Source organism: Equus przewalskii, chromosome 15, assembly GCF_037783145.1.
Source record: "Equus przewalskii isolate Varuska chromosome 15, EquPr2, whole genome shotgun sequence".
NCBI classification, from domain to species: Eukaryota; Metazoa; Chordata; class Mammalia; order Perissodactyla; family Equidae; genus Equus; species Equus przewalskii.
Window position 1 is genome coordinate 75,632,148 of NC_091845.1, and position 1,153,433 is coordinate 76,785,580.

At 47.2% G+C, this 1,153,433-nt stretch overlaps 4 protein-coding genes, 7 long non-coding RNA genes and 1 pseudogene across 17 annotated transcripts; 4 read left to right on the plus strand and 8 right to left on the minus strand.

The window, feature by feature from the left end:
* Window positions 1–10,467: 10,467 nt before the first annotated feature.
* Window positions 10,468–34,530, minus strand: RBP1 (retinol binding protein 1). 2 transcript variants are annotated; one of them, XM_008529208.2, is made up of 4 exons: window positions 33,961–34,530; window positions 33,286–33,464; window positions 12,308–12,409; window positions 10,468–10,703 (listed from the first exon to the last, which is right to left on the minus strand). In XM_008529208.2, exons 1-4 carry the CDS (start codon window positions 34,031–34,033, stop codon window positions 10,650–10,652), a joined length of 408 nt encoding a protein of 135 aa, XP_008527430.1. In that variant the 5' UTR covers window positions 34,034–34,530; the 3' UTR covers window positions 10,468–10,649. The 2 variants fall into 2 exon arrangements, with proteins under 2 accessions (XP_008527430.1, XP_070432293.1); XM_070576192.1 differs by having other exon boundaries at window positions 33,340–33,464; window positions 33,961–34,242.
* Window positions 34,531–60,616: 26,086 nt separating this feature from the next.
* Window positions 60,617–176,680, minus strand: NMNAT3 (nicotinamide nucleotide adenylyltransferase 3). 5 transcript variants are annotated; one of them, XR_011527187.1, is made up of 7 exons: window positions 176,344–176,629; window positions 127,871–128,020; window positions 72,973–73,156; window positions 67,699–67,781; window positions 66,870–66,976; window positions 65,459–65,509; window positions 60,617–61,774 (listed from the first exon to the last, which is right to left on the minus strand). XR_011527187.1 is itself a non-coding variant. In XM_070576191.1 (6 exons), the coding sequence occupies exons 2-5, from the start codon at window positions 127,977–127,979 to the stop codon at window positions 66,876–66,878; spliced, it is 477 nt and encodes a 158-aa protein (XP_070432292.1). In that variant the 5' UTR covers window positions 127,980–128,020; window positions 176,344–176,629; the 3' UTR covers window positions 60,617–61,774; window positions 66,870–66,875. The 5 variants fall into 5 exon arrangements, 3 of the variants coding, with proteins under 3 accessions (XP_070432292.1, XP_008527440.2, XP_008527448.2); XR_011527188.1 differs by having other exon boundaries at window positions 65,459–65,581; XM_070576191.1 differs by lacking the exon at window positions 65,459–65,509.
* A 113,976-nt stretch (window positions 176,681–290,656) lies between these two features.
* LOC139076210 (uncharacterized) lies at window positions 290,657–299,286 on the plus strand. Its single transcript, XR_011527588.1, has 6 exons — window positions 290,657–291,488; window positions 291,866–291,960; window positions 292,437–293,159; window positions 293,507–293,654; window positions 294,587–294,826; window positions 297,704–299,286. It is a non-coding gene; the product is annotated as an uncharacterized lncRNA (long non-coding RNA).
* LOC103557062 (multifunctional methyltransferase subunit TRM112-like protein pseudogene) lies at window positions 296,920–297,315 on the minus strand (annotated as a pseudogene).
* A 67,970-nt stretch (window positions 299,287–367,256) lies between the features above and the next one.
* CLSTN2 (calsyntenin 2) lies at window positions 367,257–920,381 on the plus strand. Of its 2 annotated transcripts, XM_070576195.1 has the most exons (18): window positions 367,257–367,553; window positions 581,645–581,767; window positions 794,591–794,786; window positions 795,537–795,745; window positions 801,820–801,969; window positions 826,273–826,458; window positions 835,064–835,312; window positions 842,531–842,652; window positions 887,188–887,350; window positions 899,479–899,645; window positions 908,030–908,178; window positions 910,165–910,382; window positions 914,041–914,211; window positions 914,676–914,821; window positions 914,949–915,072; window positions 915,777–915,961; window positions 917,897–918,057; window positions 920,166–920,381. In XM_070576195.1, the coding sequence occupies exons 1-18, from the start codon at window positions 367,430–367,432 to the stop codon at window positions 920,209–920,211; spliced, it is 2,889 nt and encodes a 962-aa protein (XP_070432296.1). In that variant the 5' UTR covers window positions 367,257–367,429; the 3' UTR covers window positions 920,212–920,381. The 2 variants fall into 2 exon arrangements, with proteins under 2 accessions (XP_070432296.1, XP_070432295.1); XM_070576194.1 differs by having other exon boundaries at window positions 367,290–367,553; window positions 917,897–920,381.
* On the minus strand, window positions 701,814–704,406 carry LOC139076055 (uncharacterized). The gene is made up of 3 exons (XR_011527286.1): window positions 704,041–704,406; window positions 702,427–703,355; window positions 701,814–702,018 (listed from the first exon to the last, which is right to left on the minus strand). It is a non-coding gene; the product is annotated as an uncharacterized lncRNA (long non-coding RNA).
* Window positions 755,215–756,303, plus strand: LOC139076211 (uncharacterized). Its single transcript, XR_011527589.1, has 2 exons — window positions 755,215–755,335; window positions 755,879–756,303. It is a non-coding gene; the product is annotated as an uncharacterized lncRNA (long non-coding RNA).
* On the minus strand, window positions 835,934–843,224 carry LOC139076009 (uncharacterized). Its single transcript, XR_011527189.1, has 3 exons — window positions 842,240–843,224; window positions 841,731–841,896; window positions 835,934–836,043 (listed from the first exon to the last, which is right to left on the minus strand). It is a non-coding gene; the product is annotated as an uncharacterized lncRNA (long non-coding RNA).
* Window positions 920,382–963,708: 43,327 nt separating the features above from the next.
* Window positions 963,709–1,002,817, minus strand: LOC139076212 (uncharacterized). The gene is made up of 5 exons (XR_011527590.1): window positions 1,002,632–1,002,817; window positions 989,983–990,070; window positions 985,030–985,163; window positions 968,821–968,996; window positions 963,709–967,142 (listed from the first exon to the last, which is right to left on the minus strand). It is a non-coding gene; the product is annotated as an uncharacterized lncRNA (long non-coding RNA).
* A 49-nt stretch (window positions 1,002,818–1,002,866) lies between these two features.
* On the plus strand, window positions 1,002,867–1,025,531 carry TRIM42 (tripartite motif containing 42). The gene is made up of 5 exons (XM_070577570.1): window positions 1,002,867–1,003,407; window positions 1,007,193–1,007,890; window positions 1,012,352–1,013,175; window positions 1,016,159–1,016,383; window positions 1,025,267–1,025,531. Exons 1-5 carry the CDS (start codon window positions 1,002,896–1,002,898, stop codon window positions 1,025,351–1,025,353), a joined length of 2,346 nt encoding a protein of 781 aa, XP_070433671.1. The 5' UTR covers window positions 1,002,867–1,002,895; the 3' UTR covers window positions 1,025,354–1,025,531.
* A 15,935-nt stretch (window positions 1,025,532–1,041,466) lies between these two features.
* Window positions 1,041,467–1,042,754, minus strand: LOC139076213 (uncharacterized). Its single transcript, XR_011527591.1, has 3 exons — window positions 1,042,656–1,042,754; window positions 1,042,383–1,042,503; window positions 1,041,467–1,041,679 (listed from the first exon to the last, which is right to left on the minus strand). It is a non-coding gene; the product is annotated as an uncharacterized lncRNA (long non-coding RNA).
* A 16,136-nt stretch (window positions 1,042,755–1,058,890) lies between these two features.
* On the minus strand, window positions 1,058,891–1,140,532 carry LOC139076214 (uncharacterized). Its single transcript, XR_011527592.1, has 4 exons — window positions 1,140,443–1,140,532; window positions 1,106,101–1,106,165; window positions 1,104,675–1,104,707; window positions 1,058,891–1,059,289 (listed from the first exon to the last, which is right to left on the minus strand). It is a non-coding gene; the product is annotated as an uncharacterized lncRNA (long non-coding RNA).
* Between the last annotated feature and the right edge of the window lie 12,901 nt (window positions 1,140,533–1,153,433).

Genomic DNA, 1,153,433 nt, shown 5'->3' on the forward strand with positions numbered 1-1,153,433 from the left:
GTCCATCCAAATTGTTGTAAGCTTCAAGAGTTTGTTCCTTTAGTTGCTGAGTACTATTCTATTGCATGGGTGTACCACAGTTTGTTTAACCTTTCATCTGTTGAAGGACATTTGGAATTTTTTTAGTCTTTGGCTACTACAAATAAAGCAGCTATGAACATTCATGAATAGGTTTTTGTGTGAATAAAAGGCTTCATTTCTCTGGGAAAAATACCCAGAAGTCTGATTGCTAGGTTATATGATAAGCATATGTTTAATTTTTTAAGAAATTGCCAGTGCATTTCCAGAGTGGCCCTACCATTTTATATTCCCACCGAAAAATGTGTGAGTGATCTAGTATTTCTGCATCCTTGTCAGCACTTGGTATTACCAGAATGATTTTTTTCCTGAGGAAGATTTGCCCTGAGCTAACATCCATTGCCAATCTTCCTCTTTTTTTTTTTTTTGCTTGAAGAAGATTAGCCCTGAGGAAGATTAACATCCATGCCAATCTTTCTCTATTTTTGTTTTTTTTGAGAAAGATTAGCCCTGAGCTAACATCTGCCTCTAATCCTCCTCTTTTTGCTGAGGGAGACTGGCCCTGAGCTAATATCTGTGCCTAGCTTCCTCTACTTTGCATGTGGGACACCTGCCACAGCATGGCTTGATAATCGGTGAGTAGGTCCACACCCAAGATCCGAACCAGAGAACCCCAGGCTGCCAAGGTGGAATGTGTGAACTTAACCGTTGCACCACCAGGCTGGCCCCTATTATCAGATTTTTAATTTTAGCCATTCTAACAAGTATATCATGGTATATTACTGTGATTTAATTTACATTTTCCCAATGGCTCACCATGTTGAACATCTTTTAATGCGTTTGTTTTCTATCCTTATCTTTGTTGGTGAAATGTCTATTCAAATACTTCCCTCGCTTTCTAACTGGTTTGTCTGTTTTCTTACTGCTGAGTTTGGAGAGTTCTTCATAGATTTTGTGTGAGTCCTTCACCAGATATCTGATTTACAAATATTCTCTCCCATGTAGTCTTTTTATTATTGATTTCTAACTGTTTTGCCATTTCAGTTTTGATTCGCTGTTTGATCCAAAAGTTTTTAAAGAGAGTTAATGGGCCACAAAAAGAATGGAATTTAATAACAACACAATGTCAGTCGGGGGAGAGGTCATCCAGGGCTGCCGGGGAAGGCGTCTTGCTTAGGAAGGGCCTTTAGCCGAGTCTTGAAGAGGAAGTGGGGCTTGGGGGGAAAATCTCTAGTGATTACAGCAACCTTGAGGGTTATCAGTCAGGGGCTATAAAATGGTGAGAGTCCCAAAGTGCAAAATAGCAGAGATTTCCTTAGGCTATCTCCAGGAGTCATCTTGATACCCCAGATTGGGTGATGGCAATGCCCTCCTCATCTGAAGAGCAGCACCCGCTCCGAGGTGGCCTCTTTATGGGCCAAAGGTCCCCATCTGCTGCTGCGTGGCAGGAAGACTTCTTTACACAGTCTGGAGGTCTCCTCAGAGAGGCCATAAATGAAAGTGTGCTGAAGGTTGGCTGATAACCACAGTGTGTGAAACTCACTGTTAATTAACTTACTTGCACAGTCCAGCAACTCAGAGAACACAAGGCGAAGCAAGGCGGGAGAGGAGAACAGCGTGAGACCAGGTCCTACCCGGCTGGAGAAAGTCTGGCGGAGGCCATGTGGTGACGAACAAGAAAGAGCTCCTGGCATGTGCAACCTGACTTGGCCCCTCTCTGCCAAGATGGCAGCAGCACCAACCCAATCAAAATCGAGTGGCCTTAGTTAGGAAAGAGTCGGTCAAAGAAGGCTTCTTGGAGGTGGGACTTTTTGAGCAAGTTCATAAGAATGTGCTAGAAAGGGAAGAACTGGGCATTTTTCAGAGGGAGTAGGAAGAATGAGAGTGCAGTGCGGGAACCATTGCGTCCACTTCAGGAGACAAGCCTGGCTCAGACAGAAAGGGTGTGCACAGGAGCTTCAGGGGGGGACTTCTTAAAGAAGCCTTGAACACCAAAATGAGGGGGGCAGAAGCTACGGGAAGTGAAGTGCCCCTGTGGGCACAGGAGGTTCCCCACATCTCTTCCCTGACTCTTGTCATGGTGTCTGAGGTACCAGGGAGGGTCTGGCATGGCTTCTTCAGATCAAGGCGTTGCCGCTCTCAGGTCTTCTTTTAGAAGCAAAGTGTCTGAGGCTGTTTCCTCCCTCCGTATTCCACCCACACAATGGACCAGCCCAGCGTGCATCTCCTGGTGCTGCATCTGTATGCCTGCTAGAAATTTCCCCCTCTCACCTTTACAAACCTCTACCCGGCTTGCTCAGTCCACATCCTGCAGGGGGTCTTTCCAGATTTCTATACCCCCCACTGCTCTCTACATGCCAGCAAGCTCCTGTAGCACTGGCTGTTGGAGGCACTAATTTGGCCCCTGGTCCTGAAGTAACATTTCCTGTGTGAATGGCCCGGCTATGGCCCTGGCACTGATCAGGTGATCAATATACATTTATGGAGGAATGAAAGATGACAGGGGACATCTCAATCCACTAAGCCCTTTTTGAAACTGGTATCTGATCTTGCCATATCTATTTATTTAATATCATTGGCAGTTTTTTGTTTGTTTGTTTTTGGCTTAAAACAACATAAGTTTATTTTCTCGCTTCAGGGGGCCAGAAGGCCAAAATCCAGGTATTGATACTGTAGTTCCTTCCAGAGGTTCTGAGCAAGAATCAGTTCAGTGCCTCTCTCCTAGCTTCTAGGGGTTGCTGGCCATCCTTGGCATTCTTTGGCTTGTAGACATATCACTCTAATTTTTGCCTCCATATTCAAATCATCCTCTTCTGTGTGTGTCTCTTTCTGTCTCTTAAAAGGCCAGTCTTCTCGGATTTAGGGCTCACCCTAGTCTAGTGTGGTTTCATCTTGACCTCTATCTTAGTCGCATCTTGTTGGGTTTCAAGTCACCAAATTAATAAGAGAACCACCATCTTATCCCATCCTCTAATTTTTGGCCTCTCTAGGGCTCACAGGAGCAACCTGAGGTTTATTAGCTCTCCCCTCCCCCTCTTCTAGCTCCTTGACAGCCAGACTGAATTGTGGCCTCACGGAAAGGGCACAGCCTCTGGCATCACAAAGACCCGGGTGCCAATCCCAGTGCTGCCTCATGGTTCCCCTCTAAAGCCCTATACAAGAGAAAGGAAGTCTTCCATTGGCTGATGTGTCATACTCATGGTTCCCCTCTAAAGCCCTTTACAAGAGAAAGGAAGTCTTCCATTGGCTGATGTGTCATACTCATGGTTCCCCTCTAAAGCCCTATACAAGAGAAAGGAAGTCTTCCATTGGCTGATGTGTCATACTCATGGTTCCCCTCTAAAGCCCTATACAAGAGAAAGGAAGTCTTCCATTGGCTGATGTGTCATACTCATGGGGTCCTGAGGTAGGGCGCAGCAGTTCTTCAGGGTCCCACTGAGACGCTGTCAGTCCACACAGAGCCCACCCTGACTGTGCATCTCAGAGTTCTGTATTAGCGTATTAGTTAGCGACAGCTGTGTAACAAATTACCCCATAACTTAGTGGCCTAAAACAACACAAACATTTATTCTGTTTCCATGGGTCAGGAGTTTAACAGTGGCTTAGCTGGACTGGAGAATCTGCTTTTATTTTATTTATTTATTTATAATTAATTAATTAATTTATTTTTGGATGTACATCATAACATATTTTGAATTCTGTGTAGATTACGTCATGTTCACCAAGAGAATCTGCTTTTAAAGGTGGCTCATAGGCTGTTGGCGAGAGGCCTTGCTGCCTTCCAGGTAGGCCTCTCCACAGGGCTGCTCAAGTGTCCTCAAGACATGGTGCCCGGCTTCCCTCAGATCCAGTGAGCCAAGAGAGAGAGCAAGGAGGAGGTTGCATCCTTTCATGACCCAGCCTCATAAGTCACTAGCATCGCTTCTGCCACTAGTCTGCATTCAAGGGGGCCCGGGGGAAATTAGGCTGCACCTTTTGAAAGAGGGCCTGTCAAAGAATTTGCCACAATATTGAAAAACCACCACAGCTCGCTCCTCCATTAGGTCTCCATCCTTCTCCTCTGTCTTCATCCACTTGGTCTTATTACTACTCTGCCCTCCCCACCCCTTCACCCCCACCCCGGGATCATTTCATTTGGTAAGTCCGTGGGCCTTCCCTTAGCCTTGCTGCTTGCAACTGAGCCTCCTCTCCATCCCACTGCCTTGCTATGGCCTCTCACTGCCGCTCTCCTGGACTGTGTTGGAGCACCAGCCAGCTGACCTCACTCCAACTCTCTCAGCGCACCTAAACCTGATTCTGGTTCTGCAAGACCCATCACTTCCTCACACTTTCCAATGTCCCCTTGGCTCCAGAGGTCCATGTGGACGGTTTATGGCAGAGAAAGCTGGCTGCAGGTGGGCGGTAGAACTAGTTAGCTGGGATGGAGTGGAGACGCATGGCAGCCCTGGCGCTGGACATCATGGTTCCCAGGACAGCCCTGGAGACCGGAGCATCTATGAGCTGAGGGAGACCAGATGGCCAGAGTGCCCCAGAGCTTCTCAGCCTCCACATCCAAGCAGCTTCGCCCTCCATCTTCCCCAGAGGAGAAGCAATTACTTTCCACGCTCTGATCTGAAATGGAAGGTGCCTAGTTAACCCTGCCGGTCAGTCCTGTGAGGGTTTTCATACCTACGCCAGATGAAGCTTGATTTTATGCAGGATCTTTTATTTATTTAAAATTTTATTTATTTTAACTAGTTTTTAAAAAACTTTTTATCACAGAATATTTCAAACATCTATACAAGCAGGCAGGATAGTTGCAGGAACTCCATACCCATCACCCAGCTTCAACAATTATCAAGTCCTGGCTGGTCTTATTTCCTCTCTATTCCTGCTGCTCCTCCTCTCCCCAGTTCTCTTGAAACAAATGCCAGACATTATGTCTTTTATGCTTAAATATTTCAGTGTGTATCTAAAAGATAAGAACTCAAAATACATGACCATAAGGCCATTATCACACCTAAAAATTTAACAGTATTTCTGGTAATGTCATCAAATATTGTCAGTGTATAAATTTCCCTAATTATCTCACATCCTTTTTTGTTTGTTTTAGTTTATTTTGCTTTTACAGTTCACTTATTTAAATTAGGAGTCAAATAAAGGCCATATAATACCATTAGGTGATATGGCACCTGAGTCTGTTTTAGATGACACGTTCCCTCTCTGTGTTTTTTTTGTTCCTTGCAATTTATTTGGTGAAAAAACCAGGTTGTTTGTCCTGTAGTTTCTCACAGTGGGTTTTGCTGATTGCATCCCTGAGATGTCCGTTAACACGTCCCTCTGCATTTCCCGTAAATGTGTAATTAGATCGGAGGCTTGAGCAGATTCAGTTGAGTTTTTGGCGAGACCACTTCTTAGGTGGGGTTGTGTAGGAAGCACACAGCTCTGGTTGCCTCTCTGTTTCGTGTCCACTGCTCGTGTAGATGGCGCCCTTGATGCCGGACACCAGGAACCAAAGCTCTGCCCCTGGTGCCAGCCCAATGCCAATTCCTCCGCTCCCACTGTTTCCAAAGAATTGACTCTGCGGTACCCACCTTCCTCACGCAGTCCTTTTCCCCAAATCTCTTCACTCGGGTGCATCTAATTGAGGGAAACTCGGTCTCATTCCTGGAGCCTGGATGCAAGGTGGGCTGGGACAGCTAGATCTGCCTCCCACTAACACCTTAGAGAGATGGAACTCCTAATGCAGGAACTTCCTCAGCCTTGGGAGAGTTGTTCACAAGATGGCAGACAGCCACAAATGTGATGAATGTCCACTGGGGGGGGGGGCTAAGAAAATGGGAAGACTGAAAGTTAAGTGTTAGGAGTTCAAACAGGGCCTCCAGTGGGGCTCTGCGGTGTTGGAGGAAAGGACCCACTTGGCGCAGACATCACCTTCATGAAGGGCTTTTCAACTTTCGACATTATCACCAAATGAAGTGACGTGAAGGTCACCGAGAGACAGTCATGGGACAGAATGAAGTTCATTCTCCACCATTAAACTTGTGTACCCTGATTGGACCAGATTACCTAGGGTACATTTGGGATTGATTAATTTCATAAATCTTATAACTATCTTGGAATTAGCACAACATAATTATATTACATTGTATTTCTGTGTGCTATCTAATTTGTTACACGCAACCATTTAAAATAAACCACAACTTTTGTCATTCTGATCTGGTATTTCTTTATTGAGGATGTCTCAGAACAGAGAAATGGCCAGGCCCACCCTTGAGAGGATCAGAGCTCAAAGAAGGGGGGAATTTCCTGGACTGTGGAGGGATGAGAAGGGGACCCCAAACTCATCTCCGAAGGATTGGTAAGGTTGTTTATTGGACTGGAAATGGGGGATGTCATCATTGGTGAGTGTCATTCCCAGAGTGAATCAAGTCCTTTTTTTCCAAAAGGACAGCCATCTCTTTCCTTGTCCCAACTCTCCTTGAGAGAAAAGCCCGTTCCTGTGATTCGGGATGAGCAGGGCCTCACCGCCCACGCTGACTCAGCCCCACAGGTCTCCAGCTCAGGGTGAAATGTGGGGCTCGGGCTGAGTTGGTGAGGCCCATGGGAACTCAGGTTGTGAAAGACCCAGATCTGCGGGTGGGGGTGGGGCGGCATGGGGGATTGCTCCCGGCAGCATCGGTGGTCGAGGGACTTTTAGGAGGATTAAGCAAGTTTCATTGCAGTGCGGCGTGGAGCTGTTTAATTTGCACCTGAAAGGAACAGTAGGGGTGTCCTGATTAATGGAGACAGAGGTTATAAATTAGGGCTTCTGGAGAGGTCCTGGGGGTTCCTCTCCCCAGGATCTGCTTGTGGGACGGTTGTGGAAGCTGCTCAGACAATGACATTTCAGGAGTGTTGGGGGTCTACGGCCTGAAGTCCATCTTCCCGCCAGCCCTGTGATGGTGGGTCACCGCATCTGTGCACCAGAAACCCTGGGGTCCCAATCAGTGTCCCGTTGGTGCATGTGTGGGTAGGGGGGCAGGCAGATACCCTGCAATTAGGTTTGTACCCCCAGGATGTGAGGGAGGCCTCGGCTGCCACTGAGGCTGTCTGGGGGCTTCCTGCCTTAGAGGAGCCTGATTTCTGTCGAAGTCTCCCCACTGACCCTGAGCTTGGGCTCCTCCTGCTCATCTGTCAGGGAGCCGTGTCAGCAGTGAGGTCATATTGATTTCACCCCTGAAGTGCCTCTCAGATCTCTGTTTTTGTTTTTTTTAACCCACATGTAAGTTGGCTTGTCATATGCCAGGCACTGTTAAAATCTCTTTGCAAATAAAATATATATCTGTTCTAAATTGCTTACACGGATTAGATTCATTTAATCCTCACAAAAAGTCTGTGAAGAATTGTTAGTCCGATTTACAGATGAGTAAACTGAGGCACAGAGACGTTGCGTGACTTGCCTTAACCTCACTGAGCCAGGAAGTAGCAGAGATGGGACTTGAACCCAGGCCCCGTGGCTCCAGTGCCTGGGTGCTCAGCCCCTCCATCTGCTGCCTGTCCTCAGGGAGGGCTGCCATCGCCCTTCGCTCGGCCTCAGCACTTCCTGCCTCCGTTGCTGCATGTGGCAGCCCTAGCTTCTGAAAATCTGAAGTTATGTGATGTAAATATATTAGTAAGTTCTCCCTTACAGTGCATTTTGACACATTGTAACCATCTAGTTCAAAAAACGTCAAAAACCCCTTCCAAGTTGGCAGACCCAGGGAATCGTCAGCGTAGTGACTATCTCTACAGCCTAGTGGCACCAGGCAAGCTGGGAAGTAGACAGCCGCCACCCGTTGTCAGCCCTGTGGGCATCACAGCATTGTTGCCATGCTTTGTGCTCTGGAAACATGGTGAATGAGTCCATTCCCGGCGCTCGGTTACGTTCTCAGGCACTTGTGAGAACTGAAAATCTTTTTTATATGTTGTAACAACCCAAGGGTCAGGTAAGTGGTGGAGCTCGCAGCAGTCTTCCAGAAACGGAGTGCACATCAATAGCTCTGGACCGGAGGTGAGAGGGGCTGAAGAGGCACAAAGAAGTCTGCGTGAGCACCGGGATGCAGGCGGCTGCCAAGTGCAGGAGCGAGCCATCTGCCAGGTACTAGAGCCGGTGCTGAGAAAGCAGAAAGCAGCGCTAAAGCCAAAGCCGGCTTCTGGGGCTACAGGTTCATGCACAATAGGAAACATCTCTTCCGCTCTGCGTAGGCTTCTTCAGGAAGATTAGTCTCATATGAAGCGAATGGTGAATTAAATGTGACTGCCCCGTGCTAAGCTCCAAGTGGTATTCCTCGCTCTTTTCTCTCTTTGCTGCCAAGAGAGTGGCTGCCAGATCCATTCTGCTGAAAGGCTGATCATGTTACTCTCCTGTTCAAAAACCTCCTGTGGCTCCCACTGCCCACTAGAATAGGTCCCAGTATTCAAGCTCTTCAATCAGAAGGGGACTGAGGCCCCCAAGGGTGGGCCGTGACGCCCACGTCATATGACACACTAACAGGGCCGCACCTGTGCGTCCTCCACAGACCCTAACTGCTGGGTGGGACATTTATGCACTGAGGCTGGTCTGATGGGGGTCTCCGTACCTGGGGTGGGACGGGAACTCCTGGACGCCCAACAGGCGTGGTACTAGCTCAGCGCCTGGCACATCCCAGGTCTTCAGTAGCCATTTGTGGGGAGAATGAATCGACGGTCTTTACAAGAATCTTTGCCTCTGAATTCTCCTCCCTCAGGGACAGAGAGCAGGCCGCAAAGGTGAAGGGATCTTCAAAATCTTAGGCAATTTGGGGGGCCGGCTCCGTGGCCAAGTGGTTAAGTTCGCAAGCTCCGCTGCGGCGGCCCAGGGTTCAGATCCTGGGCGCGGACATGGCACCGCTCGTCAGGCCACGTTGAGGTGGAGTCCCACATCTCACAACTAGAAGGACCTGCAACTAAGATATACAACTATGTATCGGGGGGTTTGGGAAATAAAGCAGAAAGAAAAAAAAAAGGAAGATTGGTAACAGTTGTTAGCCTAGGTGCCAATCTTTAAAAAAAAAAAATCCTAGGCAATTTGGGGTTTTCATTTCCTTGATCCAGGCTCGGGAAGTGACCAGGATAATGAAAATCATTATTAAAAATCATCTGTCTGGGGCAGGGTTCTTCAACCTTGTCACTGTTGACATGCCAGGCTGGACACTTCTTTGTTGTGGGGCTGTCCTGGCGTCGTGGGATGTTTGGCAGCATCCCTGGCCTCTGCCCACTAGGTGCCAGTAGTGCCCCCACCCAAGTTGTTGAATCAAATGTGCCCAGCGATCGCCACATGTCCCTGGGTGGGTGCTGGATGTCCCCCGGGTTAGAAATGCTGGTCGAGGGCAGTGATTCTCAATCACAGGGGCATATTAGAGTCACCTGGGGGCTTCAAAAGAATACTGATGCCTGGGCCCCACCTCGAGACCCTCGGATAAAACGGGTTCTGGGGACCAGCCTGGGGACAGGGGATTCTGAAAGCTCCCGAGTGGCTCTAATGTTCGGCTGGGTCTGAGAGCACTAGTTAGCACAAGTTTCATACACATCACAAGTTCACAGTCCGCCGGTGCCGGAGGTAAGGCGGATTATTACTGTGTTTGCTGACTGAAGAAGTGAGGTCCAGAGAGGTGTTGTGTTGCCCTGTGAGTTCAGCTCATCCGACTCCTAACCTGGTGCGTACTCCTTCCAAGGGACCGGGCACAGCTTGGGCAGACTCGATATTGGGGGTTCCCCAATGGAGTACTCTCTTTCCATGGTCTCCCACCTCCTTCTTCACCCTTCAGTTACCCTGTCTTTCTTTATGCAAAGACACAGCTAGCAATCATTTACACTTCAGTGTGAGCGTGAGGCTGCTTTCCTCTTCCAGGGGGATTTGCAAGTTATGCCTCATCTGCAACAGTGAAAAGGCAGGCATTTCATCAGCCCACGGATGAGGTGGGGATGGTTTTGGGGTGGTGAAGCATGTGTTCATGACACTTCTGAACTCAAACCCAATTGGTAACTGCCCTTGGTGAGGGTTCACCTCATTCTAGCTTTGGGCTTACAATTCCATCCAGTTCCATTTCATTCGGAAATAATTTTGAGACCATCTCCTGTGTGTACAGTTAGAGATCTCTGTTGGGTGGACCTCCCTAACTTGGCTCCAAGTTCCCAGGGTGGAGGCCACCTTCTCCTGTGTCTGTGGCACTCACAACACTCTGGCCCTGATGGGATGTGTAAGGTGGTAGGTACGTACTACACAGAAGACCGAATGCCAGGTCACACACCCTGGCCCCAAGCCTGTGCCCCTGGGGAACAGCCGCACGGGTGCAATACCAGGCCCAAATCCGCAGGCATGCAGCTGGATTTCCACCTTCTGCCCAGAGGTAGCATCAGGTGACGTGGCTTCAGAAGCCCCAGAGAAAAGGGGAGACAGTGGGGTTTTGAAGCTTCTCCAAAACAGACGTCTTGAGCAGAGATCACTTTTATTGGGACGGTTTCGTTTTAAGAAGAGGAGAAGAGACAAAGCCAAGAGACAGACCCTGCTGGCAGCGGCCTGGGCATTTCCGCCCCACGCTGTGCAGAGAGAGGAGAGGGCACCCGGCCCCACGTCCAGGCCACTGCTCCTCGAGGCCAAGGTCTGCTCCGCTTCAGTGCACCTTCTTGAACACTTGCTTGCAGACCACTCCCTGCACCCTCATCTCCTGAAACAGAAGCAGGTGCCTGTCACCGGCCAGGGCACGGCCACACCTGGGGCCCGCGCATCTAGGGACAGAAACTTTGAAAATACTCGGGGGCTGCTATTTTTCCCCAAAGGGCTCAACAGGTCACTGCAGACCAGGGCTGCAAACCAGGGCGGTGGTTCCAGGCTTCACAGCTTGTTTTACAGGTTTCAGCTGCACAGTGGACTTACCTGGGGAGTTTGACAAAAGCCTGGGTCTCCGCTAGACCAGTTCCATCAGTATCTCAGTGGGTGCAGTACCGGGATGGCTGTGATTAAAAGCCCCCAGGTAACATTAAACTGCAGCTGGGGGAGCCTGTGCGCTGCCAGCAGGCCAGCTCCTGCTGAGTGTCACCAAGGGGAGCAACAGCACAGTGTTGTCGTCTGCCAAGATTTTTTTTTTTTTCTTTGAAGGAGGCTGGAAATCTGAATATTTATGTGACATCTCCTAATTTTTAAGTTGTTGGCTGAAGAAGTTTGAAGCCCATTGACAGCCAAATGAAAGAGGCCTGGGGTTCCCAGTTTGCAGCCTCTGGCCTAGAGCCACAGAACTATTGAGCTGAAAGGGCCAATGGAGATCACATCATTTACCCTCACGCTCTGCAGCTGAGGAAATAGAGGCCCAGGGGAGACTGGCTCAAGGTCAGGCGCTGCAGCCCAGGCTCTCCGCGGCAACCTAAGCTGCCTCTGAAAATAAGGCCCTGGCACCTCTTCCGGGCATCCTGCAGCCCCTGATCTCTGCGGAAGCCCCATGTGGTAGGACGGCATTTGGCAGATGAGGCTAAGGGAAGGGAGGCACTCAGGGAGCCAGGACTAGCACCCAGGTCTCCTGGACCAGGCTCCTTTCTAGGAAGGAAGGTAGTTGGGGAGTTCCAAGGGGCAGGAGGAGTGGTGGGAGGTCTCCTCTCAGAGGACACGTGTTATTCTGGCCCTCCAGGACTAAGGCCCCTACTCTGGATTTGTGTGTGCTTTCCCAGACAATGGATGGAGTAGAAATGGCTTTGACTAGAGGTCCCAGGCCCAAGGACAGGGTGAGGATGGCCCACAGCTGAACTGAGAAAGACTTCTCCTCCCCCAACCTAGACTATTGAGATCATGTCTTAGAGAAGCTTAGAGAATTCTCCTTGGTTCTGGCCTGTCACAATTAGGCATGGTGAAAATAGACATCATTTGGGAGCAAATTTTAATTCTGCCACTTTCTAGCCATGTAACTCGGATGTAAGCGTCCACGTTCTCATCTCCAAAACAGGGACTACAACAGTACTTGGCCTGGAGGGCTGCTGAGAGAACAGACAGTGATATGGAAGGCCAAAGGGCTTTGCTCCATGTCTGACGTTTAGCAGACGCATCCCCTCACCTCCTCCCTCTGACTGGACAATTGGGTAAGCCTAGACCTTGAAAACACATTGCTCAATTTTTAAAGTCATTCAAGTGTCATCTGCAGGCCTTTGGAAGAGAAGCTTCAGAGCAGAACGAAGGCCCAGCCATGAGGCATTCTTCCAAGGTCCATCAGGACCTGGACAGTGACCAGGGCCTCTGGGGTGCAGCCTGGCCTGCCCTCCCCAGCCCCCTGCCCCAAGAACCTACCAGGTGCAGCTCATCACCTTCAATCCACTGGGTCCAGCCACGTCCCTCCTTCTCGCCCTTCTGCACACACTCCAGCTTGTCCCCATCCCAGCTCACCGTGGTCTGCCAAGCAAAAAACCACAGTTGTCAATCTTGAGCAAGCAGCCCTTGGGAGCTGGGGGAGGGGCCGCCCCAACCTTGATAATCCAGAGTGTGCTCAAGTCAATTTCATTATAGGAAATAAGACCCCCTGTCCATCACATGCTCTCATCAAAGAATGCAAATCAGGTTTAAAATTTAAGGAAATCTTCATTTCATTTAAAGGGGTAATTAGGAGAGAAAACGTCATTGGGGTGGGGCTGTCCGTGCAAGGGTGGGGAATGGGGCTGGGGAGGGCAGGGGCTCTTGCCGGCAGAGCACACCCCAGGCGGGGGTGGGGTGAGGGCTGCTGTCCCGCATCTTGCTGGTGAGACGCAGACTTCTCAGAGTACCCTGCCCATCCCCAGACATTTCATTCATTCACCTATGCATTCGTTGTTTCAACTTTTTCGAGGTCTTGGGTCACCAAAGAGACCCCACCCCTGCCCTCAAAGAGCTTTTCCTCTCACGCAGAACAACCTTAGCTGTAAATAACCGAATGTAGGTACAAATGGCCGCTCCTCAGGCACTCTCTGTGCCCTCTCTAAATGCTTGCCACCGTCCTTGTGGAGCACGGATTAGCATCTCCGTCTTACAGGGCGGGTTGAGGGCCTTGCCAAGTTCACCCAGGTGGTCAATGGCAGTGCCAGGTCAGAACACAGATCTGTGGGGACCGAAGTCCCCCTCCCCAGTGGACTGCACTGCTTCTTTAGGCGCCCAGGGTCACCAGAGTTACAGACCAGGGGCTGTGGTCTGTATGACACAGATGACAGTCAGGGAAGGGGAAGTTCTGAGAAGAGGAGGCACCAGGGCCTGGCCTTGAAGGACAGGAGAAGGGAGCTGAAGCCGAGGAAAGGAGGCGCTGGGGGAGAGGGGTTCTCGGCTGGCTACCAGGAGACGAAGGCACAGAGATGGGCCACCAAGGGCGTGCTCAGGACGCTCCTCGGTGGGTTCCAGGGAAACGTGGGGGAAAGAAGAGGAAGCTCCCGCTGCCTTGCTGGCCCCAGCCCCGCCCCTACCTTTGAGCCCTCACATCCTCCCTAAGCACGGGGTGCCCCGCCAGGTGCTCGGTGCACTGAAGGCCAGACAGACAGCTGGAGGAGGCCCCGCCCATGCCCTCGGGAGATTTCAGTCTCATTGGAGCAGAAGGGCCCACCCAGAAACACAGGCTCAACGTGTGGGAACTTAGAGGCGAGACAGCCCAGGAGCCACGGTCCGGACTGGGACCTGTGTGCAGGTGCAGGGAGCGTCTCCCATCCTTGCAGCTACCCAGCTCCCTCTAACAGCCTTTCCGCATGGGGCAATTCCACATTGTGAGCCCTGCCTCCCCACTGTAGCGATTAGAACTCTGTTTGCCCTGTTTGCCCGTAGTTCCTGTGTGGCTCTGAGCAAGTCCATCCCCTCTCTGGGGCCCAGTGTTTCCATCTGTCATAGGAGGGGGTCGGGGGACATTAACTCAGAGGCCCTGGCTTTACAGAGGTGAGGTTCTAGCATTGCCGTGTTTCTGGCCACGCCTGGCTCAGAGTCAGGACAGTCAGCAACAGGCTGATCAAGATTCAGGAGAGAAGGAGAAATCCGGGAAATGGGTGTGGAGTGAGTGGGGTCACTCCCCACAGGAGGACCACCTCCCCCTTCCCTCCCCCACTCCCAGTCTCCTCTTGGGCTTGCTGAGCACTACTGCCCTCTCCTCTTGGGATGAAGCCTGCAATGAGATCCATGCACAAGGGGGACAGGTGGAGCCAGCTGCATTTCCCCAGCTTTGCACAGGAATAAATCTGATCTCTTCTCCTGGAGCCTGCTCCCAGAGGGAGAGGGGGCACCAGGGAACTTGGGGTGGGGCAGCTCCTCTCCCTGGTCCAGAGATCACTCAGGGCACCCATCCAGCCCCAAACCAGAGAGGAGGTCCCACCTTGAAGCCAGAACATAATGAAGTTCACATCTGACAAAGTGTCACAGGTAAAGACCCCTAAAGACCTCAAGCCATTCACTGGATGCCTTGTCCACGCCAGGCCTGTGACGGGGAGTGCAGACTGGGGACTCAGACAGCCCTCGACTTCAAGGTAAGAACACTTGGCCTCCTCATCAACTGAACTTCTCTGCGTGTTTATCCAGAAGTTTACCCTGCATGCCAAGGGCTCCAGCCAGACTCAATCAGAGGCCGAGAGACAATCACTGTTCTCAGTTACGACGCACGCACTTCTGCCTCCACCAGAAAGATCAGTCAAAGAGCACATTCATACCCTCCGTGCTGGAAGATACGAGAACTGCTCAAGGAAGAACAGAGTAATAAAAAGAATGCCTGTAATCTTGCTCCTTCAGAGATAATTCCTCTAAAATTTTGATGGATTTCTCTCTCACCTTTTTTTCTATTAATACATATATATGTTTTCAAAAAATTAGAATTTCATCATTTATGGATTTGTAGCCTAGTTTCTTCATTTAATAGAAACATTTTTCCCCTTCAACAAATGTTCTCCATAAACGTTATTTTAATTGTCATGTCATATTCAGGAAATGGCTATATAATTTGTAGGATGCAGCACAAAATAAAAATGAGGGGCTCCTTTGAAAAAAATGATTAAGACTTTGAAGATGGTGACAGCAGAGCATTGAACCAAGCGAGGGGCCCCTCTGAGTGTGGGGCCTGTGCAACTGTGCTGGGCAGAGGCCTCTGAAGCCGGGCCTGGGAGCAGTTCACTGCACATACATGCCATTATTAAGCCCATTACCAATTCTTGGACATTCGGGTTATTTATAATTCTGTGCTACTATAAATAAGACTTCCTTGCACACACAGTTGTGAACACATCGCTTCCTTCGAATACATTTCCAGAGGAAGAACTGTGGCGCTAAAAGTGTGCAGGTTTGGAAGGTTTTGGATAAGTCTTGGCAACTTGAGCTCCACAAAGCTCACACCTGTCTACCTTCAGCACCTGCGTCAGAGAGCGAGCGGGGAAGAGATGGTCACTGGTGGCACAGCAGGCTTTGCTCCTGGGCTAACATGTTAGCCTTTCCAGATCACCTGGCATCTCTTAAGAGGGACCGTTTGGATATAAATAATAAAAATACCTTATCAAAGGAATGACCGACGGCAGAATTTCAGCCTCACGATAGGTCCAGGGATACAGGGAACAGAAGCCTTTCTTAGAGCCCTACAAATAGGACCCCTTAAAAAGAAGGATCCCCAACACACAAAAGCTGTGTCAGTTCCCAAAGGAGGCACTTTCTCACCCTCAGTTCCTGCTGACTCTGACCCCGGGTGAGTTGGAAAGAAGAGACCATTCTTGTCTGTACTGAATACAAAAGGGAGGCTGAGCTCAGAGAGGTTAAGTGACTTTCTCAGTGTCCCCCAGCTTATGAGGGAAAGAACTCGGGTTGGAATATGGGCCTTGCATGATTCAGTGCCCCCTTGTTTCCCAGGCCAGGGCAGGGCACCCAGCAGATGTCTGCTGAAGTCTTTGGGGCCTGCAGAAAAAACATGGGCATTGTGCTAAGACTGAGCAGCTCCCAGGAGGAAGAACTTTCAGTTCAGTCCAACCATTGCTGGGTGTGGGTGCTGAAAGCCAGAGATGGGTCCTAAAGGCCACTGCCCTAAAGAGACCACCGCAGAGAAGGGAGAGAGAGAAATGCCAGGCGGTTACAGCCCACGTGGTAGGTGCTGGGATTAGGGGAAGCATGGGGCTGCTGTACCCAGGAGGGCACCTCATTCTCCTAGGAAGAATAAGCTAGTTTTCTTTCTTTTTTTTTTGTGAGGAAGATTGTTGCTGAGCTAACATCTGTGCCAGTCTTCCTCTGTTTTATGTGGGTTGCCTCCACAGTGTGGCTTGATGGCTTGATGAGTGGTGCTAGGTCTGCACTGGGGATCTGAACCCATGAACTCCGGGCCGCTGAAGTAGAGCACCCGAAATTCACCACGCCACTGGGCCAGCCCCATAACCTAGTTTTCTGAAGTGGGAAGGCTTTCCAAACAGTGAATAAGGACAAGCCAGCCAGTGCTGTAGAAGCCATCCAGGAGTTAAGGAGAGGGAGGAACACGGCTGGGAGGCAGATGGGGCCACAACGCCAGACTGAAAACTGGGACTGTGGCCTGGAGCACGTTCTCAATGCCTCCCAGTACCGCCTGTGCCCTCACACAGCCCCATAGCTCTGACCTGCTGGGGGAGCCATCAGGGAGAGCACCCAGTAGGTGGGCCAGGGAATCTCGCAGACTGTCCTCTGGGTTAAAGGGCTCTGGAAGCTGTCATTTGCACTGGGTTCCTGGTACCTCCCCCATCCCACTGTACACCCTCCACCTGTATCAGGCTGACCCAGTACTGTCAGCTAAGAACATGTTCCCCGCTGGACCCTCTGTCCCCAGCCATGCGAATTACTTTGGGCAACGGGATCAACCTTTCTGAGCCTCCATGCCCTCACCTACAACAAAGGGATTAATGGTACCTACGGTGGCAGACTGATCCACTGGTGGCCCCCTATGGATCACATGATATTCACGCCCTGTGATATTCACAAAGCTGTGTGACTTGCTTTGGCGAATGGAACATTAGCAAGCATGACACAAGCAGTGCCTTCATAAGTACTAGTCCGCTGGGTGCTCGTCCTCTGGGAACCCGCCCCTCCTGGAACCCAGCTGCTGTGCTTTAAGGAAGTCAGGCTGTCCTACCGGAGAGAAAGGCCACATGGAGAAGCCCCGGAGGAGGAGAGAGAGGGTACCACCAGAGACCTGAGGCCCCCACCCCAGCCTTCAGCTGAAGGCAGCCACATGGCACGGAGCACTGCCCAGTCGACCCACAGAATCATGAGAATAAAGGTGTTAAGTTACTGAATTGTGGGGTGGTTTGCTATGCGGCATTAGATAACCCAAGACCCACTTTACCAGGTTGTGCTGAGGACGAGAGAAAACGTACATAAAATGCACGAGGCTGGCACACACGGCACTAGCTAACGGGGACCGTGATGTCCAGAGCTTAGATATGGACGGGATTTGTTTGTCGAGATGGAACAATAACTGAAGTCTTTTTTTTTAAGTTGGAGATTTGTGAAGAAGTGACGGACTCGCTATTCATCACGGCTAAACGTTTCAGAAGCTCCTTTCCTTCCAGGAGTCCACGCAGGGCCCAGCTGCTGAGCCGGGGGCCCGGGGATACTGCAATGTCCGCTGCCCCTAAAACGGAATTAGTCTTTGCTTAATCAGAAGATGCATTTGGAGACTCCCCACTGAGAGCTGTGACGGCTTCAAAAATGCGACACAGTCCTCCCACTTCACCACCCCATGTTCACTCTCGGTGGGTGTGGCTTTTTCTATTTAAGCTTTGCATCCTGTGGGAATAGACCAGCCACTTCCCAGAGGATCAGATTTGTCCTAAGAATAGAAAAGCGGGGTGGGGAGTTGGGAAGGAGGTCCGTCACCTGAAAACAAATGAGAGGGAAAAAGGAAAGAAGTCATGTTGGAAAGGGAATGGCGTACCAAGCAACGTCACTTGTTTTCTTGTGCCACAAAACGCAACTTCTGATAACAACCTTCCCCAGGACCCAAGAACTCATTCTGTGACCCCTCGGCGGTACACGGCCAGCTACCTTGGCTGGACGAGGAGCAGTGAAGTCTGGGACAAGGATTCCTTGCCCTCTGAAGGCCAGGTTTGGAAGGGTCTTTAAGAAGTCATTCAATCCAGTTTCCCAGCCTGGACACTTGCCACTGCTCAATCCATTTAATCAGGTCTCACAGGGAATTTCAGGCAAGAGGACGGTCCCATGCTTTTCAAGCGGCATGGGAAGGCGGCTGCCTGTAGGGGTACCAACCACAGGGATGGGCCCCACCCCCACCCCCACCCTCACCCTGCCTCCACTCCACCCTGGGCTCTGGGACACCACCCTGGAAATGAAGCCCAGACAAATCCAAGAACGAGGCCACCTTCCCCGCCCCTCCTAACAGTAATTCTCACTGCAGAGGCCACCTGAAAGTTGCAAACAGGTCGGAGCCCAGGGCAGCTGGGTGTACAGCAAAGCCAGTCTAACTTTTCTATTAAAAACCTCCAGCACATTGCCCTTGTCAGCAGCTTTCCCAGAAAGACGTGCACCAACAGATGAATGAAGACAGCTGTGCATTACCCTGACAAGGGACTGTCACTGCAAAAGCCATTATCCAGCTCCCCTGACCACTCAGAAACCCCAGCTGGCACTGCTGCATGGGACCAATGACACAGAAAACCTGGCTCCCGCAGGCAGCCTGAGGAAGCATGTCCCAGGGCAGTCTTGAGGCCCCCTTGCCCTGTGCAGGTGACCTGTTCTGGGAGTGACAGATCATTCCCACCAAATGGACTCATCTCTTGGCAGTGACCTGGCATGAACCAGAAATAGGGGGATTCAACTTGGCTGCCAAGAATTTGCGACATTCGTTAAAGCTCCCCAATACCCAAAACACCCACTCCAAAGAGGAGGGGGGCTGATGGCTCACTGGCCCCTCCAGGCTCGCCCACCCAGTGGAGGCCCCCTGCTTATGGACCCACCTCCCAGAGGGCTGGCACTGAACCTCATTGTCTCTGTGGCTCCAGAGCCAGGCCGTAACAGGGGAGGCCTTGTCTGTGGTGATTCTGCCTGAAAAGGCAGAAAAGGTCCAGGTCTGACCCAAAGCCCATGGCTCTTTAAATTTGGGGGGAAAACTGAAAAACCAGACTGTGACTAGATCCTCTCTATACATGACGTGAATCACTAAAAGAAGCAAACTGGCCATTCCTCCCGGAGTTGGATTTTGAAGTGTGCTTCACCCTTTGTGGGTTCCTAGGACAGCAAGAAAGCTCTCAGCCTCTGGTGCCTGTGTGATAAGCAGGCGGGTGGGAGGGGCAGGGAAGGGAGCAGAGAACCTGCCAAGTGCCAGGGCCGGTGCTTGGAGCTTCCATAATTTTTCACTTGACCTTCAAGCTTTAGAGCTGATAAAAATTAGGCTTAGTTAAGTAACCAGCCCGAGCCACCTACAGGTTGGGGGTTGAGCCATTGCTCGAACCGAGTTCTTTCTGGCTGAGATATCCAGTGGGTGCCCACGAGGCCAGGCTGGGCGAGCAGATGCACTCACTCCTCTCCTTCTGATCCGTTCCTAGGCCCTGGCAATTATCTAAAATCAGCACATTTGGGGGTGGGGGGTGGGGGGAAGGCAATTCACTGTAAAGCAGACTAACACTAAATTTTTAAGGGCTTAAAACGTGAATGAGTAATTAGAGACGTAAAAGATGTTAGAAGCAACTACTCTAAACCAGGAAAGCCACATGGCCTTCAGGGGGCTAAAGAATGCAGTTCTAATCCCATGAAGAAGCTGACAGCAAACGGTAACATGCTTCTTAGAACAAACAAATGATAAAATGTTAAGACTAGTCTTGACATGTCATGTTTTAAATTCCTTAAACATTCCAGCAAGCGCCCAAGATCAATTTTAAAACAAGAAACCGTCAGAGAGCTCAAGGCCCCAAGAAGCCAAGGTTCTGGATGGGGAGGAGGGAGATGGGCCTGGAGGTCACGGGGCCCCTGTGGAACAGCACTCAGTCATTGTAGGGCCCAGTACCAAGGGTGGCCATAGGACTGGGCTGGACCCAAGCTCTGCCATGGAGCAGCTCAGCCTGGAGGGAAGGCAGACATGTAAACTGGAATCAACATGAGCCATGTTTGGTGCTGGGATGTGTGATGGGCACCCAGCCCAGCCTGGCAGTCAGGGAAGGCTTCCTGGTGGAAGTAACAGCATCATGTCATTACCGTTGTCACCATCATCACCCTAACAACATGTATTGAGTAACCACTATGTGCCAGGCAGGGTACTAACAAGGCAGGGGTCATATAGGTTGATTCCTTAAACCTCCTGGAGCGTTTGCTTCTCCCCATTTACAGACGTGGAGACTGAGGCTTTAAGGTTGCCTAGCCATCAAGTGGGGAGATGAGATTTGACTCTGGAGCCCATGCTCTTGGCTACTGTGCCCACAGTTCCCTAATCTAAACTGACCTTTGACCGAGCAGCAGGATTGTGCAGCACGGTTCTGTGCAAGGAAAAAAGATTCAGCAACTGTGGGCTCCACACCTGCACACCAGCCTCGTGCTGGAAATCCAGGCAGGTAAGGTAAGGACCCTGCCTCTCAGGAGCCCACAGACGACTGGACAAAGAGCCAGAGAATTCCAGCAGAACGGCAGTGCTGGGAAGAGGCAGGGGTGGTGGTTACGGAATTGGGAAGGCACCTCATCGGCCTCTGAAGTGGGCACAGAGGTCCACCAGGGAAGGCTTCCTGGAGGAGGCAATACTGAAAGTAATGCTGGAACTGACACCAAAAAACACCCTGAGAGTTAGGTTAAGAAGTCAAAATTGGAAAAGAGGAACAAAGGAATCCACGCAGAAGGAACAACCTGGACAGAAGCCGGGAGGCCAGGGGCTGCCTGAGCAAGGCTTCTAAATAGGCTTTGCCTGGCTGGACTCTCCTGGCATGACCCTCCCCATGGAGCCGGATCCTGTACCTCCAACCCCAGAATTTACTGGGGAGATCGCTCACAGCCTCTCTTCCTCCTCACTTGACATCTTCGTGGCTCCAACCAGCCAAAGCTTGTGCAAGGAAAATCCAGATGCCTGCTTCTCTGGCAGCAGAGCTGGCTCTGCTACTCGGGCCAGTGCAAGAAATCAGCCTACTGTCAGGTCCACCCCCAGAGCAGGTGCAACAGGAGGGAACATCCTGCCAGAGAGGCTCAGAGGAGCTCTCAAGGCCAGAGCCCACCAAGGCCTCATCATGTCCATGGAGCCTCTGGACTCTATTTTTCATCTTTCAAGGAGAACAGAAACAAACAGTTCCCAGAAGATAAGAGATGCTGGCTCAGTAACCAGGGAAGCGTGAGCAGGTCAGAATCTCTTGACCAACAGCTCCTTGGGGTCTGGGATCCTTTTATTCACTGCAGGATACCAGCCCCCACCTTATGATCTACAGCAAAGGAAATGCACATTACTATTTGTCGAATGAATGAATGAATGGTGGAAAGCATTCTAGGGTACTCATAATTTTTCAGCCAATGAACACCGCCACCCTTAGACAAAATATCCAGGCAAAGTATCTGCTTATTCTTCCATAGATCAGCCTTATAGAAATGGGTTAGACACTGGAGAGACAAAGCCCCAAGCTTTGGAGGCCTGGAGCACTTAGTCACCATGCCCAGCACCAGACCCAGGAACAGTATGAGTCATGGTTTACACTCCCTTCCCCCCGACTCTGAACCCACGGCCTGCCTGCCCACTGTTACCACATGAACAACTTGCTGCCATGGATGCCGTTGCCACTGAACAGCACCTGGCAGGCTGGCCCAGCCCCCGACAGCAGTATGCCTCCCTGAGTGGGGCGCTCAAGAGGGACCCGATGACAGCCTTGGATGGAGGCAGGCCTGAGCTCCGATCCATCTCCACCTCCTTCTAGCTGGGTGACCCGGAGCAGGTTACTCCTTCTGAGCCTCCATTTCTTTATCAGCAAGATGGGGTTAATGAGTCCTGCCACAAAACAGCCACTGGGATGAAATGAAACTTGGGGATGCAAGGACCTATTTCAGTGCTGGACACGTGAACTACTCCACAAGCAGTAATGCCCCTCTGCCCTTGGCCTTGCCCAGTCTGCTCTCTGCAGAAGTGGAAAGACATGTGCTCTGTCAGGCCAGCCTCTGCTCTCATAACCCTGATGGCCAGGTGTCCCTTCACACATGTCACCACCCCGAGAATTTGTCTTCTAGAGGACACAGTTTATAAGGCGAGAGAAGTAGTAATAACAGCTCACACTGAGGGAGCAGTTGACTGCGGGCTTTCCTGCATCTAATCCTCACCATGAAGTAGGTATCCTTTGCTTTAGAATTAACCCATTTCACAGACAAGGCACAGAGAGGTAAGTAACTTGCTTAAGGCCACCCAGTGTTTAAGTGGCAGAGATGGGATTCCAAGACGACGGTCTGGCCCCAGAGCTGAACCGGTTCTGACTCAGCCAGCTGCCAGGACCTGCCTCAGAGGGAGCCGGGCTGTGGACAAGTGAGAGCTTCAAGGAGGGCCAGGAACGGCTGCCCGCAGGCCTTGAGGCTGCGGTTCTCGGACAGCAGCCCAGCCTCCACCGTCAAGGAGAATGAGACGCAAACCAGACCTCACTCCCCTGCACCTGCCGATTCCATCCCATGACACCACTACCTCCTCAGGGAACACCCCATTTCCATCTCTCTCTGCTAATACTATGGAGTCAGACCACCAGCATCTAAATCCCGGCTCTACCAGCTACCTGATCGGACAAGTGACATCTGTTCTTTCATTTCCTTCATCTATAATATAGGAAGAACGTTGGCGTCTTCATCATAGAATTGTGAGGATTAGAAGAATTAATGCATGGAAAGTGTTTAGAATTCCTAGCACATGGGAAATGCCCAGTAGACATCAGCTATTATTAAATGGCAAGTGGATCTTGTGCTGATCTGATCAATGACTACCATTTCTACTGTTTGAGGTTCTGCTAGTTTTACTTATCACTCATTTGACAAACACATTGGAGCCCACTGTGCTAGGCACTGGAGATACAAAGGTGTGGGCCCCACTGTCTAGAATCTCAAATGCATTAACAAGTGTCACAGGCGCCCTAGAGAGGGACAGCATCTGTAGAGAGGGAGAGTGAGGCAAATGGAGAGGATGAGATGGGATGGGGAGTCAGGACAAGATCAGTGGAGCAGTCAAGCCCAGGTTGATCTTAACCAACGGGGAATTATCCTCCCAGGCAGAGGCGGCAGGGGAATCATCCCAGGGAAGTGCACAGAGAGATGCAACAGAGGCTGGCAAGTGGAGGCACCTGCAAATGGTGGGATGGGGCCAAGCATAAGGTGTGAGGTAGGGGACGGGGCTGGAGAGGCAGGCGCCACCATGTCCCGAAGAGCCCCAGTGACATCCAGCCTTTGCCCATCAGCACTGGGGAGCCTCTGAGGGTTTTGAGCTGGGGAGCAGCATGATCAGATTCCCCTTTGAGAACGTGAAGGATGGGCTGAAGTATTGAGGATGGTGGGAAGGAGATCAATGTGAAGATACTGCAGTAATTAAATGAAATAACCCTGGAAAGCACTGAGCCTGGCACACAGTGAGCTCGAGACGTTCATTGCTATTATTATTGTTACTATTATTACAGGCAAGAGATACGGGAATGGGAAAAGGGAAAGAGATGCTAAGCAGCAGAATCTATGACACTTGTTGACTGACTGGCCACAAACACTTTTCATCTATCTTCACAGCGATCATTTACACAGCCACGTAGTGGTGCAGGGAATTAAAAAGCCAGTCACTCTAACCATCTGTGGTTGTTGGGCATTCGGGAGCACCAGCAGGAGGCAGCCTGTTCTGTAAACCACACACAGCCAGGAGTCAGAGAGATGTGAAGTCGAATCCCAGGGCTACAGGTACCCAGCAGCGCGGCCCTAGGTCAGGACCCTCGGTCCCTGTCTGTAAAATGGGAGAGTAGCACCTCCCTTCTGGGGCTGTTGGAGGATTGCATGGTATTCAGAAAGTGCTAGGGCAGAGCCTGCCACAGAGCAGCTCACACGGTGGCCATGATCAGGTGGGTTGTTGAGGATTATGACCACACAGCGACAAATACCTCTGAACAAAGAGAGAGAGCTTTTTTTTTCCTTTTGAGTGATTTTCCTGGAATATAATTCCTTAAGTGGGATCTTTGAGTCAAAGAGAATGATGATTTTTCTGATTCATTGCACATCATCAGAAAGAATTTTTTCCCCCTCATTTTCTGAGCACAGGGCCAGTTCTGCTGTGAGGCTGGCAAAGGTGGGTTTTGCAGCCTGGGTTCTCCCCTGTCCTCCTTTCACGCCCTCCATACCCGTCTTGTTTATTCTTTTCTTCTCCAGAGCACTCCTATGCTGTCCCGGGACCCTCAAGTCAGGAAAGGAGGTTGCGGGGGGCGGGCTGGGGGGGAAGGAAGGAGGGAAGGGATGGAGGGCTGACTTATTAACATCCCCCTATTAAAGACAGCTGGCACTACAAGGCATTTGCATTTAGAGGAAACATCTGGAGAAGTCTTTGGCTATTTAATTGAAATACATGCGCTCTAATGGTGGCATTTTAGGTAGCATGACAGAGAGCCGGTGTTCCTTTGTGGAGGACAAGGGGTGGTGTGTGTGCATGCACACCCAATTTATACAACAGACGCAGCTACAAAAATGCTTCCCAGGGAGGAAGCTATTGTGAATGAGGCACAGTCCTTGCTCTCAGAGGAGTTTTCAATCAACTCCAAGTCAAATATGAAAAAATCCTTGAGCCCAGGTGAAATGTTAACAATAGGACCTAGCCTCAGCGGCTGGTTTCCAGAGACTTCCATGGGGAAAGGGGGCCCCAGTGGCAGTCAGCAGCTTACCTGGCTTCTGGATGCCTGCAGGGGAGGATGGTGGAGCTTCCAGCCCCACCCACCTCTTTGGGTTCCAGGCCCCGTGGAGCCAGGGGTCTGGGTTGACTGTGAGGGCCTAAAGACCTCAGAGTGGGATGGTGAACCAGTGAAACGGAAGCTCCCACGCTGAGCTCACAGCCAGAAAGTGGTTTCAGGAACTGTTCAGACCTGTCTACTCGGGACTTTTGGAGGGGGTGCAGGCTGAAGGTGAGGTCCTGGGCCACTCCCAACATTCTCAGGCTTTCCCACAGGACTCTCCCTTTCTCGTCAGGCCCACACGCGAGCCTCCCATGCAGGGCCTGCCTTGGATGGCAGGTGGCCCAGGGGGTGGAGTTCTGACCCTGCCTGCAGAGGCCTCACTCGGGGCACCACACACTTTCTCCCAACCCCGAGGAGTCCTCCTGGGCTCGGCTGCTCCTAGGATTAGTCAGAAACAAGAGCCCAAGCCTGACAGAACTTTCAGGCTTGCCAGAGAATAATATTCGAACTCCCACTGCGTACTCACCACACACCAGGCACTGTGGTCACAGCTTCTCATGCATATACCACTGTGAACTTCTCTAAAGTATCTTTCCCCCTACATGCTCTTCTAGAACCTTCCCACATCCCCACTGAAATGTGGAGTCTGTGTCTCCTTCTGTTGAAGATGGGTGGGCCTTTGTGACTGCTTCAACCAACAGATTAGGGCCAAACTGTTGGTAAATGACTTCAGAGGCTGAGTAAATCATAAAAATGTCACACATGTCTGCCTTGTTTTCGTGGCCCTCTCTGTCCTGAATCCCAGCCGCCTTGTTGTGAGGAAGCTCAGGCAGCCAGAGGACTGCGTGTGAATGAGCCATCCAGAAAGCAGAAAGCGAATCCTTCAGCTTCCTGCTGACGTGCCATCCAGCAGGGATGAGACATCCCCTTGAGCCAAACTGCAGATTCGTGAATAAAATAAACAACTGCTACAGATTTGGAGGTTTGCAGTACTAAGTTTTGGAGTGATTTGTCACACCGCAACAGAAAACTGAAATAATTCATCACCATGTTGAATTTTTACAACAGCCCACCAGTGGTAGCACCTCGGCTCCTTCTTACAAATGAGGACACTGAGGCCCAGAGAGATGGAGCACCTTCCCCAACGTAAAAAAGCTGGAAGGCAGACCCAGGATTCAAATCCAGGTACCTCGCAATGCCAAAGCTCCTAAGCGCCCTGTCGCGCCCCACACTTGTCCAACTGCGCACACTCCTGGTGTCACTCATTTGGACCCTCAGTTGCAAACCATCGTGAGCCGCTGCAAGTTTGCTATCTCCACGCAGACTCCACCCACAGGGACTGGACTGCACTCATTCGTCCCCAGAGCTGGGACCCCTTGACCCCAGCACAAGCTTATTACATTGAATCACAACGAGAACATCGCAGGAACCTGGGCAGGGGGCCAGCACACTTCCTCGTTTTTCTTTCTTAGTGGGTGTCAAAAGCACGGTCTTCGAACCACCAGCATCAGCATCATTGGGGAACTTGTTAGAAAAACAAGTTCTTGGGCCCCCTCCAGACGTCCTGAATCAGAAACTCTGGGGCTGGCATGTGCTTCAGATTGAGAACTACTGATCTAACTACTTATGTGGTTCTTAACCCATGATCTTCGGACTCTGAGTGTCTGAGGATGTTTTTAGATACAAGTGACAGGAAACCGATTCAAATAGCTTAAGGGGAAAGGAAGGAAATACACCGGCTCAAGCGCTTGGAAAGTCTCGGATGATGCTAGTGTCAGAGCTCCCAATCCTCCAATGTCGCACTCTCTCTCTCACCTCTACTTCTCTACTGGCCTCATTTTTCCCTTCTGTTGGATTTCTCCATGCACCATGGAAGGTGGCACGGAAGCTTACATCAGGCCAGCTTATCAACCTTAGGGAGACTAGAACACACCTCTCTCCCAGGGTCCCCAAGTTAAATCCCAGGAAAGGGTGTGACTGGCCCACCTTGTGTCACATGCGCCATCAGGTGACAAGCCATGGGACACTGCCATCACCCTGGTTTAAGGTGCTCATCCCAGGAGAGACAGTGCACTGTGATTTGAACCCCCCAGGTGAGTGGGGGTAATTTCCACCAAAAGGAGCGCTTCTTTGGGTGGGTGGGGAGCGACGTCGGTCAGAAAACCAGCTGGACCTCCCCCACTAAACCCCTGGTCACCATGAGTGACTACGCCATGGCCCTCAGTCTAGGGTATCAGAAGGGCCCTGGCCCCTTGTTGCACACAGTATTGTGGCCTCCCAAGGCACTGTCCCCTGTCCTATCTCTATGGTCCTCAGAATTTGCCTGCGAGACAGGCAGAGCAGCAATCATGACGCCCGTTTTGCAGATGTGAAGACAGAGGCAGCATGTCCCGTCACTTAAGGTCACCCTGTCAGGTAGGTAACGGGGACGTTGCTAAGATCATTTGGTGCAGCATGGCACCTAGTAAGGATTTGCACCCGGTATTTTCCTTTGTTCCGGCCTAACAACAAACAAAACCTAACAAACCAGTGGATTCGTGAAAGCTACTTTGTGCATTTTATTCGGGTTGCTTTAATTCTTCTTTTAGTAATCCTCAAAAGCACGCTGCTGACACCGATTTCAGAACTTTAGCTAAGACATGAAAGAGACTCCGTGTTTCCATCCTGGAAAGGCCCCAGCCGAGCCCTGGGGGCCTGATCTGGGAGGGGCGGCGCCCAGAAGGCTCCCAAACCCAGAGGCATTCCCAGCTCTGCAGCGCAGGGGTTAACTCTGCCGTTGGCACTGTGTGTTTTAAAACAAGAAGCCCAAAATCTCTTTAATGAATCAAGACAGGATCAGAAAACTGGCAGGAGTTTAAACCAAAGTGTTAACGTGGTTTGGTGGAAGTTATGTATTACCACATATAACCAGATGGATGGATGGATGGATGGAAGGATGGACGGACGGGTGGAAGTAGGAAGTCAAGGAGGGAAGGAATGGAAACACAAGACGGTTAAAAAGGAAAGAATTCAGAAAATCTATAAACTCTGATATGGAAAGATGCCTAAAAAAATATCATTGGTGAAAAACCACTGTGCAGAGGAGTGGGTCCTTCCTTCCTTTTTTTTAGGCTTCAGTTAGAGACACCGACACTCAATCAATAGGCAGATAGCTGCTAGACATATTCCAGGAAGATTTCCAGACACATCCAACAGAAACGGTCAGCGGCAAGTGTTAATCTCTGGGGAGGGGGAATGGGGCCAAGAGGGGGCGGGGTCCTTTCCCTCTCAGTCCGCTCTCTCCAGTGCTATCTGAATCTTCCTTTTACAATAAAAACAAAGGCCGCCACCGACAGCGGGGGCGGAGGGCTGGCAGCCCAGCGAGTGGAAGGCAAGCTCTGCGCAAGGGGTCATCCTGAGTTCACAGCTGGCTGTGCAGGCGGGGCCCCAGCCTGGGAGGAGGCGCCAGGCTCCCGAGTGAATGAAGCCGCCTCCTCCAGGGAAAACCTGATGGGTGTCTGTGGTGGGATGACAAATGGCCCTCCTCCCTCCACCCTGCAGAGCCGGGCTCCGGGTTGTGATTCCTGGCCAAGGCTCCATCTTCTCCCACAGAAACTGCTCTTGCTGTGGGGAGCGGATGGTGGGAACAAAGAACCCCTACCTGGGGATTCTGGGGCCAGGAAGGGGACACTGTTTGAGGCTGAGGAGCACCTTCCTTTCTCAAGGCCCCCGCCCTGCCAGAGCCTCTGTCTGCTAGATTCCATCAATGACACTGGTTTTAAACTGGGCCTGAGATTTCCTCTTAATGGATGAAGGCAGTAGAGAAAAACCAAGCCCACCATTTCCACCCGAATGATAGCCCTGCTGCCTGTGGGTCACGTCAAATCTGAACAGAGCAGGCTGGAAATGTGAGCTGCGTGGTCCTGGGCTATGCGGATGTAAATCCCTCCACCCCTCAGCCACAGGGCCATTTCAGGTGCTTCTGGGCATGGACTGCGATGGCCATAGGGGCCAGACAATGGACTATGGCGGCCGGTGGCACAAGGCCCTCTATACCTAATTTTATAGTTTTCTACTTTTTATAAAGGCACAGACACAAAGATGTTTCTTTCCTCCAAAGCAGAGGTTCTCAAGCTCTGGTTGCATCAACACCACCTGGCCGGCTTCCTGAAACCCAGATGGCTGGTCCGCTCCCAGGGTTTCTGGTTCAGCCCAGGAGTGAGGCCGGAGAATTGGTGTCTCTAGCAAGTTCTTGTGATGCTGCAGCTGCTCTCCGCTCTGGGAACCAGGGCTCTAAGGGAGGGACCCACAGCGCACACAAGCCGCCACTGATCCTCGACTCTGGAGGAGGGGGGACAGTGACGGGAAACTGGAGAACGTCCCATCTAAAGGGAGCCACCGTGACACTGTCCCGGGGATCCGCACGGCACAGGAAAATACAGGCAGCCAAGAGTTTTCAGCAATCTTGACTTTTTTTGGTAAGAACAGCCAGAAATATGAATTTTTCTATGAAATCTTACAATTTGGGGCTATCATTGGCAACTGTCTGAAATTTTTCAAACATTGTGCAGGTCAAACGAAACACATGCGTAGGCCGATTTCACCTCTGGCTGGGAACTGTGTGTGTGTTCCCGTGGAGAAGAGGCGGGAGCAGACATCTCTGAGCCAGTGAGCCTCGGGACCCGTTGGGGAGGGATGTCACCCTGACCTTGCCTCTCCCAGCAAGGGCTCCCTGTGGCCTGTCAGGGCCACAACTAGCTCCCTGCCAGGTCCTCATCACCTCCTCTTCCCTGGCCATATTCTGCACTCCAGCCACGCTGAAGTCTTCGCAGACTGCACCTCTCACCTCCAGGAGCCACCTCCCAACCAGGACTTTTCTGACCTCTGGGCCTTTGTGCACATGGTTCCCCCAGTCTGGAATGCTCTTATCCCTTCTCCACATCTGCCCTAATTTGTACTTGTCCTTCAAGGCCCTGCTCAGCTGTGACCTCCCCTGGGGAACCTTCCATGACCACTGCTCCCCGCTCCTGCCCTGCTGAGCTTCCACCATTACACTGGGCTGTACCCGTCTGAAGACATGTCTGTCTCCTCCACCGGCCTGGGTGCTCCAGGAGGCCCTGCTGCCTCTGTGTCCGCAGGGCTGAGCCCAGGGCCTGGTGGGACAGGTCTGAAACAGCATTTACCAAGCGCTGTTCTCTTGGCCTTGGCCTTGGCCTTGGCCTTGCTCTCATCCCCTTTCTGTTTGGCTACTTCCTGTCTATCCTTCAAGCCCCAGCGCAGACTCCACTTCCTGTGAGAACTTTCCCTGACCTGGGAGGGGCCATCCTCTGCCTGTCCTCCGTCCCTCAGCACACCATCACCAAACTACTGGCTGCTCTGGTCTGCCTCTCCCACCACACTGAACTCCAGGAGGGCAGGAAGCTTGCGCGATGCATTTCAGTAACATGGGGGCTGCAAAGACAGAGTGGGCCCCTGGAAATGCCTGTAGGACTAAGAGAGGAATGAACAAAACGGGTGAACGAATGATCCCAGGTGAGAAATGAGACCCTGGTAATGTGCTAGGAAGAACAAGTTAGAACGACGCCAGCCTGATGCTGAGGACAACCCGCCTCCTCTGGCCCCTGCTCCTAGCAGTGTGTGCAGAGCACGAGAGCAGCAGTGGTGACCCAGCAGCCACCTCGCCAGGACCCAGGCCCTAGAGACCTCAGCCAGCGCGGCCCCTTGGCCTGCAGCTCCCCCGTTCACAAGCCTCAGGTGGCATAGCTGCTCTAATTCTACGACCCTAGACCCTCCCCAGCCACACTCTAGAGAGGCCCACCATCCAGCAGGGCAGCCCGAGGGAAAGGCTTCTCTGCAAGGCAGGGGCCAAGGGAAGGCCCAGCAGAGGGGCCGTCCCTCCGCCAACAGCCAACAGCAAGGTGAGTGAGTGGCTGTCTGCTTGGGACGGGGTTGCCCCGAGTCCTTAGACAGCAGAGGTGACCATGAATCCTGCCCAGTTTCATGCAGGCTGCCCAGCTGCTGGGCTCCCTGAGCAGCTCACCTACCTGTCCTAATGCTGGGTTGAGAGAAGGTGGCCACATGCCACTTCCTTTGTGTCCCAAACCCACCCTGCCACCCCCTTTCTTTACAATTAAGTGCAGGGGTCACCTCCTCCAGGACTCCTTCTGGGATCCCTCTTCTGGGTGCTCACTTTTGTCACCACTGATCTCACTCTGTTCTGACTGTGTGTGTGTCTCCACCACAAAGACTGTGAGTTCCTGGGCGTCAGGGACTGGGACCTGCTCCGCTGTGTCCCTGCGCCTGGTGCCGCGATCAGCACGAGAGGAAAGCGGCAGATGTGGTGCAGTGATTAATGTAATGGCCGGGACTCTGGGGCCGACAGACCAAGTTCAGATCCTCCCTCTGCCACCTACTCAGTGTCCCCAAGGTCCCACAACAAGAAATTCTGCCTCAGTTTTCTTATCTGTAAATGGGGTTGAAACGGTATTGTGAAGCCTGAGTTAAAATACAATGTGAGCAGTGAAACAGCATTTACCAAGCGCTGTTCTCTTGGCCTTGGCCTTGCTCTCATCCCCTTTCTGTTTGGCTACTTCCTGTCTATCCTTCAAGCCCCAGGGCAGACTCCACTTCCTGTGAGAACTTTCCCTGACCTGGGAGGGGCCATCCTCTGCCTGTCCTCCGTCCCGTCCCGTCCCGTGTCGTCCCTCCCCCCCCCCCGCCCCCGTGTACAGTGAGCACCTGATGAGGGTGAGCCAGTATCACTAGCTGAGCAGAGATGTCCCGTGCATTAATGGATGAGGGAGGGAACGAAAGAGCCGAGATGATTAGCCAAGTACTAGCCAGCACATTCCAGAGGCTGCAATGACCCCAAATAGACATGTCTGAAGTACTCTGTGAGCACCCCCCGAGGGAGCTGGGGACAAGGATCACGGTGCAGTTCCATGCAGCAGGTCGGGCTTGGAAAGGCAGGCCCCTCCTCACGGAGCCAGAGCCTGTCTGAAGGTGTCCTTTCCCACTGGAGCCTCTGGGCAGATACGAGCGAGGCCAGGGCCTTTTAAAGGCACAGCCTGACATTTCCCTACAACAATAGTGTTTTCTCCCACTAGTGGCCTCTCCAAGGACAGTCCCTGCTGGCCACCCCCTCTCCCACCATCATTCCAAACTCGAACTCCTGACCATCTTCAGATGAAGCAACAATGTGTGTGTGTTTGTGTGTGTGTGCGTGTGTGTGTGAGGCCTCGGGGCCTGGGGTTCCTTACTCCCAGACACCAGCACTCCTTCAGCCACAGTCCTAACAAACCTCAGCCATCTGGTTTCTGCAAAGGCTACCAGCAGAGAGGGCCCTGGCTTCAAAGTCCAAAGGCCCAGGGTTCAAATCCTCTCTCTTGCCAGTCTCTCCCCGCTGGAGCCTCAGTTATTTCATAACACGGGGTCACTAATCCTGCCCCCCTGGGCTGTGGGGTAAAAGAACTGGCACAGCACAGGGCAGACAGCTAACCCTCCGTACAGAGTGGGAGGGGAAGACAGGAGGGAAGGGGGAGGGGAAGGCGAGGCCCTCATCCTAAGCTAGGTGGCTCCCTGGGGGAGAGCTTAAACCAGCTGTGGATCCAAGACTGGGAAAGGGAGACCAGGGGCACCCTGACCTCCCAGCGACCTGAGAACGCTGACGAGGCCTGGGCTGACCTTCCGGAGTCTGCTGTGGCAGCGCTAATTGGGGTCTCCCGGTCACCAGCTTCCCACCCTGGGGGCAGGAGGCTCCCTCCCCTTCCCCCCTCCCCAGCTGCCAGCGGGGGGGATGCAGGCACTGACCTCCTGAGGGGGTGTTGGCTGCGAGGTTCAAAGGAAGCTCGGAGGGCAAAGGAGGAGGGGGGGACGGGGGAGGGGGGATGGCCAGAAGCCAAAGCCCAGTTTTGGAAGGAGGAGGGGCAGGTCAGAAGGCTTGCGCCAGGGCCAGGGGTCACGTGCCTGCTGCTTCCTAGAGTGGCTTCCCACTGGGTCCTGTAGGAAGCTTACACTTCAGAGGGGCTCCCTGGTTTCTGCTTTCTTTCCTCCCTTCCTTCTCTCCTTCCTCCACCAGGCCAGCCCTTGCCTGAATTCCGGCCCGGCCCCTCCCTAGCTGTGCTACTCGGGGGCATGCTGGTTCATCTCTTTGAGACTGTTTCCTCATCTGTAAAATGGGTGTACTCATACCTCCCTCAAAGGCGGCTGTGGGATTAGGTGAAGTCAAATGTCTAAAGCCCCTGGCTGGCTGGGTGCCCAGACACAGCCGAGAATCAACTAACCGCAGCTTTCATAACTCTTACCATCCGGTTAGGATGGGGGGGGGGCGTGCTTCATGAGTCAGTGCTGCCTACCTTGGGGGCTGGGAGTGCCAGGATCTCTGGTGCCCAAGCACACAAGGGCCCTTGCGCCCCACTCAAATGAACTAGCTTAGCCTTTGGGTAGGCCCCCTGGGCAAGAGATGCCCGGATGTACACAAAACCTCACCATGCACTTGCGGTCATCTATGCCCGTCAGATCCTCCTCAAACTCCTTCCCAACCTGGAAGTCCATGATGTAGTTCCTAAAAGTGCTCAGCGTTCGGATGATCATATGGTCGCCGTCCTGCACGATCTCTTTGTCTGGCTTCAGCAAGTTGGCGATTTTGCGTAGTGCCACATTGACATCTGTAGGATGGCGGGGGCAGAGAGTTGGCCGAAAAACTCAGAGAATTGTTCCCAAAGTAGCCGGGGCCCCAGTTTTCCCCACCCTCCCCGGGGAAAACAGCTGGGGTTCCCTGCTCGCTTAGCGCTGTCTGCGCGCAGCCGGTCTGTGTCTTTTTCTTTTCTTTCTGTTTTTGCAACAAAGTTTTTTGCCTTTATTCTAACCCTGCAAAAACTAAAGCTAGTAAACCAAAACCTGCTTTCCTAATGAAACTACCCGCGTCTGGAGCCAACTATCAGACGTTTGCCACCAATTAACCCTAACAACCCCGATCTCCAGGTCGCAGCCTGCCGGCCGCTCTCAGAGCCACGGCGCCGGCCGCCCTTCCTGCGGCCCGGGGGCCCGGGGCGGCGCTCGCCCGGGCGGAGGCAGGCGACAGCGGATCCGGAGGCTTGGGGGGTCCCCACGCCCCCGCCACCAGTGGCTCGCCCCGGGCGCAGGGCGGTGGGCAGCGCTTACCGAGCGCGCGCAGGTACTCCTCGAAATTCTCGTTGGCCAGCATCTTCCAGTACCCGGTGAAGTCGACCGGCATTTCGTGGGGCGACTGGGGCGAGACGGCCACGGAGCGGCGGGAGCAGCGTCGGCTGTGCCGGGGCAGCGGCTGCCGAGGCGGGCGGGCTGGTGGGCGGCCCGGAAATGCGCGCCCTCCCGGGCCAGGGGGCTGCGTGGGGCGGCGACAGCAGGATGCCGAGCGCGCACAAAGCCCGCGGGAGGATCCCCGGGAGCCCTCGCTCCTCCCCTCCGTGCGGGCGGGGCGGGCCCCCGGAGGGCCAGGTTCGCCCCGGGCCCGCGGCCGCCTCCATTCGGACCTTCAGTTCGCTTCCTCGGGAAGGAAGTGCAGATGCGGGGTTTGCTGTACGGGCCCCAACTCTTCGGTTCCTGCGGGATTCCTTCAAACACCACGAACTTCTCACATTCGGCGGCCACTTGAGGGTCGGGCAAGTCCCTCGGGGTTTGCTGGAGGGATTAGGGAACGAGCACCTCCAGGCCTTTGTCCGAAGCCCCGCGCGGTGGGTGGCCAGGGTGGGGAAAGCAGTTCAGCTCGGGAGGAAAGTGGGGCACTCTCCACATCCCTCCCCCAAAGAGAAGCAAGAGTTCTGCTGTTTGGAGTGAGTACGCTACAGGGCCCTCGGCGGTCCTGATGCACACTCGAGTGTGAGACCCGCTGCTCAGGGCAGATGTCAGCAATTAGCAACACACCGCTGCTTGTCCCTCCTCTCACCCATCGGCAGCAAGTGCTCCAAAGTGTTCTGCACTTCGCTTTTTTCACTTAGTATAATCTGGGGACCTTTCCACATCTGTGCGTGGAGAGAACCCTCATTCTTTTGCAGGATATTCCATTGTTTATCCAGCTTGTCCCCACGGCTGGACGTTGATGTTTCCGATCCCCTCCTATTAGAAACAGCACGCAACGCAGGTCTTTGATCGGTCCTATCTCCCACCTGGTGCGTATGTCATTGTGCTTTAAAACCGCTCTCTGCCAGCGAGGAGATGACATGATCATGTGGGTTGACTTTTTGACTCTCTATTAAAGACTAAATACCTCTTTCAAATTGCTTTTTGTACAAATCACAGCCTGGGTGACAGCTGGTTTGTCCTCCTCCCCTCCAGCACAAACCACCCCCTCCTCCCCCAACCTTCTCACTCACAGGACAGCTAGCTGAGTTAGAAAAGAGCCTCCTCCTGGGGCAGAGGTGCTTCCCCCAGGGAGTGGCTTGCATTTCAGCCCTTTTAACCCCCTTGTGCTGTGCCAGGCTTTCTCAGTCTCTGCACTGTTGACATTTTGGGCCAGATCATTCTTTGTCATGGGGGGCTGTTCTACGTAGTGTAGGGGGTTTAACAGCATCCCTGGCTTCTCCCCACTAGATCCCAATGGCACCTCCCACAAAGATGTCTCCAGACCTTGCAAATGCCCCTGGGAGGGGGCGGAATGACCCCTGGTTGAGAGCCACTGCTTTAGACAGCTGTGCCCCTATCAGGCCAGTTTCCCCTCTCGTCTCCCCTGGCTCTGGATGCTCAGGCCATCAGTTGTTCACACAGGCCCTGGCTCTGCATCCCTCCCTAGCTGGCCCAGGGCAAGTCTCAGTGGGACAGCCCAGGGAAAGGACAGCTCTTCCGGCCTGAAGGTGCACAAAGAAACCCCCTGGGCTCAGGCAGGTCGACCAGTGGGGCCCGGCCTTGCTTGCGCTTTCTAAGACATCTAAGCAAGGCCAGCCACGGCCTGGGCTTCCTTGTCGGCCTGACTCACCAGAAAGGAGGATCAGCCAAAGGTGTACACAGTGAACCGGCCATTCCTCGCTCACCCCTGAGTCTAACCTCCTCTCCCTGCTCCCCTGCACCATCCAGTGCAGCCAACTGGATTTTCCCCCTCCCCAACCTTCTCCCTTTGTGCTGAGTCTCCTGAGATTGTTTGTCCCAAATGCCCAGCAAAGTGCCTGGCAGACAGAGGCCCAGTCAGTTCTGGCCATGCCCAGACTCATCCCTTTGTGCTGTAGGCCCCTCCCTCCCTCTCCGGTCCTCCCCTGTCCATCCCACAGAACCAAGACCTGGCCACTCCTCCCTCCTCTTGCCCTTTGGACACCTCCTGCTAACCTGACCTCACTCTTCTGAGCTGGCCGGCTGGGCACGTGGCACTTAATTCAGCCTGGTTTTGCCTGGTTCCCGTCGGCCTTTGTCTAGTCTCCCGTGGGTCAGTAGACTCCCGCCCTTCTGGGTCCTCCAGGGCTTGTGAGGACAGGCTCTGGAGGCAGCTCACTTGGTTTGGAGCAGGCTGTGTCACCGCTAGCTGAGTGATCCCTTCTGTGCCTCAGTCCCCACATCTGTAAGATGGGACACTCTCACTACTCACCTCTCAAGGGGTGAGAAGCGAAGGAGATAAGGGGTACCAAGGGCGTGGCACAGGATTGCGCTCCAGAGGCCCCGCTGTGTGTGCTGCAGAGAGGGAAAAGACAAGGGAGAGAGGGTGCGCCTGTGCCCCTGCTGGGGCCTGAGGATTAGCCCAGTGAGGCGCAGTGAAAAGCGCTCTGTGGACGTGTCGTGGAGCATTAGGTGTCATCACGGTTATCCTTCCTCAGCCCACTCCGTCAGGCTTGATTTTGTCCATCAGTCAGTGGTTTTTGGAGCTCCTTTCTGTCTGGGTGATATCACCTGGGATGTGTGAGCAGAGAGAACTGAGGACAGTGTGTGTAGAAGGGAGAGGGGATCTGGTGGGGCTGGCAATCGGTGAGGACTCCCCGGAGGGGCTGAGGCTCAAGATGGATCTTGAGGACAGCCAGGATCAGAGAGGCCAGGAGGAGGGAAGGACAGGCCAGGGGAGGGAGATGGGTGAGCAAAGGAAGATGAGGAAGGACAGAACTGCCAATGGCTGGGAGAGGGGGGTAGACGCTCCAGGACGGCCCAACCGCCTCAGAGAAGAGCCGCAGAGACTGGAGATGATGACCAATCCCAAAGAGCCACCAAGACCACCAAGAAGGGTCCAGGCCAGTGGGGAACCACCCTGAGCCTACGTGTACACAGCAAGATTGACAGGCACAGCGGGCAATCCTGGGGTACGGGAGGCAGGACAGGAGAGAGCCACGGGCCCCAGGGTGGGCTCCTGGGGGACAGGAGAGCTCGGAGGAGCTCCAGAGGAAGTGCCTTTTCATTCTTTAGCTTATCAGTGTGCTCCGTGGGGGTAAATCAGAGCTCAGGGAACCATCTCCATGAAATGATTCCTCCATTGCCCGTGATCCAGACAATCGCCTGGTGAGGTGGGCAGTCCCATCCCCATATCACTGGAGGTCAAGCAGCTTGCCTAGTGGCCCCAGTCGTTGGGGCAGCAGAGTTTCCTGAGGGGGACGGGGTTGGAGCAGAGAGCTCTGGAGCAGACCCTGAGATGCTCTGTCTCTCCCCAAAAGACGCTCCTCACAAGATGCTGGGGCAGGAGTGTGCCTTTCAGCCTCATCCCCGCCCTCTTTGTCAGGTCTCTCACACCTGGAGGTTTCAGTCTCCTAGCAGGGGACAGGTGGCCTCCTGCTCCTGCCTCGTGCTTATACAGAAAGCCTGACTCATCTGACATCACATTCCTGCTTCTCTTCTCAAGGGCTCATTTTATTTTGGAGCCTTGTAAAATCTTCTCTTTTCCTGTGTTCAAATACGTCTCTGGAGTTATGTTATGGAAAACGACCCTGCTCCAATCCCTGAGCTGTCACCGTGCCATCTGTGAGGTTAATGTTCGAAAGGATGAGCGTGGCCCACCAAAGCTGCTTTCCTATGTCCACAGTGTTCGGGAGCGAGAGGGCTGGTCATGAGGCCACAGGGCTGAGGGGCACCAAGGTCTACTGAGGATGCTTTTCTTTGATGGGCTCATGAATATGCAAATGTGAAAATGACACACCAAGTCTGCAAGCTCCAGAATCTTAAATCCACTTTGGGGGAGTGGCCTGGGGATTTAGTTATGTCTAGAAAAGGTTCTGCAGAGTGGGTCAGCTACCTTTCATGCACACCTGACAATTGTGTCTACAGATTGTGACATACACTGCACCCTTCTTCTTTCCTTCCTTCCTGCCTTCCTTCTTTCCTCCCTCTCTTGCTCCCTCCCTTCCTTCTCTCTCATTCTTTCTTGCTTTCCTAACCATTTTATTACGGAAAATTTTAAACCTATATAACCATAGAGAGAACTGTATGTTGAACTCCCACGGATTCATCATCAGCTTTGACAATGATCAACCCAGGGCCAATCTTGTTTCATCTATAGCCCCGCCCACCCCCCATTTCCAAAATTATTTTGAGACAAATATCAGAAATCACATCATTTTATCTGGAAACATTTCAAGAAGTATCTCTAAAAGACTAAGACTTGTTAAAAAAAATCACAACTAAAAAAATATTAATTCCTTAATATCGTCAAATATCCAGAAAGTACTCAATTATCTCATAATTTTCTTTTCAGTTTGTTTGTTTGAATCAGGATCCAAGCACGTATCATACATTGCCATGGTTGATATAGCTCTTATTTTATGGTTTATCCTTTCATTAAAAAATATAAATATAAATATATTAAAAGTCTTACATTCCCTTTCTTAGATAAATGGTAGCATGTTATATACTTTTTAGCCTAATGAAACATCTGAAACATCACTCACAGGAACACAGGGAGAGCTCCCTCCTGCTCTTTTTGGGGGCGTAGTGCTGCATCCTGTGGACGTACCACAGCTCACTGCACCAGTCCCCTGCTGATGGACACGTGGGTCGTTTCCAGTCTTTTGCTGTAACAAATAGTGCTGCAATGAGCAGGTTAAGTCTTTTTATATTTTTGAAAGTGTATCTTTGGGACAGATTCCTGGAGGTGGGATTGCTATGTCAAAGGGCAAATGCTTACTGTCCTTTTGATAGATATTGCCAAGTCTCCCTTCCTAGGGTTGTACCATTTCACCTTCCCAGCCACAATGCATGATTGTGTCTGTTTCCTCACTAACAGATTATGTTGTCAAACTCTTGGATTTTTGTTAGGTGAAAAAGGGTATCTCAGGGTAGTTTGCATTTGCATTTGGGGAGGGTTTCGATACCAAGAAGTGAGCAGTCATTTTCTTACTTAGCCAGGCTTATAAAAGCCCCAGTCTGTACATGTGAATCCCCTCTGTACGTGTGAATGACTGTCAGAATGGGGTAGAACTGCTGAGCACAGATATGACTTCCGGGTTTGTCTTATTAAATTGTGTTTATCAACTCCATCTGCAGTCCTTATTCCTGCCAGTTACTCAGGTGAATGACAGCTCGATGTAACACGCTACCAGAAATGGCATTCCAGGCACAGGGCTTCAAGAAGAGCAGGGTCTCCCAGGGTCTGGGAAGATGGGAGGTACCCCACATGGGCAGCCGTGTCTGTCCACCATCTTGGAAGGCTTCCCACTGACTCAGGCCAGGGCCCAGTTTTAGGGAGGGGGGTCACTTTTCACATGCCTTCCTGCTATTCCAGCCAGAGTGCGGTGTGGTGGCTCCCCTGGGTTACTGCTAGATGGCTAGAGCACTTGGAAAAGGTGGTACAGAAGGCGAGAACTGGCAAGGATCTTGCCCACAGTGAGGACATGGTCCAGTGGGCAGATCCAGGACACTGAGTGAGGAGATGCTGTTGGTCATGACAGTTTTGTGAAGAACAGAACACCCTCTACTTTATCTACCCCTGCCCATCTCCCTGGTCTAACATCTTCTGCAAAGGATCCTGGGTCCCAGCTTTGCAATCCTGTGGCCCCATAGACATCTATTTGCAAGGAAAATGCCTCCCGGAAAAGAAGCCTGGGTCCTGTGGAATCCTGTGATTTCTGTGGGGCAGGCACGGACATCGGGGGTGGGGATTGCCCATAAGCTGGTGGAAGCCCACACACATGGGTTCCAAGGCTGGGCCAGGGAGGTGACTGTGCTGCATGTCTCCTGACCTGACAGCCCTATACAGGGGTGGAGACCTCATGGAGTAGAGGCCCACCAACCCAGAGGACAGGACCCAGAGGATTTTGGTGGAGTTATAGACACCTAACAGGATGGTCCCTCAGGGCATCAGTTCAGCTGAAAGACAGCATCTTGTGCAGTGGCATAGCTGGTAGGAAATCAGAAGCAGTCAGTCTTTGAGTTTCAGTCTGATTTCAGTCTTTAAGTGGCCATTTCATCCTATGGGAGATATGGTAGATGGAAAGATTGGAGATGTCATCATTCCAGGCCTTGCCATGACTTGACAGTGATGCAGGGATGGTTTTTGGTCAGAAGCAATTACTAAAGGAATTTTTTAAGTGCAATATCATTAGCAATTAGGTTATACCAGAGTCACTAAGAGGTAGGAAAAAGGTCAATATAATTTGTCTGCTTACTGGTGGCCAGTCAGCGTACCTGCCCTGGAACATGCTCACAAAAGTACTGAAGTGGGAAGTGGGGCAGGTTATCTGACAAGCTGGGCAACCATGAGCAGCCATCGCCAAGTTTTGGATGGAAGACAGGTGTAGACAGATTCTTGACCCTCACGGTATTTGTTTTCGGTAGGCCTGTTGGGCCAGTGGCTGGGTGGAAGCGGTCAAGGTTTGTTTGTTTCTTAATTACTTCTCTTGAGCAGTCTTGGTGTGCTTGGGCCTTTAGGGTGTGAGACTTAACAGAAGATTTATAAATTTTGTGTTTTGACTTTGATGATATTCTCAAAATATATTTTTGGCTAGTAATAAATTTGAAAAAAATATGAATTATATATATTCACAACTTTCCCCACTTCCCTGCCTTGTAAGGAAGATCATGGTCTTGTATACTTAACCCTGGGCCTCCTTATGGAACTATTCAGAGATTCTGGGTGGACGGGAGGGTTGGAGGTGGCCCCGAAGGGCTGACTTCATGGACAGAGAAAGAGAAGGCAGCTGCCCTTGGAAGAAGAGCGGCAACTAGAAAAAGGTGAGGGAGGGAGGTGCGGTGAGGAGGCGGGGCCTGGCACAGAGTTAAGGACTTTTCAGAAGTAATGGTTATGACCACGCATAGGCTTTGTGCTGAGTATAGGACCCGGGGTAAGATGTGACTCCACTGGGTCTTCGTTTTCAGCAGGGAATGAGATTTAGAGAGGTTTTGTGACCTGCTTGAGGTCATGCGGGTGGAGTGGCAGGGCTGGGGACTGATTTGTGTCTGGCTCTGTCTGACCCCAAAGCCCAGGGTCTTAACCCCCTATTGTCTCCTCAGTGAGGCATGATTTCTGGGCATCTTGGCACGCCGGGTCTGATAAATAAGCCCACAGAAGAAAATCCCAGCGAGGAAATAAGTCTCCCAAGTCATCGTCAATGTGGAAGCAGAACTTTAACCCCCATGTGAATGAAAGTACAGGGCATATATTCTAAGCAGAAAAATCTATAAACAGTTAAAGATTAACGTACCTTAGTGAGGCTCCAGCCAGATTTAAAAAGAACAAATCATGCCAGACCAATGTTTTTGTGTTCTTGAGGTAGAATTATACAATGAAGAGATGAAAGGGAAGCAGCTGGTCAAACACACATTGATTTCTAGGAAGCACGTGACCGAGGCCTCGGAGGACTTCCCTGAGTGTGAATACAGATCAGGGCCAGAACTGACCCATCATGCGGGAGGGGGCCTTCAGAGGAGGACTGCAGGGGTGGGGTGGGCCGAGCTCACCCGGTGAGTTCAGGGCCAGCCTCAAGGCCTCAGTCTCTGCCCTACCTCCTTAGAAGCAGTGGAGGGTAAACACACTTTTTAGGCAGCTTGTGGAGGGTTTATGCTTCCTGAACAGGAATAAATGGGCCAAGAGCTCACTGATTCGGGGACATGTATAGCATTATAATCGTCTTTATAAAGACCCTTCTCATCTGTGACCTTCCTTCCTGTGACCCTGCCCACTGCCTCTGGATTGATAGGGTCCAGTGGAGTGAACAGAGCTGGGTTTTAGAGTCAGACTGGTTTTGAATCCCAGGCCCACCATTTCCTAGTTGTGTGGTCTTGGATAAGTCACTTAATGTCTCTGAGCCATCACCTCTTAGGGTAGTTTTGAGGAGTCTGCCACACACACCCTCAATAAATTCTAGTTTCCTTCTCTTCCTTGTCATTTGAGGCCCTTGACCATCTGACCTCAACGTCTTTTCCCAGCCCTATACTCCTTTCCCTTCCAGTCACCCTCCTGTGCTGGTAGCTTTGTCTTCTGAGCCCTCACAGCCAAGCCTGATTCCCGTGAATCCCCCAGCCCAAATATCTCCCTCTCCTCCTTCTCTGCCACCCATCAAAGTCCTCATGTTCCAGTTTCACCATGGTCTCTTCCCTGAACTCCGAGAGCGCTGGGAAATCCCAGTCATCTAGTTTTTGCCCGCACTGCCTCAGGTAGACAGAGCTCTTTCTCTTGTGTGTACACTTTTGTCCACCTGCTTCAGCTCCTTCAATGGGACTGTTGGTGCTTTGTGGCCAGTGACTGCGTCTGACAGTTCTCTATATTCCTCGCAGCACCTGGTCATGAGCTGGACACACAGTGACAAGAGCTCAGGGGACATTCACCAAGAGAACTGGGGAAGTGCCAAAGCTACAGGTTTACAGATCCTTTTAGGAAACACTTACTGAGCACCTAGCAGGTGCCTGGGACGGGGCTAGATGCTGAGGAGGCTGCCGTGAGTGAGACATGACCCTAAGGAAGTTAGTCTAGTGGGAGACAGAAACGTAAGAAGTAGAGGCTTGTACAAAGTGCTTCAAGGACTAGATGGCAGTCGAGCACAGGGACAAAGTGTAGAAGGATGACTGGCCATTTGCCTGACCGAGGGTGGAAGGGAAATCCCAGGAGGGAAGGGTGCGTGCTAAAGCAGAGAGGTGGGGGAAGGCCTGGCGTCTTCAGGGAAAGTGGGATGATCCAGTGTGGCCTTGGCATGGCTAAGGGGAGCCGTGGGGGCAGGAGAGATGGCTGGTCTCACACAGGGGAGAACGTGTGGGAGAGACAAGTGGGGCCAAACCATGGAGAACCTTATATGCTGTAACAAGCTATTTGGACTGTATCCTGTAGAAAATGAGGAGGCACTGAAAAGTTTAAGTACAGGAGTGTCACCCTGAGGGAAAGGAGGAAAGCAGAGACACGCAGGCATGGCCACAGGCCCTGGGAGGGAGCCTCTGTGCAAGCCAGCCAGCCCACAACAGAGCATATAGTGGGACGCAGTGGGTGACTCATCCTGTCTGCCAGGACATTGCAAGGACTGTACAGTGGCAAGCACAGTTGTCCTGTTTCTGTGTCACCATGCCCTGGGCTCCAGGGATGAGTAGAATGTGAAAGTTATCTGCCCACCTATCCCCAAATCCGCCATCTATCTAAACAACCTCCTTTCATCCACCAGCTAACACACCGCCACAGAATGTACCCAACCACCTACTCTTCACCCATCTACCCCCTCACGATTCATATACAGCATTGCCCACCCACCCAGCCATCCTTCTGTGCATCTTTCCAACCATCTATCCATCTTTACTTTAAAACAGAGTTTTCACTTCGAGGCATGAGTAGGAACATAAGTGGAGCAGAGAAATGCTTGACATCTATGGTAGACTGCAAAAGTAACCATAATATACAACAGTTTGTAGCTCCTCACATCAAGAGATGGGGGATATTTACCCACCCCTTGAATCTGGGCTGGCCTCATGTCTTCCTTTGACTAGTAGAATTCGTGGCAGAATTAATGTTGTACCAGTTCTGAGCAAGGCCTCCAGAAGCCTTTCGGCTTTTGCTTTCATACTCTTGGAACACTGCCGCCCACCTCCAACTGAACGAGCCTGGCTGGTCCAGTGGATGATAAGAGATGCATGGCCCAGTTGCTCCTGTTGCCCCAGCCAACAACCAGTCAGCCACCATACATGTAAATGAGCCCAGCCAAGAGCAGCTGATAGTGGCCCAGACGCACCCAGCTAACTGCTAGATTCATGAGAAATAATAAATGGTTCCTGTTTTAAGCCACCAAGTTTTGGAGTGATTTGCCTCACAACAAAAGCTAACTGATACGAAGACTCAAGGGAGTAGCATATTCAGAATCCTGACCATCTGCACTTAAAAGACTTCGACCTGCACTCAGGCTCCCAGGGCCCCGGCCAAGGCACTTGCTTTTATATTTCCTGGTAGACCAGTAAGTGGATGTGGAGTGGCCCCAGACAAGACGTGGTAGCCTTAGAATAGCTGGCGATAAGCATCAAGGAACAGCAAAAGGATTTCCTTTCCACAAGGCCTGATGAAGATGATCCCACCCACTGTCTGAGCGCTCATGAGACAACATGTTGCACGTGTCATCGACCACACTATGGCGTAGGTATTCTTATCACTCTTTTACAGATATAAACAATGAAGTTTGGAGAGATCAAGTAATGGCCTCAAGGCCACAAAGTTTGCTTTTTTTATTGAGTTCATAATAATTCACTTCACTGTGAAATTTCAGTTGTACATTATTTCTTGTCAGTCACCACATAAGTGCTCCCCTTCACCGCCTGTGCCCACCCTCCACTCCCCTTCCCCTGGTAACTACTGAACTGTTTTCTTTGTCCATGTGTTTGTTTATATTCCACCTATGAGTGAAATCATCTGGTGTTTGTCTTTCTCAGTCTGGCTTATTTTGCTTAGCATAATTCCCTCCAGGTTCGTCCATGTTATTGCAAATGGGATGATTTTGTCTTTTTTTATGGCTGAGTAGTATTCCATTGTATGTACATACCACATCTTCTTTATCCAATCATCAGTCGATGGGCACTTGGATTGTTTCCTTGTCTTGGCTATTGTGAATAGTGCTGCTATGAACATAGGGGTACATATGTTACTTTGGATTGTTGATTTCAAGTTCTTTGGGTAGATACCCAGTAGTGGGATAGCTGGGTCATATGATAGTTCTATTTTTAGTTTTTTGAGGAACCTCCATACTGTTTTCCATAGTGGCTGCACCAGTTTGCATTCCCACCAGCAGTGTACGAGGGTTACCTTTTCTCCACACCCTCTCCAATATTTGTTATTTTTAGTCTTAGTGATTATAGCCATTTTAACAGGTGAAAGGTGGTATCTTAGTGTAGTTTTGATTTGCATTTCCCTGATGATTAGTGATGTTGAACGTCTTTTCATATATTTATTGGCAATCTGTATTTCTTCTTTGGAAAAATGTCTGTTCATATCTTCTGCCCATTTTTTGATCGGGCTGTTTGTTTTTTTATTGCTCAGTTGTGTGAGTTCCTTATATATTATGGAGATTAACCGCTTGTCAGATATATGATTTGCAAATATTTTCTCCCAATTGATGGGTTGTCTTTGTTTTGATCCTAGATTCTTTTGCCCTGCAGAAGCTCTTTAGTCTGCTGAAGTCCCACTTATTTATTTTTTCTTTCGTTTACCTTGTTGGAGAAGACATGGTATTTGAAAAGATCCTTTTAAGTTTGATGTCAAAGAGTGTACTACCTATCTTATCTTCCAGGAGTTTTATGGTTTCAGGACTTATCTTCAAGTCTTTGATCCATTTTGAGTTTACTTTTGTGTATGGCGTGAGATAATGGTCTACTTTCATTCTTTTGCATGTGGCTGTCCAGTTTTCCCAACACCATTTACTGAAGAGACTAGCTTTTCTCCATTGTATGTTCTTGGCACCTTTGTAAGTTGATTTTGTACCCTGAAACTTTACTGTAGTTATTAATTATTTCTAATAGTTTTCTGATGGGTTCTTTAGGGTTTTCTATATATAAGATCATGTCATCTGCAAACAGTGAGAGTTTCACTTCTTGACTACTTATTTGGATTCCCTTTATTCCTTTCTCTTGCCTAATTGCTCTGGCTAAAACCTCCAGTACTATGTTGAATACGAGTGGTAACAGTGGGCATCCTTGTGTTGTTCCTGTTCTCAGAGGGATGGCATTCAGTTTTTCCCCTTTGAGTATGATGTTGGCTGTGGGTTTGTCATATATGGCTTTTATTATGTTGAGGTAATTTCCTTCTATCCCCATTTCGTTAAGAGTTTTTATCATAAATGGCTGTTGGATCTTGTCAAATGCTTTCTCTGCATCTATTGAGATGATCATGTGGTTTTTACTCCTAATTTTGTTAACGTGGTGTATCACATTGATTGATTTGTGGATGTTGAACCATCCCTGAGTCCCTGGTATAAATCCCACTTGATCATGATGTATGATCCTTTTGATGTATTGCTGAATTCGGGTTGCCAATATTTTGTTGAGGATTTTTGCGTCTATGTTCATCAGCGATACTGGCCTGTAGTTTTCCTTTTTTGTGTTGTCCTTGTCAGGCCTTGGTATCAGAGTGATGTTGGCTTCATAGAATGCATTAGGAAGTGTTCCGTCTTCCCTAATTTTTTGGAATAGCTTGAGAAGGATAGGTATTAAATCCTCTCTGAAAGTTGGTAGAATTCCCCAGGGAAGCTGTCTGGTCCTGGGCTTTTATTTTTGGGGATGCTTTTGATTACTGTGTCAATCTCTTTACTTGTGATTGGTCTATTCAGATTCTCTATTTCTTCTTGATTCAGCTTTGGGAGGTTGTAAGAGTCTAAGAATTTATCCATTTCCTCTAGATTGTCCATTTTGTTGGCATATAGTTTTTCGTAGTAGTCTCTTATAACCTGTTGCATTTCTGTGGTATCTCTTGTTATTTTTCCTCTTTCACTTCTAGTTTTATTTATCTGAGCTTTCTCTCTCTTTTTTCTGTATGTCTGGTTTGAGGTTTGTCTGTTTTATCTTTATCTTCTCAAAGAACCAGCTCTTTGTTTCATTGATCCTTTCTACTGCATTTTTTGTTTCACTAGCATTTATTTCTGCTCTGCTTTTTATTATTTCTCTCCTTCTGCTGACTTTGGGCTTTGTTTGTTCTTCTTTTTCTAATTCAGTTAGGTGTAGTTTGAGATTGCTTATTTGGGGTTTTTCTTGTTTGTTAAGGTGAGCCTGTATTGTGATGAATTTCCCTCTTAATTAGCTGCATCACATACGAGTTGGTATGGTGTGTTTTCATTTTCATTTGTCTCCAGATATTTTTTGATTTCTCCTTTAATTTCTTCACTGATCCATTGCTTGTTCAATAGCATCTTGTTCAGTCTCCACATCTTTGCCCCTTTCTCAGCTTCTTTCTTGTAATTAATCTCTAGCTTTATAGTATTGTGATCAGAAAAAATGCTTCTTATTATTTCAATCTTCTTAAATTTATTGAGGCTTGCCTTTTTTCCCAACATATGGTCTATCCTTGAGAATGTTCCGTGCACACTTGAGAGAAATGTGTATTCTGCTGTCTTTGGATGGAGTGTTCTATATATGTCTATTAAGTCCATCTGCTCTAGCTTTTCATTTCATTCCACTGTTTCCTTGTTGATTTTCTGTCTGGATTATCTATCCATTGGTGTTAGTGGAGTGTTGAGGTCCCTTACTATTATTGTGTTATTATTAATATTTTCTTTCAGGTTTGTAAATAGTTGCTTTATGTACTTTCGTGCTCCTGTGTTGGGTGCATAGATATTTATGAGTCATTTCTTCTTGATGGAGTGTCCCTTTGATCATTATATACTGCCCCTCTTTGTCTCTCTTTGCGTGTCTTATCCTGAAGTCTACTTTGTCTGATATAAGTATTGTGACACCTGCTTTCTTTTCTTTGCCATTAGCTTGGAGTATCGTCTTCCATCCCTTCACTCTGAGCCTGTGTTTGTCATCGGAGCTGGGATGTGTTTCCTGGAGGCAGCATATTATTGGGTCTTGTTCTTTAATCCATCTTGCCACTCTGTGTCTTTTTATTGGAGAATGCAATCCGTTTACATTTAGGGTGATTATCGATATATGAGGGCTTAATGCTGCCATTTTATCACTTGTTTTCTGGTTCTCCTGCATTTCCTTTGTTTCTTGTCCTGTGTATTTTGGTCTACCAGTTGAGTTATGCAGTTTTTTTATGTTGCGTTTCTTTGTTTTCTCCTTATTTATTATTTGTGTCTCTGTTCTGTTTTTTTGTTTAGTGGTTACCCTGAGGTTTGTATTCAAGATCTCATGGATAAGATAGTCCCTTTTCTGATGGGTTCTTATTTCCTTAGACTAAACCGATTCAGTCCCTTTCCTCTTCCCCTCCTAAGTTGTTTTTCTCACATCTTATTCCATCTTGTGTTATGAGTTTGTGGTTAAAATGACAAGATTATCTTTGTTTTTGGTGTTTTCTTTCTCTGTCTTTAATGCTATACTTGAGTATTCGCTTTCCTGCTCTGATTCTGTCTACCTATTTATCTCCTTACTCCATGCTTTGTGACCCCTTTCTCCCTTTTTTTTCCAGGATGAGGGCCTTCTTGAGGATTTCTTGTAGGGGGGCTCTCATGGCTATGAACTCCCTTACCTTTTGTTTGTCTGGGAAAGTTTTTACTTCTCCATCATATCAAAGGATATTTTTGCTGCATAGAGTATTCTTGGCTGAAAGTTTTTGTCCTTCAAAGACTTGAATATGTCATTCCAGTCTCTCCTAGCCTGTAAGGTTTCTGCAGAGAAATCTGCTGAAAGCCTCATAGGGGTTCCTTTGTAGGTTACTTTCTTCTGCTTCGCTGCCCTTAATATTTTTTCTTTGTCATTCACTTTTGCCAGTTTCACTACTATAAGCCCTGCAGGAGGTCTTTTTACATTGACATATTTAGGAGATCTGATAGCCTCTTCCACATGGATTTCCATTTCCTTCCCTAGGTTTGGGAAGTTCTCTGCTATTATTTCTTTGAACAAGCTTTCTGCTCCATTGTCCTTCTCTTCTCCTTCTTGAATTATACATATAATTCTTACGTTGCATTTCCTAATTGAGTCAGATATTTCTCAGAGACTTTCTTCATTTCTTCTTAGTCTTAGTTCTGTCTCCTCTAGCTGGAGAATTTCAACATGTCTATCCTCAATTATGCTGCTATGCTCCTCTATGATGTCTGCTGGAGCGTTCAGGCAATCCATATTTTGTTTTATTGTTTCCATCGTGTCTTTCATTTCTAATATTTCTGATCGATTCTGCTTTATAGTTTCAGTCTCTTTTGTGAAGTAGCTCCTGAACTCGTTAAATTGTTCCTTGACATTCTAACTTGTTGAATTTTTTGATGACAGCTATCACGAATTCTTTGTTATTTAGATTACATATTTCTGTGTCCTCGGGACTGATTTCTGGGTACTTGTCATTTTCTCTCTGGTCTGGAGATCTAATATAATGTTTGATATTGCTAGAGGGAGTGGCTCTGTTTTTTTGCATCCTCGTGTTATTTTTGTCACAGTTACCGCCTATTGTTACTGGGTGGGGGTTAAGAGCCACGTATTCTGAGCCCTCTGCTTTCAGCTGAAATCCCAGGCACTGGATCCATTGCTGGGAGGTGCAGGGAAGGGTACTTTCTCCTGTGTGCTCTCAGGGTTTTCTCCCTCTGCTCTCGCTATCTGATCTCCTGGGCTGTTGGCTTTATAAGGTCACCCCCGCCACCGTGAAAGCTCTCCCTCCAGTAGAGGGCTTTTCTCTAGACTGCAAGGGCCCTTGGGGATACTTGATGCTTGCACAAACAGACGTTCCCTCCTCCATTCCTTCCCTTTTGGAGGCCTCCCACGGTCCTGATCGCAATCTTTAGGGAGGGGAGTGAAGTTTTCTCTTACCTCATTCCACTCCTCCGAGGGGGCTCCAGCCTCTCCGCCTCCATCATATGGCTGTGTGGGTCTCTCTGACGTTTTTTTGTGTTGTGTTTGGATGTCCTCTGTTGGAGTATGAATGACCTTTTCATTGTATGTTGGGAAAGATTACTGGGAAAGCTTACTCCACCATGATGCTGACATCACTCCAAGGCCACAAAGTTTTAAGTCAAAAAACTGTGATTCTAACCCAGTTCTGTGTGACCCTGAAGCCTGCGCCCTTTTCTGTTATTGCTGCTCTCTGGAGTCATTTCTTTGGGTCGCTTCCCTGGAGACATGGGGTAGGTTTCCATCTTTGTTGAATTCCCACCTTTCAGTTAGTTCTTTCTGTCAGTCTGGGTCCAGCTAAGGAACTAAGGGAACCATTTTTTTTGGACCTCTGGATGATTGGGCAACCACAGTGGATCTGAGGGCCAGTGGGCACAATGCAGCTTGCAGCAGAGAGAAGCCAGGAGCAAGAAAGGAGTTTTGGAGAGGAAAGGGGTGATGAAACAGGAATGCAGTTCGTCAACTTTGGACTAAGGGTTGGGCTGAGATGCCCAGTGTACCACTGAGAATCCACGCAGTGGGCTGGAGACCTCGAGAGTCCAACTGAGAATTGGTCTGGAAATGTGCCCACCCCCACCACCCACAGGCCATTCCAGTCTTTCCAGGTTAGACAGTTGAATGGATTTCTCTTCATTGACTTTCTGACCTTTCTCTGCTTCAGAGGGACAGAGAAGCCCCTTGCCAGCCTCAGTCTCCAATACAAAGTGATACCAACATGAGCCGGGAGCTCAGAGAAGTGGAGGTCCCTGTGGACCAGAGTGAGGGGGGAGGGCTTTCTGGAAGGCTTGGAGCTCGAGAGGATCCCAAGGAATACGTGGTATTCAGGGAGGCTTAGAGGAGAGGGAAGGGCATTCCAGGTTAGAGAAATGGCTCTCGCGAAAGTTGTGGGTTGGAAAAGATCTCAAGCCATCCAGAGGAGAGGGTTCGTGGATGAGCAATCAGAGAACAGACAGGAGTGAAAGGGAGTGACTGGACTTGGAAGCTCAAATGCTGACTGAGAAGAAGAGCCTTTTTCCTTGAGGTGATGGGAGGATGCTGAATGTTTTTGACACCAGAGTGACAGCAGCCCAATATGCAGATATTCTAGGAGGAATTATCCCTGGGGCAGGAGTGAAGGGCAGTGCACTCCATCCTCTAAAAGCCCTACCAGGTTCGGCAAGCTGCTGGCTGCCTCAGGACACATCATCCACATTTCTTCTTTCTTCTCCTGACTCTCAGATAGTGTCTCCCAAGGAAAGACTGCTTGTCTCAGAGTCCTGGGGCTTTGTTAAAACCCAGATTCCTGGACCCACTCCAACTTCCTGAATCACAGTCTGGGTGAGCCCAGAAAATGGCACCTTTACCAAGCTCTCCAGGCAATTCTTATGCTCCCTGCATTTTGAAGGCCTGACCCCTGGCATCTTTACTGCTTGGTGGTCCTGCCCCCTTCCCTGCACCCTGAGCCTGGCACTAGAGAATTGCTGGGTGTACACTGGATGCAGGGGCTCTCCTAAAAGTCTGGGAGCAATCTGACGGTGGGGCCTCGACTTTCCTTCCTCTATCAGCAGGAGCTCATAGCTGTCTGTTAGTCATTACTATAATGAGGGAGGACAGCATGAGCCTGGTGACATTTGGGAGAGCTAAGAATTTTCTAAAATCATTTCCACATTCTGGCTCACTGTTAACACAGATGTGAATGTTTGGGCTTGGCCTGGTTATTCCAGGAAAACAATATTGCTCATCATGGACACCATCACCGTTGTCCACCACTGCCTTCCCCACGGCAGGCTTTCCAGCTGGACCGTGGTCTTGTCCTCTCATTCACTCACTGAGGGTTTGAGTTAGTCTTCCTTCCTTCTTTCTCCTTCCTCTCTCTCTCCTCTTCCTCCTCCTCGTCCTCCATCTTCTCCTCTCTTCCTCTCCACCTCTCTCCCCCTCCCAACCCCCGTCTCTGTCCCTCTCCCTACCCCTCTCTCCGTTGCAAGCAAAGAAACAAATTCTGGAGAACTTAAGAAAACAAGCAAATTTACTGGAAGGATTACCAAGGGCTCACAGAATTTTGGGGAGGGAAATAGAAAAACAACTGGTTAGGACATGGCCACCAGGAGAAACTCCAGCCACTTTTAGTTGTCGCTGTGTTTTAGATTTAAATTGGGGGGGGGGGGAGTGAACATCTGGGTATGCCCTACCAGACTGAATCCAGTGAGGAAGAGAAGTCCTTAGAAGGAACTTGGGTGCTGTTAGGAAGAGGGAGTGGATGCCAGCCTTGACCAGACCACCCGGATGTCCACTCCACGGGGTGCTGAGTCAATTCCAACACAGCCCCTGTCCTCACGGGGTGCACAGTCAGGCTGGGGAGACAGCCATGGAAACGGGCCAGCAGGGTGAGTGGGGCTGTGACGGGGGGACATGCAGGGGCTGGGGGTGGGGGGAGCATAGAGAGGTTCTCCCCAGCTTTGGTGGGAGGGAGGTGAGGGAAAGATGTGAGGAATGGTCTCCGGACAACGTGATATCTTGAGATCCAAGGGAAATTCACACCTCACAAACATCCATTTGTACAATCTTGCCATCCTTCTGCCCAGAAGCCAGTTGAGTTTTGACCAAGTTGGGGCTCCCAGAGAGGCTGTGGGAGTTGAGACAAGGCTCTGGGGCTGTTGCGGAGGATTGGGACCCCATGCCTGGCTCAAGGACCCATGTCTTGTGCTTGATGCAGCCTCTGGGGAAGGAAGACCCTGGCTCCTCTGCAGGATTAGCCTGAAGGTGACTGGACACCAGTCCAGTTGCAGTCCATTTACTCTGCATCCCCCCTCACCCCTAAGCATGGAAGCCAGCTCCCTAGACCCACACTCACTGAAGCACAAGGGGGAGCTCCCTCTAGCTTCTGTTCAACCCACTGTTGGCCCAGCTCCGTCTGCCCATAGTGTAGGGACGAGTAGAGATGGAATGACTGACACCCAGGTGCCATCCTGCCCATTCCTCCCCTTCTCCCTCCAGAGGCCTCTCTCTTCCACCAGCATCTCTTCCTATTGCACCACCTCCAACAAAACAGGAGCAAGAGGGGGTGCACACAAACTGTGGGGGTTACTCCGTGATTTTGTGGGCGCCTACCTGAGTCTTGGAAGTGTGCATCACTTCCTCCCTGCCTACCCACCCTCCGCCCTTACAGAAACATCACTGCAACATGGACCGGTGGACAAGTCCACCCTGGGCCAGTGAGTCTGTCTCTGGGAATCTGGAATTGTGACACCAAGACGCCACTGAGACGAGAGGTTAAGGTGAGAGGTCGCATAGGCACAGGTGTGATGGCTGCTAGCTGACGAGCAGCGGCTGAGGAGCGCAGAAGCCTGTCTGGCGGTGGTGTGGGGGGGGAGGGGAAGAGTGAGGGGAAGAGGAGGAGGGGGAGAACAAGGGGGGGAGGAAACTTCAATTTCTGCTTTCCTTCCTGTTTCTTTTGATCCCCGTATATATGTCCTGTCTTTGGGTCTTTCCTATTCCCGACATCCTTACGACACTGGTGTCCCCATGTCTCGTATTTAGGCTAGTCTGAGGAGCTCCTGTTTACCAAGAAGAAAAAAGAATCCTGATTAAGGCACCAGCAAACACCAGGAACAATGTTCGCCTACAGATTTCTGTCTCTTGATGGTGAGAGATTCCTGCGATTCTTCAGTGCAGATTATCTACTCAAGTAAAGGGATGGATATTGCTTCGGCATGTACAGAAGACAATGAAGGTGAGTCCCTACAAGGAATAAGGAAATGGGAATTTCAGCAGCTCTATATGAATCTGCTTTTTTTGAAATAAAGTTTCAATTTACTTAAAAAAAATATCTAGTGTCTACAATCTGGTAACATTGATTAGAATAAAAAGTACACATCTCATTTGACCCAGCAAGACCACTCCTGGGAACCTATCCCACAAAAACACAGGTGTGTAAGGGCTTATGTATGGGGGTGTTGAGTGAAGCATTGTTTGTAGCAGGAAAAAAACTGGGAAGAAAATTTTAGATAGGAACTTCCTGAACTGCTCCTTCAAGTACTATGTTCCACATAGTATTAAGTGTATGCATGTAAAAAGGACTGGGTGTGCGAGCATGCTTCAAAAACACTGATTTATACAAAGTTAAGCAGATATGTTTACCATGGGCTTCTCAGAGCTACTAAGATGCTTTTTCAGATATTACTATTATTATTATTTTAAAGATTGGCACCTGAGCTAACATCTGTTGCCAATCTTTATTTTTTTTCTTCTTCTCCCCAAAGCCCTCCAGTACATAGCTGTATATTCTAGTTGTCGGTCCTTCTGGTTGTGCTATGTGGGACGCCACCTCAGCGTGGCTTGATGAGTGGTGCCTTGTCTGTGCCCAGGATCCGAACCAGCAAAACCCTGGGCTGCCGAAGCCGAACATGCGAACTTAACCACTCAGCCACAGGGCCGGCCCCCAGATATTATTTGATGAAATATTTATTGAGCACCCACCATGAGCCAGGAGCTGCGCTGTGGAAAAAGAGCAATGATCAAGATAAACTGTTGCTTTCGGGGAACTTGGAGTCACCATCAAATCAGTAATTTCAAGAGTGACAAGACTCTCTTACAAAAGAGAAGGGCGGGGAGCCAGGCGTCCACTGGGCAAATCCAACTTGATGGGGACTTGGAGAGGGCTTCCTGGAAGAAGTGACTTGGGGCAGAGAACTGAAAAAGACATGGAAATTAGCCCAAAGAAGGGGAGAAGGGAGACAGCATGCCAGGTGGAGGGAACCACATATGCAAAAGCACTGAAGAGAAAAAGGATGGGTCTGAGAAACTGGAAAAAGCCAGTGTGGCTGGAGCAGAGGGTGAAGAAGGCGAGGCCAGAGTGGGAGGCTGCAGGGGGTGGGCAGGCCACCTCAGGAGAAGTCAGGTGTTCACTCCACGGGCAAGCAAAAGAAGCTCGAAAGGATTTTCTTTTATTTGCAGTGAAAGATTCGCCCTGAGCTAACATCTGTTGCCAATCTTCCTCTTTTTTTCCCCTTTCTCAAAGCCCCAGTGCATGGTTGTGTACCCTAGCTGTAAGTCCTTCTAGTTCTTCTGTGTGGGACACTGCCACAGCACGGCAACTGACAGACGGGTGGTGTGGTCCTGCAACTGGGAACCGTACCCAGGCTGCCAAAGTGGTGAGAGCGCCAAACTTCAGCCACTAGGCCATCACCGCTGGCTCTCAGAAGGTTTTTCTAAAACACCTTTATTGGGGTATGATTTAAATACCACAACATTTGCCCATTTTATGGGCATAGTGTGATGAGCTTTAGTAAATTTGTACAGCTGTGCAACCACCACCGCTGTCTAGTTGTAGAACAATCTATCACCCCAAAAGTTCCCTTGTGCCCACGTGCAGTCCACCCCCACTCCCATCCTCAGGCAATCACTGGTCTGCTTTCTGCCTCCATAGTTTTGCCTTTTCTAGAAATTCCACATAAATGGAATCAGACAGCGTGTCGTCTTCTATGTCTGGCTTCTTTCACTTGGCGTGTTTTTGAGATTCATCCACTTTGCTGCAGTACCTATCTCTAGTTCCTCCTTTTCATTGCTGAATAGTATTCCACTGCATGGATAGAATACATTTGCTTATCCATTCACCAATTGAGGGGCATCTGAATTTTCTCCATTTTTGGCTATAAAGAATGATGTTGCTATAAACATTCATATACATGTCTGAGCGGACACGTTTTCATCTCTTTTGGGTGAATACCCAGGAGTGGAATTGCTGGATTGAGTTTAACTGTTTCAGTGGATGCGAAGTAGCATCTCATCGTGGTTCTCTAAAGACTAACGGTGCCGAGCATGTCTTCTGGGCTTGTCACCACATCTCTTCTTTGGTGAAGTGTCTTGTTTCCGGGCTTCCACACTTGGTGACTTGCTTGAAAGACTCACAGGACTCAGATGCAGTTGCACTCACGGCAGTGGGTCATTACACTGAAGGGTCACACGGCCGGACTAGTGAGGGAAAAGACGCACCAGGTGGAGTCTGGGGGAGCCCAGACGAAGGCTTCTAAAATGCTCCCTCCTGGGGTGGGGGCCGCACGGAACACACTTCCTCCTCCAGCAGCGACATGCAGCAACAGTGTGCATTGTTTCCACCCCGGGAAGCCTGCTTGAGACTCAGACTCCAGAGTTTTTATTGTGGGCTGATGATGTAGGCACTCTGCCTCCACAACCAGCCATGATTACTGAAATCCCAAACTCCTAGAAGGAAGGCAGGTGTTCACTATGAATCATGTTGCTTGTACAAACAGTCCAGGCAAGCTGGTACAGGAGGCTTCAGTGCCCCGGGCAGACGACACAGATTTATCAGTTAGAAATGTAGGCAACATTCCAAAAGTCAGTTTCTCAGATGCCAGCCAAGTGCCAGCCTCACCAGGAGGCCCTTCTCAACAGCAACACCACGCCTGCTGCCATGTCCAGTCAAATCTTTGGATCATTTTTAATTGGGTTTTTAGTCTTCTTATTTTTGAACTGTTAGAGTTCTTTACATATTCTGGACACAAGTCATTTATTAGATATACGTTTTGCAAATGTGTTCTCCAACTCTGTGGCTTGTCTTCCATTTTCTTAATGGTGTCCCTTGGAAGGGGTTAGGACAGGGAAATAATATGGCCAGATTTACACACACACACACAACTGCTCTGGTTCCTATGTGGGAAATGGACTGCAGGGGCCAGGAGTGGATTGGGGAGGCCATCACAGTGGTCCAGGTAAGAGATGACGGTGGTCTGGATTGAGAGGTGAGAGCAAGGATGGAGATACGAGGTAGCAGATGAGGGATGTGTAGAAAGGAAGACTGACAGGGCACACAGACACTCATTATGGATTCCCAACAGGATAAAGGAGGGTTGGGCCCCTCAAACTTGTTCACAGAACATAATACTATTACTGTTTTTAGTAGCGAAACACGTAAATTTGTGGGATTCTCGTGTTTTGATAATTTGGTAAGACCAGATGAATTTGAGGGTCCCTTCTAATTTTCACAGTCTATGGTGCCATGAACAAGTCCCTTTGGGGTTATTTTAACAATTCTAAAATATTCTGAGGTGTGTGCCCAGGTGTATCATTATTATTATTATTTTTGGTGAGGAGGATTGGCCCTGAGCTAACATCTGTGCTAATCTTCCTCTATTTTGTATGTGGGATGCCGCCACAGCATAGCTTGATGAGTGGTGGGTAAGTCTGCACCGGGGATCCAAACCTGTGAACCCTGGGCAGCTGAAGTGGAGCGTGTGAACTTAACCACTACACCACCGAGCCAGCCCCCCAGGTGCATTATTACAGATTGTTTAGTAGTCACACACGCGCGGATCTGTAATGCTGAGTTTTGGTCCAAGAAAATAACTTCATGACTGAAATTGAACACAGTCCCTGCATGGAGACTGTTGCAAAAACGGAAGGCAGGAACGTGGTTACACAGGAAGCATGAGAAGGACGATGAGGAAATCCATATTCACATATTAACCCAATCACCAAACCTTGCCCATCTGCAGCAACGTCGGTTTAAAATGGGAGTTCCCATCACTCTGTCCCAGGTGACCCAGACAGTATTATGAACTAGAATTCCTGTCCTCAGGCTGGATGCGGAGCTCCTCTCACAGGCAGCAGATGCCACCACAGGAGAACCTTGATCTAAGGCTGGAAATTCTATTTACCCAGGAGCCCAAACCACTGTTTTTCTGTTCTTGCAAAATAAACAAAACACTGCGGCAGACGAGATGCAAAGAAGGCCTGAGGGAGTGGGAAGGAATGTGAAGTCAGGCATGCAGGTCAGTGTCAACGCCATAAATCAGGAGCACAGCGGTGATAGAGATTTTCTCTACTGAGACCAAAAAAGGGAGGCTCCATGAATCAATGAGACAAAGCGAGAGTAGAGAAACTGAGAGATATATATAGAAAGTAGGTTCTGTTGTGCCATTTTATTTTAGAAGAGAACAATATAAAGGCTCAGAAAGGGATGTTTTGCCTGGTGGGAGCCACATGATGCAGCCATGAATCAGAGAAATGAAAGCATCTCCTCCAAACCTAGTTGGGCCTGGTGCCCTGAGCCCCTGGAAAGGCTGGACAGGGAGAAGCTGACATGCGAGGACACCTTGTGTGCACGTATAACAAACCCCTTCTTGGGCTGGCCTGGTGGTGTAGTGGTTAAGTTCGCATGCTCTGCTTCGGCAGCCTGGGATTTGCAGGTTCGGATCCTGGGCGCAGACCTAGCACCGCTCATCAGGCCATGCTGTGGCGGCATCCCACATAAATTAGAGGAAGATTGGCACAGATACCAGCTCAGTGACAATCTTCCTCAAGCAAAAAAAGATGGAGATTGGCAACAGATGTTAGCTCAGGGCTAATCTTCCTCACACACACAAATAAAAATAAACAAACCCCTTCTTAAGGAGGTAATGATGTATCTAGCTCATCATGCTGCTCATTTTGCCCTCTCCTGTCTCAGGACCTTTGTACATGCTGTTTATGCTACCTGAAAGCCCAGTTGCCTCCACCCATACCCGTCTTGTGAATTCATCTTTCAGGTCTCAAATCCATTCTCTCTTCCCTGCTGTCTGTCTACACTCTGTTATCAGGGTGAATCCCTGATGTTTTTTGGGGTCTAAACTTTGTACAATTTTGAAGGGCCTTTTTCAGAAAAAGAATAAAAACCATGAATATGAAATGAGCTACCCACATAATTAGGGCCCCTCCAGGGGGCTGGAAAGGCCTGCACAAGTGAGGGACGAGAGCTTAAGCTTCATTAGTTCTGAGTGAACCTACTGCCTCTGGCTCTTGGAGCACATGGTGTATTTGCCATCAGAGCTCTCACCACAGTTCGTAATCATATGGTTAGTTGTGTGAATCTCTGATTCCTTCCATCTCCCACTGGATTGGAAGCTTCTTGAGGGGAGAGACTGTGTCTGTTTTGCTCACATCGTACCCCTACTGTTTAGTCTAGCGCCTGGCACATGAGAAGTCCTCAATAAATATGATTCGAATTAATGAATCCCTGAATTTTGAGTAGTAATAACCATAATCATAAAACTTCTAGCTTCCATGCACTGGGAGTCGCCACCTGCCAGGCTCCGGGTGTCAGTACTGAGGGTGAGGGTATGTTGGGAGCCTCCACCTGTAAAAATTTGGGAGAGAAAGCCACTATGGGTGCTGGAAAGTACAGGGAGACCAAAGTTGGGGGTGCCTCTGAGTGAAGGATGTGGCTTCTAGTTCCTACTGTCCACAGCACTGTGTCCCCCAGAATAAACACGACTTCATAAGTGGTAGGGGACCCCCCAAAACTGGTCCTTAGAAAAGGCGACTATTCTAAAGCTGCTGCTTCTTGATTGTCCCTTTTGGGAAACGGAGAACCCCTTCTCATATACAACCCCCCACAGCCATGTCCTTAAACCGTGGGTCTCGACACCAGTGATTATTTTGCACCCCAGGGACATTTGGGAATGTCTGGGGGCATTTTTGTTGTTACCGTGCAGGTCTACCGCTAGCATCTAATGGATGGAGGGCAGGCGCTCTGCTAAACACCCAACAATGCACAGGGCAGCCTCCTAAACAAAGGAGGATGGGGCTCAGACGTCAATGTTGTCCAGGTTGAGAACGCCTGCCTCAAACCCACAGGCCCCTCTGTATTGCTTTTTCTGGACACTACAGCTGTTTGCAGGGTTTCTGGGTTTTTTTCCTTCTTTGCCTCCACACTCCACACAGAACAGTGGGGCAACACTGCTCAGAGGGTAAGGAGGATATTCACCAGAGTAAATGTGATGTAATTTCATACATTAGGTTGATTAAAAATAAATGAATATTTATTCTAACAGGCACGGTTCTAGGCCAGTGTATTGAATGGCCTGGGAATGTTACTGAAAGGCAGATTCTGAGTCAGCAGGTCTGGAGAGGAGCCTGAGAATCTGCATTTCTAACCACTCCCAGGGGATGCAAACCCTGCTGGCCTGGGACCACGCCTGCAGTACCAAATTTCTAGGCACTTGGGATATATCAGCAAACAAACAAAGACCCCTGTCCTTGGGGAGCTTCCAGTCTGGCTGGAAGTGGACTGGGTCCAAAGAAGGGTGGACAGACTGAAGTCAGAGGCACTCAGAGTCTTAGAAAATCAGAGCTGGAAGAGAATTTAGAGGATGTCTAATCAAACCTCCCTACTATACAGATAGGGAAACCGAGGCTCACATGGAGAAGGGAGCTAGTCAAAGTCACCCAGCTTGCTGTGGCAGCTTTTGGATAAGGCTGTTTGATTCCTATTCCTCTGAATTATCAGGCCTTTAGGGACTTCTTAAGGAGGAGCTCAGTGTGGGGAATGGCCAGCAGCTGTGGAGGTTGCTGGGGGGGGGGAGATGTGGGGGGGTGGGAGGTGGAGGTGGGGCAGGGGGACAGAAGTCGGGGGACCTCCCACAGGAAGGTCCCACTACTCTGGACCAGGAAGCGGATTTCCTGCTTCACTGCTCTCCATCATGACACACACGTGAGCCCTGGGATCTATGTGGGGAGATGTCAGATTCCTCCTGACCGACCCTTGTGTTTCTGCACGACTACATCTGCAGCCAGGACCCGCCAGGGTGGAAGGGTGGAGAAGAACATTCTGAAGGTTTCAGTCACTCAGTCAGCATGTGTAAAGAGTAAACTCAAACAGAATTAGGCCAATCAAAACCTCTTCCTAATCAGCAGTGGCATCATAAACCCTGAACACACGCGAAGCTCCCGTCCTCATCCTTCAGGGCCCGCCTGAACAGAGCCATCGACCCAGCACTTCAGACTAGAGACCCGTTTGCATGGTGCTGGAAAGCAATTGCTTCCTCCACTGCTAGTACCTGGGAACATAAACTTTTAAATTCATGCCAGTTCGATTGGAACAGGAGCAAATTTCACGGAATAGCTAGAAAGATGAGCAACAGCCGGTGCAGCAGACATGAATAATATAACAAAGGAGGAAGAAAGAGAAACTTTTCATTAGTACTTTTTGATGTCAATTTATTATTTATCCCTTTGCCAATATTCAAACAGGTAGGCAGTCATAAAACATTCACAAAGATCCTCTAAAACAGTCAGGGCGTCTGTTTTACCTCAGTTCCTTTTTAGAGACCTAGAAATCAGGAGCGCTGGCATTCATAGAGGAGCTGTGTTAAAAATATCTGCTGTATCAAAAATACTGTTTGAGAATCACTACTTAGAAAGACTTTAGTTTAAACTTTATCAACGGCCAGTAGGCAGGCGGCGGTGGCTCATGAGGGAAGACAATGTAAATCGGCAAAGTGCTGCTTCCACATTTTTGACTCAGTATTATTTTGTTTGAAACGAGGCGTTGACAAAGCCCACTGTTCGGTAATTAGCACGCTGTCAAGTCGCTCCCATCAAGCCCCGCAGGCTGCACCTGGTCCTAGTTAAAAATCGCACAGTGGGCAATTCTGATCGGACCCTCAGGGGCCCCTGCCATACGCAGAACCGCTTGCAACAATTTATGAAATAAGGCCTCTGCATCCAGAGGTTCTGAGAGCTCCTGCCTGATCCTGATGACCTGCCGCACCGGTTAACTTCTCTGTCCATCCTCGTGATGTACATACGTGCTCCTCCCAAAAGAAGGAGTCTCTTCCTGGGACAGAAGACGCCTCAGAAGTAAAATCATTGTCGAAATAGAACAAATGAAAAATGGAAAAGCAAAAAAAGGAAGACAAAGCCCTCAACGGCCCTCTCCTCAGGAGGAGCTCGTGGAGGAGGAGTGGCTGGCCTTCGCCCCTGGCCTTTCCCTCATTCCTCTAGGTGTTATTGTCTTTCCAGGAACTGTCCTTGGTATAGAGGTTGTGGTCCTTGATGTAGGCGATGACGGCATCGGGGAGCAGGTACTTCACGCTCTGCCCTTGGCTCAAGGCCCGCCTGATGTACGTGGCACTGATCTCGTTCTGCACGGGCTCCCTGGCCAGGTGAATGTTGTGCTGGTACTTTTGCAGGATGGGCAGGCCCAAGATGTAGCGCTCTGCGTCATGACCTGCCCGGCCCACGCACACCAAGCCAAATTTCTCCACTATTTCCTGGATGTGTGCATCCTTCCAGAGGTTGGGGGTCTGGAAGGTCTTGAGGACATCTGCCCCGCAGAGGAGCTTTAGCTCAGGCACAGCTGGAAAAACAAGGGCGGATCCCAGCAAAGTTACAGAAGGGTCATGGCCAGTAAAGATAACATCATCTTCTGTTTGAAAATTACACAAAATTGCTGTTCTTGGAATGTATTGGGAACTCAGTGTCTCTGCGTTCGTGACTTAGAAAGAAAGAGCATGTAAATGAACTTGAATTTACTTCAGAGACATACAGTTACAAGTAATAATCTAATCAATAAATCTTCGTTTAATATTGGCAAAGCGCCAAGTAATACAAGACAGTTTTTTTCCCCCAGTGTTATTTCACAGGTCTGTCTGTGGTTGCTGGATCCCACAGCACAGTGGTCCAAAGGCAGCTGTGCTGGACCCTGAACCCCATGTTCTGATGGAAGGTAAGGTCATGCCCTGGGACCAATAAGGGCAAGTGACTGCCCTTCTCGAAATCTATTTCATCCTGGACACCTAGTCCTTCTGTAAGTAAAATCTCATCATAAAGCTTAATTATAAAGGATCTTTGGATAACCAAAAGGTCTCCAAGACCCCAGCTGCTGACCTTTTCATCTGTTTTCAATAAAACAAAGCTCCAGAAAAACTGATCAATGTGGATAATCCTTTGGTATTTGTTCTAACAGAACGATGATCGTGATGATGAAAGAATACCTAACATTTACTGGGGCTCACGATGAGCACTGTGGCTAAGCGCTTTATGTGTGTCATCTCATTTGATCCTCAGAACAGCTTCATGAGGTAGCTGCTGTTGTCGTGCCCGTTTTGTGTAGGGGGAAACTGAGGCACAGAGAGGCAAGTGACTTGTAGGCAGAGGAGTCAGATTCTGACCTGCCAGCCAGCCTGGGGGGGGGGGGGGGTTGGTGGGCGGGGCGGGGGGGGTGGCATTTGTAACTGCGAGGCTCTGCTGCCTCCTGCTGGCGGGAGCTGTACATGCATCAGAACTGGGAAGCCCTTCCTGGATTTTCCTGGCCCGTTCATGCTCCTGTCCCTTTTGAATGGGCAAAGCTGGATGTGAAAACTGAAGTCCAGGCTAGAAGTGCACAGCAGGATCTCTGGTCCTCCTGGAAGCTGACTGTAGCTTCAGTAAACAGCAAAGGCTGGGCTCCTAGAGCGCTGGCATCTCTTGGTCACCATGAAACCTCAGCTGGGAGGGGCTTCAGGGGTCCCCCCTGCTGGGGAAAAGTCTGATGTAAGTGGGCAGTTTAGGCTCCTCTACTGTGAAACCTTTGAAGGAATCAGGACATAGACCAGAGAGATGAGTTTACAAAGGACAGCTAGACTAGCTGTGGACTGGAGAGCAACAAATTGGAGGTGTCACAGAGAGGTCTGAGTTCCGGCCTCAGCTGGGCACAGTTGGCTATGGGGCTGGAAGCATGATCCTTCCTTCTCTGGGCCTCAGTTTACCCATCCATGAAATGGTGAGCACCATTTTAGTCATTTTAAAGCAGCAGATGTTAATTATAGACACACAGTTTTCAAACACTCTGGGAGCATAATATTGGCATGATGACATGATACTCAGACAGTGATTAATGCGTGGATGCATGAATTCTCCATGGCTAAGAACTAGGACTCTGGAGCCAGACACCTTAGATTCCAGTCCGGGCTCTGCCATTCAACAGCTGGGTGACCTCAACTTTAAAATGAGGATATTAACAGTACTTACCTCACTGGATTATTTTAGGATTGAACGAGTTTATAAATGTAAAGCAGTTAGTATAGTGCTCAGAACAGTAAGTGTGATATGCGTTAACTATCATTCATTCATCCATCCATCCACCTACCCACCTACTTATCCACCAATCCCCAGTGACACATCCATTTGACACTTACAGAGTACCTCCTAAGTGCCTGGCCTTTTAAAGTCAATAAAACTGCATTTAAAAATTATTCAATAACTCACACTTTCTGCTAATTTGAACTAGTCCCATTGCTTACAACATACACGTGGATTTGAATTCTTCTGCATCTATGACGTTTTATTCTAATTTCTTATTATTCAACCATTGTAATATAGCAAGAGACCAGCGTTTGACCTTTCAAAAAATTAGGTGATTCTTATGTGGTCCTCCTATGGGGGAGATTAAATGATGTGCATTTAATTCCAGGGTCTCCTGAGGCCTGGGGCACACGCCCCTGTTCCCACAGGTCAGAGAACAGAGAAGATACTCCCTTCTTCTCCCAGTGGATTTTTGTGGGGACGATTTCCACATATCATCTTTGATATTTGATACTGTTTGATTCATTAACAATGATGGTAAGGAATACAATTCACTCTGAGCCCCTGCCTACAGAGGACAGTGCCCACACCTCCCCTCGTCCCTTAAGTCAAAGGCATGTCTGTGGGGCTGGTGCCTCAGACCCCAGCTGTGGGCAGTCTTGTCATCAGGCCTCAGAGAGGCACGCCCATACCCTTTCAAATCCAGTCACGTCATGGCTACAAAATCTTCAGATCCAGGGACTCTGACCGTCCAAGTCCAAAGTCCATAGTCTGAGGTGTTGAATAAGGGCTGCCAATTTGATTCGTCTTACAGTGATATAAATAGGATGGCATAGGCATTTTGTGGGCAACGTGCTGCCTTTGAATAGCCACAGGCTTTGAAAAGCAGATGAAGCTGAGATTTACACAGAATGTGAGGCAAGTGCCACCAGGACCTTTTTCTTTGAATGTCCAGTTGCTCCAACTCTTTGACATCAAAGAGCACCAACCCTGAGGTCAGTCAGCCTGGGTCTGAGTTCCAGATCTGCTGGGACCCGGGAAGGTTATAGCCAACGGGCTTGTTTCCCCAGCTGTGAAATGGGGATAATAAAACCTCGTCTGGAAGCTATGGAAGTTGAGTGATGGAGCGAATGCAATGCGAATTTCCTACCCAGAGCAGGGTGTGAACACAGCCACACAGGCGACACAGACACACACAGGAGTGTGGGACTGCTGGGTCTAAACAGGAGGACCCCAGAGATGAAGCCAGGTATTGGCATCTGAAGGGCAGCACCCAAATTAACCAGACAAGGCTGCCCCATAACAGTCAGTGTAAAATGGAGTCAGATGAAGTCCTGCTCTGGTTGTACGGAAAGGGGGTCTTCCAGAGGTTGCTGAGCTGTGCTCAGCCCCATCAGCTGAGGGTAGGGATCACCTTCACAAAAGACAAGACACAGCTGGGCTGTTACAGGATGGAGACGTCATCCCAAAGTGTAACACGTGAGCAGCCCAGACGCAGTGACAGCGTGACTCCAGGTGAGTCAAGGAGGCCTGCAAATCAAAGGAAGGAGGGATGGCAGGCTCCAGCAGCCGGGAAGTGCCGGGCTGTGTGGAACCTGCAATCCCAGAGCAGAACAGCACGCAGCAAAGTACGCAGCTCGGCTCACGGCTCCTTCAGAAATGGGTCACTACCAATGCACACATTGTCTCAGCCAAAGCAAAACTTACGATGGGAAAAACTTTCTTTTTTCAATCGGTCTGTTTTTTTTTCTGATTACAAACATGAAATCTGTGTCTATTGTGGAATGTATGGAAAACACATATTTAAAGTAGAAAACAACAACAATTCTGCTTTCTACGAAAACTGGCAATATTTTGGTATACTTCTTAGTCTTTTCTATCGATTTAGACATGCAAATAGATGTGAAAGTACATTTACATATTTTCATATACTTGAGATTATATATACAGTATTGTATCCTGATTTTTCCCCACTTACCTCATAAGTGTTTCTCCATATCACGAAAGCCTTTTGTACAGATTCTTCGTCCTAAGTATACAGTATCATTTACTTACGCATTCCCTTATATTTAAATCTTGAGGTTGCTCTTTTTTCCTGCCCCTATAAAAATTGCTGTGATAAACATCTTTCTGCATAAATCTTTGTCCCAATCTCTAATTATTTCCTCACCCAGGTTCCTGGAGGGGAATATATTGAGCAAAGGGTATGTACATTTTTAAAGCCCCGACATATTTTGGTAAACTGAAAAGCCCACTTTTCATTCAACATAAACTTCCTTTTGTAACAGTTACTTTAGAAGAGAACAAAGTGAGTAGGATTTAGGGTCTGAACAGAGAGAGAGGGGATAGGGACAAACTCCCCACATTATAGGGCTAAGCAGAGGAGGCTAGTAGCCCCTAGAAACAAACCCACAAAGAATGTGGGGTGAGTTCTGGCAGAGGGAGGGGACAGCCCATTGCAGGGAAAGCAGTGGTGCTGGTTTCATGGGGAAGGGGGAGTTCCAAACCGGGCCCCACAGGACAGATAGGTTCTCAACAGGCGAGCCAAGAAGGAAGGGGGAGAGGGGCAGGCCAGGCGAAGAGACAGGGATTCTGGAAGCCCCTGCAGAGAGGGGAAGCACAGGAAGCTGGAGCCTTCACTGGCGCCCCCCGCCTCTCACTGGAGCTCCAGCATCCCCCAACAGCACAGACACTTTGTGCCTTGCTCAGCTGCCCCTCTACCCAGGAATGCCCCCAACCCAGATAACCTATGATCCTATGAGTCTCAGTGCAGGTGTCTCCTCCTCCAGGCAGCCTTCCTCATCCGTGTCTGGACTCACCACCATTCATAGCTTGGCTCCAGCCCAGGTCAGGGGCCGGGGGAGGCTGTCTCTGTTCCTAGCCTGAGCCCAGAGCCTGGCCTGGGGAGACGCTCAGGAGGCGTCTCTAGAACCCTATTAAGAGTGACTGCTGAGCCAGAGATGATTCTGGAAGAAGGCAGAAGGCTGAGAGGTAACATTGCGCTGTGCTCATGACCGGGGGGGCGGTGGGGAGAAGCGCATGCAGGCAACAGAGGAGAGGCAGAGGCCAGAGGAACACAAACACTGTAAGCTGACAACAGGAGACTCCACAACTCTTTCCTTCTCCGAGTCCTACGCTAGTGCTGTTCCCCAAATCGGCCGTAAAGCAGACTGCCTATTAAGCATACCGATTCCAAGGGCCCATTCCCCCTCAGGAGGTCTGGGGCCGCCTTGGGAACTAGTGTTTTTAGTAAGGCTCTCAGGTGATTCTGCCGTGAGTGGTCCTTAGACCAGCATTTGGGGTTTCACTCAGGGTTCGGCGGCATTTTCAAATCTTTTTAGCAGAGCATTTCTGTGTTCTGGGGAGCACTAGTTCTAAGGAATACTTACATGCATTCAGAAGAGTCCCATGATTAAAAGGTGATAATGGCTGCAGGCTATATCCCTTTCCTGTAGAGTCACAACGCACTTGAAGGGAGTAAAGGCTCTGAAAAGTCCTGCAGTAACCATTTTAAGTTTGTTTAACCATGACATTCCCGAGCCCTTCTGATCTGCAAATAGCATCCCACCAACCCAAGTTGGGGGAGCCCCCGTGGGAAACCCTGCAGATGGCTCTGATGGAATGTCGGCCCAGTGGGCCCAGTGACTCCCTGCTCCTGTCACATCCTGCCCTCCCATCTCCTGGTGCTCCTGTTGATTTGCACGAGGGGCGTTTAACCCCAGTACCAGGGCCGCCACTGGAGAAGGAAGACACTGAAACTGAAGCTGACAAGGTTCCATCAAACACCAGGAGCTGACAACAGGGCAGAAATCTAGGGTTACACAGTGAAAGGATAATCCAAATCGACTTTAAATTCCCTTAAAAATAGGTTTCCTCTTCTGAGTAAACCACTGCGTAACACTGCTACAAGGATCAGTCTCTTACTAGGGTTATTACGGCACACTTTGTGTTCAAAAGGCAAAGGCTTTGCAAAGAACCCCAGCGTCACTCCCCGGTTCATCCCTGTGTGGCCCTGACTGTAACCCGTGTTGCCAGCACTAGTTACCAGGCAGAAGATCCCACATTAGCAAGGAGTGGTGGCAGATTGTTTAATTTGACCTTTCAACCTGGGACGTGTCACCCCAACCAGGTGGGCCTCAGAATCCTTCTCTGTGCCCAGAGGGTGTCAGAGGGCCACCAGTCCTCTCCTGAGTCCCTGACAGACAAGGTCGCACCCACCTGTGGGGGCCGCGGGGTGAGCCTTGCCTCGGTCCAGGCCTTCCTTCTGGGGCAGAGATCTGAGCAGTTCGCGGTGGTGATGCCTGCATGGTAAACATACGCTCAGGGCGTGTCTATGCGGCCCACCGTCCCCCAAAGCCACCCAGGGGGCTCAGATTTTCGGTCTCAACCTGCTTTGGTCCATTTCAGGTGGCTCAGTCCACAAATATTTTTTGAGGGCTTACCATGTGCTGGGCCCTGGGCGAGGTGCCAGGACAGAAAGCAGAGGTGTTGGGGTCCTCCCAGAGCGCCCTAAGAAGACAGCTCCCTGCCTCCTGCGAGCCAGGGAGAAAACGGGGAAGAGCATACTTCCACTCTTTCAACATTTTCTTTCAGTATCTCACTTAAAAAAAGGTTGAGTAGGGATTAAGGACATGGTTTATTAGAATCAAACAGACCTGAGTTCAAAACACAAATTTTCACTTGTAAAGCAGGGATAAGAACACCTACTTTTTAGACTTTTGTGAAGGTAAATGAGTTGCTAACCAGGAAGCACTGGCTCAGGGCATGGCCCACAGCTGGCTCTCAAAAAACAGGCTCGCTCCTATCATAAGCTAGCATCTGAGAACTCAACCGGGCCATGGCTAAGAGTGTGGCTTGGAGCCAGACTGCATAGGCTGAATCCCAGCTCCCCCACGGGGCAGCTGTGTGACTCTGGGCCGGTGGGTTCAGGTCTCTGTGTGGATGGTTCAGCACCCGCAAAATGAGGAAGAGTGACAGCACCTGCCTCCAGTGGGTGGTTATGAAGACTCAAGGAGTAATGCACACAAAGTGCACTGAAGAGTGCGCAGCACGAGCAGATCTCATTATACGTCAGCATTTCCAATATGATTAGACTTACACCCATTTGGCACGCGCGGTTCTTTTAGCAATCTATCTTCTGCAAATCAAGAGGTACCTGCATCTTCTTTTTTTAATCAAACATGGTAATCACTATGCCATGTATCAATCTGATCTTCATCTTCCACCTACTGGATTACGCAGTGACTAGAGCTGTATTTGGGAGGGACCAGTGCCTGGTGGAAACAGCAGGTGCTTTGCAGCTACCGTGGGTGGGTTCAAGTTTAGGTTCTCCTGCTTGTTCGACCTTGGATGAGTCACTAACACTCTCAGCCTCACTGACCTCGTCTGTTTCTTGGTCATGAAAGTTAATGCCTTATACACCGAGTATCACAAGAGCACGAAGGAGAGAGTGCTTCTACCTTCAAATGCTGGGCAAGTGGCTCAGGGCTGATTATTATGGGGAGAAGGGCAGCGGAAAGGTTAAGTCCTAGACTTAGACTGCCTTGGTTGGAATTCTGGTTCTAGCTGCTAGCTGTGGAATCTTGGTGGGCTCCTTGAGCAATCTGCCTCCAGTTTTCTCATCTGTTGCCATCCCAGAGAGCTGCTGCGAGGATTAACTGAAGAGCTTAGCACTGGCCCGTATACAGAAGGCCCAATAAACACCCGCTATTCTTACCATCATTACTCTCAGTCCACCTTCCCCACCTTGCTGTGAACAGGGAGCCCATTTGAGTCATCCTTACATATTCTTAGTGCCGAGGAATTGCTGACCTAAAGCCGGCTGAATTCAGGCACGATGGGAGAATAAACACATTTAATTCTGGCCCGAGGTCCTTCCTGGTGATTTCAGAGACTCAGCGGAGTCTTCAGGGCCCCAGTGGACCCTGTCTGTGTTTCATTATTGTCTTACTGCTTTGGTTTGGGAAGCTCCATCTCTGAGGAGTCACTCCTGGGTTAGTCTAGAATCTCACATCAGACTGAAGGAGGTTTGAGGCTCACCTCCACCTTCCAACTGTAGGCCTTTGAGGATGTTACTGACCCTTTCTGAGCCTCCAATTCCTCATCTGTAAAATGGGGCTAAGCCCCCTACTCCTCAGAGTTGCTGAGCTGAGTAGGTATTATATCCCTCAAAGAGCCTGGCACACATAGTAGGGGATCAAGAAAACGTGGAGATCATCATTTTATTTTACTTACCTTGAGCTCCTAGTTCAAGTTGACTTTACTTTGAATTTTAGCTGGGTCTCTGAACTCTGGTGGCAAATGATCACTCTCAGTGCCAAAGCCATCTTCCTCACAGACCTCCACTCTGCCTTTGTGGCACAGTGGCCACTGCTTCCTCCTGTTGCCTGCCTGACTGGCACCCTGGTGTGCCCAGCCCTGGGCCTGAGGACTGACCCCGAGAGCATGTTCCCTGTGCTCAGTCATCCCACTGTTCTCCAGGGATGTCCCATCAGAGGGTCACTGTGGCAGGAGCAAAGTCAGCCACACTGTGCTCCCACCTGTAGATCACTGGTTTTGAAGACGGCCATAAGCATGGCTTCAGAGTTGAACAGATCAGGGCTCCACCGCCTGCTAATCTGTCGTGTGACTGTGATTATCTTAGCCTCTCTGAACCTCAGTTACCTCATCTGTAAAGTGAGGACAACATAAGGTCAAGTTTGCAAAGGGATACATGAGGTGACGATGGTGATGGCCCACATCAAGTGGCATTGTGACCAAGGCCTTCTTCCCACAACATGGGGAAAAGGTGAGTGAAATAAGTTATCAAATGCCCTACAAGCAGGAAAGCTGGCCTAGATTTAAAAAAAAAAATTAGGGTAAAAATCAGCAACCTGATAAGGAGAAAAAGAATGCTCAATAAGTCCCACAGTGAATTTACTTCATGGTGACAGTGAACAAATGTCACTACGAAGTAAATTCACTGTTGACTCTATCAAGAAGCTACTATGTGGAGCAAAGGGTGGGTAGTCTTCTACCATGCTTTTACAATCACCTAACTTTACACTTTTAACTAGATTTTCAGTCTTTAAAAAATGCTTTTGGTAGTTTCAGAAAAACACTGTAATCAAACAAAATTCTTTCTTTTTTTTGAAGATTGGCCCCTGAGCTAACATCTGTTGCCAATCTTATTTTTTTCTTCTTCTTCTTCTCTCCAGTGCCCTCCAGTACATAGTTGTATATCCTAGCTGTGAGTGCCTCTGGTTGTGCTATGTAGGACGCCGCCTCAGCATGGTCTGATGAGCGGAGCCATGTCCGTGCCCAGGATCCGAACCTGTGAAACCCTGGGCCGCTGCAGCAGAGTGTGCGAACTTAACCACTTGGCCACGGGGCCGACCCCACAAACAAATTTTCTAATGCAACAGATAGACTCTGGAGATGAAGCTCACTCCAGATACTGAAAAAAAAAATCTTAATCAGCTATCTGATAAAATGATGTTGACTATTTATATCAGTGGATTCTCAATGTTGGCTGCACAAAATAAATCACTGAGGACCTTTTAAAAAATATCCATGCCTAGATGCCACCCCAGACAAATCAAAATCTGGGCGGGGTGGGGTGGGGAGTCGGAGGTGATTTCTACAGAGTTGAGACCACTCGTTTGGATGGATCTTGGTACTAGTCATAGGCACGATTCACAGACTTGGTGACTGAGGCTGTGGCTTCAATCCTGGCCACACATTAAAATCACCCGGGAGCTCTTAAAAATCCTGCTGTCCCACCCAGACCAATGACATCCGGTCTCCGGGGTAAGACTCAAGCTCCCCAGGTGATTCAATGTGCAGCTAGGGCTGAAAAGCACTGGACAAAAGGGTATAGTAAAAAAAGGAAAAGACTGTGTTCGGTAAAATCTTAGCTCCCGCCTGCATTTTGCAGCAGAAGCACTAGCAGTACTATGTAGTGCTGTGCTCAGTTCCGATTTCTCCGGAAATGGCTTCTCTGTTTGAGGACAAGTTATGGGCCGGGGTTAGGGATGCAGGGAAGAGAGCGAACAGTATCAGCACCTACCACAAACCAGGTGCTCTGCCTACACCTTCCCATTTAATTCACACAGCACCCCAGTGAAGCAGGTGGTGTCACTTCTACTTTATAGGTGAGGAATTGAGGCTCAGAGAGGCTACCTCACTTACGGCAAGTCACTTAGCTACTAATGTGGACTCCAAAACCTGGGCCCTCAGCCCCGCTGCCTCTTACAGGGTGGAGGCGGCGGGAAGCGTCAGTTTGTTCCTGACTACTGTTAAAGCCAAACGATTTGTCGGCTTATCTGTTGTTTTGTTTCCATTCCCCTCTGTTAGCCTAGATAAATGAGAGCTGACTCTACTGCTTATTCTGAGAGGATGATCTAGGTGAAAATTTATTCCTTATGTTAAAAAAAAGCCAGCCTGTGTCCTAACAATTATTTCCTATTTGCTCTCCTTTCAATTTGGCAACAGCTTCTGAAGTAGCTGCTGAATGCTTCTAGCTGGTTCTTTCCCAAGTAAATAAGAACCAGGAACTTTTACGAAAAAGGTAAACATTTTTCTCCCAAGTGAATTTGAAGACGCAAAAAATGAAAACCAAAACAGATTATGAACAGGCCTGCCAATTATTCAGCCTTTCCCTTGTGCTTCCTATGCCCTGACGATCCTAGTGCTTCCAAACAGATAAACGACAGCCCACAGTGTGCAATCCCTTCCAGCAGAGCTGGCTGTCATAGTGACAGCCAGGCCACCTCAAGATCCCCTCTGACAGCCAGGACAGGGGACTTCCTGCCTCTCTAGCAAAATCCCCGACACAAGTAAAGCTTCCAGGACACAAGTCAGTGACCCATTGTCCTAACACGCAGGACCTGCTGGGGCTTTTAAACAGCAAATTACTTTCGCTGAATGCTAACAGCGGTGCCAAAAGAAAAAAAAAAACTCCTGAGCAACTATTTCTAGATTTATAGTCTTTCTTTTTCAATTTTACATAAAAGTCTAGATTTACAGAACCCAGGATTTGTACCATTAGAAAAGATGGCTTATTAAGTAGACGCAGTTTTCAACCTACTCAGTGAAGACCCAAAAAAAAAAGCCCCACTTAGTGAATATTCTTATGTGGTTCTGGGTCAGAAAAGTTATTTACACTTTTTAAATCCTTATTAGGTTTTATTGTCCCCATTTTGCAAGTGAGAAGTGTGTCTCAGGGAAGTCAAGTGCCTAAAGTCACACAGCTAAGTGGTGGCACTGCAGCCCGGATGCTACCGTCCTCTAAAACAAGATGGGGCGTTTCCACAAAGTGCCTCCTGTGGGGCAGTGGTTTTCTTGCCCAGGAACTCTCTGAGAATGTGTCTGTTGGCCTCTCTCCTGATAAGGAGTAACACATCTCAAACTTTGGCTGACAGCCCACTCCCCACTCTGTCCCAACCTTTCACCCCATGGGTTCTGCAGACGCATCCCGTGGCCCCGGACATCACAGAGCAGGCCCATCGTTACCTCAGCACCTTCACCGTCTCCAACCACTGCACCTGCTCACTCTCCCAGGGGTCCACCCGGATCCAGTCGGACGTCTGCAAGGCCAGCCGGGCCATGGCCACCCGGTGCCGGGCAGCCACGAGGTCTTTCTTCCCGTACTTGTCATTGACAGGAGAGATGATACCTGCTATCACCTGGTACATTCCTAGGCAAGGGAGAACAGTGGTGTTGCCAAAATGCTCGCCACCTGGCAGCCTAAATTCAGGCAGGTGCTAAAAATCTCTGTGCCTCGTCCTGAGTGGGAGCAGACCCTGGCATTCAATCCTGGGTGGTCCAGCTCCCTTAGGCAAGGCAAAGGCGCTACCTCAGGGACCATTTGCCTCTCCGCCAGAGTCTGCTACAGAAGGCTGTAAGGGTGGAGTCAGGCAAGGCTCCCATATAGCAATGTGGACAGTTAGGGTCAGAATATGTTTAAGGAACATCATGACTGTCCCCTCTGCGGGACTTAACAGGGGCACTATCATTCTCTAATCAGGTATGGGACAATAGTTACATATAGTTTCTTAGAAAAAATAGGGGATTTTGTGGATCAAAGATCGAAGGGATGGGGTTTAGCATGAACCAGGTAGATGGGTGACGGGAAGCAGACTGACTGCAGAGGCCCACTGCTGGCTTTGGAGGAAGGCGCTGCTAAGGGAATGGGAAAAGACGCGGGCTGTGCCGATGAGTGACGCTGCGTGGTGCAGGGACTGGAGAATGGGGCATTTGAAGTTTTAAACTACAGTGACATTGAAGAAGCTACAGAGAACCATCATGGAAAGAGAATGACTGGGACTTAAGACACCTTGGGTGTGAGCTGCAGCCCCATCGCTTACTAGGACGCCTTAGGCAAATTACCCAACTGTTGGAAAAAATAAAATACTCAGCCACTTGAACGTCAGGTTTCCTACCTGTAAAATGGGATAATACTTGCTTGGCAGGACCTCGCGGTAAGGATAAAATTAGATAATGTTTGTGTAGTGGGATAATGTTTTAATAGTACATGATATATTAAAAATGTACTATAAAATATAACATGCACATAAAAGGGTATAAAACACATACGGTTTGATGAAGAGTTGTAAAGCCTACCCTGCTTTAATCATCACCTAGGTTAAGATACAGAACACTCTGGAACATCAGAAGTTCTTATCACAATCCCACTCTGACGGAAGTTAATCACTATTCTTATTTTTATAATATTAATTCTCTTGCTTTTCTTTATAGCTTGACCATGTATTTATGCATCCTTAAAAAACGAATTCATTTTGCCTGCTTCTGAAACTTTTATAAATGGAATCATACTGAACTTATTCTTAAGCCTTTTTCACTTTATGTAAGTGAAATTCATGCGGTCCACCCAAGATATTCCACTGGAGGATTATCTACCACGCAACGGATCTATTCTACTGCTGATGGACTTGTTTGACCAGACAATCACAAACGACGCTGCTGCGAACATCCTTGCACAAGTCTCCCTGTGCGCAAAAGCACACGTTATTTCTTAGGACACTCACGTAAGAGTGGCGGCACTGAGTCATGGGCTAGGTGCGTTTGCAGCTTTACTAGATAACGTCAGTTTCTAAGGTGGTTGCAGCTCTTTACCCTCCAACCAGTGGGTGTCTGAGAGTTTCATTTGCTCCACGCCAGGGCATCTGGGGTTACTGTCAGGATTTTCCCACTCTGACAGATGTGTAGTTATATCTCACTGTGGTTTTAATGTTCATTTTTCTGCTTCCTGAGGCTGAGTATTTATTCATATGTACTATTAAACATTCAAGCTTAATTTTTTGTGAAGTGCCTGTTTAAATCTTTTGCCCATATTTTGGGTTGTCTGCCTTTTTATCATTGATTTGTAGAATTCTCTATATATTCCAAATACTAGCCCTTTGTTCACTGGTTATATATGTCATATATATCTTCTCTTACTTTATGGCTTGTCTTATTCTTTTTATGGAATCTTTTGAAAACAAAAGTTCTTAATTTTAACGTAGTTGGGTTATTAGTTTTCTCCTTTATGGCTAGTGCATTTTGTGGTATGAAGACATTTTTCTGTATTATGTCATAAAATGTTTATAGTTTTGTTTTTCACACTTGGGTCTTTGTGCATGATGTGAGTGCTATTATTTTCAAATTGGACAGTCAATTATTCCAGCAACGTTTACCACTCTGCTGTGTGCATTGCCACCCATGTACAACATCAAGTGTCTGCAGGCACGAAACGGTCCCTGCTCTCTGTTCTGTCTTATTGCTCTATTTGCCTGTCCTTGTGCAACATCACACTGCTTTGCTTAGTTTATTGTACATCTTGAATCTACTTAAGAAAACCCTCCCACCTTGTTCTTTTTCACTTATGTTTTGGCAATTCTTCACTTTTTGCATTTTGCATATAAATTTTAGAAAGCTTATCAAGTTCCACAAAAATGAAACCGTCCCCACCAAAAAAAAAACCTGCTGAAATTTTATAGGAATTGAATCTGTAATTCAATTTAGAGAGAACTGACATCTTTACAATATTGAACCTTCTAATCCATGAGCATGGTATATCTCTCCATTTATTTAGGTCTTCTTAAATGTCTCTAAATAAAGTTTTACAATTTCTCTTGTAGAGTACTTACACATATTCTGTAATATTTATTCCTAGATATTTGAGTTTTTTGATGCCACGATAAACGGAATTTTTTAAAAATACTTTTTTTTTCTGTTTGTTGCTGATATGTAGAAATATAATTGATTTAGGTATCCTGAATGTGTATCTGGTAATCCTCCTAAACTCTCTTATTAAGTCTAATAGTTTATCTGCAGAGTCTTTTTACTCTTCTATGTCCAAAATAATACCATCTGAAAATACCGAGAATTTTGCTGCTCCATTTCCAATCCTTATACCTTTTATTTCTTTTTCTTATTGTCTTGTTTAAGACCTCTAGTATGATGCTGTATAGAGATGGCGTTAGCAGGCATCTTTGTCTTACTCCCACTGTTAGAGGAAAAGCTTTCACTTTCATTATTACATACGATGTTCGCTGTGAGTCTTCTGTAGATATCATTTTTCAGTTGTGGGAGAGACAATGCCACGTGTTCTTAAGACCCATTTTTATTTTTCCTCTCTTTAGGCACACACGAAGCTAACAATTCTGTTGCTCTTGAAATTAGGTTGGGTTTATGTGATTTCACTGAGTTATAATCAATGGGACGTGGGTGGAAGTGATGTATGCCCATCTAGCCTTGGCCATAAAAACTCTTGTATGACCTTCCAACTGTTTCATAGTGAATCTGAAAGCTACAATGAAGGTAGCAAAGCCATCAATAGGGCCTGCCAGGAGCCCTGAGACACAACTTGGAAAGAAACTGCCCTGCAGATCTGCTGTACCTACAAGGAATTTATCTGATGAGAGAGAAACTTTATTTAATATGTTAAGCTCCTGAAATTGGGGGATTTGTTATTGCAGCCTAGCCTGATCCTGGAAAACATGTTACTTTAAGAGACATTCCCAGCTATTCCTAGTTTAAGAGCTTTCATCGTAAATGAGTTTTATTACATGCTTTTTCTGCAATTCTTGAAATGATTGTGTGATTTTTCTCCTTTAGTCAGTTAACCTAGTGGACTGCATTGATTAACTTTCTAGTCTTTACATTGCATTCCTGAGATAAACTCGATTAGGTCAAGATATATTATCTTTTTAATGTATTGATGGATTCAGTTTGCTAATTTTTTTAAGGAAGGAAGAGAGATCTATAATTTTCTGTTCCCCTAATGTCCTAATCAGGTTCTGGTACCAAGGTTATGCCTCATAAAGAGTGTTGGGGAGAATTCTCTCTTTTTATATGCTCTAAAGTGCTTGGGTAGGATTGAAATAACATTTTTTTCTTAAGTGTTTGGTAGAATTCATCAGTGAAATCTTATAAGGCTCGAGTTTAATTTATGTGAAATTTCTTGACTGCTGATTTAATTTCTTTAATGGTGATAAAACGATCCAGATTTTTATTTCATTATAATTTTTGGCAATTTACTTTTTCTAGGATTTTGCCTATTATATCTAAATTTTGAAATTTATTGGCATAAGGTTGTTCACAATATTCTTTTATCTGTTTAGCGTCTACACCATCTGTAGTGCTGTCCTTTTCATTCCTAATGTTGGTGGTGTCTCTATTATTCTTCCTTGCTCAGTCTTGCTAGAGGTTTGTCATTTTATGAGTTTTTTCAAAGAACCAACTTTTGGCTTTACTGATCTTCTCTGCTAAATGTTTGTTTTCCATATCTCAATTTCTGTTCTTATTTGTATTAATTCCATCCTCCTACCTTCTTGGTGTTATTTTGCTGGTCTTTTTCTAACTTCCTGTGGTGGATGGTCAGCTAACTGATACGCAGCTTGTCTTATTTTCTAATACGAACAGTTCTGGCTATAAATTTCCCTCTAAGCATGTCTTTACATGCATCCCACAGGTTTTTATATGTAGTGTTCTTCATGAACATTCAGTTCAAAATATTTTCTAATTTCCATTATTATGTCTTTTTTGATCCATGACTTATTTAGAACTATTTTTGCTAATTACCAAACATATTGAGATTTTGGTTATCTCTTTGTTATTGATTTCCAGCTTAGTTGCACTGCAGTCAGAGAACATATTCTATATTGATTTCAATCACTTGAAATGTGTTGATATTTGCTTTATGTCCTAGGTTATGGCCAGTTTTGGTAAATGTCCCACGTGTGCTTGAAAAGAACGTGTAATCTGTGATAGCTGGGTGCAATGTTCTGTCCATTTAGTCGAGACTGCTAATTGTTTTTGTTTAAATCTATGTTCTTACTGACTTTTGTGTCTGCCTCTTGTATTAGTTACTGGGAGAGGCATGTTAAATTCTCCCACTATGATTGTGGATGTTTCTATTTTTCCTTTTAGTTCTTTCAATTTTTGTTTCACATATTTTAAGAATATGTTATTGCCTACATAGTTCGTATTCTTACACATCTTTCTGTGACTTGAGCCTCTTTGTCTCTAGTCATGCTTCCTCACTTCAGGTCTACATGTCTGATATTAATATAGCCTCAACAGCTTTATTTTGGTTGGCATATGCATGGCATATTTTTTTTCCATCTTTTTTCTTTCAACCTTTCTATACTTCTAATCTAGGCAAGTCTTTTGTAAATAGCCTATAGCTGTCTTTAAAAAAATTTTTTGTCAAGTTTGACAATTATTGACTTTTAACTGGAACATTAAGTTTACTGACATTTAATGTGAATGTCGATATATTTAAGTTTCAAGTTACCATCTTATTTTGTATATTTTTTTTGTCACACAAATTTCATGGTTTTTTTCTCTTTTCCTGCCTCTCTTTGGACTTTATTTCGTTTTTTTTTCTCTCAGATTGGAAGTTACATATACAGTCTTATATGCCAAGTAAATCTAGACCTTTAACCTCTTCCTCAACAACATGAGGACTGCAGAACTCTGTAACTTCATTTACCACCTACTGACTTACGTGTCATTGTGGTAGATATTTTAAGTCTGTTTTTCCCTAACACTGTTAGACCTTATTATTCTGTTTTATACAACCAGTACTCATGTAAATTTACCTATATATTTGCCATTTTCTTTGCTTTCCATTTCTTCTTGCATATCAGACCTTCTAGCTAAGAATCACTCTCCTATTGACAGACCATATCCTGTAGAATTTCCTTAAGTTATTCTTGAAAAACATTTTCAAAATATTACCCTCATTCCTGAAAGATATTTTCACTGGGTTTAAAATAATTGATTAGCAATCATTTTTCTTCAGTACTCTCAAGTTACTGTTCCACTGTCTTCCAGCTTCAATTGTTGCTGTTGAGAAGCCATCTGTAATCTAACCTTCATTCTTATGAAGGTCATCTGTATATTTTGGTTGCTTTCAACTTTTTCTTTGTCTACATATGGATTTCTTTTTACTTATCTTGATTTGGAGTCACTGGATCTTTTAAATCTGTGGGTTGATGTCTTTTATTAGATCTGAAAAATTCTTAGTTATTATCTCTTCAGAAATGGCCTCTGCCCCCTTTCCTCTTCCCTTTTCTTCTAGCTCTCTGATTGTATATATGTAGCCTCCATATCTCCTACCTTCTCTTACGGAATTAAAAAAAACCAAAAAGAGAAAAAAAGAAACCCTCTTTTTCTCCACTCCATTTTGGATAATTTCATTTGATCACTATTCCAGTTCACTAGGTCTATATTTTGCTCTAATCTAATTCCAAATCATTCATTGAACTTTTGAGTCTTCTAATCTATGAAGATGTATGTCTCTTCATTTGTTTAGGTCTTTGATTTCTTTCTTAAGCATCTTGTAATTTTCAGGACACAAATTCTACACACGTTTTGTTGATTTATACCTAAGTATTTCACTGTAGATCAACTGTAAATGGCATTATGATTTTAATTCCGGTTTTCACGTTTGTTATTATATAAAATATAGAAATGTATCTATAGTATACAGAAATATGATTGATTTTTGTTTGTTGATCTTTATCTTGCAACTGAACTCACTTATTCTAGGAGCTTTTTTTCCCTTTCTTATAGATTCTTTGAGATTGTCTACATAGACAATCATGTCACATGCAAATAGGGAAAGTTTTATTTCTTCCTTTCCAATTTGTATGCCTTTTATTCCCTGATTTGAGACCTTTCCTTTTTTTTCTAATATAAGCATTTAGTGTTATAAATTTCCTTGTTAGTACTGTTTTAGCTGCATCAATATATTTTTTTTCCTCCCCAAAGCCTCAGCGCATGGTTTTATATCATAGTTGTAAGTGCTTCTAGCCATTCTATGTGAGCCACTGCCACAGCACGGCAACTGACAGATGGGTGGTGTAGTTCTGTGACTAGGCAGTGAACCCAGGCCACCAAAGCAGTGAGCACCTTGAACTTTAACCACTAGGCCATCAGGGCTGGCTCTGTATCAACATATTTTGGTATGTTGTATTTTCTCTTTCATTAGTTCTATGTATTTTTAAAAATTTCCTTGGAGACTTCCTTTTTGACTTACGGATTGTTTAGTTGTTTAATTTCCAAGTGTTTTAGTATTTTCCTATTGTCGTTCTTTTATTGATTTCAGTTTGATTCCATTAGGGTCAGAGACCATAATCTGTATGACTTCAACTCTTTCAAACTTGCTGAGGTTTTTCTTATGGCTCAGAATATGGCCTTTCTTAGTGAGCGCTCCACAGGTGTTTGAAAAAAATGTATATTCTGCTGATCTTGGATGAAGAGTTCTATACATATCAATTAGACCCTGTTGGTTGACTGTGTTGCTAAGTTCTTCTATGTCCTTGCTGATTTTCTGTCAATTGCTGAGAGCTGAGTGTGAAGTCCCCATCTAAAACCGTGAATGTTTCTGTTTTGCCTTTCAGCTCTATCAGTTTTTACTTCATGTATTTTGAGACTTTCTTTTTTGGTGTACACAAATTTAGGATTGTTATGTCTTCTTAGTGGCCCTTCACCGAGCATTTAATTTTGTTTATTTCAGTCATCATTTCTGGAAGTTCTCATTGGTTCTTCATCAAATCTGGTAAGTCACTTATAGTTTCTTTTTGCTTGAAATAAAAGCATAACTTTTAAAATCTGTATCCGACAATGCCAATTTCAAAGTCTGTACAAGTTGTTTTTGTTGTCTGTTGTTTCTGCTAGTGCTTATTCGTATTGTCTTTTTCTTTTGTGCTTCACTATTTGTGACTGCTTGCTGGTCAACACCCATGACTAGTTATTTAGAGAGCTCCCTAGGCCTAAGATAGATACGCCCTCCTCCAGAAAGGCTTCATGTCTGCTTTTGCCAGGCACCTGGAGTTATAGGAGTCCTAGATGATCTTAAATCAAGTTCTTGACTTGAGCTTCTTTGACTAATCCAGGCAAAAGGTTGCAAATCTGAGCAAAGGCTGATGTGTGGCCATTTCTTCTTAGCAATATTTTATCCTTTCCTTTTTCTTCTTCTGCTTGCCTTAGAACCAAGGGACCAAGGCTTCTCTGAAGTCCTCTAGGATTGGGGAAAGGATGTGGATTAAGATCTAGTTCACTCCAGCCCTGAGGGTGTAGCTCCTTTGGAGAGATCCATAACAATTCCTAAGGCTACTTGAGAAGAGTGGTAATGGAGGCTGAGAATTAACAGTCAGGAGGGCTACTGAGGGGAGCTACAGGGTGTGCCACCAAAACCCAGGGACCATGGTGTTGGCAGTACTGGGGAAAGCCCAAGCATGGGCCCAGATGGCAGCGGTAGTGCCTGAGCCCAGAGCAGCTGAGGAGACCTCAACAGTAGAGGCAGAGAGGATAGAGGCCAATGACCAAGGTCAAGGGCAGACCTCTCAGCTACAGGGCATTGAGGGTTGATGCTGCTTTTCAGATGCCAGGATGATAAGCCACCTAAGATGCTTAACTCACTCTTGGGGAAGTAGGCAGGAAAAGATGAACTTGATTAAAAATTGACCTGTAAGAGAATAAACTTTAAAATCGGAAGATATTTACCTTGAAGTGGCAAATTTTTTCACTATTCATGGAAATAGTGGCTTAAGAGAAAGTTGAGTGTTATAGAAAGAAAAGTAAGTTGTATTTCTGCACATCTGAGTCTCATGTTATACATGGAACATGTTAGTTCTTTCTCTTCTCCTCATTACAAAAAATGGGGGCTGGAGGACCAATTTCTGTCAGGTGCCAACTCTCTTGGGCAATTTATGTACATTTAACCTTCACCTTAATCTCTGCTTTACTGGAGGAAGCTGGGGGTGGCAGGCCAGGGGCCCCTCCAGGCAGCTCTGCCGGGTGTCTTGGAGACCCAGGTGTCACCTGTGGTGGTTTAGCTCATCTTGAGAAGCCAGGTCATGCACTGAGACATCAATGCTCTATTATAGCACCCAGGAGAGAAGGTCAATACAAACAACAATTTAAGCTAAAACTCCTCCTTGCCCTCCAAGTGGTCATGAGTTGAAGCCTTGTCCCTTTCCCACAATCCCAGTGTTGCTTCAAGTGACCCCTTCTTCCCCGGGTAGATACAGGTACTTCTCAGGTGATACCACTGCCCCGAGACGCACCTCCATTACAGCACTTGTATGATAAAATCTGTTCGCCTTTGTCGTTCCCGTGAGACTGACAGCTCCCTAAGGACATGAACCTATCCTTTCACTGGGGGTAACATACCTAGCACATCACTTAGTAGGAAGTACTATCCTTACCTTGGGGTTACCATAGCAACACATGGCTGTGTCTTTAACATGGTGGATAGAATTCCTTGTTCATCTCCACCCCTTTTGGAAGCTCTAAGAAAATGGCAATAAAGGAACAAAAGAAGTATGAAATCACAAGGGCAAAGAGAATGGGAAAGGAGACAACAAGAGCTGGGAAAGGTCAATAAGATTTTGGAAGCTGGAAAGCTGAACAACAGTAAGAGAGCAAAGTCTGCAGGCAGGGAAGGCGGTAAGAGGCAAGTCGCCCAGCACAGCGGAAGCCCAGAGTGGCTCCGGAACTGGAGGAGCCTTTCCAGGTGGGGGTGCCAGGGGGCCTGAACGCAGGAAGGATGGTCAAGAGTTTGTCTAAGGAGCCCCTAGATCCAATTGCCTACCTTATTCTCATCCCGGCAGAAAGCGAGATATCTGCTTTCTGCTGAGGTTAGACCAGAGAGACCCTGGACTCCCAGATACAGGCAGAGCTGTGCGGAGGGCAAGTACCATTCTTAAAGCGGGAGGATTAAGCGTGGCTCCCAGAATACCAGGCTGGACATGTCTCTCTGGGCAACAGACCCACCCAGGAGAAGACTCTTACGGACTCTCCCATTCTGGGTCTTGGACCTCGGGCCTGACCATATGGCCATGAGGCCCACCAGCTTCACCCACACACTCAGAGCTCTCAGCCAGCATTTAGGGCCTGATCTGCAAATATGAGTGGACAGCCTAGGAAGAGACAAATTTTAGAAAGGTGCTGACTATGAAAGACAGAGACCAAAACAACCAGCAGGAGAAAAGGCACTCAGAGGACACACAGGCAATGCAGAGAGTAAAGGAAATTCCAAAAATCTCCAAATAACATAGTCAGAAAGATGACAGCCCACCCATGAAACAAGAATGGGGTGCTTTATAAAGGAACTATCAGAAAACAGCAAGAAGCTCTTAGAAATTAAAAAATATTCACTCATTCAACCACATTCACCAACTGCCTATGACATGCTGGCACTGTGCTAGGTCCTGGGGAAATGCACTGGTGATGAAGCAGACCAATTCTTGTCCTCAGGGAACTTACATTCTGGAGGATGAGAGCAGAATAAAATCAATCATTAGAGGAACTGGAAGACAAATTTGAGGAAATTATATGCCAAAAAGAAGATAAAATTAGAGGCTTGATCCAGGAGGTCCAACATCTAACTAACAGAAAGTCCTGAGGGAGAACAGATGGAGAAAACCATCAAAGAAATAATATAAATATCTTCCTTAACTAGAAGGACATAAATTTTCATAATCAAAGGCTCTCTGAGTACTCAGCACTTTGAACAAAAGAAGGTCCACACACTGGCAAACCATTATAAAACTTCAGACCACCAGGTTTAGTGAGAAGATTCTAGAAGTTTCCAGAGAGAAAACCAGAGGTTGACTACACAGGATGGGAAACAAGATAGCATTGGACTTCCAACAGCAAATCTGCGATCCAGAAGACAGTGGAGTCAAGTCTTTGAAACAGTAAAGGAAAATTATTTCCAACCTAGAATTTTATTTTTAGCCAACCAAACAATCAATTAGAACAGGAGAAAGAAAATTTTTCTATTAAGGGACAGATAGTAAGTAGTTTAGGCTTTGTGGGCCACATATAGTCTTTGTGTCATATATTCCAAAAGCTCATTCTCAGTTCATAGAAAGAATGAAAACAGACTATGGGCAAGATTTGGCCTGTGAGCTATAGATCACTGACCCCTGAATTGGAGTGTGAAATAAAGTTGTGTGCATATATACAAAGTCTCAGAAAATTTATCTCCCAGAGATCCTGTCTCAGAAAGATGCTGGAGGAGGCATTCCACCAAAACAAGAGTAAACCAAAAAAGCAGAAGGCATGGGATCCAAGAAACAAGGGTTCCAAATCAGGAGAGAGGCAAAGGACTCCCCAGGAAAACAGTGAAGGGAGAGCCCAGATGACAGTGGTGTAGCAGATACCTAGAGCTAGCCATCCAGACAGGAGCCAGAGGACTCCGGGAAGGATGTGAGCAGAAACACAATGGAAAAGACAGATGACCTGATGAGCCTGTTTGTACTAAGAAGGGTTTTGGACAATTTGGAACTGAGTTAGTAGCAGGTATAAGGAACTTAAGGAAACAAATAAATGAAGCGAATCTTAACTCTAGGAAAAACCAGAGTTAATATGAGAGGCAATGGAATCACAGTGTGCTACATGGTTTAATTAAGGCCATTTACACAGACATAACTGTAAACGATAAATATTAATTTAACCCAAAATTATGAGCTAATCAATTTGGGAGTATGTGGTGGAGATGAAGCATGAGTGAGAGGGTAGAGGTGTCAGAGAATGAAATCTTCATTTTCATAATTGGAAACCAACAGATAATATCTAAATCAGAAAAATCAAGAAACAACAGTACAAGCTTACTATTTAGAAACAGGGAGTCAAACACTAGAGAAAACAGCTGAACGAGTCAAATGCCATCGCTGGGGGACCAGGAAGCAGGGGTGGGGAGGGAGGGAACAAAGTTACTATAAGCCTTACAGTAACTCCACTTTTATTACATACATGTTTATAAATATACAAAATAAGTTTAAAAATTAATGCACTTTGTAGAAATACCTCAGTATACTGAAAAGTATAAAGAATAAAAAATTAACAAAGCATATCTAAGAGGTCAATAATGTTTCTATTTTGGTGACTTTTCTTTGTCTTTTTCTTCTATATATTTTTCTGCATATGATGTAAACTCAATTTTTTATCTTCTTTATTTAGATCATGTCATGAGCATTCTTCTTGACCATTAGCACTCTTGAAAATATCATTTGCATAATAATAGAGATTAAAAAAATAATTTTTTTGGACTAGAATCAACATATTGTGACCATCTTTGCAGATCTTTGTTGCAAGTTTTGAATAATTTTTTGAGATAAATTATTAGATAGGAAAACTATCGGCTTGAATATTTTGGGGGCTTTTGCTACATCCTGCACAACTGCTGTTCTGAACCAGAGGAGAGAGCCACCAGCAGGGGCTGAGACCCACGTCACACCGTCCTGGCTGCTACTGGGACTACTCTTTGCCAATTTGTAGGACTTCTTTTGTGGTTTACAATTTGTATTTTAAATTACTTGTGTGATTTTTATTATTTATTAGACATTTATATTTCCCCTTTGTGAACTGCCTGTTCACATTCATTGCTCTTTTGTCTACTGATGTGTACGAGCTCTTTTTACTGAGCATATTGAACGCTGGCCTGTCGAGTCTGTTATCAGCCATATGGAGGGCTCCTGCACCACATCTGGGAGCTTCCGCCAACTCCAGTCTAGCTGCCAGGACTGAGGTGTGGGCCTTCAACCAAGTAAGAGCCCCCACGTGCGTGAAGTAGAACCTCAAGTCTTCGTCTCAGGGATACTGTCTTCTGTCGTTTCTCTGATTGTTATTGCTCCTGTGCTCTGTTCACTTGCATCCTTTCTCTGTTTCAACTCACAATTTTCATATCCTTATCCTTTTCTTGAGTTCTGGAAGAATTTCTTGGACTGGTGTTCTAATTCTCTATTTAATTGCCAGAAATCGCGTGCCCGCTGCCCTGTCTCCACTGAGCACTAATTTGGTGACGATGTGATATTTTTCATTCCAAAAGCCCTTCACTGTCCTCAGAAGGGGCTCCTTGTTCACGACAGCCTGCTCTCCGGCTATTATCACACTCTCCTCATGAAACTCACGGAGAACCAGAGATTTAAAAAGGTTGTCTTCTTAAGTGGAGGGCCACCTGGCCGGAATCTGTGGGCAAAGACCTTCTTTGGAAGTGCAGCGTCTTCTCACATGACCTGTGACTTCTCTCTGACCAGTCAGCCACCTCGGGAAAGCTCTGCCTGCCCAGTATGGCTGCTGGGCAGCCCTGTCAGAGCCTGCGTAGGTTCCTGTTTAACTATTATGTTCACAGCAAAAGGATAAAGGCAACATTTAGGTTTACTGCAATTTTTCTTTGCATCTTAGAAATACACTTGCTTGTGTAGTTCAAGGAGGGAGCTGCAGATCAAAGGAAAGAGCCATTGACAGGGAATTCTCCACTTCCAAGGTTGATCTTTAGTATTTTACTGACTGAAATATATAAGGTAGGAAACCAAATTTACTTTTTTCTACACATACTTAACTGATGGTCCCATTTCCTTTTATTAAATAACCTGCCCCCCTCTTATTTTTTGTTTTTCCCTTACCACATATTCTCTTTTTATGTAGACTTGATGTTTCATCGTACCGTCTAGAGTCAGTATCACACTCATTTAATCACTTTTTTAAAAATTACATTTTAATGTCTGGGAGAGCTTTCTGAGCTCTGGTTAGTCTTCCAGGAGACCCCTGTGAGACTTTTCTCAAGTTAAACAAAGAAAAATAGCCATGGGTAGTATTTCCTCTGGAAAGCCGATCAATAAACATCCATTCCCAGGGGCAGCTGGTCATATTTCCATTTAGTCAAGCTCTCAGCAGAGGGCAGAGTTGCTGCCCTCAGGGTCCTTCACTTCGAGTTCAGGTTAGCCGTGGGGACACGCGTCCTTGGCTGGTGCTCTTGTGAATGGATCTTCTTCTTCCTCATATTTTATTATATGTAACTGCAGTCTATTACAACTGTTACATAGAAAACTCCGTACTTCCACTTGTTTCTTTTGACTCTAGGCTACCTTACTGAACTTATTTGTTCTCATAGTTTTTCCCCTGGATTTTCTAGGGATACAGTAACTCCACCTGCAAATAATGAAAACCGAGTCTCCTCTATATAACTATATTTCTTATTTTTGACTGACGCCATTGGAAAATAACAGTGGTAAGCAGGCATTCTTTTCTGTTTCCTTGCTTCTGTGGGAATGCTTCCGAAGCGTTATGCCATTATGCATCATGCTAGGTAAGTATCCTTATAGTTCTAATTTACTAAGAGCTTAAAAAAAAAATCCCTGAGTAGGTGTTGGATATTCTTGAATGACTTTTAAGTGTGTATCGATATGATGATTTAGGTTTCATAAAAATATACTGCCTTAGTAATGTGATACATTAATAGATATCTTTATGGTATATTGTCCTTGAATACCTGGGATAAATGCTACCTGGTCATGTTGAATTATTCTTTTATTAGAAATTTGATAACCTACTACTTTATATGGGTATTTTGCATCCAAGATAATACTGTTAAACACTCACTGTAATGCCACAATATCCTTATCCAATTTTCTTTGTTCTAGAAAATGGCTACGGTAGATTGAATTATTGGCCCGCCCTACTTCCTCACTCTGCCATTACAGTATTACACACCCACACCTCTGCCGCAGTGTCACAAAGGCAGGATGTACTTCCCCACTTCTTGACTTTGGGCTTGGCCCTGAGACTTGCTTTGGCTAATGGGATATTAGCAGATGCTACATTAACAAAAACTTAAAACTTGCTTGCTTGTGCCATCCCTGTGAGAGAATACAGAAGGTAGCCACTACCCCTTCTATTCTCCTAGATGCCAGAATTATTGGAATACTTCAAACTTATGAGAATTAGATAGCATATGAGCAGTTTGTGGCACTTAGCTACTGCTTGGCAATGGTTATTTCCTCCACTCCCTGGCCTAGTGGGTCAGCAGAGGAGGGAATTGTGGCAGATTGTATTTTCCAAAGATAACCATGTTATCTCCCAGCCTGCATGCTCTTCTAGAACCCAGACACTCTTCCATCGAGAGGGGAAGTCTGTGCCCCTCCCCTGGGACCTAAGTGGGCACTTTTGCTTGTGGTAGAAGTGATACTGAGTGACTTCCAAGGCTGGGTCATAGAAATGCCATGCACTTCTATCTTGTGCTCTGGGGACATTTGGTTTTAGAACCCAACTACTAGGCTGGGAAAGCCCAAACTAGCCTATGCAGAGAGACCCCACAGCACAGCCATGTGTATGTGTTAGGGTCAATGTCAACGTCCCACCTGACATCCCTCCTGATACCCAGCATCAACTACCAGGTTGATGTGATGAAGTGAAGAAGTCTCCAGATGATTCCCGCTCTCAGCTGTCCAGTCACTCCCAGCTAAGTCCCCAAACATCGGGGAGCAGAGACAAGCCATCCGCACTGTGCTGTCCAAATTCCTGACCCACCGAATCTCTGAGTATAACGAAATGGTCAGTTTACAAACTAAGTTTGGGATAGTTTGTTATGCAGTAATAATACTGGGACAGGAACAGAGATTCAGAAAGTTTATAAGATTTTCCCATGTTTACACTACCGGAAAATGACAGGATTGGGATTTGAACCCAGGTCTGCCTGTACTTTTTCTATTGTACTGTACTCATGACTGATGGTGAGGTTTGGAGAGCCCTTAGCCAGCCAGGGTTAAGAAGGGTACCACTGGGTGGCCCCATCTCTGTCTATGTGCAGCCCCAAACCAGGTCCTTCTGGGGTACAACAGAGATTCCGCCCCCTCTAGGCTGACCTGAACAGATGAGACCACCTCCCCCAGCACGACCAGGCTTTAATAAAATGTTACTGCTGCTTAAAATGCTAGCAGCCTCACCAACCATGAAGCAAAGACTTAATAGTGTTCCAAAGTGTCAAGACTTCATTATTTCCACAGAGAATGCTCTGGCACATTGATCAGCATTTTATTAAGAATTACCATACACATTTAAACAAAACTACACTTGTCAAACCAACTGAGAAGAGCATTAGGTAACGCTCAGACTTGGCTGCCCCATCGTGCAGGCTGATCTCTAGTCCTCTTCCTCCCTTCGGCAGACTCCAGATATGGGCTTTTTTGGGGAGAAGCTCAGCATCCCTGCGGGCAGAGGCACAGTCCAACCCTAACCACTTCATGGACCCTTTTGTCCATTTGCTTCTTTCTTTGATTGTTTGGCTGAAAAGAACGCTGGGAAACAAAGTCTTGAAAGGCAGAAATCTTTTCAGAAAAATCAGAAGCAAGTGTTGTTAAAATCAAGTAAACAAAGAAAAGAAGCCAGAGTGATGATAAGCAGGTTGAAAACAAAAAGACCAGGATCTCAACTGGATGGATCTGCACGTTTTTAAAAAGAGGTTATTGTGATTAAACTTGGCCTCCAAGCTAGGTCTGGGAAACATGAGGCTACTGAGGCTTTGAGGCCATTTTGGCATCCTTTTCAAAATTTTCTTCATCAGATTTCAAGCTTATTTGACAAGTTTTGCTTTTTGTTGTTTGTTTCGTCAGCCAGATTGCTCTCAGCTCTCGTGGTCCAGGGGAACCTGAAACCACCTATTTATCGCTCTGCTGGCCACAAGCACCCACCAATTTTGACGGCCACTGTGTGCCTGCATCACAGAAGCCTGGAGCGGGGGGACCAGATCCAGGCATTCCCATCAGCCCAGAGTAGGGTCCTCCGGAACCAGAGTGGGCCGGCTGGAACCGTGGTGGCCTTTACTGAAGTGTAATCAACTTCCCTCCCTCTCTGGGGCCCTCAGAGCATGCGGCTCTTCTGTCTGCCCTGCATTTCCCTCACTTCTTTCTCTGCAAAGAGTCTTTCAACCAGCAAACTCACCCTGCACACTACGAAGCCCGCTCTGGTCTCCAGAATCTTTCGATGCCTGTGCTTGTCAGCCTGAGGTTTCTCTTCCTTTCATTTCCAAATGTCCTGCTTGCTTTGTGTGCAACTTCCGAAAAACACAAAGCAGCAATATTTCAAAAGGTTTAAATGTCCCTTCTGCTCCTGGAAGGAAGGACTTTTTCGTCTTCTCTCCTGCTACTTTCTCTACCATTGTTTCTCCAAGTCTCAGGCACCCGGTGCTGGTCACCTGGCGGCGCCTTCTGGTTATCTGAGCGTGGACGCAGCCTCCGATGGGGTGTGGGCGCCCTGGGGTCCTGTGTGCTTTCAGGGTATTAGAACCTCCTTCTTTTGCGTGCTTCTGTTTCCCACCTTCTAACTCCTGGCTCCGTCTCTCTACCCGCTGAATGGAATGACTGTCCTTTCAGAGTAGGTTGGTTTTAAAAGACAACTCCCCAGAACTCCCAAATACTGGGATCTCATGGCTCCTCTCTTTGGGGACCTTGGATCTAGCAGGAACTTCACACAGGAAGAAAGGCAGGGGTTGGGGGAGCAGGTTGTCATCCGGCAGTTCCGGCTTGGTGTGCGGTCCACTGAAGGAGACAGCGGAGAGCAGCTGGAAGCACAGCCATGGGCAGCCTGTGTGTGTGGAATCTGTGCAAAGCAGCCTTGTTTCCCATTAATTAAGAACTAGTCTCAGGCAATCCGTCACTTCAACTGTCCTCTCCAGACAGGCTTACTAGTGGCGGGAACTTGAGGGCGGGCAGGCAGAGGGACACCTGAGCATGAGACTCAGCTCGTGCAAATTACTTAACCTCTTGGTTCCTAGTCTCTTCACCTGAATCAAATGAGCTAATGGAGGCGATGGAGACCAGTTCAGGGCAAACACACGGCCGAAGAGCACCCTAGAAATATCAGTTGAATCTGAATTTCCCCCCACCTCTCCCTTGTTTTCATGACAAACACCATTTCTCTTCATCTAAAGGCAAGAGGGGGCCACACTCATTTACTTAGGCAGCAGCCTGGCGGACTTTAAGCCAGGTAGTGCATCAGCACGTCAATTCTGAAACAAGTATGGTGGGAGCCTTGCCCTCAGGGGCAGCTCAGTCCCGGAGACACAGACAGTGACCATGAGGTGGTGAATGCGGGGCAGAGGTACACTGGGAGCCTGGAAAAGGCTCTGAACAGGTGGGGCAGATTTTCTGGAGGAGGGGACATCTAAGCTGACTCAGGCAGATGGGGATCTATGAAAGGTAAACTCATGTTAATCAAATCAATTCTTTCCTTTAACTGTATTGAAAAGACTTTTTAAAAATCTTCAGAACAACTGAAGCTTGACGACTCCTTGATCCTGCACTATCCCTGCCCATTTCTTGATACATTTTCAATTTACCTTCATGGTAATTTACACTCAAGGAAACTGTCCAAGATCTGCTAAGGGATTCAATAAAATAGGTCATGGAGTTAAATGCTGTGGTGAAACACAGGGCTTAATTTTATGGATAAAATTTAAATTGCTTAGCTGACTTTTTGCATTATTCGTGTTAAAATTAGCGATTACTCAGTGAATAGGAAGGGATCATGGTAGGAATCAGGAACCATCTTCCTAACTCGATAAGCACATGGGGTAGGGGTGTGGACTTTGCCCTCGAGGTTAACAGACCTTGCATTTAGGGAAGAGACCTGAGCAGCCCACCAGCCCACCTCCACCACCCAGGCTGCTCCTGAAACCGCTGCAGCAACAAGGAGCCCGAAACTGGAATTTTTCCTAAGAATGGCATTGGGAGGAATGAGGAGGACAACGTTTTAACATCAGTACTTTTCCTGGTATTTCTCAAAGTGAGGTCTCCATTGATGTCACTGTTAAAATGCGTTATTCCAGGCTGCCCTAGACATGCTCTCTGGCAGTGAGGATTAAGTACTTTAATTTATGCCAAGCATCCCAGGTGATTCTTATGCACCAGTGGAGAACCATGGGTCAACACTGACTGTCGAGGAGGGACCACATCCTTTCAGTTACCCAAAGTTCTTTTATTAATCAGCTCTGGGCTCTACAGTAAACAAGGACCGCTTTTCTATAATGACCAAATTACCAATTTTATGAATATGGGATTAAAAGATAAAGTCAATTATATCCCAATAAAAAAATGTTTAGAAAGAAAGGATATGGGTTTCTTAGGTTGTAAATGTTTTATGGAGTTTAATACAATTTCATTTTTGAGGTTTGTTTCTAATAATACCCTAATTTACATATCTAATATATTCATCGGTCAATTCTGATTATGTAAATTGTAGATGATTTTCTCCATTTGTAATATAAGACATAATTTAGAGTTGCAAAACTAACCTAAAGCTAACCATTCTCACCAAGCACTAAAACATTAGTCCCTCTGGGGGAACATTTTTCTTAAAAGTTTTATTTTTCTTTTCAAGTGTTGTTTAGATTAGTGTTTCTCTAGCTCTTCTGTGTAATGGTTTACAGGCGCCTACCAGCAACCCCAAAGAAACAGTTCAGTGATCATATCAGCTCGGAAAACACAGGGGAGACAAAGTGAAGCAGGTTCGTTGCAGTTCGCAGATCCTCTGAGGCCCCCTAACGTGGATGTGCAAAGTAACTCCCAAGGAGGACAGATATCTCAGGGTTTACTAAGCTCGTTTAGGTTTCATGGACCATTCTGCTGCATGAGTGTTCAGACCCCACATTGTAAAATACTCAGTTAACTCCACTGGCAAATTCATGAGGGGGATCAGGCTGCTTTCACTGAGATGCACCGCCTGTAAGACCCAGGCCTAGGAAAGTGTTTTACAACTGGCGGTATATATTAGATCACTTGGGAGAAGCTTCCTCAAATACAAACCTCCCACCTCGACATCAGGCTTAAGCACTGATCTGAAGTATGGAATCACAATCTACTTGATTCACCAATAGTGCCACCATCATCAAATCATGATCAGCATTTACGACCAACACCACAATCCCTACCACTACCATCACATTGATAGTGCCACCACCATCGTACAATGACCAACAAGACCACTGCCATCCCATCACCACCACCACCACCACTACATGATGAACAACCAACACCACTGCCATTATTACAGCGTAATCTACACTGCCACCACTGCCACCACTGCAACCAGTACCATCACTGCAGCCACCAGAACTGCTGTCACAGCAGCCACCACCACTGTGCCCACTGTTGCCACCATCTTTCCTATGTCCAGACTGGAGAGGAGATAAAAACACAGTGTTATTATTTCAGGTTGCACTCAAAGGTTGGAAGGCTAGATATAATTGCACATAGTTATCCCTCAATTACCTCTGGGGCTGGAGTAAAAATTGTCACACAGGGCTGCCAGGTCCTGAGTGGGCCCCAGGAAAAGAATCCTAGGTTCAAACAGCACTTCCCCAGATAGCAAGAGCACCAGAGACAGATCGGGGATGATGCTGAGGGTGGCGCAGAGGGTGCCTGCCCGGCCTTCTTCCTCACTGTGGTTCATTCCTTAGACATCTTGGTATTAGAAATGATCACTTTGTGAATGTACTTATTGCTAACAAAAGTATACAAATATATGCAAACTTATATGTATATTCTACACATATGCAAACATGCACAGATAGAAAGATTTTTTTAAACACAAGATGGACTCCCTCAAATAGCATTAAGCTGTGCCCCACTCCAAGTGTCCACAGAGGGTCAGAACCATTGTCAGGAATGCTCTGACTCCTGTACTGGTACTGGGGGAGGTTGCTGGGGCTGAACTTGAAGGCACCCTCAGCTCTAAGAGCCCATCCCCATCATTATCATCATCATCATCGTCATCATCATCGTCACCATCATCATTCTCTCCTTATTAAATGCCCAGGAGGCATCAGGCTCTGTGAAGAGTGTTTATAGGGTTTGATCCTCACAACAATCTCAAAAGGTGGTTGCATCATCCCTTCAGGTTTCTTACCTGGCTTGGCCAAGGTTGCACAGGCTGGAAATAATAGCACTGGGATTTGAAAGCAGGTCCATTTGTCTGGATCTGAAGTTTTGCTTGTTTATGTGTTTTGTGCTTATTTTAACTATACCAAGTACCTCTTAGATTAAGAGTCTTCGTCTTTAAAATTAGGGGAAAATAATGCCATTTCATGGGGTTGTTTTGGGGATTAAATAACAGAACGTACGTAAAAACAATTTGTAAAATCTAAGGAGCCCTTCAAATGTAATATTATTACCAGTATTTTGGTTTCATGTGATAAAATTAATGTTTTTACTGTATAACAAATTTGCTTAGTTATTTAGATAATGATTTCATCATAATTATTGGCATCTTTTATAATTTTACATATTTCAACTTTTTATTTTAAAATAATTTTAGACTTAACAAAGTTGCAAAATACTTAAAGACAGTACAAAGAGTTTCCAGACATCCTTCACTCAGCTTCTGCTACTGTTAACATCTCATATAACCATGGCACAATTATCTAAACCAGGAAATTAACATTAACAGCATTCACTAATCTAGAGATCTTATTCATATTTCCCCTATTGTCCCACAATGACCTTTTTTTGGTGTAGGGTCCAATCCAGGAACCCACGTTGCATGTAATTGTCCTGTATCCTGATTGCGGACAGCTCCTCAGTCTTTCATGTCCCGGACACATTAGAAAAGTACTGGCCAGTTAGTTTGTAGAACATCTCTCAGTTTGGCTTGCCTGATGTTGTCTCATGACTGGAACGAGCTTATGCACCTTATGCAAGAATCCCCCAGAAATGATGCTGTGCCCGTCTCAGTGCATCGTGTCATGACGGGTACATGATTCTAGTGATATTAACTTCCATACTTGGTTGAGGTGGTGTGTGCCAGATTTCCCTACTGTGAAGTTTCTATTTTCCCCTGTGTATTTGTAATTAACAAGTATCTTGTGGGAAAATACTTTGAGACTATGCAAATACCAGTTTCCCATCATACTTTCCCCACTAATTTTAGCATTCATTGATGATTCTGGTATGCAACAATCATTACTGTGATGTTTGCCAAATGGTGAGTTTCTATTTCCAACATGCCTTCTACAGGATTAAGCAGAATTCTACTGCAAAGAGGAACTATCCTTTCTCTCACATCTATTCATTCAATCACTTATTTATATCAATATGGACCCATGGAGATTTACTTTATTTTACGGGGTATAATCCATTATCAGTATTTACTTTGTTCCTCAAATTATCTCAGATTTGCCCAATGAAAACTCCTTTATATTGGCTCCTGTGTCTTTTTGACATGATCCTATCATCTATTAAGCACTTCCTTGCTTTCTGGTACCACAAGATATTCAGGCTCATCTTGTGCTTTCCCTTCTCCAGCTCTGTAAACAACCATTTCTCCAAGGAGCTCTGGTTTCTTTTATTGGAGAATGGAATTTAGAAACCAAGAGGCTTGTTGTGGTCTTTGCTACTGGGGTTTTGTGGTTTCTGGGCACCTTCTAGAAGACAGAGCTAGGAAATTATATACATTCACACACGTGTACACACCCCTCTCCACATTTATTTCTGTAACAATCCATCAGTGTATATATTAAAAACCCTGAGTTCATACTGAAACCTCCAGTTCAAATCCAAAACCGCAGAGTTCATTCCAGCCTCCCCTCCTTTCCTTATTTGTAACTCCTTTCTTCAACAATGAGAAACCTAGCTCTATCAGCCACAATAATTAACTCATTTGCATGATCCTAGTATTCACATAAAGTAGTTTCAAGATTGCTCACTTCTACTCATGTGGAAAATAAATTTTCTAACTGGAGAACAGTACTTATGTCACTTTTTGTCTTGAGTCTTGCAGTATCCATCACAATGCTGCTTTCCACGTCACTGAGCTTGGTTCTTCTCTTTCCCTCTGCCTTCAGTGTGGTTATGTGATCATTTGTAAGAGTTGGACTCATTTGTTACTATTTGCATTTCCCCTTGGTTTCCCCTTGCATCCTGGTTGATGTTAATCATACCCGTTTTTTAGTTTTTTTGGTATGTGATTCCATGGTTCTGAGTCAGACTATAAAAAGAAGTACAGTCCCTCATCCTAGCTTCTACCCCGTTCCCATTCCCCCATTCTTTCCACTCCGTTCCCATCCACCCCCTGGAAGTAATCAATTGCATTAGTTTATAAAATCTATTCTTGAGTCTGTCCTCTCAAGATCTATTTTCCCTATAATTATCAGTGACTCATAAATCTCCCCAAGGTCTCTTTCTCAACAACCTCATCTTTAGAAATATTTATACAGACACATCTCTTCACTTCATTTTAATTAATGCCCTTTGTGCTGTTGGGAATGTTACTTCACTGCTGCTTTATCTGATATTGGCCTGGGTTTTCTGAATGCTCTTTGCATGACTTCTCTTTATGATCCGCTTAGCAAAGAAGCCAAACGCTGGTGCCTGGCTCCAAATGATCTTTGCTTCGCATTTGGAACACAGAGATGGCCACAGGTCCTGGCACATTAACCCTGGAGCTGTCTCCTCAGGGAGTGGAGAGCCCCCCTGACCGGCTGGTGTAGCAGCAGCAGCAGGGGGCAAAGAATGTCCCCCACAGGCCTAGAGCACCAGCTTTGCCTTTTAAGAGACGGGGGCTTTGTCTTTTACTTGCCGGGGAGGTCTCATGCAAAATATGTCACCTCTCCAGGTCTCAAGTTTCCTTGTACTTGTAAAATGGGACTATTGAGACTTACTTACAGGACTGTTCTGAGGATCACACGGCTATTTGAAAACCCATGGCAAGGAGGAGGTCCACTGAAGGACAGTGTCACTTCCTCACCTCACCCTTTCATCCTTACATCAATCAAATATGTGGTTTCAATCTGCTGCCTATCTTCCTCTTTTTGCTGAGGAAGACTGGCCCTGAGCTAACATCCATGCCATCTTCCTCTACTTTATACGTGGGATGCCTACCACAGCACGGCTTTTGCCAAGCGGTGCCATGTCCGCAGCCGGGATCTGAACCGGCGAACCCCAGGCTGCTGAAGCGGAACATGCACACTTAACCCCTGTGCCACCGGGCCGGCCCCTATATATAGTTTTAAGAAATAATGCAGAGCTATCTCATGTGATCTTCACCCAGTTTCCCCCAACGGTAACATCTTGCATCCTGCAACTTCACTATATTTGTTAATTATTTCTAATAGTATTTTGGTGGATTCTTTAGGGTTTTCTCTCTGTAAAATCATGTCATGGGCAAATAGTGACAGTTTTACTTCTTCCTTTCCAATCTGGATACCTTTTCTTTCTTTTTGTTGCCTAACTGCCCTGGCTAGGACTTCCAATCCCGTGTTGAATAAGAGTGGTGAGAGTGGGCATCCTTGTCTTGTTCCTGTTCTTCGAGGGACAGCTTTCAGTTGTTCCCCATTGAGCATTTAGCTGTGGGATTGACATATGTGGCCTTCTTATGTTGAGGTACTTTCCTTTTACACCCATTTTATTCAGTTGTTATCATAAATGGATGCTAAATCTTGCCAAATGCTTTCTCTGTATCTGAGATGATCATGTGATTTTTATTCTTCATTTGTTTCATGTGGTATGTCACACTGATTTGCAAATGTTGAACCATCCCTGCATCCCTGGAACAAATTCCACTTGATTGTGGTATATGATCCTTTTAATGTATTGTATTCGATTTGCTAATATTTTGTTGACAATTTTTATATCTGTGTTTATCAGTGATATTGGCCTGTAATTTACCTTTTTTGTGTTGTCCTTGTTTGGTTTTGGTATCAGGGTAATGTTGGCCTCATAAAATGAGTTAGGAAGCATCCCTTCCTCTTCAATTTTTTGGAAGAGTTTGAGAAAGTCAGGCATTAAATCTTCTTTGAATGTTTGGTAGAATTCACCCAAGAAGCCGTCTGGTCCTGGACATTTGTTTTTTGGGAGGTTTTTGATTGCTGTTTCAGTCTCTTTTAGTAGTGATTGGTCTCTTCAGATTCTCTGTTTCTTCTTGATTCACTTTTGGGAGGCTGTATGATTCGAAGAATTTATCCATTTCTTCTAGGCTATCCAATCTGTTGGTGTATAGTTTTTCATAGTATTCTCTTACAATTCTTTGCATTTCTGTGGTATCGCATTTTCTCCTATTTCATTTCTGATTTTCTTTCAGCCTTCTCTTTTTTTCTTAGTGAGTCTAGCTAAGGGTTTGCTAATTTTGTTTATCTTTTCAAAGAACCTGCTCTTAGTTTCATTGATCTTTTGTCTTTTTAGTCTCTATTTCATTTATTTCCACTCTGATTTTTATTATTTCCTTCCTTCTACTCACTTTGGGCTTCATTTGTTCTTCTTTTTCTTGTTCTTTTAGGTGTAGTGTTAGATTGTTTATTTGAGATTTTTCTTGTTTTTTGAGGTAGGCCTGTATTGGTATAAACTTCCCTTTAGTACTGCTTTTGCCGCATCCTATAGATTTTGGTATGTTGTGTTTTCATTTTCATTTATCTCCAGGTAATTTTTGACGTCTCCTTTAATTTCTTCATTGATCCAATAGTTGTTCAGTGCATCTTGCAGTATTATAGGACAATATCACAACAGGACACTGAGATTGATATAATCCTCCGATCTTATTCAGATTTCACCATTTCTACATGTACTAGTATGTGTGTCTATTTAGTTCTACGAAGTTTCATCACACCTCTAAGTTTCATGTATCCACTACCACAGTCGAACTACATAACAGATCCTGGACCACAAGGACTCATTGTGTTGTCCTTTTATAACCAAACCCACTTCCCTCCTGTCACCTCCAAGTCCCCATCCCTAACCCTTGGCAACCACTAATCCATTCTCACTTATACAGCTTTGTCATTTCAAAAATGGTATATAAATGGAATCATAATATGGAAGCTTTCAGAATTGGCTTTTTTTCACTCAGCATTAATCCCTGGAGATTCACCAATGTTGTGTGTATGTCTAGTTTGTTTCTTTTTATTACTGAGTCTTATTCTACGCATCATAATTTAATTATTCACCCCTTGAAACAATCATCTGGATTGTTTTCAGTTTTTAGCTATTATAAATGAATCTGTAATGAACATCATGTACAGGTTTTCGTGTGAACATAAGTTTTCATTTCTCTGGGGTACATGCCCATGGGTGCAATTGCTGGGTCACATGGGAACTGAATGTTAGTTTTACAAGAAACTGCCAAACTGTTTTCTAGAGTTGTGCCATTTTACGACCCTACCAGCAATTATGAGTGGGCCAGTTTCTCTGCATCCTTTCTAGCATTTAGCGTTGTCATTATTTTCTATTTTATCCATTTTGATAGGTGTGTAGCAATACCTTGTTGTGGTTTTAAAGTTGCATTTCCCTAATGGCTAATGCTGTTAAATATCTTTTCAGGTGTCTTATTTGCCATCTGTATATCCTATTCAGTGAAATGTCTCTTCTAGTCTCTTGCCCATTTCCTAATTGGACTGTTTATGTTTTTACTAAGTTTTGAGAATTCTTTATATATTCTACATACTAGTCCTTTGTTGGATATGTGGTTTGCAACTTCAGTTCTTTTTGAGGAATGAGACAGGGTAAAACTAAATAAGAAAAAATTAAAGAAAAACGTTCATTTGTTTTCGTTTTGTATTTTGTTGGGGGAAAGGAGAGGAGAATGGGAAAAATAGGGAGGACGTGGGAGGCATCTTATAGTCTCTGAGGACATGAGTAATGGTTCCCATTTTCACAGCATTGTGTATATAAGCAGTAGCAAGGTGGGATGGAAGTCAGAGGGCAGGGGGCTCTCCAAGTGTCTGAGGGCCTTTGTATAAAGCACACTATGGGTGAAGTGCTGGCACCCCTAACCTGGTGCAGCTGAGGCTGGTGTGAGAGCCTATGCCATGGGAACTGCCCCTTCAGAGATCCTCCCAGGATCTATTTCATTTAAGCCACATCCCAAGGTAGACATATAAGAGTAAGAAAAATGCTGATCTGTTATTAAATCAGAAAAGCACCTCCTTTTCAAAGAATTTGGAAAGTAACACTTATGTAGCCTCAAACCCTTGAAGCCTCAAGTGATAAGGAAAAAATTATCTTGCTTCCAAACAATTGGTGGAGTAATTCAACATTCTTAAATCTATCTCCTCCAGAAAAAATTTTAAATTAGAAACGTGAAATTGAACAGTTTTCCAGACCAGGCTGGAGAAGTGTCCATGAATACATATTAAAATCACTCTATTTGATTAATAAACGTCCGTGTGAGCCCAAGATTAAAGGAACATGATGAGCTTATATAATATTTACTCACGCTCTCATGGCATCTCCTAAAGCCCAGAAAACCCACCCTGGGGCTGTGACTGCCTTCCATGGAATTAGCATAGCTTCATTTTCCCCCTTATGTCAGATTGTACTGCACCCCCTTATCATGATTCATTTAATTCTCTCCATAGTCACTGTGTAACAGAGAATCAAAATTAAAAATCACAGGGGTAGCAAAAGTGATTGCATCACACTGGACACTGATCAGCCATCTTTATTCAACACAGAAAACTGCTGGTGTAAATGATATTGCAATAAATATGCTTCGATTAAAATGCAAGTCGCTGAAAGGGAAACCTGGGAGCCATAAAATACCTCTCCCCTCCTCAAGGTTGTCCAAAGGGGAAAAAAGGACAAGGCTTTCGACTGGGTTGTTATCTTTATGATGCAATTTAATCTAGGATGCCACAAACATGTGGGGCAGGATCGTTAGGAAATGACATCATAAAGTACCAAGAAAGGCTAAAGAAAACAGGAGAAGCTGTTTTGCCATTTTCTCACTTCCACACAGAGATATGCGAATATTATGTTAATCTGTCGGGTCGTGGCCACAGGAACGGGAGCTCCTTGAAGCTGGTACTGGGTTGGGGCTGCCCAGGATGCAAGTGGAGACACCAAACACGTATTGGATATGTCAGCATGGGCTACACACTTCATGCACAGCACCATTTTTAAGCCTTATACTGAAGAACCTTGTAAGGTTAGGAGATAGTATTCCCATGTTGCAGTTGAGGAAACACAGGTTGGAGGGGTGAAGTAAATTGCTCTGGTCAAGGACTAGTGAGCGGGTTTGACACCAAGGCTGACTTCAAAGCCAGTGCTCTTTCTGTGACCATACAGTCATAGGGAGGGGAAAGTGTCCCCTCTATGGTTCACCATTCTGCATTTCTTTCTCTTGGGGGTTGTGGCATCCAAGGGAAAGAGAACTAGAGATGAGACTCCCAGGGCCCAGGAGCAACCAAGTCAGAGCTAAGTGTGGCTATGTAGCAACCAGGGCTGGGTGGGGTTTGCATGTTGGCAGGTTGCCAGGCATAGGCACAGCCTTCCGGATCCTGCCCAGGCTGGGACACAAACTTGGCCAAGAGCAGATCTGTGCCACTTCCACTCCATGAGTGTAGAAAACCAATGCTCTTCTTTTTGGAGGCATCTATTGAGTCAATTATAGAAAAAGCATAAAGGATAAATTCTGGACTATAGTTTGGGACCCTGCATTCAAACCAGAGCAAAATCAGGGAATAGAGTCTGAAACTGATAGTTTCCAAGCACTTAGAAAAAGTGGTGACCACTCAGAGTTAGCAGGTGTTCACTGAGAATAAGTCATTTCTCTATTCGGTAGAGTTGCCAAATGAGCAGGCAGGTAACAGCCATGAAGGCAGAACCTTAGCCAGGCATTTGACAAGGTCTCACAAGATCATCTTGGCAACGAGGTGGGAAACGCTGGGCTAGGTTGCAGGAGTAGTTGTCCAGAGCTGTGTACTTGCCCCCAAGGCTGGGTCCTGCTCGCTCTGGTGAGGGGGGCCTGAACTCTCCGAGTCAGCCAGTCCTGGCACTTCACAATCCCATGAGCTACCCAGGTCCAGGTTGCTGAAAGTATTCGGCAGTCGCTTTTCCAGAGGTTCCCTGAGGAGCCCTGTGCCAAGGATCCTTCCATGGCTGAGACTTCACCTGGTAGGTACCTGGTAGCTGCCTGGTTGAAGACTTTCAGCAAGTTCCCTTCACCTAAAGTCTACATTATTTACCTGGCATTTCAGACTCCAAGAACTAGCCCAGCCCACTTCCCTACTCTTCACTAGTCCTCTCAGACCCTCTGCTCTCACCAAATCTGTCTCTGGGACTTACACACTCAGGAGGCCTCATAGAAGCCTACTGTTGCATCTCTGCAGCATGCGACAGTGAGAAGAACATTGGCCTTGGGGTCAGAGGCCTGGATTCAGGCCCTAGCACCCCCATGATTAGCTGTGTAAGTGACAATCTCTCCAAGCCTCAGTTTCCCTGTCTATAAAGGTAGGGATAATACCACCTCCTGACAATTGGACATCTTGTGTGTTCCGTCCTTGCACTTATGAAATCTCCTTTAATCCTCTGAGCCCGTGTGATGTTCTCTTGCACATTGCTGTTCTTGTGCTTATAGCATTCCTTCTCATCCCAGCCTCCCTTCGTCCCATTTGATTCATCGGTTCTCAAGAGTAGGACTAGAAGCACTCTCATCTTTGCAAAATCCTTCTATACTTGGAGATTTGCACATTATAAGGCTCTTCTCTCCCCCGTGGTCATTTTCACAAGGTTCCATACTTTCCTGCCGTGACTCAGCTGCCCATCCTCCCAAACTCTCCCACTGCACCCTCCATAATAGCACATTCCCCTGTATCCCCTTCTTCACCGAGGGTTCCTGGTTCCTTCCTTTGCCTCCATCTATTGATCTATAAAACCACGGTCACACTTTGGCCTTACCACTTGGCACATCATGATCCTCTCCATCCTACTGTGGCCATTACCCAGGGCAATTTCCAAGTCCACATGGACAAACGGTCTAACACATTGGTTCTCTGCCTCCTCATCTCCAAAGGTTTCTCTTCTGCACCCTGAAGCCACCTGAGGGTTCCTTTATGCACTAGACGTTGTTACCCCTAAGACTGCTCCAGAGTCCCTGATCCCTGTCCCTTCATCCCTTCGCAGTCTCATTTTACCACTTCCGATAAGACTGTGCTTCCACCTCACTAGGGCCTCCAGCCCATTCATCCAGCAGATGGGAGCCTGCCCAGCCCATCTACCCTCTCCTGCACTTACTGCTGAGCCACTTGAGATCCCACATCAGTCCTTTCAAGGATGCTCACAGCAATATCTGAAGTTCCATGCCCCTCCATACTTCCAGCACATCCAGCTAGCAAACTCCTTCCCTGGTTGAACCCAGTTATCCTCTTTCTCTGTGGTTGCCCTAGAGTAGCCAAAAGCTGCTGGAAAAAGCCAACCCATGGGGCCTCTTGCAGCAGTGACCCCAGATGGACTAGCCACACTGCCCGACAGTCCATCATGAAGTTCTGGCCCATGTGGTGTCCCATAGCACTTCCAACATCTTCTCTCCTCAAACCTCTGAGCTCCTGGCAACCCTCACTCTCAGCTGGGGACCATGCTGCCTAACTGGGGGGACAAGAGAAGCTACACAAGGGAGTGTCCCCATCTCCCTGCTACCAAACATCATTTACCAACATCCAGCCTTGTCCTGCCCATCTGCCCTCCAGTTGCAACAGAGCAGCAGCCTGGGGCCAGTCCAGCTACCTGGGCTTGGGCTCCCAGCCCCTCCTGCCCCCACAGGAACACACCAGGGAGGTTGAAAATCAGTTGACTGCAGCCTAAATCTGCCCACTGCAGGCATGTCTTGCTTGGTCCACATATTCTAATTGTTTCTCATTTTTTAATGAACCCATATTTAACATTTTAGAGATTTTTTTAAAAACTTTTTATTTTGATATAACTTTAGGCTTAAGGAAAAGTGGCAAGAATATTACAAAGAATTTTCATCTACACTTCACCCAGATTCCCCAAATGGTAACAATTTACCCTATTTGCCTTCTCCTCCTCTCTCTCTCTACACACACACACAGACACAGACACACAGACACACATATTTTTTCTGAACCAGTTGAGTAAACTGCACATACGATGCCCCTTTATTCCTAAATACTTTTGTATTTCCCCTTAAACAAAAACATTCTTTTACATAACTAAAATAAAATGATCCAAATCAGGAAATTAACATTGATACAATACTATTATCTGACAGACCTAATTCATATTTCACCAATTTTCCCACTGATGTCCATTACAGCAATAATAAATGAGTAATAAATCGATCCATGATCATGGATTCAGCTGTCTTGTCTCTTTAGCTCTTCTTTCATTTGGAATAGCTCTTTACTCTGTCTTTCATGACACTGACATTTTGTACAGGCCAATTGTTTTGTAGACTGTCCCTTGCTTGAGGTTTGTCTAAGGTTTCCTCAGCAGGAGACTCAGGGTGCGCACTTGAGGCAGGAACGACACAGAAGTGATGGTGTGCCCTTCGCAGTGCATCAGATCAGGAGACACACAAGGTCACATCCCATACTGGTGCTGGTAGCATTGATCACTTGGTTAACGGGGTGTCTGCCAGTTTTTTCTGCTGTAAAGTTATTATTTTTACCTTTCTGATTACTAAGTCTATTGTCAGGAGTTACTTTGAGACTATGTAAATACCCTGTTATTTCAAACCACTAGTTTTAGAACCCATTAATGATTCTTGCATGAATCAATTACTGTATGATTTTCTAACCCCACCATTCCTTCTATGTTTATTAGTTGGCATTCTACTGTAAGAAAGAGCTTTCCCTTCTCTCCCATGTATCTGTTTGTTCATTTAATTAACTAATAAATTGACTGATATCAGCTTAGACTCATGGACTGTCACTTTATTTGATGAGTTATAATCCTTCACCTCATTCATTTTTATGCTCAAATTGCACCAGATTTTACCAGTGGGAACCCCTTCAAGCTGGCTCCTGTGTGCTTTTGATATGTCCTTATTATGTGAGTACTTTCTTAGTTTCTGGTACCACAAGATGTTCCAAGTTCATGCTATACTTTTCCTGCCCCAGCCCCAGAATCAACCATTTTTCCAAGGAGCCCTTTTCCTAAAGAATGGTATTTAGAATCAAGATTAGATGCTAGGTTGTACTCTTGCTACTGGGGCACAGTTATTTCTAGTCCGTCTCAGCAGTCAGGGATAAGATATAGATGTATGTGTGTCTGTACACATACCGACAGACAAGTCTGTGTGTCTACCTGCCTGCCAATTATCGATCTATCATATATCTATCTAATCTTTCTATCTTATCTATCCATGAGTTCACACTTATACCTCCAATTCCAATCTCACATCACTGGGGTATTTCTATGTTCCCTCTGTCCATATTGTAACTCCCTTATCCAAAAGTGAGAAACCTGACTTCCATTACCCACAAGCTATCTACTTATTGCTTAATCCTAGGACACACAGAAAGTAGTTTCAGGATTGCTGGTCCATTACTCTGGGAAAAAGAAACCTACTCACTAGAGTTGAATATTTGTTTACAATTGAATATTTTGTTTTCCATATTTTGCAATCGCAAACAATCCATCAACCAACAATCTTTTAAACATGACAATTCGTCTTTGCAGCTTCTCCTGAGAAATCAGAAGCTATGGCTCTTCCCCGCTTTGGACCAGGCACATGTGCTTCCCCTGGGCTGCTGGTCGGCTGGCTGCCTCTGCCTCTCGCTACAAAGAATCCCTCTGCACTCTTCCACATTCACACCCCCTTCACCTGGGGCCTTGTCGTTCCTGGGGGGACTGTCTCTCCTAGTGCCTCCACTTCCCCTTCTCTCATTGCACCTTGGGGCTGTCAATGCCACTGCTTCAAGAAAAGCGTTTTCACGGAGAACCAGCTCCACAATGCTAAACCACGATGCTAAACAGATGTGATTTTTCAGTCTTCATTTCCCTTGACCTCTTAGTCACATTAAACGCTGGGACCCCTCGACTTCCCTGTCTTCTGTGACAGAAACTGCTCTGGCTCCTTCCCACTTCCTGGCCACCTTGGGCTCCTTTGCAAGCCCATCTTCCTTTGTGGGGTTGCTAATGCTGCAGCCCCTCAGGGCTTGTCCCTCCCCATAACTCTCTCTCTGAGATCTCACTTACCCCACGGGGATTTTCATTTATTATATACAGGTGACTTGCAATTGTCCCTCTCCAGGCCTGTCTTCTCTGAGCTCTGATCACCACCTTCTCTTAGATGTTGCACAGGTCTCTCAAACTCATGTCTGAATCTACACTTGTCTCCTGCCCAAGTCTGGCCCAGTGCCAGGACTCTCTCTTGCCCTCAGATCCAATCCATTATCAGGTCAACTTTACCTTCAAATTACCTTTCACATCTGTCAACTGCTGTTCATTGCCATGTCACCCTCTTGTCAAAAGTATCACTTCAACTGCCTCCTAACTGGCTTCTTTCCATCCACTCCTTAGTAGGGAGTGGGGGGGGGAGGGTGAGACGGAGGGACGCAGATCTTCTCACAGCTCTGAGCATGAAAATCACCTTCTTACAAGGCCCTTGTGGTTGCCCCTGTTCTCTCTCTCTCTCGCCTCGCCTTCCACAACACCTTCCTTTGTTCTCTGCTTTGCAGTCCTGACAACCTGTTCATTCCTCCGTAGCCATGTTCTCTTCCACCACAGGGTCTGCGCACAAGCACTTTCCTATGCCAATAATGCTCTTTCTCTGCATCCCCTGACCCCGGACAACCTCACTTTTAACCTAAAAAGTGCCTCATTATTCTTCTCCAGCTCAGTTTTTCCATTTTCCGAAACACTTCCCCTGGACTCTCTGCCTGTCAAACTGTTCACTGTCCAGAGCGACAGCAGTGGGAACTTCCCCTCAGTGGTATGTGTCCCCTGAGTGACTTTACCTCGGGCAAGTTGACTGAGCCTGCCTCCCTGTTATGGATGAATGTCTGTGTTCCTCCCAAACTCATATGTTGAGACCCAACCCTCTGATGCAATGGTATTAGGAGGAGGGGCCTTTGGGAGGTAATTGGGACCAGATGAGGTCATGAGGGTGGAGCTCCATGAATGGGATTAGTGCCGTTATAAGTGTCACGGGAGAGCTTGCTTCCTCCTTCTACATCTACATGTGAGGACACAATGAGAATTCAGCAGTCTGCAACCCAGAAGAGAGCTCTCACCAGAACCCCATCCTGCTGGTGCCCTCATCTTGGACTTTCAGAAATAAATTTCTGTTGTTTACAAACCATTCAGTCTATGCTACTTTTGCTTACAACAGTCTGAACTGATTAAGGTGCTCCCCCAGGAGCACAGGGACCACTTCTGCTCCCATGTTGTCTCTGCATCTAGCACAGCTCCCAGTACAGAAAGGTGCTCAACAAGGAACTTGCTGAATGAATGGAGGCAGCATGGCATGGTATTTAGAAGCAGAGACTCGGGGACAGACTGCCTCTACTGCTTACTGGCTGTGTGACTTTGGGCAAGTTACTCAATCTCTCTGAGCCTCAGCTTCCCCATCTGTAAAATAGGGAGAGTAAGAGTACCTAAGTCGTAGGGTTGTAATAAAGATTAAATGAGTTCATGTAATGCACTTAGAACATTACCCGGCAAATGGTAAGGATGACGTGTTTGTTAATTACATAAAACAAACAGGTGCTAAATAGCTGTTAACTAAATAAGTATTAATTAAACTGGCAGTTTGATTTTAAAAAAGAAATACAAATGGACTGTTGTTGAAATATAGGCTAATGGCCAAATCATATTGACTAGAAATAATAAACCGTTTAAGTAACAGAAAACAAGATTTAAATTTAATTCAACCTCCATCAGTAAGTTTGTGACTACATGTTGGGAAAACAACTACTTACAACTGGGAATACATCCAACATCTTAAGAGAACGCAGGCTTGAATTCTGAATATATTCAATGAATGCTTTAGGTATGTCTGATGCTATTGACTAGTCATATGTTGAGCTGAATCATCTCTGTCGAAAATGAGCAAACCAAGAATAGAAATCCCAAATGACCTTTTCAAAACCACCCACACCCACTACACACATTCATCCATCAAGCCTTTGAGACATCTCTCCGTGAGGGCTCTGCACAGCATATGGCATAAGGCAAGGAAGTGCCTGTGATTAAAGGACCCCACTACAAAATACAGAAAACCCACAGACACCACACATTTCTAGCAGCCCATCTCTTATTCCCAAACATTCGTTCAAGTAAAGGAGTGTAAAGGAGTTGCTGGTTCAACATTTTATCCTCTGCGCACGTACAACTTTGTCAGTGTACTAACAATGAAAATCTACAGATCTGAGTTTTCATCTAATGCATAATGTTTTCATTATAAAGGGTGTGCTGTCACAGGACTAAAGATAGTTAAAAGTTTTATATATTACAGTGCCTCTGTCGGTTTTGTTATTTCAGGAGAGAAAGGAAGAAGTAAACACAGGAAGGATGGACCACAGCAGTCTGAAAAAGGTAGTCTGTGGGAGGGGAGAGAGTTCAAGACCAAAAAGGGACCAGAGCTACTGCAGAAACCGGGATGACACTATTAATTTCTATTTAAAGGTGCAAAACAAATTGCTTCCCCTTGTTTAATTCAATTTATATGCATGTGATATTGAATTAAAATTGTGAGTTGTTTTATGAAAATGCACCAACAGAAGGGAGATTTAGTTTTCTTCATGAAAAAAGAAAGTTAGCTGTGGGGCCAGATTTTCATCTGGTCTTAATCGTGAGATGATTCTGATTAAGAGAAAAGGCACTGTTCAAATATTTGTCCCTGGAGAGATAATGGGTCGGGTTATGGCTCAATGCACCGATCTGCTGGCTGTGGGAGGCTGCAGCCAGCGACTGGGGCTGTGGGTAGGGGAAGATGATGCCCCACTGTGCAGAGAGGGAAAATTCATACTACACCCCCATCACGGTGGCAAGAAAGTCCCTTTCCCCATGACCTGGGCCCTCCCTGCTGTCTCAGCCTCATCTTTCTCCCATGGCCGAAACATGATTCTCGTCTACCTCCGTGTTTGACCCAAGCTGCTGTCTCTGCCCCTAACGCCCCCTACACTGGCTACATTTTTCACATTCTTCAAGTCTCGGGTGTCACCTCCTCCAAGAAGCTTAACTGCCAGGTTGGACATATCCCTCCTCTGCACCTCCTGCCACAATCACCCGCTCTCATATGCCTCTCGCCACCTACATCATGCACTCCTTTTGGACAGGGGCTACAACTTCATCAACTCTACTTCCAGCAACAGTGCCTGGCCTGGAAAAGATGCAGTATCTGTGGAATGTTGAAAGGTGTCAACTCAACACATAACATTCAAAGATACAGGCAGGAGAATCCATTCTGGACTTTCAAAAATGACCAAGTACTTTCCAAAGAGGAATGACTGAGAATAAAGGCAACAAGGTGTTTGAGGTCATTGCTGACCAAGGCCCCTCTACCTATTAATACCCTGAGTGATAGAAATCATATAGAATATAAATACATAAGGCATCCATATGAGTCATTATCCATGCATTCTGTGCTTACCATGACCTTTGGGGACCAGGAATATTCTCTGACACCTGGGCCATGCCAGAGCCTTCTCACATGGCTAAGGAGAGTCTGCAAGTTCATTAAGTATCTGAAGTCTCCAATATACTGTAGAGATGTAGCTGTCTGTGAGGCCGCACATTCCACAAAGCAGAGGACAGGCCTTGCCCTCATAAACCTCAGAGCCAAGATGACGCCCATGAAGCCAGGGGCATTTCTGATGAGTCAAGGTTGGCAGGAAAAGTCACTCAGTGGCTAAGAGTCAAGCAGATGTCTTTATCAAGCCAAATAGAAGCTATTTACCCTGAAAAGAACATTATTCCACACACTATTTTTAAGATATACAGGGATCACATTTCTTCTTTGCCTCAAAGAGTGATCTTTTTTTCCCCCCTACACTTGCCTTAGGATAAATTGTGTGAAGTGGAATTGGTGGGCCAAGGGTATATACTTTTTTTTTCTAAGAAATAACACAACAGCAATTATTAATCTTAAAAAGTAGGCAATAATTCTGCAATATCATCTAATATCCAGTCAGTCTTCAGATTTTCCCAACTCGCTCATGAATATAAGTTGACTTGCTTGAATCAGGCTTCAAATAAGGACCATACATAGTATCTCGTTTACGTCTCTTAAATCTCTGTCAAATTATACAGTTTCCAATTGTTCTTTTTTTCTTGCTATTTATTTGTTAAAGAAATTGGGTCATTTGTCCTACAGAATTTATCACATTTTATATATAACTGAAGCAACCTTGGTATTTTTTTTTAACTTTGGTATTTTTTATTGAGGTGAAATGAACATACAATAAACCACACGCAGATAAAGAGCATAACTTGGTAAGTTTTCACATATGTACGCACCTGTGAAACCAACACCACAGTTGAGATAATGAACATAACACACCATCCCCCAAAGTTTCCTTGTGCCCCTTGGTAATCCTTCCCTCCTGCCCCATGCCACTCCCCAACCCCCAAACTACTAATCTGTTTGCTGTCATTGTAGATTAGTTTGCAATTTCTAGAATTTTATATAAATGGAATACATACAGTATACACTCTTTTTTGGTCTAGCGTCTTTCACTCAGTATAATTATTTTGAGATTCATCAGTGTTGTTCTTTTTTATTGCTGACTACTATTTCACTGTATGGATAAACCACAATCTGTTTATCTAGTCACATGTTGATGGATGTTTGGATTGATTCCAGGTTGGGGTTATCATAATTAAAGCTGCTCTGAACATTTGTGCAAAAGTCTTTGCATGAACATATGCTTTCATTTCTCTCGGGTAAATACCTAGGAATGGAACAGCTGAATCATGCTCAGTAAACACTTAAGAAACTGCCAAGCTGTTTTCCAAAGCTATTGCACCATTCACATTCCTACCAGCAGTGTATGAGAATTCCAAGTGCTCTACATCTTTACCCATACTTGGTATGGTCAGTCTCTTTAGTTTTGGCCATTAGGGATGCAGTACCATCTCCTTGTGGTCTTAATCTGCATTTCCCTTAAGCAACTGAGCATGAACCTTCCATGTGCTTATTTGCTATCTCTTTATCCTCTTTGGTGAAGAGTCTGTTCAAATATTTTGCTCATTTTTATTGGGTTATTTTTTTTAATTACTGAATTGAGAAGTCCTTATATATTCGGGATACAAGTCTTTTTCCAGGTACATGCTTTACAAATCTTTTCTCCTAGTTTGTGACTAGACTTTTCACTCTCTTAACAGTGTCTTTTGAAAAGCAGAGCTTTTAATTTTGATGAAGTCTAATATATCTATTTTTTCCTACTTTAAATCATGTTTTTGGTGCCTTATCTAAGAATTTATTAACCTAAAGTCACAAAGATTTTCTTCAGGAAATCTTATTGTTTTAGTCGACAGGGTTTTTTAATTTGTAGTCTTTCTCTGGTTTGGGTATCATGGTAATGTTGGCCTCAGAGAACGAGTGAGGAAATCTTCCCTCCTCTTCAGTATTTTGGAAAAGTTTGAGAATGATTGTTCCTAGTTGTTTAAATGTTTGGTAGAATTCCCCAGTGAAAGCCATCAGGTGCAAGGCTTTTCTTTGTTGGGAGATTCTTGATTACTGATTCAATCTCCTTACTTACATGTCTATTCAGATTTTCTTCACGGTAGTGTTAGTAGAATTTGTGTTTCTAGGAATTTGTCCATTTCATCCAGTTTATCCAATTTGTTGGCATACAACTGTTCATAATACTCTCTTATAATCCTCTTTATTTCTGTAGAATTGGTAGTAATGTTCCCACTTTCATTTCTGATTTTAGTAATTTGAGTCTACTCTTTTTCTTAGTTCATCTAGGAAAAGGTTTGTCAATTTTATTGATCTTTTTGAAGAACGAACTTTTGATTTCATTGATTTTCCTTATTGTTTTTCTATTCTCTTTATCTCTACTCTAATCTTTATTCTTTCTTTCTTTCTGGGTTTAGTTTGTTCTTTTTCTAGTTCCTTAAGTTGTAAAGTTAGGTTTTTGATTTGAGATCTTTGTTTTTTTTAATGTAAGCATTTATACCTATAAATTTCCCCCTTAACATCACTTTGTGTGTGCACCATAAGTTTTGGTATGTTGTGTTTTTGTTTTCACTTGTCTCTAAGTATTTTCTAATCTCCCTTGTGATTTCTTCTTTGATCCAATGGTTGTTTTAAAGTGTGTTAATTTCCACAATTTTGTGAATTTTCCAGTTTTGCTTCTGTTGTTGATTTCTAACCTCACCCCATTGTGGATGGAGAAGATACTTTCTATGAAATTTATCTTTTTTTAAATCTCTTGAGACTTAATTTGTGGCCCAACATATGGTCTACCCTGGAGAATGTCCCATGTGCACTGGAGAACACGTATGCTGCTGTTGTTGGGTAGAGAGTTTCTGTGTATTTTTGTTACATGTAGCTGTCTTATTGTGTTGGTTAAATCTTCTACTTCCTTACTTATCTTCTATCCAGTAGTTCTATCCATTATTGTGAGGGGAATTTTGAAACCTCCCACTATTATTGTATAAATGTCTATTTCTCTCTTCAGTTCTATCAGTTTTTGCTTCATATATTTTGATGGTCTATCATTAAGTGCAAAAAATGTTTATAATTGTTATATCTTCTTGCTGTATTGAAATTTTTATTGATATACAATGTCCTTCTTTGTCTTTTGTAAACGTTTTTGATTTAAAGTCTATTTTGTCTGTTATTAGTATATAGCCATCCCTACTCTCTTTTGGTTACTATTTGCATGGAACATCTTTTTCCATCCTTTCACTTTCAATCTATTTTTGTCTTTGGATCTAAAGTGAGCCTCTTGTACACACATAGTTGGATCATGTGTTTTTTACCCATTCTGCCTATCTCTGTCTTTTGATTGAAGAGTTTAACCCATTTACATTTAAAGTAATTACTGATAAGGTGGGACCTACTTCTGTCATTGTGCTGTTTGTTTTTTATATGCCTTATAGCTTTTTTGTCTCTCATTTCCTCTATTACTATCTTATTTTGTGTTTAGTTGATTTGTTTGTAGTGAAATGTTCAAATTCCTTTCTTGTTTCCTTTTGTATATATTCTATACCTATTTTATTTGTGGTTACAGTGGGGATTACATTAATATACAAATGTTATAACACTCTAATTTGAATTGAGACCAGCTTAACTTCAATGACATACAAAAACTCTGCTCTTTTACCGTGCTATCCCACCTCTTTTGGTTGTTGATGGAACAAAATTACATTTTCATACACTGTGTGATCCAAGACATAAACTAATACTCCTTTTAAATGCATTTGTCTCTCAAGTTATGTAGAAAACAAGATTTGAAGTTACAAACCAAAGTTAAAATAATACTAGCTTTTAGACTAAGTTTTTTGTTCTTTAAATGTATTAGTTTCTTAAATTATGTGGAAAACAAAAAGTTACAAACCATTGCTACAATAATACTAGACTTTATAAGTGCCCATGTATTTACCTTTATTGAGATCTTTATTTCTTCAAACATGTTTGAGTTACCATCTCGTGTCCTTTCATTTCACCTTGCAGGACTCCCTTGAGTGTTTCTCGTAGGGTTGGTCTAGTGGTAATAAACTCTCCCAGCTTTTATTTGGGAATGTCCTGATATCTCCCTCACTTTTGAAGGGCAGTTTTGCTGGACGTAGGATTCTTGGTTGACAGTTTTTTTCTTTTAGCACTTTGAATATACCAGCCCACTGTCTTCTGGCCTCCAAAGTTTCTGATGGGAAATCTGCTGAAAATCTTATTGAGGATCCCTTGTACGTGATGATTCACTTCTCTCTTGCACTTTCAAGATTCTGTCTGTCTTTGCCTTCTGAGTTTGATTATAATGTCTCAGTGTGGCTCTCTTTGAGTTCATCTTTCTTGGAGTTCTTTTGGAGCTTCTTGGTTGTTTATATTTATGTCTATCATCAAATTTGGGAAGTTTTCAGCTGTTATTTCTTCAAATGTTCTCTCTGCCCTTTTCTATCTCTTTTCCTTCTTAGACTCCCACAATGCCTATGCTGGTCTGCTTGATGGTCTCCTATATGTCCCTTAGGCTCTGTTCCCTTTTCTTTACCCTTTCTTCCTTCTATTCCCCAGACTTGATAACTTCCATTGTCCTATCTTCAAGTTAACTGTTTTCTCTGCCTGCTCAAATCTGTCTTTGAATCCCTCTAGTGAATTTTTCATTTCAGTTATAGTACTTTCCAGCTCCAGAAATTCTTTTTGTTTCCTTTTTAAAGAGGTTTTCTATCTCTTTATTGCTATTTCCATTTGGTTCATCCATAGTTTTTCGACTTTCTCCATGCCTCCCTTTATTTAGTTCTTTGAGCATCTTTAAGACAGTTGTTTTAAAGTCTTTGCCTAGTATATCTGCCATCAGGTCTTTCTCAAGGACAGTTTATGGTCATTTATTTTTTCCCTTGAATAGGCCATACTTTCCTATTTCTTTGTATGCCTTGTGATGTTTTTATTGAAAACTAGACATTTGAATCTCCTGATGTGGTAACTCTGGAAGTCAAATTCTCTCCCTTCCCCAGGGTTTGGGTTTGTTTTTTTTCTTTTGGTGAGGAAGATTGTCTCCGAGATAACATCTGTGCCAATCTTCCTCTATTTTGTATGTGGGAGACAGCCACAGCATGGTTTGATGAGTGGTGTGTAGGTCTGTGCCTGGGATCCAAACCCACAAACCCCAGGCTGCTAAGTGGAGCACACTAACTTAACCATAACGCCACCAGGCCAGCCCTAGGGTTTGCTTTTTTGGTTATTATTTTTATTGTTTCTGTTTTCTGATTGTTGTAAGCTGTGTCTGTGCCAAGGATCAGCTTGAGGTATAAACTTAAGGTCTTTTCAGGTCTTTTCTGTCTTTCCCTGGATATGTGTGGCCACTTTCTAATTTTCCCCATTTTTACCACTGTTTTTGAATGTCCTACTCTTTAGTGTCTGGCTCCCAAAAAGGGAAAAAAGGAGGAAAATGAGGGAAGGGTAGAAAGGGTGCTGGTTCTTTAAATCCCCTGGAAGTCACTTTAGCCAGAGGGTATGCGGCTTGCAACAGTGAGGGGAGGTGCAACAATAATGGCCACCTGCTTCTCTGGCTGCACCTCTGTGATCAGAGGCAGCAACCAGGGATCAGAGCACAGACCTTCAATATTTGGAGGACAGGGTCCTTTTTGCCCAACCTGGTTCCCTCAAGCTGTGCACAAGCTGCTCCAGAAACATGCACAGCTGCCTGCTGAGTGGCTGGGGTTGGGGGATGGGTTGCTGCTACTGCGCTAGGAGCTGAAATTGACCAAAATTAACCACAATTTACCCTCCCAAGTCTTCCCCTGGAAGTTGCAAGCCTTCAATAGACGGAGTTCCAAAATAGTTACATCTGGCAGATTCTGTCCTGCAACCGTTGCTTAGGTGGGGAGACAGATTCCTGGTGCTTGCTACCCCATCTCCTCAGGATCTTCTGTGGAATGGTCAGGTCACCTATTTCTTCTACTTCTTTTTAAAATATCTATTTATGCTTGAATGAGCCTTGGTAGTGTCTTTTGAGGGATTTGTCTATCCAATTAAGTTGTCAAATTTAGAGGCATAAAGTTTATAATATTCCATTATCTTTGTAGTAGTAGTAGAATCCGTAATTATGTCATATCTCTCATTCCTGATAATGGCAATTTGTGTCTTCCCTCTTTTTTTGTTTTTTGTTTCTGATAGTTTGGCTAGAGGTTTTGTTACTGGCTCTTAGTTAATATCAGCTCTGATATTGGTTCCCTTACAGTGAACCCAGCATATATGGGTTAAAACCAAAAGCACACATTCCCAGTTCCCTGGGTCTTTAGTTACACTCACATGTAAGTGCTTGTTCCTTTAACCCCTGACTCCCTGAGCTTTACAACCAAATAGAAGCTACAAATTGTTAGAGTCCAGATGACCTCACCCTGGACTGTCACTAAAGTTGTGGCTAATCACAGGAACTTTAAGTTCTTTTACAGAAAAACTAATGTCCAGAGACTATCAAGAAACTGAAGCTTCCCAGGCCCAACTCCTGGGCTTCCTACACCAGAGTCTACCTTCCACCACGGAGATAAACAGCCAAGGACACTCATCTGAGAAATCCTTTGTCTCCTCCACTGGAAGCAGCCCCAGACACAGGCCGATAGAAAACGCTGACCAAGAAGGCCACAGAGCCCCTCCCCTACTTAAAATCCCAAATAAAAACCCCTACTCGTTTCTTAACGGGGAGCTAGCAACTCTTAAGGCACTAACCCTTGCTGTGCTCCCTCTGCCTGGCAAAGTAAAGCCTTTCCTTTTCCACTCAGGACTCTGTTCTCATAATTTGGATTGGCTCTGATCAGGATCAGAGACCAAACTTTCAGTAACAGTTTATCAATTTTATTCATTTTCTCAAAGAAACAGCTATTGGTTTAACTGGTTTTCTCTAATGTGATTCTGTTTTCTATTGCGTGTCTGCTTGTACCTTTGCTACTTCCTTTCTAATGTTACTTTGTGTTTCATTTTCTCCTCTATTTGTAATTTCATAAGGTAGGAGCTGAAGTCAATGATTTGAGACCTTTCTTTTTTTTTCTAATATGGTGTTTAGTGCTATAAAATTCCCAAGTATGGCTTTAGTGACATCCCAAAATTTTTGATATATTCTGCTTTCATTTTCATTCAGTTCAAAATATTTTCTAATTTCCATTTTGATTTCTTTTGTGACTCATGGGTTTTTAGAAGTATATCATTTCATTTCTATATTTCGTGATCACTCAAGATCTTTCCGTTATTGATTTCTCATTTAATTCCACTGTGGTCAGAGAATACACTTTGTATGATTTCAGTTGCTTTATATTTATTGAGACTTCTCTTATGGCCCAGAATATGGTCTATCTTGAAAAACGTTCTCTGTGTCCTTGAAAGGAATGTGTATTCTGCTGATGTTTGGTCACCTGTTCCGTAATGTGAACTAGGTCAAATTAGTTGATAGTGTTGTTCAAGTCTTCTATATCCTTAATAATTTTCTGTGTACTTATTCTATCAACAAGTGAAAAGAGAACTGAAATATCTGACTGCAATTGTAGATTTGTCTATTCTCCTTGCAGTTCTGTAAGTTTTTGCTTCTTATGTATTGTGAAATTCTGTTATTATGTGAAAAAAAGGTTTAGGATTATTATTTCCTTTTAAAGAACTGAGCTCTTTATAATTATAAAATGACCTTCTTTATCCCTGATAATATTCTTTCCTCTGAAATCTCCTTTTGCTGATGTTACTATAGCTATTTCAGTTTTCTTTTAATTAGTGTTAGCATGGGATAGTTTTCCATTTTACTTTGAAGCTATTTGTGTCTTTACATTTAGTGTGTTTGTTGTAAGCAACATATAGTTGTAGTTGGGTTTTGCTTATTTTATCCAAGCTGACAATGTCTGCCTTTAGTAGGAGTTAGACTATTTATATTTAAAGCGATTATTGATATGGTCAGCTTTAAGCCTATCATTTTGTTATTTGCTATTTGTCCTATCTATTCTTTGGTTCCCCTTTCCTCTTTTTCTTTCTTCCTTTGGATTAACTGAGTATATTCTGAGTACATTCGGTCTTACCTCCTTTGTATCTTTATTAGCTATAACTGTTTGCTATTTTATATTTTAGTGGTTGAATCAGGGTGTATAATCCATATCTTTAACTTATCACAGTCTACCTTTAAGTGATATCACACCACTTCGCATACAGTATAAGAACCTTACAATAGTATGCTTCCATTTCCCCCCCAAGTCTTTTTTTTTCAAAATCGCAGTAACATTGGTTTATAACATTCTATAAATTTCAGGTGTACATCATTATATTTTGATTTCTCTGTAGATCACATCATGTTCACCATCCAAGGACTAATTACAATCCATCATCACACATGTGCCTAATCATCCCTTTTGCCTTCCCCCCGCTTCCCATCTGGTAACCACCAATGTAATCTCTGTCTCTATGTGCTTATTTGCTGTTATTTTTATCTTCTATTTATGAGTGAGATCATATAGTATTTGACATTCTCCTTCTGACTTATTTTGCTTAGCATAATACCCTCAAGGTCTATCCATGTTGTCACAAATGGCCAGATTTCATCCTTTTTTATGGCTGAGTAGTATTCTCTTGTGTATCTATACCACAACTTCTTTAACCATTTGTCTCTTGATGGGCACCTAGGTTGCTTCCAAGTCTTGGCTACTGTGAAGAATGCTGCGATGAACACAGGGGTCCATGTATCTTTATGCATTCATGTTTTCACATTCTTTGGATAAATACCCAGCAGTGGAATAGCTGGATCATATGGCAGTTCTATTCTTAATTTTTTTTTTTTTTAATATTGGCACCTGAGGGGCCGGCCCAGTGGCACAGCGGTTAAGTGCACACGTTCCGCTTTGGCAGCCTGGGGTTCACCAGTTTGGATCTCAGTTGTGGACGTGGCAGCACTTGGCAAGCCATGCTGTGGTACATGTCCCACATATAAAGTAGAGGAAGATGGGCACGGATGTTAGCTCAGGGCCAGTCTTCCTCAGCAAAAAGAGGAGGATTGGCAGCAGATGTTACCTCAGGGCTAATCTTCCTCAAAAAACAAAAAAGATTGGCACCTGAGCTAACAACTGTTGCCAATCTTTTTTTATTTTCCTTTCTGCTTTTTCTCCCCAAATCTCCCCAGTACATAGTTGTATATTTCAGTTGTGGGTCCTTCTAGTTGGGGCATGTGGGATGCCACCTCAGTGTGGCCTGATGAGCAGTGCCATGTCCATGCCCAGGATCCGAACCAGCGAAACCCTCAGCTGCTGCAGCAGAGTGTGCGAACTTAACCACTTGGCCACAGGGCCGGCCCCCTATTCTTAATTTTTTGAGGAATCTCCATACTGTTTTCCACAGTGGTTGCACCAGTTTGCACTCCCACTGATACCAACCCTATCAGTTCCCCCACATTATAACCAACATATGTGGAGTTCAAACCAAAACACTAATTCCCTGCTTGCTCCCTGGCTTCCTGGCTCCAGAATCTGCTATCCTCCATAGAGAGAGACACTGCCAAGGACAGCATGTGGATTCATTATCTTCTCCCCAAAAAGAGATACAGGCTGGTGGGAAAGCTGCTGACCAGCAAGGTCATGGGCTCCCTCCTCTCTGCAAGTAATCTCAAGGCCAAAGACAGGCTGGTGGGAAAGCTCCAACCAGCAAGGCCATATGCTCGCCCCTCCCACCTAAAACCCCAAATAAAAACCCTTCCTTTTAACTTTTTGGGGAGTTTGGGATTTCAGTGTTAACTGCCCTCTCTCCTTGCTCAGCACTGTGCAATAATAAAATTCCTACTTTCTTCCACTACACGTGGTGCCAAAGATTGGCTTGTTGTGCAACGGGTAAGTGAATTCACTTCAGGTTCAATATCACCACCAGCAGTATATGAGGGTTCCCTTTTCTCCACATCCTCTCCAACACTTATTTCCTGTCTTGTTAATTATAGCCATTCTGATGGGCATGAGGTGATATTTCACTGGAGTTTTTATTTACATTTCCCTGATAATTAGTGATGTTGAATATCTTTTCATGTGCTTTTGGTCACCTGTGTATCTTCCTTAGAGACATGTCTGTTCAGATCTTTTGCCCATTTTCTAATTGGGTTGTTAGTTTTTTTGTTGTTGAGATGTATGAGTTCTTTACATATTTTGCATATTAACTCCTTATCAGATATATGGTTTGCAAATATCTTCTCCCAATCGTTAGGCTGTCTTTTCATTTTGTTGATGGCTTCCTTTGCTGGGCAGCAGTTTTTGAGTTTGATGTAGTCCCATTTATTTATTTTTTCTATTCTTTCCCTTGCTCCATGAGACATGGTACTTAAAAATATGCTGCTAAGACTGATGTTGAACAGCATACCACCTATGTTTTCTTCTAGAAGTTTCATGGTTTCAGGTTGTACCTTCAAGTCTTGAATCCATTTTGAGTTAATTTTTGTGTATGGCATAAGATAACGGTCTACTTTCACTCTTTTGCATGTGGCTGTCTAGTTTTACCAACACCATTTATCGAAGAGACTTTCCTTTCTCCATTGTATGTTCTTGGCTCCCTCGTTGAAAATTAGCTGTCCATAGATGTGTGGGTTTACTTCTGGGCTCTTGATTATGTCCCATTGATCTGTTTGTCTGTTTTTGTGCCAGTACCTGCTGCTTTGGTTACTATGGCTTTGCAGTATATTTTGAAATCAGGGAGTGTGATACCTCCAGCTTTGTTCTTTTTTCTCAGGATTCCTTTAGCTATTTGGGGTCTTTTGTTGTTCCATATAAATTTTAGGATTATTTGTTCTATTTCTATGAAAAATGTCATTGGAACTTTCATAGGGATTGCACTGAATCTGGAGATTGCTATAGGAAGTATGGACATTTTAACTATGTCAATTCTTCCAATCTAAGAGCATGGACTATCTCTCCATTTCTTTATGTCTTCTTCGATTTCTTCCAAAGTTTTATAGTTTTCAGTGTACAGGTCTTTCACCTCTTGGTTAAGTTTATTCCTAGGTATTTTATTTTTTTGTTGCAATTATAAATGGGACTTATTATTAATTTCATATTCTTAATTTCTCTTTCTGCTAATTTATCGTTAATACATAGAAATGCAACTGATTTTTGTATGTTTAGTTTGTATCCTTCAACTTAACTGTATTCATTTATTATTCTAAAAGTTTTCTGGTAGGTTCTCTAGGGTTTTATCATCTGAAAATAGGGACAGTTTCACTCCTTCCTTTCCAATTTGGATCCCTTTTATTTCTTTTTCTTGCCTGATTGCTCTAGCTAGGACTTCCAATGCTATGTTAAATAAGAGTGGTGAAAGTAGGCATCCTTGTCTTGTTCCTGTTCTTAGAAGGATAGCTTTAGTTTTTCTCCATTAGGAATGATGTTAGCTGTGGGTTTGTCATATATGGCCTTTACTATGTTGAGGTACTTTCCTTCTATATCCAATTTAATCAGTGTTTTTATCATAAATGGATGCTATATCTTGTCAAATGCTTTCCCTGCATCTACTGAGATGATCATGTGATTTTTATTCTTCATTTTGTTAATATGGTGTATCACGTTGATTGATTTGTGGATGTTGAACCATCCCTGCATCCCTGTTATAAATCCCACTTGATCATGGTGTATGATCCTTTTAATGTATTGCTGTGTTTAATTTGCCAATATTTGTTGAGGATTTTTGCATCGCGTTTATCAGTGATATTAACCTCCAACTTTCTTTTTTTGTGTTGTCCTTGTCTGATTTTGGTCCAGGGTAATGTTGACTTTGTAGAATGAGTTAGGAAGTTTCCCCTCTTCTTCAATTTCTTGGAAGAGTTTGAGAAGGATAGGTATTAAGTCTTCTTTGAATGTTTGCTAGAATTCACCAGGGAAGCCGTCTAGTCCTGGACTTTATTTCTTGGGAGGTTTTTTTTTTCTTTTCCCCTGCTTTATCTCCCCAAATCCCCCCAGTACATAGTTGTATATCTTAGTTGCAGGTCCTTCTAGTTGTGGCTTGTGGGACGCCGCCTCAACATGGCCTGACGAGTGGTGCCACGTCTGCACCCAGGATCTGAACTGGTGAAACCCCAGGCCACTGCAGCAGAGTGTGCAAACTTGACCACTCGGCCACGGGGCCAGCCCCTTGGGAGGTTTTTGACTACTGTTTCGATCTCCTTACTGGTGATTGGTCTATTCAAATTCTCTATTTCTTCTTAATGAAGTTTTGGAAGGTTGTAGGATTCTAAGAATTTATCCATTTCTTCTAGATTATCCAATTTGTTGGCAGATAGCTTTTTGTAATATTCTCTTATAATTCTTCATATTTCTGAGGTGTCCATTGTAATTTCTCCTCTTTCATTTCTAATTTTATTTATTTGAGTGTTCTGTTTTTATTGGTGAGTCTAGCTAAAGATTTGTCAATTCAGCTCTTTGTTTCATTGATTTTTTTTTCAGTCTCTATTTCATTTTGTTTCTGCTCTGATTTTTAATATTTCCTTCCTTCTACTGATTTTGGGCTTGCTTTGTTCTTCTTTTTCCAGTTCCTTCAGGTGTACTGTTAGATTGTTTGAGATTTTTCTTGTTTGTTGAGATATGCCTGTATTGCTATAAACTTTCCTCTTAGAACCACTTTTGCTGTATCCCATAAATTTTGGCATGTTCTATTTTCATTTTCATTTGTCTTCAGGTATTTTTTGATTTCTCCTTTGATTTCTTCATTGACCCAATCGTTGTTCAGTAGCATTTTATTTAATCTCCAGATATTTGTCGGTTTTCCAATTTTCCTCCTGTAGTTGATTTCTAGTTTCATACTGTTGTGGTCAGAAAAGATGCTCGGTATTATTTCAATCTTCTTAAATTTATTAGACTTTGTGGCCTAATACATGATGTATCCTGGAGAATGTTCCATGTGAATTTGAAAAGAATGTGTCTTCTGTGGTTTTTGGATGGAATGTTCTGTATACATCTACTAAGTCCATCTTGTCTAATATGTCATTTAAGGCCAATGTTTCCTTATCGATCTTCTGTTTGGATGATCTATCCATTGGTGTAAGTGGTGTGTTAAAGTCCCCTACTATTATTGTGTTACTATTTCTCCTTTTATGTCTGTTAATAATTGCTTTATATATTTAGGTGTTCCTATGTTGGGCACATAGATATTTACAAGTGATATATCCTCTTGTTAGATTGTTCCCTTTATCACTATGTAGTGTCCTTCTTTGTCTATTGTTACAGTTTTTGTTTTGAAGTCTAATTTTGTCTGATATAAGTCATGCTACCCCAGCTTTCTTTTCATTGCCATTTGTATGAAGTATCTTTTTCCATCCCTCCACTTTCAGTTTGTGAGTGTCTTTAGGTCTGAAGTGTGTCTCTTGGATGCAGCATATATATGGGTCTTGTTTTATTATCCAATCAGCCACCCTATGTCTTTTGATTGGAGCATTTAGTCTGCTGACATTTAAAGCACTATTGATAAGAATGTACTTATTGCCACTTTGTTACTTTTTTTCTGGGTGTTTTAGTAGTTCTTCTTTGTTCCTTTCTTCTTCTCTTGTTCTCTTCCCTTGTGGTTTGATGGCTTTCTTTAGTATGTTTGGGTTCCTTTCTCTTAAGTTTTTATGTATTTATTATAGGATTCTAGTTCGTGATTACCATGATGTTCATATATAATAACCTATGTATAGAGCAATCTATATTAAGTTGATGATCTTTTAAGTTTGACCTTTTGCTAAAGGTGCTACTCTTTATTCCCCTCCTTCTGCATTTATGTTTTTGATATTATATCTACCCTCCTTTTTTGTGCATGCGTATCTGTTACCCTCTTATCATGGAAATAGATAATTTTAGCCCTTTTGTCATTATACCTTTATACTAGCTTCAGTCGTGGTTGATCTGCTACCTTGACTGTATATTTACTTTTACCAGTGATTTTACTGTTTTTTTTTTTTTTGATAATTTTCTTATTCCTATTTGTGGTCTTCTCTTTTCCTCTTAATCAAGTCCCTTTAGCATTTCTTATAGAACTGGTTTTTTGGTGATAAACTCCTTTAATTTTGCTTGTGTGGGAAACTCTTTATCTCTCCTTTCATTCTGAATGATAAGCTTGCCAGGTAGAGTCTTCTTGGCTGTAGGTTTTCCTTTCAGCGATTTAAATATATTGTGTCACTCCTTTCTAACCTGTAAGGTTTCTGCTGAGAAGTCAGCTGGTAGCCTTTTCTTTGTATGTAACTTGTTTCCTTTCTCTTGTGGCTTTTAGGAATCTCTCTTTATCTTTAATTACTGACATTTTAATTATAATGTGTCTTGGTGTGGGCCTCTTTGGGTTTATTTTGTTTGGTGCTCTCTGTGCTTCCTGTGTCTGGATGTCTGTCTCCTTCCTTAGGTTAGGAAAGTTTTCAAGCTATTATTTCTTCAAATAGTTTCTTTGTCCCTTTGTCTCTCTCTCCTCCTTCTGGGACACGTATAATATGGATGTTAGCATGCTTGATGTTGTTCCAGAGGTCCCTTACACTGTCCTTGTTCTTTTTAATTCCTTTTTCTTTTATCTGTGCAGCTTGGATGACTTCCTCTAGTCTTTCATCCAGCTTGCTGATCCATTCTTCTGTATCATCTACTCTGCTATTGAGTCCCTCTAGTGAATTTTTCATTTCCAGTATTGTATTCTTCATTTCTGATTGGTTCTTTTTTATATTTTCCAATTCTTTGTTGAAGTTCTCACTGAGTTCATTCTTCTCCCAAGATCAGTGAGCATCCTTATGACTCTTAGTTTGTACTCTCTGTCAGGTAGATTGTTTATCTCTGTTTCAGTTAGTTATTTTTCTGGGGTTTTGTCCTGTTCCCTTACTTGGAACATATTCCTTTGTCTCATTTTGCCTCTTTCTCTGTGCTTATATCTATGTATCAGGTAGGTCAGCTACATCTCCTGATCTTGGAGAGGTGGCTTTATGTAGGAGATGCCTAAGAGGTCCAGCAGTGTGCTTCCCTCTTATCACCAGTTGCAAATGTTCCAGGAGTGTCCCCTGTGTGGGCTATGTGTGTCATTCTGTTCTGGCAGGGTTGCTGTTGCTGCAGGTGCCTGGGGAGGGGAGGCTGTCCCCCTGGCTGGCTGGTTGTAATGCTAAGCTGTGTGTGGCTGATACAGTCCTTTTATTCACTTTACCAGGTGGGTGGAGCCCCAGCACAGTTGGCTGCAAGGTCTAATAGCACATTTCTGTTGCAGTTTTTCTGTTAAGTGAGTAGACCTCCCAGACTGGCTGGTTGCTAGGCTCAGGGGCTTACAATTGCTGTAGGCCTCTGGTCTGCAAGGCTGTTTGTCAGCTGTCTCAGGATTACAGTTCAATGGGGCTGGCCCCAGGCATAGGAGCATCCAATTGTTTCAGGCTTTGGAAGGTGGGGCTGATGCCCTATGTGGCTGTTTGAGAAGCACACGTATGCTGTAGCTGACAAGCCCCACCACCCACAGGGCCACACACCCTGTCAACATAGTCCTGTCCTGTGTGTGCACCCTGACCCACTGAAGTGGACCCAGTTGCCCCACTGCAGAGACCCCATGCACTCCACCAATGCAGGCCCACTCCTTGTACATGCCCTGCCCCCTGAGGCAGACCCACTCGTCTGGCTGCAGAGGTTCCAGGCACCCTGCCTATGCGGGCCCACCAGTTGCCCGAGGTCTTGCTGTTGGGTGGGGCCAGTCCCTAGGGTGGGCTAACTGCCCTGGCTGAGCTGGAATAAATTGGTGCTCTAGTGGATGGGGCAGACCCCTGGGCTAACATTAACAGGCCAGGGGAAGAACTCCAATGGCGTCTGCCAGCGTCTGTGTCAGCATGCCTGTACTAGGTCACAATAATGGCTGCTGCCAATGTCTCAGTCCCTGGGGAGGTCTCACCTCTCACTGAGATGCATCCATAGCCTATAAAGTGCATCTCTTCACCAAAGGACTGTGCACCTTTCTTTCTGGCAATTTTAGATTCTTTTCCAAAATGGATGAATTGGTGCATGGGCCCTTTAAGAGCAGGCTTGTTTTCCCGTTATGTCTGATAGCTTTTCTCATGGTATTCCCCGTTGTAGTTAATAGTCAACAAAGCCAGATATTATGACATTTGTTTCAGTTGTACTGAGTCCAAAGGATGCTTACAGTGGTAACGCTTCCCAGCTTAGCTCACCCACTCCTCGAGGGATGGCTGCGTACCTTAGGGTTTCCCCTGGCCATGAAGTGCCGCGGTTCACAAAGGTGGCATTTTTTCTCTCCAGAAAGGAATTTTTGTCTCTTCCACCTCAGTCAGCACTGTCTCTTGTTGTAGGCGTTCTTTTTATCCAGTTTTTAGTTCTCTCTCAGGGTTAACTGTTCGAAGAGTAGTTGTAAATTTCTTGTGTCTGTGGGAGGAGGTGAGTTCTGAGTCTGCCCACACTACCATCTTGACACCATCTCTGCTCTGGGTTCTCTCAGCTCCAAGCCTCTGTGCAGTGGCTCCAGCTGCTTGGGACACCTTCTGCCCCTTCCTCCCCCTCCCAGACTTTATGATACCGTTGTCATATATTTTACTTCTACATATGCTGTATACCCGATAATATATTATTATTTTTGTTTAAACCATCTTTTAAAGAAATTTAAATAATAAGAAAAAAGTACATAATTGCCCATGTGGTTACCAGTGCTCTGTATTCCTTTGTGTAGATCCATTTTTCCATTTGGTACCACTTTCCTTCTGCTTGAACAATTTTAACATTTCTTGCAGTGCAGGTTAGCTGGTGGTGAAATCTTTTAGCTTTTGTATATCTGAAAATGTCTTTATTTTGCCTTTGTTTTTGAAAGATTTTTTTGCAGATATAGTATCCTAGGTCGAAAGTTTTTTCTTTGAGTACTTTAAAGATTTGTTGCGCTGAATTCCCTTTTGCTAAATTCAGTAACAAGAAATCTGCTCTCCTCCTTATCTTCATTCTTCTCTGGCTGCCTTTAAGATTTTCTCTGTATTACTGGTTTTGGGAAATTTGATTATCATATACCTTGGTGGTGTTTTCTACCTGTTTCTTGTGCTTGGTGTTTATTGAGCTACTTGGATCTGTTTGTTGAGCTGCTTGATGAAATCTGTTTTCATCAAATTTGGAGAAATTTCAGTGATTACTTCTTCAAATATTTTTTCCCTGTTCTTCCTCTTATTTTTCATTTTGGGCTTCCAATTATGAGTACATTCAGATGCTTTAAATTATCCCATATCTCACTGATATTCTTTTAAAAATTCTTTTTTTCTCTCTGTGTTTCATTTTGGATAGTTTCTATTGTTATATTTTCAAGTTCATTAACCTTCTCTTCTGCAATGTCTGATCTGCTATTAATTCTATCCAGTGTATTTTTCGTTTCACATACTATAGTTTTCATCTCTAGATGTTTGATTTGAATCCTTTCTATATCTTCCATGTCTCTACTTAATTTCTGAACATATGGTACATAATTATAGTTACTATTTTAATGTCTTTGTCTGCTAATTCTAACACCTCTGTCAGTTCCCTCTCTATCCTGCCAGTACTGAACTTTTCCAGTCTTTAATCTTTGCCAAACTCATAGGTTAAAACTATTTACTCCCACAAGAGATATTTATTGAGCACTGACTATAAGCCCAGTGACAGATGGTGGCAATTCTGTGGTATTCAAGCAGCCACAGTAGCTGCCTTCATGGTGCTTACAACCTTGTGGGATTTATCATGTTTTTATTTACATTTTCACTGATTATTAGTGATGTTGTACATCTCTTACCAAGTTTATAGGCCATTTATATTTCTTCTTTGGTATACTGCCTACTAATGTTCACTGATCAGTTTTAACTGGATTATTTGGATTTTTCATTCCTTTGTAAGAGTTATTTATTTACTAAGGATAAAAACCCACTTTCACTTTTGAATGATAAAAAAATTATGTTTTGTAAACAAAGACATTTCCTTTAAAACAAACTGATATTTGTATATAATTTCTTTGAAGAAGTGATTTACATGTTACTCAAATATGTTTTCCTATATTAAAAGTAAATAGGGATTGATTCTGGTGTAAAAACAATGCCCTTAAAGGTAAACATTTTTAAACAATATAAAAATACAAAATATACATACGAATACATAAAATATACATAAATACATAATTACTTCCATATATATCTGACATCAGCATACAAATGACTTATATCCTTTAGAAATAATCATGCAGATTTCAAATGCCATTTTACTCTCTTAATAATGAAATACAAAGTAAAGAAGATGAAACATTCCCAGATTAAACATTTCCAGCTGATTAAATATTTCTGGCAAAGCCATGCCATCTGTATTAGAAATGCCCCATATACAAGATTGTTAATTTGTAATCGTCTAAGATCTATTCTTTCAAAGGAGAAAATGTCAAAGTCTCCATTACAGGATCTTTGCTTACCCACTGAAGAGTAGCAGGAGTTCTCAAGGGCACCTGGCCATGCAGGCAAATGCTCCTGCAGCACCAGGAGGGATGCCCTGATTGGAATAAGGGTTCTATAAAGTGCCCAGAGTCTTTCTGGCAGTCATGGGCAACACGAGGTGGGCAGAGGGGTGGTGGACCCTGAGAACTGTTCAAGTGTATGGCCAGGATATGACTTGGACACATGTCACACGGCTAAGGGATGTTAGCCCTTGGACTATATGACGGAGGAAATGTATGCCACCAGTTATGCTGTAAATTAATAAATTGAGCAGTTTTAGTAAAGTGATGATGACAGCAGCCAGCAAACCCCCATGAGGCCCAACCCACCAGTTCTTCTGTTGGACCTGGGGCCCCGACTTACCTGTCTTGTGCAGGTGGTCTCTGGCCACCTCAAACAAGCGCAGGTGCATGTTGGTGATAGGGTTGAAGGAGCCACAGGCCAGGAGCACCACAGGGATCCGGCTCTTCATCTTGTCAGGCCCATCCACACCTGCTGCAGTGGCCACCCTGCCTTCATGGGGAGAAAAACTCACATCAGGGAGCTGGCACCAAGCCAAGTGTCCAGATCAGTGTCTCTGAACCACACACACGCCATTACTTCTCACCTGTAAGATGACTGAGGTAACAATAACAATAACAACGTTTATGGAGGGCTCACCACAGGCCAGAAACTGTGCCAAGGTATATCCTTGTCTCACCAAATCCTTTCAACTCAACCCTGTCTGGTGACTTATATGGCTCAGGGACCCTTGCAGCTGCAGGGCCAGGACTGGAACCCAGGCAGCCTGGCCCTAGAGACCATATTCTGCTCATCACCTCTACACCCTCTATGTGCTCTGATGGGTCACCTGGGGGTCAAAAGGAGGTATGTAAGACCCCCATAATGTCATCTCTGATAGTGAAAATAGAACTCACAAGGTCCCAGAGTAGACTGGTACTTTGTAAACTCTTATTTAAAAATAATTTCAGACATAAAAAAAGTTGCAAAACTTGTACAAAGAATTCCTATATACTCTTTACCCAGATTCCCCAAAGGTTAACACTTTACCACAGTTACTTTGTCTTCATTCTCTCTCTCCATACACACACACACATCTGTATATACCTATAAATATTTTTGTCTCAAACATTTGAGAATAAGCTGTAGACATAATACCTCTTTACCTCTAAATAATTCAGTATGTGTTTTCTAAAAACAAAGACACTTTCTCATATAACTGCAGAGCAGTGATTAAAATCAGGAAATTAACATTGTTACAGGACTATTATCTAATTTATAGATCTTTCCTGATTTCACTCATTGTCCTTTATCTGAAGCCCAAGCATTTTGAGAGGGTCCAGCCCACCCTCTCGTCACCCCACTCGGTGGCTTTCAGCACCAGAGTGAGGTTAATGAAAAGCAGAAAACAGCCTGGGCTCCAGGACAGGCTGGCGGACATGGCTCTCCTGCCTCTGAGACACTGCCTCCTGGAGTTGTGGTGACGAGCTCCACAGGAGTTAGGCCTTGGCTGGACTCCTAGTTCTACCACTGACTGGCTATGTGATCTGGGGCAAATCATAGTCTCTCTCTCAGCCTCAGTTTCCTCATATGCAAGATGGGGATAATATTACTCTTATAAGGTTGTCAGGAGGATAAATGAACTATGTATGGAAAGTTTCTGGTGCATAAGAAGCATTTAAAAAATAATCACTGTGGCTGTGGTGATGATGATGACAATGATGACAACGCTGCTGCTGCTGCTGACCATGACAAGGGAGAAGGAGAAAGGAGCGGGCATTGTGCTTGTGGTTGGCAGCTTCTAAAATGACTCCCGATGGTCCTCACCTCCTAATATTCACCTGTAGACCAACCCCCCAACCCTTGAGTGTGGGCGGGACCTAGTAACTTGCTTCTGATGAACAGAATACAGCAATGGAATGGGATTCCACTTCTGAGAGAAGGTTACGAAAAGAACTCTGGCTTCCCTCTTGTTCCCTCTTTTGCTTTCTCACTTGCTCACTCTGATAAAGTCAGCTGCCCTGTTGTGAGCTGACTCATGGGGAAACCTACAGGGCAAGGAACTAAAGGAGACCTCCAACAGCCCATGAGGAAAGTGAATCCTGCCAACAACCATGTGAGTGAACGTGGAAGTGGATCTTTCCCCAGTTGAGGCTTCAGATCAGACTGCAGCCCTGTGAACACCTTGATTGCAGCTTTGTAAGAGACTCTGAGCCAGAAGACTCAGTTAAGCTACATCTAGATTCTGACCCACAGAAACTGTGAGATAATAAGTGTGGGTTGTTTTAAGCTGCTAGGTTTTGGAGGAATTTGTAATGCAACAACATAACTTACACAGGGACCAACAGAGGAATGCATTCTCTTCCTTTCTTACTCCTCTTGTTATGGTGGCCTTGGCTGTAACCCTGCAGTTCCGGGGTAAAATGGAGAGTTCTCAGTCACTGGAACTGGGACCCTCTTTGCATCTAAGGAAACTGTTTTAATCTAGCCCTTGTTGTCTGCTCCTCCAGACTTATATCCAACGACTGCCTGCCTCATACTTTATACTCTAGCAACAATGAACTACTTGTCAGTGGTTTCTTTGTGAGCTCCTCATGGATTCCTGCTTTAAGATTTTGTACATGCTATTTTGGTTTCTTCCAACTGGAATACCCCCAGGACACTCCAATCTGTTATGACTCAACTCAGGTGATCACATTATTTATGATGTCAATCACTATATCTTGACTGCCTGCTAGGTGCCTGTATCAATTAGGGATGCATTTGACTGCAAGTCTCAGAAGCCTAACCTCAGTGGGTTAAACAAATGGAGTTTATTTGTTTCTCACATTACAAAAAGTCTAGAAATAGGCAGCTGCTGGCACTGGATCACTGGCTCAACAATGACCTACAAGTCTCTCAGCTTTTCCCTCATGGTCACAAGATTGCTGCTGTAGCTAAAGCCATCGTGATTACCATCAAGCCACGAAAGAGAAAGGCACTATACTAGACTGGCATCCCTCTTACTCAAGAAAATAAAAGCTTTTTCAGAAACCGCCCCCCACTGATTTTGCTTCTGTCTCATTGGCCAGAACTAGGTCATATGGCCACTTGCGCTAACAGGGAGGCTGGAAAAGCAAGTATTTAGCTTTGCAGCCTCTCCAGGGGGAAGCAGCAAGGGAAAGGGAGTTGGGAGTAGCTAATCCATAGTGTCTGCCACATAGTTGAGGACACAACCATCCAGGAGCTGACAGTGTAGAAGGCTGCCAAGATGGCTTCTCTGACACCTAGCTTGGGTTAGCTGATCTCTGACCTACCTGTAATCAATCACATATCACATTCTATTGGAAAAACCTGCTCTTGTGTCTTTCCTACCCATCAGACAGTAAGCCCCTTAACAGCAGGAGTGCCGTTTTCTTCATCTCTGGATCTCAGCCCCAAGCACAGAGCCTGGCCCAGAGGAGGGCTCCGTGAAGACTGAAAAGGGCTCTGGGTGGCTGGAGAGCGGACCAGAGTCCCAGCAGTGGGAGGGCCTCATGCACCTCCGAACGTAGAGAAGTCATTCTGGATGTATGCTGGGCAACAGTGTGAAGATGAAAGCCTCTGGACCTAGTGGCTGTGGCTTCTCTGAGCTTCCTGAGGTGGCAGGCACACCCTACCGCGTGAGAACAAGGCAGGCTTACAGCCACTGCTGCTCGCTTCTCCCAGGGAGGTGGAAGATTTGATGAGATATTATTGCAGAGTGCGCTGAGCTATTCGCAAGAGCAGCCTTGTGAAGTATGTAAATGAAGAGGTGGGTTGTTTTTCACAACTATTATGAAGCCTTTCAAAGTTCTATTTCATTTTGAGAAAGTACAGTTCTTTAGAGCCTTTAAAACACGTAACTACAGCATCTCAGGTAACCTGGGGTTTTGCTCCATTTTTCCAAAAGTTCCCAGAAACTGTAAATTTGAACATTCATTTGAATGGTGGCATCAAAGGCAGGGAAGTGTGGTGTTGGGAAGAAGAATAAATGAGATTGAGTAAGTGTCTGTGTTTCCTTTCTTTCCTTGCCGTGGGCACCCAGGGCCACTGTCCACATAGTGCACCACCCTGTCCGAGCCACAGCTCGGTGGGAGGAGGCAGTGATCACACATTTCAGGCTCAGGCATGAGGTCAGTGCGTCTCCATCACTGTATACTCTCACTCACTTCAACTAAACCCAGAGAAACAAGGAGAAGGCTGAAATGGGCTCTCTCCAGGGGTCCACCAGGAGAACAAACCAGGCTTCCATTTGACTGTCAGTCTCATCAGACAGAAGGCCACATGCACGCCATGAAAGTGACTCATGTGCCCCGTCATCTAATAATATCCAGCAAGACAAAGCAAGTGTGGGAAACTTTTGCTACTGGGAAAGGCTTTTCATTAATACTCATTAAATGGAGGTCCATAGAGTGAGTGATAATTGCTGCGGAAGGATTTAATAAGTTGAGAAGACAGCATCCAGCCTTCTTGGAATTTATCACCAAACTGCAGACAAGGCAAACAGTTTCCACCTCTGGCCCTGCCCCCTCCAGCTGACCACCTCCCACTTGACAGTCATCCAGACAGAATTTCATCCGGCTGCTCAGACACAACACACTGCTCCCTTCTCCTTGCTTCTGCAAATGCTGTTCCGACCACCTGGACGCCCTCCTCACCCACGCCTGCAAAGTGTTCTCCTTGGAGTCTTTGCTCAGTGCCACCCTCACCAACCGTGCTAATTGTCCCTGTTACACACTTTATCACTTTCTTCTTTCAGCAACCACAGAGCTGCCACGGCTTTGTTTCCATGTCGCTCTTCCCCAAGGAGAAGATGAACTCCCATATTGTGGCTTCTTATTCATCTGGTCCCCTCACCTCCTGCCTTGTGCCTAGCACAGACACTCAGGAAATGGATGTGGAATGAATGAGAGAACCAGTGACTGTCCTCAACAAGCACCATCCTTTTCAGACGGCTACCTCCTCTCTTTGGTTCTGTCAGAGATATAAACTGACCCTTCTAGCTTCCTAGAGGCACTTAAGACCCCTCCCCAAGACTCCACTCCACCCAGCTCAGACTGAAATCAAACCAGGCATTCCTGCCCTGCTGTGCCACCTTCAGTGCTGTGATCTCATCCACAAGGACATGCTGGCCTCCTGCACACTGACCAAGGTCATCCCTCTGCCCTAGAGGATTACAGGTCCCCAGCTACCGCTTTAACAGGCAAAGGGACTATGCAGATGTGATTAAATTAAGGAACTTGAAATATCCTGAATTATTCAGCTGGGTGCAACTTTATCACGAGGGTCCTAATAAGAGAGAGGCAGGAGGGTCAGATAGATAAAGAAAGACATGAGGACCAAAGCAGCGATCAGAAAGGAGAGAGGATCTGATGCTGCTGGCTTTGAAGATGGAGGAAGGGGCTGTGACCCCCACAGCGCAAGCAGCCTCTAGAAGCAGGAATCGGCAGGAAACAGACTCTCGGCTAGAGCCTGCAGAAGGACTGCAGCTCCCCCGACAGCTTGATTCCAGACTTCAGACCTCCACTACTGTAAAAAGATAAAAGGGTGCTGTTTTAAGCCAATAATTTGTAGCAATTTGTTACAGCAGCTGTAGAAACTCATACACTCCCCTATTTAGGGGCCAGTTCTCTGAAGCGACCTTCAAGCTGGGGCGGGAAGGTGCAGGAACTGAGCCTGTGAGGATGTTAAAGGGTGTGCTGGATACAGCAGCCAGCATTGCAAAGGTCCAGAAACCCCACCTAACGTGGGTGATGAACTATGCATGTTAATGTGGCCGTGTGTGGGTATGAGCTGACATATGGGTAGACTACAACGAGGCTGCAGAGGGTGTAAGGATCACACAGGCCCCCAAGGGGTCTAGATTTTATCCTACTGTCAATGAGGAACCTCTGAGGATTTTAAACAGGGGGGTGACTTACTCATATTTCTGTTTAGGAAAGAGCTCTCAAATTCTCTTTGCATCAGGAAGCCCCAGGATGGCCACTCCAAGAATCCTCTGCCTGGTGAGGGTCAGGTGGTCCCTAGCTTTCCAGAGGATGGCCTTTCCTGCTGCCAGCCTTTCACCATTCAATCCCCAGGTAATGGGATGCTGGCCAATGCCCCACAGGTAGTAAATCCTAACTAAGCATGCACCCCTTGGCCCATTTGTCACAGGCCGTGGCAGAGACACAGAACGGAGAGGCAAACGGGAAGGTTAAGTGCCGTCCCTGCAGATGTAATGTGCTAACGCTCATCGCCCAGGAGGCAGGCAATTTACCTTCCCCTGTGGTGAGCGCCTCTAACGGGCTGGCCTGGGAAAATGGCTGAAAACATCCCTGTTTATTATAGACATAAAGCAGATGGCTTCAGGCAGAATGGAAATGGATTCTGCAAACATCTTCCATTACACAGACCTCTTGACCGGACTCCTCATCTTAAAGAAAACAAGAGATGCAGTTTGTATTTGTGGGATTGACGAGCACATTTTTCAGGACCCGGGGAAATCATTTCCATCTGTGTGAGGGCGTCAACTTCTCCAGGGCAATCAACGTTCCTGCGAACTCTGGGCACTTTCCCTTTTCAGCTTTGTTGGCTTCACCCGCTATTGCTATGGGCACACAGTGCTGCTAGGAACAAAAGCAAAGTGAGCCTTCTTTGTCGGTATGAGGACCCTCTGCCAGCCACTCCTTGGAGGAAACAAACACGCCAATTAAGCTCTCGTCCTAACTGTCAGATGCCCAGGAAAGCAGGCAGCCTGGCTCTTCGGTTCTGAGAACTTTCAAAAGACGTGAAGGAGCACAAGGAATGGGACGAGGTCTCTTGTAAGCCCACACTCAGGACTGGGGACTAATTTCGATTCTTCTGGCTTACTGAGTCACTGTCCTAAAAACTTTATACACATCGATGCTGATTCAACGTGCCTGGAAGGGAAGAGTGTGTGCTTGCATTCTGGTGAAGAGTCTAACCAAATTCTCCCCAGCCTCAGTGGGCCACACGGAAATGGAGATAAGTCACATCCACCTAGGGCTGTCATGAGAGTTACTGGAACTGACCCACCTAGCACAGTACCTGGCCCATAGGGGGTTCTCCCAGAAGCATTAGCTCTTGTCTCTTTCCTTTCATTACGTTTGAAACAGAATTCACCATGACCACATTTACTTCCATATGCTTATTTATCTTGTTTGAAAAAGGCCCCACCGTTTTGGAGTCATCCATGATCAAAACCTGGCAGCCCTTAGGAGCACATCAGCATCCTCCTGCCTCTTAGGCAGCTCGCTCTGACTAGCTTGGCCTGGGAGATGTTACTGCAGAAGAATGCTCAAGAGAGAGGCCACTCCCACACACCACTGCCATAGACTTCCATCCAGCTCCAACCGTAACAACCTGGCTCTAAGCAACACTTGTTCCTAGAACTAAGAGTCAATACTGAGAAACAGAGAAACAGGGAGTTTAATGCCATTCTGGTAGAAATACTTCTGATGATGAAGAATAAATATGCCCCAAATCACAGCTGACTTGCCACCTTGGAACAAAGAAGGCAGAAGAGGGGGCGAAGGTGAGGAGCAGCACCTGGGTCTGCTGTGAGGCGCACAAAGCAGCAGATAATTAACATCACAACCTACCAACCATTGTGCTAGTGCCTTGGAGGTACAGGGATAAATAAAACCTGGCCCCTGTCCTCAAGGAGGTTACAATCTAGCAGGAAGAACAAACATCCAGGTCCTCAGGTAGGGCAGATTTTGCTGGCAACCTCTCAATATCCATTCTGCCTTCCTCTTTAGTAACAGAATCTCTGTCTTTAGCTGGGTGTATTGCCACATACCTCAGTCTTTTGCAGCAGAGTGAGGCCATGTGACCAAGGTCTGGCCAGTGATCTATGAATAGAAGTGTTAGGTGACACTTCCAGGAACTCTCTTTAAAAGGGAAAGGCACACCTTTCTCCTCTTCTCCACTCCTGCTGTCTAGAATGTGATGGCTGGAGTATGGCAGCTATATTGGACCCTGAGGACAAGGATCAACTCCAGGTTTGACAGTGAAGAAGCCAAGAGAAAGCAAGACCCTGATGACCCTGAAGCTGTTACACCAGCCCTGGACTGCTGACCTCCAGGTTTCTTTTACCTGAGGGAGACATAATCTTTCATTGTTTTCTACTTTTCTGTAATATGTAGCTAAATCTAATTCTAACTGATATACTGACACCTAATGAATGTTTATTGAATTAGGATATAAAGGGATGAAAAGTGTGAAAACTTTTAGAAGTTTCTATTGCTCCAGTTAAACCTATTTTATATGCAGAAACTCAAATGGATATTGGTTGAAAGGGAAAATACACCTAAGAAAAAAATCTACCATAACTTAATTTTTTATATGAATTTTTCATGGGAAGAAAATTCCTTACTCAGGACTCTAGAAGGCTGAAATGTGGTGCAGCGAATCTGCTTTTCTGTAGATCACAAAAACCAGGCTCGGCCCTATCTCCTTGCCCCAAAAACAGATTCATTATGGTGCACTGTCGCACTCTGCTTCAAGTGGGCATTTGCCATATGGCTTGGCAGTTTAATGGCTTGCCGATACTTGACAAAAATGAAGCACAATCATTTTGCAAGGAGTTTGTGTTCCTAGATGGGTCTTTTCCAAATAACAGCTGTGCCTCAAAATTGAGTTACTCAATTTGCAATTGTGGACACAATACTCAAACATTTACAAGTGAGCAAAACCTCAAATCGCTTGGGCTATTTCCAGGCTTCAGAGTTGATGAAGTTTTTAGCAACATTATGAGTGTGCAGCTGTCAACAAGCTCAAGCCAGCGTCCCTGAACCACCAGGCCTGGCAGGCAGCAGTGATGTCCTACTTAGCAGCAGGCCACGTGGAGCCGACCATAAACACTCAGGAGAGAAAGAAGCCTCACCCCAAAGGCCACAGACTAAATCCTTATGCCTTTCTCTCCAGTCCCTACCACCTTTGTGTTGATGACATTCAAATTTACAGCTCTGGTCCTGACCTTGCTTATGGGCCTCTACGAGTCCACAAATAGCCACCTGGTACTGGCTTGATAACAAGCCAGACAGACATGGATTCAAAGACAGCTAGCACTTCCTAACTACTGACCTTGAGTGTAGCAGTCGGGAGAGCGCAGGTGAGATGCATTAACAGACACCCGCCCCCCCCCGCCCCCAATCTTAGTAGCTTAAAACAACAAAGGTTTATTTCATGTTCCTGTTACGTGCCCATTCCATGTTGGGGGAACTCTGCTCTCACCCCATAAATTGTGTCTGCTGCCTTGGTGGGGCCCCATCCAGGATCCTGATTCCTGATTCCCACCTCAGATGTATCATTGGATTCCTCTGTCCTCTCTCTCCCCGCCTCTGCCCATGCCTAATGCAGGGTGCATGCCCAGGGCCCTGCTCCAGTCCAGCAGTGGGCAAGTAGCCACAGTTAGTGTTGGGAAAGCAGTCTCACCTCCTCTACAGCCCTGGGAGCTTCCCTGTAGGGCAGCAAAATGCAGAACTGTCCATAATCTTGGCAGGGGATAGCACCACAGCCCTTCCAGTGCTCAAACCGCAAAAGTGGCAGCCATGTGGGCTTCCCTCTCCCTTGCCTTGACAGACTGTCAGTTCCACCTCTGCAATATCTTTATTATCCATCTCTCTCTCTCAAATTCCACAGTCATTGCCTTGGATTAGGGCTCATTATTTCTCAATTGGACCTGAATGCACTCTTACCTGTCTGGTCTCCAGTCTCACCTCCTCTGAGCGGACTGTCCTCCACTCAGCTGCCCAAGGGATCTTTTAACATGAACATCCAATTCTCTGCTTGATCTCCTGCCACACAATTGCATTTGGGATAATGCTGAAACTCCTTAGGGTGGCATCCATGGCCCCTTATAATCTGGTCATAACCTGTTTCACCAGCCTCATTTACCTTCCAACCCTCTCCTGGTGTCTCCTCCGTCCAACTGCTTTCCGTTCTATCCTAAAGTCCCCTTGCACTGAATTTGAGGACCAGCCCTAAAATCAAATATAAAAATTCTAACAAAGAAGGCAACTTTGTTTTAGCTTGCTTGTTCATTCATTCACTAAAAAAGAAAACAAGCTGCCACCGCTATCAAGTTCCTCAAGGCAACTGGAAGATGACAGGGAGATCCTGAAATAGCTGGAAAGGTGGGAAGCTGGCCAGGCTCTCCATGAAGGCAGAACAGACCAGTGAGGCCCAGTGAACCACAGCAGGGGAGATGCAGGCAAGAGACTTGCTGCTCAAGGATAGGTGTTCTCTCGACAATTTCACTGAGCATATCACCAAGTCCACAGCAACCCTTTCCATTACATCTCATGTAATATAACTTACTCCACAATTATAAGCCAAGCAGCCCATCTTCCCTTCTTTATCGAGCTACAAGCAGGCCTGCCACGGTCATGAGCAGATAACTGCAAATGCGAGCAGTGATCTATGAAGCCAGAACAGACCTGAGCCAGGTTTGCGGCTATGATTAATTAAAAATTTTAACCAAGTTCATCCAAGATATATTTAATGTTATACATAATAGCTTTTGAGTTGGCCAGAAATTAGGCCCAAATGGTGGGCAGTTATAGAGAGAAGGGCAGTCCCAAAGATTCTTAAAAAGACAAACTTTTTTTGTTTCTTCCCTCAGCTACTGCTTCAGAACCCACTAGCAGGACTGGCAGAACATGGCCTGTCCATGTCCCCACCAAAGCCCATGCATAGGCTCACATTTCTCATGCACACAAGGATCTGTGCATGAAAACAGTGAAGGGCAAGGGCCACTTCTTCTGGCCTTCAACCAAGCTTGCCAATGCTTGCATTTGGGGGACCTCGAAGAGAAAAAGCTTGGCATTTTCAAGCTCTGTGCCCTTGAACAAGCCCTTTAGTCCTCTATAAAATGAGGATAACCCAACACTCACACATGGAGGTGCTGTGAAGATGGACTGAAGAGACACATCAGACTACACCTCCTACACAGCTTTAAGAGAAGGAGGACGCTTCCACGGCAGAGTCAGGGAATAGGATTCACGTGTGCTAACCCTGTGTAAAGACACCCCTGTCTGTGACAGATTCACCTGTTCCTGCACGAGGAGGCCAAATGAAGCCACTATTTGTCTGAGGGCACCCAGCCCTGCACAGTACAGGATCAGGGATGTAATGAAGCCAGTGTTCCAGCCCACCGGAGCCTGGGCTGGGGCAGTCTAAGAAGCCCAACATGTCTACCAGCAGGTCAAACACAACAACCCCGCTGACCTGCACCAGGCTCCCTCCTACAAACTCAGGACCAACTCTTGACCTTCTCCCCCAAGTATGAATTAAAAAACCAGAAAAGAGGTGAACTTCCTTCTCTGATTTCTGGAGAACTAATGTATTTATCTGGCACACTTTGGCCGTAGTGACCCACGGTGATCTACGAGGGTGCGTGCCACAGCACGGGGCTCCCGGCAGCTGGAGCAGAGAGGCTGCCCAGAGGCTGAGGCGGGGAGGGTCTGGCCCCAGGGACCAGGCAGAGCCGGGACTCCGGGTCAAGGGGCAGAGCTGGAGGGCAGTCAGGCCGGAGGAACTAGAGAGAGCGCCCCACGCCCGAGGCCGGGGTAAGGCCAGACTCGGGCATCTGGAGTATCAGCTCCAAAATTAAGACAGCGGGGCTTCATCCCACAGGCCTCTAGCTCTGTGAAATCTCCCGCATGGGCCGGTCTCACTACATCAATAAAATAGGAATTTCAGTGCAAAAGAAAACGTAGCCAAAATGAGATGATTTAAGCTCACTGTCCTCCACGAGCAGACGTTCCAGAGGGCGCGTGACGTGGCAGAGAACCTGCTGGTCCTTCCTGCGGCACAGGGATGCCTCTTCCTCCTTGCTAATGAACCCTGATTTCGTTCAGCTTCAGGGACGAGGGCGCAGATCCTGACAGGAACGACAGCTCCCGCCCGCAACGGCGGGCCACCCCCTTTGCCGTGATTGGCCAGGTGTGGGCACGTGACCCGGCCCTGGCCAATGAGATGTGAGAGGAAGCGCCTGGAGGCCTCTGGGGAAAGTTTTCCTGCCCCGTGACAGAGCGGCGATGAAGCTGCCCTCCTTCTGCCCTCCCTGCCCTGGACGCTGTGGGGTAGGGATGTGACGCCTGGAGCTGCACAGCCCTCCTGTCACCACGAAGGGAGGACCCGAGATGAAGGGCAACCCAGGGACGGTCTCATTAAGTCGCTGCATTAGCCTGGGTACTGCCTTTCTCTGGACTTCGTTACCAGAGGCGCTAAAATGTCTTTATCGCTGCGGCTGCTGCTGGCCGGATATTTGGTTACTTGAGTCCCGAAGCATCCACACAGATAGACCTCAGGGGGCCTCGGTGCTTCCGTCGCCCTCACGTGTGTGCACTTCTGTGGGCCAAGCGTGGTTCCGGTGTGTGAAGACAAGCACTTTCTGCAGAAGGTGGTCCCCAACGGCGAGGCAGCATCTTCATCTGGGCTACCGCTGGAGAGAGACTGCGCCTGCGCCCTAGGAAATCCCGCTGGGCGGGCCCTGGCCGGGGCAGGCATGCTGAGCCCCAACGTGGCACTGCACTGGGAGTTTTTTAGGGACTATTTTGAAAACACGATTTTTGGTTGACACTGTGACCTCACGACCTAATCTCAGGGGAGGCTGCCTCCTGAGCCTGTGAACAGAGTCCCCTCAACTGCTGTCACTGTCCCCACGGCACTGCAGGGACCTCTGAGGGCAGAGCTGTGTCGGGGGGACGGCCACCCCGGAGGATACCCTCCTCGGTCCTGCTCTCCCCGGGTGGGCACAGCTGCGCCTCTCCTGCTTTCGTGCTGGTTGCTTGCCTATCTGTGCCTATGGCCCAACACAGCCCGGTGACTAGAGGAAGCCTGAACACAGCCGCACGTCGTCTCTGTGCCTCTGCTCCTGCTGATCCCGCCGCCTGGAACGCCCTCTCTACCCGTTTCTATCCATGAAACTCTGTTTCTCAGAAACCCTGGCACTCAGCACGTATTAGGTCAACAGGGAAGGTCTCCTTAATCAACAACAAAACAACTTGATTAAAAAACAGGCACAGGACTTGCATGGACGCTTCTCCAAAGAAGATATACAAATGGCCCACAAACACATGAAAAGATGAACAACATCACTAGGGAAAGGCAAATCCAAACTATGAGATTCTACCTCACACCCATTAGGATGGCTGCTATCAAAAATACAGAAATAAGTGTTGGAGAGGATGTGGAGCAATTGGAACCCTCGTGCATTGTTGGTGAGAATAGGAAATGGCACAGCCATCGTGGAAAACAGTAAGGCAATTCCTCTAAAAATTAACAATAGAATTTCCATATGATCTGGCAATTTCACTTCTGAGTATATACCTGAAAGTATTGAAGGCAAAGTCTCAAAGAGATATTGGTTCACTCATGTTCATAGCAGCATGACTCACAACAGCTAAAATGTGGAAGTAACCAATCGCCCTCAAGGGGTGAGCAGATAAGCAAAATGTGGTATATACATACAGTAGACTATTATTTGGCCCTCAAAGGAAGGGCCACGTGCTGACACACGCTACAACATGGACCCTGAGGACATTATGTTAAGTGAAATAAGCCAATCAGAAAAAGACAAATACTGCCTATTTCCACTTGTACGAGCTTCCTAGAGCAGTCAAATCATAGAGACCAAAGTAGAAGTGTGGTTGCCAGGGGCTGGGGGGAGGGGGCATGGGGAGTTTGCAGTGGGTATAGTTTCCGTTTTGCAAGATGAAAGCGTTTTGGAGGTGGTTGTGTAACTGTGTGAATGTACTTAACACTACTGAATTGCATACTGAAAAGAAGTTAAGATGGTGAATTTTATGTTGTAAGTATTTTACCAGAATTAACATTTTAAAATAAGAGGGCTCCTTTGGTGAGCCTTCTCTGATGCCAGGCTCCCACTGTGCTGCATGGGTCATCAACCTCTGCCTGGATTCCTTGTTTTCTGTTCTATCAGGATTGTTTTGAGACCTACCCAGCTGCCTAAACCAAGAGAATCACAGAGAAACCGAGCCAGAGCCCTGACTGACCTGCTCCTGAAGTCAGTCCCACCTGGTCATTGCAATTTCTTGAGCCAGTAACTCCTCTTTTTAATATTAAGCAAGTGTGAGTTGATGTCCTGTTGCTTGCAACCAAAATCAACATAATTGATAATACACTTGATCTGAAATATCAGAACACCAAGAATAAAGAAAAGGTGCTAAAGATTTCTAAGGACTAAGAAGAAGAAAGTTCACAGACAAATGAATGAAAATCAGACTGGCGTCTGACCTGTCATTTGCAACATTAGATGCAAAAGATAACCAGCAACGCCTGCAGGCTTCTGAGAGAAGATGACTGAATCTGGAATTCTCTACTGGCTAGGCTCTCAGTTAAGTACCAGGATGGAATACATACATTTTTAGATATGAATGGGCTCAAAGTTTACCTCTCGGATACTCTTTTTTTGCTGAGGAAGATTCGCCCTGCTAAACATCCATGTCAGGCTTCCTCCATTGTGTACGGGGGTTGCTGCTACAGCATGGCCTCCAACGAGTGGTGTAGGTCTGTGCCTGGGAAGTGAACCCTGGCTGCTGAAGTGGAGCGTTCTGACCTTAACCACTAGGCCACAGGGCTGGCCCCTCAAGTACTGTTTCTTAACAAGTTCTTTGAGGGTGTGTTCCAGCAAAACCAGGAAGAAAACCCACTGAAGTAGAAGACCATGGATCTGACCCAGGAGGCTGGTGGAGCCAGGATGAGAATGCACTGGCTGCAGAGCAACGGCCTGGGGCAGAAGAAGAAAAGCTGGGCCTCTGAGAGAAAAGGTAAATGTTGGAGAGGTTGGGTAAACTGAGATTACAGTGAAGCATTTCTCTCTCAAGTATAACCAAAAAAACAAAAAATCCAAGTAAAACAAAAACTATATAACACGGTCCAAAAATAATGTATATTAAAATGTGACAATTTTAAGCCCTTGATGGAATATGATAAAAGCAAGCTCATTTGACCCTGATATTAGAAGTTTCCCTTTGGGTGGTCCAGGGCTACTTGACCCTGGAGTGAACATTTACATGGGTAAAATGATTTAAATGCTATTTAATGGTCAACTTTTACAGTCAGTCTAGTGAAAGGCTCAGAAGGCTTAATTGTGAATACAGAACAGAAGGTTAACACGAACACCCTTGGCAACGTAAGAATACAGCTACCAGAGAGGCAGTGGTTGGGGGAAAGAATGATGGAAAGAAGGGGCGAAGCACCAATATTTTCCTCTTACTTCATGGAGAGTCAAGATACCACAGTTTAGGAACAAGAAACAGATTTGGTTGTGAGTAATAGATATGGGGAAATAGTGCTTTAAACAAGATAGGACATAAAATTCTCTCCCATAAAATGAAGTGGAAGGTAGGCAGTTCAGGGACAGTACAGCAGCTTTGATGTCATCAATATCCCAGGACCCCTCTAGACTTCTCTGTCATTCTTAGAACATACCTTTCATCGACCCGCAAGACTGTCTCATGGTCACATGATGGCTGCTGCAGCTCCAGCCATCATATCTGTGTTCCAAGTAAGAAGGAGGAAGAGGGGAGAAAGGCAATAGAGGCCTACCTGCTGAATCAGCCTCCTTATAAAGAGCTTTCCTGAAGTCCTACACAGCAACTTCTGCTTACATCTCACTGGCCAGAACACAGTGACATGACTCTCCCTATCACAATGAAAACTGAGAAGTGTAGTTTTTTTAGATGGCGCATTGCTGCTTTCAACAAACTGAGTTTGTAAAGAAGAAGGGAGGAATGGATATTAAGTAAGCAATTCACCATCTGTGACTCAAGAGATAGAAGTCTATTATCTAAAGTAAAAAGGTAACCAATAAAAGAATAAAAAATAACAGAACCATGAAAAGGAGAGGAAGGAGGAAGGGTAGGGTGCAGAGTATGAATGAGTGAAATCGGTCTTTCATAACGGGCCTCAATGGCTGTCTATCAGGATAGAATTTAGAATTGTGCATTTAACCCCTAAAATAATTTTAAAAGGCTAAAGAGTATAACTTTGGGAGGTAGGCAGGGGAGTAGAGATGGAGCTGAAACTTTTTAGTAAAAGCCCTTCTGAATTAGTTGAATTTTTTAAAAACCCTGTGCACGCAATATTTGGATGACAAAAGTGACAGCGTTTAGCCTATTCCACCGGGAAGCAAAGCATCCCTGGATTTCCCTTCCCCGCGGCAACCTGGCTCGGCGGGGGCCTTTTGGCGCGCTTTCTAACTCCCCTCGCCGGCTCAGACAGTGCCCCAAACCTGCCATCTTCAGGGCCTTCTTTATTTCACTTTTTTCAATTGATGTGTTATTTTTTAAACTCTAGCCATTCACATTCGAGATTCTTCCTGAGAAGTCAGACAGGCGGATGCATCACCCCCTCTGTTTGCGCCGGGTTTCGGCCCCCTCCGCCCACCTTCCGCCTGAAATGAGGCAGCAGCATCTCGCCTGCTCCTTCCCCTCAGCCGCTCCACAGGAGGGCTCCGCGCAGGGAAGTCTGCTCTCTACCTGCCGCTCTGCACTCTCCCCTCGCTGTCCCAAAGCCGCTGTCACATGTTAACCGGCAGGGGCCAAAGGGAGTTCTGCTGAAATGGCCCGTCGTTTGGGCCTTTTTGGACGAAATCCTAGGATGCACACGATAATGCTGAGCGATGCAGTTTAATTTATGAGCACGCAGGTCTGCTGTGAAATTGGGGAATGGAAGTGAAACACGTTAGCATTCACACGGCAATGGCAGGGCCACGTCCAACACTGTAACAGGCCTTTCGCAGGGAGGGCGGAGGGTCTGAGGCGCAGCGCTCTCGGTCAGGTAAACGGGTGCACGGGGACCTCACCCTCGGATCTTAACATCCCAAGCACCTGAGAGGCCTGCGTGTCTCCTGGCCTTAGCCCCTAACACTGCCACCCTCTCCCTTGTTTTTAACAGCAGAACGTGTGTATGCACATCTTCTGGACAGATTTAAAAGCCGAATGTCATGGTTTGGATATGGTTTGACCTGCAGGAGGGAAGGCAGAACAGGCTTCTGGACTTGCTTCCGGACAGGGCATGCAAACCATCATACAGTGAAATCTCTCCCAACAACCAGGGGAAGACGGGTGCGGCTGTCACCTAACGCGCAGCACTTGTACGTGTGGTTCCTGCCACGGCGTCTCCAGTTTAAGGAGCTCCTCAGCCAGAGATTTTCTGTCTGACCCGGACTTTCCAGCTCATTTTTCAATGCACAGAGTGAAATAACATCAATTTCTGCCTTCCTTATGAATGAAAATACATTCTTTCAAAGAGTTCAAAGAAAATATCAAGCGTGCCTCAGGAGTAAGTTAAAGTATTTTGGGAGAGAGGTTGGAAAATCCCATTGTGGGGGCCTGAATAATGTCACCCAAAGAGATGGGGTCGTAGTCCCTGGAACCTGTAGATGTGACCTTATTTGGAGAAAGGGTCTTTGCAGATGTCACTAAGTTAAGGATCTTGAGATGACATTATCCTGGATTGTCCGAGGGCCCTAGATGCCATCACATGAGTCCTTACGAGAGGGAGGGAAGGGGAGATTTGACACATGCAGACAGCCCACGTGAAGATGGAGCAGAGAGAAATTTGGAAATGCTGGCCTTGAAGGTTGGAGTGAGGCAGCCACAAGCCAAGGGCTGCCAGCAGCTCCCAGAAGCTGGAAGAGGCAGGGAACAGATCCCCTCCAGGGCCTCCGAAGGGGATGTGGCCCTCCTGATACCCTAATTTTGGCCCAATGATACTAATTTCAGACTTTTGGCCTCCAGAACTGTGAGAGAGTAAATTTCTATTGTTTGAAACCACAAAGTTTGTGGTAATCTGTTACAGAGCCCTAGAAAATGAACACACCCAAAGAGGTGCAGGAAGGGAGGGTTTCAGTTTGTCCAAAAACCATCCCAAACGCTCTGTGGTTCTTTGGATGACACTTGGCAGAACTCAACTTCCTGCCTCCGGCCAGTGGGACATGAGAGGTTGAACGCAGGCCAGTCAGGGCCACAAAGCACAGGTTAAGAAAAGCAGCAGCCACATTCCCAGGTCCTTGGGGACAGCTCTGAGCAATGTCCCCTCCTGAAGCAGGGGGCTGAGCACACAAAGAAAACATGTCTAGTTCTTAAATCAAACATCTGAATAGCTAAGAGGGAAGAGGGGACCGAGGATTTAAGAAATCTCCCATGAGTTCCCCTCATAGCTCAGAGAGGGCTGCGTAGGCACATGTGTGCCCGGGGAGCACATCTTTAAACAAATGCAGTGTAATTATCAATAAACATGGCCAGATGCCTGCAAGCGAACGTTGCAAGGCTGTTCTCTGAAGGTTTGTGTGTAATAGTGAAACACCAGAGACCCAAATGTCTACCAACAGAGAAATGGTTAAATCCCATATACTACCATGTAGCTATTAAAAAGTAACATGTTTCTACATATACTGACATGGGAGGTTATTAAGGAATAAACGTTGGATTAAAAAAGCAAGTTGCAGACAGTATTACAGTATTATTTCATTTGGTTAAACAAAGCTATGTTGTTGTAATATGCAGAAATTATAATATACACACCTCTTTCTGTGTCTACATCCACTGGCTGTGTACACATCAAACAGGAAGTCACGACTTCTGAGGAAAGGGCAAGGCTGCTGAGGGGACAGCAGGAGGAGGGGACAGACTTGGACTTCTTACTGTATACAAATGTGCTTTTCCCCTAAGCATGTACCCTTCTTGTAGTTTTAAGAAAGAAAAGATGAACATGCAATAACGATACACCCCGAGACCCTCGTCTAGTAAAGAGTGGAGACCCTCAGTGACCATGTACTTGGCGAAGGCCTGTGCGGCAGGGCGTCTATGGAGACTGGCTGGGGCTTCTCGAGGTTGCCCGTAAGCCAGCTCACGTGGCAGGGCTGGAGGCAAAAACCCCGGCTTTTATGCCAGGCTCCCTAGTGGGGCTGCCATGTTTTTACTTAAAAAAAGAAACAAAGGCACAGTCACTAGACCAAAGTCCCAGCGCGTGTGTATTCTGTCTCATCCACAGGAGTGGGGGCCAAGTCACTATTCACCAACTCAGTGGTTTCCACCAAAGCCAAGGCAGGGGGGGTCTGTCTTTTGAACACTTTCTCCCGAGAAATTCTGCATGAGGATGTTTCTAAAGGTTGTTCTGCCCCCTGGAAGGGTGGTTTTCTCAGCGGGTGAGCAGACAGCTCCAGTGCTGGCTCTTGGGCGCAGCCCTCCATGGACAGGAGGCCTTATGCCTTAGAAAAGGGCCCTCCTGGCCTCCCAAAGGACACCCCAACTATGCTCCCCCACATACAAGGGCAGAGCTTGCCGATCATAGAGTCCTGGTTCCCCGTCCACTGGAAACGCTGCTTTCGATTAACGTACCATTGGGCTGATCAACTGTGCACCAAAAAGGTATTAACACAGCTAGGGGAAATATGTGCGGACCTCACCCCGTTCAACTTGAAGTGTGAGGACAGGCCTGGGAGTGGGTCTCAGGACCCAGAGCAAAGCTGAGATTTCTGAACACAAGAAATGACAGCACAAGTCCCTTTTGGAAACAAGCAGGCGCGTGGGTCACTTCCACCTCAGACACACGCCACGTGAGCTTTGAAGGCGACAGGTCTCCACAAGCACTTCTTAAGGGATGGTCCTTAGTGAGATAACTGCCTTTTTGTGGAATGAAAGGAATTGATCTTTTTTCTCCCCCACATAATATGAAGTTTTATTTTGCAAAATATGTTTCTCCAAGATTTGCTGCAAATCTTCAAAAGTCATGACATTTTATGATTCCATATTACAAACTTCAGGAAAGACTTTCATCTCCTGCATTTTAAAGAAACTGTCCCCAAAACAAAGACTGGGAGCTGGATTTTTCCTTCGGCAGAGGGACTGTTGCATCTTCATCAAAGGCTTATACTTCATCAAAATATTGAACTCTGTTGGTTTTGTGCTTCCATTTGCAGAATGTCAACATCTGGTCCAAACTCCCCATTTTATAGTCGAGGAAACTGAGGACCAGAGAGGTGAAGTTGCTTATTCCAGGTCACGCAGGAAGGTAATAATAAAAGAGCTAGCATCAGAGCTGGGCTGTGAGGCTCCCGTCACACTGCGGCTCTGCCTTATAAACCAAGCTCTTTGCTTATGGAGATTTTTAAGTTTCATCCAAGGAATGCATCATGACATATAAGCCTCATCATTAGGCCTTATGAGCCCAGCACCCTGGGACAAAAGCAGGGGATGCAGAAGATCCATTTGGGGCAGGTAATAAATTGAGAGAAATATGAGGTTGGCAAGGACCTCGAGCGATTCTCTACTCCATTTCCCTTCCTTGAGGCAGAAGTCACTGACTTCATTCCACGGGGAGAAGCATCTATCCTGTTTCTACCCTCAGGGAAGATCTCATAACTTCACTAACAAGAAGGAATATCCGATTCCTCTCAACAGCAGGATCCAAGAAATAACCGTCAAAAACCACCACATGGTCTTCTACAGAAAAACCAAAATCTACCTACCACGAGACCTCAGAAGTGATTATTTAAAGTCATCTTCTAATTTAATCCAACACGAACATTTCTACTGTAAAGGAAAACATTTTGGAAAATAAGAGTACAGAGATGTCAAGAAACCTTAACTATGATTTATGTAAGAATTTGTAAGAATGCAGGAGACTCGCTTGGGCCTGGCTGTATGAACAACGTTGACAGAAATGGTACTACAGAGAGACCTGCAGAGCATAAAACATCCGTAACACGAAGACTTCTGAGTTACAGACTATATAAGGGCTCCCACTCTATGATTTTCATCTCTAAGTTTTGTATAAAGTCCCATTTTTTGCAAAGCAGTTTTTGTATTGGCCTTAGCTTGAGAAAGTACATTTCTAAGTAATCTGAAGGGGAAAAAAATAAAAAAACAAAATAGATTAAAAATTCCACCAATGACTCCACATATATTCAAGCCAAATAATTCGAAAGCCAGGGGTTATTCTGAGAGGAGGAAGCCTGCCTAACATCCGTGATACTAAGAGGGGAGCTGATAACCGGTGGCACTTCATCTGAAGACGATAACACCACCCCAGCGCCAACAGTTTGAATGCCTCTCCACCAGCAACGACGAGATTCCTGGCTCCTGGGAATCAAGGGTGGATGGCAAAGGAAGCTGTGGGAGTTGAGGTGGCCCCAGCCTGTGGCACAGGGAAGGCTGTCCGTGTTGGAAGCTGGTAGGTCTGAGGACAGAGCACACACCAGAGGCCTGGCCTCAGGGTCCTGGGCAAGGCTGCTACACAGCCTCGCTTTATTCCACGCCCACTCTCACCGTCGCCCCAGTGGCCTGTCAAAGTTCCTCATGGCCATGACTCGGCACTGCTGTTCCAGCCACTTCTCTGCGTTCCAAAGCCAGTGTTTCTCTAAATGTTCCCCACTTCCTCCCCAAGGTGTTCAGGAATCGCCCATCTGCTGAGGGTCTGGGGATCCAGGTCCTCTGCTCCTCAGAGAATGCTCTATCTGGGGCCTGCTCCTGGATCTTTGTCCAGCCCTCAGCTTCCACCCAGCTTCAGGCCTCTAAGGGAAAACAGGTCCTCATGTAGAGCCCCGAAAGCTCAGGCTGGGCATGACGCTGGGAGGACAACATCGTGCCTGGGGAAGACTCCCACCCCCTGGGTCTGCCCTGAGCCAGCCAGCACCCAGCCCAGGTGTGGGGTCCCAAAGGAGATTCAGCAGCAGCTCAGCTCAGAGGCAGCCTGTGGCTTGGGAAGAACCATGCAAGCCAACAGCCGTGATCTGACGAAGTGTGGGTACCCACAAAATGCAAGGGGACCCAGAGTAAGGCTAAATGGCTCTGAGGGCACGAGCCAAGGAAAGCTATAGAGTTAGTGTCTGAGTAGGGTAATATCACTGCTAACGACTTATGGGGCCCTGTTGCTAGTTGCTGGACACATATTATATCCATTAGATGCTCTTATGCCTCCTTTGCAGATATGGAAACTGGGGCTCGGAAAAGTGAACTAATTTGTTCAAGGTTACAGGGCAAGGAGGGGCGAGCTGGGATTTGACCCCACATGCTGGCTCTAAAGCTGTCCCTAAGACCTGGGTGTAAACTAGGTGACAACAGCACCTCTCAGTCCTGCCTGGGCTGTGAGCAGACGCATGAGGGCACTTTACAGCTTGGATTCCTAGGTCCCCAACACCACAATGTTTAAGTGGACTGAAAAATTCTCAAAACCAAGTTAAATTCACTTTCATTTTGAAAGCAAAAGTGAAGAGATGCCCCGCAGCCTCTTTCCCTGGGAGAGGGATCGAGATGCAATCAATGGCCACCCCTCCCCTCGGTCTAGAGAGGCGGGGAGTCACTGTGGAACCCAGCACAGCTCTGCTTCTCAGGGAGCATACAGCTTCAGCTTAACTCTAGAAGTCCAGACGCAAATACAGAAAAGAAAAACCAGGGCTGATGCGTTTAACAAGCAAGATGCACGATCACTCAAGAGTAAAAAAATTCAAAGTAAACATGGCTTTCACGATAAGCATCTTACTCCTATTTTATTGAAACCATGGAGGTAGAATGTTAAAGGAACGGATGGATACAGGGAGAAAAAACACCAGATGCTCCAGTTTAAGGAACTGTTGATTCATAAATGTCACCTTATTGGTGTTATTCTGTCATTTTCTATGTCTACTCCATTTTACAAAAATACTTACGCTTGAATTGAAGGTTCCTAAGAGGTCATTCTGCAAATAAAATGAGACACAGAGACGGTTTTCAAAAAAATTCTGGTGCAAAAAAACCTCACACCTCTCAGTGTGTCATGGAATAATGCAAGAGGTAAACGATATTGTTAAAACCTCATAATTAAAAAAAATCTGTTTAATTAAAAAACAATAAAAAACTATAACTGCTTATTTGAGTTGAAACCTTTATTTTCTGAGCCATCAAACAGATCACTTATGAGCAGTTCCTCAGTTACCATTTTCCTAAATCAGAATCCTGTGTGCACTAAGAAAAGGCTGCATCTGAGACCCCCAACCCTTTCTCCTTCTATGGCCACACCCCTGTGTGGGGGCTGCTTTTGGCCTGACCTCTCCCTCCACCCACCTCTTTGCTGGGTTTCTGGCCTCTGTCCAGGGCCTAACATGCTGGCACCCCCATTTACCACCTCCTGGAAATCGACCTGCCATGACACACTGTTTCTCCCTGAGAGTGGCTCCTCATCCCCCATTATCAACCCTGTCGATGGCACCTCGGGGTGAAAGCCCGATGCCTCCCTGCCCTCCCAGCACCGAAGCACCTCCCAGGTTGGCCCTTCCTCCTCTGTGTCTGAGACCAACAGGCTTGTTCTTAGCATTCCTGCCTTCAACCTGGTACACAGAAGGTGCTTAATAAATGCTTGCTGAATAAACGAGGGAGGCATCTAGCCAGGAGCCAGCTGCTTCCTTCTTTTCCTGGGAGCTCTTCTGTCCACCTGGAAAGTCCCTATCCCCTCAGTGTCTCCATACCACCTTCTCCAGTTTTCCATCAAGGAACGGTGCCATCACCCAGTAGTCGTGTGCAAGCAATTCCGGGCCCCTTTCTTTTCCTCCCACCACCCTCCTCTAATTCATCCATCACCGAATCCTGTACACTCCACTTCCTAGATCTTTGTCTGATCTCCCTTCCTCTCCATCCCCTCTATAATGCCCAGCTCTGGCCTTCCTTGCGTCTACGGGGCTGCCGCATGGCCTGTCCTGCTCCCCCCTCTCCCGTCCAGCCTCTCCTGAATACACATCTGAGCTGTCCCTCCCCTGCTCCCCTGTCCTCAGGCTGGAACCCAAGCTTGTTGACAAGGTGGAGAGGTGGCCCGTGATGTGGCTTTTGCTGGTCTATACTTCTCAGCTGCTAGCAGTCAGTGCTCAGCCCCAGCCCAGTGGTCACTGGGCACCCAGCCACCAGAGAAGCCCTCTGCCCCAGGCTTGGCTGGCTGGTAAAGCAGAACAAATGGTCAAAGCAGAGAATCATTCAAAAAATGTCAGCATGAACTTCAGCTTTAAATTAAACCCATACAAGTGATTTGATGCAGGGCCAAGGCCTTGATTTTGGAGCAGGGACTGGAGCTTTCACAAACCCCATCCGTCGGCGACAGTTCCTGTCCAGTTTCTTTTTGGTGGAGAGGGTACTGAAAAATGCACAAGCAGCACACGAGGGCAGAGTCTGTCTTGACTTTCCAATTCTCCTGCCTCCACCACAACCAATCTCCACCACCACTTATCTCTTATCTTTCCTAGTCTAGCTCTTCACCAACACCTCAGGGGGTGGCGGGTGGGGAGGGCAGCCACTCTCACCATTTTGAGTCTTTTTTTTTCAGATTTTATTTTTCCTTTTTCTCCCCAAAGCCCCCCAGTACATAGTTGTGTATTTTAATTGTGGGTCCTTCTAGTTGTGGCATGTGGGATGCCGCCTCAGCATGGCTAGATGAGCAGTGTCATATCCGTGCCCAAGATCCAAACCAGCAAAACCCTGGGCCACCGAAGCAGAGCGCGAGAACTTAACCGCTTGGCTACGGGCTGGCCCCTGCTTTGAGTCTTTTCAAGGCATTCAAATCATCCCTCAAAAAAACCTTTTATACTCATAATCCATCAGTTTCTGTAATATTTAATAGTTATGTCACTTATTAGCAAGTACAGCTGGCACCAAACTGTCATAAAAACAAACACAACTGCCTGGTCCATGTAGCAGGCATGAGCTGGGGCAGGAGAACACGGGCAGGGGCCATAGCCCAGGCCTGGCGGGGGAAGGGAGGGCGTGCATATACGTCACCCACCTCCCCACTGGATTCTGAGCTCCAGATGGAGGGGCTGAAGCTCGCTGCCTTCTTGGTCTCTGTGTCCAGCACAGGCCTGGACCCTGATCTAGGCTGAGGAAACTGCTGAATGGAGAGCTGAGTCTCGCCTCAGACCAGCTCAACCCCCACTCCAGATCAACCAGCAAACCCAGGCTGCCGAGACATCCTCCCCTCCCTACTGGGACTCACTCCCTGCCCGAGTCCCACATGGTGACGTGTTCTAACTCAGACCCAGGGCATGAGGCATTTCAGAGCCAGATGCCAGGGAGCAGAGACACTGTCTAGTGCAGCCTCATGGGTCCCAGCTCAGGAATCTGGGGACAGGCTAGGAGATCTGTCAGGGGCACATGGGGCCTTGTGACCAGCACTTTGCCTCCCACCTCCAGCTTGGACTCCTTTCCTCTCTTGTCCCTGGGTCCCCGGAGCTGGCAGAGCCCTCAGCACACCGTCCCGTGCTGGCACAGCTCCAGGCTAAGGACGGCTCTGGAACATCCCCGCTTGCCTCACTGTCTAATGGGTGAGAGTCATAGGGCAAGACTCACACCTATCATTCCCCTTTCTCTCCCATGGCCGGGGCACGAGAGGGACCCGATCACCTAAAGAGCGAGCCTTCAGCAAGTTAACACACAGATGAAAATAAAGTCAACTGCAGACCAGGGGGCTGATTTAAATGTAATGCTGAACCCCCCCACCCGAGAGCCGGACCCGACTCAGAATAAGGGCGGCGAGGAGAAGCCCAGCAGTGGGCAGATGTCCGGCAGGTGGACCGACTGGATGCTGGGTTACAGAGCAAAGGCATAAATGGAGATGAGCCTGCTTCCTGGGCTCACAAACAATTCCCTAGCAAGACTGACCTCCTTTTCATGCTCAAAGAAGTTGTGTGCCTTTCAACGCTTCCAATAATATCACAAAGATAAGATGCAACACAGTAAAGACGCTGCTGTCCTGATTATGGGACTGAGGCATGCAGAATCTAAGGCAAGCAAAACCAGGATGTCTCTCAGGCCAATTCTACTTTTGACTTGAAAACTGGGCAAGCCCCCTTCTTGGCCCCTCTTACTTAGTTCATCACAAAAATCTACATGGACACAGAGGATCCAAATAAACCGGCTGGCCATGGGATTGATTTTATCAACAACTGTACGTGATAACCGTGCTTTTTCCAACACAAACGTTAAAATCATTCCAAACTCCTTGACTGCCATTAGTAATCCTGTCATTCAGCAAACATCAGTAGCAGGCAGGGTTCCAGGAACCAGTGAGACAGAAGGGAACACCACATTCCTGCCTAGAGGGCTCACCTGTCTGTGCCGGCGGGGCACAGCCAGATAACTGATGTTCCCCAACCAGGATGGTAAGAGCTGGCATATATGGAAACAGAGGGAGCCTGCATGCACAGAAGGGGACCCCCCGTCTAGCCAGGCTGAAGGAGGATTGCAAAGGGGGTATGGAAGTGTTCCAGGATGAAGTTACAGGTGTTTGGGGTTTTGAAGGATGAACAGGAGTTAGGCAGGTAAATGAGTTGGGAAGAGGAAACAATGTTTGCAAAGCTTGGGAATGTGGGAGGCCATGGGGCACATCAGGGCTGCAAGAATCACAGAGTAACCAAGGTTGTAGGGGCAGAGGGTAACGAGGTTCCCAGGTCCAGGTTGCCAAAGGCCTTGTGTTCTATGTTGACAAGGTCAAACCTGATCCTGTATTGGCGGCTGGTGAGTCCTTGCAAGGTCTTACACAGGTGAGTGATCAATCCATGAGTGACTACCTGAGGGTCCCCTGAGCAGCTGACAGCACACAGGGACGCCTTCCTCTATTTGCTGCTCCTGAGGCAACAGCAACTTAAAAGCCTCATTCGCAGGCAGCCTGCCTTGCCTTCCCTAACGCCCTTTCTCTGAGGCCACAGCCTCTCTCAACTGTGTTCTAATTTCAAGAAGTGATAAACATATGCTCATGTTTCCCTTTACAAGTTTTTGATTATCAGCCTGGCATTGTAGCTGCAAATTACCCATTTTCTATTGTAATTATTTTTACTTCTCTAGATGAAGAAGGAAAAGAAGCACTTTCAAATGACTAAAGTGCCTGAGCCACAGAGGGAGGGAAGAATTAAGCACTGCTGCATCTTTTGCCAACGGCAATATAATAGCAAGAGTTTGAAAAATGACATGCAGGCTCGTGGGCTGTGTGAGGCCCGGCCTCTGGATGGTGCATTTGGTCACTGTGATCAGTTTACCTACAACTCAGCCCAGATCGCAGCAAAGCGGGGCAGGGAGGGGCTCCACTGGAGGCAGAACTGCTCCTGGGGCTGCTCCCAAGAACAGCGCCTTGAAAACTGGCTGCTTCCGGTGCCAGGCAGGTACCTTATGCTCTTGGGCACTAAGGCCTGCTGTTTCTGCTTCCAGTAGGAATGATAAAAGATGGGAAAGTCACTAATTCAGATGCATCCAAGCAACTGAAACGTTTGGTCATATTACAATTAGAATTCCACAAGGATCCAGGCTGGCTACCTTGCACGGGGAACTTTTCTCAAGACCTGGCTTGGGGCCATGTCTGGCGGCCTTTCTGTCCTGGTGGGGACTGGCTGGGATGCAGGGAAGGAAGAGCCTTAGGGATGGATGGGAGGCAATGAATTTAGGTCACTAAGTGAAGTGAAGAGGATGCTAGCATGCAAAGTTGCAGACCTATTGGCAGCTTAAAGTCCCATTTAATTGGCATGTAACATTAATGGACAGAGTGGCACGTAAATGAGAACCGCGGCTTTGTGGTTTGAAGGTGCTGTTGACAATCTGTTTCCAAAGTGCAGTTAGGACAAACTAAATAGTTTTCTTGTTGCGAGGACTTGCTCATCAAGAAACCACGTCCGGACCATCTAAATTCCTAACAGCTGGGGCCGGCCCAGTGGCGCAGTGGTTAAGTGTGCGAGTTCCGCTTCAGCGGCCTGGGGTTCGCCTGTTCAGATCCGGGGTGTGGACATGGCACCACCTGGCAAAAACCATGCTATGGTAGGCATCCCACCTATAAAGTAGAGGAAGATGGGCATGGATGTTAGCTCAGGGCCAGTGTTCCTCAGCAAAAAGAGGAGGATTGGCAGATGTTAGCTCAGGGCTAATCTTCCTCAAAAACAAAAACAAAAATTTGTAAATTCCTACAGCTTCCATATGTGATGGTGCTCAGTCCTGGGGACCAGGGTGCAGAGGACACAGTCCCTGCTCTCAAGGCACTCTCTCCAGTGGGTGGGTCAGATATGGAAAAAACAAGCAGCTACTTAAACATTCAAAATGCCATTTGTGGTCAAAGCAAAAAATCCTATCACTGTAGCTGCGGAAGTTCCAAATATTGCTCTCTTTTCACATTTTAAACCCTCAAGAATGATAATAAATCACAATCATCATAAATCAATAATAATAGCAACAATGACAACAGCTAAAAGGTATTTAGTGCACTAGAGAGCAGGCACTTTTTAGGTCTACTAACTCATGTTTTGGCAGCACCGATACTGTGCCTGTAACTTCGCTGTCTTTTGTTTTATCTTTGCAAACACTGTGCAGAGAAGTATTATCATCTCATTTCTGAGGGGACATGGAAGCTTGGGCTCATCCAGAGATGTGGCACCAGGAAACACAGAGGACAAGCTCCTGTCTGATCACGAAGGCCGGGTCTTTCACTCCCCGCTGCCTTGAAGGCCTGGACACCAACCGGGCACAGACAACCCCAACCACCCCTCCAGCCCAGCCCCAGGCTCTCTGATCCAAGATGGGCTCATTCATTTTTGTAGGAAACAAGAGATGTAGTCAGCATATCAGCCATCCTTTAGACATCAATCATAAATTCTTCCCTCAGGAGCAAAGTGTTTTCCTTCCTGTGTATCTCAAGATTCTTGCCCGAGTAAGGAAAGAGCAGGTTAACGTGCAGGGACTCATTCCTCAACAGCAAAGGCAAGGGGCCTCCACTCAAAGTTCAGCCTCCACTCAAAGTTCAGCAGGGGTGCATGAGTCATGTCATGGGGGGGTGTGTATGCACGTGCGCACAGTAGGGAGTGTGCTGGGGTGTGGGGGGGTGTGTGTGATGGGGGCGTCACATGGGAGCATGCATTGTAGGGGCTTCTATGGTGCGGAGTCTGCCATGGAGGGGTTTGATGGAGGATGGGTCTATAGGGTGTCTCACAGGGAGGTGTGCTGTGGATGGGAGGGGTGGGGACGGGTGAGAGGGGCTATGCTGCACTGTGTGTGGTATAAACCATGTTGTGGGGTGGATGTTTCATGGCAGGGATGCTGTGGGCTGTGTATGTGGGGGTATGTATTGAGGGGCTGAGCCATGAGGGTGTACTGTGGGGGGTTTGCTGTGAGAGTGGGACATGGGGGTGTGATATGGAGTATGTTGTGGGGTTGTGCTGTGGGATGCATCATGGCGGGTAGAGGTGTCTTGTGTGGGGGGCAGTAGACTGTGTCATGGGGGTACAGTGAGGGGACATTGTGGGGCTGTCTGTGAAGGTGTGTCATGGGTGTGCTGCGGTGTATCATGGTGGAGTGCTGAGGGCAGGGAGGACCCTGAAGTCCAGAGAGGTGCCTCAGGTCCCTGGTCACTGTTGTGGGGCACCAGAGAGAGCCCACTACCAGACCTGAGAAGGCCACTCCTGCCCGCTGCACCTGCCCAATCCCCATGATGGCAAGCTCACACCCCAGCACCCCCACTTTTCCCCCAGCACATCCCTGGGCTCAGGATACCCAGTGGGGCATGGGGTGGCCCAATTCTGGAGTTCTGCTGGGTGGAGGAGCCTGGGAAGCCCCCTCTCTTCCTCACCCACTTACACCCGCCTGTCAGGGGCAGGGCCCAGGTGGTATTTGCAAGTCGCATCCAAAGAAGCTTCCACACAGCTCACCCAGGGCTCACTGCCAAGGCGACCCTCCCAGGGAAGCTCCAGGATACCGCACAGGTGAAGGAAGGCAATGTCCTTGGCCTTCTGGGCAGCAGGGCCAGCACACAACGCCGCAGTCTCCCTCCCAGCGCAGCAGCCTCTCTGAAGCACCCCGCCTCCCACTCCGGCTCACTTCTCCCAGCCTCCGCCCATCTGACAGCAGCAGTGTCGATGGCTGGACCCACGGGGTGGCAAACGCTGAGAGCTCAGGCACGTAGGTGAGGCAGCGGCTGTTGTTTGGAACGTCCATGTTCATTCTTCCCCAATCTTATATGAAAGGCTTTCAAGCAGAGCAAAGCTTAAAGAACACCTGCATGTTTTCAAGTGAACACCTGCATGTCCCCCACCTAGATTCTACTGTTACCATCTCATTAGGCTTGTTTTGTCATGTATCTATCCCCTGACCCATTCATTAGTCCAGCTTATTTTGTTGATGCCTTTCAAAGTAAGCTGCGGATGGCAGTGCATGTCCCCTGAACACTTCACCACGCGTGCCAGTAACTAGAGTCAGCGTTTGTTTAGCATTCTCTTTTCCTTTCTGAGCATACAAGGAAATGCACAAATCTTGAGGTCACCATTTGAGGAACCTTAACAAATGCTGCACCCATGTGACTCCAACCCCTCTCAAGATACAGAACATCCCATCACTCCAGAAAGTCCCCTTGTGTCCCTTCCCACTCAGTCTCCCTGTCCCCCTTCCCCCAGGCAATCACTGTTGGAAATTTTTCCACCTTGGACCAGTTTTGCCTGTTTTAGAACTTTAGACATCACTGGAGTCAGACAGTGTATAGTCCTCTGTGTCGGCCTGCCACTCGGCATGATGTCTGTGAAGGTCACCCAGGTGGTGCCTATGGCTGCAGCGTGCTCTTTTTCATTGCTGAGTAGTACTCCATTCTTGGCTATACCCCAGGTTATCTGTTCTCCTACGGATGAATTCCTTTTTTTAAAGGGGAGATTATCACCTACTTGAGGTTATTCTGTAATGAAGTCACTTTCACTTGCATCCCAACCTGTTTCTCTTCTGAGGGAAAGATGAGGCCTGCTCAGAGATACACAGCTCTGCCTGACTCATGAGAGGGTATGAAGAACAGAAACAGCATATTCCAACGCCTTTGGGAAAAAAGATCGAAAAGCACCACTCTAGAGTAAAGACCACCCCCCCCCCCAAAGTGTGATGGAAGGCAAGATGATTCTAGGCAAAAAGTTTAATGTTTGTTTTTACAGTTACATCCCATTTCTGGCCTGTGAAACTAGTTTTTCTATATAAAGGGAATACATAGTTTGCTTTTTAAATAAATATGCTTAAATTTAAAAAAACTTTATTTAAAGAAAAATATTAAGCAAATATACAGGGAGGTAAAGATATGGAGAAAATCATGAGACATATGCAGATGACTGAGGTGCACCTAGAGCAGTGGTCGTCAATCCTGGAGACACGTTAAAATCACCTGGGAGCTTTAAAAGCCACCCATGCCTGGGTTCCTCCCCCAGAGCCTCTCAGGTAATTGGTTGAGGTGTATCTAGGCATCAGTAGGTTTTAAACGCTCCCCAGGAAGTTCTGTGCAGCCAGGATGAAAAGAACGGTTTAGAAGGCTGTGGTTCTCAAAGTGTGGTATCAACAGTACTTGGGCACTTGTTAGACATGCAAATTCTCAGGCCCCACTCCAGACCTACTGAACCAGAAATTTAGGCCGGGGCCAGCAATCTGGGTCAGGTGGTTCTGACACAGCTCAGCTTTGAGAACCACCACTCAAGGGGTGATGTGACAAGCCCTAAAAGCTGCCTCTACCTAGCTCCCAAGACGGAGGTCTAGATCATGCTACCAATCCAGCCAACGTCAGCCAGCTCTGCCTGATCCAGACCCCAGGAAGCCCTTCTCCTCCCTAGAACAGAGAGGGTGGGTGGAGGCCAGGTGGTGAGCAGCTGCTGACCAATTACCAAAGCAATGACATCCTAGGGTCCACTGTGTCTTAACCTCAATTAATCCACACACCAGTTAATCAGCCGCCAGAAAATCCAATGTTGACTGTAATTTTATTTTCACCATGATTTTTGATTATCACTGACCTCCTTCCACTCCATTACCCTTGTTAATTGAGAATTGACTATGCAGTTAAAATGAATGTTTCCTCCACTAACAGAGCTGTACCAGATTCATCTTAAAGTCCCCTGCAGCTTAAAAAATGTGATGAGTCTACAGATATATTGATCTGATACAATTCATTTCACCAAGAAGTTATGAAATTACCACTCAGAGGTCACCTATTATGCGTTCCTATGTCCAAAGGCTTATAGGAAAGCAAGAGAGTTTTAGTTAAAGGATAACACCATCTTTAGAGAGCTAAACCAGAAGTTGGCCAAGTCTGGCCTCTCGGTTAACAGCAATGACTGTATTAAGAGATGCTCAGCACAGGTCTCCAGATTTGGCAAAGTCCTTGACAATACTGAGAAGATAAGGTAAGAACAAACATTGTGAGGGCTGCCCCTCTGCACCGGCTGGCTGTTTTGATAAGGAAAAATGCAAAGAAAGAGGAGGCTAATAGGAGATTAGGGAATCTGATTATCTTCTTCCAATGTTATGTTTGAAAAATAAACTTTCATGCAAAACCCAAAAGATTACAGAATTTGCCAACAAAAATGTGCTGGGGAATCTGCAGTGACAAATGGAATTCCTAAGTACAGCAGTCCCCCCTTATGCACGGTTTCGCTTCCCGTGATTTCAGTTACCCGCGGTCAACTGCAGGCCGAAAATATTAAATGGAAAATTCCGGAAATAAACAATTCATAAGTTTTAAACTGCACGCCCCTTCTGAGTAGCAGGATGAAATCTCGTGCCATCTCGCTCCCTCTCGCCTGGGACTTGAATCTTCCCTCTGTCCAGCACATCCACACTGTATACACTACCCGTCCCTTAGTGACTCAGTAGTCCTCTCGGTTATCAGATGACAGCTGTGGTATCGCAGTGCTTGTGTTCAAGTCACCCTTATTTGACTTAATGATGGCCCCAAAGTGCATGAGTAGTGATGCTGGCAATTCAGATATGCCAAAGACAAGCCATAAAGTGCTTCCTTTTAAGTGAAAAGGTGAAAGTTCTCGACTTAATAGGGAAAGAAAAATAATTGTATGCTGAGGTTGCTAAGATCTACAGTAACTTTTCTTACAGCATGTTGTTATAATTACTCTATTTTATTAGTAGTTGTTGTTGCTAATCTCTTAAGGAAACTTTATCACAGGAAAAAACACGATACATACAGGGTTCAGTACTATCCAGGGTTTCAGGCATCCACGGGGGTCTTAGAATGTATCCCCCACAGATAAGGGGGCCCTACTGCAGTGTGTACCACAGGAAAATGTTTGACAAAACACCACAGCCCTTTATGCATATGACGACACAGCAAAGGAAGGCTGCTGCCACGAAGGAGAGTGAGCCCAGCCGTGGAAGGACAGCCGCACGCTGCCGGGATCTGTGATCAGGCGTCACGAAGGGCTCGGCCAGCTGCCTCTCAGTTCCTTGACTGGGACTGACTATAAACAGCTCAAGAAAAGCAGCTGTAAGACTGGAGAGCCAGAATCAGGCCAGACGGGACCTCCTCTCAGGCCGCCCCTCCCATCGCTGCCCTGGGCTCGTCACGCCCTCCGCCTCTGCTCCAGAGCACCAGGCGGGTTCCACCTCAGCCCGAGACTGAGTGCATCCTAAGGGCTCGGCAAAGTGCTTTTTAATGGAAACTTTTCATTATAAGAAATTACAACACACAGAAAAGCAGAGCGAAGAGTATAATGAACAGCCACACAGAGGTCTCCAAACGATCGACACGTTTCCACGTTTACTTCACCTTTTTCCCCTGAGGTATATTAAAGCACACTGAACACCAGGACATTTCACCTCTAAAGACTTCAAAAATAAAGGACACTTCCTAAAATAGGGCACTTTCTTACGTCTCCACAATACTATGATCACACCTGACAAAATTAACAGTAATTAACAAAAATCCCTCAATATCGTTTGATACCAGTCCAAACATCAGTGTATGTCTTTTCAGGAGATAAAATGCTGATGCAACTGCAGTGACCCTGAGAGAGAGCAGATGTGAGTGCCCCACCAGGCCCTCAGGAAGCAAATAAGTCCCACCCCTGTCCCACCTGGGGTGCCATCATTCCCAGAGGGAGGAGGAATTCCCTTGAGTGGGGGCCTCCTTTCGGAGAGTTGGGGGACCTTGCTCCCAAGCCCCTTCCAGTCAGCCTATGAGGGGTCATCTCTCTTGCCTCACTCAGTGACCAGTTTTGTCCAGGAGGCTGGATCTGGAGTCAGAGGAACCCAGCTTGTAGTCCCAGCCTTGCCAGTGACAAGCTGTCTGACCTAGAGCAAGTTGGCTCACCTCTTGGAGCCTCTGTTTCTCCACTGTGATATGGGAAAAAAGGCCTGCCTCAGCGGGCTGCCATGAAGATTGAATGACAGTGACACAGGCTGTCACAGAGCACCCAGCACACTGCCTGGGCCGTAACAAGCCCACCGCAGTTTAGCTGCTGACACTTGGGGTGGCAGCAACAATCTTTAAGGCCATAGGGGCAGCCAAAGGCATTAGGGTGAGTGAGGGCCAGGCAGAGAGGCCTGAATCCAGCCGCAGGGCTCCGCCTGATGGAAGAGATGGGCGGGTCAGCCCAGCCCTTGCTCCTGCTTCCTCCGCGTAGGATGGTGTTGCTAGGTGGCAGGCTGAGGAACTGGAGGAGGAAGGTTCCTGCAGGGGGCCTGGGCCACCCATCTTGGCCATCTCATGCTTCCTACTGGCCTCCTACTAGGCCTGAACCTCACCTCAGAGGCACCAATCTTGGTTCTTCATAGACACCTGCTGACGAAGACATCAGCTTCTCTCCCTTTACTCTGTTAATGATCACCACTGCCTACCACCATCACCACTGTCCGCCATCAACATCTACTAACGTTCTAGGAGCTTTGCTGGGTAACTGCCCGACATTATCTTCCTGACTCCATGCTCCAGTCTTTTACCACCATCATCATTGTCTGCCAGCAACATCACTGTTTATTAAGCATCTACTAACATTCTAGGAGCTGTGCTGGGTAATTGTCAGACATTATCTTCCTGACTCCACACTCCAATCTTTTGAAAAAGGCATGATTATCCCCTTTTCCTTAGTGGCTTAAAACAACATACATTTTATTATCTTACAGTTTTGGAGGTCAGAAGTCCAAAAGGGGTCTAATTCGGCTAAAATCAAAGCGTCTTCAGGGCTGCGTTCCTTTCTGGAGGATCCAGTAGAGAATCCATTTCTTGCCTTTTCCAGCTTCCAGAGACTGCCACAGCCCTGGGCTCATGGCCCCTCCATCTTCCAAGCCAGCGCTGGCCGCCTGACCTTTCTCACCCTGCATCACTCCCGCTGACTCCCCTGCCTTCCTCTTCCTCTTATAAGGACCCTTGTGATTACATCGGGCCCACGTGGATGATCCAAGATCATTCCAAGGTCAGCTGATCATCTGCAACCTTAATTCCCCCATGCCACGTAACTGAACATATTCACAGGTTTCAGGGATTGGGACATGGACATTTTGGGGGCCATTATTCTGTCCCCCACAACAGGTGAGGAGACTGAAACTCAGAGAGGTAATGGGGCTTACTCAAGGTCACACAGCTATTAAGTGGCACTAGACTCAGAAGTCAGATTATGGGCACTCACATCTAGCTCTGCTCTTGCTACTACACTGTGTGATCTTGGGCAAGTCACTTCACCCCTCTGGCCTGATTCCTTACCTATAAAATGAAAAGGCTGTCTAACTGCTAAGATTTCTTCTAGCAGCCAGTCTGTGACCCTCTGAGGATCTGGGCATTCCCCTAACAATGTACGTGGGAAAGTCCAGGGCCCCATGAAACCCTCACCCATCTGTCCACACTGAGACTCAAGTATGGACCATGAGAGGGAGAGATGCAGACCTGGTCATGGCGTGGACAGCCTTCTCCCTCCTGGCTGGAATTTTCCAAGCCTTTTGTCCTGGGAACCGTGGAGACACGTACTTAAGGGCACCTGATTGCCTTACCCCCAGGCCCTCCCAGCACAGCACAGAAATCTGATGTCAACTATTATGTGTTTTCCTCCCAATTCCCAGCTTAGAGGAGAGTAAAGATTAAGGTTTCTTTATATAAAGAAAAGAAAAACAGTGAGAAGATCAGACGGTAAACATGCAGGGATGTGCGGGCTCATTTGTTGAGAGTTCCCAAACCAAGGCAGAAAAAAGCTCCTCTTCTTTTCTTTTTTCTAATGCACTTTTTAAAAAAGCACTTTTTATTACAGAAAATTTCAAACATACACAAAAGCAGAGACATTAGCTCAAAGAACCTTCTCTTAACTCCTAGGCTTACCACCTCCAGTTTGGGCACAGACTGAAATTCAAATTCCGGATCACCATCTGCAGTGGGCAGCCCCATGTGTCATCTCTTTGTTTCAAAAACTGCTCTGCCACCGGGGCTGGCCCCGTGGCCGAGCGGTAAGTTCGCGCGCTCCGCTGCAGGCGGCCCAGTGTTTCGTTGGTTCGAATCCTGGGTGCAGACATGGCACTGCTCATCAAACCATGCTGAGGCAGCGTCCCACATGCCACAACTAGAAGGACCCACAACAAAGAATATACAACTATGTACCGGGGGGCTTTGGGGAGAAAAAGGAAAAAATAAAATCTAAAAAAAAAAAAAACTGCTCTGCCACCACTCCTTATCGTGCTGGAAAGTCTGTCAATCAAGAGGGCCAGAAAACTTTAACTTCCTGGAAAAAGCAACTGGTCCAGGAGTAGACACATGTCCCTACAGGACAAGTCAGAGCTCCTTTTCAAATAAGGAAACTGGACAAAAGAGTGTCTTCTTCTGAAATCAGGAGCTATAAACTTCCATTGTCCCAACCTTAGAAAATGAATCCAACAAAGTGGTAGGAATTGCTTAAAGATAGAGATTCCTGGTGCCATCATCTGAGCACCTAGATCTAGCTGTACCTGATACCCTGAAACTTTTCTATTATAATAGCCACAATCGTAGTTTTGCTTAACCTGGTTTGAGTCAAGTTTCTATTCCTTACAACAGAAAGAATTCTGAACATCCACCCACCCCAGAAAGCCTTCTTTAAAGCAACAAGCACAACTGTCATTTTTTAAGGTTATAGTTTAGCCTCCTTAATTTAACAAAAACAATCTATATTCCTTAAGGAATACATTTCCTAACAGAAACAGTAAAATTATAGGATTTAAGGATACTTCCTCAACAAGGGAAGAATTCAATTTTGCTGGATTTTTATCAGGACAGCAACTCATTGATGATATCATCACTACGTGATGACCACCCACAACAGCTTTCCTCAACGACCCCTGCTGGTGCGACTTTTGGATAGGACAAGCTGTCAGAGAGTGGTCCTGAGCCGACCAGGGAGACTGCACAAAAACTGGGCTTTGGGTCTGAGCCTCCTGGGGTACACCCACGAAGCAGGCAGAACAGGATGGGACCCGATTCCAGTTTCAGCGACAGACTGAGGGAGGAGCCACACAGGCATGAAGTGGTAACTGCCACTCAGAGATACGGCTGCAAGCGAAATTAGAGGCGGTGGAACACAGGCCACCCAGAAACCTGTACTCCGTCACCTCCTCCTGCCCTTCCTTCTTGCCCGCTCCTCAGCACAGGCCTCCTCTGTATGGTGTGGACACAGCTCCCGGTGCTAGGCAGAGTGGCAATGAGCTACAATGGCCACCGTCCATGACCCGTGGGAGCCCACGGTCCCGGGAGAGGAGGCACGGTAAGTCACTATGGGATGAGATGGGGCCCTAGCAGAGGAGGATGCACATAAGTGGCCCGAGCTCTCGGGGAAGGCTTCCTAGTCTATCTCCCACAGGAAAGAGGGCAGCTGTCTGTGATTCCCTGCAGCAGTGTCTATGAGAACAGCAAACGCAAGCAGCCCAGTGCCCATCCACAGGGAACCGATGATGTGAACGAGGCAGCGCCGCACAATTGAATACTGAGCATCAGAGAGATAGACGGACAGGAGAGTGAGAGAGAGGAAGAGAGGCAGGAGGGCGAGAACCCTCTACGTACCGATAAGGAAATCTCTCCCAGATACATCATCAAGCGAAAAAAAAAGAGCAAAGTGCAGAACAGCAAGGATAGAATACTGTGTTTTGTATACAAAGGGTGAAATACAAAAATACCTATACACTCTGAAAGAATATAAAGAAACATAACAGTGATTGTCTATGGGGAGGTAGGGGTATGGGATATGGGATGAGAAAGAACATTTTCATCATCTACATTTATATTTTTTCTTAACTTTCCAATCATGCAAATATGTTACCTATTCAGAAAAAAAAATTTAAAACAAAATGTGAAGCTTCTGTGGCATTTAAGGTAGTTCTCAAAGGCACAGTTAGACACGTTTGGGGCTGTAGCTTAATGTATTTTCCAACATAGCCATGAGGTGACCCTGACATGCCTCCACGGAGAGGGAGGTGTATGTTCCGTCCCCCTGGAGCTGGGCGGGCCAGGGAATATGGGAAAAGCTATGCTGTGAGACTTCCGGGGTCGGGGGAGGGTCACGAGAGGCGGTGCAGCTGCCCCCAGCCCTCCTGGGAGACCTGCTCTTAGACCCCAGCTGCCAGGCTGTGAGGAAGCCAGGCCGCACGCAAGGTGTTCCAGCCACCAGCCTGGTGCAGGCCCCAGCCTCCAGACCCTGAGTGAGGGGGCCTCAGAGGTGGCTCGAGCCCCAGTCGCTATCTGACTGCCACTGAATGAGAGCCCCAGAGCAGGATCTGCCTCATTGAGCCCATCAACCCCTGGGACTGTGACAGAGAACAACTAATTGACTGTTTTCTTTTAAGCCCTACATTCTGAGACGTTCTTGTTTGTGCCTTTGTCTTAGGCTTGATTTTCCAACATGGAAGCTTTCTGAGATGCTTGAAACAGTTTGCCCATAACCCAGGGAGGCAGCAGAAACCACCCGAGAGGGGCGAGCATTTGGTTGCCCTGTGAAAGTAGGAAAAGTCTAGAACAAATGAACATCAGACTCTGGATGCCTAGGGGAACCACAAGAGGCAGCACTCAGCAGGCTGCTGGCTACAAAGGTCTGGGCTCCAGAGAGGGGATGTGATGGAGGCAATGATGCGGGAGGCGTCTACGTAAAGGTGGTAGTTAATAACCAGGGGTGTGGACGAAATCAGCCACGGGCAGTGTGCAGACAAGAGGGGGCTAAGGGAAGTGCCCTGGGATGCCCCACTGAGAACGCCAGCAGGGGAAAGGCAGCAGGTAGAGAATCAAAGAGGAAACACTCAGGCGGAGGGAGGAAAATCCAAGAAAGAAGGGGTCAGAGGTGGGCGTGGTCAGAGGCCTCAGATGTTGCACAGGAGACGGGGAGAGGGAAAGCCCGGGAGATCTGGCGAGGTGAGGGTCACTGGTGACCACAGCAGAGCAGTCTTCCCAAAGTGGCAGGGAAAAAACCTTAACATCTCAATGCATTCCCACTAATACAAATTACTTCAACCAAACTTTATGAGACCAAATAGCAAGTAATTTGGGGCTCCCTGCTTTATCTTCTGAGCAACATTAGGGGAAAAAAGGAAGAAAAGAAAAAATCAAAATGCACTTGATAGAAGGAAAAAAGAAAGGGAGATGAACATTGCCAAACCGAATAACTACTTTAGGTGACTAAAGAGGCACGAGGTGATCTAACCAACTGCCTCTTGAATTCATCTTTTTTTTTTTTTTAAAGATTTTATTTTTTCCTTTTTCTCCCCAAAGCCCCCCAGTACATAGTTGTATATTTCTCGTTGTGGGTTCCTCTAGTTGTGGCATGTGGGACGCTGCCTCAGCGTGGTTTGATGAGCAGTGCCATGTCCGCGCCCAGGATTCGAACCAACGAAACACTGGGCCGCCTGCAGCGGAGCGTGCGAACTTAACCACTCGGCCACGGGGCCAGCCCCAGAATTCATCTTTTTTTTGAGAAAGATTGAAAGATTCCTTGGTGGACCATTCACAGCACCGGCAAGGCCAAGTGGAAAGGTATGCAACAACCTGGGGAGTCCAGAGGCCTCATCTAGTGACCAATCCTGCTGACTGGTCATGGCTGCAGGGAGCACTCTGGAGAGGAGGATGCAGGCTCGGGAATCAGGGAGGGACGTCTGCCATGTGCACAGGACACGGGAACAGGGCATGGATACCAAGGATCCGCCATCTCAGAACACACGCCGAACCGTCGCTTAAAGGGAAATGGCCTCATTTCTCAAAAACAGTGGGACCTCAAATCCTTTCCATGCAAATCCTAAAACGCCCATAACTCAGAGCATATAAACTTTAGCCACTAAATCCTACGGCGCTTGTTACACGAGCAATTTCAAATCATCCCTTGGAGTCAGGCCTTCATTTGGAGTGACAAATATTCCAACAGACTTAATAATAATAAAACATCTCCGTGTTTTATTGTTTCCAGAATGCCACATGGCCCCAAACTTCTACTGTTACTCCTCCTCCCTGCACAGAAGAAAACAAGCATACAAAATGGATTGGGACCCACAAAACTACAGAGTGAATGAAGTTGAAATGTCAGCACAACCATACTGTTCGCCTCAATCGTTAATAGATACTTTGATGAAGAGCTCCCTAAATCTTTAATTGGAGACGGAGTGTTTCTGTATAAAGGCAATGACTACAAAACATTTATCACAGTGCCTAAGCCATTACTACAGAAATTCTCTCCCATCCCCTGCTATCAATGTCAGTGTGGTGAATCCAGCATTAATCTTAAAACGTGGCATATAATCGTGGGTTGATACAAACGAGGGTAAATGTTTTCTCCCAGTGAATTTTTCTTTTAAGCTCATCTTCATGTCGTTGAGAAATAACAGGAAAAATAAAGCTACAACAGAGGGGGAACACTGCCACTATAAAGATAAATCTGATTACACACTCTGGCCCTCTTTTAAAGTGCTGGGTCTCATGCTGCCCGGCTGCAGGACACTAGCATTCTGCCCTGGAAATCAAATATTGGTGGTCTATCCCAGTTCACAGGGAAAAAAATATGGTAATATTTTCCTGATTTAAAGTGTCCTTCCCATGACTTTTCTTAAACTTTTGGGGTTGGCTACTACTTAATGCAGTCCTCAATTTAGTATAAAAGGGTCTCTGATTCAGCACAGAATTAAGGGCTCAGTTATTTTCAGTTTCACGCACTGATAACGTTCACGGTGTTCGGGGAAGAATGCCACAGCAGACGCGGTCAGGGCTCTGCCCTGAGCTCTCAGGCCTCACTGTTCCAGAGAAGCCGGCTTGACTTCTGCGCGTCCGCATCTGCATCCCTTTGCCTCGGTCCTTCGCCTGGTGACTGGAAGCGGCCAGAAGCACCCAAGAATGAATTCCCTCTGAGGAGCAATGCTCAACCAACGACGGACAGCAATGGTGTGTACGCACCCAGCCCCCAAGCCCCACGAGAGGCTAATTCTGGGCTGGGTCTTCTACACTGGCTGCCGGGGATCCCCAGCAGGTTTAACTGCAGCGGTCCACACTAGGGACCTGCTTGATGGTGTGCTTCTCTGGCTCATGTCTCTACTTCTTGCTAGCGCTTCCTGGGATCTCCTCCCAAAGGAACCACACAGTCTCGAATGCTTGTCTCAAGTAGACACGTGTCACCATTTCCCAATGTAAGGCCAACTGAATGAGTTCAAGAACTGCTGCTTTAGGACAAACCACTGGCCACACACTAGGCCCTTGCCAGCACTAGGCAGCAGAAGATACAAGGGCATAGGGCCAACACAAGGAGAGCCGACGTTAAGAATATAAAATCCAGTCCTTGAGGTACTAGAGTACCAAGCCCTGAGCAGGAGAGGCCAGAGTGATGCAGGGCTGCCTCAGGAAACTGCTGACCTAGGGTGTGTGAGAGAGTGTGTGTGTGTGTGTGTGTGTGTGTGTGTGTGCTGGGGGCAGAGGTTGCTGAAACTTCACCAAGGACGCCATCAAAAGTTGCAAACCTAAATCCCCCCTCCCCACCCCACCACTGGGGACCCGGAGGGGAGCCAGGACGAGACAGGCTGGCAGAGGGATATGAGGCTACACGGCGGGGAGGGGCAGTAGCCATCTTCAGCTTAAAAACCCGGGAAATCTGAGTCTGCAGGGCCAGAGTGAGCACATCTTTGGGCCATTCAGCCATTAGGCCCAGAGCAAGTCCCTCGACCAGAGACATGGAGGCAGGGAGCCAAGCCTGGCTTTAGAAATTGTTGATTGAGAGATTCAATAAGGATAAGACCACAGACGTAGTGCCCTTAAAACCGCAAACAGCATTAAAGATCATTATTTAACTTGGCTCATTTCAGGATTTAAAAAAAAGTTATGGGAGTAATAAAACAACATAGAAACTTCGAAATATGAAGAAAGGTTATCCACACTTCCACTGTTCAGACAGAATTCCATCCCTTTGAGGCTTCCCTTGCAGACTGTTTTCCTGATCACGTCTTTAACATGATGGCGTTCTGTTCACTGAGCATGTAAAGGTTTCCCCCGTCACTAATCTGCATATTTTTAAATATTGCTTAATATTCCATCAACCTGCTGTTCTGTACTTTGACTATCCTCCCATACTGTTTATTCAGGTCACATCTAAGTTTTCGCCATTATAAATAATGATGCATCTTTACACAGTGGCATTTTCCACTTTTCAAATTATTTTAAGACAGAATCCCAGAAGAAGCCAAAGAGGAGCAGCATTTCAGTGACACCTGAGACAGGCAGCCCTCCTACTTCCATCATCTGCAGTCCTTTGTGGCTCAAAAAATGCAAAGTGGGTAACAGACACTGGCATCCTTTTTCCACAAAAAACATTAAGACAAGATTGACCAACGGCATCAAAGAAGTTACAAAGAAGGCCAGATGGGAGAATTAGAAAGCAAAGCAATCTCTGATACTAAGTATAGGGTTCGTGCAAAAAACATTTATTTCTGATCTTTAAAATGAACATTTGAAAGCCAATAATAACCCAAGTTAGACTCCTACCCAGGAATTCGTGGAACAGGCATTCTGTCCTGATGATCACCTGCCCACAGAGAAACGTCTAGCCTTCTAAAGCCTGTTCTTTACCTGGCCTGGTGTGATTCTCTTACTGACACTCACATTCCTTCTCTCCCATATAACACTTTGTTGTTGTTGTCGTCGTTGTTATGCCCCGTGGAGTCGTTTCTGACTCCTAGTGACCCTGTACAAAGCACAGGGAACCCTGCCCGGTCTTTCTGCGCCACCCTCTCACCTTCTGACGCTCTATCCAACAATGCTTGGCTGCTATGTACAGGGTCTTCATGGCCAATTTTTTCAGAAGTGGGTGGCCAGGTCCTTCTTCCTAGTCTGTTGAGTCTGGAAGCTCTGCTAAAACCTGTCTACCGTGGGTGAATGGCATAGCTTTCTGCAACACAGCAACATGCAGCCACCACAGTATGACAACCGACAGATGGACAGATGTGGTTCCCTGACCAGGGAACGAATGTGGGCCACAGCGGTGAGAGTGCCCAATCTTAACCGCTAGAGCAGCTGGCTATATGCCACCTACTGAGCCCCAATTCAGACGAGTTTGCATTACTTGTTTTCATCACTCTCTTCCCAGCCAATTGCAAAGCCTTTTCAACGAGCAAGCTGGCTGACAGCAGAGCTGTGACGGCTGTGGTTAGGAAGCAATTAGGCTGAACGTGTCGGTCAGCCTGTCCCACCCTCCCCTCTCTTCCAAACACTGTGATTAGGTGGGAAGGACAGAATCAAGGCACTAAACCCTCACGCATCTGCCTTTAACATGTTAACTCTGCTTCTGCAAGTCAGTTCCAACACTCCTACCAAGGCTGTGTCTTGCCTTGACAGTTCATTTTTTATAAGAGGAAGCAAGCAAAGGGTGGGGGGTGTTGATGGAAGAGAGAAGGCAGGAAGGAAGAGTGGCTCTAATTTAAAACCATCTTAGGAGCTCTAAAAAGTTCCAGGTTGACTGATGGACACATTTACACCTCAGAACCTTTTCATAAATACCCAGCACTTAACATGCACTTCCAAGAGGCATAAATACTGTCACCGTGTCAGCCTTAGGGAAGAGAGATTTCCAGAGCCACTTCTTTTCTCCTGGCTCAGAGTCACACAGTTACAATCCTATTAGAGCCGCACCCTGAGAATACAGCAGTCAAACCCACTCCCTGAAGAGTGGCGCGGAGGCCTTCTTGATTTCTGCAAGGAGACGGTAGTTTCCCTCTTTGCTTCGGGGAAGGTGGCAGCTCATCTCTTGTAATAATGTCTACATCTGAGACTGGTGGGATTGAAGATGTACTTTGTCTTCAGCTCTGGCCAAACAAATAAAATAAGTCTCTAATAATATTCAGTCATGGAGAGAGAATGTTTCCTGGGGCTGTTTAGATCATGTCTTATTAAAAACAGGCCTTTTAGTGCTGTTTTCTCCTTGTTCTCAGTGGAACTAAATGGGCTCGAAGGCAGGTGCGGTGTTCCTCAGGCGGGAGCGCACGGCTCTGCAGGGGAAGGATGCCGCCAGCTCACCCTGCCTCAGCTGCATGCACACAGGTGGTCCCGCCCTCCGGACAAGAGCAGTCAGCTCGGCCCTTCTTTCCTCTTGAATGGCAGGTCACCAGCTACAATGTGATAAAAATCTACCCTGGAACCTCAGCCTGGTGGCCCGGGGTACCAAAGGAGGAGAAAACAACTAGGCTCTCAGACAGGGTCACTTAGAAGGGAGAGGGCCCCAATGCCCACCAGGCCAGACCTACCCTCAGGTGAGCTGCCGACACCCAGGGTGAGATGGATGATGCTGAGAACCAGCGCACCCAATGAGACAACATCCAAGGAGGGGCTGTCAGCTCCACTGGGTTAAATAAACTGGAGCATTTGCATTATCCTCCCATTTTGAAGCCAAATCACAATTACTTTTAAAAGTACACATTCTTATAAGATTATCTTGCCAGTATAAAACATTGTCTACCAGAATTTATAGAAAAATACCATCCAACGGTCTTCAAAGGTATATAAATAAATGAGCATTAGCCTCCAACCCACATTTATGGGCCCACTCTATCTATATTGATACTGGCTATATTTCTCTATCTGTCCCACCTTTACACATTCTTGTGATGCGCTAGGCTTCTTCTTCATGGCAGTTAATCCAGTTTATAATACGACACTGCGTGTGTGTTTATGTGCTCAATTCTGTCCTTATTAATAACTGGTCTCATGATGTCTGTGGCCGCATGAGGGTTGAGACTGTGCCATTTTGGCTCAGGATGCTGATCCCTGGGACACTGCCTGAAGAATTCACAGAAGGGAGGGCAGGAGGGAGGATGATCAGCCAGCACGGTGCTGGGTACCAGGAACACCTGATCCAACAGCTGTGGAAATGCTCACAGCCCAGCACAGGAGGCAATTCCAGGGCAGCTGGAGAAAGGCGTGCCCGGCAGAGGTGCCCACAGGGACTATGGGGAAGCAGGGTCAATTCAGAAAGGCTTTCGTGCAATAGGCTGTGCCCTGCAGCTGCTCCAGGGATCCCAGCTTTAGGGGCTGCTCTGGCCAAAGGCAGGGACAGCAGGGCAGCACGGAGATGCAGATCAGACCTTCACTGGGCAGGATGCCGGGCCCAGCGATGGCACTCCTGGGTGGAAAGAGCCGACCGCTCTGACTTCCAGAAGACGCTGCCACCTCATCCAAGGCACTTTTTCCCAAAAACCCATCACTGAGAACCTTAGATCTCTCCAGATTCACACCAGCAACAGAATGCCTTTCTATTCCTAGTTCCTAGATTGGCTCTCTGGGTCTATGTGTATGTGAGAGAGACAACGATAAGGAAATCAGGAGCCCACTGTGGTTTGTTCACCACCACCATGCAGAACTGCACGGCTAAAACAGCGGGGCAAGAACTGCATCCTGAGGCCTGCCCTGCAAAATGGGATCTGTCTGTCTTTACCAGGGAACCATGATAAACGAGCCAAGACAGACACTGGTCAGGGCAAACTTCTTTATTTAAGAGCTTCGACAGCCCAAAGTGGAAGATTTATCTAGATGATAAATACCTGAACTTGAAAGACACATAAATTATAATTGTGCAATTTATTTTCTTTTAAGATTTCACATAGTCAAGCGCTTTAAGTAATGAATGAGATGCACATAAAGTTGACTTCGTTTCACACAAGCTATCCGCTTAGTGTCTGCAGAGAGCCCTTGCTTCCAGATGGGACTGAGTTCACAATCAACACCAGCCGTCTGCGTCTGGGGCCTTCTGTTTCCTCACCACAGTGGAGATCACTGGGAGGGTTACAAAGATAATAATAGTAACAGCAGCTATTATTGACTGAGCACTTAACACACCATGTGCTGCGCAGTGAGGACGGCACTTCATTTACTTATATGTGAGCATTCCTAATGCTCAAACAGCCCTGTGGGTATTGCACCTGTAGGTACAATGACTCCCATTTTACAGTTGCAAAAGCTGAGCTTTAGAGAGCTTCTGTGATGCACGTGAGGTCACAGAGGCAATTTCATCTGACTCCAAAGCTGCAGGGTTCACCACCAAGCTGCAACACACCGAGAAATGCTTGGCCCTTGGAAAGTGTTTAAAGACATTAGTTATCTTTCCCTCTCTTCATGCTCCTTTCTCTGAACCGACACAAACACAGGGAAGTTTGCCTTGCGGGTTTATGCTCATCCATTCATTCATTCTGGGCCCAGTCCTCTGCTGGGTAGGATTCCTAATTGGATTCCACAGCTCCTAGACCAGTCTCATACCCACATGAGGGTGGCGGAGAGACCGGGGCAGGGGCGGCCCCTTACAGGGGATCCACACCCAGGTGTGGGTTAGAGACAACCAAACAAGGCAATTTTAGGTCTTCGTCAACCCTAGTTTCCCCCATGCTTTTGCTGTGTTTTCTTTGGCCTGAGTCTTCAGGCTGCGGACAGGCTGGCTGTGCAGGATGCCCTTTATCACACAGAACACCCCCTTCTCCTGCCCGGGCTGATGCTTTCCAGTAAAACCACTGCAGCAGATAACCCAACTCCCCCGCTAATCACCCTGCACAGGCCCGCAGAGCCATCCCTCAGCCCTGCCTCCCAGCCTCTGCCTTCCTCGTTTCACCAGTTTTTGCCCAGAATAAGGAATAAGGACAATAGCAGCAGCAGCAGTAGTAACTTCATACGTGTCAGGCACTGCTCTCTGCATTTCAGGTACATTAACTCATTGAATCCCCATGACAGCCCTGGGAGGCAGGGGCTCGTATTATTCCTATTTTAGTTCATTTAGGGGAATAGGGAGGGAGCTAATATTTCTTCAGGGCCAACTCTATGCCAAGCACTGTGTTAAGCTTGCACAGTCAGACAATAAGTGACCTGCCCAGGGCCAGTCACAGAGCTGGGAAGTAACAAATAAGAATCTGAACCCAGGTCTGTGACTGCCTCACCAGGCACTCCCCTTCACTCTGTGCCTGGCACTGCCACGGGCTGCGAGGGAAACAGAGCGGCTGCACAAAGACTGCCCTCGCTCCACTCTCCCTCCAGCTCCCTTCTGTTAACATCTGTCCTCTGTTTCTTGATCGCTACCCACAAACGGTGCCAGACTCCTCTCTCAGCTGTGTTCCCCGACTCTCTGGGCCCCCAAGCCTGTTTTCATGGAGCAAATCCGGAGCCTACACCAACAGTGTAAACCAAGCCAAAGAAGGAATTGGGATCATTCAAGCCAATAAAATATACCAAGCAGTTGACAGATGCTTCTGGAAGCCCAAAGCCTTCCCCTAAATCCCTGGGGTTTCAAGATCAGAGGGGTCCTCAGCGAGGGACCAGCAGGGTTGCTGCCTCTGGGGAGTTTTCTGGCCAGTTTTGGGGGTGATGTCACCAATGTAAGTGAGGAAGTAACTGATGCTCAGTCGAGGAGTGTGGGCCTCCTGTTCTGGGGGCTCAAGGAGCTGGCAGTCACAGGTGAGCTTTCTGGGAGATGAGCACCTGGCCGGAAGCAGAGTGGTTCTCCCCAGCAGGGCCAGAGGGTCAGACCCCCTCCTCTGGGCTCCCAGAGCACAGAGACCCCCCAGGCTGGAACCGTCACTCTACTTCACCTGGCCCACCCCACATGAGCTCCAGGAGGCCTGTTCTGATTTCCTCTGAATCCTCTGAGCCAGGGTGAAGTGGGCAGCAGGTAAATGTTTCAAGAACGAATGACTACACCAGTCACCTTATTAGAGAACAAGGTGTTTGGGAGATTCTCCTCAGACAAGGAAACAGGACTCAAGGAGAGGGGAAGTGAGTCTGCTCTGGGGCAGGCACCCTGTGTGCGGTCCACACCAACATCCTGCTCCCTTCACACACACCCTCACCTCTGCTTCACTCACTGCACGCCTGGAACACCTGCGGAGACATTTACCTTCACGTCTCCACCTCCATGGGTAGCAACAGCCCCATTTTACCCAGGAGGAAGTTAAGGAACTTGCTCTGCCCCAGCTCTCTGCAGGCTGGCCCCACTGACCTTCCTTCCTCAAACAAGCCACATTCTCTCCCAACAAACATGTTAGTTCTGTTGTTCTCCACCCTGGACTCCCTGGTCATCCTGCAGCTGAGCTGGAGCATCCTTTGGGGATGGGACCACCGCTCAGGTGCTCTCCCAGCAACCCCTGCACTTTCTACCTCCACACGCTCACCACGGTTTTAACGTATACACTCGTGCGTGCGGATTATCTGTTCGCTGTGGGTCTCTCCCACTAGACAGTGAGCTTCACGGGGGGCGGGCACCACGTTCATGTGCCACCACTCTAGCCCCCGCACTTGGCCCAGTGGCGGGCACTCGGTGGCGCATAAATATCTGTTGGATACTTATTTGTCCCGGTGGCGTGCACGAGTGCTGAAGGTGCAATGTGAACTCACGTCCGCCGGGCTCTGGTCAGCCACCGAGGTACTGGGTTAGGTGGGCAACGCTGCGGTGAGAACCGGCGGCGCGCGGTGGTGGAAAGGAGGCGTCCTGGGGTCCATCTGACCCCGGATGGGCTCCCGGGCTCCGCACCCCGCTGCCACCTCTCGCCCGGAGCGGGCGCCCAGGTCTCGGCGGGCGCCGCGAGGGCAAAGGCGGGCTGAGCAGGCCCGGCCCTGGCTGCGCTTACCTGCGCGTCGCGGGGCTCCGCAGAGGCACTCAGCGAGCCTCGGGGAACTGCAGGGGGTCGGGGATCGGGCGCGCCGAGGCCAGGCTCTCCGCCCGCGCGCCGCCCTGTCCCCAAGGACCCGGCGTGGACAGAGCGAGGTCTCTGCGCGCGGCGCCCTTCACGGTGGGACAACCAGGACGAGCCTGCCCCGCCCCCGCGCTGGGGGGCGGGTCTAAGGCGAACTTGACCCTGCGCCACCCCCATCCCGCTGTGGGCGGAGTCAGGGGGAAACTGAGCTCTGCGCCCCGCCCCTCAGTGGGGGGCGGCATCTCAGGAGACTGGGGCCCCAGCCCCGCCCCTTCGCTCCAATCCCGCCCACTCGCCCCACCCCTGCTCCCAACCACTCGCGCCTCTGTGTTGTGAGTGCGTTATTTTTCTGTTTTGTATTCTGTCTTATTTTTATTGTAATTTAATTTTACTTTCTTTTTCAAAGACTGAATTAAAAGATATATCAAAGTAATGCCTGAGCACTTTTTACAAGCTGGAATTATCTAGATGTTCTCATGGTGAAGGCAACAGTTCCCTCTCCCTTGTTGCCCACGCACGGCCCTTTAGATCAGTTCCTCCGTTAGTTCTTCTGGTGGTCACCCACTCGTCGCGAAAAAAATAAGCTTACATAGCGATTTCTCTATTTATTGACTTTCTGCCACGTTAGATGAAGATTTACTCTCTTACTGCACCCCTGCCTCCCTTCTGACGAATTTACACTTCTGTCCTCAAGTCCTGCCCTGGTGAGCTCTGAGACCTCAAGCTGGGGAGTGCAGCAAGGTTTTCTGGGACCTGCAGCTTGTACAATTTTTGGGAGGTGGGGGGAGGAGAGGATGTTTTAGAAAGCCCTACAGGATTAAGGCTTGCAAGTGGACATTTATTTGGAATGAGAAAAGCGATCACAACAAAATCCTGGGGCCCTGAGATCTCCTTAGGTAATTTACTTCCTGAATTTGCTCCCCCAGTGTGGCCTGGCTTTCTCTGCCCACACAGAACCCTCTATAACTGCCAGCCCTCCCAGGGGGTTGGGGTGAAGGTCAATATTTGTCAGTTTCTGCCAACGGGATTTCCTAATGGAGCGACTTGGAGTGTGCAAAAAAAGAGACGTCAAGGATGATGTCAAGGTTTTGTTGTGTGATTGCTGCACACTTAATTCCCAGGTTTTCCTAGCATCCCTAACAAGTTCTCACCTTAGTATGGAGAGTGTTTTGTAAAGCTGGCCTGGGCGCCTGCCCGATCACCAGATCCTTACAATGCTCCCATGAGGTTGGCTGGATGGGCCCACTGTCTCCACTTTTAGGAGGGCCCGTACTTGTCCCTCTTGTATCAGCACAGGGGGCACACAGCTGGCACCCAATAAGTGCCAGGTGAAGGGTTTGGTCCACTCCTCCCTACTCAGACTGAAGAAACAGTGTTCACAGCTTCCCTGACACCCCTTCTCCGCTCAGGGAGGTCAGCCGTCTCCTTCCTCTGCTCTGCCTCCCTTGCCTTCTGCTCATTCACCTTCTCCTTCCCTCATCCAGCTCCTGAGGATCAGGGACTTGGGACTAAGTCAGACTTAGGGTGTGAAATGTGGCTCCACAAGGTGACCTGGGGCAAAGTCACTTTTCCAATTCAAGCCTCGGTTTCCTTCTCTGAAATTGGAAGTAACAACCTCTACCACATTGGGTTTTGGGGAGGATTAAGTGGTTCAATATCCATGTAGACAAGAATCATTATTTTCTTTGTTTTCGTTTTTTTAAACTTTGTTTACTTTTTTAACAACTCAGAAATTTTAGATCTTGGTCAAACTTACTACTCTTTTCTTTTTATTGCTTCGAGATTTTGTATCATACTTACAAAGGCCATTCCCACGCTGAGATGAAAAAAAATTTTCAAAGATAATTATCTTTGAATGTTCTCTTATTGATAACTCAGTTTGTCTCCCAGCAGGGTGGGAGGCTCATGAGAAAGGTTAGGGACTTCTAAGAATCTGTGTGTAGCATGTTGGTACCACAGGTGGGATTAAAATCAAGGGCTGTCATAAGGATCCAGGGCCCTGACCCTGGACACAGAGAGCAAGAGCAGGACCCAGCAATGGCTTCCCCATCCAAGGGTGCTTCTTTCCCTGGGGTAGTGAAGACTAGGGCTTGGTCTAGGTGGAAGCCTGGCTTTCTGGGCACAAAATAGTGGCTCCTAGTCGTGGGAGGTAAGAACTTCACATGATAGCCACACCACCTAATCTGCATTGGGAGGGGTGGTAGTTGAGAAATCCATTCTGGAGAGACAAATCTAGATGAGAGTAACGTCTTTTGCTTGAGGGCACAAAGGGCTACTGGGTCATGGGTTTAATGGGGATAATATACTTGGGTCTCTGTCTTATTGGTAAGTTTTACTTCTCCTGAATCCCATCTGCCATTATGGCTCAAGGCGTGTGGCCAGGTAATGCCGCTCCAGAAAGGCGGAGGATTTTGCTTAGAGGATGTCTCAGTTTGGGTCCCTCAGAAGCAGATCCCAACACAAGGGTTCAAGTGCAAGTAGTTTATTTGGGAGCTACAGGGAACGCCAGCAGAAGCGTGGAGAAGGAATACGAAGAAGGAAGGGCAGCCCAAGGATGCGTTGTTAAACCAGCTACATTTTACAGATATTTCTAGGCATAAAAATGTGCTCACTGAATGAGATCAAGCTATAATACCTGCCGCTTCCTTCTTTCACCTAACAGTGCTCTGACGAAGTTTCAGAAGGAGCACTTTGGGTAGTAATCAATGTGCAGACGGCCGAGAGTCATGTCTCAGGCCTAGAGTTGTGTCCTGAGGACATTCTGGAAAACTCACTCTTGGCTAGATGGCGATGGGGCTACAGGCTGGGTCGGCCTCTGCATTTGGATGAGCCCATAACCTTGACTTCTGAGTTCTCACTGAGAAAGGGCAAGCTTTGGCTGAGTAAAAATAAAATATAAAAAAGGAGACTGGCGGACTTTTAAAATGACCAAAGAGGACAAACTTTCCAGTCACTCCAAGTAGCTCAGAAAGTGGGTGTTTTCTCACAAGCAATGAGCAGATAATGCCAAAGCCAAGTCTTTCTTATACGGCCTTTGAAGGAGGCCTCCACGAAATTGGTAAATGTTCAGTTCAAAAGTGTTCTAGAATGCAGACTTTCAGCTAATCTAAATTGGATTCCTCTCAAATTGGGAAGAATTGTTGGAGAAGGGTGAGAAAAAATAAAATAAAAAAGTCGAGATGCATTGTATAATCTGATTCATATGTACAGGTGACTATTAGATTGAGAACTTTTGCTTTTTTATATTTGACTCAATGTCTGTGTTAAATATTTAAGCAAAGGTTAGCTTGAAAGGCTACACACTCATTTAAAAGTAGTAAGAAGAAAAAAGTTTCCCCTAGTCATTTTAATAATTCAGAATGGTGTTCTGTGTCTTCTGTTGGCATTTGAGGGCCCAAGATGGTAAATTCTTACCTGGAAATAGAAGCCTTGATCAAATATTTAAGATCTCACTTATTTTCATTTTCTGCATATTTTTTATTCCTGCTTCTCACATTTTTTTTTTTACCCATTCTGCAGCCGCACCATTCACACACTAAAGTTAATAGAAATGTTTCATGGATTATTAAATGCAGCTAAGCACTGAGCTTTTGCTAGAACATAAGGCCAAACTGGGGCCACTTTGCTGTTCTAACAATGTAATTTTTCCTTGAAGGTACGGACTATGAATTTACAGAGGCCTCTGCCCCATATGCTAAAGTTTTATAAGGCAGATGCATGTCTACTGCAAAAGAGACCTTAAAGTGGAAAACAAAGACGCCCTAAAAACTGGTTTTCCAGTGGTGCAGTTAAGCAGTCCTAGAATCAAGAGCAGTGAAATCATAGAATGGATAAGTGGACCCTTGAAATTATGACAGGATGACACTAAGTAGCACCTGTTTGCTAATGAAAACATCGCACTCTGGTGCCACCAGCAGTGGAGTGGGGTTTGGTGACCGTCTACCTAGTCTTAATTGTCTAAGAAATTTTCTGTAGCAGCACCCCAAAGCTGTCAGTAATCATTCCTCAGGGAGCTTTTATATTCTACCCCTGTTGCTAAAACTCTAATCCAGGCTTTGATGTCCGCCTGGGCCCACTTGGGACAAAGACAGCCTTCGGAAGGAAGTCACAGTACAGTGTTCACGATGGAAAGCACTTCAGGAATAACCTATCACTTTTCTAACCAGAGGTTCGATGGTTTTCTCAAGATCGCGTACAGCTGGTCAGAGATGGGGCTGGAGCATCGGTCAGGCCTTTTGTTTGCTATAAACAACAGAAAGAGTCTCTGCTATCTGAGTAGGAGGGAGTCTGTTGGTAGGAGTGGGCCTTCAGAGCTTACAGGAAGCTTGGAGATCCAGGCTTAGAAATGGATGGGAAGACAGTGGTTCTGAGAAGCTGAAAATGAAAACCCTAGAAAACGTCTCTTAGTGGAAACGGTCTGGTCAGGACGCCACTGCAGAGATAGGCGGTTAAATTCCAGCCACTTCTTCTGCCCTTCTTTCATTCCTCGATGAGTCAAAGTCCTGGGAGAGACTGTCTATTGGCCAAGGTTATGTCCATCTGGGGGAAGGTGTGGGCAAACCCCTCCGACTTTGGATGTTGAGGGGAAAGCACTTGAAGTTACTCTCCTGCTAAGGCTCTTAGTGGAGAGAAGCAGATCCCCAAAGGAAACCCCCAAAGATGCTGTTAGGATGAAGTCAGGGACGCAGGGAAGCCAGGAGACAGTGAAACCCTAATTTAGTTTAGAGTGGTTGACTCCTGTGCAGCTAGAGATGGCCATGAGAAGACAACAGGAGTTTGCTTGGGGTGACTAGAAAGATCTGCTTTCCAAACACAGGAGCTCCCCATTCCTCTCCTTTTTCCTTCTTCTTTCCTGGGATGTGGATATGAGCCTGGAGGCCAAGCAGCCATTTTGAGTCTGTGAGGTGACAAGCACAAACTCCAAAGTCACTTGCTACGGATGGCTGAATGAATAATTAGGAGTCTGATATGCTAAATACACCATGGCGCTGCTGTAGCAGCTCTGAACTGTCTACCTGCAAACTTCTTATTTTATAAAAAAATTAAAAACCTATTTGGCCAGGTTAGTGTAGTTGGATATCAGTAGCACACAGTGTAGCACAGTCTGATAATACAAATTTGTCCTAGAATTCTGGCCTCTTGATTCCCTGTGCAGCACCATTCACGTTCTACTTACAAAGACGTGATCACTGCCTTCAAGGAACTGACAGCTGAGTTGAGGTTAAAATAATACTCAAGCAAGAGAGCGAGAACCTGTGATGTATAATACATTCTGAGCAGTAAGGAACAGACTACAATGGTGAAGACAGAGTTCAAAGGCCAGGCCTTCTGTCCAGGCCCGCGCTCCAGCCGCCTACCCCTGGGCTGACTGTCCCTCCATTCTTGTCTGCAATCACCTTTGCCTCTTCCCTGCTCCTTCTTAGCTTATAAAGCGGTTCAAGTCTGTCCCATCCTAAAAATAATTCTCCCTTTACGCAGTGACCTCTCTCACAAATCAACCTCTTGCCTTCTCTTCTTATCCAAATTTCTCAAAGCAGTGGTCGGTCCACACCTTCTCTCTCCACTTTGTCCTCGACCCAGAGCATCTGCCTTCTGTCCCTGCCTCTGCGCTGAGACCTCTCTGCTGTTGCTAACTCCTGTGGGTCAATCTCTGTCCTCATTTCCTGGACCTGTGTGCTGCCTTTGCTAGCATTGGCCACTGCTGTCGTAGACGCGTCTCCCCCTTGGCTCTGTGGCCTTGCGTTCCCCTGGCTCTCCTCCTCCCTCTTGCAGTGTGCATACTGTCTTGCTGGGCCTGTTAGTCAAGGCATCAGACCACACTCGAGCTAATGGAGGACACTGCCTCTCCCTAGAGACTGAATCATGAGCAGAAAAAGTAAGACACTAAAAACCATGGCATTCTTCCATTGTAAGAGCTCCCGCCACACGGGGCCCCAGAGCTGCCAGGTTTCTGTCTGCCTGCTGCCTGATTCTTCATTTCCCTGTGGCTTTTCTGCAAGTCTTTTCTTTGACATTAGCCGGAGTCCGTTTCTGTTGCTGGTGCCCAAAGAGGCCTGAGAGTTACCTTGGGCTGTGCTCAGACCTTTAAACACACATGTACAGAACAGGCCATGGGCCCTGATCTGTACCTGCATCCTTAAGGAGCTCACTCTTCAGGGATCCGATCGACTATCACCTCCTCCTCCATGTAGCTGTCCCTGATTTGTGTCCTTGCAGTTGAACCATGTTGCTCTTTCCACTTTACCGCCTCAGCAAGGCCCTGACCTCCAGCGGTCCCTCAGGGTCTGGAGCGCTCAATGGCCCTTTCACTGTCAACTCTAACACTCACAGGTCCAGCCTGCCCAGCTGGTCCCTTGGGCCACAGGGCTACGTCCTGGCCTACCCCCCTCACCTAGTGTCCCCGAAATGGTGCTGTCCTGCATCAGGCAAGAGCTTTAGAAAGAGGTGATGTGACACCTTACAGAGTCAGTCCTGAACTTTGATCCGTCCTCTGAGAAGGAGCTGGAAGAAACACTGCTCAGTGTCAGACCGCAGAGCTCCTGGTGGGAGAGCAGCCTCTCGTTGTCTCCTCCCTCCCACTCTTCCTCCTGCCCATCTGTGCCCATTTGGTTCTCCACGAAGCAGACCCTGAGATGGAGTTAAAGGTGCACGAGGTTTATGGGGGAGAGAAGGGGCAGAGGCAGGGTGGGACCGGGCAGCTGTCAGACCGTGATGCAGACCTGACAGTCTCTCCAGCTTGGAGCTGCGGAGCTCAGGTTGCCCACTAGACGAGTCCTGGGATGAGCAGAAATGGTCAGGTCCCTGGACCCCCGCTTGGGGTAGTCATTAGTTGGGGTCTGCCATGAGAATAGCTTGACCTTGGTTTAAAACCTGGGGCAGATGCTGAAGAAGCTAGCAGCCAGACCCTGTCGGGACACGGTGCTCCTCCCCCGAGGAAAGCAAGACGATCTGCGTTTCTGGCAAAATGAGGGGTTAGGGGTTTGGGCTGTATGTGCAGTGAGGGAGAGGTTTGTCTATATCCCAGACCCTAAATGAATAGCTCGAACTGAAGACCTCACCATTGAGGTCTCGTTCCCCAGCAGGAAAAGCTCAGCGGTGAATCTTGGCTCTGTGTCCTTCCCTCCCTAGCTGGGCCTTGCCCTGTCCCCTTGCCCACACCTCCTCTGTGTGCTGCTCAGGCCACGAGTGTCTGGAACAGTGCTGTGCTCAGACGGCTCAGTGGCTGAAAGAGTGAAGGAATGAACGAAGTGCGGGCTGAGTGAAGGAAAGAACGATGGCCCGGAGGAAAGAACACAAGAATGACGCAATGGCGGGAGAAATGAACAAATTGAATAAAGATACTTTAGCAACAGAACTAGCAGTTGAGTCACTTAGGGAAGAGACAATTAGTGTCCACCCCCAGGGGTTCTTTGCCAAATCACTTGACTGCTTCATCCAGTGGCAGAAATGCCTGCTTCCTCTCCTGCCTATATCCCAGTGATGACAGCTATTCTTTCTACTCTGAGCCTTCAGCTTTTTGGTTAAACCCTGTTCTTCCCTCCAAGGCAGCTTTGCTAAAGGTGCAGATTGTCTGTGAAGGCTGTGCGGCTCTCTGGATCTCAGACCACAGCGGGTAATTGACTGCGTTACCCTGACCTCCCTTCCATCAGCCTTTATTGCTTCCCGCTTTGCCCAGATGGCACCTGAGCCTCGAGCCTCCATTGGTGGCCACAGTTGGTCAGAGCTCACTGCCCCCCAAGGGGAGGAGCAAGCTGAACGCTCCCTTCCACTCGGTTCTCTACTGACTCACAGCTGTGTGCTAATTGGCTTGACTCTCCTTGGGTAGTCCCAGAGCCTATAATTGGGACTGATTCTGACAGCCTGCCCCATCAGGAGACTGGGCTGCAGAAATACACTCTAGAGGAGATCATTTTCAGAAAGGACAAACGGAACTTCACACTAATGCTGTAGTCGAGACTCCTGCTATGGGTCCCTTCCAAGAGGAGCAAGTAGGGAATGTATTAGTAACTGCCTATGCATTTGCAGTTTTGCATATATTGAGTCAGTCAGCTCAGGCTAAGTTACGCTGTGGTAACAAACAACCTCCCCATCTCAGTGGCTTACAAAAACGAAGATCTAGTTCTTGCTCAGGCCTCCTGTCCGTTGTGGGTCAACTACGCTCTGCTCTACTCCATGTTGACACATTGACCTCGGGGACGTGGCCTTGTGGCAGAGGGGAAAGAGCCATGGAGACCAAGAAGCTGGCTCTTACTGCTTTTGTACAGAAGTGACATGTTTTTCCATCCGTGTTTTATTAACCCAAGTACGTCATATGCCACTTCCGAGTTCAACAGGCTCAGGATGGACGGTCCTCTGACAGGTCACAGGCCTGAAGTCAGTGGGGTGGCAAAGCAGAATCCTCCCCTCGCCCTGGGGGAGGCTAACACTGTGAATCATGGTGTATAGAACCCCCTGCATTTACAGTGAGGGGTCTGGCGAGGCAGCTCAGATGATCTAACCAGCTTTCAGGTGTGCAAAAGGTGCCGCGCCTGCTGGTGGAGTAAAAGATGGGTCTCTATAAGCTCATGATTGAGTGGCTGAGGACCTAAGGTCTGTCTGATTTCCACCTCCACTACCGCAACCTTGAATAAATTGCCTAACCTTTTTGAGCCCCCAAATGGGCTTATTAATATCTACTTATTAAGGCTATTGTGAAGATTAAATCAGATAGCTGGCAGGTGCGTAATACATTGGAGACTTTATCATGATAAAGTAGTTCATGCTTGCCTCGGACAATTTGGAAAATTCAGAAAAGTAGGAAGAAATAAATAACACTAAAGCATTTCTTGCCACCCAAAGACAGCCAGTGTTAAAACTTTGGCATATTTTCTTCAAAAGATGAAAGCATGCTATTTGTAAAGCTGCAGCTGTTTCTGCATTTGGGTGGAAGGACAAGGAAGGCATCTATTTGGGAAGACACCTTAATGGGGGCATGAGCTCCCCTTCCTTGCTCTCCTTGGCTAGTCTGGGTGAAAAACATTGAAAGAAAAGTTTTCTGAATTCCCTGCATACTAGTCAAACAGAAGTTTTCAGGTCCTTTGTTGAAAGCGGAGAGGAAAGGAGGTTCCGTTTTGGGGGCTCTGGAAACTGGAAAAAAAAAAAGGACGTGAACACAGTGGGAGGCCTAGGAGGTTATCTGACACAGAGACACATACAGGGAGAAAGTGAGGAGGACCCAGAGAGAGAGAAAGACGAAGATGGATGGAATGGAGAGCAGAGACGGAGAAAGACACAGAGAGGGACACCAAATAGGAGCCAGAGAAGGAGCAGGTGTGTGCACACGCGCACATGCACACACACAGAGGCAGAGCATGAACCCAGTGACACTAGCATCAGCCGGCCTCTTCAGTGACAAGAAGCCAGGCTGATTTTGCTTGGTTCACATCCAGTGAACTTCAGAGACTGAAGCCCAATTTCTAGCTCTCAGCATTTTCCTGCCCTTTGCTGCAGCACCTCCTTACTATCCTCAAACCTTCAGGATAAAATTCTGTTTCACGATGCAGCCTGGAGTTGCTGGTGCCCTGGGGGATGCAGGAGAGGGGTCCTTGTCTGGAGAGGAATAAACCCTTAGGTGGCTTTGAGGAGAGGAGCAGGGCCCAGTGGAGCTGTGCTGACATCTCTCAAGGGATTGATACCTGAGCAAAGAGGGGGTTTTCAATAAGAGGTGAGGGATGACCCCTAGAAGAATGAAATCCCCTTTCTCAGGGGACCCTTGAAAACTCCAAGGAGGCTTTGGATGCCTGTATTTCTGTGAGATTGAGGTTTCAGTTATATTTGGATATTTTAAAAAATCACTTAATTGATATGTATTAAATATCAAATATAGTTAAATATCATGACAGCTTGATATTGAGATGTATGTCTAACATAGCTGAAATCATACTGTCCACATGTTGCGTATCCTGCCGTTTTCTCCGAGCGTGCTCCCACATCATTAAAAACTCTCCACAAACATTTTAGGGCATTGACTTTTTAACAGCCATTGTGTGGCCCTCCCTGGGCTCACCCTCCCTGGCCCTCCTCCCAGCGCCTGCTGCCCACAGCTTTGTTTGATGAATTCCTCCTGGCTGAGCTAGAGGAGGGGCCCCTGACAAGGTCCTTGGTGGGCTCAATTATGGAAAACATGGCCTGAGTCATGAGATGAGTGATTGCTGTATCCCTCCCACCTGTGACGGGAGCCATCCTGAAGATGCTTCCAGGGTGCAGACACAATGTTGTTATTTGCCATTGTGGTTAATGAAAAGACGAAATTGGAGCCTATGAGCACAACATGTAGGCAGCACCATAATTAGCCTTTTGGAAGGTGAAGGATCCACTTCAAAATAAAAGAAAATAGCTTTACTCCCACAATGAAATGGCTGCAATTTTCCAGCTAATGCAGAACCTCTAGTATTTCTGTAATTATGTCCCCCAGGTCTTCTATTCAATGTAATTTTTCCTTTCTTTTTCTCTCTTTTTCCTCTCTTTTTTTTTTCTCCTAAGTAAATTCCCTTTGATACAAAGAAGGCTAAATAATATCATTTGTAAACAGGAGGAAAAAGCTCTTACCCACATGATGAATGTATTTTATTTTGAAAAGTAAAAAATAAAAGGCCAAATAATTAACTTCTTACCTAGTAGAGCTGTGCTGTCTAAAACGCAGCTGACCCTCTCCGGGTGAGACTCGGTCTTGTTTCTTCATGAAGGGTCAGGTGCACCGATCGGGGGAGGCCGGTTCCTGGGAGGTGACTGACAGCTGTGGCAAATCACAGGCAGGATGAGGCAGCAAGGGTGGTAGGGCCAGACCACCTGGGCTCTGCCCCGCAGCAGACCTTGAGACCATCACCTTGCCTCTCTGTGCCTCAGTTTCCTCATCTGTAAAATGCCTAAAAAGCCCTGCCTTGCAGGCCTCTTGTGAGCATGTGGAAATGCCTAGCGTAGCACCTCAATCACGGTCAGGGCTCAACCATAGTAATTTTCCTTTTACCCTGTGGCTGTTGAATGAATGAGCATTTAACACAGAGAGAGAGCCTGAGCCGACAAAGACTCATTGGCTTCGGAAGACTTATGACTCCAGGAGTCTAGGAGATGGCCAAAGTGAGAATCTTTTGATTTTCTCAAAGCAGCACTTGAGGAGTTTTGCAGCAAGCAATTGTGCCAGACAGGTGCTATCTCCCTGTTTTACACTGGAGGAGACAGAGCCTCAGCAGCGTGCCCAAGGCCACACATCTCGTAAGCGGCAGAGCCAAGACTCATCTCCCATTCTATGTGACTCCAGAGCCTACGCTCATTTCGCTGCTCCTTTGCTCAGATCCTGGCCTGGTTCCACTGCGCACTCATTTCTCAGCTGCAGAATGGGCATGTTGCTCGTTAAAGTGGTCCAGTGCGTGGCCTTTGTTGTCAGACCTAAATTCAAGCTCCAGGGCTCCCCATCTCCCAGCTGTCTGATTTTAGGCAAGGAACTTAACATCCCTGGGCTCCATCTATAAAATAAGAACCCTAACTGAACCTATCTCATAGAGGCTGTGGACATAAATGAGAGAGTTTGTAAAACAAGTGTGTGCAGCGCCCGGCATCTTGTAAGCCTCCAGTGAAACAACAGCTTTCCTGATATCTCTTCCTATGTTGTTGTGAAGATTCATTGAGGCCACAGCCGTGAAAGGCTTTATAACTTGGGAAGTCTAGATCCGCACTGGCGCTTATGACAAGCTTTGTTTCACCAACTTCCATGTTCCTCCTTGTAATGATGGCCCTTATAAGCCCGTATGAGAGAACCATCCCTATGCCTCTTAATGCTCTCAGCTCTGAACTGACCCCAGAACTGAGGGGATAGTTACTGTATGAAAATGTTTGCATGAGGCTCAGCAGCCAGTGCAGAGGCTTAAACAAGGATCTCCCTTCTGATTAGTTTCACTGCGGATCCTAGTCAAACAGAGTCCCTGGTCCCTCAGCACGGGCAGCACTGAGACCTCAGGGGCAGCGGGAGGGGGAGCAGCTGATCTGTGATTAAAAATTCAGTGCGGATTATCAGTCAACACACCGTGCCCTTCGGGAAGACTAAAAATTGACGGCAGTGTCAATTTACTGCCCCAGGCTGGGAATCTGCACCCTGATCTGGGGGTAGAGAAATCAGTGTCTTTGTCAGATCTGAAAGTCAGGTGGTGGTGGGAGGTCAGACCAGGTAGGGCTGGAAGGGAGGTATGACAGACCTGTGGGGGCCAGGATTCCTCTCTTCCTTTCTTCTTTCCTTCCTTCCTTCCTTTCTTCTATTCTTCCTTCCGTCCCTCCCATAAATAATTCTTGAGTCCCAGTTGAGCCAGATTGTAGTCTAGGCTCCCAGCCAGAAAATGAATCTGACCCAGCTCTGGCCTCAAAGAGTACAGAGAAGTAATGGACAATGACACTCATTGCTCAGCCGTGATAGAGGTAAGTGCACCAGTGCCGTGGGGGCCCAGAGTGAAGCTCAGCCTTGGGGGTGGGGGTGGGGGTGGGGAGGATGTCCAGAAAAGTCTTCCAGAAGAAATGGCATCTGAGCTGAGCTTTGATGAGTGTTGGACAGACACAGGTGGGACCAAGAAGAGCCTAGACAATGGTCAAGTGACACCTGGGAGATACAAATAATTCAGCATGAGTGGAGAAAGGAGTGGCAGGACAGGGAGAGCAAGGACGGAAATGTTGAGGTCAGAGAGGCAATCTGGGGCCCGACTGGCATCCTATAAGCCAGGCTGTGGTGAAAAGAATGAGTCAGACGGATCCGTTGTGTGTCTGATGGCCTCAAATCCTAATTCTGCCATTTAGCAGCTGTATAGCTGTGGGCCAGTTCCTCATCTATATAAATGGGAATTCCAACACCTACCTCATAGGGGTAAATCTCCAAGCCAGTGCCTGGTCCATTTGGACACTCAACAAATAGTACCTCATTCTTTTCCCCACATGTGGGAATTGGAGAGAATGTGGCACAGGAAACCAAGTGGGCCAGTGTCTGGCCAGACACCCTATCCTCCCTGGGAGACTTGTCAATTGCTGAGCCTTTGAAACACACTAGCTGGAACCTTAGAACTCATGTCCCCCAAGGGCTCCAGGTTCTGGCCTCTCTGTTGGGATGTGAGGTTGCAGAGGAGCCCTCTGTCGCTGCAGCCTGGAGGCAGTACCAGTCATCAGCCAATCTGGTGTGTGTGCCACATGGTTGAGGCTCTTGCCTTAGAGGCAATGGATGTTCACAGGCTGGATGAATCTACATGGGCTTTATTTATATCCTCTCACTAGAATAAAAGATCTTTGAAAGGACATGCACGGCACACTACAGCACCTGGCAGGACCTGGCACAGAGCTCGGTAGGTGTTGGTTGGATGAATGCATGAACTATCTGCTTCTCCTCGTTTTCTGTTTCTCCCCAGGGATGCCTGCCCCACTCAGTGCTATAAGAGGCCCCAAGTCATGGGGTCCAGGGGGGTTATCCTGGGAAGGAGGTCTTCCCATTGCCCTCCAATGTCCTGCTCCCTTCTGCACCCAGAGAAGAAGGCAGGCTTGGCCAAGTGCGTGGGTGTTTGCTCCATCTTCTCAGAAGGGCCCCTTTCCATGCTCTGGGTGGTAGGGTGCCATCTTGTCACACCACTGAGGCCTGGGACAGATAGGTGGTGGGATGGGAGGTTCCCGGAGCCATCAGAGGTCACATCTTACAGCTATGGCTCTGATGTTCTAAAATCCATCTTTACTCTCGTTCTTCCAACCTTCCAGCTTCCTCTCAGGAAGCCTGCCCTGAACTCTCCTGGCCTCCTTCCCACTTTTTACAGCAGGGTTTCCAGACCACACTTGCATCAGGACTTTGTGTAATCTAGAAGTAGAAACTCCAGACTAAAGCTACATCGGAACACGGTCCCCGCCCCAAACCTTGGTCCTCCATCATCCCACTCCCACCACTTCCCCAAAGTGACAGTTCCCTATAGTGACAGTTCACCTGTGTGAGCACCACCCTCTCACAAGATGGTGGCATGCCAGGAGGCAGTCTTACCAGCTCCATTTTGCGTGTGGGCAAACAGGCTCTGAGAGGTAAGTTAAACTGCCGAGTTCACACAGCTGCCAAGAGGCACGGATGGCGGTCCCCGCTCCTCCTCCCAGCCCACTCTCTGCACCCCTGCACGATACTCCCCTTTCCATTCTGTTTGGATTGTGGGAGAGAAGGACTGTGCTTTATGTTTATATTTCATTGTTTCCTTAAGGATTATCGCAGTGCTGCGCACATACTAGAGACTGAAAGAACTCATGGCAAAAAGATCAAAAGCCTTTAGTCATTGATTATACAATCACAGGTTGCATTTCTGTCCCGTGTGAGGTGGTTAACGTGGTGATCTAGTACATAGGCTATGGCGCCAGACAGCCTGTGTTCCGAGCTCGGTTACACCACTGGCTGTGTGGCCTTGAGCAAATTGTTAATCTCTCTGTGCCTCAGCTTCCATATCTGTAATTTTGTGATAATTGCATTATATGATTGCTGTGATTAATAAATTAATAGGTATTAACATTTGCAACAGAGCCTGCACTTTAGTAAGTGCTATGTAAGTTTAAGGTATTATTATAGCTGAAAATATGGAGTGCTCATTTTCCAGCTTGACTCTTCTGAAAAAGGATGATAAAGGGAAAACAGTAGCTGGGGATCCTGGTCGTTCAAGAGGTTTTGAGGCCTGGGCAATGGATTTGAGGGTATTTTAACAACTTGGCTGATTACTGAAAAAAAAATTGATCAGCAGGCCAAACTTTTTCAATCTTTCGCAGGCTCAGATTTGATGATAACTGTGGCTTAAGTCACCAGCTTTGGCTGTCCCAAGAAACACAGGCAGCCTCAGCGCCCGGCCCCTGGGCCCATGCTCATTTGCACGCCTGCATTCAAGTCAACGAAGTGGAAAAAGTCAGAGCAATGAGGATGGCAGATCCTCTGCATCGAACGGAAGAGCCCCTTAACGGAATAAATGAATTTAGTCATCCATTACTTTAGGACGATCACTAAAATAAAAAAATAGATCTCATACCCCCAAGCAATGGAAACACCATGGACAAAATCAAGCGACAAGAAGGCAGTCTTGACATCCAATGCTGTGACTGGAATTTTTAAATAAATGGATAATTTTATGAAACAGTATGCTAGCTAGCAAATCATATGCCCAGCTTCTACAAAGCACTCAAAGTGATAATTCCCCTGTATCCCCATTTCCCTCATTCTAGAATACTCTTTCATGGCTGGGCAGAGGCAACTGGGCCTTCTCCTGCTGGAGGGCCAGTGCTCTGCTTCTGGTACAAAAAAAGCCAAGATAATTGCAGTGGGTAAGCACAGTTTGGAATAAGTTCTTCCCCTCCCCTTTTTACATCAGTGGCATTCATGTCACGTCCACCCCGCTCAGTGTCTGTGCCCAGGCAGAGAGCTGGTCCTTCCCAGGAGAGCACCCTGCAGGACAGGGTGCTCAGCTCATTGCAAGAGTATGCACCATTTGTGCTGTTTATGGTGCTGCTCAAATTCATAAATCCAAACCAATGAAGGCAGGGTGGCAATTCTTTAGGAGGGAGCAGGGATTTTCCTTCCACTACAGAGAAGTCAAGACATATGCATTTGCTAATACCTGCTCCCCCAGCCAACACATCTCAGCCCGATTTCCAACTGGGTAGCTCCCTGGCCTTAATGGGCTGTAAGGGCGTTCATTTTTGTTAATTTTGCAGCCGACAATTTCTTCACTGGTTCCAGCAGCCTGCAGACTGTGATTTGTTAGTTCTCATTAGAAGGGAAAGGATGTAGCCCCACTCTCCTCTGCTTTTATAAATCACATTTTCAGGTGGCTTTAGCATGCGATAACATTTCTGAGTACAGGGCCTGACATGAATAATCCCCAGGATGCGGCTCTGTGTTGGGCAGCAGCACCTGAATCTCTTCCACGATCCCATCTGCGATTCACGGAACATTCGTGCTGAGGCACAGACAAAGGTGAATTAGTTCCAGACAAAAATGCATCAATGCTCTATTGAACAGTCAATTATTAAACACATAATGGAATCTGTGGTTAGCAAGGCATGCTGAAGATGTGCCGTGTTTGCACAATTTCTATCAGGAAAGGAAGGCTGGCTTGTCGTTTTTGAAAAATGAAACAGTTCAATGGTATTTAAGGTAAACTTGGAAACACACATCTTTCCTTAGAGAGGACTGTGAGATTTCTGTTTTGTATCCACATTTTCTTCCTTTTCTCTCTTGAATTAAACCATGTGCCAGTCAACTCTTGAAACTCAACAGTCAGCAGTTCTGGAGGGGACAAATGGGGTAGATTGGTCAAAGTGGTACGCCATCCAACAATCTTTATATTTTCGGTTTGTTTTGGCCTTTATTCAATTTATGGGTGAATATGGATGTGCGTGTTCTGAAATGCATAGGACTTCAAGCAAAGTAGAGCATTGTACAGCTTGCCTGCCTACCCTGTATCCTTGGTCTCAAATTCTCAAATGGATGGAAACCATCCTCTACGAGGCATTCTTCTCTTCAGTCTAAGCTCTCTTCCACACTGCCGTGGGCTGTCCTGGGTGCGAGTGGCTGTTCAGTGGTTTGGATTCAGAGCACTGCCCTTGTAGTAGAGCTGGACGATTAAGGGCAAGGTCACACACAGGTGCTTCCTTTAGCACTGTCAGGAGTCAGAGGGTGCCGTTGCTCTAGGTCCTGCTACGAGCTATGTGTCTTCAAACAAACCACTTCCCTGTCTGGTTTTACTCTATAAAATTAGTGGGGTGATTTAAAAAAATCTTTGGTTGCTCTACACACATTGAAATCAGATACCAAATTTTGGATGCAAGTATGGTTTATTGAATAGTCTTAACTTAGGGTAGAAACATGCCATGATTTCACCTTTCTCTAATCATTGCCTTCCACTGGGTATTTTGACTCTTTCTTTTCTATTCTTAGCAACATCCTGGGCAGATTCCATCATTTTTCTGTCACTTTCAGTTATTAGAAGTTGAGTCCAGTTTAAAGTTTCCATCTGGAACTCCTTTTAGTTCCCCTCTCCCAGGGAAGACTTTATCATGTACTGTGGTCTGAATGTTTGTGTCCCCCCCAAAAGTCATATGCTGAAATCCTAACCCCCAAAGGTGGTGATATTAGGAGGTGGGGCCTTTGGGAGGTGCTGAATCCATGAGGGTGGAGCCCTCATGAATGGAATTAGTCCCTTATAAAATAGGCCCCTCAGAGATCCCTCACCTCTTCCATCCAGTGTGTCCATGAGGATACAATGAGAAGTCTGCAGCCCAGAACAGAGCCCTCACGGACCATGCTGTCACCGTGATCCCAGACTGCTGGCCTCCAGAACCATGAGAAATACGTTTCCGTTATATATAAGCTACCCAGGGTCCAGAGCTGAGGGCAAGGAGGAGAAAAAGAGGGAGCAGCAGTCTCCCCTCACCCCTGATGACTGGTCAGGGTGCTGCTGGCCTCACTGAGGTTTGGTGCAGTACTGACTCTGGCTAGAGGCCCCTATGGTGGTCCCCACATCAATGTGTACATGGGATTTGGGGGCAGTGTTCAGCTTCCCCGTAGCTGAGGACTCCTCCACAAAGGGAAAAGCAGTATTTCCTTTATGTCATCCTTAGTCCATGTTTCTAACACTCGTTTCTGAGTGGGCCATGGATCATGGTCTCACTTGTGCCACTGGTTACTGGGCCTGCCCATAGCTTCTGTGTGCTCCTCTAACCTCAGTGATCCTCTTGGAGTCATGAGGAGGAGGAGTCCTCTCCTGCACCAGCCACAGGTCACATGTGGTAGAGGTGGTGGTGGGCTGTCTACACCACGATCCTTACTTACTCTGCTGGTGTGGGCTGCTACAGACAGCCTGCCACCTTCATAAATTTCTAGCAGAAAAGTAGGCTGAAGCCTCCAACTAGACATACACTCCAAACTGTAGAGAACGCATGTCAGGGTTTCCCAAAACTTCATCACCAACCTCTACTCCATCCAGCGTCAACACTGGGGGGGCCTGTGAGTACTACACCCTGTGAAGCCGCTGATGGGTATCCAGTACCAGCTCTCCCCTCCTGCAGGCTCTTCAATTTCCATGACTCCATCTCTTGAAGCCCCAGGTTCCTGTCTTTGACAAGGAAGTGTGATCCTCTTCTCCACCGACCTCTAGTCTCCTTAGGACAGTCCTCCTTGCCCATATTAGATAGACTGGTAAAGGCCAGGGTGTCCTGTGGCTGGAGGTAGCAGGTTTGGTTCTGCCATTTCCCCCAGGCCCTGGGGTAGAGTGGGGTTGTCTGACTCTAATTGTTTTGGGCTCACTTTCGCATGTAGGATCCATGGTAACTCTGTTCCCCCAGTGTGGGGCTTTGCTGACAATCCTGAATCCACTGGAAAAAATCCACACTCAATATTTTGTTACTAGTATATGTGCTTGTGTTTTTCTGATTTCACTGGATCCTCACAGGGTCACAAGACCCAAAAAAGGTTAAGAGCTATTGAAATATTTGATGTCTAAGGGGCTTCTGGTTCTCAAAGATTATGATTTTAGTTGCAACTGAGGTGTGCTTGTGTTTCAACATTAACTTCAAAGATTGGTGAGAAGAGGCCACCCTTCCTGCACCTGTTCCTGTGGCAGAAATGACTGAAGGCTGGATGGCTGTGCGGTTCTGCAAGGAAGTTCTGAAAGGAGATCCCACGTGAAGGGGAGACCCATGCCTCTGAGCAGGGCAGGGTGTCTGCAGTCAGGGAGATCGTGGCTAATGTGCATCCCCTGAAGCAGGTTAGTCGGGAACGTGCCTCCACAAGTGTGGGATCCATAGTAGGCCTGAGAGATGGCGCTGTGGGACTGCCACACGGAGGGAGACCAGGAGACAGAAGAAATCCCCCTGTGGCAGACTCCATACGGAAGTTGAGAAGTAATGGCTCATGAGGTGAATTGTTTCCAGTCCTGCCACTTCTTGTTTGCTTGCCCCAGAATGTTTAATGAAGCCTAACCCTGGGGCCTGTTTCTGGGCTCAGCTCTGCCTCCAGGCACGAAGGAAGGGCCTTTGTTTCTGAGTAGGCCTCTCTCTTCTCTCACCCCAGACACGAGTGTGGGGACAGCAGCCATTCCTAGTTCAAGCTTCTTAGTTCTAGGCTATACTTTGGTAACAAATAAATCCCTAAATCTTAGTGCCTTGGCACCACGAGAGCTTGTTTCTTACTTAGATAAAGTCTGCTATGGGTCAGCAAGGGCTAGCCTCCACCTGGTGACTCAGGGCCCCAGACTTCCTCCATTTGGGATGCCGCCATTTTGACATATGTTCTCTAAGATCTCCATGGCAGAGGAAGAGAGGAATGGAGCAGATCTCTTCCTGAGTCACCCTTGGACGCCCTGGGCCTTAATTTCCTTAATGAATGCTGCATTTCTTCCCAGGCACTCTAGACATTTGTCCTGTGCAAGGGATGTTTCTATCTCCGCGATAGATTATTGTGACGTACTTGCTCAATAATGTTACAGTGAGTTAAAACTGGACTTGTCTGAGCTGCACTAGATCTGGTAATGACACTGTGCACTTATGCAGCCCTGTCATTTTCCAAGAGCTTTCAGATTTATCATCTCACTTCATTCCTTCAACATCTTCCTGAGGAGCAAAGCTTCCTCCCTACACTGTCCAGTTGGAGAAGCCAGGTTCAGCAGGACTCTGCCTCACCTGTGCCCAACAGGTGTGGCTGACCCACCTAGTGGTCCAATGGCACAGTGAAATTAGGGTGACAACAGATGGATGGAACCCTCATGTCCCTTTTGGACCCTCCCTCTCCTTTCTTTCTCCTTGGACCTCCTGTCCAAGCTGCCCCAGGGTATCTTTCTTCCCCATCTGTCTGGAACCTCTTCTTCTGTGCTCACTGCCACCATGCTAGATCTTACAGGAACCTGAGTATCTACTTTAATGACGTAGCAATAATTCAGTTAATTCCCACTGAATGCTTGATGACTGGATCTTAAGTGGAGCGTCCAGAGTTTGAGGTGGGGTGAATGTATCTTTTCGTAAAATTCCCAGAAGTTTTAGAACTGTCAAAAGTAGGAAACTTGGCATGTTAAATTATGAAATACAAATCACAACTCTGTTTGGTATGAAACAGTATAAAATTGCAATTTTTGAAAAAAAGAAAAAATAAAAGTAGAGACTGTGAGTTAAACAGGGTAGTTTGCACACATGCATTTATCCCTGCTCCCTCTTGAGATACTAATAAAATGGCAGAAAAAAGGAATAAAAATGGTATAAATCTGCCAAGACAAAGAGATTAGGAGCAAAGATGACAGTGGGTTAAAAGAGATCAACGAATGTGGGAAGATAGGACTCAGGTGGTGGAGCCAGCTGAAACGTATGTGTCTGCAGCGGGATGCCTATGAGGACCTGATTGATTCACACTCAGAAGGTTGGAAGATGGGAAGGCCCAGGTACCTGGGAACGCAAGAGTGAGAGTCAAGATGGCTAGATAGAATACAAGTCTGTGTTGGGAGCAGGTAGACCCCCAGGCCTCCTCTTCTTTGGCTGGCTATGGGAGATGGCTCTGAAGAACCTCTACCAGGGAGGCCTGAACTCAGGATGTTCAACACAAAGTGGAGGGGGCTCCCGGGACAGCATTGAAAACAGAGGAATCAAGTCAATGTCCATAATTGATTGGGGAGAGCCAGCACCTTTCCTTTGCTCAGCTCCCATAAGAAGGCTGACTGCCTCGCTTGTAACCCCCATGCAAAAGTCAGGAAAAGTGTTCCAGAACAGAGAACAAAAAAGTAAAAATAGGACCAAAAAATATTAGAAAGAAAGAGAAGATTATGGACTCGATGTACAAGGTCTAAATCTAATTAATAGGAGTTACAGAAAGGGAGAACAGAAAAGATTGGTGGGAGGAAATTATTAAAGACATAATAAAAATATATTTCCCAGTCAGAAGGACTTGAGTTTCAGATAGAAAGGGTGTCACAAGCCCAGCACAGTGGCTGAAAAATGGCCCACACCAAGGCCAGAGTACCAGAGATGAAGATAAGATCCTAAAACCTTTCAGAGAAAGAGAGAGGGAGGGAGGGAGAAGAGAGAGAGGGAAAGAGAATGGATCACATAAAAATAAGTGAGAATCAAAATGGCATCAGACTTCTTAAAAGCAACCCAGGATGCTGGCAGATAAGGAGCAATCCCTCAAAATCCTTAGGGGAAGTGTTTTCTGGTCTAGAATTCTCTGGATGGCCAAACTATCAAGTATAAAACAATGGCATCTCATGCACGTTTTTTAGAAGGCTGTGCTGCACAAAAATGGAGGAGTCAAATGAAACAAATCAAAAACTGTGGGATCTAGGAGACAGAGGAGCCAACAGAGAGAGTGAAGGGGATTTACAAGCTGATGACGAAGAATGTCCTGGGCGACATCTGTGGGACAGCTCTAGAGAACAACTTTTCGGACTGGAGCCAGAGGATGAAGGGATCCAGGAGAGATGTTACCAGAAAAAAAAGTGGAATGTAGAGATGATCTCATATATTTATAACGAGAATTGTTTTACAGCTGGGTCAATGTTTAGCGTGAATTAGTGATTGATGCTCAGAAAACACGCAAATGCAAAGGTAAAGCAATTTCAACTTGAGGGAAAATGAAAATGTGTACAAGAAAACACATGTAATTATAATACCCTATTTGTTTCAGTCATGAACAATATGTATGTGGTTCTAGAAATGTACATACTATAGTAATTCATCTGGAAATTGTGATTCTATTGGGGTGCTGGGGAGGAAAGATCGTGGGAGGGCAGACGAGGGTGGGAGTGAGAGAGGGCTCGGACCTCAGCCTTTACAACAGAAATTGATGGATGTTGCCTAAAACAGACCACGGACTGGCTTTATAAGTGTCTTACTTAGCAAGATGAAGATACATATCAGGAAAAACACGCAGAAAAGCTGGATTTTTTTTTGCACTGGGGAGCAGGACTGGAGTCTGAAGGATGGTAAGGAGGTCAGACAGGGGCAGATTCAGGTTTGCGGTGCCCAAAACTTAACAAAATTTGGGGGCCCTCTAAGCAAAAGAATTAGAAATACAAAATTAAGAACAAAGATTCAGCAGAGGTTTGTCAAAATGAGGGGCTTTGAAGATTAAGCATTCATTGCTTCATGGTAGAGCCACCTCTGAAGTCAGGACACACTGTCGTTGTAAGCTTTATGGCATTATTCATTGCTTAATATCGTGTATGTATATTATTTATATACATTTTAAAAAAGAAAAACAATGAACACACTGCTAAAACCCAACTGAGGATGTCACTTGAATTAAACCATTTCTACTTGGCTTTATTTAGTGCTTTTGGGACCAAACCAATTCGTGCGCATTGATGCTCGCCTATCTCTGTGCATGGCTTGGTGCACGAAGTCCTTCCTCTTCCGTTTGAAAAGTTTTAAGGTGAATTTTCTCATAAAGCTTTGTGCTTGCTTAGCCAAGAGCCCTAGTGCTGATATGTTAAAAAAATCTCTCCCTCTTCTTTCACCTGCCCCTGAGCCCAAGGTTCAGTTGTGTGGGGCTCCTTGACACAAGGACAAGACCCTTGAGCTCTAGCAGCCATCACAGCTGTTGGCGAGTTCCCCTGAGGAGCTCTTGTTTCAGGGAAAAGCTCAATTGGAACCTTAGATGCCCTGTTTCAGTTGGCAGAGCTCAGGGTAGCGGGCAGAAAGGAGGCATCAGATGGCTGCAAATTTTGTTGACACGAGCCTCTGCTGGAGCACTCGTGTCCCCCTTCCAGCCCCCCAAAGCCATCTAAGAAGAAGGCTGTCATTCTGTCAAAATGGTCCGGTTGTATTTGATTATTCAGAATGTTCAGCCACATTCAATAGCCATGCACTGAACACCAAATGTGTACAGGGCACTGTGCAAGTCTCTGTGCTAGAAGGACCCCAAAGCGAGTATTGGAGGGACCCCCAAATGAACAACAACTGGCCCTGCCCTGAAAGAGTCTGTGACCCGGGACACAGGCTTGCCCAGTTCAGCTCAGCCTTGAGGCTGCCCTCCACTTTCCAGTGCTGAGAGGACCCTTTCCATACACCAGCCTCTGCTCTCTGAGTTGTGGATTCACACACAGAGGGGAAAGATGCAGTTCTGACCTCTGGGGGGGGGGTCACTGTCTTGTCCTTGCTAACTTGCCCCTGCTTCTGAGAAAGCTGCAGTCTGTCTGTGAGCGTAAAGACAACTGTTTAAATCTGGAGCTGGGTGGGATGGAATTCAGAGAAGGCCAAGAAAGTGTCTATAATCAGGGAATTTCTTGTAGTTAGGAGTTTTGTCCTTTTTCTTTTCCCAAGGTTTATTAAATTTACAAACAAAGGAAGAAAAATAAATCCAGAGTCCAGACGTTCCCTTACTATGAGCATTATTGATCAAATGAACTTGAACTTGCCATCACTGCAGTTTTCCCTCCTCCTGGGGTGTGTACTTGCTGTGTCCTGAGCCAGGGATGCCTGGATGACTTCTATTACGTTAAGAGCGAGCCTGGGGTCCCTCCTCCAGGAAGCCTTCCAGGATATCCAGGTTGAGCCAAGCCCTTCCACTGTGCCCCCAAACCTCATGTGAGACCCTCTATAAAAGTGTGGATCACATGGGACAGAAACTGCCTGTTTCCTCACCAGACTGTGATCAAGGTTAGGAAATGATTTGCTGAATACTTCAGTGCCCGTTCCAGAAGCTAGCATGTGGTAGACGCTCCGAGGATGCCTCTTACAATCTGTGAGAAGCTGCTGCCCTTGTGAACATAACTGACTTCCTTCAGGCTGGCTGAGGGGTGAGGGAATAGCCAGGTGGGTGGAGGACTAGGGGCACAGAAGCTCCCCTCCGGGTATGAGTCTTTTTCAAATTCACTGCCTCTAGGCCAAGTAGGTGGGTGCCACTTCTCCTCGCTCCCAAGCTGGTGCCACTCTGCTTGCATGGCTGTAAGACAGATGCCCAGCACCGACCCCCATCACGTGTCCCATGAGAAATGGGCATTCAAAACCTCTGGTTTGCAGCACAGCAGCTTAAACTTGTCTTCCTAAGAGTTCATGTCTGTCCCTCTGGCTGTCTGATTATCTGTTTTTTTCCATCTTAATTTTGGAATAATGTGGAAAATATGATACAATTTGGGGCATGGGAGTCAAAAATATTTTAAAATGAGTATTTCAGGATTTGACTGGATTAAAATATTTACTAATCCCAACATAATTGAAAGTCAAATCTTTTTAATAGAGAAAGGGTTAAAATCCAGGCAGGCAAAAAAACTAACTTAAAAATGGGCAAAGAATCTGAATAGGCATTTTCCCAAAGAAGATATACAAACGGCATTACGCACATGAAAAGATGCTCGACGTAATTAGCCATTAGGAAAATGCAAATCAAAACCACAGCAAGATACCATTTCACACCCGCTAGGATGGCTTTAATCAAAAAGGCAGATAATAAGTGTTGGCAAGGATGTGCAGAAGTCGGGACGCTGACGTACTGCTGGCAAGAATACAAAATATTGGAAACTGTCTTTGGAAACTGTCTGGCAGTTCCTCAAATTGTTACACAGAGTAACCATATGATCCAGCAGTTCCACTTCTAGGTCTGTACCCAAGGCTGATGGAAACACGTCCATACAAAAACTTGTACTCACATGTCCGCAGAAACGTTATTCTTAACAGCCAAAGAGTAGAAGCAAGCCAGATGTTCATGAGTGGATGAATGGATAAGCAAAATGTGCTGTGTACCTACAACGGAATATTATTTGCCCATAAAAAGGGGTGAAGTATTGACAGATGGTACAACATGGAACATTATGCTAAGTGAAATTTTATGCTAAGTGAAAGACGACACCAAAGACCACACATTGTATAATTTCATTTATATGAAATGTCCAAAGCAGACAAGTTTATAGAGACTGAAAATAGATTAGTGGTTGCCTGGGACTGGGGGAGGGGAACTAGCCAGCGGCTTCTAGTGGGTACAGGGTTTCTTTCTAGAGTAATGACAATGTTGTAAAATAGATTGTGGTGATGTTTGCACAACTCTGTGCATATGCTAAAAACCATTGAATTGTACACTTTCAGTAGGTGGATTGCATGGTATATGAATTACATCTCAATAGAGCTGTCATTAAAAAAATCTGAACAGGACATGTCTCTGCAGCCTGTCGTGACCCCACAGCCTCCCTCGCCACTGAATTCACACGGGGCCTTCTCCCCAACCAGGGTTCATCCATGCTTCTGGGGCTCGTGTTAGGTGTTAGGCCAATCTCTCCCACCTGGATTGTGAGTTCTTTGAAGGTAAATTTGGTACCTTCTATCTTAATCCTCCCACTGGAGTAAACAGTGCTGAGCACCAGGAAGTTTGCTTGTTGATTGATTGGCGAATAGTGAGAAATTGATGAATGTCTCTTAAAATGCAAGGAGGGAATAGAGAAACAATCCCTCACACCTGTCATTATCAACAGGTGGTGATAAGGAGGTGGTGGTGCCTGTGTGTGTGTGTGTGTGTGTGTGTGCATGAATGCCTGAGTGAAAAACAGAGGGACAGAATGTTTGTGTGTTTCGGTGGGAGTTGTTCATACCTCTCCAGTTCCAGTCCTTCTAAAGCTGATAGGCAGGCAGGTCAGGAGGGAGAAGAGGGCAGCGAGGAATGGAGGCACCTGCATTTTAATTCCTGCTCAGCTGACACCTGGCCTGTGGCTGGGGTTCTGAGACTTGGCTGCCCACCTGTGAGAGGAGGGACTGGAGGTCAAGTCTCAGAGATGCTTTGTAGCCTGGACACCATGTGACTGAGTCTGGGGAAAGATCCTGATTGCAGTCTGGGATATTAGCTCTGCCACAAGCTTTCAAGGCTTTAAGTCGCTTTCCCTCCGTGGGCTATCATTTTCCTACGTGTGCTAATTTGGGGTGGGCTCTGTCTTCTTTGGCAGTGCACTTCCAAATGAGGGCACACCCAGATCGAGGCCTCAGGCTCTAGCTCTGCTGGTGGCCACGTTTACTTGAGTCGAGAATGTTGAGGAGTGGCTCCTTTCCCTTCTACTCCTTGGTCTCAACTTGAGTTTTCACTTTCCCTCTGGCCCAAAGAAGAAAAAGAGTGTTGTGATCAGAGCAGACGGGGTGGGGGGGGGGGGGCGGGCGGGGAGGCAGGGGGAGGAGGAGGGGGAGAAGGTGGTGGGGAAGGGGGAAGAGGACAATGAGAAAGCCTCAGTTCCAGTGCTACAGACAGGCAGGGCAGAAGGTCTGGAATTGGCAGCAACATCTGATGAGGGATTCGACGAGGGTTGGGGTATAGCAGGGATAAAGTTGGGCATCAGTCAGCTATCCTTGGAGCCACTTCGGTGGATGTCATGGCAGAATCTACTTTGGGATGCTGGCTGGCTGCAGGTCCCTGTCTTTCTCCCCAGAATGGAGCACCTTCCCACTGCCTGGAGTGGTCTTTGTGTGTATCCTGCCTCTTCAGGGTCTTATCTCCCAGAGATAGCATCATAATAGCAGTCATGCCCATGTTTTCAGTATCAAGTACTGCAATTCCTTACCATATCCCCATGAGGCAATGATTATCATCCCCACTTCACAGATGGGGAACCAGAATTTAAGACACTTACCAGAGCTCCAGAGCCCAGGTGCATGTCCTCTGAAGACCTAGCTCCTTCCTCGCCGTGATGCTGCGCTTCAGTGACATGGGCTGGACTCTTCCGTCTTTGCACAAGCCCCTCCTCCCTGCCAAGCCCACCACTTGTGTACAAAGGCACTCAGCCAATATTCACTGACATTTAGGTTTGACCTGGACTTGATCCTGAAGAGACAAGGCTCCAAAAAAGAATTGTCCTAGGAGTGTCCCCAAAGGGTCTCAGTCGCTGTTCCCAACAGAGCAGTGGGCATCGGAGAAGGAACAGCCTCTCAGTCAGCTGATCCCACCTTACGTTCCTGCAACTAAGTGTCAGCTGCAGGAGGGAGGCATCTAGGGCTGTAGCGTCAAGCCAGTGCCATATTCCCAAATGGTCCTCTTGAGCCCATGTCCCTGCTGCCACTAGGTACCTCCCCGGGAGGGGGCTGTAGTCAGCAGCCACTTGGCTGGAGCAGGTCAGATTTCACACATGCTGACTCTCCGTGGCTACATTCTCTAGTATCAATAAAAGAATCTGTCAAAATGCTTGTTAAGACTATTTTTAAAAAGTCCAATTTAGCATCGAAGTGATGCCAGAAATGCAGCCTATAAAGAAAGACGACAAATGATCACTTCCTCCTCCAATTCTGGCCGAGGCCCGAAGCTGGAAGACTTGCTGAGGAATCTATTCTTGGATACTCAAGACAGAAGATTCTTTCTTTATTCTTTTTAAAAGTGCCAATCAAAATGCAATGTTATTAGCACTCTTTGCGAGTCAACGGAGAGCATGTGAGCAACGAGGTACACTGTGACCCACAGAAGAATTGTCGTTATGGAGATAAAGGCAGAGTGTTACGGTAATGTGTATGTATTGATATAGAGGAAAGTCAACCTCTTGTTGAATGCCACCTTCCAGCAGGGTTTATGGGGCAGCTATGGCATGCTGAAGACCCAGAGGCGGTGTATGACGAAGGCCCCAGACAACAATGGCAAACACTTCTGTAGCACTGACACTGTGCCAGACCCTGTTTTAAGTAGTGTTTTATGTATTTATATCATTTAATCCTTATAATCCCGCTGGTAGGTCTGTACTATTATTTATCTCCATTTTACAGATAAGGAAATTGAGGCTCGGAGAGGTTAAGTAAGGTCACACAGCTAGCGTACGAAAGAGCTGGGATTCAAAACTCAGGCGGCCAGGCTGCAGACTGTGGGATCTTACTCCTGCACTGCCTGCCTCTCAGATGCTCAGATGCATGCTTGAGGAGGTCACGCTGGCAGGGTCAGGAGAGGCATCCTGGAGGCAATGGACGCAGCCAACTTTGGTACTTGAAAGGGGGCATCCTGGGCCTCCTCTGACCATTTCCCCATTCCTACCCGCACTGTGCCATGTGCTCTCTCTTACTATTTTGCCAACCACGCTGTCCCCAGTCTTTGTGTCCCGGGCTCTCATCCTCATCTCTACCCTTCACCAGCTCTGTGAGGGCAGAAGCTCTGCCTTTGTCTCTGCGCCCTGGGCCCCCAGCCCAGTGAACCTGGCTGAATGGAGTTGTGGATTGGAAGTGGAAAGAGTGGAGAGGGCATCTCAGGGTGGGCAGCCGTATGAACGAAAGTGTGGCAGGGGGAATGAATGGGGGTCTGCGGAGGGTCTGGAGGGAGCAGAGGGTCCACAGGGAGCCCAGGTCAGAAAGGCAAGATGGTGGAGGGCCTTGAATGCCAGGGAGGAACCAAATCCAGCAAAAGTAGAGCCACTCTCGGGCAAGGAGGCTGCAGGCAGGGACAGTTTGGGGAATTTAAACTGCCGCTGAGGGCACGGGGAACACTGGAGGAGTCTAAGCTGTGGAGCATCGCCTGCAGACAAGAGCCCTGGGAAGGTTTCTGACGTCTCTGAGGGGAGGTTTAGAGGGGGCAGAGGCAAGAGGCGAAATCAGCAAAATCAGAACAAACCCTAAATCAATTAAAAGCAAACCCTGAATGGAAACTCGCCACGTTGTGAAACAGGTGCCAACTCCACTGCGTGTTGGGGAACACTTACCACAATGGCCCACCCAGCCTTTCCTCCCTCCCCGTGCTGCCTTGGAGAGAAGGCCAGCACTCTCTCCAAAGTCACCGGTTGGCTGTGCCCTCTTGGTCGCCATCAGCCCTGCACAGTGTATCTCCTCACAGTCATCTTTCTCATTACGTTGGCTGAGCCAACAACCCTTCATCTTTTCCCCAAGGCTGCAGTTTCGGACGTGTTTTCTTCTCGTGCAAGGAACCAAACTCTTTTATCCCACTCCATCATGCTGGAGTGGGAAAAAAGAATTGCTCACCCTCAGCAAAATTGATGCAAATGCCAACTCTGATTTGAAAACAGCCCCATCACTGGGAAGTTGAGTTTCTCTCTTATAAGCTCCTCTTGAGTTCCCAAGGGAAGTAGAATAATCATTTATAAGAATAATGAAATCATTTTCCTGGTCTGACAGTGTCTGCTTTCCGGCATGCTCATTTACGAAGCAGGTGCTGATTCCCAGGGCTCAGTCCTGCTAACAGACCCCTCCTTTAAGCCCCGGGGTCTTTTAGCACTGGAAGCCAGCTACTCACCCCTAGCTGGTGACTTAGACTCAAAACTGAGGGCTCTTTGTCGATTTCACACACACTATTCCCTCATCTTTTCATCTTTGCTAGGGTGTTCTCACCAAATCCGAATGTCCCCTTTCTCCCCTCAGCCCTAGAGTGACTGCCACCCAGGCACTAGTAATAGTAACTATTATTTACGATGCACTTGCTATGCTTTCTGCACAAGATCACATTTAACATCCACAATAACTTTCTGAGGATGCTATTTTTATCTATACTGATGGATGAAGACAGTAAGACACAGAGACTAAGGAACACGGTGAGTGCAGATGCAGGACACAAAACCAGGTAGGTCTGGGACTCCGGAGCCACTCCCTCCTCACACTCTCCTGTCCAGCTCCAGGCGGCATTTCCAAGGTCTCGTCCAATACAAAAGAGGTAGCAGTGGACGCCATTGTGGGTTTTAGGGAGAAGATAGTTGTGACAATGTCCAGGGTGGAGCTAATATCCTGCTGGTGGGATGAAAAGATCCGTGCAATGGCTGATTAAAAGACCCCACATGTGTCCTCATTGTCGCGTCCCTTTAGGCCTTTAAAGTACATGGTTTTGCTGCTGAACACAGAATTGATTAGAAACAATCACGGCTAATGTTCACGGAGCCCCTGCTACTTATCGGGTGCTGTGCCCGGTGCCATCTAACTGTTCGTTCCATGGTCCTTTGACGTATGTAGTGAGAGCACTTCCATTCTACAGCTGAAGAGACTGAGGCAGGGTCCAGGGAAGTAACTCGCTCAAGGTCAAGTCTACTAAATGGCAGAGGCAGGATTTGAAGCCGGGCAGTTCACTCCGGAACCATCGCTGGTGCTGGTTCTCCTTCTCCTGTGCTGCCCCTGCCTGCACCCCGGGTTCTTCCTCCTCTCCTCCTCTGTTGGAGCCTCGCCCACCTGCCAGGTGGAGCTCCTCATGCCCTTCGGTCCATCCCTCACTGGCACCACCTCCGCAGGGCTCCCCTCCAGGTCTGCTTGTTCATTTTCTCCTTAGCTCTTTATTTTCTCCCCCATCTCTGATCTCCACACCCGGTGTCCCCAACCTCCCATAATCTCTTACCCTAACAAGTTTTATGTAAAAAGTTAAATATGCATGTCTCCTTGTAAAATATCTCGAGTTGATTTATGCATGCTTGGCTTTTAATTTATTTAAAAAGTCTTGTGCCATAAACCCCATTCTGGTTCTGACTTTCCCCATTTACATCCATGCTTTTTAGATGTATCCGTGTTGGTTTGTGTGCACGCATCCGCAGCTCCTCACTGCTGCCTGGGATTGTATTTTCCAGCACGTTTCGCTTAATTACCCCTCCAGTGATGGACCCCCAAGTTTAACTTCCTTCTATTAGAAATAATAATGCTGTGGCTAAACATCCTCATACTGGTTCCCTTATTAGATCTGCGGAAAATTTCTGAGTTGTATAAATGGGAGTGGAATTGCAAGATCATGGGACATAAATACCCATAATTTCACTAAATTCTGTTAAGCAGCTTTCTAAAACAGCTGTACAAACTTAAAACTCCCAGCAAGCAGCACGCGTGTTCCCATCTCCTCCTGTCCTCATCTGAACTATGAATTACCCACTTTTCTAAGTTCTGTTACTCCGATGGCTGCAAAGGACTGTCTCATTCATGATTTAATCTGCATATCTTTGATTACTAGGGAGCAAGAGCATCACCTCATTTTTCATTTTCTGTGAATTGCCTAGTCACATCCTTGCCCCTTTAAAAAAGAATTGGGTTTCCCGTCTTTTTTCTTGATTACTTGGAGTTCCTGGTGGAGTCTAGAGTAGATATTCATCCATTATTGGTATTAGATATTGCAATATCTTCTTCCAGTCTGTCATCGTTCTGTTAGTTTTGTCTGTGGTGCTCGTTGTTAAAATCCGTGATGACCAAGTTGTGATATGTACCCATTTTTGGTTGTTAAGCCATATGGCTTGTGCTTTGAGGTATTTGATTAGAGATATTCAACTCTATTTTCTTCTGTGAGGTTTGTAGTTTTACTTTCCATGCTTAGGTGTTTATTCCATCAGGAATTTATTGGCATAAAGTGACTATGTAGCTTTCTTTGTCTCCCTATGAAGCTAGTTTTCCAACATCACCGACTAAACAATCTTTCCTTCTCCCATTGTCTCTGGTACCACCTAGACCATCTATAAAGTTCCCATATATACATGGCAGGAGGTGCCCCTTGGCAGAGAGTGCCCCTCCTGATGCAGATCAGCATTTCTGGGTCCTGTCCAGGCAGTTCAGGGGAGATCTGGACACTGATGGGAGGCATGCTTAGAAAGGATTGCTCTCAGATGGGCTTGCTGATCTCCAGACTATTGTAATACACATCAGGATGCTGATAAGGACCCCGGGATGGCCTCAGTCTCTGACTCAACTCTGCCTTCAGAGAAACAGTCTATACTGCCTTTGTGAGAATGCGTGGAGCCAGACTTGGATCACAACGGTCTGAATTTGAAGCCCAACTATACCACCTACAAGCTGGGTGACCTTGGGAAAATAATTTAATTTCTCTGAAACTTAGTTTTATCACCTGTTAAATGGGAGACTAAGAGTATCTATTTCATAGAGCTATCAAGAAGATCAAATGAAGTGCCTTGCACATTTCCTGGTATGTGGCAAGTACTTAATAAATGATAGCTGCCTGGTACCAAAAGAAAAAGCTTCATAGAAAAGGTGATGCTTGAAAGATGAATAGATGTTTGCTAGGCAGCTATGCTGGCTGGGCTTCCAGATGGGAGGGAGCAGTTGAACAAAGGCCCCGAGGCGTGAAATAGCCTGACATTTCAGGAAAGTGTAAGTGGTTTGGTTTGGCTGGAGCATAATGTAGGGGAGAGGAGGGACGTGAATTATCTGTGGTATACACATAGACAGTTAATTATGGATTGTCTTAGGTGGGTATGTAATTGCTTCGTGTGTGTCTGGTCATCTGGAGAAGATGGCTGTTTCCTCGGGGTTGGAGGCTCCTGTGAGGTGTTCTGGACATCCTTGTCATGGGCTGCCTCTTCAGATTCTGGGTTTAGCCATCAGCGCAGTGAGTTGTGGCTGGGCTGGCAGGGAGTCTTCAAAAGTCTTGGTCTAGGGTAATCTGCAGAATCCTTGATGCTGAAGGACTCCAGCCGACCAGCAGCCAGAGACCTCTGCTGCCTCTCTGCAGGCCAGATGCAGGTGGAAGTTTGGGGCACCTCTGACCCTGCTGCTTCTTCAGTCACTGGCTGCCATCTGCTCCCAAATCCAATGCCTCTGGTTTTCCTTTTCTTTTACAGCAGCATCTCATTTCTGCTACCAATTTCCATATCAGGACTTAGGGAAGTGGAGCCACTTATCCATGTCATGGAATAAGAGATTTATTACAAGAATTAGACTTTGCACAATTGTGGGAGGAGCTGGGAAGCAAAGGTCCATTATGGGCTGACATATATCCCCTTTACATTCAAATGTTGAAGTCCTAACCCCTCAGTACCTGAGAATATAGGACTGTATTTAGAGATAGGGTCCTTAAAGAGGTAATTAAGATTAAATGAGGTCCCTAGGTAGGGTGCGCCCTAATCCAATCTGACTGATGTCCTGAAAATAAGAGGAGATTAGGACACAGACACACATGGGGGAAGACCGTGTGAAGACACAGAGAGTAGATGGCCATCTACAAGCCAGGGAGAGAGATCTCAGAAGAAACAACCCTGCTCACATGTTGATCTCAGACTTCCAGTCTCCAGAATCATGAGAAGATAAATTTCTGTCATTTAAGTCACCCAGCCTATGGTACTTTGTTACAGCAGCCTGAGCAAACTAACACAGTCTGGAAGAAGTTGGAGCATTATAAAAATTCACTATCGTCCATCCTCCCAAAGCCCTAATGTGCAGGGGAAAGTTGAGACTTGCAGGGAGAATGTGAGAACCAGGCAGTTCCAGCTGCTGCAGTGGAAATGTGAAGGGGGAACTCACGGAGAGGTTTATGGGAAGCTGTTGCATCTCTAGCCGCAACATCTCTGAGGTAACCAAGAATCTAGGGGTGAGCCTGGGGCCACTGTTGGTGATTAGGGCTAGAAATTGGGAAGAAGAGTGGTGGAGAACAAGTTGGAACTCATCAGACACCCCTGTGTCTGTCACCTCCTCTGACTTCAGAAACATTCAGGAGAAATTGTTATTGCTTGCTTCCACTTCCAAATTTCACGCCAGTTCTGCTCTTAGTCAACTTGAACTTGGAACTGTAGAGAGAAGGACATTCTGGAAAACAGCTTCCAACTTGACCCAGTTGACAAAAGAATGGTGCAGCTTGTTGACACTTTGAGATGCTCTGGGAAATGGGAAAGGGAATCTGAGATCTAACAGGCTGTGTAAGTACCACAAACTATAACCCTCAACATTCGCACCTTAAAGACTCTTAGAAGTCTTGATGAAAAGAAACCCATTTAATTTTGATCAAGCATTTCCAAAACTTCTTTAGCCACTCAACCTTCTTTCTCCCAGGCATGGCAACTATTGACTAGCTAGATACACTGTGTGAACGGATGTTGGTCTCTCCTGTCTGATGGCAGCCCTTGTCAAGCAGTTTCTACCTTCCTGCTCAATCCCCGTCTTGGCCATGCCCACCTCCCAGACAGCAGTTCCTTCCTCAGGCGGCTCTTCTGCCCAAGGGTCCTCCTCTGTCGCCTCTTGCTGGTTCCTGTCCTGCACCTGAGGCACAGAGCATCCACCCCATGTGTCAAGCCCACTGTGCTCTCCTTCTAGCCACTGTCAGCACGTTGAATGGGACAGGGCTGAGCAGGACTAACCTCGAGCTGATGCGCAGATCAGGTGGATGATGTGTGTGAAGGAGCTCAGGAGGAACTCAGCCATTGGGTTCCCAGCTGCCCAATAGTCAATACAGTTTGTCTCTAAAAATCGTTATTTGTGACAGATTCATTTTTGAGCAAATGACAGCAGATTTCTTGCTATCTCCATGATAGCATTATGCTCACTCCCTTGCATGGCAAGACACTACCTCAAGCTGGAGAAGCTGGTATGGAGCGGAGTCAGGAAGGAAATCATGCGTGGCCCCGGGAATGTGGCACACACGTGATTCTCATCCATCCTGTGGGTCCAAGTGCGTACAACACGAAGCCCAGCTGCTTTCGGCAAATAATAGTGATGATAATTTGGATAATACTTTAAACAATCAGCCAGATGTTTCCAAATCAATAGCCTCAGGGTCCAGGCTATTGTGATGTTTACCCTTTGTCCTGCCAGGTCCTGTGGCTCTGAGCAGATCTGTTCTCCAATGCCAGAGGTGTTGTGACTGCCAGCTGTCAGCTGGGACAGAAACCCGAGCAGAGGCAGACTCTGCACTCTGCATTGATGCTCCTATTTTCTTTGTCAATTCAAACATTCGTTGAGGACTTGAGAGCTGAGTTTTACCTAAATCAAAACATGTCTTGGAATTGGAAAAATAAAAATAAAAAGGCAGACTTATTTCTGACAAGATTGCAGCAATTGGGCAGCTTGACAGGGCTTTAAATAGCGTTTCTTGGGCAAGAGCTGAAGAGTCTAAAAAGAGTGCATTCCGTTGCTCGCCTCTCGAGACCCCACTCCCAGGGGTCGGTGGGCAGAGGAGCTATAATTACACCTCAAGTGGTTTTAATGACACAGAAGGGAATTCTGAAGCCCTAGGTTAGACCAAAAGCAGAGGCCTAAGTTCAGATGGGCAAAGTTCACAAATCTCCCAGCTTTCTCCGGATAAAAACAGTCCTGAGAATTCCTGAGGGACCAAATTCCATGGGGTGGAGGCGCCCAGAGATGGAAATAGACACGCCACCTCTTCTCCACCCTTCAAGTCTGTGTAATTTAGGGCTTGAAAGACAGTGGTATTTGGGGTGATTTTCTATGTTCTTTGGGAAAACTACTCCACGGGTGAAAATTCCCAGTCTCTCCCTGGGGAACTAGAGTCATCAGAAACCTCCCAGGTGTATGTGTGAGCGTGTGTATGTGCGCGTGTGCACGCGTGCGTGGGTGGGGAGATGCTGAAGTTGTCACACTGGCTTAAAACTGCTCCTACTGCTTCCCGCGGCCTCCTGGCTCTCCTGCCACGAGACTGATCAGGAAATCCCTGATGGTCACCCCGGGGGACTCCAGGGAGGAGATGCAGAAGGAGGAGGACACTGTGAAAGCTGGCTTTCTAGCACAAAACACCCTCCCTGAGGCCAGTTCAGTCTGGAGCACAGATACCGGCCAAGTAGATGCATTTCCCAAAGAACAGCAGAGGGAGCTTGGAGTGGAAGCCAACAGCCTCCAAGGCCTCAGACGGAGCATTAGCAATTCTGACTTCCATCTGCTTCTCTCTGATTTTGACCCCAAACAAATAACAAAGGACCCCTCCTTGAAGTTTTAAGTGGCTTTATGCTCCTCAGCTGGTCAGAGGCGCCTGGTCCCACTCGGGTTCCCACAGAGCGCTGCAGCCCTCAGTGAAGAGCGGTCTGCTCCCCTGCTCCTAGCGGTGCGAGTCCCACGCCCAGCCCCGCGTAGACAGCTGTGGAGGCACGGGGGCAGCTTCCCCCATGGTCACGACCAGAGCCCTGAGGGACAAGGGGCCTCTCAAGAAGGAGGCCGTTCTGGTCGGCATGTTTTCCAGGACGAATTTGAACAGAACCAGGTGGGACAGGCTCAACCCCTCATGGGAAAGGTGATAACTAAGATAACAGGATGGACTTCCTGGCCAGCGAGGTTCAGTGTTAGGCGTCAATCTATGGCCAGGAGAGAGCAAGACCATCTTCTGATTCAGGCATTGATCTGGTCTTTGTGCTGACACTTGCTGTTCTTCGCTTACTGTAATGTTGATGACGGGATGCTGGTGGCTGTGGGTACCACTTACTGAGACCCTAGCATAGGCCACTGTCTCCTCCAGTCCTCACAATAATAATGATGTGGTGGATAACATTATCCCTGCTTAGAAACTGGGGAAACCGAGGCTCGGCGAGATTAGACAGCACACCTCAGGTACACAGCAGCTAGTAGGTGGAAGGGCTGCGATTCATGCCCTTGTCCAACTACAAAATCTTGGCTTTTCTTTTCTTTTGTAAAGTTACTTCTTCTTTGAAAATATGCATTTGGCACAAATTCAAAAGAGTACAGATAAGAAATACAGAGAAAGGGCAAGTCATCTTTCCACTTCCTGTTCCACCCAGTTCTCCTCCCAGAGTGGACCACCAACCACCATCCCCAGCTCCTTGCATGTCCTTCTAGAGACTGTGCCTTTACAAACAGACAGATATTCAGAATAATATCCCCCCCGCCACTGTCCGGCATCTTGCTTCCTTCACTCAGCGAAGCATGTTGGATAGCTTTTCATTTTGGTAAACGCAATGACCTCTCTTTCACAGCTGCACTACAATTTAACCGTTCTTCTTTTGATGGACATTGAGGTTGTTTCCACTTATTTCCTATTACAAACAATGCTGGCACAAATATTCTTGCATGTATGCCGCCTTGCACACATGCAGGTGTATCTGCACAATAAATATCTAGAAGTGGGATTGCTGGGTCAAAGGGCATGCACATCTGAAGTTCCGTAAATATTGCCAACCTGCCTTCCATACAGCGTAACCAGTGGGTCAACCTCAGAGAATCTAGGAGCCATCAGATCTCAGAGAAGTGAAATACTCATGGTCCCGATCTGCAGGCCTGGCATTCTGTGCTTGCCAAATGTGTGGGCAAAAGAACCACTCCCCTCGGCCTGGGATTGCAAAGCCTTGCTGTGGGAGCTGCCAGCCCCCCTGGCCCCTGGCTATTCCTTCGCTTCTCTCTGATGGCTTTGCCCCTGTCTCCCAGGTTAGATAGGAAGATCCGCGGACAGGAGCTTCTTTTCCACCTTCATCCATTACATTTCAGCTGTGACAGTTTGAGGCTGGCGTTTCTGAGTGAGTGAGTACTATTTAATTGTTGAATTATTACCATGTAAAGGAGATAACTTTAGTGGGCTCTCAGAAGAACGCAAAAGTTCCGGTGCTTTTTCTATTCCCCACTCAACCTTCTCAAATTCTCCCAAACCAGGAACAGGATTAGTCTCAAAGGTGGGGTGAGGAGTGAACCCTGAGGGAGAAGCCAGTTGTGGGTAGGAATGAATTGAGCCACTACTAGCGGGATTTCAGGCACCGCATCGGATGACTGGCAGAGATCCACGGGGTGTGGGAGTTTCTCGGTGACCCTCAAACCTCACCTGCAGGTGGCTGTCCATACCCAGGCCCAGCAGCTCCCGTCCTCCATCCTGGGCCCTCCCTAAATAGCAGGCTGCAGGGGAAGAGAAGCTTCCTTTTCCGGGACAAAAGGCTCCTGCCAACCACAGTCTTCATTTACATTTTGTTGACTTATTAAAGTGAGATCCAAATGCTTCATTGCTCTCAATTACATTTATTAACGGAAGCTAAAAGCTTCTGAGGGCAAAGCTTACTGGAACATATGGTCAACCTTCCACGCTGAGCGCCTGAGGCTGAGGAGCACAGAGAGGCGAGAGGCTGGGATGTTAATAACCATTTGGTTTTTCCTGATCGTCCCTTCCCCAAATAATTAGATTAAAAAGAGCACTCCTTGTTACCTTATGAGGAAAGATTTGACAATTTAAATGAGAAAAAATCAAGAAAAAGCTAGATGTACTCAAGTAATATTAACATCTATGAATATAGACTTCAGAGTTATTTCTCAAACTTTAACTTATTTCTCAACAGTTTTAATGGGTTGGGAAAGGTTATGGATTTTGGGCTCCACGAAAGACTCCAGTAATGCCCGGTTCACAGGTGAGGACAGTGAGTCTCAGGTAAGCAGCCTGCCTAGGGTGACCCTGTCCAGAGGAAGAGCTCAAGTTGTAAGAGGTGGAGAGATAGTGGCTGATGATTGCGGTCATCAGGAAAACTTTTTGGGAGGAGGTGGGGTTGGGTTTTGATTTTAAGGCTGGATAGAGTTTGATCATGTGAAGGGCAGAGAAAAGGTACCAAGGTAGGGGACACTGACTGAGCAAACGTGCAGAAACAAGAATAGAGGTGCTTTGTAGACAGTGAACATGACAGTTTGGCTTTAAAGAAGAGTCCACGTAGGGTGGTGGGAAATACAGTTACAAGTGGAGGCTGGGACTTTGGGGGAGATGGCTAAGATGTTAGCATTTTATCTTTGAGTGATCTTTTGAGGGTTAGTGCCTGGCAGAGTATCAGAACAGATGACCTGGCCGTTCAGCAAGGCGTGGATCTCAATCTGGTCCACCAGACATTCACTCGGCACTCACCGTGAGCGAAGCCTTGAGATTGGTGTTGAAGACACAGGAAATTGCTGAGTCCTGACCTTGAGCAGTTCAGCCTCACGAGGGAGCTTTGGTTCAAGGTGGGAGCCAAGGAAGGCAAATTAGAGGACAGGAAGATGGTCTCAGCTGTGAAAAGATGTGTGCTTTAGTCAGGATATTTGTGGTGGTGATGGGAGGAAGACCAGATGAAGGAAGGATTTTGAACAAGGAGCTAGACACCAAGGAGAATGATGGGATTTTGGTCATGAGGTGGGGAGGAGCCAACATTTGTTGAATGCTTTATCGTAACCCTGTGAGCAGGGTTTCCAGCCTCAGCGCTGTTGACAGATTGGGCTGGATAATTCTTTGTTGTGGGGCCTGTCCTGTGGCTTGTAGGATGTTGAGCAGCATCCCTGGCCTTTATCTACCAGAGGCCAAGAGCACTCCCCACCAATTGGTGACAATCAAAAATGCCTCCAGACACTGTCAGATATCCCCTGGGGGCAAAATCGCTCCCAGTTGATAACCTTTGTCCTATGAGGTAGGTGTATTATAATCCCCACTTTAAATGTGAGGCAACTGAGTCTCAGGAAAGTTAAGTGACTTCCCCAGGATCCCTTAGAAAGTGTAGCCAGCAGGGTTGGAACCCAAGCAGTCTGGCTGCAGAGCCTGCATTCTTCACCACAGTGAGGCTGGATAAGTTGGGGAGAGAGAAGTGGTTCCAGACAGGAGATGGGGAGAAAAACCTCTGGGCCTGGTGCCTCCCAGAAGTATTCCCCATCAGCGCTCTTGGAATGGGACTGGGCAGCAGGGTAGGCACAGCCCAGCACAGTAGGAAGTGACAACTGGTCAACTACAATTCTCCCAAGCCAATAACTCTCTGAATATTAAGAAGTCAAAGAGAGAAACATTTATCTTTCCATAAAGCTAGGCTTCCAGGCTCCGGGGTATCTGTTACTGATACGTTACAATATTTCAGAAGTGATTATGCAGCCTGCTTTGGATTAAAATCCATTCTGTGGTTAAAAAGTTGATAGGCTAAAAAAAACTTTCTAAATCTGGAGATGATGTTTGCTTCTCCCCAAATCTAATTCAGGCCACACGCTGCCACTATAAAATCTATTGATCTGTCAGTTCATCTCACATTGGAATAACATAAAGTAAATTTATAAACTCAGACACCTGGTGAATCAGTTAAAAGGCACATTGCTTCTCAGAGCATCTTTCCTGCCTCTTCCAGCTCATTTTCTGCTGCTTCTTAGCATTCATTTATTTATTTAACAAATGGGATATTGTGAATTGAACAGCATTAAGTTTGGAGCTAGATAGGTAAGATACAGTTTCTGCCCTCAAGGAGTTCACAGTCTGTTGATCAGTCTGGGGCAAGCATGTGCACAGAGACAGGGTGTAAGGCAGCCCAGGTAGTGGACAGGCATATGCAAAGGCCCAGAGGAATGACAGAGCTTGCATTTCAGAGGAATTGCATGTCGTTTAGTATGGCTGCGAGGCAGTGTAGGTAAGGACGCAGCGTGCATTCCAGGCAAGGTGCTTCCCACAGGATCCTCATTCCTTTTCATTCTGGCCTTTATTTCTGTTTTGTGGGCCCCCAGTCTACCTTCCAGCACTTTGCTACCTTGAAAGTGTCAAGTCCCCTCTCCACAAAGCCTTCCTAAGTACTGCCATATCCCCTGCCCCTCTCTGACTCCTCACGGCTCTCAGGGTCCATACCCTCCTTTTTTGTAATAATCAAATTTTTATCGATAGATTGAAGTGCTTTGAGGGTAGGAGTTGCGTCTTATAATTCTCTGGTTCCCCAGCAGACTTTTAGGAAAGGGCTGGTACTCAACAAACATTATATTGTTTATTTCCTTTGGAACTTCAGAACATCAACTGGAAGAGCTGGCGTTGCTCATTCTGGGCTAATTGGACTGAACTCCTACCTGGAGATTCTGGTTCTGCAGGGCGTCACTTGACACCACTCTCTCCTGAGTTTCCTCCCCTTCTTTGGTTGGTTCTTCTTGGTCTCCCATGAGATGTGTGGCCCAGAATCCCCAAGGTTCTGGCCTTGGATCTGTGACCTCTTCACTGTCTACCTGCTGCCTGGCCAAGCTCCCACTCCATGACTTTAACTGCCAACCACTTGCTGACACCTCTCAGACCAACCAAGAATTCTGCCTGCATCCCAGACCTGTCTCTACCAGGACAGCTCCTGCCCCCAGGACCTCCGACCTTACCGACCTTACCGTATGCCAAACAAAATTCATCCTCCTCACCGCCCATCTCCCCAAGCCTGCTCCTTCTCTTTCTGTATTCTGTAGCCTGGTGAATGGCACCCAAGTCAATTCAAGATGCCAATCTAGGAATCTAGGTAACCTTCTGGAATTTCTTTTCCTTCTCCTATCCTACCAGACACAAATCCAGTACAGTTTCTCATCAAATTACTTCTGGAACCTGCACCTTCCTCTCCATCTCTCTTCACTGTTGGTTTAGAATTCACTTCTCTTGCTGAGATACCAGCCTGTAACTGATTGGGAGCCCCACTATCTTTCTAAAATCCAGGACTGATCTGTCTATTCTTCTATTTAAACTTTTCAGGCAAATTTTATGGTATTTAAAAGTCCTGAGTTGAAAGTTCAAGATGCTTCATAACCTCACTCCTGCCACCCTGTCCAACATGTTACTAGATGGCAGACACTATGGAACACAGGGACTCCACAGTGTTAGTTGAAGGAATAAACAATGTTTTGACTCTCTTGGATGTGATATGATCTGTGTTCTTAGCTTAGGGTTGGCTAACATAACCTCCCACCCAGCATTTCTGAGCCTGTCGTTCAGATTAACAGGGTCTGACTGGAGACCTCTCTGTGTGTACGGACACCTTATTATCTATCCCAGATAAGGTGAATTTCCTGTCCTGTAATTAGGTCAGTGTTAAATGTCCTGTCTTATCATGCAGGATATGTCAGGGATAAGTGCTCTTCAAAAGGGAGCTGGCCTTATTTTTATTAACAGGCTTGGCTGATTCCATAAAAAGGGGACTTAGAGCTTTACTTATAGTGTTTGTGAGAGAATCAGAACCCTAAGAGATTTTTATTTGGTAGGAATAAATCTGTCTAACCAGCAATGTTGCTGCACTATTTATTACTTTGCTAGCAATAACAATATCTTATGTGTTAATGCTTCCATGAAACAAAAGTGCTTTCTCAAGCACTATCTCATTTTTATTTTTGATCTTTGAGAGGTTGGGATGGCAGGTTTTACTGTCTAAGGAGCAGAACTAAGATTTGAACTAGGGTTCAGTGGACTCCCAGTCTAGTGCTCATTAGACTAGGCCCACAGTGTCTTCTTTGGAAAACAACCCGCCTTGCTAACACTGCAGTTTCCAAAGTGGTCTTGTGTATGTTTTTTCTAGTTTATTTTATTTAAGGAAAATCTTTCACTTTCTGTCTTTATCCCCTTGATTTCTATCTCCCTTTTAGCACTGGTAAGATAGCTGAATAAAATAGTGGCTAAGTTTCTCTTTCTCTTCTAGCATTTTCTGATGACTAACCAGAGAAACTTTTGCTCTGGTATTAGTATTTTAGCACCTTGGACAGCGCCCAACCCGCTTGCAGCTATAGTCCATGTCTTCAAATTCTCACCTGAATTTCAGTCATGCAAGAAGGTCTAGAGATCTTCCGTACAACAATGTGCCTATAGCGAACGATGTTGTACTATGCACTTAAGAATGGATTAAGAAGGCAGATTGCATGCTATCTGCATAACATAAATTCTCATCTGAGCACTTAAAGGTATCCTTGCCATGTTTGGGCACCAAAAACCACTGCAACCCAGAGAACCAGGGCAGGGGACTCTGCGAGCTCTAGAAGACAGCCCTGCACTTTCAGGTGATGAAAGTGAGTTCTCCTGGAGAGTTTACGAAGCAAGGGCCAGGCTGCACTAATGGTGGACGTATCTGGTCCCAGGAGACCTGAGTTCCTAGGGCTTTGAAATACAGGCGTCACCATGCAAGGATAAAGGAAACAGTGCTTAGTATTAAGCCAAGGAGGACAGCAGAGTAACTGCTCCATCCATTCAGGTGGTTCGCTCTCCTTCTGCTCTGATGACTGGACCCCTGCTCTTCAGAACTCAGCTCTGATGGCACCTCCTCTGGGAAACTTCTCTCATCCTTGTACTCAGAGTGAACTGCTCCTGCCTAGGTGATCCTACAGCACTTTGTACACTTTTTGGTTCTGTCTTTTAGAAACAGGCAGTGTAGTGTAGGGTCAAAAACTGGAGCTCTGCAACCACACTGCTGGGCTGAATCCTGATACTACCACGCACTAGCTGTGTGACCTTGGGTGAGCAATTTCACCTCTCTACTTTATCTGTGAAGTGGAGATGACAATGATGATCATCACCACGATCCTACCTGCCGCACAGAGTCGTCACAATGAACAACGTACACGAGTGCCCTGTGACCACGTTATCAGGATTAGCACAGTCTGGCCACAATGAGAGCTACTTGTTTGAGTCCTGCTGCACTGAGCACAGAATCGGTTTGAGTCGGCATTTGTTGAGTTCCAGATCTTATATAATAGGTGCTCAATAGGCATTTGTTGAATCACTTATTGAATTGAAAATAATCAAGACTTACACAGGAAAAGCAGGATTGAATCACCCAACCAATCAATGAAAATTTTGTTAAGTGCTGACCAAGGGACTAGCCAGTGTGAAGATTTATAGGCCTCAGTACAGTAAAAAACATGGTACCCTCTGTAATATAGTATCGGTGTTTATTGTAATTATAATTAATAAGTTCCTTTAAGGAACAAATAACAGCCCAGCCCAGAGCAGGATACTTAGTAGACATTTAAACAAATGTCTAGCGAATCAAATTTCCTTTCTGAGTTTAAACTAAAAGGATCAATTTACAAAAAAACAGTCACCCAAACCCTTTCTGAAAAGTTTCTTATGGCAAGTGGTGACATATCATGTGCATATCATGTGCCATTTGCCAAGCAGCCTAGAAGGTACTCTTCAAAACCTGATGACTCCCTTCGATCTTTTTAACTTTTTATTTTGAAATAACTATAGATCCACAGGGAGTTGCAAAGACGGTACAGAGAGTTTGCATGTCCCCTTCACTCAGTTTCCCCCAATGGTTGCATCTTATGTCACTGTGGTACAATATAAACACCAAGGAAATGACACTGGCACATTGTGTGTGTGTAGTTCTCTTTCTGAATTTAACTTTCTTTTAACCAAGAAAGCAAGAGAAAAGGCTTTATGGAGACAGCCCAAAGGCCCCCTGAGCAGCATTGGCCCAAGAGCCACTGGAGTGGCAGGACTCGGCCCCTCACACCCACAGGAAGGTGTGTGAGGGAGCCTGCAGACGGTCCAGGCTCTCCACCCCAGACAAGCACAGAGGCGGGGATGGAGGAGGGAGGGCATTCCAGACCTTGAGATTTATGTGCTGGTTTCCCCATACCCTGTCTCTGTTAGCTTTTCCCCTCGACTCGGAGATTACCTGTGCCTCAGGACATAATTCTTTGCTGGACCCCCATCCCAGCTGGGCTGGGTGCCTTCTGCTCGGCTCGTAAACCCAGCGTTCCGAGGGCCTCATCCACATTTATGAGGAGGAACCGAGGTACCGCTAAGCACGGCTGAGACACTCACAACTCACCCTGTTTATGAAGCTGCAAATAACCCGCTTACCGAGGTGTCGGCAACAGTATTTTATGGGGGTTTAGAACACTCATAAAGGACTTTTATTCAGCATGCTTAATTTTAAATAGATCTTTAAATTGTAGGGCATCTAAATGCCAGTGTTTTTGGAATATTCGTATACCGTCTTCCAGGAGAAAACCAGCAGAAATGGCCAGGACAGAGGGAAGGCCCAGGCCGCCATCCCCCGCTGCTTCAAAGGGAAGGTTTGGGAGTGGCGGGAGGGAGCTCTCTGTCCAGGGCGGGGCTGGGAGAGGCACACGGCAGGTCAGGGCTCTCTGGCAGCTGTGTGCGAGATTATGGCAGAGAACCCTCATCCTGCAAACACCGTGGCAGCTGGGAGTGAAGGGCCCCCACGCGATATATCTTCCTGCAGCAGTGCCTGCACCTGCTGAGGGAGGGCCCACCATGTGCCAGAGTCCTTTCAGAACTTAATTTAATCCTCATCACAGCCAATTAGGCAGATATTTTAATTTCCACTCCAGAGAGGACAAAAGTGAGGCCCCTATGACTGGTCTAGTAGGCTGTGGACCGAGAATTCCATTCCTGTGCCCTGGGACCTCATTCCCCAAGCTTCCTCCCTGAACACGAGATAAGAAGCAACACCCACATGAGAATCTAGTGAAATCCTCACTGCAAGCAGAGCCCAGTGCCAGGTGTAGAGCACGTGTCCAATCAATGGTAATTCCCACCACTATTTTATTTATTTTGGTTAACAAACACTTCCACAGCACGCTCTATGTGCTAGGCACTCTTTCAAGCACTTCACAAGTCTTAAATCATTTGATCATCAGAACAACCTTATGAAGTGGGATCTTATCATCCTATAGACAAGGGTGGAGGCACAGAGAGGTTACCTGAGTGGCCCAAGGTCACACAGCCAGGCAAGTGGCAGAGGGGGGGCTCAACCCCAAGCAGCCTGGCTCCAGAGCCTCTGCTCTGAACCACTGCTCTGTGCTGCCTCTGAGGTTAGGGTCCCGCCTCTGGGATCACAGTGAATGTCAATGGTCTACAAGCACTCCGGGGTCTAGACCAGAACTTCTCCCACTTGGGTGTGGACTAGCATCCCCTGGAGGGCTCACTGTAACACAGGTGGCTGGGCCCCTCTAGAGTATCTGATTCAGGGGTCTAGAGGAGACCTGAGAGTGTCCGTTTCTAATCAGTTCCCAGGTGATGCTGATGCACTTTGAGAACTACAGTATTGAGCAAAGGCTGGTTCGTCCTCTCCTGCACCCAGTGCACGGTGGGCTGTAATAGCCCCTCCCCTCCTCTCTGCCTGTTGTGTCTGTCCGGGTTTCACCTCCTCTGGTGTTTACTCTGATAACCCCGCTTTGCCCTGCTCTTCTTTCCTTGACCCTCTACAAATCCTATGGTTAGTGACCCTCCATCCAGCCCAGGACCGGCTTTGTGGGTGAACAACCAGTTCTTTCAAGTAGAGCCCTGCGTTTAGAAGGGTCCCACACTGGGGTCTAACGCTCTGTGGTTGCCGTCTTGAAATTCGTAATAATCTATCTTAGAATTTGTGTTTTGTAAGTGAAGCCGCATGGGACAATGGAGCATCCACCCAGGGGTGACTCTCATATGTGGTCCCACCTCCTGCTGCCTCTCTGCCTCCCTGAGATGAGTTCCCAGCTGCCTGCTCCCCTATTCCTGGTGTCCCGGGCCCCGCCTGGCCTCCCCCTGCCACCACTGGCCTGCTCAGGGTGGTGACCAGGCTGCACTGCTTGGAGGAGGCCCATGCTGTGCTGCGAGGCTCTCCCCCAGACTGGCCGGGGTGCGGCCACAGGGAGGCGTGGATCGGGTGGCGCCCCAGCATCTTAGGGGTGCAAAGTGGAAGCTCTCTCACTTGGGGCTGACAGAGCCAGCACACTTAGTAGAGACTTGCAAGAGCCTCTCTCTCACCTTCGAAGCAGGTGCTGATCCACGCCCTGGGTGGAGGTTGCAGTCCTCTGGGGGCAGCCTGTCTGCCGTGAGTTGAGGGTGTGGCTCTGTGGGAAGAAGAGACGGGTTCTTCACCCCTGGCCAGGGCCGTTTATTGCGTGTTGCCCTGGGCCCCCAGTTTATGTGGCAGCCCCTACCCAGCCCACAGCGGGCTGTCCTGCCCCAGAGCAGTGGGCCCTCTCCCTTCCCCCACAGTGTGCCAGCAGCAAGTGTGGCATCTTCCCTGTGTCCCCAGCATGGCACCGGCACGCAGTAGGTTGTGCTTGGCATTTGACCTGCTTGGTCTATCTGAGATGCACACAGGAAGGTGGCAGATGCCTCATATGGACTCATCTTGATCAGATAACTCATCGTGGTCTGCCTTTCCTTTTGATATAGTGACATAAAGGTAAATAAAGCAGAGGAAAGTCCCTGCCAGGGGACCGCCTGGGATAGAATGTAATGAGAGCTCCTCACCTTAGCCCATTTTCTCATTCACACATTCATTCATTCAGTCAGTCAACAAACTTTTGCTGAACAGTTAGGAGGTTTAAGAACCGGGGACGTGGAGATAGTAAGAAAAAGCCCTCCCTCCAGGAGCTTGTGCTACTGTGGGAAAGGGTAGGACACAGGATGGTGACGGCTCCAACAGGGAGCGCGTGAGGACAGGGAGCAGCCCCCATGTCTGCCACCCTCCCTCCTTCCTTCTGTCAGAACGACAGATTTTACTGGGGGATTCACTGTCTGCAAACCAGATCCAGAGAAATGGGAAAGCCCTTCCTTGGACCAGACGCACCCACTCACCAGGGTTTTCCTGGCCTCGGTGGTCTCATCCCACCTGGCACTATTCCACAGTTTCTCTCGCGTTTCCCTGTGAGTAGAGGAAGGGTGAGAAAGAGCGTCATTAGAAAGCTGTTTTCCTGTGATGTGTTGAGAAGAGTAACGAGTGGAGACAAGGAGGATGCACGTGGAAGATGCACGTGGAGGATGCACGTGGAAGAAAGTCCAGGGAGTCTGGCTTCCAGGTGGAGCAGCTGTGCGGGGCCCGGCAGAGAAGGGCCCCTCCTCTCACGACGAGGGCGGTGCTCACTCGGGTAAGCGTCGATGAGAGAGGCGGCGACTCTACCCGGACTCTATTTTCTCTACAAGTCTCTCCACAGAGGCAGCATTTAAGTAGGGTATTTGCAGCCTGGGAGGGTGCACATCTCGGTCACGTGTCCCATGGTCACACCTAACTTCAAGAGAGGGTGGGACACATGGTTTAGCTGTGTCCCCAAAGCACCCATCAGCCAGCCTCTGCTGGGGGTACCATATGTCATATGAGGTTAGCACCGCTGTCGTGCAGGAAAACTGTCCTAGGGCAAGTGGTAGCCTTTTGAGGAGAAAGCCTGGAAAGTCAAAAAGCATGTTGGGTATTGCGATGATGAGAAAGGGGTGTGTCACTCTGGGGAGAACGGGTTTTAGTTCCTGCCACGCTTTGCATGTTCTAAGGCTTTGGCTGTCTTTGCCACCCATTAATGAGCTCATTTAAAAATAAGGTGGCAGCCACCCACAGATGTGTCCATGCTTTTTACAAGGGCCAGGGCTGCCGCCAGGCTGTGAGCCCTCCCTGCCTGTGGAGCTCCCAGGCCAGCGGGCAGAGAGAGATCAAGTGCTGGGCACCAGTTCAGGCACTCTGCTCGGAGTCTGCCTGGAGGGGCTGCGGGAGGGGGAAGAGAAGCTTCTGGCAAGGAAAATAGGGGTCAGGAGAGACCTCGGAGAAGAAGCGAAGCAGGAACTGAATCCTGAGAGATGAGAGTCCTGCACTGAAGTGCTAAAGTTTTAAGATCATTGAGTTTGTGGTGAAAGAGATCTCAGGTCAGAATCCCAGCTCTGCTACTGCCTAGCTGTGTGACCATGGACAAGTTGCTCAACTTGTCTAAACCTCGGTTTCTTCATCTGTAGAATGGGTACAATAAACCGTACTTTGCAGCAATATGCTACCAGTTCTCTTTATGTGGTAGCTCCTGCAACAACTCAGGGGCTGGGCAGAGCAGGAAAGGCGTTCCAGTCATGGGGAGCAGCAACAGCACAGGTGACAGTGCTTCAGGTGGCTGGGGCTGGGTGTAGAGGTGAGGGTAGGGCTGGGTGGACGGTGGCTGCTCCTAAAGGGCCCTGCAGGACAGGGGGGTCTTTGAGGGGTTTTAAGCAAAGGAGTGGCAGAATCACATGAGGCACTGCTGCCTGCGTGTGCTGAAAGGCCCCTAAGAACACCCCTTCGGGGACCCTGTGTCCTGGCAAGTGTAGTTGTAGGGAGCTGAAGCGAGAGGAAGCCAGCATCTTGTCCTCTCCGCTGCTGTTGACTCATCGTGCCCGCCTCTCTGGGCGGTAGGGGCAGTCAGTGGGCACGTCCCTGGGAGGGCAAATGGTATCCCAGCTTTGATACATATACCAGGAAAAGCTTCTAATGGAACCCTTCAATTAGAAGGGAGTCAAGAGCTGGCACAGAGAGAGGAGTCAAGCCCAGTTCACCAATTACACTAACTTCAGAACAAACAGAAGCTATGGGCTCAGCAAACGGCGTGGGAAATATCAACATGCATAAACAAGAAGGCACAGGAGCCATATGGTGGCCACGCTCCACCCACGCAGCTTCTCCAGAAGCCGCTTCATCCGGTGCCGTCTGAGGATGACTGGCAGGGACCAGGCGTGCGGATCAGAAATGAGCAGACGCATCAACTTTACAGCAACTGCCATCACGGCGGCCTCTATCTCTGCTGTGTGTGCCACCTTGGGCGCTGGTGCACACAGCAGCCTCTGGGCCGGATGGCTACCCATCTTGGGGGCATTCGTGGGCTCCTTTCTCTGGGGTCTTTGGTCTGGAGAGTGCCGACCCTGTGACCAGTGGTGCTGGATTTAGGGGTGAGTCGTGCCGCTCACTGGAAGGATAACCCCCAGTGGTTCAATGAATCTGTCTGACCTGATTTCCCTTAACTATGAATGGAGATAGGCCACCCCACAAGCAAGTAGGAGTCACTCATTCTTTCAGCAAATATTTCCTAAGCACTTACTCCGCTCCAGACTATGTGCTGGGCCCAGGGAATGCGGGATAGATAAGACAGGCCCTGAAGGAACCCCCAGTCTAGCAGGAAAGGCAGCCCCCCCAAACAGGCCTTCATGCCCAGGGCTTGATGGCGGCCAGCAGTGGGCATCTACCCCAGCCTGAAAGGCCAGGAGAGAAGCTTCCTAAAGAGTCTCCGTTTCTGTGTGAAGCAGGGCCCCAGGTCACGTGCTGAGATCAAGGGGCGCGAGGAGGTGGCAGGAACTTAAAGAAAATGAGAGGGTGTCAAATGGCTCATGAGAATATGAGAAGCCATGGACCAGGGCCGGCCAAGTGGTGTCTGAGAGGGCCACTGGGAGAGTCGAGGAATCTGTGTGCATGAACGTGTGCGGCAGACAGCCACAGGCACCAGTGCCATCCGTTTGCTAACAGAGGGCCTGCACTGCTAATCCGTCACTACGTGGACCCTCCACTTGAAGTCTTGTGGGTCACGTAGCCTCCCAGCTCTGTGTCCCTGAGGCGTCCGTGTGTATTCCTGCCTGTCCATTTGCTCACGGCCCCGGCTCCTTCCTCCCCATTCAGACAAGCCCACCCTATCCTCCAAGGCCCTGCTCTGGGCTCACCTCACCAGGAAGCCGTCTGGGATGCAGCTGTCACTGCGTCTGCTGTGTGAGTCCCTTCCCTTCCATCTGGGGGTGCACCAGCCCCTGCTGTCAAGGCCTCTCACTTGGCTGAGGCCATAGTCCCTTGGGTCTCTTGCTTAGGTGGCCTCCTGACTTCGGAGGTTCACTCATGGGCCCGATCAGAGAAGAATCGATGGGAGTGTCCACACTCAGCTGAGTGGTGAGGCGGCAGACAGACCATCTCAAGGGCTCTGAGTGACAAGGACGCTTCAGGTCCTGTAGGAGCAGGGACCACTTCCTGTCCGTCTCTGTATCCCAGATCCTGGCACACACAAGGAACTCTGCTTCCTCTTTTCCTTTCTTTTCCTTTTGATTCCCCAGCCTTTGCTGAGCACAGACACTATGTGAGGACTGGAGGATACAGAGTTGGAAAGACATCGTTCTCAAACCCCCAGTCTCAGCTCCTGCAGTCCCCGGTATCGCACAGCCACACCTAAATATCTGTTACTCTGGACCGGGGTTTCCGCTGCAGAGAAACTTCCGACTCCCTGAGGATGGGTCCCCGATGCCTCTTCACGTCCACACCACTCCGTTCATGGAAACCAGTGAGCTTCTACTCCGCGCTCTGGGATCTTCCACCCTCGGGGCTCAGTGACCTTGGGGAGATGGAGCAAGGGCACCAGACCTCAGAGGGTCTCAGGGGAATTTTCCCAAAGCACAGATGCTTCTAGAATGCCTGAATGCTCCATCAGGACCACATTTTTCACTCTTCATGCTCAAATCTGCAGAGTGTACGACTATTGAGGAGCAGGGGCTGGGCAGGGGGCTGAATGTCTTCACGCTATTTGGGGAAGAGGAAAGCAGGAAGGTTTCAATCAGGGTGTCTGACAGAGAGCAGCCGAGACCCTAGCCCACCTAGCAGCGGGCCTGGTAAGGACCGTGTTCCTGTGGGAAGGACATGCCCGAACTCCCCCACCGCCAAGGGAGCCAGGCGGGAGCTTGTCTTGGTCAATAAAAATGCATACGCAGTGCTTCCAGGCGCTGCCAGCAGGTGGGGAGTGCCCTTCCTGGTGAATTTGCTGTCCTTCCAGGAGGCACCCGTGTACGGCAGGAGAGGAAGTGGAAGCTTGGAGAAGCGAGAGGGCTGGTGAGCGGTGGAGCTGGGATTCAAGCCTGGTCTGCCGCAGTCTCTCTCCCGTGTTCTTGAAAGCCGGCAGCAAGTCGGAACTGAAGCATCGCCAGAGTCCGGGGACTTATTTGGTCAGGGTGATGAATTCCTGAAGAATCAGATTCTGTTTATTAGACGTTTGCCACCTAAGTGACCACCACTGAGCGTGATGGGGGACGGTGGGGCGGGGACCTGGTCAGAAGGAGGAGAAGGTCCAGTCGACAACCCACCTGGGGCACTGGCCGCAGGCCCAGCCACATCCACGAGGGTGTGTTGGCCGTGCTGAGGAGTGCACTTGGCCCTGAGGACAGGAGAGCTTTGCTGGGTTTGCGGGAGGGGCAGGCAGCTAATGCGATAATTACAGGAGGACCACCAGATGGGAGAGGTGGCAGGCTGGAGGCTGTGAGATGAGTTAGGACTGACCTCACCCGGAAGGGCGAGGCCTAGGGCCTAAGATACAGCTACGATGGGCAAGCTTTTCTCTTTGGCCAGAGGAGAGCAGGAGGAAACGCAGCTGGAGAGAGGTCTGGGGCCTGCCAAGGAGCCTGGGCGTCATCGAGTGAGAACTGAGAGCCTTGGAAAGGCTGTGAACACTCCTGGGGGGTTGCAGGAGGATGGGCTGGCAGAGGCGGCAGGGTGGGTGGGCATCGGATCAGACAGTCCGGCAGGGGAAGTGAGCCCACACCACGCAGTTCAGTGGAGCAAAGTGAATACGGCACTAGCTTTAGCGGCAGCAGCTGCAGGCATTGGTGAGGTGGGGGCGGAGGACAAAGGGAAGAAGCTCGCCAGCCTATGATGAGGGCTGCCCAGTGGGTGCTGGAACCACAGAGATCCTGCGTCATGGCTGGAGGTGCCACCTGAAGCAGAGAGAGCAGGGGCTGCACACCCGGGCCTCTCGCTTCCTCCTGCCTTCCTCCCTAGCTGGGCAGCCAGAAGACAGCTCATCTGGGAGCCTGGGAAACACAGCCTCCAGGGGTCGGCCCCTCTGTCCTACAGAGCAGAGTGGGGGAAGAGCAAGGAATGAACCTGAGGAAAAACAGTCCGAGGACCAGCAGGACCAGCGTGGGCATGTTCTGTGACCACTGTCCCCACCCCCAGGCAAGGCTGTCCATAGGACAGACCCGCCACGGACATGCTCCCGCGAACTGATGGATCTCCTGACTCTTGTGCTCTGGTCTGTGTGACGTCTTTGGGGTCCTGGGGTGCAGACTCAGCAGCCTGGTGGTAACAGAGGACATGGAGTGTGACCCCCAGGACGGAACGATCAATGAGGTCCCGCCCGTGGGCTCCAGGCCTCACCTCCCACTACCTCTGTGATCCTCGCTGTCCACACCGCTCACTCCCTTTCTGCCCAGTCAGCATTTCCCTGCCTCTTCACAGTAATTGCCATTGACAGCTATCGACTGGTGGTGACAGGGCTGAAATCGGAAGGTGAGGGAGTGAGTGAATTCTTCATGTTCTGGCTGTGCTGCCCCAGAGGCAGCAAGATGAGGCGCTCATCTCTTGTCCAAATCCTGAAGCCCAGCAGTCCCTCCCTCTGCATTTCTCCTGCTTCTAAAGAGGGCCCCTTTGAGCTCCAGGTAAGGATCACCTCCTCCAGGATGGCTTCCCTGACTGCTCCAGCCCACGGTGGCGTCTTCCCCTCACTGAAGTCTGACAGCAGGGGTGACCGTCATCAACGCTTTAATGCCGGGACCAGGCTCTTAAAGCAGAGGTTCCCAAATTCAGTGTGCATCACGTCACCTGGAGGGCTGGTCGAACCACAACTTCTGGGTCTCACCCTCACATTTCTGATTCAGTAGGTCTGAGATGGGGCTGGAGAATTTGCATTTCTAGCAGGTTCCCAGATGCTGCTGGTCTAAAGTGATAATTACTGGTGAGTGGGCCCATGCCATGTCCTTAGTGACGCAGTAAGAGCACGTGGGTGCAAGGGATCCCGTTTATCAAGAGCCTTACCTAGTGCTCTTTAGGTAAAAACAGCGGCTTAATAAGTCATTGCTCACACAGTAACTAAAAAAACATTTTTTTCTTGTGAGTGGCAGGGGAAGGGAAGAGAGAAGAGTTTAAGGTCATTGGGCTGAATTTAAGATGCTGTAAATCTTGAAATTTACCATGATAATGTCTCTTTCTTCTGCTGTTAAATGAGTCAATAGGGGACGTGTTTAGAGTAATATCTGTAACATGTTAAGTGCTATAGAAATGCTTTTTGTTATCATTATTGTGGGGGCCACTGGAACTCTACCGAACCCTTGACTCGAGTACTTCTCTCCGCACTTCCCTAATTTTCTACTACGAACATGTATTATTGCCATTATAAGCAGAAAATTGTTGTTTACAAACTCTAGGTATCTCCAACACAACCATACATAGGACGTGAGTTCAGTCACCTCACCACCAGTGTGAACATCGTTCTATCTGGCGCCAGGCGGCTACTAACCATTCATTCTTTCTTTCGTTTGTTTATTCAGTTTATATGCTAAATATCGATGGGGTATTTAGCGTGTGTTACCCTGTTCTAAGATTCAAAGACACAAAGACAGTGGAGCAAGCAGTTAAGGGCGTGGCTTTAGGGTCTGGCCCTTGCTTGGCCACCTGCCAGGTAACTGGGCAATTTGCTTCCCGTCTGTGTGTCTCAGTGTCCTCATCTGTAAGTGGGGATCATAATGCTTCCAGGCTCTCTGTGAGGATGAACCGTGGGAAAGCCCATAACCAGCACGTGGCAGCACTTACTGAATGCAGGCTGTTGTTCCTGGGGTCCTTGCTCCGGCAGTCGGTTCCTGTCACAGTGTTGTAGTAACATCAACGATCCCAGGACACCCACATGGCTGGCTTTCTCCACTCCCCAAACTTTAGGTTTGGTGGGGATTTTCACCCTCGTCTTTGAGATGGGGACTGTGAAGTCTAGAGGAGGAAGGGACTGACTCAGAGTGCCACACAGGCACCCAAGCTCCTAGCCTGATGGCACCTCTGTGTCACGTCACTGGGCATGTAGGGTGACGCAGCGTGGCAAACCTTCTCAGTTAATGGCTTTGCTTTGTCCTGTGCTTTAAGGAGCTGAGTCAGTTTGGCTGCTTTTAGTGCAAATTCTCCATCTCCAATGTCCACTAAACTAAGGGAGAACTTCTTTTCTAAGGAGTGAAGGCCAAAGGAGTGATTCTCACTTGGTCCACGTGGGGGGCATCTCCCACCTGCCGCTGCAGACATGAGGCCCCATGGCACCGCATGAAGTGTGTTGAGCCACAACAAGACCCCTTAGGAGCTGAAAGCTGCCACCTGCAACTAAATATTTCTGTCTTGGGAGCACAATGAAGCCTAACACACTAATGAAAACATCCTTCAACATTACTAATGTGATTAGAATAAGTTGGACGGCGATGGCATGCTGAATGAAGGAGTGGGTGACCCAGGAGAGTGAGAGTCAATGGATGGCGGGAGGTTGGCTCGCTTCGGGCAGGATGTGCTATTTTGGAGAGAGTGGTGTCACTTCTCCCAGGGAGAGACCTGGTGTGTCCATCAAAGGCCACTGGTGTCCTTCCCAAAGAGGAGCCAATGTGAATAGCTACAAACCCAGCTTCTCCGCAACGGAAGTGGGAGAGACAGTCTGTGGTCCCAACTCCAGCACCAACTAGCTGTGTGGCCTTGGCTAAGTCAGGTAACATCTCTAAGACTCAACGTTCTCATCTGTAAAATAAGTGTCATGATGACATCTTCCAGAGGTGTTGGGAACACAAAATTAGAGAGTATGTAAAGAAGACCTAGGGAGTGCTACATATATGGCAATTGTATAATAAATAAAAATTTGGTGAAGCACCATTTATGGTGCTAAAGTCTTCCCCAAACAAAACTTTTCAGATAGGTGGAACTTATGTGGGTTGTGTGGTTCATCCTGTTATTGAGAAGGCTCTTTTTACGATCTAGTCCATGCCTCTGCCTTCTGAGACACTGCCTACTGCATCTTGATTTTCTGTTGTTTTATTTATCTTTTTGCTTCTTTTCACTATGAGGCTGTCAGCTATGTTTTTTTCTTTTATTTTTCATTATGGAAAATTTCAAACATATACAAAAGTAGAGAACATAGTATAATGAACTCCGTTTATGCATCATCCTGCTCCAATACTTACCAATTCATAGCTGGTCGTTTTTCCTCTGTGCTCTCTGCTCACTTCCTTCCCACCCCTCCACAAGTTATTTTAGAATGAATTCCAGCTATTGTAGCATTTCATTGCTAAATATTTCAGGTTATGCCTCTATAAGATAAAAACTCTAAAAAATCATAGCCACATACCATTATCACATTGAAAAAATTAGCAGTAATTCCTTAATTCCATCAAACGACCAGTCTGTGCTCAAATATTTCTAAAGGCTTCACACGTTTTTTTAATAGTATGTTTGAATGGTGATATAAATAAGGCCTATACATTGTGACAGGTTGATATAACTCTTAAGCCTCTTTTAATCTATAGGTTCTCCTATATTTTTTTCCCTTGCAGTTTCTTTGTTGGAGAGGTTGGTCTGGGTCCTGTGTCCTGGAAAATTGATGGCACTTTGGATTTTGCTGCTTGTGTTCATGTGGCATACTTTAACAAGTTCCTCTGTTGCCTGTATTTCTTTAAATTGGAAGTTAGATCTAGAGGCTTGATTATACTCAGTTTCAGAATACGTGACCACTTCGTCGGCGGTGCTGTGTACTGCCATCAGGAGACATGCAGTGTCTGGCGTTCGCTCTCTGCGATGGTGGCAGACAGATGCTCGTTGCCTAGATCTGTTAATTCCTTGGTGGTGGCAAAATGTTGATACACCAATTCTATGATGCCGTCTTTGTTTATCAGCTGGAAAGATCTATAAATAGATGCTTCTCTCCATCAACTCTGCAGTTGCCCTGAGGGATCGTTCATTTGGGAAAAGCAAGATAAATAAATGCTTGATTGTTTCCCCCTCTTCACCAGTTTTTAAGATAATTAGTTGGTTCATTTGTGCCTTCAAACGATGACTAAAGAGCTTATTTTTTATTTTTATGAATGCACGGATTTAAACCTATTTCCTGTCTTTTAATTTATTCCAGTTATTACCATTACTGAAGTTCAAGTTGCCTCCCCTTGGCCAGCGGGAGCCCCTTCGAGTTTGCTCCTGCTCCCTTCTGACGCGACCCCAGAAGGCTTTGATGGTTTCCTCGCTCAAGCATGATGAGGTGTCCTAGTCTCCGCTTGTGCAATTCCTGCCCCAGACCTTTAATCGAACATTTCTCCAAGGACTCTTGGTTTCTTTTACTGGGAAATGGGCATGAAGGTGCTCGGTGTTGCTGGTTTAATTCTTATTTCTAGGACTTTCCAGCGGACAGAGATAGGAAAAAAAGGTATGTGTATGTATATATATTTAAGATAAAATATACTGTAGGTTAGTACTGCTGCTACCACTTCAGGTTTACGACTATAGGATTTTACTTAACCTCATTGATTTTATGTCGATATGCTTTTTCTCCCATCCTGAAAATATCATTTCTCAATGTCACCAGATAATTACTCATTTGCTTTATTGCACAACATACACACAACAGTCTAAGAATAGCAATACAAATATCACCATGAACATTATGACCTGAACATGAAACATTGGCTTAAGGAATTATTCCACCAGGAACGGATGTAGAGTCAAATTGCTGTGTTTCCAAATCTCATGGAATAATCCTTCCCCGTGTGGCTATGCTACCAACTGAGTACAGAGTTAGGTTCATTTATTCCATTTTGCTTCTGATTTTAAGAGATTACTTTTCTAAAATTTAATCTTGTTTTAGACTTATGCGAAATATTTACGTGGTTCCAAAATTAAATCTATAAAGCAGTGTATATTTAAAGAAACCTAGCTCTGATTTACTTTTAATAGAATCAAATATGTTTTCTATGTTTGTAAATATTCCTTTTTTGCAGATAATTGATAGCATACTATACAATTTCTCTACCTCGCCTTTTGCACTTACTATGTTCTAGAGATTTCTCCACAGTAGCGTATGGCTTATTCTCCCTCTTTTGTTATATGTGATATCATTTCCTGTCAGGATCACCTTGCCCGTCTCTAGCAATCCACCTTCTACCGTGAAGTGTGGAGTCAGCTGGAGTGCAGAGAGGGCAGCTCTCCCTGCTCACAAGGATTGTGTGCTAACTAAGAGTTACCCGGCTCTGAGTAAGGACCCGTGGAGCTCTGCAGTAAGGACTGGGTCTGGTCTTTCTGGTGGGTATTGTGACTGCTGAGCCTCCAGGATAGCATTGGTTACTCTGTAAAAATTAGTTGAAGCAAAGTTTCAAAGTTTTAAACATCTTTACAACGATCAGAACAGTCACTGTAACAATAAGCACCGCTACATTCACATCAGGCTTCTCCATAGCAGTTGGTTGATTCCTTTGGCTGGCAAAGACACTGGTGTCTGAAAATCATTATTTTGCTATTAGAATTTCTTCTGGAAAATCTCTCATTTTTGGGGATCATGCAGGCTTCAGGGTAAAAAGCATCATTTGGCAGGATTCATCTTAATGAAAGGTTGTTCTGTAAACCAGGAAGGAGCTCATTGTTTTGCTTCCTTCCCATTATTTGATTGATTCATTCATCCATTCATGTGGTCACTTAATTTATAAAACCGTTTTTTGTGCATCTGCTACATCCAGACAACATGTTGGAAACTGGAATTGAGGGAGTTTCCCTTCCTCCTCTGAGCCCATGGGCATCTTTCCTCATCTTTCTGGAACATTCCTATATGACCTGTCCATGCTTGGTCCTAGATGCTGATTTCTCCTTAAGGCTACGTTGAAACCCAGGCAGGTGGTGAGGACCGGCCAGTGTCTGCAAACACTTGTTCAGATGTAAGGAAGACACTGGGTGCCTTCAGTCGTGTGCCCTCAGTTCATCCTCTGACAGGATCTGCTTATTTCTCATGGTTAAATCTTGAATGAACTCAGGTCAAATATATTCAGCTCTTCATAAAACACTTGGTCATTTTTTTAAGTGAAAGCTTTTATCGGTTAAGCATTAATAATGTAGCTGTTTGTGGCAGGGAAATAATTGGCTCTTTTCTAAATATAAGCTCGGCCCTGTTTTCTCACAGCTGACAGGGTCCTCAGTTCTGGGCCACAGTTTGCCTTGTCCTCTGCAGAACCTACTCTTATTTCAATAAAATATGAATGGGGTAGGCATATATAGTACTGCTATTATAATGCTGTAGTATTTTGCTTAAAACAATTTGCTTTTAAATGCTCTTGCAAATTGCTCCACACACACCTCCAGCCTGGGTTATTAAACTGCCTCTGGGGTTACTGGGAGAAGAGTGCCAAGGAGACTGTGTAAAGCCCACAGGAGGCAAAGGCAGGATGCCTCAAAAATGGTACACACATGCAGGTGCTGCACACGCATTCTCATGTGCACTCGTATGCACACGGGCACACACATGACACACTCTCTCATGTGTGTGCACACATATACATGCACTACTTTACCTGCACACACTCACACACTTGTACACGTGCATACACATTTGCAAACTCATGCATGCACACTCATGTACGCTCATGTACACACTCACATACCTATTAATACGTGTATATAGAGAAATGCACATTCACACACATGCACCCATTTCCACCCATACTCTCACATACTCATGCACATTCATGCACAAACACTCATAAAACACACACTCATAAACACGTGCACACACTCCCACCCAGGTTCAGATGAGCATGTGCACTTATGTCATTCTTCATCATTATGGAAGTTTGGAACGGCTATTTAAGATGGAAGCTATTCTGTTTTCTCAATGATGCCCTCTCTACTGTGTCCAGAAATGAGACATGTGGATGGGAAGTCACCAATTGCCACTAAGTCCTGAGTGTCCTACTGGGCAGCAGGCCCTCCATGGCTCAAACCTAAGGGTCGGGTTTTTGCAGCAAACTCTAGCCCCAGAACCAATGTCTGAGAATCAAGGGGAAGTTTTATACTCTCTGCTCCACCGCTGGGAAAGGGAGGCAGAAAGAGGGTCTGGGACTTTCCCAAGATCATCCAGGGAGATCACAGGCGGCTGAGCACAGCCCGGAAACCAACTCCCCTGAAACCTTGGCCAGTTAGGGTTCAAGCTGACTTGTTTGACACTCCCAGGAAAAGATGCTTGTTTTTGGTTTCTAAACATTTTCTCCCATTAATGAATCCTTTAATCAAACTCATTAGTTGTGTTTTTCATCACCTAAAATGACCCCTGGAATAAGGCCCCCTACATTGTTCAGAGGAAGTAGCTGTATATTTTGCATCTCATTTATCAAACTTTTATGAAGTAGCAATTATGTGCATGCTTCATCAGCCAGGCACGCTCTGAAATTGCTGGGAATGTAATTTTTCTGAGCACTATTTCATTGCTGCCTCTCCAAGTGACAGAAAACGAAGCTGATGGTACAGGGGGGCTCTGCCTTCAGAGAGGAGGTTCAAGAGCTGCTTGCTTCACGCAGGTCCCCACCCTGGCAGACCAGCTTCACACTGGACGGAAAGGGTCTAAAATTCAGACCCTCACACCTGGCAGGCCCCTCCCTGTGTCATGTCACATCGTGCAGATCCGTGACCATGGCCAAGTCAGACCTTCCCCGGCCGGCCGTCGCTCACTCAGTGCCTCTCTTTTCAGCCTCTCCTCATGGGCTTTGAAGAAGCTGAGATATGAGGTTTCTTTTTATTAAGAATCATTTTGCATTCCTCTGAGCACCCTGGGGATCTCCTCTGTGAGGCTCTGCTGACTACTGTCCTGTTAACTCAGTTAACCCCGGCCCCTCCCCTTCTCCTGACAAGTGCTCTCAGTGTGCAGTCCCTCTACCAGCAGCATCAGCATTACTTGGGATCTTGTGGGAAATGCAGATCCCCAGGCCCCAGTCCAGACCCAAGGAATCTGAAGCCCGGGGGGCGGGGCCCAGCAATCTGTGTTTAACAAGTCCTGCCAGTGCTTCTGGTGTTTGCTCAAGTTTGAAAACCACCACTCCAGAAAAGGGGGGGAAAGAGACATATGTGTCAGGCCAGTGAACATGTTTAGAGCTGGCCTCAGCTCCGAGTGAAGGAGCAAACTGTTGTGAGCAGCCGCAGCCTTCCTGGGCAGGAGAGAAAAGAATTGACCAGCTGGACCATGCTGGGGCACCGGTGGGGGGCGGGAGTGGCAGAGTGAGGCAGTGAAGGGTCCCCTGCCCTCTTCACCATAGGAGGGCCTTGCTCAGAGCAATGCCTGACCCGGTGGCTCTCAAACTTTGCCACATGCTGGAACCACCTGGGGACCTTTAAAAACGACCAATGCCTGACTCCCGCCTCCAGACATTCTGGTTTAATTGATATGATGCGCGACCTGAGCGTGGGAATCACTCATGGGAACTGCCCAAGTGATGCTAACGTGCAGCAAAGCTTGGGAGCCAGTGGTCTAACCTGTGGGGCACGGCGCTGCAATGGTGGGATTTCAGCCAGCGGGGAGGGGGTTGTGGAGGGCATTCAGCTGTCTTTCTGGTGCCTCTCAGATTACAGTGTTTAGGAGGTCACCTACTCTGCCCGTGTAAAAGCTGGTCTTGGTGGTCAGAGCTGCCTAAAACAAATGCACAATGTGCACAGAGAGGAGGGTCCAGGAAAATCATGGCTTTTCTGAGGCAGAAAGCAAGCTGCCGCTCTCTCGGTTCATTAGGTTGCAGACGTGCCACACCCAGCCTGACCAGAGCCCCTCGGAGGCACAGCCTGTGCACACCCGATAACAGGAGGCTACAGTGTCCCCAGGAGTCCCTAACTACTTGTTGTTCTTTGTCAGCCATCCATGGCAGCAGGGTGGAATCTTGAGAAGGACGAAGGCCCTGGGTTTCTCTGGTGTTGGCTCCCGCTCTGCGGCTCCACTTCCCCGAGCTCCGGACCTCTCACTGCAGACCTGAGGATGATAAAGCCCATTGTCTCTGTTGTGGGATGAGGATGAGGATGAATTGACTCCATCAGTGAGGCCCCCGGCACCTTGCCGGCTCCTCCACCCCTGTGTGCATCCCCTCAATCTCTGACTGGGCTTACCTGAGAAGCTAATCCCCACCAGGTGTAGGTGTTCTCACCTGACTGCACATTGGAAATACTTGGGGACGTAAAATGCTCATGCCTGAGTCCCTGTCCCAGGGATTCTGGTGTAATTGGCCTGGTGTGGTCTGAGTCCTGGATTTAAAAAATTTCCCTAGGTGTTTTTACTGTGCAGTCAATGTGAGGCATCACTGGTTTCCCAGAATAAATAATGACTGATCTCCTGTGTGCTCCACGATGTCTGAATGAGGACCCTGGGGGAGCCCTAGCCCTGAGGGTCATGTAAGGGCAGTTTTGGGCTCTGAGGCAGGCTAGAGAGACAGGTGTTTGGTAAGAGGGGGTCCCATGGCACCCCAACCACAACCCTAAAGGCAGTCACCTCCTCTCCCCTCCCAGGAGGCTAGCCTTGGCCGAGCCATCTGAGGCTAGTCTGACGCCTGACTGCCCGCCCACTCTCACACTCCTTGGCTGCCACGGATTTATCTTTCCGCAGCCTCAGCAGCCAGCTTCTCACGGTGCTCATCCTGGAGGGTGGGAGGTGCTCACACACCTACGTCCACCAGAGTTCCCTCAGCCCTGCCAAGTCTCCTCTCCCTGCTGCCCGTCCTCACCCCTCCCTGGGGAGGGAGGCGCGGCTTCCCCTGTTTCTCTATTTCAGACTTAACCATGAGGCTTCATTTCTGGTTCTTGAAGAATCGAGCTTGTTTAGACCAGGTGGTCCAAACCCACGGAGGGACATGAGGAAGGACAGTGTTTTAGATGCCTCCCAAGAGTAAAATGACTTGGATGAGGCCAGGACAAGTACCTCGTGGGTGGTGTTGGTCTAGGGCAGCTTAAAATGAGAACAAAATCTTGCTAAACAAGAAGCAGCTTGGGAACATTTTTCAGCACTAAGCATTGGATATGCAGCAGGTGTCAAGCAAGCCCTTGTCCAAACGTGGCATAGAGAGACGGAGCATTTCACAAGTTATTATGAGCTGAACTTGCTGCTTCTCTCCCAATCACCATCTTCCCAGCATAACCACAGACCTGCCCACGCCATCTTATGCTATGATGTGGTGAGGGGGAGCTCATGGGACTGGATCCCACACCTTGCCTTAGAATGAACATTCCTGCCTGTCTCTAGGTGAGGCTCAAGGGTTGGGTATGTTTCAACCTTTGAAATTCCGAAGAGGTCATGTCTAAAGGCCTTGTTGCCCACAAACCGAACATCCACATGTGAGCTAGAAGGTGTGTACCAGATGTCTGACTTGTCCTGATGTGCCCTGAACCTGGCCGAGGGCTTGGCACCCACAGGTACTCAGTGAATATTTGTGAGGGATGGCGGACGGTGCTCCAGCCATGCAAGAACAATGGCTGATTTCTGGGGGAGCAGGGTCCTTTGTGTCCCCCTATCTGAAGGATCTGAAGCCAGACTGGGTTGAAGTTACAGGCTAGAAGTCTGGAGCATGGCGTAGTGGTGAGGGCATGGGAGTCATGTTGGAGGGGCTGCATTATCAGATATGTTATTAGAGGCAATCTCTTTGAGCCTCAGTTTCCTCATCTGTAAAAATGGGCATGATAATAGTGCCTCACTCAGCAGGTGGTTGGGAAGATGAAATGTGATATGTACGCGTGTCTCAGCACTGAGCCTGGCACAGCAAGCCCCATTATGACGAGGCTGTCACGTGTGTCAGCCCTACCACGAGGTAAAGGCCACCCTGATGGCTCTGGGGCTTTGTTTCCCAACCACACTTATCATGGTCTAATGTGAGGTCTGTACATGGAAACCTCAGATCCTGGGAAAACCTCACATCCTATCAATCCAACTACCAGCACCAGCCTTTCCGTGGCTGTGCAGGGCTTCGAAGGTACAGGTAGGAATAGACAGAGGTGTGGAGCCAACCGAACTCAGGATCATGGGCCCAGGAGCAGGCAGGGTTTAGAAGATGGAGAGAGCTAGAGAAAGAGAGAAGACTGGCAGCTTGGGGTATGTGGGAAACCAATGGGGTCAGATGGATCTGGGTCCAGACCCCAGCTCTGTCCCTACTAGCTCTGTGTAAATGTCGACGACTCACGAACCTCTTCTGAGCCTCAGTTTTCTGCTGTGAGATGGGGTAATATCCACCCTGCGGTAAGAATCTGTGCTGAGGTGTGGAAGATGGCTGATGTATGGCAGGTTCTCGGTAGACAGCCAGTGCTGTATTTCTGGGTCAAACTTTCGAAGCTGGTTTTGTCTGCAGCCACACCCCTCCCCGTCTGACTCCTAACACTGCTGACAAAGCCCTTGGTTCTAGAGGACAAGACTACAAGGTTCCTTCCATCATGGGGTGGAGGATGAGGCCCCAGCTTACAGAGAACGGCTTGTTTTTGTATCTCTGAAGTCTGTTCAGCCCACGCGGCCCAGCCTCTGGGGTTTGCATTGCAGACAGTCCTCAGATTCCCGGTGCATTCCCCAACAGTTGGCCCAGGAGAAGAACACCACGATGGAACGTGGGCAGACCTTCGGCCCCACTCTCCTGCCCCGAGGTCTGCAGCAGCTGCTCGCCAAGTAAGCATCTCGGGTCAGACGAGGCCACTGACCCTCCGTTCACCTGAATAAATGCACTTCTTCAGGAATTCCAGGGGTTTCACACAGGCCTCACGTGGCTTCCCTTGGGGCCTTTGAGCTTTAGAGACTCTCTAGGATCACACACTGGCAGTGTTGGATATTGGGCATGGCTGTGCCCTCAGAGCCCCAAAGCTGGGACGGCACATGGCATTTCCCCGTGGGTTGAACTGGTTGGTGGGGGAGCTTCCTCATCTGAGAGTGGGTTACTCTCTGCAGGGTTCTCGTGACTTTGCCCTCTGCAGCTTACTTCTTCACACTCAATACCTGGAGGCCCTTCTCCCTGATCTGAGATGCCCCACATCAAGGGTGGGAAAATGTGGCCCACCGCCTGTTTTTGTAAATAAAGTTTTATTGGAACACAGCCATGCCCATTTATTTACATATGATCTATGGCTGCTTTCATGCTACATCTGCAGAGCAGAGTAGTTGCAACAGATACCATATGGCTGCAAAACCTAAAATATTTACAATCCAGCTCTTTATAGAAGTTTGCCTGCTTCTTCCTTATACCATCGAGGCAGACTTGGTACTACACCATATGCTGGGACTGGGATAGAGAGAGGGGACTGGTCCAGGGAGAGATGGGCAGAGCCTCCCTTCTGACAAGAAGCCCCCTCTCCTGGGAAATATCGTCAGCATCCGGCAGAGGGATATCTGAGGCTGTGTATTGCAGGGTGTCCAAGACAGGTTCTCTAGACCCCTAGTCCATAAGATGTCCCCAGATAAAGGGTTTAGAAGTCAAAGATGTTTGAGAAACACATTCCTTAACCTCCTCTTGAAGGGTCACAACATATATTAGTGTGTTAAAGGCTCTGAGCAGTCCTGTAGGTAACAAATCTGTTTACTTTGTTTGACAATGTTTCTCTAATGGAAATTGATCATAGGATGATTTTCACATGTGTACCCCAATCATAACCCACGGAATCTAGAAACAGGTTTGGTAAATAATGGTCGAAGAGGAAAAGTCAATTTCATGAACTTTAGAAATTACTTGCTAATTCCAGAGTACTCTCATCTAGTTTTGGAAAAGTGTAGAGAGACCATGGGTGCAGCGTTTCTCTGCAGAAAACCACCCTTGTGGGTGTTGCAGAATCTGGGGTGCAGAGAGTTCTCTTTCCTTGTCTTGATGACTTCCAGGCCGGGGAGATGTATATTGTACAGGAGTTAGGGAGGGACCTAAACATGAGCATTGTGCATGGTGAGGTTGGATGGCAGAGAGAGGTCGTTTTGCAGCTTCCTGCTCCTCGTGTCCCCTGAACTGTGCTGATGTCGGTGCCAGCCACAGGGGAGAAGCCTGCCCCCATGACATTACCTTGTCCTCTGGGACGTGGAGAAGGACAGCATCTGGAGGGCAGGCAGCCCCGCCAGAGACAGCCCCAGAGGATGGCTTGAGCTGTGCCATGCCCAACCATTCCTGCCAGTCTCCCCATCTCACATACTGGCAGGAGCAACTGGGAAGTGGAGGAAGGATATACACCTCCAAGTGGTGCTTCTGGCTGGAGTTTGGGGTTGGACATTCCTATTTCAGGCCAAGGATATAGAAAGTCCCTCAAGAAACTCACTGTCTAGTGGAGGAGGAAGACTCGTAAGCTATCACAACACTCTGTCCTGGCTGCCAAACCCTGCTGTGAAATGCTGTCCTGGAGGTCTTTCAAGACGGCGAGTCAGCAAAGGAGAAGCCAGACACAGCCCTCAGACAGACAGGCCAAGGCAGGAAAGTGATGGGGACATATTAAAACATTTAAACCAGGGCCAGAGAAGGAATTTTGGTTCAGTTTGCCATTGTGGGTTCAGGCTTTGTCTCTTGGGAGATTAGATATGAGACACAGGTTTATGCAATGGAAAATAAACAAATAAATTTGCAAAACAGAGTTAAACCCATTGAGACAGTGAACAGAATATCTAACAAGTAATTTAAAAAATCTGAATGAAGTAGCAATGAAAATCCATTTTCTCTGCATCAGAATAGCAAGACTTTTGAAAAGGAAAATAATTAAATGGTGGAAAGGCTGTGGGAGGTTGGCCCTGTCCCACACTGCCGGTGGGAATGAGCATCGCTGTGACATTTCTGCGTGCCACAAGAGCCTTCAAAATGTGGCCACCTTTTGCCCAGATGGTTTCATTTCTAGAAATCTGTCTAGGGGAATGATCAGAAGTGGAGATTTAGAAAAAGCTTTACAAACAAAGACGTTCATGCAATACAGTTTATAATATCAAAATATTGGAAGCCTTCTAAATGTTCAACAATAGGAGAAGGATTAAATAGATCGCATCTGATGGGATACTTTACAGACTGTAAAAATGATGCTTACAAAGATGGTTTTAATGACGTGAAATTCTTTTGTTATAGCATTAAATGAAAAATGCGAAACTATTTGTCGAAAATTATCTTAACCATTTAAATATATAACATAATGGACAGTCAAATTTTAAAAATACATATTTTTGAATCACGGGATTATGAGTAATTTTAAGTTTTTTGTCTTTTATGTATTTTCCAAATTTTCTACAATAATTGTATATTAGGTTTGTAACCAGAATATGTGAGCAAATTCCTTAACCCTTCTGAGACGGGTAAGGACGTTGGCCTGGAGTAATCAGAAGATGCTTCTTGAAGAGCGGGGAGGTGAGAGAGGCCTTGTGTGAAATGACCAGTGCTGCTGCATGAGGTGGAGCCTGTGGATCTGTGTCTTCCCACTTGACAGCTGGGGAGCAGAGACCTGTGGATAAACACCTTGCTCAAGGTCACTCCGGATGAGGACCCACCTACCAATTTCAGACACATGGGGTTTTCATTGGGCCCAGTTGCCTGGAGACAGGAGGCACCCGTGGGCATCTGCTGGTCCTCTCACCCTCGCCTCTGATCGTTTATCCGGAATGACCGCGGAAGCAAGCCTGGGACGCCTCCCCTGGCCACGCTGCCTTCCTCGCGTGCCTCTCCCCATATGTCTCAGCAGCCTTTGCTCCCAATCATGGGGCCGCTGCTTGGAGCTGGCCGTGTTTGGGAAAGCACGACTCCCAGGTTCCCTGAGACTAAATCACCCCCGATGTGTGCGCAGAGAGCCGGGAACGTGCACTCCTGTCAGAGTCTCGTGCTGGGGTGGCTCTGCAGGCCCTGGTGCGCCTTCCAAGAGCAGCTGTTTGTTTGAGCCACACTTGATCAGAACATGCATCTGACTGTGCAGGTTTCCTGGGGAAAAGCAGCAGCAGAGGCTGGTGCTGGGAAGCTGAATGTGTGGAAAAACAGCCCACAGAAAGAGTGTGGGTGACATGGTGGGAAGAACAGGAGCTCGAGTCAGACAGACCTGGGTGTGAGTGCTGCCACAGGCACCTGCCAGCTCAGGTTCCTTGGTCAAGTCACTGAATCTGTCTGAGCCTCAATTTTCCTCATCTGTCAAATGGGCATGATGATACCAGCCTCACAGGGGGAATTAAACAGTATGACAATGATGATCCATAACTGTACGACTGTGACTAATGACAATGATGACTTTATTTAAGAAAAACTTCACTACTTACCATTAAATATAATAGGGTAATATTTTATTTAATTCTAAACATGTTGTAACTGAATGGTGCGACACAGGACACAGAGGAGCGGTTTGGAAGATTGGAGCTGTTAGCCTGAGAGCTCCGAGAAGGATGAGACCTTGCAGTGGCCTTTAGGGAGACAGCATTGCGAAGTGGAGGGCAGTGCAAACCCACATGGAGACAGCTGCAGACCCCAAGCTTTGCAACCTTGAGACAACTGTAAAGGGGTCCGAGTTTGGCTTGGGTGGGGTCCTTGCTGCAGGAAGGAGGCAGACACCATGGCCCCCTCACTCTGCCCACAGGCCACACAACTCCCATCTGGGTGCCTCTGCTCACTTCGCTCCCAGCCTGGCCTGACTTCTTGGCCTCTCTGAGCCCCATCATGCTTCCAGATCTGCTCAAATCTTCTCTTCCCGCTCCCACCCCTGCCTCTCCATCCAACAGTCACTAAGTAGGTCAACATGGTTTCCTCTTCTCTCTGCCACTTCAGTGTGCCTCTATCTGAGAGGCTGTGCAGAGCAGTGGGAAAAGCAGGGGTTTGAGAGAGAACTGGACAGTCTCTGCCATGTATCAGTTCTGTGGCCAAGAGCAGGCTATGCAACTGCTCTGAACATCAGTTTTGTTACACGAAAATGTGAATCATAATTATAGTTATCAACTTCTGAGCACTTTTATGTGCCAGGCACTGTGCAAAGAGCTATAAAGGATTATTTCCCTAAGTCTCTGGCATATGACGTAGGCAGTGGTGTGCTGGTAAATGTTTAACAACTGGCTCTCTAGAAAGAGCAAGCCTTGATTGATAGTTTGCCAATTTCTGTGGTGTAAATATTTTCACCATGGTTAATTTCAACTTGACAACTTGACATCTGAACCCAGAGTTTGGACAAGAGGGGCACAACCAGCTCCCACAAACCATGAGAGCCGGCGTCCAGCAAACCTCGGGAGGGAGGGAGGCGCCGTCATCCCTGTTCTGTGGGCCAGGAAACCAAGCCTTCAGGGCTGGAGTGACCTGCCTCAGCTCCCCGAGGTGGTCAAGGCAGAGCAGCAGCTCTAACCTGGGCTGTCCACCTCCACACGGCACTGTCACAAGCAAGGATCACATGGAATGAAGGCACCTTTGATGTGGCATGGTTCCCAGTGCAGAGTAGGTTCTCAAAACCGATGTCTGCGGTGAAGTCATTGTCAATGAGACTGTCACCAGTTGGTCTTCCAAGCCTCCTCTGAGGCTGGGCGTCAACAGCGCTGGAGGCACTGGGGCGGAGGACTCCGAGGCTGCTGCTCCATCTCTATCTCCGTCTCCGTCTCCTTCCTGCCAGCAGTTCATAGCTTCACCTATTTCCCAGGTGAGAACCTTGAAAAGCTCCTTCTCAGTTAAATAATGACTGAGCTGCCAGCGGGCAGTGTGTTATTTGACACTATTTAGCACAAAGGCTCATAAACACATTCAAGATGGTCCATGCCCAAAAGAAAAGGAATGGTTGTAATCCCGCTGGTCACTCTGGTAGTGGGAAAGGAAGAGAGAGCACACGCTTCCTTGGTGGTCATCTGCCGGGGACAGAAGCTTCCAGGGCATCTGTGATTGTCCCTTTGTCATTTACAGAAACCTGTCTCTAACCCAAGGACGTGCACATGCACGTGCATGCACACCCAAACTCCCAAAGACTGCAGAGTCGGAGTGCAGACTGCTCTGGCAAGAGGGCTATAAATGTGGACCGAGGGTTCCTTTGGGTATCACCAAGGGAGATACTGAGGAAACCACATGTTTCCTTATACGAGGCACAGAAGAAGGGGCACAGCTTCCTTCGGGGCCTGGGCTGGAGGTGAGATTCTCCCACAGGATCAGCTTCATCACGGAGAGCAGACTCAGGGCATGTGGTTCTGAGTCTCAGAGCCCAAGCAATGGTGAGAACAACAAAACACGCACACCGGCTACTCACCCTGAGAATCGTCTGCTCTAATCCTTGGGGCAACACAGTGACATGGGGGCGATGCTACATCCCTACCTCATGGCTGAGCGGACTAAGGCTTAGGGAGGTTAAGCAATTGCTCCAGGTCAGGCACTCTGCTGAGGATTTACAGGTACAATATCCGATCATGCTGCTGGTGCTATTGGTTTTCCATTTGATAGAAATGCGGGCTCAGAGAGGTTAAGTAAACCACTCAGAGTCACAGAGCTATAGCAACAGAGTGAACGGGCACTCAGGTGCCCTTGACTCTGGAGTTTGTTTTCATGATGACTACCTGGTGGCCTCCCATGGAAATCCTGAGATTACTGACACCCTCCCCTGTCCTCCAAACCCTGGCCTCCAGCCTGTCTTCAGGGAGAAGCTTTGGTGCTGCAGCCCGGCATTCAGCCTCTCGGGGAGAAGTGGGCTCTTATTTCTTCATGTTAACCCCAAAATGCCTTCTCATTGCTTACAGGTGCTTCACAGGCTCCTTCTCTCTCTCCCAAAGCATGCCAAGTGGACAAGACCCATCCTTCTTGGTTGGGAGCATTGTTCCAGCCTGGCTTGAGGAAGGCTGTGCATTTCTTTGGCCTCTGGACCCCTTCACTCCACAGACCTTGTTTTGTACCTAGACCTACAACAGTCAGTTCCCAGCCCCTGTTCTCAGCCAGTGCCCAGGACTTTGGGGAGCTGGACAAATGGGCAATGCTTTCCCAGGGAGAAGGGTGGCCCTTCTGTTCTCATGGTCACTGCCCGGCTTCAGACCCCATTATCTCTCATCCAGGACTGGCTGCATAATTTTCAGGACCCTGGGCAAGATGAAAATGCAGGGCCCCTTGTTCAACAATTACTGAGACTTGTAAGACAGTGACAGCAGAGCATCTAACCAAGCACAGTCCTTTCTAAGCACGGAGCCCTGTGTGACTGCACAGGTCGCTCACCTGTGACGCCGGCCCTGCTCCCACCTGGACTATGGCAACTGCCTCCTACCTGGTCTCCCTGCCCCTCCTCTCTTGCTGGATCTTCAAACCATTCTCCACACTGCAGCCCCAGTGACTGGCCTTGATGGTAATTTGTGGACGACAATGCACTGATTCAGTCTTCTAAAGAGTGAAGGCCAGGTGAACATGGCAGGGGCTCCAGTCCCGGGATTCTCAGCCTCAGCACCACTGACATGCTGGGCCAGATCACTCTCTATCGTGGGAGGTCGTCCTATGCACTGTAGGATATTTAGCAGCATCTAAATATCTAGATATTTTGCCTCTGCTTACTAAATGCCAGTAGCAGCCCCTCCCCTCCCTTGCATATCATGACAATCAAAAATGTCTCCAGACATTGGCGAATGTCTTGGGTGGGGGCAAAATCAGCCCCCGTGAGAACCAGTGCTCTCAGCCCAGAGGCAGCGAGTCGGGGCAGAGCCCACAGGAAGGGCACCAGCAGGCAGGAAGGAGCCACACACCATTCAGCTCTAGAAGTCACCATTCAGGCCAGGTTTGGCTCTGTCGGGGGCCTGGGGGCCATGGTCATCCTTCCTGCCACCTTTCTCTACCTCCTCGCTGAAATCTAAGCACACCCAGATGAAACATCAGGTCTGAGTCATTAAAACTTTAAAAACAATCTGTTCCAACTTTCAGCTTATATCATTCTTCGGGTGTTTTAAAGACTGCCCAGAGAGGCCAGTTGCCTGTTGTTATAGGTGAGGAAACCAAGTGCCAAGAGGCGCAGTGATTCGCCCAGCGGTGGACCGCCGATGCTTTTGCTGGCCGAGTTCCCATGCCCTTTTATAAGGTTGCATTGCCGCCATTGCTTTGCAGAACCAGATTCTCATGCCGCGCGGTGGGCTTGAACTCACTCTACCTTCCCGCTTTGGGGGTTATTACATGACCCCAAACTGGTCAATCAGAGTTAGTGCGGGGATTGGCATGAAACCCTTGGGCGTGGGGCCCCTCTTCCTCCAGGGTCGCTGAACTGTAGGGTGGAAGACTGAGGTCCTTGGGGTGCACTCGTGCAGGGAGTCTGAGTGAAACTGACACAGCTGGAGGAAGGCAGAACTGAGCATGGGCGAGCCTGGTCTTGCCGGCCTCGGCTGAGCTTCTGAGTCTGGTCGCATCTGCGGGCAGATGCAGCCCTGGACTCTGCAGCTTTGTGAGCCCATAGAGTCCTTTTTGTACTTCAGCCAGTTTGAGTTGGTTCCTGACTCTTGTATCCAAAATGGATCGTGACACGTCTGGGGTTGCAAACACACCAAAGGCCCATGTCTGGGTCTCCCCTGACTGCGAGCTCGGGGCTTATTTATAGCAATGTGCTGCTCACAAAGGCTCATGCAAAAGCTTTGATGGAGTCGGTTTTGTGGGTGATGGCCTCAGGAATCAGCTCCTGCCCCAGCGAGGGTCACGATGAGACAGGGCTCTGGTGCCACACACTTACCATGCCACTGTGAGGTTTCTTTACCTCTCATTAATGCTTTCATAGGAAACAACTACCCAGAGACACAGCAAGGAGCAGGCCTCATAAATCTTTTAAACTGACATGAAAGAAAGGCTTTGATTTTCCCAAATCCAGGGTAGAAAGGGTAGCTTCTCTGTTTCAAAAATGTTTGTCTTTTAAGCATCTTGAGGCCCAGAGTTCATCAAGTGAATCTTCCTTTTGGCCATTCAAGTGAGCTGTTAAAAGCAGCCAGAATGGAGATCTATTTCTCTTTCATTTCACTACCCCATGGCTCCTGCTCTTACAATGGGGTCCCTCTCCTCCACGAGACCAGGCTGCTTCGGCTGGCACTCCAGGTTTGTGCATAATCTTGTCTGATCCTGGAACAGCTCCCATCCAGTGGGGGAGACCAGAGTGAACAGGATTGAAATACGCGGGGGCTGTGTGAGCACAGTCGGGGAGCCCAGTCCAGCTTGGGGATCAAGAAAGACTTCCTGGCAGAGGTGACATCTTGCCTGAGTCTTGGAGGATGATAGGGATTAGGCAGCTGGGAAAGGAGAGCCGACATTTCGGGTAAAACATAGGAGTGTGTCTGGAGGAGGGTGGGGAAGAAGAGCTTTGTCTATTCAGCCTCCTGTGGAAAACTCCCCGTGCCCAACACCCTCGGAGCACGGTGAAATCAATATCTTTGAAAGGGACTGAAGCAAGCACGGGTCACGGCCTCAGGTCCTGGTCCAGAAATAGGAGGGCACAGTCTTAAAACAAATCTGACGGGGGTGGGTATGCAGGCAAAATAGACACATGACAGCTGGTGGTGCAGGCAGGTGCAGGTGATTCATTTGTTACCATTGCCAGGCCACATTTGTCACTGTTCACTGTGAGCCAGTCCCTGGCTTGGCCTGGGGGACAGAGCCCCTGCCTTCGAGGAATTCACAGAGCAGATGAGGGAACAGATGACACCAGCACTATGTGATGAGGACTCTGGAGATTCTGGCCCCATGTGATGATATCTCTGTCTCTGGTAGAGATAGCACAGGGGTTTGGGAGGGCAGCCCAATCTGCCTGGAGAAGTCCGAGAAGGCTTCCTGGATGAGGTGGCATCTAGGTAGGTTCCTGAAAGACAAATAGGAGTTAGCCAGTCAAAGAAGAGTGCACGGATGGGGACTTACCAAGTGGAGGGACTGTGGGGGGTAAAGTCCTGAAGGGGAGAGAAAAATTCTTCCTTCAGGAAATTGAAAATGGCTCAGCGTAGCTGGAGGGCAGAGTTCTGGGGGGCGGGAGGGATGGGAAGATGTGCCACTCAGGAGTAGACTGGAACAGATTGTGAGGGCAATGTGGGGCAGAGACGGGGAGAAGGATTGAGAAATGTCACACAGGTAGAATCAGCCATGTGGGGAGGGAGCTGTGAGAGCGAGAGCCGAGCCAGCGTTCTGCGCTTGGTGATGGGGAAGCGGATATAGAAGGAGCGGGTTTGGGGAAAAGCTGAAGAATTCCATTTCACCACCTGGAGCTCAGAAGCCTGCAGGATGTCCCAGGTGGCGGCTGGAACTGTGGCCCTGAAGCTCTGGGGGGAGGTGGGGGTGGAGAGAGAGGTGCATAAGTCATGGGCAGGCAGTAGAGGTTGGAGCCAAGGGGTCCACGATGGTCATGGGGGTGGAGGATGGCGGAGGGAGGGGGATGGGGGAAGAGCACCACTGGACTGGAGGCTGATCGCCGGGTGCCAGCAAGAGTCAAGGACTGGCCAAAGCTGATCAAGCAGAGAGAAGGAGGGAGAGGGAACGAACCAGGGGCAGGGGGACGCAGGGCCGAGGAGGGGGTGGTCTCTAGCGTCCACAAGCATGGAGAAACGGTGGTGGGGCCTGGTTAGGTAGCATACTTCTGCTCACAGACAGGCTGGCACTTGGGGTCTAGCAGGTCTGTGTCAGGTAGAGGAGACCTGGGTGACGGCACGCAGCTTGGTCACAGGGCAGGAGCTGGGTTCTAGAACACGTGCAAAGGCGGGTGGTGAGCTGAGTCGGAGCTGAGTCACTGAACGACCTAGTGGGGGGTGTGGACTGGGTTTTTTTGGGGGGCAGGGTCTTTGCTTTTTCACTCCCTCCATTGTTCTTCTCTCTCAGATCATGGTATCCAGGCAGGATATCCAGCTCTCTCTGTACTTCATTCATTCATCGAGTTCCTTACGTCACTCATTCTTAGGATAATGCTTAGAGAGGGCTCACAGCCGTGCCTGGCACAGAGGAGGAGCTCAATAAATGTTAATCTTTTGAAGTTATTTGTCATTTACTGTTGTTGACTGTGGTGGAGCACCCTAAGGTGACCCTGGTGAGTCACGCCCTTGTATGATGCCCTCCCCTGTGCAGGTGGAATCTGTGACTTGCTTCTAACCGGTAGAATCTGGCAAAGGTGCGGGGAAGTCCTGCTCTGACTGGGTTACATTGTATAGCAGACGTGATGGACTATGTCTCCCCTGGGCACAGTGATGTGAGTCTCCCTCTTAGCCGCCCAGAGACAGAGACCCTCCTGCTGGTCGGGAAGTGGAGCTGTTCTGCCATCAGCTGCCTCCCACGGCAGGGGCATGCGAGCGGCCTCCAGGAGCTGTGGCCCTCAGTCCCACACCCACAGGAACTGAATTCTGCACAACCTCATGAGTTGGTAGAGGACCCCAGCTCCAGGCAGGAACGCGGCCTGGCTGATGCCTTGATTACAGCCTCCTGAGACCCTGAGCAGAGGACCCTTCGAAGCTGTGTCCAGACTCCTGAGCCACGGGAACTGTGAGATAACAAATGTGTGTTGTTTTAAGCTGCCCGAGTGGTAGTAATTTGTTAATGCAGCTATAGAAAACGAATTCGTTGATATGCACTCATTTAACAAACGATTATTCGGCGAGCACCAGCTGGCACAGGGTTAGGCACTGTGTCGGGGACAAGACACATAAGACACAGTGCTTATCTTCAAGGGCTCCCAGTGGGTTCCTGAAACAGTGGGTTCCCAAAGCAAGAGTTTGCCTGTGGACAGGGGACCAGGGGATGTGGAAGGACTTCTAGGCAAAAGGAGCCGCTTGTGGCAAGGCCCACAGGCCTGCAGGGCTGGTTGGTAAGGACTTCGGTGGAGGAAAACTTGGTACCTAGAGAAGACCTAAGCAGGTGTCACGTCTCCTACGGCCTTGACAGCCACGCTAGAGAAGCTATAGGAGAATTCTGAGCAGACGAATGACTTCAGGGAAAGGATGCTGGGATGAGGGCAGGCTCACTGGTCTTTGCTGTTGGTGCAAGCCCAGTCTGGCCCTGGGGTTCGGGATGTCATCTCCTCTCCACTCTTCAGAGCCTGCTGGGCAGGAGGTGGCTCCAGCCAGCTCGAGGCTGAAATACCACCTGTTAGGGCTCTCCGAACACCCTGTGGATGGCCCTTCCTCCCAGAGCTGTGATTACAGCCATGGCATTCAGGGGTTTCAGATCTTTCTCAATTGCTGGAGGAAATTCTTTTGCTCTGTGCCACATAGAAGAGGGAGGGGAGAGTTCAAAGCAACCTAGAGGAGGTGACACTGGCTTGTCACTCCAGCAGCAGAGATGCCATGAGACCTCTCCCTGTTTTTCCCACCAGGAATCCAGAAAACCAGAAAGAAGACATGAGTCTCCACGCAGGCACACAGTCCAGCTCTGAACTCAGCCTTTCTTCTCCGCCCAGAGCATTCCTGCTAAGAAGAAACACTGATGTCCTGTCTCCAAGGCACCACCCTCTGATTTCTCCTGCAAGGAAGCATTTTCCTCTTTCTCAGGACAGGGACGGAGCTGGGGCAGTGTATCAGGCTGGCTGTTTTACTGGGAGGAGCTGAGCGTGGGCTCTGCGCCCAGATCAGATGCCTTTCTCCTGCCTCTCCTAGCAGGCAGCCGTGCTGGCAGTGCCTGGTGGATCAGGTGCCCCTGAAATGCAGGCAAGAAGGCCAGTGAATGGCCGCGGTTTGGCTGGCCCCGAGACCACCAGGCAGTCGTTATCATCCTTTGGAGGTCTCAGTGCTGGGAGGCTGGTGTCGCCTCCCGTCTCAGCATGAGCCTTGGGAATCACATGCTCAGTGGCAGCTGTGTTGCTGTAGCTGTGACAGTAAATATCCAGAAAATTGAGTGCTTTCTGGTCCTCAATTTAAGAAGTCATTTGCTGGATGGTGCTAAGAACAGTCATTAAACTTGAGAAAGCACCCTTCTGCCTCACTGCTTAATTAGATGGAGGAGAGAAACAAAAACCTGGCTTCAGGAAGCCCCGGACTCTGAGCGAAAATGCCCCCCAAGGGAGGATGCTCAGAGAGTCTGGCTGCTGCTTCTCCCGCCCTCGCCCTCGAGTGGCTGAGTGGGGAGTGAGCGGGCGTGCGTCTTCAGAGCCTGTCCTGCGTTCTGTCCTGGCAGAATCAAAGGGCAGGGGCAGGACCGGAACGGGGCCTTCAGGAAAGTCCTGCAGATGCAACTGTATGGACCAAATCCTGTCCCCTCAAAATTCATGTCAAGTCCTAACCCTCAATATGATGGACTTGGAGCTAGGGCTTTTAAAGAGGTAATTAAGGTTAAATGAAGTCTCAAGGATGGGACCCTAATCCCATAGGACTGGTGTCCTTATAAGAGGAAGAGACATCAGGGGGTGTGTGCACAGATAAGAGGCTGTCTGCAAGCCAAGGAAAGAGAAAGCCAACCTCCAAGAAATCAAACCAAACGGAGCCTCAGGAGAAACCAAACCCACCAGCACCTTGATCTTGGACTTCCAGCCTCCAGAAACGTGAGAAAATAAACGTCTGCTGTTTCAGCACCCAGTCTGTGGCACTTTGTTACCGCAGGAACTGACACAGGGGTCATCTCCTGAGGTCAGAGCAGGCAGGGGGCAGGAGGGCAGAGTTTAGAGGGTAGGTGACCCCAGAGGCCCCACCCATGAGGCCCCTCGCTCCATGGCTCCGCCCAGAGGCGGCACTGCAGGCTCAGGCCAGGAGCCTGGCTGGGGCAGGGGCGGCTCCCAGGGCTCTGTTTGCAAGAGGCCCTGTGCTCTCGGGCTCCCCTCTCCTGCAGTCAGCCCCCTTTCTGGAACTGCCTTCGCTGGGCACTCCCCTCTGGTTTGGCTCCTGGGGTCGGAGGGCCAAGGGTCCCCTCTGCCGGGGAGGACACACCCCTCCTTGTTTTGCTGTGAACAGCCAGGGAGCCAACTCCGGTGTCGCTGGTGCAGGGTGTCCTGGGATACCTGGCTTAGGCCAGCGGGCAGGGCAAGCGAGGGAGCAGGAAGGCCCTGGAGGTCAGTATTGGGCCACAGGCCTGGAGAAAGGGGTCTGGAGCTGCTGGGGCTGTGAGTGTCAGTTCGGCTTGGCCAGTCTCCAGTCCTAGCAACGGGACTCCTCCTGCCCATGGGCCTGCCCGCACAGGGCCTGGGGCCAAAGCCCTCTAGTGATGGCGACTGGGCTGGAGTGGCTGCTCTGCCGGAGTCGTCAGGAACTTTTGGAAGTGGTGGGCAGGACACCGGACAGTGGGGGAGGACACAGGTTGGGAGTCCTGGCCATGGTGTTTCTCTCTAACCCAGAGCTGGACTCAGGAGTCTAGAGGGGTTCAAATCTTCCCCTGGGCTTCCAGAAGGCTTGTCACATCCAGCAGGGTTTGCCCCGTGGCTGGAGCACTGATCAAGGGGACGCTGCCCATCCCCCTCAGCAGAAGACTCCTCAACATGACCAGTCCTCTGGCTACAGTAGGATATTAGTGGCCTGAGTGTCTGACCGGGAGGCCCCAGCACAACCGGGTCCTCCACTCCTCCTTTCCTGACCCCAGGCTCAGCCATCACAGGCCTTCCTGGAACTGGCCATCTGACCTCCGTCTGTCCCCACAGCCAGTCTCGTCCTCATCCCCGGGCTGGGGAGGAACACGAGCTTAAACACCCTGGCTTTGAGCTGTGGTGTCGCCAGGCACCAATCCCTGGGGTTCCAGTTGTGTGAGCCAACACCAACTCGTTTGAGAATACTTTCAGGTTGCATCCTGACAAATACATGAATTGGGGCATTCTCTTAACTTTGTCTCCTCTTCAAAATGAGGGTGATACAATCTACGTCAGGGGATGTGGTGGCGATTAGAGGCTGGGGTGCGCAGTCGGCCGTCAGTCCGGGGCGGAGGGAGCTGTCGGGGAGCCGCGGCGGCCGCAATTATTAGTGACACCACAGCATCCTCAGTGTCACATTGCTGTTCAGCCCTCTCTCTCTCAGTTTTCCCATCTCTCTGGTCTGTAATCAGCTGCGGCACCAGTTCCCCCGAACCTACTTACTACACCCTACCATCCTTGCATCGCCCACAGAGAGGGGACAAGCGGGTTACCAGGGGTTCTGCCCTCTGCCCTCTACCTCTTCCCACCCCCTGCACACTGGGTTGACCTTGCGCTACCACCGCACAGGCCTCCCAGCTCCCGCACCCCTTGGAGGAGCTGAGACGACTCTTCCTGACGCCCATCCCGTCTGCCCGTTAGAGACTTGAGGGTTTGACGTTGGACATGCTCTTTCTGCAGACAATCCCAGCGTGTCTGAGAAGGTGCAGTGCTCTCTATCAGATTGTACTGTGCGAGGAGTGGTCAGACAATAATCCAGGGACCTATGGACATGCACATCGAGTGTGAAGCCTTCATCAGTGAGTTTTACGCTTCTTGAAAATATGCTTTTGGTAAGAAAATGTAAGTTTTTAGAAAAAAGTTAATAGGTGTGCATTTGTTGGTGAAGAGTCCTGATGTCTGCACCTTACTTTGAGTAGTTCGGCCAAACTCCTTGAGAGAAAGAGTGGGTAAGGTGATGAAATGATGTGGCAAATACATACCCTGCTTACAATGAAGGGTACCTGGGCCTTCCTAACACTATTTGTTTAATTTTCTTTAGGATTAAAATTTTCTAAGTAAAATCGGAGAAAAAAGAACAGGTAAACGCCAGCTGATGCAGTACAAAGTAAAAGTGGGTGATGTTGTCAATAAACATCCTAAATCAGGTGTATGTATATTTTGAAACCAACACATTTTTTATTAGGCATTTCAGGTATTTTTGTTGAACCATCTGGCGTCTCGAGTCACATTCTCAGCGTTCCCAGCTTTGGTTCTGAGTGGTTCCTCCTGACCTGTTTCTCACACGTGCTGTTTTCCGCCTCCCCACACCCTTGGCTGTGACCTGGCATTTCATTCTCCTTTTTCCACCCTCTCCTTCACTGACTCTGAGGGAGGGTCAATGGGGGAGCACGGCTAGCTCTCAGAGCTGACCACGCTGTCTCCAGGGGCCTTGGGTAAACCCCTCTGCTGGTGGTAGAAATTCCAGGGGACCTCCCTGATGCTCAGACAGAAATTGAACCAGCTTTATCTAAAGGAAACCAGGTTTCCCTGTGCTTATCTGCTATTGCAAAACATGAAAGCGGTAGGCTTGATTTTCTCCAAGCTCGGGACCATGTTTGGGATGGACCGCCTTCAAGTACAGGCCATGTGTGAGAGCCTTGGGCGTCCCGGGGGCGCCTCAAAGCAGTATGCAGACTGCTCCCCAGCAGCTGAAATGAAGCACCAGGAGAGGCCTGGGGACACATGGCACGTCTGCTCACAGGCTCTTGGTCCAGAAAGCAAACACAGGTTCCCAGCATGCATCCCCAAATCAAAATTCCAAGCGCAGGTCTTCCCAGGGACACAGAGTGATCTGTGGCTGGGCTGCTTCCCACACAGGCGACTTTGTGTGGCATGCTCCTGCGTGAGTAGCAGCAGGGATTTCATTATTTAAAAATTGTGGAAAGTCACAAATGGCACAGGGCAAAAGCTGGTGACAACGAGATAGTGAACCGGACATCCTGCAGCACCTCCTCTCAAATGGTACAGTGCGCAGGCCTAGCTGAGGTCCTCCTCTTCCCAGGAGTCCTTCCCTGCCTTCTTGGCTGACTCGGAGCCATTCTCAGGGCTCCTTGCCCCTATTGCTCCCTGTGGCCCTTCCCTGTGCTGTGTCTTGTCCAGAGTGACCAGTCTGAGGTCTTCCATCAGCTTAGTGAGCTGCCCTGGCTGTCCCTGATAAGTTGACTTATCCATGACAGACAGGGCCTTCACCTTGAGCGACTTCAGGGTGTCCATTTACACAGAATAAAAAAAGAATGGGTGAAAGCCATGTGCAGTGTGGCCTGTACAATGAGGTAGCCTGGACTTGAGGTGTAACATCTCACCTCCTGAACGTTATACACAATACTGAAACCTTCTACTCCACCGGTGGAGCTCTCACATGGGCTGGCTGAAACACCTATCTATCCACCAGCGAAAGTCTGAACTAAGTTAGACAAGAACAACCTTCAAATGGACCCCAGGGTGAGAACTGCGCCCATTCAGAGGTCACGAAGCCTGGGCCTGCAGCGCTCCATCCTTCTCCCCAGCACTGGTTACGGCTGGCTGGGGCCCTGCTGATGGGAGCCGGCTGCCCTCTGGGGCAGGTCGCCTGGGGTTGGGGCAGCCTTGTGGGAGACTCACCCGGTGTCATGCTGAAGGCTGTCCATCCACAGGGGTGGGGACTTGCTTCCTCCACCAGAGGTTCTACGACCAGAAAACACACAGGCTGGTGACCCTTTGGGGAGAGGGTGTAAATGGTGTCCAGGGCTGGGATTGCTCTCTCATAGCCACACTTTGGAGGAAACCATGAGCCCCTGCTTAGAGAGCAAGGCCCGGGAGAGGGCTCTTCCCCTCCAGAGTCCTGCATAGGGTAGAAGATGAATTGGATCCACCAGGACTGGTCTTCAACTCTTCTACATCCGCCCCCAGGAGGGACCCTGCCTCTGCCCCGACTTGACCCCAGAAAAGCTTCACAGGCCACCGCTTAGCTTTTGATTGGATGCCGTATCCGTCTCAGGCAGTCTGAAGATGGTCCAGTGATTTCACTACCTTAAAAGTTGCACACAATCTGATTGATAACTCAGAGCTCAGATGTTTCCAAAAGGAAAAAAGTCATTTCACAAATCAATTTCCCCAACTGTTCAATTTTTTTTGTCATGAGTTCTCAATTTAACCACTCGAAGTGGATCATTTAAAAAGAAAATCTATCCTCAGACCATAACATGCAAGAGACCAAGCGTACTCCTTAAAAACAAATGTCAGATAATCTTTTAATGTTTCTAATTATTTGCATTTATTTTAACCGGTTTTTCTGATCAAGAGCAATGGATGCACACTGTGGAAAAAATTTAACCATAACAGTGAAAATCCTTTGAAATCACCAACAACAGAGCCACAATTAGCATTTTGGTATTCATCCATCAGATGTTTTCCCTATTAGGTTGAACCACATGAAATTGCCAACATCCAATTATTTTTGGTTTGCAAAATGGCAGTTTCATATTGTTCTACCTAATATAAATATATGCATACCAGCCTTAGTATTTATTTCAAAACTTGATTATTTTTGCCAAAAATCTCTGAAACAATTCTCCATGTTTAAAAGTAACTTTTATAAAAGTAATACATGATTTTATTAAATGAGTCTCACAATTTATTTAATTAGTTTCCTGTTATTGGATATTTGTGTTATTCCCTCCCCCTGACTTTTTAAATTTGCTGTGGTAAATAAAACTACAATAAACATTCATGTTCCTGTCTGACTGCTTTCTAAGAACTAATTTTTAGATGTAGGTTTTCTGGGTCAACAAGTTTGAGTGTTTTAAATAATATTGATGGTGCAGACCAAAAGCTCGGATGGGGTTTTGGAAAGCGCGTTAGACAAGGCTTTCCACGTGGACGCCTGGGTTTGAATTCTGCTTCATCTAATAGCCTAGCCCGATTTTATCCATTGGTGAATCGTGTTCTATTGACTTTAAAGAGTTGATATAAAGGTTAAATAAGACATCTTATATAAAGTGTCTACTGGATTCCTGGCCTATGGAAGAAACTCAGAAGAGGTTATCTCTGTTCTTGCTTAGCCTGCTTACCACGGACCATGGCGATGTTTTGTCCATGGGGACTGTACCTTTAATGATGGGACGAGGCCAGTAGGGGGCCTACTCCCAATTCCCCTTCCTTCTCATTTTCAACTTTTCTCTCTTTCCTCCCAATTTCCAAATCCTGGAGGCCAAAGAGTTTGTCTCGCTCTTCTCTAACTCACGGAAGGCTAAGACCTACCCCTGAATCCCTACCTCTAACATGAAAAGAAGGGGCCAGGAAGCAGCTCAGTGTAGGAATCACGGCACAGGGATGCCTGGGACCAAATCCCAACTCGCCCACCCTGAAGCTTTGTGATCTCAGGCATGTTAATTGACTGTTCTGTGCTCAGTTTCCCCCTTTGTAAAGCAAGGAAAGAAATGACAGTCCTTAGATGACAGGGAGAAGTTAACGTAGGTGAAGCGCTTAGAACCATGCCTGGCACATAGTCAGCATCCAGTAACTGTCGGCTCTTGCCACTCCCCCCACCCCAGAGAGCAAGCTCTGGAAGAGCAGAGATTTGGACTGTCTCCTTCACTGCCGGTTCCCCAGTGCCAACACTGCCTGGCGCGCAGTAGACCCTTAGTCAGTACTTCTTGAACAAATGAATGTTTCTCTGGAGCCCTTCATACCAAAGCATGGCTGTGGATGCTGTTTTGCCACTTATTTGATGTTTTTTCTCATGACAGAGCATTCTAGAACTTGCTCCTAACTTCTTTCTCTGTGGGAGAAAATGCTTCAGTTTCTCGGGCATCAATATTTAATGTGACTTTAGCCGCAGAAGCACGTTCCTTTAGTGCATTCGGAGTCCCTCCTGTGTCTACACGATCCGGCAGGCACATGCTTTATGCAACAAGTATTTATGGATCTGAATCACACAAATGCCATGGCCCGGGCATTTCACCATGTAGCGCCATGTGGGAGAGCAATCTGCAGACATCAGACGCCTGGCTCTGAGCAGAGAAGACGTATGCATTCACACATTGCCTGAATCCCGCCCTTAGCTGGGGCTCCAGTCTAGTGGGAGGCGTTTCTTGCCCTGAACCATGAGTGGTACAAAGAATGATGAGAGCAAGAAGAGAGTGGCAGAGAGAATTTATAGGACGATGCCGCTGCAGAGCAACGTCTCAGACCACTTCAGCTTAACAAACTCTTTACTGAGCACGTGGCAGGCACCAGGCAGGGGCTGGATAGCAGGAAAAAGATATAAACAAGACAGGGACGATAAGGAAACCATAAGCCTCTCAAGGGAAGGGATCCTGTCTTATTCATCTCTGTGTCCCAGGTTTGTCACAGGGTCCAGCCGAGAGCGGTCAGTAAATGTTGAATAAACACAGCAATGGAAAATGAGTGCTCAGCTATAGTTGGATTTTATCTCCCCTCAAACTGTTTGAGTGGAAGGAGCGCTGTTTCTAGGGGGAGATGGAGCAAACCCATGGAGATGCCTGCAGGGCAAAGCTCTAAGGGAAAAGTGACCGTGGATTACAAACAGTCATTTTTCTGCACCAAAAATGATTGAGATGGATGTCTCTTGAGAATGAAATAGTTTGAAATGGGGCTATATGGTAGTCAGAAAAATGGTCCCTCAAAGTGTCCACGTCCTGGGAACCTGTGAATATTTTAGCACGGGAGGACTTGTCAAAGGGACTTTGCAGATGTGGTTAAGTTAAGGATCTTGATATGGAAGATTATCTTTGATTATTTGATTATCTTTGATTATTTTGATTACTGGGTGGAACCAATGTAATCAATCACAAGGGTCCTTATAAGAGGGAGGCAGGAAGATCCGAGTTAGAAAAAGTGATGTGATGACAGGGGCAGAAAGAGAGACTGGAAGATGCTATGCTGCTGGCTTTAAAGATGGAGGAAGGGGCCACAACCCAAGGAATGTAGTAGGCAGCCTCTAGAAGCTGGAAAAAAACAAGGAAACAGATTCTGCCCTAAAGCCTCCAGAAGGGACGCAGCCCTGACGACACCTTGATGTTAGGACTGCTGACCTCCAAAACTGTAAGAAAATAAATTTGTATTGTTTAATCCACTAAATGTGTAGTAATTTGTTACAACCATAAAAGGAAACACATACAGGTTTTCCTGGAGAACCTATTTGATACAACATTGGCTATTTCACACAAGGATCATGCAAACTGGTTCACATATGGCAAGGCCTGTTTAGGACAGGCTCCTGAGAGGGCAGAGTGTCTGGATTTCAAAGGACAAAGACTGGGGTGAAAGGGAGAGGACTTTAGGAAGGGCCCAGCAGCAGAGGAGGAAAGATGCCAACAACCTAGGAAGAAGCACATGTCTTTCTTGTCGATCAGACGCAGGCATTTTGCTGAGGGTGGGGATAGGGGGTGAGAGATGAACCTGGAAAGATGGGCGGAGATGATTACTGAGGTCCCTAAATGCCTGACCACTATTTTGTAGTTTGTTGTAATAACAGCTCTGTCGTTCTTTCTGGAACTATCCCCAATCAGTCTGTCTTTCCCACCATTCCGCCAAACTGCTCTCATCCAGGCTACCAATGCCTTCCACGTCGCCAGCTCTACTCGTTGATTCTCATCGAACTTAACCTATCAGCCTATCAGCAGCATTTGACACAGTGGATCACTCCCTTCTTCAGATTCTTTACCCACTTGGTATGCAGGACACCACACTCTCCTGGATTTCCTCCTGCTCTCGGGCTCTTCCTTCTCATTCCTCTTTGCTGGCTTCTGACCCTAACGATGCCCCATGGTCTCGTTCCTGATCCTCTTTTCTTTTTGACTTACACTCACAGTCTAAGATATCTCGTTTAGTCGCATGACTTAACTACATGCCAATGACTATCGAGTTCTTATCTCCAACCAAGACCTATACCATGAAGTTCTGGTTCATGTACCCAATGGCCCACTGGACGTCTCTACTTGAATATTTAAAAAGCATCGCAAAAGTAACATGCCTCCAACTAAACTCTATTTTCACTCTAAAACAGTTCCTCCCACAGTCTTCTGGATCTCAGTAAGGTCCAACCCTGTTCTTCCAGTCGCTCAGGTCAAAAACTTAGGAGCCATCCTTTGTCCCTCTTCCTTTCACGCTATATCTAACTCATCAGCAAATGTTTTCAGCTCCACCTTTCAAATATAGCCCAGAGGTCTGTAATTTTGCATGATCCTGGCTTCCACGGTCGTAGTCCAAGTCCTCGTGAGTTTTTCCTGGACTATCGTCATAGACTCCTAGTTGTTCTGTTTCTTGATCTCTTTTCCGTGGAGCAGTCAGAGCAATGCTTCTGAAGCAAGAGTCAGATATGTGAGTGTTTTGCTCAGAATTCTCCAAAGTATGTCAAGCTCTTGGTGGGGTGGGCCAGCAGGGGATTGTGTATGATTTGGAGAGGTTATTCTGGCCGTCGTATAGAGAGAGCAAACTAGGATACAGGGACACTGGCCAGGCGGTGACTGCAGTCATCTGAGTCAGAGCTGAAGGGGCTCTCCTCTGGGACTGTGGGTCGAGACATGTCTCATATTGAAGAAGAAGTGACAGGCTTGGAGACATTGAGTATGGGATGAGAAGGATGGGGGAGTCAAGAGGGGTTTCTTTTCCTCTACCTCGCCATCTGGGTGGATGGGAGTGCCCCTGAGACTGGAGTCCAGGGAGGAGCAGGGAGGGTGGCAGAAGCGGTAGAGGTGGTGAATCTGTTTTGAACACGTGGATTTTGAGGGGCTTCTGGGATATCCAAAAGGATTTTTCTAGAAGACATTTTGAAGCCCAAGAGAGACTTCCGAGTTGGAGACAGAAGAACTGGCAAACCCTGGCCACAGAATGTATAACTTTTAATTGGGTCTTAATTAAAGTGAGCTCGGTTGTTAATGGTCTGGACCTTGCCTGCTTGGGGTTGGTAGCCTGGTCTAGGGTTGACTGGTAAGCAGGGAGGGAGAGAAAGAGAGCAGCCTCTGCTGTGTGCCTACCCTGTGTTCAGCATTGTCCTGGGCTCTTTCATGTGTATTATCTAATTTTAAAAATCCTTGAAACAGGAGTTTGAGCTGGTAATTGGTCAGACATTCTCTGAAGAATTTTGTGTGTGCAAAAACATTTAATTCTCACAATAAAGCTACGAAGCAGGTCCTATTATAGATAAAGAAACTGAGGCACAAAGAGCATAAGCAACTTGCCGAAGGTCTTGGAAGCGGCAGAGTTAGGCAGCATTGTTAGTCTATTTTAAGATAATGAACTAGACTCTGCGAGTTTGAACACTTGCCCAAGGTCACACTGTAATAAATGATGGAGCCGGGATGTGAGCCCATTCTTCTACATCTACTTGACCAAGTAAGCTGAGGTGTGAGGGGCTGGCTGTCTGGGTTTTTCCCAGGGCAATGAGGGAAGAAGAAGAGAGGAGTGAAGAGTAGCCATGTAGGCACGAAATCAGAACTGCTTATAAGGCCGGGGGGCTCAGGGGGCAGGTGGCCCTTCACAGCCTTCCACAGAGAAACTGCCCGCTGTCCCTGCATCAGGACCACAGCACCGCTCCTGGGCATCCCTTGTTGCCAACTGATTACAAGACTTATTGCTCACCCAGGGCAAGCTAAGGACCGCGCAGGGAAGAGAGGAGCATCCGGTTGCAGAGCAGTTCACAAAACTCCAGTAATGGGATGTATATCAGCCAGCTCTTATATATAACAAGTCACCCCACACTGAGTGACTTAAAACCATAAACATTTATTCCCACTCCTATGACTGTAGGTCAGCTGGGTGGGGGATTGGCTGATCTAGCCTGGGCCGGGCCTGGCCAGACTTGGCTCCAGGCTGCAGATGGTCTCGGTCAGCATCGCACGTCTCTCTTCCCCCTTGCACCAGTGGCCAGCCAGGGTATGTTTTTCTCATGGGGATGGCAAAAGCACAAGGAATCAGTACCAACCACTCAAGCACATTGCTGGCCTTGAATCTGCTAACATCCCGGGGACCACAGCAAGTCACACAGCCCAGCCCAGAGTCGAGGGTTGGGGAAGCACACTTCGCCCTTCGTGACGCCACAGTGACAGTAAGGATGTATAAGACTATTACAGGGGAGTGGAGAATGGGGTGGGGGTATGCGTGGGGAGAGGGGTACCTGGTAGGCGATGGGGCTCTTCTAATTAGAGTTACCCAGTTAACCCAAGAAGGATTAATTAGGTTCTCCCTGCTATTCACAAGCTGCACATGGAGTGCTTAAGGGAGCACCAGAGAGCCCACCAGGGAGAGGGGGCCAGTTGTGCTCACGGATGGAGAAGGCGGCCTGCTCCACCCCACTGTGTAAGGAGGCCAGGACGCCCTCTGACCAGAAACAGCAACACTGCTGCTTGCTCTCCCACCGCCAATGCTTTGTCCCCGTGCGTGAGGTTTGGGTGACAGCAAGCTGAGGACACAGGTGAGAGCCTGCGGGCAGAGTGGCAAACTGAAGGTGATGAGCAGGGGGTGGCGTGGTGGGGTGGGACGGGGCTGGGCTCCTCCACTGCCTTGAGAAGGAAGTAGTCTTGCCTCTGAGATGGAGAAACTGAGGCCTGACTGAATAAGGAACGGGTCCTGGGCTCCCACTGCATGAAGAGCTACAAGCCAGGGGCTTCCTGACTCTTGTTTAGACATCATCCCAACCAGGGTGAACTCAGGGAAGTTGTGGGTCCAACTGGGACTGCAGGCTGCTCCGGGGCCTCTGTGCCTCTCACTCAGAGTGAGTGTTGTCTCAGCATTTCTGGTGACAACAGCTCCCGGGTCAGAAACTCCAATGATGATGAGAATCAGGCAGGCAGGTGAGGAGCAAAGCACAACAGCGGGGGTGGGGAGCTCATACTCACCTGGAGAAGGTAAGTAATGCTTCCAGGGGGCTACACCACATGCAAAGATGGCCTTGGTGTTGGTGGACCATCCAGATTTTCAAGACTGTCTGGAAATCTGGATATTAAAGCAAATTTTTAAAAAATAAAATTACTAACACTGCAGCAAAAGAAAACCTACCTGTGCACCTCTCTAGGTCCTCGGACGACCAGTATGTAACCTCCACGAAGATTTCTTGGGTCGCATTATGTGCCAATCAGCTCAATAACCTCCTATAAAAATTGATTTCCCCCCAAACCAGCTCTGCCCACTCAGGGGAGCATTGGGGTGGTTCTCACTGTGATGCCTGGAGCCCCAGAGGCTGCCTCTGATTTCAGAGATCATATTTGATTTTACTCGTTCAACCAATATTTATTGAACTGAGCTCAGCACTGGAGATACAACGGTAAATAGGACAGACACGATCTGTGCTTGTCGGAACTCAGAGTGTAGTGGGAGGCGTGTGCAACAGACACCTAATCATATTAACAAACATAAGATAACTAAGTGAAACGTGCTGAAAATGAAAAGCAGAAGGCGTGAGAGGAGAGTGAAACGGGGGTCAGATTTCCCTGGGGAGGGCGGTCAGAGAAGGCCAGGGACACCCAGGCCAGTGACGAGCGGGGAGAGCCGTCTGGGCCTGGAAAAAGCGTGTACAGGGCTGTGTGGGGCTGATGAATGATGGCTGCATAGTAAGAGGCTAGAGAGTGTGGGGAGGGGACAGGGACCTGGTCCCCCTGTGCCTTGTGGGATGAGGCAGGATTTCACCAGGGAGCAACCTGATTTATTTGTCTCAATGGTCACTGCGGTGCTGAGTGTGGAGGAAATAAGAGTGAATGAAGGGGAGATGGTGACAACAGCCCAGATGAAAGAGGACAGAGGACGGGGCTAGGATGGGGTCAGCGGAGAAGGATATAAACAGTGGGAAGATACTTGGAGGTAGAGCCCACTGGACACAGTGATCACTGTTTCTGTTAATATTACTGCTTGGGATGAGCCAAGAATTACTGGCTGCTGCGAGCAGCAAAGTCTCCGGCAGGCCAGGTCTGGGCTGAGGATGATAATTTGCTCATCATTTCTTGAGTGCTGTGGATTACTCCCCTACCCCGAGAGAAGCCTGCTGGCCTGCTATACCCAGAGTCCTCATCCAGTGTGGGCTCTGTGCCTGCAAATTAACGTTTGCCTTCTGAATTTGTTTTTTTTCAAGTTGTTTCCAAACGCCAACCACCCACTACCCGTGGGCTGAGTCCTGGGTGTGGGGGACACACCAGAGATTCCCCACTCATGCCTCCCAGGGCGTGGTGACAGTAGTGAGTTGATTAAGTGCCCAGCACTGTTCTAAATGCTTTACACATGGTTAATCAACTTAATTGGGTTAATTGTTATCCCCGTTTTGCAGATGAGAAGACTGAGGACCAGAGAGGCTAAGTAACTTGCTTTAGGTTGTATGTGTAGCAGGCGTCAGCACTGGCAATTGAACCCAGGCAGTCCGTCCCAAAGTCCACGCACTCAAGCCCTACTCTACGTGCGTGAACACAATACAGCATCTTCAAACAGAGGGATATCGTGTTTATGCCGCATTCTGTGTGGCCATGGAAGACTTGTAAAGTGACTTTGCCCACATCACTCCCATCAGTCCACCCAGCCACGCTGTCAGAGGGGATTTGTCCTGGACATGCTCCTCTTGGTGTTGGTGCGGTCAGAGTCCTTCTCCAGCGAGCGGCGCTCTGCTCCACCCCCAGCTGCAAGAAGCAGTGCGGTGTTGCACCACCTCCAGGGGGCTGCTGATTGCACCAGGGATCAGCCCGTGAGCCAGGTGGGATCTGTGTGCCAAGTGCCATAAGGTGACCAGAAACAAAGGGTTGTCCCATCAAGGGAGATGGTCCTGACCTAAGCTCATCAGTAGGTTCCCTGGAGGGCTTTGCCTGGAGGACGCAAATGCAATTGCCCCATAAATAACGAGAGGCCAACAGGGGACTCTAGTAAGGAAGATGGAGAAGACAGCAGGCAATGACAAAGACACTGGGGCCACACTTCCAGGCCTGAGCTTTCCTTCCCAAACAACCTCTCTGAACAGCAGTGCATTTTCTGATAAGGAGGTTTCTCAGAAGGCTGTAAACACCTCAGGAAGCATTTTCCTGATAAGGAGGCGGTAGGGCAAGGAGGCTGGCCATGCAGCTGTCAGAACCTGGCCAGCTGCTCTCAATTTGCACTTCCAGGGAAGATGGTGCAAGGAAAACCCAAACTGCCAGGCAGAAGAAACCTAGTTCCCTGATTACAGGCTCCCGTGACAGAAGGGCCTGTGTTTCATTGTTCCCATAGAGCAGGGGTGGTTGGGATACACGGCCCACCCCTCGAGGTCCCCAGATGCCATCTTTCCTGGGGACGGCGTGCCTTTGACAAAAGCTGTGCCTTTGTGATTGCTTTGTGTCCTTTTTCAGATTCTTAAATTTACGACATGCGACCTCCTGTGAGCCAGTCTAGGACAGTGTTTTCAAAGGTGTGTTCCATGGAGCTCCAGTCTTGTGACATCCTCCTTTCCATTCTTAACCTCCCTCTTCCCCCAAGGGTCCAGGTTTAAGCAAGTTTGGGAGGCTCTGCCTGCTAGTTTGCCCTTAGAGATTCATGGGGCACATCAGCGTGTTGTGTAGCTCTTAGAATTCCGTCACAAGAAAACTTTAACGTAGTCTTCTCTGAGGTTTCTCAAAATTAATTGACCACAAAAACCTTTTTCATACAATATCTACTGATAACCCAGGAAACCAGGATTCCGTGGAATAGACTTTGGGGAACGTTTGTCTAGGATACTGCAGGCATATCGTTCCACATCCAACAGTCTCCTGGCAGCTGATTCTGTCTCAGGCCTTGTGCCAGACTCTGGGGCCACAACAACATCAGCCTCAGGCCCTGTTCTCAGGGAGCTCCATGGGGTGAGGGAGACAAGAAGGACACAGAGAGGGGGCCCTCAGGCCATCTTGAGGCCGTGAAGGCTCCCTGGAGGAGGGGACACCTGAGCTGAGTCTCCAAGAACAAGCAATGTGGCAGCAGACAAAGGCCAAGGCCTGCAGGAGCCATACTCAGCACAGTGGGTAATTAATACAAATCATTCCAGAATGGACTAAGCACAATACTCGGTGTAGGAAATGCTTAACCATCACTTTCTAGTTAAGGGGGAAAAACTATGGATTTTGGTTCTCAGCATAAGCACCTTTAATGATTGAGCTATAGGCAGTTTTCAGGCTCGTTTCCTTTGTAATTGAGACACCGGTGATTTGGAAGAGCCGTCTTGGACCCCCGCACAAAACTTACTGACCTCTTTCTGACTCCACTGGAGCTTGTGGAGCCGCTGTTGCCAAGGGCCAGTCTAGCTAAGACTGGGCTGAGACTGGGCACAGACGCGGCTGCCTCTGCAGCATGCGAGCAGATGGAGGGAGACGGTCACGCTTTCTGGATAGTCATTAATGAGCCACTTAGAAACCGTACCAACTCACGCTGCAAAGATCCGATTCCTTCCAAGTGTGTAGGAAGAATGTGATATTTCCAATACCTGCTACGCACCTAGCAGTGGACTGGATGTTTCCATACAAGTTATCTCGTTTATTCCTTCCAATGATCCTGTGGGGGAGGGAGATAGTATGTTCATTTTACTTATGAAAAAACTGGTTTGGAGAATTAAAGTGGCTGGCGAGGGGCGTGGCTAGGACTCACACGGAGGAACGTTTGAGGACGGATCCAAGTGCCCATCCCACCATTTCACGGTGTCTTCTCAGGAGATGGGGAAGTGAAGCTTGTCAAAGATGAGCCTCTGGCCCATGCTGCCCTGGAGATGCAGACCAGGTGTGCAGCATCCCTGCCTCTGACCACCCATCCTGTGTTCTGGGAAGCCCGGGCCTAGACTCCGATTTCTCACCCACTCCTGACGCTCTCCCTCCCATCCTCTTGCACTGAGGGGGAAATTTTCACCATGACCTGTGAGGTGATTCTCCCTGTAAAACTCCCCCATCTCTATCAAAAAACCATCATTCCCAGCTGTGGTTTATTGGCTACTTCATTGGCATTTAGTGGAGAATACGGAAAATATTAGGGTCCCTTCCTCAGCTCTCTTTTCACTTGCCACGTCCTGGAGGTGGTGGTGTGCCTTTATATTTAGCATGCTGTTAAGGCTAATTGTACCTCTGAATCAAAGGAGATCACTCACATTAAATGGGAAATGATTAAGCGCAGCAGAGTCTGATTTTCTCGTAAGATGGGGCCCAAAAGAAACCTAAACGTAGAACTGAGATTTCCGTCAGCTGGAGAGACCCAGGCTCAGCCCTCACGGGGTGGAGAGGGGGAGGGGCTAAGCCAGAGTCTCCTGCTGAGTGGCCCAGAGTCGGGTGCTGTCCTTGGTGCTGAAACTTTTTTCCCAAAGTGATGAGAGTGGGCTCAGAAAACCACGTCATGCCTTAGTACCTTGGGTAAGTTGGGTCCTTATTTCTCTTCTAAAGTAATAGACTCCCTCTGGAGGAAGAAATTAACTCAGTTGCTCCTGATCTCATTGTATTATTCCAGCACCAATCGACATGGCTGAATGGCAGAAACAAGGAGGCCTTGGTTGAGTATGGGGCTCCATGGGACCTCTCCCTATTAGTCAACTGCCTCCACACTTCCAATGTGGAGCCACCAGCTCTGGGAAGCATACAACAGGTGAGGAAGTCCAGACTCTGGGATATAGTTTACTGGTTTAATGCTTTCTGATTTGTTTTTAGATGCAAAATATTTGATTGAAAATCTTAAGTGGGTTCCGAAGACGTACAATAGACTAAAATTCCTTGCTTTTGTTAAAGTAGAAGTGTCTGAAACTCTGCCCATATAGTGCTACCCCCAGGATGCCCCTCAAGAGTCTATATGGATAACCTATGGGTCCATGGTGCAAGCCTGAAAACCATTCATTTTAGTCCAATATTTCCTGGCCCTTGACTGCTTGTTTACTTCCTTTCTATCATTTGAAAGTAAGCCCTGGTCACCTCCTGCAGGAAGCTTTCCTTGATCCCTATGCTGAGTCAGGGGCTGTGCTCCCCCAGCCCTGTGCTCCCTTTATCCCTACACTGATCACTAGTTGGGTAACTGTGCATCTCCTCCACTGGACCCAGAGGTCCTCAAGGGCCTGGATCATGTGCCTGTTACATGGTAGATGCACACAAATACTAATAGGTTGATGTGTAATGAGCTTTCCGCTCAAGGCAAAGCAGGAATTCATCTACAGCATTCCCAAGAAATAATTTCACAGACCCTGTTTCAACACTTCCGGGGAGGGGAACTCACTCCAAACTGAGGTATCCCTTTCCATATTAAAACTACCGTGATAGTGAAAGGCTTCCTCTTCATTTTGAGCCAAAACATGTCTCCCTGTAGATTCTACTTTCTAGGGCTACATAGAACAAGCCTCACCCCTTTATCTAAACTGGATGCTCAAGTACTTAAATAGAGATATCACACCCCTCATTTCTGGGCTAAACTCTATCTATTCATCGTGGACATTATTTTAAGTCCTTTTATCTGTGTGCTGATTTCTTATGCACTGAAAAAGTTTGTCTATATCTCTCCTGACATCTGTAGTGGGATTTTGAAGGTTGTATACGTATAAGCATCTCACCTTTACTGCTCTTAGCTTGTCCAATTATTATTTAGTTCATCCATTGCTCTGAGTGTCCTCTCTCCTGGGTTTCCTCCTCTACACTTTCAGGATCCTTCTCTGTCTCATGTTGAAAAACTTTTAAACTCAAATGTAAGGAAATGTCCTAGAGCCCTTTACTTCTTCTTTTAGCAGAGTGACTGTTGGTGTGAAGCCAGTATTTCTTGTATAAAGGTCACCTGGGGTTAGAATTAAGAAGCAGGATGCATGGGGTCAGGGAGTTTTGTCTGTTTTGTCCACTGCTGTGTCCCCAGAACACGGAAGAAAGTTTGGCATATTTTAGGTGCTCAATAAATATGTGTTGAATAATTGAAACATGTGAGACTAATGCTGGCATTTCCTGGACCCAGAGACAATGGGGGTGACAGCCAGAACTCATGTCAGAAGAATTAGCCGACTATCACTCAGGGTCCTCACGCTTCAATATATAGGGTAAGATTCTCCCCCACCCCTTGCTCATGTCTGCAGGTAGGGAGATGACTGGGATATATATACACACATATATATGTATACATATATATACATACACATATACACACATATGTATATATATACATGCACATATATTTAATAATAAGTGAAAACGTATTTTCTTAAAGCTAGTTTTAAATAGACGGAAATCTAACATTTTGAAAGCCAGGGTTTTCTTCTTTTTTTTAGTCAATATTATTGGGGTATAACTTAATACAGTAAAATCCACCCTTTTCAATGTACATCTCAATATATTTCAACTAATGCGTACGGTCATAACCACCACTGCAATCAACATACGGAACAGCTCCATCACCCCAAAAACATTCTGTCGGCCTCTTTGCATCCAGTCTCCTTCTTCCACCCCCAGCCTCTGGAAACCACTGATCTTATATCCGTTCCTACGATTTCGCCTTTTCCAGAGGCCGTGTAAATGGAATCACGCAGTATGGAGCCTCTGCGCTGACCTCTGTCACTCAGCATCACACTCTTCGGATTCATCCATGTTGCAGCGTGTGTCAGTAGTTTGTTCCTTTTTGTTGCTGCCTCTTCTATTTCCTGGAAGAGTTTGTGCAATTGACATTATTTTTCCTAAAGTGTTTGGTAGAATTCTGCCTGAAGCCATCTGGGCCAGAAAGGTATAGGGTAAGGAAGAGGAATTCCCTGGATGCTTTTGGTGCTTTGACATTGGGTGCAGGGGTCACTCTGCCCTTTCTTCCCCTCCTCGGGAGGGACTGGGGTGTCCACATATCAGCAGCAGATGCACCTGCCTGCTGCTCTTGTGGATTAGGATGTGCGTGGCAGGGAAGAGGGAAGGATGAAGGTTTAGCAGTGACTCGGGGAAGAAACTGGTGGGAGGAGTGAAATGCCAGAGAAACGGCATCCAGGGCTTCCAGAGCAGAGCGCAGGAAATAGGAGGACAACGTGCCTGAGACCTGCTCACGGCCTGCTTATTCAGGAGAGATCACGTCCTCAAGGTTCCATTGTTGTTTGTTCACTAGTTCCACCCTCCCTAGAAAGAGAGAAAAAGCAAGCTTCAGAAGGAGACGGCTTCTCAGGAGATTTCCAGCCTCGTGTCCAGACCAAAGTGGTTTGGACAAGCTTTAGATAAACATCTGATTACTTTTACAGGCTTGGTGAGGCAAAACTTCTGGATGCTCTGAAGCGTTCCCCATTCTACTGAGAATTCTCAGTGTTCAACACCGCGGGATCTTCCCAACAGGAACAACACTGATTTGATGAAAAATCTCACAGCTGCTTTCGGGTGAGTTTGCTGGGATGCAGCCCCTGTGACACCATTCCGCAGCTAGAGCTCGAAGGACGTGGAGGGTGAAGGGACATCCTACTTGAGTGCTCACCACGACACCTATTGCTGCTGTAACGCGTGGCCGTCACTGCATTCTGAGTGTAGTGCACTGCTCCAGAAGGCAGGGGCTTTAAAAAAATCAGCAAGGAGGGTTCTAGACGTAGACAAACGAGGCCCACCAGGGAAAGTGATACAGAGGGGACTTTGGGTGCCAGGACTAGGCATCCTTAGAAGGTTTTCTGGGGAACTTGGCCTCACCCCTAGTCCTTACACTCATCCCGCACTTAGGCCTCCACATTCCACCTCCCGCCATTAGCCTCCCACTCACGCCACCTTCCCAGCTCCTCAGTAGAGTTTTTTGTTTTTTGGGCTGGTTTTCTTTTCAAATAAGCTGCACATCTACTCACTCTTTTAACCAACATTTATTGAGCAAACTCTCTTTGTTTGATCCATGCTCAGTTAGGGGTCCCTTCTTTGTGCTCTCAGGGCATCAACTGATACCTAAGGTGTGACAACATTAAGGGGAGCACATTTCAGGATCAACGTGTGGCCCTTACTAACCATGTCTCCCCAAACTTATGGTAAATCCAGAGAGTGGAGGGGCTGAGTAAGCCATTCCTGCTCCCTCCCAGGGCCCAGCATGGAGTCAATGCTTACAACTGGACTCAGAGATGGATTGATTGACTGATGGTGAAGAGACAGCCGTACATTTCTGATTTCTCACCAGCAACTGTCTTCCTTTACAAAATAGATCCCCTGACATGATAACAAGTTCTATTAGCTTAAAGTAATTGCTTATGCTGTTCAAATTGCTCTGCTTAATTGCTTCTAAAAGTGAATAGAACTGAAGAAAGGAGGAGCTGAAAAAGCTGTCTTCTCCTCAGCTCCACCTTCTTACTAGCACATATGAGTGGCTTCTAGTTTACAAGAAGCTGGATGATAAACTAGAGCCACATCTAGTTTCCATCAGGACCCAAAGGGTAAGGGGAAAAGGGAGGTGTCTGTTCTGAACAAAAGGTAAACTTTTTGTTGCATAGTCTCTTATTATTAAACCAAATTGTAGAAAACAGTGAGGACCTACCTCCTTCAGAAAACAAAACAAAACAAAAATTCTGTTATGTTTTGCCCAACTTACTGTTGTTTCTTTATATTTTCCCAGAGTTGGAATCCGGGGGAAACTGGTCCTCATGAATGTGCTCACTCTATCATCTATCTGTCTTTCTGTCTGTCTGTCTATCTATCTATCTATCCATCTATATTTTTAATGTTTAAGCAACTGAAGTGAATTAAGTAGTTCCACTGAGCGGGTAAGGTCTGAGCTCTCTAGAAGGAGATAGGCATGCAAATTAGGAAGAGTCCGATGAATTTTTGTGTGTTGGGTCCAAGAACTCTTGATCTCAAGATGTGAGATAGAGGAGAGATGTGTCTAGAAATACATGAGAAAATAGTAATTGCCTTCCTTGAATTGGAAGGAGAGAGCTGAGGCAGACAGAAGACCTCCCAGAAGTTGGCTTTCATGGGTTTTCAAAGTAGTTACGTTGGGAGGATATTAAGAAAATAGGTGGTGGTGGAGTGATGGAGTGGGGAGTGATGGAGAAAATAGTGTTTTTGAGAAGCATTAGGATGGAGACCAGCAATTTTCAGGCTTTTCTGTGCAGTCTGAATAACACCTCCTATTTTTTGCAAAATGATCAAAGATAAGAGGAAAGAAAAGGTCCACCCAATCTAATCTTCAGTAAAGGCTCTGGGCTGGTGAAAAACGGTTGTGTGGTTGGAAATGACTGAGGTGTCAGCCCAAATCCTCTTCATCAAAGTTCATTAGAAGAGGACCGACGACCATATGCTGGTGATGGTCCTGCTGTTCTACTTAAAGAAGAACTGGACAAGGTGGGTCAGGAGTCAGAGCCAACCACCACTTCAGCTGACGAGGTGGCCGGACGGTGCCTGCAGCCACACACAGAGGTTCCAGGGGGGGTGTAACTGAGGATGGGCCTGACAACATGGGGGCTTGGAAGAGGGTGCATGCCACCACCGAGCTGCCTGAAACATGAAAGACAGCGATGTGGGGTACAGGGTTTTGTGGGTTGACTTAGGTCTTTCCTCTGTCAGAATCAACTAGCCATTCTCCAACAAGAATTATTTCCTGAGAAAGACAGGATGTCAACTTTGAATGTAAGCCTCAGTTTCTGTCACCTGCAATATCAGGGTGATAATGTGCTCACCTCCTAAAGTAGATGTGAAGAATAAAGGAGACAATTTGAAGCCCTTGGCACAATGCTTGGCACGTGTAGATGCTCAATAAACTTTAGATACTGTTGGTATCAATGTTAGTGTAAGTATTTAATATTTTCCCCGGGACAGATCCTATGAGTTAGGAAAACAGAAACCACTCTAGATCTTTCAAATATGGGAATTTAACACAGGGAACTGTTTGTGCAAATAATGGAAAAGCTGAGAAGTAAAACCACCGGACAGTGAGGAATCCCAGAGGTTAGCCACAACAGGAAACTGCTGTTAATGTTAGTGCTGGAGGAACAAAGCAAGGAGAGCAGAGAGGCCAAGGCCGTCAAGCTGGACTTGGATGCATGGTGTGCATCTGTGCAGTGGGAGGAGGGAAAATAGGGGAAGAGTCTGTCCCTCCGGAGCTGGGATCATAGGAGAAAAGCAGCCATTGCTGTTCTCCCTTGCTGAGACACCACCAGAGGCGATGCAAGACCAGGGGTAATACTTTGCTTTCTTCATTCTTCCCACCCTCCAGTCTTCCACTAGCATCTCCCATCAGCTGAACCAACCTGGGAGCAAGTTGGCAAGGGAGGCTGGGAAACGCAGTTCTGTGCCATAGAGAATAGAGCAGGAAAAGAGAAGGGGGTGGACGTGAGAGCAAACAAGCCAATGACCAGTGTCCTTTATGAAGCCTGAAGAGTGGATCTGCTGCAATCCTAGGCACGTGGTAGAGATGGTCTTTAGTCTTCCCAGCCTTTTTCTCCTTGGGCTTGTCGTCTGCTGATTATTTTATGCTCGTCTTGCTCGTTTAAGTCTGCTCTCAGGGCAGTTCTTCTATTGAGGGGCTGGCGCCAGTTTAAAAAGCTGCCGCTCAGGGAATTTACACTATAGCATGGACCAAGACAGTGAAGCAAGGGAAGATGTTCTAATGGTGACACTCCAGGCTTTGGATGCGTGAGGGGTTTTTGTCTTTGCTTTGTTTTGTGTAACCCCAGGGCCTTCATTCCTAGAGTCCTAAGAATTACAACACAAGCTTGGTCATATATACAGATATTTCATTTGTCATCAGAATCCTGTGAGGCAGACGGACAGATATTGATTTCCCTATTTTATCAAAGAAATCTCAGAGTGCTGAAGAAACACGTTCAATGCGATCCGGCTTTAATCGGTAGGGCTGGGCTTCAAATCCAGGTGTCTCCGACTCCCAGCCAGGAGTCTCCCCACTTTGTGTGACAATTTTCTCAAGAGACAAAGAACGGGTTCAAGGACAATGTCATTTATTGGGGTAGTTCATTCTTTCCCCTAGTGAAATGCCTCCTTTATCACATATTGAATTCCCAGAGATATGGGATCCGTTTCTGGAATATTTTATCATGCCCAGTTTAATCTATTTACCTAATCCTGCAAGAATACTGTGTTGTTTGGACTCCTTTAGCTGTCGAGTACGTTATAGCACACGGCACACTCGCCCTCTCGTCCTCCTTTTCCTTCCTCTTTTCCTTCACATTTTTCTTTCCCAGGATAAACTTGGAATCTATTTGTCAAGCTCCCCCCCCCCACACACAAAATTTGTTGGACGATATTGAATAGTAAATTGATTTGGGGAGTATTGTCATCTCTGCCATGGTTAGTCTTTCTATGTGACAACATGGGATGGTAACTCCATTTCTTTCATTCTTATTGATGTCCTTTGGTAAAGTTTTACAGCTTTATTCAAGCCACTCTTGTGCATTTGTTAGATTTATTCCCGGACTTACTATGGTTTTGGTTGTGGACACGAATAGGATATTTCCTCCCTGACGTCTTGTCACTGGCTGTTGCTGACGTAGAGGAGGCCCCTGGCTGTGTGCGCTCGTGTCCAGTCACCTTCCCAACTCACTGTTGGTCTTGGCGGCTCCTCAGTGCACCAGCTGGGGTTTTCTAGGTAGGGAATCAGTTGTCCTCCTACCACATTTAAGCTGCTCTTCCTTTCACACCTGTATTCGCCCACAAGCACTCTATAATTCATCTCATGGCCTCTATATCCTATCTTGAACTGTAGTCATGTCTGTGTATTTTATTGCCTTTAGTAGATTGGCTGAGAGTAGAATTGTCTTGTTTAACTTTATGCCATATCTCCCCCTTCCCTCAAGACCCTAAGATATTACTTGGAATAAAGTAGATAATATGCTCACTAAATGTTTCTGTAATAATTACTCTTGCCTCATTGTGTAGTAAATTATGCATATTAAGTTCGGATTAGATTATGTGTTGAAATAACACTTCGCTTTGACCAACTGTATCCTTACCTGACTTTCTCATGTCCTTAGGCTTTTTCCCCAGTCCAGACAACTAAACTGGAATCACACTGCCCTGGGAGGGAGGACCTCAGAGTACAGCAGGGAACAAAGATGTCAAATTCTTGGCTTTGGAACTTAAAACTCAGGCCCAGACAAAAAGGCAAGCTTTGTGGTTCAATGGAGTTTCGTTCCTCTCCCTATTCATCCCAATGCACACAGACACGCGTGCGCGCACACACACATACACACACACACACACCCTGAGACTAGACAACGATTCCGGGGAGAAGGGAGGAGGGATGGAGATGCTGCACGGAAGTCAGCAGGAAGGGCCCGTGCCTAGAGTCCCGTCCGCGCAGGCCCATCAGTGACCCAGGGAAGCTGTCAGTCCTTTTGTGCAGGAACAGGGGACGTTGCCCCAGCTGAGCAGCCTTGTCTGTTATCCTTTAAGATGCAGCCAGAGAGCATCACCCCCAGTGTTGGTCAGCAGGTCAACGTTGATGAACCAGCAGGCGTGACGCCCTCCCGGGCCCTGAGGGTTTTCTAAGTCTCCATCCTACCCACCCCATGCCAACATGGCTCTCCATGCGCCAAGGCACTCCTGAGCCTCCAGAGAGGAGAGAGGGCCTTGACACCTAAGGGGGTAGTAATGACCTGGAGAGCAAAGCTCTCCTCCTCTGCACCCATCCCCCCTTGGCAAAGGGGGCCCAGAAGGAACCTGCTCCAGGTCTCCCCCCTGGTGGAAATAGATGGGAAATGTCACCTATTGACACGTAATCTCTTGGGGGCAGAGATTGGCTGGGTCCATGATAATTCCTCCTCTGCACCTGCCCACCACCCCCATGGCCTGGCAGAGGGCCTGGCGTCTGAGGATGCTCCATCCCTGTCTGTTGGGGGAAGGGGTGGAAGCGGCCCAGGGGCTGCTCCAGAGATGCAGGTGGAGGGATCACTTAGAGCCACGGGACCAAACGTCCCTTCCTCCCCTCCTTCTCGACCAGCCGCCGGCCCCACGCTCCCTCCCGTAAGGTACCAGACAGGGGATGGGGCTGCCAGCTGTCTGCTGCAAGGGACTTCCCGGGAGCCTACTGCTCTCATGGTTCCAGGACCTCAGTCTACCTAGCTCTTAGCCCGGGGTTGGGGGGTGGGGGATTAGCCACAGGGAGCTGGGCCTGGGTTTCCAGGGAACAGAAGTGCCTCAAAGCTGGGTGTTGATGGTCCTGAGAGACCCTTTCTGGCTCACTCTCACATCTGGGATACGGAAGCAGTGGCAGGGTGCAGGGCTGCATAGTCTGGGGAAGCGAGATGGGCACCATTAGGGTGTTCTAGGTGGCCCACAGCCCAGAGTACAGTAACTTTAGAAAATCAGAGAATATCTAAACTGGGAGGGCTTCAGAGACACTAACTCCAACTTAGTTCTTGTACTGTTGGGGCTCCAAGAGGGGCAGTGGCAGGCCTGTGGTCCCACCAATGGTCAGTGTCACTTCCATGTACCACCCTCAGGCACCAGAAGTCCTTCTCACCCCTTTGATCATAAAGCAGCCTTAACTGCCTGTCTTTTTGTCTGATCCATTGTAGCTAGGTGTTTACGTCTTCATCACTGCCTTCAGAGAGGGTGCTATGAGAGCAGGGATGTCTTCCCCTCTCATGAAACACCCGGAATGTGGGCTGGTAAATGGCAGGCCGTCCATGGATGTTAGTTGAGTGAATATATGAACTTCCCCCCCTCACTGTTGAGTCAAAACTGGGAGCTGAAGATGAAACAAAGCCACTCTCCCTCTCCCCACCCCTGCTCCAACAGCTGGGTGCCCTGGAGTAAGCCAGATAGCCTCTCCAGGGCCCAGTAGGACCACACAGTAACAGTACACCAGGAGCTGTAGAATCTTCCACAACGTCAATGTGCTCTTCCTTCTCAGATGTGCTTGGCTCTCTCGGATCTCATATTAGTTTCCCAGGGCAGCCGTAACAAGTACTGCAAACTGGGGGCTTGAAACAACAGACATTTATTCTCTCCTGGTTCAGGAACCATAAATCCAAAGTCTAGGTGTCAGCAGGATTGGTTCCTTCTGGAGGCCCCAGGAAGGATCCTTCCTTGCTTCTCCAAGTTTCTGGTGGTTGCCAACAACCTTTGGGGCTCCTTGGCCTATAGATGCGTCACTCTGATCTCTGCCTCTGTCTTCGCATCACCTTCTTCTCTGCACCCTGTGTATCCTTTTCTGTCTATTACAAGGACACTGTCTTTGGATTTAGGGCCCACCCTAGGCCAGGATGGTCTCATCTTGATGCTTACCTTAACTACATCTGCAAAGACCCTATTTCCAAATAAGGTCATGTGCGGAGGTTCCTGGTGGACATGAGTTTTTGGACACAGTTTAACCTGCTATGGATCTGTAACTCCATCAGCCAGATTGGTTCTCTGTTCCAGTTCATCCAGGCACATGCCTTCTAGTAACAACCGGGTTTGCCAGCAACAGCCCCCAAGCCCTGCAAAGGAGCAGGAGGGGAAAGAGAAATGGCTGCTCGGTGAGGGTCTGCGTGAGCCCGGTACCCCACCAGGCCCTGTACAGCCCTCAGTTCATTTCATCTTCCTCGCAGCCCCCATGAGCTCTTACTGCGCTCACCTTCCTAAAGAGAAAAACAGGCTTGGCAGGGTTAAAGGGCATCTGAGATTGTAAAGGATATGCTATGGTTTAAGCCCAGGTCTGTCCGATCCAAAGCCCATTTCTTTCTGTTACACCCATTATCCACGAGTGACCACAGAAAGAGGCCTCACAATGTGACCTTACATTCTGGTAGGGGGAGAGATAATAACTACACAGGACAATATTAGGAAGAGATGAGCGCTCTGATGGCAACATGCCAGGGTGATGTGACAGGGACCTAGGAAAGGTGGTGTTCATCCAAGACTCCTCTGAGGAGAGACACCTAAACTGAGACTCAGTGCCAAGATTGAGCTGGTCATGGGCACAGGTCAGGCAGGGAGAATGGGAAGTGCAAAGGCCCTGAGGTGGGGATGAACTTAGCAAGTTAAAAGAACAGAAAAAGAATCCAGTGGGGCTGGGATGAAGTGGGGTGAGGGTGGATCAGAAGGGAGAAGGGCCAGATGAAGCAAGCCCTCGAAGCGGGATAAACATCATGTGTTTTCTCTGAGGTTGATGGGAAGCCTCGGGAAGGACTGGCTCACAGGTGCAGTGTGCTCTAATGGGCACTTTCAGAAGATCACTTGCACTCGTGTGTGGAGAACTAATTGTGCTGGGGACAAGAATGGTTAGGAGGCTAAGGGAGCGTCATGGTGAGAGAGAATGGACGGACCAGGGTGGAGGCTGTGCAGACAGAAGGAAGGGGGTGGAGTAAGGAAGTCTGGCGATAGAGTGGGGCTGGGTGATGGAGGAGACAGAGGCTGTGATTTGAAGGAGGAAGGAGGGGATTCCTCTCTTTGACCTGAGCAAGTGGGTGGAAGGAGATGCCCCTTTCGAGGAAGGGATGTCTGGGGATGTGAGAATTTCGTTGCGTATGGGGGATAACAGTGGGAACGGGGAGCCGTCCTGCCGCTTCGACTTCCTTCTCCACCCCACCCCAGGTGACGTTGCAGGATGTCGGTCACCATCTACTTCCTAGTGTGCATTGGACGGTCACATACAGTTCCTTTCTGTCAGCTGCCTGAGACTATGGAAACCCAGGATGGTGCTGGGTGGAGTGTGAAGAGGGGCAATCCTGGAGCCTGGCGCAGCTCTGGGAAGCAGCTGGGGAGGGCAAGGACCCTTCTGGGGAAGCTTGAGGGCGGGCACTAAGGCCTTTTGAGGTCGGAAAAGCTGGAGGCATGGAAAAGAGGGGCTCAAAATTGGGGAAGTGGGAAGGGGAAGGGCAAACGTCACCAACTCGATGGTGACAGGAACAGCAGCCTGGGCAGTGGGGTCAGAAACTGGAAGCGGTGAGAGCAGACTGGAGGTGGCAGGTGGGGTAGCGGGGCCAAGAGGTGAGAACTAACAACATCGCCATTAGGGAGGCAAGGTAACTAACAGATGGCACCGTGCAGGCTCGGTGCCTCTGCGACCCAGTCAGGGTGGCCCCATCCCATAAACCATGCCCCCCGGGGAAAGGATCTGATTAACAGAGGACACCAAGGCGGTCCGTCCACAACCAGCGGGTAGGTGGCACTCCTCCTTCCCACCTCCACGCTTCCTGAGGGATCTCACGTTTAACAGGTAAGGAGAACGGTGAGTGGACAATGACGCTCTAGTTGTGGTCTGTCAGGTGTCAGCCAGGAGTGCGAAGGCATCACCCACACACCCCAAGCTCCTCCACACCCCTCAGAACTCCCCGTGCACGTGCCAGCCTCCCGCCCCCTCTGCGAATAGGCTCTGCTCCTCTCTCTATCCATCAGAATAGCCTATTAATCAGAACTTCTCACTTCCCAGACACACATTTTCCATATCAGGGGGCTGTGGAGAAACTAAGTTTAAATGTAAATATTTTAAAATTGTTATTTATTCTAAACCTCTTCCCCAAGGGGATGGGAGGCAGCTCATCCATGAATCAGGACAGTGAAGACGAAGCTTTCTAAGAGCTTGCTGGAAATACTCAACAGAAGAAAGAGGAAACGGCACCAGGAAATCCGAATAAGAGGGAGCGAGCTCTAAATTTAGCTCAAAGCTCATGGCCTCCCTGGGAAAAAGGCAGGCACGCTTGTTTATTTAGTTCTCTGTGTCTGACAAAAGCGAGTAACGCAGAATCGAAGGTCTGGCGAAGCGAGGTGCCATGTGGAGGGGAAGAGAGCCTTAGAGAGACCCGGGGCTAAGGTCCAGGGCGGACGTGGGACGAGACATCACCTTCTTTGAGCATGAGCTGTCTTATCTGTAAAATAAAGGCAGTTATTGAAAGCAGGGTGCCAGGAAGGCTCTCCCCACTTCCTGGCTCCTTATTCCAGGAGGCAACGTGTCATGGGGACCTTACATAAGATCCAGTGGGTAAGAGAAGAGACAGTGCCATCTGGAGAAATCCACCTCCTTCCTGCTGGTGGCCCCATCATCTCTCAGGAACACTCCTCCCAAAGGAAAGAAACATACCCCTGGGCCCTGGAGGTGGGAGCAGAGAAGCGTTCCTGGCCTGGGACTGAGGGTCCAGGCCCCAGGGCTGCTGAAGCGGGGAGTTCTGTCTGTGTCTGCAGCTCGTCTTGGAGCGGAAAGCTGGCAGCCCCAGAGGCTGCTGAAGGAGCCTCCGTTCCTTGGAAGCCAGACACGACCACATTCCCTGAGGCTGGCCAGCTCCTCTGTCTGGACCGTCCCACTGTGTTCTGTGGAATCCCGCTCCCTCCGGTGCCTCTTCTGTGGGACTGCTGTCCTCATGGGACCCCTCTCTCATCGCCTCGTTTCACATCAGGCCTCCCGGGATGGAAACTCAGATTACAAAATTGTTTCTGCCTGCTCACCTCTCATTAAAACTGTCTCCACTCCCACCCAGGCAAGGCCTTGCTTTCTTCTAGGGACACGGAGAAGAGGAGCAGGGAAATACATTCTCAATAAGGTAACACCAATAATAATAATAACGACAGCAGCCAACATTTACTGAATGTTCACGTGTATGAGCACTTTACAAGGATTGTCTCATTTAATCCTCAGGACAACTCAGTTCTATCTCTATTTTACATCAAGGGAAATTGACACTCAGAGAAGTTCAGCAACTTGCCCAAGGTCACACAGCTGCTGCACGGTGGGGAAGGGAGTCAATTCACGACTTATCCATGTAGTCGTTACTTCAGGCTTTCCCTAATGGGGACATTCCATTGCGAAAGAGCTCTTAACTTTTGTTGTGCAAAGGGAAGCCCTAATTGTAAAATGAGCTATTAGTGGAAGAGGTATTTGGGTTAATGAGTACCTTCCTAGGGCCTCTGAGATGACATCATGGGCATGTAGCCTCTCGGTACCTCAGTTTCCTCATCTATACATTATACTCAGGGGTTGTTGTGAGCTGTCAATGAGTTATTGTGTGTAAAATACTTAGAACAGTGCCTGGGACAGGTAGGTGCTACAGGACGATGATTATTAACACAGTCATTATTGTCAGGTGGTGGCCTCCATCTCCAGCCATGTCTGAGGACAGCCCTCTTACAGGGGGAGTAGGCGGGGTCCCAGGAGAAGGAGAGCAGCAGGTGCCCCCCTGCACTCCCATGTTCTGGCTCCTCTGGGCCACTAGACCTCAGCTGCCGGAGAGGAACGAGGAGCCCAGGCCACGCGGGTGAGAGGGCTCCTCCCGCCAGGCCGCTTTGGGTATTTCCCAGCATCCCGGGATACAGGCTGCTTGTGGTGCTGATGCTGATGATGATGCTGGGCCAAGCTGGGTGTGGTTTTCAGTAGCAGAAGGAGAGGAGGATTCTCTGGCATGCCTCGTCTCTGAGGGGGAAGGATGGATGGTTCACAGAGCTGACTGTCGGCTGCCACCTCTCAGTGCCTGTGTCCTGTCTCCTCTCATCCTTCTGTCCTTAGTTGGACAGTTTGGTGCCCGGCAGACAGGGCCTTGGTCGAGGAACCGTGAGGAACAGAGACTCTGCCCATGCTGCAGCAGCATGTGCCCCGATCCTCCTCACGGCTTGGGTCCACAGCTCGTCAGTTATGGCTCCCTGCTGCCCTGAGTGGGGTTCCCACACAGGTCTGGCCCTTCTGGGATATTCTCTTGGTGGCCCCTGCATTCATGTACATCTACAACCCGACTGCCAGCTTCCGGGAGCAGCTGTTGAGCATCTGACTCCTGCTCCGCAAGAGCCCTGGCGTCACAGGGCACAGAGGATCCTTGGGAGCCCGGGCTGCAGTGGCCGTCAGCTTCCCTCCTCCTGGGGAGGATGGGCCATTCTCACAGATTTGTAACACCCCAGGAAACTGAGAAAATGCGGGGTCATTTGGTGGATGCAGATTCAAACCCATCACAATTTCCAGATATTCCTAATTAACCTAATTAGTAAGGTCAATTGGGGTCAACCCTCCACAGTGCCAGCTCTTTCCCTGTATTATTATTCCATTCAGGAAACACTTCCGGAGCACCCAGTACAAGCCAAGCACTACTAGGGCCTAGGAACCAGAGGAGAATCAAGGAGGCGCAGCCCCTTTCTCCTGGGAGCTGAGGCCCAGAGGCATGAGATCCAGGGGCAAGATGCCATGCCACCACGTGAAGGTGGAAAGTGGGGGGCAGGAGGACAGAGCCACGTGCACGGCCAGGCACAGTAACTAGCGCATGTGCTTTGGGCTTGTGCCCACTGAGAGCCAAGTCCAAGCTCTCCCCTTCATAGCCATGTGGACATGGCAAGTGAGGTGACCTGTCGAAGCCCCAGGTCTCACCTGGAAATCAGAGTTGGTACCTGTGCAGTAGCCCTGCTGTGAGGAGTATGGGGATGGATGTGTGTGCACGTATTAGCTGACTTCCACATGGCAACAGACCTGTGGCCAGGTGCTATTATGGACTTTATTGTACACTGTAAGTGCTTGACGCATTTTAGCTGCTGCTGCTGTCGTTATCATTATTATTGATGTATCTCAGATTAAGGAATGACAAACTCTATTGGCAGATGGCCAGTAAAGACCCTACAGGAGAGATGAGATCTCTGCAGAGATCTGAAGGGTGAAAAGATGTTTGCTAGGCCATCGTGGGGGAGAAGAGCATGGCAGACGTTGAGATCAACGTGTGCCAACAGCAGGGGGTGAGCCTGGGCATGGAGTGCTCAGGAAGCGAGGCAGCACCATTTCAGCCTGCCTGACTGCTCCCACGAACATTTCATTCCCTTCCCTCAGGCTTGTGGAATGGGAACATGGAAACATGTTCCTGCCCACTTCCCATAGGAGATGCCCACATCCACCCAGTCCCCTGCCGGCTCCAGCCAGGGTGGGCTGATGGGTCCCTACGCTGGGGATCTTTCTGTTCCATCTGCAGCTCCGGCCAGCAGAGCCTGGAGCCCGCACTCAGCTGGTGTGCGGAGAGCTAATTGGCAGGTGAGGCATTGCTGGAGGCCAGGCATCCTGGCCCGGGCTGTCCCTGACTCTGTGGCAGATGGCCTGCCTTCTCTGGCCCGTCAGAGACACCCCCTCGCAATTACCGCTCCACAGCTGCCACACACACAGGTTAGCCGCTGCTTCGAACGTGTGCCTGGAAGATTATGTAACCCGCTGGCAGGAGAAAGCCACCACCCTTGGCAACTTTAGCAAGATTAAATGTGTCAATAGTCGGCTTTGAATATGAAATAATGCAAATGTCTTCTTAGTCTCATTTGAATTAAAAAAAGTCAGGATTAGTTCATGTTCTGTCTGAGACGCTATAGATCGAGAGCATGTTTAACTCATTCATTCGTTCTGCAAATGGATATTCAGGGCTTAGTATGTTCCAGATGAATGTGATACATGGATAATGAAACACAACGAACGATTCCTGCCCTCCAGGAGTTCACATTCGAGGAGAGTGAGACAGACAATTAATAATAAACACAATAATTACACACATTCCCTAGTACGACAGAAGCTGAAAAATGTCATGGAATAAATTTAAAAAATAAAGCAGGGAAAGCAGATGAGGAGCTGGGGTCGGGGGCGATGTGCACAGTCAGTAAGGCGGCCACACAGGCTTCCACCGAGAAGTCGGGTTTCGCGTAGACTGTGCTTAGGTGCCTTCTCACTCCCCTGGTTGACGGTGTTTGGCAGGCGGGTCTGGGTGAAGCGGCTGAAACTGCTCAGGACTGTCTTGTGATGTCTTCTCGATCCTTATGGGGAACTCGCTGGGGAGGAGGAGAAGCATATCCTTCCCACATAGGGTGACCAGCTGTCCCGGGTTGTCTGGGATGGAGGGGTGCCCAGGATACGGGAGATTCAGAGCTAAAACCTAGGAAGTACCACGCAAACGGGGGCACATGGTCACCCTGTCCCCACACCGTGTCTCAGTAGAACCTTACTTATAATCCAGCCCCAGGAGCCCTCGGCCCAGCCACTCAGAGCGGACTAGCTACCCAAGGCTCCAGCCCTGTCTTACCCATCTTTAAAATCCCCCGCTGCCTAGTTAAAAATCTTTCTTGCCTTAAACCCAATCATCTCGTTTGATAAAGAACCTGGAACTAAGAGAGGTTTGAGATTTCATCAAGATCAAACAGCAGAAGAGCTTGCTCCTCTCTCCTGTGATTTTTGGCCTCCCTTTGGGGCCCGGAGGAAGAGGGAATGAGCCCCATTTCCAGTGTGCTTTTGGGAGACTCCAGGGAAAGGGGTCTTGCAGACATTGTGGAACTGAAAACATCTGCCTCAAGCGATGTTGGAATATTCCCCAAAGATTTCCATTGTTGAGGCTCCTCTGGGGTCACAGACATGCCAGGTGCATTGGATTCAGAGCCACTCCAAGACAGGGCTTCCGTGCTCAGCTGAGTGCTCCTGGCACTGAGCAGAGGGCTGGCCTCTGGGAGGATGCCACTCCACATCTTGTTGGTGTTATCATCCCATCCATCACCAGGCCCTTTGAACCCAACTTGTGCAGAACCAAACTCAGCAGTCCCATCTCCGCAGCCCCTAAACATGCCCCTTCTGCCAAGCTCCCACTGCAGGGAATGGTCTCAAAGGTCTCGCCATCCTCCATCACCCAAGCCAGAAGCCTGGCTGACTCTCCTCTCTCATTCATGCCCGCAGCCCGTGAATCACTCAGGCTTACCTCTGTGCTACCTCCCAAACCAACCCCTTGTCCTCATCCCCATGGCCGCTGCTCAAGGCCAAGCCACCATAGTCTAGCACATGGATGACAGCAAAGCCTTCTCATTGGTCTCCCTGTTTCCTCCACCAATCTTCTTCAACACCGACAAAGGGATCTTTTTTAAACGTACTCACCTGATTCTGCCACTTTCTTCCTTAAAAGACCTCCAGTGGTTTTCCACAATTGATTAGATAAAATCCAAACTCCTTAGCATGGCATGCTGTGCCCTCCAGAATCTTATCTGCCTACCACTCAGGCCTCACCTAGCCCCATTTCCCCACTTGATGCTCTGATTGGACTCAGTAACTTGACATTCCTCAAGAGGCTTTGTCACTCTGTTTCACTCACACCACTCCCTCTGCAGGACCCTCCCTTTCCATCTTATTTCAAGACTCAGCTGATGTCACCCTGCAGAAGACTTTTCCTGACCCTTCTAGTCATCACTGGTGTGCTGTGCCACCAACTGTCCTCAACACCCTCCCTGGCTTTCTAAGCTTGCCCTTGCATCACAAAGGCTGGAAGTCTGGAAACTACATTACCCAGATTCCCTTGCCAGCAGAATTCCAGTTTCAGTTCTTCAAATGAGAGGCTTGTGCATGAGATTTGGAAGTCAGAAGAAAAGGATAAGTCATTATTTACTTCCAGGAATGGCAGGGAGATGCATGGGCAGATGGCAGCTTTCGGTAGCTCCTTCACGTCCTCATTTCCTGAAAGCCAGCAATAGTTTTCCCTTGTCGTTGCTTCTGTAGACCTCCTAGCGGTTTATAAGATGTGAATCTCTTGTACTAAATCCCTCCCTCTTGAAATATGGAGAGTGGTTTCTATTTCCGACTGGATATGTCTGCTCCCTGCCTTCTCAGGTATATTTAGTCTTTACACATCCAGGACCTAACTAGGATCTGGAGCTTAGTAAAGACTCAATATTGTCGTCACTAAGTTAAATTGAGTCATGAGAAGAAGTAAAAATACCATGGGTCATTTTACTCCTCATGGCTACTCCATGAGTCATGGCTCTTTGCTCACCTCCTAGCATCTGTTTCTCCCCATCCTCCTTGTCTGTCTTTGTAATGTCAGGTTGTGTGTTGAATGAAATACAACGAAAAGAGAAAAACCCTTGCAATATGACAGTCATGGGTTCAACTCCCACATCTGTTACGTACCACGTGTGTGATCTCAAGCAAGGAATTAACTCCTCTAAACTTCAGCTTTCCAATCTGTATGGTGAGACTAATTATGCTTTCAAGAGTACTTGTGAGAATAGACACTCAATAATCACCAATTCCCCTTCCTTCCAAGGTAGAAGAGACATGGACTTTCTGAGATGAAAGTGGCCTTAGAGATTATTTGTAACCTCATTCCTTTGTTTTACAGATGAGGAAACTGAGGTCCATAGAGGGAAAGTAACCGGCATTTGGTTATTAAGTATTATTAATAGTTATTAAGTGGCAGAGTGAGGGCCAAGATAAACTCTCCTGACTCCAGGTGCAGTTCGTTTTTCTACTACAGGTATAGATAACAATAATGACGATAATGACAATAAGAACTTCATGACTGCAGAAGGACATAGATGGGCCTTCCCTCAGTCAAGGTCCCCAAATAAAGAAAATGTAGAGAAAACCCCCTTTCCTCCCCAGACGTCCTATGACATACATGGATAAGCATTTGTTGTTTGGCTACTGAGGTTTTGAGGCCGTTTGTTACCAGGGAATAACCTGGCCTCTCCTGACTGATATAGGATGTGAGCTGCATGAAATCTTGGTGTACAGCTGATGTGCAATACAGCAACTCAACCTGCAGCCACAGCTAGTAAGATGCATGGGACTCTGACTTACCAGAAACATCGACGTTCCACGTGGCAAGTGAGAACTGGGGTGTGAGGCAGGGCTTTGGATTTGGGAGTTGTTAGGGCCAGGCACTGATGGAAGGCACGGGCTCTCCTGTCTCAGCAAGTGTTATTTTGAGTCTTGTGTTAAGCCATATCCAGGACCAAGAAAAGTACGTGTGAGCCAACCTCGGATCCACGTGTCTGGTTCATGGCTTCTTGGAGCCGCCTCCTGCCTCATGCTCTCACACTGGCTTTAGATAGGTCTTTACCTAAGGTCTGAGCATCCTGGTGGATTCAGGGACCTGAAATGTGGGGTTATCCTCAGGGAAGCAGAACATTTTAATCCATAAGTGGACAAAGAGGCTTGAGGATTCAGGTTATAAAAGGCTTACGCCATTGTCCTGGATTCAGGTGCCAAAAAAATCAAATGGAATTATTCCAACTCTTTTGCCCAAGAAAGGGATTAAAAGCTTTAGCTAGAAAGAGTTTGTGATGAAAGCAGCTGGGGAGTCCCTGCTTGAAGACTGGGATGGCTGCACGCGGGGGCTGAAGAAAGTGCATAGATTTGAGAGGGGAGATGGGAATGACCTGGGAGAAGGACTCCAGCATGTGAAGGGCAATTTTCAGGATGAGACACTCATACTATTGGGAAAGCGGGCCTGGCACCGGTTTGGAACAAATATGCCGGAAAACACGTGCAGTTGGTGTTAGAAGGGAAGCTAGGGGCCATGTAGGAAAGTCACGGCTGAGTGAAGCCCAGGTTAGATGTTGGGGTCTCCCCCTGACCATGGGCCCTGTGAGGGTAGGAGCTTTGTCTTGCTTGCTGCTGTATCCCAGCATCTGGGACAGTTCCTAGCGCACAGTAGGCCCTCTGTAGATATTTGTTGGATGAACGACTGTTGAGACAGTACATCCTGGCAGCCTTCCTCTTCTCAAAGAGGAAGTGACAAAGATAGGATATGTTTGAGTAATGAATACTTTTTCCCCCAACCCTGGCTTCCTCTCTTGCTATGGGGGACGTACCTGAGAACTCAGGAGAAGGCTAGGACCACAAAGGTCTGGGCCTGAAACAAAGAAATAGGAAAATCCAGAAAAGCACCAGGATCCAGCAAACAATTCCAGCCCTACATGTGGCAGACAAGGAAAGGGGCGGACTGAAGTGGCAGGCGTAAATTTCACAACTTAGTCTGAAAGGAGGCAGGCAACTCCAGAGGGAGAGAGGACGCCAGGGGCCTGTCCCGCTGCTGCAGGAAATGAGGCGGCGGAAAGAAGACCTCAGAAGGTGAGCAGAGGCGAGGATTTGGAAAGGAGCCTACGGCACGAAGAGGTGGTCTTCTCCAGAAGCATCAACAGCAGCTTCAGTTGTTGGCCCTCCTGCAGCTGAGTCAAAAACTAGGGAGAAGGGTGGTCTTTTTGTTTTGTTCCTGGTTTCCTTTGCCTTGCAGAAGCTTTTTAGTCTGATGTAGTCCCATTTCTTTATTTTTTCTTCTGTTTCCCTTGCCTGAGTAGACATGGTGTTTGAAAAGATCCTTCTAAGACAATCTCAAAAAGTGTACTTCTTCTAGGAGTTTTATGGTTTCAGGTCTTACATACATGTCTTTAATCCATTTTGAGTTGACTTCTGTGTATGGTATAAGATAACGGTCTTCTTTAATTCTTTTGCATGTGGCTGTCCCGTTTTCCCAACACCATTTATGGAAGAGACTTTCCTTTCTCCATTGTATGTTCTTGGCTCCTTTGTTGAAGATTAGCTGTCCGTAGATGTGTGGTTTTATTTCTGGGCTTTCAATTCTGTTCCATTGATCTGTGTCTGTTTTTCTGCCAGTATCATGCTGTTTTGACTACTATCGCTTTGCAGTATATTTTGATGTCACGGATTGTGATGCCTCCAGCCTCACTCTTTTTTCTCAAGATTGCTTTGGCTATTCACAATATTTTGTGTTCTGTATAAATTTTAGGATTCTTTGTTCTATTTCTGCGAAGAGTGTCTTAGGGATTCTTGCATTGAATCTGCAGATTGCTTTAGGTAATATGGACATTTTAACTATGTTTATTCTTCCAATGAACAAAATGAAAAGACAACCCACCAACTGGGATAAATATTTGAAAATCATATGTCTGACAAGAGGCTAGTTTCTAAAATATATAAAGAACTCATACAACTCAACAACAAAAAACAATTCCATCAAAAAATGGGCAGAGGATGTGAACAGACATTTTTCCAAAGAAGATATACAGATGGCCAACAGGCACATGAAAAGATGTTCAACATCATTAAATATTAGGGAAGTGCAAACCAAAACTACAATGAGAGATCACCTTACACCTGTCAGAATGGCTATAGTTAACAAGACAAAAAATAGCAAATGTTGGAGAGGATGTGGAGAAAACGGAACCCTCACACACTGCTGGTGGGAATGCCAACTGGTGCAGCCACTATGGAAAACAGTACGAAGATTCCTCAAAAAATTAAAAATAGAAATACCATACGATCCAGCTACCCCACTACTGGGTATTTATCCAAAGAACACGAAATCAACAATTGGAAGAGATTTATGCACCCCTGCATTCACTGCAGCATTATTCACAATAGCCAAGATGTGGAAGGAACCCAAGTGCCCATCAAGTGATGAATGGATAAAGAAGATGTGGTCTATATATACAATGGGATACTACTTACCATAAGGAAAGATGAAATCGTCCTATTTGCAACAACATAGACGGACCTTGAGGATACTATGCTAAGCGAAACAAGCCAGTCGGAGAAAGACAAACACCATATGATTTCACTCCTACGTGGAAGATAAACAAACACACGGATAAGGAGAACAGATTAGTGATTACCAGACAGGAAGGGGGTGAGGAGAAGGGTGAAAGGGGTAAAGAGACACATATGTATGACAAATAAAAACTAGACTGTTGGGGGTGAGCAAAATGCTGTTGCTGTAGAAACTGACATATAATAATGTACACCTGAAATTACACAATGTTATAAACCAATATGACTGCAATAAAATAATTTTTTTAAAAAACTAGAGAGAAGGGAAATGCCCTAATAGACAGGATTCACAAGGCGCACGCAGGGGGCAGAAGCAGCAGCCAGTGCGGAGCAGGCCAGGGCGTACCCAGGAGGCAGGTGACAGTCACGGAGAGGAGTGGGTGTGAGAAGAGCAGAGCCACACACACTTGGCTTGGGCAGGTTCCTGCTCAGGGGAGGGAACAGGTAGGTGAGACTGATGGGAGGAGGCAGCCCCTGGGGTGCCAGGAACATGAGGCTCAAAGGAGAAATGGGAATTAGGACGTTTTATAAACATAGGTTGGACGCCGGAGGAGCCTGAAACTCAAGTAAGACCTGGAGGCAGGGGGTTGCCCCTCGGCAAATGCCAGTTTACTGGCAATTCTAGGGAGTCTGAAACCCAGAATATTCTCTTTCTGTGTCTCACATTTGTTCTCTCCATCTCCTTTCCCCCAGATATCACCAAGCATCTGCTACACCCCATGGCTGGCAGCAGACACGTGTCGCTTGGCTAAATTTGGTGGGTGTGGGGCTGGGGCTGGGCTGCTCCTGGGCGCCCTGTTGACTTTCCTGCTCTTGGAAAAGTGGACACACGAGGGACTTCGGATTGGATAACTCGGACCGGACCTCCGTTTTGCTCCAGGAGCCACCCCCACTCCGGGAGACGACTGGAGAGCAGCTGCTCCTGGAGGAGACACGCCGACTCCAGCTGGGGAGCCCCGCTGGCTGAGACTCCAGAGAAGTCAAATCTGGGAGGGAAGGCCTTTCATTTCTTTGGATTTTAATTTGCAAAAGGAAGGGAACTCCCGTGTTGAGCTTTGATTTCTTTCCTAGAATTTAATAAGGGACGGGGCGCCACAGAGCTCAAGTCCAGGGTATTTTTAAGCTGTTGGTATCGTGTTCCCTGGAGTATTTTTATGCTCTCATGTGGTGTTTGTGGTACGGCTTCCTCTGCTGAGCTATATCAGACAGCGTGGCTTGAAATCTGAGATGGGAAACGTAATCGGGGTGAATTTTTGGCCTAGGGTGCGTGGGGACTTGGAATAATTTTACTTAATACCCTGTTCTGACCATTTCAGAGGCTCTGGGCTAACAGCTGAAGCACCCACCCCACAGGGCCTGGGCAGTGATGGGCGGCATGGCCGGAAGCTGTGAGGGCACCCCTGAGAGCACAGGTGTCCGGGGCTGACTATAGGCTTGGCTGTTTAGCCCACTGGCTAAGTGGACAAAACTTGGATGGAGTTCGGCCAGAACCCTGATCCCACCTGCCTTCTGTTTCCATGGAGGAGAGGCTCTCTCCCTGCCGTCTGCTCACTCAGTTGTCCCAAGGACAGTGGAGTCGCTAACATATGGAAAGCTGCGTGCTGACCAGGAAGTGGAGTGGGAGTGTTAAAGGTAGCGCTCACAGACAGCAAGCTAACCCATGAGGCGCCTCTGTGGGAATTTGAAAACGATGCCCCATTGGGCAGGCAGGTCCTGACAGGAATAGGGCTTGGTGAGGAGATGACATATTTGTGCAAAGACAAATGAGCCCCTTTAGCTTTTGCATGATGCTTGGAGTGGAACCGGGGCTACACTCCAGTTCCCACTTGCCCCCTCAGGGGGTGCTTTTGTGCAGTGCACAGACTGCACAGCCATACGTAGCCACCCTGCGTACCTTTTCCTAATCAGTCACCAGAGGCACTTGCACTTGAAAGTGTCCACTCCACAGGGAGCGGTAGGTGACATCTGCCTCTGGAACCCCAGCCCAGACCTCTGCTCTCTCTGTTCAGCTTCTCAGGGCCTGTGGTCTTCAAGTCACAAGCAGGCAGTGAAGAAAATGGTCCTCTTCAGCCCAGCTCATCCAGGGGGCTCCTGTGCCTTGGGGGTTAGTGAGTACCTCTCTGACTCAGCAGTAAAACATCCACAGGTCCCTTCCTAGCTAGCGTCTTGTGTGATGTTCTCTGTCGGCCAGAGCCTAACAGGGCAGGTCAGGTGAGAGGACGAATGAATCAAACTCCATCCTCATCCCTAAGAATAATGATAAATAACAATATTCTCTCCTTGTATAACAGCAACATGGGGGCAGGGGGTGTTCAAAAGCCTTTTTTAAGGTACTTTTACCTTGTGGCCTCTGTCAGGAATGAAGGATGTGTAAACCCACACTTGGATCCATTAGAGGAATCACTTTTGCCTCTCTCTGAAGCCCATCACTGCCTGGGCTGAGAAACCCTATTTGTGTAACAGGGAACACACCATGACTGGGGGAGCCTCCTTACGACAGGGCTCTCATAAGAGAGATGGGGAGGTGGGGATAGACCAGGTGATTAAAGCAGAATTTTAACCAGAATGTTCCTCCAATAGTCAGGCCAAGCCTGCGCACGTATGACACGATCCAGAAGAGTTCTTTAATCAAGGGCTTTATGAGACGGACAAAAAAAATGGATGGAACGTGGCCGAGCCGGACCCACACACAGAGAGGAGAGATAAGGACTCCTGTGTTTGCTCTATGCTTAACTACAGGAGAGACGCCGTGGGTTCTGATCACACTTTCAAGTCCTGTAAGGAACTTGGGATAACCAGCCTGCCTGCCTGGACTCGCCTCTTTCAGCCTCCTCCGTTCCAGGCTGTGGGTCCTGCGCTCCAGAGCCGCCTGCCCTGGGAGTCCGCTTTTTCCCTCCAGGTGGTCAGGGCCAAGATCCTGGTCTGGGTTTCTGCAAGTCCTCAGCGTTCCTCTTCTGAGGAGGCTCCGCAGGATTCTGCCTTGGGTCTAGCTCAGGAAGGGCTACTGAGGCTGCGGCTATGCTCCTCTCTAAACTGACGCCCAGGTGCTGGGGTTTGTCAGGCGAGTGTCTCCTGGGACCTGGACTTTCAGTGCTAATGCTGGGGACATTCCAGGCAACCTGGGGCGTGTCGGTCACCCTACCCACTGCCCCGATCCTTCCTTCATCCTAGGGGCTGTGTTCTCTGCATCCGGGGAGAAGTCTCTGCGCGTTCTAACGCCGCCCCGTTGACCTCTCATCTTCCCCACTACCCACGGCTGAGGCCTGAGCCTGCTACGTGACTGTGCGCCGCGGAATGTGGCGTGTGAGTCTGAGTGATCGTGCGTAATTAAACGGAGCTCTTTCCTTTCTGTGTCCAGAGTCCCTCTCAGCCACAGGCGTCTGCCAGGCCTGCCTGAAAGGCTGTTGAGGTGTGCCTGGGGCTCACTCTAGCATCCAGCCCCTTCAGGCTTAGAAGTTTTGCTGTTTCTCTGGGTTAAAATATCATCTCTGCTGCTTCTATGGAAGACTGGCGTTTCTCTCTCGGTTCAGATTTGTTCCAGGCCGAACGTTCTGATGTTGGTCTGGGACTCGTGTCGCTCTCCTCAGTTTCTCTTGTTTCCTTGGTGCTCACATGGCCAACTAGGACGTTTTGGTTGTGTTTTTGGTTAGGAGAGGCTCGTCTGTTGCCACGGCACCTACAGTCATACAGAACCTTCCAGCGGTAACCACGTGACTTGATGAGACAGCCAAAATGCAATTTATAGGATCTGCTGGGAGTCATGTGGCAAATCCACGCCTATGGGCTTGGCGAGTGCGGGTAAGGCACTGATACCATCAGCTCCGGGCAGAGGTAATCTGTTTGCAATTCCAAACTCATTATTTCTTTATTTGCATTCAGTATCGCAAAGCCATTCATGAGAAACATATTTTTAAAGCATCATTACTATAAAATTTGTTAAACCGAGTGTAAACATTTTATCAGCAATATGTTCTGGAGGGGTTTTTTTCTCCTTCTTTTTCTTTTTTGTTTTTTAACTGAAACGTTATTTCACAGCTGCCTGACTCCCAGGCTGGGTCACAAGTTAATGATGTCTCTACCTTGGAATGAACTTGGGCTGTTGCCGGTTGTTCTGTCGTGAATTAGGCCATACTGAGTTTTTCATTCCTTATGGTTGCGGCAGGAGGCAGTGCATCATCATTATGAAGCTTTCTTTTTTACTTTATCTTGCACCATCAAGTGTAATCAGAGGACCAAGAGAGGGCCTGTGTCCCTCAGAAGGCTATTTCAGGCACAAAAACATTCAGTTTACTGGTCTCGGGGGGCCTTAGTGCTCCCTCCACGAGGCAGTCTACTCGACACAAATGTTATCCAGACAGCAGAGATGCTCTTGAAAAGAGAGACATTTCAAAGGGTAAAGCCAGATTCCTGTTTGGCAAACGGCATCCAAAAGTTAAAATGGCTGTGAGGGGCTGGCCCTGTGGCCTAGTGGTTGAGTTCGGTGCACTCCACTTTAGCAGCCCAGGGTCGGTTCCCAGGTGGGGACCTATACCACTCGTCAGTGGCTATGCCGTGGTGGTGACCCACGTACAAGAGGAAGATTGGCACAGATGTTAGCTCAGGGCAAATCGTCCTCAGCGGAAAAAAAAAAATGGCTTTGACCCTTTGACCCTGGACGTATTCTGATGTTACAAGTTTTTAAGTTTAGGTTCATAAGTTTAGGATTCAAAATTGTGTTTGTTTCCTCCCAGGCATGCTGTTTGCGAGTACAGAGCGGCACCAGAGAACAGGAGTGACTTGTGCTCAGAACAATTCAGTCATTTCCACGTAAGGGGGAAATGATCATCAGACATGTGGATCCATCGCAGTCACCTGAGTTGGAACCCTGGCTGCATTGAGCTGTGTGGCCTGAGACAAGTTACTCAGCCTTTCAGCTTCATCTTCCTTACCTCCAAAGTGGAGATAACCATGCTCATTGTAAGGATGAAAAGGTAGGCCAGATAAAAATTTCGGTCGTGGTTTTTTGTAGTATTATTACTTTTTCAGCTGTTTCTAAAGCTGTCATCGTTCAGGTGGCTGTGCTGCAGGGATCAGTGGGTGCCAGGGCTGTAAGAGCAGGGCCGTGAAGACCATCGCAGATTCGCTACCGACGAGAACGACCTCATCTATTCCAGTCTGTCCCCCACCACAAGGGTATTAGCTGCCCTGTATGTTTGAATCATCACTCCAAATGGATTTCTCTATACATGCGTTCCTCACCCCAGCCCTGTGGCTAGGACAGACCTGATTACCCACAGAGGCATTAAGAGAAAAGATCACTTTGAAGAAGAACGTAGACTTTTATAGATCATTTGGAAAGCAACTGCAGCCAGATAACAGCTAGCTGTATGCTTTGCCCGCAGTTTGAAGAAGGGCCCTTGGGGAGTGTGTTCCTGATACTCACGACCTTCAGGGCTGTGGAAAGGGAACGCCGGCGTTTATGCGCTCCCTGAGCTGGTGTGAAGTGGGGCGGGCCCCAGAGGCTCTGGGCTAGGCTGTGATTCCCAGTCCTCCATGGAGACTGGCCTCACCCTGGGCCCCATGTGAGTGGAGGCAAACAAATACAGTCTCAGCATCAGTACTTGGGGCCTGGTGGGCCCATTGGTGGGCTGAATCCTTTTTTTAAAAATGCTGAGTTTCTGTTCTCAAGGCCCTGGTTGCAAGGCCATCTCCCAGCCACCAATTCTCAGGCTTACCTATAATATGTTAGCTGTTGTGCAAAGTCTCAGGGGACCATGGTCTCTGCCATCAGGGAATTGGTAATCTGGTGGGGGAGATATGCAGGGAGATAGTTAACTACTGTTCTGACGATAAATGTTCTGAAAGAGGGAATATTATGTGTGAAGAGGGATCTAAAGAGATCCCGAGTGATCAGAGAGAGCCCCTTGGGAGACAAAGTTCCTGAAGGGTGAGTAGGAATTTGCTAAGTGAAGAACGAGTAAAGGTTTCATGAAAGAGAAGTGGTGTGTGACAATTTCAGGAGGTGGAGAATGCACAGTGCATTTGAATCACTGAAATTAATTTACTCCAGTTGAAGGACAAGCGCTCGCTGGGGTTTGGAGCGGTGAAGTAGCAAGATATACACCACAGAGGAGGGCAAGGTCAGGTCACGCACGGCCCAGGAGAACACAGAAAGGAGCTTGGAGTTGATTCTGACGACAATAGGAGAGCCACTGCAATTTTATGAAGAGGAACGGTCAGATTTACAGTAGAGAAATTCATTCTGCGGTGTGGAGTGTGGACGTAGGTGAGACGTGTTGACGGCCTTAAATAGGGAAGTGACAGTGAGTAATGGATAGTGGAGCAGAAGTGTATCAGGCTGAGGAAGATGAAGGAGTCAGAACTAAGACCTGGGTTTCTAGACTAAGCTGTTGAGAGGTTGGTGGTACAGGATTCCCATTTGATTTTTCTTTTTTTTTAAGATTATAATTCTCTGGTCAAACGGTCTGTATTTTTATATATTTTCTGGAACCTAGTAATTATAGTTATTTTAAAGTATACGTCTGATGACTCCAATATCTGGATTGCCTGTGGGCCTACTGATATTGACTATTTTTCTCTCGGATTTCACAGACTTGGTCTTGCTTCCTAGCATGACCGTTAATTTTTATTTAATTCTGGACATTGTGTTTAAAAAGTTTTAGAGGGCTGGTCCCATGGCCTAGTGGTTAAATTCGGTGCACTCCACTTCGATGGCCCAGGTTCAGTTCTCGGGTGTGGACCTATGCCACTTGTCAACAGCCATGCTGTGATGGTGACCCACGTACAAAACAGAGGAAGACTGGCACAGGTGTTAGCTCAGGGTGAATCTTCCTCAGCAAAAAAAAAAAAAAAAAAAAAGTTTTAGAGACTTGAGATGATTTTTGCCTCCTCCAGAGAAGAATAAGTTGTCACTGTTTTCTTCTTCTTCCTATTTTTTCATTTTGAACCTTTAACGAGAAAAAAATATATATTGATACCAAGCTCAAGGAAAAGTGTGTTTGGTGTGTCACTGGGTCATGACAGAGACAGCAAACAGGACATCCATAAACAAAGATACACATGGTCACTGAATGAAAAGTTGGTTCCTGGCGTGGTTCAGTCTCAGTTTCCTCATCAGCATGCTGGGGATCCTGCGGCTGATGGGGAGCAGATGTCCATATGCTGGACGTTGCAGGATTCCCTCCAACACATCTGTCTCCTGCAGTATGTGCATCTTCCTCGGAAATTTCTCATCACGCTCATGCCCGTGTATTGGTCCTTTGGGAAGCTTGATCAGATGCAAAGTATTGGTCACCTCCAGAAATGCCACCCATTCCACCTTGGGGATCATATGTGCCACAGAGTCGGCGTTGAAGTCCTCAGGGTTGATACGGACCTTGGTGGCCTGGAGGTGCAGGGGAAAACCATGGGGCCCCACCCCCACACGCAGGCTCAGCAGGTTGTAGGTGAAGAGCTTCATGTCACCACAATTGCTTTCGTCAAGCTGGAGCCAGAAAGGGGATAAGAGCTTCTTGCAGCAGCTAGGATACTGTTAGATCATCTTGGTTCTGGGGAGGTCTTTCTATTTCTGGTTTGCCCTTGCTCCTAAGACACAACTTTTCTGGGGACTCAACTGAACCCCTGAGTGTTTACGGAGCCTTACTCACGGCAGGCCCCAAACTCCAAGCTTTGTCTCCCAGCACTGAGAGTCTACAGCATTCCCTGCTCAGGTTTTTACTGTTGTGGCAGCTTCTTTCCCCTTGGTTTCTCTGTGTCTCATCCAACACATAGCTTGGAAATCAGAAAATGACTCAAGGGAGATCCAGCTGGAATATCAGCTTACCTCTCTGGGGTTCTTCTTTCTCCAGGGTCTTGGGCCTCAGTCCTGGTTTCTCTGTAGCTTAAACTCCAAGTTTCATCTGTCCAGCCCAGCAAGACTGCCATAAGCGCTGGACTACTGTCAATGTCATTGTTGTTGCTGTTCTGTCTCTGCTCACGCCGGGAATTGATAAATGACTCAAGGAGAAAAAACTACGTTGAACATAGGCTCACCACGTGAGTCTCGGACACTTTGGTTATTCTCTGATGCCATCAAACATCTGATTTTGGATTGCAATCTACCTCTTACATTTTGTGTTAGTCAGAGACTCAGTCTGATACAATCTACTGTGTCTTAAGGAAGTATAAGTCTGGACTTATACTTAACATATTTCTTAAATGTGTATAAACACAAAACTAGATTCAAATTCTCATATTAATAGGCTCATACAAATAAAAACCAAAACAAATTAACAAATTTAAACCAACTTATAAAATTTGGTTAACCAATTTTAAAAATTGATTAAGTACAAGGCCAATAACATTAAAATTATTGTTAATTTAATGTAATGAATGATGGGTTAAGATACGTGACTACCTCCTAACATCAGGTTTTTAATTGTGCTATGTGATGACTCAATTCTCCTCTTTTCTCTGTTCCAGCAACTAAATAACTTAGACTCCAATTTATACCATGTGCCGTGACATTATTTGGCCTTCACTTTGCATAAACATTATATTTATGCATAGATTCAAATATGTTCTTTTCTCTTTGGCTCTGAGCACTTAAAATAGCGTTCTTTGGCTGTAACACAACGGTAGAAATGAACACAAACGTAGGCACTGAAATGGCACGGCAGTCCTGGCATCTGGGGGGTCATCTTGATGTTTCAGGATGTACTTATGTTAATGTTCTTAGATGACCGTTGAAATGGAAACACAAATCTGAAAAATTGGACTCCAGTTATGGAAACCGCTCAACCATGGGTCCCAACTCTCCTCCCTCATTGTTCTCAGCCTTTTCACACCCACAAGTGAGAATGCACCAGGCCCACAAACCCCCGGCTGAAAGCTCCAGGATCCCTTGCAAGTAGTCTACACTCACGGAAACCCTTCCCAGCCCCAGCCCTGGGCCAGCACCCGCCCCTCCACCTCATTAATAAGGAGCAGGTGGCTGAGGCACTGAGGAATCCCCAGTGACACAGGGACAACCTCAGTCTCAACCTAGTATTTCCCTTCTTTCAAAAGGTGTGCATTTGTGTGTGTGCGTATTTGAGAGAGAGAGTGTGTGTCACGGGTTGGGTTTTGCCCTTCAAAATTCGCATGTTGAAGTCTTAACCCATAGCACCTCAGAATGTGACTGTAATGGAGACACGGTCTTTAAAGAGGTAATTAAGTTAAAATGAAGTCATTAGGGTGGGCCCTAACCCATACAACTGGTTTAAGGACTTCTAAGAAGAGATTAGGACATAGAGCTACACAGACGGAAGAGCATGTGAAGACACTAGGAGAACGCGGCCATCTACTCGCCAAGCAGAGACGTCTCAGAAGAAACAACCCTGCCGACACCTTGATCTGGGACTTCTGGCCCCTAGATTTTTGACGAAATAAATTCTGTTGCCTAAGCCACCCAGTCTGTCGTCCTGTGTTATGACAGTCTTAGCGACTAACAGAAAGACGGGGAGGGAAGAGTGGAAGAGAAATAAAATGAAAGGGAGAGAGACGGGTTTGGCGGGCACGCAGACGAGATCCTGGGGGTTGATGGGTGCAGGGAGCAGAGGGCAAGGCCCAGGGTGCGCCCCGGTCTGGCTGCTTCCCACTCAGAAAGGGTCTGTGCTTTCAGAGAGGGCCAGACACTGCCTGGAGATTTGGGACTTTATTGTGGGATCTGTTACACAATGGCAGGGAGAGGCAGTGGGCGACACTGCTTTTACTTAGCTCCTGGTCTCTGTTCTGGGCCTGGCTGACCATGGGGTTGAACAGACAGGATGAAAAAGCCATAAATCCATAACCGAGAGCAGGAAAGGAGAGCAGGAAGCTGAGAGAGAACAGAATTAACCCAGATCTAGGTGCCATTCTAAAAATCTTCACACACACACATATACACACACGTGCACACACACATACACACACATATACACACTTACACATGCATACATACATACACATACACACCCAAATGCACACATACACTTACATACACACACATACACACATACATACACACACACACACACACACACACACACACAACTTAATGCAAACTCTCCACCAGGCAGCATTCAGCGTGGGATGGTGGAAAAGGTGTTGGACTTAGAGTCAGAGACTTCAATTTCAATTCCAGCTCCGCCACTGACTTGGGTACAACCTTGGACAAGACATTTAGACTCTCTAAACCCGTGTTTTTCAATTTCTCAAATGGAGACACTGACATCTCTTTCACCACATTATTAGAGAAATAAATGAGAAAAATACGTGGAAAGGGGCTGAGCCTAGTGTCCGGCACGTGGTGGGAACGCAAAAGATGCTGCTTTTCTCCTTTGAGCAGAAATAGACCCTTTCCTTCCACTATCAAAGTGCAGAGCCCTGCGTGTTTAGCAGTCACTGCAAAGGGTAAATAAAAGCTACCTGGGAGGCTGCGGAGCGCGGGGCTGGATCACTGAAGGCAGGGGACGCAGAGGTCGGTGTGCGGGGAAGCAGACGGGGACTAAGGAGGAAGACGTCTGGGGTCCAGGGAGGTGAACTTCATCATCAGAACAGCCCCCGAAAGGGAGACGAGGCCACGGAGACGAGGCCAGGGAGACGCTTTCGGCCCCTGCAGAAATGCCACCGGGTGGGGGCCCCTGGAAGTGGAGGGGGCGGAGGCGAGCCGGGCGTGGCCCTGCGCGGCTGCCCAGAGAGGCCTGCGGGAGGAGCTCAGGCGGCCCGAGGGGAAGGGCCCAGGTCTGGGAGCAGAGGCCTGCTCTCCGTCCGTCCGGTTTCGCTGGCCTGGCCTCCCTCCCAGTGAAAGGCGACGACCCAGGGAGACGGGAGCTCTCTAAGGAAGCCTGGGAGCGGAGACCAGGCAAGGCTGCTCTCTGTCTTAACTCCTGCTTCTCCTCAGAGAACAGCAAACGTAAAGGTTAACCCAAGGGAAAGGGCTGTGCAGGCGAAACCACCCAAGGCTTGACCGTCTCAACAGTGTTTCAGCGTAAGGAGAAGCTCAGGTGCCTGTGGCATGCCAGGCCCTTACACAGAGTCGGCATCTTCTCTAGGTGCCTGTTTGCGTTAAAGAGGCCGGAAGACGTAAAGTCACCAAACACCGCCACAGGCTGTTGATTCCAAAGTGGAAGAGCCCCAATTTATGAACGTAAGGCTCCCAACAGCGGGCAGGATGGGGGTCTCCTCCTTCGGGGTGGGTGTGGGCCCTTGGGTGAAACGCGCAGCTGTGTGGTGCTCCGGTCCTGGGGCTCAAGGGAGGAAGACATAGGGCCGTGACAGCTAGAATCGCCTCCGATATGTGGTTGTGCAGGGGGAGGGTGGGGTGGCTTTTAATTTTATCATGCGTGTGTCTGCCCAGTGTCTCGCCTAGGCCAGGCACTCAGTCAGTGTCCAATACATGCCTGTTGGAGAGAGAGAGTGAGAGGAGGAAAAGCAGCTCTCAGTAAAATCACTACCATTTACATAGTGCTTACTGGGTGCCGTGTTTCCCTAAAGATTTTCCACATGGACTCAGTCCTCCCATTATTGTTATGGGGTAAGTTTGTGTTACTGTTATTATCCTCATCATCCCCATTTTAAAGATGAGAGAACAGGTACAAGAAAGTTCAGTAATCTGCCTGAGGTCTAGGACTGCCAGTAAAATACAGGTGTCCAGTTAAGTTTGAATTTCAGATAAATGATGAATAAATTTTTAGTGTAAGTATGGGGATATTGACACTGAAAAATTGTTGTTTATCTGAAATTCCAAGTTAACTGGATGTCCTGTATTTTTATTTGCTAAATCTGTCAACCCTACCAAAGTGACATGACCCCTGAGTGGCAGAGCAAGGACTGACACCCGGTCTCCACCCCTCCCACTGCGCGGGATTTTCAATGTGCCAAGTGCTTTTTCACAGACATTATCTTTGGGGACTTAACTTTTTCTGGTTTTGGGTCTTTTTAGGTTTTCAACTTTTTGAGTCAGTTTTGGTAACATTATTTTCTTAGAAAATCATCCACTACCTTTACATTTCCAAAGTAGTTTGTCGTAGTACATTGTCAAAATTTTAAAACCTTCTTATTTTTTGTCATTTTATCTTTTTTGTCATTCCTGATGGGTTTATTGTCTTTTCCCTTGTCAAAGATATAACCTTTCCATTGTTTTACACTTTTTCCCAAAAACAAACTTTTTATTATTTATGACCACAGAGTTTTCTGTTTTCATTTTTATTTCCTTCTATCTCATTTAATTTTATTCTGAACTTGTCCTATTTTCTTGAACTATATGTTTAGTTTATTATTTAAAATTTTCCTTGTTTCCCAATACCTAAAATTAAGGCTACACATTTTCTACTAAATATCACTAATTGGCTAATTCCCATAAGGTTTTAATATGTAATCTTCTCAATTTTTTCCTAATTAAAATTCCAGTTTTGGTTTCTTCTTTAATTCACAGGTGATTTAGAAAAAAGATTTCCAAGTGGACTTTTATTTGTTTGTTTACTTTATATGGACTAAGTTTTTCTTGACATTTTCTAGTTTTGTTGTATGATTTCTGTTTGTTTCAGAAATAGCTGACATTTTCCTCGTGTCCTAATATATAATGAAGGTTCATAGGGTGTTTGAAAAGTGTGCCTTATCTATTTGTTGAGTATGAAGATCCATGTCTGTGTGTGTATCACGCCAAGTTTGTTAATTACTCAAGCCCTCTATAGTTTTAATTCATTATTTATCCACTAGATTTTGTAAGTTCTGAGAGAAGTGCGTTAGAGTTTCTTAATATGCTTGGGGATTTGCCCATTTGTTGTATTTCTGGAAGTCATTGCTTTGTATATTTTAAAGTTACATTATTGGTACATTAAAGCCTTTTGTCTGTTAGAACATCTTTGCGGATTTCACCTATCATTGCAAAATACCTATATTGTTTTACAAGACTTGTAACTTCAAAATCCACCTAATATGATACCAATATTGCCGTCCCTCTTTTCTATCTGTTGGCACCTGCCACGCCCCTTCACAGCCTCTCTCAGTCATTTTTAGGTGCAGGCCTAGAGCGTAAAATTGGAATTTGCTTTTTCACCCAATCTTACAGTCCTTGTAGTTTCTTTAAAACAATTTTATTGAGGATAACTGATGTATAGTAAACTATACATGCTTAAAGTGCACAGCTGTACGCCCATGAAATAATCACCATGGTGATTGTTTTTAATGACTGTCTAATGATTTTTTTCCTCATTATTTTTAATAGGGACATTAAATACAGCGGCCATAATTGAAATAAAGGAAGTATTTGGCTTTATTTTATCTCATTTTGTGCTTTCTGTACTATTATGTGTTATTTGTTCCTTCTTTTTTCCCTGACCAATTTTTACATCGTTGATGGAGTTTTTATTTTTAGTTATATTTTGGCCTCTGGTGATTTGGAAGCTTTTCTAGATGTTTCTGTTTTTTAGTGGGTACATATATTTTGAAGAGTATATTCAAGTCTGTATTTCTCTATCAACATACTTAATGTCCCGATTTCCCAAGAGGAGACTTTTTAATGTAGTTTTTATTCAATTTAATCCCAGCCACAGACCCCACACCACAACGAAGCGGTTAGTATGTGTTTTCTTCTCCATTCTCTCTATCTCCCTCCCACCAACTCCTGGGTTTTGTTGGAATCCTTTGGAATTTTGGTTCCTAACTTATTTTTCTGTTTTTCTATCTTTTAATCCCTTGTGCTGCCCCTGGCAATCCCCTCACAGTCATCTATCCGATTTGGCCATCACTGTCACGTGCTCAGTCCTCCTGACTGCTGCCCCACCCCTTTGTCCCACCGCTCACTCATTGATGCTTCTGGCATCTGACTCACTGTCCCCCTTCTCCATTCCTGTCATCGTTCTGGGGGCTTCATCACCCCTGTTGATGACTCAGCCAACATTCTCTGAGTCTCGTGCTCTCCTGTCCTCCAGTGGAGTGTCTCAGATGTCACCTCAGTCACTCACTCAGGTGTCCATTCCCCAGACTTTGTCATCATCAATAACTAGACTCCCTCAGCCACCATGATGTCGTGGCTCCCTTGCACCCCATCTCTCCAGCTCCCTTGTCTGGTTCTTCTGCGCAGCTTCTCTCCAGTCTGATCTCACCACTTTTTACTCTCCATGACCCTCTCATGTCCTCCTTTCTGTCCTCATCCAGCTTGGATTCCATGATCCAGCCCTATAGTCTCCCTCACAAATTCTTTTAACTCACTTGCCCCTTGGTCCTTGTAATGAGTTTAATAGTGGCCCCTGCAAAAGATACACCACTTGGAATCTATAAATGTGACCTTATTTGGAAAAAAGAGTCTTTGCAATGTGATTAACGATCTTGAGATGAGATCGTTCTGGATTAGGGTGGGCTCTAAATCCAATGACAAGTGCTTATAAGAGAAGAGAAAAGAGACACAGAAACACTCAGAGCAGAAGATAGAGGCAGAGATTGGAGTTATGTGTCTACAAGCCAAGGAATGCCAAGGAATGCCTGCAGCCATGAGAAACTAGGATGAACTCTCCCTCAGAGCCTCCGGAAGGATCCAACCGTGCCGACACCTTGATTTCAGACTTCTGGCCTCAAGAACTGTGAGCGAATAAAGTTCCGCTGTTGTAAGCCACCAGCCAGTTACGGCAGGCCTAGGAAACTAATGCGTTTCTGCTTAAGTATTTGACTGGAAAAGCCCCGAACTATTTAAAACCGACTCTCTGCTTTTTCCTCGCTTACACCCAGGCAGCTGAACATTGCTGGGAAAAACCCACCAAGTTCCTGGGAAGCTGCACTCGACAGGCTTTTCTCCTCCCTCAGATGGCACTGCCTCTCAGGCTCCATTGCCGGCTCTGCCTCACCAACCAGAAGTCTGTGCAGGAGGGTCCCGGGCTCTGCCCTCACTCTTCTCTAGCAGCACTCTCCCCTAAGAGATCCCAGGCACAGGCTTCAGAAACAGACACTGATGCTTCTCGTTGTTCTCTCCTCAACCTTAATTGCCTGTTTGAAGCTCCAGATTCATATATTGACCATCTCCCCTTGGGTGTCTAATAGACAGCTCAGATTTAACCAGAGCAAACAAATCTGGGTTTCCCATTCCTCAAATTTGCTCCCTATTGCACTTGTCCACATCTCAGTAAATTACCTCGAACGCATGAGTCATCCTTATTCCTCTCTTTCTGACATAGCCCGTATCTAAAACGTCAGCTCCACATCCCAAATCTCTCCATATTCAATCACGTCATAGCCTCTCAATTCCTGAAGCTCCACTCCAAGTCACAGTGGTCTGTCTCCAAGACTACGGCAATGGCCTCTTGATTGAGCAGAAGCCTTGCCCCTAAATCCTAGAATATGAATCTGATTGTGTCACTTCCTTCCTCAACTTCTACCCGGAGGCTCCCATACCCATTACACCCCCAGCCCTGCCTATTACACTTGGAGAGCAATTCAAACTCTGTGCCATGGTCCCACACACCCTGCCTACCTGTGATGGTCAGAGCGTGCTGACTGCTATAACACGTTTACCCAAGACAGTGTAGACGTGGCTTGGACAGTGTAGGTGTTTGTTTCTTGCTCACATACCAGCATGAAGGCAGGGGAACAGATTGGTGGAGTTATTGTTCTATACATAGTCGTTCAGAGATACAGGCTGCCATCATCTTCAACACGTGGCTCTCTTTCAAAGCCTCCCTGGGTGTCCTTTCCATTCTAACTAGCTGGAAAGGGAAAACGAGCAGGGATGAGTGCTTATGGGTGGTGTTTATGAGGCAGAATTGAATATCATTTCTGTTCACACCACTTTCCAGGGAGGCTGGGAACCGTGCTCTAGCCCAGTGCTCTGGAATGAGAGGAAGAACCTGGATTTCAGTGTTCATGGCGGTCTCTGCCACGTGACCTCCTCCTGCCCCAGTTCCCTATGCCCAACCACCATGGTTTTCTTTCTGAATGAGCGAAACACACCAAGCTTATTTCCTTCTCAGAGACTGTTTCTTCCGCTCAGAATGCTCTTTTTCTAAAAGTATGCACAGTCGCCTCGTTACACTCAGCTCTCGATTCAAACGCCATCCCCACTCTGCCAACGCAGCTCCAGCTTCTTCTCTCTCCTCCTCATTACACCACTCGATCTTCTTCACAACACTTAGTACCTGATTAGGAGCTTCCAGAGGGCAGACGCTCTGTCTTATTCACCACTTTATGCTGGAACAAAATAGGGACTCCATAAATATTTTTTTGACTGACTCCTACTCTTTGAATATTTTATCTTACCTTGAGATTTTTTGTTCTGTTTGTTTTTTTTTAATTAGATTACTCTGTTAAGTAATTTACTTAGAAGTATACTTGGGTGGCATACGACATGAGTCTCCTTGAGATGAAAAAGTCTTTCTCTTTTCATTTGAATATTTTATTGGATAGTGTGAGATTCTTGCATCACAATGCTTTCCTTGAAAAACTACATACATATAGTTCCACTGTCTTCTGGTGACCAAAGCTGCAGATGAGAACTCTGACGCTGCTCTGATTTCTTGCCTTTGAAACTAACCTTCTTGCTGTGTTGGGAAGCCCGCAAGCAAATCTCTTTATCCTCAGTCCCTAGATTTTACCAGGTGTATATCTTTTGTTTCATTATTCCTGCTGACACTATATGTGCCTTTCAATTTAAAAATTTATATCTTTTTCAACTCAGAGTATTTCCTCCTTTTTACATTTTTGCTTCTCCTAGTTCTGTTTGTGCATCTCCTTCTGAAACTCTGCATTTTGCATCTTACTTCTGGCTCTATCCTCATGTCTCTTCTTCTTTTCATGTTTTTTCTTTGTATTTTATGCTCTTGTGTAGTGGGATAGTTACTCTACTTGATATTTTAGATTATTAACTCAGTTTTCAGTTGAATCAATTCTTTTTTTAATTCTGCAACTGAATTTTTCAATTCAGAATTTTTCAAAAATGTACTCAAGTTCCTTTTTTATTCTCTAATTGCGTAGCTTCATGCAGCTTCTATGAGCTTTTATTTAATTATCTGCTGTTTCTCTCACCAAGGCTCCCTCATTAGGAAGGTCTGGCTCTTCGCTTGGTCTCCCTTTGTGCTACCGTCTCCTGACCTGTGATCGTTCATTCCACGCCCTTGTCAGTGCGTATGGCTTCCTCTGGCGCCTGTTCCGCTCCGTCTGAGGGCCTCTCAAACAGTGGTGCCCCTGAGGGTGGAAGGCAAGGAGGAGGAGGAGGAAATGCGGGATGTAGTTTTCTCCTGGCGCTGAGGACAGTGGCCGCAGCTCTCTCTGTGCCTTGGGGAGCTCACAGCTCGGTGTCTTGGGCCTATTCACACTGCTGAGTGGTCATGTCTTCACCCCAGACTTTGTCAGCAAGGACTCCTTCTCCATCGTCACTGGGTCTTACATCCTCCAGGTGACAGAAGCAAATCTCACAGTCCAAAAGTTGACCCCTGCCACACCTGTCCTGTCCCCTTGGCTCCTCTTTAGGATTTGGCATCAGGGCTATTCCCATCTTCATTGTCACTTTTGCTTTCCTGCTGCGTTACTGCTGCAGGGAATTTGCTGACAGAGGGCATCAGAAATTTGGGCTCAGGCTGCCATCTTCTCAGATTTTCTCCTTGACCCTACTCTGTAATTCACCTGTCCAGTATGTAACTATAATCCCGCTTTCTCTGTTGGCCTCACCTCCCCACTCCATCCCCAGGGCTGACAAGCTCAGGTCTGGGCCAAGGACCCAGCAGGAGCAAGGGCCCTTAGAGGCTATTACCGTCTCCCCTAGGGAGGTGGGGGTAGGTTAAAGGGGTTGGGGTCAGCAACAGAAGCGGGGAAATATAGGCAACATCTATTGTCTACCTCATGGTCAGACAGTCTGACCACGCCTCCTGCTCAGTGGTCATTATCCCGGCAGGAACCAGAGGGGGAAATTGGGACAGGAAGAGGACAATTGGTTGGGCCTCTGGTATAGGCCTCAGTCCCACAGTGGGTAGGAGGGGTCCCAGATGATTCCCACTCTCTAACCCACTCCCCAGGCAGGAGAGTAGCTGAGAAGCAGCATTTTTCCGAAGTGAATTTTCCTGAAGTGGTCATTCTGCTCTTCTGCTTGGAGGACGTAGCAGGCACGTGTGGGAAGTAAATTGGCCAGAGATTTGGGATGAAAATCTTGGCCATCTCTCTTTTCAAGAAATGTAAGTAGCATAGCTTTCTGGTTGCTGGATAGGATTGAGAAATGTAGTATATTTGGAAAGTAGGTTAGAGTTCAGCTGGGTGGAATAAATGGATTCTTCTTTCATGTTTATAAGTCTTCAAATATTAGGCAATCTTAAAAGTTTATCAGAGAAGAGGGTCAGTGTTTCTTCCCAAATCACCCTGATAAAAATTGAAAGTCGAGGAACCTCATTTGTAATGAAAGGGAAAGCAAACACCGATGGTCTCCAAGACTTGTCGACTCGGGTCCCGCTGGTCTCACTGCTCTAAGTTAAATCAGCTGTTTAGCTGTCTCTCTCCTGTGTGCCTGCATCTGTGCTTTGTGCTGAGGATACTGAGACGTATAAGACACGATGTTCTCCAATTTCCCATATTGGGAAATGGATATGAATTGAGGAAAGGCAAGAAAATACAAGGAAAACAAAACAGGTGGAATGATAAAGGGAACCACGAGATCCTAGAAGAGAGGAGGAGCCCCCAACCCAACCTGGGGTGGGAGATAGGAAAGCTTCCATTGAGATGCCTTGAGCCACCCTGGGAAGCCAACTGTCTACGCTTCGCTGAAGGAAACTGCGACACTATCCGCAGGTCAGAAAACAATCCAGCTGAAGAGAATCTGAACCCCCCCCCCCCCTCGTTCTACCTTCAGCCCCTACACAGAGGCACCAGGTGGGTCTGGTGAGTGTTTGAATCCTGGACGACCACAGCCAGGACCAAGGACCCATATGGGTGACCAGGAGTAGTGGGCCAGAGGACAAAGGATAGAGCACTAAAAGCTGAGTGCATCCAGCAGCCTAGAGGGCAGGAGCAGGCCAACATTGCAGGGCCGAGGGCTTGAAGGGTTGCAGGTTGGAGTGGAGATGGGAGTGTCTGCAATGACAAAAATCATGAAGCTGAGATACCACACTTGCTATGCATGCAACAAGGTGGCTAGGAAAATGACTGGGACTGGGAAGAGACGGAGGGAAGAGTTGAAGGGTTGGTCCATCAGAGACTCCAAAGGATGGGAAGCAGCCCCAGGTAACGAATGCTTTCCAAGCATCAATTTTCAAAAATTCCTTAAACTTATAAAAACCACCTGAAGGACCCTATGTAATCTTGAGTGTCCAAGAAGAATTTCCGCATTGGAGAAAACATTCCCATATTTTGAAACTTTTGTCAGTGTCTTGATGAGAATGACCAATAGGTGAGAATCACTGAACTTAGGTCTTCTCGTCCTCTTCCTCTTCCTCTTCCTCCTCCTTTTCCTCTCCTCCTGGCTTTATTGAGATATAATTGACGTACAATAAACTGCATATTTTTAAAGTGTAAAATTTGATAAATATTGCCGTATGCACACACCTGTGAAAGCATCGCCACAATCAAACCCAAAAGTTTCATCAGGCTGTTTTGTGACCCCTCCTCCTTCCCACCCAACTCCAGGCAACCGCTGGTCTGCTTTCTGTCATTACACATTAGTTCACATTTACTAGAGTTTTATCTAAACGCAGTTGTACAGTATGTACTCATTTTTTTGTCTGGCTTTTGCTCAGCATAACCATTTTGAGATTCTCTCATGTTGGTGTATCAAGAGTTCATTCTATTTTATTGCTGAGTAGTATTCCTATGGTATGGATGTACCACAATTTGTTATCCATTCACCTGTTAATGGACATTTGGGTCACTTCCAGTCTGGGGCTGTTACACATAAAGCTACTATGAACATTCAAGGACAAGTCTTTGTAGGAACTCAATCTTTCTTTTTTCTTGGGTAAACACCTAAGAGTACAATGACTGGGTCACAGGGTAAATGTAAGTTTGACTTCTTAAGAAACTTGCCAAACTGTTTTCCAAAGTGGTTCTCTATTTTATACTCCCACCAGCAGTGTATAAAAAATTCTGCTTCCTCACCAGCACCTGCTGTAGTGCATATTTTTCCTTTTAGCCAGTTTAATGGATGTCTAGTGTTATTTCACTGTGTTTTTGCTGTGCATTTCCTCAATGACAATGCGTTCTTTTTTATGTGTTTCTTAGCCATTTATATATCTTCTTTGATGAAGGGCTTGTTAAAATCGTTTGTCCATTTAAAAAATTATGTTGTTTTCTTCTTCCTGAATTTTGAGAATTCTTTGTGTATGATAGATACGTGTCCTTTATCAGATATATGGTTTGCAAATATTTTCTCCCAGTCTTTGGCTTGTCTTTTTATTCTTTTTTTTTTTTTTTCTTTTTCTCCCCAAAGCCCCCCAGTACATAGTTGTATATTCTTCGTTGTGGGTCTGTCTTTTTATTCTTTTAACCATGTCAGCAAAATCTTTTAATCTAGATAAAGTCTAACTTATTAACTTTTTTCTTTTATGGACTGTGCTTGTGGTGTCATGTCTAAGAAATATTTGCCTAGCCCAAGGCATTAGTCTTATTTTAAGGAGTTTTTCATGTTCAGGACTGTCCAAAATTGGAACTCAAATGCATTATTCAGGGAAAAATCTCAAGTCTCTAATTTACTCTTATTTTCTTTGAAACAATTGTATTCTCTTGAGACTGGCTTCATAGTCTATATCAGCTTATGGAGCTGTCACCCAGAATTATTCCCTCCCAGAGGCTTTATTCTATTCCAGGTTGTCAAGGGAAAGTGTTCTCTCCTGACGACCAGAATGGGGGCCTTCGTGGGCTCTGGTCCTGCCTTCCTTTACTGCTCCCCACCACGGTCTTGATCAGTAGGGAAATGTATCTCATAGCAAGGGGTGTGTTAAAATCTGACATTCTGTGTCTCGGGTTTTCCAGGCGTGTGCTTTCTTCGGATTCCAGAGACAGGAGGAGGAAATGTGTGCTCCCAGCAATACTGAGGCCCCTGTGCAAAATAGACTATGTCCACAGAAAGGGACGTGGAGACCACCACTGCTGAGTCCCTACTCCATGCATCAGCTTGCAGAACCCTTGCCATGACCTGTGAAGATGGGCATTCCTGTCTTCACTTCACAGCTAAGGATGTAGGCTCAGGGACGTGACAGAATCTATCCAAGTGACCCTGAAAGTCAGTGGCAGAGTGGGAACTGGAACTTGTGTCACTACAACTAGAAAACCTCCTCTGGACACATCGAGCTACTCCAGGGAGCAGGGTCCAGTTTGCACTCAACTCATTGGAAAAAAGGGCTATTTAGTTAAAAGCTCCCTCCAGCAGACCTCAGCTTCCTGTAGCTGTGCTGTTATCTCTGATTGGGACTGTAGGGGCCACATGGAGATCACTTGCTGCCCTCCTCCTTCCGAGCAGCCAGGCACACTGGGAAGAGAGGACTAATTTAAACCCCAGTCTCACAACTTTCCAGCTGTGTGACCTCGAGTTAGCTTCTTAACATCTCTGAGCCTCAGTCTTCTTGTCAGTTAGAAAAAAAGAAACTTGATGCATAAAGTCCTGCTGCTTGGAGCAAGGCTGGGGTAAAGCTGCCTGGCACTGGAGGTGATGTACAAGGATGCGGAGACAGGGTGGCCCAGGCCAGCCGACATGTGCTGTCAGACTGTAGGGAAATATCCAGAATATCACCATTGGTAGGGACTGTGAGCAAGCAATATGTGTCCTGGTTCTGGATAGGAGTCAAGTTCAGAGACAGAGGTTAAAAGAAAATGAACTTTCCTACTCACAGTGAGCCTGTAAATAAAAATTCCAAAACCTAAGAAAAAATCTAATGCTAAGAAAGATTGACAATTGTGAGTTGAATCCACTCCAGATGAAATAAAAATGACAATGTGAAAATTACCTTTAGAAAAGTATATTTAGGATCCTCAAAGAAAAGAAATGACATCCATGAATAAAATAGAAATTTATGAAAATAAATAGGCAAAGTGAAAGAGGACAAGTGGATATGAAAAAGAACAATTGAAATGCTGGAGATACAAACAAATGGAATATTAAAATAAAAATATTAATAGAATCAACTTTAGATTGCAAGTTGAAGAAATTGGAAGGTAGTAAACTCAAACTCATTTGGAACATGGCATAAAAAGATTAAAATAAAAAAACAGTTAAGAGACATGTAGAGACTTTAAAGTGTGGTCAATAGATTATTCAGGGAAAAAAAAAGAAGGCAATGATACTGGAATTGATTATGCATCTTAAAACTTAAAAGAAGAAAACTTAGGTATAAATCTTCATGAGCTTGGATTAGGCAATAGTTTCTTATATGACTCTAAAACCACAAGCAACAACAACAAAAAATAGCTGAATTGAAAATCACCAAACCTAAACACCTCTGTTCTACAAAGGACACCATCAAGAAAACGAAAAGACAACCCACAGACAAGGGGAAAATTTTTGCCACTTTTATATCTGATAAGGAACTTGTACCTAAAAAATATAAGGAACTCCTACAACTCAATAATAAAGTGACAAATAACCCAATTTAGAAAGGGCAAAGGATCTGAATATTTATCCAAAGAAGATATATAAATGGCCAAAAGCACTTGAAAAGATGTTCAACAACGTCAGGGAAATGCAAGTCAAACCACAGTGAGAAACCACTTCATACCCACTGGGATGGCTGGAATGAAACAGATAAGTATTGTGAGAATGTGGAGAAATGTGGGCCCTCATACACTGCTGCTGGGAGTGTAAAATGGTGCGGCCACTCTGGAAAACAGTCCAGCACTTCCTCAACAGGTGATGTATAGAGTTACCAGGTGATCTAGAAATCCCACTCCTGGGAATACCTGAGAAAGGAAAGCATATGAGTGCACAATAACTTGTGCCTGAATGTTTACAGCAGCATTACTCATAATGGCCCAAAAGTGGGAACAACCCAAATGTTCAACTGATCAATGGATAAATAAAATGTGGAATATCCATACGATGGAATATTATTTGGCAATCAAAAGGAATGAAGTACTGGTACATGCTATAGCATCAATGAATCATGAAAACGTTATGCTAAGTCAAAGAAGCCAGTCACGAAAGACCATATATTGTATGTTTCCATTTATTAGGAAAATCCAAAGAGACAGAAAGTAGAGTGAAATTATCTAGGGCTAGGATGGAGGGGTCCAGGGAAATGGGGAGTGACTGATAATGGGTATGAGGTTTCTTTTTAGGGTGACAAAATGTTCTAAAATTGATTGGGGTGATGGTTGCACAACTCCGTGAATATATTATAAACCATTGAATTGTTTACTTTGAATGAGTGAATTGCATATGAATTATATCTCAATAAATCTTTTTTATTTAAAAAATAAAAAGTAAACATAAATAGAGTAAAAACAAAATAGTCTATAGCTTTCAAACCAGCTAAGGGGAAAATGGAAAGAATAAAGAAAACTTTATTAATTCGACAGAAGGCAAGAAAGTTAAGCAAGGAAATTAAAACAGACAAAGAAGCAAGTAAATAAAAACTTACCTGGTAATAACTAAGTCTAAATATATCGGCATTCATAAGTCTAAAATTACCTATCAAAAGTAGATACAGTGAATTGATTACAAATAATAAAAATCAAACTTTTGTTGCTTATTAAAAACATCCCTTTTACAAAGTCATGGAGAACATTTAGAAATAAAGAGATGGGTAATAAATGCCTACAAATACAAATCAAAAGAAAGAAAGCTGCGTGGCATTTCTAATATAAGAGAAAATTGAATTTAACAGAGAGAGTATTAGGGAAAAAAAGGAAACCCACATATTGATCAAATATTCCAGCAAGAAAATATGACAATCATGAACATATAAGCCACCATGTATCGATACAGTGGGATATGTCATAGCAATGTAAATGAATGAGCTAGATCTTAACAGTATCAACATTAATTGTTCTGAAAAAATGCATCATTGAGTGAAAATAGCAAGCTGTATCTCAAAACATAAAGAACAACACTTATATGTTAAGTTTCAGAACCTAGAACAATGTATATTATATATGGATAAATAGTCCATGATTTTATAATTTGATAGCATATTTGAATAAATGCTTGAATCCAATCATTATTCCTTTAATGCAGGAATTGAAGGAAGTGGTTTTGCCCCTGCAGAATCTGAATTTGTACAGTTTTCATCAACAACTTAGTTAAATGCACACTCAGATTCAAATTCCAGAAAACACACAGGATGACCACAATATCCCTGGTCTGCGGTTCCATATCGGGCACAGGAAGATGAATGAGATACATCCCCTGCCCTGAGGGAGCTCCCAGCCATCAGGGTGGAAGGCAAGGTAAACAACAATGTGATGTGACAGAGGGAGGGAGGAAAAAAGCCAGAGAAAGCACACCTACTCCTCTGCAGGCTTGGGGAAGGTTTTCTGAAGGAGATGCCTCCTGCACAGAGTCTTAAAGGGTGAGTGCTGCTCTCCAGGTGAAGGTGGTGGGTGAGGCTGGCGTGAACAAAAGCACGCCACCATAGCAGCGTGAGGTACACGGGAACCCTACGCAGTTCGGTGCTCCTGCTTCAGACATGGAGTGCAAGGTGCAGGTGTCGGGGGTAGGGAGCTGCCTGGCCAGAAAGATGGATGGAGCAGACCACCACAGACCGTGGAAGCATGCCACAGATGTGGAATTTGACCCCAGGGGTAAAGGGCAGCCACCACAGGGTTTTTTAAGCAGGGCAGGAGCACAGCCACATTTGCATTTTGGATACTTCACTCAGGCAGCTGGGCAGAGGGCTCAAACCCGGAGACAGGAGATGCCTCAAGAGACGGGGAAGATCTGAAACAGAACCTGGGGTTGGAGAAGTAGATGAACATGATGGGACCTAGTGGGATTGGCCTGAGAAGAGGAAGAATCTGGAAATACAGCCAGGTTGGGGCTTGAGTGACTGCTGGGGGTCATCAACAGGGGTTAAGGCGGGGGGGGGGAGGGGTGCGGGGTAAGACCATCATGAGTTTGTTCTCTGATGCTTCACAGTGCTGAGGGTCATGAGGAGTTCAGTCAAACCCCAGCATTCTCATGGCTGTGGACTGTGCAATTTATGCAGGTCAGTGACAAAAAGCAGGGGAAGAAGTGATTTGTAAATTATTTCAGCTTGTAGCTTTTTGATATTTCCTCGTGATAGTTATCTTGAATTCACATTATCTACTTAATGACAAGGAACACTGACACAACGATTGCAGTGCAAAGTCAAGCATCACTGAATTGTATTGAAATCAGAGGGTTGCTAACGTGTACCCCTGACATTTTAGCAGTATCAAATCTGATTTTGTCACATTTACAAGGTACCGTGAGCTGGGATCCAGAGGCGATGTGTTAGTGCCTAACATAGTGTTCCTTAATTATCAGCACTCTCACACTTCCCGCATAGCAGATTGGAATCGCTAGAAATAGCACAAACTTGAAAATTAGCGTTTTTCTCTTAAATAATCAGGATGCTATATTTATAGTTTTCATGGGACTGGCATCTTAACGAAGGTAAACCAATTTCACACTCGAAGGTGAGGTAGTTTTTCCCCCTTCTTCCTGTGTGATTCCCCCCTTCTCTAGGGTTTATTTTTTCAGTCTCTCAGAATTCCCCCTCCCCAAAGCCGTGTTTCTGCACTTGATTTGCCCTTGTGATAATTCACTGTGTTGGCAAGGAGCCCATGAAGGAATGGGAGATTTTGCTTTTCTTTACAGTTACTCATCAGCCGGTGACATTAGCAACACTTGATCACATGAATTGCACAATCTTTAAAACTTCAACTAAAGTCAAAATGCCTTCTTTAGGTCACTGAGCTCTAAATCACATATAAATTACTGTCCATCAACTGGCAGTTGAGTGGGAGAGGAAAAAGAAAGGAGGGAGAAAACGAAACAAGGGATAATAGATGGATGAAATTCTGAGTGGTCCTTGGCACAGAAGTAAAGTATATGGGATCAACTCTTGGAGGTCCCCTCCCCATCTGGGTCCTCATCCTTCTTCTGTATCCACCTTATCCTGCAGCACAGGCACACGATGCCTCTGGGGATCCCCTTGCAGGCCTCCTTCAATACAGATCCCACTCTGGAAACCATCCCCTACCACATCTAAACCACCATCTTGCATTTAGGTTGATACTGCCCATCTTAAGATGAAAGCAACATTTTGGAACTAATTAATCTTCCGTTATAAATGCCTGGCATCCAGCATCCTAGAGATTTTGAGTTACGGGCATTTTTCGGGAGTGTGAAGAGGTGAAGTGAGGAATTTCAAGCCCTGGGAAGAGTAAGGTATTCTGGAGCTTGGCTGCCTTCTTGGACTTGCAGCAGTTTTCAGCTAAACTGTGCACAAGGCCAGCCCTGGGAGAATGCAGAGCTTGCACTGTCAGCATCCCTCATGTTGCACGCACTTGTTTTACTTTGCGGTAAGCTTCGGCATGAATGATAGGTTCTCTCTGGCAAAGACATTGTAAACTTGAGGGAAGGAATTGTAGCTAATACATCTTTGTTTTTGCAACATTGTAGCTTTGCACACTGCCTGACTGATGTGAGTGTTCAATAAATAAATGCTGATAAAAGAAAGAGAGAAGGGCAGAAACAGAACAAGGAAGTCTTTAGAATAAGAACATAAAAGAATGTTAAAATAGAACATAGCTGAAAAGAAGGAACAAGAGACTAAAAGGAAACATACGAAAAAGTAAAATGTAAAACAAGAGAAATTTAGAATTCTAGATTCTTAGGTTTATGACTAGAAGAGATCTTAGAGGGCACTGAAATTTGTTCCCATCTGAAGCCAATTTCTGTGCCTGAATCGTGTGGCTTTGTCCTTCCGGTATCAGTAAGAACTCAGCGAGACCCAGGGGTCAGGCAGGGTCTCTCTGAAGCTGATAGACACTATAGGAGTTGGTCACTGGCCCATGATGTAGGGCTTCATGCAGGGCAGCACAGCTCTGAAGGGAGCCTGTAGTGAGTATCGACTGTTTTTGCAACCTAGCATCATGCCCTCTTTCAAGGAATGTTACCCCCATTCACTTCTGGAGGACCAGCTCTCTCCACTCTCAGGCTAGGTGCTGTGGGAATTCATTCCCCCTTAGAGTCTGGAGTGGGCGTGGCACTCAGGCTCGGCCTATCACAGCCTTGCATTTCCCCTGGCCGCGGTGAGTGGTTCAGGGATGGGCACATGACCCAATCCCCATCCAGGTAATAGAACACAACCTTGGCACTTGCTGGAGTTTCTGAGAAAAAAGCCCCACTCCAAACTGTCATAAACCTAAAAAGCGATGCCTAGCAACTTCCGGCCTGGAGGGGTGAAGAAATCAGTGAATCCTCTCCTCAAAACACAGAACTAAAAAACTGGGGGAAAAAATGGTCAAAATAACCATTTCACAGGTCTGGAAATTGACCAGAGGCGAACAACATATTGAGAAGTGTTTATTGAGGTCAAACCCGCTGACCTTCAGGTAAGAACAGCGGCAGCGTGCGGCGCTCTTCCCTGGGACTTAGTCCTCATTCCCTCCCCTGAACTTGGTTGCAGAGTGCTTCTACCAGGGTGGGATGGGGCAGAAGGCCAGTAGCCTGTCATAGCAGGGAGAAAACATTTGTAAATCATACATATTTACTAAAAATCGTTCAATTGCCAGTTCCAATGTGTGAATTTTATATTATGTGTAAATCTGTAAAGAAAAGAAAGAGATGCCTAGCTTCACTAATGATCAGAAACATGCAAATTAAAAGACCTAAGAAAGAACATTTTTCACCTATCAGATGGCAAAAATATTACAGAGTTAAATTACGTATCACTGATAAATATGCAGAAAAAAGTTGGAATAATTGTTTTAGCTTTTTTGATAAAGAAATATGGAAATAACTATTACAATTAAAAACATCCATATTCTCGGGCTCTGCAATCCCACACCTAGAAATCTATCCCATAGGAATAAAGATATAGCATTCAAGTATATGTTTTAAAGGATTTTGTTGCAGCATTATATTTAGTAGCAAAATTTAAAAAATACGATCTGGAAACAAAGTGATTGCCCATCAATGTGGAACAAATAGAATAAATGTGATGCATCCATAGTGTGTTGCAAAGTTGTGTTACAGTTAATTTGAGGAGAAAGTGCATGGATGTGGTGAATCTAGGTAGGGACCTGATCCACGGGAGGCTGGAGGAGGAGAGCCTAGATGGAGTTTTCAGGAGTGACTTCCCTAACACCAGCACAGAAGTGGCCCACCAAGGTTCTGCACTCTCTGGCATAAACAGATAGCAACAGTGGTAGATTGCATTATTGTTCACAATTGTTTGCTCCCCTTCCTTGTAAGAACAGTATTCCTCTCCACCCCAATAACATAAAGCTTGGCCACGTGATTTGTGGGAGGAATGTGTGCCAGTTACAAATAAAAGCTTTAAATGCCTTTGCATGGTTTCACCACCTCTCTTTTCAATCTGTCACAACAATGGCATGTCCTAGATAGGGGCTACTCCACCAGCCTGGCTCCTAGAATAACGAAGACACAGGAGCAGAGTCAAATCAACCCCACAGCCAATGTGCAACATCAACGAGAGATCACTCTTTGTCATTAGCCACTAAGATTTTTTTTTAAAGCAGCATAACCTAGCAAAAGCTGACTGATAAAGCTAGACGTTCAGAAAGCTACACCCCATGGCTGGATCCAGGATAGTCTGCAGCAGTCACATAAAGCAGCAAAATACCTGCCCCACACTGACTCTTGCTCTCCGTGAAGCTGGGCACCAGTCACTGGGATTCCTAGTACCGCTCCGATGTGGCAGCCTCCATGACTCCAGCTGAGGTGACAGAATCAGCCAAAGCAAAAGTCTTCCACACTTTTGGCTTCCAGATCTCTCTCAGGGGCCTGTTTGCCAGAAACGAGGTCCGATGAGGAACTGTAGGTCTGAGGGTCAGGAGGTGTGGCCTGTTAGCATGCAGTAAAGCATCCTGGAACAGGATGAGAATGAAGTCTCGTGCGCTCACCATCGTGAAACGTCATTCAGGCTTTAAAAGGAGTGAGTTAACCCTGATCACTTGGGTTGTGGTCTCCAAATGGCGTTTCATACTGAAAGGAGGTTATCTAAGGCTAATGGGTCATGTCAAAAGAACCCAGGAGCCAATCATGGGGCCTCCCATTGGCTAAAGTTGGGAAAAGTTGAGTAATTAAAAAAATTGCAAAAGATTAAAAGGCATCAAGTATATGTAAATGAGTTTTAATGACACTCAAACAATGCTATTGAAATAATAGATTTAGACAATTGACTCCCAATATCACAGGGTGGAAGGCTTTGGGGAATCTTTGTAATGGATGGATAGGCTGACAACACCAGAACCAACAATCCGTCTCAATGTCACTCACAGTCACACAACCTCATGTGATGCAACCGGAAGCCAAGAATTGAATCGACATCGTAGCAAGCCTCTAGATCTAACTGCCAGTTTACGGGGAAATAGGGGCTAGAGGATCACGTTAGTCAATGCTTTGAGGATGTGATCGTCTTAATTCAGAATGTGGTAAATTCTAGTGAGCAAAGGACCAGGGTTCTTCACACACAAAAATGGCCTGTTTAAAAGGGGAAAAAAAGAAACTGTTATGAATTAAAAGCGACTTAAGAGAAATATCAATGAAATGTAACTTGAAGACCTTCTTTAAGCCTGATCAAACAAACCAAGGATAAAAAGAGACATTGTTTTTAGACAATAAAGAAAATATGAACACAGATTATTGGATGATGTTAAACAATTATTCATTTTGTAAGGTTTAATACATATTGTGATTATTTGTTAAATGCTCATCTGTTAAAAATATTTGGTGAAGTATTTGTGGGTAAAATGTGATATCTGAAATTTCCTGTAAAATACAGCAGCCCTCACCAGAAAGAAAGGAAGGAAGGAAAGAAAGAAGACAGGAGGGAGGGAGGGGAGAGAGAGGAAGGAAGGGAGAAGGAAGGAAGGGAGGGAGGGAGGGAGGGAGAGAGGGACAATAGGTTTTTATTGTTGCCATAACAAATTACTGCAAAAAAACCCCATACATTTATTATCTTAGATGGATAAGATGTAGATGACCAGTCTGACATGGTTTTCCTGGAGCTAAAATCAAGGTGTTGGCAGGGCTATGTTCTAGAGAAGAATCCATTTCCTTGCCTTTCCCAGCTTCTAGAGACCCTGGTTTGTGGCCCTTTCTATCTTCAAAGCCAGCAAGGTTGCTTTTCTCTGGTCATTCTTTCATAGTTACATCTCCTTCTCCAAATACACGCAAAAACAGTTCTCAAATTTTAAGGATTCACTTGATTAGGTTGGGCCCACCTAGATAAACCAGGATAATCTCCTAATCTCAATGTTCTTAATTTAATCACACCTGCAAAGTCCCTCTTCCAGGTAAGGTAACGTATTCCTAGAGGATAGATTGTGAACATCTTTGGGGTGGGGGTGGGGTAGGAGGCCTTATTCTGCCTGCCGCAGGAAAGATTAATGAAACAAGATAGGCAAAATGTAAATATTGATAACTGTTGAAGCTGGGTGATGGCTACATGAGAGTTCATTATACTTTTCTCACTTCTTTTGTGTATGTGTGGAAATCTCCATAATAAAAACCTACAAAGAATGAGTTAGGTGTATTGCAGCTGCCTACAGAGGATTTACATGATGGATTATAGGTGGGAAAAGCAAACTTCAGAGAAGTACAATATAATCCTGGTTTTACAAAATCAATGATGACTGAAATTCTATACATGTGTCGCTTGTCTTTCTTTCTTTCTTTGTTTCTTCCTTTCTTTCTCTTCCTTCCTTCCTTTCTCTCTCTCTTTTTATCTCTTTCTATCTCATTTATCTATCTATGGTTAAATAAAGCTAGGAAAAGCTAGGATAGGATATTTAGGTAACCTGTTAATATATTGGTTCTGTAACAGGTGTATATTCGAGGAGAGTTGAGCAAAACTCAAAAAAAGTTCATTGAAAGCTGTCATTTGATTGAAAAAGCAAATATATAAGTCCATTTATGAAAATTGCATATATGAAAATGCATATGTCTATCTATCTCTGTCTGCATAGAGAGATATGTGACTGGATGGTCACCCAAATCCAGTTATCTCAGGGGAGGAGGCATTTTGGGTGATTTTTATTTTCCTCTTAGACGTTTCTGTATTGTTTGAAAATATTTTACACTAAACATATATTCTAAAAAATCATGAAAGATACATTAAAGTGATTTTAATTGTGGAAAATAAAAGAAATGTGAATGAGTTTTATGAATATTCCTAGTGTCAGGAGCTTATCCTCCACCCCTGTTCCCTTCCTCTCTCCTACCTCCTCAACAGAGCTAGAATTGAAATTCTAAACAGAACCCACATTGAAGATGATGCCACATGGTTCAGAGAAAGGAAGAAGGGTATCACACCCCCAAACTTTAGACTTTGTCAGAAAATATATACAATTAAAGATACATATTAAAATTTTTTGAGCAACCACTAAAACACTAGAAACAGATATTGTGACCATCAAACCAACAAAGTAAAAAGGAGGTGTTGGTTTAGAGAAGTAAAATGTAATCAAATCAGTGGAAAAAGAGAAAAAATTGACAGGGAAAGCACGCTAAACAATAAAAATATGTATTAGCAATCCAGATGTAATAAACATATTCAACCAACCTTGTAAAATACAGGACTATTATGTTGACTAAAAATCAAAACAAAGCTTTAAAATCCATTTATTTGCTACTTATAAGAGTTAAAAACAAAATTAATATAGAAACGTTAAAAATAAAGGATAAAAACAGCATATTATGCAAATGGTAGCTAAAAGAAAGCTGCTCTATTCTACAAAATAGATTGCAAGGTGCAAGGCATTAAGACACTGCATGATAAATGGCGTAATTCATCAAGATATAATAATTATGACCCTACACTCCTAACAACATGGCCCCAAAATAGGCAGGATTACAAGAAGAAATGGACAATTCCCAGTCCTAGCGGGAGGTGTTAATACAGGGTTGTCACAAACTGATGGCTTAAGAAGACAAAAATTAGTCAGGGGTTCTAGGGCCCATGAAGCCCGTGCAGAGAGGCACAACACTATAGACCGAATGTCTGTGTCTCCCTAAATTCATGTTGAAAGCTAATCTCCAGTGTGATGGTATTTAGAGGTGGGGCCTTTGAGAGGTGATTAGGTCATAAGGGTGGAGCCCTCATGAATGGGATTAGTGCCTTTATAAAGGAGACCCCAGAGAGCACCCTTGCCCCTTCTGCCAAGTGAGGACACAGTGAGAAGACAGTTGTCTCTGAATGAGGAAGTGGGCCCTCATCAGACACTGACTATGCTGCTGCCTTGATCTGGGACTTCCTGGCTTTGAGGACTGTGAGAAGTTAACGTGTGTTGTTTGAGCTGCCCTATCTATGGTATTTTTGTTATATCAGCCCAAATGGGTTAAGACATACAGACATAGAAGGAGGGAGGGAGGAGAGAGGTTTGGGGCCATGGAGCCCCCTTCCAGGCACCCCCAGGCACACCTCAGTGAAGATCACATAAGCCTCCAATTTTATTTTTGCCCTGAGCTCCTTCTAGTTTGTTTCTGAGAGAATCTGACGGCCTTCAGTCTAGGAAGGTCAGCCAAGTCTTTAAGGCCAAGTCAAAGCCGATTCAGACACTGGAATATAAATTGAAAAACGTTATTTGCGAACTAGATACATTTTTTCAAGTATATATAAGTTTTGGACCAGGGACAGATGAAAGAATGTTTCCCTCTGAAAATGAAGGATTGAGGAAAAACAATATTAACATGAATGATGTTTACAACGTGCTGTTAACATTCCTTGTGAGTGAAACTCAAGCGCTACGGTGATTACTCACCCTACAAACAGCTCTCTCGCTTTGCAAGTGGTTTGCCACCGGGCACCTTTGAGTAATGAGCTCCTCGGTGCATTCTGCACAGGTCTCCTTTTCCCAGCGTGCAGCCAGCAGCAGCTGGGGGCCGGGAGTCCTTCAGAGGAAGGCGCTCCTGGCCCAGTGCGCTAGGCTTCTTGCAGAAAGGAGTCGAGTTAGCTTCCTGCAGCTGGGAGTGGAACCCCAGCTCTGGAGGAGGCATTGTCACCAGGCTGTACACTCCAGGTGGCACTAAGGAACCAGGGGCCACTGGCACTCTGCAGTTTCCTGCCCCAAAGTAGATGATTACAAAGTTATAAACCTACTGCAGGAATGGAACTGGAGGGTTGCGGTTACGATGCAGCCTTGGTGAGCAGGGCCGGACCAAGAGGACAGGGGCTTAGAGTCCACTGTGGGCAATACTCCTGAAAAAATTATGAGCCAGAGAGATCTTCAGTGGAATGAACAACTGGACACATTTTAGTAAAGTTGAAATTAAATGACTGATACAGGTCCACTGCACAAAAACGAGAAAACATAAACAAGCAAAAAGAAATAAAATGTCTCATAATTCCCCACCCAGAGATAGATAACTGAAATGAACATTTTAGTATTTTCACTTAAACTTTTTCCCAATGAATATACATCTACATATATATGTGTGGTTTCTTAACAAAAGTCGACTCATACAACATGTGATACTCACCTAATTGTAGAGTGAATATTTCTTGCCATAGGTATAAAATTCTATATATATATGTGTGTGTGTATATTATATATAATATTCCATTGCATGAAAGTACTATACTTTGTTTCCTGTTGGCCATTTAGCTTGTCCACATTTTTACCTGTTGCACTAGATGTGCTTGTACACCCATCTGTGTACACTTCTCTGTCTGCTTAGGATAAACCCCCAGAAATATTGTGTCCACAGCAAAGGGATTACATATTTGTCAAATCACCATACGAGGAAATTTACTCGTTGGTTCTCTCTCCACCAAGTATGGGAGCATCTAATTCTGTTTCACCAACCCTGTGCCTCAACATGTATCTTTCCAGTTTGATAAGTGTAAAAGGTACCTTGTATTTGTCTAAGTTTGCATTTATCTGATAGCTGGTGAGATCGTGCCATTTCTGAGCATAGGCCGTAAGAGACATTGTATGTTTTTGCACACTCTCTTGTACCTCTGCCAGACACATGGAACAGAGTCAAATCACTCCAGTCACCCTAGCAAAGGCCAGCCCAGATGAGCAAACAGCTGAGTATGAGCAAGCCCAGACAAGACAAACCCACAGCTGATCCCACACTTCTGAGCTATGTATGTTGATTTCTGTAAACACTGAAGTTTAGCGATTATTTGTTATGCAGCCTTATTATAGCAAAAACTAACTGATACAGCTGATGATGGTTCCTACAAAAAAATTGGGATGCGTGCATTGGAGGGATGCAGCTAACCAGAAGAAGGATGGCTGAACTCACGCAGCAAAAGTAACAAATGCCCGTTATGCTGAGACATGGGGACTGACATCTCATTTTCAGCTGTTGACATTTCAGATGCAGAGCCTGAAGAGAGCAATGCTTAACTCAGAGGAACGAATCCATGAGGATGGCACTTCAGGTGGTGCCGGAGGGAGAGGAGTCTGGTCTCCCTTTGCTGGCCAGAATGGGTTTTGTAGGCAGACTAGAGTTCTTCCTGGCTCCCAAGAACATCATTTAGTGAGGGAGAAAATGAATAGTGGATGTGCTTTTAACAGAAAGGGAAATGAGTTGTTTGAGAAAAGATTTTTCCCTCCTCCCACCGAGGAATCTCTCCTCTTAACGGTCCAGTCAACCGTGTCTCTTAGGAGAGTCGTACACTAAGTGTTGTTTTTATGGAAGCTGATTGCCCAGCTTGGCCCTAAGAGCTAGATTCTGAGAGCTGGCTGGGATTATCAAGACAGACATAATTACAGTCTGGGGAAAAATCTCTTATTTGAGTGTGTAAATGAGGTTAGATTTCCATGGCACTTGACCCCCTTATTTATTTCTTGATTATATAGTACATTTCTTGGAGGAAATGGATTAAACTGCAGCAAGAGAAATTTATGCCTATAATAAGGATGGATTTCTTATTGTGATCGCCATTAGACTTGGGAAAGGAATTTTGTAGGGCAGTTGTAGGACAGCCTCACGAGCCCGAGGCTCCTGAGAACAGGTTCAGGCATTGGCTGATCTGGGGCTGGCAGCACTGGTTAGTCAGTTTGGTTTTCATCTTTTCTGGAAGCAGAAAGATCAGAGAGGCTAAAATTCTAAAATCTCATTGCTGCCTGGTTCCTCCTCCTGCCCCTCACTTTGTTCAGCCCCATTAGGTTCTGGGATTTCCTCTCTCTGACCCTCATACCTGCTTCCTAGTAAAGGGCCACCTTTGACCTTTGTTGTTTTTCCTGTTTGCCCCATACTCCCTTCCTCAAGTTCTGTCAGGGAGTCGTGGTCATGCCACAGTGGAAAGAACATGGGTCTGGGCTCGGACATCCAGACAGTCATCCACATACACTGGGTGAGGGCTCGTCATGGACCAGGGACGTGCAGAGCACAAGATCCAAAGGAGTATCCTGCCTTCATCCTAACATGGGAGACAAAAATAAACCAACAAACGAAAATAAAGATAATGTGCTGTCAGGTAGGGATAAGTGGTAGAAACAAGGCAGAGTCAAGCATTAAAAATGACGGATAGAAGATGGTGCATTAGAGGCGAGGTGGTCAGGGAAGGCCTTTCTTAGCAGGTAGCATTGGAGCAGAGACCTGAGTGAAGTGATGAGTAAAGACATGTGAAAAGGAGGGGAAAGGCTAGTGCCAAGCTCTGAGGCTGAGATGTCCTGGGAGTGTTTAAGAAACAGCAAGGAGGTCAGTATGGCTGAGCAGAAAGAGCCAGATGGAGAGTGATCAGAGATGAGACTGGAAAGCTAGCCAGGGGCCGGGGCATCCCGGGGCTTGTAGGACAGGTAAGTGTTTTGAATTTCATTCTGAATGATGTGGGACTGGGGCAGCCTTGAAGGGTTTTGAGCTGGGAAGTGACATGACCTGACTTAGACTCAGACCTGACTTGGCTGCTCTGGCTGCCGTGTGGAGTGGACTGGAGGGGTGGGGTGGGAGCCGGGAGGCCAGCGAGGAGGCTACGGTGGCAGTCCAGTGAGCGACCATATTGGCTTGGGCCGGGGCAGTAGCAGCCCAGTGATGCCTCATTTTGACACTGAGTCTGAATTCTGGCACTGCTTCTTACAAACAGTGACCTTGGGCAAGTTGTTCAGCTTCTCTCAACTTCAATTTCTTCCTCTAAAAACTTTGAGGATGAAGACACTTCCTTTGTCATCACTTGGTTCACTGTGGGCCCTCATTACTCATTCAGTAACCCACATTCTCCCTTCTGGATAGTTCTCCTTCCACGGAGAAGGAATTCCTGCAGCCGGGTTTCAGCCTCGGCTACAGAGTTGACTTAGTCCTCTTCATCAGTGTGTGGTCCATGATCATCATGGTCTGTGAAAGTTCCCTCTGCTGTTTTATTTTCTTCTTTATTCTCCATTCCCTGCTCCCATCTTCCTTTCTTTTCACCCTCAGTCAACCATTCCTTCTAAAGTGTTTAACGTGTATCCCTTTTGCAAAGTGCATATTGTTCTATGTGCACATATTTTAAATTCGCCTAAATATGTTGTATCATATATATCATGCTCTTTCTTATTTTACTGAGCTCTGTGTTTTCCAGATCCATCCTTGTTTTCAGGGACGTATTTGATCTATTGCTGCTGACTGCTGACTAGTGCATACGCCACGATGTGCGTCCACTATGATTTACCCAGCCACACTTCCAACCCCCTGCAACCTGAAACAACTCAACATCCTCACAGCCCCTTGGACTGTGTGAGAATTTCTTGAGATATAAGCCCAAGGAGCAGGGAAGCTGAGTCATAGAGATTTCTATATCTAATCTGACTAACTACTCACCGGAACTTTCTAGAATGCAACACCACTTCTACCAGCAGTACACGGAAATTTCCACAGCCTACATCCCCTCCAGCACTTGGTGTTATCCCATTTTCTAATGTTACCAGCCTAATAAGGATAAAGAAACAGCTCTTTGTTAATTAATTAACATTTCTCTGATTACTAATGAGTTTGAGCATCTCTTCATATGCTTATTAGCCTTTGAATTTCCTTTTCTACAAATTGCTAGATCATATCCCTTGAACATTTTTAATTTGGGATTGCTATCTATTTTTCCTTTGATTTACAGGAGTTTCCTGTATCTCTAAATAATAAATTCTTTGTTGATACTAAATGCCACAAATATGTTCTTTCATCCTGTCATCTATTAACCTTCCAAAATGTCTTTCTTTGAATTAAAAAATACTTAATTTTGATGTGATCAAATTCATCTATTTTTTTTGCTGTGTTTGTGGTTTTTGAAGCATTGCTTAGAAAGTGCTTTCCTATCTTGATGTCAAAACAATATTCTGCATTTTATTCTGGGCATTTCAGATGTTTATTTTACACATTCAGATCTTTTATTCATTTGGAATAAAGTGATATCAGGTAGGGATCCAGCTTTATTTTTCTCGTGCTGCAGTTTTGTCCACGCTGTTATTAAACAATATTTTCTTTGATTTATAGTGTTATGTTTTCAAATGGGAGGTATGATAATGTGTCTGTTTTGGCTCTCTGTTCCCTTCCATTGGTCCACAATCTGTTTGTAAGACAATACCAGACTGCCTTTATTACTATGGCTTTATAGCAGATTTTATTATCTGGCAAAGCAGGTTTTTCCTCATTCCTCTTCTTTTTTATGTCATTTTAAAATAAAGACAGTTTTTCTTCTTCTTTTACAATGTTTATGCCTTTCTTTCTTACCTTATTGAACTGAATTAAAGTTGCTAGTCATCTGACCTTAAGATAACAGATTATTCTGGATTATCTGGATGGTCCCAAGGCAATCACAAGGGTCCTTCAAAGAGGAAGAAAGAGGGAGGAGAGAGTCATGGGGGATGTAACTGCAGAAAAATGATCAGAGAGATGCAGCATTTCTGGCTTTGACAACAGCGGAAGAGAACTATGAGCCAGGGAATGTGTGTGGCCTCTAGAAGCTGGAAAATACAAGTCAACAAATTCTTCCCCAGACCCTCCAGAAAGGAATGAAGCTCTGCCAACGCCTGGATTTTAGTTGAGTGAGACCCCATTTTGTACTCTGACCTCCAGAACTGTAAGACGTATGTATGTTTGTGTTGTTTCAAGCCACTATATTTGTGGTCATTTGTTACAGCAGCAACAGAAAACTAATACACCTTCAATTCCTAGTTTGTTGAGAGGCTTTGTTTAAATAAATGAGTTCTGACAGTTTCCTCTCTTGACCAATGCGTCCCATTATCTTGATTGCTCTTACGTTTTATAATTTTGACAATTCTAGTGCAGACATGGTGTGAAAAAGAGCAGTAGAGACTGAGGTAAGTCATTCTACCCTCAGGAAAAGGCATGGTCCCTCTCTCTGGCTGCTAGAGCGGAGGGAAGTGGGGGGCGGAGTCCATCGACCCTCCAGGAGAGCTGAGTCTGGGGCTTTCTTGCACCTTTCATTTGATTCTATTCATCACGGGCTTCAAATATTTTGAGGGTGGAGTCAGGACTTGCCCTTCAGGAGGGGTGGGGATGTGGGGACGCAAGGCTCTGGATATTCCTCTATACTTTAGAGCTCGCTGCCGGCTTCCTGAGCCGTGGAAGTGCTCTCTGCTGTGGGGCATTCACTCTGCTCTCCATCCCTACAGGTCTTTGTGTCTCAGGAGTCCTCTCTGGGCCTGGTTGCCCTGTGCCAGTTTTCAGCTGGCTGCTGCAGGTCACCTGCACCTGGGGAGGCTCAGGTCACTGCAGGGTCTCAGCCCTCCTGCCTGTCCCCAGGGACAGCAGCCCCTCCAAGGCCCAGAGTACCTCAGAGGAGATGCTTTCAGCTCTCCCATCTTCACGTAAAGTATAAAGTACACGTATAAAGTTCTTTTACAACTCCATCTGGAAAGTGGATTGTAACTGCCTTGAATTTAAGACAAATTTGGGGAGAATTGATATTCTTAGAACATTAAGTTGTTCCATGCATGACCTTGGAATGCGTCTCCATTTACTCAGGTCATATACGCATATATTTTTATTTATCAGAATTTTAAATTTTACTCCCTATGTGTCTTTTTTATTCTTATATATTTTATGGGTTTTGTTGTCTTTGTGAATTATAGCTTTTTAAAAATTATATTTGCTAGTTGGTTATTACTGATCTAAAGGAATGATACTGATTTTTGAGATTGCCTTTAAATCCAGCAGTTTCACCAAGCTCTCTTATACTGTTTGATTCTGCTAGTGTTTCTAATTAGATGTTTATAATATTTCCAAATAGTGAACAATTTATCTCTTTTTCAAAGCCCTTTTATCTCTTTTTCTTTTGCATTGGCCGGGGCTTTAGTGCTGTGTTGATCAGTAGCAAACAATCACTTTTATAGACCTGACACTTCCCTGCCCTGCTTCGGGCCTTCCTGGCTGGTTGAATCGAACCAGAAATTAACACCTGGCTGAAGCTGGGCCAATCAGATCCTCTCCCCCAAGAATTTGGAACTGGAATTCAGAGTTGGTGGTCAGCCTCTGTTAGGCAGGTGAATTGGAAAATGTTGTACAAGTTGGATGGGAGCAGCCAGGCTTGGTCACGTGCACACAGAAGCAGAGAGAGATGAAGACAAGCAAGTCAAAGGAAGCAGTTTAAGAGACAGTGCAGCCAGACAGAGAGAGACAGATGGAGTGCTAGGGACAGAGGCAGAGACAGACAGATGGACAGAGACAGACAGCAGCACACAGATACTCCAAACACATGAAGAGAGAAAAGGAAAGAAAGGATCGTGGAGACACAAGACACAGGACAGGCACACGTACACACATAGCCACACATTCAGAGCAAGAAAGAGACAGACACACAGAGACGAATACAGACAGACACGGAGAGGAACGCAGAGACAGAGAGAGACAGACACACAGACAGACTGGACTCCCAGACTCAGTGAGGCCTAGGAGCCCATCAAAGACACAGGGTCAGAAAGCCTCCTGGCTCCTGGCGTCTGTCCGCAGGGCTCGCCGGCTGCAGCTCCTCGGGCTCCTGCCTGTAAGGTGCGCCCTCAGATCCGGTGAGATTCCTCTGAATGCTCCGAGGAAACCCCTCTTCACTGATGCTCACTCGAGGGGTTTCTCCCTGACATTAAACACGTAATTCCGCCCAGAGCTCTCCTCTGCACTCCAGTGGTACGCGAGCCTGACTGCACCTAGACAGTTCAGACCTCACAAACCGAACCCTGCCCAGCTGGAACTCTGGACTGTTCCTTCCAGAACATACCACTCAGCCCTTTGATTCCTCCCTTTCCCTCAGCCCCTATAGCCAACCAGCACTTCGTCCTGGTGGTTGTGTCTCTATCCGTCCCCATTTCTCCATCTCCATGGTCCCCGTCTGGTCTGGCTGCTGTCGTCCCTCCCCTCGATCACCAGCCTCCAGGCGGGTCTTCCTGCCTTCACTTTTGCTCCCTCCCACCCATTCTTCACACAGGTGCCAGAAGGCTGCTCTTGAAATGTAAGTTGTCTGATAATGTGCCCTGCTCAAGACCCTTTCAGAGCTTCCCATTTCACTTTGCATGAAATCCAGCACCTACCACAGCTTACCAGGCCCCCAGGGCTTCCCCTGCCTCTCTTCTCACCTCACGTGGCCCTCCCCTGTCCTGGGCTCCCCTCAATGCACCAAGCTCACACGGACCTCAAGGCCTTTGCACGTGCTGGGCTCTGCCTGGAATGACACTTTCCATGGCCAACTTCCTATTTAGGTCTCACCTTGAGTGTCACCTCCTCAGGGAGGATGGAGGGACAGCTTACTGGTGGAAGATCATCTAAGGTGGACGCTGCCCCTCTCTTCTAAAGCTTGCACTTTGATGCTGTCCTTCTCAGCACTTGGCTATCTTAGCCTTCACGGGTCTATTGACCCTGTGTGCGCACTCATATGTTTCCTTCTGCTCTCATTGCCTAAGAGCTGCATGAAGAGAGGGACCATCTATCTTGACCATCTGGTCCTCACGCAGTGACTGACACATTATAGTTTTCTGTTGTTGTTGTTAGTGCCATCGAGTTCGTTCTGACTCCTAGTGACCCTGTGCACAGCAGAGCGGAACCCTGCCCCGTCTCTTGGCGCCATCCTCACCTTCTGACACTCTATCAGACAACTCTCCGCTGCTCTTCACAGGGTTTGCATGGCCAATTTTTTTGGAAGTGGGTGGCCAGGTCTCTCTTCCTAGTCTGTCTTAGCCTGGAAGTTTTGCTGAAACCTGTCCACCATGGTGACCCTGCTGCTATTTGAAATACTGGTGGTCTAGCTTTCAACATCACAATAATGGACAGCTGCCACAGAGTGACAACCAACAGACGGGTGGTGTGGTTCTCTGGCTGGGAAATGAACCTGGGCCGCAGCGGTGAGAGCGCCGTATCTTAACCACTAGACCACCACACATGGTAGTAATACAACAAACACTTGAATGAATGAGTCAAGGAAGGCAGAAAGAAGAAAAGGAACGAAGGAAGAAGCCCTCACTAAAATGGAAAGTGGGAAGGTGAGTGAAAATTGAATGGCAGTGACCAGAGCTAACATCCCATCTTGCGGGCATTGGTCCCAGCTGACACCAAGCACCTATACCACCGCAGAAAGTCCACTCTGGCATGCCTGGGTCATGGAGGCAGTGGGCAGAGTGGAAGGAGTGCCCGATGAGGAGTCTGGAAGACCTGCCTCCAGGCCCAGCTATGTGACCAGGGCTCGGGTTCCTGTGGTTGAGCTGGAGGATGTCTGTGGTCTCTTCTAGGTCCCAGCCCTCATGGGCTCTATGGTGACCTCTATGGTGTCTTCAGGTCTGTGAGAACATGCTCTGTTTTTCGGAACTGTAGCCTGTGGAGACAATGTTTGACACTCCAGCTTCCTCCTCCCTGTGCGGGGACTGCTCGTGGGAAGCACAGGGTCTAATGCTGCTGACCCTCCCATCCCACCAACGCCTTCAGGCCCGGCTGCCCGAGGGCCCTTCCTGCGGTCGGCTGGGGCACAGGCGCGGTCATCTCCAAGGAATGTGCTCCAGCAGGACATCTTGAGCCAGGAAGCCTGCCCCGGCCGACTCTGTTCTGCAGACATTTGTGCTTTCCCCCCAGGGAAGGATATGAAGAGCCTGGCGTGAAAGTCTCTAAATTACAAAGTCATTTTCTGGTTTCAGCTTCTTTTAATGTTACCTTACTTGCAAAAATTAGCAGACTTCATATGAACCAAACAATATTTCAGTACTTTATGAAGAGATAAAGCTACACGGGTTGGATGTGGTGTAGTTCTCTCTTTCCCAGTGCATCTTTGCCGGTGGGTGCTTCTCCTTCATTTGGGATGCCCTCCCACGCATCTGGAAGTCCTTGATCCTGACGGCAGGGAGGTTCCAAGCCCTCCTTGGTTGTGAGTCATCTTATTCTCCTCAAACTCCCAGGCCACTGGCCCTCTAAGCTCCTGCGATCCCGCTAGCAAGGGAGGTACATTTTGGGGTGTCTATCCACCTCCCGATTGCCTCCTGTTTGGACAGTGCCACCCCTGCCACAGGGGAGGGCGCCTGGAGCTGGTTACACCACATGACCCGTTTCCACACATCCCCCCACAGCTGATTAGACCAGGCTGGACACCCGACATGAGTCAGGCCACCTGGGCTCTCTGTCCTGGGGGTTCTACTTTGGGCCTGGAAGGCATTGACGTCAAACAGTGTTTTGGGGTGTGGCTGGAGCCCAGGCCTGTGGGGCGGCCGTGTGGGCTATGCTGCAGAGAGTGTCAGCCAAGAGAGAAGGACGAGACGGAAAGAAGGGCAGTGAGAGCTGCGTCCAGGCTCTGGCGCCAGCTCTTGGGGAGGCCCAGCTGCTCTGCCCTTTCCTGGGTCCCGGAGTCACATCTGGCTCCTTATCATGAACACTTCCGTGGCTTATGTCCTTGACCGGTTCTAGCTAATTTCACTATGTTGTTGCTCGCTGTGATGGCATGAGTCTGCCTCAGTTGGACTGTGTGTAGCGTATTGGAGTTGCTTCATCTTTCCTCTGAGCACTGAGCCCCTGGAGGGCGGGAGTCTGATCCACTCATCTTTGTCCCCTAATGGTGCCTAGTGCAGTGTGACATATACAGTAGGGATTTAATAACAAATTTGTCAAATAAACGGATGCTTCCTACCAGAAAATATATCCAAAAGACCTTATTTAGATTACCCATGAAAGAGAGCCACATGTGTCAATGACATTTTTCTAGAAACAGTGATTATTCTTAAAAGTGCTTGGTATTTAAATAATGGATACTCAAGTTACCATTTTAATGCAAACTTGGACAACTATGTCTCGTTAGTAACAGTTTTGTCAGAATCCTCTCCTCCAGAACCTTCAGTGGCTCCCACTGCCACCTAATTACATTCAAAGTCCTGGAGCTGGCATCCAAGACCCCCCAGAATACGGTCCTCGGTTCCTTTCCACCTTATCTCCTACCTCATTCTGCAGCCACATCAGGCCTCTCCCTGGTCCTTCCTCTCTCCGTTTTACTGCGTACAATGTCCTCCCCTCATCTTTGCTCTCAAAAATCTTAACTTCTTTCCAGAGATCAGTTGAGAATCTCACATCTCTTTATAAGGCCTCTTCTGATTGATACCAATTCAACCTGCTCTCTCTTCCTGCAGAACTTCTCAAGCAGTGGGCAGGGGACCATGGGAGGGAGGGAAATACACACGCAGTGGTGTGGGCTCAAAGAGCAGAGGGGCAAGAGGTGATTCAGACCACAAATAAAATCAGTCCATCAATTAAATTTCAACAAACTCTTCCCGAGTACTTACAATATGCAGGCGCTGAGCCGATTGCTAAGGTTTCCCTTAGTCTGCCAGTGGCCCCTTCCCCACAGTTGTCGACGTGGGCAGTTGGTGCTTCCCACTCCTTTGTGGAAGGATAGGGGACTACAGCTTCGAGTAGCCCTTGCCCACCAAGCTGAAGCTCATTCACTCGCTCCTGTAGAGACCTTCTGACACCTCCAATAAGTAAGAGCTTCAAGAGTTTAAGCAGTGGAGACTGTGGGAACACAGAGAAGTCTCTCTAAGGATATCAGGGAGGACTTCCTGGAAGAGGCAAACTGAGGTAAGTTTGAAAATTATGGGTGAGTTTATTTCCTGGGAACCCATCTTAAGCTGCTTCTGTGGTCTTCCCACCCCACCCTCCCCTGCCGCAGGCCTGGAGAGGTGGCTGAAGTTTGGATGGTTCTCTCACGGACCCTTTCTATAGACCAAAAATACCCCAGCAACACTTACATGCATAATTAACCCTTCTGCACTTTATTTGCTAGAGAGCCACATAGTCTCCTCCTTTTTTTCTGGTGCTAATTCAGACTTTCAGAAATCAAGTTTGCAGAAGGTGAGGGGCCGCCAGACACAGGGTGACAGTTAGTCAAGATCAGCATTTGCTGTTTTCTCTATTCAGCATCTTAATGCGGCGGGCAAACATCCACAGCGCACGGCTCACGCCCGCTGCACAAGTCTCCTGGGGTCATGGAAAACTCTATAATATTCCTTTTACAGAAATCAAAGTTTTCCCTTCAGGTAACTCATCAAGATTGACAGTACCTTGGACAAAATGAGGCGTTGGGTTAGGAATTCAATGCATGACAGTCTGGCCTCTTTCCAGGGGAAGACTGCTGCACAAATCAGAAAATCACAGCCTGGCTGTGTGATCAACGTTTCGTTCCGGAAAGCACTTGATAGCCGGAGTGAGAAGGCTTTGAAGCTGTGGATGGCATTTCCCGAGGTGTCTGAACAGCCCCGGTCTCTGGGAACCCCAGTGGCTTTTCCAGACACATGTGGGGACGTTCAGGTCAGCTCTGTTCCTTCTGATCGGAGGTGATACAACCAAGGTGGTGGGTTCATTTCTACAAGGGACAGCTTGCTCCACTTTCTACAGCTATATTTTCAATCTCTAAACGTGCTCCGGTGAATCCATGCCATGTTAAAAAATAAAGATATCTATTAACCCCATATCCCATTCTTGCTCCAATCCTTATTTTTCAAACCCTAGCCAAGCAGCAGCAATAATGCATGTTGTGTTTACCATAATTACCATTTATTGCACACCTACGGTTTGTCAAACATACTGTGTTTTGCCTAACTTTACTTAATCACAACAACCCCAGAAGATCAATGTTAATACCCCTATTTCCAGGTGGAAAAATAGAGGTCCAGAGAGGTCAAGAAGATTGTTCAAGGCAACACAGCTTGGAAATGGCAGCATGGGGAGGAATTTCTCCACCTCTTCCCACTCACGCTTCACCCCACAGCAGCCCAGCTTCCCCTTCCACAGAGCCACCGCGATGGCTCACAGAGGCACCAGGGACTTGCTAAAGATAATGGAAGCTTTTCATCCTCATCTTGGCTGACGTCTCTGCAGCATTTACCATGGGCAGGTGTCTTCCCTCAGTCTCCATGGCCTTTTTGGGTCTTTTGGGAAAACTTTTTGGGTTTTCCTCCATCTGCTCTGGATGCTCCTTCTGTCTCCTGAGTGACTTTTCTAATCTCTGCCTCTCTTAATGTTGGTGTTGCTGGGAAGCCTGTGCTAGGTGCTTGTCTCGGCATCCCCACCCTTGGGTGGTCTTATGCATTCCCATCTTCACCAACCATCTGCAGGCTGCCAGCTCCCAAGTCTGCATCTTCAGCTTGGCCCTCTCTTTTCTGTCTCAGATCTGCGGCTCCCACCGCCCACTGGCTCTTGATGTCCTGAGTGCCCTGCAAGCTCCTCAAGCTCGGTACACCCCCACGAGAACTTGTGACCCAGCAGTCCCCAGGGACAATCGGGATTGATCTCATCAGGCCTTCCATCAGCGTGGACCTTGGTCCCTGGGTCTCCTAACTCACCCACACGGCTCTGCCAGCTCTGTGTGGCCCACTGCCCTTGGCCAACCCCCTCTACGCGTCCCTTGTGCCCTCTGGAAGGCATAGCTCTCTTCTCCGAGTGACCCCTCCACCTTCTTGCTCACACTGACACCTGATTTTCCCCCGAGGACATAGCTTCCACAGGGAGGCTGTCTTTTCTCCTTCAGAGCCTAGACTTGAGGTAGACATCCTCCTCGCTCCTTATTGTCGTTTCCTCACAGTCATTTCTTCCTTCTTCCTAGATGGGCCGCCACCCTGTTTGACTTGCACATCACCAGACTGCACCCCCTCTGGCTCTGTTTGGTGCTATTTGACACTGAGCTCGTATGCCCTCTTCTCCAGGTATCAGTCATCGAAGATTTTTACACCTGGCTCACTGTGTCTCTCTCCTCCACTCGTCCAGCTGTCACTTTTGGTGCCTTCACATCCACGGATGGAGGCACCCAAATTCCTGACCTCTCAGTTGCTTGACTGCCTCATCCCCAATGATGTCCTCCTCTACTCCACCTCAGTCACCCTGTCCCATGGGCACATCCCAGACCTTCTTATTAGTCATTGCTGCAATCCCCAAAAGTCTTAGCTTAGAGCAAGGCAAACTCTGACCACTGAGCTTTCCAGCCGGTTTCCTGTAGAGCCTTCACTCAAGCAATTGTCTGACTCCCTGGGACTCTCACATGGAGGCTGGCCACATTTTCACTACCCATCACCCCGATTCCCCTTATTTTCAAACTTATGTTCCATCACTATTTACTCCCAAATACACCCTGGTTCCTCTTTCCTTTCACTGTACTTTCCTGGACAAACTTGAATCCTGTGGGTTAAACCCACCTTTCTCCTCATTCTATCTCCTGCTTCTAAGAAGCTGAACATGCTGGAGAGAAACATCAGGTCTCATTTTAAAGTTATTATCGCAGAGCTCAAGTGGGTCCCCAGATCTAGACAATTGTTTTATGCTCCTTCTCTCTTCTCAAATTTCCAGCATCTCCTGACTCTCAGCTTGTAACTTACTTCTTCATTCACTGATAAAATAGAAGAAATAGGAAGAAAACTGCCTTGATCTCCCACCAGAACATCCCTCAACCTTCCTGCATCTGCATCCAAGTGTTCTGCCTTTCCTCTTGTGACGAGGGATGCGTTACTCTTGCTCCGGTCCGGGGCCAACCATTCCACCTGCTTACTGGCTTCCTCAGGAGCTTTCTCCTGTAGTTTCTGTTCCCTCTTTCCTGTAATATCAAAATTGCCTTCTCTGTCAACTCATTCTCATCAATATACAAGCATGCTGTAATCTTAACAACAAAACCTTCCTCGACCCCAAATTCCTCTTCTTTGCTCTTCTTTATAGCAAAGCTCTTTGAAAGAATATGTATTCACTATCTCCACTACCTCACCTCCCATTTTTCTGAGCCCACCCCAAATGGCGTTTGTCCTCACCACTTTACTGAGTCATTCTCGCTGAGAGCAATAAGCTCCATGTTGCCAAATCTGATAATCTAGTCTCAGGCTGCCTGTTCCTCTCTCAGCAGCATTTGCTTTCACAATCACTCCCTCTTTCTCAAAACTCTTTCTTCTCCTGACCTCCAGGATACCTGAGTGGACTTCTCTCCTGAAATCTAGACTCTGTCTACCTACCCAACAGCTCCATTTGTATGTCTAATTAGCATTTCACACTTTACGGTATTGCTGAGTTCTACCCAATCCTATACTTGCAACTTGGCTCGGCCACTCATGAGTTGTGAGATATTGGGAAAAAGTGCTTAATATCTCTGTGCCTCAGTATCTTATTTGTAAAGTAGGCATAATAATATTACCTAGCTTATAATGTTGTAGTAAGGTTAAATGAGGTAGTAACATGAAAAGCACTGATCTTGGTGCCTGGCATATAGTAAATGGCAGCTCTTCCTACGTCCCTGCCCCACACTGCTGCCCGCCTTGGTGTTCTCCACTCAGCGAGTGGCATCACCCGAGTCAGGACCTGATATCACCCTCAGCTCCTTCCTACTCCTAACCTCCGCCATCAACCATTAACCAAGAACTCTCAAGTCTGCCTTTTAAGTATTTTTCAAATCCCCACCCTTTTCCCCATTCCTGCTGCCCCTTCCTGTTGGTTCCCCAGTCCTTTCTCCACCCTGAGCCAGAGTGAAGAGGTCACTTTAAAATGCAAGTCTGCTCTCATCACGCCCCTTCGATTCCTCCCCACTGACCTCAGGAAAGGTCGGATTTGCTCAGCCTTATGACCACCATGCAGGGCACTTCAGAATATGTTCTTGGCTTCCTTCTCCAGCTTCACCTCTCACCACTCCCTACCCGATCCCCAAACCCATGATTGAGTGTTTCTGACCCACTTGCCATCTCCAAAACTTGCCCTGAGCTCTCACCTCAAGGCTTCTGTATATGAGCTTCTTTTGCAGAGGACTCTGTGCCCCCCATCCCCGCTCTTTACCAGGCTGACTCACACCGGAGGCCTCAGTCCCAATATTTCCATCTGCAAGAGGCTGGGGCCGATTCCCCCTGTCCTGGTTAGCTGCCCCGTGCCATCAGTGCTCACCCAAATGCCTGCATTTCCTGTGCTCTCCCGTGCAAGTTATCTGTTTCTTACTGGACTTTGAGCTCCTGCGGGGAGGAAGCGCTTGCTCGAAACTCCTGGAAGAGTTTTGTACCTTTTTCATCCCTTGAACTTCTCAGAATACTCTCTTTTCCTGGTATCTTAGGGGAGCAGCACACCTACACTCAGAAGTGTGCCCAGGCACTTGTTTTGTTGAAATTTGAAATGAGGCCGTGGGAGTATATGGTCTCTAGGATTCTTCTCCAGTTCTGAAAGGCCAGGAAGGACTCTGGTGTATTGGGCTGAACGGGGCCAGGGTGTCACCCGCCAGGATGAAATGGCTGGAGATGCTGGAGGATTCTGAGACCATCCTGCCCAGTCGAACACAGCTGAGCACTGGACTGACTTTCTGCTTTTCCATCCAGTTGTTTAGAAACCATGTGGCCACTGTCTAAAACGAAAGTTATGAAACTGTTTTCTTTGGGGAACGACTTAACTGTTTTATGTTTATTTTCCACCCCAGCTTCTTGGAATAATGGAGATGTCAAGATCTGAGAACTAAATAGTGCCATTCCCCAAAGGCCACTTGCTCCGGTTTGTAATCCTGTCCCTGTCACGCCACAGTGAACGGCCCATCCCACGGTGACTTCCCTGGTGTGACAAGGAGTCCTCCTGCTCGGAAGCCCGCGCCACGGCAGGCTCACTGGCGCTCTGGAGGAGCAGGGGTCGGGCAGTGGTCTGGCGTCCAGACCAACCTCGTGACGGGGAAACAAATCTAGCCACAGGTTTTCAGAGACATGACTTTGTTGATTCTGGAGTGCCTCATGCTGGATCTCGGTGCTAAGCGGAGTGATATAAAGATGAACAGGGTGCAGCCGGGCCTTGAGGAAGCCCCCATCTGGAGGAGGAGACAGCAAGGACAACAGCGTGGGACATGACAGGACGGAGGGAAGAAAGCCCTGGTGTGAGACCACAGAGGAGAGACACCTAACCCACCGGAGGCCTCAGGGAAGGTTTCTGGAAGGTTCTGGAGGAGGTGAATTTTAAGATGAGTCCTAAATAATGAATAGTGATTAGTCTGGAAGAAAAAAAGGGGATGAGGAGGCAACAGAGACAGAGGAAAAGCAAGTGTGAAATCCAGAGATATAAGACATGATGGCGCCAGAGGCCTGCAGTTCCTGTGCATTTCTCTGAGGAATGGCGGTGGGCTGTGAAAAGGGAGGGGGTTGGAGAGACGTGGCAGAGGCCACAGCACAAAGGCCTTGCGTGAGGGAGGGAATTCTCTGGTGCCCAAGAGCCTTCGCACTTCTGAAACTCTAGGACACTCTGGTGCTTGGCAATATTTGAGCCCAATAGACTGGAGGGACCGAAGATGCCAGAGGATTCTGAGACCATCTCTGCCTGTTCTAAAATGTCCAGGGAGTGGACTACACTTGTTCCTTTTTCCGGATAGTTGTTTGAAAACCATGTAGACGCTATTTGAGTGGAAAGTTATTAAACTGCTATGCCAAAGAGATTTGCTTGAATTGTGAAGGGAATAGGGAGCCACTGAAGATTATTCAGCAAGGGAGTAACCTGGTTTTCAGTCTTTTAGAAAGGTCAGTCTGCAGGAGCAGAGAGGAGGCGGGGGCAGAAGGAGGGAGGACTGGGGAAGAAGTTGTTTTCTTGGCACCAGGATGGTCTGCAAGGAGTAGAAAAGCCATGAAGCCTTCGTGGTCTGCAGGCATCGCATTCTGCAGGGCGGCGAGGGTGAGGCACGCTGCATGAGTCCCCTGAGAAGCCAAACTTCAGCCCTCCTGCTCGGGCACTCTCTCTGCCGGTCCCCCTCCTCAGCCGCCAACTCCATGGTCACCTCACCAGGCCTCCTCACTGCCCCACCTCAGGCCCTTTAAACCAGCCCGAGCTGACTCGCCACAGACCCCAGCTCCTTACCCTCCCGCCCCAAACCTGTGGTTTTCCTGCTTGCTCTGTTTCAGACACTGGCACCACCACCCACTCAGCTTCCCGAGCTAGAAGCCTGGCCTGGAGTTCTCCCTCCACAGTCCACATGCAGCCCACCTCTCGGTTCTGCCAGTTCCACTTCCTAAGTATTTCCAGATACCACCCTTCTCAGTCCAGTCCCCTTAACCTCCAGCCTGGATACTGCCAAGGATTTCTATTAGCCTCCACAGGCCCCATCTCTCTGGTGGGGGCTTGTCATCAACACCAGCAGGACACTTCTAGAACCATGCAGATACCTCTCCTGACTCCCTGTGCCTCAGGAGCGCATCTGAGCCACTTTGTGTCGTCTATAAAGCTCCAGCCCGGCCCAGCCTCACAGCCAGGCTCCACACATAGATGCTCCCGCAGCCCCGAGCAGGCGTCTTTTCTCTCCAAACACTGCCTTTCCTGTTTGCCACCACCCTACTCATCCTCCTGCAGGGTCCCCGTCCTGAGATGTCCTCTGATCCCCCCCTTCCTCTTCATCTAGTTAGTCTCTCCTCCCCTTTCACCACAGACGAGGACTCAAACCCTCTGGGAAGCCCTGCCGGCCCCAGGCTGGGCTGGGGGCCTTCCTTCTGCTCCAACAGCCTCTTCGTTTCTTCTCTCAGGCATTTGCCACCTGCGCTGTGTTGTCTTCTCTTCACGCCTGTCTGTGTTCCCACAGGACAGTGACTCTGCTGGTTTATTCCTGTGAGGCCCGGAGCACAAGTCTTGACCCAGACTTAGTAGCCACTTAATACGTACCTGTTGAAGAGATGAAGCGATGGGCAACATGTTCCGAGCTTCTCCTGCACCAGGCCTGTGCCCACTTGACGTCAGTGATCTCATTGGCCCTCTTATCGTCCCTATCAGGGAGGCATTATTACTACCACCTCCCTTTATAGGTGAGGAAATGGCGGTTTAGAAGCTTACGTGTCAGAGCCAGAATTTAATCCCATACATATATTCTCTGGAGCTTGAGTTCTTTACTACAAATGAAATCGCCCACTCTGACAACCAAGAGGGCGGGTATCCCCTGGGGCCATCATCATGCCAGAGCAATTGCCCTCTGGAAAGGAAACGAGGCTGAGTAGAGGAGCACAGGGGCTGTGACAGCTTGGCCTTCAATGGCCGGGTAACCGACTGCATTTTTAACTCCGCCTCACTTATTCCCCAGCTACAAGCCTGACTGCCCTCCCTCGAGGGCCTCTGAGGTAACATGCCCCCAGCCCTGGGTGAATACTGGATTGTCCTCGCCTGTGGAAACAAACACTGCAGACAGACACATCCCACAACCCAACACTGCTGGATGTCAGGGAGCCTTTCCGGAGCCTGGCTCATCCTCCTCTCCAGCTGGAGCCGGTAGTCCATCCCAGGAGAGGCATGGGTCCTTTCCGTCTTGTCCTGTGTACGGCTCAGCCTAGCTCAGGCCTGGGCCCCAGCAAGGAGCTTGACAAACGCTTGCTGAATTCAGTTGAGAACCGTCCTGCAGGCAGTGACCTGTGATTCTGCCTGGCCTGCTGGGACTGTTCCAGCCACTCCCAGAAGAGGGTTTTGTGAAGATGGCCCCTGGCTCGGCGTCCCAGACTCCAGGTAGGGTAGACTCCCCACGAGACCCAGAGGATTAACCTACAAGAACAAATCATCATAATACCTTATGGTTCCTACAGAAGCCATTTTCACATGTGGTACCCTGTTAAGAAGCAGGATTGACTCGTGTTTATTTCCACATCAGTGAATCAAATCTCAGTTTTTATAAGGCTTGTGTATCCTGGAAAAAAATAGCTTGTGTGTGTGCATGTGTGCATGGTGAGTATTTTAAGGCTAAAGGGATTAGCTTCTCTGGGAGCTCAGAATTCTTGGGGTTTTCGTGTGTATAAATCTAAGCCTGCGATATCTGAGACGCAATTCTCTCTTCGATACCAAACCAGTGGTCACCTTGCTACTTCCTACAACAGATACCTGTAATTCAGTCTCCTTAATTTTAAATTTCTTTTGAAAAGCAAAAACCTTCCAATAAGAGGAAAGATTTCTGATATGTGCCATCTCTAGCTTCCTTTGGAGCGACTTGCATCAACCACAATCTCTCTGTTAGGAGAAGGAAGGGTCCAGCAGCCTCCATTGCCAATGTGTGTACTTCCATTTCTTTCCAAGCTGCCAAATGGCCTGGGCAGAGCCCTGGACACGAGGCCAGGCGGGCTCCATGGTTGGGAGGGCGGAGAGCCTAAAGCTTAGCAAAGAGCTTGGTAAGGAGTCCTCTTCCGGGCCAGGACATGTGGCACTCAGCAAATGGCAGCATCTGATGGCCTGCTAAGCACGTCACGGCCTGAGGACAGAGGCACAGAGTGGATTCCAAACTAGCTCCCAGCGAGCGCTTGGGGGAGATGGCCAAACGAGACACTTTCTCCAGCGTGGCCAGCAGCTAACCGGTTTAATCTGGAGATCTCTGTCCAGGCCACAGGAGCGCATCTCATCCATAAATCCCATCTCTTTTCTGAGTTATCAGTTTTGACAGGATATGTGCCCTGTTCTCTGAGAGCTGGCGGACCGTGTTCCACTGGTCAGAACTACCAGATTCATCCTTTTTCAGGAGTCCATTTTCATCTCCCTGCATGCAGTCCAATTTCATTTTTATTAGAAGTGAAAATTCCATGCCTCTCTGGAGCTTATCTCCCCTCTTTAGTCTTTGGACAGGCGTGAGGTCTGGGGTTTTCTCACCGGCTGGGGCCATCTCCACTCCACCAGGAGTGCACGTGCTCCTGGGGGAGGGTCAGCATGAATGGAGCTGAGTTGCCTCATGGGCTTTCTCAGCACCCCCTCCGTTCTATCCCACTCTCATCTCCTTGACTCTGCCGGGAGAGGCTCCCCACTTCCCCTGACCTATCCCAACCTGCCTGTGCGAATACGCCAGGTGGAAATAAACCCAGGGTTGCAGCAGAACTGCAAGGACAAGTCTCAAAGCAATGAGCACTTTGGATATTTCCAGATTTAGAAAACCATTCGTTTTCCTAAATCCCACTTTGCAGTTGGATGAGAGGGAGCTGGAGGGGCAGTGCTCGCAGGGGTAATCCAGACTGGAATCTCGATGCCTTTCTCTTCCTTCTTGGACTGAAAACCTGCCTGGCAGGAGGAGATCCAGGATCCGTAGACAGGCGGCCACATCTGATAAGGCTTTGCTTCTGCTGTGATGGCAGCTACACACCTCCCAGCGGCATGTGGCTGCTCTCCTTGGTATTTTAAGAAGCTGTCTGTCTTGGGCTCTAGTTAATCATCATTTCCCCATAATTTAATTAAAACTGGCAGGCAAAGATGGTCTCCTTTTTCGTAGCCTTGATTACATGTTGAGCCTGATTCCGGGACATTAGCCCCTGGAGTCTGGAATCTTGGAGTCTGGAAGTGAAGCATCTTTCTTCTGGGCCAGCCTTGGCGACAAAACGCCCTGGCCCCAGGCTCCGTCTCTGAGTCGGTCATTTGTTGTGGCCTCTAAAACCTCATTTGGGGCCTCAGCTTGCTCTCTGTTCTTTGGGGAGTCCTGTCTATGCTGGAAGTCCCTCTTCCATGAACTGGTGATAGCAACACAGCGCACAGCTGTGAAAACACGAGGGCAGGATCGCTGGCCCCGGGCAGTGTCTCCCTCGGAAAGCGCCCGGGCAGAGACTAATTCAGGAACATGCCCACACTTGCTTCCCGACCTGAGAGCGACAAATTAGGCCTCGGAGAGAGGCTGGCTTTTTAGCCAGTTCTCACCCCGGGTCTCCACACCTGTGTCCTGTGGAGCCACCGACAGTTGTCTCAAATACTCTTTGAGATATATTTGGAAAAGAGATGTTCACAGGCCGCATCTGTCCTGCTTTGTGATCACCCACTGTGCAACTTACTCCATCGTCCTCCTGCTTCCTGGGGAAATGCAGCCTCCTGGTGAGAAACAGAGTCCCTCTGCCACTCTGCAGCGGCCCAACGTCGGTGGCCCAGGCAGAGCAGAAGCGGCAGACTCGCTGAATAAAACCTAAGCGAGGCCTGTCACGCGGGCAGTGGGCAGGGGTGGAGTGGGGAGGTTGGGCTTGGTAACCCTGCTTCTGTCTTCTCAGTTCAGCTTCTCCTTGGAGACTCCTGGCAAGTCACTGCTGCCATCCCCACAGTGGCCTCAGGCAGTGCTAGTCCCCTTCTAAATTCTAATGACTTGCAGCTCCTCGCTTATTTCCCTGTGGGCAGCAGCTGGCAACAGGCAGGAATATTTAACCAAGACTCTACTACAAGCTCCTGGCTGACACTATGGAAATAAACACACGCAATAACTGGCAGCTCCGTCTATCTGGGGCTCCTATGGGAGGCCTCCTGGGCCACCTCCTTTAGCAGGGGCCATCTCTGTCCACCACTCTGGCCGGCATGTGCACACCCCTCAACTCCAGGCTCTTCCAGCGATGCTGTCCTTCTTCAGTCCAAGTCCTCCTTCCAAGTCCAGTGTTTTGTCAGAGGACCATCTGCTTTCAGGGCTGGTGCCCCTCACTCCCGTTCTCAGGGTTCCTGGCCCCCCAGCCCTCACTATCACAATGCAGCACAAGTTTCCCAGCCTCTCCAATGCACACAGAAGTGGTGGTGGGAGAGGGGGTGAGGGGTGGGTGGAAGCGGCATGTTACTTTCCAGAAGCAGTAAGCAGCGAGCAGTAGGGGTAAGTAGAAGCGGTAAGATTTGGGAAACCAGCAAATCTCTCCCCTGCCCCTCCTCATCGGCCAAACCACCTCATATAACCTTTTTTGGTGGGTGCCTGGCTAAGGGATTGAAGACCCCCATTAAAAACAATTCATTTTTACAAGAGATGTAACATACTTAATCATTGACAATTCTTTAATGCCATAAACTCTTGTTCTTGTCTATTTTCTTGCCTGCCTCCCTTTCATGATATGAGAGCCTTGTGGGGAAGATCTGTGGGTCTTTTCAACTTTTTTATGTGCATTGCCTAAAATACAGTGCTGCCTACAAGAGCTCTCACCAACACTGCATGAAGGAGTTGAAACCAGCAAGGGATGTTTTGTGATTGTTCTGTCTGGAACCTGTGGCCTGGAATGGAGACAAGGTTGGACTACAGGGTGTTTAACAATTACACTTTAATAGCTTCTATTGTAGATACTGTAGCATCTAATCAAAATAAAAATTTTTCTTTTTTCTTTTTTGGCTGAGGAAGATTAGCCCTGAGCTAACATCTGTGCCAATCCTCCTCTACTTTCTATGTGAGTCCCCACCACAGCATGGCTGATGAGTGGTGTAGGTCTGCGCCCAGGAGCCAAACCTGTGAACCCAGGCTGCCGAAGCACAACATGCTGAACTTAACCACTACACCATGGGGTCAGCCCCCAAAACAAAAGTTTCTTGAGTGCCAGCTGTGTGTCTGGTCTGTGCTAGACACTAGGATAAAGATGGAAATTCTTGGTTCCTGCCCTTGAGGGGCTTATAGCCCCAAAGGTACGCCATGCTGGCTTTTGTCATAATCATGTCTGTGCTTTGCTTTATGGTGTTCTCATATATGAACCCATCCATAAGAAATAAAAGTTCCTTGTGCCTAGGTTTGAGATTTGATATGAGTAGAATAATACTATATATGGATCACTATATGTGTAATACTAATGCTACTATATGTGTATGCTCAGTCATTTGTGTCTGGCTTCTCTTCTCAACATCATGTTTTTGGATTTATCTATATTTTTTGAGTGTGTAGCAGTCATATGTTCATGTTCATTGCTTTATCATATCCCATTGAATGAAGATGTCACAATTTATTTATCCCCCCTACTGTGGATTGACACTTGGCCTTTTTCCAGTGGAGATTATCACAGGTGTGTGGCAGTAAACACTCTTGGACACGTCTTCTGGTCCACATGTGCAAGGGTTTCTCTAGGGCGAGTATCTAGAAGTAGTACTCTTGGGTCACTGGATGGGTATCTCACAATTTACTACACATCAGTTTGTCAAACATTTGTAGCATTTTCCACCCCACCAGCAGGATAACAGAGGTCCCATTGCTCCACATTGTCACCAATGTTTGATAAGAGCAGACTTTTAATTTCAGACAATCTGGTGGTTATAATTCTCATTGTAAATTGGTAGGAGTCTACATGTATTCGGGATACTAGGCCTTAGTCAGTGAGATGTATCACAAATATCTTCCCCCAGCTGCAGCTCCTATTTTCACTCTATGGTACTAAATGAATACAAATTTTTAACTTAACATGATCACTTTTATTAATCTTTTCCTTTAAGGTTAGTATTTCTTATGTATCGTCTTAAAAAAACTCCTCTACCCCAAGGTCACAAAGATAGTCTCCCATATTATCTTCTAAAAACTTTACAGTTTTGCCTTTGATGTAGGTTTTCAATGCACTTGGAATTGGTGTGAGGTAGGGATCAAATTTCACTGGTTTTTCCTTATGTATATTCAATTGTCCCAGGACAGTTTATTGAAAAGGCATTATGTCCTCATTGGTATCTAATATTTCTTTATCCTTAACTGCATGGGTATGTTTCTTTAAACTTTTTTCTAGGTCACTGGGCTATCTGATTGTCTCTGAGCAAATAGCGCTCTATCTTAATTGGTATGACATTATAATAATTATTGATACAAGGTAAGGTAAAACCTACCACTTTGTTCAGCAAGAGCATCTTGATTTTTATTGTCCTTTTGTATTTATGAAGACATTTTAGATCATTTTATAAAGTTTATAAAGTTCCACAAAACAAACAGATAAATAACCCTTTTTAGATTCTTATTGGGATTTCATTCAATTGATATGACATTTTTTGGAGAGAAATGATATCTTTAATATAAAAAATACTTTCAATCTCATAATTTGATATCTCCAGTCATTTATCTAGGTCTGTTTGATGTCTCTTGATAATGTTTTATAATATTCTTTGTAGAGGTCTTTTGTTATAATTATTCCTGGTTATTTTTTGATGTTTGTATTTTTTAATTTTTTTCCTATGTTTTGAGGAAGATTAGCCCTGAGCTAACATCTGCCACCAATCCTCTTCTTTTTTTGTTGAGGAAGACTGGCCCTGAGCTAACATCTGTGCCCATTTTCCTCTACTTTATATGTGGGACACCTAGCACAGCATGGCTTAACAAGCGGTGCCATGTCCACACCTGGGATCCGAACCGGTGAATCCCGGGCTGCTGATGCAGAATATGCGAACTTAACTGCTGAGCCACCTGGCCAGCCCCTGTATTTTTAAATTTTTAATTATTATGGCTGGTTTATAGAAAGGAAAATGATTTTTGCACGTTATTATTGTATCCAATAAACTTGCTAAAGGCTCTTATTGATTCTAATTATTTTTCTAAAGATTTTTCTGTTTTCCACGTTCAGTCATATAATCTGCAAACAACAATTGTTTGTTTCCTTTTTTCCTACAATCTTTATACCTTCTTCTTCTATTTTTCTCTCTTTTTTAAAATCATATTCACAAAGTCTTTCAATGAAAAACTGAACAAAAGAGATAAGAACAGCACCCTTGCCTTATTATCAGTCACAGAAGGGAAAGTTCTCAAAGTTTCACAATTAAATATGACATTTAACATAAGATTAATATATATATTAACATATAATATAGATTTGTATATAATTCACATGTAGACAGGTACATAGATATACATATATTCATTTTGTAAGGATATGGAAATTCCATCTACTCAGTTTTCTGAGACTTTTAAAAAGTCATGAATATATATTAAATTTTAAAAACAGCTTTCTGCATCTTTTACGTTAGCATTCCATTTATTTCTTTAAATATGTTAATATGGTGAATTACATTACTCTATTTTCTAAAATTAAATGAACCTTGCATTTCTCAAATAAGCTCCAATTTTTAATACTCTGTTAAGTCAGCTTGATAATTTTCTTTTTCTGGAGGAGGATGTGTATTTGCATCTAAGTTCACAAGTGAGTTTTTCTCGTAGTTTTCTTTTTTCGGTACTGTCCTTGTTAGATTTGGTTATCAAGATTACGTAAACTCCCAAAATGAATTTGGAGACATTCTTGCTTTTTTTTTATAATTTAGAAAATTTTATGTGAGGTTGGAATTATTGGTTCCTTAAAAGCTGATTGCAATATTAGCATTTTTTATGAGAAAAGATTTAAATTACTGGATCACTTCCTACATTGTTGAGTCAAGATTCTTAACTGAGTTTTTACTGTATTTGTATTGTATATAATGTTTATATTGTTACTTTGTATTTAAATTATTTTGAACTTTTAAAACTTTCTGGAAGTTTCAAGAGTACCTCAATGAAAATTCAAATGCCCTTCACTTAGATTCGCTGATTGTTAACATTTTGCCACATTGTTCTTCTCTGCTTCCTTGAACTCTCTCCCTCGCTGCTTCTGGCACAAACACACACGTAACTATATACACACATTCATTTTTTTCTGTGCCATTTAAAAGTCAGCTGTAGATATAAGACTTCACCCTTAACTATTTCACTATGCAGTGTGTTCTTCTACTATGGCTCACAGGTAATTTGACATTGACATTACTCCATTATCTAACATTCGGTCTATATTCATATTTCCCCTAACGTTCCAATAGTGTCATTTATAGGTTAAAAAGTTTTTTTAATTGACCTAGGTGTACAGAAAATAATCACGTTATACTTTCCATTTCTCCTTAGTTTCCTTCACACTAGAATAATTCCCAAACCTATTAAAAACAGCTTTCATAACATTGACATTTGAAGACAATTTTCAGTTTTTTAGAAATTTATTTCATCAAAGCTTTAAATTTTATCAGCATGAATTATTTATAATATCCTATTATTATTTTTTTAACATCTGTAGCACACGTAGTTTTGTCCTCCTGTTTATTCTTAACATTGTTTATGTCTGTCTCCTCTCTTTTATCCTGGGTTACTTATTTCAGAGTTTTGCCTATTTCAATATTTTCAAAGCACCAACTTTGGCTTTATTGTTCCTCTTTGCATGGTTTGCTTTCTATTTCATTATTTTCTCCTTTTATCTTTATTATTCCTTTTATTTTGTTTGTTTTGGGAGTTATTTTAATATTCTTTTATTGACTTCTCATGTTGAATACTTAGCTATTTAAATGTGAGGAATTCTTGTTTTCTTATGCGGGCATTAAGCATACAACTTCCCTCTTACTACTGCTTTAGTTAAACCTTTTTAGTTAAACCTTTTTAATACTTTGTTCAGTTTTGTAATTCTGGTATGTTTTCTTCTTTGATTTATGAGTGTTTTAGTTGTGTCTTTAAGCTTCCAAGCAAACAGTTAAAGCCATTTGTCTCCCTAGAGTCTTGTTTTCGTTTTGTAACTTAATTGCATTCCAGACAGGGAACATGGTGTGTGTCGAATCTTTTGAATAGAATTGAGACTGGCAATATTGACCAGTATATAAGGTTTCTGTGTGTTCTAGAACATATATTCTCCAATTGTTAGATATGATGTGCTCTAATATCCTTTTTATTTATCTTAATAATTTTGGTATTTGAATCTCTATGTTTTTATTTATTTTTTGTCTACATAATGTCGGTTACATAAAGAAACTGGTTCAAGTTCCCGACTGTGAATGGTAAATATTTCTACTTTTCCTTTAGTTCTTTCCACACCTTGCTTTATGTATTTCAAGGCTCTGTTATTAAGAACCTAGATGTTTAGAATTGTTTTATCTTCCTTGTGAATTGAACACTTGATAGTGAGGTAGTGAACCTTTTTATCGTAAAGTCTATTTTGGTGGATGTTAATATAACTCATCTTCTTCTGGTTAGTATTTGCTTCATATATCTTTACACATCCTTTGAATTTCATCTTAGCAAGTCCATATGTTTTAGACAATGTGTTTGATTACATCTCTTGAAATAAACATACAGTAGGATTTATTTTCCAATCAGACAATCTTTGCCTTTTAACTGAAGAGTTATTCCGTTTACATTTTTAAAAATTTGCATTTGTCTCCATGTGCTGTGTACTTTCTATTTATCCCACTATTTCCGTTTCCATTCTCCCCTACGCTTATGCTTTTCTTGGCTTCTTTGGATTGATTGAGCTGTTGTCACTGGTGTTGTTTTTCTACTAATTTTATTTCTTTCAGTCTACTTGTTTGGCAATTATATCTTCTTTTTTGCAGAAAGATTAGCCCTGGGCTAACATCTGCCGCCAATCCTCCTCTTTTTGCTGAGGAAGACTGGCCCTGAGCTAACATCCTTGCCCAACTTCCTCTACTTTATACAAGGGACGCCTGCCACAGCGTGGTTTGACAAGTGGTGCCATGTCTGCACCTGGGATCCGAACCGGCGAACCCCGGGCTGCCAAAGCAGAACATGTGCACTTAAGTGCTGCGCCGCCGGGTGGCCCCCAGCAATTGTATCTTCTATGTTTACTCTTTCAGTGGTTGCGCTGCTATTTTAGCATGCACACGTAAATTAAGACAGTTTCTAGCGACCTCCTCCACCTGACCTTCATCCCACACAGCTGGCCTGGAACCACGCTGACCCAACCTGCATCCGCTAGTACACCAGACTCCTACAGAGAGGGGCCTTTCTGGCTTCCGGTTCCAGCCGCAGCTGGCAGCTTCCTTCAGCACCTCTCAAATTCTGAGACTTGATGTTCGCCTGATTGTGGCTTCTATTGCAGCCCAGAGGGCAGACGCTAGCAGGTCCAGCCACTGCTGAACCTCAGTGACCTCTCTGCCGTCCAGTGAGCCAAGCTTGGCCCTTTCTAGCCACATCTGGATCAGTCCTGGGGACATGGGGCAGACTCTCTCCCGGGCACTCTATCTACCCAAGGGATAGTGGTTGTTTCTTTTCCTGCCATGCCTGTATTCTTTAGAATTCTCTTTTGCTGTCACTAGCTAATTCCGTATTATTCCAGGCCCTGATAGTAGTTCTTTGTTTTGAATTTTCTGTGTTCAAGTCACTGTGAGGGCTCTCTCTCCTGACAGGACTCTGATTAATATGTTCTTTACAACACAAAAGCTATTATTGTCCAATATTTAAATTCTGTCCTATTTTCTTCAAAATTGACATTACTCTCTTTTATTTTATACGATGATATTTGTTAATACTTAAACAGATATTTATCAGTACCTTTGCTCCCCGTTTGTATTAGTTTTCTATTGTTCCAGTAACAGATTGCCACAAACTTAGTGGCTTAAACAACACAAATTTATTATCTTACAGTTCTAGGGTCCAGAAATCCAAAATGGGTCTCACTGAGGCCCAGACTAAGGTCTTGGTAGAGCTGTTTTCCTTTCTGGAAGCTCTAGGGAGAATCAATTTTCTTGCTTTGTCTGGATTCTAAAAGGTGCCCGCGCTCCGTGGCTCAGGACTCTTGTCCACCATCTTCAAAGTCAACATGCTGGGTCAAGCCCTTCTCATGCTGCCATCTCTCTGACCTCCTCGTCTGCCTCCCTGTTCTACATTTAAGGACCACAGTGATTTCATTGGGTCGGCTCAGATAATCCTGGATAATCTCCCTCCTTTAAGGTCAGCTGAATGACAACGTTAATTCCGTCTACTCCCTTAATTCTCCTTTGGAATATATTCACCGAATCCAAGGATTAGGATGTGGATGTCTTTGGGGACATTATTCTGCCTACCACACCATTTCTTCTTGTACCTCAGAGTTTCCATCTGGGATTATTTCCCTATTCCTTTATAATTTCAGATAATGAGAGTAATTTTGGTGATAAGCTTTTTCTTTTTTTGTCTGAAAATGGCTTTATTTCATTTTCATTTTTTTTTAAAGATTTTATTTTTTTTCCTTTTTCTCCCCAAAGCCCCCCGGTACATAGTTGTATACTCTTCGTTGTGGGTCCTTCTAGTTGTGGCATGTGGGATGCTGCTTCAGCGTGATTTGATGAGCAGTGCCATGTCCGCGCCCAGGATTTGAACCAACGAAACACTGGGCTGCCTGCAGTGGAGCATGTGAACTTAACCACTCGGCCACGGGGCCAGCCCCTCATTTTCATTTTTGAGAGATGATTTCGCTGTGCATAGAACTGTAGCTTGACAGTGTTTTTCTTTCGGCATTTTGTGTTCTGGGTCCCACTGTTGCTACAGAAAAGTCAGTGCCAATTTGCCCTTTGTTTGTAGGTGCCCTCTCTGGTTGCTGAAGATCTCTTGGTCTGTAGTGTTCTCAGCTTTCACTTTGACGTATTTTGGTGTGGATTTTTTTTTCTCCACGGAGCCCCAGTACATAGTTGTATATCCTGGTTCTAGGCCAGTCTACTTCTTCTATGTAGGACGCTGCCACAGCATGGCTTGATGAGCGGTGTGTAGATCCATGCCCAGGATTCCAACTGGCAAACCCCGGGCTGCTGAAGCAGATCACTCGAACTAACCACTCGGCCATGGGGCCAGCCCTCCTGGTGTGAATTTTTTTTTTTGACTTTTTAAAATATAGCTTTATTCAGATATAATTCATGTACCATAAGTTCACCCTTTTAATATGTACAATTCAGTGGTTTTTAGTATATTTATATAGTTGTGCAACCATCATGACTAATTCCAGAATATTTTCATCACTCCAGAAAGAAACCCCATACCCATTAGCAGTCACTTGCCATTCTCCCCTCCTCCAGACCCTGGCTATATTTTCTCTTTGTAGCATTGCTTTCTGAAGCCCCAGAGAGTTCTTTCTTTTTTTTTTTTTAAGGAAGATTAGCCCTGAGCTAACATCTGCTGCCAATCCTCCTCTTTTTGCTGAGGAAGATTGGCCCTGAGCTAACATCTATGCCCATGTTCCTCTGCTTTATACGTGGGATGCCTGCCACAGCGTGGCTTGATAAGTGGTGTGTAGGTCTGCACCTGGGATCCAAACCAGTGAACCCCAGCTGCCCAAGTGGAACATGCAAATTTAACTGCTGCACCACTGGGGTGGCTCCCCTAGATATTTCTTGATGTGCTAAATAAGATTTTTTATTAGATGAATGCAATTCACAAATACATTGAAGAGGACCTAAGGCAAATTTGCAGAACTGTCATTTGTAAGCTCCACACTAACTAGTATTTCAACATCAGGGTTGGTTCCTTATGAGTCTTTAACCATTATCCATCATGGGTAAATTTTTCTTTTCTATTTTATTTTTTATTGAAGTTATGATAATTTACAACCTTGTGAAGTTTCAGTTGTACATTATTATTTGTCAGTCATATTGTAGGTGCACCACTTTACCCTTTGTGCTCACTCCTCACCCCTCCTTTCCCCTGGTAACCACTAATCTGTTCTCTTTGTCCACGTGTTTGTTAATCTTCCACATATGAGTGGAGTCATATAGAGATTGTCTTTCTCTATCTGGTTTATTTTGCTTAACACAATACCTTCAAGGTCCATTCATGTTGTTGCGAATGGGATGATTTTATCCTTTTTTATGCTGAGTAGTATTCCATTGTACATATATATACCATTTCTTCTTTATCCATTCTTCAGTTGATGGGCACTTAGGTTGCTTCCACGTCTTGGCTATTGTGAATAATGCTGCAATGGACATAGGGATACATGGGTCTCTTTCAATTGCTGATTTCAAGTTCTTTGGATAGGTACCCAGTAGTGGGATGGCTGGGTTGTACAGTATTTCTCTTTTTAATTTTTTGAGAAATCTCCATACTATTTTCCATAGTGGCTGCACCAGTTTGCATTCCCACCAGCAGTGTATGAGGGTTCCTTTTCCTCCACAAACTCTCCAACATTTGTTATTTTTTGTTTTGGCTATTTTTGCCATTCTAACGGGTGTAAGGTGATATCTCAGTGTAGTTTTGACTTGCATTTCCCTGATGATCAGTAATGATGAGCATCTTTTCATGTGCCTATTGGCCATCCATACATCTTCTCTGGAGAAATGTCTGTTCATAGATGCTGCCCACTTTTTGATAAGGTTGTTTGATTTTTTTGTTGTTGAGTTGTGTAAGTTCTTTATATGTTATGGAGATAAACCCTTTGTCAGATATATGATTTGCAAATATTTTTTCCCAGTTGGTGGGTTGTGTTTTTATTTCAATCCTGTTTTCCTTTGCCTTGTAGAAGCTCTTTAGTCTGATGAAGTCCCATATGTTTATTCTTTCTATTGTTTCCCTTGTCTGAGAAGACACGATGTCTGAAAAGATCCTTTTAAGACTGATGTCAAAGAGTGTACCGCCTATATTTTCTTCCAGAAGTCTTATGATTTCAGTTCTTACCTTTAAGTCTTTGATCCATTTTGAGTTTATTTTTGTGAATGGCGTAAAAGAATGGTCTATTTTCATTCTTTTACATGTGGCTTTCCAGTTTTCCCAAAACCATTTGTTGAAGAGACTTTCTTTTCTCCATTGAATGCCCTCAGCTCCTTTGTTGAAGATAAGCTGTCCATAGATGTGTGGTGTTATTTCTGGGCTTTTAATTCTGTTCCATTGTTCTGTGTGCCTGTTTTTGTACCAGTACCATGCTGTTTTGATTACGATAGCTTTGCAGTATATTTTGAGGTCAGGGATTGTGATGCCTCCAGCTTTGTTCTTTTTTCTCAAGATTGCTTTAGCAATTTGGGGTCTTTTGTTGCCTCATGTGAATTTTAGGATTCTTTGTTCTATTTCTGTGAAAAATCCTGGTGTGCATTTTTAATAAATATTTATGTATTTTTGAATTTACTAGAATTGCTGTACTGGAGACATGGTAACTCTCAACAATTCTGGAATATTCTCAGACATTATCTACGTTTATATTGTCTCTTCCTTTTTTCTCTCTAGTCTTATCAATTATATTGAATACTCCCTTTATTTTTCCTGTATTTTAACCTTTCTTGTATATTTTTTAATCTCATAGTCCCCCTGGCCTGAATTTTGAGTAGTTTTTTGGATCTTTCTTGCAGTTTGAAATTTCTCGCTTCAGCTACATATGTTTGTTGATTAATTTGTCCATTGTGTTTTTTATTTCTAATGATGTATCCTGTCCTTTCTATTTTGCTATTTTCAAGCTTGTCTTTTACTTCTTTAAATATATTAAACATACTTATTTAGACTTTTATAAATTCCAGTATCTATGTTTCTGTGTGTCTGTTTCTGCTATCTGTTGTTTCTGCTGGTTTGTAATCGTACATGTGGATGCAGATGTTGAACTTGTGCTGTTGCTTTACTCCAATGTGTCTTTATAAGGAGACGCCCCAGTGAAGACAGACACAGGGAGAGGCCATGTGACGGTGAGGACAGAGGCAGACCTCAGAGCGACGCTGCCACATCCAAGAACACTCAGGACTACAGGAGCTGGAAGAGGCAAGAAACTACCTTCCCCTCGAGGCTTCAGAGTGAGCACAGCTGACAGCTTGATTTCAGATTTCTGGCCCACAGACTGTGAGAGAATAAAGTTCTGTTGTTTTAAGCTCCCAGTTTGTGGTACTTCATGACAGCAGCCCTAGGAGATGAGACCAGACTGTAGGATGTACGGGCGTTACTTAGTTATGTAGATTCTGCCATGCGCTTTGTAAAGTAGTTCTCCCAATTGTATTTCCACTGTCAACGTATTGCTATTCCCCTTGCTCTTTATTCTCATGGATGTATGGCATTATTAGACTTTTAAAACTTTTCCAATTTAATAAGTGTGAAGCGGTATCTGTTTTAGTCCATTCAGGCTGTATAACAAAATACCACAAACTGGGTGGCTTGCAAACAGCAGAAATTGATCTCTTCCAGTTCTGGAGGTGGGTCTGAGATCAGGGTGGTTGGACGAGGGGCTCCTTCTGGGTTGACATCTTCTCGTTGCATTTTCACCTGGCGGATGGGGCTAGGATGCTCTGTGGTCTCCTTTATCACCCCAGTCCTCACGACCTAATCACTCCCAAAGGCCCCACCTCCTAATGCCGTCACCTTGAGGGGTAGGTTTCAACATGCCAATTTTGGGGCAACACAAGCATTCAGCCCATAGCAGTATTTTTTTATTGCTTTTATAACAATATCTATTTATGACTTTTAATTTCTATTTCCCTGATGACCTGTGATATTGAGCACCTTTTTGTGTGTTTATTTGCCTTTCAGATTTATTTTTCTATGAATTGCCAGTTTATAAAATTTCTTCTAGTTTCTTAATTGCTTAGTTGATTCTTATTGATTTGCAGGACTTCTTCATGTATTCTAGTACCAATCCTTTGTTAGTCATAAGTGTTGCAAATATCAATTTTCACTTCATGGTTTCACATTTGGCTTTATTTGTGGTGTATTTTAAGGAACAAAAGTTCTTAATTTCAATGTACTGAATATATCAATACTTTTCGTCATGATTTGCGCTTTTAGTTTTATGTTTGAGAAATTCCTCCCTACTTTTGTCATAAAAATATTCTCTTAAATTTCTTCTGAACTTTATAATTTTTTATTTTTCAGGTAAGCCTTTGTTCCATCTGGAATTCTTTTATTACTATTGATGAAGAAGTCTATCTTTTCCCCCATTGACTTCTAAGCATATATTAAATTTTTATACATGTGTTAATCTAATTTCTGGGCTCTCTATTCTGTTCCATTTCTCTGTCTGTCTCTTGCTTCAGCAATACCACACAATCCTAAGTACTATTGTTTTCCTTTTTCTAACTTTTTGCATTGGATGCTCAAATTAAAAATCTTCAGACTTCTTTCTTTTCCAAGATAAGCATTAAAGACTATTATTTCTAAATACCATGTAGCTTCATTCTATAAGTGTTAATATGTAGTATTTTCACTATTGCTCAGTTCTAAATGTTTTTTAATTCTTATTTTCCCTTTGATCCATTAACCATTTAGAAGATTCTCCCTCAATTTCCAAATACGTGAGCATTTTAAAACATTTTTTTCTCATTAATTGTATTTTAGTATAATGGTGATAAAAAATATTGTCTCCATGATATAGATTACTTGACATTTGTTGACAATGGCTTTGTAGACATCCAGTTTGTGCTTGAAAATTAAATTGTATTCTCTAATTGTTCATTGCCAAGTTTAAATCTGTCCATTACAGCAGAATTCCTCATTGTATTGTTCAGATTTTCTCTACTCTGACTACATTTTATGTCTGACCTACAAATTACAAAATGAAGCACATTAGCATTTTTAATTTTAATTGTGAATTCATGAATCTTCTTGTAATTCTGTAAATTTTTACTTTATACATTTTGAGATTACGTTATTAAGTACGTGGAAGATTAGAAGTATTATATCTTCCTGGCAAATTTAACATTTCATCTTTATGTAATGACCTTTGTTACTCTTAGTAATACTTTTTTTTTTTGGTGAGGACGATTGGCCCCACGCTAATATCTCTTGCCAATTTTCCTCTTTTTGCTTGAGGAAGATTGTCATTGAGCTAACATCTGTGGCAGTTTTCCTCTATTTTTTGTATGTGGGACACCACCACAGCATGGCTTGATGAGCAATGTGTAGGTCTGTGCCTGGAATCCCAACATGTGAACCCCAGGCCGCCAAAGCAGAATGCACAGACCTAATAGCTGTGCCACCAGGCCAGCCCCTCGTAATACTTTTTTACATACATATAAATGTAAATACATGTGCTGTAATTTTCAACTTTTCTGGATACTTCTATTTTAGCTCTTTCACTTGTAAACAGCTTATAGCAGCATTTAAAAATATCTAATTTCAAATCTCTATTATTAATAGGTAAACTTAGTCCTTTCATATTTACTAATGGTATATTTGGACTTATCAAATCAATTAATTTTGTTCTAATAAATCTGCCTTTTCTATGTGTATTTTTTACTCCTTTACTGTGATTTATTGTATTGATCAACTTTTCTTCCATTTCCCTTTTCTCCTTAATAATATGGAAGTTATTTGTTCCATATCTAATCTTTAAGTGTGTACCTTTAAGTTTTTAACAAGAACACTTGGTGAGCCAAGTCTAAGAGTCATCCATGTCTCTGCTCTCCTGTTGAACAGTTCACAGAGGCTAGAGTGTTTTAATTCTGATCTCCATTCTAGTTTCCACGTTATTTTTGCCAGTGTTTTGTTGCTGTTTGTTTATAGGCCGCTCAAATTACTCATTATTTTAACTATCATTTTTGTCGTTTAACTCTTGTTTAGATCTATCCACATGGTTTTTATTGTTCACGGTTCCTCCTTTCCTCTTGGCGTTTCCTCTTGTGAGGGCTTGTTGGTGAACCAGCACTCGGGGTCTGAAAGTGCCCTTATTTCATATTTACTCCTGAATAACAGCTCAGCCACTTAAAGAATTTGTTAATTACAGACTTGTTTCCAGCCCTGTGGAGAAGCAGGCATCTCATCAGTTCCTATGAAGAGTCTAAAAGAAGCCCTAATCTCTGCTTGTAAAGTGCGAAATTTCATCTTTGTGTGCATGAATTGTATTATATAACTCCTCAAAATCCTTAATCATTGTTTGTGTGGTTCCTCTTTGAAAAGCCCTCTCTCCCCCTCTCTCTTCCAGGCAGCTGCAGTATTAAATCAACCTTTAGACCAATTTTAGGGAAATGTATTTAGTTTGGATTTTAGTAGTCTGATTTAAGAGTATTCATCCCCAAACTCTAAATCCAAAAAACAGCTTGATATTTTTTACGATGAAGTCAGTTTCCAATATTTGGTTTCTCGTGGACTAAAGCCAGAATGGTTCCACACTCCGCCGTTCAGGCAAGGCTCGGGTTTTTAATGTCCTTCAATTCCTCAGCTGGCAAATACATACCATTTATCATGTGCCATCCACTCAATACCGCTTTCTGACATTCCCAGATGCTGTAGAACAGCGTGTGAAGGTGAAATAATATATCCTGTCCCCTTTGGACACATGATTCCCTACACATAACCATGCCAACCTGGAGAAAGTTTCTTAAACACTGAGAAATTGAAAGACATAAAACTTTAAAATTACTCAGGTGAGATGATTTCCTTGGAGTAGTCGAGCAGTCAGCTTGTCACCGTTAGAGTGGAAGGCTGTGACAGAGGGAGAGCAGGCACAGGTTGCTTGTGTCTTTGAACTGGGAAAGCATATGAATGCTTATCCCTTCTCCTCTCTTTCACAGGGACCACTCCACTGGGGTGTTTTGTGTGGAAGGCATTTCCCGACTCCTGGTCCAGTCAGCCCCAGGCATCTTAAGCACTGGTGTTTGAACACTTATTAACCCTCAGTATGCAGCTGGACATGGTATAGGAAAGTGCTCTGATCAGGACTCAAGAGAACTAGAATGTAGCCCAGGCTGTGTGACCTTAAGCCAGTGATGTAACCTCTCTCTACTTCCATTTTCTCCTGTTTAAAATGAACACCATATCTGCACTGCCCACCTCTCAAGATACTCTCTTACTCTCTACCACCACCCTCTCCAGTATGAATTTTTTGAGTTTTCCAGCAAGATGCTTCAGCTACTTGAAAATATGAGTTCTACATTTTTACAAGGAGAGTGTACTTTTAGGCGGTTTACAATTTTTGGTGAAATAGTCAAAAAAGAGGGACGCAGAAAAAATATGCTCTGTTCAGAGAAGGTAAACCATCCATTCATTCAATAACTATCTAACGCCCATGTGCCGGGCACATAAGTCTCTCCTCGCCTCAAGTCTATATTCTATTGAGAAAAGACAAAAAGAAAATGAGTGAGTAAATTCATATGAAGATGTCAGCAAGGAGTGATCACAGAGAATTAAAAGAGAGCGATATTATAGAGAGGAACTGGGGGCCTCCCTGGAGAGGTGACATTTAAGATGAGACCTCAGTGTCACGTGGTGGTCTCAGAGAAGTCTAATCTCAGGAAGTGGCTCGGCCCTCAGGCGCGGGAGAGCTTGGTCCGTTCAAAGGACCAAAGGCCAGTGGACAAGGAGAGAGACGTCTGAGAAGCAAGCAGGAGCAGATCGAATGGGGCTTTGTGAGTTAGACTAAACGTTTTTCTTTTATTTCAAGTGTGACGGAGAGCCTCTTGAGGATTTTAAGACAAGCAAGTGCTGGGGAGTTGGGAGAACACGCCCACTGGAGGCCGAGTGAGTCAGGTGGGGGAAGAGGGAGAGACTGCAGCGGGGTGAGTTAGTTTTCTAGGGAGGCCACACAAAGTACCGCAGCCTGGACGGCTCAAGCAATTCATTTTCTCCCGATTCTAGAGCCTAGCAGTCCAAGATCAAGATAGGGTTAAGGTTGGTTTCTACCGAGGCCTCTCTCCTTGGCTTGTAGAGGCTGTCTTCTCCCTGTATCTTCACATGGTGTTCCCTCTGTGACATGCGTGTGTCCAAATTTCCTTTTCTTATAAGGACACCAGTCATATTGGGTTAGAGTCCTCCCTAATGGCCTCGTTTTAACTCACTTGCCTCTTTAAAGACCCTGTCTCCAAATACGGTCCCATTCTGAGGTGCTGGGTGTTAGGACTTCAACATACGAATTTGGGGGCATGCAATTCAACCCCTAACAGATGAAGATGTAGTGTGAACAAAGGTGTAGAAGTGGGATTGGCATGGTGGCTTTTGACAGACAGTGAAGACAGCAGCCTGGAGCATAGTTTATGTGTAAGGGAGTCACAGGAAATCAGTGGAAGTGTCAGTGGAAGTGGCGGCCCTGCTGGTGAGGGTCTTTACTCCTGGTTAAGGAACTTTGACCTTCTACTAGGTTATGAGGAGCCTTGGAGAGTATCTGAGCAGTGGCAGAGAGCTGGGCAGAGATGGCTGGCAGCTGGTTGCATATGAAGGCCAGGCAGGAGACAATAGGGACAGGGGACAGCTTGGGGCATAAGACTCAAGTTAGGCTCTTAGAGACAGAAAGGAAAGAAAGGAGGAAGGAACATCCCCAGGGAAGACGTGCCATTGGTGGTTTAGACAGCAAAGAGACAGGCCTGGGTGCTGGGGAATTGTGAAAGCACGCTGAAAGGCCAAGACTGGCTTATGGTCAGGGTGACTCAGGGCAGCCCACCTGGTCTCTGTCCAAACCAGGCACCTACAGCCGTGATGGAGGCTGGACACATTGTCTCCCTAGACTGGAAAAACATGACTTCCAAGGTGGACAGACTTCAGCTCAAATCCCAGCTCCTTCATTTATAGCAGGGTGTGATGGTTGATTTTATGTGTCAACTTGACTGGACCATAGGGTGCCCAGGCATTTGATCAAACATTATTCTGGGTTCTCCTGTGAGGGTGTTTCTGGGTGAGATTAACATTTGCATCAGTAGACTGAGTAAAGCAGATTGCCCTCCCCAATGTGGGTGGGCCTCATCCAATCAGTTGAAGGCCTGAACAGAACAAAAAGGCTGAGCCTCCCAGAGTAAGAGAGAATTCCTCCTGACTGCCTTCAAAATGGGACATTGTCTTTTCCTGTCTTTGGACTTGAACTGAAATATCAGCTCTTCCTAGGTCTCAAGGCTGCCAGCCTTTGGACTGAAACTGTATCATTGGTTCTCCTGGTTCTTGGGCCTTTGAACTTGGACTGGAATTACCCAACTGGCTCTCCTGGGCATCCAGGACCCAATCTTGGGACTTGTCAGCTTCCAAAAATGCATGAGACAATTCCTTACAACAAATTTCGTTCTCTCTCTCTCTCTCTCCATATGTATCATTTCTCTCTCTCTCCATCTAGATATAGACACAGAGATAGATAAATATGTATATCTGTATCTATTTCTACACGTGCTCTCTCTCTAGGATGTATGTATCCTATTGGTTCTGTTTCTCTGGAGAACTCTGACTAATACACAGTGTAACTTAATCTCTGTGAGCCTTACTTTCCCCAGGTGTCTAAAGGGAATAGTAAATCACCTTCTAGTGTTGTTGGAGGACTAAATGAGGTAATGTGTATAATGTCTGGCTCACAACAGGTGCTCAACAAGTGGTAGGTTCCTTCTCATACCCCTTAGTGGAACAAAGCCCCGAAACGACAGAGCAGATAGATTGGGGTACTCACAGCACATCTGAACTGCTCTGGCAGGGCACGCGGGCTGGTGCTTCCTGTGGCAGTGCTGGCAAAGGTGTTGGTGTGGTTCCATGTGTGTCCATATCTGTCTACATTTTGCCTACAGAGAAAAGACCAAATCTTGGATTAAGGATCAGGTAAATGGCCGCCGACAACCTGTGTGGCCCTGGGTGAGTTTCCACATCAGTATTGATGGCTCTATTCACTGCATCTCTACCACTTGGCAGAGAAAGGGCTCAGCTCTTTACAGTTCTTTTAACCCTAAAAACAACCTTGTTGCATTAGTTGAGGAATCTAAGGTTCAAACAGAGTAAGTAACTTTCTTGAGTCATATCTAGTTAGAAAATGGTAGAGTTGGGCTTGGAACCCAGGTTTGTCTGATCTAGAAGTCATTCTTTTTCCACTAAGCTGTACTGGTTCCTCTTCCTGGCCTCTACAAGTCTAAATATTTGAGCCACAAAATGGGACTATTTACACATCTTACCTCAACATACTTCTGCTTTCCATTCTTTGTTGTAGGGAACAAATGAAAATAAGTATGTTCCAGTCATGCTCCATGCATTATAAACCACCCCAAAACTTAGTGGCATAAATCATTTTATTACCCACATGGATTCTGTGGGTCAGGAATTCGGGTGGGGCATGGTGGGAATGGCTTGACTCGGTTGATATGTCTGAGGCCTCAGCTTGGGCGATCCAAACAGCTGAAAGTGACCCAGCAGTTAGGATATGGAATTCTCTGGAGGTTCTGGGATGACTCAAATGTTGGACTCAGCTGGGGCGGTCAGTGCACCTACGTGCGTCCTTCCCACATGGCCTGGGACCCTCACAACATGGCTGCCTCGGGGTAGTTGAACTTCATGCGGAGGCTCCAGGCTCCACAGGTGAGCATCCTGATGAACCAAGCAGAAGAGGTGTCGCCTTCACGATCCTGTCTGGGAAGTCACCGTGCATCACTGCTGAATTCTGTTGGTAGGAGTAGTCACAACCCTGTTCAGAGTTAAGGAGAGAAGAGGTAGATCTCACTCCATGATGGGAGAAGTGTCACTGAATTCTATGGCGCTTTTTTCTTTTTTTTTAAAAGCCACCACAGGGTATAAAGGTCCAAGAAAAAAGTATAGGAGAGTGTTCTGGAATAATTCCTTGCTCTCATCAATGACGTCTTTGTTTTTAGTCAGAATACTCTGCCTTGCCAAGCTTCTAACGCTCATGTCTAAACAGTGTTGAACACGAACTGGATTTGGTCGTGAACAAGCTTGTCTTGGTTTTTCCTGAAGAGAAATGCCTAAACTTTAAAAAGCTCCTTTGGCAGCAGCAGCATCGGCACTAGCACCAAAACATCTGAGAGATGTGGAAAATTCTGTAACCTGTCCAGGCGCTTGTGGGTCATGAAGACCCAGCTTTGCCTGCCAAGATGGGGGCGGGGAGAGATAAATGACTCCAGTTCTTCAAGGAGCAGGTTTTCAACCTTTCTTTTAAAGTTAAGTACTTTTAGTTGAATTAAATTTGGGTCATGTAGAAAGCCTCAGTTTAATTTTCGTTTTAAAAATAAGTTTCCATAAGCTGGTATAATTTATTTATTTTCTTCACTTATCCAGTTTAAATTATTCAGGGGCTGTGTTTTGGTGCTTAATTGGGCAAAGCATTAATGACCCTGGTGCAAATGAGAGGGAATGGCTGTGTTTACGTCAGGCCTGTTCCTGTTAGAGTCTGTCTTCTGGAACAGGAGAGTTATTCATTTATTAGAAACTATTGACCCAAATAAATTGTCTGAGATGCATTACTGCATCGCCAGGTGGGGCCCTGGGCTTGCAGCTAAAGGTACCCAAGGCCTTCCAGCATCCTGCTCACCAGTTTTTGAGCAAGGTCTTTAAAGGAATATGCCCAATAGTGAGTCAAGAATAAAGAGTGCAGCCTCAACAAATTCAGAGGTTTGTATCACTACTTTGGTGACAAGTGGTTCTTTAAATGGTCATTATTCAGAGGTGATGGTGGATAAAGATGAAAAAAAGTTGAATCCCCAAAGCTTCCTTTTTTGATTTGAAACTTTTTTGTTGCTTACTTATCCCATATGCCTCTCTCAAAACCGTGATGTGTGGGAGAAAGATGGGATTTGGAATGAGGCAGACATGAATTCATATTCTGCACAACTACGTGAATGTAGATAAGTTACTCAAACTTTCTGAGCCAGTAATCTGGTTATAATAAAACAGGGGAAATAACATCTGTTGTTGCAAGGATTAAATGAAGTATGGAATGTCAAATCCCCATTGCAAAGCCTGGCACCGAGTGAATGGGGACGCATTAATTGTTGGGTTGCTTTACCCACTTTTTGTGTCTGCAATGGCCCAGCGGAAGCAGAGGGCGGGCAGTGCCCCACACGGATGACATGGATTTGAGGCTCCTGTGGCCTGAGAATTTCCAAGGCTGAACTTACTTACCTTCAGCCTCTCTAAGCCAGGTCGTTGGTGCATTTTCCCAAATGAAATAAATCAGGGTTATGACTTGCATTTCAGAGACTTGGGAAGGAAGGATAAGAGGGAGATGTTTTTACATTTGTTGGACATTGGCTATGTGCTAGGCAACATACTGAGGGGTTGACATCCATTTTCTTATTTCCTTCTTGTAACGACCTTATGAAGCAGGTGTAATGCTCCTTAATCAACCACCCCAAAACATAGCGGCTTAATGCAACAACCATTTATTATTTCTCATGAGTCAGCTGGGCAGCTCTGATGTGGGCCAGGCTTGGCTAATCTTGGCTGGGCTTGCTCATGTGTCTGTGGTCAGCTGGTGGGTCAACTGGTGCTGACCAGCCTAGGATGGCCTTGGCTGGCTGGACAGCTCAGCTCTACTCCATGTGGTCTCTCACCCTCCTGTGGGTTACCCTGGGCTTGTTCTCATGGTGGTGGCAGGAGTCCAAGAGAGGACGAGGAAACATGCATGTTACTGTCCCACTGGCCAAAGCAAGTCATGTGGCCAAGCTCTGAGTTGGGATTGGAGAGCAAAGCCAAAGGGGACGGATTTGGAGAGGCATGAACATACGGGGGCCATGAGTGCACTTGATCTTCCACAATAGGCATCCTTAATACCCCCATTTCTAGAGGAGATAGAGGCTAGCATTGCTGTGTCTCTTGATGGCTGGTCTGCCCCCTGGTGTCTTTCTCTGCTGTGTCTTTTCTTGGCAATCTACTATATGGAGTGGGGACGCTTCCCAATCTGCTCTAGTTTCCCTTCTTTCTCATTATTTGGTCTGCATTTGAAATTTCATGTAAAAATTTTAAGACTAACCAATTGGTCTTCCTGAAACCCAGTAGAATGACATGAAGGGACAGCGCAGGTAAGTCTACTTGTTAGAGAAAATGAAGAGGAGCCAGATATGTAATTTGATGGAGTATAATCAGAAGAAAATGAGACAAATTTACATTTCTCCTCTATGTGCTGGTTTCCCCGATTTTGCCTGGGTCAGCTTCCCCTTCTCCCCGCCATCCTTTCTGGATCCTCACACCAAGTCTGAAAAAGGCAAGCTCCTGGAGTTGGCCTGGGGCATTGATTAGCTCTTTGACCTTGGGCAAGGAGGTTACCTACCTTCCCTGAGCCTCCATTGGCTCATGTGTGAAGTGAGAATAACGGCACAGGTGCTGGTTGAGTGGGTTAAAGGGGACCTGCCCGTGCAGTGCCTGCCTGCTCAGAGCCTCCCTGCAGCCACCGCGGTTCACGGCTGCCCCCAGCCGCTCTCGTGCCTGGAAATGCTACAGACTTGCCTTCACCACCACAGCAGCTCTGGGTGAGCTGCCAGGGCGGCGCAGAGAGGCTGAGCAGCATGAGGGTTGTTAATGGATTTTATGGCTTTGTTGAGTACCCTAAACTACAGTTATTAATTATAGGATGCTGTTTAGACACTGTTGCAATATATACATTTTGTTAATTGATTTGTATAGGCTCATATCTGGCAGCATAAAGAATGCGCAGGATCATAACACTTACAAAGCACTGTAATTGCCTTTTACTGCCTCTCCCTTCTCAGACAGGAACAAAGGCTTTGGTGAGGAGCACCAGCCACTCTCCTTGGTCTTTGGACTTCTGTCTAATCCAGTGTCCAGTGGCGGGTGATAAAACCTGCCTCGGTGCTCAGTAAATGCATTCAATCATTGAATAAATAAATAACTTTGTATATTTCTCTATCTTACTTCCTTACCTATTCCTTATGAACGCTGAACTGTGTGTGATATTGGCACCGCATATATGCAAATATGGTCAAGGATTTATTCTGGGCCATTAGTTAATGTTTATTGAGTACCTTTATGAACCTTGCAGGCCTAGGGGTTGGGGGGGGGGGTGGTCGTTGAGACGTGCATGGCCCCGGCACTCAGGGAACTGACAGTGACTCAGTGGCATGAGGTGTCCCAAGGCATGACAGTCAATCAGGTGGCCTGGTCTTAAGATACGTAGAATGACAACCTAAAAGTGGTAACTTCTTGCCTAGGCACCATACTGCAGGGAAGTTTACCTGTGGCCCCCACTGCAGCCTCGGTAGGCCCAGCACCCCACGTTGGCCTTTTCTCATCCCGTCCATCGGCCTCTGAGAGCCGTGCCTGCCCCTGCCTCTCCAAGATGGTGCGGAGTCCGGCTCTTCTCCCCCGAGGTCCGCGGTGATTTACCCTGTGCGACAGCTCCGAGCTGCGCTCGCGCTTTTCAGCTCCAGCGTGTGCCTGGCGCCCTCCCCAGATCAGGCGGCACAGAGCGTCCAGAGACCCGGCCAAGGGCAGGACCTGCAGCAGCGCCCGCCCGGCCTGCTCACGGACGTCAGCTCCAAGGGCGTGGCAGGGCGGGGTCCCCTGCGCCCCAGTAGACGACGCTCAGGTCCTGGGTGACCACTTTCCGAGGGAGCCCGCCATCCCCTGTGGCAGTTATTTGGAGAGCCGGAGCGGGGGCGCAGGGCCGGAGGGCTCCCCGCGGCCGCCCCCCAGGGTCCTCCGGGAGCCGAGTCCTGCTGGAGCAGGAGCGCCCGGGAGCGAGAGGAGGGCGGAGGAAAGTTGAGGGTCAGGGGGCCGCGGAGCCGGGAGCGCGGAAGCCGGGGCCGGTGTCCGCGCCTCATGAATATGCAGGAGCCGCCTCCCTCCCTCCGTGACGTCACGGGCCGTCCCGGGGTGAGCGCCGGAGCAGCTCGGGGTCCGCGCCAGTGAGCGCTGCTGCTGCCGGCGGGCGAGCGGCGCGGCGGCGGGTGGGCACCGAGGCCGAGCGCGGCGGCGCCGACGCGCACCGAGCGGGCAGGGCGAGGCGGCGCGGCCCGGCGGGCACCGGAGGCGAAGCCGGCGCGGGCAGCAGGCGGCAGCGGCAGCTGGTCGGCGGCGGCGGCGAGGATGCTGCCTGGGAGGCTGTGCTGGGTGCCGCTCCTGCTGGCGCTGGGCGTGGGGAGCGGCAGCGGCAGCAGCGGCGGCGGCGGCGGCGGGGGCAGCCGGCGGCGCCGCCTCCTCGCGGCTAAAGGTGGGTGCTGGCGAAGTTTCTTCCTCTCCGAGGAGGAAGACAGGGCGGGCGTGAGGGTGCGAGCGGCGGGGACCGGGGCTCACGCTAGATCTGCACGCCCTCCCTTGCCGCAGCTTCCCCGGCCTCTGTGCGCCCAGGATGCCCGAAGTGAGCGCCCTGCGCCCTGGACCTGAGAGGTTCCACCAGCAGACGCCGGCCCAATCTCTGGGCGGGGTCCGGGGACCGAGGAGGAGCGAGGTCTGGGGAGTCTGGACAACTTTGGGGGCTGTCTGTGCTGGGGAGGGGGCGTAGTGGGTGAGTCGCGGGCTCCGGCCGGGAACAGCTCGAGCAGGGCGCTGGCGCGGGGAGGAGAGGAGAGGCAGTTGTCTGCCTCTGCCCTGAGGGAGGGATAAGCGGCGGTGCCTTCAAAGCAGGGAGCAGAGCCTGTCTCCCAGCTCGCGGATGGGGTGGGAACTTGTAGGCTCCAGGGAAGGCCCCCCCTGGCTCGCCTCAGGTTCCCCCAGGGCGGCTCTGGCTCCCCTGGGAACGCGCGCCCGCTGGGTGGGCCGCGGAGTCCGGAAGAAGCGCTCCCCCCTACCTCGCCGACTCGGCTCCGGCTCCCGCGGGCACAGGCGCCCAACCTGGTGCCCCTCCCCCGCCCACCTTGTTAGGTTGGAGGTCGTGACCTCCCCACTCCTTCCGCCCCGAAGGAAGCCGGATCCCGGCGCACGCCTGGCGCCGTCAGGAGACTGGAGGCTGGCGAGCCGCGGACTCTGCTGCCTGGGAGCGCGGTGGGGAGCGCTGGGGTGGGGGCGCCAGGAGTGCGCCTCTGAGACAGAAGGTCACGTGCTCGTAGGACCCTAGGTGCGGGCAGAGGCGAGGGAGGTGTATCACTGGGCTGGGGGCGGGGCTGGGGGCGCAGGGGAGGCAGTGGTAGATGGGGGCTGGAGCGCCCAGCTTAGACAGAACTTGTTGATTCTCTGTGCTGTTGACGAGGAGGGCGTGCGCTTGGGTTGAGTGCTGAGGCCAAGTCTGCCAGGTAACCCGGAGAGGGGAGCGTGGTCGCTGGAATCTCGCCTGACCATCTTCTGAGGACCCAGGGGTTTGCGCCTGTAGGTGAAGAGACTCCGTGTTAGAGGCGAGCTGGCTTTGAACTCGAGCTTACCAGTGGCTCCGGGAGGGGATGTAGACCAGATCTAACTGCTCTTGGAGGCTGGAGGATGAGAGGCACATAGTTCCCCTCCTCTGGGCCTCGGAATGTCTCTCCCGCAACTTGAGAGTGATCAATTTCAGAATACGAGAGTTTCTGATCATCCCGTAATCTTCTAATTTTTTGGTGATGTGACTGAAATTATTGTATAAGCAGACATCCTGTTTCTTTTCAGCAATTTCCCCCTCTGGTGTATCCTTGAGAGGCAGTTTCTTTTCTTGGAAGACAAAGAAAAACATTACGAAAATGTTTCAAACGTAGTGTGGTGAAGGAATCGCTGATGTGAAGTGATCATTCTGAGAGACTGTTGTTTTGGTGAAAACAAGAATGAAAAACAATGAACTTCCAAACCTTTGGCCTCCTTCCCCCATATAGACACCTTGTTAAACAGGGAAATGGCATGTTTTTGAAGAATTCTCATCACTTTGTAGCAGAGCAAATGGTATATTCATAAGCAGATGTCTACAACGGGGAGCTCGCAGCCAGCGAGGGTTGGGGAGTGCCTCCGCTGGGCAGGGGAGCTGGCGTCCTTGCACACTGCACTGCCGAGTTCTCAGGTCCACATGGAGAGCTTTGCAGGCAGAAGAGAGAAAGATTAAAAAGAAGAAAAATCCAGCCTCTCAGTGATTCATGTTTTATAATGTGAATACTTATGTGCATTTTAACCAACACTTTTCATCGTCCCCACTTAGAACATAGTCATTTCGTGGTGAAAATAAGCCATTTGTCTTTCCCGTGTAAAAAAGTTGATTGGCCCTGCGCAGGCTGAGGTACTGTCTGAATGCCCTGTTCTTCCTTCTTTCCCCTTGCAACCACTGGGGGGCTGCAAAGAGCGCCGTTAGCTGCATTTTTTTTTTTTTTAAAAAGACAAATGGGTAATGTTTGATCAAAACAGAGACATTTATGATGACACTTTAGTTGGTATTTACAGGACTGACTTTCCTTATTACAGTGCACTTGCATGTTACGTTTCCAAATCTCACACAGTCTCTGAAGAACATTAAGATAAAGGTGTGCTTCACAGGGTCTGCACCCTGCCACTGACTTTGCCATTTCTAAGGTTCATATCATTGTTATTCCCGTCACTGAAAGGGAGAAAAGTCAGGAAGGCATGTGAAGAAGATTGAACGAAAAATAGCTTTCTTCTTCCTTCTAGTTCTGTATTCATGTGTAGAAGAAAATTGGGAGTTTGGTGTCCCACTGAGCGGTGGAGTTGAGCGCACCCTCTGGACACTGTCTGGAAGCGCGCCCTCCCAGCTTCCCGCTCCTGTGAGATGTCGCCTCCGTGGTTCACAGCGTGTTCTGCCTTTGTGCTCCTTGCTTCTTGCTGTGGGGAGTCGAGCAGCTAATTCCCGACCACTGTTTGTGGTTTTCACAGAATCACTGTACTTTCAGTGCAAACATATTTCCAATTTCAGACGTAATACAGTGGCCAGGCAGTTATTATAATCCCTTCCCTTTACTCTCCTATATCTTGGCTACTCAAAAAAGACAAACACTTCTTAGCTTCCTTGAAAAGACCACATCCCATGCACAGGTTTTATGCACAAAGCTGGGAAGGTATTATGAACCCAGGAAGTCTCTGGGGGCAGAGAAAGATGTGTCTTATCCAGGGAAAAGAAGACAAAGCGATCTAGACAAACATCTTAAGGTTCGTGCTAAACTTGGTGATGTAGCAGTGGTCTCAGGGCTCAAGGACCTGGTAACGGTCCCGCTTCAAGTCTGCATCCAGGCACAGGTCGTTCAGGAGAATACTTGCATATAGACCCTCAGTTATGGTAGTGCCCACCTGTGTGCCCAGAGGCTGCCCAGTGCTCTGGAGGAGCCTTAGCAGACATCAGATGACCACCCCCACTCCCATCTCACCTTTAGCCTTCTTTGCGAGCTTTGCTCTAGTTGGAGAGAGGAGATTTTTATGTGGAAATTTTAAGAGAATGACAGCAGACAGAATTTGTCCAAAGTGTGGTACTATGTGATGGGGGCAGTCAAGGGAGGTGGGGGTAGGAAGAGAGCCTGCAAAAACAGCATTTGGTGATAGGGAGGGGAGAAGACAGAGCTGAGTTGTAACAGTAACAGTATCACTGTCAGGAGCACAGTGTGGGAGCCCCTCCCTAGTGGGTAACGGGCGCTGTGCTAATCCCTTCCCTGGGCCGTCTCTAATTTTTACAACCTCTGCAGGGCTGGTGTTAGCCCATTTCACAGATGAAGAAACCAAGCCTGAGAGAGGGTAAATGACTTGCCAAGACAACTAGTTAGAGGGTGTGGCACTAGGATGTGCATAAGAAGGGTCCTCATGCCCAGTGGCCCCTGACTGATCATCAGATATTTTCCCCTTTGGTTTTAAAAACAGATCTAGCAGCGACAAGGAAGCTGAGCTCTTGGTGTCTCTGAGTCCCCTGGAGCCCTTGTGGTCCTGCTCACAGCCGTGGGAGAGTCCAGGGTTGTTGTTTAAAAGGGGCCTGCCGGTGAAGTGAGGGAAGTGGGCCTTGCTTTGTCATCTGGGGAAACTAGTGTTCTTGCTAGTAGCATCATCCTCCCTCCTGCAGATTCAAAAAGCATCCTTGCGTACTCTAGATTGCACAGTGCACAACTTCCTGCAGGGTGAAGCTGGTATGGAATGTTTATGGTGAATTGTCCTAGATCATCTCTGGCCAGGTAGCACGTGTCTCCTTGGAGTGTGACAGTTATTTCCCCAAATGAAATGCCACGAAAAGCCCTCAGCAGTGCGTCAGAGGGTGCACTCTGACCTGCCGTCATCCTGAGTCACCTTTGGTTCCTGGACCAGGATGTGCTCGTTCCTGTCCTGGACCTTCTGGACTGTCCTCAGGCCAGAAGGTCTTCCTCAGCCTAATTCCTGTTGTTATTCAAGACATGGCCAGGCTTGGGCATGGCCTCCGCTGGGAAGCTTCCTAGACTGGTTCCCAGGCTGGTCACCCCCAGAAGACTGTGGCTCTCCCTCTGGCATGCTGTGCTCCTTGTCTGGCTCCAGCACTGCCCTGTGAGCTCCAAGGGCTGGAATCTCATCCTGGCTCTGCCCGCATCTCCAGGGCCCCGGGGTGTGAGCAGAGCAGTCGGTAGTGACTGGCATTGGGAATCCACTTGTTTGCAATTGTGATTCTGTCGTGTCTTGACATAGACATTTTCTCTCTCTGATATGAAGTAAAATTTGGGCTTGGTAGCCAGAGAAACCTGGGTTCCAGTCCTGGTCCTTACCTTCCTAGCTGGATAGTCTTGGGCAAATTAGTTAACCCCTTTGAGCCTCAGTTTGCTTATCTATACCATGGGGATACGAGCATCTACCTTGCAAGGTGGTTGTCAGGACAGTGCTTAGAAAGCCCACTTCACGGCACGTAAATGGCGCTTAATACGCAGTGACTGTAATTACTGATCACTTCATCACTGGTTCTAGTGTCTGAGATTTGGTGAAATCCCCTCTTTCTGACCCCTTGGCAATCAGTAGCTTTGTTCACATCTTCTCTCAGCTCAAACTCGGTGCTCTCTGTCTCTGTCTCTGTATGTGCATGTGTGTGGAAGTATCATATATAAATATAAATACATGTTCACACGTGCACAGACACACATGCACATTTGGCTTGAATTGTGAAAACGTCTGCCTCGTTCACTAGTCTGTGAAAGCCTTGGAGGTCAGGGCCCCTGTCTCACTCATCCCAGCTCAGAATAAGGACTCGGCAAGGTGTGCTATATAAATAAATAAACGTGTCTCCCAGTGCCGGCACTGGAGGTGAAGGGTTCTCGTTTCTGGAGGAGGAGCTTCTGGGATGTGATTTGGGCTGTAAGGAGAGGCCCCTGCCCAGGTGGCGCTTTCCGCCCAGCCCTGCTGTCCAGGAAGCTCAGCAGCGTCCTTTCTTTGTTGAAGACAGTGACGACCTCTGTGACGATGCATGTTTGTGTGGAAGGGGGTAACTGAAGCTATGATGACCAAATGACAGTTTGAAACAGATTCTCATTTTATTATTTGTTACCTAGCCCTTTGCTTCCTGTGGAAATGCTTCCACGGGAATGGTAGGTTGGAGGATGGACCATGGGAGGACTGAACTGGGGGAGGAGTTCTGAGCTGAGGACACAGGCACAGAACAGGACAGAGGTCACCCTGTTAATCAGCTGGGGCTGCTATAACAAAAGTGCTGTAGACTGGCTGGTTTAGAAACAACGGAAGTTGATTTCTACAGTTCTGAAGGCTGGAAGTTGGGGATCAGGGCACCAGCAGGATGGGGTTTTGGTGAGAGCTCTCTTCTGGGTTGTAGACTGCCGAGTTCTCATTGTGTCTCCACATGTGGATGCAGAGAGAGGAAGCAGGCTGTCCCGTGACTCTTATAAGGGCACTAATCCCATTCATGGAGCTCCACCCTCATGACCTCATCTGGTCCTAATGTGGTATGATTTGGGTTGTAAGGAGAGGTCCTCCCAAAGGCCCTACCTCCCAATACCATCACTTTGGGGGTAGGGTTTCAACATATGAATTTCAGGGGCAACACAGACATTCCTCTGTAACAATCATGCTGTGAGCTTTAGTGGGGCAAGAGGTAGAAGGCAGGAGGGGGCCCTGGTCAGAGGAGGACACCTGGGGTGAGCTTTAGGCCAACCCAAACATGCACTGGGCCCTGTGCGTGAGCCTCATTAGCCAGTAGCTACTTCTCAATCTCCTGCTACTCTCTGTGAGGGGAACGAAATATAAAGCAAGTTCCAGATATCAAAGAGCTCACACTCCATCTGGTGCAAACATCACACATGACACGAACTATTGGAGAACTTGATAGCTTATGGGAAAAGGATAGACTGTGTATAGCAGAGCCTGAAAAAGTCTAGTAGGAAAGGAAGAAATTGGCAAGGATAGGCGAAGTCAGGAAAGATTTATGGAGACAATGAGGGGGTCTTGATGGGTGAGTAGGCATGGGGTAAGCAGATGGGAGGCGGGCAGGACAGGTGGATGCAAGGTGCTAAGAAAGCCCATGATTGGTCTGCAGGCAGGAGTGAGGAGGGACCTCAGGCCTGGACAAATAGATTTCTGTATACAGGTTACAAAGCTAATAAAAGACTGAATGTTTACTGAATGCATATTATGTCCCAGGCACTATTTTAAGCACTTCGCATGTGTCAGTTGGTTTGAGCTTAACCCCAACCCTGTGAAGCAAGTGGAATTACATTCCACCTTTACAGAGGAGGCAACTGAGGCCCAGAGAAGTGAAGTAACTTGCCCAAGGTCTCACGGCTCAGAGATGGTGGAACTGAGATTTGAATGCAGAACAGTTTGGTAGACATGGATTGCCCACCTCACACGGGCTTGCCTCCCAGAGTGATGTGAGGTCTGCTCGAGGAAGGCTCTGAATGAGATCTGAGAGGCCCTGCTACCCTGGAAGGCATCTCCTCACTGTCCGAGGACATTTGGTTTCACTACAAAATTGCTGAAAGAGTTGGTTTCTCTAGAAGCCTCACTCTCTGATTGACTTCTCCATCAGGAGCGACCCTGACCCCTCTCTTCTTGTCCAGGCAGCTTGAAGCATTGCTCACCTCCCGTTATGCCTGGTCTCAAGGGGAGAAGACAGCTGTCTGCATTGCATGGTCTGAGATGTGCTTGGAGAGGACTCTTGCACCAGAAAGACCTCCCCAGCTGGTTGTTCACTTGGGTTAACATGGCCCCCTTCTGACTCCTTTTTTTAAGTGGCAGGATTAATAAAGGGTACCACAGGGCTGGACACTGGGGCGGTGAGGAAGGGATGCTGAAAGGTGACTGTGGAAGGGTGGGAGAGACGGTGTAGCAGGTCCCTGACTGCTCGAAAGACTGCCTTTTCTTCTGATGTCCTGGCAGTGCTTTATATATGTCAGCTGCCTTTTTCTCAAATACCAACTTTACAGATTGGTACATGAACCCCACAGGGCTTGCAGCAGCAGAGCCAGGAATCAGACAGAGGGGTCACCTGCTGGCAGATGGTTGTAATCCAGCACCAGGGAGCCAGGTGATACCTTGGACGATGTCACCTGAAGCCCACTTCTGCTTCTTAGTGGTTTCTAGTCCTTGGAACAGGCACTCATCTCTGATGCCTTCTCCTCTTGTCCCTAGTTCAGTGCCCTCTGCTCATGTCATTACTCCCAGGGCCATCTCTGGCCCTGACCAGTTTTTCTCCTAGCTCATCTTGAGCCCCGCTCAGAGACTTGCTCAACGTCTGTCCCCTCTAGGATTCCCTGGGTAACGCCAGCCCCATGTGTGCCAACCCAGCCTCTCATCTTCCCTCCAGGAATCTGGTGCTTACTCTGTGGCTTCTCTTTGGGTGAAAGGTACAACATCTGTGCGCTCACCCAAGCCAGAGCCCCAGGAGTCGTCCAGCAGGCTTATCTCTCCTCCTCCATCACACCCTATCCTTCATCATGTCCAGTCGATTCTACCCATGAAGATCCAGAACCTTCCTGCTCCCCTCCATGTCCATTACTACTGCGTTATTCAGCATCTCTTGAGAATGAAAGCACTAGGTTTTAATTTTGATTCTCTCCTCACATCATCTATCACACTGCTGCCAGGATGGGTAGATGAACTCTCGTCCCACCAGGCCTACAAAAAATTCCGTCCTTCGCCATCCATGCCAGGGTCTGTTAGGGTCCCAGGGTTTTGAGAACAGTTCACACTCTTGGAATGACTTCAGATTTCCATCCCTTACAGGTTACCAGTTGTGATGCCCATTGTCTGAACAGCATGGCTTCTTGACGTCCCCAGCTCTCTACTTCCACAGGCGGCGGAATCCTTGCCACCCCTGGGCTCCAGCACCTGGAGTCCAGTTCTCATATCACATTTCCTTGGAACTGCCCTGGGGGTGCTGCGGGGCTAGGAGAGGGAGCCGGCCACCAGTTCCCATCCTGGAGGAAACCAGCTCCTCTCCCACCTTCTACCTCTCCCATCCCTTCCAGAACTCCTTCAAGGAGCTCAGACATTCATAAAGTAAAGGCCAGGACAGGAAGCGTCTACAGAGAACTTCTGCCTGCACTCTTGCAACCCAGGCCTCCTTGGGAGCGAGGATGCAGAGGGGCCTAGTGCCTTCTTAGAACAGGAAGCCTCACCCCCGTTGGCCTCTTATATCTTCTCAAGAGAGATCCAAACTCTCCAGCCCCACAAAGAGGCCCATCGATGGTTTTTCCCCTCACTTCTCATCTGGCCTCCTCTCCTCTCCATGAACTTTCCAGCAATTTCCAGATAGTTAATACTGCCATCTCTCAAGAGCTTACTATGTGTCAGGCACCGTTTTGAGTACTTTATAGGCACAGCTGTGCACTGAATCATGATGCTTCAGTCAATGACAGACCACGTATGTGACAGGGGTCCCATAAGATTAGTACCATATAGCCCAGATGTGCAGTAGGCTGTACCATCTAGGTTTGTGTAAGTACACTGCATGATGTTCACACAAAGATGCAATGGCCTAACGACACATTTATCAGAACGTATTCCCGTCATTAAGCGACACGTGACTGTATTAATACTCATTCAGCCCTCCAGCCACTCAATCCAGTGTGTGCTCTTATTATCCCTATTTTATAGGTGAGGAAACTGAGGCCAGGCAGGTCGCGCTACTTACCCAGTTCACTCAAGCCAGTAGAGCTGGGGTTTGAGTCCACGAAGTCTAGTTTCAGAGTCTGCCCTCTTATCCATTGTGTCAGTGATTCTCAGCCCTGGATGCACAGTGGACCCACTTGAGAGAGTTTTAAAATAACACTGATGCCTGGAACCCAGCCCCAGAGATTCTGGTGAAGTTGCTCTAGGCTAGCACCTGAGGTTTCGTTTTAAGCCCTCCACTGTTTCTTCTGCCCAGCTGAGGTTGACAAGCACCCCCTCCACGGCTAACAGCTCCCCTGGGGGGACGCATTGTTTCTTTGCATGGGTTGCAAGGCTGCTCCCGGGTGGGTTCCTTGTTCCTCCACATTTCACCACCTCTACTTTCCCCATCCAAGTGCTGTCACCCTCCTGTCTCCCCAGGCAGACCATGAGCCCCTCGAATAGGAAGCGCCTGGTCACCTGTGTGTGCCCAGCGCCCAGCGCTGTCCGAGGTCCGGAGTGAATGCTGAGTGTTGAGGGAGTGGCTGTGTGCAGGTGATGGCACCCACGCCGCTGCACGTCCCCAGGACTCTGTCCACATACTTCTCCCGGTCAGTGCCCCTCCGGCTTCAGTCACTGGTGGGAACCCCTCCTCAGACCTCTTCCCTCTGGTTCCCTGACTGTCCTTCCAGATCAGCGACAGTGTTTGCTCTGTAAAGGCTGGAAACTCTCAGTCTGCAGGCGACTCAGGGGAACGTGGACCATGCCAACATGTGTGAGGGGGTCAGGTCCGGCAGATGCCATTGCACTTTCACCGGGAAAGCTGTCAATGCCACTCTCACAGCTTCTAAAAGTGCTTAATTGGCTGCAATTTGACTTAAATTTTGCTGATTAAAAAAAAAAAACCCCGCATCGTTTTTGTGACTTCTGCCACTTTGCATTTCCATGACGTCTGGTGCATTGTATAGTTAAATCTGCAGTCTTCAAAGAAGTCTGACGGGAAAATCGCTGTGGAGCATGAAGGAAGGGCCTGGTCTCCATGTCAGGTGACCTGGATCCAGTGACCAGTGTGGGTTGGGGCGGATGGCTCAGCCCTCGGGGATCTGCTTTTCCGTGTGCAGAAAGGACACCACGGCCCCTCCCTCCTCTCCCCAAGAAAGTTCTGAGTATCCACATGAAGGGCTCTGAACACCCTTTGAAAGGATAAAGTGCCTAAGAAAATAAGGGGATCAGATTTAAGAAATTTGTTTTGAGACTTTGGGACTCAACCCCCCTCCCAAACAAAACCCTACATCTGTCTGTCTTTATAGCAGTTTAGTTAAGTGTATTTTCAGGAGAAGTTTGAATTTAGCGTTAACTCCCTTCTTAGTTCTTTGATGTACAGCCTGCATATGTCACACAGCTGGTGGTCACCATGGTTACGCAAGGAATGCAGCAGTGGCAGACCCATAAATTTTCAGGGAGGAATCAGTCAAAACTGTTAATATCATGTCAAGTTGATGTGTCGTTTTCCAATTTGCATGGATAACTGCATTGCAGCAAATTAATTAAAACAGATAAATGTTAATCTAATGCATGTCTCCTTGTAATTAATGAAATATAACCATTACAGGGGTATTTGATTTATTATTTTAATTTGTAAAATGCTGAATTCTCCTATAAAGTTAGGTATAGTAATAGGGGAAGCTGACCCATATATAGCATTAGGGAAAATAATCACATTTCTATAAATTAATCACTCTCTAAAAGGATATAGTTCATTAACACCATGAACTGAAAGTGTTAGATGTAAATTAGATTAACCTTTTTAGTGACACTTCCATTTATATTGCGTATTCTCTTCAAACTCAAAGCACTTTACATATATTAATTCAATTAACCCTCCCCAGACCCTTGTTAAGTAAGTACATATATCAAAGCTGGAAGGGAGGAGAAATGAAACCCTTCAAAGATATTGAAGTCCTGGCCTTAGGGTGCAATATTTATGGCTTCCTCTGCAGCGAGACAGTTTATCCTGGACTTCTGTAGCTTGAGAACGCGGGTACATTCAGGCTGTCTCTCTCGTGCTGCCAGGAAACACTTAGCACATCGCTCCCTACCTGAAGCCAGAGATGCTTCTGCCTGATACTCAGGCCAAATGCTCTAAGGAAACTTCCGCTTTATTATTAAAGTGTACCCCAGCAGCTCTGCATTTGGCTGTGGACAGGGCGTCTCCAAGTGGGTGTGAGTGGCTAGACCTTAGTGCCTAACTCGGGCATGCACAGGGTCATCTTCCCCTGGGCTGGCTGCTGCTCCCCCTTTAAGCTTCTTCCCTTGGGTGTGTGAACACTGAGGATGGGCTGGTGAACAAGACCTTGGGATGCTAACAGGAGAAGAAACAAGGAGCGACAGGGAGATGGGAATGGGGCTTAACCTCTTCATCTGGGGTCTCTCCTCAGGCCTGCCTGGGCTGGGGTCAGAGACTGCTGTCCCTTTATCTTCTGAGTTGGAGAGTGAGGACCTGAGAGAGGAAGGGTTTGCTCTCCATCTTGCTAAAAGTGTTCTCCAGGAAAGTTTCCTGAGTGAGGATCTGGGTCTTGTGCTGTAGCTTGCACCAAGCAAGCCCCATCTCCTGTGGGGTCCACGCCTATTTGCAGGACTTTCATTGCCCCCGTCCTCCTGGAGATGTGCACATGAGACAGGATGGGGATGGGGTCTTGCATTATAAAAGCTCATGAACAATCAGAGGAGGAGACTCTGTAAGCATTTGCTTAGCTTGATTGCAAGTGTGTGTTTGGTGGTTTGAGGTTCTGAATGTTTATTTTTCCAACTCTGCTCCTTCAAGATCTCAACTCACAATCGCTCTCCTAGGGGCAGATTTTCGCTATAGTCCACAAACCCTTTGAAATGCAGTGCGTTTCAGATAACAGCCTGCCCTGTAGCTGGTAGTTACAGACTTACCATGGGTCAGGTCAACCTGAAGGAATGAATCACTAATGATTAGACGTGAAATGGAAAGTAGGAGAACAATGTTGAAGTGTGGGGGATTATTTTCTCTGCCTCTGGAGTTAGAAAATCACTTAGTCTGCTTCTCCGAGGTAGCATGCAAAGACAGTTTAAGCCCACACAGTCCTAGAATCTCGGTTCATTGTGCTCTGCCGGCACTTTTTGGCACACTTCTCTTTGCTGCGAATATGCCCCAGCTTCTCCCCTCCAGACCATGTCTGGGAGGGCTTAAGAATCAGGACTTAGAGCCAAGAACTAAAAGACAAGCCATCACTCAGGAAATGCTGGGGATGAGAGAAAACACTGAGTTTGCAGTTCATGGTATTTTAAGAATTTTCTTTTCTCCCTTCCTTCAAATTTCACATTTAAGACCTGGATTTTAGCTTCTTAGCTTTCTTTTTGGTATTTTTTTCCCAAAGGAAAGTCAATTATTTCGGCTCTGTTGCACCATCATCAGAAATATCAAGCTGGTTGCATCTTGCTTGATTATTAATTTTAAAATTATATTTAAGACTTTTTACTGATTTGTTCTTCTTTTAATTAGATTCATGAATAAGCATGTTTTGTCGCACCTGCATCTTTTTCCTCTTTGAACACCCCTCTGCCTCCCCTTCTTCCTAATCTTCCAGTAGTTAAATTCCAGCCCTCCTACGTAGAGGGATTCAAGTCAGAAACCAGCCAAGTATCTTTGCAGCTGTAGTTTTCCTGGAGTTTTGCTTTCAGATGTGTCCTACCAGTGGGCTTTGTCCCAGAGCCCACGGGGCAGATGGGAAGGGCTGGCAGAATTGTTGCATCAACCTTCAGCACCTTCTCATCCCAGTGTTTCCTGGTGCTGTGATATCTCTTCCTGTCCCCCACCCCCACCCCCCAATCTCTCTCTTTAAGACCTTGGTGGCACCAAGGACAGCTTTTGGAGGTAGGGTTTGGCTGCTCCCTGGAAGCCACTTCTTAAAATACTACCAATAACGATGAGAATCATCATCATCCTAGTCTTAAACAATTTATTTTCTCAGACCAATGGGAAATGTGAGTAAAAGCATCTTTAGAAAGCTTTGCTCCTTCTGTTGGACCAGAACCACCCCATCTTACTAAAGACGGAGGGCTTGCTGTGCAGCCACAGCTTCAAAACCGGTCACCTGGCTCACACTTCCAACCAGATGGGCTCCCATTTGGAAAGTGGGAGCTGTCACTGCCTCTGCCCTGAGTCTTGAAGGTACTGGTGCCCTAAAGCTCTACTCAGATCATCTTATCAGAGAGTTTCCTGTAAGGTGATGGGACGTGGTGCATGATCTCATTTGATGATGTTTGCATTTAGAAAGAGGGCACTGCTCAACCATAGGATTGAGCAGTCGCACACTGGTGGCATGTTCACCAGCACGGCAGCCTGTCTGGAAGGCCTGGGGGATGTGAGAGGCAGATGGGTCTCTGTCATGGTGCTCAAACCATGTTAGAGTGATATCAGCTCCTGTGCCCAAATTGTGCGAACCCTCCAGGCATGGGTCTGTGAGACATACCTTCTGTCATCTAAAAGCCGGCAGCAGCTGGCTACAGACCCTCAGGAAACTGGGCTCTTGCCCATGCTGACTGCCAGCTCTGGTGGATCTTGAGTCTCTTTTCAGCCTTGGGTCCTGGCATGAAAGGACCTGGTGCTTGGTGTGGGTAGCTTTTGTGGCTCTGGGTAAAGATGTGCACTTTGATATCCTCTCTCTCCAGAACTGAGGAAGCCTTGATTTCTGGAGAGCTTGAGCCCTGCCAATCCCCAGCCAACCCTCCTGAGCACCTAAGCAGGTACCCCAAGAGGCATGAGAGGGCATTGTCATCCACTGTGGTACAAGAGCCTCAGATGTGCAGGCTGATGGTGCTCACATCCATTCAAAGAAGCATCGCCTGGGTACAGGCATGCAGCCCAGGTCTCCCCTCAGTTAACCACGAAGACTCGGCTGCTTCTCCAGCTCGACTGTGTCTGTTAAAGGCAGGGCAGGGCTTCCCCTGTGCAGCTCCCAGCACTTCACACATGACTTAGGAGTCTGTAGAACACTGGTCCTTCTCCATCTGTGGTTCTCAGTGTGTTTTTTGGTGTCCTGGGATGTTCTTGTCTCTTGTCCTTGCTCCTGTGACAGGCACTATAGCCCTGATTCTTGTCTTTCTACTTCAGCCAGCTCAGGACAGGGGTGAGGGGTGGGGAGGCAGGGGCCTTGCTGCTTGGAGAGTGCGTGGTAATTTGGGTTCTACAGCCCACCGGCTTGTGCACTGATCCCTCTTCAATCTGGTTCTCTGCAGCCCTTGGTGGATCCTCCAACATACACCTGTCACTCACCCCCTGCTCAGAATTCCTCTGTGTCACTCCGTCACTTTCAGGATGAAGTCCACTTTCCTTGGCTTATCTCAAAGACCTGCCTGTTCCTGGGCTATGTGAACTCGTGTGCATGGAGCCCAGCACCCAGCACAGCCTGAGCGAGCAAGTGAGCGCATCTTCTCTCTACACTTTCTCCTCACGCTTCAGCCCCGTCTGCCTCACGGGCCTTCTTGTGCCTCTGCGCATCCTGCCCCATCTGCCACTGTGCTTTTGTCCTGCCTGGCAGCCTGGCAGCTCCCCTTACACTGCTGGTGCCTCTTTGGGGAATCCATGCTTGGGCACCCCCTGGGGAGGTGTTCTTTCTTCCCCTGTCCCCCATACAGACACAGCTCCCATATGGACCTCCACCATTGCACTTCTCGGAGTGTGTCCTCATTGCCCACCTGCCTGCCCATCATTATACTGTGCATTCCTCAAGGTCAGGATCTGTGACGTCCTCAATCATGTCGCCAGAGGTTTAGGGTCTGCACAGTGTTGGTGGATAAGTGATGGCTGGAGCTCCCTAGAATCCAGCTCATTGCCTCGGAGGGGATGCAGGGCTGGGACGGAATTTTCCTTGATTCTCCTTTCCCCTTTATCCCCTGGGTCCCAAGTGCCCATCTTCCCAGTGCAAGCTCACTGGAGTAGGGCTGGTGGAGTAGGAGGATTTGGTTAGGAAAGGCCAGCATTGCAGACTGGGCACTGGCCATCACTGGCGTGTGCTGGCACCTTCAGGGATGGGGTGATGGAGCCAGGCTGGGGGTGGGTGGCCTGTTGGGTGTGGGACAGGTTAGGGACTGGGAAGCTAGATGGTTCAGAGCTTGAACCTCTGAGGCTGATGATTCTGGGGCCATTTCCAGAGTGTATATCCTTCTGGGATAATTAACACAAATTGACTTTCCCATCAGTGAAGTAGCTTAGTCATGAGCTCCTTCTTTAATCTGTAGCATTGAATACACACATTTGGGAGAACATCTTTTGTCACTTGGACTGATGAGAATTTAGTTGTAACCATCCACTGCTGTGGGTCCCACACTCTCCCCAGCACACTCTCCTGTGTCGCTCCATGGACCCTCCTTGCTCCTGTCAGCATTCTCGTAAACTCCAGATTGTGGAAGTCCTACATATATAAAGCATGCTTTGTTTTCCAATCAGGTCATTGAAAGCGATTTGTAGTTTATGATATCAGATGCATGTGTATGGAGAGGCAAGGATAAGGTTTTTAATCAGAAAAGCTTTGTCATCAATTAAAAGGGGACAGCCACACATGATGAGGCCTGTGGAGTTCTGCCACCACAGCTAGGGAAGCAGGCAAGCAGGAAGATGTGCCCACTTCTGACTATGCTGAGATTTCCAGGCTGTGTACGTAGTCCACAAAAAATGAGCAAATGGGAATTTCTCCAAAGTCAAGACATTTACTCTGGATCTGAGGATATACTGGTTCAGTTCTGAGCATTAAAGCTTTGACACTATGCCCCGGGAAACACCACCTTCCCATTCAAACCAAAACCCAGAGCTTCTGAGACCGCTGTTGGGAAGGGAAGCTGCGGGGGGCACTCCCTCAGTGTGTGGGCTGTGGAGTCGGGTGTGGGCAGGTGGCTAACAGCCAGAGGCTGACCTGAAGTCCCCCATCTCCTTGGGGCAGGTGTTCTTCTGAGATAATGCTGCCACTCCCTGCATGGGCTGGGGGGTGGGGGGGACCTGGACAGAATAGAGCTGCCCCCTTCCTGTAACTCCGGCTCAAGTGGGAACAACACTTCCCTTCAAATATCAAGGCTGGAGTTTGGACCCGACAGGGTTTTATTAAAGGCTCAGGATGCGTAACCAAGAAATAGACAGAAAGGATCACGAATCTACAGCTCTTCAGATGTCTGCATCTCTTCAGAGCCAGTGGCCCCTTCTTACAAGAAATATTTCGTAAACCCTTGTTATTATTCTGAAGTGAAATTTACTGATACTATTACCTGCTTGTATACATAATTTAACAAATCAATAATATATATATATTGTATTTATATTTAATGCCTTAACTGAAATATAAAAGAACTAAAAGGAAAATAATGTATAATAAAACAATAGGTAATGCTTGGGCTGAACTATACTAGAGGAAGTAGTGAATTAGATGCTTGCTGTGAATTCCACAACTACAAATGCAAATAGATCCAAGTGTGTTGTGTTGGCAATTCAAATATCATGGGCAGTATTGGGGTGATATGACGTTAAGAAATGGTGAGATACTTCTGGTAAAGTTCTGAACAAAACAAAGTACACTCTGGTCTCAATTCATAGGAGGGTTGTGTTCCTGGAAAACTTGGGGTTTGTTAAAGCTACACAAAAGATATTTATCGGACCCACTCCAGTGCCACTGGTATAAGGAAGAGAACTGTGGAGGTCTATGTGGTGTGTTGGAAGACGTTCAGGCTGAGAGCTGCCTGGATACCTACCACACACACACACACACACACACACACACACACACACAGAGCTGCTTCTAAGAGGTACCGAAGATGGGTCCTGTATGTGCTTCAGGCTGAAATTCCCTTAAAGAGTAGACAACTTCTGGAACTACAGTCTTTCTGGGGACCTTTTGGAGGAGAAGAGGAAAGTGCCACCAGCTGATGGACAACTGAACAAGGTTGTCATATGTCACGTGAAGACCTTATGAAGAATAAGGTCTTCCCGGTGGGGCGGGTTGGAAGAGCACGTTGAGCCCGTAAACCACATGATGTGGTAGAACATCATTTAGACCAGAGGAGGGGGACCTCCACTTTGTCTAGTTAAGTATGGAGACATCTCTTGGTCTTTCCCCTCTCCTGCATCTCTACCCCACAAGCAGAAGAGTAGGATGGAGGGGAGGGGAGAGAGCCCACCACAGCCGGCCCTCTCCATCATGAGACTTTGGGAAGCCTTGCTTTGTGGGGGAGGGCAGAGAGTAGATCTTTGCATCAGATAGGAGAATGAAATGAAAATGAACTGGATTAAGTCTTAGTAACTGAAAGGGAAGGAAAAGCTGTAGGATTGGGTGGGGTCAACTTTAAGGCAGTTGCCACCTAGTGGGAAGAGGAGCTTGACGTAGCACAGTCGGGGGCAAAAATAACATCATTTTGTGTTTACAACCCCATGGATTAAACTCCGATAGACTGGCAAGAGTATTTATTATGGTCAATACTGATATTGCAGAGATAAAACACTGTTCTCCTGGATGGAAAATTCTTCCTTTAGTGTTCTCATTGATAATTTAGAAGGATGAGAGTTTTAATTTTGTTTTGTTTTTAGTCCCTGGGTGTCTGTTATTTTTTCTCCTTTCTTTCACATAAGCTTGAGGTATTGCCAAGAGAAAGGCTGAATTTCCAAAGAGAGTTTCAGTAACTCTGAGATGAAAACGCATTTTAATATTTTGATTTGATGGGAAATGGTATATCCCCTTAATAAGTAGTTCAGTGACATTTGGTGGTTCTGTAATATTTGACTTGGAGTTGAGTTTATAAAAATTTCAGCCCAACAGTAACTTCAGGGCACTAAGGGATGTATGTATTTCTGAAATGAGAAGACCTGGTTGACATTCTGATTCTAAAATCAACATCATCTCTTATGCGTCGCCGTATTTTCAATTACAATGGACGATGGGCTGTGAATTTAAAAGTGGCTTCCTTGCAAGCTCCCGCACAGACCCAGCTTGTGTGGAGACAGGAGAAGAGTGTGGGTTGGAGAGGAGATCCTCACACCCGCCCTGCCAGCTGCCATGAGCTTACTGCCATGCCCCCTGCTCCCAGACTGTGTTCTTGGGGACTTTTTAGAAAGTGGAATCTTTTCCAACTTCATGGGGAATTAACATCCTGATTCACCTGAAATGGTTGAACTTGGGAAAAGTACATCACGGCAGTAAAAGCCTGAGGTTCTATGAAATTCCTCTGACGGCCAGACCAAAGTGTTTCTGACAAAAGATTTGGGGATAAAACAAGTGTGTAGGGCATGGTGTTCTGTTATCTTTTTGGCATTTCAGGATGAATTCAGACCTTCTCCACCTGTTTGTTTCCCATTCCAGCATCATCGCACTCTCCAAGTAGGAAGATGCCCTAGACAGACTGTGTCAAGTCCCTGGTATGGCACGCATAGGCAGCGATTGAGGTCAGAGGTTACACTCAGGCAGTCCTAGGAGGCCGTGGTTTTGTGGATTACTGTTTTTGTTTTTTTGCCAGGAGGCTCAGGAGCAGACCTCCCTACAACAGGGGGTGGTCACCAAGCCAGGTCTGCGGAGGCCCCTGTTCCACTCATAGGCAGCCCAGGTCGGGAAGGGCTGGTCCTGTTCCCCACCCCATTCATCTGGGCTGGGGAATGGAACAGCTGTCAAGTTAGGTGGAACCTGCTACCAGTGGCATAGCATTGGGGCCTCCTCACCAGAGGGGCCGTGAACTCTAGGCTGAGCCTTCTAGCAGGCCTTGCCTCCTTCTCCAGCATGCATGGTCATCAGGCTCAATCAGGTGCAGGTTGGATAGAGACTAGACAGTAGCCACCAGCGGGTGTGTGAGAAGGGGGTTTGTGTGGTCACGAGGGTTGTTGTAAAGATGTTGTCAGTACCCTGCCCATGTTCCCTCTGTTCCTGCCATTTTCATGCGTTCAGGCTCAACCTCCAGCAGCCCTCTCTGCCTGTTGGCTTTCTCTGGCCTAGACCCCTCTCTGCCTGTGTGTGTGGCGGGTCAGAAGTCCCAGGGAAGTAACACCCCCAGGTCCTCAACCAATGACTGACAGGAGTTGGTGGATCACTGCATCTACTCCCTCTTGCCTCAGGGAGGAGAACGTTTACCGCCTTTCACACCTCCCTGGAGGGCTCTAGGAGGTTAGGCTCCATGGCCCACACTGGCGACTTGTTCCACCCTTTGTGTCTCAGTCTGCCCTACTGGGCTTTCCTGAGATCACCTCCCCGATAAACTACCTGTTTATGTTTGTCTTGGGTCCTTATCTCTGGCAGGGGCTCCCGAGGGACCCCAAACTGAGAGAGAGATGCACAAAAGAAGGTATTTTGTAGCTCGTCCTTGCTGTGCCCTTGTCTGTAGTAAACCTCGCATTCCAGGATCTGAACCCTGGGATTCCTTTGCACATCAGTCGGACTTGCCTAGCAGCTGTGAGATCCTTGGGGACATTTGGGGGACTCTGCTGACCCTGCCTGGTGTCTCCCTTCGCTGAACTTTGAGTGTTCACGGGCAGCACACCTACCTGGGGTTAGGAGGTTTCACTGCAACACACTGGGTGGTGTTCTGCAGGCGGGGCAGCCCTGGGCCCCAGCGCTTGAGGGCACGCTTGCCCCAGCTCCTTCCCCAAGATCAGGGCTGAGGTAGGCACCTGCCGGCCTCCCTAGGTGAAGCGAGCTGAGTTAGGCTGAGTGCCTGCAGCACACATCATCCCCGCGTCTGGGGAACATCTGGCACCTCTGATCGCAGCCACATTTCTCAAGTGTGTATTTTCAGCATTTTCCCAGAACACCAATAGGTGAATTTACACAGTAGTTACCTCTGTCTGCAATGCGTCCTTTGCTGATGTGGAACAGCCAGCAGAACTGAAAGTCTCTGCCTGTATCCACCCCAGCGTGCCCATCGGTCTGGATTACAGCGGTCATTCAGTGAGTTCAGGTAAGGCACTGAAAAGTCTTATTGGTACAAATTCTGCACTTTCTCCCAGAGACTTACTGTATTGAGTCATTGTCGGCTGAGTAGTTCGATGTGAATTAGTCCGTCAGCTTAGCTTTGGTCACGTGGGCCTGCTCCAGTGGATGGGATTTAGTGTTTGTTATTTTTTTGACAGCCAAATCACTTTATTTCAGAGGTGAGTGTTATTGGCGTATAGAATATATGTAAATAGGCCATTTCAGGCACTAAGTACCGCATCTGATTTATTTTAAAAGTTCTCGTAATTCTGGGTGGCTGACTGGTGCCTCATGTGTGAATCCTGATTTGGTGTTTGGGTCCTGATTATGCCACTTAGAAGCTCTGGGATCTTGGAAAAGGTGCATAACTTCTCCGAGAGTCAGATTCCTCGCCTCTGAGTTGGGAATATTACCTAGCTCGAAACACTGCTGTAAAGATGAAGTAAGCCCAAGGACGTAAAAAGCCTGGTGTACAAGAGGCTGGTGTCTTGGTTATCTACTGCTGTCTAACAAACTACCCCACAGCTTAGCGACGTAAAGCAGGGACCGTTTTATTTTGCACGCAGTTCCTGTGGCTCAGGAATTTAGACAGGCAGTAGTGGGGACTGCTTGTCTCTGCCGCATGGTGTCCGTGGCCTTGAGTGCCTGGTGCTGGTTGGGATTGTCTGGATGTTTCTTCACTCACGTGGCTGGTGCCTGGGTGGGGTGACTCAAGGACTGGGCTCAGCTGGGGCTCCTGACTGGAGCCCGCACATGGATCACGTGTGGCTTGGCTTCCTCTGTGCAGGAAGACCTCGGCATAGCCGTGCGTCTTACCTGGTGCCTCCGGGCTCCAGTGCACAAAGTGGAAGCTGCAAGGCCTCTGCGGGTCCAGTGGGATCCCTCTCCTACGTCATCTAGAAGCAGGGGTTTCTTCTCATCTCGGGTGTTTCCCTCACTAGATGATGACTTGCGTCTTCTCCTTGATTCTGTTTGTCCCTGACTTGGCCTTGGCCAAAGTGGTCTCTACTCTCTCACGCCCCAGGAGAGAAAGGATGCGGACACTCATGTCCTGGGCAACAGGCGCGGAGCACCCCCTTTGTGGGAGACAGCGTGCAGGGTGGAACCCTGGAGGAAAGTTGGGTCTCTGTCGAAGGTTAGACCCTAAGGCTGGAGGGAAGTAGGGTGACAGGGTGGTGAGACCTTATGGATAGTTTCCTCTGTTCTAGAGACCGTGCACACGTCAGCTCAGGTCATCCTCACAGGGACTCTGTGAGATGGGTCTCCTAAAGTCCCCATTTTATAGTTGAAGAGGCTGGGTAAGTTGAAAATAGTGGCATTGGGACTTGAAGCCAGGCATGCCTGACTTCAGAGCCCAGGCTCTCCCTATTGCTGTGGTCGGCAGCCTCCCACTTGGCCACACGTTTTCCTATTTTGTTCTCTATTTATTGTGTGTTAATTGTTTTCCCTGACTCCATTCTGTACTCACTGAGGGCAAGAGTGTGTCTTCTCCTCTTCTGCTCCCCTCCTGTGCACAATGGGGGTCCTCAGAAGATGGCACTGGGCCTTGGCAGAGAGGCCACCATCGCTTTTCAGGGCCTGGCACGATGATTGTCTTGTTGGCTGCACCAGCTGGGCTGGGTGGATCATCTCCCAGTCTCCAAAGGAAATTTTTTTCTAGTTTATTGTTGCAGTATTGGTTTTGAAATTGAAACACAGAAGGTCTACGAAAGGGATGTCCCATTTGGAACAGGCTCTCTTTTTTTCCTGTTTTCAGGTTAAAAGCAATAACCATGAAACAAACTGGAAGAAAACTCTCCAAAGAATATTGCCAATGGCTCTGACAGGTTAAAGCTGCTGGATAAATGTGGAATTTACATGACAAAAGCCTGAGCACAATGCTGATTGTCACTCGCTGGTAACAGGATTCTCTGAAAAGCTAAAAATCTTAATTAAAAAACCGCATAATTTATTTTTGCTGGTAAGTGTCCTTTTGCCTCAGGAGCTACTCAGGCTGGAATATTGCTCTCCCTAAACTCGACTTCACCAAGGCTGGTCTGCTTGGTCCTTGACCCCTCACCCCCTCCTCCTCTTCCTGGCTTAGCAGGCTACCTGGAGCATGGAAGGCACTGGTGAATGGTGAATGCTGTCGATTGGAAAGATAGTTCTCTGCCCTCAAGAAGATCTAACAAGTGACAGATTAAAATATTAAGTGATGATTCTGGATATGAGGGCAACACGGACATTGAATGAGGCTGGAGAGCCAGGGCTGGTGGAGGTGATGTGGGGAGGCGATACATGTGCTGAGCAAGAGGCCTCTGTGCCCTGGGGCTGCCCAACTCTCCAGCCTCATCTCCAGGCTGTGCCAGCCATACCTGACACTTAGAGCTCAGGGGAGAAACCAGGGGTTTCTCTCTCAAGGCAGCCTCTTCCTCTCCCTGTGGGAGCCGGGATGCCCTCACCTCCTCCCCACCCACGGCCTCCGTCTCAGATCTCCACTGGTGGACAGAGATCTAGTCTTCTCGTCTGGGACTTGTACTATGAAGCTCTCTCTACCTTTCTCCTGCCACAATTGTGTCCTAACTCTAACTCTAACTTGTACATGCCTCAAGTTGAATTCATGCAATCCTTACTATTTTTTTTTGAGTAACTAGATTTACCTACCAGATAGTGAGGTCTGAGAAGGGGCAAGGCTCATGTCTTATTTCATCCCTGTTCCCCAGCCTGGTAACTAACTCTTGACTCGGGGAGCAGGCAAAGGAGTGAATAAATGTTGATTCAATGAGATGGCCTTGGAGTGTGTGGGACTCTCAGGTTTCCCGAGAGTGGAAATGACGTCTACCAGTTAGGACCCAAAGTCAGCAGAGAGCCTCTGCAGTGTAGGGCACGAGCTGAGACCGGCCTGTTTGCATCGGCTTCTATCTGAAGGCCTGGAGAGAATGGGGTCCCCTTTTCTTTTTTTATGAATCAGAAAATATATTTTTTTTATTGAGGTATAATTGACATATAACATTATGTTAGTTTCCAGTGAACAATATAATGATTCGATATTTGTATATATTGCAAAATGATCACCACTGTTTAAGTCTAGTGAACATCTTGGGGACCCCCTTTCTGATGTTGGGCCCCCCTGAGCTCCGGGGCCTGGGCTGGCTCAGGGAGAGTCTTGGGTGCTCACATTCTCAGGATCGCCACAGGAGCCCCGTGTCAAACTCATCAAAGGCAGGTACTTCCCCTTGTTTTCCTGATTCCTTTTTCCTGCTGAGTTACTGCCTATGAGAAAGCCGCAGTCGACCCACCCGTGGGGGACCTTGTGTTTGATATTGATCCGACTGCAAACGCAGCCAGGGCCGCACAGAAACAGGCTTCGCCAGGGCGCCCAGGCTGTTGCTCTCCTTCCCAAGGAGACCATGGGGCGGCTCTCACTCAGAAGGCTGTCAGAGCAATTACTGGCTCCTGCCTGCTTTGCAGTCTGGGTGCGTTGTTGCTCCTGGACAGGGTTATGGCCACCAGAACGCTTGCCCCATAGTGAGGTCTCCCAGGAGCCTCGGGGTGCGGGACTGTCAGTGAGGACCGAGAATATCGCTGGCCCACTCTTGGGAGGGCTTCTTGACCGCCTGGTGTATGTGCCCCACCTCCAGTGCCTGTCCAGCGGGTGGAGTGAGTTATGTATGCTCATTTGTCCTGGCTTTATCTTTCTGCTTTCCGTGGTTCCCCCTCCTCTGCCTCAGTGATGCCTTTTCTCCTTTGGCACAGCATACAGTTCGGTATGAAAGACTGAAATCCATTGGAGAACGTGGTGGGGCATCAATGAATAAAATAATAAATTTGATTTCTGTCCAGGGAACGTGATGAACTTGAAGATGTGGCTGGCCATGATGTACCAGGTGGGCTGGGAGAATGAGCATTGGGGAAGGCAGATGAACCAGGAACCTGCAGAGGAACGCACCTGGCAGCCTCCTTCCAAGGGGTCAGCGTGTGTCTTTGTTGAGTTGGGATTAGACAGTGGTCTCATGCAAAGGAAACCCGATGTGTCTGAGAAAATAGATACTCCATGAAGCATTGGGCCAGCCCAGCGTGTCTCCACAGGTGTACCATATTTCGTTAATTCCACGGCGACTATTGTCTTTTTCCAGTGTTAACGTCTCTGAAATCAGAATGGGTCTCACAGTTGATGGTGTCCTAGATTTGATGAAATGTGATAAATGACCGTGTGATTCATTTGCCTGTTTGCTGTCCTTCTGTTTCTTGGCTCTGTATGATAGGGAACTACATTCCCCAGCTGTCTTGCTGGTTGCTTCTGGCTGGTACAACCAACTGGAGGCCCTGGTAAAGGCTGGAGAGTGGGGAGAAGGGAGAAGCCAAAGTATTTCTCTCTTTCTCTCTCTGCCTCGGGTGATCTCACTGTCAGAGGCTAGCTCTCCTTGCCTGTAGCTCTCATTCCTGCCACACATCTCCTGCCCCTGCTGACTCCCTTCCTGCAGGGGAGGCTGCCAAGCTTCCAGGTTCTGCCATGTGGCCCACCTCCTGAGCTCTGGCAACCCTGCCTCCTCTGTTTGTCCCTCTAGCCCTGGGTTGGTAGTGGCCTCCTGTTTTGCCATTTGCTGTTTAGCGTCCCTGTTCTCCATCACTTGGGTAACCGATTATCTGCATTACATTTCCTCTCTTTGAAGTTCCTAGAATAGTTATTGCTGTCTTGGTTAGGTCCTGACTGGTCCAATGATACATCATCACAAGATTAAACAGATATCGAGGGGCCATTATTTCTCTTCCCCAAATGCCCACATTCTACTGTATGTGGTCTAGTTAAGGTTACCACTGGTCCCTTTGCTGCCTGGCTCAGAAGCTTCTGACAGTGTGGCTCTCTCCATTTGTTGAATCTCCCTCTTTCCTTGTTTCCTGGAGCATCCACTCCTTTCCTGTTGCTTCTTGAATTTCCACAGTCTCCTTTGCCCAGTCATGTCTTCTCCATCTCCCTTAGACATTGGCTTCTGCAGAGTCCCACGATCATCCCTCAGCCATTTTTTTTTTTTTTTTTTAACTCCACCTGCCTGCAACCGTGGCTTTAAATACAGCCTGTCTCAGCATGGAACTGTCTCCAAGCTTCAGACACAGAATCCCACTATTCTCAAGCCACATTCTCTGGGTTGTCTTACAAATCCCTCAAACTCAAATTGTCTTTGGCTGACCTCAGCTTCTCCACCCCTGAGCCCACACCAGCTCATTTCCCTGTGTTCAGTATCTCGAGGGCTGGAGCCTCATCCATCCAGACAGGAAACATCAGGGCTCATCCTGGACTCCTCTCCACTTTACCTCCCAAAGCCAGCAGGTTTCCAAAACCCTATATCCAGTAGTGTGTGTAGATGTTTACAACCAGCTCTTTGGGAGGAAAAAAAAAAACCTCTCTGATTTGTAGCATTTGCCAGTTTCTTAGTTAGAAATTCTTTAGTTAGAATTTCTTTAAGTTCTCCCATCATGACTATGATTTCAAGCTACCAGTGTGACATCACTGAACACAGACTTGGGAAGTGATGTGCACAGTCAGTTCTGGTGAGCTGTTGTGAGCCAGCTCAGCATACCACTGCACTACATCCATCCTTTTATTCCCCTCTACTCTGTCTCACCCTATTCAGGCCCCTGTTTATGTCTCCTCACTACGTTTTCAATCTCTTCCCCCTTCCGTGCATCCTTCACCAGTTCTGAGCATATTAGCCCCTAATTGAAAAGCTCTGGGAGTTTCCATTGCTTAGAAGAATACCAGAGATGGAGTCTTCCTGGCCTTGATTCTGGAGGACATGGCCATGTCATCTCTCCACCCCAGCTCTCCTCCCAGGCCTAGCATTAGGCTTGAGCCACCAAGGAGCCAGTGCCCACCCACCTGCTGACTCTCTTGATGTTTTGCCTTTCTTTTCCTTCTGCACCTTCTATCACTTTAGCTGTTCTAGGTGTTCAGCCATTTGAGAATATATGCTTGGTGGGTCATGTGATAGTGACCATGAGAGAAGCCAGGAGGTGATTCAGCTTTACATCTGGGAGCTGGGAATGGGGCTGGGGACTCTTGAGATGGGGGGCCGATCTCCTCAGTGTGTCAGTCCTCTTCGGCTGCTGCAAAGACTCTGGTGAAATAAGTTATAGTTTAGAGGGTCGTGTCTTCAGGAAATTATTAAACAGGTCTTGAAAAACTGAAAATTCTCTTGGATATATGTTACATTAGAGAAAAATGGATTCAAATGCATGGCTTCCCTTTGCCTACTTGCTAACTCTTTATTCTAGAAATAACAGGAATTTACCAAATGTCTGCTTGGGTTGGGCACTGGAAATACAGAGATGAGCAGGACGTGGCCAGAGCTCCCAGGCCCGTGAGTGACCGTGGAGTCCTAGTACTTGTGTCTGTTGCTCATATAGGGGAGTCAGGGAAAGATCCTCGGGGTCACTCTCAGCCAAAGGTAGTGCTTCAGTCTCGTCTTCCTCTTTAAAAAATGGAACCAGTGTCCCACCAACCTTACCACCCACCTCCCAGGGCTCTTGTTTTGTTGAGGTTTTGCTTAAAACAGGAGGTGACTCCGAAAAGCTGACATTGTACAAGAACATGATATGGTATTATTATTCATTTATGTCATCATTGTGCGTGTGTCCCTGCGTCCTCAGCTCTTTTCTGGGTATTATGGCAAGGTGGGGTATAAAGGTAAAAAAAGACCCACCTCCGCCTCCAGGGAGCTTCCACTCAGAATGGGGATAGAAGTGGAGTTTTAACAAAGTATGGAATAAACTTGGGTGACAGCATATGTATTGTTCATCAGTTGGTTCTCTAGGTGGTCTAAAAGCAGAGAAAGGAGCGTGGATCCAAGTCATAGAGCGGCAATTTACATGCAGACATTTCTACATTTTCACAGATGCAAGGATTAGAGAAATGCAATCTGGTTCTCATTCCTATAACAGGGGCTGCTTTTCAAGGAACGAGAAAGACTAGAGGGTTTCTTTGAATATTGTTTATTTATTTTATAATTAAAAAATATATTCTCCTTGTAGAAAACCAAGGAAATGCATGAAAAAGGGTAACAACATTTAAAAATTTGCATTAAAAGATTAAAAATTACCTATATTCCCCATCACTCAGAGATAATCCTAAAGGATTATTTCAGAGATTTTTCTATGCATATTTTTACATAATTTAGTTCATACCGTGTATACAATTTATATCTTGCTTTTTTTCACTTAACATCATCACATAAGTATTTTTCCAGGTTATTAAAAGCTCCTCATGAGCATTGCCTTTAACGGCTACATAATAATTCAATATGTGAGTGTACCATAATTTATTTGAGTGGTCATTTTGTCAGATGTATTAGTGGCTTCCATTTTTTTCATTATAAATAATCCTGCAGTGAAGGTTTTGTCCCTCTTTTTATGTCCTTAGGGTACAGTTCTAGAAGAAGTAGCAATGGTAGGGACATATTAAGGTTCCTGGTACGTTTTGCCAAACCTCTTTCCAAGAAGGATCCATCAGTTTGTATTCCTATTTATATCCCTTTATTTTTCTGTCATCTATTATCATTTTCTTAACAGGCGTGATTAATGTACAGTAAACTGCACATATTTAAAGTGTACGATTTGATAAGTTTTGACAGAGATGTATGCCCAGGAAGCCGTCATCACAACCAAGATAATGAACCAATCCCCCGAGAATTTCTCTGGTGCCCCTTTCTACTCTCTTCCCGCTGCCTGTCCCACCTTGCTCTCACCCCACACAGCCATTGTAATGCTTTCTGTCACTGTAGATTAGTTGGCATTTTCCAGAATTTCTATGAATGGTGTTATACAATGTGTACTTTTCTTTTTTGTCTGGCTTCTTTACTTGACGTGATTATTTTGAGATCCATGGTGGCATATATTAATAGTTCATTCCTTTTTATTACTGAATAGTATTCCACGGTGTGGATGAACCACAGTGAGTTTATCCTTTGAGCTGCTGGGAATCTGGGTGGTTTCCAGATAAAGCTGTTGTGGACACTCCTGTGCAAGTCTTTAGTGAACATATGCTTTAACTTCCCTGGGTAGATACCTAGGAATGGAGTGGGTGAGTTATACAGCAGCCGTATGTGAACTAGCATCTTTTGTCAGTCGTGATTACCTCTTAGGGTAAAACACTGATGAATTATTGTTATCACTACTAAATTACTTTAATTGGCTCATTGGACACTGCACTGGTTCCCTCATCATGAGATCGGGGAGGAGTGGAAGTGGGGAGGGGACAGAGACCCCTTCCTGACCCTCTCTTAGGTATTCGGCAGAGAGAAACCAACGGGGACACTGTGCACACAGGGGCTTCGTCAGCCCCTGCTCCCCACACTGGGTCTTAGCCCTAGATCTGCTCATGATGGCTCCAGATGCCTCTCCATTTTACTCAGAAGAACGGACTCAGGTCCTTCTGGTCTTTGGTTGGAGTGTTCTACTTGGAGTCACCTTTCTTTCTCTTTACAGGACTTCGTAATGCGGTACCCTAGTCCTCTGCCAATCACATCACCTCCTTTTCCTCTCTACACAAGAGCCTTCCTGCTATCAAGAGTGGGAGTGGGTGTAGCGGGGAGGGGCTATGGGAGTAACGGTGGTGCAGGACTGACTGGCGACTCGCTGAAGATAGACCGGCCTTTCTTGCTTGCTGCCCTTGGCATGAAGAGACATTCAGTAGATAATTGTTGAACAAAAGAATGTGTGAATTTACGTACTGAAGGAAAAACTAAGCATCATCAGCAGGCAGAGGAGGGAGTGGTCAAACCTGCCTCCCTTGGGCAATCAGAGAAGGTTCCTTGAAGCATAGGCAGACCCGCTTGTGAGAAAATAATAAAAGATAAAATATAAAATCCTAGACTGTGTGGTTCAGAGAGTGGCAGTAGAGGAAGGGAACCACATTTCTTGTTCCAGGAACTTTCCATATACCATAACATTGAACGCTCATAACAAACGTGGGCTAGAATTATCACCTCCATTTTTCTGAGGAGGTAACTGAGACTCAGAGTTTGGGAAGCCTGCCCAATGTCCCAGCTAATGGGGAGCCAGCTGGCAGAGTACACACCCTCTTTGAAGGACTGAGATAAACCCTGAAATGGCAAGAAGAAGGGTGAGATCCTTTTTTAACTCTGTGGAGTGAGGCACCCACTCTTGCTCCATTGGTCCTGCAAACTCGAACCCCTGTGTTCTTGCTGTAGCGGAAAGGGCCTGAACCCCCTCTTCTGCTCTTCTTTCTGGGAGCACATTATGTGGTGGAATGTGGGCTGGGACCCTTCCCTCTGCCCACCGAGGCAGCCCAAGGACGCCCAGATCACACATGGCCTACCCTGGGGCCCTGCACCCCAGCATCTCCAGGGTTATTTAGGAGCCAGGAGGATGGGCAGAGATTGGTATGGTCTCCGTGCTAGTCTTTCCTCGTTCTTTTCTTTGTCTGATGCTTAGAGTTACTCCCCACATTGATCCTAAAGAGATGTGTTTCTGATGTATCTGATAAGGTCTTGTTTGCATTCCGTGGACTGTCAGTTTAGTGTTTATTTCTTTGCTTGGGAACTGCAGTCATATCCACAAGGCGTTTGCTTCCTGGCTTCACTTTCTGGCCAGTGGGGAGGGACCATAGCTGTGGTCTGTGCATCTCTCAGGACAGCTTGTCAGCTTTTCCTGGGCAGCGTCTTGCACACCACTGGGACCAGTGCTGGAGAAGGGCCTCGCCCTTGTGGGGTCCTTGTATGTGGCCCAGGGCTTGGCACACAGTAGGAGCTCAGCAGACATTGGCGTGAATGGCATTATAGGTAGACATAGATGACGCTGCCAGGACAGCCCTGGGAGCTGGCTCCCCCTCTCCTTACCTTGACTTCACCTTAGGGCAGAGGTTCCCCAAATTTCTCGGCTCACAGCACCCTTTGTGTCTCAGTAATTTCTTTTACAGTGACCCTAGGCTCAAGGAAATACCCAACAGTTCTGCTTATCAAACAGATTGGTGCCCAGAATTTAATAAATCCTTATGTTCTAACAGCTTAGTGCCTGTGGGGGCCCATACAACATCTCAGACCAGGGAGTCACACAGGACACTGCCATCCTCAGGTCTCGTTCCACATTGGTTTTCACACAGTACCTTCCTTTTATCACAGCAATCCTGCAAGCCAAGGTCCGCAAAGATACGGCTTCATGGAAGGGATGATGAGCAGACTGAACTACCGCGAGATAGTCATTTGCATGGTGTCTGACAGCTGTCACTGTATTCCCCTGAAAATCAGGAATATCCAGTGCTATCTCTGTGAATTTGCTGTGGCTCCCCATGCTACCTCGGCACACAGTTTGGGAACTGTGGCCCTGATGTCACTGTCCTCTCGCAGCTCCCCTCAGTGTTTGTTGGGTGCTGACAGAATCCTGTCTCAGGGAGAGAGCCCTGCAGAAAGTGCTCTCGAGGGTCTTGTCTAGGCGGAGAACCATCACAGTGTCTTCCAGCCTTGGCCCTGCTGGAGGTCGGGGCAGGAGTTATGCATGACATGTGAAGAGCTGCGTGCATCTAAGTGGGTGCATGACGAGATAAGGTGGACATGGGATATGGTGCAAACGCATGTTCTAATCCAGCCTGGAGAGCCAGAGGAAGCTTCGGGTGGAGGCGACACTGGAGCTTGATCTGAAGTGTGAGCAGTGGGGGAGGGGAGAAAGCATTCAGGGTGACCAGCTGCTGTGCCTCAGCACCCGGTATGGGGCCAGGCCACCCAGGAGGAGCGGGGGAGGCTGTGGAGTTGGGAGATGTGCATTTCGGGGGCTGGTTTGCCTTCTGAAGGGGGAGTGAGATGCGCGCATGCCCTGAAAGGCTAGTCCGTGTCTTCTTTCCGGAACCTGCAGGCTGTGCAGCTCCAAACCTTTTCAGTGATGACTTTTCTTCTCTCTTTCTTCATTTTTATTTAAACAAAAGAGAAACGCATTTTGTGGGTGCTATAAACTGCTTTTTCCATGAGGATTAATTTCCTCTGCCAGCCACATGCCTCTGGCCCATGCGGATGGCTCGCTTCTCTTCGGCTGGGGAATGACCTGCTTTGTCCTTCAGAACAGTGAGTTGACAAATACCATCTGATGTTTCTCCCAGGCGCCCCCATCTATCCTGATGGCAGCTTCAGACACTGCTGCCACGGGTGATGTTTTGTGCTTTGGGAGTTTTCTTCAGTGATTTCATTTCATGTGCTTTTGATTTTAGTTCCCACAAAGTTTACACGGTGTCATTTGGCGAAGAAAGTGCTTTTCTGCAATTCTATTCGAAGGCTGTTTGAAAGAATTAATGAAAGGCTCCATCACTTGCCCCAGTCTGGTTGCAGGCGTGGTTCTGCAGGTGAGCGACTGGCTTTGATTGATCCTTTGACAACAGAGTTGTCTGAACCGACCTCTCTGCCTTGGAACATCACGCGCTGTCTGTCACTAACTTTGCAGTGACCTGGAGGGGAGACACAGGGGCACGAAGGGGGCGTTTGGATGTTTGAGCAAACCGCGGGTCCTGTGCAGCTCTGGGCAGAAACCAGGCTGATGTGTCTCTACTCTCATGCTCCTCCCAGGGGAGGAGTGGGAATGTGTCCTCCGCACCTGGGGCTGGGCTTCTGGGTCATGGTCTTGGGGCCTCTCCTCTGATGAGCACTGAGGGAGAAGATGTGTGGGTAAGTGACAATGGTCCATCCAGATATGGGGCAGGATGGCCAGCTCTGTTATATGGTATCAAGAGACAGGGAGGCAAACACATTCCTTTCTCATGGTGCCAACCTCGGGTCTGGTCGAGTCCTCTTGAGAATCAGGTAAGGCACCAGAGCATGGCTTTCTTCCATTCTGGGACCCATGCCTCCCTCTTGCAGGAGCCCAGAGCCCTCACATAGCCGCATGTGTTCTCCAGCAGCCCCCCACATCCTCCTGCATCCTCGTGGAGCTCCAGTATACCCCAGTAGTGTTCTGAGGTGTACCCATTCACTCACCACCTATAAAACCCAGGCCCTTCTCTGTCACTTCTCTCTTTCGAGATCCACTTGCTCTGACAATCTGTTGGACAGTGGTTTGATGACTGACCCACTAAGGGGGCATTCTCCTCTTTGTCCCTGGAGTGTGCCGGCACTTCATCAACACGCTGGTGGAGGACAGGAAGGTGCTGGAAGAGCTGGGGCCAGGGCCAGGAGAATGGACCAGCTAGTTAAATGGGTGCCCTGGGCTCTGACTTACTGTGACCAAATGACAGAGGAAGACCTGGGCTCTGTGGGGCCAGTGTTGCCATCCAGGTAGGTCTTAGCTGTGGGTAGGGATGACATTGAATTCCAATCTTAGCACCCTGTCTAGGGGGGCTGCAACAGCCTTCTGCCCAGTCTTCAGTTCCTGCTGTCTCCCCACAATCTACAACCCGCCCTCCAGAGAGGTCGTCCTCAAACCAAGGTGTCACTGTCCCACTCTGTTAAGACCCCTTCAGTCACTCCAGTCATACTCAGGATGGAGTCAAAGCCGCTTCCCCTGCATCTGTGGTCCTTTACCATCTAGGCCCAGCCTCACCCTTTACCTTGTGCTTGTTTGTGGTTCCCTCACACACACCATGATGGCTGTCATCTCCTGCTCTTGCTGATGCTGTTCCCTCTGCCTGGGACGGCCCTTTGTTTCCTCCCTGCCTCCCACCTGGACTGCCTGTTTATCCCCATGCATCTTTTCAGACTCACCAAGCCAGGGCTCACCTTCTCAGAAAGCCCTCCCAGGATGCTGCTGGCTGGGGTTGGAGCCTCCTGTCTGAGCTTGCATAGCACCATCCTATCCCTTGGAGCATGGACCACACTGCATTCTCGTGATTTGTTTATTAATTTGTCTCCCCTACTTGAGCATGAGATGGTTGAAGTCAACCATTGCAATGCTCATAGGCACATAATGTTTGTTGATGGACTCACTGAGTGAAGGGAAGGTGCTCAGAGTCATGCCTGTGGCTGAATCATTTTGGGGTCTGTTTGTGCTCCGTGGCAAATCCCAACCCAGAGGCTGGAGGATTGAGGAGAAAGGTCATTAGTAAGAGTGAGGCAGGGGGTCAGCACCCTACCATGCAGCCAGGCTCCTAGGCTGTCCCCTTTGGGAAACCAGAGTATAGATCAGGAGAGGAAAATGTGTAGGGCATAGACGTGTGTAAACATGTTGTGGGTTTAGGAAGGCTGCAGCTTGTTAAGGGTCTGCCTGATGCAGTGGGGCTGGCTCCCACACCAGTGCTCCTGAACGCCTGCTCCTGATCAGGGAAGAAGTCAGGCACTGACTTGGAAGCCAGAGGGATGAGAGACGAATGGGATGGATTTTGAGAACAGTGGAATAAGAGCTACTTTTGAGGGATCTTGTGTTTAGGAGGCCTCCTGCCATTCCTCTGCCTTCTTCCATGACTGGTCTAACAGCAACATGCAAGTTGGCCTCGTCTTTTCAAGTCATACCTGTTAGGATGTGATTAATTCAGTTGGTTATGCCTTCACCTGACCTGGGCACTATCATCTTCCAGCTGCATCTCAGTAACACCAAGGCTCCCAAGGAAAGACCAACAGGGAATGGTCATGGCTGTCACCCATGTTTGTCTTTCAGGAACAAGCTTAGGGAATTTGGCATATGGGACTCAAGGTGGCTGCAGGAAAAAGTCCCATACATTTCCTGGGATCTTAAATGTGGTTTTTTTCTGTACAATTTTGTTCCCAAGACTATGGTGCCTTTCTGTCTTCCCTCCTGCGATAGAAAAGTCTGTTTTGTTATTAAAAGTGGTTGCAATTTATTCTTCTCCTACAAAATGAGAACTCCCCGTTTGCCAGGAATAAAGTATTCCAACTGTGTTTTGGATATTTTGAAGTTACTGCAAATAGCTATTTAAAAATGATGAAATGGCTCTGTGTTTTTACACATCTCCACTAATATTTACACATGAGAACATGCATGCAGAAACTACCCATTTGTCAGGAGGTCACTTTGCCAAGTGGTCCTGCTGGTTCTGTTGGAGTGAAGAGAACCACGTGAGGTGACTCACACCTCTTAGGCCCCACAGTCTCACATTCAGTTTCTCTGAAAGTGGGAGTGCATGCAGGGTGTTGGGGCTACTGAAGTATTTTGTAATACAGAATCCGTGCTGTGTGACCCTTGGCAAGTTATATAACCTCCGCTTCTGCAAAACGGGCAACAGTGCTAGTTGTGAAGATAAAATAAGGATGTGTATATGTATGATATATATATGACACATATATGTGTGTATATATATCTGCATAGCAGCAAACATAATTAAATATTTGGCATAATCAAACTACTTAATAATCGGTTGTTTGGTTTAGAGTAGATTGAGAAACCCAAATGGGACTCTCCACTTGGGTGGCATGTACGCCTTCCTGAAGATGTGAGGTCCTTGGAGAGTTTAGCACTCCCACTGGAGGCCACAGGGACCACATAATTAGCTAGAGGCCATAGAGTAAACTGGGGGCCAGAGTTAAGTAGAATCCCACCGTGCCAAGGACTGGGCCCCTTGGAGCTATGGAGTAGTAGTTAGTGGAATCCTGGGGATTATTGAGAATTCGTCTTCAGACCTGTTCTCTTTTGTGGTCCTTTTCATGTGTTACTCAAGTTTCAAGAATTATAATTGACTGAGGACTCTTGGCATAAACATTACGATCCTCATGACCAACATTTTCTGAGAGCTCCGATAACTACTTTCTTTTCTCTTTTTCTTAAGAGGAAGACAGAAGGTAACTTTTTTATGACTTTGTGTTCTCGTTAGTTTGGATCTCAAAGTGTTCCCGAAAGTCAATACGTAGAATATATTGCTGCATAAAATAAGAGGAAAATGTAAAAAGAAATTAAATTTATTTTAAGAAACTCAAATGAAAAATTATTGACATTTTAATTCAAATTCCTGTTGGTAAGTCTGTTCTCTATCAGCAGCAGAAGACATAAACTCTTTTTATTTGTTCATAACTTTGAGCTATAAAAAACATCATTATTAACGTTTTTTCTCATGTGGTACCATAGCCTTCAAGTGTAAGAGCTTGGAAAAGCACAGAGCACATGCAGTGTTACTAACATCCTGAAATTGTGGAGGGCTCTGTCTCTGACGCTTCTTTACCCCCTGCATGTGTTTGCATGCATTCTCTCACTTGAGACTCACAGCCTGCCTTTGAGATGGGCTGGGAGGGTTTTATTATTCCCATTCATCAGAGCTGGATACTAAGGCATGGAGAGTTAAGTGACTTGCCCAAGGTCACCTAACTAGTAGACGACAGGGCCGCTGACAAAAGCTAGGCCGCCCACATTGTCAGTCACTGCCAAGTCTTGTCCCTTCTTCCATCTGCTGGCTCTCACTCCTGGTCTCACTGTCTGCCCTGGGTCAGTTATTGATTCTCGGGAAGGTTGCATCCTCCTCCTACTTGATCTCTCAATCCATCTGGTCCCTCAATTGTTTTCTGTTCTATGGTAGACCTCGAGAGCCTCCCTTGTGCCACAGCTAGATGCCTCTTCCTAGAGCATATCCACAGTCATATCATTACCAGTTGGAGAATCTTCAGAGGCTTCCTGTCACCAACCACATAAATCACCTCCTCCCTGCACCCAGCATCATCCCCTCCTTCCTGCACCAGCATCATCACCTCCTGCCTGCACCCACTGTCATCACCTCCTTCCTGCACCAGCATCATCACCTCCTCCCTGAACCCACCATCATCACCTTCTCCTTGCACCCACCTGTCTTTCTACCTTCGCTGTGCCTACTCCCTGGTATCCTCTAAGCTCCAACCTAACTCGGGGCTTGTCTTCACCTGGGCCTTGCCTGCTGTCCTGCCTCCCTGCTTTGTGCATGCCTCGTGCTCCGCCTGAGACACCTCCCACCACGACTCTATGGATCTATGCCTCTGGGCCCATTTCAAATGAGACTTTCCCAAAGAAACCATCATCCACTTGCCCCAAATTCAGTGCTCTCTCCTCCCTAATCCTATAGGCCTTTGGACCTACCTCATGGCATTGATGGACTCTCCCCTGTGACGCTGTAGACTGGCTTTGTTCCCTTTATTGGAGTCTGTGAACAACTTGAAGGCAGGGACCTATGGGCAGAGTGACTTAAAAGATGAGACACCAGCTTTGGAGTCAGACCCATCTGGGTTTCAGTCACTCTGTTCTCCTGCGACCAGCCATGGGAACTTCCGTCTGTCATTATGCCATTGCCGGAATCACCTGTGGGGCTTAAGAAACGTGATGTCTGCTTCCCGGTCTTAGAGATTTTGCTGTAGTTTGGGCTGGGGGATAGCTTGGGCATCAGAATCTTTAAAAGATCCTCAGTTTATTCTGATGAGCAACACAATCTGAGAGTCACTGATTTAACCTGCCAGAGTGGGTAGTTAGAACTGACTCGGATAAGACACCTCTCACCCAGAGTTCCTGGCACCGGCTGAGGCGGCATGCGTAAAGCATCTGGTGGGTGTGCTCTCCATATGCTGCTAATAAACGTGGGTCATTAGAATTACGATTCAATGTTGTAGCCTCCAAACACAACATCCCCAACAGAGGACGTGCTCAAAGCCTAGTTCTTAAATAGGAAACATAAGAAAAGCTTGTGCTTTTGTGACACACGTGTGATCTGTCAGTAACCTCTGGTGACCACTTCAGTGACAGTGCTTGCTGCAAGTGGCCTGCAGACCTCTTTGCACTGCTCACGCTGAACACAGATGCAGTTGGCCGTGGCAGATGCATTTCCACCTGAGGCTGCCTCCTGCAGTCCCACTAGGAAGGAGCTGACTAGGTGCTGATGCTGTTGTTCCAAGGGGAATTGCAGCCTCTCTTCACCAAGTCGCGATGGTCAGTGGCCGGGACAGGATGCACGGTTTAGAAATAGCTCTTAAATGTTATGGTGGGATTCGGCTTCCAGAAAAGCTAAAGTAATGAGGAGAAGACCCATTGTACACCTGCCCTTTGCCCTGTGTCAGATGCATTGCACAATGTTATGGAGGGCTGATGGTCTTTGTCAAAACTTGAGTAGACAATGCTGCCTTTAATGGAGAATTTTTGCCTTGAGGAAATCAATCAAAGGGAAGATGATGGTTTGGAATTATCAGGCTTTCCTGGCGTTCATTTGCTCTTCTCAGGACTGAATAGCAATTAGTTGTCCATCCTGATGCCAGAGAAAAAAATGACCACTGAAGATTTGGGATCTTAGGGCTGTGAAATGAAACGCTTATAGAATAAATAGTACCCCTGATGATGAGGGGTATTGAAGAGCTTCAGTGCTCTGCAGGGCTGGAAGGAAATGAGAGGCCCCATAAAAGAGCAGTCAATTATTTTAAAGATGAGCTGGCATCTTTTAATTCTTCACCAGATAATGAAATATCTATTTGAGCCTGAGGCTATTGTATCATTTCTGGTGCATTCAACAAAATTTATTCAACAGTCATTTATTGAGTGCTTCTCTGTGCCAGGCCCTGGGCTGGGGGCTAGAGATATACAGAAGAATGAGCCACAGCCACTGTCCATGGAGAGATCAGTGTCTACTGGGGAGTAGGATGGAGAGCAGTGCAGCCTTCCTGGAGGAAGTGTGGCCTGAGCCAGGATTGCAGGAAGGGGAGAGGTTACTCAGGCCAGAAGAGTTGCTGAATAGGGTGAGGGGTGTCTGTCCAGGTGAACTGGTCTTACCCAGGGATGCAGCCCTGCCTTTATTAGCAGGTAGGTGCATGGATTCTGAGCCCACATGTGGCTGCGGAGTGCATACCAGGCTCAGGCCACAGTTCCAGAGGGCTGGGCAGGACTGAGCCTCCTCAGTCAGCAGGCAGTGGAGTCGGGAGGACAGGAGACAGACTCCAGCCCCAGCTCTGCCTCTTGCCTGTGTATGGCATCAGCCAGTGAGGCCCACTGGGCTCCAGTGTCGCCATCTGCCGAATGCAGCCTCTGATAGTCTCTGAGTCCCTGACCACAGGTGCTAAGGAGGGTCAAGGAGACTCTGTCTCCACCCTGGGACAGGGCTCTGGGGATGGGGTCCTAGAGGATGTAGGTTTCACAATTTGGGAGGTCTTCATTTTTCCCTCTTTCAGGCCTCCTAAAAGCGTTTCAGTCCTCTGCCCTTTCCCCAGGCTGCAGGCAGGGGCTGCATGAAGAAGGAAGTCATGATGTTGTTATGAGCATCTCTGTGAGGATCTGAATTCTCTGCAAGTTTTGAGTCTAGTGGAGAGGAGAGTGCATGGGCTGTGGATCCCACAGCGGGCTGTACGTTCAGCTCCATCACTTGCTAACTGTGCCGCCGGGCGCCTTCTCGGAATCTTGCTTCCTCCTCAGTAAAATGAGGGTAATTCCAGTTACTCAAAGGCTTGTGAGGATTCCACAAGATCATCTAAGAAAGCCCTTAGCAGAAGGCACAGCCCACTGCCAGCACTCAGTAAACTGTATCGATAACATCCGGAATTCCATGACAGTTCCCACAGTGAAAGGGATGCACGATGAGGGAGGTGGGAACAATGCTAGAGGCACCCCCACTGCCTCAGTCCAGGACAAAGAGTGGGAGGATTGTAGAACCATTGCTTTCTCCTGCCTTCGCCCGCAGTTAGCTCTCAGCAGTGTTCACTGAAAGAATGAATGAATGAATGAATGAAAGAAACAACAGAACTGGCCCTCTGGTAGGAATTTTGTCTGCACATCTGTCTTTATTGTTAGAAATTAATTGCACCTTTGGTCTACCTTGAAAAATACACAGGATTCCTGCAGAGTTTTATCTGAGTGAGATGTTGGGTCGTCGCATTCTTGATCAGGCTGGTGGGAAAGGAACCCACACTTATTTGGCGTTCACTGTGAGCTGAGCACTGAGGGCTTTTGGTATGGACACCTGGGGTAAGGCCTTGAAGCCAGGGACCCTTGATCTGGGGGCTGCAGCCCTGAGGTGGGCTCTGGCAGGATGTGGCCTGCTGAGTTTCCTTCATCACTGAAGAGCCAGATCTCGGTGACTGGCTTCAGGGGAGGCGTGTGGCTGAGAAGCAAGTCAGGTGTCTGGGCCTCCCAAGCGTGGCTGAGGACAGGGTGGGAGGGCTCACCTCAGGGGATGGCTGCAAGAGGGGATCTGTCTGACCTAAAGGCATGGCGTTGGGGGAGGTGGGGGCTGAAGGCTTGTCCTCAGGAACAAGGGGCCGTCAGCTAGTCTGCAACACCTGAGATTGGGCTGTGGGGCAGAGGGAGGCTGAGAACTGGGATTCTGAACCCTGCCCGGCTGGGAAAGAGGGGCATTGTCAGGAAGCTGATATTGTCCCCTCGGGCATGCTTCTGGGACAGGATGAGCCTGTGGTTATGCCAGGAGGAAGAGTTTAGCTTGAAATTTGTGAAGTCTGGTGCTGGGATTGGGGTGGAAGCTGCTGAATTATCCATGACAATCCAGTCTTTGTCGTTCCTGTCCCAAGTGGCTGATTTTGTGGTTCTGCCCGAGCCCAGGGTGTTGTAAGCCTGAGAGAGCAATCCTATATAAACCTGGGGAAGCCTTGCAATGACAGGGTGAAGCTGCAGTTATGGGGCCTCAAGATGACGCTGCTTGTCCTGTGAGAACCAGCATGGGGTGGGAACCATGGGGCAAAGACTAAAATCTCTGGTCCTCTGGACTCACCCAAGTCACCTTCAGCTGCCAGACTCTTTCTCTGTACCCCTGCCCACGTCTAGATGTGGTCCCAGATATGCTGTCAGTTGTCCTACTCTGGGGGAAGTGATCCGCCAGGCCTGCTTCAGACCCTGCTCCCCTGGAGGTCACTGTGCGATCTCCCCAGAGCCCTGGGAGGGGAAGATGGGGTGTCCATGGAAGAACAGCAGTGTCCGTCAGGGAGCTGCATTGGCTGAATTTACACTCTTGCTAAATATTTTACAGCGTATGTTGCACTGAGTAAATTGAAATTGGGCAGGAAGGTTTTTAACCAATTCATCAGTCCAGGTAAATCCCTGTTAGGAGGTAGAAATGAGCTCTTGTGGGGATAATAGCCATAGGGAAAGAAAGTACAATAATATTCTTCTCTTTCCAAATTATATATAAAGTCAATTGCTGGCTCCCTGCTAATGAGGCTAACGTTGCTTGGTAATGTATTCCCGGGAGACCAGGCCTGCAGGGTGTGCTGACAGCTCTCCGGCCTGGCCGGTACAGAGGTCTCGGATATTCGTCTTAGAGGAGGGGGTGTGCTGGTTGCCCAGGTTCAGCTGGGCCCCAGTGCTGTGGCCCAAGAGTGGGGCTCTAAGCAGCAGGTGGGGGCGCTCCCCCACCCTGAGCACAGGCCAGGCACAGCTCAGGCTTTAGCTCTTTTAGTCTCCGGGATGCTGGGTCACTCTGCAGAGGAGGAGGCTAAGGCTCTGAGGGAGGAAGTGTCTCCTGAAATGCCTCTCAGCTGGTTGGAGACAAGCTGGAGTGGTGACCTTGCCCTGGGCCCCCGGGCTCAGCTGGGAGAGCTGGAGCCCTAACTGGGGGTGGGGGTGGGGGTGGGGGTAGGGATTGAGGCAGGCACAGCCTGAAGAACTAGAGCAGGAGGGGAGCAGGAGGTGGGGCTGCGGGAGGCTGCTGGGCAGCACCTCCTGCAAAGGGGAAGCCAGTGAGGTCCCTCAGGGCTGGGAGGGGGAGGGGAGCTGCAGGACCTGTGTTTGACTGTGCCCTCTCTCAGGGCAGAGATCATCTGTCATGGGCCCACTGGCTCCCGAGAGCATGGAGTGGGTTCTTATTAAGTGTAATGAATGAATGAATGATACTGTTATTCCCAGTATTAATTGCAAATATGAAATAGGACCATGGGTAGAGGTCATTCAACTTAATCAGGACTAAGGAACCGATAGAGACCTTACAAAGTAAGATTCAAGAAATCTTGGTTCTAAGAAAGGACCTGTGATGTCTGACTCTTAGACACCTGTGGTGATAGGAGTGAAAAGCCGCAAGTTTCTTAAAACACAATTTCATGAAGATCAGGACTGCATCTTGCTCAGACGTGTGTCCCAGCATCCAGGCCAGGCTGACACAGAGTGGGGCTCCGTGAGTGCTTGTCCAGTGAACGCGTGAATGAATGGACCATTTCCTCACCACATTTTCTATAGGGAGTGCATCCTCAGGTGAATCAGAATGGCCCCAACATCCTGTGTGCAGACCCTTCTCCTGGGCCTCTGGGGAGACGGAATCGTGGCGCAGTCAGTACAGCAGCAGCCACAGCACAAGAGCCGCCCCGACAGCAAGCCTTCATTGAGCGCTTATGATGTGCCAGGCACTTGCTGAGGGCTTTTGACACCTTTCTTCCCGTAATTCTTGTGACATAGTTAGGAGGTAGGTACTAGGATGCAGGGGCTGAGGCTTAGGGGTAGCATGAAGCTGACCTTTCCACGAGGGAGTTCAAATCAAAAGGCTGAAGAATATAAAACTAACCGAATCACTATGACCCATGTGTGTAAATCATTGACATTTCTGAATCTTTCTGAGACTCCATCATCAAATATTTCTGCAGGATAGTCTGGGCCGGCCGACCAGCCTGGAAACTTTGGGAAGAGCCTGTCTGGCTACCCTGAGGTCAGGAGCCTCCCCACCTGATGGTGCCCTGAGCGCCCGCACCCTGATCCCCTTCTCTGGGACCACCCAGGGATTCAGGCTCAGCCAGGATGGGCAGAGCCATCTAAATTTGCCACAAATCTGAATATTAAGGTGAGAATTACTAACATCTGCCACTTAAGGGAGCAGCTGCTGTGTTCCAGGCACTGTGCCAGGTGCTGCACACGTGGGATGTCACAGAATCCTTAAAACAATGCAGGGAGTAGGTTCTACTCTCCTCAGTATACAGATGCGGGAAACTGAGCCTCGGGGGGCTTAAACAACTTGTCAAGGCCACTCAGCCAGTGATGATAGAGCCAGGACTCAAATGGAATCTGCCTGAGCCCAAAGTCCCAGCCTTTTCTACCCACCCCCACACAGTGTGCCAAGCAACAGCCCTGTGATGGATTCTCCCAGCTGGCAGATGGCTGGGTCAGAAGAAAGAACAATGGTTCCCGGTGCTGGCTCAGCATGCGGCCTTCCATGGACAAGTCATCTCACCTCTCCAACCCTCTTCTTCCACTTCTGTAATAGAATGGTGCTGAATATGCCGAGGGTTGATGACTCTGGGGGAGTTTGTGCTCTGCTATGTGTATATTGGTATGAGTGCGTGTGTATGGGTGGGTGGGTGCTGCGCACTTGGGAGCACGCTAGCTACTTAGAGACCTGCAACCCTCCCGGCACTCATCGTTCCTAGAAGGCAAATGTGCAGTCTGCTCCTTCGGAGACCTGCAGTAATGAAGTACCCGCCCCCTCCATCTGCCTCCTCTTTCTGCTCTAGCCAGTTGCCACCTGGGCCCCGGGCCTGGGAAGGACCAGCAGGCACTTGCAACTAGGAGTCAGTAGGGGAGAAAAGACAACCTCAGACCCTCCAGGGCCTGCCTGGCAGGGCTAACATTTGATTCATAGGTGAGAAGCAGAGTCACTGTTATTCCTGCTGCTTTCTCAAGTCTTCCTGGGTCCTTCTCTGATCTCTCATCCACACCGCATCGCCTACACCAGTTCACCGGAGGGCTGAGCAGTGCTTCAGAGCCCCACAGGTAAGCCAACTGAAGGGGCGTGTAGGGATGGGAGAGGGACTGAGGGAGGAAGGGCCACTGTGAATACCAGCTCCCAGTGGGGAGAACCCGATGAGCCAGGACGGTCTTGCTGAGCCCCTCCTGCCCTGGCCTCCACAAGTCCCCCTCAGTCTCACTATTCTGCCCTCTCGTCTCTTGTTCCTTCCAGAATCCAAGATTGGACTTGAGTAAAATGGTGGTGTTAGCCATAGCAGTGTTAACTAGTGTGGATTTTCATACCTGTGCCTTCTTTTCCTCACCCTTGAATTTTCAAGGAACCTGCTAGATTAAGTATTGTGGCGTCAGGATTGCCCAGGCTCTGCTGGCATTGTTCTAATCCACACGCTTTGCAGCATTTCAGGGACTGCCTTTCCTTCTGCTTTTACCAGGTCCCTGGCCTGCAGGCTGGGGGCAACGCCCCGACCAGGCAGCCTGGCCACTGCAGGGCAGCCTGGCACAGAACAGACCTGCCACTGTTTCTGTACGCTTGGCCAGGGCAGAGGTCAGCCACATTATTTTTTATTCTTCACCTGCTGAGAAAAAAATGGCTTTGGAATTGAGGTTACTTTCCATGCTCTCGGCTCAGCATGTTCTTAATGTTCCCCTTGCTGGCCTGTTTCTGTGCCACGTGGCAACATGGGAGGGCACTGATATTTCTCGTTTTGACAGTGGGAGGGGGCTGATACTGAGGAAGGCCCCCAAACAGCAGCATCGGCTTCTGGGGGACCTTGTGTTGTGTTCAAACATCAGAAAAAGGGCTTGTGCAAGGTTGAGAGAGGACCAAAAGGGACGTTTCGTCTTAATAGAACTAGGAAGCAGGGAGGAGCGAGGGATCTTTGCGCTCGTCTGTTCAATAGCTTGAGACACTGCGGTTCAACAAAACCCGGCACCTGCTGTTGCCAGGTGCCTGCGCCTGCCCTGGGCTATAAAACCCTTTTCTCGTGGGATAGTTATCAATCTGTTTTTGCAATGTTGCTTCTGGGATAATATCTCCTTTCTCACTAAAAAATCCTGGATGTGTGAGTGCACGGGGCTGGGAGAGGCAGAGAGAGTGACCATATCAATCTAAAGCTTACAGGTTTCTGCTTAGTCACCTCTGTTGTTTCTGCCCAGAAAGTACATAGAAAATAAGAAAGACAAATCAAGATAGTTATTAATTTTGAAAACATAGAGGTTCTTTTTATGAAAAAGGAGAAGCGATGAGAGGCATCTGGGTGACTTAGCTATGAATGACATTTCTGTCATCGTGGTCATGTAAACACTGAGTGTCACAGCTGACTGTTGGCAGGGCTGGGGGTGGTGTGTGTGTGCATGTGCGTGTGTGTGCGTGTGTGTGTTTATGCATGTGTGTGTGCCTGTGTGTATTATATGTATGTATATGTGTGTATACGAATGTTTGTATGTGTACGCATGTGTCTGTGTGTGTAGGTGCATGTGTGTGTGTATATGTCTATGTGTGTCTATATGCACGTGCGCAGTGTCTGTGTGTATTTATATGCATGTGTTTATGTGTGTGTACACATGTGCGTGTGCCTGTGTGTGGATGTGTGTTTAGATGTACGGAGGGAAGAAAGACCAAGAGCTAAATCCTCATCTTCCAAAGTGGAAAGTCGATAAATAATGCTTAGAAGTGAAAAATGAGGTAGCAACATAAACATGTTTATTTAGAGATACGGAGGTAAATAATGAAAGAACTGGCTAAATTAGTTAAAAGCAGTTGCCTCCGGGAAGTGGGAAATGGGGCAGAGGGAAGATTGAGGATAACTGCTTTTTTTTGGTAACAAGCCCTGTAGAACATTTGACTCTTTTAACTGTGTGTATGTACAACTTTGATAAAAAGTAATCACAAATTTTAAGAAAAGGAGAATATTAATAGATGGATAGAGAATAGTGGTGGCTCCCATGCTCACACCCCAGGATGTGGACACCCACTTGGGCGGCTGTGGCCGTGACAGCTGTGAGCGCTTGACTCTCTTACTTCCAAGGCCCGTCCAGCAGTGGCCTCTGATCCATGATAAATGACGGGGTTCCAGCTGGTCAGCAGTGTCTGCTGGGCTCCCTGCCTCCTCTGGGAGGGCTCCATTAGCAAGGACCACTGCCCAGCACAGTAGAGCCCTTGAGATTTGTCACCTGTTCACGGAGGGTGTCCACGGTGAATGTGGGACAATTTTGTCATTTGTCATTTACATTTCCTTCCTCATGGAACTCAACATGACATTAGTCCACTTCTTTCTCATCATGCAAGTGGCTGAAAAGCAAGTTCCCATAGAGAGCTCCAGATGGGGCTTCTTACTTGGTTCTCTGAGGACTAATTTTTAATTTTTGAGAATTGAGCTCTTCACTCTGCTTTCTACTACGTCACTGTTGTCGTCATCATCGGCCAGTGTGTATTTCCAAGACCGAGCCCGCGGCTTCTCTGAAATTCACCCCTCCAGTCCCCAGTGACCCTCCTTTTCAGTAAACAGCATTTCCGCCCCCGCTTGTTCAGGCCATCTTGGAGTCATCATTGACTCTTGTCTGTTTCTCTCACCCCATCTCATCCATCAGGAAATCCTGCAAGTTCTTACAACTCTAATGCCTTCCAGGGGCACCTGCAGTAGAATTTAAAGTCCTCACAATGATTAGCAAGATTCTCCATGATCTGCCCACCTGTCTGGCTTCATTTCCCATTATTCTGTTCCCAGCTTTCTCTGCTTCAGCCCCATGGTGCTTCTTGTAGTTCCTTGACTACTGCTCCTGCCTCAGGGCCTTTGTACTTCTGTTCCCTGCAAGACTCTTCCCGCAGATATCCATATGCCTCATGCCTTCATTTCATTGAGGCCTCTGCTTAAATGTAAGCTCATCAGAAAGGCCTTCCAAGACTATCTTAGGTAAGAGGGTACCCCCTTCCCCTGCACATCACTGTCTATCCCCTTCTGCTTTATATTTCTTCATAGCATTTGACATTTCTACACCAAATATATGTTTATTTAGAGATATGGAGGTAAATAATGTATATATATATATATATATATATACTTGTCTATTTATCTTCCTTTAGATTATAATCTCCATGACAGCATTTATCATTTTGGTCCCCTGGTATATCCACAGCCCCAGAACAGTGCCACCACACAGTTGGCACTTGGTAGATATTTGTTGAATGTCCCAGTGAATGAATTGTGCACCCATTGTGGGCAGAACACTTCCAGGAACTACATAGAAACATTGGGCTTGTGCCTGCATCAGATTTTTCACACCCATGAAAGCTACGTGAGCACAGGGAGTGGCCCATACTGACTTCCAGCAGGAATTGTGGAGGTAGCGTGCCGCCTCTTCGTTCCCTCTTAGAACCCTCACCTAGAAGGCTGGGATGAATGGTGTGTGGTATTATGGGGGAGGGGGCAGAGAATTCCCTGCAGTCAGGAAAGCTTTATGGGTATGTTTGATTGGCCACATCAAAGTGATCTCTGTCTACGGGTCACCTGCACATATTTGAGTTTACTGATGTGTCTCAGTGGCATCATCTCTTTTCTCTCAGCTTTTTGGAAAATGTCATTCTCTCAAATGACTTTTTGAGCAGATCTGGCTGTGTGCATGGGAAGTGATGCAGCCCCTACTCCCAGATTGCCCTCTTTGTAAAAACGTAGTGATATTTAACAAATATTTTTGAGCCTCTGCTGTATTCTTAGCTCTGTTCTAGACAGTAGAGATACAGATGGAATGTCACCCCTAGAGTTTAAGCATCTTTGCAGGGGCAGGAGTGACCCATGGAAGAGAGCACACATCTACGTGGGTATTCATGCCCTTTGAAAGTATAGGCCCCCCGTGTAACTTTCATCATTGCCTACGCTTCAAGATGGCTATGCCAAGCGTCCATTACTTGGACTTTCTTCTTCGGCAAATGGAATACCAGACATTAATTAAATGTCAATGACTATTCCTGCCAGCTCAATCTTCTGTCATTAGAATTAAATGGTAAGAGAGGTTAGGCAGACTAAATCAAAGGAACAGAAAGAGTTCAGACTTCCAAACTGTGTCCCTGCATTTGCTAAGTCGATTTCAATTAGTTGCATAAAGCTGTTTCGCTGCCTTGTGAAGCAAGATGGTTGTCTTTTCAGAGAGAATCTTTGCTCTTCCCACTTACCACGTTGACTTTGGGCAACCTCATGGCCCTGAGAGCCACTGTCTCCCTTGGGCTCATGATGCAAGATGAGCAGGTGAGAAGGCGGGTTTCCAGGCTGGGGCTCCCAGGTGGAGAAGGCAGTTCTGTCTGTTTCCAAGGCTGCCCCGCCCTGTCTCCTCCTTCTCTTGCTGGTCAATATCTGTCCTGCCTTCACACATGGCTGGTAGGAGAGTTGCCATGATTTGCGTGTTCCCTTCCTTCTACTGGCAGAGAAAGGAGGAATAGACCTAAGCAATGAGGACCTTGCTAATTCAGCCAATAAGAGTTTATTTGCTATTCAGGGGAAGCCAATGCACTGTGAGCAGCTTTTCCCAGCTGAATTAAACGTTCCTCAGCAAATTAAAACATACTACTAATTTCTTGTGTCTTCGTGTGTTTGTTTCTGGTTGAATTTTTGTATCTTCAGGTATTATTATTTTTAGATTACAGGTGGCCAAATGAACTTATTCTTTAGAGAAGTCTTTTGGTATTAATTTTTAATATATTTATGCTTGTGAATGATAGTGTATCATATTAATATTAAAACATCTTAAATTTCTTTTAGTTACAAAGTTCTCATGGGTTCTTAAGCAAATGTAGTATCCTTGGTGTTAAAATGCTTCTGTGGGGGCTTAATTTCTACTGATAATTGTTGATAGTTAGAAATGCTAGACGGTCTGTTGACAATGCTCAGAGCTGCTTCTTTATTTGACATCTGCAACTTACAAACTTTCACAGATCTGAGAAAGCTGTGCACCAGGGCAAATGCTTGCCAATTTGGCTCCACGCTGGGTGGCAGGATTCAGAAGCCAACCTGATTGTGAATAGAGGTCCATCCATAGTTTTATTGCATTGCTACTAAAAATCCTCCCGTGATGTATTTACATCATGGCTAAAGTCTAAAACCAGCTTTTGTTGCATCCTGTGAAGAAGAAATGTGCATGTGACAAGAGCATAAGAGAAAAACATTATTGAGGATTTGATAAAAATTAACAGGAGCTAGAAGTAACTGAATAATATTGAGATAAATTGACTAATGTTGACATTGGGCAGATTCCGGATATTAGTTCAAGAAAAGTATATATCTTGATGGCTGTGCATCAAGGTTCCAAAATGTACAATACTCTGAAGCAGTTATTGATACTTTAGCAACAAAAGCAATAAATAAAAACCTCAGAGATTAGCTCTTTCCTATGTGAAGTCTGCTTCTAATCTGGCACTTTTCCCCCTAAAATTAATGGCAGGATTTGGGGTTGGTTTTGGCACATTCTGTCTGCATATTATGATCGGTGAAACTTGATTATGTATGTGTTGCTCACCTTTAATAAGCAGCCACTCATGTGGAAATCTGTTTACAGAAGGAGTGGACTGGAAAAAAAGATGGGAGGGTTGGCTTTCATCTGATTTAATATAATCTAATCACATTAAAATCTTAATTAGAAAAGAAGTTTTAAGCTGTGGGTCTCATCTGGAGAAATATGCCTGAAAGTGCTCCTTCGAGAGCAATGAGCTCTTCCCTGAGTTTGCTGTCATAACTCGGTTCACATATTCATTCCAAGGCCTTGAAATAAGCCCCTGTTTTAACCTTACAGCCGTGAGAATCCACATGCCATTATGTTGTGAACTTAGAGGATAGGAGAAATTATTCTGTATTACTAAGACTGTAATCCATTGGATTTCTGAAAGTATAGAATTTTATCTGTAGAGCCCATTTTTATTAAATCTTTAAATACCCATGTAATTTAAATTTCTTGGAGAATCAAAATACCACTTTTCTTTCACTAAATTAGAGTATTAAACTATGTAATAATTTAATATATACTTTTAAAATATATTTTAAAAATTAACTCCTGGATTGTTTAGAAGATACTGTTATCTCTTGTTTTGTTTTGCGTAAAGTACCTCATGTTTTAAATGGGAGCTTACCCAATCAATAGCATGTTATTAACTTTGCATATTTGTAAAAACATGAAATTAAAATCTAACAGTCTAAGGCTTCTAAAAATAAATATATGAAGCAGTGTTATTTCTTAATCATTTGTAATTTGATTCAAACTTCCAAATGTTCTCCCTTCATTACATTTCTTTTTTTTCTCTCTGGGTTCTCTCTCAGAACGAAAAGTAAAACTTATTGGAGTCAGTCCATAAATTGATCCATCTATTTAATGAGCCAAGCAGTGGTTATTTATAACAATGGCATGGTCGCAAATACTCGCCATGGGAGTGGAGCGGGGAGCAGGAGAGAACTTGTGGGGAAACGCGTTTGAGGAAGCCATGGAGATGAGAGGTTGCAGGCATCCATTGCATGGCAACTGAGGGATTAGTCAATTATAGTCTCAGTGAAGAGCCCAGGTTCTTACTCTAGGATGACCCATGGTCATGGAGGCTGCAGGTGGGCAGTGTCCCTCACAAGCGAGGAGTGTCATCAAAGATGCTGCTCCAAGAGAGTAAAGCATCATTTACCAGAAAGAAATGTCTAGTCACTCTCTCTGCTCCTGTTCTCCCTTCACCCCATTCCAGCTTGGTTTCTGTAGTCACACACCGTTGAGACTGTTCTCTACTCCCACTCCAATGGGCCCTTCTCCATTCTTCTATTATTGGCCCTCGCAGCAGCATTTAATGTAGGTAACCACCTCTTCCTTCCTGAAACTACCTTCTCTTGGCTGCTGGGCACCAGACTCTTTTCCTCTTCCCTCCTACACTGCTCCCTCCTGATCTCCTTTCCTCTTTCCAACTCCTCCGACCGTTTCCTGTTGGCAGTTCCTTGGCCTCTGTCAAGGTGCTCTTCTCAGCTCTCCCTGCATCGCTCCCTGGTGATCCATCCGGTCCAGTCGTGTGATGGCATGTCTTAAATACCATCACAACATGAAAGTTTCCAAAAGCTTCACCTCTTACTCCAGCCTTCTGTCTCCAGTTCTCTGCTTGATATTTCTACTTGGGTTCCAGTTGAAGATCTCAAAGGTCAAAACAGAACTCTTGTCCTCATATTCGCCATCCCCAATCTCTGGCACACCTTTTCATTTTCATATTTGCACCATACACTTGTTACAACCAAAAGACTTTTCTTTACCCATTCCATCCAAACCAGCAACAATGTCATCAGCTCTACCTCCAAAATGTGTCCCAGCTCTGCCTGCTTCCCTCTGTCTCCACTGCCACAACCAAGTACAAGTCACTGTTATCTGTCACCTTCACCTGCATCAGCTGTTACCTGGTCTCCTGCTTCTGGTTTCACACTCTCTCAACAATTCATTCTCCACCGACAGTTCTCCACTCAAGAGGTTTTTAAAGACAAACAAGATCGTATCACATTCCTGCTTACAACCGTCCAGTGGCTGCCCACTGTTCTCTGCCTCAACTCTAAACTCGCTGTCCGATGTATGAGGCTCACAAGGGCAGAGTGGAGGGGACTGAGCCTACCACTGAGGAGACCCCTCAGGAGCTGACCATTTCCATCTAAGTGAGGAATAAAAAGGAATGGCCCAAATAAAGTGGTGTGGAACAGAAATAGGGCTTTTTGAGCTTTGTTCCTCGTAAAACCTCTTAAATATTCCTCTCAGCTTTCTATCAGTCAACCTTTTGATAAACAGGCCTTCTGGTTTGTTCTCTAGATTGAGGTTCCTAATCGTGGATCTGTGGGTGTATACATCTCGAAACTCCGACATTGTTGGCAAAATTATGTGTGATTGTGTGTTTGTGTTCTCATCTGCATTATTTTTCCTAGAGAGAGAATCCAGTGCTTTCATCAGCTTCTCAAAGAGGTCTGTAGCTGTCACTAAAAATAGCTTATTTAAATTCTGTGACTTAGGGATGAAGTCGAGGAGAGAGGAAGGTAACAGGTCTTGGTTGCTCTGAGATTGCCTTGGGGTCTGTGTTTAGGGCCTGGTTGCCGCGAGGTCCAGGGTGTGTTATCCAGGCTGCAGCCCTGTCCCGTGGGACTTCCTGCGCTGATGAGATGTTCTGTATCCATGCCACTCAGGACGTCACCTACCAGCAGCACATATGCTGAAATGTAGCTGGCGGGACTGAGGAACTGAATTTTTAAACTTTATCTAATTTTAATTAGTTTAAATTTAAATAGCCACACATGGCTAGTGGCTACTGCATTGGACGATGCAAACTCAAGCCTTGTTGTCCAAGCGTGGCTAGAAATTAACTGATTACTCCTGATGCCGTTTAGGACCCCAGAGCTTCCCAGGCTCCTCACCATCTCTCCTCTTGTGTCGTCCTGACCCTGGGAGGTAGATAGACATGTTTTCTTCTACGATACTGAGAAAACACAGTCCTGTTTGCATAATTTGTCTGTGTTTCCAGGAATAGAATGGAATTTTTATAGAGCAAGTTCCAAAATGTATTGAAAAATTTAAAGTAAGTTATTCCATGTGCGGAAAGGTTTTGCTGTGAATCATTACTGTAATTATTAATAATAACAGCTACTTTTCATTGCGTGTCTTCATTGCATGCTTTTGCAGTACTGGTTGTTGTACTGTGCGATGTCATTACTCTCAGCCCAGTCTTCTGAGGGCGTGTGGTGAGGCTCAGAGACTCAGCAGCTTGCCCCCTGTGAGTGGCGGAGCTGGGCGTCTGCACTCCTGCAGGCAGTGCCAGCCCCTGCTCCTCATCGCTTGACACCGGGTCCAGCATGCTATGGGGAGAGGGTGTGTTCAGTGCAGCCCTGCTGCCCGGCTCTGTGGAGCACGTTCACGTTCTGTCGTGTCTGGAAGTAGAGACTCCGGTTTCCCCTCTCCGTCAACCCAGACAGTTCAGAGCCTAACAAATTTTCTCTGTTGTGCTGGGTGGGTTCCTCCAGTCCTCCTTTTCTTTCTGGAGTTGTGCATTGCTGTATTGCTTGATGGCGCTCAGCTCTGCCGTTACTGGCAGGTCAGTGTTGGTGCGCTCTTGCTGTCCATCAGGAGAGGTACGTCTCTTGGGATTAACGCAGCTCTGGCACCAGAACATGGAGCGCCAGAGAGCTGGGTTTGTCAACAGCATTCACTGCACACACGGGGCTGGCTGTGGGCTGGTGTTCCTGAGCCGTATTTGAAAGATGGCAGAGGTGTCTGAGAAACAGGGTTGGTATGATGGCTGGGGATCGACAAGGAAAGACATCTGATCGTCCTCGGCAATTCTGCCCCTGCACCTTCTTTGATTTAAGGGTATATCATATGTGCCTATTATCTAGCTGGATGCTGTTTAAAAGATTCCCCTTGGCATAACTAGCCAAAGAAGAGAAGGCATCCTTAGTGATTATAGTTCCTCTCTCTTTTGGAGAGTCAGGTATTTTTAATCCAATTAAAGCAAACTGAAAGTATAACTGCCTTTTCTTTTCTGCTTATACCTTTTGAAAAGCTATTAAGCTTTTCAAAATTGTCAGGTCGGGTCCAGGACCTCTCTGGGGCTTCAGGTCTGATGTTGCAACCCCTGTCACCACTCTCCTTTGCCCCTCTTGGCCCAGGTGTGTGCGGGCCTCGCAGGCACCTTTGCAGACACCTAGGGCCCCACATTACCACTGCGGGGTCAGGATGCCTCTTTCCCGCAGGCATCACAGACCCCTGCTTCCTCCTCTGCTCGGTGTCCTCAGCCTGCTCTCTTCCTCTCCCTTGCCTTTATGAGGGTTTTCACTCCTGTGTGGTTTTCTGCTCCCCGCTTTGGGAATGCCACTGCCCTCTGCGTGGCTATGCCCCTTCCCTGCATGTGGGCTGTCACAGAGCCCTCCCACCCTCCCTCCCTCTGAGCCTCTCTTTGCTCTGTCGCCCTCATTTTCCTGTGCCTGAAGTAAAGATTGTCTTCTCCTGGGACCAGGACCCTCGGTACCTGCACAGGTGAGCGCATCCCAGAAACTCCCTGAGCCTTCTGATTCCTTGGCTCCAAAAGGGGATGTGAGAATCAGTTGGGACAATGTGTGCCACTGTTCTGCAGTGGGTCTTACTGCATCTGGGTGGTGGCAAGTGGCCAGCTCCCCTCCCCGCCCCCACACTCGGCAAACCTTCTAGAAAGTACTTTTCCCACCCCCTCCCTTCTAAAAGATCCTGGCCAGCAGCAGTGTAGTCCATGTGCAAGCAAATTAGCAGATTTGAAAACTGTGATATAAAAGTTTTAGAAGTGTCACTTTCTGCACAAATTTGGAAATAATTTGACCCTCTCATTTTTTTTTTTTCTTCCAAATTGCATGATTTCCAAGCCAGATGGCTGAACTATAAACTGCACTCACCCTTGAACTGGCAAACAGAAATACCCCTTCTTTGTCCACCTCCTGGCAATGCTCTGTTGCTGGCATGCGTGGGCAGGCTGCGGTTCGTTTTGGTAGCTATTGTGCTGTTATTTTAACATTCACTGTTATCATCATTGCAATCCTTTTTAATACCCTATAGGGGTATAAACACCATTCAAGTGTCCATTAAGAAGCATTGTTAGTCCTGAAAATTGCATCTGAATGTCAATAAGTTCAGTCCAGAAGGTGGGCCTGATCAAATACCAGGGAGGAGGCCAGACCACTGCTGTGATGTGCTGCATGGTAATGTGGGTGCGAGCCCCTCCCTGGGATGTGAGGACCAACGCCGAGAAAAGAAAAGCCAGCTTTAAAGTAAAATATGGGAGCACGCTTACAGATTCCTGTGCTTCTAGAGTTCATCCTCCTTACTCTGTATTTATCCAGAGGTCTGGAAACGGACGTGTTTTAAATTTTCTGACATTTTCAGAAATGTACCCTTTCCTTAAAATGCAATTGTCCTGCAAGATCAAAGAGGTCATCCACCATGTAAGAGATGATTCTAACTTTTTATTGCCAGGTTCCTAGTCTATCAATAAATTACTAACTGCTTAATAAAGAGGAGAAAGCTTGCTACAGAGAGGGCCAAGGTGTAGCGCCCCCACCCCACCCCAGTCCTGGCTGTGGTAGAGCTGAACAGGTAGATGCTGTGTGACACAGGTAGGCTCAGGAAGGTCCAGACAGGGTGTGGCTGGAGTTCTCCCTGGAGTGGTATAGCTCACACGTTTCCCCACATGTCCCATGACTGCCATTGTTGGTTCGCAGGATGAGTTCGCAGGATGAGTTCGCAGGATGAGGGTACAGAGACAGACCGTTCTTATGTTAATAGCTATGTCTTTACTTTAATATTGTCTTAAAGCACAGCTACCATATCAAACTCTTGATATAAAGTTTCCTTTTTAAAATAAAATTATTTAAATGAACAAAATAGGTCTATTTAGAGAAGCATTTTAAGTAAATAATACTACAGGTGGCACGTGGCTACAGCAGAAATCATGAGAGTGTTACGCAAATGATGGAATTTTGGAAAATGCTAGTTTTAGTGTGTTTAGGTAAATACGAGCGTCATGTTGATGGAAATCCTGGCGAGCACATATTGCTCTTTTGGGGCAATATATTGCATAATTGGATGTAGTGCTATTTTATATGCGGCTAATTTCAGAAGCTAAAACAACCATATCTATTAAGTGCTATTTTATTTGATTAATAAAAATGCTAGATTGTTTTAGGATTGCATAAATATAAAATGCTAATTGGGTATGAAATGCTTATTTATGTGATCGTGGGCATTGCCATAAAACTATAAGACAGTTATTACTGTTTAATATTGCTTTAATTAGAAGTGCTCTTCTAAAAGTTAGAAGACAATACGCTTCTCCCCATGGCAGTTCTTGAGCAACCAAAATGATGTCTCAATGAGATGAGAAGTCAAAACAGAACAGGGAGATTTCCTTTTTCCCAAGAAGGCATAAGAGGATGTTAAGTTATACTTTGAAGGCCAGGGTTTAAATAAGCTGCTGCAGAGTTGTTGAATTTAATTTGATATTTATTGAATATCTACTATGTACCATGCTCTGTTAGGTCCCTGGGGAGGTGGTGATGTTTATAGGAGCCAAGATTGTTTCAGGAGCAAGTAATAGAAAACATCGCTCAAACCAGATTAGACAGACAGACAAATATTTATATAGGTTCACACAATGAAAAGTCTAGGTGTGGACTTCAGGCATGGCTGAATCCAGGTGCTCAGGCAGTGTTTTTAGGACATAGGCCTCCTCCATCTCTCAGCTCTGCTTTCTTCTTTACTCTCCCGGGTTCTCTCTATGTGCTAGACCCTAACAACTTGAGGCCTAGTTTCAGATCTAATAAAAAGAGAGCTTTACTCTGCAATAGCTTAGACATCAGTTTAAGAACTGAGACCTGGCCAGGCCTGCTTGGTTGTTCTGTTTTTTGGGCTGTGGTTGGGATCACTTGTGTGGACGGAGGGCAGAGGTCCAGTTCTTCTGGTACCAGCAACCAGAAGAATGGGAATGGACAGCAAATGTTCTGTCTTCAAAGGACTCACTGGCAACTGGGAAGAAAGTGCACTTGAGCAAGACTTTTACCAAAAGGGCAAGCAGGGAGAGAACACTTTAGGAAGGAGGTGAGAATCTGCAAAGGCGGGGAGGTATGAGTGGGGTGGGACATTTGGGAAACTAAGATTCGGGGATTGCGGGTGCAGTGACTCTTAAAGATGGGAAAGGATGACCTGTCGTCATATCAGAACCTTCTGGGAATTAAAAGAATGTATCCTGCTCCTTGGCAGCCCCCTCCTCTGACTGTGAGAAATGCTGGGAGAGGGGCATGGTGGGCGAGGAGCCTCGGCTGGAGGCTCTGGGTCTGCCTGTACAAAGCTCGGAGGAGAGGGCACCCAGAGCCAAGCTCCCCTGCAGCAGGGCCAGCCTTTTGTGCTCCTGTCTCTGTTGGCAAAATAGAGAGCCCCAGCCAGCAAGGACTCAGCTCAGCAAGGACTTACTGAGTACCTACGGTGTGCCAGGATCACTAGTCAAATCAGAGCTCTGCTGCCCGTTATCTGCTACCCCACTAAGTATTGACGGGGTCCCTCCTGGGTACCAAGGAGTCGATGAGGTGCCGTGGGAGATCAACCAAGAGAAACGGGGGTCCGCCCTCAAGGAGAAGTGGGGAGAGAAGAGGCACAGGGGTTTCTGGGGGCTCTGGAGAGGAGGAGGGGGCTCCTGGGGACAGAAAACGGGGCAGCAGGAGGGCTGGCGAGTTGAAGGCTGCTCTCCTCTGTACCCCCTTGTCTCCTGTGCTGTTTCTCTCCTCTCTCTCCCCTCTTCCCTGGAGGAGCCCAGCTCCGCTCGAGAGAAGTTTGGAGGCACAGTAACGTCTGTCAGGGCTCAAGGCCACCTGTGGTCTAGAACAGTCCCTGTCTCTCCTCTCCTGCTTCCCCGTTGCTCTGTCTCAGGGTGCTCATGTGCCCTTTGGGGTCCTCTCTTGTATCCTCCGGGGATGAACAGGGAGTTCATAATTTCACGTTCTCTTCTTGCCGTCCCGCCCATCTTCCCAAGCCCATTTCCAGTTCCCCTATAAGGGAGGAGGGCTGACTGGTCAGTGCCTGAGGTCGTAACTGGGCCACAGCCCCTGGTGTGTGTGGTGGTGGGGGGCAGCCACTGAGGAAAGGCTGGGACTACGGTCTTCTTCCTCCTTTATGCTCCCATACGGAGATCTAGCCTGGTCTTTCCTCCTTTCCTCCTTTTCCAAGAATACCTCTTGTGGGTAGTTTGGGCCAAACCCTTCTTCTGGGCCTGGTGGTCTCTCTCTCTTTCTCCTTCTACCTGAGAAGGTTCTAGAACACACTGGTTCCAGGATTCAGATCCTTGTGACTCTAGATCCATGTGGCCTCAGCTTCGTGTCTCAACTCAGCCTCACCACAGACCTCTGTACTGGGGGACCCTCCTGGGGGGCCCTTGGTTTCCCATTACCACTGCTTTCTCCCCTGAAACCTGCCAGGAAGAGGAGTGAGTGCTGCCAGCCCCCAGCTAATCCTGGGTCTGTGGATAAGGAGCAAATGGGCACCAAAACCTTACCTTAACCCCCAACACACCCTCTCCTGGAGGACCTTTTGCCCAGAGAGTATGTCCCCACCTCTCCCACTCCCTGAAAAGAAACTCATACACTGTGCCTGCATCTTCCTGACCATTAATTTATTAAACCATGTGCCCAAAACAGTGGACAAAAGTGTGGGCTTTGTGGATAAGCATATCTTGGCTTAAATCCTGACTTTGCCACAAACCAATTTATGATTTTCAGCCAGTCTGAACCTCAGTTTCCTCATCTGTCAAATGGGGATAAAAATACTGACCTGGTGGGGTCGGGGGAAATCGAGGAAAGCACGGGGCAAGCGAAGGGTAGACAGCAGGCTGCTGCAGAAACGAGGCATGTGACCGTGCAGTGCATCTGCAGCAGGAGGCTGCTCCCCACGAGCTGCAAGGAATGGGAATGGGCAGCCCCATTACTTGCGTTGCCCAATCCAGGGGACGCCTGTGGTTGGGTCTTCACAGGGATGTAGGGACGTCCTCCCACTGGGGTGCTGACTCCGCCTAGCTCAGTCCCCAGAGGTGAGGCTCACCTGCCTTTCATACCTGCCAGTGTCGGGAGGGGAGAGCGAGGCTCACTCGCCGAGGTCTTCAGGCAGACCCAGCACTTTGATGCGATGCTGGAACCAGGCCAGGTCTTGGGTTTGGGCCTTGTGTTTTTCTGGACTGAAGGGCATTTGCCTCTAAGAAATTTCCACTTGTCTATGCCCAACCTCATCTTTGAGTTGGCTTAGAAACTGCCGTTGACCTTTCCTTGTGTTTCTATAACACTTCATACTTTTAATCATACTTTCGCATCCGTATCACTTGATCCCTACCCACCCTTGGTAGGTATTATACCAGTTGACAGATGAGGAGACTGAGACATGATGTCTTACTTCGGATCTCCCAGTTTCTGATCTCATGTTTACTCCAGTGCTCTGAGCTGCTACATCTGGCATTCCGTCTGTTATTTCTACATGGAGACGATTTTTTATGAGGTCTTAATGCTACTGTTCTGCCCTAGTTCAGGTCCTGGGCTGTAAGCAAACCTTCCAGAATGTGCAGTGCCCTTGAGAAGACTGGTCACTTTTGCCTCCCCCTTCCTAACCACCATCTCCTCCAGCCTCTGCTCCATTCAATGCTTGTCTGATGCTATTACCAGGTGCATCCTTCCTGTGAGTGTTCCCTGTTGCTTACCTGAGACTCTTGGATTGGAGAAATTGACTAGACAATTAACAGCATTTAGGGAGAATATACTCTGTCCATACACTGCTAGGCGGTGAAAGTGCCGCAAGAATTAAGAGATGTATCTTTTGCCAGTAGGGACTTTACAAGGGAGAGATGGTCCCCTCCTTATCATTTCTTCTCCTTCTTTCCTTCCTTAGAATCTTGATGTCCTTCCTAAATGACTCATGGCTCAGGCTCAAAAGACTTGGGCTTTGAACCAAAAGAAAACCATGCATTACTGGTGTCTTGATCCTCATCTCTCTGACTTTTGCTGAGTGCCTGTTCTCAGCTGTGGCTCTGACTCTGAGAAGCCTTGGGGGCATTTGGAGAGTTGAAGGCTGGTGGGATGCCAGCCACGCCCCTGGGTCTTCCTTGGCATCTGTCTATCCAGGCTAAGGTCCTGCTTGCAGCGAGCATCCAGGGATGCATTAGAGGAATGATGTTTCTTTCTTGAGCTCCGAACATCCAATTTCCCCTCAGGGACCCCAAATGACCCAGTCATCCGTGAACAGAGATATTTCTTTGGGAAATTGGTTTCCATTTCCAGCCTCCACACCTCATGGCATAACATATTTCCCACATGTCAAGTTAAATGTGCTGTTGTCTATCCTGATTTTCCCTTCGTCTCAGGAACCGAGCAGGCAGGGGCTTGTGCCCAAGGCTGTGTCAACCAGGGAGCCACATGGCAGTTTTATGGACTTTGCGTCCTGCTCCATCAGCTGACTTTTCTTCTTTCTCTTGCCTGTGATCCCTTGAATTCTTCTTCTCTGCATTGTCTGCAGTTCTGGATATCCTGATGTGTACAGGACTCATCCGCTTTTCTACATCCTTCCTCGCAAGAGAGTATGGGGAGAGTTGTGTGGAGAAGGAATGTGAAGTCTTGGCAGGGCCTTATGGATGTCTGTCATGGTCATGACGAGGAAAAGTGGTCGTAGGGTCAAGATGGCTGCGTATCTATCTTCTCTCTGGGTTCAGGTATAAAGGGGGCTGGAGAATCTTCTGGCTATAGATTTTCAATCTGTAGTAGTGTGGACCATAGGTATTTTTTATAGATGGCAGTGTTTTGGCAATCGCCAATATTCAATTGCACCTGTATCCCAGACTTTTTAAATTGGGCCTCAGGTATACAGAATTGGGTTAAACATAGTTCTTTTCATGGCACATTGTTATCACTGGCCCTCTTTTATTTATTAAAAAATATGATAAACACTTGTGAACTCACAACTCAAAGTGAGAGTATTGTATAATATTGTATATGTATTATATATTACCAATAACTCACAACTGCCCATGGCTCCTGCTCCATCCTGGCTCTGTACTCCCCTACCCGACAGAGCTGACCGTGATTCTGAATGTTGTGCATATTATTTTCTTATTTATTTTTTTTGTCTTTTAAAACCGCACATGATACCTAAACCTCAAATTGTTTAGTTTTACTTGTATGGAATTTTATAAAAAAAAGTACCTCACTGGATATTGTCTTCTGGGGCTGTTTTTTCCCAGCCAACTTTAAGACGTTCCTGTGAGCATCTGTACAATATTCCAGTGTGTGAGATAGCCACACTTTAGTTGTCCATTCTGCGGTGGATGGGCCTTTGGGTAGGTGACTGTCCAAATTTACAAGATGATGTTCAGTTGCCTTTCAAAATACTTGTATCGCTTTATACTCCTACTGGCAATGTATAAAATATCCATGTTAAACCACATTTTCTTGAACACTGAGAATGGTCAGATTTCTTCTGTTTCCAATTACGAATGTATAATGAAGTCTTGCAATCTTAATCTTCCACTTTCCTGACTGGCACTAAGGCTGAGTGTTTCTTCTGACGTCATTGGCTATCAGTGTTTTCACTTCTGTGAAAGTGCATATTGCTAATTTTTCTATTGGGATGTATGTATTTTTCTTATTTTTTTAGGTGATTTTTGTAGATTCTTGATACTATTGTTGGTCGTCTATTCCACAGGTATCTTCTCTGGGTCGTAGCTGTCCTTTATCTTTCTTTGAGTCATATTTTGATGAATAAAAGTTTTTAATTTTGATGAAGTCAAACGTATCACTCTTTTCTTTTGTTGCTAGAACCTTATAAATCTTGTTTAAGAAATCTCTTCCTATCCCAGGATCAGAAAGAGACACACGCATCCACACGCACACAGAGTTGATTTTTGTGAATGATGAGTTGGAGATCCAATTTCAATTTTTACGCGTGGAGAGCCGCACTTTCCAGCTCCATGGATTGAGTTATCCCTCTTTTCCCTGTGACGATCATACTGTCTCCTTCATCTGTTCAAGTTACACATATGGGAGGATCTCTTCCTGAGCTCTCTGTTCTGGTTCATTGGTCATTTTTTCTAGTCTTATACCAACACCATTCTGTCTGAGTCACTACACCTCTATATTTCGTCTTTGTATCTGGTAAGGGAAGTTTCTCCACCTTATCTTCCGCAGAAGTGGTATGGCTGTGCTTTGTCTGTTTCTCTTCAGTATACATTTAGTATCAATTTGTCAGGTCTCTTGAAAAGGCTTGTTATTTTGAATTGAGTTGCATCAAATTTAAAGCATCTAGTTATTAATGCCTCTAGTTATGAAAACGTCCTTTCCGTGAATGTGGTATATCTCTCTGGGAGGGAGAGACTGGAGTTCATGGTTTTCTTAGAACCCTGGATTTACAGGCCGCATGCTTCGAGGATAGTGCCACCTTCTTTCTTCTTGCCAATCAGAGGCTTGTACAGCCTTATATTAGAAAACATATTCATGGGTATCTGATCTGGTCAAAAAGTTTTCTTTCCTGTCCCCAGGGAGATTGTGAGCATTAAGATGAAATCATGTCTGTAGAGGGTCTGGGGCAGTGTCTGGTCCAGGATGATACCTCAGTAATCAGAACAGAACGTGCTGTAGGGAAACGGGCCTCGCTGAGCTGAGGAATCAGACAGACCTGGCTTTGCATCCTTGCCCTCACCAACTAGGAGGCCTGGAGCAGGGACTTCACATCTGCTAACCTCGGTTTCCTTTAGTGAAATTGGGGATAGTAGTATCTATGACATAGGGCTTCTGGGAAGGTTCTGTCAAGTCTGCAGTTCAGTGTTTGGTGCTTGGTGAAAGACAGGGCTCAGTAAAGAGTGGTTACCGTCCCTGACTCAAGGCCAGGCTGAGACATGGACCATCTCCCTTCAGCTTCAGGAAGTGCACGGGGCCTTCCCCACCGGGTCCCACCGCCTGCCCTGGCCTGGCGCCCAGTGTGGTCTCAGAGGCGGACAGCCCCATTGCCTCAGCTGACTTTCTGACTTACATTCTAGTCACACACAGAGGGTACACAAGATCTAAATAGGTTTATGGAAACCTGAGGCCAAATTTAAAATGAGATGACCTCTGATGGGAAGAGCAGGAGCTTCAGACGCTGCTCTCCTCTTGTGCCTGGGCTTTGTGATTTTTTTGTTCTGAATCCTCCAATGACCCCATTATGTTCAGCTGTCTCGGTAGCCGGCCTGCCTGGGGCAGACAGGCAGCTGTGCCGGCCCTTTGGAGAGGAGCTGTCTCCAGGCATCAGCTGCTCGGGCAGTCTCGGTGGTGATGGCCTGAGGTGCCCTGAAGTCTTCTGATCCTGACTCCCGGGGAATCTGGGGCTGGGGAATAAATCCAGCATCCCATACCCGCCTGCCTTCAGCCCTGGGCTGTTCCTCCACCTGTGCAGCTCTTTAAGGAGAAATCTGAACCTTGTTTGGGGCCCCTGAGGTTATCTGCTTGGTCAGAGGAGGGCAGCTGTTCTGGGGGCCTCAAATCGATCTCAGATGTGCCCAACAGGCATGCGACCTATTAAGATAGTTTCTGATACATCCCAGTGAGCTCGGATGCTCCAGCTAACAACCCTCAACTAAATCAGAGACAGGCAGTTTTGTCATTTATTTAACTTCCGCTAAGTTACATGACAGAGTGCAACAAGAAAAGTAGATGTTCCTGTTTCATTCTCTGTGTGAATTATATGCAAGGAACATTTTCAATTCCAGATCTTCCCTTTTTTCTAAGATCTCTGTTGTCACACAAATGAAAGGTAAGAGACAGTATGTCTAATGAGTGTTGACAACGTGCTGATCACTGTGATGGGCACTTTATATAATCATCTCCTTTAAGCTTCACTGCAGCGCTGCGGGAGTAGCGGTGGTTAACAACATAACTGCATTGTGGATGAGGGACTGAACCCCAGACATTGCTGTTTGCATTCAGTCAGCCAAGTATAAAAGGTTCCCGACATATGGTGGCACTCAGCAGGTGTTACCCATCCCTTGGGTCATACTTAAGGGTTGAGGAAGAACCTGGTTAGTTGGGTTACACTGAGGAAGATATTTAGCTTGTACTTACTGTAGAAGGTTGTTGTGATATGAGTTAATATATATGTGAATTGTAAAGACCAGTGCCTGGCACATAGTATGCACTCATTAAATATTAGCTATAATTGAAATAATATGTAATAAGTCACAATAGTCAATAATTAATGCAATAATTAATGCAATTGAGAATAATATTACTGATTATTAGAATTACCGGCTCATTTTATCCCTGTCTGGATCTGTGAAACAGGGGATCAGATGGGAGACTTACCAGAGTGTCAGGGCCCGGATGAGCGTTGTTCCTACCACAGTCTGTAGGTTGTCCCATCTCAGTGGTCAGGACTGGGTAAGGGCAGCATGAAGTGTCTCTAAGAGCTGAGCTGTTCATGTGATCTCTGGGTCCTGGCAGGGGATGGCGCTTACTCTGGTGGAGCAGCCCAGGTTTTTCTCTGGCCTATATTGTCTTTCCTTTCTCCAGTTTCCCATCCTGTGCCATCTCTTACCAGGCCTGGGAGACAGGAAAAGCCACTCCATGAGTCTGCATCCCTGCATTTTCATCATCCACACTGACCAATGGCTTGTGAGCCTAGGGGACCTGTATTAGGGGGCTTTATTCCAGGGGTCTATGGTTATTGATATGCATCTTGATTCTGGGTCAGAGATGGTTGGGAGAAGCACGTAGATAATACTTCAAAATATGCTACCTCACTTCAAAAAGCCTACGGTGTCGACTTATTTGTTTCTGTTTTGTACGTGCAGAAACTGAAGCTCACAAGCGTCACTTAGCAAGCGTACCATTTACTCATCCAGTAAGTGATCCACTAAGTAACCTCAGAGGAGGGTGGGGTTCAACCTAGGTCTATCTGAAGTCAAGACAACTAAGTACAACTTTAACTACATGTAGGTTAGACAGTTTGACTGTTTCCCACATGCTCTTGTGCCCTTTTCTCTTTTTTCCCTCGTTCTTTTTTCTCTCTGCACTAGGGTGGCTATCTACTAATCTTGTCTTTCTGTATCCAGTTTGCTGTTAAATCTGCCTGATGAATTCTTAACTCGATCTATTTCAGTTCTAAAATGCCTTTTAAAAGTCTTTCTTACACACTCCAATTTCTGTTGCAATTCTCCATCTTTTCATCCATTTTGTTCATCTTTTCTTCTATTTTCATCTTGTTAACAGTTCTTTTAAAGTCCTTGTCTGCTAACTCAAATATTGGGATAATCTGTGAGTCTGTTTCTGTGATCTTTCTTCCCTTGATTATTGGTTAAATTTTCTTGCTTTTTCATATGTCCAGTAATTTTTTATTGTATGCTGGTCATTACATACAAAAAACTGTAGAGGCTGAATATTATTTTCTGCTGGAGAGGGCTCCTCCTTTTCTCTGTTAGGTGGGTAGGGTGAGAAAATGATTCCTTTGGTCCAATAAAACTTACACAATATACATTGCACACCAATCAGGGCTCAGTGCCTCTTTAAGGTTTCCATTGTCAGGCAGTCTTTCTCATTGCAGAGACGAACCTGCAGTTTCTCTTACACCAATTAATTAAACAAGTACCTTCATTAATATACAGTCATCCTGTTTATTCACGGTAAAGCCAAAGAGAGAGAGAGTCAATCAGTTGGAAGGTGATTTTCTTAATGTAAGCAGATGACTAATCTGGCCTTGGTTTCTATTTATGACAGGTGCCATCTGGAGAGCCCTCCAGGAGGGGTGCAGACATTGATGAGATGGGATGTGGGAAAAGTCGGTGTAAATCCACCTCTGGCCATCTGGATCCCAACAGGGAAACCCTGTATAGTAATCAGCACTAAAAGCCACTCACAGGGGCAGCAGGAAGGGTGGAAGTCTTTCTTTATGGACCCTCTCTGATGCTTGGGCCCTCTCAGGGCCCTAGTTTCCTGTCTTCGTGGCCTTCCAGTAATTCACTAGCATAATGAAGCTCTTCATCTGGGAGTGAAGACTTGGGGAAGATGTCTGAATTGGAAAAAGAAACAAATTTCTAGTTAGGATGATCAGATTGCTAGCCTCTTCAACCAGTACAAGTAAAATTGAGTGTGAAGAACTTTTTGTACTAATTTGGTTGTGACCTTTCAGGTTGACCTCCATCCCCTCATGTCAGGCTTGGTCTTGGTCCTAAACCACATGCGTGGGCTGGTTTTTGTCCCCCTCCTCACTCCAGATCCTCGCAGCTTGTGTTGTGAATATGGGTTCCCATGTTCACAGCATTTCCTGTCTGTACTCCTATGATGGCTTGGCCTCCCTCCCTGTCTTTAGTGTTGATCCAGCCTCTGGCTACATTTCCTCAGGCTGCCCAAAGTAGTCCCACCAGGCTCCTCGATCTTCTCTCACCCTTGGCCCACCAGGACACGCACACAGAGCCCCACTTGCCTTTCTTTGTGTCTCTGTTGTGTCTCTGTTGACCCCAGTAAACCTTTTAACTGACAGCCTGGTATGCGCTCATCCCTGAACTGAGGCTGTGACAGTAAGTGAAGCAAAATTCGTGCTGTTGAGCAGCTGCATTCTACCTGAGGAGACAAGTTTCTCCGTTCTTAACAAGATAGGACTGTGTTTAATTTTGTGCTAAATGGTGTGGTGCTGATAAGTGCTGGAGAAAATCTGATGAGAGAAAACTTAATGTAGCTTGGAGGGAGAAGAGGTAGATCTTGACCTGGGATGTGTGTTCCCACGCACTTGTGGACTTTGGCCAACGTCCTCACCAGCTGGCAAGGTGTCTGGCAAACAACGACGAAAGAAATGAAAAGATAAATAGAGTTGTAGGGGCGCCAACCCCCACACACCAGAATGGTGATAACTCACGGTCTCTAATGTTGGCAGCTTAGTCGGAACAATATTGCATATTTGATCTAGTCTGGAGTTCACAATATCTAAGTTCATTCATGCTACTGCTAATATTAGCAAAATTATGGTTCAGGAGCCAGAGTTGATATATTGATATTCAATATGACATACGCATTCTTGAAAAACAGCTCCTAGTTAAATCCACGTTGAGGTTTTGTGGTTTCTCAGTGAGGTTTCCATGGATCCCTGAGTGTTAATGAGAGTGTGGTATTCATGAGCAGATGAAGAAGGCTGGCCGATGGCTTTGCATCCAATTAGACGTTTTTCCTGTGAGATATTTTGTTTCATTCTTTCTGAAAAATTTAAATTGCAAGAAAAATTCTTTTGGCCACAGAATTCGTAATAATCTTCCTCCCACAAATCTAAAATAATCTGATGAAAAATTCAAAGCCTGGTTTTTAAAATACCTCCCAGGCTTACTTCAGCACGGGGCTCCTCTGGCAGGGAAGCCTTTCCTTGGTCTTTACGCAAAAGTTCATGGAAGCGATGGGTCTCCAGATCTCTTGGAACCTCTGCAGGCATCATGGGATCTACCCTGAATCTCTCTGGCTGGCTCTAGGGAGCCTCCCCATGCCATTTCTCCTCGAAATAAGATACACAGGAGGTGCTGTCTTCTCATCAAGCAGGGTCCACGTCACTGCCTCCTGAATTTGTGTCCCCACCACGTCTCACCAGCTGTGCGGCACTTCCTATGCTGGGTGCTTTTTCTGCCTCCGTTTTCCCGTTTGTCAAATGCAAACATACCTAACTCTTAATAGGACTATTTAGAGGCTTATCTATGGTTTTTTAAAGTGCGTTGTCTGGTGTATTATTGACACTCAGTAAATAATACCTCTATCAGTGGAGACTAGCATGAAATGAGGGAGCACTCATCTTAGGTGGAAAACTTAAGGAGGCACCAAGGAAAAGAAAAAACACTTCAGAAATAAAGATAGATAATTTTTTAGAAAATTGAAATTAATGCAAAATCCATGATGAACGAAATGTCAGCATTTTAAGTAAATATAAGATCAGCATTGCTGAGTTTTTCTTTGGCTCCAGTATGGCTCAGCCCGGCACTTGTAGTGATGTGTAACTACACACCTATGCCTGTTCCTGTCCCTTCACTCCTGTTCCACCCGCCAGGAAGTCCCTCTTCCTCTGTCGCCCACTAGGGATCTGAAAATGAGATGGAATTGGGTGGGGGATGGTCCACCTTGCAGGGCTAGTTTCACCAAGCCTCTGGGCTTGCTGAGGACACAGTGTTCAGAAAACCATGGGTGTGTCCAGGAGTGTGCAGGCCTGAATTGGGACTGAAGAATCAGAGTCCAGGCCGGGGAGTGGAAACCAGACGCAGCGGGCGGCAGAGGCAGGTGAGCTGCGGTTGGTGTGGTTAGCACGGTGTGAGTGGCGCCCGACGGGCTGCCTGCCAGGGCTGCCTTCTCATGGGGCAGCCCCTTCCCTTCCCTCATCCCATTCCAGCTTCTTTTTGAGCTTATGGTAATCCAGTTAGAGGAAAGCTGTTCAGCCCTATCATATATGAATTTAGCTCCTTCTTTTGTTTGTGCTACTAGCAGTTCTGAAGAGGAGAGAAAGAGAACAGTTGAAATAGTGCTGGAGATTCCACCCACCATTCCACACCAAGTGGGTGAGCCCCAGAGTGAGCGCACCGGGGGTGGCGGGAGGCTCCGTCTGGCCTCAGTTCCTGTGTACCCATCACGTTGTGAAAACCTTGCAATGCCGAGTGTGTCCTTGTGTTTGTGCACCTGTGTGTGCATATGTGAGACTGTGCACCATGGTAACCCTGTGTCAGCCAGGTAACCGCTTCCTGTGGCTTTCAAAAGAAGAAGCAGCGACGTTGTCCAGTAGCGGAGGAAAGATGCTGGCTTGTTCTCTCGGTACCTTCTGGGCAATTGAAGGGGTTTCCTGTTAATCCAGCTTCTGCTACGTTTCCTCAGCCTGCTCCAAATAGTGCTGCCAGGCTCATAGATCTTCTCTCACACTTTGCCCACCAGGACTGACACACACAGCCCCACCAGCCTGACCAGCCATGATTTTCACAGCACATGCTGACTTAAAACCTAGCCTTTGGGTGAGATGCAGTTTTGTTATTTTGTGTGTTCATCTGTTCACTCCTTTAACTGCCTGTAGTTACTGAGTTAGGACTCCCAGTCACATACTGTGCCGGCTGCAGAGGTGCCAAGCCTAGGAGGGTATGGGCCCAGCTTCAGGAGCTCATGTTCCAGTGGAGAGTGACCCCATGTGAACAGCTGATTCCAGAATAGTGCGAGTAGTGTTGGGGGACAGAGTTTTGTGGGGTGATGGCCCCTCTTCTTTCCCAAGTCCTTGAGTGGACCCCGTGAGTGTCCCATGCTTCTTCATGGGAGCAACTAGAGCTGTCCAGCTTTCCCAGCAGCTACAGCCTGGGTCTTTGCAGCTGCTGGTGTGACCATGTCCCTGGCAACCTTTTCCCTCTGGCCAGTGCTCCCAGGCTCAGCCCTCCTCCCGCTCCTGCAGTGCGCCTCTCCTGACCTCCTCAGCCTCCTGTGAACTCCTTCCAAGCTGTGCTGGGTGAGGAGGTGCAGCCTGGTGGGTGAGGCAACCCCCTAGAAGGTGGGAGCCGCACTGTTTATGTGAGGCCTGGGAACCCACGTGGGACACAGGCAGCTGTTCTTGCAATTTATGAGGGTCTCCAGGGCCCAGAGCCCACCGTTTGGCCAGCTCTCCATAGCACCTGCTGTCTGCTTTCTTTAAATCTGCCAGGATCACAGCCGATGCTTGGCCTCCATCAGGACTTCCAGAGTTTCAAAGTTAACAGAATTATCCTAATGATATGAACAATCAGAGGATTACAATTTGGCTGCAAAAGGACATCAGAGAGTCAGTAGTGTTATTTTCCCAGGATGTGCTTCTGGGGATGGCGACGGCATAGCTGGCTGCGATTCTGCCTCACCACTGGTCTGGTTGTACAATGCTACATTCTCTATTATGCTAAAACATCTGGGAGAAACATGGATGATAGAATCAGTCACCCCAGGAATTGATCCAAATGGCATTTGTTTTGCAGATTTTTCCAAATATTTAGATGTTTGGCATACGTAGACTTTTTTTGTTTGATTTTTTTGGCATCATACGAGCGTAAGCCCGTTGACTTCATTTCTGTATCAATATCAATGTTTTCCTTTGCTAATATTTAATGTGCTGTGTCACGGAGAGCTGAATAAATATGAAATATGGAATGGACTTGTGCTAAACAAATTTTGACTGTGACATTGAGGAAAGGTTTATCTTTCTCCATTGTTTGCTGGAAGAAAATTTTCTTGTCCATTATATTTATCCAGCCGCACTGTTTTCTGTTCTTCCTTTTTGTTTTTTTTTTTAGTGAGGAAGATTGGCTCTGAGCTAACATCCATTGCCAGTCATCCTCTTTTTTGCTTGAGGAAGATTGTCCCTGAGCGCATCTGGGCCTGTCTTCTTCCACTTTGTATGTGTGGCACCTTCACAGTGTGGCTGATGAGTGGAGTAAGTCCACACCTGGGATGTGAACCCGTGAACCCTGGCTGCTTTGGCAGAACGTGTGGGACTTTAACCACTCTGCCACAGGGCCGGCCAGCTTCTGTCCCATTTCCTAAATTACAAGTTTCAATTTTTAAAACTGACCTTGGTGAATCATGCTTGCTTTCAAAAGATTTTTTTTATGCATTTCTTTTTATTGTGCAAGTAATTCATGTGGGTTGTACAAAAAATTAGATTGTTCAGATAAGCAGATAGAGAAAACAATTTAAAATCATCAATAAGCCCCTCACCCAGAAATAATGACTTCAAACATTTTGTTTGGTGTTTGTTTGTTCAGATATATTTATTTGCCATTTGTTCAGTAAATATTTGTTGAATTCCTAATTTGGACTCAATACGTGGAATCATTTTACAAGTATTCTTTGAGGCCTGCTTATTTCTGCTAGATGCATACATCTTTCCTAGTCAATAGATGTGGGTTTACATTGTCTTTTTAAGTGTTTTTCAGTTGTAAAGGAATATTGACGTATTTTGTTATTTTTCAGTTTCAGTTATTATAAGTTTCTATTGTTATGAACATTGCTGCAACAAAGGTGCTTGTAAATATTTCCTTGGATGCTTGTCTGATTAGTTTGGAAAGATCTTCATATGTATTTATATCCAATTATAAAAGGAGATGTAGAATTCACTTATACTCTCTCCCCCCATGCCCCAGTATTCGTGAGTCCCTGGTGACGAAGTTACTGTCTCCTCAGTGGGTTTTCTCCCATGTTGCAGCCCGGCTCGCACTTCGTTTCATGGAGTTTGCATTTGATTGTGCTTCAGTTTTTCCGTTTAAATGTGATACTCTGAGAAAGTCTTCCCTTCCTCTCCATCAGACTAGATTTGTATTCTTATTGCTGCCACCCAGCCCTCCTGCAGTATCTGTACCTCTGTCCTATTGAGATCACTGAGGACAGGGATGCTGTCTATTGGGCTCACACTGGCTTTCCAACCCGTTAGCCTGGTGCTCAGCCCATAAATATCTGTTGAGTGAGTGAGAGTAACTGTCTGCGGTTGTCTAGGCTTTTCTTTGATTTTTTTTTCTACCCCGTAGGAGACTTCTGTGCCCTGCCACCAGTTAGGAGGCCTTGGTTTTACTCTTTGTGTTGGTGTAGAGACTTTCTGTCGTAACTTGGATGAGAAAATATTGACTCACATACATGAAAATTCCAGAGCTGGGGCTGGCTTCAGGCATGGCTGGATCTGTAAACTCAGTGATGCTCCCAGAATTCACCTGCACATTTCGAGGACTGGCTTTCCTGGCAGCCGACCTCGCCCTCCGGCAGGTGTTCCTCTCTCTGGTGAGGGGATGGCCCTCGGTTGCTCCAGGTGTAGATCTTATTTCTTCCTGAGGATTCCATCAGACCTCCCAGGGGGCACTCTGAGTGGCCTGACTAGGGGCACAGGCCCTTTTTAAACCTTCTGTTGTGCTCGAGGGGAGGGGGTCTTCGGGGCCCCTGGGTCCTACAGGAAACCAGAAGGAAAGAGAGGAAGGCCACACTCTAAAGTTGCTGTGAGGTCTTCAGCAGCGAGACCTCTCGGAGCCTTGCGTTGTTGTTTCTGATGCTGTTCATGTAGAAAATTAGAAAAGTAGTGCTGGCGTGTTGTTATGAGGGCCCGATGGAACAAAGGCTGTGAAGGCACTTTGGCAATTATAAGACAATTTGAAAAAAGAAAAGCTCTTCCTAGTCTAGATTCGGAAATTGTCTTTACCCGCCAGGTGCAGTTGGGCGAACTGTGTGTTCCAGGGGTTACAGAGGGTGCCAGCTGGAGGTGTGGTCTACGGCAGAACGTTTCTGGATTCTGTAATCGCCTGATTGGTGGCATGGTTGTGTTAGGGTCAGGTCTGTCACAGCTCTTCTGCTGGCATTTTGGTGGATGCCTGGCTTTAGGAAGGGGCCTCGGCAGAGCTGAGGAGCCAGTGACGGTGCAGGGGGAGAGAGCTCGCCTCTGCTCCAGGACACGCCTGCCCGCAGCCTTGTCCTGCAGACCACCAGCTCCTCCAACTCCATTTCTCTTAACCTCAGACCACTGATCTGCCCATTTTTTGCTATATGACTTCAGACCCACTGCTGAGTCACTCTGAACCTTGGACTCCATTCTCTGTAGAACTATCCCAATTGTGCACTTTAAAATGAGGTAATTTGTGGATGCCATGTGGCCCAGGGCCTAGAATTTGGAGTATGTTTACTCAGTGCTCACTGTCTCCCTGGCCTGGTCCTTCTGATGGCTCCCCACAGGACCAGTAGAGACATTTTGCCTTGGAGGATGTGCCAGAATGTAACCTTGGTCCTTCCTAAACCTCTGGACCACTGAGACCCCTTTCCCTGGTGGCCGCCGCCCTCACAGCAGAGTTTCACTGAGTCGCTGCACGAGGGTGAGTATCTGGAGAGTGGGATCCAGGTGCTGAGCTCAGGGTTGGGTGGCCAGGGTGGGGGGTGTGGCTTGGGAGTGGGCACTGTGAGGAAGAGGACCCCAGCTCTGGGGTGCAGAATGGACCTAGCAGGAGAGGGGGCTGGAGAAGCCTCTGGGAGATGTGAGGGTCATTGCAGGAACTCAGCAGAGGAAATCTGAGGTTCTGATTTTGCTCGAGGTGTGGAGGAAACCTTGAAGAATGCAGGGGGAAGACAGGAGACGTGACTTAGCTCTGGGTAAGGTGCACAAGGTGAAAGCTAGCCTGGGCGCTCCCGCCTCAAGCATGTGGTTGCCACCCGCTTTCTCTCCATTATACAGCACAGGCTGTGTCCAGAGTGGGGGCTTCAAAAGCGCATCTGAAACAATGACAAGAAAAAGAGCCGGGGCAGTTGGGTTAGAAGGTCCACTGAGCGAGGGGTGGTGCTACCGAACCTGAAGTGAGTTCGCTCACCCGTCGCGCAGCAAGCCAATCTGTGACACCGGGGGTGGTGGAAGAAAGTAGGAACTTTATTTTTGCACAGCGCTGAGCAAGGAGAGAGGGCAGCTAACGCTGAAATCCCAGACTCCCCGAAAAAGCTAAAAGGAAGGGTTTTTATTTGGGGTTTTCGGTAGGGGAGGGAGAGCATATGGCCTTGCTGGTCGGAGCGTTCCCACCAGCCTGTCTCTGGCCTTGAGACACTTGCAGAGAGGAGGGAGCTCATGGCCTTGCTGGTCAGAAGCTTTCCCACCAGCCCATATCTCTTTGTGGGGAGGAGATGGTCCAGGTGCTTGTCCTTGACGGTGTCTGTCTCCATGGAGCATAGTGGATTCTGGAGCCAGGAAGCCAGAGAGTAAGCACGGAATGAGTTTTTTGGTTTTAACCCCATATATGCTGGGTTTAGTGTGGGGAAACTGATATCAGGGTCGATATCAGCGGGAGTGGAGGGAGAAGAAATACAGAATGAACTCATGTATCAGGAAGGACGCCTTCACTGCCAGCGACAGAAAACACAAGACAAACACCAATTTCCCTCTCAGGACAAGGTGTCTTCAGGCAGGCTCTCCAGAGCTTGAGTGATCACTCAGCAGTGCCACTGAAGTAAGTCCCTGGCACTTTCTTCCTCCATTCGACTCGGCCTGAGTACTTGCTGTCCCCCGGGCCTCGGGGCAGTGGCAGGAGCTCCAGGTACACGTCAGTGTTGGGGGACGAGGGGGAGGGAAGCTGAAAGGAGGAGACATCGCCAGCTGCATCAGGCCATATTTTCAGGAAGGCAGAAGCTTTCTCAGACCCCCCCCAGCAGACTTCTCTTTCTACCTCACCGGACAGAACCGTGTCTCGTGACCACTGCCAGCTGCAAGGAAGGAGAGTCATTAGCTGCTGCAGCCTCTGCAGTAGTTGGGGGGTTGGAAAAGTGCGTGGGGTGAGCCCCAGCAAGTTCTCTTGATCCTGTGGGCTTAAGCCTGGGTGACTGAGGGGCTGCAGGCTGAATTAACACGGTGAGGGAGCTCCGCAGGCAGGAGGGACTTTGGAGGGAAACCGATGAGCCCGACATTCCCAGGTGCAACTAAATAGAAACCCAGCTGGCCCTGGAAATGCAGCCTGGCGGCGGGCTGGAGATAGACATGGAGGTGGCCGTCCCAACTGTGGGGTGAACGTGACCCCAGAGTCCTGTCCAGGCAGCAGGAGGGAGAGGGGCCAGGGGCTGTGCTGGCGGTGCAGCCTGGTGGAGGCCGGAGGAGAGGGGCCCGACCAGTGGATGGATGGGTCCAGGAGCCTCTGTGGGAGGGGAACTGCTTCAGGAGAGCACCACTGGGCGGAGTGTGGTGAGCACAGAGTCAGTAGGAAAACCAAGTCAGTTTAGGTGGGAGTGGTTTAGAGAGAGCTTTGTTGGGACTTGAGTCTAATTCTGGGTGAGGGAAGGCAGTCGAGGGGCTGCACCTCCAGAAGCCTGGGGCTGAGGGCCGAGTCTGCAGGCTGTGTGTCTCAGGTCCCTGTCCTTGCCCCGGGGAGGTGCTGAGCGGCTGGGAAATCAGCTGGGTTCCGGCTTCAAAAGAGGGCTGGTTCCTTCTCCCAGCTCTTTGTTGTGGCTCACAAGGATCTGGAGGGCATCGCTGGGAGTGTGGGAATAGAAAGCCGTGCATGGAATCGTGTGGGTGATATGGAAACATGGCCATTTGGGAGCCAAATATTGAAATATCTTTCTTTCTGAGGCTTTTGCAACCCAAATATATAAAACTGCATATATGAACACACCGTGGTACATTACAGACAATCTGATGCTTGGGTCTAAAGTTTTAATTTAAGAAAATTTAATTGCAAAGCTCTAAAAATAATCAGAAATGTAAATAGCAGAGCAGGCCTGTCATAATCACCAAACTTAAAACCATAACTGGAAAGAGTATAAGATGATGTAGAAAAGGTACCAGTTGATAAAAGAATCTGATTCTTCCAGATGTCAGCAGCCTGTGCTAGAGGTGGGGGCAGGGTCCATGTGTGCCTGGAATACCCAGACCCCATGGTCTGAGCCTCCTTCCACAGCCTGGCTGGAGCTCGGCCCTGGGCCATGTCTCCCTCCCTAGTATTTCTGCAGCTCCCCTGGGAATGGCGACATTTACAATAACCAGGGCTGGTCACTCCTTGCTCTGTCTGCCAGCCTCAAGGACCAGGCCAGTGCTCTGCCCTTTTGCTGAATGGAAAGCTGTTTTCTTCTCTCTGCTATTGTGTCCCCTGGTGCCATTTTCCCATCCCACAGCCAAGAGAACCTCAGATGCCCTCATCTCTCTCAGTCATTGTCAGGGGGTGGGGCTGGCTGTGCCCAGGTCAATTTGCCTGGGGTGAGGGTGGTGGTGAGACTTGTAAATTGACCCAAGAAGGCCATGCTTGAGGAGGGACCAGCACAGATGGGAAGCCAGTGGCCCTGTGGGAAGCTGGGGGTAGGTAGGTAGTGTTGAGGGCCTGTGATGGCAGGGAGGATGTGATTTTGAATAGGGGGTTCAGCATGGTCTTGGTGGGAAGGTGGCATTGAGCAAAGATATGATGGAGGTGAGGGAGTGAGCCATGTGGGTGTAGGGGGGAGCACCCAGCAAGGGACCAAGCAAGTATAAAAGTCTGCAGTAGGGCATGCGCCTAGTGTGACTGTGCTGAGGGACAGTGAGGAGGCCACCAGGACTGGAGGAGAGTGAAGGATGGGGGAGAGGGGACATGTGGTCTGAGGTGTGATGGGGGATGGGCGGATGGGCTCATGCAGGGCCTTGTGGCCATTGTGGGGACTGTGGATTTTCCTCTGAGTGAGATGAGGGTCTTTGTAGGGGTCTGAAGGGAGGAGGGACATGACCTGACTTAGTATTAAGTGAGCATTTTGAGAAGCGTGAAGGATCTGCTTCTAAGCTCACAATTTCACCTGCTACAGTTTCGTGGATGCTGTTAGACATGAGACACCTGGTCAGAGATAAAGGATTTTATCACTCGCAGCACAGCAGCGAGCACAGCTTGAGCTTCTTGTTCTCATCCATTCCCCTTGCTCCCCAAGTCCCAAGGGGATGATTTGGAGCAGCCAAGGTGGATGCTGTGCACATAGTGGGTCTGTGTCACCCCCAGTCTGTCAGGGGCTGTTGGCCTACCTGCCCAAGCTTTGCCGTGGAGTAAGAGAATATCTTTATTATTCTGTTCGGGAAAAAAACTGCCCTCTGTCCAGGAGGGAGGTGCTATCTCTGTCTTCCAAGGCTTTTTGTATGTAGACATCCTGGCAAGGCTAGCCCAGGACAAACGCAGTAACGCCGTGGAGAGTTACCCCCAGCCCTGTGATGATGATAAACTGAGAGGAGGCAGAGAAGCAGCAAGACCCATGCAGAGGCTGCTGCTGTGACCTGAGAGAGAGATGATGGCGCTGGACAGGGTCATAGCAATGGAAGTGTTGGGGGGAAAAATGCCAAATTCTGGGCATACAGTGCAGGTAAAGTCAACAGGATTTCCTGACAGATTGGAGGAGGGGCAAGAAAGAAGAAAGAGACAAGGAGGACTCCAGTTTGGGGCCTTAGCAATGGAAGGATGGGGTTTCTGTCACCCGAGCTGGGGCACATGGTGGGAGGGAGGCACATGTTCGGGTGGAAAGATCAGCAGTTCTGGAGATGCTGGGTCTGATTACCTATTCGTCAGTGGCTTAGAAAGCAGGGCTGTGACAGCGGGCTGAGGGCCCCTTGATCACACCTACCTGCCCAAAGCAGTGGCTGTCGTGGTGACATAGCAGCAACTGCCCTGGTCAGGAGAGGACTCCAGGCAGAAGGTGCTCTCAGCCACCGCTGTCTCTTTCCAGTCACTTGTCCTCTCATGCCACTGGGGTGATCTTCCCTTTCAGCTCCCCATGTGACACCTGCAGGGCTGTGCCTGAGGTGAGCGCACTGTGCCAGGAGGTGCAGAGCGGGCACCTGGCCAGCCTAGGAGGGCAGGGTGTCTGGGAGAGGGGGGTGCTGGTGATGTCTGGGGTCTGGGGGACTGGGGCTGTTGTCCAGGTGAAGGCGGCGAGCTCCCTACACAAGGGCGTGCACATGGGGCCTGGAGAGGAACGAGAGCTGGGGCCTTCCAAGAGCTTCAGGATCCGAAGATTCCCCCGTTCCCCGGTGCCCGCCTCCCCCAGCTCCCAGGCACACGTGTGGGGCTTTGCACACAGTGGAGGCCCACGGAGGCTTGAGGCACCACCCAGGCCCAGGGGTGGGCAGTGGTGCCCCTCAGCCCCTGGACCTCTGCATGAAGGGACTCCTTTCCAGGATTGGGGAGGGAGGGAGCATTCCAGAGGCAACAAAGCGGGAGGAGCCCTGCAATGTGATTTTCTCCATCATTTGAGCCTCCTGCACAAGCAAAGGCTGACCTTGGGTCTGACTCTGGCCTTTGCTTCCACCTGCAAGTGACAGGGACAGGTGTCCCTGTGGGAGCCGGCCAGGGCCTGGGAACGGCTTTTTGCCTCGTCCTGGAGTATTGATGAGCATGGGGCCTGTGCCAGAGATTGTTTCCCTAAGTGACTCTGACTGTGGAGGGAGATGCGCTCCCGGTGACCTTGCAGACCCTCCAGAGTACAGTCTGTTTTTGTGTTTTCTCTTCTTTAAGGAAGGAAGGCGTGGAGCGGTTTGTACCTTTGAGGCTGAGTAATGGATCTACAATTACCAAGTATAACTTCAGAGCACTCCTTTCTCCACATTTTTAAATAAAAGTTGTCTTTCTTTCCTTGGATCCCATTGTAGCGGCTGAGCGGTTGGCTGTGGTCACTTCGCATGTGAGTCTGGAAGATGCTTTTCATCTGACACAGGCTTCCACTCAGGTGAACTCACCCCCAGATGAAAACCCAGCTTCCGTAGATGAGGCCTCGGGTCTGAGGGCATCTGTACTGCAACTCCAGGAGCAACAGTATTTATAGCCGTCTTTGCCAGAGAAGGGAAGTCCCTCCCGCTGAGAGGGCTGGGGGCGGCTCTAACAGGCAGCTGTACAGAAGCTGGAGGCGTTTGATCTGAGGACGTTCAAGGGGTGCCGTGTTCTAGGGCCGCAGCCTGTCTATGGGGCAGCAAGGAGCCCTGGGTCCCTGGAGCTGTGGGTTCCAGAGAATCCCTGTGCTTTGGTGGCTTTCTGGGCTAGAATGTGGGAGGGGGATGGTAGAAGAAAGAGGGAGGTCAGTGTTCAGGAGGGCTCAGGTTCAAGACTGAACTCCCTATTTCCCACCCATGTGGCCTTGAGCGGGTGTTACCCTCTGTGTCTGGTGTTCTTCCTCTGTGGAGAAGCCCCGGTTGTGTGTGAACAGCAGCACTTCCAAATTGGGGAGGGGTTGTCCTTGGGGCTTGTTTGCTTCAGAATCTTTTTTTTTTCCCCGAGGAAGATTAGCCCTGAGCTAACTATTGCCAGTCCTCCTCTTTTTTCTGAGGAAGACTGGCCCTGAGCTAACATCCATGCCCATCTTCCTCTACTTTATATTTGGGACGCCTACCACAGCATGGCTTGCCACATGGTGCCATGTCCACACTCAGGATCCGAACTGGCGAACCCTGGGCCGCCGAAGTGGAATGTGTGCACTTAACCACTGCACCACCAGGCCGGCCCCTGCTTCAGAATCTTTATTCGTCTGCCCCACATCACTCCAGACAAGGCGAGCACCCAAGGAGAAAGTGTGTGTGACTGTGGAGACCCAACCCCAGGACAGGGCCTGCCACCCCCATCCCTTCCCCGTGGTCCCTGCCTTGTAGGAGCTCCCGCCCCCCAAGTGCACGCTCTGTGCTGGGTGTACAGCACAGGGCCTGCCCTCAGTAGGTGCTGGGCCCTGCTCAAAGATAGGGTGATAGTGCCACATGGTATGGGAGCCTCAGCTTTTACGTTCTTTGATGTCACTCGTCGATTAAACGCTTACTGAGCTGATGCGCAGCTCACCTTACCCTCCCGGTTAATGGATTGTCATACGTCTGTGGGACCTCAACCCCCTCTAGGCCTCTCTCTTCCCACCGCTGTGTGAGGGCTCCGATTAGACGATCAGGGGGCTCCCCAGCTCTGAAGGCCTGGTTTCCTCTGTGTGGAGTCACTCAGGGGCCTCTGCACGGGTCATGGGGGAGGGATGTAAGTCCTGCTTGCTTCCCAAAGCCCCAACCCTGTCAATACAGAAAAGAGACGGTGGGATGGTTAAGTTTATGTGTCAACTTGGCTGGGCCACAGCGCCCAGATACTCGGTCAGACATTCTGGATGTTTCTGGGAGAGTGTTTTTGGATGAGATTAACATTTAGGTTGGTGGACTCTGAGTAAAGCAGATTGCCCTCCATAGTGTGGGTGGGCCGCCTCCAATCAGTCGAAGGGCTGAAGAGAACAAAAGACTGAGGTCCCCTGAGGAAGAAGGAATTCTGCCAGCAGGTGGCCTTTGGGCTTGAACTGGAACGTCAGCTCTTCCCTTGGAGTCTGCTGGCCTAGCCTCCAGATTTTGGACTTGTCAGCTGCCATAATCACATAAGGCAATTCCTTAAAATTTTTTCTCTCTCTCTCTTTGTGTGTGTGTGTGTGTGTGTATAATATATATATATATATATATATATATATATATATATGTATGTATGCACACACACCCCCATTGGTTCTGTCTCTCTGGAGAACCCTGACTAATACAGATGGCACTGTTGGCCTTTTTAAGAAATGTTTGTTAGACGCATTCCCAGGCCAGGCAGGTTGAGTCCCAGCCTGATTTTGGTGGGAGTCACTGAAAAGTGTAAGGCAGAAGAAGGACATGATTGGATTTATATTTTGGAAGGATGCTGGGGAGGATCAGATGATGGGTGGGGAGCCCCGGGGTGAGGGGAACCCACGTTCTTATCCAGGTGAGAAATGATGAATTTGGTGGCAGAAGTGAGGATGGAGAGGAGGGCCAGAGTGGAGAGATATTTGGGCGGAGGAACCAAACGGGAATCAGGAGCGACTGCATGAGCTGAGGGACGAGGGAGAGGCTCGGGGGGGGTCTGTTCCTGGGTGCCCTGGGCGTGTGGGTGGTGACGGTGCGTAGGGAGGAGGGTCGGGTCATGGCAGCAGGTGAGAGAAGGTGATGAGCTTTATTTGGAGCATGTGGAATTGGAGGAACCTCTGGCCCGTCCTGCGGGAGAGGCCCAGGGAGCACGGATCTGGGATGTCACAACTTGGGGGAGGGGGTGTTGAAACCCCGTGGGCTGTGTAGCAGCTTATCCATGTTTCTACCGGAGCATCATTCTCACAGACAGCCATCTGAGCGCCTTGTCCAGCCTGCGCCCAGCCTGGGTCTGTCACCCGGGGGCCCAAGACACAAAGAGCAGGTTGATGATGCTGAGAGGGAACATTCAGTAGCTGTCACCAGAACTCAGCAAAGGTGTTAAACACCATGTGGTGCCAGCCAAGAAACACAAATAAAAAAGACTCCGAGAAGACCTCATGCTGAAAGCTTATTGCTTGCGCTAGAGGGAGTAGGGGAGAGGGGGTTTTCTGTGTGTGCGTGTGTGTGCATGTGCGCATACTGAGGTAGAACCCTTGTTGTGTATGTATGTACATTTATGCATAATTGAATCTCTATAAACCTACCATCAAGTGTCTCATTTTACAGCTTCAGAGACCCCTCCCTCTACCCCATGTGACAACAGTATTGTCCCCAGTGACAGATGAGACAGTGAGGGCGACCTGCCTGCAGACTCAGTGTGCTGCGAGGTGGGGAGGCAGGGGTTCTGGCCCCACGTCTCCCCTTTGGGTACTGTGTGGGCCCTGTCCGGGGATGGCAGACCCCAGGCCAGACAGGCTCTGGGCGCTCTGGTGTGAGCGTCTCCTCCTCCCGAGGCAGGAGTCCGACACCAGGGTTATAAATGCCTCTGTCCTGGTGCGTGCGTTATCTAAATTGTTATGTATCACCCTGGGTAATGGCGAAAGTAGAGCCTGCTGTTAGCCCAGTGAATAAATCCTGGTGTTGATCAATCGCTGCATGCTCTGGCCTCTTTAATAGGCACAGTTCCCACGGAGCCTTGGCAGACTGCTCCATCTTCTAATTGCGGATGGAAAACGGATGCTGATCTCTGCTGTGCCGTAAAAATGTAAACTATAAATGACTTAAATGCTTGTGCGCTCCCTTCTCCACCCAGCACTCGTTTGCACCTTGTATTTAGGTAGAAATCGGACAAAAAAACTACTCTCCTGCGAGATGATAACTTTTATGACGTGGGGCTCCATGCTTCTCCCGTCTGACGCCCCGAAGGCTGCCCGGAGCCGTGGTGTCCCCCGGGCCCTCTCTACGGGGGCAGCATCGTTGTTAGCCACGCAGACAGTCCCCAGCCTCTGAAGTGCCACGATGTTGTTATGTGCTCTTAAGCACTCTGAGTTATTGCCTCTGTGCTTGTTAATGCTCCTGTGGGCTGAAGGGATTGGAAGCTTCCAGAAGAGCTTAACTCCAGCACAGAGCCCGGGGAGAAAGTGGATTCTAACGGCAGATGTATGCCACTGAGGGGCTGAAAACAGTTCAGGAGTTCCAGGTCGGCTCAGACTCAGTGCTGTGATTGACCTGCGGCCTTGCCGGGAGCCGGGCCTGCTCCACACTAGACTTGGTGTTCAGACCCCAGTGGGCCCCGTTCTGTTAGGAAGATCTCCTGCCAGAATCAGAGCCAGAGTCAGGGTATGGAGTGTGTACCTGATGTTCTGGTATGGTCTGGGTGGGCTGTGTGTGCATGAGAGTGTCTCTGGGTGTTGGGGCTGCTTTTAAATCTGTGTTCCAGGAGCCCTAAGGAGGTGCCTGTGACCACTTTGGAATTATTTGAGGGGCACCATGAAGTCTCCTCTCTTCGTGGGTCCAAAAGTGTTTACTCATCCGCATGCCACCCAACCTGATACCCCACCCACAGGAGACGCAGTTCTTTGGGATTTAAGACCCCCGTTAAAGTCCAGAGGAGAGACATCCCTGAGAGCGTTCTCCATTGTTAATACATTAGTTCAGCTTAGAGTGTGTGGACGTTAGAGCCGTTGCGTGTTAAACGTGGGGTAATGCCATCCAACACCCTCGCCTCTGGGCTGAGATGAGCAGAGACCAGAGTGGGGTGTGGTTCACCCACAGGCAGAGGGTGGAGCTGGGACCCGGGACAACTCTCCTGTAGGGAAGTCCCTGAAGGAGTGTGGCACATGCCAGGCTGTTTTGATAGTGAAGATTCTATTGGGAACTCTGCGTCCACTGCAGGGTGGTGGGGTCACGAGGAGGCAGTGGGAATGGGGAGCAGCGTGTGACTGGGGAGCAGCCTGGATGCCCGAGAGGGCTCTGGAGGAGATGGGAGAAGCACAGCGGCCCTGGAGGCCCAGCCGCTGTGCTCATGGCCCCTCATTCTCCTAGAGGACTCTAGGAGGAGCCGGGCAGCCTGCTGGGGTGAGGGGACAAGGGGCACAGGCCAGCTTGTCTTCCAGGTGAGAGGAACGAGAATCACTCCTGCACTGATGGTGTGCTGCCTGGGTCTGCCTCAGACTGTGTCCACACAGCCCGCTGTGCTCCCCTTCTGCTGCCTGCAGTACCAGCTCCTTCGCCTTAAATCCAAGGAAGAGAGGAGGAGCAGGCCTCAGGAGGCTGATCAGCTCATGTGGGCACTGGGTTGTTTCCCCTGGACTGATGTAATGGCCCATGCGTGACCTCTCAGCAGAAGGGCTCAGTCATTTTTAAGTAAGATTTTTAAATACATCAAATGATGAAATCTGGGCAAATTGAGGAGCACCACTAAAGAAACGCTGTAGATTCTCTTGGGCCTCTAATATGTTTTATGAAGCCCCAAATGTTTATGAAGTTCAATTTCTCCTTGGGCCCTGGCCCCTCTGATAATGTCACAGATGAACTGTGCTCAGGCTCCACCTCTAGAGGGAGGGACAGACAGACGGACAGGCAGAGAGTCATGGCGTCATGAGGTAGGTGCAAGGACAAGTCTATATATAATGTGCGGGAGGGATCTGCAGAAAAGAGAGCTGAGCCCCACCCTGGAGACAGAGGCAGGCCACCCAGGAGAGGTGCCAGCTGAGCAGAGAAACAGGGGAGAGGTCACCCTGCGGAGAGGACCGCATGTGGGCAGCCCAGACAGCATGGCAGCGTGGGCAAGCAGCGTCCTGAGGCCGGAATGGACACTGGGAGACATGGGTGTCAGGAGCTGAGGCTAACAGTGAATAAGGGCCCTGCTCGATGCTCAGCCTGGTGGTGACAGGAGTGCTGAGGGGTCTTAAGCAGGGAGTGATGTCATTGCAGAAGGACACATGGTGGTGGTGTGTAGAGAACGGATGGGAAGTGGTTGTGGCAGGCTGGTGTTATCTAACAGCGCCAGATCCCCTTTGTAAAATAAGACAAATGCTGGTGCGACTTGTAGCATTTTAGACAGTTTTATTGTTGATGTGATGCTGGCTGGCCCCATGGGAGCTGGGTCATGGACCTCTCCAGGCAGGCCCAGAAGTGGCCCCTCTGAACAGACATATGAAACCAAGAACCTCCTTCCCCCTGCGTGAGCCCCTCTGGGGATTGGTGCCCTCAAGATCCCACCGTAATACCTCCAATCCGGGAAGGGTGATGGGTGAGTGAAGCAGTGATGCAGAATTGAGAGGAAAATGTTCAGCCTTCCGTGGTGACCTCTGCCCTTCACTGGGAGATGTGTGTCCCAGGAGGCCCCTCCCTCCCAGGCTGCTGATCATCCCATCTTGACTCCTGGATGCCACACTCACCCCAGGTCAACGAGTCAGTGAGCAGACACACGGAATTTCAAGATCGCACCCCCAGGGGCAGGGGACAGGCCCAGGACAGCAAGAGGAGAGGCTGTCCTGCAGGAGACTTTCTGGGGGGCTGCTGGTGCTGGTGTCCAGGTGTGTGACGGGGGGCATAAATGAGGGCAGGCGTGGCCTGGGAAATCAGTCCCCAAGAGGAACTCCAGGCCGCACCAAGCGTCACCGGAAGAAATGCACGATCTCAGAGGCGGTCTCCCTTGAAGAAACACTAGTTTGGGAGATGAATTTCTGGAATGGTTGTGAAAATGTTGTCTCTTTTATTCAAAAAGTATTTATTGGATGCCTACTATGTGCCAGCTCTGCTGGGCAGTGGGGATACACGGGGGACTATGACAGAGCCACCCCAGCCTTTCTGGAGTAACTGAGTGGTGGGAGAGATGAGGAGTTAAATAAACCCCACAGAGGCGATTTCAGTGCTGCCGCGAGACGCACCATGATGGAGACGCACCATGATGGAGACGCACAGAGGCTCATTATTTGTGAGTCTCATGATGCTTCTTCCTCCATTATGGCCAAAGCAGGGAGTTAGGAGGTGGGGAGAAGCCTGGGGAGAAGCTCGACAATTGGGAGCGAGGACCTAGAGCAAGGCTCAAAAGAGGTGGCTCCCCTCCCACCCGAGAACGGGGCTGGCTCCTGGCTCCACCTTCTTGGCTTGGAACTCCTTCCTGAAATGCAGACACTGTGGAGAGAGCAGGTGGAAATCTCTCAAACAGAAGAAACTTGGCACTGTTTTTCTTGTCTTAAAGAAAAATGACTGTTTGGCCCTGGACCACCCTCAGTTTCTCTGAGCCTGTTTCCCCATTTGTAGTGCAGGAGAGCAGCCTGGATGATCCTCTGAGGGTGGGGCTGCTCTGTGTCCCCGACGCTGTGGGTATTGCTGCCCCATCTGGGGGAGCCCCTAATGCCCCCATTGCCTCAGCAGGGTGCTGCAGGGACCTGCACAGGTCAGCTCTGTGGGGGACAGCTGCCCTGTGCCCAGTGTCCTGGCCGTATCTTCAGCGAGCAGGGATGGCAGCCGCTGGTGTAGCTTTCAGTGCCGTGGCTGAATCTGCTGCCCCAGGAGGTGCTCAAGCGGGGCACCAGGGCGCCTTCGTGGCAGCTGGGGTCCCAGAGGAGCTCCCAACAGACTTGTTTACCAGGAGACTTTCCCTGGATGCTACCCACCCCCTCCCCCTGCCCCCCAGGCCCGCTGCTTCTCAGCAGGAGTCTGGTCCCCAGGGAAAGGAGCTCAGGCTGGAGGCTCTGCACCTGGGTGTGGCCTCCGCTTTCACAGACCTGGGGTTCAGGCCCCGCTCCAAGCCTCAGTGCACTCTCCTCCGCAACTCACGGGGTAGGGCAGGCCCTGGGGACCATGGGTGTTTGGAGGCAGTCAGCAGGAGGTTAAGCGCTCAGCCTCTGAAGCCAGGCTGTCTGGGCTTGAACCCCAGCTCCACTAACTGTGGTGTGGCCAGTCTGGGTCTTGGTTTCCTCATCTGCAAAAAGGGGGCAAATCCTGGTACCTACTTTGTAGAAGGGAGGATTCAGTGAGGGGCGTACGTGAAGCCCTCACCTCACTTCCTGATGCAGCATGAGCACTCATTACACTCCAGCTGCTTTTTGGTTACAACTAAGATGCTATACAGCGTGAGTGTGGGGGCAGGAGTGTTCCATGGCATGGGTGTCCCGTGGTGCAGGGCTCCTGCCTGTGGTGCCCACCTGTTTTCTTCTCTCGTGTCTCTGTGTCTGCAGATACAAGAGTTTACCCTCCACCAGGGATCTGGACTGAGCCACGGGTGGGCGGGGCCCGGCTCAGCTGGGTGTCCTTTTTCCTGTGAAGAGAGATTTTCTTTTGCCTGGAGATCAGTAAGGGTGATAAATGAGTTTTCTGCAGCCCCCTGGGCAGCTTTGAGCCGTCCCCGGTGGAGGGTTGGCCACCAGTAGACACCCTGGGGCTCTGACTGTCGGCTGGAGCAGGATGTGCCCTCAGCTCACACAGCTGGCTCTGCCTGAGGACAGGACAGGACTATCTGTTTTGAGTCTCATGGTCCTGCGGGTGAAGGAGACACACACTTTGGACATAGAGATGTACAGCCTCAAATCGCATCTCTGTAGCCTCAAGACAGTGGCTTGGGCTTTCTGAGCCTCAGTTTTGTCATCTATACAATGGGGATGGTAACCCTTATCTTGCAGGATTGTTTCAAGACTCGGGATACTGCATAGTTAGCACCTGGCATATATTTGCTGCTCAATAAATAGCAGTTGCTGCTATTTTTGTAAAGTGCCAGGGATTTGGCCCTTTAGAGTGAACCTTGGTGATCACTTAGAAAATTATTCACAACTAGAATATACAACTATGTAATGGGGGGCTTTGGGGGAAAGAAGAAGAAGAAGAAAAAAAGAAGATTGGCAACAGATGTTAGCTCAGGTGCCAATGTTTAAGAAAAAAAAAAAGAAAATTATTGAACTTGACTTAGAATTTTAGAGCTGGAAGGACCCATAGTCAACTTCTTCCGTTTGGCAGGTGAGAAATTAAGGCCCAGGGAGGGGGGGGTAACTTGCCCAGGGTCTCCCTGGTCAGGAACCTTGCTCTTCCCCACATCCTTTCCCAGCAGCTCCTATTATTTGTTTGTAAACAGGGACTTGGAAAGTGATCACAGTTTTGTTCCCCAAGTAGTTTTGTTTCCGTTTACTATCTTGGGTATGTTAGAAATTTGCTCAGCAAAGTTTTGTCTGTGGGTGTGCTGATCTTAAAATACACCCACAACAAGGGTGGCTGTACAGAAAGGCAATTCACGTTCCTTCAGGTGTTTGCTTTGGGAGAGTGGAGGTCTGGGGCTCCCGGTCTGCCTCCTGACTCTGCTGCTTGTCTAGTTGAATGACTTCAGCAAGTCGCTCATCCTATCTGGCCTCAGCTTCCCCATCCGAGAGGAAAACAAACAAACAAATAGGTGACCATACCAGGGTTTTGTTACTGCTAATATTAGAGATGGTTATTTCTAATCTCCTACTGCCTCCCAATGGATGTTCTCCTTGATGGGGTTGGTAGATGAGGAGGAGGCTGTTGAATTGTTCTTCACGAACAAAGCAGGAGGAGGAGAGAGAGAGAGATGAGGTAGCTGATGGCCAAAGAGATGTCCAAGGAAGACTTAAAAACGTTTCAGTGTGACATATGATGTAAGCCTCTCCAAAATCTTCAGTAATGTCCGTCTTGCTGGGTGTACTACCCGAGACTGGGTTTGTTTTATCGTGATGAGAAAAGCATTGATTCCTGCTTCAGCAAAGGCATGGGATGGGCATGGAAGCAGCTCATGGGGCCATGCATGGAAATGATACATGGACCCAGGGCTGGCGCTCCTGAGAACGGAGGAAGTACGCGTGGAGTTATGTGTGATCGAGGACCAGGACCTTGGCTGCTGCTGCTAATAGTGAAGGCGATCTCTCCCCACTCCCTCCAGGTGGGGCCCAGGCCTGCTCGGTCCTAGAGGTGGGAGTGATGGGAGGCGTTTGCAGGTCCATCTTCTCTCCAGCATCTCCCCTCACCCCCTGCATCCCCCCAGTGGGGCGGGAGGAGATTAAGTTCCTAACCCCACTGGCAGGGTTTTGATAACTTCTCTTGTATGAATTCAAGCCTCAGCACTTCAGTACTCTTGACATGAGGATATATCGCTATGGAAAATATTGGAGTTGGGAACTATTAAAGTGTTTTCTGAAGTTAGGCCATGGACTGCAGATTTATAGAGAAGGGTTTTGTTAGGGGGAAAAGTGCCGAGAGCATAAAAGCCGGCCGTACCCAATATCTTTCCCAGACAGAAATGATATTTCAGTAGGTAAAATAAATAGTATATGAAAGTGCTTGCAAATACATCACTGCGCCCTTTATGTTCTCTGTGGGGTGTGTATGTGCTAAATGTGTCCCAAGGCTCGGGAAGCAGAACAAAACTAAATGGACAAAAAAAATTTGCCTTCACATGAAAGGCCATCTTTTCTCTGCGTCCTCTCCTGGACGCAGAATGCTGTGGGGCTGGAGGAATGGGACTGCCACTTGTTTCATGTTGGATTGGTCACAGGGACAGGAGCAGGGTGGCCGGAGTCTACTCCTGAGAAACTCAGGGCCCTCAGCCCCCGACTGCAGGGTGACGCTCTAGGGCTGGGTGGTCTGGCTATGAGACCTTCTCTGTCCCCAAGGGCCTCCCTTCTCCATTAGCTCGCTCTTCCCAGTCAGGAATAGCTGAGATCCGAGAGATGGCTCCTCATTTTACAGATGGGTGCAAGGACCCATAGAGGGGAGGAGAGGTCCCCCATCTCAGAGGCCGCCTCAGTTGACACTGCCCATGGTGCCTGGGGCACCACCTTTCCTCCTGGCTAAGGACCCAGATTCCCAAGCTGGAGGTGTAAAGGTGACCACAGGAGGTCCATCCTGCAGCCACCGTGGGTAAGAGCCTAACCTCACTGAATTAGCGCCGAGGAAATCACAGCTCGGGTTCAGGGCTGGCAGGGCACTTCCCCTTGAGCTGTGTATTTCAGTAGAACTTTGAAAAACAAGTGTGGTCTTTCTCCTGCAGTTTTCAGCCTAGGGGCCCCGTGAGAGCCACACTGACCCAGTGGGCCAGGTGGAGGGGCGGGAGAAACAGCTCTTCCTTAGACTCAGCAGTGGGTTGAATAGTGGCCCTCCCAAATCATGTCCATCCAGAACCTCAGAAGGTGGCCTTATTTGGAAATAGGGTCTTTGCAGATGTAGCTAGTTAAGATGAGGTTGTCCTGGATTAAAGTGGGACTTAAATCCAATGACTGGTGTCTTTACAAGATGAGGACAGGCCACAGAGAAGGCCATGTGAAGGCTGAAGCAGTCTCAAGCCAAGGAATGCCAGGAGCCCCCAGAAGCTGGGAGAGGCTAGGCAGGATCCTTCCTTAGAGCCTTCAGGGGGAGCGCGGCCCTAACGACACCCTGCTTTTGGCCTTCTGGCCTCTGAGACTGTGAGAGAGTAAGTCTCTGGTGTTCTAAGCGACCCGTTGTATCGTGGTTTGTTACTGCAGCCCCAGCAATGTGAACAGGTAGAGAGGCGTGATCCCGCGTCTGCCTCTAGGAAGACAGCAGATGGATCGTGGGGGTCTAGCCAAGGGGGTAGAGTCTGGGAAAATGAGAATGTTCCAAACTGGGTTTTGAGTCTTGGAGGCACTGTTAGTCAGGGTTCTCCAAGAAAACGAACCCATAGGTGTATATAAAGATTTGTTGTGAGGAATTGAGGAATTGGCTCATGTAATTACGGAGGATGAGAAGTCACATAACCTGCTGTTTGCAAGCTGGAGACCCAGGAAAGCTGTAATCGAGTCTGAGAATCAGGAGCTCCGAGAGCAGAAGCTCCGTATCCCAGCTCAAGCCGACGGGCAGGAAGGCATGCACCCCTCCCTCCTCTGCCTTTTTGTTCTGTTCAGGCCCTCAACAGAGCGGATGATGCCCACCCACACTGGGGAGGGCGCACTGCTTTATGCAGGACCCCGATTCCATGCTGATTTCATCTGGAAACATCCTCGCAGACACACTCAAATATGACGTTTTGCCAGCTCTCGGGGCACCCTGTGATTCAGTCAAGTTGACCCATGAATTTGACCATCACAGAGGCTGTGGTCAAGAGGAGCAGGATGTCTACAGGGTGAATGGTGGAGCTTCTGCGTTGCACTTAAAAAGCGTGCTGACCACCCTGGGGCAGGCTGTGCAGAGCCGGAGGCCTTCCCTCTGGGGCTGCACAATGGGCTCAGTGGGTCACGTCCCCATTCATGCTGATGTCTTGTCTTAACATTGTTTCCCTTTTCTCTTTCCCTCCCTCCTCCCCAGACTCTCACAGGATCTGGAACAGTCTCATTTCAAGAATCCATAACAATTTCTCAGGCTTTCTAGAGCTTTCTCTCAGTCTGCCTGGAGTGAAAGTGGGAGTGGTCTGGAATAAATCAAGGAAGGATGCACTGATTTTTGAAGAGAAATGATTTCTCTCCTTTGTTTTTTTCCTACATTTTACATTTTAAGGATGGCAAAAATAATGAGTTTTGTGACTAAAAGTCTGGAATACACGTGGTGTGTATGTGTTCTTAAATTCACAGTTGAATTTAGGTCTGTAAAGGACACTGAGGACAGCTGAGCAACTGATGGGGTATCTGGCCCGTGTTGCAAGGCCTGTGCCCCACGTGTTGATTTTTGTATGTGTGTGAGGAAGATTGGCTCTGAGCTAACATCTGTGCCAATCTGCCTCTATTTTATGTGGGAAGCTGCCACAGCATGGCTGATGAGTGGTGCTAGGTCCACACCCAGGATCCAAACCTGAGAACCCTGGGCTGCTGAAGCAGAGCACACGAACTTAACCACTGAACACTGGGCTGGCCCCCCACATGTTGATTCTTAACTTTATTGTTTGAAATTTGAAGTCATCCTCATAAAAGTATTGTCAAGCCTTCAGAGCGGTCTTCCTAAAACCATTTGAGTCAATGAATTAAGGACTTGGTAGGGAATTTGGGCTTGGGGAATCTCTGTATATGAGAAATACACAGATACAAAACTCAGAGATGAGAAATGCTATATTGCAGATGTCGAAATATTGTAAATTTTAAAATTAAATTTCCTTCAAAGCTTTAGAGCATGGAGTATTTTCATCTCTTGTGTTGGGATCATTATTCTTTGATCCTTCTAGAATTCCTCCTTATTTCTGCTCCCCGTTTGCTGATCCCTCTGCATCACCTGGTTAGTGTAACACTGAGATTTCCAAAGACCCAGTTGGAGACATCGATGACTTTTACGGTTGCCAGAATATAGTCCCCTAGAGTTCCTGAAGGCTGAGTTCAGAGAAGCCAAAGCTATTTCTGAGAGGTCACAGCTTCAGCTGGTCCTCTTAGCATTTCTCCTTGGCCCTACATTTTCTGCCTTTTGTTCAGTGATAAAACACACTGTCCACCACCGCCGTTGGCAGCGCCAAGAATTGTCAGGAGCTGTGTGCTGGCAAAAACAGCAGAGCAAGGGGCAGCCACAGGACCAGGAGGAGAAATTGCCTTTTCCTGTCTGCAGGGCTTGCAAAGTTCCAAGCACCATCCTCACTGCTTCACATACCCCACGTCACATCATCCTCTGTGAGATGGACGTTACACCCATCACAGAGATGGAATTAAAGAGTTAGGCAGTTTCCCCAATGTCATGCCTCTAGTGAGATGTAGAATGCATCCCCCCAGCTGGCTGCCCTCAGAGCCCCTGCTCTTTCTTCTTATCCTGACGCTGACTCCTTAAAAATAGCTACATGGCGAGCTGTTTCATCGGGAAGCTACGCCGTAAACAGAAGGCGGAGTGGGGTTCACACCTGCCAGCCTCCATCTTCCCTGTCTTCCAATGAGTCCGGGAGGTTTACTCTCACCAGACAGATGGGAGACCCAGAGAACATCGGGGCCAGAGGGACTGTGGAGGACTGTCCCCACATCCTCCCATTGAGGAAACAGCCCCAGGGTGGGCAGGACACAAGGCTGGTTAGATACCCTGACACTCAATGTTCTTCCACACTCCTCTTCAGTCTTTTAACAAGAAAAATGGTCCCACGACCTCACTGGAGATAATTTAACTGAAATAAAAATTCCTTAATACAATTTTTGGAATCATTAATTAAAACGTGCACGCCCAACAACATTTTTACTGAGGACCCAAAATGGCAGATAAATTGCATCTTCTGCCTTGTATTCCCTTCGGTGGGACACATTATTAAAGTCAGAGAAGCAGCATAACGGCTCTGCAGCATGAATTAGGCTGAGAGGAAGAGGAGCCGCAGACAGACGGGTGCATTTCCTGCCTTTTTCAGGTCGGCCCTTCTGTTGGGGGGATGTGTCAGGATGTGTCATGCTGCCTCTTCTTGCTTTTATTCCTCTTGGAAAAATCTCGACAGTGCCATGGCAGAAGCCTAGGACCCCTTTCTGCCAAAGACCTCAATGGACATGCCTAATGTTTTTAAGGGGCTGCAAGTAATTGCAACTGAAGACTGGCATTCCTAGGAAGCCAGTGTGGGCTCATGTTTTGCTTCTGTTTGGTTCTGCTATAAATCAAACTGGGTTTCACACTTGGCGCACGTGGAGGGAAACCGTTCTTGGACTGAGAAGATGTGAAGAGCCTTGTTTGGTCGTTCTTGGTTTTTGGTAATGAGGAGCAACAGACATCCCTCAAGTGGGGGGCGCGGGAGAGGGCTGCCATTTCCATGGGCTGGTTGAGGTGCTGGCTGCCCAAGTCCTGGTGGCCGCCTGGAAGGGTCCCAGGGAGGCATTCCTTACACCTGGACTCTCACTGTTCGAACGTAGGAGATGGATAGTTTGGATAAATGTTTTGAGATGGGGCAGGTATCTCTTGCTGTCCAAACTCTTGCCGCTTTGCTATCCAACTTCCAGGCACTAAACAGGTCCAGATAATTATCTTTCTATTTGGGAGAAGCATCCAAATTCTCTTCATCCAACTGTATAGGTTTGAAGATTGAGAGATATTTGTAGTCTCAGTATTCCAGGCATTTCTTAACAAGAACAGCATACATGAGTTGGAGCTTGGTGTGATGGAGAGGAGACAAACTCAGAAGCTGTTTCTTAGAGCTGGGTCCCCACTGCTACAACTAAATGGTGTGGTGCTGTCCAAAGCTGGCTGGGGGAGGAAATCGGGCGGCTGGCAGCTTGTGTGATTTGAGATGTGCTGGGGGAGACTCCTAGGACTTTGAGTGGCTCCATGCTAAGCCTGAAGAGTTCTGTCCAAAGTCACATGGTTCGTAAGAGGCAAAGGTGGGACTCAAACCAGCCAGTCCTGCTCTAGCATTTGTGCCCTCAGCTGCTGCACAACTGACTAGTGACGTTGGGCAAGTCGTCCTCTTCCTGGACCTCAGGGCTCCTCTGTAAAATGGGGAGGTTAGACAAGGATTTCCAAACCACTCACCGGTCCTAGCACTCCCTAGCACTGGGAATACTGGGACATGCTGCTGGGCACCCAGAATGAGCACTAGTAGAGGTGGGAGGAACCCTTTGACCTCCTTCCACACCCCCACCCCAGACAAAAGGAGGGTTCTGCCCCCGGACATATTGCATGGGGCCTGTCATGAAAATTACATCTGTGCAAAATGAACAGGCTTGCTGGGGAGAAGAGGCCCATAAATTTATTCATAGGGAAAAAATTAATTTGTTAAAAATATATCTCACTTGTAGCCTTTGTATGAGTCTGCCTAAAATTTATTCTAATTCCCCTGCTCTGTCTTTGCTCCCACAGAGCCTAGGTTCTAGGGCCAGGAAGGACCATTGCTGGGCGGTCTGAAGCTGGTACAGGGCTGCGGGGATGTCTGTGTGAGGTGTGGTGCAGGGTCTGCAGGGGCCCGGGAGCCAGGAAACCCAGCTTCCAGCCCCGCATCCACCACTTGCCATCTGCATAACCTTGGGCAAGTCACTTGGTCTCACTGCCGCTCAAGTTCTGCGTTTACAAAATGGCAATCGAGGATAACAAAATACCCCGCTGGGCTTGTTGTGAGAAATGAGATGGCATGTGAGCAGAGTGCAAAGTGCTTAGAGACAGGAGAGGCAGCCTGGCGTTGGGGGCAGAGCCAGGACACTGGAGTCAGACGGGCCCAGTAGAATCCGGCTGCACCAGTTATCAGCCAGTCAGCCAGCGTGAGCCCCTTCACCGCTCTGAGCCTCGGTTTCCTTATTTGTAAAATTGGAATCATGACCCCTTTAGAGGGTTGTATCAATATTAAAAACGACATAGGAGCCCTGGCCCTTAGTAGATAGCATGTAGAAATTATAATATGCTCTGAGACACATTGTAAGAGAACACTGATGCTGCTCAGATCCCCTTTGTAGCCCACAGGGACAAAGCATGTCTGGCAGGGTCAACCCAGCTGGATCGGGGACCAAGCGGGAATCCATTTCTATGTGCCCAAAGACTATAGCTTCACAATGGTAGCCACAACGTTGTTGAACACCTGCCTCGTGCCAGGCACTGGGCCTCAGAGAAGAGCCAGCCTCTTCTGCTGTGCCTTCCTGGGACACCAGGCATGCCATCTTTTTTCTCATTCCTGTGGTGCATTTATCTGTCTCCTCCAGAGGCCATTAGCACATTTTTAAAGTGCATGCAAAACACCTGATAATTTAGTTTGGGAGCCGAGAAATAAACACAAATACCGCTTATCATTCTGTGAGCCTCCTTCACTCAGTATCGATACCACTAATGAAACCTGCAGCCGTCAGTTTAATCAACAAATTAGCGGACTGAAAAAAGAAGAGAGGCAGAATATTCTTCAGGGCTCCTGGACTCTCAGGTGGGCCAGGAAATATCTGAAATTGTGTTTTATGTCTGTGCAAAGTTACCTTTTTTGTGTACAGGTGTGCACATCTGAGTAAAATGATGGGTTTTACTGGGGACAGGATCCATAGTGCTCTTCATATTCTTAAAGGGCTGAAGATCAAAAGGTTACAGCCCATTAATCTACTGAGCCGTTATTTTTTTAGACAGGAGGAGGTTGAAATAATTAGTTGTGTCGTAATATATGGAAGAAAATGTCCCTCATTAGCCCTTTAACAGCTTGAAAGGGTACAAAGTCTCAATACTTCACTGATGAACGTTTTCAATTAGTGTTGAGTAAATTTGCATTTTGTAAATGTGATCAAATGTGTACGACTCTGTATTAGAAACATTTCTAGGCTCTGACAGAAAGCACAAAGCCAGAGCACGGGGTTAACGCTGACAATCCCGCGTCAACTGTCTATTTGTTTAGAGATGGCTCTGCAGTGCATAGAAATTAATAAGTAATTTGCTTGGTGACAGCCTGAGGCAACTGAATGAATGCTTAAATCTGAGTCTGTGCAGTGTGGAAAGGAGCAAATGATTTTTATAGAGGGTGCCTGCGGCGGTGTGGGAGAGGGTGGTGCTATGGGGAAGCATCTAATGGGAATTCTCATATTTCAGTCATTAACCTAGAGCCCGGATGTCATCATCCTGTCAGAGGAAGAGGAAATAAAAATCCCAGAGGTCACGCAGTCTCGAATGTCAAATTGGAATCCAAGTCTGAAATGGTCCTTCTCCTTTGCACAGAGGTACCCTGTGGGTTTCCTTGGGAATGATTCTTGTCCTGCCATAAGGCCTCCACCTGGGCAGCATGCCTGCAAATGCGGGGCCTGGCCACAGAGGGCTCGCAGCTTTGGGAGCCTGTCCTGCTTTCCTCTCCTTCGTCAGAACATCTCCTTCTGCTGGAATTCCAGCCTCTAGAGATCCAAGAGAGTGAGGAGCATAGAGAGAGGGCAGGGGGAATTTTTTGGAGTTTGGTACCCGTTGATATCAATCAACTTTTTCCTCCAACTTCCTTATTAGATAGTGTTGGGTAGAGACTCTTAAGTCCAATAAGACCTAGATCCTAATGCACATTTCTCATCCACGAAGTGGGGTTATAATGCTACCTCACAGGGTGTTGTTAGGCATATTACTGATGCAAAGCCCAGGGTGCAAAGTGGGTGCACAGCAGAGGTCAGGACTGAAGCCTTGTTATCCCCGTCTGGTCAATGCCTTCTGGGCTCTGGGGTCCCATTCTTGACCCTCTTATGCCCCTAGTGGCCTTTATGGGAATTCCTGGGAGCCTACCCTCACCTGGTTTAGGGATGATTGACACACTAAGGACATTCTTTTCTGCCTAATCACACATATAGGAATTTTTCTGAAATAAACATTTTCCTTGAGGAGTTTTAAATTCCGGCCAGCCAGGATGCCAGCCCCATGGTCTATGTCAGCTAAGGAAGTTTTGCTGAATCTCTGCATCCTTAGGAATTCTGAACAGTCCCAAGACTTGGAAGAGGGCTTGGAGATCCCAGTAGCACCGTGTCAAGGGAATCACTATGTAGCAATGGCCCATGAGTTGGATGTCTTCCTTCATTGTGCTATAGGCTTTTCGTGAATTATGTAGGGCACTAGGAAATGGATGACTGTCATAGCATCCTTGATGATGTTCCTTCCCACCCCGCCCCTGCCATCCATTCCCAGCACGGCGGCCATGTGAGCACAGAGGGCAATGGAGCGTAGTGGCGAGAGGGCAGGCTTTGGAGTCAGAGCCTGAATCCTGGATTTGTGTTCCGGCTCTAAATCTTACTAGCTGTGGGAACTTGCTCCATCTGGGGTAGTAACGTACCTGCCTCAGAGCGCTGTCATGCAGATTGAATGAGAGAATCCATGTAAACCCAGGATGGTACCTGGTTCCTGGAAGTGCTCGGTGATGCTAGCAGTTATTACTGCTTTCTCAGTTGTCTGCCTAAAACACTTCATTGACCTAAGACTGAAAGTTTTAACATGGCCCTTAAGTCCCCACAAAATCTGTCCTCTGCCTGTCTCCCCAGACTCATCCTGAGCTCCTCGCCTGGGGTCCAGTCATGGTTGTTTTCTTTTCATGCCTGGCAAGTACCACCTCAGGACAGCTCTTTTCTCTCTGGTGCCTTTTCTCCCCAGCTCACCTCCCCAGTTGAGTGGGTGACATGTGCTGCTTTTACGTCCTTCTCATCTCAGCTGGAAGAGGCCTGCTCTGAGCACCAGCACAGGGCCAGGCCCCCCGTCACATGCTCACAAAGTACCCTGTTCTTTCTCCTCATGGTGCTTAGCACGACTTATAATTACACATTTGTATCTTTGTTTGATTAAAACTCATCTCTCCCAGTAAACTGTGAGCTCTGTGAGGGCAGGGGCATGGTTCGTTTGGCTGTCTTTGTTTCCCAGGGCCTGGCCTGGAATTCGACACCAACTAGATGTTGATGGCGTCTGGTGAGTGAGTGGTTGAGCATTTATCTTCTGAAGCACTAGCATCATAAACGTGCTACTTAGGTTTTGTTTCACTTTTTAGAACTGCTTCCATTCCATTATCTAAGACATTTATAGCCTAGCCCCAAATCCACAGAGTGACTTATGCTGCTTTGAATTAGGACCAGCTCCGAGACAGCTTGGCTCAAGCCTAGAAGAACCCCATGGCCTTGTCAAGTCTTTGTCCTGAAGAATCAGATGGCATTATACATCTATACCTTTTCTTGTTGCTCTTTCTATTTGAAGTAAGTGGGAAGTGCTGATCTCCTGGGGCACTGTGCCTTAATACAGATATATAGTCAAAAGCCCCCAGTCTGGGCACAACTCAAGGCATTTGGGAAGACTTAGATTTTTGCTTTAAGGTTCCACTTTCCTTCCTGGCTATGCATGAAGTGAACACAGTGTCAGTGTTCAAATCACAGCATCATGTGGAATGTTCTGCCCACCCCCAAATTCTGATCAGATCTGTAAGGATGCCAGATCTGTTTTCATGGAAGGTTGACCATCAGATAAAATGCAAGACGTCTGTCACTCATCAGAATGTTTCCAATATTTAGCATGTCGTCATTAATTTTGACCTACATTTTAGATTATATTTATTTATGGATGGGGGTATATTTATTCTAATTCTTGAATGTTTTGTACACTGTTAGATGTAAAAAGCAATAAGACTTTTTTGATTAAAGCATGTGATAATTATAAAGAAGTACAAAATATAGGAATGTATAAAGAAAATAAAAATCTTACATAATTCCTGCACCCTGAGATAATTACAGTTTGCATTTTGGAGTACATAATTTTAGTCTTTTCTCTTGTGTTGTATGTACAACTATATTTATATACTAAATTGGAATCATAAAGAACATGCAATTTTGTAGCATCCTTTTTCTGAAAATGAATACATTAAGGACATGTTTTAACATTCTTAATTATTATTTTCAAACTTTTGAAAAACTTGAACCAGAAAAATTTCCAACGTATGTGACAAGAAACACAACACTGTCATAACCCTTCATGTTCCCTCCCTCCAGGTTCGCTATTTTTCATTCATCTGCATTGAGGGTATTTTCAAGCAACCCTCAGCCATCATATCATTTTCTCCATAAATATGTGAGCCTGGATCTCTAAAAGATAAGCACTTATTTTATTAAATACATACCCACAGTGTGTATATGTGAGTGAGATAATGACAATTATCTCACCTAAAAAATTAATAGTAATTCCTTATCATGAAACATGTAGTCCCGTTCAAATTTCCACAATTAGTTTATAAAAGATTTTTACAATTTATTTGAATCAGGATTCAAATAATGTCCATAAATTGCATTGGCTGTTATGTCTCTTAAGTGTCTTTTAACTTAAAAGACCCCCTCCCCATGTACGCCCACTCTTTTCCTTTCTTGCAGTTTATCTTTTAATTTGCTCTGTAGAGTTTCCCGTAATCAGATCGTCCCTGTGGTGTCCTTATAACATGTTCCTCTCTCCTCTGTATTTCCTATAAATTGATCGCTAGTGTTCTGGTTTGAAGTTTTGGCGAGATGACCTCATTTGTGGTATGGCACGTTTCCATCAGATGATACGTAATGTCTGATTGCCTTTTGTGATGTTGGTAATCATAGATGATTATTGCCTCATTAATTATTTCACGGGGACTTGCAGAATGTGATATTCTAATTTTATCATTCCTTCTGCACTTGTTAGCTCAAATAGTTCTGTTAGATAAGCTTGCCTTCCTTATTTAGCGGATTTCTTCAGCAGATTTCAGAATAAGGAGTTGGTTCCTTAATGTTCTTTACTCAGTGGTAACTAACGTGTGCTTGTGTTCTCTGAAAACATGGGTTTAAGCGTGTTTGATGTGCTTCAATCCATTTCAGTTAACATTATTATTAATGCTTAAATTAAGCCTCTTCAGGCTGGCACCTGTGTCCTCAGAGACACAGTTCCATAGTTTTGGATGACATCCTTGCTTTCTGTCATGGCAAGATATTGTAGGCCCGTCTTCTTCATCTTCTCTTCTAGACCTTGAATTAGCCATTTCTCTAAGGAGTCTGTTCCTTTTACTGGAAAATGTTTTTTAGATAGGAGGGGTGCTCATTGCTACTGGGTTTTTCGTTGTTTCTGGTCTTTTCATTAGATAGAGCTAGGGAAGATGTATTTGGTTAACCTATATGAAATTGTCATGTTATTGGTTAAGGTGATCTAATATTGGCAGTTTCACATGGTTTAACCTATTTTTAAGAGAAAACACATCGTGAGTTCAAACTGACATATCCCAATGAGTTTGTCTTTGCTTCACTTCATGGATCCTGACAGTCTGAGCCACAGATGTCTTATGGGGTTAGTTCCTACATACTGCTCTTCTTCTCTTAAGGGTTTCTGGGCTACTCTTGGTTTAGAACTTCATTCGTTCATTCATCTATTCATTCATTCATTGGCTGTGTAATGGACACACGTCCATCTCTTGCATATACCACAATTTATTTAATCCATTTTCTCTTCCTGGATGTTTTGATTCCAGTTTTTGTGTGTTTTAAATATGGCTGTGGTGAACATACTTGAATATGAATCTTCCTTGACTATTTCTGATTATTTCCTTAAGATAAATTCCTAAATGTGGTATTTCTGGGTCAAGAGGTAGAGACCTTTTATGGCTTTTGGTACATTTTGCCAAATTGCTTTTCTCTGCTGCTTCTACCACTGTTTACTGTTAGATTTTTTGATCAAATTCTTTATTCCTAGCCACATGGGTATTTCTAATTTGTACTTTCATCTTTGCATGTTAATACTGTGTTATTAATACTAACAATATTAAAAAGCATGCTGAGTTATTTCTAAGTAAATTGGAGTTTTTAATTTATTTGATAGCCATGCATGACATTCCTATAGCTAATTCAGATTTAGGGCCTGTCTTAAGAACACTATTGATTTCCCTCTCCACAACAGTGCTTTGATGTCTTTCCACTGCCACTAGGTAATTTGTGGGGCTGAAAACAACTCAAGGGCTGAGATTCTAAGCTCTGGGGGACACTTCTGTTTTATGTATGTTCTCTCTATATGTGTGTGTGTGTTTGTACACATATAGAAAGTAAAGACGTAGATATACTATAAAGTATTTAACTTATTAAAGTATAAGCAAATGAAGTAAACAATATCAACTAGATTAAAGGACAACAGTAACAACAACTTCTAAGTATCAAAAATGTTGAACTATGCCTAATTATTTTGAGTTACATAAATTGGAGCTTTCCTTCCCTTATTTTAAGCTGTTTTAAGAAATCACAGCTCCAAAATTAAATACCTCTTTGTGTAATAATATTCATTGTTCATGTGCTGTAAGCCAGGCGTGTACCGGGTGAGCCTCCAACGTTTATAGCATTGCTCACTAAGTTGAACTCCCCTGGTCTGATTCTCCCGTGTGTTACACGTCAGCCATTTTCGGTAGCTGGGCCTTGTCTTCCTCATCTTCTTTGGTGTCTGATTCTTCAGCAGCGCCCTCTTTCACACAGCCGAGGCAGTCTTCTTCCTGACATAGACTGCGCCACTCAATCCACGTGCTCTCCAGCTCCTCTTTGCCATTTATCTTAGAAACACCTCACAAAAGTTTTAGTCAGCACTCCTGGGGTGCTAATGTGCAAACGAAAGAACAGTCTTAACCTTCTCAAGGAGCCAGACCATGCTTGCAGAGGTTAAATAGAGTCAAATTATTTCACAGAACTGTGACAAGGTGTGCTCTATACGGAGCAGGTTTCCATCCCTGGTATCATTGTCCTGTGCTGCTTCTGTGCCTGGGAGGTGGAAAGAAGGCGAGTGACTGATGTCTCCACACATGCACGTTAGTATTCCTCACCAAGCAGCCTGATCCTACCTTATCTGAATTCCGCCAGAAGTCTGAATGTTTTATTCAGTGCTGGTGGCTTTTCCCATTGGTGAAAAGAAGGTTCGAGTAGCCAAGCAATTTGAAGAGATTAAAGAAGATGGAATACTTCTTTAGAAATGTGCCTTTACTTCTTATTTAGTTTGAACCCAGTGGCAAGAGAAAAAGAATAAAGTCTTGGCTTGGAGGCTGTTGATAATGCAGTGCGAGTGACAGTCCTGTTCAAGGGGAGAGAGTATTTTTCATGATTACAAGGCAGAGTGTGCTGGAGCTGGCTGTTAGGCAGGCCGAGCAGGGAACCAGTCATGTCTACATGATGGGGGATGAGGCTTTGACATCCACCTCCTGTGGCCAACGGCAGTGATAAATGAAGGAAATAAGTGCCCCCCAACTCAGGAGGCCCGAGTGGAGAAGAGGCACCGTAATAAAGACTGGAGATACTGTCCATGGAGCCTCTGTGAGCTCTCCATAAGGTATATTATGTCTTCCATTTATCACGTTAAATCCAGACAGCAGTGGGGAGGTGTAACTGCTCATTTTTATCATCTTGAGATATGCAAGATGTGATTGTTACTTTAACAAACTCAAAGCAAGTTTATTTGGAACCACTTCCCAAGGCCAGGTAGGTTCTGTCTATGAGGGTCACTTGGTGACGTACAGCCAGCTCATGGCTGACATGACCATCTACTCTACACAAGTGACCATTTGGTTCACATATACAGGGTGTTTATTTTTCAAAGACCAGAGGGGTCAGCAGAAGAGGCTTCTAGGCAAGCCCTGTTCTCTCCACATCCAGAAAGTCGGGAACCAAAAAGAGAACTCAGCTCCATCTTAGTATCTCTGTAGAGGACCATCCTAGAGGAAATGCATTCTTCGTTTTATACGTGATGGAGAGGGGTAGGTGGTGCAGGTGGAAAGATGAGAAGCTGGGCTTCGGTGGAGGTTTCATCGTATGAGGGCCTATGGCTCTTCATGCTCCTGCCTATCTCCTTAGATTCATGTCCTTTCAGTGCTTACATCCTGCACAAACTCTGTGTAAAACCCCAGTCCCTCTTCCTTCCAAGCTTTTGCACATGTTGTTCCTCCTTCCAGAAAGGTGTTTCCCCACCTTCTGGATCTGACCAGTTCCTATGGAGTTTTGAAGGCACATGTGTGTCATTTAAGACCGTTGGTGTCATTGCTTCTCTCAACTCACCAGGCAAAACCTGCATAGAGACTGAGACTTTGTCTTCCTGGGTCTCCACTGTGTCTTCAGCATCCCTAACAATAGTTTCTGCAGAGTGAGGGAGGCACACCTTTGCTGGGGCGGGGCGGGCGCCGAGCTGCCCTCCATCATGATCCCTCTCTTCTGCTCCATCCACACCCCAGCCCTGAGTCTTTATTTCATTTTTAATATATAACAGCTTTATTGAAATGGAGTTTACATGCCATAGAATTCACCCCGAGTATGATTCAATGATTTTGCATATATTCACAGAGTCATGCAACCATCAGCACAATCAATTTTAGAACATTTTAGTCCATGAAACTCTATACACATTAGCAGTCAATACACAGTTAAGTTCATTGATTCATTTTTCATTTGAAACCAAAAAAAACCCCCGTCCCATTAGTGATTTCTCCCTACTACTCCAACCTCCCTCTCTCCCAGCCCCCAGCAGTCACTAATTTCCTTTCCATCTCTATGGATGTGCCTATTCTGGCCATTTCATAAAAATCAAATCATACAGTATATGGCATTTTGTTTCCAACTTCTTTCATTTTGCACAATGTCATTAAGGTCATCTGTGCTGTAGCATGTGTCAGTAGTTTATTCTTTTTTATTGCCAAGTAACATTCCATTGTATGGATACGCCACATTTTATCTATCTGTTCATCAATTACCAGGTCCCAGCCCTGACTCTTAACCACAGCACTGGTTCACCTCCTCGAAGAGACCTTTCCTGGCTCATCTCTATCACAGAATTGGGAAAATTTCCTTTCTGTGTCTGCCACTCAAATATGACACTGAGGGCAGGGACTTGCCTTTCTCTTCTGCATCCCTGCAACATGGCACCTGGCCCGGCTTGGTGTTGCCCACCTTTAGCTGTCCCTTCTGGGGGAGTTTGCACATCTTCATACTGCCTCTGTTATTTTTTATAAAATAAGAGACAAGAATATTTAGTAAACATCCATGTTGCTTCCATCCAGATTACTAACGTTGTATTTCCTTCGAGTCACTTCCTCTCTTTTTTAAAAAAAGGAATTAAAACTTTTCCTAATTTATGTTCCCTTTGATCATCAGTCTTAGCCGTATTCCCTCCTCTTCCTTCCCTCTTTACCTGCCATGGGAAACACTATCCTTCTAGTCAATTTGGTATATCTTTACAAATATATACATGTAGCCAGGAAAAAATTCACTAGTTATGTTTTGGATATCTTGTAAGTTTTCCATAAATGATGCCACAAAATGTACATTGCTCTACAACATCCCTTTCATTCAGCTGTAACGTCTTGACTCTCTCTCTGTGTTAATATATAGATCTGGTTCATTCTTTCTAACTGCCATATAATATTCCACTTGTGCTTTTTATTTACATAATATTTTCTTTTAACTAACTGACTTCTTATGTAAATTAAGAAGGAAACTTTATGTCACCACTATAAATGGGAAAGGATTATTACTTGCCTTAAAGAATGATACAAGGAAATAAAGAAATGCATGGCTATTAAAGTATAAAAAATTGACCAGAAGGATATCGTTCCCATGGTGACTGAAAGGAGAAAGGGGGAAGAGGGAATATGGCTCAGGATTATGCTCTAAAGAGACATAAATTTATCTGAGATAGTGTCATTATTTATTTAAATAGAAAGGGGATATTTCTTGCTTTAAATATTGGTAAGATGAAATTAAAAACATACATGGCTATTAAAATTAAAACAACACTCTCCAGTGTAACCCCGATTGTCAACTTGTATACAGTTGTACACAGAGCGTACTTTGAGAAATACAGCTTGGTTCCTAGTTAAGTGACTGGATGAATGAATGCAGGCAAGAATGAATGCTCTGCAGTGGCATTTCAGGCATCGTGCCAGCAGCCCAGTGGTGAGCTGCGGTAAGATTGAAGGCTTTCCTCAAGTCCTGCCTACACACAGGATGACCCTTGAACTTGGCCAATGTCCTGCTAGCAGTAATGGCAGCTGACCTGACGTAGCACTTTCCAGGGGCCAACACTGTTCCACGTAGTTTATATAGATTTTCCTTATTTTGCAAATAAGGAAACTGAGGCAAAGAGACATTAAATAGATTGCTTAGGGTCACGTAGGTTGTGAGCAGAAGAGCGGGATGTGAACTTGGACAGGGTGACCTCAGCCTCCGCCATCCTTCCCTCTGCCCTCTTGGGCCTCTCTCCGTAAGTGATGGGCCCGTGCTGAGCCCCACTCTGGGGATGGTCCTGTGATAAAGGCCTCAGAGCAGGCTGGAGGGGGAGCAAACTCTGCGTCCACTTCTGCCGGGGCCACAGCCCTCCAGCTGCTGCAGTTTCCCCTCCAGCCCTACCACACCCAGGGAGAAAGACCAGCCTCCATCCTGCCCACGGCTCCCGCTCATCCAGACCCTGTCTCCTGGTCTCCGGCCCCCACCTGGTTTGCCATCTCCATTCCCTCCTAGCATGACCAGCTGCCCTTTGCGAGCCTGCACTAGCGAGCCCCTGCCTGTGCTGATCCTTGCACACTGGGCCCATCTCTTGGGGAGGCACACACAGGCGGTGCTGGCTGGAACTCGATTTGAACCAGAGAGAAAATTAAAGGGACCTGGCAGCAAGGGAGCAGGGAGTTAATTCTGACGGAGGCACAGGAGGCCTCTCCACCGAGGACACAGTGACCAGCATGCCCTGCAGCGGGCCGGCTCTGAAGAGGAATAAATACATCGCCGTCTGCTCTCAGCCCTCTGACTGGCCTTTGACTGACTTCTTTGTCTTCCTGAAGGCCGTTGCCAAGGAAATCCCGGAATTTAACAGTGAAATCAAGAAAACCATCTTTTAAGGCAAGTTTTCCAGCCCCAGGTGCATAAAATCAATGTGTGATAAACAGTTTTAGTCTCCCTTCTTAAACTACCAATTATCATCTCCAGATTAGAAATATTATTTCCAGAATGAGGAATCAGAACCAGCCATTTATTAAATGCTGATTAGGGGCTACACGTTTTACCTTTGCTGTCTTATTTCATCTTCTGGCCTCTCTGAGTGGGGTCTCTGACCTCCCTCAGGGGAGGACACTGACACTCAGGGAGACCAGGCGAGGGGTCCAGGGATGGAGTTAGAAGGTGCTGGACCTTGGCCATGGTCTGTCCAGCTCCAAAGCTTCCTGTTGACCTCATTGCTTTGAGAGAAGCACGTTGGGGGCCCAGTGGCTGGACGTGATCTTAAAAGAACCGCGGGAAGGGGAGGCAGGCTGTGCCCCAGCACAAAGCCTCGAGACATTGTTAGCCCCAGTGACCCCGGGAAAGGTGCCCCCACTCCAGCTACTGCACTTGGCCAGGCTTACTCCCTCTCAACCGTGGTTCCATCACCTCCTAAAGCTGCCTTATGTGCTAACCTTGTACTAAATCTGTCGGGTCAGCTGGCGGGAGGGGGCAGCATCATTATTCCCTGTGGAAGGCAGCGGGGTGCAGCGGGAGGGAGCAGGGCACAAGCAGCCCACGGACTCAGCGTTCAGCTGCGCTTTGACAAAGGTCTGCAGGCAGCAGCCTGCTGAGGCTCGGCCCTGCTCTTGCTCCTCTCGTCCTAGCCTAGAGCCCGGGAGCTTGTTACTCTGCCCTTGTCCCTCTAGGCCTGTTCTCCACCTCCTTTGTTCGGTCCTGTGCCCCTGGGAGATGGCTTCCTCCAGCTGCCTTCCATCTTGTGCTGGCTGAGTTTGACCTGAAGGAGTTCCCAGGTTAGGCACCAGGGGAAGGTTGCTCCAAATGTCCCCAGGCCTTGATGTCCCCATTGGTAGAATGGAGATGATATCAGTCTCGCTCAGAGTTCAGAGGGTTAAAGGAGCTCATCTATGAGATTGTTAGTCCAGTGCCTGAAACCCAGCGAACCCTCCACCTGTCTGTATTATTTTCTCAGACTTAGACTAGATGACCTTGGACGAGTCAGTGAAGCTCTTTGAGTGTCTGTTTCTCACCTGTGAACGATGCTAACAACCTCTCACCAGGCCTGCTGTGTAGGTTAAGCAGGACACAGAGGCCCACTGGGAGGAATTAACTGAAGAGTTTAAGGAAGGGACTATTTAGTAGACTGAACCATATGAAATTGCCAATGATTTTGCCATTTTTGACCTATAAACACAGCAGTTTCACATGGCCCCAAAATGTGGACAGCTTTAAAAGGACATCAGTAAGGGACAGTGAAGCCCCCAGGGCTAACAACGTGGGAGCTGTTACCACCCCCAGGCTGAAGGGGGCGGGGGGAGCAGTTACCCGGAGTTACTAGGCCCTGCTGAGAGCTGTGGCCATAGAAGAGAGCCTGCCCGTGGAGCTGTGACCCTCTGCAGAAAAGCAGGGACCACGCGGGACCAATGGAGAGGGAGCCAGAGTCCCCATCCTCTCATTTACCCGGCCCTTTGATTTTCACCTGGTGCCTCGCTTTGGTCAAACCCAGCCAGACAAGTGTGCAGGGCAGCGTGGATGAAGCAGTCCATAGACATCAGCCTCCCGGACACGGAAGACAGAGGTGGAGATGGGTCTGCAGAGTGAGAGGCGCAGCACCAGCTCCTGTGCTTTGGGTTCAGATGAGAGGAGATGCTCCAAGGGCCCAGCCCTGGTCTGCAGCTGGGTGGCTGCTTCCTTGTCATCCATTCCTATTATTGTTGGGGGTTTGAATGCCAAGCCAGGGTGAACAGGGACGCAAAGGTTCATTAACACCAGAGAAGGGAACACAGCGTGACGGAAGCCCACACAGAGGGCGCCACTGGAAGCTGGGCCGGGTTCCACACAGCCTCTGGGGTTCCCTGGCTGGGACCTGAGGCCGGCGTGCCCCCTCCGTGTCCGCTGCCCTCCCTCCAGGCCTCCTTCAGCTCCAGGGGAACAGGAAACACGGCCTCCAACTCCCATTCAAAGCCCAGGCCAGGGGGAAGGTATGAGCAGCTTCAAGGTCTTTGGTAGAATGGGGTTGAAAGGGCGCATCGCTCCAGGGAGAGGCTTTCAGGAAGAGCCTTCAATCTTGTGCCCTGTGCAATCGGCACAAGTTTGCAGACCTTCAGGACTTTTTGTGATGAAAGGAAAACAATCAGACCTGTGTGAAATATCACAGACTTTTATGAAGCCCCGCTAAGATCAAAGTTGAAAGCCCTTCCTGCCTTCGGTCAGTTCTTGATCCATCCTTGGTGTGGCCGCTGTGCATCTTCCTAAACAACTCTGACCGCTCATCCGTTCCCCAGCTGCACGCTTTCCCAACAGGCAGGGAAGCGGGAGGAGCAAGAGGGCTCTCGGGGGCTGCAAGCGGCGTGAGGGGCGCTTGTGCACATCGTGTTCCTCCATCTGTGGTCTGAGTGTGTGATCATCTCCAGAGAAAGTGGTTCTCAACCCGCTGCACCTGGAGTCAGCTGGGAAACTTGCAAAAAGTATAAAGCCTGTGTCCCCCCTCATTTACATCAGACATGGGATATCCTTCGGCTGGAGTGCAGCCTGGGTCCCAGGGTTGTTGCAGAAACTCCGCAGGTAGCTCTAATGTGCACTTTCCTGCGCGGGCCACTGCCTTCGAGCAGGGGTGCTCTGTGCTGCCTCACAATCCACTGGAGGGTGTTGCGAAAATAATCCATAACCAATCTATAAATGAAAATTTGGGAGAGTTTATTCTGAGCTAAAATCTGAAGACCATGGCCCGGGGCCTTTCTTCCCAAAGGAAGAAAGGTCACCAAAGAAGTGAGGTGCACAGAGTGGTTATATACCCCCAAACAGGATGTTTCACATATGATTGAAATGTTCCTCCCACAATAGTCACAAGATTGCCGTGTTGGCACAGCGCTTGATGGACACAGCAGGTTGTGGGTCTGCTATCTCGGAGGGCATAGCAGGAGGCAAGTCTATTGTCTTGAGCTGGGTGGTCACAGGTGAGCGCAGCAATCGGTTCCTAGCCTAAGGAGACGCCAACGTTGGGAGGGGGACGGAAGTTGCACCTTTATCTCAAGGGCCTTTGTTCTTGCCATAGGGAATACCTAAATCAGATATACAATGCATGCTCAACAGCCATGGTCAGGCCCTTTTGGAAAGATAAGGTTAGGCCGAATTAGGTTTACACCAAATGGCTTCCTCATATATTCCAATATGTCCTATTACTTGCCGTTTTTATTTGTCAAGGGCTGTGGAACACCCATCGCTGGGCCCCACCCCCAGAGTTGCTGGTGCAGGAGGTCTGGGCCGGGGCCTGAGAATCTGCATTGCTCTCACGTTCCCAGGTGGTGCTGATGCTGCTGGTCTGGGCACCACACTCTAGAACCACTGCCTTAGCGGAAACTGAGGCCCAGAGAGTTTAGATGACTTGCCTGAGGTCGAACGCCCCTCAGTGGATGGAGAATGAAGTCGGTTTACCCCTCTTCAGGGCTGGCTGGTTGAGCCTGTGCAGGGGGCCAGTATTACCTTCAGGTACCTCTGGCATCAAATTGTCACAGTGTCCAAGTCCGCTCCTCCCACCCCCAGGTTTATTCTCATAGGCCTGTGTTTACTGGACTCACCAGATCCTAGGAATCCCTGGGGGAGGGGGGAGGGGAAAGGGGAGCATTTGTGTAAAATGTTTGTTTCTAGCCAGCTTATCTTCCACCAGCATTAAGTGGGGTTGGAAACACCCCCTAAGGTAAGCACTGGCGTCCTTGAGCTTCTCTTTTGCAGTATAGCCCTTCTCTTCTCCCTCCCAGAAAACTTCCCTGCCCAGCTCGTCAGTGTGAAGATTCTTTGCTTGGTATGGGCTCCAGAGCCCAATAAACCTGGGTTCCAAGCGCAGCTTGTTAATTCATAGGCTGTGTGGCCTTGGGCACATTCCCTAACCTCTCTGAGCCCACTTTCCTTCTCTGACAGCCGGAAATCTATACAATGAGGATTAAGGAGCATACCTTGCTTATGGGCATAGCTCGCTTCTCCCTCCCGTGTTCAGGGCAGAAGCAGACCATGTGGTAGGGATAGATATGGCTGCCATCAAGAAAGCACAGCCAACAGTGGGCCTGCAGGGGTGAGCACAGCCCCTCCCATGGATGCCGCTGGCGGTCAGGACCCCGTGCATCCACCTGGGTTCCCTGTCACTCCTGGGTTCAGGGAGGACCTGGGGCCTGAACACAAGCCGCCCCCTGCCCAAGAGGCCAGTCCTCCCACTTGGCAGCCCCGCTGTGCCCCTGCTGTGCCCCCACCCCGCCATCCTCTGGGCTCCAGGCAGGAGGTAATTTCACGCCCCTGGTCTCTGCACCCTGGTGACGGATGTGTGTAAGTGACCTTGGCCTCTCCAGCCACCGTTGGGGCATACGATGATGTAATTGAATTTGTATACACCATCAATTTTATTAGAGGAAAGCAATCTAGTTCCAATTCTGGTGCTCCGGAGTTACTGGATTACTTCCGAGGATAAACTTGCTGGTCAGCTGAGCGGGGACAGAGGTCAGCACCATGGGAACTCTCTCCCTAGCTTTCATTGGGTGAGATAAACAAGAGTGTGCAGCAAGTCCCAGAGCACCAGATGCCCCGTGCGCAGTGTGGCGGGGAGCCCGAGGGAAGGGTCGGTGCACAGGCCAGCTCTGTATGGCCCACAACGATGGGAGGCCACAGAGAGGCGTCTAGTTGTCTTTCCTGTTTGATTTTCTGCCTCTGTCTCCCCAACTTCTGTCGTCCTCCTCTCCTTCTTCCCGTCCTCCTGCCACGGTCCTGCCTCCATTCCTGCTCCTCTGAGCTGTGAGGCTTGAGGGAAACATCTAGCTCCCCGCAGGAGCCTCAGTTTCTTCATCCTGCAGTGGAATCGAGCGTATCTATCTCTGAGGGTTCTTGGAGGCTGGAATGAGATGATCACGAAAGTGGTTGGCATGCAGTCAGGACTTGGTGCATGCAAGGAACCTTTCCATCATTGGAAAGCCCTCTTAGGTGACTGGGTGCCTCATCTGTGGACACATATTTTCTAGGTGCGTACTCTGAGTGAGGCCTGGGCCCAACACCGGTGGGCCACTGGGCAGTCCTCAGGCAGCTACAGTCTGGCTGGGAATCCCCAGGACACCCAGACATTTCTCTCCCATGGACTAGGCAGTGAGTGGCCATGGACAAGGGCTGGTGGCGACCAAGAGGACCAGAGAGTTCATGGGAGGGAGAGATTTTGAGGGGCCTGTAGGGTCAGGGAAGGCTTCCTGGAGGAGGTGAGGGTAAGCTGGGCCTTCAAGAATGGGTCAGATTTAGGGAGGATGAGCAGAGGGAGGATGAGCAGAGCAAGTAGACCAGGCATTTTTCAGGAGCCTTCCCTATGCCAAGAACTTTACGCTGTCATTTTAACCCAAGAAATAGGCCTGCTTTTCCCTCCGTGATGGATGCTGAAACTCAGTGATAACAAGGGGGTAGGTGATTGCAGCCCATGGGCCGGGCGAGGAATGTAAGACGCGTCAGTCCCAGGCCACGTGGTCATTGAGTGGTGGGAGTGACTGTCAGACCGAGATCATCTGACCCCACACACTTCAGTAGCCGCCTCTCACACCAATGACAGACCCACCTGCCCCCTATCTCTGCAGGGACCCTTCCCTACCTGGTAACCGAAGTCCCACCTGTTGACTCACAGACGGTGCAGGTGGGTCTGTCTGCAGGAGAGCCGCCACACAAGAGTCTGCATCATCTGCATCATGTGTGTGTGTGTGTGTTTTCTTCATGGACTAATTTATTAGCAGAGTTGATTCACTGAGAGCTCCCCATGCAATTAAGCGTTTGTTGACCGCTGTTAACTCCCTGTGAAGGACGGCCCTGACTGGGATGGGGAGGAGAAGGGCGTTGGGAAGAAAACCTAAAGCCGATGTCACAAGAGGCACTTCTCCTGTTCGATCCCCGGGGACAAAGCCAGCTCGCCCTCGGTGGGTGGCAGGGACTAGTTCACCCCAAATCTGATTTCCACCCAACTTCGCAGAAACATGGCTATTTCTGCAACACACCTGGGAAACGCCTGTAGGTTTATGTATTGTTGTTTCTGGACTTGACAGAAAAATTGGCTTTGATTTTGTTGAAGGTTTTCTGTTTCATTAGTCTTGGGTTTTCCCTCTAGATAGGAAGGCAGCTCAGTGATGTGTAAAGCCTCCATTTTTATCTTTTTTTCTCAGAATTTCATTCCACTTCGTCGCCGGCTGCATCCTGTCTGAGGCTTCCCAGAGATGGATGGCAGTGTCTGGAAGCCATTTTCTTCTTCCTTCTGTCTTGTTTGCTTAAAGCCTGGTTCGGAGGTGCCTGCCTCTCCCTGGAGGGGGCCCTGCATTTTCACCTGGTGCTGAGCCACTGTCACACGGCAAACAAGTTCTGTTTGTCCTTCCGGATTGCAGCGTCTGGGCAGGGCTTCGGAGGTGGGAAAGGGCGTGTTCTTGGGAAAAAGCTTCGTGGAGGAAGAGGAGCTTAGACTTCAGAATCACACAGCTGTGTTCAAGTCCCCGTGTGGCGCCTACTAGCGGTGAGACCCCAGGCAGGTCAGACAGCTTCCTTTAGCCCTGATTTCCGCACAAACAGCAAGGAAATAAAAATGCTCACCTTTAGGGTTGTGGAGAACATTGAAAGAGGGATAAAACTAATGCATCTAGCACAATACATAGCATGTAGTAGATGCTCAGTAGGTGGTTCCTTTTCTCTTCCATCTTCTTGAACAAGAAAACAAAACGTGCTCTGGTTGAGTGCTGATCTTAGAAAGGTGGTAACAAGTAGGAGGAAACATTCCATTTTCAGCGCCTCGTTAATCGTCTCCCAGTCTGCTCAGAGTCTGGAGTTGTCCTTGGCACAACAGCTGTAAAGAAGGAGGAAGCAGGGCCCCAGCTCAAAGGAGCTGAGTAGGGAGATAAGATGAGTGGGAGTCCAGTAGCAAGGGTGGCCCTCCCGCTGGCCCTGACATCAGGAGCAGATGTGCGCAGTGGCACCTGCCATTCCTATAAAGAGAAGGTCTGGGAAGAGGCTAAACTTGAGCGTGACAATGGCTTTGGGCTAAATTTTGGTGGGGAGAGGGAGCCTAGTATGGAGGGGGCATTTGGGGAAGGAAGATAGCTTGTTCACAGAGGAAGCTGGGCCACACTAAGGAAGTCATGTCAGGGAGGCAGAAGCCTATAGAGTGGACACTGGAGTGAGTGACTAGCGTGAGCCATGTGGATTCTGAGTTAGGAAACGTCATGATAACATTCAGTGTTATGGCCTCAGCGTCCGGTACAATGCCTGGTACACAGCAGGTGCTCAATCGATAGTTGTTGGATGAATGACTGTTCGGATGATCAAGACTCAGCTCAGGCATCACCTCCTCCAGGAAGCCTTCCCTAACCCTCCTGCCATCCCCCTCTCTGGGTTAGCTGACCCCCTCTCTGCCTTCAAGGGCCCCAGGTGCACCTCTCCATCATAGACCATGCCCCACTGGGTTGACCTTGTCTGTATCCGGTCTGTCACCCCCACTGGCCTCCAGGCTTTCTGAGGACAGGCCTGTGCTCTGTATCCTCAGCCTGGCTCATGGAACACATGGGTTGGCTCCGTGCCCACAGCCATGGCTTGGAGGAATAGCGCACAGCTCCTGGATGGAAACTGAGAAGGAGAGAAGAGGGGACGTTTGCAAAGCTCGGAGACCCTTAGGGCAAGAAATTGGACCGTTTAATTCAATGTAGTTAGCGGCACCTACAGCTGTGGACCTAAACCCAAAGAAGTCTAGAAAAGATCATATTTGGAGAAAGTCAGGCTACTTAGTAATAAACTGTTTGGAAAAAAAGGTGAACTATTTTGTGGCATTGAACAGTGCTGGGTGCCTAGAATAATGCCTTGGAAATTGTTCAGTGAAATGCTGTCATTTTATGGACGTGTTGAAAACATGACACCAATGCCCAACATCACTTGGCTTGAACTTGGAGGGCAGGGCAGGGCCCAGGATCCTGACTCTCGAATCCTCCTTGCCAGAGCTCCTGCCTCATGCCGGAGCCTCCCCCTGTCACAGGGACTTCTCATGCCCTCCCCACTCCGCAGCTTCGATAGCAATTTCCCCAGGACATATTGGCCTGCTCTTCTCTGTCCCGGGCACTTTACATGCAGGAGCTCATGTAATCCTTGTGATCCATGAGGCAGGTGTCATTCTTCCCATTTTAGAGTTGAGGAATTCGAGACCCAGAGCAGTGGCATGGAACATTCCAGGCCACTCAGCTGTGACCCAGTGGAGCTGAGATTTGAACGCAGTGTTCCTGACTCCTGAGTTAATGCCTGTCTAGGGGTGCCATGTTGAAAAGAATTGCTAAAGCAGGGCAGGTGCAGCAGCCACTGCTGGGAGCGTTTGTAACAGCAGATGGTTCCTAGCTGGGCAGATCAAGCTGGAAAGACATGGGCGCCTTTCATGCCATCTCTCTGCCCTCCTTGGCTTTCCCTGACAATAGCAATGTCTTTTCTTCCTAGATCCCTTTGGTCCCTGATACCACCAAACTGAATTCCTTAGCATGGAAATGTTACATCCCAGGAATTGATTTTCCTGCATAATATTTCTAGCAAAGTTAGTTTCCTCATTAGTCATATTTACGTTCTGTTTTAATTGCCTCCTCGAGAGCAAATGTATTCATTTTATCTTATGTTATAGTTCTCACTTTAACAACCTCTTAACAAAGCAGAGAGAAGATCAGAGCACATGAAGAGTACCTTGCTTTCTTAAAATATGCCACCTCCCAAAAATGTAGGGCCCAATTATCGCTGTGGCCATAAGCTAATTATCAGATACAAAATATGGATCACAACTAATTATCAGGATCTGACCTTATTTCAAAGTCATGGATTCCTGTAAACTAGGTTACCATTACTAATGAAATAGAGATTTAAGTAGGAATTTAATGACTGTGGTAACGAGAAGGTATGAAAGTTTGTAGTTCTAACAAATGGCAAAGGCAAGAGAGAATTTTCCTAGGCTATGTCTGGCGAAATTTTCCAGAAGTCCACCCTTTGCAAGGCCTTATTAGTAGGACACAGATGATGCAAAGTCCTTTCATTAGCATTCTAGAATCTTCTATTTTTTCAAAAACTGAGCACTGTATGCCTGCTGTCTGCAGAGCTCTATGCTACATGAGGTGAAAGACTGTGAGACAGCTGCCCTCAACGGGTCCAATCGCATAGGTGGAAATGAGATGTGGTCCCAATTTCCAGGCAGGGGAGTGCTGAAATCCTGTGTGGGTAGCTGTGGGTGAAAGCATTGAGGGAAAGCTCTTGTCTGGCCTAGTAACATTGGAGCTGGGTTTTGGTGGGCCTCTAGGATTTCATTAGATGGAAATGAGAATGGAGGAAGATCATGGATGGAAGACATGACATGAGCAAATGTTGAGAGGGGCGTGGAAAGACACACAGTATGATTAAGGAATTAAGGAACAGTAATAAGACTTGTGTGTCCACAACAGAGGTCTTCATGGTGACGTTGTGAGCTGGGACAGTCCAGAGGGCGTGTACTAACTTTGGGAAGTACTTGCACGTGTTTACTTTCCTGGGGAGGGCTGATCTATAACTTTTGTTGGCTTCTCAAAAAGGCCAGTGATTCCACTAAAATTTTAGACCCACTGGCCTGGAGCACAGCTTTTGTGAACTGAGCATTGGTGAACAGAGGGAGAAATGTGGGAATGTGTACTAGGACAGACTTTGGGGGGGCTTGAAAGCCAGGGCTGTACATCTGGATATTATTTGGGACTCATCTGGGGTGGGGTGCAGGAGGGAGTGGAGGTGCGGGAGGCTAGGTGGGAGCTGGGCGGAGGCTGGAAGGGGCAGAAGCTAGAGGGAGGCCGCAGTGCTTCCAGAGGACAGGAGGAGGGCCTGGGCCAGGGGGAGGGGAGATGGCAGAAAGCAGACTGGAGAAGCTGAGGAGGAAAGGATGAAAGGGTTTGATGTCAGAGGGAAGGCAGGGGAAGCCACACGGCAGCAGAGTGTGGTGGTGGGGTGTGAGCTCTGGGGCCAGATGGCCTGGTTCAAACACAACTCCACTGCTGCCTGCCTGTGCAACTTGGGGCAACTTACTGAACCTTCCTGTCCTCCGTTTCCTTAGCTGTAATGCTAGCTCCTCCCTCTGAGCTTTGTGGGGAAGGATCAAGTGAGCAAAGGCAGGCCAAGTGCCTGGAACAGCCGTGAGGACTGCCCTAGGAGTGTCAGCTCTTATTTGCAGAAGGCTGGCAGCTCCGTGAGGGCAGGACTTCCCTGCTGCATGACTGCTGTCTCCCCTGGGCCTGGAACTATGTGTGGAACCCAGCAGGGCTCCAGAGATGTGTGTTCAGTGCTAAGTGAATGACTCAGGGTGACGTGGCAGGAAACTGGGACCCATGCATGCTCTCGATGGATAGGTGTGCTCATGAGCAGGGGTCCAGTGAGAGCTAGCTACATGGGGACCGTGGAGGTGCCAGGGGCCCACAAGATCCCACCCAGGCTGCCTCCTCAGGCCTGTCTCGAGCCCTTGCACACTCACCCTGCACACTGACCATCTTGTCCAGTCCTTGTGGTGGCCTCCTCTGAGCATGACAGGATGAATATGATTCTCCCATCTTCAGGTGAGAGAGTGGGTCTGGGCCATGAAGAAACGGGACCTTACAAGACACTCGCTTGGAAGCCACTGAGGTGGGCCTGCTTCTTGGCCCTGTGTCTTCCCCTTCCCCATCCTCTGCTGCTTCCAGGGATCCTCAATCTGTGATTTCCCAAACGGCAGTGGAAGCAGTTACTTCACTAAGAAAACAAAATGTCCAAAGACAGTATTTTAAACACCAACAATTAAGGACTCTTGGTGATGTAGAAAGAGCTCATTCAGGATGTGAATAGTTTTCCTTAGCAATGGGGTTCAGGATCACGTGTCTCTGACAGATTTCAGGAGGAGCTGCCTTCATGCCCTGACCCTGCCGCTGACTGGCTCTGTGGCCTTCAATGAACTGCTTAATCTCTCTGAGCCTCGGTTTCCTCATCTGTAAAGTGGGGATAATGAGGCCCCTTGGTGGGCTGTTAGGAGAATGACATAACATGTTTATAAATAACTCAGCAAGAGTCTTGGCTTAAAGGAAGAGTTCCATAAAGTGTTGTCATCATTCATTCCTGTATTATTATGCCTTACTTGTGCCGACTGCCTGGCCCCGAATTGGATAACATAGGTACTGTTGGGAGACCTGAGAGGCTGACTCTCCAGATATAGGGGAAGGAACTTGGCAGTGAGAGTCAGATGTGGTATCCCTCGGGGGGGGGGGTACATGAGGAAGGGGGCCAGGGGTCAGGGGGGCAAGCCTCCCATGGCTGTCACCAGGGCTGCCCCACTGCCAATTTGCAGAATTGACAAGAAACTGCCTTGATGCAGTCCCCAAAATCCTCTTAACGAATAAACTCAGAATGGCAAGGGCAGGCTCGGCTTTCCCAGATCTCTGGAAGCCCTCGACCTCAGGGGTCCCAGCTCTGCCGCTCCCTGCTGTCTGAGTGACCTGAACCTCGCAGTGGCCGGGCCAGATGGGATGACTGACATAGGAGGGCCTGATGACTGGCCGGCCCAGATGAGGTGCTTTGTGTCTGGCTGTTAAGTGAGCCCCTCGCGTCTCGGCCCATCCCCAGTGGGCTGCCCCGTGTGGGAAGCGGAGTAACAAGGCCTGTGGTTGCCCTGAGTAACTTATGTTAACCAGTGGTGGGCAGCACAGGGAAACACCTGGGCCTCACAAACATCAATACTGAGTTCTGGATCTGAGTTTGCTGGCTGTGCCGTTCCTATCATCCATCTGACATTTCCCAGCCTCTCTTAGGGCCAGGTCTGTGCCACGCTGAAGGAATCTGGAAATGGATGAGTCACAGTCCCTGCCCGCCATGAATTTCCAGGCTGGAGAGAGAGACAAGAGTGAAGAGACCACAAGTGGACCCTGGGTCGGTGCCCTGGGAGAGGGGAACAGGCGGAGACCCCCGCACTCAGCCTGGGGGCCGAGAATCATGATTCCCCGAGGCTTTTCCCCAAAGACTCCCACCTTCTCATTTCACATGGGATTAGTAACGTTGATCTTTTCTCAAAGTGAGCTTTCCTGGATCAAATTCTGTTCTGTAACCAATGTGGTGAGTGAACCTCGAAAGGAGAGGAAGTAAAGGCAGGCAGCTAAATGCATGTGAACGGACAGTTCCCTTTCTCGGGAGCATCAGTCAGTTGCTAACACAGGTCCACAGATCCATTCAGCGCCTGTGCTCTGTAACGATGTGGGAATGAGGAGAAAAGCTCTATCAAACAGCCCAGCCCTGCAGAGACTCAATTCTCCCATCCCCTCTGTGATGTTCCTGACTTTCCAGATAGAGGATCTCTCCAGATGGCCCTGGGGGATTCCACAGCTCTGGCCGGCACACAGGAACCTGGCTCACATCTCCCTCCACCAGCCCAGCTCTTCTCCAAGTCTGGGGCAGGTGTTCACCTACAGCTGAGGTACGAAGTCCCCCGCACCGCTCTTCTGGGCTGGAACCCTTCCAAGGTACTCTCTCCACTTTTCCTCTCCTATCAAAACTCCTGCCAGGCTGTAAGACCAGAAGAAAGTCTGTCTGTCTCTCCAAGAAATCCCATCCAGAATGTTGCAGCCTCCTGGGACGTGATACAGTTGCATTCTGCACCAGGCAGATGGACAGTCCAGCCGAGGCCTGAATGGGCCATGCTGTTTCTTGCCATGGTGCCTTTGCATATGCTGTTCTCTCAGCCCGGAACTCCTTTTGCACCTATACTTCTTCTTCAAGACTCGGCTAAGGGCCCCAGAAGAGTGTACTCGCCTCTCCTAACACTGATCACACAGTATCGAAAATGGCTGTTTATGCAGCAGCCTCCTTTACAGATGGAGAGTTCCTGCCTGCCAGCAGTCCCCAAGCTGTAGAAATTGCATTCCCATTATTATTATATTATTATTATTATTCCTAAATAGTGCTGGTGGTGAAGTGGAGAGAAGGAATTCCAAGTGAGGGCTCAGCATGAGCAAAAGAGTCAGGTATTCAGGGAAGGCTGAGAAAATGGCCAGTGTGTGCTGGGAGTTCCAGGCTCCCAGTTTGTAAAATGCTGGATGCAATGATGTCAGTTCTCCCCAGACGTGAGCATCCTCCTCTGAGAGGCACCTTCTCTCTGGTTCGAAGTTACTGACCTCGGCGAGTCTCAGGTAGCAGGGAAAAGCCCTTCTCCAAGGGAGGGCTTCCTATTCTGCAGGCAGGCACTCCCACCCTTCTGAGGGACGATACCCAGGGATTCTATGATCTTCCTAAGCTGCTCAAACACAATGATAAAAAACACACGTACGTGATGTGGGTTTTAACTGTATAGACAAATCAAGCCCCCCGCCCTCGTATGTGGCCACTGAAGGATCATTTAATCTATTACTTGGTTCCATGTGAGCAGGCTTCAGGAAAACAAATAGTAAATGTCTGTAATTGCTGCTCTGAGGGCCTCCCTGGCTGAGCAGGCAGGGCGGCAGACTGTGCAGGCCGGCCTTCCATGCTCCCTTGCCCCCCGGCTGATCCACACCCCTGCTCCCACAGCTGCCAGGAGGGATCATATGGCTGAGCTGCATGCTCCCTGCCTGCACCCCCATGTCTCCCCATTTTTGTAAGATCATCCTATGCTGGCAATTGGAAGATTTGGGTTCTGGTCCCAACTCTGCTGTGTGACCTTGGGTGGATCACTTCTCCTCTCTGGGCCTATTTCCTCATCTATGACCAGAGTTCTTAAATGTGTTTTTGTACCATGGACCTCTGTGGCAGTCTGGTGAAGCGTATGAGCCCTTCTTGGAATAATGTTTTTTCAGTCAGTAAAATAAAATGCATTGGACTATAAAGGAAACATATTGAAATTATTATCAAAAGATTTATAAATTGTGATATTGGAATATATATACTTATTTCTTAACACACTGAGTGACAAAATCTAGTCGTGGGTATAATACTTAACCCTAATTCTGAAGTAGTGATGAATGTCACTGGTATTTTGAGATGTCTGTGATGACTGTCATGTGCCGTGCAAACACCTGTGATTTCTATTGGTCACAGAGTCTCAGGTCCTAGGTCCACAGGTCTGCTGTGGTCTGTGGTCTGCTGCCTATGTGCATAATGAAGGAGATCCTAGAGTTCTGTGAGATTAGTGAAGATGAAGATGGAAGGGTTTCCTATCCAAGTTTTAGTACCCTGTGAACTTCTATAGTGAACCCCTGGACTGGATGGTCTCTCTGGGCTCTTCCAGCCCTGGCAATTTACTGGTGTCTGACTCTGCAGGAGGTAGGCCCCTATCTTCCAGCTTGAGCCCCAAGCTAAAGGGAGGAAGGAGTAAAGGAACCTCCCCATCCCCATGTTAACTGAGCACCTGCCACATGCTGGGTACCACCCTAACTTCATACGCACTGTAGTCCCCAGGCCTGGGTCAAGCCACCCCTCATCTTAGGGAATGAGAAGTGTGTAGGAAAAGAGTGTTGGAAATAAATCATTTAAAAGTTAAATATGTAAACAGAGGTTCGAAACCCTGGCAGAACGCCACAGTCCGTCCTCACACCGTTCCTCCAGAAGCTGGCTCTGAAATAGCACTGTCTGATCTCCATCAGGAGAGCCACGCTCGCCTGCGGTACCTTCTCACTCTTCTGTAGGAGGTGCCATCCTGCACCACCAACCCTGATGGGCACTAACTTCATTATTCTTTCTGAGCCTTGCTCCTTTACCTGTGAAGGGGCCTGGTAACTATTTCATAGGATTAAATAACACAATTATGGAGTAATACCCCTGGAGGAGTGTAGACACTGGCCCTGTCTGGACAAGTCTAGCCGTGACCTCTGGGTACTGTTATTGTATCTGGAGTGCCTATGTACGAAGACCCTGCAGGGCCTTTGCTCCTGCTGCTCTGGACCTGGTCCGAAAGCTGGAGCACTAACCGTTTGCCACCCTACACCCTGCCCAGGGAGCGGGTGTGAAAAAGGAGCAGAGCAGAGCACTCTGGGAGGCGCCCTCCCAGCATGACCAAGGGGGTGCCTGTGCACCCTGTTGCAGGCCTTGCCTCTAGCTGCTAAAACCCTTTACTTCCCTCCCCAGCCCTAGAAAAGGCCACTGACAATTGTACATTCCCTTTTGCTGAATAAGGATCTTGGGGAGAATCTATTTATGCAAAAGGTCTTGATTCTCATTTCTCCTTTTCTGGTTTCATTGCTAATTATCTCCATGCTTCAGGTTCTTCCTCTAAAAAGTAGGGTGAGAATGTGTTCCCTGCCTGTGGAGAGTCATGTTGTAGCACTTACGATGAAAGTCAAAGCAAAATAAAACCTAATCACATGGAAAGAAAAAACAGAACTTTCTTAAACGACTTGCGGGTACAAATGAAAATCAAAACCACAATTACAAGCTATTAATAGAGCAATACCATATATCAAAACCTGTGGAATGTGACCAAAGCTGTACTTAGAAGCAAATCCATAGCCTTAAATGCTTCATAATCAATGAGAAAGAATGAAAATAAATAAAGCATTCAACATAAGTTAAAAAAAGGAAATCTGAGGAAATTAGGAAGCAATAAGCCGTAAATATGATAGAAATTAATGTATCAGAAAATAGAAAAACATTAGAATTTATAAGTGAATCTAAAGGCTGATTCTTTGAAGATACCAATAAAATGCACATTCTCTTAGATATAATCTAGAAAATAAGAGAGATAGCACAAATATACAAAGACAAGAAAGGAAATATAATTATGGATATGGAATAGATTAAATCAAATGACAGAAGATAAGATATACAGCTCTGAGCTAAGATGTTGGGAAGTCTCTGAAATATATGGCATCTGAGAAAAATGTATGTTATCAGATTTGACTCAAAAAGTTGACTTGGCTAACAGCCATAGAAGCAATTTAAAATGATGTTTAATGAATTATCCAAAAAAAAAAAAAAAAAGAAATGAGTTTTGGAGAAGGGTCAAAACAGATGTAGTCAGGGTTTTACTGGAGCAGGTGAGTAGATGGGGCAAGACAATGGACAGGACACCGTTGAAGCCACAGGGAGATCATAATGAAGTCAGGTGGTCAAGGTCAAGGGCAGGTGTGGGGAGGTCAGGGCGGGTGAGCCAGGGCCTGGGTTAGATTGGACCTGGAGACCAATCCGCAGTGTTCACTTTTTGAGGCTCAGGTCTGGTCATCTGGTCCCTGCCTTTCTCCATCTTCATGGTCATCCAGGGAGATAGTCCCTCACCACCAAGTTTTGTGACTGTCAATGGGAAGGGGTTTGGGAAAGTCTGAGCACTTGGACTAAAGCGATTTTAATAATAACTTGAGGGAAAGGACTAAGGACTACCCTCATCAGGGTCAAGAAGTTGATTCCTACAAAGCTATTGTGTCAAGAACTTCAAGACTTCAGGGGCTTCCTACAGGCTTGAATTGTTATGCTGAGAGAGGATGCCCAGTGGGCTGGGCTGGGGGCAGAGGGAAATGCCTGGGGAAGCAAATTCACATTTCTCTCTGGGTCACCATCCAGCCTTAACGGGCCTCCCATACGCTTCATAGAGTCTGTCTGGAACCAGAAGGTCAGAAGACACTGGGATTTTAAAGGCTCAGTTCCCAGGGCCCATTAAATGCATCATCAGGCTTTGCTTCATTCCTTAAAGGATGATGTTGGCAAATACAGCCTTGGGAGTGAGGGCACCAGACCAATAAGCGACAAAATGCTGCATGGGGACATTAGATCTCGATTGCCTACTTTTACTGTCCCATAGAGGGATTAATCTTATGTGATCTGCTCAACCGTGGTGGAGAGAGAAAGGAACTAATGGTTATCTAGTTCTCATGATTTGCCATGCATTTTACTTTCACTCTCCCATCACCCACTGATATGCAGATATTATTATCCCCATTCAACAGAGTGGGTAACTGAAGAAATTAAATAACTTGCCAGTGGTCTTCCAGCTAGACGGCAGCGGAGATGAAGTTTACACCTCAATTCCAATGGCTCTGATTTTTTCACTCCACCATCCTACAATTTTCCAGGTAGGCACAAACCCAGAAAGAACATTTGCTGAAATGTTCCATCCTGGTCCCCATGGAGCCTGTGTGGGGGCCCCCAGCAGCCTGTCTGCCTGCAGGAGCAGATGTGAGCTGGAGAAGCCGTCTCCCACTTCCTACTTCTTTAGCAAGACTCCACAGCCTCTGTCCTGGGATTTTTTCAAGACTCTCTTCCTGGTTTTTCTCTGACGCCTGAAATTCTGTTTGCAGGCACCAAAGTTTTGTTCCATAATAAGAAAAGAGGCCTAGGGAGAACAGGATCCTGTGGAAGAAGACAAGTGGCTTTATATTAACATAAAAGTGTGACTGATTTCTAGGAGCTGCTTTCCTGGAAGAAAGTCTAGACAGGACAGTGGTTAGCACTGAAAGCACTAAAACTTTTGTGCAGCAATGTTTCCATCAGAAAGGAATAGTCACAAACAGGAGAGGGTGGTGCTTGTCAAGACAGACTCTTTCCATTTTACAGCTTTGCCACTTTGGGGGAAAACCCTCTGCTTAGGCTCCTAGTATATTAAACCAAAGGTACAGCTGGTTATTAGCTTACATTCATCTGTGACCACTAAGACCTCTAGATCCTCTTCTAATGCATTAGCTACTTTGCCCTTCACCCACAGACACTCACAGATGCTTAGGAGTCAGAAGATGGCAAGGAGGTAGGCTGTGCATCACTGTTCTTTCCCCTTCTGTGCCTATCACCCTGGACCAGTTGTCAGCAGCACTCCTCTCCCTCACATTTCCATGTCAACGAGTTTGGTAATTTATCATCCATGTATTTTAATCAGAGGAAGAGATGCGTGGAATGCATTTCATCAATCTTATGGAAGGTGAGATTTGACCCTGTACCCACCGCATCCCCAGTCTATGTGATTCCATGATGGATTATACAAGCTAACAGGGGATAATGGGACAGTGTCTCACTAGTTCAGAGAGGGACGTGGTGATGCTACACAAGCTCACTGGGCCTCAGCATTCTCCTCCCTCCACCGGGGACCCTGTGGTCTACTTGGAGGTCAGGTCTGAAGATCACTGGGGACCCTGTGGCCTACCCGGAGGTCAGGTCTGAAGACCCTGAGTGTAAAGCTCCTAGGGCAGTGCCATCACATGGTTGGGGCTGAACAGCTTTGCCTTCCTTATCTCTCTCAATTTTTGTTTTTAGAATAGTTATTGCTGCTCTTCCCTGCAACTCTCAAATTCTTGTTCACTTATCTAGCTCTATTGCTGGGGCGATGCGTGCCTTCGTCTGCTTCCCACAGTTCCAGACACATAACATCCCTGTCTCTGCAGTCCTCTGTTGATGACGCCACTTCAGGCCCGAGGAGCACCCACTTTGTGCCAAGCAAGTTACATAAATGATCTTATTTAAACCTCCAGAAAGCCCAGGCAGGTAGGCAGGTAGGCCCATTTTAGAAAGGGAAACATGGCGTCTCGGAAGGGTTCAAGGATTTCCCAGCCACCACACATCACGAAGAGATGGTGTTTGGGTGGAAATTTGAGCGTGTCTTACAAGTAAATTCTTGGATCGCAGGCACTGTCACCCCCTCTGATCACAAGGGCTCCCTTGTGAGTGGCCATTTGGGGAAGGGCACTTTCCTGGGAGAATGGGGCTGCTTCCATTGTTTTGATTTTGATATCTTTGCCTCATTGGCTTCAGATAATGGAGCTCTTGAAATAACCAGTCTCCTCACCTCATCCTGCCGCCTTCCTATAAAGGATAAGGAGTGGCGATGTGTGTTCGGTTACCTTCTCTCTGGTTGGTGCGAAGGCTCTGCCATCTTGACAGAGGTCGTGAAAACAGTCTTGACAGTGTTTGTTCGAGACCCCCTTGGTTCTCTTCCAGGCTCTGTGCTGGGCACTACGAACACAGCTCTATTTCTCTAGGACTCCCAAGCCCGTGGCAGTGGCAGACACTTATACTCAGATACTTCTCAGGAGATGGTTTAAAGGGTGGCAAAAACTCTAGTCCAGAACAGGGCTAGCCTTGGGGCAGTTATGCTGGAGGCAGGGTCTGTCCTGGGCATATGCCACTCTTGCTGTGGGGACCCATTGCACTGAAATTTGGTGGAAAGGGCATGGAGCTGCCTGCTTTGGAATGCCAGGCCTACCTCTTATAAGCCCCAGGAATCTAGACAATTCATTTAACCTCTCTGGGCCTCAGAATCTTCATCTATAAATAGATCCAAGGAACTCTTTCAGAGTTAAGTTCCAGATAAACCGACACCTGGAGGTTCTTGGCACAGTGCCTGGCACATGGTAGTCTACCGTGAGGCTCCATATGGACTGTTCACCTCAAGTTTTTATGCCTTTACCTTCTTCTTCCTATCCAGATGGACTTTAAGAATCCCTGAGTACTTGGATTTTAGATGCATTTGGTAGTAATGTGCTTTCGTTTCTCTTTCCATTGAAGAACAGTACGTATTTGTTGAATTGAAGTCTACCTTGTGACAGCTTGCTTCCTGGGCTCACATTAGCTGGAGCATCATCTTTTGAATCATCCTCATGGGATGACCAATTTCTGATGGGGTATCTAGTTCCTGATGGAGTGGCCAGTATCCGAAGATATGGCCAATTCCTAATGTGATGGCCAGTTTGTAAGAGGCCAGTTCCTGGTGGGGGAGGGGTCCAATGTCTGCCTCAAGAAAGGGCTATTATCATTTATTGAACATCTGCTGGGGACCCGACCCAATGCCGGGAATGTATGAGTTATATGTGATTTAAAGCACTCCATGGGATCAGCATGTACATGGCAGTGACTAAGAGCCTGGGTTCTAACATCATATTACCTAGTGCATATTTCATTTTTGCCTCTTTAAGCATGTGGCTTAACCACTGTGTGTCTCTCTGATGATAATAGAATCTCTATCACAGGGTTTGGAGGAGGAATTGTCTCCTTCCGCACAGTAGGTGTCCAGTAATGTTTAGCTGCCCTTATTTTCGTCCATATCTTGCAGACAGGGAAATCAAGGCTTAGGAGGTGACAGTGAGAGAGTCTTCCTCTTCCAAGAGGAATGCTCAAGTTTAAATCTTGCCTGAGATCCAATTCTGGATCTCATAATTGTCTGTATTCACGTTCAGTTCATGCCAGCTCTTTGCCATGTGAGGACATAAGCCCCCCTCTCATTGGGAGTGATGCCCATGGGGACATCCTGGGTACAGCATGACACTGAGACATCAGGTTAATGGCAGGGCCACAGCAGACTTCTTCTAAAATAGACTGCTGAGACCCCCACAGAAAGCAGACCTCGCTGATGGGGAAGGATAGAGTTCACAGAGTCTCCATAGGCTTCACAGGCAGATGCTGAGCCTGACTGATGCCAACTGGCTGTATGAGAAGTGAGTTATGACCCTCCCATTGATGTATAACAAGCTCTGTGTTGTAAGAGTGGTTTTCAGCTCTGAGGTGTTGTCTTTCTCAATTCCTGTAGCCATGCTAGGGAGGTGTGCATGTTGCCCTTTACCGTAAGAAAGCTGAGGTCAGAGAAGTTCACATGTTGCCTTATAGTATACGTTAGCAAAGACAAGATTTGAACTTGAGTTTGTTGGATCCTGTAGTCTGTGCTCTCCCTCCAGCCATGCTGCCTTTCTCCATGAGGATAGGACTACAGGGCCAGCAGAAGGCCAGGAGAGGGCCCTGGCAGGGGATTAGGGAGCAGTTGGCAACAGACAGCCCATGATCTCAGTAAGCAGTTAGGCAGAGCAAGGCTCTGTGGGAAGGATGTGAGACTGGGCCTGGTGTAGAAAGTCTGTGGTGAGAGGGTACCTCAGCCTGAAAGTCAAGGACAGTGGGTGAGGGCAAGATTGATGGCCACAGGCTTTCTGGGGTGCCTTGCCCTCAAGCAGCACTGCCAAGATGGACAATAGTGGGAAAGTGCTCCATAAACCTGGCTGCCACCCCTGATCTCAGATAGACAGGGCAGGTTGGTGGTTCTCACTCTCCCTGGCCCCACAGGCAGTATATTCCTGGTCACCTGTATTTGGACTCCATTTCAATGCCAAAGTGTTGGGCTTTACCCACCTTAAGTCAAGGATCTCATGTTTGGGGCAGGGGAATGGATGGTGATCTTGAGATTCTGGTGAAAGGTGTAGACTCTCTTCCCAGGAAAATACACTGCTTCACAAGTGTTGCATGCAATTTCAGAGGGTATCTGGGTCCCATGGGATTTCTCCATCAATCCCAGCAAAGTCTTAATCAATTATAAGCTCTGCATTCAACTTGTGGGTTGAACAGAAGTCAGTGGGAACAAACAATTTCAAAGGTAAAAACCGATAAAATACCTCACACTAAGCTTAACAAGAAGCGTGCAGGAGCTGTGAGGAAAACTTCAGAATCTTACCGAGAAGCAAAAATGAAGCTGTGAATAAGTGGAAAGAAAAAATGTGGTGTTAGATTGTAAGAGTCCGCATTTTAAAATGTAAACTCTCCCACTACTGATCATTAACTTCTATTCAATCCCAACCAATAGTCCAAAAATGGTTTGGTTGTTTAGGTTTCAAAAATGATAGTAGGGTTCGTTCAGAACAGAAGTTGGCAAATGATGGTTTGCCTGCATCCAGCTCACAGCTGTTTTTATAAAGTAAGTTTCGTTGGAGCACGGCCACACTCATTTGTTTACATATGGCCTGTGGCTGCTTTCCAGCTACAAAGACAGAGTTGAGTGGCTACTATAGAGACTGTGTGGCCCACAAAAGGCCTAACATATTTACTGTCTCTTTAAGAAAAAGTTTGCGGACTGCTCCCCAGAAAATTAAACACATGAAAATATAAGGAAAGATTGATATGGGCAGACTAGCCTTACCAAATTTAAAAATGTTTTATAAATACACACCACTTAAATCCAAGAATAGAAAATTGTTCAGTGCAACAGAAGATGGCAGAAATAGGCCTAATATTGGGAGAATTTATATCTAATATATGATAAGATGACATTTCAAATCAGCAGGAAAAGATGGACTATTTGAAAAGCTATGCTGATCTCTAGAAAAAGGAAAAAAATCTCCATACTTTCCTCATGCCTTATGCCAAAGAAATTCTAGATGAATACAATATTTAATAATAATCTATAGGATCATAAAAAGGCTAAAAGGAAACAAAAGCTACAATGGAAAGAAAGTTGATATATTTTACTTTAAAAAAATTGCTAAAGTCCACCCAGTAAATTTACTATAGCAAAGCCAACGATGCATGAAAAATGAGAGAAAATATCCTTGACACAAGAGACAGAAATTATATGCAAAGAGTGCCAACAAATCAATGAGGAAATAGTAAAACATTCAAACAGAAAATCAGCAAAGAGCGTCAACAGGCAATTCGTCCATACACCGTAAAGAAATGAAAAATATCAAATAAACATATGGAAAAATACTCATTCTTCTCTTGATTATAGAAGTGTAAATGAAAACAACTCTGATACATCTTAATTTATCTCTCAGATTAGCAGATTGGCAAAGATATAAAAAGTGTCAAGGGTGTGTGGAAACAGGCATTTGCATACATAGTTTGGGAAGAGTAATTGCAGTCTCATCGAAGGGTAATTTGACTGCATTTATGAACACTGTAAATTCGTCTACACTCTGACCTGGTGTTGCCTTATTTAGAAGGTTATCTCGCAGGTATACTCAAACACGCAAAGATACTTGGCAAAGGAGATTAATTGCACATTGTTTGTATTAGTAAAATAACAGGAAACAACCTAAAAACCCATCATTAGGGTTTCATTGTGTCAGTGTTTCTCAAATCTGAGTAACGTATTGATTCCATTTAAGGGAAAAAGAAATTCTCAGAAGCTTTTCTGTTGAATTTAATTATTTTCATTACGATATTTCTCTAAAATGTGGAACTATTGAACTAAGTATGAACTTCATAGCTCTATAGTTCTTATAATTCTATAAATCAAAAAAGTATAAATCATATACAAACAAATACAAAACCAATAAAGTTCAAGTTAACAATATTAAGTTTATAAGATGCGTGGTGTATTCTTCTGAAACTGAAGGGTGGATGTTGTGTTAACAGTGGGGTTGTATAGACGCGGATTCAATTTTATGTATACAATCTATATTTTCAGTTCAATAATACTAATGAAGGGAGGACCTTACATAAATAGGCTTAAAAGCTATATTCATACATTTGGCTTTGCTTGTTAGTTCAGGCTATTCGGATTCATGATTAATCAAAACCTTCAGATGCCAGTTTTAATGAGCTGTCGTCAATAATCCTGGGAAGCTACCCAGTTTATTTGAAGATAAGGTTAGCAGCGTGGCTTTTTGAATTATGTGCTAAATAGTCTTTAATCTAATTATCAGTGGAGCTGAGACAAGAACCGTTCTTCCTGGAGTACTTCCTGCTGTGCTTGTTGCTAATGAGCCAGGCAGGCTGCAGGTGCACAGGCAGAGGCCGCTGTGGGGCCTCGTCTGGGTTCTGGTTTGCCTGTTCTACCCGAGGACTCAGTTTGCCCCCTCACTTCTCTCTTTTCAGATTACTCTGAAATCCTCATACCCACAGACTGCCATGATGTCGCTGATGTTCATTTGCAGTGACCCTAGTGGTAAACACAATTTTAGACGCTGTGACTTTGGGCAGTTCTTGGTTAAAAGACGGTCATCCAGATGACCCGAGACACGGCTTTGACTCATTTACTTATGAGATATCAAAGTGCACTGCAAAATGAAATGCAGAATCAGCACGGTCTGAGCTGCTGACTCCCAGGCTCACTGTAATATGGTGACGTTAGAAAGTTACAGAGGAGGAATTGGGGAGAGAGAAAGTAGTCCCTACTCCACGGTCCTGGTCACAGTTAGGACCCAGATTGTGTTTCCTGGGTAGGCTTGTGGCGTGCCTGTTGAAAACGTGCCTCAGCTTTGGAACCAGGACAACTTGGGTTTAGATCTGGGCTCAGACGCTTCCTTACCAGCTGCCTGATTTGGAGCTTGCCGAGTGGTGAGGCCAGAGCTGGCACTGTGGGCAGCTGGGCCCTCAGCTCAGTGCCACCCACCTCCTTCTGCCAGGCCCAGTTGACCCCTGCTCCTCATTCATGATGCCCCTAACACCCCGCCAGTCAGGGTCCCCTAGGGCAGTGGTCGGGGCAGTGGAGGGGTGGGGGGAAAGGGGCACCAGGGCTCTCTTTAAAGATCTGGAAGACGCAGCTCTGGGCAGTTAAGTGGATGTTGGCGGAGGGCATTTAAGCATTTAAAATCCTTACATCAGATGTTTTCATGCACTTCCCTGCCAAGAAGTGCAAAGGGTGCTTGGTTTAACTGTGGTTATTTACAGCCCAAAGAGAGTGGCTGGCAGTTCGCGGGAAGCCAAGGGTTTTATTTCTCACTCCTGTTTTCCATTTCTGGGATTTATGGTCCTTGGACCTGGCAGAACTCGCCTGAAGAGCTCTGAACTCAGTCTACTCCTGCCCTGCCCCTGTGGAAAGCAGGCCCCCCTCACCCCCCACCAACTCTAGAGGCCCCATAGGGCTGTGCCCTGGTGAGAGGAGGCCCAGACGCTGGTCCTGCTGCCTGGGGTGGCTGGCCAGCCAGGCTGTCCTCTTCCGTTTCTGGTCCCAGGAGCACCAGCCTCAGGGCTCTTGGCATGAAAAACTGAGGTCAAAGCTGCAACTCAGTGTTGTTTGTTTCCATCTGCCGTTTCGCCTCTGATTTTCCTTAGGTAAAATGTTTCTTTTTGAAAAATCGCCCCCTTCTGCTCAGGGCTGTATCATCCATTTTTGTCTTGATTCTTTGGCACTTTGGTATCTGAGAACTATTTCCTTACCTTGCCCACCCCCTGCCCGTGGTGCTGCTGGACGGGAGGCCCACTTTGGAGTGTGCATTGGCCTGGCATTGACCGAAGGTGCCCCTCCCTCTGGGCAGCTCGTCGACAACCTGGGTGGAAAGGTAGCTGTTCTCGGCACATAGAGGTGCTTTGTGAAAGACCACTGAGAGGATGGAGGGTTGTCCCGCCCTGTCTGCAGCAGCGCACTTCTGCCTCCCTGCCCAAACCAGTGCGTTAAATTATGTCCGCAGAGGGGTAAAATAATACTGATATTCATAGTAATTCTCATGCAGCTGAGCAGGTACCAGTCTCTTTTAACATTCACGACAACCTTGTGAGGGAGGTACTATGGTTACTCCCATCTTACAAATGAGGAAATAGACACAGAGAAGTTAAGCAATCCGCACAAGGTCACAAAGCTAGTTAGTTGCAGAGATGGGATGCAAACTCAGCTCCATTTGACTCCTGAGCACTAGTGACCACTACAAGATGCAGTCTTCCTTCCGGATCACTCGAGTCCCTTTGGTGTTAAAAGCTCTGATTATAGGAACCATCAGGGGTTCCACTCCTACCCCTGTGCAGTAGCTTCCCAGGCCTTCAGTCAGTCAGGGCTTCCCTCTCCTCTGTACCTCCTGCTTGGAACACCCACTTGCCCCAAATCGCTTCCTGATACTTTGTCAGGACACATGTCTTGTGTCTCCCCTGCGTTTTCAGCATCTTGAAGCAGACACAACTCCGGGAGCCCCAGCCACGCCCCGCAGAATGCCTCCACCAGTAATCCTGATCCTCGTTATTTCTTCCTTCCTTTTTACCAGCCTCACGAGAAGTTTATCATTTTTATTAGCTTCTTCAAAGAATCTGCTGTTGGCTTTCTTGACCCTCTCTAAATTACGCTTATTATTTTATTAGGAGTTGCTTCAATCTTTATTACTTTCTTTGGGTTCCTTTTACTCGTCTTTTTCCAGTTTAGGAAGATGGATGTTTCAACTCATCCATGTTTGTCCTTTCTTCACTTTAAGGTTGCGCATTTTCCTGTCAATACTCCTTCAGCTCAATCCTGCATGCTTGGATGTGTATATTTTTTATATCATTGAATTAAAAATATTTTCTGTTTATATTATGATTTCGTTTTTTGATTCATGGGTTATTTAGAAGTGTTTTTTTAACTTCCAAATAAAGGGATTTTTGGGGTTTATCTTTTGATGATTGATTTCTCCTTAAATACTAATACTCTTATGTCAGCACAGAAACACCCTCCCAGGTATCATTCCTGACCCTGTGGCCCGACCTTACTCCTCATTACTGCAGCTCCCTACACTCTCCCTGCTCAGGCAGCATCAGTCTCTGCACTTCACAGATGAAAAATTGATGTTAACGACTCCTGTGAGTTGGAGTTGGGGCTACGAGAGGAAGGTGATCCAGCCCAACCCAGCTCTTTCTGATTCCAAAGCTCAGCTTTGCCACCACCTCGTCTCCATTTCACCGTCATTAGGGGTGTGAACAAGTGAGAACGTTAGGGGTGGTGGAGGGATGGGGGGTCCACGTCGTCACCACTCGGCGGGCACCAACTTCTCCTGCTCCGCACTTACACGTTCACTTCCTGCCTTGTGCTCATCTTCACTCATAAAAGGACTCCTGCCAGCCGGCCTGGGTGATTTTTGACAAACTCAGGCTCTGGTCCCTGGCTCTCTTTATTTCAGCCGCCCACAGCAAGGAGCAATGCTCCCCTAGTCAGAGCAGCAAAAACTGAGTTATAAAAATGCAGAAATAGCTTGCAGGGAAGCGTCTGCCTTGGGAAGTGAGTGACATGTCGTTTGAGCCGCCGATGGATGTCAGAGCCTGCCTCCCACGCGCCGCCTCACAGGCGGACCTGTCTGCAAGCGGCTCCTTTATGATCCCATCATAAAACAAGCCCATCCGAGTGGTTCATCCTTAGCACATATTAAGGAGAAAAATGAGGACTCTGGTCATTATTTGGCACACAGGTTTTCATTATCGTGTTGTCCCCCGGCGTGTTTTTCTCTGCCCTCCTGGAGGTAATCTCTTTGCTGTCAAATTACTCAAGCATCCAGAGAGAGACTTTGCTCCTGCACATGTCCTTTCCAGAGATCATCAATAAATAATAAATAAACTTGGGAGTTTCTAGAGCCTTCTATTTTATAATGAGGTCATTTGAGCTTGCAGTAGAGAGAGGGTGCGTTCTTTAAGGAGAAATGGAGAGGATATGGTTCCGATATTTGGACGGTCAGAGATCTAACCTGCCAGGTGTCACTTCTTTAAAAGACTTTAAAAAGTGGAGTTTATACTGAATTCAGAACTGGCCAAGGGCTGGGGCAGGCTTGGGGTGATCCCAGCCCCAGGGCCGTCCCCCGGGAAGATGGCCCTGAAGGGTAGCCAGTTTAGTTTGTGGGGTTTGTTCAGAGTGTGTGTGGGGCAAGAAGGACTGTTCATTTTTTATTAAAATAACAGTGTTTTCTTAATACCAAAGCAATGTATGTTCACCCTGAATAACCCTCCTATAATTTCAGCATTTATAGATAATCTCTTTAACTTTCTTAAGCACATTTTTTCAGACTTTTCTTGAGGGAAAATATATATTTGTACAAAATGGATCTCACGGTGTGCATTTTCTTTGGAATCTTACATTTTCAAGTAACTATATATTGGAGACATATTTCTGTATCAATAAATATTCTGGTACAGTGTGTTAATGGCTGCATTATATTTCATTGTGTGAACATACCATAATTTATTTAACCAATATTGTATTGTTGGGCTTTTCTTTCTACCATAAACAGTGCTGCAATAAACAACCTCAGAGCTGATTTGGTATGCGCATCTTTAATCTTTATAACCCTGGGATAAATCCCTCCGAGAATTGTTGGGTCAGGTGGCAGGCCCTTCTTTTTAATGCTTTTGATCTGCATTGCCTAAGAGCATTCCACTAGAACCGAGCCCATTATTCTCTCACTCACACAGTTCGAATGTCGAGAGTCTCTATGTCTTCTGTTCCCAGTGTACAGCACAGTGGACAAACGGGGTGACTGTTCCAGGCCTGGTGGTTATGCACGCATGTTCTGAGCACAGCCTCATGATAGCACCTAACACTCTCAACTGAAATCATCTGCTTACTCTTCTGTCTCTCCTACTGGCCTAGAAGCTGCTTGAGACGCAGGATTCTCATTTATCTTTATAACTCCAATGCCTGGTACCTAGGAGGAGCTCAGTAAATATTATTCCGTTCATTCATTTCATAAGCGTGTATTGAATGCCGGCTATGTGCCAGGCACTCTTCTAGGCCCCAGGGACACCTCATGAGCAGAGCAGAGTAAGATCCTCTTCTCCTGGAGCTGAGCTGCATGGTCAGTGACTGCCCTCTCACCAGCAGTGGTTTTTCCACTCTTTGAGGCCCAGCTTCTCTCTGAAGTCTCCTCTGATCCCCCGGGGCCACACTGTGCCTCCTCTGAGCTCTACAGCAGTGAGTGCCTTGCATGATTGATTTGGCACTTAGCCTATGCAGTGTGAATTGTGGTCTGTATTTTTATAGCCCTCTTTAGCCTCCCCTGCTTGACTGAGAACTCCTTGAAGGGTGAGAACACCATGAAAATGGAGGCCACAGTTTCTGTGTTCATGGGTTCATAGCTGGAAACACTGCCTTGCACAGAGCTGGCTTATGGAGTGATGCTCTGCCCACCCAACCCGGCCCAGCCAGGACTTTGCTTGGGAGCTGCTGGTTACCCTCTGCTCTACTCTGGCTCCCCAGCCTTTCATGCTTGAATTGCATTTTCCACTTCTGAACTGACAAGGACAACTAACTCTAAGATGAGTGGAAAAGGCCAAAATTTCTCAGTGAAATGGAAAGCATATAAAACTATTTAGAAGCAAACCCAAGCAAAAAATGCATTCTGATCAACTACACATGACACCTAAGAGGGCCTCCTTGTCAGCCTCAAGTTCTCTGAGCCACAGCCAGTGCTGGGTTCTGGTCCTAGTTCTGTTCTGGGTCTTTCTGTCCCAGCTGGTCTCTGCAACTGCTGACTCTTCCTTCTTTCTTTGCCAGATGCCCTCCCCTCTGATCTGTCCCAGGCCATACCTGGCTGATTGATTAGTTTCCTGTCACAGAGGCCTCGTACACATCGGGGCTCTCAGTCTTTCTGTCAGCATCTGCTCAAAGTTCCTTCCTTAAGGCAAAGTCCTTGGAGTCTAAGAGTTCTGTTGGTGTTTCTGCTGCTCCAGTTATTTCTGTTTCTGTTGGTACCACGCAGAAGTTTTCTGTAGGAGCCATGGGAATGGGCTCTGCTAATGCCCTGTGCAGAGGCCTGCCCTGCAGCCATGGAGGCCTTCCTGCCCAATCCCATCCTGCCTGTGGTGGGAGCGGTTTTGTCAGCCTCCCCTTCATTTAGAGGGGAGGGAAAACCTTACTAAGACCTTATGGTTTGAAATACTCAACTCTAGCATCCTCTTTGCCCACTGCTCACAAAGCCCTTTCTTCTGTGTCCTTTCATCCAAAATCAGCTACCCACCTGGCTGAAGCTGCCAGCGTTCGGAATGGCTGACTTGCTCCTCTGCTGGAATTTAACTATTGGATCATTTACATGCAGGCTTTTCTGGAATCCGGTTCAGATTTGATGGTTATTAAAGCTTGCAGCTACATCTCAGGGGAAGTGGTAGGAAATGAATCAACCCTGAGATGTTGCTGAGATTGGTGGAGAAATTCCCCTGCAAAGGGTCAACTGAGAAGCTTAATTTGGGGTAGCAGGGGTGGAGAGGGAGGAGGGAAGAGAGAGGAGATCACCCCGCCCCCCAGTCATCCTTTGGGTCAATGTTAGGAGATGCTTGCCTCAGCCCTCCTGTGATCAGGTCTAGTCCTTAACTTTGCCACTGTGCTTGGTTTGTCTCCTCAACCAGGTGGTAAGCACAGAGGCGCTGAACTAGCTTCCTCTGGCTGATTGGTTGATGGGAGAATTGGGAATTAGGATCCAAAGCTGCCCGGTGCACGGTGTCTATCACTGTGGTTTAGGGGAGATGGTTGGGGCAGAACTGACCCGTATTTTTGCCAACGTGGAACCGAAGTGTGATACAATCTACTGCTGGGAGCATTAGAAAATTACAGATGACTTTTCAATCCAGGATGGCAAGGCAACAGCAGCCTGAGGAGCTCCCTGTAATGAGTATATTGTCTTCAACAGGGGGCCTTGATGACTGATAGGTGAAAAGCTGTGCCACGGCTGGAATTATTATGCTCACTCACAAAAGAGGCGAGAGTGACAGCACAGTGATCTATTAGTGCTGTCTGTGGGGTGAATGGTACGCTTTCCTGCTGCTCCTGGCCTAAAAGGAGAGCAACGAAAAGAGAAATGGTGCAGGGAAAATCAATAGTATTAGCAGAGTCGTGGTAATAAATGCAGTCCTTTATTTCTGGGATGGTTTTTACTGAACTGGTTATGAAAGGGATACTTTTTCTTTTTAGTTTATAAGATGGAGAGAATGAGAATTTGGGGAAAAAAATTCAACTTTCTGGTAGACACAGCAGCCACGTTGGGTTGATTAAAGCTACTTTTCATAATCCTTGAAAAGGAGAACTGAGAAATAAGTGTATATGCAGGAGGAGCTCTGGGAATGCTGGGGGTAGAGTGTGATCTTTGATGTCGGAAAGACCTGTTTTTGAATCCTGGCTCTGCCTGTTATTAGCTGCATCACCAATGGCCAGTTTCTTCACGTGTGAAACAGGATAAGTTTATCTCTCCAGCCAGGGTGGTTCTGAGGCTCAAATAGCATCATGCATGTTTGTAAAATCATCTTGACACAGCTCCAGGTAGGAAACAGCACTTGTCCAACCACGGCTGTGGTTCGCTGATGCCATCACCATCTTGGCAGTTCATATTTCATCGTAGTCTCACAGTTCAACGGCCTCTGAGCCACAGGCCAAGAAAGAGTTGTGTTCAACTCTTGTCGTGCGGTGTGTTCAACTTTTTGAATCTGTTGATTAACAATAATCACATTAGTATCAAAATTTTAAGGAGCGAGCTCAAAGCTCTAAGGGGTATAGAAATTCCCTCCAAAAGATAACAAAGTAAGCCCTAGAAATACCAAGCAGAGGTGGAAAGGCCATATATCGTGGACACTGTAAAAAAGATTACTAGGGTGGATGGAAAGGTGGAATAAGAGTCTGTATATACATAGGTTATTCTTCCCAAAACTAGGTTCAAATAGTTATTTTTATAAAGCTAGAAAAAAAAATTCTGAGGAAGAATACATTGGTTTTCATATTTAGCATTTTAAATGGTCCAGGGCATATAAGTTTGATTATTTTTGATTATTTGGCAGGGAGGAATTAAAGTATACTTACTTTGTGGCAGATGTGTTCAGATCCATTCTTTTCTCAATTCAGTGATTTGAGGCATTGTATCCACGTCTTACAGATGAGACTGAGAATAAAATATGTAGCGTAGACTCAAGTTGCACAGCTGGAGGGAGGCCCGGGTTCGTACTCCGTCTCATGGTCTTCCTGCTGCCGTATGGAAGAGAGACGATATTGGCACCTGGGAAACCTTCTTTGAAACTTCTTCCTCCCCCAGGCCTAGTGGGGGCCCCTCCTTAGGCCCTGACAGCAGTTGGGTCTTCCGCCATCACCCCACTTAACTCACTGCACGGTGCTTGTCTCCGCTCTAGTCTTTATCTCTAGAGCAAACTCCAAAATTGCAAAAAGTGTGTGCTCTTCATCTCTGGACCTCCAGGACCTCCTAGGGATGGCTGGCACATAGTAGGTGCCCAGGGAACATTGGGTCAATGAGTATTGGAAGATAGCAACCAGCTGTCCAGCTCCCAGCCCTTTCCTTTGCACCACAGTGGGTCTCAGCCTCATCTATTCAGGGTGCTGTTTGGGCTGATCTTCATCCCAACTCAGCCTTCTTTCCCTGGTCCCTGGGTCTTTGTTCTTCAAGACTAATGCTCTCCCAGCTCACGACTCCTGTGGTCTCCTCGGATCCTCAGCTTCCCCGACCCCAGCTTCCCTCTGGTTGTTTCCACTCTGTCCCGGGTGCTTCCTTCACAGGCTTCCACAACCCCACCTGCAGCTCGAGCTTCTTGACTGTGTCTGCTCATCCTGCATCGGTGAAGCCACCACTCCAGACACCCTCAAGTCAGTTCTCTCCTAGGGGCTAGAGCTCTGTGAGCCGACACAGGCTGGGCAAGATCCACAGTTTGCCACAAGAATAAGATGAGTGCAAGGTGTGCTACAAGAGTGTGTGCAGTGGTGTAATGGGGGAGATTTCAGTCCACTCCTGCCGCTTCTCCGCTATGGGACACCTAATTCTCTGAGCCTCTTTTTCCTCATCTCTACACTAAGGCTAAAGGTACCTGTCATGTAGTAGGTTTACCAAAACACAAATCTGATTCAGGCACTGTGAGAATGCTGTGTGTGGGAGGGAGTCACTAAGGTGCACAGTGATTCTAGGGGTGTCATAAACGCGCTATTTCTTTGTGGATAATGGGCTCCAAAAGAAAGGACGATGCTCCTGTTGATGACAGAATGGAACAAAAGGTGAGGATGTGTGAGAAGGTGATGGCTCTCCGCAAGAAAAGAGACAGTCAATGGGGGAAATTTTGTGCTATAGTGGCATTTGTCAGTTTGAGCTTTTTTGCCCCCTTAGGGAAAATCCCTCACAGATGTCAAGATACGACTAAAAATGAACAATGAAGAAAAGAGAGAGAATATGCAAGTATTGAAAGCACTGGGAAGTTTCTTTTGTTCTTTTGTTTTCAAAGATTAATTTCTTCATGCCAAGGTTGATGTTTCTCCTTCCCCATGTCTGTCATTAGTATTCTCCGCGAAAAGTTAAACACTTGAAACGGATAAAGATTACCTGCCAATGCTTTCCCCATGAATCAGGTTGAAAATGCAAACTGTGACATGAGGCAGAGACATTTATTTTATTTAGTAGGGAATCCGGAGAGGAAATTGCTGGGTGTCTGTGCTGCAGCCCCAGGCGCTGGCGGGTCGCACTGGCAAATTCCTCACCCCCACTCCCCCGCCCCAGCCCCACTCGTGTCCTCCCCTTCCCTTCCCTCTGCTCCTTCCCCTCCCCTTTGCCAAGCTGTGCCCCAGTATCATGCCACCCCTACCTCGTTTGGTAGCACCTTCTGGACTCTCCAGAGAGGTGGACAACAGGATCTGCCCGGTAGAGCTCTGCTCATTTTGACCCACTGGGTTTAGCCGCCATTCTACGCTGCAGATCAGAGAGAGCGTGGAGTTAAATTATCAAGCTCTGCAACTTAATAGCTGTTTGGCCTTCAGCAAGTTGCTAAACCCCTCTGGATTTAACTTATTTATTATTATTTTTTATATTAAAGGCAGTTATAACTACCTACTGACTGATGCACTTTACTAACTGTAATCCACTCCATTGCTCACCGCCCTCCAGCGGCCCGGAGTGAGTGTAGGGCAGGGCGTTGCTCTCCAGTCTTTGGAGACAACAAGCCTGTTAGGAGGCTGGAAGGGCTGAAAGTCCTCAACTGGAGCAGCAGGTGGGGGCCAACTACAGCTCCAGACTCGTGGCAGGTGGGGGCCCAGGGAGGGGCATCTCCAGCGGTGTGGTTTGGCTCCGCAGGGCAGCAGAGGGATGCAGGTGTGCGATCCTTCCCGCTCCTCCCTGTGCACTTTCTCCTGACGTCATTTGAGGGCGCTCGGTTCCTCCCCTGTGGCTGGCTCTTCTCGCCTTCTCTGCTCCTCCTTGCCCTCAGGGGGCTGTGTGCTGCATCTGGAGGGCGGGCGGGGGGAATGATGGCAATGCACGTGGCCTTTTGCACTGGGGTTTACCTATTGCGAAACGGGTGGGCCCTGCTTCCAGGCTCTGCAGGTGGCAGGCAGAGGAGTCTGGGAGCTGCATCCTTGGAATGGGTGTGTCTCCATTCTGTCTCATTTCTGGGATCAGAGTGAGGTAGGTTCACCCTGGATCTTAAGGTGCTCTGCAACCTGACTCCTGTTTACTTCTCTACGCCTCTGCCCACAGTTTAGTGCTTCTGCACACACCCCTCCAAGCGGAGGAGTGGCTTCCTGGTCTCCATCACACCCCATCATGCCTTCAGGTTCTGCTCTTGCCCCCAACCCCTTTCTGGAGTGCCCTTGCTATTTTCTGTGCTTCTTCAAATCCTTAGTTCAATCCATGAACCTTCCCATGATCTACCGTAGTTTCCTGCTTATTACTCATTCTGGGACTTGACCTTTGCCAGGGGCTGTGTTAGTTGCTGAGGATACGAGGAGGAATTGTGCATGGTCCCTGGCTGCAGTGAACTCATATCCAGGCTGGATCTTTTATATGTGGTCCATGTTTGTCTCAGTAATGAGCACAGGGCTTGGAGTGTGCAGAAAATCTGTGTACTTTCCTAATAGGTGCAGCCCTTCACAACATCCTCATCTCTACCCCAGGGCCTTTGCACATGCTATTTCCTCTGCCTGGGTCCGTCTTACCTTCCTTTGGAACATCAACCTCCAGTAGGTCTTAGCAGAAATATTATTTCCTCATGGAAGCCTTTTGATTGCTGAATACTATATGGGGGTCATTTTTATAAGCATTTGTGGCTTGAACTTTTCTGTCATACCATTTATCACAGTTTTCACTGATCTGCTTGTGTGATGATTTGAATATTTTTTTAACTTTTTATTGAGATTATGATATTTTACAACCTTGTGAAATTTCAGTTGTACGTTATTGCTTGTCAGTCATGTTGTAGGTACACCACTTCACCCTTTTGTGCCCACCCCCCACCCTCCCTTTCCCCTGGTAACCACTAATCTGTTCTCTTTGTCTACATGTTTAACTTCCAAAATAAGTGGAGTCAAACAGAGTTCATCTTTCTCTGGCTTATTTCACTTAACATAATACCCTCAAGGTCCATCCATGTTGTTGTGAATGGGACAATTTTATCCTTTTTTATGGCTGAGTAGTATTCCATTGTATATATATATATATATATATATATATATATATATATATATATATATATACCATATCTTCTTTATCCAGTCATCAGTTGATGGGCATTTAGGTTGCTTCCACGTCTTGGCTATTGTGAATAATGCTGCAATGAACATAGGGGTGCATGGGACTTTTAGAATTGCTGATTTCAAGTTCTTTGGATAGATACCCAGTAGTGGGATGGCTGGGTCATGTGGTATTCTATTTTTAATTTTTTGAGAAATCTCCATATTGTTTTCCATAGTGGCTGCAGCAGTTTGCATTCCCACCAGCAGTGTGTGAGGGTTCCTTTTTCTCCACAACCTCTCCAACATTTGTTACTTTTTGTTTTAGTTATTTTTGCCATTCTAACGGGTGTAAGGTGATATCTTAGTGTAGTTTTGATTTGCATTTCCCTGATGATCAGTGATAATGAGCATCTTTTCATGTGTCTATTGGCTATCCGTATATCTTCTTTGGAGAAGTGTCTGTTCATGTCCCCTGCCCATTTTTTGATCGGGTTGTTTGGTTTTTTGTTGTTGAGTTGTGTGAATTCTTTATATAGTATGGAGATTAACCCTATGTTGGATATATGACTTGCAAATGTTATTTCCCAATTGGTGGGTTGTTTTTTTGTTTCAATCCTGTTTCCTTTGCCTTGAAGAAGCTCTTTAGTCTGATGAAGTCCCTTTGTTTATTCTTTCTATTGTTTCCCTTGTCTGAGAAGACATGGTGTCCGAAAAGATCCTTTTAATACTGATGTCAAAGAGTGTACTGCCTATATTTTCTTCTGGAAGCCTTATGGTTTCAGGTCTTACCTTTAGGTCTTTGATCCATTTTGAGTTTATTTTTGTGAATGGTATAAAATAATGGTCAATTTTCATTCTTTTACATGTGGTTTTCCCAGCACCATTTGTTGAAAAGACTTTCTTTTCTCCATTGTATGCCCTCAGCTTCTTTGTTGAAGATAAGCTGTCCATAGATGTGTGGTTTTATTTCTGGGCTTTCAATGCTGTTCCATTGATCTGTGCACTGTTTTTGTACCAGTACCATGCTGTTTGGATTACTGTAGCTTTGTAGTATGTTTTGAAGTCAGAGATTGTGATGCCTCCTTCTTTGTTCTTCTTTCTCAGGATTGCTTTAGTGATTTTGGGTCTTTTGTTGCCCCATATGAATGTTAGGGTTCTTTGTTCTATTTCTGTGAAGAATGTCATTGGGATTCTGATTGGGATAGTGTTGAATCTGTAGATTGCTTTAGGTAGTATGGACATTTTAACTATATTTATCCTTCCAATCCATGATTTTAATGTTTTATGTCTCCTTGTCAAGATTGTAAGCAATATGAGGTAAGGGTGATGTAACTTGTGCCCCACTCTGTGCCCAGTACCTGGCATAGTGGCAAGTCTACTATGTTGCTATTTGATTAATTTGTATCAAATAAATGGCTGGATGGATGAATGAATGGATGAATTAATTAATAGATGTTTGGATGGATGAATGATTGAAAATAAAACCAGGCCTTTCCAGTCAGCAATTCTGGCCATTCCAGGACATCCAGATGTCTGCTGTTTTTTCCCTCTCCAACCAATGGCCACACTTTGTCCCTCCAATCTTCTAACACCCCCGGATCCCTTGTTCCAGAGTGTCTTTGCATTTCCAGAGGCAGAACCTAGTTCTTGTGTTGCGCGGTGCGTGGTGCATTTGTGTTTTCAGTTTAGGATTTCCCATCTGCTGGCTTTGAGTCTAGCCTTGCTCGGGAGTCCTCCCTCAGCGTAGAAATACTACCCAATTCTGGTGGAAACGCTGCCTAAGAGGCACCTGGAGGAGGATACAGCTGTGGGTACTAAAATAAACAGGAGTGAGAACATTGGCATCCATGTGTCCTAAGCTCAGTAATCTTTTTTGAGGACTTTTTCCTTCTTTCCTTTTTCAAATAGTAAGCTGTGATCCTCTGCCTCCATTCAGTAGCTATCAAAGGTGGACTCCTGATATGGTATTTTTGATGTGTCACATAAACCAGAGATCAGTAGGAGACATTCTTCATTGCCTTTAGAAGGCTCTTACCAAAGAGGAGTAGCAGGTTCTTTTGATCTGGGATTGTAGACTTCGTGATGCTGTATACAACCCCAGAGGAGCAGGAGGTCAAAAACCAATAAGTCAGCGTATCTGGATTGCCTTTTGCCTTTCTTGTGGCAAATGGGGCACATGTGCATCCTCCTCCTGCCCTCCTGAGAGGCACCAACGCATGCTTGCAACATCACTACTCCGTGCTGGTGACCAAAAGATGGAGAAGTGTGTATGGGGCTGGGACTGAGGATGTGATCATATTACATAAATAAGCACAGCCTCCTTTCTTACTAGCCCAAGGAAGTGGCCAGGGTACCAGGCAGGGAATGGGAAGATGGGGTTCCTGTTCAGCAAAGCCCTTAACCAGCTGTGAGTTCTGGTAAGTTCTTTAGTATCTATGGCCTTTCACTGAGGTGAGGAGTGGGGGTGTATATGGATAAATATGCATTCATATGTATTCCAGCTGCCTGACAAAATCTGATTTCCTACAGTAGCTGAGAGTCTGCCAACATCTGTCAGAAACCAAGCCAGCAGACACTGTGATAGAATGTGCTGCTGTTTTATGGCTGTTTTACCCAATTCACAGGTTCAAGGAGACAATATTTGAGGTGTCTCTGATATACCCATGGTATAAGACACAATGATGTAGGATACAACCTATTATTGAACTTGAGAAAATTCCAGAAGCACAAATTCTAGGGGCTTGAGGGAAGCCTGAAGGCAATCCTCCCCTCAGATACTTGAATCCCCTTGCCAACATCTGCAGCAAGTATTGCCCACCGCTGCTCACCCCCGTCCACTGACAGGGAATGCAGTGCCCTCCAAATGGAGCCCAGTTGCTTTTTGAGTTAGGCCTCAACCAACCTGTGTGCCTGTGTGTGTGTGCATGTAAGTACGAGTGTGTGTGCTTGTGTGTAAGTATATGTGAGTGTGACATATACACAGCATGTGTAATCCTTGAGTTTGTTTCCTCTGTGTGTGTCTGAATCTCCCACTGTTTACCACTCCAGCATTCCCAAAGAGAAATGGAAGTTTGCGAGGATTGTCAGATACTTTGGATTCTTGCAGCCTCCCTCAGCCGGTACAGTTAATTGAGGGTTGATTTTGTTTGCAAATGTTATGCATTATGCATCCGGGGTCTCTGTGGACACCTCATTTTCTGCCTTAGAAAAGAAATCAACAAACAGATGGATGTCATTGCGGTTGCATTGTTGCACTGAAAGAAAAATGGCGGATTGGAGCATTTTGTTCATCTGTCTGCACAGGAGCCTTCTCCTGCCAGCAACTGGAAAGCCTCCCTGTCTCCCGGGGACAGTGTTTTTGACCAGCATTAGATCCGCTTGCTTTCCTCATTGTGTGTACGTAGGCAGGGCTGTGGTATAAGCTGATATTCAGCATACTAGGGACATTGCTCCAAGTCTTCTGCTCACAGCCCTGCCCTTCTGGGACCACCCTCTCCTTGAAGCAGGGAGGGGCTAGTGGGCTGTGGACACCTTTTATGAGAATCCACGTCCTCTGGGGGCAACTCACTCTCTCCAGAGAGCTGACACAACTAGTGGTCTGTGGCTAGGTGCTGGCTCCATCTGGTGAGACTCAGGTGTCACTTTGATACTCCTGGCTCTCAACATCCCAGCCAAGGCTCTGCTTCCTCTTGTGACCCTTCCTCCATTTCTGCCCCAGGATCCCACACAAGCCTGAGTGAATACAGGCTCAATAAACTGGGTCTAGAGACTGAAAACCTGGCCCCTGCACACTCCCCAGGCTTTGTAGCCTCAGAGGAGGTTTTGAACTACGACCTCCTGGGTGACACAGTTGTGTATTCACCAGAGCCTGTGCCTTAGCCCTTCAGGCAAATCCTCCATCAACCAGGCTACATGAAACCAGCAGCAGTTCCAATTTTCTGGGGTTACTCCTGGAGATTCCCTCGGATGGGCATTGACCCATTAGTGAGAAGTGTGATGTCTTTATATGTGTTCAACCAACTGCAACTCTATCCTGGGCTCTTTTCCACTTAATTCATAAGAATATCAATATTAGACTTTGCCGACTACCTTAAGGACATTTGGACATATTATGCCAATGGCAGGAATGGCGAAGAGATCTCCTCTGGGGTGACAATGCCAACAGACTAGATGTGATCCCTCTGAAGTACTACCTGGAGGTGGTACCTCTGCTCAGTGACAGTGTGTGCGACATTGATTAGCAATGTCTGCTGTGAGCTGGGATAGCAGAGTGGTAGTGTGTGTAATGCACAGATCACAAGCTCTGGAGCTGCACTTCAATTCAAATCCCAGCTCTGATACTTCCTGCAGTTGGGGGTCTTAGGCATATTACTTTAACCCTCTAGGCCTCAATATCTTCATCTGTAAATTGAAGATATTGATAGCACCTACCTTATAGGGCTTTCCTGCAGATAGAATCACCTAATGTGTGTAAAGAGCTTAGAATGGTGTCTGGCACATAGTAGGTGCAGTGTAAATGTTTTCCATTATTGTAATTATTAATGCATACCCTTGACCTCAATCTAGTGAAGGGACTAAGGTTAGCCTGGTATATTTGTCATTAATAAGTTCATTTTTAGTCCTCAGGATTACCACTTTCTTTTCTAAGGGCTTATAAGCCATCTCTTTAAGATGATTTTTACAATTTTCCTGGGCGTCACTGTGTGTCTTATGATACGTATTTTTTAATCCATGCTGTCACATTTCCTGAAAGTTAAGACTTCTGCCATTGCCTCATCTTCAGGCATTGCTCTCTGTTATTCCACAGCTGCCTTTGATGGATCCTAGTGACGTATTAAGTGTCGTTGTGTATCACACACAGTTCTGAGAGCTCCTCATTCAGTCTCGTTTACTCCTCACAACAGCCTCTTCAGGTCTCACTATGATCATCTCTACTGTATGGATAAAATGCCGAGGTTTAGAGAACTCAAATATCTTGCCTGAGATTGCTCAGCGGGCAAGTGGCGGAGCCTGAATTCAAACCCAGGTCACTGCTCACACGAGAGATGGTTTGAAAACCTCTTGTCTTATGAAGGTTTTAAAAACGGAGGGATGAGGATCATAGCTGACATCTGAGACACGATTTGGGAGTTGGGGTGAAGTTCTGGATCAGGAACCGGTGTCATTTAAGACCAAGCAGACAGGAATTGCGATGTGCCCATTTTGCCTTTGTTGAGTTTCAGGGAATGAGGTAGAAAGAAGACCCCGATATTGGATCAAGTTTTCCCAGAAGGTCAAGGGACAGGTCGTTGAGATTAGGACAGAGTCCAGGTAGGGGCGTGGTCAAGGACCAGGCAAGTGAGCCTATTAAAGGTTAAAAATATGAATTGTGGCCATGCTTCTTGTTGAATTTATCTTTTTAAGATTCTAGGTAAATTTATAATATCCTCTACCTTTTCAACCGTTTCTCAGTGTTCTGCATTGGAATGGTCCCTTTTTCTACCTCCCAGAATCATTCTCTCAGATGAGCCCATCCTTCTCCCCATCCATGCAGCCATCTATCCCTTTAGCCATCCAGTCATCCCTGAGCTGGGTTGTTGTGTTGTGGATAAAGAGGTGAATAAGATAGACCCTGTTTTGGGGGCATGTACTTTCAAAGTCAAGCAGAAGAAACAAAGAGGTAAACACAGCTGCACAGTCAGATTGAGGCTTACAGACAGAGCATCCTTCGGTGCTGCAGGTCCCAAAGGGACACCTAACCAGCCGGAGATGGGAGAGAAATGTCGCTGAAAGCTTCTCAGAGGAGGTGAGCTTGGGGTTGACTGGGGGAGGTAAGTTGTTTGTAGCATGGGATGGAGTTTGAGAAAGCAGTATATGGCGAGGCGGGGAGATATGGTAACGTCTGGAACATTTGGGAAACTTGAAAATGTTGGCATGGTTAGAGTATAAATTGCAGGGGTGGCAGTAATGTGGGGCCAGACTCGGGCCTTACCCCTGTGGGTCTCCTAGCCCAGGTTCAGCAGTCTGGATTTTAAGGAGTTTGGAGCCATTGATCTCCGTGGTCTGGACGGAAGCCTGAAGGCAGGAGAGTTTGGTTTCTCCGCAGCCCTTCATTGTGCTGCGACGTCTCTGACTCGGATTCTTTTGTGGCCCATTATTCTTTTCCCCCTAAGAAAACCAGATGCAAACACAATCACTTGGTTAAAATAAGATTTAGAACACTTTTATCACGGAAGAGATGGAGCTGTCATAAAAGTCTCTGTCCCACAGGCAGCATTTTCTATTAACAGTGGAAGATTTAACAGATGTCCATTATCTGAGAATGGGATTTGTTCTGATAATGGCCAGACAATGAGTTCCAGACAGAGTTTATAATCCAGAGTCTCCTTTATTCTTGTGCAGAATATGTATATCAAGGTTGGCTTTTATGCGACACCTGGACATGCCATAACTTGCTGGGGGAGACATTTTTCTGAAAGTCTTGTATTTTTAATCTAGAATATAGCTGAGCCGCAATCCCTCACCCCACTTCACATTTATGTCCACTAAGTCAACACTGACATTTGAGCTGACCTTCACAGAATTATAACTGCAGAAAAGCAAAGGAGGCCAGCTCTCCATGGCAGCTGTCACTTGGGTCCCTGCTCTCACTCCCGCCAACTCCACATCCTTCCACCCCAATGTCTCTGAGGTGCCTGGGAGACCTTCAATGCCGGTTGACATGACCCGCTGTGGTGGATGTGGTGTCACGCAGCATCCTGGGGTCTCTCCCTGGGCGAGATTCTCACAGTTTGCAAAAGGATATCTGAGGTAAAACATACAAATGGGATTTCACTGGTGCTTGCCTGATTCTCCTATTTTCTCAGTCTCCTTAGTCTGTGTCCCAGCCTCCTGGGCATCTGTCAGCTTAGAGGCTACTCATGGACGACACAGGCTGAACTCAATTAAACAAGCTGCCTGAGCCCCGGTCTCTGCTCACCTTTGCACCTTGTGTTCCGCTTGCCCAGACCTGTTGGGATTCCTGCTCAGGGCTTGTTTTTCCATGGATGGCTTTGTGTGCCCTTCAGGAATCAAGGTTGGTCCTTCTGCTTTTTTGGGGGTTGACCTCTGACTTCCCCTCTTGGCTAAGAATATCAGATTTGACCTTGGATCAGGTGGTCTCCGAGTGCCCTGATTGAACACGTAGGTGTTCCCCTCAGGGAAGGCCCTCGATGCTGTGCCCCACCCTGGCTTCTCCAGGAGGGCACTGGTCCCAGAATAGCCCTTCTGATGTGCCTGGTGGTGAAAGGAGCGCACTAGTTCAGCAGGCTCTACACATCCAAGACATGAAGAGGAGTGAAGCCCTGCATTTTCCAGGCTCCTCCATTTGGGGGGGGGTCTTCCTTTTCAGCTTCTCTATATTGATCAGTCTGTTCCATTCAGGGTCAATGAGAAAAAAGGCATTATCAAAGAATGAACACATGCAGGTCAAATGCTTACTGGTGTCTAGCATGGTGTCAGGTGATGTGTGGGAGAGCTGAGATGAAATCATGACACCTTTGCTCTGGGAATTTCAGTCCTGTTGGAGACACATACTAGCACACAGAATGTAATTAGGGAACAATGAATTCTCATGGGAGGAGAGGGCTAGACCAGCCAGGGAAGTCTTCCTGGAGGAGGTGAGGCTGAATGTGATCTTTGAAGAATAGGGCAAATTTAGTCTAGGGAGAGCAGTGAAGTTTCTGAAGGGGGAGTTAAGGCTCAGAGGCAGACTGGACATAACATGGGCAAGAAAGACAGGAAACCCAAAAGGAACAATATCCCATTAGGGATTCTGTTGATGATGCACTTGAAAGTTACATAGTGTCTTAGGTTTCGGTTCTGAATGGGAACAGCAGCCCCCTGCATTCACCTTTATTGCCTCGCTGCATAATAACGCGATTTTCATTTGCTTTGTCTGATTTCCCATCTTCTGGTATTCCCAGGCCCCAGTACTGCCCAGCACATAGTAGGTGTTCAGTAAATGTCTGTTGAACAAACAAGGATGCAATTATTCAAGCCTGGCTGTGCCTCAAAATCACCTGTGGGATTTTTAAAGCGAGTGCGTCCTGGGCTTCCTGCCTGCGCCTGGATCCGCGGCTCCCTCCGAGTCTGTCCTGGAGGCTGTGGGAGTGATTCCGAATCCGACTCGATGAGACTGCCGGGCTCCTGGGACTGTGGTGTGTGCCCCTCAAACCTCCCGGCCTTGTGGAAATGTTTAGCCCTGGGATGTGGTCTCACTGTTTAATTGGCTGAGGAATCGTCTCAGAATCGTCCCCTGGGAACATACTTTTGGACGAGCTGGGTAATCCTGCCAGGAGCAAAGTGCAGCTTGATAAGAGGATCAGGATGACACCGATGCCATGTTTTGCTCTGAGCCCCAGGCGGGAGTAGAGAACAGTTTATGGCAAGAAGCTGGTGTTCGTTTAGCAGGTGCACGGTGTTTACAAACGTTATTCCTCTCCTCCTGGAGAAGTTACTGTTTTTCCCATGGGGAATCAAGTCTTCGTGAGTTTGAAGGTCTTGCCTGCGGTAACAGAGCTGGGAGGCAGAGTGGGTGCCCACTGAGGGTGGAGGGCTCCTGGGCCTGTGTGCACGGGCACTGCCGTGTGCTCCAGGCTGGGGGTTCCGGACACTGAGATGAAGTCACTTTGCAGAGAGCAGTGGCTGGGAGTCAGATGACCTATGCCTGATTCTTGCCTCCATGGCCTCAAACAAGTCACTTACAACCCTTGGGGGTTGCACTCACAGAGAAAGCTCTGCCCACTATGAGCTCGCTCAGTGCTTATCTTCCTCTGTGTTCAGAGAAGGGGCTGCGTGCCAGAGAAGATAATCCTGAGAGAGCCTCCGCCCGCCCCTGCCCTGCACACTGTGTCTCCGGCCGTCAGGGGGGAAGGCGAGTCGGGTGCTGTCTGGAGAGTGGATGCTCTTCGTAGCAGGGAGTCCTCCTCTCTGAGCAAGCCAGCCAGGGGGCCAAGGACCAGGACCGAAGGGTGGGTGGGTGCCGCTTTGCTCTTCTGGAGCCACCAGACCCATCTATCCTTCCCCACGCTGTGTGTACACCATCTGGGCTCCTGGGAGGATCTAAGCCCTTTGATACCCATGGTGTTCAGATGGGAGCTGCAGAGCTGTACAGAGAGAGCGGGGGAAGAGAGAGAAACAGAGAGAGAGACAGAGAGGAGAGAGAGAGAGGGAGCGTAAAGGTCGCAGGCTTTAGGCCCTTTCTGCTACGTGACTCCCTCACCCGCAGCACAGCCCAGGTTTCCTCAGCTGACGGGGCACGGGCATTGCCCACTGTGGTTGCTCCCCAAGCCATTATTTCACAGATATTATTATTACTTAAGGCTAAGTAAGAACCAGAGTCTACTTACAGTCAAGTAAAGGGTAGTTGAAGTTATAAGTAGTGGCACCAGGCCACCCAGCTAGGAGGCGGCCCAGAGATGTTGCACACCTGTCTTGGTTGGAAGATGTGCTTGCTGCCTTTCGACTCCCCTCTCAGTCTCTTCTTTGAACCTCTCTCCCACTGGCCCCCTTCCCTCCTGCTTCCCACTCATCCTTCAGTGCTGGAGTCCAGCTTCCCTCGGGTCCCCTCCGAGTTGTGCACATTTCACATTCCTGGGTGTTGTTTCAATGTCCCTCGAGGCCAAGGACTGCGGGTTGGCAGAGCGTGGGGTGGACTCAGCCTCAGTGTCCGCAGGCGTGGGGAGTGACAGTGGTCTGATCATTTTAAAGATGCGGAGGGAAGAAACCACAGTGATCTTCCACTGTACCTCCCCTCGAGAAGTGTTTCCCCACAAGCATATGGCAAAGTGATTTTGAATGGCACAGGGTAAACAGGCTTCGTTTACAGTTCTGTGTTTATTTCACTCTGTATTAAAATGTATACCATTAGCATGTCAAACCTGTTATTTCTAGGATGCAAGTAATAACGTCTTAAGACGAGGATAACTCAGTAAAGTGAGTTTATAAGAAGTCAAATAAATAGTAAGAACAAAGAGAAAATAAAAGTGCAGATAGTCTCCAGATGTGGAAAGAATCTAAGAAGGGACCATGGGAGTGACTACACTGTTGGATTCACTTCCCTGGGGGATCTGCAGTCACCTGGGGGATCCAGAATAATGTGGGGGATCCACAATCACCTGGGGAATCCACAATAACTTGGGAGATCCACAGTCATTTGGGGGGTCCACAATCACCTAGGAGATCCATAATCACCTAGGAGATCCACAATCACCTGGGGGATCCACAATCACCTGGGGGATACACAGTCACCTGGGGGATCCACAATCACTTGGGGGTCCATGATCACCTAGGAGATCCACGATCACCTGGGGGATCCATGATCACCTGGGGGATCCAGAATCACCTGGGAGATCCACAGTCACCTGGGGGATCGATGATCACTTGTGGGTCCATGATCACCTAGAAGATCGAGGATCACCTGGGGGATCCACAATCACCTGGGGGATCCACAGTCACCTGGGGGATCCACGATCACTTGGGGGTCCATGATCACCTAGAAGATCCATGATCACCTGGGGGATCCACAGTCACCTGGGGATCCACAGTCACTTGGGGGATTCACAGTCACCTGGGGATCCACAGTAGAGGATCTCATGGCTGAGGATGCAGCCCCTTCTGAAACCAGCCCATCGATTCCATAGGAGAAATTCACACTCTTCTCAATAACAGAGCTTTGACTTGGTTTGCTGTCACTAATATTCTTCTTCTTTTAAGCGACACACCAGCTCCCAACCCCAAATGCTCGGGTAAAGCAGAAGCACATGCTGCATGGAGTTGACAGCCAGGCCTTCCTGGCTAACACATCTTCCTAATCCAGTGGGGTGGGGGGCAGATGACCTTGACTAAGGTCACAGACTCAGAAAGGGGCACAGCCAAGCCAAACCTGCGTCTGTCTGGCTTCAGAGCCGTGCCCTTTCTCTTACTTTCCTAGAGGAGCTGTAAAATCTCTTCAAATTCTACAAAATCTATGACTTGAATTAAGGGCATTTTAATTTCTCTCCATGCCCTTTGAAAAATAAAATTGACCTTATATTTTCCTGGGGCTGGTTGATTCCTTTAACTCTCACAGGCATTTTAATTAGCATCAATTCCATGTATTCAAGGAAATGAATTTTTATTTCAAATGGTGCAGGAGCCTCTGTAGGGAAGAAAGGAAAAACATATTAGCAAATGAAATGTTCAGCGCTCAAAACTCTTTCTAATTTAAAAATGCAACATCATAAATGCCTAAATGAAGCGGCTAGAGTGTTGTGCAATGTTAATATTATATCCTTCAGTCTGCGGCAGCAGTGGCAGACAAATGTTGGAAAAAAGCAGACAAGAGCCCCCCTCTCCCAATGTCTGTGCCCCCAAGTTACACTGCCGTTAAGCTCTCTTTGGCAGTTTTCTGAGGTCTCTTGAACACAATCTGCTCCTTGTGGAGGTTTCATTTGCAGCGAACTAACTTTGCATGAGTGACGACGTTCTGACACATCAGTGATCCTGCTGCAGCCAGGACATAGTCGTTGCCAGAACCAGTGGGACTACACTGCCCTTTTGAGGTCTTGAAGTGACTTAAATTAAGACCAAGACTGATTAGAGAACCTTAAGCAGATTTTATTGACTGCATGATGGCCCCACATTATGGGAGGCTGGTGGTGTCTTCAACCCTACAAGAAACTTTCACAAAGATTTTATGAGATAAATTTCTCTAACCCTTTCTGATTAGTTCTGTCCCCCTCCCAACACCACACCATAACTGCTCATATATTAAGGATATCTGGGGCTAGGAGCAGTCATGATGGAGAGAATGTTAATGAGTGGTAGAATAAATTAACTTGCAAGGTTGCCTTTTGGTCTGAAAGCTCTCCGTGAATTACTACAGTGTGGGGAGGACAGTCTCCAAAACTGTCTTCTCAGGTGGCCATGTCCCTTATTTGGTACACCAGATTGCTTGACCATATTCTTTGATGCTCTCAAGCCAAACATCAAAAATTAAAAATTACTTAGATGGTACCCCTCTCTTGCTAACCGGGACGTTGTGTGTGGGTGTTTGACACAGGAAGGAAGCCCAGTGTCGCTGGAGGAGAACTGAGGAACCAGTGCACTGTTTACAACTATTCCACTCCTGCTAACGTCAGCTAACGGAGAGTGAGCAACATGCATTTTCTGCCTCATGTGATAATTAGCATCAGGCCTTGGCGTGATTATTAATATTATTCCACTTCAGCTACAAACACCCCCAAGTTCTCATAAAGTGCACGGAGCCCTTGCCTCATGTCCTGATTCTGACGGTGGCACTACACTAAAATTTCTGGACAAAACCGGAGAGGAAGAGTGAGTGGCTGGATGAGAACACCTGGGGGCTTGGGACCGTGTTACTGACCAGTGACAAACATCTGTGTCTCTTTAGTGCTTTGTGTTTTCTAAGGACAGCGACAGCCACTCTAAACTCTAAATTAGCTTTAGGACTCAGAAGCAATGGAGCTACTAGCTGGCGCCCACACTGTGGTGAGTGGGTTGCTGTTTATTTGTCTGCGATGGGCTCTTGTTTCTAATGGTTGTACAGTTGTGTCGAGCTGCCCTCCTAGGAGATTAGACACAATGGGTAGATGAGGAAATTTGAGGACACTGGATGGCGATTTAGTCAGCTTCTTGGAAAAACAAAAGCTCCTTTCCCAGAGACCAGATTCTAAGGGAAAGTAATTTGATTTTTACCAAATGACTTCAAAGTCCAGTTTCAGAGTTCTCAGACTGCATCGTCTTTTCTCCTGCCTTCCTGCTCCTGAAATCTCATTTTCCCTCTGGTGTCCTGTGGTTTCATGCTGTCCCTAGTTCTCCGAACAGCTCAGGGCATAACTAATTCTGCGTCTAATTCCTGCTCCTTCCCCTCTCAAGCCACTGCTATCTGATGAAAATCATGTTCTGCTTAGAAGTTTCCCAGCTTTCCCAGTGGAAGGTTTCTGATTAATTGACATTAATGGCTTATAGTACATTATGTCTCTCAAGAGCATTTGGGACGTGCCAGAGGATACATGTCATAGCTGGAAGGGGTACGGCTCTGATGACCGATTGTGGCACTGGTGGTGGGGTGCTGGGAGAGTCTCGGAATGGAATACTTTCCTGGTAGTCCACTCTTTTGTTGGCTGGCCCCCATTCCCCTGGCTGCTTCTTGTGATAGTCGGATGTGGGAAGTCTTCTAGGTTGTGATCCAGGACCATATCATCTAGGATCATTAGCTGGCCATGTGCTTCAGTGCAGGTGGAGATCCGTGAAATCCTCCTTCGAAAATGCCCAGAGTTAGATGTGGCCCATGATGGAAGCCGAGCAGTGGAGCTGGGCTCTTGGTTCAGAGTTGGTCTTGTTTCATCTCACGAGGAGTCTGTGGTCTAGTCAGCTGTGCTGTGGGAGAAAGAAGATAAGAAGGGTTCTCATCCTCTTGGACTTGATATTCTGTTTGGAGAGGCATGAAGTGGAAGAGACAGTAGAGAGGGGTGGGTAGAGCTCTTGTCTGGGTGCAGGAGACTGGGGTTCTCGCCCTTGCTCTGTTATTAACCCTGAGTAGACAGCCCTGGTTAAACTTGTCCATTCCACCTTCTTTCTCTGAGCCTCGGTTTCTTCTTCTGTAAGATGGGGGATTGACTGGCCGAGCTCTCTGGCTCCTCCCAGCCCCAATATTGGGTATGATATTGTAGGATTATCACTTCAAGTGAATGGACACTTTTTGAGTACTTACAATGTGCCAGGGAGTTTATATATGTTTTTCTAATATCATAACAACTGTACTATTACCTTCACTTTTTATGTGAATATGCCAAGCCTCAGGGCTTGAGTGACTTATCCAGGCCTACAAACTAGAAGCGCTGGGGCTGGAGCTCGGGTTTGCCTGTCTCCAAGCCCAACAGCCCTTCCCCTCTCCAGCCCGCCTTTAAACTGGGGAGGTACCAGCCGTCTGGTTTGGACTTTCCACTTCTTTGCTTATGGGCTTCTTTGCCCAGCCTTACTTAGGAGCTGCTGTTTCCCTAGGATAACCATGGTCAGGATAATAACAATAGCAGCTAGTATTTTTCAGCCATCTGTACCTGCCCTTGAGCAGCATGCAAGCAAGTGGAGGAGGTAAGGCACATTCATAGGAAACATTTAGGTAAAACCACACAAAGTACTCAAATGGATACATAGTTGCACGTGTGCTTTCAAATTCTGGTAAAGAAATAGATGGGGTGGGCTGGAGAACCCACAGGTACCCCTCTTCCCAACCATCCTCAATCCGGGGCAGTTATAAGGCTGGAAGCTGCCAGCATTAAAGTCTACAGAAGGGATCCAGTGAGTAATTTGCGTACTTGTACATTTTCATTGTCACAGGTGCTGGGGGTTTTCAGGAAGTGATTTAAGATCAGGAGATAAAGAATGTAATTATTTCCCCAAAATGCAAATGGGCAGCTTTGATTACATTGGATGTGAGCCGTTGTATTTTTGTTCTTCATCTAAAATACAATGAAACTTTATTTCCTGCTATTCCTCTCAGAGAAGTGAATTTCCTAAATGCTAAGCAGAATGCAGTGATATAAGACATTGGGCAGAATATTCCTGAAAACAGCCCTGGAAAGATAATATAAGCTGAATAAATTTGTCTGTTCAGCTGAAAGGCCAGTAATGGTGAGAGTGTGGAGCGAAGACGCAGAGACCAATGAGGAGCTTTATTCTGTGCAACCGTGAGAGCCAAGTGGAGGTTTCAAGAACTCCACAAACCAACCATATTAAGTACTGCAGCTTGCTGGATACCTCCTTCTGTTGTTTTTACAACTGCACTGGGCCTTCCACAACCCAAGTTGGTATTTTCTACCAACTTTCACAAAGATGGTACAATCTGCAAAGTTAGAATAAGCCTTTTCCACACCATTAAATTTTAACATTTCACATTTCCAAGTATTTGGCTACTAACACAGCTTTACTTTTAATGAGAAATCTCAAAGCTGATTTCTCGCCAGCTGTCACTGTTGAATTGCTTGATGTTAAATCCTTCGGCAAGACCGAGGGAGAGGGAGAAAGCTATCAAGTGGCATTAATGGCTTAATCAAAATATGTTTGTTTGGAAATGTATAGACACTGCATATTTACTATTTTGAAGGCAGTCAATTTTTTTTTTTTTTTTTTGCTGAAGATTTTATTCATTCCCCTGGCTTTGGAGGCAATTACTCTGAATACTCAAAAACACATAATCCTCCCTAAATGGGGTTCACTGTTTGATAATAGACATGAAGTCTCTTGTCCTTCTTCCATCTGGCTTCCAAACATCTTATTCTGTGGCCCTGAATTACTGAGCTGTAGACTCTGTGCTCCTCAAAGTATTGTTGTTATTATTATTATTTTATTATCATTATTTGACATTATGTGAAAGCTTTAGGAGTTCGAGTGCTCTCTGAGCAGTTGGGGAGAGGTAACATTCACTGGACTGCCTCGTCAAAAATCGAAGAGCAAACACTTTCCAGGCCAGATCCTGAATCTAGGACTAAACCATGGGTTCAATGCATACTTAGAGGTGAGATCATACATGGACACCTGAGCCGATAAGAGTCACATGTTGGGATGGAGAGCCGAGTGAGGGGTGTGTCAAACGCCACAGCGCAGAGGAGGGCACAAGAATCTGCAGGTTCACAGTGGCCCACACAGTCTCATCCAATAGCTGCTTTCTCTCCTAGGGCAGCTTTTAATGAACAAAAGGGTGGAAAAGGCTGCCAGCTTTTAAGGAGCTCTCCTGGAAATCCCACTCTGTTAGTTTGCTAACTATCTGCTGTAGCAAATTACCGTCAACTTGGGGGCTTCAAACAATAGAAATTTGTTCTCTCACAGACCAGAGGTTAGAAGTCTGAAATCCAGGTGTCGTAGGGCTGGTCCCTCTGAAGCTTCTAGAGGACAATCGTTTCCTGCCTTTTGCAGCTTCTGGCGGCTCTAGGCATTCCTTGGCTTGTGGCTGCATTGCTGTAATCTCTGATTCCATCTTCACCTGGCCTTCTCCTCTTCTCCATGTGTCTCTCCTTTGTGTGTCTCTTGTAAGGACTCTTATCATTGGAGTTAGGGCCCTCCTGAATAATCCAGGACAGTTTCATTTCTACGTCTTCAAAGACCCTTTTTCCAAATAAGGTCACATTCACAGGGTCCTGGAAGTGGCCATATCTTTGAGGCCCACTATTCAACCTCCTGCACCCACCAAACTGCTGCTTCCATCTCATTGGCAAGACCCGGGTCTCACGGCCACCCCTACTGCAAGGGAGGGTGAGAGCTGTGTGTTTTCAGCGGATGCACTTCTGCTGTGGAACGCCAGTCAGTGTAATGCTTCAGGTCCAAGCAGAGCTGGCAGAGCAGATGAAATCTATTTGCTAACCCTGAAGAAAATGGCTGCTGCAGGTTAAGTGGGAAGATGAACACGGGAGCCAAAGGTGGATTTAGGAGACTGGGTCAGTCAGTTTCTGTTGGCCAGGCTCTGGGTTGCCCTGTAAGGAGATGTCCCCGAGGCAGTAGTTTACTGCTCTTGCTACTCAATTACTTTGACAATTGGTAATCAGATCTCACAGAGACCTGTCTAAGGTTGGCAGTGTTGGGCTTTTCTCCTGTTCCTTCCTCCTGGGAGCTTCCGCAAATTATTTTTCCTCCCATCTCCCATAGAAACACATGCTGAATAACTCATTCTAAAATCCCATATCACCATCCTTGTAAATTGCATTTCTTTTTTTTTTTTTAACCAGGCAACTTTTGTGAACTCTTTTTTGGAAAGTCCTAGCCCTCGTTATTTACTCTGATGACTCTTCTCATCCTTTGCTGTGAACTCATTTCCCTTCTTGACTTGACATGAGGCTTCTTCTGTTATTTCTCTCCTTCCCTCTGTGATGTGGAGGTGGCTCCCCACCCAAGCCCCTTGGCTATCTGTACCAAGGTCTTCAGATTGTCATCTGCCTTGTCCCTAAGGCAATGCACCTCATCCTCCACTTATTAACATCAGGCAGTGATCAAGGTGGACCTCTTTTTTTAAGCAAAAGAAAATGACCTAAAACATTGCTTTCAATATTCACTTTCACACTCTAAAGTTAGAAGGGAAGGACTGGAAACTATGAGAGCCTCTTAAATTCTCTTTGAAACATGGCCTTGTGATAGGAAAATATAAATTTGCAATCACTGAAGGCTCTCATTTCCTTTTCTTTCTTAAATGTACTTCTGATTGCGCAGCTTCCCACACAGCCCAGTATACCACTGAGGTCCAGGCTGCGTGGGGGAGGCACACACGGTGCTGTCTGTGGATGGGGGATGATTTTATGCACATGCACAGCAGACGTGGGCTGTGAGGCTCCCATTCTGACCAGATGTGACAGGCTTCATTGGCTGCCAGGTTGCTGTAGCGGGTTTTGAGGCCACTGTAAACCCTGGAGTGATACCTCCCGAGGGCACCTGCCCATGTGTGGTGACAATGACCCTCCTGCTCAGACCTTGTACCCCTGATGCTCCGAGAGAGGATGCCCAGACAGTCCAGTCTGCACTGGTAGCTTTTGTGACGCCCCTTGTGGTCAGGATGTGTCACTGCAGGCCCTTGTGCGCGGCAGAGGGAAAGGCAAGGTTGTAGGGAACCTGTTAGGAAAAGGGCAGCAGATGAGCTGAAGTCAAACTGGGGTTTCACTCTTGATGCTGGAGACCATAGATGACATGTCCTTTAACCACTCTGTCAGTTTTTCATTTCTAAAGTGGGGTAGCTAATATCCACTCTATCATGAGGATTGTTATAAGGATCAAATGAGGCAGTGGACCTAGTGCATAGTAAGCACTCACTAGGTGAGTGTGAGTGTCTGTATCCCGTCTCCCCCAGTGGTCTGCATTGCTTCATGCTGGCCACAGACTGACCTTGGTTGCCATTTTATCAGTCAGTCACCAAACAGTGGTAGTAATATTAACGTTAATATCGGTCATCACTGTATTTGCTAAGCCATGCCAAAGTGCCAGTGTATGTGCTCTCTCCTAGGGGATAGCTCAGAGAGTTCCATCTTACAGCTATGCCATCTGGACCATATGGCCAAGAGAGGGGGCAGAATGATAGAAAAGACACAACTGCTTTTAGCTGCACTGGCCCAGAAGTGACACTGCTCGGTTCTGTTCATTGTCCAATGGCCAGAACTTGCTAATGCAGCTCCAACCCAATTGTGAGGAGGCAGGGACTTGTAGGTGAGCACGTGGGTATTTGATGGACACCGCCCACCTCTGCCACACTCTGGGTCTACAGTGTCTTTCATATCTAGTGTCTGCAGCTCACTTGCATCTTCCTTGAGGACTTCTTTGTTCAAATTCTTGAGGAAAGAGGCTATTTTTCCAGGTCCTCATTTCAGGCCAGACCACAGATGTCGTACAGAGGTTGCTGGGTAGTCAGTGGGCTTCCTATAAACAGCTGTTCCCCCTTGGGACAATCATTTGTGACTAGGAGGAATATAGTCACATGGTCTGCCGCCACTTTGGCAGGGGCTGTGTTAGGAACATGTCTCTGAGACGTGGATGGAGCTGGCATTCCCAAATAGAAGTTATACCAACGAGCTTGGCCAGATCTTCCTGGGACCATCTAGGACCAATAGGCCATGATTTGAGGCCAAGAAACCTGTTGTGCTGAAGCCTCATTTCAGCCAACTCACAGCTTCTGCAATCATTGCTTTGTTTGTGGGTCATGAGTTCAAGCCAGACCACACATGTCATACAGAGGTCTCTGGACTGAGCAGCCTACTTCAGGCCCATGGAAAGAAGGGCGGGGGGTAGATAGAGAGACATATTGCAGAGACTCTTGCCTCCGATTCTAAGTAGAAACTTTAAAAATCTTACTGTGGGTTGTTTAGCAAGATTTCCTATAAGAAGGAGGTAATTTCCTTGTATAGACAACAAAAACTCAACTCTCAACTGGAAACCATTGTCTTCCCATGACCCAGGTGGCTCCTTTGTTATTTCATGTTCTTAATGATGCTGATATTAAGAGCTGAGGAAGAGAAACCTCAGCTCCACCCATGTGGTGATGGAAGTGCCTTGGAGAGAGAGCTGTAATTGTGGTGTTCAGAATGGACCATGCAATAAACCAAGAATCAACAGGTAGAAGAGTTACAGAATGACCACCGGTTGAGTTGAAAGAGCACTGGAGTCAAGTTGGGGTCCAATACCTGGGTCCAAAACTTACTGTGTGATAAACAGTTTTCTCAGTCCCTCTGGCCCTCAGTTTCCTCACCTGTCAGATAGGAGTATTAATATCTATTTTTGTTGTGAACATTTGAATAAAGTGTGAAAATCACGTTGCTTATTGGCCGGAAGAGAAGAGCTGCTCAATTAAAGGGAGAACTAGCATTATTATTTAATAGTCCATTGAATGCAGACCTCTCCTGGGCCTGACCTTGCTCACAGGGCCCAGGCATCAGTTGTAGCTTAGTCTGTGGGGTTGGAGCAGCTGAACAGAACACGTGGAGATCTCCTTTTGACAAGATGCTGGTCTGAACCTTTAGCCAAGCCAGGGACTCCTAATTTCTGCATTGCTTTTGCACTCCCTTCTGCACTCTTTGCTGCAGAGCTGAGTGAATGATGCACAACCGGCCTACTGTGAGTGGAGAAGAGGCAGCCACACCCTCCACAGCGAGCTTTCAGAGAGACAGGAAGCCTCTGTCCACATTTGCTCTCATCCTCCACGCCTGCCGTGCTGCCTCCAAGTCCATCATCACGACCTCTTTGTGGCATCATTTAGAGATCATACGTTTATCTTTCCATCAGTGGCATGGATGAGGGAGTTATGCATTCATGTATTTTTCAGGGTCCTTTTGAAGAAAGTAAGTTTTAGCTGTGATCTCAGAATCCTAGTCACAAAATTAAGTCTAAACCGGGTAGTATGCTCAGCCATGTCTACATTGTCAAAAATAAAATACAAAGTAATTTCCCAAGGGGGCATATATTATTTTCCCTTGTTTTCTGTGGTCTTGCTGAAGTCCTGGAGAATCACACTCAACATGACAGGCATTTACAGAGTACCTACTGTGTACTCACTCCCAGCTGGGCTCTCGAGGAGTTTTTGAACTCGTTGGGAAGAGAAGATAAACACATGAAAAAATGTTTCACAGTAGCAGGGTCGTTTGCAACAATAGAGAACAATACCTGCCAGTAATTGAAAACCATGGTCCTCGGATCTCCAGGGCACCACGCATGATTGATAGAAGAGGTGGAGGGAGCTGTGAAAGCTGATTAGAACTTTATCTTCACCTTGTTCTTATTGGGGAACGAGGAGATAGTTGTTCACATTAAAGGCTGGTAAATTTAGCCGAATGGAAGGAAGTGTACAGCTTTAATCAGAATATTGCCAACTTGTGCAATTCACTGTCATGCGGTTCAGAAGCGCATTGTGCCTCCCTGCTGACTCCAAGGGTCAAATGGCACCCTTCAAAGGATGACCCGGATTCTTCCACAGACAGTCCCTCCCTCCCGCCCTCTGCTTCACAGAGCCGCGGGTGAAGGGCACAAGAGGAAAAAAAACTCTCTGAAGTATACCACCTACACTTGGGAGATCATTGTTCTACTCCAAGTGGGAGCTGCCCGCAGCAGAAGTTTCTATACTGTTTCCAGCACAAATACCAGAAAAGATCTAAGATTCTTTGTTGCCAACTAAGCAACACCCAGCTGAGAGGAGCCTCCACTTTTCTTGCTTCCCACCCCAAGCCCACTGACTTAGTATGGTGGAGTTCTTTGGGCTGACTTATATTTGACAACTGTGCAAAATCGAACACTCCTAGCTCATACTGAATACCCATTGATTGACCTCAGAATGAGTAGCTGTTCATAATTAAGGAAAAACCCAAAGTCAGATAGGATAAAAAGAGAAACTGTTGCTGAAATGGGAAACAAAAGGCAAAATCTGACCTTCTTTTGGTAACAGGGAAGGAATCTTATTCCAGGGCAAAGACTTGGGGTGGCTTAGAAAGAAGTGTTCTGTTCAAGTCTTGAGATATTTCCCGGTTCAGGTTAAGCAGTGACTAATATCAGTTAAGAAATAGTCAGATAACGACCAAGTTTATCGAGAGGCTTATTTCTTTTTATTTTTTAAGATTGGCACCTGACATCTGTTGCCAATCTTCTTTGTTGTTTTCTACTTCTTCTCCCCAAAGCCCCCCAGTACATAGTTGTATATTTTTCAGTTGTGGGTCCTTCCGGTCGTGCTATGTGGGACACTGCCTCAGCATGGCCTGATGAGCGGTGCCACGTCGGTGCCCAGGATCCAAACCGGTGAAACCCTGGGCTGCCAAAGTGGAGCGCACGAACTTAACCACTCCATCAGGGGGCTGGCCCCAGAGGCTTATTTCTTTGAATTCCTCCTTTTAAAATATATCATCTTTAAATACTCTGATCTCTTTGACTTTAACTGTTTTACTAAAGCTACTGACAAAGTGCATTCATGTGCCTGTTAATAACTAAACTAATGACAGATGCTGGTTGAACGTGAGGCTTCATCAGGGCTCATGCTTCAAGTACAGACAAAGTTTCTGGAATGAAGCCATCATATCCTAAAACAGCCCTAAACTCTCAACCCGACGTTTAAAGGGTCAGCACAGGACACACATCTTTGCAGTTTCAGTAGAAACAGTAATTGGACAGTAACCTGTTCCTCCTCTCCTAAGCCCCTGGTCCCCTGTTGAAGGACAGCACATGTACATTTCCCCCAAGCTACTCAGCTTTGAGTCCTTTTCCCTCTTCAGAGCACAGGGAAAGGTTTGACGCCGACTCCTAGCATCTACACCAGGTAGATTTCTTAGAGTCATTCATCAGACAAACCTTTATAGAGCATCTGATCGGTGCCAGGCTCCTTCCATGATGCAGGCCTTTCGCCTGGGAACGGGAGGCAGCATGGGTTACTGTTTCATCAGACCCCGGGCACCCAGAGTCCAGCTTACTTGAGACTGTAAGATGTCACAGGTCTCATAGTCACCTGAGGTCATACCTCTTGTGTCCTGGGACCAGCACCTGCTTTCCCCCTGTTCCCTGGCATCTGTACCACCCCTGAGAGAGGGCTGCTGTGGTTCGGTTTGCGGGGGTGCAGCAGCTAGGGCCCCCTTTGAGCAGAGGCCATGCTCAGTGACTTAAGAGATGGTGGGGCCTGAGTCCAGTCTCCTTTGGTGCAAAACTGCCCCCACTCAGTCTAAGAAGGGCCGAGCTGGCGGGCCTGATTTTCCCTGCAGAGCACCTGCAGAACGTGGTAACTTCCATGGGAAAGATCAGCAGGGGCCCTTCCTTTCAAATAGCCAGGGATACGGCAGGCACTCAAGGTTGCTTTATATTATCAGATCTGATCTTTCCATCCCTTACCTGTTCTACTTCCTTTTACACACATTCCAACCCTCAGCAACTCGCCTTCCAGACAGACAGATTCTCTGAGTAATAGGTAACCAGGCCTATCTCTGCTCTGGAGAGAGGTCCCCCCGCCAGGTGACCCACATGGTTCTTAATATGTCCTTCCCTCCGAGAGCCAATTCCAGGAACCCTCCCCAGAGCCTGCCAGAATTCTCCCAGGAAGGGACAGATTTGATCAAAAAGTGTTTTCTTCCCACAGGTCCTCAACCTGGACCCTGCAGACCAGACACCCACTGCCTGTCATCCCAGACACACAGCCCGAGCTGGAGTTGGGCCCCAGTTCTCCCAGCATCCATGTCCCGCCCCATCCCTCTGGGCAGCACCCCTCACAGCACCACATGCCAGTTTCTGCCTAGAATTCTAGGCAGTGGTCCTTTCTAGAAGACAGGGTCCTCTCTGGGATGGCCCACAAAGATGTGCGAGGGTCAGTTACATCTCCCCAAACCACCTTTCCATGGTGGACAGTGTGCAGGGCCCTCCTTCTTTACCCATAATTTATACAGAAGAAAGGCCACTTGCAGAATGAACCTTCATAAAAAGCAAGACAGAAAAATTTCATGGTAGATTCTTAGAGCACTGTTATGAGAAATAGAACTAGAAATTATAAAAGCATGTTAATTTTATTTTATATTTAACAAAAATGGTGTTACAACCTTTGCGCTTCCCCTAACACTGTGGTTAAGCAGCAGGGGGCACGTTTGAGTGGGAATTCACTGTACAAGTGATCGTTCAGTTAATGATGTGAGAACTTCTCCTTTTTTACACAACCTCGCTGACGGGACCTTGATGATAAAGGTTCCCTTTAAGAGGACTACAGTCTGTGTCAGTTCTTTCGCTGAGTGCTGGCACAGCTGGAAAAAGGCAGAAAAGAAGAGACTAGAGGTCCCCCTGTGTCAGAATTTCTGCAGCGCCCCCAGAAAACTTGCACAATGAAGTGGTCCTTGGCGATGGCATCTGCTTGGGGAGCCCACGACCTGCCCTGGATCCTCAAGAGTAGCTGGTCCTCTGGGCTCTTTGAATCTCCGCCCACTTCTCGGATTCTTCCCACCCTTCCCCCCTAATACAAGGACACGTGGCTTCCCCGAGCTCTTCCCAAGTTGCCCTCATTCCTACAGGAGCAGCTCCCCTGTTGCTCTTGCACATCCAAGAACAGCTCCTGGGAAACGTCTTATAGGGCCAGTTTTCAGGGGAGAGGATCCCTGCTATTCCACCTCCAGTGTGAGTGCAGACTCACCTGTCATTTAAGCAGGGACTGTGGATCAGATAGCTCCCAAGGGTGACAGCAATATTCTGAGAACACCAGCATCTAAACCCTACAGCACAAGGAAACTTCCTTGCTTGTCTCTCTAGCCAGTGGCTCCCCCTTCAGGTGGAGTTGATGAAGTCCACAGGCAGAGCAGGGTTTGTTTCCTTACCTCTCTCCACCTTGGAAATGTACCCAAGGAAGTGTGCAGGAGCCACGATACTCTCTAAGGCTGCTCTCCTTGTTACTCCAAGAGGAATGGATTCACCCATTCTGTTGGGGATTAATAAAATGATTCTGTTCTACTCAATATCTTAATTCTCACAAGACTCAGGGACATAGGTATCCCTCTTCCAGTTTGATAGCTAACAAAATGGAGACTCAAAAAAGTTAAGGGAGCTCCTGGAAGCAACCAAGCCAGCCAGTAGCAATGCAGGACCTCAAACCGAGTCAGCCCATTGTCCTCATGTGCCGCCACGCTGGAGCAGTGAGGGGTTGATAACAGACCCCTCACAAAAGAGTGGCCTCTTGTGTTCCAGACATTAAGTGTCCCTCTCCAGTTTGCAGGAAATATAGAAATTAATTTTTCAGACAGGATCTTCTTGTGAAATTTTAATGTTAACTCTTCTAGTAATTATGCAAATACAGGTAGAACCACCATATCAACAAGTCTGGGAGCTGACACTGGCCATTTCAAGCACTCAGTCATAGCTTGCATGGGGAAATTGGTATGCGTTTGGCATAAAATATGCTTGCTTTTTAAAGTATTAAATCTCAGTACTTAATAGTGTATTATGTGCAACTACTTAGAAATTAAGTTCTTCGTCATACCTGCCCAAGCCTTAGGGAGAAAGCTCTTTTGGGATTCCTGGAGCCAGTGGAACCTGGGCAGCCTGCCGCAGTGGGAGTGGGGCTGAATCCACCCCTCCCTGCCTCTCTCCAGCCTCCCTTTATCAGGCACTTCTGTCTCCTGCCAACCAATGCTGTCCCTGCAGCTAGGTGTCCTGTCTCTTCTTGCAAGGAGCATGCAGCTGAAAACACTTTGGACATACTCACTTTAGAAGATGAGCTCGGAGAGGGGATCCCTTCAACCAAAGGGAAAGGAAGGGGTCAGCATTTGTTGCACCCCTGCTAGGTGCCAGACCTTGGGAGAGTTCTGTTTATACCTTCTCATCCTGGGGACAGTCCTATGAGCGGTATCATGATCCCATTTCAAAGGTGGGAAAGTGCGCCTCACTGGGGTCAAGTAACATACTCAAGCCAGGCAGCTATGAATGGGAGAGCTCAGATTTGAACACAAGAGGCTGGGACAGGTGGAGTGCGTGGTGGAATCCCAGGCTCTGTGGTTCACAGTAAGGGAGTTAGTTCTAGGCGTGTGGACCTTTCTTAGCTCTCAGCATGTTACCTATGGAAACGACTCCTTTCTCTTCCTTGCCCAGATCTAACAGGAGAAGACCACCTGCACTCTTGCCCCTTCCCTAGTGTGAGACTACTGGCACCAGAGCAATTCTGTTCTCCCAGAAATCCAGCTATTAGTGTGGAGGACCGCAGCTCCGGGCTGGGCCAGGAACCTCAGCACAGGTGTGGACAGCATCTCTGACTGCTCCCCAGGAAGGTCTGGCACTCGTGCTGGGGGAGCCTTAGCTGGACCTGTGCCCTTAGGAGCCTTGATTTGCTCTAACTGGGAGAGGTGCTCCCGCCTGACTGGGGGGTAACTGGCTCAGTCTTGGGTAGAAGAGGGAGAGTCCCCTTCCTGTGGGCTCTAGCAGCCAGCGATGGAGGTGGTGGAGCATGAGCCTTTTATGGAAAGACTGCCCCTTGATCTTTTCAAGGCGATGTGAGTTTAGGGAGGTCCCCATGGTGTCTGTGTAAGCACTGGGCCCTGTGCAACTCTTCAGAAGGACTTGGAGAATTCTTAAGGGACTGAGGAATTCACAGGGTTGGTGAAAGGCCCACTGTTTCAGGCAGAAGAATTTTGAGGTGGCACAGAGGGAAGAATAAGGGATCAGCCTAGAGCAAGAGTGACTATGAGGACTTGGGTTTCATGTGACCTATTCACGAGGCCGTGCTCCAGTTCTGGCTTTGCAGTCAACCCCCAAGTGACCTAGGGGAGGTCATGCTTCTCTGTGAGACTTGTTTTCTGCAGCAACAATTAAAAAGAATTTGTTAAAGGCTCTCCGAGTTTCCTCCCAGTTCAACTATTTGATCATGGTCATCCCTCCAATCCTGTTGTCATGCTGACCCTCAGCCTTCCCAGGCCCACGATTCTGACTTGTGTATATGCCAATTTTATACCAGGTTTTGCTAAAATACTTATTTATTTTAAAGGGTTGCCAATTTCAAGTTGCTATCACCATATCTTAAAATTTGCAAATACTAGAATAATTTCACCTTAATATTCAGGTTTTACCTTGAATTTCTCAATCCTTTTAGTTTGAGGAGTACACTACTTAGATGGATATATGCTTCTTTGGGCTTTTTAATGAGCATGAACTTCTTGAATTCCAAACGGATGTTAAGATGATGAGCATCTTCCTTAAAGAGCGGCCTGCTTCGAGAGCGTTAATACAGGACATTCAAAAGATTGGGGAATGGGCCACTTTGCAAGAGAAACTTCAGAGCATATTTGCACAGTAATAATTTGGCAATAAGCAAAGAGGGAAGTGTAAACATTAGACACCACAGGGCATCATGTTATTGAATTAAGAAATTAATTTCTACCCTACCGTAGAGAGGATAGCACATTGATTCTAAGGTCAGGACTTTTCATTTTGCTGTTACTTCAAATGCTTTTATTCTTTATTATTAGAGAAAAACAAGAAAGCTAATTATGGATGTTGTAAAATAATTCCCTTGGAGGGTAGATATGTTGCTGCAAATGCTGGGATCATTATTATCATTATTTCTATTGTGGATATGGGAAAGCTGAGGTTCCTCAAGATTCGTTGACCTCAGTCAGGCAGGGAGTAAGGGCTCAGCTTTCTAGCTCTCAGTCCTGAGTTCTCTCTGCTGCCCCTCAACCTCTGGGGTGACTCTGAGTTGCCCGCTTGAGAGCCCTGCCTCCTGGCCAGGCAGTAAGCCTCTAGGGGGCTGGGCTTTGGCTTCTACCCCTGCTCCCCTCATGGCTCCCAGGCTGGGATGGGACTTGCAGTTGGCTCCCGCTCCCAGGAAAGAAAAGCAGGCTGGATTCCAGAGCCATTATCCAGTTTCTGATTGTGCCCCAGAGGGGTCCTGGGCTCCTCATCTCCATTCTCTTCTTCTTTTCAGGAGAGGAAGCTGCATATCCAAGGCTTAGTGTGTATCACTCTATGCTTCCCATCTCACGGGCTTTCGTTCTTGACGTCACTGTTCCAAGGAGGGGCAGTGATCCTATTGGTTAGTCTGAAGTAGTCCTGTAGTCCCCACAGACACAGCCCATCCTGCTCCATGTGTCTGTTCTTGTCCTGCCCTCCGCATCTGGGATTGTGTTTCACTGTTCGTCGTCTGTGGCCCGTTCCCCCAGTCCATGGTGAAGAGCTCATGGAAGTTGACTCAGAAAGACGCCATCTTTGTTAGCCAAGTCAGAGAGGTGATCTTCCCAGTGGAAATACGAGTCGCCAGGGCAAGCCACCTGGGGAGATCCCATAGGCAAGTCTACCTTGGGTCAACAATTGAAGCCATGTGATGGAGGAGCTGGGTCCCTGCTTAGGTCTGAACTAGGATGTCTCAGCTTAGCAAAGTGCCCCCACCTCCACAGAGGAGATACCCTCTTCCCTCCTAGTGGGCTTTCTCCTTATCTGGGACCCAGCTCTCTTTTTCCTTGCCCCCACCTCCTGATACACAATAGCACATTGGCCTATAAGACCTTGCCTAGCACCTAGACTCCCTGTGTCTCTGGGACCTACAAGAGGAGAAAAATCACTATCCCTTCAAACAGTCAAAGTATAGTTGAAAGACAAGGTACATGTGTGGGAGCAGCTCGAGAGTATCATCCTCATCATATATGGAGTGCCCACTCCGCATCACAGCCACTGTGCTAAGGGCATTACAAGCACTACCTCATTTACTCCCAAGAACTTCCCTGAAACGTTCCTCTACAGAAGAGGAAACTGAGGTTTAGCGAGTACAAGTGACTTGTGCAAGCCACACAGCTCATGGGCTGCAGAACTGGGTTTCAAACCCAAGGTCTGACCCCAGGGCTCTCCCCCGTGTGCCCCCTCACCATACAAGAGTGTGTGCAAAGTGAAAGAGTGAAGATGTCAAGTGTCACTGGCATGGCTCAGCTCAAAACCCCAGAGAAAGGAATGGAAGGGATCCTTTATTTTGGTGAAAACAATGTCTTCCTTCAAAGTAGAATCTGCTTTCATTTCCTGCTTAAGGAGAAGAGAAAGAGCCATCTTGATGGAATTTTTGCTTCTGTGAGGTGGTGGCAAAGAAAAGAGAAAGTGTCCCTAATGACTTGTCTTCTAAGAGAGTTCAGGAACACCATTGTTTTTGAAGCTTATTTTGTTTTGGAAATCACAGACAAAGTGAGGCGACGGAGGAGGAGCAAATATTAAGAGTGTTTTTCACTATACTCCAAATAATTACTTTCCCCTTGAATTTCCAGGCATAACATATACATTTTTAAAGCCTGCAGTAATAAGGAGGCTTATAATTCACAGGAACACGTCTTCAGGGGGAGAAGTCTCAGTGAGCGAGCGGTGCAGGTGCACAGCCACGCAGTGTGTATTCTGCATGATGCCATGATTTCCTCCCTAAGCTCAGTAAACGGAAGAGAGCTACTCAGCCCTCTGTCAATGTGGCTGAGTCTGAGGGCTGCACTCACTCACACCTCTGGCTTCCGATGGATGGGTACAGTCCAGCGGGTGTTGGGTTCCCAGCAAAGGCAGGATGAAGCTGTGCTCAGACTGCAGTCTGACTCAGCAACACCGGGGGAGGGAGGAAGCGCAGACAGTCTGCCCTTTCGAGCTGTAGCAGATCCTGCTTATTGACACCATGGAAAGGTAAATTAGAAATTTCTCTCTGCTTTGCAAACATGCCTTTGGAGACAGAACATGAGAAGTACACGCCGTAAAAATCCCTTTGCGGCTGGTTTTCATTTAACCAAACTGTGAAGTGCAAATGCTTATTACAGAAAATAGCTCATAATCTGTTTGTAGTAATTTTCTGGAGAGGCCCTGAGATGCCAAATCCATCCTTCTGATGGCTGCCTCAGTGTTCTGCTGGAGCCCGTGCTGCCAGCTCTTGGGAACCAATTGTTAAATATTCTGGAATTTTTGGAGCCAATTCTTAAGCCACCAGTGGCTTGAAATTGGCCATGGTTGGAGTTTTTTCACCATGGAAATCGGCAGATGCTACAGATTGAGGTTTTCGCTTTTGTTTTCTGGAGGGCTGGTTTACTAGCTCACCACTGGGCTCAACTGATATCAAAGTCAGACCTGTGCTCCTCAAAGGTCTGTGGAGACCCTCTGAAGCCTGGGGGTCCAGCCACAGAGTTCCTGCAGACCCCGCCTAGATCCTGCAGTTCTCTGGGTTCCGGGGACTTCCCTCCAGTTTCGGGATGGGAGCTGCTTCCGAATCATCGGCAAGGCTGGGTTCTCACGCTGCACACACCTGAGCTTCCATCTCAGGGCGGTGGTAGCCTGAGAGCCTGTCCCCTCTCCTGTGCTCATCTTGCCACCAGCCACATTCCTCTCCGCCCCTTTCCTGCCCTGTTTCTGCGCCAGTCTCACAGGCCGGAAATGGAGCTGTGGGGTTTAGAGTTTCAGTCGCCTACATGCGTTAGCCTTGGGTTAAACTTGTCAAAGCTTCCTGGGAAACATCTTATTTAGCTTTGTAATAACCCTCCAGGTTGAGTTGGGCTGACCATTCTTATCTGACAGAGAAGAACGACAAGGCAGGGGGTAGCTGGATGTGTAGATTGTGCAGAATTATGAAACTAATTGGTGGTAATGCACGACTCTTAGATTGAGCAAAATGGTTAATTTTAAACAACGAAGTAAATGAAGCAAATGCGTGTGTGTGTGTGTGTGTGTGTGTGCGCATGCACGCACGCATCACCTATGAGTCAATGACAGGAAACATGGGAAGTTATTTCTATCTGTGGGGAAGGCACCTGCCGGGTGGGTCAGCCAGTGAACACGGGGTGCTCTGTGGCTCTGCGGTGGCCTGCACTAACTTACGGCTGCCTCTGAGCAGACAGCGACAGTTACAGCCCATCAGTCTCCTGGCTGGCCTTTAGGATAAGGCCCCCATCCCTTGCCCCTGCCCACAAGTCTCCAAACAGCCGCTCCCTGGCAGCTCTCATCTTACTCCTGCTTGCTCTAGGCGTTCCGTCTCAGTGGCTGTGCTCCCTGCCCCATCTACAGCTCTAAGCTCTAAGCTTTAGAGCTTTGCATCTGTTGGTCTTTGCTAAGGAAGCTCCCCACTATACCTGTCCTCACGCATGGGCTGTGTTAGGTCTACCCCGTGATGCTCCTACTGCCCCCTGCGTCTATCATGACCCTTATCAGGCAGCATCCTATATTTTCTCTGTCTCCTATTTGTGTCCATCAAGCCTGCAAGCTCTTGGGGATGGGTTTTCATGAGACTAGTCTCTGAAGCTACATCCTCCAGCCCAAGCTTCTCAATAAATTTGTGTTGGGAGAATGAAGGGATGGTCTTAGACAAAGGGACAATAACTTCCACAGTAAGATCCATCAATTTCCACAGCAGAACCTGTGCATCCAAATGAGTGCCTTCCTTCAAAGGGCCACCACACACCTGTTCCAGACTTGTGGACTACTGGATTCTAAGGATCTTGGAGGCAGGATATAATACTTCCATCATTTCTACCCCTCGTGCCTGGTACACAGTAGGTGTGTCACTCAAATATTTGTTGGATGAACCAAAACAACGAATGAATAACAAATGGATTGATATTGGTTTCACCATCCTGGCTGCACAATGACCTTTGCCCTCTGCCCGCAGTTTCTCCATCATTAACAAGGTTCACACTCCCCGATGCCTGATGTCAGCTTGTCCAGGAGCCATCTCTGGACACCCCTCAGTGACAGTAGCTGCAGCCGCCCCTCTCCTGCCCTGATGTGTCCTATTCCTTGATTTTTCTGGACCGCCTCCTGGACCTGGATACTCTCTGTTTTCCTTCTTTATAACAAGGCCTCTGGTTTAGCTAACACTCTTCATTTGCAGTATGCTTTCTGATGATTATATCAATTGTTGTCTCAAGGGAGGAAGCGCCAGCCCATTTTACAGTTGAGGAAACTGGGGCTCCAGGAGTCACCAGGCTTATTCTAAATCACCCACTGTGAGCAAGTGAGAGGTGCATCTGGGAACTGCACCTCGTTCCTCAGCCCCAAGCCGATTTATTTTCTTTCTGTGATTCTGTCTTTGCCTTCCCAATTACAGGACACGGTAGCAGGGTGCATGGCATTTCCTTAAAAAAACATAGCTTTTCTCTGTGCATGCGTTTACAGTGTTCAAAGGTACAAACTCATGAAATACTGGGCAGATTTATTCCTTGCTTGGAGAGGCCACATATTTCCTGGACCTTCACCCCTTCCTCTGCTCACCAGGGCCAGAAAGAGAGCTCATTCTTCACTCGCCCGGGCACAGAGCTGAGCAGAGAAATGTGATCAGAAGGTGGTCCACAAAGGGCAGGCAGAAAAAGTCCCTGCCTGCTTTTAATGAGATTTTCTCCCCAAACCAGCTGGTCCACTTAGGATCTCTGCATCTTGAAGAGCAGCCTGGGTCTTTGCGTGTGGCATGCTTTTCAAGTGAAGGTACCAGAGCCATATCCTCATTGGTCACCAAGGTGTCCCATGCCCCAAGAGATGGGTTGAAACATTGAAACATCAAGGATGTCTTTACCGAGAAACTATTCCCATCCTGTTGTTCTCGCTGAACAGCCACTCGTCAGGGGCTGTCATTCTTCAGGAAATAAAAAGTGGCTTCCTAGGTTTGATCAGAAATCTTCTGAAGAGGAGCCTGCTGGAGTGACTGGGAGTGGGCTCGGTGTGATGCTGAGAAATCCTGGGAGCAGGGAGCTTCCTGCATCGTTTCCATGGGAAACGTAAAGCCAGTGTCTTTGCCAGAAACAGAAGCCTGTATCCACTGTCCTGGGCAGGAGTGGCTTCTGGCTCAGTGGACAAAGTGTCTGGTGCGTTGGCGCTTAATGCGGGGCACACACGCATCCCTCACCCCTCTCAGACTAACCTGCTCCATTCGAGGAACAGCCGAGGTGGGGAAACCTAGTGGTTCCCGCCACAGTCTCACGCATCCCCCATTCACGACGTCTCCTCGTCTAAATGTCCCGGCTCTGTTACTGACTTCATATTTTTCTCCAGAGGAACTGACTTTTTTCACTCAGTTAAATTTATTTTAAAAGGAAACTTTATATTTCGACCACGAATGGAAAACTAATATCACTTGCTATAAATCTATAAAAGTAAATATGGTGAAATCAAAGCAACGTTATTAAATTCTAGCGAGATGCTGCTGCCTGCGGGAAGCTGTAAGCGTGAGGCCTGCTCAAGCTGGAGATGGTGCAGCAGGTGTCGAGATGCAGCTGCCTTCTCCTTACAGGGGCTGAAAAGGGACTGACTCCCTCCCTTTGAGCACGGCCGATATTAGGCTGGGGGCTGTGAAGTGCCCAGGTGCAGAATTCAGCAGGTGCTCAGTCTCAGGCTGAGCCTGCACGGGCACCCATGCTGGGAGCAGGCACCTCCTGAAATTCTGCCCCTGAGCACCTCCCTTTGCCTTACTCTGGTCCCAGCCCGCTGCGAATGGGTGCCATTCATCACCAGGTCCCCTCACCATCTCAACTCATCACTGTCCCCAGAGCACCAGCCACAGCCGTGGGAAACCTCGACTCCTTCCAACCTCCTGCCCAGGCAGAAGCAGGTTTGAACTGGCACGTGTGCTCAGATAGCTCTTACTGTGGCTGAACTCTCTCCTGAGTACCCACACCACCTGTTTAATACCCACTGGCAAGGTACACTCAGTATTTTTATCAGGTTTTCCAGCTCTGGTTTCCAGACTCTACCGCTTTGCCCCTTTGGAACCCTGGGTACCATTTGCTTTTGCTCAGTCTTCTGCATCTCTCCTGCACTCTTGATTCCCCCTCTTCCTCTTGCTCCAGCGTCCCACCCAGGCAGGGGAACAGTTTTCCTAGGATGGCCCTGAGGGCACCATGCTCTTCCTGGGTAAAAAGCCTTTCTCAGCCTGCTTCCTCCTCAGCCTTCAAAGCCCTGTTCAGGTGTCCGCACTCCCTCTGCCCACAGCATGATGAAGAATGACCCCTGCTCGGCTGGCTTCTTCTCTCCCGTATTGTGTGTTACATCGTGGTGGCCCCTGCAGCCTGTGACCTCTTTGAAGGCGGGGATGTGCCTTATACAGCTCAGGGCCCTCAGTGCATGTACCCAGAGCTTGCTCTAGCACAGGGCCAAGGGCACAGGCCTTGGAACAAGGCAGCTGGCTCCACCAAACCTCCTGAAGCCCCACCTGTAAGACACCCGGCAGGACCATCCACCAGGATCATGGTGAGGATGTCGTGAGGCAAGGCAGGCAGATCCTTGACCCAGGACAGCCCCCATGACTGCGGGCTCCCCTGGAAGGGAGCTAATTGAAGAGGTGGCTCTCCTGTTAGGGGAGGGGAGGGGCAGCAGAGATCCATTTTCTGTGTATAGCACTTATCATTGCCCCCTCTCCTTTTAATGGAGATTCTAACATCAACCACATAGGCCCAGTGCTTTTAGCTCCGCAGAGAACTTTCACAGCCATAGATATATAGGATTAGCGAGCAACCCTGGGACAAGAGGGAAAGATGTAGTTATGCCCATTTTACAGACAGGAAAATCAGGGCCATGCCTGAAGGCACAAAGAGCTCGGGGCAGAGTCAGGCCGGGACTTGGGGCTCCCAGACGGCTTCCGTATTCCATGCATTCAGTCCCTTTGATCTAGGTAACCTTGTTATCGGGGTGCCCTGCTGCTAATTGCCTCCTTCTTAGGCCATCTTGTGGGCTGAATTGTGTCTCCCCAAATCCATCTGTGGAGGCCCTAACCCTCAGTTCCTCAGAATGTGACTGTACTTGGAGATAGAGGAGGAAATTAAAGAGGAAATTAAGGTGAAATGAAGTCATGTTGCTGGGCCCTAATGCAATCTGCCTGGTGTCCTTACAAGAAGAGGAGATTAGGACACACAGAGGGAAGACCATGTGGGGACATGGTGAGACGGCAGCCACATGCAAGCCCAGGGCCAAAATACCCCAACCTCCCTCTCCTCCCTCCCTTGGATGTCCTGCTGGTCAAACCCAACGAGAAGCCAGAGGCGAGCGAGGCAGGCCGGCCTCCTGGGGCCCAGAGCGAGGGGAGCAGGGCAGAGAGCGGGTCTGGAGGGCAGAGGGGAGATCTCAGCACATGCATCCTGCACAGTGTCTGACACACAGTATGGACACAACATACTAAGTCCCTTCTCCCTCTGGGCTGAAAACCTCGCTGGATTCAGAGCAAAGGGAGGCCACAAGGGCAGGTGGAGCTTAAGAACAAGGTGATCTGAGCCTCAAGTCTCGGAGCAAGTTCTCATGAGGTGCCAGCGATCCACCAGCACCGAGTCCTCAGTGCCCTTCTCAGCCCTACCTGCGTGTCATGAGAAGGCTGCTGCGCAGGAGGTGCTGTGGTTGGAGAAAGAGCACGAAGCTCGGCTCAGACACCCTTCAGTGGGCTCAGAGGGAGGAAGCACATCACTTGTCATTGGGACTGTCCCCAGCAGGGCAACGCCCAGCTCTGCAGATGACCCCTGGATGAGCAAGATCTAGGGCATCTGGACAAGGGTGGCGCTGCTGACACGAGAGCAGGTGAGGCCAGGAAGCTCGAGCTTGCTCTTACCTTCCCTCTGGAGGAAACGAACTCTCACCATGTCTGAATTGGTGGGAAAGGACACAAGCCGTTTGAAGATGCCACCAGTAATAGCTTTAGGGGGTGTAAAAGTCAGCTGTAATGGGGGAATCGTTAATTATATTTTTGATCCAACCAGGAGCAGAGTGAAACCAAGCACATTACATCTCCCTGCGGTTTTTTCTGCTGTGGCTCTGAGGCCAGACTTTTCTCACGCTGCCCTTAGAAAAGCCCTGAGGTTTGTCTACCATTCCGGCTTTCATGGGCGCACACCAGCTTTCAGCACACATGTGCAGCCAGAGGACATCTCTCCCCGCTGCACGAGCTTGTAAACGCGTCCTTAACAGTATGAATCTGTTAGCTGTGCAGGTCTGGCATTTAGGAGGAGGCAAGCCTGGCTGGCCCCTCTTAACTCACGAGCTAGCACATGCAGTGGACGGATGTGCGGGAGGAACATTTGGTACCCAACAGAAGCTAAGCAGCGAGGAGTGGCGGCAACTGCTAATGGAGTCCCGTTAGCTGAGTCATGGACTCCTGGATTCAGAGTGGAACTACTTTATTAGACAATAAAGAATGTCTTTACTCCCAAGAAACGGCTTCTTAGGAAATTCCCACGGAGAAACCTCTTGAGCTCTCTGCTCTGTACCACATGAGCTCCTCTAATGGCCTGGAAATGAGGAATTAATGGCACAGAGAGAGGGTGTGCCACTCAGGGTCATGTAGGGACAGCATCTGTCTGAGGGGCAGCAAAGCAGTGGGCAGAGCATGTTGCTCCAGAGGCCGCAGGGACAAGTACACCCGCTGGTCACCTTGGTCTCCTGGAGCAAGGGTCCACAAACTTCTTCCGTAAAGGCCATATGTTTTAGTCACATTCTTGTTGCTGCTGCTGCTGCTGCATTTCCTTCTCTTCTTCTTCCTCCTCTTCCTCTTCTTCTTTCACAATCTTTTAAAAATGTAAAAACCATACTCAGCTGTACAAACATGTGGGCTGTACAAAACAAGGCCATAGCTGGGTGTGGCCATCGGGCTGTTTGTCCATCCTTGTCATGGAGGTTGGAGAGCCAGTCAGTTCCTGCACCTCGCGGATGGGGTCCCAGCACAGAGGAAGGAGCCTCATTTGGAAATTGGTCACTCAGGCAGTGCATCTCCACTGAGCGCCTCCTGCATGCCAGGCGCTGTTCCAGGACATGTAGGGTATGTCAGTGGGCAAAGTAAACAGGGACCCCTGCCCTTGTGAGTCTCACTTCTAGGGGGAGAGAGAGACAATTAACAAACATAATAAATAAGTATGTAGGAGGGTGATAACGTGCTAAGAATGTGAATAGAACAGTGGGAATGGCTGGAGGAAGGCGGATGGGGAAGAAATGGGTCTGGTCCATCTTGTTTCAAAATCTAGCCTGCTCAATCCTTGGCTGTGTGAACTTGGGTGATTTTGTTAACTCCTCTGAGTCTCAGTTCTCTCTTCTGTAAAATGAGGGTAATCTTCAAGGGCAGTTGTGGGGAGCAGATGAGCATTTCAGCACAGGGCCACAGTCGGAGGCGTCCAGCAAACAGGAGCAGACGTCATCGCCCTCATCCTCATCACATTATAAGTGGCAGTAGCAGTCGTAGTGGCGGTGGTACTGGTGGTACCTGCAGCACCTGAGCCAAGCTCCCAGATCATCCACCCATTCATGTCAAAGCCGCCGAACAAGCACGGTCATGGCTGGAAGGCTCATGAAGTCATCGAGTCCAGAGTCCTCATTGCACCCATGAAGAAACTGAACCTCAGGAGAGGTGGGCTTGCTCAAGACAACGGGGATCCAGGAGGACATCTGCCCACCTGTGAAAAATTCGCCTCTACTATAGAAGGGCCTAGATGAGAGGCCGAGGGACTTCCGGTTTCCATTAGAATAAGAAGGTGAAGGAACTGTTCAAAGCTGAGCCCTGAGTCAGGGGTTGAGGTGAGCTTGCTTTTGATATTCTCTGAGGTCCACAGGGCCCAGTGGATGAGTTTGAAGATCAAGGAGGGATATTGGGTGCTGTAAGGGGAGGCCCAGGCTGGTATGGTCTCTCCATCACTTGCTTCTCCTCCCAATCCTTTTGCCATTTTTTTTCCAATTACCTGGGCCTTTAAGACTTGAGGGTCATCCTTTCCAACTTCATTCATTCATGCACCCTTGCATGCATTCATTTAAATGTTCTCTGAGAGCCTGGGCTATTCTGAGGACACAGATGGTCATATCTAGACCCTGCCCAACACAGTGTGACCCTGAGACTGTGTGCAGACACACAAGTGGGCTGGCATCTGTCAGGAGGTGCAAGGACTGTGTTTTTCTAGCAATGGTTAAAATAATGCAATGAGCAATTTACTGGCTTCAAAACATTTAGAGCAGGTTCAAGGTTATCACTATAATGTCACTCTTACTCACTTGCACACCAGGATGCATTCTTGAGTGGAGGAGAAGGGGGTGACATTAGGGCCAGTGGGCTGGGATATATGGGAATGCCCTACTGCATTATGTTAACCCCGGAAGGTAGTAACAGTCTGGGGACAACCTGCCGAGGTTCAGTTCCCAGATCCACTGCTCACCAGCCACTCGACCTGGGGCACAGTGCTTAACCTTCCTAAGCCTCTGGTTTCTCATCTGTAAAGTGGGAATTATAACATTTCTAATGATGGTATTGTTAGGAGGATTAGCTGAAGATTCATGCCCATAAAACTCTTAGGATGGGGCTAGTCCCGTACATGGGAAGGTCTCAGTACATTCTAGGTTTAATTATTGTTAACACGCTCAGTCTATATTCTGAGTTAAGCATGTTATGGTGGGAAAGATGTTGAAAACCATGGGTCTGATGGCAGGTGACTCTAGGACAGGTGGCTGAGTGGAACGAGAGTGAGAAGTACAAGGTGCCGTGGAAGGAGGGAGGCGAGGCTGTCAGGAATCACGGCCCATCTTGGGTCTCTTTTCCTACAGGAAGTGATTTCCCTGACCATTATGGAGGGAAAGGGCCAGGCTAATCTCAAGGGCTCAAGGAGACCAGGGTGGAATAAGATGAGGACCGGCTTCATGGGTTGTTGTGAGCATTAGATGAGCTACTGTTTGTAAAGCAGTCGGGCAGTGCTGGGCACAGGGTAGGGCCTGTGTAAGTGTTCCTCTTGTTATTTTTCTCTGCTGTCATTTATAAGCTTCTAGAATTTTTGTGTTTCCTCCCAGATCCTGCAATCTCACACTGACTTGTAAATCCAAGTGCCATCTCCATTTAAATAACAATAATAATAATATTAATAATAATAATGGTGCATTTAGAATTGGCCAAGTCTTAGGAAGCAAGTACTCACATCACAATAGGATTCTCTGCTTTAATAAATAATGGATTCATTGCAGAGGTTCTTAACCTGTGGTTTTTGAACTGCTTGAAAATTTATGCATGTTTGTGAAAACATGCATTTGTATATTTTTCTAGGTTGAAGGTCTATAGCTTTCATCAGATTTCCTAAGAGATCCGAGTCCCCCAAATAGATTAAGAAACATTGAGCTCTCCCAATTAAAATAGAATTGCATTTGCAAAAAAAAATTCAATTTAAATAAATTTGCCGTAAGTCCAACTCTCAGGCAAGTGCGGAGCTATCCAGTTGGCCGACCCCCTCCCCCTGGGCCTGACCCTGCTCTGTGGTTGATACCATAGGTAATGAGACAATGCCTTCAATATGGTTTCTGCTCTCGAAGACGGCATCAGACTGCATCCTGGCAGGAAACAGATGGCACGTTCAAACTAGGTAGTTCGAAGAAAGGCTAATAAAGGAACTATTTACAAAAGTGTGAGCAAGATGTGAATGACGAGATATTGCGGTGCCCTAGTCTAGACATGGCAGGGCATGGTAATGGCCCCCAGGCCTGAAGTGGGGGGACTCATTAGGGAGCCTGAAGATAAAGGTTGGCAGGGAGGGTCTTGAGACAGGAGCTGTGACTGTCCTTTTGGTGGAAGGACTTCGTCATGTTGCAGTAACCTAAGGGGTGGGAGCTGGGGCAGTAAATACCCCAGCCTCTCCCCTCCCTTCCTTCAGTTCCCACAGTGGTCCTCACTGCTGAACCCAACCCCCTGGGCTGGCACGGGAGCTCATGGATGTGGGCCACATGGCCCCAGGCTACAGAGCTTGGCGAGAACGGAATGTCCGTTTGGAGGGGCAAATGGAAGATGTCCAGCTCAGGGACCTTGTCAGAGGAGGGGACGGAGCTGAGTGGCTTGTCTGAGGTTAACACGTGAGATAATCAGAAACGCAGACACGATGCATAATTCAATTCTCAGCGGGAAGAGTTGATAGTAAGTGTTCCCACAGTTAGGACGTCGGACAGCATGAAGTCGTCACATTTAGGGGATGTGAATCTTAGGATATCTAAAAACTTATAATCCTGGAAACGTGGTGGCCATCTCAGTTTCCCTGCCAGCAGCACAGAGCTGATCCGATTTGGGTGTTTAGTGTTTGTCAAATTGAATTGATTCCTACCATTTATTTATTTATTTTTAAACTTTTCTTTTGAACTAATTATAGACTCATAGGAACTTGTAAAAATAGCACAGAGAGGTCCGTGTACTCCTCCCCCAGGCTCCATCAGGGTGACATCTTATATGACTACAGCACGGTATCAAAAGCAGATTCCTTCAACTTATGTCATTGTGTGAGGGTCACATTTGGTGAAGGTTTTACTCAGAGGCACCCACTCTGTAGATCTGCAAACACCTCTCGTTGCCACTCCCTTGGCAGCCTAGTGGGGCTCTTGAGAGAATTTGTGGTACCAGCATATAGTTTCCAAGCCCTTAACAAGCTGTGTGGCCTTAGTCAAATGTCTTAACCTCTCTGTGCCCTCATTTGAAAAACTGGGAAAATAAGATCTACCTCATGAGGTTGTCAGGAGAATAAGATAGACAGAGCATGCAAATGTCTGACACATTCCAGGTGCTCCTTGTCTGTAGCTACCACTGTCTGCCTATCTGCAAAGAAATATTCATAAGGACTCTGGTTTCTGTGGATCTGAGTTCAAACCCAGATTTTTTTTCCCAATTAGCTGTGATGATTTGAGATGGTTGGTTAATCCTTCTTGGTCTTAGTTTTCCCATTCTTTAAAAGAGGAATATACCTACCCCGTGGGGAAGTGGTGAGGATTCAAGGAGAGAAGCGGGTACAGTGTGTACACAGTGGGTACTCAGTACTCGATGCTCTCGTTATTGGTGGTAGGGAAGGACTGTAGCTTCTTTCTCTATCCGCAGCATCTAGCAAGCACTGGCTCAGACGAGGTGCGCAGTCAGCTGTTGACAGCGGAGGCATGTATGAGCGACTGCATCTCGAGTGCCTCGTGCTCTCGAGCCCCTAATCAGGCGCCACGTCTGCTGGGCCGCGTGTGCTGACGCTCGGCGCCGCTCCGCGCCCTTGCTCCGGAGCCCCATCCATCACTGCAGACTTCTGCGCCCCGCGCGGCCGGTGATGCATCGCCAGGCCTCTTATCACGCGGAGGAAGCCGCTCTCCAGGCCCCGCCCGTGTAAATGCCACCGGGCCCCATTCATCACGGGACGCCGCGTTCTCCTGGTGAACCAGACGGCCTAACGCACAGCGACGGCGCGTTCCCACCGCGGCGTGCTGAGCAGCCTGAGCCCGGCGCCTGGAGAGACTGGTGCCGGGTTTGGCCTGCTGACATTCAGGAGATAAAGCTCCTGCGTCATAATGTGATTGTGACTACCATGGGTTTCCGGATGAGGGCGAGGGCGAGAAAGTTGGAGGCAGAGCAGGAGCTTTAGGGTCCGAGAGAGGCGGGCAGCTCCCGTCCACCCCTTACCACGTGCACTTGGATGTTACGCAACCTGTGCGCCTCAGTTTCCATATTTGCCTTGTGGGCGTGGCGGTAACAGACTCAGAGTGGTGGTGAGAACCACAGCGTTTGGTGCCCTCTGCAATTACGCCCTGATATGGCTACACGCGGCTCCCCAAGTAATGAGCGCACCAGTGATTTTCTCAGAGAGGCATTGAGGGAAGCTTCGCCAGTGCTCAGAGTAGATAATAAATGCACATTCCAGGAAGCCCTGCTGGGAATCAGAGGTCATGCCCTTAGGGAGGGTTGCTGGGGGGTATAATGGAGGAACCTTCATGATTTTCCTCGTTCATTCTTTCAGTAAACATTCACAGTTAGAAACTATATGCCACATTCCGGAAAAGACACAAGTGGAATAGCCCCTGCTCTTAGGGGCTCCTGTTCTTCTAATGGCAAAGAAAACGTGAAATAAATGAGAAGTGTGGCAGCAAGATGAGCTCTGGGATAGAAGCACAGGCACACGGCCTGGGGGCTGACATGCTTGCCTGCGGGTCCTGGAGGATGGTTGGCGGGAAGTGGGAGCTGGCTGTGCTTTTCTGTGTGGAGATGCAGATTTTATATTTTGTGTCTTTATTTTCATGAAGCTTTGACATTTGAAATGTAGTGGCCCCATCTAAAGCAATATTTGGATCCTCTGTTTAACTGGTTTCGGCACTGATGGGCCGTTTACACCATAGTTCCCTCTTCCTGGGCTCTTCATGTTGCTTCTCTCTCCTTTGATCGGACTGAGTTCATTCCCGCGGGCGTACTGTGATACTGTCACCGCCTGGAAGGGCACATCAGGGGTGTGCTGTCTGAGCCAGGACAGACCAAAGGTAATCTTTCCACTGCCTTCATGCGTGAGGGACAGCGTGGCTGCTCTTCCTCCATTGGGTCACAACCACTTTGTCCCTCACCACTGGATAGATCTGTGACCAAAGGAGAGACAGGGCATCCTGACCCTATTCCTGTGGCAGCAGACCCATTTTATAATTCCTGCTTGGGTGCTTATTAGACCACGTTTTGTCCTTTCAAATCCAAATTTTCACAGGTTACTAAGAGTGAATTCCTTCAAGGATTTTTTTTCTTTAATGCAATGAGCCTCTTGGATCATTTTTTGACTCAGCAAATTTCTCTTCTTTTCTATCTTTAGTTGTGGCTTCTACAGAGTAGACTCTGCACTATGTTTTTCTTCTGGGATACAAGTTATGTGGATGTTCGATGATCGCAGTTGTCTGTAGTTATTTTCTCTCTTGTGATTTGTACCTGTGTGTCCTTTTCTTCTCTATTCTGAGAGAGATTGTCAAGTTTCTGGACCACATCTAGGACATCCACAGGCGGGCCGCAGAGGCAGCGGGCAGGCCTGGCTCCCTTTGGCGATTTCAGGCGTGATGTTAATACTCCCAGAGCTGTCTATAATTCTGCTTCTGCTTGAAGATGGTGGAGGTGTGAGATGGGATGAGATGGCCCGGCTATGGCTGGATGGTGAGAGACCTTGTGTCCTGCTGCTGATGGGGAGCCAGTCAAGGCTTTTCCTGGCCCAGGCAGTCTTGTGTTTTGGGAAGCTCACTCTGGTGTTTGTGTAGAGAAGGTTGGACTGCAAGGAGAGAGACAGAGGTAGGAACACTAGACAGAGAGAGGCCTAAAATTGCCCTACAATTGACCAGTGTCTTGTCTGAACTAGCTGGCAGATGGGGAATTGATGTAGACACAGGCAGCGATGTTGGAAACATTGAGGACTAAATAGATCATTGCAGCTATGCTTGTGTGTGATTTAAAAGCAGGTGATACAACACCCTCAAAGTAATAAGCTTCTCCCAGAGATGAATTAGGATTCAGTCTGGCAATTACATTAAGGTTTCTGATGGATAGCTCACATGGAGAGCTGCAATTATGATACATATCGCTATTCTGCATGGCGGGCTCACATAACTCATCGCGTTGGTTGAAGTTTAACAGGAGGAAAGAATGTAAAAGACTCCTCATGTTAAGGGGAAATGCTGTCCTCTGATTTCTATGATTTTTACCCATGGCACTTAAATAATTAATTCTTTTTCCTGTGTTTGAAGGTGAATAATACATGGATCCGTGTGTACCTTCCTTCTTATTTTTTCAAGCTAATACAGGTAACTTCACTTAAAATACATAAATCTTCTAAAAATACTTTGTAAACCAACTTCATCTCCCCAGGCAGGAAAAGAAGAGAAAATAATTCTCCTGTGCAATGAAATGTAGAGGAGAGAAGGTGTGGGGTAGGAGAAAATGCCTGGACCCGGGGCTTTGGTGGACCCAATCTCTTGTCCCAGCTCTGTCACTTTCTAGGTGTGAGAAATTATCTAGTGTGTCTGAAATGCAGTTTCCTGGCTGAATGTCGAGCACAGTAGGGTGTCATGAAAATGAAATGAGATGACTCGTGAAAGAGTAGCACAAAATAGTCACTCCAGAGAAGTGAGTTCTTTTTAAACATTTTTATATTTCTTAAAGTTGAAATACGTTCTTAATAGCAAAGGACATCCAAAACAGTTCTTAGGAGAATAACTCCTAACATCCACAGCTCCAAAATGATCGCTCCCTTGGAATTACATCTGTGTCCCTGTGGGAGAGAGCAAACCTACCCCTTAGTCCACCCCAGGGATGTCCAATATCAAAGATATTGTGTTGAAAGGTGTGTTCACTGTCTTTGGAAAGTGATATATTCTTGTCCTCATTTTAAAGGATTTTTAAATGAAGATGGGGTAAATTCTTCAAATGTTTGCTTAATGGAGCAAGCGTCCATCTACTGACCTTGAAACCACACAGAGGCCTGATTCTTCTGTGGAATCACAGACAAGGTCCTGATCCATGCCTAGGCTACTTGCTTTTATAGCCAAGGTGTCTCCAGAGAGACCGGGAGGCAGCTGATACTTGAGGAATCAATAACTAGGGACTGGGGTAGAAGCATGCCCCAAGATTATGTTTTGGAAAGGCCCGGGTCCTCTCACAACATCTGAAGGCTGACTCCTGGAGAATGGCAAAAGTGGGGCTGCCAGGAGCCTGCCTTCTTGCCAGTTTGAGAGCATGCACTGATAACATGGCTGGGAGGCCAACCACATCACTCAGAATTGAAAAAGCTTGGGAGGTAGGAATACAGATACTCCATACAGGGCATTCAATGCAGCGTAGAAAACCTGGGGCATTCTCCCTGGAAATGAGATAATAGGATCTGTCCTTACTACAATAGCCACAGCCTGCCGTGGAGGCAACAGGACACATCTGGCTGTAATTTGGACCTCGGGAAGTCAGAGCTTTGATGGGATAGCCCCTCAACCATGGCCCTTGGGTAGCTGGTTGCAGTTGGAGTGGATTGAGAACTGGCTTGATATTAAACTCTCACCTGCCTTGGAGCCCCATCTCCATCACTTACTTATGGGCCTCCAGGATATAACTTCACTGCCCATGAATCTCAGTCTCCTCAGCTGGTCACGCTGTGGTAAGTACTGAAGATGCCTTTACTTTTCCCTCGCTTATATGCTTATACTCCAAGCTGACTGTTTCCCTTCCAGACACAGAAGAAGTCTTTCCACTGGAGCTGCAGAGCTTTCTGCAGCCCGAGTCTGTCTGTCTCCTGCTTGGATGGCTCTCTGCTCTCCGGCTGATATCAGACAGGGTGACTCTACTCCATGAGTCAGGACAGTCCCAGCGCCCGCCCCAGCCGACTGGCGTCTTGGGAAGAGCAACCATGCACAGGGCTCCTGAGGCCATCCCAATGGTCTGGGGAGCTAAATTAAGACATTCCCCTTAAATAATGTTTCCGTAGAAACCTGGCCTGTGCTCAAGCTGAGAAAGCTTGGGTTTTTAACCAGGCCTCTTTGGGCAGAGGGAGTTATGACTTGGGCATCGGCTTAGGAGAAGATAGTCTGACACTTGCTGAGCTCCATCCTTACTCATTTCTCCCAGTGCAGTGCGGGGGCCACCAGGCAACACATTTTGCAATGCCGATCACCAGTGTGGAGCTGGGCTGGGGCGGGGGGGCGGGGAGGGAGGAACAGCTGTCACTTAGCATCCAAGATGCATGCACTGTCATTCCATTAATCCATCAGGGAGCGTCATAGTCATCAAAAGCTCCAAAATCCTTGCAGCAAACCCCTACATGATGCCTTGAGAAGAATTTCCCAAGCTGGGTTGTAAAAAGAAGATTGGAAGGTGCATATAAGAACATTTTAAAATGGAAAACACATGAAATTTTTTGCCCCAGGATGTATTCACTTTGCAAACAAAAGTGGGTTCAAGAAAGGTTTAGATAACATTTCTAGGAGGGTGTTCCACATAATAACAGTCCAAGGTGATGCTTTTTAAAAGAATCAGCTATATTGGGGATATACTGGGTATCATGGTCATCTCTTGAAGTTATACAAAGCCGATTTACATATAGAGAACTCTGAGATCTGTAGTAGAGATACCTGTTTAATTTTACTTCATTCAGTGTTTCCCACTTGTTGATTCTGGAAACTTTTTGATGTTCCTGGTAGTTCTCCATCCCTCTGTTGTGGCACACACTTGGGAAACTCTGGAGAGTCTCCATTACACTCCTCCTCAGTGTAATCCTCACGGCCGTCCTCAATGGTAGGCTCTGGAGCTGAATGGAGAATGAGGCTGTCCTGTTGTGTCCTTTCTGGTGTGTTTCTGTTCGCACATTCTCTAAACATAGACTAGTTTGGACAGGAGAACTTCATGAGCACCCGTGCTTCTAGGAGCAGTAAGGGAAAGCATCCGAAGGGGGGAAATGAGAGCAGAGATCACAGGACCATGTGGTCAGCCGGTGGCGCTGCCTTGTCATAGGCTGAGCGCAGAACCACAGCAGAGCAACACGCTCGCACGTGGAACATTAACATCTGGCTTTTTGACAAATGGAGATGTTAATTTCGTGGAAACATACTGAATTGGAATATATGTCTCAACCTTTTTTTGCAGGGTGCCTGTGTTGTGTGGGTCTCTTCCTGTCTGGGGATCCTCCGTGATCTGGCTTAAATCCTAATTCTAAAATCTGCTAAGCCCAAACTAAGTGATATTTCTGCTGTTCACCTTGAGAACCTTGGTGAATGCAGGAGGAGATTTAGGTCTCTATCTTGGAGCATTAAGATGATAAGTCATTATTTGTCTTGGACTCAAGAAGATTTGAGGGTTTTGCATCCAGGACGGCAGCGTGAGGGTCGCTGTCATTCTTAACGAGCAGTTCATTCAGAGCTTATGGAACAGAGTGAGGCTGGCTATGCCCATTAGCGCCGGCTTCCCCGAACTGATGTGGATGGATGCCAGCGCTCTAGTAATTAAAAATATGTATCACTCTTGGTCTTCAAGCCCCAGAAGGATCTTGGATTCCTATGGAGCACAGTAGGCAAGTCTCCTCATCGATTCGTTTGCACTTATAGTCAGCAATCGTGTGGTGTTGTGGTACGAGGACAGGCTTTGGAAGCAGGCAGACTTAAGTGCATGACAGCTGTACCTTGGAGAAAGTTACTTAACCTTCCTGAACTTCAAGATCCACATCTGTAAAATGGGGTATTTTATTTATATCTGTAAAGTGGTATTTGTTTCGTAGGAATCGTTGTATGGATTAAATAAGGTGATGGTTCCTTGCTTTGTGAGTGAGAGGTGTGACACTTAATATATAGTAGTTATTTTTGTTGATACTGTTACTATTATTTGGTCTGTGGCCATGCCACCAACTTTAACGCAGGTGGAAGCTTGACGACGTATGTAGGAACAAACACAGGTTTGGGGATCAAAGGGACTTGAGCTGGAATCTTGCCTCTGTATTTATTAAGCAGCTTTGTGAGTTTGGGAAAATCACTTGGTCTCTCTGAGCTTTAGCTTCCCTGTCTATAAAACGTGGTGACTCTCAGCTGCCCTGCGGGGTTGTTGGGAGAATTGGGTGGGAAAACTTAAGGATGCCCCTGAGCACAGACCTGGCAGGGCGCAGGTGGGTGATGAACGACGGCTATTCTTCCTCTCGGCTTTGGGGAGGGAAGTTGTGGATGGAGAGAACCAGGGCAGCTGGGTTTAACCTCAGGAGTGGGCTGTGGAGAATGGGTGGCAAAAATATGGCAGGGCATTGGGAGATGGCTGAAGTCAGTTTATAAAAGAAATGGCTGTAGAAATGTAGGGCTATTTGATACTCTGTGCATTTTTTTTTAAATCATAATCAATCTCTAGATTATATTGGAGATTATTTATTCAACAAATATTTATTGAAAACCCACCATGTGTCAGGACTTGGGCTAGATACTGGGGATGCGTTGGTTTAATCTGAAGGGGGAGTTTATTTATTGGTGAGGGCTACCTCTGTCATCGGGGGCAAGACGTCCATCCTCCTCCTGAGCCGGACTCAGGAGCCCAGTGATAGAAAGTCATGTAGACAGGTAGCTGATGACTTTGGCAGATATCAGATCACTGGAGTTCCAAACATAGTTTACTTGTTCTTTGCTCTGTTTCATCGTACATGCAATTGCTCTGCTTGCTTAGAAAGTTCCCACCATCTCCAGCCTCCCAACCTGCATCACTCTTACATGTGCTTCTCAGCAAAGCTGAAGGATCACCTCCTCCGTGAAGCCTTCTGGGACCACAGACTAGGTTAGCTGCAGTGCCCACCCTGTGCTTCCTTCCTTCTAGTTTAGCACTCACCACTGAGTGTCCTCTGTTGGGAATGTCTTGCTTCTAGACCATACGCTCTGATGGCAGAGACTGTCTAGCCCAGGGACTGTGTGTGTTAGGGGCAGTAATGATGGGATTTGAACGTGTGTGGCATAGCCGACTTGCAAGTCACAAAGAGACCTAGTAATAATAGTAGCTGTTATTATGACTCTGCTAATATTTACATAATGCTTTGCAGTTTACAGAGCACTCCCTCAGAATTTCCTCACTTAATTCTCACCCAGCCTCACGAGGCGACAAGGTGAGCTGAGCAGGCTCTGATGCCCTGTCGCCTGTCCTGCAGACAGGAATCACCACCGAAGGACTGATTGTGTGGGCTGTGCCATGTCAGGGTAGGAATTCAAATCCAAGTCTGTGTGGTTCCGAGTCCTTTTGCCTTCTTTATTACCACAGGTTGTTTTGTTAATTTTCTTGCTTAACAGAAGTCCTGAGGAAGGACACAGCACAAACATACAACATACGTATGTGCACACACAGCATCCAGTGGCCGGTGCAGCAAGGGAGGGGCTCTTCAGTAAGGAGCCCCCAAGCGGGGCCTCTCCTTCCCCTAAATTACTTACCTTTGCCTAATTTCCTGAGACCTGACATCTGTCCGTGGGGACAAAAGTCTAATGAAATACTGCAGGGCTGGGGTGTGAATATTGCAAATCCCCAGAACGGCAGATGGCGGATTTCTCCTGAGACCCAGGTGCCTGAAGGGAGGATGAAGCACCTTGCACTAAGGGACAGGGACAGGCAGACAAGGAAACAAGTTTGCTGCCCCCACGGAGCTGCCTGCCATGACCCTTTGCTGTGTTGGTCCACCTGTCTGACTCTTGTCCAGCCACGTGGGACCCCAGGCAGCCACTGGGCCAGTCCTTGGGGAGGAGCATCCTTCCTGGGTCCGAGACTCCTGAGGTAGGTGCACTTCCAGGTGCCCTGAGGCAGCACGACTGGGGACAGTGCTGGGATCAGGGCTTAGTGAAGCCAGGTGGACGTGGGAACCTCAGTCTGAACTCAAATCTGAAGGACAGATTCACCAAGCGGGGCACTGGAAGACATGTCAACACCTTCTCCTGGAGCTTGGCGGGCCCTGGAAGCACACACACGCTTGTTCTGAATGGCTTTCTCCTTGAGCCATTTCTTATCCCTGGGCTCCCCTCTGCTCTCACCAAGGCCAGAATGGCTGTCTGAGGTGCTTCTCTACTCCTGGCTCAGCCAGGCCAGGTAGGAAAGATGGAGGAATGTGCAAAATTAGAAGTGATAGATGAGCCTTTTTCTGATTCTGAGTTACTTTGTTGTGATGGCTCCAAATCAAAGTCCATTTAAGAGGCCGTGTTGGCATTTTCTAATGTTCTCTCTCCCAGAAAGGCTGTGTGGTACGATGGAAAGAGCAGTGTGTTTAGAACAAAAAAGACCCAGGTCCAATTCCAGCTCCATCATCTACTGTTAGTGATGTTAGGCAAGTTAATTACTTTTGTGCATTTGGGTTTTCTCTCTACAGATTGTGAATAATCATACGTCTCTGCCAGCGTGGGTGCTAAGGATCAGAGATGATGTCAAGTGCCTACCACGTAGTAGGTGCTCAGCAGATGCAGCTTTCTGGGCGGAAGGAGGGAGAGCAAGCCACAGTAGAGAGGACTCGTGAGGGAGAGGTCCACGGCCAGGGGTCAGGTCTCAGCTCAGTTCCTGACCACCCTACAATCAGTCAGGCTACTGAACGCCTCTCAGAATCTCATGAGGGCAGTGTCGTCCTTGCATTTACAAGATTGAAATTGTAACATTTGTCCTTCCTTTCTCCATTTGCCCGTTGTTTCTTGGACCTTTCAGTCCAAGTGACTTCCGACTCCTGAGCCGGCTTCCTGCTTCTGCAATGAGAATAGCTGAGTCTTGGGACCTGAGGGAGGGGACCAAGAGGACAAAGGGGTGCAGATGAAGAAGACAAGAGGCTGGCCTCTACTTCCTGCCTGACTGCAGCTCACCAGTCCTGCAGGCTGGCCCACCTGGTTCAGTGGTTCACAGCCTTGCGCTGCACACTGGAATCATCTGAGGTGCTTTAAAAGCTGCTCCTGCCTGGGTCTCACCCCTCCTGGAGATGCTGATGTGATTGGTTGAGGCTGCAGTCTGGGTATCGGGATTTTTCGAAACTGCCCAGGTGATTTTAATGTGTGCCAGGGTTGAAAAGCACTGCTTTTGGAGAAAGCAGATCTAACGGCATATAAGTGGCAGCCCGTATTTAACCGGCTCTGGCCTGATCAGCATGTATTGAGTGCCTGCTTTTAAGGCGAGTTCATTACTCTGTGTAATAGCAACCACTCAAATTCTTATTGGATTAGATTGAATTGGACGTCTTCTTGGCTCATATTTAAGTCAGTGGAACCACGCTCTCCTCCTTCACCTGATGACTTGTCCCAAATGATCATGGTTATGTCATGACTGGTCTGACCACTGGCCATTTCCTTACTTCAGCTCCATATCTGAAAGCCAGTACTGATGAAGCACATTCCTTCCTCTCTGGCTGGGGATGGACTAACGTTTATTGAGCATCTACAAAGCTTCTTAAACTTTACGTGCATCAAGATCACCCAGAAGCCTTATTAAAACACAGACTGCAGGGCCCCCTCCCAGGGCTTTTGACTCAGTGGGTTGAGGTGGGGTCGAGAATCTGCATTTCTGGCAAGTTCCCAGGTGATGCTGATGCTGCTGGTCCAGGGACCACACTTTGAGAACCCCTGGTCTAGGCAGCCTGGGTCCTGTTATTATTTACCTCCAATCTCCCAAACTCCTTGAGTAGCCACGACCACCCCATTTCAGACAGCTAGAGGGCTAAGTAACTTGCTAAAGGTCAGAGTCAGGATTTGAACTCAGGACTGCCTACCTCCCAAATCTGCCCCTCTCCACCTACCACTCCGTCTCCTGACAGGCCGTTATTGGGCTCCTACAATAGTCTCAGCCACATTCCAGGCACCACTGACGGGACAAGAGACCCCTCCTTAACTCACTGCAGACCTTTTTGGTGGTCTGCATCAGGGAAGGAAACTCAGAGAGCCCCTCCAGGTATGCACCAAAGCAATGGCCGTAGGAGAGTGCCGGTGACCTGGGACCCAACGGCTTCACTCCGCAGACACCTGCTGTGGAGTCGGCCAGGGCCAGGGAGGGCTGTGGGCTGCAGAGGTCAGGAAAGGCTCTTGGAGGTGAAGTGGGCCTTGAAGGTCACGGTGTTCTAGGTCCCGCCCCTTCTTCAACTGTGGCTTTTGTCACAGGGTGAGCCTGAGAGGAGGTGGGTCTCTGCTCTGGTTTAATGCCTGTTCTCTGGACCTGGACTGTGTCCCAAGTCCTGCCCTGTGCTCCTGGGCAGACCGCTGATTCTGGAGGTCCCTCTGCCCTCGTGCAGGCCTGCTCTGCCTTTTGCTTTCTCTAGGTTGACCCTGCTTGCCTTCAGCAGGACTGGATGGTGCCAGGGACCACGGTGGAGCTCCTCTGGGAGGGCACAGTCAGGAGTGACAGCGACAGGCTCATCACAGGGGCTGTTTTAGAGGATGCGTGGCTGTGGCTGTGTGTTCCCGAAGTCACTCTGGTTGAGTTTCTGGGAAGCTGGCCTGTCTTAGGAGAATAATGGCAATAATAACAAGTGAGAGAACCCCCTGGCCCGGCCCCCACTGATCTCCTGAGGGTGATGACCGGGCTAGAGAGCACGCACAGTCCCAGAAGTCGAGCCAGTCAGCTCCCAGCCTGCGGGCCTGCTCGGACTTGGCAAGTGCACCACACACAGCAAACCTCCACACACAGCTAGTGGGACCCGTGTCTATGCTCCATCCAGCTGCAATGTCACAAGGGACCTTTTCTTGACTCCCTGGCATGAGTTCCATTGCATCAAGAGCCGTGCTCACCCCAGGAAGAGGTCTTGTCCTGAGTAGTTTCCAACCTTGTCTCCCCTGATCAATGGAGAAACCAAAACAACAGAATAAGCACATTATCTCTTTGGGCCTCAGTTTCCCCAGCTGTAAAATGGGAATAATAACCCCTGTCCCATCCACCTCATGGGAAGTCAGAGGTGCTGATCCATTTGAAAGGGCTTTGGGGTGTTGCAGGCAACTTTAAACTCTGTAAGTGCAAGGAGTAGCAGACCAACCTGGCCTTGAAAGCACCTCTACTTTTTGCTAATATTGTGACCAGTGAGCTCTCAGGGCCCCCTTTTCTCATCTGTCTGGTGGGGATGATAATACCCTCGTCACAGCAGGACTGTTGGGCTGCGATGAACTGAGATAATGTGTGTAAAGCATCTAACACAGTACCTGGCATGTGGAATACAACCTGAAACCACGGCTGCTGTTATCATATAATCATCACATATATGGATATAGATATTTCTGCCAGGTAGACCCGATTCTTTCGTGGGATTCCCTTCCCATCTCTTTCATTGCAGTGGTTCTCAGTACCTCTGTTTAAACCCAGAACCAGTTTTGCTAAGCCTTGCCGGGGCCTGGATGAAGAGGACCTCCCACAGCCCCGTGGCTCACTCTGTCTGCGTTGCACCCCGTTCCGCGTGCTGGGTGAGCCCATTCCCCCTAAGGCAGGATGGGCTCCAGTGGGGAAGCCTGCCTAACCATTCATGTGGGAGCTTCGGATGCTCTGATAGCATTCTTCCAATTGTTTCCTCGCTTGACATCTTTGAAGGAAGGGTGCAGAAGGATGTGTTATGATTCCAGTTTTCCCAGCCAGCGAAGGCACGTGCGGGGAGCTGTGCTAATTAGCATGCTCTCTCCCTCACAGAGTGCCTCTGTGCTGTCTGTCAGCTTCTGCTTCGTAGATCCTAAACACCGTTAAGGCCGATGATAGCATGACTGACAACTTAATAGATGTCTTTCTGAGCTGAGCGTGCTCCCCAGTGCTCCAGCCAGATAAAATTACCAGAAGCCTTCAAGACCATCCTTTTCAGGCTGAGGCTGGGAGAGAGACGTGCTAACAGGAGCCTCTCTCCTCAAGTGAAAGGCATGGAACTCAGTCCCACTGAAGGTGGGGACCGGAAGCCTGTCAACAGGCTGCCGGCTGACTTGCTGGAGAACTGCTGTTTTCACAGTTCCGTATTTCTGATGACAGGTAAAAATTATGAGGGGAGGAGACAGATTCGTCTCTTGTTAATGTGAGCAGGCCTCCAAATGAGGGTTGGTGTTAAAGTGGTCCCCCCAGGAGATGGCACGCTTGTTCTGGTTACATCGAAAGTACTTAAAATGTCTTTTTTAAGAAAGATTACCTTCAGAGCCTATAAAACCAAAAATACCGAAGTAGCGCAGCTCAGGTTGGCCAGATTAGGCTCAAAGTGCTATTTGTTCTGAAAGTTAGTGATGCTGGGCTCCTTTTTTTTTTTTAAGCTTTATTGAGATATAATTGATATACAAAAAATTGCACACATTTAATGTATATATCTGATGAGTCTGGACATATGCATACACCTGTGATACCATCACCACAACCAAGGTACCAAACGTATCCAACACCTCCAAAAATTTCCTTGTGTTCTTTTGTGGGCTTTTGGGTTTTTGTTTTTGTTTTTTTGATAGGAATGCTTAACATGAGATCTAGCCTCAATGTACTTGAAAGTGCACAATACCATACTATTAACTATAGGTACTATTTTGTACCCCCAATCTCTGGAACTCATTTATCTTGCATAACAGAAACTTTCTACCCATCAAAAAATGATTCCCCATTTCCCCCTCCTGCAGCCCCTGGCAGCCACCGTTCTATCCTCTATCCTCTGCTCCTGTGAATTTGACTCACTTAGTAACCTCATATGAGTGGCATCGTGCCGTGTTCGATCTTCTGTAACTGGCTTTTTTCATGTAGCGTAATGTCCTCTATGTTGATCCATGGTGTTGCGAATAGCAGGGTTTCCCTCCTTTTTAAGGCTGAATAATAATGGATAAAGAGGTGGTTTATACATGTGCTGGGCTCCTCTTTACATCTCCAGCCCCGTGCTACCTTGCACCTGAAATTCGGGTCACAGGAAACCCTTTGTTTTCACCCAATAGGCTGCACCTTCTCCTGGCTCTGGGCCTTCACGTGTGATTTTTCTTTTGCCTGAAATGACTTCCCTTTCTTTGGGGGCTTGATAACTCCTGTCAGCTTCGAAGAGTCGTTTCGATTCAGGTCTTCTGTGAACGAGGTTCACGCCTCTGATTTTCCCCCAAGAAGACCGTCTCCTGCCCCCGCACCCCGGCTGCTCCTTGTCTGCTCCTTGGCAGACTGAGCATCTTGGACGAGCTGAGTTATGGGATTGTTCCCCACACTGTGATTCTTTTAGATCAGAGGATGTCTTTACTAAACCCTCTGTAAACTGGCTTCTAGCAGAGCATCTGGCACATGGCGTCACGTCAGTAAACGTTTATTCAATGACTCCAGACAGCTGTAGACAGGAAGCATGGGTTGATGGAGAGAGGGTAAGCTATGACGTGAGAGAGCCTTAATTTCAAATTCCTTTTCTGGCCCTTAGGAGTGAGGGAGCCATGGGGAAATCCTCATCGTCTCTGAGCTTAATGTCTCTTGATCCGTATAAGGCAGAAAATGATTCCTAAAGGCATATGGTTTCTGGGAGAAATAAATGGTGTGCGTCAGGTGCTCTGCACAGCACATACAGGTCATGCAAAGCATTTGCTGGAAGGATCATGGCTCCTCAAGGCAGTTCTCAGAGAAAAGCCCTCCAAATGGTTCCAGCAAGGCTGAATCATTGGAATAAGTACATAGGCTCCCCTGGGGCTCCTTAGAAGAAATCTCTCTCCTGTCTCAGCAGACACTGGTGTGTGGTGGGAAATGTAGCCTGGCTCTCCACCAGCAGAGGCTCCTGCTCAGACAGCCCCAGCCAGGGCTTCCCGTGCCACCAGCCCCCAGCCCCAGGGCCCTGGTAGCAAATTTTAATATACTTCCAGCTTCATCTGCATGTTCTGTTCAACCTTCTTCAGTTTAATAAGTTCCAGGCAAGATTTCAGTGCCTCTTCCAAGCACAGGAGGGTTTCTTGGGTTCAAAGAATATCTTTCCTGGAGCCAGCAGAGTGATCTTTCTGACACATCCCACCCATGTGAGACAGATGGCTTTCTAGAACATTCTGCCCCATGAAAATCATTGCCCGTGAGTGAGATTGCGCAGCTTCTGTGACGGCTTGTCATTTCAAAATGCTTTTCCACAGATGCCTAGTTTCTGGGAGGTGGTTGGAGGGCCTTGGACATGGGGTGCCAAAGTGTTCGCAGCTGCAGTCCAGACTCTGGGAAGAACTTCCCCCAGAACCCCTGAGCCCACCTGTCTCTCCCTGGTGAGGTACAATCCCCCATGGTCCCTGCTGGTTTAGAAAGCCTGTTAGAAAATATATACAAAGGGGCACAGAATCCATTACAGAAATGAAAATGAACAAAACTGGAGACAAGGGGAATTGAGTAAGTTCAACTAAGCATATAATAGCATACAATAGCTGGGACGCCCCAAAGTTGCTGAACACGCGATAAGAGAGGAGGAATTGAACTGTAGTGAAATGCAGCGCGCAACACAGGTTGTTTTTATTAGGAAGAGGCTGTGATAGCAGTAGCAGGAGCTCAGCAAAGCGTTGATAGGATGTTGCTGAGAAGCAGGAGGGCCAGATAGCGCAGACAAAGCAAGAGAGCGCACAGTGGCGCCTGGGGAGGTGAAATGAAAGGGTTTTGCGGAGTAGGCAGGGCTGTGGAGACAAATGGGAGCACTTCTCCTGCACAAAGCCTCCTGGAGGTTTTGCTAAATAAAGCGGGTAATTCACAGGAAGTTCAACTAGGGGAACGAAAACTCGAAAGAAATCGTGTTACAGCTACAAAGTGGCAAAAGTAATCTAGTCAACCTTTTGCTAGCAACATGCAGAAGAAAATATCTTAATCCCAAAGAGTAATGGTGCTGGAAATAAGAAAGTTTTCGCGTGCTGGGATGGAACAGTGAGGGAGACATTGCTGTTCTGTTGGAATAATGTCAGTCTACAATCTGAGACTTTAACCGCAATGACAATATCCCCTTCTTCCTCCTGTACTACCTCCTCCCGGCTCTCCAGCAATAGGGCCACCTGGGAATGCAGCCCGTTCTCAAAACAAGTCCTCAGTCACCTGTGCATTTATTTGTCAACATTTACTTAGTACCTACTCGGTGCCAGTCTCTGTTTCAGGTGCTGGATATACAGAGACAAGGTAAGCACCTTGTACCATGAAAGGAGCATGTTGACTCTCAACCTGTTGAGTTAATTAATGATTGAATGAGTGAATCGACAAACGGATGGATGGATGAGTGGGTGCTTTTGGACACTCCTCTTTCCTAGCAGAGGCCACGGTCTAATAGATGGAAGCAAGGAAGTGCAACAAAACTACTTCCATACACGTAGATAGAGTCTGTACAGGACCCACTGGGTCCCCTGGGGAGTGGGCTGCTCTCCCTGGGAAGTCAGGCAGAGTGGCTGAGGGAAAGCCTTCAAAGATGGACTCACTGTCTCATGGCTGCCTGGTTCCTTGCCTGCAACCCCTAATGCAGACCCCTCCTTGAGGCAGTCCTTGCTGTTGGGAATGGTTCAGTTTTTCTGCTGGATCCTTGGCCCAGTTGCTTGCACAGTTTGCCCCTTGCCCACTGATTTGGTCCACCATGATAAGCAGGTAGCCTCATCACCTGAAATCATCCTGTGTCAGGGGAAGCTAATGGTGCACTTTCCAGAACCTCTGGAACTCATAAAGAGGATCACAGTAAAAACAAATGGATAAGCAGGAAAGGACAGGATTCATGGGGGTGCCGGATCCCCCACACCACTCCTGCAGCTGCTCCATACCACCTGCTGTGGCCCCTGAGCTACCTCTGAGGGACCCTGGAGCTGCCAGGAACCTTGTAAGGACCTCAGAGGGTCTTCTCCTCCCAGCTGGAGGCGGGTGAGGAAGGTAAAGACGATGAGTGTCGTCACAGGGCCCCAAGGAGAGCTCAGAGGACTCTCACTTCGCTGGAGAGATGGGAGTGGACCTCCGTGTTTTCCCAGAGCCTTTAATTGCTAATGACTTTGAGTGGTAGTTGTTAAAGTGATTCTTTGTGTTCAGCCTTTTTTTGTTCAAAGTCATTACTCATTGCCGTTAGTTTGGATATTTGAGACAGCCCAGCCTGGCATATTCCCCATCATGGCACTTTATAAATGTTCATGCTGATTAGAACTTTTATTTTTCATAATGACCCACTAATGTAATGATAATGCAAGTAATAGTCCATATCTAATGGCTTCTTGTCCAAGGGCTGAGGGAATTCATGTAATGTATTTAGTACCAAACTCCTAAAAGAAAACTATTTAAGCTGTTGCTTTCACTTATGCATTTTTATGAATCTCTGGGTAATAAAAGGAAATGGCTTAGCTGGAAAGCTGGGAGAAAAGGAAGAAGTTCGGGTCACTTGAGATGGCATTTTTGATTGTCTACACGCCGTTTCCTAATCACAGAGCTGCTAAGAAACTTCAAGTTCTAGGCCAAGCACAGGATGAGGAGACTGAGTGGGAAGCTGGGGGTTTTGCGATACGTGGGTCTGTTCCAGACGCAGTGGCACTGGGCCAGCAGACTTCTTGGTGGCCCATAAGCAGGCCATGGGTACAGCTCATTGCTGGTGGGCAGGGCTTTATTTTGGGAGAGGAGCTGGAGTGTTACCCTCCAAGCCAGAGAGAGGAGAGCCCGTAAGCCTCCTAGAAGACTAGAAACTCCTTCCCATGGAGCCCGACAGAAAAATGAAAAAGCTCACAAGACTACCCCACATACCATCAGCCTTTTCTTCTCACCTGAGCCCTTCACTCCCTTAGTCGTGTCTGCTTCTGGCCATCCCGCCTCCCATCTGTGCAGTCTTGTGTGTATTCCCCAAAACCTGCTCTCAGTAACACCTCAAGGGTGAAGGTGGGTAGCTCATGGGCCCACTCTCCCAGGGGTGCCGGCGCGCTAAGTGTTAGCTTTAAATGTGCAATGAAGAACTTTGGGTGCAGGTAAATGGGTATCAGACAACAGGCTCGGAAAGAGTGTGGTCTGGGGAAGCTGTCCTGTGACTGAAATCATCTCATAGATAAGGATGGATGCCTCCACTTCTCCCGTGAGTAGGGTTGCCACATAAAACACTGGGCACCCAATAGGTTGAATATCAGATAAAGAGTCAATGACTTTTTAGTAGAAGCGTGTCCCAAATATTGCATGAACATACTTATACTAAAATAATCATTTCTTGTCTGTCTGAAATTCAAATTTAACTGGGTGTCCTGCGTTTTTACTTGTTAAATTAGGCAGCTTCATCCATGAGTCCTAGCCTTGGTACCATCTCCTGGGGCCCTGAATGTGGCCTAGGATAAGACACTACCCCAGCAACAAAGGTACAGGCGACTACGCTTGTGGTACACTCCACTCCGGCCTGGACTGACCCGAACGCAATGGTTCTGGCTTTTGTCCTCCTGGTCTTTTCAACTAAGAGTAGGTACTCGTGGTCCACATGTACCCAGCCTGTGGGAGGTGAGGGGGCACAGTGTGAGTCCCTACCCACTTTCTTGGAAGGAGTGAACGTTGTACAGTGACACAAACATAAGCTGTGAAATCAGAACTGAGTTCAAATCCAACTATAGAACTTTGGTCAAATGATGCTTTCTCCATGCCTCAGTTTCTCGTCTGTAAAATGGAGATGATATTTACATCTTGGGTTGTTGCGCGTTTTCAAAGTGCTACATGGAAAACACCTGTACGGTGAACCCTGCCATGTGCTGCCTGGACATCCGTTCAATAAAGCACTAGTTGCCCCAGCTGCTGGGAGAACTGTTGGCAGAAAGAGCTTTCAGCTGTCAGCCCCCTCAGGCCTTGTCTCAGCTGCAGAGAGGCACCTCGCCCAAAGTTAAATCCCTTCCTGGGATGGCCCCCATCCAGGGACCACTGAACGTGAGAGTGTAAAGGCCCGTCCATCTCAGCCCAACTCCGGCCACCTGGGAAAGGGCCAGTCAAGCTCTGGAGCATCGCTGGGGTTCGTTGAGCCTGCATCACAGCTCCCCTTCTTCCTCTGCCCTTCCTCCTTCCTGTCCTTCTCTCCCACAGCTGTGATCCCAAGGACACCCCTAACCAAACATCCTGCACACTGAGCTCTGTCTTAGAGTCTGATCCCAGGGACCCAACCTGCAACAGCCCCATACAGTTCCCGGGACATATACAGATGCTCACCCCGTGGGGAACACCAATGGTGACAACCGAAGAGTGGCAGCAGTGGAGTCAAACATACCACCTTGATCTAGTTTTACGTGGCATCACCTGCACCCTGTTCTTAGAAAGGGCTTCCTTCTTTTGATGATGTCACTGACATTGGATTGTGATTTTTGCAATGTGAGGCCCATGCCTGTCCCTGTGCCTCTCTTGGTAGCTGATATGGGCCTGGAAACACAGCAGGTGTTCAATAAATGCTCGGGCAACATTTAGCTTCTTGGCCTCAGAAGATCAGATGGAGCAGTAAACTTCTTTTGGAAAAGTCGTTTACAAATGTAAGCCGCTTCAGGAGGGTTTGGCTATAAGCATGTGCAGAAGAGGTACATGAGTGGTTGAAGTGCAAAGTGAGGGATTTGGGGGTGTCCTTGACCCGTGAAATAAGGTCATGTAGGAAGAGTGGTGAATCCCCTGAAAACCCTAGGAAATGATGGGAGAGAAGCTCTGGGCTTACGGTGGGGATGGAAAGAGGGCAGGGCACCCCCAGGAAATGAGAAGTGGCTCAAGGTATTGGGGGAGATTTGGCAATAAGTGGGAGTCAGAGGAAGTGGAGATTACAAAATGAACAGTGCGCCAGGCTAAGGAGTGTGATCTTTATATACAGGGTAATGGGAGTTACTGCAAGGACCGGGGCAGGGAGGCAATGCGATCCAATCTGATCTGCAATTTAGAGGCCACTCTGCCCACAGTAGGGAGGATGCTGTGGAGGGAGTGATAAGGGGGACAGTCAGAGGTAGTCACAACACTCCCAGGGCAATGACAGGGGTTTGGCCTAGGCAGTGGGGTTGGAAAGCAGACGCACATGAGGTGTTTCTGTGAGGGATGATATATAGACATGGTAAGAGATGAATTAACAGATGAGAGAGAAGGGAGGAGTGTAAGTGGCTATCCAGGTTTTTGACCTTCCTTCACCTCCTGCCAACCCACCTCTTCATGCGAGACCCAGCTGAGGTCCAGCCCCACCTCCTGGAAGCCTGCAGAGATGAATTTCTCATTGACCGCGTCTTCCTCTGAAGTTCTTACAAAATTACATCTGAGCTAACCAATTACATAGTGAGAGTCCTGAATCCTGTTGCCATTATCCTCTATCATCAGGAGCTTCTCCAAGCCGTAGCCGTCTGTGGTCTCCCTCATCACACACACTAGATTGTCTCTTTATAGTTTTTTCTCCAGAGTCTTTTCCCATGCATTTCTCTCTGCTTGGGACATTCTTCTATCCTTCTCAGCTGTCAGGTCTCAGCTCACTGGTCAACTTTTGAAGGGTCGTCCTTCCAGCAAGCCCTTGACATATATTCTCATAGGATCTTCTTCTTCTCTTTCTTAGCACTTACCCCAATTATAAGTACTAGTGTAATTACTCAGTAATTACTCAATACCTAGCACAGCCCCTCCCACACACTATAGTTACTCCTTAAATACTTGTTGAATGAAATTGTTACATGTAGAGTACACTGTGTACAAGGGACACATGTTCACAGTCCATTAGCCTGGCCCTATGCCTGGGTGGACGCCATTTTGAAAGTGACTTTCAGAGGGAAGAAGTTAGTGCCTCCCTCAACCCCTAGGGTTAAGCAGCCCCCATATGGGAACGCTCTGCTTTACAGCCGGTTCCTTTCCCTTGTGCTGTAGGAAATCCCATTTTCTCCTACTCCATGCTCAGAGTTGGAGACAATCTACATATCCAAGATAGGAATGCTTCGTGAATCCAAGAGACACTTAAAGAGAGCCTACTCTACACAAATCCTGGGGACAGGCCCTGGAGTCAAGGTCTGTCCCCACAGGCACTAAATTCAGCTCCAGCGTTCCCGAAGGAAGCCTGATCTACCTGTGACTGGAGCCACGCTGGCTGTGGAGCTTGGGTGCCTGCCTGGTCTCCGTGGTATCTCGGAGAGCTTGGTTTGTGAAGATTTCGGAACTGCATGCCAGGGCACGATGTGGGGCTTGCTAAACTCCAGTAGAGGAGGAGATGAGGTTTCAACTTCCTCTGTTGAGGGGGGGATCCTGGCACCTTGTCCTCTGCAGGGCTCCTTACAGCTCCGTTGCTGGGCGCTGTCGCTCAGACTGTGTAGGCAGAGGCTGCTTTATTTATAAAGACTTACGAGTGGAGGAGCAGCTGCGCCCAGTGGCACGGGGAATGCAAGGGGCTGCCAGGCAGTGAAAAAAAACGGATCACCCTACACGACAGCACGGGAATACTCTGCCTTTGACTGTGTCTTTCCTCAGGGCCGGAGCCACCTACCTTGGCGGGAATTTGGTGAGAGCTCCAGCTTGGGGCTTCAGCATCCTGCCCTGCAGCGGGGCAGAGCGCGGCTGCCCCCTCCAGGGCTGGGGCGGGCCCTGCTAACTGGCCTCTGCTGGCTCAGGCAGCCAGCGCTGTGGAAAGAGCTAGGAGGGCTGAGGGCGCCTGTGTATTTGGATGAAGGAGGTTAAGAGGAAATCAAGGCGCAGATGAGTCAGAGGCCCTTCTCAAAATCCTTACCTCGCCCCTGAATTCCTTCTTTGAGAGCCTCATCCTTTTGAGATTAAAAGGCCTTTGGAGTTCTCAGATTCTCTTTGGACAAAAGTGAGAGCCTTGAAATGGAGAGTGTCTGAGCATGAGCCACCCTGGAGCCGTGGGGACCATGGAGAGGGTGGAACAGAGGAAGCTGAACTGAGCCGGGAGAGGGCTCTCCAGAAGGATCTGGTGTCAGACACTTTTCTGACCTCGCTGACAGCTGTGATGGGTGCTGGTTCATCCACTTACTCGCCGTGTATTTATTGGTATCTACTGTGGGCCAGGCACTGTCTAAGCTCTGGAGAAACAGTGATGGGCAAAACAGATAAGGACTCAGGGCTTTCCTTCCAGAGGGTGTGATAGACAATAAAAAAGGTTGATTTGATGGGGCCGGCCCTGTGGCAGAGTGGTTAAGCTCGTGTGCTCTGCTTTGGCGGCCCAGGGTTTCGCCAGTTTGAATCCTGGGCACGGACATGGCACCGCTCATTAGGCCATGCTGAGGCGGCATCCCACATGCCACAACTAGAAGGACCTGCAACTAAAAAATGCACAACTATGTACTGGGGGGCTTTGGGAGAAAAAGGAAAAAAATCTTTAAAACAAAAAGTCAATTTGAAATTACAAAGGTAATTTCAGGTGCAATTGTTGTGATGAAATGAAAAAAGGTGTGATAGGATGAATGATGGGGGCAGGGAGAAGATATTCCAGAAGAGGTCTTCAGGAAGGGGTTCTTTGAGATCTGAGCCGAATGATGAGAGGGAGCTAGTCATGCGATGAGGGGAAAGCATTCCAGGCAGAGGGAACAGCATGTGCAAATACCCCGGGGTAGGACTGAGCTCAGTAAATTTTAGGAATAAAAAGGAAACCAGTGTGGCTGGGGCATAGCCACCATTGAGGAAAAGTGGTGGGAGATGGGTCGGGAGTGGGTCTTATACACCATGGAAAGAAGTTTGAACTTTATTCTAAGTGTGATGGGCAGCTGTGGGAGGGTTTGAGCAGAAACAGCCATAGCCTTTGAAACCATCACTCTAGAAGCTCTGTGGAAAAGGGATTTATGGGTAAGAGTGAAAACATTGAGGGAAAGTAGAGAGTTCTTGCAGAGTTTCAGGCAAGAGATGGTATTGGTTGGGAAGGGGATGTTGGCAGGTGGGAGGAAGAGAAGTTCCACATTCTATTACGTTGGTGCAGAAATGGCAGAACCTGCTGAGGGATTATGTGTGGATATGGAGGGACCATTGGTTAGGGAAAGGCAGGAATCAAGACGTCTCCTGGGTTTTTGCTTGAGCAGCAGTGAGGGTGCCATTTTCTGAGATGGTGCCACCAGGTGAGGAGCAGGAAATGAAAAGTTGCCTCCTGTTCCCAAGTGGAGCCAGAGGTGAGGGTCCTGAATAGGAATGATAAATTATGCCTGGTCAGGGACTCATCTTTAAGAGAAGAGCAGGTAACTCACGTTCAGAAGCTGAACGTCCTTGTCCTCCCTTTCTCACAAAGCCAGGGGCTGGGTGCAGGGCAACCTGAGCGTGCCTAGGGATTCTGTGTGCTGGGTGCATTGGGAAATCCTAGAGGATGAGAGCCAAATGGCCACTGTGCACTCATCAGTCCTGTTCATTACACACTTGCTGAGTGCCCGTCATCAGTGATCCCCACAGTCAAGGGATTCCAGAATTCCAGGACAGAGTCATGCAGGTTTGCTGCACTGTGATTATGATCTGTCTCAAAAACCATTTCCAAGTTTCTTAGGCCCAAGATATACGAATAAGAAGCTGATTTTATATTCTTATTCATTCTTTCTCTCTCTCTCTCATTTTTTTCCTTAAAACAGGTTTGTTCCCAACCCTCCTGGGGTCAATCTTACTTATCTTCTTACCCTGCATTCTCAGGAGAGATACCTCAGTCGGGTGTATAATATTCCTTGCATTCCATAGCTCCCCCACCCCATTGTCCACCACTTCTAGGACAGGGATGGCAAATGCGTTTCATCTTAAATGCTGCCTCTTGTGGATTGGTAGAGGCGGCCAGAAACGTGGTGTTGACAAAGAGTCTGAGGTCGTGCCCAGGCTCAGTGGAATTGATTACCCATACTTGCCATCGGTATGAGAGGAGGACAGATTTGGCCTACTTGTTTCAAGGTGTAGCAATTACAGTCTACTCTGTGTCCACTCCCCTACCCCCAGATGTTTCTAGGAATACGCTTCTTCTCAATTTCATCGTTCATGCCTAGAACCAGGCCTTCATACCATAGGTTCTCAATAAGTATTTATTGAATGAATGAATGGTTTTTGGCATTTTGTTTTTTTAAAAAAGTTAACTTTGAGAGGGCCGAGATCATGACCAGGCACCCTGTGTGGCAGCCATGAGAAAGCATCTCGCCTACCTCCCACTACAGGGAGGGTAATGAAGGCCCCAGCTGCCAGGCGCTGAAATATCTTGGCTCTGAGGCTGTGCCTTCCAGGGGTTCTTCCCAGCCAATGACTGAGTGTGGGGTATGAAGGCAGACCCGCTCCCAGGAGACCTGGGATTCCTCTGACTGCTGACTTTGGCTTGAGGATGCCCCAAGGGCATCAGCTTTATAGAGTTCCACGTAGACTGTGTGACAGTATAAGACACTGTCACCCAACGTTCTCTTCCTCTCTCCTGCACTGGAGTTACGCTTGCATCAAGGTCTAATCTCTTTCCTAGCATTTTCTGGCTCTTTCCCTGTTTTCCTTCAAGCGTTTTCCCCTATAAAATCCCTGCATGTTTAATCCTGTCTTGGTATCTCTTTCTTGGAGGACCTGGATCAACACATCCTACTAACATCAGAAAGGACCAGGGCTCTCTTAACCCTATCAGATATCAGCTGGGTAGCAGCAGAAGTCTTGCCCATGTCCTTTGTGAAGTAGAGTGAGTTTCTGGAAAAATATCCAATAGAAGGAGGCATCACTGTTGAGAAGTTCAATCCTCATTAAAAAGAAAGACATGAGAAAATGATGTTGAGGATTAACATATAACTGTTTTTGTAATTATCTCCATTTTCACTAATACGCAGCACACCAAATAATGTTCTAATAATGACATGATACTCATCTTAAATTTGGTACAAAGAGCTCTGCACAATTAATTCCATTTATCATTCTGTGTTCATAAGGATCTTTTAGACTCTCCCAACCCTAAATCCATTAATTGCAAGTACATTTGTGTGCCTTGTTGCAGATAATATGCATGTCTTGTTCCCCATCCAAATGTCCTGTAATAATTTGATATCATGAGTCAGGAGTTACTTTTCCTGCTAGAACCTTCTCAATTCCATAGAATTCCATGGAATTCTTCTCATTACATGCTGTACTGTTCTGGGCCAGTGTTTACCTTCTGCCAGTCTCCTTTGTGGACTCTGTCCATCCATCCTCTTTGTTTTCCTTTTCCTTGTTTGTTCCTTGTTCATTTATCCTTAGAAGTAGTGTTGGTATATGTAGAAATCAAAATTCTCTTGATCAATCAACAGTTATTCAGAAGTAAGTATATCCAAACCAGAAGTCTTGGTTCAGAGAATTTATATTTGGGAAGGAATTACCGTACATGAGTCTTTGCCTAAATTGACACAAGCAGTGAGAGCTTATTCATTCGCTGATCTTTTAATACACATTTGTTGAGTGCTTACCACATGCCACGCCCCACACTTAGTATGGTGAGATCGAGGATCTCACACATCTCCTTGGGAAGGATGCCTTAAGCATTGAGAGACTCTCCCAATGGGAAAATACCTGTTCTATTTACCTCTAGGAGAAATTGACACCTTTAACAGTGATGTTACCCTTTAAAATTGCTAAGATCATGATTTCTCTTTTGAGACACAGTGGTTGCCTCCCAAACACTCTGAAAATTCAGAGTCCAGATTTATTTCAGAAATTCATCACGATGCTTTTAACCTTTGGTGCCTTTTGCAGGAATGATTTATGAAGTTTGTTTTTTTTTATGGTAGTTTCTCCAACCAGGTTGCAAGAGATAGAAAGACTATGGTTTCAGACAGTTCTCTTGACAGTATGCACTCAAGTTCATGCAGCAAGAGAAGATGCTCCTCTTCCTTTTCCAAAAGAATCAGAGGCTCTGTTACCTACACAATATTGCACCAATTGGTGTGCAAGCCGGTCAGTCACCCGGTTGCTTTGCTTTCACAACCCGCACTAGAGAAAGGACTGATCTTGTCTTTGCATTGACTGACTTTCGCCCAACTGAGTTGAATCTAAGAATTGGTTGTGCGAGTCTCGCCTTGACGACTCTAGATCTCTCTTCTTCCCCCCTCCCCTCTTTGTTCTCTCTGTCTTCTGTTCCTCACTCACACTCTCTCTCTTTCTTCCCACGTGAGTAGTACGTATGATGTTTTAAGTCCTTTGCAAGGTCATATAGCAAACTTTTTGGTCTCAGCATGCTTTAACACTCTTAAATATCATCAACAACCCCAAAGATCTTTTGTTTTTGTGAATTATACCTATTGCTATTTATGATATTAGTAATTAAAGCTGATAAAATTTTAAATATATATATATTTGTTAATTCAGTTAAAATAATAAACTCATTGCATATTGACAAAAATGACATACTTTTTATTAAACATAACTTTATTATCCAAAATAAAAAAATAACAAGGAGAGTGCCATTATTTTATTTGTTTGCAAATGTCTGCTTAATGGAAAACAGCTGGTTTCTCATAGCTGCTTCTGCGTTCACTGTGTTTGGGTATCATGATATGTTGCCTCTGGAAAACTCCTCCAGAGAGAACGAGAGCAAAGAAAGCAAATACTATGTTAGTACTTTTATGAAAATGGTTTTGACCTTGTGAACCCTGAGAGGGTCTCAGGGACCCCCAAGAGTTCCTGGGCCATACTTGGAGAACTGTTGTGCTAGGGTTGGAGGTCCAGATGTGAAAGACTCAGCATCTTTCCCCACATTCTGGTAGAGGAAAGACACAAAAGGATGTTTACAGCCCCAGGTAGTCCTCATTGTGCTAGAGACAGGCAGGGCGCGCTGGGAGGATGAGGGGGAAGATCCAGTTCAGTCTGGGTGTGTCTTTAGGAGCGGCGGGATGGAGGAGGCTCAGAGGATGCTTCCTAAGTTAGTGGTGCCTGAGCTGAGCTGAGCTGAGCTGAGCTGAGCTGAGCAGGAGGGAAAGCAGCCATTGGAGTGCAAATGGACGACCCTGACACTCAGGCTCATCGTGAGGGGCACCTGGAGGATTTGGTTTGCTGGTGGTGGAGAGGAGCCTTTTTTATTGCCTATCCTCTATCTCTAATATTCCACGACTTCCCAGGAAGGAGCCAGAGCTGGAGAAGTGCAGGTAACAGTCCACATAAATAAGTGCAATTGGCCTGCCAGTGCTTTCTTTCTGAAGCATGGAGAAGCAGGTGAGCATTTTGCAGTGAATATACTGTAAACCAGAGAACTGCCATTTGTCCTTCTGAACATCTTGGGATCTAAGGCATGAAATGGAATTTGCAATAAAAACGTATCACACATTTGCTGCCCTCTAGAACAAAGTTGATAGCATAAGCCGCATAGGTTTTATTTATTAGTTTGTCAGTAAAGAAACAAAAATATGGTGTTTCCATATGAGGTTAAACGGAATTTGCACTGTTGCATCAAATCTTCTTACTCATTTTGAATATAGCATTTAAACAGATTCTTTTTAATGTGTGATGGTTAGTTTTATGTGTCAATTTGGCTAGGTTATAGAACCTAGTTACTGAATGAAACACTAAACTGGGTGTTGCTGCAAAGATAGCTTGGAGATGTGGTTAACATCTACAATCACTTGATTTTAAGTTAAGGAAGTTACCTTCAATAATGTGGGTGGGCCTCAGCCAATCAGGTGAAGGGTTTAAGAGCAAAAACTGAGTTTTCCCAGAAAAGAAGAAATTCTGCCTGAAGACAGCAGCATCAACTCCTGCCTGAGCTTCCAGCCTGCAGGCCTTCCCTACAGACTTCAGACTTGCCAGCCCCACAGTCGTATGAGCCAATTCCTTTATATATACATATATATAAACCCACACATGTATCTATGTCTATGTCTGTGTCTCTCTCTATCTCCATGTCTACTCTCCATCTCCTCTTGGTTCTGTTTGTCTGGAGAACCCTGACTGTTCTCCAACTGGATTCACTCTCAGCTGTTTTGTCCCCTTGTGCCTCTTAAGATTCAGGGCTCCACCCACAGGAGATGGAAACAAATGTGCGCTGTTCCCTTGACCTCTGGTCAAGGGGAGGAATGACCAAAGCGGGGCGGGAATCCCAGTTCTTCCTTTAGGGACCGTGACCTTGCGTGATTTCCGTAAGCTCCCTGAGCCTCTATAATTTTGTCCGTGAAATGGAGCTGGCGCTGCCGTCTCGCAGGGTGGTTGTGAGGATTTAGTGAGATCCTGAGTGGAGAGCCTGGCACATAGTGAACCCTCCTGAGAGACAGGATGGTGGCAGCTCCTGGTTAGCTATGGGGTGGTGATGGTTGAACAATGGCAATTACAGAGAGAGTTTTAGACAATTACGTTTAGCAGCATACGTTGGAAAGCAAGTTGAGGGCTGGTTTTAGGGGTTAAGGATGTTTAAAATGCAGTGAAGTATGAGATATTGAAGTGACGGCAATCTTGGGTAATTATAGATGTAATAATCTAGTGCACACTTCGGTCCAATCGTGTTGTTCAGTAGGTAAGACAGTTTGTGTGGCAAGATGAGCTGGCTCTAGCAACTGAATGGGAACATTAAATCCTCACAGTCTTTCTCCCCACTTCCTATTCTAAACGATCTTTTCCTGAATGGCTCCCGATCTGCTTCACAGATCGAATCTCATCTTCCTGGCTCGTGGGAGGTAAACCCAGTGCTCTGTTTGGTCCTCAGCCCACCAACAGGTTTGTTGGGTGACTTGGGTATTGTCGATCTGGGCACACTAAGTCCCACAGGGGTCCTGATCCCAGCCTTTGGGAGTTGAGGTTCAGAATCCGAGAGGCTTTCCTGGGGACGTATAAGATGCTAGTCACCACTGAATCAGCTCTGACTCAGGGTCTCATCTTATCTTCCTCCCAACAGCCCTGGTATTACCTCCGTTTTGTGAAGGAGAGTGGAGGACTGGGAAGATTGAAAGATTTGGCTAAGGTATCCAGTTGGTTCCATAGTGTCAGAACTAGGACATTAAGCCCAGTACCCCTTGCACCCAGCCTCAGGGTCTGTCTTAGGACAGGCTTTGGGCAATTGGCTATATCCAGATGGCTCGCATAGAAACAACTGAAAAGCTCGCTCTTGTAAGATTACACAGCTCCCAGGGCAAAATTCTTCCCAGCCTTGCTCCTGGCGCACATGCCAGTACCCCGTGGGATAATGCATATAGTTCATCCTTAAACTGGAGAAATGTAATTAATGACTGAGAATACCCGCATTCCAAATAACTGAGTATTTATGGATAGAAAATGACAGATAGAAGGAAAGAAAAACATAAGACTGGTGGATAAATGGATGGATAGATGGAATAGAAGGAAAGAAGAGAGGAAGGGAAGGCAAGCAATGTTCCACCCTCACTGAAAGCACCTATCAAGCAGTTAAGGATTAATGGCTCAGTTGTCTTGTCCTCAAATGCTTTTTCAACTCAATTAAAACAGTGAAATGTAATCCTCATCTTCTGTGAATCTTTGCATGTGTGAGTCACACACATGGGATTTGTATTTAAAACTCTTTAATTGGTACCTCTAGCAAGAGATGTACATTGCCTCTAATTAAGTGATGGCAAATGTTACCCTATGATTTCAGAGGCACACCTCTTGCTGTCTGGGTGATGTAGGAATTTCTGCTCATTGGAATCAAAGCGCTGCTAATTGCTTCAGACACTGGAGGTGCCAGCAGGGCAAAGGCGTGCTCACCTCATTTATCAGTGTGCTGGGTACTGTGTTAGGACCTGTGGACATCATGACTAGGATGCTACCACTCCCTCAAGAGGGCTCACAGTTCTGTGGGAAAGAGGGACGGGGAAATAGCTAATGGCAATGCCATGGACCTGTGGCATGACAGCAGGCAGTACAGGGTGATGTGGGGGTACAGAGGAGGACACCTGGAGGAGGTGGGGCTGGAGCTGCATCTGGAAGGATGTACAGGCAGGAGTCAGGAGAAAGGAGTGTGAGGAGAGGGGTAGACGGCACCATGAGGGGAAAGTCATGGGTAATTGAGGGGGCTGGGCTCTTGGGTGGCTCCACCTAATGTTGTGGTGGACAGGAGAGCTGCTGAGGCATCCTGGGCAGGGAAATGCGGGGTGAGATTCGCCTTGCGGCAGGCTTGCCTCTCACCTGGACAGGATCCTATCCCACCCTCACTCTGAGGCGGGGGATAAAAATGCTTTTAAAAATGTCTTATGATTATGTAGTTAGGAGTCATTTTATGGCAGGAACAGACGCCCACTCAAACTAGTACAAGTTAAAAAAAAATGGTGGTCGGGGAAGAGCTACTGAGAGGCTTCACTTGGCAACCTCAGACACCCCGCGGCAGGCTGATGAGCCCATGAAGGGTGAGCAGGGCCCGGACTGGAAAACATGAGTAGGGGCCAGCCTCTGTATCTCCTGCAGCTGCTTGAGCTGCTGCTCTGCCCTCTGCTTGTCGATTCCTGTTTCCGCTGCCTCTTGGCAGATTGGCTTTCTCTGATTTTAATGGTTTCTCAGCTCCCCCTAAACTTTGAGTGGTCTTTGCATGAAACACCAGCCCCAGCTCCTTATGAACTTTCAAGTGCCCATTGTCAAATAAACGGTAGTTTCTGGGCCTCTTGAATGAAAGTTTCAAGATCCAATCAATTGGACTAGCCTACTCCACCCATCAATTTCCCCGTGGTCAGATGCCCACCCTGGTCTAGGCAGCTCTCCCAGGGGATCAGGTCAGAAGGGGAAGTTGGGCGTGACAGGCAAAACACTAGGCTGACCACTAGAAGATCTATTTGCCAGGGTATAGTTGACCTTACTAGATCTTTTTGCAATCAGTATGGCATGTTTTTTATTCACAGTTCATTTTTCCCGGAGAAGTATTGGAGTTCTGGGGATTGAGGAGCTAGCAATGGCCAGAGGGTCAACTTTAGGATGAAAGTAGAAAGATTCAAAGGGTACATCATCAGCCACTTGGCCCCATGGCTCAGATCAAGCATTAAGGCACTTTTTCACGGGTGGGAGCAAAGAGAAGAGAGCCGAGGAGTTCTGAAAACGCGTGTGTGCTCTAGTTGAAGGCGCATTGGGTGGCAAGACCTGATTTCTCTGTAAACGGAGCAGAAATGTCACACTGATGTTTCTTCTGGACGAGTGAAAAGACATAGGCATTTTCCAGACACTGAAACATGGCAAGAGACAAGACAGGCAAGAAGCAGTCCTAAGGGGGTACGATACGACAGAGCGCAGCCCCGAAAAGACTCATGTGGCAAACGGGGATGTTATCTTGTCCGTTCTTCTCAAGTTACATCCAAGTGAGGCAAAGCATGAGCTGACTGGCCTCAGTCTATTGGGACAAAAAGGCCAAACATTTGTCAGAGGAGGGGACAGATTAATAAGAAATCATAGCCAAGCCACAAGCATCAATACCTACTGCTTCTTTCTGGGAAGGAAGTGGATGCTTCTCTAGTGTCTCGTGAAGCCAGGGTTTGGAAGTCCTCCTGGATGATTCTGCACATGCCAATAAGCCCTGGGTGAGGTAGATGCTATCCATCAGTCCAGCCTGTGGCTGCCTTGCCCCTCGAACTTTGTTTTCCAGCCAAACCTGACTATTCACATGTCCCTCGTGGGGTACCAGGTGCTTCTACCATCAGGCCTTTGCCTGTTCATCTTCCTCTGCCTGAGACCCTCTCTCAACATCCTTTATCCCTGCTTAACTCCTACTGCTCATGACCTAGAATCTACTCTCTCCAGGAAGTAATTCTGGATTACCGTGGCTGGGTTAGTGCTTCTCCTCTTTTTCTCCATAGCACTCTGCTGTCCTCTTCTCCCCTCCCTCTTACCATCCAGGTTATCATGGATCCCTCTCTGGCCTGAGAGTCCCTTGAGGGTAAGGACTTTATTTTTGCCCCATATTGCATTGAGGTATAATTCACATGTAAAAAATCCACCCTTTTAAAATGTGCAGTTTGATAACTTTTGACAAAAGCACGCAGAAGTGTAACCACCACCACACCTGAGAGACAGAAGAATTCCATCATCCTGGAAAGCTCCCTTGTGCCCCTTTGCAAGCAAACTCCATCCCACCTCCAGACCTTAGCAACCACTGATTCGTTGTCCATCCTTATACTTTGACATTTTCTAGAATGTCACATGAATGGCATCAAGCGGCCTGTAGTCTTTCGTGTCTGACTTCTTTCACTTCATTTCACCAGTGAAATGCTTTGGAGCGTCATCTGTTTTGTTGTATGGATCAGTAGTTGATTTCTTTTTATTGCTGAGTAGGTGCCCATCATATGGATATGCTGCAAAATTTGTTTATCCTTTCGCTAGTTGATGGCACTGTTCTGGGTAAAAATCCTATGAATATTTACATACAGGGCTTTTTGTGTAATTTATGTTTTCCTTTCTCTTGGGTAGATCCTAGGAATGGAATTGCTGAGTCATTTTATAAGAAATAGCTAAAGTATTTTCCAAAGCGACTACGTTATTTTACATCCTTTCCAGCGATGTATGAGAGTTTCAGTTGCTTCACGTCGTCAGAACTTGGCATGGACGGCCTCAGTTTAACCATCTAGTCATGGTGTGGTGACACACCATTGTGGCTGTAATTTACGCATCCCTGATGACTGTTAATGTTGAGCATCTTTTCATGTTCTTATTTGCTGTCCATACATTTATTTTGGTGACAGATCTGTTCAAATTTTTGCCCCTTTTTTGCAGATTATTTGTCTTATTATTGAGTTACAGGAGTTCTTTATATATTTTGGATACGAGTCCTTTATGAGATTTGTTTGGCAAATAGTTACTCCCAGTCTGTGGCTTAAAAAAACAAACTTTCTTAAAAGTGTTTTTCAAAGAATAGAAGTTTATATTTTTTATAAAATTTGATGTATCAATTTTGTCTTTGGTTCATGCTCTTTTTGTCACTTCTAATAAATCTTTGTCTAACTGAAGGACACTAAGTTTTTATTCCATGCTTTCTTTTAAACCATTTATAATTTTAACTCCTGCCTTTAGGTCCATGATCCATTTAGAGATAATATTCTGTGCATGGTGTGCAGTATGACTGAAATTCTTTTTTGTTTGTTTGTTTGTTTGGATTTGGATATCCAATTTTTCCAGCAGCATTTAACGAAAAGACCATCCTTTCCCTGCATTGAATTATCTTGGAAGTTTTGTCAGAAATTAATTCACCTTAAGTATATGTGTCTGTTTCTGCACTCTTTATCCTTTCTATTGATCTATATGTCTATCTTTATGTCAATACCACTCTATCTTGATTAAGCTAGCTTTACAATAAATCTTAAAATCAGGTAGTATAAGTCCTCCAACTTTTCTCTTCTTTTTCAAAACTCTTTTGGCTATATCAGGTCTTTTTCATTTCCATATATACTTTAGAATTAGTTTATCCATTACAAAATTCTGCTATTATTTTGATTTTGATTTGATTGATTCTATAGATCAATTAAGGGAAAATTTACATCTTAACTATATTGAGCCTACCAAATCATGAGTGCTGTCTGTCTCTCCGTTAAGACCTCTTCTTCAAATTCTCTCAGCAATGTCTTAGTTTTTGGTCTACAGATCTTGTATGTATTTTGTGAAAGTTATTTCTAAGTGTTTCATGTTTTTTGATGCTATCATATTAGTATTTTTTAATTAAATTTCCAATTGTGTATTAGTACATAAAAATATAAAAGTACATAAAAATATAATTGATATTTATATATCAACTTTCTATACTGTGGCCTTCCTAAACTCACTTATTAGTTCTAGTAGAATTTTAGTAGCTTCCATAGATTTGCTTCATTGATGATCATGTTCCCTGTGAATAAAGACAATTTTACTTTTTAATTTCCCATCTAATTTTTTTCTTGCCTTATTGCACAGGTAATAACCTCTGTACAATGTGAATAGTACAATATCAGTAAGAGTGGACATCCTTGTATTCTTCCTGCTCTTGAGGGGAAAGCATTCACTCTTTAACTATTAAGTGTCATGTTGGCTATAACTTTTTATAAAAGTTTTTGATCATACTGAGGAAGTTCTCTTCTATTCCGCATTTGCTGATAGTTTTAATTATGAATGGATGTTGAATTTTGTCAAATGCTTATTTCAGGAACTTCCCTCCCCCCATTTCATCCCCAATGCTTAAACCTATTTTTGCACATTTTGTGTACTCCATAAATATTTGTTTATTGAGCCGGGCTAAATACCTGTGAGTGTGCAAGGCCACAGTTCAGCCACTTAGAAGCATAAGAGGAGCTAGGGGAACTTCAGAGTATCTGAATGCCTATTCATGTCGTGGGTATACTAGACTGGCCTAAATGATCTCACGCAATTTTCACAACATTCCTATGAAGTAGGTATCTCTATTTTACAAATAAGGAATGAGTAATAGATGGAATGATTGAAAATCTATAATATAGTTGAGGTTGGGAAAGAATTCCTGCATTTCATAACTCAATAGAAATAAAAAGACAATCATTGGGTTCAGAAAACAAAAAATATACAAAGGAGTCTAGTTTCAAATATGATGCAAGTTAAAATGGAGTGTAATTCTGCCATTTGATGGAGCGAAAGAATCAAGAGTCAAGTTGGTCTGGATACAAGGCTTGTTGTCCTTGGAATGACTATTGGACAACTAAGAAGAAAAATAACTCTTGTACAATAATTGGCTCAGCCATGAACCATATCCTCATAGTCAAAATAATATAAATTTAAGTTATTAGTTTAACTCTGAGGATTTGATCTACAGACAAAGCAAAGAAGATTTAATTTTGGTTACACATCAAAATGCGAATGTTTATCAACCTTGACAAAGCAAAAGTCGAGATAGATCTGAAGGAAGTCAGAAAGTGGGAGAGAAATGAGGAAATTTTAGGGATGTTAACATTCTTATTTTCCAAAAAGGGAACATTTAAACCTCCTGAGCATGTTTCTCACCTGCAAAATGAGATATAAAGTCTTATCTAATGGGGTTGTTGTGAGGATTAATGAATATGTCAAATGCTAATACGTGATAGGTGCTCAACTAACTATGGCAATGATAGAGGGAAGGAAAGGGAGGCAGGCCTGCGGGTAGAAGGGAATAAACCCATCCCCACTAATGAGGGAAAACCTCGACTTTCAGGTCTATAAATCACTTCTCCTGCCAATACTGTCACTGCCCAGAGAGAAAGGTGGTGAGTCTAAGTAATGAAAGGTCAGGGGCTGTGTGTCCAGCCTAGGACATCTGAATGACATGACAACCCTGTGAGTGGTGTCCTCTTCCCCATTTTACAGTTGAGGGAGTTAAAACTCTGAGTGGCCAATGACTTGCATAGGACTAGCCCTGAAATGGCTAAGCCAGGCCTGAGACCCAGAAACTGTGACTTAGATTCCATTGTCTGCCATCGAGCCAAGTGGCCCAATGAGTTTGAAACACGAGGTGAGCTCCAGGTGTATCCTCTGTACACATTTCTAATGAATAGGCCCCTAGGTTTCATTAAAGAGAAAAAAAAGCATTAATTGTTTCTCCCAACAGCTGCGAATTATTTACACTGCATTTGTGTTGATGGCTAATGAAAGAGCAAAGGAGTGTGTGGACAGCCCAAGGTGGCTGTTATTCTTCCAGGGTCCATAATGAAGCCAACACGTGAGCATGGATGAGCCTGCCGCCCCCTCCAGAGCTGCAGTAGGCAGAGCTGCTCTCTGCCCTGTGCATGACTCAACCAGCAGAGATGGGTCTCAGGGCCCAAGACCTGAGACCAGCAAGGCTATGTCCTTGCCCCACTAAACCACCTCTCGGTCAGTTCACGGTTGCTGTAGAATGGGTGAGAAGGAGCAGAGTGGTGGCCCGGGTTGAGGCTACTACCAATTCTGGAGCAACTCCTAACTGACCTTTTGAAGCATGATGGGGTGCAAAGGGGACAGGAGCCACCACAACAGAGTTGTTCGCAGTTCTATAAGCTCTTGCTTTGCCATGGCTCTTGAAAAATATGTAATATAATATGTTTAGATACATTATAATGTGTTATCTATTATAGTGTATATTACATATATATTATCATGTGAATGTGTACATGCATGTGTGTGTGCTTTTTACATGCCACGAAGTATGAGAGAGTTTTTGGCTTCCCCAGTTGTTAGTTAGTAGCCCTGTGGCCGTCTTGGGAAAATCGCACCTTGTGAAAGTGGTGTCTGCATCATTTTTCTGAGGATCGCCCTACCTCTCAGGTTGCTGTGGGCAGCATTACGTACATGGTGACACCTTTTAAACTGTGAAGCAGGGGTGAGGACTGGCATCAGGACCCCTTGATGAGTCCAGGGCTCCCTCTAACCCGTGATTTTGTTTCTAAAGCACCTACTCTGCACCCAGACTTCTGGAGTGTATGTGGGCAAACAAAAGGCAAACCAAGGAGATCAGACTAATATTTTAGAAAGATTATTCTTGCTGCCAGTGTGGAGGAGGAATTGGAGTGGGACAGGACTTCTTACTGGAAGACCAGTCAGGAGGCCACTGCAGCCATCCAGATAGGAAACAGCTGGGCCGGAGCTGAATCAAGGAGATGGAACTGGCAGAAGTGGGATATTCACCAGAGAAAATTCTCACGTAGGAATGTTGCATCAATCCTAGCACAGTCTTATTTAAATTCCTCACCCTTCATTAGTACCCGTGGACTATAAGAATCCTGAATTCGTTTGTTAGGACTGCCTTAACAAAGTACCACAAACTGTGTGGCTTAGAACGACAGAAATTTATTGTCTCACAGTTCTAGAGGCCAGAAGTCCAAAATCGAGTTGTTGGCAGGCTCATGCTTGCTCTGAGAGTGTAAGGGAGGAACCTGTCCCAGGCGTCTCTCATAGCTTTCCGTACTTCCTTGGCTTCTGGCAGCACAACTCCAGCCTTCAGATGGCATTCTCCCTCTGTGCACGTGTCTCTGTGTCCAAATTTCCCCTTTTGATAAGGCCACCGGTCATTTTGCATTAGGGCCCTCCCCAATGACGGCGTTTTAGCTTGATTACCTCCGTGAAGACCACATTCCAAGGTACTGAAGATTAGGTCTCCAGCCTATCATTTTTTCAGAACACAATTCAACCAGTAACATATATTTGATATGTATTCTAAGTGCATTAATCTTTCATTAGATAATATATCATTCAGCTGGTCGAATTATTGAAGAGCAACTTAAATTGCTAGATCATTTAGAGCATTGAGATAGACACAGTCTTAAATGATCAGAAAATATTCAAGTATCTGTTGCATCTTTACACATATGTTGGTACTTGTATATTTATGCATATAAAATGCAGTAACAGCTCTAATGATGAATTGGATTAGGTCAAGGTCAGAAATCCCAGCACACAGCCATAATCTGCTAGTTTGTTGATCGATAATGGACTTTAATTCTGAAACATCTATTAATAGATAGTAGCATTTGAGAATTAAAGCTTTTAATCAATTTTTAACAAAATCTATCTACACCAGGCATCCAGAAATAGAAATAATGGGATTTTGGTTAGGCGAAAGATCCATGGTCTTAAAGGCAAAAACTGTATGTGAATCTCTGTGCTGCCCTTAATCTTTGTGTGCCTCCTGTGAATTGTTGAACCTCTCCCTGAACCTCACTTCTCTGAAGCTTCCTTGGGTATAAAATGAGACTAACACGCTCTGTGTCCTTCATGTGGTTGTTAGATGAGAGCCTATGATTGGGCAAATGTACAATATTAATAATATTATTATGGGTTAGTTATTCAACCGGTCATCTTAAAAGTCAATCTTTTTGTTTTATTTTTTCCATTGTTTTCTAGTCAACAAGCACAAGCCATGGATCGAGACTTCGTATCATGGAGTCATAACTGAGAACAATGACACAGTCATTTTGGACCCACCACTTGTAGCCCTGGATAAAGATGCACCAGTTCCTTTTGCAGGTGAGATGATGGCTTGGCATGGCTGGGCTTGGCTCACTTTCGACACATGTTGGGAAACCTCCACGAAGTCCAGGTTCAGGATCTATAGCTATTGTCGCCACCCTGTGCCTCTCATAGATCAGCTTGTGATTTAAAGCTGTATGCCTCTGCTGATTTCTGGTGTGGATTTTGTATCTCCTTATGGTTTTTTCCCTTGGTTTTGCCTCCACTGCAAGACCCTTATTTCTTCTTCTGAGAGATGGTATATTGCTGATGTGGCCCCTGGAGTTGGAAAAGTTGGGCTAGGAAGGGCCATAGGGGAATCTTCCCTCTAGAAAGATGATAAAGTGTGTGACCTGCTGTCCCCACTACCCACATAGCGTGGACAGGTGGAGAATTGTAGCTTGGTAGATAGGTAAGAGAAAAGGGAAGAAAAAGGACCAGGAAATATTTGCTAAGGGCAGGATGGGGCCATGCCTTTGAGCTTCAAAGTGGGTGTGGCTTTTGGAGGAAGAATCTGGAGGCAGTGACATTTTGCCCCCTGCAGCTTGTGGCTGGAGAATCTTCTCACTGTCATCAAGACTACTGCTGCTTCCTCCTCTAACCTCCTGCAAGGCCAAGGCCCAGGAGGGGTGTGTTGTGAAGAATCTGGCTGTGTCTCATGTTTCCATCGATTTTGGCAAAGTTAAGGGGATGGGTGATGGCAAGGGGAGGAGGGATTGAACAAAGAATTTCTGAAGATGCCTGCATCATGAGTAATATTGTTAACATTTTATAACTGTCAGGAGAAAGACAGGAAATTTAATGAAGGTTTTCAAGATTTCTAGAAGATTGCTTTATGATAGATGGGTGCCAGGCTGAGGTTTTCCCCATGATGAAGTCTATTTTTTCTGACAGTTTGTCTGCTGCATTATGAGCTACTTGGGCAGAAAAAATTGGCTCTTTCACACTTCTAAGAGATAAGCTCTGTGAAGGCCCTTTTTTCATTACAGAATATTATAAAGTAAGGAGCGAGGGGGTGGGTTAAATGGGGAAACTCAGCGTTATGTGAAGATAAACCCATAAGCGTTCTTGCAGAGCATGGGGGAGATACTTCTGACTTTCAGAAGAAGGTTTTATCTTTATTTTATGTAGAATGATAACTTCCAAGGGCACCTACCTGTGACTTCCATGGCGTTTAGATTTGGGACATTTCCATGTATCTTCCAGCCATCCTCAGAGGTCTCAGCTCAACCAAATTCCACTTGGAAGTGTAAATCACAAAAGATGAACTATCTTCCCCAAAGCTTCTTTGCCAGCCTGGGAATATTCCAACTCATCCCCTTCTTGGACATAACTGAACGGTATTGAGCTTAATCAACAATTCTTCACAACCCCCTAGAAATGCAATTTTAAAACAAACACTAGCAAAAATGTTCGGATCATGGAAATATTTGGTTTGGCATGCATTGTGTGCTTAAAAAAATAGAGACAACATTTAGAAATTGGGAGATGTAGCATAAAAATGCAGGATTCTGGTTTATCTTGGTAAGTCAGATCGGAAATACACAGCTGAGTCGCGGCTCCCCTCTCCAGACTGAGCGTGTGCTCCTGGCTTCCCTGTGCCTCTTTGCTCACAGCCCGTGTGGAGGTCCTTCACCAAGCAGCTCCTCCCATTCACCTCTCCATTCAAGTGTGCGGCTCTCTTTAAAGCATAACAGAGAAAACCAATGACGTTACACGGGAAGTAAATGGATGCCATTAGGTCGCTTCAGTGTAGTGAGGCTAACACTTTAAAAGCTGAGGGATGTGTCTGATTATTCCTTATGTCTGCCCTCAGTGTAGCCCTGTTCTCATCCAGTAGTGACCTGGGAAGCTGACGTTGTTGAGTAAGCTGTTCTCATCCAGTAGTGACCTGGGAAACTGACGTTGTTGAATAAGCTGATCTACAGTAAAGTTATAAGCTCTCTAATGTGCAGAGCAAAAGGGAGGGAAAAAATGCTTAAAGCAAATCTGATATTTGAAAGTTTGGATTTACAAAAGATTACTTGCCTTCCTTGGTTGTAGGGCTAGAAGGACAATTAATAATTTCACCTGACGATTCATCAAAGGATTTCCTTAAGTCATAAATCCATCAGATGCCATTAAACTTGAATTTGTATTCTGACCATTGGATGTGCCCACAGGTTTTCAGGCAGATCTTGAATCTAAGGGTTGCTTCTAAGCCAAGCCCTGAGCAGTTATTTCCATCTGAAGCCAATTTCTATACTCCTCCTGATATTTGCAGCTGCATAAAAAAAAATCTAGCTTAATGCATCAAAATACAATCTTCCAAACTCTTAAGAGTAAAAAATAAAGGTGCTTTTTAGAATGGTCAAAGCTGTTTTTCTCAGTGTTATTTATGATCGCTCTAAGACAGGACACGGGCACTAGCCATCCATCCCCACTGCAGGCATTTATTTTAAAACATTTATCTTAAAAGGAAAATACTGAAGATTTATTTTGGATCCCTATCATTCTCATAAAATTGAAAACTTCCTATCTGCCAGCTCCATCACTTCTCAAAGTCAACTGCAGCTCTCGTCCCCTTATCAACGGCTGTCGTACTGGGTGTCAGTTTCCCACTCCTTCCCAGTGGTCTTTATTTCCAATTTAGCCTATGAGCTGAGCTTTAAGCTTATTCGGACGCGGTTCCATCCATATCATTTTTGCTCTGTCTTGTTTCTCTTGTGATTTCCTCTTTAAAAAAAGTTTTTTAAAGAAAAATTTCCTATGTAAAATATCATTTAAATGAAAATCATGATTGCATTTTGCATATAAATGCGAAGTTCAGGGATGTAAAATAGCTTTTATTGTATATCTCCTAATTAGAGTGTTTATTATAGAAAATGTGAAAAAAATAGCAAAGTACAAAAAAGTATGAAAAATGTTTTCTTACCCCAGAGAGCCTCTGTTAACATTTTAGTGTACTTCCTTCCAGTCATTTTTCTACTTTTTTCCTCAAAAGTTGTGATAACACCTCATATTCAATACTATAACTTACAATAGTCTTACTGTCTTCATCTGTAAAATAATATAAGCTTCTCCATACAATAACGTATTGATTAAACTTAAAGAATGTCTATGATGCATGTTGCAATGATTCAACATATAGTGGAAGTTTAATAAATTTGAGTTTCCTTTTCCAGATCCTTCTCTCTGCCCATTTCTTAGAGGAGATAACTAATGCACAGAGAGTTCAAGCAACTTTCCCAGTATCCCAGAGCAGACCGGTGCTTCTCACCACTCGCTCTGAGTTCCTTTTTCCTATGATATAGTCTTTTGATCCCTGCCCCACATGATCAGTAGAGGCACCGACTCTCCGTCACTGAAACCCCCCTCAGACCCCAGTCAAGTCCGTTAGACCCGACTCTATTCTCAACCTAGTGTCTGAGCCCAGTGGACGTGACCTTCTTAGAGAATCAGAGACAGAAAAATCCTTGAGTAGTAATGCAAATCCTGTCCACTGCATGGCAAAAAATGATAATGAAAGCAAACTGGGCACATTGTGAACTTATTAATTTCTACATGAGCCCCACTGAGGCCTGTTAGGAAACTGTGGAGACTTTTAAATTTGAAGGGAATTAGATTGCCTTTCAGAGATAATAGAACTGCTCATTTATCTACATTGGGCCAGTCTGCACTTGTCTTTCGTAAGGCCAGGGCAGCAGAGAATGATCAGGCATAATTGGCTGGCTTCTCAGGCTGGGTGACTCTCTGAAGGCTGCCCAGAAGGTTCCTGGGACGTGGTTTGGCTGGTTCGATTATGTGGTTGCAGCAGAAGGTGCTCTTGCCTCCGTGGTTAACTCCGTTTGCCCTCCTTGTTCTGCACAGCATCTGCCCATCCATCTGCCTCCTTGTCTTTGGACCTGCTCGGGGTGCTTGTCCGTGCTCCAGGCCCCACAGGTGCCTGAGGCAGGACCCTCGCTGAAGGCTTGTGTATCCATGCTGTCTTATGGTGAGAAGGGAATGCAGACTGTGCACAGTCAAGGCTTTGAGCAAACCCACGTGGTTTTACATTTAGGCTCTGCCCTTGGCTAGCTGCATGCACTCACGTGAGTTACTGAACTCCTCCCAGGGGCAGATTCCTCATATTTAAAATGAGGGTAAAGCAGTACCTACTCCTGGGTCACTATGTGGACACTAACACAAAATGCCTAAAGCACTCTCTGGCAGCCAGTAGATGTCCAGGATACCCCAGTTCTGATAATCTGAGCTGTGGTAACAATGAGAGTAATCAGAGTAATTGTAATCTTATTATTATCAATAAACCACAAGTGTTTTATTCATTTTAGGTTGATTACAATGATGTGATTATAATCTGTGATAATGATGCTAAGGAAAGGAGAAAAGTAAGTTTGAAGTTTGTTCTAGAGACTTGATGGACTATCAATCTGTGCTGCCTAGATTGTGTGGTTATGTGGCAGTATGGGGACAATCGGTTAAATAATGTAGGGGAAAGTCCTTTGGGAAGAGTAGTGCAGAACTCTGTAAACGTTAGTTGGGAATTAATTTCCTTACATTCTACCTATAATTTATCTCTGTGCAGTAATCTATTGCAAGGTATACTTTTAGATTACTGCAAAGCATGCGCCCTTTTATTATAAACACACCCCCCACCTGCACATATGTGTGCCAGCCGCTGCACACACAGTTACATTCAAGCCTCACACCAACCCTATAGAACAGGTAGGTCAGCGACTGTGATTCTGTCTTACCAAATGAGGACCTTGAGACTTAGAGAAATGAAATAACTAATCAAGATTACTCGCTAAGGATGGATCAGCCTTTCATGCAGCTCCAGACCCTCAGATGCCAAGTCCTGCCTTCTTTCCCCTCTGCCAATTGTCCAGCAGAAGTAGAAGATTTACATGGTCCCTGCTCACAGCGTTCAAGAATCCTGAATCCCGTGCGCAGTGAGTCATTCCCTTCTAAGTTCTTTTTCAATCTTTCTGATTACGTTAGGGAGAACGGCATAGTTTGGGACGCCCCAGGATGTCTTCAGCCCCTCTCAAACACTTGCTAATCTCTCTTTTCGACAAAGAAGGAGCAAGTTTGTCTCATAACATTCCATAGGCAACAGCATCGAGCTAGAATTTTAATAACATTCTGTTGTATTTTGTTTAGGTTACTTTCTATTTGAGGCTGGCTTTTCAGTTGTTTTCCTTTTAAGTAAATTCATTTATTATTATAAATTCATCTGAGTTTTTTGTAAACCCAAATATAAAGAAAAATGTCAGTAAATAAGTAGTTAGGTAGTTTATGGCAGTGGAAAAACCATGAGACGGGTCTAAGTACCACGTGGGACACCGTGCAATAACCACACCTGGGCCTCACTCCGCCACCCAGCAGCCTCAGGACCACCCTCCCCGGACCCAGACATCCTCAGTCTGCCCTGCCCCTGGCTCTCTGAGCTGTGGTCCTGGCAGCAGGGGGCCACCACTGTCAGCCTCACAGTGGACGTGCCTCTCTGTTCCAAGTTGGTTTGTGTGGGGTCTTTCCTGAGGGCCAGAGGCAGGGTGCTCCTGGTGTCCCAGCATGCTCTATGAGTGTTCACTTAGCCTGAGCCAGAGGTCGATTCATAGCAGTCTCTGCAGTGAATTGGGTTCAGACCTCTCTGGAATCCATAATCTGGGCTACTGCCTTGGATCTCACAGACTTGGAATCAAGAATAAACAGGAAGCAGAAGGATGTGGACCAGCGTCTATCCTTTCGAGTACATGTGAAAATTACTAAAAAGAATAAAGAATAAAACAAAAATAACCCACGTTCCTGAGACCCTACTAGGCTTTTTTCTATTCATATAAGGATAAACAGTTCTTATTAATTGAGATCACAGTATATACAGCTCAGAGTCTTTGTGTTTTCACTTTCACAGACATTTCCCAAGCTGACTAAAATATATTCAAAAATGTTTCTTAAGAGTATACATAATTATACATCATATAGCCATATCATAGTTTATTTAACCATTTCACTATTTTTGTATATTCAGGTTGTTTACAATATTTTTCCATTTTTAAAAACTAACACCGCCATGGGCAAGTTTGTTTGAAATACCTTTCTTAAACAAACACAGGAGTCATGATTTTGTGCTTATGGTTTAGTTCATAGATGGTGAGAAAAAAGCAGATATGTTCTATTTTCAGTGACAGATTGCGGTTGTGTGGTTAAATGTTTTTGCTGATACGATCTGTGATTGCCCAATTTTTGAGCAGATGGTGGGGTTCAGATTAGATGAAGTAAGAACTGGACCCAGCTCCACTCCTGTGTGCAGCCTGTGGCGGAGCCCTTGGTCCCGTGTCCGCAGGCCTCAGCCTCCATCCCCGAGAGAAATTCTCCTGCTCACCATAGTAACTGCGATCTAAGGGTTTCCAATTGCAGGCAAGATGTGATTTGAGAACTCATCAGGGCCATACAGAAGTTGCTTTAAAGCTGAATAAAATGGAGGGATGAGGGCACAGCCACCAGTAAATAGGCCAGAAGACCTGGTCAAGTTGATGCTTGTGGTCTCTAGGGAGGGTGACAATGAAAGGGTCCATTTATAGTACCTAGGAACAGCAAAGCTCATTGGACCCCATGGTCCTGACTCTGTTGGTGCTGGAGGGGCCTGACTGGGAGAAAGAAAGACAGATGTATCCATCACTCTGGAATTAAAATATTGGTTTGGCTCTGTTCCTTGGTTCTCTTTGTTCTGCCAGCTTGGCAGCTGCCAGCCTTGAGAGTGACTGATAGGAGATTGGGGCATATTTGGGGACCTTTCTTGGGTATCCCTTCATAGACACTACATTCACTCCAGTTTTTCCCTTTCATACTTTGTACTTTAGGGCCAGTCAAGGAGGAAGAAGAGAGTGAGGGTCCCAGGTAAATACTGACAGCAGGAGAGAGGCTCCATGGAGGTAGGAGGCTATCCACCTGTGACCTTAAACTCAATGAGAAGACTCTGGCAAGGTCCTGCTCCAATTCAAACTAATGTTTCAAGGAAAACTAGTGTGTGTTTGTGGGTCATTCTCCATCAGTCACGCTGAAGAGTAAGGGACATTCAGGGAGGCACACGAGGCTGTTTGCCTGGGACTGAGGATTTCCTGGGACGTGGGACTTTCAGTGTTAAAACCGAGAAGGTCCTGGTCACCCCAATAGGATGTGGAGTTCCAGGTTAGAAAGCTGGAGTGTTGAAAATAGGAGAAAGCTTGAGGGAAGCCCTTGAATGTAGGAATTTCAGGTCTTCTGGGATTCTGAATTAATGGCAGTATTATACTAGAACAAGATGAAAAGTGAAATTATTAGTAATAGCAGGACCAGCCTTTAGAGTAACTGTGCGAATTAGAAACAAGTGCCCTTTCCTACAGGCATATGACTAGCAAGTGGAGAAAGAGATGGATTTCAGCCCCTGCTTGTCACCTTGGCTGTCCATCCTTGTACAGAAAACAAGCTGCGCACACACCACTGAAAATTGGCTAACACTTATTAATCGCTGACTATGTACCAAGCACTGAACAAGGTCTTCTACACACACTCTCTCATAGAATTTTTGCAAGAGCCCTCTGAAATAAGCATTGTCATGATCCCTATTTTACAGAAGGAGAGACTGAGGCTAAACCCAGATATGTAATTTACTCAGAACACAGTATTCATGGTGAAGTTGTAGGTCCAACCAGATGTCTCAGTTAGGTGTTGCTGTGCACCAACCACCCCAAAACTTAGGAGCATCAAAAAGCAGCCATTAATTCTTTCTTGTGACTCCACGTGTTGATCGGGCAGGTCTGCTCATCTGAGCCCATCTCAGCTGCGCTCAGCTGGGCTCGTTCAGGTGTCTGTGGGCAGCAGCTGGGTAGGCTGTAGGCTGGCTGGTCTGGAGTAGCCTTACCTGGGATGACACTGGTCTCCCCCATGTATTCTGCCAGCAGGCTAGCAGAGGCATCAGACACGTGAGCATGTCTCTGTGGTGACTGCAGAGAAGCATAACGTGCACAGAAATGTGCAAGCATTTTTGCAAGCAGCTACTTGGGACAAGTCTGTTGCTGTCCCACTGGCTAAACAAATCACATGGCCAAGCCCAGAGTCAGAGTAGGAGTAGACTACCAAGGGCACGGGGGGTGACAAGTTAGGGTCATCAGTGTGGTCAGTCTGTCACAGCATGCCATTAGCCCACAGTTATTCACATCCCTTCTTCATGCAAAATATACTCACCCTATCCTGGGACTCCTAAAAGTTGTATCCAGTCATGGCATCTGGCTTGAAGCCCAAGACTTTGTCCTCCTCATCAGGTCTGGATGCACTCCTCTAGGTCCAGAGACCTGTGAGCTAGAAGGAAAGTTATCTTTCCCCACGCACCCTTCAGGGGAGGGAAAAGCTCAACAGGCTCCCACTCACGGAAGGGAAGAACGGAAGTACGCGGCACTCACTGGGCTGGCCCGGAGGAATCCTGACGTTCTGCTGGAAAAGTGTTGCCAGGCCTCCCGATTTTGAGGGTGATTCTGTTCACTAGGAGCGTCTCCCCAGTCCGCTGTTGTCTGCACTTCCCTGTTAACCGCTGTGCTCTTCCACCATCATTTGGTTCTGCTCCATCCCATGGCCAGTGGACTCAGCAGGAGTGGGCACAGTGCTGCTGAGGTCAGGGTCCTGGCTTCAGTCCCTGGGGACACTCAGCTTCATTTGTCACCACGTCAGCCTCCCTGACTCTGTCCAGCCTCAGCAAAAGACCATGGGTCAAACCTAGAACTCCAAAGTCAGGGCTCCACATACAGTAAATCAGGTCAGGCCCATGAATGGGCTAGTTACAGCCTGTGACTTGCTACCTCGATAGAAAAGACCTCTAGGCCAGTCGGCTTCCTGTTTGAGTGCTGAGGGGCCATGTTGGAGGCTGAGGTTGCAGATGAAGCTTCCATGACACGTGCAAATCACAGTTATGAGCAATGGTCAGCACACTGAGGGGTGGAGCCGGTCCCAGAGGGAACTGTGGCCTCAGTTCCCGAGCGGTCCTGACGTCTGGTGATCTTGGATTTCCATAAAATTACCCTCATTGCTGCACTGGTATATCTGCTCTCTCCTGAGATGACTGAGTGTGTCGCTGTCTTTGGCAATGAAAGAGGCCAGATGAAAACCACCCGTTAATATGGTTTTCTGCACTGAGGGCATGGGGCATTGTTTGAACTATGAGAGAAAAAACAGCCCAAGAAAGTTCATATAAGGGAGCAGCGTAGAGAAGAATGAACTGGGAATTTGAACACATTGAGGAAATCCTCTTAAAAAGCTGTAACTGGTGATCATCACAGTGAAATCAATGATGATTGAAAACAAGCTCCAGTTCTCAGTAATTGGACCATTTAATAACCAAGCTCAGACAAGTTAATACCAATTCACATCCCTTCTCCAGAAACCATGTCCGCAGCTTATGACAGTGGCCATATTGAATAGACCTGGAATCAGACCCCATCACCAATATTAATTATGCACATGGATTTGTAAGGTCAATGGTTTTACTTTACTAGGAATTTGGGGCCTGTGAATGCAAGTCCTAAATGTCTTAGACTCTCTTGAGATTCCAAATCAGAGACCAGGATTACAAGTGGCATTTATGGCACATTCTCCCTGGCACAGTGTCCGGCGTGAGATCGCTGCATACCTTGGCGTGAGTTCAGAGCTTGATTTTATTATCTTGTAGCTGCCTGTAATCACATATGGGGCATCAAAGGCCAGCTGTCCCCCATGAACCTTGACAGTCTATATAAACTAATTACTTTTTTATGAGCCATCCTTTCAGAGGTTTGGAGAGAGGGCCTATTAAGCTAAGTTCAATATGATCTACAAACTTTAAAAATTATTATTTATTTAAGTTCCAGCCGAGTGCCCTGGTAAATGACATCCTTGCAGTGTTGGCTTGGGTGGCCATGGCCTTACAATACATTGTATTTTTCTTAGTGGAAAAGTAAATCCAAGTGTGGCAAGAGTTCTTTCAGCACATTAATGATACTAAGAGCAAAATTTCAAGGGCAAATTAGAAAAAAAGCAATTTGGAAAGTGAGGGCACATTAGCAAAAGCCCCTCTCCTAGTCCCATCGGGCTGTGGATTGCAAGGATCAACACTTGACGCCCTTTATCCCTAAGTCCGCTGCACAAAGAGCACCGCTAGGCCCTTTCCCTTTCTTGTGTCTCTCTCAGAGTCCCTCAAGGGGTGAGATGCCAGCTCTAGATTCACTGCACCCACCCCTCTGCCATCGCCCCGCCTCGGCTGCTCCTGGGGCCATCGCTCCGGTGCTGTTCCCTCTCACCTGTCATGCCGCTCCACTTCACAGCCGTGCTCCACACCAGCCTCACATGTGGCGGGCTGGCCATGCCATTTGGGGTGTCTTCTATCTCAACGTCTGCCACTTGGCACTCCATCACTGCCTGCCTCTGGATGCTTGTTATTCTGATGCTGCCCTCAGTGGTCCGCCATGATGCTAACAGGCCCCTGGGTCGGCCCACGTGGTAGGGCACTGATCCACACTGACCTCCCTTCATCGCCTTTCTCCCAGCCCTGGAGGAAGTGGCCTTTCTCCTCCTCTGGCCCACTCTTGCTCCGGGGTTCCCACAGAAATGTTGTTTGGGCTCCTAGTGCTACAGTTCTTTCTGTTTTACCACAAAGCCCTCATTTTCCAGAGATGGATGAGTACTCCCAAGCTTCAAGTGAGCAGGGTGGGTTCACATACAGGCCCAGGCTATGCTCTGGTACGTAATCTTCCACTCAACTCTTTGCCGCGGATTCTGCCCTCTGCCATCAGATTTCTTTCTCATTTGTAGTGTTTTTCTTTCCTCTTTCACAAGCTCAGGTGTTCCTGCCTGCTACTTGGTTTCCCCTGGGCCTCGCCACTCACCCCTCCTCTCATGCCCACATCCAGTCCGTCAGACATGACTCTAAATGTCTGAACTTAATTTACAAGGAGGGTCCTGAGCCAAATGCAACCCTGTGTGTGCAGCCAGAAAGCAGGGACGTGGCGAGAAGGGCCATGCAATTCCACATGCCCCATTCCAGGGTCACACCTCAACCCCACCAGGACTCCTACACTAACATCATGTGAAACGGACTCTGCGCCTGACGGGCATCCTTGTGGCTCCCAACTCCTGTAGCTCTCTCTTTGGCCACGGCAATTGTCACACTGGCACAGAGGCTGTGACTGTCTGCTCATGAGTCGGCCTTCTCACTGGTCTTGAGCAGCTTGTCTGAATCCATTTTGTGTCCCTGGCACCTAGCACTGTGTTCAACTGAAGCCTGTGGAATGAATGAATGAGATTGATGTTGGAGCACGTGCTTAGCTAACAAAGCACCTTCTTTTCCTGTTTTTGATGTGTTTGCTCCTGGGCTCAGCCCGGGTTCTGCTGCACTATTGACGCAATCTGTTTACCTGCCTGCTCCTCAGACCAGAGTGGGCTTGTTTATCCTTACGTCCTGGCACACAATGCAGCTTAGAGGATCTCAGTAAATAGTTGCTGGTTTGAGTTGAAAGCACTGAGTGGCTTACAGCCTGCTGCTAAGCAGCATGGGGGCAGGGCTGGGGACACTGGCATTCAGAGAAGTCCCATCAGGCTGCCTACGTTGCACCCTGCAGGGCCTGGAACTGACTCTGGTGCACTTGGGAGCACAGCCTCCCCCGCTGGTGTGTTTCCCAGATCACCACTCACACACTCGATTGGAGCCAGTGTGGGAAGAGGCCCGGCTCAGGGCATCTGGAGGGGAGGAGACTGTGGGGATCCAGAGAGATTCCCTGTGGCAGTGCAGGGCTACCTCACCCCAGGGAAGAGCAGCTGCTACTAAGTGCTGGCTAATTCCTTTTTTTTTAAGTTGATGTTTAAAAATTAAGTTCTTTGTTTTGCAGTAAATGTAGTTTTACATGCAGTTTTACATACAGACAGATCCTCTGTGCTCTTAACCCAGTTTCCCCAGTAATAACATCATGGAATGCTATAATACAATATCGCAACCAGGGTATTGACATCGACAGTCAAGATACAGAACATTTCCATCACCACAAGTGTCATCCTTTTATAGCCACACCTACTATCTTCCCACCCACTCCCTCCTTAACTCCTGACAACCACTAATCTGTTCCCATTTCAACAATTTTGTCATTTCCAGTATGTAATATAAATGAAATCATGCAGTAGGCAACCTTTTAGAACTGGTGCTTTTTTTCAGTCAGCAGCACTCTCTGGGAATTCATCCAGGTGGCTGCCTGTATCAGTAGTCCGTCCTTGATATTGCTGAGTAGTATTCCATGGTATACATGTGCCAAGTCTGTTTAACCATTCACCCACTGAAGGACATCTGGGTTGTTTCCACTTTGGGGCTATTTTGAATAAAGCTGCTATAAACATATGTATACACATTTTTGTGTGAACATAAGTCTTCTCTGGGATAAATGTCAGGGAGTGCAATTGCTGGATGGTATTGAAGTTGCATGTTTAGTTTTTTGAGAAACTGTTAAGCTGTTTTCCAGAGTGGCGGCGCCATTTTACTTTCCTACCAGCAGTGTATGAGTGTTCCGCTTTCTCTGCCTCCTCCCAGGCATTTGTTGTTATCACTGATTCTTATTATAGTCATTCAGATAGGTATGTAGTATTATCTCATTGTGGCTTTAATTTGCATTTCTCTAATGGCTAGTGATGTTGACTATCTTTTCATGTGCTTATGTCCCATGTGTACATGTGCATATCCTCTTCCACGAATTGTCTCTCCATGGTTTTTGTCCAATTTTCTAATTGGATTGTTGTGTTTTTACTATTGAGTTTTGAGAGTTCTTGACATATTCTAAATACTCATTGTTTGTCAGATATCTGGTTTGTAAATATTTTCTCCCGTTATGTAGCTTGTCTTTTCATCCTTTGAACTTTCATTTCATTAATTTTGTGCCTGTCTTTATTGTTTTCTTCATTCTACTTGTTGGGTTTTTTGCTACTCTTTATCTAAGCTTTTGAGGTAGGAGGTTAGATTATTGATTTGAGATGGTTTCTCTTTTCTAATGCAGACATTTAATGCTATAAATTTCCCTCTCAGCACTGCTTTAGCTGTGTCCTACAAGTTTGGATGTGTAGTATTTTTATTAATCTCAATATGTTAGTTTTGTTTCCATTGAGATTTCTTTGAGCTATGAGTTATTTAGAAGTGTAAGTTTCCAAATGTTTGGAGATTTTCCTGCTACCTTTCTGTTGTTGATTTATGTTTTGATTCTATTGTAGTCAGAGAGCACCTGATGTCTGATTTCAACTCTTTTAAATTTTTCAAGGCTGGTTTTATGGCCCAGTATATAGCCTATCTCAGTATATGTTCTGTGGGCACTTGAAAAGAATGTATATTCTGCTGTTATTGGGTGAAGTATTCTATAAAGGTCAATTAGACCCTGTTGGTTGATAGTATTATTGAGTTTTTCTATATCTTAGCTGATCTCCCATCCAGTTCTATCAATTAAGAGAGGGCTGTTGAAGTCTTCAACTATTATTATGAACTCGTCTATTTTTCCTTTCAGTTCTATCAGTTTTTGCGTCACATATTTTACAGCTCTGTTGTCAGGGCGTACACATTTAGGATTGCTATGTCTTCTTGGTGATTGACCCTTTAATCATTATACAATGTCACTGTCTGTCTCCAGCAATTTTCTTTGCTCTTAAGTTTACTTTATTTGATATTAATATAGCCACTCTGCTTTTCTTTGACTAATATTTGCATGATATATCTTTTTCCATTTTTTTACTTTCAGTCTGCCTCTATCATTATATTTGAAGTAAGTTTCTTGTAGGCAGTATATTGGGTCTTGTTTTTAATTTACTCTACCAACCTCTATCTTTTAATTGGTGTGTTTAGATCATTTATATTTAATGTAGTTATTCATATGTTAGGGTTTAAGTCTGCCATTTTATTTATTGTTTTCTGTATGTTCTCCCTGTTTTTCATATCTCTGTTTTCTTTTTTCTGCTTTCCTGTTACTTGACTTGATTTAGAATTCATTTTGATTTATTATGGTGTTTTTGAGTGTGATTTTGTATATGACTTTTTTAGTGGTTACTCTAGCCAGTTTATCAGTCTAGCGGTGTCATTATTTTGTGAGTTCAATTGACATACTAAAATCTTAGCTTCATTTATGTCCCTTTAACCTCCCCTGTTTATAATACAATTGTCTTAAATATTTCTTCAACATACATTTAGAGCCGCATCAGACAGTTTTATAATTTTTGCTTCAACTGCCAAATGTTATCTAGAAAATTCAAGAGGAGAAGGAAGGGCTATTGTATTTACCTATAATTTTGCTTATTGTGTTCTTTCTTTTTTCCTGATATTCCAAGGTTTCTTCTCCTTCGTCTTCTTTTTTTTTGAGGAAGATTAGCCCTGAGCTAACATCTGCCACCAATCCTCCTCTTTTTGCTGAGGAAGACTGGCCCTGAGCTAACATCTGTGCCCATCTTCTTCTACTTTATACATGAGATGCCTACTACAACATGGCTTTTGCCAAGTGGTGCCATGTCCGCACCTGGGATCCGAACCGGCAAACCCCGGGCTACCAAAGTGGAATGTGTGCACTTAACCGCTGCGCCACCGGGCCGGCCCCAGCAAGGTTTCTTCTTTTACAGTTTCTTTTCTGTTTTGAAAAACTTCCTTTTGCCCTTCTTTTAGAATAGATCTTCTCATGACAAAGTCTCAGGTTTTCTTCATCTGAGAATGTCTTGATTTCTCCTTCATTCCTGAAGCATATTTTTGCTGGGTTTAGGATTCTGGGTTGATAATCCTTTTCCTTCAGCACTTGAAAAATATTGTGCCCTTCCTCTGGCTTCCTTGGTTTCTCGTTAGAAATCTACTGTTATTCTAACTGCTTTTCCCCTGATTGGTAAGATATCATTCTGGCTGCTTTCAATATTGTTTTCTATGTCTTTTATTTTCAGAAGTTTAATTATGTCACTTTGGTGTGGACTTCTTTGAGTTTATCCTGTTTGATATTCACTTGACTTCTTTAATCTATAGGTTTGTGTCTCTCATCAAAAGGGGGAGTTTTCAGCCATTATTTCTTTGAGTTTTTTTTCAGCACTGCTTTCTCTTTTCTTTCCTGGTAAGACTCCAATGACATGAATGTTAGATCTTTTGTTATAGTTCCACAGGTCCCTGAAGCTCTGGGTGTTTTTTGTTTTTGTTTTCTGTTTTCCCTTTCTTGCTCAGAATGGGTATTTCTATTTTTCTCTCTTCTAGTGCACGTATTTTTTCCTCCATTCTGCTGATAAGTCCATCCACTGAGCTTTTCGTTTAAGTTATCGTGTTTTTGCATTCTGAAATTTTCATTTGGTTCCTATTTATATCTTCCATGTCTTTGCTGAGGTTTTCTAATTCCTTGCTTAGGCCTTCTGTTTTATTTTGATTCATGCATGTTAGTAATTGACCAGTCAAGCATTTTTATCATGACTGCTTCAAAATCTTTGTCAGATAATTCTCTTGTCTCTGTTGTTTCAGCAGCGTCATCAATTGATTGTCTGGTTTTCATTCAGTTTGAGATCTTCCTGGTTGTTGCTATAATGAGTGATTTTCTGTGACAACCTGGAAAATTTTATATTGTTCTCTGAGACTGGATCTTATTTAATCCTTCTGTTTTAATTGGCTTTTTCTTTGGCGGGCACCACCTCCTTACTGCAAACTGGTTACTTGGCTTTCATGGACACCTGAGGGGGGCTCCCTCATTACTTCTGGTCAGGAGTGGGAGTTCCAGCTTCCCACATGGTCTCCAGTGACACTGCAGTGGACACGGCCTCATTACTGCTGGGCAATGGTAAAAGTCCTGACTCTCCTCCCAGTGGGGAGGGAGGAGGGCTCCTCATTACTGCCAGATGAGAGTGGATGTCCAGTCTCCAAATGGGGCCTCACACTGACACTGTGGGAGGGGCCACATTACTGGCCACTGGGGGTGAAAGTCCCAGCTGACTAATTGACCTTCTCTGACACCTCTTCAGCCAGAATGTTGGAGTACCTCCTTATAGCCTCAAGAGGGTGGAGGTCTAGGATTCCTACTCAGCCTTTTCTGGCGTGAGTGGGGGTGAGGCCATAGTGTTTATCTGAGTAGAGTGACAGGTGTCTGAAAGTTACCTGTCTTGCTAGGCTGCTCCTCTCCTGGTCCTTTGGCTAGAGAGAGCAACCTCTTGTTTGGGCTTTTTTGTTTTTTGCTGTACTTGTTGGTGTTTCTGAGTTTCAGACTTCTTTAGCTCCAAGTTTGGGATATTTGAGGCAAAAAGAAAACCCAGGGAACTCACCAGCATGTCATTTCTCAGGTCCCATGCACCCTAACCATTCTGCCTTCTTCGTTCCAACTTTCAGAGTCTTTGCATGTTTTTGTTTTATGTATCTTGTCCAGGGTCTTTAGTTGTACTTAGTGGGAAGAATAGGTAAAAATCTAACCTTCTTCATCTATAAATGTAAGCCCAAGGCTACCAGGCCTTGTCATTTTCTAAAAGAAGCCCAAAATCTAAAGTTTTGGGTGAAATTTCCAAATTTTTGTTAGAAAGTAAATAATTCAGTTTTATCTTTAAAGCACTGTGTGGAAAGACAATCTACAGATTAAACAAGAACACTAGCTGGATTTGGCCCCAGGTCGCCAGCTTGTGGCCTCTGGTTTAAGCTACCCAGGCAATGAGAGATGGAGAACTGTGGGTTTGGTACACTTGGAGGTTTGCACACTGCCAAAGAGGGGCATTTGCCCTATCCCACATTTGTTCATTCAGTCATGCATAAGAAATTATTGAGTGTCTACTGTGTGTGAACTTCAGTGGTGAATGACACAGACAAGGGCTTCTCACCGTGGAGCCTACATGAACAAACAAAACACACCCTTCTATAGTGATGGAGTCGTGAGGGAGAAGAGGTCTTCTGAAATAGGTGTAACTCTATAGGCAGCTGCCTAGGTGGGCTATCTTTCTGATGGTTAGTCCTAGTGGATTTCCTCAGGAATCAAAACTCATCTTTCTTGTTATCCAAGAGGAATGCCTGGGGGCAGCCCCACTGGGTCCAATGACAGCTGAAAGAGACAGAACGGGTGCCTTTTAGCTACATCAGCGTACTCTGTTCTGGAAGCTTGCTGTGGTCAGAGATGGTAGAGCTTTCCCAAACTTCATGGTCAGGGAAGATGGGTGAAAAATCCAGATTCACACCAAGGGAAGTCAAGGAAATAGAAGGGCTGACATCTGGATGTAGGATTCGGGCATGAGTTATCATTGTGTGGGCAGCTCCTAGAGATGGGAGTGAAGGTCCCAGGCAGTTGTCTCAGTATGTGCTTGTCTAGTCAAACCAGGGGCTGGAATGGAATGAGTACCACTTGCCATTTCTAGGGAAGAAAGGAGATGGGGTGGACCCAAGAAGTCACCAGCACAAATTCCTTTGACTCTTTTTGGTCATCAGAGCGGGTATGAGATAACCGGTCCTGAATCTGAAGATGCACATGTGTCTTCAAGTCCCCTGGAATCCCAACCAACATAAATACCCATAGAGGAGCAGAAACAGAGAAGCAGCCTGAAGAGCTGGAGCTGTCCCGCTTGCATGTATTGTACACTGTTAGGTTTCTGCACACACAGATGTCGTGGTGAAGCCAAAGTTTGAAAACCCAGAATTGAACTTTCTGTTTGTGTTCCTATCTGAACATTATCTGTGATCACAGTGGCAGCATGGTTATTTTCTTATGAAAAAAAATTACTTCTTTCCTCTTACACTCAGGCCTTTTTCATCTCAAAACCTTGAAATCTTCAGAGGTCTTTGACAATTCCACATTTTTTATGAGTTTTAGCAATAAAAGAAGTTGACTTACTCATCTAGGAAAAGGATGATAAATACTAATTGAATTTTACTTTGCAGAATCCTGCAGCTGGAGATAAGGAAGCTTAAAGACATGACAAAAACAAACAGATAGCACGTCATTTGTTTTCCTGCACAGCAAATACAGCCCTGCCTGACTCGCAAGCACTCCCCTTTCCTCCAAATGTGATGAGGCCATGGTCTCAGCTTGTTGCAGCCAAGGCAGCAGTCCCCAATACGAGATGATTGTTCAGTAACATTTATAGCAAATTGCCGAGAGGAGAAAGAGCTTGATGGAGACAGACTGGTGTCAGACTATCACATCTCTCAAAAATAAAAATAGTAGCCACTGCCAGCCTACTGTGTGCCTGGCACTTTACTCAGGCACTTCCATACATAACTTCACTCACATTCACCAATCACATGAGCTCGTCAAGTTGACACTATTTTTACCTTAAAGAAAAGGAAACTCAGGCTCAGAAAGGTAAGTGACTGGCTGAGATCACACAGCTGGATAAATGTTACAGCCAGAATTCACGTAGACTGGTGTCATGTGTTCCCATCTCCATTGGGGTCATTTTGCCCCCCAGAAGACACTCAATGTTCAGAGATATTTTTTGGTTTTCTTAATGGATTGGGGAATTGCTATGGCATCTAGTGGGTAGAAACCAGGAAGCTGCTAAACATCCTACAATGCACATGACTGCCAGCCCCCATACCAAAGAGTTATCTGATCCAAAGCATCAGTAGTGTTGAGACTGGGGGACCCGGGTGTAGAAGGCAGGACACCTCAGTTTTAGTTTCTATTCGGCATCTGGCTCAGAACGTAACTTTGGAAAACCTACTTCCTCTCTTTGAGCCTCAGTTTTCTCCTGTGTGAATCAGGGGATAGACTGTTATGATAGATTACGTCTAAGGTATTTCCAGCTTGAATACCCTATGGATCCTGGGAAACTTAAGAATTTCATTTGTGGCTCTTGAAGTGGTCTTGAAAGTGCCTGTGAATTGTACTGAGGCTTCAAGGAAAAGTAAGGAGAGTTTTTGGGGCTGGCCCAGTGGTGCAGCAGTTAAGCTCACATGTTCTGCTTCGGCAGCCCGGGGTTCGCTTGTTCGGATCCCAGGTGTAGACCTACACATGGCTTGTCAAGCCATGTTGTGGCAGGCGTCCCAAATATAAAGTAGAGGAAGATGGGCACAGATGTTAGCTCAGGGCCAGTCTTCCTCAGCAAAAAGAGGAGGATTGGTGGCAGATGTTAGCTCAGGGCTAATTTTCCTCAAAAAAAAAAAAAAGGAAAAAAGTAAGGAGAGTTTTGGAAGGCACCAATTAATTATATAGTAAGGATTCATTTGGATACTGTATGCCTTCTGCAGTAGGAAAAATGTCTTCGTATCATAATTACATCTGGGTCTTAGTTGATGGTCCTGTTAAGTTTTGACTTTTTGCCATAATTAAGTTGCCCATTCTGAACCAGCCAATGATCATGTCTCCCTGGGCTGGCCCAGGTGGGTATTTCATGGTGTGTTGGTGCCTGTGGGGAGGGCAGATCAGCCAACAGTGGGACTAAATGTTTGTGTTACCAACAATTTTTTGTACTGTGGACACCCAGATCCTGGCAGTCACCAGAACAGTGGAGCCCCCGGCACGGGCAGATCACCTGAGCCTTCCTGTGGCTCCGTGCTCCCGGAGCCGCCAGCTGGCCAGTGGAGGTCAGAGGAAAAAAATTACCCAAAGGCCAGAAATTATTTCTTTGCCAACATACCATACACACACATACATATACACACCTACATACACTTAGATTAACCCTCACAAATGGCAACAGCTTAAATCTTTCAACCATTTCACTTGTGTTTGTTTTATGAGGATTTAACTCCATCCGGTGTCTCGTAATTGTGGAGGACAGACCTTCAGTGTATTGAAGATTCATTGCTAACGCTTGTGCGAAGGTCAGTGGAAGGAAAGCAGGTAGGAATTTGCTTGAATTTTAGAGAGGAGGGCATTTGAGAATTGGTAAATTAAATTGGTAAATTAAATTCCCAACTCTCTGTGAGTCATGGGGTAGAATGTAGGTGTGGGCATCATTCAGTTTCTGCCTTAAAGGACCCGGCAGTCTCTTGATGGGGAGGCATATAAGAGCTGGGTTGGAGGTAAATGACACTGCTGTCACCTTAGATGCTTTGAGGCTGGGCCCGAGTCACAGGCTTCAGGCCTTGGTGAGTCACAAGGGTGAGCTTTTTGCAGGCTGAATTACTTCTGCATCGTCAATTACTTCTGCATCATCTGGGCCGAGCAGAGTGTCAGGCACGCAAAGGCCTCAGGGCGCACTGCTGAGCACAACAGACCCAGCACAATTTCCTCTCGTAGCTCTATTTATACTGCACTGAAGGCGTCACCATACCCGCTCCACCTGGCTTGGGAGCTCTGTGGAGGCAGGAGCCTTGGTCATCCCAGTATCCCCTGCACTGGCCCAGGGAATCCGCGAGGAATGGATGAATTCGTGCACAACCCAGGGGCACTACAAAGGGCCCTGTCTTCCAAGGACTGAAAACTCCCTGAGGGCTAGGGATGGTCCCGTGAGGCTCCCTGGATGGCAGGGCACCTGAGAGAGGAGGCAGAGAAAAGTAGAGGGGAGATTCCGGAGTGTGAGGGGAGAGTTGGGATGTGTTTTTCCGGTGAGAATAGTCAGCTATTTTGGGGTCTGAAGGCTTGTATGCGCTTTCACTTGCTGCGTGACAAAGTGCCACGAATTTAGCGGCTTAAAACCACACCCATTTATAATCTCGCAGTTTCCATGAGTCAGGAAACCGGGCACAGTGTGGCCAGGTTCTCTGCTCAGGTCTCATGGGTCTGAAAACAAGGGGTCGGCCGAGTTCCCATCTGGAGCTGGGGGCCTCTGCCAGGCTCCCTGGTTGTTGGCAGAATTCAGCTTCTTGTGGCTGTAGGACTGAAGTCCCTGCTTTCTTGCTGGCTGCCAGCCAGGGATGTCCCCAGACCCTAAAAGCTCTTGTAAGCATACTAGCCCGCAGTATGTGCCTGGCACTGCACAGAGATGGTTTCATTTAACCCTCTACACCAGGGCTCAGCAAACTTTTCCTTAAAGGATCCAATAGGAAATATTTTAGGCTTTTCAGGTCAAGTGGGAACATCAAGTCTACTAGGTAACAACTTAATGTAACCATTTAAAATGTAACAATTTAAAGACATAAAAACCATTCTTAGACTGCAGGCTGTAAAAAACACGTGGACTGATTTAGCCAGAGGTTGGTAGTTTTTGACTCCCTGCCCCACTTTAGAGATGAATAAACTGAGACCCAGGCCCTTTAGGTTATTTGTCCCACTCTCTCAGTGCCCAGGTGGGTCTCATTCTGATTCCCAGTCTTATTCCTCAAGGCCTGATCAGAACCCATGCATGCAGGGATTAATCATCTGCTCGTCTTCCATCTGGATGCTGACTCCCTCCCTTTGTCTCAAGTCCCCACAAAAGCCACAGGGCCAGAAGGTGGACAATCACAGTCGGCTACGTGCAGGTGGTGGAGTCTTGGGCAGTCTTTCTGTCTGGAGCCTCAGTTTCCTCTTCTCTATAGCAGGCGGGGTGTTGCCCACTTGTTCTGACTAGTTCTGGCACCTTGGCCCCTGGCCGAAGGCGATGGGCAAAGCGGTTATGGCTGTCCTGGGGAGGCCATGTAGGAAGGCTTCGTGGCTGTCCAGGCTCACTCCATCAGAGTAACCCTTTATCTAATCATCCATGTCCTCGCCTGAACATCAGTCACCTGAGGGGCTGTGTAAAAACACATTTGTGGGCTTCGTCCCTAGAGAATTCAATTCGGTAAGTCTAGACTGGATCTGGGAATCAGAATTGTAAAACTTTCTACAATTTTGATGCAGAGCCAGATTCGGAGGCCACTAAATAGGTAAGTGGGTGCTTATCAAACTTGGATATGTCCTGGTGGTTATCATCACCAGGGATGGTTGAGACACACTGAGCTTCTTTTCTCCCGGTCTCCTTCCACCGCAGAGTCCCCGCACTTGCCTGTAGCTCTGAGAGGTCGAGTCAGTGGTCCAGGGGTGAGTTCTGGATAGCTAGATGGCTAACAAGCACCACAGGGGGCTCTGATGTTCTCCAAAGTTTGGGACCCACTAGAATGCACAGACTAAATGAGTGCACCTGGCCGTCAGGTGGCTGCAGTAGAGTTCGCTTCTAGCAATCCCTTAATTAGACTTTAATGACATTTAATCCAAATCAGACGGTGGGTGTTAGATATTGCAAAGGTCTTTTAAATTTAGCGGCACTGAACCCAAACACTGTGTACAAATAGAGTTCAGATTCTGGCTGCAGGGCATTATTTAGGCTAGGATTGGAGCAGCTGCTGGCTGTTTCCAGACACCCCCAAGGCGACCTTTGGTGCAGGCACGAAGGCAGCTGAGCCCAGAGAAGTCTGCGTTCTTCATGTAGCTGCATGCTTTTTCCCCTGGGGGGAGCTGTATAAAGCAGTCCTGAGTTTGTCCTTGGTCAAGGTCATCAGAAAAGCCAGGATTTCTTTGTTCTTTGTAAATAGTGTTGGCTGTGGTATGATGCAGCGGTTTGTGCACATTTTAAAATCACAGTCCTTGTGAGATCTAATGAAAGATACAGAACTTAGTGCCCTGAAAAATGTTTGGAGAATTTCACATAATTTTCAAGGGATTCATGGAACCTAAACCACTCCATCCTTAGACTCCAGGTGATGCCCTCCGATGGTAGAAGGAAGTCTTAGGAGGGGATGAGATGGGGCCTGTGTTTAAAACAGAGTTAACTTGCTGGTCAGTGGTCAGTACACCATATGACATATCCAAGTTTATTTCTAAATCTGTGAAATGGGAGTGCTACCACAATGTTCTGTATATCTACAGGATAGTTGTGAAGAAAACCAAAATATATCATGGATGTGAAAGCATCTAGAAGCATTAATAGAGTTATTTCAACATGTGAGATCCTGTTACTAGGTTAAAAAAAAGTGTGTTTCTAGTTCTGAGGCATCAGAGTTTTTCCTCACTCTCATTAAGGCCCTGTGTGTATATAATCAAACATTTGAAAGAGCATCAAAGACAGAACATTTCTCAATGATTGAACTGAATTGAACAAATGTTATTGAGTCCCTCCCTGGTCTTTACTCTAGCGTGCCTCTCCTCCCCCACCTGCCTCTGCTTTTCAGGACCCACATCTTCTTTAGTTCGGCTCACCTCCTCTGCTGAGCCTCCCCAGCCCTTCTTCTATGCCAGCTGACACATCACTCAGTACCTCTACGGTCCTTGATAACATGACACTGGAACTGCTTGTTCATCGAGCTCTCTCCTCTCCCAGCTGTGAGCACCTGAAGTTGGGGAAGGGACCAATTCGCCTCTAGGTCTCCCGTCCTAGCACAGAGCAAAAGTAGTCTGTTAAATGAAAAGCTAGATGAATGAATAAAAAGCCCTATACTTGTTGCTTGAGGTGAATATAATAAACATTTACTCAATGGAGGAAGTTGACGTGAGAGCCATGCATAAGGCCACTATGGAGTTTAAAGACTGGTGTGGTCTCAGTTCAGCTGGGGGCATCAGAGGAGGCTTCGGTGTGGGAGGTAAATCTTGAAATGGCCATTGGAAGATGACTGGGTCCCTGGGACTGCATTCAAAGGGAGAAAGACAGCCAGAAGCAGAGACATGGGGGGAGAAAGATGTGGCCATGTCAAGGTAGCATCTGTCAGTCCCTTTGCCTGGCACTTAGGCCTCGTGAATGGGGGACCTGGGAGCCACAGTGAGGAAGGAGCAATGAGACAAAAATGTGGAGCTCATTCACTGCTAGCCTGGAAGTTTGTTCTCAGTAGGGAGCCAGGCAGGCTTCTGAATGACAGGGCTGGAAGGGAGGCGTGGGAAACCAAAGTGGCATATCTTGGCCACTACGAGAGGAACTGTGAATACTCTATAATTTTTGGTAGTGCAAAATACTAATTATTTATTCAAAAATATTTATTGAGTGCCTACTGTGTGCTAAGATCTGCTCTAGAAACTTAGGATACAAATCAGTGAACTAAGAAGAGCTCTGTGCCCTTGCACAGCTCCCGTCCTAGCAGAGGTGAGAGCAAGACACAGACACTAGGCAACAGACATAGCAAATAAGTAAATTATATAATAGGTCAGGTAAAGAAAGAAAAGCAGAAAACCTTAAAATGTCAAGCAGGGAGGGGAGATCCGGAGTGTTTGGGGAGGCCTTACTATGAAGACAGAATTGAGGGACAGGGGCTGTGTCATGTGTCAGCAGGGTGGGGGTTTCAGACAGAGGAACCTGCAATACAGAGGCCAGAGCTGGGAGCTGCCTGACTGGTTAGGGAAAGGCTGGAGGTCAGGGGGTACTGGTGGGTGGGGAGGGGAGACGGAGCAAGGCTTGTGGACCATGGTCAGAACTTGGGCATTTCCTTTGAGTGACGTGGGAGCCATTGCAGGGTTTTGAGCAGAGGAGTGACACGATCTGACTTGTATTCTGGTAGGACCTCTCCGGCTACTGTGTTGAGAACAGATTGTAGGAGCACCGGGCGTTATCAGGAAGGCCAGTGAGGGGTCTGCTGCAGTAACCCAGCCGCGAGTGCTGCTGGCTTACGTATGTCAGGGGGTGAGGAGTTGTGGGATATTTTGGTGGGTCTGATTTGAAGGTAGAACCAACAGGATTTCCTGATGCATTCTATCTGAGGTGTGAGGGAAACAACAAAGTCTAAGAGGGCTCCAGGGTTTGGGGCCCAAACAACCGGAAGGATGGAGGTGCCATTGCCTGAAGTGGGAAAGGCTGTGGGTCGAGTGGGTTTGGGAAGGATACTGGGCATTCACTTTAGAGTGTTCCAATTGCTGTGTCTTCTAGCATCCAAGGGAGATGTGAAGTAAGCAATTGGATACCCAAGTCTGGGGTTTGGGAGAAAGGTCTGGCTGGAGGCATAAATCGAGAATTATTGGTATACAGCTAGCCTTTGAAACCATGGGATATTAAGATGTTCAGGAGAAGAGCTGAGATGAGCAAAGGAGACTGAGCAGAAATGGCCATTGCTTTAGGAGGAAACCAAGAGAGTAAAGTGTCTAGAAATAGTGAAGAAAGTGTGGCTGGAGTGTGGATGAGATGCTCCCCAAACCAGTTCCTGTTTTTCCTGGGCACATAACTAGACTTCATTTGCCACTGTCCCTTGAAGTTAGTGCATCCATGGGTTGAGTTCTGGACAGCGAAATGTGGGTGGAAATGATGTATGCCACCCCTAAGCCTGGCCAATAGGATCTCCTGGTCTCTCAGAGCAATGGAAGACCCCATGGCCCCAGGGGAGGGTGGAACCTCCAGATGGGAGGATCTGGTCCCCTGATAATGTGTGGAGCAATAACCACCCCCCCCCAACACACACACCCTGGAATGTGTCACGAGTGGGAGATAAACCTTTGTTCTTTTCAGCCACTGAGATGTAGGGTTGGTTTTACAGCAGTGAGTGTGCACTGACGAAGATAGAGAGGGATCAAGTGCTGCTGGTAGGGCAGGGAAGATGAGGGCTGAGAAAGGATCATGGCATGTAGAACCTGGAGGACGTTGGTGACCCTGAAAAGGGCAGTTTCAGGGGAAAGGTGAATGGACGTCTAATTGGGGTTGGTTCAATAGAAAATGGGAAGAAAGAAATTGGTGACAGTGAGCTGGACCCACCCTCTTTTGAGGAGCATGAGTGTAAAGGAGAACCAAGGATGGGGCTAGCCGATGGAGGAAAAGGGGCCAAGAGAAGGGGTTTTTTTTTAAGATGAGAGAAATCAGCACACCCTGTGCCATTTGTTGGTGGAAAATGTCAGCTCTCTTCCTGCCACCTGGTGCTGCTGGGCCCATTGCCGTGCCTCTGCCGCTCACTCACCTGGGATGGTTATTTGTTTCTGCCTGAATAGCAAATGGTATCGTTTTGAAAGGCCTCCTGGTGCCTGATTGATTTGTTAGGGAGCCTGACAGCCTTAATGGACTTTTATGACAAGACAATGGCTTCTCCTGGCAGTGCTTGTCTTGGAGAGGTTCCAGGATGGTAATGAACAGGGCTATGTACAAGACAGAGGAGGAGGTGGAGGAGGAGGAGGGAAAGGCTGCAGGGACTTGACTTAACCTGGAACCTGCAGCACGAGAAGGATATAAGCTCCAAGCTTGTGTTTTATTTGGAGGAGGGAACAAAGATAGGAGAGAAATGTGTCTCTTCAGGGTCTTGTTAGTAGCAGGCAGCTAGGACTATGCTACAAAGATAGTTGCTCATGCAACCAATCTCCACGGATCTCCCCTTTCCTCCTGCTCCCCTTTTTCCAAAGGAAAAGCATCTTTTGGGATGCAGAGTGACACGTTAGAAAGGCTCGACTTTAAATTCCTGCTCCATCACTTTCTTCCTGTGTGATCTTGAGTAAGTCACTTAACTTTGCAAATCTTCATTTTCCCCTTCTGGAATATAGAAATCATAATATCTCAAAATAGCTTATGGGATGTGGCAGGTGTTTACAAGTGGTGGCTGTTGTTATTTGGGACTGGGCTGCTTGGGTTATCATCCGGGTCCTTGTCTCCGACTTGCACAGGTTCCTTACTCTCTCTGGGCCTCCCTCTCCTCAGCCATGAAGTGAAGGTAGTCCCAACATCTGCCTTATGGATTTGAGGGTGTATTAATGAGTGAGAACATGTAGAAGACTTGGTGTCTGGCGCATAGTAGCTTCTCTGTGAATTAGCTAGTAGGAGTATTTGCACATGTGTGTGTGGTTTTGTGTTAATTTGGGAAAAGGCACATTCCTTGGCTGATTGGTTGTACTTAACATGGAACCTGGGCAGAACTTGGGGGTGAGCTGAGGGATCTGGAAATAGGATAACAGTGTGATGTTCAGCCTGTCTATCACTCCAGGTATGCCCAGTTGTCTGCTGAGGGCCCCCGTCCCCCTTCTGAGGGGCACCATGGCTACCTTGAGGGCCTTGCAGTTGCCTGGGGTCTTACTGCGCTGGTTGCTGCCCCCCTCCCCAGGCAGCCAGACTGCAGCGGTGCCTCTGATTGGTCAGCCCTGCCTGTCCCCCATTCTGGCTCCATGAGGCCTTTGGGAAGGAACTGGCAATCCCTACTGACAATGCACTGGTGGACCTCATGGCATTATTGACCTGCTAATCATTCTTACGGGCTCAAAATGTGGTGGGGAGTGAGGGAATTGGGAGGTGTGTGAGAAGAGGGAAGGCATTTTTTATAAGGTGTGCCCTCTGTCCCACCCCCGACAAGGTAGACATTGTTATCTGCATCTTAAAGTTGGGGAAATTGAAAGTCAGAGAGGTTTTGTAACTTGCCCAAGATTACACAGCATCCAAAGGGATTTTCTGGGATCTGAACCTAGGTCCCTCTGATGCCCAAATAAAATATAAAATTTTTTTATCATATGCCTATGTATGGTTCAACTCAGTTCAAATGCTTATGGAGCTCACAGGGAGTCCTCCTTGCTGGAAGCGGGGAGTATATGCACAGAGGCAGATGACATTATGCCTGCCCGTGAGGAGTGCTCCGTGTAGACAAGAAGGCAGAACATGCTCATGGAGCCCCTGAGCGTGTGCTAAATGTTCAGTGATCAGGTTAGCCAAACAGTGAAGCAGAGGTTCGGAGAAAGGCAGTGCTGAGTACTTCCTGAGACACAGAAGGTGGGAATATCGGAGACGTATGAAACTGAGTTGGAAAGCAGATAGGGTTAGGAAAGCCACAGAGGAAGGGTGAGGAGACTGAGAATTGGGGGTAGTTGCTGCTCGATCCTGACCCCCACACGTGTTCTCTGCATGTTCACGATGCAGGTCTCAGTTGGTCAATGAGCTAATCAGTCAGAACACTGCCTTCTGCCACTCATGGTGACTGAGCACCCAGTGTATGCACTGTTCTGAGGCTGGAGCCCAGAGGACAATAGGCAAAGTTCCTGCCCTCAGGAGCTCTTACTCCTTGATTAGTGCAAACAGCCATGCCTCACAAAGCTCCAAACCAGCGGTCCCCACGGTCAGCCCCAGGCGGCCACACAGGGCAGTAGAGCTCCCCTGGGCAGCACCCTCCCATGGGTGTGCACAGTGCCCCTGGAGGCTGGGAGCTTCATCTTCTGTCCCTGAAGAAAATGTACCAGAATGCACAGGAGTCAGGGCTTTTATTATAGATATAACCTTGAATCCACTCCTATTAAAAAAAATAAAAGGGAAATCATTCACAAACTTCAGAGCATTCGCTTTTATTAGTAACAAATTACCATGGAAATACGGCTGAGATCCATAGCTATAAACAACTCCAAATTAGTCTGTTCGTGGGGGCAGGAGGGCGCGTCGTCCCGGGGAGTTGGGGAGTTGAGAGAGGCCGGGTGGGAACCACAGGGACACCTTCTCCTTCTCCGAAGTGGAGACCTGGGCTCCGCAGGAGGCAGAGGCCTGCAGGGAAGGCCCCTTCTCACGTGGGGGCAGCCCTGCAGGGCCCCTCCGCTCAGCCTCCCCCAGGTTGGGGGCAGAGGCCGAGGATGAGTGGCAGGGCAGGGATTTGGCAAGGCGGCCCCATCCAGCAGGAAATGAGCTTGAAGTGCTCCAGGCTTCCTCGGTACCCATCTGCTCTTATCAAATACGTGGACACCTGACACAAGAAAGCCAAACAAGTCTCTCATGGTCCAGACCCGAATTAGTTCCCCAAACCAACTCCACAGGGCTTCTTATTTTAAATAATGAAGTATCTGATAAACGTGCTGCCAAGTGGATTCAGCGCAGCCGAGGAGAGGGGCTGAGACCAGGGTTAGAATCTCCCAGCAAAGCTCCCCATGGACTCTTCCGGGAGACCTTTGTATTTGGCCTGTTAGAATCCCTAGGAGGGTCTGGTGGGCTTTTCTCTTTGAAGCGCTGTCCAGGGTCCTTCCAGAGAATCCTCAGCGGCCAGTAGGCACCTGGTGGGCCTGAGATGGCACATGTGGGATCCACAACACAGCTGCCTGAGCCAGGAATTCCTAGTCCCAGGAGGAATGAGAGCCTGCCCCGGCCCTGGTGGTATTGTTTCCCTCTTTCTCCTGAATTCCTAATTCTTTACCCATCCTGGTGCTCACTATGTACCCAGAACCCTACTGGGGGAGGGTGGGAGGGTGGGAGATTCACAAACTTTTCTTAACCTCCTATTTCTCCATCACTACTGACCCATCACGTGTCCCATTTCCAACCTCTAAGGTGCCAGCATTTTAGCTAAGAAGCTAACAAACAGCAGAGAGAAGGGCTTTGAGAGGAGGTCCTCCCTCCCAGGAATGTTGTGCCTCACGATGAGTTAGTGCAAGAGAGTGTTCCAGAATCACCAGGTGATCCTCAGTGAGAAACTTCCCCTCTCTAAAGCCCCATTCTTTAATTTGTAGAGGAAGGGGTTCGTCTAAGTGATCTGCCCTTTTCATCGTATCATTATATTTTCATGTCTTAATGGCATGATTTCAGACATCAGAGAAAACTTGCTGCGACCTTTAACTTAGACTACACGTGACCTACCCTTTTTGTCTTCCAGTGTCTTTAAGAGGGGATCATGATAATGACACCTTCCTTAGGGAGCTGTTTCAAAAATTAAATAAGATGACACTTGGGAACATGCTCCACACCTTTAGAAGGTCAAAACCCTGTGAGGACTGACACTGAGGGGGTTTTAAAGTAACAGAGCACAGGGTAGATAGAGGTTTTAGTGCTCGGTGACGATCCTCCTGCATACCCCTGATGCTCTTGTTTGACTGTTGCACGAAGTACATTCCCGGGAGATGAACTCATGGGTCAACTGTATACGCTGTCATTATTGTTGGTACCCAGGGCAGAACTGGCTTCCAAGAAGGGACTGACATACCAGCAACGAAGAAAGGAACTGCTCTCCTCTCTGTTTTGCCACTTTAATAAGCAGAATAGTGGCCACGTTTTATTTTGCATTTTGTTGATTACTGGGGAGTATGAACATTTCCAAAATGGTTATGGTGTAGATGTCTTTTTTGTTTTGTGAGTTTCATGTTCGTATATATTTATAATTGAAGTGATTATTGCTTCCCTATTAAAATGCAAAAATGTCTATCTCTAACTTCCTCCTTTTCATAGTAACCCATTGCCATGGGTTTTTTTTTGCAAGAAATATTACTCTTTTGTGCTTTTAAATTTTGATTAGGTTGTTTCAGATATAAATTTTAAACTACATTAGTTGAATCCATCGATGGTTTCTTTGTGGTCTTTTCACCCATTAGTTTTTGCATAAGCAAAAAGAACAGGATTCTTCATCCCAAAATCCAAATAGTACTAATCAGTTCTTTTCTAAGGTGACAGATAGCTCATTTTAAAATGAACTCTGTAAACTATTTGAAATTTGTTTTGATGTCAGATCAGAGGTGAGGTTCTAACTTAATTTCTTATTAGTAAACATATTTCACTGTCTTGAAAATAATTATTAATCCTTAACTTAGTGAATTTAACTGGCTGTATCTGGGAAAGGGTTTCTTTTCACTGATTTTTTTCTTTTTTTGAAATACAATGAGGTTGATTAATCTTACAATTATGATTAATCATTTTTGTTTTATTTTAGGCAAGGGAAACTTTCAGTAACCTTGTTTACGGATTCTGTTCCCCACAAATGCAGACAATGCTCAGAAGCTCTGTCCTCTGTGTGTTTTGTGTGTTCCGCTATTGTTGTTTGTTGTTTTGATATTTTCGTGTCTTCTTAGACATCTTTTCACTTTACTTTTTGCATCACAGACTCCATTTTCCAGTGTTCATTTTGCTTTTTTGTGCTACCAAGGCAAGTTTTCATTCTCATGCTGCTTTTTTTAAAATTCTGTTGCAATGCCTTTTATTTTACTCATCTTTTTTAGTTAATTCTATTGGGTTTTCATATTATTTGCTATCTTTTAACCCAGCTCTGCATATAAAGACCCTGTGACTTTTAGTGAGCTGTGTAACTTCTCTGTACTTCTCAGGGAGTAATTAGGAGAATAAAATGGGTCAGTACTCATAAAGTGCTTGTGGCCGTGCCTGGCACACAGAAAGGACTCAATTAAGCTTACTTATGATTATTAATACCTGCCACCACCACTTTCTCACTGTTTCACAGTCTGCAAAGATACAGTGTATGGAAAATGACAGTTCCCAGTTTGAAGTGCCCCCAGGTTTCTTCATATGTTTGTCACCCACACAACACCTTCCTATGAGACCATATATTTAAGAAAAATATGTCACTACTGTTCCATCTGTGCCACACCCATTTCTTGCTCTCAGACTTTTGAAACTTAGGGACTCCAACTATCTATAGAGTGAAAAGTCACGATGTGTGCACTATTGACAGGAGAAGTCGGCATGGAGAGTTGAGGGCGATGTTTCGGAGACAGCCTTCTGTCTGATCAAACCAGGATTGGTTTAGTAGAGGAAAGACGGCTCCGCACTGGGGTGGCCGTTGACTGCATTTCTGGATCGGGGTGCATGTGGATGAGTGACTGGAAGCCCTCCTGCTCTCAGGCCAGCCGGCTCGCTTCCTTTCAGCCCATCGCTTTGGTCGCTGCTGATGGATTTTTTATTTCCATTTCATTGGTGAAAGATAGCCTTTTCTTCTCAATTCTGGCAGCAGGTTAATCGCCAGGGCCAGATTTTGGTGCTTTTGTGAGTGGAGTGGTGGTCTTTGCTGTGGCTTCATATGTACTTCCATGGGGTACCAAAGGGGACTGCATCAGCTGCTGCTAATCAGGGCCCCTTCTAGGCCAGACCGTGGATCCCCGTTGAAGTGCAGCAGTGTCTGTGTTGCTGTCGGCACCTGCAGCTCCCGCCAGCTGAGGACACAGAGCACCTGGGTGTGTGGTGGCTGAGAAGGTAACAGGGCCCCTGCACATTGTTCTTTCCCGTGGGCTGGAGGCTAGAGAGGACCAGTGGCGTATGTTGAGGGACCAGAAGCCAGCATGTTGAAAGGGAGCGAGCTCTTAGTTCAGTGATGGTGGAAGAGGGCTTTTCAGTGGTTCAACTTGTAAGTGGTTCTAACTTTTTATGTACATATTGGTGCCTTAATTAATCAAGTTCTCACCACAAGCATAGATTTCAAGGACTTTTCTAAGCACTTGCAGGCTGCAAATGGAGGCCATTCAGGTACTCATTCATTCACTCCCTTATTCATATTTATTGAGCTCCTGCCGTGTACTAAGTGCTAGGGATGCAGTGGTGAACAAGACAGAATGTTCCCTGTCTCCTCTGAGAAAACCTACTCTTCATTGCACACCTACTGTGTCGCCTTCACTTATCAGGGGTCTTTACGTGCATCACTGCATCTGTGTAATGACTCTGGAAGTTGCTGCCATTATTCCCATTTCACAAATGAGGAATTGGGGCACAGGGAACTAGTTTGTATGTCACTGGAGTGCCAGGAGCTGACCCTCTGTTTGACTGACCCTAAAGCCCTTGGCTTATGCTTCCTAAATCCACCAATTCCCAGGTCCCATGAATGATCAGAGCCAGGATGCAGTGTTCAACCTGATAGAAGCAGCGGCAGCTGGAGCATGCTGTACATCTGGATGCTAAGAAACATCTAGAAGTGTTACACACTTTTAGGCAAGTGTTTGGCAACGGTGAGCCAGTCAACCCGCATGATACACACCCAGCAGGAAAGAGGCGAACCCCCTTGCAGTGCAAACTCCTGAAGTCTGAGAGCCATTTTCAGTTTTGCTCTTGTAATCCTTGGGGAAGTCACGTGCTAGCCTGAGCTGAGGTCACAGAGGCTCCAGGAAACATCCAGCTGCTTCTCTTTTGGTTGATAATTCACTGCCGTGAAGCCGCACTGTGTCCTGACCAGTCTCCACGCCCTTCCTGAGGCATGAGGCCACTCACCTGGGCATTCCTCCCAGTTCATCTGGGGGCCCTGTCCATGCAGTGGACCTGAGGGAGGAGCGGCTTTATGGAAACCTGCAGAATGGACCTACTCACAACTTTTGAGGTGGAATTTGGGGACAGGGAGGGGCTTATAACAGACACGTAGACAGCCATGAAGCCAAGGGTAACTCAGCATTTCCTCAGCTTCCTAGGAAGCCTCGAGTCTCCAAATTCATGACATCTCCCCCGAAGTGTTCCATCAACAGTAACCAGAGGATCTTCTTACTACGTTAACGTGAGGGTGATTTTTAAGGAAGGTTTTGTAGACATAGGGTTGGGGGAGGTCTCATCCTCTGGACAAACAGAGCCAGGCTCCTGTGGTGGGTCCATGGAGGGGAACAGAAGGAGCTGTGGCTGACTGCCAGGAGTGGGGACCTTGTCCCAGCTCTGCTGCTCACTGGCTGTGTGCCTTTGCTAGAGCATTCCCCTCCCCTGCCTCAGTTTCCTCCTCCACAAATTGAACAATTCAGTTTATACTATTTTTAAAGTTCAAGCTCTGTTATTTCAGATTCATTCTGGAGTGACTGGTTTGCAGGGAAAAGCAATGCATTCTCAATTATCCATGACTGGTAGACAGAAGGAGAAGACCCCCAACCACGTAATTTGTGCTGGGTAATTCATATATATCCCTTTAATCCCCACCATAAAAAACTAGAGGTAGTTGTAATAGTTACAGTGGTGCAATGGAGTGGAGTCATAATGCACATTTCATTTACCTGAATGGAAGCAGATGCGGATAGCGGGAGAGAAATCTTCATTATCTCTACATCCGTCAGCCTAGTTGCCATTGAGCTCTCTCTCTCAGCCTTTCCAATTAGACCTTCAGCTACAGTGATTCGGGAAAATATGGGGAAAGAAAAAAAATTATAAAGGAAAGCTTTGGACTTCCAAGTGCCTGGTGTTCACAAGCTAAAGAGGATTTGAGGTTTTGTTGTTTTATTTTTCAAGTGCAATCTTGACTGCACTTGACTTTTAATTCTCAGCATGCCTGCTGACTTTCGACCCTAAACCTGCATAGATTTTCCCTGCGTCGTCCATATTAGGTATCAGATGAAGAGACTGATGCCCAGGGTTAAGTAACCTGCCAAACGTCAAGGATCTAGTGAGGAGCCAGGATTCTAACACAGTTGCCCCAAGTGACCAAGCCCGTCTCTGTCTCCCGCTTCCCCGTGGCTGCAGTGAACCAGCTGCGTGCACGTCCGCTTCCCGAGGACTGAGCCGGGTGCTTCTGTGGGCACTCCCCTGGATGAGCATTCATTTACACTTGGCTTTCTCATGCATTATGCTAATCATTTTTAACAGAGATTTCCCTTCTGGATTTGGTTTGGCTCAGTCCAGTGTTGAAATGAATTTGCAGGCTGAGGGGAGCTGGTGACTGATGACAGAAAGGCGGCCATCAGTGTCCTGTGCAAGAATGGAAAATCAGTTTGGGGTTAACATTTTTCATTTGCCACAAGTAATCCACAAAGCAATTAATCTGCATACAGATAATTGCAAGTTGATGCCATTGTAGCTCTTTGAAATCAAGGCTGTGGCGTATGAAAGTAGAAGGCTTATGTGCTGTGTTCTGAGGACCACCCAGTGCCACCTGGCCCAGAAGATTCCTTTAGCTAGCCTGAAATTCCACCATTAACCTCTCATCTGCTTATAATTCTTTGATGTCTCCTCACTCCTCACAAGCCAAAGTCTAAACTCTTTAATGTGACCCGTAAGTCCCTCTATCACCCACATTCTGCCTGTATCTTTAGCTTCATCTCGCATCATTCCTCCCACCCCCCAGCGGTGGTAGCAAACCTTCTCCTTGTTCTGGAGTAGGCCATGCTGCTCTTCACTCTAGACCTTGCCACATATTGTCCCTTAGGCTGGAAACACTCATCCTGCACTCGAAGAGCCACCAGGCCTCAGCCCTCAGGCTCTGGGAAGCCCACGTTGATGCCTGGGCTGTGTGTTCCGACTTAGCCCCCTCATACTCTATTGCAATGGCTGTCTCCCCTACCAGAAGCTCCTTAGGGGAAGAACTCCGTCTGTCTTTCCACGATGCTCTCTTCCCTTACAGTGTCGGGGCAGAGGGGCTGCTCATGGCTATGGATGAATGAATGAACCAACCATCAATCAAGATTAAACTTCAAATTCCCTATCTGGAGAAATAGCCTCACAGCCATCAGCACTTTTCCTTTCATTTTTAATGCCAGAAGTAATGCATTAATATAGTCTCCTTCTCTAAAGAAAAAAAAAGAAGAAAACATTGCAAATGAGGCTGAACTCCTCTCTCACTACCATTTCCAGCCCCAGGCCCCTCCCCTATGTTTACTGTTAATTTTCCTAGTGTGTGTGTGTGTGTGTGTGTGTGCATGTTTTGTATTCACGTACCCACATATCCTCCAAAGAAAATATATAATATTATATGGAAATATCTATTTGCAGCTTGCTTTTTCTAATTTATAACGTGTTGTAAATTTGGTCCTGGGCTAGCACCTAATTCATTCTTTTTAGAGGCTGTCAAGATTTCGGCACATGGATGGGATGAAACAGTTTATTTAGTTACTCCCCTATTGTCCATCAACATTTAAGTACAACGTAATCCTGGAATCTTCGAGAGAGAGAGGGACTGTGGGATCACATAATTTGATCTTCTCTAGAACCTGGAGTCCTTCCAATAGCAGCCCCGTGCAGATGTCTCTCACTCTTGCTTAGATACTTAAAGGAACAGAATACTCAGCACCAGAGAAGGCAACCCTAATTAGCACATTTGTTCTTGTATTAAGCCGAAATCTACCCCCTGTAACTCCTACCCTTCTTTCTTAGTTCTGTCCTCTGGAAACTCAATCACTCACTGTACCTCCTCCGCATCACCACACTTGCCCTCTGAATGTGTGATGGGAACTGTCATGTCTCCCACTAACCATTCTTCTTAATCCTTTGCCAAATCCTTTGCGATTTTGTTTCTAGACCCCGTTAACATCTGGCAGCCTCCTGAATGCACCCAGTTTGGAAAATCCTGTATTACAGTATCACTCTTGGGAAGGAATGCATCCCACTACATATAGTCTAACCAGCCCTGGGCTCTGGGATTATCACCTCCCTCAGCCTAAGCATTGTACTTCTATTAATGTCACCCATTATCTGCATAGCTTCAGGCACCAAGAAAAGAGGAGGTAGAAAGAGTAGATTTGGCTCAGACTGGGAGTGGGCACCGGGATGACTTTGGGTGAGTATTGTTCTCCTGGAATGCAGGCCTGGGCAGGGGTAGAGGGGCAACAAGAGGATGCCGAGTGCCTGCGTGAACAAAGGGGACAGGGCGCATAATCCCTCCGCTAGACCATTTTGCTTGGCGTGAGTTATGGAGGGAGCCAGTCCTAAGGAAGCCAGGGACCCAGCCCTGCCTGCTGATTCTTATCAGGGTAAAGCGAGGAGCACCTGGCCCCCTAGGCCTGGGCAGGCAGGCCCAGAGATGCCCCAGGATGTGGGGCGGGAGCACTGTGCTGGCGAGTAGCTGGTGGTGCCCAGCATCCACTCCTCTCTGCTCAGTCCTGGAGACGCCTGGTCTACCCACATTCACCTGTTGTGAAGTCTCACCTTTTGATGCAAATGCAGGGCCCCCTGGTGGGACTAGCAGGAGGGGGAGCCTCACTTCCCTTCACAGAGGGTCGCTGTTGGCTTAGGAAGATCAGGGCTCAAACCCAGCCGTGCTCTCTATCCCTCAGCACACTTGGGTTGCAAGCAACAGAAACAGCCGCTGCTGGCCGAAGCAGAAGATCTGCTGGATGGATGTGAGAGCAGAGGAAACGCACAGACCTCATGGGAGGTTGAAGGCCCAAAGCTATTCCCATCCTTGAGCCAATCCATTCAAGATTCAGTGATCTGGAAAGTTCAACTGGCCTGGCAGCTTCATTTATGGTTCTAATCTAAAATAAAGAGCCATTCTAACAGGTCTTAGATAATCCAAGCCTCAGTCTCCTTATTGATAAAAGAAAAAAAGGGATGCATATGCCCACCTCCTTTGACAGGGTTTTGAGTACCTAGCACAGAGTGGATGATTGACATTCTTTAGCTTCAAGACGTCCCAGGGAGTGGTATCAGAGCTTGCATCCTCTCCAAATGGCTCAGCACCACCCTTACCAGCTCAGCTGACTTCTTTCTAACACATGCTCATTGCTTGCAGGCTTTCAGTAAAGAATCTCCTAATTATTTAAATAGTATCTTCAAGGATCACTTCCAGAGATGGAGGGAAAATTCCCACTGCCATTGATTGCTCATGTGGCGGACAGCTTTGAGAACAGGGCGAGTGCAGCATCGGGGAGAAATTCAATAACTGCGTAGTTTAATGAAAGCAATCTTTCTTTGACTGTCTGAAGCCTTATCTGTTTTCTTACACTTTGGAAAAGCACAGACGCCATATATTTTGGAAGTCTTTATACAACATAATAAAATCAGACTATTTATTACATGTGCGTTAATCAGAATGTATCAAATTTTTATCAGGCAACCAAAATAACTAACACTTATGGGTTGTGCATTATGATGTAAATCTAGGGCAGAGGGATGAATATTTTAGTAACTGCGCTTAGACTGGATCCCCTGGTAGAAACAGGAGACCTGATGATTCTCTTTTCCGCCGTTGCGCTTATGTGCGCTGGTCGGTTGGACGATCAGTAAAGCTGTCTGTTACTTTACTGCCTCCTTCTCCCCTCGTCCTGCTCTGGCCTCATCCTTTTCCTTCCTCTTCTCTTTGCGCCTCTCGCACCATGCGCCCCCTCCTTCTCTTCATTCCCTCTCTCCTCCCGTTTGCTCCAGTCCTCCCTGGGCCTCAGCACCCACCACTACAGGCTCATTCTCTGGGATAAAACAGTTTCTTGAGTGAAATGTAAGGAGCACACAGAACAGGAGGTGCCAACTTGCTCTTAGCCAGACACCCTTTAACTGCACAGTTTATCCATCCTCATCGCCATGATGCTCCATGCGAGAGGTGTCAGGAGTTTGCGAGAAGGAAACGTTGGATGTGGAGCTGGGACGGATGGAAATCCCTACGTGGCATTTAACTCCCTGGGTCACCTTGGAAAACCTGAGACTCAGTGTTCACTTAAGCAGTTCGTACAAGGCCAGGCATCTAGTAAATGTTGCATAATTAAGAGGGTCGGTAGAGCCTGGTGATAGCACGCACAAGAACTTAACCTCTCTGTGCCCCAGGTTCCTTATTTGAAAAATCAGGATAATAGTGCCGCCTTTCAAACTGCATTGTTGTAAGATTAAACAGGTTAATTTGTATAAAATGCTTAAAACAGTGCTTGGCATGTAGTGTGTACTCGATGTGTGTTATGTAATATAAAGTAGATGTATAGGTCTGGGCTTGGTCAGGAAAATGGAAAACACTCTCTGTCTTTCCAACAGGAGGGGATGTCCTGGAGGGAATAGAGGACACAGGTCTGTGGAGAAGCTGGTGGGCGGGTGGGCGGAGGGAAAGCTGCCACTAGCGTTCATGAGTCAGGAATTGCAGCACCAATGGGGTTGATTCGCAGGAGGACGCCCAGTGCTGCTGGTGTGCCCCCGCGCCGTCCGCCGGCTGCTGAGAGCCCACGTGGCCGCCCGCCACTGCTTCAGGAGCAAGAGGATTCCTCCTCGACCTTCGACTCCACGTGTGCCTCTCTGCTGTTACTCTCACCCGGGTAGAACACCTGTCACCTGCTGTCTGGAATTCTAGAAAGTCTGGTTCCCAGGGCTCCTGGCCTGTGATACAGGGGGAAAGCACCAAGGAGAGAAAACGGTGCCAAGTTGTCCAGAACAGTCAGGCAGAGGGGACACAATACCCAGGGTTGGTATGAAGTTATGTGACATGTGGAGTGTAAAAGCATTTTGTACACTTCAAAGTTCCATGCAGGTGGCAATTTCGATGGCAATGGGAGAGAAGTGGGAGGACTGTGCCCTGAGATGAACCCAAGAGCAGGCGAGAAAACCTGGGAAGCCACGTGGCTGTGGACAAAAAGGATGCTCCATGGATATTTTGACACATTTAAGAATTTACTGTATGCCTGGCTCTATTGTAAAGGCTCTGCGTGTACTCACTCATTTAATCCTTATAAAAATCCACGCAGGAGGTGTATCATTATGCATATTTTGCAGATAAGGAGCCATGGTCCAGAGAAAAGTAACTTGCCCAGGGTCACATTGATAGTAAATGGTCAAGCCAGAATTTGGATCCTACCAGTTTGACTCCAGGGCACAATTTCTTAACTGCCCCAGTTATCTTGAAAGGAGGGGATGTGTGAGCTGACGTCAGCTGACTTCCTGGTTCTGGTTCCCAGCAGTTGGGTCTGGCTATATATCCGCCAGTCTCATTTTTACATCCTCAGAGCAAAGGTTATTTTAAAAAGCACGGGTTCTCATTTCCTGCTTCTAGAAGTCAAGGTGAGGGATATGTTCTCCTATAAAGAAGAATTTGACAAGGTAACTAGGCAACTTTGCCCCAGGATGGCTGTCCATGGAACAGAGGGTAAGCTCCCCTGAGAACTGGCTTTTCTTGTTAGAATCCTTCCTTATTCAACCCACAGTGGCACCTCCTCCATAGTTTTCTGAGATCCAGGAAAAACTGATTATCATTAAACAGTCACCATAAAAAGAAGTTTTGTTAATTACTTTGTACATGGCCACAATAGGAAATAGGAAAATGCAAAAGGCAGAATAATCCTTGCTGTACAATATGATTATGGTAGTTTTCTGCACTTTTTCAAGATCTGGGAGAAATAAAAATGGTTGGTGTCTTGAGAGACAGTTGTGCCCTTGGATCTGTACATGACACTTTTCTTCCAATTGTCTTCCCTCACCTTCGGTTTTCTCCCAGTCAGCTGCTTCTAGAGAATAAAGGAGCGTGTTTGCCTTAGAAAGCCAGAGCACTGTTGTTGGACTAGAAAATGAAACTAAGAAATGTCAAGTACAGAGGAAGCTTGGAAATTGTGCTTTAGATTTTGAAAGTTCTCTACAGCAGAAAGAAAGGAAGGAACCAAACCACGCTCTGTTACAGCTCAAAGCACATGAGCACCTCGTGTGGCCCTGGAATGAGCCAGCTCCGCCTCAAGACCTTTGCTAATGACTCAGCATTAGTGAACAGACCCTTTTTCTATCTGCCCCAGCAGAAGGATGACCAGGAATAGGACCTGTGGTCCTTTTCCAGGAACACATTATGGGCCTGGAACTCAGGAAGTAAAAGCACAACTAAATAAATGTTGATGAGCAAATGTAACAGTTATTTTTAAAAACAATGTTTTATATTATTTGGCTCCCATCAGCAGAAATTTCCCAGTTCTTGTCAAAAAAAATGACCACCCCTGTTAGCTGAGAGATTCTAGTATTTGGGAATGAGCTCTCCAGAGGTGCTGTCATTGCTATTGTCTTCCCATATTAATGTTCATGCTGTGTGAGCGAAGATACAACCTCCCGCGTCCCCTTGGTCTCAGAGCTGTTAGGGACGTGGGGTGTTGCTCTTGGTGTAGTCAGGCATTCATGAGTCTTTGCTTGCTTAGTTTATTCTTACTTCTTGAGTTGGAAAGACCCACCCCAGGACCCAGCAGGACCTAAAAGCAAGTGAGACGGCAGAGTATGAGACAGAGGGCGCTGAGACCATGGAGAGCTGGAGCGGGCTTGCTCTCACGAAGGCAGGACCTGGCCAACTGTTGGCCCATATGGCCAGCTGTCCTGATTTTCAAGAATCTGAGTTGTTGCATCAAACTTCCTGAATTTTAGACATCAGCAACTAGTTCACATTTTTAAAAACGTTGAGTAGGTCAAGCAAGCAAGTCTTTGGGCCAAATTTAGCCCACAGCAACTTTCTCCCCAGAAAGCTTTCAAGGCGGGTGGCAGCTTTATAAAATAATTAAAGCCCCATGAAAGGTGGAGTAAAGATAGTGTTTGAGGCGAGATCTGCTGAGGGAAATGAGGACTTGAGTTTGCTTCTAACAGCGGAGTGAGGGGAGTCCCTGGGGCCGTGGATATAGAAACAGGCTGCGCACACATGGTTGGGTGCGGCAGGATCGAATGGTGCAACTATCTGAAGCATGTCAGTGACCAACACGAGCAGAGGCGGCAGAGAGGAACCCAACCTGGGGGGAGCAGGAGACCACAACTGACAGCGTTTGGTTCACACGCAAGATTATCGTAGATGGTGAACGGACCCGCTTTTTTTTATTTTAACAATTGTGAATTTATTTTGACACCAGTAGCACATCAACTCCAACCATGCTCTGGCTCATTTGGGTAGCACTACGGCAACCATCATGCATGAGTTGCAGGAATGACAGACATTCAGGTGCCCAGGTGCATTTGTCTCTGAAGAGTGAGGTGTACCGCCTCTCCTGAAGAGCAGGAACCAGAACGGGGGCAGAGAGGCCTCGCACGCGGGGCCCAGGACTTTGGAGTTTCTCTCTCATCAAAGACCTTCTGTGGCCCACCTTCCTGGAGAGCACATCCTGGACCTCTGGGCTCCCACATTAGTTGCGCATGAGTGAGTTTTAATTAAAGCCCAGGGCTTTAAAAGCTCCAGATTTCCCGCAGGTAACCTTGCAGACCACAGATCCTTCATTCAGAGAATTCAGAGCTCCTTAAGAAAACAAGATGGCTTTTTATCTGGGAGTGATCTTGTTTCAGAGTTCTCTCTCTTGATGTATTTTTAAATGTTTTATGGATGCTGCTTGCTGCTCATTCAGAGCAAGCCCTGTCTTCATGTCCTAGAGGCTAGTAAACAGTGGGAGGGATCCCCGTGGTGGCTCGATGGAGGGGCAGCGCCCAGCCCTGCCAGACCCGCCAGTGGATTCAGCTCTGGCATCAGGGCCTCCCGCACATCCACTTGGTAAAGTGAGTCATCAGGAAGGCACCTGCTTGGAAGCCTGGCTTCTTCCAAGCTCCCTAGCTGACCTCAGCACCTCCCTGGGGACATGCCATGTCAGGTAGAGGGACACAAGAATGCCTCTGAAAGATGGCATCGTCACTATCATATCTGCCACTTACCTACGGCTTTCTCTGTGCTCCACACGGTTCCCAGACCTTTGGCCATATTTACTCATCCCGCATGGCTCCAACCCCAGGGGCGGTGGGCACTGCTGTTGTCCTCATTTATGGGTGGGGGAGTGGAAGACAAGAGGGCTTAGGTTATGTTGTCAACAGCTGTAAGAGGCAGAGCCAGGCATAGGGTTCTGGATGCTGTGCTCTGACCTGCTATGCTCCCCGGCCTCTCATGGTTTCCCTGCGGCCAGGAAAATTACTTCCAGATGAAAATAGTCTAGGGCCTCAGCTCAGCTTTAACCATCAGCACAGGTGCAGACTGTGCCAAATCACCTGTTGCCTGGTCCGCAGAGGCCCACAGGCTTGTCTGCCCACAGCGTCCCCTGGCGGAGGTTGCCCACCTTCCAGTGCCATCTCATTATAGCTCATAATACTCTACAATCTGGGGGCTGGCCCCGTGGCCGAGTGGTTAAGTTCTCTCGCTCCGCTGCAGGCGACCCAGTGTTTCGTTGGTTCGAATCCTGGGTGCGGACATGGCACTGCTCACCAAACCACGCTGAGTCAGCGTCCCACATGCCACGACTAGAAGGACCCACAACGAAGAATATACAACTATGTAACGGGGGACTTTGGGGAGAAAAAGGAAAAAAATAAAATCTTTAAAAAAAAAAAAAAAAAACTCTACAATCTGCTCTCAGTATCCTTGGGTTGCACATCCCTCAGATTCAACCAACCGTGGGTCAAAAGGCCTAGGATGGTTGCATCTGTACTGAACATGTACAGATTTTTTTCCTTTCTCATGTCCCTAAACAACACAGTATAATAACTATTTACATAGTATTTACACTGTATTCAGTATTGCAAGTAATCTTGTTGTTAGTGTCATCCCGTCGATTCTGACTCACAGTGACCCTGTGCACAGCAGACTCACAGTGACCCTGTGCACAGCAGAGCAGAACCCTTCCTGGTCTTTGCACCATCCTCTCACCCTCCGGTGCTCTATCAGACAATGCTCTGTCTGCTATTCACAGGGTTTTCCTGGCCAACATTTCTTCAGAAGTAAGTGGCCGGGTCCTTCTTCCTAGTCTGTCTTCATCTGGAAGCTCCGCTGAAACCTGTCCTCCGTCCTCCATGGGTGACCCCGCTGGTATTTGAAATCCGGGTGGCATAGCTTTCAGCATCACGGCTACAGCCGACACAGTATGACAACCGACAGACAGGTAGTGTGGTTTCCTGACTGGGAAGTGGACCTGGGCCACGGCAGTGAAAACACCGCATCTTAACCACTAGACCACAGGGGCTGGCACGAGTAATCTAGAGATGACTTAAAGTATACGAGAGGATGCGTGCAGGTTATATGCAAAGGCTACACTGTTTTACATGAGGCACTTGAGCATCTGCAGATTTTGGTATCCATGGGGGTCCTGGACCCATCCCCCAAGGAACTGAGGGACGACTGTATGTCGGTATTATGATGTATTTGGTCACTAGCCTTTAACTCTGGTAGCAGGAAGTGTGAGTTCCCTGGGAAAATAGAATTGTGGACATTATCAGGACCACTATGTGGAATTTGGCCTCTCATCTTCCCACCTGAGCCACATGGTTAGTTTACAGACATTTTCCATTTTTGGCCTTAAATTGGTCTGGATGTATTTAGCTTTGGGACGAGGCCTCCTTGCCTGGGCAGCAGAGTGAGCACCCCTCCCACGTCTGTTACTATTAACACTGTGACTCACGGAGAAGATTCTGGGTGCATTCAGAGGCAAATTCCCCCAGAACCATTTCCGTGCAATTCAGTAGGAATGTCTTCAGTGCCCCGGGCTGAAGATCCATGAGCAGAATTGGCACTTGCTTCCGAGATGCTTTCTATCTAATTGAAAATCCAAAGGCAAAAGCCCATGAACTCAGAGAAGAGGAAGAACAGAAGAAGACTGAATATCACTTTGAGCTTATTTATGATGGAGACGGGGCAGCTTCCATCCGGAGAAGGAAAGGAGGGTGACATGTACAGATGCCGCTGCGTGCCCGGGCTCCTCACACAGCGCTTTCACCCACACCGCATCCTTGGATCCTCACAACCCGCTGATGAGTTGGGTATTATTCTCTGCATTCGTAGATTTGGACACTGGGGCCAGGAAGGACAGAAAGTAAACTGAGGCACAGGCTCTGTGGGACTGGGGGTTTAGGACTGTGAGAAGACCAGGTCGAGGGCAGGTGAAGAGGAGGGGACAGGCAAGAAGGTAGCCTGGCCTAGGACACACATGTGCCCAGTCCCACACTGAGTGTGACCTCAAGTGTACACCAAACAAAACACAAATCATGGGCCAAACCTTGTTCTTCTTCATGTCTCTGCAATGTTGAGCCTTTATCAGTTGCTGAAAAAAATGTTTTATGTTACTGAAAATGAATAACATTATTTGAGGGCTCTTACGGACCAGAAACCCCATGGATACTCAGGAGGATAATAACTTTACACTCATGCTCGCTGTCCTCAAGTCTTTCCCTATGACTTTGGTTCTCAGTTATCACCCCGGATGCTCCTCAGAGTGTGTCTCCAGCTGAGAGCTAAACACTCCATCAGAATATGGGGCACATGCTTGAGACACGGAATTCCAGGAGGCGGGAGGACAGGCCGGACTTGGAGGCCCCTGAGGGTCTCACTCCAATTCCAGCAGACCCCGGGGCTTCCAGTGACAGCATCTCCTTCAGGTGGTTGAAGATGAACTGTGCTGAAGGCGCTTGTGATGAGACCCAGGTATGCAGGGTCTGCGAGACTCACAGGGCGGCCAGGATTGGGGCCCCAGCACCACAGGCCCCCAAACTAGATTTTTGTCAGTGCCCCGGAGTTGATCCAACATCAAGAGGCTGGCTCCCCACATCACCTAAGCACACCGAGGCCGATGTGAAAACCAGAAGGCCAGCGAGGCAGATAGTCACATGGAAGACCGGCATTTATGTTTGCTCAACTTGTGTGTGTTCTCCTATAAAAACAAAAATTTAACCAGGGGCTGGCCCCGGGGCCGAGTGGTTAAGTTCGCGTGCTCTGCTGCAGGTGGCCCAGTGTTTCGTTGGTTCGAATCCTGGGCGCGGACATGGCACTGCTCTTCAAACCATGCTGAGGCAGCATCCCACATGCTGCAACTAGAAGGACCCACAACGAAGAGTATACAACTATGTACTGGGGGGCTTTGGGGAGAAAAAGGAAAAAATAAAATTAAAAAAAAAAAAATATATATATATATATATAACCAGACCCTGTGGATCCAAGACCAGGGTTGGACAACTCACAATTTTAGTAACTTTATTCATTTTGAAATTCTGTTGTGTCCATCTTCCATTCCAAGAGGAGACCACTTGCAGGGCCAGGACAGATTGGGGGGGCGCCCTCCCCACAGTTGTTTCTCGAGTGGGCAGTGCTCTATCTTCAGGGCGGCTCATTCTTTCCTGGCTTTAGCCAGGTTAGTGGTTCTAGCTCAGGAAGCATTTTATCATTAAAGAGCCTTTTGTGTCTCTATGATCTCAAGAGTATGTATTACTGCGTTCAGCAGTAAGGGGCCCGGAGTTTAGGGGGCCCCTGTTGTCTCTCCGTCTAAAGCCTGGATCTTTGATAGATTTAGACCATAGCCTAGGCCACCGCAGTCATTGCTTCAACTCCCTGCTTCTCATTTTCCTTCTGTGTGATATGGAGAAGTAGCATCAGATGGCACATGAGAATGCCTAGCACAGAGCTGGGCTCCAACAGGGCTGTCTTTGTGGTCATTAGATCAGAAGGGCAGCCTTCAGGGCCTCCCATGGCTTCCCTGCCTTCTTCTCCCTCCTCAGTGGTTAGAACTTGGAGAATGTCTTGAATGACGGGGTTGTGCTCGGGAGGGGAGGACACATTGCCAGGTGGGCGCTAAGCACCAGTGCCCAGAGGAGGCCCCTGCAGAAAAGCCCACCTCCTGCCTCTGTTTACCACCATGTGGGCCAAGGACCCCAGGCCTCCCCCGGCAGGAGCACTAAGAGGTGGTCCAGGGCAGGGTGGGTCTTGGTCCCTCCAGGCTTCTGCTGCACAAATGACCACATCTTGGGGGCATTTTTCATGTGGTTTGGCAGAGCAGGTGGTGACAGGTGAGCCACTGGTCCGCATTCCAGCCACCTCTAGGGTTGCTGTGGAGCTAACCCCTGCTGGACGCTTTCATGGACTGAGGATAAATGCTCTTTCATGGAGCGTGAAGACTCTCACTGGGATTATTTCTCAGACTTTAAGAGCTAGGACTCCAGGGCTTGGGGAAGAGCGTCAGAGAGCAGCCTCCAGTGGCCTCAGGAGGGAGGGAAGGAGGAATCCAGCCTGCTCATTGGGTGAAGCCTGTGTTCCAAGCACTCCTTCACTGTTAGCTCTGTAGCATTGTGACTTCACTTTTCACTGGTATGGGGCCTGAGACACAGTAGGTCCTCAGTAAGTGTTCACTGAATGAGTGGACAGATTTGACTTCCACCTAGCCCTCACTCACCTGCCAACAAGTCTCAACTCCAGAGCCTGGAGAGGGAAGGTGCTTCTCGACCCACTTTCGCTTCATTCCCTGTGTCGACCCATGACCACATCGGACTGCCCACGTGACTGGAAGAAGATCCCTGTCCAGGGGACCTACTGTTAGTCCACACTGGCTGGGAGCAGGACCTGGCACTGCACACACAGTATTCGGGAGTCAGCAAGCACACCTGGCCGGGCACTGGGCAGGTGCTCACAACTGGAGGTCCTCACAACTGTAGACCACCCACCATTCCCAGGCTTGGCCCCGAGGCCCCCTGGAGGCTCACAGACAAGCTCCAGGCAGGAACCCCCCACAGTGAGCCGGGACAAGGGACTGAGAGAGGGCGCTACCCCAGAACAGACACAGCGATACACTGCAGGGGTCCCAGGGAGACAGGCCAACCATCCCTTACCTGAAATTCAAAAAAGGTCTGAAAACTGAAAGTCTCCTCATAAGTTTGATGCCAAAACTCCTTTGGTGGAAAAATCTGATGGAAATGATACAAGGATATTTATAATATTTATTTATCTCACAATGTGAATGTTTCTATATTTAGCCACAGGAATATTAGCCTGTTTGATTGTGAGGTATTGCCCTCAATCCTGCACGGGGTGCTAAATAATGTAAATTGTATGCACCATATTACCTTTCTAAATGCCAAGAAGTCTGAATTCCCCAACCCATCTGGCCTCAAAGATTTTGGATAAGGAAATGTAAATATGGAATAGCAATAATGGCAGCTAATGCTGCTACACCAGATCTTGCAGCTAAATGCCTTACATCTATTCTTTTGATCCTTGCCATAATATTCAGAGATGGATGCTATCATTTTTATCCCTATTGTAGAGATGGGAAAACTGAGGCCCAGAGAAATAAAATAACTTGCCCAAAGCAGACAAACTTAGTAAGTGGCAGAATTAAGAATCAAACCCAGGCAATCTGGCTTGAAAATCTGTCTTCTTAACCACTGTCCTGTGCTGAGTTGTGGTAGTGTTGACTTCTATTCACCCAAACAGACAGAGCTGACATCTTACCCGGAGGCAGCAATCAGTCTCCATCTTTGGCTCAGACATGAGATGCATGAAGAAATCATCAACAGGGCAGAGCAAAAGTTGGCTATTCAGATGTGCTTACAGCACAGTCACTAATCACAACAGTAATTTAATTCCTTTGTGCTGCGCAGGCATCTGAACACCAGCAGTGGCCATGTCTCCTCAAGGTAGGGCCGTGCCTGACCGAGTGCTGGTTGAGACGGGCCCCTGCAAAGTGGCCAGCTCACAGCCCCTGGGCCGGCTCCTTATAGGGCTCGGAGCCTGCTGCCAGCCTTTGGAGGAGCTGAAAGAGACCCTTGAGTGCTGGGGTGCTCATTCAGTGCTTTCTGAGAGATGCACTTCTAGTCTTCCAAGAGGGATCCTCAGAATGCCTGTTGCACCTGGCTTTTCCCCGCATCAACATTGTTTCCTAGGCAGGTTGGGTATTTTCTGTCTGCTACGGTGCTGGTAGAAGTGTCTCATAGACACACTAGGAACACTGAGAGGTTGACTTGCCCTCTCTCCTGGGCCTCCATCTACTGTGCTGAAATAAAGGCTCCTAATTTCTTTTTTGGCAGCCTTAGAGATATTTGATTGCTTCCAAGGTTGTCACCTCCTGCCCCTACCCCCTGTTCCTGTGGCTGCTTTATTCCAATGCCGCAGTGTTCAGGGTTGACTCTTTCAAAGAAAACCACGTGTAACTAAATGAAGATCAAGTCAAGTAGTTCAGGTGAATCTTGTTTTTGGTGACAATGCAGTTCCCATAGGGTTGTGTGTGACCCTCTGTGGCCAGGAAGGTTCTGGAAATGTGTGTTATCCCTGAGCACTCTGGAAGGCTGTCTCCGAGCTGGGTTAGCTTGGAGGAACAGGGTGTTTTGATGGGGCCACTTAGGCTAGCCCCTGTCTGGCGAGTGGTCCCTGGATGGATTTTGGATTCATTTACTTACTTATCCATTCCTTCCTGGAAGCAACGGAGAGAAACAGTTACCAGGGTGGGCTGTGGGGTCATATAATCTAGAGTCAAGTCCCAGCCTGCCCCCTCCTACGTGTGTGGCCTTGGACCATCGTAACCCTCAGTGTTCTCATCTATAGCAGGGAGCAACAATGAGACCTAGTTCTCAGGATTGTTTTGAGAGTTAAATGAAATCATACCTGAAAGGAGTTTAGCACAGTACCTGGAACTCAAATAATTGTTATCATGTTTAGGCATCTAACCAGTGTTCATGGAGCACTTCCTGTGAGCCAGGCACTGTCCTGCAGAGGGACACAATGGGAAGCCCTCTCATGTGGAAGCTTCTCGTGTTCATTGCGTTCATGTGCACACAGGCCTCAGACAGGAACCAAGCACATCACCCTTTCTCAGTCTAACGCAGAATGTGTTAGTCTGGGTGAAGCTTCCTGAGAAAATGTGGTCCCCTGGTCAGATAAGTTACAAAAATCCTGATCGTCGTCTTATCATCAGTAATTATAACTGTACCGTCCTACTTGGAAGAGTCATGTAGAGCCCCCTGCACAGCCTCATAGCAAAGGGTCGGAGCGATCCTGCAGTGAAGACACTTGCTTAGCTTTCGTTGAGCCAGCATTCCCCAAACTTATAAGACCACAAAATCTGTGTTTGCTAATTCTTCTTAGACTGACAGCCGTGGGTTTATGTTCTGAGGAGCATAGGAAGGAAAATGCTGAGCTCGAGATGGCTGAAGACGCAAGTCCCCAGGCAGTGAGAAGTACCCTGTAGGATGGGGGATCTGGACCTCCACCAAGCAGCCCAAATCTAGAGGCCTCCCTCGCCCTGCTCTCCAGGGCGGGAGGCTCTGTCCACTAGCAAGCACCAGCCAGCCCTCAGGGCCTATCCCAGGCTGACCAGCCTGCTCTGTGGATTCAGTATCAGCTCCAAGAGGAGCATCAGTAGAGAAGCATCCTGGTCAGTGGCCTCCCAGCTCCGGGCCACAGGCCCACGCCCCCACTGCAGAGCTCTCTGCTGCAGGCCGCAGCAAAGAAGGGCTCCTCACCTTGTGCCCCCACCGTATCCTTCCCCCTGGGAGTCACTCCTGTGGAGATGTGGAGCTCAGGGCTTGAGTGCTAAGTGCTAACTTCCTGCCTCATGAGGAAAGGTCTATAAATCTCTGGCTGGTGTTTGCCCTCTTTGGAATAAACTCCTAATTGATTTCTAAAGATTGCTGCTTGCAAATTAAATTACACTTCCCTTATACGTTATATAAAGAAGCATAAACCAGTCACCTCTCCAGGGCACACCCCCCTCCTCGGGCTCCTGGGGTGCGATTCCATTACTTCAATTGCTCTGCTTCTATTCCACTCAAGCTGCATGAATTGTTTCTCTTGCTTGTTTAATTGCCCATGTCTTATTACAGAGACAATTTATTGTTTTAGTGCAGCATAAAGTTCAAATATTTTATGCAAGATAAATATGGCCACTGACATTTTTATTCCCTTCTCAAATTCACACATGCAAAAATCATGCTGGAAACTTCAAAATGTTTGTGACCCATACCCCAAGGGTCGAAATCTCCATAAGTCGGTTGTTTTTAAAAAAGAAGACTCTGAGGAATGTGTTTCCTTCTGTAACATTGCTGGGGATTTTACTGGGTGATAATGACACAAACTCTTGAAGAACTTCCCCTAGGTGGGAAAATGCCTTTGAAAACACATTGGGAATGAAAGGTTGATGCACACAACCAGCTCAATCTCCAGAGAACTATGCTGAGTGAAAAAAGCTGACCTCAAAAAGGCTACAACTGCATGATTCCATTTGTAAAACATTTTTGAAATACAAAATAATTGAAATGGAGAATAGCTTAGTGGTTTCTAGGGGTTAAGGAGGAGTGAGAAAAGAAGGATGACAGGTGTGGCTGTGAAAGGATAATGTGATGGGTCCTCGTGGGAATGGGAATGGAATGTTCTCTATCTTGACTGCATCCATCCCAGTATCCTGGTTGTGATATTGTACTGTAGTTTTGCAAGATGTTGTTACTGGGAAAAACGGAGTAAAGGATAAACAGGATTTCTCTGTATAATTTATTACAACTGCACGTGAATCTATAATTATCTCAAAATAAGTTTAATTTAAAAAGCACATTGAAAGATAAGGGGGATTGGTGACTAGATAAATGGATAGATAGGTGATGGATTCATTTGTACAAATGGGTATTGTACAAATGAATATGGATACTCAGTGTATAGTTCTTTCAACGTTGCTCCATGTTTGGAAATTTTTATAGTGAGATGTTGGAAAAAACATTGGAAACGTGAGCAATAACCTGAAGGAGAACAGATACAGGACAGGACCCAACTGTGCAGTGCTGGAGATCAAAGCTGACCACTTGGCCTGCGGTGTGGAGCAGAGAAAGAACAATTCTACTTCATCTGTTGAAACATTGTTGCGTCCCAGAGATAAATCCCACTTTGTTATGGTAGATGATCCTTTTACTATGCTGTTGAATTCAGTTTGCTAGTATATTGTTGAGGATTTTTGCGTCGATCTTTGTCAGAGCTATTGGCCTGTAATTTTCGTTTCTTGTGGTGTCTTTGTCTGGCTTCAGTGTCTCAATATATTTTCTAATTCCTCTTTTGATTTCTTCTTTGATCCACTGGTTGTTCAAGAATGTGTTGTTTAATTTCCACGTATTTGTGAATTTTTCAGTCTTCTCTTATTGATTTCTAGTTTCATTCCATTGTGGTCAGAAAAGATACTTGGTATGATTTCAGTCTTGTTAAATTTGTTAAGACATTTTTTGTGATTTAACACATGATCTGTTCTGGAGAATGGTCTGTGTGCACTTGAGAAGAATATGTATTTTGCTTCTATTGAGTGGAATGTTCTTACATTTCCGTTAGATATACTTGGTCTGTAATGTTATTTAAGTTCACTGTTTCTTTATTGATCTTCTGCCTGTATGTTCTATCCATTTTTGAAAGTGAACTATTGAAGTCTCCTGCTATTATTGTATTGCTATTTTTTCCTTCAATTCTGTGAATTTCTGCTTCATATATTTGGGTGCTCTGATGTTAGGTTCATATATGTTTATAATTATTTTATCTTCCTGATGAATTGCCCCTTTTATCATTATATAATGTCCTTCTTTACCTCTTGTGACAGTTTTGACTCAGTCTTTTATCTAAGTGTGGCCATCCCTGCTGTCTTTTGGTGGATATTTACATGGAATATCTTTTTCCATCCTTTTACTTTCAGTCTATGTGAGTCCTTAAATCTGAAATGAGCCTCTTTTAGAGAGCGTATAGTTAGATCTTGATTTTTTTAATCCGTTCAGTCAACCTATGTCTTTTGATTAGGGAGTTTAAACTATTTACATTTAAAGTAATTACGGGTAAGGAAGGACATACTATCGCCATTTTGTTCATTGTTTTCTGTCTTTCTTATAGCAGTTTTGTCCCTCTCTTGCTCTCTTATAATCTTTCTTTGTGTTCCTTTGATTTTTTTTTGTAGGGACATGCTTTGATTCCTTTGTCATTTTCTTTTGTGTATTTTCTATAGGTATTTTCTTTGCAGTTATCATGGGCGTACATAAAACATCTTGTAGTCATAACAGCTGATTTTGCACTAACCTGGGGTGCAAGATCCTCTTAACTGGTTTGTGCTTTTCTCACAAAGGAAATTGGTCCCTGTATTGTTGTTGGGTCAGTGGATCCATGGGAAAAGGAGAGTCTGAGGCTGTCCATTCCACCATCTTGCTCCCTAGCATCCTGAATTGTCTTTCTTTAATGAAGCAAAAACCATATTGATGCTCCTCACATGGTTATTTAATAGAGCTCAAAATCATTCAGGCAGAGAAGGAAGGAAGTACCCCAGTAAGTGAAGGAGGACATGGGGAAGCTGCCGGGCTCACTCTGGTAGCCTTTTCATACTGTACCCACTCTCGTCTTCCCCACAAATTCCTCCAGGCTCCTCTGGACCCAGCTTTCCAGTCTTCTCCTTGTGAAGATCTTCTCTTACAAAGGGAAATTAAGCTCTCACTCTGAAATGTAAAGTCCTTCTGCCCTATGAGGACATAGAGCCTTCAGCTGGCCAGTTTTCTCTCACATTCATACCCTCTCTCGTGATTGTCGCTCTGAACAACATGTGAAGTGGGAGCTCAAATCTATTTTTTGTTTTTGATATAAAACCATTATAGAATCTATCACACTATATTGAAATTATTGCTTTCCTATCCGTCTTCTCTAATAGTCTGTGAACAGCTTGAAGGATGTGTCAGATTCATCTCTTTGCCCCCAGGGTAAGGCTTGATAAAGTAGATGCTCAGCCAGTGTTTCCTGATGACTGGATGGATGGAGCACTAACAGAATGTCAGGCCTCCATGAGCAGGGGCAGGAGGTAGTTTTGGCATTGATTTCTGATGTATGGAACAATACATCCTGACATCAGTGACATGAGGAAGGTTTTACATGGCAGGATAGTGTGGTCCAACAGGCAGCTAGCCTAAATGCAAAGGGATATGTCAAACCCATGGGTGTTTTAGACCTACCTGTAATACCCTCAGTCAGTAAAGCTAGTCTGGTCCCTGAAGCATGCCTCAAACAGTAAATGTAGTCATTTCAGAAAACACCATTGGATATTATGTAAACCCTATGATGACGCCGAGGTGATGTCTGTAGAGGGAACCCTCCCAAACGACCCTCAGGATATCGGGGTCTCCCTGAGGTCTCGGGTGTAATAATACGAGGACAAAGAGACTTATAGACTCTCAGGAGACTTCATTGGCAGGTTAGTCTGGCAGTTCCTGAAGGCACTGAGACATCTCAAACTTGGCTTTTAAAGGGGAGAATAATTCTCTCATTTTTTTATGAGTCAACTATCTCTCCACATTGAAACATCTATTGTAGACTCCTCCTAATTCAGACCTTTCTCATCTGTATAACAGTCGAATACCACAGTGAGCATCGGAAAGGAAGGTGTTATCAAGAGATGGGGGGCCCATTATCAAGAAGCAATAAGTGTCTTAGCTTCTTCGGGGAGGTTCCCACTACCTCATATCGCCCAACGGTCCTTCCTGCCTGAAGGAGACCTAATCTCACCCTCTTCAGGTTCCAGAGCTGTTAATGTCCTTTCCATCATCCAACTTCGTGAGTCCATAAATCCCGACTCTCTAAGTTCTACATGTCTACGTCTATTTCCTTCACAAAAAGGAGATTGAAAAAAAGCTTTGTGATTTAAAAAAAAAAAAAAAAGCAGACTCTCCCATAAGCAGCGAATTAACCATCACAAAAATATTTTCCACAGGAAAACACAAGGGGAGACAAATTCAGGTCAAGGCAAGTCTGAAAGATCCAGTGACTGTGCCCTTAAACTGGTTTGCCCATTATAGCTCATTTCAGGTCTAGAAAAGTACTCCACACTGAGGTGTTCATTAAAGGCCTGTATTTCTCTCACCTGGTCCCCAGTTCAAGTCTGCTCCACATTCTGCCACTCAACTCTGTTGTCTCTGCCTTGTTTGTCTTTTCTGGATAAGATTGAGAATGAGTTCTATGAGGTACTGGACTGTAAGATCCGTTTGGATAGGACTGTAATGTTCAGTGCATTTTTGAGTTGCAACATCAAACGTGATGCCTGGGACGTGGCAGTTACCCCGCTAGCCTTTGCCGAACGAAAGGCTTCAGGTCAATTCAAGTTGTGTAGATAGTGGTTAAGAGTACAGACTTGAGAGCCAGACTTCCTATGTTCAAATCTCAGATCTGCCATTTTCCAGCTTTGTGATCTTGGGCAAGTTCTTTGTGCCTCAATTTCCTCCTTGGAAAAATAAGGATAATAACGGTACTGGATTATTGGTACTGGATATCATTGAATTATTGTGAGAGTTGATGAATGAATATATTTAAAATGTTTATAGCATCTAGAGCACAGTACATACTAAATAAATGTCATTCGTTTTATTACTGAAACCTGTGATGTCACTTATGGGATAGAAATACATAGGCTTCAAAGAAGAAAACAAACGTATGTTTCAATCTTACCTCCAAAACTTATTGGTACAGCAAACCTAGTCAAGATGCTTTACCCCGCTGATCCCCAGTCCTCTTATCTGTGGGACAAGAATAATCAGATCTAGCCATACAGCTGTTGGAAGCATTCCAAGAGATAATCCACAAGCCATCCTTGACAATGAATGTTATGCCACTCTCTCCTGGTCTTCCTTTCGTCATCCCTGTCCCTTCCCCATCATGGTCTCCCTGCTCTGCCCGTCTCTCCCCAGGGATCCCTCCCAAGCCCTCTGCTCTTACTCCATGCACTCTGTTTGTGTGATCTCATACCTGCCGTGGTTTTGATCACAATTTCTACAGGCTGATGTTCCAAATTCCTACCTCCTGCCCAGATCTCTTCCCTAAGTTTCACTCCCATACACCCACCTCGTCAACATCTTCGCTTGTCTATTCCTTAGACACTCAGAGTCAAAAGGTGAATTCATTACCCCTCCTCCAAACCTGACCCTCTTCCTGTATGGAATATTGCAGTGAATGGCACCAACACCCACCGGTTACTCAGCCAGAAACTTGGTTGTCTTCTTTAACTCTTTCTCACCACTGATATTTCAGCAGTCACCAAGCTTGATCAGTTCTGCTTCTGGAATTCCTCTTTCTAGTACTACCCGCTTCTCTTTGACTCTTGTCACTGCCTTAGTTCAGAATACCAGCTCTTTCCTGGGTGACTGCCAGAGCTTCCTCCTGGCCTTTCCTCTGTATTCCGCACCCCTACCCAGTCCTTCCATTTTTCATAGTGAAGCCTTAGTAAAAGTTCTCTAGATTTCTAGAAGAGAAATCCAGACATTATTTCTCCCTAGTTGAAAAGGCTTCAGTGCACCCCGTTACCCTAAGAATTGGGCCACGTTCTTCAGAGGGTGCCAAGGTCTTTGATAATCTGGCCCCAGATTCCCCCTCACCCCATTACCCTCCAGTCCCTTCTCAGACTCAATTCTCTGCTCCTGCGTTCACATTGCTTTACTTTCCTCTACTTCCTCCTGCCTCTAGGCTTTGTATATTGTTCATTCTGCCCCTCCTCCTTCTCTTGGTTGACTCTACATCCTCCAAGCCTTCAATATTAACAAGTCTTACCTTCTTCCAGAAAGCTGCTTCTGATCCCCTTCTCCTGGTCTGTGGAAGGTGCCCTCCTCTGAGCTCATGTGGTGGCCCATGGCTATCTCCATTCCAGCATGCCCCACATTGGTTTGGGCTGTCTGTTTACATCTTCCTCCCCCACTGGGCTATGAACTTTTGAGAACAGGGACACTGCATAGCTTATCCTGTATTTATTCATACTGCCTGGCATATGGTCGTTATTCAGTAAAGATGAATGAATCAAAAAGAGTTGATGGATATGAGTTGACATTTCCTTCTACTCTGCAGACCCTATCTGATAAGAGTTTAATATGAAGGGGCAAAAAGTCTTCCTTGCCATAAGTAGTCTGATACTTTTCTTCACTCTGTTAGTGGTTGTGACGTTCATCATAGACACCCAAAATCCAACGCTTTCTTGCCCCCATTGAAATGTCCTGCATCCGGGTGACTATGAGAATGTCTGTTCAGCTTGCGGTGCATTTTCCTTCCTTCACCCTCGCTTCCACAGTCCCTCTTTCAGAGGGTAGTATCTGGTGCTGTAGAATAGGGATGACATACTATATAGCCTGAGGGCCAAATTCAGCTCATCACCTGTTTTTGTAAATAAAGTTTTATTTGAACTCAGTCCCACTTGTTCATTTATGTACTGTTTATGGCTGCTTTTGTGCTACAATGGCAGAGTTGGGTAGTCATGACAGAGACCATATGGCCTGCAGAGCCTAAAATGTTTACTCCCTGACCCTTACAAAAAAAGTTTGCTGATGCCTGCTTTAGAGCTTTGCCCGAGAGCATCCAGGCCCATTCTGCCCTGTGCTGAGATTCAAATATGCAAGGCATAACCCAAGAAAGGGTCACGGTCTTCAATCCAATTTCCACAGCTGAAAGGCATTTCTAATACTTTCCCTTTGATAGTGCTTTATGTTTTTCTAAGTAGTCTCAGATTCATTGGGGAAAAGATCTTCAAATTCAAATATTACTGCTCCCAGGTGAGGCCCATGCTGATGCTCTGTGGACCACACTTGGAGTTGCAAGGCTGTAGAGCATACAGACTCACTGCTTACACCTAAATCTGGCTCGCCACTTACCAATGGTGTGGCCTTGAGCAACTGAGTACTTAACCCTCTGGGTCTCCGTAAAATGTGCTCAATGAAAGTGACAGCCAACAGCAAGGTGATAGTGGAGACTAGATGGGACATGGAAAGCTCTCATCACAGTGTTTGGTTTATTTAAATTGTTTAATAAATATCAGCACTTGTGATCTTGTTCTGTTGTGTCCTAGAACCATGGCAAGTAATTCCAGGGAGATCTCCTGGATTTCTGAGTTCCCTCCTAAAAAGGAATAGCCTAGCTATCTAGCAATAGCCAGATTCCTAAAACTTTCTTTCCTCCATACTACTCCTCTGCACGAAATCTTCTATATCTCAGTGCCCATGTGAGAAGACCAAAACTGGCGTTCTGTCGATTTCTTCCATTCTGATGTCGTTCAGCCTTCTGTCCCCATGAGTGGGTCTTCGCAGTGCCCTGCACGCTGCCCTGATCACTCCTGCTCTTCTGCTTAATTCATGCTGTTCCCCTAAGCTCGCATTCTCTCATCCCTCCTCTCTGCCTGTCTCTCAAAGCCCAGCAGCAGCACCGCTTCCTACAGGAAGCCGCCTCTGACTGTGGCCACCAGTCACAATGCTCTCCTCTTTCCTGAGCTCACACAGCCCCGGGAGAGACAACTGCGCTGTATGTGAGCCTTGTCTCCCCAGCCTTTATTTAGCTGTGTGACTCACTCAGCCTCTCTGAGCCTCAATTTCCTCAACCACAAAATAGGAATAATAATATTTATCTTTAAAGGTTGTTGCAAGGATTAACTATAATATAATAAATGTTTCTTGCACACAGGAGGTTCGAAATATACTCATTTTGTCCTCCATGACTTTAGCATATGGCTCTTTGCACACAGCCGGTCACATGAGCTGATTAATGTATGTTGCCCCAGACAGCAATGTTGCTCCCAGTGATTGGCCTCCAAGGGCCAGATGGGGGCCCTGACAGTGCCACCCAGCTCTTTCTACCCTCTCCTTTCCCTGAAGACTTTCAGGTCAGCCACGTAAACCCCCAACCAGAAGGGTGGTGGTAGAGGGAGCTTAAGTGCTGCTGGGCGGGGAAGTGGATTGGTCTGTTAGGCAGACATTTAAATGCATGCTTGGTGAGAATAATGTCAACTGATAAATCAAGGCCTAAGATATGTTCAGTGCTGTGCAGCTCTGGGGACCCACTTGTTGTTCTGAGTCGCTATGTATAGTGTATAGTATGTCTATCTATCTATCCATCCATCTATCTATCTATCTTCTATCTAATTTTCTATGTCTTTCCTTATCTGCCCATGCTTTCTTTTCTTTTGCTTCTTAACCATATGAAATATATTTATAATAGTTGTTTTAATGTCCTTGATACTAATTCTATCATCTGTGTCTCTTCTGGGTCTATTTCCGTCAGCTGGTTGTTCTCCTCAGACGTTTTTTTGTTTCTTTGCCTGCCTCGTAAATTCTGATTGGATTCTGCCCATTGTGAATTTTATGGTGAGTTGTGGGATTTTTTCTTACACCTTTCTATGTTTGGGGACTTCATTCTGGGATGCAGTTAAGTTACTCAGAATCAGTTTGTGCTTTTTGAGGCTTGCTTTTAAACATTGTTAGCTGAGACCAGGTCCACTGTTAGTCTAGCGATAAGATGTTCCCTCTTTGAGGCAATCAATACTCCACACCTCGAGTATCAGGGTTTTCCTCCCTGGATGGTGGGAGCACAGACAATTACCAGCACTCGGAGCTCAGGGATGTTCGGCCTGCTCTTTCTCAGCGGCTCTTTCCCGGCCTTGGTAGCTCCCTCACATGCTTGCTCCCATTGGTACTCAGTCAGAGTTGCAAGGGAAACCCTCTGACATCTCCAGAGCTCTTTTTCTCTCTGCATCTCCTTCCTCTCTGATACTTTTCCCCACAAATTCTCGCCTTGTCCTTCTCAAACCTCAGAATCTGACTTTGTGACTCGGGGAACTGCTGAGCCCTCTCTGGACACTCTCCCTGTGCTGCAGCCTGGAAACTCTTGCCAGACGGTAAGCTGGGCATCAGGCTCTCTTCTCTCAGTCTCTCTTCTCTCAAAGGTCACAGTGCTGTGCTGCCTATTGTCTAATATCTGAAAACCATTGTTTTACACATTTTTCCAGCGTTCTGGTTTTTTCAGGCAGTAGGTTTCTGTTATTCCCTCATAGTGGGAGGTGGAAGTCCTATTAGATATCCTTTTTATCTTTGTTTTATAGATGGTGAAACTGAGGCACAGAGAGATTGAGTTATTTGCCCAAGCTGGCATAGTTAACAATTGGAGTAGCCAGTCATTTGAAGTCATAGTCTTAAATTCTAGGCTCTACTGTCTCAAAAGTATTTCTGCAAATCAAGTAAATCTTTACAAATGATAGTTTAGTATTTCCCAATTACAGAAGAAGGAAATCAGCATGTGTTTTCGCCCAAATCCAGCCAGGATTCAAAGGGCCATCCTGCTCATCCATGTGCTCAGAGCTAAACGTGGATGCTTTCCCAGCATCTACCCCAATGCCGTATTTGCATCCTGTCTCAGATCTGAGGACAGAAGACGTTTCTCCTGACCCTGTGGGGCCACAGAATAGATTGCCAGAGCCTCCAGTTGTGACAGATACTTGTATTGAAGAGAAATATAATCTGACTTTTGACTGCTATCTGGAAAATTCCTGTTTTCAGAGCACAAACCATTTACCCAAACAGTGTAAAGAGATTATGGTTCACTCTCTTCACTGAATTATGCATGGTTTTTGGCTAGGTAAAGTTCTGTGTTCTATTTTAAGAACATTTCCTGCACAGAGTGGAAAAAAACCTATACTGTCCAGAAGCAACTACTTTTGATATATTTTCCTTCTATGGGGAAAGAGAAATAATGTCTGAACCTCATCCATTTTTCCTGCATCTTGTTTTGTAATTGGTAATCAGAGTTTTCTCTTTATTTTTAGAAGTGGAACTTTCCCTTCAGGTTCCAAGACATTAAAAGGAAAAAATAGAAACAAATTTGGCCCAAATTTTTAAAAAATCTATTGCAGCATATTCCTTTGACATCTTTTTAGAATTAGGCTGACTAATCCTGCTTAATACATGAGAAGAGTCTGCTATGAAGCACTGTGCCTTCTCAGAACCCATGTCAAAACCATTTTAATTTGAGTTAGGGATGATTAAAAAATGTCAGCTTTAAAAGGACTATTTCAAGAATGCCTCAGAGCCTTGGTTTCTGCTACAAAGAAATTCATGGTGCATTGAAATAATAGAATGACTAAGGCAAAAGGAATTTGAATTCCAGAGTTTTAGTTCAGCATTCACGGTGTAAAGTGCAGTGGATGTAGATTTGAAAGGGAAGTTAGATCGTCCAGCTGAATTGAAGACATTCATTTGGGGGAAAAATCAAAGTGACACATAGAAACAAATGTTCTGTACATTTCTCAGATGTGCTCTGCATCTCATTGTCTATCGCAGCAATCTGTGCCATATTTGCATTACAGGAAGGGCTCAATAACCACAGATTTTGCTGCCCATCTCCCCCAAATTGACTGTGAGGAAGGGGAAGGGTGGTTGGTGGCATGAAAAGCAAAATGAGATAACTCCACCATTTTGATTCGTCCAGACCTGCAACTCAATTTTTCTTTAAGGTTGCAGAATAGACACACACACATATGAATATATACACAATACATATGTGAGCTCTATTTGTTGATGGTAAATTGCCATCAGTTGTAAGATGCACTGTTATTTTATGACCACTAAGAAAGGATAAACATTGCCAGCTACATGGGACATGTGCTTTCTTAAAACTTTGCAAAATTTTTATTTTAAAACTTATTAAGACTTTTCTTTTTCGAGGGGAGGAAGATTGGCCCTGAGCTAATATCTGTTGCCAATCTTCCTCTTTTTGCTTGAGGAAAATTGTCGTTGAGCTAACATCTGTGCCAATCTTCCTCTATTTTATGCGGGATGTCGCCACAGTGTGGCTTGATGAGCAGTGTGCAGGTCTGCACCCGGGATCCAAACCCATGAACCCCGGGCCACTGAAGTGGAGTGTGTGAACTCAACCACCACGCCACTGGGCCAGCCTCAAGAGTTTTTAAAACAAACAGAAGAATGTTATCACTCCCATGCATACTTTAAAATGATAATATAATATAGGTAAAATTAAATAGTTGAGGTGTCCCCCAATTATTTTTACCTTCAGAGGCCGAATTTCTAATCAGCTGTGATTCAGCGGTGTGCAAGCCCATGTTTTTCCATATGATATCATCCTCTGTGCCAGTAGAGCATTGCTAATACAGCATTTCTTGATAGCGCTCCATTATTGTATCCAGGACTTTCTCCAAGTGCTAAAAGCCATTCTGCAAATTTTGATGTGTACACACTTGCAATGACAACTACATCTTGACTATAGGCTAGCCAGAAATTGTGAGAGGCCATTGATTCATTGATTACAAGATACATACTGATTTCAATGATGATAAAATATGAAAAAATATGCAACTTAGATGAAATTATATATGTGTGTATACATGTATGTATGTGCATATGTATATACAGATACAAACATGTATATATAAACACTTTTAAAAGAAAAAAGGGAAAATCCTATGTTGTAGGATGTCACTCCAGAGAATGGGCACAGACATGCCATCTGGGCATTTACCTCTGGCCTTGGCATTTCTCCAAGCCCCAGCCCCGGCCTTAATTGCACTTGGACGTTCTGCTCTTTTTATGGTAGTACTTACTGAGGAAGTTATCACCAACAAAGAAAATAAGCATGGAGACCACATGGCATTGTGGGAAGAGGATGAGATTTGGAAACAAAGGGATAAGATTTGAGCCCCACTGAGCTGTAATATTTACCAGCTGTGAGAACTTGGCCAGGCCTGAGCCTCATTTCTTCATCTGAAATAATGATGTAGTAATACTCACTTGACAGGTTTGCTGAGAAGGCGGATAATATAACATTTATACAGATGTAAAATGATACACACACGAATCTCACTTATTCTACCAGTGAGCTGACACACATCCTGAGGACCAAGAGGCAGGGCCTTTGCTGATGGTAGATAATTGTTGACCTTGCTCCTAGCAAAGCTGCAGAATAGGGAGCTAGGGAGGAAGTGAGCCAGCTTTGCGAGATTGAAGCAATGAAGAATGACCAGGGGATAAGGGATGTTCTGGAGCTGGAGTAAAAGAGGAAGCCAGAGTTTCCTGTGGTCCTGCTAGAGCCTCTGCCTCTGTACTCACCCTCTCCGTCAGTCAGCCTTCCTCTTCCCACATGATATGCTGACCATCGTCATGCAGAGTGGGCGAAGTGGTATGAATCCCCCTGCCATTAGGTTGTAATGTACCAACATTCTAGGAGTTGACGAATTACGACTGTTGACAATGTAACAGAACGTGAAAAATGAGAGTGCATGAAATCTGCTGTAGAAATCATGATTTGCAAGTTAAGGTTCTAGGTGTTCAGTTAATATTTTTAGCAAGATAGTAAATTTTTTTTAAAAAAAGGAATATTAAGAGTGCTGTCTCATGGTGTGACATAGCCATTTTGTCAAATTGTGACTGTCCATCTCTTCATCTATGGTCAGGATGGTAAATAGGTTTCATATCTCCTGTTATCTCCAATCAATTGGCAGTGACTGCTGGGGATGCTCTGTTGGCGGATATTCTAAGGCTGTGTCCATGGTCATTGAGTAAATGTTCTATGAGGACTTAAATATTAGTATCTGTCATGGATGAGGGAAAGGAGAATGGACTCAATGATCTGTGAATCCATTGACCCTGGCCTGTGGTCCAGGCCACTCATCCAGATCTGTTTGTTAGAATAAACATTTAAGAACAGGCCAAGGAGGGAGTTGATCCTCACTTAGCTCCAATATTGATATTAATGCCCTGCAACTGTTTCTAGGCATCTTGTCCCGATCCTAGTGTCCCAGACTCTTCTGGCATAAGTGATTAGACTATGACTTCATTCAATGATTCATTCGTTCGTTAAACACATTTTGATTGGGCACTTATTGTGTATCATGAATTGTGCTGGAACCTGGAAATATAAAAATGAACAAGACAAATGGGGGCATGGAGTCCTGCTGTCAGGGAGGGAGACAGGCCTTCGACAAGCACACACGCTATTCAGTACAGTTGCCCTACGTGCTACCGAGGACCTGTATAGTGTACTATGAAGACATAAAAGTGGGGGAACCCTGGCCTATTCCAGGAATCAGTGATTCCCTTGAGAAAGACTCATAGAAACCACGTTGCTGATTGTAAATGCATCTTCAGTATTTTCCAGGAACCCTGTCTATGAGACGTATGAGCAGAAATATGAAGAAAGCACATTTGAGATATAACACTGGAAAAGATGGCCCTGTGTCTTCCATGGGCCAACTTCTGAGAGTTTTTATACTTAAAGAACCATTTTGCAAGCCTGCTGTGCCTCATCCCAAATGTCCGTTCTCTGTGCTCTGGCCTCCCAAGACCAGGGAGGTTTACTTTTCCCTGCATAAGACAGAGACACGGGCCTCCGCCACAGTGCCTTCCCACTTGGCTGGGCACTACAGGGTTTTTATGGGCCTTGAGGGTTTTGACAATCAGCCATCACCTTCCCTTGGGGAAACTTACAGGAGCCAGAGCCCACAGGACTCTCAACTTTATGAGAGGACACGACTCCCGTTTCTCAGGCTGCTGTGTCTGGCATTCACAGAGGCAATGGGGCCTGACGGAGTCCTCACTGCCCAACAGCCTGTGGAGGAAAAGTGCTCAGCCCCCAAGTGATGCTCTCCCAAAGGAACACGGCAACATCACCACCCCTTCCTTGGATGAAGGGCTTGAGCTGACCCATGTCTCGCTCATTTTGGACTCACCTACAGGAGTACTCATGCACTGCTATGGTTATCTGTACTTTTTATATGCTTGTTTTTATCCACAGCCACTTCTTTCTCTTCTACCTGATTCACTGCTAAGCTCTGATTCTTCCAAAACCCTTGCCAAGCCACTGCAGCCCACCGTAATTTTCTCCTTCCCTGATTTTCCAAACCACGTTTTGGGGGCAAAGGGCTTTTCAGGTCTCTGAGCTTTGCCCACCCCGTCATGCTGGAGTGCAGCATGAGCTCAGCAACACGGGAGCTGGATGCAATAAAGCCCACACCGGTCATGGGCAGGGACAGAGTGTGCTCTCATCCTCCTCAAGTTAGGGTATGATTGCTCAGTATCCAAGGGGTAATGTGAGACTCAGCATTTTAATCCAGTCTTTAGAAAGAAAGCCATGGATGGGTAAATGACCAGCTAGTGGTGTGCTTCTCACAAGTGGATCATGAGGGGCGTTGATGTCCCAAAACACCCTGGGTGCTGTTGCTCTCATCTGTCCGTGATTTAGCAGATGGCAGAGGTTTTGGTGAACACAGGGTGGAGAAGTGGGAGGACACGTGGCACGTGTACATATGTGTGCATGACCACAAAGGAGTGCTATGCTGTGTGGATACCTGTTTGTTCCCCATGTGGCTGTCAGGACATAGTGAAAGTGCCCCATTTGAGCTGTGTGTGGCTGAGGCACACAGGTAACAATCACCACTGTATATATACAGGGCCTCCACAGTTTCCATGGTCTTGACCTTCACAGGGAGTGCTGAGAACTTGGATGTAGACTCCGGCAGAGGGAAAGGCGCTTAGAGTCTTGCTCCTCAGTGTGTGGTCCATGGACCAGCAGCATCAACATCACCCAGGAGCGTACTAGATACGCAGAATCTCAGGTCTCTAGGTCTACTGAGTCAGTCTGCATCCTAACGTAACCTCCAGGTGATTCATGGGCATGTTAACATCTGAGAAGCACATGCTCAGGGTTTAGCTCCCTGCACTGCACAGGTGGGAAAACAGACCTAGCGCAAGGCTCCACAGTCAGCCCTTGTCAGAGCTGGGGCCACAGCCGGGCCTGGTAAAACTCAGAGCAGACCTGGGCCCTCCTTGCTGCAGCCCAGGCCTGTGTCTGCAGTTCTTGCAGCTCGTCTCTGTTAGGAACTAGATCTGTCTGTCAGAAACGCCAGGAGGAGGGTGGAAAGGAACGTAGTCTGGGTTGAGTGCTAGGGAGAAGCGCTAGCCTCTGAACTCAGTCGTGGCTGAGAGAGGCAGAGTCGTCAGGATTCCGTAGCAGCATGACAGAGGCTTCCCGGCGCTGCCTACACCTGGGGGTGGCCCCCCGGAGTAGTCCCAACATGGTCGGGAATGAAGTGGATGCAGAGCAGGCTGCCTGATGGGTGGGTGTTGTGATGTGATAGTTAGCAAGAGGGGAATTACTTCAGTGCGAAGCCAAACTCACATCACAGCCGTTCAGGACTTTATGCCGCATGGGACCCTGCCCCACACCTTCAGGAAATGCCTTCCTTGCTGTCCTTTCCTTCACGTCTGACGGAAGTTACACTCTTTGTGGGAACGGTCTCTGTCTTAGGCATCACATGCACACACACACACACTCTCACATAAAACATACACACTCTCATACACAAACACACACATATTCACACAATCACACACACTTTCACACTCACACACATGCTCACAGCACCAGGCACAGGCTTTACACTTGGTCCAGGATCTGGTTCATCTGTGGGGCCTCAGCCCCTAAGCGCATGCCTGGCACACAGTAGCTGCTTAATCAAAGGTTACTGATGCACGCTCACCCACAGGAAGAGGACAAGGATGGCCTTTCCCCGAGACCAAGGCCTCGCTCCTCTGAAGCAGAGGCTGGTCCTGTTGAACTCCTTCCCCAACAGATTTCCTTTTCTATTTGTGTTTACATTTGTTGAGGCTTATAGCTCTAGGTTGATGTTTATTGCAATTTGTTCTCTGTAACATTTGCTCCTACAGAAGGTTAACTGTATTTTATATTACAAAAAAGTCCCATAACCCCAAACGTTTTGAAATGTCAGGGTTTAAAAATGCCGTGGTGTGGCTTGCTGCAGGACTTCTCAGACCTAAGCCAGGCTGGCATGTGGGGCGGCCCTGGGAAGCGGGACTGTGTGGGGCTCCCTGGGCTGCCTCACCACAACGCCACTCACTCACAGAGGGTCTTGGTTCCTCAGGTCACATTGGGAAACGCTGATCTAGTTGTTGGTGTGCGTGTCATTTGTCTCCTAACTTGACAACCCCGTGTCACAGGGCTGGCCATGTGTTCTGTACTTGGCTTTTCATCCTCAAGGCTGAGGGCATAGTAGGTGTTCAAGGAATGTCTGTTGAATGAATAACTAGATGAAAAGTGTGCCTGTGAGAAAGGCAAATACACTCAGTTCCGGGATAAAACATAGTCCATCAACTTAGTTCTGATCCAGTGCAGGGAACACATACAGATAACAGCTCCTGAGCCAGGCCCTGTGCGAGGCGTGGTGAATACAGAAACAAAGGAAACTCAGCTGCAGCCCCAAGAAGCTCAAGGCTTGGAGGAGAGACCCAACTGTGGATAAGTGGAACAAATGATGGGCATACGAGGCTCGGTGGCTGCAAAGGAAGAGGAATGTTTAATCCTTTCCCTGCATGATGACTAAAGTTGGAAGGATAACAATGAGCTTACCAGGTCAACCAGAAGAGGGGAGCGCAATCCAAGGAGAGAGTCCAGTGTGGTCAAGGGCTTCTACACCTTGGTGGAAACATACTGTGGTGTCCCAGGGACGAGTAACTTCCAAAAAGGAAGATGCAGTGACTGACAAGTGTTGGGGTTGAGGATGTTCTTGGTCACAATGCATGCTTCTTTCCTTCTCCGGAGGCAGTGCAGCTCTTCAAGGACGGTGTCTTGCTCTGATTCCTGACATTTCCTGACGTTAGGGATGCATGGTGGCTTTGGACAGTGGCCTCACCCTTTGTGAACTCCTGGTTAATTGCAGTTCTCCTCAGAACTGAGGGAGGCTGCCGTAGAGCGTGGCCCTGCCCTGAACCTGCGTGGCTGGTGGCATCTGCCGAGGGCACGTGCATCATTGATAGTCCTATTCTCTTAAAGTCTTCTTCTTGTTATGCAGTACAGATATGCGTAGCTTTTTTTTTAAAGCTTGCAATCAATAAACTGTGAATCTGTGACTGTAAATAAGACAACTTGTAAAAATGCATTTACGTTGATACTTGCAACTTAAAATTTATTTTGCTCTTACTTCAGTTTATTTATGAGCCAGGAACGACACTGATGGAGAATCTGTTTCCACACTAATAACACTAAAATAGATTTAGATGCATATCAGATGGAAGCTGAGTATCATTTTTAATTATGATTAAGGTGACGTTTTATTATTTTTCCCAGGAGAGGCATGAATTTTGACTCTGCATGAAATGTTAATTGAATGCACTTCCTGCCCCCGCAATCGGAGGACATTCCTGGTGAACAATTGTGGTTCTGAGTGGGCAGATGCTACTGGAGAAGCTTTTGCCGCCATGAATTCAGAATCATTCTAGGTGCCTCTTCCTGTCCCTGCCTGGAAGCCAGGAGAAGGGACCAGACACATGTGGCTTTGAAACCCAGCTGTACCACTAGGTAGCTGTGCACACTTTGATGAGTTATTTCATCTTTCTAAGCCTGAGTTTCCTCAACTGTGCAATGGGCGTGACACCCACCTCATAGGATGAGGATTTCATGAAACATGGTGTAGAATGCACAGCGAAATGCATAGTGAGATGCACTTAACACTGTTGTTGCTGTTGCTGTTATATTATTATTTTATTGAAGTCTCAATAAAAGTGGCAAATCTCAAATTAATAACTCAGTCCCAGGAATGGCTGGGCAGAGAGTGAGAGGGGCATGCCTGGGCAGGTAGGAAGGTGAGTCTGGAGGAGTTCCAGGAGGGGTTCTGGGCTCTTGAGCAGCTGTCTGTGGGGCTGCTTATGTCTGGGGCATCCTCACTTGCTTCTGAGAGGCGGCGTAACGTAGTAAAAAGGGAGTGGGCTGTGAGTTCAGATGGCCTCCGGATCTAATCCTAGGGTTATTAAAATGGGAATAATATGCAATTTTTAGTTATTGTGAGGATTATGAATAATGGATGAAAGCATCATCAAGATTCTTGGTGGGCATAGTTAGGAACTGATACCACAAAACGTAGAATGGGGAACACATTTGTGATGGGCTTACGAAGATTCCTCTTCTAATTAGGGGTGAATGCCATTGAGATTTTGGTTGGTTTTCAGAAAGATGAGCTGAAGATCATGAAGGGGCCTTGACATAGACCTTGGGGTCTAGGCGTGGTTATCAGTGATATCTGTCCCACGAGGGTCCAGTTCTTAACGCTGTGTCTCCTTTGTGGCTGTGGTGAGAACTCAGCTGCCTAGCAATTAGGACCTAATTCTTGGTAGGGTGACCAACTTGTTAGATTTTCTTGGGACTTTCCCAGTTTTAGCACTAAAAGTCTTGCATCCCGGGAAATTCTTTAGTTCCAGGCAAATGAGACAGTTCATGCCCCGACTTGTCACCCTCAGATGAGGAGTGCCCTTTGGAAAGCCCCAGCAGCCTTGTGGTACCCAGAACTACATTAGTGTCAAGCCACTTTTTCCCTAAGCCTAAAAAGAATCAACTTCCAACTGGCATGTTAAACAGAGTTCTTTCATTTAGAAAACAGGCACGAGAACACAGATCACCTGGGTCTCTCCAGTAAGAAAATGTGGCGGGAATTACTGACTTCGCTGTGGCGCCCCCTCCTCTTGGCTTTGGCTGCTTGTTTGTCTGCCTGAGCAGGTATCGTCGGAGGGCGAAATGCGGGCCTTTCAGTGTGTGGAGGGGTGTGGGGGCACATGGACCCGTGGACTGTGAGACATCTCGCCTCTCAAACCCTCCCCAGACAAAACCTTTGCCCCCCTTGATGTGGCAAGAAATTAAGGCAGAGCAGCTCCAGCCCCTGGCAGGCCCCCCGTGCCCCCGCCCAGTTAGTACCCCACAGGAACTGCTCTTCCTGCCTTCTAGAGCTTTCCATACATACCGAGTCCCAGGCCACACGTGCAGGAGCCTCTGATTTAATAGATCCTGGAGGAGGCCAGGCATCAGGATTCGTTCAAAGCTGCCTGCGGTGATTCTAACATGCTGCCAGGACTGAGATCACTCTTCTAATCAAACAGGATGTATGAGCAGTAGGCGGTCCTGGACGGACGCCAGCGCATTCCAGACCTGCTACCTTCCAGGCATCTGAGGGCATAAATTAGTGGGCGTGTAAGAAGGGAACTTCAAAGACCCGGCTGCGGGGTCTTTGAGCAGAGATGAGCAGAGATGAGGGGCAATGATGTCCATCCCCTGGGCAGAACAAAGCCTTAGGTTAAAACCCCATGGAACAGTGGGATACAAGTTAAGCTGAAGGGGCCATTTTAAAGTGGGGACTCATGCCATGCTGCTTAGGGGCCACGTGAGGGAGTGCCACCCATCAGGAACAAGGCACCTCCCCCTGATTCCTACAGGCCATGACAGCTGGGTCAGCAGAGTGGCAGCAGCCCCAAGAGCGGAGGAGGAGGGCGCAGCGTATTTGGACAGCAGGAGAGAAGACTAAGGACCTTCCTCCAATGCTATGGGCAGCGGCCTCGGCTGGGCAGTGATGCCTTAGGTGGGCTTGCTCTCCAGCACGTGTGAGGCACACCCTGAGCACTTCCGTCCATATGTACCCGGGAAGACGTCCATCAGCAGTCAGAAAGAGGGCTGGACGAAATGCTGCGGACACAAAGCTGGGGCTGATGGACTAGGGACATTCAGGTGTTAGCTGATAACAGATTCCCAGGGGCTGAGGGCTGGCAAGAGCAGTTTCACCAGCTCACACCAATGCAGGATCAGTGCACGAACAAAAGAGCCTTATAGAATCCCTCCAGTTGAGGGCTTCCATAATATCTTTGCAGATTAGCATATTATAAAAATTTTATCTACACACAAGAGACAGAAGGGACGACATTCCACAGACTTGGTGGTGAGGTTTCAACCTCAGTTCTCCCACTAACTGTGTGACCCTGGACAAGTCACTTTCCGTCCTTGGGCCTCCATTTGTCCAATTTTAAAATGAGGGACATGGATTAAGTGATCTCTAGGAGGCCTCCTGGCACTGGCACTTTAGGAATGCATTCTTTTTTAGCTCAGTATCTGTATTAGTCTGGGTTCTCCAAAGAAACAAAAGATTGAGTTGATGACAGATAGATAGATGGACAGGCAGATTTATTGTGAAGAATTGGTTCATGAAGCTATTATGAAGGCTGAGCAGTCCCATGAAACTGGAGGAGACCCAGAAAAGCCAGTTGTTTAATTCGGTCCAAGTCCAAAGGCCTGAGAATCGGAGGAGCCGATGGTGTAAATCTCGATCCAAGGTTCAGAGGAGATGAGACGAGATGCCCCAGCTCAACAGTGAGGGTTCTGCTTTTTACTCTATTCAGGTCCTACGTGCTTGGATGAGGCCCCCTACGTTGGGGATGGCCGTCTACTGTACCGAATCCACCAAGTCAAATGCCAGTCTCGTCTGGAAACACCTTCACAGTGACATCCCGAAATAACCTTTAATCTGGGCCCCCCATGGCCAGATAGGTTGACACATAAAATTAACCACCATGGTATCTATGTAAAGAGAGACACGTCATGGAGGAAGGGTTTTCCCATGGGGTCTTTGATTCCTTGCTCCGGTCACAGTCTCTATCCACTCCCCGCTTCTCCTAGCCACGTCCCTACAACTCCTCAAGCCACACGGGGCCTGAGATGCCAGCCAGCTTGGCTTAAGTGAAGTCCTCTGTGAGATGTTACTCTAACAAACAGGGTCCCAGGAGAGACTGTCCTGTCCCTAAAGTTATTTCCCTGTTCAGACAACTCTAGCTGAGAGTCTGAACCTAGATGGAGCCAAATTGACAGAGACAGATGTTCTGTCTGGAGTAATTGCCCTACAGCTCACGTGAGAGCATTCAGTCCACGTGCTCAGCCTGGAGTCTGCAGAGTCTGACAAGGCTGGGGATTGAGCGAACACTCTGCAGAGGGCTTATCTGGCACCATAGTGCTTTGGGGGCTGGAACTCTCAGGAGGAAACGGTCCAAGGGCCTCTGGTCTAACTAGCAGATATGCGCTGGGCTACAGGGATGACAGCAAATGGCTTCCATACTGGGCACCAACAACGTTCCAAGTACAGTGTAGGCACTTTGCATGTTTTATCTAATTGTCTTCCAAACCCTATGGCATTATTATCTCCATTTTACAGATGAGAAAATTAAGGCTTAGTGGGGTTCATAAGGGGAGAGCTCATTTGTACCCTGAGTGGTATGATGTGAAAGCCTATTTTCTGTCCTTTGTTACATGCTAAATTCTAGCTATCTTCATTTCACCCACTATTCTCGGAAACTGCTGTAACTCCTGGCTCCCAGCCAAGAGAACATGGGAGTACAGGAGGTTAGAGATGTCAGGCAGGGGTTGGGAAAGGCATGAGTTTAGGACAGTCACCAAAGAGCCCCACCCAGCAAGGCAACAGGCTGGTGGCAGCATCAGCACCAACGTAGCCATGCATCCTGGCCCATAGACTGCAGCTGGCAGGCAGAGCCCAGAGAGATAGCAGTGTGACCTATGATGCTAGCCAGGAATCATGACAGTTTAAGAAATAGCAAGTGCCCCTTCCAAGAGGTACCTGCTTAATTTTTTAAAAACTCTTCTTTGCATTTATTTTGTGCTGAATTTGTTCCTGAGCCATAAATTTTTGTTTCTTCAATTTATTCTGGAATATCTTTTTCTTCTGTGCAACCTCCTCATGTGGCTTAGAAACAATCTATTCTTCCTTGGGAAGGGTCATCTTAATGTGGCAAGTGGGGCTCATGTCTAGTTGACCTGACCTTGAGTTCTCTAAGAGCAGGGGCCCATCTAGGGAGCTTCCTTCGCCTAGATGAGCTCAGCAGCCAGAGAATCTACATCTAAACCCTTAAATTCAACATCACCCTCTCCGTATTTAAGCACGTGTAGCAAAATTGCAGCATTCTTTTTGGCTTGGGCACACCTGCCAGCTCCACCATTTAACAATGGAATGGCGTACATTGCTTCTGTAAAGTGACGTTGCAGATACTTGGTGGCTTTGGGGATATGTATACCCTCGATGGCCTGGGCAGTTTCATGGGTGTTCTTAAAGTGGACACAAAGATTTGAACCTCTTAATTTGCAAGATTTTGTGGGATTTTCTGGGTCAAGTGACTAGTGATCCAGGTCACTTCCAGGACAAGCCTGCTTAATTTTCTATTAGAAACTTTGGAATAACTTGTGTTACGGAGGTATATATCAAAACAAGACTGATGGACAACATACTAGAAAGACAGACATTATTGACAACCAACTGTTCAGTGCCAGCAGCAGGCATGTCTGAGGGGTCCTGCGTTCACTCAGCATGAGATCACTGTGCCCACCGTGTGCTCAGCTCTGTTCCAGGATCGAGGAATACTGAGTGGGCCAGAGCTGATCCTGTCTTCCAGGAGCCCATACTCCTTCGGGGCCCTCCAAAGAATAGGCCAGCCCTGGTGGTGGAGCAGGGTGGATCACCTGAGAGTAAGCTAGAGAGGATGTGCCTGTCGGACGGTTAAGGCTGAGTCACACTATTTGGCTGTGTCTCTTTGGGAGGCTGGGGCTAATGCTTATGAAGCTTTCATAGAGAAGAAATGAGAAAAATCTATTTCAATTACTTTTTAGAAGTCAAATTTACATAATCATTTGATGTACTGCTGTTCATGATGGGCTTCCCTAGAGCGGCATCGGGCGCTGCCCCTGCGAGTGCCTCAGCCCCTGGCGTTGCAGCCAGACATTCTCCACATGGGGAGAGTCAGGCTGCACTCGGCTGCAACTGGCTGGGCCCCTGGCCAGGGAGAATCAGGCCAAATGGGTGTGGAAACCCACCCAGGGAGGGAAAAGAAAGGAAAGCATTCTCTTATTTAATCACTCGTTTTCCAAACTTGAGAGTAAAACGCTAAAATTAAATCCATTTTAATAATATAGTCTTCATTAACGTGAAATGTGGTTTTAAGCAGACCTTAATTCAAAGCTTGGTTTTTCAGTGGAAGAGAATATTGCTTTTTGTGTGACCTTTAATAAATCCAGAAATGACAATATAGAATTATAAAGGATTAGTTAAGCAGCTGAATTCCGAGAAGAGCCTTTTTCCCACTGGCTGGTTCTCCGTGTGGCACATGTGTCCACACTGTGACATTTGTGCCAGACATATGTTGTCTGTGACTCCAGCAGGCTGCACGTGTGTGGAGATGCGTGAGTGCGTGGTCCCCTCTGTGGGTGCCGGAACAATGTCTCCTCTGGCTGGCTTGCTCTGAGGCCAGCCTGGCACTCAGGCACTGTCTGTGCAAAGAAGGAAGGAAGGAAAGAAGAAAGGAAGGAAGGAAGGAGTGACATTATCAAAGGTAACTCCATTGTTCTCAGTACTATGATTTGGCATCTCCTCTGGGGCAAGGCCATTGAGTTTGCCATTTGTAAAAACTTTTTAGAAAGAATAATCATATTATAAGTATCTTCTTCTAGTACAGTTTGCTCTGGCCTGTACAATTTATTCAGCATCTGTTTCTATATTTTGGTAGTTTGCCTAGTTATTAAATGAATGTTTTCTAAGACTCTGAAGGGCTAATTTGCCTTCTTTGAAATTTTGGCAGGAAGAGCTAAAAATGTTTCGTGAGGTTTGGAGACAACATCTTTACTCTAGCCTGGTTTCGACAGCTGGCTCCTTGACTGGGAGGGCAGGGGAAAAGCAAAGTCACCAAGGGCAGCTCCTGGGTGCCTCCCTCTGGCACCTACTGAATCAAAGTCTGCATTTTAACAAGATCTCTGCATCATTCAGATGTATGTGAAAGTTTGAGAAGCACATCTGTAGAGGATCATGGGAAGGGGCACAGTTCTGTAAGGTGCGAGCAAGTTAGAAAGTGAGGTGCACAGACACATCTTGCTGAGTTGATTGTGTTGTCTGAGGACAGTTTGAGGACAGCTATGGTGCAGAGACTTGAAGGGCATACCTGGGCAGCTGAGGAAGCCTGTGAGCTTCTCTTCAGCCTTGACCCAGCCCATTTAATGAAAGCCAGTGATGGCTGGATCTGCCGGCCAGGGGGTCTCCACGGATGCCAGGAAGACCAAGCCAACATGCTAAGTTAACACCAATCCCTGGATCTCCCCAACTCCCAGCCTAAGCTACCTCAGTCAGCTGAATGTGCATTTCTGCCTAAGACTGTCTGTTTATACATGAGCAGGTACGATCCCTAGGATCCATCTGGCCACCGGGGCAGACCAGGTACACTAGGCAAGGGACAGTTGGAGCCCTACCCCAAGGTCAAGGCAGAGGGATGGAGAGCAGAAGACAGATTTGAGGTTACAAAGTTACAGTTACAAAGACAGGGTCAGCAAATCTTGGTCATGGGCAAGATGTTGGAGTAGGATGGGGGCTGGTCAGGGTCAGCGCTTGAGCTCTGCTATGGTCACTGCCATGTTCTTCAGTGGCTGGGAGGGTGGCCCATGGGAATTAGACCGCAGGGTACCTGCAGGAGCTGTCTCCATCTCCAGGAAACCTGTTGTCGGCCACTCTGAGCTCAGGGGCGCTGTGCACGTGGCATCCAAGGAGTTGATGTCCCTAATTAGTGTTGGCAGCAGCTACATTTGTTTATGATGTTACATAATCAAATTTATATAATTGTTCTTTTATAACTCACTTGAAAAACTCAAAATAGCGCGGTGAACAGGGGCCCCTGACAGGCTGGCATTCCAGCCTCTCCTCAAAGGGAAGAGTGTGTGTGCTGAGAGAGAACACAGCCAGAAACTTGAAGTGGAGGGGCTGTTGCTAGATCTGCCAAAATCAGGGATGGCTCCCTTCTCTGGACAGCCCTTGGCTGAGGTCTTGTCATCACCAGGAGATAGAAAGTTCAGGATCGCAGGAAATAGGCACCTACCAAAGGGTTTCAGTCTTCGTTTTTTTTCTCTCAGGTAGAGCACCACCTAGACATGACGGTTGCCATTTTGTCCCTCTGGCAGCTGTGGGATTCTTTGATTGAGCAAGCGCTGGAATCAGAGCTCCGTGCTTGAAAGTCAGGGTGGACTGTCAGTGTTCTGCTCAAAGCCACGGGCGGGCCTTTGTTGGGGGCAGTTGGGTTACTTTTCACAGAGGTCAGGGAGCCTTGTTCTGCTTCCTTTGAAACTTTCCTCAGGGCAGAAATTGTGGACCCTCTACCTAATTTGGGCACATTTCCCCCCATTCTTTTCTAGAAATCATAAAGTAAGGAGGGACTCTTTACAAGATATTTGCAGACTTCCCATGTTCCCACCTCTTATTACAAATATGTGACAAATTGAGAAGTGACACAGATCCTTGCAAACCTTATCTAAGAGATGGAAATAGTCCTATTAGTAATCTTCTTGGCTTCCAGAAAGAAGGAAAAGTCATCACATATGGGGCGAGGACATCTTGGGCCCCATGGAGGGGACCTTATGCAAGTTTCCCATAACTAACTTACAAGAGAGGTTCTCAGTCTAGGACTCATCATGGCTCCAGGGAGTCTGTGAACTATCTGAAATGATTGTGGGGACAATTTTTGGACATGTACATTTATACATTTTTATGGAAAGCAGACCATGCCATTCATAAAGTTTCAAAGGCTGTGATTTAAAATAGTTTAAGAAGGTAGAGTTTTTTTAATGGTTTCAAGTTTATGCAGTGCCTTTGGATATACCCCGTGTGGTGCTAATGCCATCTCTGTGAATGGGGCAGAGCAGAGACCATTGCCTCTAGTCTATAGTGAGAAAACTGAGGCGTAGAAATGTTCGGTGCTCATTAGCCACATGCCTACTGATTCTCAGAAACTAGACACATAACCAGGGTTCTCACTCCTGTTCTTTTGACTCTAGTAAAAGCTTTAAAAACAGACCTTACTGGCTCCATCTACATACCCCATGCCATTTGGACATTAGGAAGCATGTAAGATCCTTAAATCCTGAATCTGGAAAACTGATTTCCACGTGTACAAGTCAGATCTTTGCCAACCCTAAATATTGCATTCCATGGAAATGCCTTTCCCCAAATTATGCTGATATGTGGGTCATGGGTAGTGTAAGATGACTATTTCTAGGTCAAAGTTAGTTGTAGCTATGGCAGCTGAAGATAAGAGACCTTTCCTCAGAAATATCCCCAAAAGCCCCCTCATCCATTTTTCACCCTACTCCTCTCCTGGGCACTGGGACCTCCCTTTTCAAAACGCAGATGCCTACCCCCCTTTTGATGAAGGTGGACCTTAAACTTCAATTTGAGTTACACTGCTCCAAAAAGCAACCTTAAGAACACAGTGTTTTTAATTCACATTCGGACTAATTCCTAGAAGAAAACAGGTATTTGAATGATTGCAACCTGCTCCAACACATGAATGGAAATCTGACACTTCACCTCTCTGAGTTCTGTAAAATGGGTATGGTCACATCAGCCTCACCAGGTTAGTTGTGCAGGTTGAACGAGATGAAATGAGAAAGTGCCATCACTACGCCTGCCCCAGAGTCGGAGCACAAAAGTGGTCATTTGCCTTGGCATCCTTCAGAATGAGCTTCAGGTCGGTATTTCTGTTCTCTGTCGTTCATGCTTTACATCCTAGAGGAACATGTTCTGGACCTGACATCCTAGGAGAGGGGTGTTTCCCAGGCTTTTCAGTACTTCTCTTTTGAACGTGGCTGTCCCCAGTTAGTAGTTTCTGATTGTTCAAGACTTCTATTTGATTCAGTCCAGCAGAAAGACAGCCAAATCAATATCATTAACTAGAAATATCCTCAGAGCCACAGTACCATGTTTGTATGCACTGAGTTTGTTTGTTTGTTTTTAATTTGTGTCCTGACTCAAGAAGTGGATGTCCTTCCCAGCAAGCACACACCAGGCCTGCATCTGCTCGATGCCTGACTCCGTGCTACAAGCTGGAATTGGATTGACGCTCCCAGGTCTGCTGGGGAGGCCAGCTTAAGGCGCAGGAAGCTTTTGACAGCAACGTGTGGTGTAGAAAGGCATACAGTGGGCACTTAATAAATATTTTTAAAATAAATGAGTGTATTCATGAAACTGAATTCGCTGTTCACTGGAATGGTTGAGGAGGGTGTGGAGGAGCAGTTTCAAACTTTTAAAGCAAATATGCTTCAAACTAGTGAAGAGCCCTACAATAATTAAGTGTGTGCTCCGTCAATAGCCCTGGGTGCACACTGCATGTGGGAAAGTCCCTGGGGATCACTTAAGAGATTTAAATAATTTAATAAGAGAGAGTGTTTAGGCAAAAAGTAGAAACCATGAGACAGTAGACAAGACATAATCAACAGTAACACAGTCTGCCTGTGCAGTGAGAAAGGTCTTGTGTTACTTGGAGAAATGATGGAAAGGGTTTACTATAGATCATAGGTGTCATGATAGTATCTTCTTGTATTTTAAATGCATTATTGCTCAGTTGTTTATAAAGAAGAAAATTAATCACTGGTAATCTCACTGGCTTAGACTGGCAAACATTGTTAGAATTCCATCCTATTTCTTTCCAGTGTTCTGTGTGTAGGAGGGGTGTGTGTGTGTGTCTGCTACAAGATCACATTCTATGTACAAAATTATTTTTCTGTATAATATTAAATATTCCTGTGTCATTAAAAAGGTCTTGATAATGTGTTTTTAAATGGCTGCAAACCATTCTGACATAAAGATGTGTCACAATTTAATTAGCAGTTCTCTTGCTGCTGGGCATGTAGATGGTTTCCAAACCTTTGCAGATATAAACATAAATATTTTAAAAAGTATTACAGTGATCACTTTTGTGCTGAAATATCAGTCTCCATTTCAGATGGTTTCCTTCAGATGAAATGCCAATAGACAAACTGCTGGGTCAAAGGATATGAACATCTTTAAGGTTCTTCACATGTATTCTTTTCAGATTTGTCATTTTACTTTCCCACTAGCAGCGTTCAGGTGCCCTCTCTTTCACAAATTCTGCCAATATTGGATATTATTGTATATTTTTCCTAGTTTGGTTGCAAAATTATCTCATCTTTGAATTTGTTATTCTTTAATTACTTGACTGAGCACTTTCCCCAATGCTTAATAGCATTTTTAATTTCCTCTCTTACACATTCTCTGTTCATAGCTTCTCAGCCTCCGTTTATTGTGTTAAGCTCCCTTTAGTAAAGTTATTTAAGCAGACCTTGAGATTAAGAAAAGAAGGTCCTTGTGGAAACTTCTATCTACCAGTTTGCTAATTCCAGATGGGCAGTGACTTCCTCACAGCTATATGTGGCTGAAGTTACTTTAATGCTTTGTGCTTAGGTCAAGTATTTATACAGGACGTAGGTTTTTTATTTGACAGCTAATCCATGGCCCAGCTTTGGGAAGGCATTATTTCCTCCATGTGGCCATAGATAATGGATGAGGTCATTTCCAATTCATTTGTCTTTTCCTCTTTTCTTCTTCTGGCTCTCTGGAGTCAAACCTTGGGAAAGCTGTATATGCGCCACAATGAGAATGAAAAGTCGTGTTTCTGACCGGAGGTTTGTCATTCCCATTTGCCACTGTGATATGCATTCTTTTCAAACCTGAAGCGAGGATGAATTTTCTGCTTGCGGTTAAATTCCATTACTTCCTCTTTATTCATCTTTTTTTTTTTCTTCCTTTAATGCCTTTTGTGGAAACTTCCATCTTAATATCTTTGAACCATTTTCTATGGGGTGCAAGACCTCTTTGAGTCTTAACAATGTGTTGGAAATTTCCATTACTCTGACACTTGTCATATGATTACTAGAAGCTGTCTGATGTACTTAAGAAGGGTCTTCTGTGTATTATCTTTATCCTCAAAACTTGTGTTCACACTCTCGGTTTTCTCATTGATGAAAATCATGACATGCATATAACATTGTGACTGTATGTGTGGAGGAGGCACCAAGCAACGTGTAGATGTATCCTTGGCAATAGATGGAGAAGCACACCAATTTTGGGTCTGTACGTACTATTGACTCGCAATTGGCTCAGTCCCTTTGGTAACTGTCTCTTAGCCTCCATGTCTCTCTTATGGCTTCTCTTAGCTGTCAGAATATCTTTAGAGCTTGCTCTGCTAATTATCAGTGATATTGACAGTTCTCTCAAGGTCAATCATACAGCCAGGCTAATTAGCATAATGCTGTAAAAACTACAGATTTCAGAGTTGCCCTGTTTTGCCTGATCAGCTGTGTGACCTCAGTAAGCTTCTTAACCTCTCTGAAGCCCAGTTTCTTGATTTAGAAAATGGAGATTATAGTCAAAATTTTGCAGCATCATGCTGTTTATATATACTATGTTTATATATAGTATGTTTATGTGAGTGTTTATTTGTAGTAAGCAATAATTCAGTAGAGTATGAAAAAATGGACAATGTGGAAGCAAGAGGGGCTGATGGCTGGAATGAAGGCAAATGGCACTCAGACTCAGCATACGGTAAGGCTGGCCTTTGAGAGGGATAAAGACACGTCTTTCTGTTCCTTATGAGAGCAACAGAACATTCATATTAACTTCTCATTGACAACTCTAAGAAGGGGAAAGATCCCTGAAAGAAGGTTTAAGGTTGAACTCTGATAGTCTGGGAACATTTGAAGGCGTGGTTCTATCGGCATTCATTGCCAATGCCATACTACATATTTTCCTCCATATGTCATGATCATATACAGTCAGTCCTTATTATTCACAGATTCCATATTTGTGGATTCACCTACTTGCTAAAAATTATTTGCGATCCCAATATCAATACTCACGGTGCCTTCATGGTCATTTGTGGGTACGTGCAAAGTGACGAAAGATTGAGTTGCCCCGTGCACACCTTTCCTGCTGAGGTTGAACCAGGCAACGCTCTGCCTTCTTGTTTCAGCTCACATGCTGTCAACGTCATTTTCATGGTCTATTTAGTGCCATGTATTTTGCATTTTTGTGCTATTTGTTGGTGACTTTGCTGTTTAAAATGGCCTCTAAGCAGAACGTTGAAATCCTGTCTAGCGTTCCTAAGCGCAAGGAGGCTGTGCTGTGCCTTGTGGTGGAACTATGTGCGTTAGGTGAGCTTCATGCAGGCTTGAGTGATAGTGCTGGCCGTGAGTTCACTGTTAATGAATCAACAGTATATGTTAAGTAAGGTGTCTTTAAACTGAAACACACGTGAGACAGGGTTGTATATTCATCAGTTGTTGGAAATGTTATGGCCATAGGCTCTCAGGAAGCTCCCCCTGCACTTTGTCTAGCGACAGTGATTCAGTATTCGTGAATTCAGTGTTTGGAGCGACTTCGTAGACTGTCACTGCTGCAAACCACGAGAAGTGGCTCTGGTTGACGGTGAGCCCTGTGAGGCTGACTCTACTGCATTGCCTTCCCTTGACCTGCCAGCAAGAGATCCTCTCTCTCCTGTTAGGGAAGCGACCCAGGAGCGTGGGACAGAGAGAGAAGAGAGTAAGAACTGGTCAATGTTTTTTAGGGCAACTGAAAAACTGGTGAACCATGGCTGTTAATTGAGCACTAGGCCAGTGGGGGAGCCTAAGAGGACAGGCATGCTTCACACACGTTTACTGGGAGCTTTCTCTGCGTCAGACTAGATGCTGAGAGTACAGAAGTGGCCTAGAGAGGTCCCTGCCCCCAAGGAGCTCATTGTCTTTGATCCATACCCCTACACCCCCAATACCGATAAAGCGTTGGGTATGTGCTGGCCATCGTTGTAGTGCATCACTCATTATTGCAGTCCATTTAATCTCCGTGATCACTCTGTGAGCAGGGACTATTACTGTTGTCATTTTTTAGAGGACGTAACTGAAGTCAGAGAACTTGCCTGAATTCGCTCAGTACATGGCAGAGCCAGGAATTGGGTCCAAACAGGGGGGCTGCAGACACCCAGGCCCTCAACCACGGTCTGTCCCCTTCCTAGTTGGGGACAGATGTGGAAACAAAGACGGCTCCAAGTTGTAGGTGCTCCCGCTGGCGATTCTCTCAGGGGCCGAGGGAGCCCAGGAAGGAGCCTGAGGCCGACGGACGCTAGCAGCAGAGAGCAGGCGTGAACTACCAACTTCTCGACAGAGGGGAGAGGGCTCGGAGACTCGGGGGTGGGAGAGGTTACACGGGCTCCCCGAGGTCAGAGTTCTAAACCACAGCTGTGTGCCGGCCGTCTGAGGCCCCTTGAGGCCATCCTTGTTTGGACAAAAACAAGCTTTTGTCAAAAAAAAGGCAATCACTCTGGCTTGCCTGTCCCCGCTGAGTGTGATGAAGTGCGGTTTGAATGCACTTTCCTTCGGCACTGACTTCGAAAGCGATTCTCCCACTGCAAATAGGAAATAAAAGCCGGTTTTATCTGGAAGAAAAATAAAACCATCAGTGCTTTGCGTCTTCTTAGGTAAGGGCTAGATTTTCTTCATTCTTCCTCCTCCCACACAGAGCTCCTGAAGAACAAGGTTGTAAGTCAGCAAGCATATTACACATCAAAGCGCTCTTTAGGTCTAGAGGCCCAGGAACATTAGGCAGATGGAGGCACCTGCCAGTCGGAGTCTCCCTCCTGTGACCTGCAGCGTTTCAGAAAGCTGAAGTTTCATAAATTCAGAAGCATTCCCGCACTGAGGAAATCAGGCTGTAGGATCCTGGGCCCCTCGCGAGGCGGGCACGGCTGGTGTAGGCATCAACGTTGCATTGCTTCCGCTCAGCCAGCCACGGGGACCTGCTATGATTTGTGGTGTCCCTAACAAGCCTTCAGTGCTGCCCCTGACACCGTTCAATAGTCTAAGGCCAGAAACAGGCCGCTGGATTGCTGAGGGTGTCTTAATCCATTATCCTACTGTCTGGTCCCTCTCTCTGCACTCAGTGATGGCTTGCCCGTTTCCCTCCCACCCCACCACCCACCCCATTGTCCTTTGACTTCCCTCGTTGCCAGAGGGAATACAGAGATGTGGTAAATGAAACCAATAAAAGTGTAAGTGGGGAAAGAAAGAAAGAGAGAGTGAGAGAGAGAGACAGAGGAAAGAAGGAAGGAAGGAAGGAAGGAAAGATGGGCTGAGGGGGAAGGGAGGGTGGAGGGAATGAGGGAAGAGAAAAATAGCACTGGAAATCCCACGGTAACAGTGAGATCCAGAACAACCATAGCAAACTTGGAAAAGTATTGAGTTCGTATTATAAGAAAGTGTTACCGAAAGTTTGGTCTCTGATCCTGATGCCAATCCAAATAACCAGAACAGAGTCCTGAGTGGAAAAGGAAAGGCTTCCCTTTGCCAGGCACAGGGAGCACAGCAAGGGCTAGTGCCTCAAGAATTGCTAGCTCCCTGTTAAGAAATGGGTAGGGGTTTTTATTTGAGGTTTTACGTAGGAGAGGGGGACCGTGGCCTTCTTGGTCAGCACTTTCCCGTGGGCCTGTGTCTGAGGCTGCTTCCAGTGGAGGAGACAAAGAATTTCTCAGATGAGTGTCCTTGGCTGTTTATCTCCGTGGTGGAAGGTAGACTCTGGTGTCAGGAAGCCCAGGAGTTGGGCCTGGGAAGCTTCAGTTTCTTGATAGTCTCTGGACATTAGTTTTTCTGTAAAAGAACTTAAAGTTCCTGTGATTAGCCACAACTTTAGTGACAGTCCAGGGTGAGGTCATCTGGACTCTAACAATTTGTAGCTTCTATTTGGTTGTAAAGCTCAGGGAGTCAGGGGTTAAAGGAACAAGCACTTACATGTGAGTGTAACTAAAGACCCAGGGAACTGGGAATGTGTGCTTTTGGTTTTAACCCATATATGCTGGGTTCACTGTAGGGGAGCCGATGCCAGGGCTGATATTAACTAAGAGCCGGTAACAAAGGTAGTTTTGGTGTTCTTGCAAAACTAAGAGAAGATCTTCCAACTTTAAGTGCAAGAAATGCCAGGCTTCACCCACACGTGTGTGCATGCCTAAAGAGCAATTCCAGCTCTCAGCTGCTGGAGAACAATTTGAGGATGTATCAGTTGGTATTGTTTACATACTAGTTGTTAAAACTCATCATTTGTTTTAAGTAGGTTGTTCTGCCTTGAGTAGAGGCTGAATAAACAAGAATATGTCTAGGTTTCCACTGCTCTGTTTTCGTTTCATCCATCTTGCTTGTGTTCGGCATTAAAGCTCCGGCAATTTCGTGCTGTGCTAATGGTCACCACAGACGATGCTGATTAGTCTAACAAGTGATCATCCTTCACAGTAAGTTTGAAGAGACCCAGTTCATAGGTCTCCTGGTGGTTGTACCTGGCCATGGATGTTAATCAATGATTTGTCTTTAGCTGCATGGAGAGCAGGAAGAGAGCTGTGGCATTTCATGTGCCAACTCTGATTGTTAGTCATTGTCTGGAACCTTGTATTGGAAAGAATTCCAAGGTTGAAATTGACTCAGTAGGGAAGAATACCATGATCAATTAGCAATGTCCACCATCAGTCAAGTGGAGAGAATTGGGACAAGTGAGACCCGTGTCTTTCATTCCTGGATTAGAGCTGCAATATTCAGAAACCAGCTATACCTGGGAGTCCTAGGTGGATGGAGGATGGACCATGTTCCTCCCAGGCCATCAAGTTGAGTGTGTAGCTGGGGGAGATCATGCATCTTCCTGTCTGTTACAACACTGGGGTCCATCATTACAACCCACCAAGTTTCTTCTGATCATCTATCTGTCTCGAGAAGCCTCAGCTCCTTCCTTCAGAAGGAGGATGAGGAGAACGCAGCCTAAGAAGCAAATATAGATAAATGAGATTTTGGAGCAGAACCAGCTGTGTGCTTCTCCTCTGTAATATTCTGTGATGTGGAATGCCTCTGCTCAGCTTGGTCCACAGGTTCGAATCCCTAGGTCTGCTGCACGTCTCTGAGTTTCAGAGCAGGATGAATGCCTGTTGGTGCTGAGGGAACGGTGACGGTCGGCGAGAAAAGTAGGGCCTCGCTGAAGCGGAGAGAGTCAAGCAATAGCCATTACCAAAGGAAGCCGAAGGTGAGTGGCCACATCCTTTGCCAGTTGGGAACATATCTACCTTCTCAAGGTGCAGGCTGCTTAAAGCCACCGGGCCGCCTCCTTCAGGCAGAAGTCCAGGTTGCTTGCCCTGCCCCGGGCCAGCACACAGGCGAGGCTTTGAGAGTACCAGGAAGGGCTTTACCATCTTTTGGATACCCCAACTTCACACTGAGCTCTGGAGGCGCAAGAATTATGTTGTGGCTCAGAAGCCCTGGCGAAGGGATGGAACAGTGTGGGAAAGGGCCTCTGGAGAACACCCTGAAAGACTGTATTCATAGAAGGCATAGCTATTCTTGGACTCTAATCAATTCTGTGAAATGAAGTTATACCCACATTGACATCCATTAGCTCCTGTCACATAAGCATATTGTTTGTCCTTAAGAAACAGACTGCATAAAATGGGGAGTGAATTGGAGGCAGAGGAAAATAATACTTAATGTCACGCTTTGAATCTGCTGGTGAAAAGGCTTGTCAGCATGTCCCTGTGGCTGCCCTCACGTGGCTTACTGTCTAGCAAGGGTAGTTGAGTAACTGCACAATGAAGACCCAACAGGGAGGGACCGAGGGCTCCGGATCTTCAGAGGAGGAAGGAATCATCCAGCAGATGACAGGGCCATGTCAGGAAAGGGGCACTGGACGTGTGTTCATGCATTCGTTCACTCAGCATGTGTCTTGACTTTGATGCTGCATAACCTTAAGCAACCCACTTGACCTCTCAAAGTCTCATTTTCTATATGTGCAGGATGGAAACCATAATATGCGCCTGCCTTGATTGTTGTGAGCAGCCGTCAAATGAGATAATGTGTGTGGTGGTGGCTCTGAGCCCTGGAAGGCCCTACACAGATGTTAAATATGATTATTCAAAGGAGATTTGTCTTTGATTAATTGATTAGAGAAATCTTTTGTGGGACACTGCCTCAGCTTGGCCTGATGAGTGGTGCATGTCCGTGCCCAGGATCCGAACCGATAAAACCCTGGGCCACCGAAGTGGAGCACGCGAACTTAACCACTCGGCCACAGGGCTGGCCTCTAGAGAAATCTAATAAATCTGCTTGTGGGTAAACCTTCTACTCCACAACCTCTTCTCTCTTCTCTCCCTTCTCCCTCTCTCCCTCTCCCTGCTCCGGCCCGTCTCTCTCTCACACTCATATCTACCTTCCACCATGAGCCCTCCTATACACCAGCTTGCTCTCTCTTTGCCAAGAGACCCTCACCTTCATTCTTTTCAGGATTCTAGTCGAGAGGCAGGTCTCCTGTAGAGTTGGACACCACTGAGAACTTAATTGTGTCCTTTAGGCCCTACCTTGTTTAGTTTCTTGATTTTTTTTTAAAGGACATAGCAAATAAACAGTCAAGAAGTGTTTGTCCCCAATAGCTTTATTGGAAAGCGTTATTGGGCCCAATGACCCGAGCTGAGCATTTGCATTAATTAAATTGACCATAAACCCAGCTTCATGTTCCGTTTCACCTCTCTCCTGGCACGATGGCGCCTGAGTGTTTTGGAACTCAGATATATCCCCGCTGGCAGGCCTGGCCGAAAGATCAGCAGCAATCAATGTTGGTAATCAAAGAAGATTAAACTCGGTATTAATTAACAGAAATCTGATGATCAACACTCGCAGGGCACAGTGGCCCAAGCCTGTGGTGCATTCACAGAAATGGAGGTAATTAAACAGTGGACCCTTCTGGAAGGAAAAACTTTCATTATTGTTGAATTAAATTCTGTGTGCATAGCCCAATTCTTTAACCAATGGGGGCTCAAACCCAGTAGTGTAGGAAGTTGGGACAGTGTGAAATGCAGCTCCCAACCTGTGTTCCCAGGAGGCTTCTCGCCCCGTAGGAATTTGGAGTAGTGTTAAGAAAGGGAGCTTACTCCTGGGTTCAAAGCCCAGCCCCATCACTCAGTAGCTGTGTGATCCCAGGAAAGTTACTTAACCTCTCTGAGTCTCCAGTTCCTCATTTGTAAAATGGTGATAATAACTGTACATATCTCAGAGGGTTTTTGTAAGGTTTTGATGAGGTCCCAAGCGGTGAAGAAAAAAGACAAATCAAGGGGTAGGAAATGCAGAATGGTTTCTGGAGCACATGCTCCTTACTGGGCCCCCATCTTTACAGATACACATTTAAACCTTAAAGCCGACATGGGAGGTGCACAATATTAAGCCCATCTTCACGGATGAATGTGTCAAGGAAATTAGAAAAGAGCAAATCCTGGGACTGCACCATGTCCTCGTGTGTGAGGATTGGATGGCTCTCATTTATCCAGAGGACTGACTATGGGGCCTCTACTCATTCTTTGCCTTGTTCACTCACCTACGATACTTGGCACCTCCTGACACAGGTGAAGAGATGGAGACTCAGAGAGGTCAAGAGTCTGTGCCAGAGCTGGACTCACCTGGATGCACCTGGCTCCGGAGCCCAGGCTACGCCTCACTCTGCCTGGGGGCGTCTGCTTCCCGTTTACGGAAGACGGCAGTCATGCACTTCCCATGTCAGCCACCTTTGTGACAAAGTCCTTGTTTGGGATGTGCCTGCAGTCTGGTTGTGAGGACAGAATTCACAAGCAGAGAACAGAAGAGCGTATATGACCCCCTGTCAATGCGACATTAACCCCAGTGTCCCGCACCCGAACAGTTCATGCACTGGGCCGATAAAGAACGCGATCCTCTCCTGGGAGGCCAGGCTGTGTGGGTAATGGAGGGAGGGAGGGGATGTTAGTGTTGTGCAGGGATCCACTCTGTCCACCTTGTGGGTCTGTGGATCTGTGACTGGAAACTCTCGTCCAGAAAGGGCAAGGGCCATAGGGACACTCAGCATTTCCAAATGATTTCATTACAGCACACAGAATGGTTGGAGCTTCACTTTAGCCAGCTGCTGATAACAGAATTCTGGAACCTGCGGTCCAGAGCAGTCCCAAGGGAGGGCTTACAGCTCCCTCGCCATCATCACTGCTCTCCAACAGACCCAGTAAGACATCTGCATTTGACCCCTCATCCCAGCATGGAGGGAAGTTAGCACCATTGGATAATCGGGCAACAACGTAATAATTTAAGAGAAATTACTCTCTGACATCCTCATGCCAGCTAATTCTTCACCAGCGTCTCTGGGTGATTTCCTTTCTGGGGAGCAGCATAATCACTTTGCTCTGGCTCACCAAACAGCTGATGGCTCGGTGCATCATTGCCCCCAGTCGAATGGATTTAGAGCGTCATTGCATTCTGCGATCGTTTATCCCTAGATCTCTCAGAGGTCACCTCTGTTCACCAGGGCCCTGGGCACCCAGGAGGGCAGAAGCCTGAATGCCAGCTAATGTCCAAGCAGGAAAGGGCCAGTCGCAGGTTCTCCTCCAGGCTAATTGTTTATTTTCTTGAAAAGTCTGCCTGTTTAGTCACATAAAGCTGCTCGCTCGGCCTGACTAGTTTCCTGAGAAGGGAAGCTTGTGAAATTCAAATTGTGTGTGCCTGTGTAATGCAGATGCACAAATATGTGTGGTTCCCAGCTGAGGCCAAATGCATTTGCTTAAACCAATGAACACTTAGCTTCTAGAATAAAAGTACAAACAGAAAACAACTCTGCATTCAACAACCCCCTTACTTAACATTTCTTACTAGTTGTGATAATAGCAGTGTTGAAAGGTGCTACCAGGGCTGTTTTTCAAAGTGAACCCATTAACTTTCTACCCTTCTAGAATGGGGAAGGGGGAAAAGGAGAAGCTGGATAGAGAACCACCTTCCCTATTTTTGTTTTGCTCACACCTAGATTCATAAAAGCCTGTGGAGTGATGTGGGAAAAGAAAACTCAAGAGGTTTTAGAATAAGTTAAATCCAGGTCCACTCTCCTTCAGGACTAGCTGAGTGACCTTGGGAAAGTTTCTTAGTGTTGCTGGCCTCTCTTTCTTCCGCTCTGATATGAGACACAGAGTGACAATTTAATCAATGTGCATAGGACATGAATAAGGTCAGTAATTAATACCTCACGGGATAAATGTGAAAAGAAATAAGATCCTGTGTGGGAAGGGGCGTGTACAGTGTGCAGAACACAATAGACAATCAATAAGATAATAATTAGAATGTTTATTTAAAATGTAATATTTGGTATTTTACATTTCATTGTGTTGATTACTATATGGGAAAATCATGAAATGTTTAAGGAAGGTTGTGATTGGCAATGTTCTTTTAGTCTTGGCTCAATTTTGAAAAGCTTGAAGGAAATAGCTCTTACACACTGACCCAGTTCTTTGGGGGTTCAGACCCCAACCCCATGTCCTCCTTTTCTCCCTCACTCCATTGTCCTTTCTGACATATTCGGATAAAGACAAAGAGCACCCAAGACGAAGCACTGATGTCACATTTTGAGGGCAAACTTTCTAGAGAATGACTTTGCCTTTGACATCAGAATCACCATCTTTGAATTCCTGCTGGTTGGAAAATACACTCACTTACCTCTTTTTCTTAAAAATCTTCATCACCCACAATGCCATGAGATACTTCACTCACGTTCGTTCAGTGAATCCTCACAACAATGTGTGGCCGAGGAAACTGAAGCCTCACAGGTATATGTGGCCTCAGTATGACTCCAAAATTCTTATTTTTTCAGTATCACATATGAATAGGGATAATACATACTAAGGTGCAGAGGAAAACCCTAGACAAGCTGTTGTGAGGATTCAGCGCGCTGCCCCGTCGGAGCCCAGCTTCTGGTACAAAGTCGGTTCCTAAGGGCTGCTCTCTCTTGGCCCCCTTTCCTCACCCCCAGTCGGGGCCTCTGCAGAAGGCCCCTGGAGCAGTCCCTCCAGATGCCTCACCCACGCTGTTGACTCATGGCGGTGGGGTCAGCACTGGAAAAGCCTTCAAAACGCTCCATCCTGGCCGTCGAATTGTGGGGGGTGTTTGCAGTGATCAGTTCACATTGCTGGGAAGTGCGTCCTCCCCCTCACCTCACCGTGTCAGCACCCGTGGTTCTCTGGGGTCGGCATTGATTCCAAAAGGAGACAGGACTGGAGCAGCTCAAAAACCCTCGGAGGATGTTTGATGGGTGAACTCACAGCGCCATGGAAATGAGGCTGTTGGCATCCTCAGTGACGTGTCGAGCAGAGTTTGTAATGCAGACCCCCCACCCCCCCACCTCCTATCCCCCCCACCCCACCCCCCTGTCTCCAGGGTGGGAGCCAGAAGGAGCCTGCCTGCCACGCTTAACCTGGCAGCACCTGCGTGTCGACAGCAAGCTTAACAGACAGGGCTCAGGGCCCAGGGCCCTCGTGGTCCCGCCCCAGGCCCCTCGTGGGTGGGCCAGGACTTGAACCATGGGGCATGCACCAGGGCAAGGCTGTGCAGGTGAACGCGAGGTTCTGCTTCCGAGATAAGGAAGGTCGGGGAACAGAGGGCCTTGGCACTGCCTCTGCTGGGCACCTGAGAGGAGCTCTGACTGAGGACAACTTAGACGCAGACCCTCCTGCTCGTGAGGGAGGCTGGGACAGCTCCCCGAAGGCTGACTGAGGCTACCCCAACTCTGTCCATTCAACATTTTGATAGTAATCATTTGTGTGAATCAGCCATATTAGGGCCTACTTTATAAAAGTGCCAACCGTGGGCCGGGGTCTTCACACAGTCCTGGCAGCACAGAAAGGCAGAAACAGTCATTTCCATGTGTTCTGGAGGGCCTGCGTGTTCGGGGTGTTGGGAGAGTGGAGACAGGGCAGATCCGTCAGGCGTGTCACGCCCCAGGTCTTCACGGGGGATGCAGAGTGGACAGTTCCCAGAGTCCCCAGAAGTAGCCTCTTCAGGGTGGGGGGTGGGGGGTGTGTACGTATCTTCAGGGAGGCAAGTCAGAGGTCTGGGCCTGCGAGAAAGTGGTTTCATCAGAGCTGGGGAGCAAGGCAAAGCTGTTGGGGGTCAGAGGGCAAAGGACAGGCACAGATCGCAAAGCAGAGGGAGGGCTGAGCCAGGGCAGGTGGGTCAGAAGCACCTGGGAACTGGGAAAGTTCCAAATACTTGCTTTTGTGTGGCAGCAACTTGTGCACAGCATGGAGGCTGGCTGTGCCCAGGCAGCCAGAGGGGGCAGGAGGCACTCCTTGGCTTTGGCTCTCAGTGGCCAGCACCTGAGTCTTCTTTGGTGGACTGCCTATGGACTCCTGGAAGCTCTGTGCCTGCAGACAGAGAGAGGGAAGTGCCTGGGGATCTATGCACCCTCCCCAGCGTGCCCTGAACCAGTGATGTCTGGGGAATTATGAAAGTCCACCTCGCTTGCCTTAGGTCAGGACAACTCTGAGCTGTACCTTACACTGCAGAGCTCCCTGCAGGATCTGAAAGAAGCCACCCTCCTTGAGACTCTGCCTGAAATCGCATCCTTGCCTGACTTCCTCCCTTCCCTGTGTCCAACCCCACTTCCTTACAGGTCTCCCCCTGGGGGAACATCTTAATGAATCACTTACACAAGAACCTGCATCTCAGGGTCTGCTTCTCAGGAGCCCCAACTAGGAGGCCATCTGACTCATGTCCATGATGGCCTGTCACCTTGCAGGCAGGTTCTGAGCTCCCCATGCACCCCGTGCAGTTCTCACCACTGTGCTCAGATTCCACCCCCTTGACCTGCAGCTGGGGATGCAGCAGAGCCGTGCACAAGCCACAGTGAGAACGTACGAAGCGGTGCAGACAACTGTGGAAAGATCGAGGGCTCTGTGGGCTGTGACCATTCGAGGAGAGCTTCCTAGATGATCTGGGCTTATGCTTAGTCTTGGAGGGTAGAAGTTGGAGAGGCCAAGGGAGGATGGAAGCAGGGGAACACATGAGCAAAGATACAGAGGTGGTGGCCAGCACTGGGGGACGAGAGAGCAGAGACAGGAGAGGCCGGGCTGCCTGGGCTCTATCGTGGGTTGGGCAGAGAACCTGGATACAAACTAGAAAACTGTCTCTCCTATTCCAGCCAGTAAGCAAACAATGCACCTTTCTTCTGCCCACCCAGCATAGCTCCATGGGCGTGGGAACAGTGGGGAATAGCCCAAGCTGGCCGTAGGGTCTGGAGAGCGGGCCAGTTGGCAGCACCTGAACCATTCACAGGAACTGAGGATGCCATGGCATGTGTGTGCCCTCAGCATGCCCAGTACAAAGGCCCCGAGACTCTCCTTACCTTCCAGCAGGTGGCCTTTCCGGGGTGGGTTATTTTCATGCCTCCCTGCTCACCCCCCAAGCCCACATTCGGCCGGGTTAGGAGAAAGGGTCTGGAGTGGAGCAAAGGGCAAGAGTGGAGGGAAGGGAACCCCATGCAGCCGAGTGCTGTCTTCATCTGGGTTTCCCCTGAGACAAGGACTTGGTGCAGGTGGTCTGTTTGGGGTGTGACGCCAGGAAGCTCAAGTACAGGAGTGGAGAAAGGAGACAGGGAAGGGAGAAAAGCCCATAAATGATGCAGTAATGCTCAGGTTACTGCTGTGGGCATCAGGCTCCCTCCCACTGGGGACCCTTGAGATTTAGTTAGGGTGACCCAGTCTGCCCAGACTGACCCAGTGTTAGCACTGGAAGTCCTGCACCCTGGGAATCCCCTCGGCCCCCTGCAGACCAGGATGATTGGTCACTGGTATCATGTAGAATGTGCACCAAAGGATGGGGAAGTTGGAGAATGTGTTAACACAAGGCCCTCATTGGTTGAGTGTTGCCTCTGGGGATTGGCACTGGCTGGCCCTCGTAAGCACTGAGCAAGCTGTCATGGCCCTGGAGAAAGCCCCCGACAGAGAAGCAGGAGGATACAGGCCTTTTAGGTAAGAAGCTGTCAACATACACAGAACAGCCCATGGTGTTGCAGGTGAACTGGGACATGGGCCAGGGGGACATGGGTCGAAGCATCAGTGGGTCAGCTACAAGGACCTGTGATCTCAGGTCTGTGTTCAACCGTCTCATTGTCCCTGGAGCTCTGCCAGGTAGGGATGACGAGGTAAGCGGCAGGTCTGGGGAGTTACATCATTTCCGCCGAGGTCTCTGGCCTTATTTCCGCACACAGGGAGGTATGCCCAGCCTCAAAGCCCATGCTCCTTGCCTTTCGCATGTGCCCTCCAGCTGTCTGTTTATCCTCCAGACATCTCCAAGTGCGTGAACCCCGAGACAGATTCCTTCTGAATACTTCTGCAGATGGCTGCTGCAAAGAGAGGCTACTGAAAGCCATCTTAGAATTTAGTTAGTAATAGCTCACCTTGAAAAATAACAAGGTTAAGGCTGAAGAATGTTCTATTCAATTCTGTTGTAATTAAGAGAATTTTTCTGCATTGCATGCTGCATAATTGAATTATACCACCGATTACTTTTTAAAAATAATTATTTGGAGATTTGTTTCCCCTACCGGTACACTTTTCTTTTTTTTAAATAGTATACTTTGCCACTTAATAATGCAGATGGATGCTGGGGGAGAGATGGCAGAGGAGATATTGTTTGTGTTCAGTGGCTCCATCATTACTATTGATTGCACGGCCTTATTATTCACCTTGAAGACACTACAATTAATAGAAATGGAAATGAAGGAATATCCTTGTTCCGTGAGGCTTTATTGAAGGAGGAAATAAACAATACATGTAGACAAGTAATAATTCTTGTCGGCCGTGACAGCGATGCTTTCAGAGGAAGGATTAACCTGCATCTGAAACAAGCAGCCCAGGCTCGCCCTCCCCGTGCTGGGAGACAGTCGAGTGTGCAGGCCAGTGTCAGGTCTGCGGCACGCCCTGCCGCAAACCCGGGTCTGGCCCCACCAACCAGTCTGCAGCCTGTGAAATGAGGTGGCGGGCATGGTCAGGGTGGTCTGAGATGGCCCTTCCCAGAGCTCCTTCAGCTACTTGGTATTCAAGACTGACCGCTCTGAATTGGGTTATGGTAAGTCATGTTCTAGATCCCTGGATAGTCCTGGCCTGAATAATAATGAGGTGAGTGGGGGCAGCCCCAGGTACTCACGGCTGTAATCCCAGGTCTGGCCACTGCCTCTTCCTGCCTGCCTGCCCAGCACTCTTTGCCTTCATGCTCTGGTGCATGAGACTGCTGGCGATCCCCCGCCACTCCCCACGGCTTCTCTCAGGCCACCCCTCGTCCGCAAATCCAGGCCTTTCTTCCCACCCAGGCCAATGGCTGCTCACCCTTCAGGACTGGCTTGCTGCTGTCTCTGACCTCCTCCAGCTCTCTCCTCTCTGGGTTCCCAGCACAGGGCTGTCTCCTGGCCAGACTGTGAACTCTGCAAGGATGGGCCCTGGGCCTCTTCCTTTCTGTCCTCGGGCCCCAGTGCACAGCATGGCTCAGAGTGGTGCCAGGAACTGTCTGCTGACTCGAGTGAACTTATCTGTGCACATTTACAATATCTCAACAATGCCCCCAAACGTGTTTTCTTTTTCAATTGAGGTATAATTTTTACATAGTGAAATGCACTAATCTTACAGGCACAGAAATATTGTTTTTTACATATATACACCAGCATGTAGCTACTGTACAGATAAAGGTATGGAAGCTTCCCAGCACCCCAGAGACCCCCTTCTTGCTCCTTCCAATCCTCCTGCTCCCCGCGCCTGCCGCAACCCCCTCAGGGTAACCGCATCTCTGATTTCTCCCCGCATTGGTCAGCTGTACCTGTTGCAGGTCTTCATATGAATAGAATCAGGCAGCAGGGACATGTGTATCTGGCTTCTTTCCCTCAACATTATGTCTGTGAGGTTCATCCTGATGGCATTTTATGTGCCCTGAGCTCGTCCCCTGCAGGGCATCCCTATTCAGATGCCCACTGGGGAGCCCTGGCTGGGGGAAGGCAGGGATGAGCCCAGGGCTGCAGACAGAGCTCCCACGCGCTGCTGCAGGCTCAGTGCCAGAGCTCAGGGTCCCTGGACACTGGTCACGTCACTCCTGGGTGACCAGGCTTATGCCTATGAGCTGACTCTGCCACAAGCCTTGGTTCATTGAGAAGCAACAGCAGAACATGTACTTGCAGAGGATGAGCAAGGAGATAAATGGAGGAGGAAGGAACTGTCAGACGGCTGTGCTCTCAGGAACCCCCAGTCTGCTTTGCAAAGTCACTGTCTGTGAAGTGACCCGCCTTCTTGATCACAGCATCAGTGCAGCTCTGTCTCTTCTCAGGCCCTAATGGGGAACATTCAGGAAAGCAGATGACATCTCCTTAACTGCAGTGGACATGAGCCTCTCGAGGTCAGATGCCTGCCTTGTTTGTCCTCGTGTCCCAAGGACCTAGCAGACGCCTTGTAGACAGTATGTGCTCAGTAAAAGTTGCTGCCAAATGAACAAAGGAGGGGAAAACAGGCAAATCGTCCCATATTTTGCTCCTCCAAATACCCTTGAGATGCTGATCAGGCCTCTTTCCTCACGCTGCCCTGCGGGATCCGCACCCCTCGGTGCCCCCTCAGTCTGTCCAGAGGCGAGCAGGACTTGCAGGAGCACAGCGGGCCATCACCTGGCTGTCGCCCCAGCCCCAGGCTTGCTCCACTCTCTTGTCAGCCCCCCTACAGTCTGTTGCTCCTGGACCAGGGCCCTGCTTTGTTACCTCTGTGCCTGCAGCCCCAGCACAGGGCCTGGGCCGGAGAAGGGAGCTCAGTGAGTTGTGCAGGCATCAAACCAAGGGATCCGCATCCTCTCTTAAGTAAAGGGAAGTTTTAGCAAGGAAGAAGAAATGTCCGTTACATCCTGAGATTCCTGAGTCTTACCTAATGTGTCCAAAAAGAAAGAAATATTTCCCCTTGAATATCCGCATTCTCGCCCCCTCTCCTGCCCCGTAAGTGCGATGCTGACTCCGTCATGTCAGGTCCTGGGTATTTTTTGTGCAGAGTCACGGTAATGGGTAAGCTGGGAAATTGGGGAGAAGAAATTCTAGCTGGATTTATCTGCATTGCAAAAGGTATAAAATGACTGGTGGCGGGGAGTAGGGGGCATTGGAAGGCACAGGGAGAGAGGATGGCGAGAGGCAGGGAGGGCCGGTTTGGGGGAATTTTTGACTTGGACGAGTGAGGAAAGTCATTGAAAAGCAGCTGCCTTACCTGTGAGGAGCTGAGAAAGAGAGAATGTTCAGGATGTCTTGCCATGCGTCGGATCCTGAGACAGCTCAGTAGAGACCTGCGTTTCTGTTCACTTGTTCTGGGTGTAGATCTGGAGGGTCCTCTGGTGTGCCACCCTGCAACACGGGGCTGTGGGCAGGCCGCTCTGTGTGGACTTCTTGTGCAGTGACACTCCAGGGGTGGGAGGTGAGGTGCACTGGGCCTGGGGCGGGAGAGCCGGGCTGTTTTGGGGGAACTTCGAGAACTGGTGCAAGTTACCTGACATGTCTGGGGTCAGCCCCAGCCTCTGTAAAATGAGGATTTTGATGCCCTCAGCTTGATCTGGGATGTAAATAACTTTCATTCATTCACAGGCCAATTCTGAGTAGTTGGTAGAGTCCTCCCCGGGCGAGAGGGTTAAGAAGAATTTTGACGTAGGATCCAGGCTTAGGAAGAGAGAGCGCATGACTGACATGATTGCCTAGCAATACCTGTCCTGGACACCACAGAGAGCACAGCGGCCGTGCTTTAGTTTCCTAAGGCTCCTTTCAAGGCTCGTGTCGAAGGGTGAATGTGAGTCCACGTGTGTCCGTGCGTGTGGCACATAGCTTCACAAGGGGTGGGGCAGCATCATTAAATATTTAAAATCTCATTCAGAGAGCGCTTTGCATGGAGTAGGAACTGCATAAATGCTTTTGAGTGGATTCTTAAATAAATGCATTGGGTGCCTCAAATGCTGCCATATAATGTGAACAAATTCTTTTCATTTTAGCAAATATTTATTTAGTGCCAATAATGTGGCAGGTGCAGCAGGAGGAGCCACGAAGGAGCATGTTCCTGCCCTCAGTGAGCTCGTGGACTTTGAGGAACTTTTGGAAATGAAGAGAAAACAAACAAACGAAAAGCGTGAGGCTCAAGTGATCACATCAGCCTCGGACAACTGGTGCCTGAGAAAGCGTCTCTAGGTTGCCTAGGTTGCTTCTCCCTTAGGGTGGAGCAGGGCTCAGGTCTGTAAGCACTGCTGTTTCGCCCATACCTCTTAATCCAGAAACATGGTGGGGGGGGGGGGCACTTCCAGTCACCTAATTGATTTACTCTGAGAGATGCTCCCAGGCCCCATTCACAGTTCACTCATTGAGATTTTATGGCAAAAAGGTCTTTGATTTAGAAAGGTTGGTAGTCTGATTCCTCAACCCCTAGCTGATTAGAAGTGGCAAGCCTTGAGATGGGGGTTGGGGAGTGGAGAATCCTAGGGGGAGCCCTCTGATGGAGATTGGAAAAGAAACGATCAAAGAGACAGCGAGAGAAGAGCCTGGAAACCACAAGAAGCAGGGAGCAGACGCAAAACCAGTGAAAGCCCAGCCCTGGGGGGATCCAACCCCCTCAACCACTGGCCCTCGAGGCAGAAGCTGCTGCATCAGATTAGCTAAGTGGTCCAAAGAGGACAGGAGTGTGGGGATGGGGACGCTTCCTAGAGAGGCAGGCAGTTGGCCATGCCAGTCCCAGAGAAATAAAGCTCAACAGTGGGATCATTTCAGGCACTGAGCACTCCAGCGAGAAGCTACATATCCTAGTTGGCAAGGATGGTGGGCATGTACTGCGCCAGGGCTTCGCACATATTCCCCGAAGCATCACAAAGAGCCGCCTCCCCCTCAAAGGCTGCAGGTCCCGGCAGGTGGCACAATGGTTGCAGTGGGCCTGGAGGGGCTGTGCTGGGCCGGAGAGCATGCAGTGTCCACGGAACTGCCACCTACTGTGGCATACGGGGATGAAGGCCAGGTGAGGCAGAGCTTCTGATCCTTCAAGAAGCTGGAATTGGGGCTTCCTGTGAAAGCTCCCAAGTTTATAACTCATCTGTGACCTTTTTTTTTTTATGCAAAGATTTCTTCCTTTCCCCCCTCCCCTTCCCTGTGTGATCTCTAGCTGCTTGCAGGGGGATTATTGTCCTGTGTACACCAAGGAAACCAACTTGGGGAGTGCTGAGGTGATTTGCTAAAGTTCCTGGAGCTGATGGTCAGAGGAACTGAGTTTTGCGACTAGGCCTGAGTTCAAAAGAGACCTACATTTCTCTCGCTGTGCTGTCGCCCAGTGCGTGTATCACTTTAGAATTTCGACTATCCTGACTTTTACCATTTGCAACCCATCCAGGCCAAGCTGAACAATGGACTATTAGGTTGCAAAAGTCTCTGAGCTGCTGTTTCCACAGGGAAAGTGATGATCACTTTCAAAATGACTTTCTCCCCTAAAACTGAGCTGTCCTCTCCCCCAGAAATGATCTAAAGCGATACTCAGCAGAGCTGGGGATGAGGTATAATCCCCGAGTCACGGTGTTCCGACCTCCTATTTTCCTATTGCGGGCAGAGGTTTATTTCTTTGTCCTTTAGATACACGATCGATCGATAGATGGTCAATAGATAGATTTCATAATACAGAAGGTTCTAAGGACTAATACAGCAAAACATTGTTTTCCTACTACCCAGCTAAAGAAATGAAACATCAACAGCTCAGGTGAAGCCCTAAGGGTCCCTCTCTGACCAAATCTTCCCGATTTCATCAGCTGGATGTTGGTGTTTATCGTGCCCGTGCATTCGCTCATCTTTCTGCAGCAAAGTCTGTGTACTCTTTTAGGTTACACACGTGCATACACAGATACTAGCACACCCGTATAATCAGATATGTGCACCAGGATGTGTACACATGAGTGCACGCACCCACACCCACACCCAACGCAGTTTCCACTTTCCCTAAGGTGATTAAATGCTTCCGTTTCAGCCCCGGATCTTGCCGGGCCTCTCCAGTGAGCCTGTGGGGTCAGTGGAGCTGATTGCATTACCTTCGTTTTATGGAGGAGGAATAAGGACCTCAGGAGCGTTTAGGAGATAGGCACGAGTCCCCTAGACGTGCACCCTGGACCTCCTCCCTTCTGGCCTGAGGGCACATCCCCTTCCCAGCCATAGCAGGGTCTCCTCTTTGCTCTGAATTGCTCAGTTCCAGGCAAAGATGGATGAGTCCAAACGGAGAAGCCGTTCCTCCTCAGACTGAAAATAACAGGCCTCTACTGAAATTTGTTTTTCCAATTTATTTAATGCATTCTTTTTTCCTTTTAACTTCTCTCATTAATTGATAATGTTTCCTGCCCAATCAGTTTCTTTGATGGCTTTTCCCTTTAAAGCTTAGGGCCGGGAGCTGGGTGGGTGGCATTCGCGTTATGACTTGTTTAGGAAATTGATATTGGCATTTTCCGCATGACTTGCCTTTCTTCAGTGAGTTACTTTGCTCGAATTCTGTTAGAAGCTCTGACTGTAAAGGAGATACAGGCTAATTAAAAATTGGAAGCTGGTAATTTCACCTTGGGCAGCTAGTATGTGCTTTTGGCAGGAATTGATGCAATTATTGATCAAGTAAAATTGTCATCCAAAAGATCATCTTTTTTCTTTTTAAAGAGAAAACAGCGAGATATTTATCATTGAAATCAAGCCTTTACTCCAAAGCTGCAGTAATGATAAATAAAAACCATTTTTATCACAATGAAGAATTATATGTATTTTAAAACCTAGATGCTATTAGATTTCTTAACTGAAAGAATAAATTGGGCTTCTAATTTATTGCTGGGCTAAAAGGCGCCACCGGGCCCACCACAATCACTCAGTGAATGCTGGTCACACTGAACTGAACTGAAAAGACCTCAAGACACCATCCGCCTTAACCATTCTTCCAGTAAAACAGCCAATTGTGGGGCTGTCCCACGTATACAATATTGATGGAGTCCTGGAGGAAATGTAAGAGTTTATTTCCTAAGCAAGTCGCATTATTCACAAACTGCAGGGGGTTGTGGGGATCGAGTTCTCAAACCAGGGCCCTGTGCTGCCACTTTGAGTTTTCGAGCTCAAGAGCCACTCCGTCCCAATTGTACCCTGTGCTGGGCGCCAAGAGAAAAGCTCCAGCAGTGCAAACTCTCCCTCAAAGTCCACGCAAACCGCTGTCTGGAAGGGCATCTGCTCAGGGCTCTGTTCTCCGGTAATCTTCAGGCTCCATCCCTCAATGTAAAGACTCCCCCTGTCAGCAGCCCATGTTTGCTGGGCTGGCGGCAGAGCGCCCTGCGTGCTCAGCCGGCTCAGCCGGATGCCAGGGGATGAACAGAGCTGGGGACCAGCAGCAGGGCTGGGAGTCAGGACAGGCTTTGTCCTCGTGGCTCCCTGTCCTGGCCTGCCACCTCCACCTGCCACCACTTCTCCAAGAAAGCTGAGCCTGAAGCAAAGGCTTGCGTGACTCCAGGGGGCAAGACTGGGAGACTGCGTGGAGTGCGTCAGAGAAGGAGGAAGAGTGGATACAAAGGAACATTCTTGAATTAGTCATCCCTGTGGCCCTTCTGAGGAGCCGTGTGGAGCAGGGCTGTCTCATAGGACCTTCTGTGATGCTGGGGATGTTCCCTCTGCTGTCCAATGTTGTATCCACCAGCCACATGTGACTGCTGGGCGACCGAAGTGTGGCTCGTGAGACTGAGGAACTGATTTTTTATATTTACTTCATTTTAATTCATTTTTATTATTGATTATGTACAGACTGTGCTTTAAAGTTGTCAGCCCAAGGGGCAGAGAGGGTGTCACTTACCCACTGGCTCTGTCTCCTGTTTCCTCAGGGGTGTCACACCCCACACTTCCCATCAGCCTGCGGGGTGAGGCGACTCCTGCAGGCACGCCTGGCTGCTGCAACAGGTCAGCCACAGGTGCCTTGTGGGAGCTCGGGGTGCCGGTGAGGCAGGAGCCGAGGGGACACTCTCACAGCAAGCTGTCTGCAGCGGGCGTGCTAGAGCAGTGGTTCTCAAACCTGAGTGAGCCCTGGAGCCCCCGGGAGGCTGCGGGACGCAGATTGCTGATGGCCACTCCTACAGTTCCCGATGCGCAAGCTGCAATGTGATCAGGTGATCACATTTCCAGAATTTCTGGGCTAAAGTAAAAGTGAACCAGAGCATGTGAGTGGGAGCTAAGATAACTAACCTTCGGTGTGCCTGGTTCCTGGGACAGGGGAGTTTCGGTGTTAAAACCACAACAGTCCCGGAAAAACGGGGACCAGGTGATCAGCCCAGTCGGAGGACAAGAGGCGTCCTGGCACTTTGCCACCTGTGCCTCAGTGCCCTCACCTGCCAGATGGGAAGCGTAGGCACAGTCCTGCCCTCCTCCCAGGGTGTTCGTGAGAATCAGGGTGGTGTGGTCATCCATATGAACTCTTAGAGTCGGGCTTTCAGATCAGCTGCTTCGCCAACAGCCGAGGGTCAGGGTGGGCCCTGGAGCACCAGATGCTCGACCTTATCCCCAGCCTCTGAGCAGCATCCAGAATTTCCGCCCTGGTGAAGAAGCCCACCTCTCTGTCCAGGTCCTGATTCTGACAGTGGCCGCAGCCTGTGGAATGAACCATAGGGCAGAGCTCTGCCCAGGCCCTGATTCATACCTGGCTGTGGGGTTCTTTCCTTGTTAGGTGTGACGATTTCAAGGAGAGCTGGAGAGACTCTTTGGGCCATTTCTCCTTCACAAGTAAATTAAATATTTCTTGATTGTGCCCTCTGTTCAGCCCAGATAGATATGTTTGGAATGGAGGGGGCAGACGGGAGATTTGTAAAGCTTGCTCCCTGCTCTGGTGATGTCCCTGGCAAATTAGGGGAAGGAATGTCTTGATGACGCCCATCCCGACTCCCAGTTGCAGACAGACAGACACAGTATATCTCCCTCTCACCCTACTTCCTGCCTACCCGTGGGCATGTGGTGCGCCTGTCTGCCTCTCTACCGGCCTTGACTGTGGGCACCCCGAGGGCAGGCCCTGTGTCTCGCCTCTCTCCCGGTCCCCACGCTCAGCTCTGACCCTGACAGGGAGCTGGCAGTTGAGGCTGTTTGCTGCAGGAGGGAGGAGCCTGCCAGGCTCTACATGCTGAGATGTGAGACATACGTGCCGAGAAGAGGGGCCGAAGGGCAGTGGAGCAGCAGCAGAGGTCCTGATGGAGGTGGGGCGGGCAGTGGACCATCAGGATGGGTAGGCTTCGTAGAGGCGGGGAGCTAAGAGACTCTGTACAGAACAGCGTTAGCCTGGGCACTGACGCTGGAGAGATCCTGGAAAGTGTGGGTGGCAGGGAGGTCCCAGCCTGGCTGGAAAGAGGAATTGGCTCAATCTGAGGAGAGAGAATGAAGGGCCTTAACAGCCCAGCTGAGGAGCAGGCATAATGTATCGAAGTAGAATATAATAGGGAGCAAGGGTTTCTGAGAACTAGAGGCAGTGAGATCTTTCTGGCTTCTCGATTTTCTAGGACGTTGTATGATCTGTTAAGGCGTGCCTGAACAGCTTCAAAAGTGCAGTTAGTGAGCTGTTCCTCAGCAACAGGAAGCAGTAAATTACTAACGTACCAACGACGTGGATGAATCTCAAAATCGTCACGCTGAGTGAAAGAAGCTAGGCCAAAAAAAGGTCATTCTGTATGATTCCATTTCTGCAAGACTCTAGAAAATGAAAAGTAATCTTGGAAAGCAGAAAGCAGATCAGTGGCTGCCTGAAGATGGGAGCTGAGGGCCGGTGAACTGTAAAGGGTATGTGGAAATTTTGGGGGTTGATGAAAATGCTTATCTTGACCTTAGTGAGGGTTTCACAGTATCTACACATATTGAAACTGATCAAAACATACACTTCAAATGTGTGCAGTTTCTTATACTCCAAGTATATCTCACTGAAGTTATTTAAAAAAAAGTTTATCCAGTTAATGTAAAGAGAAACCATAACAATCTGGAAGTTGAAAAAACATACTATTTTAAAGAAAAGAGAATACTTTTTATATGTCAGTTCATGTAATTCTCTCAAACAGCCCAGTGATGTAGGCATTAAATTCCCATTTTACAAATTCTGAACTGAGGTTCAGAGATGTTCAGTGACTTACCCAGGGTCACACAGCTTGTTAGTGATGGGCAGAGCCAGAATTTGAACACTGCTCTGTCTGATCTCAGACAAATCAGTGTGCCATATACTATATCTGCGCCTCTCAAACTCACTTCTTCATCTGAGAGCTCAGGAGGAGAGAGGGAAGAACTGATGAGCCAAATGGCACTTCCAAAACCTCAGACGACTCAGTTTCTCATCTTTCAGAATGATTTTGCCTTGGGAGAAGACTCTACCCTATGATTATTAAGGTGATTTGAGCTCAAATTTTTAACCCAACCAACTAACCTCTATTCATTTCCTCTTCTCAGTAGACAAGGGGTAACACTAGGAGACAGGGGGTCAAAGATGATGTGGGCAACTTACATTTCAGATAGATACCTATTATAATCTTTCAGTGTTTAATCTTTAACACATATCACATAAACAAAAATAGAAGTGAAAATTTGAGGAAAGTAAGAAAGGAAGGTGGAAAGAAAGGCAGAAGGAAGGAAGGGGTGGAGGGAAGGTCTCTCCTTTGGATACGCCAGGATCAGGGGACAACAGCTGACCCTCCTGGCCTTCCCCTCTTGGCCAGGACCCTGGGCAGTGACAGGTGTTGGTGGCCCCAGCTCCCTAGGATCCTCTCAGATGCCTAGGTTTTTTGAGAAAGATTCTATTGCGATCATTGAACACCGGTTCCTGGGTACTCTGGAAGGAGTCTTCAGTGCCGGCTGAGAAAAAGGGCAGCTGATTGGGACACTTCCATTCCTGAGTTTTTTGGTGGAATTCAGCCTCCCAAGTCCAGGACCTTATTTCTGAGGTTTGTATGTTGGATTGAGGAAATGCTGATCTATTGTTTTGATGTTCTTTCTTCCCACCGCTCCAGTTAGCGTCTCCTGCTTCCCCCCAACACCACTGACTACTTATCTCTTGTGATGTCATCATCCATGCCATGGAAGGTCCCATTAGCACCTTCCAAGGGGTTTATATGAAAAGACTGTGAACCAGGCCTGGACGCTAATGAATTAATCTATAAGTGGGGAAAATCCGGCTGCTTCTGAGCAGGCCATGACACTCTCACAGCCCCCTGAATGAGCTGGAGTCTTTCCATCCATCCTTCATACCTGCCTCCCCATCCCCAGCAGCCTCTCCAGACGGCTCCCCACCTCCCCGCCCTCCCTCGCCCTGCTCCTCCTCATCCAGGCCATGCTGCTGCTGCTGCTGCGTTACTGCCCTGATTGCACTGTACTGAAGTCCTCTGGGATCTCCCCTGGCTGCTCCCTGAGGAGGGGGACCATGCTTATTCTCCTTTGTGTCCACAGGACACAGCACAAAATAGCCCCAGTATTGCTAATATGGGCGCTCACTGTGTGCCAGGCACAGCTCCAAGGGCTTCACCTGTATTCAATCCTTTAATCTTCCAGACTCTATGAGATAAGTCGTGTTATTATGCCCACTGAATAGATGGGGGAAACTGAGGCACAGGGCAGTTCAGTTATGTGTGCAAGGTCACACAGCTAGGAAACAGAGGTACTAGGATGCAAAACCAGACAGCCTGGTTCAGAGTCCAATTTCAAAGTTTGTTGACATCCATTGAGTTGTATTTTTAGAAATGGGAGTCTTTCTTCAGGTAATTAGTTAATCTCTGTTTGCAACTGGCCAAAAACTTAAGCTGAAGGAACAGCACATACAGAGACCATAGCCAGATTCCACAGCACAGTCGCATCTGTGGCACAGTCCCAACCCGGCCTCTGTTCTATTTCAGAGCCTCCATGGCTCCTCATTGCCTTCCGAGTTAAGGCCAAACACTTGAGCAAACTGTTACTCCTTTCCTTCTTGAACAGACAGTGCTTGGCACATCATGGGTGACTTAATTAACATTTGTTGAATGAATGAATGAACGAACGAATGAATGGATGCACTAAAAGATACACCTGTATGGGGACAGAGTTTAGCAACTGTTGCCTTTCTAAAATCACATCCCTGCCAACTTTTTCATGAACTAAAACTAGAACCCTATCAATAGCCTCATATATAAGTTTCATACACATTGGACAAGATTTACAAACCCAGAACATAGGATTTTATCAGGATCCTCATACACGCTAAATGATGACAAATTTTCATATTAAGTTGTGAAATTGTGTTTTCAGGTTAGTAACAGGGCTTGTGAGGCGTGTTAAATAGTCTCTGAAGCCTCTTTGACCAGTCTCCTAGGTGCTGAACAGACATTTTTAAGGTTTTTAAAACCAGACTTTATGTAAAAGGTGGAGAAATAAAGATCAAAAGTCCCTTTAGGGCTCTAATTTTGCTAATAGCCTTCAGAAAAGATTTTCATTATCTTTTTGCATTTTTAAGATAATGATGGATTCTGGAATAGTCTCAGAACTCCCATTTTATGAATTTTTGGAGCCTGGTTTAGAATGTGATTGGGTTCATCGGGCAGTCATTTCCTGCGCCTCTCCCACGAGGCAGGCACTGCAGTTGGCCTGGGCAGGGGGGGGGTGCTGGGGGATGGTGATACAGGGAGCTTCAGACGGGACCAAGAGGACAGTCCTGCCGTCAGGGAGCTTCCCCTTCCTGGGAGCGCTATACAGCTCTGAGGCACAGAGAGCCGCAGAGCATCATGGGAGAGGAGCTCGTTGACTTGGACTACAGAAGACCAGTTCAGGCCCCTTGGGAGGCTGGCCTTTGAGGTGGGGTTGAGGGGCAGGTGCAGAGAATGCTGTAAATGAAGAGAAAGAGAAGGTAGGAAGAAAGGGGCATCTTCGAGACGTTCACAGTCCAAGGCGGGAGATGGACCCAAACACACCCCATCATACTGCTACCAACAGATGGCGCGGGAAAAACTCTTCCCTGGCTGGGAGCATCACAGGGTCCTGGCTCAGCCTCCGCTTTGGAGCGGGTATGGAAAATTCAATGTGTAGGCGTGAGTATTCTGACTCACACTTTCTCCTCTGTCCTCAAACCACGCTTAACCTCTACTCCTCTGGCTGATGACACCACCCCACACTTTACGGTGAAAATAGGTCTTCTGATGGCTTCAGTGGGAGGAGGTCCTTGCTCCTCTGAGGTCCCTGAGGACCTCCCACGTTCACCAGTGCCTACTGCCTGTCCTCTCCTCTTTGCAACACTTCTCCCTCGGATTCTGTGAGCCCATTGTCTCACTGGACGTTCCTTCTCGGTCCCTTTGCTTCTCCCCCTTCTTCCACCAGGTAGCCAAATACTCCTTGACTGTTTCTACCTTTGCCACCCTCTTCACGCCGGGCCTCTGGGGACCTCCGGACCCACCGAACCTACTTGGCATCTCTGCTCCACTGTCTCACAGAGACTGGAGTCCAATGTCACAAGCAGAGCTCTGCCCTCTTCTCCCACCTGGAAATGTTGTCCCTCAGTCCTCTCCATCTAAAAAACAAGCCCCAGCCGCCACCCAACTCACGGTCGTCCTTGATTTCTCCCTGCCCGTGCGCACCACAAGACAAGTCTTAGCAGTTGCAGCCTCAGAATGTACCCCGGATCAGTGCACCCTGCCCGCTCCACGGCCTGTCGTCTCCCCCGTGGAGGAGCTCATGAGCCTCCCAGCTGGTCCGAGCTGGACCCCTGCTCCAGCTCTCTCGCCTCCTCAGTGCATCCTCCATTCAAAGCTGGAGGGTCTCTTAAAGCAAATTCCAGATTCTATTTCTCTTTTGTTTAATTCAATTCAAAGACTTGCCGACGTCCTGAGATAAAAAACGGCCCCTCCTGTCATGGCCTATGAAGCACCCACAGCCTGTCCGAGCCTGCCTCCCATGCTCTTCTCTTGTGGCTCATCCCCTTAATCAGGATGCTCAGACCCTGTGGCCTCTCTCCATTCCTCCAACAGGCTGGGTCTCTGCGCTTGCTGCCCCCTCTCCGGGATGCTGTTGCTCCGTCCTGCCCACAGCTGTCCGCTGCTTCTGCCCCTTTGTGACTATCTTAGCCCACATAGCTCCTCCTCAGTTAGGCCTTCTCTGACTCACCCGGTTGGCTATGCCATTGATATTTGTTTCTTTTCTATCTGCCCCCGTAAAATAGAGCCCCCCCTACATGCAGGAACGTCCTCTGCCTTGAACACAACTGTGTCCTGAGCGTCTCACTCATGCTGGTCAGGCTGTGTCTCCTCAGCAAACCTCTGAGGAAGAATAAACCCATGGCCACCCCTGCCCTCATGCTGCAACGCCCATCTCTGTTAACCCAGTGTGCCTGCGGGCCTCTCAGAACAGCCACCACACGGAGAAAGGAATTGAGCTGGGTGCAGAGTCAGAAGACTTGGATGTAAATCCGCTTTCCAACCTGTCTTAGTCAAGTGACGTTAAGCAAGTTACTTAACCTCTCTGAGGCTCAGTTTCATCACTTGCCAGATGAGGATGAGAATTATGCTTTATCCCTCAGAGCTCTTGGGAGAACCGCACAAGATCACGTGTGTGGCCGTGCTTTATGAATGACAGAGCACTTTGCAGTACCGGGTATGTAAAATAGCAATAGTGCTTGCAGATGGCTATTGTCATTTGCATTTTTAGCCAATGGGGAAGCAGGGACTCCATGAGGCTGGGGACCCATTTTCATCCCCACCCACAATGTGTGAGTGTATCAACCCCTGCAATCAATGAACATTCATTTTCTCCCTCCTTACCTCCCTTCTCTCTGAACTTTTCTAGTTTTATACATATTTTGCCAATTTTCTAGAAAAAAATGATACCTTGTTTTTCCTTATATTGATTTTATTATAAGCAAGGATGAACATATGATCATATTTTCATAGGTTCATTGACTATTTATATTTCTTCTGTAAACCGCCTATTTGTTTTCTTTAGGGAGGTATTGAACTTTTCCTTATGACTTTGAAATCAGTTTGTATATTAGAAGTTTTATCCTTTTATCCATCACATAAGTTAAAATATTTCCCCTAGTTTTTAAACTTATCTTTCAATCCCATCTATTATAGTTTTTTCCTTTATAGAAAGGATTATAAAAGGACTTACCCACATTTTTGTTCAAGATTTATGTACTTGTATTATTTGCATATAAATCTTTGATCTATCTGGAATTTATTTTGGTTTAAAAAGTGATGGAAAGATCTAGCTTTATTTCTTCCCTGAAGAGCTGTACCACTGCCCCAGCTCTTCTCTGTTGAATAGTCACTCTGCCCGCTGGCTCTGATCTCCAGTGCAGCCTTTCACCTGGATTCGTTTGTGAATGCTCCATGCTAATCCCTGATACATTTGTCTTTTCTTGCACCTACAACCCACAGCTTCCTACCTTTAACAGTCTTAGGATCTGGAAGGGTCTTCTGTTCTGAAGTTCCCTCGTACTCCTCGCATATTTGTTCTTGAAGATGATCTTTAGAATCTTTAGAATCACTGGGTCAGTTGCCTAAAAGCCATCCTGTTGGAAAGTTAATGGAGATGGGGCATGTAGGTTTGAGATGTGGATACATACTCGTAAGTTACCCTCTGGGAAGTTCTCACCATCCCTCACACCTCTGCCCACATCAGGCATTTCCCTCCTTGCCTCCATTGCTGTAGTGGAATATGACATCCCATTGTCATTTAATTTGCATTTCTTTGATTATCGATAAAGTTGAGCATCTTTTCAGATGTTTACGACTCATTTGTTCTATTTTTTATGGATTGCCTAATTCATACCCTTTCGTACTTTAATTGGGATGCTCATCATTTTCTTACCAATTTTTAAGAGGTCTTTATAAATGATTGATACCAACTGTCTGTCATATGCAATGCAAACATTTTTAAAATTCATTTGACATTTGTTTGTTTTCCCTATACGAGTTTTTGGATTTTTATGTTGTGCCTGACATATAATAGGAGCTTAATAAATACTAGTTGAATGTTGAATTAATAAGGTCAAATCTGCCAATACTTTCTTCATGGTTTCTGGCTCTGACCATCTCTCCCGTGAGGGATGTGTTTTATTATTTCTAATCACAGCAAAGGCTATATTGTCACATCCATTTTTTTTCCGTTAGTTCCTCATAACCGCCCTGTTAGGTAGAGAGGAAAGGTGTAACTTGAGTTAATTTTCAAATTTAGAACCCGAGGTTCAGGAGAAAAACAGGAACAAGTGTGATGGAGCCAGCAGGAGCAGCTCTGCCCCCTCGGCCGGCCAGACAGAGGGACGGACAGACAGGGCTGGACTTCAGGAGCATCTCCTGGGTGTGCCTATTCCCTTCCGGGGAAATTTCGACCTTCCACCTGTCCTCTGTGAGGAACTCTCTGGGCCTTTCTTTGAGTAATTAGCTTCTTACTAATATTTTGACTAATTAGGAAACGTTTGGATTCAGTTTGACTTGTTTGTTTGCCAAGGGTTTGGGCCAGTTTGGCATTTAGTCAGCAGCCTCAGCCCTTGAAGTGATCTCTGCCTCAACCCTGAGAATCACTCATGCATGGTAATCACACAGCCTCCCAAGGGCTGGAGGCGGTGGACTCTCACGCCCACTGGCTTTAAGCAGGTGCAAAGACCCCTGGAAAAATGGCCACCTCTGGCATCAAAATTATAACCAATATTAATTGTTATTATTCAGAAGGATGCCTTTGTTCCTACGTCTTTTTTTCCAGAAGATTTCCTCCAATAACATTTACTTGATTTTCACAATGAACTTGAGAAGTCATACTATGGCAACCTTTTCAGTCAAGGGCCAGATAGTAAATATTTGAGGCTTTGCAGGCCAAGGGGCAAAATTGAGCAACCGTTTTCTTGAAAGGTTGGAGTCCTTTTTACATTTTACATTTAAAAATATAGAAACCAGTCTTAGCTTGCGGGCTGTACAAAAACAGGCATAGGGCTGGGTTTGGCCTGGGGGCCAGAGTTTGCTGACCTCCAACATACAGTATCATGACTAGTGAATTGGTGATGAAACCGAGGCTCAAAGCAGCTGTGTGACTCTACATGGGTCATCTCTTTCTGAGCACATGGGATAATGTGTAGGGCTTTGAGTTCCACAATGATGGCTCAACATAATAGTCATTCCTTCATTCAATACCAACAATATATTAAGCATCTATTGTGTGCTGGGCCTCATGCTAAGAGGTGAGATGATGTAAAGAACAGTCATTTAAAGCTCCAGCTTTGATGTAAACAGGCCTGTACCTGATTCCTGGCCCTGCCACATCCATGCTGCATGACTTTGAGTAAATTACTTAATATCTCTGATCCTCAGTTTTCTTATCTGTAAAATGGGCACAATATAGTTCTTCTGTAACATTCATATATTAGCTCATTGGACTGTTGGAAATATTTAAGGGAATAATCTCTGTAGTCTTTAAAACAATGCCTGGAATATGGTATCCATTAAATGGAAGTTAATAACACTAGGAATGATAACAATAACTGTAATTGACACTGGGCTATCAACCTTCACTGTGTAGAGAGAGAGAGAGACAAGCACAGAACACATAGCTGCAGTACACCGTGATAAGAACCAAGGGGGGCCAGCCCCGTGGCCAAGTGGTTAAGTTCACTCGCTCCGCTTCGGCGGCCCAGGGTTTCGCTGGTTCGGATCCTGTGCACGGACATCGCACTGCTCATCGGGCCACGTTGAGGGGGCATCCCACATGCCACAACTAGAAGGACCCACAACTAAAATTTACAACTATGTACTGGGGGGATTCGGGGATAAAGAGCAGGAAAAACAAAAAGAAGATTGGCAACAGTTACTAGCTCAGGTGCCAATCTTTAAAAAAAAAAGTACTGAGGGGCTGCAAGAGAGGTCAGCAGGGAGCAGCTGCTTGCAGTGTGCATGGCGGGGTGCGGAGGGTTTGTGCGGGAACAGACTGTGCAGAAGGAGCGGGAAGCACAGAGCAATTAAGAAACTCTGGCTGGGAGCCCACCTGCTTCGCACTGGGGAGGCCTCGGTCAACGGCCAGGTTCCATTGATGGGGAAGATGAAGGCCAGGGAGGGAGGGAGCCTGTCCAGGATCACACAAGGAGAGCCCTGCTGTTAATCATTCGGAGAACCTTTACTGGACAGCGAAGGGAAGTGCACTGGCCGGAGAAGTTCACTGTCCAGTGGGGCAGCAGTTGGGCTGGGAGTGGGGATGATGAAGACACAGGAGCCAGGATATAAACCAGGCTATAAGGCATGACCCAAAGGGAATGCAAATAAGCCGCTGTTGGGGTAAAGAGGCAGGAGGGCAGAACCCAACCAGGCAGAATGGGGAGAGCAGAGCCCTGGAGCTGTGCTCCGAATGGGAGGGGTTTGAAGAGGCAAGGAAGGCACTTCAGGTGTGAGCAAAAGCTAGGGTGGGAGATCTGAGGTCTGGGCCTGCGCTGAACAGAAATATCTGCCTCCCCTTTAAGATAAAGAGACTCTGGGAATAGTGCCATGCCAGGTGGTGGACACAGAGTGAGCATCCAAGGCTGGGTTGCCCCGACGTTTCCCCCTCTCCTTGGCCTCAGCGCCTCACCATCACCTGGACTCTCCAGGCTGAGGCACCCACTTGCTCCCCTCCACTCAGCCTGGTACTACTGGTTTCTAACAGCCAAGTGCCCAGTGCTTCCTCCTGCAGGAAGCCCTGCCAAATTACTCCAGGACAAGTTTTCACTAACTGTAGTACATGTCCCAACTGAATGGGGACAGGCCATGTCCCAGCAGCCATGTTATAGGAAGGGGCTGTGCCCCTGGGTAGCCATTTGTTCCCCAGATCCTGACTTGTAGGTTATATCTATCAATACTTAACCTTATTAGAATTAAAACTGACATAGTTAGGTATGGCCTGGTGGCGAGGTGGTTAAATTTGCACGTTCCACTTCGGTAGCCCGGGATTCGCTGGTTCGGATGCCGGAAGCGGACGTGGCACCGCTTGGCATGCTATGCTGTGGTAGGCATCCCACATATAAAGTAGAGGAAGATGGGCACGGATGTTAGCTCAGAGCCAGTCTTCCTCAGCAAAAAGAAGAGGATTGGCAGCAGATGTTAGCTCAGGGCTAATCTTCCTCAAAAAAAAAAAAAAAAACCAACAAAAACTGACATATTTAAGAAATGCTCACTTACTAGTTCAACAATCATAAACTCATTACACGTTAACATAAATAACATCTTTTCTGAAAAAATAACTATATCTTCCAAAGCAAATCCAGTCATTGCCTTACATCATGGCAAATCTCTTTAATGTCTAGCTTAATAAAAGACAGCAGAATTCTCACTTCTGTTTTTTCATTCGATCTGTTGCAATATTATACCTTGTGCAGCTTTTGTAAAACTTCTCTGTACATTCATGAGATAAAGTGAAAAAGACAACATCTCTATGAAATCATGAAAATAGTTTTGAGTTCGTGGACTCTTCTTACAGGGGTCCCTGGACTGCACTTTGAGTATTTCTCTTTTGGAGGTAAGCTCACTGATGTATAATTGGCTAACCTGCTAGGCTTTAGGCTTCTGCTGTGTAGACAGGGGGCCAACAACCCCCCACCCCCACCCGTTGCCCAGCAGGACAAATGGGAAATGTACAAGAGCAACCCAGCACTGGGGTGGAATTTCCTCAAACTCTTGCAGGAATTGTTTTGGAGAAGAATCTTTGCTATTACGGTGCTCAGATTTCTGCAAAAGCTTCAGGTTTGTTTTTAAAGCGAATGGTAAGAAGGCATATATAAAAATATTCTGTGGACTGGCCTTTTTTTCCATCAGTAACATGGTTTCAATGCTGTTATAGAGAACAACATTAACATTTTTTTATTAAAAAGCCACTAGGCCTACATCTTAATATTTGGAACATTGTGATCATTTAAGGCTTGGTTCGGTTTTGCTAGTTGTTGTTGTTTTTCAAAAAAAAAAAAAAATCCCAGATTCTTTTGCAAGGCTGGGTGAGCCGTCAGAAGGCCCCTGACATTGGAGACCACTTGTTAGCTGTGCTGACATACAGGGGCCGTATTTATGAGCTACATAATTGAATAAAGATGGGTTTATAGATGGAAGAAAAAAGAATGCGAGAGAAAATGGTAAATAACTGTGTTCATTTGGCTCCCTTGGGATTGGGCTTGTTTTCTGCTTCCTTGCTATTAATGAAAAGAAATCCAATTTGTTCTACATGGTGAGATTTGTAATTTAGATGCTTATTAATTCTGGGTTTGCGTAGGAGCTCTTTGAAAATGTGATCTTCAAAGCATTTACTCTCAAAGGCCAGTAAACCTTGGCTGAAAACAAGCCAAACACATGTGGTTAAAGTCTTTTCTGTGTTTAACACAAGTTTATTGAATACCTGCCATGTGAAAAACCATCATCTAGATGTTGAGATGGTTGGGGTATAGAAGAAGTGCCCTCACTGTGGCCCACCATCCGGCTGGGGCAGCGAGGCAGGAGTACAGAGCAGATGGTAGGTCAGGCGGGGGGCTGGGAATGGGAATGGTGGCTGGTAGGGAAGGGTGGTGTGGGCCCAGTGTGGAACTGGGGAGTCAGGGTTCCAAATGAGGACCCTGGCATTCTGGTGTGGGCCAAAGCTGTGCCGGCCCTAGAGAGGCTGTCAGACCTGGAGACGGTGCAGGACTGCGATTCCCCAGCCACTGTGGAGTCCCCAGGCTTGGTCCAGCCCTGCACTGCACACAGCCCTTGAAGAGGATGTAATCTTGCCGGGGATGCAGATGAATACAGGATAAATGATGCCAGGAACACCTGAGGCGTTCTTGGGTGAATTCAGACCTCAGATAGGCAATTTAGTTTCCCCATGTTCACAAGAGGAAGCAAGAGCGTAAGCATCTCTGAGTTGAGCCATTTAAGCCACTTAAGGGCTGATGTTGCGCCAAGCGTACCACTCGGCTTGGGGAACCAGAGAAGATCAAGATGCAGTCTCTCTCATTCAGGGACCTGATCTTCTCCTCCCCCAGGTGCCTAGCAAGATGTTGAGGACACAGTATGTGCTCAGTGAGTATTTCACTGATTTGAATCCAAAAGCAAGGTCAGGCTCTCGTCTCAGTTCTGCCACTGCTCAACTTTGTGATCTTTCACAAGTCATTTAGCTTTTTTGGATAGTTTTTTACCTATAAAAGATGGATAATCTCTAAATAATACTTTCAGGATTTTTTCCAAGTTTAATTATAATAATAGCATCCTCCAAGCATAGAGCTCTCTACGGTTTACAAAACACGTTTATTTCCAAAATTTAAAATGAGTCCAGCTGAAGGTTAATTGGGGCAAAGGAGGTGGTGGTGGCTTCTAGAGATGTCTGCAAAAAATGTCAGACCAAATTTGAGCCTGAGAGGACAATTTGGTGTCCTGGCCTGACCCCAGCCATTGTGACCTGGCTCCAGTCACTGAGAGGCCCCAAAAGAGGCAGCACCGCCCCTGTGTCCTAGGAGGTGTCGACCCGCTCTGACTGGACATGTGAGGACACCAGCTACGACCAGGAACACCGCTGGGGACTTACACAGGGTCACCATTCACGGGGCAGGGCTTGCGGCTTTGGCACTTTAAGATGCTGAAGTCCTGGGAAAATGAAGTCCACAGTGGGACTGCCGCTTTTCCTCTACAATTTTAAGCAAGTGATTTCTTTCTCTGAGTCTCCTTTTCTCTGTCTTTGAACTGCTGATCAGAAACCCTCCTCATTAGGGGGACTGTATGGATTAAATGGACGATACCGTGGTACTTGGAAGAGGATGTGTGTGAGCTGGGTGGGTACCTCAGAGATTGACAGTGGGAAGATTAAATGACTCCAGACTGTAACTACATGAAAGTTCATTTCTTTGGATTTCCTGATAACTGTAGCTAACCTAAAAGCCCTTCATGCTTCTTTCCTCATCCTGATAATCTTCCAAAATGCTGGGTTCTGTTTCAGACGGAGTCCTTGCAGACGGCGGGGCTCTGCCCGGAGCCCCTGTTTGAAGTTCGGACACTGCGGATGGCTCTGCAGGCTGTGGTGGGGTGGAGATGGGGAGGAGGCACCCAGCCTCCTGGAACCGGGGCAAGGGCAGCGGTGTTGGGTGCAGAGAAAGCGGGCGTTGGATCCAGGAAGATCTGGGTCCCAACACCAACCCCGCTACTGAGGCGGTGGGTCACCTTGGGCAAAATGCTCATCCTCTCTGTCTCCTCAGGGAGGAGAAGCTGATGATAGTTTCTTTCCTTACCTATCGTTGTAAACCTGAAACAACCATCTACATCAGGTGGTAGTGCCCTGCCCGGCATATGAGCAGAAGGTTTGCATTATGGTTTTCTTCTCCCGGGAGGACAGAATTAGGCAAGCTGTCGGATACATACACATGCGCACACACACACACTCTCACACACACACTGTGTGCGATGCTCCTCCCTTCCATACAAATCACTGGGAAGCCTCCGCTCTGAGCCGAGGATCCAGGAAATGGATTCAGGCTGTCACCACAGAAGACAGGGTCAGAAGGGGCTCTATTTGTATATTCATAGCCTGATATGCTCATTTCCAACAAGGAGTTGAGTTAGAAATTGCATCTCTTAATACTTCAGAGACCCCAAACAGGTTCCTTTAAACTCCATTATCTCTAGATAATGTCTTCTAAAATCCTTTAGTTGCTGTGTTTATAAGTGTAGTGGGGTGAGGGCATTTTGAGTCTCCTGCCTCCGAAGGGAAAGTAGACTCTCCTTTTCTTGCCTTACTACACCCCTGGCGAGGGCAGCCACCGCGGGAGGAGAGCCGGGGAGCATGGTCAGGCAGCAAGGATGGGCCCCTTACAAGTGCCCCAGGAGGAGCCCAAGGAGGCCTTGGTGAACTCACCTCTCCATCCTGGAGGGCCACATCCTCATCAGGCAAAGCACGTCAACATGCTCACGGGCCCAAGAAGAACCTGGGAAGCCCTAAACGGAGCCCCCTGCAGCCATGGAAACCCAGAGGCTTGAAAATATTTTAGCAGAACGAAATACTTCTAATATTTTGTTAAATAAAAAAAAGCAAGCCATGGGATTGTATGTACAGTCTGATCGTGAATTAGTTTTTTTTGAGTGCACAAAACAAAGCCTGGCAGGATAGACAGCAAAAAGTGATGGAGGACTTTTTAGTTTTTTTCTTTATACTTCTCCCTCTTTCCAGGGATTTTTGCAGTGAACATATGTTGCTTTTACAATCAAGGAAATAGTATTTTGAAGTGTCTGTCTCTCTACTCTGACTATGAACGGACTGTGTAGACATCCCCACCCCCAGACACTTGCTCATGCTGTGCCCTTCTCCCCACAGAAAGTTCTCCTCCTTTGCACACAGATCCAGGTGCTATTCATCTTTGGAGGTCCAGTCTCCTACAGATTGCCCTTGCCAAGTAGATGCACCACATGCATTTTGTGCACCACCTCTATTCCCACAGGGCCCCCATGGTGTTCATGTCAAACACAAAGTGCCTAGGACAGTTCTGTGCACACACATGACACTCAATAATCCCTGAACCAACAAGCCACATCCGTGGAGAATCTCTCCTATTCTTATGGATTTCTTTTGTTACAAAGACTCACCATGACCTCTCTCATTTGAAGATATGAATCCTCATAGCATCACACTCCTAAGAGGATAGCAGCATGTCCAGGAAAAAGAGCCACAGGCCTTACAGTTAACTGATCTTGGCTACACAGCCAACTGATCCTAGCTCCACTGCCCACTGATCCTGGTTCCACAGCCAACTGATCCTGGCTCCACCACCAAATGATCCTGGCTCCACTGCCAACTGATCCTGGCTCCACCACCAACTGATCCTGGCTCCACTACCAACTGATCCTGGCTCCACCACCAACTGATCCTGGCTCCACCACCAACTGATCCTGGCTCCACAGCCAACTGATCCTGGGTCCAGTACCAAATGATCCTGACTCCACCACCAACTGATCCTGGCTCTACCACCAAATGGTCCTGGCTCCACAGTCAATTAATCCTGGTCACACAGCCAACTGATCCTGGTTCCATAGCCAACTGATGATGGCTCCACCACCCATTGATCTTGGCTCCTCAGCCTGTTCATCCTGGCTTGACAGCCAACTGATCTTTGCTCCACAGCCAACTGATGATGGCATCACGACCAACTGATCATGCTCCACAGCCAATGGATGCTAGCACCACAGCCAACCGATCTTGGATCTGCAGCCAACTGATGGTAGCTCCACCACCTACTGATATTAGCTCCACAGCCACTGATGATGGCTCCTCTACCAACTGATGCTGGCACCACAGCCAACTGATGATGGCTCCACCACCAACAGATCCTGGCTCCACAGAAACTGATTTTGGCTCTACCACCAACTGATTTTGGCTCCACGGCCAACTGATCTTGGCTGCATGGCCAACTGATCCTGGCTCCATGGCCAACTGATCCACATTCTACAGCCAAATGGTGATGGCTCACCACCAACTGATGCTGGCACCACAGCCAGCTGACCTTGGATCCACAGCCAACTGATGGTGGCTCCTCCACCTACTGATATTTGCTCCACAGCCAACTGATGATCGCTCCACCAGCAACTCGTTATGGCTCCATATCAAACTGATCCTGGCTCTACAGCCAACTGATGATGGCTCCACCACCAACCAATCCTGGCTCCACTGCCAACTGATCCTGGCTCCGCAGCCAACCTATCCTGACTCCAGAACTAAGTGATGAAGGCTCTACCACCAACTGATCCTGGCTCCACTGCCAACTGATTCTGGCTCCAACACCAAGTGATCATTGCTCTTCCACCCACTGATCCTGGCTCCACAGCCAACTGATCTTAGCTCCAGCACCAACTGATTCTGGCTCCACTGCTTATTGGTTTGGGGCATGTTGCTGAAACTCTGAGTCTCAGTTTCCACCTCTGTCAAACAGAAGCAAAATGTAGCACCTGATTTGCAGGACTTGAGGATGAGAGAAAATGAACGTAATGAGAGCAAGTCTTGCCTTGCACATTTTTGTCCCAGCCTCCTCTTTGCACTACTCTTGCTGTACCTAAAGAGCAGGATTTCCCCAGTTCACCCTGCGTGTTCCAGACCCCCAGTCCTGTCACTACTCTGAGCATCTGGTCTCAGCACCCACATAACTTGGCTTTTCCAGTGAATTTATGTCTCAGTCACCAAAGTGCTCTTCTGCTTACTCGGGGCAATTTGTTTCATCCCCATTAGGTTTCTGGCTTGTATTTATTTTTTCATTTCTTTCTACCTGAAAAACACTGAGTAACTCAGAATCCTTCAACCTGGGGACATCTCTCCAGTCCTGTCTAATGAGTCAATTGTGACTAGTCCATAGGACCCCAGGCTGCCCCTCCTCTGCCCTCCTTGCTCTCCATATCCCCCAACCCCGGGGACTCCTGGCCTCTGGTTTACCCTGACCCCTTTGGTGGAGCATAGACAGTGCTGCTGACTACCCCAAGTCCATGCCTCGCTTCCCCAAGCTGCACAAACAGAAAAAGTGAGGCTGAGCCTCCTCAGATGGCCCTCTCAGGATTGGCATAAGGTATGAGTGTGCAGCACAGTTGGTCATGTCCCTAGGATTAGGCCTGTTTCAGAGCAGGGCATGGAGTGAGTGCCCATTAAATGTGTGTTGACTGAATGTTTTTATAATTGGTTCGTTGTGTCTTGCTCTTTCACCCTCCTCAGCATTTCCTTTATCTTGTTAAATCTACTTCCCTAAAATGGCCAGACCCTAGTTTGTGAATTTTCTGCTTTCTTCCACCATTCATCGGAGCAGAGGGGTCACAGTCATTTCTACTTTTTGAGGCTTCTGGTATATTAAAAAGCAGAGCATTGCCAAACCAATGAACAACACCAGATGCATTTAAATGTTGACATTTACCAATTACAGTTGTACGATGAAGGCTTCCTGTGGGTCTGTCGGTGTAGCCTTTTGACAGGGTCTGCAGACCCAACAGCAAGTCTCAACGTGAGACTCTTCTTGAATGTGAAGGATGGATGAAGCACCTGCCCTCCCCCCAGGATAGGCCCCACCTGCATTTGCTGAACTTGGAGCCTATCGACTCCATCTCAGGCCTTTTGGAAAAGTGCACCCGGGGGTGGCCATTCACCTGAGAGTTGGCTCTTGGCAGCAATGGAAGGCTACAAAGCCTTTAATTCTAGAACTCTCACGGGACCAACATCAACCCAGGAGTTAGACAAAATGGGACTGGAGAATGAGCACAGGCTTTGGGGCCAGGAGGTCTCAGGTACCCAGGCCTGCTCCACTCATGTTAGATGTTGGGACCTAGGCAAGTTGCTTAACCACAATGTAGGTGTAAGAATCGTCGATTCCGAGTGTTGCTCAACACTGTGGAAGGAAACGTGGGTGAGGGCCTGCACGGCGCCCACATGTAGTAGGCTCTCTCCATAAATGATCCCGATTGTTCTCAGTCCTCATCAGTCCGTCATGGAAGGTGCTCTACCTTCTATGGATAGCATGGTGTTCACGGAGGATCCCGCGTCTCCTTTGGGAGAGTCTATCTGGTTAATTCCAGCAAGTACGTTTTTGAAGTAAATGAAAATTCCAAAGCATTGTGTGAGGCGTTAAAATCAGATTAGTTGGCCTTCCCCAAGAGAACTGGTGAATTTTTCAAAACCATCCTGCTCATTTCTCAGCCAACTGGTGCGCTGCGTGTTTGATGTTGACAGAGGCCCCTCATCGTACAGTGCCAAATTATTAAACGATGTTTAACATTTCAGAAGCACACTCCTCACTCCAGTTTTACGCTAAGCCGTCTAGTATTCTCAGAAAATCCGCATTCGTTGGCATTTTGGATCTCTTCCCACTCTCCCCCATCCCACTGCTTCCCGAGAGCCCCCGGACTGTGGATCCGAAGGCAAACTCGCCACTAAAAGTCAAGTCCTAACTGGATTAATCCAAAGCCTGTGCAGAACAGGTGATGTGCATCCTGATTCAATATTTCCCTGGCTGTGTGACCTTTGAACCATGGTTGCATCAGTTGTTCATTCATATGTTTATTCAACAAATACTTGTTGAGCGCATGCTATGTGCTTGGCTCTGTTTTAGGTGCCAGGGACACAGTGGTGAACAAGGCTGGCCTGGTCCCTGTCCTTATGGAAAGTATAGCCAGGTGGGAGAGTCAGACGCTAAGCACATGATTAAGCAGCTAATTATTTGAATTACAATCTTGACAAGTGAGACAAAGTGGAAGTTCAGGGTACTGGGGGCACGTAACTAGGGATCCAAGGGAAGTCTTCTCCGAGGAAGGCCCATTTAGGCTAAAACTAAAACTGAAGGCAGAGTAGGTGGTGGGGGCAGGGGAGCAATGAGCACACCTGTGAAGGGCCTGAGGCGGCAAGATGCTCAGGACATATGGGTAATGGGAAGACATCTGGTCCACCTGCTGCTCCCACACGAGGGTGGCCCCAGGTGAAGCTGGTGAGAGGCAGCACCAGGTTCTGCAGTCCTGGCAGGCCCTGATCAGGACTGTGGCCTCCACTGGTCAATTGGCTCTGGGGCTTTCTGAGACAAGACAAGGTGCAAAAGACCCTGGACACTGGGTGTCTAGAGAAGGGAAGGAGGCGGGTGCCCCGGAGGCTTTGGGTGTGCAGTGGGGTGAAGGGAAGCTCTGCAGACTAGTCTTAGCACAGATGTCACAATATCATGGAGGGCTGGTCCTGTCTTGAGCAGGGCATAGCTGATGGCAACGTAGGCAGGCCAGAGGGCGCAGGACCTGGGGATTCCAGCAGACCTGTTGGACATCCTAGGGTCCCTCAGTGATCAGGTCATTCAGGTAAGGGTTTCAGGTCACAGCTAGAAGAGGCGGGCAGCCACAAGAGTCACCCCACACGCCGTAGCAGGAAGTATCCCCCAGTGACTGCATCTTTCTTTAGCCCCTCTCTCCTTCCCCGTCCTGTAGGCCTCAATAGCCTGAGTGTCTGCATCCTGCTTTGGCACCTGGCCCTGTCCTCTCATTGTCTCAGGCCTGGGTTCTGCCCCCTCCTCCTCCCACTGTGCATGTACAAACACACATGCCCACTTCTTCCAGGACAGAAGCCTCGGAGTTTGGGCGGGACTGACACTTCTGGCTGTTGCTGCTTGTAGCCTGGTCATCCTTCTGGGGCTCTCTGCCCTGACCTCCCTGCGTCACCTCCAGGAAGGTCTGGTCTTGTTGGGGTTAGAGCCTTCCGTCTTCTCTCTCTCCATCCTCCTCCTCCACCTGCTCCATCTCTCTCCCTCTTCTGACTTGGCTTTCCTCCCCTTACGGCTTCTGCTGCAGGAGCTGAGGTCTGAACATCTGTTCCCTGAGCTGCTAGAGCAGTCTCCCAACTTTTCTCCCCATCTCCTGCCTGGTTTCATCCTGTCTAGACTCAGTGCTATAGCCAGAGATATAGTTATGAAGCATGCATCCGATTGTGTGCTCTAAAGCCTTTGGTGACCACCCAGGCCCACGCTGGTCTGGCTGTCTCCCATCTCCCAGCACCTCTCCCACCACTCCTGGCGAGCCATCTCTCCCTGGTTTTATACACTGCTTCGGTTCCCAGGCTCTCACGGACCTTCATGCTTTTATTGCTTCTGTCCGCTTTCTGGAAAGGCCCCACCCACTTCCTGTAGACAGTCCCTACTGGTCCTTCAGCCCTCACTTCAGGGCTTGGTCGCCTCTGGAAACCTTCCTCAGTGTCTGCAAACACAGTTGCTACGCCATTTCTGGGCTGCTGCCATGCGCCCTGCTCTCCCCCATCATGGTGTTAACTCACTGATTATGGTGGTCTGTTTACAGATCTCCCTTACAGACTTAGGCTAGCATCTCCTGTCCTATCCTGTTCTGCCCTGCCCTGCCCTGTCCTGTCCTGTTTCAATACACTGCCCTCCAACTTCCCTCCACCCCGTTCTATTCTATTTCATTCCATTCAAGAGGGAATGAGTATGAGATAACACAAGAAAAGTGCTTAGCACAGTGCCTGTCACAGAGCAAGCACTAAATAAATGTTACCTGTTATGATCATGCCACAGCACGGTCTTATTTATTATTTTTAATCTTTAGTTCATTTATTTATGCATTAGTTCCATGAATGTTAATTGAGCACCTCGTACAAACCAACCTCTATGTTAGGTGCTGTGGATTCAAGAACAAACAGAAACAGACGCAGACGCTGCTCTCCTGGGGCATCCTGGGGGCTGAGGGAATAGCCTGTGTCCGGGCCCTGTGGAGAAGGGAGCATGGCAGGTCAGAGAGTCTGGAGGAAGGCCAGTGCTGCCAGAGCAGAGAGAGGAGGGAAGCAGTAAGCAAGATGCGGCTGGGAGTCCATAGAGTTCTCATTTCAAAAGTAATGGGAAATCATTGAATCGGGGCTAATCTGATCAGATTTGCCTGACTCAGAATTACGAAGACTGAACATACCTAATAAATGCTGTCTGAATAAATAGATGGTGGATGGGTGTGTGAATTAATAACTGCGGCTAAGTTTATGCATGCCTACTATGTTCTAGACACTATCCTAAGAGTTGTGTATGTAATAATTCATGTAATCCCCACAAGAACCCTGTGAGGTAGGTGCTATTTTAATCATTTTCATCCAGCTGATAAGGAAAGACAGACAGAGTTAAGTCACCTGCCAGAGTCACACGGCCAGTGAGCGTGGGCTGGATTTCCACCTGGGCACTGAGCCCCGGATCCTGGGCTCTGGGGATGGAAAGATGGAGGCACAAGTCTGTACTGACAAACCACCCCAGGAATGAAAAGCCTTATCTTCATATGCATCTCTAATTATGAAGATTATTCCAGTTACTTCTCCACACATGCGTCGTCAATGTTCTTCACTTCTCATTAGAGTCACCTAATTAGAGGTAATCCAGTTAAGCCTGCTTCTGCTTTCTGTGGTTCCCCGGACTCACAGCACCTTCCCTTTCTCCCCCGCAGTCTGTCGCTGTCTTCCCCAAATGGTTGGAAGCAACATAGACATTTATTTTTAATGAGAAGGCCGAGAGTTTCATTAGGATGCGGATCCGAGATCTCCTCCTGATAGCTGTTTGCTCTGTGCTAGTTTTTCTAACAAGTAATTGGTTTCAGATTGCTAGGTGGGCATTACTTTACAAAACGGGATCCCAGTTACACAAAAATAAATGATTTCCTATCTTCTGGCATGCGCGAGTCCTGTGCAGTGTGACTTTCCTCGCAAGGCTGGTTTGGGGAGCTGTCACTTGGCGATTCTCTCCTCCGTGCTGGGCCCTTGACCTGCTCTATCATCATGGCAAGTGAGGAGTCTGACTTTATTTTTTTTTCAAGTAGTTTTCCCCCAGGGAAATAAACAAACTGTTTGGCAGCCGTGGTTCTGACCTTCAGTCTACAACTCTCTGCAGGATTCGAACTGTGAGCTTGTTGGAAGCAATCGCTCTGTGTTAGGAACACGCAAGAAAATTCTAAGCCCTCTTTTAAAATAATCAGGAAGCCAAACACCTTCTGATGTCTCCTCTGTCATGTTGTTAGCTCTGTTGAAAGTCAGGGTAAGCCGGCGAGCTGTGATCAGCAGGGAAGTGAACTCTGTAAAACCACAATGAAATTATAATTAATTGGGGTTAAGGAAAATATTGGGGATTTTCAGAGGAACACAGTTGGGTTTGCCTTGGTTTTAGAGTCTGACGACGGGTACCTGGGAGAAAGATGGGAATTTGCATTCGTTTTGAAAATGGAGAGCAAAACCTTTTCAGGGTTGACATTTTCAGCAATCAGATTAGTTGTTAGCTTGTCTCCAAAGGTCTCCACCCTAATCCTGGGCAATTTCTATTTCGTGTTATTCGCATATTTGTTAATTTCTTTGTGAACATAAAGAAAACATTTTAAAGAAGCTGTCCAAGGGCTCTGGGGGAAAAAAGTTCAGGCAATTACGTTCGATGAATCAAATAATGTGCGATTCCTGGTGCCAGGTGCGGGGTATAAAGGCGGGTGGATCAGGCACCATCACCCCCAGCCGGAAATTCTACTCTAGCCAAAGGGATGGAAAACCAAGTGCGACAGATTATTTTCCGGCTCTTCATTGAAGCCTCTGTATGTCAGAAGCCATGCATTTCATGGTGCTTAATGGTTATAATAACCCTGAAAATTAGGGACTGTTAGTTCCTTTTACAGATAAGGAAACAGGCTCAGCGAGGTTGGCCGGGGATACAGGACAAAGTGGTGGTGGACGCAGGGCTTCCTTACTACAAAGTCCACAGCTCCTTCCACTCACCAGTGCAGCCCCCGTGTCCTCACAGGAGGCCAGAAGGCAGGGATCCTTTCTGCAGGGGGAGGCACCTCCCGGAAGGCTCCACAGAAGAGATGGCAGTTCAGTGGAGCACAGCGTCATTTTGAATTAATGACAAATTGCGGCTGAGAGAGGCTGAGAGCAGAGGAGCTGAGAGCACCTAGAGGAGGTGGCAGAGCGCTCAGTGCTTTGGAAGAAGCTCGAATGGCTTATAAAGTTGTAGCAAAGGGGCCATGATGACGGCAGGAAGGAGGCGACTCAGAGACTGACGGAGGATTTCACAGCTTTCGAGTGCATCCATGCCAGCTACTCAGAGGCCATTCCTGTATTCACAAAGGAAAGTGTGTCATTGGTAAAAGTCTAGACATCACAATGGCTTTGTGACACCAAGCACAGTGCATGGATCTCCAAATTACAGCAAATGCACCCCCCGATTTCCCTGCATTTGGTTCTTGGGCCTTTGAGAAGGTGACATCTGCCAGTGTGGGAATACTGAGGGCAGGTTGAAGTGTGAAGAACAGGAACAGGCCCTCCTTTCTGGGCTGGCCCTTTTTCCCTTTGACCCAGCCAAATCCCAGTTCTCAGGTGGCCACAAGGCCGAGGGACTAGCGTGGGCGGAACATCTGGTTCAAGGAAAGGGTGTGCTCTGGACCACTGGGATTTTTGACAGCAGTAAACACTGTCACTTGTAGGGCGCACATCAGCAGGTGACAGGCCCTGGACATTTCCCACATACAGTCTCATGGAATCCCACAACCATCCCATGAGGTGGTTTCTCTTTTTTTTTTTGGCTCCATCTTCCATTTGAAAAATTAAATAGCCATCCTCAAAGCCAAGCTTCCAGGGACGAGCTGGGCAAAGACAGAATCTCCTGAATTTCACTCAAAGCCCGGCACTCTTTCCTGATACCTGAGAGCCCCTACGCTTCCTGGCATGGAGCCTCCCTTGGCTGCTGGCATGGAGTCACTCCTGGGATCACTGTTCACAGGCAGGAGCCCTGGGATGGGGGAGGTACCAGGTCGTCCCTTGAACCCATGACTTCACCTGTGTCCTTTCTTTTGCCTCCTACCTCTTCTCCCTCCTTAATCTGGATAAGAGCTGCTTGTTGCCAAGACCCCACCATGTGGCCCCTCCCTGAAGACCCCATAGGACCACCCTTGGGAGCCTTGAACGCTCTTCTCTTTACCTCGGTGGTCCCCTGCAGTGGCCCAGTTTTTCATGTTCCAGTGCGGTTGTTTAAATCAGCCAATCTTACAAAATGAAACAAACAAGCAACACCAGCAATAAAAATGAGTTTTTACCTAAGAATCTGGATTTCTATGTGTTTAATCTTTGAGGAAACCCAGAACATCTAGGAAAGGGGGCACATATTCCTGAGAGGAAACCGTCTTTCTGAGTGAGCAGGAAGGCGCCTGTGTCCCCTATTTGCCGTAGTCCCTCCTTCCCTGTTTTCCGTACACAAGGCTTCGGCTTCTTGGTTGTGCGCCTGGCCTGACTCCTAGGGCGCTGGAGTCACTATCTTTGTAAATATCTGTCTCCCTAAAGGGAGCCCACCTGTGCTCCTCAGGGCAGGGCTTCTGCTCTGCTCCGCCACCTTCTGGCACAAAGCAGGCACCGAGAATGTCCCTGAGGGAACCCTTGGTTGGACTAAGTTTCTGTTTATGTCCTTTAGAGGAGGGAGCTAGATCCCTTCCCAGCCGATGTCAGGGAATTGCTCGAGTGGCCTGAAAGTTGTAGTTGCTTCCTGGTAAGGATGGGATGCATAGGACCAAATTACACACAGCTGAGAGGGGAAGGGGTGAAGACCCAGGGGCACCGCCTTCACTCACATCCTGGATCCTGCCCCCGATCCCAGAACCCCTACATGCACCAACCGGAGGCAGAAGCTCGGAAGCCCTCCCTGAACTAAGGAAATGAAGCGTGTGTAGAATGGTGGAAACCCTTGGCCACCGCCCTTGCAGACGTCCAGTTCTGGACAACACCTGTGACTTCCCAGCCGATCCTGAATCCTGTGATTGGGAAAGGTATATGCCAACAGGATTTGCTTAGAAGAAATCATGTCAGGCCTAATTAATGACTCCAGAGCAATCAACAAGGCTCCTCTGATTTAAAGCCCCACAGACCAATCCACATTAATTGGATTTGATTGTATTTGCTATTTTAATTAGTAGGCAAATTATGAAAATGTTTATTTCTTCATGTGGATCCTGTTATCCTCTCATGACTGTCTTTTTTGCCTTCCACCTGTGCCAAACGTGAGCCCTTCCATTGTTCCCTTGTTCAGGTCCTTAGCTGTCAAACCGGTTTCCAATTAGTAAAGGGCAATTAAAAGTTTCAAGTGTCCTGGGGAGGCTCCAGGAAATGGTTGTTTCCTGAATATGGGGGCTCTCTCTAGCAACTTGCCTTCCAAGGGGACCCAGCTGCCACTTCTGTCTGAGCAAAAATCCCAAGTCAGAGCTGATGTCTTTGAGCAAGGTCACAACCCACCTGTTCTAATCAGTTTCTGGAGCCTGTGCTGTGGGCTCAGTGTGGTACAGGGTCTGGAGTAGAGGGTAGGGAGGATAAAAAGCGGAGAGTGTTCGCCACTGCCTCCGAGATGACTTCTGTCTCTCTGAGGCAATGGGTGAGGTAGGAGGGGAGCTCAGAGGAAGGAGAAAGTCAGGATGAGCTTGCAGAGGAGCATGCATTTCCCCGGGCTCTGGGACTGCACTCTGTAGAGTCATGCAGCTCGTTATATTGTGATCCTGGTGCAATGCACATTAGCCATATGGGGCAGGGACTGTTACAACTCCCATCTCAGACAAAGATAGCAAAGCACAGGGGGAATTGGAAGTCTTGAGACTCGTTTGCTCATTCTGTAATCATTTGCTGAGTACCCCATGTGTTGGGCTCTGCATGAGGTGCCAGGAGTATGGTAGTAAATGAAACCCAGCCATGATCTTCACAACCCGGTCTGGGGACAGATAAATTAGCATATGGTTACAGTTCATTGTGAGCAGTGGGGAGAAGGAAAGAAGCCCCTTCTAGAGGGCAGTGCGGAGAACGGCATCTCACCTGGCCTGATTCATGACCCCAGTCTCCAACCTGGAGGAGAACCAAGTCCATGCAATGACAGCTGGTTGAGCTTGGGTGAGCCTCAGACCTAGAGAGTGTGATCAAGCCTGAATTCAATGATGGATGTCAGGTGCCCAGCATGGTGTCGGCTCAAGTAGCACTTGTTAAATGGTGCTTGTACTCTTGCAATTATTTCCTGTCTTTTCTGTGGATCCCCTTCTTCAACCCACACTATCTTCTTTTCTCAACATCTCCTGGTGTCTGTCACCCATTTTGCCTCTCGATTGCATGCCATTTTAATCATGGTTAGTTCTGCTAGTGTGTCAGCACCCTGAGGCCAGGAACTGTGTCTTGGGTCCCTCAGAGCCATGTGGGACACAAGCAGGCGCTCAGTGAATTCCTGTTGGGGCATGATTGATGGAGGGGCTCACACATGTCCCAGGGGGGTGGGGATGTGTGATCCGAAGCCGTAACTGCCTTGGAGGCGATTGCTGTTCTGATCTGTCGCCGCGTTTGTGAAGTTAATATTTCATTTCACATAGTTAGTGGAGGCATTGCTAAATTGTTCTACCACTCAACTTTTGAAGAGACACCTCACATCAATCTCATCAAACTACTCCGAGTGTTAAACTCCCTGTGAATGCAAATAAAGCGTGCCATGGAATAATGCAGGGCAGGCTGTCGGCATGTTGATGGGAAAATTGTCTCACTTTAGAGACAATTGGAGGAAATCAAGAAAATAAGTTTTTGGGGTTGGTTGGAGTCATAATAAAGTGAATTATTAGAGGCATTTTTGTTTGAGAGTTTTGGTGATTTCCCCGATTGGTGGATCCTCTGGGAACGTCACTTCTTTATAACAAAGCTGAGCCTTAAAAAACAAACAAGCAAACAAAACGATCTGCATGAATTATACCCAGGGAGGGTTGAGTGGACCAGATGGCTTGCCTGTCAACCAGGGTGTTGCTCTTTGCATCATCCTGAGAAAGTGCAGCTGGTGAAGTTCAGGGAATCCTCTGGGAGAGCACGTCTAAGAAGTCGCCTCAGATGTCTGGAGGCCACAGCTTACTGATGCAACTGGAGCTAAGGGGTGAGGCCTTAGAGGCCAGAGACCTCAGCTAGTGGCCTCCCAGCTGAGTCTGCCTCCTCCCTGGAGGGTCCTTGCTCAGCCCCAGTCCACGCGGAGGAGCCTGAAGCCTGGTGGCCACAGGCCCCCTGTTCTGGTGTCAGACCCACCAGTGACCAGCTTTGCCAGAGTCACCACTCCTCCAGGCTCTCTTTCCTCACAAGCAAAATAGAAAACCCATCTCCTTGATTTTCCCTCGGGGCCACTGAAGCTCCAGTGAGACAGTGTGTGTGAAACCTCGGCCTGTAACTCACCCTCCCAATGCTGAGGGCTCGTTACTGCCGTCTGACGCAGTGTTCAGTTGTTAGAGAAATGAGAAATACTGACATTCACGTTAACAATGCAACCGTGTCCTCCCTCACGTTTAATGCGGATTGGTTAGTTCCTGGAAGCCTCGCAGTTGTGTCCCTCTTGTAATCAAGGCTCCTAGAGACTGTGTCCCCTCAGTTCTGATAAGATCCATGCCGAACACAGCCCTGAGGGACTCTTACCCACTCTGTCCCCTTCCGTGGGGACACAGCAGCTAGGGGGTAGCTGGGAGGCCATGGACGGCAGGGAAGACCCCAGGAATTTAGTCAACAATAGTCATAATGATAACAATGGTAACACCTACTACGAAACATGCATTAATTGCTTGCTGCTATAAGCCAGGACCCCCTTGTGCTGACGTGCAGGCTGTGCACCTCATCGACAGCACCCTCTAGAACTGTGCAGTTTAGTATGCTGTGACCCTGGTGCAATGTGTATTAGCCGTATGGGGCAGGGACTGTCACGACTCCCATCATTAGACAAAGACAGCAAGGACCAGGGAAATGAGTTGACCTGTCCAAAGTCTTTCAGCTTGTGAGTGAGGGGGCCTTGGGGACTGGCTCCACAGGTCATGCTCTTTGTCAGTCTCTCGGGCGGTCTCCCAGGAATGGTGCTGCTCAGGTGAACCTTGGGTGGAGGCAGACGTGTGGTCCAGTGACCAGCCAAGGCCGTGTGGCAGGGAGAAGGGGCAAGGAGGCACTGGGAGGACCAAGTGGTGAGATGAATTCCAAAGATTGTGAGGAGAGCTGAGGGCAAGGTCGGGATCAGCAGAGATGGAGCAGGCAGATCAGGAATCTGGGTTGCCCAACAAAGGATGGTGTCAGGATGCTGCATTTCTGCCAAAGCTGCTCGTGGTACCTGGCAGAGCAGAGCTCTTGTTGAAGATCTCCTCTGGCATAACCACTCCTAGGAGATTATCAGGGGCCCCTCTGGACTCAGGTTGTGACCTATATGTTAGTGATTAATTGTGAAAACTTTGCTACTGCTGGAAGATAATTATTTTCTTCACACTGTTGAATAAACAGACCCTGGGGTGAAGGTCTCCCCATGCTGGGGTTCCAGGGAGTTATTGTGATGCAGGAAAGGGTCCAGGGATCCAGGGCCCTCCTCAGAGCCACCATTCCCTACTGGAGGACCTTAGGTGTGTCATTTAATAAACATGTCTAATGCCTGCTCTGTACCCAGCTAAGGAGGAAACTGGAGAAAGAGTAAAGTGGAAAATTTGAACTTTAAAATAATTTTTAAAGGCAATCCATCCTGCAAACCAGTCTATGCTCTGAGTTCTGGCAGGACAATATTGACTTAATATATTTTTCTTTCCTTCAATGAAGGTGAACTGTAAAATTTCTACATCTTATTAACATAAAAACGTATATGTAGGAGTAGTTAAGAATTTGGACTTTGGAGGGTCTGGCCTGGTGGTGTAGTGGTTAAGTTCTCACACTTCACTTTGGTGATCTGGGGTTCATGGGTTTCGATCCTGGATGTGGACCCCTGCACCACTCATCAAGCCACTCTGTGGTGGCATCCCACATACAAAATAGAGGAAGACTGGCACAGATGTTGGCTCAGGGACAATCTTCATCAAGGAAAAAGAGGAAAGTTGGTAATGGACGTTAGCTCAGGGCCAATCTTCCTCACCAAAAAAAAGAAAAAAAAATTTGGACTGTGGAATCAAATTATCCTCGGATTTTACGTTGTTTACTAGCTGTATAACCTTAGGAAACTTAGTTGCTTAAGCCTCAGTTTCTTCATCAGTAGAATGAAAATAATAATAGTCCTAGGTCAGTTGGGATATTTCCCAGGTTAAGAGTAATTCCACCTTATTCTGAGTCAAGAATTAAAGAAATGTCTCATTTCACACGACAGGAAGCCCAGAGGTAGGGTGGACAGATCCAGCAGCTCAGTGACGATATCAGGGACCCAGGGCTCCTGTCCCTCTGCTCTCTTGTGCTCAGCAGGGGTGCTGTGCTGAGGGCGGTCCCCTGAGGTCACAAGGTGGCCAGCAGTGGCACTTGGCTCTGCGTGTCCCTCCGTTCTCACCCCCAGGAGGGTGAGAGAGAATCAGTTCCACAGCCATGGCACCTGTGTCCTTACCCTCAGTCTGTCTGAGCCATGGTCACAGTCCCCTCCCAGTTGAGTGACCAGAGAAACGCCGAGCACTGACTTGCTTCTTAAGTAATCAGGCTGCCCCCGTGGGGCTGGGGATGGGCTGGCTGCAGAACAAATCAGGTTCCAGTTAGGAAGGGGGCGAGGGAGTGGATGCTGGGAAGGCAGCCAACAGCTCCCGCCAGAGTGCCACGATAGAGGTTTGTCACGAAGAATAAGAAGCTGGCACGGGGCAGTTCGGAGCGTGTGCCTTGGCATTACTGTAGATCACTTTAATAATAAGCAAAGGTGCAGACCCTTAGAGGGATTTCTGTCTGTGTCTCTTTCAGATAATAATCGCTTTGCTCTTTTGAAGCGTGCACTGGGCTGATGCTTTGAGAAGTGGCAACTCAGCCACTTCCCCTCAGAGAAAAGGCCACTCTGGCTGCAAACACTTCATTGTGGCTTTATGCCTTTAGCATTTTATTGCAAGTGTGTGCCCAGCAGTCTCTGAATGCTGTATTCCAGTGTCCCAAACAGACGTCCTTGTCCTACCATGAGAGGCGTTAGTGTCTGAAGTGTCATCTCAGAGCCTGATGTGTGTCCAGGCTGTGACCACAGGCAACCACATGTTGTGTCTTCCCCGAGTGCAGCTGCTCCGACAGCCCTTGGGCTTGGGTCGCTCCAGGACCCTGCATGGTGCAAGTCAGCCAGGAGAGAGGAAGAGGTTGTGATAGGGCTGATAGAGAAAATGACGGGGTGATAAAAGACACGGTCTTGATTTGGTGAGTTTCACATGCAGGTGTCGCATGCTCCAGGGCACACTGTTGGCACTGAGTGGACACCTTGGGCCTGGCCAAACCAAGTCAGGCCAGCAGTATCCCTGAGAGCTGGGAAGCAGCGAGCAGGCCCCGCCTCCAGACAGGTAACGCTTGTGCTTCCTTTCCATTTGGGTGTGGGGGGACTCAAGTTATGTATCTTCTGGATTATGCAAGATTCAGGAGCATCTCATTATTAGTGCTGGAGCTCTGAACCATGTCGGGTAGGAAAAGGCCATCGTGTGGGATGCAATTCGAGCCTTAAGCAGCTCCAGAAATGCAAGAATAGATGGCAGAAGTGAGAGAAGGCGGAAGCATCAGTAAATGCAGTCCCTAAGAACCTGGGTTGCTTCTGTTTGCTTGTTTGTTTCATGGGAGGTGAGCAGAGGCAACAGAGAGAAGTATCTGAAGTCATCTTTATTGGGTGCCAGGAGCAACAGGCCACCAAAAGGCCCCACACGAAGAGAGAACCTCAGTGTGCTCCCTGAGCTTCTCGGGGACACGGAGCTGAAATCAATGGGCTTGGTTACAAAGGGTAGAGGGCAAGAGTATCCTAGGTGACTGATGGTGAGGGATTGTGGTAGACGGTTGTGGAAAAGAATAGCTTCCCTCAGCTGTACAGGTACTTGGGGCAGAGTGCAACTTGTTCCTAGAATGGGGCCTTGGGGCCTTGAGGACGAGGTTAGAAAAAGATCTGCCCCTGGAGCCTTGGACCCAGAGTAAGTCCAGACTCATGCTCACTCCTCCTCAACCTGCCTCTCTCCTCTTTGACAATCCCTTCAAGGCTTCCTGCCCAGTGAACTCAATCTCCTCCGTAATCACCTGCTAGATGGGGTCCGGCCCAGCCAGTTGGTGAGCGTGTGCCCCGCAGCCCTGAACCTGTCTCCTCCTCCTTCTCTGGGACCTCCACACTCCCAGCAGCGGCCTGTGTGGTCCAGTGCTTCTCCACCTCCTTCCCCGCTTGCTTCCTCCACCCTCGGGTATGGATTCCTGCTCAGACCGCCACCCTCCCTCAGCAGGGCTGGAGAGAAACCAGGGGACTCTAGAAGCTAGTAACTTATCACCCCTTCAAGCTGATAGTCCTTAAAATGTTGCTGCTCATTTATTTAGAAGTGAGGCTGAAGGCAATGATGGGAAGGAGCTGAGGGGGTGCAGACCCCCTGAGAAACCGGAGCCCTCAAATGACCAGAGCCACCCTCCTGAGAAGGCAGTCAGGGGACGTCAGTGGTTCCCAGCACCATGCAACCCCCAGAGATGCTCAGATTGTTCTCCTTGAAAAGAGTTCTGGGAAATTCATTTTCCCCATTTCTGTTATTTTGGTATCCAATGCAGACCGGCACTCAGGGGGCCACCCCTGCTCCCGGCTTCCCGGGGCGTCCAGGCTCCAAGGGAAGCAGGGCTGTGTATCTTTGTCCAATGCAGGATTGGCACTTGGAGCAGAGAGGATAAACTGGTGCCTAACTCCACGCCAGACACGAGTCTCCTTCTAGCGCCCTTTGTGGCCCCATCTCTCCAGACTGCAGGCCCCCAGGAGAAGGGAAGCCCTGGGGTGGGGTCTGTGCTCAGGGGCAGAGCCCTGGTCATAGCTAAGTTCCCAGAACAAAGACTTGGTCAGTGAAGGGACAGAGACAGAACATCAGAGTTGGGGGGAGGTGGGAGCTTCTCTGGGCTGCAGTATATACATTGCTGGTCTGCACCAGGCTGAACTAGTCTGGCTGCAACTTCCCCACCTGAACACTGAGATGTGAACCAACACCAAGTGATTTTCCTGTGTGCCGTTTAGGAGTCACTGAATAAATAATGTATTGAGCACCTAGCCCCATGGCAAGCTCCGTGCTGAGGGCTGAGGATGCAGACCCAAGTATGATACATTTTCTGCTTAAAGTACCTGAGTCTAGTAGGGGTGATGGATGAGAAAACAGCCAAATGGGATGCAGAGTGATAGACGCCGAGTAGGGGATCATCTCCAGGGACCGCAGGAGTCTAGAGGAGGAGCCTCAAACCAGCCTGAAGGTAGGGGGAGGCAGCACACTTTCTAGAGCAGATGGCAATGAACTGAGCCTTTAGAATGAACTCTCTTGTTATCATTTCTTGTTGAACCTTAAAAATAAATTAAGAGAAAGATTTCCCCGAAATGCAGGTTGTGAAAGATACAGAGTGTGTGAGAGAAGGCATGGTGCATCTCAGACTCACACATCCTCCTGGAAGCTCTGAGTCCCAGCTGGAAAGCCTCAGAGGGTTGTCTGGGTTACAACGTTCTGATGGAATCAGTGAATCAAAAAGTAAATCCCTGATTTGTAAACCAGCAGCCCTGTCATGCGAAATCCTGTTTCTCTAAGCAGAAGTTTCTCACTCCCGGAAAATCACGTACATTGTCTGAATTAAAATCTAAGGGAGAAATAGAAAGCACACCTCGTGCTGGGTTGATTTTCTCTAATGATCCGATCCATGCCCCTCTTTTGGGTGGGAAGTTATTACAGCCATAAATATTTGTAATTCTTTCTCTGATGTATTGTATTTGTTAACAGCACCACAGGGTAGATGCTGTGCTTGAGAAAATAAGAACAGTGAATGGTGGGGACTAAAGAGAAAACCAGGAAAGGGGAGAGGACTGTCTCCTTGAGCAGATTTCCCCAGCAGGGGCTGCAGTGAAGGCGGGTCTGGACCACTGGTCAGGGAACTTGGCTTCCAAGTCAGCCTCTGACACCAGCTTTGGACAGAGCACTTAAACCTTTCTGAAGCTGTCTGCTCTTCCACAAGATATCTGGGGGAGGATAAAATAAATTAATAGATGCAAAACGACTTTATGAAGCAGTAAGCTCCACACATGCACATTTCAACAAAGGGCACAGAAGCTGAGGAAGCTACCTGCTTCCTTGTCATCCTCGTGGACGATGTTCCTGACACTCTTCACTTCTCTAACCTACCTGTCAGCAGGGCTCCAGATTCACACAAATATGGGTTCAAATCCCAGCTCTGTGATTTGAGGCAAGTCGTATAGATTCTCTGATATTTAGTCTCTTCATCTGTTCAACAAGGGGAATTACTGTTCAATTAAAGATAAAGCCTGTAAAATAACTTTATAAATGGTAGCCATTATTATGATAGGTGTTAGCTTTACTTTGTCAGTTAGAATGCTTTCAGCTGCAATTAGTAAAAAGTCCAACTCAACTAGAAGAAACAAGGAAGAACATATATTTTCTCACAATAATAAGAAGCCTGGGATCAGGACAGCACCAGGATGAGTTGAACAACAGCTCAGTGACATCACTAAGGATCCAAGTTCTGGTGTTGGCTTCTGTCCTAAGACTGGTCCCCAGCATCACATCCCCACCCAACAGTGTTCACAGGTCATGCCCAGAACGGAGGTCCTCCTGATATCTATAGAATGGGAAACTCAATAGGAAATAGAATAGTAGGGAAAATGAGTAGATCTGTGAGGGGCAGCCAGATACAAGTGTCTGCCACACCTCTTCAAGTAGGGCTCAATGGTAGGACATGATCTTACACTTATACTGTCATGTCTCTCCCGTACCACCTTGAAAAGGACATGTGCACACTGGCCCTTCACTGAAGTGTTGCTACTAATTAAAAACAGTTAATGGAGCACTCAGATATTTAAAAATCATCATGCTTACAATATTTACCCTTTATGTGGAAATCTGTCAATTGTAGGATAATTTCTAAAAACAAGAAATAAAACAATTTGTTTAACAATAGAGGAGTGATTAAATAATCAATAGCATACCCCTCTCATTCTGCAGTGTTGTAAGTGATTTTTAGATGAGATATAAAAATTCTATCTTATAATGTTGAGTGAGTGAAGTAAAAATGCATATAGCCCACATTATTTCCACTAGGAAAGCAAAGATGTACAACATAAAATTATGTGTAGGGGAAAAAATCCACTAGAAGAAATAAGACCAAAATGTTGACTGATTTTTCTAGGGTTGTGGAAGACTGATTGATTGGTTTTCTTTTTCTTTTCCTACAGTGTTCCAAAATTTCTATAATTCACATGTTTTCTCTTTTAACAGGGAGAAAAATAATTTTAAAAATACTGATGGTTAGCCTGACCGCAGAGAATGCCTTCTTGGCATGGATATGCATGTATATTTATATCTTTCTGCTCTATCCAAATCAATGTGAAAAGGCAGCCCAGACGGTGTGGGAAAGTCTCTGAATCTCATGCATTTTTAGCAGATTTATTGAAACAAGTGAGAGATGAGGGAGAGGACCTCTTTGCCCTGAGAACAAGTTATATAAACTAGAAGTGATGCTGACCACAGAAATGTGGGTTAGGGGACCCTTTTGGGACTGCAAATGTGTCACAAAAATGCTGAAAACTTGGGAAACCACAGTTAATATTTGTGACAAATTAAAGAGGATTGGCATGCATCCTTATTAAGAGATTTATTTTGATTACAAAGAGATTAAAGAGCTGAAGCTGCCTCCAAAACAAGAAGTTTGGTGAGATAGATCAGAAAGCATGAGATGGAGTTGCCAGACAGCCTGTTTGATGTGTAAGCGGACAGTGCAGTTCAACTTGCTATGGGTGGGTTGCTCATGACGACCACCCTCCTTCCCCAAACACCTCTCCCATAGCTTATTACTAGGTCAAGGCTTTTAAGAAGCCAGATAAATACTTTTCCTCATCACAGTCCTACCACACAACAAAGTGTTAGCCACAGGCAGGAAGTACCATTTTAATACATGTCAGAATCCCACCCTCCACACATCATATTCAAACTCCTCCTTGCTGCTTGGCACTGTACCTAAAATGCCACCATTATGACTTTACTCTTTTGAACCTTGAATAGTCCCTAGTTTCTCAAAGTTTCCCAAACAGCACTTTCCCCCTGAGGGATAAAGCTTTATGTCAGTTGGAGCATCTTGTGGATTAGTGGCTGCCCACCAATAGGAGGGGATTCTGGATGTGAAGTTGGGGAGACAAGACAAGAGGAAGAAACAGGCCCCAAAAAGCAAGATCTTCACAGCTATTCATGTCTTGTGCCTGAAGCTTCCAGAAGCCATGTTCCCATTGGTTGTTGCAGGCATCTGAGGCTGTGAACGCCTAATTCTTCCATAAAACTGAGGAACAGAGGACCTGGAATGTGCTGAGCATTTTCCATACATGATATCATTTCATCCTTCTAGCTTTTCCTCATTTTCAGAAGAAAATCAGCTCTGATTAGTCAAGGAATTTGGAAGCTCGCATGTTAGTACATGGCAGATAGGAAATTCAAGGCCATGTCTTATTCCTCCAAGCCAGATTCCTCTCAAGGACTCAAGAGCCTAAGAGACAGAATTCTCCAGAAGCTACCACTCTGTCCCCAGCTTCCCCTTCATCCAGGCAGGACTTGCTATGGTGCTGTCCGTGGTACTGAACTCCATGACCCACTGCCAGTTATGAGGGACTGGCATGAATGAATGGAAATGAAAGCTTAGAGCCTCATTAGAATCTATAGCTTTCTTTTTGCTTCTGCCCCTCCAGACAAAATTCTCTCATTGACCTGTGTAATTTGGTGTGACATTTTCCCAAAGTGCTCTCTACAACCGTACTTAGCTTTACACATCAATTTTAAGAGTGAAAGGTTGACTTTCTAGATGTGAAATATTTTATACATGACCTTTTATCCATCATTGCTAAGATTAATACAAAATATTTGCCCTGAAGAATAACTAAAAATGCAATCAAATAAGATTATCTATTGTACAGAAAAAATAACACCTCATTAAAGTGATTGTCTATGTAGCTCTTGGTAAATAGGTCAGTATCGTTAAAGCAATGCCAGAAAGCACAGAAGAGAAAGAAGATGAGTTTATTTTGTCTCATCCCTGAATGAGCCAGAATTCATTCTTATGGGGAAAACTGAGAATCATTAGAGTTGAAACCAGGCTTACTGGTACCCAGTCAAAATCTGATACTCTATCATTCACTAGGATAACAAATGCTCTTAATGCTCTTCACAAAGTATCCATCATCCTGCCCTCCAGAGGGACAACAATGTGGAGAATAACCCCAAACACTCACAGCCTGCCCTCATTTCCCCAGCAACAGGTGCCGTTTATGAAGTGCCCTCATGCAAGAGAGGGACCCCAAAGTCTCCTTGTACTCGTGTGGGATCAGTGTGCTGTTGGACTCAGGTTTGAAATGTGAATCTTCTGAGTTCTGCTAGCCAGACCTCCCTGATACCTCTCCTTGGACTTTAGGAAATAGAGTCAGGGAAAAACTCTGGACATGCTGCCTTGTGTACTTGAGAGAATATGGGCTTTGGGGTCAAGTGGCTCTCTGTTCATGTACTGGCTTGCTGACAAACAGCTGTGCGATCTTGGGCAAGTCATTTCACCTTCATTAACCTCAGATCCCTAATCTATAAAGTAGGCATAACTGTAAAACCTACCTCCTAGTGTTTTTGTGTGGATGAATTGACATGAGTACCATGCACTCAATAAATGTTAATTGCCTTGCCAGTCCATAGAATACTGTGGGATCTGAAGAATTCAGTGCAGTTTGTTCATTTCTGACTATAGTTTCAGACATATTTACCCACAGGTCCAATTTGTGTGGTGAAATTGTACTTAGAAACACAACATGTAAACTAATTAAAAGCTGAACTGTGGAGTGAAGACCTGGAGTCCCAGCACCTCAGGCCAATTGCACTTCAATCCCTGTACCTTGAAGTGGTCCCAGAAGCCTGTAGGAATTGCAGGAGGATGGTTTGTCAGTCATCTGGGTACTCATTATGCCTTCTTTCACCTGCACCAGCCTTGCTGCTGTTCTACCTTCTTCAGAAAGAGATTAGTTGTCTTCTCTAGCCCTAAACTAGAAAGATCCAGGAGCTGAACCCTGCTCCCAACCAAACCAGCTCAGACAGACATTTCCTGGCACCCTGAAAAGTAGATAATGCTGTCTGTGTTTGGATCTTGCCCACAGTTCCCAGGATGGGACTGCACACCAGATAATTAGCACATACATCAACCCCTTAAGCCAAGTCTTGCCCATTCTTCAAAACTCAGTGCAGACCCACCCTCCACAGAGAAGACTCACTGAGCATCCAGTCCACACAGACCTCCTCCTTCAGCGACCTCCTCATTGGATTGTAAAATGTCTGGACTTTTTCGGATCATGTATGTCAGCTGTCTTCCCATGGTTCTCACCACTCTGTTTTTCCCAATTTTACCTAAACTAAAAACCCTACAGAGCTCAGCACATGCACGATGGATAGAAGAGAACTGAGACATTTCCTCACAGCACAATTCTTGATATTGTTTGTACGTAGGGAGGCTACCTTGAGACACAGGATAAGAAGAATCCTGATGAGAAGCAGGATAGTAGAGTGGTTAAGTCAATGGACTCTGGAGCCCAGCAGTCTAGATTCAAACTGTGGCTCTGTCACTGGTACCTTTGGGCAAATGACTTAACCTTTCCATGCCTCAGTTTCTTCAGGAGTAAAATGAAGAATGATAGTAATTCTTTCCTCATAGAGTTGCTGTGAGCGTTCAATGAGTTAGGATATGTAAAGGCCTCTGAACAGTGCCTGGCGTCTGGTGAGTGTTTAATAAACTTCTCGTTGGCACTTTGCCCCGTGTTTTGTAATGAAGTGAGTTAATTGGGATTGTCGAAAGAGCACTGGACCGAGAGAAAGGATCTAAATTCTAGTCTTGTTCCTCCATCACTTTGGTGTGTGACTTTCACCAAGTAACCTGCGCCCTTTGGGCTTCAGTTTCCCCTATTTCTATTATCAGTGGGTTGGACTAGATCATCAATGGGGCCTCCTTTCTTCTATATCTTTTTTATATTTAATTGTGGTAAAATATACATAACATAATGTTTACCATCTTAACCATTTTTAAGTGTACAGTTCAGTGGCATTAAGTACGTTCACATTGTTATGCAATCATCACCACCATTCGTCTCCAAAACTCTTTTCATCTTGCAAAACTGAAACTCTGTACTCAATAAACAATAGCTCCCCAATCTGCTGTCTCCCCAGCCCCTGGCAAGCACCATTCGACTTTCTGTCTCTATGAATTTGATTACTCCAGGTGCCTCATATAAGTGGAATCAAACAATATTTGTTCTTTTGTGATGGCTTATTTCACTTAGCATGGTGTTGCCAAGTTTTATCCATGTTGTGACACGTGTCAGAATTTCTTTCTTTTTCAAGGCTGGATAATGTTCCATTGCATTTGTATATCACGTTTTGTTTATCCATTCAGCCATTGATGGGCACTTGGGTTACTTCCACCTTTTGGCTCTTGTGAATGATGCTACAGTGAACATAAGTGTACAAATGTCTCTTCCAGTCTCTTTCAATTCTTTTGGGTCTATACCCAGAAGTGGAATTGCTGAATCATATGGTAATTCTATTTTTAATTTTTGGGGGAACCACCATACTGTTTTTATTAGCAGCTGTGCCATCTTCCATTCCCACCAACAGTGGACAAGGGTCCCAATTTCTTCACGTCCTCACCAACGCTTGTTATTTTCTGGGTTGTTTTGTTTTTGATAACAGCCATTCTAATGGGTGTGAGGTATTTTCTCTATCTTTGACTTTATGACTTTGGGTTGATGAGGAAGAAATGGCTGGTCCTGGGGTCTACGGCACCCTATCCCCTCACTTGGTGCCTCCTTCCCATGTCTGCTGCCTGTGCTAGGCACTTGGTATTCACAGAGCAGTTTCCAACACTTTTGTGAAAAGCTTGTGACTTGGCTTATAAATACAAGTGACATGCACTTTGAATTAAAAAAGAAATTCAACCCAACCTCATAAAAAAAATCGGCCTCTTTCCTTTGATTTTATAGGCGTAAGCACTTTGGGTCATATTTATGGGGTTAAGATCCAAGCTCTGATCGATGGCCTCTCGTCTGCTTCCTGTATTCACAGCATGGCCCCAGCAAAGCAGGCGTGGGGAATCTGTGGCTGTGTGCCACTAAAATATAAATGTTCCTTCAGTTCTAATGGATGCTGAAGAATGCAGCTTATATCATTACACCTTCCATAAAATATTAAATGTAAGTAATTCAATGTTACCCAGGAGCCAGGGCCATGCTGGTGCCTTTCCTTCCTCCGTTCAGGGAGGAATGGCCCTGAGTACCAGCTTGGCCCCGGTGTACTAGTGGGTACATGCTTACACCTTTATTGTTGGTGGCTGGAGGCTGCCTTTCTTAGGATCTCTTGTTGCTGGCTGCTGCAGTGAATGAATGGCAGAGAGCCAGGCCTTCACTCAACCTTTTTGGCTTGTCCTAGGAGAGAGAGGGTCGGAGGGACTACTCCTCTTCCTGACTTCTTCTAGTAAAGAGGGGCTTCCAACTGTCTGATGTGACCCAAGGATAGGCTGTGGCAGATACTTTTCATGCCCCACGTCATGCCCCCTTAGCCCATCTGATTTCAGTGCAGTCATGATGGACAGTTTAGTGCAGGCTGTCAGAATCTCTACATCCAGGTACTGCCTGGAAGTGTGGGAAGGTGACAACTCTCAACCAATGGGAGGCAGGAGGATGGGGGTAGTCCACAAATACCCCCAACTGCTTATTCTTTGGAGGGATAGTTTTTTTTCTTTCAGTTTTATTGAGATATAATTGACCTGCAGCACTGTGTAAGTTTAAGATGTGTAGCGTAATGACTTGACTTACCTATGTGGCAAAATGATTACCACCATAAGTTAACACCCATCATCACATATAGATATAAGAAAAAAAGAGGAAAGAAAAGAAAAAACATGGTTTTTTTCCTTGAGATGAGAACTTCCAGTATCTACTGTCTTAGCAAATTTCAATAATACCTACAGCAGTGTTAGCTATAGTCGTCAGGGCCTACATTACAACCATATTACTTACTTACCTTATAACTGGAAGTTTGTACCTTTTGAGCACCTTCACCCAATTCCCCCACCTCCACTCCCCACTTCTGGCAACCACAAATCTGATCTCTGTTTCTATGAGCTTGGTCTTTTAGATTCTGCATGTGAGTTCATACAGTATTTGTCTTTCTCTGTCTGCGTTATTTCACTTAGGATAACACCCTCAAGTTCCATCCATGTTGTCACAAATAGCAGGATTTCCTTCTTTTTTATAGCTGAAGAGTATTCTATTGTATATGCATATTACCTTTTCCTTATCCTTGCGTGTGTTGAAGGGCACTTAGGCTGTTTCCATGTTTGGGCTATTGTGAATAATACTGCACTGAACATGGATGTGGAGATATCTCTTTGAGACAGTGTTTTCATTTTCTTTCAGTAAATACCAAGAAGTGGAATTGCTGAATCATATGGTGGTTCTATTTTTGATTTTTTGAGGAGCCTCTATACTGTTTTCCATGGTGGCTGCACAAGTTTACATTCCCACCCGCAGTGTACAGGGTTTCATTTTCTGCACATCCTCACCAGCATTTGTAGGAGGGACAATTTTGGTGTGCATTCTACATGTTTCTTCAAAGTGTCTTCTGAATTATCAAGCCCCAGTATGCCCACAGCAATAAGTAGCCCAATTCTATACCTTTCCATGGTTCTCTCTCTTGTTTTCCTTGCCCTCCTCTTTTCTGGCTTTCTGAGACACCTCCCAAGTAAATTAGCTGGCCCACGCCCTTGTCTCGGGCTCTGCTCTCAGGGGGACCCACATCACAACATGGGAGGATTTCAGGAAAGGGAAGTGAGCTTTGAGGCGGGGGACTGACTAAAAGGCCAATTAGCCTTGAAAGTCAGGTTCTGTGAAAAGAATTGGGCTTCATTTGTGCTTCTCGTTCTCTACACATCTTACCTGGACTGTCAAAGTCAGGCCACTGCATGTGGTTGTGCATGTTGGGCACTGCACAAGGGAACCTAATGCAGGAGTTTGAAATTTGGCATTTGTTCTACTCACCAGGCCCCACCTTCAAGTGCTTTGCTACATCCACCAAACTAAAAGCCTCCTTTTCCTTAACACAGAGGTACTGACCATTCCCCAGGCCATGTGGCTTCAGGTTGGCATCTGCACAAAGAGGCTACCTTTCTCCAGTTCACACAAAGGTGCCTTACAGGCTAGCTGTGGTCCTCAGTCACCTGGAGTTCTGCCCTATGGCTGACAACTTTTATCCATACAGCGAACACTGCGGCCAGCACAATCTCTCCCACTCCCCATAGGACATTTTCATTTCTGCATCTGCCTTTGGTTGATGCTGACTTCCTCCCTCACTCTTCTCCCAAAATGTACTCTCGTGTTCTCCAGTGTTTGTTCTTCAAGTCTCCAGTATTCTAGTAGCTTCCAGGCTCACTTGTGTCACTGCAGTACTTGGTAGAATTCATCCATTTGTTCATTTATTCATTCATTTATTTTTCACGAATGTATTCAATGTTTTCTAATAACATGCTTGACTCTGGGTCTGCAGACATGAATCAATCTGACCCCTGTCCTGGGCAGGGACAAACAAGGAGCCAGACAGAGACAGAACAGTGACAAGTGCAGTAAAAGAGGGAAGCTCAGGGGCTCTGGGAGCAGCGAGGGGTCCCTCCCCCAGCCTGGGGCAGAGCACAGCAACTGACAGTATTGGGCAGAGAGGAGACATACGATAAATTTGTTTGCTGAGTTAATTTGAAATTCCATTATGAATCGGGATGGCTGAGAGGAAGACAAAGAAAGCCTGAGCTTATAATCAGAGACATGGTTGGTGAGCTCACTAGACCAGGCCATAAAGATGGTTGTTAGGGCAGAAATGCTGGCCCCAGAAGTACTTACAGCTCCACCTTTGCCCTGCTGTTGAGACTGTTTTGAGCAGATCGGATAAAAGGCTAGAAGCATGTTAAAGAATCACGCATGGATTTTGTGTCTGGATAGTAGTCACTTTTTGATCAGGAGGGGCAAACTGGGGTTGTAGAGAGTGCAACCGAAGAAGGCGCGGGTAGAAGCCTCATTTCAGCTTTCTCTTAACTCACATGTGACCATGAGTCCAGCTGCTTCACTTCTTGGGCCTCAGTTTGCTCATCTGCAAAAGGAAGATGCCCTTCTCCCTGGAGGGGTGTCACACTCTGATTGAGCCGTTGCATATAAAGGGGCATTGGGGAAAGTATCAAAATGTGACCCCAAAGGGAGGAAGCACCGCCGTGGAGTCATTGCTTATCATCCATTACAGAAAGACTTTCTAGAATGAGCAAAACCGGTCATCCACTCCAGCCACTGAGAAATGACTCATTCTCATGGATGTGACCTGAATAAATGAAGGGAGCGTGGCAGCTCTGGAATATTAAAATGCAAGAACAGCCCGGTGGCCTCATTCCTCACTGCCCGACTGAAAGTTTCTGCTCCGTGTGTTACTTGTGCGTTTACTATCCCATGTTCATTCGGTGAGCACACAGTGTTTGCTGAAGGCCTGCTCTGTGCCAGGCCCTGCGCTAGGCTGTGGAGGCACAAATGGAAGGACAGGGTCCCTGCCTTAGGGCACCTCAGAGCCATGCGGGGAGGCCCATGGAAAAAAGCAATTGCAGCATGTTCAGATCAGCGACAGAGTGAAGGAACACCCCATACAAGGCAGAGAGGGGTCACTAAATCCCCCCAGAGGAATCCAGAAAGCTTCAGGGAGGAGGCAGCATTTCACATGAGTCTTAAAGGATGGATAAGGCATTTGCAGAAGGTGGCAGGGGAGACGAACCTTGGAGTTTGGGCTGAATGTCAACCGGCAGAGGTTGGAGGGATGGTGTGGGACTCAACCCGCCAGGAAGCTTAAAGCTGAGCCAGCGTCTAGGAAGCTGACCCTGGAAATCAGCCTTTTCTTTACCTGAGAGCCTCAGGAACGTGCTGTCATTGTTAGCCCTTGTCGCTGCCTCTTGGGCAGTCAGGCCCCGGGCCTGAGTCTCCAGGGGAGCCGGCTATTCCAGGAGGGTGTAAAGGCCAACAGAGGAGCATCTGGGGGGCTTCCTGAAGGAATGACTGGCTCCTTACCCTGACCAGACATTTCTTTGGCTGAAGGTTACCTTGTGGAGACTTGAAGCCCAGAGAATCTTCTCTCTCTAGTTGGGAAAATGCTGCTGAGTGGCCTGCTTTGTGGATAGTAAGTTGCCTCCTTGTCGTGATTAAAATCCAAGCGTGGAACAGGCAGCCTGCCTCTGACCACCCAGGACCTTGAGACCTGGTGAGCCTTTTGGTGCCATGGCAGAAAATGGAGCCAAGGCACAAAGAGTACTCATCTTTTAAGGATCATATACTGTTAGGATGGCAGTAGTTGAAAGAAATAGCACTTCAGTACAAGCTTCTAATGCTTAAAAAGACCAGCGTGGCAGGTAGGGGAGAATTCACTGTGGGAACGCAGAGCTGTGTGCCCTTGCTCAGAAGATGTGGAAGGCAAAGGAAGCCCCATGGAGACTTGAAGTGGCTTTTCTCTGCCATGAGCCAAGGGCTCAGTACAAACCCCAGTTCCGAGGCCCTGCCTTCCTCCGCAGGCCCCGGGTCCACCGTGCTCAGTTGCTCTGGATTGAGACAGTCAGAGTCTCAATGATAGTTAAAGACAGGATAAATCAGATTGGAAGCCACAGAGACCGCGCTTCTGACTGATTGCCATTATTTGTAATAAAGACAGAAGGGAGAATACAGTTACTTAAAAAGGTCTTTTCAGACGGCTGCTGATTCCCGCAATGCTGATGTTAATTCAATCATACACCTATAGTTTGGGGGCCATGGGCTTCAGGAAGTCAGTTCTTCCAAGAGGAGGGGAAAAATGAACTTGCAAGAGACTTAAATATGACCCGGGGTGGCTGGGGGTTGGGGGGTCAGCAAGGGGTGGGAAGGCCCTGGATGGCCTTCTCTCCTGGGACCTTCCCCGCTATCAGAGCCCCTCCCTCTCCCTCAGAACTGAAGCTCTGGGCCGCAGCAGAGTCTGAGTTAAGCTAGATTCTAGGAAACTGCTCTTTCGTCTTTGAGTGTCATGGTTGGGCCTTTGGAAGCAGCTGGGGAGCTAGGTTAGATGAGTTGAGTACTGCTCTTTTGATTATTGGTTAATCTATTGTCCATCAGCAGAGTTATTTGTGGATCGAATACTGTTGAATTGGGTTATTGATGAATAAGTTAGTGGTGATCAGTAATAGCTACCACCGAGAGCTGACCGTGTTGGGCACTGTGAAGGCACTTTGAACATCTTATCTCAGGTAATTCTTATAATAACCCAGAAAGAACAGATATTTGTCTCCCCATTTGACAGAGGTGGACACTGAGGCTCCATGTCACAACCAAGATCACAGAGCAGATACATGGTGGAGACAGGATTTGAACTCAGGAACAACCAGTTATTGGGCATTTCTGGAGCCTAACATGTGAGGGGAGAAGAAGATGAGACTGGACAGCAGTTGGAGATGAGTCGTGAAGCATCCTGAGTACCTTTCTAAGGGACTCGGCCTTTGTTCTTTATGGTTTTTGGGGCTCTGCCTGTGGACCGCCTCTCAGGGTATCCCCTAAGTGTGGACAAGCCCCATGGTGTGGCAGTGCTCTCCCATTGCTCAGCGCCCGGGTTCTGGGTTCTGTGTGGCAGAGCGCCCCACTCCTCACCGAGGTGTGGCTGGAACTGCTGCTCTGCCAAGTGCACAGCCACCCAGCTTTCATCAGCCTGTCAGAGCCAGGGTAGACTTGCCAAGATTTTGTGGAAAGCCAACTGCTTTCCATGCCTTGACAGCTGAAGTCCCGGAGGGGGAGAGCTCTTGTGCTTTCTTTCATGGAGCCATTTGCTGCTGCTCTGTGAACTGTGCTGCAAAGAATCGGCTGCCCAAGGCTTCCATCATCGGCATTCACTGGAAATGGGCTAATGCACCTGCTGAGTGCCCCTCATCCCAACCAAATCGCACAGCTTCGCAGGCAAGGAAGGGGCCAGCGGTCCTTACACTACTCACCTCCTCTGGCCCCAGAAGATGAGCCCTTGAGGGAAGAGCGAGCAGCTGTCTCTTCCAGTCGGTAGCGTTGCTACCGTCTCTAGGAGGACCGTTGCCCCTCTGGGTGCTCAGCAGGCAGATTCAGGATCCAAATTTCAGGAATTTGGAGCTTACTTCTTGGGAGCTGTCATTCAGCTCTCTCTCTAATTCTAGAGCCCAGTTACTGCCCATTCTGCGTTGGCGGATGTATTAATTTCCTACAGCTGCCATAACAAACACAAACCAAGTGGAATAAGCAACAAAAATTTCCTTTCTCACAGTTCTGGAGGCTAGAAGTCTGAAATCAAGGTGTTGGCAAAGTTGGTTCCTTCTAAGGGCTGCGGAAGAGCTGTTCTCAGCCTCTCCCCCAGCTTCCGGTGGCCTCAGGTGTTCCTTTGCTTGTAGGTGGCGCTCTTCCTGTATCTTCACATCATCTTCCCTCTGTATGTGTCTGTCTCCGCGTCCAAATTTCCCCTTTTATTAAGGACACAGTCATATTGGATTAGGGCCCACCCTAATGAGCTCATTTTAATTGGATCATCTGTGAAGACCCGATTTCCAAATAAGATCACAGTCACAGGTTCCAGGGGTTAGGACTTCCACATCTCTTGAGGGGACACAGTTCAACCCATGACAGCTGGCATGGTGCTTTTGTGTCTGAATCTGCATGGGAAAAGTGGAGGCGTTGGCTACCACAGCTGATGGAGGTACACCCAGGTTGTGGGCCTGCCCTCCTGAGATGGAGAATACAGTCAACTTCAATCTGGTTTCTTGAGCCCTGGACCACGCCCATGAAGAAAGCATCTGTATGGGTGGAATGGAACTGAGCCTCCTCACTTGACATTGACTTGCATCTTCCCCTCAGAGGCCCTTGGGCACTAACTGAGCTGTTACTGTTGGCCTGGAACTAGCTTAAGGGGTTTATACACGTTAACTGATTTAACCCCATGACTTCCAGATGAGGTGGGTACTCACATGATGCCTGTTTTACAGACAGCAGGTAACTGGCCAGGACTCAGTGACGTGACAGAGTTAGGATGAAAGACCAGGCACTCTGATTCCAGAGCCTGTGCTCTTAATCCTAAATTCCTGATAATACAGATTTCCAAGCTTTTCCCTCAGAGCTTCCAATTCAGCTAATCTGAGATGGAGTCCGGGAATCTGAGTTTGAAGGGCACCTGCAGCGATTCTGATACAGATGGTTCATGGACTGCATGTTGATAAACAGTGTCCTCCTGCTTCTCTGGGGATGACTTTGTCAGGAAGAGTCATTAATCTGCAGGCCTCGGGGCAGCAGGAGCGAGCACCCTGGTTTTTCTCCATTTCCTGCCTGCTCTCTCTCTCCTTTCAGGCACTTAATGATGGGTCTCCATATGCACCCACTCCACTCTTCTCACACATAGCCAGGAGAGTCTGTTTGGAATGCAAACCTGGGCCCATAGGTTTGTCCATGACACCATAGCCCTTAGAATAAAACCTGAATCCGTAAGACTGCCACAGGCCTTCCATGAGCCAACCCTGCTTGTGCTGGGCTCAAGGCCCAACTCTCCCATTGGAGCAAGCATTTTAATCCCTCTGAGCCTCCTTTATAAAGCAAGAATAATAACATCTCTTCCACAAGGGTGGCAGCAAGGATGAAATGTGGTAAAGCACACAACATGTCCAGTTCCACTCCATACCCCTAGGGGGCGCTCAGTAAGTGATGGCTTTCATCCTAAGTGCTCCCTTAGAATTGTCAGGCGCTGTGTGACGCTGAACTCAGAGAGCTCTTATCTGGGGGACCCTAGGAGGATGTCTAATAATTGCGCAAAGGCTAGCGCCCTTTACTGCACAGTGCTGGGCGCTAGTCCCTGAGTGGCTTTTACTGCCTGAGGCTCAAGGGAACATGTCTTGTAGAACAGCCAGTGGAGGTGCGGACTGTCCTCCTTCCAGGCCTGAGGATGTCAGTGCACAGGTGCTGCGCCCTCCCCATTCCCCCATGGCCTGGCCAGCTGCTCTCTTCATCTGATGTGCACCGTGCTTGTCTGCTTTCTCCAAACAGACAGTGGGGCGGGATTTATGGGCTCTTAGCTGATGAGGTGGGGGGCAGAGATGAGGGTTCTGGCCGCCTGACACAGATCCACATATGCTGCTCTATTAGGAGGGAGTGGGAACGTGTCACGCTGTGCGGTGGCTCCTGTGTCAGCGGGCGTGAGCAGCACCACGTCATCTGCTTCTTGGATGGAGGTTTGAACGTGGGTTTCAGATGGGCCGTCCGGGTTGGAATGTGTCCTGAACTTTGGGACCTGGTCTGTACCGTAAGGGGCTGGTTGGATTGAGGGATCTCAAGAGTATTTTTCCTGTTTGGACTGTTTGGGCTTTTTTGAAATCGCAAGAAGAGCCCTGGGCCTCATGACCAGTGTTCTGTGTGGAGGACAGAAGAGTGCTGGTGACCGTGGTTCTCTCTCTCTCTCTGTTTCTCTCTCTCCCCTTTCTCCAAGGAAAAGATATTAAGAAGACCCTTTGGAATTACAGTGAGATTTGCAAAGAGTAATTACAGGGATTTAGTTTTACTAATCAGTTGCTCTTAGAATTTTAAAGCTGGAAGGGACCCTCCATCTCAGGGGTTCCCAAGCCTGGCTGCACCTCAGCGTTCACCTGGGGAACTTTTAAAAGATAACAATTCCCAGGCCATAAACTAGACCTACTAAATGAAATCCCTGGGGCTGGGGCCCAGGAACCTTTGTGTCCAGCTGGCATTGTGCTTCCTCAGAGCCGTGGGGGCCTTGAAATGGAGGCTTAGAAGTTTTAATCCTTAGTTGAATTGCATGTACCCTGTGGTTCCCCAAGGCACACTTAGGACCACTACACCACCCAGGTAATCAAGCTATGCAAAAACAAGTCTTTGGGGCACATGTTACATGCTTAATGGATGTTCTTCTAGCCTCTGCACTGCGGTTGGTCATACACCACGTCGCTTAGTTTCCTCATCTCTGAAGGGTAGACGTGGTCCAGGCAACACCGCTGCCTTCTGCAAAAGGAGCCCGAGTTTGGGAGTTGGACGTGGTGCGGACCCTGGCTCCACCGCTTACTGATTGTATGGCCTTGGGCAAGCTACGAGTTTCCCTCAGACACCCAGTTTCCTTTCCTCAAAATGAGGACACACAGGTCGACCTTGGAGGATTTCTGTGAGAATTGAAAGAGAAGGTGATTGAGACGTGAGTGGTGTGTGATGCAATGTCAGGAGGTGGGTTCTTCTCTCACTCCCTCTCCTCAACTGGAATGGATCCCTCCATAATCTTGTTGAAACTGGTACTTTGCCCAGCGGGTATCTTCCTAAAACATGCATTTTGTCCTGGCCCAGGCTAGTGCATGAAGTGGACCTGACTGAGAAGTCCTAATGTGCTTCCTCCATGCACGTCACCTTCCGTGCACATGGAACATTGTGGTAACGTGTGCTGGCTAGATCTGCAAATGAGGGCCAGTGAGTGAACAAAAACGGTTGAAAAGCTTATAGCATAGCCCTATTTTTTATTAAAAAAATTAAAATTAAAATAATAAAAATATGAATACATATAGAGTGATGGTACATGCAAAGAGAAGGCTAGAAACATATTATTAACAATAGTTTTATCTGGAGGGTGCAATTACAGATGATTTTCATTTCCTCTTTGTTTTTTAATAAACTTTATTTTTTTAGAGCAGTTTTAGATTTACGGATACATTTCAAATGATAGCACAGAGAATTCCCACAAACCCTACTCTCAGTTTACCCTACTATTAACATTTTACATTACTGTGGTACATTTGGTACAATTAATGACCCCAAATTGATATACTGTTATTAAGCTAAGTCCACACCTTATTCAGATTTTCTTACTTTTGCCTAATGCCCTTCTTTCGTTCTTGGATCTCATCCAGCGTGCCCTACTACGTTTACTCCTCAAGCCTCCTTAGGCTCCTCTTGGCTGAGACGCTTTCTCGGACTGTCCTTGTTTTTGACCTTGACAGTTGTGAGGTTCACTGATTTAGTGTTTTGAAGAGTATCCCTTGATTGGGACTCATCTCACATTTTTCTCACGATTGGACTGAGGAGGGAGACCATGGAGATAAAGTGCCATTTTGTCACCTCGCGTCAGGAGCACGTGCTCTCAGCCTGACTTGGCGCTGCCCTCGATCGCCGCTGAGGTGGAGTGTGTCGGCTCTCTCTGAGAATGTAAAGCTACTCCCTGCCCCGGTTCCCATACTTTACTCTTTCATTTCCTTTCTATTTTTCCATATTATCTGAAATGTTTTTTTCTTTCAGTGAGCATAATTGCTTTGATAATCAGGGAGAAAAAAGATATTTTCATTTAGGAAAAGAATAATTGACAGCCTTGAGACTTTGCTCCTTTCTTTACATTTTGTTTTGGCTTGGTTTTCATGCTGTTGCACCCCACTCCTCCAGAAGTCTCTTCCCGAATTTGTCTGGTTGCCAGCCTCGGTTCCCGCCGGGTGTGACTGCCCCCGGCCCCCACTGCCCGCCGTGCGGAGGGTGGGTCATGCAGAGTGACTTCCGACGGTGCCCGTGAGCAGCCCCATGAACCAGCCATGGAGCCGTGCCCTCGCTGTAGGAGTAAAGGATCCTTCTAGCCGCACTTTCTCCTTGCTGCCGAGGGTAAGCAGGGCGTGAATCTTGCTGAAGGAGGAGGTTCCTACCCAGCCACCTGGAAACACCCCAGCAATTTAGGGGGACGGTCTGTTCCACAGTTCCCTCCACTCGAAACACCCAGCACAGGGCCGGGCACACGGGGTTCACTTATCGGTGGGATAAATGACTGAATCGCAGCCATTTCCTCCCTCCTCTTACCCATGGCTTTTTGTCAGAGAAGCTCGTGACAGTGATACGTTGAAATTAGACAGCTTTTCCTGTGATGACAGTTTCCCGGCCACCTGCAGCAGGCACACTGTCCTAAAATTTACAATCCTTAGTGAGTTGTTTTTGTTTTTTTTATAAAAGAAATAGTTCTCCAGAGTGAGTCTGAGAGCAGGTGGCTAATTGCTCTGCTTTAAAGGGAGCCTGGCACTGAAGGCAAGGTTCCGAGAGGACGTTGTGGGGGCTGGTCCCCTGGGCAGACAGCCTGCAGACTCCACTGCTTCATCTATTTAACATCTCAAAGAGGAGAGAAGAGTCTTCAATCAGACCTTGTCATATGTTGGCCCAGGCAGCATTCCTCTGTGAAAATGGAACATTCTCAGCAAACTGCACAGATCTGAGTGGTTGCTGTCTTCTAAAGCAGAGGTTCTTGACCTCAGCACTAGTGATGTGGACAGGGTAACTTTTTGTTGTGGGGGCTGTCCTGTGCATTGCAGGACATTTAGCACATCCCCGGCCCCTACCCACTAGACCACAGTAGCACCACTCTTCAAGTTGTGACAATCAAACATGTCTTCAGACATTGCCAAGTGTCCCCAGGGAGGAATCACCCTCAGTTGAGAACCACTATTCTAAAGGGATGGCTGTCTCTCTAGGTGCTGCACCATGAGACACGTTTGTACCCCATGGGTTTGGTTGTGTTTCTGCCTGAGGGCTGGGAGGTACAGGCACTTCCTGCTTTGTAGAGCTGATAACTTTCTAACCATTAACTGCAGAAAGTACCAGGGGAAACCAGGGAGGCAGTCCCCATCATGGTTGCTGTTTCAGTTATCTATTGCACCCCAGACACCTACGCCTGGCCTCTCCATGTGGTCTGGGCTTCCTCACAACATGGCGGCTTCAGGGCACTCAGATGCTCACGTGGTCTTGGGACTCCAAAGCTGACTATCACAAGAGAATCCAGTGAAAACTGTGTTGCCTTAATGACTAAGCCTTGGAACTCACATGGCGTAGCTTCTGCTGTGGTCAGAGGCACCTCAGAGGGGAGGCGTGTAAGAGTCACGTTGTATGAGGAGCTCAGGGCAGGGTAAGTGGTTGAGGCCATCTGCCCCAGTGCCCTCCCAGACTTTACCTTTCCATAGAGTGTGTTTCCCCCACCCCATCTCATGGGCCCCGCCCCTGACCCTCTCCTCTCAGGCTCTACTCTGCTTTCATTCACCATAATCAAAGTGATTGAAGTGAAATTACCCTCCAGGTCCGCTAGAAAAAGGTGATACTGGGGTTTTGTTTGGTTTATTCCCTCTGAATATCCCCAGTGGCTCTGAGAACCTTTTGATTCTCAATTCTAGAGGCCCTAAGAATAGCTAACTCCATTTCACCTTGAGAAAGCTCATTTTAAGGTAAAACCACAGCATTGGTTATTGTGAGGTTAGTTCAATAAAGAATTGTGGTGCTGATGTGCTTGAAATAAGATTGCGCATAAATCTTCGCTTTTAAGAGACTGTCTTAGAAAGTGAACTTGTGTCTTCCAGAGTCTACCATGTGCAGTGCACAATCTGGGTTCTTAATAAGTGTTAACTGAACAAATGTTTCTGACCTCAGTGACTGGGCATTTTATTATATTCAATATCGTCTATTTTAGAGGCTCATGAGATTTTCCTTGAGCATGGAAGTTCTAGACAAAATGTAATTAAAATATGAAGGTTTACTCCTTTTTAATCCTCATACAAGTTCTGGTTACATTGAGTAAATTCATATGACTATTCTGTTAACTTCAATGAGTTTCCCGGCTGTAGCCATAGCTAATTTTTTGCCTGTGATAGTTTTGACCTAGTGCTGTAAGTAGTCTGTCATTGCTGATGTGTGTGCTGCTTATTATTCTTTCCTGGCTGAGGACTCATTGGTTTGCTCATCCAACTGGGTCTTCACTGAGTATCTGCTATGTGCTCACACTTACGCTAAGTGTCGGACGTGGATGACCATCCAAAAGAAGGCAGTTCTTGCCCTCATGTCTCAGGACTGCTTCTTGCTTCCTTTGTTTCTCTGCTGTGCTTATTTCCAGTTGGCTATGATCGGCATGTTCTTCCTTCTCCAGCCTCTTCTTTGCCCATCCTTTGCCTTGCCCAGCGTATCAGTCTGCTATATTTTCAGTAATGCTACATAACAAGCTGTCCCAATTCTCACTGGCATATAACAGTAAGTGTTTATTGACTTCTCACTTCTGTGTCATCATCTGGAGTTCGGCCCATTTAAGCTGAGCTCAGCTGAGATAGGTTCAGATCTGCTCTTCATGTATCTTGTTATTGGCCTAAAGCTATCCAGGAATTGTTCTCATAGCAAAAGGCAGGAGCACAAGAGAGCAAACCTCACTGTGCAAGCACATTTTGAGCCTCTGTTCACATCTTGTCTACTCACATACCAGTGGCCCAAACGAGTCATATTCTCAGCCCAAAGTCAAGTTGCATTTCAGCAGACTCCCCACAGGAGGCAGGAGTAGAGCGTGTATTTCCTGCCCAGTGATCTGCTCTATCACATGAGCACTTCTTCCACAGCTGTCATGTTCTTTCTGGCCTCTGGGCCTTTGGTATGCCATTCTCTCTTCTTGAAATACCCTCCCCTTTGGGATCAAAATACCCAACTCCCTGAGTTCCTACTCATCTTTTGAGATTCCGGTCAGGGGCCACCTCCTCTGGGACACCTTCCCTGATAACACACTTTGGTTCCTAGACTCTCCTCTGTGTTCCCATAGCATTCGACACATACAGACCCCATTACAGTGCACCAAGTGGGTTTATCTGTTTGTCTTTATCTCACTCACCATCCCATGAATGTTGAACCCCATGTTATTCTCCATGATTTCCCCAGCATGCAGCACAGGCTCAAAGGGGTTGAAGAGCAAATGTGTGCGGTGTTTGTGGCACTGGGTGAGGGGATGGTGACCTCTCTACACTGACAGCTCTGAGAAAGCCCAGAAAGAACTGGGGTTTCAGCATTTCCAAGTGGGAGGGCCTTTTGGAATGAATAGTACGAGCAGTCTGGGCACATCTGACTGTCCAAGAAATGCCATCTGCTTTTGAGGCATGTGGAACCTGGGAAATCAGTGTGGACCATGTGGCTTAGGTTCTGTTCTGGATGGCATTATATCCTGATTTGCCCTTTTTGCCCTCTGGTCTCCCATCTTACCTTACGTGAGGAGCAGGTCTGGTCAGCTGCAAGTTTGTTCCCTAGGTAGTAGTTTTGGGAGTTCGAGACAGTGAGGCATTGGGTGGATACAGGCTGTTTTATGCAGGATCTGCCATTCATTTGTCATTGGTGCTCCTGTGTTGATTTTTTTGGTAGAGGAGGTGGGGCCAGGAGCATGGAGCAGAAGGCTGTGCATGTGGTTAAAGGCAGTAACGTGTATGGCTGCCGCTCAACTTTGGATTTTTCCAGAGGCATAGAGAGAGTGAAGGGGACAGACTTGCAGGCTGCTTTCAACCCATCCAGACTTCAGTTTCTTCAGAATGGGGCTGGAAATGGGAATTTATATGTTTACCGGTGGGACTCGTAAGTCACAGCTGCTCCTCATTTAAAGGAATCCAAAGCCTTTCACTGTGACTGATCCATTTTGAAGGTAACTCAATTATCTGTGTTTGCTGGTTCAATATGGTACTCTAAGATATAATAGCCCATCATCTCGGCTTACTGAAACCACACGTGGCTTCCAGGCTGGGTCTTTTTCCAAAGAAGTGACTGGAGACGTTCAGAAGCCTCTTCCAAATCAATACACAGAATATAAGAGATGGCAGGGCCTGGCAGAACCCCAACCCCTGCTAGCTCTTCTTGTGCCATTGCTAACTCCCCTAGGCGTGCACACTTTCAGGTGAGTCTCACCATCTCAAAGGTGTTTATTCCATGCCAGTTGAATTGGCTGTAAAATTCATCAGACAAGATATCACATTGTTCGTTCAAATGTAGAACTTCATATTAGCCAAGTCCATGCAGCCACCCTGCATATAATAACCCAAACAAGTTCTTTTGGCTATCTTCATTGAGAAAAGGGCTAGAAGGAGCGATAATAAAAACTTTTGGAGTAGGTGCATCATGTGCTGTCACCTCCATCTTGTTTCCAGTGACCCACTCTGCTTGTTGCTGCCTTTCAACCCACTCTGCGTACCCACAGCCCTGTGCCATGCTCTGCCTCTGCCCTTTCAGATGTTCTGGTCAGTGTCTCCTTCTGGAACAATGCTTTGCACAGAGGAGTTGTTCAATAAGCACGTAGGATTGAATTATGAGAATTAAGTAAGTAAGTTTGGGAACAAGTGTCAAATATGCAGAAAATCTGGCGGAGCCATTTTCAATCCCTACTTATCCAAAATTGGGACTGAAAACTTTCTTTGACTCTTTGTAGAGTCAGCTTCCCCTTGTCCCCAAAGACTCTTAGCCAAAGACTTTACCCTTCAGCATCTCATGGTGCTCAACTACAACAATGGGATAATGACAACTTTGATTGTGGCTGTGAGGATTATGGGTAATGGATAGAATGTGAAATGCACATGTCTCTTTGTAGATGCTCCAGAATCTGGAATAATGGCTAATATTGGGACCCTGCATCTGCCAATCCACTGAACCTGCCTAAGCCAGCAGCACAGACTTCCCTGTACTAACACGTTAGCCTGCCATGTTTTTCTTTTCTTCTAATAAGTAGATAGTAAACACTGGAAGAATATCTTATCTAACCTTTATTTTCTACAACTTTTCTCTCCTGGGAGAGATTTCACAGCTCTACTGAAATTTTGTTTTATTTTCTTTAATGGGTCCAGATCCTGTTTTCTCCTGAGAATCATACACGTATTTTGAACGGAGTCGTTTTTCTTGATGGTTTTCTCACAAAACACCGTTGACTGAAACATTGAGTAAAATATGTTAGTTGGTGTCTCCTAATAGACCAAAAAAAGAGAAGAAAAAACCATGTGCCGTTGAACTTTTCCTTGTTGAACAGGAACAATTAAATCATTTTAGGGACGCGGAATCTGAGAGTTGAAGATCCTAAGGAGATCCTGCAGGATTGCTAATGCTTGAGCCCACTGGGGTTTTGTTTAATGGCTATTTACAAGCTGGTGTTCCAGGGTCCACCATATTGGTGAGCTCCAGTCATTTTCCTGGAGTCCTAAACCAGAGAGTGAGCAAAGGCGAGTCACGTGGAACGGACTTACTAACGCATCATGGGTCCTCTGTGTTTTGGTGAAGCAAACAGCCGATTCTTTACTAAAACACAGACTACAACACTTCTTTCTTGCTAAGCATGGCTGGAGCTCTGTGTAAATGAGGCCTCATTTTTCTCCCTAAAGCGGCAGAGAGTTAGAAGTCATAGCAAATATGCTTTTATGATCTCCAGTTAATGCTTCCTTCACCTGCCTCTCAGGAATTGTAAATGAGTCAACCGTGTGTGCTCGTTTTCGCACGAATTTTCCTCAAATGCTCACAGATCTACTGCATATCTGCTAGAGTGTCCTACCCTGAATTCCTCTTCAGGGAGAAAAGCATAGAGATGCAACCTTTAAATAATTTATATGTGGAAACTCTTCATCGCTTTTGACCAAGAAAGAAAGATAACTTTTGACCCAACAGCCAAGTCCAATCAACTAATTCTGGTCGCTCTTAGAGCTGGGTTGAGAAGGATTCTGATGATTAATATTAGCTCAGTAGGAAGGATGCTGTGATGAATTAGCATTGACTGTCACTTGAGTGGAAAGGAAGAGTGACAGCACAGGTTTCGAGTATCGGCTCCGTCTCCTAGGCTTGCAAAGTTAACCACTTGCGGTCAAGTTATGGAGCTCTGGCCCTCAGAATTGTTCCTCTTGAAATGGTGGTGTTACCAAAATGAGGTGCAGCTCCAGTTCTTTGGCCTCAAACTCTCAGAAAGAAGCTGAATCATTCTGTCTAATCCCATGGCCTTGGATAGGCTGAACTCTGTAGTTTCACTTTGGGAGCACTGAGCCCCCAAACAAGTTTTTAAACTTGTAGAACATCCGTTCCAAGTTAAGCGGGCTTCTTCTTTCTCTGACCACCTTTCATAGTCAAGCCTCAATTTAGGGTCAATCAGCAAAGCCTGTCTTCAATTGCCTTGCATCCTGCTTTCTCTGTCCTCGTGTCCAGGCAGCCAGGGCCCTCACCCCACCAGGCTCAGCGCCAGTCTGCTCTCAAGAAGGGATGTGCTATCAGCCATGTACATCTCAGCCTGAGTCTCACTGTTTTTCTTTCTCTCAGAGAATCACAGTTTGAAATTTCTTTGAGGAATGAAAGACACGGCCCCCCATTATAGGAAGGTAGGTCGGAGTCACAGATGGGGGACATCATTTCATGCAGGAGGGACTATATATTACGCTCCAAGTCACCACACATAGAATGGCCTCATCTGCCTAGCACGTGAGGCCAGCCCTGCTGCTGTTTGACCTGGAGGGAATTCCTTCCCTGAAGTTTCCACTGCGTCGGTGACACACACACACACGCACACATATACACACACTCACACACCCACATGCACATGTACCAGTAAATTCTCTGAAGTCCAGAAGTCCAGCTAGTCTCTCCCCCTGCTCTCCCAGCCTCCTCCTCTCTGTCCCCTCTTCCCCGTTCCTGTTATGGCACAAATGGGGTCCCAGTGACTTTGCCAAGACTGGCTGTCAGTCATTACTGTGGTTGACTGTGTTTTCCTCACTCTTTACCATAAATGTACACTCTGCTTTGTCATTGGGTCAGAATCCAATTACTTTTGAAGCACTGAAGGAATTTAGTGTGGGGGGGGAAAGCCACGTTCCCTTTTGTAAAATGAAAATCTGTTCACAACAGGAATAATTCGTTTATTTATTCAAGAAAGACTTGTGGGTTGCTTTTTATATGATCTTGTAGATTCGCTAAGAAGACAGGAGATGGCATTCTGGCGGGAGTCCTAGCTACGGCTGCAGGAGTGAGTGTGGTGTGAGGGTTGGGAGTGGCCAGATCTGAAATCCATGAAGCTGAAAGGACTTTTTGAAATGATTGTTCAGACATTTGAGAGTCCAGGTGTTTGAATGTGATTGCAAGGTAACAGAACTCGGAATTGAAGCAACAAGTACCCTTTACCCTTTACTTGCTATTTTTCCACTTTGATTCCTTGCATGGGTCTACAAATATATATGCTTGTGGGGGAGTGGGCATCCGCATGCTTCCCCATCCATGACTCTGTGCACTTGGCTGGCTTGTGAACAGAGGACAAGCATTTTAGGTCATAGTGCCTTTCTCCAAAGCCTTTTCTGACTCTCCCCGCCTCTCACCATGTTGACATCCCATAAGACTGAGAAGTCATTTGGACGATCAGTTTTGAAACTTTGCCTGAAGTCCGGGAAGGAGAGCCAAGAGTCAGGCAGAGGCTGAGGGATAACAAACCTCTTTCTACACACACACACACACACACACAACACACACTGCATTCCCCAGGGAAACCGAGCTGGCTGCAACAGCAAGTGTGGTTCTGCTTCTTGGCTTGGTGGCAGCTTAAAGTGTGGGTGAGCAGAAAGAAAGGTAATAGCTTTGGAAAGCTGAAAGGAGCACATCTCAGAAAACCGAGTCTTTCTTTAATGATGCCAAGAACACTACCTGCCAGAAATCCAGGCTAATTGCAGAAGGAATAACAGCTAGAGGAGTTTCACTCATGCAAAACAAACTTGGAAATGCGGGTACTATGTGGAAGCTAAAAAGTCAGCTACAGATTTCTACCTTCAGCTCAAAGCTTGGCCGTGGCTGTTAGGCTCCTGAAAGCCCTATAGTGAGGGACTAGATCTCATGGAGAAAATGGGGTGTGGGGTGGGGGTGGGGCGTGACTTGTGAAAGCCCCTCTACGTGTTTTTTGTTTCCAAAAGTAAAACCTTAAAGGACACACTAAATAATGAGCATCTTAACAACATACTACCATCTCAAAATGGTAATGTGTGTGATTATGTTCCATTTACTCCCTGCTTACTAGAAACTTCTCAGGTTCTCTTTGCCCAGATGTTTTGACAAGATAATTCTAAGTTCATGTTAGTCTTTTGCAGATACTACGCACATAATAAGGCCCTTATTTGTTTTTTTTTTCGGGGTACTTTTTTTGAGTTCATAATAGTTAACATCATTGTGAAATTTCAGTTGTACATTATTTCTTGTCTGTCACCACATAAGTGCTCCCCTTCACCCCCTGCGCCCAACCCCCAACCCCCTTCCCCTGGTAACCACTGATCTGTTTTCTTTGTCCATGTGTTTGTTTATGTTCCACATATGTGTGAAATCACATGGTGTTTGTCTTTCTCAGTCTGGCTTATTTCACTTAGCGTAATACCCTCCAGGTTCTTCCATGTTATTGCGAATGGGATGAATTTGTCTTTTTTTATGGCTGGATATTATTCCGTTGTATACATATAGCACATCTTCTTTATCCAATCATCCGTCGATGGGCACTTGGGTTGCTTCCATGTCTTGGCTATCGTGAATAGTGCTGCGATGAACAGGGGTGCATATGTTACTGTGGATTGTTGATTTCAAGTAGAAACCCAGTAGTGGGATAGCTGGGTCATATGGGATTTCTATTTTTAGTTTTTTGAGGAATCTCCATACTGTTTTCCATGGTGGCTGCACCAGTTCGCATTCCCACCAGCAGTGTGTGAGCATTCCCTGTTCTCCACACCCTCTCCAACATTTATTTTTAGTCTTAGTGATTATAGCCATTTTAACAGGTGTAAGGTGGTATCTTAGTATAGCTTTGATTTGCATTTCCCTGATAATTAGCGATTTTGAACATCTTTAATGAGATCTTTATTTTGGTCCCTTTCTCCATCCAGGTTATCAATGATTTTCTGCCTTTGACTCCAGATTACTGAAGCCTAGAGCTCTTGGTAGTTCTGGAGAGTTAGAGATTAGATGCTCAAGATGGTGAAAATCATTGAGTAAAGTTATCAAAAGGCTGATAGTTGTTTCACAAATCTGGGGACCCCTCAACACCAGTCCCCACCCCAACCTCTCCTGTCCACAGCTGAGCAGTTTCTTCTCTCGGATCCCACAGAAGCCTTAGTCCTTGTTTCTTTAGCATCCCTCATTTCACTCCCAAATGAGAGAATTCATGTCAAGGAAAGGGTACTCAGGACACTGCAGGTGAAGAGAGAGAGGCCAGTAACGAGGGCTGGATGAGGGAAGGCTTCCCAGAGAAGGGGACAACCCAGGTAAGCATTGAATTATGATTAGAAGTGGATGGAACAGCTTGTCAAAATGAATTTCTCACAATGGAGAGAGAGGGAGAGCAAGCATGTATCAGAGTTTCATTTAACTTTTTAATGAGAGAAACAGCAAGATGACAAAATCAGTACAAAAGAGAATATGAGAGCTGGGGTTTTATATAGTCTGTGAGATAAAAAGGAAGGCTGAGAAGAGACAGGTAAACTGGATGCGAAGCTGGGTAATTCCTGCAGGACAATAAAACTCTAACTTTCGAGATTCTTCTCTAACAGCATCTGCCCCTTATTTGTGTGCTGTACATTGACCTCTAACCTTTACAAAGTACAAAATTTATCTGGGTCCTAATCAACGGTAAATGGTAAGAAGAAACACAGTCGAGTCCCCCTAGAGTAGGGGTCAGCAAACTACTTCTATAAAGGCCCAGAGAGTAAATATTTTAGACTTTGTGGGCCATAAGGTCTCTGCTATAACTACTCAATTCTGCCATTGCAGCACAAAAGCTGCCCTCGACAATATTTAAATGAATGGATGTGGCTGTGTTTCAATAAAACTTTATTTACAAAGACACGTGGTTGTCTGGATTTGGCCTTCAGGCTGTAGAGTCTGACCTGTGCTTCAGGATGACTTTAAAGGGTCGTATAGTCATCTTTTTAACTTATTTGCCAGTTTGGGTATTTTCTTTTTTTTAGATTTTCTTTTTTTCCTTTTTCTCCCCAAAGCCCCCCAGTACATAGTTGTATATTCTCCGTTGTGGGTCCTTCTAGCTGTGGCATGTGGGACACCGCCCCAGCGTGGCCCGATGAGCAGCGCCATGTCCGCGCCCACGACTCGAACCAACAAAACACTGGGCCGCCTGCAGCGGAGCGCACAAACTTAACCACTCGGCCACGGGGCCAGCCCCTGGGTATTTTTTCTTAGTAGGTTTAAAGTCAAGGAAGAATCGAGTGCTGAGGCTTTGGAGCAGGAGCTCCCAGATTGTACCCGGGGAGCTACAAGCAGGTAGATATTCCTGGAGCAGCGAGATGGGTGTTTCAGCCATACAAAGAGGGAAACAGCTGGAGAGTCAGGGAGGGAATCCCCCGTCTTCTGCCCTGGAGTGACAAGTGTACCTGAGGAACTCCCCTGGGCAGGAGAGTGAGACAGACCTGGTTCTCATCCCGACTCTAATCCCAATGAGTGACCTGAGAGGGCTGAGTTAATCTGACTAAGCAATTTTCCTGAGTCAAAATAAGGATAATATTGGACCTACCCAGAGGGTAGCTGTTAAAAGAAATAGTGCATTTGCCAGTACTCAATAAATGATAGCTTTTAATTACAAAATAATCATTAACATTCTTTATTAATCAAAGCCCAGGGGAGGTCCTAGGGCTACAGACGCCTCCACAATCATTAGTTGGAAAGGGTACGTGCTGGGGTCACAAAGGCCTAATGGAAAGTCCTATTGCGCATGTCCTTAAGGCTGTTGGTCATTGAAATTTTCTCCTATGACCAACTCAGGCATTCCCTTCAGTACGCAGCTAGGCTCAGAAACCCAGGGTTTCCTGGAATTCCTATTAAGAATCTCCTCACCCCCCACCCCCAAAAGCAATTTATAAAAAACAAGCCTCTGGGGACCGTCACCTGGTAAACATGGCCACAGTTCGTGTACTGAGAGCAAAGCTGCTGGGTTGGCAGCCACATTTGCATTCCGAGAGTGGATGTGCTAATTAGCAATAATTCCTACCTATTCATTAAAGCTGTCAGAGATCCTCTAGGAAATATAGCAGCCCCCTCACTATGGCCCTGCTAGCAGTGTCCCGTGTTTACTCAAAGCCCTCCTTCAAATTATACCTATTATTCAGAGGTTTTTTTGCTAATTGAGACCAGTTATCTCCTTCAGAGCAGAGGAATTCATCTCTCTCCACCAAAACTCCTGGTGTCCTCAGCCAGGCCTTATCTTTTCCGGAAGCTACCGCTACCTCACTCAAGTTCTAGTAATGCCTGCTCTCCATTAGCAGCTGGAAAGCTCACTCAGATGGCCTCCATGAAATATTAATGGATAATGATGACAAAGTATTTACTCTGGACCATTTATGTATTTCTTTGTCACTTCTAAATAGTAATACTCTAAGAGGAATGATACAAATGCCATGTGGAGCTGTCCATCTTTGCCTGGGTTCAACCAGACAGGCTGCCTGGGGTCCTGGCAGACCGACAGCCCCGCATGCTGAGGCCGCAGCAGACTGCAGACGCTGAACTATAAGAGTGGACCTGGGGCTGGTGGGAAGGCTGAGCTCACTGAAGAATGGCCAGCCTGGGAAATCGGCCCCTGTTCATCGTCACACACAACCCACTCAGGAAAGTGCTGCTTGTTAGCTGTGGCTTCTTGCATCTGGACAGTAACTAGGCACATAGCCTTGGTATCTGGGAGAGGGGAGGGGTGGGGGAGGTGAGGCTGGAAATAGTTAGAAAAGACCCTCCTAAAAATGGCCTGTGGGACTCCTCACACTGACCTCCGTGTGATGATATCCCCCATAGGTGCAGCAATAGGGGTGGGATGTTGGGCCACCCAAGGACACTGGACTTCCATCTGGGAGTGAGCCGTTGCCTCCTGTTTTTGCAAGATTACACATCTTTTGTGGTTCAAGACACCTTATGCCCTTTAATGGTAAAGAAACTTTACATCCTGTAATTGCTAATGGTACCTTTCTCCCCACCACACTGCCATCTCTTGTGGCCACCATGTAAACTTTATTCCCGTGTCACTCCACCCACATTGACCCACACTGACTTCAGATCCACACTGACAAATGTCCTAGCACTTTGGGTGGTCCTGTGGGGGAAGGAGGATTTCTGCCGATTCCACAGTCCTCCCTGACTCCCCCTCCCAGCCCATTGGACATCTCTTGAGGCACTGTGAGAGTCCGCTTCCAAAAAGACGCAGCCCCAGCCTGCATTGTGGCTGTAGGCATGTCCTTGGTTTAATGTGGAAGGCGTGACTCTGGAGTGGGCCTGGATTAAGTAGGTCTACCCATGCTTGGTGAAATCAAGCCCTTAATGTCTCCCTTCTAACTCCCTTCTGTGAGATAGACTCGGAGACAGACCTCGCTGCTTCCCTACTTGCATACTCGTCACTGTCTTCATGCCCCCCATGTCAACACTGACCTTTAGGAGGTGACATTTTGGGAGGAGGTGCCCCCGCCCCACACTGGCTGTCCTCCTGCTGGCTGACAGACACTCTTCAGGCCCATCATTTGCACCAGCCTGTGCCACACTCTAAGAGGTGTCTGAAGAAGTGCGAGGGCTGGTCCCGTCCTTGGGAGATGCAGAGTCACTTGGCAGAGAGAAGCTGCACAGGGACTCTCACTGTGTTGTCAGAAGAAAAGAAGCTAAAACTGGAACCAACAAAGTCATAGAAGCAGACAACAGATTGGTGCTTACCAGAGGGGAAGCAGTCAGCTGTATGGTGATGGATGGTAACTAGCCTTTTGGGGTGATCACTTTGTAGTGTATACAGATGTCGAATTACAACGTTGTACACCTAAAACTTACATGATGTTATATACCAGTCTTACCTCAACAACAACAAGCAAAAAACATGTTCAGAAGAGCAGATAAGGTAATGTGTAAGTCCAAGGTGTTTTACAGAAAGAAAGTGGCATTGCTATTGAATTGTGCATGGGTATAAGAATTACTTTTCTTAGATTGTCATTTCTTATTTAAGAATGGCATTTCTTATTTAATTTTTTAAACTTAAATATGAACTTTCACTCTTCTGGATAAACAGTTTGACTCAGGAAATTTCTCTACCATTCCACCTATTTTTTGTGGTCATTTGAGCCTTGCTTTTTTATCTGTAAAATGGGAATATTAATACCAATCTCATAGGATTGTTGTGAGGCTACAATGAGAAAATGCCCTTAGCTTTTAGCCTGGTGTCTGGCATAAGGAGGGTGCTTGGTAAATATGTCAGTAGGTGGAGGGCTGTCAGCAATATGGGCGTATCTGACACAATGCTGGGGCAGCTGGGACACGCTGTCAGATTTCAGAGGTGAAGGGCCAGTGTGGTTTGGAGCAGCCTAGGGAGTGTCCTGGAGAAGAAGGTGTAGTGTTGCCCCCTGGGGATCAGGGAGGATGAAGGGGACCTGGCCAGGACTGAACGCTGGGCAGGTGACGGACGGCAGGCTGGGCTGGCTCTGCTCCCTGTCCCCTACTCACAGCACCTCCCACTCCCAGGAGGAATGGGGATGGACCGTCATGTCCAGGACATCACAGGGGAGATGTTTATATTCTACGCCAGGGCTGCGCTGATTTCCTTGGTAGATGAACATCTGTTTGTTGCCTTCAAAAAATGTAAATTAACGTAAGCTTTTGTCCTTGAATAAGAATGAATGAAAAGTTAACCATAGTATTTTTTGAGCATCTGGCAAAACTCATGTTAGCGATGACACAGCTCAGACATCCCCACCTCCCTGCCGGCAGTACCTCCATCACCCAGCACTGGCCACGCTGAATTCTGACCATCTGTTTCTCCACTGACTGTGAGCTCCTCCAGGGAAGAGAATGGCCAACAGCACACAGAGCCTTGGACCCACCACTCAATAGATATGGGAACTTAAAGAGAAGACGAACATGGGTGTAAACTATCATCAGAGGGAGCAGAAAGCAGGAAGTGCGCTGGGAGTCAGTGGAGTGAGAGATCGCCCGCGGTGGACAGCCCCAGAGTGGATGCACAAAGCAGGCCACAGCTGAGCTTATCCCTGGAGGTGCCCTTAGCCAAAGCTCCTACGACTGGTAAAACTCACTGCAAACTAAGGCAGGATTGCGGGCTTTTTCCTGCAAGGACCTGAGCTGGGTGACACCTAGGAAACAGTTGTCTTCGATTAAAAAGAAAACTTTAAAACATTGCACTAATGTCGATATTATCATTTCAAACAGTGACAAGGAGAAAGGGAACTGAGCATTAACATGAGCTGGGTACCAGTTACTCATGTAACCTGCCACGTTACGGATGGTGTCAGTCCTGACAACCAGCCAGGTAGTTGGCGTCCTCATTTTACAGGTGAGGAAACTGAGGCTTAGAGAAAACACGGCCCCAGGCCCCATGGTTAGTAAAAAGCAAAGCTGATCCAAGCTTGGGACTCAGCTCAACTGTGTACTGGGGGGCTTTGGGGAGAAGGGAAAAAACAGATTGGCAACAGATGTTAGCTCAGGTGCCAATCTTTAAAAAAAAAAAGATGCCCTGACAGAAGGGGCCAGAGAGATGGACTGACGCACGTTTCTCAACGCTGCCCCTGGGCCAACAACGTGAGAGCCCCCTCCATGGGCACACACTCAGACACCCTGTTGCACGGACACACACCCTCATAGTTACGGTGCTTACTCTTTCACGTCCAGATGCGCAGGTGTGAAGACAGACCCCAGAGGCCTTCTGCGAGAGGTCGCCACAACCTGTGGTGTTGCCCTCTCCTCCGACCCCAGCTGAGGACCTCTCCAGAAATCCATCTGTAGACAGAAAGCTGATGCACCTTCTTTGGAGTGTGGTGGGCTGGCATCTTGATGACCATGTCTCCAACCTCCCGGGGAGTCAGATGAGCTGCAGGAGGGCACCTGCTGCCCACAGTCGGGACACGCCTTGGTGGAGGATGAGTGTGGCCAGAAAGGGCCTTGCCGGCCCTCCCCCACACTGGGATGTATAGTCTCAGCTTTGAGCTGGCCCTGGCAAAAACCAGACAGGCCTGAGAGAGAGCAGGGTCTGGTCTAAGCACAGAGCCCCAGAGACTCGTGAGGCCCCATCCTGAGGGTGGCCCAGGAGAGGCCACACCCCAAATCCCTCTACCTCCCTTAAGTCTGAGAATCACAGGTCGCCCCACCCACGCCAAATGCTGGCTCAGATGTGAGACGACTGTCTGTGGTTCTTAAGACAGAATGAAAATCCATAGGTACCTCTGGAGCAGGGCGAGGCCTTAGCAGGAGGCTGCTGTATAGCTGTGCGACCCCTGTCAGCCCTACCCATGTTCATGGAGCACCTACTGTGCATTCCTCCTGCTGCTCTGATGTCTCCTCCTCCAGGAAGCCTTCCGGGCCTTAGGCTGGGCTGGGTGGTGCCTTGGGTATGTGCCCCCCACCCCAGCATAGAGATTTTTATTATTGTTATCGCTTTAGCACTTGCCTCGTTGACCCAAGATGGTCTCTTTTTTTTTTTTGAGGAAGATTAGCCCTGAGCTAACATCTGCCAATCCTCCTCTTTTTTTGCTGAGGAAGACTGGCCCTGAGCTAACATCTGTGCCCATCTTCCTGTATTTTATATGTGGGACGCCTACCAAAGCATGGCTTGCCAAGCGGTGCCATGTCCACACCCAGGCTTTGAACTGGCGAACTCCAGTCCCCTGAAGTGGAACGTACGCTGAAGTGGAATGTATGCACTTAACCGCTGAGCCACTGGGCCGGCCCCCAAGATGGTCTCTTTATGTGAGGGACAGGGACACCAAGCCCAGGAAGAGAAGAGACTGCAGGAGATGCTGCTTGCAGGGGTCAGAGCTGAGTGGAGACTCTTTGGCCTAACTCATTTTGTACTTTCTCCACGTGCCTTTAGAATGAGGTTTAGGGAATATCTGGGACCCAAACTGTCTCATGCAGAGCACAGAGGACCGTGGTTTGAGAGCCTCTGGGCGCCATCATTTCCAGTGTGGCCAAGGGCCACCAGGGTGCATGGGGGGTTCAGACTTCTCCATCTGAGCTGCTAAATCCGGTGCTGAACTAAAACCCTGGGCAACCTAATATGGAGGAAAATAGGATCCATTTCTGGCTTGCAGGGCAGAAAGGCAGACTCTGTTATGGATTCTGACAGCCCATTAGCCAGTAGCAAGGGGTTAAGCGTGAAGTGCCCTGGCAGGACTGTCTCTCCCTGTCTCAGCGGGAGCCAGGCTGACACGGAGAGGCTGCTCTCACCACCGCCATAGTGGGCTCAGTTGTCTTTGATTCTCCGTTAGAGCTGAGGGCTGCGGAGCGCCTGCTGGGCAAGCTGGGGCTCCCCACGCTCCGTGTATCAGAAGGTGGCCCATAAACGGGTCCCCGCCTCTCAGGACTCTGTGCAACCCGGCTCTCCAGTCTTGCAGAGTCTTGGAGAAATGTGGCCAACCCCCTTCTACCTCCCCTTGGAAAAACTTTCTGGAAGCTTCTTGGCTTTACAGAGCAGTTAGAGCTCCTGGAGGCAGCTCCGGGCTGGGGGTCCACAGGCTGGCTGGGTTCTGGTCCCAGTATGTGGCTAAATAGTGGGTGACCCTTGGAGAGACTCTTAACTGTCCTTTTAGGGGGAGTGTTTTTCATCTATAAAATGCCTAAAATACCTGTCTTGCTATGGTGCTCGTCTTTAAAGAGCATTGCTTAATGAGCATGAAAGCACTTAGGAAAACATGAGGCCACATCCCAGGCAGGGCATTAGGAGTGCCTTTCAGCCCTGGAAATGTCATTTGAGACTGTGACCCTTTCTCAGGTCATGCCTTGCATACTTGAATCTGCACAGAGCTGGAAGGGACCCAAGAGATTATTCTAGATTAATATTATTCTAGTTCCCAATCCTGGCAGCTCATACTGTCACCTGGGTGCTTTTCTAGATGTGTCAATCCTCTACCACCACCCACCCCATCACTCAAACCCCCCAACTCCCGTATTTTGATCCTGTTAGTCTGGGAGTGAGAGAACAGCACAATGTTTTTTAAATGCCACAGCTGCCATGCACCTGAGGGAGGGAAAGGCTAGTTTGACCCAGCCCTCCGTTTTGCAGGTGCTGATGCAGTAAGGCCAGGGAGCAGTGGGCTTCCCACACAGGTGCACAAGAGGCAGAATAAACCCAGGAGCAGAGGCCACAGCCAAATGGCCCTCCCAGGCAGGGCCGGCAGCCAAACCTCCTCCAGACCTCCAGCCATCCACACCAAGAGCAAAGATCCTGTCGTTCAAAGGCATCGCCTTCGAGTCTGCGATCACCCCATGACCCACTCACAACCTTGGCAACAAACGCTGCCCCGGGAATCCGTGCAGAAACAGGCGGTGGCGGTGTGTTGCTGGTGTTTGTGGGGAAAAGCAGCCTTTGTTCCGGCTCTCCCTCTGGACTCTGAGCTCTTCAGGGTGGGGGCTGACTCTGTTCATCTCTGCATCCGCTGATAGCGGACATCAAACCAGAAAACACGCTGGTGGGGGAGTGAGTGACCGAGCAAAAGCATTTGAAGCGCTCCCTACAAGGCTCACATTTAAACCACGAACGTCATCTCAGGAACCCATTTCCGCACTCAACTAGCTCTTCTGTCCTAAATTTTAATTGAGTCAGCCTAAAAATCACTTTGATAGTTTGCCAGGCCTGCACTGATGCAAAACATTATGTGTACTCACATTAAGAAAGGAAAAGGGAAAAGAAATGGGGCTTTTGATCCTCTGCCTAACTCACAGTAAACCAGCTCTGGTGCTAATTGTTTATAATAACTTAATGACATAATTACTTCCACGTAGGTTGCCCGGAATAGTGAAAACGCAGAAGGAGCACAAATCCTTTGAACTGGGTTTTAAAAGAAAGCTGGCTCCACCTCTTGTCAGTTGGGCGAGGTTGGTCATCTTGCTTGACCTCTGGCCCTCAGCAGCCCATCTTTAAAGGGGCACAGTAATATCTATCTTGCTGAGTTAGGGCAGTGGAGACATAATAGACTCTCTCCCAATTACCTCCTGTTGACCTGAACTAGTCACTTGGTCCCAACCTAACTGCAAGGGGGCTTAGAAATGTGCAGGAAACGTCTGCTGCCTCTCCATGGGCAGTAAGGCTCGGTATAGATTAGTTTTTCCCTCCTATTGCTTCCTCCACCCCCACCCTGGGAGCACATTTTTAATTTAGGAAGAAAGAACAATGGACTAGAGAACCACTGCTCTAGAAATCAGTGCCCCAGCTTGGAGCCCTTATCGCCTTCCTTCCTTTATTTATTTATATAATCCTTCCTTTCTTTATTCCTTCACTCTCCCATTCATCAACAGATATTTATCAGGTTCCGCTGATAATGTGCCAGGCAGTTGTCAATAGAGCTGAGGACAGACAGCCTCTGCTTTCGTGGCACTAACGTTCTGGCAGGGAAGCTTGAGCTGGGCGTGGACGATAAACATGAGAAAATGACTGAATAAGTGGAATGAATCCAGAGAGTGGTAAGCATTATGATAAAACAATGACTGACTGATGTGATGAGGAGAACCTGGAGGGGGAGGAGAGGCATGTGAGAGGAGAGAGGCCAAGAAGAGCCCCTCAGGGAGTTGTCATTTGAGTAGAAACTTGAAGGTCTGAAATAGTCGGCCACACAAGGTCTCCTTCACTGAAAAATGAGGATGTGGTATCAAAATCAGAAGAGAAGGGTGTGACTTCCAGAATGGGAGAGTGAGGAGCTCGGCAAATACTCTCCCCCAAAAAAGGACAATGAAAGTTAAAAAAAAAAAAAAAACAATCATCAAAAACCACCATTTCAGGACTCTGGAAATTGACCAAAGACAAACAACAAACTGGGGGACTATTATGAACAATTTTGTGTCAATAAATTAGACAACGTCAATGAAATGGAAAAATCCCTAAAAGATGCAAATAATTAAAACTAACTCAAAAAAAAAAAGAAAAAGAAAATCCGAATAGACCTATAACAAGCAAATAAATTGCATTAGTCATTAAAAATCTTCCCACAGGGGAAGCCCAGGCCCAGATGACTTCATTAGTGGAGTCTATCATATATTTAAAGAAGAAATAATGCCAATCCTTCACAAATTCTTCAGGAAACAGAGGAGGATGAAGGGCCAGGATTATCCTGAAACCAAAGTCAGATAAAGACATCATAAGAAAACACAGCAATATCTCTCATGGACATAGATGCAAAAATTCTCAAAATATTGACAAATCAACTCCAACAACACATAAAAAAGTTTATACACTGTGACCAAGTCAGATTTATCCCAGGAATCAAAGACTGGTTTAACATCTAAAAATCAATTAATTAATACACCATCTTATTAAAATGGACAAAATTAGCAGGAAGAAAAACCACGTGATCATCTCAACAGACACAGAAAAAGCATATGAAAAATTTAACATCCACTCAAACTAAAAATAGAGAAACTTCATCAACCTAATAAAGGGCATTTACAAAAAATCTATAGCTAATATCATACTTAATGGTGAAAGACTGAAAGCTTTCCCCATAAAATGGGAACAAGGTAAGGACGTCTGTTCTCAACACTTCTATTCAACATTGAACTGATGTTTCTAAGCCTGTCAAATAAGACAAAAAAAAAAAAAAAGATATTAAAGACATTTATATTGTAAAGGAAGAAGTAAAAATTGTCTTTGTTCACAGACAACATGAGCCTAGATGTAGAAAATCCTACAGAATCAACAAAATTCTACCAGAACTAACGAGCAAGTTCAGCAAGTTTGCAGATACAAGATCAGTATAAAGAACTCGATGGTATTTTTATATACTAGCAATGAACAATCTGAAAATGAAATTAAGAAAATAATTCCATTCAAAAAACCATCAAAAACAATAAAATGCTGAGGAATAAATTTAACAAAAGAAGTACAAGACTGGTACACTGAAAACTATAAAAACATTGCTGAGAAAAAAATAAGAAACAGCTAAATAAGTGGAGTGACATTCCAAGTTCATGGATTGGAAGATTCCATGTTGTTACAATGGCAGTTCTCCACAAATGGATCTGCATATTCAATGCAATCCCTATCAAAATCTCAGCAGGCTTTCTTTGCAGAAATTGACAAGATGATCCTGGAAATGCAAAGGACACAGAACAGCCAAAACCCTTTTGAAAATGAAGAACGAAGTTGGAAGACTGAGACTTTGTGATTTCAAAACTTCCTTTACGTCTACGGTAATTAAAACAGTGGGATACTGTTGGAAGGATACGAATATAGATCAATGGAACAGAATTGAGAGTCTAGAAATAACCCCTTACATTTGTGATCAAGTGATTTTCAACACAGATGCCACATTAATTCAATGGGGGAAGGGGTAATCTTTTTAACAAATGGTGCTAGGATAATTGGATACCCACATGCAAAAGGATGAATATATACCCTTACCCCACAACATACACAAAAACTAACTCAAAATGGATCATTAATTAACTTAAACGTAAGAGGTAAAACTATAAACTTTCAGATAAAAACATAGGAGAAAATCTTCATGGCCTTGGGTTAGGCAAGGAATTCTTAGATATAATACCAAAACCATGATCTATAAAAAAATTGATAAATTGGACTTTATCAAAATTAAAACTTTTTTGCTTCAAAAGGCTCCATAAGGATATGAAAAGACAAGCCACAGACTTGGAGAAAATATATATCTGATAAAGGACTTGAATGCAGAATATATAAAAAGATCTTACAATTCAATGATAAGAAGACAAACAACCTGATTTTAAAATTGGCAAGAGATTTGAATAGACATTTCACCAAAGAAGATATATGAATGAAAAGTGAAAAGGTACTCAACATCGTTAGTCATTAGGGAAATGCGAATTAAAACCACAGTAATCTACCACTTCAGGCTCCTGGAAATGGATCTAACAATAATAGTAATAATAAACCAGACAATAAGTATTGACAAGAATGTGCAGAAACTGTACCCTTTATACACTGCAGGGTCAGGGTAAGGAAAGTAAAGTCGTGGAGTTACTTTAGAACGCTCTTTGTCATTTTCTTAAAAAGTTAAACGTAAATGACCCAAAAACTCCACTTGGAAATCCATCTAGGAGATAAGAAAAATATATGTCTACATACAGACTTGCACATGAATATTAATAGTGGCATTATTTATAATAGCTTAAAATCAGAAACAACCCAAATGTCCATCAACTGGTGAATGGATAAACAAAATATGGTATATCCATACACTAGAATATCGTTCATCAATAAATAGTAATGCATTACCTGTACACAGTATGACGTGGATGAATTGCAAAAACGTTATGCTAAGTAGAAGAAGCTAGTCACAATGGACTCTTATGTTACTGTATTATGACAGAATACCACATGATTCCATTGATATGAAATGTTCAGGAAAGGTAAACTCACAAAGAGAGAAAGCAGATCCGTCTCAGGCAGTTGCCCGGGATGTGGGGTGTAAGACTTCAAGGTGACTGCAAATGGGCACAAGGGGCATCTTTTTGGTGTGGTAGAAATGTTCTCAAAATCGATTGTGGTGATAGTTACACACCTCTCTAAAATTACTAAAAATCATTGAAATATTCTAACAGGTAAATTTTAAGATCTGTAAATTATACCTCAATTAAGTTGCTAAAAGACAAATGACACATCAAAACTTCTGCTTCTCAGCCATGACTGATAGATAGCAGGCTTGGGTTCAGTGGCAGCTCATGGTGGAGATGCCTGACAGTCAGAGGGCCTGGCGTGTATTTAGGATCCCGTCTGTCTGCGTTTCTCTCTGCCTCCATTCCACTGGAGCAGGGCTCCTGTGGGTGGAGGCGGGGATGGTGGGTAACAATATGAAGGGCACACAAAGCCCTTTGGGACTCCATCCTGCGGACAATGGGCAACCATCCGCAACTTTAAGTTCAGGGGTAACGAGATCCAAATTGGATTTTACAAAGATCTCTCCCATTGCTCAATGAAGGGCCAACTGGGGCTGGGGAGCTCGGAGGGTCAAGACCAAGTGGGTCACTCTTGCAATGGCCCAAGTTGGGAGGTGAGAAACAGTGGGAGGCTGGACCCAACGGGGAGGCTCTCCCGTCCCTGACCTTCACCAGCCCCATGTCCCTGACTGACTTGAGCCTCCCCTGGTTTTCTCATCTGTGAGCGGAGATAGGGTAAACTGCAGGATCCCAGCACCATCCTGGCCCACGTCAGCACAACTCCATGTGTGTTTAATGAATGCATGTCCTTCTTGATCCTTCCTTGTTGCATCTTTTTCTAAGTCCTGATTCTAACCCTCCAGGCTCACATTTTCAGAGTTACTCATCTAGTCCACTTCCTTCCCAGAAGTCGATTCCAAGGAGTGGACTTAGTTGTTTAGGTGTGAAACAGGCAGTCATGGGCATCAGATACATTTACCCAGATTCCATGAGAGAGGCCCTGTCGAGACCCCTGGGGTCCTGAGCGGCATTGACCTCTCTCCTTGGCCTAAGTGCCCTCAGAGTAGGGGGCTGGGGTTTGGTGTGTTCTGTCCTGGCGTAGCAAAGGGTCCCTCCATCTCCACCCCCTGTGGAGGAAGGGAGCTTGAGGGACACCAGTGGTTACCATGGAAACTGCCTGATGTCCCCAGAATCGTACCTTTCCCTTTGTGCACCATTTGATCTCTTGTCTGACCTGGTGGTGACCAACTTAGTACTTGTATGTGTGAGGCTGGAGCCTGTTTGAAGGTCAGTTAGGACACAATAGTGAAACAAGGGGGCCTGTGTCCAAAGTGCCAGGAGCAGGAGAGGGATGGGGTAAGGCATGGGCAGCTAATAATGAAGGTACTCAATTCGAATTTCATGCTGTTGCTTACCTTTGAGGAAAGTGGATTACAACCCAAGTGAAATTCACTCATTCATTCACTGAAGATTGATTGAGTGCCCACAATTGTCCAGCCCTGCACTGGGCACCGGGCACACAATTCCTGGAGGAGGTGTGTGCCAGCTGAGACCTGAATCATGAGTATGAGTTAGCAGGGAACTGGGAAGAGAAGAGCAGTGTCCCAGGCAGAGCATGGACCCTCTCGTGCACCGAGGCTGGAGAGAGCAAGGAGATGCCTGTAGGATTGATCATCTCAGGGGAGAAATTAATAAATGAGCACATTCTTACAGAAATCCATGAATAAATAGCTGTCCCCTGAAATTGGTGGAGGCCGAGAGCATTTGGCACGGATACAGAGGTGGGGATGCTTGCATTGCTGGAGCCAGGACAGCCCCAGCTCTCACAGGAGCCTTCACCTAAGCAGAGATGGTATGCTAGGGGAAGAAATTCCCATTTCAAAGGGATTCTTCAAAGGAACCCCTACAGGGTCCCCAAAGCAAAGAATTCTCTTAGTAGCTTTAAAGTGGGATATGGCTTACACAGAGTTTCAGAAATTGATCAATAAATAAATGGTATTGTTGCAGAGCTCTTTACCATTTAATAAGTACCTCCACATGTTATCTCCTACATCCTTCCCACAGCCCACGGAGGATGGCAGAGCTGGGAAGGACTGTCATTCTGAGAGCAAGTTTATTTGGGGGAAACTGAGGCCCAGAGAGGTGAAGCGAAGGACCGAAATACACACAGACGGTAAACGGAGGTGCCAGAACTAGGACTTCAGAATCCGAGCCCTGGAGCCCCGCTTCCTCTCACGGTTCTGTCCTCTGTCCACTTGGCACTCATGGAGAGCCTGCAACAACCCATGCTCTGCCCTGGGTCTGGTGCTGTGGAGACAGATGGAGACAGACAGCTGCCCATTCGAAGCAAAAACTTTCTCCTTTGTTTCTTTTTTTAAAAAAAAAAAAGATTCACAAAGCTGCTGGAAGGGCCTGGAAAATGTCTAGAAAGAAAAGGAGCTGCAACCTCACACCCTAAGCCTGGCGAGAAAGGGTCTCCCCAGGAGCTGGTGTTCTGCCCTTGGGGCACCACACCCCAGGCCACCGCCTCACCCTGGTTCTCAGAGGTAGGCTGGCACCTACAGAGGCAGAACGGCTGCTGATCTACGAGCTGGCTAAAGACAAGCTGACCTGGGAAGGAAAGAACACAGCAGCTCGCGGTGATGGCCTGAAATACTCCTCTGCCGCATGTCACAGAGGCCGCATGTCACAGAGGCCGCATGTCACAGAGGCACTGTGCACACCTTCCCTTATAGAACTGACCCGCGGGATGGATGAGGCACAGCATCTCCACCACTCCTTTCCGCCCCTCCCACCTAGAAGGCACTGGTTATGGTTCATGCTGGAGGAGCCTGGCCAGGCAAGAAGAGATGCTGTGTGAGTGGGAGGAGACCACTCCGGTCTAGGCAGCGGCCCTAGCCTGGAGCAATCAGTCTAATTACCTTGTCGCTCCTGAAACCAACGGGGAGCCACAGGAGGACAGGAGACAGGATTCATTCTGCCTTAAGAGAGCATTTAAGAAGACAGGCATCAGATATTCGGAAAGAAAAATATATAATCAAAACCAAGACAGTTAAAATGTGTGAGCAGTGGGCCAAACTGCCCAGGGTTTACTTCAGACAGACTACAGAGGACCCCACGAGGCTAGGGCCATTGCATTGTCATGAGCTCACCCTTGCCTTCCCTCTCTCCTCCACCCCCTCTGAGTCCCACCTGCCCTGGGCCTTAACTCTCACCTCATTCCCTCTGGAAACCCCTCCACCTTCTGCACCAGCTCAGACCCTGCCTCTTCCCAGAGCCTGCAGAGCCCTCCCCGGCAGGCGTCACTTCCCTCTCGAAACTCCAACCCAGGTTGCTCTTGTTCGAGATTTGTCCTTGCACCTGGCACCTTCCTTGCATATTGTGCTTTTTCCCTTCCAGCCTCCAAGACCAGCTGGCGATTGGGAGAGGTGGAAGATACAATGATCTGGGTGCTGGGAATTCCAGGGTGCTCTTACTGGCCAACCGAGAATAGAAACAGAACTAGGAGTCAGCTGGGGGGCCTGGGTAACATCTGCAGGAGGGAAGACAAAGGCGTGGCTGCTGCGGCTGGGCAGGAAGATTCCAGGGCCACTCTGCACTCCACTCCACTCGCGCTGAGATGGCCTGGAGGGGAGCTGGTGGTGCTGAGCCTCCACCTGGACTCACACCTCTCACCCGGGACCAGGTGAGCCAACAGGCACCTGAGGAGTGCTTTAGGCACCAGCAAAGGAGGGGGACACACAAAAAGGAGAGAAGTTCAGCTGCAGAGAAATGCATCCAGATCTTCAGAATTATAGAACTTAGAAACTACTTTACTTCCATCACCTGCATTAGTTTCGGGTTATTTGTTTATATTTTGAACTGGGAAGGTTGTGGGCTCCGTAGCATTTATTTATTTATTTTTTTGAGAAAGATTAGCCCTGAGCTAACATCTCCTGCCAATTCTCCTCTTTTTGCTGAAAAAGACTGGCCCTGAGCTAACATCCGTGCCCATCGTCCTCTACTTTATATGTGGGACGCCTACCACAGCATGGCTTGCCAAGTGGTGCCGTGTCCACACACAGGATCCAAACCGGTGAACCCTGGGCCAGTGAAGCAGAATGGGCACACTTAACCACTGCACCACCAGGCCGGCCCCTCCATAGCATTTTTAATGCATGAAGTTCCTGAAGCTCTTATCCGCCTCCTGGCTCTACCGCTTAGTAAATGTGTGGCACTAGGGATGGTCGGGAACCTCTCTGAGCCTCAGCCTCTTCATCTGTGAAACTGGACCAGTAGTGACTGCCTCCTAGGATGTTTGGGTAGGTTAGGCAGGCCTGTAAGTTCTGAGTGCAGGGCTCGGGACAGAGTGATTGCTGGGGGCTGTCATTACCTCCGTCTGGGCACAGGGCAAGGCAGTCGTGAATATGTTGCCTCACTGGAGCCAAGGAGGGAAGCGCCGTCTTGCCCTCCAGACCCTGAAATCTGTACCACAGAGGACCTTGGAAGCTTCCAGGTGGTTATTTTTGGAAAAACAAATCAAGGAAAGCCTAATTAAGATAGAAAATTGTAAATATGTGAAGCTCATTACCCAAGTTTGAGGGGAGACGGGCCACCAGGGAGATGTGAAAAGATTCGTTCATGCCCGTGCTCCACACACCTTTGCTGAGAGCCTAAAGTGAGCCAGTCACGGAGCGCTGGGAGCTCAGATGAGGGGCACTCGTGTGAGCCAGGGATGGAGGTGCTCAAGCAGGCCTCCCAGCAAGGTGGCCCGGCCGAGTTTTGAGGGAGGAGCAGGGTGTTCCATTCTAGGGACCCCGTGTGCCCTGTGGAGCCCTCCTTTCCTGCCATGCTCTGTGTCCTGCCCTCTGGCTTCCGGCTGGTTCAGCCAGTGGGGCCAGGCGGGAGCCCATGGGAAGCACAGTAACATCATCACGTTATTCATTGCCCCGCATCCTCCCTGCTTGGCCAATGCGGGCTGACTGTGCCTTGACCAAAGGCCGGAGGTCCTGTCAGGGGGCCCTGTCATCACAGCCTCTGGCTTCAGGTCTCTGAAGCTGCTTCCTCACCCCAGAGGCTGAGGGGTGCTATCTATGTCCCTGGCTCCTGCCCCGTGCCCTGAGGTTTCTCTACATCTGAACCTCACCCATGTGAGTGGTCCCTTCACCCACCTGTCCTGTTTCCTCCTGGGACTGCGACTGGTTACAGGTAGAGATTAGACAAAGGGAGGCAGTGAGGAACCCACCACATGTGAAAAGACCGGACTGGACCCTGCAAAGCCTTCTGGCTGGGAGGCTGGCGGGCGGGCCCTGTGACTCGGAGGCCTTTGTGCTAAGCTAAAAAGCTTTCAGATTAGTTGAAGGTGAATGCTAACCATGAAGGGATTAAATGCAGGGCTAGCATGATTAGCATGGCTTTCTAGGGAGCACTTTCTCGCTATCTTACGGGGGGTGGACACAGGGAGCCGGATTAGAGCTGGGCACTAGGTCGGAGGCTGCTGCCAGCCTCGGGGGAGAGATCATGAGGAGAGGGAAAGACACACTGGTGAGAGAATGAGGAGGTGGGGTTCCGGGGAGTAATTCCATGGGAAACAAGGGACGAGGGAAAGGAAAAAATCTAGGAATTTCCCAGATTTCTGCATCAACAGACTCAGTGGATGGTAGTTCCATTTATCAAGATATTAAAAATAAAGGGAGAAGAACAAGATTTGAGGGAAAGAGAATGAATCCTTAAGAATGCTTTAAGAAAGAATCTAGGTTTCTTCTACATGTCCTGAAGGAAGTGCTGAATGCAGTGCTGTATAGAAAGCGAGATGTCCCCAGCTCCCCCAGGCTGTGACCGCCAGCACCCGCTTTGTCTGACCCACTCCCCTTCAGCCCTCCAGACGCACTCACCTGTTAGCTCCCTGGCAGCAGCTCCTTGACACATGGCCCTAGTCATCTCCCCAGTTTCTCTCTCTCAGAGCCCATCCCAGCTGCATGGGGATTTTCTGCAAGGAGTGGAAGGAACTACACAGCCAGATTCTAGATCTACCACTTTTAGTAGCTGGATAGCCCCACATCTCATGCTGAACTCCTCTGCCCTTCTGTTTCCTCATCTATAAAGAAGACCTTCTATGCAGGGTTGTGGTGAGAATTAAAGAGGCTAATTTACAGATACAGCACCTGGTATGCGGTAGGTACTCAATAAATGCTTGTGTGCAAGAGCTTTCAGAAGAGGACAAGGAGGGCTTCCTGGAGGAGATGGCTTCAGGGGACTAAAGCTGGCCTGGAGGTAGATGGCTTTGGGGGATATGCAGAGGAGGAGGCAGGGCCTCTGCGACTCCCCGAGGAAAGACTCAAATGTGGGAATTAGCCAGCAGAAGGACAGAAGCCATCCTGGCTAGAGGAGACAGCACTGGGGGAAGGATGGCTGGGACCCTGAACCCATCCGTTGGTGGGCACACTCTTTGGCCTGAATCAAACCCCACTCCTCAGTGGGTCAGAGCTAGATATTCTCATCTTTCCTACTGGTTCCAAATCACTATTAATTCTCAACAGGTCCTTGTCTCAACTTAAGCTTGAAGGCCCCCAAGATGATCCTTGGGAGTGCTCACAAAGCTGTGCCAGCACCCAGCAGAGACCCCAGCTCTGTAGGCTCCGCCTCTGTCTTACCTGTGCTAAGAAGGCAGAGAAGTTGCCCTTTCTCTCCAGAGAACCCACTTGTTTGCTATTGATTTGCTACAGGAATTTTGGAGTTAGTTTTCATAGCATCATCATTCATTGGTTTCATACAGTGTTCTATGTGAGCTTTAAATAAAAACAATCAGGCAAGAAGTTAGAAAGAGGTGAGTGATGCCTTCCTGTCCTGTAACCAGGGTGGCCTTGCCCCCCTCCCAGCCAGTGCAAGGTGGAGGCATTTTAACTGACAGTTTACTCTAGGACAGTGCAGACCCTGAGGGCGAGGACTCCCCATCCCTCTGGGTCACAGTGCCCACCTCAAATAGAAGTTCAGTAGCAGATTTTAAAGTGAATGAATTTCTGGCTCAATTGTGGCTGCTCTGTTACCTGGCAACGCCTAAGACCAAGTGTTTAGGCGAGGAAGAATAACTGGCACATTCATCAGTTGGATTCTAGGCACTTCAGTTGTTACAGCTTACTGCTGGTTGTCTTGAGTAAAATTCATCAGCAGCCACTATAAGTCAACACTGGGTGAGTGAGAGAGATTTACGTGTCACGGGTCTTCATGAACTTCATGCTTGCGTTTCACACCAGCCAGAGGGGCACAGCAGCTCTAGGGCTTTCCGCCTCTAACGTCTCCAATTAATCCTGGAGGCAGCATCAGCTAACAGGGACGACCCACCACGGAACGTCTGCCTGTGGATAGAGCCTCCGTCGCCAGTGCACCCCATCCTTTTGGTCTGGGAACTGAATCTGATCAGTTGATAGGTCTGACTTGCATTGCCCAATGCGTTGGGGTTTTTGGGGGGCTTTTTTGAAGAAGATTGGTCCTGAGCTAACATCTGTGCCCATCTTCTTCTATTTTATGTGGGGGACGCCTGCCACAGCAAGCCTTGATGAGTGGTGTGTAGGTCCGTGCCTGGGATCCGAACCAGTGAACCCCAGGCTGCTGAAGCGGAGGACGCGAACTTAACCGCTGCACCACTGGGCCAGCCCCCAATGTGTTTTTTGTTTGTTTTAATATTTAAAAAAATGACTGGCTCTCAATATTTAAAAATCAGGAGATTTCACATAAAAATCTGCAAAATATCTAAAGGTGCCAACACAGGTCCTCCATTTCTACTTGGCCACAGTCAGTGGGAGCAAAATACTAGCCCACTGGCTCTGGGTGCAGTGTTAGCATTTCTATAACCACAGCTCTCCCCGCCGTTTATCACCCTGAACTCAGCCTGCATCACTCATTTCTGCCTTGTTTTACCTCCAGGAGTTGAAATCCCTAATTGCAGATGGTGGAGGATTAAGGCTGTAGATGGACACACATGCCCCACCATGGATAGCGCCATGAAGGCAGACAGTAGGCCCCTAAAAGTTGTTTCATGGGATTATTTTATGTTACAGATGTATATTGTATATCAAAGAGTGAAACTACATATTTATTCCGGGAATTAAGAAGGATTATTTCCATGGGGCTGTCAGGTCGTTTCTTCAGTCTGAGCGTCCTCTACTTCATGGAGGGTCGACTTCCATGTCTTGTCCAGAAACGTTCCCTGTCAGTCTAACCAAGGAACTAGCCAGGGTGGGTTACAGATGACAGGACGTGTGAACAGATCGCTGAGGGGGCCCCAGGGTGTTCCGGGGCTGACTTCTCAACCCTGGCTCTGCCTTAGCGTGCACAGCCTGGGCCTCCCAGAGTCTGATTCGGTTGCTCTTGGGGGAGGCCTGGGACTGGCATGTGTTACAGCTCCCTTGGTGAACCTCATGGGCAGTGAAGGTGCAGAATCATTGTTTCCGAGGAAGTCTGTCTTCTTAAGGTCAATAATCACAGGACTGAAGTGCAGTTCAGGATTGAAAGCTTGGGGGCTCTACCTGCCCCACAGAATCAAAGACCCAAGGTGGCTTTGTTTTCATCGTGTATCCTTCACCCAACACAGTGCCTAGCACATGGTAGATGCTCAGTGTATATTTATGGAAGGAAGGAAGAAAGGGAGGGAGGGCAGGAATTGTCATGGAATGCTTATGACCCTACTTGGTCCTGACATTGCAGTTCTAGAATATGGTTGTTGTGTCAGGTTTGAAGGAGGAAGGAGGAGACCCCAATATAACTCCACTGGCCCGAGAGAACTTTATTAACCCAGCATGCCCTCACCCTGGGCATCTGGAGTCAAGCTTAAGTGGAAAGTGCATGCAGCTGAAAAAACAGAACCATTCAGGCTTACAGAAGGACAAATACATATTTCAAGGATGAGGCATCTTCTGGGAGCTGAGTGGCTTTTTCTAATGCTAAGCTCCCAGTGGGGGGCCATGCTGGGTCCACGAGCACACATTATTTCTTCCATCAGATCCCCAATACAGACCCCACACCCCCAGCCAAACACACACACCACACCCACCTCCAGCGCCTTGGCCGCGAAAGCATGGTGACTCCAGATAGCAAACAGCCATCTGAAAGTCTGTGATTTCCACAAGTTTGTGTCTCATAAAAATTTAAACATCTGCTAAGCGAAAACAACACCTTTTGCCGTCTTTCTGGCAAACACCTTCTGCAGGATTTTCTCACTTCTCAGAGGCGACATATTTCACTGGCAATTCCCCTGGCACTGAAGCTGCTAAAAGATAAAGGGACCCAGGCATGGAGTGCCCTCCAGGAGTCCAGGCAAGTACCTCTGGATGCAGGATCTGAGAGGGCTTCGGGGAGTGGAGGGATTCGGGACCACAGCAGCATGTAGGTCAAGCCTTGAAGATAAGGAGTGGAAGGGCCTAGAAGACATGGCCCTGGAAGGTTCTTGCAAACAATCTACAGAGGACTAAGGAGAAAACGTGCTTGGCTGGAACACAGGGAGTTAGGGAATGGGCAGAGGGTGGGAGACAGGGGGATGTCATGTACTAAGGACCAGACACGTGCCAGGCATCTTCATACATAAGCGAGTTTCCCCAGGCCTCACCAATCTTTGATGCCAATAAGAACTCCACCCCAGGAACCAGCCACATGGTATGAACATGCATGTTCATACATCCAGGCTGTGTGTGACGCTAGCGTGAGGCAGGCTTTAGAATGTGCCAAGTTCTGCAGTTCCCACCTCAGATGAACTCACTGGGCCATCCCACCTTCCTCCCTGTTATGGGTTGCACTGTGTCCCCCGCCAAATTTATTCACTGACGTACTAATCCCAGTACCTCAGCACGTGACCGTATTTGGGAATAGGGTCTTTGCAGATGTAATTAGATAAGATGAGGTCATACCGCAGTAGCCTGGGCCCCTAGTCCAAAATGACTGGTGTCCTAATAAAAAGGGGAATTTGGAGATAGACATGCACACAAGGAGAACACTGTCTGGAGATGAAGGCAGAGACTGGGGTGATGCCAGCAAGGAGACAGATTCTCCCTCTCAACCCTCAGGCAAGACCAACTCTGCCAACACCTTGACCTCACACTTCTAGCTTCCAGAACCAAGAGACAATAAATCTGTTGTTTAAGCCACCTGGTTTGTGGGACAATCTGAGCAAACAAATACCCTCTCAAACCTTGGCTTTCATCGGCGCCACCAAGTGGCTGCCTGGAATCTTCCAGCCCCCGATGCCCTGCCCTCCAGCTGGTCCCCTATGTCTGGGCATTTGAGTCCAGTCTAAGCTCAAGCTGGAGCCTCAGTGTCCATCATCTAACGTAATCCTTCCTAAAGAAAGCCTGGGAAGGGGTTTATATCCTTACTTTCAGTTAAGTAAGTGATGCTCAGGGATTATGGACTAGCCTAGGGCCACGTATTCACTAATTTCAGGGTTTCTCCATAAAACCAGTTATGGTACAACAGCCAAGTAGCACATGTTCAGCAAATCTGTGGTCAGAGAGCTCCGCATTAAACGGTGGCACTGCCAGTAAGTGGGCAGGCTGTCCGCACCTAAGCCTAACCCCAGGGACATGCTCGTGATGTCCGTCTCTCCCTTCCTGGGCAGACATGGAGCTGTTGTAATACGCTGATGCTTCGCGATGGGCCTTCGGTGGCCAGAGAGACCAAGCCAGTAACTCCTGCCTGGCAAGAGGGTTTGTAACTGGGGATCTGGGTGGAGCAGGAGCGCCTGCAAGGCGCCAGGATGAACCTGGGGAAGAGTGTGCAGCAGGTGGGGAAGTCCCAGAGCTGGGAGGGAGGAACAGGAGCACTGCCTGGAACTCCGACTTAAACACGCACGCCCTTGCCCTGGCTACGGTGCTCCTCACAGGTTCCAGGATGGAATCCACACTCCTTACTCTATAAGAAGGTCCCTGATTTGGCCTCTGCCTTTCTGTTGGCCTCATTTCCAGTTGCTTCTCTAAAGTCATCCTTTTCTTCAGCCCTGCTGGCTGCTTGTTCTTCTCCTCCTGAGCGTAGCACGCTGTGTCTCGTCTCCCAGCCTCTGCTGGTGTCATTTATTTTGCTGTAGCACATTTTCCCACTTCCCCACTTGGGTATCACCTCCTTCTGGAAGCCATCTCTGAATACCTCCTTCTTGGACCAGGTGAGGTGTCCCTCATGTGCTCCCGAATATCTTGGTCCACCCCTCTTTCATAGCATCTCACCCAGGAGAGTAAGTCTGTTCAGCTCTCTGCTTCTCCTACTGGACTGCTCTCTTCTCAAGGGCAGGGTCTGCACCCTCCCTTCTGCCTGCATCCCGGTACCCAGCACAGTCCACACTGAGTGTTTTTGAACGATGAGATGACTGAATAAAGGGAGGCCTGTGTGGGTGGGTAAGCCAGTGAGCAGCCACTGTGAATTACTTGCGCCCGTTTTTTATGGGAGCAAACCTTGATGCCTTTGTCAGAGTGAACATGAGGGCGCTTGGTGGAGGAAAGGGAAGCGGAAGGTGGCGAGGCCCTTGCCAACACGTTTTGCTGACTTAACAATGCTAGGCCATTTGGGGTCAACCTGTGATGCAATAAAACCCCTGCACCACAGAGATTCTGTTCTAGAGGCAAGCGCGAGGGAGGCGTGTCTGAACACAAGGCTCAGGTGACAGGCGGCTCCGTCACCATGCGGGTGAGACAGCCGCTTGGCCATCTTCCCTGAAGGTCCCTGTGAAGCTTGAGTGCAGCGATGCTCTGCAGAAACAGTTCCAAGATTGAGTCGTCTTGGGAACACTGGTTCTCTGAGGGTTTCACAATGCAAATTAGCATATTAAAGGCTCTGAGAAGCCTTGCAGTTAAGAAACTGTTTTCACTCAGCATTTTCCAAACGTAGGTAGCCATGGGGGAACTGTGAGTGTGTATAACATACTGTAAGAAACAGCAGAACATGCTCTAGCAAAGAGGGTTGTAGTACTGTTTCAGCATTGATAATGCGAGAGGTATGTCATCGGAACTTTGAGGACTGTTGTCCCTTATTCTTGGGAGAAGCTCAGCTGGGCCATCAGGGAAATAGGACCTCTTTCCCCTGCTGCTTCTTGAGTGACCACCAGGCATAAACACATGCCCAGTGTTCCCAACTACATTTTCAAATGGAAAATGATAGGCTTTCTCTTCGCTGTCCTCCCACGAAAGGTCCCTCTGAGTGTTGCTCTCATATGTGCTGCCTGCCACACTGAGCGGGAGAAGCAGAGCCCAGAGCCCAGAATTCTCTCCCTTCCTGCTCGGTCGGGCTGTGGGGCTGCACAGCCAGGGCGTGGAGACCAGCTTTGGGAGAAAGTGCTCCCTGAGCATGCGGGGCTCTGGCAGTCAGTACTGTTGGCGCAGGAGGGAGAGAACTCTATTTTAGGGCAAAGGAACAATCACGCTGACCTACATACACTGTCACGCGGGAGGTTGTGACAGCGGAGAGTCAGGAAGGCATAATTGTCTCTTTGAAGAGCGAGGTGGAGTCTGTCTTCCCAATCAGCAAGAGGGAAAGGCGTCGGAGCAAAGAGACTGGAGGCTCCCTGCCAACACTGGAGCGCGAAAATGGGCCAATTATACCTGCCAGAACTTTCTAGAGCCCTCCCTCGTGGGCAGGACATGTTGAGTGCCCTCAGCTCTTTTCCCTTCCTGACTGCTCCTGATCTGGACCCTTCCCTCTGTCTTCACTGCCGGCTTCCTGCCGCAGGCCTTCATCACTGGGCCCGGTGGCCTCCACTGCCGCTGACAGTCTTTCTGTCCAGCCCATTTCCCCTCTGCTCCTCTGCAGGGAGGTCCTCCCACAGGACTGCCTCGCCCATCCACCGGACACCTTCAGTGGCCGCCCCCTAAGTTTAGGATGTGCCACAAACTCCTTCCCTCTGGCTTCCACATCACAGCCCTTTAGGATCTGGTCCTTATTTACTACTGAACTTGGTGACCTTCAATCCTATGGCAGAAACCCAGTGGATCAACCTATCTGTTCTATACCGTTGCTCAGCCGTTCTCGCCTCCTCTTCTCCCTCCACTGTCTCTTCCTCCTCCTCCTCTTCTCAGACTATCCAAATACTGCCATTCTTTACAACCCAACTGAAGTTCCCCATCCTGCCGGGTGTGTCTCCACAGAGTGATCTCTGATAGGACCTGCGACTAAACGCTCTTGTAGCGTTAGCCTTCCTCTCACGGTTTGTTAGCTCATTTTTCTAGGCGTCTTTTTTTTTTTGCCCTAATGAGTAGCAATATTGTATATTTGTTTGCTACTTCATTAATTTCTTTTCTTTGGATTGGCTGGTTCTTTGAAAACATTAGTAAAATTGATTAACCTCTGCTAAGGATGATCCTGTTAAAAAGAATGAAGACATTATCTTTAGCAGGAATGAAAAAAGAGGACCTCTGATGTTAAATGATAATAAAATGGTGTTATAAATGACTATGACAATAAATTTAAAAAATTAAATGATATAAATGCATTTCTAAAAATATAACTTTTCAAGTTGATGCAAGAAGAAATAGAAAGCCTAAATGATCCTATTATAATCCTTCAATAAATGGAATTTTTCATAGTCAGATACCCATTCGTTCTCTTTGACCATGATGGATGCCCCCTTATAGCTCCTGATAGGTTTGTAATATATCTCAATATTGCCTGTCTGCTGCTGGCCACCAGACCCTTTCAGTACCCTGGTGAGAACCCGGAGAAGGAGGCCAGCTGCTCACAGATGACTCTACTGCCCAGTGATTTCCTCTGGCCATGCCAGCCCCACCCAAAGCCTCTGCATTTTGCAGAATTTCAGACAGACAAGGCCTTTAGCCTGCTGCCTTCCTTTCGCCATCCAGGAACCAGGGTGGCGGTTCTAAATCTTGACGCTTAGACTCTGCAACAGACCATATGTATGGGCACTGCTCTTTGTTGCTCACAAGACGTGGTTGAGGGACTGAAGGACAGCGGATCTGGTTCAGCTTCACTGCGGCTTGGGTCGCGTTTTCCCTCTGGTGCGTTAAAGGAGCCGGTGTGGGGGGGAGGCACACACTGAAGGAGAGAGGGAGAAAGGGAAGGGACAGAACAAGTGTCCTGCTCTCTGACCCCTGGGGCTCTCTGTCCAGAGAACACTTGCTGGGGATGCCGGGCCGTGGAAGACAGTCATGGGAGGCCTGTGCCCCAGCAGGGACTAAGGTGGCTGGAAAGGCCCTGATGGTCTTGCTCCTGGAGACTCAAGCCCTTGGCGTCTGCCCTGGGCCCAGCGAGCTCCATTTTGTTTTATTGCCTGATTATCCTGGTTTTATAGTTTGCAGATTATATTCCTTCAGTATTCACTTGCTCTTTTGTTTCTTGTATTTTAATTGTCCTCTGCTGACATACAGTTTAATGACTGTCTTTTATTCACGTTTACTTTCATCCACGGCTTATCTTTTATCTAGTTCTCTCATCATACTCAACTTTTATTTTGAGCTTGAGTTTTATGTCTTTCGTTTTTATTTTAGCCTTGTTATTTGCCTTTTATGCTGTTTTAAATGACTTTGCCTTGATTCATCTTTTTGTTGATAGCATACTGTTACTTTATTGTCTTTTATGCTCTTTGATTACAAAACAGCATGTTGGAGGCTGAGCCACGAAGGAACCAGTTGTGAGGCTGGTCCAGTATCTTAGGAAGTGCATCCTCAGGGGCCAGAAACAGCCCGCCACCCATGCTACCTCCATGCAGCGCAGGCTCATGGAAGGATACAGGCAAATCCCAAAGAGACGAGGCGCAAGAAGGATAGTCAACCCTCATTAGAAATGGAAAATCATCATCAACAACCACCTTTGCGATCTGCCTCTTACTCTGGGGTCCCTTGTTTCTTCCTCTCGGCTCTTCCTCTTCACGTGCTCCCTCCAAACAGTTGAGGTCTGCTTTCGCACCAAACAGTTGAGGTCTGCTTTCGCAAGGCCCAGCCTAACCACCAAGCTCAAGTCTGCATGTCTCATAGTCCAGAGCCTGTTACCATCCAGCTGGCTCAGTCACTGGGAACCTATTCCAAATGCCAGGGAGAGAGGATCTGACTGAGCCGTTGGGCTTGGCTCAGTTTTCAGCTTCCAGCGCTCACCCCACCTCCGCCCGCTTTAGCTGTCAGGAGAGCAGCAGCGAATGCTCCTTCTGGGCTGAGGCAGGCGGGGTCCCTAACCCAGGGCAGTGAGGGAGAGGGGAGGGAGGGAGGCTGGGGGCTTGTCTCCTTCCAAATGCTCCTGTGGCAGCAGCACAGCCTTCTCACAAAGAGTCCCCTCCCTTTTGCATCGTCCCTCTCTCTCTTCTTTGTTCAACTACTTTAAAAGTATTTAGTTGAACAATCCAGGAGATGACTGGCCAGAATTCCAAATCGCCCTCCCAAGACATAAGCCCTCCATGGCCTTTGCTTTTAAAGGCTGGAATAAGTTGTTTTTCACATCACATTCTGCACAGTCCCTGTAAGGGGCTGTGCTCTGAATCCAGGGTCTCCTCTGACTGTCCCATCCCAGAAGTTCTGGCCAGACTTGCCAGCAGTCTTGCAGTGTCGCGGTTCAGTTGAAAGAAGCCACCACGTTATCTGCAGCGTTCTTATAAGACTCCCTGGAGGGAGGCGTCTGGAAGGATCCGGGAGCTGGGTTTGGGATCGTTCTTCTTCCAACATTTCTTGATGGGTCTTGAATTCCTGCCGGTTGGACTTAGAGGAAGGAACGTCTCATGCTGGGGGTGCTCCCGTATTCCTGTCTCCTGGTAGCAGACCCCTGTAGGAGCTACTCTGCACGGCACATAGGAGATGCTCAGTAAATATTTTATGAGTGACCTGCAAAGCCATCTGACCCTAACGGAGCAAGGGAACTAATGTCTGCCCCTACCTATCATGCACCAGGCACTCCACACACTTAGGCTATACGGGCCTGTGCCATACCTTCCTGACCTGATGCAGTCTTTCCGAAGACCAAGAGTTCTCTGCAGGAACTAGGAAAGTTGGGCTCAAAATGCAGCGACCTTAATCTGTTTGTCTATCATTAGGGTTATATGGTCTTTCTGGCAGAGACCTGACACCTAGGCTTTCTCACTGGCACTAGGACCCGACTGCCCATTTGATCCTGGCTGTGGGCAAAGCAGCAAGGAGGCCTTGAGGACCCACCAGGAAGGCCTCTTTAGAGACTAGTACCCAGAGGGAACTGAGCGTGGGAATCAGACAGACCATGTCTGAAGCCTGAGGGTCACTTACTGGCTGTGTGGCCTCGGGTGAGTCATATAACTTCTCTGAGCTCCAGTTTATTTTTCTGTAAAATTTGGTAAAATAACCAGCTCTCAGGAGTGTAGACAGGATTAAGTGTGCTAACATGCGTGAAATGCCACATCTAGCGTTTGATGTATAGTAGATGCTCACTTATAGATGGCTTTGTTTTCTCCAGTGCCTGCTACAATCAGTGTGACTTATAGCACAGGCTGAGCCTGCCTGCTCCCTGCTGAAAGGCTGCAGGCCTGAAGGCGTCAGCGGTCTCGTTGACTGTCAGCGTCAGCTTAGCAGCTGGGCTTCCCCTGCAATAGCACGATAGCACGTTCCGCCCTTTCCACTCCATTCCCACCCTGCCGTCTGGAGGGAGAGGTGCTAATTCAAACCCCCCCAAGGGCCCCACCTTCTGGGGGAAGGAAGAGGCAGAGATGAGTCACTTTCCCCTGCAGATGCTGCTGGGCATCTCAGCAGGAGCTGCGACCATCTCATTTAGCAGGCCGGAGCCTGCTGTTTCTTGCTAACAGTCTCCGGTACCAGCCTGGCCAAAAAAGGAGACCATCTCTAGACCACGTTGAGGGACATTGTTCCCAGAGTGGCAAAGGGGACTGACCCCGGGGAGGCCACGGTCACTGTGGAGGTCACCAAGGGGAGAGCGGGAGATAGTGACTCTTCAGAGACTTGCTGGGGGTCCTAGGACAGTCACTCAGCCAGGGGCCACCCTACATGTAGAGAAGTTGACTCCATTCCCTGGGAGGCTGGCATTAGCCTAGTGGAGCGTAAGTGCTAAAATGCGTTCCACTGGGGAAGGGGAAATGAGAGGCTGCATCTTTAAGTGAAATAGCAACACATAGCAAGAGCTTTAAATACTCATGCCCTTTGACACAGTAGTTCCCCTTCCAGGAATTCATCACCATTTTGCCGATGATATTTTAAAAATATATGAAACCGTTTATCCCAGAGCTATTTGTGGTTGTAAGATGTTGGCAACAGTCTACATTTCAACATTTGGATGTATGTGTTTGCCGTGCCCGTAGAATGGAATATCACACAGCCATTAAAAGTAATGCTTGCAAGGAGTGTGATAAGCTGGGGACCTGCTCTTTTGATGTGAAACAAAGATACAGGATACAGATTTGTGCATACGATGTCATCTCTACTGGTTAAAAAAAGTTCACTGGAAGAAGATTGGAAGTAGATGTGCCTAAAAGTTGCTGTCGATTGCCTCCCAGAAGTATGATTACCATGATGTTTTTACCTTTTTATGTTTCTAAACTTTATGTACTGAGCATAAAGATAAAAATTGGAAATGAAACAAAAATGAAACCAAGAGATACCACTATGGGGGATACTAAACCCAAGGAAGCGGTGGAATTTCAGGCACCCCTAGGGCTGCGTTTGTTGCAATAAAAGCTGTCTTGTGCCTGTGGAATGACCCCACCTGGACAGTGGTCTATATACCTGACCCTTGAGCCACTCGGACGATGCTGGGCTGTGGGAGCAGCTGGAAATATTGGTGAGGGGCAGCTGGGAGTGTGTGCCTGTCACAGAGCCAGGCGACCCCATCAGCACCTGCCCCTGATCCAGGGCCCTGGTCCTTTGGGAGCAGGGCCCCTGTGTGGCCCAGCCCCGTTTCCTGAGAAGACCTGATGCATCCACATGTGTTCCAGACTGGCCCAGCCAGGTGTAGATGGCAGTGCTGATCCACTTGGCCCCCTCGAGGGACGACACCTACCAATGAGATAGTCACAGCTTTATTTATAGCCCTTTTATTGAAGTCCTTGAGAATTTCTTTTTCTTTAAAGATTTTTATTTTTTTCCTTTTTCTCCCCAAAGCCCCCCAGTACCTAGTTGCATAATCTTCATTGTGGGTCCTTCTAGTTGTGGCATGTGGGACGCTGCCTCAGCGTGGTTTGATGAGCAGTGCCATGTCTGCGCCCAGGATTCACACCAACGAAACACTGGGCCGCCTGCAGCGGAGCACGCGAACTTAACCACTCAGCCACGGGGCCAGCCCCTCGAATTTCTTTTTTTAATTCAGCGATCCTCCAAGTTTTAGAAACAGTGACAAGAATTATTTTTGTTTCCTCTTAAGAAACTCTGGTCAGAGTCGTGGAGCCTTGTCCAGCACCTTCAGCAAACTCTGGAGGCCTTAACCACCGACCCCAGCCCCCCAAAACACCCCCTTGTCTGCGCCCCCCAGAGGGTCTCTGTGGCCGACTCTGATGCACAATTCCTCATTTATTTACAAGCACACTCTGAGCTCCACTGTGTGCCAGAACCCCATCTGCTCACGCAGAGCTAGTAGGCTGAATGGGACACAGATGTGAGACCATCTGTGGCTGGACTGTGGGTTCCTTCCAGTATCTTCTCTCTCTCTTCATCCCCTCCCAGCTCCCACACAGGACCAAGGTGGACTTGAAGGGAAACTAAAGAAAAGTGTGATCACGGGCTTCCACACTTCCTCCTTCCAGCTTCTGGCGTGTGCTGGCCATCCTCGGCCTTCCTTGGCTTGTGGATGCACCCCTCCAGCCCCATGGCCGTCTTCTCCCTGTGTGTCTTCACATGGTCTTCCCTCCGTGTGTGTCTGTCTGTGTCCAAATTTCCCCCTTTAATCAGGATGCCACCTTGTTGGATTAGAGCCCACCCTAATGGCCTCATTTGATCTTGGTTACCTATGTAATGACCCCATTTCCAAATAAGGTTGCCTTCTGAAGATAGGGTTTCAGCATGTCTTTCAGGGGGATGCAATTTAATCCACAACAGTTTCTGAGGCTGACTCAGCCGCGCGCTAAGCGTGTATCCTGGGAAACCACACAACCTCTCCAAACCTCAGTCATCTCCTGCTCTGCAAAATGGGAGTAGAACGAGCACCTGCTCCAAGGTCATTGCAAGGTCTGAATGAAGGAATGTGTGTAAACCACGAAGCGTGACGCCTGGCTCGTCCTAGGCATGACTTCTCATTGTTGTTATCAAGCTTCCACTCACTGGCCACGTGGCTACTCCATTCAGGGGAGAGCCCAGGCCTGAGCCCACCAGGGCTGACCCTGCGGCCCTGGCTCCACACTGCGGAGGGTCTGAGGGTGGCACACCAGCAGGTGCCTCCCAGGCTGACCAGCGAGGTATCCCCAGCAAGAGCCCAGGGCCAGACACAAGGCTGGTGGTGTATGAAAGTTTGCTGACTTGAACAATCAGAGCTTGCCATATTAAAACAACCTCACAGAGGCCACCTTTGCCTCGACGCCTGCTGGATACAAGAAAGTAAGAGGTCTTCAAAGAATGCACTTGGGGTCAGACTGGAAAGCTCTGAATTGGAAAACATGACGTGTCCATTCCTACCTCTCTGAGTCTTCTCGTGCCACTGATGCCGCCCTCACATGTTCAGACTTCCATAGAGGAAACTTGTACCCTCCTAACCCAGGGCCTTTGCACTACTGTTTCTTCTACCCAGAATGCACTATGCAGCTACCTCCACCCTCCTTCCCAGTTCCACAATATGTCTGACTAATTTCTTCTCATTCTTTACTTAGTCACTATCCCACCCCTCAATTTTTTCCTGTTTGTTCCCTTCCTAACATTTAATTTAATTTGTTATCACATCTTCAGGCTTGTACTTATTCATCTGATATTTGCCTTTTCCTTTAGGCCAGGTCCCAGATGACAGGGACCCTGTCAGTTTTATTCTCATGGGCTACCTCCCGCCTATCTCAGGTCCCGCACACAGCGGGTCCTGGGGCTGTTTTGTGGCTATCTGACAGATGGAAACAGTCACTGTCTCTCCCAGATAACATGCGGCCCCATAAGGCCAAGGGAGGCCGATCAGCCAGGGAAAATGAATCATTCACAGTCTCTGCTTTGAATTGAGTAATATTAATCAACGTGATTTGTCAAGGAAGCTGGTTCATCTTCATGGAAGGTGACAAGCACCCCTGCAGCCAGCACCTTCTTTGTTTGTGTTGCGGGTATGCTCTGCCTCATTCCTTCTGGGGCTCAGGTCCATGGGGTAACGCTGCTAAAAACCTCCCTTCTACGAAGAAGTGATAAGAAACCAAGAGGAAGGCCCGGAGGCTGTGGTTCTTTGCATAAACCTCAAGGCTTCAAGCATCCTTCACATGTGCTCTGTGGGAGCAGCGAGATGCTCCTGTCCCCTAAGGAGGAGGAATGGAGGAAACCCCACTCAGAGGCTTGGGGATTATCCCCTAGATGACGGTCAGGTGACCAGGAAATGGATTCTTCAGCTCAGGGATGTCACCACAGCCAAATCTCCAGCATCACTGAGCTCCGTGCACTTTGAGGGCTGTCATCTTCAGGGCAAGCTGGAGAGTTAGGGCTTCTGACTCTAGGAGAGGCTCACAGCCTGGACAATGAGAGTAGCTGCAATGTGGTTTTGAAATAAATCCCAACGATCGAACCAGTGGGAGATGCTGAGTGTGAGAACAGACAGCGTTTCAGAGTTGTTTCACAGGAGGAATGATCAGGTCGTGTCACTGCCAATGCCTAAGCAGTTTGCAAGTTGCTGGTGCCGATCAATTTTGATGTCCCTGTTGGACATCAGTAATTGACTGTCTCTGCATTGTTACAGAGCGGACGGCAGCAAAGTAACACCAAGACATTTTGGCTGGTTCCAGAGACACGAGGAAGACCACAGGGGAATATGGAAGGTCTTCTCGTCTTCCTGATGAACTCCTTATCATCCTTCTAGCCCAATGTAGAGGTCTCCTCCTCCAGGAAGCCTTCCCTTCCTCCTAGAGTTGGTTGAGTGCCCCCTCCTCTCCTGTCTGATGTATTTATCACACTCTATGTTAGTCACATGCACACATGTCCTTCTCCTCACAGTGAGGGCCACACGGTCAAACTAGAAGTAGCACACAAACAGCGCCTTCTCTTTGTGGCTGTTTGCATTGTTTTTCAAACTGTGAGTAATAGTTAAGTCTTCTTTATAAGTAATTTTAAGTAAAAATAAACAAATCTAGTTAAAATTATGAAGTAAAAATGTTATAGGCCTTCCTCAATTATAGCCAAGATCATGAAGGTGATCGTTGAAAAGCTGAAAGTCGAGAAACATTAGAATAAAAGCTCTGAGATGTTTCTCTAAGCCCGTGGGGTGCTCTGTGCCTCCAGCCCCTTCCTACGGAGACGTCAGCGTGGAGGACAGCCGTGGAGTCCTAGTTCTTTTGCCTCCTCGGCAGTGTCTGGTATGTAACAGGTGCTCATTAATTATTCCTAATAGCCCACACAGGAGTGCGATTGGCTGGGAGAGGAACAAGTGATTGAATTCTAAGCTTATACTGGAAGTTCTAGGCCAAATAGCATTCGCCAAGCAGGAATAGGATGAAAAAGTTCTGCTGATAAATTTGTGCAGAACCATGCCTGCAGACTTCCCAGTCGATAAAAACGTAGGCTGTTCTGAGGAGCCGCAGATTGCCTTCTGTCAATTTTATTTTTCTGGGCTATGCAGAATTTCAGATCTCACTGGGGATGGTATAATTATGTGACCTTCGCTGCTGGGAGCCAGGAAATGAAATTCTCCTGGGTCTTCTACAAATACCCCCTACCTAGAGAGGGAGGAATTCCATCGCTCTTTCCATTTCTAGGTAGCTTAGAAAGTGAACTACATCCACATGTGTTTTGTGTGGAAAGTAAGAAGCAGCACGAGGGTATTTACTGTACAGCAAGATGGATCACGAGGCTGTAATTTATCTTGCACTGGCCCAAGGGGGAAATGAAGCATCCTATTAGCATCGCTAGTCCCTGTGAAACACAATAGGCAAATCGGAGCCAGAGCAAAGCACCGATCATACAAATATCCAAGTACGGCAAAGGAAAATGTCAAGGCAGCATTTGGCTCTGCTGGAAATGGGTTACATTTAGAACACATTAGCTCCTGACACCCAGAGTCCGGGTAATCTACAGCTCTTTCAAGTTATTTACTGTAAACTTGGAAGCAGCCACCCTTTCCCATTTGCATTGGCTTTCTGTTGCCGGAGAAAAAAATGGTAGAAGAAAAGAAAATGAGAGAGTTGTCAAGAGGCAGTGTGCTGAGCGTGTGTCCATGAACTGGGAATGCCTGGGCCATCCTGGCTCTCTGCCCGGGGAGCACACTCGGCTTTGCCACTGTGTTCCTGCTCCAGCTGATTCCTTGGAAAATAATGGTGTTATTTTTCTCGGAGTTAGAAACTAAAGCAGCTGAAGCCGGGAGTCACAAGTCTTAATTATCCTCCCTGGCCTTGTCTTCGGGAACCTAAAATTGATTTTCAAATTTCTCTTCTGAGTTTGATCTAACATTTTAATCTGCATGCCTTCTATGGGGGCTTTGCCAGCAGTATTGATGACAAGGAAATGAAGAATTAGCCAGCCATATCAGAGACACTTGTTAGCAGCTGAGCAGTCCTGGTCGTGATGAGGGGTGCCCGGGGGTCGTCTGGTACTTTGTGGGAAGGCCCTTCATCTCCCACTCACCTTGATCAGAGTAAAAGCTGGAGACACGCCTGACAGGCGGTGGCCTCTGAACCTTTTGTTTTAGACCATGAAGCTGTCCCCTGAGATGCTGACTTATTAGCTCCAGGAATTGATAGAACAGTAAAAGAGTCCACATACTTCTGTAATATTGATTGGGCTGCCATTACTCTTTCTTCTGCAGCTCAAAATATGGATTTTCCTGACACTTGCCTTAACTTGAATTAAGCATTTAAAATATGCCTCTGCCCCTTTGGGGTTCCCCACCTGAACATTTGGGAACTTCGGTACAACATATGGATTATGGGCAAAACTTGTCAGGGAACGGAAATATGAGGGCTCGTGTACCCGCAGTTCTTCGTTGATTTTGGGGTCTTTGTTGTACAAGGAGGCAGCTTGGTGTAGAATGTGAGCGCCAGAGCCAGGAAAACATGGGATCAGGTCCCGGTTTGACCTTGAACAAGTCATTCAGTTGCTCTGTGCCTCAGTTGACTCATCTTTCAAATGGGGTGAATACCCCCTGGCAGCAGGATTGTTGGTAGGGTGAGAGGTCGTGCAGGCAGCATGCCCAGTGATGGGCAGTGGATTTTCGAAGGATGGAGCAGTATATCCAGCCCAGAAGAAGCAAGCCGTGGGATTAGCTCAGGGTGGCATCAGCCATGAGAGGAGCCGTGGCTACCAGAACCATGGCCCACCAGAGATGGCTCACTGGAGCAGGCCCCAGAAGCAAGCTGGATTCTGGGGCATGAGCCAGACAGACCTTGAAATGAGGCTGATTAGAGGAGGTGAGGCTTGACGCCTGACAAAGAGAAAATTGGGGGCGGGGGGGGGGTCCTGGGAATGACCCTCATTGGGATCTTTCCGCTACCAGATGGTGACTGTCTCCGAGCCTCTTTCTCTCCTGTGAGGTCAAAGTCAGAAGAAAGTGAGTGTCAACTTCCACATGACGGTGCTGCCACTGATGTTAGCAATTGCCAACATTTCCCGTGCAGTTTCTCCATGGCGGCATTATGCAAACATTATGCGCTTTGCCTTGTTGATTGCAAACTCCACAGTCGCTCAGTGTAGTAGGATCTGTTATTACTCCCATTCATGGATGAGAAGATTGAGGCTTAGAGAAGCGTGACATATGGGGAAGCACCAAGAGGGGGCACTCATCTGCACTTGAGAAGCCAGAGCAGGCTCCTCAAAGGAGGTAATGCTTAAACTGGGTTTTGAAGATTGTGTAGGAGTTCTCCTGGTAGCTACGACAGAGAGTTCTCTGTTTCGACCAACAGCAACTAGTATGGCTCATTTCTTGACAACAAAGGCTGCTGATGGCAATGACGGCTGCTTACTAACCTCTCTACTGGGCAGCTTGAAAGCCTGTCTGTTTCCACAGGTTCCCATTGGAAGATAAGCTGCAAAAGCCTGGTTGTTAGGGTGTTTTCTGCTCCTCCTTAATTTCCAGATTAAAAATTTCACACAGTGGTTGCTCACTGGCTCACTGATATTCTCACCTTTAACCAGCAATTTCGGAGCAGGGCTTCTCTGCCTGAGGCGGCCCGCACCAAGCAGGTGTGGAGCTGCCAGACAGACAGGATGCCTTTTCCTACTGAGAGATGCAAGAATAAACATTAATATTAATATTAATTTTAAAAATATTAATATTAAAAGCTTTTTAGATACTTTATAGAGTGAATTGCAAAATTACCATGACTTTTAAGAAATGAAACCTTAGCTTTCTCAGAAACGTCACAGTTGACATGGGCCATCTTTCAGCCTGGCGGTTCCTTCTCCGTGATGAGGTGGCGATGAAATGCTGATGGGCCCAGGATTAAGCCTGCATGTTTCTGGCCAGCATAACATTGGGGTCAATCTTTCACTCGCCCAGAACCGAACTCCTGCGTTCTTGTGGAAGGGACCGGGGCCGGTTCCCTGGTGTACAATCCAGTAGCGTCTGCTCTTCATGAGGGTGAGCACCATGATGTTCCTCACGCTTCGCCAGCAATAGCTGAAATCTTACAGCAGTTTAATGTCTGGCCTGAAATTAAAATAATGGGAGACACAACCATAAGAAACCCACTATAGGCCGTACAAGTCATAAAACTGTAATGCTGTGAAAGCATGGCAGCAAGAAATCACTGGTGATGTGAAGGGAGCAAAATAAATATCAGCCAGGTTTTTAATTAACTGCCTCTAAATAATGAAAATGAGCAAATTAGACTCACTTTTAGTAGCAAAATATTGTTGTAATGTGAATATTCCTATTGATGGATAGCATGGCGGCTTTGATGGAGATGTGCAAATCTGGCGGCCGCTCTCTCAAGTGTCTCCTGGAAACCACGTACCTTTTAGCGTGTGTCTGCTTTGTCCCTGGTGGACAAGTGTCAACAGTTATTTTTGCTTCTTGAACTTTGGGAGAGGAAAGTGTGAAGAAGCCAGATACAGAGGTCCCCCCCCCTCCAGATTCCTATAACGATATTTATTGTTATACCACTAAGGCGACAGCTGTGAGAAGAGGTGAAGTCTGAAGACAAGGAGCTGAATTTAAATGTTGACTTATGATTACTCTGTGACATTGGGCAAGTTTCTGAACCTCTCTGTGTGCCAGTCTGCCCCTCTGTCTAATGGGAGAAAACTGGGTACTTGCACAAAGAGTTGCTCTAAAGCCATTGGCACAGTAGCTGGCGCATAATAAGCGCTCAAGAACTGCTCAGTGCTGAGAGCGAGTCTCCTCCCTTGTTCCTGATTTTAGGAAGAAAGGACTGAATATTTCACAGTCTGATGGTAGCTGTCGATTTATCCTAGATGTCCTTTATCAGTTTGAGCAAGTTTCCTTCTATTTCTAGTTTACTGGGTGATTTTATTATGTATGGGTGTTGAATTTTGGCTAATTCTTTTTTACATCTATTGAAATAACCATATAGTTTTTCTCCTTTATCCTGTTAATATGGTGAATTACATTGACTGAATCTTGTATTTCTGGGATCAATTCTACTTAGTCCTAATCCTTTTATAGAGCTGGATTAAATCTGATACTATATTCTCAAGGATTTTTGTGTCCGTGTTCATGACAGATAGAGGTCTGTAATTTTCTTTACTTATAACGTCTGTGTTGGGCTTTGGTATTAGGGTAATGGCAGCCTCTTAGAACGAGAAAGTGTTCCCTCTTCCTTGATTTTCCAAAAACAAATTATGTATGATTGTTGTTTTTAATTTGAGTATGTGACAGAATTCACCAATGAAACAATCTCAGCCTGGAGTTTTCTTTGTGGAAAGATTTTTTATTAAAAAGTCCATTTTTTTGGTGAGGAAGATGGGCCCTGAGCTAACATCAGTTGTCAATCTTTCCTTTTTGGTTTTTGAGGAAGATTGTCCCTGAGCTAACATCTGTGCCAGTCTTCCTCTATTTTGTATGTGGGTCGCCGCCACAGCATGGCTTGATGAGCAGTGTATATGTCCCCGCCCAGGATTCAAACCTGGGAACTCTGGGCCGCCAAAGAGCAGTGGGCACACTTAACCACTACACCACTGGGCCAGCCCTCAAATTTTTTAATATATGATTTAAATATGATAATAATCAATAGGGTTTTTTTTACTTACTTACTTTGGATTTACTTCATTCTTCTTTTTCTAGCTTGTTGATTTTAGACCTTTTTCTTTTATAATATATGCATTTAAAGCCGTGAATTTCTCTCTAAACACTGATTTATCTGCATCCCACAGATTTTGCAATGTTGTGTTTATATTATCTTCCATTCCAGTTATTTACTAATTTCCCTTTCAGTTTCTTCTTTGATTCATGTATTGTTTAAATATGAATTGTTTAATTTTCAAATATCTGGGGTTTCTCTAGATCTGTTATTGTTAAATGCTATTGATTTCCAATTTAGTTCCATTGTGGCCAGAGAACGTACTGTAGGATTTCAGCCTGTTAAATTGGTTGGGACTCATTTGATGGCCCAGCATGTGGCCTTTGTGCTCATGACATTGAGGTTGGAATGAATGTGTCTTCCCGCAGTTGGACGTGATATGCTGTAAATATCAGTTAGGACAAAGTGGTTGAGAGTGTTGTTTAGATTACCCACGACTTTATTGATTGTCTTTTGTCTTGTTGTTCTGTCAATTACTAAAATTCTCCTAATACGATTGAGGAGATGGATGGATCCTGTCCATTTTTGCTTCATATGTTTTGAGGCTCTGTAATTAGGTGCATATGCTTTTATGACCGCTGTCTCTTCCCTTTATGATTATGAAATGTCCTTCTTCAGTAATACGCTCTGTTTGACATCAATTTCATCTAATATTAATTTAGCTGCTCCAGCCTTCCTGTACTTCCTATTTGTATTGAATTTCTCTCCCACTCATTCCTTTTGACCTTTCCGTTTTTATATTTAGAGTGTATTTCTTGTAGACAGCACACATATAGTTGGGCCATGCATTTTCATCCATTCTAATGATCTCTGCCTTTTTATGGAATGTTTAATGTAATTATTGATATGGTTGGATTTAGATCTCCCATTTTATTATTTGTTTTTCATTTAACTGCTGATGTTTGTTTTTCTGTTGCTCCTTTCCTGCCTTCTTTGGGTTTATTTGACTATTCTTTAGAATCTCACTTTAATTTATCTATTGAGCTTTTAGCTATATCATTTTTCTTTATTTTAAGTGATTACTTGCTCTCTCTATATATCTATAAATTTTCACAGTCTTCCAAGAATTGATATTTTGCTAGTTCGTGCAAACTGCAGAAACCCTGCAACCATGGAGGGCCATTTACCACCCTCTCCTCCATCCTTTATGCTTTCGCAGTCACACGTATCATATCTGTACGTGTTATGAGCCCCACAGACAATGTTGTAATTTTACTTTAAGCAATCGTATGTATTTTAAACCAAGTAGGAGGAAGAAATAGTCTCTTAGACTTACTGAAAACTTACAATTCCCGATGATCTTCCTTCATCTCTGAAGACCCGTGTTTCCCCAGGTATCATTTCTCTTTTGCCAGAAAAGATTCCTTTAGCATTTCTTGTAGGCTCAGTCCAGTGGAGATGAACCAAAATGTCTTTCTTCATTTCACCTTCTTTCTTGAAGGCTATTTTTGCTTGTTACAGAATCATGGGCTGGTAGTTTTTATTCTTTAGTCCTTTAAGGATGTTGTTCCCTGTCTTCTAGCTTCCATGGTTTGGAATCAGTTCACAGCCATTCAAATTATTGTTCCCCCGTATGTAATGTCATTTTTCTGTGGTTGCTTTCTCTTTATATTCAGCTTCAATGTACTTCAGCTTTAATGTAATATTTAGTCCTCTTGGGGTTTACCGGCTTCTTGCACATGTAAATATATGTCTTTCACCAAATGTGGAAAGATTTTAGCCATTATTTCTCTTGAATATTATCTTTGCATCTTTCTCCCTCTCCTCTCTTTCTGGGACTCCAGTGACCTGTTATGTTAGACTTTCTGATATCAACCCATAGGTCCCTGAGGTTATATTTTCTCTCGGTAAATTTTATTTTTCTACTTCATATTTCTCACAGGTCACCAAGGTCTGTTTATTTCCTTTCAGTCTTTGTTCTCTCTTTCCTTCATATTGGATGCTTTTATGTTGCTCTGTCACGCATTCACTGATCCATCCTTCTATCATTTTCATTCTTCCATTAGGTCCATCCAGTGAATATTTTCTTTCATATATTATCTCTTTTAGTTATAGAATTTGTACTTGACTCTTTTTTCTATGCTGTGTTTGTCTGATGAGATTTATATCTTTTCATTCATTGCAGCATATTCTCTTTTATAGCCTTGCGCATCCTATCAGCACTTATTTAATGGACTTGTTTGTGAATACATATTGAGTTATCTTGGGGCTGGCCCCTGTGGTCTTTTTCCTTAAGAAAGGCTCCCATTTTTCTGGCTTTTCATGTGTCCGGTAAGTTGGGATCACGTCCGGGACATTTTGAATCATACGTTGGGAAGACTGGATGGTCACATTCCTTCAGAAGTTGTTGATGTTTTTTTTTTTTTTTTTTTTTTTGTTTGTTTTTTTTTTTTATTTTTTCCTTTTTTCTCCCCAAAGCCCCCCGGTACATAGTTGTGTATTCTTCGTTGTGGGTTCTTCTAGTTGTGGCATGTGGGACGCTGCCTCAGCGTGGTCTGATGAGCAGTGCCATGTCCGCGCCCAGGATTCGAACCAACGAAACACTGGGCCGCCTGCAGCGGAGCGCGCGAACTTAACCACTCGGCCACGGGGCCAGCCCCTGTTGATGTTTTGTTTTAACAGGCAGTTCATTTAGTTCCACTCACACCGTAAGCTCTCCCTTGCCTGCTGTGGGCAGCAGGTCAGAGCTCAGTGCAGACGCCTTCCAGTCTGTCCCCAGAGGCGTGATTCTGAGGCCAGCCAGAGACTGGGGTGGAGTTGGAACATGGTGTTGGGTTCCCCTTCCCTGGCTCCCTCCGCTCCGATTCCTCCTCCAGCAGTCCTGTTTACCTGGCCAGAAGATAGCAGGCTTTCTCTCAGAGTTTAAGCCGCTCCCCCCTCCCCCGCTGCAGCTGCCCTCAGGGCAAACGATCAAAACAGAAAACTTGTGAACATACTTAGTAATACTGAACGGTACACTGAAAAATGGTTAAGATGGTACATGTTATGTTGCGTGTATTTTACCACAATTTTTTAAATGATTAAAAAACAGAAAACTCCAGCCAGATGGGTAGCACAGCACTTAAGTTCACACGTTCCACTTTGGCAGCCCTGGGTTCACTTGTTTGGATCCCAGGTGCAGACCTACACGCTGCTCATCAAGCCGTGCTGTGGCAGGCGTCCCACGTATAAAGTAGAGGAAGATGGGCATAGATGTTAGCTCAGGGCCAGTCTTCCTCAGCAAAAGGAGGAGGATTGACAGTAGATGTTAGCTCAGGGCTAAGCCTCCTCAAAAAAAAAAAAAAAAATCCAAAACAGACAACTCTCCCAGTGCTAGTAATTTCCTCCAATTTCCTACTCCCCTCCAAAATCTGCCTATTTTTGATCACTCTCCAGGCCCTTAGGTATTTTTTTGAGGGAGAGGGTGGTATTTTTCCAGGATTATAGGTGTTGTGGGAGAAACTGTGTTAGGAGCTTGGCCATCCACCCCAGAACCAGAACTCCTTAAGTCCTTGTACTTGTGCCTTTTACAACCCAAGTTTTCTATCCTCCCATTTGCAAGGAAATAAGCACAGCACATTACAATTTTGTGTGAATTTGAATTCTTCTAATTAGGAAAAGTTCAATAAGAATATTGACTTATGACTTGATAGCAATATATAATTATTACTTTAGAAAATATTTTATTAATATAATACTAATGTAATATTAAATTTACTTTATAAAAATAAAACTTTCTTGGGGCCGGCCCCATGGCCCAGTGGTTAGGTTTGCGCACTCTGCTTCGGCAGCCCAGGGTTTCACCAGTTCACTGGAATCCTGGGCACGAACGTGGCACCGCTTGTTGGGCCATGCTAGGGCAGCGTCCCACATGCCACAACTGGAAGGACCCACAACTAAAAATATACAACTATGTACCGGGGGCTTTGGGGAGAAAAAGGAAAAATAAAATTTTTTTAAAAAATGATAAAACTTTCTTTATAAAGGATTACACATTTTCAATTCTAGTGACTAAGTGAATTATAAACTAGAATCCTATTGCCAAAAGGCTTCTACCTTATGTGATAATTAATAAAAGCCATTTGTCAGTATGTATATCTGAATTTCGACAAGTGACCAACGTGCTATTATTTAAATATTCGATGTCATTAAGATGTCAAAATATTTTTTGTCCTATAACAATGCCATCCAAGCAATCGTTAAAAGGCGATGCTAATTCAAGCCCTGACAATCAGCACTTTGGGAACTTGAGCTAAATTTGGCTTAATCATCTGAAGAAGGCCAAATGGGCTATTTTTTAAGAGGGAGAATTATCCCAAATGTTAGGAATAATGCTGAGAAATAAAAATCAGCATTAAGGCGGAACAATTCTACAGTTATTGTGGTAGAATGCATCCTCTCTACTTTACACTTATTTCTATGGAAAACTAGCTTTTCATGATGTAGACTATTAATTATGAGCAGAACTGTCCAACAGAAACGTAAGGCAAGCCACACATATAATGATGTATTTTCTAGTAGCCTCATTACAAAAGCAAAAAGAAGCAGTTGAAATAGATTTTAATAGTATATGTTATATAACCCAAAATATCCAATATTATCATGTCAATATGTTATCAAATAGAAAATTATTGATGAGAAATTTTATATTCTGTTTTTCAAATCAGTGTGCATTTTACACGTACAAGACATTTCAATTTAGGCTCTGAATTTTCATCAGAAATACTTAACCTGTATTTCTATTTCATATAATCCATAGTTGAAAAAAATTGATCCATGTACTTAAACATACTTAAAAGTTTTTCAGTAACTAAATTGAGTATCTGTTCTTAAATTTCCATTTAAAATGGTAAAAATTAAATAAATTTAAAAATCCAGTTCCTTGGTCACACTGAGCCGCATTTCAAGACTCCAAGAGCCACGTTGTGGCTAGTGGCTCCCACATTGAGAAGTGCAGAGCAGAGCGTTCCACCAGTCATGCTTACATCCTGGGCCTGTCCGAGTGCCCGTGACGCTGTTTGAGAAAGACCCAGAGTGCATAGAAGAAAAAGATAAATTAAAAAGAATATATTGTTTGGAGCAAGCAAAGCCTTCGAGTTGGTTTGGCTTTGCCCCTCTGGCTGGTTCAGCCCTGAGGCCGTACGTGAGACCCCTGTTTGGATGCTGAGGAAAAGGGGGCAGGAAGAGAATCCCAAGATTTTACCTGTCGGCGTGATTCATACGAGTTCCATTTGAATATTAGGTCTTCTTCTTGTTAATTGAGGAGGCTTTAAATTCACCCCCATATCTTGAGAAATCATTGGCACTCATTAATCGCAAACACTTTTAGTTATTTAGTCCTACCTATAGCTTCTGTTTCTCAAACCCAACTGTAAGCTCTGGGAGGGTGAGGACAGAGTTTTAAGCATTTGGGGACCTCAGCACCTGCTAAGATTTCTTCCCTGCAGGAGGCAAACACTTCAAAACACGTTGTTGATGGAGATATTCAGACAGTGGCAAAGGGCCATTATATTCGTATGGGACTTTTTCACTCTCCGCGGCTCTTCAACATCCAATCTTTTCCCTAAAGGACAGCGGGAGTGAGCTGAGACAGAGTCTACGCAATGACCCTGGAGTGGGTTGGACTGAAATGCACCCTGAGGGCCAACGAGATCCCTTCATTTTTTAGTAAGTTTCTCTCCCCTCATTCGACAGGCTCCCATTCATACTTGGCAGTGGGAAAGGCATTTATTCCCATCTGGTAATTGCGTCCAGGCCAGTAATTTTTGAGACACAAACTCTGTCTTGGCAAACATTAAAAATTCAGCCATTCTAGGGGCTGGCCCGGTGGCGCAGCAGTTAAGTTCACGCATTCTGCTTCGGCGGCCCAGGGTTCGCCGGTTCGGATCCTAGGTCCAGACCTACGCACCGCTTGTCAAGCCACGCTGTGGCAGGCGTCCCACTTATAAAGTAGTGGAAGGGGGCATGGATGTTGGATGTTAGCTCAGGGCCAGTCTTCCTCAGCAAAAAGAGGAAGATTGGCGGTGGATGTTAGATCAGGGCTGATCTTCCTCAAAAAAAAAAAAAAATTAAAAAAAAATTCAGCCATTCTAAATGCAGTCACTGTCCTATTCAAAGTGGCTTCCTTGCTCCCTCCCTCCTCCTGCCATCTGACAACACCTAACCAGAACTGTGGACACCTGAGGGTCAACTAGTGAGGTCAGTGGAGGGCTGGGCATCGCTAACCCGGGTAGGGCACCTGGTGGAACCAGGAATGTGCCCATCTGGTCTGGTCTCCCATCACTTTCTGCTGCCTTCCTCATACAGCTGTGGAGAGAATTATATAGCTTCGCACAAATTGCTCAACCTAGTTCATGCCAGAGTAAATCCTCAGTTTAAAAAAAACAGTGCTATTCTGATTATAATGTGGTTACCATGGGAAGCAAATGACTTTATTCCCATTTCACAGATGGGGAAGTGGAGGTCTGGAAAGACTAACTTTTTCAAAGTTACAGAGATGACAACTGAAGAGTCAGGCTTTGACTCTGGGTTTACCTGACTGTTAGGCACTAACCTACACTACCCTTCTGCCAGGAACAGAAGCTCTGAAATGCCACTGCAAAGAGAGAGACACGATCGTGTCCACAGGGCAGAGACTTACTGCAGCGGAGTTGTTTAGGCTGAAGCTCCTTCCTCCTTGCAGCTGCATTGTTCCTCTGTGGGGGCTACATGACAGCAAACCATCGATTCTGGAAGTATTTAGGGGGGAGCTTGACAGATCCATCATCATTTGTGTTCTCACACACCCAGAACAGACACTTATTGCAACCTTTGCAGTACTTCATTGCACGTGACTCTTTGTCCATCTCCCGCCTCCTGTCTGCAAAGACAGAGCAGGTCTCTGCTTCACGTAAATCCCCAGCCCCTGGCCAGGCAGGTCAGCAAACGCAGAGATGCAGGTTGTTTTCATTGTAGCCCTAAATAAGTGCCTAGTCCATCATAAACGCTCAATAAATGTGAGGTGCAGTGAATTTTACAAATTGCTGTTATCCATTTTCTTATTACTATATCATTTATACCCAGGGAAAGTTTGCTGAGTGAATGATGGATACAGCACATTTTTGTACCTGGAGTCCTTCAACTCCAGACCGTTGGGCACCAGACAGCCCTAGTGACTGCCTGACATGTCTTCAAGCTCTTCTTGACCTAGTTGTGACAAGCTGAGCCATGGGGGCCTCTCTAAATCTCTCAGCATATATATTAGTTGTTACAGCATTTCTTCATTCAACAAATGTTGCCAAAGACAGAAAAATGCATTGTCTTCATTGGGTTTTCAGCAACATAATAACCGTGCTGTGTTAATCTTCCAAAAAGGGGGGCAGGGGTGGAGTGGATTTTGATCTCAGCACAAAGCTTTAGGAAAATGACTTTTTAAATAAAAGAGTATATTTTATTTTGCTCAATGCTAAGTAGCCAGAAAGCTATAAATGGAGACATCCCCCTCTCCTTTGGTTTCTAACAGAAACAAGGTAAGTTGCCAATATGCATCTTGGCGGCTTGAAGGCAGGATTTATTGTAATTGGAATAATGAAAAGTAGATGGACGTTTATACTTCCCAAAGCTCTTTCACATTCGCGTGACACTGCAGCCTCGTGGCACTGACAGGATTAGGCATGGTGATGTCCTCAGCTGTACTCAAGAGGCACTTGGGAGCCACTCAAGGTCACCCAGCTGAGAAGAGCAGAGCAGGGACTCACTCAAGGTCATCTTCCTGCCCAAGATCTCCCTGCCACCCAGACCTATGAGGGAGCAGCCTAAGTGACAATCCGTTGAACTGTTCCCTTTCTCTTTCTGCTTTTGGAAATTTTAAGTTTTTATGTGAAGTAGGAGGGCTTGAAATCAACATTTTTTAAAGTCTAAATTTATTTCCAGATTTAGCCCTAATTTGGTATTCTGGGCATGATTACCTCTTGTTGGGATTAGCATTTGTCCTTTCCCATTTTATTATACTTAAAGTGACTACAGATGACTCCATGGAGAGGTGTGGAGGACGCTTTAAAAAACTCACCCGCCCAGCCTCCGGCAGCGTGGCCAGTGTTCACTGCCTGCCGAGCACGCATGCTGGGAGGACAGAGTGCAGCTGAGAGCAGGCGGTATCATCCTCCATCTGGAGGGACCTCGCCGGGCTGGAGGAGAAGCCTTTACAAGATCCATCATTTTCCTCAAACTGGGGTCAGGAACTGGCCTGATGTTTGCTCCAGGAAGACTGGCTGCATGCTCGGGGTACCGTGTTTCTCAAGGGGACGCTACGGCCCTTTTGGGTGAGACGGTTCTTGGTGATCTGGGGCTGACCCACTCAGAGCAGGATATTTAGCACCCTTGACTCGCCCAATAAAGGCCATTAGCAACCTCCACTCACTGTGACGAGCCGAATCAGACAGACAAGACCCCCTTCGCACACCAGTAAACTGCCCCCATGCGGCAGTACTAGCCCTGGATGAGATTTTGCAAATGCACAGGATGCAGTTGTTGGCCAACGATGTTCAGGAAAATAAATGTGTGTAACCTATGGCTAATGGTGTAAGGTGCTTCAAGGAGCCAGACTGCTTTTGAATGACACATGTGACATATATTCAAAATATTCCTGCTGATGAGTCGATCTCCACATTCTGCCTCTTCAGTTCTAAATGTGAACAGGGAGTTTGCCAGAAGTGTGTGACTTTCTTCAATAATGACAGTGGTAAGAGCTAACACTTGCCTAGTACTTACCCCTATGCCAGGCACCAAGTGCTTTGCGTATATTAACTCAGTCTTCCCAACAACCAACAATGCTATGCGGTAACTATAACTAATATCATCCCATTTTACAGATGAGGAAACAGGCACAGAGAGGTAATCAACCACGGTTGCACAGGTCATAAACTGCACAGGTAGGATTCCAGCCCAGCCTGTCTGGCTCCAGAGCCAGGATTTAACCATCCGTGCTTGGATGAAGATCTGGAAATGAAGTTTCTTGCCCAAGCTCTGTGGACATCAAGATCTGCCTAGTCACTTGCAATAGACAAATGCCCCAGCTGTGAGGTACAGAGAAAACTGCGTTGTTCTGAGGTTGAGAGCCCTGTGAGAGGCAATGGGTCCCCGTTCAAGCATCAAGCACAGGATATGGGAGAGGCATCTGGGTGGAAACTATGGCTGGTAAATTACAAGAGCAGCAGTTCTCAACTTTTTGGTCTCATGACCTCTTTACATTCTTGAGCGTTGTTAAGGACCCTCAAGAGCCTCTGTCTCTGTGGGTTATATCTATCGATATTCACTGTACTAGAAATGAAAACTGAGAAACTTTCAAATGCTTATTTATTACTTCATTTAAAAATAACAATAAGAAGCTCATTACATATTAACATAAATAACATAATTTGACAAAGAAAAAACATTTTCCAAGCAATAAGAAGAATAGCACTGTTTGCATTTTTGCAACCTTTTCAGCGTCTAGCTTAATAGAGGATGGCTAGTCCTCATGTTGGCTTCTGCCTCCAATCGGTTGTGATCCGTTGTTAGGTCGAAGCATGTGAAAAAACCACAGCCTTACCCAGGTATGTAGTTGAGTAATAATCTTCTCAGATAATTGTAGACGCTGTTCTCTGATAGTACACCAGAACTCCATAAGTAACAGTTTCTCAAAGGCTAGTCATAATAAGGAATCTGAAATCACATTAATGAACTTACCATACACCATTGCATTAAAATGCATTGGGCCATCTTGCACTTTGAATGAATCTTTCGCCCACACAACTGTAGGACATTGCGCACTGGTTATCTGGAAGGTACTGATTCATTGTTAAGTGGATCTTTCAAAAGTTGACATATTTCCTTATACAATATCAAAAAGTTGTATTCATTCATATCACTACCCATCTCATCAGAAAACTATTAAAGTATGGGTAAATTGTTGAACTCACTGTGGCAGACACAAGTTTTCCAAAATTGAAAGCTCAAATCTTATCATTGGCAACAAATGCTACTAGTTCTTTTCCTTGAAGTGACAGGCTCACTTTAAAAGGATGTCTGCCACACGCTCAGGCCTGAAGAAACGTAGTTTGTCTGTCAATCATTCTTTCAAGTAAAAATGGCATTCCGTGAAAAAGGGTCCTAGTTCAGCTCCCCACTCAGCTCAAATCACACAAAAGCTTTTCCTAGAGGCAAACCAGCAGACTTTGCTGTACAAAGGCGCTCTGTGTGTACTTTCCATTTTGTCGCACAGAGTATTAAGGAGACGTGCACTCAAGGATTAAGATTTAATGAAGTCTTTACTGGTTTTGTTTACTGTGACCTATATTGTGAAGAATGCAGTTGGATGCTGCTCAGGCACCAGCACTGTTAGGCACCATTGCTTCTATAGCACCAGAGCAAATTACCAACACAACGGAAAAAGAAAATAGTGTCTTAGTGTTAATAGGATGCTAATTTTGACTTTGTGGACCTGCAGAAAGGGCCTGGGGGATCCCGGGGTCCACAGATAGAGCACTGAGAACCACCATCGTAGAATATCACGCTCACTCGTGATGAGCGACAGGAAACAACAAAGAGAGGGCTGGACTGAGACCCTCAGGGTCATGATTTCAGCCCTTCGTCTGCTCCTTACTGTCCCAGTGACTTTGGGAGAACCACTCAATCTCTCTGAGACTCAGTTTCCTCATCTGAAAAATAGAATCAACACAACCTGTTGTTCAAAACTATTTGAGGGTAAAAACAAAATATATTCTAAAAACCTATCTCACTCATTCATTCATTCACCAATTTCATTCATTTCCCCCAGAATCTCATGGGAGGAATTAAGAGACAGCTACACCAGTTTCTCTGGTGTGTTGAAGGCATGTTGCTGCAGAGGAGAAGGTAGCCGTGAGCTACAACAGATGGCTGAGGGGCTGGAGCCCTCCTGTCCCGCCGGGCTCTGCAGGGGCTCATCTTGTGGGTCTGGCCTCCCCAGCGGGCTCTTGGTGAAGCCGAGTTCTGCCACCTTAGGCCATGGCCAGCGTGGGAGAGTGCCGAGAGCCCGGCAGCCTGATGCTGCTGCTGGCTTGTCCCCACAGAGCCCGTTGCTGGTGCAAAGCACATGCTTATCTGTGTGCTGCACTCCCACGCATGGCTCCTGGCACACCAGCTCTCCCGCCTGAGAAGCTACTGGAAAGCTAGACTGTAGAAGGGATATCTGTATATGGAAACCAGTAGGTCTGCTCTACTTAAGTCCGTCATCCTCCCACTGCAGTGCCCAATTAGCAATAACAAATTCTAGTGACGGGCCCCACAAAGATCAAGACAAAACGCACTGAGATGGGAATTGTGATTTTAAACATCCTTGCTCCTCAGGACTTCATCTCGGCATGTTTCTTCCACAGTCTCTCTCTCTCAACTGGTAGGGTTTTAAAATAATGTCCTATTTGATGTCATGCTAAGTAAAGAAAAATTAAAATTTTAAATTATTAGCATGAATTTTACCATTTATCTTTATACTGTGCAATGCCAGTTTCAAATGCAAATGTAAGAGCAGTTAACTGCTGTGCAGAATCTCCAGAATTGCAGGCTTGGTGTTTCGTAGCTTGTGTGTGCATATGTAGTCAGTTCTTTATCAGAGCAGTGTAAATGCCGTACAAACCCAACTCCGGTGTTTTTATTTCACTTCTTTGTCTGTGTACTTTCTACCAACGCACTCTCTCTTTGGCTTACTGGGCGTAAGGAGGCCGGGAAAGAAAAAGAGCTGTGGGTCATCTTATCGTTCATTCTCCTCCCTGTCATCATTTGCAGCATAAGTGGTTGGCTACCACAGGGAAGCAACCTGAGTCAGAAAGGATATAAGGTTCTTCAGCTGATCATGTCTCTTAAAACACCCCTGCTGGGGCTGGCCCGGTGGCGCAGTGGTTAAGTTTGCACATTCTGCTTTGGTGGCCCGGGGTTCACTGGTTCGGATGCCAAGTGTGGACATGGCACCGCTTGGCAAGCCATGCTGTGGCAGGCGTCGCACGTGTAAGGTGGAGGAAGATGGGCACGGATGTTAGCTCAGGGCCAGTCTTCCTCAGCAAAAAGAGGAGGATTGGTGGCAGATGTTAACTCAGGGCTAATCTTCCTCAAAAACAAAACAAAACAAAACACACACCCCTGCCCTCTTTCTGTGTTCAAAACAATTTAGGTTCGAACGGAAGGGGTAGCCTCTGGGGGCTGTCAGCTGCCCACTTACTCAGTCCTGGACATCGCGTGCTTAACTTGTTTCCGCTCTGAGTCCCGCTGAGCCCCCAGGCGTCATGGGTCCACCGGAACTCCATGCTCACGGGGCATCCCGAATACTGTATGTGAATGGGGCAGCAAGAATGGTGAATGTGCATACTGCACACGTCTCCTCTGCTCTCAGCGTGCACCACTGTCCCGTCAGACTTCACTTATGAAACATAAGCTCAGAGATAAAATTATTAAGATTTTGAGATGGCAACAGTAGCAATTAAAACCAAGCTCTCTTGAGCTCAGGGGCCTGTGTGGCTCTCAGGTCACATGCCCATGAAGCTGGCCCTGCCCATGGCCTCTACTCCTGCCATACTGGCCCCTGCAGTCCCTTGGCCTCACCTTGTTCCTTCCTGCTGAACAGCCCTATGGTGTGCTGCCCCCTCTGCCTGAAACTCGGTTCCCTCCCTCGTGGCCTGGGCATGTGCCTTTTCTCTTCCTGTTAGCTCAGCTCAGCCGCCACATCCTTAGGTTGGCGTGCTCCACCCCCCCCCCCACCACCCCCCCCCCCCCCCCCGCCGCCCTGCTGACCAGGTCAGGACTCTCTCCTTCAATCACTGTCGCAGTCACATTCTGCATTTAGGTACATGATTACCCAACTCCTTATTTCCCTTCGCCACTGGGCAGCCAGCACCTTATACCCCAGGAGAGGTCTGATTCTGTTCATTATTGTTTCACCAGTGCTGGGCACCTAGTCCCTAATCAGTATTTATGAGATGAATGAATAGATGAATAAACCAATGAATGTTTTTGCAACCAGAACAAAAGTGTCAGATGACGAGGTGGGATGAATGAGGGGGGTGTGATTTCTAGATCTTGTTCAAAAGGGGTCAAATCCTATCCCAGTCTGAGCTGGTGGAGCTCAGTGAGCATCACATCGCCTGGTCCACTGGATTGTCCCTTCTACTAGGTCGTGAGTACTTGAGGGCAGGGGAGCCCACCACAGAAAGAAATGATCACTATGCGATGTGATGGGGTGTTGACTAACGCTACAGTGGCAATCATATTGCAATATACAAAGGTATAAATTTTTTTTTAAAAGATATCCAAGTCATTTTCTTTACATCTCTGGCCGCAGCACAGTTCCTGGCAGTTAACTGGCTCTCAAAAAATACTGTTCATATTGAATTGAATTGAGCTGAGCATATATTGCCCTGAGGTTTAGTTTATCTCACCCTCCCCGTGTGTCTCCTCTTCCCTCTCTTCCTTCTTTTCCTCCTTCCTCTCCTTTCTTCTTCTTAAGGATTTCTGAGTCTTGAGAACTACTTTAGTTGTGATCAAATGTTTCCAACAGAAAATTACCCTCATTTACTTTTGGTTTAACTGGACTCTTCGAAGAGAAATGGTCGACTGGTCTTATAATCATGGCAGTGGTTGGGCCTTCCACAGAATGCCCCAGAACCAGTGTGGGTGCTTTTGCTGGTAGTATTCCCATATTGGCATCAATCTTGGGATAGAATCCCAAGGCAGGCACTCTAGAAGTTCCTCCATTCAACTCCAGCCAATTCAGAGCAGAAATTAAGCTGGAGGCTGGGAGGAAACCCATCCTCTCGCCCTGACGGCTGCCGAGCCTCCTTGTGGGAAGGCGGTACAGAGACGGCATGGTGGTGGAATGGGAACCAGCCTTCTTGCTAGAGCCTGGTCCACAACCTGTCTGCCTTGTCCATTATCCCACAGCTACATTTGAGAAAGGGCCAGGAGGGGAGGTAGTGAAAGTTCAGTGTTCATAATGAAATTGAGGATCGATGAAATAATAAAAAACAAAACCCTAAAGGTAAGATCGGTATTGATCGACCATTTCAGAAAACATTGTTTGAGAGAGATCAGGGCATGCTTCCTATACGTAAAGTGGGGATTTCTATCCTGAGTAAGACTCGAATGGGAATACAGAATGTCACTAGACGCATCGCCAAGGTGTCCCCTTACAAGTTATGGGGCTGCTGGGAGATGGTGCAGTGGAGCAGAAAGGCGTGGACTTAGGAGTCAGCCATACCTGGGTTTTACATCCAACTTTAGCTCTGTGACCATGAGCAGGTAATAACCTCTCTGACCTTCTTTTTTTTAATTTGTATAAATTAGTATGAAACATCTGCTTTGCAGGTTTGTTATGAAGATCAAATGAGATCACCTGGGTGGAGGTACAAAGCTTGGGACCTGGCACAGAGCAGGCATGCGATCCTGTTATTCCTTCTTACGGTGTCAGGTCTTTGGGACAGTTGGTCACCCTGAGAGTGAGGGCCCCTCTTGAGCTGGGCACCCAAGACACCTCACCCTGGTCCCAGCAGTGCAGCTAGGGCGGTGTCAGACCAGCGTTGGGGCATCTCAGGGTAGCTGCCTTCCCCCCAACACCATCTCCTGGGCCATTTTACAGATGACACAGTTGAGACCCAGAGAGTTAGTATAATTTGACTAAGTTGGCAAACCCAGGCCTGTGAACCCAGGCCTCTGGCTCTAAGCCTGTGTTTCACTCCCCAGCAGTCTACAGCAAATGCCTTACTGCCGATGTCTCATGACACTCACATGCCCCTTTGCACTATGAAGGGCCTTTCTGGACATCTACACATCGTCTCCCCAGCAAGCCTGGAAGCTCCCTCAATACAGGAAGAGGACGTGTCTCAAAGTCTCAGTACTTCCCAAGGCACTTATTACAGGGCTAACCTACAGTCGGGGTTCAAGAAATAAATATCCATCAATTGAGAGAAAGAAGATATTTTCATGGCCTTATAATTTTAATGCAGAGAAACAGTTATAATACACATTAGCCCAGCTGAGGGGGAGAAACGCATTAATTTCACAACATGTTCAGCTCTTTAAGAAGTTCACTTTTCAGGCTCCACAGGGATTCTGGAATTCACATAGACTCACCCACTGTTTCAAGAGAAAATTACAACTCCCAGCGGTGGCCATCTCCCAACAGGGAAGCAGTGGGTGGAGAGACAAAAGGAGGGGCGGGGGAGGGGGCGTGGCAACAGCAACGTGGGCTGCTTAAACCAGGAGTAAAGGACAGGAGAACCGGAGGAGAGCCATGCAGCTAAGATTTCGGGAGCAAATAAATCACCTGGGCCCTGTTGAAATGCAGATCTGACTCAAGCCGTCTGGTGGGACCTGGGAGTCTGCATTTCTAACAAGCTCCCAGAGATGCTCATGCTGCCTGTTCATGGACCACCCTTTCAAGTAGTGAGGATGGAGTCCCAGGACAAAAGGTTGTGAAAGCCTTGGCTTTTTTCTCCTTTCCTCTGCAATCTGTCCTTTGACTGTGGGCAAATTCCTTAACCTCAGACTGGGCAGAGGGCAAGTGGGAACCTGCTAGGAAAAGTGGCAGATGGGGGTAATCACCAGCTCCCCAGCATGGGGACTCTCCCCTTTTTTCTGCCAGATGCCCTTGATGGGTGACATTTCCATGCATGGAACACCTGAATTTTACCATCCATAAATGAATGTATTGGTCTGCATCTCGGGAGGCCTCTTCTGGTTTGACAGCCCTCTGTGTGGAGGAAATGGCCTGGAGGTTTTGGGTTTGCAAATCTGGCCCAGCAGAAGCTCTGTCTTCAGGCTGGCAGTTCTCAAGATCCCCACTCATGGTCTTCCATCTTCTGCAGGGGAAATCTGTGCATTCAAGATCCACGGCCAGGAGCTGCCCTTTGAGGCCGTGGTGCTCAACAAGACATCAGGAGAGGGCCGGCTCCGGGCCAAGAGCCCCATCGACTGCGAGCTGCAGAAGGAGTACACGTTCATCATCCAGGCCTATGACTGCGGCGCGGGGCCCCGGGAGACGGCCTGGAAGAAGTCGCACAAGTGAGTGTCCTGGCAGAGCTCCCCGGCCCCTCCCGTCCCTGCCCACCATCTCCTTCACACGCTGCTCTTCAGATACGTGTTACCCATTGGTCACACCACTGTGCTCTAGGCTGCTCCGCTGCTTGCTGGTTCCCCAGGCCCCTGCAGACATCAGCACAGGCCACTTTCTGCACGTGGAATTCTCTATCCCTCTGCTTCACCTGAAGATACACCTGTTCCACCATCAGGACCGAGTTCAGGTGTCACTTCTGGGAACCCTTCCCTGAGCCAGCCCGTCCCTGCCGACCTGGTTAGGACCTTTCACTGGGTTTCTGCCACGGTCTTCTTTCTGTTGCAGCCCTTTTCATTTGGGGTTGTAACTCTCTCCCGGATGGAGTGGGACTCAAAGCCTAACCCAGGGAGAGTGGTGAAATTGCTCCTGAATGGAGGAGTGAGTGAAGTGAGGAAGGAATGGATGGGGAACGGGGAGATGATCAAAGGAAAGTTGTTGCTTACAGCTGGGTATCAAGGAAGGTCAAAGATGGGGAAGATTCTCTCTGGGTGGACTCATGTCTGAGGATCGGGGCAAGGACAGGTAGGAGGGTTTCCCACGGGAGGGAGGACAGAACGCTCAGACAACAGCTGCCCCTTCTGGCTTGTGCTTGCTCCACTCACTTGGCCTTGGGGTCTAGGCAGTGCCCGTGGGAGGTGTGGGAGGATGGCGGGACTCTTTCTTTACCGCCATCCCTTCCTTCCTGTGTGTGGTTCCAGGGCTGTGGTTCACATCCAGGTGAAGGACGTCAATGAGTTTGCTCCCACCTTCAAAGAGCCGGCCTACAAGGCCGTCGTGACGGAGGGCAAGATCTACGACAGTATCCTGCAGGTGGAGGCTGCCGACGAGGACTGTTCACCCCAGTACAGCCAGATCTGCAACTACGAGATCGTCACCGCTGATGTGCCTTTTGCCATTGACAGAAATGGTGAGTGTCCTGAGAAGACCCCAGTGGGGGGCGGGGAAATGGCTCCATCACCCCCACTCTGAAGGCCAAGTGGAGGCTCTGAATGTACTTGGCAAGCAAGGCCTCCCTTGCTACCTCTGATGCAGGCTCTGTAACCCAGAACTCAGTCCGCGCTAGACAGGTGGCCTGACACGATCGGCAGCCCTACTGGGCCTGGATCACCCCCAGGACACCTCAGAAACCTACTCAGGGAACATAGTCTTTAAAACTCGCAGCACCATACAACTGAATACCAAAGATCGGTTGGTTTTCTGGTGGAATCTTCCAGTTGTCATTCACATGTGAGCCAGGCCATCAACTTGGTCATATCTGAGTCCTTTTCCTAGATAACGAGTTATAACATTACTCCCACGTTATAACATTACTCCTCACCACAGCAATCTGCTTCCTGCTGCCAGACAAAGAGATGCTAGCAGAGAGGGTGGAGACTTTGAAACACCTTCTAAGCAGCAGATCCATTCAGGAATCTGCAAAGCTGTTGCTAGTGTCCTTTGAGAATTTCTACCCTAGTGAGAATGGAGCATGAAAGAACCCTCCTACCATACCCCAACCCCAAACTGACCTGAACACAGTCCTATAAAGCCATTTGGCTATTTCCTCAATTAATAAAAACTCACTGTAGTGTAAACACCACAGCCAGAGGCCCCCATCAACTCAGGCCACCGTGACTGTAATTTTTCAATACCTTGATTTTAATCAAATGATAATTATTTGCCAAGTATATCGTTTAATTATTAGCATGAGTGTGTGGGTATATGTATGTTATCCCTGCTTTGTTTTGAATAGGATTTAAATAGTGCACAAAGATGCAGCAGTTGCAAAACCTGGAGTTTGTCCACCCGGTCAACATTAATTGAGTGCCAGGTATGGTGCTGGGAAATGGGAATGAAGACAGAGTGGAACTCAAAACAGACAGGGGCCTGCTCACATGGAGCTTACCATCTAGTGAAAAAAAAATCAAAATAAAAAATAGAAAATCAGGTGGCATCAAAGGTGAGGTTGGGACACGAAGCAGCCCTGCACCTGCATTAGGAAATAAATTAGCTCTGAGCATCCTGGTGGCCAAGGCCTAAAGGGAAATACTATCAGCCACCTGCTTGCAAGTCGTCAGGAAAAGCCCAGCGCTTCTTGTTGCGACCAGGGAGAAACTTAGCTATGACACAGGCTTCTGCATCCTGGAACTACAACAGCTTCCATGGGAGAAGGAAGCCGAGGAGACACCCTCATTTCTCACCTCTAGTAGCTTATGAAGATGAAACCAATATTCATGAACTAATATTCATATTACTAAAAAATAGTAATAGGCAATTTCCTTATAAAATGCTAACACATCTGGAAATGACAGTTATGCACCTAGACATTGCTAGATGCTAATTGTGCAGAACACAGATCAGTGCACAAAAGAGTAAAGGAAAAAATATCAGACTTTAAAGTTTGGTTCAAGACTCAGAAGACGGTCATTTCAATTAGGAGAGCCCATCAGAGCTGCTTCCTGATAGGTTTTCCTACGGGCCCTGTGAAAAGACTGGCCTGCCCCCACCGCACAGACTCACATCTCACACATATCACACATACACTACTCCATATAATGTAAAACTGCTTTGTATTTTTCTGTTCTCCTGTGATCAGCTGTTTGGTCTAGTCCATGAAAGCTTTGGAACCTGGGGAGTGGCGAGTCCTTGGTGAAGGGCACGACTAGACAATGGTGGGGTCTTTGATGAGTGGTCGAGCTCCATTGGCCTCCTGCCTTAGCTCTGGAGAAGCACAGCCCAAGGAGAGATGAGATGCAAATTCTTTCAGTGGAGGGTAGACTGCCCCAGTCATGAAGATAATTACTCATCTTGATGAGCCATTTCGCTAACATATGCCAATTTATTTCTTTAGCTGTCTCATTAAAAGTGAGGAACAGTCCTTTGCCAGGGCTCTGCCTCCAATGTTGGTTTACAACATAAGATAAAGAGGCGAGTGGGCACTCCCAGGGAGTATGGGCCTCCGACAGTGAGGTTTACAAGAGCAGTTCTCCAAGTAATGAAGGCAGGACCCAGGGGCAGACACAGAAGAGGCTCCTGTTCTAATGAGCTTCCCAGTTGGCCCTTATCCATCACTTCCACCGGCGACCTTCCGGGCTTCTTGAAGAAGTTCTCGGCATGCACATCAGACAAAGTACTGCTGAGTTTGGGGCCCACTCATTGAGGCCCGATGGCTTCAGGTGGATGGCACCTGGTCCCTCCAACCTGCCAGACTCTTTGCCTGTGGGGGAAGGAAGGGGAGCAGGGCAGCAGGAGGATAGGAGACATTACATGGAGTCAGCCTGACCCATCTTAACTCAAGACTCAACCTCTTCCAGCCGAACTCCTTGACTTTTCTCCCCTTGAATTCCTCCCCTGTGAAATCATGGCATAATAAGAAGGCCTCCTCATGGGGTTGGCAGAGGGCTTGGCAGCGTGTGGGGATAAGCTTCTCAGGGTACCTGGCACATGGTGAGTGCCACAGTTACTAGGTATTCACCTGGGTGATTGGGACATGAAGGTTCGTTACCCCCAATAGATTTCCAGACTGAAATATGAGCAGGAAACTCTGAGTTGGTGACATCAACTCCCTCTTGGGAAGTTCTGGATTCATTTCACATGGCTTCCAGGCCCCAATCTTCTGGCACTAGGCCAGACTTTCTGAGACAGATAGGGCCTGACTAATTTCCACTGAACAGGTGGAAAAACTGAGTCCTAAAGCATAAAGAGCTTGCCTAACAGCACCTGTCACCCTGCTGGCAGAGTTGAGACTGGAGCCTGCGTCCCCTGAGTGTTGGCCCCACAGCCTTTCCACCAGACGGCTCTTCCTCAGAGATATTTGACAGGAGCACATGGCAATGGGATTTAAGTTCAAAAACGCAAAGTGTGTCTTAATCGTATAACAATGACTCCAATGTGTGTGTGTGTGTCTAAGTTACTTAAGCCTTGCCCCAGATCCTCATCAGTAGATGGGAGTTACCTCTTGTGCCTGTGGAAGAGGGTGGATGTAATGAATCAAGGTGCTCACTTGTGCTGGCATGAACCAAGCTCTCCGCCATGTTAGAGAATGACCCAGGAGGAGCAGCGGTGGGCTCAGTGACGCCCAGTCCCCCCTTGGCCAGCTTTCCTCTCTTCAAGCCCTGTTTGGTCCACACACAGCCCCAGCTGGGCTCTCTGTCAACAGGCTGCCTGCTGAGTCACGGAACTCTGATGCCTCTGAGCCCTTTGTCCGCGAGTTGGCTTGTTCTAAAGTCAGTGAAAACACTTCTTTTCCACCAGAATAGAAAGTAACGCATGCCTTTTGTGGGAAATTTGGAAACCATAGGCAAGTATGAAGAAGGGAATCAGTCACCCATAATCCCACCACTGATACCTCTACTGACATCCCACCAGCCGTTCTTCTATGAAGATTTTAAACAAAAGAAAGGCCACACTTTCCCTACTTTTCCTTGTCCTCACCTTTTTCACCTAACATTTGACAATGTGGATTTTTTCCATCCTTAAAAACTCTTCATAACTATCACTCTTAGTGCTGAACAGCATTCCATCTTATGCAGACTTAGCTCTTCCCTTACCATCGGACTTTCAGTTGCTTTACTATTTTCCAACGTAATAAATAATGCTTAGACGAACATATTTGCACCTGTATCTGCAATTTGTATCATTTTCCTGGAATCGATGCTTAGATGTGGAATTGCACGCCCAAAACATATGAACACTTGCAAAGTGACTGGCCTGAATAGCATCCAAAAGGGTTGTTCGGGGTCAAATTCCACCGCAAGGAGGTGCAGGTCGGCATGCCTGCCTCAGCGCACTGCCCACCCCACCTGAGTTTTAGAACAATGCCTTCACTAAAATGCAAGTAGGTACTGAGTGTCTTTTTGAGGATTAGCTTCCCAGGTTCATGTGGACCCGAGAACTAGGCCCAAGGACCACTACTCACCTGGGTTGACTGTGGACTCAGGTCTCCTGAGAAGGCACTACTAGGAGAAATAATTCAAATGTGGGGGCAAAAAATACAATTGGAACAGTAGCAAGATGGATGGCTTTTTCTGAGCTTTCAAAAAAATTGTAAACGAATGTCTTATCCAAATATGACCCTCCTCTACACCACAATTGGTTGCAATACTGTACCCTCATTTTTGACCTAATCCTTTAAATTCTGCCTCTGAAACCCGTTCTCACATGCAAGAAGTCAGAGGTGGTGGAGAAAGTAAATTAGTTTCTCAGACAGTTTCATTAAGACTCGGGACGGAAGTGGAGCTGCAGCAAATTGAGCCAAGGATTGCTGGCTTGTGTGTTTATTTTTCTAGCACAATCAATAGTGTTCGGTCTGCTTAATGTCACACGGATTGTAAAGCCTGAGCTTTCTTCTTCTCAGAGGCGTATCTTTTGAGAGCCATTTACCTTTAAAGAAAGAGAAAGTTAAAACTTTTTGTTCAGAATTCAATTTGATGTTGCTGAAACATGCTTCTCGTGGTTGTATCGATGTGCTTCCACCTGACGGAATTTCTCCCCCGAGGATGACTATCACCAAAAACTAGTGTGTTAACAGAACCCTCAGGGAGTGTTACCAACGCAGTACTGAGCCATCGCAGACCTGTGCGGGCCCCGAGCTGAGAGCAAAACAAATATTGGGGGAAAAATGAAAGGGATTCTGGACACCAGCCACAAGGCCAAAAATACATCAAACCCTTTTATACTCAGAGATTTTTGACTGGCTTTGTTGAACTAAATTTTACTTCAAATCAGTGGCTGCCATTGCATTTTAGGAATAATCCAGAGCAGATAGCGGAACAAATGATTCTAATTCTTGGTCCAATGTCTTGGGCGACTTCGTCCCCCCCACACTCACGTATACTTACAATTGTAGCACCTGCTCCTGGGCTGGTACTAAGTCTGTTTTACTAAGATTGGGTGATTGGAGGGTCAACTTTTCCAATCTTTAAAACATCATGTGACTTTTCTAATTTTGCAGACTTTCTTGCCTTGGTCTCTGCTGTCTCAATTCCACATGAACATCAGTTGGAATGGAAGAAAGCTCTTTAGGGAGTTTCCTTCAGTTTTGATGAAATATAAAAATATCCCTGAGTCAGCCATTCTGTGTTTGTTTATTTGCTCATGGCTTTGTTTGTTTTTTAATTTCCATTTTCTTAATTTCATTTCTGGTAAAGGATGATGCTAACATTTGAGTCCTAATTTGCTGTCAGCTCCACCATCAGAAAAAAAGGAAGAATGAAATTATTCTCAACAAAGGAAGACTTTAATCTCTTGGAATCGAAGACTAAAAAGTATTAAATGCACCTTGGGCCTTTGTTATTTCCTTGGAAACAAAACTGTATTTCAGCAAAAACAGTCAATTAAAATTTTTCTCATTAATTATCAAATAATTATTTCTGAATCATAATATCAAACCCACAGGAACGAAAACACACAAATGGCTCAGAAAAATTGTTTGCTCTCTCTCGGAGAAGAAAAATATCTTTGCCACCTGGGCAGAGAATTCGCTATTCTGTGTAGCTTTCAGAAGAGAAAGTCCATGTTTTCTTATTGATTTTACTTCCTATTTGGTAGCTAAATAATGTGAGGAGAGGCAGTGAACATTCCTGGCAATGAGCCCAGATGTTAAAAAACGTGTGTCAGGACATTTCTGAATTCCGTCTTTTCCCAGAGACTTCATGGCAGATGCGCTCTCGGTACCCTACAGGAGGGACACGGCCACATGGGCGTCCTTTAGGAGTTTTCTGACAGCCCATTACTTATAAACACAGCCAGTTGGATTCCAGCTGTGTGCTTGGAATTCCCTAGAAGTCCCATCCCACAGCTGGGGGGCCTCCTTGGAATCTGCCACCAAGGCATAAGCAGGCCACATGTGGAAGCCATGCCCTATTTGCCCTTGTTTTCGCAAACAGGTAGGAAAAGCGGTAATTTCATTCTGGTGAAGGTTGGAGGAGTGGAGAAGGGATTTTGAAGAACGGCGGTCTGTTTCACTTGATCTGAAACGATTTTGAATCTCTGTGTCCTCAGGCAACATCAGGAACACTGAGAAGCTGAGCTATGACAAGCAGCACCAGTATGAGATCCTGGTGACCGCCTACGACTGCGGACAGAAGCCGGCTGCTCAGGACACCCTGGTGCAGGTGGACGTGAAGCCAGTTTGCAAGCCTGGCTGGCAAGGTGGGCCTGCTCGTGTCAGTGCTGCTGAGTGAAGGCAGGCTGGCCTGGTGTATAGAAGGTGCTGGACCTGTCCTCAAATCATCACAACACACAACTAGAGGAGTGCTTAAAATGTGGTCGCTCTGCCGCGAGAAATAGAGCAGCTTGTTTATTCTCACAACTCCTCAGTGACCTATTATCCCCATTTTACAGCCAAGAATGTCCAAGGCACCTTGTCTAACACCATGTGCCCAGTTTGTCCAGTGCACCCTTTCTCAAATCTCATGGCATCTTGAATCAATAGTAATTATCCCACAGTGCTCAGGAGAAAGTGCCGGCGAGCCTATTCACTTTATCTAAGGGTGCTGGGTCTAGCAGCTGCGTTTCAAACTGTGATCATCACTCAGCACCTGGAGAAGGTTGCCGTGTTCCGTGGGCTGGCACAGAGGGTGTGCAGGCAGAGGCTGGAGATCCAGAATCCAACCTGTGGAGTAGGGGCTTTCTAAACTGTTGGCTCTGGGAATGGAGAAGCGGTGGACTTAGATGGAGGTGGATCTTGGTGCCAGTTTAGATCTTTTAGGATGCAAAGACAGAGCAGAGGGTCAGGTTACCCTTAGATGACGAGGTTTATCACTGAGCCTAGGGGAAATAAGGAGGGTAAGGCCAGCTGTAGAGGGCATCTCACAGGGAATTGGATGGTTCACGGAATAACAGTAGCTCTAGGGGTAACATCAGTAGTTCCGATGGCCGAGCAGGGATGCTGGTGTCATCTCTGTGCTCAGCTGCTCCTGTTTCTGCTTCCTGTGTTGATGCTGCTGCAGGCTGCTGATTCCTCATGACTCATGGTGCTTCATGGAGTCCTCCATCCTCCATTTTGTGGCTTCTGTCTACCACCTTCTCTTCGGGTGTCCTTAAGCTTCAGGACCCCTGTTATATTCTACCTCTTTCTCTGTATCTTTCATTCTTTTTTTTTCTTTTTCTTATTCTTCCCAAAGCCCCCAAGTACACAGTTGTGTATTCTAGTTGCAGATCCTTCTAGTTCTGCTATGTGGGACACCGCCTCAGCATGGCCTGATGAGGCGTACCATGTGTGCGCCCAGGATCTGAACCTGCGAAACTGTGGGCCGCCAAAGTGGAGCGCACAAACTCAACCACTCAGCCACAGGGCCGGCCCCTGTATCTTTCATTCTTAAATTCCCCTAGAGAGTGCGCGATTAGCTGTGTTAGTCATTCATATCCCTATGGAGCAGACTGATGCCAGGCCACTGGTCAGACTTTGAATGGCTGCCTTTTAGTCAGGCATTCATTCCTAATACAATTCATTTGGGTCATATCGACAAGATATCATGGTACAAAACATGGACACCTGAAGACCTACGTGGCGTCACTCCCCTGCACAACTCTATCTCCCTTAATCCTTCAACCAGAAAGGTGGGAGGGGTCAATTAAGCCCACCTCTGGAGAGAGCCAGAGTCGTTTGCCTGTGAACCAAGTAGAGAAGATGAAATGCTCAGTAGAGGAGCCCCAGGTAAGACACATGGGATATAAAGAACAAAGTCGAGCCATCTTTGTCAAGCAAGAGACACAGAAAGAGGAACAAGCCATCAAGGGAAACTCAGGAAGCCTGAGCTCTGGTTGAGTATAATTCACTAGACCCTAGGAGCCTGCAGCCAGGATTCCGTCTCTCTCATCCACCACTGGATCGCTCAGGCTTAGCGTGTGTCTGGTCCCAGTGATAGGTGTTCAAGAAATAGCCATTGAGTAAATGAATGAGTGAATACATAGATGAATGAATGAAAAGCTATTTGAGCAAAGAAGAACTCTCCTTGTTTTATTTTAACTTATAAGGGCTGACTCCAGTGAAAGTCTAGCTTTTGAAAAGGAAACCTGGAAAGAGTATAAAAGGTTCCTAAGCATGGAACATGCTCACGATGGGATTTTAAGTGGGGAAAGCAAAGCACAGAGTCAGATCTGGAGAATGATCCCAATGTCTCTTGTCTTTGATAAATGAAACACGTATAGATTTGGGATTACATTTTTGTACCTATATTTAAATGCAATTTCCTAACAGAGTTTGTTCGTGTTTCAGTGCTAAATGTATGCAAAGAAAAGCACTTGATAATGTTTGGTTCTGTGTGTGAAGAATATGTGGGACACCTGTTCTCTGGTGCGCGATGCTGTTGGCAGCTCTAGGCAGTGTGTCCCTGGAGGCAAGGATCGTGCCTGTGCGTTGTTGTGTCTCCATCGCCCAGCACAGGGCCAGCCCCAAAGCAGGCGATTGGCAAGTGCTGAATGGATGAATGAATGGTGAAAAACGTACCTTTCTGTGAAACAAAGACAAGAGGGAGGCAGCAACTCCCTGCATCAGTTCACCATGTCAGGCAAAGCGGTTTAAGCATGTGTACCATCAGAATCTACTGTATGGTGGATCCCCTGCATAAGTTACCCAGCCTTCATGGCAGAAGTGGACACTGGATTCTGCACCATGCCCCTCCTCCTCCCTCCAGCTTCCCCCACCCCGCACCCCCACCCCCGTCCCAGAGCCAGCCATTAAATCTCTCTCTCCAGCCACCATCCTAGCAGGCTTTCAGATCATAGACAGATCCTCCAGGTTCTCTGATATGTGTGGCCTTCCAGACCTGGAGAGGAATCTTCCCTCCTCCCAGGGTACTGGTCCTCTTTGACCCTTCACTCGTTCCTTCACATGAGCAACCCTCATCTCTGACCATCCCGTCTTGGGATCTGTTCTCTCTGCTACCCCTGACCAGGGCTGCAGGGCTGCAGGTACCTTTCTCCAAGGAAGAGCATACCACCACTGGTCCCCGGTCTGTGTCCCTTATCCAGCCCCCTCTCCTAGCTGTATGGAGCAATCTGATTTATTGGGTTTTACTGGTTTTCTTTGCTAGCTGCAGATGAGGCAGGCTGCTCTTTACTGTGAGAGGTCATCAGGTCCCTAGGGAAAAGAGTTGGCTCTTCTTGAAGTGGGTGTGGGGTGAAGCCTGCACTGTGTGGCAGAGGAGGACAGAGAGGGGAGGCCATTCAGGGCAGCAGTGAAGAACATGAGGAAGCCAGTCTGGCTTGAGTAGGGGGTTGGGACTGGAGAGAAGGGGGAAGCAAGATTGGAGAGGTCAGGGGCAGGGTAGGGTGGGTGGTCAAGATTTTGAATGCCAGGGTGAGGAGCCACAATGATCCTCCAGCCCCCCAGACCCAGCTGTGAGTGAGGGGTCTGCAGGCGTGTGCCAGGGCATAATTGCCCAGGAGAACAGAGGCTCCTCCCCCCGCTGACTTATCACAAGCAACAAGAGTCACCAAACACAGTTTGGCAATTTAAATTCTTGTCCCTGTTCTAAGTCATTTCCCTCCAGGCAGGAGGGCCTTGCAGCACAGTGAAAGCAATCCATCATGGCCAGGAGCCCCGCGTCTCCCCTGAGGCACTCCCTGTCAGAACCCTCACCCACACTTGCCACAGTCAGCTTCCCCCAGCAAGCTATCCTGGAGGAGCAAGGGACCCTGCCCACTGCTGGAGCCTTCCCTTCCTTCCTGGGGCCCATGAGGGATTGCTCCCAGACTCCAGTGATGCCCCAGGGCAGCGGCCCCCGTTTCCATCACAATAACCCCTTCCAGGAATGTAGGACCAAGGCTTTCCCAACATGCTGCTGGCCTTACCTAGCTGTGTGTGAAGGACATCCCAGACCCTGGCTGTCCTGTCACCTGCCTTTCAGATCTTGGCCAAGGAATCATCTGCTTGGGCTATGGTTTTCCATTTGGGGGTCTTTTTTCTTTATGTTGGTCTTGCCTTCCCAGAAACAATATGGGATCCCTGGGGGCAGAACCATACTTCTCATAGCCCCAGGCACTCACTGAACTTTCCGTCCATTGCCTCAGCATAAACTAAAAGCCTGTTTACCATCATCACTCACCAGTGGGCAGCAGGGCTTACGAAGGCTCAGTCAGCAGCAAGGGAGGAAGGCAGGCTTTGCATCCAGACACCGACTCCAGGGCGCCAGGCACGTGTGTCTTGCTCTTGCGTGAGCTTTGTCGTCTCTGCTGTCTTCTGAGATTGTAATTCTGAAGAGGTGGCGGGGTCAGCTTACTCTGCAGGGATCTGTGCAGCTTTGCCTAAGGGAACGTCACCCCCATTCTCAGCTGCCCAGGAAGAAGATGGTCCTCAAAGCATCAGCTAGACCTGTGTGAGCGGAAGGGAGAACTAAATTGCTATGTTTTGTCCTGAGCTTTGAGAACTCGTGGTCTCCCCATAGCAGCTCTTATTCACAGAGATGGCAGATTCTATTAGGAACCAGGAAACAGGTGCACCAGCAGCGGACCACACACTAAGGACAGGCTTGTGCCCGCCTCTGCTGCCAGTCTCCTGCATCTGCCATATTCTTGGTGTCTGTCTCCCTCTTCCAACTGGTTATACATACCCAAGCCTGGGCCTGTGTGTGCACCGACAACCATACTTCGGGAAAGTTCTGCATCTGTTCATGGATCAGAACACTACAGAGGATGTAGCGCCCCCAGAAACTATGGCAGCAATAACAGCAGTGCACCCAGTCCACGTGCAGGGGCCACAGACTGTGTCCTCAAGGATTGTTTATAATTCAGTTGCTGGTTTGGGGTTTTTGTTGGTTGGTTGGTTATGTTATGTTATGTTGTGTTGTGTTATGTTGTGAAACACACGGCTTCTTCACACCTTCCTTTATTATTCTTTATAACCCGTGGCTCATCTCTTTCTATGTTTCAAGCTGGAAACATTGTCTTCACAACACTTAGTATCTTTTGCCTTTTGCTGTTGCAAATCAGATCTTGTATTTAGCACCTGCCCCTGCCAGTCGGGACCCAAAGTTCACTATTTCGCTCTCTCTTTATGCAAAACAACTCCCCTTTGAAGAGAGCCACTGGAGACTTTCTGGCGGCCCCACGCCATTTCTTTCCCAGACCTGTTGCTGACTGACATCCAGCCATTCTGGATCCGAGGCTCCCATATCAAGAATTAGCTCTCCAGACTCTAGCTCCATGGAACCCTGTCTCCGTGTGCCCGCCTCATCCCTCAGCATCATCTCTCGGCAGCCAGTCACACCTCGCCCAGCACCGGCTCACCCAGCAGCGCCCGTTCCCAGAGTTTCTCCCACAGGTCCACCTCCTGTTCCTTCTACCTTCACAGTAGGGTGTCCTGTTTAAATTAGAAAGAAAAGGAGATGCAGCTATATAATTGAACCATTTCTTCTCTATTCTTTAGGGTTTAAATAATTCTCAGGTGCATGAGGTCATTTCGGTGTTCCCACCATTCCACAGCCAAGCCTTCATTAGGAGGAGGGGTGGTCTCTGTCAGAGGAGTGCTTCTCCAACCTGGGAGACTGGGCAAAATGCAGATTCTGACTTAATAAGTCTGGGGGAGGTCTGGATGTGGCTGGTCCGTGGCCTTCACTTTGAGTAGGAAGATCATGCAGAAAATATTTACTAAACGCCTAGAGTGTGTCTAACACTTTTTTGTTGAAAAGATAGTAGCGTGAAAGCTGCTGGTTGGGGTGGATTTTCCGTTCACTATCTGCATTGTGAGATAACTGAAGTTGATGTACACATTACACATGGGGAATATTTTTGAAGGGAATTCATTCACCCGTTCCTGACGGCCCACTGTGTGCTGAAGGCTGGGGATACAGAGACAGACACGATCCACCAGGGCATGTAGTACAGGGGAGGTGATGAAATACTGAGAACCAAAGCTCTGGTGGAGGGAGCTATGGGGACACACAGGAGAGACACTTAACCATGCAGGGGCCTTGGGCGAGATGCACCTGGGCCAAGTCTTGAAGGATAGTAGTTTTAGCACACAGAAGGGTGTTCCAGACCAGGGAGCAGATGTCAGGAAGGTGGGAAGGAGCATGATGTGGCTGGGGCATGGGGAAGAAGAGTGGACAGGCCGATGGGGACCAAATCACAGAGGGAGGGTCTCCTGTATCACCCCAGGGGCAGTGGGGAACCCAGAGGCTTTCATACCCCAGCGTGGTGAAGGGGATCCTGAGGATGAAAGACTTCTTGGCCAACCACATGGATGGCGGCTGGGATAGAGATGGGGCATGGAGACCAGCTGAAAAGGACAGTTATTCCTGTGTGCACTTTTAAGTGGAGCACTTCTGGAAAAGTATCTAAACTCGTGCATTTATTCCAAAACCAATTCAAAGTTCTGGGCAGCAAAGGAGGTTAGATTTTCAGGCAAATCCCATGAGACACCATAGGCAATGGGACAAGGTTGGCAGTCAGGCATGTCTGAAGCAGAAACGACCCCTACTAAGCCTTGTCAAATATATGTCCCAGTGCCCTCTGAAGCACTTGGCTGCCACTCTGCCAAGGAGAAGGAAGCCCAGAGCCCAGGAGTCAGCTAGCTTCACCCTGCCCCTTCCAAAAGTCAGATCAATTATTGATCAAGTACACTGAAGAGCTGGCTTAGGTTTTGCTACATGAAGGGCATTGATTTCCAATCACAGGATGATAAGCCCAGGAAGGAGCTTAGATTTGCTTAGAGAAACAGAATCAGGCAGCACTCAGAAGGTGCAACTGTGTCCATCAGAGGATTGCGTGACGACGTTGCCCTCATTGCAGGCTGAGGTATGAGGGCATTTCCAGAAAGATGGCTGCTTGTCCTTAGTTCTCTCCTTCACTGTCCTGCCAGGATGTCTGAGATTCCATCATTAGGGTGCCAATTTTTTGTACTAAAGGATAATCCCCACTAAAAATGCAAATGCCTGTTGCAAGAATAACTGTTAAGCCAGGAGTCAGCAAAGTATGGCTGGCAAACCAAATCTTGCAGACCACCCGTTTTTGTACAATTGTGAGCTAAAAAGAGTTTTTACATCTTAAGCGGTTGAAAAAAATCAAAAGAAGAATAATATTTTGTGGCACATGAAAATTACATGAAATTCAAATTTTAGTGCCCATAAATAAAGTTTTATTGGCACATGGCCACCTTCATTCATTTACATATTATCTCTTGGCTGCTTTTGCACTAACAGCAGAGCTAAGGAGTTTCCAGAGAGACCAGATGGCCCTCAAAGCCTAAATATTTACTATGTGACCTTTTACAGAAAAAATTTGCTGACACCTGTGTGAAGCTATTATTGTCCATTCACACCTTAGTGAGAATTAGTATTTTTGGAGTACCTAGGACAGCCTAGAAAGAACAAAACATCAAATGGACAAATTCAGACAGAAGCAAAGGAGTATGAAAGTCCAAAGCAAGGTTTGCAGCACAGAGGACAGAAACAACACTGCAAGATGAGCAAATTTAGCCCATTTTACGGATGAGGAAAACTTAGGCTAAGAGAGATTCAGTGACTTTCCAAAGACCTCACAGCTGGTAAATGGCAGAGATGGAATTCAAATTCATGTGGGTCCAACCCAGAGGGCAATGAGGCATCAGGAGGAAAGAATAAGGAGCTTGGGAACTTCCAAAGGGGCATGTAACCAGCTTGAAAAGGGCACCTCAGAAAACTGCTCAGAGGAGACACAACCTGTGTCCCTGAGGCAACACATTTAATCCCTCAGTCACCTTCTCTGCAAAATGGCGATGAGACTCACCTTGAAAGGGTCGCTGGAGTTCAATGAAACAATGTACACGCAGCACCTGAGGGGTGCCCCACGTTCATCCTTCCTCTCCCTGCCCTGCCTCACTCACACTTCCTTCTCTGCGCCTGGTCCAGGGCACCATCCCCTTGAAACTATGAGTCATCTGAAAATAAACCCACACTTGCTATGGTCCGTCTCTCAGATCCCATCTGCCTGACCCTAAAGCTGCCTCTGGGGATCTCAGGAGCCAGAGAAACACAATGTGAGTCTGAGACCTGGATGTTCAGCTTCCAACCCAAAGATGCTGAGCCCAAGCTGGCTCCTCATCCCAGAGCAGGAAGCCTGCCTTCTCCTGTAAGAGAATGGGGCATGAAGCTTGCCCACCATCTACCCTTCCGTTCAACAGGACAGAAGCTGACTTGACTTGAGGTTTACCCCAGGGGCTCAGCTCCTTCGTCCCCTGTGCCTTCTGCCCTCAGTCTCCTCCTGTCCTCTTGACTCTCCTGGTCATCCATGTTCTTCCCTCTCCCTGGGTCCTCATTGTCTACCTTCCTCTCCTCCCTCTTTGTTCCCCTACATTCCTCCTCTGATTCCTCCTCGCCCCGTTTCCCAAGCATAGGCCCTGAACGCAACCCTGGGGAAGGTGATGGGGTGCACGGGTGCAGGGGTCAGGTGCACAGCCGTGAAGATGGACCTGGATGAGGAGTGAGTCAAGTCAGCCCTTGGCTCTATTGTGAGCCGGCCACAGGCTGTGCTGAAGCCACTCCCTGGCTGAGCCTGGGTTTCTCAACAGTAAATTAAGAATCATAATTCTTGGCCCTATTATTTTGCAGGATTGTTAAGAAGGCCACAGGAGGTTCTATGTGTATTAGTGCTTTGCAAAAATTAAATCACCATGCCAAAAACATTATGATTAAAACTGGTAAAATAGGTACTGTCATATAAATGCATATGCTCACGTTGAATACCCATAGAATTGGGTAAGGCTGTGTGGCTTGAGAATCATGTCCTTGATTTTAGAGCTTAATATTGGAACCAAAGTGTGACAGCTGGGTTGGGGCAAAAGCACAGTCTGGGGGGCCGGGAGCCCAGGCCTCAGTCCCAGCTCGGCTCTAACCACTCTGCAACTTTGGAGAGTCGTTCCTGCCTGCTTCAGCTTCCCCACGTCTACATAGGACAGTAACGGCTTCTGGTGAGAAGATGAAAGGCTGCTGGCAGAGCACCGTACTCAGAACCACACAGTCGGGGCTCAGTGAACAGTAGCTCTTTTCAATTCCCTGTATTTTGATTTTTAAAATCATAGTGTAGTATTTACCCTCCAGATGATTAGAGCAGCCATCATTGAGGCCTGAATTCCCTAACTCGGGGGGAGCGACCCCAGGCCAGCTGCTCCTGGCTTGGCTCTGCCGATCTGCCAGGCGAGCATCCTGTGCTCCTGGCGAGGGCCTCAAGAGGCACTCCTCTGTGAATAACGACCTGTTTTGACATCACTGACACAGCCGGTCATTAAGGTGCAACAAATGGCTCTGTGCAGGATGCTGATTTACCTACTCAGTGGCGTCTTAATGTGCTTAAAGACCTGCTGGATAAATGCGCCCGCCTCAGCCTGCTTCCGCCTGGCTCCCGGGGCTCCATGTGAGCACCGCGTAGACAGGCCTCCGAGGCTTCTGGGTGCTACAGTCTCAGCTCTGAGGGGCAGGGGTGGGGGCGGACTGCACTCTGCCAAATGGTACTCAGTCACAATACTGGCCACCCCTGACTGAGCATTTCCCGCTTGCCAGGCCCTGTCTCCAGGAGTTGCACGTACTCTCTCATTTGCTCCTCATCACACCCGGAAAGCTGTTATTTTCCCATTTTGCGGATGAGTACACTGAGGTTAAGATCCTTGCTACACAGCTAGTACTATCCAGGCCCAGCATCAACCCCGGTCCTGTGTGTCTGCAGGCATGGGGTCCCTGCCCATTCACCACAATGCATCTCAAAAGCAAAGGAGAATGGTGGCCACCTTTTCAGATCACTGGAGGAAAGCTGTTTTGAGGAAAATTCTGCAGTTAGAACCCTTCCCTTGTGTTATAAGGAAAATGTGCAACTGGAGAGCAGGGCAGCCTTGAGAGAGGACCCTGGCTTGCAGGTTGATGGGGGATGAGGTGGGTACCACTCCTCCTCACAAGCCCACCTCCGGGACCTGCCTTCATTCAGGACAGCAGAGCCATCTCTGAGCCTTCTGAGATGACCCCTCGGGGACCGCAGAGGGGACAGGGCTTGCCCAAGAACACACAGATGCTGAGACGCGGGACCACGGCTGGCGTCGGTTCTCCTGACTCAGAACCCCACGCTCTCCTCCATCTCTCTGTGGACCTGGGTTGCCCTAGAGCCACGCAGAATCAGCCTACTCCCTCTTCCACTGACAGTTCTTTTAAAGGTGTGCAGCCGGCTAGGATGTCTCCCTGCAGGGAGTCAGCAGAGGGTAGAGCTTCAGAGGGCTGGCCCTGAAGCCGGATTTATCAGGGTTCAAATCCCGTTGGCTCAGGGACATTGGTCCAGTGACTGGACCTCTCTGAACCCTCAAATGTGGCTTCTTCAAAATGAGGCTAATAACAGGACCTATCTCAGAGGGTTGTCACGAGGCGGAACTGTGCTGGGTGTACAGGAAGAGCTCAATGCTACCAATGAGGGGCAGGAAGGAGGCGAAGAAATGGAAGACACTAAAGTGGGTTTAGGAGTTAGGCCAGCCTCTGGGTGCCATTTGTTGGCTGTGTGACCTTGGGCAGGTCGTGCAGACTGATAACACGTGTAAGAGGCCCAGCAAAGAGCCTGTTAAATGGAGGTTTCCTTCCTGCTCTCTGCATCGCCAAGGGATGCCAGACTAGACACTGATATCGTTGTCTGCACACCAACCAGACACTTGGGTTCTAGAGATGAATGTGACCCACAGCAAGCCACCCCACATCTCCTTGCCACATTTGTCCTCATCTCTAAAATGGGCAGAATAGTGCGTCCTTCTCCACATACCCATTTCACGTGGCTCTTGGTGGACAGAGCGACAGGATGAAGGGCTATGAGTCAGCCTCGTCTGCCAGGGAGCCCTGGATTCATATTGCCGAGTGTGTCATGACCCTTGAAATGCCCGTACAGGGGTGTGGAGCATGGACCCCACTCTAACCACACGGAGGCACAGCCATGGTCCTGGCACAATAGAGGAGCTCTCAAAGCTTCCATTCACCTGAATGAACTTCCCCAGGGCCTATTCTGTGCTGGGCGGGTGCTGAGCCCCTGGGGACCATGAGCTGGAATGGTGGGGCCTGGGCAGGCAGGTGAACAGATCACTCCAACATGGGGGAGTCTGGGCAATGACCAGGAACCAGGGCCTGTGAGGGCAGAAGGCAGGGCTGCCTGACCCTTTAGAAAGGCTTCCCAGAGGAGGTGGTGCTGAAGCCGAGCTCCGAGGGGTCAGTGCAAATTCACCAGGTGGGCTGGGGGAGCAGGGAAGGAGGCAGCGATGGGAAGGGGCAGGGAGCAGTGTCCCCAGGAGATCTTGATGCTTAGACGCTGCCCCTTCCAGGATTCTGTTTACATCCCTGTTCTGCTCAGCAGCTCTTGCTTTATGACGGACAAGAGATAAGAGTTTCAGTTGCAGCCAAGGGTTTGGAGAAAACCGAGCAGAGGTGTATGGACTAGTGTCGTTTCCTTATTTGTTTTCATGAGAGATGTGCTGAGATTTCCAGTGTGGACAGTGCATGTAGACAGAACATTCCAGAGAGACTCTAAGGCTGTGGCATGACAGCCTGAGTTCACCTGGCCCAAAGGGACGAGGTGGACCTCAGCAGGGGAGGTCCCTTCTCCTGATCTCTCCCTGGAGCCCAGCAGCCTCAGCCCCTGAGGCCTGGATGCCTTCAAAGCACCCATGGTTGGTGCCCTCGGCCGGGGGCTAGTGTCCACTGGTCAGGCGGGGCAGAGCTGGCCCTGCCATGGGAGCAGCAGGCATGGGCAAGTGGGCCCGAGCAGAAGTGGGAGCTCAGGGGAGCTGTGGGGCCTGCAGACGTGGGCCAGTGTGGGGAACTAGTCTGCGTCTCCAGAAACTAGTACCCTCTGAGGAGGACTTATTTCTGATAACCTGGTCGGTGGAGGTTGATATTTAGAGTAAAATGTGACCTCATTTTAGCCACCGTTTAAGACAAGTGGGTTTTTGGTTAGCCTTGTTTCAGTAACGAGGCATTTGCTGCAGGCCAGAAGCCAAGATGGCTTTGTTGCCCCTCTATGTCTTCCAATGTCAATGTCTGTCTCTGACCTGAAACTCTGCATCCCGGGGAGATGGCAGCCAGCCGCACAGAGGCAGAACTGGGCCGGCCAGAGGAGGGGCCGTCCAGCCGCTGGGAGGTCTGGTTAATGACAGCCTCTCATTGGCTGAATCTCCCACCACCCATGGGCGTCTCCCGGGCCCAGGAGCAAACGCTGACAGCATGTCACCCCCTACCAGCTGCCCAGGATTTAGCTCTTCAGGCTCTTTCCCCTGTGGATTTGTAACCTTCCTTGTTCGTTACCAGAGGAGAGACACAGTACTCCACAGCTAGGGTGTGAGCCGGCCCCTTGTGCCCGTGCGGGCGGGAGCCCTTTGTGCCAACGCAAAGAGGCAGGGGGTCTGTCTGCCTGGTGGGCAGCACCCGACAAGGGGGAAGGATGTTTCTCAGGCAATGTTTACGAGTTCTGCGTTCAGTTAGAGAACTTGAGGTGACAAATGGCAATTGGGCTACCAAGACTTTTTAATGTAAACATTTTTTAAATTATGAAGTGTTTTATGCTCATTTGAAAATGATTTTTAAATAGTATAATACTCACAGTAAAAATACCCCATAATCTAATTTTTTAAAAATACGTACGTTTAATCAGTAGCTTGTTTCTTTTATTTATTTATTTTTTGGAGGAGATTGGCCCTGAGCTAACATCTGTTGCCAGTCTTCCTCTTTTTTTCCTTTTCTCCCGAAAGCCCAAGTACATAGTTATATATCCCAGTTGTAGGTCCTTCTAGTTCTTCTCTGTGGGATGTTGCCACAGCATGGCTTGATGACCGATGTATAGGGCCACCAAAGCAGAGCACAAGAACTTAGCCACTCAGCCACGGGGCTGGCCCCTGCCCATAATCTAATTAATTAGTTGTATCAGTATTATGGTACTTTGCTCCCTTCACACAGTCATTTGAACTTTGTGTTCTTTTTCCTCTTAACTTTGTGCCACGTGCACTGTCCCGCGTCATAAACCCTCGCCATCCCTCTGCGGCTGCATAACACTCCCGAGTAGAAGGTCAAGCGCACGGGACCATGTCCTCACAGGTGGACAGGGCAGTGTGATGGTCGGGACTCAACTTGGTTCTGTTTTTCTTTTTTGTGCATCGGTGAAGATCTTCACGCAGAAGTCTGCATTTTGGATTACTTTCTCTGGGGTGTGTTACCTGCGCCAAAGGCTGTGGGCATTTCTTGGCCTGAGTTGCATTTTGCTAAGCACCTCCCTAACCATTGGTGATGGCTACATGCCCCCAGCAGCGTGAGGGACACCTCTCCCCACCCTCGTGTGCGTGGACTCTCGGGTGTCTAGTGTATGTGACGGGCTCTGCGGATTTGTACTGTATTTCCTGAAGAGACGACAATTTGGTTCCAACTGTAGAATGTCATCCAGTAAAAGGAAAAGCCCTGTGGGCTCTCATATCACCTAGAGTCATGGTCCTTTTATTTAAAAACAAATAAGTTTTTCAACCATGTGCAACTGACCTATCGATTAAAGAGATTTACGTGACTGGAATATGAAAAGTATACATAAGCCATCTTTACAAAAAGACTGAAAATATGTGCGTGAGAAATCATTCTCTTGCCTTGTAAATTCTTTTCAAAGCCATTAAAGTAAAGATTCTTGAAGAACAGCTACTCTATCTTGTACCAATAATACATTTGTCCCAAGATAAGAAAATTGCCTGGAAAACGCTCCTGTTTATTGGACATAAGAGAGAAGAGTTCTATAAATGCAAGAGAAAGTATTCTGGTTGGTTGAGCTAATGATTTTCCCCTTGGGAGAATTATCTTTCACGAGGACTGCTCCTAAATTGCCTGGTTTCTGCATCAATTCTGCCGGACGTGTTTCTGTTAGGGAGCTGAGAAGCACCTGAGCCGAGGATCTTTGGGGATAAAGGGGCTGGAGAGAAAGCGGCAGACAAGCTTTGGGTGGGGTCTTGGTTTCTGAACCATGGGGTTCCCTCAATGGCATCATCAGCTGCTACCCCAACATCCCTGGAGAGCTTGGAGCCAGGTGAGAGGGGAGGTCACAGGTTTCAAAGAGGTGGTGCCTGACACTAGCAAGCTCAGAGGCTTGTTGGGGAATCAGGTGCTCACACCGGCATCAGAGAACCACGCAGAAGAGAGAACGGATCCCCTCGCCACACGGGCGCTGGCTGGATTGGGGATCAGCGTTCAGGGGCTCACACCAGGCACGGGGCCAGAGCAGAACTTGCCCAAGGGCTTGTGTGGATCCAGGGCCTGGAGAAGCAGGACACAGAGTGCACCCCGCACCCAGCCCAGCAGAATGGCAACCACATCTCCAGTCCAGAGGCTGGCACGAGCAGGCGAATCCACAAAGGATGCAGCGAGAAGAAAGTCTGACCAGAGCAAGAGGGCCGAGGGATTCCTGAGCCCTGGACCTGGGAACTGGCACCTCTCATGATGCATCCTTGTCATTCGTGCCCCAGACATTGTGAGCACCTGCTGTGTCCCAGGCACTGCAGATGTAAAAACTAACAACATCGACACAGTCCTTGGGCTTGTGGAACTTGTGGTGGAGGAGCGAGGGGTGTCAAGAGTTGCAGACCAAAGAAAAGGTCACAGAAATCAATGAACAGTTTCTTCTACAGCTCAGAGCCAGTCGGTGGGGCGGGGAGGGGCACTCTGTCCACCGGGAGGAGGACATCCAGGAGCAGCAATCTAATGCACCACGACGGGGAGTGGCTCCAGAGCCCTGGGTCCTGCGTCTGTGGTTCTTGTGGGACTGGAACCTGTGCCCTGCCCTGCAGGATGTGACGATGGAAACGAAAGCTGGTTCTGAACTCACTCTGTGTGAGGTCCTACCCTGCTGGGGCGGTTTCCAGGCAGCAAACAGCCCTGGCTTTGGGCATCCTGCGGAGGGAGCAGAGGTCCTCGCCCAGCTGCTCCCCTGGCTGCTGGGACTCATGGATGTGGGGAGAGGAGGGGTGGGAGTGTATTGCCCAGTGTTGTTTGGGCTGGTGGTTTTCAAGTCTCTCCGTGCATCCAGGTCACTTTAGGTGTTGGTTACAATGACAGATTCCAGGGCCTCTGCCTTAAAACTATCCACTGGAATCTCCTAAGGTGGGGCCTAGGAATTAGTGTCTGTACAAGTTTTTCAGGTGGTTCTCCTGAGGCCAAGGCCTGACTCTGCACCTCTCTATAGATAGAAATTTGGGGAGCATAGTGTGAGCCCCACATAGATGAAGTAGATTGAAAGGTCTGTGAATTGCTGAGGAGAGAGTGTTGTCTAGGCTGGAGCAATCACAGAGGACTTCCTGGAAGAGGAATTGGATGTCTTGTGGTTGGCAGTGGTGACAAGTGTAGATTAGAAGGACGAAGAGAGTTAAGGTAGGAAGTTGTCCTAGAGATTGGTCCGGGTGAGAAGTGATGATGGCCATAAGACTAGAGTGGAGAGACCTTGTTCTTGGAAGCCATCCAAAATTCAGAAGCAGGAGGCCTTAATGGCCCTTTGGGTGTGTGGGGCAAATGTTCCAGTGCTCTGCAGCCTTGCCTCCTGGATCCGAAGGCTTTGGAAGTGAGTTTCAGGAAATAGCCCTGCTAGGTGTTCTTAGAGCAGTGCTTCTCGAGTCCTCTGTGCTGCAGGACCAGAGTGTTTTTCCATGAGTCACGGACGATGATTTTGTAAAATGTAATAGAAACAAATTTCCATAAAAATGAAATAAATAGCAAAGACATTCAAAATGTAAGCCAAATTTTTAGTTACTATTAGATTCAACAAATATAAAATTACTCTGTCAAATTGCTATAAAAGTTTCTAAATGCTTGTTCTCGGTTCTATCCGTCCGTCTTCACAGACCTGTGATGGGCAGGCCAGGGATGGCGCGGTCTGTAGATCATGGCGAGTGGCATTGTTCCGGAGCCTGCCCTTGCCCTTACCCTCCACAGACCCTGACGTGGTTTAGGCTCGGATCACATTGGCAGTGCAGCCTGCTCAGCGCGCCGTCTTTACCTGGTCCTGACCTGATGGCACGGGTCCTCCTGGGAGGTAGTGACAGGCCAGGGACGAGGGTCTGACAGAAGCCTCGGGCCTCAACAAGAAGCTGGCAGGCAAGAGGCTGTCTGCACTATTCCAGGTGCTCCCAGAATAAGGCCTGACAGTGTCCGCCTGCATCCATGACTCTGAAGCCACCCAAGTGAAGGTGCGAGGGCTCCTCAGGCCCGGGAGTCACAGTTGATTGGGGCAAAATCGAGTCCCCTCTGTCCTCGGAACCCTGGGGAGAACTTCATGGTTGAGACAAAACTGGAGGACACATTTCTGGTTGTTTCATTCGACCCTTATCAAGACACCTGGGGAGCCTGAAAGGGTGGAAATACACGAGAGTTTCCAAAACTGGAGACACATATAAGTGCAACTTCATCATCACACACACTTGTCCACCCACTCAAACTCCGGCTGGGGTGTGGGCGTGCACACACACTTACACACACAGCAGCCAAATCTTGAATCAACAAAGACCCCCCCTTCCTCACCTTTGGCAGCCCAAGGAGGAATGGACTGTGAGTGTGAGTGTGAGTGTGTGTGTGTGTGTGCGCGCGTGCGTGCACATCTGTTCTGATTTTCATATGTCAAGGCACTCACTCATTTGATAGATATTGATCGAGCCCCCGTGTGTGCCGGGCACTGCTCCGTGACTCACCAGTTATGCTCCAGAGCAGGAACAGGCCATAAATGAGTAAATATAAATTCTCAGGAGGGAGGGACAGGCAGGGGCCTCATCAAGGTGGGCCAAGATGTCACGTGTGAGATGAGAGGCAGAGGAAGAGAAGGACCAGCCTCAGGAAGGGCAGGGCCTGGGCACCCAGCAGAGGGACGGCCCTGAGGCTCAGCCCTGATGTGGCCACAAGGGTATTTCCCCCTCCCTCCTTCTCTTCTACAGTTAATTAAGGTATCTCTTTTTAGTAGGAATTAAAAGGGAATAAAATGCTCTTGTGAAAACAAAATATAGTAAATGGGAAGAGGTCAGTAATAAAGGAAGAAAGAGCATCCTTCACATTTATAATTGAGTTCAGAGCATTTGTTTTGCTTATTTTTAAATTGTGCCTGTGTGCAACTGTTTTTAATCAGAGAAGAGAAAGCCGCCTAATTTAATGCTCAAAAATGTATATGCGTGTTATACGTTGGGCACAGGGCTAAATAAACCCCATCAACAACTCTGAAATCCGTGCTAATATCACGTGTTTGCACACATGGACTCAGGCGGACAAGGAAATGACGTGGTCCAAGAGGCAGAGGTGGGATTCACACCTGGGCCTGACCCCAAAGCCTGGGTTCCTCCCTTTGGGGTGGTTGATTAATCTTCCCATTCTACAGATGGAGAAATGGTTGCTCAGCTGGAAAGGTAGGACCAGCTACATGTGCAAATGAAAATGGAGGACTCTTGTTTCAAAGTTATTAAAAATTTTAAGACAGCGACAGCAGAGTGTCAAACCAAGTACAGGACCCCTCTGAGCATGAAGTTGGTCTTGGAGCTGGGAGTGGATGCCCAGCCTCCCTCATTTCTCACCACCTCTGCCTCCTTCCAGCTGCATGTGCCACCTCGGGTTGTAGACCCACGTCAACAGCTGGGAGATGCAGACAGAAGATGAATTCAGAAAGGCAAGCCGTCCTTTTGGGGCTTGGCACAGGTCCCACTCTACCACATGTATCATCTCACTTCATTGTCCCAACGACCCCATGAGACGTAGCTGTGATTTCCCCATCTTACAGATGAGGAAACTGAAGCACAGAGAATATCTTGCAGAAGGTTCGGTAGCTGGTGAGCAGAGGAGGCGGGGTCAGAACCCAGATGTCTGACTCCTCACCCCTCCTCTGTGCCCTGCCATCTAAGTGTCACTCTGGTGCTACCCAAAGTCAGTCTTGGACGCTGAGGAATCCACCCCAGGAGGCACGTGGGGAGAGGAGAGGGAAGGGCAGTCTCAGAAGTCACTTCTGTCGGTGACTTTTACAAAGGCCTTGGCAGAGTCTTTATTACTTACCCTGCACAAACCCACTCAACGGCCCAGTAATCTGGCCCCGAAAGCTCCTTCCTGACTCATCTCGCACTGCGCCCCCTGGAGGCCCACCCCAGCCTCACATATGTCCACGCTGAGTCATGTGACTTGAGGTGGGGGCACTGTTCTTGTCGTTGCCCATGTAAATGGCACCTAAAGCCATGGAGGAAACATCCTGGAGTTCTCTCTGCCCCCCCGCCTTCTCCTTGCTAGACAGTGCTGTGTTACCCACGCCTTTATGAGCTGTACTCTGATGCTCTGACATCTGGGCCCTCTCAGGGTCAGCCAGTTCCTAGAGACAGTAAGCAACTTACCCTTTTGCTTTTCAAACGTAGACAAACCAATCCAGAACCCACACCCCCAACCACCTCCTTTATTGGGCTCTCACACTTGGTGCCACCATCCGCCTGCCCTAATCAACCCAGGACCAGGGCCAGACAGCTGGGGAGAGGGCCTGTGCCCCAAAGGCTGCTGAAATCATTCAGACTGGCCAACCCCAGTCCCACTTACCCTGCCTTGCCTGTTCCTTCCATGGAGACCACAAGAAAGACTCCTGCCCCGTTTGCCTCTCTCCCTCTGCTTCCTGACTGAGCCAGGTGCTTCTCCGTGTGGCCCCCAGGGGTGTGGCGTGCCCCTTTCCTGGGGATCTGTGAGTATAACAAGCTCTCTTTTCCACGGCAGTCATATCCTGACCTGTTGGCCTTTTTGTCGTTAGTGCCATTGAGTCTATTCCAGCTCCTAGCGACCCTGTGCACAGCAGAGTGGAACCCTGCCCGGTACTTCTGTGCCGTCCTCTCACCTTCCATGGCTCTGTCAGACAGTGCTCTGCTGCTATGCACAGGGTTTTCATGGTCAAATGTTTCCTAAGTGGCGGCCAGGTGCTTCTTCCTAGTCTGTCTAGTCTGGAAGCTCCGCTGAAACCTGTCCACCATGGGTGACCCTGCTGATATTTGAAATACCAATGGCATAGCTTTCAGCAACACGCAGCCATCACAGTATGGCAATCAACAGACAGGTGGTGCGGTTCCCTGACTGGGGAACAAACCTGGACCGGGGGGTGAGGGCGCTGAATCTTGGCCACTAGACCACCACTGTTGGCTTTACCATACTTCAGTAATAATAAAACCTATGTTATAACAAATGCCCACGTCAGTTGCTCTGCAAAGTGTCCTTCCATGGCCCTGTCAGCATAATTTACCTCCTCCTCTCTGTCCCCTGGGCCTGCTCTTTGTTCCTCTGTCTCCTTTAAAGCTGGCTGTGTGCCTGCCACTGCCCTGACTGAGAGCTCCATCAAGTTGGGGGTACGAGTCCCACTTCTCTGCCTCCCTGCCTGGGGCTCTGCCAGACACATAGGTGCTCGGTACACACATGGCATCTGGAATAATGATAAGAATGATGCCATTAGTAGTCACAATAGCTCTCTGTTCCTGGTGCTTTGCACACATTTTCTCCAATTCCCAAAGTCACTCTCTGCAAGGTAGATTTGTGTTGATCTCATTCTACAGATGAGAAAACAAGGTTCAGAGAGGTTCAGTGATTTACCCAAGGCCACACAGCCAAGGAGTTGCAGAGCTAGGGTTCAAACCTGAGTCTGTCCAGCCGCAGGGTTAACACTCTTAATTAAGTTGAATTGAGCTGAATTGAAATTAATTCCCCATTGTGTGACCCTGTCAGAGGTGACCCTCTGCATGGATCAATCAAGAGGTGGCAGTCAGGAGTGTTCTGATGTTCTGAAAATGCACCCCAGGCCACACCCAGCTGCCAAGTGACCTTTCCAAAGCAAGTCTGGATACTTCACGCTCTCACTAAACACAGATTTACGGCTCTTCGCTGCCCCAAAATGAAACCCAAACCCCCTGCCCAGCCTCAGTCCTCTGACCTCCACTCACCTCTCCAGCCCCTCTCTCCTTCCCAGCCCAGTTCAGAGGCAGGGATGGCCAGTGGAGATAAGTGCTCCCTGCTCAGCAAAGCTAGCTCCCTGGCTCCTCCCGCTAGGAAAGGAAGTCCCTTGGTGCCAAATCAACATCACCCGTCTCTTGGAGAAAGTCTTGAAAGATGCCAGATGGTGGATGCCCACAGAGACTGGCTGGGCTGTCAGCTGCCTGAACAATCCCTGTTCAGGGGACCCCCCCCATCCCTCCCACTCGCAGCATCCCCACGCCCAGCAGTTTCCTAGAAAACCAGGTGCTTCTTCAGCTGCTGAAAGCTGATTCGGGGAAGAGCTGGAGGCCCCGGAGCACGCACGGTTAGGGAAGAAGAGTGTCTGGCCCACGCCTGCGTCTCCTCTCATCCTCTGCCTCCCTTCTGAGGGCGGAATTGGAACAACAGACCTGAATGTTCTGGATTACGGGAGCCCCAAAGCCTGTGCTTTCCAGAGTCTCGGATTAGCTTTTTTCCACCTCCAGGTGTCCAATATGACAGTGCCAAGTGTGAATGTTCTCCTGATAAGAACACATATGTTCCCCAAATTTAGCGAGAGTTATAATAAAATCATCATGTTTCTAAACCCTTAATCCACAGAGGAGTTTAATTCCTGAGGGCATCCCACTGCTGGCTTTTTCCGGAATACTTCCAGTATCAGTGAGCCTGGTTTTTAAAACAACAGGTCATCTACTTCCTTTCTCTTCACTTCGGAAAAAAATTGAACCACAATTCATGATCTAGTCCCTAGGCCCTTTATATACAGACAACATTTGTAAAATCAGGACGCATGGAGCTAGATTAAAGCAGGACAGCTCAGAGAAGTTTGGGAAGCTTGTGAATCCAGGGATGGGCTATTTCTATCACGAGCTTCAACGAGAAGGTCTCTGTGCTGGGCCCTTGGCCTTAAATGCTCACGACAAGCCCTTGAGGAGGTGTAATTATCTCAAATCCACAAATGAGGCCGTGGAGGCTCAGAGGTGGCAACTGCTCTGCAGAGGCCGCATGGCCTGCCTCTGGGGGAGATGAGATTCAAGTCCAGCTCTCTCCAGTCTTCAGTGTCAGGGCAGCCCCTCTGCCCCCACAAGCTGCCCTCAGGGTCAAGCAGTGATGAAACTGACAATACTCCTTGATTCCTCGATCCTTTGCCAACATCGGACATTGTCACCTTTTTTTTTTATATTACCATAAATTGAATGTTTAAGAATGAATCTGTGAAAATTACTGTTGTTCTCAGTCATGGCACATCCTCACAATCGTGGAGGAGCTATTGATAAGGAGCAGTGTGGCCATGGGCAAGTCACACCAACGGCAGGCCACAGTCTTGTCATCTGTGCAATCAAGATAATGCCGCTCACCCACTGGGTTGCTGGGGGGATGACACGAAAGAAAAGGTGCAGAGGAGCTTCCTGCCTTACAGGTGCTTAATAACCGTCTGTCCTCTCGCTTCCTGCAGCAGCGTTATTGGATAAACGACGGTTTACCAACAGTACGTCTCTTGGACAGGTCCCTGTGTTCGGTGCTGAAACAACTTTGCATTTCATTCCCCCGAAATCCTGGGTGGCAGGTACCACTTTTACAGAAAAGGAAACTGAGGCTTCAGGAGGGTTAAGTGATTTGCCCAAAGTTACACAAGAAGTGGGAGGGCTGGAATTTGAACCTTGGCGCGCTGCATTTGGAGGTCATACTATTAAGCACCATGCTGTCCTACCCTCCAGGAAATGAGGACGAAGAGACGTTCCTGTGGCAAAGGCCGAATCGAGTAACTTGCCTTTAGCTCTCTTAATCCTCATCCCAACTCCTTCTTGGAAAATGAAAGATGTGTGTGTGATCTTCCCGCTCTCTCAAGGACACTATGCCAGAAAGCTTCATCGATTTCTTTGACTGTGTGGTTGCAATTTCGCCTGCTCCTCGTAAACCCTCTAAAGCGAGCCTCATGGAGTCACCAAAGCAACTGGCAGAGTGATGCTCCTAAAGCCCTTTCCGACCTGACTTCTCCCCAGAGGGGACCTCGCCGCCCAGCCGAAGAGGGGCCCGAGGAAGGAAGACTCTGCGAGGACTGTGCCTCCCCTGACTGTCCCTTCATTGCTTATTTGCTCCTTTCTAAATGTTTACTTGCATTCCTTCTAAAAAGGATTTGAAGTGGAATTTCTCATCGAAGCTGACCACCAAAATATCTAGATGAGAAAGAGGTGCCCACAGCCCCCACAGAATCAAGAGAATCAATACCCAGATCCAGTGTCTCGGCTTCTCCAACGGAAAAGGCTTCCGGAAGGAGGCGTTGTGGGGATCTCTTACACACCAGCAGAAACAGCGGGCGCTCCAGCACTGGTGCTGTGGGGCTCACACCAAGGGTGCCTGCACAAAACCGCTTTCTGCATTGCTTTATCTGCATCTCTAAAGAAAGGGAGGGATCCAGGGAGAGAGGAGTGAGGGAGGGAAGGAAAAGAGGCCTCCTCCTTGACACCTTTTCTTCTTACTGGGAAGCGGATTTCTCCTTCCTCAATCCTGGACCAGCCGCCTTGCCGAGAACAAAAAGACCCCAACACGGTATGGGCCGCTGTTGGGATGCATGGTTCTGCAGGACGGAAGGGAGAGACCACACCAGAGAAGCTGCCAACAGGCCATGCGTCCTGGCTGTGGCTCAAGGAAGGCTGCCACGGTGACAGTCGAGGTTGGGTGTCTGGGACTCCCCAGGGCTACATGCAGACGTCTCCTCTACTCTGAGCTGAGTGTGGACAGTCAAAACTAAACATCCCAATCCCTGCCTTTAAGGAGTTCCCAGTAACTGGGGGAGGCAGGCACACAAATGGATAATTTCAATGTTATCCTATAGGATTCATTCACACTTTCTACCACTATCTAGTGAGCATCTACTCTGCTGGCACTGTGCAGAGTGGTAGAGATTTAGAATGACCATGAAGCTGGGGTCTGATGCCGTAGACTAATGCTGGGGATGCTGTGAGAGCACAGAGGAGGGTTTCTACCCAGTTTGGAGAAATCCTGAAAGGTTGCGTGGAGGAGGTGACAAGACAGAAGGTAACAGAAAGGGTGCTCCATGTAGAAGAAACAGCACGATCAAATGCACAGTGGCAGGACACAGTTAGTACCAGGGGCACCATAAGGCTGGTCAGGTGTGGACTGCTTCTGACAGCACTGTGACTTTCAGATACACCGGACAAAAAGCCCTGCTCTCCTCCTGGGGTGTATCCTTAAGACTGAACTTGGGGCCTCTGGAGCATGGGCTATGGCAGCTCCATGACCTCATCCTCCAGGAGGTGATGGGCCAGTCCAGACGCGGCTTCTAGGGGCTCTGAGGAAAAACAGGTAGTTGGATGCATTCTCTTTCAAGTGTAGTCACTCTCGTCTAAACATGCTCCCATGGCAAGTTCTCTGGTGGCAGAGCTCACGACCATGGGGTGCAGTCTCTGCTCGTGGTGGCCTCTGAGAAGACCCCTTAAGGGCAGCTAGTTAACACGGGGGTTCAGAGCTACACCCAGCTGACAGGGTTGCAGGGCAGGGGATGTGCCCCCAGTGGACCAAACATCTCCCTTCCTTTTGGGGGAACAGCATCAGTCAGGGCCCTACTACATGCCGTGCACACATCATCACACTTGGTCCTCACCCAGTGCTGTAACGTCAGTGCTGTGGTCCCTATTTTCCTGATGAGGTGCCCGAGGCTTAGAGACCTTCATTAACCTGCCCACGAACTTCCTAACCTGACAGAGTCAAGCCAAGGTCATTGTTGCCTCTGCTTCAAACATGCCTCTCTGAGGCCTCCCCGGCGCATCCATCCTCGACACTCAGGCCTCAGCTCAGACAGGGACTCTCTCCATCTCAAGAGCCCTTCTCTGTCAGCGGCTTTTCCTTTCCTGGCTGGGACTGCATGGGGCTATTCATCGTCCACCTCTCTCCCCCAGCTCCACGAGGCAGGGGCCCTGCCTGACTCCTTCACTGTGGTGTCCTTGGTGCTCCGAGCAGAGCCTGGTACCTGGAAACCCCAAACAAATGGTTGCTCAGTGAAGGAAGCCCACAAGCCAGCCCTCTGCGCTCTGCTGGTATTGCTCAAGATGGCGGCCAGTGGCTCACTGGGAGCTTGGGAGGAGGCCAAGAACTACAATAAATATGGCCCTTCAGCTTGAAGAGACCTGGCGTTTGCTGGTGGCAGTGGGTGTGGGACAGGTTGCAGCTGGTGCGTTACTAGCAAGTGGTGGAAGGAGGGTTTTCTGAACGGGGTGGAAGGTTGTAACCACAAATGCAGGTGGGTGTGGCTCGTGACACACGGTGAACCGAGTAGCTGGTGGGTGTTTGAGACGTGTACAAGTGCGCTTACGTTCGTTCCTACGTGGCTCAGCAGCATTCTGCATGCACCTGGTATTTCTCAGGGAGGAAATCGTGCATAAGCAAATGTGAAATTCCTGTTATCTTCAAATTGTTCCATAATATATCAATTGTGTTGAAACAAATTCACATTTTCAAGGTAAGTGTTATAGCAGGACTGGCTGTGCCGTGATTTACTTTAATCTTTTCCTTGTTTATTCAGACTGGACCAAGAGGATTGAGTATCAGCCGGGCTCGGGGAGCGTGCCGCTGTTCCCCAGCATCCACCTGGAGACGTGCGACGGGGCCGTGTCCTCCATCCAGATCACCACAGAGCTACAGACCAATTACATCGGCAAGGGCTGTGACCGGGAGACCTACTCGGAGAAATCCCTTCAGAAATTATGTGGTAGGTTTTTCCCTGATGGCATTTTTTTAAGTTAATTGCTTTTAAATGATATACACTAATAAAGGGTATCTTATTATATTATGAAAGTATCAGCCCCTCCCCGCCACACTGGTATATGTACCTCCAGGATGGATGGTAAGTTGACTTATTGTGGTTAAAGGATCTGAAGGCAGGCACAGCTTTCAGCTTCCGGCACACCTGATCCAGACCCCACCGTATATCAGTTGTGTGGCTGTGATGTGACAAAGCCTCTGTTCGTCATCAGTAAAGCAGGGATCAGTGACACAATGTGTTTAAGAATACCCAGCATGGAGCCTGAAGAAACAGGGGTCTCCTTCCGCCATGTCGGTTTATAGAGAGGCGCCTGACCAGGAGCCCCAGGAAGGGTGGTGTCAGTCACTTGGGAAGAGGTTAGTCTCCTCCCTGTGGGACCAGTTACATAATTTGCAAGGCCCAGTGTCAGGGAGAGAGGGCTTGCTGTGGGTGGGCTGGGAGGTGGCGCCACAAGAAAGGTAGGCGGGGAACTAGGAAACGAGGATGGCGGAGGGCGCTACAAAAGGCCGCTTAGCTTCCTGGAGCACCTACCGTGTGCACACTGCAGACTCTTCACGTGCATTACTTTTGTGAATTCTCTCTTCAGTATGAGGAGGGTATCATTTATCCCATTTGAAAGATGGAAAATTTGGGGCCCAAAGAGGAAAAATGACTCATTCAAGGTCACACAGGTAGAAAGTGACAGAGCCAGAATTTGAAGTTGGGTCTATCCCAGCTTCATGAAGAACATGACGGGCTCTTCAGCTCCATCCCTGGGAAGGCGGGCCAGGCCTTTGGAGCTGGAACGTGGCTCTCTCAAGGGAGCCTGTGGAAGGAGAGGACGCTCAGCACAGTGGGATGGTCCCATGTGCTTCGGAAACCAGACTGATGGTGTAAGGATGGGCCTCCTTCATCCCCACCGTGTATATTTCACTTCTTTCTTGTTCTCGCCAAGAAAATTCAGGAACTCGCACTTGACTCTGCAGCTGTGCTGTGGGAAGCTTAGGGAAGAGTACTCTCAGACTGGGTCTGTATTTGGGGATAACTACATCTCCGCAAAGGGAAAAGAAGGCTCCTGAACACACAGCCTCGCCTGCCATCCTTCCTGGTGACCCCTCCACTGCTATCTTTGGGGGCAGTTTTCCTCCATCAACATTGCCATATGCACGCATGCACACACACACAGGCACACACACACAAACGCACACGCGCACACACATGTGCGCACACTCACATATACACACATGCTCTCACCCACACTGCTGTTGACGAAAGAACCAAATGAAAATTTCAGCGCTGAAGGTGAAACAAACTGTGCTTGGGTCTCACCATGTCCCATTTATCACGTCACCAGGCTGGCAAGGAAGGCCTGTGGGAATGCAGGCTTCTCCGAATGATGCAGTGGACCAGGGGAAGCACCCCAGCTTCAATATTCCAAATAGCTCTTGGGAAAATGGATATAAAGGGCCTGCAGTATGCAGAAAACTGGCCCAGTCCCTCCTTCACTCTGCGTGCGGAGGAGCCATCTCAGATGACATCTTACTTTGAATGAATATCTCATTTCGCTCCCCGTGCACCTGAATCATACGCCAGCTCGACCCCATGCCACCGCGGGTTACAGTCATTTCCTAAACTCCTCCGGGTTGGAAGGAGATGATGGAATCAGCTTGTTAAAGATCAGGTGGGCCCAAGGGCACGCACTTGTGATTTGATTTTGAATGTTGCTGGGAAGAGATGAGCAGACACTGAGAATGAGAAGGATTTTCTGAGGGAAGAAACTTCAGAGCAAAATTGCATGTGCTGCGAACACGGCTTGTTGCTCCGGGCTGCCAGCCTCGCCTCTGCAGCAAGGCAGGTCCATGCAGTCGGGAAAGCAGCTCCCCCAAGATGCGAGCTCCTCTGGTCCTGGGAGCGACCCTTTGTTAAGAGAAGCCTGTGTGTCTTTCTGGTGACCTTCTTGGTTGTGCCACCTGCCACATTTAGGGGCACTCTGTCCCAGGAACCCTGACAGGCAGGGCACTCCGGCCACCATACTAGGAGTCCAGATCTTGACCTCTACTGAGGGAGAGCTCAGGAAAAAAGAGCAGAAGCAAATGAGGGAGACTCAGATGCGCATCTGGTGCTGGAGTCTGCTCCTCCTAAGGAGGCAGCTCGTCAGGCTCCATGCTCCCTCTCAACTGCCCAGGAGGTGCGGGCACTGTAATTCCTGACTCCTGCAGAGCACGTCAGGTTCTCGAGACGAGCTTCTGTGTGTTTCCAGTGGATGGTAGACAAGTTGCTTGCAGGGTTTCCCAACTAGGGAACTGCCATGATACTTTAAGCCTCGGCATTCATGCATTTTTCATCCTATAAATCTTTATTGACTTTGGATGGAAACAGGGAGACCAATTAGGATGTTACTGCCATAGTCTAAGCAAAAGATAACGAGTTCTGCCCCAGGGGAGTGGCAGAGGGCAGTAGTAGCCGTAGTCTTAATCTGAATGGAAGACAGATTTAGGAGGCAAGATCAGCAAGAGGCAATGACTGATTAGCTGTCTGGATGAAAGAGAAGGAATCTAAGATGACTCCAGTGTAAGCCAGCATCTAACCGGACAAGGGTGCCCCAGCCAAAACTAGGAATCCAGGGCAAGCACAGATTCAGGGATGATGAGGATGGGTGCCTGGGGGACATCCAGGTGTAGGTGCCCAACTCTAGCCTGACTCTCCATCCTCCCGAGGACCTGCCTCCACCTGCCATGCCATCCTTAGCACCCATTTCCTCCTGCTGTTCTGCCGTTTCTTGGCCAGGACACCTCTGCTCCATGCCTGGCTGGTTCTCATCCCTAAGGCTTCATTCATGTTTTCTTCCTGCTAGAATCTCTCTCCCCTTCACCGTTCCAAATGCTTCCCTTCGGTCAGTATTCTCCCGCCCTCTGTGCACACTAGGGAGGCAGTCCTTGGCTGCTGCCTGGTTGCCGTTGAGTTCTGGCGCCTCTTCTATGGTGCTGTCATTGTGCAGAGTGACCCAGGTGGGGTGTCTCCCAGAGGGGCATTGTGGATGTCTGGTCACCGCCGGCCTGCTTCCTCCTCCTGCAGAGTCAGTTCCACTAGGAGCAGTGACAGGATTCTGTTTAAGGGGAAGTCGGACAATAGCTGGCAGGAAGCCTGCTGCCAGGAAGTCCCTGACAGGTGCAGCAGCATTAGGAATGGCTTCTCCGTGCCTGGTGAGACACTGGACGCCAGGCATATTGCCTCCTGAGGTTTACACGTCCATTCTGCCTCGAAACAGCGACAATGCAGGGCCCTGAACCAGCGTCCCCTTCAGCTTGTGGGGCCAGACATAGCCCAAGATGGGCCCCCACGGCCCTTGCTCTACATAAAGCCAGGCTTCTTGGAGAATTTAGGTTATCACTCCCTCTGAATTCAGAGGTTCACCATGCAGTTCTGGCCATCTCAGTATCCGGCTTTCCAGAGGTGAAGCGTCACAGGACTGCCGGGTATGAAATGCTTGATGACGCCCTCAGGGGGACCTCTTGGCCAAATTAAATGTGACATTGACAACAGCCCAAGAAAAGGCCTGCTCCCATGCCCCTAAGTCACTACAGATCACAGTAAATAGAAAAGCAGTTGTTATGCACACGCCCTCCGGAGCCCAGAGACCAGGGCCGCTCCTCCAAGGGAGCACAGGGCTCCTGGTAGCTGGCTGGCATCTTCCACACGGAATGCCCAGGTCAGCTCTTTGTATGTGGAGTCAAGAACTGCGAGGACGGCCCTGCTGAGGGAAAGGCCGCAGCATGAGGCCATGCTACCAAATCAAGTGACTGATCTGTCAGAGCAGCTCGGACCACCAGACGTGAAGTTGTCCTCATGGTTTATACATGTATGAGCCCAGGAGGTGTGCACAGAGGATTCACTCATTCATTCATTCATTCGTTTGTGTATTTATTAAGTCAACAAATATTTGTTGAATGTCCAAATGCTATAACTCTTGAGGTCATGTAGAAGTTAATGAGACCGCTTAACCATTCAGTGTCCTAGGGAAGACAGACATTTAAAAAGCTAAGTCCATAGTTTTCTACGACACCTTGAAGCTTAACAGAGCTCGTCCTCACTAAGGATCGTGGTCAGAGGCCTTTAAACCCTCAGAATAGCCCAACTATAGGAAGCTGTCGTCAGTTTCTCCAAGACACCTTTAAAGAGCTGGAGCTCCTGGGGAGACAATATCAGTCCCCCAGTTATAGCCAGTGCTTCTAATCTCAGACAGCTGAAGCAGACTTCTTACTCTGAGGAAAACTGGTGCATACCTGTTGGGAGTCAATTTAAGTCACCAACCGTACATCAGCAACGGGCTGCACGCATGAATGACGATGGCGAGCAGGGGGCTTCTCTCTGGATGTGGTTATTTCTTTGAGGTCATTTAAGCAGCTACCTTGCAGCATGCCCTCCTCTGTTGGAGAGAAGGTTTTGCCTGCAGTGGCCCTGCCCAAGCTGGTCAGCAACTGGCAATCCATGGCCTTGGCCCGGGAGCCTGGCTGAACACCCCTCATCGGAAGCCCAGCTTGCCTCACCTGGAGATCCAAGTTTCTGATTCCCCGGCCTGGGAGGAAGCCCTCTTGCCTAGGATTCCAGACATGGAATGATAGTCTGATTGTAGGAGCAGAGAAGACGTGAGCTCCTGAAAGGACATCAGAAAGGACATGCCGAAGGCGTGACAGAGAGATGGGACTGCAGCTGCTGATCTAAGTCACTTAGGTGGATATTGGTCCCCGTGTTGCAGGGCCAAGGGGTATCAGAGGTCAGAGAAGCACAAAGAGACAGAACGCGTTCTCCCAGCGCACAGCCCTAGCACGGCGTTTGTACGAGGGCCTCCCTGGCCTCCCCTGAGACTCCACCACCGAACTGCTCCGCTCGATGAAAATAAGGCTCCCTACTGGATCCCTAAAAGTGGGGCCCCTTTCTGTCTGGTTCATTGCTGTGTTCTCACAACGTGCCTGACCTAGCTGAGATGTGACGCAAACACTTACTGAAATAATATAGAGTTGATATTGCCAATTGTGAGAATACCCTACAGAATGAGGCCTGTGTCCTTGATGACAATGGTTCCTCGCCTCTGAGGCCCCCCCCTCACTTACCCCTGCCCCTTCCCCCACTGCAATAGAGCATGAGGAGCGTGGCCTGAGGGCTCCACATCAGTCACCGTTGCTGCAGGCCCACGTGAAGTGCTAAGGACACTGCCTTCACCAAGGCCGTCCAGAGGAGAATGCAAACCCTACAACGAAGGATCCCAAAAGTAACCCCTGCACCTGTGCACCATTCGGGCTCCCACTCCGCGGTCTGCCCTGAAATCTGCCCCGTTCACCCCTGTCTTTATCCGCTTGCTGGCTCAGCGAGGCTTCCCCTCCCAGGTGGGGCTCAGGGACCTTGCTTTGGACCTCACCACTGCTTCCAAGCCCCCCTTGCTCAAGTTGCACCAGATAAATGTGAACTCTCAGCAGCCTGGTGGGTCCCAGGGACCTTCTCGAGGATTCCCAAGGAGCGTCTTAAATACATCCTGATGTGCAGATGATGCCACACCATCTTTGCAAGTGATGCATCCTGTTTACCCACTGCTTCCACGGGATCCCTTGGGAAGAGGAGAGCAAGAAGAACTTTGGGAGAAAGTAAATCTCTCTGTTTGTTTAATTGCACTGAGAAATGAAATACAAGCTGTTAAGTTTGTGGCAGTCTGCGCCATCTGGTGAAATGCAGCTTGATGCTGTCGGGGAGGCGGCATCCGTGGGTTAGGCGAGGTGGCCTGCTGCTCCCCTCACCAGGGAAGAGAGGAAACTCCACATTGATGACCTTGCCAGGGCACATGCTGTCTTCAGTGTGCCTCTCTGTGGACAGCTGCCTGAGTAGGGAGGTGGGGTCCCAGGACACTGGACTGTGTTTGGCTGGACGCTATACTGTGAGGTAGAAAGAACATTAGCTGGCTGTCTGAGAGCTTGGCCTGCCCATTGATAGCTATGTGACTGTGTGATCTTGGTCAAATTGTTTTCCCTCTCTGGGCCTCAGTTTCCATGTTTGTAAAGTGCAACGGAAGTTACAGGATCTTCCTAGAGCTTCACTGAGGTGGTGCAGTGGGGAGTGTGGGCCTTGGTGCTAGAAAGCCCTGATGACGAGTCTGCTCCCTGGCTGGTTGTGATTCCAGGCTCGCTGAGCCTCGGGTTTCTTATCTGTAAACTGAATCATATTCACCACATAGACGAGTAACGAAGAAAAAGTATTAAAGGACTTAAACCAGGTCGGGCCCTCACCTCCCAAAAGTTCCTAGGAAAATAATAATAAAGGCATGGGAGCAAAGCTGGCCGGGGCAGACCCCCAGCACACACCTGTGCACTGGGCCCTACTCCACGGCGCTGGCTTCTTGGCTTGAGCTAGAAGTCAGGAGCCTTGAGTGCTCAGCCTGCATCTCTCTGGCCACGCGAAATTTCAGGAATCAACACACACGCTGAGTATGCCCAGTTACTGGGCTGTCTTCACACTGCACAAATCCTGGTGTCAGAGCCAACTTACTGATGGGTCAAAGAAGCCGCTGCCATGTTGCATATTCTGGGCGTTCTAGAAAAGGAACTTATCCCAAAAGACCATGCATCTCCCACTCCCAGACCACCCCAAAATCTCTACCTACCATCACCTTGATAGATTTCTTTCTTTCAAATACCTATGGAGGGTGATAACCCTCAAGACTTTGTTAGTCATTAAAACATTAGTGTGAATTAGCTTATCAGATAAGCAAAATAAATACCAAACAAAGATCTAGGAGCATGGGACGGAAACAAGTAAATATTGATGAGAGAGAGGTGTGGGGTACTGCCAAGAGCCTAGATGGGCAGGCTCACATGAGTATTGAGTAGATGGCCAGAAGCATCTCTTGGAGGCACTAGGTGGGAAGAAAGGCAGTTATAAACATGAATGGAGTGCCTACTATGTGTCAGGGACAGTACCAACCAAAAACTCTAGGAAATACCCATGTGAATAATGCAGTCAACAATGCCCACACTTCCCCTTGATAAGCATAAGCTATAGGGTGGTCATGAATTTTGGGAAAACGGAATCTCCCACCATCTCAGACACCGCAATTCCTGGAGGCCTTTCCCAGGGCGAGCCTCTCACAGTGCTGAGCAGAGCATCTGCTTCCAAGGATACATATTTTTCACATAGCATAACCTTCCGTTGCAAACCAATGGGTGCTCAACCCTAGACCCAGTGATCTGTCCCAAGGCTGGAGGGAAAGCTAGCTGAGTTGAATGTTTTCAAAGAAGTATATGGTTTCCAATATGGCACCTTCCTACGGGATTTTCAAGGGTCATTTTAACTGGAGGAGATGTTTGTGATGGCTAATTTTGGAACCTAATCCCAAGGTGAGACGACGCTCTGATACACAGAATTCAGAAGTCCAATGATCCCTGACAAATGGCAGGTAATCACACAACCACTGTCCATTAAACCCATCAGCGTTTACAGCTGACTGGTCAGCGCCACGCCAGGGGAGAGCCCCACGCACGTGGCCCCCAGCATCAGGCACATCTTAGACCCCCTCACGCTTATTCCCTGACAGTATCAGCCCTTCTCAAAGCTGTCAGCGTGATTCTAAGACACAAATCTGCCCATGACACTCCCACTGCTTCAGGTTACGCCCTCATGCCTTAGCCTGGAATCCGAGTGGTGCGGAAATGATGATAACGCTGATAATCAGGATAACGTCACAGCTGACGTGGAGTGAGCCTTCACCGCGTGGCGGGCATGCTGCTGCCAGCTCCACCGCAGTCTCTCATTCGTTCAGTCCTCTCGGCCCTGGGATGGGGAGAGTCAGAAAGGGTCATGACTTGCTCACAGTCACAAGGCTGGCAGGTCATGCTGCCAGGCGTCAAATTTAAGTTTTGCTGGCTTTAGAACTCGTGTTCTCAACCACTGTACCATTTGGCCTGAACAAGTGGTTGTAAAAAAGTGTAGTGACTACAAAGTGGCTTACGCTCCTTCTCATGGGATCAGGACCTAGAACTTTCCCCCGTCACATCCCTGATCACACTGTGTCACAGTTGCTTCTTGGCTCGGAGCTCCTCCAGGGTGGGGACTGTGCTGGTTCACCTTTACACTGCCAGCACCTGGCAGAGTTCTCAGCACCTGGTCGGTGGTCCATAAATGGCTGACAGTTTAATGGATGGAGGAGTGCACGAAGAGATCCATTGATCCACATCAAAGCCTGGCCTTCTCCGGGAAACTTGTCCGCTTATAACAGCTCCCAGGGCAATCTCATTTCCCTAAATGCCTCCAGCCCCTTTTCCTTGTATAATAGTTAATTCCACTGTCTTGCCACATGCAACCCTTTCGTCTGTAAGTTACTGATGCCTCCCCAAGCCAGCCAGAAGCAATTCAGGTCAAGGCTGCCATTTGGCCTTCTTTTCTCAAGTCTCCTAGCTCAGGGCTGGGCACAGACCTCTGAGTAAGCACCCTGAGCAGCCCATCCTGACTCAGGAGCAGAAAACAGACGGTCAGGTCACCTACCCCATGAGGAATGACCCTTTGTCCTTTCTGTCCCCTGCCCCTGCAGGAGCCTCCTCTGGCATCATTGACCTCTTGCCATCCCCCAGCACTACCACCAACTGGACCGCAGGACTGCTGGTGGACAGCAGCGAGATGATCTTCAGGTTTGATGGCAGGCAGGGTGCCAAGATCCCTGATGGGATCGTGCCCAAGAACCTGACGGACCAGTTCACCATCACCATGTGGATGAAACACGGTCCCAGCCCTGGCGTGAGAGCCGAGAAGGAAACCATCCTCTGCAACTCAGATAAAACCGGTGAGTCCCCAGCTCAGCCCTCCTGGTGGCTGCCCGCCACATCCCTGTTGGTTAGGCACAGACACAGCCACTGAGAACGTGGGAGGAAAACAGGAGTGGGAGAGAGGTCCAGGGAAAATATTCTGGTCTCTGGTTGTCTGGCTGCTGATTTCCCGGGCTTGGGGTAGAACCGGACCAGAAAAGGGAGAAAAGTGGATGTACAGACACAAAGAATGCAAAAATTGGAATTGGTGGCTTTCAAACTGGGTTCTTTGGAACCCCAGCCTCCCCAGGAACCATTAGGGCTACTAATGGTGAGATGGGGGTGGGGAGGAAGCTGCGTCCTTCCTTCAAGCAAAGCAGCTCCATCTGCACGATATTATGAGTAAGACCTCCAGAAGATTATTTTCAATGATAGGACCCTGCTAATTTAAAATAGCAGTTTTAATATCTTTGCCATATGTAATAATGATAGCTAAACTTTGCTAGGCGTTTTCGGCATGCTGAGCCTGTCTGAGGCAGTTCCCAGCTTGGTGGTTAAAAGCACCCCACCACTTATTGGCTGTGTGACCTCAGGTATGTGGTTTAACCCCTCTGTGCCTCACTTCCCCGTCTATAAAATGGGCATTATAGTATTACCTACCTCACAGGGTTTGTATGAGGATCAAATGACTTACTGTACATACAGCGTCTGGTACACAGGAAGTGCCATCTGTGTTAGCTGTTAATACTCCAAACAGGGCCTCACGTCTCTACAAACAAGTTTATAAAAGCATTATTGTGCTTCTCATTTTAAGGAAAAGGAGACATCCCTGAGAGGTTAAGTAACTTGTCCAGAGTTACGCAGCCGGGAAGCATGGGTGTTGGCATGTAAGCTTAGATCCAGCTCACTGTGATCATCTGCTTTTGTCACCACACCCCACACGCAAACACACATGCACAAATATCTTACAACTCCATCCTGAATTATAGTTCCACAGTGTCCCATCTCAATGTCACTTTTGTTAAAATGCCCAAAATAAATAAGCGGAGCAAATATTGCAGTGAGAAGACCGTGTCAGAGCACGGTCGCCAGCTTGGCCCCTGCTGTCGGACAGCCACGGTTCATGTCTCAGCTTTTCTACCACTTGACGTGTGACTTGGAGAGGTTGCTAATTTATCCGAGCCTCAGTTTGCCCATATGTCAAATGGGGAAAATAACCGTGAAATAACATGTGAGATCACTTGGCAGTGCCCGATATACAGTCAGTGCTCGACTAGCGTACTTGATGTTGTTAGCATCATCATCGTATTGCTTCTGCTTTATTCACATTGTGCTCCTAGGAGGACCCCACATTTCCCCTCTCAGTCGATCTTTACAATAAATGTTCACCTATTTCCTGGATGTGGAAACTGAGACAGAGAGAGTTGCCTGGCTTTCCCTAGTCATATAGGAAGTCTGTGTCGGAGCCAGTGCCGGGGACCGGTTCTTCTGGGGCCTTCATGCAGGAAGGACCCTGCAGACCTGCATGAGATGGAGCTGAGGTTTGGGAACCACTCAGGACTCAGCCCGTGGGCTGAGGAATCACCCTGTGACCTGGTGGCCTCAGTGCCTGCCGGGGTGCTCCCGTCATGAGCCAGGAGCCAGGCTCAATGAGACCACGGCTTGGCAGTGTACATATGAATGCAAAACAGCATGAGCTGGGGTTAGCAGCCACACACATAGTCCTTCTGGAAGGTATCACATATCCCTGGAGGCAGGTCAGACAGGTGTCAATGTTCCTGCTTACAGAGGAAGAAATTGGAATACGGAAGGTTGAGCGACTGGCCCTGGATAACACAGCAATTACCAAGAGAATCAGGCTTGGACCTGGGTCCTCTGGCCCCACATCCCAGGCCCATGCTACTGGACCGCGGTTCTCAATCCTGCTACACAATAGAGTAACCTGGCGCATGCGGAAATGCTTGGATGCCAGGGCCCCGCCCCAGCTCAATAAATCGGAGTTCCTGGGGGTTCTTTTGTGCAGCCACGGCTGAAACTCTGCACTAGACGAGGGTGCCTTGCTTGCATCAGACCCCTCCACCCAACAGGCGTTTTGTCCCCTCAAATCAGCAAGACCTGACACTGCTCAGCTTTGTCCTTAGTATAAAATAACACCTGTCAAATCAGCTCAACACTGGCATGGAGAAGAACGAGGAGATTTTTCTCCAATTTCTCTGACTTAAAAAAAAGTCTATAAATACCTCCGTGCCTAAATTAAAAAAATTAGGAATAAATTAAAGCTTGATTAGGGCTTTTATATATCAGAAATTTTTTTTCAAGTTACAAAAGCAACACATATTTATAGCAGAAAACCTGAAAACACAGAAAAACATAAAAGAGAATAGATAAGTCACCTAAAATCCTAATACTTGGAGATATTTATTGATAACATTTGGTATATTTCATTATCAAATTAAATCTTATTTTTATTTCTATGTATATGTAGAATGTCCTCACAATTTTCAATCTATTTTTTATAATACATGTGATACTATTATGTTCTCTGTTCCTTTTACCTGACGTTATATCCAGATAATTTCTCTATCTGATAAAATATTCTTTAAAAATAGGAATTACATGACAGTCTAAAATTCTGTAATGGGGCTTTATTATACTTCATTTAACCAGCTCCCTTTGGTTAGACATTTAGATTATCTCCTTTTAAATGCAAATAAAACAATGCTCTTATGAACATTCTTGTACATACATTTGTGGACTTTTTTTTTTTTTAAGATTGGCACCTGAGCTAACAACTGTTGCCAATCTTTTTTGTTTTTTCTGCTTTATCTCCCCAAATCCCCCCAGTACATAGTTGTATATCTCAGTTGCAGGTCCTTCTAGCCGTGGCATGTGGGATGCTCCCTCAACGTGGCCTGATGAGCGGTGCCATGTCCGCACCCAGGATCCGAACAAGCGAAACCCTGGGCCACTGCAGCAGAGCCTGCAAACTTAACCACTCGGCCGCGGGCAGGCCCCTGCACATTTCTTATTATTTCCTGACCGGAAGTTGAATTACTGAGTCAAATGATATAAACGTTAGGAAGGCGATTGATGTAAATTCCCAAATTGCCCTTCATAAAGACTGCGTTAGTTTCTATCTTGTCCTCTAAGTGAAACTCGCTAATGCTGGCCCATTATGAAGTAATTTATGAATAGTTGGATATCAGAATTGATTCTCATCAAGGGCTAATTGCAGTTTTAAAAAAGTGAGAAAGCCAACCACTATCACCACCAACAACAAAACCCAGCTCGGTGGCTAACACTCACCGCGGTGCTCCCTCACGGCACCGTCCAGCCGCCCCAGGTGGCGGGCGGATGAGGAAACTTAGCTGTGCCCCGACATTCGAGGACCCAGAATCCTTCCGTCGTTTGGTGCTGCCATTTTCAACCACAGACAGAAAGTTAGAATAGACTTGAGCGCAGAAGCGTTTTATTGGCTAGACCACAGAGTGGCGTGCCTCGCTGCTACTCAACATTCTGTTGGCCAGAATTTGGTCACGCGGCCCCACCTAACCATGGGGGAAGCTGTGCAGTGAGTTTAGCTGTGTGTCTGGGAGCAAAGGAAGCAGGATTAGGTGAACACATAGCAGTGTCTCTCCCACGATGACTGCCTGGGGTGCTGTGCCCTCTTCCACCCCACCTTTGTGGAACCTCTCTCTCCATTCCCCGTGCCCTTTGCTGCCCTCTCTCAGTAACTCCCCTCCCCCACAAGGCTGCTCCTCCTGCCAGGATCCCCTCTTCCTGCCAGTGCAGCCGTCTTGCTAGCTCTAAGTTTCAGCTGAGAGCAATGAGTGATAAGTAGCCACATACAGTGCTGGCCACTTCCCTACAAGGCAAGAGAGTTAACCTGGCCCAGCAAACAGCAGAGGAGCATGGAAGAGGTACCAGCCAGGTAGAGAGTGCTAGCCTGGGCCTCTTGCCTGCTGGGAAAGGGAGAGGTGCTTCCACACTTCCAGAGATGCCCAGGCAACCACTTGGAGGGACCGAGGTTGTCTGCTGTAGAGGAAGTGGGAATCACTCCCAGCAGCCCGTTGGCTGAGCTGCAAACCCTCATAGACCTACTCTGGGCTGGTGTGGGAGCAGAGCCCAGGAGAACGCTGGGAAAGTGCAACTCACATTCCCAGGAGTTGAGGGTGTATGAAAGCTGGGGCCTGATGCTTGCCCAGGGGTTCTGAGGCAAGAGGCTGATGGGGACACCCTCCTTGGTGGGGTGAGGAGAGCAGGGCAGCAGGGGAGCGGGTGCCTCCTACAATTTGGCAAAACACAGGTGTTTTTGTTCTTATTCGTGTGGACCAAATGGGCATCCAGAAATGTGCAGGGCCAGAGCCAGGAGTACTGCAGGACAGGAAGACGGGGTCCCAGCAGGAGAAGCAGATGTGGGGAGCAGTTACTGAGAGGGGGGAGCAGACAGACATCATGAAAGGCCGACTGGAAAGAGCATCGCTCACACCAGGAATGGAGAGGTGAGGGCCAACAAGGTGGGGTTGGAGCGGGCACAAATGTCGCAGCCACCCAGAAAGGGACTGTGTGGCTTATCAGATAAATTCCTATGTAAAGGTTGTAACAGGTCCATTCTTATTGAGGGTGGGGGGTGAGGGTGGGGGGGGGAGAGGAAGGGGCTGAAGAAAGTATTCTACCAGGGCCCAAACCCACTCCAGGGGCCACGGGCACCGTGTGGAGATCTCCACAGGGCCTTTCAAAAAACCAGTCCGTGCGCCCATGAGGGAGCCCATATGTAGGCACTGTGTGGCAGAGACATCACTGAGGAAATGACAAACGCCACTGGCTCTTTGAAGAGACTTTCTACTTCTTTTCTTCTCATCCACCTTCCCCACTGCTGACCATGATTGGAGCCAGGAGGAGGCTGGAGGATGAGGTGGTGGAACAAGAAGAAAGAAAGAAGACACAATGATACCCCATCCTTTCCCCACCATTGGCCGCCAAGTTGTGGGGCGAGGCTGAGCAGAGGAGAGGGAAGAGCTTTGAAATGGATGCGGCTTCAGGATCTGCCAGAGATGTGGGCAAAGAGAAGAGAAGAGAGCTGCAGCCGAGAACACCGAAGGACAGGGAAAGAAATGAGGCTGATTCCTGAGTGGATCCTGCACCACCCATTGAACAACCAGTCACTGTGGGTGGCAGACTAACGGAGGTGGAGGGAGGGAGGAACCTCCTAGGCTAGAGATGTTCCAGGCCTCCAGTGAGGTCTGTCCTTTCATTCTTCTTGTTCCACCTCCTCACTCACATCATCCAAATAAAACCAACAGGAAAAAATGTTTTCCTGATAGTTATCAACAGAAACTGCAGGAATCAGGCAACTGTGATGGGGACAAGAAATATTTAGTAAAATTCCCATAACCAGGCCTGAGTGTTTTGCCAATCCAAAGGCTGAGTGGTCACCTTGGCGTGGGCCTACACCAACCCTGTCATACTTGGCAGCTGACCATTCTCTTCCCTTTCATTCTCTGGTTCCCTTCTGAACAACAGCAATGCTTTCGTGAAAACAGCATCTGACACTACTTTGTTATGTTGTCATCATCACAAGGCAGTGTAATAGTCCTTATAATAACTAACAGTCATTGAGCATCTGTTCTGGGCAGATGCTTTAACACGTTTCCTCATTGTATCAATTAGGATGCTTTCAGTTATAAGGAACAGGAAATACAGATGCAACTGATATCAAGTAATTTTTAAAAGTTGAAATAATAAAGGGAGTAGGAGATTCTTGTAACTGAAACATCCAGAGCTAGGATGGCTTCAGGCAAAGGGTGATCAAGGCCCTGGCTCCTTTTCTCTGCAATTTCTTAGCTCTGTCCCCATAAGAATATCAGTTTCATGGTAGGAAATATGACTGCGGCAGCTCCAAGCCTCCCAGTTGTGTACTACAACTTCCAGAGAAAAAGAGATTATCTCTTCTATTTGCTTCTGCTAAAAATGACATAGTTCTTTCCCAGAACTTAGTGAAGCTCCTGAATCACTGGCCTGAATCGAGTGCCTTGCCAGTTCTTGACAGCAGCCCTGTGGCTGGGAGAATGGCCTGACTGCTGGACTTAGGCCTGGGTCTTGAACCAGTCACTGTGGGAAGAGGATTAGCAAGAGTCTGTCTGGCTGGGAGTAATCAGAGCCCATGCCTAGAAGTGTAGTTTGTGTCTATTCCTCCCTCTCAAACCTCAAGGGCGAGGTCTGCACAGGATGTACGACAATCAGTCACAATATCCTATTCTCCCCATAGGACAGGATCCTAGTCTTATGACATGTTAGGATAATCCAGCATCCCTGTCATCATACAGTCAAGGAAACTGAGGCTCTGAGAGGCTGAGTAACTCTCCCAGCATCAGCCAGAGATACAACTCCACCAAAGTCTGTCTGAACCTGGGGGCCTGTGCTCTCCCCACTACGCCTGGTCACCCGCTCACTCACCTGGCATTTATGGAGCACGTGCCTCGTGGTGGATTTCTGTGTGTGCTACTCTATAGTGAAGTGTTGAGTTCTCTGAGTGTCAGTCAAAGGACAGCGCCTCCCCTCCCAGGGGGTGTTGCCTGGTGGCTACAGGACATCATGGCTGGGACCCATCACATGAGGTTTCCTAAGCAGGAAAGGAAATTTTTATATCAGGGGAAGTAAAGTCTCATCGATTGTCTGTGTTTGTGGAGAGAGGTATTTATTCCTGGCTTGGGGAAAGCACAGAACTCTGTCTAACGCTGGGAAATCAATCTGTCCCCTGTCCCAGCCCCTGAAGGTGAGGCAGCTCCCGAAACCGCACACAGATTAGGCCCCCGTAGTCAAGCCGGATGAAATAGAGTAAAAACCCAGAACTCTGGGCGAAACCAGCTGTGTTAAAGGTGCCCAGGCTGGCTGACCTGGTTGTCAGGGAGCCCCCTCACCTCTCCCAAAAGTGTCTGCACCAAAAAAACCAGCTGTTAACCTACGTCGTTTTTATCCAGGGCCTGAGGCAGTGTCTGAGCGTAAGTTAGGTCCATATTTAAAGCCCAAATGTCTTCTCAGGAGAAGCTTTCTGTCAGCTTTCTTGACTTCCTCTTTCGTTCCGGTGAGCTCTGCCATGTGTGTTCTAGAACATTCATCAGAACCAGTTGTAAAAGAGAAAACTGGAATGCCCGTTCCTTTGCCCTCCGAGGAGTGCTCAGCCATGTAGTGGAAGACTCCTCTGGCCGAGACTGACACGGGGCTTCACTCACCCCGGTCCTCCTTCTGATTTTCAGAAATGAACCGGCACCACTACGCCCTGTACGTGCACAACTGCCGCCTCGTCTTCCTCCTGAGGAAGGACTTCGACCAGGCCGACACCTTCCGCCCCGCAGAGTTCCACTGGAAGCTGGACCAGGTAGGGCGCTCACCTCGCTGCAGCTCACCTTTTGCAGGTATGGTTGGCGTGCTCCAGTGATGATGGCGGTGGGTGGGCACCTTGGGGTTCTGGTTGCTTGTTGATTTTTGGAAAAATCAGCTCAGGAAGACACACAGCATCTTAGAGACAGGATGGAACCTGCCACCTTAAAGACGACTCGGAGGCGGGGCAGCCACACGTCCCAGCTAGGATCCCATACCCGTCAGTGGACCTGCCAAGAGGCATGTTGTCCATTTGCTCCACGCTGAGATCCTGGGAAGCTGGTTGTCCTGAGCCCCAGGTCCAGCTGATGATCATTGTTGCGCATCTTTATATCATAAGTGCTCCGTGTCTCCTCTTTGATGCTCTTCGCTCTCCTTTGGGTGACGGTGCAGCCTTGCTTTTGGTGATACAAATTGAGAGCAGGGGCCTGAGGACTTTCAAGTAAACAGTGACAGCATGCTGTGAGCAGTGCGTGTTCTTTTCTGAAGTGGAAAAAATCTGTGACTCACTCTGGAACCTCATGACTGGTGATCACAAGGGCCACTGTGTCACCCTTGTCAACGACATGTGAAGTGTCTGGTTTGAATCAAAAGCTTCAAAGTGCCTGTTTCCAAGGGCCGTGCAGGGCTGAGATCATGGAGGTGGCGCTCGCTTCTCTGGGTGACTGTGCTGCTGAGGAGGGGTCTGTGGAGCAGGCCTAGGGTTGGCCCTCGCTTAGATTTGAAGAGGGAGGTGTGAACTTTTTACAATGGTCTGAGGTTTTCAAGACAGAGAGCGCCAGGAGGCAGAGAAGGAGATTGCAGAATGGGTCTGCTTGATGAAGCAGAGGAAATGATGAGACACTTTCTGTGGCCTTACTGCCTGGCGCCCCAGCATCTCTCTTTGCTTTCTTTCTGCCCCACCCATATTCCGAGAGCTCTTGGGGCCCTCAGTCTTCTTTTCTGCCTCCAAAACTCTCTGTGTGCTGCCTGCCTCATCCTGCCCAGGGCTGAATGCTCCATAATCCTTTCCCTTCTCTCTCCTTCCTACCCGAGACTCCCTCCCGCTCCCCCTCTGCTACCTAAGACCCCAGGACCCCAGCGAGGCTGACCTCAGAGAGGGTTCCTGGGAGGCATCCCAGGAGGAACTCATTCACCTGGAGATGAGGGTGGTTGCTGCCGCCTTTCATCCTGTACACAGGATGTACAGACATAAGCTCTCTAAGAGAGACATTCATTAACCTCAGGGAATCTCTTCATGGTGGCTCCGCAGGCAACAGGCAACGTGACAAGGTCAAGGATGCCAAGCTGGTGGGGAAGATGTGTCAGGGAGCACAGTGGCCATTGCTTAATCCACTCCCAATAAAGCCCCTCCTGCTGGATCCTGGGGCTTTGCAAATATGATATCCAGGTTAGCGCCTGTTCCTCTGAATTAGGAATCTGAGTCTTGCAGAAATTATGGAATCTTGATATTGTCTATTTGATTTCCCAGCAACCCCTCAGCTACCTTCTAAAGTGCCATATGGCTTGTATAGGATGTTTTTAAATACATAATACGAATTGAGGTGAATTAAAATAAATTCAATATTTATTTGAAATATTTATTGGAGGGTTTTTAATGAGAACATTGCTGTACTTGCCGGGATAATTATAGATGCCCCGCGGCATATTCTGAGATGGAATCGAGAAGCACAGATACAGGCAAATGAAGTCACAGGGTTTGAAATTAAAAATAGACGAGGAAGGAATTCTGGTTCTCCAGATAAAGATGCAGGGACCCTAGCAACTCTGCAATCTGTTCCCACAATGGTGAATTTAAGGAGGGGCTGAGATTCACTGAACACCTTCCAAACTACTCTGATCTCTTTTACTACCATCCGCCGGGGCCCGCTCTGTGCCAGGCACGCTGCGTGTGTGAGGTCCTCCTCATCTCTGCCCCAGTCCTGCCCAGTGGGTAACATGAGGCAGGAGACCCAGATCCAGTGACTTGCCCAAGGTCACCCAGCAAACCATGGTTTGCACCTGCCCTTTCCGTTTGCTATGCTCCCTCTTTGATGAGCTTGCTAATTTAAAATTTAAAAATGTTTTCCTTTCTAAATTTAAAATATTTTTAATTTAGGGATCACAATTATCACTAAAATGGGAAATGTTTATACATAGTGTTGATGAAACCCTGTGAAATTGTCAGATCTTCACTTCGCTCAAGCTCTGTCTTCTTCCTTGTCTGAGTCTGCTCAGGCTGCCATCACAGACCAGAGACTCAGTGACTTAAACCACAGACATTTATTTCTCAGAGTTCTGGAGGCGGGGAGGTCCGAGATCAAGGTGCTGGCTGATTCCGTTCCTCAGTGAGGGCCCTCTCCCTGGCTTGTAGACAGCGCCTTCTCACTGTGTCCTCACATGACGGAGGGAGAGAGCTTGGTACCTTTTCCTCTTCTGAGGAGGCATGAGCCCTATCAGATTAGGACCCCACCCTCAGGACCCCACTTAACCTTCACTACCTCCTAGAGGGCCTCTTGCCAACAAATATAGTCACATTGAGAGTTAGGGCTTCAACATAGGAATCTGGGGGTACGCAGTTCAGTCTGAAGCATTCTTCTACTAAAGAAATTAGCAGTGCAGGGCCAGCCCCGTGGCTGAGTGGTTAAAGTTCCGTGTGCTCTGCATCCGTGGCCTGGGTTTGCAGGTTCAGATCCTGGGCGCGGACCTCCTCCACTCATCAGCCACACTGTGGAGGCGTCCCACATACAGAAAAGAGGAAGATTGGCACAGATGTTAGCTCAGGGGGGTTCTTCCTCACAAAAGAAAAAAGAGATTATCAGCAAAAAAATTTAAAGGCTGCCTATTGATGATTAGAAGCCCCAGCTCACCTGGACAGTTGTCGTCCCTCTGAAAGGAGCCACAGTGGGCAAGATATAGGAAACCTCAGCCATACTCATGTGGGCAATCCGTGGTGTATATAGACCATGGTCTCTCTCTCCCCTTACTCAGCTCCTCTTGTGAACAGAATCTTACCAGAAGTTTCTTAGATGTAAACAACTTGATGTTCAGAATGTGCACACCTGATAAAGTCTCCTCCCCCAGGAAGCCATCCTGGGTCACTCCCTGGGTGGTTTGCCTCTCCCCTGTGCGCTCCAGACTCCATGCAGAACTGCATCCCCATACTCACCGTACCCCAGTTACCCAGCTATCCTGCCCTTCTCCTCGCCCTGCGCTGAGCTCCTGAGGGCGGCGCTGTGTCTCCCTCTCTCCAATTCTCCAGTACATATCAGGACCCTGAGCACACAGATGGTGCCCAGTAAACGTTTGCATAACAGTGGATAGGTGTCAAGACCAAAAGAAGGAGGAGATGAAGTGAGGGAGGGGAAGCGGGGAGGAAAGAAGAGAATCCAGAGATCTTTTAAAACTTCCTGGGGATTAATTGATCTTTGGATCTACTTTGTGGAAGCATTTTAAAATTCTAAAACTTTGCCATTTTTTACTCTCTAGCTCTCAAATGTTGTTCAGCCTTGATCTTGGTATCTTATTTCAAAGATTGTCTGGAATTTACCACCAGTGGCCCTGTGACTATTACAGAATTTTCTGGCCTTGACCAGAAGGATCTCAAGCCAGTCTGATATATTGTGCATATTCAAATTCCTGGCCCACTTTGGGGATTCCAGAAGCATATGTTCTAATACCTGAAGGGGCCACACTTATTTCTTTAATCAACAGTTTATTCGAGCACAAACTATGTGGCAGGCTCTGTGTTGGGTACCAAGGTTCAATAGCTGAAATAGGAGACTGCTCGCTAGAAGTTTCCACGATAATGGGGCAAAGATGTAACAGAGAGTTGACAATCCCATGCAACGTGTGCTGGGGCAGGGGACAGCAGGCCAGGTGTGGGGAGCCTGTGGGAGCCCATTTCCAGGGCACCTGCCATGGACCTGAAGATAAAGACCTGGGTCAGCCCCTGAGAGGGGACACCATCTGAAGGAGGTGGGGGGCTCAGTGGTGTGGAGCCAGGCGGTCAGCCTGGCAGAGAGGTGAGCAGGAGGGCCATCTTCCGAGCACTGTAAGCTTTCCACGTGGCAGGGCACAGGGACAGGCAGAAGGGGAAGACTGGCAGGGGTTCGAACCCAAGTTTAGAGGAGCAGGTGGGATATAAATCTCAAGAGACTTTTTGTATCATGTTACTGAGTTGGTACTTTATCCCCAAAGGAATGGGCCACGATCTAAGCATTTTGTTATTCAATAGAAGACCGAGAATTTGAGGGTTGGGTAAATGTGAAGAGTGCTAATATGACATTCATAAAATTTATCAAAGTTAAGCAGATACAGCTCAGGCCAGCCGTTCAGCGGGGCCAGTGGCAGAGGCTGCCTTAGACCGAGGGTTTCCCCTTCCTCTCTCCACAGCCAGGCCCGGAGATCAAGTGCTTGACAGGTGCTCCTGGTGCGCATTGACCCCAGGGCGTGCTGTGCAGGACGGTCTCCACCTAGCTGTTCAGGAGGGTTCCGAGAGAGGCAGTTGCCAACGAAGAGCTTTGTGCTTCCAGTAGCCCAGCCCCTTTGCCCCCCACCTCAAAGGGCCTTTGCAAGGGTGGAGGGCTGCCAGGTAAACCCATTAACAAGCAGCTCCAGGAAATAGCCCTGACAATGCAGGGCGCCTCACTAAAGGGGTGGTAACAGTGAGGAGAGTGTCATTTTAATGAGATTTTTACTCATGACCTGCTAATGCAAATCCCTGGAGCCTGCAGTGAGTCACGTGCTAAACCCAGACGGGGGCCGAGGCGAACGCCAGCTTCCAGCACACAGAGCAAAGGGTTATTAATGCGCAGCCCCGCCCGACTTTAACATGATGTGGATACGGTTGACTCAGTGTCACGAATGCTAATGATCTTCCCTCTGGACTTGTTGGTGCTTGGAGTGAAACCTGGTGATGTTTTACAGCATGTTCCACTTACTGAAAGACACAGCCTGAGTGACAGCCGCACTCGACCAGCAAAAGGACAGGCACCCCCAACTCAGATGAGGAAAACAAGGTGTCTCTGCAGAATTGCAAGGAGCACGAAATGCGGAAGTGGAGAGTCACTCTGTTGGCCATCGCCTTCCCTGTACCAGAACTTATAACAGGCCCAAGGAGAGAGAAGGAGGACACCTGGGGAGCACTCTCCTGCAGGAGTCCCAAACTCTAATAATTTCGGGCAGAGAGAAGCAACAATGAGTGAGGATGCCTGGCCAGGTGAAGGTGGGTCCCGGTTAAAGATGCAGCCACCACGCAGCTCCAGGCCATACAAGAATCCAGGCCTGGAACCAACTTCCAATTGTTTAGGAGTGGGAAATGAGATTTTTATGTAAAATCTCCTAATTTTTAATACTTTCTCGTTTAAGAACACATATCATCAGACCAAACAACTAGGCTGCATTTATCTTTATACTCTGGCCGCTTGTTTGAGACTACTGATATGTTTTTTAAAAAAAGAACACTACTATTTTGACACCAAAAAATCGTATCATAACATGTCAACTTGAGAAGTTTAGATCTTCTTAAATGAGGCCCACTCGTCCTTTGTAATCGCCTCCTGTTCTCCTCGCCCCCCACCCCACCCGCCTGTGAAGAATGCTGGACTCCCAGTAGTGGGGCTGGGGAGGGGCATCTCTGGTCCCCAACAGCCCCCACCACACCCAGAGGGAAGGGGCAGTGTGAGTGGGGCAGGGTCCCTTAGACCCAGGCCCCTAGTGTTGACGGTGGTCTTCCTTCCTCCTACATAAAGAAGACAGTACATCACAGGCCCAAGTTCCCCCAGAAACAAATGGCAGCGCTATGATTGGAGCCAATGCTCACATTCGTCTTGGGCCAAAGCCTTTGCCTGTCAAGTCCGTTCTACTGGCATAGAGTTCTAAATCTCCTGGAAGAAGCTACAAGTGAACACATCCTTTATTCTTGGTGAAAGAAGAGTTGTTAGAGTGATGCCGAGTCAGTTTACTCACATCTCTCTGTTCATTCAGCCACACTGGGAGTCCAATGAGCTAGTTCGATCTTTATTATAGCCAAGTGCCAAGGAGTTAATCGGAGAATGATCAGCTCAATCCAGACCAGTCATCTTACTGAGCAAAATAATTGCGCATCATCAGCACTCTGATTCCATTGTTAAAGACTGTCTCTGGGACACGTTGCCACGTTTCTTCTAACACAATCACGCCACCCCACTCACTGTCCTGCCCTGTACACCGGCCTTCAGTGGACCCGCTTTTCCTTTAGGAACACGTGTCCTAAACAGAGGCGGAAGAATGTCCAGAACCTCTTTTTCCAACATGCCAGCTTGCAGGGTTTCTGAATGAATAATGGATGTGGGAGAGTCACAGATACACGGACTCTCCCTCTTTTGTTTCTCTATAACACATATGGGTCCTGGCAAGCCCCCCTTCTCTCAGAGTCCCCCTCTCCGCCTCTTCCCATCTCCAAGATCTTCTAGACAGTTGGGGAGAGATGGCTTCCATGGCTTCATGGTGTTGGCATCCGACACTGTTGGTCCTCTCGGCTCGGGACTGTACGGTGACTGGATTTTCTGCTCACTGAAGGGTGACTGCTGACGTGGTCAGCCCATTTGTTCTGTTTTCTTTACAGAGGGTGCCATTGTGCTGTACCCATCACTCCAGTCCCCTAGCTAAGCCAGGTGCCCTCTACCTTGAAGCCTATCTAGTGGCAGCCTTTCTTCATGCCCGGGGTCTGTGCTGCCCTGCTGGCCTGCCTACCTCCATGCCACGGCACCTCAGCTGGGCTCCTCCGGGTCCCCTATGAGCCTCTTATGGTAGACAGAATAACAGCTCCCAAAGACATCCACCTCCTAGTCCCTGAAACCTGTGAATATGTTACCTTACGCAACAAAAGGATATCTTCAGACGTGATGCACTTAAAGCTCCTGTGACAGGGCGGTAATCCTGGGTTATCCAGGTGGGCCACAAGTGACCACAAGGGGCCTTCCTAGGAGAAGGGCAGGAGGGTGAGAGCCAGATATGTAATGATGGAAGCAGAGTGGTGATGTGGGGTGATGTGGGGCCATGAGCAAGGAATACAGCAGCCTCGATGAGCTGGAAATAGAGACAAAGATAAAGCATTCTCCCTTGGAGCCGCCAGAAGGAATGCAGCCCTGACAGCACCTTGATTTTAGCCAGTGAAACTCATTGCGGACTTCTGGCCTCCAAAACTGTAAGATAGTACATTTGTGTTGTTTTAAGCCGCAAAGTTTGAGATTATTTGTTACAGCAGCAATAGCATCCCTCGGAGCCATGGGGAGCCCAGGAGCAGCCTCAGGCCATAGATCCAGCCACCTCTCATTCCCCACACCTTACAGAGGAGACCTTAGGCCAGGCTTCCCAGGCAGGTCCAGAGACTCCTCTGTAGCTGCAGCGTGTGGGGCTCCTGCCACAGGTCTCCTCAGACCCCCTCCCCTTGTGGTATGGCCCTAGGAGGGGGCAGCAGAGAAACTACTTGATCCTGCTTGTCAGCAGACCCCTTCCCACAGGCCTCTGAGTGGGGAGCCCAAAGGGCCGATTTAGCCTTTCCTTCCCCCAAACCATAGTCTTCCTGTAGTAGCCTAAGGCACCGGCCCTCACAAGCCCTGGTACGTGGAAAAGGTACCTTCTCTGCCTTTAGAGAAGAAACACTGAGTTTTCTATGCGTGGTTCTGGAAACGCTGAAACAAACCTACAAAATCCTTTCTCTTGACAGAGCCTCACCTGGAAGCTGAAAGCTGACAGAGTTGATACAGGAATGAATTCTCTAGATAATGCCTGCCCTTCCCCCGAGGCACAGACACCTGCTTCCCTGGAAGGCCCCTCTCAAGCTCCCGCCTCCTGCACTGTCCTTCCAGGATCCTGCCTCAGGGCTTCTCCATGCTACGGGAGCCTACTGGGCTCCAGTGGGCATAGTCCTGGAGCTGTCACCTAGGGAGCACCCCTCACCCCGAGTGGGCACAGGAGCAGCCAGGCTTCGGGGTGGGGAGCACTTATGGGCAGCCCCCTGCACTCTTCTCAGAAGTCTCAGGGGAAGCAAGCCCCCCTGCCTGTGGTGATGACCTTGGCCATGACCTTGACGATGCCCCCTTGTGTTGGCTTGTCTTTCCATGACTCACTCCCCCACTTCACCTTTCCTCCCCAATGGAACCACCTCCCAAATGCACCGTTCACCCCTGCAACACAGGAAGCTTCTGGTCTGTAGTGGACAGTTAGCAAACAGTGACTGCTCTCATTATCGGGAAGAACAGGACCTCTGCAGCCCCAGAGGCAGAACCATGACCAGAAGGAGGAAGTTCCCAAGGGACCCAAGTGAAGGGAGTAAGGGCAGGGAAGTGGAGCTTAGCGAAGCACAGATTAGTGTTGTCACATGTTGGGGAGCTGACCGGCTACCTGACCAGCAGGGAGCCCTGAGGACACGGAGATGATTCCTCATGTGTCTTATTGTGGACATAGTGTCCACAAACCCACTGAGGGTCTCCATAGCCGTATTTATCAATACGTCTTGAGCCATTTGCTTGAAGAGATGATTTCTCAGGGCTTTCTTGGATTTCCTTTATTATTCCAAGGAATTTCTTTGATTCCTCTTCTGAAGAGCCTGTGCTAAAAGAGAATCCACACTCTTGGAGAATTCAGAGCTGCAGAAACATCACTGTCTTCCCGGCTGCAGGCCGCTGGCTTCTCCACTTTCTCGTCCTGACTTGAAAGAGAAGGCTGTACAACTGCTACATTTAACCAAATCAAAGATGCTCATTATTCTCTACCTTTCTCCCTTCGCTCTCACACCTGGCTCCTCTCTGGTCCCTCTTCCCCTGACGAGCACCTGCTCTGCAATTCCTTTTGCTCCCAAGAAATCATTATTTGTTTTTAAGCCTGTACATCTGCCCAGAGGCAATGGCTGCATTTTTTCAGTAGACATTCTGTAACACATATTTAAAATCAGTGTCTCTAATTTTACTGTTAAAAAGAGGGAAATAATGTCAACACAAGCAAAAATACTTAGTAAGTCAGGTCACGTTTTCAATAGTAAATTAACATGCTTGTGCCCTGGGGTGGTCCCGAGGGAAGCAACAATGACCTGGTCACCACACTGGCTTCCTAGACTGCTTCCGGGATCAGGTGCCAGTGGGAGGGGCGGGACTCTCCTCCTTGGCATAAAACCCTAGTGTCTGCATTCATTGTATGAAAGATAGTTTTCTGTCATTTCTGCACTATGGAAAGATGAGAAATTGGCAAAACTGAATCCTAATATAAAATGGAAAATTCTAATGCCAACGTCCTCATTTAGGAGACGTGAGGCAAAGGCACTGATCACTGTGGAGTCCCTAAGTAGTGAGGAGGAGAATTGGAATCAGCGTTACTTCAGGTCTTACATTGTCCCAGATGCTTTCTTTTAATTCAGACAAAAATCTTTTACTTTAAGCATAACACCCAGGTAAAGGATGAAGAATGAGAAACTTAGCAGGGTGCTTTCCAAATTACTTGTCTAATAAATGGAAGAACCTTGAATATGACCTCAAAACACACATACTCCAAGACGATAAAAGGCACCATTATTGACTTGGGAGAATTTACAACCTTAGTGAATACACATGATGACAAGAATGAACCATTATCCATGCTGATACCTGAATGTTTAGAACAGGGTGTGGATGTCCATCCAGAAACTGATTCCAAGCCCAACTTATCAGGAATCATGTTTAGCATCTTTTGAAGTACAGATCTGCTTACTCTGAGGCAGAGTGATAAGAGGGCTGTTTATCCCATAAAGCAAGAGAAGACAGTGGAGCTGACTTCCCAGGAGGTCTACTCCTCTGAGGAAGTCTTGCCAAGCAATAACCCTGGAGGCCCAGCAGGGAGATTAATTTGTCCTACCTTCCCTGCTTCCTCCCCATCTCCTTTGAGTCATCTGTTTCCATCCTTATTGTCTAAACATGCAAATATTGCTGCACTTACTGCTCATTAGTTTAGCTAAGGGAAGTGCCCTTTAATTATGCTTTTAAATAATGAACCTCCTCTATCACCTTGACAATCAGTGCATATTTAGAAGGAAGCAAGGCCTCATTATGAAGCAGCTACTACATCCCTTGGTTACTTAGAAGATGGTAGCTTTCTTGAGGCAATAGAAACAGGAGTCAAAACACAAATGAGCCTTGTGATGGCATTAACTCCTTGTAGCCTTAGGTGCGAGAATGGCAGTCAGCCAGTAACATATTACATGTGAGGGAAAGAAGAGAAACCAGCATTTTTTGAGAGGCTGTCATGTGCCAATCCTTAAACTCCTTATTAAGTCTAAGCTGTACAATTGCTTTTGAAGTTATTTCTTAACTTCATTTTATAGATACTGAAATTGAGGCTGGGAAAGTAATTTGCCTAAGGTATTGGGCCAAGTCTACCAACCTCCGAAGCTGCATGTTCTTTTCCATTATGTGTTTGTCTTGTTGAGAAGTGTTTAGATAGCTTGGCAAAATTGGGTGTCCTCCAGGTCTTCACCATACTTCTCCATCTGCTGATCTCAGCAGAAACTCACAGGAATAGTTTTCTTCCACACAATTCCCAGGCACAGGTAGACTGGACAACACTTTGTGTGCACCTATTTGCATGGCTCTGAAGAATAAAACAGAATGTGTCATGGACAGGCAGGTCATTTCCACTATCTCACTGGCCAATTACATATTCATCTTTCAAGACTAGACTCAAGGGTCACATCCCTAATAAGACTGTCCTGTGACTGCCTCTTCCATAGAGAATTGACCTCACCTCCACGGGGGCCCCAGAATTTTATCACAGCATTTTCCATACTTTATTAAACTTATTTATTTGTTGGTTCGTTTTCTCCACTACACGGGGATATCATGTCTTATTCACCCCTTCAATCTTTAATAGTGTCTAACACAAATATATGTTGAATAAGTGATTCTTAAATTAAAAAAAAGTAAATCCTTATATGACTGTCATAATCGGATCTTCTACACTGTAATTTCCAAACACTGGTCCACAGACCTACAAGTGCCAATTTGACTATGTATCATCTGAGGAACATTGGAAAAAAGCTTCCGGAAAAAACCAAGATGTTCTTTAACAGGTAAATGGATAGATAACCTGTTGTATATCCATATGTACAATGCTATTCAGCAATAAAAAGGAACAAACTATTGATTCACACAACATGGATGAATTTCAAAAATGTTATGCTAAGTGAAAGAAACTAGACAACGACGACTACATATTGCATGACTTCATTTACATGAAATGTCCATAAAGGGCAATTTTGTAAGCAGAAAGCAGGTCAGTAGTTGCCTAGGGCTTGGGGTCAGAGCAGGAATCAAGTGCAAATGGGCACAAACAGTTTTGGGTGATACAAATACTCTGAAACTGATACTGAACCTCTTAATCTCGAGTTCATATGTCCAATGTGCAGCGAGACAAACCCTGAGACATCGGTGCTTGGAGATGGAGAAAGATTTTATTTGAATCAGCCAAAACAAGAAGGTGGGAGCTTGGATTTGTTCAAATCTGCCTCAATCAGAGCAAAAAGCAGGGGGTTTTATAGAGCTAAGTGGTTTGGCAGGAGGAGCTTCAGAGAAATGAAAGCGTCCCTCCAGATAAGCCCCTAGGCAATCTGGAATGGCTGCTGGGGGCTGGCCATCTGGTGATCTCAACTTCCCCGAAAGCTTTCTCTTTCTTCTGTGAAACAAACTCACAAATCCTTGAGACCCAAATCACCCCTCAACAAACTGACAAGATTCATCTACGTCTGTCTTGGGAACAAGGTCAAAAGACAATCACGTTATTTGAATATCTACAGTAACCCTCAGGTACCCAGCTTCAAAACCAAAAAAAAATTGTGATGATTATTGCACAGCTCTTAAATTGACTAAAAATTATTGAATCGCACACTTACAAGGAGTGAATTTTATGATATATGTCATACCACAATAAAGCTATTAAAATAATAATTGAAAAAAGTAAAGAAGAATGAAAGGAAGGAAGGAAGACTCAGTTCCTTAAGCCTGCTGTGTTATAGGGTGAAGTTCAACAATGCCAGAATGGCTGGAAATTTAGGGGGTTAATACCAGAAAGGAGGAACATGCAGGGAGAAATCCTGGAATCTAAATATAAACTTCCCTCAAATCCTTGGCTGACCCCTGAACTGTGTACACACAGAGGAAACTTCAGGAACCCAGTGAAAAGCAATAGCAGGAAAGATGAAAAAACTTAGCAGAGGTGTTAGCTACTGCCTACTGCAAATGAAACAGATTTTCGAATTCCTTCAAATTAAAAAGGCTAGGTAGACACCTAGAGTTTTCCAGTGAAATCCCGGAAGAGACATATTTCAAGAGTAAAAATTATGTGCCAGGATTAAGAGACTAGTCCTGGCTTAAGGGCAAACCCAAACAGACATATATAGCATAAAACCAAACCCTATGAATACAAGGGGACCATCTAGTAATTTAACAAAATCAACAATCCCAGAGAAAGATAACAATCCAGAGTTTCTACAATATACAATCCATAGTTCCCAGTATAAAATTTAAATTATTATACATGTGAGTAATCAGGAAAATGTGACCTAACGTCCAGAGTATGATCATTCAAGAAAAACAGACCCAGAGATGGCACAGATATTGGAATTAACTGAAAGTAATTTTAAAGCGGCTATCTTAAATATGTTTAAAAACTTAAAAGTAAAGATTGTCATAGTGAATGAACAGATAGGGAATCTCAGCAAAGAAATAGAAACTATACAGAAATGTAAAATCTAGAGTGGAGAATAAAATATCTGAAATTAAAGGGTGGATTTAGCAGCAGATTGGAGATGGAAGAAGAAAGAGCCAATGAACCAAAAGAGGGATCAAAAGAAATTGTCCAATGTGAAGAACAAAGAGGAGAGAGAAAGATTTTTTAAATCTAGAGCCAGAATGGGGGGAAGAGAGGAGAAAAGAAAAGAGAAAAGCCTCAAAAGGACCAAAGGACAAGAGTCAGTGAATGGGGCATAAGATTTAGTTGTGAAATCATGGCTGAAAATTTTTCCAAATTTGGTGCATAACATTATCTTAAAGATTGAATAAGAAAAGTAAGCTCCAAACTGGATAAATACAAAGAAAACCAGACCTAATTACATCCTCAACCTATGGAAAGCCAAAAGTAAAGGGAAAATCTTGAAAGCACCCAGAGAAAAAGAAAAAATACATTACATATGGGAGAACAACAATATGAATTAAATGGACATTGTACTGGAAATGATGGCGACCAAAAGTCAATGGGATGACAAAGGAAGTCTTCAAGATAGAAAGGAATGGTATCAGATGGAAAAACAGATCCACAAGAAGGAAAGAAGGGCACTGAAAATGGTAAATATGTGAGTAAATATAAAAGACTGTTTTTCCTTTCCTCTTAATTTCTTTAAATGACTTTTAATGCAATAATTATAACAGTGTATTGGGAGTATCGAATCTATGTGGATGTAGAACTCATAACCACAATAGAACAAATGATGGGAGAGGAGGTAAATCGAGTTATACTGGGGCGTGGTTCTCACATTTGGTGGGAAGTGATACAGTGTTAACTCTATGCTATGATTAGCTAAAAATGCCTGTGAACAAAGGCCTTCTTTACGTTAGAGATTATGAGGTTAAGGAGTGCTCATGGAAAAAATACAAACTCAGGACATTGTAGATCTTGAAGCAGACAAAAAAGAAGCTGGGCAATGGTGAGATCAAGGGCAAAGAAGAGTTGATGGTGCATGGACCACACTAGGGAGGGAGAAACTGAACCTGGAATTTCCAGACAATGCTTAAGGAGAGTGCTCGAGAAGTGGCATGAATGATGTAGGAGGGCCCAATCTCATCTTCCAACACTGAATTGAAATTGGGCACAACATTTAAGAATTCAGGGTTGTTTGTTTGCCATGAAACAAGGTTCTAAAGAGAGCCTCGAGAGAAAATTCTGAGGTTTGGATTTTAGAAAGTAAGCAAGAGAACCAACAGGTGTCAGTTTAAGGGATCTGGAAAGTGACCTAGGAGGATGGGGATAGAAAGCAAGGTGGAATTTGCTGCTCTTAGGAATGCAAGAAATGGCATCAACTTTGTCTCTGTGTGTATCAAGCGTATTTTTTTCCCTGTATTTTGATGCTTTAACATCTTGGGGCCTTATGGACCCAGCGAGGGCCTCCCCCTCCCAGGGTTAGCTCATTCAAAGAGAGTAAATGACTTGCCTGCCAGCACACCTTTGATATGCAAACCAACCAGTGCTGAGTCCACACCTCCACCTGCCTCCTTTTGTTGGGCTCCTACAGACCAGGACGGTATCCACCTGTCCCAAAGCATTCCAGGGCCAGGTACCAGACAACTAGGGACCACCCTTATGGCCCAGAGCCCATTGAAATTATTCAAACTAGCCAATCCTCAACCTGTTCAGCTTGTTTACCTTGCTTTGCCCATTCCTTCTGCAAAAAAACACAATAAAGCCTCCCGTCCACACTTCTTCTCACTCTGTCTGCTCCCTGAGCAGCCCTGGTGCCTCCCCATTTGCATGACTCCTGTTTCTAGGGATCTGTGAATATGAAAACTTCTTCCTTCATGACAGTCATTTCTGTGTCTGCATGTCTTACCATATCCGATTAAAACAAATCTTGGGTACGTTTTAAAACAGGGTGTACGTAAGGCACTAGGGGGCTAGAGACCTGTGTTGTGTCATCTGGATAATCAGCCTCCCTAGGATGGAGTCAGTGTCCTTCTCTCCCTTTTTAAACAGAAATATCACTCTTTATTTGAATTGTTCATGCTGGTCATGGAAGTGAATAGAGTGAAGAGGTCTGCAAAAGTAATGATTTTAGCCAGAACTTAGAGGTTGAGGGGAAATTGTAAATGGTACTCGCGAATTGGGGTACCAAAGATTTCAGAAATGATGGCTCATTTGCACTGGGAGTCTCCCATATTTATCTGGCATTACCCTGAGTCCTCATCCCTTACCTACGGACCTCTGGGCCATTTTGCCGTCAAGAGCCAAACCAGCTTGTAAGGACAGCCCAATGGAGGCTCTCCAGTCAATTTCCGTATGAACTTCTGAGCTAACTGAAGGTACAAACATCGTTTGGCCTTCCTTCCTCTCTATCAGGAGGGATGAGTTGTCATTCTTTTCAACACTGTCCTGACACCAACGTCCAAGATAAAGACAAAGGACAGCACCAGAGCCATCCCTATGTTGACCCCATGGATCCATATGCCTTCCTCTCTTTGGCGGATGGGTGGTAACTTCCCGTGTGCTCATGCAAAGAGAGATCTCTTTCCTCTCCCGCTAGGGAAGCCTAACACCCACTTCCGACGTTACATGAAATGTTAGATCCCGTGCACCCCTTGTCTTTCTGTGTGGGTGCCATGGAAACTGAAAGCTTGGTATCAGCCTTGTAACTTGGTCTGCTTCTGTTAAAAAGGCCACATGCCTTTCCATCAAGCACAACCTTGTCAAACCTTGTTATCACAGCCACAAATACAAGGGGACTATGAGGCTTTTGCTATGCGGGCACAAAGCAGAGATTCTTAGACCTATGCTGTAGACTCAGATAATAAGTGAGCCCATAACTGAGGCAGACATGTGAGTTGAGACTTGAATTCCCTGAAGAATTATCTGATATCATCCGCTTATTTTTGCATCTATAAACATGAATAAAATAAGCTGCACAAGCCAAGAGCAAAAATACACCTTCAGGTTTATTCCAAAATACTAAAAATATCCCTCTGCCATATCTAGCCAAAATATGACACCTTGAGGACCAAAAAAAATGGAAAAAAGGATTTCTTAGTGGGGCAGAGCACAGAGCTAGGCTGTCTCTACACTCTGCACCACGACGTCAGGCGTTCATTCGCTCGCCCATTTATCAACAAATCTCAATCAGGGTTAAGTTTCTAAATGAACAAACTTGTATTTCGGGGACAAATCTTCCTCCTGGAGCAGTGAAAGGCACACTGACTTGGGAGCCCCCTAGACCTGAGTTCACTGCTGAGCCGTGCCGCTTGTTATCTGTGTGACCCTGGGTGAGTCACTTCACCTCTCTGAGCCTCAGTTTCCTCATCTGTGAAATAAGGATAATTGTAAACACCTCAGGTGTAACTGTGAGGATAAACGCTACAGTGAACGTACAGCAAAGTTAGTGAGGAAGTGGGGGCAGATCATGTGAGCCATGGAAGGGCTTTGTTGGGCCAGCACTGTCATAACACAGAGAGAGAGAAACTGCACATGGGGTGAGCGCTGTCCTGCGGCTGAGTTCATTTAACATGCACCCTTTTTTGTTAGCAGCTACTCCGTACTAGGCACTGATCCGGTGAGAGCTGGGCACTTGGTAAACAGAACTATGATAGACCCCTGCTCTCATTTTCCAGACTGTAGCCTTAAAATATCATTTGCACTAAAACATACCAAGATTTCTTGAAGAAGTGGCTGGTTCCAGGTTTGGGGCAGAAAAGGAAGCGGAGGAGCCTGGGTCCAGTTTCCTGTTTGCAGGAAATACTGGGACAGAGCAGCATTTTGAACCGCGTGTGAGTGTGCAGTCCACAAAATCCAGACGGGGAAACTGCAGGTCAAATAGCCCGGGTTCTGCAAAAGGTAAGCTGTAAGGAACAGAAAGCAATGGAGGAGCGATCTGTAGATTAACAAAGACTTTAAAATGTAACAAATTAGTTTTTTTAATGGGAAAAGCTAAACTATAGTGTCTAGAGATACAGATTTGGGGGATAAAACGGTCGAGAAGTAAAGACGGTAGAGGTCGGGATGGTGGGCCCTCCTGGAGGAGGGTGGTTGTGACTCAAGTGGCGCCCAGGGAAGGGGCTTCTGGGTACCTGGAAAAATTCTCTCTCGGCCTGGGTAGTGCTTATAAGGATGTTCGCTCTATAATGGTTCATTACGTTCTACACTTGTTTTGTGTGGCTCTGTGTGTCTTGTTTGATGTTACAATAAAAAGTGATTTAAACAGGAAGAAGTAAGTGTTGAGGCCTGCTGTGTGCTGGAGACACTGCCGGGGGCTACGGCAGTGAGTGAGGCACAGTCCTGGCCCTGGAGGAGCTCGGAGTTTGGTGGGAGGGAAGCGTGTTTAGGATACATGATCGGGGCTAGGAGAGAGGGGTACAGAGGAGTGGCAGGGAAGCATCACCCACCAGCCCTGGGACGGCGGAGGGCTTGGAGTGAAGAGCAGCGACAGGACCTACTGCCCACTGGCCCATTCTGAGGACACAGCGGGTGGTGACACTGTCTTGGCTCTAAAGAGTTCCCATACGGGCTGGCTCGGGGGTGTAGGCAAACAAAGTGCCAGGCACCCCGCCACACACTTTACACAGCTCCCCCTCAGCGTCTGGGTTAATCCCCGCCAGGCATTAGCACCCGTTACTGAGACGTGAGGTAACTGTGGCTTAGAGAGAATAGAAAACAGCTCACCCTAGATCAACTGGCTAGTCAATAGAAGAGCAGAGAATTTAAACAAATCTATACTCTTTTGCCCGGGAAGTAGTGGGTCTAGGGTCCCTGGCAGGTCCAGCTGGTTAGTTTGTGGGCATGGACAGCCCAGGCCAGGAGTTAAAGGGGTTGGCAACAGAAGAGCACAAATTATAAAATTTTAAAAGTCGTCTTTGCTCAATGAAACAGCAAAGTTGTTTTCTTCTTTTTTTTAGCCCTGAGTGAACAATATGTATTGCCAATCCTCCTCTTTTTGCTTGAGGAAGATTGTCGCTGAGCTAACGTCTGTGCGAATCTTCCTCTACTTTGTATGTGGGTTGCCTCCATAGCATGGCTTGATGAGCGGTGTGTAGGTCTGCTCCCGAGATTGGAACCCATGAGCCTTGGGCCGCCGAAGCGGAGCACGTGAACTTAACCACTACGCCACCAGGCCAGCCCTCAAAGTTGTTTTTTGTTGTAATGAGAATACCAAGTGTGCGTATGCTGCTAGGGGCAAGTGTAAATTGGCACAGGCTTGCTGGGAGCATCTGAAGCCTGCAGTCCCTTTCCCAGGTGACAGACGAGGCTTTCCATTCAAATACCCATGGAGGAGGAAGGACAGTGGCACGGTGTGTACTGGAGAGAATATGGGGCTCGTGAGAGCAGAAGACAGTGTGTAGAAGCAAGACCATGAGTTTTGGGCAGAAAACCTCAAGTTCCATCTCACCATGGCCACCCTCCAGCAGTGGGAACTTAGCCCCTCCAAGGCCCCACGGCCTTATGGATAAAATGGGTTAATGAGCATTAGATATGTGCGTAAAGAGCCAGTTTCATGTTAGATGATAATAAATTACATTGTTTTATCCTTGTCATTATTTTCACCTTATTTTGCCCATGCTGGAAATCAGAGTCTTGGCTTAACCAGTTTAAATCTCTTCTGGAAGGTTCTGGAATTCAGGACTTTATGGAAATAAGAGGCCATGCCCTATGGTGTACTTGGCTATGAATGGTGACCTGGCTTGGTGGTGAAGTGCCTAGATTTGGGAACGTGACTTCCTGGGTTTGAATCCCAGATCTGCTACTTCTGATTGTGTGGCCTTGGGAAAGTTAACTAAGTTCACCGTGACTCAGTTTCCCCAATCTCTCCCCATAGCGTTGGGAGGATTAATTGTGGTAATACAGCGCATTGCCTCTGGTGTAGCTTTCTGACTCCAGGCTGGTGAGAGGCCCTCCCCAAGCATCCAGCAGAGTGGTCCCTGGGGTCTGTCTGGGGCCTTCCCTGGACATCCCCAGCTACCCTGGGGCTTCTCGGCTTATGCTTTGAGATCCCTGTTCCCGTTGCAGAGGGTCTAGCCTTTGCTTGAGCACTGACTGAGAGCAGTCCAAAGACATTAAAGGTTTAGGTCTTTCTTCCAAGGCTTTGCTTCCTTCTACTGCTCAGCCGAGAGCACCAGGGGGCATGGCAGCCTTGGTCTCTGCTCTGTGGACCATATGGGCTCCACACCAATCGCTTCTTCCATGTGCCCCACCTCCACAGAGATGGGAGGGGGCTTTTAGACCTCCTTATGAAGGAAGGCTCCCTTCTCCTGGAGTCAGGATTGTACCCCTCGGGGCCTCGTGTTACACACTTCTCCCTAGAAGAAGCAGCTAATGGGCAACACTGCGAATCATATCCATGCAGACTAGGGGCTTCCCACTGACTTTCATTCCAGAACTCTGAGGCTGAGCCACAGAGAAGGCTCTCGTCCTCGCTGCCTGAACTACCCAGAACCAGTTCAGGGTGTGGCACATCTCCTGGGACTATGATCTGAGCAGACTCTTGGCTTTCAAGAGCAGGATTCTGTGACTTCCCACCTTTTGGTAAATGGGGACTCTGTTCCCCAAGCAGTGTCATAAGCTGAACATTGGCACCATCATCAGCTCAGTCACCACAGGGCGGGCCCCAGACCTCACAAAGGTTGCACAGCCCAGCCTGCCTGGCTGTGATGACAGGGGCAGGCTCTCACATGGCCGGGGAGCATTCACATTCGTGGTTGATTAAAGAAGCGAGGAGCCTTCCTCATTACACTTTATGACTCGAGGCTGCTCCTTTCTGCATTTCATCCAACAACAGCTTATCTAGGGAGAGAGAGGCAGGACATTTAAAGGCTGTTCATTTAATAAGATTTTAGCAGTCTTAACCTCCTGCAAGTCATTTGTCCCTAATACACTTAAGGCTTTTTATCTGTGGAGCAAAGCACAATTGGTCACTTAATGTCTTGAAAAACATACTTTACATCACAACGAGAGTCAAGTGTTAATTTGTCTTTCCGTGTCTCCGTGTGTCTCATCCTTCTGGCAGCCCTCCAACATTTTGTTCTCTGGGCCACCTCTGCCCTCTTTCTAAAGACATTGCTAGGGCCCTGGCACCAATCCCTTCCCACACATTTCCTGAATGCCCATTTCACCCTTGTCCTAGGTCTGCTGGTGCTGTTCAGGTACCATGGTGTACAGGAAAGCTAATCACAGCCAACTCATCACGAGCACTTGAGTGTTTTACCTGAATCAATTCACCTAATTTGGGAGAGAGTAGTACATCACCACTGGCATTAAAGGGGAGATATTAGAAATACGTGGAGGGATTTTTTAAAAATTTTCTTGCTGCCCATTTAGTTTAATGTGTAAGAGATAAGTGTAACTTTCACATTACAACCGTGATTTCAGAGCTATGAAATGATACAAAATTACCTTTTTAAGTCAGTTTATTTAAGTAAAAGTGACTTGATTTGAAGAAAAATATTAAGAAAATGATAGGAGAAGAGGTATATGAATCTGCACACTTCTTTCACGAATACCCTTTGAGCGCCTACTTAGTGACAAGCATTGTTCTAGAACCTGAGGACGCACAGTGAACAAAGCAGACAAAAAAGCAGAAAGACCCAAACATTCACTGCGCAGAAGTTATCCAAACGGCCAGTAAACACATGAAAAGGTGCTCAGCTTTATTAAACATCAGAGAAATGCAAATTAAATCCTCAGGGAGCCATGCTAGACATCCACTGGAATGGCTAAGAAAGGAGAAAAGAAAAAAGACAATACCAAGATTTGGCAGGAATTTAGAACAACTGGAACTCTTGTGTATTGCTTGTGGGGATGTAAATTGATATAACCAGGTTGGAAAAGTGCTTGGCGGTATCTCCTAAAGTGGATCCAGAAGTTCCACTCCAAATTGTTACAGCAGAAATACATACATATGTTCCCTAAAAGACGTGTACAATATTTGGGAAATGAATGGGTCTCAGAAAATGCCAGTTGAATGAATTGGAACCTGTTCTGGAACACTCTATTCAGAGGCAGATAAGACATTGTCCTTGTCTTTGAGTAGCCCCAGAGTAGATTGTCTTCATCAAACACACTTTTTCTGAGTGCTTACTGTGATCTGGGTTTCAGGACTAACTCAGATATGGCCCTTATCCTCTCAGGAAAACATAGTCACTGACCTCAGCAATCAGGAGATCTTGGCCTTTTGCGCTCATCTCAAGGACATTTGGTTGAATGAATATCATTATGGGAAATTATGGTTTATATTCTATAACTGTTTGTTTATGTAATTATGTACTCTCTCTCCATGAAAGCAGGAACCTCATCTGTCTTATTTCCTGCTGTGCCCCCCAGGACTAGAACAGCACCTGGCTCAGAGTAGGGGCTCAGTGAGTATATGCTGGATGCAAGGATGGATGGATGGATGGATGGATAGATGGATGGATGTAAGGATGGTGGGTGGATGGATGGGTGGATGAATGGGTGATGGAAAGATGGAAGGATGGTGGATGGGTGGATAGGTAGATGGTGGATGGGGGGGGATAGAGGCTGGAGGGATAGAAGAGTGGGTGGGTGGATGGGTGGATGGATGGAGGGAGGGATGAAGATTAACATAGGTGGGAAGAGCTCAGGAGTCTGTAGGTAAACTCTGTTTCTGCTAGAGGCAGGGGCTTCCCACCATGTAAGGAATATTCCACAAAGAGTTTGACAAACCCTACTCATCTCTGCCAAGGACACCCACCAGCAGTTTGAATTATTACAATCAACCATGGACTTTTTTTTTTAACTTAAGACGTAGATTAATATTTCAAGAGAACACAGTTCTAATTTATAGCCAAGACCTTTGGTTTAATCAGCAAATGAAAAAAAAAAAAATTCTGTGAACATCCTTGGCTGGCTCAGTTTTCCCATCACTCCCGGCTGGGTTTACCTCCTTGGCCCTTAATTATTCCATTCGCTCACATGGCTTTATCTCTGACACTTTGGGATGAAAATGCGATTTGCCATTCAGAGGTTTCAGCACAAATCACCCTCCAGTCAGCAAATTGAGAGTCTGATAGAGGAATAGAGGGTTGGGCAAGGCTTTGAAAGGATGTCTTTAAAGTGTTTTCAATTAAATCTGTGTTATTATTTAGGACAGTGGAGAATCGTTTACGTGCATTACAGGGTTTCTCTGGAATCTCAGTCGTGCTGTTCTTGTAACTGTAGCATTAGCCACAGAACCCGGGGGCAATGTGACAAGTTTGCTTCTTCAGTCAAATATTGTGTGAGCAGCACCTACTGGATAGCTGCTTTATATAGGCATTAAGCCAGGTCTTGTGGGGTCACTAAGAAATAGTTGGCAAAGCCCTGCCCTATCATATCAGGGGTTACCAGGTTGTAATACAACAGAAGGGGGAAAAAGATGGTCGAAGGAATGAACATTATTGAGCCTCTCTAGGCTGGATCTGCTCTCGGTACTTGGTCTGCATTCACTCAATCCTCACAGCAGTCTGTAAACAAGAATCATTACTCCCATTTCACAGACCGGAGACCTGAGGCTCAGAGCATTGAAGTGGCTTGCCCTAAGCCACACAGCAACTTAATTGGCCCCTCTGAAAACCTGTGTTCTTTCCACTACAGCACACTGTCTTCTGGAGAGGCTGGGGGGCTGGTGCCCACCGTTCATGGAGGGCGGCCTTACCCACAGCTGTGAATCCCGGTGCCATCATACCAGCCAGAGGAGGGAAACACGCCCGTAGGCTCGCTCTCCCCCGGGGATCCCCGCCCATTTTCTGCCAGCCTTCCCAGACCCCCAGACTACAGGACCGCCTATTAAAATTCTGTCACTTCCTGTGCTCTTCCTTCAAAGCACTTGTCACAGCTTAAAATATGATTATTTATTTGTTTATTTGTCTCCCGCACAGACTGTGAGCTTTATGAGGGCAGGAACCTCCTCTGTTGTGGTTACCACTGAGCTCCAGCTTTGGCACAGTAATTGGCACAGAGTATCTGTAGACTGAAATAAGAAAAGAGGAAGGAGGAGGGGAAAGAAAGAGACATTAGATCCTCTTCTTTCAGGAGCCCCCCGTGACTGCTATGGCTTTCCCGATGTTCTGTTCTCGGTACTTCTCTAGCTTTTGTAGTCAGTGAAACAAACAGACAAAACAGCCTGGAGTTTACTTATTCTCCAAACTGACTGAAAGATAAGAAGCTGAGCAGGTCTCAGTCTCTAGGATCCCCAGACCATGAAGCCCTGAGTTACTTTGCGGGGTCTTTGAATTCCCTGCCCTGCCAGGTTCCACACACACACAGCCTGCGTGTACTTTGCGGCTTCACATGCGATGGTCATTCATAAAACAACATATTCACGTATATATAAATACAAATGGTAGCTTTAGGTCATTGTATTATTCTCTCAGGCCGTGGATATTAATACAACTATGTGTAAAGCCTGAAATGTTTGAAATTGAAAAACAGACCCTCATTGATTAAAAAAAAAAAAAGGAGGAGCAACAGCTGAAGATGCTCTACACTTAGTCCTTGAGTTAAGACAGACGTCTGAGAATCACGCTGTAGCTGGGCCTCCTTCCGGAGCCTCTCAGAACAGTTTTACCGATAGCAATTTCTACCGAACACTCACTGTGTGCTGAGTGTCAAATTGAGCACATATCGTGCATTATATTATTTATCCTTACCACGACCTATTTTACAGATGAAGAATGCTGAGACTCAGGGAGTTTAATTTGCTGGAGGTCATGCAGGTAGTCAGTGACAGAAGTGGGAATCATACCTAAACCCATGCCACTTCTAACCCCTTGGCGTCAACCGTGCGCTATTCCATCTGACTGGCTCCAGCTCTTACTGGAGTACACCTGGAGTGATGCTCAGACCACGTTGAAGGTGTATAAGAACCAGCCCCCAAAACTCGTTATTAGATTAATAAAGGGTGATGTTTAGGACAACAGTCTCTACGTCATACAATGTCTTCTTTTGAGAATTCACAAGAGAAATTCCTGTCTGGAGTCAGTATAAGAAAAAGCTCTACTTCTCTTTTAAAAAAAGGTATCTTTTCGTTTCTTGGACGTGATAAGACAATGTGACTCATCAAGCTTCCTCTTTGCATTAGCTTCCACAAAGCTTTGACCCAGCCGGCTGCCTGGTCTGCTAAAGAATGTAGACCCTTTCAGCATACAGTTAGGGGACAAATGACATACACTCACTCCAAGACTTCATCTTAACTTTCTGCCTTAGCCTAAGTCCCTAGAAAGCAAAGTCTGAGGCCAAAGCTTATGAGCTTCTCCTTTAGCACAAGCAGCACAAGCCCAGGGGGCTGAGAGTGTGGGAAAGGGAGGGAGGCAGGCAATGAGGGAGGTAAAGCAAAAGGGTGTGTTATCAAGCTGGGGACAAGTTCGGCTGATTGCTCTCCCAAAGCAACTAGTAACTCTTAATCATTAACTACTTGCCTTATGTGGGGAGAGAAAGGGAGAAGAATTTGTCCACCAGCACCTGTCTCCCATTGGCCCAATATTTGCCCCAGGAGCGTTCCTGCCCTGTACGTCTGGGTGGCATGAGTCCCACTGCACCTCATGCCTCAGAGACACCCGGGGAGTCCCACAGCAGGGTGGGGGGCTGTGGAGTTGTGCCCTTGGGAAGTCCATCACTGGCCAGGGGCTGGGCGGACCATGTGGAGTTATTTGCCACCATGGCAGCTGGAGCCAACAAGTGGCCATGTCCCCTCTCCCCGTCCTCCCCGCAGAGAGATGGTGCTGAGAGCTGAGGTGTCTGACAGAGTTTCCGACCCACATTTTCCCCTCCATGTCTTCTTATTTCCTGACTTTTTAAAAATCGTGTATTGATTTTATCCTCACAAGCCACATTCAATATGTTTTGTTTGGGCCAGGGTATAAATAATATCCAACAATTTTTTGCTGTGTGCTCATCCATTCTCTCAGTAAAAGTCACGTCCTCAAGGTGTCCCTTCCCTCTCATCCTCTGAAGTGCCCCCAAGAGAGTCTAAAGTGAATGCTTAAGGCTGAATCAGCGCAGCCACTAGCCATCCTCACCACCTCTCTTCACAGAACAAGGTAGCCTTCACCTCACATCTCATGCCAAGTACAAGGCTTGTGCTTCCGGAAGTATTTCCTCTGAGTCTCGGTTATATTTGTCATTGGAAGCCCCAAGAATCTGCAAAGACAGCATGTCCTCGGAATCCCCAACACTGGGCACGGAGTCTGGCATTGTGGGCACTTGGATGTTTCTGCACTAAACCAAATAGTTAGCAATAATTTTAATAATCACCATCTATCAAGCATTTACTGTATGCCCCACACTGCACTAGCTGGCTTACCTCGTTTAGCCTTCTCGTAACTCAGCTCTTTCCAGCTGGGGCTCAGTCATACGATCTCATGAGGAAACCAGTTTTCTGTGATGATGGATTTGCCAGGAAAAATCGCATATAGTTCTCTGACTCTGTGAAAGTCAACCCAGTGTTGAGCCCTCAGTGGGTTTGCTGCCTCCAGATGATTCTTTCTCCTGATTCTCCTGGTCTCAAGCTTTGCCTTTTCACTGAATGACTTGTGGCCTCATCTATTGACCGCAGTGAAAACAGTCCACCTTTCTAGAACTCAGCAGCAAGGCCGCCTTTAATTACCTAGTGTCTTCAAGGTCCCTAACGTGTAATTAGCCTGACTGGGCCTTGTAATTAAATGGTCAGCCGCGCATGTGGGAGGACACTTTCGGCTCTGGCATTCTCTTCTTTTTTTTCTGGGCTGAGGGCTTGAGAACTGCAACCCAAGAGAGGAAGACCCATCTGGGCACCAAGCAGCCCTCTGGCTCAGATGCTGGGTATCATTTAGAGCCAGGGAGGCTGGTCTTTGTGCAGGGCAGCTCCACTCCCTGGCAGAATTGCCCTCAGTGTAGTGGGTGGTATAAACCCTCCATCTCCCAATCTCTCTCCCTGATGCCTCTGATGGGCCTACCCAGGTGCCTGAAGTTCTGCCCATTGCCATGCATGGGCTCCAGATACCTAAGACCCCTGTAAAAACGCAGATGTTCTCATGGAGGGGAGGGCAAGCTGTGGAAATCAGAATATTTCATGGGGAGTCAGGGAGGCTCAGGTTAGGGGCCCCCAAAGTGGAGGCTCAGGAATTCGGAGTCAGCTTGTGATCCCCAGGAATTCTGGTCATAAATATCTCCTTGTTCACCCACTCAGCGTAGCACACAGACATCTCTTCTAACTGAGTATCAGAGGCTGGCCCCAAAACCAGCCTTGCTGGTAATTGTTTAAGGACCCAGAAAATACCTGGGAATTGAGAAGACAAACCAAGCAGCATATATACATACATGTATGACCACAGAGGAAAAGCATATTCCAAAATTAGGAATACACTCAGAACCTGTGAGGGAGAGAGAAACTTTCTAATGGGCGTGGGCAATCACTCCATGGAACCAATGCCAACCCTTCACCAGGGTTCTCCAACCGTGAATCTAAAACCTGGACTGAGTTAGGAGGGGGAGAAATTGGGGTAGGCGTTCCTGAATCAGAGTGTGGGGTCTGCATGTGATTAGTGTTGCATTGTTATTGTTGGTCTGGCTTCCATGTTGTTTAGTTGGTTGGAGGAAATGCCTAGGAAGCAAGGCCGCCTAGAACTCGGGGGACCTGGGTGCTGGTCCCCATCCCCCTCCTTGAGCTCCCTCAATGACCTCATCGTGCGTCTGCAGGCTTTACTCTTTTCATTTGTGGAACACATGCTACTCACCCATTCGGCCTCCTAGGGACGCTGAGGACAACATGGGATAATACCGTGGAGTACTTTGACAATAATGAAGTATTATTTCATTAATGAAAAGTGATTAGTGCTATTGCCGTTAACAATGGTTATTAAGTATCTATTATTAATACAAATTAATCCTGAGTCTGGTGAGGAATGAGGTGGGTATGGATAAATAAATAAGATCTAAATTAATGGGTTTAGAGGGAGTAATGATAGTGATTGAGTACCAGTCTCGCTCCCCTCAATTCTGGTTGAGTGTTGGGGTGAAGGAGAGGACCCCCGGAGGCTGTTAATGGAGTGAGTCTGGCTGCTGGGAGAGCCGGCCCTTCACTGAACACGGCTTGGGCACGAGGCACCCCCTCCCCAGATCAATCAGTGCCCTCCTGACCTTGCTTTTGTTCTCTCGCTCTCTCCTGCCTACCTGATGGCTTGCCACAGTGCCTGAAGTTCCATCGCTTCCTCCTTCAGCTAAGGGACTGAGATCTAACCCAGGCAGGGCCGTGTGCAAGAGCAGTCCCCATCCACTGCTCTAACGCCCTTTGCAGGCCATCAGCCCCCATGGCCATCACGCAAGGATGAAGGCCCTGCGTCAGTCCTCCGGCAAACCTGTAGGAGCAGCCCTCTGATGCCTGGACTCAGGGCTACGTGCAGGGAGGAGGGACACCCCTGGCAGCTAAATGCTTAGGGACTCAATGGGATGCCTTCGGAGGCCTCCCACAATGCCCACCTCCACTGGACCTGCAGGAATCCCTCCTGGACACGCTCTTCCAATTCACATCCATTAATGACTTTTTTCTTTCCTGATAGTACCACACAGTGGTTTAGAGGAAAGCTGCTCCAACTTCAGTGCGCATGCAAATCACCTAGCGATCCTGTGGGATTGCAGGTTCTGATTCAGAAGAGCAGGAGCGGCTTTAGGATTCTGGTCTCTAACCAGCTCCCAGGTGATGCCTGTGCTGCCAGCAGATCTGAGGCTGCTCATTGGTGGCCCACACTCTGAGCAGCAAGGCTTTCCGGCAAGGCTCTGCACACAACTCCTTGTGTGGTCTTGGACAAGTTATTTAACCTCTCTGAGCCTCAGTTAGTTTGTAAACTGGGGGATTTAATAGTATTACCTCCAAGAGTTGTTGGGAGAACTAAATAAGGCAACGCATGCAAAGTTCTTAGCCCAGTGAGCAGCACAAAGTAGATGAGAGAGGGTGGTCCTCACAGCAGTGGTGACTCCAGGGTGACAGTTTGGGAACTTCTCCTAAGTGGCCTTTCCCTGGGGAGACATTCAGCGAATTGCAAGAGCACAGCTTTCAGGCTTAGCCACCCAGGCCCAAGGCCGAGCAATTCCACCCTCTGAATGGAAAGACTTGCAGCAAGGGGGCACACCTTGGCCAGGCTGAGCGGTCGGAGGTGCAGAGTCCTGTCTGCGTGAGGGGTGGACGCAGGACGGCTGCTGGGTGCCCCACATCACAGTGCGCCATTTCCACGCACAGGGTCTGTGGGCATTTCAGGGAACAGAGCCCTTAGGAAATAGCGTTGAGCTCAGGGGGGAACCTGGCTTTGGGGCAGTTCGGTGGGTCTCCAGTCGTGCACCGTGGGGCCCGCCCAGCCCTTTTACATGTCTTTAGGCAGATGAGATTTCTGGTTGGTTTTTTATCTAAAGTCGTCACAGATGAGACATAGTGAGAAACACTCTTCAAAACACTGAGGAATTCAGAGGTCAGGGCTCATGGGCCTGGCAGCAGGAAAGGATCTGGGGGGCTGAGCAGGGCAGGAGCAGTGTGGGGAATGGAGTGTGGAGTCGGGGAGCTGGCCTTGGCAGGCTGACTAGGGTGGGAGGAGGAGGAGAAGGAGGGGCAAGCAGAACGGAAGTGGGGTGCAAGAATGGAGTCTGGTGCAGACAGCACTGTGAGAAAACAGCGTTTGGAGAAGCGAGCGTCAGGAGTCAGGTAAGATGAGTGCATATCTTCCCTGTTCTGCCTGCGCAAGTTACCACACACTTAGTGGCTTCAAATAAGAGAAATTTAATTTATTATCTTATAGTTTGGGGGTCAGAAGTCTGAAATGGGTCTCGCAGGCTAAAATCCAGGTGTTGGGAAGGCTGAGTTCCTTCTGGAGGCTCTGGGAGAATCAGTTTCCTTGTCCCTTCCAGCTTGTAGAGGCCGCCCGCATTCCTTGGCTGCTGGCCCCTTCCACCACCTTTAAAGTCGGCACTTACACATTCCAGCCTCCACTTCCATTATCACATCACCTTCTCTGGCTCTCCTGCCTCCTCTTTCACTTCTGAGGACCTTTGTGATTACATGGGACCTTATAAGATTACATAAAGCTTTATAAAATGGGAAATTGTCCTGGGTTATTCAGGGGGAATAATGCGGGATAACTTTCCATCTCACAATTTTTCACTTGATCACCCTTGAAAAGTCCCTTTGCCGTGTAAGACAACATATTCACAACTTCTGGGGATTAGGGTGTGGGGATTAGGATTTGGGGGCCCTTATTCTGCCTGCATGTTGGGGTGACTTAAATGTGTCTGTCTCTCAGGATTTTGTGGGAAATGCAATTTAGTAAGGAAGTTCCTAAAAAACAAAATGAAATGTTTACCCCAGAGTTTGGGACAGGAAAAAAGAACATTTCAGGACTCAGCTGTATGAGCTGGTTTGTAAGGAGAGTTTCCCCTGCACACAGGGTGCAGTGGTAGAATCTGCTTCATCGGGGCTCCCCAACAAAGAACCACAGGGCATACCCGGCAGCCTGCCTGCCACAAGGACAAGGAGAGCTTGCCCATCTTTGGCCTTCCCTCCTTCTCCTCAGCCCCTCCCTCCCGTACCAGATAAACCCGTGAACTCCCTTAGAACCTCAGTGTACGTAGGAAGAACTCTCCTGTGTGTTTCTCCTTTACTGTCACACTACTACCAGATGTGTGGTTTTTCTTCCCAAAACTAAGCAATTCCCTATGACACCAGCTGGGTGTCCTACAATTCAGTTCACTTCTGACACCAACCAGAGTTAGAGCAGACCCCAAGGTTGAGGGCTCAGTCCCACGAGACTGCCCCTACTTCCGGTCCCCGGGTTACCCACAATTCCGTCCGACTTGCCTACAAATGGGGGTTCGCATGACCCCCTCCTTGGATTTGATCATTTGATAGAACAGTTCGCAGTACTCGGGGAAACACTTACTTGCATTTACCAGTTTATTATATAATAAAGGATATGATAAAGGATTCAGATGAACAACCAGATGAAGAGACACACCTGGTGAGGTCTGGAAGGGTCCCAAGCACAAGAGTTTCTGTTCCCCACGGGGTTGGGGTGTGTCACCCTCCCAGTACATACATGTGTTCACCAACCCTGAAGCTTTCTGAACCCCTTACTATTGGGATTTTTATGGAGGCTTCATCACATAGGCCAATCGATCATTAACTCAGTCTCCAGCTCCTCTCCCCTCTCTGGAGATTGGGGCCTGGGGCTGAAAGGTCCAAGCTTCTAATCACAGTTTTGTCTTTCTGGTGTTGGCCCCCTTCCAGGAGCCCATCAAGAATTACCCCATTAGAACAAAAAAGACACTCCTATCACCCAGGAAATTCCAGGATTTAGGAGCCCTGTGTCAGATGGTCCTGTCACTGTCACTCAGGAAATTACAAAGGTCTTAGGAGCTCTGTGTCAGGAACTGGGGGCAGAGACATATATATATGTCTCTCTATATATCTGATTATCTCACACTCAGGCATAAGCATAATGCTCTATAAAGTGGTCTGAAGTCTGAGCGCCTCCCCCACTTCTGTCGGATCACTAGAGAGGGAGCCTCAGAGGCCTCCCGGCTCCCCGAGCGGATCTCAGCTTCTTCTGCACAGAGAGGGTACCTGTTACACAGCAGGCTGCTTGCATATTTATTGAATGGATGAATCAATGAATCAATGAATCAATGAATATGGTTTACAGACCCTGTAGTAGGAGGCTTTTTAAATTATTATTTAACCAAAGATTCTCCTTTTAAAAGTAGCACTTCCTGAACACATACAACACCTCAACATTTGCTGTTATTATCACATGGGGTTCAAAGAATTTTCTGTCCTCATACCAAAAAAATGTGGTGACCCGCTAGGTAGCCACTTTGCTTGTTCTGTCATGGTGAGGGAGAGGCCTGAACGCAGTCTACATCCCTTGAGCGCTTTCTGAGACCCCGGCCCTGCACCTGGGGAACATGGTGGGAACAAGAGAAGGCTGTTATGGGATGAATTGCGTCCCTCAGAAAAGATGTTAAAGTCCTAACCTCCAGGGCCTCAGAATGTGACCTTACTTGCAAATAGGATCGTTGCAGATGTAATTAGTTAAGATGAGGTCATACTGGAGTAGGGTGGCCCAGTTCCAATATGACTGGTGTCCTTATGAGAACATGGCCGTGTGAAGACACAGAGACTCAGGGAGAGGCCGTGTGAAGACAGAGGATCGGAGCCATGCCTCTACAAGCCAAGGAAGGCCTGTGGCTACCGGAAGCTAGAAGAGAGCCTGAACAGATCTTCCCTCAGAACCTTCAGAACAAGGCGCCGGCACCTTGATTTCAGACTTCAGCCTCCAGAACTGTGAGACCAGTAAGTTCCCGTGGTTTGAAGCCACCTGGTCTGCGGGGCTTTGCTGTAGCAGACATAGCAAACCAACGCAAAGGCCACACACAGTCGTGGACTAGCCTTCCCAGTCTTGTTTGCAGACTTTGTAAAATGTGGTCCCTGAACAGGAGCTTGGATGGAAGCCACGATGAATGAGCCACACGCATCCCGGTTAATGCAGAGGGCCATTTATGTTTTCTGACGTCTGCCTTGCACCTAATCAGCACTCGAGAAGTCCGTGCTGAGAGGTTAATGTGGGCGTGGAGGTGGTCCTGCTACCCGTCCTCTCTCCAAAGCAAGGGACGGTTGGTGCTGGGCAGGTTTTTGTGTTTGCATGAGTTTTCATTTTGGCAAGGAGTGGCGCGGGGAGAAGGGATATTGCTGGATTTTAAACTGTTCCCAAAGCTTTGCATGAGATCGAAACCCAGGTGTGAAAATTCCACTTGGCAGATATTCATAATAGCCTGGTCTTAAGATCTTGGATGTTCTAATGTATTTAAAACTGCGACTGTTCCCCTAAAGATTTCTACAAATTCTCCCACATTTAATCGACTGGTAGTTCAAAGGAAGTACCCAATTTGTTTGCTGTGGAATCCCAAGCAGAGGCAACCTGTTCGCACACGCCTTCTCTGCGGCCCGTGTGAAATGCAAATCGACCTCCCCCACAGAAATCACTCTGCAAGGGGAACAGGTGACCCACTGCGGAGAGAATGGATCTCTTGTGGCTCAGCAACGTGATGCTCATGGCTTCAGCCCACTGACAGCCTGTGATTACAATCAGGCACTCCGACTTCCACCAGCGCAAGAGCAGCGTGGGAGACCCATGTGGTGGAGGAGCTGGGCTGGAGATTCAGCAGCTCCATTGGAAATGCTCCACCGGAGAGCTGACAGACACGCCCAGGCAAGCACGTGGCTGGAGGCAAGGCCAGCCAGCCCCAGGCGTCTGGTTTACAGAGCCAGTACCTGGGGAAGTCCCGGTGAGTTTTGAGATGCAGGATGTGCTTGCTGGCTGGCTCATGGTGTTTCTTTGGAGATGGAAACATTTAACCAATTCCATTGAAGATCAGCTCAATTTTCCAAAGGGGCAGAATGTATTATTTGAATTATTCAGGGGAGGTTTGTTCACCAGCCCTGCAATATGAGATATGTCAACTAAATTATAATTATGTTTCTCTAAAGATATCCACTGAGATTACTTTTTTTTTACTAACTTGCAAGGAGGAGTCAGTCTGTGTATTTACAGACAGCCAGCTTCAATGTTCTGAGTGGCAGAATGAAAAATTAATTTTCTTCAAATACATTACTGAACAGTTAACTGCATCTCAATAGCCTATTTGTTTAATATACTGGGGTCCTCTCATCTTTGGCAAGAAAGAACTTTCAAAAGCACAGGCCCGAGGACAGGAAGCAGGAGTTCTGGGCTCCAGCCCTGCCGCTAACAAGCTGTTTCACCCTGAGCAAGTTCCTGAGACTCTCTGGGCCGGGCAGGCTGGTCGAAGTCTCCAGGAACCCTCCCACCTACTCTTCTGCAGCTGCCCACAAACGTCAGCCTCATGAGGGTGAAGCGGGTGAGGCGCGACCGCTCCCTGCTTTTTGTCTGCCTGATAAGGAACGAGAGGAGAAATTAAGCAGGGAAAGAAATATTTCTGCACCAAAGTATTCCCTCCTTTCATTCCTCCTGCAGATCGTTGGTTCCTGTTCCAAATCTCCAGGAAACTGAGAGAGCCCTGCTGGGAGATGTCTCCCTCTTCTGCCGGTTCCTCCTCCTCTTTGCCGATGGGCCTGGAGGCTGAGGGCTGTGTAGGGCGGGGCCTGTTCTCCCTGATGTGACATGAATCTTCACCACCCACCTCTCTTTCTTCACACTCCCCTCCCAAAGGTGCTGCCTGGCCCCGGGGTCCTTTAAGCGCTCCCCTCACCTTCTCTTCCATAAGGTCTTTCAGCACTTGGTACCCAGGATTTGATCCCCATTGTGGCTGGAAGGCTGTGGGCCCAGTAACAGAGGAAGAGGCCTCAGGGGAGAACAGGTGCATACCTGGAGCTTCAGCCATGGTCCCTGTCGTCATGGATCCCAGAGTCGAGGGCTGGCCTGACCAATAGGATAGCCACTAGCTGGGTGTGCCTGTGGAGCACTGAAGCATGGCTGGTCTGAGCTGAGGCGTGCTGTTGGTGTGACACACACGAGGGACTGCAAACACTTAGCAAGAAAAACAGAATGTAAAGTATCTTAATAATTTTTAATATTGATTACATGTTGAAATGATAAATGGATAGTAGATTAAATAGAGTATATTGTTAAAGTTAATTTCACCGGCTTTTTTTAATGTAGCTACTAGAAAATGTGCAGTTACACATGTGCCTTGAGTGTGTGAGGGACCGGGAGGGTGGGGCGAGCGGGGAGGGTGCGGGCTGGCACAGTCAAGTAGCCTGGGGGCACGGTGGGGAGAGATACAACACTAGGAGGGTTGGGCACGTGCTGGGCTTACTGGGAGGAGGGCAGAGAGCTCATGCTAGGAACAAGGTAAGTAACTGAGGAATATGGGGCGGACAGAAGACCAATGGTCATGCCTACCTGGTTTTAGCACTCGCTATGTCAGGTGCTGCTCTAAGTGTTTCACAAGTGCTAACTCATTTAATCCTCACAGCCCCATGAGATAGTTACCGCTGTTATCATTTCCATTTTATAGATGAAGGAAATGAGGCACAGAGGGGGAATGTAACTCGCCTGAGATCACACAGCCAGAGTTTGAGCCTGGGCAGCCTGGCTCCAGAGCCTCAGCACTGAACTGTACGGTACCCCCTGTCTAGGGTCGGGCTGAGGAGCGAGCACATGGTCTGTGGGTGTCCCCACAGGCTTGGGGCAGCTCAGAGCCTAGTGTGAGGAGACAGGAAGTCTGATCCGGGGGCAGGGGGTTTGGGGCTCATCAAGGGTGTGCTGGCAGCCGTGGGGCTGGAGAGGGGCAGAGACGGACGCTTCCCCACCTGGCACGTGCTCTGCCAGGCTCTCTGCCCTCCATGTCACAAGCTCTCCTTTACCCTCTGTGCTCCAGCGGCAGGGCCATCGTCTCGCTGCTCCCCCTGCCTTGAATGTTGCACCCCCATGGGTCCATTCACCCTCCTTCTCTCCTTCACCTTCACTTCCTGAGCTCCATAACTAGGTCGGATCTCCCAATTGCGGGCTCATACAACCCCTGGTACCTTCCCTTCGTTGTATATCTTTCAGATATTACGTTACGCCTATTTATGTGAGTATTTTATTTTGTGTCTATTCCCATAGGGAGGGAAGTGCATCTATCTTTGCCCACTTTATATACTCAACACCTAGAATAATTCCCGACCCATAATTACTACCAATAAACCTGCGTTGAATAAATGATCAAATCTTCCTACAACATAGGTGTTCTACCCATTTTATAGATGATGAAACTGGCACTCAGCAAGTGTAAGAAACTTGCCCCAGGTCCCATTCCAGGTGAGAGAGTAGAGCTGAAATATCCCCTGAGCTGACTCAGTTCAAAGCCACTGCCACTGGTGGGAAAGCAAGGACAGTCCCACACCCCCAGGATGCGCATCAAAGCAACATGCACGGGCCCTTCCCTAGGCAGTGTCTTTTGGGGACTCCCCATATCTGATGACCTCCACCCTCCTTCCTTCGCCCCACAAGGCTCTCATCTTCTACCCAGAACCTTCCAGGTCTACGGGGCCTTCTCCACCCTTTCTCTTGGACTGCCATCTGGCGAGGTTGCCAAGAGTCCACGTATTTGACACTGACATGCCCTTATCTCCAGGGCCATGCCCCAGTTTTCCATGCTGGACCCTCCTGTCCCCATTTTCTAGAGGAACCATTTCCAGTGTTGCTGGCTGTTCCGTATTCATTCGTTCATTCCTTCATTCAGTCACTCAGTGAACTCTCGGTATCAAGCAGCCATTGTACCCCTTACGCTGCACCTCAAGCAGCTCAGTCTTCTGCAGCAGGGGTAACACCCTCAGGATGGGACTCCAACCGCTGCAACCCCAGCCTAAAGTGACTTCTTTCCAGACAGTTTCTTTTCCGAGGCGAGCCATCTGCTTGGTCTTTGTGCGGTTGACTGTGATCAGGGAAAGAGCACCTGAGGAGAAACTGTCCCTTTCCTAATTGTCAACTTTAAGACGCGTGCTTCCTGGCCTGTTGAATATTACACCCGCTCCACACACGGGTGCTCACCGCCTACAACAGGCGGGTGGTGCCTCGGCCCCAGGGCCCCACAGGTGTCAGCTGTTGAGGAAAACATCCCCGGATGAATCCGTGGTGCATCCCAGAAGCAAAACCCGGGGAGGAGAAATAAAGTTCAATGGACTTAAGAGAGACTTTCTTCTCTTGGGGGTTAAGATAGTCCTAATGCGAGCAGACACCCAGATGCTTTGGAAAGCAGTGGGAGGAAGGAGGGGCAGGGGGAGCAACTGGAGAATGGGAAGGGACCGGCAGAATCGTCCTGTTGCGTCACGTTCCCAGTGCCTGTAAGGTGCCTAGGACATAGTGGGAGTGTCCCACATTCCATCGTGTGTGCTGAGTGCATTTCACAGCATGCGTCTCCTGAGATTTTGTGTTCCAAGGTGATGTTCATCAGGGGCTCACTAAACCTTCTGCTAATTCAGTACTGAACCCAAGCACTACCCGACTCTTGATCCAACGTCTTCTTTGTTTCTAACAGGGAAACAAAATAAATGAGGCCAAAAAATGTGGGGAACTGCCTCTTGCGTCCCTAGCACTAGCATGTGAAATTCTCTGAGGCAGAGGTTCTGGGACTTCGCCCGCAGCATCACGAGGAGAGTCTGTTGGGACACAGGCTGTCTGCCGGCCCGCTCCGGACAGTCCGATTCAGTGGGTCTCGGTGGGGCCTGAGAATCTGCATTTCTAACAAGTTCCTAGTGTCTTAGTCAGCTCAGGCTGCTGTAACAAAACACCACAGACTGGCTGGTTTAAACAGCAGATGTTTATTTTCTCACAGCCCTGGAGGCTGGGTGGTCCAAGCTCAAGGTGCTGGCTGATGCTGTTCCTGGTGAGGGCCCTCTTCCTGGCTGTCAGATGGCCGGCTTCTCACTGTGTGCTCACGTGGCAGAGGGAGAACTCTAGTCTCTCTTCCTCCTCTTGTAAGAACTAATCTCCCACCCCTGTGACCTCAGCTAAACCTGATCACCTCGCAAAGGCCCCGTCTCCCTACCCTCACAATGAGGGCTCGGGCTTCAACATAGGAATTTGGGGGACACAAACGTTCAGCCCATCACGCTAGGGGATGCTGATGCTGCTGGTCCAGGGACCACACCTGGAGAACCCCTGCTCGAAGCAGTCTTGCTAGAAGAAATCTGTTTAAGCGTGTTAAATGAGGTTTTTCCAAACACTTTTGACCCTGGTTGCCTTTGTTCACGGCACCTCTTTCAGAACACTGTTTTAAAACAAAAGCCCAGTTGGGAAGGAAGCTGGAAGGGTCAGAGGAGAACACACTTTCCCGAGTGACAGCTGGGGAGGGGCCTCATCTCCCCTGGCTGGTCCCATTCCTCCTCCTCGCTCCTGCAGGAGACAGAGCAGCGGAATGCACGATCCCACTTCATTGTGAGCAGACTTTCTGCCCTGACCTCTTGCTGCCATGTCAGCCCCGCCAACCCTGCCTCCACCTCCGTGGGGCCTCTCAGAATTTGCCGACCAGCCCTAGGCTGGCCAAGAGAAGCTTCGACTTGGATGAGAGACTAATTGAAGTGCACTTTTTAGTACATGGAAATGAGGGCGTTAGTAAGACCTGGAAGTTAAGGCATCTTCCCAGGGTGTCGTCTGGGGATGGGGAAGGCAGATCTGATTGACACTGTTTAAACGCAGTGATGGGAAAGAATAAACCAGCTGGTCCAGTAGGCTGATTACATAGGCAGAACTCATAGCAGGGGGCCAGGCATGTCGTCTGTGCATAATACAGGTGTGCTTTCTCTCCCCAGGGTGACTTTAAATCCTGGGTGCCAGCAAGTCTCAATTTACATGTTGCAAGCACAAATTGCAAGGACAGTTTTTCAGTTTTTCAGGATTGTTTCGGGGATTTGCCCAAATGTTGCTCAGCCGAATTGCAAATGGGGTGGTCTCTTTGACACAGGCTACCTTCCATGTGCCCTGCCCCCCTGTGCTCCACCGCCCTGAGTCAGCAATTGCTTTTTGACAGAAGGCCCAGCGGGTGCTTTCCGAGCTGTCAGGATCACCTTCCCCTGAAAACACACTGTACTTCTCCCTGCCTGTCCCGAAGTGCAGGTGCGCTCCGGGAAGATCTTAAATAGCTTTGCAAATAAGAGTGGCATCTTTGCTTTGGCATGAGGTTGATCTTGGCACCAACCAAAACCTCGTCTTTCTAATGCTCCAAACAGTGGCCTGAGGCCAAATGGCTTTGCAAGTCCACAGCGAGAACCGATTTGCATGGTGTCAACCCTCCTGGTTCAAAAGCTCTCCATTTCAGAAGACGAGGTTCAGTTTTGACCTACCCTTCGATATGTCCTGTGGAGCAGGTGCTCATGCAGCCCTATGTGTCCGCTGTCCTCTGAATTTAACACTTGATGAGGCTGTTGAAGTAAAGAATGGCTTTCTGGAAGGCAAGCCACTAAAGTAATACACTCTAGCATGGTGGAGAAACCAGCCCACTGCTCTCCGGCAGCCTCCCCTCTGGCCACGCGCATCTGTCAGGTGCATTTGTTTGTTGGAATTTATCCGTCCATCACCATAGCATCCATATCTCTTAACTGATTCATCAAAGTTTTCACTTCGCTGTAATCTCCTCTATCTTCCAGTTCACTAATGCTGTGATCAGCTTTCTGGTCTGTGTTTAACCTGTTGATTTGCTTCTATTTCAACACTATGTCTTGTATTTCTGGGATTTTATTTAGTTCGTTTTCAGACCCGCCTCCCCTGAGTCCCTTTCCCAATGCTCCATTTTCTGTGTTTCCTGGAATGTAAGTTGGATCATTTTTCTCACACAAGCAAAGGCTCGCTTCCTACTTGTCTTGCAGGTTTTCACTCTGAGCTCATATCCTGCTCATGCCCTAGGTTGTAGGCACCTTGCTATGGAGAGGCTTTGAGTCTGTCTTTGCTCGGGGCCCTGAGGACTTCAAAGATGCCTATTTAAGTTAGTTTCTGAGTTCCGGGTTCCACACCATGTGGGCTGTGTACATTTGGACCCAATGCACAGGCACAGAGCAGGTGCAGGGGTCTCACTTCTCGGAGGGCCCTCGTTCCAGAGTGGCTTGCTTCCTCCCTGCATTCCTAGGTCGGTGGCAGCGGTTTTCCCAGGACCCAGGCTTCAGACAGCCCTTTGCATCTGCAGGCTTTCTGCAGACATACATGCCAACTCGGGTTTCCTTTGCACAGAGGACCTGAGTTTCCCTTCCTTGTTCCTCCTGGGCCTTGGAACCATGGCTGATCAGGGCGGGGTGTGGGGAGTCACAGCCCCTCAGTGGCCGTGCAGTTTCAACTCTCAGTTGCAGCTTTGGGTTTTTTGGTTTTTATACTTTAGGAGTTCTCTTTCTGGCTCTCTGATTTTTGTTTTATTTTGTTACCGTTGTTTTTATATTTTATCCAGCATCTCAATGCATTTAGAAAAGGAAAGGGGCTTCCGTATCTGCTCCGGCTGAAAATATGTGCTAAGCATTGTGTATGCTTTATTTTAGCTCAATTTGCACAACCACTCTATGATGTAAATACTATTATTACCCTCACTTTACAGATGAAGGAGCCAAGGATTAGGAAGTTTGGATTGTATTCCCAAAGTCCGGAATGTGATTCTGCAGAGATTCCTAAAGCAGGCATGACTCCCAACCCATAACCCACAGGCTCAGCATGCACGGACTCCTTCCTGCGCCTCCCTTGCTGCCCTGCCCATCTCATTCTGTGGCTGCCTCCAGCCCACAGGCAGCCGGTCACCAACGGGCTGCTCTCTCTGTCAGACCCGAAATCCCACCAGAGCTTTCTCACCACCCCCTGCTCCACGTGATCCTTCCCCTGTTCAAATGCTTTCCATCCTGCAAGAGCCTGTCCCAGACACACTTCCTCAGCCTTTCCCCTCCCTAGTGTGTACTTTAAGTTCTGAGTAGGATGAGGTAGAGAGGTGAGGATGGATGAGAGAAGCATCATCAGAACTTGGCTGTAAGTTAACTGCAGGGAGGGAAAGAGCAGGGGTTCGAAGCCCCCGCCCCCCCCCCCCCCCATTTTCTGGCGTGGATGATGTACCGGAAGAGGGAGTGTTTGCTGAGGCGGTGAGCGCAGGAGACGGAAGAGGGAAGGCTGGGGCTCAGGGGATGGTGAGCTCAATTTTGGACACGATGAGCGTGAAGTGCATGTAGAACATGAAGTCGGGCCATTTGGGGACAATCGGACATGTAAGTCCATCACTCCAGAGATAAGTGTCTGCTCAAGATCCTGATTTGTCAGTGACTATTGAAGCTAAGCCACTGGTTGTGTGTGAAATGGAAAGACACACAGGGTGTGTGTGACACACAGTGGGCTGTGTGTTACATCTAACTCCCAATACAAACTCCTTGAGATTAGAAACCATGCCATTTCTTTCTTTTTCTTTTCTAAAGATGCCTAAGAGAGCACTAGCCCTCCTACGTTATAGGGCTGGAGCGAGGATTAAATGGTATAAGGAATAGGAAAAGCTGCCTTAAAATTGAAAAGCATGTTCCAAGATTAATTGTTGTTATGACTACCATCCTCCTCCTCCCACTCAAAACCCCCAGACCTCCTGTTGCCTACAGAATAGAAGCAGTCCACGTCCTCGGGCCTCAGTTCCGAATCCATCCTTGCATCTCTACTCCCACTCCTCACCTTCCCAAACCAACCCCACCCCCCCAAGCTCTGTGTCTTTGCTCCTTCCCTCCTCTCAGTGCAGTCAGACCCCCGCTCCCTCACAGGGTTAACCTGGCACCCTGCACAAACCTGTGGGGCGCGAGTCACATCTGTTATAAGCCCTTTTTGTCAATTCTGTGGCTGGACTGGAAGCTCCATAAAGGCAGGTGCTCTCTTTTTTTGACAAAGCAGGATGCGCTTGCAGTAAATGTCTGCAGGAATGAATGAATGAGTGAATCTCCACATGCCTCAAACCTGCATCTTTTTTGGCAATAGAAAAAACAAAGGAAGGGGCTGACCCCATGGCCAAGTGTTTAAGCTCGTGCGCTCCCCTTTGGCAGCCCAGGGCTTCGCCCATTCGGATCCTGGGTGCAGACCTAGCACTGCTCGTCAAGCCACGCTGAGGCGGCATCCCACGTAGCAGAACCAGAAGGACCTGCAACTAGAATATACAACTATGTACTGGGGGGCTTTGGGGAGAAGAAGAAAGAAAGAAAGAAGGAAAGGAAGGGAGGGAGGGAGAAAGGAAGGAAAGAAGGAAGAAAGGAAAGGAAGGAAGAGGAAAAAAAAGAAAAGACAAAGGGATGAATAAAAGAATAAGAGGTTTCTGCTCCATTTGCCTGGAATTTTTCCTTGCCGTCTATTCCTAATGAAATCTTAACAGTCCTTTAATATCCATGCTAAATACTACCCTCTTCCCACCAGAAGTCATCTCTTCATCCCCTGGGATCCCACAGTGCTTTGCCCGTGGTGCATGACACTGATCTCAATTCCCATTACATTCGAGTCTTTTGTGTACTTGTCGCGGCCCTCCCCCACGATTAGACTGAACATCTTGAAGGCAGAACACAGATCTGATAAGTGCTGCATCCTGCGCAGCCCTCAGCACGCGCCCCAGCAGGGAGTCGTTGATAGGCAAATGTATCTCATGTTCAATAGCTGCATTCAAAAATGATTTACTGGGGAAACCAACGTGGAATTTCTAGGGTGGCCTTTTCTAGGACATTTGGACCTACCCATCAACAGCCTGATCTCCTCCCCTCTCACAGGGGGCTTCCTGGGCCCCGACTCACCCTGGAGTACTAGTCTATTCCCAACTCAGACCTCCTTTGGTATTGTCCCTACTACCCTTCCTTGACATTTGTCCCTGGGTCTCTGGTGTCTGATTCACTCACCAGCTAACAGCAGCTGCAGCCGCCTACCTGGGGGACACACCTGCAGGTTTTCAGACAGCAAAGTGCCTTTGGTCCAGCTGAGGCCTTGGGCATCATCTCAGGAGATGGCACTGGACTTGCATGGTGCCGGCTGCGTTCACTAGTGATTCATGAACAGTCGGGAATTCAAGTTCTTCTCTCCTCCCAGGAAAGGTCACTTTGCCTAATTTCCTTCTTTTGTGGTTGAGCTGTGCATTGACACATTTATTTGTGCTTCCTCCTGGCTTGATCATTTTTCAATTACACTCTGTCCCTGCAGTTCTAGCAGAGGGTTAATGCGGGTTCTTCGTGATCATAGATCCACATTTATGAAGCCCTAATTAGGCGCTTCCTCTAGCTACCTTCGTAGATGGCTTGGTGTGGGAAGTCTGCAGGCAAAGCCTTGTCTGAGCCAGCTGCCTGTTTGGATGCTCACGTAGGAGCTGGCTGGAGTGCTCCCAATCGTTCCTGCCTCCGAGTCTTAGCCCAGGCTGCTCCCCCATCCCGGAAGGTCCTCCCTTCTGACCTCGGAGAATGTAAATCTTGCTATCATTTGTGACTCATATTAAAGTGAGATAAAATATATCCCTTTCAAATTGCCAGGAATTTCTGTTTTTTAAATACTCAACGTGGTAAGGGTATAATGCACGAGTATTCTCATACTCTGCGGGCAGGAGTATAAATAGACACAACCTTTTGCAGAAAGAAAATTGACAATATGTGTCAAGAGCCTTCAAAATACCTCCAGCCTTTGGCTCAGTAATTCCGTTTCCAGGAATCTTTCCCAAGGATATAATCGGAGATGCGGACGAATATTTATGCACAAAGGAATTCATTAGAGCATCATTTATAATTGCTGATACATAATTAATACCTGATGATCCAGGAATATTTTAGTATAGTAGAGTACATCCTGATTATACAGCCATCTAAAGTAAAGTTGGTTAAGACATTTTAATGCTGATGTTAAGCAAAACCAGCAAACTTTCAAATTTTATATATGGTGTGATCCAAATAGACCTTGCCCAACTGTTGTTTCACAAGATGTTTATAAGAATGCTATAAATAGAAAGTTCTGTTTTTCAGCAAGGTTGGGAAGTTATTACAGGCATCAACTTTGAGGCTCGCTGGGAGCCTTGGATATGCTAATAACACGGAAAATCCAAGAAAGCGAGGCTTGCTGTACAGGGTCACGGTTTTCTGTGGGGCATCATGAGGACTGCTGTGCACTGGAGCTCACTTCGGAAAACGCCTAGGGGAAGACCGTAAGATGAGAGGGGTCGCCGCCGCTGTGCGTTATGGAATTGTTTTATTTCCTCCTTGGAATTTTATTGTGTTGTCCTACAAAAATGCTGTAAACATTATGAAAGAAAGCGAGCCAGAGGATCATCCTCTGCCCAGCTTGGGCAGGTGTGGAGTGCTGTAGAGTCAGTGGCACATGGGTTCAACATGGCAGCCTAGACAGGGGAGCCCCCCGTGCTGCCTGGTTAACTCTGATGTTCTGCCTCCATGTCACAGGGCACGGGGTGTAGTCAGGGTCACGGCACTGCCACCCACTCGCGTCCCATCCTGGGCCTGGCCAGAGGTTTCCCAATGCCTCAAAGAACATCCCCAGGATGTGAACCATACTCCAGGTCCTGCTGGCTGGCTATCCTTGATGGCAAACAATCAGTCCAGGGTGCATTGGGCTTCCCTGGATTGGATGCTTCCTCATTCAAATACTCCCCATGGTCCCCACTCTTCCATCACCCCTAGGCTCTCTCTCTAGGTCTTCCTTCATGTCCCTCCTATGCCCCTTAGTCGGCCCCACCCCAGTCCCAGGCCTAACCCAGGAGCCCTGCACCCTGCCCAACGTCTGGTCTCAGGCATCGAGCAGAAGGGGAGTGTAAACAGGGTTAGGACCTCTAGTGACGTGTAACAGGTACTGAGCTGTACACTCAGTGGAGTGTAACAGGATTTTGGAGACATCTGCCTGGATCCCTCCTGACTACCTTCCCAGGACCCCTAAAAAATTCACCAGCCTTTATCAGGCTAATGGGCTTCAAAAGGAGAAATTTTCTGAAACATGAGATAGGACAATATAAAAAGAACATCAAGAAAAAAATCTATTTTCCAAAATGAAAGGGAAAAGATCATTTAGCATCCCTGTTGGTGTTATCTATTCATGAGAAACAGCACATTTAATCCAGAGTGGGATGTCGGGAGGGCTTTGATGCCCTCACATTGGGGCCATCTTCATGCAGAACTCATCTGTCTCTGCTGCCACAAATGGCAGGGGCAACGTAGACTAGAGGACACAGATGAGAGACATTTCAGAGGTGGACTCCACAGGGTGCAGAGGCATTAGAGGGAGAGAGAGTGTGGGGGAGAGAGAGTCTAGTGTGACTCCCACGGCACTCGCTTAGGGGATCAGAGGGAGGGGAGCACCATTCTGCAACCTGGCCATCTTTTACGCTTCCTATCTCCCTTCCCAAGATGTGCCAGTCTTGGTTTCTATTTTGGATCCTGCTGTAGGAGTTCAGTCTCTTGGGGTCAGGAATTGTGACTCTATCCTAGCCCCCAATGTCTCTACCTATCCATTAAAGTTAGGTTTTGGTTCCCAGTCCTAAGACCAGGAGTCTTAGTTACAAAAGATGAGGGGACACAAATGTAAGAGTGTGCTCTGCATGGACTCCTGGCCAGGAGGACCATTCGCGGTCCTTCTCTGCCTCCCCAGGTACTCCCAGATAGGATGCAGCTGAGTCCCCTTGGGAAGACTGTCTCTCTCAGAATGTATTTTGCTTGAGTTGAAGGGGACGTGAGATTACGACAGCTCCCCAGGGGGCAAGCCTTCAAATAGAGGCAGAGGAATTATCTGTTCTTCTGCATCTCATCCTTCCTCCTCTTACCCTGTTCATTGCCTTCTCTCTTACTCTTTTCTAACTCTAATTCTTTCCTCTTCTGTTTTCTTCTTTCTCTCTCCCTTCCTCCTCCCCTTCTGTATCTTCATTTTTATTTCTACCTTTCTGTCTAGCACCTTTCTTTTTATAACTCCACCTATCACAAAACTTAGAAAAACAATTTCAATTTAACTTTTTCCTCTACTGAAGAACTAAGAAAAATTTCATACAAAGCAAATTTAAGCTGACACCCCCACCTGTCCACCAAGAACTAGACAGCTAGTAGTTACATGCGCAAGATAATCTCCCCGTAGTCAACTATTTGCCTGATGATTGAATTCTCAGGTGTTCCTCTACCCTATGGCTTGCTCCATTATGTTTGTCATGAGCTTCTATAATCACAGTGCATATCAACCAGTATGTTTATTGAGTTCTTTGCAGTAAAAAATTGTTGACCCAAAAATGCCTTCTCACCCTTTCATAATTAGAGTGAAAGCTTGTTTGATGTTGTATTGCGTATTCAATTGTAAGTATTGCTTCTCTTTCTTTTCATTAGATTTGTGACAAAGAGTGGCATTACTATGTCATCAATGTGGAGTTTCCTGTGGTTACTTTATACATGGATGGAGCAACGTATGAACCATACCTGGTGACCAACGATTGGCCCATTCATCCATCTCACATAGCCATGCAACTTACAGTCGGCGCTTGTTGGCAAGGTAACCCTAAGTCGAGCCTTTCCCCCTGGCCCATCTGTGTACTGTCCATAAAAGTACTAATAGAGAAAAGGGAAAATCAAGTAGTATGAGAATTAGCCAGGAAAATTTACTATCCCTTACTAATAAAAGAGGACTTAGAAAAATAAGGATTAATCCCCACACTAAACTTGTGGAATAATAAAGCTCTTAGCTTGAGACCAGATTTTGATTTTAGATGGCCATGAGCAGTTTATGGTTGCATCTGATTCGCTAATGCCTTGTATCATTCTAGAACCTTATCTGGTTTCAAACTGGGCCTGAATGTAGAATCTTGTATCAAAATTGTCAGTTGATTCTGTTGAGTGCTACGTTGAACAGGAGCCAAAGATCTCCCTTTCTCCCCATACAAGATGTCCAAGCCCCTGAACCTCGGTTCAGGGAACTCAGAAATATGCAGGGCAGTGGGGGTGGATTGTCCACAGGGGTGAGGCCACGGGAGGCCACTCTGAAGTTCGGCTCAGCTCTGAGCCCCTTCCTGCTCACTGAGGACAGAGGCCCCTTGTTGCCTTCCCCCTCCAAGGTCTCTGCTCCCTCCTCACTTCCTTAGCTGCTGCCTCTCCTCCAGTCCCCAAACCCAGGCTCCTCTCTTTTTTGGAAGCAGGAAATCCAGCTCTCCAAGCATGCATGCAGCCTTTCTGTCTCTCACACAGGACTGCTGGAGTCTGTTTTTGCTCCCTTAAAGGCTGGAGTCTTTGAGGTGCCAGTGAAAGAGCAGAGGGGAAGAAAAATGCTCCCCAAATAAGCAGACTTGTACTTTGAGATGACCCAACATTATGTTGAAAGTTACTAATATTTGTGACTTTGACCATTCACCATGGGGGCGGTGGGGAGAGGTGGGCTAGGGTATAAGAATATGCCTTCAGAGGACCAGCTGACCAAAGAGTGAACTAGGAGTGACATAGGCCCCTCCAGGTTAGGACAAAGAGTGGGTTCTGGGCAGCTCCATGCAAGAGAAGATGGAAAGAAGTGCACATAGTGCAGCTCTGGGAGCACTAGGGATAAAAAACCCAGGAAGGAAATAAAGCATGAATGAGGCAAGGGAAGGGGATGTATTTTTGAGCTGAGGTCACCTACCTGGCATCTGACATATGTCATATGAGAGTAAAAAGTTCATTAAATATTTCAATAGAACTCGATGAGACCTTCACCAGTATTGCAGAAATCCCCAGGATGTCAGGAAAGGGAGCCTGTGTCATGTGGCAAGAGCCCATGAAACTAATTAGTATAGCAAGGCACTGATTCAGAGGTTGCACAGGAATAGTCACTGGACACAGCTGTGCTAGAGTCGTGGCTCTCTCATGTGGCTCAGTGCCCCAGCCGGACACCACAGCCAGTCTGTGGATATTTTGGAACATAACCTGGATGCTGCGCATAAGATAGGAGGGCCCTAGTCATGTTCTGACCATGAACCTTCCTGTGACTCTTCCCAAGAGGCCCTCAGAGGCCACATCTGGATGCCGGTCACCCCAACCCGCAATGGAAACCTGCCCCCAACTCTACAAGGCCACAGCTGCCCAGTTGCATGCCCACTGGGTAGGGAAACAGTCCCACAAAAGTAAAAAGTGACTTTTAAAAGAATTAAGATGATCTCTTTGAATCAGTTAGAATAGGCTAGGTTGTGCTGCAGTGACAGGCAAACCCCAATTCTCACTTAAAATAATTCCCACTTCCTATTTACTGCAAATCAATGGGAGCTCTTCTCTGCTTTTTCCTCAGTCTGGGACCCAGGCAGACAGAGCAACCACATTGCTGGGTACTGAGGAAGAAGGAAAGAAAGCATGATGAATGGTGCACATGCTTAAAGCTCCTACCTACGAGTGACACCAATCATCTATACCCACATTTATTCATATGGCCACACCTAACTCCCAGAGCAGGGAAGTGAAATCTGTAATGTGTCTGGGGAAAAACTGGAAATATTTTATGAACAATATTGATGAACACCACAGTGTCTCCACTTAGTCAACAGACATTTGTTTGGCTGTCCTTCCCACTTGAAAAATATACCTGCCCTTCCCTAAATGAGACCACCCACCTGTTACCGCCTCCAAGCTCAATATCCAGGCTCTCTGAGTGATTCCTGGCGATGTCTTCATCAGGATGAGATGCACAGGAGGCTCTATATCAGACCCAGATGTGGCTCCACTTGATCTGGAGACTTCTACACTAATAGGAAAAATTATTTGCTACCACCACAACCATCATCTCCTATACACACACACACACACACACACACACACACACATACTATGCAACAGTGGAATGAGACAGAATAACCAAAAAACGCTTCCACTGAGAAAGAGGAAGAATTTGAGAAATACAGCAGTCTTTGGTCCATAGCAATTTTGAAATCCCTCTGGCCTGATGCTGTAAGGCCCCTCTCCTATGGTGGCGGGTGTCTTTGTGGACCTTGACTCCATTCTCTAGGAGGCGTTTCTTTCTCCAGTGTCCTCCTAGCCACATCTGAAGAGGGCATTGTCAGTCCATAAATAATAGCTCTAATACTATATCTGACTAGTATTTATTTGAAAGCTATTCTACAAAAATGCTTTTCAAACATTAAACTAAAGTATACATTTATTTTCAAAGATGTAAGAGAAAGAATGACCACTAGGATGTTCACTGAGTATTTCTGTCCTCTCCCCAGATAGATGCTAGAACCGTGCTTTGTTGGAGTTAGGTGGGGTCATGTGACTTGCTTTAGCCAATTAAATGTGAGTGGAAGTGCTTTAGATCATTTCCTGGTGGAAACATTTAGAGGCAGTGTTGCAAGGAAGCCCCTTATGTAGATGAGGTGTTTACAGTCCTGTGAGAAAGTATTACTGGTCCTGACTTGTAGATGAGGGAAGCCAAGGCTCTGAGAGCTGAAGTAGCTTACCCAAAGTCACCTGGCCAAATCTGCCCGACCCCAAGTCATCAAAGCCTGTTCTCTTTTCACTGTGGCTCGTTGCCCCTGCTGTTAATCATTTTGTTGAGTAATTACGTGTTTGGGAAAAACCAGAGTTGATGTATATTGATACAAATGCTATAAACCCTTTCCCTTCTGAGCCATCTGAACACTCTGGAATCAAAACCCACAGGAACTCTGCGTGTCCTTTGCGAATCTCCTGCTGTATACCCCCTGAAGTGACCCTTCACAGAACAGGGAAAAAGCATTTAGGGTTTTGGAGTTTGAGTCAGATCCCAGCCCTGCCACTTACTGACTGTGTGGACCCGGCAGAATCCCTAACTTTCCTGAGCTCCTTCTTGCTTATCCACAAAACTAGAGTAATATTTACCTCACAGGATTGTCATGAGGATTAGGTGCTGGGCACGTGGAGTGTGCTTGGCGTGTTTCAGTTCAATGAATGTGTAAGTTTGAAAACATCTGCTGGTCCCCTCCCCCACCCCCTTCTCTGCCCCTTACACCTAAATCCAACATGGGAGACAGTCTGCAAGACCTTTCAGAAGATAGCTCTATCCTCATTGCTTATTCTTTATGGGGTCAGTATGTGTGTGTGGCCTTATTACCAAATGACAAATATTATGAACTCAGATGCCAGAGTCTGGATTTGGGTCAGCTGTTGAGCAGAGTGCTAAGAAATGCCACTTGCCCAAAAGCTGACGACCTTGGTCCCCTCTGGCTTCTGTGATTCCAGCTTCCCCATGGTTCCTTGTGTGCCCTGACTCCTCTCCGCTTCCCCAAGACTAACCCTCACACACAGACCTTGTCCAACCAGGTCCATCTATAAGTTAGAAAGAAGGTCCGTGAAGCTGGAAAATAGTGGGTCAGAAGACAAGTAATGGAAGATGGGGCTTGTGATGTAGGCAGAAATCCAATCAGGCAGCTTTCAGAGCCATGGAGAAGATTTGGGTATCTTCCCCGAGAGGAATGACAGTTCATTGGTGAATTTTCAGGATAAGGGAAAATCCTTAAAAATCTTTAAAATCAGGCTTTATGGGGTGAGTAAGAGTTCAGTAGGAAGATAAGGAAGGCGACAGCAGACACTATGGCAGGGAAGCCTGACGCAGGCGTGCACAGGGCTCCCTTCCCCTGGAACATACATGGACCAGAATGAGTGGAGAAGAGGTTGGGAAAAGGGGTTGAGACCAGACCGTAGGACACCGTACCACCTTGCTAAGGACCTTGGATCCCCATGGATGCTTGCTCCTTGTTGGAGCCTCGCTTTTGCCTTGTAAGGACACATCAAAAGATCTTTCAATAGGACATGGTGCTACAAAATTAACGGCCTACGACGCAGCCCTTCTCAGTGTGTTTCTAAGCCTGCCAGAGTCTCCTTGTATACACGTTAGAAGCCCTCTGTGTGGAACTTGGACTGCCTTTGGGCCTGCAATTGTGGAGAGTTCTTCAGGTGTCTTGAGGTTGGCAAGGAAACTGGTTCCCACCGTTTGTGAAATGTCCAGTTGAGGTTTAACAATGGGAACAGAAAATAACCTGATAGCGGCTGGCTGGCGGGTGCTCCTGGGAACTGGCTCCATCACCGTCGCCGGGCAGTGCTCTGCAGCCCCAATTAGCCTACTGTGGCCTGTTAGTGAAGCTGAAAGCCAAAGTAATCAGTGGAACTTCATTTTCGTTGGTACTTTTTCCAGTAATTAAGCAACAAAAAAATTGAGACTTCATTTACACTTAAGAAATGTTGCCAGTAGGGCCTAGAGCATGTGGCGTATCTTAATTATAGAGAAAGGCTTTTGCAGTCAGGATGGGCCTCGCGACACAAAGGAGTCCTCCTTTCTGTGTGGCCAGTGCATGCCATCTTGCCATCGCTTCCGTGCTCAGTGTCACAGAGTTCGCAGAACAGAGTCAGACCCTCCCCCATGGCCGAGCTCAGTCTCTGCTGACTCAGCAGCGGCTGCCTTTAGACAAATATCAGGTTCCTTGTCTCCCTCTGGGTCACGCCATGGAAGAAAATCCTTTAAAAGCCTAATTAATTTGTCCTTTTCCTTAGATTTTCTGCTCATCCTATTTCTCCCAACAAAATTTCAAGTTCTATTCATAAGTAATAAGCGTTATATACTCACATCTACTCCTCCCCTGGAACTCTAAACTGGGCCCGCCCCCCCAGGTACTGTAAGCCTCTGTTCAAGGGAGGGAGTCAGGAAGGCTGCTGACTGTGCCAGACCAGGGCCTTAGGAAGCCCCAGGGTTACAGAGAGATGCCCCAGCAAGTGACACTCCAGGGCACCTCTCCCCTAACACTGCAACCAGCGCAGCTCTGTTTTACCTATTTTGTATGACCTCTGGGCAAGACTTCATTTAACAAAATGGCTGCACGTGTTTGAAGAAGCTCAGTTCCAGCTCACTAAGGAGGCCACCGTCCTGCTCCCTGCCTGAGCCTCGTCTGTTCCTGGTGGGCCTCATCACAGGCTTCCCTGCCTGTGCTCTGTCCCCAGGGACCACCCCATCCCTACCTCTGCTGGAGACTCTCCTCCAGTGTTCCAGACCTTGACATCCCCAGAGTGTCCAGCTTTGCCTGGTCCCACGTGAGGAGGGCCTTGTCCCCAAGCTCCTGGTCTTGCTAAGTCCTCCTCCCTACTTACCAATAAAGCAGCAGAAGGCAGAGAAGGGGATGGGTCTAAAAATCAGAACCTGTTAAAGGGCAGATACAGAACCCCCATTGTGGCTTTGGGGAGGAGCCAAAGCAAAGATATAGGAATGGTCAAAAAAGGGATGAAAACGCAGAAATAACCCTGAGAGTTGCAGTAATCAATAGCATATGGTCCTCAGATAGAGCAGAATTAGAGCCACATGTGGTCCTGAGATCTGGTATACATTTCCGTGTCATTTTTCTGCCAGACACTAAAATGAGTTCACAGACCTGGAGTACATGCCTTCACTTAATAAGCTTGGTCTAATTTAGTTCAAATTCTCTTAATAAAGTCTGTGCTGAAATTATTCTGCCTCCCCAGGGTCTCTGCTGCTGGAAGACAGAGGCACGTGCTAGCGTAGTCTGCCTTACATTCAGGTGGCATTTCCCAAGGAGGGCTCATGGAGCTCTAGTCCCGTAGGATGCCCCTTCCACAAGGAGGCCAAGGTCAAGTTTGGGAAACCACATAAACCATTCCCACACGACAGTGTTGGAGAGTCACAGTGCACGTTAGCTTATTCAAAGCTCTCAAAAGCACACCAATAATGTAACCTGGTTGATATTATTTAATCCATGTTTCTCAATCTTATTTCACCACGCAGCTCACTCCGTGAAATAGTGTTCCTGGAGTACTCCGTGGGGAACATCTCTCTGGAGTTATTATGCAGGCCTCCATCCCCTGCGAGGTCATGAGTTGCAGACGGCAAGGACTGTGTGCTCTCACAGGCTCTCCTCTCCTTCCCCTTCCCCCTATCCAGGACCTAGAGAAAGTCAATAAGTAATGTTGGTTGAATTGCATCCATTTTAGAGGCTATTTTGTCAAAGATTTGGGGTTCATGTTCTGACACACAGGGACTAATGACAGGGTGTCTCTCAGCCTGTCTTAATATTGTCTGTATTAAAAACTCAAGGAACCATTGTTCTGGGCCCTGGAGTTAACTTGACATGAGGGTTTATTGGTTTAAAGATGACACAGCTTTAAAATCCAGTGATTCATGTCTGGAAACACAGTATAGCTGAGTTATAATTCTAACTTTATATCTTATTTTGAAGATTATGTTGATTAAGAGATAAGGGTCTTAGAGCAAAAACAGTATCATTTTAGCTTCTCTGAGAGACATATCAGAGAGGAGAAAAAAAGAGAAAGAGGCCACTGAAAAGAGACAGAGAGAACTCACATGACATAATCTCATCTTGGAGTCCTCAGTTCTTGCTGCCCCTGGGACGGGTGCCATTTCTGAGCTCCCGCACTGTGCTGAGCTTCTTTCACAGCCCTGCGGCGTGGCTATGATGATGCTCCCCATTGTGCAGACGAGGAAACTAAGACTTGGAGAAGACAAGTGCCTTGCTAAGGGTCACATAGAGCCTGGATTTGCAGCCAGGTCTGTGCCAGCAGAGCTCTCACCCTTAATTAAGCTGCTACACCATCTCTGCTTCTGGGGACGTGTAAAGCCAGATGGCGTTTCATTACCAAGTACAGGAGACCAGAGGATTCTGGAATCTGGGGTCAAAAATATTTGCCCAAACTCCCTGGGAATTTTTCCTACAGATCAGACAAAGTCAAGCGGAGGCCCAAAGATAGTTATAGGCCCATCAAGTCTCATGGTTCAGCACAGGAAAGCTGAATTTGGAGTCAGAAGAGGAGAATTCCAGACCCTCACTGCTGCTGCTTATCTGCTCTGGGTCTTTGAAAACAGTGTCTTGCCTTCATGCTCCTCAGTTCTTCAGCTAGAGATGAAGGAGATATATTGGGTGATGTCTGAGGGCCCTTCCAACTCCATGGATTTAGATCCTCAGCCCCAGAGAGTTGACTTTTGGAGTCGTCTACAAGTCGTATGTTTTGCCCACTTAGAACATGCCATACAAATGTTTGCTGGAAAGGCTAGAAAGATGGATACATAAAAGCTGAAGGGTTGAGAAGGCCTGCTGAGAATGCGTCATGACCAGCCATGATGGCAGATCGTCTGTCTCCACAAGTCACAGCTGCAGCCCCTGGGGTGGTGTGGACAGTTCTCAAGCTGCAGCTTGTGGGGATCTATTACACACTTCACTTAGTCTTTGTATTCTCTGGGTGTCTCCATCACTGAAAGGAGGAAATGAGAGAAAACAAGATTTCAGAGTTTCACCATTTGCATTGCTCAAAATTGGTACCCAACCATCCGTGAAACTGTGTCCATTGAGGGGCATCCCATCCACAAGCCATACACAGAGCAGCAGTTGACTCAAGCAGGAGGGAACCTGGCCCCCACTCCCTTCCATGTGTTTCTCAGACTAAATGGCTGTGGGAATGACAGCAGGAAAGAAAAGACCAACAGCATCCCACTCCCACTTTGCAAAAGGAGGAGACTTAGTACGTTCATACAACACAGATCTTTTACTCATACTTAGAGGAAAGTGAACATTAGTGATTCAAAAGCTATGTTTATAGGGTGGGCTCCACCTTTCAGTTGAAAGAAAGCTGAGTGGGAGTTCATTCTCACTGCAAACTCTGGCTCAGAATAACATAGGCTACAGTAAATCACGTTTGCCAAATACTACCATTTTTCAAGACAACCGTGTTTCCCAGCAAATGACACAAATCGTTGGGAGTTGCTGCTGAGTTCATCCAGTGTCCACAGAACCCAGCATAACTGGACATTCTCCCCCAATGTGGTGTCAGTCCCAACCTGCCCCCATCTTTGTGAAGCAACACAGTTATTACGTCTTCCAAAAAGTACATCTTGAGCCCTCCCAGCCGCATCTCATTTTTGGCCTGCAGGTCAAAGGCTTGGGAACAAGCAAGATCTGAGTTTGAATCTAGGTTTCACTGTTGTCTGGCTGTGTGGCCTTGAGAAGGTTACCTAACTTTGAAAACATTATCTACAAAAAGAGTTGTAAGTTTAGCAGGTAAGAATCTGAATGTACAAAGAAAAACTTACTTTTTCTGCATCCATCTAGTTTCATTTCAAACCCCTATTCCATCTGAGTGGGGAGATTTGACCTCGGCAGATTTGGAATTCTTCCATTTCCTTAGGGTGCAAGCTGATTTCAGGGGGACATATAAGCTGTTGAGAGGCCTCCAGTCATCTTTCCATGCAGGTGTCTGCTGAAATGGTCCTCACTTCTCTGGTCCCCAGTCACTAATGGTCCTTGAGGACAGCTCTCTCAGGATTTCTTTGCCTTATTTAAGGGCACAGAAATGTCTCTGCTGCTTCTCATCTTCTCTGTAATACCATCCATAGTCCATCCGTCCATATGTCCAAACACCAGACTGGCTTTACCTCCCAACATCACACACCCTTTCCAGGGCTCAGCCCAGGGGTCAGGCTTCAGGGCCCTCACTCTGCATCTCTGTTGTCTTATACCCCTCTGCCCCTCCCTGCCACCTCCCACTCCCAGTCTGGGGTATCATGTCCTGGTCTAGGGGAAGCCAGATTTTCTGCTTCTCTTTTTTCCCAAATGTTAATCCATATGCAGATGTTCCCCCCCCACCCAAGGGTTTAGCTTTCGGGAAACAAAACTGGGGAGAGACTCAGCTTCAAGCCCCATGCATTCTTCTCCCTGTCACAACCCTTCCTGTGGCCATGAGCACAAACCAGAGATGTATTTCAATGGAGGGTAAGAGGGGAGAAATTAAAAGACCGGAGACTAACATCTCAGAAGTGCTATCCTGCCACTTAAGTATTAAACAGAATAGCACATGAAAGAACTTGCCATGTTTTAAGGACCTAATAAATGATGGCTATTGTTTTTCCCCTGTGATCTGTTGGACACATTATCTATATCCTTTGTTTGGAAATTAATCATGCACTGTCTTAGAATATCTATTGTACTGCCAATTTACTCTTATATTTTTATTTTACTTTCCCAGTGTCTATACTTTATTCTCCCAACTAAATGTAAGCTCTTGGAGAGCATGGTCCACATCTCATAATTAACTGAATCTAACAGAAGGCTAGGCATACAGCAAACACTTTAAAATGTGTGCAGATCTCACCTCAGGAATCCAAAATCATGTTCACAAACATTTAGAGAAGGTTCTTTGTGTTAGAAGTCAGGTTATTTTTTTTTCTTAAAATAATTCATGAGCATGTGTATGTCTAAATGTTAACAGAGGCACCATGTGGTGTAGGCAGCCACCCTAGATGTTAAAAAAGAAAGAGATTTTCAGTGTGTCTATTATTTTTCAAAATCCTGCATTTGCACCCTGAGTGCAAATATATTTCAGAGTTTATGCTGGCCTCCTAATGCCAAATGCTAATTGAATTGATTTCCTGGAGCTGCGTCCCTAATAAATGGAATGCATCACGGATCTGGGATTCTTGAGTCAAAAATACAGAAGATGAATGTTTCGCTGCGAGAAAACAGTGTGTAGGAAAATGTTTTAGCATCCAAGAGAGTCGCAAAGTTTGGTCTTTGAGGATGGAGCTGCTGAGTGAGCAGTTGAGGGGGGCTAGATGATGGACCACAGTGGGCTCTCTCTCAGCCTCACTCTGGACTGGGCTGACCAGCCCCAGCAGGATGCTCCAGCTGGTCCTGTGCAGGGATGGCCGTACTCACACTGTCGAGACACACACTGCACCACTTCCTACTTGTGTGGTCTTGGGCCACTTACTCCTCCTCTCTAAGCCTGAGTTTGCTCATCTGTAACTACAGAATATGTACCAACCTCCCGAGACTTTGATGAAGATTCAATAAGATGATGTATGCTGAGGACTGCACACGTGTTGGAAACATAGTTCACATCCAGGAAATGATAGTTATTGCATCTGCTGCTCTAAGGGGCTGAGGGCGGGGAGAGGGCATGGTGGGCAGGGGCTGAGGACAGGGCAAGGGCATGGTGGGTGGGGGCTGAGGGTTAGTTTTCTGTGAGCCACAGGGGTAAGGGGGCTTAAGGGGCCTTGAAGGACTGGTGGGATTTGTGTATCCGAGCAGTTTGGAGATGGTATCTCAGAGGGAGGAAGAATGGGTGCGTGCAAACATCAAGGGTTGTATCAGTCTAGGCCCAACCAGGAGAGAGAAACCACACTGTAATTTCAACAGGGAAATATAAAGAATTATTAACCATAACATAGGATTGGAATAATGAAGGAGCGGCTACTAACAAGTAGAGAGAACTCTAAAGCGTAGAGAGAAGCAGGCATCAGGAGCATCCACACCCCCAGGGCTTGGACAGAGCACCCTAGGGAGCTCCCTCCACCCCATCCCCACAGCCTGCCGTCCAGACTTGCTGACACAGCATGGCTCACTCAAGGACAGAGAAATGCAGAGGCACCATGGTGTAGGGTGCTGGGAAAGTGTCCACAGGGTGGTGTCTCAGTGGAGCACACTCTCCTGGGAGAAGGTGCTGGCTGTGCATTGCAGGAGCCAGGCCCTGGGGAAGCTGCTGGAGCTGAGAGAGTGCAGAGAACCGGGAGGCAAACACAGAAGTGTCCCCTACAAGCAAGCGGAGGCTCAGAGAGGTTACAAAACCTTCCCAGGACTTAGCAAGGTTGGAATTCAATCCAGATCCCCCTTTCCTATATGTCCTGCCACCTCTCTGAACAGAAGTGCAAGATCAAGGCTAAGTCTGTTGGAGTCGGCTGCCTGGAGACGGAAGGGGTCTGTGCCCATGGAGTCAGTGGGGAAGGCCTCCTGGTGGAGGCGAGGATTCAAGATGGACCTTAGGGGAGGGCTGATTTGGAAAACCATGGAGAAAATGGGAGAAAGTGAGTCTCAGGCTGGCTTTGCAACATGAGCCTCATTGAGCAATTTCACACGTACAAGAGTAGACCCCAGCCCAGACAGGATGCAGCTGAGCCAGTAGAGAGAACAGGAGAATACAGGAGGTAGGCGATGAGAAGAAAGTCAGAGGAAGGACGGAATAGAGGAAGTCCTTCTATGTCAAAGAGCATGAATCTGGGCAGATGCGAAATCAGCTCTTAGCAAGAGAGCCAGAGCCCATGGATGGGGTGTCTCTGGGAGTCCTCCACTGCATGCCAAGCTCTCAGCGGAATATAGGGGAGCACATGCCAGCTTTGGAGTCAGACAGACCAGGACTAGAGTACCGGCTCCAGCATTTAGCTGTGTGTCCTGGGACAAGTCCCTCAACCTTCTGAGTCTCAGGGTTCTTCATGTGTCTGTTGGAAACAGTGATACCGTCCTTGCCGCTTGTTCAGGTGAAGTCCTCAGCAGACAGCCTGGCACAGCAGGCCTTTAATCACTGGTAGCTTCCTTCTCCCTCCTCTTTTTACTCTGTCAGCCCTTCCTGTCTTCTAAGACAGTTCCTGCCTCTGAAAGTAACTGTTTTAAAATTCAGAAATTCCAGGATTCCTAAGTCAGGTGCCGCTGGGGAGTGCCATGGTCTTGGCGGCAAATAACATCTCTGGTTGAGCTTCTGGCCCCTGAGCTCACCACTCGGAAGAAAGAGCTCAGGTTTCGGGGACACAGTCACTGTGTCCTCGGCTCCCTGGCCAGGTGGTGCCTTGAAGTGGTGTTTCAGACTCAATCTCCAGAGGGCAAATAAGGGCGCTTCTCTTTCTTTTAGGAGGAGAAGTGGCCAAACCACGTTTTGCCCAGTTCTTCCACGGCAGCCTGGCCAGTCTGACCATCCGCCCTGGCAAAATGGAGAGTCAGAAGGTGATTTCCTGCCTGCAGGCCTGCAAGGAAGGGCTGGATATTAATTCCCTGGAAAGCCTCGGCCGAGGAATAAAGGTAAGGAAGGAGACGGCTTCACCTTCAGGAAGACGCCAATTGGTGAGTGGAGGCTGCCCAGCACCAGTGCATCTTGGGAAAGGGAGTCCTTGCCTGTCAAGTTGCACAGAGATGGTGCCACGGGCAAAGGGGCTGCCACGGGGGGAGATTAGCCACCGTGACCCCACCATGGACTTCTGCCATCTCTGGAAATTCCGAGATGAAGCCCTGTGTGCAGTCAGTTCACTACCCCAAAGCGGGCACATGTTCAGTGTCTAGCTGGAGGGAGTTGTCACATGTAATTTGTTCCTGGACTAGTGGTTGCTTTGTCATTTATTTGCCCAAAGGAACTGAAGTAGCATGCAAGAATACATTCCAAAAACATAAAAAGTTCGGACCATGTAAAATACGAATTAGAAAAGGAGGTCAACCCTGAGTGGGGTGCAATTAGAAAGCAGAAATGGAGGTCGCTGGGTCTTACAGGGTTAGGTCGAGGCACAGATTGGCCTCCGAGCCATCTCTAGCGGTCAAAGGGAATGTGAGCAGTCATGATTTTTATTATCCACGCAAAATAAAAACATTCGAGTGATCCAAGAGAAGCAAAGATACATCCCGAGAAAAGCTCCCCCCGAGGGGGCAGGATGTGGCCGGCAGTCCTCAGCGAGTGCCTCCCTGACAAGCAGAGGATGGTTATGGCCTCACCTGGACTTTAGGAGTGCCTGCTGGCATCAGGCCTCTGGGTCCTGGTCAAAGAGCAAGGTAAACATCATCATAGCACCACTCAGTCATAGCGGACCCCAGTGAGAGCAGGCAGCCCCTCTGCCTCCTCTCTGAAAGTTGGTTGGCCCACCCTCTGCTTCTGGGGTACAGGCCAGCCTCTCCCCGACCCCCAGGCCCCAGCAGCTGTGAAGCCTTCCCAAGGAGGGCATGGCCAGGGCAGAGGTTTCCCACCCCCCCCCCCATTGGCACCCAGTGCTGCCCCGTGGAGCTCCGCCCGGGGCCTGCCTCTTCTGCACAGGGGAGTCACCCGTGCAAGACAAAGCCCTCTTAATTACACTGTCCATGTGGGGCTGTGGGGCTGTGGGGCTCTGACTTGGGTAGTCCTGGAGGGGCTGGTGACCTGAGCACAGCCTGATTCTCTTTAAGTCTCTTCAGCAAACATTCCACGGACAGCCATGTGATTCGGTTATGGGCTGAGCAAGACACAAAAATCCATGTTCCAGGGTTGGCCCAGTGGCACAGCGGTTAAGTTCGAAGATTCCACTCCGGTGGCCCTGGTGTTCGTCGGTTCAGATCCCGGGTGCCGACATGGCACCGCTTGGCAAGCCATGCTGTGGTAGGCGTCCCACATATAAAGTAGAGGAAGATGGGCACAGATGTTAGCTCAGGGCCAGTCTTCCTCAGCAAAAAGAGGAGGACTGGCAGCACATGTTAGCTCAGGGCTGATCTTCCTCAAAAAAAAAAAAAAAAAAAATACGTGTTCCAAGCTTCTTGTCTTCAGGGAACTCACTGGCCAAGCAGACGTTTGTGATCCAGTGTGGCGACTGCTACAGGGATCGCGAGCACTAACATTTACTGAGGGTCCCCCACGTGCCAGACACTGTTCCAAAAGGTTTATGGATATTGACTCATTTAAGCCCCAGAACAACCCTATGACAAAGGTACCATGAATATTCTCATTTTGCACATGAGAAACTGACGACTGGAAGAGAAAGGAAACTTGCCTAAGATCCCAGAGCTAATAATGAGCAGAGCCAGAACTTGAACCCCGCAGTCCCACTCCAGAACCGGGGAAGGGCAGTTCAGGAAGGCTCCTTGGAGGAGGCAAAGTCTGAGCAGAATGTTTCAGGATGGGTAAACCAACCAGGAAAAAGGCAGAGGGTCAGGGGAGAGGGCAGGACGGTGACTCTAGGCAGATGCAAGAGCATGAGTAATGGCAGAGGGGGAACCCACAGTGTGCCCTGGAACTCCAAGAAGGCCACTGTTACAGGTGCCCAGCCTGCAGGAGGAAAGGCAGACAGCGTGACCAGAGAGGTAGCAGAGGCCAGGTCACGGGGCCTTGCTAACTGTGTTTAGAGGTTTATTTTATTTACTTGTTTAATCTGTCAGCAACAGGCAGCCATGGAAGGGCTCCAGGTGGGGGAGCATGATCTGGCAGTTGTGGGGTTATGATGCTCACCCTGGAGACTGGGTCAGAGGGGGAAGACAGGAGGGGTACACAGGCAAGGTAAGGCAAGAATGGCTTTCCACAGCATTGTTTAATGTGTAGTAAACACACGCGTGCACACACACGCACACACACACAGGTGTTCTTAATAGCCGATCACCCGTCATTGAAGGAAACTCACAAGACCGCCTCTATTGGAAAGGCAGCTTTCCACTGGTCTGTTTCATGGCAGCTGGCCCAGGCAAGCCCCTCATGGCACATTTCCCACAGATATCCTCCTGTGCAGAGCCTGGGGTTCGATCCTTGACCTACTGCTTGTGTTGTTTCCTTAGTGTTTTGTCAATCCAGTGATGCAGAAATCCATCCTCCAGCCCTCCCCTCTCTGATTCTGGATTTGCTCCCTGCCTCTGAGTTGATCTCTGCTTTGCATCATCCCATGTGGCGACAGTTTCAGGATTCCAAGCACTGAGGAACAAGTAAACCCAAGATGCTAGACTTAAAAGCCACGCATTCTTAGAATTATAAATTAAGAACCCCAGCAATTTCTACATAGCAGTCATCACCTGTGAAAAGAGGACGTGCTAAACTAAGTGGCACAAAGAGCTGGGGGTGGGGAGGCTAATCCAACTTCTCAAGATGCCACCTGCTCAGAACCAGTCACTGCAAACGGTTCTTTTCCACCCTCAGGGCGAGGCTGGCAAGAACTAGAGTGGTGTGTGAGCAGTGAATGATAAGACACAATTTACGGCGCACCCACTGGGGCTATTTTAAGTTCATTATCTCTACTCCTCACAACAAATTAAATATTACGACCCCATTTCAGAAATAAGGAGATTGGGGCTCAGGGACTTGTCCAAAATAAGTCCATGCTCTTTCTTCCACACCAGCAACTCAGATTAGAAGGCATTCTTAAACATTATGAAAGCTGCCTTCCTTCCTGCCCTTCCTCCATTTATCCCTCATTTCGTTTCTGAATAATGACTATTCTTTCCCTGCTCCTGGCCTCCTCCCTTCTCTCTGGCTAGTCAGAAGAAGCGAGGTCCTCCTGTGAGGAGGGCAGCTTCCCAGCTGCTCAGGGTGACCGGCGCTGACTCCTCCTCTCCCTCATTTCCCGGACCATGCCTATTTCTGACTACCTCTCCGGCATGTCTGGAGTCACTAAATGATTGGGGTAGCTGCTGTCTTGTATCCACACGAGGCACTGTGGAATAGGCACATTCCTGAAGAATACCCTGTTCTCATTTTCATAGCATAATCCCTGCCAATTTGCCATCTCCACAGAGTGGAAGAGTGAGAAAGAGCGAGAACTTTGGAACAAGACACTCCTAGGTTCAAATCACAGTATGGATATCTACTAGCCGGGTGACCTTGGGCAATGCATTTTAATTCTTTAAGCCCCAATTCCCTCTTGTATAAGATGGAGTTAATATTATTTTGTAGTGATGTTGTGAGAATTGAATTTTATATATTTTTATATATCTCTAGATGTATATTTTATACATTTATATATATTAGATATAGACATAGAAAAGATATACATAGAGATTAAATAGATAAACATATACATATGTATATACATATAGATCTATCTCCCCGAGCAAACCTAAGAGACTTTCCAAATCACAGCTCCCTTCTCCTGCTGGGCTGGCACTTGGCGTGGCTGCTGCTCCAGCTTCTTTTGAAAGGTAAGCCTGGGTGACAGTTGTGGCAGAGGAGCCTCTAACGTGGCAAATTTCCATCTGGCCCAGCCCAGAGGGGCTGGCAGGTGTCCAAGGGAACGGTAGGGTAACTGGAGTGCCATGGCCAGTCTGCCCTCAGGTGCAGACCCGGGATTTGGGCAGGGACCTCACTGATGTCCCAGCCTGCTAGGTGGCTGATGACACCGGCCAACCCTCTAGGAGAGCAGACCATTGCAGCTTCATGACTCAATGACAGGAATCACCGTGGCTACAGCACAGCTTCCCAGGGGCGAGTGAGCACTGTCACCCTTTGCTAGGTCCCCAGGAAGCCATCTCCTGCCTCTGTGGTAATACCAATAGCATCCTGTGTCCTGCACAACCAGAGACCGACCCTTGGTCACACACACCACAGGGCTGCAAACACTGCAGTTTAAGAAAACAAAACAGACAAACAAAACCTATTTTAGTGGAGGTTTTATTGATCCTTCGAGAATGTTGTTGCCGGCTAGGCCACTGCCGGCCAGCCTGCCCTGTAGCAGTCCCTGGGATGCTCTGGCAGCAAGACCAGGGTGTTAACTGGAGGTCCAACACATTCCCTAAACCGTCCTCCAGCTGGGGGGAGAGGTGGGGGGCTGCAGTGGGAACGTGCCCTCTGTTGACTGCCAGGGGATGCTGCCAATCCATCCTTCTGGGAGAACCGCTTGATTTTCCTGTTCAGCCGTCAGGCGAGGCTCGGAGATCGGCCTCTCCTGCAGCGCTCATGGCCTTCCCTCCCACGTCCGTGTGCCAGACGCCGTGGCGATGCCGAGAATCAGTAACCCCTGCCCCCCAGGTACTCATAGCCTGCTGAGGGAGGCAGACAGGCAGGCAGACAGACAGACAGACAGCAACAGCACCACAAGGCTCTGCTGTAGCAGGGGTGGTGCAGGGCAGGGGACAGAAAAACGTGTGGAACAGAAGTGATGTTTTTAGAAGAACCGTGAATCTGCTCAAATCAGAAACCCATGACTTGTGCAACAGTCAGAGCTAACAGTGACTCCCCAGCGCAGGGCAGCTCCATGGCTGAGCTCACTGAGCTCGTGAGGCAGCCGCTTCGAGAGAGAAGCCCGCCCAGAGGCTGACCCAGGCATCGCCCGCGCATATTCCCCGGGGGCTCCCGAACCCAGCACCGCAGCGGTGCATGTGACCAGACATCACGGCTCAGAGGGACGCTGCTCCAGGCTTTGAGGACAGGAGCTACAAGATGGTAGGGAGGGAGAGCTGTGAACGCAGGGGTGCCAGCCAGGGGCAGAGACTTAGTGCAGACATAATTACAATATTAAGATTTATAATAAAAGCCATCACAGACTGAACACCTTTTAAATGCTAGATACTTTATATATGTTATCTCATTTAAGCCCCAGACAAGGAGATATTAATATCCCCGTTATTTTAAATGAGGAAATAAAGTCCAGAAAGGGGAAGTAAATAGTCCGAGGTTGTACTCTATAGCTTGTACTGGAGCTGGAGTATGACAGTCCCCGCAGCTCAGGATGAAAGATGCCACAGCCTAGGGGAGAGAGAACCGTGCCTGGGAGGGCTGAATTCTTCCTAAACGGGATAAGCAACTGCAGTAGCAAATGACTCCAAAATCTCCACGGCTTAATGCTGAAAAGTTAATTTTTCTCTCACTCTAAGTTGCAGAGGTGAGGCAGGGTTTCTGCCCAGAAGGCCATGGGCCACCAAAGCAGAGGAAGAAAAAGGGTGGAGCATCCCACATGGCTTTTCACAGCCTCAGCCCAGAAACCCCGCCCCACTCCCTCACATTGGCCAGACGAAGTCACATGGCCCCACCCGCCTGGCTCAGGGCCACTGGGAAGTGCAGCCTCCAGGATGCCCAGGAACGAAAGGAGAACAGGGTTTGGCAGCACTGATAGGGACTCCCACGAAGGCTTGACTGAAAAAAGAGTCCCTTTGAGGAGTAACATGAGATGGTACTGAGTAAAATGTGGGCCGGGGGAACCATTCACTCGTTCATGGAACAGGGGCTTACAGGGCGCTAGGACTGGGTTCTGGGATTCAGGATGATTCCGAGCCCCCGTCCTCAGTGAGCTCATGGTCACTGCACTACAATAATCATCCTGCTATTTCCTAAGCACTATAGGAGCCCAGTGAGGACCAAAATGAGGGAAGCCGGGGAGGTCTTGAGGAGGAGGAAAGGAGAAAGCACTCATGTGATAGCTGAAGAAGACAAAGACTGAGCTACCAGTTGGCTAGGGGCCACAGTGCAAGGGACTTACATGAGCCAGTGTCATCCTTAGTGCTCATGAGATGTCTACTTCCTGTTGGGGTCCATGCACAGAATGAGGAACTCATAAAGACATCAAGACTGAACAGGGAAAGCTAATATAGATAGATTTTTCCCTTAAACTCATGGAAACAGTCTCTTTCATGGTAGAGAAATGCAAATTAAAACTGCACTAAGAACCCATTTATCACGTATCAGATTGGCAAAAATCCCAAAGTCTGACAGCATACTCTATTGTGGAGGTTTTGAGAAAAGAGGCATTCTCCTCCACTGTTAGAGGGAGTGTATCTTGATATAATCCCTAGCAACTGGGAATTTGGCAACAATTGTTGGAATTTAAAGTGCATATACTCTTTGGCTTAGCAATTTCACTTGTAGAGATTTATTCTACAGATGTATTTACACACTTGTAAAATGTTACATGTACGACAAATTTCATTGTGGCATTATTAGCAAGAGATTGGAAACAACCCAAATGTTCATACTAGGAGACTGGTTAAATAAATTATAGTTTATTTAATTTTAAATAATATTCAGCTGTAAAAATAAAAAAGAATAAGGAATCTTATTATGTACTGACACAGAAAGATCTCCAAGATATGAACTAAGTGCAAAAAAGTAAAGTAGAGTATAGTATGAAATAAGTTACCTTGGTGTAAGAAAGGAGAAAAATGGGAATGCATATCCCTTGACTGTATATTCATAAGAATACTTAAGTGTAACTGTCAGGATAGGCGAGGTTATGCTGCAGTAACAAATGACTTAAAAGATTCAGTGGCTTATACAACAAATTTTGTCGTTGTTCACATTTCATGTCCATTATAGATTGGCTGCAGCTATGATCCATACCACCCACTGTGAAACCCAGGCTGGTGGACCTCAGGGAGCTTTGCAGGTTTCATGGCAGAGGGAATGGGAGATGGCAAACCATGAGCTGGCTGTTAAATCTTCCACATGGGAGTGAAGCTAAAAATACTTCTGCTGACATTTTGTTGGCCAAGCACATCACATGCCCACTACTGGGTGCAACAGGTCAAAAGTGTATATCCTGCAAAGAAGGGTACCATAAGTCACATGATCAAGCCTGTTGACCATAGGGCAGGCATGAGTAGCCTCTCACTGGGAGGGGAAGCAACTAGTTATGAACGATAAGGCAATCTGTCACTGAGAAAATTACTATAACGGTGATTACCTGTGGGATGGGATTGGGGAAACTGGGTGGATGAGAGATAGGAATAAGAAGGACACTTTCACTTTGCCACTTTGCACATGTATATATATGAACCATATAGATATATTATCTATTCAAAAAACTAAATCATTGTTGCCAAGTAGCTACATAAAAATACATCCACGTCTTTCTTTCCTGTGAGATGAGCATTGGATACATAATCTGAATCCACAGACATGTTCCCGACATCTTATTCATAGCAGTTCCTAATAATTCTTGCTCAGAAGTGTGTCAAGCTCAATAACTCAGACCAGTAGGAAAGCAGTTCTCTATGCTCCATTCAAAGAAGAGGGACAGCCCAGGGCATGCGGGAGAAGCAGAGTCTGGACCTAGATTATCTAGTTGGAGGACCCAAGTGACTCAGCGGGGAGCATCATAGTCCCTGGGACACCAGAGGCTCAGAATGGAAGGAATAGACAGACCTGGGGCAGAGGGCAGGCATGTAAACAGCAAGTGAGTAAAATTCATGGGAAACTAGAGTTTAGCACCAGGAAAGCAAGACCAAGAATCAGATCTAAGAGAGAAGGAAAGCCATGAACTGCAAAATGAGCTTTCAATTTGAAAGCTAAGAAGATGGGGCCTGGGTCAGGAAGTGGAATTCAGGGTGAACTGAGGAGCAGCTCAAGGCCAAAGACAACAACAGCCAGAGGAGCCCAAGCCCCAAGTTTCTGGGCTGTTGGCTGAGGGGGTGGGCAGTCCAAGGGCTCAAAGTTTCTGCTCAGGACCCCAGGGAACCACAGAGCGTGGGTCACCCCCACCAAGGGCTGGGCTGCAAGAGCCTGTGACTGGATTTCAGAATTCCCTCCTGTGGCTCAGCCAATATTCCTGGGAGTTTATAATCCACAGGGGTGTTACAGGGGAGGCTCTCAAAGCCGACCAGGGGGTTAACACAGTCATGAGTGCACACAGCTGCCGTGCTGGCAGATGCCCGGCAGACGCCTGTGCTGGCCTGAGTGGCCTTTTCATGGAGCTGGAGTGTCTCCATGGGACCGTGCACATGGTTGATCATTCTCTCCTGTGACACCCTCTTCTGTCTTCCAGTATCACTTCAACCCCTCGCAGTCCGTCCTGGTGATGGAAGGGGACGACATTGGGAACATCAACCGTGCCCTCCAGAAGGTCTCCTACATCAACTCCAGGCAGTTCCCGACCGCGGGTGTGCGGCGCCTGAAGGTCTCTTCCGAAGTGCAGTGAGTGGACGCGGGTCAGCCGGGCCTGCTGAGGCGAGGGGGGCGGGGGCCCCTTGGGAATGTTCCCTTGCATGACAGGATGCACCCCTCTCCAGCTGGTCGCAGTTTCTCTGCTCTCCCTGTGAGGACGCCCCAGTGGACCTGTGTCCTCCTTCTTAAAGAAAATGTTCTGTTGTTTTCCCAACTGAAATCCAGCTTGAGCTGTCTTATTCTGTTTCTGATCTAATGCCCGGAAGGCACTGCTTCCTGTAAATTCTCAGAGAACTGGGTTTTAAGTGGAGTGATTTAAGGCCACAGTGCCTGGTACGTGGTAGGTGCTTCACAAATGTTTATTAATTGAATTAAGTCGACCAGCCCACCTTTGTAGCACTCCTAAATACTGGGAGCATGTGAGAGAAAGAGCAGGTACGGTTCTTGTCCCCTGGGATCAGAGTTAAATTAAGGAGCTGAGACTATTGCTATGGCCTTTAGATACCTCCCTTACTGGCCTACCAAATCATTTCTCAGCCACAGCAGCTGCCTGGGAGGGCAGCTAGGAAGGGGACCCCAGGAACACTCCTGGGAAGCAGAAGGGGAGTCCGCTGGCGCTTGGAGGCAGGGGAGGGGCCCAGAAAGACAGAAACAAGAGAAGGAAAGATGGGTCTGCTGACTGTCATGTTGTGGGGCCTGGGACAGGTGCCAGGATAAAGCCCAGCTGGCAATTACCTTCAATAGTCCTAGCGATGGTGGAAGGGCTCCCACCTCCACACTAAAGGCCACTTCTGGAGGCCTGGGGTAAGAGCAGGCACCTGCAGGTTGGCTCCACATTGCAGTGAAGAGGGACCAGACTGGCCACTCTCCAGCTCCGGGGCCAGGCTTCCCATAAGCTGGGGAGGGGAGGGATATCCTCTGTAAGCTTTGGGTTTGGTGTAGGAAAGGCCAGAGAAAACTGGGAGCAGGAGCTCACCACCACTCCCACGTCTCACTCACCCCAGAGAAGAGGATGGAGAGGCTCTGCATGGGATCCAGCCCCTGCCCTTCCGTCGGGACCTTTCCCAAAGGATGCAAGAGGATGGCTGCCACCAGCTGGAGGCCTCTGCACATTCCCAGAGCTCCATCTGGACCCTGGCTTCTCCACTGTAGCCTAGGTCTCTGGCCTAAATGACCAGTGGAGAGTGCCAGTGACATGCATGTCTGATGAGGTCTGATGAGCACATTGGATCTGTCAACATTTACTGAGTTCCAACCATGAGGCAGGCTCTGGGGTGGCTTCTTTTCTACACGTCGTCTGCATTTAATCCTTACTACTAGAAGGTAATTAATTATCGTCATCCCCATTGTATAGATGAAGAAACTGAGGCTCACAAGAGTCAAGCACCTTGCCCAGCGTCACCCAGCCCGGGAGTGGCAGAGCCAGGCTGTGGACCCTTGTCTGTCTGCCTTCCCAGGCCTTGCTCTTGTCACACCATTCTGGCAGTCAGATATTTTTGTGGCAGTATATCAGGAAAAAGGAGCGTGATTACACTAGCATTCTGCTGGCATACCTGGAACAGGTGCTCTCATGTGACATCCTCATAGAGAGAGAACATATATGCAGCACAGGGGAGTCTAGCCCTGGGGTCCCACTTAGTAAGATGGCTGTAAGCATCCAGTTAGACAACAATTTGCTTACCAAATCCTTATGCACATAACAAGCGGTTTCTATCTAATTAAAGTTGCCATTGATTACTTTGCTAAAGGATAATTAAAGGCTTAACAGTTACTTGTTGCTGGTATAGCAAATTCCCATTTCTCCCAGAAGCCAATCTTTTTAAGTCTCTAGATTGCTAGTGTTTTGACTATAACTTGGCTTTAAATTTGAATGTCTGTTGACATCCTCAGAGACTCTTAGGCAGTCAGGATGCCTCGTCAAGGACTAGAGGTGGCTGTATGTATCCTCGTCCACGGCCGATGACAGATGATTTCAGCATCTGCTCTTCAGTGGTGTGACTGCAGCTGTTTTCGCAGGTGCTTTGGGGAAGACGTGTGCATCAGCATCCCCGACGTGGACGCCTACGTGATGGTGCTGCAGGCTGTCGAGCCCCAGATCACCCTCCGCGGCACGGACCGCTTCTGGAGACCCGCTGCCCAGTTTGAAAGTGCCCGTGGGGTGCTCCTCTTCCCCGACATCAAGATTGTGAGCACCTTCGCCAAAGCCGAGGCCCCGGGGGATTTAAAGACCACAGGTATGGGTGCATACTGGGTTGTGGGCAGTGGGCCTTAAGTTCTCACAGCCAGGCAGAATCCTACTTCAGGACAACAGCATTGTTCCCCACGGCAGGGTAATTTAGAATAGCAGAACAAACAAACCTGGAAGCAACGCAGATAAATAACAGGAGGGGAATGAGTGGCTTAGCAAGTTACGGGATTCCCATATAAGCCATATGATGTTAGAGGAAAGGCGTTTATGCTAAACGGTAAGTGAAAAAAGGCAAGATGCAAATTACAGAGCATCTACACGTAGAATGAGGTCAACCATGTAAAGAAAAAAACACATAGGAAAATGCCAAGAAAGAAACACAGCTAATGCTAACAGTGATATTCTCTGAGAAGCGTGAGAAGAGCCAATTTGTTTCTGGTTGCCTTCACGTTTTGCAACTGCAAAATGTTCTATCATGTGCATGCATCATTTTGATAATCCGAAGGAAAGCTAAAGAAGCACGAAGAGAACATATGACTGCATCTTAATACACCCACAGTAAAGTCAAGTCCTGTTCAGCAATGTTAGTCTAAGCTCTCAGGAAACTTTCTGGTCGTTCTTTCCAGCAGTTTCGTTATTGGGAGGGCTGTTCGGTGAAAGCAGAACAATTTGAATTATGTGCCAGGGAGAACACTTAGTTGCATCGAAAGCTACAGTATGTTCTGCTGGTGGGGAGGGAGGAAGGAAGGATAATGAAGGAAGAGAGGGAGGGAAGGAGGAAGGAAGGAAAGAAGGAAGGAAAACCCAGGGCCCAGATCTCTAGGGGAAATGTCTGTGTGAGAACTGTCCCTTGCTGCCTCCTCCAAGAGAAGAATTTAAACTCTCCGCCTTCCCCTCCAAAAGCAGCTGCTAATGATGTGCTGGTGCCAGGGGGCCTGAGTCCCTGAAGGGCTGCTCCTATAATAATCCTAATTACCCACTGCCTTAAACCACCCTGGTCCCTAGCGAACGGGGTGCCCCACACAGCAGCCCTCCTGAGCTCACAAAAACAGACGGTGTTTGCCACCTGTCCCAGCAGGCGGTTTCCTAGTCACACTCCAAGGGGCATCAGGTTGTGCGATCTTCGCTTTCTCCCTCATTTGTGGCTAAAATCTGACAGAAAAAGGAAGGGCCTCTGCCCTGGCGGCTGCAGGCTGTAACTGAGAGCATCTGGCTTCGCAGGCCTGGCACCAGTATGCAGGCAAGGTGGGAGAAAGGAGAGCCGTGACCTGGGTCCACAGCTCAGCATCTGGTTGTGAGAGGAGCAGGCAGGTGCATAGCCAAGTGCCCGAGAGCTGTTTCTAGTGCTTTTTACATTTCACTCATTGTTAGAATAATCATCATGGTGCCCTTAAACACGCAGGCTAATGGCCTTTGCCACCAGGTCTCAGTGACCCACTCCAGCAGCATCTTCTGCCCCCACTGACCCACTCTGTGCTGTTTCAGCACCAAAGGCTCGGCGGGGGGCGGGGGGGGGGTGGCCCGGGGGGTGCGGTCCTGCACTCCCCTCTCTCTCACACCTGTGTCAGTTCCCACCTTTGCTCACCCTCCACCTCCCTGGAAGGTCCCTCCCCCTCCCTTTCCCCCATTATGGCTGGCAAGCCTGTCTACCTGCAACACCTCCTTTGGAAGGCCTCCCCCTCTCCACCCTGACCCTGGACGGGGTTAGGGCTCCTGCTCTGTGCACCCCCACCCACTGCTGCTTCCTGCGAAGACACGTTTGCTGGCGCTCGGTGGTGTTATCTGTTTATCACTCCAGACAGGAGCTCCTGAGGGCCCACCCATGGCTGGTTCCCCTCTCAGCACCTGAGCCCAGCACAGACCCTTCCCCACAGTGGGCATCATGGAAACCGCAGATGGAAGATAACTACCTCAGTGCAAGCACAGGAGAACAAGGAGAGATGGCAGGGACAACACGCCCTCTACCTGGTGTGAGCAACCAGCCCGCCAAGTTGGGAGGGAGAATGAGGAGGACCTAGCCTGACCTGATCAGAACCTGGCCAAAAAACCCCAGAAACCAGAGAAGGCCATTCGAAGTAGAGCTATACATACACTATTGTTAATGATAGACCTTGTAAGCATGTATTAATGTGCTTTTAGATTGTGCCAGCAATCCGTGAAGCCACTGAGATTGGCAAGCATTTAAAAATTAAGCATACAAAACCATTTATAATAATACATATCTAGTGAGAGCAAAAATTCTTTTTGTTATCACTAAAAACTTAAACAAAATATGAAGAATAATTCTCTCATCTTTAGTGAATCCTTTTTTAACTTCTTTTTTTTTTTTTTTTTTTTGGAGGAAGATTAGCCCTCAGCTAACTACTGCCAGTCCTCCTCTTTTTGCTGAGGAAGCCTGGCTCTGAGCTAACATCCGTGCCTGTCTTCCTCTAGTTTATACGTGGGACGCCTACCACAGCATGGCTGCCAAGCAGTGCCATGTCCGCACCCAGGATCCGAACCAGCGAACCCCGGGCCGCCGAGAAGCGGAACGTGCGAACTTAACCGCTGCGCCACCGGGCCGGCCCCTTTTAACTTCTATTTTTATAAATGTTTTACAATGAACAAAATATATTAGTCCACTTTATAAATCAATAAATATGCTTGTTTAAATGATCTCTGTTCACAAATTTTTCAATAAAAGTCTTCCAAGATCAAAACTATTTGCAGACCTCTGGCCCAGAGGTTAAGACTTAACCAACTGTGGAATCTGAAAGTCATGGTTTCTGTCCCAGCTCCTCCTCTGCTTTCTGTGCAACTTCGGGCACCCTGGGCAATCCACGCCGCCCCCTGGACCTTCCGTTTCCCCATCCATGTAACGAGGATGCTAATGGTACCCCTCTAATGTCTGTCTGTTAGCATTCCGTTTGCACAGTGCCTGGCACGTAGCAAGGACTCCATAATTTTAAGGTAGAATTTTAATTTGAGATTGCCAACCTGTCCAGCATTCAAACACTCAGACATTCCTTTGGGAAATTTGGGGTCATAAAATCAGTCAAGGACAGCTAGTCTGACCAACAGCTTGCCAACTAGACTAAACAATTTACTTAATTATTTCATTATACTAACGATGCAGCTCCCCTTGAGCGGTGTGTAGTAATACTGCTCCATGCCCACCCCTGGATTAGATACTGAGGGGTCAGTCATAGAAGGCGTGTCTGCCTCAAGAACCTCAGAGTCTGCTGGGGGTGACAGAGGCACCTGCCATGACCACAGGGGAAAGCTATGAGAGCACAGGGGAGGGCACTTATCCCTGGTCCCGAATAAGAGCTGTTGCTTATTGAGCACCTCCTGTGCGCCAGAGCTACACAGTGCAGACTGTGTGTTTTCAATCCTCTCAAGACCCATGCCCTCTTCAAGGATGAGGAAACTGAGGAGTGGATAGCTTCTCTAATACTATGCAGCTTCTCAGTAGCAGCGCTGGTACCCGAACTCACATCTTTTGACTACTGTATTTATGCTCTTCACACAAAGTCGTGTGCCCAGCCTAGGGGGCTGCCTGGACATCCATCTGAGCAGTGGAGGTGGTACTTGGGGTTACACAGCCTCTTCTCCTGACCCAGCCTGAAGCTGGGGTGCAGTCCCAGAGGAGGAAGGTGACGTGCCAGGGCCATTCTCCGAGCTATCCTCACACCTGTGTTTTCCATGTGTCTGTCTTCCCACAGCCCCCAAATCAGCAGTCTTGGACGAAATGCTTCACAACTTAGATTTCTGTGACATTTTGGTGCTGGACGGGGACTTGGACCCGAGACAGGAGTGCTTGGAGCTCAACCACAGTGAGCTCCACCAGCGACACCTGGACGCCACCAACTCCACCGCGGGCTACTCCATCTATGGTAAGGCCGTGCTCAGCCCCTTGGCCGGTGGTCTCCTCTCAGAGTGGCCTCGTGCAGGGAGTCATGAGGCGAAGGCGGCTCTGTCTCCTGTGCAGGTGGGGTCAGGTAGGGACCCTTGACCTCAGAGCTTGGCGAGCCCCTCCAGCACCTTGAGGACCTGGCCCACATCCCACTCATAGGGAAATTGCTTTAGAAACTAGGTGGATGCCTTCTCCTATAATGTGTGATCTCAGCAAATATTACAGCAACATTTGGCAGATTGAGGCCAACCAGTCTATGTGGGAATCCTGTGGATCAGTTTAATTGGCCCCTTAGAACTTCTGCTTCAGCACGTTGTCTGCCCCCAAACATCTCGAGCTCTCAGCCTGGCCAGTTTCAGGAGACCCACAAACCCCAGCAGCCGCAGCCTGTCTCCCCCGTCTCCTCTTCTGCCTCCTCGTGACAGGCGTGGTCTCTCGGCACAGGTGTGGGCTCCCTGAGCCGCTATGAGCAGGTGCTGCATCACATCCGTTACCGCAACTGGCGGCCGGCCTCCCTCGGGGCCCGGCGCTTCAGGCTCAAGTGCTCAGAGCTCAACGGGCGCTACACCAGCAATGAGTTCAACCTGGAGGTGAGTGAGTCCTGCAGTTGCAGGGGAGCCGGGCTCACCCATATGTCCCCTCCTTTATCCAGGAGGGCTGCTGCCACTGGCCCACCTGCCACTCCTGCTCAACAGCACCTCTCCCTGCTCTCCCCAGGTCAGCGTCCTCCACGAGGTCAGAGTTTCAGACGAGGAGCACGTCAACCACCTGATCGTGCAGCCTCCCTTCCTCCAGTCCGTCCACCACCCTGAGTCCCGGAGTAGCATCCAGCGCAGTGCAGGTAGGTCACCTGGGAGGAGGGACCTCAGGATACTAGGTGGTCATTGTGACTCAAGACCATGCACTAAACAGACAGTTGGGCGTGCAGCAGCCATAGATGCCCAGAACTGAGTAGGGAGCCCGTCAAGGACACAAAAGTTACAGACAATATATAATAACAGGTTTGCATAAAGAGCTGGGCTAGAATTTTGCAAGTCCTCTTAGGCCCAACTCAAAGCTACATGCTGCCTGAAGCCTTCCATGGACCTTCTATCTGCTCACACACCCACGTGCACCATATTGTCGTCTCCTACCCTGACTTCTGCTCCAGCACTTGCCTGCCATATTGTGTCTCTGTCTGGTAGGCACTTCTGTTTGTCCCCACTGAACTCCACAGTGCCTGGCTCTGCGTGGGAGCTGTCCTAGAATTTAAGGGAAAGAGCAAGAGATAGAAGAGAACTTGCATTTATTGAGCACCTACTATGTGCCCATGTGGAAACTCACATAGATTATTTCATTTACTCCTCACAACTACCATGGGACAGGAATTATTCAGACCATTATGTAGATAGCAAAAGTGATGCCCAGGCAGAGTAAGGTGCTGACCCAGAGTTTACAGCTGGGAGGGCAGGTTTTAACCTAAGCGTGGATGTTTCGTTCATGCTCCACCCAAGACTGAGCTAGTCCTTTGCTCAGCATGTCGTGTGGATTTCCTCCTCGTTCCAGTGGTCCCAAGCATCGCCACAGTGGTCATCATCATCTCCGTGTGCATGCTGGTGTTCGTTGTGGCCATGGGCGTGTACCGGGTCCGCGTCGCCCACCAGCACTTCACCCAGGAGACTGAGGCTGCCAAGGAGGCCGAGATGGACTGGGACGACTCTGCGCTCACCATCACAGTCAACCCCATGGAGGTGATCCCCGTGCAGAGGCTGGGAGCGCGGGGCAGATGCCTCCCCTCACCCAGCTCCATGTTTCCTATCCCAAAGCCCCGCCCAGCTAGCCCAGCCCCACTGATCCCTCCCTTCTCTGAGCTCCTCCAGCCCTCTCCACCTGAAGGGATGGAACTTTCCCACCAGCTGCATTCACGGACTAAAAACGTGTGGCTTGCTCTCCCCCTGCAAACAGAAGCAGACATTTCTCAAGGCAAGCAGCCATGTGGTGTCTATCCCTTGCCTCCCCCGTAGTATTTAGCTCAGAGCTGACTAACACTTAGGGACTCAGTATTGAATTTTTGATTAACTAACGGTGTAAATTAGATAGCTTCGCTCCATCTGCCTGCAGAGCTCATTTAAAGGCTCAGAATAGGTTAAACCAAAAAATACGCCAGGAATATACCTGCCGTTTCTAGAGCCCCCATTGTGCCAGAACTGCATGGGGCGCTCTACATAAACCACCTCATTTAATCTTCCCAGCAACCTGTGAAGTAGGAGGCATCATCCTCATTTGTCAAGGGGGGAACCAACTCAGAGAGGAAAGTCAAGTGCTCAGACTCACGTCACTGGTAATGGCAGCACCAGCATTCAAACTCCAGGTTGCTGACTCTGAAGCTCCTATCTTTCCGGTTCACCAGCAGCCCCCAGAATCCACGCATGAGTGTCTGAGGTCCCTGTTCTGGACATAGGAATATCAAGGGGGGCGCTTACCTCCCGCCCTTTGTTCTGCCCTGGGCACTGCTAGAGGTGGAGGCAGTGGAGGGAGAGCGGGGGAGAGTCAGGAGGAGTCACTGAGGAATGAAAAGCTTACCCCAGCCTGGTTCCCAGTCTGCCCCTCAGCAGGCCTCACGCTCCAGTTTCAGAGCCAGCGTGCCGATGCAGCTCAGCTTCTCCCAGCACGTGCTGTGGGTGTCGTACTGAGCGCACCGGGCTGGCGCTTCCAGCATTTCTTTCCTAGAAGAGTTGAGCCTTGGGGGTGGGAAACAAGACCATTATTCCCGGAGCAGCTGAATAGCGGGCAAGAGTGTGCCCACCAGGGGCTGACCTGGCGATGCCAGCGGTCAGTGAAGCACACGCAGGGGGAGCCTTCGGGGCTGGAGCATTCAGGGGTGACTTCCTGGAGGAGGTTAGCCTGAGGGAGGCCTGGAAGAGTGGGTAGGATCTGTGGGGGGTTGGGGGGGCAGCAAAGGTAAAGAGAAGATGCTTCAGAGAGGGGATGAGGCAAGCAAGCACACACATCTTTTATGGCTGCTTCATCAACTCGAATCATATATCTGGAAACAAGATTTGGCTGGAATCACCAAAAAGCTGGGGGGAGGGAAATGGGACTGGAAAAGAGAGGGGTCGAGTTTGAGGACACAAGTCAGAAGGTGAGGGGCAGGCATGGAACGTGAGCATCATGAGCGCTGTCCTTCCCAAAGGAATACTTTCCAGGGGCAGCACACCTGAGTCTCGGCTTATAAGACCCTCGGCTCCCAGAGACATCACATTGCCACCTGGAAAAGGGGCGTAAGCTTGAATGCCACTCTCCTACTGAGAGGCAAACCTTTAAGACTTGGAAAGCTCCATACAGAAAGGTTCCGGAAATGCCAGGAAACAAACCTTGGCCTGAAAGGCTCGCTGAATGATGGCTGGGATTGGCTTATGGGTCCAGTGTTTAAAACACACAATAATTGACCTCGAGTCCATGTCTTGGAGTTCACTGCTATTTCTTGTCTTCGTCCCCAGCCCTCTGAGTTGCCTTTTACCAGAGGACCCTTCCAGAAAGCCTGTCTCCAGGCCCAAGGGTTTAGCATTAAGGGAGAGGAATTCCGGGGGGCCCCAAGTGTTTCCTTAGTGGAGGGAGAAACATAAGCTCCAGAGTGGCCTCTGTTCCGCCCCGATGAGCATTTCCCTTCTCCCCCTGACATGCAGAAACATGAAGAACCAGGGCGAGGGGAAGATGAGACGGAGGACGAGGAGGAGGAGGAGGAAGTGGAGGAAGACCTAAGCTCCAGCAGCAGCGACTCCGACGACAGCGACGAGGAGGAAGAGGAAGGGCTGGGCAGGGGCAGACGTGGGCAGAGCGGAGCCAGGCAAGCCCAGCTGGAGTGGGACGACTCCACCCTCCACTACTAGTACCCGGCTGTCTGCGCCCGCCCACCGGTCCCTTTTGTAAGCCCCACCCCGATGTATGCCCGAGTCTATCACATGTCGCCTCTGATTTCTATGACAGGTCTGGGCAGGCCTTCCCCAGCGTCCTGGAACCCGCCCTGTAAGCCTTGGGCACTCCCTGTGTCCCAGCCCTGGGGTGGTTTCAAGAAGCCCCGTGTCATCATCAGTGGGGACTTCAGGGTGGACTTTGTCCTGTAGCCCCCACTTCTCCAGCCCTGGGCTCACCCAGCACCCTGTCTGCCAAGCTGCAGAGTCCTGCCTTGGCTCTTCTCTGCAAGGGAGAAGGTCAGCCTTCGTGTCGCTTCCCTCCCCTGGGCCCCATGTTCCCAGTGCCCTGGATTCCAGCTCACTGTGCGTGCGCCTGACTCGGTCATCTCTCTCTACACAGACCGGCAGGTTCTCCTTACCTGACTTCAGGTGGCTTTCTAAGGCAGGGCAGTCAGACTTCACACACCCGAGGTCTTAGTCCTTAATGCTTTAGAGGAACGTCCTTGTTGAGGCAGAATTATTTACAAAAGGTTGACACGCACATACGCACGCGCGCGCGTGTGCGCATGCTCTCCCCGGTCTGAAGAGCCTTTCCCTTTGTCCTTTCTGAGGCCACATAAGCTTAGATGAAAAGTCTGAAAGCAAGAATAGGTCCTTGGCCACAGCAGGGCCTGGTCCCCAACCAAAGCTGTCTGAGAAGCTGCCTGCCTGGCAGCCACGGAGCCCCGCATGGCCGTCCTGCTGGGCACTGCCCCAGGTGACAGCTGTGACAAGCCTGCATCCAGGGATCAGAAGGAGCGCTGATGAGATGACACAACTGGGCTTCATGGTGGCCACAGATCTGGGAGACGGGGCTGGCTGGGCCCACCTAGGCCAGAAGGGGGCCCGAGGTTGACAAGACTCTCAGCACCTAGTCTTATGGTCCCTTGTCCCCTATTTCACACTGTTTTGCCTCTTGAAAAAAACACATTCTTCTTGGATATATTAGAACAAGTGTGAACTGTGCCGCATCTAAAATGAAAGTTTGGAGATTTAACGGCTAGGAATTAGAGATAGATTTGCAATCATAACAGCTTCTTCTTTCTTCTTCTCATAAAAGGAGCAATGCTTTGGGTGGAGGGCAAATATATCCAAAAACCTCATTTTTTTCTTTCTTCTTTTTTTAATAAGGAAATCTTTTCTATCTCCATCCTAACATGGACACCTCGTGAAGAGAATTGTTGCTATAGTAACTGGTCTGTGATCTTTTGTGGCAAGAGAATAGCAGGAAGAATTAGGGCCGGGCCACGTAGGCCTTCCATGAGGCCTGGGGACGTCTTTCTTCCTAATGTCTCGGGCTTTGTCCTCAGTATGTATGCTCTGTCCCCCTCCTCCCACCCTCCCATTCTACGCCCTGCATCATCGAAACAGAGAAACGTAAGAAAGGGGACAGCTGTCAGTGTCCTCTAGTCTGACCTCCACCCAGTAAGGATCCATAACAGGCCTTTGCAAGCTTCTGATTCGAGAAAACTACATTACGCAGCTTTTTCCATCACCAAAAGTGTCTTTGAGCCTCACAATAATTCTGATGTAGTTGGGACATCTGTTATCAGACACGTTTTCATGAGGAGCAAACCGAGGTTCAGAGTTTCAGTGTCTTGCTCAGAGTTATTCAGAGATTTAGATAAGAAGCTGGACCCACCACCCTGATTCTACTTCTGTTCATGCTTATGCAGCTAACAGGCCTTGTGAGGACCTACTATGTGCTAGGCATTCTATCAGCAGCTGTAGGAAGGGGATATAGCTGAATGATAAGCTCCTCCCCTCAGAGGACTGGACAGTTGCAGAGGAGAAACAGACAGGCATAGAAATTATGCGAGAGACAGACGCAGAGGGAAGAGAAAAGTCACAGAAAGAAGAGGGACACGCTGGCAAACTCAACAGTGCTCTTATTTTTCCATTCTTAGGAAAAAACATTGACAGAAGTTTGGGGTTTTATATTCGTTGAATGGAAATAGACACGTCTGCGAATTCTCCCAACCAAATAGCTCTTTTCTTTCAGGTTCTGTCTGCACATCTACAAGGAGAAAGTCTGCAGGATCGGTTAGTCCTCACGATCCCCTTAGTTAAATAGAAAGAGATTCTTCAGTCGGGCATTTAGGAGCTAACAGAATTCTCCCAATATCACGGCGGTAAAATGAATACTTTTATTTGTTTAAAACCAGTTCTTTTTGAATTGGATTTTGACTTAAAATATTAAAGTCTGGTGTTTATGGGAGCACTTTGCCCTGCTCAGTCTTTCAGTTTGGTTGGAGCAGGGAAGGTGTTTCTCAGGCCCTCCAGCTGTCTCCGATGGCTCTGTCACTTATTCATGGTTGAGTAAGCTGTTTGGGGCGTGTGAAATCTTTACATACTTTTAGTTTTTTGTGTGGGGAGGGAGCAGGTGAAAGTGACACTTGGCTAGGGCAGCAGAGTTGAATCATTTCCAACTGGACTCTTGTCGAGAAACAATGGGGACACTGAGTCAGAGCACTTTCCATCAACTCCTGCTGTCAGGTCACGCTCTGCCTGCCAGTTCTGAAGACGAGGCGCTTGAAAGGATGCTGCTGGGTCAGTGGGCATCACCATGTTCCCAATGCCCAACTCGTCACCATGGGTGAGAACAAGAAAGGGTGGTTGTAGAAAAGTAGCAGAAGCTTCCGGGCATGTCCAGGTGAGTGGTGAGCAGTGTAACCTGCCCTCCGCCAGAGATTCTGACCACAAGTGGAAAATGTCGTTAATCAGCCCAGCGTCTTGCAGGCTCCATATGCTGGCCTCCAGGAACCAAAACTCCCAGGTGACCCATACCTTCTGGGGCCTCTCGTCCAGACATCCACAGCAGCAGATGTAGGCTTGCACCCAGGAGGAACAGCTGAGTGGTTTGGCCACAGGCCAGACAGTTGCTTATCTTGCCAAGTGGATGACCAGATTCTGCTCTCTCGAGCTGGGAAATGGAGAGGCTGGCAGCTCTCAAGTGACTCTGTTTATAGGGCGGAGGAGAAGAGGAGGTTGAGATAGAAAAGGCCAGGACAGACTGAGTTGCCCAATGGAGTAAGGCAATCAGTGAGTTGGTCACCTGTCTTAAAGAATACTAAAATATGTATTCTAGTAGGTTTAATCAAATGCTATAAATCTGACCAAGGACCGAATTCATCTAGATACCAAAAATGAAATGTCAGTGGGATCTCATTTCACTACCACTTTCTTGAATGGCTGACTCATCCTATCAAACAGAGTTTAGACCACCCATCCCTGCATGTTGCAAAGGCTGTACCTTGTGGATGTGACCCCTCCAGGGAGGGGGCTCCTGGTGGGAAGCAGTACCCTCCATGCCCATACAGAGAGCAGAGGTCCACAGACTCTCTGTAACAAGCCAGATAGTAAATACTTGAGGCTTTGCAGGCCTCTGTTGCCAGTATTCAACCCTGGCATTTTATCGTGAAACCTGCCGCAGACAATACGCAAATGAATGGATGGATACGGCTATGTTCCAACACACTTTATTTATGAACCCTAAAAATGTAGGCAATTTGAATTCATCTTATTTTTACATGTCATGAAATTTTATTACTCTTTTGATTTTTATTTGCAACCATTTAAAAATGGAAAAACCTTTCCGAGCCCACCGGCCATATAAAAACTAGCAACTGGCCCGCGTTGGTCCATGGACCGTAGTTTGCACAGCCCACCATAAGTGCACGGAAAGTACCCCTCCACTTGCCAAGGGAGAGCAAACTGCTGTCTCAGACCCTCCCTTCAACTACCTGGTGGTCTTTACCTCCAAAATGGACAACCAACAACTACACAGTCCTTAGCGAAGCTGTTTTAAAAAGTCCATGTTCCAGGGGCCAAATGAAAACAAAAACACTTATCACTTCCCGAATTGACTCAAAGGCAGGGAAGCATTCCTCAAGAGCTGCAAGCCCTGTGTCCAGGGACTGACCGAGTGCTGAATGCTGACCCCATTTGAGCTGAGAGCTAGCTCCCGGGCCCGGCGCCTTCTCCGCATGGTTCAGCCTGCAGTGATTTCTGAGCAGCCATGCTCATTATCTCAACCGATTTCCATCTCAGCCGCGCTCATGCCACTGCTCTAAAAATGATCCTAAAGACTTGTGACTGTTTGAATCAACAGCAACATAATCAGTAGAAAGCCCGCCTCAGCACACTTCGAAATTAGCAGTCTTCTTGGCTCTGTGATTCAAAATGAGCAAGAAGAAGAAAAAGAGGACTTTTTCTTAGCCATCCCCTCATTTAAATGAACTAAATCGCTTTTACAAAAAAAGTGAGGGAATGGCCTGATTCTTTGAAAGAATTTCCAAGTGGAAAGTAGATGATTTTCAGGTAAGATAACTCTCAGACCTGTGGGGGACCCCCAGGCCCCGTGCAATGTGCTGTCCAGAGTACGGATGGTACAGGATTCTCCATCCGCATCAGACCTTTATCGAGGCTGACAAGCCAAAGCCCTTGGCACAATTTAATTTTCATGTACCCAGTTTCCGTTGTCCAGCTGTAGGCGAAGGAAATGCGCAATGAGAGTTTTGAAGTCTACTCCAGCCCCTTCATTTCCCGTCTGTATTTGCTTTACTTTGTAAATTCATTCTAAACCTGCTTTATAGATCTTGCTCTGGTTTTCCCTCTGGCACCAACTGGAAGTGGGTGTTGGCTTTATAAGGGCTGTGGATTAGAAGCCAAACCTGACTCTATCCCAGGGAGACAAGAAGAGACGGAAGAAGTTACCTCCACCAGCACCCCGGAAAGCACTCCGACATCCCCGTCACCATTGTGAACAGATGGGATTCTGTGTTGGCAGCTTTGTTCAAGGTAATTCAGCAAATCGTCGCTGAGCGCCCATGGCGCACCAGGCCCTGTGCCAGGCACAGGGGAAGGAGGATGGAGGTGGCGTGGCCCTGCCCACGAGGGTCTCCTGGCTCCTGAGCTGTTGGGATGTTCTCTTTGCAGTGTTGGAGGCAATCTGAGAGCAGTCAGGACTCTTGCGGACAGAAGTGTGGAGTGGGGAGAGTTGGGTAACCTGCTCTGGCAGTTATCCACCCTGAGTTGGACGGCAGGTGTAACTCTGGGAGCCCTGGCACACGTTGCTGAGACCAGCTGAGGAGCCCCCAGGGAACCAGGCAATGTTTCCCTGAATGTTTCTACTTCTCACCAGCCTGACTCAGTTCACCTATGGATGAAAGCTGGTCACCCTGCCCATCCGGCGGATATAACAGGGCTGACGGCTGAGACTCAGTGAAACAAGACCAAAGGAAGTTTTAAGTATGAACAGCAGGCAAGCAGACCTCAGAAGTAACCCAGGTAGAGGGGCTGGTGTGAGCCAAGGCCCCAAGGCATGAAAAGCCTGATGTGAGGGAGCACCTCTGAGGCCTGAAGTCAGAGCTGCAGAGGGAACAAGGGCCCGACTCTGGAGGACCTGCCAAGGCTTCACACGACACTGTGGAGCAGAGGTTCTCAAGGTGCGTCTCTGAACCAGAGTCTGAGCATCACCTGGGAATGAGGGAGAAATGCAGATTCTCAGGCCCCACCCAGGTCTACTGAATCAGAAACTCTGGGCTGGGGCCCAGCCATCTGTGTTTTCAGGAGCTCTCTGATTCTGATGCACACTAAGGTTTGAGAACCACTGATGGAGAGGGTGAGGAGAATGACTTTCACTGGCATTGGGAGGAGATGACTATTAACGAGATGATTAATTACTGTGTAGTGATGCAGAGGGGACCCAAGCAGATGGCCCCACCTACCCTCCAGGCCCCTCCAGGCTCCACTCCCTATTCCCTGAAACAGTGGTTTCAGGGAACCCCACTTAGTCGCAATTCCACTCCTCCCCTCACACATTAGCTACTTCCTGCTGGCCTGGCCCCTTTCGTCCTGGAGAGAGACATGGCCCAGGAGAGGCTGTAGTGAGGCCTCCCATCTCTAGGGATGCTGCCTTCCAGGTTCCTGTAAACTGAGCAGCTTCCTCCAGGGCCATATTTGAGGGGGAAACAATTAAACCATGGCAATGACCCTGCATCACCAGAACAACTGTTCTGCACACAGCACCTCTACTGGCAGAGCCATGCAGGGCCCGGCAGAGAGTGGAGCTGGGTCACGGCCAGGTCGCTGCAGACCACTCCATTTGTAATGGGACTGGGGCATGCAGCATCACAATCCGACACTAAATTGGACGGGAAATGAATGGCTTTTCTTGGAAGGGCAGTGACTCATTCTGGATGTTACTAAAAGTGAAAAACTAAAACCAAAACAAACCTGCAGCCTCTCTACAGACTGAATCTGTCTTGGGCCTCGAATTTCTAAGACCTGCAGAGGTCCCAGTCTCCACCAATGCCCTTTCCCCCCTACCAGATGCCTGAGGTCCGGCAACTATTGATTTAGTTTTTTGATTTATGGCTTAAACTCTGTGACGGTCCACAAACCTTTGGGAGGAGCTAGTTGGCGCTCTCTCGGTTATTTACATCTAACTGTGTGCAGTATCTGTCCACGTATAAGGATTTCTGAGACTGGGAGTCAGAGGGCCCGGGCACTGGGCGTTGGGGTGGAAGGATGGAGGAGGAATGGGCTGGGAAGGAGCCCAGACACCCAGCCTCGGAGAGCTAGCACTGCTGTGTAGTTCCTGAGTACCCCCTAATGCCCTAGAGGACATTTCATTCCTCCCGCCCAGCTTGGAAAGGTTTTCTGATGAAATACCCAAGCATCTCCTGAAGCCGCAGAGACCACATGGAGAATAACTCCGCTCTAATGGATTAGAATATGCTAACAAGAACAAAGAGGGCTTGCAGGGTGTTTGTGGTGAGAGAGAATGGGGAAACCAGATAGCCCTGAGCGCAGAAGACGAAGGGTCTCTTCCTGTCACTTAGATCCAGAAGAGGTTGTCTGTACAGCCTGGCCTCTCTTTTGAATTCCCTGACGAAATGTTGCTCTCCCAAGACTTTAAGGCAATTTTGTGTGTTTCCCAGAGGTTGGTCCCTTATTACAAAGCCTCCTGTAGGACAAAAGGACATGGAACAGGATGGCAGGAAGTGTGTGGAGAGGCCTTTGGTGGTTCTGGAAGCAGGGATGGATTCTGTTCTCGTTGACAGACTTGGACCTATGTCTGGTCAAGCCAGATAGGAAGACATTATGGACTGAGGGTCAGGAGCGCAGATGCAGCCACACAGATGGAGTGAGTGAGTCGTGAGGGGTTTCATTGGGAAGGCTGGGCAGAGATGAGGCACACAGTATGTCAGTGGGCAGGTCACACCAGCCGTTTACACTCGTCAGAAACAATCGAGAGACCTGAGTCCCAACACCAGCTAGTTCCTCCCATTCTGAGGAGCAGAGAGGGGCTGGTGCCTCTGGACCACGGAGGTGACACATCTCCAGAGTCAGGGTCCCACTCCAAGAGAACTTTCAGTCGAATGAAGTGGAACCCAGTCCTCATGGCCCAGGCACCTGACGGGGCACCAGACCAGGACCCTGAAAGACAGAGTTGCGTGGGGCCAGTATGGCTCCTCGACTCTTGCCTTCTCTGCTGTCACAGGTGCCCTCCTCAAAGCAAGAAGAGGAACTTATCTCTCCTGGCACCCTGGTGTCCAGAGTAGCCCCTGGCCCACAGCATGTGCTCAATAAACGGTGAATTCAGTGGAATACCAGAGACCACTTGACCTCAGTGAACGGACTGGGTTTGAAAAATTAAGATGCTCCAGTGGAGAAAGATTCCTCCATTTTTCTTTTAGTGTTTAAGCCAGGGTCCTTCATAAAGTCAGATCGAGGAGGCGTGGAAGTGCAGTAGAGGGAGGATGACATTCCTGCTTCCCAAATGGAGAGAGAACGGGAATGGGGCTGTTTGGAGAGTGACCCCTTCCCAGCTATAACAGTAAAAGGAGCCCCTAAGCAGAGAACAGGGGCAGGTGGGCCTTGACAAGCCCACTTGCTGCACCCTGTAGGTCGTGGCAGCGTCCCAGCTGAGGAGAGAAAGCCCTCGTCTATTAATGACCCAGCCCTGTGCTGCGCTCCAGTCCCTTTTATCAGACTCACTGCAGAGGAGATTCATCAAGATGAAGCTCAGTTCCCAACAGACTAATGAAAAGAGAGCAACAAACGTGAGAAGAGCCCAAATGCAGACAGTGTGTATTAATCACAGGCAATAGAAACATGTCGGCTTTAATGTCGGTCTGCTTTTATCTTGAAATGAAAATGCATCTCTGCTGCCCAGACCCTTTATTCTGAGCAATTCAGAACAGAAGTGGGACACACACACAAATATTGAGGGTTCTTTTCCCAGCAGAAAGAGCTATCAGAGAAATGAGCCCACAGGTTGTGTCTATTTGCAGAAGCAAAGAATTCACCACAAGTCTCAGCTACAGACTCCAGCCACTGTGTGGAAAAGGGAGGGGGAGGGATGGGGAGGCAGCTGCCCTTGGCAAGGGTTCATTAGGGCATCTGGGACGAGGGGCTCTGCTTGTGCCTGTGGGTCACAAACATTAATGTCACGTGCACCATCCACTCCTGGAGACGAAAGTACATCCATCGTGGTCAACGTGGAGCACCCACCCCCCCGGCTCCCTTATTTGGCTGCAAAGGAACTGCTGATGAGCAGGATTCAAGAGAGGTCATGTTCATCTTCACTAGTAAACTTCAAGTGATGGAGACGGCAACAGCTTTTTGCAGGTCAGGAAGTTAGCCTTGATACCCACGACTCATCACTCAAAAAAGCAGGAGAAGAGAGATTGAGGGGAACAGGTGAGGCTGGGTGGGAGCGACAGCAGCAGGAACCCCTCACCCAGGAGGCCAGGGCTCTGCTATGTCTTGAAAGCTGTACCCAAGTTTCAGCAAACTATGGGTAAGTCTGGCCGGGTGACCGCAGAGGCAGTCAGGGCAATTGCTTCCAAAGTCAGAGCTGATTGAAGGTGATTTCAGTTCTTAATTGAACTAGTCGTGACGGATCACTCCACTTGATGCCTCCAGCCTGACCGCAGTAGCTTCTAAAAATGGCTGTTGCTGCCCTGAGCTGGACAGGCTGGGAAGGAGATTGAAGAAAACTAGTTGGTGAGTTCAGAACAGAAATTGCATGTAGAAGTTGGTTGTTTTCAAAGAAATCTGTAGGTATTAGAGTTTGATGTGTTACATTATTGGAATGGACATTATCATGTCGATAAGGTAAGATTCAGAATGACTTGGTGGGGCATTAGTTTAGAAAATTAGTTAACATATTGAATATAAATTATCAGAGACAAGTAGGCTAAGGACAGCTAAATATATGTGTCATATGCATATACACATCTATAATACAGAAATAAGTAAGATATAGAATGAAGATGTTGATGGTCCCAACACATTTTAAATTCTTGAGAAGCATTGGTTTGAATGTTACACTTTTTCTTGTTGTTGTTGTTTACTTTGAGCTCTCAAAGCTCTGGAAACAGTGCCTGGCACATAGTAGGAGTTTGTTAAGCATTTGGAAATTGAAAGTCCAGCTTGTCACTACGCAGTAGACACTTACCACTATCACTAGACCCCAAATTAAAGGAGCCACAGAGAAGCAGGTCTGCCACACACCCCCCGGGTCATCAATGCCTGGCTGAGGAGAAGCCTCGGGGAACTCACAGATTCAGAGCAACGTTCAGGCAGCTGCAGGCACTGGGTCTTGCTGTCTGGTAGTAAGCAGTGGTGGGATGTTTGACATAGTAGGTCTGAACCCCTTGGACCAGATCTGCATATCACTCAACAAGCTATTTCTCTGGGCAGTGGGGTGGGGCTTCCTTCCTATTGCCTCTGTCATTTCCTAAACACTTGGTGGAGTGCTGTTGAATTTTGCCAACTTCAGGCACAATTCTGGAACTAAAAGTAAAGGTTCTGGGGGCTCAGCCAGTCTAAAAGGTCTAGTGATTTCTTCTCCCAGCCCTTCCCTTCTGCCATATCTGAGATGCCACCACCACTTAGGAGCCTTAGATGGCCATTTATGCCCAGCCGCCCAGCCACAGTGTGTATGGGAAAGGTCTGAGATGGAGGTGAGCCTTTCTCTCCTCGGAGCCTCTGAGGTGTTGACACAGTAGAGAGAGGAACGACCAGCAGCGTCATTTTACAGAATCGCCTTCAATCGCTGTTCCTGTCTGGGTGGTTAAGGCCAGTCTAGCCAGAGCGTCTCCCACAGTGACCAGCTGCACCTCCGGGGCTGGCAGTGTGTACCTGACACACTTCTGAGCTCTTCCAGCTGCCTCAAAGAGTGAATCCTTTTATTCTAGAAAATGCATTTATTTGCTAAATATGCTATTGTGTGTGTATGAGCGCGATACAATGCGAACTTCGGACTATCTCGTTAGAAAGACTGTATGCATTTATAGATCATCGAACCTAATTTCAGGAGAGCACATTGTCATCTTGCTCAGTGAATGAAGTTGCCGGGTCGCAGATCAGAGAAAATGCCCTTCCCCGCCCCCACGCCCTCTCTGAGCACCCCTCCCCTGCCTCACTGAGCTGTCTTGTACTCCAGGCTCACAGAGAGAGGGGCGCTGAGAACCTGTCTGTACATAACGATGTAGGAAGAAACAAGAACCGTCACGGGGTCTGTTGGGCTTCTTCCTAAGACTGTGATCTTACCCATGTTTGAATCACAAACTTTAAATTTCTAACAATTAAGATTCTTGCAGTTTCCGAGTAATTTGTTAAATGCCTATTCAACACAGACAGATATTTATTTTCAGCCTTGGCTTGTAAATGCCTACAAACTGATTCATGTTGGTGGTCATTATGACACTTTCTGTGAATTGGTGAATAAACATGATTTTAGAATTTCACAGTAAAGATGACCTCTGAGAGTTTTCATTCTTCAGACTAGTTGATGAGGTGGGACACCGACAATCGCTCTGGCTGGGTCAACATTCTCTGGGGCTCTGTTCTAAATCCACGCTTGGGGAAGATAGGGAGGTGGGATGTGAGGGATGGTGACATGGCAAATTGGTCCCTATCAGGCCTCCGTCAGGGCACCCTGTCATACCCAGAGCTGACCTCGGCTGCACGTTGCTGGAGACCAGTACAAAGACAATCCTCATGTATTTGTTGAACATCTACAAAGGGCTGGAGCTCTTTGTGCATAATCTTAATTGATCCCTGGAGTAGGTAGTTCTTGCTACAGAAGATGAGACCCAGAGGAGGCAGGGGCGTTGCGGAGGGCCGGTGGGCCCGGGCACAGCTCTGTCTCTCTCAGCCTGTTCCTTCCTGCTCCTCCAAGCTGACCTTCCCTTGCCCAGGTGCCACCCAGGGCCACCACGCCCTCGGAGTCCACTGAAGATGGCTCCCCTCCCCACCCAAAGCCGGTGGAGATCCAGAGCACTTCCCCAGGATTCTGTGAGTTGCAGCTACAGCTGCCTCTCCCTCCTGTTTCATATTGGCCCAGCCCAGGGGTTAAGCCTTACCCTTTCCTTCCAGAGGGAAGGAGGGAAAATTCACGCAAAGTTTTCTTGGAAGTGTTGGGGTCATGGAGAGGAGTCACATTGCACACGACACAGCAAACATCGCATATCACAATAGGCATCACCACGTTGTAAACTCCTTCTGGCTACCCTCCCCAAGCCATGTGCCATCTGCCAGCCATCTCCAACCTGCCCTCTCCTGCCCCTGCTCGCAGCTATCCCTACCCTTCTCAGAAGTAAAAATTGACTTCTGTTCTTTTTCTCTTTGAAGAGAAGCTTCGTCACCTTTTCTTCATACTCTGGTCTCCTGCCACAAACCCTGCCCATCCTTGTAGCTCAAGCAGCTTATCACGATCTTCCCGCAAATACAGATTGTTAACACCCTAAGAGGAGTTCTTCTGTCTGGTGGTAAGACAGCCTGTTGATCATGTTGAACTATATTTTTTCTATTACATCTCAGAGAGTCCACAGGGAGGCTAAGAAGGCTTTGTCTGTTTGGGGGTGCTTGCATCTTCACCTTGGTAATTTACACACACACGCGCGCACGCATGCACACACACACAAACACTCATCCTTGGGCCTCCCTGACAGTTCTCATGACTCCCTTATTCTCAAAATCATCCAGACCCACATTCTTACTGTCTGATAGGTAGATTCTTCATTTTCTTTCTAAGCTTATTCCCTCTCGTCCCCTTCAGAAGCATCCGCTCGTCCCTCTGCCCCCACAGCAGCTGCTCCCGGATTCTGTCCCTCTCAGACTCCGTGCCTGCCACGAGACTGAAGCTCTGCTGGGAGCTGCCCTCCCCGGCTGACAGGCCACAGAAACTCCTCAGAACTCACCCTTTCCATACAAGGCCCTGGAGCTTGAGGGCTTCCCCAGTCCCTCGCGGCAAACGAGCTGTATTCTTTACCCTGAAAAGGGCCTGGTTTATCAGGTTTGAATATAGGGCTTCATCTCAGGTTAACCTGACAGAGGGTCCATGGCAAAAGCTTACAAACACCAACAAAAACAAACTTAGAAATTGCTAAACCATGGAGAAAAGTCCTGGGGAGAAATTCCATCTCAATCATGCCTGAGTTCACGCTCTAGCAGAGATCCTGGGATAGAAAGCAGCCGGAGAGAATTTATGAAACTGAGCTGAATTGAGCCTCCAATGCAAAGTCCTCAGTGACCTTCCTCTTTCATCCTCCTATCACCTGACTGCCCAGCATGAGTCCTGGGTCTTAGTATTTCCAAAGCACATGGTGAGCGTTCCCATCTCCATGCTGTTACTCCTCCTGGTCCTGCTACCTGGAATGCCATCCCTCCTCCCATATTTTAGGCCATGGAAATCTTATCCCTAACAGGAGGTCCCACTGCTAAGCTCCAGAGCTATTGATCAGTGATGCCATCCTGATGTCCCCAGTGGAATGTGATCCTACCGTCCTCTGCACCCCCAGAGCATGTCCTGCCTTATTGTCAAGTGCCCCTCGTGGAGGGTTGGGGAACAGGGCACAGGACATGCTGTTCTAAGCCAAACTCAAATGCCTGCAGAGGTAAGGCAGGAAGTGTAAGTGAGCACAGCTGCCTGGAGGGGGCCTGAGGAGAAAAGAAAAATGCACACCAAGCCCAGAGGGGTCGCTGCTCCTCAGCTCCTGTGGACGTCTCAATGCACGGATGGTCGCCCGTTATTGCCGGGTCTTCTGATTTCCTCTTTCAGGAGAGTCAGAAACACAGGTTTTCATGGGAAATCTACCAGATTTTAAATTTTGGCAACTAATTCGCGTTTCAGCAAATGGCATGTGGACCAAGTGAACTAGATCGGCAGGCTGAATTCAGCACACAGGTGACCGGTTTGCAACCTCTGTTCGAGGCTGCATTAGAGTGGATCAGGTGTCTGACTAATCAGAAAAACAGAATCGTCACAACACCCTCAATTCAGCGTATTCGGTCCTGTGGGTGATGGCTGCTCACCAATGCCACTGCAAGGGTGGCAGAAGGAACAGATAGGGAAGCAAAGCTCAGCCGTGTGGGTATTCAAAGGCAGGACCACGGTGAAGAGGTCTCCGGGCAGTAGTGTGCTGGTAAACGGCTAACAAGCAGCTTTGGGGGTAGGGGGGTCTAATTTGTAGCATTCACTGATTCCTATGAAGTAAATACTCCCACCATGGCTGATTTTAAGCTACCAACGTGATGTCACTGAACTCAGAGTTGGGAAGATGCTGACAATTGGCTTTTTGGAGCCAGCTCCAGCCCATCACTGTTCACAGGTGAGGTATCCAGAAAACCCAGACGCACCTCTCCCCATGAACTAAAGGACTGACCTAGCATTGGGAAAACTCCATGTTCCTCATCAAAACTTCTTTACACCACCAGCAATGAAACACTGCCACTGTCATTTATGGCTATAATCTCTGTTAATTGCCAGATGACTTGAGTAGGGCTGCTGGTTACATTAATCTCTTCTTAGGCATTGAAGACGGAGTGTGGGTGGGGGAGGAAGCAGAATGACGAGACAGTGTTCCAGAAGACAGAGGGAGCCTGCACAGAGAGGACAAGAAACCAGCCAGGTTATCTCTCCTCTGTCGTAAACCTCCATCAGACTGTAGCCCCTGGCTTTTCGAGACTGAGAAATGCCAGGGGACACGCAGGAGGGGAGAAGAGATGAAATGAGGGCACTCGGATGAAAGTGGAGTTGGCAGTACCAGGTCTCCGCCTAAGAGGGCAGAGACTTTTCAAAAGGGGCCTGACCTCCAGCGCTCCTTTTTGCTCTTTTTGGAATCTTTAATGAATTTTAAAGTCTTCTCTAGAACCAGCATTGCCTTTCCTGAGGCCAAACTTGAATTTCAGGCAGCTTGGTGGAGGGTCCGGTCACCCCAGAAGCTGCTTGCGTTCATCAGGATTCAAAAGGATACGTAGCTTTTGGCTCCTGTTACCCAACAGCGAGAAGAGCTGCGGTGGGGCTGGGCCTCGCTGATGACTGGAAACGTATGGCTTGCTAACGTGATTAGTATATATTATATATATAATTATTAGGGCTTGCTGAGGTTATTAATATATGTTATATATAATTACATACATTTTTATATACTCATATAAAATTATGTATGTTATATAATATAAATTAGTATATTGTATATATATGTTGTGTTGTATACGTATATTATAATAAGTTATAATATATATGTTATTGTATATAATTATACACTTTTATAATTTTATATAATCCGTATTAATAAACTTAGCAAGCCCTGATATATATTCTATATCAATATATATTATGTAATACAATTATATATTATGTACATAGTTATTTAATTATGTTTTATAATTAAATTACATAATTATAGTTAGACATTATGAAGTATATAATTATATATTGTATACTATTAATACATGAGTATCAATATCACTATTATGTCTATTTTATTAAGCACTAGCTGGGTGTCCCTCACGGCACGGCTGCCCCTTCTTGCAGGCTGGCAGATTCTCTCACCAATTTCCATAACTAGGGAGGATCTGTGGCTGCTGGCAGCTCCCAGGCTCCCATCTACGCTGCCACACCTTCAGAGAAGAAGGGACTCAGTTTCCTTAGAAGCAGCTCCAAATCTTGGATAAGCACTGTTTTGGCCCATTTTGTGTCATGTATGGCCCCTGTGGCTGTGGGTGGGGCTACGGTCCATGTTTGACAGCCCTCTGCTCCCAGGAGCACATAACTGGGAGACGGAAGGAGCGTTCCTCAAAGAAGACACAGAGAACTCTCACCAGAAGAGGGGAGGAGCTGGCAGACGCAGCAAAGAACTTTGCATTAACTGCTTCCATTTGAGAATTTCTGAACCTGGATTTCCCCCTGTGTGCTGCACAGAATATTTGGCCCATAGATGTTCCTTAATAGATACTACTAGAAAAAAACTTCCTGATAAAGTTCTGTTCCTGAAAAGAATGGATTAAACAGATTTCTTTCACTCCAGAAATTTTCAGAATGAGCATTGGGAATCCTCTAGAAGAGAATATAGGAGTGTTTCTCAAACCAATCTGACTATGGAATCCTTTACCTCATAAAGCATCCTCGGGACTGGCATTCACTTTGGGAAATGTTGCCTGTAGGCTCAGATAAGGGCGTGGAGCCAAGGCCTGGGTTCTTACCTTTGTTAGTGCCTCATCCAGGGGAACCATCCTGAACCAAGCATTTAATTTCACCCTGGGTATGACACCTCTGAGACCCTGCTCGATTTCCCTCAGGTCTATCTGCTCCAACAGCCCACTTAATAGTATACTTAAATGTCTAAACTTCTAAACTTTTTAAACTTCTTGCACACGAAGGCAAGATCTCCGATTCAATCAGCCCTCTTCCAAGGCCAAGAAAAGTCACGGCGCCCAAGCATGTGGAGATTGCCCCCAACAGAGGGCACCAGAGCATGGATGTGATGGTAGCAGCAACGGGCGCTGGCCAGCAGAGCAGAGACGCGGATGGACTGGAACCAGCTGGTGTCAGGCACTTCAGGCTACTCAGCTGCTGAAGGGAGATAGAGAAGATTAACAACCCAACGTTGTCTTTGAAGGCCCAGTACTATGAACGGCACATGGCGTCCCTGGGAAATGCCTTCTCTGCCTCTCCACTGGTTGTTCATTGTGTTAGCAGCCTGGCTTAACACTCACTCTGGGTCAGTCCCACCAATCTGTGACCAGAACACGTTAGCAAAGTAAACCACCGGACAAAGAGCCAAAGAGCCTCTCTGAGTCTTCTTCGTGATCTTAAAATAAAGCTGAATGAATTAAGGCTTAGGAATGCTTTCCGTTGTAACGAATCTTGTCACGGGAATCATTATTAATACACATACTTTATTAAACAATAACTAGGTGCCCGGAACTGTGCTGTGCATTATGTATTTTAACCTCACAAAAATTGTATTACATTTATATCTCCATTTGCAAATGAGAAAATACAGCACAAAGAGGCTAAGTGTATAATCCAAAGGCTACTTGATGCCAACGTTCAGGGTCGCCCAGGCGCAAACTGGTGCTTTTAACCAGCTTTAACCATATATCCACCAAGACAGCCTGCTTTGGGCCAGTCCAAAGCAAGTGTCTATATTCTGTGAGTCCCAGCATTGCCGTAACTATAGAGCTACTTGGAAACCTTGAACAGGGCAAGCTCTGGGTGCTAACACACATTGGTCACGTTGCAGAGACTTCCCTTTGTGCCTACGGACTTCACCAGTACCCTCGCTGGGCACAGGCCCCACAGCCTTGGCTCCCAGGATCCATGAGCACAGCCCTCTGACCTTGCTCAGGGCCTCAGCCCAGTTCTCTCTTCCCTAAACAGCAGGAAGGGAGCCCGGAAGCCCTCTGTGAATTGGCCTTGACCTTCCTTCCTCAAGGCCATATAGTCAATCATTTTTCTTGTTGTATGCTTCACTTTATCTGCCTTCATCCTTCTAATTAGCACCAACATTTACAGTCACTCATTAATTGCAGAATCATGTCATGAGTGCCTACTGTTTTCTTGGGACTCAAATAAACACCACACACACGTGCACAAACATACATATACCAGCAAATGCACCTATGCACATACATACATAGCTATGGCCTTCTCTTTTCATGATACCTTCATAGAACCACTTACTGGTCATGGCACCACTGTTGTGTGACATCTCCCTGAGCCTTCATCTCTCATTCATAAAATGGTGCTAATGATACCTTTCTTAAAGGACTCTCACGCTAATTAAATGAGATAACTTCCATCAAGTGTCTGCCACAATGTCCAGCCCTTTGGGCATTCACTAAATAATTACTGCCACCACAACTATAACCACTGCTATTCTGACATCCCCTAGTAACAGTCAGTGCAAGTCATACCCTCATTCATTCAGTCCTTCCTCCATCCACTCACTCATTCACTCATTCATTCATTCAGTGGTTCTGGGGTCTGGCATGGACAATACTCTCCATGGGTGGACTCCTCTTTTCTCCTCAATGTAGAAATTTTCAGTAAAAGGGGAAATAGAAAGGGCAGGGAGATGTACAAAGATTTGCTGAGCATGCACTTTGGACCAGGGATTTCACCGTATTTTCTAATTTAATCCTCCCAGCAACCCCCTGTGGAAAGTAACTTCATCCCCATTTTATAAAGGAAGGAACCGGGTTCCAGAGAGATTAGGTCTCTCGTCAAGGTCACACAGCTGGTGAGCGGCAGAGCCCAGATTCCCTCTCAGATGTGGTATTCCAAATATCGTGCTGGTGCAGCTGAGCCAGTGTCTGCCCACACTGCGAGGGAATGACCCGCCCACAGGAGGGAAATGTTGCCTTTGCAAAAGCAGAGTGTGCAGGTGCCAGAGCCCACTAATGAACACAGTTTTCCTTTTTAGCACCCAGGGCTACAAGTAGTCCCAAAGCACGCCCCAGACGGGAGCTGAGAAGTCCTGGTTAGACAACCACAGTTCCAAAGATAAACTGAGTGTTGATAAAATGAATGTTAAAAAATGTAAACCAGAGAGAATCGAAAAACCAGCAGGAGAGCAAACTATGCAGAAACAAGGACAAATATGTATCCTCTCCCAGAGCAGTGACAGCAGAAAGCTGTCCCCAAGGTCTCTGTTGATCTCTGTGTCCTGGAATCTATGATGATCTGGAGACACAAAGCAATTTGGAGTCTTCATTCATTCATTTGTCCATTTGTTGCCCAAAGATGTTCCACAGCTCCTTGCTCCGTGCCTCCTGGGAGCCACGCACTGTACTGGGCACCGGGGACACCAGCAGCACCAGCTGCCCACCCTCACTGAATGTGCAGAAATTATTATTAAATAAATGTGCAATTGTACTTACAGGCGCTGCACAGGAGGCACCTCTGGAGCTATGAGCATCTCCGATAGGGCAAACTGCCGTAATCAAGAAGGCCAGTTTCCCTAAAGAAGCAGTGATTAAGCTGAGAGAAGAAGGAGAAAGGGAATGTGTTTTAGTCAAGGGTCTTAGCTGCAAACAAGAAAGTCACCTCTAACTGGTTGAGGGCAGCGGGTATTTATAAACAGAATCGTTGGGCAGACGAGAGAATCTGAGCTGCTAGAGACGCCCCCCAGCAGTGCCTCCCCAGCAGAAATGAACCAAGGCACGAGGACAGATATGGGTCCACGTCTGCAAGTATCCCCACTATGCGTTCTTCTCTCCATTTCCTCCCCTAAGACTTTCGCTCCAGAACTCTCCTGTGAGTCCACCTCCCAAAGTGCCGTGTCTCAGCCGGGACGAGCCACCTGATGGAGAATCAGTGAGTGCGGAGAACAGGCATGGGGATATTTCCAAATGGGCTCAGACTTTCTCAGTCCAGATTATACTACTTCCCTGCTCAAAATCCACCAAGAGTTCTCCATGATCTCAGGAGAAAGTGGAACTCAGTGCACAGCTTGTGATACAGTTAATGAGCCGGCCACAACCTCCTTATGACAGCCATGCGTTGAGCAGAGTTCTGCGTTCCAGGGCCCGTCCACGTGTCTGTCAGACTTGACTAAGCACAGGGTAAGGCTGCTGGAAAGTGAAAACTGATCCCACAGAGTGGGCTGCTGTCTGAAAAATGCAGCTATTTATCTGCAACGCTGCTGACGGGCAGCTACAAGCCCTCTTGGACAAGACATGTTAAAAAAATCGAAAAAGTGCATAGTGTATTTTCCTTCTGTTCATGAATGATAAAATAACTTTTTACTTTATAAAAATATGTTAACTCTGTCACTTGGCCAGAGGGCCTTTTGAATAAAAAGGCCCTCTGGGGCACTCTATCTCTTGACAGTAGCCAGAAGGTTATCATGAAATCCTGGTTCCAACAGATTTTGACCCAAACACAACTTGAAGCAAGCTTCTTTCTCCTTGTAAGGTGTCTCCAACGTAGACTGGGTCCGCCACAGGGGCAGTGAGACAGACCCCTCGCCACAGGAAACTCTGAAGTGCTTTCAGAGATGGGCAACCTGTGTGTGTGCCCAGCCTGCCAGCACCGGTTTGCTGCCAGATTCCTCAGCTGTTCATATAAGAGGAAATATGATGTCTAACTTCACGGAAAAAGGTGGCATCAATGAGCTGCATTGAAGAATAGCCGCTTCCAGCTGAGAACATGAATTTAAGGTAACGATTTCAGAACTGTGTGCTGGCTGGGATGGGACCCCTGAATTTTCCCGGGGGCTGGGGAACACGCTCACCTTACACGGTCAGCCCATCTGGAAGTCTGCCTGAGCTTCCGCAGTAAGGACCCTGGGGAGATTTGATCTGTATGCAGCGAAAATCTTAACCCAAGACAAATGGATTTGAACCGATTCTTCCTCTGACATAAACTTCCCCTGGGGAAAGCTAAGGCACACCAGCCTGAGGGTGCTTCTCTCCGGTGTGGGAGGTGACGTGGGAAGGGAGAGTCTGAGGATGTGACCTCCCAGGATAACGGCTCAGGTTACGTGTACATCGTAGGCATTACACAGTCTGGGGTCTTCCGTTTTAGACAAAATCCTACACCTTAAAAACATCCTCAAAAATCACAGAACCCAGGGCTCCCAGGACTCGTATTTTGACTAATACACCAGAGAGAGAGGAGAGAGGGAGACAAGGGCGGGTGGGAGGGAGGAAGAGCTGAGAAAGCCAGCCCTGTCACCTCCTTCAGCTCCTTCATAGATTCAGGTGACTAGAAAATGAGAGTTCTCACCCAGAAATGATACGAAAGATTATAAATCTTTGTAAATTTAGATGTAAAAGATAAATAGTAGGCACAAAGAAGGCAGTGAGCATTTAAAAAAAAAAATCAGCTACTCCAAAGAAATCTTCAGTTACAAACTAACCAGACAACTATTATATAATCAGTGATCATTTCTTCAAAAATATTTCATTATAAACATAGTGTGTGTGTGAGAGAGAGAGAAATAAAGAGCAAGAGAGAGACAGAGAATGATTAGTTAACACTTGAAATATTCTGAACAGGAATGCACACTCCAGAGAGGGTTGCTGAAACTCCTTAGATACCATTATTAAAACCTATATAGGAGGCTTGTTTACCAGCTAAAAAGAGATCAGAAGTATTTTTTCAGAACCCACTAGAAAAACGGACAAAGGATATGAACAGACAATTCACAGAAGGGGATGCTCAAGGGGCTAAAAGGCATATCAAGATATTCTCAAATCCATTAGCAATGACAGAAATGCAAATTTAAAGAAAAATCAGACAGCACAGACCCATCAGGTTGCCAAAATCAGAGAGACAGAGAGCGTCAAAAGTGGGCGAGGGGAGCCGGCTCTGGGGCCGAGTGGTTAAGTTCACGCGCTCTGCTGTGGCGGCCCAGGGTTCGGATCCTGGGCGCGGACATGGCACCGCTCATCAGGCCACGTTGAGGCGGTGTCCCACATCCCACAACCAGAAGGACCTGCAACTAAGATATACAACTGTGTACAGGGGGTGTTGGGGAGATAAAGCAGGAAAAAAACCAAAAGATTGGCAACAGTTGTTAGCCCAGGTGTCAATCTTCAAAAAAAAAAAAAAGTGGGCGAGGCCTAGAAACACTTGTGCACCACTGGTGGGCACACAGGCAGAGGCAGCCCCTCTGGAAACCAACCAGCACCATTGCCAGGGACCCTGAATTCCATTCTCACAATCCCCAGAGAAGCTGGTTCAGATCCACCTGGTAAGTAGGGATGTTTGTTACACATCATTTGTGGTACCAGGGAGTTGAGGCCATCTGAAGACACGGATAAGTAAATGTAGTGGGATGTGAAGCGGCAATGAGAAATAACAGACTGTCTTACATGTAGAGTAGCAGAGAGTATAGTGTGCTCCCCAGCCTCTGTCAGAACAGAAGCATTCATTCCTCCAGCCCCTGGAACGGTTGGTCACTGATGCTCTTATCTGCATCACTCTACAAAAATTGCTCTCAGCCAAAGCAAATCCCTCACCCCCATCACACTTCCAGGGCAGCCCACATCCAATAACGGGTTGATGTCTTAGGGCCAGCCCCTTGCCTTAAGCCAGGGCAACTTCGTCCAGGCCATCCCAGCTCCAGAGTCCCCATGAGGTCCCCATGATCTACATCAGATCACTTCCTCCCTCTGCCCAGTCCTGCTTCCCTCCCTCCCTGTCTCACAGGGGTTGATCCTGAAACACAGAACATTCTCAGTAAAATGCCTTCACGCAAATCTCTATCTCAGAGTCTGTTCCCTAGGAAGCTCAGCATAACACATGCAGTAACAGGGGAGATCATGTAAGAATAGTGGTAGGGAAGACAAAATTAATAACAATTAAGAAATCGAGTGAGATCTCTAACCCAATAGAGTCAATATAAACTAACAATAGGTGCACACGAGGGGCTGGCCCCGTGGCCGAGTGGTTAAGTTCACGCGCTCCGCTGCAGGCGGCCCAGTGTTTCGTTGGTTCGAATCCTGGGCGCGGACATGGCACTGCTCGTCAGACCACGCTGAGACAGCGTCCCACATGCCACAACTAGAAGAACCCACAACGAAGAATATACAACTATGTACCGGGGGGCTTTGGGGAGAAAAAGGAAATAATAAAATCTTTAAAAAAAAAAAAATAGGTGCACACGAAACTCTACATGTTCTCAAGAACACATGCAGATGAAAGAACATACACTGACACATTAGACAGGCTGCCTATGTGGGGGAGGAGGGAACAGGAGTGGGAATGGGGCCAGAAACAGAGACCAGTGATGGCAGCACGACATGCGCTGAAGGGTTCATTAAGTCAACCCTTTCGCACCTGAGGTCCAATTAGTACTTCTACTGCTTTTAGTATTGTTAGTATTATTATTATTGCTATGAAATAATTTGGATTGATGAAATGAAGGGTGGGTCAGGGTGGTTGGCTGCAGAGATGGCTTGGGTCTCCACAGCCCTTGTGTTAACAACAGGTAAGAAAGCAAACTCAACAGCCCGCTTCCTTCAGAGCAGCAGTGAGGTCCAGAGCTCTGCAGGCCCTGAGAGCCCCACTTTCTGGAGCATTCCTTCCGGCCACCCAGCTTATGGCTGGCTGTCCTGCCAGCAGGATGTCTTGAAATATCTCTGGGTCTGCCCTGGAGCCCACCGTTCGCTCAAGGCTCTCAGAGCAGCACTAAGGATGCAGAGCGGAGCCTTCCTTGTTTACAGGCACAGTTCATGTGACTGTTCTGTGACTTCTTGCACTTTCATCAGAATTGAGTTTAGAATTTGTTTTTGTTGTGATATTTCTGCAGCAAAATTGTAGAGGAGAGAAATATAGCCCCACCAATCTCTAATTGCCAGACTCAACCAGTATTTACCAGAAGAACCTGTAACTGTTGAACAGCCAAATCAGCTGTGTGACAGGGACGGGCTGGCTCTTTCCCAAACCCCATCCGCCCTCTTCCTGGAAAGCAGTTCCCGGGCCCTGCTCCTTGCCACAGGGCGACCGTTACCATGGTCCTGTGATGAAGCTCCAGCAACGGCATGTGCGTGGAAGTGACACCAGCCACGCCAAGCCCGGCCCTTAGAAACTTGCCGTGAACAACCAGTCCTCCAGGCTCCTTCCCTTCTGCCCTTGGATGCAGATCAACGTGTATCCTTGGAAGCCACGGTCAACGCCGGCAGAACCAGATAGACCACTTGAGGGGAGGCAGTTGGCTGATGGGGACACTTGCTTTGGACTTGACATGAGCAAGTTCAACAGAAATTGAAACGTACAGAACAAAGCTGAGAAATCTAACATTTCATGGTCTAGGCATCATCATATACACTTGGGTTTGTGTGTGAAGGCTTCCAGCACTTCCTTAATCAGGTCTGTTTACATCTGCCTGTCCATCCCAAGAATTAACCAAAAGAGTCCTCTTCATTTTATTTTAAAAATAACCAAAGATCCTTTTATTTAAATAGAAAAAAAGGATGAATACCCAGGTGTCAGATAGAGAAAGTTGTAAGAATGGAGCTAAGTGTTCTAAGATGACTCTCTTTATAGGAGAAAATCATAAAAAGAGGCCAATTATAAGTAAATTGAATGTTACTCATACACTGGTCAAATAAATGTGTGCCTGTTAAGTTTTTAATTATCTAAGTAACATTATTTTAACTCAGGTAAGTTCAGCAAACTCTGCTAGTTGCCTGTTCTGTATCCACTCCCACTTTCTCGCTTATGAACAGAATCAGTAAAACTACGTGCCTTGTGTCGAAGCATCACTCTTCACTCAGTTCTGGCCAATAAGATGTAAGGGAGACCCGAGGGAGACGATCTTGCCTGAATTAAAAGGCAAGGCTTCGTTAGGAGGTGGCCTTCGCCCTTCTTCTTCTCCCTGATTCCTGACTGGGACATGGATGAGAGGATTTGAAAGGCAGCAGCCAGCTGTAACCACAGGACACCAAGCCCGAGGCAGGAGGTGGGCACACTGAGGGGGACAGAGTGGAGAGAGGCAAAGGACCCGGTGGCTCTGCTGAGCCAGAGTAACAGCCTGGATCCCCACCGCCTCCCCTCCCCACCCCAGCTGCCTGCTAAGCCAAAGTCAGTTTGGTTTCTGCTATTTGCAGACAATGGATTCCTGACACCATACATTAATCTTTCTTCTCATTTGCAAATACAGTCGAACTGACCTGTGGGAAGGGAAATAACCAAATCCAGCCAGTTCTAACCATCCTGTCCCACCCAAGGGCGGGGGAAGAAAAAACTGAGAAACTCGTGAAGTTCACGGTCCAGAGACACAAACTCACTAAAAAACTGAGCCCCAGTCACAGGACTAGAGCGCTTCCCCTCCCCACCCCCCTCCCCCACATTGCTAAAGGCCTATTTACTGGAGTTCATTTGACCCAGTACAGCATGTCCAGCTGTCCAGAAAAAAACCACAAGGCATACCAAAAGGCAAAAAATATAATGTGGAGAGACAGAGCAAGCATCTTTTTTGTATTTTTCAAATACAAAGACTTCTATTTAAAAAAATCTGTGAACCCAGTGCCCTATAATTTATGCAAATATTCTGTAGTTTATAGTTTTAAAATGATATTCAGAGATTATAAGTCTTAAAAAGAGAGAGTGTCTAAGTAAGAGTGTCTCCTAAACATGCAATATAAAATACGTAATTGAAAATATAAAATCCCATTTGTCAAAATATCTTTTTAAAACTTCTTTTAAAAAGTCTTCTTGACAAATAAATATTCTGGGGAGGAATAAAATGAAATATATGCAAGTGTTTTTAAAGAGGTACATATTATAACTTTTATCAATTTCAAGATGTATTTGAAATAAAAAATAAGTTGCTATTATGATTAAACTGTGTTTGAATTACTAGTTTTATTTTTAAGTATAACCTTTAAATAGGAAAGTAACATATGCTATGGAAACTGGTAACATTCCAAAATTATACTGAAGTATAATAATATGAGCTTAAAACAAATATGAAATAACATGAAAATTTTTTCCAAAGTGTGAAATAATTGAAAAAAATATACATATATGTCTCCGCTCCCACTTCCTGGCATAGAGCTTCTAAACTCATGCAATTTCCTAAGTGATAAGAGCACTAGGAGCATCTCTTGTTCTGATATTTGCTCTTTGACCCTGGTTCCTGATGCACGGCTCCTAAGTTCTTTGGAATTTCCTGGGCAATAGGAGTGTCTTTTGTTCTAATGAGGTGACTCTTGGTGGGCTCCTGGATGGGGTCCATCACCAGAAAGACCGAACCGTGATTTCAATCTTAGAACTTTCAGCTCCACCCCACCCATCCTGTAGGAAGGGAGAGGGGGCTGGAGATTGAGTTAATGGTTGATCACGCCTACATGATGAAGCCTCCATAATAGTCCCAATAGGACGGGGTTCAGAAAGCTTCTGGGTTGGTGAACACATCCACGTGCCGAGAGAGTGGCGCACCCCAACTCCACGGGGGTATGAGCTCCTGTGTTCAGGACCCTTCCAGACCTCACGTCTCTTCATCTGGCTGTTAATTTATATCCTTTACACTTGGTCCTCCAGATGCACAGGTTCCACATCTGCGGATTCAACCAAACTCCGATGGAAAGGCCTGTGATCGTTGCGTCTTGTACTGAACATATTCAGACTTTTTTTCCCTGTCATTATTCCCTGAACAATACAGTGTAACAGCTATTTACACAGCATTTATATTGTATGAGGTATTATAAGTAATCTAGAGATGATTTAAAGCACATGGGAGGATATTTGTAGGTTATATGCAAATACTACACCTCTTTACACAAGGGACTTGAGCATCCGAGGATTTTGGTATCCGAGGGGGTCCTGGAACCAATTTCCCTCAGATACGGAGGGAGGACTGTATATTGTTTACAATAAACTGGTAAACATAAGTGTTTCCCTGAGTTCCGTGAGCCATTCCAGCAAATTACCGAGCCCAAGGAGATGGTTGAATGCTTTTAGTTCCCAAAAGACCGCACTGCATAATAAAACTGGGAAATTTAACAGTTCATAGTCTAGCAATTTTCTTATATGTTGGAATGAGAAAAAAACATCTATTGGTAAATTAAGTTTTTGTTGAAACTCAGTTCTTTATACCTGACTGTGTCTTTCAGATCTGCAGTATTTGTGCACTTACTACAGAAAGCAAAGATAGAAACATATCATGACATATTTAAAATACGCTGAGATTGAGTTTTACAGCAAAAGCAAAATAGTTAAAACTTTTTAAGACTGTAATTTTCTAAATTTCCTATACTTCACAATAACAATAAAAAATACCCTCGTTACTCTTAATCAAATTAATATTAGAAAATATATAAATGTAACGTCAATGTGGTATTACAATTAATGTTACAAATAATACGTCAAAATGTAAATAAATAGGATTTGAAGAAAAGTAATTGCTTCCAATAAAACCAGACATAGATGTATTTCCATTTATATTTGCTTAGATAATTTTTGATAGAAGTATTTTACTATTATTTGTTAATATTAATTGTAAGGCGTTTTATTGTTATTTTGTTTACATTTTCTGACCTAAAGTGCCTTTTGAGACTTTGGATTTATATGATGTGGAGTGTGGCAGGGACACGTACCGCCCACCATATATGGATGTATTCCTGCACAGGTCCAACCCCCAGGCAATTAGATGGGGCTGCACGACTAGTCCTGCCCAAAGGGCTGTGAATCAAAGTGGTCCATCTCTCTTCTGGGACAAAGCATTGTAGAGCCAGGACATGACACAATGCCTCTCCCTTTCCCACTAAAGTGACTGAGGAAGCCAAATATTCCAGATGGTGTAGCTTCAAGATGGTGGACTTTCTGTCAGCCTGGATCCTGAGCAACCATGTGGAGAGAACTCCCACTGACCCATGGTAGATATGAACTATGTGTAGGAAATAAACTTTTGTTGTGTTATGCCACACAGCATTATTCTGGCAAATTAACTGAGATGATCAATATCTGTATTCACCTAAATAGAAGGTGACACAAAACTATAATGAGTGAAATAATGTCATTAGTAAATACACATCTACATGCAAAAGCTAGGTTTACATTTTAGGCCATGGAGTTAGAGAGTGATGGGATCATTTTAGGCAAAACCTCAATTATTTTGTAATTTGTCTCTGTTCTCTATTAATTGTACAGAATGTCTGCCTCAGATACTGAGAGTCCTATGGTTTTATATTTCCTCAAGTCCCTCTGAGGAAAAATAAAAGAGAATGAAGTAGTTCTCTCCTCCAAATTCCTGATGCAATAGCCAGATGATGCCAGCACGGAAATTACCTGGAACTGTGAAATGGAAAACGTGTTTCCCATTACTCGGGCTTCCCCAACCACCAAGTGTTCCTTGGAAGCTCTGATCTATCCTGTTCTCGGATCACGCCCAAACTGAGGAAAACTTCCCTAGAGACTCATCTTTCTCCTGCACTTCCCCATTTCTTCCAGGTCGCCTGTGCACATTCCTCCTCTTCTTGGACTTCAACGTTAGTGTTCCGGGGTTTGGTGCTGTGTCCTTGACACTTTCATGCCACACTCTCTCCTGTGAAGAGCTCGTCCATGTTGTGGCTTCACTGACTTCTGAAAGTCACCACTATGGCAGATCCCTCTCCAGCACCGTGGGTGCATCTGGTGCCCCTTCGCAGGGCATCTTCGCGAGACGTCCTGTAAGAACCTCGAGCAGCTCATCATCTTCCCCAGCAAATCTGCTGCTCTTCCTCTCCTCTCTTAACGTCATATAGACTCAGACACTTGGATTATTATCCTTGGAAATCCCCACTCACCCAAAGTATTTTTTCCCCTCTATTCCTTACTTTTTCCTAATATTCGGACCTCCCCTTCTCACACACAGCTACTCTTACCCGTACTACTGAATCAGCCCAGTCTTACCCCACTCCTGTTCAATTCAACACTGTTTCAAGTGAGCTTTCTAAATGCAAATCTCACCTCCATCTTTCAATACGTCCCCATCACCCAGGGTAGAGTCCCCTTAGCATGGTAGTCCAGGTGCCTTGTGACCTCAGCCCTGCTTTTCTACTAAGCCTCTTTTCTCTGCACTCCTCTCCTGGCACTCTGAGTTCCAGCCATACCGAATGCTTTTGCATTTCTAGACTCTATGTCTGGACCACAACTCTAGACCCTTGCTCGTGCTGTGCCCTCCACCTGAAACGCCTCTCTCACCTGGTTTGTCTGGCTAAGAACTGGTCACCATTTGGGTTTCAGTTTGGACACCATCTCCCCAAGGATGCCTTCCCTGACCCCCGGGCTGACCCAGGACCCCTCCTCTCTGATTCTCCACTTCCCTGTGCTTCCTTCTGGCATGGAACGATCATGTTATTCTGCTGCGGCCTGTCTACTACTCTCTCTCCTTCTCCCTCCCTCCAGTATGAGCTCTGTGGGCGAACAGAGGTGGACTGAGGATGCTCTAGCCTCAGTGCTTCTCTCTTGCCCAGCTCTTTCCGAAGGCCCTGACACGGGCCCCACTAATGTGTGCCTATGGTCACGACTTGTCAAAAATAAGATATTTAAATACAATTCATTAACACTGCCATCGTTCTCCATCCATCTGCCCCTCTGTGTCACATCTCTTCATGCAGGTGTCAGGAGTGGCTGTGGGATGGATTTAACTTGTATTTAGCGGCTATTTTACAAAAGCACTGCACAGTCACTTCTGCGGAATACTCTTACGGCCCACCGTCCCGACTACTCCAGCATCACGTACAAAGGCACAGGTCCAGAGACTGCATGACGATATAAACATGTTCCACAGCACCTGGAGGTGGAAGCAGAAGTTCAAATCATGTGGAGCCACAGCTGGGCTGTGTAATACTCATAAATCACAGGAAGAATACAATTATGAGCAAAGGCTCCAGGGCTCATCCACACCTAGATAAAAATGTCTTCCTTCTCAGGAATAGATTCAATAATGCTGTATATACAGTGATAAGTTTGGCACACATTTGAAAATTCTTTTTTATGTAATGATACATTTTATCATAATTCTTGTGCTGTAGGGTGCAAACTTGTAGCAATACTACAAAGAGAGAACTTGTCTACGTGGGAAATAGCATGTTTTAAATGCCCCTACGTATCAAGGCCTATCTTAGTGTATCTGACACAATTTGTCCTCCAAAAAATCTGGACGTTTCAGGCCAAACTGCATACAAAATTACCACTGATGCAGGAAAATGACCTGAAGAAACTCACCTAGTAAAACCCCCGCACAATCTATGTTTGTAGCATAAAAGCAAGTTGATTTCACAATTATGTAGTTAAATACAAAATACTGATATTTAGAAAAGCATTTGAATTTGAATGTTCCTTAATTACAGATCAATTTTGTATATTTTTTTCAGAATTAATGATTGCTCCAAAAGTCAAATATGACAGAAAGGAAGTGTCGTAGTGGAAGCCAAAAGTATCAACTGAAAGACAGACTAGCAGAGGCTTCAAAATGTCAAAACCTCTTATACCACAAGAGACTAAAATGCTGATGGTCCAGATGAGGACACGGAAGGAATCCTGATATCCAAACGGTATAGATAATGAACTAACAAAAAAGATAGAAGAGGTTATGAGAATCAGAACACTACCAAACCAGAAACGAAAGGGCAGAAGAAATAAGACATACAATCCACACACGGGAGGCAGAAGTTTTTTCCAAATTTACAACCATCCTTACATGTACATGACATTACTACCATGATGCATAAGGATGAAAGAAACTTTCCTCAGCTACCAATAATACAGAGCAATTTTCGGTAAACTATGCAACACTGAATCATCTTTCTGTCCTCCTTGGATAATAACATTACAAAATTGTTGCTATACAAAGAGACGATCAAAGAATATGCTACCAGAATATGTTAGTAAAAAATATTATAGAGCTGTGTCTGTTAATTCCAGCACATTATTTTAAAAATATGAAATTGGATGTAATTTCTTTCTTATTCTAAGTAAATACTCACTTTTTACCTACTTTTGTATTCATGATCTTGGATTGTTTTCAGTAAAGGGCACACAAGCTGGGTCCATGCCAAGTGGGTGGGGCTCTGTGTTTCTGCCTCTATCCCCTGTCTCAGCCTGTGCCTGACACCATGGACTTCTCAGTGAATAAAAGAGAGGCAAGCTTGTGAGCCAGTTATATTACTATTGGCCTGCCCGTGACTCCCTGAGTCACTCCACAGTTTATCGCTCTGCCAGTGTGGACTCCCTTCTTGTCTCAAGGGCTGTGAGACCTGGGGCTGGGGGACCTGCCTCCATCTTGGCCAAGTCATCACCCCTGCGGAAGCAGCCTGCACTCCACAGACGAGCGAATATCCCAGGAACTCTGGTTTGATGTACACAGCCCAGCAAAGAGCCCTACCTCTGTGACGGGGTCCCTGCAGTTAAGCCAACACTGTGGGAATGAAGAATCACTGGAAACAGAAGGCCCCTGTTGCATGTCCCCACTCTGTGGACTGTCTTTAGGTTCGTTGGCTTGCTCATGAAACCTAAAGCAGTAGAAAACTCTGTTCTCCTCTCCTGCCACCGGTTCCTCTGAAAGGATCGCTCAAGCGAGGGTGCCCAGGCTCGCATATGGCCAGGACTTCACGTCTATTTTCCTATTGGCTGCCTGAGTCCAAGACGAGAGCTGTTATTAATCCTTCTGCTTCAGGGCTTTAGGAGCTTGTTAAAGGCATTTTTCTCCCGGGTGTGATTAAAGGACCCGGGGCACCGTTGCGATGGCCTGCCTCAAACAGCGCCTTCCACAGGGAGGCTGCCAACTTGATCATTTCTTTGAAGCTCCACGTTCTGCTGCCATCTCCCACCTACCCAAGTGCCGAGCAGAAGCTGTGCATGGAGCCAGGCCTCCGCCACGTGACCAGCCCTATGCCCAGGGCAGAAAAAGACATTCACACCCAGCGTGCAACTGTCAGAGGAAACTGCAGGGCCTCAGCCTTTCCTGCTCTGGTACAAATAGCTCTAGCACACAAGCACAGCCTGAGTGCCGTATTCTTGTAGTTCATCTTCTCAGCAACCTAGGAGTTTGTAGTGTTATTAACTCCACTTTGCAGATGTGGAAATTGAGGCCAGATGGACGACATGACTTGCCCAAGGGCAAGCAGCTGGTAATAGTATTAAAACAGACAATTAGACCCTGAGTTTAACACCGTTTTCTTAATTGTAAAATAACAGTAACGACAGCAACCACGTGGTCTCCCACCCACCTGGCACCAGACCCTGAGCGAGGCATCAGAGAGTCAAAGATGAAAGGACACATTTTCTTCTCCCACTGCCTTTTAGGAGCTCGCGGGTTGGTGGGTGGGAGTGGAGATGGCTATCTGACCAGGGGCTTCAGGGCACAGGGAAAACACAGGCACAGTGAGTGTAGATGGAGGGAAGCCCAGCAAGGAAGGAAACGTTTGCTGAAGCAGGGCTACAAGGAGCCACTTCACTTCCCATGATAATTTTCTACAGAAATCCTTCCATGTTACATTTAAACCAGAGCTTGTTTTAAAGAAGGATGGGAACAGAAAGGTGCCGAACCAACATCAAATCTTCATTTCTGTCTTTCCCTGAATGCAAGTCTGTAAAATTGCCCGGCCCACTTGTTCTCCAGCACCCAACGCTGCCTTTTCCGGAATGCAGCCTTCCCACCACAGAGGGACCGCCACGCGGTCCTAGGACCCAAGAAAACCCCAGGCTGAGTTGGAGATTTGGCGCCCTGCTCTCTCTTGCCTCCTGTTCGCCACAGCTGCTCCCCGCACAGGCCCAGGACCCGTGGCCGGCGCTCAGGCTGAGCTCAGCGCTCTGGGGACCGCGTGCAGGAAGCTCAGTGACTCAGGATCGCAGCTCTAAATTCCTATTAAGCACTCTAGATTTAATAGCTGCTATTAATACAAATTATGCTTCATTAAGCATGAAGATGAGGAGAACTCGGCTCAGGGCTCCAGCTCAATACAGGGCTGAAGGACACACAGAACGGCTATTTTTAATCCTGGCAATGTCAGTGGGGAGAGAGCAGCCTGACGCTGCAGGTACCTGTTGCCACTGCTGCAAATGGAGTTTTTCATTTGCAAATAAATATCGCTTGTTTTCAGCTCCAGGTGTGTGACAGACATAAACTTTTCCAATCCTTCAGGAAGGATAATACCCTGACCATTTTTCCCTTAAGAAAACTCTTTTCTAGAAAACCTGAGAAGGAACAGGCAGGGAGAAGCTCTCAGCAGGTTCCCTAGCAGACTCCTTCCCCACCTCGGAGGAGGCCCTGGTTCTCCTGGACTCCAGGTATGTAGTGCTCGCCATGCTGCCCTTGCTCTTACCTTGCTGGTTTTATAGACTGTGGTATGTCCAGAGGCAGCGCAAGAACAGGCACAAATCATACTTGTGGCATTCCTCTAGAGCAGGGGTCAGTAAATGCTTCCTGCAAAGGGCCAGAGAGCAGCAACGTTAGACTTCGTGGGCCCTGTGATCTCTGCTGCAACTATTCAGCCCTGCCATTGTGGTACGAAAGCAGCCATAGACTGCGCATAAAGGACAGCGCCTAACAGTTGTCGACGAAAAAACCCATAACCAATCTATAAACCAAAACTGGGGTGAGTTTATTATGAGCCAGATCTTAGGACTAGCTTAGCCCAGGGTCTTCCTTCTCCAAGGAAGGAGGGGACCAAAGAAGTGGGGTGTACAGAGTGGTCATATACCATCTTGGAACAAAGAGCATCCATCATGGAAGACAGGAATGTCCCTTTTACAACAGTCAAGAGGTTGCCTGGCCGGCACAGCACAGCTATTCACACAGCACGAAGTAGGCTGCTCTCTCAATGGACACAGCAGGGTGGGCGCAGCAATCAATGCCTAGCCTTAAGGAAATGCCAGTGTGGGGGAGGTTGCATCTTTATCTTAAGGCCATTTGTTCTTGTCTTTGGGGCACAGCAAATGCTTAAAGCAGATACACAATGCATGCTCAACAGCCATGACAGGCCCTTTTGGAAAAACAAGGTCAGGCCAAATTAAGTTTATACCAAATGGCTTCCTCCTATACTCCAATATCCTATTGCTTGCCATTTGTTTATCAAGTGTTCCAATAAAACTTTATTTATGAAACTGGGGTTGGGGTAGATTTGGCCCTCAGGATGTAGAGTCTCCCACCTCTGATTCAAATTTTCTTTCATCCTGGATGTTTTTGCAATAGATGTAACTTTAGTCTTTTATGAAAATGCTTATATGAACTATAGCTGTTTACTTATAAAACTGTAACAATTGGTGTTCTGGGTTTTTCAAAATCTCTGTACATGATACCAGTGCTGGATTATGGCATTAATGTGTTCGGACTGGTTGACTTCACTATGATCTCCACTACGCTCAGCCAGGTCTGTGATGTACATTCACGGGGGTGCAGTTTGCAATCAGCACTTTTGCTGAGAAGTCAGTTCGCATGCTTTCATATTTTATATACCATGTGATCATTTTATTTGTTCTAAGAATGTGACGATGAGTGCACTGCAATGAGCTCTACTAATGAAATGCCCCCAGTTTATCCACTGCGGTGGGAGTATGAGAGTTCTCCAGAGAAACAGAGCCAATAGAAGATACACAGTGTAGGGGATCAGAGTTGGCCACCCCAAAATGTGTCTCTTTGCCTTGATTATTTTTAAGGACAAAAAGACTCTGAAAGATACTTTGATCTTCCCCTCTAACAGCCTAAAAGAATTTAAGATACAAGGTTGTTCCAGGACGGAACTAATCCCATAACATAACTGCAGTGTAATGTAAAATGTGTTCCTCAGGTCACATTGTCTATATTTGGCCCACTTGCATTTCCATCTCCATGTAAATTGCCTTCTTCCCTTTTGAAGACCCAAACCACTACCCCCAGCCTCCTCCTTTGTCTTTAGTGAAGGCGGTAGGCTTTGGCCATTCTGGTGAGTTACTCAGCTTTCCTAGGTTTCGCCCATGTATACATGTTATTAAACTTTGTTTGACGTTCTCCCGTTATCCTGTCTTGTGTCAATTTAATTCTTAGACCAGCCAGAAAGACCTAGAGGGTGGAGGAACTGTCTTCCTCCCCTACTACAGCCCTGCGTTGCTTAACGATGGGATAAGTTCTGAGAACTGTGTCATTAGGTGATTTTGTCATTGGATGCACATCATAGAGTGTACTTACAGAAATCCAGATGGTATAGCCTAATATACACTTAGACTATATGATACTAACCTTATGGGACCACCATTGCATATGCGGTCCATCGTTGACCAAAAGGTCGTTATGCGGCACATAACTGAATACACACACACACACACACACACATATATACACCTACATATACATTGTGTGAACCAATACTATATATATATGGTTACAGAGGATAAGAAGTCCCACAATCTGCCGTCTGCAAGCTGGAGAAGCCAGGAAGGCCAGTGCAAAGGCCTGGGAGCCATAGAGCCGATGGTGTAGATTATGGTTGGAGTCTGAAGGCCTGAGAACCAGGAGCTGAGGGCAGAAGACTGATGTTCAGCTCATAGTCAGGCAGAGCGCATTCTCCCTTCCGCTGCCCGTTCCTTCTATTCAGGCCCTCAGCAAAGTGGATGGTGCCCACCCACACTGAGGAGGGCCGTCAGCCTTACTCAGTCCAACAACTCAAATGCTAATTGCGTCCAGAAACACCCTCACAGACACACCCAGAAACACCATTTAACCAGCTCTCTGGGCATCCCATGGCCCAGTCAGGCTGACACATAAAATTACCCACTGCAATAGGTTAGAAACTTGCTCAGTCAGATACACATGGTTCCCACCTCCTGTGGAGAAGTGCTTTGCCCCTGAGTTTGATGTGATTTGCTTTGGCCAATGGGACGTCACAGGACATTAAGGAAGGAGAGGCTCCATGTCATAGACTTGGGCCAGCCTTCCACCATACCCACATTCCAGAAGGAAGATAGAGCCACTTCGAAGAGTAAGTGAGGAACAGGGACTGCATAGCCCATCAATAAAAGGTGCCTTAAAAAAGAAGGCTTGAATAAGATTGCTAGGAAAAAAAGAAAAAAACAAAACAAACTTTTTTTAAAAAAGATTGTGGGGCCGCTTGCAAAACCAGTTACTGTCCTACAGAGGAATAAAACCATAGTTTAGGGGGTTTTTCCTCTCTCAAACAGAACTACAAGTTAGCATGCAATTTTACAAGGTCTGGACTCTAATAAATAACAAATAGCAGGATCAAACACAGGAACATTCTGGTAAATAACTGAATAATCCTTGGTTGAGCCTGTTAACCATTAAAAGGACATCTGCCTACACTTTTGCCTTATTTTCAAGCTTTGGGTAAATTTTCTGTACTGGAAATCCAGTGTTCTGCATACGTGTGCTCGGGAGCTCCTTCTGTGCAGCAGACCTGGTGACGCTCCCGCTGATGTGGTCACGTAAACAAGCCGCGTGTTCTGTGCACTGTGTTTCCGCAGCTGTTCCACCTGCAACAGTGGTGAATGGGCAGAAAGCCCGAGAAGGAGAAAGACTCCACTCATTCTCCCGATATGGTGGCTTTCATGGGTTGTCTTGGACAGATGACAGCTGTGGCAGCCCCCCGTTCTGCTGTGTTCCTTGCCTTGGGGCCACCAAGGGGGTTTGAACTCCTACAGATAGGTTAGGGAGAGTGGTCAAGGGGTTTTACTGATCTCACCATGTCTAGCAGGTTGTCACCAAAGCAAATAAGATAAGAGCTTAAAACCTTCACAACGAGGCAAATGATCACAGATATTTTATTGTTTGTAATATTATAACATCTTCTTTAGGTCTGTCCTTTCCTGTTAACACAACAGCCCTTAGAGGGGATTAATGAGGCACACGTCAGCTATGAACCTCACTCAGGCGGTGGTACATGGGAGCAGTTAAATGCACTTGTACGTATCTTGGTCCGTGATGAGCATCACTCCTACCTCACACACTCAGAACAGCTATAAGGGCTGCCGGACAGACTCCAAGAAGGCGTCCTGCATCTCTCAGGGCTTTGTCAGAAGTCTTAAGTTTCTTCCCCTCAAAAGACTGGAGACCAGGGGTTGACAGACTTCTGTTGCAAAGGTCGGATAGTAAATACTTTGGGCTTTACAGGCTGTACGACCTCTGTTGCAACTACCTGACTTAGGTGTGAAAGTAGCGATAGACAATATGTAAACAAACGAACAAGTGTGGCTGTGTTCCAACAACGTACAAGAACGGGGGCAGGCTACCTTTGGCCCATGGGACATATTTTGCAAACCCCTGCTCTAGACTGTAGCAGGCTCCCTAAACCGACATGGCAGAGACCCTGCCCACGGTTGCATAGCCCTGATATGCCCACTTCCTACACTGTTGTACCTGCATCCTTAAAGCGAAGTAAACTGTTGGTTTGCTTTTCCCACCATCTGTGGAGCTTGATCATTTACATGCAATTAGCACAACCATCCCCTCCCCTGGGCAGCGGCTGAGGGGCTGCACACAGCAATGGCTCCTTAAAAGTGGGCAAGGAAAATGTGAAGGGTCAGAGACAGTGTGCTGCTGCAGGAGATGTAGACTTGAGCTGCAGCTCAACTCAGCGGAAGGGGCCTGGGCCCACAGCACTGGCTTCAAAGGCCTCCGTCTCAGCTGACGGGGCGAGGAGGTGGGGTGGGGCGTGCCGAGCGCTCACCGAGGAGCTGTGGGGTTCAGGCAGCCCCTGGCCAGCCCCAAACCAGGCCAGCGGGTGGCACGGACATGGACATGAAGGTGGAAGTGGCCAGAGGCTGAGATGGGGCCTGAGCAACGGCCGGAAACTGAGCAGCTGGAAAGCTGGACCCCAGACTGGGAGGACGGGGTAGTGAGATGGCAGCTGCAGCCAGAAGCCACAGGCCAAAGCCCCTTTCTGCTTAAGCAGCAGCAGCCCAGGAGCTAGAAAAACTCTGTCAATGTAGGCTTCAGCCCACCCTATCAGAAGCGCCCTCAAATCCCGTAGAAAAACTCCTATAGTGAACTGTATAGAACTAACTTTTTGCCTTTGAAAAAAAAAAAAAGTGGGAAGAAAAAGATTCTGAAAACAAGGTCTTCAATGCTGAACTTCAATGTCCTTCGATAAACTGCTAGTAAGTAACCTGTACAAAGTTTCTCTTTCCTTTGAACAAAAGAGGGGAAATGAATTCTGAAAACAAAGCTTTTGAAACAATGTCTCTGAAACAGCCCCATCTCTGCTCCAAAACTGGTCCCACCAGTCTAGAAAAGCCAGCGATGACCAAATAGGGACAGGTGACGCTAAGCGGGCTGTGCCTGCTGCTGTAACTTACCTGTAACATGCATCCTCCTGTGGGAGAGACACAGCAAAGGCCCTCCTGCACCCTCCACCCCATGCCTCAGGGGTGGATACGAAGATCCCACTGGGCAGGTGAAAAGGCTATATGGGTCAAGATGTTGATATCCTACCCCTTTCCAAGTCGTAAATCACGCTACAGGTAATTAACGTGAAGATTAACCAAGACTAAACATCGATCTTCACCACAGCCGCCATGGTGTAGCTAATTCAAGGTTTAAATAACAAAAATTCGTGGCATTGGAGGTTGATTTCAGAGTTCAAATTCATGTGGAGAGTATATCTGGGCTACAAACTCTGCCTGGTGTTAATCATTGTTAATCACCTGGACGTGCAGGTGTGTCCTTTTAAGTTGAGAATGTGCTTGTTGGCATTTGTATCATTATTCTGAGCTTCTCCTGTGCCTCACACATCCATGAGGGTTATAAAAGGTGGCCGTCTCCTTCCCAAGCTGGGCCACACCCTTCAAACCAAGGTAGTTGTGTGAGTTTGATCATTTACCCAACACATGACTCACATCCCATAATTTAAAACAGAAAGGAGAATGAGACTTGGATCCAGATAGCATTTCAAGTACATGATTTGAAGTCCCTTCCTTTCCTCCACTCTGAGCACATAGTAATGACAGATGAAATATAAAAAGAAACTGCTAAAATCATAGCCAGGTTCAAAATCAAGATGACCGCATCTGTGGACGTGAAATGGAAGAGAGATGCAGAGTGGTGAGTAGAAGCTGGCACTACTGTCCTTCGGTCTGAGAGTTTTATTCTTGCAGAGAAAATAGGAGTACGTCTGTTCAACACCCCGAGAAGGACCCAAATCATGCCTACTGCTCAGGGCTTCTGGGAAAGGTTTTCTCCCATATAAAGCGTTTGTAGGGAAAAAGCTGCTGTTTTCAGCCTGCATCTCCCATCTCACCTGAGATGTCATTGTGCAATGACAGGATGACTGAAGCTGAGACAGCCTCTTCCAGCTGTTGAGAAGGAAAGATGCTGACGTGGAACCCTGACGTTGTTGGACCACTCAGTGAACCCTGGGCCACCTAGACTCTGTATACTTGTATAGTAAATAATACCTTTCTTGTGGTTTAACCAGTGTTGGTTGGATTTCCTCTTACATGAAGTCAAATGCATCATAACTGAAATAGTGCGTGTGTGTGGAACGGGTTGTGGGACAGGACCTCCCTCTTAGGATGAGCCTACAAACGAAAATTCCAAACCCATGAGGAAATGAAATGCAACGAAAGACAGGAAGCAAAATAAACTAATAAGTAATCAACGTGAATTCACTCCAGGTGAAAATACAATTATAGACAGTCTGACAATGACTTTAAATAAATACGTCTGAGATCCTCAGCGAGAAGAAATACCATCAATAAAAGGGACAGAAATTATGAGACAAAATCAGGCAGAAATTAAAATGACAGCAAACTATTAAAAACTAATTAGAAATCTTGAAAACTAGATATATAGCTACTGAATAAACTCAGTAGGTGAGGTGCACTCCAGTCTGGCCACAGTATGAGAAGTGACTCTGGGGAAATGACCTAGAGGATAGCCATAATTGAAATAATTATCAGAAAGGCAGTTAAGACACATGGAAGACAGTGAAGAAGAAATATTTGAGAGATAAAAGTAGAATATTTCCAGGATTTAAGAGAGACATAAGTTCTCAAATTAAAAGTTTGCTCCATGGGGCTGGCCCCGTGGTGTAGTGGTTAAAGGTTCATCACACTCCACTTTGGCAGCCCGGGTTCGTGGGTTTGGATCCTGGTCGTGGGCCTACACCACTTGTCAGCCATGCTGTGGCAGGAACCCACATACAAAGTAGAAGAAGACAGGCACAGATGTTAGCTCAGGGCTAATCTTCCTCAGGAAAAAAAAAAAAAACAAAGTTTTCTCTGAGCACAAAGCAGGATAAACACAAATTAATCCAAAAGTAGACGTCATAGTGAAAAGATAAAGAGAAAAATCTTTTAAATGCCCAGACAAAGAAAAACTGCTGACTAAATAAGCTGTGGGGATTAGACTGTCCTGGGGCCTGGCTGGGAGCTCTCCTGCCTCTTCCTAAGCTTCCTCAAGCTCTGCTTTCAGCATGCTGTGTTTGCTAATACCCCCTCAAATCTTGATCCCATCTGTAATCTCCTAGTCCAGCCCCCATGCCATTCCCCACATTTCGTCAATATTCACGACCCATTCCCCTCCCATCTCAGCTTTTTGATTCATAGCCCCTCTTGCTCAACTTGATCTCAGCCATTCTTCCTCCAAACCATCACCTTTCTTTTATTTATACCTCTATTATTTTTCCAAATTGGGTTTGTGATGCCTTTCAAATCTATATGCAATAGACAAAAAAGAGAAACTGGTTATCGACAATTAGAATAAAACACTGAAGCCAGAATTCCTAAAAATGTACATCACACTGTCCTTCACTCTTGCTAAGGTCACATGGTTTAATAGGAGCTTCCCAGTGTCCAAAGCAAAAAGAGGGAAACATTCAGTGCAATATTTATGGTTTCCATGACAAAAAAGTTTACCAGTTAGTAAGGAGAAGCATCATTTTTCCATACAGAAGCCAGGGAAACAGGACCCTGTTGCAAACTGTTTTGCTTGCCCTCTCAATACCATTTCTATGGCACCAAAGCAGGTGGGCAGGCGTTAAGTAACAGAAACCCAATTCCCTAGCCTGTTGAAGCTTCGGAAGGACTTGGGCTGGAACACACAGCATGATTCGGCTATATGGCTTCTCCCCACAAGGAAGCCTCAGCTGACCAAGGGAGGCAATCCCCTAAGCATGCATCTTTGGGAAACACATACTCATCACACATGGGGTTCTTCATATTCAATGCAACCTGCACAGATTCTTTAAAGCTTCCTTTTGTTTTTCTGCTTTTGCCTATTTTTAAACATTTTAAGGATGTTTTAGTTAATTCCTCTAAGGACACATCAATTTGATTTAGTAAAAAATCTTTGAAATATTAAAGAAGACAAGATAGAAAAAGCCTCAAAGAATGTAGAAATTACATAAAGGAGCAAACTGTCCAATTTTGTGATGTTTTACACAAATATTTAAGCACATATGTCATTAGATGAGACACATATAAAAGAAATTTGATTGAAGGTTTCCCACGTGTGACAACCACCTTAAAAATTTACATGACATTCCCAAAAATAAATTGTTAAACAAAAATAAATGTTTCTAAAACTGTCAATAATAAAAAGAAAATTGGGATCAACCGTGCGAGAGGAAAGACTGAATTACCGCTTAAATCTCTCTGTAAACTATGATATTACAAAATGATTGACAGAGGAAAAGTCAATCAAAGAGGATGCCGCCGAAAATGTAGCAAGACAGGCTCATCCAGGAGACGCTCCTATTTACGAGATGAGGATGCTGAGGGCCAGAGTGGTTGCTCCACGGCCCCAACCCCTAAGGAACCGGCAGGGGCTAGAAGCTGATCTCCAGCTCCTCAGCACAGGCCCCTGACCCGGATCTTGCAGAGTCACCGACACACTGCACGTAGGGCAAAGCTCCGATTCTGAGCGCCGGTGATTGGGTCCAAATCTGGCCCTGTAACTTGCCTCTCCACACCATTGTGACTCTCCACGCAGCCGCTTTTTCCCTTTGGAGCCTGAATTAATAAATGAAGGATTCTTTGGCCTATAAATGTGCGTGCAAATCCAGGCATTCTGTCCGTTCACCAAACATTACCCACAGCCCTGCGGCCGGGTAAAATCTTCATTCCCTGGCTCAGAAGTTCCAGCCTTCAATTTCTTCAGCTTCCTGGCTTTCCCCCAGAGGCCTGGACTGAGAAATGAAGTTGTTCCGAGCAGCAGCCAATGGCCTGACTTCAGCCTTTCCCTTGAAAGTTACTGAATTAGGGCTGCAGAGTCTGGAAGACAGGCTGCTGCCCCCATTTCCCAGTTCCCTGGGTGTTTTGCTGGGCTCTGTTCTAGAGACAGCTCGTGTGGAACATATTCCCCAAATGCAAGATAGCCCATCACAGCCCAGACAATCACTGCTCCACACCCCAAAGCAGCCCAGCCCTATCTGTCAAAACGGCCTCTCCATCAGCCACATAACCACCTGTGATGCTTAATTTTCTGTGTCATCTTGGCTGGGCCACAGTGCTCAGATATTTGGTCAAAGATTACTCTGGATGTTTCTGTGACAGTGACTTTGGAGGAGATCAACGTTTAAATCAGTAGACTTTGAGTAAAGTGTAATGTCCTCCATAATATGGGTGTGCCTCATCCAATCAGTTGAAGGCCTGATTATAACAAAGACTGACCTCCCACAAGCCCATTCGGCCAGCAGAAGGCCTTCACACTGGAACTGCAAAATTGGCTTTTTCCTGGGTCTCCATAATCACGTGAGCCTGTTCCTTAAAATAAATCTCTCTCTCTCCATATATATATGTATATATATGTATATCCTACTGATTCTGTTTCTCTGGAAAACCCTGACTAATGCAGCAGCCAAGAAGGTTTAAAGTAGCATGTCATCCAAAACTCCAGTGCAATATGCCGAATCTTTGAATTTAGCCAATGGCAAAAATTCCTTTTTTGGTTCTTAATCTTACATTTAAAGAGAATTATACAGATCAGATGTTGCAAACTTTGGGGCCAAATTTAACCCACAATGGGTTTAGTTACACCCAGATGAAATGTTTGTTCATCAAACCTACTTAACAATTAAAAATCAGGATATTTCGTGTTTACTTCTACATTCAGATTTCTGCTTCTCTTGCAAACTCGGGGGTGCCCCACGTGGAGCTGGCACTCCTGTTGGGCAACCTTGGCTGAGTGGAGGAGCTACTGGTTCCTCAGACTCTGTTCCCGCCCCTCAGCTCTGCACGCCTCACCCTCAGTCTGACACCCAGCCTCTCCCTCTTCCACGCTACCTACCTGGCTCCCGTAGGCATTTGGGTTTGTGATCCTTGATGACAACACAAGGATAACCAAGCCAGGGTGAGTCTAAGAGAAAAAAAAGACATGGATCCTTCCCTTCCCTCCATCTTTCCCCAGAGCCACTGCTCACTGGCTGGGTGACTTTTGTCAAGCCTATAACTCTTAGGAGCCTCGCTTTTCCCCTGGGGAAAATGGGGCTAATGGTACAGATCCTGCATGATGTTTATAAGGATTAAATCGTGCACTATTTGCGCAGCACCTGGTAGCTATTATTTTATTAGTTTATTCAGACACACACCATACTTTATTTGATAAAGATGAGCCTAAAGCCAGCCAGGGCCTCTAGAGATGAGAAACATCCTATGCATTACGCAACTTGTATAGTTTGAAAATGCAGTTTTTGATATTTCGTTAATTCCTCGAGATGATCTTGGGAGGTTGCCACTGTCATTACCCACATTTAACAGGTGAAAGTGGTGGGGTTCAGGAGTCCCAGCCCCCATGCTCCCCTGAATACATCTTTCTATTATGCATTATGATAATTACCTATGCCCGTGTCTGCTCTTCCTCCTAGGCCACATGAACCTGGAAATGAGGGACAAATGGGAGTCCCCACTGTCGCCCTGGTGGATAACAAGGGCCGGGCCCAGGGAAACTGACTCTGTCAGTTCATCTGCAGAGGAAAAGCCCCACATCAGAGAATCAGCAAGAGGCTCCAGCAGGGACTGCCCTGCCCCGACTCCCAGCCCCTGTTCTCTCCCCTCGGCAGGAAACCATGATGTCTTTCCTTTCACTTCCTTAAACTTCTCTTGGGCCCGCCACTTCTTCATCGGATGGAAATTGGGAGTTCCATCTGTGCAGCCAAATGTGGACCCCAGGGTACCGATGTGGGCTCCAGCAGAAAGAAATGTGACACCACATTTCTGTGATCTGCTAGAGGAAATGGGTGTCTCCCACAAAGCTGCGACACTCTGCAGCCCAGGCTGCTACCCTCTCTAGGCCCTCGGGCACTGGGCAACAACATGGAAACGTAATCAGCACAAGAAACACCTCCACAACTTTTAAAATCAGATTCACTGAAGTCTAACTTACACAAATTCACCCATTTTAAGTGCACATAAGTTTTGACAAAAGTATACAATCTTGTAACTAACACCACGGTCAAGATACAGAATATTTTTATCCTCCCAAAAAGTTCTCTTCTGCATCCCAAAAGTTCCTGGCTTCAGGCAACCACTGATCTGCATCCTGCCACTGTGGTTTGGCTCTTTCTAGAACGTCATAAATTGGAAGTATATAGTCTTTGGGGTCTGCTCACCATATGCTTTCAAAATTCAGCTTTGTTCCCGCATCTATGATTCGGTTGTTGCTTTTTTATTATTGCTGAGTAGTAGACCATTGTATAAATATACCGCAATTTATTTATTCACCTGTTAATGGATATTTGCCTTGTTTCCAGTTTTTATTTTATTTTGAATAAAGCTGCTATGAACTTTCATTCCCCAATCTTTATGTGGAATATGTTTTCATTTCTCTAGGGTAAATATCTAGAATTGGGATGGCTGGGTCATACAGTAGATGTACGTCTAATTTTATAAGACACCACCAAACTGGTTTCCAATGTGGCTGTACCACTTTGCTCTCGCATCAGCAATTTACAAGAGTTCCGGTTGTTCCACATTCTCTCTGACGCTTAGTGTTGTCAGTCTTTTTGAATCTAGCCATGCTCATGTGTGTGAGTGGTTTTAATTGAGGTTTTAATTTGGATTTCCTTTATAACGAATGATGTTAAGCATATTTTCATATGCTTATTTGCCATTCCTTTGTCTTCTTTGGTAAAGAGTCATCAAATCTTTGCCCATTTTTTAAAAATTGAGTTGTTTGTATTCTCAATATTGAGTTTTAAGAGTTCTTTAATCCTATATATGGTTGACAAATATTTTCCCCAGTCTGAGACCTGCATTTTCATCTTCTTAACAGGATCTTCCAAAAGACAAACGTTTTTTATTTTCATGGAGTCTAATCACATTTTTTCTGTTATAGTTTCTGCTTTTTGTGTTTTATCTAAGAAATCTTTATCTAAGGTAAGGTTACAAACATTTTTTCCTATGCTTACTTCTAGGAATTTTATAGATTAACTTTTATATTATAGTATGATGCATTTGGGGTTAAATTTTGTATATGCTATGAGGTCAGGATCAAAGTTCATTTGTGTCCCCATATGAGTATACAATTGGTTCCACTCCATTTGTTGCAAGACTGGCCTTTCTCCATTGAATTATCGTAGCGCCTTTGTTGAAAATCAATTGAGCATCTATGCATGGGTCTATTTCTGGACTCTTCCTTCTATTCCATTGAGTTATGTGTTTACCCTTACGCCAAATGCACACGACCTTGATCACTGTAGCTTTATGTAGTAAGTCTGGAAGTTAGGTCCGATGAGTCTTCCCCTGCTGTTTTCTCTGTAAAGGTGGCTTTGGCTATTCTAGATTCCTTGCATTTCTATAAAAATTGTAGACTCAGCTTCTGAAAGAAGCTGTAAAGACCCTGCTAGGACTTCGATTGGGATTGCTTTGGATCCATAGATCAGTCTGAGGACAACTGACATCTTAACACGATTGAGTCATCAAATTCGCAAACATAGTATATTGCTCCATTTCTCAAGTCTTTTTTAAAGCATGCATAAGATATACACATAAGCATACATAATCAAATACATTGGTGGTATTATTATTTTGACAAACTGTTATCTACTAGATCAATTAAGAATAAGAAAAATAAAAGTTTTATTTTACTTTCACTTATTCCTTCTTTAATGCTCTTCCACACTGTATGTAAATCCAAGTTACTGCTCTATATTATTTTCCTTCTCTTTAAAGCACTTTTTACTATTTCTTGCAGGGTAGGTCTACTGACAACAAATTCTTTGAATTTTTCTTTGTCTGAGAAAGACTTCCATTTCTCCTTCACTTTTAAAGGGTAATTTTACAGGATACAGAATTCTAGGTTGGTGGGTTTTTTCCTCTCAATACTTTAAGTATTTCACTCCACTCTCTTCTTGCTTTCATGATTCCTGAGAAGTCAGATGTAACTCTTCATCTCTGTTCCTCTATAGGTAAGATTTTTTGCCTCTGGGTTCTTTCAGGATTTTTTCATTATCTCTGATTTTCTGTAGTTTGAAAATGATATGCCTATGTGTAGTTTTTTGGTGTTTATCCTGCCTGGTGTTCTCTGAGCTTCCCGGAGCTGTGGTTTGCTGTCTGACATTAATTTGGGGGAAATTCTAGTCATTATTGTTTCAAATATTTTTTCTGTTCCCTTCTATCTTTCTTCTCCTTCACATGTATCTTACACCTTTCGTAGCTGTCCCACAGTCCTTGGATATTGTTCTGTTCTTTCCAGTCTTTGTTCTCTTTGCTTTTTGGTTTTGAGGGATTCTACTGACAGATCCTCTCGCTCAGAGATTCTTTCCCCAGCTGTGTCCAGTCTACTAATAAGCCCATCAAAGGCATTCTTCATTTCTATTACAGTGTTTTTATCTCTAGCATTTCATTTTGGTTCCTTCTTAGGATTTCCATCTCTCTGTTTACATTGCCCATTTGTTCTTTCATGCTGTCTGCTTTATCCATTAGAGTCCTTAGCATATTAATCATAGTTGTTTTAAATTCCTCGTCTGATAATTCCAACATCCCTGCCATGTCTGGTTCTGATGCTTGCTGTCTCTTCAAATTGTGTTTTTTGCCTTTTGGTATGCCTTGTGGTTTTTTCTTGACAGCTGGATGTGATGCACTGGGTCAAAGGAACTCCAGTAAATAGGCCTTTAGTGATGTCGTGGGGGGGGCGGGGGTGTGGGGAGGGGAAGCGCTCTAGTCCTGTGACTGGGGCTCAGTCTTTTAGTGAGTTTGTGTCTCTGGACTGTGAACTTCACAAGAGTTTCTCAGTATTTTCCTCCCCCTTTGAGTGGAACAGAATGGCTGGAACTGGCTGGATTTGGTTATTTCCCTTCCCACAAGTCAGTTAGACTCTGTAACTCCCTCGAAGGTTAGGCTCTGATTAACTAGTTTCTCCTGAGGGCAGGCCTTGTTAAGAACAACAGAGCATTCTGGCCTATTTCAAAACGCTTCCTTTTCCCCTGCTCCTCCTGGACGCACAGGGCCATTTTTCTCCGATATTGCCTGTGGGAAGTTGGTCAAGCTCCTGGAAGTAAATCTCACAATATTTTGGGGGCCCCCTATGACTGGGCTCCCCTGGAGTTTTCAACTCTCAGACTTTTCCATACTGAATCTCCAGCAATTAGTCAGTCCCAGTTCAGGTTTCCCACGCCAGGCCCTGGTCCCCTTGGTGGTTTCCACTGGCGAGTCTGTGCTCCAGTAAGCCGTGACTCCCCGCATCCACCTGTCCTTTCAGTCTTAGGAGCAGTGGTCTGCCCCATGTCCTCCCCTCCTCTTACGAATCCAAGAAGAGTTGTTGATTTTTCAGTTAGTTCAGGCTTTTCCTTGTTGTTGGAACAGAATGGCGACTTCTAAGCCCCTTTCCCACAGAACTAGAATCCAGAGTCTCCCAAGTCTTTTAAAATTTTTTGCAGCAATAATTTTTCAGTATACTGAAAATATATTCAATATATACAAAATTTGTGTGTATTTTAAAAATTTTCCCCTCGATATTTTATATTTTCCCTAAATGATTTTGTATTTTCAAAGCTATTTTCAATGGCATTTTTAATTTCAATTCTGATGCTTTTGTTGCCCATATATAGAAATACAATTTATTTTTGTACATTGACATTGTGGCCTACAAGCCTGTAAAATCACTTAGTAGTGTAACAGCCTTTTTAAACATTTATTAAGATTCTCTACGGAGATAATTATGTCATCTGTGAATAAAGACAGTTTTACATCTTCTTTCCCAACCCACATGCCTCTTATTTCTTTTTCCTGCCTTATTGCACCAGCTATGACTTCCAGCATGATGTTAAATAGATGGGATGAAAGTGGTCATGCTTTCCTTGTTTCCCAAACAGGGGGAAATCAATCTTTTACCATTGAGTATGAAATGAACTGCAGGATTTTCATAAATGCTCTATCAGCTTGGGGAAATTCTATGTATTCCCAGTCTTCCGAGTGTTTTCATCATGTATTGTTGTATTTTATCAAATTTTTTTCTGTATCTATTGAGATGAATAATTTCTTTCTGTGTTAGTCTGTTACTATGGTGAATTATATTGAGAGGATTTTCAAATAATAAACCAACCTGCTGGTTTATCCCAAACTGGAAATGACACATGTCAATAGGACAGTGGTTAAACAAATTGTGGTTTACACACATACCCTTCTCCTTTATTTTCTTTATCATATCAGCATAGAAAGACAAATATATAGACAAACAGACAAACGATATGGACAAATCACAGGAATGGAATCCCAAATTGCTGATGAGTTTATGAAGAAATTCTCAATCTCGCAGGTAATCAGAGAATTGCACATTAAAATAAGAAAACTCCATGTTTTACCCAGTGATCTCGACAGCCACAGGCTGCTGGTTGCCTCCCTTTCAGTGGGACACAAGAGTTGATGCCATGATAAAACACCAAAATATTATTGACAAAAATGAAACAATTACTATCTAGGGCCTGGCTGGGAGAAGTAACTGGTGTTGCTGCGTTTGAGGGCAATCTGGCAGGTCTGAGTGACAAGAAGCAGCCCCACACCTTGGTACTTATCTGGAAGAAACACTTACACAAGTCCAAGGACAAGGAGAAACATGCAAGGATGTTTATTACTGTGCTCTTTATGATAGCAAAGAGAAAAAAGCAATCTAGTTGTCCCTCTGGATAAATAATTGTGGGATTTGTCTATGATAGAATTCTATGTGGGAGGAGGAGGTAATGGATTTGATTTTAATACAGCAACATGGATAAATCTAAAAAACATATTGAGTAGAAAAAGTAAACAACAAAATGAGGTTTATAGCACAGAGCTATTTACATAAATTAAAACATACTGCATTATATATTTTTAAGAATAGACTTATCTGAATAAACATGTGGAAGGTGGATTGAATTGCTGCATACAAAATATTCTTGAATAGGCTTCTATGGAATAAGGGAACTGGAGTGGGCTTGGGGGAAAAAGGAAATAAAATAAATGAAGGAGAGTTCTTGCACCAAAGAATGAAAATATGTCTTGAGTTGAATGGGGCACGCATGTCTCACAAGAAGAATAAAAAGTTTTCAATTTTAAATGACATTTCAGCCCCTGAAACAGACCAGTGGGGGACAGATTTGGGATCCCAGATGCCTCCGTGGAGCCCTTCCACAGACCAGAAAAAAGCAGCCATGTCCTTGACAAGACCCAAAGCTAAAACTGTCAAACTACACAGTCTGGGTGATCTGTCGCACTGTTCTGGCCCCAGCAGGCGGCTCAGTCCTGTCTCTCCAGACGTGTTATTTTGCTCATGTCAATGATTACATCCCAACATCAAGAAAAATGAAACTCTTACACATTCCAAAGGGGCTTAAAAGTCCAACACCACCTCAAACTCCTCTCACCTTGATCCCTTGGACACACAAGGGAAGCCCCTCTCTCCACACACAAGAGGAAAGGTCCGCCCTGAGTTTCGCCATCCCCTAAAGGAGTACGGGCAGGAGTCATGAGTCCTCTGTTGCTTCTGCTGGGGCTGTTGCAACGAGTTGCCCTACCTGAGTTAAATTGCAATAAAGATAGAAAGTGAGGAAAACATGCTGGTTTCAAATTAGTTTTACAGAGAGAGATGCCAGGTTCTAGTTTGGGTGGGTGAATAGCTGGCATCAACTCTTTCGCGTCCCACGGAGAAGGAAGCAACCAGAAGCCTATGTCTGTCAAGATCCTTGGGAAAAATATGGTAAAGACAGAGAATTTACCTTATCTATCTATCTTTCTATCTGTCTGTCTGTCTATCTATCTACCACTGTGACAAGGCTATGGAAACATCATAGAGCAGATGACTCTGTAATCATTGCCTTTGCTGAAAATGGTGTATTTCTGCGGAAAAAAGAAAGAAAGAAAATGTTATTTATTTAAATACTTCAAATCATAGTAAACTTTTGTTACTCACTTTAAGCATTCAGTCACTTGGCAAACACTGTTACATCTCAAGTAATACCTTGCCTTAAGCAAGCAGCACATTTATAAGTGCTACATTTGGACCAACTATTTAACATGAAGCTCCTAGCACTATATTTATAAGACAATTCATTAGTTTCAAAAAGAATGATGGGCAGTGCATTGCACGGCATTTCCATTGCAATACCATATCCAGTGCAGCTGTGGCCCCGGATGTGTATTCTCGGTGTAAATGTGTTTTCTTCTCTTCCACACACTCACCATAGCATGGATGCACTTGACCTTTGCCGTGGTGAGAATATAACCGGCCCTGCAGAGGACATTCTTGGCCACCCCTTTCCCCAGCATCCCTCACCACCCCCACTGTGTAGCAGGCACGAGGTCTGAGCGAGATTGATCTACCACCCCCATTCCTGACATTGGCCCCAAAGTCCTAAATCACTCAGCATAACCGCCTCCTCTTCACCAGAGTGATGGTCCAATTAGAATAAAACTCAAGACTTTTGATGGATATAAAAAGAGAAGCTCTCTTGCTCTGGATAAAGCAGTGTGTGGATGTGAAGCCTAGAAGAGCGGCAGCCATCTTGAACTCTAAGGCAAGCCAGTCTGGGAATGAGTCGACCTACAACACGGCAGAGCAGAAAGAAAGTCAGAGAAATGGAGCCAGCACCCTGCTCAGACTGTGCCTGAAAGCTGCCCTTTCTACCTTTGGACATTTTAGGTACATAAATCATTATTTGTTTTAGATAGTTCTTTTTTTCCCATTAGTTTGAAACCAAATACATCCTTACCATACTGATCCCAAAGTGCTAAAGATAAGTAGGGGGTGGGGCGGAGGCCATTTATTTCTTGGAAGTCTTCTTCCCCATTTGTGTAGCTGGAATGCCACCTTATCTCCAGGAGCTTTCTTTGCTCATTTGTGGCATAGACCAGCTAATAAGGAGCCACTTTTTCTTTCTAAACCCGCCTTCCTCTACTTCCGGGTTCTCTTCCACACTTGTGACCCAATCTAGATCTAGCCATAACATGGTTGTGGGCACTCTGAGACAACCGCCAAAAGCCTTTGCCCTCTCAACTTTCTCCAACTGACCGTGCTGAGGGAGGGGCTGAGAGCTGCACGTCCTAAACCATGGACCCACGGGAGCAGGAAGAGCCAGATGCTCTTGGACTGAATGGCTTTGACTCACCTGTGTCCGTTTCTCCACTGTCCAGCTTTACGGTCTATGCAGCATGGTTCTCTCCCTAACACTGTTTATTTGTTTTAGATAGTTCACTGTCGTGATCACTGTCCTGGCACAATTTCCCTGTTCTGTGTTCACTCTAAAATATGTGCAATAATAATAATGAATATTTCATGATTAATAATTTTGCTTGCCTTCTTGGAAATTGGATGAGCTTTTGGGGAATGACTTGGTCAGCCTGGGTCTGTTAATAAAAGATGCCCAAAGAAATTTGTGCTGAGGTCTCGTTTTCACACTGTAAGTTTTGCTCTGCAAGGAGAGGCATTCCAATGTCTTTGAAGCTATGGGTGTTTCCCTTAGAATTACGATGATGGAGGTGGCATCTCTCCCACTGGAGCCACTAGTAAAGGACTTACCCAGCATTTCATCCTTTAGCCTTTCCGACCTCCTTCCTCAGGTCAGCTGCTCAGATTCAGCAGGAACGTAAGCTAATGGGAAACAACACAGTCTTTTCCAAAGGCTTCTCTTCCTTCCTCTGTCAGTGGGCTGACTTGACATTTTGTTGGCAGCCTTCAGAGCACTTCACAATTCTCTGGAAAACGTTGAAAGCAATTTATAGGTTCTCAGCACATACAATAAAAAGCTTTTCAAGACAATCTCTCTTAAAATTGCCAACAATATCTAGACTAGGTGAGACACTGTTTTTTCTCTGTTGGTTGCCCCTGGGAGATATTACCAAATAATTATAAAGACCAGAGGGATTGAGGTAGCAGTTCAGTGACCAAAAATCATTCATATTCTGTGACAGGCTTGTCATTGCACAAAAAATATGTCCCAGAAATGACAATACACTGGCATTGTATTACTTCTCTCAATCTGATTTTCTATCTAGAAATTCAAAAATTCTTGGTCAGAGCAGGTGTTGTGAATATCTGCGGTTTTTGCCTCCCGCGATCCATTTGCCACTGTGCTGGTAACTACCCTGTCTCCCTGTGAGGAACCACTCCCTCCCACACTCAGTCCAGGGGCTGGAGGTGGTTCAGCTCATGCCCAGCTCCAGGGGTGAACATATAACTTGAGTCTAAGCCAATCAGCACACTGCATTTCCCTGGCCACAGCAATTGGTTTAGGAATGGTCACATGACCCAACCAGACCCAATCAGATGCTGCTGGGGCTTTTGAGAGAGAGACACTGACTTCACTTCTGGATTTGATTTAAACTGTAAGGAGGAAAGAGTTTGAGACTTGTTGCCACCATCATGTTACCACATGAACCAAAGACTGTAGCCAAGACAAAAAGAGGCAGAGCTGAGACTGGAGAGAAACTGAGTTCTGATATAACGCTGTTTGATTCCTGAAATCCAGCTGTGCTGGAGCCCACTCTAACTCTGGATGGTTCAGTTAAATGAGCCAAAAATTTGTTTTTCTTTTTTCTGCTTAAGCAGGTTTGGATTGGGTATTGTTTTACTTCAAAACCAAGCCAAACAGGGGCCAGCCAGGTGGCACAGCGGTTAAGTGTGCACATTCTGCTTCAACGGCCCAGGGTTCACCAGTTCGGATCCCAGGTGTGGACATGGCACCACTTGTCAAGCCATGCTGTGGTAGCCTCCCACATAGAAAGTAGAGGAAGATGGGCACGGATGTTAGCTCAGGGCCAGTCTTCCTCAGCAAAAAGAGGAGAATTGGCAGCAGATGTTAGCTCAGGGCTAATCGCCCAAAAAAACCAAGGCAAACAAAAAACCCTGAGCGCCCCACCTCATATCCTGATTTTAGGTCTGAAAAATACATTTAGTGAAGGTAAAAGTGTAAACTGAGCAATGTGGAAAGAGTCTGTATTTTTACATTTCCTAAAGTAGCTAGCACATTCTGGCCACACTCTACCTTCCAAGATAGTGTGTATGTGCGTGTGTGTGTGTGTTGGACTAATTGAATTAATGGATACATAAGGAAAGTCAAGAACAATTCCTGCCAAGTCTTAGAAAAATCTCTGGGTTTCAAAGCAGCAGCACCTGGAATTTGGGATCTCTAGGGTGAAGAGGCAACTGCTGATCAATGTGGAATGAACAGAGGTCACTCAAGCCTGAGCCACAAAAAAATGCCTGTGAGCAAGAAGGCTGTCACTGACCAGACTCTTGGCAAGGCCACCCATCTCCCTGAAACAGGGACAGACCAAACCGAGGGGAAGGCCCCTTCTTCCCACTTCCATATTATAGATGCCCCCCAGGAGCAGGGAACAATCAGATCCAGGGCCTCAAAGCAGTTCCCGCCTCAAAGGGGTGTGAAGGTGTGGCTGAAAGGGGCAGCATGAATTTATGGAAGAAACTCATGCGGAGTCTGAGGGCCACGGCAGGAAGAAGGGGGCTTCCTCCTGACACTGACTCCTCAGCAACTCAAAACTCTTTTCAGACAAGGAAGGCCCAGGACTCCAAGAAAGAGGAGTCCTCACGAGACCTGGAAAGGAAGCAAGAACCTAGACGTGAGCAGGAACAGCTTTAGAAAACTAAATTGAGCAAAGTTTTGTTCTCACTCACTGCAGCCTCTGTCCCCCACCAGCACCTTTTTCCGAGAGGTCCAGGGCTCTTCCGTGGCTTTAGTCATAGAAGAGCTGGTCAGAGACTCTTCGTACAAAGGAGTTAGGAATTAGTGTGAGCAAAGGGACACCAAGAATAGAAAACCAAAGAAAAAGAGGGGGGCGGAGAGGGAGGCCAGCCTTCAGTTCAGCTCAAAGGTGAAACTTCTCAGGCATCGACAAGGCGCCTACACATCCCCACACTTCCTTCTCCAAACGTGGAATGGAATTCCACTGCTGGAGTTGTGTTCTTTCAGCTTCTGACTTTAATCTCAATAAATACAGACCTCTTTGGAGAGAAAGTAGCTCTCATGTTAAACTGTTGTCAGTTGTTTGCTCGTCTGTGTGAAAGCTTTGTACTAGAGAAGAAAGTGTGATAACTAGGACCATAAGTACATGATGAGGATGAGGAAACGCGATGACACTGAAAGGGAATTGGTATTTGGGCAAGCGGTGCGCTGGAGTGGGCAGAGCACAGACTTTGGAGTCAGAAAGACCTGGATTCAAATCTGGATTCTATTACCACTGTTATCTTGGGCTGATTACTTCACTTCTTTGACACTCAACTACCTTCTTGTGAAATTGGCATATAAATGCCTGTCTCCATGCCTTTGATCATTGCATCCTCTCTGTCTTGAATTCCCACATATTCCTTGCCATTTGCCTGGCTAACTCCTAATTCAGGCAATACATCACCTGTGTCCCCTCCTGAGGAAGACTGAAATGGGGAGGGGCCCCTTGTCTGGGTCCGACAGCATCCACCTGCAGAGCAGAGGTTGCAGCAGTTGTAACTCCTGCTACTCTGTACTGTGACTTCTCCCTCTGTCTCCACTAAAGAGATGGGGCCCTAAGATCCAGAGCCTACGTCTCATTCACTGTTGCATGCCAGTGCTTAGGAAACTTGCAAAAAAGATCAGAGAGAGGGATCTGAAGGGCTCTCACCCAGGAGAGCTGGAGACTTTGGGCTTGGGTGGGCCAGGGGAGGCTGTTCCTTCCCCACAAAGGGAAAGAATGCAGTCAGGGTGGAGAGAGAGATGGGCAGCCACACCACTTCTCTTCTTCTCAAACCAGCTTCCTAACCGGGAGCAGAAGCCTAAATGGAGACAAGGCAAGAATTATGACACTGTTATTGGACAAAGATGAATTCAGGGTTAAAAGCATTGTGTGGTGGCAGAAGCAGTCACTTCATAATGCTGAAGGCTGCAATCCACTGTGGAGAGGAAGGCTGCCATTTATGGTGGAGATAATGTTGTCATGAGCCGTTAGCAACCAAATAACAAAGCACCAACACTTGTGAAGTAAAACCATAGGAAATACAAAGAGAAACTGACAAAAATATAAAAGGAATAAAAGGTTTTAATACACCTCTTTAGATCCTTGACAGGTCAAGTGTATGAAAATAAGTAAGGATATATAAAGTATGTGAACAATATAATTAAAATTATGTCTTTCTAGGTTTCTATGGTGTATTTACAAAAATTACCTTCTTTTAGGCATAAACTCCAAGAAGCTGTTATAATGCAAATTACATTCTAAGATTGCAATACAATAAAACAAAAAATAAGTAGCAAACATAGAAACGCCAAACCCTTGGAAATTAGGGGAAAAACATCTCTCAGTTAACTATTGGGTCAAAGATAACAGATAATTTACAATTGTCAAATATCTAAAAAATAAAATAATAACATTACAAATTAGAATTGGGATACATTTCAAATTGTGTGCACAGGGAAAGTCGTAACCTCAAACACTTATAATACTAAATTAACAAGAATGAAAATGAATTAAATAAGTATCAACATGCAAAGTTAAAAGGGAAAGACAAAAAGAAGTTCAAGGAAAATATAAACTCAAAAAAACAACGAATTTGTGACCAAAAGATAGTAGAATTAAATATTTTAAGAGAAAATTCTATGAGGAAAAAATTCAATACAACTAATAGTACACCATTAAGTAGTGTAATCAAGAATGAGAGAGAGAAAGCACAAAACTATACAATTAGGAATGAATAAAGGAGAAAATACAAATGCAGAGAAAAATCCAAAGACACATAGGAGAACATTTTGTTCAACTCTGTTTTAGTAACTTTGAAAATATGAATGGAATGTATGATTTTTTAAAAGAAAATATAAATACCAAACTGCCAAATTAAGAGGGAGAAAACCACGACAGAAAATAAGAAATATGTCAAAGAGCTAACCCTCTGAATTTCTCACATCTGCCCCAAATACTACACCCAAAACAATTTTACAAATGAATCCTGGCAAATATTTAAGGAGCAGACAACCCTCATATTAAAAAAAAAAAAAAAAATGTCCTAAAGTAGACCCAAAGGAAGGGGACAAAGTCTCTCCCACTAGATGAACGAAGTCACATTTTTGAGAAGAGCATGTAAGATGGGGGATATTGTCGTGTCCATAAACGGAAAATTTGGTCTCACTCTCATACACAATTGTGGACTCCTCTAGCACCTGAGCTGTCATTCAAAGCACTAAAACTTAGAGTCTTGACTGTTATGAGACACAACAAAGGAAGCGTCCCTGATGTTGTCTTGCTATCCTGCTGTATTTACTATCCTATTTCTTTCTTTTTTTTTTAATTGAGAATATGATAGTTTACAACCTTGTGAAATTTCAGTTGTACATTATTGTTTGTCAGTCATATTGTAGGTGCACCACTTCACCCTTTGTGCCCACCCCTCACCCCTCCTTTCCCCTGGTAGCCACTAATCTGTTTTCTTTGTCCACGGGTTTGTTTATGTTCCACATATGAATGAAGTCATACAGAGATTGTCTTTCAATCTGGCTTATTTCACTTAACATAATACCCTTAAGGTCCATCCATGTTGTTGTGAATGGGATGATTTTATCCTTTTTATGGCTGAGTAGTATTCCATTGTATATATATATACCAGTTCTTCTTTATCCATTCACCAGTCGATAGGCACTTAGGTTGTTTCCATGTCTTGGCTATTGTGAATAATGCTGCAATGAACATAGGGGTGCACGGGTCTCTTTGAATTGCTGATTTCAAGTTCTTTGGATAGATACCCAGTAGTGCAATAGCAGGGTCATATGGTATTTCTATTTTTAATTTTTTGAGAAATCTCCATACTGTTTTCCATAGTGGCTGCACCAGTTTGCACTCCCACCAGCAGTGTATGAGGGTTCATTTTTCTCTACAACCTCTCCAACATTTGTTATTTTTTGTTTTGGTTATTTTAGCCATTCTAATGGGTGTAAGGTGATATCTTAGTGTAGTTTGGATTTGCGTTTCCCTGATGATCAGTGATGATGAGCATCTTTTCATGTGCCTATTGGCCATCCTTATATCTTCTTTGGAGAAATGTCTGTTCATATCCCCTGCCCAATTTTTGATCAGGTTGTTAGATTTTTTGTTGTTGAGTTGTGTGAGTTCTTTATGTATTATAGAGATCAACCCTTTGTCAGATATTTGATTTGCAAATATTTTTTTCCAAGTTGGTGGGTTGTGTTTTTGTTTCAATCCTGTTTTCCCTTGCCTTGTAGAAGCTCTTTAGTCTGATGAAGTCCCATTTGTTTATTCTTTCTATTGTTTCCTTGTCTGAGAAGACACAGTGTCTGAAAAGATCCTTTTAAGATTGATGTCAAAGAGTGTACTGCCCATATTTTCTTCTAGAACTCTTAGAGTTTCTTAAAGGTCTTACCTTTAAGTCTTTGATCCATTTTGAGTTTATTTTTGTGAATGGCATAAAGGAATGGTCTATTTTCATTCTTTCATATGTGGCTTTCCAGTTTTCCCAGCACCATTTGTTGAAGAGACTTTCTTTTCTCCATTGTATTCCCTCAGCTCCTTTGTCGACGATTAGCTGTCCATAGATGTGCAGTTTTATTTCTGGGTTTTCAATTCTGTCCCATTGATCTGTGTGCCTGTTTTTGTACCAGTACCATGCTGTTTTGATTACTGTAGCTTTGTAGTTTATTTTGAAGTCAGGGATTGTGATACCTCCAGCTTTGTTCTTCTTTCTCAGGATTGCTTTAGCAATTCGGGGTCTTTTGTTGCCCCATATGAATTTTAAGATTCTTTGTTCTATTTCTTTGAAGAATGTCATTGGGATTCTGATTGGGATTGCATTGAATCTGTAGATTGCTTTAGGTAGTATGGACATTTTAACTATGTTTATTCTTCCAATCCATGTGCATGGAATGTCTTTCCTTCTTTTTATGTTGCCATCAATTTTTTTCAGTAAAGTCTTGTAGTTTTCATTGTATAGGTCTTTCACGTCCTTGGTTAAATTTCTTCCAGGGTATGTTATTCTTTTTGTTGAGACTGTGAATGGGATTGTGTTCTTGAGTTCTCTTTCGGTTAGCTCATTATTAGTGTATAGAAATCCTACTGATTTATGTAAGTTGATTTTGTACCCTGGAACTTTGCTGTAATTGTTGATTACTTCTGGTAGCTTGCCAATGGATTTTTTAGGGTTTTCTTTATATAAGATCATGTCATCTGCAAACAGCAAGAGTTTCACTTCTTCATTTCCTAATTGGATTCCTTTTTCCTGCCTAATTGCTCTGGCCAAAACTTCCAGTACTATGTTGAATAAGAGTGGTGAGAGTGGGCACCCTTGTCTTGTTCCTGTTCTCAGAGGGATGGCTTTCGGTTTTTCCCTATTTAGTATGATGTTGGCTGTGGGTTTGTCATATATGGCCTTTATTATGTTGAGGTACTTTCCTTCTATACCCATTTTACTGAGAGTTTTTATCATAAATGGATGTTGGAACTTGTCAAATGTTTTCTCTGCATCAATTGAGATAATCATGTGGTTTTTGTTTCTCCTTTTGTTAACGTGGTGTCTCACATTGATTGACTTGCAGATGTTGAACCATCCCTGTGTCCCTGGTATAAATCTCAATTGATCATGGTGTATGATATTTTTAATGTATTGCTGTGTTCAGTTTGCCAATATTTTGTTGAGGATTTTTGCATCTATGTTCTTCAGTGATATTGGCCTGTAGTTTTCCTTCTTTGTGTTGTCTTTGTCTGATTTTGGGATCAGAGTGGTGTTGGCCTCGTAGAATGTGTTACGAAGTGCTCCATCTTCCTCAATTTTCTGAAATAGTTTGAGAAGGATAGGTATTAAATCTTCTATGAATGTTTGGTAGAATTCTCCAGAGAAGCCATCTGGTCCTGGACTTTTATTTTGGGGGAGGTTTTTGATTACTGTTTCAATCTCTTTACTTGTGATTGGTCTATTCAGATTCTCTATTTCTTCTTGATTCAGTCTTGGAAGTTTGTAAGAGTCTAAGAATTTATTCATTTCTTCTAGGTTGTCCAATTTGTTGGCATATAGTTTTTCATAGTATTCTCTCATAATCTTTTGTATTTCTGTGGTATCCGTTGTGATTTCTCCTCGTTCATTTCTGATTTTATTTATGTGAGTCTTCTCTCTTTTTTTCTTGGTGAACCTGGCTAAGGGCTTGTCAATTTTGTTTGTTTTCTCAAAGAACCAGCTCTTTGTTTCATTGATCCTCTCTACTGTCTTTTTTGTTTCAATTTCATTTATTTCTGCTCTAATTTTTATTATTTCTGTCCTTCTACTGACTTTGGGCTTTGTTTGTTCTTTTTTTTCTAATTCTGTTACGTGTAGTTTGAGATTGCTTATTTGAGATTTTTCTTGTTTTTTGAGGTGAGCCTGTATTGCAATGAATTTCTCTCTTAGGACGGCTTTTGCTGCATCCCAAATGAGTTGGTATGATGTGTTTTCATTTTCATTTGTTTCCAGATAATGTTTGATTTCTCCTTTGATTTCTTCAATGATTCATTCATTGTTCAGTAGCATGTTGTTTAATCTCCACGTCTTTGTCCCTTTCCCAGCTTTATTCTTGTAATTGATTTCTAGTTTCATAGCATTATGGTCAGAAAGGATGCTTGATATTATTTCAGTCCTCTTAAATTTGTTGAGGCTTTCTTTATTTCCCAACATATGGTCTATCCTTCAGAATGTTCCATGTACATTTGAAAAGAATGTGTAACCTATTTTTGGATGGAATGTTCTATATATATCTATTAAGTCCATCTGGTCTAGGTTTTCATTTAATTCTACAATTTCCTTGCTGACTTTCTGTCTGGATGATCTATCCATTGGTGTTAGTGGGGTGTTGAGGTCCCTACTATTACCATATCATTGTTGATATCTCCTTTTAGTTTTGTTAATAGTTGCTTTGCATACTTTGGTGCTTCTACGTTAGGTGCACATATATTTACAAGTGTTATGTCTTCTTGGCAGAGTCACCCTTTTATCATTATAAACTGCCCCTCTTTGTTTTTCTTTACCTGTTTTGCCTTGAAGTCCACTTTGTCTGACATAAGTATGGTGACACCTGCTTTCTTAGGTTCACTATTAGCTTGGAGTATCGTCTTCCATCCCTTCACTCTGAGTCTGTGTTTGTGTTTGGGGCTGAGGCTGGAGGGAGCATATTGTTGCATCTTGTTCTTTAATCCATCCTGCCACTCTGTGTCTTTTGATTGGAGAATTCAATCTATTTACATTTAGAGTGATTATTGAAATGTGGGGGCCTATGCTGCCATTTTATAGCTCATTTCCCAGTTCTCTTGCATTTCCTTTGTTTCTTGTCCCATGAATTTTGGACTACCAATTCAGTTAGGTTGTTTCTATGTTGGTTTTCTTCTTATTTTCAATTTGTGTCTCTGTTCTAATTATTTGTTTTGTGGTTACTATGTGGTTTGTATAAAACATCTCATAGATGAGATAGTCCATTTTCTGGATAGCTTCTTATTTCCATAGACTAAGCCAGTTCCATCCCCTCCTCTTACCCTTCTAGGTTGTTATTGTCACATCTTTTTTTCTTCTTGTGTTGTGAGTTTGTGGTTAAAATGACAAGATTATATTTATTCTTTTTGTTTTCCTTCCTTTTATCCTTAATGTTATACATCAGCATTTGCTAACCTGTTCTGATGGAGAGCTACAATTTTCTGATTTTGTCTTTCTACTTATCTCCTTTGCTCAGGGTTTTGTAACCCTTTTTTTTTTCCAGGTATAAGGGTCTTCCTAAGCATTTCTTGTAAGGGGGTCTTGCGGAGATGAACTCCCTTAACTTTTGTTTAGCTGGGAAAGTTTTTATTTCTCCATCATATCTGAAGGATATTTTTGCTGGATAGAGTATTCTTGGCTGCAAGTTTTTGTCTTTCAGAGTTTTTAATATATCATTCCAAGTTCTCCTAGCCTGCAAGGTATCTGCTGAGAAATCTGCTGACAGCCTGATAGGGGTTCCTTTGTAGGTTATTTTCTTCTGCCTTGCTGCCCTTAATATTTTCCCTTTGTTGTTGACTTTCGCAAGCTTCACTACTATATGCCTTGGGGTTGGTCTTTTTACATTGATAAATTTTGGAACTCTATTAGCTTCTGTCACATGGATTTCCAGCTCCCTCCCCAGGTTTGGGAAGTTCTCAGCTATTATTTCTTTGAACAAGCTTTCTGCTCCATTCTCCTCCTCTTCTTCCTCTGGAATACCTGTAATCCTTATGTTGCATTTCCTAATTGAGTTGTATATTTCTCAGAGAGTTTCTTTATTTCTTTTTAGTCTTAGTTCTCTCTCCTCCTCCATCTGAAGCATTTCTATATTCGTATCCTCCAAATTGCTAATTCTGTCCTCCATATCATCAATCCTACTGTTCAGGGAGTCCAGATTTTTCTTAATCTCCTCCATTGTGTTTTTCATCTCCAACATTTCTAATTGGTTCTTCTCTATAGTATCAAGCTCTTTTGGGACATAGCTCCTGAACTCGTTGAGTTGTCTATCTGTACTCTCTTTTAACTCATTGAATTTTCTAATGATAGCTATTTTGAATTCTTTGTCATTTAGGTTATAGATTTCTGTGTCTTTGGGATTGTTTTCTGGGTGCTTGTCATTTTCCTTCTGTTCTGAATATTTAATATATTTTTTCATACTGGTTGATGGTGTTCATTTGTGCCTCCACATAGAGATAGAGTTTAGTTACTGCTTCCACTTGCTGCCATCGGTAGGGAGGGGCAGCAGCTGTGTAATCTGCACTGGATCCCTGTTAGCTGCTCCTGACCAGGCCTGGGCCCCTCCTCATGATCACAGTGGCCCTGTGGGGTCTCCCATCAACTGTGGGAAAATCACACGGGGGCTTCAGGTTGCCGGTGCCTGCTCCCACAGACCTGCCTAGACACACTCTCTTCTTAGGGACTGCAGTGGTGTTATGGGCTTTCGTGGCAGCCAGGAGCTGGTTCACCCAGACGTGAAGCTCTGCCACTGTCTGGTGCCGCTGGATCTCACTTGCCCACTCTGGGCTGTGGCAGAGCTATGGGCATCTAATATAGCTGGTGGTTAGCTCACCTGGCTGCACCACTTCTGCTCCTAGGTTGCCCAGCTTTTGTGTTTGGCAGGTGGTGCCTCTCCACTAGGGCTGAGTATAGATTCTCCCTGGGGCCACTGTGGGACCATGGATTTTCCCCCTGGACCAAGGAGCAGTCATGCTGGGGCTTCAGATTGTCACCATCTGCTCGCACAGTCCCGCTGGATTTCACTTGCCCCATCGGGGCTGCAGCAGAGCTATGGGTCTTTTTTGCAGCCGGTGGGTAGCTCACCCAGCTGTGCCAGTCCTGCCCCAAGATGGCCCAGCCTTTGTGCTTGGTGGACGGGGCCTCTCTAGTAGGGCCAACAAGAGACTCTCCCTGCAGCTGCTGTGGGAGCATGGATTTTCCCATTGGTCTACATGGCAATCACAGGGGGATTAGGGCTGTAGTTACCTGTCTCCAAAGTTGCACCAATGTGCACACCCACCCTCAGGGCCATGGCACTGCTATGAGCATGTCAGCTGGGAGAGAGTCACTCACAGGAACTAGGCACTGTGGGGGCTGGAGCATTCTCACCCAGCTCCACCTCCTCCCCAGGGGCAGTCCATCCACCTTCAGCTGTATAGCAGTGCAGGGCTCTCAGGTGTCCTGAGGTGCTGTGTAAGTATCCTCTGTTGATCAATGAATGTCCATTTAGTTGCAGTTCGAAGGGGGAGAGACAAAGAAAACTGCTCACTCCGCCATGTTGCTGACATCACTCCTCTATCTTTCTTTTGAAGCTGAAGCTGACTGCAGCCTGTTGAAGTCAGGTGAGTATAATTTTCAGGTTGAGCCCAAGACCACTAAGATGGGCTTTGTACTTCAAAACTGTCTTTAAGCTCTTCCTCTACTTTTGAAGAAAACCAAATTGGAAACTGTGGGCATACATACTCAAAAACAGATACATGCTCAAATAAAATGCCATGGCCCTATGTCAAAAACTTGGTGAATTGGTGTGCAAGCATATATTTTATGGTAAAATTAAAAGTAAAAGTTTAAGATATGGAAATTGCGCTTCTCTGTAACTTCTATCAGATAAACTCTCTTGCAGATAATAAACAAACTTGGGGGAAAATTAACCTATTTGAAAGCATTAAAGAGCAACCAAAAGCAGGCAGAAATTGGAGGAGCTTGATAAAATTGGCCAGCTCTGGATATTGATTTGTGCAGATTTTCACCAACAGGCATTCCCCAATCCATACTAAGTGGGGCTGGAAGTCAGGCAACAGCCACAGTCCTGCAGCCTGAGGACTCAGAGGACAGAGGATGGAGTTCAGGACTGCCAGGAAGGCTGGAAAGCACGGGAGCTACAGACATAAAGCCCAACAGTCTGCATGTAAAGCCTACTCAAATACTCAGTTGACCCATGAATTACACGTGCCTGGGAGAAAACTCCAGGGGCCTCGGCAAAGCAACAGCTGCAAGGCAGAAAGAACCGAATATATATTCCAGCTGCTGCCCACCATAGGAGAGACAGGGTTTGGAGTTTGAATCCAACAAAGAAAACTGCTTCCTAAAGGAAAAGCCAACAATCTACAGAGGAAAACAAGAGAATCCAGAATTTCAGCAATGATGTCCATAGACAATATGAGGAAACAGGCAAATGTGAGCCATTGTCAAAAAAAACAAAAGAAAACCAGTCAATATCAACTGACTCTGAGATGACCGACATTGGAATTATCACATAAGGACTTTAAAGCAGCTGATATAAGTATTTTCAAGCACTTAAAGGAGAACACGATCAAAATGGATGAATAGAGGAGGATTCTCTGCAGAAAAATGGAAACTATGTAAAGGAACCAAATAGAAAGTCAAAAACTGAGAAGTATAATATCTGACATGAAAATTTGCTTGATGGATTTAACAGCAAATTGAGAATGGCGGAAGAAAGGGTCACTGAACTTGAAAACAGGTCAGTATCAAGTTTCCAATGTGAAAAGCAGGGAAAACAGAGAATTTTTTTTTTAAAACGAAAGGGCCATGGTGACCTGTGGGACAATATCAAGGAGTCTAATGTATACGCAGCTGGAGTTCCAGAAGGGGAGAAGAGAAACAATGGGCAAGAAAAAGATATTTGAAGTAATGAGGACTCAAATTTCTCCACATTTGTTTAACATCAACTTATAGATCCAAGAAGCTCAGAGAAACCCAAACAAAATAAACACTAAGAAAATCAGAGTTAGGCATGCCATGGTTAAACTGCTGGAGACCAAAAATAAAGTAAAAATCTTGAAAGCAGCCAGAGAAAACAACATAGTACATAAAAAAGAAAAATGTGAATAATGGCTCGTTCTGAAACAACAAAGATCAGAATACAAAGAAATGACATCTGTAGAATGCTGAAAGAAAAAATTCAGAATTCTATATTCTGCCAAAAATATTCCTCAAAAAATAAAAGGGAATAAAGACATTTTGAGATAAACTAAGACCGAGAACATTTGTTGTCATGAGAATAATACTTCAAGAAATGCTAAATAAAGTTCTTCAGACTAAAAGGAACTGACATCAGATAGAAATTCAAATCTATGCAAACAACTGAAGAAAACTGGAAATGGTAAAGATGTGTATAAATACAAGATATTATAGGAATCTTAATTCCTTTAAAGGACATTTAACTATTTAAAACAAAAATTATAACAGCCTGTATTGCAGGCTTTGTGGTCTAGTGGTTAGATTTGGTTCTCTTACAGCCATGGCCTGGGCTCATTTCCCAGTCAGGGAAACACTCCACATTTCTGTCAGTTGTCAGACTGCGGCAGCTTCACATTGCTGTGATGCTGAAAGCTATGGTATTTCAAATACTAGCAGGGTCACCCATGGTGGACAGGTTTCAGGAGAGCCTCCAGACTAAGATAGACTTGGAAGAAAGACCTGGCCACCCATTTCTTTAAAAATTGGCCATGAAAATCTTATGAATAGCAGTGCAGCATTGTCTGATACAGTACTGGAAGATGAAAGGATGGCACAAAATGACTGGGCAGGGTTCTGCTCTGCTGTATACAGAGTTGCTGGGAGTCAGAACCAACCCAATGGCACTAACAACAAAAAATTGCAGGCTTTGTAACATACAAATGTAATATATCACAAGAATAGCACAAAGGACTGGGGGTAAAATGAAACTACACTGTTAAAAAATATTATTAAGAAACATAAGTGTAATACTAAAATGTATTTTACTAACCCAAAAAAAGACAACAGAGGGAGAACAACAGATCAAAGCAAGAGATGGGACAAATAGAAAATAATAAGATGGTAATAAGTAAATCTAATATCAATAACTTCATTAAATATAAATGGACTAAATACTACAATTAAAAGTCTGATATTGTCAGATTAAATAAAAAAGCAAGACCCAGCTATATGCTGTTGACATAAGATGCACTTTAAATGTAAAGGAAAAAATAAGCTGAAACCAAAAAAATACTCCATCCAACACTGAACACACAAAAAAATGGAGGTTAATTAACATAAGACAGAATAGTATTTTTTAAAAGGTCTATTAACAGAGATAAAGAAGGCTATCTTGATTATGATAAAAAAGCCAATTTATTAGGAACTGATAAACATCATATAAGTTTATGTGACTAATAACCAAGCTTCCAAATACATAAAGCAAAATCTGACAGAACTAAAGAAATAGATAAAACCACAATCATATTTGGAGATTTTTAACACACCTCTCTGAGTAATTTATGGAAGAACTAGTCAAAAAAATCACTAAAAATATAGATGCTAAGAATACTATCAAGTACATGGACTAAGTAGCATTCATAGAACAAGTGAAGAATACAGATTCTTTCCAAATGCACATGAGATGTTCTCCATTTATAACATATTTTGGGTCATTTAAGGCTTAAGATATTTCAAAAGATTGAAATCTTACAGAGTATGATCTTGTCCACATTAGAATTAAATTAGAATCCTTAACAATATATATCTAGAATGACCCTAAATATTATAAATTAAACAACACATTTCTATAGCTCTTAGGTCAAAGAAGAAATTGCAAAGAAAGTTAGAAATATTAAAAACTGAATAATAATAAAAATGCAACATATCAACTTTTGTGTTGATACAGCTAAAGAGTGATTATCAGGTTATCAGTGATTATAGCTTCAAATGCTCAAATTAGAAGTGAAGACAGTTTTAAAATGAATAATCTAAGCTTCTACATTAAGAAGGTAGGAAAAGGATGAGAAAATTAAGCTAAATCAAGTAGAAGGAAAGACATAACAAAATCAATAAAATAGAAAACAAATAATGGAGAAAATCAACAAAACCATGAGTTGGCTTTTGAAAAGATTAATAAATTGAAAAACCCTTAATTAAGCTGACAAGAAAAAAAAATAGAAAACTAATTACCAATATCAGAAATTGAAGTACGAATATGATTACAGATCTTGTAAACATTAAAAAATAACATTATGTGGGGAGCCGGCCTCGTGGCCAAGTGGCTAAGTTTGTGTGCTCCAATTTGGCAGCCCAGGGTTTCGCCAGTTTGGCTCCTGGACGGACACAGACCTAGCACTGCTCATCAAGCCATGCTGAGGCGGCGTGCCACATGTCAGAACTAGAAGAACCTACAACTATAATATACAAATACATACTAGGGGTGCTTGGGGGAGTAGAAGAGAGAGAGAAAAAAGGTTGGCAACTGATATTAGCTCAGGTGCCAATCTTTAAAAAAAAAGAGGGGGGGAGAAGATTATGAATTCTATACCAATATAGTCAATAAATTAGAAAAAATAGGTGTTTCTTTAAAAACACAACCTACCAAAACTGACAAGAGTTAAGATAAAATATGAATGCCCTGCCTTATAACTATTGTTGAATTTGTAAGAAAAAAATTTCTGCAAAGAAAACTCAAAGACGTTGAATTTGTAAGAAAAAAATTTCTGCAAAGAAAACTCAAAAGACAGATGGTCTCACCGGCGAATTAAGAAAATAAAGAAGAAATACCATTTGATTGTCTCAATAAAAGCAGAAAATTATTTGGCAAAATAACATCCATTAATAATTTTAAAACTAGGAACAGAAGGAATTATAAAAGGAATATACGAAAAACTACAGTCAACATCACACCCAATGGTAAAAACATTGAATACTTTCCCCCCAAGACTGGGAACAAGGCAAGGACGTCCATCATCACCATCGCTATTCAACCTTGTACTGGAAAGTCCTTGCTAGCGCCATAAGGAATGAATATATATATCACCACAAAAAATGAAAAGAACTAAAATGCTTATGCACAGATGACATGATTGTGTAGAGCATCTTAAGAAATCTACAATGAAATTATTAAGATTAATAAGTGGATTTAGCAAGGTCGTAGCATACAAGTTCAATATACAAAAATCAAGTACAACAGCAAACAACTGGAAAATGAAATGTACAAACTTCAGTTATAATACAGTCAACAAACATACTTTAGGAATAAATTTAACACAGAATGTGCAATACCACTGCTATTTTAATGGCTTCATTATTTTAACGGAATTAATGGGATGTGGAAGTAACAGAGGCCAGGTGGTAGAACTTAATCACCAGAAGCAAGGTTGGTGTCATCACCATCCTGGGAAACTGAGAGGAAGTGGCTATCAGAATGTTTTGACTGTATGGGACTTTTGGCAATAGCTAATTGATCACAGCCTCCCTAGGAATGAAACAGGCCCACAGCCTATTAAAGAATTACTGTACCTATATAGCTGGAAACACTCTTGGTCTGGCAGCAAGCAGCCTGATGAATGGCCTTACAGAAAGTTAGAGCCTCTTGCGAGATCCTAGGCCCAAAGCTTCTTGAAGGGCAGGCTGGGCCCTCTTGAGAAGGGTCCCTGCAACACATCCAGAAGTATATAGCGTTAATCTTTCCACAAGCCTTACCCAGAAAGACTTGTGGGCATTTATTAGGGTTACTGTGGATTGAGGAAAATACGTGGAACTTTCAGCGTTACTGCATATTGGCTCGGAGTTGAGGCTAATACATCAACCATTGTGAGGCAGCCTTAATATTGAGGCTCACAGAGGTTGGGTGATAACAGAGTTTGGCCCGAGAACATCTCACCGTAGTCCAGTGGATCTACAGGCTCGGCCTGTGGTCATCTCCCCCTTTCCTGAATGTATAATAAGCGCAGACAGACTCAGCAACTGGCACAAGCCCCGTACTGACTCCCTGAATTATAGACTGGTGACATCATGGCAGAAGGATGCGATTGGAATCCCCGGGAACTTCATCTCTCTACCAGAAGAGTTCATTCAAAAGCAATACTGCGTCCCATTTGGAATTTCAGAGATTAATGACAGCAAAGACTTGGGATCTAAGACTTGGAAGTCGAAATTAAGACCTGGTCATGTTGGACTCTGCATGCTAGTGATCCAACAGGCAAAGAGGTAGATTACTCTCTTCCCAGGATGATTAATCCAGCTGTGGAGGGGAAATTGGGCTGCTGCAGGGAGTGTCCATACCTGGAACCCAAGTAGCAAACCCCTTCTACTCAATAAAGACGGGTCTTGTAGGACCAGCAAGGACTCAGATCTTCACATAAATAACATTGACCAGCGATTGTTAAGCAAACTCGGGACTGTCATAGAACGGGGTCTGAGTAATAAGGCTCATGCTCCCTTTCACATAATCAGCACAAGAAAAACCTGAGGTTCTGAGTGTAGCTCAGGGCTAATACAGAGTAAATAGGTTGTTTCCTTAATTCAATCAAGAGACTACTTAGTTCCCTGTGGAATTTGAAACCTCTTATTGCAAATTAAACATGAGAGTATGTCATAGCAAAGAAATGTAGCTTACCATTTGGGAGTATAAATGTCCCCAAAATTGGTTAGTGAATAATAATCAATCTCAATGATTTCATAAAAAGAAAGCAATACTGCGAAGCACCTGTTTCCTGTCTTAGTCAGCTTCGGCTGCTCTTGACCGAGTGGTTTAACAACAAACTTTCTTTCTCACAGTTCTGGAGGCTGGAAGTCCGAGATCAAGGCACAGAATCCATGTCTGGTGAGGGTCCACTCCTGGTTCATCGACGGCCGTCGTTTTGCTGTGTCCTCACATGGTGGAAGGGACGAGGCTGCTCTCTGGGTGCTCCCTGCTCTCCTTCATAAGGGACTGATCCCATTCCTGAGAGCTCCACCTCTTGACCTAATCAACCCCCAAGGGCCCCACCTCCAAAGGCTACATCATTGGGGATTAGGTTTCAACATACGAATTCGGGGGACACAGACATTCTGTCTAGCAGTTCCCACGTGAGCCTCTGTTTCCTTGAGCTTTACCACAAGTGAACTCAACTTGGGAGCTTCCCACCAGCTGGAGAGCTCCTTACTGAACTGCAGCGGGCTTCCTCAGACGGAAGAAAAACACTCTGCAACACCCGAGGAGGACAAGGAGAAACTGAGGCAGCATGAGTTAGGGATGGTGGGGGAGTATTCTTGCATCAACAGGGGCTGGAGCAGAAGACCCCTGAGGTCCCTTCCAGTCCTGCCAGCGTGAGTCTCTTACTAGGGGGACACTCAAGCCAACTGCCAGCATCTTCTCGCCCCACCTTTTCCCAACTCCTCCAAACTGCCCTAGTCCCTAATAAGATTGAACAGGTGGTGGGTTGGAAACCAAAGATCCATCTGATACTTTGCTTTGGGCCAGGCACAGAAAAATATCTTTCCTTATCCCAAAATGTCACTTTAATCTGTTTTCCTTACCACAGGCTTGCTGCTTTTGGATGTCAGCCTCTGGAAAACCATAGCAGGGATTCCTCACACACCAGGCAGTGTGAGAGACTCTGCAGCATCTCACTGAGGTGTAGAAACGACCCATAAAGTAGGTACGCTTGTCATCATCCTTCCCATTTCACACAGGAACAAACAGCAACTTTGAGAAATTAAGTGATCCCTCCAAAGCTACAGAGCTAATTAGTGACCCAACCCGGTCAGCTCAAAAGGCCACACCCGTGGACCCTCAAATTGGAGCGTGTTGATGCTGCTGGTCCAAGGACCACACTTGGAGTGCAGGCACGGCTCTATTCTGGCTCCCCCTAGAGTGGTTTGCTACTGTTTAGCACCTGCCACAAGCCAGGCAATGCACAAGATGCTCTATGGCCTTCACTCAGTGAATTCCCACAACCATCCTACGAGGCAGATATTACTATAATTCCCATATTACTGAAGAGGAAATTGAGGCATAGCGAGTGAAAGTGCTTACCCAGGGTGAGACAGATCTCAGACGCACAGGCAGGATTCACACCCAGACCTGGCCGACCCCAACTGTTCTCTTGACCCTTCCCCAGGTTTCTCGGATCTACATGTCCCCATGGAAACTGCACGGTGTACTCCCAGGGCAGCAGTTCACAGAGGAAGAAATAAAATATTGCCCAAGAAAATTAGGAGGCCACAGCCAATAAGGACTGCAGCAGAAATATTGCTACAAACTATGGTACGATCCCGTGCTTTTGATAATTCTCTCAAGAGAAGATGCATTATGCTAGTTTATCATTTTAAATAAATCCTCAACAAGCTCTTTGCCTGTCAGTCTGTATCTGTGGAGGCTGTTTTTGTAACATCTGATAAATGAGCAATTAGAGACTTTAAAAGGCTCTTAAATGTGTGGAGCTGGTAAACCTGAACTCCCAGGAATGGTAAATGTCACTTCAAATGTCATTGCTGCACGCTCCCTGTCTACCTCTGTTTCGACAGCTGTGCTATGGCACTTCTCTCCTAGTTTGAGGACACCTGACTGCCAGCAGGATGTAATGGGAGCACTGGGGAGCCGGGACCTAGGTCGCTTGGATTCTAGACCCAGCTGTCCTTGGATGACCTTGACCAAGTCAACATTTCTCTCAGTTATTTGTTAATAAAATGAGAGGGTTGAAACTAGAATATTGTTAAGAGCTCTCCAAGCTCTAACATTCTACAGCTTCATGAATCTGTGCCCTTGACTATGCACAGCTTCATTCTTTACAATTTCGAAGATAGGATCCTAAACAAGGGCAAGTTTAGCCCTCCATGCAGACTAGTTATCATTGTCATCATAATTATTATTCAGTGAAGTCAGAAAGTCTATATGTAGCAAAAAAAGCAGAACCAGGGATCTAAACTTCCGCCATTAGATATTTATTTCTTTGGGTTGGAGGATTTTAAAATATCTCAGAAGGAGGGCTGCTTTAAGACAGCGGATTGTTTTTAAGAAGCAGAAATCTTTTTTTTAAATACAGCTGTTCAATGAGACCCTATATACAAACCATAGATATGGAGTTTTTCTGGATGGAGTGGGGAACAGCATAGGGTTGGGGGGATGGGCAGGGGTATCTGGGAGTCTCTCCACTGAGCTTTTCCTTCACTCTCACATGGGCCCCAAGGCCCTCCCTCCCAAACCTAGGATTCCTCAGAGGACCATTCAAAACTCGTTTCTCTAAGCCAACACCAGCTCACACTCCTTAACGATTAAAGAGCCAGTAGAGATTAAGATGAGTGATTGGGAACGGGGAACTGTGGGGTGGGCGAGGCAGGCCAGACTCAGGGATGGAAGGGAGAGGAAAGAAATTAACCTTTATTGGGGGCCTTCTGTCCACCATGTATTTTGCTAGATTCTTTAAATAGGCAATAAGCAGAAAGTATTTAAATTATACATATTTACAGAGGCCAGGTACCCATGTCATGGTTTTCTAAAGCCAATCCCTCCACCTGTGCACCAGATTCCATGCCCACTTCTCTGCTCAGGACATTGTTCCAGCAATTCTCTCCTCTCTCCTATCTCAGTCATCTCCCACCTGGATCATAGCCATGGCCTCCTAACTCCTCCGCCCATCCACAGTGTGCTGTCCACGCAGCCACTGGGCCCAGAACCTGCAATCGTTTCCCGGGATGCTCAGAGTAAAAGCAAAGCCCTCATGGACCTCCAGGGCCACCTGATCTGGACCTGATCCCATCTGACCCAGAGATGATCCTGGTCACTCTCTCACACTCTCTGCTGCAGCCATGCTGGCTGTTCCTGGAAAATCCCAAGCACACTCCTGCCGCAGTGCCTTTGCACTGGCTGTCCCCTCTACCTGGAACTCTCTTCCCTGGATATCTATGTGGCCCACTCTCTACCTCCTCAAGCCTCCTCTCTAAAGTCTCCTTCTCAGCAAGTTTCCCTGTTTGACGCTGTAGCCCACCCGCCCTTGAAGCTTGGGCGCTTCAATCTCCCTTCCTGTTATGTAAATTCCTATGTTGAAGTCCTATCCCCCAGTAGCTCCAAATGTAACCTCATTCGGAAATGGGGTCTTTGCCGATATAATTAGTTAAGATGAGGTCACACCAGACTAGGGTGGGCCCCTAATCCAATATGAGTGGTGTCCCCATAAAAAGGGAAAACTCGGACCCTGATTCAGACCTGCACAGAGGGAGAAGCCCTGTGAAGACTGGAGTTTGCTGCCACAAGCCAGGAACCACCAGAGGCCGGGAGGGGGCCTGGAGCAGACCCTTCCCCAGAGCCTGCACGGGGGCACGGCCTTGCTGCCACCTCAGTCTCAGACCTCTGGCCTCCAGAACTGCGAGACAATAAATTTCTGTTTGCTGCCCTGATTGTGTGATTTGTTACACAGCCCTAGCAAACGAATACACTCTGCTCTGCTTTTCCTTTTTTCCATGGAAATTCTAAAGTCTCACGTAACTTACACATTTATTCATTTTAGTGTCCGTTGTCCATCTCCCCCTTCCAGATTATAAGCTCTGAGGGGGCAGAGATCTTGGTCGATTTTGTTCCCTGAAGTATAAAACAGTAGGCGTTAAGTGAATGCTTTCAAATGAATGAATATATAAACAAATTTCCCTCCTTTCTTCTGTGTTCTCCAAACACATCACAAAATTCTCCCTTACTCTTTTATGCTTCAGCTCTCAGACTTTTTCCCTGACTGACACCCCTCTCCCACCTTACTCACTCTCACTGCCCATCTTCCCACCTCTGGGGACAATAACAGCATGTTGGTTTGGGTCTTATAGGGAGAGGCGTGTGGCCCAAGAGGGTGCGGTTACATTCGTGTTGCACATTCTTAACCCCCATGGCAGCCCTTGAAGCAGACACTGCAATCCCATCTCACGGATGAGGAAACTGAGGTTCATAAAAGATAAGCAATATGCCCACAGCATCCTGTGCATCAAACACTGACCCACATTGACCTTTCTCCTTTCCTTATTAGCATACAGCTTCCAAGGGGCAGGAGCAGCATCTTTGCCTCTGTATCTCAAACTCATAGGCCAGGCCAGGCACACGGTAGGTGCTCCACCAATGCTGCTGAACTCTCCACTGCGACACCATTGGGAAGTGGCAGAGCTGGGCTGGAATGCAGCCTGACCCCACAGCCCCTGCTCCTGCCGTATTGCACCCCCGCCAGCAGAACACAGGCCACATCACATCAGCCTTTTATTTTTACGAGAGTTTTTCAGCAGCCTTATCTCCCCACAATCCACCCAAAACGCTTTCCCACTCCCCGAGGCCCCCAGCAACCCATGTTAACACCTCACGGGACACCCTCCCGTATACAAATACACACATGTTGGGTTTTTGTCTTTATTTGTTAAAAAACGAGCTCTCATACATTCGTGTGTGCGTCTTGCTTTTCTCATTCAACAATATTCCTGAAAACTCCAGGTAAACCGCTTTGCCTCTAAATTACTCTTTTTAATGACTAAATGGTATCACAATTTATTCAACCACAAACATTGTTGGGTATTCAATATATTTCTAGGATTTTTTTTCTTTTTGCTAGTTTTGCTACATTAAATATCCTTACATGGATAACATCTATGGATAGATTTCCAGGAGTGAGACTATTATATTAAAAAGTAAATGCATATGTGCTTCTACTTGTTATAATGGAAACTTTCAAACCCAGAAAGGTAAAGGAAATAATATAGTGAAGCCCCACAAATCTATTGTCCAGACTCAGAAGTTATCAGCTCATGTCCAGTGTGGTCTCATTCAATCCCTTTCCCACTTCCCCACGGTCTAGATTATTGGGGGGGACAGATATATTATCACTTAATCTGTAAATATTTCTGTCTACAACTCTAAGAGTTGAGGACTCTTTGGAATAACATAACCACAATGCATTTATCAAAGCTACAAAATTGGTAATCATTTCTTCCTATCATCTAGTCTTTGAGCAGTGTTCAAATTCCCTCACTTGAACCATAAATAATAAATATTTTCACAGTTCACTCAAATCAGGATTTTAATAAAGTTCAAAATTATAGCTGGTTAATGTGCCTCTTGTCTCTTAGGTCCCTTTTAATTTATACATTTCCCCCTTCATATCTGTGTGTGTGTGTGTGTGTGTGTGTGTGTGTCCCTTGCAACATCTTTGTTGAAGACACCAGGTCATTTGTTCTGTACAGCTTTCCACAATCTGCATTTTGCAAATTGCCTCACCATGATACCATCTGCCCCCAACAATCGGCGCTTAGATCTAGAAGTTTGATATGATTCGGGTTAGAACTCGTTGCCAGCACTTTATCGGCAGTGTTCTGCACTTGCATCAGGACACGCAGTGTCTGGCTGTCACTCTCCTGTGCTGTTAGCAGTCACTGACAATATTGTCTAGATTCATCTTTTCAGTAGGAGTTGCAAGGACGATATCTTAATTCCATCATTCTTCATTTATTAGCTAGGATACTTCTATAAAGAGAAAATTCCGCTTATCAACTCATTCATTATCCTGAGGCACAGTTCATATAACAAAGTCTAGATAAGTTTTTCTTTCCCTTTATTTACCAGGTTTCAAAAGAGTGAGTTAGTTTCCCAGTATCTTCTAAATGAGAGTCGTTGAGATTTTTGTTTTGTTGCAGTTATCTTTATGAACTTGTAGGTTTTTAAATGTGAACAAAGGGTTAACAAACTCATTCTCTTTCTCTCTGGAAAAATGACCTTGGGTTAACTTTCTAGCTGTGTTCCCCTGGAAACCCAATAAAGGTGAATGTCATCTGTTTTACCAGGCACACTGCTTATGGCAAAACGACTTCTTACTAGTAAGCTACACCTGGCCTGGGAGGACTGTGAATTAACTATAGACACCTAATGGGAATCCACACATCGAGCTGCTCCACATGCAGTGCATTCTTGCAATGGGGCATGTCCCTTGCTAAGACCTCTGGAAGCTATTCCCATGGGAGGAAACAATACATATTGTCTCATATGGGGAATGGGGCTTGTAAGCCAGAATGGCTCCCACACGCATCCACTTAGGCCAAGTTCCCCATGAAACAGACTATGAGACAGAGATTTATGCACAGGAAGTATATTGGGGAGGGCAGTTGGGGAGTGAGAGAGACAGCACTGAGCAGAGGAAAAGCTGAAATACAATGTAGTTGCAACTGTAAACCTCAGCCCATCCAATAGGACTTCCTCAGTAGCCGGGATGGCCCAGTGAAGTTGTCCCAGTTTAAGCGGGGCAGCTCCCCGCTACTGAAAGCAATTCCCAGAGAAAGATGCAGGTGTGAGCTGGGTGCAGCCAACACTCCAGACAAGTGGAGGAATGAGGATCTCAGTCTTAACAAGGATGGCTGGGCAGTGCACCCTGGCATCACTGGACCCGCTCACGTGGTCTCATTCCTTCACACCCGACGCTGCCCTGCTGGCTGGCTGCCCTTCCCATCCTAGATCCTCCAGCAGAGCTAAGTACATTGGTGCCAGAGGGGACCTGTTCAGTTTCGTGAAATGTGGATCTAAACTCACATTTATCTTGTACGCTTACTGCCCCAGTCCTGGAATGACCCATTTCTCAAAGAGCCCTGGGTCGTTTAGTGACATTCCGAGACCACAGTCTGGGAGACAGGTGGGTTCTCTGCTGCTGGCTAAGTCACTGTTTCCGCGCCTTTTCAGTGGCCAGAGTTAGGAAATAGTGTTTTTCAGATAAAATATATCATGAGTTGATATTGATATTTCCAATTCCAATTCAGGACTACAAGATTTCATTAATTTCAGCCGTCACCCATCTGTAAGTCTTTTCTCCCATGCCAAAAACTGTGACCCTCATTGACATCAACATAATTCCTCATTGGCTTTATTAGACAATACACACACAACACTCAGAATAACAATGCCAACATGATCACTGAAGGAATTTAAGATTTCTCTTTGTATTTGTTTTGTTTGCTTGTTTGTCCTTGGGATAACCCCCACTGGGGATGTCCAATCAAATTACCATGTTTTAATCTAACTTAAAATAATTCCTCTTCATCTGGTTATGCCACCAACTCAATGCCCAGGTTCATTTGTCTCATTTTGCTTTAATTTTTAGGATTATTCTTTTTAGTTTAATACTGTTTTGTAAAATATTTAAGTGGTTTCAAAATCAATTCTATAAATTAAGGTTTATAGTCCTCCCAACCTTGTTTCTGCACTCCCTCATAGATCTCAGTTTTTGTTTATCCTTCCATATCATATGAAAAGATAAACCAGTGCCTTCAGACCTTTTCTGAGATGAATGGTAACATATTACACACATATTTCTACACCCGGATTTTTGCACTCGATAAGATATTTTTGAAACAGTCAATAGAGGTCTTTCCCATCGTTTCCTCTAACTGCCCTAGACAGCCTTGTGTGGAGGCACTTTATTTGATTAGTTCCCTATTGATGGATATTTGGATTGTTTCCAGTTTTGTGCTGTTACGAGTAGCGCCATAATAAATAACCCCATGAACGAACTTTTCTGTATTTTTGTCAGTATGTTTTCAGGAGATTCTTAGAATTGGAATTGTTGAGTCAACAGGCAGATATAATTTTGAGAGTTATAGTGTTTCTGCGGTTTATAACACTCTCACCAATAATATATGAGGCCTGCAGTCCCCCTAGAGGTTTGCCAACAGAGTATGTTCTCAAGTTTTTGGAATTTTGGTAATCTGACAGGTGAAAAATGGTATCTCAGTACTGTAAGTTTATTTTGCATTTCACTTACTATGAGCAGAGAGAAGCAACTTTATATATGATTAAAGGCTATTAATATTTTTTCTGTAAAGTTCATATTTTTGCTCATTTTTCTGTAGCAAATTTGATCTTTTCCATCTAAAATTTTTTGAGGCTCTTTAGATGTTAAGGACATCAAATCTTTGCCTATGAATAGGGTATACATTTTTTCCAATTTGTCTTTGATCTTTCTACTTTGTTAATGGTTGGTGGGTTTGGTATTTCTGTGGGGTTTTTGTTTCCTTTTTCGTTTGTGTTTTTGTCCATTTAGTCCTTTAAAATATTTTTATTTATGTAATCAAATTTATCAATCTTTTTCCTTTATTGCTTTTGCATTTTGTCATAACTAGGAAGGTTTTCCCCAGTCTGAGGTTATAAAGTACTTGACCCGTGTTTTCTTCTATCTCTGATCTATTCAGAATTTATCCTGGTGTGAGGAACAGGTCCACTTTTAATTTTTTGCATTTGACTATCCAGCCCTCCTAACCCCATTATTAAATACCTCGTCTTTTCCCCCGCTGATTTGAGATGCTGCCTTTATATGCATGTCAAATTTCCGTATGCACTTTAGTCCATTTGGATTTTTCTATTCTCTTCCAGTGGTCTGTCTACTCCTTCACCAACACCAATACTGTTTTAATTACAGAAGCATTACAGCATCTTTAAATATGTGGTGCAACAAGACGTCTTTATTTCTATTCTCCATCAGTTTCCCTGGCTATTCTTGCTTGTTTGTTCTTCCAAATAAACATTATAATCCACACTTCTAGCTTCAGAAGAAATTCTGATCATATTTTTAATTGGAATTGCATTGAATTTGTTAAGTAATTTAGAGAAACTGACATGTGTATGTCGAGTCTTCCTACCCACGAATATGGTACATATTTCCATTTGCTCATGTCTATATTTAAGGCTTTTGGGGGTATTTTATAGCTTTCCTTATATACGTTCTGAACTTCTCTGGTCAAGTTTACACATAGGTTTCCTTTGTTTTTTTGTTTTTGTTTTGTTTGTGAATGTAAATTGGGTCTTCTTTTCACTTACATCTTTTTGGGAGGGGTTGTACGTATGAAAGTCATTGATTTTAGTACATTGATTTTGTTTTTCCCTCAGCTTTATTGGGGTATAATTTACAAGTAAAATTGTATACAGTTAAAGTGTACAAAGTGTACGACTTGATATACACGTACATTGTGAAACGATTACCACAATCAAGTGAATTAATACATCCATGACCTTTGGTGTGATGAGGATGCTTAAGATCTACTCTCTTCGCAAATTTCAAGTATTCAATACAATAATATTAACTACAGCCACCAGGCTGCACATTAGATCCTCAGAACTTACATGCCTTATGAACGAAAGGTTGTACTCCACGACCAAAATCTGCCCATATCCCCACACCCGCCCTCGCCCCTGGAAACCACCATTCTACTTTTTTTCTATGAGTTCAACCTTTTTCTTTTTGTTTTAGATTCCGCATATAAGAGAGATCATACAGTAATTGTCTTTCTCTGTCTGACTTATTTCACTTAGCATGATGTCCTCTGGGTTCATCTATGCTGTCACAAATGGCAGGATTTCCTTTTTTTATGGCTAATATTCCACTGTGTGTGTATACACACACACATACTTATATATACACCACGTTTTCTTTATCCATTCATCTCTTGATGGACTCAAGTTGTTTCCACATCTTGACTATTGTGAATAATGCTGCAACGAACATGAGAGTGCAGATATCTCTTCTAGATACTTCAACACTTCATTTCCTTCAGCTATATATCCAGAAATGGGATAGTTACAATGATAGTTTCTGGATCATACAGTAGTTCTGTTCTTAGTTTTTTGAGGAATCTCCATACTGTTTTCCACAGTGGCTGTATCATTTTACATTCCCACCCACAGAGTACAAGGGTTCTCTTTTCTCTGCATCCTCACCATCATTTGTTATCTTCTTGCCTTTTTGATGATAGCCATCCTAACTGATGAGAGACGATATCTCATTGTGGATTTGATTTGCATTTCTCTGATGATGAGTGATGCTGAGCACCTTTTCATGTACCTGTTGGCCATTTGTATGTCTTCTTTGGAAAAATGTCTGTTCAGGTCTTTTGCCTATTTTTTAATTGGATTATCTTTCTTTTGTTCTTGAGTTGTATAAACTCTTCATATATTTTATAAGCTAACCCCTTATCAGATATATGGTTTGCAAATATTTTCATGCATTCCATAGGTTGCCTCTTCACTCTATCGATTGTTTTCTTTGCTGTACAGAAGCTTTCTAATTTGATGTAGTCCCACTTGTCTATTTTTGCTTTTGTTGCCTGTGCTTTTGGTATTATATCCAAAAAATCACATAAAAGTATCTCTATTCACAGATAACACGAAGTTATATATAAATATGACTCCTTAAAAATCAACAAAAGAGGATTAGAGGTAATGGCGCATTCATAAAAGTTTCAGGATACATGAACACTATAGAAAAGTCAGTTGTATTTCTCTACCACAGCAATGAACAATCCAAAAACAAAATTAAGAAAACAATTCCATTCACAGTAGTATCAAAAGAATAATATACTTAGGAATTAACTTAACCGTAGAAGAACGAGACCTATACACTGAAAACTAAAAACATTGTTGACAGGGAGTCAGAAGGATCAGAGTCAGAGGAGCTCTGATGAAGGAAGCAGAGATCAGAGAGGGGTTTGAACATCCTAGCATGCTGGCTTTGAATACGGAGGAAGGAGGCCACAGGCCAAGGAGTGCAGGTGGCCTTCCGAAGCTGGGAAAGACAAAGAAACAGATTTTTCTCCTAGAGCCTCCAGAAGGAACACAACCTTACTGACATTTTGATTTTAGCCCAGTGAGACCTGTTTTGGACTTCTGATCTCTAGAACCTTAAGATAATAAATAGTATTGGCTTAAGCCAAAAACGAAAAAAGAAAATCATTGTTGACAGAAATTAAATAAGTTCTAAATAAGTAGAAGGACATCTGCATTCATGGATTGAACAGCTTAATATAGTTAATATTACAATACTCCCCAAATTGATCTACAGATTAAACACAATGCCTATCAAGATTCTAACTCTGTGCAAAACTGGAAGAGCTGACCCTAAGATTTTTATTTGAATACAGAATACCCAAGACAATCTTTAAAAGAAGAACAAAAGTGGAGAACTCACACTTCCCAGGTTCAAAACTTACTACAAACCTGCTGTAATCAGAACAAGGTGCTTGGTATAAGAATAGACCTATAGATCAAAGGACTAGAACAGAGAGTCCAATAATAAACCATACATCTATGGTTATTGATTTTCTCGCATCAAATATAGAAATTAATTCAAAATAGATCAAAGACCTAAGAACTCAAACATAAAGCTATGAGGAGAGAACATAGGTGTAAATCTCCATGATCTCGGATTAGGAAAAGGTTTCTTAAATGAGACCAAAAGAGCAAGCAACAACAACAAAAATATAAATAAATGAGACTTTGTCAAAATGAAAACTTATGTGCTTCAAAGGGCACTATCAAAAAAATGAAAAGACAAGAGTGACATTAGCATCATGATGGAGTGAGTCCTCCCAGTGGTCTCTCCCCTCCATGATACAACAAAAAAGACATCCATACTCCAACAGAGGACATCCACACAACACAAAAGGTGTCTGAGAGACCCACGCAGCCACACGTCAGAGGGCGGACAGGCTGAAGGCCCCCTTGGAGGAGATGAAATGGGGTAAGAGAAAACTTCACCCCCGCCCCAAAAGACTGTGATCTGGGACTGAGCATGGCCACCGAGTGGGAAGGAAGAGGGGAGGGGACGCCTGTTCTGGGGAACATCAAAGACCCCGAGGTCCCTGGCAGCCTAGGAGAAGCCCCCTACCAGGGTGAAAGCTATCACAGGGTGACCTCATCAAGTCAATACCCCAGGGGAGCAGATAGTGAGAGCAGAACAAGAAAACCCCAAGAGCATGCAGAAGAAAGCGCCCCTCCCCCCCCACTTGGTACTGGGCCACCCAGTGCCAGCTCCAGTGCCTGGGACCCTGGCAGAACACAGAGGACTCAGAGTATGCAGCTCTTGATCCCCACCCAGTGGCAATAGGTGGTAACTGCAACCAAATAATACCAGGATGCTAAAGAACAAAGCCATGCCCTCTAGCAGCATCAAACATTACATTAAATCTCCAGACCAGAGAGAAAATAACAAGTACCCAGAAGTCAGTCCTGAAGACACAGAAATATGTAATCTAAATGACAGAGAATTCAAAATAGCTGTCATCAAAAAACTCAATGAGTTAAAAGAGAATGTAGAGAAACAATTCAATGAATTCAGGAGCTACTTCACAAAAGAGATTGAAAGTATAAAGGAAAATCTATCTAGAAATAGAATCTAGAAATATTGGAGGTGAAAGACACAATCGATGAGACAAAAGAAAATATAGATTCCCTGAACACTCAAGTGGATATCATAGAGGAGCGAATCAGCATAATTGAGGACAGACATACTGAAATGCTCCAGACAGAGCAGGAGAGAGAACTAAGACTAACGAGAAATGAAGGAAGTCTCCAAGAAATATCTGACTCAATTAGGAAATGCAACATAAGAATTATAGGCATTCAAGAGGGAGAAGAGAAGGAGAATGGAGCAGAAAGCTTGCTCAAAGAAATAATAGCAAAGAACTTCCCAAACCGGAGGAAGGAGATGGAAATCCATGTGAAAGAAGCTATCAGATCTCCTAAATATGTCAACGTAAAAAGACCTACTGCAAGGCATATACTAGTGAAACTGGCAAAAGTGAATGACAAAGAAAAAATACTAAGGACAGCAAGGCAGAAATAACCTACAAAGGAACCCCTATCAGATTTTTAGTGGATTTCTCTGCAGAAACCTTACAGGCTAGGAGAGACTGGAATGACATCAAAATCTTTGGAGAACAAAAGTTTTCAGCCAAGAATACTCTATCCAGCAAAAATATCCTTCAGATGTGATGGAGAAATAAAAACTGTCCTAGATAAACAAAAGCTAAGGGAGTTCCACAAAAACCCCCCTACAAGAAATCCTCAAGAAGGCCATCATACCTGAAAAAAGGGGGTAGAAAGGGGTTACAAAGCACAGAGTAAGGAGATAAATAAGTAGACAAAATCAGAAAATTGTAGCTATACATCAGAACAGATTAGCAAATACTTAAGTATAACTTTAAAGATAAAGGGAAGGAAAATGCCAAAAAACAAAGATAATCTTGTCAATTTAACCACAAACTCACAACACAAGATGGAATAAGATGTGAAAAAAACAACTTAAAACAGGAAGAGGAAAGGGACCAAATCAGTTTAGTCTAAGGGAAATAAGAGGCCATCAGAAAGCGGACTTTTTTTTTTTTTTAAAAGATTTTATTTTTTTCCTTTTTTCTCCCCAAAGCCCCTGGTACATAGTTGTATATTCTTCGTTGTGGGTCCTTCTAGTTGTGGCATGTGGGACGCTGCCTCAGCGTGGTTTGATGAGCAGTGCCATGTCCGTGCCCAGGATTCGAACCAACAAAACACTGGGCCGCCTGCAGTGGAGCACACGAACTTAACCACTCAGCCACGGGGCCAGCCCCAGAAAGTGGACTATCTTAACTATGAGATTTTGAATACAAACTTTATGGTAACCACTAAACAAAAAAGCAGAACAGAGACACAATAATAAATAAGGAGAAAACAAAGAAACATAACATAAAAAACTACATAACTCAACTGGTAGACTGAAACACATGGGATGAGAAACAAAGGAAATGCAGGAGAACCAGAAAGTTAGTGCTAAAATGGCAGCATTAAGCCCTCATATATCGATAATCACCCTAAACATAAATGGATTGAATTCTCTAATAAAAAGACACAGAGTGGCAAGATGGATTAAAGAACAAGACCCAGCAATATGCTGCCTCCAGGAAACACCTCTCAGCTCCAACAACAAACACAGGCTCAGAGTGAAAAGATGGAAGACGATACTCCAAGCTAACGGCAAACAAAAGAAAGCAGGTGTTGCAATACTTACAGCAGACAAAGTAGACTTCAAGATAAGACAGGTAAAGAGACAAAGAGGGGAAGTATATAATGATCAAAGGGACACTCCACCAAGAAGACATAACACTTATAAATATCTATGCACCCAACACAGGAGCACCAAAGTACATAAAGCAACTACTAACAAACCTAAAAGGAGATATTAAATATAACACAATAATAGTAGGGGACTTGAACACTCCACTAACACCAACGGATAGATCATCCAGACAGAAAATCAACAAGAAAACAGTGGAATTAAATGAAAAGCTAGAGCAGTTGGACTTAATAGGCATATATAGAACACTCCATCCAAAAACAGCAGAATACACATTCTTCTCAAGTGCGCATGGAACATTCTCAAGGATAGACCATATGCTGGGAAATAAGGCAAGCCTCAATAAATTTAAGAAGATTGAAATAATAACCAGCATCTTTTCCAATCACAATGCTATGAAGCTAGAAATTAACTACAAGAAAAAAGCTGAGAAAGGGACAAAGATGTGGAGACTAAACAAGATGCTATTGAGCAACCAATGGATCAAAGAAATTAAAGGAGAAATAAAAAAATATCTGGAGACAAACGAAAATGAAAACACACCATACCAACTCATATGGGATGCAGCAAAAGTGGTACCAAGAGGGAAATTCATCACAATACAGGCTCACCTTAACAAACAAGAGAAATCCAAAATAAGCAATCTCAAACTACACCTAACTGAATTAGAAAAAGAAGAACAAAGACAGCCCAAAGTCAGCAGAAGGAGAGAAGTAATAAAAATCAGAGCAGAAATAAATGCTATTGAAACAAAAAAGGCAGTAGAAAGGGTCAATGAAACAAAAAGCTGCTTCCTTGACAAGATAAACAAAATTGACAAACCCCTAACCAGACTTACAAAGAAAAAAAGAGAGAAAGCTCAGGTAAACAAAATCAAAAATGAAAGAGGAGAAATGACAACGGACACCACAGAAATACATGGGATTACACGAGAATACTATGAAAAACTATATTCCAACAAAAATGGGTAATCTAGAGGAAATGGACAAATTCTTAGACTCTTACAAGCTCCCAAAGATGAATCAAGAAGAAACAAATAATCTGAATAGACCAAACACAAGGAAAGAGACTGAAACAGTAATCAAAAGCATCCCAAAGAATAAAACCCCAGGATCAGATGGCTTCCCTGGGGAATTCTACCAAACTTTCAGAGAGGATTTAATACCTATCCTTCTCAAGCTATTGCAAAAAATTAGGGAAGATGGAACCCATCCTAACACATTCTACAAGGCCAACATCACTCTGATACCAAAGCCTGTCAAGGACAACACAAAAAAGGAAAACTACAGGCCAATATTGCTGATGAACATAGACTCAAAAATCCTCAACAAAATATTGGCAACATTAATACAGACAGCAATACATCAAAAAGATCACACATCATGATCAAGTGGGATTTATACCAGGGACACAGGGATGGTTCAACATCCACAATCAATCAACGTGATACACCACATTAACAAAATGAGGAATAAAAACCACATGATCATCTCAATAGATTCAGAGAAAGCATTTGACAAGATCCAACAGCCATTTATGATAAAAACTCTTAACAAAATAGGGATAGAAGGAAATTACTTCAACATAATAAAGGCCATATATGACAAACACACAGCCAACATCATACTCAAAGGGGAAAAACTGGAAGCCATCCCCCCGAGACAGGAACAAGACAAGGATGCCCACTCTCACCACCCTTATTCAACATAGTACTGGAGGTTTGGGCCAGAGCAATTAGGCAAGAGAAAGGAATAAAATGAATTGAGTGGAAAGTAAAATTCTCCCCTAAAATATAAGGTCATTTCTAGAGATAGTGAGCACATACTAAAAGATGAGTTAAAGATTTTCACATAGAGTTCCAGCCTCTTGATAAAAGGGATATAGCGAGATGGGAGCAGGGGGCAGGAAACAGCTTGAGCCTCAGCCAATCCCCATGAAGCTGCAAAAAAGCCAAGAAATGTTCAGAATAATTTATGCATGAAGACTCACGAAAATCAGCAGTGATCATGCAGCAACTGACAGACTCGATGACTACTGAAGGAAGCACCTAAGTCAACTTATATCTTTTTTCCTTTAATTCTTTCTCCAAATGGTGATTCCCTTTAAAGGTGGCATCGCTATTATTTGTAAACACTGTGCTTTGTTCATCAAATAAAGAGTTCTATCAATGCAGAGAAAGCCCAAGGAGAGGAACATCATGTCAGTTCACTTTTCCAATTAATCATACCAAGGCCTTTCAGCCGATAAAGACGTACCTTGAAGTCAACTTGCCCAAGCTGCAGAAAAAGCACCAAGCAAAGAGAAATAGCTTCTGAAATCCACATCATAACCTGAAAGGCGACGAGTGACAGCTAACCCTTCAGGACGGCTCAATGCAACACTCCTCTGGAGCTGGTCCTATGAAGGCATGGCGTGTCCGTCAGCCCAGATCTCACCCTGCCACCTACCCGGCCTGGTGCGATATGGGAGGCAGACAGGGATTGTGACATAAGCAAATGGCTTGAAGCTGATATATGTAAATGCCAGCCCTTGAGCTTCCCAGTAGGAACACAGCCTGTGAAGGCCTCATAACAGCCAACCTCTTGCAACCTCCAAGCCGACGGCCTCACCAGGGGGAAGAGGAACTTCCCCACAGGAGAACCACCGGCAAGATTCTGTCCCCAGAGGATGGTGGCCATCATGTAAGCACCATGGAGACTGCCATGTGTGTTTGCTCTCCATGTTGTACATGGCAGAGATGTTGTCCTCGATTATGCTCCTGTCTATGCTGCAAGTTCCTCTTCACCTCGGAGCGGAATTGCACCTGCTTTCCCTGCCCTTACAAGGATGAGCGGAACTGCCAGTGCTGCCACTGCACCTGCTCCGAGAATCCCAACTGCCACTGGTGCTGCTGCTCCTGGGCCAACGACCCCAACTGCAAGTGCTGCTGCACGGCCAACAGCAACCTCAAGTGCTACTACTACGAGAGCCGCTGCTGCCGCAATGCCACCATCACGTTCCGCAAGGGCCGCCTCAAGAGCATCCGCATCTCGTAAGTGCCGGGCGCCCGATGTGGGCCACACTGCCAGCTGTGGGCTCCACGGGGCAGGCCAGTGGTGGTGCCTCAAGTCCATTTCTCTGTCTGAAAAAAGGAGGTCAAAAATTTTGTAGCAATTAAGCGTGTCCTAAATAGCTACTGACCACAGATAGACCTGAGCTCCAAATCCAAGCTCCCCCAGCTGTGCAAACGAGCATTGTGCCCTCCCGAACCTCATCTGTACAAAGCAGTCATAGCTAATGCTCAGTGCTTATGCCAGACACTGCAGGCAGGGGCCCATCTGACCCTCAGCCCACGCCCACTGTACCGATGAGGAAACGGAGCCTTTGAGAGGATAGGACGCCCAGGATCACACAGCTAGTAAGACACAGTCAGGATTTGAACCCCAGAGTCTCTGCTCCTCACTTTAAAATGCCGTGCTACAAAATGGAGAGAACAATACCCATCACGATTGGATGGGTCTGAGGATTAATGGATGTGCTGTGTAATCTGTCACGTGACATAAAAATATAAATATAGCTCTCCGTCTTCCTCCTCTGAAATCTTCATATCTGCAACACTTATTGGAAAAGTCATAACTTCCACAGGCCATTTTTGACCCCTATGGCCTGTATAAGTCCCCCAGACAGCCGTGAACTCCTGTCAGCCTTCTCTTCGTTCCTATGCAGAAGTCACGGCACCGAGGGTCTCAATTACTCATCTGGGGCATTCACCCTCTGTGCCAGGCAGTGCACATCCTCCTCCTGCTCCAACCAAGCCAGGCTTTCTATGCCACGCGTGAGGGGGATCTGGGAGTAGCAGGCAGGCTCCCTAGAGGAGGAAAGATCAAAGCTGAGCACTGGAAGATGACACGATTTAGAAAGGCAGAAAAATGAGAGCAGGTGTGAAGCCTTTTAAGGCTGGAAAAGCCATACTGAGAGTAAAGGTTCAGTGCATTCAGGGGAAGAGTATGGTCCATCTTGCAGTTCACACTTAGTAGATGCTTAATAGATGTCACCCTCTGCTCGGGGACCTCTCGCGGTGCTTGCATGAATAGAGAACACAGGGGTCCTGGATGCGGGCCCAGGAGCTGTGAGGTGCAGAAAGTAGTGTCCACACTCCTCTCTCCTCTCAACTGCCCCATTTTCTGCACATCAGCAACAGAGAGTCACTGAGCCCATTTCAACAGGGGAGGGATGACATTGGTTCTTTGGGAAGATGGCTTAAGCCAGTAGCTCCCAAACTCCGCTTTGCATTGCAATCACCTGGGGATCTTTAAAAAATACTCATGCCTGGCCCCCACCCCCAGCCATTCTGATTTTATTGGTCTGGGGTACCACTTGGGCATCAGAATTGTAAAGGTCCCCTCCCAGGTGATTCTAAAGTGCAGAATTGCCAGGAAGGGACAAGAAGGGAACCTGGGAGACTTGCTGGGTGATATGGTGACAACCCAGGAGCAAGAAGAACAGGACTGAATTTGGGAGAGGGAGGGCTGTGAAGAGGACGCTGGAGATCTCAGCAGGCAGGCAAGGCTGCCAGGCTTGGTGACTGTTCTGGAAGGAACCATGGCCACTGGATGCCCAGGTCCAAGCCTGAGGCTTTCAGAGGATGGTCAGAGATGCTACTGCACGTGTCAAGAGGTTGGCTCCGGTGCACTGAGTCTGATCTTCATGTGGCCTCTCTTCTGAACCACTGCCTTTCCTGTTCCTCATCACTACTTCCTGCTCAGCATCTTGCTCCTCCTGCCTCACTTTTGTCTCATCCATCCCTCTCCGCCTTTACTCATCTCTTCGTCTCACTTCCCTTTTCACCTCCACCCCATCTCCCCGGGTGTCTCTTAGCCTTGCCTTCTCTCTCTTTCTCTTCCCCCAACACATCCCTCCCTCCCTCCTTCTGATTTCTCTTGCTCCCTCCCCTTATATGACACCTGATTCTCAGAGTCCCTGCTTATCAAACTAGAGAAGTCCATCCAGCTACCCTGTGTACAACTGACATGCCCCTCCAGGTGACCCCTTCAGGGCCCAGTTGGAGGCTGAGGAAGCAGGGAGGGAACAGGGCTGAGAACATTGAGGCTGGCAGACCTGGAGCCCAGCATCCAAGTCCCTAAGGGAGGAGCTTTCCAGGTGTCTGAGTCTTCACAAATTGCACTCTCTGTCACTACGAAGCCACTCCATTCCAACATGCCTGGGAAGCACCTTTAACTGTCTGGGCTCTGAGACATGGGTCCCTGGCCAAGGGAATGGGGAAGGAGACAGGGGCATATTGGACTGCAAGAAGGAACAGCAGAAGAGAACACAGCCACAACGTCAAGATCAACTCCCAAACATCACTAACGTGAACAGAGGTGAAGAGATAGGAACAGTCCAAATTGTGTATCTGTTTACACCTCCACCCCCGCACTGAACTCATTTCTTTTCACAAGCTGCTTTGGCCCTGATCGCAGCTTCTTAGAACATGCACTTGAAGTTTGAAAGTATGCTTTTACTTCATCCATAGTTCTTACAGTTAAATATATGAAATCGGGCATGGACATTAGACAAATAAAGAATCCACATGCACATACAAACAGTAGAAGCACACACTTTTCATGGACCTGACCATTGCCTTCCTCCAGTGTGGACAGGAGCTGGCTAGCAGCAGAGGGGAGCAATTCCAGGGCCATGTTTGTTGAAGGCTTACTATGGGTCAGGAGTTAAGCACTCACTATGGATTATCTCATGCAGACTTTGTAAAATTCTCATGAAGGTAGCAGTATTGTGAGCTCTGATTTACAGATGAGGAAACCGAGGATGAGAGAGGTTAAGAAACTCATCGCAGAGGTCAGCTCCAAAGTGATGGATTCCCTCATGTACAGTCTGCCCCTCGAGCCCAGACCCCTAACTCTGACCTATTGGTCAGGAGGTCAGAACACACAGGTTCTAGGCTTGGCTCTGGGACTGCCTCCTGGTGTCCTGGGAAGGACACTTCACCGTCCTCTTCTGTGTTCCATCCTATGTACGACAATAATAATGATGTCAATGCCCTCTAAGCAAAACCCACCAAGAACACACCTGTAGCTGGAGGAAAGTGGATTGATCAACTCATTGCAACAGGGGAGAGGTGTCTGGGTAAGAAGACATCAATAAGCTATTATAGGATTTAGGCTCCTGTTAGGTGAGGACTGAGGGTGAATCTCCTATTGGGTCTTTTAATAAATCTTACCTGAAAGGTGGGAAGACCAGAGTGAAAAAGCAGCAGGCACTCTCATTAACCAGCCGAGGGGAGGTCTGGTCATTTTGTGGTCTGGACAATGTCCTTGCTTTTGTCTGAGTTCACATACGATGAAGTGGTCTTGTTTCTGCCTTGCTCCATCACAGTCCTGGGATGGCCTTATCTGATGCTGGTCTTCTGTGATATTGTTGACGGCCAGAACACCAGGGCCCGGCTGATAGCGTCAGGCCAGTCTTGGCTGCTTTTCTCTGGCTCAAAAATAAAAACAACAGTTGTATATCACTGTGTTCCAGGGACTGCTCTAAGGCTTTGCAGGTATTAAATTCCATTTTAATCCTCTCAAGAACCTATAAAGTGAGTACTAATTTAATATTGAGGAAACAGGCAGAGAGAGGTTGATTAACTTTCCTGAGGTCACCCAGCTAAAAGATGGTGGAGGCAGGTGTAGAACCCAGAACCCTGGCATGGAGCCCAGCTCCTCACCATCGTACTGGGCTGCCTGTCAGCGACCCCCGGTTCTTTCAGAGGCGGAGAAACAAAGGGAGCTCTGGAGCCTCCTCCTGAAGCACTGTGTTTGCATCTCCTTTCAGCTCCAAGACCGCCTTGCGCGTGGGGACCAGCGATTCCCAGCTCGACGAGGTGAAGACGACGCCCGCCAACAGTAACCTGGTGGACCACCTCTCGTGCCCCATGTGCGGCCGGCTGCGCCTGCACTCCTTCATGCTGCCCTGCCACCACAGCCTGTGCGAGAAGTGCCTGCGGCAGCTGCAGAAGCACGCCGAGGTCACCGAGAACTTCTTCATCCTCATCTGCCCCGTGTGCGACCGCTCGCACTGCATGCCCTACAGCCACAAGATGCAGCTGCCCGAGAACTACCTGCGCGGGCGCCTCACCAAGCGCTACATGCAGCAGCACGGCTACCTCAAGTGGCGCTTCGACCGCTCCACCGGGCCCATCCTCTGCCAGGTCTGCCGCAGCCGGCGCATCGCCTACAAGCGCTGCCTCACCTGCCGCCTCAACCTGTGCAACGACTGCCTCAAGACCTTCCACTCGGACGTGGCCATGCAGGACCACGTCTTCGTGGACACCAGCACGGAGGACCAGGACGAGAAGATCTGCATCCACCACCCGTCCAGCCGCATCATCGAGTACTGCCGCAGCGACAACGAGCTGCTCTGCACCTTCTGCAAGACCGCCTTCCACAACGGCCACGACACCATCAGCCTCATCGACGCCTGCTCCGAGAGGTCCGCCGCGCTCTTCAGCGCCATCGCCAAGTTCAAAGCAGGTCCTGGGCCCCTTCTCTCCCCTCCAGAATAGCTCCTAGTTCAGGAAGTGATGGGGAGACGGCTGGGCTGTGGGTTTAATGAGAGCCTTAGCTCCACCCGGTGGAGCAGTGGAAGTACCGGGAAACCACAAACCAGGCTGCGAGGCACTGGCCTGCTGTCCACACCTGACAGCTCCCACCGGCCACTTGACCTCCCTGTGCCTGGGCTTTCTCGTCTATAAAATGGGGATAATAGTAGTCACTCCCTCACTGGGTGGTTGTGAGGATTAAATGAGTTACTCCACGCAAAGCTTGCATAAGATTATCTGGCACATGATCAGTGCGTACAGATTCTACCATCTTGATTATAAGCTTCATGATCTTGGTCCTCATTTTCCCCTTTGGAAAATGAGTTTGATCCTATAGTATCTTGTTCTGTGAGCCTTTCTAAGGTGTTTTGTCGCTAAAGTTGGATTTCTTCAGTATTTTCCCAGTTTGCAGGGGGAAAGAATTAAGACAATATTGAGAATTATCTCGATTTTAAATTTTTTCGTACAGATTTTTTTTTTCCCCAAAACGTGTAAACAACAAAGTAAATGAACTGGTAGAAAACACATAATGACAAGAGAACTCGGAAATAGCCAATAACGTTCTGGTCAACAGCTTGTTTCTCCTCTGCAGGCCTGCTCACAGCTAATTTCTATTGGCCACAGATAGTATAGTTACAGTTTCTATAAGAGGACTGCCCCCAGTTTCCACGATGGAACCCAGTGCAGCAGTCTCTTACGGGGTTCAGCAGAGAGCCCCGTTACCTCTGGGCGTGCATCCACCTGACTACACACGAGGAGCTCGGGCATCCTTGTAAGCTCTCTGCCCTCGGGAATGGCTCCCTGGTTAGAGCCCTCCTGTACATAGGCCTTGTGGAAGAGTTATGTCTAACCTCCTCAATAATCCTGCAGTGCAGGCATTGAAATTCCCTCCATGGATAAGACAATTGGGGTTCTAAGAAGCAATTGCCCTGTGGCAGTTAGTAAATGGCAGCCCCCGTCTGCCTGACTCCAGTGCCCCTAAGTCCACAACATTCATCTGACAACCTGCTCTGTGCCCAAAAGTGACCAAGGTCTGCAGATAGAGAGAATGAGAAACAACAGTGACCACCACCCTCCCACCCTGTGGCCTCTTTCCCGAAGGCGTGGTCTCCAGTCCAGAGACCAGAGTGTGCCAGGTCAGCCCAGCCCCGGCCCTTGCCAGATATTTCGGTGTTCGCTGAATAAACGTGCCTGAACATGAGAACGAGGCAGCTTTGCCCTGAGCCGCACAGAGAGCCCCCAGTGGACATGGAGGTGGGTCAGAGGTGGACGAGTTCCGTCCCCCAGGGCCTCTCACCTCCATGAACGTCAGGAACATCTCGATTTCTCCATTGCCCCGCCCCTAGACACAGTGTGAACTGACGTTTCTTCAGTTGGGGAACTCCGCTAGGCAGGCCTCCAGGGATGAAACGCTACAGGAGCCACGTCGCTGCGCACGTGGGCAGCCCCACTGGTTCCTGGAGGGTTCTCTTACGGTAGGACTCACTGCCTGAGCCCAGCTCCACCTCTGGGGCCCCAGAGAGACCTGGGAGAGTCTTCTCAGAGTCCAGGGCACCTGAACTTCAGAAAACAAAGTTTGATTCGGAGTGAGGGGACACCACTACAATCTCCAGAGAGCCCAGAGGCTGGGAAGGAGTCAGGGCCCCCTTCAGGACGTAGCCATTCAGATACGGGTAAGAATTAAGCCCGTCCATCTTGCTAAAGGAACCAACACAAACAAAAAACGTGTTTTAACCATGGCTCAAATTTGGGCCTAAGGACTCAATTCAGTTCCTGGGGAGGTGCCATAAATCTGCATTTCAAACAGATGTCCAGGTCATTCAAGGGCGGATACTCTAAGGACATGCTTAGAGAAACTCTAGGCCCTGGAGAGAAGATCCAGTTTGGGTTGATTGCTTACAGCTGTGGTGTCAACCCAGGCCATGCCCTGGAACCACTGAGGAGCGTCAGTGGCCGCTGATGCCCGTGTCCCGTCCTCGCAGAGGTGCTGGCCGAGCCCAGGGAGTTGTCATGAGCTCCTGTGTAATTCTAACGTGCTGCCGGGGTTGAGGACCACTGGATGAAAGCGAGCACGCAATTTTAGCTCCTTGCTGCTCAGAGCGGGGCCCATGGACCAGCAGCACAGGCACCACCTGGGGGCTTGCTAGACATGCAGAACCTTGGGGTCCACCCCAGACCAATCACATCGGAATCTGCATGTTTGACAAGATCCCCACAAGATTCCCTGGATGAGATTCCAAACCTAGCCACAAACTGCCTCGCGGGGACTCCTGGATCCCAGCTCAGGCCAATTCACTCAGCAGGGGAGGCCAAGAAAGGTTTTTCAAGTTCCCCAGGTGATCCTGGTGCCCACAGAGGGCTGAGAACCACAGCTGGAACAATTAATAACGTGGACTTCGGAGTTAGACGAATAGAGTTAGGGACAGGCCCTGGTTTCTCCCGTCTACTTGCTGTGTGACACTGGACAGTCACTTAACCTCTCTGAGCCTTAGTTTCCTCATCTATAAATGGGAACAGTATCTTCCTCATAGGAAGATATGTGTAATGTGTGATAATATATGGATATAATCCATAATATGTATAATGTATGATAATATATGGATATGGTCCATAATCAATGGTTACTAAATAGTAACTAGTTTTAGTGCGTTGCCTGAAAGAGAACTTGATTTGACTTTGCTCTAAGACCAGCTCTTGCAAAGCTGTCATATTGTAGGGGTTGGAGGTGCTTCTGGCCTCCTCCTTCTTTTCTCTTCTCCTGGTGCTGCCTCTTTTCTCCCATCTAAGAAATTTTTATCCTGCCTCTCTGCACTTGCTCTACATAAACTTAACCAATCCCTAATAATGCAAGGAATTTCCTATCCAAGTGTCTTCGACAGTGAGTAACTGTTGAATAGTCAAAGAAGTGAATGCATACAGTGGAATTTCAGTGGCCATACGCCACAGGAGGGCCAGGAGCACCGCTCAGCCCCACTGCAACCACACCTGATAGTTTCTCATTCAGCCCCATCTGCATCGCCGCCTCATCCCTCTGGGCTAGTGCGAGGGGGGAGGTGGGCAGAGGAAATGGGGGCTTCAGAAAGTAGGCCAGGGAGTGACACTGATGATCTTCCCCCCAAAGATGTTAGAAAACAGGAGAGGATGGCCTTCACACAGCAAATGCCCTTGAGCACCTCTGCGAACCCTGGTCATAGTGGTACCCGAGCCGGCGTGGGCATGTCTCGGTCTGACAGAGCTCTGGGGCTTCTCTGACTCAAATGCACATCACTGTTGCAATGGCCACCACCCACGGAGGTCCAGCTTCCTGCGGCCCCAGGACTGTGCTAAGAGCCAAGTGCAAAAAGGGCTTGGTCCCCCGACGCCTGAGTAAACTTTGGGGAGGATTACCGCCCAGTACTACACTGCAGAGCTGGCCTTTCACGGGAGACCCTTACCGCTGGAATAGGCCACAGAAGGCTGACAAGTCTTCAAATCACTGCCTAATGCCTAAATCTCTGTAAAGCCAGAGATTTACAGGTGCTCCGATAGCAATGTGCCATGTGCCCCCTACCGTAGCCTCCTCTGCACTGCAGTATCATGGGGTCGATGAGTGCCATGAGCATCAGCGCCCTCTCACATTCATACTCTAGGCACTGTCTCGCTAGTGCCTAGAGAGGCATATGACATGTACCAGGTGTCCAGGAAACGTTTGTTGAATGACTGAATGAACTTAAAATCCAAATACCCTGTGAGAGGCTGCAGGATGAACTGGGTTCTCCTTGAAGAGTAACAGCAGACCCTTTCTTGAAAGGAAGTGAGGGAAAGGAAAGAGACGGAGGCCAGCTGACCCCAAGAGAGTCGAAGTCCCCCGGCAGAGGAAAGGAGCATGTGGAGGACGACCTCGGTGAACAGAAACCGCTGATTTCTCACTGTTGTCTAGGCCTGGGTTTTTGGTGAATGAGGCAGGTAGTAGTCATCAGAAATTTAGCTCTTTCTCCTCCCCCTGCAAAGCTCAGCTTTCACAATGGGAGAACCAGTTGCTTTGTGAGGTCGCCTCTTCTTGAGTCCACCTTGCTGACAAGTGATGTCTGGTGAAAACTCGTATCAAGGGTGGCTGTGAACTTGCAACCTCAGACCCGAGGCCACGGGGATGACTGTCACAAGGCAGGAGGGTGCCAGGGGAGGATGGCTGTCAGAACTGAGGGGGCATTAGACGAGGAGGAAAAGGGGTATATTGGGGGAAGCCGAGTGCGTTTCGTCACCTCCTCTAGCGTTTCAGTCCCGTCGCACGGGCCTCCCTTCCGCTCCACCCACGTCCCCGGAGTCCGAGGTCATTTGCTCCACTTTGCTACTGGCTTTGACATCTGGGGAGACGAAAAATTTAACTAAAGTAACTAACTTGCTTGTTTTGCAGTCCGATACGAAATCGATAACGACCTGATGGAATTCAACATTTTAAAAAGCAGCTTCAAAGCCGACAAGGAGGTAAAGCGAAAAGAGATCAGAAACGGATTTCTCAAGCTGCGCAGCATCCTGCAGGAGAAAGAGAAATCCATCATGGAGCAGATAGAGAACCTGGAAGTCTCCAGGCAGAAGGAGATCGAAAAATACGTGTACGTCACGACCATGAAAGTGAACGAGATGGACGGCCTGATCGCCTACTCCAAGGAGGCGCTGAAGGAGACGGGCCAGGTGGCGTTCCTGCAGTCCGCCAAGATCCTGGTGGACCAGATCGAGGACGGCATCCAGAGCACCTACAGGCCCGACCCGCAGCTCCGCCTACACTCCGTGCACGGCATGCCCTTGGACTTCGCTGAGCTCTCCAGTGCGATCCACGAGCTGTTCCCCACGGGACCCAAGAAGGTCTGCTCCTCAGGGGACTCCCTGCCCTCCCCCTACCCCACCCACTCGGAAATGATGATTGCCAGGAAGGTCACTTTTAGCACCCACAGCTTTGGCAACCAGCAGATATACCAGCGAAGCACCTCCTTGCTGTCCATCAACACCACCAGCGGTGAGAAAGCCAAGACGGGTTTGGAGGTCTATGGGAGAGCCCAGTCGGCAGCACCTGCCAAGCCCACCGACGGCCTCTACACCTACTGGAGCGCCGGGGTGGAAAACCAGCCTGTGCAGAACAGCAGCAGCTTCCACAACTGGTACTCGTGCAACGATGGCTCTGTGAAGACCCCAGGCCCGATCGTGATCTACCAGACTCTGGTGTATCCAAGAGCTGCCAAGGTCAGAAAGGCTCTGGGCCCCGCAGGGAAGGCGGGAGGGTGTGGGGTACCGAATGGAAGTGGGTAGCAGGAAAGATTGCAGTTACCTCTTTGACCTCGAGGGTCCAGTCAGTCAGATCTGCTCCTCGGGACTCTTTGTGGTCAGCCCATGCAAAAGGAATAAGTTTCCGAAATCTTAAGTAACCCAAGATTGGCTTAAAGCAAGCAATGCATTTAAGTCTCAGTCAGAAATACATCCGAAAGCCCCAATCGCACTTCAAAGGCAGCTTCTCTATTGAAAGAGAACTCAATTTGGGAAACAAAGTAATTCCAAGAGACTGCTCAGAGAGTGTGCTATTTCCCAAAGAGAAGCCTGTAGTAGTAGAGAGAGCCCAGAAATTGGAATTAGAAATGCAGGCTCCGTTATCTATCAGCTGTGATTTCTCTAAACTGCTACCTTTCCTAAGGAAAATATCCAGTCTCTCCATGATTTGGAAAGAGTGGAAGAATAATCCCCAGTGGAATTCCAGTTCTTACCCTGGGATTCAGCCTCTTTGGGAGCTGTGGGGTGTGGGTCTCTCACAGACCTCTACACCTGCCATCACCTGGCTTCAGGAGACATGACTTCTCCTCCACTCTCTTGGCCGAACATGGATACAAGACCTTTCCCTTATCCAGCTGAACCTAAATTAAACTGTTCACAGAACATTTTACTGAAGTTTAGGGAAGGGAAAGATTAACTTGCAACTAGATATTCTGTTAGAGCTCATCTTGCCTCCTCTTGGGGTTCCTCAGACCAGCCTATGGCCTGCTGCCACAGGGCGGAGCCTATCTTTTGCCCCATAATCTGAGAACACTCCCCAAAACTTTTAGCACCCTTGAAGTCTAAACTAGCAGCTCTCAGACATTAACATGCACCTGGGGATCTTGTTAAAATGCAGATTCTGTTTCCGTGGGTCTCAGTGGGGCATGAGATTCTGCATTTCTAACAGACTTCCACGTGTTGCCAGTGTGTAGACCACACTTTAGTGTCGAGGGTCTAAAAACAAGAAAATGAAAGCCAGATACTGACCAAGCTTTATTTTCCATTCTCCTGAGACATCACAGTCTATGTTTCAGAGTCTATAACTGACGCCAAGGATGACCTTACACTGCAGGGTAGAACCTCCCTCCCGTGGGCTATCAACACGGCAAAGTGTCTCTGCCCTCCACATGAGAGACGCCCACAGCTGAACCTACGTTTCCAGATGATCCTAGAGCAGGAAAGCCTGCAGCGTGCGTGAGCTGAGCTCAGGGATGGCATTGGGTCTCAGCTCCATGCAACTCAGACCTCTTGGGAGGTTGGCAGCAGCTTGATCTGGAGGGGGAGGATGCTCTGGTGACGGCTTCTCTGTACTTGGGCTTGGGGAACAGTCACCCCATGCCACGTGTTAGTCATCCCTGCAGGAGCTCAAGAAAGGGGTCAGCGCAGCAAAACCTAGACAAGTCATTGGCTGTCAAGAGAAGACAGCTAAACCTACTGCCAGACAGTGGTATCCGATGTAAGAATATCATAGATCCCTATTTTAGGGCCGTGGAATGGAATTCATACAAGAATCCCAGTGCTCAGTAATGCAGAAGAGGATGCAACAAATCTGTGTTGACATCTCTCTCAAATGGTGGTTGGCTAACAGCCCCCTGCAGGCTTTTGGCATAGAAAATAATGCTAAAGTTAGTCTTATAACTTGTCAATACTTGTCTTAAAAATCCTACAGTTTTTAAATAAAAGCTCAATTTTCTTTCTATAAATCCCTTCCAAGGAAACGGTTAAAGATTCAGATGGAGATTCACGCCCATAGGGTTTTCATTGCACCATTATTTGAGTATAAAATTAGAAACAACCTAAATGTTCAACTATAGAAGGATTAAATCATTTATGGGGCAGTTATTAAAATGATGCTTTACTGAATTTTTAATGAAATGGGAAAATCTATAAAATATAATCAGTGAAAGAAAGAATAAAAACTATTTAATCTAAATTATATGTATTTGTGTGTTTATGTATATTCCAAAATTGGAAAGAAATAATAATAAGTTATTAACTGAACTGCGGGATTATAGGTAATGTTTTTTCCTTCCCTTATACTTTTTCTATATTTTCCAAGTGTTTTACAATGAATATGTTTGTTTTGATAATCAGGAAAAATAAGTTAATTGTTATTAATAGGCACACAAATTTAATGAAAGTTTTAAGTATAAATACACAAAAATTATAAATTAATTATATAAATTCATAAAAATTAAAAAAATTATATACTTATAAGAGTAATTATAAATATTTAAAAATTTAAATAGAGCATGCAATATCTGTTAAAAAATACAATTATTATAGAATATTTATATGCCAGGCACAATCTGCTAATTAGCACTTGTTAATATATCTCTTTCCAAGAGTTGGTATTTTTGCTTTGAGTGTGAACATATATTCTCCATTACTTGGATAAGTCATTGCACCTCCCTGGGACTCTACTTCTTGTGTATAAAATAAAGGGTTGGAATAGATACACTTTTCATCTTCTAGCTTTCTGTGATTCCACTGGAATTTGCTAAATGTAACTTTTCTGAGCCTCAACTGTAAAACGACATAATAAAATCTCCCTTCCGGGAGTTGTGAGGACTAAATGAGTTAGGTAACGTCTGTCACAGAACCCCATGCCTGACAGGTGTTCAGTGAACGGTAGCTACTTTGGCTAGTGGTGTCCGGAGGACAGTGGGTACCTCCGTGACGAGTGACAGTAACAGAACCCAGAGGAGCATTGTTCTGTTCTTCAAATGCATTAGAAGCATTGTGTCAGGCCTCATCATGAAGCCTTTCAAGACTGTTGCACAAGGTCTAATTCAAAGTCTTCAGCAGGTGGAGGGGTTGAGGTCGGCTTAAACTCACCCCACAGATCGTCAACAACACACATCTTCAGGGGAAAGGAAGCTGAATGGTGTGTACCAGCCCCATGTTCATTTCTTCGTAGGTTTATTGGACATGCCCAACAGAAGACGTGGACTCTTTTGAGATGGAATTCTACGAACTCATTACTTCCCCTCCCAACAACGTGCGGACAGAGCTCTGTGGACAAATTCAAGACATAACGCAGCAGAACCTGGAGCTGCACAACCTGACCCCCAACACCGAGTATCTGTTTAAAGTTCGAGCCATCAACGACAACGGTCCTGGGCAGTGGAGCGACATCTGCAAGGTACTGTGCATGTTATTTCTCAGATGATGTTCTTGAGAAGCTCTGGATGCAGGTCTCTTAGGATGCTCACGACATCACAGAATCCACCGTGTGACCCACCCACCCCCAATCCCAGAAAACATGTTAACTCAGAGCCAGAGACAGCTTCTGGCCTCCACCGCCTGCAAACGAGGCCTGAGCACCTTTAGTTCAGTTTGATTCAAAAGATATCGGTGCCAGGCACTGTGTCAGGGTGTAGAGATTCAGGGGAAAATAAGACATAATCCTTGCCTTCGAGGAGCTCGGGTCTAGTTAACAAATAAGTGTGGTGTGAGAAGGACAAAAAGGTTACGCGTTGACCCCGTGGTGAGTCAAAGCAAGGATAGGGTGCTGGGTTTAACAAATGCGAATACAGGATGCCCGGTTACATTTGAGTTTCAGGCAAACAACGAATAACTTTTTAGTATAAGAATGTCCCATGCAATATTTAGGACATACTTATCTTTAAAAAATTTTATCTGTTGTTTATCTGAAAGTCAAGGAATAGCTACTGAGCAGGTCAGGATGGACTCCAAAAAAGAAGGGACAAGATTATTCTTATCTTCCTTGTGATGCAAGGCTGATTCTTCTTATATCTCTGGGGGACATACATTCATGAGTATAATTTTATTGCTATTCAAGGGAGAAAGGGGAGGAAAATACCAAGACTGCCCAGAGCTATCTCACTGTACAACCGTGGTGGTATTCTTTGCAATCAGAGTGGATCATGTCTTAATCAGGATTCTTTAGAAGTAAAGAGAATAAATCCATCCATTTCAGCTTTTGAAAATGGAAATTTATGGGCAGAGAGTGGGGGGTCTCCTGAGACCACTTCCAGCCAGGACATGCATCTGGTACCCACGGGAACTCAGAAGTCGTCAGTTTCTCTGAATCTCTCTCTCTCTCTCAATCTCTCCTGCCCCCACTCTCACCCTTCCATCTCTGTTTCTCTCTGAATCTGTACCATTTTCAGTTCGAAGTTTCTCCTCCCCTAAACTCAGCTTGCGTGTGATTTTGGATTGTCATGGTCCAACCTCCGTGTGACCAACACAATCTGACTAGGTACATTCCCTGTATCTCTGGCCAAATGTTTGCAGAAGAGAATCTGATTGCTTGCTCCCTCCAGTGATAAAGGGAAGCAGGAGGTAGGGTGGGAGGGATTATGCTGTTGGTCAGCACAGCAGAGCAAGTCTGCTAGGGGTGGGAGCTCTCTACTACATCCTGATTGCCAGCTCCAGGGGTGACGCTCTGCTTCTGGAGCCCAGCACCCACATGCACTCCCTCCCCCTCCCACAGAGGTCAGACACACACGGAAGGGAGTGGGATGAGAAACTCCAGACCCCAGCCAGTTATGCTGTCGGTAACCCCAGAGCCCAATTCTTGTTGACACCCTTCTCTCCAGAGCACACCCACAGCTGCTACCACGTTTTGCAGAATGTCTCTTTGACTATGGATTTTTCCTTCAATCTAATTCCATCTGCATTCTCATTTTTTAGAAATTCCTCAAAAATGTTTTGCCCATGAACGTCACTAAGTACTGTTACTAATTTTTTTTGGTGCGGAAGATTGACCCTGAGCTAATATCTGTTGCCAATCTTCCTCTTTTTGCTTGAGGAAGATTGTTGCTGGGCTGATGTCTGTGCCAATCTTCCTCTATTTTGTACGTGGGACACCACCACAGCATGGCTTGATGAGCGGTGCGTAGGTCCACACCCAGGATCCAAACCTGCGAACCTCTGGCCACCAAAGCGGAACACGCCAACTTAACCATTATGCCACCAGGCCAGCTCCCTAATTTTTTAAAAAATATATCTTCTGTCATTTTTAGATGCTAGGGACAGGGACGGGGTGGAGAGACTGACATGTGTTGGCTTTTCTTGGGTAAATGTTTTGTCATCCCTTTTAAACTCTGAACTCCTTGAGAACAAAATTCATGTCCAATCCATCTTTCTTTCTCCCACTATCCTCACCACAGCACTGTGCACATCACAGGCTCTTAATGGTTATTGAATGAATACATGAGTGAAAACGTGACCAAGCAAATGAAGACATGAATGAATGTCTAAATTAAAGAGTGAAGAAATAAACTGATAAATAAAGTTAATAATTACAAAGTACCCTAAGATGCCTGAAAGCTAAGTGCTTTATACAAGCAGTCAAGAAATAACATTCCCCCTGAAATTGTGTTTATGCGGTTAATTTGCACTTCCTCTATGGGAAGGAAACTCATTCCAGTTTCTTTGCTTTTTAACACAATTTCTAAATGAGCAGAGCACTAATTAATGAGGTTTTCTGGAAGCTTCATTTTTATCTGACTCACAGAGCTGCAATATAGATTTTTCCTTTGCGATGATATTAGCATTCCAGGGGAAACACCGATTTCCTTAACATTTGTCATGATTTGCATAAGTAAAGGCTTCAATAGCAAATGAAAGTAAGATGCTGTGTTTGAATGACATTTATAAAGCTTCATAAAAGTAATGACTTCAGCTCTCTCCTATAAAATCGAAATATTTTTCCTTTGGCATCAGTTCTATGCTGGTTTTCCTGAAAGGTTTCATTTAAAATGCTGTAATGAAGCAGCAGAATCATTTCTTATCCAAAATGCAATATTTCCATCAAATGTACTTTTGTAAAGGAAGTGAAATAACACCTTTTATATTTGATTTTCACAGTCTGTGGCTTGTTGATTTTTTTTAAGGGGTTTTATTTAGAGTACAATACATGAAGCATGAAAATTAACTTTAAGGCTTCTTAAAGGTCCCATTTATTGGAGGCCAGCTCTGTATCAGACACCGCATATTCATTATCACTGATCACCCCGACCACTCAGAAGACGGGCATTTACTGCCTCCATTTTACAGATACAGAAACTGTGGCTCAGAGAGCGAAAGTGCCTGACCTCATGTAACTCGAAGGAGGAATTGAGTGGGAACCTAGGTCTCGTCTGAGGGGGAGCCCTTCCTCCCCCTGCACCATAGTCAGCAGCAGCCAAGTCTGGGCAGGGTGGGCTCCCCCCTGGGATCCTGGCACCTCACCTGGGGAGAACGTCCTCAAGGCCAAAAGCAGTGAGGGCCCGACTTGCATTCATTTGAGAGGCAAGACCCTGCATTGGAAAGAGCGTCAGGCTTGGGCTGGCGTACGTGGGTCCAAGCCCCAGCTCCACTGCAAGCTCCATGAAGACAGGCACCCTCTTACTCACCCCTCCTGGCCCATGTCCCCAGCTGAGAGCCTCTAAAATCCAAGAGCCTAACTCATGTTTTTGACGGGGTGGAGAAATGTATTTTTAGGCAAGTCAAGTGCCCTTTGGCCTCAGTTTCTCCTCCTGCTCTTCCTCTGGTCCTCAGTGCACCTGCTGACCACCATCCCCAGTTCCGCAAATGGCCTCCTTACTTTAACTGTCTCCCCCTGACTTCAAATCTCAGCTGACCTCCAGGAGGTCTTCCCGTGACGAATCGAACCTTCTGTCTGTGCCCTGGTTTCCTGTTGCCGCTATAACAAATCAGTGGCTTAAACGATACACATTTACTTGTTATCTTACAATTCTGGAGGACAGAAATCCAAAATGGGTGTCACTGGGAAAAGTCAAGATGTCGGCAGGGCTGTGCTCCTTCTGGAAGCTCCAGGGAAGAATTCACGTCCTCGTCTTTTCCCGTTTCTGGCAGCCGCCCATGTTCCTTGGCTCACGGCCCCTTCCTCCATTCTCAGAGTCGGCACCATGAGGCGGAGCCCTTCTCACACTGCCGTCTCTCTGCTTCTCTTCTGCCTCCCTCTGCCACTCGGAAGCACTCGTGATTGCTTTGGGCCCGCCCCGTGATTCAGGATAACCTCCTTATCTTAAAGCCAACTGACTAGCAACCTTGATTGCCCTCTGCCATGTAACGTAACATATTCACAGGTTGCCGGGATTGGGACATGGACATCTTGGGGGGCCATTATTCTGCCTACCACATCTGTAAACCCAGATTACATCAGCTTTGGAGGCAAAATTTCAGGCCCCACAATAGTCACAGACTGCTACTGTTCTGAGTCTCTCCCTGTAGCTCTTCAGAAAATGTGCCGACCCCTCCCCGCACACATCCTCTCAAATTCCTTCTCCATTTGCACTGGGGTTCGTTTCCCTTCCCCCTTGCCGCCCCCTCTGCTGTGCCTCATATGCTCAGGGCTCAGGAAGTGGTCCTGCCAGCCCCCCTGAGCCTCTGCAGGGCAGCTTCCTCCCTGTGGCTCTGTGGACCTCCAGCCACAGAGCGGGGCTGCCTGGTCTCCCCGGGCATCTGACCTTGGGTTCCTGAAATCCCCCTTCTGGTTTTTCCTCTGTGCTTACTGCAGACCCTCTGCCTTGGCTGAGACCTGCATCTTCACGGGCTGGGGTTGGAGGACAATCTGAGGGGCCAGCACGGCCCCTCACTCAGAATAACTACCCTAGACCTACCCTGCACCCACTCACACACTCACAGTGGCTCCCTGCCCTGAAATGAAATCAGTATGGCTCCCATTGTCTGTCTCCTTAGCATTTATTCGTTTCTAAAGAGCTCCTTGATCCTTCACGTAAATAGAACCCTATTGGGCCCTTCCTACTCGCCCTGCAGACAGGCTTGAACGCTGGAAGGAGTTTAATATAGGCTCACACTGGACCTACTATTTTAACCCAATAGACGGAAGGTTGGATTAACCATCCACCTCAGTTCATGGTCCATTATCAACGCTGGTCTCTGCAAGGCCCTTTTCTAGTTCATGTATTTATTCCTTTTTGTGACCATGCCTCCCTAGACATCCATTCTATGTTTTGTGTGTATCTTGTTGCTTTGATGTCCTCTTGCATGATGTATATGGTGTTAAATGTGTTGTTAACTTACACAAACAGGACTGTGTTACGTGGCTCACTTTGTTTCTCGTCTCTTTTCCCTGAACACTGTGTTTTTATGACCCATCTGTGTTGTTCTGCACAATCAGCCCCTTATTTCTGATGCTGTGCATCCTTCACAACGCGCATTTGTTCCCCACATCTTACCTCTCCGCTCAGCCGGGACGGACGCCCAGGTCACCCCCCATAACGCTGCCATGACCTGCCTCATTCGTGAACTTGGTGGGCGGGATGGGATGGGAGAATTTCTCCGGGACATTGTGTTAGTTTTCTGGGGCTGCCTATCAAAATGCCACAGACTGGGCTGCTTCAAAAACAGATATGAATTCTCTCACAGTTCTGGAAGCCAGAAATTCAAGATCAAGGTGCTGGCAGGTCTGGTTTCTTCTGAGGGCTCTCTCCTTGGCTTTCAGACGTCTGCCTTCTCCCTGTGTCCCCACACAGCCTTTTCTCTGTGTGAGTGTGCCTCTGGCACTTCTCTGCACGCCCAAAGTTCCTCTTCTTATAGGGACACCAGTCAGATCGGATTTGGGCACCCCCAGTGACCTCGTTTTAAATTAATCACCTCTTTAAAGGCCCTGTCTCCAAATACAGTCACATTCTGAAGTCCTGCGGTAGGACTTCAACCTGGGAATTTGGGGAGGGCACAATTCAGCCCACAATTCAGTGTATAGCACGAGAGAGTTGTAGGGCACGGAGTGCGTGCGTACTTGATTTGACTGCAGGCATGCGCACTCCCATAAGGAGCCAATAAGGACCCCAGTTTCCTAAGCCCGCCTACATTTGGTGTGATCCAGCCTTCCGTTCTTCTGCCACCCCAATAGGAGCAAAGTGCTTCCTCTTTATTGTTTTAAATGTCATTTCATGTGCTCGTTAGTTTTCAGGATTTCCTCTTCTGTAAATAGCCTGATAAAAACCCTTTGCCCATTTTTCTACTGCATTTTTCTTTTTCTAGGTGATTTGCAGGATGTTCTTATATATCCTAGATAATGGTTTTAGACATTGCTAATATCTTCCCCATGCTGACATTTCTCTGTTAACTGTGTTCACAGTGTACTTCATGAAACTGCAGAAATCTTCAATTTTGATGTCATCAAAGTCATCACTTTCCCTTATGGCTTGACCTTTTGAAGTTTTGTTTAAAGAGTCTTTCCATGGCTTAGATCACAAAGATAATCTTCCACATGTTCTTTTATTGACTTTAAAGTGTCGCCTTTCGAATTGGGGTCTTTAATCCATCTGGGGCCCACCCTTGGATGTGGTGCTAGGGAGAGGGGCGCTTTTTCGGCCATCGAGACAGCTGTTTGCCCAGCATCATCTACAAAGCAATGTCTTCTCCATTAGTTACACTAAAGGCACCACTCTGACCTTATAGTAAATCGCCATGTATTTAGGGATGCGTCCCGAGCTCTCTATCGTGTCCCCTTGGTCTATTTGTCTGTTCTTCTGTCAGTACCACAGCAGTTTAATTGCTGTTTAACCTCAGCTTTGCTCTGTGTCTTGTTTAACTGCTAAGGTGAGTCTGCTTCTTCTTTTTTAAGGTTTATTTAGCTGATCACAGAAATGCGTGCCTTCATATAAATTTTGGAGTAAATTCCTAAAAAACAATCCCGATAGAACATGACTAGGTAGGTATTGAATCTCTACATTAATTTGGAGACAAGTGATATTTTTGTAATATATCTGAGCATTAATTCAAATCGTCCCCCATGGACGTTACCACGGCTTCTAAGTTCTTCCCATTCAGCTACTGTATGTTCCTGGTTAAACCAGATAGTTTATGGACTTTGTTGATATTATGAATGTTATTTTATATTTGATTATATTTTCTAATGTATTGCTGGCTTACAATAAATCTGTTGGTGTTTGTAGGTTAATCTTGGTTCCAACAATCTTGATAAACTCTCTTATTATTCTGAGAGTCTAGCTGTTGATTGATTCTGCTTGTTTTTTCATGCATATGATCCTATTGTCTATAAAAAATGGTAGTTTTTTCTCTTCCCTTACAGTCCTTGAACATGCATTTCTTTTTCTCTCCCTATAGCTTTGGCCAGGGCCATTGGTCATGCAGAAAATGGTAGCTGTGATAGTTGATAATGTCTTATTCTTGATCTTAACGTTTCTCCATTGAACCATGATGATTTTTTATCTAGTTGTCGTCATGTATAATCCTTATTAAATCAGGAAAATTTTCTTCTACTTCTAAATTTCTGAGCTTGTGCAACTTTATGAATTTTTTTGTATCGTTTGAGATAATCACATGCTTTTTCTCCTTTAGGCATTAATGAAATGAGTTATATTGATTTTCTGATACTAAACTCTACGTACATTCATGGAATAAACCCTATGTGATCATGATTTATTATTTTTTAATACACTTGATTTTAGTTAGCTCATATCTTGTTTTGGCTTATTGCGTCTATGATCATAAGTGAACTGGACCTATAATGTTTTGCTTATATTGTTTTTATCTGGTTCTGCAATCAATATTTTACTAGCTTGATAAAATGAGCTAGGACACTTTTGCTTTCTTCATATTTTGTAGAACAACTCTTTCTTAAAACTTTGGTAGAATTCATTTGGAAAACCATAATGAGCATTTTGGGTGGAGAAGGGGATGTCAACTATCATTTCAGTTTCTTTAGTATCTTAAGTTCTGTTCTCTGTTTCTTTCATCCTGTTTCATCTGCTTTCCTTGTTCATAGACACACCTCCAGCCCCACTGCCCCGTTCACTTGTCATGCATAGTCTTTATCTCTGGAGACCCTGACTACGCTTTAAGGCAGAGCTCAAACCCCCTATTTTTTATGAGTCAATTCCCTACCCATCACAACACTATTCTTCCTCCCTCATTGCCTCCTGATGGCTCTGCGTACAGCTCACACTATTTATATTACCTTTATCACGGTTATGTATTATCTCCATTTTTACCCAGAAATGGATGACCTAATGCCATGTATATAATATGGTCTTTACCTTGCATGAAGCCTTGGTTTCTCCAAAGCTGAAAATAAATTCTGTAAAACCAGAGAGCATAATGGTAATAAGTGTCTAATTTTTTTGCCCTTTCCTTTTGAATACAAATATTAAAAGTTGAAAGCTTTGATTATAGAGACTTTGTACTTTGTACAAACATTGCTCTTTGCCACCCAAACCGCCCCCTACCGCAGCTGCCCTGTGAGTCTGATTTATCTAGACAGCCCCAGTTGATCCTGTGGGCTGGCTCTCATCCCTGGCTCTCAGCCTCACTCCCTAAATGCCTCCTCAGTAAATGTGTATCAGGAAGGAATGGGAATGCTGCCAGACCAGAGAAATGGAGACACACATTACCTTCAAAGTGAGGACTGGAGACCCACGTCTAAGCTGAGTTGGTGAGATTTCGAGGAGGGTCCTTCTGTCCAGTGCAATCTGCCTTTTCTAGGGCACTGACAATTCACTGTGATCAAAGACAGTATGAAGCATCAAAGACAGATTTACAAATCATGGTTCTATTCACCCTTCATCCACTTTTTTAAGAACCTTCTCTTTACCATAACCAGTGTTGGGATTATAGAGATGAAAGACTGTCATTTCCCCCACCCCCCAGGTCAAGGTGCTCAGTCTGGTAAGAAAGGCAAACACAGCCACTGAAATTTACAAATGACAATAGCTGTGACAGAAGCAATTTCCAGAGCTGGGGGAGGACAGGCGAGCTCTTCTATGGAGAAGCCCCTGTGGGGTCAGCACTCAGTCACACGAGGTGCCTTAAAGGAAGGGGAACCTGGTCTGTAAAATCCTGATCCCACCACATATTACCTGTGGGACTTTAGAAAAGCCACGTGGTCCTTCTGAGCCTTAGTTTCTTCATCTATAAAATGGGGCTGATGGCAGCTGCCTCAGGTGGTTGTCGTGAGAGTCGATGAGATGATGTATGTAGTGTCTGGCACACAGCAAGGGCCAGGCTCCTGGGAGCTGCGGTCTCCCTTGTGGCTGGTGCCAGGGCTCTCTGCTTCTGCTTGCAGGTGGTAACACCAGATGGGCGTGGGAAGAACCGAGCTAAGTGGGGCCTGCTGAAGAATATCCAGTCTGCCCTCCAGAAGCACTTCTGAGCCCCCACAGTGCAGGCAGCAACCTCAGAGACACACCACAAGACAAAAATATATGCACACACACAGATGTATATGTATTTTTCTCACCACACTCTTCAATGAGGTTGTAGACGATGTTCCGGGACCTCTGAGCTATTTCAGCAGGAATCTCCTAAGAGCTAATAAAACGAATGCCTGATGTCGTGGCTTGTTGTTTGCTCATTATCATGAAACTAAGATATGAAACAGTCAGCAAGTCTCTATGTCTCTGTGAGCTCGGGCCTAACCCAGGATCAGAATTTTGTGGTGTTTTGTGCGGGGCAGCCTGCCAGGCCTCTGGGTGGCATAAAGGGCACACTCTTCACAGTCAGGCCCCCTGGGTGGCATTCTGACCCCTGCCGAACTGGCATTCGAGGTTTGGGCAAGTCACTGATTGATGGGGAGCTCATTTCTTCACCGTGCCATCTATTTCAATGTTAAGCAGCCAACATTGTTAGAATGCTCTTCCTAATTATCGAGCCTGAACTTGCTTCCCATAACTTTAACCCCGTGGTCTGAGGTCTGCCTCTGAGCCGTAAAGAATGAGAGCTCTCCCTCTTCTCACTCCTCCTGGTCCCCAGAGCAAAGGAGGGGCAGCAGAGTGACTGGTCAGATGGTTCTTTGAAGCAAGGCAGGAAAGAAGGACAGAGTCAAGTGTCGGCTCCAGCCTCGCTGCATTTGGCCTGGCCCTTCAGACAATATGAAGCCCCCGGGGTTTTTTGTCTAACAAAACCCCATCTGCCTAGAACAACCCTCTCCTGAACCATACCCCATTTCTCCCCAGAAAACACCATCAGTCTTTCAAGACTCAGTTCAACCGCTTCTTCTGGGAAGTATCTGCTGATTCTCCAGCTGGGGATGACACCTCTCTTCTCCCCTGGGTTCTCACTACACGCAGAGCCCTCCTCCCCACTCCCATCCCCCAGAGAGACATCTATTCCAGCCATGAAACTTAGGAGTTCTTATTCGTCCCCAGTCTTTAGGGCAGAGAGAGTATCTCGTTCATTCTGTTCCAGCGCCTGGCTCAGGGTGGCTCACATTGCACGCTAGACCAGGTTACATGTGCTGCTGAAAGGCAGGCACACAGAGTGACCCTCCTCTGAGCCCCCTTTTCAGTTTGCATGGTGGGGGTCTACACACAGAAGTGGGAGTGGGCATGGAAAGAGACAGGGAGTGACTGCTCTCCACCTCCGTTAATCTCGTCCTTTTCAGGAGCTGTCCCACCAGCTGGGGCGGTCGGCCCGTCTAGCTTCACGCACAGGACAGACCACTGCTTTGTAACCTTTTATTTTGTCCACAGGCTCAGTGTCAGAGCCAGAAAAGGCCCTTTCCCCAGGAGAGGACCCTAGTGAGCATCTTGTGATAATGTGAGATGAAGCTGAGCAGATTCCTGCCCTGCCCCCAACAGTATTACAAAAAGGAGCACCCCAGGGAGCTTCGTTATGATCCTATTACTGTAGATGATGGCTTGAATCCACCATCAGATTTGGTATTACCATATAATTATTTCTGTAAAAGGCTCAGAATCATCATTAGCACGGGGAGCAAATTAAATGACATGCCAGCAGGGATTTTACTACTGATAAACTAAAATAAAATTAAACTAAAAAAATAGAATGGTATGAATATTGCATTACAATGATCACACCTCCCCACAGAGCCGACAGGGATGGCCAGAATCAGATCAGCCACAGTGCCCTGATCCTGCCTCTCTAGGGAACACGTACACTTGGGTTCAGAGACAAGACGGTTTGCTGGATTCTCTGAGAGGCGCCTTAACCAGCAGCTGGGCCATTCTGCCAAATGCAAGAGGGGATTTCTTTTTTTTCTCTCTTTTAAAGACTTTGCAACTTTCTCTTTAATGCTTTTTTTATTGGCCCTGAGCTAACATCTGTTGCCAATCTTCCTCTTTTTTTTTCCTCCCCAAAGCCCCAGTACACAGTTGTTTGTCCTAGTTGAAGGTCATTCTAGTTCTTCCGTGTGGGATGCTGCCCAAGCATGCCTTGACAAGCGTGTGGAGGTCTGCACCCGGGATCCAAACTGGTGAACCCTGGGCCACCAAAGCAGAGCACACGAACTTAACCACTCCGCCATGGGGCCGCCCCAAGATGGGATTTGTTTTTTGTTTTTTGTTTTTTGTTTTTTGAGGAAGATTAGCCCTGAGCTAACATCTGCTGCTAATCCTCCTCTTTTTGCTCAGGAAGACTGGCCCTGAGTTAACATCCATGCCCATCTTCCTCTACTTTATATGTGGGACGCCTACCACAGCATGGCTTGATAAGCAGTATATAAGTCTGCACCCAGGATCCAAAGTGGCGAACACTGGGCCGCCAAAGCAGAACACGCACACTTTACTGCTGAGCCACCGGGCCAGCCCCAAGATGGAATTTCTTAATGGCACAGAAACCCCTGCACATCCTTAGCCCCCGAGGTGATGATTCACACGGTGCCCTGCTTTCAGGACCTTCTTGAGGTACACAGAGGGAGGAAGGATCTGGTTTTCACAGCAGCTCTTGACTGACTTGCTGTGTGACCTCAAGCAAGGCCCTGTCTCACTCTGGGCGTCAGCTTCTCCATCTACACAATGATGGGGTTTCATGAGATATCTTACAGATGATCTTTAACAAAATGAGAATAATGCTCCTTGACCCACCTCTTAAGATTGTTATCAGATTCAGATGAGTACTGTAGGTGACAGCATGTTCCAAAGCAGAATATCATGAAAGGGGATGCAGTTTTATAGGGTGCAACACGTGTGTGTGTAGTGCACATATACGTATGTGTCTGTATGCCACATGGAACCAAGAGATTCATAAACGTGTACCACTATGTTGAGCCATACTCTCTCCGTATATCTACACAATTCAATATTCCAGCAGTCTTTCTTCAGAGGAGACTCTGTGGCTACAGATAATTAGTGGCAGCGTCTACTTGAAAACAGCTGGCAGTGCATTAGGACAGTTGCTAGCTAAGTAAATGGTAGTTTTCTTGCACTTCTCCTCTTTCTCCTTCTTTTCTTTTCATTTCCTTTTTTTGATACCCACTCTAGATTCACTCATTCATTCATTTAGCACACGTGTAATGAGAGCTGAGGACAAGGTGTGGGAAGGCAGTGGTGAATGAACCAGATATGAGGAGCCATCACAGAGAGTGTGTGCCCCACGTATTTCACAGCCTGGTGAGGAAGAGAGGAAGTAAAGATATAAACATGTAGATGACCGGAAGTGATGAAAAGTGCTGGGAGTGAAAGGGGCTCGGAGCTGGGAGATATCAGCTCTAACGAGAGTGTAATGGACTGAACGTCGTGTCCCCCAAGTCCTTGTCAAACCCTAATCCCCATGTGATGGCGTTTGGAGGTGGGGCCATGGGAGGCAATGAAGTCATGAGGGTGGGGTCCCCATGAATGGCACTAGTGCCCTCATAAGAAGAGGCCAGAGAGCCCGCTCACTCTCTTTCTACCATGTGAGAAGACAACGAGGTCAGCAGTCCGTGACTCGGAAGAGAACCCAACAACACTGGCACCCTGATCTCGGACCTCCAGCGTCCAGAACTGTGAGAAATAAATTTCTGTTGTTTATAAGGCGCCTAGTCTATGAGACTCTGTTATAGCAGCCCGCACTGACCAAGACAGAGGGTGTTCATTAAGGGTTCCCCAAGAGGTGAATTTAAAGCTGCTTCCTTATGAATGGGGAGGAGCCAGCTATGCAATGAGCAGAGGAGAAAAGTATTCCAGACAGAGGGGCAGCTGGTGCCAAGGCCCTGTGGCAGGAAAGGGCTTGGCATGTTCAAGAAACAGGAACACAAGGGGCCAGTCCAGTGGCTGAGTGGTTGAGTTCGTGCGCTCCGCTTCAGCGACCCAGGGTTTCTCCTGTTCGGATCCCAGGTGCGGACACGGCACCACTCATCAAGTCACGCTGAGGTGGCATCCAACATAGCACAACCAGAGGCACTCACAACTAGAATATACAGCTATATACTGGGGGGCTTTGGGGAGAAGAAGAAGAAGGGAAAAAAAGGAAGATTGGCAACAGATGTTAGCTATGGTGCCAATCTTTAAAAAAAAAAACAAACAAAACAGAAACAGGAACACAGCCAGGGCGGCTGGAGTGCAGGAAACAAGGAGGGCAGGCAGTAAATGGCTTTGGCAGGACTTGTGAGCCAGTACAGAGGGTATGTGCCTCAGGAAGCTGTTGAAGGCTGGTCAGGCAATGTCACGACCCTATCAATATTTTAGTGGTATTACATTTGGTTCTGTGGGGATATGGGTTGTGCGGGGCCAGGAGAAAGGCAGGAGGACGGTTAGCCCAGGCACGGTTCCCTGGACGAGGGGACAATTCAAGGCAGAATCAACGGCACCGTCTGACCAATGGATGTGTGGGGAGCAGGAGAGAGCGGCCAAGGATGAGGCTCGAGGTTCTGGGTCAGCACCGGGGCGACGATGGATCCAGACAGGGGAGAAGGGCAGTTCTCGGGGAAATACCAGAGTTCTGCCTGGGATGAGTAAAGATGCTGGAGAGACAAGCGAGTGGAATCAAACAGCGGCAGCTGATACTGTGTCAGTCCTGTTCAGTGAGGAAAACGGAAACCACCCCGGTCCTTGTAGCAGAGAGAATTGAATACAGGAATTGGTTAACAAGGTATTGGAGGACTCAGGGCAGAAAAGGGACACTGGGCGAACACAGAGGTGGCAACTGCAGCTCCACTATCACCCCCAGGGCTGGGGAAGGAAGGGAAGAGGGCGGGGTCATCAGAACCCGAGGCTCAGAGGGGAGCCCTGCTGGGCTGGGACCCCCATCTTGGAGCAGGTCTCGCTGCCAGGCTGGGGCGGTGTAGGAGGGAGTTCCAGGAGGCCAGTTCTGGCAGCGGGGGGAAAAAGCTGGAAACTGACAGCAACAGCTAACCTGCCACTGCCCAGGAAGGGCCATCCATGCAGTGACGCCGACCAGGAGGGCGAGCAAGACAGAGAGCAGCATTTTCCTTCTCCCTTGAAGGCTGCCAGTGGACCAGCTGGCAAGGGGAAATGCCGCCTGCAGAGCTCCAGCCCCAGCAGCACAGGCGGAGTCCAGACAGGTGGGTTTGGGGCCGAGAGACAACAGCTTAATAATCAGCACAGTTTATGTAAGACTAGAACTCAAAGGAGACGCCTGGGCTAGGGACACAAACTCGGGAGTCATCAATGGACATGACTCTATGATCTTCTAGAACACTAATGACGTCGAGTGCCCTGATCTCGGCTAGGCTCTGCAGGGTAGACCAGAGAGATGCAAAGCTAGTCCCTGTCTTCAGGTTGCTTCCTAACCACAAGGTGACCATGAGGCCAACCGGAAAGCAATTAGGCGTTTGGATGTGTCACTTTGCCTCTGGAGCCATGGGTCCCAACCCCAGGTGAGCACTGGAATCACCTATGGAGCTTTTAAAAAGTGTGGCAGCCCAGCTCCCATCCCAGACCCACCGATCAGACTGCGCAGGGCAGGGGCCTGGACGTTTGTGTTTTCTAAAAGCCTCTGAGTGATTCCGAGGAGCAGCCCTTTCCCACTCCAACAAGCACTGGGGACCCACTAGGTGGTGGCCCGAGCTGTAGTAGGCACAGAGTTAGCTTTTGAAGAATGGGCAGGAATTGGATAAGGCACAGGCCAGAGGAAAGGCGACTCTGAGGACGGCTTGCAAAAGAGCAGGGAGGCAGGAACGGAGGGGACCTGCCCAACGGGTCCGCAGCAAATGCTCGCTGATGTGAGTTGCCAAACTCGAACTTCCCACGTGCTGCATGTCTCTCTTCCTGTGTTGGGAGATAATGACGAACGCTATGTGGGGAAACGCTGTTATCAGATCATTTCCACAGTTGCCCTACTCCAAAATAAACAAGGGGCTTTATGCAGGGAACAAAGAGAAAATATGAATCCCAAGGTGGTAAGAGTACCCTACACACAAGTCCGCCTGTTTCTGCCCATTGCCATGTCTTCCTGGTACAAGCCATCACCAGCACCCAGCCCCATACACTCAGCCGTGCCACACACACACTCAGATTCACACAAGCACATATGCACACATATAACACACACACAGGCAACACACCACCCCCACACTGCCTGCCTCTGAACCACGCCATCCCTTCCAGGGTCAGTGAAAATTCCTGAACCAATAGGGACTTGCAATGAGGTTTTAATGACTAGAAGATCAAGGCAGCGTGTTTCTGAGGGAACCCTTCAATATCTAGGACAGGAGACGCGATGTGGGGGCGGGGCGGGCTGAGATGACAGAACAGACAGAACGGGGTGGAATGAGGCACTTCCCTGTCACCCTGGTTTCCAAATGATCTGTGAGGACATTTTTGTTTGAAATCAAAGGGTTTCTTTGCCGGCGAACGACCAGAAGGATCAGGTTTCTAGAAGTTCTCAGCAAAGCTAGTACATTATCCAAGGCAAATAATTGACTGAATCTAGGAAAAAATGCAATTTGGGGAGAAGCCCAAGGGACATGTGTTACTGCAAAGCCGAACTGGCCCAGAAGCTTGAATCTTTTATAGCATTTTGTAGAAGCAAAATAGGATCCAAACCGAGTTCTTCAGATGCTGTGAATCTGTGCGTGACTTCATTTCCATTCCTCTAATTCCATCAGAAGCTACAACTTCTAAATTTTCCTTCAGGAAAAAAATCATTTAGCTCAGAAATAATGCTTTCTATATAAAACTGTAGCTGTTTCAGGGTTTCTTTCTTTGATTTTGTTTCCTTCCAAGAAAATCAGAATAAAGGGAGTCATTCGTCTCAATAAAGCCAGACATGGGAAGTTTCTCTCCGAGTACCAAAGCAGACACCAAATTTATTTAATAAAAATTGACCAAGGGCTACGCCTGGTCCTGGGCATTTGGAGCAAATAGGGCCACTCTGCCCTCCATGGGCTTCCACACATGAGACCCCGGGAGAAAATCAGCTTCTACCCCGTGCGGGCTTTGGTGTCCAGGCCAGGTTTCATGGAAGGAGTGGAACACCCCTGGGGTCATGAAAATTGAAGGGAATTAAAAGAGTGGAGAAATGAGCAATGGGCAGACCAAGCAGGAGCAGAGCATGAGCAAAGGCGTAGAGGCTGGACCAGTGCATCACACACACATACACACACACACACACACACATATACACACACATGTGAAACAATAAGAAATACGGGTAGCCGTCTCTGCCCCAGTTCCTGACACAGAGCTCCTAAAACCCTTGTAAACAGAGGTGCTAGGAGCATCTCTTGTTCCAACATCTAGTCTCTGACCCCAGTTCCTGACGCAGAGCTTCTAAATCCCTTGTAAATTCCCAAGTGCTAGGAGCATCTTTTGTTCTAATATTTGATTTTTGACCCTGGTTCCTGAAACACGGCTCCTAAAGCCCTTGGAATTTCCCGGGTGATGGGAACATCTTTTGTTCCAGTGAGGGACTCTTGGTGGGCTCCTGGATGGCGGCTGGTCATCAGAGACACCAAACCATGATTCGAAGCTTCCCCTCTGGGAAGGGAGAGGGGCTGGAGGTTGAGTTAATGATCGATCGTGCCGACGTGATGAAGCCTCCATAACAACCGCAATAGTGTGGGGTTCGGGGAGCTTCTGGGTCCACGTACCGGGAGGGTAGTGCCCCCCAGCTCTACAGCAGAAGCTCCTGTGCTCGAGATGCTTCCATTCCTCGCCCTATGGATCCCTCCAGCTGGCTGTTCATCTATATCCTTTATCATCTCCTTTATTATATAAGGAACTGATTGATATGTGGGTAAGCGTTTCCCTGAGTCCTGTGAGCTGTTCTAGCAAATGAAAGAAACCAAAGAGGACTTGTGAGGGCCCTGATGTGTAGCCAGTCAGTCAGAGGAACAGGTGACAACCCGGGACTCTCGACTGGCGTCTGAAGTGGGGACAGTCTTGTGGGTGAGCCTTTAACTTGTGGGATCTGGCGCTGACTCCAGCTAGAGAGTGTCAGAACTGAAGCGGGTTACAGGACGCCCAGCGGGGGTTGCGGGGAATCGCTTGGTGTGAGGAAAATCCCCACACGTTTGGTGACAGAAGCGTCAGAAGGGAAGTGTGGCAGGAGTGCGAGAGTGGAGAAATACACAGGAGCGGGCTTTTCCTCTTTGGTAAGTGAAAAGCTTGGATGGGGATTTGTGGCCAGATTATAGGAGTCAACGAAAAGCAGATTTTGAGTTTGTCCTGTGACTAAGGAGGAGCATACATGGGTTGTTGAGCTGAAAATGAATAATAATAGTAATAACTAACATTTATGACTATATTCGAGGCACTGGACCAAGCATTTTACATGTATTGGCTGATTTAATTCTCACGAAAATCCTGTGAGGCAGGCACTATGATTATCTCCATTTTACTGGTGAGGAAACAGGCACAGAGAGGTTAAGTAACTTGCCCAAGGTCACACAGCTCCTAAGTGGTACACAGAGGTTGAGATAGCCCACAGCCCCTGCCCTGGAGGCAGTGATGGGTGAGGGTTCTGCCCTCCCTCACGCTGTGCCCTGTCTCATGGAGAGCTAGTCTGAGAACGACACTGAAAGGCAGGAGAAGCTGAGGTGGGAGACGGAGGGGGCCTGGCGGTGTTCTGAGTCTGGATCAGGATCCACTCCCATCTCGAATCCTCCCTTGCGGCTTAAGCTGGTTGGAGGAGGGGCTCTGCCACTTACAATGTGCTTTCCCTTCACCATTGATTGTTTTCAGATCAGGGCTCTTCCTCAGCTGGAAAACTGTGCCTTCCTCAGCAGCACCTTACTAAGTACTTAGCTCCAGGCACTATGCTGAGGCTGGGGACACCGAGCTGAGGGAGACACAACCCCCCGACACCTGCTGGAGGGAAACCATGTGAAGAGGACTGCAGCATGCAGGACAGGGCAGGTCACGGTGGGAGGAGGCCCAAGATGCTCCCCAGAGTCAGGAAGGCTCCCAGAGGAGGCAACACCAAGGAGCACTGTGGAGGGGAGGGGAGCTAGCCAGACGGCACTGGGGACAGAAAAGAGGGACCAGGTCCTTGCCCAGGCACAGACACCCACCAAGATGCTGCGTAAGGTCCAGACAGACCCTCCCCCTGCATCATTGCCGCATCTCAGGAGAGGCCTTTGTGCCCATCCCCCCACAAAGAACTGTAACAGAAAGGCCGCTGACGTCCAAGCGCAGACACTCAGAGTCCCGAACTAAAGTGTTTGCTCCCCAGCTTAAAAAAAGCTGCAGGTCCGTGTGGGCAAAGCAAATGGCTGGGGTTTAGAGAAAGGAAAGATCCGGCTTTTCTGGGCATGAGCCCAGGGCCCCTCTGGGTTTCAAGGTGAGAATCCACCTGTCGGGTTGGAGGGACCTCACCTCAGGCCTCGCCTGTGAGACTGGATTTTCTCAATGGGTTGGCCCCAACTCTGAATACAAGGTCTTCTCTCCCAGCCCTCCAGGGACAGCCGGGATGGGAAGGTCGAGTCCCTGACCCATTTGCAAGGATTCCCAGCAGGACACCTCATTGGAGCAATTGTCACCCTCCCAGGGTGATGCCCCAGAGAGAGCACCCAGACCTGGGCCCGGGTCCTGTCTCTGCCACTCGCTCTCTGTAGGACCCTGTCCAGGTATTTACACTCTGGCCTCAGGACTTTACCCTGTAAAAGGCTTGCTAACACCCACTGGGAGGATGGTCACGAAGACTACAGGGGTCTAGGATGACAATACGCCCCACTGGCTCAGGTACAGTGCCCGGCCTGCGGCGGGCGCTCAGTAATTGAGACCTGTTGCTACAATGGCAAGGATGACCCACGCCATTGCCATCCTTCCATCCAGCTGAGTCTTGACGCACCCTGCCTCTTCACAGGCAGAGCAGTTCTGAACTTCTTCCACGTTCCTGGACTCTCCTTAAGAATCTGGAACAGTGACAGACCCTGGCAAAAAGCACATGCACACGGATTTGGCACAGGACTTCAGCGGAGCCGAGAAGCCCCTAATCCCAGCTTGATGCCCTGCAGAGGTCCGGGCTCCAGATCCAGAGGCCCCGCAGTCAGGGGAACTCACCTCTCTCGGAGCTCAGTTATTTTGTCCTGAGATGACAGTGAGGTGGGCTCTTGGCACTTTTTTCCAGGCTGGTTTTGGAAGGCCTGTCACCATCACCACCGTGAACAGCTTAGAGAGATCCCCTGGCCTAGAGAGGCCCAGCGTGCGGGTCACAGAGCAACCGAAGAGGCCCAGGAATCGGCCTGCGCCCACGCACTGTGCGCAGCCCGAGGAAATAGCGGCACCCACCCCATGCGCAAGCTCGCATTTTCAGACGTAGGAATTTGCTGTGGCAAAGAACAAACGCAAAATACAAAGGGTTACTAAAAGCACCAGCACCCACCAGTGGAGGTACCAGAAATATTTTGACATTTAGGCAGACCTTCAGACTTGACAAGGTCAGAAATCCCCGCTCCGGTCCAGCCGCCCTTCCCTGGCCCCCAGTCCAGAGGAGGCATCCATCACAGACGGTTGCCTAGGCAATGCCTGAGCAGTTGGCCTCCTGCGGTAACTAATATAATTAAAGTGGAAACCTTTTAGAGCACAATTTAAACAGAAGAGAATCATGCCAAACCAAGGGCCCCTTTATTTAGCTTCTGCAAATACATCTCATTTCTGGGGTCCCCGGGTCACACACTCTGCTCTCGGCCACTTTTCCAATTCTCCAGACCCACACCCTCCCACTCAAAGAGAAGGGTTTTGGTTGAGTTTCTTTGTCATTGTTTCTTTTATCTTGCTCTCTTAAAGTCACAGAATCTAAAGTTAGATAAAAAGATTAAATAGTTTTGCCTGATTTTCAAATTGGGGGAGATTATGTTTCAATTTGCTCCCAACTGCTACTCAATCAAAAAAGCAGGTTTAAACCGTCTTCAACCTACTACACTTTAGCCAGTGAAAACACGATGAAATCTAACAATAGTAACAAACAGGGATGCCTGACAGCACGAGAGTTAAATAAATGAACCTTATCAAAGGCCTCTCCATCACCTCTGTGTTCCTCCTCTGATTCCAAGCCTGTGCTTTGTCCAACCCCTCCCCTCTCCTTCCTTCATCTTCCAAGGGCTTCTGTCTTGAAATGAAAGTGAACAAACCTATTGCTCCGTTTTCTCCACGTCTTCCTTTGAAAATGACTGCTCACCTGCAATTCAGGAAGTTTCCACCACGGGGTGGTACTCCATTACCGCAGACTAGGCAATAGTTGTATAAGTGGGAGCCATGACACCAACGTTTGTTCTAAAAGCCTTTAGGTGGTGGGATTGTAGGGAAAATCTTTTTCTGCATCTTTATGCTTTTCCTTTCCTTTCAAAAGAGAATATACTTCTTTGATAATCAGAAAGGAAATAAGTTGAAAACATTTTAAAGTTATTACAATTTAATAGTATCACTCAAATAGCAGCCACTGCTCCATCTCGGCTAGACGAGAGGATGGGTCACTCAGAGTGCGCTGAACATAAAGTAGGATCAGAGAGCTGGTCCCCACCCCTCTACAGTGGAGGGGACGGAGTGACCCCCTCAAGGGAGGAAGAGGAGAGACTGGGGGTGCCCGCAAGAAGGAAGGCTGGCAGTTTGCTCTCCAGCGAGAAGCTGAGTTGCAGAAAGTGAATCCCGTCTCAATGACAGTGGCAAACTAGGTTTCTATGGAGCAGACATTCCCTCCAACCAACCCTCTCCGTGGGAGGGCTCTTTCCCGCCCCACTGATGTTGGGCTTGGCCACGTTACTTGCTTTGGCCCGTCATGAGCAGAGTATCCCCACGCCCTCCTCCTGTGTGGACTCTGCACTCAGTCAGGGGGCTCGCTCTGGCCAAGGAGATATCAGCAGACATGGTGCAGGCAGAGGTTCAAAGTGTGCGTGCATCATTTGGTTTGTTCTCTAGCCCTTCGGTCGTCTCCCGGGTGTAGCTTCCCCAGGGTAGCTGCTTCCCCTTCAGCTTTGGCCCAGAAGGAACACACATGGGTCAAACCTGAGCCCAACTAGCAGCAAGAAGCCAACACCAACCAGAACACCACTGGAAACTGAGCTGCCCAGATAGGTCAACTTGTATCAGTCAAGCTGCAGCCCATGACTGTGAGAATAGGGGCTTAATGTTGCACGTCTCTGAGTTGGAAGGTGATTTGTTACATGGCATTATCACACAGTAGCTAACCCATACAATGGTGAGCGTTCTTCAGTCACTTGACAATTTCTTCTGGGAGTTTGTGCCGCAGTGGGCCTAGAGACTCCTGTTTAATTCCTGCCTGGAAACTTATGAGGGCACAACCTGGAAGAAGCTGCTCATAATGTCAGGGCACAGAGAGCTGGGACAGAGTTGGGCAGGCTGCATGGGCACCATTAGATGGGGCAAGGATGTATGTGATTCCCATGTATCAAGTGGGCACAGAAGTTAGTGGGTTGGAGCCATCGTGATGGAATCCTACTCAAAAGCAGTGTCTGCCAGGTCGGGAAAATCCATCAGTAAGGGGCTGTGGATGCACCTTTGGGGGCTAAAGTAGAGGGAACAGGAGACGGAAGCAGGGCTGTAGAAGGACAGTGAGAGAGTGAAAAAGTCACGTGCCCTTGGTGCAGGTCTCCAAGCTTAGATCCTTCTAAACTGGAGGAGAGAGGAAGCGAGACGTGAAAAAGAAGTTTTTGTTTAGATTTGACTGGACCTTTTAATACCTGGAAACAGGGCTCTCATAACTGAGAAGTGACCAGAAATCTATGGAATCTTCTAGAGGTAACATTATAGGGAGAGAAAGACATCTGACAGAACGTATTGGAAGACAGTGATGGGACTTTAAATTGTTCAATAAAATGGTTATACCAACTATGTAAATTACATATAAAAGTGTTACGCATTCTATATTAAGCGTGTCAATAGAGATGTTCCTGTTTAGAGAGAACGACTGGCCAGGGACGCTCTGGGCCAGGGCTGTCTCTCTGGCGGGGGCTCCCGCAGTGGGAACAGACTGCAGTCTCCTCCTCTCCTGGCTCCCTTGGCTCTAACGATATGGCTCCTCCTCGGCAAATCTCCCTTCAAATGTTCAGCCTGTGGCAAGGAGGTAGTTTTACAGCTTTTTATTTAACATCCCCCTGAGAATTATCGTTTGCTTTTACAGGATATTACCAAGAAAAGAAGGCAACAAAAACGCATTTTAATTTTCAAGCAATTTGGCTCTTCTCTCAGATAATGGAGGAATCAGAAGCTGTAGGGCGGAGCACTGAACCCCGGAGTCAGAAGACGGAGATTGTCTGGTCAGCGGCCCAACTCCCCATGTGACCATAAGCAAGGCCCTCCACCTCTGGCCTTCATTTTCCTCTCGTCTAGAGCCTCTGCAAGGTTTGCCTCAAACATCCTACATGCCAGGATGTCTTCTGTGGTGGAAAAACCCTGAGCTAGATTGACAATCAGAACACGTGTGTTCTAGTCCTTCCTATTCCACCAAGGAGCACCGCGATCCCAGGAACAGGACTCAGTGTCATGACCATCAGTTGTCTTATCTTTAAAATAAGAAAATAAGTCTTGCCTGACATCCCTCCCAGGTTTTACTGTTGTTTCGATGCTTTGGTTATCTAGTGCTGCATAATATACTACTGCAAAATGTAGTGGCTACAACCAACCATCTATTTCACTCATGATTGTGTGGGTCAAGGATTTGGGGAAGGACCCAGCTGGGTCGTTCATCTTAGCCCTGGGCCTCTGGGGCTCGAGATTCCATTTCCCAGTATGCCTCTTCACTTGCACATTTGGCACAACGATACTTCTTGCTATCTCTCTCCTTCTCTCTCTCTCTCTGTCTCTCTCTCTCTGTCTCTGTCTCTCTCTGTCTCTCTCTCTCTCTCCACATGGTGTCTCATCCCAGAGCCTGAATAAGGCAGGCAGGAAGCAGAAGCTTCCAGCCAGTTCAGAGCTACTCCCAGAACCACCACAGCATAACTTCTGCCGGATTTATTCTACTGGTCAAAGGAGTCCCAGTCCAGCCTAGAATCAAGGATTGAGACATCAACTTCACCTCTTGATGGAGGATGGCAAGGTCGCATTGCAGAAGAGCAAATGAGACGGTAGACATTGGGAAATGGAATCTGTCACGTATTGTTTTTGTTGTTATTCTGGGGAAAAATTTTGATAGATGTGGAAAGTCTTTGAAAAATTAAATCTCCATGCATCTATCAAGTGCCATTACTCTCCGAATTTCAATTTTCCATTTTTAATATACTTTGGTCAATGTGACTTTGAGGTCAGCAATGGGTCCCTTCCAAATCCAGCTGCAGTGGTCTCCAAACCTGTCCCTTAGATCAACCCCAGGTAGAGACCCAGGGGAAGTCCTTCAACAGAGGGACGGGGCTCTTTGGGTTGAACAGAGACTTGAAGCATCAGCCATGACACACCAGATTATGATCTAGTAACTACCCACCCTAAAATCAACGGCTCACACTAAGAAGAGTGTACCTCTCTCTCACTGCATGCCTATCATAGGTCAGCCAGCGCTTGGCTGCTCTGAGACACGGTTGACAGAGCATGCGCCACTGCAGCCTCTCTGGGCACCGAGGCAGAGTGAGCATGGCTTACCCCAGAAGTGAGACATGTCACCTCCACTCAGATTCCCCTGGCAAATGCTCATGGCCACACCTGACCTCAGAGAGGCAGGTGCGGTGCAACCCCACCATGCCCTTGAAGGCAGGGAACTGGAAATCCTGGAAAACGGCATTCCTAAGGACCACGCTTGGATTGGACGTTTTCAGGATTCTACTCAGGGATGTTGTCAGAGCCCCTTCTCGAAATGCACAAGCACCTGTATGAAGATGCAGAGAGAAAATACATGCTGTTATGCTATACAGCAATCTCCCCTGAGCCTTGGTTTCTCTTTCCAGTTTCAGTTACCTGCAGTCAACCACAGTCCAAAAATAGTAAATGGAAAATTCCAGAAATAAACAATTCATACGCTTTACATTGTGTGCCGTTCTAAGTAGTGTGATGAAATCCCACACCATCCTCCTCCCTCCTGCCTGGGACGTGAATCATCGTTCGTCCAGTGTATCCACACTGTACACGCTGTCCGCTTGCTAGTCACGCAGTGGTCCTCGCGGGTGTCAGATCACTGGTCACAGTATCGCAGTGCTTGTGTTCAAGTCACCCTTACTTGACTTAATAATGGCCCGAAAGCACAAGAGTAGTGATGCTGGCAATTCAGATGTGCCAAAGGGCAGCCGTAAAGTGCTTCCTTTAAGAGAAAAGGTGAAGGTTCTCAGCTGAATAAGGAAAGGAAAATAATCGTAAGCTGAGGTGGCTAAGAGCTATGGTAACTTTTATTACAGTATCTTGTTATAATTGCTCCATTTGATTATTAGTTATTGCTCTTAATCTTTCACCGTGCCTAATTTATAAATTAAACTTTATCATAGATATGTATGCACAGTCACGCGCCATGTAACAACGCTGCAGTCAAGGACAGCCCACATATTCGATGGGGGTCTCGGAAGATTGGTACCAAACGGCCTAGGTGTGTAGAGGCCATAGCACCTAGGTGTGTGTAAGTACACACTATGATGTTCGCACAATGACGAAGTCACCTAACAACGCGTTACCCAGAACAAACCTCTGTCGTTAAGCGACTGCATGACTGTCCAGGAAAAGACGTGCAGTATACATGGGGTTTGGTATTATCTGTGTTTCAGGCACCCATGGGGGGTCTTAGAATGCGCTCCCTGTGGACAAGGGGGCTTCTATATATTCTCCTGCTCTAATATGCTGCATTTTTTGGCCAAGCTTTTCTTTGCTGTTTCCTGTAAGATGTTTCCCAGAGCAGTGGCAGCTGAAATCCTGACCTTGCTGGAGATTCACGGAGAACAAATCGTTCCCAGGGCGAGTCCACAATAGTACCCACCTGCCAGCTCCACAGAGTACACGGAGATGCCCGGGCCGCCCACCCAGAGGCTCCTGGTCTTGGCTTGGGTCGCGGCGTGTTCATGAAAGTCCACACAGCAGAGCAGAGAGAGCGGAGAGTAGAAGCCACATCACCCACGTTCAAAACCACCGCTTTCTCAGTTGTGACCTGGAGCGATTTACTCAACGTCTTTGAGCCTCAGTTTGCTCAGCTGCAAAATGATGACAGTAATGGTACCTACCTTCCAGAGCTGCTCGGAGAGTCAAGGAAGATAACACGTGTAGAACACTTAGCGCCTGGAGCTTCTAAAACTGCTGTTCCTGCTGTGATCGGCGTTGCTCTTCGGCCCAGCTCTGCAGGCCTATGACCGGTGTTGACCCCTGCCGGGGTCTGATGGTCACACTCACGTGGCCAGGTCCTTGGTGCTCATGCAGGAGAGCATAACCGGTAAGTGCTGTGAGGATGAAATCAAAAAACACATGAAAAGCAGAGGTCCTCACATTGAATTGTCATGGGATGAAGTAGTTTTGAACATAGAACAAAGGGATAGTTATTCTTCTTACCGAAAAATATCTTCCCCATCAACCTGCCAAGATACCTGATAGTTTATCATTAGAAATTCATTCCTTTGGCTTAACCATGGCCTCATCTAAGTGCCTCACAAACATTCACTGAGTAAATGAGGGACAGAGGTAGCCAAGGCATTTCTAACAAAGACCCTGGTGAAAAGGGATAGAAAGTTCGCCTGCCCAGTAATCTCCCGGTCACCGAACAAGAGTTACTACAATTCCACCATGTGTGGAATGTGTCATGACGTTTAAAATCCTTGTTAAAATGATTTTTTTCGACTGTATCACTAAAATGGTTTCTGAGCCAGCATTCTTGTCTCTAGTCGGGCTCCTCTGATCCAGACTCTACATTACCGCCAGGGTAATCTTTCTACAAAGAGACGCGATCACGTCATGCACTTGTTCTAATGCCCTTTGCTTCAGCACAGATATCGGCCCCTGACGTGGCGTGGGAGGCCCCCTACATCACACCCTCGGCCCCTCGTTAGCCTCGTCTTTTACTGCGGCCTCCAGCTCCCTCACCTCCAACCAACGCTCTAACCCCCAACACAGATTGGCTGGCCAGGATGGACAACATTCTTTCCTTACCTGTCAGTTTACAGGAGTTGTCCCCTTTGCCTCCATCACATTGAACAGAAATCGTGGTCTAGGGGGAGCTTTCCGCCCTCAGCATTATCACGTGAACCAATGATCACAACACTCTTTCTTTCTAGACACAAGAAGGGACATGTGACTCAGGCCAGCCAACCAGAGAACGGCTTTCCCTTGGAAATAAATTGGTCCAGGTACGGCCAAGTGATCCACATAAGGCAATCGGGGTCTTCTCTTGTGATTTATTAAATGAAGAGAAGTGGGTCTTACCTTGTTGGTCAGGGAGTTGAAATAATGTACACCAGGGGCTGCCAGAAACCATCGTCTCCTCCTGCCGCCAATGTGGAGAGATCATTAGCTGGAGGAGCTGAAGCAGAAAAGGAAGCAGGAGAGAGAGGGAGATTGAGAGAGAATGCCAGAGCTCGTTTTCATCCCTGGATCCAGTCAAACCCGCTGTGGTGTCCACAAATATGCCCACAAATTTGACACTGCTCCCTCCACAGACGGACTCGAATTCCCCTCTCCTTGTGCGTGGGCTGGATTTAGCGACTCCTTCTAACGGATAGAATGGGGTAGAAAACACAGAGCGGGACTTTGAGGGCAGGTCTTAAAGGCATTGTGGCTTCCATCTTGCCCTCTCTTGGGTGACTTGCTCTCGGAGAAGCGGGCTGCCGTGTCAGAGGACATTCAAGCCTCCCTACAGAAAGGTCCACGTGGTGAGGAACCGAGCCATCCTGCCAGCAGCCGGAGAGGAAATGAAGGCCTTTGCCCACAGCCGTGTGAGTGAGCCGTCTGGGAAGTGGCTCTTCCAGCCCTAGTCCAGACTTCAGATGCCGGCCAATGTCTTGTCTAAAATCTCATGAGAGACTCCGAGCCAGAACCACCCAGCTACGCCACTCCCAAGATCCTGACCCTCGGAAATTGTGAGATAATCAGTGTTTGTTATTTTCAGCCAGTGAGTGTTGTGGTCATTTGTTTCTCACCATTAGGTAACTAACACATGATGTCCACCTTGGACATCTCATATTTTTTCTGCAGTTGAGTTGGGTTTCTATCTTTTACATCTGCAATTTCCCAAATTACAATCTCCTCTTCCCCTGCTCTCCCAACTTCTTCGCCTGGCTAAGTCGTCTTACCTGTCATATCCTTACTGGGTATCACCTCCCCTGTCCTCCTCCCCATGCTCCGCCCCTCCGAGCTAGCAGAGGGTCCCTTCTCTGCATCCCCCATGCTTCCTTCCACTCAGTGCAGCCATTGTCATTTTTGCAGGTCTCCCCAGCTGGACTCTGGGCTCCTGAGGGCAGGGACCATGTCTTTTCACCACTGGCCACCACGTCCCCATTACCAAGAGGAGTTTTCATACCTCTAGACCCTCAGTCAAAGTAGTAGACCAGGTTGGTACCCGACTCGGATCCCCTTTACTGCCAGGTAGGGTGGACAGCTAGTGCTGGACTGCCCAGGGCTTTCCAGGTTTTAGCACTGAAATCCTGCATCCCGGGAACCCTCAGTCCTGGGCAATCAAGATGGCTGGTCACCCTGGAGTGTCAGTTACACCTGCTCCCGGCTCCTGCTGCAAGAGCTGGTGCCAAGAGCTTACACAGGTGACCATCTCCAGAATGGTCTTTGGCTGACAGGAACCGCCTCACCCAGAGACTCCGGGAGGTGACATCACCAACCTCAGCGGGGCTGTGACTGGCTGATAAAGAGGTCCAAGAGCACAGCACCCCTGTCTCAGGGTGGGGCAACTCTGTGATGCTATTTACACTCCGGAGCCCCCTCAGTGCTTTAGCCCCAGACAATACTGCCCCTGAAACCTTGCCCTTGCTCAGCCCTTTCCCTGCCTGTCCTGCATCCCCACTTGCTTATGTGATTCTCCCGAGGGCACATGTGCCCAAACCCCTGCATCAGGCTCTGCTTCAAGGGAACCCAAACTAAGGTGGTAATAGTTGTGAATGAATGAATGACTGAAGAGAACCTTAGTCACTTACCATCTCTGAGCCTCAGTTTCCTAACCTATAAATGGGGATAATACCATCAACTTATAGACTTGTCATGAGAATTAGAGGAAGCGGTGTTAGCAAAGGGCCTGGAACCGTGCCTGCCCCCATGAGGGGCTGTTCCATAGTAACCCTCAACTCCCCTCCCCACGTGAGAGCCCATCACAAGGGTAGGGTCCCACACTGCCATTGGGGGAGCCAGGCCCTTCCCTCTGCCGACGGTGACCAACAGCTCTCCTGAGCCTGAGGCAGCCCATGGGTGTGGCTGTGGAGAAGGAGGTTGTTCCTGGACCCAAGGGAGATGCTGTCTCTGCAGAGAGCCAGGCAGGCAGGCAGGGAGGGTTTGACAGGCCCTCGGACAGCGGGCTGCGGTTGAAAGCTGTCTGGGCCGAAGCACATCTTCTTAGTTCCTCGGAGATAAAGTAGGCAGGCCGAGGCTGCGAGCAGGGAAATGTGTTCCTGTCTCGGGGAGAGGAGGCGCCCAGATGCTTCCCACCTTAAGCCTCTCCAAGTCCATTTCCCCCGTTGGCGAAGAGGCTCGAACATGCACGGGATTCTGGTGACAGCAGTGGCCACGTGTAAAGGCAGTAGACAGAGGCCCAGCATAGTCAGGCAGCAGTCAGGCCCCCACCCAGCCCCCGCGGGCACCTGCCCCTGCTAGACACAGACCCCTAGTCTGCCTCCCTGGAAATTGGGGTTCCAGGCAAAACAGTGACCTGGGCTCGGGTTGGAGGTTTAGCTGAGGGAAGACCTTTGACTTTGCTCTGGAACCACAGGCCTCTGAGTGGATAGGCAAGCCCTGATTATGGCCCTTTAGGGGAAACTGCCACTCCTCCACCCCCTAAACATGAGTGGCAGGTCTCTGGTGCCAAACGGCAGCTCTCAGGATGGGGAAAGAACTCACCCCAGAAAACGCTTAATTCTCAGCTTAAAGAGACCCAGCTTCAGAATCAGGCAGAAATAAGCACAAAGCCTGGCCCTGCTCTCATTGGCTCTGTGGCCTCCGGTGAAGTCACATCTTCACGTCTCTGAGCCTCCATGCACTCATCTATAAGACGGGTGTAGTGGCCTCTGCTCCCCCAGGAGCACAGGCTCACCACAGGCGCTCACCCTGTAGAAGCCGAGGCCTCCTTGAGCCTGAGAACTGAGTCCGGCACTTGAGCTGCTTTCTGGACCCCCAGAGCCCGGCTTCAGAATCCCCAAGCTGTCCTCTCTGCCCAGCCCCTCCCCTCCCCTTCAGACTATGCTGGACCCGAACCCCAGTAAAACCCCGGGAGAGATGGACACCGCATCCTAAAAGGGGAATTCCAGATGGCCTACTATCCAACCCAAAGAAACAAGTCAGTCATGATGGAATTTCCACATGACAAGGTTGGATCTAGATAGTTCCTAAACAAACCAAAGCAAAACATAGTGCTCCAAACAAAACCATATATATATATATATATATATATATATATATATATACACATATATATATATAGTAATATTATATATTGTATATAATTATTATCTTGGTTCTACGGCGACTGAAGGGCTCTCACTTGGGGTCTCACACAGTGCATGGGTTGGAGCCCTCTGAAGTCTTGACTGGGTAGAATGTCCAAGACGGCTCGCTCACATGGCTGGCAGTCGGTGCTGGCGGCTGCCTAGGAGCTCAGCTGGCGCTGTGGACCAGAGCGACTGCACATGCCCTCTCCACGTAATGATGGCAGCTGGGTTCTGAGAGGCCGATCCCCGAGAGCCCAACCTCCAGGAGGCCCAGGGGAAGCTGCGAGGCTTCGCTTCTGGTAACCTGGCGTTGGGAATCACATAGCACCACTACCACTGCCTCTGCTGGTCGAGAGCTAGCCACAGCCAGCCCAGACGCAAGGTGTGGACGTCAGGTGGCCGGCTCACTGGGCGCCATCTTTGGAGACCAGTTAGCACAGAAATAAACGTTAATTAAGGATGAGAAAAGGAGGATCAGCATTTATCAAAGTTCTGCTCTGTGCCAGGCCTTTCAAAAACAGCCCCTGTGTAGTCCTCACAACAGCCCCAGAAAGGTGTTCCTGCTCCCAGTTTAAAGAAAAGGAAACTGGCAGTCAGAGAGGTGACGAGTTTACCCGCGGTCATAAAGCCACAGGGTGGCCAGGCCAGAGTCTGAACTCAGGTCTGCGGGCCCTGGAGCCTGGCCCTCCTCAGACCAGCCTGGGCTGCGAGGGTTCCCCAAGCAGCTGTTTCCCGGAGGTTCTGCCTCAAGAAACCGAGGGCTTCACACATTGGTAATTCCCTCCTTTCCACTTGGACAAGTCACCCTTTCACTGGAACAGAAATGACTCCGGCTCCACGCAAAGCCCCGCTCCCTGTTCTGGCGGGAGACAGGGAGGTCCCTCCATTGCTGAGGCCTGGCTCGCCTGCCCCCTTGCTCTGTGTTAGCTCAGACTCCGGGCAACCAGGACAGAGGTGGCCAGTCCTCCCCCCTCCCAACTTCCCTCTTCCTGTGCTGCTCTGAGCCCCATTTCTCCATGGATCTCCCAGCCTGCCCTGCCTCTGTCTTCGCTAAGGTTCCCTGACTTTTATGGACATGAGCCAGAGCTGGGTCATTAAGCCTGAATCTTTTGAAATACTAGAGATTCACAGTCAAATCTAATGTCTGCAGTGGGTGAGGAGCGAACTACACACAACCTGGCACCACAGATTCTGAGCCTGTAACTCGGAGCTTGAGGCCACCCTGGGAGGACAGGGTTAACCCGACGGGACCCCAGAAGACCAGGACACACATAACTCTGTACTGAGTACTCTTGTGTAACCAGCCGAGAGGCAGGGCCGTGGGGAGGCAAGTGAGGAGGGAAGAGCCCCACCTCCAAGATCTTTAAGAATTCAGCCGCGTCCTGGCACATAAATTCCTGTTGATAAATGCCTAAAAGAATGGAGTAAATAAACCAGAGAGCATGGCACAGATTTCATAGGGGTATGTGCAAAACCCCCCAAAAGGCACCATGGGAGGAAAAGCTAATTCTATTCATCTTCACTGAGCCCCTATTTTATGCCTCCACCATTAGAATGATCTCGCCCACTTAACCCCCTGGAGTGGAGAGAACACGGCGTTGGGGGGAGGGTGGGGGGGCAGGCTCTGCCCAGGGGAGCTTGCACACGGGCCACAGGCAGAGACAGGGAGCCCGCTGCCCTTGGACCCAGGACGCGACAGGGATGCGCCTGCAGGCCCTCGAAGGCATGGTGACCCTGAGCCTGGTAACATGGGCCATCTGACCCGAGGACTGGTCCGTCACATTCGCAGAGGGCATCAAAGCAGACGGACAGCAGGTTTGAAAGGTCCCCCTTCAGTTCCTCCCTAACAAACACAGGCTGAAATGCGAGATGAGGGCTGGAATCTTCCCCACGCCCTCTGCACAGACATGTCGGCCAAACCACGAAGGACTGCAATGCGGGGGACTGTTCGCAAAGGCAGCCTTCCTCGGATGCGGGCCTGGGAACGTGCTCCGGTGAATGGCCTGCCCGCAGGTGTGACATCATCAGCATCCCTAGGCAGTGTCCCTCTCCTCAGGTGTCAGTCCAGGTCCCAGGAGCCCACGCGGAAGGCCTCATAGAGAAGAAAGGATGCACCTCCTCCCATCGGTTCATTTCAATCCTGGTTCCAGGAATCACTGTTTCCCCAGAGACAGGGCACCGATGCCCTTGCCTCTTGTCCTTGAGGGCAGGGGCCCGGGAAAGTAAGATCGCCTCTCCCTTCCAAGAGCACGGAGCACCTTCCTAACTGTTGCACACACGTGCTCGTGGTGTCCCTATTTCATACTGAAATAAAGCAGCTCTAGCTCACTTACCTCATCTGTTTGATGAGGGGTTGAGTTAAATAAAGGCTCCTCCCGGGCCTTAAATCCATGATTTTTATGTCCGAGTGATGGAGCGAAGTTAAAACGGATTCATCCCTAGAGAATGACCTGCAATTTTTTTCATTAGCGCTATTCTCCACTGCTTTCAACCCCAGGGGTCGTTATGCTTTCACTGGTACTGGTCTCAATCTCTGCTCTGCCACTGTGTCACCTTGGGCAAGTTACTTAACAGCTCTGAGGCTCTGTCTCCTCATATGAAAATGGGGTTGAAGTTAGCTGACTCACAATGTCATTACGAAGATCAAATGAGATAATGTCTGCAAAGCACCTAGCTCGGAACCAACTCAGGAGATGCCCAGCAAATGCTAATTCTCTTCTGACTCCTCCAACATCCACTGCTTGGAAAGACAGCCCCACAAGAACATCCCGACCCAGGCCCTTTGCTATAGGAGTCTGGTTTCTTCTGTCCCATCCAGGTCCTTCCCTGGCAGGTGCTGGTGGCCTGAGCTGGCTTGCACCAGCTTGCAGGAGCTGATTATGCTCATCCCTTCCCCCGAACTCTGTTCAGGGACCCCATGTAGGCAGAGTGAAATCAGCCATGGTGGGAGCTTACGCACCGCAATCAGCAATGCTACAAATCACAGCTCCCACCCCCCCACCCCCGCCCCATCTACCCCACACCTCTCCTCCACCCCAGCCAGTTTACCAGCACACCCTGCTGGCAGGCTACCCTCCACTGTCTTACTCAGCCAGGCCCGCCCAGAGCCCACAGAAGCAGGAGGCTGGACATTGTGGGGACAGCCTCCCTCCGTACTAAATCTAGTTTTTTTCAACAGGTTACATGGGGCCACTCCGAGGCCCACTGATAGCCAGGCACTATTGAGTCTCCAATGAAAGGAAAAACCAGCAAAAAGAACATGTACTCAGAGGCCGGTCAACCTTTTACTGGATCAGATGAACCCAATTGAAAAACAACTGCCCGAAAGCTTTGGCCGGGACAGAATAATAGTGACCATTTCTGAAATAAAACCACTTTGTTGTTTAAACATACAGAGTTGACAGGTTCTTTTCTCTCCATGAACTGAAAAGAACATTTTCTAAAAAAATTTAAAAACAGGTAATTCACGTGTAAGGAAATGGCAAAAAAATAAATAAATAAAGGCCACAGATTGTTCATAATAATAATACATACACTCTACCGTCCTCCCAGCTCCCCAGGCCCCTCTTTAAGCACTTTACAAATGTTAATTCATCAAATCCCCCAATAATCCAGTGAGACATACACTAGCATTAGCCCCATTTTATAGATGAAGGACCTGAGGCAAAGAGAGAAACCCTGTGAAGTCGAGATCTACAACCGTTGACAAGGTGGCCCCGACAGGTGTACACCGAGGCGTTTGCTGAGGCAGGTGGAGGTGGGGGGAGAAGGGGCCCTGGCTTGCTCAAGCCCACCGCCTATTGTTCCTTCTCTCTGACCTTCTTCTTGGCCTGGACCACCCACCCCCTCTTCAGTCTGGCAACCTCCTGCTCATCTTTACTTTACATTGCCATAAGCTGTGGCAGAGGAGGTCTGCTCTTCCTCTCTGGGCCTTCTCTCCTTCCCACCTACCCCCTTCCTGGAGAAGAGATCAAAACCAGGATGGCCCATCACAATAATGCTGTTGATACAAGAAGAGAAAGCCTTGCTTGTCTCGGGGGCTCCCTGGAAGATTCCAAAGCTCTCAGCTTCTTCCCTCAGGTTGCACAAGACTCAAGGTTCTCCAGCAGGGCCCCCAGGAAGGGCGTGACCCTACAGATGGTAAAAAGAAGGGAAGGTGAGGTGGGAGGGAGGCCCTGAATGCCCACCCAGCTGCAACCGTGAGACTGCCCAGGGACTCTGCGAGAACTAGGGCGAAGCAATCTGCATCAACGCCCCCAAATCTGAGTGCAGGCTCATCAGCTAAGACAAAGACTCAGAGATGTCGTGGCATAGCTGAGAGGTCACTAACAAATTCACACAGTACAGCAGGACGTAAAGTGAAATGTGAAAATCAAGAGCATCCTCAAGCATTATTGACGTAAAAGGGAAAAAATTATAACAGATCAAGGAACGTTAAAGAACATAAAACTTTAATAAGTCACCCAAACATTGATTTTTACAGGAATAGGGAAATCAATCTAAAAGTATAAGAAAACAGAAAAACCGATATTCGATGACCATGACAAAGAGCTATATTTTAAATACTGAGTCATAAGTCAAGAAAAATAGAAATGAATACCTTCATTTAGGGTTTTACTTGATGACTATGCTATTTTCCCCAAATTAGTAGAGTCACTTAAGAATCAAATTTTGAACAATTATATATCGAAACTATATTGGGACGTTTCTATAAAGAAGATGTACCTGTTATTCCTTTTCACGTTTTTTTTACATTAACAAACATAATATTCCTTCATTTGAAAAAAATTAAGTCCCTCTTTAATCTTGCCCCAATTCCCAGGGTAACTGGTGAGCTTCCAGGCTCATTTCTTCACTCACATACACGTACTGTTTTCTACGTAATTGGAATCATACTCCACATATTATCCTGTGACTTAATGCCTTAGGAAACCTCCCTGCCAACACATGCACACTGACAGCATCTCGTTTGCCTTTAAATTGCAGCCCATAATCTGATGCCATCGTTCCCCATCGAAGGACCCTTACACGGTTTCCAGTTTTCTACTTACAAAACTATTGCAATGAACCTTGGACATGTTCGAGCTCATTTCAGTATTGCTGAAGGATACATTCCTAAAAGTGGAGTTGCTAGATCAAAAGGTGTGATAGGGACATTTTGCCAAATTTCTCTCTGATAGTGGAGCAGCAACGAGCCTCACACTAACAATGAATGTGAATTGTCGAATTTAGAAAATAATTGGAAGAGAGTTGCCATCTTTGGAGTATCATCTCCTCCTGCCTAGAAACAAGGCATATTGGTTTGTTATCTTACACCTTCTCTCACATAACCTCTTGGTGTATATCTTAAGCATTCAGACTTCTGAACTTGCTATGGATCTAATGGTTTCTCAATTGACTTTACTAAATTTTACATTAAAAATATCCACGTTATTTCATCTTTTTGTGAATTGTTGTATCAACTACTTGTCTTTACATAGTCTGCTCCAGGAAGCCTTCACTCTGCCCTCACTCTGCGTCCCTCTGACGTGGGTAGCACTTAGCATAAGCACTGGAATCATCTATGTATTGATATCTTCCCCCTTGAAGGTAAGCTTCTTGTCACCACCATTTTTAGTGTGTATATTGTGCCAGGGCCTGGGCTAAGCACTTTACATTCATTGTGTCATTTAATTCTTATTTCATACCTCTGGAGAGGTTATCATTATTCCCATCTCGCCAAAGAGGAAACTGAGGCTCAGACAAGCGGGGCGGCGCTCCCAGGTCCACACAGTCAATAGTTGAGAAGCTGAAATTTTAACCCCCATCAGATTGTCACAAGCCAGCCCCCTCGCTCTGCTGTGACATCTTCTTAAGAACAGGAACTCATGTTATATTCATCTCCTCGTGCTTTCTTCTGGCACAGCGTATGACGCATCCGAGATCCTTGCCCAATGTCACTCCTTTGATGCATCAGTTATGTAAGAAACATTCTGAATAGCTCCCTAAGCTTGGACAAAACCCATCAGGTCTCTACCTGTGGTCTGCAATGTGTGGAAGATGCTTTTACCAACAATACAGGATTGAGGTTCCAACACCAACAAAAGAGAACATTCTGGTAGGAGGAGCCATCAGACACCTCCTGTGCCTCATCTCACATCCTCTTTGCCTCCTTTTTCACTCCGCCCATCACGGCAGCCGCCAGCTGCAAGCACTGACTCCCTAGCTGCGTGTCTCTCTCCTGCCCCAGACTTCTCTGCCTGCCCTGTGAACCACCCATTGTGACGTAGTCACCACTCTGAAGCATGAGCCAGGCAAGAATGGCAAAGGCTGTTGACACTGCCCGATAAGGACTCCTCTCCCGCCCCTCAGGTGGACCACTCTGGGCGCGTCCAGGACAGCTCCAGGGAGGGTGTGAGCAGGCTTGAGCCCGTGTTGGCAGCAGTGACCAGCTTGATGCATGCCCTTGGACTGGCTTGCCCACCTGCTCTCTCTCACTTCTTTCAGTCCCCCTCTCCCGTCCCCTGGAATCACTTACCAAAATAAACTTCCTGCACACAAACCCTTGTCTCAGGCTCTGCTTTCAAGGCTGCCTAGTCCAAGGTAACAGAGGACACAGTACACATGCCAGCTCACACAGACGTTGCACACACATGCTCACCCACACCTCCTTGGTTACGTGCATGCACACATGTACGCTACACACACCACTCTGGATCCTTCCGGGTTAGGTGTTTTTATCCACATAAAGGAACTCATCTGTAGTCAAGGAAAATGGAGACTTTGTCCTTCCAGCCTCCTCAGGGCTCTGCTTTTAAATGCCATTATTCCTACACTCCAGCGGGTTACGTCACTAAAACTCCAGAGTCCACTCACCTCGTGCCAGTGAAGCCCACGCCACGCTCACAGAATAACAATCTTCTTTTAGTTTCTCTATGTGTGCCTAATCCCCAGCTTGTCTCCTTCCACCAACGGGAGGGAGGACGGATAGAGGCCAAGAGCTAGTCAGGGTTTGGTGACTGACAGCATAGGAAAGGAGCACAGGTGTCCCCACAAGAGGCTGGCGGGGCCAAAGTTACAGCCAGGCTCTGACTTGTAGTGTGACCCCAGCAGGTTTCATAATTTCTCTGAGCCTCAGTTTCCCCATATGTGAAATGAGGAGGTTTTTTCCCCCAAAAAAACCGTAGAATTCAGAATTTTACTAATTCACGATCACCTCCCCAGGTACTCAGAACACTGGTACCGGGCGACTCTGTGGAGAGAAGGATGAGGGATTGAAGGTTAATGGACCAGGCACCGAGCTGGCCATGACATCATGACAGCCCTGATTTCATTTAACATTCACAGCAGCCTGCACTCTTAGCTCCACTCTACAATGTGGCCACTGGCATTCCAGAGTTCAAGCAATGCTCTCAGGGTCCCTCAGATGATCAGCGGCAGCACCAGGCTTGGACTGGGGCCTCTGAGCCCAAACCCATTTGCTCCCGCTGCTCCACGCCCCTGCTAACTGAAGGGGATGGGAAACAATATGGTGCACAGTCAGCATTCAAAGATTTCTGTGGGTCTCCTCTCACCTCCTAAATTGAAAGCTCCTTAGAGGCCAGGGTCCCATGGATGAAAATTCTCCCCTTAGCCCATGTATGAGGTTTTTACAGCTGCTGTAACAAATTGCCACAAACTTGGTGGCTTAAACCACACACATTTCTTCTCCTACAGTTCTGGAAGTCCAAGATGGTTTCATTAGCCAAACCAAGGTGTCATCAGGGCCACATTCCCTCCGGAGGCTCTAGGGGATAATCCCTTGCCTTTTCCTGCCTCTGCAGCTGCATTCCTTGACTCATGGGACCTTCCTCCATCTGCAAAGCCGGTATCTTCTCACTCTGACTCTGCTTCCTTCTGCTTCTGTCCCACAGCCTTCCTCTCTTCTGTCGGTAGCCAAGTCTTCCTCTCCATTCCTCTTCTAGGGAAACTCGATATTACATTCAGGGGCCACCTGGACAATCCAGGATAATCTCCCCATCTCAAGACCCTTAACTTAATCACATCTGCGAAGACCCTTTCTCCACAGAGGGGAACATTCACAGGTTCAGGGATTAGGGCCTGCATATCTCTGAGGACCATTATCCAGCCTATCACAGCCCAGTTCAGAGAAAGTCTACGTGACTTTCTGAAGCCAAAGAAAGCCAGCCAAGTTTGGAGCCACCCTAGGAAAGGAACCCGGAAAGCTACTAAACAAGCAAGGCTGCAGCTGAGTCGTCACACGCACACACGTCAGATCCATGCAAAGGAGGCCAACCCACGGGACACTCATGAAACCTACAAAGTGCAAGGGCGTCCCTGATGCCTCGGCCTGCCTTGCCACACCTGCCTACTGTCCCCATCTGCTCAGGGTCCTCACATTTCGAGGCTCTCCTCCATAGCAGTGGACTCTCGGGAGAAAAGGATCAGGAATTTACTCTCCCAAGGGTTTGCAGCCTTAGCTTAACTTTTAGTAGTAGGATGAAAGGCCTTATCCTCTGCAGAGGGAATTTCCAGCGACAGAGACCAACTGGGGGCTTCCTACTGTTCCTGCAGGCAGCCAAGCAGGCCCTTTTAGCTTTTTTCTCACCAAGGAAACACTCAGTGACAAGCCAGAGACTTCATTTGCCCAGAAAATGCATTTCCATTGCAGCATCTTCAGCTGAGTGAAGATTCTGCTGCAGACTTGTCTTCCCTCCTGCATCACTTCTCGCTAGCAATACCTGCTGTGCTTGCTTAACAGACCACAGCATCTGGGACTCCAGCTGCAGGAACGGCAGCCTCAGGGAGCCAGGGTACAGAGAACAGGTGAAAAGCAGGGTCCTCAAGTCTTTGTGGTCCAAATCCAAAAGCTGGATTCTCTGCATCGGTGGCTTTCTGCCTTCCTGCCTGCCTGCTGGCCTCATCCCAGTCACGAAAGCAGAAGGGAACAGTCAAGTCTGGCCCCAACTCCCTGCCACCTCCAGGCACCCCTCCTCCTCCCACGTGGCCCTCAACTCATCATTTGCCAGGTTTGATAGATCATGGAGGATGTTGAGAGGCTGAAAAACACTATAAACGTAAAGGAAATGAGAACTAATGGTGAGATTCAGGGTCCCACAATACGCCAGAGAGGGGGCTATTTGGGGGCAGGGAAGTCCCCCAGGTGACCCCCAGATCAAAACAAACAGGCCATGGCAGCGCCTTGTTTGCACATGTCCTCCTGGGCAAATACATTGTGCCTTGGGCCTCCTCTGGTTCTTACTGGAGGACAATTGGAGGGATTCACTGCAACCAATGTACCCAAGATGCGCTGCTTCTGGCCATCCACCAGGCCACTGCCCCAGCCACGCTGCCTCCATGCCCTCGAGAGTCAGAGCGGATTAAGTGTAGCCATCATGGCCCCAGCACATGAGTCCCTATGAGTCTCAAAGGGACTGTGGGCCTGGGACCTACGGACAGGGGTCCAGGAAAACAGGTTGGGTTTTCCAACCCCACCGTCAACCCCGCAGAGCTTGGCCAGCACTAACTTAGACACTCAAGTGTGTTACTTAACTTCCTGAGCCTCACTTTCCCCCACGTGGAAAGCGGAAATGCTGCCTCCTGGGGCTGTTGGGGAAACTAAATGAAGTCCATGTGTGAATGCAGAACACCGTGACTACTATCTAGCAGGCACTCGGTAAATGCGTCTATTCTTATCTTGATTTTCACAAAGTCACTGTTGGGTCACAACCTACAGCTCTCTGAGAACAAGAGAAACACCTCACAGAACTCTGCTTTTCTGGCTCTGCTATTAAACACCTCCGGCCCTTTAAATACGGCAGCGTGTTCCACTTGCTGTTCAACAGCCACAAATAACTACCAGGTGCTCCCCGCGTGCAGGAAACGCTACAAGCTCAAGGTGTGGAGTTGGCCCTCAAGGGAATCACCCCCTCCATGAGGAGTCAAGTAAAAACAGGTACAGAAAATGGTGGGTCTCTCCTATCTGTCAGTTCCCATTGAATCAGAAGAGCTTGCAGAAGAAGCTTCCAGAGAAGGTCTTACCCTTTGGGGCAGGAGGCACGCCAACAGCCTCTTTGGGACCTGGACCTTGAAGAAAGGGTAAGATGTGAACATGGGGCGAAGCGCAGAGAGGCGTCCCACACCAAGAGCTTGGTGCACAGGGGAGGAGTGAGGGGAATTTAGCTTGGGGACCCTTGTTCTGTCTGTCTCCAGCTGCCTTTGTGACAGCCACCAAGATGGCGCGCGGGGGCTGGAGTGCGGCTCTGTAAGTGGGCACCGCCCGAGCGGCGTGAGCAGCTCAGCTTACAAGCCGGCTCGCCAGTTGGTGCAGAACCCGCTCCTACCGACATGCCGGCCCTTCTTGGCCGGCTGGGGAAGGAATCGCCTCAGAATTCGCTCCTGAAACAGATTTTCTCAATTCAAATTGGCTACAGTGGTGGTGTTAATCCCCTTGTTATGGGATTAGAATATATCACTGCACTGAGATTAGAGCCTGACAGATATGTTGGAGGAGTTTGGATTCAGTTCAAAGTTCCAAGCGACACGGTCTGCCCAGTCTGTTCTGAGGTCTTTGGCTGGAACAATGGCGCCACTTTGTGGCCACAATCATCTCTATTTCCGAGGGTTTCCTTTTGGGCACACCTCACAGCTCCTGAAGCCTTGCATGAGCTGGGACCAGGGATACAAGGATGACCAATGCAGGCTCGCTCCTCCCGCAGGGGGCCTGCAGGCTGGTGGCCTCACCAGTCCAGACCCCATGGACTCAGTCAACTACAGCCCCCAGGGACTGTCTGGTGGGCAGCATGGCCTGGCCTTTCTGAACCTGGAGCTGATCCTAAGGTAAATGCTACAGAGTGGGACTTCAGGGATTATAAAACAGCCTCTTGGACCCACCTACTGTCTAACACCTTAAGTCCCTTTCACAGTTGACAAAATCTGTTCCTCTGCTTACTTATTCCTTCAGCATATCTTTACCATTTGCCTCCATGAGGCAGACACTATGCTTAGGGCTGAGTCACAGAAATGTTTAAGGACCAGCACCTACCTTCTACTAGAGGCCGAACAGATAAAGACAAGTCCCCCCGCTGTCCCCCTCGTGGACCTTGGAGCCCTCTCCCAGGCTGGCAGAGCCCTGCGTCGTCTTCCATCTCTCTTCCCCGACACAGTGCGCTCTGCCCCGCTCCCCACAGCTCCTTGGACACCCGCGCTCAGTCCTGCCACCTCACCTTTTCTTGGCTGCTCCACCTGGAGGAAATGCCTTCTCTCTCTCCTCAGGGATGGCTGCTTCTGGAGGCTCCAGGCAGGAGGGCCAAGCTAGTGCTGTCAGAGAAAGATGACTTCCAACAGCAGGTACTGATGTGAGCGGCTTCAGCTCCAGGTGGACAGAGGATGCTAGACCTGGGGAGAATGGAGAGAGCGACCCCAGGGCAGAGAGGGGAGGGGGCTTTCCACGAGCAGAGGCTCTGGTTCCACCCAGGGACTATAAGAGAGGCTCAGAATAGTGAGCCGGTTTGCATCTAGCAGCTATTAGCATTAGAAAATGAGAAGACCACGTGTTTTACCCTGACACTCAAGAAAAGGTAGGAGAGGGAGAGAGGGGAGTTCTGCAGATGGCGAGTGGCGAGGGGACTCTATGGGGTGAGGAGTGAGTGGAAATGTCCCTGGATATGATGACCATAAGATAATGTAAGTATGGGAGTGACTAATGTCAAACCTTAGACTGACTGTGTAGACGGGTAGAAACCCGTCTTCAGCCCACCTCCACATCCTCCGGGAAGATTACTATGTTCGCAATAGTGGAAAACTTTGTGTGGATGTGTTTTACTTAGGCTCAGGATGTTACCTAAGAAAAGGAATGTGTTTTCATGTCTGGGTCAATGCTATGTCCCACGTAGAAAGCACCCATGGGCCACAGAACCTGAGTGACAAGGGGAAAATGGGCCCAAAAGCCCCCTGGAAATCCACCCCATCCAGAGGAGGACTATGAGCTTCCGCAGTTATGGAACACAGTTCTAAGCCAACCTGAGGCCACAGCAACTAAGAATCCAGCAGACGTCGGGTCCACCCGTGCATTTCTACATCCTTTTTCGAATGTAGAAATTACGGGCCCATTTTCTTGTCCATTGTTTCCCTGTTTTCTCTTGCTGACACCCTGGTCTTGAGATGTGTTGTTGTGTGGAGGGACTAGTGTAGTGTTATGAAATAAATAAAGGCTGTAGAGCTAGAAATGTGTGAGAGCCAGTCCCAGTTCCCTTCTTCCTATCAATATGACCTTAGCAAATTGCTCAACCTCTGTGAGCCTCAAGTCCACATCTAGAAGATGGGGTTGTTGGGAGGCTGAGAGATAATGTAGAGAAGCAATGTTTTCGAGGGGCAGCAGCTTCATCACTGTGGCTGCAAGCCCCTGGTATATTGTGGATATTACTTAGTGAGGAGCCGGGCCAAAGAGGGGAAAGGAAACCTGGTTTGGGTCGAGAGTGATGCCCCCAAGACTAAATCAACAGCACAAGCTCTGAGAATGAGGTGGTGAGTGTGCGGGACTCCGATCTGGTCACAGCTCCACATGGAATCAGAAATACACGCTCTCTGTCCTTCACAGCTCCTTTTCATTTGTAGGTATTTACGGGCTTCAATGTCAGAACTTGAATTACAAGATGGCGGGAGTCCCTGAGCTTGCTATCCATTTGTGGGGTGAATCTGGGCTCTTGCTAGCAATGCAATGGACATCTCTTGGGTTATCTTCCTACTATTGCTTTTCTAGAAATTCATCCTTCCTCACCCCATCCATAGAGTTGCAGCCAAAGTTCCATGTTAAAGTGTGACCTACCCCCTGCTTACAGTGGACTGGTCTGGGGAGGGATGCTGCATTCGGGGAAGAGGGCAGACTCTCTCTAGATGGCTGGGCTGTAGCATGGACCCTTGGGAGCTGGTAGAGGTGACCACGTCCCACCACGAGAACTGGGAAACTGAGAAAGCTGGACTACAGCAAGACAGAACAGCAAAGAGAGAAGCATGAATAAGTGACACAGAGCAAAGACTCCCAGCTTGGAACAGCACCCCAGGCCAGCTCTGGTCCTGCTGCCTGGCTTTATTTCTGAGGCTGGATTCAGCCACACATCCTGAGATTCTCCCAACCAAGTCCGTTTTCACTCAGAGTAGATGGAGTGGAATTTCCAGAGCCGACATCCAGAATAGGCCCAACTACCGTGCAAACCAAGGTTGCATTTGGAGGAGAGGAAGGACGATGATGTTGAATGCACATCTCCCCAGATGATGAAGGAATTGCCTCCAAGCTCAGCAGGTGGGACGACCTACTCTGTGTTGTACACCTTATCAGCTGACACTTCCCGTGGATGATAACTCCGTTCAGGCACAGCAGTAACATTTACTACTTAACAGGCTGCTTGTAGAGATTTCCCTCCGCAATGAGAACCTTTCCTATTACAGGAGAAAAATGAAAGGGGAGTCATTTATTCCATGTGAAAAACAGTCGCTTTAAAAAATGGAAACACTGTCAATCAGGCTGAACCACAAGCTGTGATTAAAGCTTCCAGACTCCTGCCCGTTAGTGTGAGCACATCTGAATTTCAGCCCAACGCTGAGACTGCAGCACAGGACGTCTGATGGATTCCACCTTTAACATAACGCCAGACATGTCGTAAAAGTAAAATACTTATTGCCTAAGTTCAAGAAAATTTTGGTCTTTTATTCAGGTAACAGTCACAGCACCTCATTAACAAGCTTAACTCAAAACTACGTCTCCCTAATCACAGAAATGAAGATAAAGCTGGAGTCATTATCGCTGTTCTGCTGGTGCATGAAGTATGGTTTATGGAAGAGAAGCTGGACATTTCTGGAAAGGGCAAGTTTCTCTCCCAGCCACTGCTCTGTGGCCACGATGGATTTGTTTTGCTCTTTCAATCCAAACAGTGACTGAGCCCCGTGCGCTGGGGGCTGGAAATAAAAATGAGACGTAGTCCCCGCCCTCAAGGAATTCACCTGCTCGTGACCCATGCCCTCAAGTAGGGGGACAATTAGCTTTAACCAGGAGGCTGTGGGCACATGCAGGAGAGGCCTGGGGTGGGAGGGGCTGTCAGGCGAGGCTCCAAGGATGAGCAGGTTCGTCCTTAGAAGAGGAGGAAGGCCCCTCCAGGTAGGAGAGCAGTGGATCAGGGCCCGGCTGGGAGGAGCCTGGCACGCTGGGGGAAGACTGCGTCCAGTGGGCAGCTCTCCACCTGCCCACGCTCACCCGGGGGCATGCAGCGACCTCTGCCCAGCGCCTGAGAGGCCCAGGAATTGAGGAGCATTCCTGCCCTGAGTGGCAGGGGTGCCCTGAAGGGTAGGCAGGCCTGAACACAGGACAAGAGAAGCGGACGAGAGACCCATGTCTCCTCAGTGATCCAACATGTGTCCAGAGACGGCTCTGGTCCCACTGTTGAGACACGCAAGGAGGAGGTTTGAGGGTTTTAGCCCAATGCTCAGATGGATTGAAGGGAGTGGCCAGGAAAGGACTCAACTCAAAACCTATCCACTTTGACCTCTCAGTGACAGGTGCCATTGCTGACCCCAGGCTGGGGCCTCTGCTGACCTCAGAGGTGGTGGGATCACCACTTCCTAGGAGCTCAGGACATCTTCAGTGAATCCAATCCTTCTTTGGTACCCCTTCCCCAACATTCATCAGCAATTCCTCACACCTCTGCCTCCAAAATATACCCCACCCAGTGATGCCTGTCCTCCTCTCTGCCACCACCCCAGTCCAGGCCACCATCAGCTCTCATCTGGACAGCTGCAACAAAGGGGCGTGGTGTTCCATTATGAGCCATATCACAGTGCTCCCCTACTCAGGACCCTCCAAAGAATTTTCTTCCCACTTGTAATAAATCTAAATAAGCTCTTTTCCTCAGGCTACGGGCCCTACCTGTTGGGTGAGACGTCCAGTCTCACCTTAGAGCACCCCATGGTGCTCACTAGGCCCAGCCCCATCACCCCTCTTTCTGGGCCAGCTTTGCTCTAGCTCTTCCCTATGCCTGGAATGTGCTTCTCATCCAACGTTACTGCCTCAAGAAGCCAATGCAATGCCTAATTGATCGTCTTCACACAACTTACCACTGTTTCCTAATGGTCTGCTCTCCCATCCCTGCTACACCATAGGCCCCGTGAGAGGAGGACTTGTACATCTGCAGTCTTCACGACTGTATTCCGAGAACATGACCCATCCCACAAAGGGTGCTCCATGCGTGTTTGCTGACTGAATGAGTCAGTATGTCTGCCAATACCCCTCAAAGCTTTGGACCCTGTGGAAGCCATGGCCCCTGGAATTTGCCAGGCCAGGGCAGTGCTGTCCTTTAGACCACTCTGATGCCAGGGAGGGGTTCATGAGCCCCAAGGACTCCCAAGAAATGGGATCAAGGGCCTGCATTCCATCTTGGTCAAGTCTTCATGATGGAGCCCTCAGACCTCTGCCTCTGTGCTCATCACTCTACTTTGTGACTGTGCAGTGTTAGTCAGGGTTCTCGAGAGAAACAGAACCAACAGGAGGTGGACACGTAGACAGATAGATAGGTAGACAGATACATAGATACATACACAGATAGATGATTGATAGATAATAGATGGATAGATACATAGATACAAAGATACATAGATGAATGATGATAGATACATAGATACATAAATAGATAGATAGATGATAAATACATACATACATACATGCATAGATACATAGATACATAAATAGATACGTAGATAGATGATAGACACATACATACATATATAGATGGATGATAGATACATACAAACATACATAGATAGATAACATAAATACATAGATATATACGTAGATAAATAGATGATAGATACATACATACATAGATAGATACATAGATAGATAGATGATAGATTGATAGGTAGGTAACACATAAATATAGGATATATAGATTTATTGTAAGGAATTTGCTCACATGGTTATACAAGCTGAGAAGCCCAGAAGAGCCAATGGTGTAAGTCTAGTCTGAAAGCCAGTGGGCTCAAGATCTAGGAAGAGCTAACATTTCAATTCAAGTCCAAAAGCAGGAAAAAACAATATCTCACTCAAAGGCAGTCAGGCAGGAGGAGTTCCCTCTTAGTCAACCATTTTGTTCTATTCAGGCCTTCAACTGGTTGGGTGAGGCCCACCCACATTTGGGAGGGCAAACCTGCTTTACTCGGGCTACTGATTCAAATGTTAGTCACATCCAGAAACACCCTCACAGATGCACCCAGAATAATGTTTGGCCAAATGTCTGGGCACCCCATGGCCCAGGCAAGTTGACACATAAAATTAACCATCTATCTGTTCTCTCCCCCACTGAATGTGAGTCACTTGAGAAGAACTGGGTCTGGTTTATCTCGGAATCCTGAGAATCAGGTTTAACGTCTGAAAACTGGTAGGTGCTCAGCAAATGTTTGTGGAACGAATGAATGAATCTCTAATTCCCAGTCCCTAGCCCCAGGTCAGCTCTAAGTCAAGGCTCATAAACTTGGTCAAATCAAAGTGCCTCTGTGCAAAGGACAGAAAGATCAAGGTGATGTCAAAGCCTGGACCACCAGGCTTTCCAGAGCATATCATTCAGACAACGAGAACTCACCCGGGGATCTCAGCAGAGACCAAGCGCAGACAGGCAATTTTAGAGCTCAGCATCTGGACTCTACCCACTGGCCCTCAGCCCTGATGGCTTTGCCAGTTCTGACCTGAGACCCTCGTCAGGAACAATGATCCCTGGTGGTCTCAGTCTCCACCTCTGTGAAGTGAAGGGGACATTAGTAGCTTCTTCAGAGATTGTTGTGAAGATCAAATGCAATAATCTATGTACAGCAAGTGTGAATTTGTTTCATGACACTTGGAGAAATATAGGCTTCGTTATTTTCTGAATCAGATAAATTTGACTTGATTGCAAGAAATTCAGATAAGTAAAATCATACATCAAGAACTCCCACAACTCAACAACGAAAAAATAAAGAACCCTGTTAAAAAATGGGCAAAGGACTTGAATAGGCATTTCTGCAAAGAAGATGTGTTACAAATGGCCAACAGGCACATGAGAAGATAGGCAACATCACTAGTTATTAGGGAACTGCAAGTGAAAACTGCAGTGAGATACCACCCCATGCCCATCAGGATGATGACTATCAAAAAAAAAGAGAAAATAGGGGCCGGCCCCTTGGCCGAGTGGTTAAGTTCACATGCTCTGCTTCGGCAGCCCAGGGTTTCGCTGGTTTGGATCCTGGGCGCGGACATGGCACTGCTCATCAAGCCATGCTGAGGCGGCATCCCACATGCCACAACTAGAAGGACCCACAACTAAAATATACAACTATATACTGGGGGGATTTCAGGAGAAAAAGCAGGGGAAAAAAATATATTGGCAATAGTTGTTAGCTCAGGTGCCAATCTTTAAAAGAAAAAAGAGAGAGAGAGAGAAAATAATAAGTGTTGGTGAGAATGTGGAGAAATTGCAACACTTGTACACTGTTGGTGGGAATGCAAAATGGTTCAGCCGCTATGGAAAACAGTATGGTAGTTCCTCAAAAAATTGCAAATAGAATTACTATATGATCCAGCAATTCTATTTCTAGCTATATATTCAAAAGAATTGAAAGCAGATCTCAAAGAGATAGTTGTACACCCATGTTCATAGCAGCATTATTCATAACCCCAAAACACGGAAGCAACCCATGTGTCCATCAACTGACAAATGGATGAGCAAAATGTGGAATATACATACAACGGAATAGTATTCAGCCTTACAAAGGAAGGAAATTCTGGGCCCAGCCCAGTGGCTGAGTGAGTGGTTAAAGTTCTGCACGCTCCACTTTGGCAGCCCAGGTTCATGGGTTCAGATCCCAGGCATGGACCTACTCCACTCACCAGCCACACTGTGGAGGTGTCCCACATACAAAAAAAATAATAAAAAAGAGGAAGATTGGCACAGATGTTAGCTCAGAGCTAATCTTCCTCAGCAAAAAAAACAAAGAAAATTTTTAAAAAGGGAGGAAATTCTGACACATGCTACAACATGGATAAAACTTGGGGACATCATGCTGAATGAAATAAGCCATCACAAAAGAACAAATATTGTATTATTTCATTTATACGAGGTATCTGAAGTAGTCAAATTCATAGAGACAGAAAGCAGAATGGTTGCCACCAGGGGCTGGGGGGGAGGGGAACGGGGAGTTGCAGTTTAATGAGCATAGAGTTTCAGTTTTGCAAAATGAAGAGCATTCTGGAGACTGATTGCGTAACAGTGTGAATGTAACACCAATGAACTGTACACTTAAAAATTGCTCAGATGATAATTTTTATATTACCTGTATTTTATCACAATTGCAAATTTTTAAAATAAATAAAATCATATTAATGCTGCCAATGATAAGAGGAAATAGGGCCTTTACGGCTTCAGGTCATCCATGTGCCCTGACACACTGCCCAATTTGGGTAAGGCCCTTTGGCTCTCAGTCTTTCCATTTACAGACATGAAAACTGGGGCCCAGAGAGAGGAAGGAGCTTGCTCGTGGTCACACAGCTGGTGAGCAGGGCAGGGACTCCGCCCCAGCCGGTCCCACTCCAGAGCCCAGCTCTTTGCTGTTATGCCATCCTCTCTAGGCCAACACATACCTCTTAGGGATCTTGGGCAAGTCAACTCACAGGGCTATCGTAAGAATTATATAGAGGGCTTAGCATGGTGCTAACAGGTAGTGAGCACTCAAAAAATGTAAAAGTAGAAAGTTAAACTCAAGTTTCCATGATTCCAAAGAAAAGATTTCTTCTTCTAGATAAAGCTCTCATATCAGAAAGCAAAATTCGAATCCACAGTCATACCACTGGATTCGAGTCACAGTGACAGACATCAGGAGTTCCACCTCCACGACCAGTGAGTCACCATTCTGTGCTAGCACTTTGGGACTTTCTCCCCTATGGCCACGGCCAACAACTCAGCTGATTCTCAGAAGAACCCCAGGAAATCAGCAGAGCAGGTGAGATCCAGAGGCCCAGAGAGATCGTGGATCCAGGACTAGTCCTCCAATTGGCTTCTTTCTACAAGATCATCGTTCCTCTCATGAACTGTGAACTGGCATTTATAGGAATAACCTGTCAGCCAGCCCTTAACAGGCACCGCAGAGAGCAGGCCCTGCCTTAGACACCATCAAGGCTCAAAAGAGAAGCCTGCCCGCTGCCCGTGAAGAATTGGCACTCTACTGAAGCCATGATTGTGGCCCAACAGAGGAAGAGGTTATCACTGTGCACCGTGGCTGGAAATCTATCTCCCACCTGGAGAGCCAGAGCAGACAGCTTCAGGGGGAAGCTGGGAGGTGGTCAGGTGGTCCTCCTCAGTCCTCAGGTCCATCATGGCCCATCATGTCAAGCCAGACACATCCAACAGCTGTGATCCCAACTCAGTCCCTTCTCCCTGAGGACCCACAGCTGTTAAATCTGCTCCAAGAAGCCACAGATCTGGCCAAGTCAGGAGGACCAGGGAATACCATCTGCATCTCAGAAGACAAAAGTCACATCCACGAACATATAGAGAGTACTTAGTACCTGCAGGACCCTGCTCCTCCGGGTTACCTGCATCCCAGGAGGAAGGCGTCATGAAAGGAGGTGTTGATGTTTTCTGGTTTATTGTTTCATATAATTGGATTGGCAGGTTGTTTTGTTGTTATTGTTGTTTGTTCTCTTACTGTGGCTTTTGTTTGTTTGTTGTTGTTTCACTATAATGGAACAGAGCCTTATCCAATGTGGTTGTCCTATGGCCACCTGAAGAAAACGTCCGGGAAATTCCTCGAATGAACTCTTTGGGCATATATAAGTTGGTTGTCTTGGAAAAGACATGACTGTTCTCCAGAAAATGCAATCTTCACGTCACAGATTCCTCTTAGGATCAGAAAAGTTCCTTCACTTCTTGTGATCATTGGACCTCGCCATTGACCACAGCTTGATGCTTCAGGGCCAGGGGAGCCCTCTGAATGTCAGCTACTGTTGCTGCTGCTGCTTGAGGCAACTGTGAGGAGGACAACCAAACTCTTCCTCTAGGGTTTACCCCAGCCATCCCACCCAACTCCATCACTCATCCTCTCACATATTCATTCAACGTGTATTTATTGAGCATCTACTATGTGTGTGTAACTGTGTAAGGCAAAGCAGACATGATCCCTGACTCAGATAGCTCATGACTTAGTGGGAATATCGACATTAAACAGATAAATACATAAAAGTTTTCATAGCAACTGTGGTACATGCTGGGGAGAGAGAAACGCAGCGTGTTTGCTCACTCATCCACTAGATATTCACTGAACACTAAGATGGGCAGACCCCTATCTCAGGTGCTTCCTGGAACACATAACAAGATGAAAGCTGGGAGGTAAGAGAAGGTCCCCCAAGGAAACGTTGTTCAAGCTGAGACCTGAAGGCTAGGTAGAGTTTGCCTGGCAAAGACAAAGACGAGAAGAGCATGCCAGTCAGAGGAACACCATGACGGGTCCTGGGGCAGGGCATGCCTCTGAGAATGTCAGGAGTCACAGGGGCCTGGAGCACTGGGGCTGGAGCACATGGGGTGAGGCTGGACGGAGGGGCAGCGGCACAGCTGGCCAGGCTCTGTGGACCCCACTGAGAGCTACCGCCTGATCTGAAGGGCAGGCTTCAAGCTGAGAACTAATGTTCCCGTCATCAACACTGTAGCACGTGGTCTTCTCCTCTTTATCAGGGTCCTGGAACGTCAGACCTCAGCATGCTGTCCTTCAAAGACACCATCAGGGAAATTCATAACGATGACCACGCACCTCCATGCCTTTCAACATGTTGTTCCCCGGTTCTCCTTTTTTCTGCTTTTCTTCCTGGTAAACCCCTACTCATGCTTCATAATTCAGTCTGGCCATCGCCTTGTCTGTAAAACAATCTGACTTCCCCAGGCCTCGACTGCAGCTTATCCTCACCTCCGGACAACGACTGACTCAGCTTGTGAGCCGGAACAGGGACGTCGCCAATGCTGTTTGTGACCCCCCCCTCAACAGGTGGTGAGGTGCAGAAAGTGAGAGCATTGAGAAAATTGTGAGCAGTTACACAGAACAATGCTATGACTGCTGAAGCTAATAATTATAAAATGGAGCTTCGTTTTCTATGTCTTTTTATTTATTTTGTTCTAATGATTCATTTTTATTGTATTTTATAAAAGTGTTGATCCACAATGGATCTAAATTTATTGAATTTATTAAAAATGAAGCGAGGGGCCTTCTCCGCAGACAGCGTGAGAAGCACCGTCCAGAGAGCCTGGCGCTGAAGGCCTTTCTCCACCGCCCTCTTCCTCCTCCCCACCTTCCTGACCCCCGCCAGTCACTGCCTCATTCACCCCACACAGCAGCCTTACCCGGAAAGCACCTCCAGCTCGCCTTCTCTTCTCTTACTAGAAATGAGTAACTGAAGCTAAAAGAGAGACAGCAACAGGCCTGGGTGAGTTTCCTGTTGCTGCTGTTGCGAAGTGCCCCAAATTCAGTGGCTTAAAACTATACAAATTTGTTTTCTTATGGTGTTGGAGGGCAGAGAGTAGAAATGGGTTTCACTGGGCTGAAATCAAGGTGTCGGCAGGGCCACCCTCCCTAGAGGCTCCGAGAGGGGATGCATCTCCTTGCCTCTTCCAGCTCCTGGAGGCCTCCTGCCTTCCTTGGCTCCTGGCTCCTCAGTCCGTCTTCAAAGCCAGCAGTGTAACATCTTCCAGGAATCAGTCTCTCTCCTGTTGGCCCTGCTTCCATCATCACGGCTCCTTCTCCGACTCTGCATCCCTCTTAAAAAGATCCTGGTAATCCAAACAGGGAGTGAAGAAGTGAAACTCTCGCTGTTTGCAGACGACGTGATCCTATATATAGGAAACCCAAAAAACTCCGTAGGAAAAATAATAGAAATAATTAACAACTACAGTGAAGTTGCAAGGTACAGAACCAACTCACAAAAATCAGTTGCTTTTCTATACTCCAGTAACGAACTTCCAGAAAGAGAACTCAAGAATACAATTCCATTTGCAATCGCAACTAAAAGGATAAAGTGCCTAGGAATAAATTCAGCCAAGGAGGTGAAGGACTTATACAATGAAAACTATAAGACGCTACTGAAAGAAATTGATAATGACATAAAGAGATGGAAAGAGATTCCTTGCTCGTGGATTAGAGGAATAAACATAGTTAAAATGTCCATACTACCCAAAGCAATCTACAGTTCAATGCAATCCCAATCAGAATCCCAATGACATTCTTCACAGAAATAGAGCAAAGAATCCTAAAATTCATAGGGGGCAACCCAGAATTGCTAAGGAAATCCTGTGAAAAAAGAACACAGCTGGAGGCATCACAATCCCTGACTTCAAAATGTACTACAAAGCCTTAGTGATCAAAACGGCATGGTACTGGTACAAAAACAGGCACACAGATCAACAGAACAGAACTGAAAGCCCAGAAATAAAACCACACATCTACAGACAGCTAATCTTCGACAAAGGTGTCAAGAACATACAATGGAGAAAAGATAGTCTCTTCAACAAATGATGTTGGGAAAACTGGACAGTCACATGCAAAAGAATGAAAGTAGACCACTATCTCACACCACACACAAAACTAAACCCAAAATGGATCAAAGACTTGAAGATATGTCCTGAAACCATAAAACTCCTGGAAGATAATATCAGTAGCACACTCTTTGACACTGAACTAAAAAGGATCTTTTCAAATACCATGCACACTCTTTGACACTGAACTAAAAAGGATCTTTTCAAATACCATGTCTTCTCAGACAAGGGAAACAAAGAAAAATAAACAAGTGGGAGTTCATCAGACTAAAGACCTTCTGCAGGGCAAAGGAAACTAGAATCAAAACAGAGACAACCCACCAACTGGGAGAAAATATTTGCAAATCATATATCTGGCAAGGGGTTAATCTCCGTAATATATAAGGAACTCACACAACTGAACAATAAAAAAAACAAACAACCCGATCAAAAAATGGGCAGAGGAGGTGAACAGACATTTTTCCAAAGAAGATATACAGATTGCCAATAAGCACATGAAAAGATGTTCAACATCACTAATCATCAGGAAAATGCAAATCAAAGCTACACTAAGATGCCACCTTACACCTGTTAAAATGGCTATAATCACTAAGACTAAAAATAACAAATGTTGGAGAGGTTGTGGAGAAAAGGGAACCCTTATACATTGCTGGAGGGAATGCAAACTGGTGCAGCCACTATGGAAAACAGTACAGAGAGTCCTCAAAAAACTAAAAATAGAAATACCATTCTATAGAAAAATCCAGCTATCCTACTATTGGGAATCTACCAAAACAACTTGAAATCAACAATCCAAAGTAACACATGCACCCCTATGTTCATTGCAGCATTATTCACAATAGCCAAGAAGTGGAAACAATCCAAGTGCCCATTGACCGATGATTGGATAAAGAAGATGTGGTATATACATACAATGGAATACTATGCAGCCACAAAAAAGACAAATTCATCCCATTTGCAATAACATGGAAGGACCTGGAAGGAATTAGGCTAAGCGAAATAAGCCAGTCTGAGAAAGATAAACACCAGATGATTTCACTCATGTGTGGAATATAAACAAATACATGGACAAAGAAAACAGTTCAGTGGTTACCAGGAAAAGGGGAGTGGGAGGTGGACACAGAGGGTAAAGGGTAGCACTTACGTGGTGACAGACAAGAAATAACGTACGACTGAAATCTCACATTGATGTAAGCTATTATGAACTGAATAAAAAAAAAATAGAATCCCTGTGCTTACTTTGAGCCCACCTGGATAATCCAAGATAATCTCCCCATCTCAGGATTCTTAACTGGCTCGCATCCTCAGTGTCTTCCGCCACATAAGGTGACACATTCAAGGGCTCTAGGGGTTAGGACATGGATTCTGTGGAGGGCCATTATTCTGTCTCCCACAATGGCCAAGATCACACAGCTACTATGGCAAATATTTCCAGGACTCAAACCCCAGTCTTGGCCACAGAACCCATGTTTAGTATTTTGTTTTGTTTTTCCTCACTACCCCACTCTACCTTCTAATATATATGCCCATGTTGGTAGAAATACTTTGTTTGAAAGTTTTAGAAAATAGAGAGTGAGCCCTGATGTGTGGGTGGCAATAGGACCCATGCCATTGCACCTCCCTCGGCTGTGGTGACGTCTGAGTCCTCTGCAGACAGTCGTTGCAAACCTGAGGGACTGCCCCATTTAAGCTCCGATCCAGACACAGCGTCGGAAGTGTGAGCAGCCGCCGGGTCAGGAAGACCTGTGACGAGTCACCTGGAGAGTGCGCACACATCGCAGGAAAGACAGGGCTGTCCCCAGCAAGGACAGTGTTCCTTGGCAGTGTTGAATTTTTATTCCCGGGCAGATAGATAAATAGATTGGTGATTCTTATTAGCAAGAAGAATCACCTGCACCAAGTTTCTCTAGGAAGACGTTAAGATAACCCGGCAGCAGCAACCCGCTGCCGGTCCAAATCAATTCTTCGTGGTAAACTTTTATAAATCAAACACAGAGGACTCCAGAATCCCTCAAGAGCTTGTTGTGTGATGTGTTGGTTGATGCAAATGCTGGCACAAGCCACTGTGCAGGGGGTGTTAATCACAGCGTTTTGCTCACCCCATCGATTCCAGCTGGTCCCACCTCAAGCCCCAAGACCTCAGTGGCCCCTGGAGGCTGTGATTGCCCCCCAGGGCAGCACATTGGGGAGGGCAGCAGAGACATCCACGGGATGCTCAGGACCTGCCGCTCCCTCCTTGCTGTGCACCTGGGGCACAAATGGGGTTGGGGTGTCCGGGCCTGAGCAGGAGCAGGTGTGTGGTGCATTCCTGTCCGTTGATGTGGCACAAGTTGCTGAGGGACCATTCCAGGGTCAAGGGAGTGCTAGACCAGAGCCAAGATCCCACCCCAACAAGCCAGGCGAGACACAGGACAAAGACACAAAGACAGATGGGGCCAAGTGAGGGCCTGGAGGATGAAGGAGAGAGGAGCTGGAGTCATTCCTGACCATCTGAGAAGCTTTCTACAGAAGCCCCGAGCCTGGAGCAGTCGGAGAGCATTTAAAGGCACCCTCTGGAGCAAGGTCAGTGCGGCCTCTCTGCTCCCCTCAGGACTGCACCCACCTCTGTCTTGGCATGTCACATTGTTCATTTGATCTGTCTTTACTTGTCTGCAGGCCTGCTATTTATGGATGTTCAGACTGTGAGCCGTACAAGGCACACACCCAAGGAACGCCACTGAGATCTAGACATACACTCACCTATCCGAAGCGCAGTGGCCAGTGTGTACACTCAGAGCTCCCCATGTGTGTACTGGGACAGCAGCCGTGAGCCACCTCCGACATTAACCCACCCTGGGCACAGCCAGCCTTGTGCACACTCCCTGACTCACCCCCGTGTGCGCAGCGTGCCCAACTGCACTTCAGGCCCTCCTGGTATCACTTCTCTCGCCTACCCGTTGCTCTGGGAGGTGCAGTTCCACTCCCTGCACCCCTGCTGGTCCTGACTCAGTCGCCTGCTGGCAGCAGGCAGGGATCTGGGCGTGTGCGCCTCAGCATCCAGAAAGCTCTCCAGGCAGAGACATGGCTGAAGGGCACCACTGTTCAGGGGAAACAGTAGACAAACTTACCGATTTTTTTTTTTTTTTTTTACTTGAAGACAAAAGCACGCTTTTCTTTAAAAAAAGAAGCATTTTTTAAAAATGTTTCACAAAGGTGCTTTATGCTCTAGCAGCGACCCTGCTTGTCCCCCCTCCAAAATGTGTGAGGTCAATGAGAGTCTGGACTGGGCACACTTTGTGCCCCCAGCAGCCAGCAGGTGACTGGCTCTTAGACTGATTTATGGACAGATGGAGGGAAAAAGGAAAGATGGGAAAGAGGAAGGGAGAGAGGAGGGAAGAAGGAAGGGAGGGGGAGGGAGGGAGAAGGAGGAGGGGAGAGAGGGAGATGGAGGGAGGGAGAAAGGGAGGGAGGGAAGAGCAGGGAGAGAGAAATATTTGGATGGATGAACGGATGGGTGGATGGATGGATGAGTGGATGAGTGGATGGATGGATGGATGGACTTGCTACACCCGTTAGACACAGAGATGTAGCCTGCTTTTCCTGCTCCTTCTGTTTTGACCATTTCTGGCCACCCCCACCACTGCCCCCTGCTCTCCTGCCTCCCCAATGCCCTCTGTGTTATCCCAGAGCCTATCCACATCTTCTAGACAGAATCACTGCTGGGCCCACACGCTGCCCTTCCCTAGATGTGGCCTAGGTCTCTACCCCTTCCCCACCACCCTACTGTACTGAGGGAGCTCAGACATGGGAGCCAGACCGCTGGCTGGAGGGCACCCCATGGGGTGGCTGTGAGCAGCTCTGTCCACAGCACTGATCCCCAGAGTAAGTGGGTCCTCCTCTCCCATCTCCCCGGGCAGCAGGGTATCCCAGGAGGACCTTGCTGCACCTCCTCCCTCCTGGAAGACAGAAGCCCCTCTTCCATCCAGCCCGGTCTCCTCAAACCCTACTTGCAGAAGTAGCTTCTTTTTTCTTTGGGGAGATATTTTTCCTGACATTCTTAGTGCTGTGAGGTTTTACGAGGCCCTTTCCAGGGAACACTGAGCATTTTCAAGGCTCCGAGATGTGGACTCCAAAATGAATCCCTTTGCGGGGCCTCTAAATGGGCACTCGACAGGCCAAGGCTGGAAAGGTTATTTTTTTGAGCACCCAACCTGTGCCGGACATGGTCCTGTGCCCTGGGAATAGCAGTGGACAAGAGAGATCCCAGTCTTCATGGAACTTCCAGTCCAGAGGGAGGAGACAGAACGAATAAACCAGTGATGGTGCATCATGCATCGCACAGGGTAGCCAGTGCCCGGATGGGGCCGGCAGGCTCTTGAGCCTGGTGGTCTCTGCAGAGATGACTTTAGACTGGAGACCTGAGTGATAAGGAGGAGCCACCAAGTGCAGAGGCACAGGACAGGCGAGGAGAGAAGAGGCTTGGCCTCTTGGGAGAACAGATGGAGGCCAGCATGGCCGCAGGTCACACATGGAGAGGAGGAGCTCCGAAAGGTGGGCACGGACCTGATCGAATACACACGCAGTCACGGTGACTGCCACTCACATTAATGACGACCCTGTGTTGAGTGCTTGCTATGTGTCCAAGACAGTGCTGAGTCCTCCACCTCACTTATGCCATTTAATCGTCACAGCAAGCCCTGAGATGGCACTTGTTAACCCATCCAACAGATACTAGCAATGATGACATGCCCTGAGCCTCTAGTCTGGGCCATGCTGTCGACGCTTTACGTGAGTTATCTCGCCGATTCCTCGTGACAACCCCTGAGCTGCAAGTGCTCCTATTTCTCCCATTGTCCGGAAAACTGAGACTTGGAGCCTCTGAGTGGCTTGTTCAAGGTCCCACCACCGCGCAGTTCACACTGACTGCAGACTCACAACGGTCCACACCAAGTGAGTTCTGTACACATGGCCGCTGTCCTCTGTCTGCTCGCACTTGAGATCTGCCTCGATGTTCAACTTTGGGAAAATGAAGGGCATGATTCTCACCAGAGGAAAACATGGGAGGGGTGGTCAGGATTTGTCCTTTCACCTGGGCTCTGGGCCTCTGGGAAGGACCCTGTAGACAGGCCTCAAGAAGCCCATGGTGTCCTCTCCAGCCAGCAGCGGCTTCCGGCCTCCCCCAAGTGGGCTTGGCCCACCCTCCATTACCGGGAATTCCATCCACTCCGCCAGGGCCTTTAAAACCTCTGCCACACCCGAAGAACATTCCACCTCCAAAACAAACCTGCAGAGCAGCAGCATTTCATTCTTCTCTGTCACAGCCCAGACCAAACCCAATCGACTTTACAGCAATTTGCCTCCCAGAACTCTGTCAGTCGTCTCTGACAGCATTCAAGCCCATGGATCATCTGAAATGTTTTTATAACACAAAAATCCAATCCTATATAGCAGGCAATCAGCAGTCTTCAAATAATTACCCCTAACTAAAGAGAAACCGAAGGAATAGCAAATGAAATCTGATTAATGGGTGGTAAAGACCAACGTTCTCTAAATAATTCCTTAAAATAAATTTCAATGGGATAATCTCTCCATGAAGCTATTTCTTTAGGGGATTAAGATAAACAGACTTTTTTCGAAAGCATCTCACGACTAAATTACATAGCATGTTTGGGAGGTTCTGGTTATTTTTCCTAAGTAGAGAGTTTTCTGTGTTCTTCTATTCTCCCTCAAGGCCATCACAGAAAGAGAATAAAATTTCGTTTTCCCCCTGCAATTATGTAGCTGTATTATTTTTGTAATAGGGTTCTCAAAAACAAGCTCCCTAAACGCAATTCTCCAGCTGAAGTTCACAGGGTTGAAATCGAAAGATAAATCCTCTTTGCTCCTTACTGGACGTTTTTTTAAAGGTCAATGTTGATGACAATTTAGAAAACTCAATTTCTCCTCCAGTGCCAAGGTTTCTAAGACACACCTGGTAGAAATCCGGAGCAGGGCCAACCTGGTGCATGAGTGAAATAGGAGGCTGGAGAGGCCCAATTCTCACCCCAGCCCTGGCCCCCACTGGCCTCATGCCTTGAGCTCTGAAGTCACAGAATGTAGGGGTTGGGCTAAAGATGGGGAAACCAAAAAGTGATCCTGTCCAGCTAATGAGGAGAGGAGGGGTCGGAGGATGATCAAAGGACCCTTCCAAGATGAGTAGGATGGGTTGGTCAGGTAGAGAGAACAGAATATGCAAACACCAGGAGAGGAAAATTGAGAGCCAGCTGGAGCAAGTGGCCTTACACCAGAAAAGAGCTATTTTTCCCAAGAGACCGAAAGGAAGGAGGCAAAGCTGGCTGGAGGTACAGATAGTTTGGGAGGTGGAACAAGAATCCCCTTTTGAGCATCTACTTTCTCAGTTTAGTGGGATGCCCAGCCAACCCCCAAAGGTGAAGGGAGAGGTATGGCATGGAAGGTTTGAAGAGAGAGGAGACAGTGTGGATGAGCTTCTGAGAGGAACAGAGGAGAGCACTGCCAGGGAAACAGGATCTTTCTGTGCAGAGTTGAGCACCCAGCTCGGGTAACGGACCATGAGTTTCTGGCGGCCCAACCACCAAAACTGTGTAATTATGCCCAATAGCGCTTGGCAGCCTAGCAATGGAGTGGAGAAAATAGACAGCCAGATTGATCCAGTGTGGAGGGCATTGGCTGTGGTGGTACTGAAGGATAAGTTAGGTAAAGAGAGGGAAGATCTTGGCAAGAGAGAAATTGAAGTGATGGACCCCAAGGTTAGGGGTAGATTGGGAAGGAAGTGACTAAATGAAGGGTGAAAATAGAAGGAAATTCTAAGTATCAAGAGGGTAGAAATCTCAATGTGGACAAAGATCAGATGCTGTGGGAGGAGCCCAGTGAGAGCAATGGAAAGATGGGATGGGTGGTCAGAGTACAAGCACAGTTCAGGATGTCAGAGTAGAGGAGATCCAAGTGATAACAAGGGTATGGCCCGTGTAATGGCCGCTGGAATAGACGGCTGAAGTGGAGAGGAGATGAAGGCTTCTTGAGTTATGGAGATCAAGACTCTGAGGGGCAGAGCACGGAATAGACCACCCAGGAGGATAACGAAGTCCCAAAGAATGACAGCGGGGCTCGGCAGAAGGGAAAATCTCTGCCTAGTGCATTGGTGGAATCTTGGGACAATCCACTTTGAGAGACTGGGACCCATTCTCCTCCCACCCTCAATCCAAGGGAGAATTTTTGTAACAGAACTTTCTCCCTTCAATCATCAAACTGTATCATAAATTACCTGAAGTCTGTAGACTTTAAACTAAAAGCAGGAGGACACAGTTCGATAAGAGGTAGGGTCTAAAAGCAAGTGTTGTGTTTGAAATGTTACCTCCCAAATATGTCTTAAACCCACCAGCTTCTCTCACTTTGCATGTCCCTTGGTCTCTAGTTTGAGCTACCACCACCACCTGCTCTTCTAATGAACTCTTACTGATCCTCCTACACTCACACCCCTACCCAAAAAATCTCTCTCTGAACTTCAGAGCTGGTTATCTCCTACCACATTAGTGGTTCCCAAAACCCCCCTCCCACAGAGGCATCTTATGGAGATGTGCATATACAGCAGAAATGAAAGGAATTTCTTGGTTGAAAGGGGATGGGGACTTTAGGGACCTTGGTCCATTTAGCCTCCCCCTCACTTGGCCATCCATGTCCCCATGAGTCTTTATGCTTATTTTTATGTTTACTTACATGAAACAAAAGACTGCGTAAGAAGAATGGCAATAACATTTGACACAAAATAATAGAGCAGGTACCATCCCATTAAGGGTACAGTATGATGCAGTAGTTACAAATAGGGGTTCAAGATGTGGGCACTGGGTTTGAAATCTGGCTCCTTCACTTCCTGTGTGATCTTCCTAAATTACTCATCTCTTAGCTCCCCTGTTTCCAGTACAGTTAAATGAGAATAATAACAGTACTTAATAATTGTTCATAACTTACACACCTATCAGCCCTTGCTAGAAAATTCTCAGGCCTCCCCTCCCAGCAGTGTCAAGAAGATACTGGTAGCTCTGCTAGCTCTGCAGAATGGGATGTGCCTGCCAAGAGGGACCCAACTGGGTGGTCCTCTTTCCAGTGCCCACTGGTGGCTCAGGGGGTTAACCCTCCACTTCTGGCCACTTTGGAGGCCCCAGACACCAGAACCACCATAATTGCAGATGATGGAAGAACCCCTGGAGAAACCTTTACTTGACCTTTCTGAGAGGTTCTTCTCTGACTCTATTCCTCAAAGCCCAGGGCTGTCAAACCTTGATCACCTCACCCCACGACTCATCCTGGCAGCTAACAGAGCCACTGCTGTTCAAGGGCTGAAATTTACTCTCCTCTCAGCATCCTTTCTCTTTCTGTGATTTCATGCCTGCCTCTTCCCTTCTGTCTTAGTCAGCTCAGGCTGTTCTAGCAAAGTACCATGGACTAGGGGGCTTAAACAACAGATCTTATTTCTCACACTTCTGGGGGCTGATAAGTACAAGATGGAGATGCTGGCAGATTTGGTTCCTGGTGAGCCCTCTTTGGCTCGCAGATGGTCGCCTTCCTAGCATGTCTTCACATGGTAGAGAGAGGGAGAGCTCTGGTCTCTCTTCCTCTTCTTACAAGGACACTAATCCCATCATGGGGTCCCCACACTCATGACCTCATCTAAACCCAAGTACTTCCCCAAAGCCCCACCTCCAAATACCATCGCATTGGGGGTTAGGGCTTCAAAATACACATTCGAGGGGATGCAACCATTCAGTCCATAACACCTTCCCTTCATCTTCCTTTTTTCCCAACCCCTCCATGGGGGGGCTAATAACCTCCACAAAAGGACGCAGTTATGAAACCCCAAATTCTTATGAAAACTAACAAAAATACACAGAAATAAAATCACATCTCATAGAGTGTAAATGTGCAGTGGGAAAAGCACAATCTAAAGTCACAAGACTGGGCTGGAGCCCAGCTTGGCCACTAGCTTGCCCTGTGTTTTGGGGTCTCCTCAGTTGAGCCTATTGTTTCACCTGTGATATAAGAATAATAATACTTATCCCAGAGAGCTTTTATGAGGAATTAATGGGTTAGTTCACTTAAAGTGCTTAGAATAGTGCCTGGCACATATTAAGTTCACGATACATGTTTTCATTATGTCAAGGTCATGAGTGAGCTATGCGACCCTCGGTGATGAATCAACACAAAAAAGTGAGGGGCAAGTGGCCAAGGTTAGCCCATCCCTGACTCCCACATCTGGAGAACATGGGCTCAGGAGGCCAAACTTGCCAGCTGTCTTAGTTTGAGTTGCCCTAGAAGCAGACCCTGAGCCAAGCGTTGGAGAACAAGGCGTCTACAGTGCCCTAAGCTGTACACACTGCTGAGAATGCTCAGCGTGAAAGCTCCAGGGGTTTCCATCAGCAAAGGTGAATGTCTGAGTAAAGAACTCTACGTGGCCCTGATACACTGATGCTGCGCCTTGAGTGTTCCATGGCACACTCTTTACAAGGCCAGTGGGGGCAGGTGGGGAAGGGGCCAAGCAGGAAGAGAGAGGGCCTCATATTTGCTGGGCACCTGCCACGGGCCAGCGCTGTGCTGGGTCTCTGCACCTCATGGAATCCACAGCCGGCCCGGCAAGCAGCAGTGCAGGGATGGCCTTTTCCCCTCCCCTCATCAGCCCTGGGAGCCAGCCAACTGAAGGGTGACAATTGATTCATCTCAGTGCTGTTGTGACTTGAGTTCGTCTGCTTACAAATGAGGTGGAACAGCATTGCGTGTTTATTGCTCCCCAGCTTTCAGCGTGTACATCACTGCCTTCCTCAGCACGCACAGACCACTCCTCTCCTGTTTATAACACTGTTCTCCCGGGAGAGCCGACTGCTGATCTCAGATGCGGTTTTGAGGAGCCAGCTGTGTTCCAAGGCAGCTCGTACTCACCAGAGAACCAAAATCCAAAGGGCAGAGAAGAGAGGTAAAGGCAGCAGTTTCTCCAGGGCCTTTGGAATGGACCCCCGCCATCCCTGACTCTGAACTTGGCAAAGATGGAAGGCAGAGGCAGGGCTGCCTGTGCTTATCCTCCACTTACAACCCCCCTCCCTCCACTCCCTGCCCTGCCCCGGGCCGGAAGCTGACCTCCAGGGACTGCACAGCTGCTCCTCTGCTCTCTGGCTTCCGGGTGAGTCTGGCCAGTGAAAGGCACCCTCAGGAAAGAAGACAAGAGGCAGTTAGGGAATTCTCCCATCGCACCCTGTGTTGGGTCCCTAGGGCTGCCACAACAAATTCCCACAGACTTGGATGGCTTGAAACAACAGAAACGTATTCTGTCACAGTTCTGAAGGAGGAAAGTCCAAAATCAAGGTGTTGGCAGGGTTGTTCCTACTGGAGGCTCCGAGGGAGAACCTGTTTGTGCTTCTCTCCTAGCTTCTGGCGGTTGCCTGCAATCCCTGGTGTTCCTTGGCTGGGAGACACATCGCTCTGACCTCTGCCTCCATCTTCACATGGCATTATGCTCTCTGGGTCTGGGTCTGGGCCTGGGTCTCTGCCTTCTCTTGTCAGGAGACCAGTCATATCGGATTAAGGCCCACCCTAATATCCTCATCTCAAACTGATTACATCTGCAAAGACCCTACCTCCAGTAAGGTCATGCTCACAGATACTGGGGTTAGCATTTCAACGTATCTTTTGGGGGGACACAATTCAACCTATAACACAGCCCCACCTGGCCACTGCTCTGGCTCTGGCTGCTTCCTCTCATCCACCACCTCTATCTAGCAGCCCATCTCTCACAAGGACACCACTCCCTCCCCGAACCCTTTCAGGACACAGCGCTAGTATCTGGAGCCTCACCATCTTTTGTCCTTACCCTGCCACACGTCTGTCCATGGTTCCTTCACTAACCGCCCCCCCGTCAGCTGCACTCTGAGTGCCCACAGCCAAACTGTGAAGTCGAGAAGATCCAAAAAGAGCCTCACAAGAACCATGTGGGGAGTTGGCCCTGTGTCTCTGGTGTGGGACAGGTGCAGAGACAGGTGCAATACCTAGGTCCAAAGAAGCGTAAGAGACACGGCTGAGGTGGCCCAGGGCCAAACTGGTTTCCACCAGCAGCAGGGCAGAGCAGTGTGCTGTATTTTACCCCCGGGCATTGTTATGGAAGCTGAATGGGTCATTGTGAAAAGACCAAGGCTGCTTTCCATCTCAGGACAAGGCCACTCAGCAGGTGAGAGCTTTCCTGCCCCTCAGCTTCCATCTAACTCGGGAGGAGCAAGAGGCAGTCTAGGGACGAGGGTGAGGTGGTTAGAAGAGCAATTCAGGGAAAAAGAGAAGCTGACTGGAGATGCTGGTTACACCCCAGCTGCACCTCCCCAACAAGGTCCCCATCCTGAAGTAGGCTCAAAGCTGGGGAAGTTTAACCTGGAAGAAAGTTCTGAATTTTGGGTACTGCTCTGGAGGGAACATTGTAATTATTAAGAGAAGACTGCTCTTGTGATTCAAAGTGAACAGAGGATGCTTTTCCCTAAGAGCGACGAGAAGAATTATGGAACTTCACTGCGATTTCATCCAAGGTGCAAGGAAGTATGGTCCACAGAGCAGGTCTGAGGGGACAGTGGTGGGAAAGAATAAATATATAAAAATACTGGTCTCCTGCTTGCCCCCTGATAGATTCTACTCATTCTATATGCTTGATAGAAGGAGCTAGAGCTAGAGATATGAACATAAATACACATCAAATAAAATCAGAAAAGAGGAAGTGTAAATAAAACTAAAAGATGAATCAAGGGAGACAGCATACATAAATATGGAGTTCTCAGGGTCAGACACTGGTAAAAAATTGGACTGCAAATATGGCTCTGAGTTTCCTGGCAGCCAAAGCAAGACAATCAATTACAAAATTGAATCTGTCCACAAAAAATAAAGCAGAGTAGTTTTCCAGATGAAACAATGCCTTTCTTGTACTCAAGCCCTAAATTTTTCATGTGGCTCTTCAAACAAGGTCCACTGATTTAGTGGACAATATGCTCACCAACAAGCTATGATAAATACCATAGAAGGTCTCGCCCATCAGTTTCTTACACCATCCATCAAAGGAAGCCAAGCACAGGGCAGAAAAAGCAGGTTAGTGGGAAGCTAACACAATGGGGTACCGGTAGAACAGTGCACACCTGACGGATTTCACAAAGTGGGAGATGGGGGCAGCAGGGGCAGTTGGAAGGGACCTGTGCCAGCAGTGGGGTCATCTTTCGTCATCCACTTTCCTCCGTGCCCAGGAAGGAAAATCTATCCATCACTCGTAGCGAACACTGGCACAAATGGCCTAAGCTGCTCGGCTGGCTGAAGCAAGCTCAGGCTTTGCAGGTACCCAGAAGGCACCATGTAAAAGAAGTCTATTTTCTTTTTGAGGCGAATTTTTAATTTTTTTCCATGTCTTGATTCACAAAACACAATCAGGAGCTCATTCATGTTAATTCCGGCTGCAAATGAACACTCAGGATGAATGGTGTCAGCAGACGGAATGATGTCCCCACAAGATTAGATATGTGCATCCTGAAAGGCTGTGTTTCCGAAGTATAGAGCTATTCTAACGAGGAATTGATCTGGATGTGCGAGTATACTGTTATTCAAATAACTTTCAGACATAACAGAGCTTAAAGAAAAATGCCATTTTCTACCTCAGCAGAGCATGTAATGGTTTGTCGCTGCACGTAAAGTTTAATTTGTACAAAAGCTCCATACGTCCTCCACAGGCCTCCCTCTCTGGGACCTCCTTTCTCCTCTCTGCCTGCCTGTGAAGTTTTAGGAATGAATGACAGACAGGAGAAAGGACAGACAGCTGGGCAGCACCCAACTCCACTTAAACCAAAAGAAAGACCAAAGGTGGTCTTCAGGAAGAAACACGCAAACCCTGTGAGCATCGCCATGGTTGGGAAACCAGTAAGAGTCAGCCAGAGAGAGAAGCAGCAGGCGGTGGGCAACGGGCGGCGGAGAGTGCCCAGGGCATCCAGCCTGAGAGGGACTGCAGATCCCCGGGCACAGGGGGCTTTCAGGTACTCTGAGAGGCTGCATATGGGCGGAGGGTCCTCAAGCTCCCAAGGGCCAGGAAATGGGACTGGAGTGATGGGTCCAATCTCAAAGGGCCATCCTTATGTGCCCTGTGGAGAGGTTTGGGTTTTCTTTCTCCTAAAGGCGACGGGAGACAGACCAGGGAAGGCCTTTGAGCAGAGGACTGACACTGACCATAGACTGTCAGAAAGCTGGAACGAGCGTGTCCCCAGACAGCAGCCTGACATCTAACACACCAGCTGTATCGCACACTCCAGCACAGCATCACTGTCCATGTGGTCATTGTTTACAAATGTCTCAGGTGTGTGACTTCCTCCCCAGGTGGGTTGCCAGCTGCCAGAGGCAGGAGCCACGTGCTTTTCTGAGTCCCGATGAGTCCTGGCCCCACAGCTCACGCTCCACCAATGGATGTCCCACCTCCTAGCACACGTGGCCTTGGGCCACCCCCCAGCCTCGCTCCAGCATTAGCGAGTTCCGTTCCCTTCTCTAGCTCCACTAGTAAGCTAGAACTTTCTCAGGGAGCCTATGCCTTTGCTGTAATTAGGCCTCTCTCCCTCCAGGACCCCTTCCCTGGATTCACGCAGCCAGGGCCTGTGCTTGGGCAACGGGACGCACACAGGGGCTCCAGGACAGAGCGCAGCTTGCACAGCCAGACCAGCAGCCCTGTTTCTCCAGGCCAGGCAGCGTGCCTTGCTCCCCACCCTCAGGGACTAGGACTGTGTCACACCAAGCTGCAGACACACACTAATATTTGATGAAAGACTGTTTAAAACCTTTCAAGCCAATACACATGGGATGATCTTAAAAAAAAAATCTTGTGCTCAATTTGTGGTTCGGATGTGTGTGTTTATACACACATTTTAGAAGGTCTGGAAGGAAACAGCCAACTGTTACGAGAGATTCTCCTGGGGAAACGCAGGGGAGGGAGTTTATTTCATTTTGTGGTTGTTTCTTATAAGAAGCATATGTTATAAAGCCATTTTTTTAAGCTAAAAAAAATCCTTCAAGACTCAGGTCGGGCCCCAACTCCCACAGGAAAGCTCCCCGGATTCCCAGATCTGTTGTCTGGTCCTATCTCTGAACACCCCTTGAGCAGAGCAGAGACCCCCCCAGCCAAGTCCCTTGCCACGTACAGTCCAATGCCACTCACTCATCTATGAGGACACAGGGTGAATGAGATTTTCCCACTTAGCTCAGAATCACAGCCCTGTGGCTGAGGGTCTTCAGTACTAAGTGCCCTTGGTTATGAAGAAAGCACCAAGGTGCTTGTTAAGAAACAACCTAATGGGGCCCAGCCCTGTGACCAAGTGCTTAAAGTTCTGTGTGCTCTGCTTCAGGGGCCCAGGTTCACAGGTTCGGATCCCAGGTGCAGACCTACTCCACTCACCAGCCATGCTGTGGTGGCGTCCCACATATAAAAAATAGAGGAAGATTGGCACAGATGTTAGCTCAGGGCAAATCTTCCTCAGCAAAAAAGAAAAAGCAAAGAAAAGAAACTACCTAGAGGTCCTGTAACTCTGACCCTACCACTCCACCCTCCCTTACATAAAGACTAGAAGGTCAAAGGAGGTCATTGATGGGGGAAGTCATTGATGCTTAGGGGAGATGGCTATGAGCGGGGAGGTGGGTGTCTTGGTCCAACCCCAACCAGGTGAGGAGAGCTCTTGGGGCACCACTTGGAAAGGTAGAGGATGCTGCTGAAAGGGAGCCTGGCTGCCCCTCTCCAGACAGATGCCTGCCCCAAGGCTGCCCCAGCACAGAACGTGGCCATGTGGTGCCTGGACTTCAGGAGAGAGGGGCTGCAGTCTCCTGGATGTTACCTAGAGAACTCTGAAGGTGGGAGGCTGAGCAGAGCAGCCCATGACAGCCACATGAGGTAACAGAGTTGGAGGGACAAGGATGTAACTCCCATGGGCCAAGCCAGTGCCATGGGAGGAAATGGGATGTTGCCACCCCAGGGGGCAGGCTGTCAGGGCAAGGGGCCCCAGCAGGAAGAGCCCATGTGGTGGGCAGGAGCTGAGGGGAGGGCAGGGACCTGTGACGTGAGGGGCTTCTGAAAATCCCACACAGTTACCTGCAAGAGAGCCAGCACACCCCTGCCTGTCCCTGGAGACTACCACAACCAGCCCGGTGAGCCGAGAGGGAACCTCAAGAGCAGAGCCCGTTAAGCACAAAGGCTTCGGCCCTTTTCTTTAATTCTCCCTCATCCTGCCCACCAAGAAGAGCTAAAGATGTAAAACGAATGAAAGAAGACCTACGTCACCGGCCACAGCTGAACTGGAGGAGGGAGACACTCCGGAGGGGAGAGAGGCTCAAGTGGCGGTTTGACCAGAAAGGACTGGCTGCTGCATGGATGTGAGTGTCCATTGTCAGGAGGACCATTCCCATCGCTAAAGGGACCCTAATATCACAGCATCTGCCAGAGCTGTTGTGGGGAGGTGGGGAAAGGAATTACAACAGAGCATGTTTGAAGGCTGTGATTGGAAAAAAATTGATTTTTGTTTTGTACCCCAGAAATTTTAGACAATCTAAAATGCAGTTGCAGGTCAGTATGTGTATCCCCAACAAGACATGATCTCTTGGAGGGAAAGGCTTGTGGAGCCTATGTCTGGCGTCCCGTTGGCCAGCATGGGGAGCCCATGCAACCCCTAAGAGATCTAGGTTGATCAGGGGGCAGTGATTGGATTCAGCAAAACTCACAACCCAGATAGCACTCCCATCCGCAAACCCTGGCCACAGTTAAACAATATTTAACATTTTTAACTAGAAGACCCTGCAAAGCCTTTACTATGGTGATGTGCATCTCAACTCCCCTAGAGGGGAATGAAATATGCAACTTTTTCAAGCTTATCTACCCACCAAACATTCCGATTGCTAGAACCTTTGCTGAGCAATACTTAGAGAATACTGCCCTGCGCAGCACTGGCCCAGCATCTGCCAGAGACAGCATCTCCCGACCTCCAGCCCCAAGCTGTGGCACCCTCCTTTCTCCTGTTAGCATTCTTTCATTCCAGAAACACTAGCATGTGTCCTCTGCAGCAATTTACTGGGTGCTGGAGACACAGCAGAGGACAAGACAGACGCCGCCATTTTCCTTCCGGAGCTGATGCTGTAGTGAGGGAGAGCAGTGCACACGAACAATGAATGGGCATGGAGACACAAGCAATGAGGAGCACCCGGAGCTACGGGAGCCCGTGACAGGATGATCTGATGCAGGAGTGGGTGTCAGGGAAGAGGTGCCTGAGAAAAGGACATTCAAACAGAGAACCGGAGGTTGAATATGAATAAGATAGCAGGTAAGAGAGAGAAGTGAGGGGGAATTCCAGGTTGGAGAAGCAGCATGCACAGGGCCAAGAAAAACTTAGGTATTTCCAAACCCACGTTTCAACCCCTAAACCCAGTGGCACCATACACTCTGAAGGAAAAAAAAATACACAAAAGGAAAACTGCACTTTAGAAATTTCTTGAAAGTCAAAATATAAATCAGCGATCTCTTTGTTTTGCAGGAATCACTAAGACTTGCCCACATTCCCCTTCCATGCAGGGTCTATAGCCTTTAAATTACTTCCTGGCACCCTCTCTGCCAGTCTGGGCATCTAATATCTCCTCCAGTGAGCAGGTATTGATGGATGTGCCACAGTTTTCCTTTATTGTATGGTTCAATCTATCATAATGCATTTTATAAATTAGTATTCTTAAATTTCCATCATACGTCTGTGTCTTTTGATTTATATAATACAGATCTGATATATGGATCATAGCAGTAATTTATAGCTCAGATAACTAATTTGTTGACCCAGCACCAAAATGTATAAGTCACCTAGCACTTTTCTCAGTGACACAGATGGGTCCTAAATGATTCAGGTGATTTATGCTGGCAGGGGACTAATTCAGGGCATGAAAGCGTGGAAAGCCCCAGCTTTCAATCGCTCCAAGGACCACTGTTCTCCTCAAAGGCCCCAAGAGGAGGATGGTCAGATGCCCTTGAACACACACACCTGGCTCCAGGAATTTACCCTGCAGGAAATAAACAGTCTAGAAGAAAGAAATGCCTAGGAGAATGCCTCTTGTAAAGCAATTTAGAATGGCAAAATGTTGGAAAAAATACAGATGTCCAGTAATAGGAAATAATTTGACAAATTATGAGTCTTCAACTGAATGTGTATAATGTGAGACAGTGAATAAAAATGATTTCCAGAATTCAGTGGTTCTCAAACAGGGATGATTTTGCCTCCCAGGGAACACTTGGCAATGTGTGGAGACATTTTTGATTGTCACAACTGCGGGGTTCAGGTCTACTGGAATCTAGTGTGTCGGGGTCAGGGTGCTGCTAAGTATCCTATAATGCACACGACAGCTCCCTACCACAAACAATGATCTGATGCAAAATGTCAGTAGTGCCAAAGTTGAGAAACCTTATCGTAATTACATGCAACATAAGCAAGATGTTTTACTGATATTAGAGAATGGCCAGAACCCAAAATTGTATCCATGCTATAGCTTCAGCTGTAAAAACTGCATATGCATATGCACTGGGACCACAGAGGGACAAGATAAAAAGAAAGCAGGTGTATTGTTAGGAGGATGGAACTATGAGCAATTCTTTACAATTGTTTTATCTTTTGCAAATGAGTTTTTTGAGGAATAAAAACAGAAAAAGTACTTTATGGTAAGTGATATTAGAAAGAAAGGAGATAGATGAGAAGTAAAAGGAAGAGAGATAAAAAAAAATACAGAACTCAAACATGAAACAGCTGATGTAGGTTCACCAACCTGACTGAAATTCAGAATTCTTTATAGAGATGTTTAAACCAAAATGCAGCCCCTCTTTGTTTCCAGCAATGCTCATTATATGATATCAATATAGTGATACAATTTTCTTATGCTTGGTATTTGCATGGCATATATTTTTCTTGCTTTTACTTCAATCTGCTTATGTCTTTGTATTTCAAGTGTGTATCTTTTAAACAGTATAGGTTTGGGACTTGCTTTCTTATCCAGTCTGAGAATCTCTGCCTTTTAAACAGTATGTTTAGTCCATTTACATTTAATGTAATTCCTATTTTCTACTTGTCTACTCTGTTCTCTCTTCATTTGCTCCTCCTTTTATTTGGGTTAATCAAGCCTTTTTTATTTCTTCATTCTATCTCCTCCATTGGCTATTTAGCTATAACTCTTTTTGTTGTGTTTGGTGATTGCTCTCATAATTAAAATATGCATCCTTATCATAGACTGTCTGGAATTAATATTACACCACTTCCTTTATAACGAAGAAACTTACAAAGTTTAATTCTCTTTACACCTCCGCCTGCCCTCATACTACTGTTGTTGCATCTGTCACTTCTACATACATTTTAAATGCCACATACATTGTTATTTTTACTTTAAACACTCAATTGACTTTAAGGAATATAGAAAATAAAGAAAAATAGTATTTGCTATTTACTATTTCCAGTGACCTTCTTTCCTTCTTATAGATTCAAATTTCCTTCTGCTATAATTTCCCTTCCACCTGAAAAACTTCCTTAGTATTTCTCGTAGTGCTGGCAACAAATTCTCTCAGTTTTTATCTGAAAATGCTTTATTCCATCTTCATTTTTTTTTTTACCAGCTTATCATTATAAAAGCTTTCAAGCATAAAGGAAAGTTGAAAAACTTTTATACCATATATTTTCTATCTATATTCTATAACTGACATTCAATTATAATTGTTTTATTACATATCTGTCATCTAACCATCTATCCATCATTCACTTTATTTTTTATGCAAGTTGAAGAAATCAGTACCCTTTAAATATTTTAGCATATGTATCATAACTACAATTACTGTTAATTTACATTTTTTTCTTGTGAGGTAAAATTTACACACAGTGAAAGCACAAATGTTAATTGTACCATTTGATAACATCTGACATATGCATATACACATTCAATCCAAACATCTTTCACGATACAGAACATTACTATCACCCATGAAAATTCCCTTATGCTCCTTCCAGGCAGGTCCCTGCGCCCTACCACCAAGGCAACAGCTGTTGATTTTTTTCCACCATGAATTCAGTTCAGTAATTTAGTACTTCATTCAAATGTAATCATTCAGTATACACTCTTTTTTGAGGTTTATTCTGGATGAATTTAAGAATTTATCCAGATAGTTGCATGTATCAATGGTTCATTCATTTTATTTTTGAATAGTGTTTAACCATTTTTATGTGATTTCTGTTTCTATCTCCCATTTCTTGTTCCTCTGCTCCTCCTTTCCTGCTTTCCTTTGAGTTAATTAAATAATTTTTACTGTTCTTCTTTGGCTTTTTAACTATGTCTCTTTGCATTATATTTTTTAGTGGTTGCTGTAGGGATTACAACATACATCCTTAATTTTTCACAGTCTACTTAGAGTTAACATTGTACCATTTCACGTAAAATGTAGAAACCTTGCAACAATGCACATCCGTTTATCTACTGTGGTAGGCAGATTTTAAAGACGACCTCCCAAGATACCCATCCCCCAGCTGTTGAATCAAAAACTAATCCAGGTACTGCGGTGAAGAGATTTTGCAGATGTAAGTAAAGTCCCAGGTCAGTTCACTTTAAGATACAGAGATGATCCAGGTGGGCTTGACCCAGTCAGTGAGTCTTTTAAAAGCAGAGCCTGTTTTCTGACTGGGGGCAGAAGAGATCTGAAGCAGAAGGGACTCTGAAGAGCTATTGCTGGCCTTAAGATGGAGAGGGTCACATACCAAGGAGTGTGGACAGACTTTAGGAACTGACAGCCAGCAAAGAAACAGGAACTTCAGCCCTACAACTGCAAGAAACCAAATTGCACCAACAAACTAAATGAGCTTGGAAGTCGATTCCTCTCTAGAGCCTCAAAATACAAGCCCAGCCCAACCAAAACCTGGATTTTGACCTTGTGAGACCCAAGCAGAGAATCTAGCTGAGCCATACAGGACTTCCGACCTACAAAACTGCGCTAATAAATTTAGTTGGTTTAGTTCATTGCATTTGTAGTAATTTGCTACACGCAATAGAAAACTAATACCTCCATCCTCTATCCTTTACCTTATAGTTTTTTTTACCTATTACTTTGACATATTATTACAAACCCCACAAGACAATGTTATAATTCTGCCTGTAAGCTGTCATAACTCTTTTTTTAGTTAAGAGAAAAATAGTCTTTTATATTTACCATTCTGATGTTCCTTTCTAAATATCTCAGTTTCCATCTAGTACCCCTACCCTCCAAGCTAAAACAGTTTCTTTAGCACTTTGTGTAGTGTAGGCCTGCTATCAATTAGTTCTCTTAGGGGGTGTGTGTGTGTGTGTGTGTGTGTGTGTGTTTGTGTGTGTGTGTATAATCTGAAAGTGCCTTTGTTTTGCCTTCATCCTTGAAAGGCATTTTTGATGAACAAAGAATTCTATCATGACGGATTTTTTTCCAGAACTTCACAGATTTGTTCCACTGTCTTCCAGCCTCTATTTTTTTCCAGAGTAAGTTAATGGATGTTTGGATCATTGTTACCCTGTATGACTGAATCATTTTCTGTAGACGCTTTCCAGATTTTTTTCTTAATTTTTTGTTTTTAGCAGTTTTAAAATGATGTGTCTGAGCATGATTTTCCTTGTACTTATCTTGCTTAGTTTGATGAGCTTCCTGTCTTTGAGAGTTTTGGTTTTTATCAACTTTAACAAATTTTCAACCAACTTTTCTTCAAAAAATGTTTCTGTCCCATTCTCTCTCCTCTCCTTCTGGAACTATAATGACATGCATTTTAGACTACTTGCTGCTGTCCCACAGGTCACTATGTCTCTGTTTAAAATTTTCCCACCCTTTTCCACTCTGCTTTGGTTTGGATGATTTTTATTGACATGTCTTCACATTCATTGGTCCTTTCTTCAGTTGTGTCTCAATATGCTGTTCCATCCAGTTAAGTGTTTTTAGATTTTTTTTGAGGAAGATTAGCCCTGAGCTAACATCTGCTGCTAATCCTCCTCTTTTTTGCTGAGGAAGATTGGCTGTGAGCTAACATCAATGCCCATCTTCCTCTATTTTATATGTGGGACACCTGCCACAGCATGGCTTGACATGCAGTGCCATGTCCACACCCAGGATCTAAACTGGTAAACTCTGGGCTACCAAAGCAGAACATGTGAACTTAACTGTTGCACCACTGGGCTGGCCCCTCAAATATTATATTTTTTAAATTTTAGCATTTCTACTTAGTTCTCTTTTACAGTTTTTACCTCTTTTCTGAAATTCTCCCATCTGTTTACTCATGATATCAATTTTTTCCTGTAGCTTCTTTAACATATTTATTATAGTTATTTTGAAGTTCCTATCTGCTAATTCTGACATCTGATATTGTTTCTATAATAACAGTAGGGGCTAAAGCATATTAAGTGTGTGCTTTTGCTAGGCAGCTAGGATAAATCTCTGATCAGTTTGAGCTGATTAGTAGTTGAGCTAGTTTGGGGCAACACTGCATCTTTAATGCCTCTAATGGGGCCTTGGAGCTCAAGCACCAGCAATCTATGGAAATATCTCTTTGCTTTTGATCCTAGCCCCCATTCTCTGCAGCAGCCAGGATTTGTTTATCTCATCAGAAATTGTATTGTTTGTTTAGGGTGAATGTTTGATCACAGTTTTGATTAAGGTCAGTTCATGTCTGTCTTTAAATTCTTTGAAGATAAGTGCAGGTCTCTCCCTAAAGCACCACAAGGCTGCTAGACCTCAAGATTGTGAAGTCACAAGACTATGAGAGTGCACAGCATGACACTATGAGACCTCAGAATCTCAGGGCCAGGAAATCTCAAGTACCACAAGACTGAACGATGGTGAGACTTCAAGATCACAAGATTTTGAAAATATAGGACTGCAAAATTACAAGAGCCCTTTCTGTTTTCCAGCCCTGCCCCCAGCCTCTGTTTACTCCACAGAATTTCTATGTGAGAGAATTACTGGCACGTTATCTTTGCATTTACGGTTGCTCCAGATTCAAATTCAAATGCCAGCCATAGATTTGTCAAGAGTTTGGCTGTTTCTCCTCATCCCAGCAAAGACTCTATTTTCTCTGTCAGGCCTGCTCCTTTGCCCCCAATGGCCCTAACTTCAGCAACTGATGCCAAGTATAAGCGTTTCCTCTGTCCTTTGCTCACCTAGAAAGGACTAATCTCCCTGGAGTTTAGTTCTTTCAAATTTCTTTGCACCCACAGCTCTTTGGTGGCTCTAAAGATATGAATGATTCTGTGGCTTATCCATGATTTCTTTAACGGTGTTAATGAAGTCCTTTTCGCCCTTTACCATTCCAATCAGAAGCAAAAATCGCCATCCTGTTCATTTCTGCTGCAAAATGTTGTATACATCCTTTCCCATCTTTTCCTTCCCACTGCCATTACCCACTTTCCATTACCATGGAAAACTTTCTGGAATTGGCCTTAGGAGAATGTTCTCAGATACTCTTGTTCATGTGTGGAGGGAGAAGTTGTAACCCTGGAGACCACAAGGCTGAAGTCATGAAAGGGAAGTTCGGTCATCCCCAATGATGCCAGCGCCTCAGCCCTTCACTCACCCTCAGTAGCCTCTCAGGGGTCTGTGATACCGCAATGTTACTTCTTTTAAGATTATTTCTATCACTGGCCTGAAATAATGGGTTCTTTGAATTTCTTCCATTCCATGAAGACCTCTTTCCATTCTAAATTTATCTCTTTCAGTCTTTGAGGAAAACCCTCTAATCTGAATAGATACCTAGTCTATTACAATTCAATTTCAGACTCCCACCTCATTATAGGGGAAGGGTCAACCCGTGTGCAAGGCATGTATCCCAAAGCCTCACCCCATTCCTTCCCACTGCTGGGGGTCCCCAAGCCCGTTGTGGGCCACCACAGCAGAAACTGCTTGGATGTTAAGCCTAGCTCTGCCACCTACTGCTCGTGTGACCTTGGCTAGCTTCTTAGCCTGTCTGTGTGTCAGTTTTCTCATCTGTGAAATGAGTATAAACATAATAGTACCTACCCCTTAGTATCATTCTGAGCATTAAATAAGCTGTTATTGTAGAATATGTTATGTGTCAAGGGCTATGCTAATCATTTCCCATCCATTTTCTCATTTAAACTTACAACAGCCCTTTGAGGTCCATACTGTTATAATCCCTGTGTAGCTGATGAGAAGAACGAGGTTTAGACAGGCAAAGTACGTCGCCCAATATCATACAGCTAATAACTGAAAGGGTCTAGATTCAAACCCAAGTCTGCCCCGAGCCTAAGCTCTCAACCACTCTACAGATGTTCCTCAGACTCGCCAGAGCCTAAGAATCCCCTGGGGCCCAAAGTGAAAATACAGATTCCCACACCTAACCCCAGACCCAGTGAAGCATCTCTGTGGCGGGGCCCAGGACTCTGTCCTTTAGCAAGGGCCCCAGGTGACTCTCAGAAGGTCTGGGAGGCAGCGCATACACTCTACCCACATGCACCTCTACAACCCTCGCTAAGGACAGCCCTCTCCTCTTTGTTTAAACAACGGGTGCAACATGATAGCTCGTGGAAAACCAGACCGGTACACGTATAATTAAGTCTGCAAAATGTCTTCATTCCATTTATAGAGCTGAGCGTGGGCATCCCGGGAGCACAGAGGAGGAACACGCAGCTCACCGGCAGGGATTCCCAGAAGAGGCGGTGCCTGAGCTGAGTCTCGAAACAAATACAGAAGTTAGCCAGCAAAGGAGGCAAAGGCATTCCAGGACAAACTCACAGCACAGGCACGGGTACAAAGGCATAAAAATACGCTTCTGGGTTCAGGGGACCCAGTGTTCAAGGAACACGTGGTTAAGCAGCCAGAAACCTGGCAGAGGCATAAGTGGGGCCCAGGCCTGCAGGGCCACTGACCTTGGTTTTGCCTGGCCTGTGCCTATCTCTTGCTGTTTCACACCATGTAAACACCAGAACTCTCACGGGAACAAGGCTTGCATTGTTTACTCCTTCCTTTCTCTCTCCCCATCAGTTTCATAAAAAGTTGGCAGAATGTGACTCACCACTCTTGCCTCCCCATCCCAGGCCAGACCCTGTCTCTCACTTGCTTTCCCATCTGGGAAACCTTCAATTGAATCTCTCTATGGGACCCTGTGCCATCATCATGGCGTGGTTTTTCCTTCTAACTTGGAACTGATGGATTAACAGACTGTGACTGCTTTTTATTGCTCTTAAGCAAAACTCATCAAAGATCTATATGCTCATTCCCAGGACACTCACCAGGCTAATGCAACACAGGAAAAGAGCATGCGATGTTGGCGAAGTCCATGCAAGCCATCCCCCTATGGCTGGTGTTGAAGGAAATAGGAGCGTGTCAACTGACACCACCAGTGACCCAAAATTTCTGCCCCCAGAAAGCAATAACGAGAGTGCGAACGCCTCCCAGCTTTGAGATGTTTGCCCAGGAGTGCTGGCAGAGACTCAAAGCAGAGGGCAGGCACCCACTCCGCTGCCTGCCCTAAGGACCAATGACAATAATGGCAAACCCTTACACAGCACTCACCATGTGCCAGGCACTGTTCTAAGTACCCACATATGCTAGCTCATTGATGCCTTCAACACCCCTAAGAGGAAGGTATAAGTATCTCTATTTTACAGGTAAAGAATTGGAGACACAGAGATGAAGTGACTGGCCCAGTGCCACACACTGGGAAGTGGCAGAACTGGGATTTGAGCCCAGAGTCTCTAGTCTGGGACCCTGGACCAGTGAGGTAAATGACCACCCGGCAGCATGAACAAGAGCCAGTTATGACTTGTCACTGCAGGTTGTAGGTGTCTGTTCCTCCACGTCCTAAATGGTCAGAATGTGTGATGTGGCCAGGAGAGGGGAGGTCTGAAGACTCCATGAGAGGTGAATGACCAGCAAACACCAGCGTGGAGCTCTTGCTCTCTAACAAGTGAGAGCAGGAAGCTAAAGGATGAAAGAAACCAAGGGATGTCACACATGGTCCAGGGAGTCTGAAAAGGTTTGGAGTTGAGCGGGGAAGGGAATGAGGTCTTACCAGGCCCACTGAAATCACCCCATGGGCAGGCTGACAGCCGTGTTCACCGTGGCTGCCTCTATGGGATTCTTTGATGTTCAATTTGACTAAACTCCATTCGCATTTACTGAGCACCCACCATGTATCAGAGACTGTGTTATGTGTTATGAAAAGGCCTGTTGTGAAAGCCATAGTCCTCTTGGAGCTCAGAACCCAGGTGGAGAGGATGTACCTATCAATGGCACTTGTTTGTAGTAGCAAAATATTGGAAATAAACTAAACGTCTGTGAATAGGGGATTAGTAAAGCATGGTTCCTCCACAGAGTAGTAAGCTGTGTAGGAAAGGATAAGGATGCTTCCCATGCTGTGGCATGGACAGGGCTCCAGGATACATTAAATGAAAAAAGCCAGGTATGGAATATAGTGTGCTACTTTCCTCATAAAAATGGAGGGAACTTAGACTATATATGAATGTCTGCTTACATAAGCATAAGGACACTCTGGAAGGACACCCAGAAGTCTACTCACAGTGGCTCCTGTGGTTGAGGGTGGAGGGACTGGGCAGGGGCTGAAGTGGAAAAAGAGAGTTTCACTTCTTTATATTTTATTTTAAATTTTATTTTCAAACTGAATTTTAGAACTAATGAAAAAATTAAATTAAAAAATAAATGTCATTACTGCCCCTGACAACACTCTTAACATTGCCTCCCCATGCGAAGAAGAACCCAGTTCTCTCTTCCTTTCCCATCACGCCCCAGTGCTGGGTCCCTGGAAGACGATAATAAACAGTGGTGGGAAGAAACAATAGGTAACAGGAGCCTGCCCTTCTCCCCACGTGAGAGGGCAGATTCCCCTCAATCTGACACCCCCTGAGCGACTGTCAATCTGAAATGGCGTTGTGCCGGCTCGCTCCAAACGGTGGCTGCAGCTCCTCGTTAACCTCCTGCCCCATCAGCAGCATAAGAGGATGGTTTCAAAGCAAAGCCTCAGAGCCTGCTGGACTCTCAAAGGCAACAGAGGACTCTGAAGGCCATCCGCAGCTAAATGTTTTTGCTTCTTGCCTCTTTCCTCTTTAATTACAGCATAATTTGCATTTATATGATTTCATTCTGCCATTTTGTGGGCAGCGTTGATGATGATGGACACTCCATAACTTCCCATCATAGTTGGAGAGTCAGGAGGGCGGCCGCCGTCTCCAATAAAATCCTTTCCAATTAAACAGTTCATTGGACATGTCACAGTTTGGGGTTCTCGTTATCCTCTGATGTGCACGTCTCGTGGATATTTCTTTAAACCCATCATCGTAATAAGGTCTTAGTGCGGGGGACACCCGGAGAATTATGCTCCCCCACTGAGTGACTGTAATGACATTGACTTGAAAATGCATCTCCCTAGACTTGCAGGAGAAGCAGAGCCGTTCCCTTAATTGGATCGTTCTGGGCTTTTCTTTCCCCAGTCTTGTGTCCAAATGGTATCAGATGTTCCATGTGATGAAACACGCCAAAGATATTGACAAAATAATGTCGGACCACTAACAGGGTACAACTACGGAGGGCAAATGTGTCTGAAAGTTTCTCCACTCAACACCCTAGTTGGAGGTCTCTGCTCTGGACTCTGGATGGTGGCTCACCTGGCTGACATGGGTCACCTAGCCAGCACGGCTCACCGGGCCAGCTCACCTGGTTGAAAATACAAGGTCAGCAATCATTTATTTACAGCCAAAATACCGGGAAGAAAATTCACCAAAATATCTCTGAGTGGCCTGATTACTGATGCATTTTATTGAATTCTTAATTCTTTTGCTGTGCTTTCCAAGTTGTGAGGTTTTTTTTAACCAGTCAGTACCTTTTATTTTTATAACAATATATTTTAAAATAATACTTATAACTATAGAAGGGGGAAATGAACAAATTGAAAATGTTGTTTATTTACAACTGATTCTATAGCCACAACTGCGACAAAGAGAAAGAGAAACAAACACAGAGAAGCCCCTTTGATAGTGTCTGACGGCATCCCGTGCCTTTAGGGCAGGCTGACAAGCCTGTCTGCATCAGTGCCCCACCCCCCACATCCCATCCACCCTAACCAACAAATGTGAACCAGCGCCAGCCAGCAACCACCGAGGACCACCCTACTTTGTTCCTGAACCACTTCTGTTTCTTTCACATCCAGCCTGACTCCAGCTGTCCACTGAGGCCTTTTACATCCCTCCCACTGTGCCATGGTTTTGGCATTGGTTTTGGCTTTGACTCACACAAGGTCTGGTTCTTTCTACCCGAGGCAGGAACCCCAGGCAGCAATAAGCCGCCTCCCAGAACAGGCCCCTGGGGGGTACTCTGACTTTAGTAGGGGATGGGAGATTTACTCTGCAGGTGAGATTGCGCCCCGTAGCTTGAGTCATGCTGTCTGGGGACCCTAATTAGTGAGCTGCTTAGTCCCACAAAAGGCAGGAATGCAGCTTTTCTTAACCTCCTCCTCCAAACACTCATTATGGCTCTTCTTTAAAGCTGAGGCCTCAGAGAGAAGGATTACCACAAGAAAGTGTTGCCTCTGGAGGGACTCTGGGGAGAGAATGAAAAGTCTGAGGCTTAGCCGGGTCTAATGCTTTAGGGTCTGCCAACCCTGGGGCTGCACCTCTCCCTGGACTAAATGGGACTTCAATTATTTTTAATTAGGATAAAATGAAAGTTTTCAAAACCCTAGGTGACAGAGACTGGCCAAAGCGTTTCACATGCCTTTTAATTCTGTCAAATGGGAAATCCAAGCACTCTCTTGCTATCACCTGCATTCCACCCAAACATTTCCCTAAATAGCAGAATATCTGCTAATCTGAAAGTCTTTGACCCCAGATCTGACATTTCTCCCTCAGTGACTGAAGCCAGTGACAAAGGGGTTGCCTGCAACTTATAGCTGAATCCTCAAGGCCCAAGCAAACTGTCCCAGGAAAAGGTGGACTTGAATGTCATGACCCTTTTTATCACTTTTTTGGGCAAAAATTGTAGGTTTAAGGCAAAGTCCAATTGCAACTTTCTTTTGCCTTACTTGGGAATCAAAGGAACACATTTCTTTTGAATTTATTTATTACTTTCCGTAGAGCAGTAAAAGCCAAACACACATTCCCTTTGATATAAACTACATATATATCAAAAGATTAAATAAATAAGATTTCTAAACAAAAGAGCTTAAACAAAAGAATGAGAATGATTCTCCCTCCCCCAGTGTGGATATGCAGCAAATCTTCCAAGTGAGGGTGCAATGGTGTTGGCTCACCTTACTTAAGGACAAGAGTCTAAAATCTTAATGCTATTGATTCTTACAAGAAGGAAAAATCATATATGGCCATACCAGGAGCTTCAGGAGTTCATTCAGGGACTCAGCTAAAGAGCCCATATAATACTAATGACAGCCTTTGGCTACTGCAACCACCAACTCCTATTTACACCCTAAGAGACATCATGATTTCGGCAAAAATCTCACATTTCCAAAGTATCTGGTAGCAAATGACATGCATGGCATGTTCCAAAAATAAGTAGAAATGTGCTCATAAATGACCAAGGAAACCACTTCCAGCCCTTTTTGCAGAAATTAGGCCCCTCTATTTCTCTGTGGCACACTCTACCCAAGGTCCCACTCACCAGCATGTTCTGTTCACTAAGGCAAAAGCATGAATAAAGCCACTCAGCTCTCAGACAGCATACTCTAATGCCCAACAACATCTCCAAAAACACAGTTTTCTGGAAATTCCAGTGCCAGCAAAAAGGAATTAAGTCCACCTCAACCCTCTCTCCCACAGGTTACGACTAAAAATTCAGACAAAGTACAAAAAGCAACTACTTGCAGACTCTGAAAAGCTAACAAAAGTAAGTAGATTAGGGAAGGAAGCCAACACTTAAAGAATGATCCATTTCAGGGGATGAGTTTCCTAGCTTTTCCCTCTTTCGTCTTCTGACTTTGACCAAAATGTGGTCCCACTGCAGAACTAGGCAGCAGACAGGGGTCCTAAAACATTGAGAGAAAACCAGAACAGAGGACCTGGGAAAAGGGCCCCTGGAAGCTAAAAGAGAGTGGAGGAAATCTTAGAGAGTAGGGAGCTGGAGCAGGGTCTCCCTTTATTCAGTCACAAGTCCCAGGATCACCTCTAAGCTGTGCATGCACAAGATAACCCAAAGCATCACAGCAAAGACCGTGAAATCTGAACCACAACATCATCCACTGCCCACGCCCAGAAAGGCACACGCATAGTAGAGACCAAAAGCAGCACAACAAAGGCTTTGAAAACCGTGTTAACATTGGAACCACTGCCCACAGATGGCAAGATAGAACTTGCTGTTTGAACCCAACCAGTTTGATTGCCTGCTAAAACAGTAAAATCAACATTCTGCAGAGAATTTAACAAGACCCAAAGATTCACAACATGGTGGTCCAAATGTCAAAAATACAATAAAAAATTACTCAACATACAAAGAATCAGGACAATGTGACCAACCCTTAAGAGAAAATACAATCAACAGATGCCAATTCTGAGCTGATCCAGATGTTGGGATCATCAGACAAATGCTTTAGAAGAGCTCTTATAAACACGCTCTATGAGGTAAAGATGAACACTCCTGAAATGAATGGAAAGATGGACATTCTCAGCAGAAAAATTAAAACTTTTTTTTTAACGATTGTCACCTGAGCTAACATCTTTTGCCAATCTTCATTTTTTTTTCTTTCTCCCCAAAGCCTCCCAGTACGTAGCTGTATATTCTAGTTGTAGGTCCTTCTAGTCGTGCTATGTGGGACACCGTCTCAGCACGGCTTGATGAGCAATACTAGGTCTGCTCCTAGGATCAGAACCAACGAGACCCTGGACCACCAAAGCAGAGCACACAAACTTAACCACTCAGCCACAGGCCGGCCTCTAAAACTATTTTTAAAAAGGAAATTTTAGAACTAGAAGAAAGTATGATTATATGAAATTGAAAAGTCATTGAATGAGCTCAAAAGCAGAATGGAGATGACAAAGGAAAGAGTCAGAAAACTCAAAAGTAAATTAGTAGAAGCCATGCTGTGGTAGGTGTCCCACATATAAAGTAGAGGAAGATGGGCATGATGTTAGCTCAGGGTCAGTCTTTCTCAGCAAAAAGAGGAGGATTGGCAGCAGATGTTAGCTCAGGGATAATCCTCCTCAAAAAGAAAATAGATTAGTAGAAATTATCTGATCTGAACAACAAAGAAAACAAAAGATTAAAAAAATGAATACAGGCTCAGGAACCTGTGGGACCATACTAGACGGTCTAACATTTGTGACACTGGAGTGCTAGAATTAGAAGAGAAAGAGATTGATGCAGAAAAAAAAATTGAAGAAATAATGACCAAAAACTTACCAAATTTTGTGAAAGATATGGGAACAAATCTCTCTCTATGAATGGGCACAGAATGGAAAGATACTTATGTTCCATATGAATGGTCACCAAAGGGCATTCACTGCAGAGAAGACTTCGTAACACAGACAAGATGAAATGTTCTATGGATATCAATCACCCCAACGTTTGCTCAGTAGATCATGTACAAAATGCACATGGTGGCAGGAATGGCAGCTACACACAAGCTCAACAACATAGACTTCTCCGCACCAGGCTGACAGCTACTGCTAATACCAAGGGTCCAACTTGCCAACAGCTGAACCCAATCCTGAGCCCCTGATATGGCACAATTCCCTAAGGGGACTAGCCAGCCACATAGAGGCCAGTTCGTTACACTGCACCTATTTCATCATGGAGAGGGCAGCAGTAATATGTCCTCACTAGACCAGGCATATACTTTGTATATGAATTTGTCTTCTCTAACTGTGATGCTTTTGTCAATTTGACAGTTTCTTACAAAATGAAACATACTCTTACCATATGATTCAGCAAAGTTGAAAATTTACGTCCACACAAAAACCTGTACATGGATATTTTCAACAGTTTATTCATAATTGTCAAAGCTTGGAAGCAAGCAAGATGACCTTCAGTAGGCAAATGGATAAACTGTGGTACATACAGACAATGGAATATTATTCAGTGCTCAAAAAAAAAATGAGCTATCAAGCCATGAAAAGACATGGAGCAACCTTAAAGGCATACCACTAAGTAAAAAGAAGCAATCTGAAAATGATACATACTTATGATTCCAACTATAAGGCATCTGGAAAAGGCAAATCTATGGAGACAATAAAAAGATCAGTGGTTGCCAAAGGTTAGGGAGACAGAAAAGATGAATAGGTGGAGGACAGAGGATTTTTAGGAGAGTGAAACTACCCTGTATGACACTATGATGGTAGATACGTGTCATTATACACCTGTCCAAACCCAGAGAATGTACAACACCAAGAATGAACCCCAATGTAAACTACGGACTTTGGGTGACAGGATGTGTCAATTCAAGTTCATTGGTTGAAAAACCATGCCAATCTAGTAGGGGATGTTGATCTTGCGGATGGCTATCCATGTACGGGAGCAAGAGCTATACATGAAACCTCTTAGCTCCCCTCAATTTTGCTGTGAACCTAAAACTGCTCTAAAAAATACAGTATTTTTTTAAAGGCACTCCCAAATGGTTATGTAGGGGATCAGAATTGGTCCCCCAAGAATGTGACTCTTTGCCTTGATTATTTTTAAGGGCAAAAAGACTCTGAAAGAAACTTTGACCTTTCCCCTAACTGCCTAAAAGAATTTAAAATAGAAGGGCCTGTTCCAGGAAGGAGCGAATACTGTAAGATAACTGTAGTATAATGCAAATGTGTCTCTCAGGTCATATTGTCTATAATTGGCCCATTTGCATTTCCATCTCCATGTAAATTGCTTCCTTCCCCTTGAAGACCCAAACCACTGCCCCCAACATCCTCCTTCGTCTTTAGTTGAAGATGATATTTAAAGTGGTGGCTTCAGTCATTCTGGTGAGTTGCTCAGTTCTCCTGGGTTTCTCCCATGCGTACACATTATAAAGCTTTGTTTGATTTTCTCCTGTTATTCTGTCTCATGTCAATTTAATTTGTAGACCAGCCAGAAGACCTAGAGGATAGAGGAATTGTCTTCCTCCCCCTACAGTTACGTACTGCTATATAAATGATTCCATTAATACAACATTCTGGAAATAACAAAATTACACATTTGGAGAACAGATTAGTGGTTAGCAGGGGTTAAAAAGCCGCTGGGTGTGAGGAAAGTCGGTGTGGCTAGAAAAGGTCAACATGAGGGATTGTCATCCTTGTAATGACTGACTGCATTAATGTGAATATCCTATTTGTGATTGTGTACTAGTTCTGCAAGATGTTACCACTAGGGGGAACAGGGTAAAGGGTACACAGGATCTCTCTCTATTATTTATTACAACTGCAAGTGAATCTATAATTATCGCAAAATAAAAAGTGCAATTTTTAAAAAAAGGGATGGACCACTAATACACTCAACAACATGGATGAACCTCAAAACATTACGCTGAGTGAAAGAAGTCAAACACAAAAGAATACATGCTGCATGATTCCATTCTTGCAAAATATAAACTATTCTATAAGTGACAAAAAATCGACCAGGGGTTGCCTGGGGCCGGGGGAAGGGAGGATGGAATGCAAAGAGACAAGAAGGGGATGAGATGTTTTTCTTTTGATTGTGGTAGTGGTTTTATGAGTGTAAATAACTGATAAAACTCATTGAATTGTACACTTTAAATGGATGTGGTCTATCTTAAATAAATTATTTCTCAATAATGTTGATAAGAAATAGAAATAAGTTAAAAGTCCAGCAACCAAGGTCTACAGGCCACAGCGTTATAACTGTGAAGGCCTCAACCGGACCAGGGAGGACTTCCTTATGGCTCACCAATGTCCTGAGGAAGCTTTAAGAGTCATCTAGCAATTAATCAAAAAACATCTTTTTATTCCTATTACATATGAAAAGCACACAGGGCGTTCTCCACAGAAAACACAGCACGGTCCTTGAACACGTGAAGAGGACCATCCAGTCAGAGAGACATGGCACACAAGAGGAATGGAGGTGGCCATGCAGAGTACAACTGAGAGCCCTGAACAAGCCCAGGAAGAGGACAGCAGGCCCAAGGAGGATGGGAGAAGTGAGCCAGAGATGGAAAAGGACCAAGTGAAGATTCCTCCTTCCATTAACCAGTGGCCTCACCACGTGTGTCCTCACTCACCTCGACTTGAAATACCAGTCACGTTTGCCTCTTGCTTCATCCCCTTAGCCAGGCAGACATGGGGTCCTGGTGTCTCTGGCGCCTCTCTCCTCCTTCTTCTCATTACCACTTTCCCTGGTCATCACCTTAACAGCTTATGCCTGAAGCATTGCAGAGCCTCCTCCCCCGCTCCCCAGCGCTCGGTCCTTGCACGCCTTGCACAATAACTGTCTGAGGTTGGGTTTCCTGGAAGCAGAGCATAAGCTGGGGATTCTTGTTCAAGTGATGTGTTAGGGGAATTCTCTCAAAGAAGGGAGATGAGGAAAGCAGGATGAGGCAGAGGAAGGAACTAGGCAAGGATGTGGTCTCAGCTTGATCCCTTGGGTGAGTTCAGGAGCACTGTTTGTACAAGAGCTGGTCCCACCTTGAGGCAAAGTAGATGCCCCCCTGTGACTGCCAGCCACTGACTGGGGGGCGAGGGGATGTTTTTCAGGCAGAGTGGCTCAATTTGGCCAAGGACAACTCTTTGGAAAGAGGACAGCTGTGGGCTGTTAGCAGCAAACACTCAGAAGCTGTGGGATGACACCGACCTGAAAAAGAGATTTGGCAGAGCACCAATAGCATCCACTACAATGACCTTCCCAACAAACTTATCTGATTTCATCATGTCTTTGATTAAAACTGTCAGATGATTCCATCTGCACTGGGTTGGGTGGGGGCACATAGCCCACACTCTGTCTATCTTCACCTAAGACTACCACAATCTAGTCCAAATCAAATCAACCTTCTCAATAGCTCTCTCCCTCTTGTCCTCTCTCCGTCTCCCTCTCTCTCATCCACAGAGGTGAAGTAGGCTAGTGAGCAGAAGCAATCATCCAGATAATTCCATTTCCTAATCCGTTCATTTTAGAGTGATCCAAACTGCCTGTACGGGTTGATCAAACAAAGCTGACGAGAGCATGCCCTCCTCTGCCACTTTGGTTCTGAAGACACTGTCACTGAGACCCTGTTTTCCTGCCTCTAGACATGAAGGGCTTGCAGAAGGTGGCCTGACACGTGAACGGACCATCAGGCTGCCAGAGTGACATCCCAGCTCGATGCTCTTTTATCCCACACGTCTAATTGGGCTCCATCACAATCACAGCCTCCTCAGGAGGATGGGAGCTGATGCAGTGAGATGGAAATCAGAAGGCGCTGTCAGCTCCCATCTCTGGGGCCTCAGGACCATGTCAACATGCTGATCCCAGACCAAGGCCACGGCCTCACACAGGGACATCAGGCTGGAAGCAGAGACAGTGTCAGTCAAGCAGAGCCACCATTCAAAGATGACAGCATGCCAGGCAGAAAAGTGCTGCCCTGCATTGGGACAGACCTGTCCCCTAGGGGCTGGCAGAGCTGGCCACTTAGCCCAGCACCTCTGAGATCAGAGGCTACACAGCATGCCTAAACTGTGACAATCACAGCCCCCTGTCCTCAAGTGCAGTTCATGAATCCTCATGCCACACCATGCGGAGGTACTGCTCTCCCCTTTTCAAGGGCGGGATGCTGAGGCTTCAAGAGATGAAGCCGCTGCCCAAGGCTACGTGCTAGCCCCACTAGGACCCGAGAGTCACATTCAAACCTATTTTTTTCTCCTAACCATTCTGCTCCAGAGAAAAGACAACATGACAAAAGAGGAAACAGGCTCAGGCGAGAAAGACTAGGTCCACGTGGCTCTCCTCAGCCCAGGTAAGAAGGAGGCCCTGAAACAGGGTTTTTGTTTGTTTTTTTGAGGAAGATTAGCCCTGAGCTAACTACTACCAATCCTCCTCTTTTTGCTGAGGAAGACTGGCCCTGAGCTAACATCCATGCCCATCTTCCTCTACTTTATATGTGGGACGCCTACCACAGCATGGCGTGCCAAGCGGTGCCATGTCCACACTTGGGATCCGAACCGGCGAACCCCGGGCCACAGAGAAGCGGAATGTGTGAACTTAACCGCTGCACCACTGGGCTGGCCCCTGAAACAGGGTTTTAATGGCCCTTTCTGAGGTGTTTTTCTTGAGGGTGGAGAAAAAGGGGTCTCTTTGCACAGTTTTAGGGCCCAGGAAAGAAAGGCTTGGAGGGGACCTCGCACAGGAGGAAAGCAAAGGCACAAAGTACGGAACAAGCCTGTCGGTGAATTCAGGGGCCAAGTATGGAGGAGAGTGGAGCCGGTGATCAGGGCGGAAGAAGGCTTGTGCTGGATGGGAAGGGACTTTGAGGAAAGAGCAGGAGTCTTTGATGGGAGCCGGGAGGAGCTTCGGAAGTGGACACACTGACCACTGCTCCTTTCCCATTGCCTAGCACGGCACCTACTTTACAGAGCACAGTAAAAGAAGAAAGGAGCAAATGAACAAATCAATGGAAAATTCTGGTGACACAGACAAAGGTGTGGCTGCTGAAAGCTATCCTGCTGAGCACCTACCCCATTTATCACACATTTACCAGAGAAAATTCTTCTCCAGACAGGGTGGAACCGGGGCTGCCGCTCCCCTGAGTCAGGGCCCGGCCAGCTGCTCGCTCAGGAGTCCTGTGGGCTGCCTGCGACCGCCCTTAATGAGATGTGATTGCTGAAGGGAAGCAGCTAATTGCATGATGTTTTATTAATCCTTTCTCTATGAAATATTAATTGTGAGCCATCACAGATACAAAAATCTGTCTGCTTTTTAATGACTGGGGTTTGCGGAATCTCCAGATGAATGTTACAGGGTTTCTGTCGAGGGACGATGGTGACAAGCGTGATGCCAGATCCTGTAGAAGGAGAGTAGCTGACAGCCCAAAACACATGGGGATGTCAAAAGCGAGCTGCTCTGCCGGCAACCGGGGTTCTGCCCACGGGCAGAGGGGAGCTGAGCTAATTTGTGCTCTGCAGTGAATTAAGCTAAGGAGAGATTTACAGCCAAATATCCAAATACTTACCCCAAATGTGGGCCAAAAGGAGGTAAGACACCTGCAAGAGGAAGCCGTGAGCACCAACCCAGCAAGGAGCGGGTTGTAAGACTTAACCTCTTCCTTCTGTTTTCCCTGAGGTTGGTTCACCTGGGAGGAAAAGCATCAGAGAACATGAGCCTTAAGCCAGATGTGGGGACAGAATTCTGAGGGTGGAGGGTCCTGGAAGCAGGAGGGAAGACATTGGCTGCCAGGGATAGAGTGGGACCCATGGAGAGAGCTTTACGAGGAGCCTCAGCCCACTTCCCACCTAGTCCTGGGGGGCTGCAGTGGGATGCCCGCTGGCCTGGAGCCAGGCCCCAAGGATTGTACTCCCCCCCCAAGGGTCTTCTGCGCGAGTGGGAGAAGTAGGAATGGCCGGTCCCCTGCACCACCCCCACAGCCAGGACCCAGCAGCAGGCACATAGGCTAGTTCCATAGCAACAGGACAGATGGTTCCAGGGCCACGCAAGAGGATGCCCGGCCTGGCAGAAGGGTCACTGGGATATACCTCCAGGAGCCTAAAGGAGGCAAGCCTGCCCCTCTGGGAGGCTCCCAAGAGATGGAGGGGCTACGTGAACAATGCCCCAAAACCCCACACAGCACTGTCATGGAGGCAACCAGCAAAGGCCCCAGCAATGGCTGGAGCCAGCCTGAACCAAAGTAAGCGACACTGCCCGTGGCCGAACGCAGGAGGCTAAGGAAGAAGCCTTGGCCTCCCCCATCTCTCTTCCCCACCCCGGAACCCCTGATGAGATGCACTTGGTGGAGGGGAGGTGAGGGCAAATGTCAGGACCAGATCACACACCCTCTCCTCCGTCTAAGAGGCAGGGCCACAGCTCTAGCCTGGACTGGAGAAAGAGAAGAACTTGTCCAAAGTTTGGAACTGAGGTGTGTTAAATAATGGACAGGAATAAGCTTTGACTTCCCAAAGGAGTAGGACCTGCAAGTGTCAGAAAGTGTTCAAATGCGACAAAGACCATGTTACAGAACCACAAAGGGGCAAGCAGATCTCCTTGCTACTCCAACTGAGGTCCACAGACCAGCAGCACTGGCTGCTTAGAGAAGCGGAACCTCTGTCCCTAAGCCCAGACCTGCTGAAACAGAATCTGCATTTTACCAGGATCCCCAGGTGATTGATAAGCGCATTAAAGTTTGAGAATCACAGGTAGTCAGATGAAATAAAACATTTGGTGTTTACGTCTCAATGAATTGAGATTCCTCAATCATTGGTTACATTAGACAGGATGTTTCTGTTGTTTGCAATCAAAAACTTAAACTTAAAAAGAAATCATCACTCGTTACTATGCACACCGTCTCCTGGGATCAGCCCTTCTCAAAGTGATAAGTGGAAAAAGTTGGTCCTGGGAAACTTGAACCTGCCTTGGAGCCTTCTGATGCCCAGGGCATCCTGTTACTCCCCAGCACAGAGCACTTTCGGCACCACACCCACCCAGAGCCACCACATGAGCACGAGGGTGTCTCCCGCACATGTCTGGCTTACCATGGTCTGAAGCAACATGGCAGCCCTGCTCTTCACCCTCCTGGAAGCCTGCTCTCCATTCTGACCTTTGTAAAAACCAAAGAGTAAAATCAGCATTAGAATCAGAGCCGTGAACTGCCTTTCTCAGCTCAGGTTTGCTCCCATACAGAACTGTGGGCCCTTCAGCCTCCCTTCACAGCAGCCCCAAGGGCATCTCACGTGTGTGCAGAAAGAGTCTCCTGGGTCACCGTTGAGAGCCCACCACGGTGCTCCTCTCTGCTCTGGTTCCCTGCAGTGCTCCCTGCAGACACAGAGCACAACAGCCCCGGGTGCTCAGTGGAGCCGCACTGGAGGTCTTGACCGAGGGCACCTCGCCTATAACTGGGGCACAGTTGTGCGGGAGGACTTTCCGCAGTTCTGCTGGAGGACAATCCCAATTATAGACCCTAGGGTGCTCCCCAATCACTCCCACCTGAAGCTGCTTCTCAAAGGATGCACTGTTTTCCTAAAATACATATATATGCGTGTACATGTACATATACATATCACCTGTTAATGTTCGTCTCCCCCTCTAGACGGTAGGCTCTATGAGGGCGGGTCTATCTCTCTATGGTTCACCATTGTTATTCGTCACCAACCACGTCTCCTGACACAGGGTAGGTGCTCAACTAATGCTTACTGAATGAATAAATAGATAAGGGACTTTGTCGAATAAATAATAACTTCCCACTTTCAGCAAATCTCAACCACTCTGAGCCTCGGTTTCCTCACCTGCATAATGGATTGGAGTATCCACCTGTGATGGTTGTCAGGAAGCTGACCTCTGTCTATAAAAACATCTAGCACAGGGCTTTGTACCAAGTAGACTTTCAAAAATATTTGTTTGCTTATCATTTGCATGATGATGGTGAAGTAGTATTAATTGCAAATCTTATATAGCACTGACTAAATGCTGAGTGAGACTTAAATACACGCTTGTCTCTTACCCAGTTCGCACCATCTGGCAAAACGCCACCTCCGCTCCAATGCCTTCCCCGGCCCCGCCCACTCTTCTGCCTCCTCTGTTACCCTGCACCTGATGAGCATGCCCCCAGAGTTCTTACGTTGGTCCCCACACCCAGCTCTTCATGACTGTGCCCTTCCTGAGGGCAGGGCCTTGTCCTTTCCAGCTCTGCAGGCCTCGAACATGAATGAATGAATGAATGAATGAATGAACGAACGAATGCTCTCAGGCCTCTTCTGCACTCTCCACCAGCTTTTTAGGTTGAGAAACATGCTTACTCACTTTGAACACGGGCTTTGAAATCTGCCAGTCCTGAACTTGAATCCAGGGTCAACTAATTACTATTTAAGTGACTTTAGGCAATTTCATAGCTGCTCCACACCTCCACTTCCTTGTATGAAATGTGCAGTTCCTAACACCTACTCTCAGAGAGGTTTTGGGAATTCACTTAGAAATGTGTATTGGTGGGTAAACCAACGTTGGTCGTTTATTAAACACTCCATCAATTGAAATGGATATTCTCACCTGGCGTCCTAATGTGTACTTAGATGTGAATGGTACACGAGTTCTCAATTTGCTCTCATTCCTAGAGTAATTGTAAAGATCACCTCAGGTATGCTACATTAAGTACTTTCTGTTAATCCTTACAAATAAATCAGGAATAGTGAAATTATAGGCCCTTAGATTATTTTGGAACTCAGCAACCTTGGGAAACATCACCCATGGACATCATTACTGTTCCTTTAGGCTGGCAATAGCGTTAATAAACCCACCACAGTTTTTTTCAGTCTCCACCATGCCACTATGGGGGCAGCTGAGAGGAGGTGAGGGATGGATGCAAAGACGTGGGCCATGTGATTCTCCTCTTCAAGGAGGTCGAAGGGAAAACACAAGACCAAGGCCAGTGGAGCCACTTCACATCAGAAGAGCACTCGGCACCCTCCTCTCCGAGGTCCTAGTGCTGGATCCACATCAGTTACAGTGCGTGTCTTTAAATAATTTTAAAATTCTGTTAACCAGCATCCATCTAACACTTACCATATGCTAAGCACTGTTCTGAGCACTCAAGTTATCTCTTCTCCTCACAGACCCTCTGCGGTAGATATTATTATTACATTTCATGGTACAGATGAGGACCCTGTGGCACAGAGAGACCAACTCACTTCCTGGGATCTCACCGCTAGTAAACGGCACAGCAGGGACACACACTGTCAGCCGCTGGGTCGTCCTGCCTCTGCCTAGCAGCTGCCACTTCTGATCAACACTAACGGTGCTGAAGATGAAGACGGTAATAACAAATGACGATATCCTCACAGGCAGAGGAGTCTTAATGAAGACTTGGTCATCTGAAGCCTTGAAAAGATGATGATGCCTCTATCCCCATACAGCATTAAAACAAAAAATTATAGCACTCGGTGAAAGTAAAGTCACAAAATTTTCATGTATACTGAAATAAAATAGCTTCTCTCTAGGTAATATGATAGCAAAATTCTGGAGTTTATTCAAGCTGAACCTTTGCTGTTTTTTCTGTGACCCTGCTTGGCTGGTGACCTAAATACACGCTTGGTGCCTCCCAGACCTGAGGGCAGGGTCCAGGCCTGATGCTCCTACTTCCCCAGTGTGCAGGAGAGGGCCGCTAGTTCCTTCTCTCTAAAGGGTTGTTGAATGAATGCTTAACTGTATCTGCCAGTCTAGTTGGGTTGCCAGATTAAATGCAGGATGCGTCCTTAAACTCGAATTTGAGATAAACGATTAATAACTTTTTAGTATATGTATGTCCCATGTAATATTCAACTGGCATCCTGCATTTTTGTTAGTTAAATCTGGCAATCTTACCCACTAGAAATAAGATAAATTTGGAGAAGGGACAGTGACTGCGGCTTGGAGCCAAAGAAGGGGCTGTCGTGGAAGACACAGAGGTTGAGATGAGTCTAGAAGGAAACAGGAAGCACAGCGTAAATGGCATGCCCTGGAGCTGTGCCATCCAGCGATGAAGGGCATTCCTGGCAGGGAAACCAGCGTGACAGAAGGCCTAGAAGCTGAAGTGCACACGGCAAAGGAGGGGACGGTGAGGACACTGCCCGGAGCTCCTACAATCCAGCATTTCCAAACGATTCCTCCTGCTTGGTTTTTCCCACTTTTTCCACTACACCTAATTACCACTGCCCATTCCCCTCCATGCTCTCCCCACCATCTAGCCTTTGCCCCTGCAGTCCCTCTGCCTGGCACTCCTTCCCCTCCCCTCTGCCTGGCCACAGCCTTGTGCACTCAAGAGCTCGGAGTGTCAGCCGACTCACCTCTGCCTCAAATCCTTCTGAGTCAGTCTTAACAAACCTCCCGATGCTTGCATCATTTTCCTATAATCTCCCAGCATGCTTGGGACGGCAGCCTGTGACGGAGGTGGCCGTCCCCTCCTCTTTGGAACACTTTCTTTCCTTGGCTTCCAGAGAAGCACACACTCCTTGTCTTTTTTACCTCACTAGCTGCCCCTTCTCTGTTTCCTTTGTTACATCTTTCTTATCTCCCCAACCTCTAACAATAGAGGCCCCCCAAGACTCAGCCCTCAGCCCTTACTTCTTCTCGCTCTAGGCTCACTCACTTGGTGATCTTAACCTGTCTCATGGCTTTAAATAACAACTCCCCAAACTCTCCCTTGAAATCCATACTTGCATAACAATCTGCTTACAGAAACTCTCCACTTGGATGATTGCCAGACATAGCAAACTTAACAGATCTTTGCTTCCCAAAATGTGTACTTGCCAAAACAAGTCTTTCTCATGTCAGTCAATGGCAAATCTGGCTTACCAAAATCCTTTGACTCATCATTGATCCTTTTCTTCTCTCACATCCCCCTCCAAATCATCAGCAAACCTGTCAGGCTATCTTTTAAGTACACTCAGACTCCGACCACCTCTCTTCTTCCACCCTGGCAAGCTGCCATCACCTCCTGCCTGGACCATTGCAGTAGCCTCCTAATTGATCTCCCTCCTTCTACTCGTGCCCCTCTACTGTCAGATCTCCACATGCAGCCAAAGGCATCCTGTTCAATGTCAGTCTTGCATGGGACAAGATTCTACTTTACCAGGCCCACAGGTACCTCCACAATTTCATCCATCTTTGCTCTCCTCCTGCAGCTCTAGGCACCTGGTCTTTCCACAGTTCCCCAAACACTCCTAGCATACATCCTCCAGGGAGCCTTTGCCCTAGTTGCTGCCTCTGCCCAGAATGCTGTCCCCCAACCCTGCCAACTGGATAGCCACTCCTTCAATTCATCAGTTCTTGCTCAAATATCACCTTAACAGAGAGGTCCACACCACCCTATCTAAAATAGCACACACTCACACATACATTCAAGAACATACACTCCATCATCTCACTCTGTTTCATTTTTTTCCATTACACCTAATATAATGTATTTTTATTTATTTACTCATTACTCATCTCTACTAAAATGCAAGCTCTATGAGGTCAGGTGCTTTGCCCACTTGGTTTACAGAGCCTAGAACTGTTTAGACCTTGAATTGCTCAAGAAACACTTATTGATCGAATTAAAAAATTGATTTCCTGAGTATGATGGCAGCGGCAGCCAAAGGCAGTCAAGAATCCTCTGTGCCTGCAGCTCCCCCAGATCAGACAGGGGGACCCTTCGACAGCCTTAGGGAGGGTTTGGAACAGCTCCACTCACACTTTCAGGTCTCAGCTTATGTGTCACTTCTTTTCTGATACCCTCCTCCCCTCAGTTCTATCTTGCTATCTGCTCCCATAGCATCCTGTATTTCTCATTTCAAGGAACATGTCATATCATGTTATTATTGTGTCTTAATTGTCTTCCTTATAAGATTGCACATTTTCTGAAGACACACATGGAATTCTCAATAAATCCTTGTTGAATGAATCGATGGATGAAGTTGAATGAGCAGTGTGTGGCCATAAAGTTGGAGCTAAGGGAACTGAGCTGGGCATCAAGAAGAGGGCGAATTGAAAGGAGCAGGGATGGAGTGATAAGCTTGAAATACTTCAAAATAAAAAAAAGAGGAAGGCGGGTGGGGAGGGAGAGAGAAAGGAAGGGAAGGAAGAAAGCTTGTTTTTTGTTCCTGCCAAATGTCAGCAAAGTAATTTTAGCCCTAGCAGTGTCTACACATACACAACCTAGCTGGCATAATCTACTCAAATGACCTTCTCTGTGAAGCCTACAGCATCTGCCTATCTAACTGTGCTGCATTCACTTTTCCAGCTGCCATTTTGATGAGATGTTCCCATAGGCATTCTCTTCCTTTAGGCAGGTGCCCCAGAGAAGAATGGAATTGACTCTGCTAATGGAGGGAGGGTGGAAGGGCAAGGAGGTGCAGAGCAAGAGACAAGAGACTTCTGCATGTTCTGTGGTTTTGCCAGCCCCCTGCAAGCCTTTCTTGGACTCATTCACTGCCTGTCTAACCTCATTTCTCTCCTGCCATCTGCACCCTCACACTGGGATACTTAGCCTGTCTCACCTCACTAAAGCCTTCCTACCAACAAGACCCAGCGCAGGCCTACCTTCCAGACCAACCCAGCCAGTACATAGCTCTCCTTTCTCTGACCTTATCAGCATTTGTTTGAAATAGGTTCTATGAATAATTTCTTAATGTGTTCTGTTGGTATGCATATAGTAAGTGCTAGATGAGCAGTAGCAATCAACAGCACACAATTATAATTAATATGGCTTTTTAACCAAACAGTAGGGTCATCAAGGGCAGGAATCATATATTTTCTTACTTTTGAACCCCCCAAGAAGACATAACCCACAGCTGAACAAAACTAAGTACCCAGAAAATACTTCTCTAAACCTGCCTTGTTTAAAGGTATCGTAGAATAAAACCAAGGAGCCATAGAAATGGTTTCCCTGTGGTAAGAGAAGAAACGCTATCTCCAAAATGTCTTTAAAATGCTGTCCATTGCCCTGGCCCTATCTGAGGAGCATCTGGTTTATTCCAGGAGAGGAGGCGTAATGGATGGAAGGTACGTTTCTGCTGAGTTAGGGGTTATCATGCTCCCTGCATCCAGGCGCCAGATTGATGGGATATGCCTCTATGATTTATAATACACCAATCTCACTGGAGAGTGAAGCACAATTAATCTTAGAATCTTGCAGCTTGCACTTAATAACTTTAGAACCTTACCTGTGTACTTGGCCAGCATAGCAAGCGTCTGCACCTCCCCCAGATGCTAGGACAACTGGGCACTGGGAACTCACAAACACCCTTCTCTGCAAGTCAATGGAATGCCCTGGCAAATGTTGTCTTTAGATTTCCCAGAGAAAAGAGATCATACAGTGCGGACGTTTTAAATTAGAGTTACAATGTTCAATTACAATATCCTTAAGCGTATATAACATCAAAACTACAGAAACACCTGATGTGTCAGAAATGTAGCTGTTCAACGTCCATTCCCTTTTGTGTTGTCAGCAAACCAGCTTTGGTCCTGGTTGCAGCTACACACAACCTCGCTGGCATAATCTGGTCCCTTGACCATCTCCATGTAGCCTACAGCAGCTGCCTATCAAGCTGTGTTGCATTATTCACTTTTCCACTTGCCCTTTTGATGAGCTCTTCCCATGGGAATTCTCTCCCTCCAGGTGGGCTGCCCCAAAGAGGAATGGGGCTGCTGAGATCCAACAAACAACAGATTCCCAAGCAACTAATGCAGATATTACAAGGTCTGTGCACTGATATCACTTCTCTCATGGGAGAGTCCCTCATGTCATGCCCAAAGTAAATTTACTTTTAATTTATATATAATTCCAGCAAACTTTGTTGTCTGAATTCTGAGCTTTCATCAAATTAAAAGAAGAAGGACTATGACAGGCAAACACAATGACAGCTACAAGACAGGGCATCTAAAGAAAATCTACTCACAAGAAAAATGGGGAAGAAACTACATATGACAAAAAACCCCAAACGCACATTTTGGAGCTTCATCTTACAGAAGTCAATACCCTCCACCCCCTCAATGAAATGACCATGTTTCAGTACAATACAGCCACAATAACCCCTAGTACCCAATCATCCACACAGAGCAGGTTCTTTAAGCTCCAAGAAAGCCAGAAATACATTAGTGTTTAGAAAGATTTCCTTCCAAAATGATTCAAGTGGAAAAGTTTAGTGCTTAAAGTTTTAACTCAGATTTAACTCAAAGAACGTATTCCTTAACTTTCTGGATAGCCAAGGTCATGTGGGTTTTTAAAATCTGTAATCACATTTACTATTAAATGAGAGGAGGGGGAGGACTCTTTCAAGGACTCTCAAACCTCAGTTCTTCAGCGTTTCACACCAGAAACCCATGATGGTAGATAACCTTAAACTAATTGTGGGGGCTTCCATATGGGCATGGGTGCATAAACCAGCTTACTTATCCATCCTCTCCACAAAATCACATGAAAGGAGCAAGGAGAGCTTAAAAATAGCCGCAAACTCCATTTTCGGTGAAACTAGAAGCCAAATACAATCTACACACTCCAAAATATGCTTAAGGGTTGACAAAAGCAACTGAAATCAGACAGAAACCACATGGGAAGGAAGAGAAAAGAAGAAAATTTGAGTTGAGAGAGAACTTAATGATGGCAGATCTCAAAAGTGCCAGCAGAAATAAAACTCCTGGAGGGAAGAACTCACAATGCAGTGGGTGAGCTACACACCCTGTTTGCAGCAAAGTGAAGGAACTGAGGGAAGCAGAAATCTCAGGAGGAGTCCCCCTCCTCCTGTTAGAGATACAGAGGAAGTAAGACCACGCAAAAAATAACACAGTCAAACCATATTTCCAGCCATCAGTCTTTTGGGTAAACAGCAAAAAAAAAAAAAGGAGAAAGCTTTGAGTTGTGAAGCGTTGCATCAAAAACCTTATGTAAACAACTGGAAGTGAAAAAACTCAACACATTTAGTGATAAGTGATTTTTTTTTAAAGAACTGGCATAGCATTCATACAAAGTTACTGTAAGGTAAAAATTTGATGAGAAGCAAAATTTACCAACAGATGAACAACACTCATCAAAAAAAAATGTTGCTATGAACCAAAAACAAGTCCATAAATATTTCACCATGATTTTTTAAAAATTAATAAAGCAACCTTCTCTCTAAAAGAATTCTAAAAGAATATCACAAAATAAAAATGTCAAAAGTCAGGAGAGTTGTAGCAGGAAAATAGGAGGAAATGAACTGTGAGCTGGCAGAACCCTAGAAAGTAATTGACAAAAAATTTAAAACTATCAGAGCAATGAAGACAAAATTGGAAAGTTTATGAGAAACTATACACTGTGGAAAAGACATTAAAGGACATAAAGGACAGATAAAAGAAATGCAACCAAGATTAAATCAAATAAAGATAGAATTAAAGGGGCTTCGGGAGAAAATGACAGCTACGTCAGGCAAAGGAGATCCAACATACACATAATTAGAGTCCATAGGAAGAAAACAGAAACTATGAAGCTGAATAAATAAAAGAAAACTTGACTCTACACACTAGAAGGATATACCACGGACCAGAGAAAACTGAATCAGAACAGTCAACCATGAACCATATCCTGTAAGACTGGAGAGAAATAGAGAAAGAGGGGAGAGAAGAGGAGACCAAGGGAAGAAGGGGAAAGGGGACGGAGGGAGGGGTGAAGGAAAGGAGAGGCAGAAAGAATCTTCTGGGCATCCAGCAAAGAGATAAACCACTAAACAGGGGGAAATTCAGACATGTCTCAGGTTTCTCCAAAGCAACAGTCAAAATGGGAAGGGAATGTTATCGTCCTACAAGATAGGATTTTATATCCAGCAAGGACATCCTTTCAAAAGCAAACAAAGCTACCAATTTTGTAATCTTTGAATTTACGTAATATTGTCCCATGAACCTTTCTTGAGGAATCTATAAGAGATCAAACGTCAACCAACCAAGAGATAACAGAGGAGCAAACTGCAGCAGAAAGACAGGTGATGAGGGGGCTGGACCAGTGGCGTAGTGGTTAAGTTCGCGTGCTCCACTTTGGTGGCCCAGGGTTTGCAGGTTTGGATCCCAGACGTGGATTTGGGACTGCTCGTCAAGCCACCGTGCAGCAGCATCCCACATAAAACAGAGGAAGATTGGCACAGATGTTAGCTCAGGGACAATCTTGCTCACACACACACAAAAAAAAGACAGATGACAAGCACTATATATCACAACTGCAAATTAAGGTTAGACATCGGATGTTAGCTAGACTTATTGTCATGATCAATTTGCAATACGTACAAATAACAAGTCATTATGTTGTACACTTGAAATTAATATAATGTTATAGGTCAATTATACCTCAATAAAGAGATAAAAGTTAATAAATAAATAAGATTAAACAAAGCTGGGGATTGAAGTGACAGATAGAATATAAATGCTATATGCCACAACAATGGATAAATGATACAACTAATAAAAAACAGAAAGGGGAAGGGATAGAGAAAATGAAAAGTAGAGTAGGTTTGCAGATTGTTGCATTTGTAATAGTGGGAGCCAAAGAATATGATTCAAAGCTGACAAACCAAGTAAGAAGTAGGTGTAAACATCTTTAACAAGACAAGGGGAGACACTAAGATAACTAACAGTGGGTGGTGGCGAGGGTAGGAAAATCAAGCATAGTAATTTTATCATTATTCATACAAAAGAACTAATCAACACTGTCTAGAGAAATAGAGCACTAATGATACTATTTAAAGTTATAATTATAAAAATAGCCATGAGAACAAAAATACAAATCCTCCTGAACATCAGAATTGCAATTGCTTTCTTTTGTTTTTGGTGAGGAAGGTTGGCCCTGAGCTAACATTTGTTGCCACTCTTCCTCTTTTTGCATGAGGGAGATTGTCCTTGAGCTAAGATCTGTGCCAGTCCTCCTCTATTTTGTACGTGGGATGCCACCACAGCATGACTCGATGAGTGGTGTGTAGATCCACACCCAAGATTCAAATCTGTGAACCCCAGGCCACTGAAGCAGAGTGTGCGAACTTAACCACTGCACCACTGGGCCGGGCCCCAGAATTGCAATTGTTTTAAAAGGCAAAGAAAACTCACTTTGCAACAACTTGCTGATAAATAGTAAAAGAGAAATGTAATATAAAATAATGCACCGTACTAAGATTGAATGTATCTGACATTAACAAATGTAAATAGGCTTCACTTATCTACTTAAAAATATATTTCAGATAAGATCACAAAGCAAAGTTAAAGCCTAATTTATATGCAAGATGTACACAAAGAATAAAGTGATTCAGAAAAGTAGAAAATAAAGGATGGGCAAAGGTGTAACAAGAAAAAGCAAGCCAACAACAAAAAAGCAGAGGACACAACCTAAATGTCAGACAAAGCTAAGCTCAGAGCATAAGGTGCTAAACAACACAGAGGAAGGCGCCATCTATAAGGCTACAGGTTGCAACTCACAAGGAATATGTAACAGTTATGAATATGTATGCAAAGAGACACAGAGAAGCAATGGTCAAAAACAGTAATTACACCACGGGCAAGGAGGACTAGGTTTTAAAGAAACGGACTAGAGGTAGGGAGATTTTAATTCCTCTCTGCATCTCTGACAGATCCAGTAGGTAAAAATATTAAATCAGTATTTGGATGACCTACATAACATAAGTATGCAGTAGACCTGATTGATATATATTGAACACTATGTCCTGAAACGGCCTTGGAAAACACATGAAAACCAACCATCATTTAAGTCACAAAGAAAACTGAATTAGATTCTAACACACAAAAATGAACAGACAATACTCTCTGATCACAATATGATAAAACTAGAAATTAAGAACATCAGAAAGTAAAAGATTAAAAAAATGTTTTTTAACTCTTAATCCATTGCTCAAAGAGGGAATAAAAACCGAATTTCCAGAATTTCTAGAAAACAAAATTATAAAATCTTTTATCAGTATCTACGGGATAGAACTAAAATAGTATTCAGAGCAATAGTCAAATATTTAAATTATTATACAAACAAGATAAAAACCAAAATAAATGAATTAAGCATCTCTCTTAAGTAATTTATAAATAAAACAAAATGAAGGTAAAGAAAGCAAAAAAGTGAGGTTATTAAAGATAAAAAGCTGAAATTGAATTTAAAAAGAAGAAACCTAAGAAATAAATTCCAAAGTGAATTCTTTTGACCCTATTTCACATCACATGCAAAAATTCACTCAAATTGCATCCAAGGCCTAAATGTAAGAACTAAAACTATCAAAATCTTAGAAGAAAACAAAGGCATAAATCTTTATGAGCCTGGATTAGGCAACGGTTTCTTAGAAAAGACAGCAAGAACATAAGCAACAAAGAAAAGATAGATAGTTGGAGTCTTCAAAAACTTAAAGCTTTCATGCTTCAAAGAACACTATCAATAAAGTGAAAAACCAACCCACAGAACGAGACAAAAATTTTGTAAATCATGCATCTGATAAGAGACTTGTATCTAGCCTATATATACCTTATGTACATCCACATATCTTAAAATTCAACAACAAAATGACAAAAAAAAAAAACAATTTAAAAATGGGCACAGAATCTCCATAGAGATATCTCCAAAGAAGGTATATCAATACCCAATAAGCACCAGAAAATATTCTCAATGTCATTAGCCATCAGGGAAATTCCAACTAAACCACAATGAGATGCCACTTCATATCCACCAAGATGGCTAAAATCAAAAAGATAAATAATAACAAATGTTAATAAGGATATGGAGAAATCAGAACCCTCACGTAGGGTGAATGTAACATGGCGCACCCACTTTGGAAATAGTCTGGGATTTCCTCAAAAGCTTGAACATAGAGTTACCATATGACCCAGCAATTCCACTCCTACGCATCCACCCAAGAGAACTGAAAACATAGGCTCATACAAAAACTTGCACACAAATATCCATCAACTGATGAACAGATAAATAAAAGTGGTGTATCCATGCAATGGAATAGCATTGGGCAATAAAAAGAAATTAAATACTGATCTATACTGATACACGGATGAACCTTGAAAACATTAAGCTAAGTGAAAAAAAGCCAGTCAGAAAAGACCACATATTGTATTTATATGAAATGTCCAGAATAGGCAATCCATAGAGACAGAAAGAGAAAGTAGATTAGTGGTTGCGAGGGGATGAGGCCTGAGGGGAAATGGGAAGTTACTGCTGATGAGTACGGGGTTTCTTTCGCGGTGAGGAAGATGTTCTGAAATTGATTGTGGTCATGGCTGCACAAATCTGTGAATATACTAAAAAGTATTGAATTGTACACCTTGAGTGAATTATATTGCATATGAATTATAACTCAATAAAGGTGTTACTAAAAATAACGATAATACGGAGCTTGAAAGTGGGGATACTGTAGCAGTATTATCCAGCTAAATGGGACCACTCTAGATGTTTCATGAATTATTTCAAATCATCAAAATGTCATGAAAATAGTGGAATCGCTAGCATTGGCTTGCAAATAGGTAAGACAGGGGTTTAATAAAGGGATATAAGTCGAGAGAATGGGAACTAGCTAATTTTAACCTAACGCCGAATATGGGATTTTTTGAAATCTTACACTGTCAATTACATGACAAACTAACACTAGAATAGTTTTGGTACCCTGTCACAGCAGGTGGCCCAATGAGTGAGCTTAGATTTAGCACTGGCTAGAGATAATTCTCAAAGGGGAGAGAAAACAAGATTGAGAGTTCACAGAACAACCAAGTTAAAATCATTTGAGGGTAAAAATGGTGGAGTTTATTGACCACCAAGAGGACTGGGTGAGCCCACACCATAGATTCTTTTCAACAAATGACCTCCTTCTGAGGGAAAGCTTCATCAATGAGAGAGGGGAGAAAGAGAAAAGAGAGAGGGGGAAAGTGTTGAGAAAACCATCCGACCCAAAGATGTGGGTGAAGATGCCCTTCCTCTCCCAGCAAGGCAGGTAGCACGGACGTGTTTTCCTGTCTCCCACCTGCCCTCCGAGCCCGGCCCCAGCCCCCGCCCCTCTTCAACACTCCCTTCCACCTGCTGCTTCTGGGTGCTCATCTGCTGGTCATAATATCAATGGCTGGAAAAAACCTAAAATGTCCCCTCCAGATGTCTTTGAAAGCTAGAGAAATTACTTGCCAGTGTGCATTTCAGACGCCCTGGCCAGCAGGAAGGAGGAGGGGGTTTCTGAGTCATTACCTCTTGCCCCTCAGATCTCACTCAGGGGCAACACGCCTTCTTCCTTGTCCCCTCCGCTAAGCTCAGGAAACTCACAAATTGTTTGGCCAAGTTGGATGATGCTGTTTCCAAGACTGTCACCAGTTCACCTGGAAATTCTCTGAGGAGAGGAAGCACCTCTTTAGTCTCTGTATTCCTAGTGCTGAACACAGTGGGTCTTAACAATCACCTTATACGAATGCCTGTTACAGACTGAATGTTTGTGTGCCCCTAAAATTCATGTGTCAAGATCCAGTCCCCATTGCGATGGCATTTGGAGGTGGGGCTTTTGGAAGGTAATTAGGTTTGAACGAGGTCACAAGGGTGGAGGCCCCACGACAGGACTAGAGTCTTCATAAAAAGAAGGGAGACCAGAACTCTCGCTCTCTCAGCCATGTGAGGGGACAGCCGTCTGCCAGCCAGGAAGAGCACTCTCACTAGGAGCCAAATCTGATGGCACCTTGGTCTTGGACTTACCAGACTCCAGAACTGTGAGGAATATGTTAAAGCTACCCATCTCTGGCACTTTGGCATAGCAGCCCAAACTGACTCAGATGCGGGTATTAATTAATGCGGGCAGGCTTTAGATCATTTGGGGGGTTTGTGTTTCACATTCAAGAGACATCTTACCCAAACTCAGTGAAGTGGTAGCAAAAGTACAGGCTGGTATTCAGACAGTGCACCCCCGGCCACCAGCCTGCTGAGACAGAGAGAGGTCTGGAGCCCAGCTCTCCTGATGTCCCGTGCAGAGCCTTTCCCACGTCACTGTGCTGCTTGTCCAAGTGACAAGAGTCAAATGAAATGCAGGAACAGGGCTCACTACAGCAGGTCAGAGGGGCGAAGGTATCCCTCTGTGAGCCAAATGCCTATGTAGGGAGCCTGCGAGCGCCCATCGGGGCCCTGGTCCACTGTATAATGGAGTTCTTCCTGAACCTCCGTTTCCCCATCTGTACAACATGGATATGGGACCAGAGGATCTCAGAGACCTCTGTCTGCTCTAAATTTTTCCAAAGACTGACTAAAGGACGGCAAGCAGCATTAGCACCTCTCCACTAGCCCCCATAGATGAGCCAAAATGTTTAGAGTAGGTGGTTGGGTAGGTGAGAAATTGAATGGGAGCCTCCTTAACAAAGAGAACAGAGAAACATGTCACTGAGTTAGCACTGCCCAAAAACCCTGTTTTTGTTTCAAATGCAAAAACTTTATTTCCTTATAATTTTTTGAGGAAGATTAGCCCTGAACTAACATCTGCTGCCAATCCTTCTCTTTTTGCTGAGGAAGACTGGCCCTGAGCTAACATCCATGCCCATCTTTCTCTACTTTCTATGTGGGACACCTACCACAGCATGGTTTGCTAAGTGGTGCCATGTCCACACCCGGGATCCGAACCGGCGAACCCCGGGCTGCAGAAGCGGAACGTGCACACTTAACCGCTGCGCCACTGGGCTGGCCTCGAATTCAAAAACTTTTAAAAGTCACACTAGGTTAACTCTGAAGCCATTTGCCCCTGACTGCCCATTTACCTGTTCCTGGGAGGTGTGCCACAAAAGAGCTCACACCACAGAGGGGTGAGGGCCTCTGAGGTAAGGGAAATTACCTCACAGATTAGTTCTGCATAGGCAGTTCCTTGAATATACATATCTGTCAAAACCCAGAAGCTGCCCTGTGATCAGAGAAAGGGGAAAGGCCCTGAAAGCTCCCTGAGTCACTCCCAGAGCTCCCGTGATCCACCAGAATCAGGAACTCCTCCACAGGCGACAGGGGGAAAGTAGGCACCGGACGCAGAGCCAGGCCGCAGCTCCCTCTCAGTACGCCCTGGATATCAACACAGTAGGGTGATGCTTCAAGCACAGGAAACCCAGAATCCCCAGATTCCCTGGGCTCTGGGGGCAGATGGAACCACATGAACAGGAATACCTCAAACTCCATTGGTTCCTATCACCTCAGCCTGTCATCAGGAACTCCGATTCCCGGCAAGGTTACCCCGGACCAGGTCTGGGTCTTCCAGGGGCTGTATCACGTGTGCTCCCCAACACCAGAGGCAGTCGACTGCTGGCAGATGCCATTGCCGCCCTTCCCACATCCACCAGGCGCCTGCCAGCTATCCCTCTTGCTCTGCCAGCTACGCAACACAAGCAAGCTGGTTGCATCACATCTCCCCTGGTGTGAGTGAGAGAGACGGTGATGCGCAGGAATTGCTCCATTCTTCCAGAAACCGAGGGTCCAGCTCATCATGCCTGGTTCCATCCCTTAGATGAATTTGTTCAAAAATCTCTAAAGGCATCATGCAAATGGGCTTTTGGCACACCTGTTGCATCCATGTTCCAGGCATTTCTCATTTAGACTCTGGCTGTAAGACTTCCTATCTGACTGCCCAGCTCAAACTCTCCAATGGGTCCCTGTGACTTCAGGTTAAATTTCAACTCCGTGATGTGGCACATAGAGCCCCACTCTGTGCACGGAAGTATCCTTGGCACTAGAGGGTCACAGAAGGTGAGCATTGTTCTCTGGGAGGCAGTGCAGTGTGGAGGTTAGAACCCGGCGCAGGCATTGAGATGCGATCCCAGCTCCGCCTCCTAGCAGCTGGTTGGCAGCAACAAGTTCTTTGTTTGTTAGGAGATCCTCCCAAGCTGCATGGCCTGCTTCCCATTGACTTCTGCTGGCCCTGAGGCCACACTTGACCAGCTCAGGGGCTCACCCACCAGCCTCTGAAACAACGAGCAACCCCCAATGCCCAAGAAATCAGCCACCGATACCTTCAACTTGAGTTAAGACCAAGGCTTACTTTATCTGTTCACCAGGTGGCCACTCGTGGGGGAGGCTAACCAAGTGGTATCCAACAGACGGATCTCAACTGGGTACTCTCCTTGAGCTCGCCTAACATGTGATTCTGTGTAAAGACAGAACCAGTCAGTCCTCCTCCAGCCTCAGGTCTGTCCAGTCAGGCTTTTCCTGATTTTATTGCCCCTCTTCCACGTCTTACCCACTGGGGCTGGCGGAAGGGAGACAGTAGGACACGGCATGTGGGCTTCACGGATGTGAAGCTACTCAGGACTCTCCTGAGGTGTGTGGGGTTTCAGGCGTGTGTTTCTGGCGCTAACCTTCACATCCCTTTCTCCAGTGCCTCATCTGAACCTCAGTTTCTTCATCAGTAAAATGGTGCAAAAATACAAATCACATCTGCCTATTGTGAGGATAGCATGAGACAATATGTTAAATCATTAGGAGACAGATTATGGGAAACTTCATATTCTGGACCTGTGCTGACAATAGAAACATAATGTGGGAGCTGGCCCCATGGCCAAGTAGTCAAGTTCGTGTGCTCCACTTCAGGGCCCAGGGTTCGCCAGTTAAGATCCTGTGCGCGGACATGGCACCACTCACCAGGCCATGCTGAGGCAGCGTCCCACATAGCACAACTAGAAGGATCTACAACAAGATTATACAAGTATGACTGGGGGGCTTTGGGGAGAAGAAGAAGAAAAAAAAACAAGATTGGCAACAGATGTTAGCTCAGGGACAATCTTCCTCAACAAAAAAAGCATACCTAAAAAAACAAAAAAGAAACATAATGCAAGCCACATATTAATTTTAGATTTTCTGATAGCCTCATTAAAAATTTTAAGTAAATATTATCAATTTTAATACTTTAACTCTATATATCCAAAATATTATAATTTCAACATATAATTAATAAAACATCTAATGAGGCATTTCATATTTTTTTTCTTTCTTTTGTGCTAGGTCTTTGAAATTCTGTATGTATTATACATCTAACCACACATCTCAATTCAGAGAGGACACATTTCAGGTGCTCAATAGCTACATGTGGCCAGTAGATGCCATAGTGGACACACAGCTGTAGATGAAAGTTGGACTTCATTCTATGGACAACAGGGAGCCAGGACAGATTTTTGCCAGGGGAGTGAAATGCACAAGAAAGCAGTTGAGGGAGCTTTAATCCAGCCTTGGCCTAGGGACGCAGCTGTTCTGCCTCGGAGGTCCAAGCAATAGACCAAGAGACAGCAGCTCTATTTTCTGTCTCCCTGGTACCTACACAAGACCCAACGGAGAGTCCTTGGTAATTGGGTTGGATGAAACAATCAATCAATAAATCACTAGGATGGGGCAGCTGCCTGGATCTGCACAGCAAGCTAAAGGGAAGGGTCAGGACGAGTCTGAAGGTCAGAGCTGGGGATGAGGACAGAAGGAGGGGGCACTGAGAGAAATAAAGAGGCTGGACAAGGAACCGGGGAGGTGGCAGAATGACTCTCACTTTAGACCTGGTGGTGTTCAGCCTGACAGAAGGCTGCTGAGACTAAAGGACTTGTCAGAGAGAAGGAGGAGCTGGAGCTCAGAAGATGTAAGTCACTCGGGCACTAACCTCCAGGTGGCTGGGAGGCACCGGGCGGTCCTGAGCCACTGGGAGGGGAGAAGACAGTGACGAAGTGAGATGACAGTGAAGGCTTAGATGCATGCGACAACAAGGGAAAAAGTTCCAGTTCTTGTGGACACTCGAGGTCTCAGATGCTTGGAACAGCTGGTACAGGGTGCTGGAGAAGAGAAAGATCGTCGGGAGAAGTCGTGAGTGGTCACAAGCAGCAGGCTTTAGACAGCATTTGCATTTCATTATTTAACTGTGTTCTCAGGGGACCTGAGGTGAGGCTGCTCAGCAAAAGCAGCTGCTTTCACTTTAAACAGTTTTAGATCAAAGCCCTCGGCGCACCAGCTCTCTGTGTGACACCGGTAATGAAGAAGAAAGTCCCCCGGCAGCTCAAAGGAAAATAAATAACGAAAATAAAAGATTTTGACACTCATCCAGAAGGAGCTGGCTTCCCAATATTCACGATTTCCATGGGCATGTGTGTCAAGGACGGGAAATGTCAGGGGTAATGAGCTAACAGCACATGGTCCGTCCAGGACTCGAGCATGCTCAGTGAGCCGCCCGTGATGGGGACACCAGCAGGACCCCCTCACTCTTGCTCATGTCTCTGCTCCTCTTGCTTTGTTCTCTCAGGTCAGCTGCCTCAGCAGCTCCAAGTTAACATCCTTAGAGCCTCACAGCTAATGAGCAAAGAAAGTCTTTCCTCAGCCTCGGATAGCAGAACCTTAGAGAAGTGCTCTGGTTCACCAGGCTTGCGCCACATGCCCCTTACCACGGAGAACCACTGCTGGCCCAGGCGCTTCCCCATGCTTCACCTACGCCCACCCAGGTGTGTTTCTAGACGAAATAAGAGGAACAGGTGGGCAAGCAAAGCAGAATCCTTGCAGTCACAGATAGGAAGGCCACAACAAACTGAGGCCAAAAGGCCAACCTTCCAGCTTGGACCTCATCCACTATTACTGATTAAATGAGTATATACTGCATTAGGCACACTGCAGTAAACGAAACAGACATGGCCCCTGTCCTAGCGGACACACAATCTAGCAAGAGAGGAAGACAATAAATAGGTAAACAGAAAAATAACTGCCATTTGTCACAAGTGCTATGAAGGAAACCAACAGAGTGAAGTGACAAAGAAAATTAGTCCACTATTCGGATAGGATGTTTAGAGAAGGTTCTTAGAAGGGAGGCCATTACGCTGTGATCAAGACCGAAAAGGAGGGGCCGGCCCCATGGCCAAGCGGTTAAGTTCGCACTCCGCTTCGGTGGCCCAGGGGTTCGCTGGTTCGGATCCTGGGCGTGGACATGGCACTGCTCATCAGGCCATGCTGAGGTGTCATCCCACATGCCACAACTAGAAGGACCCACAACTAAAATATACACAGCTATGTACCGGAGGGCTTTGGGGAGAAAAAGGAAAAATAAAATCTTTAAAAAAAAAGACTGAAAAGGAGCTAGCCAGGGAGAGGGAGAAGATGACGGTCCCAGGCTCGGGGAGGGAGCCGTGTGGGCAGAGGTCCTGAAACGGGAAAGCCCCTGTCCCATGTGGGGAGAAGTCCGATGTGGCTAGAGCAGAGTGGACAGGAGAGAGAGGCGAGATCTGACCTGAGGAGCAGGCAGAGTGCCATCGCGCAGGGCCTGCCGTGCCCTGGAAAGGAGTTCGGGTTTTCCTCTGAGGCCCTGCAAGGCCATCAAAGGACCTTCAAGCCTCACATCTTTATGAAATGATTTGCATTTTAAAAGAGTGAAAACAGAGAGATTGGCTGAGAGGCCGTGACTACAGTAATCCAGCAAAAGTCGATGTGGCTGAAACTACAGTAGTGGTGATGGCGGTGGAAAAACTGGAAAGATGCGAAACCTGTGTAGGAGGAGGAAAGAGGCAGGGCTTGGTGTGAGGGCGAGGGAAGAATCACAGGATTTCCTGAACTGAGCAGGCGCCTGAACGGTGGAGTCATTTGCTGAGAGAGGGCAAACTCGAGTTAAACGATTTGAATATGGCGGAGATGGGGAGCTCAGCTTTGGGTAACTGCTTCTGAATTGACTGTGAGACATCAAAGCGTTAAGCAGGCATTTGGACATTTAAATCTGGGGTTCGTCAGAAATTTGGGCTGGAGAAATTTAAAAGGTATCAAAATGGGGCTGGCCCCGTGGCCGAGTGGTTAAGTTCACGCGCTCCGCTGCAGGCAGCCCAGTGTTTCGTTGGTTCGAAGCCTGGGCGCGGACATGGCACTGCTCATCAAACCGCACTGAGGCAGCGTCCCACATGCCACAACTAGAAGAACCCACAGTGAAGAATATACAACTATGTACTGCAGGGCTTTGGGGAGAAAAAGGAAAAAATAAAATGTTTAAAAAAAGATATCAAAATATGGATGATATTTAAAACTGAGGGCATCAATGAGGCGACTTCAGGAAGGTTACTTTAGGAGTGACTATGAAGACAAATGAGAGCAAGACCCAAGACTGACTAGTAGGAAACTTGGAACATGAAGATAGAAGAGGAGAGCCAACGAAAGAGATGAAAGGAGATGATCAGACAAATAGGAGGGAAACTAGGAGAGAACGATTCCAGAGACAGGAAAGGAGAGAGTGATTCAAGGAGGAGGAAGTAGTTGCGTCAAAGCTGCTGAGAGGTCAGCACAATGAGAACAGAAGGGTGCCCTTGAATTGGCAAGACGGACGTCAGGGAGTATTTTGCCAAGAGCGTTGCGATGGAGGATGCAGTGACGCTGGACAGGAGGGTTGGAGAGGCAGTGGGAGTGTAGGGAGTGGAGACAACTTGTGTACACACCCTTTCAAGTTTGTGAGAGAAGCAGAGAAGTGCAATGGTAGCTGAAAGGAGATTTGCAGTCACAGAACATCTTTAAGGAACCAGAGACAGATACAAAGAAGCACTTCCTCCATCTGCTTTCTAAATTGGCTGTCTGCAGTAAGTTCTCGTGTGAACACAGTGTTTTCAGACCTTAAAAAGTGTATTCCAAGGAGACTAGATGTTCCCCAAGGTCCCTTCCACATCTGTCCTTCTAAAATCCTACAAGTATTCCTTTTTCAAAGCTCAGAAAGAAAATACCCAGGACTGGTGCCCTGGTCCCGCTCACAGTTCTGGAGGCTGGAAGTCCAAGATCGAGGAGCCAGCCGATTTAGTGTCCGGTGAGGGCCCTCTCCCCGGTTCATAGACAGCCATTCCTTGCTGGATCCTCACATGGCAGAAAGGGTGAGAGAGCTCTCTGGGGTCTCTTTCATAAGGGCACTAATCCCTCGCAGGAGGGCTACACCCTGGTGACCTAACCACTTCCCGAGGTCCCATCTCCTAAACCATTGCATTGGGGATTAGGTTTCCCCATGTGAACTTTGAGGGCACAACTCTTCAGTCTACAGCAACTGGTATCCAGGCAGCAACTTCTCCTTGTCTTCTCAGTTCATTCGGTTATTAATTTGTCCTTTCATTTCCCTACAAGGGGAGCACCACAGGGCAAGGATTTTTATTGTTGTTCACAGATAGGCACATGGCAGGTGCTCAATAAATATTTGTGTAAGGAATAAACAAATGGGTGGATTCAATAAGTAGCCATTGAGTGCCTATACACGAGGAACTCATTCAACATTCAGTCAACAAACTGTAAGCACCTGACGTGTGCCAGGCTCCGTGCTAAACATACCTCAGTCCGCTCCTCCTTAAAGTGGGAGAAATGAGACTGTTCTGCCTGCCTCACAAGAACATTCTGAGAATCAAGTGAGAAATACTAGCTGAAAAACCCCCAACGTTGCAAATGCTATAGTACCTTACAAAGATAAAATGTTGTTATTAAACATGGCTTCTGCCCTCAAGGATCCGGTGGTGAAATTGAGGAAACGAGAAAGAAACACAGGTAGCAGATGGAATCTCTGTTTAGTGGGCACAAAGTGTGCTTCGGGCACTGGGGTGCTTCACCTGCCTTCTCTCGCCCGACTGTCACACCCACACCCTGAGGCGGGCGTCATTACCACCTTGACGCGGATGCAGAGACTGACATCTGAGAGGTGAAGGAAACTGCAGAAACTACCCAGATAGTCAGAGGCAAAAATGGATGAAGAGCCAAGTCTGTCTATTTCCAAAACCTTCACCCTCTCAAAAATATCTTCTTTCACACAAATTAAATCTTAGGCAGCATTTAAAGTCATGTCCCTGAATACTGGCAATGGGATGCGCGGGGGAGGCAGGACCTACTGTTCACTGTGTGTTTATGGGACACTAAGCTCTGTATACATATTACATTTGTGATGTGGGGCCTGCCCTATTTTGCACACCAACACAAATGTCAGCGGAAGTCCCTGGCCACTAACATTTAACTAAACTTGGCCCAAGCATCTCCATCACACTGTGGAAAACCCATTGCTATTTTCTAGACTTTTGAAAACTCCCAGGGAGTTCACATTCTTGAGGCAAATTCCTGTTCCAAACGCCCTCATTTCACCACACCCGCCACCTTCAACCTGTCTCCCGTTCCGCTCAGCACCAATCCGGATGTAAGACGCAGACCCTTTATTTCACTCAAATCGCTCACACAGGCATTAAAGAGCACGTGGCAGCCTCAGCAGGATGTTTACAGAGACAGAGTAGTTCGTCATCCCAGAAAAGCAAACAGCTTACAACTGACCATCAGACATCCCTGCTCCTCATAGCCTCTGTTCAGGTGCCTCTGGGGGGGTTCTCACTGTCCACCTTTCCCTGGAGGTTCCAGCCTTTCCCTCAAAACACTCCTTACATTTGAATGCCCCTAGGGGACACTCGTGGAATTGCTTCCTTATTCTAAATCCCCATCCTCTGACCCACCCATATGGGTCCTGGGGGCTGCAGAGTTCTTACATGGCCCCCTGTGATCGGTCAAGGTGTGGCTCTCTAATCCATATTCAGCCAGCGAGACCCTTCCCCAGGACTTCTGGAGTTGGGACCTGAGAGGTGGGCAAGTCGGCCTACTCTGGTCACTGAGGCTATAACAGAACTCACTGGAGGTGCTGGCTGCCATGTTTCAGCAGGTGAAGAAAGTCACTTAGCAGGGAAAAAGAATGAAGTGCATTTACGATAAGTATCCAAGAGCAGCCATAAGAAAAGATGAAGAGAGACAGTCGTGACAATGGCTGAGATGCCGGTTTCAGAGTTCCGGGAGCCCACACGTTCCCTCTCTTCAGCCCCTCACTCCGGCTTTTGCAGGAACTGGGGGAGGGTTGGAAGTGCTGGTCTCTTCCTCTCTCCTCCACCAGCCTTTGGATGTCAATGAGAGCAGTAGAGAGATTCACACCCCCCATGTGAACTATACCCATCAGCCTAGAAGACGGAATCAGCTTCCTTTGACTGAAGAACTCAGCAAACACTGTCCACTCCTGCCCAGTTCTGTGTGCAGCGAGGGCAGACTTTAATGCTGCCCTCCAGGTGCCCTGCCCAGCCCCAGGGAGGGTCAGGGGTCAGGTTCTTACCACCACCTCCACCAGGTAGCTGCTGTGGCGGCCTTGTCCGTCGTCCCATGATGCCCAAAGGGAGCAGAGTCTCAAGGAATTTAAAGAACTTGCCAAAGTCACAGCTGGTGAGAAGCAGAAGCAGAATTTGAAACCGAGTCTGTGTCTGTCTCATTAACACCCCGTTGGGACAGAAATGCAGACCCAGGAGAGCAGGGCTGGGGTGTGGGGATGGAAGAAGCCCATCCTTCAGGGGCCTATGGAGCTCTGCCATTCCCATTATTGTTATTGCTTTTACCCCTTCCTCCTTTTCTCTCCTCTTACCATCCCTTTCCTCCTCCTCCTTCCTTCTCCTCCAAGCCTTCTGGGGCCCCAGGACCCCGATTGGCAGGAAGGGACACAGGTGTCCCCACTCTGCTGGCCGACCACCTCTCTGAGGCCTGTCGGGAGACCTTGACCACTGACTCGTTCCGGAGAACAAGATGATCTTTGTACAGAGGTCACTGTGCTCCACTAAGGACAGGGCGCCGCAGAGAAAATTCCGTGTGAGAAACTAAAGAGACAGGAAGGAGGGCAGCGCTGCACCCACCGCAGCCTTGAGTGGCCTTGCCGGGCCTTCTCCGGATGCTCTCCCTTCTCGTTCTTCGAAAAAGAAAGTGAATCAGTTACACTACAGTCTTCTATTTGCACAAGATGACTGTTCTCACTCTGCCCTCCCCAACCCCAGCCTCTGTGCCGGTTTCCACAGAGGCGGTCTGTGTGACCTTTGGAAAGTCACTTAAAAAACACCCAAAAAGTCAAAAAGTGTGTGTGTGAACATGTGCTTGCACAAAGGAAAAAGACCAGGATGAAACGCATCAAAATGTTCTGGAGGGGGCAATTTCAAGTAATTTCCTGTTTATACTTTTCTGTATTTTCCCCTATTTGCACAATGAACCAGTATTAATTTTATAATTAGAAAACCCCTCACTGACTATCTCTGGGCTTCAGTCCCCAAGGGTGTTGAGTGTGGCTCGCACCTGCCCTGCTTCTGTCAGAGCGCTATTCCGGGACTGATGAGATAATGCCTAAAACTGCATGATCCACATCACAGCTGAGGTTACAAACAGGAGCACGTTTCTTTCATTTTTCTAATTAATCACTGGAGCAGCTGCCAGCCCTTATTATTAAGCAATACAGTGTCTGCCCTCTCAGGCCTCTCCTCTGTGGCACTTAAGAATGGGTTCCACTGTAAGCATCAGGAAGTCCAACTAACAGTGCTTACGCAAACAGGAAATCCAGAGTTAGGCAGCCCCAACCGCTGGGCTGGACCACTGCTCAAGGATGTCCTCAAGGACCCAGGCTCCTGGCTCACCATCCTTCATTTGTGATTCATTCTTGTAGTCACAGGAAGGCTGCCATGCCTTCACATAGGAAGAAGGGCAAAGGGCGAAGGACAAAGAGATTTCATCTTTTCACTTGGAATGGGAATTCTGCCTATATCCTATTGGCCAGACTAGATCCCATGACCACCCCTAGCTCAGAGGAAGCTGGGAAGTTGAGTAAGTTCCCTTGTCATGCTCTGTAGTAGAGAAAAGCAAAGGAGGAGGAAGTTATGAATGGTTTCTGGTTAACCAAGCCGCTGAGTCTACCACACCACTGAATTCATTCAACCCGAGGGCTTCAGTTCCACTTCCGAAGGCCAGGTGGAGCAAGAACTGGAAAGTCTGATCCGTCCACAAGGAAGCCCAAGTTTTCATCCATCATTGAGTGCATTTCTGCCTTGCAGGGTTGCTGGGAACAACTGGTCCCACACAATCCATTGACCCCTTGTCCACTGCAGAGGTGATGCTGTTACACGGGCCTTGGGGGCTCTCATGCCTGGTTCTCACATTGCCGTTGTTTATGATGCACTCACACGCACAGCCAGTGTTCCTCAACTATTACTCTGGTGGGAGGGAGGCTGGGTCAGAGGGCTGCTCGCCTCAGCCACACCTTGTGTCAGAAGTGGCCCCTCAAGGTCCCTTAGACTCCAGTTTCGAGGCTGGGTCACCAGTCCAGACTCCCCAGAGGATGTCTGTTTTCTTACTGGAGATGTCAGACTAGATCCTCCCAGCTAGGACAGCTGAACTTCTCAATGGAGGCAATCAGAATCTCAATGCCGTCCCCACAGGAGACCCCTTGGCCCCTACGCAAATTTGCACACCTTTTGTCCCCAAACCAGCTCTGACTGCAAGAATCACTGACAGGGCTCATCTCCATCAGGCCCCATCAGGCCCTGTTCTGCCCTTTGACCAGGTCACTGGGGGACTTACACTAACATAACCAAAAGGGCCCACACCAGGGGCTCTTCCTGAACACAAATCTGCCCCAAAGAGATTTGTGGTGAACGCCTAGACAGAGAGACAACTAGGCTAAATTATGTTGTATCCAGCTGGATACACCCACTACATGCATGCAAAAGGGCCTTAAGACAGAAGGAGACCTCAGACTTCTAGGTCTGCAATATGGTGGACTCTTGTGAGCCATCCTCAAAGAGACAGCAGGACATCTGGGAAACACAACCCAAATATTCTTTTACATTCTCAGCTGAACTCACAAAAAAAGAAAGGCAGGTCTTCAGGGCCCAGAAATATAAAGGATCTCAAAACCAGAGAGGCAAACATGTTAGCTACCCTGTGGCTGCTCGGGGCCGGGTTGGGGGAGGAGGGTGTCTTAGTTTTTGTTTATTTGTTTACTTTTTTGTTGAGGTATAATTAGCATATAGTAAAATGTGAAATTCACACATGTAGAACTTAAAGAATTTTTACATATGTGCGCAACCGTGTAACCTCCACCCTGATCAGGATATAGAATATTTCCACAGAAGGCTCCCTCATGGCCCCCTCCAGTCAACATTTCCCCTCAAGTGCGACCACTATTCTGACTTGTCACCAAAGATTAGTTTGCCTGTTCTAGAATTCTCTAGGAATGGACTCATACATTGGCTATTCTTTTTTGTCTGGATTCTTTTATTCAATAGTGTGTCTGCGACACTCATCCATGATATTGCATGTATCAGCAGTGTTTTCTTTTTAATTACTGTGTAGTAGTCCATTGTAAAAATAATCCACTATTTCTTTATCAGTTCCACTGTTGATTGGCATTTGGGTTGTTTCCACTTTGGAACTATCATGACTAAAGCTGCTATGAACACCCTTGTGTATGTCTTCTGGTGGACACACAGGGCGTGGGTTTTAATGCTCATCCGGGACACTGTGAGATGAGACCAACAACCTAAGCAAAGTAAGGAAATGAAGCTTAGAAGCCAACATGAAGCCAGGACCATCAAAGGTCTATACTTTTAGCGACAGTGTAGACTAGGAAAAAGTCTCCCCATCAGTTCAAGGAGAAGAGAGGACAGCTGTCTGCCTCTGTCTGAGATCTAGGTGGGAAAAAAAAAAGTCCTCTCCTGGGAATTTATAATCATAGTCCAGTACCTCACATAGCTTTAAAGTTAAATTTTACACTATCAGTATAATCCAGAAAACCCCAAGCTGATGAATTAGCATAGAAATTTGTTACAAGCTGGTAATATCCCCAGGGCTCCTGATAGAAGTTAATGAAAAACCATTGTCAAAGGATACAATTTCATCCTACACTGTGGATGATCCAACGGATAAACGTTCACTGAAGATAAGCTCAAAATTCAAAAGCAAACGAGGAACCAGCTGAGCTTGAGTGAGAGTCAGTAAACATATTCAAAGGAAAAAAAAAGGATGCTTTTTTTTACACTCAAAAGATCTTTGGATAATAGAACAACATAATAGAGATTATAAATAAAAGTGTTTAAAATAATAACCCAAAATAAAGAAATTGGGATCAGAGGAGGAGAACAAGGAATTATTGAAAAAAAAAAAGCAGGCAAATTTTAAAAATAAGCAAATGGAATTCCTGGACATTAAATCATTAAATATTCAACCATTTATACTAAAAACCCTTGACTTCTAGACTTTAAATGGGTGAATTGTATGGTATGTGAGCAACACCTAGAAAAAGCTTTTTAAAAATTTAACCATTTAAATGATGTTTAAAAAACTTGAGACATTTAGCAAATCAGTACCAGAGAAGCTGAATAGAGAAGTAATGAACTGGAAGAGAAACTTGAGGAAATTGCACAGGCTCAGCACAAAGAGATAAAAAGATGCAAAAATATGAAAGAGCATTTAAGAGAGCCAAGGATAGGATGGTAATGTCCACCTATATCCAATAGGATTTCCAGAAGAAGACAGAATAAATGAGGGAGATAATATTTGAAGACATTATAGGAAATAATGGTTGAGAATTTTCCAGAATTGATGAAGACACGACTTCTCAGATTTAAGAACCATAATGAGTGAGAAAAAAATAAATCTAAATAAATGTAAACCTAGAAACATCACAGCGAAACTATAGAACACCCAAGACATAGAGAAAACCTTACAAGCAACCGGAGATAAAAGACAAATTCCCAACAAAATAATAACAATTAGACTGGTATGGACTTCAAAATAACAGATTTCCTACAAAATAGCAATAATTAAACCGGTACGACATGAACAATGGCATCAACAAAGGTCAGAAGACTATGGGAAAACAGCTTCAAAATGCTGAGAGCACACAATCGTCAACCTACAACAGTCCTCAGCTAGACGAGTACTCCACAAGGAGCTTATTCCAAACAAATAAGGACGGAGTTTACCACTTCACACCCAACCTGAAAAAAAATTGAAGAAACTACTAAAGATGAAGGAAATTCAACAGAGAAAGAAGATACAAAAAGGAATTATGCTTACTATATTTTCCCATATATTTATAATGTTTCATATTTAAGATTGTGTGCATAGAAAGAGAGAGCACAAGAGTGCTCCATAGGTGAAATATATGATGATTATTAATACTGTCCATTTGGGGAACCCGTCCCCTTCCAGACCAGACACTGATAATTAAACACATCATGGTAAAGGGTGTGGCTCCAGAGACGATAAGCAGACACGTGAGTGGGGGAGGCAAGAATGAGGATCAAGGTCATTTCAAGGTGCAGAGAGACAAAAGCAAGCAAGAATGGGGACCGCACCAGGCATCACTAAGGAGTTGGTAGGATGGGGTGAGGGAGAAAGGACAGGCCCTAGGCAACAGACTGGAGTGTAATTCCTAACTCCCTGCCCTCTCATAGAATGAAGATGACAAAGAAGCCTGCTGCACGGAGCGATCCAGGCAGGTGTGCATCTGGACAGACCACAGAAGGGTGGGGATGGAGGAAGCACTGTTCGCGTTGTCATTGAGGCATCCGAGACTCCAGCCCTCCGTTGAAAAGCAGCCAGAATCCTTGATAGCCTGACCTGATGCCCTCTCTCAGATTCCGCAAGAGAGGTAAGGGCGCACGCTGGTCACTGAGAGCTTGCTTCGGCCTGCTCAGGTGAAACTAGGACGAGACAGATCCGATAAATGAGAACTTCTCTCTCCCTCTAAGAAAATCATATCTAACTAAGAGGAAGCTATGAACCATTTCCTAGGACCCAGAAGCACTTTTAAAATTAAGATGCTTTGTGTAAAACGATAAGAAAACTGAGTATTCAAGTTTTTGAACTAAGCAAAGAGCTTTTGGTAAGCTGATTGATGGACAGAGGAGGGGCCCTAAGTGAGACGAGACACAACCGCGTTCTGCTCTGTATTACGGCCCGGATGCCCTTTTGAGTGTTACCGAGCTTATCTTTACTCATCTAAACATTAGCCCGTGGTTTGTATAGATGCCTAAGCGTGAAACTTGTTAAGGAAAATTGTGGAATGTCATAAAACTTGATAAGAGTCAGAGATACTCATAGTTCATTAATTGTATTTATGACTCATCCTAAATCGAGATGTGGAGATGTTAACTCAAAACGAACATTTTAAGATTCTTTTCCTGTCTCTCTGGGTTTTCCAAAACATAAAATTCCAGCAGTCTTCATTTTTGAGATAGGCAGTTATAATTTATTTCCCTTCCGAAGAAGTTTATAATAAATTTAAACAAAATTAAAAGTGCCTCCACTATTTTCTAGACCTAAGCACAAGGCAGAGCTTTTGAAAATGTTTCCTTCTTGTTGCTATTCTATCACCTGACTCAGGCTAGACATGAATTTTGTAATACAGTTCTAGGCCAGGCATCTTCAAGCACCAGACCTCTACTCTTGCTTCTGTGAGATGGGGCAGAGGTCATGGGTGGAGGGCAGGCTTGGCGTGACAGCGGGAGAAGCAGACGGGTTGCCAGGGTGAGAAGCTTCTGAGGGCGACCATCACACCTCTCCACACAGCCTGTCTCCCCCGCTGACCGCTTCCTCTGCACCAGGAAATAAGTTTCCTTCTGCAATCAGAGAAGGCAGTGATTTAATTCAGATATTAAATTATTCATTGAGAGAAAATTGTGATGGAGCTGGGGGAGGAGGAACTGAGTGCTTAATTAGCGCAGACTCCAAATAAGGCACACTGCGACTGGATATTCGTGGCCTCCCAAAATTCAGGTGTTAAATCCTGACTCCCAGTATGATGGTATTGGGGGGGGGGGGGCCTCTGGGAGGTGACTAGGACGTGAGGGTGGAGCCCTCATGAACGGGATTAGGGCCCTTATAAAACAGACCCTCTCGCCCCTTCGCCATGTGAGGACACGGCAAGAACCAGCTGTCAAAGAACCAGGAAAAGAGCCCTCAGGAGACACCAAATCTGCCAACTCCTTGATCTTGGGCTTCCAGCCTCCAGAACTGTGAGAAATAAATCTCTGTGGTTTATAAGCCACCCCGTCTATGGTATCCTGTTACAGCAGGCTGGCGGACTAAGACATACACACATTGCCTCTTTTCAGTGCCTACAAGCCTGTGAGGTAGACAGTACTAATATTCCCATTTTGCAGATGAGGACCCCAAAGCTTAGATGTGCTCAGCGACTCCCCAGTCCCACAGCTAGGAAAGGAAGAGCAGGGATTTGAAGCCAGGCAGTGAGACTCCTGCTGCGGCGCTCTTGGCCACCGTGCTAGGACCCTGAGAAACGGCACAGGAAACAGCAAATGCAAACTGACCCCGTCCAGGCTGGGTGTGCAAGTGTCGAGAAGGCCGAAGATGAGCGTGCTGGGGGGCTCTCTCAATCGCCTGTACCTGCATGCTGTGTCTGCTTCCACATTCTTGATCCCCAACTACGAAATGCTTTCCACACATTTTCATCTGAATGTCAGTCTAATTTACGAGATGGACGTCACCGATTTTTTGCCTAGCCTGGGTTTCCTGAGAAGTGGCTCTTCCTCCCCCACCCAGGTGCCCTGGAAGGCCTGCACCCCGCCCCACAGGACAGGAAGTAATGAGGGGAGGCAGGATTCTTTCCTTTTTCTTGGTGTCACCGTTGAAGTCCAAAGCTGAGGGGGAAAGGCGATAAATTCCCCCACGTCCTCAGCGACTGGGGCAGCACTGGGCCTTCTGACAGGTTTCACTTCCGCTGCTCACTTCACCTCAACCTCTCCCGCCCACCCCCAGTCAGGGGAAGAAGAGAAATGAAGGAGAAGGGTGCGGTCCTCAGCCTTTGGAGGACACAGTGACCACGGAGAGAGTCTGTTCCCGCCCCAGCCCTGGAGATCCTCTCCCCACTGAGACCAAAGGAGGAGCCTCTGTTAGGAGTGGGGAGCCAAGCCGGGGACCTCTGCAGAGGGGCTGTGAGTGGGCGGCCTGGGCAGGGGCTCAGGGTTGGGGGAAGACGTCAGGTGGAGCCAGGTCTCCAACATCAAGAAGGTGTCCAGTGAGGAGGTCCCACGGCCCCCCAAAGAACTCCGTGATGCACCCCCAAGACAGCCTGCGTTGGGGTGTTCTCCACACAGAGGGCGCTAATAGCCAGTTGCGTTGACGGGAGAAGCAGCACTGCCCAGCAGAGAGGCCTGCAGTCTCCCCGCCGATAAGGAGACAGTGCCCTCTCCTTCCTCACTGGAGAAGCCAGAACTTAGAACAGAAGAGAGGAGGGGGATATGACGGCTGATGACACAGTCGTTCCCCCGAAACATTTAGAGACACAGCTCCGGGAGGGAGAGAAGGTTTTGAATCAGACATGAGATTGCTTTTTTTTTTAAGTGAATGGGACTGAATCTTTAATACTGGAATGAGACACTTTTAATAACTAAAAGTGGCTGAAAAGCTGTAAAATCTGGTCCAGATGTTAATGAGGGGACAGCAACTGCCATCTGGAAATAAGGGGAGGACATCATAGCACAGCTGGAGGACAGATACTAGAAAAAGTTATTTTTACACCACAACAGTTGAGATGCCTCAAAAACAGGTGACGTCCACTTCACACCCACTAGGGTGACTAGAATTGAAAAGTCAGACAACAACAAGTGTTGACAAGGACGTGGAGAAACCAGAACCCTCATACATGCCGGTGGGAATGTCAAATGGTACAGCCACTTTGGAAAACAGTACTGCAGTTTATCAAAAAGTTAAACATGAAGTTATGATATCCAAGAGAATAAAAATATACGTCAACACAAAACTTGAATGCAAATGTTCATAGCAACTTTACTCATAATAGCTAAAAAGTAGAGACAACCCAAGTGTCCATTGGCCGATAATTGTGATATACCCATACAATGGAATATCATTCAGCCATAAGAAGGAATGAAGTACTCATGCTACAACATGGGTGAGCCTTGAAAACATTACACTAAATGAAAGAAGCCAGTCACAAAAGACCATATACGATTCCATGTATATGAAATGCCCAGAAGAGGTAAATCTGAAGACTCAGAAAGCAGAATAGTGGTTCCCCAGGGCTGGAAGGGATGGAGGGTAACAGCTCAGGGCGCAGGGTTTCTTCTGGGGGTTATGACAATGTTCTAAACTTGATGGTGGTGACGGTTGCACAACTCTGAATATACTAAAAACCACTGACTTGCACACTTTAAATGGGTGAATTATATCTCAATAAAGCTGTTACCAAACAGTGGTGACACAGCGGAAGACAGCAACCAGACAGAAACAGAGAAGCAGGGTTGGCAGGTGGATGGGTCTGGCCTGGAGCAGAGGTTCTCACACTGAGAGTGCCCTGGAGTCCACTCCAGGAGTGGTCCTGGCCCAGGCACTGGGAGCTGGCCCCGGGTAGTCCCAGGCAGAATGTCCTGACCACTGCGGAGGGCACAGCCCTGGAGGGCTACCCTCACGGTTAGGGGACCTGGAGGCAGGAGAATGTGAGAGAAGGCGGCTGAGCTTTAGACAGCTGGGTGTCCATGCAAGTGAGTTCCTCCTCTGAGCCTCAGCCCTATCATCTACATCCCGCTTCTCAGTGTGCAGCCTAGACGGGCATGACCACACCGTTAGACACGCAGGCTCTCAGGCCATGCCCCAGAACTGCTGAACCAGGATCTGTGTTTTATTATACTATGGGAATAACAATACCTCCTTCTAAAGGATTTTGTTAGGATCCTTATTAACAGCAATTACCGCCATTTACCAGACATCATTACTTGGATAATTGAGAGAGGTGCCTAATTTAGTGCCCGCACACAGTAGGTGTCCAATGTGCAGAAGCTATTGTATAAAAGAGCCCAACTTGGGAGGAGGAAAGAGCTTGAAGGCTGGAATCAGACACGTCCGGTCCTCATACTGACTCTGCCCCTCTCCTACGTGGAGAATTTGGGCAAGTTACTTAATTCATCAGTGCATCAACTTGCTGATCTGTAACGTGGGCTGAACTCACAGGGTGGTTGTGAAGATTCAGAGGGAAAAAGTGTTCAGTGGCTACCCTGCAGCCAGCAGCACACAGGAGTCCAGCAGACCTTTGATCGTTTCCTCCTCTCTCTGCAACCAGATCTCACAGGACTTCACTGTGGAGGAGACCCCACCACCCTGCACCCCCTCAGTCTGGCATCCAGCCCTCCCTCTCTCTGTTCCTCACCCATGCATCCACGGAGAAGTTCTCCCTGTGCACCAGCCACGGGCCAGGCGCTGTACTAGGAGCACAGACATTGCCCCTGTGGTCCCCGAGCTCATGAAACCCGATCTGGCCTTGTAGAGAGAAAAAAGCAGGCCTGTTTACCCACCTGCTTTGAGAGCTGTAAAAACAAAGCCCGGCGTCTCCCGGCAGCCATCTGAAACAATTAGTCTCGACTCCCAACCCTAATGTGCTTCCACACTGTGAAAAAGCACTTTTTCAAGAGGGGCAGGAGACATAAATTAGTATAATAATGCAATTAAAATGCATTTTCCTTCCACTTATTTAAAATACTCTTCTTTACGTCTGGCGAAAATATATGCTTCCTCGGAGGTATTTGAGGAGATTCAAAGATGCTGTTGAGATGCAATGAGAAATGCCCCCAACAGAAAATAAAAATAGACCACCCTGCAGGCCAGGAAGAGCCACCCTCCCTGGGGTGGGGGGGGGACCGTCTGTGCCTACAGGAGACTCACACTTTGGGGCTCCAGAGACCGCTGGATGGAATTTCCCTGGACAGATAAACACTCATTTGCTCATTCATTCATCAACAGTTTTTTTCTGCACCTCCTCCGCGCCTAGCACTAGGAATAGCCCAGGGTGGATAGGACCTGGGGCCTACCCTCAAGGGGACAGTCTAGGAGGAAGACAGCCAAGCAAAAAGAGTAGGACCTGGGGCCACCAGTGCTGCGACAGCCAGATGCATGGAGAAGGGGCCCCACACAGCCTGGGTATGGTGGGAGGGGGCCTCCCGTAAGCAACCCTTGAGACCCTTGCAACCCTTGCTCTGAGTCCCCAAGGATGAGAAGGAATTAACCAGGCTGGGGAAGGGAGAAGGGGTCCTTCAGGCAGCCTGACCAGCAGGGACAAAGGCATGGAATGTGGGAGAGCAGGGTGGGTGAGGAGCATTAAGCCATTTGGGAAGATTAGGAGGCAGGGAGTGAGAGGAGGGGCAAAAGAATAGGTTCGGCTAAGGTGTGGGGACTTTGTCCCGAGGGCCTGAGGAAACCAGGTGAGCCCCCAGACAGCAGGAGTGGAGAATCCAGTAGCCCAGGAATCACAATATGAAGCCAGACGCCCACTCTGCCAGGGACACAGCAGTCCCACTCCGCCAGGGACACAGCAGTCCCACTCCGTCCTTGGGAAAGCACTGCATGGTATCACGAGTTATTGGATTTGTGTCGCCACCTGCTGGCAAGATTTCTTCAATGCAGCTGATTCAACCAAGCATTCAAAGAGAGAATATCTTTTAAAAACAGTAACAGACATACAGAACTTCCTTGAAGTTACGAAAGACTAAATTAGAAATACTTTTTATAGAAAGAATATTATTAGATTTTCATTGAAAAACCAGAGAGGAGAGCATCATATGAGAGTCATGGGTTCAAATCCCAGCTCTGCGACTTACATGGAAAAATCACTTCACTTCTCTGAGCTTTGTTTGTAACATAAAGTGCAGATAATATCTAACTCACAGTTGCTGAGGGGAAGAAAAGATATCAACTGTGTAAAGAGAAGTGTAACAGGAGCTGGAGTTAGAGTGGTGGAAAGCCAGCATGTGACCTATAGCCACCTCCTCCACCTCCTCCTCCACATGCTCCACCACCTCCTCCTCCTCCACATGCTCCTCCTCCTCCTCCACCACCTCCTCCTCCACCACATGCTCCACCTCCTCCTTCTCCACATGCTCCACTTCCTCCTCCTCCACATGCTCCACCTCCTCCACCTCCTCTTCCTCCTCCTCCACATGCTCCTCCTCCTCCACATGCTCCACCTCCTCCTCCACCTCCTCTTCCTCCTCCTGCACATGCTCCACCTCCTCCTCCACCTCCTCCTCCTCCTCCACCTCCTCCTCCACATGCTCCTCCTCCTCCACATGCTCCACCTCCTCCTCCACATGCTCCACTTCCTCCTCCTCCACATGCTCCTCCTCCTCCACATGCTCCTCCTCCTCCTCCACATGCTCCACCTCCTCCTCCACCTCCTCTTCCTCCTCCTCCACATGCTCCACCTCCTCCTCCACCTCCTCCTCCTCCTCCACCTCCTCCTGCACATGCTCCACCTCCTCCTCTTCCTCCTCCTCCTCCACATGCTCCACCTCCTCCTCCACCTCCTCCTCCTCCACATGCTCCACCTCCTCCTCCTCTTCCTCCTCCTCTGCTGCCCATGCTGGAAAGATTTGCTTCCTCCTTTAGGCCTAAAACATGAGGGAATGCACACAGCCCCACAACCACACCCCAGGCAGGACCACTCCCTACTCTCTTTTCCTCTTTCTCACAGCCCCCAGGAGGCTGGCTGCCCCTCTCTCTGCCCCGTGGTCTCCACCCTCAGCTTGGCTGCCTCATGGGCAAGGGTTTCCCCACTGTCCCCCTCCCCACACTCCTTGTGAAGCATGCCGACATCTGACGAGCTGATAACCCCAGGGAAACAGACCAGGAGCAGCAAAAAGGACAGACTAAGCAATGACCAAGCTGAAGAAATCGTCGATGTCTTACCCTCCGAGGTGATAACAAGAGACTCTGCAGCTCACTGAACCCGTTTCCTCCTTTAAGCAAAGGGGAAACATATGGCCATGCGACAAGTCATGTCGAGTGACTGGCACAGTCCTAGCACACAGAAGACTTTCAAATATGGACATTGTTGTTAGGATTGTGGTAGATGATCTTATTGTCGAATGGCTTCAAACATCAGATTGAGGGGAGAGGGCGAGAGACATAACCATTTTGGTCTTTTCCAACCTCAAACTTGGCTCCAATATTTTAGGTCATCTTGCAGATTTGGGAGTGGAACACAGAACAGGTAAAGCTTTATACTGACAGGAAAAGAGTCCACTGTCTGGGACCTTGCAGGGAGACCCATATGGAAATCTGTAGCACTGGGGCCTCTGGGGAAAGAGGGCACTGGATTTTTATGGGGGTACGAGGGTCCTGAAAGGAAATGTGCAATGAGAGATGCTTCTGTTAGTCAACACCACTTCACCCAGACCCCCAAGCTAGAACCGTAATAACCGTACACCCACCATCCATTGTCACCTATCATGCCTTACTTACGTCCTTCCTCATGCTAAGCCTTTCTACCTAAAAATTCATCCTAATTTGATGCTCTCAACCACCTTGTGACTTATTACTCCCATTTTACAGATGAGAAATTGGGTTTGGAGATGTTAAGTGACTGGTCACCAAGGCTGGTGAGCTACAAGCCAGGATTTCAACGCTGCCCAGATCCAAAGCCTGTTCACTGTCTGCCCTCTTCACTCTGCCAGGAAGTTCTGTCCATTCTCTCTTCAAAATGTCCCAAGGACTTGCCCTTCTTCTCCATTTTCTGAAGTTCAGGAGCTGGTCATGTCACACCTGTATTTCAGCCTCCTAATTTACACTCCTGCCCCATGCTCCACCACATTACTTCCTGCCATCACAGACCCTAGGCCAACTCTCTCCAACAGAACTTCCTGTGATGACGGAAATATTCTAGATGAGTGCTGTCCAATACGCCAGCCCCTGGCCACAGATGGCTACTGAGCATTTGAAGTGTGGTTACTGTGATTGAGTAACTAGATTTCTTATTTGATTTTATTTTAAAGCTTTTAACATTTTTTTTGAGGTCCTTTATCTTGCTCTCTCTCTGTTTTTTTTAGAGATTGGCACCTGAGCTAACATCTGTTGCCAATATTCTTGTTCTTGTTCTTCTTCTTCTCCCCAAAGGCCCCCAGTACCTAGTTGTATATTCTAGTTGTAGGTCCTTTAAGTTCTGCTGTGTGGGACACCACCTCAGCATGGCCTCATGAGCAGTGCTAGGTCCATGCCCAGGATCCGAACTGGTGAAACCCTGGGCTGCCAAAGCAGAGCATGCAAACTTAACCACTCAGCCATGGGGCCAGCCCCCTGGATTTATTTTAATTGATTTAAATTTAATTACGCACATGTGGCCAGTGGCTACCATATTGGATAACACAGTGCTAGAGTGCTAGATATTGCACCCTGGGTAGAGTGGGACTCCATAGAAAATGTGAGCTGTGTGACAGTTTAAGCCTGTAATCCACCAGAACCCAAAATGATGGTTTACGCTCTTTCTCAGCCTAGTCAGTGTAGAATGCTATAAGGCACCTTGGCCTAGGCAATCATTTTCTGATAAGAATATCTGCCTTTGGTTGGGCACCTCCTGTGCCCTAGTCCCTGTACAAGGCAATTGACACACATTTTATCTAAACTTCATGACATCCCTGCAGGTAGGTATTATTACCCTCATTGATTCATAGAGTCAACAAGCACCTACTATGTGTCAGACACTATGCCAGGATTATGCCACTATACTGGGATTAACCAGACAGACCCCTCGGAGTTCACATTTTATAAACAAAGGGGCTGAGGCTCAGTAAAGCTGAATAATTCGCTCTCTGTCACATCGCTGGAATTGGAACCCAGGCTGCCTGACTCCACTGCTCCTTGGCTCCTCCTTCCTCCCAGGATTTGAATTCAATTTGATTTGAAACTCAAATCAAGGCTCAGTGCTTCTCCCCATGGAGAGAAAAGGTGACCCCAAAGGAAAACAATCAATTTTAGCAAGAGTAAATATAGCAACATACACCCAGCTCTACAGAAGTGCAATAAGGTAGGCAATAGTTTTTATGGAAAAAAATTTCTCCCTGGAAAGGGGTGAACCATCCATAAACCCAGCATGAAGAATAATGTAATGAAGATGGAGGCCGTGTGGAAGCAGGCGCCCAGCCACACTCCTACTGAAAACATCCCCAGTCTTCTTAGTCAGGCTACATGCGGAGCTTGGAACCATGTCTTTAGATGGGCATTGACAAGCTTCAGTAAAATAATGACCCGTGAGAAACAGCTAAATGTTTAGAGGACAAAGAATAAAAGAATAAAGAGAGAGAATGAACCACTGGTACACGCAACGCAGATGAATCTCACAGACATAACGTTGAATGAAGGAGACCAGAGACAAAACATCACATAGTGTATCCTTCCATTTATATAAAATGTCAGAGCAGATAAAGCCACTCTCTGGCAATAGACATGAGAAGAGTGGCTACCTGTGGGCGGTAATGGAGAAGAGTTGGGGAGAGGCCCCTGGGAGCTGAATGGGCAAGAGCACTTGGGAACAATTCACTGAGCCACACATGCAATATCATGCACTTCACTGCACGGACATTATAATTCAACATAAAAGTTCGTGGAAAGAAGAGAAGAAGAATGATGGTGAAGACATTGTCAGACAAATAAACATGGTGATTCATTGCCAATAGAGCCTCACAAAAAAGTTTCCAAAGGGTGCACTTTAGGAAAAAGGAGAGTAATCCCAGAAGGAAGATCTGATATGCTGGAAGGAGTGATGAGCAAAGAAATTAGGAAATAAATGAGTAAATCTAAGCAAGCATAGATTATATAAAAGAATAATAATAATGTCTAATTTGTGGGGTTAACATAAAAATACAAAGTAGATTTAAAATACTGAATAAAAGTAGATGTCAGCTGGATGAAGGTGATTAAAATTAGCGTGAACTGATGAATAAATAAAAGGCAATAGGGTATATTGGAGTATATGAGGAAGCCCTTTGCTGTAAAACTAATTCAGCCTGAACTTGTTTTTCCAAAAGTGCCTGAAGTAGCCTGTTGAGCATGCATTGTACATCTGCTTTAAACAGTGACCATGTCCCAAAGACAAGAACAATGCCCTTAAAGATAGGGATGTGGCTTACCCCGATATGGGCATTTCCTTAAGAATAATCATCTTTTCCTGGAAGCTAAGGATTAATTACTGACCTGCTGTGCTCACCTTGTGATCACTGACCTGCTGTGCCAGCTAAGCATCTCATAACAATAGTAAAAGAGATGTTCCTGTCATATGTGATGTATGCTCTTTATTCCAAGATGGTGTATAACCACTCTGTACACCCCACTTCTTTGATGCCCTTCCTTCCTTGGGGAAGGAAGCCCCCCAGGCTATAGTCCTCAGATCTGGCTCATAATAAACTCACCCTAAATTTGGATTTATAGATTGATTACGGATTATTTGTGTCAAGAGAACTAAGATTGAGGAGGAAAGATGAGAAACTGTTTAACTTTTGGCTTTGTTCTATTAAGTAAGAAACCCACTGATAACAAGGATCTGTGCTTCACTTACACAACCATTCTGGCCAAGAGCCGGTAAGCAGAAGACAGACACTGCTCGAACACAGAGCCCATCTATAAAAGGGGAGACCAGGGCCCACAGAAGTTTGCACAACAAATATAGTTGCATTTCTCCCAACTCTTCCCCCAAAGGGAGCTCCAGCCATTTACTGGACTAGCCATACACCTGGGCAAGGGATGCCCAGGACCTTGGAGTGCTATTGTGTACCAGCTGTGAGGTGACACTGACACCAAGGTGCCCAAGATGCTGGGTAGAATGACAGAGATTAGTGCCACTCCCAAAGACTTAAAGGACACATACGCTGCTTTTAATTCATTGATGTAATCCCTGCCAAACCAGATGGCTCATAGCAAGTGACGTTGGGCTACTATGAGCTTAACTACAGGCAGCCACATTTGCAGCGCTGGGCCGGATACGGTATCTCTATTAGAACAGATGAACACAGCCGCTGGTACTTGGGTGCATGGATTGATCTGGCCCGATCAGGAGGGATGATAAGATCACTTCCCATTCGCCTAGGACGGACAGCAGTCCACTTTCACAAGCTTGCTGTTGGACTGTGTAACGCTCTTGCTCTGTCACATTGTAATCTGAAGGAATCTTGATCATCCTGACCTTCCAGGCTTGGCCCACTATATTGATGACATCACATTAATTGGACATGGAGACTAGGAAGTAACAAGCACTCTGGACATCCTGGAAAGATGCGTTCTTACCAGAGAGTGAGGGATACACCCTAACAAAGGTTCAGAGACTTGCCTCACTGGTGAAGTTTTTTGGAGTCCATGGTCTGGAATATGCCAAAATATCCTGTCCAAAGTAAAGGACAATTTACTGCACTTTTTGCCACCTACCACTAAGAAAGAAACTCAATGCTCGTTTTAGGTTTTAGAAACAGCATATGCCGCACTTGGCAATACTGCCTGAACCTGTGTCAGGTGGGGCCCAGAGCAAGAGGGAGCTTTGCAGTGGACTCAGGCTGCAGTACATGCAGCCCTACTGCTTGGGCATATGGTTTAGCAGATCCCATGATGCTGGAGGCATCTGTGGTAGTTAAGGACACTCTATGGAGTCTCTGGCAAGCCCTGAGAGGAGACGTGTGGCCCAGAGCCCTAGGGCTCTGGAGCAAGGCCATGCTGTCTACAACAGAGAACTATTTGCCGTTCAAAAAACAGCTTCTGGCACAATGTCGGACTCTGGGAGAAACTGAGCGTCTGACCATAGAACATCATAGGCTAGGGCAGTTGTCGGACCCGCCAAATCATAAGCTGAGGCAGGCACAATTGCAATCTGTCATACAATGAAAATAGTACATTTAGAACCAGGCTCAAGCAGGTACAGAGAAAACAAAGTGTGTGGACAGGCGGTCCAGCTCCCATGAACTCTGCCTCTCTGGCACTGATGCCTCACCTTCAGCTCACATCTATGGTCCCTTGGGGCTTTCTCTACAGCCAGTTGACAGAGGAGAAAAAAAATAAAAGGCCTGAAAACAGGGCAACACAATATGTTGGTATAACCTAAAAATGGACTCCTGCTACACAGAGTGGCCTGGAAAAGAGTGATGAGGCAAAGTCCTCCAAGTGGGCAGAGTTTAAAGGTCATCCACTTTGTGTGGGGGAACAAGTAGCCTGGAGTGAGGATGTACACAGGCTTCTGGGGAATGGCAAATGGCTTGGCTGCTTGGTCAAGGGCCTGGAGGGAGCAAGATTGGAAGACTGGAAACAGGATGTCTGAGGAGGAGGCATGTGGATGGAGCTATGGGAATGGGCACATGGTGGGTGGTCCCACATCGATGCCCACCAGAAAGCACGTGTGGCAGAAGCAGCAGCACTGAATAAGCAGGTGAACAGGATGAACTGTCCAGTGAGTGACAGCGAGACTCTGTCCTCAGCCATCTCAGTCCTTACAAAGGGGTCCACGAATGAATGGATTAGTCATGGCGGCCTGACATGGTGGGGTCCCTCTCACGAAGGCTGATCTAGCCACCGCCACTGCTGGATGCCTGACTGTCAGCAGTTCAGACCAGTGCTGAGCCTTGATCGGGTACCATCCCTCAAGGACGTAAGCAGCCATTTGGTGGCGAGTTCAGTATCTTGGATCTCTTCTACCCTGGAGGGGGCAATTCATCCTTACTAGGAATGACATATATTCTGATTATGGGGTTTGCCTTCTCTACCGATAGTGCATCGGCCAGCTCCGTTATCTGCAAGCCACAGATCAGCTGCATCTAGGGGAACGAAAAGTCTAATAAAATACCCCAAATTCTGGCAAGACTGGGCCAATAAAGGAGGAAGAACAAATAATATTGCAGATAAACAAGAAGACCAAACTATGGATGCTGTTGAGATTTAAAATAAGGACTAAGATAAATAACCAGAGGAGAGAGGAAAATTCTTCCGTACAAGAGAATGCCAATTAATAAGCATAGGAATGGAGGTGTTAAAAAATCACTATTTTGCGACCATAATAGTAATGATTGATGCAGGAAAGAATCAATAACGGATGCTAAAAATCACGTATGAAAGTTTGATGAGGAACAAGATATTTCCACCATTTCAAAGTACCTCCCACAAATTACTTATTTAAAACAGAAAGTAAAATAGTAACTTTACAGTGGAGAAAACTGTTGGACATCACCTTAACCCAGCCATCAATTCACAGCACAAATCATCATCTTTGATAGGGGCCGGCCTGGTGGCGCAGCAGTTAAGTGGGCACATTCCTCTTCAGCGGCCCAGGGTTCACTGGTTTGGATCCTGAGTGCGGACATGGCGCTGCTTGACAAGCCATGCTGTGGTAGACATCCCACATATAAAGTAGAGGAAGATGGGCACGGATGTTAGCTCAGGGTCAGTCTTCCTAAGCAAAAAGAGGAGGATTGGCACAGATGTTAGCTCAGGGCTAATCTTCCTCAAAAAAAAAAAAAAAGCAATGGGATATATTGGAGTATATGAGGAAGCCATTTGGTTTAAAACTAATTCAGCCTGACCTTGTTTTCCCAAAAAGACCTAACACGGCCTGTTGAGCATGTATCGTACATCTGCTTTAAACATTTAAATGTCCCAAGGACAAGAACAATGCCCTTAAAAATGGAGATGTGGATTCTCCCTGATATTGGCATTTCTTTAAGGATAAGCATCTCTTCCTGGAAACTAAGGACTAATTACCAACCTGCTATGATCACTGACCTGCTATGCCAGCTAAGCATCTCATAACAATAGTAAAAGAGATATTCCTGTCATGTGTGGTGGACGCTCTTTGTTCCAAGATGGTATATAACCACTCTGGACACCCCACTTCTTTGGTGCCCTTCCTTCCTTGGAGAAGGAAACGCCCTGGGCTATAGTCCTCAGACCTAGCTCATAATAAACTCAGCCCAATTTTGGATAGATTGATTATGGATTATTTGCATTGATTTAACCTGGATATCAAAAGCATACACTGACAAAATAATCAAGGTTGACACAGATAAAAAAATTATAAACAAAATATCAGCAAACTGAATCCAGCAACCCATGAAAAATATAATACATTCATTACCAAGTTGAGTTTGTCCTAGGAATTCAAAGTATGTTTAATGTTATAAAGGGATTAATATAATTAATTAAATTAACATATTAAAGGAAAAATAAAATACATATTTTCTTATATTTTTAAAAATGAATAAGCAATTCCTGTATAATCAAGAACCTGGCTGGCCTTTGTCCCCCATTCCTGGGAGATAATCTCTATACCCTGAAAATTTCCTGAGTGCTGGGAGGATCTTTGTTATTCATGATGGTCCCTAGACCACCCCTGAATTTATGGTAACAAGATGACTCATGTCGCTACGGTGGGACACTTACGCTAAGAAGATGACTCATTATGGGGGCTGGCTACCCAGAAAGACCAACCATGTGGTTAGAAGGTTGAGGCTTTGAACCAGGAGATATCACCCAGACCTGAGGGAAGGACTAGAGACTGAATTCAATCAATAACGTCTACATAATGAAATCCCAATAAAAACTCAATAAAATGTAACTCGAGTGAGCTTCTCTGGTTGGCAATACTCTGTGCATATCATTACACATCGATGTGCTGGGAGGGTGACTTGTCCTGACTCCACAGGGAGAGGACGTTGCAAGCTTCCCATTTGGGAGTCTCCCAGACTCACCCTAGTTCTGATTTGTATCCTTTTTGCTATAATAAAACTGTAATTGTAAGTACAGCACCTTCCTGAGCTCTGTGAGTCACTCTAGCAAATTATCAAACCTGTGGGGGTCATAAGAACCCCCAAATCTGTAACCACTTATCAAGAAGTGAGGGTGGCCCTGGAACTCCCCAGCTCGGGGCCGGTGTCTGAAGGGAGAGCAGCCTGTGGAGCACTATACCCTCAACCTATGAAGTGTCAGAAGTCATCGCAGCAATGAACAGATAAAGCAAAACCTACTAATAAAAGGTCTCATAAAGGGGAAGGAAGAGAACAGATGGGACGGGAGAGGGTAGCAGCTAGACTTCTCTGAATGTTGATGTTAAAAACAGACAACAGGCCCAAAACATCACCAAACCAAGACTTAACTATCACAATTTTGTCTCTCTCAGAAATGGAGTCTTAAACCAGTCAACCAGGAATCACCGGTCAACACTAGTTACGCAACCTGCCTGACGGACCTCTGCCATCCCCCAGGGGAAAATAACTTTGCAATAACCAACCTGCTTTTTTGACTAGTCTAGCTTCCTTGTTCCTCTCCCTTCTGCCTATAAAAGTCTCTCATTTTGTACATCTCCTCAGAGCGCCCTTCTATCTGCTAGATTGGATGCTGCCCGATTCAGGAATCATTGAATAAAGCCAATCAGATCTTTAAAATTTACTCAGTTGAATTTTACTTTTTAACAATGGTCTGACTTTGGAATCATGTAAATATTTTACATAATTAAAACACAAAATTGGATCAAAAAATAAAAACAATCCCCTAAAAATTAAAAACTAAAACAAAGGAAACTCAGTCTATATCAAATTGGTAGCATAACCACACAGAGTTATTTCCAGTGACTTTAAACAGTGTCTTGACTATCCATCCCTAGGAAAATTGATCAGAAGGTCAAAAAAGAAAAAGTCAAAACTGCACTCAGGGGTCTTGCTGTCAGCTGTCACATTAGTCTTGTGATTCTGAAAAGATGTAGAATCAATCAGCACATCCCAACCGCAAGATTACGGTCTCTGAATATCGTCACCCTTTAAAAGGAACCAAAGATCTTTGGACAAATGACTTCTCCACATCTGGGGAAGGAAATATACAAAAAGAGCCTGGTACATCTCATCGTAACAGAAATCAAGGAACTTTTCCAAGGCTACTGGGGGCATGTCAATAGCACATTGGGGCCAACTTGAAGGAGCTCCCACTGGCCAAAGATGGGATAATTTGAGCATCAAAAATAATAATGATTTTAATAGATTGAGACACACCAAATATGTAAAAATATACTTTAAAAAACACAACATGGGGCTAGCCGGGTAGCGTAGTGGTTGGGTGTACACGCTCTGCTTCAGCGGCCCGGGGTTTGCAGGTTCGAACCCTGGGCGAAGACGTAGCACAGCTTGTCAACCATGCTGTGGCGGCATCCATCCCACATAAAATAGAGGAAGACGGGCACAGATGTTAGCTCAGTGACAATCTTCCTCAAGCAAGAAGAGCAAGATTGGCAACAGATGTTAGTCCAGGGCCACTCTTCTTCTTCAAAAAAAAAAACCAACACACAACAAATACACAAAAACTCATTGATTTATAATGATAGTTTTATAAAGCCGTCGTTGGATGTCTGTGGAGGTGGCTGGGATGCCGACTCCTTCTGAAATGGACACATAAAAAGAAAGAATCAAACACTTATCCTGCCGTTCCTGTTCAGACTGGTTTTCAGGGAAACCAAATAATTGAGGAAAGTTCTTTATAGAAGAATCATAGGTAACAAATGTGGGAAGAGTTAATGACTTAGAAAATCACTATATTTTGCAATCTCTAATGATGGAGATAATGATCAACAATGGCTGCCAAAAGCACTAGGTGAAAGGTGCATGGCGGACTTTATAATGGACGGGTTAGGCGGACATCATCTGGACCAGCTGATCAGTACTAAGATCACTAAAAGTGAGACAACCACACATTCAGCATCTCCTGATGTGCTGCTGTAGGAGGCACACAGCACCATCTATAGAGAAATTTTGCCAAATAAATATTGTAAAATTTTAAACGTTTTTAAAAAGAAAAAGAGCCTAAATCTAATCAAGTCTCTGATTACTATCTAATTACTAGGTTTCAGAAATGCAGGGGACGGAATAACATGTAAAAGAACAGTTCAAAAATCAAATCAGATAAATACAAAAGGAAAGAAATTCTATAGTACACATGATATAGTTTCTTTATCAAATAAATAGAATTTTTTAAAAAGAAGAGAAAACTTTTATAGTCTGAAAAAGATTTAAGAAACACTAACCAAGTGAAGTGTGCATCTTTTTGAATGCTGGTTCAAATAAGCCAACAATAAAAATACAATCGTTTGGAAAATCAGGAAAAATTGAACTCAGACTGGATATTAGGTGATATTAAGGAATTATTATGATGGGAGGATGGGAGCAGCAATAATGGGAATTGTGTCTCGGCTTCTTAGAAGTCCTTATCTGCCAGAGGTACACACTGCTATATTTATAGATTAAATGATATGATGTCTTGGAATTACTTTCAAATACTCCAAAAAAAAAAGTGGGGAGAAGAGATTATCCAAGAATGCCGGAAATTGATCATTGTTGAAGTTGAGTGATGGGTCGTGAGGATTAACTGTAATATTCTCTCTATTTTTGTGTACGTTTGAAAATCTCTGTAATAAAAAGTTAAGCATAAATATATGGTCACCTTAATAGCTGCAGAAAAAGCTCATTTGACCACATTTGAGACCTGTTCATAATTGCTATTCTTAGAAAACTAGGAATAGAAGGGAATTTATTTAACCTGGTGAAGTGTGTGCCTATCATAATCTACAGCAAACATTATTGTTAATTATGAAACAGAAGCGTTTTTAAAATCAAGAATAAAATCAGGACGCCCCTACTATTACCACTTCTCAGCAGCATTGAATCAAAGAAACTAATCAGTACGACAAGTCAAGAAAAAGAAATGAGATACGAGGATTGGAAAGGAAAAAATGAGTTAATTTTCTCAAATGAAATGATTGTTTATCTGAAAAGACCCAAAGTGACAATAAACAAATTATTAGAATAATTCTCAGAATAACTAAGAGTTTAGCAAAGGAATGAGAAAGAAAACAGTCAGAATGGTATTTACCCTCAGCGGGGAGAGAGAGGACTCAAGTGGGATACGACACAGACAGCTTTTAAAAGCATTGGTGATCTTCTATTTCTTAAGACGATGGTGGAGAGAAGGCTGTTTATTATTCCATAAACCTTCTAATGAGTCATGTGTGATTCTGTTTGTATGAAATACTACACAATAAAAAATTAAAAGTAAATAAAGAATAATGGATTTCCTATTTCTGGAATTTCTAAACCATGAAACATATGGCCATGTCTGTTGGGCATGTCATAGAGATCATTCTTGCTTTGACTGGGAAAATCACAGTAACTTGCTCTTAAACATCATTTGCCATTTTCAAAAATTCTCCAACAGGGGCTGGCCCCGTGGCCAAGTGGTTAAGTTCACACGCTCCGCTTTGGCAGCCCAGGGTTTCGCCGGGTCGGATCCTGGGCACAGACATGGCACTGCTGATCACGCCATGCTGAGGCAGCATCCCACATGCCACAACCAGAAGGACCCACAAGTAAAAATATACAACCAGGTACCAGGGGGCTTTGGGGAGAAAAAGGAAAAATAAAACCTTAAAAAAAAAAAATTCTCCAACAGTCACCACATCAGCAGACTGTCACTGTGTGGCAGCGTGAACTTAGGGTTGCCAAATATTCAGATATTTACCAAAAGGGTGGAAATAAAAATTTTTAATGGATGGAACTATTTTGAGACGCTATAGACCCACACTGCAAAGGCCAAACGAAAGAGATCTACCCGCAGGGTGCCAGGCCATTCGACCCTGAGTGAATAATGCCATTCCCTTTTAGACAGGGCCTAAGTACACCCCACAACTCCCCACTCTTCTCACATCCTGCCATCTTCATTCTACATTTCCTGCCTGGCCCAGCAGGTGACTGGGTTTGTGCACCCTTCTGCGAGAATCCGAGAATCCGGCATTGATAGAAATCGGCTTGTATT

Coding starts and splice junctions, on each gene's coding strand:
- CLSTN2 (XM_070576195.1), top strand. CDS start 367,430: ATGCTGCCTGGGAGGCTGTGCTGGGTGCCGCTCCTGCTGGCGCTGGGC. Junction 801,970..826,272: donor TTGCAAGCCTGGCTGGCAAG/GTGGGCCTGCTC, acceptor TTGTTTATTCAG/ACTGGACCAAGAGGATTGAG. Junction 835,313..842,530: donor CTGCAACTCAGATAAAACCG/GTGAGTCCCCAG, acceptor TCTGATTTTCAG/AAATGAACCGGCACCACTAC.
- TRIM42 (XM_070577570.1), top strand. CDS start 1,002,896: ATGCCAGCCCTTGAGCTTCCCAGTAGGAACACAGCCTGTGAAGGCCTC. Junction 1,013,176..1,016,158: donor TGTATCCAAGAGCTGCCAAG/GTCAGAAAGGCT, acceptor ATTTCTTCGTAG/GTTTATTGGACATGCCCAAC. Junction 1,016,384..1,025,266: donor AGTGGAGCGACATCTGCAAG/GTACTGTGCATG, acceptor TTCTGCTTGCAG/GTGGTAACACCAGATGGGCG.
- NMNAT3 (XM_008529218.2), bottom strand. CDS start 127,979: ATGAAGAGCCGGATCCCTGTGGTGCTCCTGGCCTGTGGCTCCTTCAAC. Junction 73,157..127,870: donor AGACCACCTGCACAAGACAG/GTAAGTCGGGGC, acceptor TCCCTTGCCTAG/GAATGTACCAGGTGATAGCA. Junction 67,782..72,972: donor GAGACGGTGAAGGTGCTGAG/GTAACGATGGGC, acceptor TTTACCATGCAG/GCATCACCACCGCGAACTGC.
- RBP1 (XM_008529208.2), bottom strand. CDS start 34,033: ATGCCGGTCGACTTCACCGGGTACTGGAAGATGCTGGCCAACGAGAAT. Junction 33,465..33,960: donor GGAGTACCTGCGCGCGCTCG/GTAAGCGCTGCC, acceptor GCCATCCTACAG/ATGTCAATGTGGCACTACGC. Junction 10,704..12,307: donor AAGGTGATGAGCTGCACCTG/GTAGGTTCTTGG, acceptor CTTCTGTTTCAG/GAGATGAGGGTGCAGGGAGT.